We start from the raw sequence: 1,153,433 nt of genomic DNA on the forward strand, positions 1-1,153,433 counted from the left end.
GATTAAAAAAATAATAACATGAAGGTAGCTGTCATGACATAGCCTGACGGTAAGAAGTCAGAATCTGAAGAATATAAACTGTAGGATATCTTTAGTGTTCAATAAAAGATAGAATTGACCTTGAGAGTTCAACTAAATAATTTATTTTTAAATTGATTATCACTAAACACATTCAAATGCCATTAGTGTTAGTGGTATTAAATACTCACCTTTTCCTGAAATGAATGTGAGAAGTCAAGTAAAGTTAACAGTAGTATGACAATATCTAAAAATGAAGTACATCGTGAAACCTGTCATTGGAATTTAATTTAAATTAAGGCTGGTGAAGCAATCCTAAGCCCACAGTCCAGCCACACAGTAAAGCTAGGTGTGTGATAGAATGCATAGGTTTTTACAAGGAAAGAAGAAAATCTATCAATAAGCCACTATGCTGCCAAGTACCATCACTGTAGGTCCCTGATACCAAGATGGCCAGAAGCAAAAGAGATGGCTTGTTTCTGTCTCCCATGAAATTTTGTCTCGTACTGACTCTTGTATAGATCTCTTAAACTGCATAGCATTCAATGGTAAGGTCTTATGTATGACTATGTAGGACTGGTAGGGCCTGGTAGGTGCCGATGGTTGCTGCTGCATAAAATAGCACCCAGTCATCATTTTCAGCATACAGGTCAGTAGTCATACGCAGCTGTGAAGCTGGATTGTGGGTGGTAAATAGACACACGATGGGCAGTAATGGTTATTAGGTAGAAACATATTATTTATTTCAAATTTGTTGAAATTAATTTCACTTGATTCTTACAGAAAATAAATGCAGTAGCATGAGAAATTTGCTGAATTTAAAACATTTTTAACAACCAAAAGAATGTGTCACAAAATTGCTTTAAAGGTGGAAGTGAAAGAGAGCATAATAATTGTACGCAATTGTAAAGGTGGTTCAGTTTCTCACAAATATCATATGTTGTATTCATTTACTTCATGCTATCAAGGATAATGTACAATGTCTGCATCTTTACTAAACCTCACGAACTTCCTTGATTATCTTACATATATTGGACTCTGGGTAGTATTATAATATATGTGTTTTTTATGTAGGCAGAAATCCCCTGCTGAGTTATTTTTATTTGAGGGCATTTTGTTTGTAACAAGCTTTAAAAAAATTCATCCTAGAGCTTGTCAAACACCTTCCACATTCCATGCACAAACACTGACATGTATGCCAGGGTATTTTTAAAAAGTTCATGGAAAATGGAAGTAAATGATAAAATATGGCTATGAAGAAAGAAAAAGTCATTAGTAATACACATCACCAGGAAGTAACAATAAATAAATTTAAAGGTCAGTAGAAGTAGGAAGTTTAAAAGCATCTAACATAAATTAATAACAAGGAGAGGGAAGGAAGCATTATTCTGATTTGAAGTTATACAAAATATTGAAATATAATAATTCCTATCTACATGTACACTTATTTTTGGTTAATCAAAAGTTTAAAAAACATTTTCCATGAAGAGGAAATGCCGATTTAATCTCATACTTTAAATACATGTTTGATTCGTCACACTTTGCCCAGGAATATGTAAAGCCCAAAAAGAAAAAGCAATGCATTATCTAAAGCAAAAATAAATTTTACTACAATAACGTTCTATGTCCGATTTGATTGGTTTGCCAAAAGTTGATGAAAGATCATGCTATGAAAATATTATGCATGAATTTTAAAAACAGATTTGCTCCAAAATAAGCTTATGGTTTATTTCTATTTTCTAAATAAATGTTTTAAAATACTCATGTGTGTGAAGAGAAGAGGGGTCACAATTCCAATCGCCAAAGACTAAAACCACTATAATCAAAGTATAGACTTACCCTTATTGTTCTAAAGAACACTTTTATCCCTCCTTGTGAAGAACTTCCTTCTGAGCTCTGGTTACAGGTGTCACATATCATCATTTTTATCACTGCAGTTGTTGTTTCTCCTATAAATTGGACGATTGCAGGATTATAAACTGCATATACTTATAGCTGATATTTTTCTAAATTTAAAATGTTTCAAGATCCATCTACATTGCTACATTAATCAATAATTGGTTATATTGTCTATTTCTTTTTTGCTCAATGGATGTCCAATGATGCATACACCTCAGTTCATCCACTTGTTTACTAATACATAAGTGGGTTGTTCAAGTTTTAAGTTAATAAGTTTTCTGCTAGGCTTTCCTTCCCCTAGCACAGGTGCTGACATGTGCTATGGAGATGCTATGAATAGCCTTTAAAAGCAACTGCTAAGCTATTTTCCAGAGTGACAATTTCACTTTACATCTCCCATGGTAGTGTTTCAGTTTTTCTGCTTCCTTTCAGTAGGAATGTACGTTATTATTTCCAGCCTTGAGTTACAGACATCTTGCTTGATGTGCAGTGCAATCCTACTGTAAAAATAACATATTTTCTTTAAAACTACAGCCTTTAAACCATGTTAAGATCCTCATTAAGAACTTTATTTGTACTTATTTACTTAAAGTGCTATTTATCGTAAATTGAGAAATAATTGAATATATTTATAGGATAGAAGGAAAAGTTGGACCTGTATGCATCATAAATTTAGTCAAGATAAAGAGCATATATGCGATCATAGCAACTATCTTTCTTTGTAATGAGTGTAATAAAACTACATTCTTCTACATCCCAAAATACAAAATGCATTACTGTATCTATTTTTCCTATAATATTCTTTGGTGAATTGTGCTGGTTGCTAAGTTCTAAATCTTAAAGCAGATTTGTTTATGAAATGTAATGCCCTACCTTGTATTAAATCTTGTCTCTACTCATTGTTGCAAGTGATAATCATTAACCAAAAGCCACTAGCCGAACTTTCAAAACGCACATATGTACTACGAGAATCCCACCCAGTTCCCCGATCACCCTTTGGGTGCTTCATTTATGTAGAACAATAATATTCTACTAAGAGTGCACGCTGGAAAAAGGAACCCTTATTAAATAGCACATTTCATTGGCCTTTTAGTTCACTCTGTCACCAGAGAGAGGTATATAGATGCTGAATATATTATCATGGTTAGCATAATTTCTCTTCAGTGAAGCATGTAGTTTAAAGTAACTTTCTTAGGATTCTTTTATACTTGTGATTTGATTTTTGTTGGTTTTTTGTTTCATTTTAATTACACATTTAATTGACATAATAGTTATATTTATTCAAATCTGATATCGTTCATTGATATTTTTGATAAATTTGAAACCAGCTCCTTTGAAATGCACCCTGGTGAAGCAGCAGGGGATCACCCAAGTCCTTGGGCCTCTGCCATGCATGTGCAGGACCCAGATAGACTTCTGGGTTCCTCTGGTTTTGTCCTGACTGTTGTCATTTGGGTGATGAACCAACCTGTTATATCAATGAAACAGGATGAATTCACCAGAAGGAGGCTTGTGACATGTTAGGTTATCTGTTGGAAACTGGCCCAGATAGAAAGATTCAACAAAATTCATGTAAGCAATCTGACGAAGAGTACGTCAAACCAAGTTTCACGTGGATGAGCATGTTGCTGAGCAGATTTAGAAATGTTGTACATACACTTAGTAATTGGAGAGAATCGCCTGGTTTCACCTTGTTAACTTAGCTGTGTAAAGCACTACAGGTTTTGTGATTCTCAAGCATTTCCAAACTGGTATTCACTGGACCTCATTATTGAAAAGATGGAACAAGAGCCGATCTAGCTACCTGCTTCCAACAGCTATGGCACCGAGTTGCTGAAGTGTCTCATGGAGAAGGGGTGACTCTAAGTTAGTATAATAATCAACATTGTTCTGTAAATGGGAGAAAGACACTGCAGGGATTCTACCTGAAGTAATAATTTATGTGTGTCATGAGAATATATGACTCTCCGTTTGAGGATGTTATCTCAACCGTGTCCATGTTAGTCCTCTGAGTCCCAAGTGCTGAATACACCCCTGGTTTTAATGTTTTCTTTTGTGTTATGCCTCTGGTGGCATCCTCACGGTGTCTCCTCATCTTCAAAGTGTGTGATACGCACATGTCAGAATCACAGCACCGTAAGTCTCACCAGAGCCCTGGTTTCACCCAGCCAACATAAGGGCTCATGGGAAAAGTGCAGTGTGGATCAAATCTTGGAGATATCTTCATTTCTGTAAGAAACTAAAACTATTTATATTGTATTCTTACTAGTAAGAAGAGTCGTGACAAAAGTTATTTTAAAAGCCCATGCGATTTTTTAAACTGGGCATTTCCCATGTATTTGTTTTTTAAGATATACTGATTTGAAAGCTAGAGTGACAGAGCGATGGGGAGGAAAGGAGAGAAGGAGAGAGCAAGGAAGGGAGAGAGAAGCTATTATATACCGACTTACTCCCCAGTCCCACAGAGGAGGGCAAAGTGAAGTCAGGAGCAAGGACCTTGATTTGCATCTCCTACATGGGTGACATGGATCCAAGTACTTGAGACATCAGCTGCTGTGTTCCTAGATGCAGCAGCAAGGACCTGTACTGGCAACAGAGCAGCTGGATTCACCTTCAGCCACCCAAGTTGGAATGCCAGTGAAGCAGGAACTCAACCAAAGCTTCCTGTTTTGGTGTCAGATGCTTGTGTGTTTCAGCCATCACTGCTCTCTCTCTGTGTGCATTGGCAGTGCTGGGATTTGAATTGAGGCTCCCTGACATTGTATATCCAAGGAATTCTTAACAGGAAAAAAAACATTGAGAGTACATGGTGGAACCCTTTAGTAAGGTAGCAAAGCAGATATTAGTCCATGTGTGTAAGAAAGGACAAAGAATTGGGAATTTTTTAAAAGACTTATTTTATTTTTTTAATTGGATAAACATAAATATATATATATATATACAGAAAAATCTGTTTTCTGCTGGTTCATTCCCCAAGTGGCCACAACCACCTCAGCTGAGCCAATTTGAAGCCAGGATCTTTTTGCATGTGGACAGGTCCCAAGGCTTTGGGACATCTTTTACTGCTTTCCCAGGCAACAATCAGGGAACTGGAAGGGGAGTACAGCAGTTAGAACATTAACTGGCAGAACAGAACAGGATCCTGACAGATGTAAGGCCAGAATCCAGCAAGTAGGCTATTGCTCTGGGCCCTTGTAATTTTTTTTTTAATTGAAATCCTCTGTGGTGGAATGAGGGAAAGCATAGACATGAACTTGGAAGCAACTATGTATTTAAGTATTGTTTTTGTATTTCATAGGCATGTTTGGTGGCTCCTGGCCCTCTGGCTGGGAGAGGCTTAGGGGAATCTACCATTTCTTGCACTGAGAGGGAACTCTTAGGTCCAACAACACGGATGGCACAGTTCTAGGAAGAAATTCTGGAATTCTACACCCAGGAAGATCTCCATACAGCAGTATCCTGAACAAGGAAGAGGCAGAGAGTGGAGGGCCCATACCCAATGCTGTAATTCCCACTCTGAATGCACTCTGGGCTCTCAGTCCTTCCTGAGATCCCACTGTGGTCTATTTCTCTGCCTGCTTTACTACATCCTGCAAAACTATTTGTCTGGTGGAAAATATTGTATCGAATGGGCATCTCCATGAAAAATTCTGTTTCTATGCTGGGAGGAACTTGAGGCAGTCACAAAAATATAGCTCTATTAAAAAATATATTTTAGAGCAATGAACCTAATTACAGAGAGAAAATCCAAAACAGAATGAATTATGTGTATAAATAAAAGACATGAAAAGAGTCCAAATAGATTTGTTTATGTGGAAACTATAAATACCCAGAAAGGTGCTGTTATATAAATTTTATTGTTGTTGTTGTTCAGATCTAGAAATATTGGCCATAATGGGATAAATCACAGAAGCAAGAAATTTCTGCAGAAATGGGTCTGTAAACCATATAATGGCATATAAATCTTACAGTAAAATTTCAAGGAGTAGGCATTCTGAGATAAAAAGTGCTAAAGTTAACCTAAAGTTTGATTGTTTTAAAATTGATAACATAAAGGAAACTCCACAGCAGACACAAGATGCAGTCACTGGCAGTCAAGTCTCTATTCTTTAGAGCAGATGGCTAGGAAAGCCTTAGAATCTGTAATCAGTGAAGAGCAATTATTACTTTGCAGTCCAGCTTCACCGAGCAAGGTAGGCTCAGACCCAGGTCTTGCAAAGTCAATGTTCCTATTCAAAGGAAACTTGAGGTCACAGAGCAATGCTCCTGGACAGAGAAAGGAATTGTGCAGACACTCCTGGGTGAAGCAAGGTAATGGGGGCAATAACATATCCTTCGAAATGACCGAGTTCCAATCACTTCTACTAGTGCTGCTTAACTTCACAGAAATACCAAACACCCTATCTTGTCCTACTGAGTGATATCAGAAGATACTGACCGTGATAACAATGCTGGAAGTAAAAATTAGTGTGATGTCACTCAGAAGTTCACATGTTAATAGGACTTCAGGATTTGAAGCGCCACTTTAAACTTAAGAGATTTCTTTTATTTTATGAAAGTTTCATGGGAAAGATTTATTAATGCTTCTGGAAAAACAGCAGATGATGGCTTCTACACTTTAACTCCAGCAACCCACCTCGGAGACCCAAGTGGTGCTCTTGGCTCCGGACTTCAACCTGGCCCACACCTGTTTTTTCAGGCACTGGGGGACTGAATCGGTACATGAATGGTCTCTTTATCTGTCCATCTTTCTATGTGACTGTAATTTTCAAACAGATACTTTTTGTTCTCTTTTTTTTTTAACTCTTCCTTTTTGGTGTCCTTCAAAGCAGGGAGTACAGGAAAATATTCACAAGAGCACCTCATGATAGAGCAGAGTCCTGATTGAGATGGGAAAGGCCAGGTCCTAGTACTTTCCTAACCTCATTGCTCATGATATCCTCAGGATTCTGCTGTCAGCCTAGAGGGTAGAAGCAGCTCCTTGCAAGGGACCCTCAGATCCTTCCTCCATGGAGGTGAGTACACAGGGCCTCCTTGACTGCCACTGCACCGCGTGCATTTGCAAAGCAGATCCCAATGTGTCCCAGGAGGTTTTGCTTCCTGGAGATTCTCAAGGGGAAGGTGAATGGGATGCTGGATATTTCCAGCACTGCAGGTGTCCACAGGCAGTCACTAGTGCCTCTCCACCTTCCTGCCTGTACCTCATGCCCCATTCCACTTGTCTTTGCCCAAGAGGCTCATTCGTGTGACCCGCAGTGGCTTGGAAGTTTGAGTCCCTGGTAAGCATCGGCTTTCTGAAACTTGGGTTGCAATATTGTTCAGTTCATAATGTGTCTTGTGAGAACAAGAAGAAAGCCCAGTGTTTACCCTGAGTTCCACACATGACCTTTCCCTGTTTCAGTGTGTAACTACAGTCCTACCTTCCTTAGCTTATGGTGCTTGATTGTCTGGTCATCATAGTGATCCTTGTGGTCTATGGACACCTGAAGTTCAAGGTGACTTGTCATCTGCCTTTCATAACCTATTTGAAATCCCAGCCATGGGTGTAATCCTTTGGACTCCAGATCCCTTAGCTCTAAAGATACAAGAGTTTTAGTCATTGAAGGAAGAAAATCCTCCAGTGTGCCATTATGATGATGGTAAGCAGTGCTTCTTGCCAGTTGAATCTTAAACACTTAAATTTCTGTTATAATGGAAAGACACCTGGGGCTATGATTCAGTGAGTGTATCTCATTCTAGAAAACCATGTCACTACTTAGTATCGTCTAGCCTTGCTTTTCAAGCCATTTCACACATTATTATGCTATTTTGTGATGATGCATGATGTAACACAACCAGGGCAGACCATGCTAATAGGCCCCATTGGTGAGCCCCTCATCAAAGCATGAATTCCTTGGTCAGAATCAGTGTTGCTGGGATTTCATGCCTAGGTATCAACGTCTTTATAAGTCATGGATCTGGATGTTCTCTGAGGCTCTGTAACATACAACAGCAGGCTACAGTGAGGCTCAGTCTCTCTTTCTTAGAAACTGAATCTGAGACTAATGAGATCCTCTAAGGAAATCTCTCAATTCCCTTCAGTCTAGTACTGAACCTGAAAGATTGCTGTTCAGAAATTATAGCAAATAGGAGAGGCTGGAGGAGCAGAAGTCCTGGATGTGCAACGCATGCAAACTCCACATCTCTACCAACATAGTCTCACCATCCCTAGGCCTGGTGTTCAACCTGGGAGAAGTTTATCATTCAGTCTGTCTGATATCAACGGGTCTGGTCACTTTGTCCTCTCTGTTCTCTTAGATGTACTAGCTGAAAGTATTTATAATTCATCATTTCAGTTAACTATTGCTTGTCTCATTGATGATTTATTTTTACGTTCAATTCCATCTATCTCTAATGGTTTTATTTTGTATAATCCACTCCTTCTTTATCTTCTGGAGGTCATCATTCAGAAAGCTGACTTTAGATGATCCTCAATCCATCAGTATGAACAATGGATGCTATAATTTTCCCTGGAAGCACTGCTTTAAATACAGTGTACAAAGTCAAAATTTGTACTGTATTTTCATTTAACAATGGAAGTTGTTTACATTTCTCCTGAGACTCCTCTTGGACAGCTGTACTATTTTAGAAACATGTCTCTCAATTTATGTTTCCCACATCTGTTTATTTTCTTAATTCCCATTTTGGTTCCATTGTGATCTGACAGCATGCTTTACATCATGTCCATTATTTTGTACCTATTCATGTGTTCTTATCTGTCAGCATCGTTTACTGAAATAAGCACAATGATGTTATAATGAAGCTACACACAGGAAATTTCAGCTTTTGAGATTTTCTTTCCTTCCACTGCAACTGAAACTTACTTTTCACCAAGAGAAGTGACATAATACATATATTCACTCTTCTGATATATACATATATTGTGGCTTGTAGAATGTATTTGCTCCGATGGCTGAGTGAGTTACCAATTCATTTCTAGAGAGGAAGAAGAGAAGGCAGCAGGGAGACACTCAGCAGCAATCAAAGGTGCCTCTTATGAAATGCTTCATGCACACCAGCATAAATGTTGCCAGAAACAGAATACATTTTGTGTAGAAATCAGTAGTAGGAGAATGCTAATATATCTATTTGAGTACAGTACACTGCAGCAATGTGCTGCTGACTTTTGCTCACCAGCAGGCCTTTCCTCCCAGTGGGGAAACCTCCAGTGGTGTGCCAGTGAGGAACAGAAGACGGACTTGTCAGTGCTGGCATTCTCATCTCAGGACCGTGTCTATGGGGGCAGGAAGACTCACCTTCATGGTCCAGGTGCTGGAGCTAGATCATCCACACCCACCTGCTCTTGGTGTAGAGATTTATGCTGGACTGATGCTCAGTCCTTCCTGGTTGCTTTATTCTCAGTGCCAGGGCAAACTCACCAAGCCCACACTCTGTGGTGCTCTGGTGGAACAGGTTGTCTTCTCAATCTCCCATTCAACAGTATTGCCCTTGCAGGGTCACTGTATATCCTGTACTGTTGTGAAGACAACCTCCAGCTCATCCCCAAAGATCAGCATCTCCTGGTTTTCACTCTGCATGTGATCCCCTTCTCTGGAGTATGGCTCATCTGACAAATGGGTCACAGCAACACTTGAGCAATGCCAGCTTCTTATTAAATTATACATACTCTGATTTTGACTGGATGTAAGAAAGAACAGCCTCTGTGTTATAGACAATCCTCTTCCAACAGTGTATGAGAAACTGAATCCTTCCAGAACCTACGGAGCTGGTTTGGAAGAGGCTTCTTCCTGAAGATGTTTTGTATTGATCACGGGCTCAGTTAACACCTCTGTCACAGAGATGAACCAGATCCATTCATCACACTCTTACTGGCACCACAGAAAACATGATGAATTGAAGCAAGCAAAAGACAGAGTGATCTTTGCTCAATAAAAGAAATTGATATAACTCTTGCAAGTACTAAAAAGACACATGAGTGGATTTGAAGACACTATCTAATCCACTGCTTGCAAATATACTTAATATCCAATGTTCTTAAGATTCACTTTAAACTAATATATTCTGCATCTACAGACTGCTGAAACAAGATATCTTCACAAAGTAAACAGAAAAGCTGCACTACAAAAATATGCTTGACTTTCAAAGGTTTTTATATACACACGAGAATTTTTTTAAATTTTACTCCATTTTATTATTATCATTTTATGGTAGAGTTCCATAAGCCCTGGGATTTCCCTTATCCCCTCCCAAATTCCCTTCCCCTTCACTGAGTTTCTCTGTATAATTACTATAGTATAGTTCTTCATACATAGTTATATGTCCAATATTGTGGAAATGGACAATGGCAGAGACTCCAGCATCCTATAGTCAAGATATAGTAAACAGTTTCATTGCGAATCCATCTTTGTCTGGAAGTGGAAATGCATACTGCATTGTATCCGCACATCTGGATATGATACTCTCCATTACACAGTTACTATACATCCCCTTAAATAAAAAGCCACAATACAAAATAAACAACAGAAACAAAAATAGAAATTTACAATGCCATTAAGTTAAATAACATGCTGATAAGTATGATAGTATTCATTACACAGTTAGTATACATTCCCTTAAATGAAAAGCCACAAAACAATCAACAGGAAAAAAAATTAACAGCACCATGAAGTTAAATAACATTGTCACTGAATGACTAATGTGTTACTGAAGAAATGAAAAAGAAAATCAAGAACCTACTTGAAGAAAATGATGCTACTGTATGATCCATGAGTCATCGTAGAATTTAATTAGAAGAAAGTGTTTTGAAGAGATGAAACTAACACAAAAAGTCAAAATCTATGAGATATAGTTTCTGCTAATCTTTGTTGGTGAGATATTTCCTGTAGCCAACAAATAGATGGGTTTTGTTTTTTAATCCAGTCTACCAATCTATGACATTAGATTGATGAGGTTAAGCTCTTTACATTCAGGGTTACCATGAATGGGTGGTAATTTGGTTCTGTCATTTTAGCAATGGTTTGTTCATTGATTTAGTCTTCTGCTGTTATTTTACTGGGATGTTCTGCGCATTTGCTTTGGTTTTGTTGGGCACTATTCCTTTTCTCTGTCAAGAGAACATCTTGAAGTATAATTTGTAGGGCAGGTTTGGAAGAGGCATATTCTTTTACCTTTTCTTGAGTGTGGAAGAATTTTATTTCATTTTTAAGGACAAAGGAAAGCTTTCTCTGGGTACTTTATCCTGGGCTGACAATTTTTTTTTTTTTTTTGCAGAATCTGGAGTAAGAATTTTATTTTAATTTAATTTTTTAGTTGTTTAAGCTTAACTCAATACAACTAAAAATAAAGATGTTGAAAGTGAGAAAAATGAGTAAAAATACCTGCTGATTTTGAATTTAAACACCAAATGTTATATAAGGTCATTTTGTTACAGTATTTTGTTATATTGTAATGGAATATGGTAATGCTACTAATATTTTGTTGAATCTTGATCATTCTTTTACCTGGAAAATGTATTATCTCCACCCTTACCTAGAAAAGCTACATTTATCCCTAATGAAACATAAGATCATACTAAGATCATATAGCACATAATTCAAGTGTTTCCTGGATGAGGAAAAAACATCCCCAGCCAATCACCTTTTGGGAGAGGGGCAGGATACTATAGTTATCAAAAAAAAAAAATCATTTGTGAACATTCACCTGATTATCTTAACATCTACAGTTTTATGCACTTACTTATTCACCTTTAAATGACCAAAGTAACATGTAAATATTTTATCTTTATGTTAATATTTTATGTAGGGTCTGCACTGTGGTGTTTCATATTAATCCTCCCCTTCACGTGTCAGCATCCCATGTGGGCCTAATTCGTGTCCTGGCTGCACGGCTTCCAATCCGACTCCCTGCTTAAGGCCTGGGAAAGCAGCAGAGCATGGCCCCAGACTTTAGCCCCAGCACCCATATGGGAGACCCAAAGGAAGCTCCTGGCTCCTAGCTTCAGATCAGTCCAGCTCTGGCTGTCATGAACATTCGGGGAGTGACTCAACAGATGGAAGAGCAATCACTCTTTCTAACTCTTTCAAGTAAAAATAAATTTTACAAAAATATTTGTGGGTTTCTGTGTGTCTTTTTTATTGAACAAGCTGGTAAGGTCCATCAACACTGTTGTATCTTTGTTTCATTCGTTTTTTTCCCTTATATTTTATGTCATTGTGTGCATGTGGAATAATCATTCATGCTGTCCTTAAAGTATGCGCAGAAGTGTTGGTTCAAGCTGTGTAAATAATGCTCTTGTTGGGCCCGGCGCGGTGGCGCAAGTGGTTAAAGGTCCTCTCCTTGCACGCCCGGGATCCCATAAGGGCGCCAGTTCTAATCCCGGCAGCCCCGCTTCCCTTCCAGCTCCCTGCCTGTGGCCTGGGAAGGCAGTTGAGGACGGCCCAAAGCTTTGGGAACCTGCACCCGCGTGGGAGACCCGGAAGAGGCTCCTGGCTTCGGATCGGCATAGTATCGGCCCGTTGCACTCACTTGGGGAGTGAATCATCGGACGGAAGACCTTCCTCTCTGTATATCCGCCTTTCCAATGAAAAAATAATAAAAATAAATCTTTAAAAAAAAAATAATGCTCTTGTTAATATTCTGTGTATCTGTCCTGACATGCAAGGGACATGAGTTTCTTTAAGATATGTCCCAGCAATTCAGCTATTTGCTCTCAGAGCACATGGGCATTCAATCTTATTATAAAATATCAAACTTAAAGTATTCATACAGCTGCATATGTGCAAAAAAGGAATCGCATCTTTCCAGAGTGGAATGGACAACTCAGATCTATGTATTAAAATTCTAAAACTGGAAAAGTGAAGGAAGTGGCCCTTTCTTTGCTAGAAATAATAGAATTTAAGTCACACCAGGAAAGCTAAACAAAATAAAATAGTACAGAGTTTGGTTATCCCTAGAGTTCAGTGGAGGACTAGCTAGGAAAGATGGTTGAACTGATCACTGGCCATTGAAACACCTACTGGTGTTTGTAACTTAGCAGAAAACAAAGCTTTCAGAAACTCTCTTTTTCAGGCATCACCATTGTATCTACTTGGTTTAAATCATAAAAAAATGAAAAAAAGTTATTTAGTGTCATAGAATTAATTCCTATTTTTGGGGTTTATGAACAATCACAAGCAGCAGGATGTAAAAGGAAACCAGCTTAGGGAAGGCACTTGGTTTATACCATTTGAATATTTATTGGACCTTGTTGTCATTACTTAAAGTGGAAGAATCCACTGACACATGGGAAGATCTCTCCTTTATCATTTCATGAGAATCCATTACTGGGTTCTCTAAAAAAGCCTGTTATAAAAATGTGAGTCCGTGTTGTTATGCACTGCACAGTTTCAGGGCTCTGCCAGCTAGAACTTACCACCCCTAAAACTTGTACCATATCCTGGGGCTAAACTAAAGCTGTGTTCTTTCAAAGTCATTAATTTGATGACATCATGGACTCAGGCCCTAAAACAGCCATATTGTTGGGTGCTGAGTCAGAAACCTCAGGGAGCACTGCTAAGTGCTAGGGAGACAGAATGAGAAAAGGACATAACCTACGTATGAACAAAAGGAGAGACCACCATACCATCTCCTGGCATGAGCCCTGCAGTTCAGTCCCAACATTCCCTGATTACTTTCTCATACTCAGTGATGATCCGGGGTTGAGGAGACACAGGCTTCAATTGAGGAGCTGCTCTGAGAGGCCTCACAGGAGTGAGCTTGCAGGAAATGGATGAGATGGGATGGCGTAGCATAACAGGGTCACAGGTCCTATCACAGTACACTTCCAAATGAACCAATGGATCTGGGGAAGAGCTGCCACACTATAGCACTCAGGTCTGAATTCTGGAACTGGAGGTGGGGAGTACTGGAGCTCACTACATTTGCAGCATAGTCTTACCCTCTAGATACCTGCCCCACAGATGTTCAGCCCCATCCTTTCATGATTTCCTGGTGTCCATACAGTCATGAATCTTGCCTGTTGGCTCTTCTGATGAGGAAAGGTCACAGAAAGCAGAGCCTGAGCCAGTCAGCACCTTTCTCTTCTGTTTAGCAGAGCCTGTCCGTAACCATGGATTCTCTAAGAATGGTAATGCCACAGAATTCTGTTACTGAGCCCATGTAGCTGCTGATTGGACAGTTTGCATGGCTGAGTGCTGATGTCACAAGAGGCACAGAGCCAATCAGAATGCTCTCTGTCTCTAGGAGGACCACATGGGGTTGTGTGAGTGAAGCAAGAGTGAGGGGTGAGGTTGGAGCTCACGTTCACAGCCAGAACCTTACAGTTGGTTCTGGCACTCCCTGCCTTCCTGTTGATTCTACATATCCATGTTCTTGTTAACACATTGTAATCTGGAGCTTGCTGCAGCCTGTGGAATGTGAGTTACAATCCATTGAACGTTGACTGGCTTCAGCACCTTTCCGTTTTAAATATTGCTTCATATTCTACAGTCATGTTTATGTTAGATCATTGTATTTTTTAGAATATTGTTTTGAAGAATGTTTACAGATATTACATGCATTAGTCTTATTTTGGCTCACTTTATTTTTGGGTATTTGCTTCCTAGTCTCCCTCTTGCTGCTGAATATCATCGAATGTTTTAAAGTGACACATATGTAATTTTTTTTTTACCATCAACTAAATATATATGCAATGTGAATTTATTTTTCGGCTCTTTGAGTACCAAAGCATTGTGATAAAACCAGATAATATTAGTTATCTAATTGGTCTTCATTAATATTATGATGGAAATTTCAGACCTTCTGCCTCTTTTTTTAAAATTAGGATCAAATTGTTGGTATCCCATAATAACATTATTTTGAAGGGATTGTGTTGAATATATATACTGGGACAAACTGCAGTGTTGGTTGGAATGAATCTTCCTATCCGTCAGAATGGATATCTTCTCATTTATTTTTCCTTTTCTTTCCTTTTTCTGAAAGATCTATTTTTATTAGAAAGTCAGATATCCAGAGAGGAGAGACAGAGAGGCAAATCTTTCGTCCAATGGCTCACTCCCCAAGTGGCCACAATGGCCAGAGCTGAGCTGATCCATAGCCAGAAGCAAAATACATACATCAGGATCCCATACAGGCACTGGTTCATATCTGGGAGGCTACACTTCCAATTAAGCTCCTTGCTTGTAGCCTGGAAAAGCAGTAGAGGATGGCCAGAAGATGGAACTCTGCACCCCGATGGAAGATCTGAAAGAAACTCCTGATTGTTGGCCTCGGATCGGCTCCATTCTGTTTACTGAAGACATTGGGGAGTGAAACGGCAAATGGAAAACATTTGTCTTTGTATATCTGCCTTTCCAAGAAAAAATAGATACATAAATAAATCTTTATAGAAAAATATCTGGAGTATAAAATCCCTTAGTCCATTTTATAAATATGACTACACTATGCTAGTTCAAATGTTTTACTATAGCAATGACTGTTTTATAACCACAAAATAGGATTGTTGTACAGAACAAGCAAGAAATATGCAAAGAATTCTTTGAAGTAGATAGGTAATAATGTCTGTCCTTGTGGCAGTCAATGACTTCCAATGAAGGAGTGATGAGCATTTTCCCCATCTCAGCTCATCTCTATTAAGCTATATTAGATTCATGATGGCAATTGAGAAACGTTGATAGCTTTTGTGATCAAAATTATTTTCTGATTAATCCTGGAATCTTAATCTAATGAAAATGAGCATGATTAATTTAGAATTTTTCTCCTTCTGTAGACAGTCTTGCAAAGAAATACATCAGCTACAAAAGCATTTGTTTACACCAAAATATGCAACTAACCTGTTACATTCTTCCAATTAAGAACGGGTTTTAAACCCTGCATCTCTTTATTTTTCTTTCTTTTCCTCTGTAAATATCTATAAAAATGTTCATAGTAAACATTGAATTTTTAAACAAAACTTTTGTATTAATTTTTAAAAGCCCTTTAGTTTTGTTTTTAAATGAAGCATTGGCTCTTATCAAACCCAAACCATCTTGCCAACAAGTACAGGTGTGAACCTTGAAGGAGATATTTCAACAAAAGAGTAAAATAATAAGAATGTAAACATAATTAGCACTTTCTTGTATGAGGGACCTTGAAGCAGAGAAAATAGTTAACATGTGCCAAGCTAAGTGGCCTCAGAATCATACACATTTTAACATTCTTCAAAAATGCATGGTAAAACACAAAAGATATTTTGATGCAAAGGATTTAAAATTTATGCATGTTTTCACAACACCTTTTTAATGAATTTTTACAAACCCCTCACATTCTTGCATTTAATTTGGAAGTCAAAATAAACATGTTTTAATTCCAATTTTACATGCATTCTGATGCCCTTTTTTTCTCTTCCATATTAATACTCTTTGATTTATTGTAAGCTAGAACCATTTTAAGTTGAAGATGTGTTTTATGTACCTAACCAATGATATGGCCCATCTCAATCTTTTTTTTCTTATTTTTAACAAACATTTGTTTATATCACAATATAAAACATTTCTGAAGCAGGGTAATGTTACATGAGGAGCAAATTGAATACTAAACTTCTTTTAATCAGTTGAACTTGCAATACTTCCAGGAGTGCCTTCACTGGTCTCATATCTTTGTCATTGAATGTGACTCTATTCTCTCTCTGTTCCTCATTCATGCATTCAGGTGTCTAACTCAGGATACACCATGCAGCATTGCCACTAATGAGTCGGTTAGTATTCTGCAAGCCTGAAAATGCCAGCAGGCGGAGTCTGGCATGACAGTCTGACCTAAAACAGGCTGCAAATTGAGTTTTCAGTGTCACTGGGTTCTTAGCCTAAGGCCCAAGGAATCACAGTTGCTGGTAGCCAAGGCAGGCATTATTACTTAGGGCCATGGACACCTCAATCTTGATCAGAATATTTTCATTTGCTTATAGATGTGTGAATTATCTGGCAGAAAGCCTGTTTCATATGTGATGAACATGTGATTCCATGGCTGATTAGTAGCTATAGTTTGCTGTGCCTGCTCAGTGTAGTAAGAAAATATAGCACAGAACATTGCTGGCCCATAAAATTAAAACCCAGGTTTTAAAGTATAATATTTACAAAAAAAAAAAAACACCTGAAACTTCATGTGTACAACTATCTGTACTATAACTACATAAACGTCGATACATTCCATTTTCAACACAATTCCATAGAATATCCCTACTCAAAGAATATTGAAGGTAAGTGTCAACAATGGAAGTGTATCAATAGAGACATGATCCCTTGTTGCCATTGTCAAACTCAAAGAAACTTTCTGACCCTTCACCTCACAAGGCTAAAACCTTTACTTGTTAAGTTTAATTGAATAAATTTGTACGTTGAATCAGGAATTCAAAGGCATACACATGAAGTAAGATAATGGCATACACACGGCTTCATTCTGGCAAAGATGAGTTTCTATGAGTTAAAAATGAGTGGAGCATTTTCGTCTAAATCCCTTCAGCCTTCAGATCCCTAACACTCCAGAAGTCTGACACCACTAGGATTCTCCTATTTCATTATGAGCTTCCAAAGGACAGGCTCACAATGCCAGTCTTCCTGGAGACCTCTGCACAATGACTTCCTTAGTTTCTCTTTTTCTCCTCACTAAGTCTTCCACTGCTAAATAACTGGTGTGATTAGCAAAGTATCAAGCTTCTTTAACTGTAAAATAAATTGAACATGTCATTTCAAAAATTGGAAGAAGAAAGCAAAAGATGAGAAGCAAGGGATCATCGCCATGTTCTGAGAATCATATCCACAAATCCCACCAAATCTGCCAAAACCAATATAAGATCCTGAAAAAAATGGCTCAATTGGCTAATCCTGCCCCCTTCAATTGGGATACCATATGGGAGTTGGTTTATGTCCCAGCTGCTCATCTTCCTATCCAGCTTCCTACGTATAGCCTGGGAAAGCGGTAATGCTGGCCCAAAGACTTAAGAACCTGTACACTCATGGGAGATCCAGAGAAGCTCTTGACCAATGGCGTTAGATCAGCTCTGCTCTAGCTGTGGGAACCATTTTGGGGGTGAACCAGCAGATGGAAGATCTTTCTGTTTCTCCTCTAAGTCTGCCTTTCCAGGAAAAACAACAAAAGAGCAAGCTAAATGCACATAAATAAAAATATGTCAGGGCTCCTATCTGTAAATATGCCTTTCCAATAAAATGAATATGTGTTTTTAAAAGGAAAAGTAGGAAAACACACTTGAAAATAAAGTAGGTACAACCTTTTAGAGAAAAGGGATGACCAGCTTGTGAAATGCTACAAGTGAATCAAATACGGTAACATTTGAGCAGTGATTGTTCCATTGTGTAATATTTCTGCCAAAATGTACATCTTCTGTGTATTCCAGGACTTCTTATTTTGTTCCTGGCGCTTACATGATGGCCAACATGTGAATCAGTAACAGAGTCATCCAAATGAGCAGTTAGGGAAAATGCCTCATTGCTTTGTAAGAACCTAAGTTTTTATTTCTTAACAAGAAAGCAAAACATGTTGATAAAGAGCTCGAACACTACTTACATGAAAAGAATATTGAGAAGGCAACTTATAGAACGGATTTCTGATAGAAACAGTTTTAAAGAATTATTTTAGTAACTACTAAATTATGCAAATGCCAAAGACACAGATGTCTGGTCAGTTTATATTTCTCTATTTGTAGATTCTGAGCACAATATTCTTATTCCTAAAATTCATTGATTGAGAAAGACAGTGAAACTTAATCGATCTTAAAAAAAATTCTTTCTTGGTCTCACACTACAACCTAGTGGCTAAATCCTCACCTTATGCCCACCAAGATCCCACATGGGTGCCAGTTCATATCCTGGCTGCTCCACTTTCCATCAAGATCTCTGCTTCTGGCCTGGGAAAGCAGTTGAGAATCGCCCAAAGCCTTGGGACCCTGTCCCTGTGTGAGAGACCTGGAAGAAACTCTTGGCTCCTGGCTTTAGATTAGTTCAGTCAGACCATTGCAGGCAGATGGGGAGCGAACCAGAGGACGGAAGATCTTTCTCTCTGTTTCTCCTCTCTCTGTATATCTGCCTTTCCAATATATATATATTTTAATATTCTTTGTCTTTCAGTCAACAGAAGACTGTGTGTGACTACATAGCCTCTACAAGGAAGGTTTCTGTATAAAGCCATATGACAGGAAGTAAGGGAATAGAAATCACATCAAAAATCTGAGACCTGGTATGTGGAAGGAAGCTTACTAGGTGTTTCTCAGAGGCTTAAACTTGTCCTGACCAAAGCTATAAATGAAAGTAGTATTGCAATATATACAGTTAAAAGGCAAGATATTGCTAGAATATCTGGGTGGCTCAGAATTATAGAAAATTCTGAATTAACTGGAAAGTTCTGGAAAATAACTGGAACAGAAAACATTGAAAATGCTGAGACGCTAGAAAAGTGCACAGTTAAGTCCTTTTCATAAAAGAGGCATTTGTTGGATTTGGTTGCGGTTTTGTAGCTACACAACAGGTTGAGAACATACAGGTGAAATTGTGTGGATTCTCAATCTAAATAACACTGTTCATTCAACTTCCAACTTGGAATACTTCCTTTGAGCCAAAAAATACTACTATATGCACTCATGATTTTTTTTTAAAGATTTATTTTTATTATTATTATTTTTTTTATTGGAAAAGCGGATATACAGAGAGGAGAGACAGAGGAAGATCTTCCGTCCGATGATTCACTCCCCAAGTGAGCGCAACGGCTAATACTATGCCAATCCGAAGCCAGGAGCCTCTTCCGGGTCTCCCACAGGTGCAGGGTCCCAAAGCTTTGGGCTGTCCTCGACTGCTTTCCCGGGCCACAGGCAGGGAGCTGGAAGGGAAGTGGGGCTGCCGGGGATAGAACCGGTGCCCATATGGGATCCCGGGCGTGCAAGGCGAGGACCTTAACCTCTGTGTCACCGCGCTGGGCCCACTCATGATGTTTTGCACCTGCTAACACATCTTTGAATTCGTATGAACAGGAGTTGATTAAAAAGTAAATGGAGGTCCTTAGGCCGTCTTTGGCCTACTCCCTCCTTGAGGAATTAATGTCTTCATTTTTATTTTAGCTACTCTATGTAGCTGGGCTTTTCTTTTTTCACCATCAGTACATCTGTTTCTATCTTCTGACCATCTTTCGGCTTTGGAAGAAATCTCTATTTTCAGTTTCACAGTGGTTACATTCTACATCAATCTTCATTTGTGGAATTTTAATGGTTATTCTTCAAAGGCAATGTAAGAGATATTCAGAGAAAGAATTAAATACATTATTTGAGGCAGTGAAATAATTTTAAAACAATGAGCATGACTACAATCTAATACTGAACCTAAACCTCCCTTTAACTTGACATAAAATGTAACCTGTTATATGTCTAAAATTAAAGAAAAAAATAATCCTTCTGGACGTATGACCCAGAGAGCTTAGGTAGAGAATATTTATTCTGATCAACAAAGTAACACAATAACTTGTGCAAATAACTCAGTGCCACAAGAGTCACACACTAGCATCTACTCCTATAAGAAGGTTTCAACTCCTGCTTTCACCACTCTTTTTTAAAATTAATTCATTCATTCATTAATTATTTTAGCAGGGGTGTGCAGAGAAATCCCCAATACCCCAGTGAGGCATAACCACTCTGTGTCCCACCTAGTGAGGTATGAGTGAATCCACGCTGACCATTTCCTGTCTGATTCTAAGCTTTTCTTTTTGTTGTCTGTCCAGTCTAGGTTTTTTGTTTGTATGTTTGTTCGTTTGTTTTGAGGGGTTTCTAGAGTGATGCTAATGATCATCGTGAGAGATGGTGGGGACCCAGAGCAGGAGCTAGGCGAGGACCAGAGAAAGTTCACCTCCCTAGTCCCGAAGGAAGTTTATTATTCCTCTGTTTCTGCAGACCACTTAGAGCTCCTGGTTGTCGTTCCAATGACGATGGTTTCTGCACGGCAGAGTTTGGACTTCTTCCATCCCCTGTGGAAGCTCCAGATGGGGGTGGGTGACCTCAGAGTTCCCAGCCTCCGAAGGAACTCCTATTCCCCGTGGTCTCCTTGGCGGTTGGGATGTAGTCCTCGGAGCTCGTACTGATAGTTCTTGGTGAGGATCTGGGAGTCTTCATGGTTGGGATACAAGCCTCCTCCTGTCCACCCGCTCCACTCTGGGGTCTCCCCTCCCCCGCTCCATATGCATGATCTCCTGTTAAGAGGCTGTCAGGATCGCTCCCAAATCCCCCCTTATGCCAGTTGTTTTCATCACTCTTCCGATACATTTTTATTTTTGTTACGTGTTTGTTAACATCCTGTTGATGAAAATTATTATTTTCACCTTGTTGTGGGCTGTGTTCACTGGTTTGGCATGTTAGGGGATATAAAATGGAAGTGTAGTATCGAGTGATATGTTGAGATATGGAGAAAAAGTGCTTTATGTCTCTATGCATACAGACCAAACATGGACTCCCAGTGAAAGAACTGAATACATCCTAACAGTGGATGATGGACTCTCTGCCAATATCCCTGCCTACCTTGTGGGAAACACTTCAATAATAGCATGATAGACAGTTTACTGTTCTTAAAGAACATCCGTTGTAAAACTAGAGGGGAAGTCAGTGTGGGGCAGGTAGCGGGAGAGAGGTTGGGGAAGGGCATGGGCAACCCCGGAGCCTATGGAACTATATCATAAAACAAAATAAAATATGTTTAAATGTAAAACAAAAGAGCACAGAAGGGTGGTGGCTACTTGCAATTCATAACTACTATTCTATTTCAAACAGTGAAACTAGGTGGTAAAGTATCAAAGATGAAACTTTTGTGATAACGTTTCTTTCAAAGTTACGTTGTCACACTACCTATTTTTCATTTTTTTAAACCAAGATCTCTGGGAAATGCAGGACTTGATCTGTAGATTGACCAGATGCTCATCAGAAAACACGAAATCAAGTCCAAGTGTTTGTGACTTTGGCTGTGATGTAACTCCGTGGTTTGCCTAGAATAACACAGAGGATAGTTAAGCAGCTGATAATGTTAGCGATGGTTATGAATCCTACACCTGCTACCTTGTAAACTGTCGTAAGATTTTCCTTTTCTTTGTGAATTTCTTTCTGTAAATAATACTCTTAAAAGTTGAGCTCAGTTTTTTATAACTTGAAATATCAGATTGCTCAAAGTTTTTAAGCAAGTTTTGCATCTGAAAGGAAGGATTTTTTTAATAACATAAACACACAGTGGCCAGTCTCCTTCAGAATAGAAAACTTTGTGATTAGTGAAGTTTGTACAATGGAAAACTTGATCATTAAATCAAAACACACCACAATCATTGTCCTGTGTCACCTTTAGTGGACAATGTATTCCCCAAAAAGCCAAGTTCTCTGCTAACAATGTTAAATGAAATTATCAACATTCAAGACCTGTCTGTAAGATGTGGATTGTATCAGCAAAGTCCACAGTGGGCTGCAATGTGTAGGTTAGTGGTTAGCCTGTCAAGTATTTTCATGTATCTTTTAATGGTTGAAAGACATGTGATGATTGGTAAAGTATTTGATCTAGGCAATAAAAAAATGTATAATAGACTATTGTCATGACATCATGACACCTTCTAAATTAACAAAGCATTTGGTTAGGTCATATTGATAAATCAGAAGCACAGATTATAAAGCACAATAACTGGATATATTTTCCTGATGTGTGCTTAGAACACTGGCCCATTTTCATGACATCCTCCTAATTGAGGATCTCCAAAAAACACAGCTGCTAACATCTCTGAACAATCTCAGAGTATGAACTTCCCCCAGCTTTAACCCATGAGTATAAACCAACATCTGTAGCTGGAGCCACATATATTTCCTTTTATCTATTTTTTTTATTTTGACAATCTTTGCATAGTTAATTAGGGTAAAAAGGTTCAAGGGCTACAGGAAAGTGGGTAAGACTAGTATTTTTCCCATATTGTTTCCTTCATGTTTAAAGGGGGGTATTAAGAGAGAAGGCCCACCCAGTTTCCCACCCTCGCCAGGTCTCGGATGTAGGATATGCTCTGACGTTCTTGTTCAAGTGCTTTTGATATTTCAACAGTTTTGAATCACTGCTAATCTTGCCACTCCAAGCACTATGAGGTCTTTGAAGAATCCATTGATTGACATAGTCCATCATAGAGTCTCTGTTTGCCCCGTATTTCGTTGCCAAGATATAGCTGAGATGGTTGGTTGACCTGTTCTGTCTTCTCTCTTTTCTTGGTTAGGGTTCTGAGTCCAGCATTTTGATTGGGGAGATCTCCAAAGAAACTTTGTCTGAGGTGTTCCTAGACCAAATTCTTGTGTGTACTGGCAAGTACAGGGCCCGGCACAGTCCATCGCCTCAATCACATATATTTCTTTTGAGATTCAAATATGAGAGTTCTTTTTCCTAAGATGATTAAGGTCTACTTTCAACCTGAAAGCAGCAATGCTCACACTTTTATTTGAAGTAGGTAGCCAGAAACACTCCCAAAGCTAAACAAGCAAACAAACAAATAGAGGCAATGGAATGAACAAGTGCTCTGGGTCTTGCCTTGCTCTTCAGCGACAGAGCTGAGAGGTGGAACTGCCTTGGAAAAGTGCTTTCAGCCTTTATCACTCAGCAACAACTTATCTCACTACAGACGATCATGATCTGGGAGAAAATCTAAACTACTGTATGTTTGCTTCGGAGGCAGACATTTCCAGGAGAAAAAGTACACCAGTTCTATTGAGGAATTTCATTTTATTCATAATTTGCTTTTCAAGATTTGCTATTCTAAGGGTTCATTCAGTACAGTTCTAAGAATGAAGTTCATGTGAATTATTTTTGCACTGAAATGGAAACTGCTCTGAAAGATCTCACAGAGAGTTGACAGTTATAAGTAGGGTGGGAAATTCTATGAAAATGATGCGAGGTAGATGCTTTGGGAATAACTTGTATACAGTCTCGTGAAATCTGAGTGATGCACACATGGACATTGGGTTAGGGTAGGGTTGGGGGTTCATTTCTGGTAAAACTGAAGGCAGGTTTGAATAAGGCCTGATTTGAAAGAGACAATCTTGAATTCTTGCAGAGAAAAATACTGTGGTGATAATTGGGAAAGTCTTTACAGATTAATGGCTTTCAATTATGAGAAGTAGACTTAAAATATTTCTAAGATTAAAAAAGCTATCAAAAGATAAATTCAGTTTTCCTGCAGGGAGCTTGCAAAAATACCAGTACGGGCACCAAGGACTACATCCCAACTGCCAAGGAGACCAGGAGGAATTGGAGTGTCTTCAGAGGCTGAGAACTCTGAGATCATCCACTCCTATTTGAATATCCCACATGGGATGGAAGACACCCAAATTCCTCCACGCAGTGTCCAATGTCATCAGAACAACAGCCAGAAGCCCTAAGCTGTCTGCAGAAACAGAAGAACAGTAAATTGCCTTCAGGACTAAAGAGAGGAGCTTCCTCTGGTCCTTGCTTAATTCCAACTGTGGATTCCCACCCTCTCCTGCAATGACCTTCAGGGTCACCCCAGAACCCCCCCTAAAAACCAAAACAAAACAAAACAACAACCAAACAATTAGAATAGACAGAGAACAACAAGGAAAGCTTAGAATCAGACAGGAAACGCTGAGCGGGTACTCACATATACCTTACTAGGTAGGACTCCTGGCTGGGGTATTGAAGATTTCTCTGCACACTCCTCCTAAAACTGTTCTGCACCTCAACTGTTGACATATGTCCAGTTAGAGTTATAAGCCAGTTTAGACTATCCTAAAATATGCCACGTTCAGCAAAACTATGCTTCAACATTATAAACTGCTAATACAAAACTGAAAAAAGATACGAGACAGTTGGATAGTACCCTATAGCCATTTTAAGGTGTATAGCAACTAGATATATGTAAAGTAAAATACAAATGCCAATGACGTAGTCACAGGATGTGGCTAAGAACCTGCATTTTCTAACATATCAGTCACTCAATACCATGTAAATTAACCCCATAATGTTGTAAACTGTTCTTGATGTTACGTTATGACTTTTAATTGGTCAGAACGATATCTGCCAGCTCTGCCTTTAGACCAGAGATGGTCTCCCCAAGAAACTGTTGAATTGATATGGAAAATAAGGTGCTGGACTCTATGCATGATGCATGCTTGCAGTGAAAGAAACAAGGCTGGATTTGAATTGTAATACTGCAATAAGGTGGAATAATCCACCGTGGGGGGAAGGTGCAAGGAGGGGTTGGGGGAACCTCAGAGTCTATGAAACGATGTCATAAAATGAAATGCAATTAAAAAAAAAATAGAAACCTCTTTCTGATAACTATGGGGCTTCTGTCAACACAGGTGCTCACAGGTGGCAGAGTGGTTTGGAAAGCTGTTCAAACTTCTCGACCCCAGCGGTCCCTATCCTTATGAATTAGGAGGCAAGTTCAAGGGGCGCGGCAATGCACTGAAAATCACTCCTCAGTTTGCTGGAATCCAAACAGTGCTCTTCAGGAGTCACAGGTCTTTTTACTGTAGAATTTTTAACATCCATTGCAAAATGCAAGTAGGCAATGCATGCCATACTGTGTGCTAGCTGTGTACGGTTGCAAAGGCTGCAGTGAGCCACACATGCACTAAGCCAGAAGCAAAATCATTTTTAGCTCCATGCATTGCATTGGCCTCACAGGTAGTCGTTGCCACAGCGAACGGAGGAGGTCAGAGCTTGCTTCCAGCCCAATGTCTCACTCTAACCTCAGGCTGGGACCCAGGAGGATGGAATTCTGACGCGCCGCACAGGCAACAGGATCACTGCTGCACCAATGGCAGACACAAACCAATATTCCCCAACAAAAAAGGCTGAAGCGATCCCTGCTTCAGCTTCCAGGTTAAGGGTGGTTTAACACTCCTTTGTATGTCTCTTCCTGGCTTGTTATTTACTCTGTGGCTCCCTGCTTCATGTCTGTCTTTCTGCTACATGGAGAAGTAAAGTCTGTGACCATAGTTCCTGGAATAAAGGCCATCTGAACTTTTCTCTATACACGGGTAACGTGTTCCTTTCCTGGTGGTCTGCAAATCTTACATCTGATCCCTGATTTGGAAGAGGGTGAAGATTCCCTTTCGTGTTGAGCCCGACCCCTTTCTCTTTGACATCTGAGCCACCTGCTGCTGGACACCTCTGCCCACCCCGCAGAAGGTAAGCTCCCCTCTGAGACGAGCCCCCTCCCGTTCCAAGAAGTTCTTATCATTTCACTTTGGACTGCCAAGTCTTGCACAGGCCAGTTCATGTCCGGACCTTTTGTGAGCTGAGAGATGTCTCACTTGCACAGGTCAAATGCAATTTTGGAGCCCTCAGTGAGTCTGGAGACCTCTGGTTGGTCGACCCACTCTCTCCTCATTCAGGAATGGAGCTTCCTGCGGAGCACAGATTTCAAAGTGTGGACTCATTCCTGGAATCCTATCTAGGCACTGGGCACTTAATCCTAAAAGAATGGCTACCATGGGGTCCAAAGCCCATGAACCCTGGACATCCTTGGGGTGTTAATTGGCTATTCTTATAACTCTAGGCTTGGACAAGACTTACACTGTGAATATTTGATCTTCTATTAGGAGTTATTAGAAAATAACTCAAAGTGGCCAGCGGAGGGGGCGTTTAATTTCAACATTCTCACAGATTTGGACAATTTCTGTCATTGCCATGGCAAATGGCCTGAGTGAGATACCATCTGTTAATTTAGCGTTCTATCTGGTCTTCTTCTGTTACCCAAATTCTGCTAGCTATGGCAAGACCCCGTCTACAGATTCCTCCGACCCAGCACCTGATCAGACCCTTCCTGAACCGCCTGAGCTTTTAGGGTTTACATCTGCTTGAACACTTCCACCTCTGCAGTCACTGCAGCCTCTGTTGCCTGTGGCACTTTCTTCTCCTCCTCCTTCTGATTCACAGGTTTGGTCACTGGAGTAAAGGGCATCTCCACATTTCTCTGCAATTCTGTTATTCCTGCCTCCTTTTTCCACCTTAGGTCCATAGGTCCCACTTTCAGATCCCTTTCTCCCCCGCCCCCTTTCCAACGGTGTCACCTCGGGGCCAAGCCCAGCCTCCCATTTTCCCACCGTGCGCAGTCTGGGACATGGGGTTGGCCTGCGCTTCCTGCTCCTCCTGCTCCTCCTGCTCCTCCCGCTCCTATTCTCGCTGATGTTTTCTCTTTAGTCTTTAAGCACTCACACCAGATTGCAGAATTGCCTACCCCAGACTCCCATTCTGCCAACATGTTGATACCCTCTGTGAAGCAGCTGGGATTCAGGTCATAGCTCAGGTACATGTTCCCTTTTCTATACAAGACTTCTGCAAGACTGAAAAGTGTTTAGGTTCTTATTTGGCTTATTCGGATACCTGCATTAAGAAATTTAGATATTTCTCCCAGGATTATGATTTAATCTGGCAGGACATTTATGTCATTCTTACCTCATGTCATACTTGACCTCTGAGGAAAGGGCCCACATCCTACTCGTGGCTAAAGACCATGCAGATCAGCATTTTCTTACTGATCAGACCCTCCCACCGGGGATAAAGGCAGTCCCTGATGTGCTTCTGAATTGGGAGTATCAGGACGGCCAACAGGGCTGTCGCAATGTGGCTTGCATGGTCCAGCATGTCCTGGCAGGCATGCAGGCAGTTTCTAACAAGGTAGTCATCTTTGGTTAGTTGCAGGAGGTCACGCAGGACCCACTTGAAAACCTGGTACTGTTCCTGAACAGGTTGAGAAGGCTCTCATTAAATACACTAAATCGGATCCAGAATCTCCCTCTCCAGTGGGTCTTGTCGACCTATTACATTACCCAACCTGTCCCAGATATTCAGAAAAAGCTTAAGACAGAAGGGCCCGGCGGTGTGGCCTAGCAGCTAAAGTCCTCGCCTTGAATGCGCCAGGATCCCATGTGGGCGCCAGTTCTAATCCCGGCAGCTCCACTTCCATCCAGCTCCCTGCTTGTGGCCTGGGAAAACAGTCAAGGACGGCCCAAAGCTTTGGGACCCTACACCCGTGTGGGAGACCTGGAGGAAGTTCCTGGATCCTGGCTTCAGATCAGCGTGTCTCCGGCCGTTGTACTCACTTGGAGAGTGAATCATCGGATGGAAGATCTTCCTCTCTGTCTCTCCTTCTCTCTGTATATTTGACTTTCTAATAAATAAATAAATCTTAAAAAAAAAAAGCTTAAGACAGCAGAGAAGAGCCTATAGACCCTTCTCTGAGATCTGTTAAAAATGGCATTTAAGCTTTACAACACCCATGAGGAGGCAGCTGAGTGGGTGAGACAGGCCACATTTCACAAAAAGGTGACCCTACAGACTCAGGCATCGGTCGTGGCTTTATAGCCTACTCCCCTTCGTAATGCTCAGACACGACTGGTTGCCTGCTTCATATGTGGCCAGGAGGGGCACTGGTCTCTGCCCAGGTGTCCAAACCTGGGCTCTGATGAGCCCTCCAAGCCATGACCACACGGCAGACATATGGGTAACTAGAAATCGGATTGCCCAATGTGGGCTTCTGGCAGTCCACCTCCAGAGAAAGCTGTGCCCTCTCCAGAAGCTGTCCTGCCAACCTTGTCAATGCCTGAACTCTTGGGATTGGATGAGGATTCGTGGGGCCCAGGGGAAGACAACCCCAGTACCCTGGCTAAGCCCCAGGTCTCCAATGAGGTAGTGGGTAAGTCCCTAGATTTTCAGATGGACACCTGCTAAAGATGGGAAGACCTATTCTGTGTTCCTTGCTCACACCAGCTGCATATACCCTCCAAGATCTAGGTTATGGGTGTTGATGGGACTGTTTCTAAATCCTTACAGAGAGGTCTCTTGTCGTGTCAAGAGATTATCCCTCACTCACTCTTTCCTGGTCAACCCCTCATACTCCACTCCATTATTGTGATGCAATATTTCATTCACACTGGGTGTCTCGCTCACACTGTTCAGAACACAGCCTTTACTGATTTCACTTGTCCTGGTCTTGGACTGCTTTCAGTTAAATGAATTGTGGCCCCTTCCCCCTTCTGAGGTTGAAACCTGGGTTTGGGACATTTCCACACTTATTGTGGCCACTCACCATGAACCTGTTCAAATATCTCTAAAATCAGGAACTCCTTACCCTTCCAGGCCTCAGTTCCCTGTTACACTACAGCACTGACGAGGGCTTAAGCACATGATGGACTGACCGCTTGGACCAAAGACTTCTTATCTTCACTAACTCTCCCTGTAGTATGCCTATTCTTCCTGTATACAAACCCTCAGGAGCTTATCAATTGCTTCAAGATATCTGCCTCATTAACACCACAGTGATTCCCATCCATCCAGTCGTTCCTAACTTCTTTACCCTCTTGTGTCCCTACAAGCTCTACCCTGTTTAACATCCTGGATCTCCAGGTTACTTTCCTCATCATCCCCCTTCGCAAAAATTCTTACTGTCTGTTTGCCTTTACCTGGGAGGACCCAGACTCTGGTCAATCACAGCAGCTCATGTGGACTGTGCTCCCAATGGGGTTTCAAGATAGTCCCCATTTTCAGCAGGGTGCTGGCCAAGGACCTTGTGTTGAATGACCAAAACAGCCCTAGCTTAATACAATATGTGGATGATTGCCTGTGCAGTTGTTTGCTCGAGGCCTCATACTTCTTTACAGCAACTTTGCCAAATTTTGGGAGAGATAAAGGATACAGGGTCTCCGAGAAGAAATAGAGATAAATGGTACAGGGTCTCCCCAGCCAAGGCCCATCTCTCCTTTCCACAGGTGACCTACCTGGGAGTCCTTCTTCAACCTGGACAGAAGTCCCACATGGAAGACAGAATCCAGGCCCTTGAGGACCTTCACCCACACACACAGACTGTATCCTTTCCTTTTTGGGGCTGGCATGGTTTGTCAGGTATCGGATCCTCATATTTGCAGTGTCGGCCAAGCACTTCTATCAAACTGCCCTAGGAGACTTTGAAGTGTCCTCAAACTTCTCTTATGGCAACGGCATGGGGCTTTGCTCTCCTACAGGGTTCACTGACCTCCTCACCCATTTTGTCTTTCCCCAAACCCAAGCGACCTTTCCACTTCTTTACAGATGAACGATGGGGAATCACCATGGGCTTACTGGCAAAACATCTGGGCGCAGTCTAGCAGCTGCTAGCCTATTTGTCTAAACAACTGGATCTCACACCGAGGAGTTAGCCAACATGTCTACATGCCCTAGCAGTGGCAGCCGTTCTCACAAAGGAAGCTCTGAAATTGACTCTTTAGTTACCTATCATTGTGGTTTCAGCTCATCACCTCAAGGACCTTCTGGTGGCAAAGACTCTTCTACTGCTTAGCCCCTCTTGGATCCAGGAGGTATACCTGCTTTTCATTGAAAACCCAGACATCACCCTAGTTCCATCTCCTCCACTCAATCTGGCCTCCCCTCTTCCAACTCCCTAGGAGTCATTCACAACACACTCCTATCCCCAAATTATTGATTTTTATTTGTCTACTAGAGATGCTTTTATAAGATCAACCTTTTCCATCTCCCAATATCACACTTTTCATGGATGGTAGTTAAGTACATGGGCCTGATGAATATCGCCATGCAGCCTACGTGTTAGTGCCTAGTTGCCCACCAGCTCCCTACAAGGTCCCACTTGGCTAATTATTTGCCTTATCTGATTCTCATTCACAAGCTTCTCCAAGAACACGCAGACTTGTGTGGCCCTTGTCCAACCTAAACTTGTTGGTTGACCTTGAATATCCTTCCTCTCCAACCAAGAGACATGGTTCTGCTCCAGATTTCACCCAGACTCATTCCAGCCATGCTGGACCAGATCTCACATGATGATCCTCAAGACACCCCCAGCAGCCAAACTTCTTGTGCAAACCAGCTAGTACTGTCTCTACCATCGCAACCTTTTCCAAGCCTCTATTTCATCTCCATGGGAGATCCAACATTCAGGGCCTAACACTCTAAACTTTTAACACCAAGATGGCTCCCCTGCCTCCTATTATACTAATTCTCTACCTTCAATTAACTAAACAGACTCAATAATCTGCATAATTCAGGCAGCAACTCCAGTTTCACGGTCTGGGGATCCTCACTCATGTAATGGCTTATTCCAGTGACCACTATACTAGTAATTATAGATATCTTATTCAGTATTTCCCCTTGTTTCCTAAGGTTCATACAGAAGAAAATCCATAAAGCCTCATGGATCACCTACAATCAAACCCTGTGCCAACCCTACACTCTGCTACCCATGGTACCTCTCCCAGACCTCACCTAGGGACAATGGCCCTCTTCAGCAGGAAGTACCTAGATTGACTTTGTCACCCCCTTTCCTATCACCAAGAGGCTGGAATAATGATTGCCATGAATGATGACTGAAGGAGGGTGGAGCTTGCTTCGATCCCAGTGCCTCATCTAACCTCAGGCTGGGATCCAGAAGGATGGAATTCTGGTGTGTCCCACAGGCAACTGGGCCACAGCTGTAACAATGATGGACACAAACCAATATTCCCCAACAAGTAAGGGTCGAAATGATTCTCGCGTCAGCCTTTGTGTTAAGGGGGATTTAAAACTGTTGCATGTCTCCTCCCAGCTTTTTTATGTTCTCTGTAGTCCCCTGTGTCCATGGTTCCCTGGAATAAAAGCCATCTGAATTCCTTTCTATATATGGCTGATGTGCTCCTTCCCTGGTGGTCTGTGAATCGTACACCAAGGATATCAGCACCGGCTTTGCATTCTATAGTATCCAATTAAAATAGAACCAGAGGGCCCTCAACCATAAAGGCCAGCATGTTCGTGCCAGAGCAGCACCCAATAATTTAGGACAACTGGCATCAATTTAATCCTTGCCATTGCTAGATCCAGGAGTGGGATAAAGGTTGTGCAGGAAAGGGTGCAGCCACAGCATGGAATCACAGGAATTAAAGAGTGGTGAATCAGGATCTAGGCTACAGAGATCACTGGAGAAGCCTAGCACAAATGCCCAACACTGAAACTTGATGGAGGGAGAGTCACAAGTGATTGCAAATAAAGAACCAGATACCAAACACAATCAATAAAACTGACCTGTAGACATTGCTTAGAAACCAGCCCTAAGGAGAGGAATGTGCTAACCAGAATAACAGTGATTGAGAGTGAAAGAAGAGACAGAGGCACAATGCTTATTACTGATGCTTCCCCTGCAAAGGAGTAAAAGCCTTTGTCAACCTCAGAGTTAACGGAGAAAAATATTGAGAGAATGGGGCCTAAAAGATGTTTATAAACTAATTTAAAAGCTTCTTATCAACAATGAGAAGCACATACAAGTGTTCAAGGAATTTAAGAAATATTCTGTACAGGAAATAACAGAGATGAATCAAGTCTTTAAAAGTTAAAATAATGCCATGATCTGAGAAAGTTCTCAGATCATCATGATGTGAAACTAGAGACCAATAAGTCAAAATACCCCCAGAAGACATGCAAATGCATGGAAGCTGGATAATATGCCACTAAACAAACAATGGATTACAGAGGAAATCAATGGGGAAATTAAAAATCCTACTTGAAGTTGCTGCTTTTCAAAGGGTCACCTACCATTCTGAACACCGATTTTGAGTTGATAAACATAATGATAGCTTTTCATCAGTTATTATGAAGAACATATTTTATAACTTATTTCATAGGAAAATGAATGTAAATTAAATGACTTTGTCAAATTGTTAATGTTTGTCAGAAACCACTTTTTATCACAGTTTCCTCAAGGACATTTTTCTACTTTTATGTTTTAATAAGGAGCAGCAGACTGAAAAAAAAAAGGTCAAATAAATTAGAGCATTCTCATTTGTGCTATTTTGAATAAAATTATTCTTACAGTTTATTTAGCAAGCTCTTAAATAGAATGTTAGTAGAAAAACATTTCATATATATATGTATGTTATGTAATATGTATATATAAAACAAATTGTCAACATAATTACAATGTTATTTTCATCTATCTTTCCAACAACTTTTAATTTTCTTTAAAGGTACTTTATTTGAAAGTCAGGGAAACAGATGGAGAAAGAATTATACATGGGAAAACAGAATAAGACCATTGAATGGCTCATTCCCCACATGCCAGCAATGGCCTGGGCAGGAGCTGCTGAAGGAGCCCAGACTGTAAAGCCCATGCACACAGCGGGTACACAATTAATTGAGTCTTCCTTCTACCTTGCAGGTTGTATGTTAGCAGGGAGCTGGACAGGAACTAGAAACCATGTATTCTAGTGTGAGGTGCAGGTCTAAGGAGCGGTATCTTAACCAGGAGGACAGTCCCCAACCTTGGACATTTATATATTACATTAAGGGCTTCTGCTGAAACATAGAATCTCATAAAGTGTTTTTCATAAAGGGGAATGATGTTTATACACATAAGTATAAACACTGAGTCAATAAAATTATAGTTTACATTCATCCATCTCCTCAGGGAATCATAATATTAAAAGTTTGTAGTGGAGTCCTCAGACATACACTCAACACTTGCATCCCATTGATTCTGTCTCTATACCCAGCCACCTCCACATCCAAGGTCACCAAGTCCACATCACTGCCCTTTTCCCTGTTACTATCATTTCAGCCATAACATATGCTCCTTCCAAGCGTGCTGTGCATCCTGATTCAGGTTCCCAAGGGAGTGCTCCATGAGGGATTGCCTGCTGGGCAGAAAAGTTGGATGTGGTTGGGAGTCCTTGTCTCCTGCTTTAAAACATCAGCATCATTCAAGCACAATCTGCACAGGTTTCCCAATATGCAAGGGAGGTAGACTGTTTTGTGAAAATAGAGCCAGGTGGAGTCGTTTTGGCACTAGAAGACCTGTGCTGCTCCTTCAGCAAGTTGCCGTTCACCAACAAACAGTTCCCCAGGGATCACATAAACTTTCAGGCATATATGCTGCCAGAGCCGTCGTTTTCCATGGTAGCTGAAAATGGCTTGGGCGCTGAACTTGTCTCTGGATGTGGAGCTTTAGCGTCTGGACTGAGGATCTGCATCCTTGTTTTAATATACATATTTCCTGAGATCAGCAGAAGGTAGGTGTGGGGGTCAAGACCAATATCTGTTCACAACATTGCATCTTTTCTTTTTCCCCAATGAGGACCTAGCATGGGGACCCTGGTCATAAAAGCAAGAAAAATTGCATTTACAGGAAAAGATCAAAGTTCATTTTTTTAAAAAAAAGGGATGAAATAAATCTTCTGTTTGGGTTCTCTCCTTCATCCTGGCTATTAAACCCACTTTTTCAAAGGTTAGAGAGTTGAGCTGTATTTCATCTTCACCAGGGAGAAGGCATTGCTTTCTGAAGGTACTATTTTCCAGATACGAACAAAACAATTCTATAGAGAAAATTACAAAGCCAGACCTCAAAAGTTTCATTTATTTGCAAAAGAACAAAGCATTCATAGTCATAACACAGCACCAGACACACCCGTGTACATAAGACCAGTGCAATTTTTAAAGTACCTACTCTTTATCATATTAAAAAATCAACATGCAATCCTTATCATTGAAGTGTATCTCTCACTAAGTGACAACTAGATTTCCACTGCTCTGCCAGGAGTCCCTCTTCACTCCTTAAATTCTTATTTTGTTCTATTTTCTTTTTATTTCATCTTTTGTCATGGAGAAAATCTAGAAAGTGATGATAACTTCAACTTTAGTAAGTAAATAAGATACACTTGATCTTGGCAGGAAAATGTCCTTGGTAAATCCTTTGCGAGTGAGACTGCTAAAGAATCACTAGCAACTGAATACCCAAGAGTCAGTATATTTCCTTCTACTTCAGAGCCATCTGAGCTTATTCCCATAGAAGAAAGTTGCACAGTAGACAATTGGTTAGTGCTGGAGAAAACAGCAAACCTTTTCAAAGAGCTTAAAATGGCAACACAGTTAGGTATTCAAGTTCCCTGAGGCAGAATCACTATTGTGCTGTCCAAGGTTGAAGTCTATTACACCTCCAGTTGTTATTTATTCATAATTTCAAATATCCATGTTATTCCCCAGCTATGGTACTCACTACTGTATTGCAAAGAAAAAAAAAGCAAATACCTGCTTCTTTCTTTTTTTTTAAAAAAAGATTTATTTTATTTTTGTTGGAAAGGCAGATATACAGAGGGGAGAGACAGAGAGGAAGATCTTCCGTCCGATGATTCGCTCCCCAAGTGAGCACAACGGCCGATGCTATGCCGATCCGAAACCAGGAGCCTCTTCTGGGTCTCCCACGCATGTGCAGGGTCCCAAAGCTTTGGGCTGTCCTCGACTGCCTTCCCGGGCCACAGGCAGGGAGCTGGAAGGGAAGTGGGGCTGCTGGGATAGAACCGGTGCCCATATGGGATCCTGGGCGTGCAAGGCGAGGACCTTAACCACTGCGCCACTGCGCCGGGCCCAGATCTGCTTATTTCTTATTTCTTTTTTTTTCATTTTTTTAATTGTTATTAACATTGTATTATGTGATACAGTTTTATAGGCACTGGGGATTTCCCCCACCCCTCCCACATCCCTCCCCCCATAGTGGATTCCTCCACCTTGCTGCATAACCACAGTTCAAGTTCAGTTGAGATTCCTTCATTGCAAGCATATACCTAGCATAAAGTCCAGTATCTTATTGTCCAGATAAGTTCAGTGGCCTCTTGGGGAGACCTTCTCTGGTCTGAAGGTAGAGCTAACAGAGTAAAGTTCCTGTCAGTTAAAATCCCCAACAAAACATCAGCATCAATATACAATGTTATGGAATTAATTGACATAGTATTGAGTAAACAATATGTTAAAAATAATGCAAGTTCAATTCTTCAAAACATCTAGGCTTGAGACAGTATCAATGACAGGTTCAAAAAATAACAAACCACCAAGCAAAAATTACAGGTTAAATCAAGGCAAACATGTGGTATCTAACCTTTTGGGCTTCACTCATTTCCCTTAGCATTATAGTTTCCAGTTGGGCCCATTTAGCTTATTTCTTATAGTGTGTCTGACACTGTGCTATGTCAGGTTACGTGTAAACCATTTTAGTAAAGGCCCTTATTGTGAAAATTCCATACTTGTTTATTTATACTGGGTGCACATGAAAATCATTAAAATGTAACAGTTTGTTCAAGGTCTCCTACCTAATCAGAATTCTGTAAAGTCAGACATCAATGGCAAATTCACTTATCTGCTTCCAGATCTCAAATACATGTTTTACCATCACCTTGTCAGTTACCAAAGAAACAATTGCAAAGTACTTTCTTCAAAGAATTCAGTCTAGTCTAAAGGTAGGTGATTTCTCAGGATAATGGGGTTTTTTTCTTTATTTTTTTAAAGGGTGTTAGGAAAGCTTCTGTTAGAAGCTCATTGGATGATTTAAATGAGCATTGTATTGCATAAATGACACTAACACACTTAGGTCAACAATCATTGGTCGTGACCTCCAATACATTTATCAACCAAGACTATTGCATGGTCTAGTATGGGTGTCTGTGACATCTCAACATTTGGTTCAGATTCCTGGAGAGTACATATTTTGATAAATAAATAATTTGTATAATTTTAAAAATATGTATATATATCATTCAATAAGCTGGTTAACACTCAGCTTTTCTGAATCTAGGTTTAGATGTAGATGTGTTGGGTAATACAAAAGTTTACTCATATATTGTAAAATCTACAGGTGTATTTGTATCATGTGCAGCTGATATCCAAATATCTCTCCCTGATGTTTATCTCATTATGGAAGACACACCATGCCTGTTAAGAACTTGGATGAAGACATATTTTGTAACAGTGGCATAACTAAAATGAGAAAACACTGAGATCCAGAAGGAGATTTTAGAGGGATTACATCAACTTACTCACACTCCCATCCTGTGATCATGAATGGAGCAATGGTCCTCGCATCCTTCTAAATATGATAACATCAAGTGTCCACAGGCCAGCAGTATGTGCAACTATGCCCTTCTGTGTAGGTCCTGACCCATGTAACACAAGCATTTCCTTGTGTCACCTCATGGTGCATGCCAATGCAAAAGAGATGCTTCCAAGCATTAGTAACGGGCAACTCTTCACTATGTAATAACACCATAGTAGTTTGATCTTCTGTTCACACCACCCTTGGTTTTGGTGTAGGCAGGGAGCTAGTGAGAGTCAGAGGGACTGAGCTTTCACAGCACCACCCTGCCAGTCTTGCTGTTGTCTAGGGGAGCTCCTGGTGCAGGAAGCAGCACAGGCAGCGTTTCGACAGCTGGGGTCAGCCCGTGGGCTGACAGCTCCAGCCCGTCAATGTGGAAGCCCCAACCAGTCTGCAGGGCCTCCAAGTGTGCACACCAACCTCTATATGCACCACTGAATCTTCATCCTTCCTTGTACTGGAAAATGCATGTTCCATTATGTAGCAAGATTGGAACTAGCTTCAGCTAGAAATCTCCAGTACAGTTGCAAGTTGCATTCCATTCGTTATAGTAAAGTTACTATAGCTAGCACACACACTCATCATTTACTGACTTCATTATGATTCTGAGATTTCCAGCAATCGGCCAAGGAAGGGGTGACACTCAAGCATCTCCCCCAAACTCCTCCATGTATGAATATTTAATTAAGTTTCACCCAGACAACACCACTCCTTAGCCTCCAGATAGGGCAGCCCTGAACTGTGCTCTGTCTCTGAAGCTTGCACACGCTGATGACTCAAGCACGTACTTTTCCTTTGCTTTTAATAAGCTTTACTGTCATGCTCACTTCCTCCTCAAAAGTCCTTCTTGCAGTATCTTAAGGAACATGGATCACGGCCCGGGGCGGGGAGGAGGGAGGAGTCACACCTGCAGCAGTTTCCAGGATCAGAATAGCAGTTCTGTCTAGTGCCAGAAGTTGGCACAAGCTTACCTGGCAGGAATTTGTATGACCCATTTTCTACCCCTGCCTTTGTGTATAGTGCATACCAACGTATGTCGCAAGTGCAGAATGATGGACTTGTGACTATTGCTGATTTTAATAATACAGGGGAAAACAGTGTATGTGTGGGAGTAAGTGGGGAACTTGCAAGGGGAAATCCCTGAGACTATGGAACTGTATCATAACAAACAATTTCTATTGTAAAAAAAAGAAAAGGATATGCAGGCTCATGACCTAGAAGGTAGAGGTCACTATACTGCTGACTAATCCACACACAACACGGAGTCCAATCTGCCAGGGAGGGTGAATCAGTTTATTCTCCAGCTAACTGAAGGAGTTTTTAGTAGAGGATCCATGGAAACTCCTATGTTATTCACTGATCCCTCTGGTATAGATCCAGCCATTCAACTGACATAGAGATTTTTATTGCTTTTGCTAATGTATCAATGTTGTTTTACTCAATCCGGGATACCAACCTCTGGGGGTTTCATTGGAGTTAGCATGTCAGAATATGATTCCTGGTCCCGTGTCCTGATTGCAGCTCCATGTAGTTCAGAGTCTGCGCATCACTTGGTGATGGCCCCCATGCTGGGTTCCAGCCATTACCATGTGAGACTCGACTGAGTTCCCTGCTCTCAGCATCAATTTGTCAGTCCAGTTGTGTGTATTTGAGGATGAATCAGCAGATATAAGCATTTTCTATCTTTCCTTCTCTGAATATTAAATGAAAATTAAATGTTTTTAGCATTTTATATTAGAACAATTTGAAATCTATAAAACAAAATAATTATGGAGTCTCCCAGGTCTTGATTGCCCTGTTATTATCTTATTATTTTACCATAATGGTCATAACTCATAAACTGAAGTCAAAATCCTTCATTGGTAAGACAATTCTCATGTGTCTCGATCAGTCATTCACCATCTGGAACATTCTGTGCAGTCTTCATGTATTCCTATCAGTCACCCTCTGGAACATTCTGTGTTCACCCAAGAGATATGGGCTTGGGCTGTGGAGTACCGAAATCTGAATTTGAACAGCTTCCTCAGGGTACACTGGTAAGGTGGTCTCCAAACACTTAACAGCAAAATCTTAATGAGATTAACATTGAATGCATTAGAAATATTTACTAAGAAAATTTACTGCACAATCTTAAGATTCTTATTCATCTCTTTTCTCAGCAAGCCTAATTTTGCTTACCCCAAAATTCCTTAATAATATCCTTTCTATCACAAAACACCCACATCTTTCCATTTACTAATTGCTCCTCTACTTTAAGCTCCTGCTCCCTATTAAAGGCGCCATTGCCCATTTACCAGACTATATTTTTCACCTCCACCAATAGCACATATAGTTTACCTGGATTTTGCTGTTTGAATTTTTGATTATTTTGGCACAGAAATACAGTCATATTAGAATGATTTATTCTCTTCCTTTATGAAGATTTATTTTGAAAGTCACAGTTTGGAGGAGAGGAAAGAGAGAGGAGAGAGATCTTTTATTTTAATAAAGGTACTTGATTGCAATGATGAATGTACAATTCCATGGTTTTACTAAATAGTATTGCATTGTTAGATTGAATGGTTTGTGAAAAATTTCCTCATTAAAGTTTATTTTGTTTGCTTGTTTTTAAGAAATGCAACAAACACATACATCACTGTAGTGATCTTGACATTGTACTTCAGCACTTTTTATCATGAACAGAAGGATGAACCCTGTTTTCACAAAGTGTTGACCTGAGTTGGTGCATTTTCATCAGGGACGTTCATACCTCCACCAGGATGGCCTCCCCTGAGTGTGCACTGTGCTCTGCCACCAGAGGGTGCCCTTCTCATGGGTCTGCTCTTTCCTGTGCAGTGAATCTTCTCATTAGATGTAGCATTACGCCCATCCTTGAAGGTAGGTCAGCAGCAGAAAATAGAAATCTGTACTTCAGCAGTATAAAATTTCAACTATGTGTTAAATGTCATCTTTAAGGTTTCCTAGTTCTTCTGGGCTGGAGAGCTGATTATTCAAAGAAAATTTGTAAGAATTGAAGATATAATTATGCATCTTTGAATTCTCTAGGTTTAGTCTAGTACTCAATACCAAGCTGATTCGTAAAGTAATAATAATAAATTAAAACTGAGAAGATTGATAGCATTGTGTCATAAAAGCTGTGAATTAAATTCAAGACATATATGCAAAATAGCATTTGACCAGAATCTCAGTGTAAGTAACATAGTAAGCACAACTTCTGGGCTATATACCCATAATATATGATTCTAGCATGGTATAAAGATGATTGTGATTAAGTTGAAAAAAAAAAACTCACAATCTTAGTAAAACAAAAAAAATCACTTTAAAAAAAATGGGACACAAAATGAAAGAGATGTTTTTTACAGTATCATTAGACACCTAATGGGTCTAAATAAAAAGAAATATTTGTTTTCTGAATTTCAATCAGTGGAACAAGAACTTCCAGCCTCATAGTGATTGATTTGCACATATAAACCTGATAGGATGCCATTGTGTCAGAGAGGCTAGGAGTTGGTACATTTTCTGAAGCAAGTGAATCTTTATGGATCAGGTTGGCTTACAAATGCCAACATCCACTAGCCCCTTCCTAGCTCTGAAGGAGCACTTAAACTCAATGAAAGATGTGACATGGAACACAGCAATTTTTCAGAACATGGAGGGGAATCATGAACACGGACTTGTGTCTTGGTTTGTTCTTGTAGTAGACAGAACGTCCCCACCTCTCACAGTGACTGCTTTATTTGGATTGCCATGCTCAGGAGGAGCCTGGACTTCCTAAGTGGCCATCTACTGTCATTGTGTTGAATCCAGAATGTGACATCACCTTGGAATGGCCCTTTCCACAGTTATGTTGGGGCTCATGGAATGTGCTTTTCCATATGCAGTCATATTTTAAGAACTCTGAAATGTCCTTTACAGAAAGAAAAATTCCAACATCTTTGTTATGGTTTAGTTGTGACACAGTCAGAGCTGATAAGGAAATGGGAAGTATGTCTTCATGGCCATGGGCAATTTACTTGTGGTAAGTCAAATTATATTCCAAATGTTCACTTATGATTTACTACATGGACCAACATGGTGGCACCATGGAATCACTCTGATGCTGCCATGCCATATCAAAGGACCAATTAAAATCCCATCTGCTACAATTCTGGTCCTGTTAATATACATGGGGTGAGAGAAATGATTAGTCAAGGGCATGGGTCCCTGTCACTCACGTGAGAGACCAAGATGGAGTTCCCATTTCATGGCTTTAACCTGACCCAACCCTACTTATGTGGTCAATTGGGAAGAATCAGTGGATGGAAGATCTGTAAGTAAACAAATAAAAGAAAATCTATTACAAAACATATAAAACTAAATCCACTTTTCAACATGTTAGTTTACATTATTTTAGGATCTTTGCAAATGTTTTTTCACAACATTAAATTGATTAGTTCTGTATTTTAATAAATCTGTTATTTTATCAGGAGCCAAAATAGGGAATACATCTTATCCGTGAAAGGTAATAGCACTGGTTTTGCCATTGCATTTAGGAGGAAAAAAACAAACAAACAAACAAAAAAAAAAAACAGAAAATGTCACTAATATACCCAAGTTTTCTTTGCTTTAATTCAAGTGTCATTGCCTAAAGTGGTACTGAAAAAAATTCATTGCTAGTATTTGCATCTTATTCCGGGAATAGTTCAGCACTTTACTGCCAAGGTTTACATGTAATGTACTGAAATATGAATGGATTTCTTTAAAATGTCAGCTTCCACCCAGCTGCTGTGTGATGAAAGCAATGCCAACAATTCTGTGGCTGCAAAATACAGTTCAGTTTCAACATCTACTCTCAGGTCCACAAGTTGCCCTCTTAGACTGTGTGGTCTGTTGGAATAAGATCATAGATACTCATATTCCTTTGTTATCATCCAGGTTCCCTAGCATGATTCACATTGATTCATTCCATGGTGGCAGGAGGAAAGAAGAAATGTGACCCTGTAGCCATTTATGTGTGAATCTCTCTCTGTGTGTGTGTGTGTGGTAGGGATGCTGCAACTGGAAGGAGACAAGTTCAGAGTCAGTAAATGAGGACTAGCCCAATGACAAGAAGTTCAGCATGAAATGGAAATGCTCTCCTGACACTTCCACTATCTCCACTCTACTTTGCATGCAACGGCTCAATCCAGCATTTGGAATTGTGCATCAGTTTCTGGATTAGTGTACCAGATGGACAAGTCTTGGGATTCCTCCAAAATCAATCTGATGCTTGCATGGATAATGAGTATGTGCTCCATGTACCAACGTCTGTTACTATGCTTTGAAGGAAATGATGAAAATATGTAATGAAAGGGTAGGTTTTCCTCAGTAAACATTCTAAAGCACAGCTTTTTCACTGGACATGCAGCAGCACTCATAATAGCCCAACCCGCAGGAATCCAGGTGTGTAAGTGTCTTTAGTTCTCCCAGTGTACTCTGCAGTGGGTCATTACAACTCTGTGTTCCTACGGAACTCTTGCCTGTTCTCAAATTTACAGCAATCTTGTGGTCTCTTCCCATCTTTCCCACCTGTGAATGTGACACACACTTGCCATAATATCCTCTTATGCTTTCAATACAAATGAAGGAGCTGAAAACTTCACGTATTTTCCCAGATTCAAAGTCATGAGCCAAAGGGCAACCCGTGTGTCACTCCTTTGTGGGCACAGATCAAGGCAGAAGACAACAAATCTTCTATTCGTATGTTTGTACCTCTTTGTGAGTAAGAGCTTCTCTCTCTCATTCTCTCTCCCTCCTTCCCTCCCTGCCCCCTTCCTCTTTCTCATGCATGTGTTCAAGCTCTCAGTTACATTGACACTCTCCACCTCTGTCTCTCCCTCTCACTCTAATTCTGACTTTCAAATAGATAGATCTTTATAAAGGAAAGACACTATGTGAAGTTGGTTAAACAAAATGTTTTTCCTCATCGAATTAAGTTACAAAGCTATTGGATGTTGTAGTGGAGATTATTTTTCCTTGTAATTTATCAAAGCGTCTTGGGTCATATCCATCTTATTTTGTTTTTAATATGTTGTTTATTTTTTTTCCACCTTGATGGAAGCTTGTAAAGAACACAACAAAATTAATCTAAGCCGTGATGATGCAACACCAAAACCCATACATTGAAATCAATTGACACATTTATGCCTTCTTTCTTTCTCTCAAATGTAAGCCACATTTTGATGATGACAGAGCATCTGATTGAAAATGTGGCTCCTTTTTAACAGGTGATAACTTTTCCCCCAATCACTGTGGGAAGTTCTCTAGCCTGCTATCGAAAAACTCAGATTAAAAAAAAAACAAATTGCTGTCACAGGATAATCTTAGAAATATTGTCCTATTAATCCAAAGGTAAGTAGCTACTTCTCATAAGCAATATATATTTATTTATAAATATATAAATCTCTATATCTATCCATAGATATCTATATCACATCATGGTATAAAATTTCGTGATACTAAATTGGACTTAAATATATCTTTTTAAAATTCATTTATTTTTATTGAAATGTGAATTTACAAAGGGATGGGGAGGCAGATCTTTTATTGCTACGGGCTTACTCCCCAGATGGCCACAATGGCAGAATGTTGAGTTGTTCTGGGTCTCCCATGCTGGTACAGGGGCCCAAGGCTTTGGGCCATCTTCTACTGATTTTCTAGGGCACAAGCAGGGAGGTGAATGGGAATTGGAGCACCCAAGGCATGAACTGATGCCCAAATGGGATCCCAGAACATACAAGCTAAGGATTTAGCCACTGAGCCATCGTGCTGGGTCCCCAAGTGTATCTATTTTTGATAACTAAATGTAAAGATAAATTATTGATACTTGTGAATTAATTAACTAAACATACTTTGAAGGTTTATTTTATCATATCTTCTGTGAAAGTATCTGTGTAATATGAATATATTTCATAATGTCTTAAAAAAAATCTCACACAGTCTGCAGATACCTATTTATGAGTTTGCTGAAGAGAATCATGCCAGAAAGCCTTCCTTGTTTCCTTTCAGAATCACAAATGAATCTCAAAACCCAGAAGATCCTGGACTTGGCGATTCTGCATATTTCAGATGCAAAGAGTCCTGCTATGATTATGTGCTCTGAAACCTGCCCTTTGCCACACAGCATACTCATAACAGCACTGTGCAGATGTCACTATCCATGGAATTTTTATTTTAAGATCCTGGTGAGTACAAAAATCAACATAGATTTGGGTGCTTTAGGTAAAATGATGTAATTATTGTATACAAAAAACCTAAGCATACCCTCCCATATATTTCCTTCATCTCTAGGTTATCCATTAAGCCTAATGAAATGTAAATTCTGTCTATACATGGTATTATTTAGAGAATTGTATGAAGAAAAAATAATCTGTGTTCAGGTCAGACTCACTACTTTTTTCTGAATATTTTCTGCCTTTGTTGAAACTGGGGAATGCAAAACCTCGGACACGCTTGGAGAACTCATTTGGACATTTAAAGCTCTTCTTATACTTTTGTACTAACTCCTTAAGAGCATAGACTTTAGTTACAAAGTATTAAGGTAATCCAATTAATGAGAACATTTCAAGATGTCTTTATTTTTCACAATGCTTTTAAAAGATTTATTTAGTTTATTCATTTGATAGGCAGAGCCATGTAGAGGAAGAGACGCGGTGAGACAGAGAGGTCTTACATCTATTGGTTGATGTTGAAGATGGCTGAATTTGACAGGATTGTACAAGGCAGAAGCCAGAAGCTGTAACTCCACGAAGGCAGTATGAAGTAGCCCAAGTGTTTGAATTCTTTTTTTTTTTAAAGATTTATTTATTTTTATTGGAAAGGCAGATATACAGAGAGGAGAGACAGAGAGAAAGATCTTCCTTCCGATGATGATTCACTCCCCAAGTGACTGCAATGGCCAATGCTATGCCAATCCGAAGCCAAGAGCCTCTTCTGGGTCTCCCATGCGCGTGCAGGGTCCCAAAGCTTTGGGCCGTCCTGGACTGCTTTCCCGGGCCACAGGCAGGGAGCTGGATAGGAAGTTGGGCTGCCAGAATTAAAACTGGCGCCCATATGGGATCCCGGGCGTGCAAGGCGAGGACCTTAACCACTGCCATGACGCTGGGCCCAAGTGTTTGAATTCTTCCTTTCCACCTGGGAAACCTCACTCAGAGAAATTGGCTGTCACTCTGGCTACTGCCAGACCTAGCCCTGGCTTTCACAATCACTGAGGCACAGCAGGTCTCTCTCTCTTTCTCTCTCTCTCTCTCTCCCCCCACCCTCTCTGTATTTAAAGGTAAATAAATATTAAAAATAAAACAGTTAGATGAAATCCACAGGTTTCATTATACAACAGAACAAAATTGGGGTGAATATAGTTCGTTGTAATGTGTTGTATAGGCTCTCAAATTGGATGTAGCTGGTTAACAGCTAGCACCCACCTGCCGGGTTAATGGACAGCTCAGATAGCCTGGAGATGGAGGTTCCACACACCGTCTTTTATACTTCCTCCTGCACCATCCAAGTTAATTGAATGCAATAAACTGCCTAAGGATTCATCAGTGCGCATCTGCTCTTCCTACTTCCCTTGCACCATTTGGGTTAATTAAATGCAGGAAACCAGCTCAGGTGGCTCTGTTCACCCCCTGCAGCTCCTGCCTCCTCTATCTTTCAAGTTAATTGACAGCTTGGCAATGGCTCCTGAGTCTCCAGCCACTCAACCCTTCCTCCTACTGTGCTATTTTAGGTTAATTAACCACAGGGAAACATTGGGCTCTGGCAGCTACCTTTTCTACCTCCCGCCATTTAGTTACTTCACAAGAAACTATTGTGGGGAGCTCTCAAGCTGTTAGAGGTTGAGACTTTAAAAATCCTCGACTTCAGCTCTGTGGTGCAGTGGCTCCCGGAGTGTAGCAGCCCCTGCTGTCACCAAGCTTGGCCAGTAAAGACTCCTCTTAATCACCCACACTTATGCCAGGTATCACTCTGCACAGATGTGAGTCTGTTGACTCCCTGACAAGTTTATTTTGTATCTGCGCCTGCTATTACTGCTTGTGTCCCATAGAGTCAAATGATTACTATCATTTTTTATTATTATTATTAACAAAAAATGGCAGGCAGAGCATTACTAATGTTCGGATAAGTTTTCATTTTGGTCCATCACACAGGTGTGATTGGAGTCTTAGGTGATATTTTATGAAATACATTGCATGTAGAGTATATGTTAAGCCTGGTATAATACACTTAAATAACTATTTAAATAAATATTTATGTAAGCAAAATTCATACATTTTGTCATCACTTTTTTATTAGAAGAGAGATTTTCTTTAACAAAAGACAGAAATAATAATGTAAACCACAAATAAAGATATAAGAGCCCAAAATTAGTTGCTCATGTATGCCAAGCACCATGCAACGCACCTAATAAAATTTGATGTTTAAACCTCAGAGCAATCCTATAAAGTGCCTTCACCTACTTCCAGATGATTCTCAAATTCCTCCTCCAATTCCTACAACTTTCATATTGAAACCAAGCTCAAGGAAGAAATACATAGACATTTGCTGAAATATCACATGCTAGAACTGAAACATCAGCTTCAATTTCAAAGTAGTTTTGATTGAATGCAAACCCCAGTGTCCTTAAATATTTTATTATTCCATTCCCTTGTGAAATTGCACATTTCTCTACAAATAAAAGAAGCATATGATTATTTGGAGCTGTGATTCCTGGCATGAGTGATTCCTGTAATTTCCTGGAGAGTTGGGGAATAGTCAAAAAAATGAGCTCAGAATTTCTCAGGGAAAGGATTAAAAACAAAACAGAAAGGAAGTATAGGACCTGGCATGATGGCCTATTGACTAAAGTCCTGGTCTTGAACGTGCCTGGTTTCCATATGTGCATCAGTTCTAATCCTGCCAGCCCTGCTTTCCATCCAGCTCCCTGCTTGTGGCCTGGGAAGGCAGTCGAGGACAGCGCAAAACCTTGGGTCCCTGTACCCATGTGGGAGACCCAGTTGAATCTCCAGGCTTCTGGCTTCGGATCGGCACAGCTCTGGCCATTGCAGTCATTTGGGGAGTGAATCATCGGACAGCAGATCTTGCTCTCTGTTTCTCCTCTTCTTTGTATATCTGACTTTGCCATAAATAAACATAATAATTTTTGTCATAAAATAAAGGAAGTATAATATACTTATTCTGAGCAAGTGTTTATAACAGCATCGTATTCTCCTGCTCTACCAATCTAACTCTACCCTAAGGGCTACCTTGCTTTCAGGTGTAGACTCTCAGATTGTTCTATCTCCCCAACCCCCACCCTGAGACATTTTGTTTTTCAGGCAGCAAACTCCGATGTGTATTTGACTATATAGTAGAATAGGATGGTTAGTATTTATATTTTATTTTTTTATTTTTTTTAAGATTTATTTTTATTATTTTTTTATTGGAAAGGTGGATATACAGAGAGGAGAGACAGAGAGGAAGATCTTCCGTCCAATGATTCACTCCCCAAGTGAGCGCAATGGGCCGATACTATGCCAATTCAAAGCCAGGAGCCTCTTCCGGGTCTCCCACACGCGTGCAGGGTCCCAAAGCTTTGGGCTGTCCTCGACTGCCCTCCCGGGCCAGGGGCAGGGAGCTGGAAGGGAAGCGGGGCTGCCGGGATTAGAACCGGCGCCCATATGGGATCCCGGGCGTGCAAGGCGAGGACCTTTAACCACTTGCGCCACCGCGCAGGGCCCAGTATTTATATTTTAAAACTTTATAGGATCATACAATCCCCAGCAGCAACCACAGCCAACTCCACCCACCCTGGAGCAGATAGGAAGGGCTTGGAGCCTGGAAGACCAAGGAACAATTCCCAGGCCCTCAAATGGGCACAGCAGGACTCACAGACTCCATTGGGCAGCTAGGGAAGTGGTAGTTGGGAGACCTGGTGATTGCTTCCTTGCTTCTGCTACAAGAATGTTATAATACCATTGGCAGGTCACGTTATCTCTCTGTACTTTAGCTTTCTCATCTTATCATTTTCAACAGTACTGCTGTAAACTCCAAATGGGGAAGCCCTTCAGAAAGACACACCCCAAAGTCTAGGCCACACGGAATTTGCAAAATTCACACTGGCAGGAGTGAGGGACATGTCTAACACACACATACTTAAGTTAGAGGACAGTTTGCAGTGAGACACGACTACTCCAACAAGGAAAAGCATCCTGTCTGTAATGAGGCATCTGAAGCAGAAACGGAAACTGACTGTCCATTGAGCCCCACACTCAAAGCCACAGACACTGGTGACACCTATCATTTTAAAACAGCTGTTTCCTGCTTTTCTTCTTTTTAGTTTTGAAGATTTATTGTATTTATCTTAAGTACAAAGTTCCAGAAAGAAAGGACGAGACAGAGAGAGAGGGCCTCCATCCACTGATTCATCCTAGAAATGGCTGCAACCAGAAACATCTTCAGGGTCTCCCAAGGGAGCAGGGCAGGTACTTGGCCATTCTCTGCTTCCTTCCCAGGTGGACTGTCAGCTGGTTTGGAAATGGAACAGCTTGGACTTGGACTGGTGCTCATATGGGATGCCAGGCTTAAAGGCGGTAGCTGCAGACAGCCACACATTGTGCCATCCCTGAGCTGATTCTGATATCAACTCTACTATTTTACATTAGTGACGTCAGTATGATGATTCAATGGAGAAATACAGGGAGTGAAATTTTAGATATACAAGAAAGTTTAATTAAAATGCAATTTGACTGTAATTCCTGTTCTGTCTCGCTAAGTAAAGGACAGTCATGTTTTAAAATACATCTGTGCTCTTATCCTTTCATAACCAGGTCTGCAGCTTTCCTGATCCATTCATTAATTTCTACTAGGAAATCAGTTTCCTTGATTTAAGAAAAATTGTTTTTAATTGTTTCCAATTTTTGGCTTCAGTTCACAGATGTTTATATTATCCAGATAACTCCTAATTTTTTGCATATTATTTATTTATTTATTTTAATCAAGTTATTTTGAGATTTTCTATTTGTGAATTTGAATAACAACCTTTATTTGTATGTTTTCCTTTCAAGATATTTGTATTTAAAAAACAAATTGATCAACTACCCCAGCTGCATGTTGGCAGTGAAAATCTGGGCAAACAGAGACTCTAAGATGGACTATGTCAGCCAGTGGGTTCTGGAGAGATTTCATTGTGCTTGGAATGGCAAGATCGACAGCAATTCAGAACAGTTGAACCATCAAAACCACTTGAACAGTCCCCTCGGAGCATGCCCCGGGTCTGGGACCCTGGGATGGGTGGGAGGCTGGGTGTGTCTTCTCCCTTTATCTCACCCCTTGCCCCAGATACAGAAAACAAACAAACAACAAACAAAAGAGAATGTGGAAACAATGGTCTTACCACTTTCCTGTAGCTCTTGATCCTTTGTGCCTTAATAAACTATATAAAGATGATCAAAATAAAATAATTAAAAATATATATATAGATATAGCTTTCCTTTTAACACCTAGGCAGTTTACCAGGAGCAGTGGTTACGCTTTGTCTCACTGAAACATGCACTTTTCAGGGGCTGGTGCACTGCACTGTGGGTGATGCCACTGTTTGGGACACGGGAGCCCAGATGTGAGTCCTAGTTGTTCCACTTGTGATCCAACTCCCTGCTGCTAAAAACAAGAAGGCAGTGCAAAGTGGGCCAAGTGTTGTGCCCTTGCCACTAATGTGAGAGACCTGGAGGAAGTGCTTGGCTCTAGGCTTTTAACATATGGGTAGATGGATGGAAGAGCTTTTCTCTCCCCCTGTCTTGAAACTCCCTGTGAAAACGTCTGTGTCTATTGTACTGCTTTTCAAATCAATAATTATTTATTAAAAGAAAATACATTCCAAAATAAACTTTGTTTCAGATCATATTCCTTAGCACATTATAATATTCTATTTCTACATAAAATTAATATTTTCTCTAATTAATCTAAGTTGAGAAGTGTCAGTGACAAACACAGATTAATTCTCACACTGAGAATAACATTTTGAAGCGCTTACAAAACACCAAAGTTGGGCCTGGCACTCTTGCATAGTGGCTAAATTCATTGCCTTGAATGCACTGGGATCCCATATGAACACTAGTTCAGCTGCTCAGTTTCCCATCCAGCTCACTGCTCGTGGCCTAGGAAAGCACTGGAGGACAGCCCAAAGCCTTGGGATCTTGCATGCACATGTGGGAAACCCATAAGAAGATTCTGGCTCCTGATTTTTGATCAGCTTAGTTCAGGCTGTTGTGGCCATTTGGAGAGTGAACCAGTGGATGGAAGATCTTTCTCTGTCTCTCCTTGTCTCTATAAATCTGCCTTTCTAATTAATTAAGTAAATAAATAACCTTAAAACAAACAAACAAAACCCACCAAAGGTGTTTCCAATATGTGATTTATTACAGGGAATAGAAGAATGATTCCCAGCAACAAGATGGCTTTGAGGATTGAACACACATTCTGGCAGCTTTGGTGTTTAAATATTTAGGAATCACAGACATCGTCGATTAACTTGGAGTACCTCATCACTACTTCAAAGACAAATGAGAAGAAGATTTACTGCACAGTCTCACTTAAATGTAGCATCTAAAACTTTTGAGTTCACAGAGCAGAAGTTAAAACAGTGGTCATCTGGGCCTGGGGACAGAGAGGGTGACTGAGCAGCTACATACAGCTACATACAGCTCATTTCCTGACTGTTCTGCTGGCCAGTGGACTGGTACAATTAGAATCTGTGTCCGATTTGAGTCTCCAGCTTTCACTTCTCCGTGGCACAATCGGTTGGTACTGTAGGAATCATATGTAGATAGGGTCTACACATATTTCATTATATTGTCTACACTGAAGGATATAGGTAATGCATATGTAAGGAAGAAAGTGCAGGAATGAACCCGTGGAAACACCCCCCTTATAAGGGGGGGAGAGTGTTAACAGTTTTCAGTAAGCATTCCATCTTTATCCTCTTCCCTTGCATTCATCTTTCCAAAAGCAAACAGTTGTATTCGCCTATTTAAAATGTTAGCCAAGATTATTATGTTAGCACATTGCTTAGTGCTTACTTCTTAGGTTTATAATGTAACAGCATTTAACTTCTGATTTTAAGATTGATGTATCCCATTGCTTGTTGTAGTTTAGTTTTATTTTTGACCTAGATGTTTACTGTTTTCAATTTTTGTCTCAAAACGCACATTCACGTAAACATACAGGCACACACACATGTTCACATACATACAAACTTTGCTATGAATATTCTCATTTTGTGACCATGTAAGAGATTTATTGTCACATTAACAATAAGAGTGCAGTTGATAGATTATTACACAAGGTGGTGAAAAAAAAATATTTTCCCAAGTGTTTTGAAATACAAACTTTAGTGACCCATGTAAATCTGTTTTGACAATATTTTAAATAATTATATGACCAGAGTTTTTAATTATTAGTGATATAAGGACTATGCTACTATACTAATTATAGAATTGTCATTTCCAATATCATTAATCAGAATTAGTTTGTATTCATATGTGTGTGGGCACATGTTCTCAGTTTGCCTATTTTTGACTTATTAAATTGAGAACCAAAGAGAAAGAGAGATAGACATGGGGAGAGAATGCTTTGATCACAGAGTTGATTCCCGAGCTGCTGTCAATGGCCTCTCCTGGGAGCTGGAATCAGCAGTTAAGTGCTCCTATGTTGCCACCAGCATACGTAATCCAGCTGCTCATACAAAGGACATGGGCATCTTAATCACTGCTAAGCCAAATGCTCACTCCCTGTATGTGTTTATGGAAAATGGATTATTTAATTTTCCTGTATGATTTTATATTGTTCATCTTCTGCCATTAAGGGGCTTTCAATCTATTCATGGCACTTTTGTATAATCGAATCCTAAAACTCAAGCTTTCCTGTTGCAATCAAAGTTCCTAAATCCTTTCTGAGTTACTCTTACTGACTTTGAGAAAATGGTTTCCTACACTAACTTTTAAAAGTTGGAATTATTGTTTCAGTTGTACACTTTTATTCCACTGGAATTAATTTTGTGTATGGTGTAAGGTTATGACACAATTAAATCTTAAGCATCAAAACCCAGATCTATTTATTGAAGAATACATTTCCTTTCCTCATAGATTGACACAACCCTGCCAGGCAGTAAATGTTGCCATATAATTTGAAGGCCGACGTTGATGTCTCGGTCTTAACTAACCTCTGGGTTTCTATAAAGTGTTTTAATTAGTATAAAATTATGTCTCACACATCATATTCTTGGACTTTATTATAATAATAAAACATTCAACTTCATTGTGATGGGGCAACAGCTGAATCCTTACCTTACATGCACCAGGATTCCACTGGGACACAAATTAATGTTCTGGCCCCTCCACGTGCCATCAAACTCCCCATTTACGGCCTGGGAAAGGAATAGAGAATGAGCTAAATCCTTGGGACCCTGCAATCACATGAGAGACCTGGAAGAAGCTCCTGGATCCTGAATCCTGCCATCACCATCAGCTTACTCAGCTGCAGCCATTTTAGCCATCTAAGGAGTGAACCAGTAGATGGAAGATGTTTCTGTCTCTCCTTCTCTTCATAAATCTGTTCTGTAGTTCCAATAAAAATAAATAAATACTTGTTAAAAAGAAGAAACTCCTAGAGTCCTCATCTTTTTTGCAGCAAGCATATGATACACTTAAAGCTGGGAAATGCAATATTCATATCTGACACCTACATTTCCACCTAATACTTGTATATTCTGTTGCTTAAGGAAAAAATACACAAAATAGAAACATAACATAGATTTTTATATTAACAAATCCCCTTTGAGTTTACAGAACAGTGAATGAGAGTAGTCTCTTTGATTAGTAAATAAAGCACCACTGCACAGAAACAAAGAGCCAAAAGGAAATGATATTAATGTTAACATATCAGGCAGAATGTCGGGTACTGTATAAACACTGGAAAACATTTATGTCTGAAAAATAAAATCTTACTTGCATTGTCCTTCAAGAACACCTGGGGTAAAGATTTAAGTGCGACAGTTCATTTGATAAGTAATCTAAGAAAAGCTGATGGGACGTAAGGAAACAGGGCTAGATTAGACCAATAATATGGTTTGGTTTGTGATACTGACCCAATGCCACAGGATCCCCATGCTAGAAACCATGTGTACCATATCCCTAATTTGTCTCATAAAAGATAAGGAAAGCAGGGTCATTATTTACTCTATCCCCATCCCACTCCCCATTTACCTTTTAGTTCTTCACCTCTGGTAAGCTGCTTCTTCATCACTCTTGTCCTTCCGTAGGTACAGGTCAAGAAGATTCTGTTGGCTCAGAAACGGTGGAGCCATGACTTGTATAATAATAGCATTACCCTCGAAAGTAAGTCAAGGTTATTGCTCCAGCACTGATAATGAACATGACAATTCCCAAATCAGAACCTGAATGCACTCAGTGATTTTGAAAGATGATCAATGAGGTAAATATTGAGAGTTCTTCTCATGTTGTTCAGCTGACTACCCAATTTGTGTTCTGCAATGTTCAGCTAACGATGCAAAGCATGTCTGCTGGGAGAATACTATATTTTTGATATTTCAAGATGATTTTGAGACAGCAAGGTCCAAGGAGCTGTTCTAGACCCTACAGCAAGATGCAATCCAGGAGACACATGAAGCACAATGTTTTAAGCCTTAGTGTGCAATTATGCATCCCATGTTGAAGTGACAGTTTGAGTCGAGGCTTTTCAATGTATTTCTGCTTCCTGCTAATATACCCGAGAGGTTCTGGATGATGGCTCAAGTGCATGGGCCCCTGCCACCCAAGGAGAAAACCAGAGGATGTTGTGCAGGCAATACACCTTGCTGATGCTTTGGGGTTGGACTGCTAATCTCCCAACTGCTCATCTACATCAAATAATGCAGAACATAATGTCCTGTGGCTTACAACCCTAACAGAGAACATAACATCACCACCTGTTGATTCCACAGTAAAGAATCCCTTCTGTACAAATCATGACACTGGAATTCAGAAGCATCCACTTCCTTCACAAAAGAAAGGGGGAAAACAAACCCAGATACCTCCTAAAAACAAAGTTGTTTTAATTCTCCCAATCATTTATCAGTTTTTAACACTGATCTTTATTTAACCACAATATCAAAGTGATTTCATATTCCACTTGGTTTTTCACCTTATGATTTCCACTGGAGTATTTTTATCACCACTTACATCATTATATTATTTCAATTTAATGCTTCATAATATCATAGGGCAATGACACTATAGTAGAAACCTTAATGGTTTTCCCAAAACTTCGTATTTCAGTTTTTCCTCTTACAGGCATTGTTTTTCTTACTGCTTGAGTGTAAATTACCCTTTGATAGATAACCTCTTATATGCATGAACTTTTTTTCTCTTTTTCAGCTTATTTGAGTCAATTCCCAGAAACATAAATGAGGATATCTGTAGCTTCCTAGTACTTTAAAAACAAGTTGTTATTAGGAGATTCTTAAAAGTGAACATTGCTGACCACCACACACCAGCCCATGCAGAAGCTAGGGCTGGGGACAGGTCTAGCAGGGTTCAATCCAACCTGAGTGAATGTCAGAACAGGGATCATGTCACACTACCCAACACATGAGAGAACCAAGTCCAGGGGTAGATTCTGTGGGGGATATGTGGGTCCATCCCTGTGGGAATACAAGTCTAGTTGGTTAGCTCAAGAGTTGGGGTGGGGATGGGCTGCATGAGGTGCAACCATGGAACCTGCCATCACTCACGGGTACAGGAATCGAGAACAGTCTGATTCAGGCTGCAGCACCCACATGTCCATCCTAAAACAGTGTGTGGTAGGCCAGGCTGCAACATTCACCGGCTCATACAAGGCCAAGATGGAGGGGCAGGCTATGCCAGGAAGGGGCCTAGCACCCAGTGTAATGAATGATATCTGAGTCTTGGAGTGGGCCAAGTGAGCTAATGTGGAAGACTCCCCTAATGGGTCACAGCTCCTGCTAGTGCTCACATGGCCCACACCTGGGGGTCAGGCAAGCTGGGCAAGGTAGCTCCAACTGCTGGCAGATGTGTGGGTTGGTTTTGGAGGTGGTCAGACTGGATAGGTCCAAGCAAACGTTAGTTCATCAGCAATAGCAGAAAACAGACTGGAGCACAGGTCATACTGGGCTAGGCTCTCACACCTACCAGTTTGTATGAGCCAAGGTAGGGAGCAGACTGGGCAGGGCCAGATTCCAGCACCCGCCAGTGAGGGTCTTGTGACAGGCTAGGTCAGGCTAGACTACAGTATCTAAAGGCAAAAGTCAAGACAGGTGAGGGGCTATGCCAAGCAGGGTCAGAGCAACCACTGACATGCACATGATTGGTGGCTCGGAACAGGCTTGGTTGGGGAGCAAAGGGGACACCCTGGCTGGATTGTGGTTCCCACTACTGACTATGGGGGCTGGAGTGGGACCTGCATTTTGCTCTGAATATGGCTGCAGTGTCCCTTGGTACAAGTGTGGACTGTGGGCTAGGCTCCAGTACTAACTGGTGCTCTGGAGGACCAAGTAGCTATAGAATGGGCTAGGCTAGATTTTTCCCCCGCTGAGACATGTGTGAGCTCTGTCTGTATGTGGAACAAGTTAGGCTTGGCTGTAACACTGAACAGTAAAAACAGAAATGTGTTAAAGGCTGGTCAGGAAAGACCACCATTCCTTCCAGGAAGGAGGTAGACTGAATAGGGCTAACCTATGGACCCACCAGTGTGAGTGAGATCTGACATTGAGAGGGGTTCTGAGGGAGGAGCTTGGGAAACTCCTCTGTCTGGACACAGTCTCTGCAGGTGAGTGCAAGAACCACAATTGGGGGCCCGGCGCGGTGGCACAAGTGGTTAAGGTCCTCGCCTTGCACGCCTGGGATCCCATATGGGCGCCGGTTCTAATCCCGGCAGCCCCACTTCCCTTCCAGCTCCCTGCCTGTGGCCTGAGAAAGCAGTCGAGGACGGCCCAAAGCCTTGGGACCCTGCACCTGTGGGAGACCCAGAAGCTCCTGGCTTCGGATCGGCATAGTATCGGCCGTTGCGCTCACTTGGGGAGTGAATCATCGGACGGAAGATCTTCCTCTCTGTCTCTCCTCTCTGTATATCTGCCTTTCCAATGAGAAAATAATAAAAATAAATCTTTAAAAAACAAAAACAAAAACAAAAAGAACCACAATTGGGAGCAGCCCAGACCAGGCCAGGGAACGGTACCTACCAGCATACATTTGGCACACTCTAGGGGTGAACCAGGCAGGGCCAGTCCACATCACCAGCTGGCGAATCTGAGCACCAGAATGGAGCGTTTGTTGGGTCAGTTTCAGTTGCAACAAATGCCATTACACATGAGGGCTTTGACTGGAGGCTGACTGGCCTGCTCTAGGCTATAACCCTCAGCAGCATGAGTTAGAATTGGGGGTTGCTAGTCTTTGGCAGGCTACAGTACCCACTGGCAAATGCCAAGGTAAGGCAGGCCATGCCAGACCAGATGCAGCACCCAACCAACACATGTGAGATCCTGGGAGGATTGGATGTGAACCCGGTAGCGTCTTTAGGGAGCTCCCCTGCTGCACCACCACTCCCACTGGAGAGAAAGTTGGGATGGAAGCAGATCAGACCAGGCAGGGCTACAACACCTGTTGACCTCATGTGAGCTGGATCAGGGAAACGCTAGGCTGGGTTGACTGCTCCTACTTGTGCAAGCATAAGTCAGAGTGGATGTGGGTTAACTGGACTCTGCTGCAGCACAAGCTGGCAGATGTTGGCGCAGGGGGCAAATTCTGCGCCAATTTAAACTGAAGAACCACCTACAGAGTACAAGATCCGGGGGTGGGAGTGGGCCTAGTGTGGAAATCCTGGACATCTCCCTCTTGGGTTGTCACTCTGACTGGAAAGCATGAGAATCAGGACTGGGGCAGAAATGACTAGACAGGGAGTGACACCCACCTGTACATGTGGGCAGGATAGTGGGATTGGTTAGGTTGAGCCAGGCTCCAATGCCCATTGACATGTATGAGAGCTGAATGGGATGTGTGACAAACTGGAACAGTCTGCTGTACAAACTCACAAACACAGGAACCAAGGTAGTGGGTGGGCCTGGTGTGGAAAACCATTAATGTCTCAGCTTCTCCACTTCTGATCCATTGCCCTGCTTGTGAGCTGAGAAGCAGTGGAGAATGATTCAAGTCCCTGGACCCATGCATACATGAGGGTGTTCCAGGGGAAGTTCTTGGTAACTGGCTTCTGATCTGCTAATTTCTGGTCATTGTGGCCCACTGTGGAGAGAACAAATGGATGGAAGACTTCTATGTGACTCTTTCAAATAAAAATAATAAAGTACATCTTTAAGAAAACAATATACCTTTCTTATAACTTAATTGAGGCTCTACTCTCTCTTACCAGTTTTAAGACAAATAGTACTAGCAACCTGGCTTGGTACATACACATGGAAACATAACTTTACATGGCAAGGAATAAGTGATCGAATAATTCACCATTCCTTGAATTTTCTCATGCAGCATTTCTTGCAAAAATTAAAGATAATTAAATCTAACCTTTAAGTACTGCATCAGAATATGGATTGAACAAATGTATCCCTTTCAATGTAGGCATTCAAGGCTGGACTCAGCATTTTTTAAATTTAAATTTTAATTTTTACTTTTGATGTTTTTATAGTTGATCAGGGTGATACTTGTTAAGGAACAGTGGGTGTGATCATTGTTTCCAAATGTTCTATTTTTTCTTCCTCTCCTTGGGGCAAGAAGGGAAATAAGGGGAGCTTCCCAACTGCCTCAGTACCTGGCAATGGGGAAGGACCACCCAGTATCAACCCAGGGTCCTGACGTGTTGCACGCTCCAAGGGTTTTGCCCAGATGGTTTTGATAGCTCTGATATGCTCCAATTCAAGGATGAGAAAATCCTTCCAATGTCCATTGCCTGACATAAGTGACCTTAGAGTCTTCATTCTCCCAGATATTTGCTGTCATCATTTGACATCAGTTGTCTAATTTGTTCTGTCCTCCTTCTGCTATAGTATCAGATGTCTTCTGCAGGACCCAATTGGCTGCCATATCCTCCATGTGCATCTGAGCCAGCCATCCACTGCTCTGTCTTTTCGACTGAAGAGGCCCAGTTCTTACACATGCATCCCATGGTCAAACTACCAGCGCTGGACATGATACCCACATGCAACCACATGCAACCACCAGTGCCATCCCCAGACTCCTGCAAGACCACACACCAACTCTCCACAAGTGTGACACTGGGTGGCCATTGAGCTTCTCCCAGCACCATTAATATTCTGGGCTGTCCCACCCATGGCTTGCTGGACCCTGAAGCCCCAGGGCTCACTGACCTGGCAACTGCTGTGCAGGCAGTCCTAAGGACTCAAACCCAATGACCCAGACCCCATTGGATCCACATCCCTGGGGCTCACTGACACAACTCCTACTGTGTAGGAGTGCCCAAGGATCTGGGCCTAGTGACCCAGGCTCCACTGGCATCACCCTATCCCAAGATGCAAGGTCCTGGCAGTGACTGCACCCAGGCTGGCATGGCTCAGCTCACCTTGGCATCCACAAATGGGTCCTTCAGCCTGGCTCAGTCCAGCCTGGACAAGTTCCATCTTCTGTTGGTGAGTGTTGCCACCTAACCCTGCCCAGATGGACTCTAGTCCCAACCCTAATGTAAACTGGCTGATGTTATGGCTCTACCCATCCCACCCTGCACCATGTCCTGGTTCTTACATCTGCCAGTGGATGTTATAAACTGGCCCAGCCTAGCATGTCCCCAGACCTGACTCACATGTATTCCAGTGGGTACAATAACCTGCCCTAGCATGGGTTTCTCCTTGCCCTTGGTTCTGTGCTCAACTGTAAAGACTGCATCCTGACAAAGCAGTTCTACAATCTTATCTATCAGGTCTCCTCCAAGTGACAGATCTTATGCATGCTGGTGGGTCCTTCATCCAGCTTAACTTAGTCTGTCTCTTGTCCTGGAAAGAACAGTGCCCTCGTCCAACTGGTCTACACCCATTCTGTTTCTTACTCTTGGGTATTATAGCCTAACCACAACTGGTGCATGCCAAGACACAGCTCTCATGTGGTTCAGCAGAAACTGAGACCTAACCAAGCCCATATACACCCACCCTAGCTCTGATGAGCACCAGTTGATGCTGGAATCTAGCACATTCTGTCACTCTCCAGACCCAGTCTATACCCACACCAAGGGAGAATGCAGGGGTATCCAATCCAGACCCCTGGCTCTTGCACTCATCAGAGGAAACCCCATCCCAGCCGGGGCATCTCCTTAGCTCCCCAACTAGGCGTGTTTCCAGCCACAGATCTTGCATGTGCCAGCAGACAGTGCAGTTCCAGTGGGATGAGCCTACATCTGTCCCCTTCCCCCCAATCATACACATAGATTCTGCTCCTGACCTGTTTCTTTCTCATGCTGTTTAGTGTCATTGGGCAGCCTAATATTACTGTTCCACCTCTCACTGGTGTATACTGTGATCTAACACTGCCAGATAGGCCCCCAATACTAGCCTTAGTATGTGCCAGTGACTGGTATTTTGTGGTAGTTGATGTAAACGACCTCAATTCAGGTCTCCCACATGCGCTGGTGTTCTGGTCTCACCATTAAAGGCCCTGCCCTTCCCCTCTCCAAACCATTCATTCTGATTATCTGCAAGTACAGTGGCCTTGTTTATGGAATTCCTTCAATAGTCATTCCTCACCTGCAACATGCTCCCTCTTCAGTCCTCCCCTCCAAATATTTCCTTACCCCCTTCCTTGGACAATCTTCTTTCCCTCCCTGGCTATGGAAGAGGTTCTCTGCTGGCCTCAATGAACTGCCATTGTGGTAAGCTGTCAAGTGCTCCATCTAAACCACTGGAGAGGCTGAGATCTTGCCAACACAAGTCCCTCAGAGGTCATTCCTCATCTAGTTGTGAGTCTTCTGGTACCTGCATGCATCCATGCCCAAGTGGCGGAGCACACCACCAGGCAGCCTGAGGGCTTTCCCTGATGCCATTGGCACACTGTCTGCTCAACCCAAGTCCTACTGAGCACCATCCCCGCCCCCAAGGTGGCTCATGAATGTATGTTAGGAGCCACAGACTTACAGGTCTTAGACTTGTAGGCCAGCCTGACAAGCTGCTGCGTTGCAAGACCTAGCTTGGGCAAGCAGGGCCACAGCAAGCAGGACATTGCGGCCAGACCATCCCGTGCAAAGCAAGCAGAACAGAACCTCCACCCTTGTTCCTGTTCAAATAATTAATTCCTCCCTGTTTCAATATAGATGATTAGTTCCAGGAATCACCCCTCCCTTTCTCCTCCTCCCCTAGAAAAGAAGGTATATAAATATGAGGAGTAAAATAAAGGGCATTGGCACTCTTTTTCACGAAGTACATGTGTCCGTGTGTTTCTTGGGCCAGCAGCCCAGCATTCCCAGTCCTCCCTCAGGGTTTGAGCATCGTGTCCTGCAGGTCGGGACACATGTAGGCCAAGAAGTACCTAGGTTCTTTGAGTCCAGCTTTGGGTTTATTTTGTTTAGGAGCTGGTTTACTTTGCAGCAATAGAAATAATCCTGTACCAAACATCAAAGCTCATTTGAATGTCACAACTGCTTAAATAAGAGAGTCCCATAAGTGAGATAACTAAATCAAAGGCTATTTCTATTTTAAATTTTGGTAGTGACAGGCCCTTTTAAAATGTCACTATAGTAACTGCATGTAATCCATAGGAAATCAGCTATTTCTCAGTAGCTATACCATGGATAAATTAGCAGTAGTAATTAAGATTTTTCTCTTCCTTGTGTTGTGTGCTCGCAAACTCTGACAAGGATTTATTTGTAGGTTGTTATTTTGTCATACAGCTTAGGATCTATTTTTATAGTTGATGATATACATGTATATGCATATACACCCTTAATAGCACGAGCTGGGAATAGTTCATTCCAAATACAATGTTGAACTGTTGGCTTTGCATGTGTTTTTACAACCATATGTTTTACAAGTTCATTTAAATAGATATTTCTGCTTACAGTTTCAGAGTCTAACACTGTGATATTAATGTAGCTATGTCAGTTTTCTCAAGAATTGTGAATTTAGTAGTCTTATATTAATATCTTTCAGTTTTGGCATTCATTTTTATACAAATTATGTCAGAAGATTACAAAGTTTGTATCTTTATATGATGAATGTATTATTATTTCCACAACCAGTTAACAAATGATCGTTATTTTCCCCTGAAATTAATTATTAATTTCCCCAATGATACTATCCTTTGATGTCTCACGTGTAAGTTTCTTAGTTTTGTAGAGATTTAAGTGTATGGAAAACTATTGTGCTCACAAAAATCCTCTTCCAAATTGTTTGCTATTTGTTTTATAAGTCCAAAGAGAGAGAGAGAGAGAGAGAGAGAGAGAGAGAGAGAGAGAATGGAGAGGCTTGAATCCACTACATTGTCAATATGACCACAGAACGGCTAGTGTGAGTCAATGTCAAGAGTCAAGGATCAGATTCAGATCTTCCATGTGAATGCCAGGACCTCAGTGCTTCAGCCACCACCCGATGCCTTCCTCTGTCTGCACTGGAAGGAAGCAGGGACTGGGAGCCAGAGCTGGGAATTCCAAGTCACACATGGTATGGGAGTGGGTATCTTCATTACTAAGCTATTTAACTGTTTCTTTTGCATTTTATGGTAATTGTCCACATGAGGGTTTTCTTTTTTTGTTTTCTTGTTTAGTCCTAGTTTCAAACTAATATTTTACAGAATTTTAATGAAATGTGCATCAAAATCATGCACCAATTTATAGAAGATTGTATATTCTTCAATGTAGACACTGTGTTTTTCTGGGAATTGTGGTGGTTTTTTCCCTGTTGTTATATTGACATATTATTGTTGCTGTAGAATCAAAGAAAAAAAAACTTTTAATTTTTTTTTCTAAAATCTAGCAACTTTTAAAATCAATACTTTATTAGAATATGTGAGGTTTTATTAACTAATAGTTACATGACTTATTGTTTCATGGCTTTTGTCATTTTAATTATTTTTGGAATACTATAATGGATATATCAAATGCTTCATTTCGTAGTTTAAAAAGTGGGTTTTTTTCTTTGATTAAAGGTAGAAAAATGTGCTGGAGGACTCACACTCCTAGTTTTGTCAAAGGCAGTTGTGTAAACCATGCCCCACTCATCTCCTATCTAAATATGTAAGAGTTATAAATCAAATTTAAAAACATGCTTTATGCCCTTATCATTTATACTGTGTAACCATACTACCTGAAAAATAAAACACCAATTTAGAATATGTGACTTCTCAGGATTCTGTTATCCAGAACAAGGCAGCCTGTGAATGGTGGCCCAAGCGATATCTTTCGGCTCACCTTCCTACTCTCATATTTGTCACGGCCACTGTGATCTACGTGGAGAATTTTGCTGGATAATCATAATGCCTGCCAGTAGATATCTCTAATACAGTGTAAACTTGTGGTTTGCTTTCCTTTCTTTTTGTTCTGTCTCTCTGCTTATTCTTTACTACTTTCTTATTCAGCTCATTTTGCATAATATTGAATAGAAATTAAAATAGTAAGCATTCTTGTCGGGTTCCTGCCCTCATGGGAATTGTTCAAGTCACACTGCTAAGAATGATTGTCATATGTAACGTGGAGATGTATTTGAGCAAAGAGGTTCTACGTTCTGGAGATTTTGAATACCAATGATTGTATAACTTTATGGAAACGTTTTTCTTCACCTGTGAAGATGTGCTCTTTCGATGTGTTAAGGTTTTCTGGTTTTGGATCTTCTCTCACTCCTAATTTAGATGGATCTCTTGCTTCTTTATTAGCAAATGCAGTGAATGTGTTTAATCATGAAGTCATTCATGAAATAGCTAGACACTTGCCATCTTTCCAGTTTATGCTTTGTTCTGCTTTCAAAATAAACTGCTGGCTGCCACCTGTTCACAGGATCCTTACCCTCTTCCCCAACAAAAGAAGAGGCTGCTGCCCTCTTGTGGTCAGCAGGGAAATATTTCAAGCCTGTGAGTGCATTGTTCGCCAAATGACTATTTCAAGACCTCTCAGGTCGTGTGTGTGTGTGTGTGTGTGTGTGTGTTTACCCACATCCAAAGAGTAGTTATTTACTCAGTTTGTTGTTCTAACTTTTGAAAAAATCAAGTTATTTCAGCCCCTTTTGAGTCTTCTGAGCTTGTTTCAAGATGACTTCGGCTTTGTTACTTACTAATGCTATGAGATTATCACAAACACATGAGCCAAAGGCAAGAATTAGAGGGTTGATTCTCTTTGGAATGAAACACTACTGTTGGGACTGAAGGCTGTAGGAGATGCCTTCCAGGTCCCTGAGGTTTTTCTCAGATACATCCTCCAAATTCTGTCCTAGGTGACTTATAGATAAATGAAATACGTATGTTGATGGGTGAAAAATTACTGACTGCCAGATTTGCACTAACTTATGAATATGTTAGAAGAATGAAAATAAACTGGAAAGCATAATCAGAAATTTTTTAAAAAGTTTCATGAAGCATTCTCTTTGAGGTAGAAATTATTAATATTTAATTTTATATTTTAGAATAAGGAAAATGAAAAGCAGATCAAGACGTATGAGACCTGGACTCAGTTTTCAATCAGTCTATATTATGTAGAGAATAGCTGAGGCCAATGTTTGTAAACTTATTTTTCAAGAAGTATAAGTTGGGCCAGGCACGGTGGCGCAGTGGTTAAGGTCCTCGCCTTGCACGCCCGGGATCCCATATGGGCACCGGTTCTAAACCCCACAGCCCCGCTTCCCTTCCAGCTCCCTGCCTGTGGCCCGGGAAAGCAGTGGAGGACGGCCCAAAGCCTTGGGACCCTGCACCCGCGTGGGACGCCAGGAAGAGGCTCGTGGCTTTAGATTGGCATAGCATCGGCCGTTGCGCTCACTTGGGGAGTGAATCATCGGACGGAAGATCTTCCTCTCTGTTTCTCCTCAATAAAAATAAAATAAATCTTTTAAAAAAAAGAAGTATAAGTTGAGAACTATTTTACAAATTTTACATACACAGATTGATGCTTCCCCAAATCCTACCTTCTTCAAACTAACAGTAAACAATTTGAGTTGCATTTGGACAGTTCTGTCTGAGGAAATCAATCATCTGGGAGACCTGCGGACATTTGATGGGACTTGGAGTCCACCCCAGTATGCTAATAAATGATGATGGCATTTTGTGTCTATGACCCATGCCATTAAAAAAAAAAAATGATGAGGACACGTGACTGGTGATGGAACTACCAGATCAAATGCCCATACTTCGATGTCATTATGTATTTATTTATATTCTTTCATACCTCTATGACACTTTCGTTTCAGAGTATGATTTTAAAATTTCTCACATGCATTTGATAAACCTCAAAGCACCGTGTCAGTTGTCATTGTTCACTAGCAAAGTGAATTTTAAAATTCATATTATGAAAAGCCTTATAGTTTAAGCTTAGTTTATTGTATTTTAACAAAATGTTAATAAATGCTAATTTAAACTCAATTTATAAGTGGTAATGTTGATCAATTTATAATTGGTAATATTATAATTGGTAACATCTTGGCTCATTACATAGATACCCCCAGGCATCAACTGTCTATACTGTGTGTGTAGACAAGATAGACAGTGTGTGAATGGAACTCGCCTTCAGATAAGACTGTGAAAGCATACTGTCATCCTGAAGCTGAATTCCTATAATGTGAAAGCATGACACAGACTCCTGCCCTTTCTCCCACTGCAGGTGTCCTTGTTTGTATACCTTAGCACAAGGCATCCTCACCTGCTTTTCGTCAAAGGGATTTGACTGACTTAGCCCATTGGCAGGCCCAGCAGGATAGCTTAGAGGCTAAATCTTCACCTTGCATTCACCAGGACCCCCACATGGGTACCAGGTCACATCCAGGTTGTTCCATTTGCCATCATCCCCCCTCCTTCTGGGAAAGCAAAAGAGGATGCTGACCCAAAGCCTTGGGACTCTGCACCAGTATGGGAGAGACGGAAGTTCCTGAGCCTCCAGGCTTCTGATCAAGTCATCTCTGGGAGATGCTGCCGCTTGGGGAATAAAACAGCAGATGGAAGATCTGTCTCTGTCTTTGCTTCCTTCTGTATATCTGCCTTCCAGTTTAAGAAAAAAGAAGAAGAAAAAGAAGAATGATGATTCAGCTGGCCTTGCAGGTTTCTAATCCCAGCTGAAGGAGTCATTTTCTTCTCCAATAGATAAGAACTTTAACGGCTACTGTGTCTGGAAAGAAATTTTATAGCCGCATTCAAGTTCCCCAACACCGCCACCATCCCCATGTGCAAGAGCTCACCAGACCATCACAAATTCCATAAACATCATGATATGGGTGACCAATCAGGAAACTTGCAAATACACACCTCAGCCCTAGATTTCTGTCTATAGGAACTTTCAACCCTGACTCCTCGGGAAGCCAGGTGATTAAGCTCTAACTGGTGGGATCCTTGCATTACCTCTTGTGATGAATGTCTACTTTTTCCCACTGCCCTGGTGTCAGTGGTTGCTTTCTGCTTTTTGGGCAAGCGTGTCCAGTTAGGGGGTTCTACAGCAACATCTCCAACCAGTTTGGGGTTTTGTTTGCTAACAGTGTCACACATGAGTATAAACTGCTCTTTAAACCCTATGTTTGTAAAGCTGACAATAAAATGAATTTAGTGTGTCATTAGTTTCATGCCAAATAGCAAATACTGTCCTAACATATTGCTAAAACAAACAAAATAAACAAGCCTGTCATCCTGTGCTATTAGGATAGCAATTTATAACTTTTATAGTCCATGTTTTTTTTCTTGACATTATGTTTTTCAAGGCATTAAACTATAACCTAATACGGGCCTGTTGGCATGACCTAGCGGCTAAAGTCCTCGCCTTAAATGTGCTGGAATCCCATATGGGCACTGGTTCTAATCCCAGCAGCTCCACTTCCCATTCAGCTTCCTGCTTGTGGCTTGAGAAAGCAGTCAAGGACAGCCCAAAGCTTTGGGAACCTGCACCCATGTGTGAGATCTGGAAGAGGTTCCCTGCTCCTGGCTTCGAATCAGCACAACACCGGCCGTTGCGCTCACTTGGGGAGTGAATCATCGGACGGAAGATCTTCCCCTCTGTCTCTCCTCTCTGTATATCCGCCTTTCCAATAAAAAATAAAATAAATGTTAAAAAAAAAAGATTAGTTGGCTGTACATGTGTGGGTTCCCTTCTGGTGTTTCTATTCTGTTCTATTGATGATCCTCTCTGTTTCTGTATCAGTACCAGACTGTTTTGATGACCACTGCTCTGTAGTATGTCTTGAGGTCTGGAATTATGATTCCTCCAGCTTGGTTTTTATTCTTCAGGATATCTTTGGCTTTTCATACTCTGTTATGTTTCCAGATGAACTTTTGTTTATTTTTTTCTCTTTCTGAGAAGAAAGTTCTTGGGATTTTGCTTGGGATTGTGTTGAATCTGTATATTACTTTTGGTAATATGGACATTTTGATGATGTTGATCCTACCAGTCCAGGAACATGGTAAGTTTCTCCATTTTTCAGTGTCTTCTTCTGTTTCCTTTTTTATGTTTTATAATTTTCTTTTTTCACAAACAGATTTATTATGATATCAATATGTTTTTATGATAATATTATGGTGGTTTATGAAATCAAAATTGATTATTACAGCACAGTGGTCGGTTTGTGACATACAGGATTGTAATATGTATATGTGCTGCCGAAGTGAGCACAGAATTGTAATATGAATCAACTAATTATACTACAATTTTTAATGATAATATGATGGCAGTTTATGACATTAAATTTGTTTATGACAGCACAATTGGTTTAATATCATGATTGTAAATCACAATTGTAGTTTTAAGATATCAGAATTATGTTTTATCAGAAACAATTATGACATTACTTTTTTTTAGATTTATTTATTTTTATTGGAAAGTCAGATTTACAGAGAGGAGGAGAGACAAAGATCTTCCATCCGCTGGTTCACTCCCCAAGCAGCCGCAATGGCCAGTGCTGAGCTTATCTGAAGCCAAGAGCTAGGAACTTCTTCTGGGTCTTCCACACAGGTGCAGGGTCCCAAGTCCTTTACTGCCTTCCAAGGCCACAAGCAGGAAGCTGGAAGGGAAGCGGAGCAGCTTGGATATGAACAGGTTTTGCCCATATGGGATCCTGGCATGTGCAAGGTGAGCACTTTAGCCACTAGGCTACTACACTGGGCTTTATGTTACATGTTTCCATGCTGTCACAGTGGTTGGCTGTATATGACTGGCTCAGCCCTGGCCATTGCAGCCATCTGGAGAGTGGTCCAGCAGATGCAGTATCAGGACAATAAGATGCTGGAGTCAATGCTGGGTATGTGCTTGCAATGAAGGAATCTCAACTGAACTTGAACTGTGGTTATGCAGCATGGGGGGAGGGTTGTGGGAGGAGTGGGGGAAATCCAAGCACCTATAAAACTGTATCACATAATACAATTTTATTAACAATAAAAATGTTTTATAATTTTCATCATAGAGGTCTTCCACATATTTACTTAGCTTAATTCTTAAGAATTTAAGATTCCTCTCCAACATTTTAAAAGGGGACTGTACTTAAAATTTCTTTCTCAGCCATGGAATTATTTGTGTGCACTAGTACCATTGATTTGCGTTCATTAATTTTATATCCTGCTACTCTGTCAAAGTCTTTTATGAGTTCCAGGAGTCTCTTGACTGAGTTTTTTTGGTGCTCCCATGTAGAGAATCATGTTATCTGCAAATAGAGGCAATTTCAGTTCCTACTTTCCGATATGGATTCCTGTAATTCCTTTTTCTTGCTTGGTAGTTCTAGCAAGGACTTCCAATAATATGTGAAAGAATTATGGTGCCTTTGGTTTTGGTAGCTGTAATTCCTTTTCTCTTTCACAAGAACATTTTTGAGTATTATTTGTAGGGCAGGTTTAAAGAAGGCAAATTATTGCAGATTTTCTCTTTTGTGGAGGAATTTTATTTTGTTTTAAAAGACAAAGGAGAGCCTTACAGTATATATTATTCTGGGTTCTTTTTTTTTTTTTTGCCTTTTTGAGTTTGGAATATGTAGCTCCATTTTCTCCTGGCTTGTATTGTTTCCTATGAGAGGTCAGCTGTGAGTTTGATTGGGCAAAAACAATATATAGGAGGGTCACAGAACTCCTAACAGAGTTAATCAAAAGCAAGCTTCACCATGACACATCATAATAAAGCTCTATTCAGTACAACAAAAGGAAAAAAAATCCTTAAATGTGCACCTGAGAAAATCAAGTGTCATATTGAGGAACCCCAAACTCATGGTTTTTCATTTAAAGGGCTGTATGGTAAGTATGTAATACAGACTATCATATCCAAATGTGAAGACACAATGCCGTTTGCACATCTCTACTTCCAAATCAAAAACGGTGTCCAATGGAACTGTTGAATATATTTTGACAATAGGATGCTGGACTCATATTGTCAATAGCATATTGTCCATACCTCCAATATCAATATACACTTAAATAGCAGCGTGATGGACTTATGCCTATTTATGAAGGACTATACTATTATAATTATATAGGAGAAATCAATGGTAGGTGGGGATTTGGGAGGAGGCCCAGGGAAGTCCCAGAGTGTATAGAACTGTATCAAAAAATAATAAAATAAATTAAATAAAAAAGTGAGGTGAATTCCAAGACAGCCAACCATTTGTGTTGAGCCGCAGAAATAACACTTATTACAGCCAGGTTTCAAAGTGTAAATCACAAGTTTTAAAAGTTTGAAAAGATGTAGACTGACAGTGTTCATGATACCCCCAGTAGAACATGATGCTCCATGCAGCAGTAACCAGTGACTGCTTGTGCAGTGGACTTGCTTTGACATCTGTAAACCTTGTAATCTTGGCTTACTCATCTCAGGCTGCAACTCTACCTGTACAAGGACAGGCTGAACTAAAACAGGCTTCCCATGCCTGTCAAGTTTAAAGCTCTGGTTTTATTTATTAGTGAATGGAACTTTATACCCCTTGCTGGTTGTTTATTAAATGTTTGCTGATGGATCTTCCAGACCCCACAATAAATTGAGCTATGCTGGTTTTCATTTTGGATGAGCAAGAGTAACTGACTCATGCTCTAAAAACATTTTTATTTTCCTATAGTCTGTGTGGCCAAGAAACATATTTGATTGAAAGGATGGTTTTCTTATAAAAAAAAATAGCACTCAACATTTCATCCCGTTGTGTCCCTAGGAGCCAAGTTCTCTGAGAGGGATGTTATAAATAATTGGCTTTTCACCTACCATGTCTCAGAGAATATAATGTAAGGATATTTCTTCTGGTATAAGAAACTTGATTGTTGTATTCTCGCAGGAATTGTTCAGGGTAAAAATGGTGATTTGTCTTCCTCATTGGCAGCAGAAAAGTCAAGATAGGTATTTGCCTCCTATCTGAGCTTTACAGAGGTTTCAAAGGCCCTGTTCCTCCTTCCTTATCACCACAATGTGAGTCTCCATTCACTCATGGCAAAATGGAAATAATGCCGTGGGTGGCCAGCTCTGTGGTACAACAGATTCAATGTATATGAGGCTCCCTGCCTCTTACGTAGTGCCAAGAATGACATTTCGTTCTATTAAAGTACTGTTACATAAAATTGAAAATACCTAGATGATGAACTTCAAAAATTCAATGGAAAATGGATTTGGATCATAAGGTACATTTTTTTCAGAACTCTTCATATATATATTTATATAGTAATTACATGTAAGATTTCTATTTATATATGCTTGTATGAATGAGAGGCTCAAGAAGCTTTATATATATATATACATGCATTTTTAAAAATTCTTAATTACATATGTGATTAGATTAATACCAATTATTTAAATATGCATACATAAAACATCAAAACAAAAAATTGAAATGAAAATAAAGAGAGAATTTAAAGATGAACTAACATTTCATGAACTTTTTTTTTTAGGGAAGGCAGAATTGCACTTTATTTCTTCCATTTTCCCATGTGGTAATTTATGTGCTTTGCATTTCAGGGATTAGTTGCTTGAATTTCAGACCACAAGTGACATTTGTAACATTCCTCCAAGTGATTTCTCCATTCTTGGGTTTGCACACAAATTGAAGCCTGCTGGTTCACTGAGTTGGTACCAGTGTTTTTTTTTTTTTTCCCCTTTAACATAGTTTAGCACTGGATATGTGTTCAGTGCAGTGTGTTAGACTGCATTCCAGGATGTCGCGGCTGGATCCTGCCTTGACCCCAGCTGCAGCTTTCTGTCACTACACACCCTGGGAGATAACCGAGTATGGCTCAAGTACACAGGCCCCTGCCACCTCCTGTGTGTTCCCGGCTCCTGTGCTCCTGGCCTCACCCAACCAGGTCGTTCCAGCCATTTAGGAAGTGAACCAGAAAAAAGCAATTCTCTTCTCTCTCTTCCTAACTGCTCTTCTGTCATTCAAAACGAATAAAAACGGACATTATAAAAGGATATCATTAAGTACCAACTATTTCATGGATCATATTTACTCTGAGAATGAATTTTCATCTGAAATTGAAATTTGTCTGGAACTTTTGGTCTGGCAACTTTGTCACTGCAAGAACACCTGTGTGGGTCACTCCAGAGACACAGGTCCTCTAGCAGACTCACTCATCAAACAACAGGATGCTTCTCCTGCTCACCCCTGACCACCACACACCATCAGACATGCAGGAAAGGTAACTGTTGGTTGTAGGTGAGATTGCGTAAGATGCAGACTGCTCAGGAACCATTGCTTGCACAGCTGAGACCAAGCCAAGTTGCTAGTTAAATGGGAAGCTCTATCCTGTGGTAAAAATGATATCCTGTGGTAAACATAAGCCATTTCCTCCTGTAAGTTAGGATAAATACCTTCATTGACATTATTCATCTCATTTGTTTTTTTAAGATTTGTTTATTTATTGGAAAGTCAGACATACAGGGAGGAGGAGAGACAGAAAGGAAGAAATTGCGTCCCATGATTCACTTCCCAAGTGAGCACAATGGCCGATGCTATGCCGATCCGAAGCCAGGATCCGGGAACTTCTTCTGTGTCTCCCACGCAGGTGCAGGGTCCCAAAGCATTGGGCTGTCCTCGACTGCTTTCCCAGGCCAGAAGCAGGGAGCTGGATGGGAAGTGGAGCTGCCGGGTTAGAACCTGCGCCCATTTGGGATCCCAGCGCATTGAAGGCGAGGACTTTAGCTGCTAGGCCATGCCACCGGGCCCCTATTCACTTCATTTATTAACACACGACAGATGTTCAACTTTTAGTCATAAACTGAAAGGGCATGCAAAACAAGGGGAAAAAAAAGTAGAGAGAATATTCAAGCTAGACTCAGATATGACACAGATGGGATTACATTTTCTGGGATTACTAGACAGAAAATGTAAAAGTATAATTCATATTTTGGATTCCCACTTAAAAAGCAGAGCAAATATAATTTTGGATGATTATTGTGCATAGAAAGATGTAATTTTCTGCACAGAAAACTATCAAAAACAAATGCTAAAAATTAAAAGATATTGTAAGGAATGAAAATGTCTTTGAAGCACTTGTGATTAGGTTATAAACAACTCAGAAGTGAATACATAAGCTTAACTACAGAAAAATAGAAACATTTACTACTCAAATCCAAAGTGTAATGAATGAACTAAATAAGATAGAAAGTTTGAGAAACAATAAAATATTTTAGAAGGTATAATCTATGTTTAATTGGAACAAAAAAAACATGATAACAACAGAATGTTTGATGTAATTGCACTAAGGACATTGTGGAATTGAGAACAAAAACTTAACAGCGCATTCAGGAAAGTTCTGACAATATCAATCATGATGAATTAGAAAAAAAATTGACAGAGATACCCCATTCAAAACATGTTTCTCTATTTACAAAAGCAAATGAACTAATGATAGGACTTTGGATGGCTTCAGGGTAAAGAAAAGCCAAATATTCAGAAATATAAATATATTGAACCCAGATGGGTCATTTCACAATGCATTTATCTATGAAAACATTACACAGTGACTCATAAATGTGAACTATTTATATGTCCACTAAATGTTTAAATAAATAGCTAAAAGTAAAACAAAGGAATTATATATGAAAAGTTTAAATAAAATCAAACAATGGAAAACATCTGAAAGAATATTTTATTTTTGGAGAAAACTAGCTTAGTAGTAGCTAAGAGAAGGACCTTGTCTAAATATAAAAAGTCCTAAAATGATAATAACTCCAGATCAGAACCTTGCAAACAAAATGAATGAAATACTGAATTATATCAAAGGAGCACAAGCAGATTCATTAATCTAAAAGCCTACATACATCAGAGCTGTCTTTAGGAAATTAGAAATTTCCTAAGGAAAGAAGAGTAAGGACTGATATTGTGGAAAAGTGCATTATTCTACCGCTTGTGATGCCAGCACTTCATATCAGAGCTACAATCTGAGTCCTGTCTGCTCTGCTTTGAGTCCAGATTCTGTCTAATGTCCTTGGGAAGGCAATGGAAGATCGGGCCTCTGCATCCTCAGGGGAGACCCAAATGGAGGCCACAGGTCCTGAACTCGGCCTGGCCCCACTCCCCACTACAGCCTTTGCCAATCACTGGAGATTAAATCAGCAGATAGAAGATCTTTCTCTTTCTCTCTCTCTCTCTCTCTCTCTGCGTGTTTTAAAGAATTGAACAGATTGTTTTAAAATTATCATTGCTACTGCAATAGGTGTAAGGTTGTATCTCACAACAGTTTAATTTGCATTTCCCTGGTAATTGGGATATTTGTGTTCTTTATATCTGTTGGCCATTTGAAGACCATCTGTAGGCCATTATCTATGTTGAAGAAATATACACTCAGGCTCCCCCCCCGCCCCCAGTTTTGCTAGGTTATTTATTTCTTTGGTTAATGAGCTTGTTTGAGTTTTAATATATGTTGGATAGTAGAACTTTAGGAGCTTTCTATATTTCTACCAGCCCCTGGGGTTTCTCTTCAATCAGTCTGAGTATTTTTTCTTCCCTTTCTTCTTTCTTTTTCTTCCTCGTTTCCTTCTATTTCTCTCTCTCTCTCTTTCTGTCATTCAAATACATTTGATAAGGTTAAAATTAAGACATGGATTTGTGAGAGTTGAAGAGCTTATCATTCTACCTCAAGGACAAATCCACCACATAAAACAATCCTTTTCCCCCCTTGACAGATAAGGACTGGAACTTTGTGTTCAAAGCTCCCTGCCAATGTAAAGATTAGAATCTCCTGGGACTTCAGCACATCCATTCCTGAGACTTCCTCAAATCCCCTGCTCTGCACTGACCTAGATATATTTTAAGTCTATACTTAATGCAAAATCTCACTGAAACCTGTCTTTTTCTCCCAGAAATTGGAAACTTTGGAATCTCATTTCTCCTTCAGTGGGAAGATCTGAATATCACTGCTACAGCTTACGGTTGTCTCCAACAATCCCTTCATGAATACTGTTCTCAGTGCAACATTCTTTCTGTCATATTTCAATGCATTAAGTTACCCAAAAGCAGGTAATGGGGCATTCACACAGTATTCAGAATCCTGAAAGTCTTAAAAGAGAAGCATGGTAGTCACGCAGCTGCAAAGATTGTCAAGGGGAAAGACCGATGCAACAAGGAAAGGGAAACCTATGGAGGGAGGGGACGTGAGTGGATCCCTCCAACCTTCTGTGGCTAGCAGTGGAAGTCACTCAGGAGCAAACCTGATCTGGATCTTGCAGGACAGTTAGGGATTTGCCAGTAGGTTTATGAAGAGTAGTTACAGTAGAGGAAATAATAGAGAAAATGAAACTGACCAGATGTGTTTTTTGTTGATATGTTTATTTGGTTGCTTGCTTTTCTTTTTCTTTTTTTGCAAACGCTAACCCACAAGCACACTATCTACAAAGCTACAATTCTTTGAACCTCAATAATTTGTGATCCAGGCCTCCAGGCTCAAAGTGTATCTCTACTATAAATAACAACAATGCAGGCATCAAATGTTTGACTTTTATATATGTATTTTTTTTTAAAAGCAGCAAGTAATGAGCTTGAAATGCTTTGAAGAAATACGTTTGGGTGGACATGATAACAAGCCACTGAAGGCAGCATTGCAGAAGCTAGAATAGAAAGCCCAAGGATGTTTATGGGAAGTAGTCTGGCACTTACTCTCTTCTTCAAGAAAACACTGCAACAAGAAGGAATAGTAACAGAGCCCTTTGTGAAATGTGTGGGTCTGAGAACCCTGGTCATTTCTATTCTGAGCTTGGTTCTTCTTTATAATGTAGTTTGGAGAAAAAAACCAGACATCCCTCCTGAGGAAGATAAGGCCCAGTGTGATAACTCCAAAGATCCACACATGTGCAGGGAAGGGCCAGGTTTCCCCAAGCCTTTAGGGAAGCAGAGCATTTAGCTGAGGAAAGTTACAGGTTCATTTATAGTAGCATTCTTCCAGTGGGGACCCAAGCAACAAGGAGAGTAGAAAGCTTATCTACCGAGGAGCCGCCAAGGGGAGATGGCCACACCTGAGGACCAATCAACAGTGAACATTTTAGGATTCTCCACATAACTCATGTCCCCACCCCCAAAAAAATTACTCTCAAAAAGAGACTATGAATGTTAAATTAATTCCAGGATAAAGGAAAAATACATTATTATAATGAACAGACCTCTAACAAAATGAAGAATTCAAAAGGTATTGGAATTGAGTAAATGGGGAGTTTAATTCAGATACATAATTCAAGTAAGTGTGTATGTTGAGGAGCAAGCCATCAATTGCTTTTTGCATGAGGAAGGTAGCAGCATTGGGTGGGAATCACTGGTTTTAAATGGTATTAATAATTAAGCAGAATGTTAATTTCAGAAATGAAAGCTTAAGGGTCTCTATTGAACGATTCTCAATGAAATTATTCTTAAAAAAAAAAGAGCCTTTCAAACTGCTATGACCTGGAAAAAGCTCACAGAGACCTAGTCGACCACATCTATGAGAAATCAGTAAAACAAACTAGAGAGTAGGTGGTGTTTGAGGCAAGAGTCCCTCCCTTCCTGACCACTAGCTCAATAAAGAGGATGCTCCATTTTTAGTGGCTCCACCAAAGTGGCTGGGCTTTCCCTCCTCCCAGCTAGAAAGCTCTCTTCCTGGTGCACCAGGATATCAGTTCCCCTCTTTATGCCCCAGTTTCCCATTACTGCCATCACGTCCCAGCTGAGAATTTCAGGGGAATAAGATAGAAAATGTGGATTGGCATAGTGTGTCTGATTTCATACTGTTATGTCAAATTAACCATAATTTGAATGTGGTAGTTTGTGAAGGACCCTGTGTCTCAGAATAGTTTTGAAAATAATAGAGCAATGATTGGTGTTGGTGGACTTTAATAGTTGTGTGTGGTAGAGGAAATAGAAGAGATGTTCCCTTGCAGGACCACTGTCCACTCAGAGTAACTGTGCATGGCCCGTTTTACATGCCTGAGGAGTAACACAGGAAGCTTTGCACTGTGGTGGCATGGATGTCATTAAACAGAGTGCATCATAACACATCGTTTGTAAGCATTTGCTGCAACTGAGACATACAGAAATATAATGTGTAGGTTGCATGAATATTTGACAAAAATAACACATAGGAGAGATGAGTAGAAGCCAAGTGAGACATGCTGAAGAAATGACAGCAGGTGACATGATATGAAATACCAAACTGTGTGCCTATATTTACATCATTAGATGTAAAAACATGCAACAATACTGCAAAAATTAATTTAAACAACACAGGAGCAAAACTTCTCTAAGTCATTGGAATCAAGCTGGTACAAGTAAGAAACATGTTTTAATACTTTAACATATGCCTCTACAGTGAACATAAGGAGATAGTGAAATAAGCAAGAATACAACTAAAATATATAGTAGAAAATATTCACTTGGTAGAAATAGTGGAAAGAAGATGGAAACATAAGAAACATGAAACACAAACATTTGAATAGTAGATATAAACTTGTCTATCAATGATACAATTAAGTATGAACAGATTAAACACTAGAATAAAAAGGAGATATTATTGCTTCACAAAAGGGAGATGGCACTGCAGCAAATCATCTACAGTGGAAACCTTTAGACACAGAGACAAATAGATTAAATTTGAAATGCTGGAAACCATGCCATGTGACGGTCAGTATTGACAAAACTTGAGTGACTAGACTTTGCTTCACACATAAGTGTAAAAAAATTAGTTTAGACAGACCAATCACACTGCTAAAATTGCTAATACATAACAACATTTACACAACATATATTTGCAAATAAATGAGCAACTATCCAAAAATTGATCGAAATGAAGTTTTGAAATAGATAAGTCAGCAATAATAACTCTTGTTATCGATATCTATTCCTCAATAATGAATTCTGACACTGTTATTTCTTTTCTACATTCATTTCCTTCAGTTATTACTCATTTATACTAAACACAACTATCATGCCTTAGCCTGAAGGTTTGGCTTGTAAATGGCACCATGCACATGAAAATGAAATACCTTGCCTGTGTGTACACAGGCACATACAACCATTAAAAGCTCTCTCAGCGTTGTTGAAGGAAGTGAATCATTCTGGAAAAGCAGGCAAGCCGGTGTCCGTGATGGCTCTGAGTACATGGTCAGTGGACCTGCTCAGCATGTTTTCATTAGCACATATGTCCAGTGACTGTGTTGAATTTAAGGAAAAGAAGGGCTACTATGCATCACTGATATGAGTAAACATGAGAATGGCGGGTTTTTTGTTTTTGTTTTTGTTTTTTTGGCAATTTCTTTGTTGTGTAGACATGAAAGTATATAATTGCAGGAGTCTCAATGGCATGCAGATCACTCACTCTACATGCTCCATTAATGTAATGCAGAGAAGTAGCATGCACAAGGTGCAAGGGCTACCCCTGGGGGTCAAACTGCATTTGGTTTGAAAATGAGGTTTTATGTTTATATCGAGAGGCAGCTTACTTTAAAATGATCAAAGGCATGAAATGCTAACTGTATAAACCAGTAGAATCTTTGCTTTTAGGATTTTCATGCTTTATGTGATATGTATATGTTTGTTTTGTGCTAGGTTTTCGTAAGTCTGCAACTTCACTAGGTTCATTTTCACCAGCTTCAACACAAACACATAAGCAATGCGTTATGCTAGAAAAATGCAACAGCTGGGCTATCACTAGGGGGATGGAAAAATTTCAGCTTCATTTTAATCTTACAGAGTCACTGTTAAGTATGTTGTATATGATTGACCAAAACAAGGTTAGGCACTCATGAATATATTTGATGAGGATTATTCAACTAAGAGAGTGAATTCATTTGACATTTAAGAATTTCATTTATTTTACCATGAAAACTAGATTTGGAATGAGTTTAGTTGCTCTTCAAAATAAAACAGAAGCCAATCAGCTCTAAAGTTAATCCTATCTCACTCCTAACAGGTTGATGCTGGCCATGTGCTCCTTTGAGTTTGATCCTCAGTTGGACCCCTATGAACAATAATCTTGGTTTTCAAAGTCTTTGTTAAAATACAATTAAGAAAAGATAATATAAAGTTTATGTTTCTATGCCTTGTTAGAGTTATTAACCCAGTTTAGACTATCCTAAAATCTGCCAAGTTCAGCAAAATTATGCTTCAACACTATAAACTGCTAAATACTAAAATGAAAATAGACACTAGACAGCTTAATAGTACCCTATAACCATTTTAAGGTGTATAGCAGCCAGTTCTGTGTATAAGCTAAAATTGAAATGTCAATGAAGTAATCACAGGATGTGGTTAAGAACTTGCATTTTTTTTTTAACATATTGGTTACTCAATACCACGTCAATTAATCCGATAATGCTGTAAACTGTCATTGATGTTATGTTATGGCCTTAAATTGATCGGGATGATATTCTGTCAGCTCTGTCTTCAGATCAGAGATGGTCTCCCCAAGAAACTGTTGAATTTACCTGGACAATAAGATGCTTGACTGTGTGCTTGGCATACGCTTACAATGAAAGAATCTTGACTGAATTTGAACTGTAATACAGCAACAAGGTGGAGGAATCCACCATGAGGAGGAGGTTATGGGGAGGGGTTGGGGGAATCCCAGAGCCTATGAAACTGTGTCACATAATACAATGTAATTAATAATATATATATTATATTATATATATATATATATAGTCTATGTTTCATACTAGCCATTCAAGAATTATAACAGATGTCATAAATGAACATGAATTTTGTGTTTGAAAATATTCATCCAGTTCTACAGTGTTCTACATACTCTTCAAGCTCTTAGTTAAATTCATCCAATCAACCCAACCCTTTCAAAAAAACATGGTTATTACCTTCCTTTATAGCCATACACTTGGAGAGAGGGCTAACGGAGTGGCCAGGAATGCACAGAGCACCGAGGTGGAGAGCATCCCACATACTCTAGTCCTGTCAATCCCTCTTGCACATAGTCAAGAGGTGCTGCCATGACCAGCCTTTCACAGAGGAGGAGATGATATCTCGGAGAAGTTAGGCGACTTGAATGCAGTCCAACTCTCAGGAAGAACTAAATTCCAGAGTGAGGCACCCTGAGCCCAGGAACAAACATAATCGCATCACCCATTTAGCAACGAATTAAATGATTAAGGAAAAAAAACCCAAAAACTTTTCCTGAAAGTCACTTTATGGGAAGTGCTATGGTATTAGGTCCACTGGGATCATCAATGACATCAATATTAGAGAGGGGCTCAATTTCCTCTTTGCATAGGGAACAGCTCTGTCACTAACACAAACACAAGAGAGCCAGGACCGACTTTTATAGCAGGGATAAACAGAGATTACTTTTCTACATTCTACTTAGATATTTACACATGCAAATATAATCTTCCAACATTACAAATAACTTCATTTAGAAACAGTTTCATTGAAAGGGTGATGAATAAAGTCTCCATTTTCATTCAAGGAAATACTCAAAAACACCTTAATCATGAAATATTTGGCCAGATTTACAGCCATAAATTTCATAGAATCTATTGTATGGGTTGGGTGCATTGTGTTTGTTTCAGGGGAAAAATAAGGAAAACTCAGAATTCTAATGAATGTATCTCCATGTAGGAAACTCTCTGAGGACAGATGATTTTCCTGAGGGGTGTGTGTGTGTGTGTGTGTGTGTGTGTGTGTGTGTAAACATGTACATACATATATCTATCTAGAGGAACTGTATATTGGAAGCAAATATATTAAAATGGAGACACAACATGGTATGCATCTCTGCTTCTGAAAAAAACATGGACTCACATCCTATTGTCAAGCTATAGTAAACAGTTTCATTGTAAGTCCATCTTTGTCTGGAAGTAGAAATGTATACTACATTGAATCCTCACATCTGGATGTTAGTCCCTTTTCACAGCTGCTGTACATTCCCTTAAATGAAAAGTCACAATACAAAATCAACAAAAGGAATAAAAGTAGATATTTACAATGCCAAAAGGTTAAATAACATGTTACTAGATATGACAGTCTCCATTACACAGCTACTAAACATCCCCTTAAATGAAAAGCCAGAAAACAAAATCAACATCAGTCACTGCAACACCACGCCTTTGTGTCCGCTGCTTTCCTGTGTCTCGTGTTCTCCAGGTACCCCTTTGTTGTTGTTCTGTTGTCTCCTATTTCCAGGAATGTGCCCTCTCTGCTTCACCCTGATTAAATGTTTCTCCGTTTGTTTAAACGTGTCCTTACCCTATTCCACTATCTTGATTCTCCCAGATTTCTACTGTGCTCTACATCAACAATGCTATGATATGGTTATGGGCAAAATTGTGGACTTGCGAGAGCTGCAAAGGATCAGGAAATTGCGACAATTTTCAGAAAACAATGGGGAAGACTACTGTAGAAGCAGGGGAAATCCTTGCACTAAGGGAAATGCATTGTGGAAAAGAAAAGAAATACAGATAAAAATAAATCTGTGATTTCCAGCATCTGGCTCTTACAAAACATCACAATTTCCTTCCTATGATCCAGATTGTTCGAAAGAACCCTACAACATACAACACAGTTAGCACAAGACTCTTGAAAATGTCTTTGCTGGGATTGTAATCAAGCAAGGTTGCATCATCTCATTAACCAGTCTAGAAAATGACAGTGGAAATGTGGTCATGAAAACATAAGCTCTGATGATCCACTTCTCAGCAACTGTACTGTGTGTGTGTGTGACTCTAGTCCATGCAAAAAATATACAACATAATCCAAAAAAAAACCCAAATAAACAAAATACCTAGACCTGTATAGCGTGAAAAAACAAACACAAAATGTTATTCATCCATAACAGAGTGTCTAGGAGTAAATACCTAAAAGCGAAAAGAAACAACAAAGTGTGAATGTATGTAATATATGTAAACATTCTTAACACTGCCTTTTAAACTGAAGCACATGCTGTAACATAACAAGTGAGTGCAGAGTATGAAGAGAAATTAAAACAAACAGCAACAACAAAGCAAAAGGAAAAAAAAAGCAAGATGGTGGTCTCAGTGCATTAATGTTCATAAGATTAACTCACTGGTTCTGTCAAGCTCAGATCACAGCTGCATAGCAGACACACAAATGGATGTTGTACTCACAGCATGGTGGCACCACATATTTTTGGAAGGGCCATGATCAAGCAAGATGTTGATGTTCTGAACATGAGCTCCAGTCTAGGCCCTCATTCTCCCTCACACATCTCAGTGTGGTCATCCTGGCAATAGGCAAGGTGCTGACTGGTCCTTCTGTTTGACATCATAGGGTTCAGTGGCCTGACACACTGTCCAATCAGCAGTGGCATGGTCACAATACCCAAGAATCCTGCAGCTTTAACATTCTAGAAGAAGCCATGGTGACAGACAGGCTCCTCTGACTGGTAGAGGAAGGCAGTGTGTGCCTCAGGCTCAGCTCTCTGTAGTCTTTCTCCCCACAGGCCCTGGTGGGAAGATGTTCAAGTTCCATGGACGCCAGGAGATCGTGAGTATCTGGGATTGCGCGTCACCTGCACTTAGGGTGGGGATGTGGCATAAAAGAGTATATCTCAAATGAGCAAAACTGAATATAGTTTTCCATTAGAATTTTTTAAAGATTTATTTCTCTTTTATTGGAAAGTCAGATATACAGAGAAGAGGAGAAACAGAGAGGAAGATCTTCTTAACCCATGATTCACTCTCCAAGTGACTGCAAGTGCCAGAGCAGTGTTGATACAAAGCTGGGAGCCAGGAGCTTCTTCCATTGTGGGGACAGAGTCCCAAGGCCTTGGGCCATCCTCAATTGCTTTCCCAGGCCACAAGCAGGGAGGCTGGGGTTAGAACAGACACCCGTAAGGGATCATGGCACGTGCAAAACAATGACATTAACTGCTACACTACCGCACCAGACCCAAGATGATGATTGCATTTAAATACATGAATCAAGTAGAACAGCAGAGTGAAGCTAATTTCCACAGGTGCTGCTTGATGCACATTTATTATCCAGTGTCTCAGTGTGTTTTTTTTCTTTATTTTTTTGAGGTTTTGTTGTTGTTGTTGTTGTTGCTTTATTATTATCAAGTCAGATATACAGAGAGGAGGAGAGACAGAAAGGAAGATCTTCCATCCGATGATTCACTCTCCAAGTGACTGCCATGGCCTGTGCTGTGCTGATCCGGAGCCGGAGCCAGGAGCCAGGAACCTCCTCCAGGTCTTCCACATGGGTGCAGGATCCCAAAACATTGGGCCGTCCTTGACTGCTTTCCGAGGCCACAAGCAGGGAGCTGGATGGGAAGTGGAGCTGCCGGGATTAGAGCCAGTGCTCATATAGGATCCCGGCGCATTCAAGGCGAGGACTTGAGCTGGTAGGCCACACTGCCTGGCCATCAGTGTGTTTTCCATAGTGGAGCACAATGTCATGGAATAACATCACTATATTGCAAGAGAGGTCACGTTATGTATGTTTACTTATTTATATTTATTTGTTAACTTATGTAGTAATTTTCTTCTTCTGACAAACATCGCTTCAAATCCACATAGTCCATTTGTCTCAATTTTTATATGTGTTTTAAGGCTATAGTTATGTTCAGCCCTGTCTTTCATGTACTAGGTCAGTCTCCACCATAACTTGGTATCTGTCGTACAGTGCTAACATTTCTTTATTTGTTATGGATATTAATGTCCTTGCATAGAGCATTGCAATGGAGCAGGCATTTTTTCAAAAGAAGAAATTCGCATGACTATTAGATACAGCAAAAGAGTACTTGGGCTCCATGGATATTAGGGAGACACAAATACAAACCACACTAAGATTCTGCCTAACTCCAGTGAGATGGGCCTACTTTCAGAAATGTACTGACATCACCTGCCTGTGTGGATGTGGGGAGAATCGTAACGTACTGCATGGCTGGTGGGAAAGTAAGCTAGTGCAGCAACTAGGGAACTCAGTATGGAGCACGGTAAGACCACTGAAAATCGGCATACAATATGACCCAGCTATCCTGCCCCTAAAAATATATCAAAAGGAAGCAAAATCTGTGTATGAGAGAGATTTGAAACCTTCTATTTGCAGCAGCACAATCTTCAAAAGTGAAGACATGGAAACAGCCTAGAGCCTTGTATAAAGAGGAATGGAGAAAAGAAATTGCAGTATGTCTATTCCATACTGAACTACTCAGTAATTTAAAAAGCAATGATTTCATCATTATTAACAACAAGGTCCCAATGAGTGGTCATTGTGTTCAATGAAATAAACCACTCCCAATAGGACAACTAGCATATGTTCTCTGTAATACAAAGACATTTTCATGCAAAAAAAAAAAAAAGATAACATAGATAAGCATGGAGGCACCTATATTTTCATAGAGGAACTTTTTTTAAAGATGTATTTTATTTTTATTGGAAAGTCAGATATTTAGAGAGGAGAGACAAAGAGGAAGATCTTTCATCTAATGATGCACTCCCCAAATGGCCACAATGCCGTAGCTGGATGATCTGAAGCCAGGAGCCAGGAGCCAAGGGTCTCTTCCGGGTTTCCCATGTGGATGCAATGTCCCAAGGCTTTGAGGTGTCCTCGACTGCTTTCCCAGGCCACAAGCAGGGAGCTGGATGGGAAGTGGGGATGACAGGATTAGAGAGCGCACATATGGGATCCCAACACATGCAAGGTGAGGACCTTAGCTACTAGACCACAGCACTGGGCCCAGACGAACTGTTTAATGGAAACTAACATAGTGGCAAGAGAAAATGTCTTTCAGTGTACACGTCTATTCCCAAGTAAAAGGACACCCAGTAAGGCAATTCAATATATCATGATAAGAGACTAGATTTTCTACCCTTTTCTATACCAACAATGCCATAACACCCTTAAACAGTCTAATGATGGACTTGGGAATGTTGCCAAAGGACTAGACTGTTGAGAAACAGTGAGCAAGATTGGAGGAGGGGAAGGAAGAATACCTGCACATATAAAATATATCATGAAAAATAAAGTAAGAAAAATAGACCTAAAAGTATAATCGCAGCATCTAGTTAAAATGTACAAGGAATTGAAGAGCTCTTAAAAAACATATAACTTCCTTAATCTGATCCATAAACCTACAGCATACAGCACAATAACACAGGATTATTAAGATTTTCTTGGATTTGGACCCAGACAACAATACATTTTCTCATGACCAGCCTCCAGTTTTACAGCAGAAATGTGGTTATGGGAACAATTAAGAAATGGAAAATGCATGGCCTAAGAATACTTATGAGCAAATGTATTTATATATACATACACATATATTATAAATATAAGTATGACAGCCTCGTGGTGGCCATGGCGACAGGCTCCGAGGCTGCAGCACCCCAGGCCCTCACAGCTGCAGCTGGCGAGGGGGAGAGAGGCTTCTCTTAAGATAAGATGAACACCTGTGGATTGATGTACACATATATAACAGTACATGATAAATAATAAAAATTATGCAGGTGAGCATATCAAACCTTTACTCCAGAGAAGACCAAGGACATTATAATGTCTTTGCAACCACCTGTAACATGGTTTTTGATTGGCTGGCACAACACTGGACTGCTGAGGACCTTTCTGAGCTCCTTCATGGCAAGCCGATCGGCTTGAGGATGGGGCTGAAAAGCACAGACCCATTTCCTCAGTTTGAAACTTTGTGTAATTATGTGGGCGCCATCCATCCAGTAATCTGGGCCATTTAAGGATTATGATCATTCCAAATTCTGGGCTTAAGCTAACTACAAACATCTTATCTATTTGAAGACAAGACAGTTGCTTTCCAGGAGGTAATATGATCCAATTTGGGGGTTTCCTGGAAGCAATGGCCCTCTGCCATTGCACACTGCCATTGCCAAATGCACACTGCCATCTGCACTCCCCTGGTTGCCATTTAGTATTTCAGGTTCAAGGAAGGAAAAGCTGATATCTCCTCCCTCCTGAAGCTATTCCTTTCCTTTATCCAACAAGGATCCCTTACAAAGAATCCAGTGTGTTCAGCAAGGTCAGTGTTGTCAATCCGGATTTAAAATGATTTCCCCCATTCACATTAAGATGCTTCAGTTGCCAAGTGTTGGCTTCTTGCTTTGCTATGCTAAAACGTTGATGCTTTACATATTTATTTTTATGTATAGTGTGATTCCACTTAGATGTTATAAATCTATGGAGGTGTCAGTAAGAAGGAAGAAAAATACAAGATTAAGAAGGCACAGTAAAATGGCAGCAACAGAATTGGTAGGGCATTCACTCACTGTAAAGTTTGTCCCAACTTTGTAAGGTTTCAAGTAAAGGATTGGACATATAAAATCAGAATTTTTAAAAATGGAGAGAATCAAGGGTGTTACAGGTTTTCACAAAAATAATATACTACTGATGCTTTACTTGAATTTCCAATCTTTGAGTTTTAAAGAAAAAGAACAGAAGAACAAGACATTGAAGCCACGGTGCCAGGAGTCAGATGGTTCCTATCAAGAAACACCTTGTTACACTCTCTGTCGGCCTACCTGGTTCTTAGTTATCAGCTGTGCTCAGAAAGAGTGTGATGAATAAAGACCAGTGCATTACTCCTTCCCCTGTCCTTAAGAGGCTCACAGAAGCACATGCTTCCTATTTCAATGTCAAATATGTGAATCTTATTCCAAGACCTTAAAACATGTTGTGACTCTAGCGAAGCCGGCCCAATTCTGCCTGACAAATTGTTCAACAACAATCACTTTCCCTGTGGTTATGGCGATCACATGACCATAGTACCTGGAGTTTGGTGTTTTAGGAATACCTAGCATTTCTTAGCATGCTGTTTCACAGAAGTTACTTCAAACAGCACTGTTTGCTACAGGACTTGTGATGGAAGATACAGTGATAAATCTGCACAACAATATTGAGTGGTACAAATATTGTGATGTGGTGGATATCAGACACATATCAGACACATTTTATATCTCATTATACACATTGCTTCCCACCTCGAGGCTTCCTCTCTTTATGAAAAAGTATACACTCCATGGGACTAAGTTTTATGTTCCTTCACTTTTTTAGGTATGAAATCTTACTCATACCAGATTATAACCATGTTCACAGAGCACATCCTAATGGCAATCCAGAAATGCTTTTCACATCAAACTTTCCATTAAGTGCAAGCCTAATCTGTGATGCACAAGTAAAACTGAATATTTAATAAGTGGCTGATGTATGAAGCATTGAACATTTCATTATTTTAATTGTATCTAGGCTTTGTTTCTATGCACCAGTGCTCAAACAACACAGGGTTAAACTGGGTAAATCCACGCACACGCAGACTAGCTTGAGGAAAAAAGCAAAGATTTAAAAAAAATTACAGATGAACCACACAGCCTGGCAGCAAACAAACAAAATGACAGTAACAGTATTTGATTGAGAGACTAGCATGCCTGCGGTGGCATACACCAGACTAGAGTCTTGGCTCTGCATCAGATTCCAGCTTCCTGCTAGTGCATTTCCAGTTTGTCAGCAGATGCTGACTCAAGCAATTGGATTGTGACCATCTTGGCTTGAGTTCCTGGCTCCTGCTTGGCTCATTTTGTTCAGAAAGTTCTGAATCTGCATGTAGAAGTCTCTCTCCCTCTCACTTCCCTCTCTTCACAAAACAGAGAGGAGAAAAAAGAGAGAATTATGTGGTTATGATTCTGGCTAATCATTCTGTACTGGTGTACCTGGCGCAGCATTTAGCCATGGCACCTGACTCCAGCTCCCTGCTAATGCAGGCACTGGGAGGCACAGTGATGGGCCAAGTGCTTACATTGTGACAATAAACCTAGAATACCTGGGTTAAGTTTTGTTCTCTGACTTTGAGTAGCCTAGCAGGATATGGTGGACATTTAGAAAGTACACAGTGGATGGGAACCCTGTCTGTGTGTCTCTCTGCTTGTTCAATAGATAAAAGCCGTTAAAAGCAAGGGGGGATACATCGTGGCATAGAAGTTTAAGCTACAGCCTGTAATTACATCATCCCATACTGGAGCATTATGTTAAGTCCCAGTTGCTCCACTTCTAATTGAGCTCTCTGCTAATGCTCCTTGGAGAATAGCAGAACAAATCCAAGCACTTAACCTGTCCCCCAGCCCCCTCTTTAACAATTCCTGGGCTTGGCATGGCCCAGTCCCAACTACTGAAGCTAAATGTTGAGTGAGCCAGCAGATGTAAGATTTTTCTCTCTCTCTCTTCCTCTCTCCTTCTCCCTCTCTCTTTCCCTCCTCCCTTCTGTCAATTAAAAAAATAAGTCCATTTTTGTAAACTCATAAGTACTTTAACAATTGTCTACATGATTCTTTAGTATCCAATTATAGGCAGATCTATTTTAAAAATTTCAATTTTATGAAAATTTACAAACACACACATACACATAAGAATGGGATCACTCACAGTGAAAGAGATATGAAAGCATAGTGTTAACAGTAGCAGGATTATGCGGCTGTATCTGTTTCATGCCTAGCTCCTGCTGATCTGGGCAGGACGCTCCATTGTTGCAAGTAACTCATGAAGCTCAATGTGAAGTTCATCATCTCTTTTGAGTAACTCCTCTCTGTAGTAAAATGTGTGTCCCCGCATCATGTAACCTTTTATTGGATTGGGCTTTCACATTTTTAAGCCATATATACAAGGAGCAAACCTCAAAGCATTTGTGTGCAATGGCATTAAAATAAGCTGATTTTGATGCAAAAATGTGAAATTTGTACAAATAAGATGTCTTCAAAAGTCCATAATAATGAACATTATGAAAAAGTTATGTGTGAATTTTAGATCTTTGTGTATCAAAATAATTTTCAATGCCTTTTTCTAATGAGCTTTTTGAAGTAGCTCTGTACACAGGGCATACAATGTGCATATTGATGACTGGACTTTTCAGGGGGAAATGACAAGTTGTAAGAGAAAATTTAACTCCATAGGGGTAGATATGGCTTTCTCCCATGTAATTTCAAGGTCACAGCTTACAATGTGAATCCTTCCGGAGTTTTCAGGAATTGAGTAAAGAGCAAAGTCACGTATACTGGCTTAAGCATAAAGGATCATACAATGGTATGTTCAGTAGAATCTTGCTTTACATTTTCCCACGCATATTCTGAGAACTTGTAAGTCTATTTTCCATTCCACGCTCAGCTTTCCTCTACCATCTTATCTTCCACATTTTTGTCTTCAGGTCAGCTTAGTTAAGGACCCAACTGCCTGCTTGCAGCCCCCTGGGAATTATCCTTCCAGGTTCTGGTTGACTGGACAATCCATAAGGATGATTTTTCTTGTGTCCACACCCATAGCCTTGGAAGTTGTAATGTAGCATGGATGTTTTCCATATTTGTATGTCAACATTTCTGTTTCACAAAAACTATCAATTTCTATTCCATTCATAGTGAATACATTCAGAATCCATAAAGAATCCAGAAACAATCCGTAAACTTTTATTTGAATGACATATAAAAATGTTCTTTCTGAAGCATTTCTCATCTGCAATGCTAGGCAGTTTTTATTGCTTTTCTCTCTAAATGGTCTTTCAGCTGCCTAATATATTATATAGAAGATCATCTCCTTAAATGCTTTTGTCTGTACTTCCATAAACTCCTATTCATGGTGAAAGCATTTCTTCTCCTTTATAATGTTTCTGAACCCTGTCAATCATCTTTCAAATGTCAGCACAGGCATCATTTTCCTTCTATATGTCATCCTTGCCCCAAAGGTGAGGGCTGTGTTTTCCATCTCTTATATGATATGCAGTTGAATTTCCTTGTCTGTAACTGAACAGCATGCCTAAGGCACATGGCACAATATGGGGACCTTAGGTCAGTGCAACCACTAAAACTAGTCTGTATGAATTCAGATCAGACCATGGCTCTTGCCTTTAGTTATCCTTAGCTACAAAATAATTGCAAACTACACACTCCATAAATCTAACCAGAAATAAAGATGTCATAAACAATATATTTACAACTGTGCTTGATTTGCATCAAACATTTAAGTTGTTTGCAGCCAATTGGGCCAAATTGGAGACCATTATGCTAAGGGAAATAGCCAATCCCCAAAGGCCAGATATACCACATGTTTGCTCTAATATGCAAAGAATTTTTAGCAGAATTATTTGACTTTATTATTTAAAATTCAAATGGAAATTTTGAGATTAATTTAACATATCTACTAGAGAAATACCTCAAAAATAAAAAACATCCTGATGTGATAATGATTTAGTGTCACTGTGGTTTTAAAGTGTATTTGAGGATCTTTGGACACCACAGCCGTGAAAAAAACCTAGTCTGCATTCTCAACGTGCTTGATTTTTTGAGACAGCTTCAACAAACAGGAAGTGAATGAAAAAGACAAAGGTATGAATCACAAGGACTTAGAAGGGACATGTGTTCCCTTCCACTTTCTTATGGAACACTTGCCCTAGGAACGCTGTACAGTCCTAAGGTGCTCCATGCTGTCGAGGTGGCCATGATAACACGACCCCATGAAGAGGGCTCAGGCAATCACTGCCATTCACATTGTCTAGATGCTGAGCTCCGTTGCTGAATCCTCAGCTGAGGAGACAAGCCTGGGAGGATGTGTCTCAGGCCTCAGCCACCATCTACCTAGGACTCCAAGTCGGAATTAACTTGTCCATCCCTGTCAGTCTGCACACTGTGAGCAGGACAGATCATTGCTAATGTTGTTTAGCTGCTGTTTCGGAGTGGTTTGTTGTACAACAGATCATTGGGATAGTACAATTACTAGGAAAATGATGTCTTCTTTCCAATTAGTCCAAACATTTCACACAAAACTTTCAAGACAAAAGACAATGTCTCAGTCAAAATCAAGAAACAAGTTTTTAGAGTACATATGAGAGGTTTTGGCTGATATGGAAGAGATGATATTCTCTCAGTTGCTCTTGGTGGAAGAAAATATGAAAAATCTGGCCTTTTGTCCCTCTGATATTTTATGAGGGATATTTTGTGTATCTGTGTATCTATATGTATGTATCTCACACCTTTCTATTTTTAGTTTGCTCATGTTCTTCATCAATTTTTTTTTTAAGATTTATTTTTATTATTTTTTCATTGGAAAGGCGGATATACAGAGAGGAGAGACAGAGAGGAAGATCTTCCGTCCGATGATGATTCACTCCCCAAGTGAGCGCAATGGCCGATACTATGCCGATCCGAAGCCAGGAGCCTATTCCGGGTCTCCCACGCGTGTGCAGGTTCCCAAAGCTTTGGGCCGTCCTCGACTGCTTTCCCAGGCCACAGGCAGGGAGCTGGAAGGGAAGCGGGGCTGCCGGGATTAGAACCGGCACCCATATGGGATCCCGGGCGTGGAAGGCGAGGACCTTTAATCACTTGCGCCACCGTGCCGGGCCCCATCAATGTTTTAATCCATGACTGTACATCGTGGATCTCTGGCTTTTGTTCTTTCCCGGTTTTAGAGTTTGCCTTTTAGGATGGTTTGGTACAGCAAATAAGCACAATGGTTGTTGAAGCTCAGAAACTGATACTGGGTATGTGGATTATTTAGAACCCAACAAGTTGGGCAGTGTTCCCCAAATCCTTATGTGCCAAAGATGCACAGACAAGCAGATCTTGCTGGGTTCCTTGCTCCGTGTGTTAACATTCGATCACACCCTTTGTGTTCAACCATGGTTCTACACAACTCTCCCATTCTGCTGTTGGTTTTGAGTCTTAATTTCTGAACTCTCATTTGTCACATAAAATTTTTGTTTTGTGAACTCACTATGTTCTCTGCTCTTGATTTGTCTCTTTGTCTCAGCAGCATTGTATATGATCACTGAAATATCTTGACAAGAGAGTATTTTTCCTTTCTTATACAATGTTGCTTACGTTGAAGAATTAAACCTTTGAAATTCATTCACCCTTGTGTTTCATTTCTGTCTCTGAGAGTGGTAATGGGAAGATTTAACAGATCCTCTGAAGACTAAATTACCTCTACTTCAAAATGTGATGTCCAGGACTCACCACAGTGGAGGAGTTGTAAGCATAAAGACAGAATATGAATCACAGTGCCTAGCACATAAACTCACCAGCAAAACTTTCATTGCTGCCACTGCTGCTTTACCTAGAAAAATTATTAAACTGTGTTTGGTCTAGTAGCATAGCAAATTCATCCTCTGCCTCTGGCACCAGCATACCATATGACACTATTTCATATCCTGGCTGCTCCACTACTAATCCAGCTCCTTGCTTATGGTCTTGAAAAGCAGAAGAAAATGGCCTTGGGTATCTGCTCTCTTGCCAGACACAAAGAAGATGCTCCTAGCTCTCAAATTCAGACAAGCCTAATTATTGTGACCATTTAGGGATAGAGGGTTTCTCTCTCTGTGTGTCTTTCTCTCTCTTTTCTTCCCTTCAACTCTTCTTTAACTCAGCCTTTCAAATGAAATCAAATATTTTCTTAAAAAGGTAATGGTTAGGGCCTGGCATAGTAGCTCAGCTCTGGCTGTTGCAGTCATTTGGGGAGTGAATCGTCGGATGGAAGATCTTCCTCTCTGTCTCTCATCCTCTCTGTAAATCTGACTTTCCAATAAAAACCAATAAATCTTACCAAAAGAATTTGTTTAAACTAATCATTATTCTTATTTCAAAACATAATCATGGTAAGCCCGATGTTTTACTGCATTAATTGTTATATTGTATAAAAGTATTTGCTTTTTATCACATTAAAGGCTTTCTATTTCCTTTTCTTTTTTTTTTAAGATTTATTTATTTATTGGAAAGTCAGATATACAGAGAGGAGGAGAGACAGAGAGGAAGATCTTCCATCCGATGTTTCACTCCCCAAGTGAGCGCAACGGCTGATGCTATGCCAATCCAAAGCCAGGAGCCAGGAACTTCTTCAAGGTATGCCACACGGGTGCAGGGTCCCAAGGCTTTGGGCCATCCTCAACTGCTCTCCCGTGCCACAGGCAGGGAGCTGGATGGGAAGTGGAGCTGCCAGGATTAGAACTGGTGCCCATACGGGATCCTGGTGCGTTCAAGGCGAGGACTTTAGCTGCTAGGCCACGCCGCCAGGCCCAAAGGCTTTCTATTTTCATAATCTCCCGAACTGGTAAATGAAATGGGAAGCTCAGAATCCATCCTACTGATTCTGTTAACGGTGAGAAAGTGACCGGGTCTGAACCCAGCAGGAGAAATTCCCCCAACCTCTGGCTGATCACAAGAAAAATACTTTCCCACTTCATGGGTTTCACACATAAGTGGAGAAGTGTTTTTGCCTGTTTCTTGGTTATGTTTAATGCATGATCTGATTATTTTCTTGGCATGTGTGGTTGCTCAAATGTGGAAAATGTACCCCAACATTAAATCACAAGAACATTGTCACTGGCAAATCTTCACCTGGAATCTGAACAGGATTGCCTTCCCATCTTCCCAGTTAAAACAGCAGACTCTAAAACAGGAACACTGAGCGTGTCCAGTAATGGCGTCCAGCTTCCACAGAGCTACTTGCAAATGTATTCTTAAAAGCAGTCATTTAGCTGTCATCAGATTAACACCACCATTGCGAATTTCTGCAACTTGGATGAAACACTAGCTTTCTCTTTCTTTGTGTATTTTCCAAAAGAACAATGAGAATTCTCTTTTCTCCTTGGGTCAACCTTGCTGACCCATCATTTCAGATGTTCATAACATCTGATTGCAGTTTGACCTTCCCTCAAAGGACTCAGTGGGGAACTTCTTTCTAGCAAAATAATGTGTGGGCAAGCAAAGACATTGGTTATCCTCAGGGTACAACACTGAGGATCAGAGGGGGCCTACCTGGCTTTGTACTCAGGCTCTGCTTGAGATCTGCAGGATTGACAATTCCTGTGTCAAGGTGTGACCAAGGTAAAAGACTGCCTGAGGGCTTCATGGGGGTGCACAACTTGTATCCATCCAAGATGCCTATGCCCCTTTCTGGTCACCCTTCAGGCTTAATTTAGACACAACTTTTGACCCTTTGTGGGTTTGACTTTAAAGCTTTTCATTTTATCTTGCTTATCTTCAGTGTATATATGTGGTAAGATGAAAAAATAAAAATGAGAGGAGTTTCCACTCATTACAAAACAATCTAAAATGACATATCCTAAACTCGTATTTATTCGACCTGTGGTAAAGAGGGAATCAGGAAAACAGTGTTCTTCCCCAGTGACAAAAATGAAATTTCCTTAAACTTTTGTAATATTAAACATGGTTCACAGACCTATAGAATCAACTACTCATAATGTGTTAGCCAGCAAGTAAAGGTGTGGATTCAAGAAGGGTAGATCATATTACCAGGCAATGGTTAACAGCAACATGGTGAAAAAATGGTGTGGGGGAGCTAATGTTGTTGTATAAACAATATTGTGTTTATTAAATCTTCCACAAAGAATTTCTTGAGGTCTTTTGCCAGCAGGTTGTTTGCTGTACTTGAGGAAATATTGACCACGTATAGAACATAAATTTAAGTTGTGACAATTTTTTATTTTTTCCTTCACGATTTTTCAGGCAAGGAGCTGGATGGGAAATGGAACAGCTGGGACATGAACCACAGCCCTATGAAATCCCAGTGCATGCAAGGTGAGGATTAACCAATTTAACCAGCATGCTGGCCCATTTCTTTTTCAAAAAGAAAAAAAAAAAACTTCTTATATTTATTCTAATATCACCTTTAACTTAATTTTATTTATTTTCACATTGTTTGAAAGGCAGACAGAAGTAGTTAGGATGGAGCTACCAACTGATTTATTCCCCCAAATACACCAAAGAGCCAGGACTGGGTCTGGGCTGAATCCAGGAGCACAGAACTCAATCTGGGTCTCATGTGTGAGTTCCTGGGGCCCAAGCACTTGAACAGAAAGCTGCATTAGGATCCAAGCATTTGGGATATTAACCAGGCACTCTGATGTGAGTCCAAAGTGCTTCAGCAATACCTTTCATTTTTCCTTGCATATTCTTTGGCTTTACCTGGATTTGTGGTAAAAGAAATCACTATGCAAGAAGCTGGATCTTGTTCCTGGACCTGTCATAGCATCATGCTGGAGAGGGATGGAGGCTCAGATTCATCTCTGGTATCTCATTGTACCTGAGCGGGTCCTGTTTTAGGAGACACAGAATGCTGTTTCAGAGAGCTCACGGTGTGTCAAGCTCTTCGAAACGTCTACTTGCACTCCGTAAAAGTAAATACCCTTAGGAAGTAATATCCCATGATGGAAAACCTTGTGAGTGAGTTGAAGTTCTCAGCATTTTATTACTGCAGAGTATCTTGCCCATTGTTTTAACATATCAAACTGCCAGCCATGCAGTGGGCACTTGATCTCTCACACGCTATCTACTCATGAGATCTGAATTTTAATTTGCTGTGGGATATCGTGGCAGAGTACTTAGAGAATTTTTGTACCCTGAAGCTTAGGCGGTTCTGAATTAACTACTAAAACCCTTCACTGAGGCTCAGCAATGCCATCAACTGTGGGATGATCATCTGCCATCCCCACATTTTTGAGTGCTCTGGGCACCTGGCATACTGGGTGCTGCCATTTCGGTATGCAGTCCATAACAGATAGTTGTATCTCAGCTGGAATGGATATTTCTCTGATGACCTACCATTCCACTCTTGAACATTTTAACAGATTGACTGAAAATATTTTATTAAAAAGACTGCTCATATTTTGAGGAAAAAAATGAACTAGGCTTCTCAAGTAGTGGCCGTATGATAAAGTTATCAGCACAAGCATATGTATGAAACTCAGCATAAGGAATTTTTATCATATTTGGTGATAAGAAACAGGGGAGATTTTTTTTCTTGCTTTCAAAAATTTTATTCAAGGATATATGATGTACTTCATTTTTGTCACTCTCAAATCCCAAATATTTTGTGGAGTGTGTCTTCTGAATAATCGTTCTGCCACCATACTGCAGTCTGACAATGATCATCACTGTCAGAAAGTCTGCAACATCCTCCATTGTCCATCACTGCTCTCAAGACACACAAGAGCACAGGTAGATCATTGGAAAACACATTCCTACACCCAGAGTTTACTACATGGCCACAGAGGAAGGGCTACTAGAGAGGGGAAATACATCTCTTTTACATATGAAAAATATACAACTAAAAAGAGGCTAAATTTTCTTTTAAAATATTTTTATTTGGAATGCTGAGTGATGTAGAAGATGAGCAAAGATCTCCCATCTTATGGTTCACTCCCCTAAGGGCCACAGTAGCTAGGTCTCAGCGAAGCAGATGCCAGGGGTTAGGAATATCGTGCAGGTCTCTAACATGGTGGCAGGGGCCCAAGCTGCTGGATCACCCTCTGCTTCCTTCTCAGGGTTATTAACATGAATATTGGAAAGAAGTGGAGTAGCCTGGATTCAAGCCAGCACTCTGACATGGAAAACTGAGGTCACATGCATCAGCCTAACCCACCACCATGTTTCCTTATGTTTTGCTTGTTTTTTTGTATGATGTTCACATAGTTGATCAGGGTGAGAAGGATTGGGAGTTAGGGGAAATTGTTAGGAAAGGGTTAGCAAAATTGTTTCCGCATTTTCTTTTTCTTCCTCCCATACTGGGGTAAGAGGGGAGAAAAGAGGAGAAGCCACATCCAGCTTCCCAACCACCTCAGTACCCAGGGAAGGGGAATGACCACCAGATGTAATCCCAGGGTCTCCGATGTGAAGCATGCTCCAGGGTTCTGCTTAAGCAATTTCAATAGCTCTAAAATGCTGTCAGTCTCACCAATCCAAGGATGAGGAAATCCTTCTATGGTCCACTGACCCAGAGTCGAATTCAGTCTCCATCGCCTTGGATATTTACTTTCAATGCTTGATTGAGGTAGTTGTCCAATTTGTTCTGTCCTCCTTCCTCAGTTATGGTACCAGGTGGCCTCTGCAGGCTGCAATGTGTTGCCATATATTCCATGTGCAACTGGGAGCAGGGAGGCAGTCCTGAGCCATGCACGAATCATGCAATTCTTTACAAGGTTGGAGTTCTGAGGGGCAGAGGAGATTCCCCAAAGAGACCACATCTGAAGTGGTCTCAGATCTGCCCCTTGTGTGTGCTTTCTAGTACATGGTCTGGCTCAGTCCATCGTCCTAATCAGTCTACATATACAATCGCAGTTGCAGTTACCTTGTCAGTTCTATCTCCAGCCCAAGTTCTCACACAAACCAATGGATGCTATGGCCCAGACCAACCCAGCCCACTACACACTCAGCCCTCACATACACCAGTGGGAATTAGTCTAATTACTCAGACCTACCCCCATTAACTCCTACCAGGCTTGTTTCCAGTCCTGGTTCCCATGGTTGCTGGTTCCCAAGGTTGCTGAGACTCAGTCTGGCATAGTCCATCTCACCTCAACATTCATCAGCAGGTGCTGTCTACTGACCTGACTTGGTCTACCACCAATTCCAGCTCAGGCAGGTGGGTGTTACAGCCTAGCCCACTCTAGCAGTCCCCAGTCCTGACCCTGATATAAACTGGCTAACATTGTAGCACAACCCTCCCTGCCCTGCAAACCATCCTGTTTCTCACATATGCCAGTGGATGTTATGAACTGGCCCAACATTCCCTACCTTTAGTCCTGGTCCATAAATATGCCAGTGGGTGCTCTAACTTGGTCTGGTCTGGTCCACTCCTTGCCTTTGTTCTTGAGCTCACATGCAGGGACTCCATCATGACAAGAGGAATTCCCCAAGCTTCTATCAAGTCTCCTCACAGTGGCATATCTCATGCACACTGGTGGGTCCTTGGTCCAGGCTGACTTAGTCCACCTCCTGTCATGGCAGGATCAGTGTAGTGGCATTGCCCAACTGGCCCACAGCCAAATCCTGTTCTTACTGTTTGGTGTTACAGCTCAGCAACACTTGATCCATGCCCAGGCACAGCTCTCATATGGTTCAGCTGGAACCAAGAACTGGCCCAGTCTGTTCTACACCCATGCTGGCTTTCATGAGCACCAGTAGGAAGAGAGTCCAGCCCAGTTTGGCGTATCCCAGACCCAGTCCACACCTGTGCCGAGGGAGGCTGCAACAATGAACAGCCCAACCCACTGCCCACATTCCAGCCCTTGTGCTCACTGGTGGAAACCACAACCCAGTTGGCATATCCCTTTAACTCCACAACAAGGCTTGTTGCCAGCCACAGTTTTTGCACATGTCAGTGGTTGCTCTGACCCAGCTCATCATAGCCCATCCCCCATCTTGGCCTTTGCCATAGGATGCTGCAGCCTGACCTGTCTCAGCCCATGCCCAGTCTCAACTCTCACTGGTCAGTGCTAGAGCCTAGTCCTGCCCTGTGTGCTTTCTTCCCTGTCTCATGCAAACTGATATGTATGACAGTCTAACACAGCATGACACACACTGCAGTCTGGCTCCTGCACATGCCAGTGTGCCAAAGATTGGCCCAACCCTGAGCAATCTGCCCCGCATCACAACCACTCCACACACTTGTGGCTGGAACTACCTTGCCTAGCCTGACCAGCAACCAGACCTGAATCACAAGCTCACTGGCAAGAGCTATAGCCCATCAGGGGAATTTGTGAAGTTCCCCCACCAAACCCACTCCCAGATCCAGGTCTCACACATGCCAATGGAGAGTCCTTACCCAGCATAGTCTGCCCCAGCCATTTCAGCCTATGTATGAGCTGGTGGATGTTGCAGCCAGAACCTATTCTTGGATGTGTCTGTGGGTACTGCAGCTTGGACCAGCCTGGCCTGCACCCAACCATCAGTGTCAGAGGGTTCCATGGTCATGCTTAGCTCAGTCTGTCACCACCCCCAGCTCTTGAGCAAATGAGCAGAAATTACAGTTCCACAGGAGCAAGCCCACAACCCCCTACAGAATCTGTTACCTACTTGATTCTGTCACATGCTGGTTAGCGTCATGGCCCAGCTTAATCTTGCCTATCCCCTATTCTGACTCTCACTGGCAGGCACTGTGGTCTGGCCCTGTTGGGTAGGCCTGGTCTGGTCCTCCAGTCTCCTTTTCCAAAACACTTGGCTTCAGCCCCCTCATTTTCCTACAGGTAGCATGACATTGCCAAAGCATGTCCCTCAGAGGTCATTCCTCACCTGGACGTGAGCCTCCAGGTCCTTGTATGTCCCCTAGGTCTCTTCATGCCCCCACCAATGCCATTCCTCAGGACCCCTGCAAGCCCACACCCCATGCCCTCAGCAGCATGTCGCCTGATCTGGGTCACTCCCCGCACCCTCCAGTGCTCAGGGACCTGGCTTCCACCACACACCTGGGCCAAAAGCTTCTCCATGACATCTGATCTGTATAAATTTCATCTGTGTTCCACTTTAAAATGTGGTCTTCCTTGACCCCAGCTCATTCCCCTCTCTTCCCCATGTCTGCTGTAGTCTCACATTTGCCAACTGTAGTCATTCTCTCTCTCCCTCTCTCTCATTCTCTCTTTTTTATTAGGAAGTTTTAGGCATCATCTTAAAATACATTTGTGTTATGTATGACATCAAAATTGTATGTAGATACTAATATATACAGACACACATATACATATATCTTTTTTCATTAATACATCTGCCCAGTCATTTATTTTATATTTGATACACATTCCTTAAGTCTCCTAAAGGAAGCTGTCAGAAGCCATAAATCATAGCGAGCTGTGGGACTAACATATGAAATAATGCTAATGAATCTGGTTGGCATTAAGTTAAAATCAGTTGTTATCCTACAAAAGGATTGCACCACGTTCTGCACAGTCCTCCCTCATTGGAAGAATGACTTCGGAGATGACACTGTTATCAGCCTTTCTGAGAAGGCAGCAGACGGCTGTCGCTCTGTCTGTCTTGTCTCCACGGTCCTGTATCTTTTCACAGGAGGAAACTCAGTGAGTCTAGAAAGGTTTGACCTTCTCAGAACCTTGTTTCCCAAGGCTGTAAAGTTCGCATATCCTTCAAGGTCCCCAGAAGTGACTGTTTAGAGTTCACTGGGCTCTTTCTGGGATTTTTCCCCCCTACCTGGCCCACCATTATTCAGCATGCAGTCTTTTCCTTCTTGAGTTCAGGCACCTCAGGTCCACACCACAGAATATGACCATGTTCCCCAAAAGAAAGAAGGCCTGACATTTAATTCTTTGCTTTTGAATGGCACTTCTGTCTCTTCTCTTTGAACATCTGGATTTAACCTTGTAAACAACAAGGATTTTACTCAAAAAGTCCCATCCAACTTCTTCAAAAATATGAAGTGAAAAAAAAGATTGAATTGTCAGGGTTTTCACGGCCTCCACCTGAAGTCTCTCCTTTTCCCATAGAGAACAAGGCTGTTCTTCTGATCATGTGATATGATTTTGCATCTCTTGTCTTCACTTCCATCATCTGTCTGATTTATGCCCTTCCCTTTCAGCCATCGAAGAATAGGGAATATGTCTTTTGATTTCCAGAGAGAGAGAGACAGAGAGATACAGAGAAAAACTTCCAAGGTTGGGGCAAGAAAAGCCAGGGACTATAAAATCCAACAAGATGTCCTGTGTGTATGATAGAGACCCACTTACTTGTGCCATTATCTGCTTTTTTCCTGGGCATATTAGCAGGAAGCTGAATCAGAAGTGAAGCAGCCAGGACCAGAACCAAATACTGGATGTAAGTATTACAAGCTGGGGTTAATACAACACCCACCATACTTTATGTCTTCCTATGCCCATAATCTAATCGCATTTTTGGCAAATTTTGGAAATTGTCTTGTTTTCAATACAGATGTATTTGCTCTCTGTTTTTTAGAAGTGTTTCTTCCAAGTTGCCTCCTCCTTAGAATTTGAATAAAGACATGGAGTGGAAAGCTCAGGCCCTTTCCCATTCCACATTATCTTACTGAGTTGATAAGTTTGCTCAGGAAATTTAGCAAGTCCTTCATTGAAGCCCCATGAGAGGAATCACAGGATGGACTGCTCTGCTCCATGATATCCTTCCAATATTTCAAGATTAGAGCTGTGGGTGGTGAACAATCTTGTTTTCTGCTGGGGAGCACCTGCTTCTACCTGGTTAAAAATTGATGTGCTACAAGATTTTATCAGCTACACCTTGAATAGTAGAGCATGTCTATTCATCCAGGAATATTCTTCAGAGTAGTTTCCTCTTGGAGCCCTTCAGGGCACCATGAAATTACTCCTATAGATTCAAGTTGCAAGGTCCATTATTGCCCACTCTGTAACTGGGCTCATTTTGTGATCTTGGCCTTACAGTCATTCTTTGCAGTGTCTCTCTTTTCAGGGGAAGTTTCCATGAACACAGCATATTTTGCACACAACAGTTTCAGCAGAGGTGAAACACATTACTTGAGAGAGTTCTAGTAACAGCAAGTCACACATGAATATTGTTGAAGGACAATATATGTTACATCTCTCCTCTGCTAAGCAGTTATATCACTCTCAGAAACACCTGGTCACATCCCCATATTCTCAACATCCTTATTTGCAAAATGAGAATAATAAAACCTGTCTTATAGGTTTACAGATACAACATGACAATAACAAAATGAACCTATAACAAATGGAAATTATTTTTATTCCATTTATTAAAATTGCATTCCAGTGAAAGTATTTACCACCTTCCAGTTCACTTCACAAAACTCATTTTTCCTTTTTTTCCCCCTTAGAAATTTTTACTGTGTTAAAACACACATCATGCAGTTTGCCCTGTTATACCAGAACAATGGCTCTCAGCGCATTTGTCTTGTTCTATTCCCACTGCCCCCTGCTAGATTTAATACATGGGTCCCAAGGAGGTGTGATGACCCTTCAACGTGAAAAAGGCTTTTTTTAAAAAAAAATTATTTATTTATTGGAAAGTCAGATATACAGAGAGGAGGAGAGACAGAGAGGAAGATCTTCCATCCAATGATTCACTCCCCAAGTGAGCACAATGGCTGGTGCTATGCCGATCCAAAGCCAGGATCCAGGGACTTCTTCCGGGTCTCCCACGCTGGTGCAGGGTCCCAAGGCTTTGGGTCATCCTCAACTACTTTCCCAGGCCACAGGCAGGGAGCTGGATGGGGAGTGGAGCTGCCAGGATTAGAACGGGCGCTGGTATGGGATCCTGGTGCGTTCAAGGCGAGGACTTTAGCCACTAGGCCACCCCGCTGGGCCCGGAAAAGGCTTTTTATTGCAAAAAGGGAAGCATTGTAAAGTAGGAGCTTAGCTTGTTCAGAGGGAGGTCTGAAGTAGGGCTTCAGTCCCCGAAGATCATGGCCAATTGTCCTGTGATTTTCGCAGGGGTGCACCATGAAAAATGGGGTCTTAAGCCAGCAGTGTATTCTGCATGGTCTTATCTACCCATGTCCCTGGCAAGGAGCTGTGAAGGTCAGCCAAGTCTGCATACCTTTAGGCACTGGAATCCTACAGTGGTACTCTCAGGATTAGTTTGTCTGCAGCCAGGTTTACCAGATGTGGAGTCAGCTATTTGTGTTCCAGTGGCCTAGCAAACCCAAACTCTCCCTCTGTAGGACTTCCATCTCTTCACACTGTACCTCTGTACTCATCAAATTCTCACTTCCTGTTCCTGCTTCTCCAGTTGCCTAGAGGACTCTAATGACACTGCACACTTCACAAAAGGATATCCAGTGTGTCATAAATAAGAGCTGTGCCCATTTCATAGGGTCATAGGAGACACAGACAAAATGCTTTGGCAAATGCTGTTTATCCTCCAGACCATTGAAAGATGTGCACCAGGCCAGGTTTGAATTCTCTAAGGCCACACTGAACAGCTGGAACTCCTCAGAAAACACCATGCAACTGGCTTTGTTTTCAACCTATCTTTGCTGTCATTAGAACACCGGTTTTTCTCCGACTGGATGGATCCTGCATTCACAGACTTAGCTCTCAAAAATACTTGCATGTTGGTGTGAGACTGAACTCAGCCAGATCATTATATTTCAAGGACTTTTCAGGGTGGCCTCTGGCTCAGGCCAGCAGGCTCTATGAGGTCATTTTCCAGCTTGAATGTAGGTCCAGGAGCAATCCTTTTCTTGCAACCATCAAAAAACATTAATTCATACATTTTTGCAGTGGATTGCACACGTCTGTGTACTTACAAAGATGGATATGTTGAAACCTGAACCCCAACATGACAGTATCAGCAGACAGTAGGGATTTGGAGACATGATCAGCTCTGGAGGGTAGAATCTTTATAAATGAACACCATGGACACTCTGGAAAGCTCCTTCTTCCTCCTTGTACTATGTGAAGTCATAGACAAAACAGCCAAATGCAACACAGAGGGTGCCATCATCAGAACTTCAGCCACTCTGGTATCCCAATTCATTGGGCTTATAGCCTTATAAACTATAGGAAAATTTCAGAAGCCATCCATTTTTGATATGGGTTCGTGGCACCACAAACGCTATGATATAGTTTAAATGCTTGAATATTTGAAACATATGAGTGTTTGCCAATATGTTGTAGGCTTCTTTGCATTAAGAGCCATTTTTATTTTCTTCGTTCTCTAGGTCTAAACAAAATGCATGTAGAACAAGGATAGCTCAACTTTAGTAACTCACTTCTCATTTTACTCTATGATTATGCTAGATAGCTAGAATCAGGGGAAGAGATCTAATGTTTATTGAATATGTGAATATGGAATTTTAAAAATATTATTTTTATTTTATTGCAAAATCAGATATACAGCAAGGAGGAGAGAGAGAAGCACATCTTCCATCCGATGATTCACTCCCCAAGTGACGTCAGCCAGAGCTGAGCCAATCTGAAGCCAGGATCTTTCTTCCTGGTTCCCCACATGAGTGCAGTGTCCCAATGATTTGGGCCGTCCTTGACTGCTTACCCGGGTCACAAGCAGGGAGCTGGTTGGGAAGCAGGGCTGCCGGGACTAGAATCAGTGTCCTTATGGGATTCCGGCTCGTTCATGGCAAGGACTTTAGCCACTAGGCCACTGTGCCAGGCCTGTGAATATGGATTTTAAAAGCTCTTGAGTGGTGAGAAGTTAAAGTTCAGAGAAGAGAGTGGTTGATTTCCTTACTGTCCCTGAGCCACTCATAGGACAAGTCAGTAGCTGAAGCTCTATCAAAGATACAAACTAACAAAGGGCTTGAATTCAACAAATTATTGGAAGCATTTCTTTTAAGATCCCTGACTTGTTTACCTATTTAGAAACATATTCTCACCTTAGGAGAACATTTCAAATGATGTCTACAGATGATCTGAAAATGATTCGTTCCTTACAAAGCTCATGCATGCCAGAATCAGAGTTAGAATTCAAGAATCATTCTTTGTTACCGAGCTACCGTGCCACATACAGCAATGCATGAGATGACATGCAGCTTAATGAGAGCCCAAGTTATCACACTCTGCTAAGTGATTCACGTGTGTTTTTAACGGATTTTTATTTATTATTTTTAATTTATTAGTTTTGTTGCCTAATTTTATCTGAATAACAACCAAAATAAACCATGACTAGAGTGATCAATTGATTTTAAGTTAGATAGATAATAGGATAGGATTTTATTGCATTTGAGGCCCATTTACCTAGCGCAGGGCCCTTGCCTCCCTGCTAGAATACCACGACCTTGGGGCTGTATTTCCTGAAAATTATCATTGATTGAATCCAAGTCATGTTTTCTCTCCACTTCTTCAAATAAATCTGAAAGTCATCATCAGGGTTTTAACCTTTGTAAAGCCAAGACATTCACCTACCCCTGTCTGATTTAGTCTGTTGGTAACACTGAATTTCTACTTCCTTCTGAAAAACCCTGTGTTTCCTGGGCTCCAGATTTATCTCCCTATCCACACGCACATGTATTACTCAGATGTCTCTCCAGTCCAGACCTTAGTCCTGAACTGCAGTCACTCACTCAGACACCTAAACAATATTAATTTGATGCTTAATTGCAATCCCATACTTTATAAGCTTCCAAGCTCAATTCATTGTTCATCTTTCCTGATTCACAGTCACCATTTTCCAAATCAAATCTGTTCTCATCCATTCAGTTATGTAAGCCCCAAGCTCAGTATTTTCTTGATTATTTTCTCGCCCTCATACTCTTCTGTCAATTCATCTCCAACTTCTATTGTTTCTACCTGAAACCAGCCACCATATAAACTCTGCTAATGTACTATAGCCCAAGGTATGTTGCTCCCCTGCCTAGCTCTTCTTGGGAAGCATCCATGTTCCCTTTGTGTTCACTGTTCTTCATTTTTGCCTTATTGTTCCCCAGGATCCACTCTCCATTGACCAATTACATGGTTGTCTCAGAGGTGCAACTTTTTAAATTATTACTTTTAATTATTAGTTTTATCTAGCTGAAAGACAGAAAGATGCCACTCATTGTTCCTCTGCTCAAACGCCTGAAATGGCCAGAGTTCTAAGTAATGAAGCCAGGAGTTGGAAACTCAATCCAGATTTCCCTAGAGTGTAGATAAAACTGTACTGCTTCAGCCATCATCTGCTTCTTCCTAGATGTGTTAGGAGAAAGTTGAGTTTGACAGAAGACCTGGGACTTAATGTCAACACTTTAATGTGGAAAGTAGTAATTCTGAGCAGCATCTTGATTGTTGCATCAAGTAACTACATGGAAGAGCAAATCTTGGTGTTACTATTTAAGTTTCTTTCAGTGGCAGGGATGTGACATAGCATTTCAGTGGCTGGTTGAGACACTTGTAATGATACCAGAATGCCTGATTTATTTGAGTCTCATCCATGTCCAAATCCAGGTACAGGTTATGCCTCAATTATTTGTGTCCCTGCCACCCATGTGGCAGCCCTGGATTTAATCATTAGCTCCTAGTTGTAGCTTTGCTCATCCCAGTTGCAGGAAACATCCAGGGGCAAACCAATAAATAGAAGTTTGATTTCTCTCCTCTTCCCCTCACCTCTCTCCTTCTCTCTCTCTCTCTCTCTCTCTCTGTTCCTTTCTCCCTGTTTCTCTCCACTTCCTTTAAAATAGGAAGCAAGTAAATAAACAAAAACTAAATTAACATACATCCACATTTAATTTCTGCATGTTGACTCATGATGTTATATATAAAGTCAGCCTTCTACAGAATAAGTAGTGTATTTCCTAGCAGTCTATGTTTGGCCTCTCAAGCAAAGTTGGAGTAAAGCTGGAATTAAGATCTCCCATAAGAATATATAAGCAAGAGAAGATGCAAAATTAAACATAAGATGCTTTGCTATCCTTAGAGGAGGAGATGGGGCAGTGATTGGTCAGGGTGATGGGTAGGAGATAAGGGTCAACCAGTGCGAAGCAGCTTGCTAGAAGGCGTCACTTCTAAAGTCTGCAGCACAGTAAGGAAACCATGGCTGGTGGCAATGGATTGCACATAGCAAAATACCTGGTAGAGTTTTGTTTTTTAACATTTCCCAAAGCAAGAAATGTTAAGAATTTGAAAATCTTGATCTGATCATAGCATATCGAAGTTTCTCAATGTACCCCATAAATATGTACTATTACTCTGTGTCAATTAAGCTTTTAAAGGAGAATGTAGCTATTGTGAATGGATGCTGGTGAGAATTTCAAAGGTTTGATGTGGGCAATTGAAACCAAGATGGCACCAGAACTTGATCCTACCTTATGACCAAAAAAGCGAGCTTGCTCTTGCACACAATACAACCAGGAGAGCAGTTCAGGGTAAACCAGCTGAAAGAATATGATGGCACTTTTGGCTTTCTTAAAATCAATATGTCCAGAGCACAGAACTTCAGGATTCTCCAACAAGCACCGAATCATGTTGTCTGGGAGTTCATGATTTAAGGGATGAGCTGGGAGCTCAGGGATTAACTCTGCAGCCATTCATGAACCCAGGAACACAAAGCATGATACATTTGTCTTCCACATAAAATCATACAAAAGTTTCTCTTTATTAAATATACATTATTCACAGTTTAAATTTTTCTTCTGTACAATAGTAACCATAGAAAACAAAGAAATCTAAGGCTGACATATTATCCTCATACAGTGGATTAGGACATATTACGTAGTCTATAAAGGTAACTTGGAATGAGGCAACATTGTTGGGGTCCTGTTTTAGACACAAAAATGCAGCAGATTGAAAGGAAAAGGGAAAGCCCAGCAGACTCACAAAGGAGATGACCTGTTTTATGCTTTTACCCTCACAAGCAGCCTAACATATGCAGCTGTATAACAGAGAGGAAATCATTTTGCATGTTCTTATTTACTGGCTAAAAGCAATCCTCATATTCTTTGTTATTCCTCAAGAAGAGGGCCCAGATATATGTGAGGAACACTTCCTTTCCGCCTGATTGTAATGCCATCTTTGAGAGACTGGCAGACTATACTCAGTGAACCAGGCTCAACTTGTTAATTGTTTTGTGAATAGTTTTATTGGACCTAGACACCTAGTCATCTGTTTACAGATGACTGCCTTCCTGACATGGACTAGTTAACTAAGGGAACTGTCAGTTCATTAAAACACAGAGTTGCAGGAGGAAAAACAAAACAAAAGTAAAATTTGATCTAGGGCCTTACTAAACTAAGTGCAAATACTCTGCCTTTACAAGGCTCAGTAATTTTTGCAAGAGGATTTAAGGCAGGACAAGGTTCTGTAAGTTGACACTGCCTTTCAAAGGGAAGATACTTTGAAAGTATTTCATATAAAACCTTTGAGGCATGGGTTGAGCATAATGGGAAAGTGTGACTATGCAGGTACCTGTTACTCAGATTCAATTGAGGTGTCCTCTGGACAATGCTTTCACAACATCTGCATGCTGATCCATGACCAGTGCTCTGTTTTATGCCCTTCAAGTTCACATTGGCCTCCGGAGCAATGGAGAATGTGAACTTAGTGAAAACAAGGCAAAGTTTTAATAGGTAACATCATAACACAGCGGTTGAACATATTCTGATCCTGCTCTGCTGATTTATAGAGTTACAGTGTCTCCATTCAGGAGGCATGCTTACAGATTGTGTTGGCAGGCTGTGCTGTCAGGGAGGGGAAATGACTGTTCGTTCTTATGCTTGATGCATGTCTCTGGACACCTGAATTGATGGAGGCTGGGATGACTGCTATAACAATTTCCAGGATCTCAGGACTTCCCGTCCTGGCAGGGCATGGAATGTGCTTCTGGAAAGTGAACCTGGGGAGATTTCAGTCCATTCCTTTGCATTAAAGCTTTGTCCAGTGCTTAACCTGAGCAGGTTAAGTATTGGGATGCTCATTCTAAAGCACCCTGGGATTCTAATGGAGATTTTAAAGCTTAAAATTAAAATTAAAACTAATACCGTGTTCAGGCTGAGGAGGATAAAAAAAATACCATTTAAAATAGAGTTAAGAACTCCCCATGCACAGCCCATGTTATTGCCTCTTTCCCCTAAGTGTAAGATCATGACCCAAACACACACAGAGACTGCTGAATTAGGAAATAAGTTGGAGGAAGCCCTGCCACCTGCAGTGGAACCAATGACCTTTTCCCCCAGTGGGCCCCAATCGCTGCCCTGAATCCTCCTTTACTCCACAGTGAGTTCCCCACAAAGAGGATCAAAACCCAATGCTAATATTTGTGTTCATGTTTAGCGTAGGTCCATTTAGTCATATTATATACTACAGACATTAGAAAAGACAGCTAGCTTATAGAGTACAGTATTTCACCAAAAAGCCTGTTTTTCTGTTTTTTCCTCAGTTACCTTAAGTGCAAATTAAGGGGTGAAGACAGAGGTGAAGAACTAGGTATAATGAAATCTATAAATATATCAGTTTAACAAGAAAGAATGTAAGTGATGTAACAAGGATAAAAGTTCAGAAATCTTGGAAAAAAGAGACTGCAGTAGTGATGCAATTATACCACTTATCTGTTAAAGAAAACATTTTGAAACTGCATGAGAGACACGAACTATCCCTCAGTTTCAGGTGTCAAGTTTGTATCTTACTCTTTTAACCTTCTTTGACATCTGCATGGATTAAGAAGCATATTTAGTCAGTTTGTCTAGATATGACCTATGGGATGCTTAATAATAACTGGGTGAATGTCTTCAGCTTAAGGAAGAATTAGTGTCAGATGTACAGTGGTGTCTCACAAGCCTCTCAGCAGCCTGCTGTTACGATGGGATTTTGATGGTTTTGGCTATTGGAGGAATTCAAAGAAAGCTAGGACAGGTGTTGAAAACACTATCAGGCTTTTCTCTACCAAAGTGTTCAACAGGTCTGATTTGCTCTCTCCTCAAATGCCTTTCCTATTAGTACAATCCAGCAAATAATACCCTGTACTTCTCTAATGTTTGAATCTGGGAAAATTCTTTCCTTTCCTTTCTGTTTTATTACTAGAGACACACCAGGGTAACCCCACTGGACTTCATGGTGGTTTCAGTTTCAGGGGACAACGAAACAAGCAGCCATTTCAAACCTCAATTTATACAGACGTTTAGTAGAAGTGGAAGATGCAGAAGTGAAAATTGGAGAAAGGGGAAGAAAGGACAATGGGAAATGGCATTTCATTTCTTCTATCTTACTGAAAAATCACTCATCTTATTCAAGCTAGAAAGTAGAAAGACATCGTGGTTAGAGTTATTTTTAACAAGCATTTGCTAAGATATCACTTAAAAGGACGGAATAAAAATAATAGAGCGATAAAGTAAGAAACTGCAAAAGTTTTAAGGAGAGAATGTCTATGCAGAGTTGAAAAAGGTTGGGTTTCCCAATGAAATCTATATTCTATGAGCTCTTCCACAGAAAGCAGGAATAAGAAATAACATCTGCTAAGCATCAATGCTGGGCATGTTTGGGCCGTACTGGTTTTCCACATGTGCACCTCACTGTATTCGCATTTTCTGCATACTGTCTTCCCTTTTCCCCATGAAAGGCCCTTGGTCATGAATGAGGCGTTTTACTGAATCAAAATTGCCTGGAATCTCACCTTCCCTTCATGAATGAACAGATTCTTCCTAAACGGATCATTGTGTTGCTTTGTCATTACAAGGGACCGAGAACCTGATACTTTCCAGCTCCTCACCTAGGAGTAGAAGCCACAAAGATGCTGTGTGTGAATAGAGAGCATCCTTAGCCTTATGGCATGAGGAATATGGGCAAACATAGTGTGTTATGGAGTTAAGAGGCTCCTTGAAAAATCAAGTTTGGCACAGCTAGTGGTGGTCAAAAGGCCATCAATGCTCGAGAAACAGCTCAACAAATTGATTGGACTCACTGCCTCATGCTAACTGTGGCACCTGTAAGCCTGCATTCAATTTGTGCACCAAATATTTAATGTATAGTAAGTGCGAAGGTCTCTGGTACTTCTTTCATGTTTTCTTTTTTCTTTTCTTTTTTTCTTAACTTTTGTTTTAAAACTTTTAGGATATTTTAGCATTTTCATGGAGCCAGCTACTATTTTAGACTCTTATTTGAACATGTCCACATATTTACCTTAATATAATCATTTGGAAATGGCCTAGCTAACATTTCTTACAAGAGTGGAGGAAGTGGTTTAAAGTTAGGAAGCATCTATGTCCAAGCAGCTTTCCTTTTATCTGCTACAGCCAAGCTACTATTTCTGGACTTTCCCAAGGTGTATGTACTAAATGCTCTATTGTCACAACCCCAGGAGATGGAGTTCAGCAATGAGCCAGCAATTGCTCATTATTTGCAGAAAGCCAACATCTGAAAATATCCTGGGGACAAGAGTCATTGAGGATATGAGTGATGAGTTAAGACAAGGCGCTGCAAGTACATCTTTCTACACCTTATCCAATGCTCTGGGTTTCCTAATTGGATCTGGAAGAATGAAGGATGTCAGTGATCAACAGATGAGCCCAAAGTCATGGACCACAAATTCAACGCAAGCCTGTCCAGCAAAATGACTGCCCAACTGAGTAAAATGAACCCGGATATGTATGTGTGCACACATGTGCCTCTTCCTTATCTAGAACAGTAACATCAGTCTCTTGAGAAGTCATATTCACCATGACGGTTGCCAGAGTGGAATGCAATAACTGCAGCTTCCTGTTCTCCTAAGCTGGGTCGAGGAGGCAAGGATTTTGAAAAAATCAGATGGCGAGCAATTCAGAGAATGACTCAATTGAACATCCAGAATAGAGGGTGGGAGGAGAAAAAAGATTAAAGGAAACTACAAAAGAGAGTATTCAATGACCCTGCAGATGTTCAGAAGAAATTCTCTCGTTTACACTCCTTTGCTGGGATTTGCAAGTCCATCTCGTTTCGGAAGGAGCTGTCCACATTTTCAGGGTATTCATTTTTCATCTGGCTTGTGTGACGGGACTGCTTGTACTGGTACAGGATGCGGCTCATGATGGCGATGCTGCAGACGATGATGAAGATCACCAGTGCTATGACCCCTGGAGAGAGAGGGTGAGGGGAGATAGGTGGGCATGAGAAGGGCAGTGTCCTTGCCTCCCTTATCAGTGTCAACAGAAGGAAGCAAGGGGGTGAGAGCAAAGCAAAGTGCCAAACACAAACAGGAAGACCTGCTGAAGGGCCTTCAGCCTTCACCTACGGAAAGCCTTCTTCACACTAAGTTGGAGGGCAGTTTAAATAGTAGTTGTAGACATGCCCATAGTTAATGGACCAAGAATGCCATCTTTTAAGGTGGAAGATGGCAGCAACAATAGACTTCTTTGTTTTCAATATTATATTGCCATTATTTCTAATTAGCACATTTTGTCACCTATCAATGGAATATTTGAATATTTAGCATCCAAGAGAGCAATATTTAAATATCATTCATTTAGATGCATGCTACCTAACTGCAACTTTACATTATATCTTAGGTTTGTTTTCCTAAGAAAGCACCATTAATAATGAATGTTTCATCATAACTGCAAGGCATTCCCACACTGGGATGCACCCTGCAGGTATAGGCTAGCTTTCAGAGGAGCAGATTCCACTGGCTTAGATGCTTCAGCCCAATCCAGATTCTCCTTTGTTTCGATGCTTGGTGATTTGTTGGCTCTATTTTGTGAGTCCTCCACACTAAGCCTGGAATCTCATCCCTGTCTTTTCTAGCGAGGCTCTTGGGGAAGTGGACAATGAGTCTCAACACAAATTCAATTTTCTCAGAATTAAAACAACTGAAGATGTTTATGATAATCAACAATAATCTTGATTTTAATAAATGGTAGATATTTTTGCTTTTTCTTCCCAGGTGATGTCAATAGCTATAATATACATGTCTACTTTGGCCAGCTGTCTGTACAGACCCTGCACCATGATGTGCATGGACACAGTCACTGCAGAATTAAGTAGTTTGATTGCATATGTTCTACAGTTTTTAAGAACTAGGAGCGGGATTAAGGTTGTATCACCTTTTGGATATTATATTATATTTGGATGATTAATTATATTTCCATATTTTAATAGTATATATTTATTTGTATGCATATCTGTTAATATATTCAACATATATTTACACATCCTTATGCAGCACTCACTCCAACTATTACAGGGTAAGATAGAGTAAAACCAGCCTAGACGGCAAGTCTTTGAATAGAATCATTGGTTTTGAATGACTCCCATAAGTGGGCTTCAAGTTTAAGAACAGATGAATCAGACAGCAACTCTCTACTTTTTCAGTATGCAGAATGTTCAGCTCAGCAGCTGCAGATGCTTCTAGTAATGTTCCTTTGAGGCAGAGATTACTTTCTTGTTCTTAGAGACATAGAATGAGGCCAATATGCGGCAAAAAAGTGGGCAGTAATGGAAGATGGCCAGCAAACATCAAGATGGACATCTTTCCTGAAGCAGAAATGAAGCGAAGGAGTTTCAAGAACTTTCATAAGGAAATAGAATGGCTTTTCTTGCTTACAGTTATACTGTCACAGTGTTCCTTGGTGACCCGACAAACAAATCTCTGCTTCCTGTAATCTGTTGACCATTAAACTACCTATTCAAGATGTGGTTTGAGTCTCTTTTTGTCTACCTTTATACTCACATATGGCCAGACTATATTCATAGAAGTCAAATGAACCATTACTGTCATATGGTTCATTGAGGCTTTCAGAAGGCAAGGATGGGGCACATGCTAGGATTATTATCTTCAGATGGAACCACACTTAGTACATCAAGGACATCCTGCAATCTACAAGGACTTGGGATTCCTCCAGCTGCATTGAGGTGGAATCAAAAAGGTTGATGGTGATAAGCAACGAGAGGATGGAAAATCCTGGCAGAGTATGGCAGCTGTGCACACAGCAGAACAGGCAAGATCTTCATCCACAATCTTATGTGGGCTGGAGAAAACACAACAAGATTGCAGCTTCCTCCATGTTTCGGCTCAGAGATAGACTTTCTTTGGGCTGCTTTGTGCTTTAGGAAGAGGGCCAACTGGAAGCTAAAAACAGCAAGTAGGCTACCTGTCTGTAAATGAATGTTCTAGCTGTTGATTTGCTTTTCAGCTGCTTGGGTAAACAGAGGCAGCACCACCAAGAAAGCCTTGGAAACTGTGAGAGCACACCCTGGTGACCCCAGCAATGTACTCTCAGAGAAAGCCTTGGAGCCTGTGACAGCAGATGCCTGTGACCCCAACACATAGACTGGTTGAGAAAGGTTTATGGGGCTATGGAGCAGCCAGGGTTCCTGGTGTAGACAGGCTTTTGGTAACTTTCCCCAGAGAGGAGAACGTTTGTATGTTTTCTGCTTTTGATGACACTGAATGATTTACCTCCAATGATTGCAGAATCCCTTCGAACTGCATTGGTGAGTGGTTCCCGCTCATCCACCTTCCCAAAGGGATCTAAAGGAGAAAGATACACTTCACTTTTCAGTCAAGGTATTGAGGGACAAGAGGTGGCACACATGTAGTTTATATCAGATGCTTTCAAGTTGTGCTGGCATCATGGGGGAAAGAAAACACAAACAGCAGGAAAAAGAAAAAAAAAAGCGTCGTGCAGTGTTAGATCTCACACAAAACCTGGTAGCTTCTATGTGGTTTATGAGATAAGTTGAGCCAGACAATTGCAGTGTTCCCAGCAGTGAGTATGGGTGGTGTGTGTGGTGGACTGAGTTGAATCCCACACTGACTGGCACTCCCAGGAGCCAGGTTGTGGTCACTTCTGGTGAGGTTTCTTTGGGGACTCCCCTAACTGGATTATTGAACTCAGAACTGCAACCATGGTGAAAACAGTAGGATATGTGATCTGCCTATGGTGTGCATGTGTCAAAACTGGGTCTCCTTGGTTGCTGGGGCCTGTGTAGTGAAAAGCATTCACAAATTCTCATGGAGAACATGACAATGAGTTGATTGAGGCCTGCAGAAGATGTCTACTACCATAGAGAGCAAAACAAATTGGACAGCTCTCCCAGGCAAGCATCCGGGCAAATCAAGTCTCTAAGGTGGACTATGTCAGCCAGTGGACCTTGGGAGGATTTCCTAAACCTTGTAGCAATGAAATCAACAGCATCTCAGAACTATCAAAACCACTTTAGCGGTATCCTTGGAATATTCAGAACCCTGAGATGACAATGTTTTTGTTTTTTTTAAAGGCGTGTATGTACGTCAAATGGTGGCTTAATCCATTGAACCACAATAAATTTCCTTAGGTCTATTTTGGGAACATCAGATAATAAAAAATGAACTGCAATTATTTGAACTTGCTGTGAAAGCAGATAGTGATACTTATGTGTAGGTATATGTGTAATAGACACAACATTACATGGATCTGGTATGTTTTACACATTTAATATGCAGCCATTATAATTGTTGTATTTACTCTTTAGGATACCATAGCCTCAGTTTTTCTTCTTACACAAAAGAAACTTGCCCTGCAGCTCTTTCTTGTCACAGTTAACACTAAAACAAAGACTTTGAGTGCAATATTCACGTCATTATATTCTTTTTCACCAGCTCCAGGGAAACAATATAATTGGAGAAAACTGGTAGCAGCAGAACTCAATCTCTTTTCTTGGCTATAATTACTTACATGGCAATGGGTAACGTCATTAAGTTTTCTCACTGTGTAAACATGGGAAAACGGACATCTCTGGTTCATAAATTGTTGTAACAATTAAAAGCTTACACATGTTTTCCATGATAGTGTCTGGTACAATGCGAATGCCTGATAAATCTTGCTTTATCTAAAAAAAAAATGCTATTTCTTTTCATTTTATCTAAAACCAAGGTAGAAGCATTCAAGTTGATGACTCATTTATGATGGCTCATAGGAGGTCAGGGCTGAGAGGGGTGATGCCAAAAGCTAAGAGCCGCCTCCCAGGATATGTGATGATTAGGCTGCTGGGATGGGAAGCTGAGCTGGAGCTCATACCGTGGCACCCTGATCGAGGATGCAGGCATCAAAGCAGCACCTTCACTTCTGCGTCCAATGACTTCCCTAAATCGTCCTTCCTACTCTAAATTATAAACCTGTTATCAGATACACACACACACACACACACACACACACACACCATCATAACCAACCAGATCTTACCAGGGAAAAGCAGAATCTAGGAGGCAAGCATCTTTCTTCAATCATGATGCTTGCCATGGCAATGTGTTCAGACACATGACAGATGCTTGGCAAATATTTATTGTGGAGCCAAGTGAATGAAGTGCTGGCTTCTATCACTGTTAATAGTGTATTCAGGGAGTCTTTCACATGAACTGTAAAGTTAGAGCTGAGAGAGGTTGATGTGGTCAGCAGGAGAGGAGAACATTTTTACAGAAGCTGGCAAAGGCAGGAATTCAGGATTATGACACCATGGCTCAGTCAAATGGAAAAATTTGGGTCTATATAATGCCCAGTGCTGTGCCAAAACGAAGCCAGGAGCCAGGAACTTGCTCCAGGTCTCCCATGCCAGTGCAGGGTCCCAAGGCTTTGGGCCATCCTCGACTGCTTTCCCAGGCCACAAGCAGGAAGCTGGATGGGAAGTAGAGCTGCCAGGATTAGAACAGGTGCTCATGTGAGATCCCGGCACGTTCAAGGCGAGGACTTTAGCCACTAGGCCAACACGCTAGGCCCTCTACAAGCAACTTTTAAGATTACAAGTCAAGATACCTTTGATTAGGTCTAGATCCTTCCATTCTTACAATATTTTGATGATGATTTGTTAAAATAAGTGCTTTGCATCTGATATGATGGAGGCATCAACAGCATAATTGCAAACATGTAAAAACACAATTCTTGCACATCATCTAGAGGAGGAACTACTAATCCAAAATGTAGTGCTATGATCATCTCGGTGAGGCCTCCTCTCTTTCCGCATAATCCCAAATTGTCTTTGATAACTTCATGGCCACATTTTGACCTTCAGTCCCCTACTCTTTTTTTTTTTTTTTTTAGTGTCCAGCATCTTATTGTCCAGACAAATTCAACATTTTCTTGGGGAGACCATCTCTGGTCTGAAGGCAGAGATGGCAGAATATCACCCTTACCAATTCAAACATATACAATACATCAACAATACATCAACAACAATTTACAACATTATGGAGTTAATTGACATGGTATTGAGTTACCGATATGTTAGAAAATGCAAGTTCTTAACCACATCCTGTGACTACTTCATTGACATTTCAATTTTAGTTTATATACAACCGGCTTCTGCACACCTTAAAATGGCTATAGGGTACTATTTAGCTGTCTCGTGTCTATTTTCATTTTAGTTTTAGCAGTTTGTAGTGCTGAAGCTTAATTTTTACGGAACTTGGTGAATTTTGGGATAGTCTACACTGGCTTATAACTCTAACAAGGCATATGTCAACTGTTGAGGGGCAGAGCAGTTTTAGGAGGGGTGTGCAGAGAAATCTTTAACTCCTTAGTGAGGAGTAACTAATCTTTGTGTCCTACCTAGTAAGGTATATGTGAGTCTCCACTGACCATTTCCTATCTGGTTCTAAGCTTTGCTTGTTGTTCTCTATCTATTCTAATGTTTTTGTTGTTGTTTTTAGGGGGAGGGGGCTCCAGAAAGACCATGTTGGTCATTGCAGGAGAGGGTGGGGATCCAAAATGGGAACTAAGTAAGGACCAGAGAAAGCTCTTCTCCCTGGTCCTGAAGGAAGTTTAACGTTCTTCTGTTTTTGAGGACCGCTCAGGGCTCCTGGCTTTTGTTCTGATGACCTTGGATCCTCCAAGGAATGATTTGGTCTTCTTCCATCCCATGTGGTAGACTCGAATGGGAGTTGATGACCTCAGAGTTCTTGGCTTCCGAAGACATTCCAATTCCCCGTGGTCTCCTTGGCAGTTGGGACGAAGTCCTTGGTGCCGGTACTGATAGTCCTAGGTGAGGATCCAGGAGTCTCCAGCGTAGGGATACAAGCCTCCGCCTGTCCGCCTGCTCCACTGTGAGGTTACCCCCTTCTCTGTGCATATGACCTCCTGTTAAGAGGTTGTCAGGATCGCTCTTGATTCCCCCTGTATGTCTTTGTAGTTTTTCTATTGTCTAATGCTGATTCGAGTCTGTTGTCTATTAGTTACCTGTTATGTTCTTGATAAGTTATAGTTAACATCATCCTTACACAAGAACCTCAACTGAATTTGAACTGTGGTAACGCAGCAAGGTGGAGAAACCCACCATGGGGAGAGGGTTCGTGGATGGTATGGGGAGTCCCAGTGCCCATAACACTTTGTCACATAATGCAATGCAATGAACAAAAAAAAAATCATCCTCACACATTCTAAGGAGGTGGAGGGTTTCTCTGCTCTCCCGTCCCAGTAAGCATAGGGTAGCATAGGGTTTCAAAAGTTCTATAGGTTTTACAGTTCTTTGATGTAGATCATAAGCAGTCTGATTCACATTGATTGTTGGTTCATTGGTTACATCACAATATCTTATTGCATGAGATACAGGCTGTTTGAAATAATAGTACAATTTACAGGTACTATTTTGGGGATTAACATTATTTCATCTTAAATTAAGGCAAACATGTGGTATCTAACCTTTTGGGATTGACTCATTTCCCTTAGCATTATGGATTCCAGTTGGGCCCATTTGGCCACAAAGAGCTGCATTTAGTTTAGTTTTTTTTTTTTTTTTAATAGCTGAGTAGTATTCCAAGGAGTAGATGAACCATAGCTTTCTTATCCAGTCTTCTGTTGATGGGCATTTTGGTTGCTTCCAAGCTTTGCAATTATTGATTGTGCTGCTATGAACATAGGGGTGCATGTTGGTTTGTCGTGAAACAGAGGTTTTAGATATATTCCTAGGAGTTCTATTGCTGGATCATATGGTATGCAGATTTTGAGTTGTTTGAGTGTTCTCCACACTGATTTCCATAGAGGCTGTACCAACCTGCAGCTCCACCAGCAGTGGAGTAGGGTTCCCTTTTCCCCACACCCTTGCCAACACGTGTTACTAGTGGTTTTTTTATGAGAACCATTCTTACTGACATTAGGTGGTGCCTCATTGATGTCTTAATTTGGATTTCCCTTATTGCCAGGGAACTTGAGCATTTTTTCATATGTTTGTTTGCCATTTGGGTTTGTTCCTTTGTGAAATGTCTGCCCATTTCCTGTGCCCATTTCTTGAGTGGTTTGTTTGTTTTGGTTGTTCTGGAGATATTTGTATATTCTGGAGATTAGCCCCCTATCACCTATGTAGTGTGCAAAGATCTTCTCCCATTCTGTGGGTTGCTTTATTACTTTGTTAATTGTTTTCCTTGCTGTACAGAAGCTTCTTAGTTTGATGTAGAGTGTATTGGTTAAGATCCTCACCTTGAACGTGCCGGGATCCCATATGGGCACCTGTTCTAATCCTGGCAGCCCCACTTCCCATCCAGCTCCCTTGCTTGTGGCCTGGGAAAGCAGTGGAGGACGGCCCAAAGCCTTGGGACCCTGCATCCATGTGAGAGACCCAGAAAGAAGTCCCCTACTCTTAATGACTGTTTAAATAGCATTTGTGACAGATTCATCCAGAACAACAGTTTTTCAACATCTAATTCCATTGTCCTTAATGTGTGTCACGAGCAGTAAGGGGAGGGCAGAATACTATCACAGTAACTTGAGAGTTTGTCAAAAATCTTAGACTATCTTCACAATCACTACCTGCAAAACTCCATGTTACATGTCAGTATTTTTGGTAAAAGTTGAACAAAAAAATGTATTCCATGTATTGATGGGGCTGGTATGATGGCAGAGTATGCTAAACCTCTGTTTCAACCCAAAGGGTGTATTCAAAAAGTCTTCAAATTACACCCACCAAAGTAACATTTTCTGTGCTGCCAAATAATCCAGAGACAAATATTGACAACTGAAGGGTGTCCTCATATACACACCCTTTGCTCAAACAATTTGAATGATTCAATCTCAAGTTGCTCATGTTCTCCTCCTCTGTCTCACTCATTACTTCCCAAAGAAACCACAGCCAAGTTACTGGGACAGACTTTTCTTCCTTTCCTTTTGCCTCCTACCAACTCCATGTCTGCTCAGGTGTCTTAAGGTGACACTTTCTTTCAGACCTATTGGGAAACTCTCTTCTAAAATATAATTGTCTGCATAACTAATATCTCATCATTCATGAATAAATAAAACCCAGATGTGTTTGATGACACACAGAATGGTGAGGACTAAATCACATAGAAACAGTATTTCAGCAGTGTAAAGCAAGAGAAAATGTATGAATCGTGAAGTTGTAAGATTCTGCTTTTTTTGTTGTTTTTTTTTTTTTTTTAGAAAACATTCATGATTTTAAATCAGGTAGAAACAAAGGATTTAGTAGTATTAGCCAACTCTTCAAAGTAGAAACTTCCTAAAGATGCTAAAGACAATATTCATAAGGGATTCCCCTGGGGCATTTCCTGGAAAGTACCTGATGAAGAATGCTCAGTGGTCACTGCATTGGCGTTGGAATTTACCATGGAGCCACAGCTGGCTTCTGCCAAGGTGCCTTGGATGGTCACAGGAGCCGCAGTGGTGTGACGCAGCGCTGCCTTCAATGGTGCTATGTGGTTATACTGGACTGAAGACAGGCATCCGAGGAAACCCAAGGTGTTGGCCCTAGCAACTTCAGAATCCAAGCCAAGGTTCCCTGGAACACAAAAACAATCAGGGCCTTCGTTACAAAATGTGATGAATATCCTGTTTGAAAAGTGTCTGAAATTACAGAAATTGCCTCATTACTCTTTAACCAATGCAAACCTGCCCATCCATTCATTTACTGTCCCCAACATCATTCTCATGAGAGGCATCAATATATCAACCTCATTTTATTATGAAAAGGTTTGAGAGCCATCTTTGCTTTGCTATAAAATCCTTTTAAACTTCTAAATTTCCATTCAGGCAGCTAATGAAATGTGACAAGGATTATAAACCAGTCTGTGTTCTAGGAGTTTCATAGAATTTACAACATGATTCCCATCACCATTTATTTATGAATGCTGGAGATAACTGCAAGTTTACTTCAACTCCCATTATATTTCACTCAAAAATAGTGTGAGAGGATGAAATAAGAAGGGACATAGAAAGAGGAATCAGAAGCCAAACGGTTCTTTAAGACATGCAAGGATTCTCTGTTTAAGCCACCTGTAGACACTCCCTTTCTACTGATGGTCTCTGTCTGTTTGGCATTGTCCATAGTACTGATTGGTGAGAATGGATTTTCTGTGCCAGGATTAAACTTCCCAAAGAATGCTTCGATCTTTGTGGGATTGCAATTATTTATGACTTGCACCAACATCAAGTGTGTCATTTTCTTCATGATTTGTAGGACTATTACTTAGCAAGTTTTTTCTTTCTCTTAAAAAGTGTCTTGTGAGAAAACTGATGCAATGCAATTATGTAAAATGGCAAAGATTAACCCATTTTTCTTACAGTTAATCATTTTAATAGATCTAGATGTCAAAATATTATTTTATAGTAGGTGAACTATTTTATTTTCAATCATAAGTGATCAAAGGACCCGTCTATTATTCTCTAAGCATGCATTGTGTTGGCAACTTGAAGGAAAAAAATGATATGAAAATGTGGGGAAAAGATTTAAATTGCATATTCCTTAATAATGCAGTTTCGAAGTCTTGCCACCATTTAACCCTTTCCCATCAAAGAGCCACTTTCATTTCATCAATGATCCCTCTATTCTTACAGGAAAAAGTTTAAGAATCATGTATGTTAATTTGACATGACTAAAATAATACGCTAACATGCTGACAGTTCAGGACATAAACTTGATCTTTCAGCTCTGTAGGTTGGAAGTCTAAGTCAGTCCAAGCTGCCAGCAAGGCTGGAGATATTCTAGAAGCTCTGGAAGATACATTGTGTCTTTCTGTTTTCCAGCTCCTAGTAGCCACACAATTTCCTTAGCTTATGGTCCCTTTGCTCTGTTTTCACTATCAGCAATATTGCATTTTCCCTGCACCTTCTGCCACAATCATATCTATTTACACTCGTTTTTCTGCCTTTTAGAGCAATTGTGATGTTGACAGGCTGATAGTACAGTATAATCTTGACTGTACTATCAGTTTTACTTGTACCATTTGAGAGGCATGCATACACACACACGTGCACACCAGCCTGATGGGGTCAGTCCAAAACTAAGAGCAGGCAGCCAATCCACTTCTCTCATGTGGATGACAGGAACCTAAACATCCGAGCCTTTACCACTGTCCCTGATATCAGAAACAGCAGGAAATGGGAGCTGTGACCGACCGATACGTCCCTGAGCATGTGTGTGGAGAGTACAGATGGAATAACGGAAGCCTTCAAAGTGATACCTGGGAGTATGGTTAGTATACACAGGCACATGTGTAAGAGGCCATCCAAGCAGTCAGGAATCACCCTGTGCAGCTAGGCAGGGGAGGGGGAGGAGGATTTGTATCCAACAAGCTGAAAACTGATATATCCAAGAGTTTATGTGATCATAAAATATTTGCCATCATTTTAGGTAGGAATATCATCAAGCTCAATTTCCTTTGCATGAGATCATGGAAAACCATGTTTGTTGACAATCAAAAAGTAATCAAAATGAATCAGCAAAATCTAATTTTCCTATTTCCTGTTTTGTTCCATTAAAAAAAAAAACACATGAAACAAGCCTTTGGGGTCAACTTTTTCATTGTAGTCTCTGAAGTCAGGGTTTATAAAATTCCAATCACAAAGTGTTACAAACTGAAATAAACTTCTTAGGTTTCCTGGAAGTTTCTGACATTTCATAGAGAATCGGCATGCCACCATGGATCTTAGCTGCTGACTCACACAGTTTCGAGAACTTGGAGACCTTCCCCCCTCTGACCTGCCATTGGCTGCCAGGTAGATTGCTCAGTAAACCTTCTTGAGCTAAGTGCAAGACAGACCTTGCAGAGTTACCCAGCCAGCATTTGGGTATGTGATATTGAAGTTCAGAAAGATAAAGTGTGGCAATGTGTGTGACTGCTCAGGGTCACACAGGGTGTTCCAAGTAAGTGACTACAGATATAGACATCATTAAAACCTACTTGTACTGAAATCAGGAAGGTAGGAGAACAGGGAATCCAAGTTACAATGTATTGTTTCTGGAATGACTCCACATAGTTAACTCTTCAATGGTGATGATTATAAAGACCACCATTCACCACCGTATACATGCCCAACAAAAATGAAAACAAATGCATAAACGAATACACATACATGTTCATTGCAGCTCTAATTATACTAGCTAAAATGTGGAAACAACCCAAATAAAGATTAACAAATAAGGGGAAAGAGAAAGCCTGGTACATCTATACCATGTAGTACAAAATAATATTATCATTCATGATAATTATAGATACAAGTTACAAAGATATGGATCTCAATGTGTCCTAACCAAGATGTCCAACACAAGATGTTCTCAATTGTGTGTTTCTACTTTTGTGAAATATTCAGAATGGATCAACCAATAGAGACACAAAACGTGGTAGCCAGGGCCAGGGATGACAGAACAAAAAGGAACATTTTAGTGGGCACAGGATTAATTTTGCTCATGATGAAGTATTTTTGAGGTTCAGAAAAGTAACAGTCCACATTTTTTAGTTACCCAGGGCCACTAGAGTGATTAATGCTATGAGATTGAATTTCACTTCAGCATGAAATAGACCCGACCGGTCATTCTGTTCTTCAGGGAAAGCAGGCTATTTGGTCACTCACAGTGAAACATAAGCACATGGCCTCGGTCCCCAGGATTATGAGGAATGCCTCTTGCAGCAATGAAGGAAAAAGTGACACAAGAGAGGCAATACAGGGGCAGGTGTTTGTTCACATTGTTAAAGAGCAACATGAACTGTCCACACTGCAGATCCAAATGCCTGATGTGAAGCTTGGCTCTTCTGCTTCAAAGAAGCTTCTGAACAAGAAGCTCACCTTAAGAGACAGCAGATGGGACCTGGTGCGGTGGCCTAGCTATTAAAGTCCTTGCCTTCAATGCACCAGCATCCCATATGGGTGCCGGTTCTAATCCCGATAGCTCCACTTCCCATCTTGCTCCCTGCCTGTGCCCTGGGAAAGCAGTTGAGGATGGCCCAAAGCTTTGGGAACCTGCACCCGCGCAGGAGACCCGGAAAAGGTTCCTGGATCCTGGCTTCGGATCGCTCTCACTTGGGGAGTGAATCATCAGATGGAAGATCTTCCTCTCTATCTCTCCTCTTCTCTGTATATCTGAGCTTTCCAATAAATAAATAAATCTTTAAAAAAGAAAAAAAAAGAGTTAAAGTGTGCAATGTGTATGGAGCTCACACAGGGCACAGAGGTCACTGTTTTGAGGTTGGAGTTATAAAATATGGATAACAAAAAAGTTCCTGCTTCAATGACTGCAGTGTTTCCCCAGAGAAACAGCTGCATATGAAGGCAAGAAGCACAGCATTAGGAGCTATGAGAAAATGCAAGGAGGGGAGAGAGAAGTCACCCACACCTGTGAAAATCACCACTGCAGATTACAAGGTAAATCCCTTTTATTGCAGTTGGATCTGCATCTTTCTTCCTGCCCTGGGTGAGCAGGACTGCAAGCAGGAGGGTAACAATCCATTACAGTGCATGATCCTCATCATTAAACATGGGCAGGGACCAGACCAGGAGTGTGGGATTCACCTCTGTCATGAAGGTCCAAAGCCCAGTTCTTCCCTTCCTCCTCATCGTGTCTCACCTCTAAGATAGGGGTTTTATCGCTTTGGGAACAAGGGCTCATATATTGCGCCTGTTTATCATTTGCATATATTACATTGCCTTGTGTAGAAGAATTGATTGAGAAGCATACATTGAATTAATTATCTACAAATAATTTGGGGTACACTTTTGAATTTCATATAAATGTGTATATATATTATGTGTATACATACATAATATTTTGAAGATTTACTTTATTTACTTGAAATGCAAAGCAATAGAGAGAAATCACACACACACACACACACACACACACACTCTCTCTCTCTCTCTCTCTCTCTCTCCTGGATTCCTGGAGTCAGTAGATCCATGTGGGTAACAAGTGATCCAAACACTTTTATCATCATCAACTGTTCTCCCAGGTTCTATAGTAGAAAACTATCAGAAATGGAACAGCCAAGATTCCTCTTACTGCTCAGATATAAGATACTAGCACTGCGGGTGGTGGCATAAACCACTACACCACAATGCTGGTGCCATAGTGTCTTTTATTTTAAAAAGTATATTATATGCAAAAGTTATATGTTAAGCAAAAATTTTGAAAAAAAATGACAAAGAGATAAAGTGGACAGGTGAAACACACGATCAAATATTTGGCTGGTTTGGAAAGAATGAGCTGCAACTTGAAATTTCCTAGGCAGAATTGACTTACTACTTCTCTCCGCTGGAAAGCAGGCAATGTGAGTCTATCTGAAATGCGAAGTAGAAACTTTAGAGTATTAGACACAATACCTTGGGTGTGCCACACTGATCACTAACGGTAATAATGATGAAAATGAAAAGGCAAATCCCAAAATGTCACTCACAAAAAAGTAGGTTTGAAATATTTCCTCTCCTACATGACAATTAGTTCCATGCTATTTGAATGTTCTTTAATACATGACCTATTATTATTTTTTGCATTGGAAAGTTAGATATTCAGAGAAAAGAACAGACAGAAAGATCTTCCATATGCTGGTTCAGTCCACAAGTGACTGCAAGAGCTGGAGCTGAGGCCAATCTGAATTCAGTAGCCAGGAGCTTCCTCTGTGTATCCCCGATGGAGCTGGGCCCCCAAGGCTTTGGGTTATCCTCAACTGCTTTCCCAGTCCACAAGCAGGGAGCTATATAGGAATCGGAGCAGCCAGGACATGAACCGGCACCCCTATGGGACCCCAGTGCATGCAAGGCAAGGACCAGATACTAGGCTACTGTCCTGAGCCCATATATATTTATTGTTATTAACCATAACTATTATTATTATTATTATTATTAATGGCATCTTAAAAAAGTAAAATTCCATAGGTTGGGATTTGGCTTAGCGCTTAAACCACTAACTAGAATACTCATGATCTTTTATCAACTCTGATTACTGTTCTAGCTTCTTCCCATGGAAGGAGTGTACCTGGTATCAGCGTTGTCTCGAATCAATGAGTTCCTACCACCTATTCAGGACACATGGATTATGTTCTTATGACTGGTGGCAATCCACCTCAACCACAATGGGCATTTGGGGCACAAACTGACCAATTACTGGAGCTCACTGTCCTTTCAGTAAGTTAATAAATTTTAGTGTCTTACAATCATCTGTGAACCTCTGTCCATTTCCTTCTCATAGAAAAGCATCTTATATCCTATTCTGTGTTCACTTCCCTGCTAGTGCTTCCCTTCCCATCAGATGAAGGAGAGACCCTTGAAGTTCACTGCAGGGAGTTCATTGCTCTGTTTGGATCTCAATTCGGATCCTCTTCATTTCATCACCTTGTCAACACTGACATTTATAGCACTGGCCCAAATTCCCCAGGCGAAGGGCAAACCAATCAATAGCAGTGTCATTGGCAAGGAAGAGAGATAACAGCTAGGGAAATCAATATCCAGTGTGGTTATACAAACTGACTTTCAATAGCTGCTGTTTTCAAACATCACAAGGTCCTGGGATTCTATAGGCATTGTTCCTTATCTTCATTACAAATCAATAGAGCAAGTGATACTCCCACCTCACCAAGGCTCAGGGAGGTGACATTAGCAGTGACAGAGGCAGAAGCTGACATTTACAGGCTTATGCCCAGAATCCAATCATGATTTGGTTTGCTAAAAAATCTTTTTAAATTATCATTACTACAATGTTGATCATTTGATGTCAGTCATTATGGTAGTTGCATCATGTGCATTAGCATCTAATTGTCCAAAATGTAAGTTACCCTATAGCCACCTTTCCAGCTATTCTCTATATTCTTACAAACTGTAATAATCACAAACTGAGAAAACCTGAAATGGTATAATCATATAGAAAGTAGAAGATCACAGCAGTTTTAGTCAAAAAAGTCAACTACAACAATGAGACATTACAATCGTCCTTCAGTTGTTGTGTGTTTGAACCAATTGTAATTGTCCAGATATTTTATTTCTTTACTTACATTAAAACAAGTAAAATTAAGAAAAATAAATAATAACTATATTTTAAAATTAAGTAAAGCATACACTTAATTATTCTATGAGTATACCTCTTTTAACAACTGCAAAATAATATAAATTCCAGTCCCCATTCTTATCACACAATGTATTTCCTATGTATTTCTTATAACAGCAATATGAGTGGCACAACTTGGATGGAGCTTGAGGCTCCAGATTTGAATAACTCCATTGACAATTATCCTATTTGCTCATTTATATTAATAAATCCCACTACAAATGTGTGGACTGAAACAGCAGACCTGTCACTTTGCCCAGGGTCAAGGACCTGGCAGGCCTGAGCTCGGCTTCTGAGGAGATGGTATAGCTGAACTGGAGCTGCTGATTCACCTGCCGGGATACAGAAACAAAGAGCCATCAGATGGGGTCCCGGGGTTAAAGGCATGTAATCATCCAGGCAGAAGTAACTGGAAAGACACATGTAGGGCAGACAGAGTAGAACCCTGTCCTGAATTTTCTATTAGGAGAGATGAGAGCTATCTCACTAATTATCCCACAATACACACAAAATACTTCTTTCTTTCTTCTTTGTGAAATATGGAAGTCCATGCTAGTATTTGTCCTGGGAAATTCTATGCAGCCATCAACAGGTATTTAGCTTCCCATAGAGATTTCCTCACCAATATTTATTTGTTTGTTTGTTTGTTTATCTGTTGCTGAAAATAAGCAAACAAATGAAATCTTCTCAAGAGATTGCTGTGCAGGAGTTATGCTAAATGGAACACGGACATTGTTGCCTTCTGTCCACAGCAGCAGGGCTGTTCTAATCTTCTCCCTGGTCCGGACTGTGCTTTCATTCAGGTATGGACGAAGGGACTACTGGAAGGGGAGGAGAGCTGACAAAATGTTTGATAAGGTGGAGGAGAAACTAGTGGTACAGTTGCCACCAATTGGCCAATTGAGAACTCTGCATTAACCAAAAGCCTCCACTGAGATTTGCCAGGACAGCATTGCAACATGACCCATCAGGCATCTCCCTGACTCCCACTTGCTCACTGTTAATCCCAGCTCCATCTTTTTCTCTGAGTATCCAGACAGTTGGCTCCAACACCTACCATTCTTTTCAGTCTAATCAAATCCTACCCATTTCTCTTGGGCTCTTTTCTTAGTATCCTTTTGATCCTATTCCTGGAAAACCTCATGGTTGTAAGTAGGTAAGGGAAAGATATTTGAGTCACAGAAGTTACACATGAAGAAGAGAACAATGCATGGCTTTGAAGTACAAAAGAAGACATATTGTTCAACTCCTTTCCCACTAAATTTATGGGGAACACTTCTGGTTTTTCCATGAGAAAGGGGGTGTTTGCCTAACTTTGCCATGCTCATGGAGCAAAAGTCTAAGACTAATAATCAGTGTTCCATTCTTCATTCCCTCTGCCCTCTCTGTCCTGAGCAAACTCTCTCTAGAAACCTCCTAGCCCTGCGTTATCTTAGGGAAGAGTCATCAGTTATGACCTGTGGTGCATGACAATATGCTTGCTACATTGTAAAAACGTCTGCTAATGCAATGAACACTGGATGGGCATAAAACAAAATGCTAATACATCTGTCCAAACACACACCTTAAAATGCTATCAGGTAATCATTTTCATTAGTAAATGAGGGTTGTGTGGGTGGCAGGAGGGGAATATCAGGTATCATTAGGCCAACCACTTGACAATGTGGCTAAGTCATGAGGAGTCAAATGAACCTGCCATATGGTCCCTTCAGTGCATGACATTGTGCCTGCTTCACTTGGCAGCATCGTTATGGTTATTTTAGAAACTTGTAGTTACATACTATCGCCATTTCTAAGTTCCCTGTATACTCATTTAACAAATTTGAGTTATCTACTGCATACTGTCTAGTGTTGTAAATGTCCCTGCGTACCATATCTTGAACATTTTTATGATGTTCTGAGTACTTTAGTCCCTCTTTTCTTTTTGTTCCATTTCTGATATTGCATTTCAAACACTGTCTCATATTGATCTCTCTCTTTCTCTCTTGTATTTCCTCCACTGAACCATTGTCTCCTTGAGGGTTACATATTCATAACACATCCATATATTTCCTTTAGAATGCACCACGGAAACTGGCCAAGTACTTTTAAGCGAATAAAATGAATGTTTTAAATAGTGATAGTATTTCTCCTTCTCTTGGGAGGCTTTGAAGTCAGATTCAAGTCACTCAGGATGCCACATGCGGGCTTTGGGGTTCTGGATCCCAATCCAACACCTGCTAAATGATCATGGTTGAAGCTTTGATCACGGTCAGAACATTTCTCCCTGAACCACAGCACACTTCTCATCTTCCTCCTCCTGTTTCTCTCTGGAATTACCCTTCCCACATAAGCAGCAGCTCCTCTCTTTCTCTGCTGCTCAGATAGTACTTGAGCACTAACATGGATGAGGATTTCCTCCAAAGGTAGAGCGATTTGATAACAGGAGGCTTGGATCTGGAAGTTGAGCTGAGCATCCCCTGCTTTTATTCCCGCCCATTCGTTAAATGGCCAGGTTCCATCTTCAGGTGATTCCTTGCACATCACAGACCTGTACTCATGTGAAAGGGCTGAGCAGCCACATCCTCGAGTCATTCCTGCCCTGCTGTGCTGTTTTGTTGGCACTTGCTTGCACCTTGGCACTCTAATAAATGACTCACGGGGGAGAGAATGAGAGAAGGAGAGAAGAGACTGTCCATTAAAGAGGTTTACAGTAAAATGAGTGGAGTGTTTTGGACTGGAAGGTGGGATGATAGTTTTTTGGCTATCCTGGATTGCAGATGGCATAGACTCTAACCCTATTAAAGAGGAAGAACAGTGGCATGCCAATTGTTGTTCAAGGGCTTGATTACCTATTTGAAAAATTAGGCAAACAAAATGAGGAGAAGGGGAATACCACAAATATTTATTGGAATGTCAATCTATGGTATGACCTATGTTCTTGCCTAATATTTGTTTTACCTTAAATTACAAATGTTGATTTAATTAAGTATTATGACCCTCCAAACTTTTAGTATGTCTACATTTTGCAATCTGACCTAGAAAAATTATGTATATCTCAGAACCAAGCATGCCCAGTGATTCTTTCCAGTCTCAAATGGGGTAAAGAAGGGAATAATTGAAATAAAGTGTTGGGCGAGATGCCCTAGATGTTGTGTTTTATTGTTTAGATTGAAGATCTGCTTTTTGAGTTGAGAAAGAGCACAGAGGAGGAGGGACAGTAATGCAAGTGCAGGCTCTGTGGGGGCATGGATTTCTAGCAGCTGTGCTATGCAGGGTAAGTACTGAGGCTGAGGTAGGAGCAGATATTCCTTCCCCATCTCATTAAAAATGTTCATTTTTTTATTCTAGGAAGTAAAGGAAGCTATCTAGAATGGATGAAGAGTTGGACACACACACATAAGATAAATGTGTTTTACTCTGGTTCCATTGAACTGCTTTCCAGTTTAAAAGCAGGTAGATTTTTCCTCTACTCTAGTTCCATCCTAATCCTTTCAGTATTTTGGAGTTAGTGTGTTCTTAATTAACAGGTATTTACTGTTGATGGTAAATGATTTTGTAAATCATTTAGATGGAATGGGGAAGCAATACCTCACATTGTTCTGTGTTGTTCTATTTGTATCTTCTACTTATTGAAGACAAAATAGGAAATATCAAGAAGGAGAAAAAATGAGTTACAGATATAAATGTCTGCCAGAACATTTGCCTCTGCTTATCAGATCCTCAGCGAGGACAATGCAATAAAATGTCATGACTTGCATTTCTTGCTTCCCTCAGCTCAGATTCCAAACTAAACTTTCACTAAGATTGCTCCTCCACTTGTTACAGGAATGAGCTCTGGAGCTGAACTCTGCTCATTTGACTTGCTACTTGCACTTTACAGTTGACAATCAGTACTTAACTTGAACCTGACTGAGACAACTGAGATCCATCACTGAATAAGCTGACACTCTAGATCCTAGATCCCAAGGGATACTCAATGCTTTGGTTCCATTGCTGTGATACCTTCTCACCTCCTCTTCACAGCTGTCTCTCCACTCTCCTTGAGACCGTCAGGATCTCTGCTTCATGCCTTCTCCCTGGCAAAGGCATCTTTCCATGCTGTGACTCCTGAAAACTCCTGAATCTGAAAATCTAACCATGCTACTCTCCAGCTTGAACCTTGAAGTCTGGTTTTGAGCATAGAGAAATCGTAAACCTCAAGAGAATCAGCCAATTTATTCACAAATAACTATTGACCCACTGCTGCATGGGAAGCATCACTTGACAGTGTAGGGATGTCAAGGCAAGAGAAAATTTATGTTTAATATTTGTGCATTTAATTTACTTTAGAGGCAGTTGCCTGGCAGGGAGTAGTTGGAGAGAGAAATCTCTCTTCAACTGGTTCACTTTTCTGAGGCATACTCAACTACGACTGGGCCAGGCCAAATCTAGAAGACAGGAACTCAGTCTGGGTATCATATTGGGGGTATGTATCTAATTATTTGAGCTTTCATTTGCATCCTCGCTGAGATTGCATCAGCAGGAACGTGGAATGCAGAGCAGGTCCAGGACCAGAGCCTAAACACATTGAGTAGGATATGTGTGTTCCAGCTGACAGCTTATGTGCTGTGCCAAAGCCCTATTGTTTTTATTCATGTAATAATGACATGTTTTATTTTGAGGAAACAGTCAAAAAGCAGGAAAATTATGGAAAGGGGGAAATAAAGAATACTCCAGTGGGTTCTTGATTTGGGTGTGGCATCTGGCCCCCAAAGGGTGGGCTAGGCCTTAGCTAGAACCATGGATTCTGTATGTTCCGCAAGACAATGGAGAGTATGGCATGACAACAACGCAGGCAAGTGGGTAAAGCACTGATGAGAGGGGGTAGATATGAGCCTGGAAAAGCAGGGTCAGTCCCTGAGAGTGAATGCAGCACTGTACAGTTAGGAGCATAGAACAGAGGACAGGAGCATTGCATGGGGTGACTGCTGTGCAGATGGAAGGGCTTGCCTGGGGTTTGGATTCTAAATGGGCAGTGTGGCTTCTGCCTAGGCTTTTTTGTTGCCTGTCCACAGGGCTGTCTGTTCTTTGGGCAGAGATCATCAGGATTTCACAGAAGGCCTTTCACAGCCTGTGTAACTTTCAAATCAGCTGAGTCCTAACTTGAGAACATATGTAGAGTTCACCATAGAATACTCACATCATCCACAGTACTTCCTGTCGCCCAGTAACACTTTCTCCATTGCCCTTGTAACAGCATTTTCTGACCTCCCCCCATGTGTATTTCTGACCATAATCCAGTCTGTGCTCATCCGAATGACCTACAGGACATACACCTGGTGCTTGCTGCTCTCCCACCCTTCTAGTTAAGTTGTTGCAATATGAGGCCCTAGGATTTGCATTTATAACAAAGATACAGGCTCTGAGGGTGCTTCAGGATGAAGAAGCACATCTTGGTAACCAATACTCTAGCTCTCCCAAGGTTGGCTTATATGTGACTCATGACTATGTCTATAAGCCTTGGCTATTACTTTGTCCTTGGGTAGAAATCAGAACGCCTTGACTGAACAGCTAAGACTGAAACAAGTGTGAATAAGGAAGGTGGTATACCTGCATGGTAAGCTCTCTCCCCTCTCGGTTTATCTTCAAGTGATGCATCCTTCCATTAGCAAAGTTCTCTACGTCAATGGTGAATATGTGGGTGTCTTCCTTGCTTAGCTGATAGCGGACCTGCAAACTTCCTTAAAAGAAAAGCGATAAAAATTGGTGTTAAAAATAGACCACATAAAATACAAAATGTGATGAGATCATATTTTGATTGATTTTTCACTTTATGCCAAGGACCTATTTCTCAATCCTTGTGTCATTTTCATGTTGAATTTGAATTATGCAAGCTCATACCAATGGAACATTCTGGTGCAGCAACAAAACAAAAGTGATCGTGTGTGTGTGTGTGTGTGTGTGTGTGTGTGTGTGTGTGTGTGTGTGTGTGTGATCAGAAACCAGGATGCTATTTTGAAAAAAAAAAAAAGCTTGCACATGATTACTAAAAGTCTAATAAGATAAAATTAACATTACCCCACTCTCTGCAATTCTCATCACTTTCTGCAGTAATTTATTCCCATCTTTCCTACATCCTCTTCAACATAAAGGAAGATGGGGACAACCAGCTCCTCTGTCACCCACTGAGTCAAATGTTACTGATGCACATTCATTGTGGTTAGAACACAGCGAACCACTTTAACCCTCAGTGTCCCAGTGCATCATTCAAATTTCTATAGACACATCCTTTCCAGATAGATAATCACTGCCCGTTCAAGGTCAGGAAATCAATATTCTGGGTGAGCATTACTTACGAAATGGAACTGAACAGGAAATCTGAGAATCCTGAGTCAAATTAACTACAAAGTAGTGTGTGTGTGTGTGCACGCACATGTGGAAAAAAAGAGCATTAGATCCTAAAGTGAGCACTTTGCTGTGAATCAAACTCCTAATGAGTGAGAAAAGCTCCATATTGAGAATTCCCTCAGAGGTAATTCCACCAGCACGTGGGGTTGACGTCTCCCTTGGCCACATTTTCCGATTTCTCACATCATTGGCCAAGGGCGGTGAACTCAGTAGTCTCAGGGGACAGTGTGTGACATTTCCGTTCCTGATGGTCTCCTGCCCGGTGTCAGTGGTGTTCAGACCAACCAAATGCCAAGCACTCTTTCCAGGACTCACACAGGAAACATCAGTGTTAAGTGCCAGTGTCAGAGCTTGTGATCTCAGGGATAAACACTCTAAGAAAGGACAGGAACTGAGGCATCTCTCTCTGAGCCTCTGATGTCACTTGCCTTCTCTGAACCTCATCTCTTCAGCCTTCCCAGGGTTCCTAGCCTCCTCCCCCCGAGTGATAAGAAGACAAGGAGCATCACTCCTGAGGCTCTCAGTCCTTACCATGAAATAATTTTGGAGATGGTTTAGCAATAAATCGATTCCCATGTCATTTTACAATATATAAACAGGAAATAACACTAAAATATCTAAGGAAAAATGTAATAATCTGAAGAATTATCTAAGAAAACTCAGTTAAATGCTGTGAGACCATTACTTGACCATCAGTCAGTAGGAGCCTCTTTCTGACTCCTAACCCATAGAATCCCAGTGCTTGGATATTCCATTCATCTCAGTAGCGTCAATCAGTGTATGACAGTTATGTAGCAGGCACAGTGATGAATGCCACATTCCTTGACGCGGATTGGACTCTCTCACCATTCCACTGATGAGGAAATTTAAACCTGTGTGTATTCTTTGTGTCGTTTTCCAAGATAGACACTGCTGGCATTTAAGCATCTTTGCTAACACCTCCGTTAGGCACTGATCCTCCCAATAGAGATCCTAACCTTGGAAGTGTTTTTAAGCTTCCAGACTTACACTTCATCATTAAATACCTCATCTAACGTTCCTGTTACTATAGAATTCTCCATCCTGAAATGATTTTCTTGTGATTCCTAGGAACAGAAAACAACCCACAATTTTTCCAAAATAAGTTTGATGATAAAATGGAAGAATGGATGCAAGATGGAAAATTGTCCAGGATCAGGCCTGAAGATTCCTCATCTCCTGTGTTGTGTTTTACTGTATGGACAGCAGAGCAAAAGCCAGCAACACTTGTCTGGCTTGAAGCGTCTGTTGTTTCTCCAGGTCACCTCACCCTGTCTCTGCCAGGCCCTGGTACTCAGAGCTCATCCTTGCTCCCCATGAGCTCCTCAGGCTCTCCTCCTGGCTTCAACTATGGAATTGTATCTTCAAGCCAGAACCCTCTATTCCCACCCCACACTCTTGCATGAGGTTTAGCACATGGCAACCACCACAACTTCATATTCTTAAAGGCAATGGACTGATGGAGGGTCTGTAAATCCTGCCAACTAGAAAGGAACTGATGAGTGGGAGTATACAGTGAATCCTCCAGCTCTGTGTAATATACTTTTTCTCTTAAATTTTCAATACTCTGCTTTTTGGTGTGGTGGTCAACAGTGCACCTGTATTATAAAGGGTGAATGTTATTTAGAATGCCTCTTGAAGAGAGGTAAAGTGACCTCATGTGGATATTACAAATAAACACTGGAGCAGCAGTTTATCCCAACAACAGGATACCCACATCACTCATCTGGGCCTCTGGACTCAGTTCTTGGCTCTGGCTCCTGTGTGGTGCTCTCTAGCTTAGGAGGCAGCAGATGGTCACTCAAGCACTCTGATTTATTCCACCCATGTGGGATATCCAGACTGAGTTCCCAGTTCCTGGCCCAGCTCTAATTATTGCTGGCATATGATGAATAAATGAGCAGATGCAAACTCTTTCACTTTTTCTCAAATTAAAAAAAAATAGTTTTTAAAAAATAAGCATACAAAACTGCCTTAACAATCAGATAGGTACTGTTTCTACATGATTCTGGAGTGTATGTATTTGTAATGGAATTATCCTTGTCAAAAAGAAGCACACTATAGACTTTTACACTGTAGAAGTAAAGAGTTCCGTGTTTGGTGACATGTGATAAATGCAATTGTGACATAGGACATAAAGTTATACTAAGTTGAGAAATGTCTGTGTAATGGTTACACTTGTCATTCACATCAGTCTCACTTTGTCCTGGCTCCTTTGTCTTCCTCTTCCGGAAGTTAAGCTTCCCTAGGAAGAAGCATGGCTTGTTCATCTTTGTGTCTGCAGAGACTAGATCAGGGCCTGGCATCTGAAGTCTCCAGAAGACATCTTGATAAAATTGCCACTCTGGAGAATGTTATCTCCATTTTGCCAAAACTATGAACTAACATTAATTCAATGTTTGTCGTGTGTAATACTCTAGAGAACAAGTAGCTACCATGTCCTTTAGGAAGTTTATAATTTAGCTGAAGGAAACAAAAGCACCATCACGCTTCTTGCTATGATGTGCCCACCATTTTTTAGGTACTTAACATAAGATTCAAAACACTTTTAAAGTCAAATTCTTAATTTACAGAACAGTGTTTTGTGTAGCGATTAAGACACTGCATCTCATTTCAGAGTGAGTGGCTTTGATTCCTAGCTCCAGTTAATGACTCCACTTCCTGTTAATACACACCTCGGGAAGCAATGGTGATGGCTCAAGTACTTGAGTTTCCTGTCACCAGTGTTGATATCCAAATTAATCCCCTAGTTCATGGCTATCAGTGAGTAAACTACCAAAGAATCTCTTTGTAAGGAGAACTGAAATTCCAGTCTCAGCCATGCCCTGTCCATTGCAGACATTTGGGAAGTGAAATGACAGGTGGAAGATATATATATATATATATATATATGAGAGAGAGAAAGAGAGAGACAGAGAGACAGAGTTATCGTGTGTTTATATATATATCTATGTGTATTTATTTATTTATTTATTTATATTTGTTTTCCTCACTCCTCTCTGGCTTTCTTTCTCCCTCCTCTGCCTCTCTCTCTCCCTTCTGCCTCCTTCTCTTTATCTTTCCAAAAAAGAAATAAAAATGCTTTCATATTCTTTACCTTGAGGAGTAGAATTTCAGGAAAATTCAAAAGTTCCACAAGTAAAATAATAATATTGACAATGCGAAGGGATTCAGGCCCATTTCAGCACAGAATGTTAGAGTCTATAAAGCATTTCTTTCTGCACTACTTACGCCTCCAAAGAGAGGCATGGCAGGATTGAAATATGTGGAAATGGACAGAGAGATGGATGGAATCACAGAGGGAAAAGGTCACTCAATAGACAATACACAATGTATTTCTTGTGATTTCAGAGAAAATTAGCATGAATCATGGTTGAGAACAAGAATTTCCCAGAGATAATTGTTACTGAAGGAAGGTGGAACTTAGGACAAAAGCAAGACAATTATGTAGCTGTAGATATGGTCATGCTATCACATGGGGCCCAGTGGAGCCCTTTCAATGGGCTATTTCTGTGGTGTAGATGGTCAAGCCACTGCTTGTGCTGAGCCATCCATCTGGGCACCAGTCCCACACTCTCCATTTCGGACCAAGCAAATGGCCTGGGAATAGAAGTGGAATGTGGCTTAAGTGTCTGGGGACCTACTACTCATAGGACTGACTTGGATGAAACACTTCGCTTTGGCTTTCCCTTCCCCAGCTATTGTGGATTCCAGAGTGACCCGCAGATGGGAAGAAGATTCTCTCTCTATCATTCTCTTTCCCCATCTCTCTCTCCTTCCCTCTTCCCCCTCTCTCCCTTCTTCTTCTCTTCCTTTCTCCCTCCCTTCCTCATCTGTGCAACTCTATCACATAAGTCAATCTTAACAACAAAAAATGACCTCGGACATTCACTGTGTGGATGGTCACTCAACTAAGCTCTTTCTATTAAACATTGTAGAAACTTGTAATCACAGGAATCTCAAATAGCCAATGTGATCCTGAATCAAAATAACAAAATTCAAGCCATCATATTACCTTATTGTGAAACATACTACGAAGATAAAAGAAAGCTGTTTCAATATAAAACACACACACACACACTAATGGAATGAAATTAAATGTCACATTTCTATAGCCATTTAAAAATTTTATTTGAAAGAGTTTTAGAGAGAGAGAGAGAGAGAGAGAATTTAGAGAAAGACAAAGATCTTCCATCTGCTAGGTTACTGCAAAAATAACTGCAATGCTTGGGACTGGATCAAGCAAAAGCTAGGAGCTCACTATTCTTGCTAGACTCCCACAGGGGCCTAGGGGCTCAAACCCTTGGACCGTCTTCTGCTACTTTCTCAGTTATATTAGCAGGGAGCTGAATTGCCAAGGGAAACAGCCAGGCCTGAAATATACATCCACATGTAATACCTGCTTCGAGGGGTGCAGCTTAACATACTGCTCCATGACGCTTTCCCAGCCAATAAAATTTCACTAAAATTACAAGAATACAAAATGGGAAATGACAGCCTATTCAACAAAATGTGAATTTACTGGAGTAACTGGGATGAGGGACTGCCTCTGGATCCTGAAATCACTTTCCTGTTAATGTGGACTCTGGGAGGCAGGGGTGGTGACTCAGGTAATGAAATTTCTGCCTCCTCTGGGAGGGGCCTGTCCCGCCTTTCTGACCCTGGCCCTGGCCCAGCCCCAGCTGTGGCAAACATTTGGGAAATGAACTAGCACTTAATAAAACAGTGAAGCTCCTATCTCTATGAGCGCTAATTAATGATCATTGAGAAAAATTTGTGTTTCATAACAGCGATGTTTGTGGAAAACAGTCGGTAAGCCTGTAACTACGGGCTTTAGTCCATGTATTTTCCCAGCGATTGTGAGACCCTTGCAGGTGCCAAGGATGGCGATGAGAGCAGTTGATGTTAGGTTCCCACACTTCCATTAGTGAAAACATAAATAATGTTCAATTCAAGATGACTTCTTAAACCACTTTCTAAAATCATCAACCATGTAGCTGGCTCATGAGTAAGATAGTAGACTCTAAATGGAAATGTAACAGTAAAGAATAAGAAGTTCGTGCAGGCTACATCAGTGATCTATTTACAATGTGCTCTATGTAATAAGACTCCTTTATAGCGAGTTGGGTCTGTTCTCTACAAGCAAGTTCTTCCCCACTCTGCAACTGAGACCTTGGTTATAATATAAGAGAGTAAAGCACCTGTTGCTTCCTATGACTCTGAAATTGCCTAAAATTTCAACCAGACTTCCCTGACACAGAGGCTACTAATGTTTGGGTGTTAGTTTGGATGTCGGTATTTCTTTTACAAAGCTCATGGTTAAAGGCTTGGTCCTCAGTGTTGATGTTCTACATAGCTGGTTACACAACCACCTGGGATATCCACATCGAATATTGATGCTGTTTTTTGTGTGGCCCAACAGCTCCATTGCTGATTCAATTCTTTGCTAATGGTATGGGGAAAGCAAAGGAAAATGGCCCATACATGTGGACACCTGTTATTCATGTGGGAGACCCAACTGATGTGCCTAACTTTGGCCTATCCCAGCATTGGCTCTTGTGGCCATCTGAGGGGTGAGCAAGTGGAATGTTCTCTTCCACCTTTCTTCCTCCCCTCTTTCTCTCTGTTTCTCCTTTTATCAGTAACTCTAAGTTTCACATAAAATACATAAACCTTCAAAAACGGATTTAGTCCTTGTACTATTATGTCAACCTAATAAGAAGATAGCTGTGGTGTCTCAAGCTGGGCCTTCTGGAAGTGAATTGTTACACGGGCCCTTAACCCAGATGGCCTTGTTACATAGGCCTGGGCGTGCACACACATACTCCCTTTCTGTCTCCACCCTAGGTCACCTTGTTGCTCTGCCAGTAGTGCCACCTGATCTAAAACTGCATTGTCAGAAGTGTGAGTCAAGCTGGATCTTCTCTTACCAAGTAGTCAGTATCCAGAGTCTTTTCATGGTCATGAGTAGCTATCTAATGCAGTGTCCTAGTTCAAACCTTGAACGTGTGTTGTCACCCACCTGTTTCCTCGGGCATAGGCAGGGTGCTGATTAAGAGCCTTTCTGACTGGATTGAACCCCACTGCCTTCCAGATAGTCCATGTGAGTCCCCAGGCAAGGCACTGGACTTTCTGTAGTGCCCCTCTAATGCATGCAAATGGGCACAAACATCATAATCTTCCCGAAATAATGAGGCTGAAGCTCTATCAGGCCTTTTCAGAGTATCAGGCACATGGCATCGATAACAGCTAACTCATACACAATTATGATCTTCATTAGCAGGATGTATACTCCCCCGAGCCACATGCTCAGGAATCAGGACAAAGAGGCAATGGTGGTAACAGCAGCATTGCTGGCTGGCTTGGTCTCCATCTTCCATGTCATTATGTCTGTCATTGTTACAATGATTCTGCAGAGCTCTATTAACGCAGCACCATCTCCAAGAGCCCCATTTGCACAACAGGAAACTGGAAATAGTAAGTGCCCTGATGAACACTGAACAGTCACCTGAAGAGCCAGGCTCATTACCAGTTGATGTCACTTGGATGTGTGCAATATGTGAGGGAGTTCTGGCATAGAAACATTCTGGAAGAATTCATCCTCATCTCAAGTTCAAATTTCTGCCAGTGAAAGGGAAGTGTTAGAGCAGAATTCCCGGGAAAAGTGGGCTTTCACAGAAAGGAAGCTGAGGTTCTTATTTACATGCTGTTTCATAAACACAATTATGCCAAAGCTTGCATTTGCAAGATACAAATTCAATTTCAGTTGAATTCAGTGTTCAGGCCAGAAACAGCCTGGATAAATCCCTCTACCTTTCCTTCAGTAGAGGAAGAAGTGAAAACAGAACCAACTGTAAAGCAAACGAAGCCATCTGATGTGGACACATTTTATCAGAACAAATCCCCGAGGAAGGAAACAAGATGAGTCCTTCCAGTTCAAGTTGAGGATTAGTTATTGGCTACTTCAAAGTCAGTTAATGAAATCTGAATTAGATAACTGTAATTCCTGTGTTAAGGAAATCTCTTCCCCTCCCATGTTCATTAATTTACATCCCTGAAGGCGCAGGTGAGTTGAAAGGTGAGTTTTTCTTTCTATAAATCAGTTCTGGTACCTCTCTGTTTGATTTTTTTTCTCAGTACCAAGGTCACCCTTGCTCACATCCAGGTGAAACCCATCTTCTTAGCATTCCATGATCCCCTCTTGCAGAGGGAACTGTCAGAAGCTCGCTCTGGCCCTTGGGTTGTAAGAGTCTCACTCCTGTTAGGATTCTGAGAAACACAAAATTAAACCCTTGGAGATGGTGTCACAGAAATCAAAAGCATTACTTTTGTTTGCAATTCATATTTACAAGGAGTTTGGAGCTCCCTGGGGAAAGCTGGAGCACAAACTCTAGGCATGTGTGCAATTAATAACTTCCATGGAGATTTCAGCGCTTCCCGGGAAGAGTGTATTTACACATCATTGCGAATAGAAGATAATAATCACAATTTCAAAGCAACCCAGGGCCTATTTTCCCTGGATGAGGGAGGATGTGTTTGTAGAACACTGTCACAGTCTCAGCACTCTGTAATCCCATTGCATCCTGGGAGATCACAGCCCATGCTCACACTGAGCTGGGAGATGAATCACCCATGCTCACCTGGAGGCAGACAGGAAGCAGACTGATGGTTGTTAGTGATTAAATCCTCTTGCAGAGAAGGAAGGACAAAGCAAAGCCCAAATCCACTCTCCCAGTTCTCCACTCTGCCAGCAGCCCAGAGAACAGACGTAGGAACATGTTTGCTCTGTACAAGCAAACTGTCTGTGTTGTCTGGCAGGAATGGAAATCTGCATCTTAATTATACCTTTATCCATGAGAATTTATGCTCAATAAATTCATTTTTCTTAGAAAGTACAGCCAGTGAAATGAAACAAATCCATTGTCTCAAAGTTCATTTTTAAGGGAAATGTCATTTGGAAATCTCTATGGGGGCTGTCTTGCAGTGCAGGTGGAAGTGTAGAAAACGGCTCCTTGTCAGCCCTGGCAGTCAAAGCCATAGGTGGCCAAAAAATCAGGGTATCTGGTCTTAAAACTGTCCCTTCATCCATTTTGTGATTTGAGGTGATGCTTGTTGCTAATAGTACCTACCAACTAAGATTACGTGTGTAAGCTGTGGGGGGAAAGGTACTGTGTAAGTGCATCTTTCATCTCTTAATCAGTGTTCAAAGGACATACTAAATCTTTGGTAAATAACAGTGAAGTAAACGTTTACAGTATACTTGTACAGTAGCTTTTTCTCAAGCAAATTTAACAATTTGGGTCATGGGAAAAGAATAATGTGGTTCTACAAACCTCCAACATGCTTTTAGGATTCTACATATTTTTCCCTTCTCCACTCCACAAACAAACACACAGAAGTTTTTGAGACAACTGATTTGCTTCATAAAATCAAATGTTATGACATGACCTCAAAGAGGACCGGTCTCAGAAGTCAGCCCAGACTGCTTCTCTTGTCATTTGTGGCTGACATGTTGACACCCCAGCCTATAGTCCATGGAGAGAGAGCAACTTGGAGCTGATACCTTAGTAGACCACTGGCTCCCCTAGGTCAGGTATAAGTAGAGCATTCAGTAAAACAGCCCTTCCATCTCATGGCATACAACAGCTCTTAGCTGACATACTTCAGCTCTCATCAAGAAAGGCAAACCAGAGAATTCAGCGTCCTTATGCAGTGCTTTATCACGTAGCAAGAGGTAAGCTACAGTGTTCTTGCTCTGGCACAGAGGTACTTCAGAAAGGATACATTGTATTTCATTGGCAATGGCAATGAAGAAGAAAAACATGGTACACAATACATATGCTGAAATCGTGATATTTTATTAGATAATCAAATAAGAATATTTGTGAACAGGCAGGGATAGCCCTGCCTTTGCCCCTTTGCCCTCAGTTACTGCTCATTCTGTGAGAGTCTCATCATCTTGGATAGAAGTACTCTTCTCTAGCCACAAGCCACTGGCTTACATCCCAACAAGCATGATGGGAAAAGAGTACACCCACAGAATATCCCTGGTGACATCTGAAAGGCCTCAATGTTCCTAACACAACACCTGTGAGGACACTGCAGGATATCAGCTTGGCTCCTGGGAGGCTACCACACAGCAGTATTCAGCATTTTCACATGGTCATGGATTCAGGAAGCTCAACAGATCCAGGTTGCATGGTGCTGGTCCTCGTTGACTGTCCGTAGAGTACCGAGGGCAGGGTAGGAAAGCTTCCCCAATGATATCCAAGTTCTCCAGTGTTAAGAAAACTCACAGGGACCTATGCTGAAGTGCAGAAGGCTACACTGTTCAGATTAATGGTGGTGTCCCAGCTGGGTGCTGTTTCAAGTCCCAGGGCCTCCACTTCTGATCCAGCTCCTTGCTAAGGCACTTGGGAAACTACTAGAATAGGATGGCCCACATACTTGGGCCTCTGCTACCCATATGAGAGATCCAAGTGGAGATTCTAGCTCCTTGCTTCAATGTGGCCCTGAACTGGCTACTGCAGGCATTTGCGGAATAAGTCGGCAGATGTCAGATTCTCTTTGTCTTCTTAGACCATCTTCTCTTTCTCTGTGTCACTCTGCCTTTCAAATCAACGATTTCCTTTTTTAAAAGAATGCTCATATTCATTATGAACTATCAAATAAGCAAAGGCTCTACTAGATGAGAACTTTCAGGGATAAGTCTTACATTGTACATGCCTGGGGAAGCCCTGTGTTCAAGAAATTTGGGAAATAGGGGAGAATTTCAAAAGTTTCATGGGAAATGAAATTTTTAAAAATGGAGTTTGGGTGTTCACATTTACCTTATTGATTAAGTTATCAACTTCGGAGTCCCTGGTTTCTGTTCCAGGCAGTGCCTCTTAACACCAGATTCCTGTTAACACAGACCTTAGCAGGCAGTGGAGAGATCTGAAGGAGCGGGGTGGAAGGAAAGATCTGGATTTGGTCTAGTCCTAAATGTTGCCGATATTTCAGAAATGAGTCAGCTAGTGGGATTTCTTTGTATTTTGTTTTTCTTTTTGTCTCTCCATGTAAAAAAACTTAGTTCTATTTAGGTGCAAAAACTTTTTGAAAGCTGCATGTGAATGTTTTTGAAAAGTGCCTGTAAGGGCCCTGCGCGGTGGCGCAAGTGGTTAAGGTCCTCGCCTTGCACACCCGGGATCCCATATGGGCGCCGGTTCTAATCCCGGCAGCCCCACTTCCCTTGCAGCTCCCTGCCTATGGCCTGGAAAAGCAGTCGAGGACAGCCCAAAGCTTTGGGAACCTGCACCCGTGTGGGAGACCCGGAAGAGGCTCCTGGCTTCGGATCGGCATAGCATCGACCCGTTGCGCTCACTTGGGGAGTGAATCATGGGACGGAAGATCTTCCTCTCTGTCTCTCCTCTCTGTATATCTGCCTTTCCAATGAAAAAATAATAAAAATAAATCTTTAAAAAAAAGAAAAGTGCCTGTAAAACTAAACTTCACTTTAAACTCTTTTTTCCCGTATTTGGACAAATACTCATATCATCTGGCTGTGATATAACTTTCACACAGAACCACTGCCCTAGAGAATTGTGAACATTCAGAAACTGGATCTTGTTCCCAGGTCCCCCCACAGAAGGTCTGTGAGATGAGACAGGTGTGGTGATGGAGGCTGGACATCAGCTTTCACCTCTCTAGCATGACTCTGAGTGGCTGGGACTATTGGTCAGAAAGCACAGGACCACAGTTTAAAAGTTCAGAGAGCTATGCAAAGAGTGAGGAGACAGACGCTTGGGTCTCATTGTTGGATGAAGTTATTAGGCTTGGGGTTGAGCATGGAAGCCCTATAAACCAGCTAATCCTATCCCCTTCTCTCTCCAGCTCCTCCAACACACATCGCGGTTCTTCCTAACACTCCTTCCAGTGCTGAGCCTGTTCCACACGCAACTCTGCAAGTCAGCTGGAAAATACAGCACACATAACTTGAAAGAGCCACCTTTCTACTCCCTAGGAGATATGCAAACAGTATAGAAATATTTAGCTCATTGATCTCTGGGTAATATGCTAAAATTAAGAACACTGTTAGAACTTCATGTATTGATTATATTAATAGAATGTATAGATTTTGATTGTTTGGAAAAAAACAGAATGTATGAAAATACAAGCACACCCGAAATCCACTCATTATTTAGGAAACCAATGCGATCTAGAAAGACTTGTAAACCATCACTGTTTTATCTAGTTATGGTTGTTGTTGAGGTTTTAATGACAGTTAAGGGTGCATAGAACAGGAAATCCTCAGAGTAGCCATTCGTATGAATCTTAGTGCAGAGGGTCTCAGATGCCCTGCCCTCACTGACCATCATGGATGAAATTCTAGAAGTCCTGTTGTAGATCATACAATCATGTCTCCCACAGAATGCATATTCCTTCCACATCATCTGTAAATTCAGACGAAGAGGATGTTTTTAATCTTCAATCATCCCTAGGCCCTTAGTTACACCGGCCCAAAGCTTCTCAGCTAAGAAACGCTCTGGTTAGGGAGTGTTTCAAGGCAGAGTAGAAGAGCTGTGATGATGCAACCCTTTCCTTCCTTGGTGATCTGCTTTCAATCTGCGATGTTCATGCTCTCTCATTTTGACCACAATCTAATGGAATATTTCTTAGTCAACGTTGAAACTCCTGTGATGGCGTTTTAAACCTTTGTCATGGTTAACTAAGTGAATCTTCCAAAGGCAGAGTCAGGCTAATTGGGATCTTAACCTCCATAATAATGTGGGATATACTGATATATAACAGATATATAGGTATAAAGGTATATTCACAAAAATATAACAGAAATAATAGTTATATAACACTGATATATCTATTTCTGAATATAAGAATGTATTTGTTGAAGATAAAAAAAATGTCATAGGGAATATGTTGTATTGGAAGCAAATAATACATTACTATTTTCAAATTATTTTAGGAAAATAAATTTGGATCCTCATGAATGAAAAGTTATACATAGTTCTTGCTTTACGAATGAAAAATAGGTGATAGGTTGGCCTTATTAAAGCACAATGCTTTCATGAAAAACTGTCAAAATTGTATTATATTAATTTATCAAATCATTCTCATATTTTACCATTATCTTCTTTCTTGCTCAACCTACCATTGTTAGAATGCTTAAAAATATATTAGCAGGTGAGATTTGCAACAAGACAGAAACCTATTGTTTTTAGAAGAGAAGTGGGTAGCAAAGAATAATATAAATGTAAATTAGTCTTGGTTTCATCTCTGAAATCTTGTATGTTTCATCCAGGGGTCTGAGAATCATTTGGAAATTTAAAAAAAGGAAAAATGGAGTAAAAGATCTATTTGCGTGCATTACATGTTTGTGGGTGTGCAATCGCCTCTGTGCACTCACTTTCCACATGGACACTCCTTCAACCCAGGGCCAAGGGACTGCAGCATTGTTCCCAGCACGGCCTTAACTAATCCCACAGACCTGTCAGGGGCATCACTACCTGGACACTCTACTATTTTAAATAATTCACAAGATGCAAATTTTCTCATGTCAACAGTCAAAGTATTCCATTCTTGGGCCATGTTTCTTCTTCCCACTCTGCGTTTGATACCCTTTAGAGTACATCCCATGTACTGAAGTGAACATTCCAGAAAACTGTCATCATAGATTTGTGTTTATTTCCTTTCCATTCAGACAGAAAGTATCTGCCAGCAAGTTTCCTGTCTGGCAATGTAGAAAAAGCATGAGCAACAATTCCTAGCATTTTAGCAAGAAAATTGAAAATAACAAGCAAAGATGGCAAAAAGGAATGACACTTTTCAGAAGACATTGGATAGTGGGATGGTCTCTTGCCTAAAAGTAAAGCACAGCTGTCACTAATTGCCCACCCATGTGGCAGTCAGTAGCCCTATAGTAATAAGGATGGTATAGCTCATTACCTTTTATTGAATACCATATCTTCAGTGGGCATTTTAGATTAATGGAAGCACCAGAGAACAATCTGAGTTGTAGCGCTCATGGTTTCATTCTTGGAACTAGAGTTTGCTGATGTGCAGAAAGCTGCACAAAGAGTTTGCAGGGAAGTCAAGGTAAAACCACAAAGGCTTTGTGTATAACTCTTTGGGATTGAACATTTGAAGCATGGGGCTGGTGTGGTGGTGGTCTGTGCAGAGAAGGATGGTGTCACTGTGGCGAATGAAAGAGACTGAGAATTTGAGAATGGGTCAGCTTTTGAAGGGGATCTCAGTATCCACCAACATGACAGCTGATAAAAAGATAATAAGGGAAATCTAAAATCAATAAACAACAGTGGAAGAAAGAAACTTATTTTAGAGGTGGGGAAGAAGGGAGAAAGAGAGCTATATGGCCAAATGCCAATCCCTGGGATGTTTTTGAGAAATGTTATATGACAAAGATTATAGGCTGTCATGCCCATAATTCAGTTATATAATGAGAAAGCAATTGGTAACTTAGTTGTGTACCCCCCCACACACCTCACACAACACATGCTGTATTTCCCTCACAGGCTTGAAAAAGCAAAATTTAAGGACTTGGGAGACTGGCATGAACAAAGACCCATGTTGACCTCAGGGGGATGGGAACAGGTGCCCAATGCCACCAGCAAGAATGCAGGAGCTTTGATTGTGAAACAAGAAGCTGTGGTCTCTCAATGAATCCAGTGGGCTGGAAAGCAGCCTTTGCTCCTGATGGTCCGAAAAGAAAGCTGAACTGCTCTGTGGAAATAAGCTTCTGATCACCTATTTCTATTCCTTTTCACTTCATCCTTAATTTATTAACTTTGCCCAGCTTTCACATGGCAAAGGCTTCAGCTTTCAGCAAGAATAATATCCAAAACTCCACTAAGTATATTTGTAAGGCAAGGACAACTAACAAAATTTAACTGTCGACAGAAAGACAGGCTGTTATTGAAAGCTAAGGAGATATTGTGGGGGATTATTATTTTATATAAAAAATAAGTCAGCTACAAAACTGATGATCATTCCTCTTGAACCTGTAGTTGTGTGCTAATTTTATCTCCCACCTCACCTGAATTTCTTCTGAGAGATGTGTTAGCCTTCACAGTAGCTAAGCCAACCTGGAAAAGCATGAAAGATGTTGATGGTTTGTGTTACGAGAGACCCAGGTTGGCTTAGCTAATGTGATAGAGTTGGGAATCACAACCTTCCAAGGGGAATTCTGTGAACTCCTTCCCTGATGTGTGTGGTATGTTTTTACTTGGATGAACTCCAAACACTTCATCTTTTATCACATTTGTCTTTTTAGAGTTCCTACACAAGGAGTCCCATCTGAGAGCTGGCAATTCTATCATTACGGAGTTAATGCTTTGGCCACATTTTCTCCTTGTTTTCTCTTTTATAGAAGGTACTACTGTATCTGCATAAAATTGCATCAGTGTAAGATTTTTTTTCTCAGCCTGAAGTATAATTTGAGAGAGAAAAGAGACCTATAAAAATAGAAATAAGAGTGTGAAAATAATCCATTTTTATTATTTCCAACTTCTTGTAGGGTGCTCCTTCATGCAGGTCCTCCGTTTTGAGTAAAGCTGTTACCTCATTTAGTCTTTCTCCACTTTCTCTCTTGGATACTCTTTAAAGTCCTGTGAAGGTACGATTGTGAAGTCTCCTAAACTTGAAACATTGGAAGTTTCCTGTATGAAGGAGCTCTGACTTGGAATCGAAAAAAAAAAGTACAATAATGTTAAATGAAGTGACTGAGCAAGTTCAGTGGGAAAAATGGTCTCAGTATGGAGTATTCACCACAGACAGACACAGGACCTCCCCCTACCTTTGTCCCCATGACACATAGTTCTTGAGTTCTGAAATTGGGACCATAATATGTATGCACATAAAGAGTAACTGTGACCATTTGCAAAAGTGACCTCCACAGAAATTCATTAGTAGGGCACTGGATGCATTCTTCGGAGAGGACCAAAAATATGTGCCAGAAGGAGTGACGTTAAATAAATGTTTGCTGTCAATGGAATAAGGGAAGCAGAGAAGAAAATCAGGATTCCAGCAAAGGTGACAAAACATTCATAGAGCCACACAGGCAAAGAGAAGATAGTGTGTTCAGAGATCTGAATGTTTTCATTTAGGTAGAGGGTATCAAGGGTAATGAGAACAGTACAGGCTGAAACTACAGGAAACCAAGAATTTAGGAGTGATGAGTGACTGGAAATGAGGCTGAGTCTGATGAGGAGCTGTTTCAAGATGAGTATGTTTCAAGAATATATGTGAGGGCTCTGCGTAGTGGCCTAGTGGCTAGAATTCTTGCCTCACATGCGCTGGGATCCCATATGGTGCAGGTTCTAATCCCAGTGGCCATGTTTCCCATTCAGCTTCCTGCTTGTGGCCTGGGAAGTCTGTCAAAGACAGCCCAAAGCCTTGGGACCCTGCACCTGAATGGGAGATCCGGAAGAAGCTCCAAGCTCCTGGCTTCGGATGGATTCAGCACTAGCCACTGTAGCTACTTGGGGAGTGAATCAGCAGACAGAAGATCTTCTCTGTCCCTCTTTGTCTCTGTATATCTGACTTTCCAATAAAAACAATAAATATTTTAAAATATGTATATATTGGAATGTTTAAACTATCCTCTTGTCAGAACAGACGACAGATATAAAGAAACCAGGCTGACAGGCTGGGGAAGTATTCAATTACTGTTATAATAATCCAATTCCATAATTAGGATGGCTACAACAAGGGAAAAAAGGAGGGATACAAATGGCTGAATCAAGGTAAGGGACTGAAGGAATCAGATTCAGTAGAACACAATATAATGCATGAAAACACAAAACAATACTAATGGAGCAAAAAAAAAAAATGCTGCTTGATAGAATCTGGAGTGGTGAAAAGGTGAGAAGATGGAAGAGATAGGTATTGTGGTTTGAATCTTTGGCCCAGAATCCACACAGAAGTTTAACCCCATAGGTGTCATTTAGTGGTACTGAGAGGGTAGAACTTAATGGAACCTAGAAAAGTTGTGGTGATTTGCAAATTGGTAAGCTTGGGCTGTTATTAGGCTGGGACCAGATCCTAGTGGCTCTATAAGGAGACTCAGTGATAAACAAGGCTTGTTCAACCTGAACTGTGCACCTCCAAGGTCATGAGCCAAAGATAAGATCATTCTTTGCTTTATGAAGTCTGGCTCTTATAAATAGCTGCTTCATCAATAGTGAAGGGTTCTGACATGAGACATTTGGCTGAATACAGAATCCTTCACTGAGATAGGATATACTCAAGGAGGAACAGATCCAGCTGAGAGGAGGGGGTCATGAGTTATAGCTTGAGGTTACCTGGAACTCGGTGACTTTCAGCTAAGGGGCAGACAAGATATATAAGGTTTCCTCCACAGGCAATGAGTCAGTGCTTTGAAAGCTACATAGGTTTATTTCATGTAGGCCTGTAGATTCAGGATTCATCAGCATGTAGGCTCCAGTTGCAGTAATGGAGATGGATGAGGTGCCTTAGGAAGGCTCAGAATCTGTTATGGGGAGATCAAAATGGCCAACATGTCTGACATGCTTGTAAGAGGATGACACGCAGTTGTTACCTCATGGACTTTGTCTGGTATTGCTCATTTGCATGAGAAGTTAATTGTTGCTCTTAGCATGAACAATAAAAATGCAAAGCGCTTAATGGTGAATCTGATATATTTACTGCTTCCCATGAAAATATTTCATCATTCATTTACTAATGGGATGATTCCATTAATTACAAAATGAATAAAAATTGAGCGTATGTGCTTCTTGCATATAATCTGTTGGATCTCAGTCAATATCTTCTAAGTCATTGGTAAGGCATACCTCAATAAATTCACAGAAATGAGAATGGAACTACGCCTTTTAGGTGCATTTTTAAAGAATTCATCCATCTTAAGCATTCAGTTTCATTCATTTTTGAAGATCACTCACATATATTTCTTAGTTTTTTTTATGTGACACAGTTTTATAGATACTGGGATTCCCACCACCCCGCCCACAACCCTCCCACATATATTTATTAGTTCAGAAAATAACTGATTTTATTTTAAACGCACTGTATACTATGTTATTGATGTCTACCAAGGGTCAGGCATTGAGTCACAGTTCATCAAGAGCCTACTTTCACAAACTCAAATCAAATGAAATGCTTTACATACAAGAGCACCACTTACTTCTCACAGGTGGTTGATTTTATTCACAGTTGTGTTTGATTGATTTCATTTTAATTTATTAGTTTTAGATATATTTCTCACCCTCCTTTGATGGTAAACATGAAGTTGCCTTTGCTAGACCAGGTCCGGTCTTCACGCCTCCCAACATTAGTACGAGTACACCACAACTTTTCAGTGCCTTTGTTTCTTTACTGCTATTGCAATTCTGAGCTGATATCTACCCATTTGCCTAGGACCCGAGCACCTCACCCCTCACTTTTCATGCCTTGTGCTTACGGCACGATCTTCCTGATTTGAGCACTGTTGCCATTCTGAGCATCACATCTCCAGCTCCTGCTCACTGCATATACCAGGTCTGATCATATCAGCCAAAATTACCTCACCATATTGCCAAGTTCTCCTGCCTCACTGTTTGGGGATCCAGGTTGAGAAGCAGTGATGGAGACTGTCCTCTGAGACTTCTGCCCAGCTCTTACCCTGCCTCACTTATTCCGTGGTGACTTGCTCTGGATCCCAGAATATTTATATACCTAAGTATGTATATATTATACTGATAAATGCACTGTTTTGCTTAGCATATTGTGCTTTTGTTTGATCATATATATTGTAAATTTATACTATAAATATAATATTTGCAAATATGCATTCATATAGTTGGCTCTTACAGTTCATATTTATTTATACACTTGTTTAGTCCATTGTTGTTGTGAAGAGACTTAAGTCACTACTTGCAGCATGACTATTCCATATGAGCACCAGTTCAATTCCTGGCTGTTGCACTTTCAATTCATTCTGTTCTAACGTGAGTGGGAAAAGCAGAAGATGGCCCAAGTTCTTGGGCCCTTGCCACATGTGTGAGGCAAAAGGCAAATGACAAACTCTGGGTTTATTCATGCTGGCACAGGAATGCCGTCATGGTTATTTGGGGAGTGAACCAAAGGATAGTTTCTTCATGGAAGATTCCCTCTAACTCTGCCTTTCCGGTACATAAATAAATCCTGAAAATATATGTTAATAATACTGCTGCTTTAATTTTGTGAAGAACAGTGTGTCTTGCAACCTCCACTCTTGCCTCCAATAAGCCCTTCCTTCTGCTGTTTGCTCTTCCTCCATCTATCCTTCTCTCTTTACTCCTGCCTTTTCTTGCTCCCTTTCCTTCTCTCTCTCTTCACGTCCTGAGAAAGTGGGGGGAAGATAGCTGACCTATTAGGGAAAAAGCCTTGTCGAAAAACCAGCCTTCTGACAGCTTGAAATGAACAGCCACAGGAGGGAGGCTGAAAGCAGATTGCTAAGCCCTCCTAGTGCAGCACAGCATCAGTATCTTTCAGAAGCTATAACCAAGACCTCACACACGCACCTGCACTCCAGATTTTTGATGACTCTCACAACAGCGTGCAGTGATGAGTGGGTATCATTTGCAGGTGCTGATTTTGGGGTGATTTTTATGCAGTATTAATAAACCAAAGTTAAATCATCAAGATGTATCCTGTTAAAGATGCTTTAAAAATTGTAACTGAAACCACTATGTATGAATAATAATTTTGGTAAACATAGAGCTCCAGTTGCTGCTTAGACTGAGTCCCATTCTCTCAGGCGACAGAGGATTTTACCATAGCCTTTGCCTTTCTCTGATCACTGTGCTGGTAAGGGACCAAACTTTGTAAAGTCCATTTTCCTTTATTCTTTAAAGATTTATTTTTATTATTTTCTCATTGGAAAGGCAGATATACAGAGAGGAGAGACAGAGAGGAAGATCTTCCGTCCGATGATTCACTCCCCAAGTGAGCGCAACAGGCTGATGCTATGCCGATCCGAAGCCAGGAGCCTCTTCTGAGCCTCCCACGCGGGTGCAGGTTCCCAAAGCTTTGGGTTGTCCTCGACTGCTTTCCTGGGCCACAGGCAGGGAGCTGGAAGGGAAGCAGGGCTGCCGGGATTAGAACCAGCGCCCATATGGGATCCTGGGCGTGCAAGGTGAGGACCTTAACCACTTGTGCCACCGCGCCGGGCCCTATTTTCCTTTATTCTATAAATAGTTTTCAGTTTAATGTTCCTTAATGACATGTCTTGGTGCATTTTCTAGTTGTCTAAATCCCCTTTGTTTCTAGGTCCTACTGATTTATCCCTGATTGCCTTTACTGTTGCCACAAAGTATCCAAACTTTGGTAATCTTCAATGTATTGGGCGAACTTTAGCTGTTATCGCCCACTTTGATAGTTTTAAAAACTTTCCTCGGAGACATAATACCATGTATAAAATGATTTCTGCACTCACATGGCCAACATTGACATTTATTCTCTCCCTTTGCTCTCTTGCCTGATTTCCTGTGAGTTCCTCCTTTTAATCTAATTATTTGTAATGAAAATCTTAAATTCTGTCATATTTAGCAATAACAGTATTAGTGAAAATAATAATCTTAATCTACACAAAGTGTCAATTTATAATACGGAAACAGTCTCAACGTATGGAACTAAGGTTGTGGTTATAATTCAAGTCACTCTGATAACGCGTTACTTCCACAAAAATCCTCAGCCATGTTGTCCGAACTTTTAAAGTATAATTCAGAAAGATACTCATGCGGAAAACATTGAATTGCAATCATAGTAATTACACAGAATAAGATGTAAATGTCTCAAAAATAGTAATTTTTGATTAAAAATGAAAGTGCAAGTAAATTGTCACCATAACATTTGACTGTGAAGCTTACAGACATATTAATTTTTTTTCTTTTTTAAAAAACAATCTGCACACCATATGATCCAGCAATAGCACTCCTAGGAATATATCCAAAACACCTGCTACACGAGAAACTACATGCACCCCCATGTTCATAGCAGCACAGTCAATAATTGCAAAAACTTGGAAGCAACCGAAATGCCCATCAACAGAAGGCTGGATAAGAAAGCTACGGTTTATATACTCTATGGAATACTACTCAGCTATTAAAAAAAAATGCAGTTTTTTGTGACCAAATGGGCCCAACTGGAAATCATCATGCTAAGAAAAATGAGTCAATCCCAAAAGGTCGGATACCACATGTTTGCCTTAATTTAAGTTGAAATGCTGTCAATTTATAAAAGGGTACCTGTGAAATGTAATATTACATTGTTAATTAACTCCATAATGCTGGAAACTATTGTTGATGTTATGTTATGGCATTTAATTGGTCGGAACGACAATCTGTCAGCTATGTCTCCAGACCAGAGTTGGTCTCCACAAGAAACTGTTGAATTCAGCTGGGCAACAAGATACTGAACCCTATGCAAGGCACATGCTTGCATTGAAAGAAATAAGACTAGATTTGATCTGTAATACTGCAATAAGGTGGAGCAATCCATCATGGGGGGAGGGCAAGAGGAGGGAAAGGGGGAACATCAGAGCCTATGAAACATTGTCATAAAATTAAATGCAATAAAAAACCAATTTATTAATATAAATAGAACACATTGTGTTACTTCATGTTATTTTAGAATTTAAAAAGGAAAGATAATAAATGTGCCCAGCCAGCTCATGCTTAAATAAGAACATGTGTGTATTGTATGTGGTTTCATTTCAAGTCATAAGTATTCTACTGAATCCTCTCAACAATTTGTCATGTGTTCTGAGAAAGCAGCACTTGAACGTTCCAGTTGATGATGGTTGTCACGTTCCTTTGGCTCATCTCGGGCTGGGAGCTCTAGCTGTGCCCAGCATCTAGTAGCTCAGAATGAATACTGATGGATTATTTTTCCACACGTCGCAGTGTGCACTGAATTATGACTTTCCAAACGTAGGGAGATATGTGACAACCACTCTGTAGCAGGGTTTGCAGGTCTCCTTCCAAGTGAACCAACATTTCTGCCTGGCCCACCTTCCACTGAGGAAGATCTGTGAGCAGTGTACTGTGGATGGGTACAGAGACTGAAAGAAAATGCCCGAGGGAGCAGAGGACTTATGGGAAAGCTCAGGTAGACGACAGGGAGAGGGTTTCTATTACACAGTTACTCTACATCCCCTTAAATGAAAAGCCATAAAGCAAAATCAAACACAGGAAGAAACATGGACAATTCACAACACAAAGCAGCAGTTCATAAGTATGAGGGCACTTTTAAAATTTTGTAGAAAAATGAAATAATAAGCTTATTTTGTGTAAAACAGTTTTGAACTCCAGGGTTTTTCATAATATATGTTGCATGAGCTTTTCAAAGACCTCTCATATACATGAAAAACCTTTTAGTTGCATTTCTAAGAACTTTTGAAACATTCTTGCATTCACTTCTATGAACCACATTTTTGATGGGAGATGTAAGAAGGCATCATATGTGTAAAGATGGGAATCTGAATAGAGTTCTTTATAGTATTTTGTTAATCTTTATACTCTTATGTGCCTCTCTTAAACTGAATCAGAGAGAGAGAGAGAGAGAGAGAGAGAGAGAGAATAACAGAGACTTTCTATCTGCTAACTCACTCCACAGATGGACACAATAGCTGAATTGAGGGCAACCGAAGCTAGGAGTTCGGAATTCTATCTGGATCCCCCACATAAATGTCAGAGACTCAAGGACTTGGGCCTTCATTTGGTATCTCCCAGGAGGGGCATTGGCAGAAATACTTAAGAAAATCAAGGCTTAAAGCGACACACTGGTTTGGGATGCATATGTGAGACACAATGGTTTAAATTCCTATGCCACACAGCCTGAACACACACCCCTGAGCTGGGCTTATAAGACCCAGTTTGCAATAAGTCACAGTTAGTCCAGGGTGGATTTCAGAGCTCTAATTTCTAAATATCAAGAAATGAATCCAGTAGCTGAAGTGGAAGTGCACCTGACATAACTCTCATTTAGGGGAAATGCTGAGAATTTAAGGTTTGCCTGCTACACAAAGGGGAATAAACCATGCAGAAAGCTGACCCAGTGCTAAATTCAGGCCTCTGTGATAATGGCTTCTAATCGCAACACATTAATATTTCTAGGCCCAGGCTTACAGTGGGATACAAATCTGTCTTTCCTCTGTGAAAAAGTTTTCTTTGCACAGTCTATTTCTTTAACCCCTAACTTATAGTTACAGTTCTCATCCAAATGATGACTACTCAAGCCTCTGTTCTCTCCACCTCTAGCCTAAGCAAACAAAAGTCTCCACGCCCCTGCAACCAGCCAGCTCTTTTGTCTGTTTGGTGGTAAAGCTTCACATTCATCTCACTTCTTTCTCCTGGGTTTCTCTTATCCTTTACAAGCACAATATCATTCACACCCTGCAACACTGGGGCAGAGCCCTTGACCTAGATAATGATTCCAGATGTACAGATGGATAAGCTAAAACATCTGTTAAGTAAATGCTATTTCTCTTTATAAGCTGAGAAACATCACAAGGTCATAGTTCTTCAGAATCTCATCTCAGAGTCATAACAAACCATTCTTTTGGGCCCTGCGGTGTGGCCTAGTGGCTAAACACACCAGGATCCCATATGGGTGCCGGTTCTAACCCTGGCAGCTCCACTTCCCATCCAACTCCCTGGCTGTGGCCCAGGAAAGCAGTCGAGGACGGCCCAAAGCTTTGGGACCCTGCACCCATGTGGGAGACCCGGAAGAAGTTCCTGGATCCTGGCTTCGGATCGGCATAGCATCGGCCGTTGTGCTCACTTGGGGAGTGAATCATTGGATGCAAGATCTTCTTCTCTGTCTCTCCTCCTCTCTGTATATCTGACTTTCCAATAAATAAATAAATATTTAAAAAAAGAAACCATTCTTTTTTTCTAATTTATTTTAAATTTTTTTTCTGCCAGAATATTCAAAGTCTAATAGAATCTACAGGGTATTTTTTTTTATTACATTGCTCCATGTGACACAGTTTTTTAGGCAATGGATTCCCCCTACCCCTCCCCTAAACCTCCCCTCATGGTGGATTCCTCCACCTTGCTACATTGCCACAGTTCAAGTTCAGTTGAGGTCCTTTCATTGCAAGCATATACCAAGCTGCGGATGTTATGTTGGGGCTTTTGACTGATCTGGAGGGCACTCTGCTTGGTATAGGCTTGCAATGAAAATCAACAGTTGGAAAATCAACAGTTACTCGATTTTCATCACAACTCTCAAGATTTTTCTCAAACTGGAAAAATAGAGTGTAAAGGTCCAAAAGTCTCAAAAAAAAAAAAAAAACACCACCAAACAAATAAACAAAAAGCCCACCTCTGAGGAGAGCAGCACTCCACAGATGTCTTCTTGGTATAGCACTGCTAACACCACACCATTTGACCACTTCCAAAATGGATATAGAAATACAACTGGAGCTGATGTTTAAACCTAGCTCTGAGAAAGCCCACATCCCTCATTTCCATGTCTGAGTTCAGTCCCAGCTGTTCCACTGTTGATCAAGCTTCCTACTAACCTGCCTAGGTGGCAGAGTTTGATGGCCCAGGTACACGGGGGGATTTAGAATTGGGAGAGTCTTTCTTAGCCAACCAATGACTGTCCCCACTCAGAACAGGTCTGTGGGAGACAATCGCATGCTGTCAGGACAGAGAGCTTTTAAAGGAAAAAGAAAAGTTTAAGTTTGTTCTTCTGGGCACTATGGCTAATTACCCTCCTCTCTCTGCCTTGGCTAGCCCACTTACCCTAACATTTCTAGGACTACTTGTAAGGCCTGTGTGTTCTAAATGGTTTAAATAAATATGGTTTGGAGACTATATAAGGAGAGGCGAAGGAGCAATAAGGAGAGACTTTGCAGAGATTTCTACCATCACTGGTCTCCTGTCAGTGCTTCATCCCCAGACCCTCTCCATGTCCGCGTTATTGGCACTGCTGGCCGGAGCAAATGGCTCCTAACTGGGGTCACAGCATGAGGGACAATCTGAGGTCCCCTGGATCTAAGAAGGTAAATTTAGAATTAAATATTTTTGCTGCGATACATGAATTCTCCAGTCCTTCTCCCTGTCCATGGCATGAGAACGACAATTGAGGGACCCCGGAACTCGGGAGGTGCATTAACTGATTTCGTCCATACCTTCTCCCCACCGGGCACGAGGGACAATCGGGGGAACCCGAAATCTGGAGCAAACTTAGAATTGAAATATTTTTGCAGGGGCATAAAGTAAATTTAATCATGGTCAAGACTTGCTAAAGTGCAGATGATTAAGGGAATCTGAGATCTGCTCCACTCACAAGGCACCGACATTAAGCTTAAGGCCTCGCAGAAATTCGTTGAAACTGTGAAGTATTCCCATGGTTTGCTCTCCTTGTAGTCACCTTTTTCCTCTGGCACTTGGTAAGTAAGGCTTTGTCATCCCCTCAAGCAGTGGTGCAATTTGGGTCTCCACCCTCTCTGCAATGAACATCAGGGTCACTCCAGAGCTCCCCTCTCCAAACACACACACACACACACACACACACACACACACACACACACACACACACATTATAACGGATAGGCAAAGAACAACATGGAAAGCTTGGTCAGCATGGACTCACACATACCTTACTAGGTAGGACAGAGTACCTTGGTAACTCTCACCAGGATTGAAGATTTCTCTGGCACAAACCGCCTATTATCTGCTTTGCAACTCCACTGTTAAATGTCAATGGAGTAGTCACAGGAGGTGGTTAAGAACTTGTATTATTTTTACATATTGTTTACTCAATACTATGTCAATTAGTATCATAACATTGTATATTGTTGCTGATGTTATATTGGGGCTTTTAATTGATCGGGCTCCACTTTCAGACCAGAGAAGGTCTCCCCAAGAAGCCGTTGATCTTATCTGGGCAATAAGATGCTGGACTCTATGCTTCGTATATGCTTACAATGGAGGAATCTCAACTGAACTTGAACTGTAGTTATGCACCAAGGTGGAGGAATCCACCATGGGGTGAGGGTTATGGGAGGGGTGGGGGGAATCCCAGTACCTATCAAACTGTGTCACATAATACAATATTATTAATAATAATAATTTAAAAAAACAAAGAAGGGGGAGGGGAGCTGCAAACCAGAGTTAAGAAGACAGAAGGAACCCTAATACCAGGGTAAGAAAGAAGCTGCTACAAGTCAGAGTAAGAAGACAGAGGGGACACCAAACTACAGTAAAAAAGGGGGAGGAATCACAGACCATATTAAGTCTTGAGAAAATTCATGAAGTAGATTCAGGATCCTCTTCTGAGGAGGAGGAAAGAGAAGAGGATGGAAGTGAGTTTGCCAAGGATCCTCCACCTGTAGAGCATGTGTCCATAGAGTGTGTGCTGAGCAAAAATCACTTTTGGCCAGGCACAGAGCCCTCTCTGCTGCCTGTCTGTTGGTGCCATTAAATCTGGGGACCGCCGTGATAGATTTACAGGAGCAACTTCAGCGTCTCTCCCTTTAGTTGAGGCAAGATTAGCTACAACCCCAGACAAAATACAACTTGTTTCTCCATTTAATTATTTAGGATTTCAACTTTTTCAGAATTGTATTAAACCCCTCAAAATTTCCATGGCCCAGATGTTTTTAGCTTTAAAAAGACATCAAGAATTCAAAAGTTTCAAATTCTAAGGCTTCCCTTGGTATTCTTAGAAGGCCTCAAGAACGCCAACAGATTAATCTCCCATTTTGTGGAGACTGTTGACTGAATCATATTAAGATTATTGCCAAATGGACGTGATACACATCCCAGAGTTTGGGACACTAAAGTATGTGCATGTTACTGTCAACACTTGCTCTGGATTTAGTCTAGCTACTCCTCAGACAGGGGAACAAGTCAGGCATGCTCTAGACCATTGCTATGCATGTTTTTTCATATTGGCTACTCCCAAAGTTATTAAAGCTGATAATGGCCCCTGCTATACCAGCAGTAAGTTTTGTGATTTTGCTGTCTTCCACCATATGCAACTAATTACAGGTATCCCTTAGAATCCTCAAGGACAAGATATTGTGGAACATGCCAACTGTACTATTAAGGATCACCTTATTAAAGCACACAAAAAGGGGGAGTTTAGCAGTCAAGATCATTTTAACCTTGTATTATTTATCTTAAATTTTCTAACATTGGACGCTGAAGGAAGGTCTGCTGCAGATCATCATTGGAATCCGTCTCAGAAGCAGAAGGATTATGCGATGTAGAAGGATCCCTTGACTGATCAGTGGCAAGGCCCAGATCCTGTCCTCATGGGGGTGAGTATCGGTTTGTGTTTTCCCAGAAAATGAAAATGGCCCACGTTGGATTCCTGAGAGGCTTGTTAAGCAAGCTCCTGCTGCTGAGTCTTGTGAAAGCTTAGGTACTGGCCATGGTGATGGCATTTGAGTCAGAAGATTGATGGGATAAGCAAGTATATTAGGTCTTTATATATTATATATTAGAATATTGTTAAGCACCCCTCTCTTTCTCTTCCTCCTCTGAGCACAAAGGTCCTGATATTTCCCACCTTTTCTATGAGGCAACTTTGTGGGGAATGGGCATGCACTGCATGCCGGACCTTTTTGCTTATTAAAGGAGGCAATTATTCCTATGGAAATTATTAGTTTAATCACTCCTCTGGATCTGAGGACTTGTTCACGTGAGTGAACCTCAGCTCCTTGAATTGTAAGCCTGTGTCTGCCTGTTTTATCTCTCCATTTTTGTCTCTTACATACAGAAAATGTCTCTGAAGTGAATTGCACTGAGGTTAGCTGCACCCTAACAGCATGTTGGAATGGCAATGGTGATATTGCTGTTGTCATTCGGCTGTCTAGAATCCTGCCTGTGACTGTTGGGGCTAATCGGCCTCTATTGGCCTGATAAGATGTAAAAGAGACTTTGGCATAACATCGACCATCATAGCCAACATTTCCCTGGCATTGGGAGCCACCATCACAACAGCAGTGACACTAGGACACCCTGCAGTGACCACTGAAACCGTGAACAAGCTTGCAGAACTGCCTGCCTGAGCTATGAAGCAACAGAACTGTATAGATGAACACGAACGAGTGGATATGCTTATGTTGTAACAGCAGGTTGATTTATTGGCAGAGGAGCAGCAGATGCTGTGGGATATGGTCAGGGCCTCTTGTTCCCCATCATCATGTCTTTATGTATGTAACACCTGTGCAAGTGCAAAATGTTTCCCAAACCCGGGAACTTCTGTCTGCCCATTGCTACTGAGCTAAAGATACTCCTAGCCATGGAACAGAGTTACCAGCCTCCCCAAGTACTGCTTGAGCAGCTGCAGCAAACAACACGTTGAATGGCAGCCAGTGACAGGTAAGATGGACTGGGGACTGATCAACCTAAGACAGGGGCTCCATCATTCTATGGAGATTCCCAATGACGGGTAAGGCTGATAAGCTCAGAGTCCACAACCTAAGACAGGTACATTCAAGTCTGCTTTAAAACAAAAAAGGGGACATGTTGTGGGCTAAGGAGTTGATTAGTGCTCCTTGGAATGGGCAGGATCAAGACTGGCCTTGTGGCTAAAAACATCTAGACTAATTGGACGCAACTGTATCCAATATCCTGGCTAAATTAGGATGTGATGGGGGGGGAGAGTATATAGGAGAGGTGAAGGAGCAATAAGGAGAGGCTTTGCAGAGACTTCTACCATCCCTGGTCTCCTGTTAGTGTTTCATCCCCAGACCTTCTCTCTGTCCACATTACTGTCACTGCTGGCTGGAGCATTTCTCGATGTCTTCCTTAGTTAACTCTGAGGTTGCCAAAGGGTTTTGGTCCTTTGCAGAGGAATCTTCAGTGATATTCATTGTGCCTTTGTCTCTTCTTTTGCTCTTGGTCATTGTACCTCTGGTTATCAGATTCTTCTCCTTGGGGCAGGTTTCTAAGCTGTGTCACCCACAGTTCTATAGTCCAAATTTACTTATTGCAGTTGGCACACAGCTCTTTGTTTGCAGCCACTTGTGTCACTACCTCCAGCAAGTTCCAGATCTGGGTTCTTATGTCAGATTACCACCATGATCTCCATAGCTCCAACTCCTGGCTCACCAGTCTCCACCTCCTGTGATACCATGCTGAGGCTGCACGATTATCTGTACAACCTTTCTCTCACTTGTGGTTGGTGTAGGTCCCAGGATTAGGGAGACACCAGGAATCCTACATAGTTGGGTTGTTGGTGGTGCTGATCTTGCAGGAAATTGTTGGCTACTAGTCTAAGGGTCACACAGACCTATTTTGACCCATACAATGCTGTAGCCTGTCTTATTTTCCTGTGGGACCAGTGCTATGCACTGAGCTCAGTGGGTTCTTGTGAGTTCAGCACATGCGCAGTTCACTGTTGTCCCTGCAGTCCTAAAACTTTTGCAATAGTGTACAAAATGGCACCTGGCATGCCACTAATAGAGTTCTTGATCTGCTGGCTGGCAGATCTGAGGGCTACCCGGACTTGTCTTGGATGGAACCTATAGGATGCCATGTTGTTGCAGTTCACTAAGTCAGAAATGAGTTCACTCCCAGCTCAGTGTATGCTCAGTCATTTCCCTTGCCTTTGCCTGCTTAAACAAAATGGCACCCAATTTGGCTCTGTGGGGGCTGACTGGGTTGTGAAATCTACCCTGTTCCAACACCGCCCTACTGGGATCTGTTGCTTTGTCTCTTCTCCTGGTCAAATCAAACAGACCAGCAGGACGGGCAGTTCTTTGTCTGGGTTCACCTCACGAGCTCTCAGGTAAAGTCTCTTTCCATCTTGTTGCTGATGGAATTCTGGCTACCGGTGGAATTCAGATTGCTGTTTGCTGAATGCTGCTGGAGTATTAGTCACTGCAACACCGCATGGTTGGTCTGTCCTCTATTTCCTGGAATGTGCTCTCTCTGCTTCACACTGGTTGTTTCTCTGTCCATTTAAACGTGTCATTACCCTATTCTGCCATCTTCATTCCCAAGAGTTCCTACTTTGTAAAAAGCACTACCTTTGATTTCTCTTCACTCTCATAACCGTTGTTATGTACCAGCTAAAGACAAAAAAGTTCCTAACTTTATCATTATTCCTTCCAAAGTATATTTAATCTCACGCAGATGGTATATCCTAAGAATTAGAGTGCAAAACAGGATAGACCATTCGGTGTTACAGTACATCTGAACAGACACCATTGGGGAGGTTAGGTCAAATCCTGTAACATTCATGGTAGATGGATGACCTTCATGTTAGCATGTATTCTAAATATGGCTTTATTTCTGCCATTGAAAGAATGAAAAGGATAGATGGTAGAAGAGAAGAAAAAACTGTGGCTAGGTAGCCCACATTCACTTACTTGAATGCCCTCTGCCATGCTGTGCTCAACTTGTCTTTAAGCCCTCAAGAACAACTGTGGGGAAACAACATCGATACCCTAACCTCAACCTTAATCATAACTTAATAATAAATTTAATTTTATCATAGAAAGTTATGCTTACAAACAGAGGTCTAATAACCCACCATGCTTCATTTTTCTCTTGCAGGCTTTTTCAAGGCCAAATGAACTGGCAGGGACAACCATCATCTTAGCCCTTCTGATTTTTTCTTCTCACTGGCCTGCTCTTTGAATGTATAAGAACTATTAATTCAGTTGGGCCATTGACATTTTTGTGCTCCCAGTCTGATCCACAATTTGGGGCCTACTTCTAGAATTATAGATGATTCTTTATTTTTGATGTTGTACAAAGTAGTAAACCAAGATGAAGCAAAGAAAAATACAAGAAGAGTCCATGGATGACACAGTTTTCCTTCCAAATCTAAAAGGGATCCAGGGGCTGGTTCTGTGGTACAGCACACTAAGCCACAGGGTGTATCACCTGAGGTCCATTATCAAAAGGCAGGCTTGGATTCAATTCCAATTTTTACGGCCAGATTTCAGATTTTATGGTCTTGTGACTGTGAAGTAGACAGAAAGATGCCTTTTTTTTTCATTTTTAAAAGTGATATTTATTGTTTTTGGAAAGACAGATGAAATTTGCCACGAGGAGAGACAGAAAGATCTTCCATCCACCGGTTCACTCACAAATGGCCACAATGCTTGATCTAAGCCGGTCCAAAGCCAGGAGACAGAGCTTCTACCAAATCTCCCATGTGGGTGCAGGTTAACAAAATGTTGGGCCATTCTCTACTGCTTTCCCAGACCACAAGCAGGGAGCTGAATGGAAAGAGGAGCAGCAAGGATATGAAACAGCACGTATATGAGATTGACGTGGTTGCAAGATCAGAATATAGCCACCGAGCCATTTACCAGACCTAAACGATGTCTTACTCTCTGTCTCTCCCTCCTTCTATGCCACACTGTCTTTCAAATACATTTATCTTTAAAATAAATAGGGGCCCAGTACAGTAGTCTAGCTGCTAAAGACATCTCTTTGCATGGACTGAGACCCCATATGAGCACTGGAAGTGGTCCTAGCAGCCCCACTTCCCATCCAGCTACCTGCCTGTGGCCTAGGACAGCAGTTGAAGATGGCTCAAATGCTTGGGACCCTGCATCTGTGTGGAAGGCTTGGAAGAGGCTCTGGGCTCCTGGCTTAGGATCATCGCAGCTCTGGCCACTGTGGCTGCCTGGGGGTGAATCAATAGATGGAAAATCTTTCTCTTTAGGTCTCTCCTCCTCTCTGTATATCAGCCTTTTCAATAAAAGTAAACAAATCTAAATCAATCAATAAGGCCAAAAGTTGTGGCTTGGTTGGCTCATCCTCTTGAGTCAAGCATCAGGACCCCATATGTGTGCTGATTCTAGTAACAGCTACTCTACTTTTTACCTATCTCTCTCCTTGTGGATTGGTAAAGCAGCATAGGGTGTTCCAAAGCCTTGGGACCCTGAACCAATGTAAGACACTGAGAGGAGGCTCCTGGCTCTCAGCTTCAGTTCCATCCACTCTGGTTACTTGCGAAATAAACCAGAAGTTGGAACATCTTTTGCTGTCTCCTTTTTTTCCCATAGAATCTGCCCTTCCAATAAAAACAAATGAATATTTAAGGAGTAATGAAATTACATAAATAAAGTGCTGTACCTTCTAGGTTTGTTTTTTGTTTTGTTTTGTTTTGTTTTGTTTTGTTTTTTTGCTATGGCTCGGCACTGTCCATGAGATTATGTAACAAAGCCATTGCTGATTTTACACTCTATGCCTGGCCAAACAATTATCCTCCTGGCAGTGTTTGATTCATGGTGTCCTGACCATGGGCTTTATCTCAAGCCCCCACTCTTATGAACGGAGCTAACTAGTGCAGGATGAGTAGCTGCCACTTCCTGACGTCATAACCAGTGATGCTCAACACTACTGAGGGAGGAGAGCTCTGCCCCGTCCTCATGCTGGTCCTCTCAAGTTCCACTTTGTCCACGTGCTTTCCAAACCCTGACACTTTTTTTTTCTAAGTTAGAAATGGATGACTTAATCTCAAGATCCTAGATTCTGTTAAGTATCGTGCAAATTAAGAAACTGAATGTTTTCAAATACTGTGAAAACAAGCACATAATCAGTCCAGAAGTCTGAATAATAATAATGAATTTCATCTTTGGGAGAGTGAGTGAGTCTATTAGTTTATCAGTAGGGAATAAATGCCCTGAATTTATTTTATTTGTGAATTTTACATCAAGTGGCAATTATTATAAAGGGAAAGGGAAAGACTTTTTTTTTCATTTGTGAAGTGGCAGCATTACAATTTTGTCAAAGTCTTGAAGCTCATTCTTCAGAACAATGGTGCAAAACTGTCCAATGCAATTTATATTCATATATTCATATATATGCATATATACAGGTAAAAGCCCCAGAATTATCCATTCTTCCATGTTATGATCCGCATATGCTCCTTGTCAAGGCCTAGATAAGACACCTATTCATACAGCCTGCATTTACACTAGGCGTTGAACACCATTCAGTAATGACGAATGCAGGATCTATGTGGCAAGTACCTAATGGATTCCAGCAGAGGGGAGACAAATTAAATCAATGCATTTGACGCAGGAGTGGAGAATAGACACTGGCCCTGAACACCAATCGCAACTCATCAATGTAAAAGATAACAAAGGTTTTTGCCCAAGTCTGAAAATGAGCTGCTCAGGTGGGTACTCATGACCTGCACTGATGCTGAGACCTGGCTGGTGGCAACAGACTCTCCAGCCGAGCATGGCTCTCCCATTAGGCTCGTGGCCATTAGCACTCACCATTCTTGCAGATCAGAATGACCAGGAAGTCCTGAGAGGAATAATTAATGAAGAGCAAGAGGCTGGGTGCCCGACCAGTCACGAAGCTAAGAGCAATGTTCTGTTTGGATGGCGCTGCATCTGCGTAAGTAGCTGTAGACGAGAGACTGTGGTTCTTGGTCACTGGGTAGGGTTCTTGAAACGTGTAAGTAACTGATGTCCCAGCCTCAAAAACAGCAGAAACTTCTGCAAAACATAAGAGGAAAAGACACACTCAGCAGAACCATAATGGCTTCCTTATTTTTTTCCTGGGCACCAGGTCCTCTTTAAGGCAGCTTAGCAAATTCAGCATGTTTTCCTCCAAAATTTTTGAAAAGGCAAGAAGTATTTTTTTAATTATTTATAAATGTAAAAATAGAGTGTTAAAGAGATTAAACAAAATGACATGGTTTGAGGAGTGTGGGGGCGGGCAGCTTCTTTTGATGTTGGAGTTCAGTTTGCACACGGAAGATGTGTTACTGGCAAGGTGACTACCACTCCAGCAAACAAAGATGCAGTGCCCCTGCTCACAGCATAGTGCAAAGAAAGGTTAATAGATACTGTGTTCCTTGTAAATCTGTGATGCTAACAGTTTGTGTTTCTTGATATCTCTGGAGAATGAATACACTCAGACACTGAAGGGGCCAGGGGTCATTCTATATGGGGTTTAATCAAGGGTAAGAACTGTGCCCTAAAGCAGGTTTTATGCTAATGCTCCGTGCGTGGTGCTGGCACCCATAGGAATGCTGGTTTGTGGCCCAGCTGATCCACTTCTGAATCCCTTCCACTGTGACCTGGGGAAGTGGGGGGTGATCCAGGTGCTTGGGCTCCTAGACTGATGTGGAAGATATAGAAGAAACACCTGGTTCTTGGCTTTGGATCAGTTCATCCCCAACCACTGTAGCCATCTGGGGAGTGAACCAATGTAAGGAAGATATCTTTCTCTCTCTCGTGAAGATTAAATAAAAGCAGTAAAAAATAAAAATATTAAAAGTTGCATGTTTATGTATATTGACATGCAGAATGGAAATACTAGTTCGTTTTTACTAAAGCTTCAGAGAAAATGTTCTGCATTTAGTATACATATTTTTTCAGTGTCATTTCCAGCCATACAAACATGTGTCAGGCATTGTGACAGTAAGGATTGTGATTCAGCCTCAAATTGACTCCAGTAGTTCCCTTCAGTGAATTTCCTTCACCATAAATTTTAAATTACCATTCCCTACTTACCAGAATAAAGGACACTAATTTGATATTTTGGGGTTTGTTTAAATATATGTCAAGTTGGGCACTTTCTTATCAGCAGTAGTATTATATACATATAATTAATGTATATATTATAATGTATATATAACGTACATATATAATGTATAATACATATACATGTATATATAAAGCATACATATGTACATAACTTTTCATTATAATTAGGATAAGTAAGTAAAAATGAAAAATAGCTTATACTTAGTAATGCCAATCCCCATTCCTACTGTCCACACTCTCTAGCCTCAGTGCTAGTTATTTGTAAAGCTTAGATATTGTTTGTGTGTATATTAAACTAAATTAAGTAATTCACCTTTCCTGTTATTCTTCCAGCTTCTTACACTGTATAGTCTAAGAGGCTAAACTTTCTGCTAGAAGTGACTGAGTGATCCATGCATCCAATACTGCTGATACAAATAGGTAAAAGAACAGCTTGAAGGTAATTACCAATCACCTCAACTCTACCCCAGGCCTCAACACCCTATATGATCACCAATGCTTCATTGCTTATCTGTGGAAGAAAATATGCTAATTAAGCAGCATATATTAGTCAGAGGGTAAAATACACACGTAACCAATGGGCATCAATGGAAGAGATCAGAAGGTGTTACCATAATCGATATGGTTATTTTTAAACGATGGACAATCTAAATACAGGGAAGCTCTACCTTCTCTCCTGTTCCTCAAATCTCCACAAAGAATGATGAAAGTGAATGTCTTCCTGCCCCTTCTGCTCTTTCTCATCTAAAAAGACAGATGTGAAGTCCTGTTTGCTCACCTGCTCAGAAAAATGGACGCCTTGGGAAACCGGAAGCTGACTTTCTTCCAACACACTGAATTTCCCAGTCTCCTGCCTCTGAAACCTGGAACTCTTCTTCCTATGTTTAGACTCTTCTCCAAATTTCATTGTTCCTTGTTGAAAAGCTGTTTAAGGCCAGACACTAAGCCACCATTTTGAGTAACTTTTCAATCACGTGGTATCCACTGCACATCTGTATGCACATCTGTATACACGCACTTTCTTTTCTCTTATTAACCTGGTGTGACAGGAGTCGTGTCCCAGTCCCAGGGAAGAAATGAAGTCCCACATCCCAAGTCCCATTCAGAAGTTAGCCCTAGGCTTGGTATCCAGGGAGAGAAGACAATGGCTCCTGGAGTGTGATGTCACTGAGGCCCAGAGCAGCCTGGGAAAGCCTGAGATGAGAGCTCAGTAGTGATTGGTCCTTGAAGTGTGGACCTCTAGGGAACGAGGAACAAAAGTGGCCTGAGAAGAGACTCTGACTGGCTGGAAAGGAATCCTGTTCTGCCCACCTCAGCTCTCCTGGAACCCTTCTCAGCCTCTGCTTATGCAATATGAATGGAGAGGACTTCAAGCTTGGCATGTATGCAAGGATTATAGAGCAAAATCTAAAAGCACGGAGCACACAAGGCTCTAAGCCAACTGTATCTGGCCTTAGTAACAGTTTTGGAATTAGATTTAGAATGAGAGTAGCTAAAGCCCAGTGTTGAATAATGAGTAAGCTGGTGGCTAATATGAGATTAGTGAATCTGTAAATAACTTACAAAATATCAATCTAAAAATGAGGAAAAGGATTAGAGATTTGATCACTGATTGAACACTTCATAATGCTAAAATATAGCGTTACCTTTTTAAATCACATAATTACATGATAACGATGCTGTAAAGATGTGTTTTTCATGAGTCCATATCTTTCAGTAACACATGGTATAATGTCTGTGGATTAAGGGATATTATATACAGAAACCGCTTTGAAATAACAAAGGAGAATCATAGGAGGTGACTATACAATCACAATAAATTTGTCACAAGTTGGTAATTATGTAAACTAACCAATGTAGATAGCAGTAGATGTTTAAAGGTTCCATAATAAAAATTGGGGGAAAATTATATTTATTTGGCAGGAATACAAATATTAAATATATTTTAAAAATTTTTTTAAAGGTTAACCTTTTCATGTGAAAGATGGCGTTATAAAGAGAGAAAGGGTGAGATAGAGACATCATTCATTGGTGCACTCCCCAAATGGCCACATTAGCAGGGGCAGTTCCAAGTTGAAGCCAAGGGTCAGAAGCTTCATCTGGGTGCTGCCTTCCAAGGTGCAGTAACAGGAAACTGGATTGGAAGTGGAGCAGCCGGGATTCAAACTGGTACGTGTATGGGATTCCAACAGAGAAGGCAGCAGCTTAAACTGCGGTATCACAGAGCCAGCCCCCAAATCAAGCAATTTTTAAAAAGGAGTTTTACCAAATGCATTGAGAGTCAAAATGTATATGCCATTTTTCATAGAAATTCTTTAGGACATTCAGCCATACTGGCTTTTATAAAACTATACATAATCTAAAGGCCCCAAACAATAATCAAAAGAAGCATTTAGGAAGATTTTGCATGCCAGCAACTGTCCTCAAGCGCTTCATGAATGGCTAGTCGTCTTGTAAATGACTTCTTTTGAAACACTCCTATGTTGTCTGTTTTATAGATCAGGAAGTCAAGGAGCCGTGAGGCTGAGTTACATAATCAGTGGTATATCATAGATAATATGGTGTAAATGAGTCAGAATCTGAATTTAGATAGGTTTGGTGGCAGAAGGGCAAGGTTACTCTGCAATGTACAAGGCTCAAGTGATAGAATGGACTAAATTTAAGAAAGCAATTGTATTACATAGAATCTACTACAATAATTATACATGACATGTGCATATGTATATAAATGATATGAAATATCTGTTAAATAAAATTACATTAAATCATTTTATAAAATTTAATAAAATTATCATTGTCATTGAGTCATTAGATTGGGCTTTACAAAAAACGGTGCACAGAGAATGTTTCAACATGTAATACAGAAATACAAACAGATGGACAGACAATAATAATTAAGAGTCATTTCAGATAAAGCAGCTAACAGCAGCTGCAATAAAATTAGACTAAATTCACAGCCAGACCATCTATGAAAATGGTTGACTAATATCCCCAAAGAAGGATAGTGTTCAAACAGAACATTTCAGCACAGAAACTGTAAAAAAAAAATGGTGCTTGTGAGCCTGAGCAACTGGGCCTGGGGATGTGTATTCTCTATCTGCTTTTCTTAGCATTGTGAAGCTGCTGTAAGGCTGGCATTCCAATTTTTTGAGAACACAGGCTGATCAGAGGGGACAGCGAATCTGCACGGAAGGGCTGGCTTCGTTGAATGATCCAACACAGACACAGTCATTGTTGGTCCTAAAATGCTTGTCATCCATTTTCTCTCAAGTATTAGAACATGCTTCCCAACAACAGTAACAATAGCAACAACAAAAAGAAAAACAAGAACTTCAAGTAACTCAAAATAATTGGAGAGAAGACCTACTGACAGATTGGAATTTACATTAGTCCTTCAAAGAAAACAGTACACAGTATATTGAACCAAATAAAACTGTTTGACATTTCTCTACAAGCTATAGGCACAGGCAGACTTTCTAGAAAATTAGTCAAGATCATGGACCCGGTGAAGTAATCTAGGGGCTAAAATCCTTGCCTTGCATGTGCCGGGATCCCACTGGGCCCTAGTTCTAATCCCAGCAGCCTAGCTTCCCATCCTGCTCCCTGCCTGTGGCCCCGGGATGGTGAAAAGCCTTGGGAGTCTGCACCCACTAGGGAGACCCGGAAGAAGTTCTGGGACCTGGCTCCAGACTGGCTTAGCTCCAGCCATTGTGGCAACCTGGAAAATGAATCAGTAGACAGATCTTCCTCTGTATATACCCTACTCTCTGTATAACCAAATTTTCAATAAAAATGAGTAAATCTTGAAAAAAAAAAAGCAAAGGTAGTCAAGATCAAAATAAACGGAACTACACCAAACCAAGAAGCTTCTAAACAGCAAAAGAAACAATCAACAAAGTGAAAAACAACAAGCAGAGTTGGAGAAAAATCTTTGCACAATACACAAGAGACACGGGCCGAATACCCAGAATATGCAAAGAACACCAGAATAACCATAACAACAAAGCAAACAAACCAGTCAAGTAATGAGTGAGGGAAATGTGCAGCTCTTCAAAGGAACAAATCCATGTGGCCAACACCTCAAACTCCTTAGCAATAAGGGAAATTCAAATAAAAACATTGAGATTCCACTTAATTTCAGTGAGAATGGCACACGTACAGAAAACTGCCAACACTACCTGCTGGTGAGGATGTGGGGGAAAAGGAATCATACTCAACTGCTGGTAGGATTTCAGGCTGGTACAGCCATTATGGAGGTTGGTTTGGAGAATACTCAGGCAACTGAGAATTCACCTACATATGACCCAGCAATCCCACTCTGGGGAATATATCCAAAGGACCTGACATATGAGAAAGCAACTTGAACCCCTATAGTCATTGCAGTACAATCAACAATTCCAGAAACATGGAAACAATCCAGATGCCCTCTGAAAGAGGACTGGTTGAAGAAACTGTGGAACATCTACACTATGCAATACTACTTAGCAACTAAAAGAATGAAATTCTGTCATTCTCAGACAAATGGGCTAAATCGGAGACCATTATGCTAAGGGGAATGAGCCAACTCCAAAGGACAGATATCCTATGTTCACAGTAATATAAGTTTCATGGACAACACAACACAAAATTAAAAAACAGGGCCCGGCGCGGTGGCGCAAGTGGTTAAGGTCCTCGCCTTGCATGCCCACGATCCCATATGGGCACCGGTTCTAGCCCGGCAGGCCTACTTCCCTTCCAGCTCCCTGCCTGTGGCCTGGGAAAGCAGTCGAAGACAGCCCAAAGCTTTGGGACCCTGCACCCGCGTGGGAGTCCTGGAAGAGGCTCCTGGCTTTGGATCGGCATAGCATCGACCGTTGCGGCTCACTTGGGGAGTGAAACATCAGACGAAATATCTTCCTCTCTGTCTCTCCTCTCTGTATATCTGCCTTTCCAATAAAAAAATAATAAAAATAAAATCTTTAAAAAAATTAAAAAACAAAATAATAATAAAAAACGTTTGTAACCCGACTACCACAAATCAGGGAAAATAAACAGAAGACATCTCTACTAAGGAATGAAGGTAGACTCCCAATGAAACTTCTAAGTATACCCAGACAAAAAAAAAGTTACAATCCCTACCACTGATCATAACAACGTCACGCCCAATGCAAAAGAAAAAAAAAAAAGGTGAGCCATTTTGATTTTGCTTTCATCTCTAATTTCAAGTGGTTTTACTCTACTGATGCTTATCGTTAATATGGCTGATGGGTTGTTTTGCTCATATTCTTAGAGAATGGCTCTATCTTGCTTCAATTTGCAGTTCTTTGGGGGGTCAAATCTAACTTTTTATGTGAGTTTTACCTTTTCATACTTCCTATTCATTTGTGTCTTTTTCAAAAAGTCCTTGTGTTTCATTAGCTGTTCATCGTAAGAGACTTTTTAATTACTTGTAAGCACCCAAAGGCATAAATGTCCCTTTTAACACTGTTTTTGCTACATCTCACGGTCATTGCTGTTCTTGTTTTTATTGCTATGTCTTCAGCGCTATATGTGTCATGCGATAGCATCAATTTCTACAAGTAGGTTTTAGATTTTCCCTTCCACCACTTTAGCAACACCTTGGTCATTTTGTACCATGTTATTTAAATTCAAGTTGATGAAAATTTTCTGATCTTCCCCCTGTAATAGACGGTGTTCACTCTCTGTGTATTTTAGGGGTGTATAATAGAAGTGTAGTGGAAACTGATATGTTTAGATATAGAGATATAGTACAGTGTGTCTCTCTGCATCCAGACCAAAGATGGACTCCCAGTAAGACAGTTGACAAAATCCTGACAGTAGGATGCTGGACACTTTGACATTTTCCATGCCTACAATGTTAGGAAACAATTCAATAGAGGAATGATGTTCGTGTAGGACCTTCCACTGTAATACTCTAGGAGAAATCAACAAGGGAGGGAGAGTGGGTTGAGGAGGGGGCGGGGTGAGTCCCAGAGTCTATGGAGTTGGAACATAAAAAATAACACATAATAATAAAAAAGAAGTATCTGGAAATTGGGTTTTAATGAATTAACATGAATTATTCACAACTGTCTTGATTGAGTGCAACTCAAGTGTCACAGTAACTAAAACATTTTTAAATGACTTAAATGCTTCTCTTGAAATATTGCTCATATTCTTTTCTCAGCGAACTTCTTCTAATCAGTAAATTTAAATTACAGAGGAATCTTACAGTGGACCTACTATTTTGTCTTCCTGTTTGAGAATCACAAGGAGTATTTGAAGACACTTCAAAATGTTCGTGGGGAAAAGAGAAGGAAGAGCTACGCTGATCTCAGTACAAACAATGTTTGAAATCTGTACAATTTAGTATTATACATTATTATTATACATGCTCGGTGACTTTAGTATTATACATTCTCAATGAGCTTGGCCTGAGCCTTGGGCATACAAGGGGTGAATTAGCAGATGGAAACTGGCAATATCCCTCTCTGTTTATTGTTGGCCTTATACCTAACAAACAGGCAAGTAAATAATGAATGTAAAATCAATACGTAGAATTTAAATAAGTCTTGGGTAACATCCAGAGAAGGAGTTTTTACTAGACATTGAATGTTATTTTTACTAATGTCCCCATGCTTTTTTGCAAATATCTATATCTATATAGATATATACATATTATATATATATAAGTATATATATATTTTGCATTTTTAAGATTGCTCCAGGATTAGATTCTATGACCCTTTGATGACATTATAGATTAAGGGACAAAGCAGAAAGTATCACTGTGTCTGTTACTAATAGTCGCTGATACAACAGCCTTGAGAGTTCACCACTTCCAGCCCTCAGGTGCCTTCATAGTCATCAACAGTGTACTGTACTGTAATTACAAACCCAGTTCAACTGCACCTTCAATGGAAACATGTAATGATAATGAGTCTGTGCAATGAGGCTGAGTCTCTCAACCGAAGGAAACTGAGGTAAATGATGAGGGCTTGTCAAGGCTGCGGGTGTTCTGTGGCCTGACAAAAGCAGCTTGAATGTGCTAGAGCATTTACACAAAGGAACAACAATGTGCCTGAAACTGACATTGATATGCAATACATTAAGCCTCCGCCAGCTGATGTCTCATATCAGAGAGCTCGCATTCAGAGCACTGGTTCAAGTCCCAGATGCTCCTTTTCTGATGCAGCTCCCTACTAATGGGTTTCAAGGAGGCAGCAAGATACAGCCCAACTACTTAGATCCCTTTCTATTGCAATGGGAGAAATAGGCAGAACTACAGGCTCTTAGATTTGCCTGCTCCAGCCTTGGATCCTGGGGCTATTTGGCTAGTCAACCAGCAAATTAATCTTTCTCTCTCTGTCTTTGTCTCTCTCTCTATTTGTCCCTGCCTTTTAAATAAATAAGACTAATATTTTAGCAACCATATCCCACATACCTTTGTTGCAAAAGGGCCCTTCGTATGGTGAGCTGGTGCAGTCACACAGGTAGCCTCTGTGCCTCTCCACACAACTGCCTCCATTGTGACAGATGCTACCATAGCTGCTGCAGTGGCCAGGGCAGCCAGGCCTGACCCCAGATGTGCCTTTGGCCCTCTCCTCCAGGTCCAGTTTCTTCCCATTCACACGTAAGGAGCGAATACATCCTTGGAAGCCTTTCTGCCTTGATGATGAGCCTCCTAAGGGCAAGAAGTAAACAGACAACCAACTTTTAGTTTTAGAAGCCATTGATTTTAGGTTTAACACATGCTGGTCAAGTTACCTGTTGTTCCATTACCAAATTGTGCTGAATTTTTTCCACTAACATACAAGGAGCTTGGGAAAAATATCATTCTAGGCTGGGATCTGCCAACCCTTCCCCTAAAAGAGAGATAGCCTCTGGTTCTCATGGAGGCCTAAACTTTGTAGGCCATAACAGCACATTCTGATGTCCAAGTCCATAACAATGAAATAAAACAGGTTCCAACATGGTCCACAATAGATTTTACTCGATCAGAGGCTCAGCATGGGATTGTTCCTTTTGACAAATTTAGAAGCAGGCTGCCAGGCTCATCATAGCAGAACCACTTCTTAACGCTTACACAGCAGAGTGGAGACCAGGGTTAGATTCCAGCCCCTGGTTTTGGCCTGGTCCAGTTGTGATTGCTGCAGGAAGCTGGCAATGTGAAATAGCAGGTGGTGGCATCTTTATCTGCTTGTATCTTTCTCTCTGCCACTCTGCCTTTAAAATAAAACTAAATAATCAGAATAATTGATAGAAAGAGAAGGTGTCTCCACTTAATACAGATTAGGACCCTAACCCACTGTTGGCTGAACATACATCTTGAGGTTCTCAGAGACATGGTTTGAGAAAAGGGTAGAATCAGAGTTTCCTGAGTGTCTCATTCCTACTGCAAACAAAGAATACCACCAGTCTAACTGTTCTAACTAACCCTACCACTCTAATGCCAGGAAAAAAGTGACAAGACACAATGAGGCAAAGTATTAAATGAGGTCCCATGAGCAGGTATCTATTTGGCACTGGGATTGCTCAGAGATACCAAGGAAGTCACCTCTTACGAGTGCACATCACATTCCACATTCTTTGTTATGTACTCACTCTTCAAACTGCTGCTATGTTTCTCAATAACAATTGATAATCCCTGTGTGACATAACTCACATGCTAGTGCCCATCCAAATCCCTTGAGGGAAACATATTTTGGTTTGGTCATTTGCTAGATAGATTTGATAAAGTATGCGCACACAGAGGGTTCAAGCAGGACACATGTGAGTCTTCAAGCTCTACCGAAAGTGCTGATGGAAAGGAGAAGGCAGAAGGGAAGAAATCAACGACAGTGCAGATTTGCCTTACGTTGTCTGCATCCTTAGCACCTGTCAAATTGTCATTCACTTCTAATTCCTTTTCTAAAATATTACCAGGTATTAGCCTACTAAGTTCTCAAATACAGTGGGTAACCATGGAATGCGTCACATGGAAATTCCCATTATTTCATTGTACAGGACACTATAAACATAAAACGGGAAACAAGACGGCTGGGGCCAATGTGGTCGTGTATCTTGCTAATTCTCTGCCTGAGGTGCCAGCATCTCATTTGGGTGCTGCTTCGTACCCCATACTGATGTCTCAACTTCTGTTCCAGTTTACACACAATTGCCTGCAAAAACAGCAGAGGATGATCCAAGGCCTTTGGCCCCTAAACCCATCAGGAGATCTGAAAGTAACTCCAGGCTACCAGCTTTGGAACAGCCCAGCTATGGCTGTCCTGCCATTGGAAGATGAAAGAACTCCTTCTGTAACTGACTTGCAAGCAAATAAGTATTTAAAAAGAAGTGAAGGAGGAAATAAGATGGTACATGAAAAAGCAGTCTAAGAATTTCTGAGAAAGGATTTTTGGTCCAAAGATCGATATCCCCTTAGCAGGGAAACAGGACTGCACTTCTGGTGTTGCTCCTGTTTAAAAAGATTTATTTATTTTTATTGGAAAGATGGATCAGATTTATGGAATGAAGAAAAGACAGAGTGAAAAATCTTTCATCCATTCCCGAAATGGCAAGAGATGAGCTGATCTGAAACCGGAAGCCTGGAGCTCCTTCCAGATCTCCCACAGGCTTGCAGCGTCCCATGGCTTTTGGCCATCCTCTACTGCTCTCCTCTACAGTAAGCAGGAAGTTGGATGGAGAGTATGGCAACCAGAACATAATCCTGTGAGGATTTAGCCATCAAGACATCATGCCAGGATGTGATACTGCTCTTAATGCTAGTCCTGTGCTGATGCACATGCATTGGGTCATACGGACAAGAAGGTAACTGGAAACCAGGATGATGAGAAGGCTCAAGCTATGGGGCTGCCTTTCTAAAACCACATCAGTCACTAGTGAGACCCCTTGACACAGCACTGAAAAATGGATTCAGATCATTGCTATCAGATACACAGAAGTCTCCTATTTGGAGCAATGATTAAACTCTACTGTATCAGTTTGTCCGGTTCTGATAAGTGAACCTTAAGCAGGCTGGGCAGCCATGCCCAAACTGCATATCCCTGTCTTGGTCCTGGTAAGAAAATCTCCTTTTACTCATAAACTAAAACAGTTACACGTAGAAAGAGATCACACAGGCATTCACACCTCTTGTTTCATGGAGACTGTGGACGGTAAAGGGGAGCATTTATGCGGACAAGCGATTGCTATTTTTCATCTCCCTTATCTTTCAGTCTCTCCCAAAGGTGGAGTTGAGTAACTCTTTATCTGTCTAGTTAGTGTCAGTTTTCTTGTAGCAAAGGTGAAGAATGCCAGAGGTGAAGAAATCCATTTACCTATGTGTGACTTCAGTCAACACTTTTGCAAATGGAAGGGAAGGTGATGGAGTTGAATTTCTGGAAGAAGAAATGCACTTGTATTGGTTTGAAACACACTGTATCTGATGGCAGTGTCCCTAACTAGGGCATGTCTCACTTCCAGATGCTGACAAAACTTCATGATATGATGGCATATGACCTCAGCTACACAGTGAACCGAATCCCACCTTTTTTTCTGGATGGTTTCATCCTCTACAAAAGTGGGAAACTAGACAGCAAGTTCCAATTTTATTTAGAAACTAAAAATAAGATCCTGGAAATAAATCCACCATCCCATCACTATAAACACATTCATGTATACACGTGAAGAAAACACAGCATGTTCAACAGTTCTCTGTATTTTTTTTTACTTTTTCTACTATAGAGGATTGCTTGAAGTGTACATCTGTTGTGAAATTTAGCTATGATAAATGACACTAATAGTATGCTAAAAATTTTATACTGCACACTTTGAATTCTCAAAGAAAAAGGAAGATGTTCTGAATACTCACATCTAATACATCAAAAAAATTGTAATAAGAAAGACTGTTCACAATCAAAAGTCATATTTTATTGTGCAACTCTAGGAGGAAGCCAGATCTGGTGACTTGGCCGCCAGAATGTAGCTCTGCATCCCCAGATCCCAGAGTAAGCTCTTATTAGACAATTCCAGGCAGTATCACAAATAAGTGGTTATTCTACTTCATCATTCTCATATGTTCTTTTACATAGTTTCTTTGAGTACACAATAAAAAATAATTCACTCATCGTCTTGACTTACACTCTTCTGGACAACTCAGACCATTAGTGGACAAGAAGAATTTTTAGGAATGACTTATCAGCTGGCCGTGGGCATCAAATCGGTACATTATGATTATGTTTCCTTGGGTTGAGTATGAATAGACTCTCAAAATCTTTGCTGCTATCCTTCAGAGCCTGTCTTAGAAAACCTCAGTGTGATAGCCTGGTATCTAAATCCTCACTTAGCAACCACCAGGATACCATATGGGTGCTGGTTCTTGCCCTGGCTGCTCCATTTCCCATCAGGCAACCTGCTTATGGCCTGAGAAAGCAATAGAGGATGGCCCAAAAGCCTTGAGACCTTGCACCTGCATGGAAAACCCAAAAGAAGTACCTGGTTTCTGCTTATGGATCTGCACAGCTCTGGCCATTGTGGCTATTTGGGGAGTAAACCAATGGACAGATCTTTCTCTGTATCTCCTTTTTGTACATCTTCCAATAAAAATAAATAATAATAAATAAATAACCATTTTAAAACTCAGAAAATATCTATGTGTCAGTTCAATAAATGTTTACCACTTGCAGAGAAGTATTCCAATTCCTGGAACCCTCATTGAATACAACACAGCAGTATCGATGCCTGTTCTTTCATGAACATGCTCAAGAAAAAAATTACAGTGCTAAGAACATACCTGAGGCAAATATCAAGAACAGAAATGAATATATTGCTTGACCACCTGTATCCCCTAACACAGTGCCCAAATTTCAGTTCCATCTCCATTCCCAATCACAGCTTCCTGCTAATGCACACCTTGAAGGGCAGGCACTCAGTGATGGCTCAAGCTTTTAGCCACCCACGTGAGAGACCCAGCTGAATTCCACAGCTCCTGGATTTGGGCTGGTCCAGCCTCAACTGCTGAGAACATTTGGGAAATGTACTAGTCTGCCTGTTTTCTATAGCCCTCTAAATAAATAAATTAAATGAACTTCTCTAAGTTAAATAAATAAATGCATTTCATTCCTAAATTGATGCACTAGCGTCTTTTCCTTCATTCTACTATCCCTTTCCTTCCTTCTTTATTCCTCACTTTGCTTTTCTTTCTCCATCTCCATCTTCTAGCTCTTCTTTCCCTTTTCTTGTTTTCATCTTGTTTTTCTTCCCTCCCTTATTTCTTCTCTCCCTCTTTTCTTCCTTCCTTCTTTCCTTTCCCTTCCCATTCCTTTCTCTCCCATCCCTTCCCCTCCTATACCCTCCCCTTCCCTTTCCTTCCCTTTCTCTCTCCTTCACTCCTCTTCTCTCCCTTCCTCTCTCTTCCTCTTCCCTCCCCTCCCTTCCCTTCCTTTGCCTTCTCTTCCCATTCTTTTCCTTACCACCTTAAACCAAACACCTTGAAAATGGACACAGGCAGCCACAATCAGATAGCATGCATATTACTCCTCTGACAAAATTGCCTCCCTGATACAGTGGCTTTCAGTCCAGATCCCTTTTTCCCAGGATGAGAAAAGATTTGCTAACACTATGAGAAGAAAGCATCAATCTATCACTGACACTTTGGGGTATTTCAACTGCATTCTCTCTGCTCCGGTGCTTTCTCACCACATTCTCTTGCTCATCCTGTTCGTATTCAGATATCTGGAAGAGCTAAATGGTTTCATAAAATTTTGGGGAGCATCACAGTTTCAGGGGCCCTAGATGGGACCTGGAACATTCCTTGTGGCTGCTCAACATGACCCTGTCTGGAGATGAAAATCCACCAGGAAACACAGATGACACCTCTTCCTTTCTATTTGCACAAAGTTCACTATAGATTCAGTCTCATGGCCAGAAGTGGCCCTCGGTTTGTATAAACATGCTGTCCAAGGCCAACTCTCAGTCTTACAGAGGAAGTACACAACATCAGTGTCTGCTTGAGGGTCATACACAGGTATGTCAGCAACCTGACAAGAAGCAGCGAACAACTTTCCTAGTTTAAAAGGAGTAACTCTTCCTTCAGCCATATTATGGCAATACTAATCCCTTTGAGGCAGCTCAACTTATTGCATCAGACTTTCATCAGTAATTATCAACAGTCAAGAATCCCTGGAAAAGACAGCCCACTCACTTGAGCTCTGCATATCTTGTGGTACACAGAGTCAATTTCTAAGAATGTTTATGAAGTATATTGAAGAAAATCCAAAGGAGTTCCTGAATATGTGAAGATAATGTCCCCAATAAAAAAAGACAACATAAGACCCCAGGGTGGGCAAAAATTGGTGGATGGTGAGCATAATCTTGTATTGCTGTGATCCATCAAAGATTTCGCAGAATCATTTTTATGATTCTAAGACTGTATGACATATTACAATCATTCCCCAGGCCTAAAATAAGAGGGGGTTTTCTTTACACCCACACTGTGGTCTTGTACAGTCACTTGCACAATGGGTGCCTTAAGTTGTCTCCTACCTACAAGCAATTGGCTGTTGAGCTGCGGTTGGAAATGGCCGTCCTCAGTGGTCTCTCTACTGCTCCTGGGGAGGTTGTCCACCTGCAATGAGGCCTTTTTGAGGCCCCTCTCAGCCCAGACATGGTGCCACTGATTGTCATTCAGAGGAGAAGGAGACTGGACGACGAGCAATATGGGTCCATTCCCAACATCAATGGCAAAGGTGACCTCAGAAGGAGCTGAAGTCGAGAGGGAAACAAAAAGAGGAATGAAGGGAGTTGTTACTATATAGAAGACAAAAACATCAGACTGGATTGGAGAGAAACAGTTGTAAGTCAACATTACAGTGCAGGGTACTTCCTGCAAAACCTCTGCAGTGTTGAAGTCACCACTAGTTCTATTGACCATTACATACTAAGTGTGTGTGCGTGTGTGTGTGTGTGTGTGTGTTTAATTGAATTTTACTCTTCAAATTTAGGAATCTGAACAGAGATCTGAGACATATGCATTGAGGCGTGGTGTTTTGGGGTCTCCTCCACCTTCCACTGTAGTCTCCTGATTGCCTGTAATCCTGGGGCCAGCTGGACAGCTCCATTTCTGCAATCTAGAAATTCATGCCCTGGGAGGTACAGGAATATCCTTACATCTTATAAATATACATGTTAAAAACATTTATGCTGTTCCCATAAATAAAATGAGTAGAACACAAGCTCAGAAGTACAACGTTCCTATCAGTGATGATGTCAACAGCCAGCAGCGATACTTACAGTCAGATCCAATATTGTCTTCATCCAGGTCTTCTGTCATAACTTACTCTCTTTACAATGACTTATAAATTGCAGAAGCCAGGTGTAAAAATACTAAAAGTGAGGAGATAATGATGAGGATGGTATTGGTGGTATTACAATGGATGGTGTCAGGGGTGCTGATCACAGTGATGGTAGTGATGGAAGAGGCAATGGTGGTGGTAATCAGGGTGGTAACCATGGTGTGAAGATGGTGATATGACAGTGCTGGTGGTGGCGATGATGAGAAATGCAGTGTGGACATGAAGATACATCCCTCAAGAGAGACAGATAGGAGACACTGTCCAATAAGGATGGTCAGTTTTATGCCAGATATTATGCTAAGCAGTGACATTGAATACTCTTGTTCTAATTCTCAAAATGAGCACATGGGGGAAATACCATTGTCTCTATTTTACAAATGAAAACAAGAAAAACTAATGTTCAGAGAAAAACTTTGCTCACAATTTTCCCACTGCTAAAAAAAATCTGATTTCAAAGGCATGGCCTGTTGCCATTCTGCTCTTACAGCTCCAGTCATCACGATTCCCTAAATTTGAAAGAACATGTATGTTCAGTACAAATGAGAGCTGGCACATCAGTCACTGTGAGCGACTGGGTTTGCTGTGTGCCAGATCTTCATTTCCTGCTCGTTCCTTGTGAGTGACCCCTATTCTTACTTCCAGACAAAGGGAAAAAAATTGATTTACTGAATTATTGTACACATGAAATAATAATTATTAAAGACATCAACAATCAAATTTCTCCCTGGTCTAGTCTGCCTCATTCCAAGTGTTTATATCCTAACAAAAAACCAGTCTCAGGATAGAAAGCCTCCATATGCAACATTTCTAATGCTGAGAGCTTGAATCCCTTCCCTTACTGCTGAGCCCTCAACTTAAGGAGAGTTCATGAGATGGGGCTGAAGGTCCAACATGGTAGGTGGCTAAAATCTGCACCTTGCATGTACCGGGGATCCTATATGGGGACCAGTTTTAACGCAAGTGGTCCTACTTCCCATCTAGCTCCCTGCTTGTGAGCTAGGTAAGCAGTAGAGGATGGCCCCAAGCCTTGACGCTCAGTACCCAAGTGGGAGACCTGAAAGAGGCTCCTAGCTCCTGGCTCCTTGCTTTGGATTGGCTCAGCACCAGCTGTTGTGGCCACTTGGAGAGTGAATCAGCAGAAGGGAAGATCTTCCTCTTTGTCTCTCCTCCTCTATGCATATTTAACTTTCCAATAGAAATAAATAGACCTTTATAAAAACAAAATATGTAGCTGAAATGAATGAATTCTGAAGGCTCTGGATTTTAAGGCACTTTAAACACAACTAAACAAAGCAAAAAAAAAACCAAAAACCTCACCATGCCTGAGTTTTTTACTCTATAAACTGGAAAAAATAAGTAAACACACACACACACACAGTGCTTCATCATCATGTTGTTAATACACAAATTCTGAAAAAGTTCTTAGAACGCTGCCTGGCAAGTAGTTTCTGCTCAATTAGTAGTAGCAGTAAGCACTTCTCCCACACCACATGGGCTGCCAGGCAGTAAAGAACCGAAGTAAAAGTTTCTGGTTCAGACCACCAATAAAAGCTTGTAATCCCACATGCAATATGATTGACCATGCACTTGTTTCTTTCTGAAAAAACACAGGTACAGACCAGTGAGACTCTTGGAGAGGAACATTAAGGGATTGGGCAAATTCCTTTCTGCAAGGTTACTCCTGTGACTTTTAAGGTCCACCCAGCATGAATACACGGTTGTATGGCAATCTCTTTACTGCTTTTACCCTACCCCACTAGTCTGTAAACAGCCTTGGCACGAAGAGCAGACCACAGTGCCTACTGGGGAAGTATCTTCATGCCTGCTCAGCACTCCTTACAGTACTGAGCCTGAATTCAGTAACTGTTTTTCTTTTCAACTAATTCATATTGCAATAAAGAGCCCCTTTGAACTAATATTTATTAAGAACCTGCCAGAACGTTAGGATAAGAAATCGAGAGATTATGTATTAATGACTTAGGGAATAAGGTAATGATATACCCTGCATTAGCTCACAATCAGTGCTAAGATTATAGCTACCTAAAATCAACAATTTTTGTATATTGAAAGAAAAAAATGAATAACATATACTAATTCCTTATATATTTCGAGGCATTTCTTAGAAATTGTAATATTTCAACCTTGAAAGTCACTTGTAAAAATTACAACTGATTTCTCATGACTAATACCATCTTTCTGACAATATTCAAAATCTAATTTAGAAAATTACCATTCTTTAATTCCTCATTGGCTTTAGAGAAAATCTGCCCCATTCCTAAGCATAGAAGTGGCCCTAGTAATAACCCATCTGCAATGTTTGCTGTCTTGGCCAAAATCATTTTTTCATGAGTTCTTAGGAACTAATGATTAGTACACCAAGGCGTTGACTGGGAAGATCAAGCAAGAGGAAACTCTTTATTCATAGGCTGTAACCATCCCACAGCAAGGGCTAGCTTTGGAGCAGAGTAGCTTATCAGATGTCGGAACAGAAAGAGAAAACATCTACACTACCAATCATGCTGTGCAACTGGGAAGTCCAACCAGTCCTGCGTCATCCAGCATTAGCCACATGTCCCAGCATCAACACATACCTAGGGTCTTACCGATCAGTTCAGGAATGGTTTTATATTAACACTGTTCACATATATTTGACTGCCATCGGGCAGCATGAATGTGTACTGCAGGAGTGCCCAAGTGCTCTCTCTCACACATCAATAATGAAGGGAGGAATAAAATTCACACAGGGTTTCACGTTTCCCCACGGTTTTCCTACTGTGTCATACTGATTGTCAGAAACCAGAGCCTAAACAGCCTTCCGCAAACAGTTCCTGTCTCTTTCACAGTCCCATGTGGAACAGATTCGCTGAGACTTGCCACAGGCTAATCACAAAGATGCATAACTCAAATGTCACCTTTAACATGACCCAAGAGGGAATGGAATAGAAATTTTAAGGAAGCTTGATGTTTCCTTTCCAGCAATTTGAATAACTCCACCTGGGAAGCTGATGCTCAGAAATAACGTTGGGGACGGCACTAAAATCAATTCAGAGTCACCGCATCTGTCAAAGGCCGTTTCCTCTACAAGCCACTGTAGAAATATCTTGCTATGAGTGCTCTTTTTACCTGCTAAAATTACAAAAATGAATGGAGACATACTTCCTAAATATAAGAAATACAAGATCTTCCACAAGTCTTGGGGAAATTAATAATATCAATGTTAATGTTAATCATATATAATTTATTATTAATAATGATCATTTTACTGATAACAATAGAAGAGGGGATATATGAAGTCTGGCTGCAAAATCTGATGCATTTGTAAAGTAATCCTCACCAGTTCATTAACGAAGACTACATTAATGGCATGTGTGGATTTTAGCTTATTTTCAACTTTATAGCATCTTATATCAAATGCACCTTTTTTTGTTTCATATAAGGCAAAGAGCAAAATGCAGAATGACATAGTACAAGCAAACTGGATATTGACAGGTATTAAACACTAAATTTTCACTGATTATATTGTTGTAATATACTGCCATGACATTTGCCGCTGCTTTAATGGATCAAAAAGCTGTTCTGTGTGTGTGTGTGTATGTGTGTGTGTGTGTGTGTGTGTGTGTGTGTGTGTGTACACTTGCATTGCACATACGATATCCAATAATCTTTCATTTTATCATTTCTTCATTTTATCATTTGATTGCTATTGTCTATAATCTGTATGTAACAAATGATGTTAAAAATAAACGATCTACGCTTACATCAGATTTGCTCGATAAATCACTTTTTGTTATCATGTAGCAGAGAAAGCATAACTTTCATTGGGCTATCACATTCTCCTAGTGGGAGGAGCTGAATCAAGGAAATTAGTTTTGAAGTAAAACTACAGTGCAGAGTTCAACCCAAAAAAAGAGGCAAGAAGGCACCATCATAATCATTTCTGCTTTCCATGTGAAGTATTCTGGCATGCAGAAGCCTAAAGTCAGAGATAAGACATACTTGTCGTTTAGAGAACAGACACTGTGATAGGAGTCTTTAGGCAGTATTGGAATGAACACAGTAGGCTGCCTTGTAGGAGTGGGACAGGAGTGAGTCCTTGATGGATCATGTCCACCTCACCCCATTGGGAATCTTTTCAGTAATTGACTGTACCGACCGACACTGCTTAAGCACTGAGTACTTCCTCAGTGAATGTGTAGAACATCCCCAGAGAATGCACACAACAGGAAGTCTCCAGTCAACCTTGTTTCCTTGCCCCTCATAAGGGGCATATAAAATCCCAATCCCCCAAAACACTGAGCAGCCATTTCCTCCATGTGGTCACTGCACCACATAGAACTGTTCCATCAGGCTCTTCCCAGACTGTGAAACTTTGTTGAGACTTATTGTTGAAGAACTATGCTATGGCAAAACAGTAGAACAATGGTGGGAAGGGTAGCAGGTGGAAAGAGAAATTCCTCAGCCTAAGGAAATCTACAATGAAAAATTAAAACTAAATAAGTAATTTTTAAAAAGAGTCTCTCTCGAGTGTGTATGATCACCATAGGACTTAACAGTAAAGCCTCAGATGAACATGCAATTATCACTGTAACTTTGACCATGTTTCAGTGAAAGTAATTTGACAATATATACACGCATGTTTGGTAAGGATAGGAGTTAACGTGTTTAGATGACTAGTGAAATTACATTTGTAAAGGAGTGCACTTACAACTCATTTCCAGTCTGATGAAAACTTTCATGCTAAGATTTTCTAAGAAAACTCCCGATAAGTCTGTGGTTTTAAAGAAGAAGGAAATGTCGGCACTGGATTCCACTTGAAAAGTAGGAAAGTGGAGGTAAGACGCTTCTGTGTCAAATGTGACCGCATTCCAGAAGTGTCCTGCAAATAAGAAAAGCCTTCAGCATGGGCCATCAATTCCCATGGGACATTTGGACTGGTTTCCACGCTGGGGTACATTGTGGGGGGGAAAGGGATAAGGGGAAGAGAATCATCATGTGATCATACGATGCAGAGAGAAAGCTGCTTTCAGCATTATACTCACGGTCACCATAGCAACGCAATGGACCAACTCTCCAAGCAGCTTCTGAGTTGGATGTGTTGGTACCAGTGATAACGATCTGAGTAACAGGCAAGTGGTCTTTGAAAGAAAGCAAGCCAGTATAATTTGTCCTGCAAAATAAAAAAAAATAATTAAAAATAGAGGATAAGATATGGATGACCCAGGGAATCTCTTCCAAGACTGTTTGAGACATGATTCTGCTGGTTGCAGTAGTGCAACTGTTTCAGAGATGTAACAAAAGGCCTTTCATCTCTCAGCAATATGTGTGAAAGGCTGGAATGCCAGTGGCTTTCCACTTTACCAAACAGAAGTGGATTTTACACCTTCTTAAACGTGTTTGTAAAAGTACAGTTAACAAAGGTTGGTGCAGCTCCTTGCGACTGAGAGCATCTCACCTGCTGGATGTAGTGATAAAATAACATTTAACACTCTCCCTTTCCCTTCAAGAGCCGGACTTGTTGACGGTACAAAGGCTGAACTGACTAATCCTTGACCTTTCAACACCAACACCCCATTTGGGCACTGGCTCATGTTCTGGCCACCCCACTTTCCATCCAGTTCCCTGCTTGTAGCCTGAGAAATCAGTAGAAACTGGCCTAAAGCCTTTCTAACATGCACCCACATGGAACACCTGACAGAATTTCCTGGAACCTGGCATCAGATTAGCTCAGCTCCAACTGTTGCAGCATTTAGGGAGTGAATTCATGGATGGAAGATCTTTTTTTCTCCCTCCTTATCTCCGTAAATCTATCTCTTCAATAAAAATACATCAGAAAAAGAGAGAGAGAAAGAGAGAGATTGTGAGGCTGTCTTGTCAGTAAAATGATAATCAGAAATCCAGCATGAAGATCACTCCAAAACCGACCCAGGGGGGTTCACCATTTTTAGCTGCTCATCATCTTTTAGCTCTAGGTTATAAACAAGATATTATAGTGAGGGCAGAACTGTGATATTTTCATTGAGTTCTCATTTCAAAGATCTTGGTTTTTTGGCTTGTTAATTAGAGTTGAGTAGTCAATTTCTCATAAAATGGCAAGAAAAAGGAGGTAAAGCTATTGCGTTTACTTTCAAATTGTATTTTGAGAACTGTGGTAAGAAGTATACTGTTTGACCCTGAGTAAAAATTGACATCAGTATTGATTTTGAGACAGATATACACAGAATTAGACTTTTTTTCCCCCTAACACAGTATTCCTATACACAGGTTGCCATTAGCTCAAATTTAAAAGTGGGAAAGTACGAGGCTCAAAAGACTGGAAGACTACTGTAAGGTCATGTCATGCAAAGTTAAGGACCAAGTCACATGCTGGAGTCTCCACATCCGGAAAGGCAGAGCCCTAGAAACCTGCACGCATTTGTTTTGGAATCCCCGCTCCAGGATTCTCTTTGTAAGTTGTACGTTGGATAAGCAATTTCATTTGTGACCGCTCATTGTGCTGTTTCAAAATGAAGCCAACATCTACCTGAGAGTATTATTGAAAGGATTCAGAGAGATTGTGTGCACTCACTTAGCATGGTCACTGACCTGAGGCAATCCGTGAGAAAAAGGCAGTGGTGATTCCTATTCTATTTCTCTCCCCTTTTCTCATACCGGTCTGCAGCCTTAGGCAAGGGAGCTCATCTTTTCTTGTATGTTGTTGTGATTATGCACAAGAGATTGTGTGCACTCCACCACATACGGGAAATTCAGCTTTAACGTTTGGTACTTAACTACTGAGATTTTTGCAAAACCTCATATTAACTCATCTTGAATATGAATAAATAAAATAACCACCTGTGTGACTACTTCCACAATCCATTCACCGTATCATGCATGAATACAGAATCTTAATCACATTTTTGATTTTCAGATTTTGGCAGCATATTCACATTTCTTTTTTTATTTGTAATTCTTTTGCCTTAGGGAGGATTTATTCAAAATATAAAGAGTCATGCTAGCCAATAAGAAGATAATTAAAATATTTTCAAAGGAATTTAAAAGGAACATCATGAAGTAACTCTTCAAAACTTCTCATTATTATTTTATATCAAAGGACTGTAAATTGAAATTACAATGAGATACAATAATTAAAATTAAAAAGTCTGAGAACATAAATGAGCATTATAATTAGATACAAATGGATCACTAGAATATTGATAAGTTGGGCATGATGCAAGTATTTTGAAATTCAACTAGATAATTTCTTACACCTTTTTTTCTGGTAAAGATTTATTTTATTTTCCTTGGAGAGACAGAATTACAGAGGAATAGACACATAGGGAGGAAGACTCTCCACCCGTTTAACCCAACTCCCCATGGCCAGATGTTAACTCCCATAACTGGAGCTGAGTTAATCAAAAGCCAAGACCTAAGATCCTCTTCTGGCACCCAAAGACGTGTGCCATCCTCCACTGCCCCCCTCCCAAGTCACAAGTACGGAGATGGATCCAAAGTGCCCATATGGGATGCCAGTGCATGCAGTAGGATTAGTCAGTTGAACCACTGTATCAATTCCATTGTCTTATATTCTTTTTTTAATTTCATTTTATTTATTTATTGTTTTATATTCTTATAAGACTTTTTTTCTTTATTCGTGTAGACTGGGATTCCCCTCCAAACTCCCACCCCCAGACAGATTTTCCCTATTTTACTACAATGTTATAGTCCTTCATAATTTAAAAACAACTGACATGTGATCTGGTCATAATATCATAGGTATTTATCCCCCAGAAAAACGAAGCACATTTTCTCACAACTTGATGGTTTAGAATATCTTTATTGTAATAGTAACCTGGCAAAACTTTAAATAGCTATCTGAAACATACTGCATAAACATTCCTTTCTATTTATAGAAAGGAATTCTAAGGTGCATGAAAGAATAATGGTTCATCTCTAAGCATTGTGGGTAAATCTCAAAAAACACAGTGATAGCGCCTGGCACGGTAGCTTAGAAGCTAAAGTCCCTGCCTTGTGCTAGTTCTAATCCTGGCGTTCCCACTTTTCAATCAGATCCCTGCCCGTGGTCGGGAAAGAAGTCAAGTGTGGCCCATAGCCCTGGGAACCGCCAGCTGTGTACAAGACCTAGAAGCGGCTCCTGGTTCCCGGCCAGGATCGCATCAACTCCGGCCATTTAGGCAGCTTACGGAGTGAGCTAACGAACAGAAGATCTTCCTCTCTGCTTCTCCTCCTCCTTCCCGCATATCTCACTTTCCAATAAAAAAAAATCCTTAATAAAAGTGGCATATATAAGAAATCAGAGAGTCAGTGATATATTGCATATACTTACATCTATTCAATATTTAAGGAGACATATAATATAGGTGCGAGAGTAGTGCAGGAAAAGCAGAGGATGCAGCCGTGTATGTATTGTTATTGTTGCATTTCTACAGATGCATACATTTATCCAAATGTCTCAAGCTTACACTAAAAACAGATACGCTTACGGTACTTAAATGATATCTAAATTGGCTTTTTATAAGATATAAGAATTCACCCCCTGGCACTTTTCAGTTGTGCTTCATTTTTAAGTGTTTTACGTAGTTTATTTTCTTGATTACTGCAAAGATGGAAATACTATGCACATTTTCAGACTCATTTCACATCTGTCCACTGCCACTCATTATTGAACACCTGAGGGTTTGGGCTGATAAATTTACCAGGATAATGCAATAGCACACTTGGAACATTTAGACTGGATTCCACTGCTAGACGTTAGGAACCACTTGTAACTCGACAGTATTTCCAGGGACGGCAGTGACTAAAGATTGTAAGAATTGAAAATGAAGGATAACTCATAAATAGCAGGCAAAAAACACATTTAAATTTCCTAGCTAACTCAATAAAGTATGGTGGACACTAACCCAGTGGACAAGCAATCTTATAAAATGATTGTGTTCATTTGATTGGCAACCAGCCCTTATGGGAAACCTGTACATTTACTCATGCCCATGCGTTCGTATTAAAGTCACTTGATTGAATTCAATATGTGAATGACAAAAATGATTCCAATATTTCAAAGCATTTGGGATGGTGGGGGTGGGTTAGACACAATAAAACGATGCAAGAGAATGTTGAACATGTTGATAAGCAAGGAGTCTGTAGCTGCGTGCTGCATCCCAAAGTTGTAAACTTTGGAGCAGATTTAGAATTCTTACGTGGTGATGCTCACTAACTTTGGGAGGTGACTGGGTGGTGGGAAAGCATGTTCATTGGAAAGAGGTTGGTCCGACTTGAAATCATTTGCTTTCCAATCAGTAATTGCAAAAACATGGAAGCAACCAAAATGCCCATCAGCAGAAGATTGGATAAGAAAGCTTTGGTTCATCTACTCCATGGAATACTACTCAGCTATTAAGAAAAACAAAATGCAGTTCTTTGTGGCTAAATGGGCACAACTGGAAACTATAATGCTAAGGGAAATGAGTGATTCCCAAAAGATTAGATACCACATGTTTGCCTTGATTTAACCTGTAATTTTTGTATGGTTGTTTGTTATTTTTTGAACCTGTCATTGATACTGTCTCAACCCAGATGTTTCGAAGAATGGAACTTGCATTATTTTTAACATATTGTTTACCCAATACTATGTCAATTAATTCCATAATGTTGTATATTGATATTGAGGCCTTGTTGGGGCTTTTAACTGACTGGATCTTTACTCTGTTAGACCTATCTTCAGACCATAGAAGGTCTCCCCAAGAGGCCACTGAACTTATCTGGACAATAAGACGCTGAACTTTATGCTAGGCATGTGTTTGCAAGCAATGAATCTCAACTGATCTTGAACTATGGTTATGCAACAAGGTGGAGGAATCCACCATGGGGGGAGGGGTATGAGAGGGGTGAGGGGAATCCCCAGCGCCTATAAAACTGTACTACATAATACAATGTAAGCAACAATAAAAAAAAAAGAAATCATTTGCTTTCATGTACATTATGTATATTATTGTACATGTATGTGTATGTATACTGTATAATATCAGTGTTAGCCTTGGTTACCTTATCTTTTATGGAGTAGCAATAACATTAATTTGATACCAAATATACCAAAATCAATAGCTAGCAGCCAAAGTCAGCACTATGAACCAACCAGTACACGGTAGAGGCTCAATCACAAGGTGCTGAAATAATTATTAAATTTGAAATAAAAATGTAAAATGCAAGAAATGTTTTAGGACAATCATGGGATATAATGAGTGATGATGTCAATCAGAGTTTCCAGTGATAGAGATTGTGAGAGCACAACAAATCTACAAAATCCCTTGAGAAACAACAACGGTTAAAAGTGCAAAGGCAAAAGTGTTAGCAAGTGGAAGAGATACCTGAACTTCCATGTTCATCTAAACTTTATGTATGACAGATGCAACCCAGAATCAACCTAGGTATTTTCTTAATGGATGTATGGATGGGGGAAATATGCTTTTATTTACACAATGGAGGAATAGCCACTAAAACAAATAATGCAATCCTGTTGCCTGAAAAGGAGGCCTGAATTAATTGCATTGGGTGAGGTAAGTCAAGCACTGACAGGCAGCCACAAAACTTCCCCACTTATTCGTGATAACTTAAAAGTTCTGTTTCATATAATTACATACTAATAGAACATAATAATTACATAATAGTGATTATTAGAGGCCAAATAATAATTGTTAAGGAAAAGGCTGGAGAGGACGGCTGTTGTTAACAACGGTGGAGTTGCATAAGTGGAATACTTTCAAATGTCCTATAACTCAGAAACATAACTGATAGCAAAAAAAGGATGCATCTCAAAATAACTATTGGAGAGAAATTTGGATCTTCCCAACAAAAGAAACGATAAAGCTTTAAAAGGAAGGACATGTTATTTACTCTAATATGATCCTTGCACATTGTACTGAATATACAAATCCAATTAGTGTATGTCCATGAAGAATAAAATGCTAGCATTGAAAACAAAGAACATGTATGTCAAGACAGATGTTCAAGAACGCTCCAGAGCAAAAGAACGGTGAAGCATGAGTCAGCGTGTCACCTTAGATTAGGCAAGTCTTGGAGTTTTACCAAATACTAAAGAGCATCATCAAGAAAGGGACTCCACTTTTTTTCTTATATCCTCACCGTAAAAAAGGATGAAATGTCACCTACTGGCATTTTTTTCCTAGTAGTCAAGCAATTTTGGCTAACCGTTAGCTACTCGGTAAGCTTTTGTGTGACTGAACCTATTGAGATCATGTATTTTCTTCTTCACATCCCTTTCCCAGGTTCTCAAATGTAATAATTAGAACCTCATGCATATCAGGGACAAACTAGAAAACTATAGGAAGAACTCAAGATCTCAGTTTTCTTAAAAGTCATACTGAAGTAACATCAAAATGCCTCCTTGAGTAAGTCACAGAATGCCCTCTACTTCCTGTGGTCACAGACAAGGAATGGCCCAAAAAGGGCTTGCAACTGTTAATTACCATGCTAAAGCTTGCCAGGTGTCCTCTTAGATTTAAGATACAATTACTATCCTTCTTATTTCCTTCTTCAAAACTTGCAGGTTTTAATGTAGACATCAAAGCTATTAGCTTGTATAGTGCATGCTTGTGACTCAACATACTCATTACTGATAAGCATGAATACTTAGTTCTCATTTTCTGGAATAATCAACTGGTCATAAACTGCAACTCTCTTTACATCATGAAAATCAAATCAATTTTTCTCACAACAGCTCCCCAAGTATTTTACGGCCTTCATTTCTATGGTTTATCAAGTTTATTTTGCATATTATTTTAGGATATTTACTCATGTACTGACATGAGTGTGTTCATTTCGCATTGGCAAATGGGAAGACATTATGCAACCAATAAAGTTAACATTAGCTAGAGGTAAGCAAAGATACCTAAAAAGTTAGAGTCTATAGCTCAGCACAATATCCTAGCTGCTGAAATTCTCAACTTACATGAACCAGAATCCCATATGGGTGTGCCTTTTCATGTCCTGGCAGCCTTGCTTCCCATACAGCTCCCTGCTTGTGGCCTGGGAAAGCAGTCGAGAACAGCACAAAGCCTTGGGACCCTGCGCCTGCGTGGGAGGCCCAGAGGAGGCTCCTGGCTTCAGATTGGTTCAGCTCTGGCCATTACAGCCACTTGGAGAGTGAATCATCGGACGGAAGATCTTCCTCTCCGACTCTCCTCCTCTCTGTCTATCTGACTTCCCAAAATATATAAATAAATCTTAAAAAAAAAAAAAGTTAACAGTATCTTAAAGGGTTTTCAGACTTGAGGTCAAAGCATTGGTTGGGAGGTCCACGTTTCGTATCAGAGTCACTATGTTCAAATGCCCATTCCACTGCCAATTCCAGCCATCAGCTAAACAGCAACCTGGGAAGAATTTCCTGCTGACTCAAAGGGTTGGGTTCTTGAAACCTACGAGGGAGAGCTAGATCTAAGTTCCTGGCTCCTGATCTCAGCCTGGGCCATCCCCAGCTATTGCAGACATTGCAAAGAGAGCTTCGTCTGTCTGCTTCAGCCTGCATTGGTTTCCCCTTTGCCTCTCTTTCCTTATTACATAAGCAAACAAACCGGTTAAAAGATTAATTAATCTGAAAGGAAGAGACAGATTTTCCATTCACAACTTCAGTTCCCAAATGCCCGCATTAGCAAAGCTAATCCTGCCCTTCGGCCTCATGCTTTGAGCTTCAACCCCATCTCTCCCAACTCCTTTTCTGAGTAGATTCAAACTTTCCCCTCAATAATTTTCAAAATTTTCTTTTTAAATTTTTAAAATTTATCATTTAAACATTTATTTGTTTTTATTGGAAAGGCAGATAAGATTTATGGTAAGAAGGAGAGACAGACAGAAAAATCTTCCATCGAACTGTTTACTCCCCAGATGGCCGCAATGGCTAGAGCTGGGTCGATCTGAAGGCAGGAGCCAGGAGCTTATTCTGAATCTCCCATGTAGTGCAGGGTTCAAAGGTTTGGGCCATCCTCTACTGCTTGGCAAGACCACAAGCAGGGAGCCGAATGGGAAGTAGAGCAGCTGGGGCAAGAATTCAGACCCATATGGGATGCCAGTGCTTGCAAGATCAGGATTTAGCTATGGAGCCATTTTGCTCGGAACTACATTCTTTCATTAATCTCACCTTCCTCTACTCCCTTTTTGTCATCCATCAATAGCAATCAGCTTTTCCTCTTTTTTCCATTATGTTGTTACTTTTTAAAAAATCTTTGGTTTTGATATCTCTCACACACCAGCACATACGAACACAAACATACAGATTCTTCACTCAACACATACAGAATTTTCATGGAAGAAAGAATTAAAGGACAAGTTTATTTTATTACAAAAAAGTAGAATTCATCCCCAGGGTTTTTGTTGTTGAGGTTGTTTTTGTTTTTTTTAATAGCACACATGTTTCTTGCGTTTTTAGAGGCATCGTACGCCTGAATTTATAATAATCCTACATCCAAAAAGTGTGTATTTCAACTCTGTTTCACAATTATTTTTGCCTGATCGTGTATTCATCCCACTGCCTACTATTCATGCCCCTTAGATGACAGTTGGCACCTCACATGCACATGGACAAACTTCTGCAACTAATCACTTTTTTCTAGATCGCCTTTCACCTTTCCTATGGGAACCCGCCTGTGGTCTCACCTATATGACTGTTGAGACCATGAATACAACTGTCTTGATCTCTTCCTTTTTCCTCACTTCCTTATTCTTGACTAATTACTTCCTTTGCTGTATCCTCATCTTCCTTGCGTCAGTTCTATTTGGAGCACAACATATTGTTTTAGGGCCTTGGGAATGGGCTCCAAAATGAGTTCATTGCTTCAAACTCTAAATTCTTTTACTCCTCCATTCTTCTTACTACTCCCAGAACCACATTTGCACATGTAAATGGTGATTCATATTGTATTGCTTTAAACCTTTTAAGAAGTATCTACCTATTACAGAAGTAGTCCAGATTCCAAAAACATTTTCACAGAACAAAGCAGACAACATAATTATATTTAAATTTGGCACTGCCTTTGACACAGAGAAACTCTTCCTAAAGAAAACTGCCCTTCAGTCATATGCACTGCTAGAATCTGAGGCTACTAGTCTTAGAGCATAGTGAGGGTACCATCCACACCCTTGGGCATGAGTGTGATAGCTGCCTCTTTTCTTCATTTGGCCATTGATGAATTAACACCAAGTTTTACACACAGCCTCACTTAATCCTGAGAACAACTCTATGATTATGTAATAATCACCTCAGAGATAGGATACTAAGGTTCTGAGAGCAACCTAGGATGCAATATTCCAAATGGAGAGATGGGCGTTCAGTCCAGATTTATTCACAAAGCATTTGCCTATAAATTCATGCTGTTCCATACTTCTTATTATGAGAATAAAGTGAAATATGGTGTTTCTCATGTCTCATTTGAATATTCCCAACTGTACAGAACTGACAGTACCACACCTCACATCCTTGAGCTGCCCTTGGTCCATCTCAAGCTGACATCCCCATGGCTGTCACATAGGCTTGCTCCACACCAGTTCAAGCACAATTGATTAGATTTCAGTTTACTGATTTGTAGTCATATTCCAGCCTTGTATTCCCTGATATTCACTTGGATCACCCTGGCAGGGGTGTGGGGAATCCATAGCCTCATCAGTTACGCAGTTACAAGGCTCTTGGTTTATTTCTGGAAAATATACATAGTTAGGCTTCCCACATTGGGAGAGATGGGGCTCAAAAATCCAGAATTTGGGCCCAGCGCAGTGGCGCAAATAGTTAAGGTCCTCGCCTTGCATGCCCAGGATCCCATATGGGCGCAGGTTCTATCCCGGCAGCTCCACTTCCCTTCCAGCTCCCTGCCTGTGGCCCAGGAAAGCAGTCAAGGACGGCCCAAAGCTTTGGGACCTTGCACCCATGCGGGAGACCCGGAAGAGGCTCCTGGCTTCAGGTAGGCATAGCACTGGCCGTTGTGCTCACTTGGGGAGTGAATCATGGGATGGAAGATCTTCCTCTCTGTCTCTCCTCTCTGTATATCTGCCTTTCCAATAAAAAAATAATAAAAATAAATCTTTTAAAAAAATCCAGAATTTGGAGGTTGAATGGCATTTGATTACACTAGCTATTACTTCTGTGACATTATTCATTTCATCGCACATGTGTATCTTTTCTTTTGACACTGGGTCTAACTTCCAAAACTCAGTATTGCCCCTCGTGTTTTACTTAGCTGATTGGGAAAATAAGAAAAAATGATGGCATGTCACTTCTGCTAAATACACAAAGTATTGCTAACTGAATCACTATTCCTCAGAGACAGATGTCACACTTTTAAAACAAAATAGGAGCCTGACGCTAGGAGAGGTGAAATGATTTAGGCTCTGGGGTTACTAAGTGACAATTGTAAGACCTGAGCATACTGTTACATAACAGAGTGTTATGTAAGATTCATTACCTTTTACACATAGAAAAAGATATGCTGCCAGCAGAAATAGCTGCAATTGTGCGTTTTCACAAAATCCTTTTAAGACAGGTGTGCCTGTGAGGTGAGAAGATAAGACTCTACCCTTTCAGCAAAATATAGATAAGAAGAATCCTTAAATTTAGACTCCTGCATTACTAAGGGCAGTGGCAGCAGTCCATGTGGGACAGCAGAGACTGGAGCAAGAGGGTTACCCTGAGAAGGACCCTGGCATTCCAGCATCTCCCCCATAGTCACACTGAGCTAAGGGTGCTGCCAAGCTATGTGAGTGAGAAGAGGTGGCTGTGATGTCTGCCTCTGTAACTTGTGTTTCCATCTAGTGAGTTGAGGACTTCCTTTGGTGTAAATCCTTCCCTTTGGGTTTAGGATGGTTCCACCACAGTTTCAGGATAGCTCATCCCAGTATGAGCCCCTTGTGCTCTCTAGGAAGATTCTTCAGCAATTTATTGTATCAATCAGAAGTGAAAAGTGCAACACCTTGCAATTCCAGGTTGATTCTATTCAATAGGAAGCATTGAAAAAGTGGAAGCTTGATTTACCTACTGGCTATAATGCTAATTTGGACACTTCCGGCATCATATGTGAGTGCCAGAGTTCAAGTCTCAGATTCTTTCTCTACTGCAATTAATGCACACACTGGCAGGTATTAGGGAAAAGGCTCATGTGCTTGAGTCCTTGCCACTCACAGTAGAGGCCCAGGCTGGATTTCCCAATCCTGACATTGATTTGGCAGAACCCAAGCTGTTGGCATCGTTTGAGGAATGAAAGAGTGGACGGTTTCTCTATTTCTCTATTTCTATATCTCTATTTCTCTCTCCACATTCTTTTCAAACAAATTAATTTTTAATTAAAAACTCAACTATTTTCTATAAAAAATAGAAAAATGGAAACTTATAAGTTAGATTCAAACATTTTCATTGATGTACTATTTCTAGTTGGGAGAGTCACAAATCAAATGTTCAGTATGAAGGGATGATACATAAGCAGTGACACAAATATTATGGAATTCTGTACAGCAATTAAAATTGCCAAGGTGCATCCATTTCCTGTCTATTTAAGGATGCCAAGGAAAAATATCTCCAGGGCATTTTTTTTAAAAATTAAATTGCAGAATAAGATGTCTAGTTTTACCTCACCTTTAGAAACAACTTAATAAACAGTTGTCTAGACAAAGAATGGCTGTGCATAAACAAAAGCGATTATTAGAATGGTCATGGACTGCCCTACTGAAAGGCAGAGAGAAAAACACCAACAACAGAAGCCACCTAGCCTTTATCCATTCATGAATTCAGCAACATGTTTTAAATCATTTCCCTGTGCTAGACAAAGGGAATCAATGACTAAAATGGGACCTGAAGCTCCAGGATCCCATGACTAAAAATATAACATCCCCTGAAAATAGTCTGTTCTTTAAAGAAAAGTGCATGCTTCCTTTTTGGGATATCAGATGACCATAGTTTAAATGTGACATCATTCTCTTCTAATTTTGCCATATCATTTCACTCAGGGATACACTAAGGGCAAAAACCAGGAATCAGTGCTTCTAAAAAAGCTAATAAAAGATGTATGCACTTACTTCTGACATAATGAAATGAAAAGTTTATTGTTAAAAAGGAAAGCACAGGACCCGGCACAGTAGCCTAGCAGCTAAAGTCCTTGCCTTGCACACAACAGGATCCCAAATGGGGGCTGGTCCATGTCCTGGCAGTTCCACTTCCCATCCAGCTCCCTGCTGTGCCTAGAAAACAGTTGAGGATGGCCCAAAGTTGTAGGACCCTGCACCCAGAAGAAGCTTCTGGCTCAACTCCAGCCATTGCTGCTACTTGGGAAATGAATCAGCAGATGGGAAATCCTCCTCTCTGTAAATATTCCTTTGCAATAAAAATGAATATATTTTACCAAAAAAGTAAAGCATTCCATTAGTTGGCCTGTATCAGTTCTTAGGACATAACTAAGAGACACAGTTGCAGGTTTCCCTGTCTTTCTCTTGACATCTTGACATTCTTTGTCTTTAAAGATTTGTTTTATTTTTATTGGAGAGGAATATTTACCGAGAGAAGGAGAGACCGAACGAAAATCTTCCGTCTGCTGGTTCATTCCCCAAGTAACTGCAGTAGCTAGAGATGAACCAATCTGAAGCCAGGAGCCAGGACCTTCTTCCAGGTCTCCCACACAAGTGCAGGATCCCAAGGCTTTGGGTCATCCTTGACTGCTTTCCCAGGTCACAAGCAGTGAGCTTGATGGGAAGTAGAGCAGCTGAGACACGAAGTGGCATTCATGGAATCATGATGGTTGCAAAGCAAGTTTTTAGCCAATAGACTATGGTGTTGGACCCCAAATCCTGCTATTCTTTATTTAAGCCTCTTTCATTCATTTTAACTGCAGAGTTACAGAGAGACAGAAGGGAAGAGAAGAGGTCTTTCATCTGCAGATCCACTTCCCAAGTGGCAATGATGGCCAGGACTGGGGAAAGCTGGGGCTAGGGGCCAGGAATTTCATACAAGTATCCATGTGCATGTGAGAGGAAATCCATCTTGGTCTCTCATAAGAATGTAAGGGGAGTTTCATCCACGACTCCCATTTAAGTGTCCCGAGATGGGCCATTTTCTTCCGCTATTTTCTCAGTGTTATCTGCAGGGAACTGGATCAAAAGTGGGGCAGCCAGGATCTGAACAATGTCCATACACAATGCTAGGTGGACTTAATACATCACACCTCATGCTGGCCCTGACACCCTAAAATTCTGATACTGGGGCTATTCCCTTCCAACCCATACAGCCCATCTCTCTCCTGCGCTGTTTCTTTCCTGCAGCAATGTAACACAGCTGCTGGGGATGACACCTCATAGAGTCCCTTCCAGTTAGGTGATTCGATTGGACAGAAGCTCCTTTTCACTCATTAATCAAGAGTTATGATTCACTCAGTTGAATTTCTGCACTGTTTCCTTCCTGTTCAACTCATATATCGAACGGATGCTTTGTTTTGCCTGAAGAAGACCAAATGCTTGTGCTATTCACTTCTCACCTTCTCCTCCATCTTCTAGGCTGCCTGTTTCACCTGTTCTTACAAGACACTCACTCACCCTATATATTTATGTCTCATTGCCTCATTTACTGACATTCTTCAACACAAAGTAAAATATCATCAGTAAACGGAATTTGAAAATTCCTTAGGATTGGGGGGGAGGGGCAGAAGGGAATCTTTGATCGGCCTGACCTTAGCAAAAAAACAGTATGTATTTTGTGGTGATGAGATCTCAGAGATTCTTACAGAGGTTTCTACAGTGTCATTGCGGAGCAGGCATGGCTCAAAACGCCAGCAGTGGCACAACACTGGTGTAATCAGTTAGAGCATGCTGCGGTTTTACTGGCCTTTCAAGTCCACACTTCAGTCAGATGTCTTTTTTTAAAATTTTTATTTATTTTTTTAAATGATCTTACTTAGTTGATTAGGGTACAAAGGGTCAAGGGCTACTGGAAAGTGGGCAATACCATTGCTTCCACGCTAATATCATTTTTTGCCCTTGTATCTGGGGTCAGGGGAGAAACAAAGGGAAAAGCCCCACCCAGCCTCCCACCCATCCCAGGTCCCCGCTGGGAGGCACGCTCCGAGGGTCCTGCTCAAACAGTTTTGTTAGTTCAATAGTTCTGAATTGCTGCCAATCTCGCCGTTCCAATCGCAATGAAACCTATTCAGAATCTACTGGCTAACATAGTCTCTTCATGGTTGGGGTCCTGAGATCAACAGTTCAGTTGGAGAGATCTCCAGAGAAACTTCATCTGACATGATCCCAAACCTGATTCTTGTGTGAATTTGCCAGTACAGGATATAGCACACAGTCTATCGCCCCAATCAGCTTATGCACATGCTGGTCGCTGCAATTGCTGTGTCAGTTCTGCTTCCAGTCCTGTCATCCACTTGAACCAATGGATGTTGCAGTCCAGCTTGATCCTATCCACTTCATACTTGGTCCTCACGCAAACCAGTGGGGGCTGCAGCCCAATCGGTGCAACTCCCCATAACTCCCACCAGGCCTGCCCCCTTCTCTGGTTCCCATGCATGCCAGTATGTACCGGAGGGTTGTCCAGTCTGTCCCACATACCATTTAACTCTGGTACTTGTCAATGGACATTGAAGCCTAGTTCAATCCAATCAACCTACTACCCAGCTCACACACATACTAGCAGGTGCCCTTCTGTCTAGCCACCCCTGCCCCTGTCCTAGTTTTCGTGCTCTCCAGTCATTACCCACGAGGGAGGTGCCCACTAACTCTACTAGACCACTCCAACTTCTGGATTATGCACTCTCCAGATGTTTCTGGCATTCAGTCATGTATCTTTAAAGCAGTCACCATCTCAGAGCCTCAGCTTCCATTTCTTGAGAAAACAAATCAACTCAAGGATGTTGGGAGGCTATAGTGTGAGTTAGAGTATGGAAAATGGGTAGAGCACTCAAGTTTTATAGGCAGCAGTTTTACAAGTGACAATACTATCTAAGAATTGTTGTATATTGCGCTATTCCTTAGGTACTATGTCAGAGCAAGCTGGCTTTCTCTCTCTCTGTCTCTCTCTTCCTCTCTCTCTCTTTTTCTGCCTTTCAAATAAAATAAACATTTAAAAAAAGCAACATTTGCAAGTCTGTATTCAGCAGATTTTGGACTTGTGAGAGTGTCAGAGGAGAGGAAACATAATCAGAGGGTGTGATTAGCAGTGAACAGTCGCAAAAGGGAGGCATGAGACCATGATCCCTCTCTGTCTCTAGGAGGCAGTAAAGGAAGTCCTAGCTAATGCAGTGTTTGGTAGGCAAACTTCCTATAAAGAATGGGCTCCACCCAGAGGAACAGAAGCAATGAAAGGCAAGTGTCCAGCCAAGACGGAAGCCAGATGTGAGGGTGAGTATGAGAGGGTGAGTATGAGAAATACCCCCACTTGCCCACGTTGGTTGCAAACTTGTCTTCCCTTGTCAGCTTCTCTGATTACATACCACAAAGTGGAGCTGCTTCTTTTCAGCTTGTGTATCTGCAAACGATGCTTAGTATCACATGCACTGAAGATGAACTTAGGAATCAAAGACACGAGTGAACCTATGCTGAGGGGAGTAGATACTTTCTGTCAACACAACCAATTGCCACTTTCACACCTGCCCATATCATAAGCGTGTAGTTGTCATTTATTCCATGATTCCTCCTCTTCAAAACGTCAGGTTTTGTTTGTTTGTTTGTTTTGTATGTCTAACACCCACATGGAAGACTCAGACTGAGCTTCAGGTTCTGAAATGACAGATGAAAAATCTCCCTCGTTTTCCCTCCTCCCCTCTCTCTTCCCTCCATAATTTTCTTCCCAAATCTATGTATGTCTTTCAAATAATTTAATTTTAAAAGAAGAGAGCAATGGCTGGTGACTAGAACATCCATGAGGGAACTGGGGGAACGTCTATGTAGTTACATTTGCCTGTCTCATTCACTCACCCATTCCATATCTGTACTCTAAACTATGCAAACACTAAATTGCAGAGATCGGTATTCCATTCTATTGCTTTGGAGCAGAAGAGTCAGAATGTATACAGAGGTGATAGTGTGAAATACAGCTTTTGTTACATCCTTCAATCATAGCAAATAAAACACGAGAATTGGTTATATATGCTAAAAACCACCATAATGCACAAAACAACTTTCATTCATTTAAATTTCTCATCTAGATAATTTTTCAATGAGAATATTTCCCTTTCTTCTTTAGGGAAATTTTACAGATCCGTGCATGTTCCCAAGTGCAAGCAGCTCATAGTTTTCCTTACCACTCATCTTTGTCCAGTTCACAGTTGCAAACGTGTGGAATGTCCATGCAACTCTTGTCCAGGCCACATTCACACTGCTGGAGCCCAGGAGGGGAACCTCCCCAGAATGGGAACCTCTCCTTGGACCGCCCGATCCACCAGATGTACGGTGCTCCATCTGGAAGACAAGAGACTTCCCAGGTCAGGGGGAGGGTGTCACAGAGACTGAGGGCAACTATCCATGTATGTGTGTGTGTGTGTGTATGTATGTACCTATCTATTTATCTATTCAATAAAAATTAAGAGCTTAATCTATTGGAAACGAGTTCTCAGAGGATTCAGAGGATTTGCTACTTTTTTGGGAACACAAATACTCAAGTGGATGTGGGAAATACGGGAAGCAGTCCCTCCAAAGAGCCCAGTGAACTCTCCAAGTTGCTCTGCATAAATGCATACAGTTGTCATGGTAGAGACCTACTGAAGAACTCCCTTCAGGATCCCTGCAAGAGCCTCCCACCCCCCTTTTCCCATTGTCTCTGCTGCATGAGTCCTATCCGAGTGCACTCCAAGGCTGTCCCATCACAGTCCCACTGCTGCCAATGCAGCCCATAGTTCCACAACTATCCTATACCTCTCAAACATGGCATAGGACTCTCTGTGCTACTTAGCACTTTATCTGATGGGGAAAGACTCGACTCATTTCTAACTCTCTAGCATGGATTGTTAGGAAACCTCCAAAGAACACAGGAGAAATTACTCAAGGCTTTTCATTTGATTGCAATCCAGGAAACTGAATCTTGACTTCCTTTCTCATAAGCTCTCTCTCTCTTTTCCTCTCATAAGCTCTCTCTCTTTGTGTGTGTGTGTGTGTGTGTGTGTTTGTGTAAAGGGGCTTTCAAAATAAGGAGGTTGACACTGTTGCACCAAGGGTTAAGCTGCTCACTGTGACATCAATATCCCATACTCGACTGCTGCTCCATTTGTGATCCAAATCTCTGAAAATGCACCAGAGAAACCAGCAGGTGATGGCCCAAGTGCTTACGTTAGGTCCCTGTACCCACAGGAGAGACCTGGATGTACTTTCAAGCTCCTGGATTCAACCTGTCTCATCCTTGAAATCAATGTTAGTAAACTACCAAGTTGAATCTCTTTCTTTCTCTGCCCTCATTTTTCACTTTACCTTTCAAATAAATACATATTAAAAATAAAATTGGTCATGGAAAATAAACGTGTAGTGTTAAAAATCATACATGGATTTAAGATGATTTACACAAACATAATCTTTCAATTCAGTTTTCCGTGGACTGGATTTTTTAAGATCACTCAGATTCATTTAATAATATAGCGATACAGGTTATACACACACATATATATATATGTATATTTATTTATGTATCTATGTAAATGTATATATGTATACATATATGTGTGTATAAACACACACACACATACATAATATCCATTGATGCATTCTCTAAATACCCAAATAGTGAGTGTTGCACTTTGTCTAAGGAAACAAATGGAAACTTTGTCCATGTTTCCCACATAGGTGGAAAGGACCCATGCACTGGTCTCTCATTTGTTGCCTGCCACATGCATTACCAAGAAGTTAAATTGAAACCACCAAGTACCAGGGACTCAAAACAGGCACTCTGATTTGGAAGGCTGGCATTCTAGGCATATCATCATGCCCAAGATGAAATCTGGTCTTCCCTTCCAATCACACATTTTGCTAATATGTAGCATGGGAGGCAACATATGATGATAGTTCAGGTATTTTGTTCTTTCCACTGCTGTGACACTCAAAGACAGTTCCTAGCTCCTGGCTTCAGCATAACCCAGCTGTGGCTTTGGGGATCAAATTAGCACATGTGAGATTTCCATCAGTTTGAACTCAGGATATCATCAAACCCTAAACATACTCATGTGTTGTTTTTTTCTCTTTACATGCACAGAATAGGCAAAGTTTATGATAAATTAAATAAAAATATTATAATTATTTCTAGTGCAAAAAGACTGTTGTAGGTCACACAATTTTTTATTAACATCTATTTCTATAAACTTTTGTAAGAAATTTCGTATACCTTTCTATCAAAATATCTAATGCATATATAATTTATTTTAATGCTTAACATTTTATTTTGCTACATGTTTAATTTATAAATTATGTTAAATGATAGATAATACCAAATAATACATTATAATAACACATCATAGTCAAAGAGATTTAATCATAATTATAGAGTACTGGTGCACAATTTGAAACATACTTTCATCTGAATTTTTCGTTAACTACTTTTGGAGTGCTGTTGATGTTGGGTACCTAAATGATCAGCAAGTTAGACACTGGAAAAGACTCTTATGCTCATCTTTGTAATTTTAGATTATTATTAGAGACATTACATGTTTGAACCATTTTAGTAACAGACCAGGTGACAGTGTTAGGAAAGAAAAAAAAAATTTCCCTCCAAATCTAAAGGTTATTTGGAAAAAAATAACAAATACTTCTTACTTGAAAAGCCATACATATGTATTTACATGCCAAGGAGAGATGCTCCCAGCATCAGGGAGATGACTATTCACACTGATTAACATTATTCAAAAAGGAATACACCCCTTTTTTATAAGGTGTTGGAGACAATAGGGGACATTCTGAAGAGCTGTAAATGAGGGAAATGAATGGTCCCTGGAGAGGGTCTCTTTAAAATGTCGAGGAGCCCAAAGGACATCATCCTGCAAAGAAGGCTGGGCCAGGTGTGGTTCCAGATCTGTCTGTTCTGAGATAGCAACACAAAACAACAAGTAAAAAAAATAGAGAAACTGAGGTCGAAAGAGGCCAGCTATGTTCCCTTTTACAGACAGGTTGGCACACAGGTGAGGGAACTCACCAGAGAGCCTTTCTGAGATATTGGTGGGAAGAGGAATAAAAATGGAATAAGCAATTTACTTTTGTTTAGACCCCATGACTCAGAATTAATGTCAAAAAGCCCATTTTGGGGATATAATTTTTCTGAGCCCTTGCTCTATAGAGCATTTTACTAAGTGTGGTATAGGAGGTCACCTTTTCTAAAAATATGCACATAGCAGTGAATTCATGCATTCAGCAGGATCATATGAAACATCTTCAACACAAAAACATTATCCTGATTAGAAAATAAATTGCAAAACAAGAATTAGACCCGTGATCAAAACTAAGTAATAGATGAGAAAAAATTGACATTTTTTTTTCATGCAAATCAAAATGAAATTAGAATGAAGTAGAATGTTAAGTAATATGTGGTAAGTCAGGTTGGATTGGGTAAGAATTGAGGGAACAGCCTGGAGTGGGCTGGTTTTTGGCTGTTCACACTGAGCTGATTCCATGGCGAGGGCAGTGCCAGCTTCATGTCCTGCAGTGTCTATGTGGTCCCTGGATCTGGAAGCCAGCAGCCCCAATTCTCCAGCAGTCCCCCATTGGGCACCATCTTGTGTAGTATGCAGAGTGCAGATTTCAAATGATGGCCCAGAGTGGGTTCGTTTTCTAGCTAACTGCACTGAGTTGAGCCCACAGGGAAAGCAGACCCAGTGCCACATGCTACAGGATCTGTGTGGTCCTTGGTTCTGACGGCCAGCAACCGCAGGTCTATGTCTGTGTCCCACTGGGTACCATCCAGCACAGAGGGGCAAGAGCTCAGACATCAGGAGCAGCAGTGATAAACTGTGTTTGCACTGAATCAGCAGAGCTCATATGCCATTTTCATGGGACCAGGCAGTGTTAGACTAAATGTGCATGTGACATAAATTAAACGATCTATCGAGGAAGCCCAATCAAACACAGCTGAAATCTCAGAGGAAATGCTACAAGCCAGAAGAAAATGGAGTGACATATTCCAGACTAGAAAAGGGAAATATTTTCAACACAGAATAACATATGCTGCAAGGCTTTTGTCTTTGAATATGAAATAAAATTTTTACACAGTAAAGAAAAAATTCAAGAATCCACCTCTTGTAAATATGCCCTACAAGTGATACTCAAAGATGTCCTTGTGAAAGATAAAAGGGAAAGTAATTGCCACAATCAAAGGCAAATGTGGAGAACATCCCACTAAAATGCTAACAAAAGACTAAATCAAAGACCAACCCATTGCTAAAATGAAAGGACCAAACTGACATGTATCCATATTAATATTGACAGTAAATGGCTTAAACTCATCAATTAGGCACTATAAATTAGAGGACTAGTTAAAAAAAATCTATCTGCTGCTTACAGGAGACACATGTCATCAACAATCAGAAGAAACTGAAAGTGAAAGGAAAAAGATATTATAAGTTAATGTTAAGGAAAAACATAGGAGTGCAGCAATTCTTACATAAGATGATACAGACTTTGATGTGAAAAACATTAAAACATGAATAAGGACAACATATAATGATCAAAGGATTCATTCTGCAAGACATGATATCCATAATAAATGTATATGCACCAAATACCAAGGCATCTAGGTATGTGAAACAAATATTAATGGATTTAAGGGAATATAGACTCCAATAGAATCATAATGTGGACCTTAATACCTCATTAACATCAGTGGACAGATCATTGAAACTGAAACTCATCAACAGAATTCACCAAAACACTAGAGCAAATGGACTTAGTTGATATCTACCTTAGCTTCCATCCTGCAGAAAACACATTTGTTTTCCATCAAGACATGGAAGCTTCTTAAGAACTGACCATGTTATAGGCCACAAAATAAGTTTCAACAAATTAAAAAATGACTTGAAATTACATCATGTATCTTCTTAGACCATTATGGAGTGAAACTATAGGCCAAGGGTTCAAAACACCCAGCAAGAATTGCATAGACATGCAGACTGTACAATATTTTACTAAATGAGCAATAAGTTAGGAAATCAAAGGGGCAATTTAAAAAAATTGCTTGCAAGAAATAGAGCCATCAATGATACATATCAAAACTTATGGGACACAATCAGGGCAGTGTTAAAAAGAAAGTTCATCTCAATCAATGCTAATGTTAAGAACTAGAAAAGCACCAAGTAAGTGAGCTAACCCTAAAGTTGAAGGAAGCAGAAAAACAAAATCAAATCAAACACACAAACAAAAAATCAAAATAATGGAAGAAATAAACCAAATAAAACCAAAATAACTAAACATAAGGCCAATGACTCAAAGAGCTGGTTTTTTGAGAAAATCAACAAAATAGACTCCCCAGTAACCCTACCAATCAAGACAACAACAACAAAAAAAAAAGGAGAGAGAAAATACACATCACTTGAATCAGTGTTGAAAAAGAAATTGAAACAACAGATAACTCAGACATAGAGAGAGTCATCAGGAACTGTTTACAAGCAACTATATGCAAACAAATCAGAACTGAAAGTGATGGATAGATTTTGGGACACATACAATCCACCAAAACTGGATCAAAAAACAATTAACAGTCAAAATAGACATATAACATGGACTCAGATTGAACGGTAATTAAAACCTTCCCAAACAAGCCAAGTTCCATACTAGATGGCTTCACTGCTGAATTCTACCAAATGTTTCAAGCGGAAATTATCCCAGTTCTCCACACGCTTTTCCAAACAATTGAAAGAGACATAATTCTTCCAAACTTATTTTATGAAGCCAATATCACCTTAATAAGAAAGCCAGATCGAAAACAACAGAAAAGAGAACTATAAACTGATATTCTTCATGAACATATACGCAAAGATCCTGAACAAAATACTAACAATAATATTCAACAGTACATCAGGCAGATCATTCACTGGAACAAAGTGGGATTCATCGCAATGATGCAGGGATGGTTCAACATTCACAAATCAATAAATGTGATACATCACATCATCAAAATAAAAAATAAACAACATGTGATCATCTCAATAGATGCAGAGAAGACATCTGACAAAACCCACCACGATTTCATGTTGAAAACCCTAAGCAAGATAGGCATAGAAGGAACATCCCACAACACAATCAAAGCAGTTCATGAAAAAACCAATGCCAGCATCCTACTAAGTGGAGAAAGATTGGAAGCCTTTCCACTAAAATCTGGAACTAGACAGGGATGTCCACTGTCACGATTACTCTTCAGCGTGGTGTTGGAAGTCCTTGTCAGAGCTATGATGCAAGAAAAAGGAATTAAAGGAATACAAATTGGAAACAAGGAACTGAAAATTTCTCTATTTGCAAATAACATGTTTCTTTACACAGAAGTACCAACAGACTCAGTCAAGAGACTATTGGACCACATAAGAGACTTTGGCAGAATAGCAGGATATAAAATTAATGCACACAAATTGATAGCACTAGTGTACACAAATAATTCCATGGCTGAGAAAGCAATTGTGTGTGCAGTCCCCTTTAAAATAGCAGAGAGGTATTTTAAATATATAGGAATTAAGCTAATTAACTATGTGGAAGACATATATGATGAAAATTATAATATATTAAAAAAGAAAAGAGAAGATGTTGAAAATGGCGAAACTTACCACGTTGCTGGATCAGCAGGAACATCAAAATGACCATATTACCAAAGTAATATACAGATTCAATGCAATCCCAATCAAAATCCCAACAAATTCTCAGAAATAGAAAAGATGATACAAAAGTTCATCTGAAAAGACAATAGAGCAAGAATAGACAAAGCTATCCTGAAAAATAAAAATCAAGCTGGAGGAATCACGTTTCCAGATCTCAAGCCGCACTACAGGGAAGTAGTAATTTAAAACAGTCTGGTATTGTGATAGAAACAGAAAAGAAGATAAATGGAACAGAATAGAAACACCAGAAGGGAGCCTATACATGCATAGTCAACTAATATTTGACAAAAAAAAAAAAAAGCTGAAATTAATCCAGGCAAAAGCTTGATCTACTCAACAAATTCTGTTGGGAAAACTGGATAGCAGCTTGCAGAATTAAGAAGCAACACCTGCATCTGTCACAGTACACAAAAATCAGCTCTAAATGGATTAAGGACATAAATCTACAGCCAGAAACCATCAACCTATTAAAGAAAAAAAATACTTCTTAGAAAAAGATGCCCAAGAAACAAAGGAAATCAAAGACAAATATAAACAAACAAACAAACAAAAGCTGTACAGCAAAGGAAGCAATTAACAAAATGAAGACAGAACAACAAAATGGGAGGACATTTTTGCACAGTACACAAGTGATAGGGGACTAGTATACTGGATTTACAAGGAGCTTCAGAAACCCAGGGATGGTAAAAACAAAAAACAAAAAACAAAAAGCAAAAAAAAAAACAAAAAACAAAAAAAAAAACAAACTATGAAAAAATGGTCAGATGAAATAAACAAACTTTATTTTCAAAAGAACAGATTCAAATGGCTCACAACTATATGAAAAGATGCTCTGGCTCCCTAGCCATAAGTGAGTTACAAATGAAAACCATGTTGAGGAACCACCTACATTCAAAACTCCACTAACAACACCTGCTGGCTGCTGGGAGCACAGGCTAGTACAATCATTATGGAAATCAATATGGAGAGTGCTTAGATAATTGCAAATAAACCTGCCATATGACCCAGCTCTCCCAGACCTAGGAATAACGCCCCCAAATGAAACCTGCATATGAGAAGGGGGTTTATAAGCCTATATTTACAGCAGCACCATCTACAATAGCAAAGACATGGCAACAATCCAGTTACCAATCCAAAGAGGAGTGGTTAAAGAAACCGTGCTACATCTACTCCATGGAATACTACTCAGCAATTCAAAAGAATGGAATTATATCATTTGCAACTAGATGGTCCCAACTAGAGACCATTATGCTCAGTGAAATAAGTCAAGCTCAAAAGGACAAATACCACATGTTCTCTCTAATATAAAGAAACCATTATGCAAATTGTAAGATCAGTAACCCTTTCCATACTGTTTTTGCTGCATCCCATGTGTTTTGATAGTTTTAATTTCATTATCATTTCTTCAGCATAGTTTTTTTTTCTTTTTTTAAAGACTTATTTATTTTTATTACAAAGTTAGATATACAGAGAGGAGGAGGGAGAGAAAGATCTTCCATCTGATGATCACTGCCCACGTGACTGTAACGGCCGGAGTTGTACTGATCTGAAGCCAGGATCCAGGCACTCTTCTGGGTCTCCCATGTGGGTTCAGGGTCTCAAGGCTTTGGGCCATCCTCAACTGCTTTGCCAGGCCACAAGCAGGGAGCTGGATGGGAAGTGGGGCTACAAGGATTAGAACTGGTGCCCATATGGGATCCCGGCATTCAAGGCGAGGACTTCAGGGGCTAGGCCACTGCACCAGGATCCAAAATAGTTTTTTGTTTTTTCCTGTTGAGTTTATTGCTAGTTTATGGATCACATGGCGGCATCATTTTACAAAAGGAACTTTTGTGTTTTCTTGTTATCACTCATGCATTGATTATTCAATGTCACATTTTTTCACTCCATGGTGCTGCATTTTTTTCCTTCTTTTTTTTTTTTTTTTTGTCTGAACTTCATACCTGTTGTTGACCTTATTTTGTGACTTCCCATTTAAGGAAATATGTAGTGATGCAGTAATAGAGACTACCAAATCCAGGTGTGAAGGCACAATACGATACGAATCCTTACTTTCAAATCAGAGATGGACTCCAAGTGAAAATATTGGACATATCTAGACAATGGAATGTTGGACTGTCTGACATTGTCTGTACCAACAATGTCGAGGCCCACTTTATTAGCAGATTGATGGAATTATAACTCTTTATGAAGTACTGTACTATTGTAACAATATGGGGGAAATCAGTCTGGGTGGGAATTTGGGGGTGTGGGAGCAAATCCCAGACTCAACAGAATTGTGCCATAAAGTTCAAATTTAAAAGTAAATAAATAAATAAATGTAACTGCCACTTCTGCTTTCCAAGGAACACAATAAAATTGAACTTCTATGCCATTAGCAAGCAAAACATGGCCCATAAAATTTATCTCAATCTTCCTAACAACTTTGAAAACTTTCACCCTTGTTTAAAAGACATAAAAAGGTAAAAGCTAATACCAGTGTTAATAAATCCTTAGCAAGACACACACACACGACTTGAGTTTGATCTTAAAGCTCAAGACCCTCAATGATATTTATATATTCTTTCATTTTAAACCTGGTCCTGTTCTAGAGAGAAATAAGTAAGACAGCCAATACATTGGTGAAACAATTTCATCTCTATTGAGAATGTATTCAAAGCATTATGGAATATATCCCCAACTACATTTTCCCCCAGTTGCTTTATCCATTAAAAATGAAAACAAATAAACAAATACAACAAACCAACCAAGCAAAAAGTTGCCAAAGAAATATTCTAAAAATATTATTTTTTCTTAGAAGTTACATTTGCCTGAATTCATATATGATTGCCCCATATTTTCCTAGGATCATTACAAGCCCATCACATTACTAGGAATCAACTGAATTTTTTCTCAAGAAGACTTAAATCAGAATTCAGCAGAATATATTTCCTGGTCCTTTGAGAAAGAATGATCTTGATGCTAGTAAGTACACAGGGTAATAGACATTGTCCAGACACTTGGGTAATTAGACCCAAGAACCTCCACTTCTAGAATATTCACCATAGGACACCAACATTTTCTCATGATTTTTATACCCTACTCATTTGGAATCACTATTTACAAAGCGTTGAAACTCAAAACCTTGATTACAGATGCATGTAGGAAGCAGGTCCTAGTTTCCCACAGTCTCCAAACTTCTCTTGATTTAAAGATTCCTGATCTGTTTTTAGGATTGTAAATGAGCTTTCCAGTAAAATTATCTCAGTACTGCCAGCCCGGCAAGCCTGCTGATCAAAGGGCTCCTGAGGCCACTTATTTCCCTTGTACCAACATCTTGGTGTTTGTGCTTGTCTGGAGAAACTTCCCTTCCAAGAACCAAAGCCCTAAGCATGTAGACACAAACTGATAGAACAGTGTGCCATTTTGTCTCCCTACTGTGGTGTTAGTGATTGGCTTGCTACACGTCAAGAGGGTAGGCCATGTGTAGCAGTTTCTGCCACCAGTTTATATCAGTTTTAACTATAGGCTTATGAGTACTAGTGAGTTATTTAGTTTTAGGCTTCATTCTGCTACCTAAGCCTGTGTTTACATGTATAATTTTGTAGAGTTATATTATTCCAGTAGAGAAAAGGTGTTAAGAGGAGATAAAGTAGAGTGAAAATGACTTATCACTGAGCATAATGTCCCCAAGGAGCCAGTCTTGCAGTGCGGTGGATTAAGTTACAGTCACAGTATTTCATGGTGGAATACTAGTAGGACTCCCAGTTGCTTTATTTTCCATCCAACTCCTTACCAATGTGCCTGGAAAGGCAGCCGGATATAACCCAAGGAACTTAACGGGAGTCTTCCCACACCATAATATTTTCAGTGAACCTGGCCGTGGGGACATGATATTCAGCTTTGTTTTTATCCAGCTTTGTTTGATCTAGTCTCTTGCTGTACCATCAGCCCTGAGGTAGGCTACTTTAAAGAGACAAACGTATGTTTAGCAGATATTTAATCTAGGTCACACACACACACACACACACACACACATCACACACGCCTATAGGGCCTAAATTCTCCAACCCGGAATTCCTCCTTGAACTATTTAGGAGACGCCTCAGCCCTACTCTCCACTTTAGAGAAAAGCAATGTGGGACCTTCTCTACCCATCCCCCAAATGTCTCTCATGTTTTCCATCTTTCCCAAGTTTCTTGGCTGAGATACTCAGTATCATGTTCAATAAGCACAAGTTTCTTGACTACCAGGAGAGCAAACCTGGCAAAGGTGTCCTTGTAAGCAACCATTCGCCACTTAGCCCTTTCTTCTTGGAGCTTCTGCCAGCACTCACCATGCCCTCCTTGCACATCACTCTATCCACCCTGCGCGGGTGCACACAACTAGTTTCCCTTATGAGCTATCCCACTGGATGTTTTCTGGTAGCGAAATTTTCTAGAGCATCTTGCCCCCCAAAGGTTTTTTTAAAAACCAAACTGCACCATGTGAAGCTCAGAGTGTCCACTCCACAGTACCAAGTTAGTTTTTCAAGTGTTGACTCTCCAAGGCACAGTCTATTCATTATTCCTACAGAGATGTGTGGGTGTGTGTTTCGTTGCAACTTTGTTTTGCTGTGTGTGGATCTCTAACGAAAGGAAATTTGGCTTCCAATTTGTATATTCTGATATAGCCATGCCCAACAAGTCCTCTCCTCCAGAGCCCTTCACAAACCCTTACACTTGACTCATACTTTCAGTAATTTAGTTGAGAGGTCAAAAGAAGAGAGAGAAAAAGATCTTCCATGTGCTGTTTCAATCCTTCAATTCTGAAAATAATCATGACCGTGCCAGGTCAGAACCCAGAGTTGAGAACTCAATTTGTGGCGGCAGGGAACCGAGAGGTGAGTCATCAGTGCTGCTCTGCTGGGGAGTCAGAATCTGCAACAAGGCACTGGAATTAGATCTGAAGGCTGTAGAAACAGAGAGAGGAATGGGAATTGGAGCCTAGCAGTGATGCTGTGAGCTCAGATGCTCACATACCAAGCTACAGTACATGCTCCCTTTGAAACACCATGATACGAAGCCTAGCTTCGGGATGGAAATCATAACGCTTTATATAACATCAAGAACCATCTATGCAAATAAAACTCCTTCTTCCTATTACATTCTCAGGAATCTGAAAAATGTTTTTCACCAGTTGTTCGATGAGAGAACTTCAAAAAGGATATGAATCATTTTAAACTTGATTTTAAATTTTTGTTTCAGGCCTAGTATGGAAGCCTAGTAGCTCACGTTGCATGCCTGGGATCCTGTATGTGCACTGGTTCATATGCCAGCTGATCCACTTACCTTCCAGCTTTGCTGCTTGTGGTCTGGGAAAGCAGTCGAGGATGGCCCAAAGCCTTGGGACCCTGTGCCCACGTGGGTGACCTGGAAGAAGCCTCTGGCTCCTGGCTTTGGATCAGCTCAGCTGATTGCTGTGGCCATGTGGAGAGTGAACCAGCAGATGGAAGATCTGTCTCTCCTTCACTCTAAATCTGGCTTTCCAATAACAATAAATAAATATTTTTTAAAAAATATTTCAAAACCTTTTGCACACATTTTTCATGAATTTATTGAACTGCCCGCGTGTGTACATGTGTGTACACAAATTTTAATTCACTTTTCCTAGAAACAGCTCACCATTTTTTTTTAAGATTTCTTTTTATTATTTTCTTATTGGAAAGGCGGATATACAGAGAGGAGAGACAGAGAGGAAGATCTGCCATCCAATGATTCACTCCCTAAGTGAGCGCAACGGGCCGATACTATGCCGATCCGAAGCCAGGAGCCTCTTCCGGGTCTCCCACGCTGGTGCAGGGTCCCAAAGCTTTGGGCTGTCCTCAACTGCTTTCCCGGGCCACAGGCAGGGAGCTGGAAGGGAAGCAGGGCTGCCGGGATTAGAACCGGCGCCCATATGGGATCCCGGGTGTGCAAGGCGAGGACCTTTAACCACTTGCGCCACCGCGCCGGGCCCCAGCTCACCATTTTTAAACAAAACACTCATAAACTCCATAATTCTGTCTTATATCGAGTGAGGAAGTGCTGAATATTGCATGACTACTCTGAATGCCTCAGTCTTCACTAATGTCAATACTGTACTACAAGGCATCATCATCTATCAAGATGGAAAGCAATGATCCAATAGGGATTGTATCAAGAGTCTTTCAACCAGACTATACATTTTTCATGGTAATGGGGAGTTGGAAATATGAATGTGAGAGCAAGCTTAAGCTTTGTTATACCACTGGGACACTGCACCAGTACTCGAGTTCTTATCTGATCCAAGATTGCCAGTCAGGGAAGCAGCAAGAGAGGGTCAAGTGCTCGGCCACCTGCAACCCGCATAGCAGACCTGGGCTGAGTTCTAAATTTTTGACTCTGCTCTGTCCCAGACATAGCTGCTTTGGAATCTTGGCATTGAACCAGCAACCTTCTCTCTGTCTTTCAAACAAAGAAAAATATAACGTAAAAAAAAAAAAAAAAAAAGACAAGGTGGGAATGTTTATGTAAGATATTTAATATTTTAATTGCAGCAACTAATTTGTACACAGTTTGTATATTGCAGAAAATATTAAACAAATGCTCTTGCTTGAAAATTATGAATTTAGGAGATGCTTATAAGGGAAAATTATATGTATAGGCATTTGTGCTATTAAAGTAGCGTATTTGAGACTCTTGGCTTATAAACAAGGGTAGTTTATCTCTCATATTTATGGAGGCTGCAAGGGCCAATATCACCAAAAATTCTACCTTTGGTGAGAGATGTACTCTCTAGATCCTTCTTGCTGTGGCCTAGTAAAAGAAAGAGAACTCACAGAGCTCTCTTATAAGGACATGAATCCCATTTATGAAAGCCCCAACCTCATGATTCAATCACACCCACAGTCCCACATCCTGATACCATTGCCTCAAGTGACCAAGTTTCATCATATGAGTTCCATGGAAACAAAATTATACAGAACTCACAGAAACAGGATAAAACAACATTGCCTGTCAATATAGGCTAATGTGATGAAAACAGTTGCTGAAGTTGAGGAAGAAAGCGTGGGAGTAAAAGAAATTGAACAACATTTAATTAGACAATTATTTAATTATCAAATTATTAGATAATTAAATTTAACTATAAATAACTAAGTCTTAATGCCTCTCTCAAATTCCTGCAACATTGATCAACATTTTACCTAATATTAACATTATTTCTTTTCAAAAATCATATTTCCAAACACTTCAGAAAACTACAATAATAACCTCTGAGACATTGTTGTGTGTAATATAATATGTTTGGGTAATTTCTTGGTTTATTTTAAAATACACTGATATAAACTAAACTTGTTCAGAACAGAATACATTTTTACCCAGATATTGAACAAAGAAACCTACCTGGAGGGAAGATGAGTGTATACCCATTGTGAATTATTTACTGGAATTATTTTCTCTGGGATGTGCTGATTCTTACCAAAATTTAATAGTTTAATAGTGTCTTTATTTATTTATTTATTTATTTATTTATTTATTTATTTATTTATTTATTTATTTTTATTTTTAGAGGCTGGCTCACTACCCAAAAGGCCACCATGACCAGTCTGGGTCAAGTTGAAACCAGGACCCCAGACCATCCTGGTCACTACATGGGTGGCAGAGCTATCAGAACTTGGGTTTTCATATCTTGTTTCCAGATGCATTGAAAGCAGAAGTGATGGAGAGCAAAGCAGGCTCTCTGAAACAGGGTATGGGTGTCTGAATACAGCTTAATCCACTGTGCCACAGCACTCACTACTCCTTTTTCCTTTTATTTGTCCTCCTTTTCTTGCTCCCTCATTTTCCTATGATTTCATTTCTGACTCATCCTGTCATTCTTCCTATAGTTCCTTGCTCCTTCTCGCTTCCCCTATCCTCCTTGTAACCTGTTGCAGGGTGCAAGTGAGATCATGCCAAACAAGTCTAAGGTTTATTAAGGAGTCTTTGTTACCAAGATTGGTGATAACAGGGCTCACTAGAAATTAGCAAATCACAAGTCCATATAGCAACCCAGTCAATCATAACCCAAAGAGGAACAAATGGTCATTGTCCTGAAGTCCATCTGTTAAACTGAAGACCTATGTCCCAGCTTCCCTAGCAGAATAAGTTATCCTAAGAGACATACAGCAAATAACATGGACACACTTACAAAGCTGCAGACATTCACCTTTCCCTGGCTTCTCTGCCCACAGTACACTACTGCCTCACCTCACATCTCCTGGAACTCCTGAAAGTACGCCCATTAGAAAGACAAAGCCTCTTACCATTGTTATTTTCACTGTGATGCCCAAAGAGTGAACAGAGGGTGAGGAATACAGACACACAGTGGCCATGCTCTGGGGATGCCTGTCCTCAGTCTATCTGCAGGAAGCCAGAGAGGTGCTAGAAAGCAAATACTGGGAAGGCCAAGAGTCTACAGTGCCAAAGTGACAGGCACAGGACCAAGAGAGTGAGCACCTCCCTACCATGGGTCTTTATAGGAGCTTGTGAGGGGAGTGGTCACACAACGATACAATACCGATCCAGGAAACGATAGGTGAGCAACACAGGTGAGAGAATACCAAAGTGGTGGTGGTGTTGCAGAGGGTAGAGAGAATGGCTTCCATGCTTGTGACCCTAAACTAGCTGCCTACCTCATCAGACCCCAGATTGTTTTACCTTTCTTGTTCCCTATTTCCCACCAGCATCTGTTTCCGAACCCATCTCCCACAACTCTGAATTTCTTCTGTGACACATGTAAACAATCACAGATACAGCACAGGTGACAATTCTGTACACAGTTTGCTTTTGCTGTCACCTATAGTCGTTCTCCAGTTAGGAAAGCAAAGGAGAGGAGAGGGGAGGGGAGGGGAGGGGGGGGACGGGAAGGGAGAAGAGGAGAGGAGAGGAGAGGAGAGGAGAGGAGAGGAGAGGAGAGGAGAGGAGTAGAGTCAGCAAGAGCCATTTCTATAAAACCCATATGAATCAAGATTCCATTCAAATTACATATAAGTGGGTGCACATGTCAAGGAAGCATGGAAGGAAATAAAGCGAGTTTGTCTTTCATAGTGCTAATAAACGCAAATGTTCTACTTATTTATTTCTGTTCTTGAAGCATAAATGACACGTGTGTGCATGTGTGCGTGTGTGTGTGTGTATGTGAGTGATATTCACCAGAGGCCAAAACCAAGTGCCGACAGGAAGTCTGTGGAGGGCACAAATAGCACCAAATAGGGAAGGTCGGAAATGGTGCCAGGCAGCCACATAAGTGTCAGGGGCTAGAGCAGCTTCTCTAATGAATAAAATATGAAGAACAGGGCCCGGCACAGTGGTGCAAGTGGTTAAGGTCCTCGCCTTGCACGCCCAGGATCCCATATGGGCCCGGTTCTATCCCAGCAGCCCCGCTTCCATTCCAGCTCCCTGCCTGTGGCCCGGGAAAGCAGTCGAGGACGGCCCAAAGCTTTGGGACCCTGCACCCGCATGGGAGACTCAGAAGAGGCTCCTGGCTTCAGATCGGCATAGCATCGGCCGTTGGCGCTCACTTGGGGAGTGAATCATTGGACGGAAGATCTTCCTCTCTGTCTCTCCTCTCTGTATATCCACCTTTCCAATAAAAACATAATAAAAATAAAAAAAAATTGAACAAATATGAAGAACATAGCAAGTACCCAGACCAAAGAGAAGTGGCCAGAGAATCAGGAGCAATAATGATAGCCATAAAAACAGGATTCTGTGCTGTATTGCCTAGCTTGCATTCCCAAATCTGTAGAACAGTTATTAACCACCATCTTGCTTATACTGACGTATAGGGTACATAAGGAGAAAATAAAACAAGGCTAGGTTTCCTGCCTTCAGGATTTTCTGTTCCCTGATAACCTGCAAAGGTCATTTAATTATTCTGAAGGATATTCTGCAATCAGAAAATACATGTAAGTGGTAATTTTGGTCTTTTGAGCCAAACTACTGCAATTAAAAGAACACTTCACACGCATGGTGCAGTAATCCAGTGGCTGGATCCACGCCTTGCACATGCCAGGGTCCCATGTCAGTAACGATTCATGCTTCAAATTCTAAGCTTTTCATCCATCTCCCAGCTTGTGGCCTGGGAGGCACATGAAGGATGGGACAGACCCTTGAGACTTGGCACCCTGAGCTTGAGTGGCACAGCTAGAAAAAGCTCCTTGCTCCTGGCTCCAGATTGGCTTAGCTCCTGCCATTGCAGCCACTTTGGCAGTTAACCAGTGGATGGAAAATCTTTCCCTTTGTCTCTCCTTCTCTCGTTGGATCTGCCTTTCCAGTGAAAACAAATAAAAAGTTAAAAAATGTTGAAATTAGATTAGATGGCCAACAGATATAACTGATTAATCCCATGTGTAGTGTGAAGTAATTTTCTGAAAAAAAAATAACTGAAAATATTGGATAGTATTGACTCAGGGCTTGTATAGTGCAAATGGCAGACACAAAGAAATGTTGTGAGAAATAACAAAGAGACAGAAAGCAGTGAGGAGTGTGACAATAAGCCAGTTAAAAGATAAAGATGATTAACAAACAGCTTCCTTTTTTTTTGCAAAGATTTATTTTTTATTATTTTTTTATTGGAAAGGCAGATATACAGAGAGGAGAGACAGAGAGGAAGATCTTCCATCCGATGATTCACTCCCCAAGTGAGCGCAACGGCTGGTGCTATGCTGATCCAAAGTCAGGAGCCTCTTCTGAGTCTCCCATGCGGGTTCAGGGTCCCAAAGCTTTGGGCAGTCCTTGACTGCTTTCCCGGGACACAGGCAGGGAGCTGGAAGGGAAGCAGGGCTGCCGGGATTAGAACCGGCGCCCATATGGGATCCCGGGCGTGCAAGGCAAGGACCTTAACCACTTGCGCCACTGCGCTGGGCCCCAAACAGCTTCCTTTTAACATATATTAAAATCCCACTAATTATTTGAACAATTGAATGCATATGTTAAGTGTGCATTTGTGTACATACACACATCTACCTACGTCGCAACAAAACACTGTCTTCTTTGAATCTTGCAGTGATACAAATACTCTTAATACAGATTCCGTAAAAGATGAACACACTTGTATTAAGGATCATCACCCCACTCAAAATAAAAAAAAAAGAAAAAAAAAAGGATCTCTGCCTCTCCCAGCCAGGTAGGTAGAATTTCAGATAGCATGGTGCAGAGCTCCATTCTTAAAAAAATCTCTTAACTGCTACCACAAGGAAAAGCCTAAATAACTGAAAATAACACAACATACTAAATTAGCACTCAGCGCTGAGGTTGACAATCCTGTTTCTTATTTCCTATCAAAATGCACGATTCATCAATGCTGCTGTGTCAGATCTCCGTCAACAGGAGCGAGTCGATTATAGAGTCCTCCAACTGATGCAGACAGCTAATACTCTGTTCAATGCCCTTAGAGTCTAGAACCAAGTTAAGGGAATGAATACAATACACAATGAAAACAGGGAGTGAACAAAATCTCGGAGTGTCCACAGGTTTCTGGACAACATGATCAAGTAACAGGGTTCATGCCAAGCTCTACCGAAGATAAGATGCAAGGCATTATTTTCTCCTATTATATTTTGATTGCTGAATTGTGCATAACTATCTTACTCCATAAAATAAAACAAAACAGTTGACGTTTTAGCAACTTCTATCATTATCCTAGGCCCAATTATGAAAGATAAACTGTGACCAGCCTAACAAAGCTACACTATTTTTTTGAAATATTCACTGTGATTTCAGAGATGTTAAAAGAGCAAAATGACTAGAGTTCCAAGTATGTTTACTTACTGATATATAGTTTAACAGCGCAAAGCATGGATGGCTTTTAAAAATCAAGTCAGGTAATGTCCTAGCATTTGTTTATTCTTTGTTGCACATATAATAAGAATGTAGGATGATGCTGTTGCTGATGTGTAAATCAACACGATGTTAAGCTGCCAGCTTGCAATATGCACATCCTACATGAGTGCTGATTTATGTCCCGGTGGTTCCAATTCTCATCCAGCTCCTGGTAAAATTTTTTAAGTACTTACATCTCGGCACTCACATGAATGACCTCAATGAAGTTCCTGGCTCTTTGGTCCTGTTGTTGGCCTAGCTCAGCCTGTACAGTTGTAGCCAACTGTGGAATTGATCAATGGATAAAATATCTCTCTCTCTCTCCCCGCCTCTCTGTGGCTTAATCACTATTTCTTTTGCTCTTACTCGCTGCTTCTCTTTCTCTCCAAAACTTCCAAAAAAGGAATAAATCACAGCAAATGCATCAGGATTCTATTGCCACTTTCTTGTTGAAGTAATCATTATTTTCTTGATTTATTTTATAAAAATTAAAAAAAGGAAGACTAGATAGAATTCTCAAACAAGAAGCACAAAAACATGCGGTGATTTGAAAGTGTCCTGAAATGGTCTGCTATTCCTTAAGTGGACACAGTTAAACCTCAGGGTAGGGAGGGATAATGATACTTTACAATTTTCATCTGATAGGATGAAAATTGTAAAGTATGGGTGCTCAGGGAGGGAGAGGAAAGGCCTGGTCCAATCCTATTGTCCATGGATCGTGAATTCATGACATTGCTAAATGCATCTTAGCAGTTCCAAAAGCTCATGTCTTCTGTATGAACCAACCAAGTGAGGATGCCATGCCGGGACTCTAAGGATATTTAGAATTCAACACTAGAACACAAACAATAGTTGACTTTCATATTGGGTTAGGTGTCCTAGAACCTCATGATAATTCTTTTCATGATAATTCTTTTTTTAAAGATTTTTTAAAAGATTTTATAAGTCATGATAATTGTTTTTTTAAGGTTTCTTTTTAAAAGATTTTGCAAAGTCACATATATAGAGGAGGAGACACAGAGGGGAAGATCTTTTGTCCAAAAATTCACTCCCCAAGTGACCAAAATGGCCAGAGCTGAGCCAATCCAAAGCCAGGAGCCAGGAGCTCTTCAGATCTCCCAGGAAGGTGCAGGTCCTGAGGCTTTGAGCCGTCTGCTACTGCTTTCCTAGGCCACAAGCAGGGAGCTGGATGGGAAGTGAGGCTGCTGGGATTAGATCAGGTGCCCTTATGGGATCCTGACGTTTTGAAGGTGAGAACTTTAGATGCTAGGAGACTGCACTGGGCCCCAACAATTCTTTAAGATCACTTTTTCTTAGGGATATAAAATGCGATCATTCGGAACGGATACGGAAACATGTTAGAATTTTTAGCCCGATATTTCAGCACTTCAATGTTAAGTGTTGCCTCTTTAATAAGTCTTTCTTTTGCTGGCTTAGCATCAGCTAACACTTGTTTTGGAGTTCATTACAGAAATACTCTATACATAATACAAATCTGTATTCAGTAATATATCCCTTTTAAGGAAAAACTTTTTTGCTGATATCTACTCATCTGATTTATGATTTTCAGTAAAGATATGAACATAGCACAGATGAATAAGGAGACTGTTTTTCAGTAATCAAATCTCCCAACAAAGAAAATTCTTGGACTGCATAAAGCATCTTTAAAAGGATTGACTTTGGAGTCCCACTGTTACTCTGTTGTTATATTTTTTCTTTTTTTTTTTTTATTGTTAATAACATCGTAGGGAAAGCAAAATGATTCATTAGGTCTCCTGAAAGAACATTAGCAACAGCTACATACATAAATATGAATATAGAGTTTGCTATAAAAAAAAAAAGGATTAATCCCAATCTGGCTCAAGCGCTTCAAAAAATATCTGGATGAGGTTATGCTGCCTAGCCTACCCTATGATGTCATCGTTAGCCTGATACCAAAGAAAATGACCAAGAAACGTATAGCTTGATGTCCAGGATGGAAACAGATGAAAAAAAAAAAAAAAATCTCCAGCAAAATGCTAACAAAAAGATTCTGTATCCCATTTAAAAGATCATAAATCATGGCCAAGTGAAGTTTTTCCTCATTGATGAGGATGGCTCAACCTATATAAACCAATAGACACACTACACCACATTACCAGATTGAAAAATCACAATATAGCGATCTCAACAGGTACTGAAAAAGCATTTGGCAAAAGTTAGCAAATGTTCAAACTAAATAACGCTTAAAATATTGGGCCTAGAAGGAATGTGGAAGAAGGCCATACTTAAGAAGTACATTATTAATATGGTGCTCTGCTATGAAAAAGTTTAAAGCGTTCTCTCCACACTAGGACCAAGAGAAGCAGTGCTCACATGCCCCACTTTCATTCAGGTGGAGCAATAAAAAATAAGCAAATAAAAAGCATCCAGATTAACAAAAAAGGCAAAAAAAAAGTGTATTTGCAGAAAGACTCCAACAGAAAATTCTGTCACAATTTTAAAGAATGGACTCAGTAAATCTGCAGGTTTCAAATCAACATGCAAAGTGCAGCACCACTTTTATGTAACCATAATAAACTGAGAAAAGATTAAAGAAATCAACCTGACTGAATAAGAACCTATCCTGTGTTGATGGAATGGAATCCATAGGGTTAAAATAGCCATACTACCCAAGGTTGTCTACAGACCCAAGGCTGCTATTATCAACAAATGATCAGGGGTTGGAAAAAAAACAGAGAAAATAATTTAAAATTCAAATGGAGTCGTAAAAGTCTGTAAATTTCCAAATCAAGCTTCAATCAAGAAATAGAACAAAGATACATTTTCACAATGCTTATTTTGAAACATAAGCTTACTGTGACAAAACATAGTATACCATTGAGCTAACAGCAGACACATAGAGAAAACAGAGAGACAACTGACCCCAGAAAGAAATACGTGCCTTTTGAGTCAAATGATGTTCAAAAAGGAGGCCAGAAACCCAGGGGGAAAGGGAGAACATTGCAGTAAAGGATGCTGTGAAAGCTGGATATGCACCTTATGTGACACCATACATAGAAATCCATTCAAAGTACATGCACATCTTGTACCCATAAAAATTTTGGAAGAAAGCATTAGAAAGGGGCTCTTGGGCACTAATCTGAGCCATGATATTGATCCAAAAGCTAGGTACCAAAACTCAACATGAGAGTACATCAAGCTTCTGCACATCACAAGAGAAAAGCAGTGGCACAGTGGTTGGAACTCTGTTCCGGAAGTCTGCATTCCATATCAGAGTGGTTGGGTTGGAATGTTGACTTGACTTCTGGCTAACGTAGGCCCTGAGAGGCAGCAGGTGTGGCTTGAACGATGCAGGCAGGTAGGTAATGCTAGCTGGAGCAACAGGTTGAGACTGGAGAGCTCCAGCCAATATGCGTAATAAGCAATGTGGTAGTAAGACAGCAAGAAGAAAGGCAAGAGTCAATATTAACTGATGGAAGCCTCCTCTAAAACCAAACAAACAAAATAGACAATTTGATTAATGCTTACACACTTTGCTCAAGACTAAATTATGCTTAGAGGTGAAGGTAGGAAAAGTCATCTTTCCCTGACATAAGATACCCAGGTGGGACGGTTTTCCTAAACCCAGAAGGGATCAACCAAAAATAACACTGGTCTTCGTGCATTATTATTTTTTCTTCTTACGTTCTTATTTTAAACCTATTATTTTGTAGAATGTGGCAGGACTGGAAATTTGGACTGCAAGGTGACATCCATCAATCAACTGCCTACTCGTATCTATTAGTCCAATTTGTTTGACGTAGACACAAAACAACGGGTGTGGAAAAACTATAATAGTATCCTGTGTTCAGTTTTGTTACATGCACATGACTAAACGCTCATTCAAACATAAATACTGTTCTTGGTAATTGGCAGGCAATTTGGAACCTCAGCTATGTCAGACCACAGTAACAATCTAACTCTCATTGCTGTGAAGTCCATCTTTTTGACTCCTTGAAAAGATTGTATGAATGCATTTTTATTTGCACCTGTCAATCAGAGAAAAGTGCATCTAAGGAGAAACATGTCGACTCCCTCTCCTGATGAGCACAGGGATCTGTGAAAATCACACTCCCTCTTCCTTGTCAGCTTCATAGTTCCTTCAGACAAACAAGGCCAGGATTGCTGGTGTCAGATTTCCCTTCCCATCCATTTGCTCCTCCGTGCTAGAGGCAGCAAAGCTGTATGTGCTTCCTTTGTCAGCACATTAGACAACAGATGTCAGCTCCTGGTGTCGCAGGGAATGGGTGAGACTTTCTGAGGATAGGACCTAGAAATCAGAATATTATACAGCTCCCCAGATGATCCTTACACATACATCACATTGTGAAGAACACAGTGTCAGGTCAATCTTTCACAACTGTCTTGATTTCAACCTATTTAAACCAGTGTTTATTTAGTGCCTTTAGGTAAGGACTACTATTCCTCAGGCTAAACTCTTAACACTCCAAACTTCACAAGTATGCTCAGAATGTTAAATGGAATGAAATTCCAGTTTCGTTCATAAAGGAGCAGCTTTCCCAGGGCAGACATGATGGCCATCCAGCAGCACATGGCCTCTCTTCTCCATAACAGCACAGCCCATGCTCCTCTCTCCTCTAACCCCTGCCATCACGTCACCTTGAACATCAAATCAGAGTCTGCTCGTTTTAATTGCGCATCTTATTCTGAGCACCTCAATTGATACCTCCGTTACTGGAGATGACACTCCTAGCAGAATGAGAGATTGAGAATGTATAAATGGAAAAATAGCATGGGAATGACCTCTAAATGTTAGGAACCACATTCAGGAGCATAAGCACCCAGGATAGCTAGGCAGGAATGATTATGAGCAATAGAAATGAACTAAACAAAGGCACATGTGCATTGAATAGCAAAGAAATTGTGACAGACCCATCCTATTTCACCTGGGATGCATTTCCCAGAAGTGGATATTTTATCCACCAATTGTGAACTGCAGTGACTTGCAGCCTCAATCTACTTGTTCTTTCATAAACAGGGACCAAGAAAACAAATCTACTAATTAATACCTATTTACTCTTTGTCCAGTAGCTGAGTGTTCTAAAACAGGTGTATAGTCTTATTTTCAGTGCACCAAAATATCCTTGATATGATGTATGGAACTTGAGTTCAGTAAGTGTTGGACTGTTGAGTAAGTGTGGAAAGAACATTGAAAATGTAAACGCTATTACTACACTTAAGTTATTTATTAACATAATTACAAAGGGAACATGCATGCAAAATATTTTTAAGGATATTTAAAGTTTCAAGTATTACCTTAGTGATAGCTTCCACTGCTATTTGTGCACCATCTAATATATCCAGCAATTTCAGAGGGAGCCATTCTCTAAGCAAATATTCCAAGTAAGTATGGATTTCCCATCATGCATGTTAGTAAAATTATATTAATATTTTTAAGCGTTTATTCTTATTTTATTTGAAAGTCAGAATTACAAAGAGAGACAAAGAAAGATCGTCCATCTGCCAGTTCACTCCCCAAATGACAGCTATGATCAAAGCTGGCAAGTCTGAAGCTGGGAGTTAGACGCTTCTTCTGGGTCTCCCATTTCGGTACAGATCTTCTACTGCTTTTAAAAGGTATTAGCAAGAAGCTGCAGTAAAGGTGGAGCAGCAGAGGTATTCATGTCATAAGTCAGTGCCAGGCAGAAAATTATGGAAAGTGAGCGAGAGAGAGAGAGAAGAGATCTTATCTGCTGGTTCATACTCCAAATTGCCACAGCAGTTGGGGTTGGGCCATAGAGAAGCTAGGAGTTCCATCCAGGTCTCACACTTGGGTGGTAGAGATACAAGAACTTGGGTCCTCTTTCATTGCCTTCTTAGGCACACTGTCAGGGAGCTGGATGGAAGCAGAGCATCCTTTACTCAAGTATGATATAGGATTTGACTTTCAGGCAGCAGCTTAACCAGCAGTGCACACCAGCCATCTTACATGGACTTCTAAATTGCTGCCAAATAGAGTGCTGCCATAAACATTCAGGACATGACCATTAATTAACACAAAGCGACCTTACCAGGATTGCTAAGTACTCAGAGTTCCTTCAGTTGTTTTAACTTTGTTTGTTTGTTTGTTTGTCTAAATCTTGATCATTTTTAATGGAGTACAGTGCAATATTTAAACACATGTCTATAGAATGAAATGATTAAACCAGACAATTAATACTTCCTTTCACGTTAGAAACACTTTCTTTTCATTAACTTGAAAGACAGAAGGACAGTGAGAGTGAGACAAGAAAAGGAGAGCAAGAGATCTTCGATCCACTAATTCATTCTCCCAATGTCTTCAACAGCCAGGTCTGGATTGGGCTTAAGCCATGAACCCAAAACTCCATCTGAATCTTGTGTGTAAGTGGCTGAGACAATATTCAGCCACTGTGCACTGAATCCTGGGAAGCTTTGGCAGGGAGCTGGATCGCAGACAGCAGTCTGGACTCAATCTGGCACTCTGATAAGGGATGTGGGCATCCTATGTGGCAAATTAATCTGTTGAGCGTGGCCCAGCGGCATGGCCTAGTCTAGTGGCTAAAGTCCTCTCCTTGATCCTGGGATCCCATATGGGTGCCGGTTCTAATCCCAGCAGCTCCACTTCCCATCCAGCTCCCTGCTTGTGGCCTGGGAAAGCAGTGGAGGACAGCCCAAAGCTTTGGGACCCTGCACCCACGTGGGAGACCCGGAAGAGGTTCCTGGCTCCTGGCATCGGATTGGCATAGCACCGGTCATTGCGGCTCACTTGGGGAGTAAATCATCGGATGGAAGATCTTCCTTTCTGTCTCTCCTCCTCTCTGTATATCTGACTTTGTAATAAATAAATAAATCTTTTTAAAAAAATCTGTTGAGCTGAAAGGGTTACTGTTGTTTTGCTCAGAATTTCTTTGTTTCAGTAGACCTGTTTTTCTTCTCACATTTTCTTGGCATACAATATATAACACGCTATTTTGAACTCTACCTTCCCCTCTGCTATGAAACACAAGGACATACTTGCTATGTATGAAATTTAAAATTAAAAAATACTGTTTAAAATAATGTTATTTTGGTAGTGTTCACTGTATGATTAGCATGAAAGCAAGAATTTTAAAGTGAAATTTCAGAAGAAAAAACAGAGCAGAAAAATGTGAAGGAGTGTATATAATTTCTTTTCAAAGTAGTTAAGAAATAAAACAAGAAAATGTTAAGATCAAAGTACAGCTATGGGGAAGCCTAGTGGAACTCAGGTGCCCTGGCTTACATCTTTAAAACAGCATGCGGGCAGCCAGGTCAGCCAGCCTCAGGCATGTGAGGGCTTGGCAGGGCTCAAGTTGGATGGTCCAGGCAGCATTGGCATCGGGCGAAGTTCTTGGGCCACCCAGGGTCATGCTCTGGGAACTAGGGTGTAGGCACTTACAGGGGATCTGGAAGATCTAAGGGATGGCACAGGTGAGGTGAGCAGGGGCTGAATGTTCATGTCAAGGTGAGGAATGCTACTGAGGGACTCTGTACTTGTCAGTAAGCAAGAGCGTTGAAATTGAGCAGCTGGAAGAGGGAGGATCTTTAAGCGTCAGACTAGAAGTACTAGAACACGTGGGAGACTGGAACTAGAGAAGTTAGCATCAACCAACACTGAATACCACCTACTGGCACAAATTAAAGCTGGGGCTGGGGTTCCATAGGACTGGAAAATAGTACCCACTACCGAGAGTTGGAACAGGGGATGGGTGTTGTTTTGCTGGGCCATAACACTAATCAGCACATGAAAGAATCAGGTCTTGGGGCAGAATCTATATGCGTGACGGTGGGTGGGTATGTGGGCTCACTGTTGTGAAACTATGATCTCTGCTGCCATTGCAAGATCTGTAGCTGGGAGCAGGCCTGGTTATGGAGCTAAGGAGATACCCCAGCTGGGTTGGGGTTCCCCCAGTACCTGGAAATGGGAAGTAGCCATCTGACATCAACCCAGGGTCCCAATGTAATGCATGTTCCAAGATTTCTGCTCAGGTGAATGTGATGGTTCTGAAATGCTGTCAATCTCACTGATCTCTGGATGAGGAAACACTTGCATATCCATTGGCTGACATAGTCAATCTTAGAGTCTCCATTCACCCCGATTATTGATGTCATTGTTCGACTAGGGTAGTTGTCCATGTGTTCTATTCTCCATTCTCTGCTATGGTACCAGATGTCCTCTGGAAGCCCCAGTGAGCTACCACACCTCTATGTGCACCATGGCCTACCATCCAGCACTCCATCCTTTACACTGAGAAGGACAACTCTCACAGGCAGGCCCATGGATCCTGGGCCAGGTGATTCAAGCCCCACTGGAATCCCCCAACCCTGAAATCCCATTATTTCCAGCACAAGGGAAAGAAACATTTGCTCTTTTGGTAACTTAATGGTGCTACTGCTGATTCAATTGCAAACTATGTGGAGCAGTATCCTAGAATCAAAGATGCCTCTTGCAAATTTTCCCAGTCCAAGGAAAACCCCACAATGACTCAATAGATTCCACGTAAACAAATCTGAGGACTGCACAATTCCCTTTTTTTTTTTACATATGTTGAAGAAAACACATACAGGTTCAGGCACGTCTCTGGAACAGTGATACAGTGGATTTCACACTGTGTGTCTTCACGTTCCTTGTTATGATCGGGTGATCATTTTGAGGCCGTCAAGACAAACGAAGGACATTAATTAATCATTAGTCATTAGTGACCCCTCTGAAGCTGATCTCCCTGTCCAGGAGGGAAATTTCCTCAGGTACTCCCTGGGGAACACCTGTACCTGTAACTGCAGACGAAACTTCCTGCCACCTGTCACATTTTGCAGATCAAGTAGCTTGCACTGCAATTTGCATCTTTCTAGGAAACACAGAACTAAACCAATTTAACCTGGGATATTATTCAACCTCCGATTGTTCTACTCACCAATCAGGGAAAAAGAGTCCAATTGACAGGATTGCTATGTTCACAGCTACCACGATCTACGGGATTTGCCTGCAGAAATGTCACTAGCCCTTCACAGCTCTGGATGGGAAACGTAACACACAATTCTAACTCTGGAACACATTCTTGTGTACCGTGGTAAGACTATGTCACTCACTGGCCCTCTACAATACATCCAGAAAAAGCAGAGACCCTTCCAAGAGGTCTGGGTCTTTCTTTTTTTTTTTAAGATTTATTTGTTTATTGGAAAGTCAGATATACAGAGAGGAGGAGAGACAGAGAGGAAGATCTTCTGTCCGATGATTTACTCCCCAAGTGAGCCGCAACGGCCGGTGCTATGCCAATCCGATGCCAGGAGCCAGGAACCTCTTCCAGGTCTCCCACGTGGGTGCAGGGTCCCAAACCTTTGGGCCGTCCTCAACTGCTTTCCCAGGCCACAAGCAGGGAGCTGGATGGGAAGTGGAGCTGCTGGGATTAGAACCAGCACCCACATGGAATCCCGGTGTGTTCAAAGCGAGGACTTTAGCCACTAGGCCATGCCGCTGGGCCCAGTCTGGGTCTTTTCAAAAGCAGAAAGGAAGGCCAGAAGGAAAGATACAAGAAGGGAGGGAAAATAAGGTGATAAACTTCATTCATATGGATGTTTTGTGAGTTAAAAAATATTAAATGCTTTGTTTTACTTTTAAATAAAATGCATATCCGCTTCTTCAGGCATAAGAACAGTTGGCATGTTTAAAGACATAATATAAACAACTTGCAGAAAAAGCATATGGGGTAGCAACATTCCAAAAATTCAGATTGGTTTTAAAGCAGTGGTTTTTGAATGCATGGGAAGCAAAGGGCGAATCCAGGAAGAGAGAATGCAGAAATTGCATTCCATTAGCAACCATCCAAATGCAATTCATTAGCCATGCCCCTACCTCCTTTACCAGTGAGTCAACCCCTTGGCCAGTCATCTTAAACTCAGATGCATCTTCTCAATTGCGAATTTCATATAAAAGCAAACTTTGTTTGAGGTTTCTTTATCGAGGGCTGTGCAAAACTGGCACAGGGCAGAAACTGGTTGCTATGAGTTTTGGCTGAACTTCTGTTTCATAGCAAATAAGGCAGGTGGCTGCAGGGATGACACCATTGGCACTATTAACTTGGGGGACATGATATAACATATAGAGAGGCTGTCTTTTCATGCACAAAATGTTTAAAGTAAAGTCTTTTGCCACTGCTTCACTGATTAATTACAGTCCCCCCTCCTATCTCTAAATTGGGGTTGTTCTCAAAGCATAGAACCATGGATGAGAATTCACCTGTGTGGAGATGATATATTGATATTACAGCATTTTGCAGTTTTCCATCTTGGATTGAAATGCTAACCTGGACCCTGTGCTGCTAGTCCTAGGGGTGGTTTGCACTACACGAGATAAACCACACATTGTGTAAAACAGTCTTCTTCCTGCCTTCCCTCCCTCATTCACTGTACTGTACTGAACATAACAACAAGTCTATGGAAACTTCTATTCGAGGAACTCAACACAATTAAGCTTTCGCTGAACATACTTCAAGTGCTCAGTGGCCACTTGTCAGGAGTGACTGTAGTACTGGACAGCACATATTAGAACATGTTCATCTTCTTCAAAATGCTTTGAACACACTTGGAATGGACAGAGAAAGGAAAGGTGAGAGAAGCAGAGAGGTCCTCCATGGGGAAGGGCCAGAATGGATCTTTCATGCAGGCCTCCTGATGAAGGAACTGCTCAACAGGGAGACTCCTGGTGGGCCAAGGGTGTCTGAACCCACCCCTCCACAATTCCACAGAGACGAAGGCTTTGGCCTTACTTAGCAGAAAGAGCCTATCTCAGTACATCATCCCAATAGCTATTGACCACACATGCATGGGCAGCATGCAGTACTTAACAAAGCTGACAATGTAACAGACTTACAAAGTAATTGTGCTGGGTTTACAAACAAGACAGTATCACAATGTTTTGTGCCCTCAGATTCGAGAATCTGCACTGAAGGATGCAGGACTCATGTCAAGATCTGCAGGGATATGGCCTCTTTTTCTTGATTTCTTTTTAAAATAAAGGATAGCCTTTTAAATGTATCCACCAATTTACTCAATTACTTTATTCACAAGAGATAGTCCTTGCAAATTTTGTCAGGGTGGAAAAAAAATCTATACTGAATGAAGGAAAAAATAACATTTAGACATTAGATTAAAAATCAAGGATTCATCCTAAAAACATATCAGTCAAAGTCATCAAAATCAAGGAAGGTGAGAAATTGTCAAGTTCAGCAAGAACTTGAGGAGACAGGACAAGTACAGTGTACTCTCCTGGCTAGAATTCAGGGAGAGAAAACAATTGGAGGTAAAAGCTACAGAAATTGGAACAACTCTGGGCTTTAAGTAATGATGGAGAACCAGCAGAGTGCACTTGTTGCATTAATCATAGCAGAAGTATCAGACAAACGTCAGGTGTTAAAAACAGAGGACATGGGACACAGGGACCTCTGCATGTAACTGTCCCAATTTTGCAACAGAAACATTCTAAATCATTGAAAACTACAGAGATCAGGAAGAAGTAGGGAACCATGAGCCACTCACGGAGATTCACTGTTGAGTGGTTTCCTGGAGATCTGACTCACATTACCCTAACGCATCTTACCGAGGAGCTATTTGCTCAAGCAACAAGCAACTGACAAGCATAAAAATGTGCTTTTCCACAGCAATCTGGGATTCCATAAATTTTAATAAATAAACATCCCAGTCCATAAATGACAAAACAGCTGCACCATTTAGAGCCAAATTGTAATGTGATCATCAAAAGAAAGCTACACACGCATATATACTTGTACATACAGCCGTGTGGGTGTGTTTATCAAATCTCACAATGTGAGAAGTTGAGCAGGGAACATGTATCTTTTGCCCACAATGCTTCCAAGGCCAAGTGAACTGGTTGGAATTTGACCTAAGCTACAACCAACAAAACTGACTGATGAACTGGACTGCCTTGTTTGTCTTCAGTAACACATGTCAAAGGAACTAAATTAGGACCCAGAACCTTGAGAGGGTGAAGGCCGTGTGCATTTCAGCTGCCGCGTTAGAAACAGCTTTAAGACTACTTCTCAGAGAGAGGAAGGAATATAATTTTTGTAAAAAGTCAAAAGAAAAGGAAGAAAGAAAGGAAGAGAAAGAAAAAGAAAGAGAGGAAGGAAGGAAGGAAGGAAGGAAGGAAGGAAGGAAGGAAGGAAGGAAGGAAGGAAGGAAGGAAAATCTTAAAATGAGATGGATTCTAAGGGGTTATATCTATACAGTATCAACACTGCCAAGCCTTTTTATTCCACAGCAGCTGGAATGCCTGGATAAAAGTGCAGGAAAAAAGGTGAAACCAGGGCTCTAAATCCATCATTTCAAGCTTCACTGACTTAGCAGCAAAGCAGTTCTTATCAGATAAAGGAACCTGGAAACCTTGTAAAGCTTTCTTCCTGATGCCAAACTTCTAAATGTTACCCAAAATTTGCAGCTTTCCACAAATGACTTCTATTCACTTTTAGGAACAGTTTTTCCAACTACTTCTCTCTGGGTCATTTATGATATCATTTATGATGACTCTCATCTCTTTTTTTAATTTACCTAAACGTTCGCAATAAAAAAATGGATGCTCTACAATTCTCTCCACGTCTCCTTCCTAAGTTTACCCCTCAAAAACAAATGGCTTTTAAAACATTTTGCTAGTACATTGGAAACCTAGGGCTGGTTCAGGGCAAAGCCAGGAGCCCAGACCACCTAGGTCTCTCATCGGGGTGGCAGGAATAGGTGTGTTTGAGGCATCACCCATTGCCTTGCAGACACCCGAGCAGGAAGCTGAATCAGATGTGCAATTGCTGAGAGTTAGCCAGGATTTCTGATAGGAGGCATCAGGGTCGCCAGCAGTGACCTACCCTACAGCACCACACTTCCCCTGACTTTACTTTCTTCATTGCTTTAAAAAGGGCACAGCAATGCTATCTAGGCATTTGGCAAAGGCACTTAAATTCTGTCTACACAGAACTACTGTAGATTCTTTCTCCTTAAAGCTCATCAGCGTATTTTTGAGTTTTGTACTTTCCCAGATTCATTAAGGTATCAATTGTGTCTGATTTTGGGTTAGGTGATGTTTAAATCCTTGTGGTTGATTTGAGAATAATGGTTCAGATATGCATTTTAAAGTCTAAGATTGATGTCTGCATTCTTCTTGCACAATGCTTCTTCAAGCGACACCCCATGGCATTCAGTAGCCAACTCAAGGAAGCTAATTGGTGTGCATTTAGCAATATTTTCAGCTGTTTTTCAAATAGCACCGTGATTAAGTTAAAGTTACAATTAAAATATCAATAATAAGGAAAGACACAAAATTAGTCACTGTCAAGGTATTTTGCATTGCATACCTAGCTTCCTCTGCTTCCATAACCATCTGTGCTCTGAGGTTACTACTGTGTGTGTTGATGCTACATGTAGAAATGAAATAAAACGCTGTGCACTCTGCCCAAATCTACCTCCTGAGAAGGCACATTGGGAGGCTGGACTCAGACATAATGAGAGCATTCACATCCCAGAAACCAGAAAACACCACAATCCAGCCCTTGATTTCATGTTTCACACATTTTCTAAATTAAACGATGCTGAAAAATGTACCTTTACAAACTGAATCAAGAATCACGTCATGTTGCAAGTAGCACGCGTAAAATATTGGGATGTGTACTACTAACCTTCACACTATTATAAATTGTCCAAAGCAGCTCCTCAACCAAGTGAACTTTCCACATACTTTCATTGTTTTCCTTTGACTAATCAATGTAAATGAAAATATCACTAAGCATTCATATGACAGTTGGATTGCTTTGTCAGTTATAAGCATAGATTTTATTGTTGTTACAGCTAAATATATCTTGTGACACAGCCCAACTCATGCAGAATGTGTAGATGGTGCTGACTTCATATTGAGGGTTTATGAATTAATGGTGGAGATTTGCTGCCATTGTGGCATCTGAAAGCTGGGTCTGATGGGGGAGAATCACTAGGTGAGTCTCCTTGGAGCGTCATTTGATTTAAGTAGGAAAAGATGGGTCATTGAAGATTTTGATTAAGAATGTCAGAATTGGGTCCAGTGCGATGGCACAGTGGTTAAGGTCCTCGCCTTGCACGCCCAGGATCCCATATGGGCGCTGGTTCTATCCCAGCAGCCCCGCTTCCCATCCAGCTCCCTGCCTGTGGCCTGGGAAAGCAGTCGAGGACGGCCCAAAGCTTTGGGACCCTGCACCCGCATGGGAGACCCAGAAGAGGCTCCTGGCTTCGGATTGGCATAGTATCGGCCGTTGCAGTCACTTGGGGAGTGAATCATCGGACAGAAGATCTTCCTCTCTGTCTCTCCTCTCTGTATATCCGCCTTTTCAATAAAAAAATAAATAAATAAATCTTTAAAAAAAAAAAAAAGGAATGTCAGAATTTGCAAAATATTAAATAACCATGTGATACTAAAGTGGCTACTTGCCATTGTTAGAACACCAAATAGGAGGGACACAGCCTATCCCAGAGACATGAGTTCAAGTTTCAGCTCTTCTGATTCCAGCTCCTTGTTAACGCATATCCTGGGGTGGCAGGTTATGGCTCAAGTACTTCAACGTCTGCCACAGTAGAGCCCCAGACTGAGTTCTGGGTTCCTGGCATTAGCACAGCTCAGACTTAGATGTTGTGGACATCTGAAAGATTAAAGCTGCAAATTAAAGATCTCTCCCTCTCTGTGCCATTACCTTTTCATCTCTTCATTGTAAGTAAAATGTAAATTAATAAGTTAATCTTTTTAAGTGATTAAAAATAAATTTGCTGCATAAAATTTATAAGGAATGGTCTCTATTGTACTATTAACAATAAATTATCTGTAAATTGCGGATGATGCATCTTTTATAAGAATAATTTGATAAAAAAATTTACAAAAACCTATTTGAAATAGTAAGTAGTTAAGTATTTAGCAATAGTTAACCATTTGTCATTATATTATTGAAGAGAACAAACACTTTGTGACTTTGCTAACACTCACTATAGTGAGATATTTCTTTTCTTATCATCTGAGTTTTAATTAGTGCTGCTGCCAAAGCATTAAGTTTTGAAGTTCATTCTAATGTGTGTCATGTATTTGGTTTTGCACTATTAACTTAGTGCTCAGTATTTGACTACAGGTAGGTGACTGTAGGCCCAGGTCTCCCAAGGGTTAACTCCATAGTTTAGCTTGTTTTTCTTTTTTTTTTTTAAAGCTTGTTTTTCAAGGTGTAACAGGATGGGCAATCTTGGCTTGATACATTTAGCCCCTAGCTTGACTGCAAGTTCCCTCCTTCCTGCTTCCCCTTTTTTACATGCCCTCAGGGAGCTTGGGTTTTGCTTAAGCATTGGGAAAGTGCTAGGAGGGGCCAAGCAGACTATAAAGATGCAGCTTGACTTTGAGTAAACTGGCATTCTCTTCACAAGAATGATCCACTGTGTGGTGTCTGTTTTGTCTGTCTCATAACCCTAGTCCCTCTGCGTGGCTCTGGGTACACGGTGACGTGGGCGTTGTCAACAGGTGACTAGAGGTTGATGCCATAATGTCAATTCTAGACAGACTAAGAGGTCCAAGTCTCAGCCTTGCCAACCACAAACCAATGTCCACAGACAAATTACTTACATTTTCCTCCATGAGTCAAACAAGGATTACTTGAATGCAAAATAAAAATGAAAAGGATATTTTGTTGATAAAAATAATCATGCTGAGCGAATACATTTGTTGGACTTGTGAGTGGCCAAGTGGAGACACTGTGTTTAATGAGTAAGCAATGCACATTTCAACAGACCTTTATTTAGCTAAAATAAATTGCAATTTTCATGGGCCCTTGTTCACTGGCCTCCAGCTGAATTTCTTCCTATTGTTCTGTACATGCAGTATTAGAATGACCACATGTATCTGGGTTCCTGGTCATTGCTGAAAGATCCCAATGCGTTTCCCATTCACTATAGCTCAGAAAGGAAGGCTGAAGAAACTGAGAATTTTCTGGTCCTTCCTGTCCGTGTGGTCTGTTATGACTCAACAGTCTGTATAAATCTTCACATGACTGTTTATATCTCAAGAGCATCAGTTCAACCTGTTAGAGAGAAAACTGGCATAATGACATGGTGCAAGCAATTCCTAGGGCCACTCACTAGTAGGGCATGGAAATCTATTCTCTCTTCGTAGAAGAAGCAACTGACAAATGGAAAGGGGTGCTGGTGACCACCTTTGCTGCTGCTTTCATTATACATATTGCACAGTAGTGTGACAGACATCCAAGAACCATAATCACAAGGATTCAGAGTCTACAGTACAAAAGCAGGATCCCTAAGTGCATGGGAGGAACAATCCACCCCCCACAACAAGGAGTTTTACATCCCGTCCAGCCCCTGTGCTCGAATGTCAGGCAGGTCTATAAATATAAACAAACCTCCCTGTTGGAGTTCACAGAATCATGTAAGAGATATATGACCAAACAAAAATAAATTCAATAACATGGTAAATTCTAGACCAGAAAGTTGAATAGTAAAGAGTCACCGGAGCATCCTAATGTAATTCAGTCTGAACATGCTGAGGAAAGCTTTGATAAAGAACTCAAATGGAGCCCAGGCGAGTGGCCTAGCAGCTAAAGTCCTCGCCTTGAGCACCCCAGGATCCCATATGGGCACCAGTTCTAATTCTGGCAGCTCCACTTCCATCCAGCTCCCTGCTTGTGGCCTGGGAAAGCAGTCAAGGACGGCCCAAAGCCTTGGGACCTGCACCCACGCGGGAGACCCAAAAGAGGTTTCTGGTTCCAGGCTTTGGATTGGCGCAGCACTGGCTGTTGCAGTCACTTGGGGAGTGAATCACTGGACGCAAGATCTTCCTCTCTGCCTCTCCTCCTCTCTGTATATCTGACTTTGTAATAAAAATAAATAAATCTTTAAAAAAGAGCTCAAATCATAACGGAATATTAATGTGTAAAGAAGGTTTACAATGTACTGTACACACAGGCTAGGCAGAGAGAATGTGTGGATATGTGATGGCTCTGGAAGCTGTAGGAGAAAGTACCAGCAAGGATGCATAGCCTGATGTTCACTGGGTCACAAAGGAATCTGATTGACAGGTGAAGAGTTTAACTGGCAGGCAAAAGTGACCTCATGCAGGAAGCCAGAATATTAGGAATTCAAGTCAGGTTGTAGGGGAACAAAGAGCAAAGAACATAGACACAGGGATATTTTTTAGAATTCTACTGTAGCACTGCAGGCAAGATTTTATGTCCATTTGGGGTAAATACACATTTAAACATTTTGTGTTTATTCTTGCTACCCAGCACATGACTAAACTGCTTTGGGATTCAGAGAAATAACCATGCCCAAGGAAGAATCTTTTTTTTTAAAGATTTATTTTTATTATTTTTTCATTGGAAAGGTGGATATACAGAGAGGAGATTCAGAGAGGAAGATCTTCCGTCCGATGATTCACTCCCCAAGTGAGCGCAACGGGCCGATACTATGCCAATCCGAAGCCAGGAGCCTCTTCCGGGTCTCCCACGCGGGTGCAGGTTCCCAAAGGTTTGGGCTGTCCTCGACTGCTTTCCCAGGCCACAAGCAGGGAGCTGGAAGGGAAGCGGGGCTGCTGGGATTAGAACCGGCGCCAATATGGGATCCTGGGCGTGCAAGGCGAGGACCTTAACCACTGCGCCACCGCGCCAGGAAGAATCTTTTTAAAAAAAAAAACTGACATATAGTATGTTGATTTGCTATAAAAACACTATTCAGTCTGTGTTTCAGCAAATCCAAAGGAAAAAAAAAAACTGGCCTTTAAGAATTGAATTATGTAAAGTTTCTAAACGAGACTTTATTCTGACGCTTAACTCTCAAAAAAATACTGTTGGCTTTTTGAAAAGTTAATCTGTCCCAATCAAAAATCCATAGTGTTGCTGAGATTATGACTTTCAAGATACTTTTAAAGCAGCTTTGGTTCATCCCAAATGTCACAGGTAGCGTGTGCTCCTCATAGGAAGTATTTCCAAAAAGTTCAAATGAAGGTGTATGAGGGTGTGTGTAGTGACAGGGCAGGAGTGTCCCTGTCACCCTGTCTTGTACTTTCCTCATCAAGACTTCCTTTGCTTCATTCTACGCAAATGTGAAGTCATAGTCATTCTTTCCATGGACACTAGCGGACAAAATTATAGGGGAAATAACCACGCTGAGTTGGCTTCTGTAAGAGGGTTCTGTTCAAGTCCCAACAGCGAATTTAGCTGTATAAAGCATAATAAACAATGATGATTGTGAACTGAAAATTTCGGACCACGATCACCACATACTGAACCGTATATTGGTTCTTGGTCTGCCCCCACCCCAACAAAAAGACACACACAAGCATTTACAAATACAGCGACCATGCATGTTATTACACTCACACAAATATGCAAGTGTGTGTGGCCATTCGAATCCTTATAAGGGTACATATGTGTGAATGCGTGTATACATGTACATAATACGTGCAAATGCATATTCACATGCATAAACACAGGAACATATGTGAACATATTCATGCATATATGGGAAACCATACAAATATATCTATACACAAGGTACACACATACAAATATAGGTACACATGTACACTGACAACTGCTCACATGTTTGTCATGGTGCTTAACGGCCCAGGTTTGCCCCAGCAATGTGCTTCCATGTTCATTTCATTCAGCCACGAATAATACACTCGGAGGGCCACAAATTATACAGTCTCGCATCCAAATAAAATAGTTTTATTTAAACTCCTTTGTCTGCTTGTTCTGTCCTCCATTAGACTGTGAACGCCTGAGGAGCAGTGCTGTGGTCTCACTCACCACTCTACCCCCAGGAATTAGCACATACCCAGGCAAAACTCAGTGCTGACAGGTGTTTTTGGAGCTGGGTATGGTGGGGGGAGAGGCAAAACCCAATGCTGACAGATGTTTCTGGGGTTCGGTGTGGTGGGTGGAAATTATAAATGGAGGTTGGCAAGGGTTGATGAGCTGATTAGGAAAGGTAACTTTTCACTATCCTAAGTGGGGATTCACCCATGTATAATAATGTACCTGCTGTTAGCAAAATACATCACACAGAATTCAACAGCTTTGTCACCCTTTAGCTTTCATATGTTGTACAGCTGTTTACCCATGATTAATTGCATGGTTTAAGTGAGTATAAGATCTTCCACCTTGTTTGCATGAAGCACACATACCTCCCTGTAATAATTATCTCACAGATGTGGGCTATTATTTAAGGCCAATGACTGTTCATCCTTTTGACCACAGGGCTTCACAGGCCCATCTAAGTGTGTCACAGCTTTGTTCCAGAATTTCCCAACAAGATGTAACACTTATTCAGTAACTGTGGGACCTCCAAAAAATCAAGAAATTGCTGACCACACAAACTTGGCCTTCATCTTGGAATTATCCATATTATCATTTGTTGTTTGTATCAAGCAGATTTGCCCTTAACCTTGCCCTTCTTCTTAATTTTTTTTAATTCTCTGAAAGTCAGAGTGACAAACAGAGGGAAACACATAGAAACAAATACACACAAACACACATGATGGAGAGAGAGAGAGAGAGAGAGAAATCTGCTTACTGTGGAATCTTTTTCCAGGCTGAACCCAGGCCCTGTAACTCTATCCTGGTTTCCAACATGGTGGAAAGGCTACTTTGTCCTGCCTCCAAGGCACAGTAACATGCTTCTCACGAACCCAGCAGTTACAGACGTTTGAACCAGAGCAGCTTCAAGAGAACACTAGTAAAATGCACTTGGGCAAATTCTTCAGTTTTAAAGTAAAAAAGCTTTGATAAGTGAATATTCTCCTCAGTATAAGAAAAGATATCAATCTACCAAGAACATACAGTATTTCCCAACTGGAAATTGTGTGTCTGGTTACTAATGATTACAAGCGGTTCTTCTGTATCCATTAGCACGTTTGCAGAGGAGATCTTTGCTCTAAGGAAAGCAGTTTTCCATGACAGAGTGCAGCTCTCCCAGATCCTGCTGCAAGCTGCTTACAGGTTTCTCTGTAGTTTCCCTGCACAGGAAATGCTGTTTCTGAATGTAGAAATTGCTTCCTGTGATCGGCAACCACCCTTCATATCAATATTAAAGCATTCAAAAGAGGAACTGAAGAAAAAATGTAATTATTGATGAAAAGGAAACCCATGAGCTGTAAGGGAACTTCAAGAGCAGTACACTTCTCATGTAAAAAAGAAAGATGGTGTTGAAGGAGTCCTAAAGAGCCTTAAACGTATCTTATGAGACATCTAATAACTGTTCAAAAAAGCCTAACTGTGGTAGCACTACCTAAATGACTGAGACCAACTGGGTGAACCGTAAAAGAACTCTGTAAGACCTGCACCTGCACCTGCACCCTTATCAGCCAGTGTCTGCCTTACAGGGGAGGGTTGGGGCACCTAAAAAGCAGGATTGCTGGTGATCAGCATGCTCTTGTTGCCATCTAAGCCTGCACCTGCAGCACCATTGGCATTATATATTGGCTTTGGTTCATGTCCTGCCTGCTGTTCCTAATTCAATTTCTTGATTATGGTTTGGGAAAGCAGCAGAGGAAAGGCCCAAGTTCTTGGACTCCTGTAACCTCAGTGTTGACCTGGAAGAAGCGCCTGGCTCTTGGTTTCAGATGGACTCAGCCCCAGCCATTGCAGCTATTTGCTGAGTGAATCAGTGGATGGAAGATCTCTCTCTTCCTCTTTCCCCCTTTCTGTCTTTAACTCCAAGGAGGAGCCATTGTTCACAATACCTGGGTCTTATGCTGTCTTGGGAGAGACACAGATACAGGTATTCTTGATGATAGCTCCATAATTCTTTCCCATGTCAGCCACCCAACTCCACCCAGAAGCAACATGGCCACTAACTCAGCAACTTTTCAGCCCAGCAACTGAATCCAAGGATTATAAAAGGAATTTAGATCCCCCAATAGAATGTATCCACCTTTAAAATTCCTTGTCTGGTAGAACTTCCATGTCTTCATCTTGCATCTTCGAAATAGATACTGGCTTTTGGTCCTTTTTAGCTGGGGTGCTGGCTCTCTCATCTGGATCATTACTTTTTCTGATACCTCTTCCCATTGTGTTAATGTTTCTTGTTGATTCGGGGGATTTATTCTCTGATTTGTTTATCCCCAGCTTCTGGTCTCAGTACAGTAGTCTGAAGTAGGTGTGAGTCTGCTACTGCCTTCAACAGTCAGTGGTGCTTGTATCCAGAAATCAATACATGCCAAATTATTCTCACCACTTGCAGTGTTTATGATTCCGATTGATTTGCACAGCTTTTATCCAACTCCAAAGCCCCATCGTGTGCCTTCTATACTGCTGGATCACAGACTTTCTCAAGGTTCTGTAATGCTTTCTCTAGTACTTTGTCAGAGTTCTCTAGGCTGACAAGTTCTCAGTTGTAGATATTTTTCGCTATTTTTGTTTACAGTTTTTCAAACTTCCACAAACAAGTGTTAGATGGGTTTGGCATATCCAAGGTGACTTCCTCGCCAGGTCTGGCAAACGGGAAGCTACTGTTGAGAGATGTGAATCACTTAGGGCACAGGGAAAGCTAACTGTCTCTCATTCTTTTTCTCTTTGCCATGCTGATACAGCTCCTTCTCTCTCTGAAACTAAGTATCTCTCACATGTGCACACTTTGCTCCCCTGTTGTGTAAGTGAACGGTTCTCTGAATTTATGCTTCAATAATCTGCTAGTTTTGTTCCACTGCTTATGTAAGAAGAGTTTTGAAAACACTTTGGGAGTTGGCAATAAACACATTAGGATAAGCTGTCATTTATGACACCAGTGTGCCATATGAGTGATCACTTGTTTCCTGTCTTCTCATGAAACAATCCAGGTCCTTGCTAACATGGATGTGGGTGGCAGCTCGGCACACTCTGCCACAACCTGCTACAACCGAAGAGTCCGCATTGGTGGGAAGCTGTGATACAGAACACCTTGAACTCAAACCCAGGCAGTTCAATACAGAAGGCATGCATTTAGGGAGTGAATAATTGTGAGGTTTCTGTCTGTCTGTCAATTACTGAAAATTGAATTGAAAACTTTTTCAAGAATTTTTCCTTCTTTTTAAAAATATTTGTTTATTTATTTGAAATACAGAATCAAAGAGAGACAGACAGACAGAAATGTCTTCTGTCTACTGGTTTACTCCCCCAGGTGTCTGCAATAACTAATGATAAGATCAGACTGAAGTTTGGAGCCTGAGACTCCATCTAGACCTACCACATGGATGCCGGGGAATATTGAACCTAGCCATGTTCAGCTGCTGAATTTCTGGCTTCTGGCTTCAGTCCAGCATAAACGCAAGTATTACAGAGAATTTGGGGGTATGATCTTGCAGATTTGAGCACGTTCTCTGGCTTGCCCTGTTCACCTTACATATAACACAGTTACTTGTTTGTTTGTTTGTTTGTTTGTTTCATGGAAGCATCAGGAACTCTTAGCAATGGATACATAAAATTCCAGAAACTTATTGTGTAAGAGGTGAATGTTTTAAGCTTCTGTGTCTTTCCTTCTCTCTTACACTCCAGGATCACCTAATATTTCTCTCTCTCTCTCTCTCTCTCACACACACACACACACACACGCACATTCACTGCATGGCCTAGGAGTCTGGATGGCTCTAGACTTTTTAGAGGTATTAACTACATAGGTCATCTTGCTAGTGGCAAAAGCCTAGATAATCATTGCCCTCAGTTTAAAAATACATGGTTGTAAGGGGCACCATTTGCTCTCCTGGAAATTCAGATTTTAGTGATTCAGGATTGAATGCTATAAAACTGCTTTTGTTAGAAGTAAAAGTATGAACAGCGCTTCAAGTCATTATAAATATCAAGTATAACTATTTTTCTTTCAGTGCAAAATTGCTGGGATATTGATACTCATAACCTCCAAAAAAATTCCGATCAGCTGCCTTAACCCATGGCACAAATACTTCTATAGTTCATTGTGGTGATGTACGTGGGCAGTGAGACATAATATGCAATCAGAAAAGAGACATGTTATTGTATTTATTCCGCACATCCTCTGAAAGTGTGGAGAAGGCAGACTATGAAATAGGAGAAGGGAAATGTTGTCTCTTACAAATTTATTTGAGAGGCCAAAGTGAAATGAAACCTGTACACTTTGGCAATATGAATTAAAAGAAGTATTGGATTGGATATTCACCCAGGGAGAACCTTGACTTTCAAGCCATTGATGTTTTGAACATCAAGAGGCTTTCATAACCAATATGATGAATGCGTACATTGGAGGTTAGGTAGATGAACACTCAAATAGAGTTTAAATCCCCAGAATAGATATGAGTCATGGAATTGGTGGCAAGAGTTTAGGAGGTAACCTGCCATAAGGGGGTCACTGTGAGCAATGGTAATACTGCTTGGCCATGAATGTGGTAATTTGTGGTAACAGCCCTAGAGCAGACATCTGGATGTGATGCTCACATCACCATCAAGAGCCAAGTGCTTCTGACACTATGTTTGAAGTTGTAAACATCACTTTCCCATCATATAAGATGCACATAATACTATTTCCTACTCTACAGGTTCACCTTGAGAATGAAATAGTGTAATACATATTAGTCTCCTAATACATTGCATGTGACACTAAGGATTCAGTGAAGCTTCTTGGTGTTTCATAGGCTCTCTCACATAATCATAACCACTAAAATCAGCTCACCAGGTGATCATAATTCTACATTACTTATTTTTATTTTAAAATATTAACTTTTTAAAAAGCAGAGTTAAAGAGAGTGAGCAAGAGAGAGAGAGAGAGAAAGGGAGAAAGAGAGAGAGAGATCTCCCATCATCTCTCCCCAAAGAGATACAGTGACAAGATCTGGATCCGGTCAGGCGAGAGCTGGAAGCAACAACCTATTCTCCCACATGGATGACAGGAGCACAAACTCTTAACTGTCCATTGCTGACTCCCCTGACACATTAACATTAACCTGGATTGGAAGAATATCTGAAACAGGAACCAGTGTTTCAGTTTGGGATGTCTGCTTTGCAAGTTGCAGCTTACCTGTTGTCCCACAATGCCAACACCACCCATGATACTGTCAATGAAACTAAACCGCACAAATCCTCCAGTGCCACACAGTCATAAAACAGTTTATTTGATTGCAAAGCCCTTCTCTGCACTGCAGTCAACTGCATTCAAGCTGGGAAGACAGCTGCTTCCAGTTCACATGGTGCACCAGCTTTGCAAGGGAAATTAATGGCCACATCCAGATCTTCAGCATAGAGTAAAGGGAATCAGAAGTGTAATACAGTGATAGCGCATAGAAATGCTCTGAGTAAATAAAGAAGAGGTCGGCAGCTATTGACTCCAGAATTTTGCAGGAATACAACACATTCAGCACATTCTCCGAGGCAGAGGTTGCTAGCTCTCCTCTCAGAGTCCATGTGTTGCCTATTGAGTGCATTTTCCACACTGCTGGACCACATGTAAAAGATACTTTACATGCTTCCTCTGAGTGGCCACAACTCTCCACCGCAGCCCAATTGTTCCTGCCATTTCAGGGAAATGCTGTGGGCACATGCAGCTTTGGCTTCCTTGCCCAGCCTAGATTTAGAGTTATGGAGGTGGGTCTAATGGACTGTTACTCCACTAATTTACCTATTAATTTTGCAAATGGTCTGCTTCATAGAAGATAAACCTTAGCCTTTGGAAGCATTGACACTCTTCTACAATCTAGCTTGGAGGGTTCCCGGATCCTTATACAGCTCTTACACAGAGAAAGAAAACACATAGCTTAAGGGAGCATTTCCCAACAATTTCCTCCCCAGTGGCTTTATGTAGATCAAGTCAGGCAATGTATGTTAGTTGCCTAACATTTTGCAAGATCGAGTAGAATTTTTTTTTCTTTTCTGTTATGAAAGTGATTAAAGTATTAAGGATAGTGTCTATGCTAGCACAACCAGATGTCAGCAACTGGCAGAATTTGATATGAGGAAGCCACAATACCCCCTTGCTCCTGATGATGAATGGAACTAAACCAATAAGTGTTATTGAAATTAATGGGACATTCCAGCATGGCAGCCCAGGGACTAAGCTATCACTTGTGGTGCAAGAAGCCCACACTGGCGCACCATTGTCAATGCCCAGCTGCTGCGTTTCCAATCCACCTCCCTGGTGATGAGACTTGGAAAGCACAAGAAGACGGCCCCTTGACTTGGGGAGTTCTTGGCCCTTTAAAGAGTGAACTAGTGAGTAGAGTTTCTCTCCCTGCCACTTTGTCCATCAACTAAATAAATCATAATTAAAATTCCAATGGATCAAGCAAGCAGAAGAAGGTGCAGACTTACACAGTGTAGAAAAAAGAATGGCACCCCAATAGCTGATTTTGTAACTTGATCTATAATAATCAATATTAAATAGAGGAAATACCCAAAGCAGCATGCTTCACTTTTGAAAGAGTTGGGTTTTTCTCCAATAAAGTGTTCTCAAGTTCAAGTAACTGCTACACACACACCCTCTCACAAACACACACACATGCACCTGCGGCCACTGCCACTGCCCAACTACAGCAACAAAACATAAAAAATAAGCTTAGATGGACGGAAATGTTCATGAGAGTCATTGTGGTTGTCAGCATCTTTTTCTGTAGAGTGCACCTGTCACTCATCACTGGATGTCCTTGAGGACTACACAAGAGAGAAGAGAAAACTTGGGTTGAATTCTCAGATGCTTGGAATTCAACACAATCTTTTCTCAGAAAGCTCCTGAGAAAGCAGGGGAAAGCAAGGTATGTGACACAATCTTCTGTCCAACTACGGGTTAAAATTATGCAGATACATGTAGGATTTCAAGCTCAAGCAAAAACACAAACATGATCTGTGGGGTCGATGTTGAGATATATCACATGACGCTGCTGCTTGGCAGGTCAGCATCCCACATCGGAGTGCTGGTTCCGTCTCTACTTGCTGAATTTCCAATCCAGTTTCCTTTTAATGCTCAGGAAAAAAATGATGGCTTAAGTTCTTTAGTTTCTACCACCTATGTGAGAGGCCTGGGTGGAGTTTCTGGCTCCCAGCTTCAACTACTTTCAGAGCGAACCAGCTGATGGAAGATCTCTCTTTCTCTCTTTCCCATTCTATCTCCATCTCTATCCCTCTCTAATTCTGACTTTCAAGTAAATAGGGTTTTTTGGGGTTTTTTAATAAACAATATTAAAAAAAAACAGCAAAATCTAGCTGAGAGATATTCTGAACCTCTGAAGTCGTGGAATGTCAGAATTAGTCTGGGAAAGTAACTGCATGAGTAAACAAGTAACAAAGACAATGAGTAAGTATGATAGGGGTTAAATTTATTGTGTAGTGCAACAAGCCACCACCTGCAATGCTAGTATCCCACATCAAATACGAGTCCAAGTCCTAACCTCCCTGCTTACAGTCTAACTCCCTGCTAATGTGATTGAGAGAGAAACAGATCACGGCCCAAGTATTTGGGACTCTGTCTGCCATTTGGGAGAATCAAATAGAGAGCCAGCCTCCTGGCTTTAGTCTACCCATATTCCAGATACTACAGGCATTTGGGGAGTTAACTAGTAGATTAAAAAAAAAAAATCGCTCTTGGGCCCAGCACAGTAGCCTAATTGCTAAAGTCCTTTCCTTGCACTGGCCAGGATCCCATATCAGCAGCAGTTCATGTCCCAGCAGTCAGCCCTGTTTCCCATACAGCTCCCTGCCTGTGGCCTGGGAAAGCAGTCAAAGATGGCCCAAAGCCTTAGGACCCTGCACCCATACAGGAGACCCAGAAGAGACTCTGGAATCCTGGTTTCAGATCAGCACAGCTCTGGCCATTGCGACCACTTGGGGAGTGAATCAGGGGCACAAGCTTTTCCTCTCTGTTTCTCCTCTCTATATATCTGACTTGCCAATAAAAATAAACGAATCTTAAAAAAAAAAAAAGAAATTTATAAAAGTGACAGCTGTCCGCAGTTAACAAGACTCCTGCAACCCAAACCCTGCTTACCCAGGCATGCACCAAAAGACAGGTGCAGTTCTTAGCTCAGCTCAGTTCCTTGAGGTCTGCTGCTTGGCAGGTTTGTCTAGGCTGTCTGCTACAGGAATTCCTCCTGGACCAGAAGATGATGCATACCTCTGTGCCCTGCCTGCCTCCCATGCCTTTATCCCTGCCCGTTGGTCCTTCTGTTAAGAAGGCGACAGTGCAGCTGGCACTTTCTTTACTTTTCTGCATGAATCAGTTGTGCAGCTGGATTTAACACACCCTGCCTATCCTATTTTTGGAATTCTGCAAGGAAAGACACTTGGGTTCATTTCACTATTTCCTAAATATTTCCCGAGTGTCTATAATGCACCACATATCTGTCAAAGACATACAAAGAGGTGATCAGACTTCTTTGCTGCACTGGAGTGAATTAATTTTTCTTGGAAGAAATCAGAGAAGCAGCAGCAAAGGTCCTGGCTGTGCGGACAGAGGAAGGATAGGCATGAGCGTGGAGGGGGTCCAGAGAAGTTGGTTACTCCACCTGACAGCCATCAGAGCAGGATGTCATGGAAAGACCTGGAACACCCACTTCCTAGCTTCTTGAATGAGCGGAGTGTTTGCTATGCTCTACTTTACCACCTCACATCAGAGCTCTGAGGGCTCAATTAGCACAATTGCCAGGTCATGCTATCTCCCAACGCTGGGCATCAACTTACATCTCCTCGAGATCTCAAGCTCTCCCACTCTGAAAGAAATCTTAGAATGCTGAGGGAAAAAATGCCTGCATCTCCACATCTCCACATCAGGGCTGCTTGGATGTTGGCATCTGATGTTGGGACAGTTCTGGTTTCAGTGGGAAGGCTCAATGTTGGCTCAGTAACTTTTGATGATGGTAAAGTTATGTAAGGTTGTTACAAATGGTCTAAAGTTAGTGGTGATGTCTGCGACTCCTTGAATACACTAACTTTCACTGAATTATACATTTCAGAGAACAAATCTGTCTTAATAAAACTGCTAAAAATTAGCACTTCATTGTGAAAATACTTCCGGACTTTTTAAGAAATAAGTTGAGATTTCCACTTTTTCCCTTAGAGCTGCGTGACTACAAAATTGATCAGCATTTAAGTGTTTCTGATGTTTCCATGTAAAACTCAGAACGATCAATGCATGTGAAGTTAATATTGGCCTGTTTTTCTGCCACAAAGGAAATGTTCAGTTAATGGGTGCTGCTTTTAATTGACTTGTGGATAGGTTATGCTTTATACAAGTGAGTCCCAACAAACTAAGTTTAATGCGTACTCTCATGTCTGAAAAGTTCGAGAAATACAAAATATCTAAAACATGCATACAATCAGTCTGGGATCCAGGAAGTTATTTAAGCAACACCCATACGTTGTTTATGATGCTGCAGTGCGCCTGTCCTCCTAGAAACTATAGATTTTTAAATTAGTGTTGCTCATCTAAACCATCATCATATATGCCTTCAACACAGCCGTAATCACCAAGTTAAAAACACATTATGAGAACATATCAATTTCTTCAATAGGAGTTAATTTCTGAAGTTGATCTTATGCTTTAAAGTAGAGCACCACAACTCTGCAGCTAAGTCAACACTTGCCCCTTATCAGTTCACTACTGCTTAAAAATATGGCAGAATTTACAAAAAAGACTTATTTACTTATTAATTTAAGGACAAAGAGGGAGGGAAGTAAGGAAGGAGACAGAGAAAAGAGAGAGAGAGAGCGTGTGTGTGTTTCCATCCATCCATTAATTAACTCCACAAATGATAGTAGCAGCCAGGGCTGGGTGAGGCCTCAGCCAGAAGCCAGTACTCCCAATGTGGTCTCTCACCTGAATGGAGTGGTCCAAGTATTCGGACCATCTTTCACTGCCTTTCCAGGTGCATCTTCTGGGAAACATCCAGAACTCAAACTGACACTCTGATACGGGATGCTGGTATTGCATATGGCAACTTAACCCTCTAAACAATAATATAAGCCCTTCTCTTTCAACCTTAAAAGCAGTGTATGTCACTTTCCTGTGTTGCAAGTCTTTTGAATATATTCCTAGAAGTGGTATTGCTGGGAGACACTTCAGCGGCAGCATGACAGACTTTGGAAAAGTCATGACAGACACACATTGTGAAACTGAAGGGGAGAACAGAGGGAAGGGAGGGAACTTGGAGGAGGAGGGAGAGCCAACCAAATTGTATATAAAAAAATAAAAACAACTTAAAAAATGTGAAATTAAACACACAGCTCAAATTGTGAGGATCCTCCTGGAAAAGGATTTTCTTTACTTCTGACAAGCTCAACTCACATCCACAACTATGGCTGAGAAGGATCAAGACACGGACTAAGATCACTCAGTCTATAAGCTGTCATGATAAGTCATTGTTTATTATGCCTATGTTTAGCTGAGACCAAAGTTAGGTTACAATGTCTCCTAAGATGGCCCTAAAAAATTCCCATGTATCTACTTAGAAAGCTACACTTGACTCATCACCACCAAAGAGTAGGATCTTTCTAAATATTTGTTGTTAGTGGTGATATTCTGCTAAGTACATCAGGGATTCAGTGACAGCTAAAATCAAGAAAAGTGAGGGACACATACAATTTCTTGTCCCCCAGTCTCTGCTGTGGGTGTCAGGATTCCTGCTGCCTAAGAAATCACCACCTATTTTCTCCTAGGGTGTGTGTAAGTAGGAAGCTAGAAATGAAAGCTGAATTAGTACTCTGATATGAGACATGAGACACCCAAGGCGCATTTTAATCACAATGCCAAATATGGATCTGTAGTTCTGCATTCAGAAACTGCCTGGCACAATCTGAGTGCATCCCTCATTTCCTTTAGCATGTGTATTCACTTTGACATGCACTACTATTTCATCTTCATATTATTATCCCTTGCAAAATGCATCTTTTAGTTTTATTCCTTGGACTGAAACACATTTTAGATGTTCATCCATGCACCACATGAATGGTTCCTGTGTTTTTACACCTTGGGAATCTGTGAACTCACATATAGACCGTTAGAGAGAACCAGCAGAGGAAACAGCATGGAAGAGCAGCTGGAATTTGCCAAGTCTTGGTAAATAAAGTGCTTATGAAGGCCTCACTGCACAAGATGCAATGTCCTGAGTAATTTCTTCTGTTCTTGTAATGACTCAACATATGCTCAATTTTGCTCTTTGGACCTCAACGCCTGCTCAATGTGTGTCACGCTAAACAACCTTTCAGTGAGCTATTTCAGATCTGTCAGTGCTTAAGTGTTTAAGCATCGGGGCCCTAAGTAAAAAGCCCAAAAGGAAAGCCCTGACACATAAAGATGGCTATTCATGGCTCGTGGTGCAAGCCCTTGATGAGGAAAGCACGTTTTCAGAGACTGGCTGGAGGCCCTTACTGTTATGTATAAATGGAAGCAGAACATGAGAGTTTCATAGCAGGGAGAGGTACAACCCCAGGGAGTTCACTGAGCCTCATCATCAGTCACTTACATTTAACCTTTACAATATTCACTCTCTACCGTGATGGCCTTTCAATTTCAGGAAGAAAGCAAGGTTCCCAATTTATCATTTGATGAATGAGTTTCATCAAACCTGTCTGTGAGCAAGCCTTCAGTACAATTTTCCGTCCTTCAGGCCTCCTCTCCCAAGCAATGACATTGACCAGCAAAAGGAATTTCCTCAAGGATGCTGCTGGCTTCAGCTACACTTAATGGGGAAAAGAGAAAGAAATCAGCAAGAATGATGATTCCCTTTCCTTTTTCATCACCATAGCAGCCATTGCTACCATTCAATTTTTATTAAGTGTTTTACAGAAAGAAAAAATACAAGGAAGAGAGAAGGGACATGGAAGTGATTGAGGCTTTGAAAATGAAGGTATGGGGTGTGTTTTCCATGCATTATTAAAGTTAATGTAGTGGAGTGCTCCATCCTCTTAATTAGACTCATAATTCTTAACCTTTAGGAAAACTATATATTCAGGCATGGTGGAGGAAGAGAAATGAAATTCATATTGTCCTAAGGCAAGACAGAACACTCCCTCCAAAGACCCAAGGGTCCTGAGGAAGATCTGTGGGAGACCTTGCACTTAACTTCGCCAAAATAGCATCACAGAGCAGGTGGGACACAACAGGGCTTCCCACATGAACACTGCGGCTCTGTGACAAATAAGCTATTACATTCCAACTACAACCTGAGTGGTTTCCCTAAGATATCAGGCATCTGGGTTATCAAGGACAGACTCTGAAGCATGCAGTAAAGCATTGAGACAACACAAACCAGGAACCCTGCACTCAGCACAGGAAGGAATGCTTCACTGGGGCTTCTCCATCAGACTGGAGTGCTGTTACCAGGTCCCACACAGATGCCTGCAGATTCCTTACAGCCAAGAACTGCCCTGGCTGTCCTGTCTCTTTTCCTTTTACTCAGTCAATCTTCTCCAGCTATCAAGAGGCTTAAAACTCTTCATTGTATCAAAGAACTTCTCCAAACTTCATCTGTAATGTGTTCTTCATCTTTTATCAGATAACGCCCTGCATTTCCATGCAACATAAGCAAGGTTCCTCTCTGATTCCTGGTCCCAGTTTTGCATACCCAAAAGGAACTGTCATCTAAAAATATGGAAGGACAATTCCACAAATCAACAACATCCATATGGCTATACTGCTTATAATACATGCCTAGTAGTCACTTCTATGCATCCAAGTGACAATGGCACTGCAGGTGGTGAAAGAACAGATGGGTTGAACAGAGTCTGAGCTATTAAGCACATTACAAGAAGGAGCAGGCAATCAGGACAGCAGGGGGCTGATTCCCATTGTGACACAGACTGCAGTCTGAAGGACATACCCTCATAGGCAGTTCCTGCACAGTGAGGGTCATTGATGGCATGTGTTTGAAAGGTGATGGATAGGGAAGTCAGAAACTGTCCACTGCAATACAGATATCAGTCCAAGTGCACACTTGAAATAGCTTATTTCCTCAATGAAACTGTTTTCAATGGTTCTGCAAGGTTTTCTTAAGTAGGAGATTGACATCTCTAGGAGGAGTCGGGGAGTTCATACACATAAGCCTAGAGGGCTGCTCCAAATGCCCTGGGTCATCCTTCAAAACTTAGTAGCCATCTGGGTGTTAAGACCTACTACTATGGTTAGCATATCCTGGTATAATTATTTCAACTTTTAAAATTATTCTAAGGTGAGCCTTAATAAGCTAATAATCTGCCTATTTTACAAACTAATCATATATATATGGTTTGGTCTTGGGTCTTGCAATGACTTGTATCCAGTCTTTACATTCTTGAATTCATCCCAGATTCTAGAGGAACCAAAAGACTTCTCTAAATATAAAGTATGAAGCAGTACATGACTATATAGTGGGTTACCAGTGTTGTGGTCCCGTGACTAAAAGACCATGTGCAATGCCTTTAATTCAGTGTCAGAGTGGCTGGTTCAAGTCCTGCCTCCACTGTTTCCAAGCTAGCTCCCTGCAAATATACATGAAAAAATAGCAGATGCTGGCCCCTGCCATCTATGTTTGAGAGACCAGGATGAAACACCTGGCTCCTGGCATCACCTTGGTCCAGACCTGGCTATTAAGGTCATTTTGGGGAGAATCAAGATGGTGGAAGAGGGTAAGGACACGTTTAAATGGACAGAAAAACATTTAATCAGGATGAAGCAGAGAGGACATATTTCAGGAAATAGGAAAGGACAGGACAATAGCAGAGGGGTACCTGAAAGCAGCAATCACAACGGTGTGGTGTTGCAGTGACTGATACCCCAGCGGCATTCAGATAATAGTGGTATGAACTCTACCAGTAGCCAGAACTCCACCAGCAACTAGGTGGGAAGGGACTTTCACTGGGAGCTTGGGAGGTGAGCCCAGACAAAGAACTGTCCATCCTGCTGGTCTGTTTGATTTGACCAGGAGCAGAGACAGAGCAGCAGATCACAGATGTGCAGTGTGAGAACAGGGTGGATTTCATAGCCCAGTCAGCCCCCTAGAGCTGAATTGGGTACATTTTGCTTAAGGAGGCAGGGGCCAGGGAAAGGACTGAGCATAGCTGGCAGTGAACTCATTTCTGACTCACTGAACTGCAGCAACGTGGCATTCTACAGGTTCCACCCAAGACAGGTCTGGGTAGCCCTCGGACGTGATGGCCAGCACATCAAGAACTAGAGTAGTGGTGCATCAGGCACCATTTTGTACACTGTGGCAAACGCTTTAGGACTGCAGTGGAAAACAGTGAAATGAGCATGTGCTGAGCTCACAAGAACTCAATGAGTCCCTTGGATTGTACTGGTCCCGCAGGAAAATAATACCGACTGTGGCATCGCACCGGTCAAAATACATCCGTGGGGCACCCAGACCTAATGTCCAACAGGGTCTGACAAGATTAGCACTACCAACAAACTAATCATATAGGACACGTGGTGTCTCTCTAATCCTGGGTCCTGCTCCAATTGGAATTGGGAGAAAGGTTGCAAAGACAACAGTGCAGCCTCAACACGGTATCACAGGAGGTGGAGAGTGGTGAGCCAGGAGCTGGGGCTGTGGAGACCATCGTGGAAATCTGACATAAGAACCCAGACCTGGAACTCAATGGAGGTAGTGGCACAAGTGGCTGCAAGCAAAAAGTTATGTACCAACCACAAAAAGTAAAATCGCATTGTAGACCTGTGTGTGACACAGCTTAGAAACCTGCCCTAAGGAGAAGACTGTTAACCAGAAGTACAATGATTAAGAACAAAAGAAGAGACAAAGGCACAGTGAATATTACTGAAAACTCCCCAGCAAAGGAACAAAACCTTATGCCAATCTCAGAGTTAACTGAGGAAGACATCGAGAAAATGGTGGACACAGAATCCATAAGACACATTTTAAAGATTCTGATAAAAAATGAGAAGTTCATGCCAAGAGTTCAAAGAATTTAAGGAATCAGTAAGTCAAATCAAAGCTGATATATAAGAAATTAAGAACACAGTACAGCAAATTAAAAGTACAATGGAGAGTCTCCAAAGTAGAATAAAGCAAGCAGAAGAAAGAATCTCAGAATTGGAAGATATCTCCTGTCATCAGGGAGAGGTAAACAAAAAGCTGGAAGCAGAACTGGATCAGGCCAAAAAAAAAGTATTCAAGAATTGAAAGACACTATTAAGAGGCCAAATATAAGAGTTATGGGAGTCCCAGAAGGTGCAGAAAGAGAAGCTGAGTTTGCAAATGTATTTAATGAAATAATCAAGGAAAATTTCCCTAAGCTGGAGAAAGAATTGGGAAACAACATCCAGGAGGGACACAGAACTCCCAACAGGCTTGATCAAAAGCGATCTTCACCAAGAAACATGAGTATCAAGCTCTCTTCAATTAAATGTAAGGAAAAGATCCTTAAATGTGCACGTGAAAAAAAAAATCAATTGACATATAATGAATGCCAATTAAGTTCACAGGAGATCTCTCACAGGAAACTCTACAGGCAAGAAGAGAATGGAGTGACATATTCCAGATTCTAAAAGAAAAAAAATTGTCGTCCTAGGATAACATACCCTGCAAAGCTTTCTTTCCTCTTTGAAAATGAAATAAAATTCTTCCACAGTAAAGAAAAGCTAAAAGAATTTGTCTCTTTCAAACCTGCCCTACAAAGGATACTTCAAGATGTTCTCTTGACAGAAAAGAGGAATAGCACCTACCAAAACCAAAGGCAAATAGGAAGAACATCTCAGTAAAATGGCAACAGAAGACTAAACCAATGAACAACCCATTCCTAAAATGACAGGACCAAAGTGCCACCCATACATATTAAACTCTGAATATAAATAGCTTAACCTCAATCAAACATCATAGATTAGTAGACTGGATTTTAAAACAAAATCCATCTATTTGTTGTCTGGAGGAGACACACTTCAAAAAAGATCAGCAGAAACTATATCACATGGGTTTTGTTGTTTTCTGTTGGTTTCATCTCTTCAAAGCACTTTCTTCTTATTAAATCATTCAATGACTCATAGATCATGCAGTGGCATCATTTTCTTCAAGAAGATTCTTGATTTTCATTTCTTCAGCTACACGTTAGCCATTTAATAGCATGTTATTGAACTTCTTGGTATTGTTAAATTTTTTTCCCAGATGTTGATTTTGTTCTGTGGCTTTTCATTTAAGGGATGTATAGTAGCTGTGTAATGGAGACTGTCATATCTAGTAACATGTTAATTAACTTCATGGCATTGCAAATTTCTATTTTTCTTTTTATTGTTGATTTTGTATCATGACTTTTCATTTGAAGGGATGTACAGTAGCTATGAAATGGAGACTAACATCCAGATGTGAAGATGCAGTGTGGTATGCATTTCTGCTTCCAGATAAAGATGGACTTACAATGAAACTGCTTACTATATCTTGACAATAGGATTCTGGACTCTCTGCCATTGTCCATGCCCGCACTGATGGACATATGACTGTGTAGGAAGAACTATATGTTAGTAATGATATGGAGGAACTAGGTGGGGGGGGGGGATAAAGGAGGAGATAAGGGAATATGGAACTGTACCATGAAATGATAATAATAATAATAAAATATTTTTAAAAGCCATTTGGGGAGTAAATCAACAAATAAAAGAGTTCTTTGTCTCCCTCGTGTGTGTGTGTGTGTGTGTGTATGTGTGTGTTGTGTGTTGTGTGTTGTCTCTAGGCCTCTCTCCCCCACTTCCCCTATTCACTATGGCAATTTCGCCAACTGCCGAAATGCACCTGAATATAGTGCATTTCTTACAGGGTGGCTGATGGAGCTCAGTGCCCTGGCCATTCTGTCAGCTCTCACACTGTGCTGATAGCATGCAGAGCACAAGGGAAAATATGTGAACACTGCATTGTGGCAGACCACTTAATGCACACAGACAAACATGCATGCAAACGGACACTGCTCAGAGACAAGTTTATAAAAATGTCATTGAATATTTGGGTTTAAACCGTATACTCCTCAGTAGCCAATCAACACACATATATGCAGACAATATATTCACATGTATGGTATGCCTTTGTGATGAGTTACAAATTTAATTTTGAAAATTTGTTTTGCTTTTCCAACCCCAAAGTCGAGTAAAACAGCACTTCACAAAATGTGATCTCTCCAGGTGATACTGACATTTACATAAACTAACCCTGATATTATAACATTACCTAATAGGAAAGCTAACTTTGACACAAACCAAGCATTTGACTTTAGCTAAATCTAAAATTCTGGCTATATATATTCATGCTTGAGTGAGGATCTATGCACAGACGGACAGGCTTAAACATCACTGTTGGCTTTGAGAGGCCTGATGCATTTGTCATTGGTTTGCCTCACATTCAGAAGGGAAGGACCACAGTCACCAGCATTCTTTCACATCCCTTCTCTTTGTGGTACCTTCTTTTCTACTCGTTTTCATTTTTTAAAGTTTCCATTGGGTATAAGACACACAGAGACAGTGCACCTGTTATTGCTGTCTTTCTACTTTCCAGGCTCAGGATCAGATGCTCTCCAGCCTCGGGGTTCGTCCTGGACCAGAGTTGCAAGCAGAAGAAAAGTATGCCCTGAACAGCAGGTCCTGGGCCCCCATTCCTCTTACATGGTACCACTGACTACTAAAGGAAGAGCTAGCTCAATGTTCCATGTCTTAGGGGGCACAGCTATAGTATAGAGCTTTCAGAAAGTCCCTGAAAACTCTCAGACCTACTTGAGCAGTGCAACATTCAAAATATTGCTTCCTCTTTTGCCATTTGTTTTTTATTGTAATATTTGTTTATTTTTGTCACTTGTTTAATTTAGTTTATCTAGATGGCAACAGGGATACAGTTGTGAATTTTAAGCTCTATTTGATCATAGCTTATGTGATTTATGTTCATTTTTCAAACAGTTACTCTAAAGCCAGAGAGATCCTGATTTCCTACCTAGTGCATCTGTCCCATATACCCATAGCAGCCAAGGTTGGGACAGCCCAAAGGCAGGAGCCAAGAACTCCGCCTGGGTCTCCCACACTGAGTCCTTGGATTATTATCTGCTGCCTCTCAGGATGAGAAGCAGGGAGCAGGGTTGGAGAGGCACAACAGCTGGGACTCAGACCAGTTCCTGACACTGGATGCCAGTGTTCTAAGCTGCAGGTTCGCCGGCTGGGGATTCACGCAGGCTGTTCAGATACAAGAAAAACTGGTGAGCATTACTTTGTGTCAGTGCTGAGACAGCTCTAAAGATGTTTGGAAATGAAAACAGCAACATTTAAGATGCTTCTAGTCTCTTAGAAAACATAAAATAGGACATTCTGGGGGTGCTAAAAAATGGTAAAAATTGTGCACATTTTTCCACCCTACAGATTTTCTATAAAGTTTTCAAAACCCTTCTATGGCCTGGTCGCTGTTATAGAAGAATGTGCAATGTTGAACATAGGAACTGTTATTTCAGCTTTACTACACAGAAAATCTGTGTTTTCTGTGTCTCTTCACTGCCCACAAATGGTCCACCCTGAATCCCTGTGGCTACCACAGGCCTCTTTTTGTCACTCTGAGCCCCTGTGGCCACCGCAGGCCTGTTCTCAGCCCGAGCCCCTGTGTTCCCAGGAGGCTTGTCCTTACCCTGAGCCCTTGTAGCCACTGCAGGCCTGTCCTTCTCACCTTGAGTCCTCATGGCTACCACAGTCCTGTCCTTCTCTAAGAAGCTCATATGGGGCAGTACCTTCTGGAATAGCTTGTATTCACTGATGTATGACTCAAGCTTTCCATCATCTTAACTTCAGATCCTTGTGAAAAAATGTTACAGGGCGACTAATGATCATGATTGGCTCCACCATGAGGATCTGGTCACTTGTACTCAAGATAGAAATATGATAGAATTCAGGATTCTAATTCAGAGTTCACCAATGGGTTTTCTGTTCCTGGCCTGCCTCCTCTCCCTTCCCTCTCCATTCACACCCTTTCTCTCTACATTCCTCCTCCCCTCCATTTCTTCATCCCTTCGTCCCCAAAGTAATTTCTGCAATTACCATAAGGTTTTCACATTTTATCCTTTCTCAGTTTTAATCCCCAAATTCTGCTGAACACACAAATATATCATTATTGTGTCAGCAACCTCATTTCCAATTTTTACTTTTTCCCCAATGTGATATAGTGATATAATTTCTATTATTGGGGACATTTTATACAATGATTACCCATATAGATGCTGAATGAATTCTGACTTCAACTAAACTGATATTCTAGATTTAAGAAAAAAAAAGACTCATCTTAACTCAGTTTAATAAAATGTGTGTAACTGTTTACTGGATAGCTAGTTTCCTACCCAATCAAGTGAGTAGAGTTGTGACTGGCGAAAGAACTAATTTAACTAAAAGGCATTTAACTAGATTTGTGAGAAATTCTGTAGAACAAAGAGAGTGCATGGCTTTAACTTGACTTAGCTTCTTTGAATGTCAGCTTGCTTATTAATAAAAATCTTTAACTCAACAGGTCTGTTTTAATTAATCAAAATGGTTTCATATTTTGTCTGCATTAGCAACAGAAAATACTTACCAGAAAGCCTGCCTGACTGTTAATAACTTTTCTTTGTTTTTTCTTCTGTTACTAAGCTGACATCTCTCACCATTTTACAGAAAGGAAGCAATTTACAACCTTTGGTTGATGGGTTGTATTGTCAGCATCCCTTCTCCTGTGGTTTGGGACAGTGGTGAAGTGAACGCTGCTTGAACACAAGCACTGTGTGATTTCATGAATGTTCAAGTCCTAATGGAACACTATATAAAGAATGAACAGGCACATGGTGGGTACGACTTGGATACACTGGCAAGTGATGTTCAATATGGACAGGATAGAATAGGACCACAGGAATTTGCATCATGCTATTCAGAATCCCAAGCAATTTACAACCTCAGAGTTGTTCATCCATAGAAATTTCTATTGAATAAGTGTGGCCAGTGGAAACCACAGGGTCCATGGTCATAATACATCTTGGCTTTCTTGCTGACTGACCCTCCACATCCTGCAGCTGGGGCTCCTTGCTGTTTGTCGTACTTTTGCTCATCAGCAGCTATCCTGTGAATTCCGGTGATTTCCCAGCCACAATTCCATGGCAGCTGCTGGAATTTCTGTGACCATTGGCTATTTAGGCACTTGTGTGTGTTGCTCCCCAGGCCTACAGTTGCATTGTTCATTCTACTTCCTCCCTCTGATGGGCAGTTGCTGTCTTCACAGGCTCTCCCTGCTCTGGGTCCTCATGGACTTAACACTCCAAAACAGCCTGGCAACCTGTTTTCTCTCATACGCATCTCAAAATCAGCAGACTTAGGTGTAAATGCACTAACAACGTCCCTTCTGGAAATCATCTTCCTCTGGTTTCCTAACTCAAAATAGAAGCCAAGAGCCAAGCATGTAAGTGGAGTGAAGCTTCTGAGCAAAAATAGCACACAAAGCCTCCGTCGTTAGAGGAGGGACAGACTTGGCAAAGAACTAGAGCAAGGGACATGTCCTGGCTGAACTGCTGTTGGCATAGTTCTGCAGACCGCAGAGAAGCATGTGGTGGGCCGGCCTAGAGGCACAGTGGATCAAGCCACTGTTTGAGACAGCATTCCACATTAGCATGCTGGTGAGCTCTGACTGCTTGGTTTCTGCTGCAGCTCTCTGCTAATACACCTGGGAAAGCCACAGACAACACCCCAAGTGTTTATGCTCCTGTTACCCACAGGGGAGACCAAGATGGAATTTCAGGCACCTAGTTTTGACCTGGCCTAGTCCCAGCTGTTGTAGCAATTTGGAAAAATGAATAAATGAATGGAGAATCTTTGTTTCCATCTTTATATCTCCCGCTTTGCTTCTCAAATAAATCTTCAAGAAAAGGAAAGAAGTGAACATTTACCAAAGTACCTTAAAAAGCTCATAGAAACGGAGTTAAATGGTAAACTTATCTTGGTGCAAAGATTAATGAAAAAATTCTTAGGATTTGTTTAATTGGAAGGTAGAATGACTGAAGCATAAACACACAGAGAAAAAGAGGAGAGTGTGGCGCCATTTTCTAGTTCAGTTCCCAAACCAGGAGCCAACAGCTCCAATCTGGGTCGCCTTTGTGTGTAGGATGAACTCAAGCATCTGTGCCATCATGCATTGCCACTCAAGCACATTAGCAGGAAGCTGGAACAGAGTAGAATTGCCTGGCATTCTAATACAAGATGCTAGTATTCCAGCAACAGGTCAACCCAGTGTAACAAAGCATGTTCTTCCAGTACAAATTGAGATTCATGAGTATAAGGGGTCTTCAAAAAGTTCACAGATGCAAATTATGTTTTTAAAAACTGCATGAATTTCAAGAGATTTTGCTTAAATAAGGTGAACATAATACATGATTTTTCTATGAATTAAAATAGCTTCAATGACTCAAGAGCAATGGTAAATGCTTGCGGTTGGCTCCTTTGATCACATTTGGAAGATTTTTTTTTTTCATTTGGCTGCTAGGTGAGATCAACTGCATGAATGTTGGATGGCTAAAGAGAAAGCAGTAATCCACTGAATTTATCCAGCATGGGGCATGAGGAGTCTGAAGGAAGGTTACAGTTGTGAAGTGACAGGCAGGGGCTGGAGAGTTGGAGTATTAGTTCATGTGGAATGAGAGATGAGACGGTGAGGAGAGAAAAGGGACTTGAGCTTCCACTTCAACAACTGAGTAGGTGAGTGTTCCTGCACTGGAATGATGAAGTTACAAAAGAGCAGATGTGGGTGGTTTGCTAAGGTGGGAGGGAATGCAGATTTGACATTCACACTCTGCACCACACAAGGTGTTAGGTAAACATCTTGTCTGTAAATAAGCACATTGTGAGAAGTCACTACACCCACAAGCCATCTGGAGGCCAACTCTGAAACTGAACATGGGATTGGCATTTGATACTGTGGATCATGCTTGAGCTACCTGCTTTTTGTATTAGCTTACCTGCATTTGGGTCAAAGTTCTGCCTCTAATTCCAACGTTGTGGTCGTGCACACCCTGGGAGAGTGGCAATGAAACTGGCCCTTGAAACCCTGCTGCCTGTATGGGCAACCTGAACTGAATGTATGATTCCCGGGTTTGACCTGGCTTATCACTGGCTGTGGAAGGACATTGGGAGGTGTACCAGTAGATGGGAATTCTCTTTCTGAATGTCTCTGTCTCTCATATCTATATTTCAAATACATGTCAAACTGACTTATTAATTTAAGAAAAAAGAGTGGCATTGCAGCACAGTGTGTAAGGCTATCTCATGAGATAATGTCATCAGACATCAGAATGTCTGGTTCAAGTCGCAGCTGTTATGCTTCCTCCCAATGTGCCTGGACAGCAGAGGATGATGTCCATGGACCTGGACTCTGGACATTCAGAACGGACTTTGTCGCTGGCTTCTTACTTTAGTCTCAACTGTCCTTAACTTTTGAAGGAATTAGGGTGTGAAATAGTGGAAGAAGGATCTCTGTCACCTCCAACCCTCTCTGTAGCTCTTCTACCCACATACATAAATTCCAACCACAAGCCGACTGAAGCTTCTGCCAACACTTTGCTAACAGCAACTCTAGAACTGTGAGTGATAGGAACTTCTGATAATTCCTCTTACCATCTTCAGTGTGTCCTGGCTGATCTGAAGTAGAGTGGTCAAACCCTTTCCAAACTGCAGATTCATGTGTAAAATAAATATTATTGTTATGCTCAGCCACAGTGCCTGACAGCAGTTTGTTACACAACAACCAATTACGGGTATAGTTCTTGGCTTTGCCCCAGCCAAATTTTACACATCGCAAGTATTTAGGGAATGAACCAGTAAACAGGAGCTCTTTTTCCCTCTTTCTCCTTCTACTCCTTTTCTACTTCTCCTTCTCTTTGTTTTGATCTTTGCTTTTCATATAAATAAGCAGAAGAAAAATTCCCCTTTAAATTATTTTTAGTATTATTATTATTATTATTATTATTATTATTATAAAATAAATTTTAGACTTTCATTACTAGGATGGGGGCTGTGAGCCAGGACTTTTCTTTTCACTGGACAAATAACATTTCCTAGTATTGATACAAAAAAAAAAAAGCCATGATTTTATTTTCCTTCAACCCTCCTAGCAACCTTAGTTCAGAATTTTCCTGTGAATTTTTCTCAACAATGACATTGAAATGGGCTGGCCCTTGATAGTCCCATAAGAGTCAGTGATAAATCTGAGTCCTCACTCATGGCATGGCCTGGTCCCAAATCCAAGTTATTTCCAGTTCAAATAGTCATGCCATAATGTACAAAGCAGCTGCTGACAATGCTGACATTCCACATGGGCTCCAGTGACCAGACTTCCCCAAATATGAAACTTAGTCCATAGAAAAATACAAGAATAGGGTCAGAGTTGTGACTCAGTTATCTAAGCTGCCATTTATAATGACAGCTTCTAATATCAGAATGCCAGTTCTTACCCTCACTGACCCACTTTGAACCCAGCTTCCAGCTAAAGGGCTTGGGAAAGCAGTGGCCCAAATTCTTGGGTCCTTGCCACTAATGCAGGAGCTCCAAATGAAGTGTCTGGCTCCTGCCTTTGACCTGGTCTAGCAGCGACTGCATGGCCATTAGGAGAATAAACAACTATTTTGAAGATCTCTCTCTCTCTCTTTCTCTCTTTCTGCCTCATCCCATTTTACCTAATAAATAGATCTTATTAAAAGAAAAAAAAAAACTAAGGTGGAGCCTGATACGATAACCTAGTGACTAAATCCTTGCCTTGCACACCTGGGATCCCATGTGTGCTCCAGTCATACTCAGCTGCTCCACTTCCCATCCAGCTCCCTGATTGTGACCTGGGAAAGCAGTAGAGGATGGCCCAAAGCTTTGGGACCCTGTACCCACATGGGAGACCCAGGAGGAGCTGTTGGATCCTATGAATATCTAACTTTGTAACCAAAAATAAATAAATAAATCTTAAAACATGTTTAGAAATCAGTGCTTAGGTGTCAAGAACTTAGAAAATCTGGAGGAAAGTAATTGAAAATGAGTTGTTAACACAGGGAAGTGATAGAAATGTGACTGAATACATGGCAATGACTGGCTGAGCTGGAGTCTTCAGGGAAGAGGTGTACCATACAGGTGATTTTCCAATAACTGCCATTTATCCCTTAAACCACCAAAGATTTTTGCAGAGATTTCTCAATGATTTGAAATGAAGGGTTTTCTCAAATGGATTACATGCTTCCTTGCCTTTTTAAACAGGTAACTCTGAACAGAAAATGCAACATCTTCTTGATGACTCAGAATCATCATTGTGGAAAACAGTAATCATCCTCTCGTTGGATTCAGTCATGCTCAAAACCTGAATAGATCAGCGGCAATTCTCAACGCCCTGCTTCCAGAATGCTATGTGATAGTCAATGTTTGTGTTTGTTCAGATTTCCGTATCTCCCTCTCCCCAGGCACTCTACCCTACTGCGTTTCCTCTCTGTGCTATTCTTGGAGTGTGTGTCTCCACAAGTGCATTTATTACTGTGTTGCTTCTAGTCTTATTTAATTTTCTCCATCTTTAAAGATCATTTAATTTTATTATGAAAGCAGAACGAAATATCAAGAAAATAACTTCCATCTGCTGGTTAACTCCACAAGTTGCTTTATCAGCCAGAGCTGAGCCAATCTAAAGCCAGAATCCAGGAGCTTCTTCTGGGTCTCTCACAGGTTTGCAGGGTCCCAAGGCCTTGATACAGCCTATATTGTTTCCCTAGGACACAAACAGGGAGCTGGATGGGAAATGGAATGATCAGGACATGAACTGATGTCCACGTGAGATCCCAGTGAATGCAAGGTAAGGATTTAGCCACTAGAATATCATGTCAGGCTCAAGTTCTGAACTTTTAAAAACAAGGGCTTGTTATTCCATTTCTTGCATGTGTCAGAGCCTTGAGATCTTAATTATTTCCTACCATGAAATGACTGTAGAATGGATAGTCATAAATACAAATGAATGACAGAGTGAGCAGAAATTTTGATATTCTCCTTCCTGATCCCTCTCATAATCCTTTTGGGTTTTGATAAATAACCCTAGCTATTTTTGTTATGTTTTATTTGTTTCCAAGCATAATGATAATTGAATCAGCCATTCACTTAAAAAAAAAAGTACCATAGGAAAGAATGAATAGAATTAGGTCTTCCTCTTTCTAAAAGCAAACAATATCTTTAAGGTTTTAATTTACTGCCGTCTACTTGAAAGTCAGAGACAGATAGACAGGCACAGAGAGAGAGAGGTTTTCCATTGACTGGGTCTTTCCTCAAACGTGCACAAAATCCAGGGCTGGTACAGAGCAGCCATGAGGCTGTAGCTCCATCTAGATCTCCCATGTGGATGGCAGTTACCCCAGAGCTACCTGCTACCTCTCAAGATATATCATCAGAAATCTAGATCAGAAGCAGCACAGTTAGGTCTTAAACGAGTACTCTGATACAAGCTGTGGACATTACAAGCAACATGAGGATCTTATCCACTGTCTCACCTCTGCTTCATCTTTCCTAACAGGCATTTATCCTAATGAGGCATTTATGTGAGGCCTCCACATTCTAGGTAACATAAACGCTATGAACCTACATAATGTTCTCCTCTCATTTCCAGAAAGAAACCCTTCCCCAGTGCCACACTTCCTCTCACTCCTTAAATACACTTTTCCAATAAGAGTGCACTCAAGAAACTCCTCGCCATCACATAAGGGCAGCGTGGCTATCATTGCTCTGTATTTGGGGGATGCAGAAGAAACCTTGAGAGTCTTCAGAAGTCACCAGGTTATGTGCCGGGCATCAGAGCAAGCACTAAACATACTCTGGTCTCCTTTTTCATGTAGTTTCATCGCAGACTGAGTACCCAAAAAATACTCCCTTGCTGTAAAGGACCCTGAAGTTGATATTCCAGGGTGGAGGGCACTACAGAACATCAGGGACAGGCCACACCTTACCTGCTGCGTTGACCAGGTGAGACCTCCTGCAGTGGTAAGCCACCTCCTGCTCGCAGTGCTCTGAGCTGTCAATCAGAGCCTCCAGCTGCTCTATGCTGCCACCATAGTCCAAGGTCATGGTGTAGGACTTTTCAGGCACGTAGCCCTGTACAGGTGTCAGCGCTGCATTGTTGTGCTGCACTGTTGTCCAGATCTTGTCCTCTGCAGACAACACAAGAGCAAGCAGGAGAGGTCAGAAGGGAGGTGGGAAGAGGAGCACATCAGCAGTGTGCTGGGTCACTCAACAGACAACTCTAAGTCACCTCCTGAGTGCTCAACTTAGGCAAAGAGGAAGGCCACAGAATTCCGTACCTCCTGGAGTTAGTATGGGAGTCACTAATAATCTTGAGAATTCCTATTCCATGGCTTTATGCTAAACATCAATGTTCATTAGTTCATTTAAATTTAAGCCATTACCTAATCATATTCAAAATTAAGTCATTATCTCATCATTTCATTCAACCATCCCCAGGTGTCCCCAAAAGCAAAGCTTTAGTTCCAGGATCCCTATGCATAAGTTCGCATTCCTAACATATGGTATTTGGATGCAATCTACATTAATTGTTCCTATACATTTTAATTCATGCTTAGATTGTTTATACAATGTAAATGCTAGGGAAGCTGTTGTATTATATTGTTGAGGGGATAGCTATAAACAGTCCTAACATGTCCAACACAGCCACGGGTTTTTGCTTTTCTATTTGTTTATTTTTTCTAAAATATTTTCATTTCAAGGTTGGTTGATTCCTTGCTGCAGAGGTATGGGAAGCGAGGGAGTCAATATTGCCACATCTAAAATGGGGGAAATATGTACAAAGAGAATCAGTCAGCTCTTTCAAGGTGAGACAGTCGGTGAGTGCCCCAAGAAAGCACTGTAACAAAGGGTAGCCAGTTCCTTCTTGCTATCGGCACATTTATTCAGGGAAGACATTAGTGATTTTCCATAGGAAACATAGGTATTGTATTCAATACAACACACATCACATGGAAAGCTCCTACAAAAGATCCATCATTGACAAGACTGCAACTGTGCAATCCACACTGTATTTGCAATGCACTTAACAGCAGCTGTTAAAATTATTTATTCTCTAAATGAACTCTTTTTGGTAGGAAAACAAATGTGTAAATATGTACAATAAGAGCATTGTGCTCATATGAGGACATTTACATCAGGCAGAAGGACATGATTTAGCCCTAAAAGTCAAGAGAGGATGGGAACATAAATTTTAAGACTTGTAAGTTCATCCTTGAACCCTACTTCAGCCAATAATCATCTCAGACAAGCCACTTCATTTTTCCGAAGCTTGATTAAAAATACAACAGGAGTGATAACAAAAGCAGGTTAGCAATACCAGCAATACCATGGCAAGGCTGCTAATGTGGAGAGGCAATCCAGAATATGAAGCCACAATGTACTATCTGGGATGTATTAGTCACTCTCCAACAATAAGCTACACTAAAGGATTTACAGCAATTGGACGTGCAGCTTTATTCTGAACATCCTCAGAAATAAAGTGAAACTGGGAAGAGAAGGACTGGAACAGACTTTGTCATCTGAGTATCTAGCACACATAACTGCAACATCATTCTTCATAAGCTCTCAGACCTGAAAGGAACCTAAAGCAGACAGCCTGCGGCTTCTTCCCTCTTCCACCCTGTTAAGGAAGACAAAAACTCAGAAGGAAGAGGAATGACTCAAGGTGTGTCTATCAAACAGGAATGTTGAACATATGTCCTAAAGGTAACCACCGTTAATTAGCAGAAAGTTACAAGTGCAGCATATACTCAGAACAGTGAGTATTACATCACTCAGCTGGAATAGAAGTGACCACAGAGACATCCTGTAAATCAATCCATATCACTAATGCATGCAATCTGGGAGAAGTTACTTCATCTTCCCCAACCCCAGATTCAACAAATTAGGAGGAAGAGGAAGAGATGAAGGTATGGTTTTTCATTAGCTCTGAAGGATTTCCCAGCTCTAAAATGGGGAGATGACCCAGAGCAGCACGCACTCACATTGTGCTCATTCTGACAGTCCAGCAGCCTGTCCTCCACACCTGCCCCAGGTGACCCGTAGGTCCACAAACTTCCTCTTAGTCAGGATTACATTTTTCATAAAGTCTATTTTAAATAACACGTGCCTAGGTTTTGCCTTTAAAAAACTAAGAAAGAAAACATGATCTACACATTTGTAGTGGTAAAGATGATACTGCATCAGCAATTAACTCAGAACTCCAAAAATGTTAGCAGCCCAGATAAAGGCTGAGAAAATTATCAAAGGAAAGTTAAGGATCAATAATAAAATATTTTGTTAAAAAAGGAAATAAAAGTAGACAGCTTTTAATTGTCCATAATAATTAATGAGAAAATGAAAAATAGTCAAATTCGTAATAGCACATGATAAACTAACACTCCAGGCTAGCAAAATTATCATAAATTTTCTCTGATCTGTAGAACTCCTCACCATGTACATCATTATAAATGATGATACTGCCAGACATTACACAGGAAGATGGACAAGGGAGAAATAATGATTGGAACCTAGAGCTGCTGAGTTTGTTTTCACTTGCAGTCAGCCTTTGTGGCTGATTCTCTTGAGCCCTGACACAGAATGGAGAGGGTGGTTTTAGTTGGAGAAAGCCAACCTGAAGCCCTGCGCTGAGGGTTTTCAAACCAGAAATGCCCATTTTGAACATCCTTTCTGATAGATGTGGGAGAGATGGAGATACACTCCTAAGTTAAAAAAAAAAAAAATTCTAAAAGTGACAAAATGCAACCGGACCCAGAAAGCTAAATGATCACAATGGCCATTTTGTCTACATGCAATAGAATTTAGTGGTCAGAGATTGGGTCTAAAATCAAGAGCTCGGGCCCGGCACGGTGGCGCAAGTGGTTAAAGGTCCTTGCCTTACACGCCCGGGATCCCATATGGGCGCCGGTTCTAATCCCGGCAGCCCCGCTTCCCTTCCAGCTCCCTGCCTGTGGCCTGGGAAAGCAGTCGAGGACGGCCCAAAGCTTTGGGACCCTGCACCCGCGTGGGAGACCCGGAAGAGGCTCCTGGCTTCGGATCGGCATAGTATCGGCCCGTTGCGCTCACTTGGGGAGTGAATCACCGGACGGAAGATCTTCCTCTCTGTCTCTCCTCTCTGTATATCCGCCTTTCCAATGAAAAAATAATAAAAAAATAAATCTTTAAAATCAAGAGCTCACGTTTATTTCTGTCCAATCATTGTGTTTCTAAAGCCAAAATCCCTCATCTGTATTATGTGAAATGCAGCAATACTATTAACAGCTTTGGGACTGTGGGAATGACAGCCTGGTTTTGGGAAAAACTATAGTTAGAATCGATATTTTGCTCCATGAACCACATGCAGATTATGTAGCATCATTGAGAAGTAGCTATATTAACACCAGTCTTTATTCATTATAATACCACTGTGATTGTGTGTCTTGTTTTGTAGAGACACATAGCAGTTGCCTGGCATGTAAATGAATTAAAAATATATGCACTGGTTGGTTGATAGGCCTGATGGTCAATTGGTTAAGATGTCATTTTGGAGGCTCCCTTGCTGTATAAGGATGTCCATTCAATCCCAGGTACCCTGCATCCAAACCAGCTCCCTTTGCTACATCCCATTGATTCCAGTGGAATTCGAGGCTCAAGATGGAACCAACCCAGCAATTGCAACCACCAGCTGAACGGGGACCAGAGAAGGTCTTCCCAAGAAGCCGTTGAACTTATCTGGATAATAAGAGGCTGGACTCTATGCTAGGTATATGCTTGCAATGAAGGAATCTCAACTGAACTTGAACTGTGTTTACGCAACATGGTGGAGGAATCCACCATTGGGGGGGGGAGGGTTAGGGGAGAGGTAGGGGGAATCCCAGTACCTATAAAACTGTGTCACATAATACAATGTAATTAATAATAATAATATTTTTTAAAAGATTATCCAAGTACTTGGGCCCCTGCTACCCATATTGGAGACTCAGATGAGGCTTCTGGTTTCTGATACTGGCCTTAACCAGTCCAGATAGCTCCAGCCATTTAGGGAATGAATCAACAGACGGAGGGTGCCTTTGTATCTCTCTCTCTTGCTCTGTTTCTCTGTTCCTGAAAATCTACCTTCCAGATAAATAAATCTTAAAAATAAAAGAAAGGCAATCGAGAATATCATCCTTTTTGGAGTTTGGGGTAAGGAGGGAGTTCATTTTACACATAAGTTGAGAAAGATGTGGTGGACAGGTGTTGTGGCATAGTGGGGAAGCCGATGATTGCTATGCTGGCATCCCATATGGATATCAGTTTGATTTTATGGCTGCTCTACTTCTAATCCAGCTCCCTGCCAATGTACCTGGGAATTTGTGAGAAGATGGTACAAGTTCTCGGGGTCTTGGACCCATGAGGGAAATCAGGAGGTTACTCCTGGCAACGTACATGGCGATAGAGAAGATGAATGAGTACCTGGACTGCTGCCATCAGTGTGGGAGACCTGGACGAAATCATGGGCTGCTGGCTTCAGTCCATTATTGTTATTTGTGGACTGAACCAGTGATGGAAAAGCTCTTTCCCTCTCTCTTTCACGCTCATTCCTCCTCTCACTCTAATGTCAAAACAAGCAAGCAAACACAGGCTTTGGGGATGAGTATTCAGCACATCATTTTAGACATGAGCACCACATGCCACAGTGTCTGGTTGGGGTCCTGGCCCCTCTTCCAGTTCAGCTTTGTGCTGATGTGGTGTGCACATGGGGAGGCAGAGGATGATGGCTCATGTCCTTAGATCCCTGCCACCCTCAGGAGAGATGAGGGTCATATGCCAGGCTTGGCCTGCCTTGGCCTTGGATACTGTGCATGTACAGGAGTGGATCAGTAGGGAAAAGATCTCTCTGGTTCTCTGTGACTTTCAGCTAAATTGAAATATACAAAGCAAACATGGAAATAAAAGGATAAGCAGAGCAATACCTGGTCCACACAGCTGCCCCTCGCCCTTCAATTGAATATATTCATGGAGTACCTGAAGATCCCATTTGATAAACAGTTCTAGGAACCTGTGCTGGGGAGAGGTGGGGTCCATTCCACTTCTTCCTCCCCACACTTTTAAAATGAAGATAGACAACTTGCATAAAGTGATTTCCAATACCCACAAAAGACTCACAATTCCTCTGGGGGAAGTTTCCTGGCCCAGACATCCTGGCCAGGGGCCTGTGAGAGGCTCTTAGGGAGTGGTCAGCATGCAGCTGTGCTTCCCCAGCCTGTTCACGGAGCATCCATCACTGCCCACAGCCTGCTGACTTCCAGGAAACTCACTCAGCTGTGATTTATCCTCACTCCTCTCTCCAGCCCTTACTGGCTTATGTGCTGCTTCTGGCTGTCATTTTTTTTCTCTTCCCCTCATTTTTCTCCTTACTTCCAACTGATGAACAAAGAGACTTGGAAAATGTCTTAATGGTTTGGGAGAACAGGGTAGTATGAGGACAAGATTCCATGCATTTTGGATCCTGTTCACTAATTGAGAGAGAGAGAGGAAGAGGACGAAGGAGGCGGAGGAGGAGAAGGTAGGGGGAAGGGTAGGGAGGAGAAGAGAGGAGAGGAGAGGAGAGGAGAGGAGAGGAGAGGAGAGGAGAGGAGAGGAGAGGAGAGGAGAGGAGAGGAGAGGAGAGGAGAGGAGAGGAGAGGAGAGGAGAGGAGAGATTGAATCTCCCAACTGCTGGGTCACTGCCCAAATGGTTGTAACTGTTGGGTGTGGGCCAGTCAGAAGCTAGGCGCCGGAAACTCCATCTGGGTCTCGCACAAGGGTGACAGAGACCCAGTTCTGATAAGGGACATCTGTGTCATTTCCGGTGAGAGCTTAACCTCCTGCAACTAAGGGTCCACCCTAGTTTTGATTCATTCTGAAGATAAGACTGGGAATTAACACAGATCCAACCTCAACTGCTGGAAGTGCCTTTTATTGGCTGTGGTGCCAAGCAGGCTACCTGCCAGCCTCTGTGTTCTCCTACTGTAAGTGCACCCTGCTTTATGGTGTGGACTGAAGGAGACACACTGGAGGAATATGTAACCCCCCATACCTGGGATACAGGTGCACTGGTAGCAATCCCCAGGACTTTGCTGAGGGGATTACAGGAACCTTGTAGAATCCAGAGTGTTGTGACCCCTGTCCCAGAAGAGGGATAAAAGTTGGCACCACTTGTATTTCCTGTTGCCTCTTCCAGCATGACCATTTCTTCTTACATTTTTTTTGAAGAGTAACAAAAAATACCAAAAGGAGAGAAAAATTATTCATCTTCATTTCAGCTGACCACTCTCCTCTGGAGTTCCTCCCATTATAGACGGTATTGGCAGAGCACCAGTGTCCTGTCAGCGGGGCACCCTTCCCTAACTTCACCAGTGTCCTGCACTTGTCTCACCCAAGAGCTCTTCCAGAAACCCATTGCACAGATACATTCTGCTACTGCAAGTGCTAACAAGAGGCTGTCTAATACATCCCTTGGATTCCTAACTCCTGTCACAGTGGATATCCACTTAGTTACAAGCTAACCACTCAACAGACAACCAGGACTTTTACTCATCACAGAGAGAGTTGCTGAAATCAGCAGAAAAGTGAGAAATGATAGAAAAGAGTGTTGAAATGTGGGCTTACAAGTCCTGTGGGCTGCCATAGCCACCCATTGCTCATAGCAGAATATTGTAAACAAATGAAACACACATCAATAGGTGTCTGTAGAGTTAACTGTAAGTATAGTTAACTGACATATTGAATTATATGGCTCCCGTAACACATGACACTTAAGGTGTCTATAAACTGATCAACAATGATTTTCACTGACACATATTAAATATATCTTTATTTTGAATTTTGAATTATGTGGTACAATTTCGTACAGGCTGGGATTCCTCCCAAAACTCCCATCCCTCGAGAGCTTTTTCCCATTTCACTATAGTAGTAGTCCTCCATAGTAATCATAATTCTATCAGTCTCTTATTTAAGTGTATACCAACATTGTTGGTAAAATGTCAGACAGTCTAGCATCCCACTGTCTAAACAGTTTCATTGGGAATCCATTTTTCATCTGAAAGCAGGGATGCATGTTCCATCATTCCCCTACATCTGTATATGACAGATCCCAGTACTTCAGCACAATACATTTCCATAATTGAGAATCCATGAGACAAGGTCAACAAATAGTATGAGTTAGAACAGCCACAACAACAACATCATCAACAAATCAAAGCACCCTGAAAAAATGCGCCACTGAGTAACCAACACATGAGTGACAAAAAGGAAACACAAAAGTCTCTTATAAGACCACAGAATAAAGGCATTGGTTCACCAAAAGTGAATTCACCAAAGTGCATATTACATGCCATGCAACAAAAAGAGAAAAGAGTACATAAAGGATACACTCATGAATATGCATGGTCATCCACAGGAGGGGGTAGAATGGGTGAAAGCAATAGAAGCCAAGAAAAGGGATTTCTGCTCAACCATCCTTTAGATAATAGTATCCTGAGTTAAGTTTTATAATGAGAACATATTTTACATAATAAACATCTAACTAAAATAATTATAGTGTTTATTATAAAATTATAATACATTAAAAGTATTAAATTAAGTGTTAAACAAAAACTAAAAGGCTGCCTACGCATACGATTGGTAAGATAATCATAAAAATTGGGGAAATAAAATCTTCAGCAACTTTATAATTTATTATTCAATCTGACTGTATACCCCTGACAAACTATTTTCTGTGATCGAAAATTAAAATTTGGAGGAATCTTCAAGCTTGTTTTTTGTTTGCACTTACATTAGTGATATGATAGAAATGATTGATAAATACTTTTGTATTGTTGAGGCAAGTTCTTACAATGCAGGAAGAGAGATACAGAGCACAGAATGATGAAGAATATTGGGTAATACTGAAAATATACAGGGAACACCCTATGAGCTCATAATTTAGATGCCCCTACCCAAGCACCAGCCTCGCTCATGGAAAGGGTCTAGAGAGAATCAGCAAAATTTAACACCTTGAACTACATTTACAAATAGGAAATAGTAAAACCCGAGAAAGAAAAATGCATCCGTAGGAGACACAGGAGAACAGCTGAGTGTAGTGCAGGAAAAGTTCCAGTAGACATAGAAAAGCACCTGTTGATAGAAAGGAATAGCATGTTGAAAGACTGATGAGATCTCATAAGAACCATACAGAAATAGAACTACAGAGACCATGGCAAGCTCCTAGAGGGATAATATGAATATATAAAACCACCAGAACAATGGAAATGCGTATACCATCGAGAGATTAGGAGACAATGCGTGAGAATGGGCATTCACCACATCACCACACGGCACTTCAAGTCAACTACACAGTGCAGAAATGTGGCAGAGCCTTCTCAGCCACATGAGCCAACTGAGCAAACCCAATCATGGCACAGATTGATGTTATAACGTTATTGGTGGATGTGAGGAGGGGCAGATGTAACCCAGGAGGTTTTCCTGCTGAACTGCTCTAAAGTAAATAATCAGGGGGAAAAAAATCCACTTGGAACTTTTTACATAACTTGTTTGTACTCTTCAAAAAGAGCAACAGTGTGAAACTCAACTAATGAAACCAAAAGCAGCGGCCAAGGTGGAAGCCTTGCAGATGAAAAGAGGTGGAAAGAGGGATGGGTGCTTGTCCTGTGCTGAGCTCACCTGTTACGATGCCTGCACACTGCATCAGAGTACCTAGGCCCCTGCTCCTGACTGATGGTCCCGCTAATGCACAGCCTGTGCCTCAGGGGTGGCAGTTGGAGCAGCCGAATTCTTGCTATCCAAGACAGAGGCAGAGATTGCAATCCTAAGAACATGATGATTACAGAGCTGAGTGGGCACAATAGAGAGCTCCTTTCCTTGGGATCAGTTCACGGAAGAACTTTCCTCCTAGGCACTGACCGAGTGTACGTTGAGCAATGGACAAGGCGTAGCCCATCAGGGGATTGTGTCTTGCATCTGGACATGGGGACCTGTATTCAACTCAGGAATACTCTATCCGGAAATCCAGGTTTGAAAATCATAACCTTAACTCCTGGACCCATTGTTTGCTCCTTGGGAGTCATGGTGGTTGAGATTTCAGTGATTTGTCCTACAAAATGGAAAGAATGAAATTTCTGCCCAGGGTCTCTTGGAAAACTCCATGGTGATGTGAATTCACGATGTCCTTCCCATTGCCTCATGCTAGTACATGCTCAGAAAATATTAACAATGACAAAATGTGGCTCGTAGAGTGGCTTCTCCAACCAGCACCCAGTCGCCTTTTACCCTTGCGTCAACCCCTTTGTAGTATTGCAATACCAAGTAGTCAGCTCCTTTTCCGACACTATGGGTACAACTGTCTGTGTTCTCCTGTGATTCCTGTTTCTGGAGGACAAGGATCAATTCATTCTGTTGATAGCCTTGGCGTCTAGTTCAGCCAAGTACTTGGAACTTTATCTCAAAGGCTTATTTTCTGAATAACTGCTTAAATTAATGAATGAGCCCATGAAAAATGTGTAAGTAACTGAACATAGGAAAAATAAATTAAAGAGCTAGCAAATGGAGATGAATAAGAACATCAAGAAGTCAATGAGTGAATTCATAAAGGGAAGCTGTGGGAATGGAAATTTCATTTCCATCATCTGAACCCCCTGTTCTCATCCATGTTGGCTGGAGTCCACTGGCTCTGCAGAGTGCATAAAAAGAATCTCTCTAAGTGCCTGTTAAATTCTTGGCAATTTAAGGGTGACAATGCTTTAATTTCATGGTAATGCTACAGCGTTATGACTCAGTAGTTTTACTTAATGGGCTAGTTTCGCAGGAGATTATGCTGTCTGCTGCTTGCCCAGAGAGACTTCTTAAAGCTCAAGCCCTCAATACAAGCCCATTTGCACCCTATATTCTCCCTTGGAGATTGACTTTCTAGAACATCCCTGAGATTTTTAATGTATGATGCATTAATCAGGAACACAGACACGTAGACAAGATCATCTTCCTCTGAACTGTCCCATCGTCGTTGTAGTCCCCAGGATCAGATTTTACGATTATTTTTGTTAAAATTTTATTTTTATTGCTACCGTTCCTTAGGTCCAGGAATTGCTCCCTTCCACCCTTCACACAATCTCCCTCTCTCGCCGTTTCCCCAAATATTATAGCAATAGTTTAGTCCCTTACTAAGTGTGACAAGGAAGAGCAAGCTGTTGCTCTGATCATTAAGCAGCAAAGCAATGGTTTCAAGTGCTCATGAGTCATAGTGTATGTGACCCAGGAAGGAGACACAGCTGCTGAGCGCCTCTCCCTGGTGCCAGGAGACAGGTTTCCAAGGGAAGGAGACCTCACATCCCTTTCAGTCTGCTGTGTGGCAGCCAATCTCCAAAATTCTTCATGTGCTCACTCACTGCATTGAGCACATGCAGCCACATAAAGCTGCCGTGCCCACCCTCCACTGGCAGAGACAGACACCAAGGTATGAAGACTGAGGGTCCAGTGCATGGTCCCACTAAATCATCATTATAATCAGTAATAGCGTATTTCAGAGACTGCAATACACCCAAATGTTGTTCTCAGAATTTTAATTAATGGATATCAATTCATCAGTGTTCACCATCATGCTCTTTAAAATTGGAAGCCCAGGAGGAAGATCTTGTCTGCATGCAGATGAAGGTAGATGGGATGAGGAAGCATGACCCAATCTACATTTCTATGAGATCACTCTACCTGTGTCTGAATTATGAGTTAGGGTGGGTGAAAATGTTGCAAGTTTTTTTTTTTTATTATAAAGTATGTGAAGCCCAGGAACAGGATCAGCATCATCTCTGTCCTCCCCTTGGTTCGATAGCACATGACAGCAGAGACTACAATGTAAACCGATGCAAAGGACTAAAGGGTAGTCTGTCCAGTCCCTAAGCCTTTACCTTCCCTTTCTGTGATACGATGTACTGCATACAGAGCAAAGCCTTAAATCTAAACAGCTATAATTTGTACCCTGCTTCTACAATTTATAGCCTCCCTAATATAATTATAAAATGAAAATTATTCTAGATACTTCACAACGAAGCATGCTGCAGGCTTGGTATCCTGTGGACAACCAATGTGATTTTATTACAACCTATAATCAAGTGACACAATTTTAAACATGTCACTTCTACAGTTGAGGCTTACTCAACCAATCATATGCAACACATATGAGAACATGAGCACAGCTTGTTCTGTGAGTCTGGGCAGGGAAGTGGTGTCGAGGGAAGGAGGCTCTGGGCACAGTAGTGCTTTTGAGCAGGAAGACAGTAGCCTGGAACTTTATCACAAAAGCTCAGGACACAAGCATTGCATTTTTCTTGTTTTGCCATACAACGCAGCTGCCAGAAACTAGCTGCCTGGGGACAAACAAATGGGCAGCTGAGCAGCCCCATCCTATGCCCTGGATGGTGCTCAGTCTCCAACACTGGTAGACATGTCGGCAGACACGCTCCGTTTCTATTCCAGCTCCCTGGAAAAGCAGCATATGTTGGCCCAATTCCTTGAGCCTGTACACCCACATGGGAGACCAAGAAGCATTTAGGACTGATGAGGTATCCAAAACGCATTAGGGACCCATCTTTGATTCAGGAGTGGAATGCGTACAGCAATGTATCTTCCTAAATTGCTATTGATTTCACAGCACAGAATCTCAACCTAAGACAAATCATGGAAAATGAAAAGATAAAGACAGAGAAGTAGAAATCAATAGTGATTTCTCAGAGTTAAATTTACATTGGATTCACTCAGTGTGTGTGTAAAAGTAGACCTAAAGATTTGTCACACTCTGTCCTGTATTCAACATAAAGCAGCTCACTTTTAGTGGGGAAACACAAGTGAACACAGATATCATAAATGAGTGAGTTCGTTGTTGTGTTAAAATCTATAGAACAGCAGAGTGGAGTGAGGGCATGCTAGCACAAGGGTATCCAACAGAATGCACAGACTGTGGGTGAGAGAGAGAGAGAGAGAGAGAGAGAGAGAGGAAGCTTTAAGTAATTAAATTATGGAAGCTTAAATCTGTAAATTAATCCAATGGGCTAGAACTCAGTTAAGTCCAAAGACATCAAATGACACAATCCTTTCTTATTTAGGGATAGAGGGTGCTTACTCCATTGAACATTTCACTAACGGAATGAATTAACCCACATTACAGAGGAAAACCTACTTTTATTTGAAGATTATTAAATTAAATTTCATTAAAACACTTTTAACAGAAACTATTGAGAACAATATTTGAGTACATATCTGTATGCCATGTCCCAGTCAAGTGGACAGTTAGAATTCATGGTCTCATCAAAGAAGAGCATCTCTGAAACATCCAAGTTTCCTATACGTACACTTCAGGTGTTCACTAATCTCAACAACTTACTAATGCTCTGTTTTGCTCCACTCTCATATTTTTCAGTGTTGGCCTTAGGGCCAAGAACCCTTTCACTTCCTGATGGCCTCTTAGCTACCACCCAAACCACCTAAGTGTTTTTTCATCCACGAGCCCAATTCCTAGACGATAATGGATTCCTAATTAACAAAAGCATCCCTCCCTTCTTGCCTGATGGAGCCAAGGATGACGGCAGATTTCATCATCACTGCTGAAATGGTCTGCATTTTACAGCCAGACGGAGGTGTGGAACCCTGATGCCAATGTTAACAAACCTCGCATTTTAGTGTGTCTTGTTTCTCTTGGGTGACTTCTCGACTTCCAAATATTAATAAACTGTCAACCTTTCAGGTCACTTTGTTGTCTAAGGTTTTTATTCACTGTGTGTTTCCTGCAGCCATCCCAAATTTACCTCTACTTAATCTTTCCAGTTAAATGAAGAGCCTTTATGGTCATAGATAATATTAATTGTATACGTTCACAATTCATTTATTTGCATTGTTTATGATTTTTCCTTAAAGCCTCTACCCTCACTGCCATCCTGGATCACTAGTAAGTCAAATTATTTTTTTTTTCAGGCTTTTTTGAAAGGACCTTTAAGAAAGTTGAAGTAGATCGTTTGCTTTTCCCACAAAATCCATCTTTCACTTTGTTCCAGCTTTCTCTGTACCTAGAAAAAGTTGATTGCCAGCATTCTATCAATTAGTGCTCTGCATTTTGGGATTTCACAGAGATTTGTCCAGTGTAAAATGTAGGAAAGAGGGCCCGGCACAGTAGCCTAGTAGCTAAAGTCCTCATCTTACATGCGCCAGGATCTCCTATGACTGCCGGTTCTAATCCCACCACCCCTGCTTTCCATCCATCTTCCAGCTTGTGGCCTGGGAAATCAGTCAAGGATGACCTACAGCCTTGGGATACACTATCCTCATGACAGAGAGTCAATGACAAAACCCACACATGGTGTGATGAGGAGGTGTTGTTGTCAATTCTTAGGATACTTTTGCCCTTTCACTCAAGGAATGAAATCAACTGATTTTGCTCAAGAACCATCTGATTTAAAAAACTCCTTTTCTGTTCTGCTGGAAAACAAACAGCAGATCTCCTTGCTGGGTAGCTATGAATCAGATTTGGAGCCCTAAATACTTCCGCATTGCCCCCTTTCAACTCAGTTGAGTCTACCCCACCCCACTCTCACCTGCAAGCCATCATTCAGTTTCTTGTTTCCTAGTTATTGAGCTTGGCATGCTAAGTGGCCCCCAAGGACATTGGCACTTTTTCTTAGCCACTCATTCTCACTTCCTGTAAATGTTCCCCTTCACTGTGTCTCCTCACTATTTCTCCCCCCATTCACAAGCCCACCTGCCTACCAAAAGTCCCTTCCACTCAACACCAATGTGAGTGAAGGGTCTCAGCTCTGGACTCTATATGCACTATCCATAACCTACCATTTCATCATTATATTACGTTATAATATTATTTATGTCTCTGTGATTTTTCAATTAATGAGATTGATACTATATTGTCATGGCTTGAAGTTTGTGCCACAAATTTATACTGAAATCCCATTATTTAGTATCTGTGAATGTGAGCCATTTGCAAATAAGTGCAATATATTTGGACTCAAGTCAAAATCAGGGTAAACCTATTACAATAAAAGTGATCTTAGAAAAAGAGAAGAGACAAATACTCAAAGGAAGAGGGCCACATAACAACCTATCACAAGACAGAATGGTTGGCCTACTTTGGAAGGCAAAGCAAGCCAAGGAACCTCTCCAGAATGGAAAACTCACAAGAAGCTAGCAAAAGATAAGGAAGCTTAACTCAGATCTCACAGGGAGCTTAACTAGGCCAGAAATTGTGGATCGTGAAATGTGAGACAAAGCATTTCTATTTTGGGGACATTCAATGTGTGCTACTTTGAGGTAGCAGCCCTAAAACCAAGGCAGAAACACTTATACTCCACAGCATGTTGCCCATTGTTCACGAGGTAGAAATGCACAGTGAAGAAGACATAGGGCTGAACTAAAAAGTAATTTTTTAAAGATTTACTTCTTTTTTTTAGAAAGTCAGATCTACAGGAAGGAGAGACAAAAATAAAGTTCTTTCAGCTGTTCACTCACTTCCTAAATGACCACCATGGATATCTGAAGCCAGGAGCCAGGAGCTCCCTCCACACCAGATCTCTCATGTGGGTGCAGGATTCCCAAAGACTTAGGACACTGTCTACTTCTTTTTTAGATCATAAACACGGAGTTGGATGGGAAATGGAGCAGCTGGGACATGAACCAGTGCTCATCTGGGGTGCTGGTACTGCAAAGTGAGGATTCAGCCATTGAGCCATTGTGCGCAGCTCAACATTAAATTTTAATCACTTATTAAAGCAAGCTGCATGTGTACTTCTGTAGAAGTGTACCTTTTATCTTGTTCATTGATTGTCTCACTCATGTCTCCATACAAATACTGGGCAACTCCCATTTTCCATCCACTAGTACTGTAGTAAAGTGACTTAGAACCGGCGGTTTACTGCAGAAGTTTGTGGAAAATGCAATTGAAGGATAAGTTCATTTTGGTGCAAAACTGTTGAAGTGTCTGTAGATACGTTTTTCAGATGTTCATGGCAAGAGAATGAGGTGGGTATCTGTTCTAGCCTTTAAGACACCCACATCCCGGCTCCGCGCTGGTTATGCGCATGGAGATTCCACCTAACTCCAGTTACGATGGCCTACATGCAGAACTCTACTAATATCACCAGCTGGTGTAGATGTGGGGAGAAAGGTACCATCCTTCACTGCTGGTGAGAACTCAGCACTTAAGCCACTACAAATAAATCTGCCATACAACTCAGCTACCCCACTCAAACAAACATTCCTAAAGGAAATTAAATCTGAATATTAGAAGGACCTGCAATCCTGTATTTGCAGCAGCACAAACAACAACAGCAAACAACATGGAAACAACCCAGATGCCTGTCCAAAGTGGACTGATCAAAAAACGGTGGGATATGTACTCCATGGATTACTACTCAGACACTAAAAATAATGAAATACTACCAGTTGCAACTAGATCATTCCAACTAAATTCTATATGTACTCCATGGATTACTACTCAGACACTAAAAATAATGAAATACTACCAGTTACAACTAGATCATTCCAACTAAATTCTACTATGCTCAATAAAGTCAGTCCCAGAAGGAAAAATACCCTATGTTCTTTCTTGTATGAAACAATCTTCATGAAAATTATAAGCTCAATAACCCTTCCAATACTCTTTTTGCTGCAATTCATGTGTTTGCTATTTTTGTTTTTATTTTCATTTCTTTAAAATAGTTATTTTCTCTAATTAAATTTTTATTCCTTCTAGATCATACAGTAGTATTATTTTCTCCAAGAAGGTTTTTGTTTTTTTGTTTGTTTTCTCATTTCTTCATTGAAACATTGGTTATTCAGTAACACATTATTTAGCTCCATGGTGTTGTAAATATTTTTAGTTTTATTTCTGTTGTAGATTTTGTTTTATAGATTTTCATTTAAGGGATTGTATAGTAACTGCATAATAGAGACTATCATATCCTGATGTGAAGACACACTGCAATATGCAATGCTACTTTCAGGTCAAAGATGGACTCTCAATAAAACTGTTGGCTATATCTAGACAATAGGATGCTGGAATATCTGACAATGTCTATGCTGGTAATATCAGGACACACTTAAATAGCAGAATGATAGACATGTGACTGCTTATGAAAGACTATACTGTTGTAATAATATAGAAGGAATCATTTGAGAAGAGGGAATTTGCAGAAAGGGCGATGGAAATTCTACAGCCTATGATATTATATCATGAAATTAAAAAACAAAAAAGTGACACCCCACATCCCATATTGGAGTAACTGAGCTCAATATTAGGCTTTGTTCCTGATTTCATTTCTGATCATCTAGAACCTAGAAGGCAACACATGATTGCTCAGATGTACTTGAGTCTTTGCTACTAGTGCTGGAGACAAAAATGGAGTTCCTGGTTCTTGGCTTCACCTGTGTCCATTGTCAGGTGTTGTTTGAAATTGGGAGTGAGGGACACAATAGAGTGATGCTGCAGCAACTAACACACCAGCAGCATCCAGCGAATGGTAATCTGAATCACACCAGTAGCCAGAATTCCAGCAGCAACCAGGTGGGAAAAGACATTTACTAGGAGCTCAGGAGGTGAACCAAGGCAAAGACCTGCCCATCCTGTTGGTCTGGCTGATAGGACCATGAGCAGAGTCAGAGTGGCAGATCCCAGATGGGCAGTGCAGGAACATGGTGGATTTCATAGCCCAGTCCACCACCTAGAGCTGAATCAGGCACCATTTTGTTTAGGGTGGTAAGGGCTTTGGAAAGTACTGCACATGCACTGAGCTGGGAGTGAACTCATTTCTGGCTCAGTGAACTGCAACAATGTGGCATCCTACAGGTTCTACCCAATATAGGACCAGGTAGCCCTCAGACTTGATGGCCAGCAGATCAAGAACTCCAGCAGTGGCGCATCGGGCACCATTTTTTACAGTGTGGAAAAACTTTGAGATTGCAGGGATGACAGTGAGCTGTGCATGTGATGAGCTGTCTGAGAACAGATTAGCTCATTGCATTGCACTGGTCCAGCAGGAAAATAAGACTGACTATGGCATCATGCAGGTCAAAACAGGTCTGTGTGGCCCCAAGACCTAACAGCCAACAGATTCCAGCAAGATCAGCACCACAAACAACCTAGCTATGTAAGACACCTGGTGTCTCCCTAATCCTGGGACCAGCTCCAACCGGAAGTGGACGAGAGGTCGTACGGATAATGGTGCAGCCTCAGCACGGTATCACAGCAGGTGGAGACAAGTGAGTCAGGAGCTGGGACTATGGAGACCATGGTGGAAATATAACACAAGAACCCAGATCTGGAACTTGCTGGAGGTTGTGGCGCAAGTGAGTGTAAACAAAGAGCCATGTACCAACTGCAATAAGTAAAATCGAACTGTAGACCTGTGGGTGACACAGCTTAGAAACCTGCCCCAAGGAGAAGACTCTGATAGCCAAAAGTACATTGACCAAGAGCAAAAAAAGATAAAAAAGCACAACGAATATCACTGAAGATTCCCCTGCAAAGCACCAAAACCCTTTGCAAACCTCAGAGTTAACAGAGGAATACATTGAGAAAATGGGGGATGTAGAATTCAAAACACTTATTATAAAACTTCTTATCAACAATGAGAAGCACATAAAGCAGGCATTCAAGAAATTCAAGGAATATGTCATACTGGAAATGAATCAAATGAAAAATGATACATTAGAAATGAAGACTACAGTGAAGCAAATTAAAAGTACAATGGAGAATCTCCAAAATAGAATGAAGCAAGCAGAAGAATCTCAAAATTAGAAGCTATTTCTGTCACAAGGGGGAAAGAAACAAAAAATCTGGATCAAGCCAAAAAAAAGTATTCAAGAATTGAAAGACTATTAAAAGGCCAAATGTAAGAGTTGCGGGAATACCAGAAGGTGTAGAAAGAGAAGCTGGGTTTACAAACGTATTTAATAAAATAAGGGACAATTTCCCTAATCTAAAGAACTGGGAGACAACATCCAGGAGGGGCACGGGACTCCCAACAGGGTTGACCAAAAGTGATCTTCACCACGACACGTGAGAATCAAGCTCACTTCAATCAAACATAAAGAAAAAAAATTCTTAAATATGCACATAAAAAATCAACTAACATATAAAGGAATGCCAATTAGACTCACAGGAGAGGTCTCACAGGAAATGCTACAGGCCAGAAGAGAATGGATCAACATATCCCAGATTTAAAAGGCAAAATTTGTCAACCCAGGATAAGGTATCCAGCAAAGCTTTCCTTTGTCTTTGAAAATGAAATAAAATTCTTCCGAGGTTTTAAGATGGCCGACGTAGGAGGAAGGCTGTGAGGGAGCGTTCAGCGAGATAGGGATAAAACGCTACAGAAGCAGCAAAGAGGAACAGCAGGGAATCGCAGGGAGAGGTCTGTGAAGCTCCCTGGGACAGTGTGGAGCCAAAAAGATCCACACAACTCGGAAGAACAACGAGAACGGAGCAGGACAAAGGTAGAGAAACCGACATCCCACTCCAGACCTGCAGAGTCACTTTTGAAAACGGCCTGACGGGAGACGCGGCCAGCTCGGAGGCAGGGAGATCGGGTGGATCGTCGCCGGCGGGAAGCCTTTGACAGCGGCGGAGGCAGACTGCAGCAGCCGGACGTTTGGTGAGCAGGGGGGGGGGGGTTTGACGTGGCAGCCTCCGCATTCCTCGCCCCCTACTGAGGTTCCAGCCTCTGAGAAGGCGGGGCAGGCAGCCTGAAACGGTTGGGTCTGTGCCTTGGGAACTACGTGCAGTGGTGTTGGTGGTGAGGGAAGGCGCCTCAGATGTTCCTGCGCTGAGGGGGGCCAGTGCGTCTCGGTGCCCAGAGGCTGCTGGCGAGGATCTGGAGTCCTCCACATCCTGCCTGGTGGATCCGCGAGAACACCAGGAGGATTCTGATCGCTGCCTGCAGCAGCCACCTCCGCAGCACAGGTGTCAGGTGTCAGGTGTCAGGAGAGCTCCCAGTTTTGGGAAGTGTAGTGCTGTGTGTCCCTGGCACGCAGGTACCACTCCCATAGAGTGAACTGTTCACTCCTAGCCTCCCACCCTGCAGTTCTGAGCGTGGGCGACCCACCAGGAGAGCTCTGAAAACTCCTGCATCACACTGACACGGTGCGAACCTGCCGTGAAGTCATTATAACAGGGCGCCTGGGTCACTCCTCCGCTAAGGGCCTGTGTGGGGGAGCCACACGGGAGCAGGGGCTCTGAACACCCACACACCACGAGTGGTGGATTCACTGCACAAGAGCCATGCCTGGAAAGTGCCTCACCCACAGTCCCGTGTGTGGGAGACGCAACAGGTGGGCCCTGAAAAACCCTGCAGTCCCTGACACGGAGAACGCAGGGAGAAAGCACATAAAACCTTCTAAGCCCTGGGGATTCCCGCACAGGGGGCACACCCAAAGAGCGCCTCCATCCCTCCACGCCCTGGGGTGTCACACCTGTAGAAGAGGTGCCCAGAGTGTGCCTGGAATCCACTGGGCCCCCAAGGTGGTGCTCTACAGCCCCGGGCCCTGAGAACGCACCAACGGTGCCTTGAAAATTACCACGCCCGGCAACACCACGCCTGCAGGCTCCAATCTCTACAGGAAAGCACCTGACAGCCCCTCAACACACGGATCCATTTGCCCCACCAGAATACACCAACGCAATGGGAAAAACCACCAGAAAGAGTTGTGCTCCAGATGAAAGAGCCAGCACCCCACCAAACAAGGGCCAAAAGCCATTATCAATATCGGCGATGCGAGATGAAGACATGGAAGTGTTACCAACAAAGGAATTGATGAAAATAATGCTAAAATCTCTCAGAGACGTGGACACAAAGCTGGAAGACCTCCAGAACCGCATAATCACCGAAATACAACAAATCAAAACCAAACTGGATGCCCAAGAGAATAAAATTGAAAGCCTCATCAACAGAATAAATGCAGCAGAGGAAAGGATCTCTGAAACAGAAGACACACAAAATGAAGGTGTCCAGCGAATTAAACAGCTGGAGACAAACCTCAGCAAAACTAATAAAATGATGCAAGAGATGAAAGATTACCTTAGAAAACTGAATATTCGGATCATCGGCCTCCCCGAGGGAGTAGAAAGAGAATCTGGGATGCAAGCAGTGCTTGATGAAATTATACAGGAAAACTTCCAAAACACTTGGAACACAAATCCACCCCGCATACAGGACGGACAGAGAACTCCCAACAGACATGATCCAAAGAGATCTTCACCCAGACACACGGTGCTCAAGTTCTACTCCAATGAAGACAAAGAAGGAATCCTGAGACAAGTACGAAGTAGAGAAAAGATCACATACAGGGGAAAACCCATCAGAATCACTGCTGACTTCTCCGAAGAGACCCTACAAGCAAGGAGAGAATGGACAAAGATCTTCCAAGTCCTGAAACAAAACAACTGTCAACCAAAAATAATCTACCCAGCAAAGATCTCATTTGTATATGAGAACGAAATCAGATACTTCAATAGCAAAGAAAAACTAGAAGAATATGTCTACACAAAACCAGCTCTGCAAAGTCTCCTTAGAAATGCGCTAGTCCCGGACAAAAAGGAGGCAAATCACAAACAAAGTTGGCAAATAAGAAGGTCTCCAAACTAAAGGCCACACAAACAAGACAATTACATAGGCAACAACACACACACAACACAATCACATGGCAGGGCAAAATTGCAACCTCTCAATTTTAACTCTCAACACAAATGGTCTAAATTCACCAATCAAAAGACAGAGATTAATAGAATGGATCATCAAACAAGACCCAACCATCTGTTGCCTACAAGAAATGCATCTAACCAGAAAGGATGCAAAGAAACTGAAAGTGAAGGGATGGAAAAAGATATTTCACGCCAATAGACGAGAAAAAAAAGCTGGGGTAGCTATCCTAATTTCAGACGAAATAGATTTCATTCTAACTAACATCAAAAGAGACAGGGAAGGCCATTTTATACTGGTGAAAGGAATGATCCATCAAGAAGCAATCACCATCATTAATGTTTATGCACCGAATCTTAATGCACCTAGTTACGTAAAGCAATTACTTACAGACTTAAGGGAAGACATAGACACCCGCACAATTCTTGTAGGCGATCTCAACACACCTCTAACAACAATGGACCGGTCTACGAAACAAAAACTCAACAAAGAAACAACAGAGCTCACACAAACAATAGAACAACTGGACTTAGTAGACATATATAGAACTTTTTATCCTAAGGCCACAGACTATACATTCTTCTCAGCGGTGCATGGCACCTTCTCCAGAATCGACCACATGATAGGACATAAAGCGAATCTAAACAACTTCCAAAACATTAGTATCATACCATGTACCCTCTCAGACCACCATGGGATGAAACTGGAAATCAACAACTCAAAACTCCCCAGGAAGTATAGGCACTCTTGGAAATTGAACAATATGCTATTAAACGAACAATGGGTCAGAGAAGAAATTAAAGATGAGATCAAAAAATTCATGGAAACCAATGAAAACTCTGATACAACATTCCAAAACTTGTGGGACACCGCCAAAGCAGTGCTACGAGGTAGATTCATTGCAATCGGAGCGCATGTCAAGGCCCAAGAAAGACGCCAAATACAGGAACTAACCTCACACCTCCAGGATCTGGAAAAACAGCAGCAGAAGAGTCCCACGCACAATAGGAAACAAGAAATCATCAAAACAAGGGAGGAGATAAACCAAATAGAAATCAAAAAAACTATACATAAAATCAACAAATCAAAAAGTTGGTTTTTTGAGAAAATAAACAAAATAGACACTCCACTGGCCCGATTGACCAAAAAAAAAACAAGAGAAAGTGAGAATCAACAGCATTAAAGATGAAAAAGGCAACATAACAACAGACACTGCAATCATTAAGAAAATAATTAGAAATTACTACAAAGAACTGTACTCCCACAAATTTGAGGACCACCAAGAAATAGAAAAGTTCTTGGACTCCCACCATTTACCAAAACTCAGTCCGGAGGCAACTGCAGAATTAAATAAACCCATAACCGAGGTAGAGATTGAAACAGTCATCAAGGATCTCCCAACGAAAAAAAGCCCAGGCCCAGACGGCTTCACTACAGAATTCTACAAAACATTCCGAACAGAACTAACCCCAATCCTCTACAAGCTCTTCAAAACAATAGAGGAGGAAGCAACCCTCCCAAACTCATTCTATGAAGCCAACATCACCTTAATCCCAAAACTGGATAGAGAACCATCAGAGAAGGAAAACTACAGACCTATTTCTCTGATGAACACTGATGCTAAAATTCTCAACAAAATCCTAGCCAATAGAATTCAAAAAATCATCAGACAGATCATTCATCCGGATCAAGTAGGATTCATCCCTGGAATGCAGGGATGGTTCAACATTCGGAAATCCATAAATGTTATAAACCATATCCAAAAACTGCAAAACAAGAACCACATAATAGTTTCAATAGATGCAGAAAAAGCTTTCGACAAAATCCAACACCTCTTCATGCTAAAAACTCTAGCCAAAGTAGGCATAGATGGGAAAATCCACAACATAATTAAAGCAATTTATGAAAAAGCCAACGCCAGTATCATACTGAATGGAGAAAAGCTAGAACCCTTCCCACTGAGATCTGGAACAAGACAAGGGTGCCCACTATCACCACTGCTATTCAACATAGTCCTAGAGGTACTTGCAGAGGCCATAAGACAAGAAAAAGAAATCAAAGGCATACGTATAGGAAACGAAGAAGTCAAGCTTTCACTATATGCAGATGACATAATCCTATACATAGAAAAACCAGGAGACTCAATACAGAAACTGCTAGAACTTATACGAGAGTTTGGCAGAGTGGCGGGGTACAAAATTAACGAACGAAAATCAACAGCCATAGTGTACGCAAATAACACCAAGATGGAAGAAGATCTAACCAACAGGATACCATTCAAAATAGCAGAGAGAAGTATGAAGTATTTGGGAATAAATCTAACCAAAAGTGTAGGAGACCTATTCGAAGAAAACTACAAACTATTTAAAAAGGAAATTGAACAAAACCTCAAAAGATGGAATAACATCCCGTGCTCCTGGATAGGCAAAATCAATATCATTAAAATGTCTATACTACCACAAGCAATATACATTTTCAACGCAATTCCAATCAAATTGCCCAAAACATTCTTCACGGAACTGGATACAATGATTCAACAGTTCATCTGGAAACACAAAAAACCACGAATAGCTAGAACCATCCTGAAAAATAAGAAATTAGCAGGGGGAATCACAATCCCGGACCTCTGGACATACTATAGAGCAGTGGTAATCAAAACAGCCTGGTACTGGCACAAAGACAGAAAGGAAGATCAATGGAATAGAATAGAAGCACCAAAAGGGAATCCACACAGATACAGCCAATTAATCTTTGACAAAAAGACCAATGACAGCTTAAGCAAGTGGGAAGGACTCTTTAGTAAATGTTGTTGGGACAACTGGCTGATAACCTGTAGAAACAAAAAGATAGACCCACATCTCTCACCATACACTAAGATCCAATCTACATGGATAAAAGACCTAAACCTACATCCAGAAACCTTCAAACTCTTGCAAGAAAATGTAGGAAATACCCTGCAAGACCTAGGAGTAGGTACCGACTTTCTAAGAAGGACACCAAAAGCAATAGCAGTTGAGAACAGAATAAACAAATGGGACCTCATCAAACTAAGAAGCTTCTGTACAGCAAGGGAAACAATCAACAAAGTAAAAAAGCAACCCACAGAGTGGGAGAAGATCTTTGCACACGATATAGGCGATAGGGGGCTAATTTCCAGGATATACAAAGAACTTCAAAACAACCAAAAAACCAAAACAAACAAACCACTCAAGAAATGGGCACGGGAAATGGGCAAACATTTCACAAAGGAACAAGTCCAAATGGCAAACAAACATATGAAAAAATGTTCCAGCTCCCTAGCAATAAGGGAAATCCAAATTAAAACATCGATGAGGTACCACCTAACACCAGTAAGATTGGCCCACATAAACAAGAACACCAACGACGCTTGCTGGCGAGGATGCGGGGAAAAGGGAACCCTACTCCACTGCTGGTGGAGCTGCAAATTGGTACAGCCTTTATGGAAATCAGTCTGGAGAACACTCAAACAACTCAAAATCTGCATACCATATGACCCAGCAATAGCACTCCTAGGAATATATCCAAAACACCTGTTTTACGACAAACCAACATGCATCCCTATGTTCATTGCAGCACAATCAGTAATTGCGAAAACATGGAAGCAACCGAAATGCCCATCAGCAGATTGGATAAGAAAGCTTTGGTTCATCTACTCCATGGAATACTACTCAGCTATTAAAAAAAACAAAATGCAGTTCTTTGTGGCTAAATGGGCACAACTGGAAACTATAATGCTAAGGGAAATGAGCGAATCCCAAAAGATTAGATACCACATGTTTGCCTTGATTTAACCTGTAATTTTTTGTTTGGTGGTTTGTTATTTTTTGAACCTGTCATTGATACTGTCTCAACCCAGATGTTTCGAAGAATGGAACTTGCATTATTTTTAACATATTGTTTACCCAATACTATGTCAATTAATTCCATAATGTTGTATAATGATACTGAGGCCTTGTTGGGGCTTTTAACTGACTGGATCTTTACTCTGTTAGACCTTTCTTCAGACCATAGAAGGTCTCCCCAAGAGGCCACTGAACTTATCTGGACAATAAGACGCTGAACTTTATGCTAGGCATGTGTTTGCAAGCAATGAATCTCAACTGAACTTGAACTATGGTTATGCAACAAGGTGGAGGAATCCACCATGGGGGGAGGGGTATGGGAGGGGTGGGGGGGATCCCCAGCGCCTATAAAACTGTACTACATAATATAATGTAAGCAACAATAAAAAAAAAAAGAAAAAAAAAAGAAATAAAATTCTTCCACAGTCAAGAAAAGTTAAAAAAAATATGCCTGTTCCAAACCTGTCCTACAAGGCACTTAAAGATGTTCTCTTGAGAGAGAAGAGGAATAATACCCACCAAAACCAAAGGCAAATGGGAAGAACATCCCAGTAAAATAACAACAGAAGACTAAATCAATGAACAACCCATTCCTAAAATGACAGTACCAACTTAAGACCCATACATATTAACTCTGAATGGACATGGTTTAAACTCATCAATCAGGGCCCGGCGCGGTGGCGCAAGTGGTTAAGGTCCTCTCCCGGCAGCCCTGCTTCCCTTCCAGCTCCCTGCCTGTGGCCCGGGAAGGCAGTCGAGGACGGCCCAAAGCTTTGGGACCCTGTGCCCGCGTGGGAGACCCGGAAGAGGCTCCTGGCTTCGGATCGGCATAGTATCGGCCGTTGCGCTCACTTGGGGAGTGAATCATCAGATGGAAGATCTTCCTCTCTGTCTCTCCTCTCTGTATATCCTCCTTTCCAATGAAAAAAAAATAATAATAAAATAATAAACTCATCAATCAAACTAATAATTTCTAGACTGGATTAAAAAACAAAACCCATCTATTTTTCACCTACAGCAGACACATTTCACCAATAAATATCAGATGAAACTGTTTCTCGTGGATTTTGATTTTCTTGTAGTTTCATGTCTTCAAAACACTTTCTCCTGATTAAATTCTTTGATGGCCTATAGATCATACAGTAGTATCATTTTCTTCAGGAACGTTCTTGATTTCATTTTTTCATTTCTTTAGCAACACATTAGTCATTCAGTAGCATGTTATTTAACTTCATGGTTTTGTTAATTTCCTTTTTTCCTTCCTGTTAGTAAGTTTTTTATGGCTTTTGATTTAAGGGGATGTATAGTAACTGTGTAATAGAGACTATCCTATGTAGCAGCACATTATGTAACTTCATGGCATTGTAAATTTGCATGTTTTTTTCCTGTTGTTGATTTTGTTTTGTGGCTTTTCATTTAAGGGGATATACAGTAAACTGTGTAATGGTGACTACCATAGCCAGAGATGAGGATACAATGCAGTATACATCTCTACTTCCAGACAAAGATGGATTTTTCAATGTAACTGTTTATTATATTTCAGCCATATAATGCTGGACTCTCTGCCATTGTCCATGCCCTCAATGATGGACGTATGACTGTTTATGAAGAACTATAGTATAGTAAGGATATAGGGGAACTTAGTGAGGTGGAGAGGGGATAAGAGGAGTCTCAAGGCCTATAGAATGTATAATAATAAAAAGAAAAAAAAAACAAATTGGGAGTGAACCATGGATTAAAATTCTCTGTCTGGTTATGGCACATAATCAAATGGTTATGATCGTGTGGCTTCAGTCTTGTTTCTCAATAAGCTTAATTGCTCTAACAATACGGCCATCATTCCCTTCTCAGGGAAGCTCCTATTTATAACAAACGCATATGAGCATTTGAGGTTCTTACCTGTACAAGATCTGCCTGCTTTTTGCTGACATCCCAGGGTGGGTGAGGTTCACAGGTGCTTTGCACAGGCATGACTCCAGGAACAGCTAAGGTACCACCTCTCTGATGGAAAGCTGTGCTGGCGTTCCCCAGCACACATTGTGCTGAGGGGTCTGGGGATGCGGAGTCAGTACTTTCCACAACAGAACCCTTCCCTGTTCAGCCTCATGATGTGCACCTGTGAGTGTCCTGGATGCTACTTAAGGCAAATGTCCGCATGGAACTCTCAATGAATCCTAAATGAGCACAATGTGAAGAACATTCCTTTTTCAGAAGCTGATTTTAGAGATGTGGAACTGGGTCATGGGCGCAGCTGACCTTAGGAAGGAACGTAAAGGAAACCCCTGCTCCTCACCTCCTGCACTACTGTCACCCTCTGCGATTCCCCCAGGGATGTTTGTGAAAAGTGCTTTAAGAGAGGAGCTTTGAGTTCTCACCAACTAAAGCTGTGTACGCAGCAACCTTCCTTCTCCACCTCTACTTCCGCTCTTCAAAATATTAATCCATTGCTTTGAAAGGCAGAATGTCAGAAAGAGACAAAAAAAGAGAAAAAGAGAGTGCGTATCCACAAATTGCCACAGCAGCCAGGCACTCACACAGGGAGAGCAAGCTCTAGCACCTGGGCGTTATTCAGTTTTGTTTTCTGTCACAGTAGCATAGAGCCAAATGGAAAGTGAAGCAGCCAGCACCACTACGTACCCTCAGATATAGGACACCAAGTTCCCACAGCTTAATCTACTATAACACAGGACACACTCCCACTGCTTCTCTTCTCCCTCTGTCTTCATTGCTCTCTGCTCCCTCCCCGGATAACTTTCGCTCTCTTTTCATCATGTGACTAGTCACTTATGTTTAAGGATGCCAAGTATTTAGTTGGAAAACATCAGGATGAGTTAAATACGCCAAATACTGAAAAGAGAGGCCATGTTCTCCCTTATACAAGGGAGCTAAAATGAAGGGGAGAGAGAGACCTTGTATACCAGATTTCACTGCAAATATCAATGTTTGGTCAAAACGCTGTTTTGAATATGTCAAACAATGCGAAACAAATAATATACTACAATTTCATTATATTTGTATGTAGTATATTTCATATATAAATAACACAAATATATATTATAATGTATACTACAGAAATAATATATAATGTATGATACATCTAAATGCATTTGTTCATATACATATTAATATAGTATTAACAGTATGTAATTGTATTTTATATGATTGCGTATTACATTTAAATAATATATGAATTATAATTAGATAACAATATATGATATATATACATATTGATATAATATTAAAGAACTTGTGCCCATTTTAAAAGTTAAATATCTGTCATTTGAATATTGTTCATGGGTCTTGCTTGACTATGATTGTTTCATATTTTATTTATTGAGTTTTTTTAATAAAGCCTTTGAGTCTTTGACTATAACACAAATGAATAACAAGTCATTTCAAAAAATAAGTAGAATATGGGTTGAAAAATTCCAAGCAGATTATATGCATGTCTTGTTACTACATTTCTATACTAGAAAACTTTCAATTCAACACCAGAGAAGTTTAATTAAGACTAGAAGGAAGATTTAGTGGAAACAAATACAAAAACATGCATATCTTGCAACTGCATGACCAAAGATGTCGCATTCCAAAGAAATGCCCAGCCACACATGTGAAGACCCTAAGGCAAGACACAAACGAGAGGTCTGCTTGCTACTGGAGAGCATGGAGGAGGAAGCAGCCTTCAGCCACTCTTACTCATCCTCAACTGTTTCAGACACTAGGTGGAATGAACACACACTCTGAAAGATGCCTCAGGCAATGAGAGGCAGATGGTTCCATGGAAATGAACCGAGAGTGTTTGCCTGTGAATCAACTCTACCGCTGTGGGTTTTTGACTTGCATTCCATTTGACAGCTTAAAAACGTAAGCTGATTTAAGCCATGTATTTAATTTCGGATTGCATCTCAATGATATAGAAGAAGGGGTACACTTGTACTCTAGGACCAAAACTCTTGATTAACTTGTATATGTGAATGTGCACAAAAACACGTATGTTTATAACAAGTGTACCTAGAAAATTCTAACATACTAACAAAAGTATCCTCAAGACTATCAATGGTGCCTGGTACAATGGTCTAGTGGCTAAAGTCATTGCCTTGCGTCAGCCAGGAACCCACATGGGCACTTGTCCTTGCTCCAATTGTACCGCATCCCATGCAGCTCACTGCTTGTGGCCTAGGAGAGCAGTACAGGATGACCCAAAGCCTAAGGTCCTTGGACCTACACTGCAGACCTGGACGGAGATCCTGGCCCCTGACTTCAGATCGGCTCAGCTCCAGCTGTTGAGTCCACTTGGGGAGTAAACTAGCAGATGGAAGATCTTTCTCTCTGTCTTTCCTTGTCTCTATAAATCTGACTTTCCAATCAAAATAAATAAATCTTTCATTAAAAGTTAAAAAATACATTATGAATAAATGGGAGCATTGTCCTTTGCTCACTATTTTATATTTTTTTACATCCAATCTGCTACAATTAGCACTGACTACTTTTGTAGCAAAAAAATAACAATTAGAAAACACTGTAAGGTAAAATATATGCATATTGTCTGGGTCTATAGGCTGTTATTGGGGGGAAAGGTGGGGGTCAACTTGCTGTCTCAGTATCCATGCAGAGCCACAAGCTGGACTACCTTCAGCAATAAAGACATGTAACATATTTTCTTCCTTCTAAATAAAATACATGAAAAATCTGCCACATATATTTACTGGCATGATTAAAAGAGACAGAAATTGCACACTCCAACCCACATCTTGCAAGACCCTGGATGCTCAGGAATTTATGGCTTTCATACATATTCTTCCAATTTTTGGAGATAGGAAATCAGAGAAATTTGCATCAAACCAAGTCAGAAAGTCCAGTAAATGTACTTTTTTCCACTGAATTCATAGTTCTGGGAAGTCTACATTCTGGAATAACTAATGTGTTAGTTATATTTTGAGGATAACTAAGATCCAATTTCACTGTTGGAGCAGTTACAGCTCATCACACACAATCCTCAGTACAAATCATGAGTCAAGGTTTCTGGTTCCCAAAGAGAGGGTTTCTAATTTTTAGTCATCTGTATTTTTATTATCATTAATATTATTATTATTAATTTAATTTTTATCAATTTTAAGAGAAAAATATCTGTAACAAGTCTTACAGGAAAAGGTTGAAAACCAAATATTAGTTCAATAAGTTATTATTCCGCTCAAGGATGTGCTTTCTTCTTTCTCTTGTTCATGAGCAACCCTAGCTGATAATTGCTAAATTTGTCCTTGAATGTTTTAGCTAAATAGATGTCCTCTTCCAGGAGAGTCCCCTTTGCTTCATGCCATAAGGCTAGGCTAAGCGTGAGAGGGAATTTGGACCCTTACCAGTGATATTGCAGTACACTCGGAGAGGTGCCAGGGGCCCGCTGCCATCTGAGTCGATGTAGAAGAAACCGGCTGTGTTCCCTTGATGCCTGTACACCTCGCAGGACTGCTCATAGATGGCTGAAAAGACACAAAGGCAGGGGGAGGAGACTTTGCTTGGCTCTGCTTATTCACTGCGGGAGTCAGTAACTCCTGCTTCTCCGTACTTACTATGTGTATTTCTTTCCCATCTGCAGGCTTGCGTTTCTCCCCAGGACTACACAGACCAGCATCCCGATGTCTAACAGAGGCACATTTACCGCTGCCCTTCCTTCAGTCATTCTTCTACATTCAGTTCACAGGTTGTATCACTTTCAAGTCTCTTCTTACTCCTACTAGGGCCCTTATCTTTGCATAATTATATGTATTTTTCCATATCACATGGTATACTGATCTACAGTTATCAACAAAGTTATGAATAATGTAGCTCAATATTTATCATAATGTGACATTCACATAAAAACTTCAACAGATATTTGGTAAGCAAACATGTAAAAATGTGTTTTGGGGTTGGTGTTGTACAACAAGCTAAGCTGATGCTTTGGATGCCCCTTTTAAATCCTTACTATATGGTTTCTGAACTAGGCTTCCTGTTCACGCTCCTGAGAAGCAACAGATGGTGGTTCAAGTATTTGAGTTCCTGTCACTCAAATAGGATTCCAGTCTCCTGCCTTTGTCTGGCCAAATCCTGGATGTTCAGGCCCTCTGAGTAGTAATCACTAAACAATTTTTTTTTTCTGTCTCTAACTCTCTGTGTATCATTCTGGCATTCAAATGAATAAATCACAACTCATTTGCTTGGTTGTATTGCCTCAGTAACACAGGGAAAAAACTACACACCCAGAGCTCAATATAGTAGCTAACTTAAAACAGGTGCACATTCCAATGCAGCCAATTTTGGCTTAGCAATCCCTAATACATGTCAACGTTATGGCTGCCTGCAGAACACAGAAGCACAGATGAGTCATTTCAATTTGATCACCAAAAACCTTATGGCCTGGCTGAAAGCCACTGAGGTCTCTGTGTGCCTGATATCCCGGGCTTTAAGCTAGCTATAGGTAGGACAAAGAGGAAAATTTTGATAAAAGGGTATAAAACAGGTATCTGCTCCTTCATGTCTGAGAAAAACAATGTCATTTGAGGACACAGAGAGAATGCTGTACTTGGAACAACAGGTGTACTTCCAATCAGACCACCTTTGCAGGCTTAAAACACTTGGTTAGCTCCCAACAGCTCTAAACATATAGTGCAGTCTACTCACCTTGGCCAACTAGTGTCCCTGTAACTAACGCTCCATCCCAAAACATGAAATTGTATTTTGTCATCAAGGGTGCCTGAAATAATTCAATCCACTGAAGTTCTTCATAGCATCTGACTTTTTATAAGTAAGAGTTATGTCAAGATTATGTTTGTACTATGGGATTTTCTCTTGAATCCGCACCTACTTTCAGAAGCAGGAGGTATCTGGGCGTGTCACAGCCTGAACCCTACCTGCTGAGTGTATTATCAAACATACTTAGTTTTGCACAAACCTGATGACATACCTGGGTCTGTGTTACACAGGTAAATTGAATTCTTGCGGGTAGTCCCTCACCAGCTAAGCTGCACTTAGTTGCTCCCATGTAAAGAAACCATGCAATTGTTCTCAGCTGAAAAACTGTGTATGGAATGATTACAATAGACAGCTACAAACTCTCACACCATCGATTTTCTCATCTGGTAATCAGTCTAGAAAGGGTCTACCTCACTGGGTTGTGGTAAGGATTCAGAGATATCCCATGTGAGGCATATAAGAATGAAAATGATTGATGGAAAATATTATCAGAACATATTTTATACCATGTTATCTCTTTCATTTTTATGACAGCTCCGTTGCTTGATTTGTCTGATTTTTTTCTCATGAATTTCATGATTTGTTATGAAATATCTACAGAAAGTGCCTATCTTTTCTAGCAAAATATTCTTACTCCACTCTTTCAGTATTGATTGTTATAAATAGCTTGTCTATATGACTTCTTATTTTTCATCTTTTATTTCATATTTTTAACCTCAGAGTCATGAATAAATTTAAATAACTTAAAAATAAGTATAAAAACAACTTTATACTCATGAAAAGAAATGAAAACAGATTGAAATAGGAAATTCAATGTTGTCCTATTAAATTTATGTCACAAAAAAACTTTGAAATTCACACCACAAACATGCAAAGAAAGAAACTATACCTGCTAGCACAATGTCAACAATGACAAGTATTTGATTAATCAGGGGTAATGTTTTATTCTGTGTTCCACATACCCATTATTAAACATGCATACGCACACGTACAGTCCCTGCAAATTAGGCTCAAAATATTCACTATTTCATACTTCTGGGGCTTGGCATGTCAGGCTGTTTGCAGTTGGGCGGTTCCTGGCCAGGCTGATAAGACTTTTAACGTTGTCCATGGATCTGTTGTCAGTTCCCGGGCCAACAGGGCTGGCAGGTGCAAACTGATTGCTTCAGCCCTTCCACTCATGGTCCTGAACACCATCTAGGAGGTCAGGTTATACAGTAACAACTCCCAGAGCAGCCAGAGGGTAAGCACCTTTGAAGTGCCATTGACCAATGCAAATCACCATGGCAACCTAAACCAACTAAGTGATGATGAGAATCCAAACAAAGCAGGAGTTCTAGAATGTGGATGAGCTGTGCCCTGATTGGACTTCATGGAGTAGGGTCTAACTGTGATGTGACATGAACATAACAGATATTTCACATAGCCATTGAGACACTGAAGTCATCCTATTATAAGTAACTGTGGTTCATATTACACATGTTCTGTGAATTTTGGCTCAGTGGCTGGGCAGTATCTCAAGGAGAAACCTGACAAGAAGCATTTGTACTCATGGATTTGTAAATGAGCTAATAAACCCTAAGTACCCTGCTCAAAAACAAATCACCTCCTAAGTGGTAAATATAATTCTACCATTCACTCCTGGTGGATGACTGGAAACACTTGATAAAAATGAAACACTTCTCATCAATTATTGGATTTTCCTAATCTATAAGGTTGTGTAGAAAAGAAAATACATGTTTAATGATTTCCCTTTAATTAATCAAATACATATAATGTTGATACTTTTAGTATTATTATGAACTCATTTAAAAAGCTTTTATGTTAAAGCACTTTTGAGGAGAGCTTGATTATCATGTGTCATGGTGAAGATCGCTTTTCGTCAACACTGTTAGGAGTTCTGTGCCCCTCTTGGATGTTTTTTTTCCTAATTCTTTCTAAAAGTGAGATTCTCTTTTATTATTTTGTTAAATACATTTGTTTGCTGGTGGAATTCTGGACACTGGTGGAAATCAGATCGCCACTGGCCAAATGTGACTGGAGTATCTCATCACTACAACACCACACTGTGGTCTCTGTAGCTTTCCTATTTCCATCAATCTCTGGGTGCTCCTCTACTGTCAGTCTGTCCTCTCTCATTTCCTGGAATGTGCCCTCTCTGCTTCACCCTGGCTAATGTTTCTCCATGCGATTTTTGGCCAACAGGTTTGACGAAAAACGCTCTTAACCACCACACATGATAATCAAGCTCTCTTCAAACAAACATAAGGAAAAGATCCTTAAATGTGTTCATGAAAAAAATCAATTGACACACAGAAGAATGACAATTAAATTCACAGCCAATCTCTCACAGGAAACTCTACAGGCCAGAAGAGAATGAATCAACATATTCCAGATTCTAAAAGGAAAAAAATTGATGGTCCAGAATAATGTACCTGACAAAGCTTTCCTTTGTCTTTGAAAGTAAAATAAAATTCTTTCACAATAAAAAGAAAGGTGAAAGAATACCTCCTCCAAACCTACCCTACAAATGTTTCTTAAAGATGTTCTCTTGATAGAGAAACAGAATAGCACCCATCAAAACCAAAAGCAAATATGAAGAAATCCCAGTAAAGTAACAACAAAAGACTAAATCAATGAACACATTGCTAAATGACAGGATCAAATTACCACCTGTTTATATTAACCCTGAATGTAAATGGATTAAACTTATCCATCAAATGCCATAAATTAGTAGACTGAAAACAAAATCTATTTGTTGCCTACAGGAGTTATATCTCACCAACAAAGATCAGCAGAAACTGTTTCTCAAGGATTTTGGTGTTTTTAGTTTCATTTCTTCAAAACATGTTTTGTTCTTATTAAATTCTTCACTGACTTATTGATCATATAATAGCATAATTCTCTTCAAGAAAGTTTTTTTGATTTTCATTTCTTGAGTGACACATTTTGTTTTGTGGCTTTTCATTTAAGGGTATATGTAGCAACTGTGTAATGGAGACTGTCATATTCAGTGGCATGTTGTTTAATTCATGGCATTGTAACTTCCTGTTTTTCTCCCTGTTGTTGGTTTTGTTTTGAGGCTTTTCATTTGGGGGGATTTCTAGTGACCGAGTAGTGGAGACATATCCAGATGTGCGGATACGGTGCAGTGTACATCTGTACATCTGGATCAAGATGGACTCCCAGTGAAACTGTTGTATGTGTCTTGACAACAGGATACTAGGCTCTTGGCCATTGTCCATTCCTGTAATGATGGACTTATGACTGTTTATAGGGAGCCAAGCTGTTGTAATGATGTGGGAGAATTTAGATGGTAGGGGGTGGGAGGAGTTAAGGGAATGGGTAGGGGAAATCCCAGGTTCTGTGAGAACTGTATCATAAAATGATAATTATGTAATAATAATAATAATAAATGGAAAAAGAAAAAAGTTTCAGCAGACAAATAAAACTGCATCTGTTAAGACAAAAACAAAAAAGCAACACTTTGACTAGAAGAGCGTGGTATGATATGTTTTACCGAAAACACAAAAACAAGAATGACAAAAATATTTTAAAATATTGAATAAGTTCACTGTAAAATAATACTGCTATTTAACCAGGAAACTATCACACTAAACAAGGAAAACTAAAAACAACAACAACAACAAAAAAAAAACACAATTATGCTACTGTGAACACAACCTGATTTTTAAAAATATAGAATAAGGCATAAATCCAAAACATATAAAAATCCGTAATTTGAATTAGTTAATCCAGTTCAAATTCGTTATTCAGTTTTCTATTTTTTAAAGAGATTTTCACATTTGGCCATTTAAAATGCTAGAAGTAGCCAACAGTACATGTAATGGCTTCTGAGTATAATTATCCACTTAAAAAGAATAAGGATTTTAGGAAACCATGTTCAGAGCAAGAAGCACACAGGGTGAGGTGGAACATTATGCTTTTTCCAGAAGAAGTAAGAAAGCTGTCAAAAATTGTTAGCATGTCAAAATGGCAAAGAAGTTGATCTGATAGACCAATTTGGGACATAAAAAAACTGAAATTCTTAAATGTATAATCCACCTGATATCTGATACCCCATCTTTTTCTATTATCTGTGTATCTACCTAAATCGATTATTTACATTCGAAAGTGGGTGGAGAGTAAACTCATCTCCTGCATGGCACTAAGAGTACAAATACAATCTTGTCTTATATGAATTGTACTTAAACCTAGCATCATAGTCAGTGAAAAAAGTTAAACAACTGAAGCTAGAAATTGAAAAAGCAAATTTTGCAGTTTCCCCTTATCCAAGAAGTGTACATGTAGACACAGGGGAAGCCTGAGACAGAGCATAGTCCTGAATACTACACAATATGTTATCATGGTTTTTGTACAAATCCATAAACTCAAGCTGTACTTTGTCGAATACTGAGACTTCAAATCCAATGTAAAGGCAAGGAATAAGAAATATGCTTAATTACACCGCAAGGATGCCATCAGTTACATGCAGAGGGAGGGACTCGGCTTTGTCCACATACAAAAATAAGAGGATGAGAATGCTGGAGAAATGCTAATGAGGCACTGTGAGTGGACCGTGACTGTGTCCAGAGTCACACACACACACGCACACCAATATCTGTGAGTGGACTATGACCATGTCCAGTGTCACACACACACACACCAATATCTGCCAATATCTGTGAGTGGACCATGACTGTGTCCAAAGTCACACACACACACACACACACACACACACACACACACACACCCCAGTATCTGAGTGGACCATGACCGTGTCCAGTGTCTCACACACACACACACACACACACACCAATATCTGTGAGTGGACCATGACCATGTCCAGAGTCACACACACACACACACACACACACACCCCAATATCTGTGAGTGGACCATGACTGTGTCCAGAGTCACACACACACACACACCACTATCTCATGATAAAAAACTGCAATGTTTTAGCAGATGATCTTTAATTTTAAAGATTTAGTTTATCATTATAATGAAGGGGTGACTCTATTTTAAAACTCCATTTTAAAAATCATTTCCCATGAAACCGTTTTAGAGGCAGAGGGACTCGTCTCTTAGTGCTCAGCTCTTCCTCTCCATTTTCCCCTCCCACTGTTTGTCCCCATGTTATCAGAATAGCATAGTCCCTTAGTGCAAGTTACAAAATAAGTTGATATTTAAGTGTATCAAAATAGTAAGCATAGGAAAATACAGAAAACTCAATATCTTGTTACAGAAATATTCATCACTTACATTGTATTTTTGTGAGATTATATGTGGGTAATTTGTTTATGGAAGGCTCTTCTGTCTCCTGGCTTCAGATTATCTCAGCTCTGGCTGAAACATCCACTTGGGGAGTGAACCAGCAGATAAAAAGATCTCTCTCGCTCTGTCTCTCCTTCTCTCTAAAAGTTGACTTTCAAATAAAAATAAATCATTTTTCTTAAAAAATAAATTTTCTTTGTGGGGAAAAAAAAGAAAATCCCCTATCAAAAAAAAAAAAAAACAGTAGATAAAAATACCCGAATATTGAGAACTATTGGATGGGAGTAAATGAGGTATGAGGAATGAGTATACTGTTCTAGATTCCTGTATGTGTTCTCAAAATTATGTAACTTAATTTAGTTTAAAAGCAGAATGAGGAGAATCCAAAGAGAGCGAGTCTTGCAGAGACAGTCTGCAACAGTGAGAGCTGTCATCTGAAAGGTACAGCTATCTATCTAATCTTTTCAAGGCATGCTCATAGCATTATGGTAGAGTTGAGTTGTACAGCCATAAGGCAAACCCAAACAATTTCACAAAATATTGCCTATGGAAATTCAGGTTAGCAAGTTTCAGAGAGGATATTTTTCGGTGAGATTTTGGAAGTAAAGGTACAGAGCACACAAATCACCTTGAGGCTTGTGAGATCAACGCAGGGTCTGAGATGCACCTGTCACCCGCCCACATGGCTCCCTGTCTTTTGCAAGGGATGCTGGTTGGACAGGCACACCTGCTGCTTCCATGTGATGAGTTACCCGCAGTGTCCCTCATTCTGGGCCAGGTGTGGTTGGAAACCTCTTAGGATCATCTCAGCATTATCACAGAACTTCATCATGGTCTTTATGGAGATTAAGTGGTAGGAGGTGAGGTGCTTCTCAGGTTGGCCATTCACAAAGCCATAAAGAAAAAAAAAAAAAGTTTGGTCTTGTAATGGGTCTTAGAAGAAAGTGAAGAAAAACACACATCTTGACTTTTGTCTAGGACTGTCCCAGGAGAAAAGGTAAAACATACATGCTTTTATTTATGGAACTATCCTTCCCACAATGTCTACCTGACACATTGCGCGTAACAAACACTTTGTACGTAATTGAAAAGATTCTATTTATTTTTCAACGACTCTGTTAGACTCTGAGAAAACTATACAAACAAATCCCAGGTCCTTTATCCACATAGAAAGACAAGGGAGGGAATGGAAGGCCAGAGGAGGGGAGGGGCAGGGGAGAAGAGAAAGGAGGGAAGGCAAAGGGAGCGAAGGGAACATGAAGGAGTAAAGAAGCAGGAAGAGAGTAAGAAAGAAGATACGAAGTATATGCTTTATAGGTAAAATAAACCATATCCAGAAAGACAAATGGCAGGTATTCTGCCTTATTTGTGAAACTCAAGATATATATAAAGAGTACAAAAAACAAAACCTTATAAAGAAAATGCTTCCTAGCAATAAAAAAAAAAACAAAAAGAAATGTTCAAAAATCTACATGAGAAAACGGCAACATAGGACTAAGAACACAAATAATCCTGGCCACCCTCATGAAAATGTTCCCTCCATATGCATTTAGTACAATCTTTATAAAAAGCTCCTCACATTTTCAGTCAAATTTCTGTTCAGTTTCTACACAAGCTGAGTGTAAAGCTCATTTGCAAAAGAAAGTAAACAGCCCAGAGATGAAAAGAAACATCGGAAACAGTGCTGCTTGCTCTGTTATGTCGGCCAGCTACCTGATAAAGTCAACAATAACTGGAACAGAAAGCTGCAGCTCAAAGGTGGACGCAAGACATAGGGAACCACTCGTGTCAGAGGGGAAAAAAATGCATAAAACTTGTTTGAGTGCTACTGGAAAGACCGAGAAGCCACGTATCCTTGTCTCTCTCCATACTATACACTTGAAAGCAATTACACATCAATCAAAGGCCTAAATACTAAAAAAGTGACACATGTAGATTAAAGGGAAGCAATATTTGATGTCTTTGTCAGCTGGGAATGGCCAGACATTGTTAGCAATGATTCAGTATTCAGAAACAATAAAGAAATTATGAATACATGTGCTTACAGCACAAATTAATGAAAAATAGAAAATATTAATTCACAGACACAATTGGGATTTCAAAAGAACAATGCAAACTAAAGTGACAGCTGCGCCATTTCTGATACAGCTGCTTGTTAATGTGCCTGATAAAGCAACAGGTGATGGCACAGGTACTTGGGGCTGTGTGAATCAGGTGGGAGACCCAAAGGAAATTCTAGGTTCCTGGTTTGATTCTGGTCAGTCCTAGACATTACAGACATTGAGAAGTGAGCCAGTAAAAGCAACATCTCACTCTCACATTCTCTGCCTCTCTCCCTTTCAAATGAACAAAGTAAACATATACAAAAAGTATTAAAAAGAGGATAAAGTCTATAGAAACATACAGTGAAAAATACAAATGGACAGTTGTATAAAATAAAAATAAATCCAGTTCAAATGAAAAGGTGTCCAATCTCGCTCATGATAAACAATTAGACCAGTATGCCATTTTTACAAACTAAATTAGACAAACCCAATAGATTGACAGTCCCTGCATTATTAAATATATTCTAGGGACAATCCACACATAATTATGTATGTGGGTGAAAGGGCAGTAGCTTTGAAAGCAGCTTTAGATGATGAGCTCAGTGATTTCTAGCATAATTACATATGTATCTATACTTTTATCCAGATATAGTATCTAGTGATGTAACTCAGGGAAAAAGGGGGGAAATATTGCACTCATGATTCATTATGAACATATTTGTACATGTCAAAATAAAAGTCATCTCCAACGTCCAGCGGAAATGAATAATTAGATATTATCATACACACAGAGGCACGCAATACAGTATAGCCCTATTGGAAAACAAGAAACAAGTGTGCTGATAAAGGTAAGATTCAGAATACAGGGTTACGAGAACAAAGCAAAGTAGAGACAAGTGGGTACGGTTTGCTAAAGTGAATCTAAGGAGTTTTGTGTTTATTATCCAAACCAGCATTTTAGAAAAAAAAGAGGTTATCCATGAAAAATGTTTTGTTTTTAAGAGGAGAGAATTAAGATAGAATGTGCCTTGCTTGATGGTTTATACTCTGACATTATGCAAACCTTTTGTCTCATTTATACATTTTTCTGAGGAGTTAAAGCGATGCCACAAAGGTTGCCTCACTCAAGCTTGGAGTGGAAGCAGCGTAGAAGCTCACTGTGTGACATCACAGAGGTTACCACATTTAAGCTGGTGTGGAGGCAGCCTAGAGGCTCACTGTGTGACACCACATTTAAGCTGGTGTAGAGGCAGCCTTGATGCTCACATCACAAAGGTTTCCTCACTTAGGCCCGGTGTAGAAGCAGCCTAGATGTTCATTGTTTGCTATAGGACAGGTTCCTCTCACACAGACTAAGACGAAGCATGGTGACAATGCCTGTGTGATATTAGGTTCTAGGTTAAGTTGTCTTCCCTGCTGTCCATTTATGATTGACAACCAGTGGGTCCACGTTCTGGTCTCCCCTGTTACAGCACACATCCCTGCAGCGTCGGAATTTCTCCTTATAGTGAAAAGGCAATATTTAATAAATATTTTGGATCATTCCCAATTATCCATAAACACTGAATGAACTAAACGGGAATAATCTATGGTAATTTCTTTGTTTTCTGAATGATTTGTAGAGGCCAAGCCAATTCATGTACACGCCAGGAATCACTCTTACACAGATTCTCCATTGTCCCCCATAGGAACCATCACATATGGGAGCATCCAGAAAAAGCAGGAAAAAACAACTTATGTAATATTTTTTATTGAAGCAGGAAGCAGTCACCCACCCTGATGTTAAACGTGACAAGCTCACATTAGGGGTATGAGATGCATGCTCTTCAGTGAGCAGAATAGTGATGGACATACAAAGCCTCCTTGGAATCCATTTTATATCAGCTTGAACAGGTGCATAATGTAGCTGCGCAAAGCAGATGGATCTACGTTTTCATATCTGAGAAAAAAACAGTCTGAATACAGTTCAGGCAACTCATTTATGGCCTAGGGAACAATCTGAGGTATCCTGGTGATACACATTCTCAATAAAGATAACAATGGCATTTAGATGACAAAATATTTAGGCTCATCTTTTTAAGTGTCACGGTCAAAGCTGTAGTCCTTCTGCCTCATTATTTAATTTCTACCGTAAAACTATAGACACAGAGCTTGGTGCGTTAGCACAGTGGCTAAAATCCTGCCTTACATGCAGTGGAATCTCTTATGGGCAGTGCTTCATATCCCAGCTGCTCCACTCTGCTTCCCTTCTAGCTCTCTGCTTGTGACCTGGGAAGGCAGTAAAGGATGACCCAAGGCCTTGGGGACCTGCACCCATGTGAGAAACCTGAAGGAGACTCCCGGCTCCTGGCTTCAGATTGGCTCATCTCTGGCCGTTATGGCCACTTCGGGAGTGAATCAGCAGATGGAAGATCTTCCTCTCTGTCTCTCCTTCTCTCTATAAATGTGACTCTCCAGGGATAAATAAATAAATCTTAAAAAAAAAAAAGCTATAAACGCAGACAAAAAACTTACCAGCACTACAGATAAGTTCTTAGAGATGATTCACTTAGAAACTTTCTTTATTGTGCATATTTCCAGCAACACAAGGTTTGCAACATCAATGCATTTATCTATCTACATGCAGTATATGTATATATAATCAACTCTATAAATAAAGTAAATGCTTGTGAAGCATTTTGCATTTAGCAGCCATTTATTTCACTAAGTTTATCAAATCTTTCACATAGCCTTTTGGGGGACTCTGTCTTCACCTCTGCTTAGTGAAGAAAACGGAGAAAAAGCATTTCAGAACTAATCAAATTGCTTAAATTAGAAACAGGTGTTGATGTCCCTATTTACAGATATCTGGTGTGGGCTAGAAAATATACATAGTCTGTTATATTATCAATTAGAGGATGGTGGCGATGAACACAAATTAGGATGTGTGTTCTGGAGGGGACAGAGGGTGGGTGTGGCTATATGGGGATAGTGTGAGTGACAGTTGTCACGAAGCCATTCTGTGTTTTCATTAAGGTATTGATCACACGGTGCTCTATGTGTGATTTGATGGCACAGAAGTAAAAACTCACACAACGCTGAGTGTGCCCAATAATGGTACAATTTGAACATCTCTAGGTCACGTTTTTGTTTGACCTTTATTTAATACTGTGTGCCCATTAGGCAAGTGGTGCCCATTGGTGAAGTTAGATGGGAGGCAGGCAGGGTTTCCCTCTGCTATTCTTGGCAACTTACTAGAAAGGACTGAAAACCCACTTCCAAAGGATGTTGGAGTAGGTAGGGTAAGTGTTTGAGTGGTCAGAATGCCTGTATCCCACAATAGAGGCCATGAAAGAAAGTCCTGCTCCTGGCTCCAGATTGAAGATCCGTGCTCAAGCAGAACCAAGGAGTATCTGTGATGGCCAGTCATTCACTTCCCAGCATCCTGATGGGGTTTTCACCTCCGTGTTTCACCTTGCTGAGCCCTGGTAGCTACAAGCATTACAGAAGTGAACAACTGAATACTAATTCTATTGGTCTAGGTTCATTGACAAATGCTCATCAACGGTTGATAGGAACAGAGACCTCTCTGCCCAATATTTGCATTATACCACATGCCAGCTTAAGCCTATGGAATCAGTAACTTACAGAAACTTACAGTAATCTTACTTAATATAAAATAAATGCAGACATTTAGACATGCTTATATAACTCTTTCCTGTCATCCAGTCCATGGGATTAAAGTTATGGGGGTGTTAAGGCAAGGGCTGGTAGGAGCCTCAATAACATACATGTCCTATAAAGCTGTGGTTCTCCAACTGAGGTACACAGTCATCAGCTGCAGCTGAGCTTAGCAGGTGCACATGCCCAGGCCCTCCTTATCTGTTGGCCCAGAATCTCTGGAGAGAAGACTCTAGAAACTTTTATCCTCTCATTCTCTTACTTTTTTTTTTTTTGGAAGTTAAACTTGGACAAGCATTGAATTATGCAAAAAAAAAAAAAACAACTTTGCAAAGTCATACTTAGCAAATAATAAATGGACACATTTACATTTGCATCTCATTTGCTGAAACTCCAGGTCCTATTATGTATTGGTAGATTCCCAATGAATATGACTTTGACTCCCTCAAAATGTGCTATCTCTTTTGTTTCTGTTGATCTTAAACTTCTTTTTAAAAGAATTCTCTTGCAGCTGTGGCACCCAAGGATATTTCACAATCCACTGATTGAATAACCCTACTTCTGGCTAATGATTTCAACATTTTCCCACTAAGTGTCTTTCAAGATTAGATATTTTGCAAGCTGAAAGTTCTGAACTCAAGGTGTCTCCTCCCATCTCTGACAAAAGAAGGATATCCACACAGACACTTCTTCCCAACTCTGAAATGCCACTAGAGGGATCACAAGCAAATCTGACTCCAGTCCCCCCACATATTTACCTTTCCACAGATTCAGAACTCTGGAGATAAAAATGCTTTCCTTTGTTCTGTCATATCTTAAGATGTAGTGTTCTCCACTGAGGGGGCTAGAGAAGCCAAACTTCTCAGGACCTACTTTGAGTGGACTTTCACTGGAGTCTGGACTGCCATGCAAATACTTCACATGCTGGAAAATGTGCTGGTTTTATTTCTGCGATTTCAAAGGTGGAGGAGAGGGGGTGAAAGAAGGAAAGGGGTAAGGAGATGAAGAGAGGAAATGGAGGGCAAGGAGGGGAAGAGTGAGGCAGAATTCTTGCATGCTCACTCACTCTCAAAAAGCCCACAGCAGCCAGGACAAGGCTGGCAGCTGGAACTCAACCTTGGGCTCCCAGGACAGTAGCAGGAATCTAGGACCGTCACTTCATCCCCTGTCGAACATGAGAGGGAAGCTGAACGAAGAAGAGTAGTGCTGTGTATCAGATCCAGCGACTTCGGTGTCAATGGCAGATGTCTTAAACAGGATTTTCTGGTTAGCACTACTCTGTTTAAATATCATCCAAAAGATCCCTTTGCATGACATGGAAGATTTTAATGCACACTAGGATTAGAAGACAACTGTTTTATACATCATCTAGGACTCTGTGATTCAGAGTGCACTCTAGGCAGAAAGAATACTCCAGTGGAGGAAATCCCTTAGCAGAGAATTGTATAATGCAGTAATACTCAAACCCTCAATACGTCTATGATTGTAATACAAATATGTATTTCAAATCACCAAGAAATTTAGTCTATAGGGAAGTATATAAAGGGGGAGAGGCTACACATCTGGCCTGCACAAATGGAAAGGCGCAGACAATATCACCAAGGTTGATAACATGGCTTTTCAGTAGCAGCAACAGTTATCAATTTCTATTACAGCTTCCATTGGTTAGTAGCATCCCTACTTCCTGCAAGGAACAGCTTCAGGTATGCTGCCACCTGCATCCCTAACCTTACGCAGAGAAAAGACATGCATTTCAAATTCAGATGTCCAGGAATATAGGTAAGTCTGAGACTCGTGTTGATATGAGATTCACTGGGAAATGTGTACAACTATAGACTATGCTTTGTAGTTCAGGTTCAAAACACCATTGACTCTGGCCCTGGGGTTATAACACTTAACTGTTTTTCAGACGTTGTTTTAAGCAGTTACAACTGGGCACAATGCAATATCTTATCGTGGTATGTAATTATTTTTTCTAAGATGTATTTATATTAAAGACAAAATAAAATGGGTAGCAGAAGAGAGAAGACAGAGAAGAGAGAGTGCAAATATTCCTGAACTCCAGGCTGGTCTTTTTGTGGATTCCTGGGGCCTAAGCTCTTGGTCCCAGAGCATCTGTAGTTAAGATAGATTGGAAACACATTTATCAGAACTACAGCAAACACTGACATGAAACACAGAGAGCTCTTGATACCTGATTCCAAACTACGTAACTCTTGACATGCATTCTCCAAAGTCAAGTTAATTTGTTTTTGCATTTGCCTTGGCATTTTGGCTCAATCTTTTCATTTTTACATATCATCAAGCAAGAAGGTGAAGAGAATAACTTAAACACACCTTTCAAGGAAACTTTCAAGTAAAGATGCTTCTTTAGTCCAAAGTCTCTCTCTCTCTCTCTCTCTCTCTCTCTCTCTCACTCACTCTCTCTCTCTCTCTCTTTCACACACACACACACACACACACACACACACACACCCAAAAAGCAAGCAGTTAAGAATGGAAACAACCAAACCTGAGGCTCAGAGGTGATACACCCTTGTTCCATTCAGGCAAGTCAAGGCTTGCTCCCAGCTCAGAGATCAGCTGCTATTTCTTTGAGCTCACTCAGTGACTGATGGGTCATGATGTTCTTGTCATCTTATATGTAAGAAACGCCAGCTAAAGCACAAGGTCAGGGTGGGTGTTGTAAGCAGAGCAGATCGATGCAAACCCACTCTTTGACTCATTCCACTAGAAATGAATCTCTCCCGATACAGTGATGCAGCTCACTCAATGAGCCTTGACTTTAGGAGTGAAATCCATACTAGGTAAGTGGGGATGTATGTGAGAGTTCTCAACTTCTTCCCCACAGGAATGAAACAGAGAAGCCCACAGCGTGCTGCCCTCCAGGGCTCATTCTAGATCTTTGACTCCAGTCCCCCTTTCCTTTGAAAGCCCTGATCCGGTTGGCCATTCAAGAGCAGGTGCCCATTGTGTTTGCCATGGTAACTTCTTGTCTCCAAGGAATAAACCTTGACTTCACAACCAAATGATGATGTCATGAGGCAGAGAGCAGAGGGGGTGTGTGCCATTAAAGGGAAATGGCTTTAAACCAAGATGTTGTGATTAAAAAAAAAATCAACTTGTGCTCCTTATAAACTGACACCTACCTGAACTTGTTAAAGTGTACATGTACATCACTACAATTAGAATGACCATTGCCAGATGGACAAATAGCAAATGCCTTAGAAACCTTTGGTGGGGATATGAAGTAGCATGGCCATCCTGGACAACAGTAAGAAAGTTCTTCCAGAAACCAAAAGCAGATCTATCATATGACTCAGTTTGAGTACATATCTGAAGGAAATGAAATCAACTTAGGGGAAAACCACAACTATAACACCATATTCATCGCAGCTCTATTTACAACAGCAAAGATGGAAAAATTAACCTAGGTTTCCACCAGTAAATGAGTGTATTAAAAAACAGAGCACCAAAAAGATGTGATGTGTATACAAAATAGAATAGTCTTTCTCCATCAAAAATCATGAAACTGTGAGATTTGGGATGAAATTAATGGCACCAGAAGAAATTAAATAAAATAAGGTAGACAAAGAAGAAAAATACTCAGCATCTTCTCTCCTATGTGGGAGTTTAAAATAAGTTGATCTGAAATCAGATCATGATTATTAGGGAAAGTTGGAAGAACAGGAGCAAAAGCAGGTTGGAAAAATGGTAGCAAAACACAGCCAGACACATGTGGTAGGTTCCAGCGGTCCATGGCACTGTGGGTGAGTAGAACTCATGACCATGAAGGATAAAAGGCTCTAATACTTTAAGATATAAATCAATGCAAGATCTAACGACCTGCTTTGATCATTCTACCCTGTTCGCCTGGGTTGAAGCGCAATAAGGGATTTAAGATTGATTTCAAAATGTTGTGGCTCTGAAAAAATAATAAAAATAAATCTTTAAAAAAAAATGTTGTGTCTCTTCTTAACAGATAATGCTTACGCTTTCTTTTTCTTCTCAGAGTCCAGGAGGATGGACTAAGCTCGGCCAAAGCATATTCCCGTGCTACAAGGGGAGTAAACACGGCCAAGGCATATCATTTTAATTTCAATTTCTTAAAAGAAGATGTAGGCCTGCCATCGTTTAGCTTGTGAATAGCACCATCCCATTCCCCAGCTCTTCCCACTGCCAAGCCTCTCATGTTTGATTGGCAATTAGGGAGATTCCACTCCGCATGGAGATTAGCCCAGTGAGGCAGAGGCAGGTCAAGTGCAGCCACTGCCACATGTGGGCCAGCCTTTGTGGTTTACGAGTGACTTCAGTGAATGTGCCTTCTATTTCCAGTCCAAATGCATCCAGCATCCTAACAGAGCAGTCCAGGCCACAAGTCCTCAGCAGCAATCCCCCTGGTTAGCCAGGTCTAGAAGAGCATAGGCCAAGGGAGAGAAACACGATTGGAAATGCGTGGAGCCAGAAAATAATCTGTGGAAACTGTTATGGGCCCTTACACGTAGTTAATGTAACTTAAAGGCATGGTTCCAATTTCAACCACAGTCATAACAGTGTACGTAGCCTTACAAATAGTGTGTGGGTTTAGAAAGCTAAATGTTTGGAAACTATTAATGTACTATAAAAATTAACCCTGTCATTAAAACTAGAGAAAAATTTGAACTGTTTTCTGCAGCTCCTTAATTTTGTTTTCACAGAATCATTGCGTCAGGAGGCATTCAGAAACAATACTGGCAGAGCAGGGCATTTGTCCCAGCAGTAAGGATGCCCACATCCCAAAGTGTGGTCCCTGCCTCCCGCTGCCACCTCCAGCTTCCTCCCAGAGCAGACGTTAGGAGGCAGCGGGGGGTGGCTCAGGTGACTGGATACCTGCCACCTGCTGGAGACCTGACCTGAGTTCCTGGTTTGATGTTTCAGCTTACCCAGTCATGATCCTTGTAGACATCTGGGGAGCCAATCAGTGAGTGGGAAGGCTCTTTCCGTCTGTCCTTCTCTTCAGTGAGAGCACTAGCCATCTCTCTCTCTGTCTCTCTCCCTCTCTCTGTTCCTCTCTCCCTTTGTCTCCTCAAATCATCAAACATAAGGAAAATGATTTTTAAAAATGATAGACAAAATATGTAAACAAATAAGAATACTATGAACTTGTGCCCCCAAATTAATAACATTACTACATACATGAGAAACCCTGGAGAAATTCACGGGAGATGTAACACTCAAAGGCAAGTTCATCTTGGCGTAAAGCAAATTGAAATCCACGCTTATGAGGATATCCTCAAAAAATTCATGAAATATGTGTATCATACTGTGTTCCTAGATCAAGCGCTGTGTGTACCATTTTCAATCACCTTTTTGAAATATCCATGTCTATTGTTCTTTTTAATTTAAGAATATCTATTTATTTGAGAGAGAGAAATATATTCCTCCTGCTGGTTCATTCCTCCAATAGCTGCACCAGACAGTCAGGTACAGGTCAGGCAGGTCCAGGAGTCAAGAGCTCCACTGAGGTCTTCCACATAGGCGAGGAACACAGTATACAGGAACCATCACCTGCTGCTCCCCAGAACACACATCGGCAGGACGCTGGACGGGCAGCAGAAGTGGATCTTGATCCCAGCCACTCTGGTCCAGGGTGTGACTGTCCCATGCGGCAACATAACCTGCTCCAATGCCCATCACTACTCAACTCATATTTTTAGAATGATCTTTTATCCTCTGGTCCACTTGCCAGATTGCTACAACAGCCATTTGAGCCAGAACAAAATCAGGAGCCAGGAGCTTCTTCTGGTTCTTCAACATGGATATGAGCACCAAAGTACTTGGACCATTGTCTGCTGCTTTCCCTGGGGGATTAATACTCCAGGACCGTGGGCTGTCAATGCTGCAGTAGGCAGCTTAACCCACTGTGCCACAGCACCAGCTGCAATCTTTGTGTATATTTAAAATTATCTTTAAAAGATAGTATTTTCAAGTGAGGCCTTTTCTAATTCTAAAATTAACTTAGAAAAATCTTGACAGAGAGGCCTTCAGTTTAAGTGAGTTTTCAGCTACGTGCACCTCCCTGCTCTGTTCAGGATGCACTGCCCAAGCCCAGCATTAGGCAGCACTGTTTCCAAGGTCATCAATACAGGCTGGGGGCGGGGGGGGGGGTGAGTTTTGTAGCTTTTTGGGTTAAGCTGCTGTGTGCACTGGTTAGAGTCCCAGTTGTTTCATTTCCATCCAAGCTCCCTGCTAACATGCCTCAGGAAGCAGTGGAAGATGGTCCCAGTACTTATATGGGAGACTCAGACCAGACGTGGTGCTTACGTTATTGGTACCAGGTTTCAGCTGAGCCCAGTCAAATCATGGTGAACATTTGGGGAATATCAGGAGACAGATTCCTCTGTGTGTGTGTGTGTGTGTGTGTGTGTATCTTGGGTTATAGATGGATAGATAAATAATTTAAATGAATGCAAATTGGCAGCCCACAATTTTCTGGACATTTGACTTAGCTACTGCTTGGGTCCAGTGATCCTCCTCCTGACGTGTAAAGGCATTTGCATTGCAGATACAGGTTTTGTCAGAAATTCCAAATTTAAACTCCCTTGGGGAATGCTTCTACAGTGATGGATGGGCTGGCAAACTTAGCCTGCCTGCTAGCATTAAGTGCTGGCTTCCAGAGCAGGCAAGACCGGGTTAGCAGCACTAGCTGCCCTTGGGCAATCATAAGAGCCAGCTTCCTGTTCCCTAAGTGCAAATGTACCACCTAGCAATGGCGCAGTGGTTAAGGTCCTCACCTTGCATGCCCGGGATTCCATATAGGCGCCGGTTCTAATCCTGGCAGCTCCGCTTCCCTTCCAGCTCCCTGCCTGTGGCCCGGGAAAGCAGTCGAGGACGGCCCAAAGCTTTGGGACCCTGCACCCTCGTGGGAGACCCAGAAGAGGCTCCTGGCTTCGGATTGGCATAGTATCGGCCCGTTGCGCTCACTTGGGGAGTGAATCATCGGACAAAAGATCTTCCTCTCTGTCTCTCCTCTCTGTATATCCGCCTTTCCAATAAAAATAAAATAAATCTTAAAAAAAGCAGAATAAAATAAAACCCCCAATGCCATCAGACCTCAAAAACGGTCTCGGGCTAAGCGGTCACGTGTTTCTGTAACACTGACAATGTCACTGGATTTACATAGTACCTTCAATTTACAGGTTTCTTCAGATCATTTGCATCTGAATCCTGCCAAGAGAAAGTTCACCATCAAAGCCCAAGCCTCCTTGTGTATGATGGAGCCCCAGCATGGCAATGGTACTTTTCTCCCATTCAGGAATGGATTTCCTGGAGAGCTGTTTATACTACAACCATCACTGATGCCTTTGGTAAGGCAGCCACGGGCTCCATGGAAATCTTCCTCTTTGGCAAGGTCTGCTATGTGGGTATGTAAGAGAATCTTCCCTTTCTCAGCAGGCCGGGGCCTCAACAGCCAGCGCCCCACTTTTTATTACACTTGTGCTGTAGGGTTTTGTTTTGACTCTGTGCACCTGTCAGATTCTGAGTTTAAGGGAGTAGATAGATGTGGTTTCTTTTCTTCCTCACTTTCAAACCTTTCAAAGCTTAAATTAAAAGCAAATTCAACTGAATTTTTAAAAGATTGATTGATTCATTGATTTCATTATCGGAGAGTCAGGTTTAAAGGGAGGAGACAGAAGGATCTTCCATCTGTTGGTTCACTCCCAAGTGGCTGCAACAGCCAGCGATAAGCTAATCCAAAGCTAAGAGCCAGGAGCCTCTTCTGGGTCTGCCACACAGATGCAGGATCCTAAGGCTTAGGAAATTTAGAGCAATCCTTTTTTTGTTTGTTTGTTTTCTCAAATCCGTCAACATTTTTTTGTTCGTTTCAATCTCACTGCCTAACTTTGGCCCACATTTAAAACGTCTTTAATGAGATTTTTTTTTTATGTTTTGATGCTAGAAAAATGAAAATGAAAGAACTTAGATTTCTTGGTAGGGGGATCACATCAGGAAATCTGTGCACTCATTTTATTGTCCCTTTTATCATTAGAGGATTGGAATGTTTTAAGCAATTACGAAGACATTCTGCCAATATTCCCACCTTCCCTTTCTCTACTTTTATTGGTAACTCCCCACAATTCTAATTATAATCGAGGTACACGTTCTTCCCAGGAGAATTTTAAAGACCTATAAAACGTCAGAGGATATTCTTTCCCCATTAACTACCGTCCCCAAACCTGGCTGCCCAGCGCCTCCTGAGGCCGGCGCTCAGCCCAGCCCACACGGTTCCCGCAGTGCCCCACAGGCCAGCTCTCCACTGCCCTTCCCACCCGTGTTTCACAGCCATGGAGTGAGAGCCTCAGGAACACCAGGCCTTCGCTCTGCTCCGCATGTCCTCTGCACCTGATGTGAGAAGAGGCATCCCGTAGGGGTGCGTTTCCCCTTTCGCTCATACACAGAGGCACGACTTGAGGACAAGCCATTTGGTTGTGAACCTGTCAGATGTGTCTACAAGGGAGCTTCAGAAGGTCCACACACGGGGCACACATTTGCCTGAGGAGTTGAGTCTGCTAAGCGAGCCACACCCCGTATCAGCGGACCTGGCTGGAGTGTCAGCTCAGGCTTGACTTCAGTTCCAGGCTAATTCACATCCTGAGAGGGGCTGGTGCCGGCTCAAGCAGGCGGTTCGTTGTTACCTCGGTTCAAAGCCCTGGGTTGGCTTTCTGGATCTTGGCTTTGGACTGGCCCGGTCCCAGCTGTTGGGCTCATTTGAACTGGGGGCTGAAACATCTCTCTGAATCTGTCAGTTTACCTCTTTGGTGAAAATGGAAATAACTGGTAAAATGTTACCAAAAAAAAAAAAAAAAGAGAGAGAGAGAGAGAGAGAGTGAGTTGGGAAGGATTTAACCTAGTAATTAGGATATGCCCAGCTCCCCAATTGGGTTCAGTATCAAGTTTAAGACCCTGACTGCATCTTCTTGGCTATACAGACTCGGGGAAGAAGCGGTCCTAGTTCAGGATCTGGGTTCCTCCTGCTCACCCCATGGGTGACCTGCGTTCAAGTCCCAGCTTCTGGCTTCAGCTCCGGCACTAAGCCTACTGATGTGGGTATTTGGGTAGTGATTCAGCTAACAGAAACCATCTCCTTTCTCACTGTTTCTGCAAAAAAAAATTTTTTTTCTGAATTCAAGTTCCGTAAGAAACTCTCACTTTCTAATTCTATTGTTGCATGTTGTCTCCCTTATATTTCAATTACTGCACACGCCACCAGAGGGCAGCACAACAGTTCAGTGGGTTCAGCCATGGCCTGCAATACCAGCATCCCAGCTGTGCGCCAGTTCTAGTTCCTGCTGTACCACTTCTGCTCAGACACACCTGGGAAAGGAACAGACACGACTGTTGTGCTTCTAAGTCTACAGCCATACGGGAAACCCGGGTGGGATTTCTGGGCTGGCTCCTGGCTTAGTCCTGAAAAATGGCAGTTTAGGAGTGAAACGGCAGATTGAAAATCTTTTTCTAACTCTGCTTTTCCAATAAACAATCCGTTTAAAATGTGGACCCATGTTCTGTTTTATAGAAATCTTGTAACTTTCTCTCTTCTCTATGATTTAAAGGCAAAAAATTAAATGTCCATACATACACACACACAAACACACACACACACATACTTAGTTCAAATGCTAATGTAAATGGAATTTAATAAGTTTATTTTTGTGCAAAATTGCCTAAACCCATGAACATAGAGACCCTCAAAACTGAGGAATTTTTATGTTATAAAAATAATATATGTGCTCTTCAATTTGTTGCGACAAAATAAACTGCACTTTTAACTCAAATTTCTATCATTTGTGTGTCTGTAATGGCCTTGCACATTCTCAGACACCCACACAAGTTTATAGACAACAGACAATGACAGATAGATAAATAGATGGGGATACAGAGAATGAATATTCAGGAAATGGCATTCTGTTAACCGTCAATAACACAGTGTCTCCCACACATTGGAGGCTCTGAGGAGGGCCATGCCCTCACAATGCTCTATCACTATTTAACACCACCAGACCTTTAATTGATGCTGTTTATGCTGTTACACAAAGCAATGAACAGACTGGCAAAACTGCCAACCTTTGCCAATATTCTCTAAGTCTATAGGGAGACCAGCGCTCCTGAATTGCTAATACAGATGAAAATGGGTCCAGTGCTTTTAGAAGCCAGTCTGGCAGTACCCGGAAAGATCACATCTCACCTTTGGTCCAGCAATTGCTCTTCTAGGAATTTAAACTGCAGATACATGCTTGCTCGTAATTGCCTTATGTGGCACATACGCAAGTTTATTCACTGTGCTTTTATTTTTATAAGATTTTTTTTAAAGCCTAAAATTGCTCATCAATTGATGATACCCAAATGAATTATGGTATAAATCTACAACCACTGAAGTTAATGCCAACCCACATTCTTGCCTTTCCTTTGCTTTCTCTGGCTGTGGGTCATGACAGGGTTCCGAGTGCAAAATGCCCCATGACACATCATCCTCTCCATGCATCTCATACGATTCCCCTTGCACAGTCCCTATACTGTGGCTGTTCGCTACATTCAATTTCTCTTACGATTCTGCATTATTTTGTGTTATTTTCTGAGCATACAATGCCAGAAGCCTTTCCTTCTTGTTAATTTTATTCCTCAGACACAAAAAACAATTCCTCGGTGGCCGTAGTGTCACGCAGCGTGTTTGGCTCATTCCGTAAGTCAGACACAGACTAAAAGCTGACTTATATGGGACATACGTATGTTGTGCAACATGGAAAAACAGCCTGAAAGTTGGAGAGATCTGCCAGAACTGGCGCTGAAGAGTATGAATGTCTTGAAAAAATTCCAGATTCAGACACCACAGCAGCCCAAGGATGGAGCCTTCGTCGGTTATTTGGGCATTAATTTTCGCTATAATGTACTGATACTGAGAACACTACACACTAATTAACAGATGTAAAGCCAATTTCTCCATCTGTGCTTTCTTGATTATTTCTACATCCAGTGACTTCCAGAACAATGGAGCCCACACACATCCTAGTTTAGATAGGAGAGCAAGGTGTGATAATGTTATGGGCAAGATAATGTTGGGAAGAGGGTACGTGGACAGTCCACCATTCTAGAATCCCTCCAGTGACTGAGTGCATTTGAGATCAAGGTTCTGATGATATTTCAGGGTTAAGAAGCTACATGAAGTTTCTTCAGACCATGATAAGAAGTCTATGGAGCACTTTTTTAGAGCTGTTGTTTAGAAATACAGTATTTACTTGCTTGAAATGAATGGTGGAGCCTAAACATGCAGCATATGCAGACAGATTCCTTTATCTGAAGTCCTGGCCATGCCAATTATTGGCTGTGTGATCTTGAAATAGTTATGGGACTCCTTGGGCTACAAATCTTTCCATATCTTCAATGTTGTAATGATATCTGTTTATCATCTATCTATCTATCTATCTATCCATCCATTCATCCAATAAACTTACACAACAAAAGTTCTAATTTGGAAGCAGACAATAACATCAAGACCAAGATATATTCCCGAACGGGCCCGGTGGGGTAGCCTAGTGGTAAGTCCTCACCATGTATGCGCTGGGACCCCATATGGGTACTGGTTCCTATGCTGACTGTTGTATTTCCCATCCAGCTCCCTGCTTACAGCCTGGGAAAGCAGTCAGGAATGGCCCAAAGCCTTGGGGACCTTGTACCTGCATGGGAGACCCCGAAGAAGCTCCTGGTTTGGGATCAGCTCAACTCTGACCATTGAGGCTACTTGGAGAATGAATCAGCAGCTGGAAGATCTCTATCTCTCTGTCTATATATCTAATTTTCCAATAAAAGTAAATAAAAATTTAAAAAAAGAGAGAGAGAGAGAGAGATTCTCTAAGCTTCAAATTTAAAAACGCCTGCTCTCACACACTGTATAGAGCCAATCACCCTGGCAAAAATCTTTCTGATAATCGGAAATTGTTGAATATTGACTGGGTTGACAGGGTTCATGGGGACGGCAAACACTGCTTCACCGCTTTACCATTCATTTCTCCTTCGCAGAATTAAAAGCAATCTTGGACAGAGACCTCTAAGCGCAGCAAGGGAAAGATATGATATAACGGTCTCCAACTTGGGCTTGATGACTCATGATGGGCTCAAGTGCCCCCTGTGAAGTGGGAACTGCCCACATACACACTCTCATTTTTCTTTTGAAGATGGTTTTCACCAAAGCGTGTTTGAATCGTGTCCTAACTTGCACACCTGTGTTCACCACCCAGCATCACATAGGAAGAAACATGAAGATGAAACATCCGTGTCTTAATTGCTGACAGTAACCTACCGTATTTAAGCTTTGGCAATTCTCATGTTTAGAGAATTGGCCTTAGAGAATGTACTGTACCTCCACATCACCCGGAGATCTCCCCTACCCAGAAACACTGGACAGAAAGAAGATAATCCTATTTGACCTGAGTTAGTCTTATTAGAGAACTCTAACAGTATATAAAAACTAAATCAAATTCTAAAGTTCAACGCAACCACAAGAACACTCAAGAAGCACGCTCTCTCTCTTTTTCTCTCTCTCCAAATAGAATTGTCTGAACAATCAGAAAAACAGGCCTGGAGTATTCTGCTCATGAGTGGCTGCTTCCATAACACGTGGCCCAGCACACTGTAGACTCCGCCCTTTCCTCCACAGCGGCAATGTGGGATCGCCTTTCTACAATCTTACCTGTGGGCATCGTGCTTGCCATCCTCTGCATTTTGACAGCTTCCGCTTAGTGTGGAATGCGTACTTGGGGAGGGTACAGATGCAGGGATTGGTTGACTCCATCCACAGAGTTACCCAAAGCAAGTCTGCTCGCCCAATGGGGGAGGGAGGGGAGCATTAGTAAGAGGAAAAGCAAATTTCTGAATTTCAGGATCACCTGAGTTGTGCTAGCCCATTGTCACAGACGCACAAGCGCTTCTAATTTGCCCTGGCTCGGTGCTCAGAATGGAGGATGTATTGTGTACTGCAGGGCAGGCACAGAGCAAATTTACAGAAGGAGGAAGGGGAAGATGTGAATATAAAGAACCCTATTCTTAAGGCTCAATGTGTCAAAGTCACCTTGACAGCGTTCCTTTACAAGTCAGCAACTTGGCACTCATTTTCAATTTCACACTTGTTTTTCAAAGGCTAGAAATCTATTTTTAGCCTAATGGATGGAGTAAATGAAATAAAATCAGCATTTGTGTCTCTCAACTCTAAAATACCGTGGCTAAATTACATTTTAGAGGAAGTGAACAGAATAAGCTTTAGAAGTCATAGGAATGCTGCAATGCTGCAATGCCTTTTAGCTACGATATTGGGGGCTTTGCTTCATTTTCTTTCAGGCCCTCCTCTGTCAGCATTCAATTGATGACCATCCCAATTCCCTCTGAGCTCCTTAGAAAGAAGTGACATTAGCAATCTAAAAGGCTCTATTTGTGTGTGTGTGTGTGTGTGTGTGTGTGTGCTGCAATGTTTCTGTGAAAATATGCATTATTCTTAGCTATCTAGGTATAATATTTCTGGAATCAGACTTAAAATTTACAGCTTGGTATCTGTTGTGAATCTTACATAGAAACACATAATTTTTAAAAGATTTATTTAAATCTTTTATTTAATCTTTTATTTATTTTATCTTTTATTTATGGAAAGTCTGATATACAGAGAGGAAAAGAGACAGAAAGGAAGATCTTCCATCTGCCGATTCACTCCCCAAGTGGCCGCAATGGCCGGAGCTGAGCTGATTCAAATCCAGGAGCCAGGAGCTTCCTCCGGGTCCTCCATGTGGGTACATGGCTCCAAGGCCGTGGCCTGTCCTCCACTGCCCTCCTAGGGAACCAACAGGGAGCTTGATAGGATGCGAGACCACAGGGATTAGAACCACCACCCAAATGGGATCAGATACTTTCAAGTCAAGAACTTTAGCCACTAAGCTACCATGCCGGGCCCAGAAACATACAATTTTAGCCTAAGTTGAACACACAAGAATTTATTAGTTTTCCTTCATGGGATCTGCAAATATAGAAAGCTTTGAAGTGATGAAATTAAATCCTTATTTAAGTCTGAGTGCTCAGTAAAATTCAAATGCAATTTCTTTCATTCAAAAGATTGAAATACAAAAATAAGAGTTGAATGAGATATTTTATCATAAAGCCAGGTAATGTCTCCCTTTCCTCAGGTAATGAACAGTGACACTGCCACCCCATCGTGATCGCTGCAGCCTTGTCCTCTCTGGTTTTTTGAGCTCCTTCTCTGCCCCTGGTGAGTCTGTTCCCAGCACAGGGGAAGTTGAGTGCTAACTGATAGATCCTCAACAAGGAGTTCATCCCTGATCAGGGTCAGACCCCAGCCCAGCTGGTTCCTACCGTTAACTGCCTTTCTAGAAACGCAAGCGCCAGCCCCAAAACAGCAGTAACAGAAAAAAAAACAAAAATCCAATGAGCCCTGTCCAAGGGAGAATCCCACTGCAGTCCTCAAGACAGCTTCAGCTCAAATAGGTTTAAAACGCCCTCTGATTTGTTGATTTGACAGACTGTAATATCTTAAGAGACACACTGAGAGAATTCTCATGTTCCCATTTATCCCTGAATATCCACAGTGACTGGGTCTCGGCTGAGACAAAAGTCAGGAGACAGGAATGCGATGTAGGTTTCCCAACTGGCTGTTAGGGACTCAACTACCTGAGTCCTCAAGGACGCCACTTGGAGCTGCACATGCCCAAAGCTGGATTCAGGGACCAGGGCAGCAAGTTGAAACTTGTCATTTGAATGTGGGATTGTAGGGGTCTGCAGCATTAAGCTAACTAACCACTTCTTGTCTTGATGGTTCCTTCTTTTCAGAAAGTCCTTCTCCAACCCCTCTACATTCAAATTTCACATATTCACATATATACCTAAAGCCACAAGCAGCACCCTCAGATCCACCTGTATTATTTATATTTCGAATCCATTTTGCACAGAATGCATACAGGGCTCTTCTCAATGGATACCTTGATCTTCTCTATACCACGCTTTGTTCAGTGTTCAGTTCAACTTTAAAACGCTGTGTGACTTAGGGCCCGTCTGACGCATTCCCTCCTGCTCCTCAGCTGGTATCCTTTGAACAAGCTGTGCTATGCCACTCTCTGCTCCTCCAGCCATGTGGAACAACTTGCACACTCAGTTTCCCCAGGATACTGATGTGCTTTAGGCTTCAGTGTATTCCTTTGCTTGTGAGTACCTTTCTTGCTTTCCTGCTGTCATTTACATCAAGATAGTTCAAATCTTCTATATAGAGGTTTCACAACTCCATGGTGAACAAACCATCATCTATACATCTCACCAATACTCAGGTGTCGTTGTCACACCTACCATGGTTAGACTGCACATCTTCCTCAACGAAGTTGGACTGTACCTGTGTGACTGTATTTGCCCAGTGGAAGGTTGCCACAAGTGCCACATTCAGGTAGAAGCCTTGAAAAGCTAGCAATGCTCCCTTGTATCTGCTTCTCCCTGCGATGGTAACTTACCAGATGATGGGGCCTCACTATCTCAGAATGAGGGTTTTGTTGAAGAAGATCTCCCCTCAATGCATGACAGGCAAGCAGCACAAGTAACCATGAAGTGATCAGTGAAGTGGGAGGTTGTTGATTCCAACAGAGTAACTTAGCTCATCCACACAATACCGTTGTCTGAATAACTATCCCTTGTGTTCCTGAAGCACCTTCGTTTCTCTCATTCTCAATCGTTATCTAATTCTATTCCTTGCTGGTAGACCATGGACTCCATATGCATACGGATTGTATCTTGGCTACTCACCAGAATTTGGCACAAGCATCCCTCAGAAAACACACACATGCAGTGACTTAACAAGAAGGGCTCACTCTGCACTGCATGCACCTTGATGCTGACGCTGGTATCTACTCACAGTTATGGCAGGTAGCACCAGTGTAGCCTGTGTCACTGCAGTTACAATGGAAGGTGGACCAGGACTGAGAGCAGCTCCCTCCATGTTCACAGTGGTTTGGCAAACACCTAAAGGGAGAGAATTAAGAGCAAAGAGGTTAAAGCATGTCCTTTGGAACAGCTGCATACCATTTTTCAAATCAGCAGTGTCCTTAAGATTTGTTTATTTTTATTGGAAAGACAGGTTTACAGTAAAGGAGAGACAGAAGGAAGGATCTTCTGTCTGCTGCCCTTGCTAAAGCCAGGTGTTTCCTCCAGGTCTCCCACATGGGTGGGTGCAGGATTCAAAGGCTTTGGGCCTTTCTTTACTGATTTCCCAGGCCACAAAAAGGAAGTTAGAAGGGAAGTGGACATGAAAACAGGACATGAAACAGCACCCATATGGGATACTGGCACTTACAAGGATTTACCCACTAGCCCATTGATCCAAGCCAACAGGCCTACCCACATGGGAGGAAGCTGCAGGCTCCTGCACTCCACATGGTGCAGGATTGCTCATTTTGGCCATTTAAACTAAGATCCTTAGTATATACATCTGTATGTTACACTGAACAATGTTTTTAGTAGAAATATTACAAATTATCTACAATATTCATAGAATTTGTTGGCGAACGCCTTTAGATGGCTCCATCTGAAGGGTGTCACTGCAGTTATGAAAATGAAGGACCGGGCCTGGTGCGGTGGCTCAGTGGTTAAGGTCCTCGCCTTGCATGCCCGGGATCCCATATGGGCGCCGGTTCTAATCCTGGCAGCCCTGCTTCCCATCCAGCTCCCTGCTTGTGGCCTGGGAAAGCAGTCGAGGACAGCCCAAAGCTTTGGGACCCTGCACCCGTGTGGGAGACCCGGAAGAGGTTCCTGGATCCTGGCTTCAGATCAGCATAGCATCAGCTGTTGCGCTCATTTGGGGAGTGCATCATCAGACGGAAGATCTTCCTCTCTGTTTCTCCTCTCTGTATATCCGCCTTTCCAATAAAAATAAAATAAATCTTTAAAAAAAAAAAACAAAGGACCTTTTTTGTATAAGAAATTTTCGATTTCAGGAAGACATGCTAGGGTGCTTTTAAAAAATTCGTGTTGAATCTCTTCATGGATTTCAAAGCATATTGCCCTAAAATTAATTTGATTTAAGTTTTGTTTCTTCATCAATTTTTAAATACACTTGTCTGTGTTCGCGCTCCAGCTCAGCCATGTGCTGTGTAGAGTCCTTTCCTCGTGACCTTTAATATCACAGTCAAACATTTCATTGTTGCCACCGTGAGATGTAGGTGTTCAGTAAATGTAGGTAACAGAACTAAGAATAAAAGCCATGATAAATACTGTCATTCTTTTAGATAATCTTTCTGTGAGTCTAAGGGTTAGCATTACGTTATCTACAAATTAAGAAAACATGAAGAATGAAGCTAATTAGGTGTTATAATATACTAAATGTGCCCATTGTGGAAACACCAAGAATCTGAGGCAAGAAATATATGCTGATTTATTCTAATGCTCTAATAGGTAGAAAACCCTCCAGCAAAAAAATGCTTCAGAAACCACAATTTAGTATCCATGCAGAAGTTCAGACATTTCAATAGAAATTTTCTGCTCAGCACAGCAAACCTATAATACGCTGACACCACTGGTGTTGGGAAAAAGCTTGCTGATAACTTCATGATATTCAAATTTCCAAATCTCCATGCATGGAGAAGTAGAATGCAAACACAAACTTATTTTGTTGTGAGTATTTTTGAAATCCATGTCTTAATTATTCTAATGTGTTCAACTTTCATGTACTTTAACACCCTCATGTGGCTCAACGTATGGAAAACAGTGTGTGGCGGGGAAGGAACTAGGATAGCAATTATAGAAACTGTTAAAAATGAAAACAAAAACCTGAGTCTCTGCCACAAATTCAACCCCTCTTGATTGGTACCCAATCTTGGTAGAGAAGCAGACAAAGAGGGCTGCGGCTCAAGTGATGTGCGACACCTCCCTGCACTCCTGTACCATGGAGGAGGTACGGTAAACTCAGAGCATCGATTTCCTCATCACCACAATCTTAGCATGGAGCTTGACTCTGGTCCTGTGAGTCTGCTCTCAACCCAGAGAAGAACATCTGGCTTCAGGACGCATGGCGGGAAGAGCAGAGCTGACCCATGGAGCCCGAAGGACATGGAATGTGAACTCTGATGATAAGCCTGCAGCTTGTCCCTGCTCCTTCCCAAATGTGGCTGTGCCCATGGATCTTCTAAGGGATGCTTTCATCTCTGTTATAGTCATTAAGATAACCTGAACTCCTTCCAGGAATATCCTCATTTCACTCAGGTTAGTTCAAGTTCGAACTAACAGGATCTCAAAAAAGAAACAAAACACATCTATCCGCACTTTATAATCTGAGGCATCCAAACCTCATTAGGCCAATAGGCAGAGAGAGATTGTAGCGGTAAGCAATAAATATGAACTGTGAAACATCTTTAATAAGCCCACACAGACTTTGTATTGCAATATTAACAAACTCCATTTACCAATAAAACTGTGCACTGGAAATTCATTTCCCCACAGGCAATCAAAGGACAGATGATGTAGTGAAATGGAAGGAAATATTACTTGGGAAAGGGAAAATGTGATGTTCCTAGAGTGAGACAAGATGATGAATGAATACTTTGAGGGCTGCCTTGGAGCTGGGTTCAGTTCAGTTCGTTGCACACTATGCTTAGACAATCTCATCTGTAAAGTCAGTGCTTGAAATAAAAGATGCATAAGGCCAAGTTGCTTACTTTAACAAAGACAGTTTATAAATGTGATTTCCATTTCCTTAAATAGGTTCATTTTAACCAGTGTTTTCTTTCCTTCTTTCTCTATTTATCATGAACTTCACATTTAAAGATATGAACCTAGAAAGGGAAGCGCACTGAACGTGTTGTGGGGGTCATTACATGCTCAGGTGTAAGGTCTTTAACTCCACTTGCCAAGGTCAAGGTCTGTAACCTTGCATGCACTTATGCAGACTGAGAAGGGCGGATGTGGCTTCCTCTGATACACAGTGTTAAACAAAGACGACTTTCGACGTGCACACGATGGCTTTTTGCACCTCTCCAAGAGCCCAGCTAAGCTGCTATTGACTTTGGAGCTGTTTTAGATGATGGGGATTAGTTAAAAGAAGGGCACAGACGAGTTGGAAGCAGAAGGGAAAAAGGAGAAAGCCATAGGGATGAAAGTTATTATGGTATTTGATAGTTGTCCAGGGAGAGTGATTCCCCAGAGGATAAAGATCGAATCATTTGGGTGAAGACTAGAGGCAGGTGTTTCTCAGAATTGAAGCCAGAATCCAATTTGAAGCATCCTGGCAAGCAAACTTTGAGTAGAGCCATCTCACCCCTCTTTTTTTAACATCAAAATTATAAACTCTTTCTTTCTGCCACTGAATGTCAGTTTCATAAGTGTATTGGAAACAGTGATGGAAAAAATAGCCTTTTGTACAGCACAAAGACAGATTCAAAGTTTTAAGGAAGACAGACACTCAATAAATGGTTGTTGATTAAATGAGTGGCTGCGTGGCTGGATGAATGAATACTGCAAGGGAGCGACAGCCAGCGGAGCAGTTTGTATTTTACTGTGCTTCTTCAGTTAACCACTAACTGGAGTGCACTGGGCTTACTTTTACCTGCTGACCACTGAGCACCATGATGAGCTCATTGTGAAAGAGAGAAGAGCCTTGCTTTTGCTGCTTTTCTAAGTGGTGAGGAAATGGTGAAGCAAGAAAGAACAGCCCTTTGTGCAGAACAGGCAAGGATTGATCTGGATGGGAACCCTGTGCAGTGGCCGTTTTAGGGTATTAGTAAATGATGCACTTTCGCTTGATTCCTGATGGATATTTGAGCTGCAGTGTAGGTCACTAATAATTTTGTTACAGAAATACTTGGAAGGGACCGGCAGCGTGGCCTAGTAGCTAAAGTCCTCGCCTTGAATGTGCCAGGATCCCATACGGGCGCTGGTTCTAATCCCGGCAGCTCCACTTCCATCCAGCTCCTTGCTTGTAGCCTGGGAAGGCAGTCCAGGATGGCCCGATGCTTTGGGTTACTGCACCCATGTAGGAGACCTGGAGGAGGTTCCTGGCTCCTGGCTCTGGATCGGCATAGCACTGGCCGTTGCACTCACTTGGGGAGTGAATCATCGGATGGAAGATCTTCCTCTCTATCTCTTCTCCTCTCTGTATATGTGACTTTGTAATAAAAATAAATATATTAAAAAAAAAAGAAATACTTGGAAAAATAATTGTCCCCAGAATGAGTTATACACAAAGAATTTTTGCATGATGGCACTTAGAGTTCTTTTGGGGTAATAACAGATTTTCTGGATAAAATCTAAACATGCATTTTGTTGGTTGTAATGAGATGAAAAGAAATCTGCTACGAAACCATCCTAAAAAAATCCCCCACAACAGAGAAATCAAGTTTTAATTGTATTTTAAAACTTCTTAATTATTCATTTTTGGAACCTTTGAAAAACAGCAATCAAGAAAGCAGCCCGTGCACCTGCTCAGTTCTTGCATTGCTGTGTGCCCTTCTCTATCTACTTAAGTAGCACCATAAGATTACAGGACCTATTCCAAAGTGAGCATCCCTTGACAATTGAAGACCTCCTCCTTTGGAGAAGCCTAACAATCATTATCCGGGATCTTAATTTGCTGCATATTTGCTTATTAACGTATTACACATGTTCTAAGCCTATTTAAGTTAACCTGATTGCTTCTTTGTTTTTAATACTAAGGTAAGAAATACTACAGGCTATGCTTTCTTCTTGTAGCAAGACCTCTTGCATTAGTTTTTGCAAACCACTAAAGATAGAACCATTTAACCTAAGTCTGTTGCATACGTGATATAAATAAATCCAATCATTTGGGGAGGAGAAACAAGATGAATGAATAGGTAAGAACATGTTGAAACAAAATTTCTTTGGGGATCTCCCCACTCGAACTGCCGAACTGCCGAACTCAGAATCCTAACCATGAAAAGACAGAGGACAGAACAAGTCAATCACCTCAGCCATATGTTGGCAGTGAAAAACTGGGCAAATGGAGACTTTGAGATGGACTATGTCAATCAGTGGATTCTTCAATGACCTCATTGTGTTTAGAATGGTGAGACTGGCAGGAATTCATAACTGCTGAACTATCAAAACCACTTGAGCAAGATCCTCTGAGCATGCCCCACATCAGGGACCTGGGGCAGGTGGGAGACTGGATGGAGCTTCTCCCTTAAAATCCCCCCTTTACCTCAGATACATGAAGGAAACAATGTGGAATTAATAGTCTTACCCACTTTCCTGTAGCCCTTGAACCTTTTTACCCTAACTAACTATGTAAAGATTGGCAAAAATATAATTAAAAATGGAAAAAGTAAACAAATAAACAAAAAGAACATGTTGAAAAAGTTGGAGAATCATTACACAGGGTGAAGCTGAGGTGATGATCCTGGGAAATAGGAGGGAATGGGCCAACAGTAGAGGGACACCTGGAGGCCCATGGACACTGGGAAGCAGCAGAGACAGCAGAGTGCCGTTGCAGGGCCCAGATACCCCAGTGGTGTTCGGCGAATGACATTCGGAGCTTCACCACTGGTCAAGTAGGAAGGGGCATGCACTGGGAGCTCAGTAGGTAAACTCGGGTACAGAACTGACTTTCCTGCTGCTCTGCTTGATTTGATCATGAGAGAAGCAGAGTGACACAGCCCAAGCAAGCAAGCACATTGACAGAGTGGATTTCACAGAACAGACTTCCACCAGTGCTCATCAGGGGCCATTGTGTACTGAGGAAAAGACCGTGGGACTGGAGGAATGATAGTAAACTGTGCAAATCCTAAGGCGGGAGTGACCTCTTTTTGACTCAATGCATTGCATTGGTCCCACAGGGAAACAGAACATACTTGGCATCCTACAAGATCCATCAGGATAAAGTCCTTATGGCTTCCACAACTAATGACCAGCAGACCAAAGGTTCCACCAATGCTATATCAGGTGCCATTTTGCATACTGAGGAAAAGCCTGTGGTGTTGAAGGAACAGCCACTAGTGCTACAGGCATTAAGCCAAGAGTTAACTTACTTCGGCTTCAATATACAGCACTCATCTCACAGGGAAACTAGTAAATAGTAAACGCTGCAGGTTCCACACAAAATACGTCCAGATGACCTTCAGAGATAACGGCAAGCAGGTTCCAGCAAGACCAGTACCACTGACAACCCAGTGACTTAGGACGTCTGGTGTCTTCTGATCCCAGGCACTGATTGAACCGGCAGTGGGAGAAAGATTGTGCAGGCAATGGTGTGGTTGGAGCACAGGATCGCAGTGGCTGGAGAGTGGTAAGCCAGAATCTGGGGCTACAAAGACTGTGGAGGATGCCAAGATCAAAAGCCTGAGACTGAAACTTGCAGGTTGCAAATGACTGTAAACAAAGAACTGGGTACCAAATGCAATCAGTAAAAGTGATCTGTAGACCTGCACAACTTTGAAGGCAGCCCAGAGGAGAGGAATCTGCTAACTGGCATATAACAGTGACCAAGAGCAAAAGAAGAGACAGAGGCGCAGTGGATATTACTGATGCCGCCTCCACAAAGGGGCAAATCTCAGATTTAACAGAAGAATTGAGGAAATGGAGGATAAAGAATTGTAAAAATGTGTTATAAAGCTGTTTCTCAACAACAAGAAGTACATACAAGAGTTCAAGGAATTTAAGGATTTGGTCACACAGTAGATAACAACACTGAAACAAAATCAAGCAGAATTGTTAGAAATGAAGGACACAATGGAGCAAAATAAAAATTCAGTGGAGAACCACAAAAATAGAATGAACAAGGCAGAAGAAAGAATCTCAGAATTGGAAGAAGAACTAAGTCAAGCTAAAAAAAAAGTATTCAAGAATTAATGGACATGATGAAAAGGATAAATATAAGAGTTATAAGAAGGCACAGACAGAGAAGCTGGGTTTAAAAATGTATTGATTGAGATAATAAAGGAAAACTTCCTTAACCGGCAGAAAGAATTAAGAATCAAAATATATTATGATACAGAACCCCAAACAGGATTGACCAAAAGCAACCTTCGTTACAACACATAAGTAAACTCTCTTCAGTTGAACACAAGGAAAAGATTCTTAAATATGTACATGAAAAAAATCAATTCTCATACAGAGGAACCTCAGTAAGACAGCTGACCTCTCAGAGGAAACCATACAAACCAGAAAAAAATGGAGTGACATAATTCACATTCCAAAAGAAAAAAAAAAAAAAAGTCAGTCCAGAATAACGTATGCAGCAAAGCTTTTCTTTGTCTTTGAGAATGAAATAAAATTCTTCCATAGTAAAGAAAAGCTCGAAGAATTTGCATCTTCCAGACATGCCCTACAAATGACACTTAAAGATATTGTAGACAAAAATAATAGTACCTCCCAAAATCAAAGGCAAACATGGAGAATGTCCCAATAAAATATTAAAAGACTACAGTAAACATTAAACAAACCATTGGTAAAATGACAGGACCAAACTACTTCCTATCAATGCTAAAATTTAATTGCATAAGCTCATCAATGGACAGTCATAGATTAACGAACTGAATCAAACAAAAAACCCATCTATCTGTTGCCTGCAGAAGACACAGCTCCCTATCTATGATATGCAGAAACTTGGGTCTGGCACGGTAACCTAGCAGCTAAAGTCCTCACCTTGCACGCCTTGGGATCCCATATGGGCTCTAGTTCTAATCCCGGAAGCCCTGTTCCCTTTTTGCTCCCTGCTTTGGGCCTGGAAGAGCAGTCAAGGATGGCCCAAAGCCTTGGGACCCTGCATTTGCATGGGAGATCTGGAAGAGGCTCTGAGTTCCTGGCTTCGGGTCAGCGTAGCTCCAACCTTAGCAGCCACTTGGGGAGTAAATCAATGGACAGAAGATATTCTCCTCCTCTCTGTGCATCTGACTTTGCAATAAAATAAATCTTAAAAAAAAGATATGCAGAAATTGGAAAAGGATAGAAAAAATATTTCAGGGTTAAGGGAAAGAAAAATCAGCAGCTGTAGCCATGCTTGTATCAGATAATATAGATCTTGATGTGAATAACATTAAAGCAATGAGGAAGGATACTACGTAATCATCAAAGGATCCATTCAGCAAGAGATCGCCTTACTAGTTCCTTCCCCTTTTTTTTTCATCTCTAATTTTTCTTGGTTTGTCTCTCTTGCATTTCATTGTTAGTCTGGCTAAAATTCGTTATTTTTCTCTTCTTCTCAAAAGATGGCACATACTTGTTGCAATTTGTAGTTTGCTAGTTTCAATTCCATTTTCATTTGCTGTGATTTTTATCATTTCTTGCTTCGTGCACTTTTATTGTTACATTATTAGATAACGTCTTAGAGATATGTTGTGCTTTCTGAGCACCTGATGCTATAAATGTGCTTCTCAGTATTGTTTTTGCCATATCTCATGGGGTTTGATATTTCTGTTTTTATTTTCTTTCCTTCAAAAACATGGTTTTTTTCAATTTATTTGGGGACACACAGGTCGTACAATAGCATCCTTTTCTTCAAGAAGGTATTTGATTTTTCTTTTCATGTCTTCAGTGACATATTATGCATTCAGTAACATGTTACTTAACTTTCTGGTGAGTATTCTATTTTTCTTCCTGTTGTTGCTTTTGTCATCTGACTTTTCATTTAAGTGGATATACAGTAACTATGGGACAGAGACTATCATATTCAGATATGAAGATATAATGCAGTATGCATCTCTACCTCCAAATGAAAGATGGACTCCCAATGAAACTGTAAAATAGATCTTGACAATAGGGTGTCAGATCCTCTGCCATTGTCCATACCTATAATATCAGGATACTTTTAAATGGCAAAATGCTGGATTTAGGACATTTTATGAAGGATTGTACTATTATAATAATAATATTGGGACATCAGTGGAGGGTAAGGGATTTGGAGGGAGAGGGAAAATCCCAGAGCCTATGGAACTCTATCATAAAAAAATAAACCAAGTAAATACATTTTTAAAAACTGGAAAAACACCTAATCGTTGTTTCATCTCACAAATGCAGAATAATTCAGGGTACCTAATATCTGTAAAGCAAGTGGAAAAGACATTCAGAATGTACTTTTGGTGTTTAGATAGGGGTTTCTTGTTTCTTGCTTCCTGCCGGTCACTTTGGGTGCTGGGGAGGCCCTTAGTGGAGCATCAGCGTGTCAGCATGCTTCCCCAGCTAACCGGGGAGCTTTGCACCCAAATCCTCAGGACTTAGTACGCTTTCTCCAGCCACCCAAGTTTGCTTTTTTATTCCAGAAATGCTGGGCTTTAATTCTCCAAAGGTAATGAAACTCCTAGGATCAATAGTGTGAGTTGAAGAAGTGATATGATATGAAAGTGGGAAAAAATATTGCCCCAAAACTGTACTCACAGCCTCATTAATAATGCAATATTTTTTTGCTCTTATTTTCTTGGAATAAATGAGCATTTCTGAGCTTAAAAATGTGTATCCATGTATGTTTGGATTTCCTAGGACTAAAACTCACTATTCCAAGAGGAGGATTTCCCAAGACCTCAAACAGATTGGTATCAAGTGTATTGATCACTACTCAGGGTTTTAATTTCTTACATATTTGTCTATTTATGCATTGTGCGTAAAAAGGAGTATTAAATTTCCCCCTTGTTCCAATAAAAGTGTCCTGCCAAAAGTAAGTTTTTGAATTGACTTCCCTTGGCGCAAAATTGGAATAAAAAGTTTGATTTTGCATGCTTCTCTATAGTTTTCTGTTTTGTTAAGATTTATTTCTTTTTATTGGAAAGGTGGATTTAGAGAGTGAAGGAAAGACAGAAAGATCTTCTCTCCCCTGATTTACTACCCACATGAACAAAACAACTGGAGTTCAGCCAGTCCTATGCCAGACTCCTGGAGATTCTTCCATATCTCTAATGTGGATCCAGGGTCCCGAGATCATTGCTTTCCCAGGGAAACGGAACAGCCGCAACATGAACTGGCTATGGTACAGGATCCCGGCACATGCAAGGAGAGGACATTAGCCACTAAGCTACCATGCCGGGCACTCTTCTCTAGTTTTTGAAAAACTTTACTAGAGTATGGGTCTTGGAAATTCCGATTCAACTTGTGTTTAGCTGAAAATACAGTGTTTTGTCAAACTTTATTCTAAGTATTTTCCCGACAGTTGTAGTACTATCAATTCTGTGACTATTCTGAAATTTATGTGTGACATTTCACATCTTTTCATTTGATTATTAGTTACAATCATTGTCTACTTTCCTGTTGGTCTTCTTAGTTTGTAGTTTTTAAACTTTTTATTTAGTAGAGACACTGAATCTTTGGCTATGATATTTAATGGGAATAAATGCTCCCTCCCCACAAAGGTCAATCAATTACTAAAGATTGTGACAGGTCAGAGATTTAGACTTTGAATTGAAATTTTCGTTTAGCTCCTTTAATAATATAAAATTAAATATTACTTTTCTGGACCTAAGGATTTTTTTAAGTATCTTTATTTGTCTGCAATGAAGACTAGCAGTTACGAAGAGACAGGAGAAAGTGTTGGAGATTTCCAGCCAACTGGTCACTCTCCAAATGGTCTTTAAAGCCAGGGTTACATCAGCCCATAGGCAGGAGCCAGAAGCTCCATCTGGGTCCCCCATATTGGTAGCCAGGGCCCATGCACCTGGAGCATCATTTTCTGGTTTTCCAGGCAAGTTAGCAATGAAATAAATCAGAAGCCAGACAGCTGGGTCAGGAACTGGTGTTCTGAGGTTTGATGCCGGCACTGCAAGCAATGGTTTAATACACTGAGCCATAATGACTGACAGCTCCTGGATATTAAGGTTCTAAATACTTGTGATGTTCTGTTTTTTTAATGCAGCAAAATGATGCATTTAGAGAGTAAATAAAATACATTATCAACATTGTTTAGGATATCTGAAGGTATGTATTTGAAAACTATACCCATAAAGTGTCTTAAACATCCCAAAGCACCCTTGGAGCTGGTAGTTAAAACCTGCCTGACTTAAAAATACAGTGAGATTTTGTAAGATGACCTTTTTAACAAAGAGGAAGGACATGAAAACAAGCAAAGAGAACTGGGACATCACATGAATAAAGAAACAGACCATTGAATGTACAATCTTTTAAAAAATCAATATCACTTTTGAAGAACCAAAAATAAAGCTTGTGAAACATCTGTTACGCATCTCCTGTATGGGCACACACCTTCTTCCTTAGAATCTGATGGGCTCCTGTTTCAGACTTGAAATTCTGTCTTCCACTCAGCCCCAGGATGAGTCTATCTGGACCAGAGTAAAGGCCCAAAATCATGGGGTTGCGAATTGTAGCAGAAAATGAGAGAGGAGTTAGTGGGTAGTAGGCAGTTAGGGTATTCTGGGTCCCTGAGTAAAAGAGAATTTCCCCACCATGTCTTGAACTCACCAGGGCACGTCTCTTCCAAGGGACAGAGGTGCTATTAGCATATCAATTCCCCACCTGAAGTATCGGCCATTACCTCAGCTATTGTGGGAGGGCCTCAGGCTGATCTCTTTATCATTGAAAGGAGTAATACACATCGCCTAAGGCCTGGAATGTCCTATGTCTGGTATCTCTGTGACCTTTTGTCCCAAGGCCAGGTACCTTGGAAATCAGGAACTTTCTTTGTTTATGGAGAAACATCTTTGAGGGAAACCTTTAAAAGGTGCATTCCCCACCATTCATTCGGGTTTTGCTTCTTTGCCTCCTGCCACTATGGCAGAGCACTAGGGTTCTTTTTACTTTTCCTCCTGCCACTATGGCAGGAGGTAAGGGTCTTTTCTATCTCAAAACCCCCTCCCGTCGTTAGGACGGGAGTCTTCTTTTCTCAGCCTTTCTAATAAATCCTGCTTTAAAACTAAACTGTGTCCGCATGAAAATTCTTCTTTCCTGCGAGACAAGAATTTGAGGTTGCTGCCATACTCGGAGTCAAAATTCCTGCAACAAAAACACACTTGCTGGCTTTGCAAGGTGCCATTCGTCTCTGGAGGACAGTGCACAGACATGGTTGCTATGGTGGCCACCGAGGTGTGCAGTGGACTCTCCCTGTGGTGCCTAAAGTTCCCGATACTGAGTGACTCCCAGCTCACCAGCCAGAGCAGCATGGGCAGGCAGACTCCCTCCAGCATCCTCATTAAGCCCATCAAATACGACCGGGGGGTGGTGGGGGGTAGGGGGTTCGGGGGAGGCAGCATTGCACCCCTTTGGAACAAAGCCCATCTGCTAATATACTCCTAATGACCACTATCCATTATAGCCCTCTATCTAGCTCTGTGTTTATAATAGTCACTTGCAAAAATTAAAAGAAACAATTCTCTAAGAAAAGTATTCCTGTGCGTGCCTGACATAACACTGTTCATCAACCAAAAGAAAAATAAATAAATAAAAAGATAAGCCTCATCTTTAGCAATTCACTTTTTTTTTTTTTTAAATTGGAAAGGCGGATATACAGAGAGGAGAGACAGAGAGGAAGATCTTCTGTCCGATGATTCACTCCCCAAGTGAGTGCAATGGCCGATGCTATGCCGGTCCGAAGCCAGGAGCCTCTTCCGGGTCTCCCAAGTGGGTGCAGGGTCCCAAAGCTTTGGGCCGTCCTCGACTGCTTTCCCAGGCCACAGGCAGGGAGCTGGAAGGGAAGCGGGGCTGCCGGGCTAGAACCGGCGCCCATATGGGATCCCGGGTGTGCAAGGCGAGGACCTTAACCACTGCGCCACCATGCCGGGCCGTAGTAATTCACTTTTACCAAACAGATAAATATCACAAAACATCCCAAGCATACATACCAAAATTTATAAACTGGACTTGCGGGGTAAGCCATAGTAGGTAACAACAAGATAGCATATCCGAAGGCCAGTTTAAACCCTAGCTATCCAGTTCCTTGCTAAAGCATCTGAGAAAACAGGGGAAAATGACCAAGTGCTTGGGCTCCTGCGACCCTATGGGACACTGGGATCACGTTGTAGGGTCCTGATTTTGGCTGGTGGAGCCGTGGCCATTGTGGTCAGCTTGGGACTGAATCAGCGAATGCAAGCTCCTTGGCTCTCTCTGTGTCTCTGCCTTGTGCTTGCGCATGCACGCTCACACTGTTGCTCTTGCTCTCACTCTCTTTAGTTCTCCCTCTCAGTTGTCCTTTCTCTGTGATCCTCCCATATACATATATATATATATAGCTTTTTATGTAATTCAGACTAGTCTATATATACATACACATATACATATACTTTAAGTTGTATCTTATTTATACTATTTAATATTTAAGTTTTATACACACACATATTTTAGAACAGAGGGGTGGTATTTTTCCCCTTGGCAGTTAAACTGTGTTTTCTCAATTTCCCATAAGAGACTAGGACAGCTGCTGAAAACTATTCCTTTGTCCTCCCTGTTAAAAAAAATTCTCATCCCTTTTATTTATTTTTTGTACCCAGTTGGAGGTCAGTTTTAATTCCCATGTTGCTTTCCTTAGAGAAGAAAGAACAAAATGTTTCATTAGCCCTCAAAATGCAAATGGACTAACGTATAAGCTGCTTGATGAAGCTCATACATTAAAACTCGGGCTGTGTTACTTTGTGTGTTTGCTTTAATTAGCAGCCAACTGCTTTGATCTTGTTTTGGTCAGACAGCTTTTCCGAAAGCTTTTGAAACCTATTTCTACATCTCTCCATTCTAACAATGATAATCCTATTTTACCCCCACAGTTGGATATTCATTATGATTGAAATCTGTTGTAATTACAGCAGATGCAGGCGTTAAGGCATTAAGTGAATGACAAGGAAAAATGTCGGAAGTCAGTTCCTTATACCTTCCCCAAGGTCTAATTCCCAGCAGGATGTCAATTGTGGGTCCTGCCGAGAGCTCCTGCTACTGGTTCAGCAAGCATGGGAAAATGAGCTTGCTGTGCACCTCCCAGATCCCAGCACCCCTCCTGGAGTTTCCGTGGCCATCCCTGCACAGTACCTCTCCCAGCATGGATTGCTGATGGCAGAAAAGGGAACAAAAGGCACTCCTCTCTCCACTACACTGCAATAGCAAAGCATGCAAGACCAAACCATTATAATGTACAAGAGGGACTTAGCCTCTCCTTTAGCCCTGGGTGTCATTCTCTGCTCGTTCATAGAAAAGAACTCAGTGAATTGAAGGGATACACACACGACCCTCCAAGGCTCTAACCTCAGACTCACAAAGTCATTTGCTTCTCCAGTGGATCAAATTTGTGTCCAGTATTTTTCAGAGTCATTAATTTAGGAGAATTCCAGGACCGGGCAGAGAAATTGCAGGTCCAAAGCAGTTAATTCCGAGAACAATGGAAGCCCATCTGGTCATCATAAATATCCCCTCCCAAGCATGACATCACCATCACTGACCAGCAAAAAGAATGGTCACAAGCCTCACAGACCAACCACGAACCTGACACAGCCCAATTCCGTCTGCAGGGACGTTCGCCCCACCTCCCTGGAGGGCATGGGAATCAAGCCCAGCTCTGTGCTCTGTAATTTACAGCAAATACCTCCTTTTTTTCCTGCAATCTGATATCACTGATATGTGTTGGGGAAGCAGCTCCAGGTTTGGAATTGTTTAGCAACAGCTCTACCTCAGTTAGGTGGTTATTCTGCAACCTTGAGAACAAAGATGTGTTCAGGGCTCTTCAAAGACCAGTTCCTCAAAGTGCAATGCATTCAAAACAAAGAGAAATTATCAGCGCCACCCATCCCAACGCTGTCAATCAAAGATGCGATCAGGGGCCATCACACCCATAGTGGGTATGTCCTCTAGGAAAGTTCCTGTGAATGCAGATTTTTGGACCCATATGAAATGGAGGCATGCATGATAAAATCTCACACACTTCCTACACAGTAGGCAGGGTTGGGGGTGGGAGATTCCAAGTCCTTCCTAATGTTAACGGTATTCTTTAGAAAATGATTTCTTTGCTCCAATAAGTTGGAGAGATGCTAGGATACAGAAAGGTACGGAACTCCCTTCTCAGTGTTTTTATGTTGACATGTTCACACTCAGAGCAGGAACGGAATTCAATTCAGGTGATTGACCATCGCATGTATGAATGGGACCAAGACATCACTCTTTCCACAAAACTACACATCCACGTAACAGGCAAGATTCGGAAATGCCGCTATAAATCAATCAGAGGAAACACCAAGAACACTCTGGGGTTCTTCAGTATTGGCAGCAGAGCACCGACTCGGTGAGGCATTGGAAGGGTCGACGAATTGCCTTCCAGGAGCAGCATTAAGGATACATGAGTCCTCTCTGTCTTCTCTTCTGTGCAAAACAGTGACCCTGTAATGTCATTTCTTGTTCCTTCTAGGTATGGATGACTCACACTTTTGGTTTGTATGGACTGGGTTCACACTACTTCTTTAACTTCCAGGGTGGTTTCATTTCTACATGTATTTACATATTTAAAAGGCAGGGTGACAGATAGAGCAGATCTCCCATCTTATCAATTCCTCAGATGGCTGCATCAGCCTGGACCAGGCTGGGCCTGGAAAATCATCCATTCTGAAAGGGTAATAATGTGCACCACTCTGAACTCACAGTACGGGAACTCCAGGGTGCATCACAAATGTCAGTTCTATCGTCCTCCAAGTCATGGTTCACCAGGGCAATGCTTTTCATTGTGTGTGTCTGATGTTGACTAAGCCTGATTTAACTCTTTCGCTACATTTGGAGTTATCTATTTGATTTTCCACATGTATGATCTGTCTTCTTACCAACTAACAACCTGCTTGTACTGAAAACATCACTCGTTGACCAAGATGAGCATTGATCCTGAAAGAGTCTGGATGTGCTCAAGTACTGTGCAGTATCATTAAAATGTGATAATGAGCTACTGAATGCTTGGCTGCTTGGCTCTGCTTCCAAGGAACAATTATATATATATATATATACATATACACAATTATATATATCATATATCATATATATGTGATCATATATTACATAAATATATTATATTATACTATATGTTATGTTATATATTTTATGCTATATACTATATATTATATTCTGATATTATATATATACAATTAGATATAGATATAGATATAGATATAGATATAGATATAGATATTTGGAAAATTGTCTGACACCTGAAAATCTCAGAATCCTTCCTAGTAAAATGAGATTTGCTTTATTTTTATATATTTTAATATAGCACTTCATACAATGGAGTGTGGAAACTTACTGGGGAAAAAAACCATCACAGCACCAGGCTCGGTAAAATTTTACTGAGCTTGGGCCCGGTGTGGTAGATTAATGGTAAAGTCCTCACCTTGCATGCACTGGGATCCCATATGGTGTCCCTGCTTCCCATTGAGCCCCCTGCTTGTAGCCTGGGAATGCAGTTGAGGATGGTCCAAAGCTTTGGGACCCTGCATCGTATGGGGGACCTGGAAGAAGCTCCTGGCTCCTGACTTCAGATCGGCTCAGCTCCAGCCTTTGTAGCCACTTTGGGAGTGAATCAACAGACAGAAGATATTCTTCTCTGTCTCTCCTCCTCTCTGTATATAAATAAAATCTTTTTAAAAAATGTACTGAACTTGAATGACTTTCGTCTAAGACCAGTGTAAAAGCCAGGATAGGAAAACTTCAATACACAAGGGGGAAAAAAACCCTCTCTATACTTCTAATTTTACTGAGAGGTTTTAGACGGCATTTGGCACAAGTTGGAAGCAGCTGTCTGTGCTACAAAATGCAGGAACATTTGACATAGCCAAATGAAACCACAGCAGTCTTGTTTAAATCTCTGTGGAAAAAGAAATATAAACAGTGGCAGAGCAGGAGTTGCATGGAATGGCAGCACAGCATTTTGGGCTCCTGTCAAACCTTTATTCTTCAAGAGCTTCACTTTAAGATAAGCAGTCCCCATGGATGCAGACACACTGACACCTGTCGATGAAACGCTTCCTCCCTCCATTGCTAAGATGTCAACAGAGTGAGCTGCACACGATTTCCAAACGGAGCCTGCGCTGAATCCAGAGGGCCTGGTGTCTGAACAGCTCCGACACCTTGTAACAGTCACCAAATACACTCCTGATCTGTTTCTCTAGCTTGGCCTGGGCTGCAGATTTGCCTTCTGTTGCAGGAAAAAAAACAAAAAAAAAAACAAAAAAAAAACAAACTTTTGGGCCCCCAGTGGCTTGGCCTAGCAGCTAAAGACCTCACCTTGAACAAGCCAGGATCCCATATGGGCGCCGGTTCTAGTCCCAGCAGCTCTATTTTCCATCCAGCTCCCTGCTTGTGGCCCTGGAAAGCAGTTGAGGACAGCCCAAAGCTTTAGGACCCTGCACCCATGTGGGAGACCCGGAAGAAGTTCCTGGAGCCTGGCTTTGGACCAGCATAGCATCTGCCGTTGCGCTCACTTGGGAAGTGAATCATCGGACAGAAGATCTTCCTCTCTCTCCTCCTCTCTGTATATCTGACTTTCCAATAAATAAATAAATCTTAAAAAAAAAAAGAGGGAAAAAAAAACTTTGCTTTCCTCCTTAAAGCAGTGGATTATACTTCCTTCCACATTATTTATACACTGTGTTCCTCACATACATTGTTCCAGTTTGCTTATCTGACTTTATGAGTCTTGATATACAAAAATACTGTTACTTGCCAGTTCTTACAGAAGAGAGTGCTTAACACCACCCAAACATGGCAGCGGGCAGCAGCTTTGCTTTGGCTAAGTAGTATTGGAAATAACGAATTGCCAGCTCATTCTCACTTTTATATTCATATTCTGGCATCTCTGTAAACCTCCAGAAAATCAGAGTGACCCAGAGACCGAGGGTAAAATCCCAGGACCACCTGTGCTGGTGCACTTCCCCCAGCCTCAGTGTAGACGAGCCCTCTTCTGGGTGTCTCCCCTGATTCTCTGAGTACGTGCGTCACTCTAGCCAAGGTATTTAGGGACGTGTGTGATTTGCTTGAAAACTGTGCCTTTGGATTCAGTGTTGTGGTGTGCCATGTTAAGCAACCAGCTGTGAAACTTTCATCTTTGTTCCTGGCTCTTCCACTTTCAATCCAACTCTTGCTCGTGGAACATGGAAAAGCAGTGGGAGAGGGGATCCCCATAGTCAAAATCACTAACAGGTGATCTGGATGGAGTTCTAATCCCCTGACTTCAGTCTGGCGTAGAACTGCCTGTCACAACCATTCAGGGAGTGGACTGATAGGGGAAGTCATTTCTCTGGCCCGTTATCTCTATCCCTGCACTTTTCAAATAAACAAATCTTTGAAAAGAATATCTATGTCCATTTATGACACATCTGATGCCAAGAACTTTTGTGTCCAGCATTCAACTCTGTGCTTAAATCCAATCTAGCATTTCCATGGAGAAGATCAGCCAACACAAGAGATGGACAACTGAGCAAATGACCCATCTGGGAAAGAAAAAATAGGAAAGACCCTGGATGCGAGGACAAAGGGAAGACAAGACCAGGAAAGCAAGGCGATGTTCTCTGATTTCAGACCCTGAACTGTTTCCTGTTGGATATTCAGGGTAAACAATGCACCTGGCACCTGTTGGACACTCAGAACAGAGGTGCAAAGGAATGACTGAGTCATGGCGGAAGCTCACCAAATGTCAGTGTGACGAAGTGAGCAAGCCTGCAGACTCCCTGAGGGGTGTCCCACTGCCAGCGAGTATGCGCAGCAGCCACCACTCCCCCCACTTGCGGTTTTGCCTTCCCTGATCAATGGAAAGTACCAAAATTAGACATTTTTTTTTAACATTTCAACAGCACATTCTGGGCAGCATAATGAAATTTCCTGTCATCTTGCTTAATTATGCCCAAGTAGTCAATCACTCCTTCCTCCAGGATACAGGCACTACCTGTGAGCCACCTGTCTTGGTTGGCAGATCAACTGCTTTCTACTTGTCTTCAAACAACCCTGACTTTAATAAATGATGGCTCCTGTGATATAGGAGATGATACAGTGATACAGGCGATGTTAGTATAGTGCATAGTTATAACTGCTCTACATTGCTATTAAACTATATCTATAAATATATAGATACTTGCACATACACAGGGGCACGGAGGACTTGATACTATCCACAGTCTCAGATAATCACCTCATCAACTCAGGTAGAGGAGTTGTGTGTGTGTGTGTGTTTAAACATATCATCCCATGGGTAAGCATGGAAATCTGTTCACATGTGTGCCACAAATGTGTGTGAAATTGGTATACATGATGGTCATATCTGAGAGGGGATTTCCTATGCTTGTAATTAAGATTATTCAAACCATCCTTTACATGCACTAGCTTAAAACTACAGACTAATTTATCCAAACTCTGTTTAAAAAATCAAGTTAGTCCTTGATATCCTTCTGACAATTTAAAAAAGCCTCCATGTTGTACTTCCAGCAGAGGAAGGAGCCAATGGCAGTCAATGCAATGCTAACCTTTTCTACCAATAAATCAATGGTGCTCAGCATGTCCTGGATAGCACCTGAGTTCGTCAATGGCGGAGCTTTGAAAAATATGAAATTCCACTTATTCTACATTTTCTTAAAACATAAAATGTGTTTATTCTCCTTGCGTTTCCCACATACTGCAACCTTTCCTACTGCCTTCTCTGCAGTACTCAAAGCTGCAACCTATGGTGATCCAGTAAATCATGTCAAAGAGATTTTTTAAGATGAAGCAAAGGGCCCTGCATTGTAGCCTACCGACTAAAGTCCTTGCCTTGCATGTACCAGAATCCCATACGGTAACCGGTCCATGTCCTGGTGGAACCACTTCCCATACGGCTCCTGGCTTGTAACCTGAAAAAGCAGTTGAGGACAGCCCAAATCCTTGGGGCCCTGAACACGCGTGGGAGACCTGAAAGAATCTCCTGGCTCCTGGCTTTGGATCAGCTCAGCTCTGGCCACTGCAGCCGCTTGGGGAGTGAACCAATGAATGAAAGATCTTTTACTATGTGTCTCCTTCACACTGTGAAGCTTCCTTTCCAAGAAAAAAATTAATAAATCTTTAAAAAAAAAGATGATGATGATGAAGAAGATGAAGCTAAAGCTAGAAGGAAAGCTTCCATTGGATAACTTCCAAGTGGAAACACTAATCATGTTTCCCAAACACCAACTGGGTTATGCATGCAGGTACATTATTCAAAGCAATGTCTTCCTAACTGTGCAGGCTTTTCTGTAATTTAGCCCGCTGATTAACAGAGAATCCCATTCAGTTCTCTCTCTTACTTTTAAGAACCTTCACCTTTCTGTTCTTAATTCTTGCCCAAACTCTGGAGGGAAAGAGAATAGTATCACCTGTGTGTTATTAAATATATTAAATTACAGAATGTGTACATTACTGCCACTTGCCAACCAAAAAAAAAAAAAAAAAAAAACAAACCCTTGAGATTTAAATAAATAAATAAAAGGTTAAATGATGACTTTGCCCACCATTGGGCTAAAATGGAAAAATGGAAAAATGGAATTCACCACCTGCGTGTTGGGAGACTGTTTCCATTTTGAAGCCAGTTGTGAATTTTAATTCAGTGTCAGTTTGGTTAACTATCAATGAAGGAGGTCAATACTGTCAATGAAAGAGGAGAAGTTAATGGTCATCATGCATAGAATATAGGGGAATACAGCAACAGCAGGGTCCACCTCTGTCGTCAAAGGTCCGTGTCATAATAACACAATCCAGCTGGGATCTGAGTTCTATCTACTTCCTGAGGGATGCTCATTCAAAAGAAACATGGCATGGAACAATGTTTAAACTAGGGCTTCATTTCAAAGTTGAGTGACTTTCTCTTATGGACCAGGCCTATTTTTCCCCCCTGAATACAAACATATTGACTTCTTTTAATGCTAAGCACTGTGGCTATAAACAGTGCTTACAATGGGACACCAACGAATGCTTTTGGGTTTCAGGAAAGCAGTTTTAAATGACTACACGTCCTTTGCCTCAAGGACCTAACGAGCGGATGCAAAAGAAGAAAAGGATGGATGTGACACTGACTGTGCAGAAGGCAGAACTGTAAAGAATGTGAAAACTGGATGATGGAAAATCCTCATCTATGTACTGAGGGAAGGCTTATCGAGATGAGGGTCATGGGAAGGAACTGATGACCGCCTCTTCTTACAATTAATTGAGACATATTTCCAATCTCACAAAAATTGACTTGAAAATTCTTAAAGTCAACATGCGCATTCCCTCAGGTTCTATTTTCTAAAGCAGCAGAACTTCCTAGTCCCAGTACATCTCAGGGAAGATGATCCGGGTACCTCCGAATTTTGACAGATGTTGACAGATGTGTTACCTTAATGTACACATGACCCTCCGATCTCATAACCATTGCTCATGTTGTGACATTGTCACAGTTGTGACAAATCACCTGTCTCATTGCTCTAACGGCACTCAGAAGCAACATTGCAGATAACTTCTTGGGCGTATGGGCGTTGGGAGAGGGAGGCGGAAACACTGGGATTCACAGGACTGTGATGAGGCTAAATGGAGTGCTAGTCTGGCTTCAGTCGGCACTCTGTGTTTTCCATGAATCAACGTGCATAGAGCCTTTTCTCCTGCACTATGGAGGAGCACCACCTCATAAAGACACTGATGGACTGCTTGTGAGAAAACCAGTATGAGAGAGAGACGAAGTTGGTAAGAAAAGATAGGGATCTTTATTTAACGTCATTTGTTTCAGGCCCAGGCATCATGTTCTTTCCACTGCTCTGCTCCACTGCTGAGATTCAAACAGTCAAACAGGATGAGATAGCGGTGGCAATAAGTGCTCATTTAAAGGCACAAAAAATGTATTATTATTTCTTCCGGAGAGTTTCCAGATGGAAGTTCATAACCAAATCAACTCAAAATTCATTTCCTAAGATATATATCTCAGCTCCTTCAAAGTTTTCTCAATTCCCTAGTTACCCCAAAGAGCTAGTGAAAACACCACCTCTATATGTGTGCTTTGTCTTCACAATCCCCTATATTGTGTTCCCCTCCAGGTAGGGGAGCTAGAAAAGCAACAACCCCATGGTGCCTTAAGCAGTCAATTCACCAGGATCTACAACCTTTCTCTTCCTGATCTAACACAATCTGACAAACGTCATGTGTTTAACACAAAATGAAAAGTATCATATTCTCTTTCTGAATTCCACTGAGAATGGAGTACGCCTACCAACTCAGGTTTAGAAGCAGGGATGGCCTAGGGCAGGCCAAAGATCTTCACTATAGTTATTGTTGTACAACCATACTCAGCCCCATACTGATTGTGTGAACTTGGGAAAGGCAGATGATGCCACTGGGTCGCAACTGCATCACCTCTGTAATGGAGCCAATGTCATCTACTTAAGGGTGGCATGATGTAGCTGGTGAATCTATCATCGGTGACACTGGCATTGCACATGAGTGCTGATTCCTGTCTTTGTTGCTTCACTTCTAATCCAGCTCCATATTAATGGAATAATAAAACAGCAGAAGATGGCTAAAGTCAATGGGCCCTGTATACCAATGTAGAAGACCAAGGATGAAGCTTCTGGCTCCTGGCATTTGCCTGGCTTAACCTGGGTCACCACAGCCATCTGAGGAGTAAGCCAAGAGATGTTAAGATCTCCCTCTCATTCTCTCTCTCTCTCACTCTCTCTCTTAACTCTGACTTTCAAGTAAATTAAGAAATATTTCTTTTTAAAAACATGCTATTATTATTATTATTATTATTATTATTATTATTCAGACAGGAGAAAAGACAGAAAGATCTTCCATCACTTGATTCACTCCCCAAGTGGTTGCAATGTCTGGAGCTGAGTCAATCCAAAGTCGGGTGCCAGGAGCCTCTTCTAGGTCTCGTATGCTGGTGCAGGGTCCCAAGGCTTTGGGCCATCCTCTACTGCTTTCCCTGTCCACAAACAGGGAGCCTGATTGGAAGCAGGGCTGCCAAGATTACATCCGGCACCCATATGGGATCCTGGTGTGTTCAAGACAATGACATTAGCCACCATGCTACCATCCTGGGCCCTAAATGAATAAATATTTCTAGAAAGGTATCTATTTTATAGCCTTATTGTGAGGATTAAAACAACACGCGCGCACACACACACACACACACACACACACACACAGAGCCTATTATTTAGGTAGTTATTATTTAGGTAGTTATAATTTTAAGCTGTGTTATATTCCCTCTGATACTGTTTTAAGTTATCTTTAAGGTGTGATGTCAACATAGTGCTTCCAGTGCAGGCAAACCAGTGCCTAGCACCTGTTCTCAGTCCCAGTCTAACACTCTTCACCGAACAACTCCTGGAGTGACCTCACTTGACTTCACGAATCCACTCATGCTTCAAGTACCTGCTCAAATACCACTAGTCACTGTTGTACTGCCATAGGTTAAAACACTGCTGGCAGTACTAACATCCCATTTCATAAGGTTGGGTCAAGTCCCATCTGCCCCACTGTCCATCAGCTTCCACCTAATACACATGGGGAAACAATGAAATACGGCTCAAGTGTCTGATTCTTTGCCACCCCGATCACCCAGATGAGAGGCTGAGATGGAGTTTATTGTTCTTGGTTTTAGCCTTGTTAAGGCCTGGCTGTTGCAGCCGTTCTGGGAGTGAACAAAAGAAGTTTCTGTGTGGTGTGGGGGGTGTGAGTGTGTGAAACAAACAGCTGACTCTTTCTAAAGTGTCCTCTTTTGGGCAGTTCCGGCCACTTAAGCCATTTTCTCCTGTTTGTGCTTCTTTAACCAAGTTTGTATGGACCGAGGAATCCAAGAAACCTGAAATTGAATCATGGCTTCTAGAAACAGGAAACGCATGAACTTGAGTAGTCACTGAACCTCCCAACACACAAATGTTGTTTTCTATACAATCTAGAAATGAGGCAACAGTGTGTTTCTCAAATTTGAATGTTCATCAGGATCATAAGTGGGACTTCTGTCATTTTATGACACAGTAGAGATGGGATGGAGTCTGTGCACGTGCATTAATGACAAGTTCATGGCACTGGTCTAGCAGAGTACTTGGGGAACCACTTCGTGGAAACCATTAAACTGTGAGAAGACTGAGTGAAATAATTCAACAATGTTGCTCATTGTTACATAAAATATAACCTCTTGTTTTCCTACCTAAAATACGGCTAAAAATACTAAATAAAGAAGCAAAAGTGATTTTGTTTTAATTTGGCCCCATCCCACCATGAGTAAGAGAAGAGTCCCATAGCGTAGCCTTTCTCACTTCGGTATCAAAAGCTCAGATTATACGGGCATTGCCTTTACCATGGCTTTTCAGGTACCGTACCTAAAGGCTTTGATTTTGCACAAGAATTAAAACATATGTATTACACCACTCTGTTTCTGACAAAGTCCCACACACAGGGTGGGATAACTGACCTAAGAGTTAAATATCTTGAGAAAGGTGTATAGGGTGGAGGAAGGAAGTTCTCAGTGAGGCAGAAGCCACCATAACTTATGCCGGATTCCACACGTATGACCAATCTTTGGAAGATACTCAGTCATTTGATTCTAGAAAGAATAAGAGTAAAGCATCTACCCCATTGTACGCACTAGCAGGGTGCACGGCGACTGCTTCTGTCCTTGGCTTGTCTGCCCTCTGACCCACTTCCTCTTCTGCTTATGCAAAACCAGAGCTGCACTGTGTCCTTGAACTCTGCTAAGGGCATCTCATATAGAGGAAGCTTCCAAGGTATGAGATACAGAATCACCAGAGGCTTCTGTTGAAGATAAGACCACATGAAAGCCGTATACATCAATCTTGATAAAAATGTGCAGACAATGGTTTTTCTTGGGAGGCCATCATCCCTGCCATAGTGGCATCACCACCACCCACAGGCTGTGAAGTTTGCCTGGGAAAAAGATCAGTGGTGATTAACCTTCAGTGGGGATGAAGCAGGGTCTGTTCTCATGATAAAGTGACAAGTTATGCTCCTTGAGAGCTGTAGCTGTTCTCAAGCCATTCACCATCCCTTCCCCCTAAAAAGGAAAACAAAATGCACTGCCTTCCCCCTCCTTTCTGAAACTGGGAAGGAAGCTGGAGCTGAGTGGCAATGCTCAAGGCTGCCTACCGTGTCCCTTGGATTGATTTGAGCTTCCATTTGCAGAACGGGACTTTGAGGCCAAGATGTATGCAGCTCTGGTCACGGGACAGCAGGAGTTTGAGTCCCAGTACCGCTGGAATCGTTCCCTTTGCCTGACCTTTATCAGCTTGGCTGTCTTCAGTCAATTTTGAACTCTCTAGGAGAAACTCTGAGGCAATCCAACTGCAGAAATATGTTAAAAAACATCCCTCCGCAATTTGTGTCCTACCAAGATGTTTTAGCGATTCTGAGCAAATGTGTTCACTTTCATTTGTAAGTTTCAGGGAAACAACCCCCAAACACTCTCTTGCAAATATAAGGTCAGCACACGAATGCCTCTGGAGGGATGAGCCTTCCTTCTGCAAGTTAGCTGTTTTTCAGCATGATTACTTGGGAAAATGTTCCTAGCTGTTTTCCCTGACAATGGTGAGTAGGGATATGGAAGGACAGGTCCTCTAAACAAATGTAAAACAAAGCCCAAGGAATATCCCAGGGTTGATTGATTGGGGGGGCAGATGGGAGGTAAATTCATTCATATTGAGACCATCCAGGCCTGCTGAGGTCTTGACCACAACTTCAGGTAGGCAACAGCATTGCCCACCCATTTCCTAACTGATTAATGATGGCTGCCCAGGGCACTGGAGACAAGGGGCTGGTCTGCTCCGGACCCGGCATGTCTCCCAGGCTTCAGCCTGGAACAGCAGGGGCCACAGGAGCCAGTTAAATCACCGACCTGACAGGATTCCAGTTGACCAGTGTCACACCCCAACGGACATTCCTTACATAGTTGGGGCACAGACAGCCCCTTTGCCTGCCCACGTGTCTATAGGAATATAAAACTCTTCAACATGTATCTCAGCTGCTATTTTTGCCTTTCTCTTCCTTCCCTCTGTGCAAAGGGGGCCCAGGAGCAGGTTTTCCAACAAAGCTTCCATTACAACCCTAAACAACTTGCCAATATTATTCCACCAGCGGGCGGCTGGTCGGTGGTCATCATCTAACACAACCTTGTCCTGAAAAGTCTACCTAATCACACAGAAGAAGATGGAGTTACATATTAAGAGAGCCAGAGACACAAAATAAAGGCTACTTTTTGTCAATACCTATTTGACAGTCAATGAGAGTGAGAACAGTGGCAATAGTAAGTCTTATCTGTAAGTTTAACCCTGTGTGTCCTTGGAAAAGCTAACAGATCTTTCCAGCACTTAATGCTTTTGAACAATCAAGTCTCTAACAACGGCGGTGGTACCCTGTCATAATCAGGGACACGTACACATTCCTTTCCTGTCAAGGGGACCGAACCAGGGAGAGTGAACAACAGTTGCCCATCAACATAAACATTGAAGGTGGTTTCTCTCTCCGCTAGCATAGGCAATTCTGTCATGTCTCCCACAAATTTTAAGGGAGGGAGAGGTGTAGTTCAGGAAAAAAAAAGGTGCTAGCAATACAGAGAATATGAGCCTGGTGGTCAGGCCAGCAAGAAGACACAAAAATGTGTCCCCAACTTCCAATGACATCAAAAGCATGCGGGTTTTCTTCTTTTCTGCCCTTGAGTGGTTAGGCTCAGGATTTGCCTGAAGACCTCACTTTATGTACTATGTACCTGCTCAACTATCACCGTCTTTCTTTCCAGATGCCTGGGGATGTTGTCTTTTCAGTAAGATGAAAATCAACAAACATTCCTTAACCCCTTAGAAAGGACTCCACAAGTTTTTACTCTAGATGACCTTTCAGAAACAATTTGTAAAAAGCACAAACAGGATAGTAACCATCCCTACTCACTCCAAAGGGAAACTGAAAGAATCTTTGGATAAGGAACCCCTTCCAATCTGGGGATAGAGGAAGCTCTTGTGTGAAGGTGTCCTTGAATTTCATCTTTCCCACGTTGGCCAGCAGTAAAGAACCTGTAAATGTGTCTGACACATAGATGGGGCAAGAAGAAAGGAAAGCTGGGAGGTCTGGATCCTGTCTCTATTAGAGAAAGAGGCAGGGGTGGTGACAATATGGAAAGGGGCCTGCATCTCTGTGTTTTCGGAGGGAGAGGCCAGGGAAGGTTTTGGGGAGAGACAATTAGCTTATTAGGAACCTGGCCCAATCACTGTGTTGTAAGATGTTGGACTAGGGTCCCCCAGCAGCATGGCCTAGCAGCTAAAGTCCTCGCCTTGAAAGTGCCAGGATCCCATATGGGCGCCAGTTCTAATCCCGGCAGCTCCACTTCCCATCCAGCTCCCTGTTTGTGGCCTAGGAAAGCAGTCAAAGACAGCCCAAAGCCTTGGGTTCCTGCACCCACGTGGGAGACCCAGAGGAAGATCCTGGCTCCTGGCTTTGGATCCGCGCAGCACCACCCATTGTGCTCACTTGGGGAGTGAATCATCAGACGGGAGATCTTCCTCTCTGCCTCTCCTCCTCTCTGTATATCTGACTTTCCAATAAAAATACATCTTTAACAACAGCAACAACATAGGATGTTGGATGGGATAAAACCCGGCAGCAATCTTGATCCCTGTCTTATGGGAAAGAAGAAGAATTTTGATGCGGACAAGCTGTTTGCAAAGCATGATTTTATTGAGGAAAGAGGAAAAAAAGGCTCTTGCCTGAGTGACAGGACGGAGCTCCAAGGTAGGAAAACCCCAACAAAATGATTGAAACGGTGCCTTTTATGCGCCATCTCAGGGAGGGTGGTTAACATGAATCACCCAAAGGGCAGAAAAGACAAAAAAAAAAAAAAAAAAAAGCTTGTTTATAGTGGGCAGTGATGCTTACTTGACAGCGACCAAACCTAAGTCTGGCCAGGCTTCTTGTTCAGAGACAGTAATTGAGATGTTAATTCTGTCCCTTTGTTCTTTCCACAGAGGGAATAAGTTTGAGGGTGGGAGGGGGGAGCTCTTTTACTTTCTTTTTTTTTTTTTTCTGCATTATAAAGTGTTACCAGAGGAGTGCAATTAACATTTTAAAAGTAACTTCACCAGAGACCCTGACTGTCCATCCATCTCCTTCAATGGCACCTGCTACCCCTCTCCACCAAGGAGCAAACTCCTCAGAGGCAAAGGGGATTTCAGGACACTTCCTCTCAAGTCAGGCTTTGCATTGATTTACACAACAAAAATAAAACACCCAACTCACAAACCACCTGCCGCTGTAGCCCCCACTCCTCTTCCACAAATGACAAATACACATTGAGAAATAGGAGGCAAAGAAAGCCTCCTGCCACATGTTTCCCTTCTGCTAGAGACAGTGTCTGCTAAATCAAAACATACCATTTACCCTCTAAACACAGTCCCTTAGAACAAAATTGGCCCAAACCACAATTGTATCTAATATAATTATACATGACTATAATTACACAAAAGCAATGATGCAGCATAGAGAGCTATGGCTTCTACATAATGAGAGCTTTTTTGATTAGAAATTAAAGTGTTACAGAAACTTACATAGATACATTTTCTCTGTACTGCTCCACTTTTTCCAGAAGGCTATGCCCGCTGATGGAAGAGCATTAGCTATGCCTAAAGACTATAGAGTTGGCAAACATTCCCTGTAAGACTTTTGATTCTGAGTTCTCCAAACATGTCCATTTTAGTGGAATGCATTATTTATTATTATTATTATTATTATTATTATTACTCCATTTTTCCAGCTGACTCCATGGGAAACAAATAAAGCAGAAAAGCCAGGAAGCCTTTGTGATTTGTTGATGACCCTGTGTGTAGTGGCATTCACAGAAAAAAAAAAACTTGTGTAAATTTTCACTCAATTGTATGGCACATCCTCAGGATTAGCAGAAAACGCACTCTAAGGAGCTCACTTCCACACTGCTCAGCAGAGCCACCTGTTACTACCCTAGGCTGGGCTCTCTCATTCTTTCTGCGTTTGTTCTCTTCCAATGCTCCCTCTTGTTTCAGAGTAAATCATCTATTAGACAGATATGGTCACTTCCCTTTCGGAATGTTGCATGAAGTTCTTCATTACTTGGCTTTGCCCCACATCTGTAGTCCAATTCCCATCATCCTCTGCTCACATTCTCAATAAGACGTAATTTTTACTATTCAATCACCATGAATTGTGACATAATATAATTGTTGCATCTGCCCCTTGGGAAAAGGAAATATAATCAATTCTACTGTGACATGTTATGAAGTATAACATGCATACAGATATTAAACTAAACTATTATGATTTGATACAAGTGAACAAGATGCCATTAAACTAGAAAAAAACTATTATGATCTTAGTATTTTTCTTCTGCAGATTAGAACAATGCTTCACTGTGATTTATCTTGCTGCACTGTAATGACTGATTTCTTTCTGGATAAAACATGAACCTAAAAGCCACTTATCATCAACATGTTGGCATGAACTCACTTGTTATTTAATCATTTGTAAAAAACAAAAACAAAAACAAAACCAAAAACAAACAAGATATTCTGAATTGAATTAGAAGAGTTAGTAGAATGAAAGAGGTAGGTTTCCAAGCATGAATGGGGGAATCTTACTATACACTCAGAATTCATCCTCTTTGGCTGTCTTCACTTTATGTTTAAATCTAGGAACTCTGAGAGGAGCCAGGTCCCCAAAGACAAGTTTGAGCCATTGAACTTTTACTAGCCCTGTGGGTTGCAAATAAAAAAGCTGATTCTCTCAAGCCAGGGTCTGTCTCTCTTGAACTGAAGAAGCAATCAGTGGCAGGTGGCAGCAGCGAAATCGACCTCCTTGTAGGTCTCTCCGTTCCCCAAGGGCTGCCTGCCAATGCTCCCGATGCCTGGCATGAGCCAGCCAGTGAAAGGGAAAGACACCCGAGGCCACAAAGAACAAATACTTCCAGCAGGAAGCAAATCCTTCCTCCTGTCTGTTTCACTCTTTACTTCAAAACAATCAAATGTGATGAGTGCATAACATTTAATTAATCCACATATTTGTATTTTGATGAAGGACAATTGATTAGATCTGTAGGAAAACAGTTGATTAAAGAGAGAAGATTAGGAAGCCTTGCCAGTGTGGAGCCTTCTAGCTGCAATCCTGCTGGAAGGCTATGGGAGCAGTTGATAATGGAAATGTGCAGGCCAAAAAACACTAATTCTCATGTATAAATATAGGTACATTCTCTCACAGGCAAGGGAACAAAGTGTTTACTAGTAAACTCCCTCTTGCTATTGATATGCAAATTCCTCAAACCATCTGCCCTTATGCCTACCCCAGTATCTCTCTTTAATAAGTCTAATGAGGATTAAAACTTCCAGCAGCCTATTGGCTGCTCCTGGGTGCCAGGCCGGGATCATCTCCGTGCTCACAGCCCCGATTTTAGCCACTGTGTACACGTGGTGACCTGTCCCTGGGTGGCCAATGCACCATTCGGTGCTAGGCTCCACCTGCTGGCTGCCTAGCAGCCAGCTCTGGGGTTTTGAGGCTTTGAACTGATGCTTAGGTAGCTCCATATTAAGCCCACTGTACTTCTGGGATGGCAATCAATCCTAAAGAATCCCAATGACAGAGTAACTTTTCCTTTGAAGTTAAGTGAGGGTAATGAGACCTGGTAGGTTGGAGGAGGGCGACCAGATGATCTTTATGGATAAGACTGATACACCAAACTCCTTTAAATCCTGTGTACTACTTGTAATCACTGAACAATGCTGGCCACCAAACACCAATCTATGCAAAAGCTAGGGCTCGGGGCTTGTCTAGCAGGATCATATCCTATTACCTGACATGATGATGGATCAGGAAAAGGGTCACATTAGGTAGGGCCATGGCATTAACTAGCACATGACAGAACCTTATCCGGGGGTAGATTGTGTGAGGGATGTGTGGGCCAAACCCAGTGGAAATACTGGCCCCAGTGGCTAGCTCAAGAATTGAAGGGGTGATGAACTAAACTAGGTGTGACCAAGGAGCCTGCCGTCACTCACAGGTAAAGGAATCTACAATAGTCTGGGTTGGTCAAGGCAGCAGGACCTGAATAGGGTGTGGGGTGGGCCGGGCTACAACGTTCACCAGCTCATACAAGGCCACATGGAAGGCCATGCTGTTCCGGACCCCGTCCTAAAACCCAATGGCATGTATGAGAACTGGGTCTGGGAGCAGGCCAAGTGGAGGAACTTGGGAAAATCCCCTGGCGAGTCATAGCTCCCGCTGGTGAACACATGGTCCAGACCTGGGGGGGTCAGACAAGCTGGACAAAATAGCTCCAATAGCTGGCCAATGTGTGAGTTGGTAATGGAATGGGATAGACTGGGCAGGACTGAGCAATCCTTAGCCCACAAGCAAAAATAGAGAACAGGACGGAGCACAGATCATGCTGAGCTAGGCTCTTGCACCTACTAGTCTGCGTGAGTCAGGGACACTAAGCCACAGCATCTAGGGCAGGGGCCGCGACAGGTGAGGGGCTGAGTCAAGCTGAGTCAGAGCAACCACTGGCATGCGTGTGATTTATGGCTGGGAACAGGTCCAGTTGGGGAGCTAAGGTGACATCCTAGCTGGGTTGAGGTTTCCACCAAGGAGCACGGGAGCCAGAATGGGAGCTGTGTTCAGATCAGGATACCATTGTAGTCTCACTTAGCACAAGTGTGGACTGGGACTGGACGCACCAAGCCGGGCTAGACTCCAACACTAAACAGTGCTCTGGAGGACCAGGGTAGATGTGGGACAGACTTAGCTTCTACTGAGCCATATGTGAGCTGTATGTGGGTATGGACGAGCCATGGCTGGGCTGAAACATTCAACAGCAAGAACCAGATTGGGTTAAAAGCCAGTAAGGAAAAGCCATTGTTCCTGCTAGGACAGGAAGTGAACTGAGTAGGGCTGGCTAATGGACCCACTGGTATGTGCAAAATCTGCCACTGGGAAAGGTTTTGATGGAGGAGCCTGGACAACTCCTCTGGCAGGACACAGACCCTGCAGATAAGCGCAAGAAGCATGATAGGAAATAGCCCAGAACAATGTTACCCATTGGCATACATGTGGCATGGGTTGGGGGCAGACCAGGCTGAATCAGTTGACATCACCCACTGGCGAATCCGAGCACTGGAACAGAGTGTGGGTCAAGCCAGGTTCGGTCGCGACAAAAAACCAGTGCACATTATGGAATGCCAAGATGAGTTTACCTGTACTGGATGTGACCACAGTGCCCAACCAGCACATGTGAAAACCAGGAAGGGAGGGGGCAAAACCTGCAGGGGCATTATGGCGGTTCTTCCCTGCTGGACATCTACTCCCATTGGAGAGCGTGAGCTGGGATGAGTCCAGATTAAGCAGGGCTACAACACCTGTGGGTCTCATGTGGACTAGATCAGGTAAAAGCCTAGCTGGGCTGATTGTTCCTACTGGTGCAAACTACAATTAGAGTGGAAGAGGGTTGTTTGGGCTTAACCGCTGCATCAGCTGGCAAAAGCTGGCACTGGGGGCTAATTCTGTCAAGTCAAACCACAGAACCACCTGGAGAGTGCATAATCTGGGAGTGGGAGTGGCCTGGGAGGGAAATAGTGGGCTCCTCCCTCTTGGGTTACCACTCCCACTGGAGGGCACGAAAACTAGGACAGGGGCTGGGGTGGCTAGACAGAAAGGCACCCAACAACATCTGTGTGGGCTATAGTAGAGCTGGTTAGATGGAACTAGGCTTCAATGGCCATTGACATGTATGAGAGCCGAAGGGGATGTGGGACAGACTGGACTAGTCTGCTGTACATACTGGGAAACCAGGGTAGGGGGCAGGCCTGGTGGGGGTTATTGTGGGTCACTCCAACTAGGCTGCAGCTCCCACTTGTTTATGCGAGGGCCAAGTATGTGCTGGGCAGAACCTGGCCAGACTGCAGCACCTATTGGCTCCAGTGGAATACAGTGCTGGAAACAGAACCAACCCAGCAATTGCAACCACCAGCTGATCAGGGTGATGAACTGTGCAAGGCCCTGTACTTGCTAGTACATACAAGAATCTGGTCTGGGAACACCTCAGACAAAGTTTCTTTGGGGATCTCCCCAATCAAACTGCCAGACGCAGAACCCTAACCATGAAAAGACAGAGGACAGAACAAGTCAATCAATCACCTCAACCATAAATTGGCAGTGAAAAACTGGGCAAACAGAGACACTAAGATGGACTATTGTCAATCAGTGGATTCTTCAATGACCTCATCGTACTTGGAGTGGCGAGACTGGCAGTGATTCATAACTGTTGAACTATCAAATCCACTTGAGCAAGACCCTCGGAGCATGCCCCACATCAGGGACCTGGGGCAGGTGGGAGACTGGGTGGGGCTTCTCCCTTAAAATCCCCCCCCATTTACCTCAGATACATGAAGGAAACAATGTGGAAATAATAGCCTTACCCACTTTCCTATAGCCCTTGAACCTTTTTACCCTAATTAACTATGTAAAGATTGGTAAAATATAATAAAAATGGGAAAAATTTTTTAAAAAGTCTAATGAGGTTAATACACTTCGGCTATTGACCATCAGTCAGTAGTCCATGTGTATGATTATTGGGTACATGCACCAAGTCCATAACTGCCAGCCACCAAACAGCCTATCCCATTTACTGCATGTCAAAATGAGGGGAGACAAAACTAATTTAAACCATTTTTCTCTGAGTCTGAAATTCTTTCAGAAATGTTTTGCGTTAGGTGGTTTAGTTTTGTCTACTATAGCTAATGTTGGTGGATAGGAAATTTGCTTAGAGAAACCCATGTGTAGAGCAGAGAGAGTGGAAGGTGGTGGAGGAACAGAGAAGAGACAATCATTACCTGTCTTCGATGCTACACAGATCAATGTGTAAACCACTAAAATTCCCCAGGGCACCTTGCTGAACTGAAATGAGGTCCTTGGGCTGGTTATCAATGAAGATGAGCCTCATGCAGCCTTGGAAAGCCTTAACGGGACTGAGACATTGGGACTCGGTGAGATGGTCGGGGCACCCTGTGGGACAGAGAGAAAAGATGAAGAGAAATGCTGAGATGATCGGTCATGGCTTTGGAGACCTATCATGGGAAGACCTGCAAGGTCTCATCATTTCAGTTCTTTTTCAATTACAGCAGCGCAAACACTTCTGTTGTAAATCTGGCCATTCATGGAAGGAGATGCAATCGGTACCGAAGGGGCCATGCTACATCACTGCATAGAAAATGGATGGGTGTTAAAGGAAACAACAATGATAGAACTTTTATCTGTTTTTTGATTGTTTTTCCCTATTGCTAAATTCTGTGGCACTGTCTTCTGTAGAAGCCTGAACCCATCCACAGGGAGCAACATGTTAGAACGGCTTAGAAATTCCAATTTTGTCTTGAAACTCATGTGTAAATGCACCATCTGATCTGAATTACACTTTCAAAGGAAAGTATGCTTTGGGTAAGGATGGCAGTAGAGTAATAGGTTAATTGCCAGAATTAACAGGCTTTGTTTCTGCGAAAAAGGTACACACAGAGATATTACTGGAATTCAAAACTGAAACACAAAACAAGTCCAGTCATTAAGGGCACTAATGACTTAAACGCAGGTGTTTAGAGGGTTATAAGACTATACATGATAGGTGGTCAACACTCTTGGTTTTAAAGAGATTATATTACACTGATCTGGCATAGCTGGCAGCCAGCACATATCCACCTCTCCTTAAGGCAGAGAACAAGGCAGGTATAGGGGTGTTCATCCATTTTCTAGACTTTCTTCATGGGTTGTAACAGGTTCAGAGCACATGGAAACGTAAGATTGATGGTAATAACCCCTAAGTTATTGAGAACTACTGTGGCCATTGCTAATAGACGATCTCTGCTGGGCTAGAGTCTGACAGCTGGTTAGCAGTCCACATGGATGTAGACTATAACATGAAGAGAAGTTGCTACAACCGCTAATTGAAGCAGTGGAGAGAGTTTATGGAAGTGACTATTACCGTTAAAACTCACTTTTTGTTTTACCTTCTTTAAAAGTCTACAGCTTATGTGATATGAGTGCTTCAACACTGTCCAAAGCACACAGGGATCTTCAGCAACGGAGCAGAGTGCCCGTTAAAATGCACCTCTAAGAACACTACGCCACCTGGTAGGGTATGCATGTGTGCGTCAGCGTGGGAAGTGCTCACCGGCATGGGGGTTCATTTTCACCTTTCATAATGTCAATAGGATTTTTGCACCATAGTCACTTTTGAAGAATCTTCCCCAGAAATCAAGCAGAGGTTCTCTCTCAATAAAACACTGCTTAACAGCAAAATCACCCGATCTGTGAGGCATATCATCAGGGGGGCCGGGTACATCTTTTCTATTTTCCATCTTTTCATTAGTGGGTCACAGAGGGAACAGATCTTGTCATTGGATTTTTGTTCACCCATTCCTCTTTAGCGCCATGGAATTGTGTGAACGACTTTTATTATGCCAGACAGCAGGTTGCCACCTGTGAAGGGTAAATAATACATACTGCACAAAGGTGTTGCCAGGGCTTATATTTAAAATGTGCATCACCTTTGCAAAGAATGGAGTTTCATCTCCACCTGAAAGATTTACAGTCTTTGCATAGGTGGATTAGATTGGAGGTGAAGGATCAGGGCTCTTTTTTACCTTAAAATCAAACCACCCAGGAAAACCTATATGGACTTTTATATCACACCTATAGGAAATCCCTTTCCGATTTTAAAGCCTTAAGCACATTTTACTGGGGAGTGAGAAGAAACCTGGAAAGTCTATTTGAGAAACTGCACTGCATGATTTTTCTTTTTTTTTAGAATAGTGCTTTTTGCATTCCTGAATGGAGACAATGAAATATTACAGCTCCTACCTCAGCCCAATCATCTGTCTCGAAGGGCTGAAGCCACTTTAATCATTCCCTGCAAATAGTTTGTACTAACTTCACATCTTAACCTTGATTTCCACTTGCCCAGCATTTTCAAAGATAAGCCTATCCTTACGCCATCTCACATAAAGCTAAGTGTCTCGCTCAAGGTCAAATATCTAATATCCCTTTTCAGAGATTTTGCATTTGATGCAAACTATTGACTGAGAAATTAGACATAATTTTAATTAAAAGGCCTTTAAAAATAGGTATTGGTGGAAATTAACAGATGAGATAGATAGATAGATAGATAGATAGATAGATAGATAGATAGATAGGCAATGCATGGTCAGCCACATAGAATTACTTCAAAAGTTCTGTGGAGGGGAGGGAATTTGGAACAATGGTGAGAAGTTTACTTGGGAAGCCCCCATTCCATATCAGGGTGCTTGGTGTTGAACTCTGGATGCACCTGTGGTCCCAGGATGCTGCTTCTGTGCACTCTAGGAGATAGCACATAATGGCTCGAGTATCTTGGTCCCTGAGGACTATATGAGAGACTCAAAGTGAGCGCCAGGCTCGTGACTTTGACCTGGCCCAGTCCTCTTCCAGGCATTTTGGGGAGTGAATCAGGTGATGGGAAACCACTTCTTATCTATCCCCAGCTCTGTCTCTTTGTTTTTTTTTTAAGATTTATTTTTATTATTATTTTATTGGAAAGGCAGATATACAGAGAGGAGAGACAGAAGGAAGATCTTCCGTCCGATGATTCACTCCCCAAGTGAGCACAACGGCCGATGCTATGCCGATCCGAAGCCAGGAGCCTCTTCCGGGTCTCCCACGTGGGTGCAGGGTCCCAAAGCTTTGGGCCGTCCTCGACTGCCTTCCCGGGCCACAGGCAGGGAGCTGGAAGGGAAGCGGGGCTGCCGGGATTAGAACCGGCGCCCATATGGGATCCTGGGCGTGCAAGGCGAGGACCTTAACCACTGCACCACCGCGCTGGGACCTGCCTCATTGTTTCTTAAGGAAATGGAATGAATAACTAGATGACATGGAAAATCAACTTATCCAAAATCATGAGCTTGAACTGTAGATGTGATTATGAACATGTCATGCCATGAGTTTCTTCCATCCTTCCTTTTTTTTTTTTTTTTTTGCACTCACATAAACTTGTCATTCCATTTTCCATTAGCTAGCAGGTTTTTCATTATCTTTCGGATTCAGTCCTTAGATTCTCAGGAGTCACTTAAAATAGGAAATGGTAGAACGTGAGCTATCTTCTCTCTGTGGAAGTACAAGGTCCTAGGCCTCTGATCCCTCTCCATTAGTGCTTTACCAGGCCAGGGGCATCGCCACTCCGCATGTGAGAAGGGAAGGACGGAGACCGAGAAAGCAAGTGGTAGAGAAGTGATTGAGGTCGCTGTGCAGGCTGTTTCCACCAGAACTTTCTCCTTGAAACACTGCTGGCTGTGTACTTTCTCCAAGTTTTCTGCTGACTTTCTCTTTTCAACATGATTACAGAAGCCGGTGTTGCTGCAAAACCTTTATTTGCATATATTATGCATCCTCAACCCTTACAGATGAAGCTCTTACCTTTCTCAGCTCCTGGATCATTTATATTCGTCCGGCTGTGAGATATTTTGGTTCTCACCATTTTCAGTGTGTGTGTGTTTGCAAAACTGTCTAGCCGTCAAAATGAGACCCAAGCGAGTGAAGCGATCTTTCCTTACATTTTTCCCCTTATTTTCCGTCTCAAAAGCTGCAGAACTTACCTCCGAAGTAATAGCTGCTGCCTGAATAAATCTGCACCGGGGTAGTGTCTACAGCTGCGGATGCTGCGTCATTATCCAGAGTGAGGGTGACGCGGTTCCTCCTGGCACTGATGCTGACAGCATGCCACAGGCCATCACTCAGATTGCTGCCTGGAACAGAAACAGGAAGGACAGGCGTAGGAGTGGTAGATTCATCGAGATCTGGGGACCATCAGGCTCTGTGCTCCACACTTGCAGTGGTTGCCTACATTCAGAGACAATCCCTCCTCCCCTGGCTCTCAGCACTTACAAGGATCACGTCCCTTTATTTCACAACCCCATTTACATCTCTCTCTCCCCCTTACAGTCTTCCTTCCTCTCGTCTTAGCTCCTTAGCTGCTTGTTTCCTTTCTTCCTTCCTTTATTCTGTGAGAAATCAGATGGGATAGTAGGCAGGTAGGGTCCCTTGTCATTGGTAAAGTTACCCTTTAAAATGTAAAACAGTGCTTCTCCTCATTTCTAATCCTTCCAGGAGAACATTTCCTCCTTGAGGGAGAACAAACAGATAGACTCAATAATGTATCAATCCCTATCAGTGCCCAACCCTTAGAGTTATTGCCATAACAGACCAAGAAGACATAGCCCTTACTAATCCCATCTCTGGGTTGGTGTTTTAGTTTTCAGATTATCAGCACGGGAGGAGGAAGTAACCAACCCCATCCTTCTGACGTCCCTAAGTTCTGGGCAAGGTGATAGACACTGCTGCCCATTGCAAATGATGTTTTTTTTTTTAAATTTCTATCCTTTTTTAAAATAAAGATTTATTCATTTATTGGAAAGTCAGATATACAGAGAGGAGGAGAGACAGGGAGGAAGATCTTCCGTCCAATGATTCACTCCCCAAGTGAGTACAATGGCCAATGCCAGGATCCAGGAACTTCTGGGCATCCCACATGGGTGCATGGTGCCAAAGCTTTGGGCTGTCCTCGACTGCGTTCCCGGGCCACAAACAGGGAGCTGGATGGGAAGTGGAGCTGTAGGGATTAGAACCGGTGCCCATACCCCAACTCAAACACACCTGTGGTGCCACCAGGCCTGGCTGGCAGAGCAGACTCCAGGTCAGACATACCCATGGTGCCACCAAACCCTGGCTGGCAGAGCAAACCCCAGCTAGAACACCCCCATGGTGCCACCAAGCCCTGGCTGGCAGAACAGACCCCAGCTCGAACACAGCGGCTGAGGTGACCCCTCCCCAGTTGGTTGGTTGGTTTATTTTCAAAGACCTATTATTTATTTGAAGGGCAAAGTTAATGAGAAGGAAGAAAGGTCTTCCATCTGGTGGTCCACTCTCCCAACAGGCACTTGAGGACTGGGCCAGGTGGAAGCCAGGAACTTCTTCAGGTCTCCCATGTGGGCCGTCCCTGGCTGCATTCCCAGGCCACAGGCAGAGAGCTGGGGGGCAGCCGGGACATGGGCACCCAGGGCTTTCAAGGCGAGAACTTTACCCGCTAGGCCACGCCACTGGGCCCTTTAATTTCTATCCTTTGGGTGGCTCATTAGAACCCCGTCGTCCTCTTGGAGACGGTGCATAAAAGACGCCATTTCCTTAAGTCTTTCCTCCCTTAGAGCCACCTCCTGTTACTAGAGTAGGAGTCCCTTTTCCACCTTTTTCTAAATAAATCCTGTTTTGTAAACAAGGGTTGTCTGTATCAAAATTCGTCTTTCCTGTGAGAGGAACTTGCTGCCATGTTTCCCATCAAATTCCCTGCAATGCTTCCTTTCCTCCTTCCTCCCTTCCTCAATTTGCTTTTGAAAATGGATAACCCACTTTTAACATGTTGGCTTTAAACTGAAGAGGGAAAAGCAAAATTGCATGCATATAGTACATATGCATATATCTGACAATCAATGACGTGTTAGGCAACAAAGCTTATTAAAAAGTATTTCCTATATCACACAATCAATTGATCTACATATATGCAGAAGAAAAAATCAAAAATAACAACAAAATTCAAAGTGATAATCCAGAGTTGAAATCAAAATCGAGTAAGCGTGACTCACTGCTAACTACAATACTTTCGTAACTTCTGCCTTGCCTGCTTGGCTAAGAGACTGTGAGCTTGCGGGCCAAATGGCCTATGTGACCTTTCACACCGGTTGGCCCCAGTTCTCAAGAATCAGGGCCCAAGTCTGGTTATCCCACACATGGCTACGAGGCCCAAGTCTGATTATCTCACAGGTTGCGTCAAGTGATTAAGTAGGCAGTTGTCTTAATTACTGGACCATGGAAGAGCCAGGCATGAGCTGTCTAGCTGAGACAGGTAGGGAATTTTCTTCCTCACCTTACAAGCTTTTGTAAACTGCCCCTTTTCTTCTTTTTTTTTTTTTAAGATTTGTTTATTTATTATTACAAAGTCAGATATACAGAGAGGAGGAGAGACAGAAGGGAAGATCTTCCGTCCAATGATTCACTCCCCAAGTGAGCGCAACGGCTAAGCCAGATACCAGGAACCAGGAACCAGGAACCAGGAACCAGGAACCTCTTCCGGGTATCCCACACGCGGGTGCAGGATCCCAAAGTTTTGGGCCGTTCTCGACTGCTTTCCCAGGCCACAAGCAGGGAAGTGGATGGGAAGTGGAGCTGCTGGGATTAGAACCGGCGCCCATATGGGATCCTGGTGTGTTCAAGATGAGGACTCCAGCTGCTAGGCCATGCTGCCGGACCCATAAACTGCCACTTTTCAAGCTATTGTAAATTGCCACTATAAAAACCCTGTGAATGTGCTGGCCACACTCTGGTAAGAGGCATAGGTCCCAGCCATGTGGCCAGCTGGTCAGGTGGTGGGTTACCTTCCTTCTGGCTTTTAATAAAACTTTCTTGTGAATGTCATTGGTGAATGTAAAAACTTTGTTGTGACTCTCACATCTTGTTTTAGTGGTCAGCTGGGTGCAACATTACCAGTGCTGTTTGCTGTTCTGCGTAAAACAGTGCCAGGTGAGCAGGGTAGGAAGCATATCAGCTAACTAGCTCCGCATGACAAATGCAAGACTTTTTTTATATTGGGAATATTTTGCAAATGATAAGGAACTTCCAACAAATTGGGTAAGAACTGCAGAAGACAGGCACTCCAAATGAGAGTTCAAAGCCAGGGACACAAAACAGAATGGGAAAATGGCAGGTACAAAGAGGGTCCAGTCACATGCAGGCTGCCCATGGTGGACGAGTTTAGTCATTTCCTTAAACAAATAATTCTGGGAAACATTTTTACCCAAATAAACCCCAACAGCATCTCTGGGGATGACATTTTTAGGCATCTGCATTAAAAAAAAATCTTGTGTGTTTCTAATGCACAGTTAGGAATAATAATAATAATAATAATAATAATAATGAAATACTATGGGGTTGCTGCCATGGCTCAACAGGCTTAATTGTAGGGATCCCATATGGATGCCAGCTTTGTCCTGGCTGCTCTTTTTCCCATCCAGTTCCCTGCTCATAGCCTGAGAAAGCAATGGAAGAGGACCAAGCCTTTGTGAATCTGCACCCATGTGCAAGACCTGGAACAATCTCCTGGTTCTTGGCTCCTGGCTTTAGATTGACCCAATTCCGCCTACTGCAGCCTCTTGGGGAGTACAACAGTGGATGGAAGATTGTTCACTCTGTAAATGTGGCTTTCTAACAACAATATATAAATCTTTGAAAATTATTATTTTTTTAAATGATACGGAAGTTAATGCGTGGTTTTTGGCATAGGGCAACCTCAATGGAAGTGCATACATGAACAAGCCTGGGGTCACACAGCAGGTGATAGGATCTTGGAAGAGTCAAGGCTAGGAACAGCAATGTTGGAGACCTTCCAAAGGCACCCAAGTCATAGTCCAGACGCTGCTAGCTTGGAGGGAGGTGCTAAGGAGCAGAGCAGAGATCTGAGCGCTACCACAGGGGTAAATGCAGAGCATGGTTGCATGCTGACTCCTCTGCACAGCACAGATTCAGGAAACCCTCTGAGTCACTCTCCACTGCTGCTCTGAACATCTGCTAAGCTGGTAGGTAAAACCCACAGGTGTCTCAGACCAGTGGCCCCACCATCTCCTGAGGGCAGCATCCAGGCAAGGCAACATTTAGGTCCTGGCTGCGGGAACTCAGCTAATGAACTAGAGATTCTGATAGTTCCGGGTGAACAACATTGCCTTCCTTCAGGGACACAGCCAATTATAGGTCTTGTCTTGGTTTGCTTATTTGTATAAATCTGCATAACAAATTAAAACAGGAAGTAGGTAAAATTTTGCTCCTTACACTGTAAGGAGTCAGTAAGTAGGTCAATAAACTGGGGGTCAAAACCCTGCAAGATGCCAGGGTACAGCAAGGAACACAACACAGGGAGTGCCCCCTAACCAGAAACTTGTCAATTAGTCATGGATGGAACTGGCCCAGAGTAACAGGTCACAGCACCAATGGATGTGTCTCATGCTGATGGCACATCTGTCACATACTGAGTTTCATTGATTGGCTGGCTGTCTTTCTTTCGTTTTTGTCTGTCTGAGCTTATCAGTTTCATTTGGCCATTTCCTACACGGCTCTCAGTTCACCAGGGTAGACCAAGTGCAAATCTTCGGTTTTCAGAGAAGAAATTTTAAGACATATTGCTGTGCAGAAATCCCTAAAGCAAGTCGTGAGAGCAAAGGTCATGGACTCCATACCAGACACATTAACTCCGATTTTTAGGACTGCCCCCAGTCCTTGAGAGATTCCAAGGTCCTCGGAGACTGAGTGGTGCAGGCAGGGTTGAGAACTACTCCATGAAAATCTTGAGATTTTCAGGAGAGAAAACAAAGGCAAAAGAAACAAAAGACGCAGCAGCAACTTGGAGCAACACAAATAATTCAAGAAAATCAAACCCAGAATCAATTTCATGGTAAATAAGATGTCACTGGATCCTCTAAAAATGTCTCCTTTCAAATGGACCATGCTCTTTGACTTCACTGTATTAGGAGAACCAGGACAACACACCCGGAGAATCTGCTTGGTGTGGTAAGGAGGGAGGCTCAAGTAACTGGTACTGAAGTTTCACAAGCTGTGGCGCGTCAGTGCCACCAGAGTGCTTTTTCCCAAGCCTCGCGGTTTTTTTCATCATTTACAACAGGAAAGTGAAGCCTTCCAGACAAGGAACACCTTGAGGAGCATGAGCCGCGTGGGGTAGAAAGTAGGCGGCTGCTTGTCCTCTGCAATACCATTCAATATCATTTTAAGGACAGAGATTGAAAAGGCAGATCTGGCTTCTGAGAGAACTCGATGAAGACAAACATTTCTGAACTCTCCACAGGTTGGCAAAGAACAAAGTCTCATCACATCCATCCAGGCTCAGAACCCCAGCTCCGAAAGCACCGTTTTCAGCGTGCTGAGCCCTTTGAACCCAAGGCTTTGCAAGGGCCCTGGTAAACACGTCGCTGGCTTCCCCCTACCTTCTGTTAGGTTTTGGGGAAGCGCAGACATTTGAGAGGGGCTCTTAAGCCAGGCAAAGTTGACTAGCCAGAGAAGAGCCTGACAAGCCACTTACCCCTGGCGCGATGACTCTATGAGGGAACTGGACAGTCAGGAAGTATGGCTTTACAGTTTTATATACCGTGCGTAAGGGTCTTGGAAGTGAAGTGGAACAGGGGCTTCTTGCTCTGCGCATGCTCCATGGATGTTCCGCGCATGCTCCAAGGATGTTCTGCGCATGCTCCACCTGTCTATGACGTAGCGTAGGGTACTTGTTACGTCAGGCAGGGGTAACTGCTGGTTACTGTCCACACTGCCTGTGGGACGAGCCAGGAGTGATCCATCACAGGGCGCATCCCCACTCCACCTCAGGCCATCTTCCTACGCTTCTCGGCCTAACACCTTCCTGCTTCTTGGACTGGATTCCTACGCTGTGTGAAACAGAGAAACCAGCAGCTATCCGAGGTGAGTTACAAAATTACAACTGTCCTCCCGGGAAGCCTTCTACAAACCTACGGATTCCCTCCTGAATCTACCGATTCTGGATGGCAAACTTTGTCCCATCATCTCTACATAACTGTGCATTTTATGCAGCGCATACAGGGAAATACCACCCAGTGGGTCAAAGTTTTGGAGATTCGTTCTCCAACTCTGGAAATAACTTGTTACATGGTTCCGTGATGTGTTTATTCATACAATACTCCCTTGCTCAGGGTCTTGCCACTTACAATTTCTAGGAATTTAGACATGGTCTCTAATCTTGCTAATCCTGTTTACTCATCTGTGAAGCAGAAGCAGAACTGACCGGCTTGAGAGCGTCTAAGTTTTACTTTCCTTTGAAAACTCAAATCAGCTGTTTTCCCATGCCATGTCATACTTGATCTTAATGCTTCAATGCTTATGAGAATAAAGCACATGACATATAAATCACTGAATAAGTCAGTCATAAAATGCCAGTCACGCTGTGACAGAACATATTGCATTGCAGTTACCATTATGCTACCGTGTGGAGGCCGAGTTGAGTTTCTCTTGTACATCTGTTAGTCAGTCAGTTGTCAAGGTCTGTTGACCATTCTCCATATAGTGTGAGTTCAATTCCTATAGTCCCTCAGAGATCATCTCTGACTTTCTTCTATTTCTTATCACTGTAGTTGAGAATATTCATAATGGCCTCCCTTTTTTTTTTCCAAGTCCTCTGCCTCTTTTTGGCACAACACTGCTGGATACATGAAAGCATCTTAACATTGTTTTTTTTTTCTTTTTAGCAATCTTATAACAATCACCACTCCATTGGGTGGTGAGGTATAAACAGAACTCATACCGCTTAGCATGAAAATCCTTTCATCTTTCAATCGAGACTAAATCTGCCCTCTCCAGCTCATGTCCCTACCCAGAATTCCCACTCCAGTGGTACTGCTCTATCCATTAGGCTCTGAGGAAGCACAAGGAACTCAGGGATTTCTCACTTCAGCCTCTGTTGCCAAGTTAGTCAGCTGTTAGTCACTTATAACACCTGAAAGAAACTGCTTAGGAATCAGGTCCATGTCTGCTGATAGATTTGGAGGTTCACTGTCTGAGATCAAGGAGACCGGCCATTCTGGCATTTGATGAGGGGGGGATTGGGAATGGCAACATGTGGCCAGAGGAACTACTGCATGGTAAACTAGGAAGCAGAGAGGCAGTGAGTACACACCACTTCCAACCTCTGTGTGGTCTCTGCTTAGAAAATGACCTAATCCAATCTGATCACTTTCAAAGTCTCTAGCCTCAAAGATTAAAACTGGAATAAGTTATATTCTTCAACCTCTAACATATTATATGGGGATCAAACCTTTAACACATGAACTTCTTATCATCTGAGTCATACAGTTTGTTCATGCAGTTCCCCCACTATCCATTTCCACCTCCCAATGCTCCAGGACTAATTTCTGTTCTAACATCTTCTCTCCTAACTTGCATGAGCAGGCATGGAATGTATGATGCCTTTCAATTACAACCACCTAACACAGTACAGGGTCTATCATAACTGCCGAATGCTCGACTGGATTAACAAGTAAATGAGTTGATAAACTGGAAAATGAATGAAATATTTTCCTAAACTAGAATACAGCCTAACATCCTCTCTGCTTAAATTTCTGTAATATAGGTCATATTATTTTCTGCCTTGCTATATAAAATAACAATTTATCTATGCTCGTCTCCTCTCCCCAGTGGGATTACAAGTTCCTGGGGTCCAAGTCTGAGTCTTGTTTTGTTGTCCTCATTGGTTTTGACAGGGCGGCATCTTGCCCTCTCCACATGCTCACTGATTGAATATCAGATCAGCTGAGTCTGCACTGCCAAGTGTCAGATCAGGGCCCTCTCGTGAGCACAGGCCTCAAATCATAGGATAAACTTTTCCTACTTGCCAAGACCTGGCTCTAATTTCAAGTTAAGGTGGATCGTGGAAACTTTTGGTTCGCATATAAATGGAAAAACATGTGGATTTGCCATCCTTCAGACGTTAATAGGCACGTGTGTGGTTGGGGGTGAAATCAATGTTTTCCTGATGCAGACTTGAATTTCAACTCGATAACCCATGTGCCAAACGTTGAGCTCAAAGTTTTGTAGAGATGTTCTTTCACTCTCCCCAAGGCACAATCTCCGACTCTAGGCTGCATGATAAAAATGCAGCTTCTATCCCCCCAATTCCGCTTGACTTCCGTGTTCCATGCGTCTGAAGCTCCCATGATGGAGCTTTCCATCTCTGTCTATTTCTCTTTTCTTTCTCCTTCCTTCCTGGAGCATCCATTTCCCCTGGATGTTTTGGACGGATCTGTTTGGTTTGTTCCGAGCCAGGCTGTGCAGTTTCCACCTCTAGGACATTCCCCTTTCTCATCCATCTTGTCTCTGTTTTAAGCTTTCCCACATTGAATCACTCATCTTGCTGCCTTAAGATCTCTCTACAGTTCCCTCTCAGCAGGGTATCTGAATTCTTTGGGGCAGTGAATCCTGCTCCTGTTGGAGCACAACACTGCAACAGATACTGGTTCCAAAACTTCCCGAAGTAAATAGAATAAATGTGAACTAATTGTCAAAGTAGAAACCAAAAGAGCAAAAGATGTAATAGCAGATATGGTTGGCAGGTGTGACTGGCAGGTTATACTGTAATGATGTTGATGATGATAATAATAATGACTCCTCAGTTCATTTTTGAGTAAAGGGTGAGGAAAGGAGTGAGTTAAGAAATAAGATATCCCCACTATCAATTTCCAGATTACTGAAATAATTTTGAGGAACACCCAATTTTTCTTGGCACTGTCATGCTTGGGCAATTTCAAGTGTCGATTTCTCATAAAATAGAAGAAAGTAAAGTGCCTCTTCATAGTGTTGCTTTTGAAACTCAAACTCTGCTCGATTTGTGAGTCACAGCCCCTGGGCTCTCTACTTATGTGCAATCAGTAATGGGATTTTCTCATCAGCGTTATCTTAGCTAAAACACAGAGGCATCAATGACAGCTTAATTGAGGCAGAGGACGAAGTTCACAGATGCATCCTTTTTGCTCGCAGCACAGATGGCAGGTAGCTGCCAGCTGCTCATACACACAGTGTAATATTTGGGAGACAGCTCAGCTAATTGCAGGGCTGTAGCCTGTACACATCTGACTGCCACAATGACTGAGGGACAGCATGTTCCTCCTGGGTGACAAAGCTCTCTGGCCCATCTCCCCACCTCTGGAGGCCATGTTGGGTTTTTAAATAATTAGTATTCCCCCTATGGATAGCTCATTCCTGTGCATGACAAGTTCTATCTACATCACACAGTACATATGATTGTCATGAAACCAACATTCGTTAAAAATCACTTATTTTACTGTCATTGTCAAAAGTATATTCCTCAGAGAGGTTTGGAGGTTCAGTTCCATTGACTCATTCAGTCAGTCCTAATACTAGCTACAAACACAGCGGTCCCTATCCTCCTTAGAGACAGTTCCAGGATACTTAGGGATTCCTGTGGCTGAAATTTCATGGATGCCTAAGTTACATATGTACAAGAGTATAGAATTGCTCATCATCCCGATTCATCCTAATACCTAACATAAAGTACATTCTATATAATTGATCATTACAGTGTCTTTTTAGAAAAATAAAAACAAGCTTGACCATTTTGAGTAGAAATGAAACTGAAAAAAAAGATGACCTCTAGTGGGTTGAGTCTATGGGTGTAGATCGACAAATGAGAAAACTTTGGATTCAACAGACCATGGTCCCTGAAGGCCTGTGGAGAACAGATTTCACACTTGAACACACACAGTAGCTGTGGTTGCTTACCATATGGTGCAAAAAAGGCTTCCAAGCATATGGAAAGATAGTCAGTAGTCATTGCTAAAAGGTCAAGGAAGTGCTGAAGTCCTAGCCTCCACTGCTTGGAAGTATGGTTGTCTTTGGAGAGAAGAAGGTGATTAGCTTTCAGTCTTTCTCCTCTTGCTTTTGAACTTCACACTCTTATACTGAGCTGATACTTTGAAAGTGCAGCCTCCCGCTTTCCTCCTGAAGTTTCCTCATTGTTGGTTGACATCAAGGTAATGTGATGTGTGCTGTTACTGTGGAATGGGTTATACCCTGGGAAGCGCAGGGTAGAGGCTTTCTCACTAAGATTGTGAAGTGGTCTCTGTGTCACGTGGCTTACTTGCCATTTACATTCAGGGTTAATATGAATGGGTGGTAATTTGATCGTGTCATTTTAGAAATGGTTTGTTTATTGAGTTAGTCTTCTGTTGTTATTTTCCTGGAATGTTTTTCATGTTTGCCTTTGTTTTTGATGGGTTCTATTCCTCTTTGTCAAGAGAACATCTTTAAGTAATGTTTTTAGGGCAGGTTTGGAAGAAGCATATTCTTTTAACTTTTCCTTACTGTGGAAAAATTTTATTTCATTTCCAAAGACAAAGGAAAGCTTTGCAGGGTACCTTATCCTGGATTGACAATTTTCTGGCTTTTGAATCTGTAATATGTTTCTCCATTCTCTTCTGGCCTGTAGAGTTTGCCATGAGAGGTCATCTGTGAATTTCATTGGCATTCCTTTGTATGTGAGTTGATTTTTTTCACATGCACATTTAAGGATCATTTTCTTATGTTCAACTGAACAGAGAGTGATCATCCTGTGTTATAGTGAAGATCATTTTTGGTCAACCCTGTTTGGAGTTCTGTGACCCTCCTGGATGTTTCCTAATTCTTTCTCTAGATTAGGGAAATTTTCCCTTATTATTTGATTTAATACACCTTTAATAATAGCTTCTCTTTCTGCACATTCTGTTACTCCCATAACTCTTATATTTAGCCTTTTGATAGTGTCTTTTAGTTCTTGAATACTTTTTTTGGCCTGATCCAGCTCTGCTTTCAGCTTTTTGTTTCTCGCTGGTGACAGGAAATATCTTCCAATTCGGAGATTCCTTTTTCTGCTTCCTTCATTCTATTTTGGAGACTCTCCACTGTACTATTAATTTGCTCCACTGTATTCTTCATTTCTAATGTATCAGCTTTCATTTGATTCATTTCCTGTATGTCATATTCCTGTGTGACATATTTCTCAAATTCCTTGAATGCCTGCTTTATGTGCTTCTCATTGTTAATACGAAACTTTGTAACACTTGTTTTTAAATCTGTGTCTCCCATTTTCTCCATGTCTTCCTCAGCTGAGGTTGGCAAGGGGTTTTGCTCCTTTGCAGGTGAGACTTCAGTAATATTCATCGTGCCTCTGTCTCTTCTTTTGCTCTTGGTATTTATACTTCTGATTAGCAGTTTCTTCTCCTTGGGACAAGTTTCTAAGCTCTGTCACCAACATGTCTAAATTCAATTTTACTGATTGTCATTGGTGCATGGTTCGTTCTTTGCAGTATTTGTGTCACTCCCTCCAGCGAGTTCCAGGTCTGGGTTCTTATGTTAGATTTCCACCATGGTCTCTGTAGCCCAGCTCCTGGCTCACCAATCTGTACCTCCTGTGATACTGTGCTGAGGCTGCACCATTGTCTGTACAAATTTTCTCCTACTTCCTGTTGTAGAAGTTTCTAGTATTAAAGGGACCCCAGGTGTCCTAAATAGCTAGATTGTTGGTGGTGCTGATCTTGCCAGAACCTGTTGTCAGTTAGGTCTGAGGGCCACACGGAACTATTTTGACCTGTGTGATGCTGAGGTCTGTATTATATTCCCTGTAGAACTATTGCAATGTACTTAACTTAATGTGTTTGTTCCCAGTTCAGCGCATGCAGAGCTCACTGTTGTCCCTGTAGTTTTAAAGTCTTTTGCATACTGTACAAAATGGCACCAGTTGTGCCACTACTGGAATTATTCATCTGCTGGCGGTCAGGTTTGAGTGGGTGGAGCCTGTAGGATGCCACATTGTTGCAATTCACTGAGTCAGAAATGAGTTCACTCCCATCTCAGTGCACGTGCAGTATTGTCCATAGCCTTTGCCTGCCTATACAAAATGGCACCCAGTTTGGCTCTAAAGGATGGACTGGGCTGTGAAATCTAACCTGTTCCCTCACTACCAGTCTGGGACCCACCATTGTCTCTCTGCTCCTGTTCAAGCCAAACAGACCAACAGGGCAGGTAGTTCTGTCTGGGTTCACCTCCTGAGCTCCCAGTGAACGCCCATTCCCACCTTGTTGCTGGTAAGCTCAGATCACTGCTTGCTGAACGCAGCTGGTTTATCAGTCACTGCAACACCATACCATCGTGTCTGCTGTTTCCCTGTGTCTGTCAGTCTCGAGGTGCCGCTCTGTTGTCGTCCTGCCCTCTCCTACTTTCTGGAATGTGCCCTCTCTGCTGCATCCTGGCTAATGTTTTTCCATCTATTTAAACATGTCCTTACCCTATTCTGCCATCTTGAGTCCCTCAGAGTGGTGAATTTTAACAGAGCATGACTGCTTGTGGTCCACATCTGAGTCATGTGCACTCAGGCTGGGAGAGCCTGAGTTCTCACGCCCAGCATTTCTCTTGAGGGGGAAGTTCACATTCAAAAAAAAAATTAAAATCTAAAAAAAAATTAAAGTCTAAAGTTACATAGTGTTTCACAACATTATAGCCCAATGATCCTAACAAAACATATAATTTCCTTTACATTTGTGAATGTGAAGATTTATTTTATTTTTATTGCAAATTCAGATATACAGAGAGGAGGAGAGACAGAGAGGAAGATCATCTGCGCAATGATTCACTCTCCAAGTGACCACAGCGGGTGGAACTGCACCAATCCGAAGCCAGGAGTCCAGAGCCTCTTCTCTGTCTCCTACATGGGTGGAGAGTCCCAAGGCTTTGGGCCGTCTCTGACTGCTTTCCCAGGCCACACACAGGGAGCTGGAGGGAAGTGGAGCTGCTGGGATTAGAACTGATACCTTTATGGGATCCTGGCTTGTTCAAGTTGAGGACTTTAGCTGCTAGGCCACGGCACTGGGCCCTACATTTGTGAATTGTTATGCTTTTTTTTTTAAGTTATTCAGATTACATAAGACAATGCTAATCACTATTATAATTCTACCTTTAAGATATATTAAAGTGACAGCCAGCTCCCTTAGTAAAAACAGAACATGAAGTTGGGCTTTCAGTGCTCCTCATGAACACACGACTCTCATGAGAGTGGCTTTCATGGCACATGGTTCTTCATGAGAAAGAGTAAAAGGTTAAGAATTTGAAATGTGTGCAAATGGCATCTCCTAAGGTTTCCTTTCATTTAAGCTTTACCAAAGTGAATATTTTGATTCCTAAAATGCCAAAGAATTGCAAAGCTCTTGAAAATATTCCCTGTTCCAGGGCCAGGCATTGGTTTCCACATGGGGAAAGCAGTTACAGGGATGACTATAAGATACATTGCCATGCAAAGTAGGCCAAAGTCCTGGGAAAAGTTGGACACCCACTGAGATGGGTCATAAACCACCTGATTTAGAACACTAAATCTTATGTAAGTCAATAGCCTTAGTCCTTAGATGATAATCCTACTAAGGCATCTGTGTTGAACTAAGAAACAAAACAAATAAACAAAAGAAAAACTGAGACAGGTATGTGATGGATACTCAGTGTGTGGGATATACATTGAGAGACATGTGTGTGGATTTATATGGATAGATGGATATGAATCATTTGTTTTCACATGTTCTATAAAGATCCCTTGATGAAATAGGTCAGAAGTCCAGTGCTCGTTCCAATAGCGCACTTGCTATAGAGAAGTGTGAAAGTCAACACTTCCTCATCCTGTGTGAATCCCAACTAATCCAACGCTCTCGTCTCAGCATTGTTTGGCTTCCCTAGGTCATGCAGCCATTTAGTTCCCATGGTCATAATTTCAGGGTGCAGCGATGGTGCAGACACAGCCTGATCATGGTGTGTGGAGGTGATGGAAGTGATTGGTGCCATTTTTAGGGTATATCCCTATGATTAGATTATGGCACTCTATAGAGAGAGATATCCATGCAGACACAGAGGATGAGTTTGCACTGAATTTCTCACTTCCTGGATTTCCAGGTGATCCTTTTCCTGTTTGTACTCCCTCATTCATTGTGCTCATGAGACACACAGTGACAGGGCTTCCCAGTCATAAACTCTGACCCTCTAAATCCCTACGCTAAAATACCCTCCTTCATGATTGGGTATGTCTGGGATTTAGCTACAGTGAAGAAAAATTGACTAATACCCAAACATAAGTTTACCAAGTAGAATGCTTTGGAAATACTCAACTTTAGAATCCAAAGACTTATTTCCATTACTAACCTATAGTCTGTTCAACTCTAGATGTTCCTTTTTAAGCACAATCTCCTTATATCTGAGTTAAATAACAGCCAACATTCTAAATGAACATGAGTATCCGTGGAATAAAATGTAGAGGTGGCCATGAACTTGGGATTTCAAATGGGCAGCGTGAGCTTGAACATCTTGTGGTTTAAAACTACAGTTGCTGTCCTTTTTATTTATTTCTCTATTTATCGGGATGCTATCCCTAGAAGAACTAAATTCAGATGCCTTATATTTTGAGGCTTTCTGTATAATTCTCTTACATCCCCAACCCAAAAAGCCACAACCCTCTCCTTTATCTCCATGAACAACCATGCACGCAGTCTGGAGTTAGGGAGATGCTGCCAGGCATCTCTGTGCTATGCTTTCCATGGGAACTGACGGCTCCTTTTGGAACCAGTGTCACAAAGCTCTGACCTGGTCTCACGTCCATGTTTGAATAAATCCCAGGTGATTATTTCTTCATTGTTCTTGTGGGGAGTCCATCTCTTATAAAGCCAGTCTGATTTCGAGTGCCTTCAAAATATGTTTGCTCAGAAATTCAAGGGAGGAAAGCAGCGTTTTTGCTTCTTAGCCGGCCTTGTAGTGCAAATGCTGGCATCCATTAGTGGAGCATCAGTTCTAGCATCAGGTGCTTAGCTACTGGTCCAGCTCTCAGCTGATGTCCTTGGAAAAGCAGTGTGTGTTCAGTGAAGTGCTTAGGCCCCTTTCACTCTCTCAGGAGAAGCAGACTAAGTTTCTAACTCCTGAGTTCAATGTGGCCATGACTTGGCCATTTTATTATTGGGGAATCAACCAGTAGGTGGAAGATCTCTGTGTCTCTTTTGCTCAGCCTCTCTCTCCCTCTCTTTCAGCCTCTCAGCCTGTCAAACAAAATAAGAAACCGGTTTTGTTTGATGCTTCTTTGATTTTCCCAAGTAAACAAAATACTGTTTACTTGAAAACAAGTAAGAAAAAACGTGAAAAAAGTAAGAAATTTGGGGTCTTGCATGGTAGCCTAGCAGCTAAGTGTCCTCGCCTTGAATGCACCAGGGTTCCATATTTGCATAGGTCTGTATCCCAGCTGTTCCCCTTCCCGATCCAGCTCCCTGCTTGTGGCCTGGGAGAGCAGTCGGGGAGGGCCCAAAGCCTTGGGACTCTGCAACCTGCGTGGGAAACCTGGAAGAGACTCTGGGCTCCTGACTTCGGTTTGGCACAGCTCCATCTGCTGCGTCCTCTTGGGGAGTGAATCAACAGGTGGAAGATCTTCCTCTCTGTCTCTCCTGGTTTTTTTTATATCTGACTTTCAAATAAAATAATAAAAATGTATCTTAAAGAAATAAGAAATCTCAAATTGCCCTAAATGCAAGAAACTCTCCTGGCAGAGAAAATTACACAAGAAGTTTCTGAAACAGATTTCAGAAACTCATGCTGAACATTCTTAAATTTTTCTTCATTTGTTTCTGTTTTGGAGAGAGACAGGTCTGAAATAACTGATAATTTTGTTCCCCTTCTGTGACTGGGAAATGCGGCAGTATTTCTGAATGCCACTCTCAGCCATAAACACACCTGAATGGATTGACTTTTGCTAAAGCATGCAGGCAGCATCTGGGGTCTTTGCAGTAAAGAGCTCCCGGACCTGTATTCTATTAAAACTGCATTTTTGACCTGAGGCCTACAAGTCTCTGTGCCGAAGGATATCACTGACTACAGGGAAACAGCCAAGTGCCAGATCACATTTTTCTTCTTTAAATTAGGTGAATGGAGGTTTAACTTTTGCAACTCTGAACATGGCACACAACAATTCAAAGTGATGAACTCACCTCCATCCATAAAAACCTAGTCAATAATGTAAACCTCCTCTGACTGCAGCAATTCACCCCTGTATTTTCTGATTCTTAAAAAATGAAGCATGTTTTACCTCTAGGTCTTAAGTCAGAATGGAAGGGAATTTGTTAAACAGCTGTTCAACAACACTGAATATTTGAGACGTCTTTATCTCCTTTAACGGCCATGATTCTCCTGCTTATTTATTACATTTGACTGGTAGAGAGAGAGAGAAAGAGAGACAGAGAGAGAGAGAGACTCCCCCTCAGCTGGTTCACCCTCACTATTCTCACAACAGCTGGGTTTCAGGAACCTTGAGTTAGGAGAAAAGCCAGCCTCAAATCCTAGCATGCTAATAGGGAGCGTGTGCATGTCAAATGAAACCTTAACCATGATGGCAAACAACTGTTCCCGGTTGTTTTTAATTTGCTGTGATAAGCAATCTCTGAGACGAACTAATAATTCACATTTGATAATAGTCATGCCTGTGCAAAATCACTTCCCATGAGTATAGACTGGGTTTCACCCTCCACTCAAGAATGTGTAGCCTAACAGGGGAGTTCTGAGACACCCTCCAACAGGAGGGCTTGAGGGGCTGTGTTGTATCAATGGGGCACTCTCTGCCACCTTCTGCATGTTGCCTTCTGGACAGGCCATGGGGTGAGGTGGATGGTGGGTTTTCTAGGGCTACCAATCGCCACCACTTGAGTTAGCTCAGAAGCAGGTCTTCCCCCAGGAAGCCCCATCACCAACTCCACTTCAGCCTCAGGAAAGGCGCCGAGTCAAATGCCACAATCACACAACCAAGTGGCCTTTATATTCCTTACCTGCAGAAACTGCAAATATCCGTGTCTCCAGTCAGAAATTTTGGTGTCATATTTAGATAGCTACCAATAACTGATACACCTCTGTTTGCATGAGTCAAAGTTGGCAAGTGTAACCAGGGCTATGGGACATAAGGTGGGGCATCTCAACTCCAGGCTCTCCTGTGTTTCTCAAGTGTCTACTTTGAGGTTTTGACTCTTATTATTGACATTTGGATCTCTCCCATGATCTGAACACACCTTCACTATTAAGCCATGTTTTACTTTTTACTATTTCTGTCAATATCCTTTCATGTAATTCATAACAATACTCGCGTCCCAGAAGGAAAGCAACATGATGCAGTCATGTCACCAGTGATAGATGCTGCTCTGTGGAAGGGAAAGGACACAAGCTTGGGTCACTTCTCCTGTTGTGCAGGCTCATAAGCACAGGGCTAGACCGGAAGCAGGATGATGGGATTTCAACAGGAGCTTATATGGCGTCACATGCTGTGGCTTAGCCTTTTTGGCTATGTCAATCCCTAAAACATGTTTCTTGACACTCATTAATTTTTCTTTGAAACTTAAAAAAAAACACAAAACCCTATAGCAAAGTGACTCAAGAGGAAAATAATATACTTGCCAGTGAATCACATTCAAATTGATATCCCAGCTCTGTTCCTCAGATAATCATTCCCTTGGCTTCCTTTCCTAATATACAGGTAGAAAGCATAACCTTTGAGGGTGGTGGCAACGGTTCCAATCAATTCAGTCCCAGTCTGACCTGGGTGCTCTGTCAGCGACCGAGCCTACGCTGGATACTACTAGCTAAATATTCTTATCCCCAAACATCTGATAAGCAAGCTGACGGATAGGGAAATGAAGGCACTAGCTAAAGTTTGCATAGCTGATCTAAGAAGCCCTCTTGGCCGGCATCAGCACACATACCTGTGAGGATTTCTGTGACATGCTGGGTGGTTTTCTGGATGAGGAGCCTCAGGATGCCGCCCTCCAGGCTCAGCAGCAGGGTCCCCGAGCCCTCAGCCAGCTCCGTGGACAGAAGCACCGCGTCCTCGTTCCACGTTCTAAACTGGAAACTCACTGAGAGCCCATCGATTCGCGGGGTGCCAGGCAGCAGCAAGAAACTGCTGCTGGAGTTGACAAATGTGATGGGAACGATGGCTGGTTCAGAGCAGGAAAAAGTGACATTGCCCTGGAAAACAATAGAAACAAAATGTAATTTTTTTAAAAAAAAAATTTTGTATTCTGACAGCTCTTAAAAACAACCACCTGGAGTTGACCTTGATTTCAGGATCATTCCACATTCAGCTGCAAGATCTTAAAAGGCAAATAATTTCATCTTTGCTCAGAGATGCGTCCAAGATTGTTTTCATTCCTTTGTGAAGGTTCATTGCGCTCTGTGTGGAGGGCAATCTGAGATGGCAGCAAGGAAGGAACCAGGAGCAGGAGCATTTTCCATGGAACTTAAGAGGTCAAAATAATTGCACCCACTCATTGCATAAATCTGGCACACGAGCCGCGTACCAAGCATTTGCAATGGCTTTTTAAAAGGTGCAAAAGGAACACAGTGATATGTGCTATAGAGAGCTAGATCCCAGCTCCCATGGGAGCCTGAAGGAAGCAGTAAGTAAACAAGCAGAGGTTAACCAGGAGATGAGGCTTGCATGGAAGGAGACAGTGAGAAGGGGCATGAGTAAGCTGCCGTGATCGTTTTTAGCAAGGGTCAGGGAGTAAGTAAAGACTTACAGAAAATAGAGTGGCATTATGGAGGACTGAAGACAACTTTTCAATTGGCAAGAAAGAAGTGGGCCAGAAAGGCCATGGAGTAGGAAGGAGCAACGATTGGAAAAGTGGGTGAAAATGGAAGAAAGCATCACTCTGATGCTTGCTGCATAGTTTTCCTTCAGATTTAGGAAATGGTAAAGGATCATGGGCCCTGCTTACAAATATCTGAAAGGGTTCTCAATCATGTGCCAAGGAGAGTGGATGAAAAACCTGAACTGGGGGATAAGTGTGGCCCATCATACACTGCATAAGCAGTGGGGACACAGGTTCAAGCTGATTCAAGTGCAATTAGAGTAAGCTTCTGCATTGGGAGTTTATGGAAATTTAAGGAGAAATCACATATGCCCACTGGAGCTGTGTGTTTGGGCTACTTCCAATAGTTAAGGCACAAGAAAACTTGTGCTACCATTAACATTATGAATGTGTTACACGATGCAAATCATTTGGACTTCATATTACAAACCCTCTAGCCAGCTGCATCATCTTTCCCATCCCTCTCATTCATCTCTAGGTTTCATGCATTCATGCTCACAACCGCACAGTGAGTTGGTCCAGGTGACCACATACAAAAGAGCCATGCCTGTCTCCTTCCAAGGTAACTGAATGCCAGCCTTTGCAGAACTCCCTGGCTCAGCCTTTTTCAGTTATTCCATCAGATAGCATCACGTATGCGAAAATATAAGGACTCCACCCTAGTATGAGTGGCTGCCTGATGGTGGGAGTTTGTCCTAACGGTCAAGATGCCTGCTTCCGTAACAGAGTATCCATGTGTAATGCCAGTTCCCTTGCTCCATGACAGCTTCCTACCAGTGCAGAATGTTGGAAGCCATGGGGATGGCTTAACTGGTTCCATAACAAAGAATTCTTGTATTGAATCCCTGGTTCATGCTTCCTTGCCTTGGCCCTGATCCAGCTCTTCCTTCTGTTGCAGATATTTTGAGCATGAACCAGCACACAAGACTGATTCTCTCTCTTTCTTCTTCTCCTCTTTCTTCACTCCCTCCCTCTTGTGTAGTGTTAAGAAAGAGGAAGAGTGGGAGGGAGAGAAGAGGAAGAAACAAACAATTATAATTCCTATGTGTCTATATCCCAATGCTGAGATTCATGTCCCATCTCTGCTCATAATTGCAGCGTCCTGCTGATGCACAGCTTAGGCTCAGCTGATGGCTCACATAGTTGAGTTCTCATCACTCATGGGAGAAAAAAAAAAAAAGATGGAGTGCCTGGCCGCTGGCTTTGGCCTTATTCAGTTCTTTGATGTTGCAAGCATGAGAAGGATGAGTGAGCAGGTGTGAGCTGTCTGTCTCTATCAAAAAGTAAAAATCAAAAGGGCCATTAAAGGAATGACAGCCTGAATTCAGCTTGCCCCTACAGTGGCCAGATGCATGGTGAGAATACCTAGCATGGCTTAAATCCTAATGTTTGTCATCTATAAGTGTGATTACAAACTTCCTTTCCCACAAGTGAATTCCTCAGATGTGTTGCCAATATGTACTTTTTACCAGTAGTACATTTCTGACGAGTCACTAATGAACCGGTCTTCCAAGAGCATGTTATTGCATGGATAGTTTGCTGCAATGATTCGGGGGGTTTTCTTCTCTTTTGGACAAATTTCTGGAAGCCAGTGAAAATGTCAAAGAAAAGAGTCCCAGTTATCCACCAAGAAATTCCTTGCAGTTTTAACTGCCCATGATGCCAGGCAGTAGGTTTAGTATTTCCATGACTATATCATGAACTGTGCAAAGCAATACCTTCCTGTATATTGTCTCAACTTCAAGGGTGCGCAGACTGTGTTTCGGAAAAGCAGCTGACTTAAGAAAGCTCTCTTTACAGGGATGATAAAAGAGAGTTGCCCAACACAGAGGTTTTCAAGTTTGGTCATCACCTCTGATAGCTCCTTCTGGCCGGGTTGCCACCGTTTAAACCTCTACCAACTTGCTCATGGTGTGTCACAGATGTTTCCATGTGCACGTTTGGTCTTCTGCTCTTTGTTCTATGAAAAATGTCGGCAGTTAGGACATTTGCAACCAGCTCTGTCTTGTGCTCATGTGAGCTGTGTATGAACTTGCCATTGTGTCACATGCAGGTTATTTCCAAATATGGCATCCAAACTTTTCTTTCTTGCAGCAATCTTGTCATCTGAGTTATGGATGTATATTTGTCAAAATTACTTGAAAGCAATCTGTTTGTAACCTGCTTATTCTTATGCATACCTTTACATGAATGTTTTTAATCTCATTTTGTTCCCACCACGGCGGTTCTTTACATCTGCTCTTGCTTTCCTGTATGGTATTTTCTTTCTGACAGTGCTTCGACAAAGGTGGGTAAGTCAATTATCCCATGGGGGGTGTCCCCAAACAATGTCTACTTTCAGGCACCTCTAAATTCTCTCTCTCATCACAACTGAGCTTGACCCACTTTTTCCAGTTTTAGCAAAAGTTCTGCTGAGTCAGTGTTCTGGTCACCTTGTTTCAGTTACCCCCAGGCTTGCCTTCAGCAAAGCACCTGCTTGGCTAATTCAGCAAAGTATCACCATCGTTTCCGTAGTTTTCCATACACTGACCCTAGCCAGTTCCTTAGCTTTAAACCCCCGTTTTTCCTTTGCTGTGTTCAGAGCTGAGTACAGTCTCTCCGTGTTATCATTAAACCATTTCAGTTGTCCCTTTTCTATCATTAATAGTTGCCATGAAGGCCTGACCCATAGCCTAGCAGCTAAAGTCTTTGCCTTGAACAAGTCAGGATCCCATCTGGGTGCCGGTTCTGATCCCAGAAGCCCCGCTTCCCATCCAGCTCTCTGCTTGTGCCCTGGGAAAGCAGTCAAGGACGGACCAAAGCCTTGGGACCCTGCACCCATGTAGGAGACCTGGGGGAGGCTCTGGGCTCTGGGCTTTGCATTGGCTCAACTTCAGCTGTTGAGGTCACTTGGGGAGTGAATCATTAGACAGAAGATCTTCCTCTCAGTCTCTCCTCCTCTGTGTATATTTGACTTTGCAATAAAAATAAATAAAACTAATCATTGACATGAATTATTTTATAAAAATGGTTCATCATGGAATCAACCTTGTTTTCTCTTATAGTCCTAAAAACAGAGAGGTTTTCATCCCACAGCTTATCTCAGCTCAACACATTGCACTGGACCCACAGGGAAACAGTATCTCCTTGACATCCTAGAAGATCCACCCAAAATATGTCTGTGTTGCCTATAGATCTAATGGCCAACAGAACCAGATGTCCAACAGTGCCACATGAGGCACCATTTTTGTTTTGTACTAGGAAAAAGGCCGTGGAGTTGGAGGAACAACAGAGAGCAGCCTTTCCATTTAGCTGAGGGTCAACACACTGTACTGGTCTCACAGGGAAAATAGTACTGATTTGGCATCCTGTGGGTTCCACACAAAATACATTCTGGTGACCCTCATACCTAATGCCCAGCAGGTACCAGCAAGACCAGCACCACTGACAGCCCACAGGTTGTGTCTCCCTAGTCACTGGCGCTGCTTGAACTGGAAGTGGAGGAAAGGCTGTGCAGGCATTGGTGTGGCCATAGTACATAATCACTGGGGGTAGAGAGTGGTGAGCCAGAGCTGGGGTTATAGAGCCCAGGTGGAATCCTAGCACAAGATCCGGGGACTGAAACTTGTTAGTTCCAAGTGCTTGCAAAAGAAGAATTGGGCATCGAATGCACTGACCTGTAGATCAGTGGGCAACACACCTTATGAAACAGCCTTAAGGAAAAGAGTCTGCTAACTAGGATAGCAATTACCTAGAGCAAAACAAGACAGAAGCATAACGAATATAGTTGATGACTCCCAGCAAAAGAGCAAAAACTTTGTCATCCTCAGTGCTAACTAAGTAACATCAAGGATAAGGGGGATAAGTAATTTAAAACTTTGTTTTAAAGGCAAACATGGAGAACATACTGACAAAACAACAAAAGAAAACTAGAACAATGTTGAATCAATTGCTAAAATGACAAGACTAAATTACTGTCTGTTGATACTAACACTCATTAATCGAGCATCATTGATTAGCGGACTGGTTTAAAAAACAAAGCTCATCTATTCGTTGTCTACAACACACACATGTCGAGGCCCAGCGGCACCATGGCCTAGCAGCTAAAGTCCTCGCCTTGAACGCACCCCCAGGATCCCATATGGGCGCCAGTTCTAATCCAGGCAGCTCCACTTCCCACCCAGCTCCCTGCTTGTGGCCTGGGAAAGCAGTGGGGGACGGCCTAAAGCTTTGGGACCCTGCACCTGTGTGGAAGACCTAGAGGAGGTTCCTGGTTCCCGGCTTCGGATTCCGGTGCAGTACTGGCCGTTGCGCTCACTTGGGGAGTGAATCATCAGACGAAGATCTTCCTCTCTGTCTCTCCTCCTCTCTGTATATCTGACTTTGTAATAAAAATAAATAAATCATAAAAAAAGACACACATCTCGCCAACAATAATATGTGGAAACGGAAACTGCAAGGATGGAAGAAGATATTCCATGTTAAAGGAAAAGAAAAATGAGCTGGTGTAGCTATTCTTACATCTGATAATATAGACTTTGTTGTGAAAAATATTACAAGCAGGAAAAGGATACATTGAACAAGAAAAGATACCTGTATTGGTTTCTTCTGTCTTTTTTTCTTTTTTTCCAGTTTTACTGGTATTTCTTGCTTTTCACTGCTAGACTGGCTAAAATATTTTTTTTTTCTCATCTTCTTAAAAGATGGGCCATTCTTGTTGCAAATTTGTAGCTTTTACTTTCAATTTCATTTTTATTTGCTCTGATTTTATCATTTCTTACTCCCTATTCATTTTTTCTTTTTAATACATTCTTGAGAAGCATTATTAGATAACTTATTTGAGATATTTTGATTTTTTAACATCCCCTCAATATTGCTTTTGATACATCACATGGGTTTCGATATGCTTTTAAATTTTCATTTCTTCAAAAAAGTTTTTTTTTTTTCTTATTAATTCCCTCAGTGACACATAGGTCATACAGTAGCATCAATTTCTTCAAAAGGTATTTGTCTTTTTCATTTCTTTAGCGACACATTGATCATTCACTAGCATTTTATTTAATTTCATGTTGTAAATTTTCTAATTTTCTTTTTTGTTGTTGATTTTGTTCTGTGGCTTTTCATTTGAGGGAATGGATAGTAACTGTATAATATGGAACTTCATATCCAGATGTAAAGATATAATTCAATATATATCTCTACTTCCAAATGAAAGATGGATTTCCAATCAAACTGTTAAACATATCTTGAAAATAGGATAGTGGACTCTCTGTCATTGTCCATACCTACAATGTTAGACTACAATTCAACAGCAGAATGACGGACTTAAAACTGTTAAGGATTATACTACTGTAATAATGTGGGGGGAAAGAAGGGAGGAGGGAATATGGAAAGGCAAAATGGGAAAATCCCAGAGCCTGTGGAACTGGATCATAAAATATTTTGAAATATGCTGAAAAAATGAACATTCATGTCCTTATCTTTCATAGATCTTTTAAAGAACGCGAGTTCTTTAAAGAGGATGAAACATACCGACCATCTTATGTTGGCAAGACAAATGCTCTGACATCTTTATGCTTTGGAAAGCTTTTTCTTTTAAAGTGTCAGGGCATAAAGAAGGAAGCCATGGCCCCTTTCTCTGCCAATTTTTCTCTTCCTGTAGGAGAAAGACCAGGAGGCACTGCAGATGCTACCTTTGATTAAAAAACAATATGTAAACTGAAGACAATGTGATTTGATGTAAAAAATAGCCAGTCCATTGTTTTTGGATACAGTTACCAGGGTATGACAACCAATCAACTGACAATCTTTCTGATGCTCCCACCTTCCTTGTAAGTCGCTGCTGAAGTACACAGAGAATGCTAACTTCACGCCAAGCTGTACTAAGCATTATAGTGGTTGAAATTCAGTTGGAGATGAAACAATGGGAGAGACTAGGTGCATCTCCTTAGCTGGGAGCTCTACTAGGGTCCATGCGGTGGACACAAAAAGTAAGCAAGAGACAGCGCAGCTTCTGAAGAGATGCCTGCTAAATGCACCAAGGTCATTCTGCCACCCAGCTGAAATGTATTACCCTCCGATCAAAATCCAATAAAATCCTCCAGGTAAAAACTTTCCTCTGTGTGTAAGGCCCTTCAGAGCAGGGACTGTGCTGTCCTTGTGACCAATTGCTGGGAGAGGCATGACAGTCTGAGAATCCGCATCCCTTAAAGTTTTGTCATGTGACTCCAGATACAATTGAATGGATTGGCACTTGTCTGGTATGCACAGGGATCAACTTCAAAGGATGTCACTGGGGATGGACGAGGGGAATGAACACTGCAGTGGTCTGAACATGAGTAGGAAACATAGAGGAGGAGACAAAGTGTACCAGTATGGATCCAATGGTTCTGTTCATTGGTCAGGCACACTTGTTTTCTTTTTAGAGTCAGCAAACTAAGATTTATTAAATAAGAAATGTCCAACTTCAATGGCCAGGAGATTTTCAAGAGAGATTGACTTGAGAAAATGTACGAGATAAATTCTTCTAAGCACAATTTGGGTAAGCAGCTGGAGATCAGAAAGAGGGTGTCAACAAAACCCATCAGAGGATCAGAATTTTACCCCTAACTTGTTCTTGATAGAAGAAAAAGCCATCGTGTGATCAGAAAGTTCTCCCTTGTATTCTCATGATGAAACTAGAAACTCCGGGTGATGTGTAAAACCACTCCTGGATCTCCGCCTGCTTAGCATGTGTGGAAGGTCATAAGCCATGACACATTGTCCCTGGAGGAACCCCTTGACAATAGTTTCAGCTAATCTGAGACCTCAACCTTGCCTGTGTCCTGGTCCTACAGTGAGAGCAGTGGGCTTGCACCCAGTCTCTCTTCTCTGTCTTGGGATGAGCTGTGCTGGGACTTCCTTGATAAGCAACTCTAGAGAAGTCAAATGTGACTCACAGCGTATTTGCCAGCCATATGTGGTGAATGTGACCTGGGACTTGGTTGGAGCATCCAGGGAGATAGACATGCCTGCTAGCCAGTTACAGTGTCAGTGCTAGGTGGCAGCATTATCGAGGAACACCCTTCTGCTTTCCCCCTTTCTAGTCTGTTAGTTTTGCTCGCTTTACAATAAACAGACATGCTTAATCTGGATGTCTCTCGTGGTTCTTGCTGCCAAAGAACAATGTTGCCTCACCCCCTCGGCAGTCCTGGGGGACCTTCTGGCAAAAATAACACCTGGCAGAATAGGATGGCATTTTTATCTGGCACACAGCACCTTTTGGGTGGAAGCAAGCATCTTGTACACTTTGTTTTTTTGGTTACATTGTATTATGAGATACAGTTTCATAGGTACTGGGATTCTCCCCACCCCTCTCCCCCTGGTGGATTCCTCCACCCTGTTATGAGACCTCAGTTCAAGATCAGTTGAGACACCTTCACCGCAAGCATATATCAAGCATAGAGTCCAGCATCTTAGTCTCCAGATAAGTTCCTCCGTTTCTTGGGGAGACCATCCCTGGTCCGGAGGCAGGGCCTAAAGAACATGACCCCGTTCAATTAGAAGCCCCAGCAGCACAATATATATCGTTTTTGAATTAATTTACACAGTACTGAGTAAACAATATGTTGAAATTACATGTAGATTGTTAAGAACCTCCTGTGACTAGTTCAATAGCATTTTAATAATTGAGGTGCATAACTAGTTTGGGGGGAGTTGCAGAGAAATCTCTCAAACTTTGTTGATGAGTACTTGTTCTTTGTACTCTATCTAACAGGGTATGTGTGAGTCTTGGATGACTTATCTTTCTTTATTGTTCTCTGCTTATCTATTCCTATTTGTGTGAGTGTGTGTGTGTGTGTGAGTGTGCGTGTGTGAGGGTGTGCTGGTGGGGAGGGGGTTCTGGAGCCACCTTGTTGGTCATTATAGAGGGTGTAGGCCCAGAGCTGGAACTAGGCAAGGACTGGAGAAGGCTCCTCTCCCATGTCCCGAGGGAAGTGTATTGTTCTTCTGATTCTGATGACCAATCCTGGTTCCTGGCTGTTGTTCTGATGATGTTGGTTCCTATGTGGAAGGACTCGGGCTTCTTTCATCTCCTGTAGTTTGTCCAAAGAGGGGGGGATGTCTGTCCTCTGGGTTCTTGTCCTCCGAAGGCATTCCAGTTCCCCATGTTCTCTTTGGCAGTTGTGAAGACGACCTTGGTGCCCGTTCTGATAGACCTTGATGGGAATCCGGGAGTCCTTAAGAGTGGTATACAAGCCTCCTCCTGTCCTGCGGCTCCGCTCTGGGGCTCTCCCCTATTCTGTGCATATGACCACCTGTTAATAGTTTATTAGGGTCGCTCCTGATTCCCCCCGTATGTCATTGTAGTTTTTACTATTGTCTAATGCTGTTCTGAATCTATCGACTATAATATAACTTTCCAGTTCCTGTAGGTTACACTTCACGGCTTCCTAGCTTTTTCAAGGAGATGAGAGATTTCTCTGTGCTCCCCTCCAGTTGTTGTGTGTCACAAAGATTTAGGAGTGTGTTGGGTATTACAATCATTCAAAACACGTGAGGTGAAATCGTATTAGTTGCAGATATATCCGAGGAAGATTTACCATCAATGGAAATCTTTAGGGTTGCTTCGCGTCCCCTAAACACTGCAGATTCGGCATGGAGCTGTCTGAGCAGCTTTCAGAGAACCAAATTCCCAGGGCTCCCTGGCTGGGCGGCCAGCAGGCGAAGCCTGGTGCCAACTGACACACTGGCCGCCCGTGGCGGCCCCCCTAGTGGGCGAGAAGACCGCCTGGTGCTTACAGGGCTAGAGGTGGCCTGATCGGAGACCACCCCCCAGCTTCCGCATGGCGCTGGTGGACCACCAGCATCTTGTACACTTTAAAGGATACTTTTACTCCTCCTTTTCTCATTCCAGTAGGAACATGACTCTAAGAATCTGTTATCCCATTTAACTATAACATTTCCTTCCCCCCCAGAAGATCCAATGACCACTTTGATGGCTTACACTGAAAGGGAGCACCAGCAGGACACTCTTCCAAGAGCAAACCTAAAGGTTCCTGCTACACTCTTGATTTCCTCAGGTGGCATTATTTGAAGTATCACACAGAGCTTGAAGGCTCCTCATTATTTAGCCCTGGATAATACAGAGGATAAGGCTGTTCCTATCTCCTCCAGTTGAGTGGTTCATGAGTCTAGTCCAAGGCCTCAAAATCCAAGACTCAATTTTCAAGCTTGAAATGTAGTAGAATTGTCAGAGGTTTAAACCACTAAAAAGGAAAAGACCTAGGCATATTTTCCCAATTTTGGACTATATCTTCTTTAAACCTGACATTATTAAAGTAATTAAACCCAATAAAGGCAAAAGAAAACACATTCGACTCCCCCCGAGATAAACAATATTTTGTTACCTAGGTCAGTCAGGAACTTAAAAATCTTAATTGAAAAGATTGTCATGTGGTATAGAAGATATACTTTCTGTATAAACACGTGATATATACACAATTTTAATCCATAGTTACTCAAAGATACCTAAGTTTTGAAAATAGAGCAGTTTTTAAATCCCTGTAGGAAAAAGGTAAATAATTTTTACAAAATTATAGTAGACAAAAAGTGTTGCAAATTCTAGGAATTGTCTTACATGCTTAAACATAGAATCTGTTTTTTTTTTTTACAAAATATTTGGTTTTGTTTATTTTTAAATTATGTAACAGCTGCTTAGGTTCAAGGATTTCCCCTTCCATCCCACTATCCCTCCCCCCATGGTTTCTTGCTATATTGTAACAATCATTTAGTCCCCCACAAATCAGCAGTCCTTCACCCCTCTGTTTAGGTGTATCCTGACATTGTAGATGTAGACAATGATACAATGTTTCTGTTACTGGGTAATTTTTTCAGACCTTGTCACATGACAGCCATGCCAACATTTACCAGGGGAATGGAAATGAGAAGCGAGATATTCCGAACAAATGGCTTGCTTAAATGCCACTTCACAGCTTCCTGATTGAACATGATCCTTCCCACCTCTCACGGGAGGTCACTGATGTGTAATGGCAAGTTTCCGATCCTGGCAGCAATGTCTGAATTCCCCACCTTGCATGCTTCCTTTGCCGTGTCTGCCACAGAAGAACCCACTTCCTCTCCTGCTAACCTGATGTTGCCTCAGATTGTAGGTTATGGTGACAGTGAATTGCAAAGATGACTGTTGGTGATAAACCACCCTTCCTTGCTGGCACTTTGTTTCATTCACACTTAGGCTAGTTACTTTTTATTTACAAGTTAATTTAAACCTATTATTACCCAAGGGCACCTATTATTTCCTTCTGTTCCTGGTGCAAGCCATTTGGCGATTTTCTGGACAACTCCACAAAGTTACTGTCTGCTCTACTTAAAATGATCATCTGAACATAAAGAATTTGCAAATCAAATCCACATGAGGCATCTGCAAGGTCGGAAGAGGCTGGGCAGCAGCTCCATCTTAAGCAAGCTGTTGCCACCACTCCCTTACTCTTCTCCTGGGAGTTCTTTCCATACCTTTTCACAGCTCAACAGCTTGGCAGTGACCCAGATTTGAGCTCAAGTCACTTGGGAAGGATAAAACAGGCTTTGTGAAACATTCTTGTTCTGTTAGAAAAATCTGTTTGAAGTTATATAATAGGACGCTGCGACTGGATCTTTATCCAAGACTTGAGTCTAATGCTGGAGGCTGAGTCAGAGGAAGGATGGCATTGGTCATCAAGGAAAAGGAGCCGAACAGTCACCTATGGGGCACCTTAAACTCAGTCACAGTGAAATTCTGGTACTAAAAAAAGTTTTGGTATTAAGAAAAAATGAGGAATTAGTGTGGCCGTCTTACTACATCAAAAATCCTATTTTCATATGACTGGGAATATGGTAGAACCAGCTTGGAGTTCTGCTTACACTGACGGCTTTGGGAGTTTTTCATATGTGCCACTTCCAATTTCCATTGTGTGTGTGTTGTTTTGTTCTTAATCATCGTTCAAACATCACAACATCCCAGTGAGTACAATACAGACACGAGTGCAAGGCTGAGCTTCCATCATAAGGCACTAAACAGAGCCAAACGAAGCATTGGCAGGCCAGGGGAATATCTCAAATTAATCTAATCTGCGGGGAAAGCCTTGAGTTCTTGATTTTTTCCAAATATATAGAATGATTTCTCAGTTGATTTTTTCTGAAAACTGCCAGGGTTATCGGTCAACACTTCCCTGTATGTCTGGAAGCTTTCTTCTTAGTTCATAAACTCAGGGCCAGTGAGAGGTCCAAGGCTGTGTGTGTGTGTGTGTGAGAGAGAGAGAGCGAGAGGGAGAGAGGAGATAGGCTCCTTCCCCTTGCCAGGCTTAGTTCCACAGCCAGGGCACAACTTAGCAGGAAGCGGCTGAGATTCTTCTGACAAGGAGCTGGCAGAGGCATGAGACAGGAGTCACATGATAGAGTCCACTGCCGGGAGAGTGTGAACTGGAGCACTGCATCAAGGCTGGTGTGAAGGACCTTTTGGTAGGACTTTCCGTGTTAATAGGAAGGGGTGGAGTTGGCAAAAGGATTTGCGTGGAGGGGGAGGAGACAAGCACTTGGAAGAAGGCCAGGCTGCATTTGGAGAAGTTAAAAAAACAAGACACCTGGCATCAATATGCAGAGGAAGCATGCTGTGTCTGCCAAGTCAAGCTTTCATGCAGAGCACTTGTACTCCCCGGGGGTTCATTGGAGGGACATCCAGGAGAAAGGCTTCATTAGGTTGGAAGGCAAAGTGTGCTGGCAGGCCAGGAGATAATCTCCCCAGTGGCCCTCTCCTTTGGCATTGCAGTAGCTGCCCGACAAGCTTCCAGAAACAGGAAACTGCTGGACCCAACGCCCAGCCTTTACCAGGAGAGAATCTATCTAGAATTTGCTGTATTTTTGCTCTCTGAAAGCAGTCAGCTGCTCACTTCAGCTTTGGGCTTTGGAATCAGTTTGGGCTCCTTGACTGATGTTGTCTCTGTGTTTGGGCTTATTCCTCCTGCATTGCAGACGTACGCCCTCATCCAGGTTTCTGGCTTTTGCAGCTGCTGCTGCTTTTCACTTACAGGAAAAACTCAGAGGGCAGAGTTGGGAGTTGGTGAGTGGGAGGGATTGACCACCAGACATCTGATTAAACTGAAAGTCTTTTCATTTTAAACTGGAAGATCACTTTGCACCTCTATCTCGGGCACTGTTTAATGTCTATGACTATTTGTTGTGTTAAGCCACTTGGAAAATCAATCTGGAAGCACAGAGTATTGATTGTTCAATAATATTAATTGCTAAGATAGCAATCATCTTTGGGAACTTACGGAATTGATATTCTCAGAAGTTGAATGTTAAACAGAGTTATGCCATGTGTACTTATGATAATAGAAAAGTGAATCTAAAATTATGAGAATTTTGCTAAGCAAATAAATTTGAGTCTGAGGTTATGGGCATATTAACTAAATTGCAGAAAATATATATGGCATACTGTTTTGCCATCACTACAGCAGTGTTTATAATAAAAACATAGAGATTATTTCTATATTATAATATACATATAAAATCATTCATGGTTGGTAATTATTACAACAGAAGTTGTGCAGATTGGCAAGACAAAGAAATAAGACAGGTAAATCAAGGTGGGAATAAAAGTTGATTTGTCTAAAGCCAAATGGCCACTATTGTGTCTGTTGTTTTGTTTTGTTTAATTGATTTCACTTTCCCCACAACTTTATCATCGCTTTTCCATTTTACTGCACTTACCTACAAAGCATCTGCTCAGGAAGACAACAGTACCACATCAGTGTTTTAGTAAGGCTTGGCGCACGTGGTGGCATTGAGGGCTGCTGTGGAGGGTGTGTCTCTGCAAACTGCACACCTTGGACCACAAACAAAATAACTTTCTGCTCTTAGGTATGTGGAACATGAGAAGGCCAAATGCTTTTTAATAAGTATTATATGTTAGTAGTTTTGAAGATAGAATACAGGTTTCCAGGTTCTATGGCAAAGAGTAAAAAAGTAGCTAATATTTGAAAATGACAAGTAGTACCAATTGACCTGGAAAGAAAGTAAATTTCCAGCTTCATACCAATTGTAAAGGCCAACTTCTCAGTTGCATTAACAGCATTTGTGGAATGGGGAAAAACTTTCAATCCTCACAAATATATCTTCACATTTTTTCCTTTTTTTTTTGCAATAAATATGACTAAATGTGCAACTGGGATGCTTAAAGAATGGTTAAAAATTGTATATTCATCTCTATAGTTAATGAGAGGATATTTCAAAATTCAAGGCCCTTTTTAATTCAAAAAACTCTGAAAAGATTAAGTATAGAAACGTTATCTCTCAACATAGTAAACCTCATCCATCAGCAACACATATTTAAAATAATAGTCAGGAAAATGTAAATGTTTTTCACCTAAGACAAGACACAAGACCAAGGGTTCTCCTCTCATTATTTCTATTTGACATTGTAATGCAAGTCCTAGCACAATTAGTAAGAAGAAAGAAATCAAAGATACTTAAATCGGAAAGGAAAAAGAGAAAACACCTGTTTCCAAGAGAAATCGTCTTATATGGAGAAACATCTACGACTCCACCAAGAAAAGAAAAAAAAAGATGCTAGAGTTAGTACATGATTAATACTCTCTAGATTTCAGGATAGAAAAACCACATTCAAAATACAAAAAATACAAAATACAAAAAATACAAAATACGGAAAATACAAAAAAATCATTTGTAATTCCATACATTAATGCAAACTGAAAAAAAAAACAAACAATATCACCTATAGCACCACCAAAAAAGATAAAATACTCATGAATGAATGAAAAATCCTTAACTGGAAAATCACAAGATATCAAATAAATAAATGGGAGAGACACCTGTAAGTGGATATATACCCTGTGATGAGAATTAATGTTGGTAAACATGACCAAATCTAGATATTCAATGTGATTCTTATCAAGTTACCAAGTAGAGAAAATAAAAACCTTAAAATTCAAATGCAATTGCAAGAGACCAAATATCAGTCAACCTTCAGAAATAGCAAACCTGGAAGCATCACACTTTCTGTTTTCAAAGTACACAATAAAAACCACAGCACAGATAAACAGATCAACTGATTATACGGACTCTACAGCCCCAATATAAATTCAAGCACCCAAGGTAAGCCAACATTTGACATGAGGAACAAGAATGATAATAGGCATAGCGTAGACTCTTCAATAGATTCAGCAGGATACGGCTCAAGTAGTTGGGACTTGGGTTCCTGCTGTCTATATAGGAGAGATATATCTATCTATATGGCTTGAACCTGGCTCAGCGTTAGCTATTATGAGCATCTGGGGAGTGGTTCAGCAAATAACCAAGTAACAGTCAGTTCCATGGTTTCTATCATGGCAGAAGGTATTGGATGGACCATCCTAGAAGGTTCCTTATACAGGGCTAGTATAGCCAAGAGGAAAGCCACTTTTTGGATTCACTTTTGCTGCAGCCTGGGATACCATCTCAACTTTTGGAAGCCTGATGATGCCTCATTGTAAAGAACATAACTAAAGAAAAGATAGAAGAATCAAGGTTAGCAGCTGCTTCATGTGGCTGATAGTCACATATTTACATTTTGAGAAGGGTTGGGGAGGGTATTCTTGGAGGTACTGACACAGCAGTTAAAGTGTTCTTCACTTCCTGAATAATTGTTCTGAGTTAAATTGTGTCCCCACAAAAATCCAAATGTTGAAGCTCTAGACCCTAACTCTTTAGTTTGTGACCATATGTAATGGTAAGACCTTGAAAGAGTTAAGCTAAAATTGAGCCATTAAGATGAAAGCAAATCCAATATGAAGAGTGGTCTTAAAAGAATAGGAATCAGGCAGCAATAAGTTCGGTGAAGACTTGGTGAAGACGGAAGGAGAAAATATTCTAAGGAGTAGTCATACCTCCATCTTGAAAATTCAACCTTTACAACTTGGAGAAAAACAAATCAATGTTGATTGAACCACGTTATCAGGAGCTCACATTTTTGATATGACGTTTCAGAGACTACCTATGAAACTTGTTACTTAAAGAGAATCCAGAGGAAACACATTGATTATCCAATGGGTACAGTTCATTCTCTAGGTGCCTAGTGATCCACCTCTGTTGACTCACATACATTCTTTCTAACAGGGTCTCACTCATCTCAGTGAGACAGTAGACAAGGCTGGTGAACAGAGACACTGAGTGTCAGCTTCCAACTCTGCTTCCTGGCAGCTAGAGTCTCTTCATGAGAAACAAAGTAGGTGAGAAGAATTTCGGCATCTGTGTGTGGGCAACTGTGCTGCACAGGGAGCCTCCTTCATAAGCACGCAGGCCCTCTAGATTGCTCTAAGTATAGTCATCATAGCATGAGATGAAACAAAGATACATATTTACTATTCCACTTTTATTGATTGATACTTCACAAGTCAGTTTCATGTTTATTAGAATGTAGAAAGTCAAGGATTAGAAGAGGATAAAAATTGTTTTACAGCCAGTAAGTACAGATTTGACATCAGAAAGATCAGGAAGAGATGCCAGGATGTATATATATATATATAACTTAATTGAATTTTGTTGAGCCCAGTGGTAGAAAAGTAGTAAAACTATTGCTTGGGGCATCTATACCTCATATCAGAGTGCATGGATTCACATGTTAGCTCTGTTCCCATTTGCAACTTCCTGCCGATATGCATCCTTAAAGACCATGGTAATGGCTCCACTCGGGTAGAGTCTCAAGTGCCAGGCTCTCACTTGGCCTAATTCTATCTATTATAGGTATTTAGGAAGTAAATCAGCAATTGGGAGCACTCCTAGCTTATCTCTGTCTCTCATTCTATCTCTCTTTCTCTGCTTCTGACTAAAATAAAGTGTGTGTGTGTGTGTGTGTGTGTGTGTGTGTGTGTGTGTATATGATATTGATCAAAACTTATTGGTGAATCTTATTTTTGTCTATTGCAAAATGAAATCAGTTATTCATATCACAAGGTCATTACCAAGATTAAATATAAAATGGAGTCAGTAGGCAGACTATGTCAAATATACTACATGTTTAATAAATTATTTCCACTATAGTGCATAAAGATAGGAAGGGGGGAAAAAAAAGAATCACTCCAACAATAGCCTTTTTAAGAAGAGATCTGTGGAATCCTTACCTGTATAGTGCTAAAGGGAGACTTTTCTGTAACAACCCAGGAGATACTTTTCCGTTCTTATTCTCCATGTTTTCCAAATCTCCTGTACCCTGAAAACACTAATTTCTCATAAATCACGGGAATAAAGTTGTATTTTCTAGTTACTTTCTGGCTCTCATTTGCACTGGTACCCCTGTATCTTGCTGAGCAGGTGCACCCTCATACTGTCAGATCTCCTGAGGAACACAGCCCTGCCTTCCTCCTCACAGGCACGAAGGCCCCAGGGAAAGCTGACTCATGAACTGGAAATTGTGCACACAATCCATCGATTGCCAAATTTTGGAGTAAATACTTGATTTTGTGGGTGAAACAATCACATAAACATAAAATGGCTGTTTCTTGCCCAGCCATCAGAGCTAAAAGCCTGGTATACTACATTTGCTTTGCAATTGACTGAAAGCCTATGGATAAACATATTGGTGAGATATAAAGCACTTAAAAGTTTGTGAAAAACATGGATGAAAAATTGTATATTTTGCCATGAAAAATTGAAAGCTATACCTACTTTTCATAAAATGCATTTTACATGAACATGAATTTTGTATATTCTCTGTATAGACTATAAATCTTTTTGCACTAAAATATCTTTTTTTTTTCTTTTAGTCAAGAAGCAAATTCCTACAATGGAACTTTAGTTGGGTCGAGGGCCAGGAACGCAATCCAGATCTCCCATGTAGGTGTCAATGACCCAACTATTTGAGCCTGACGAATTACAAGGTGTACACAGTACCAGCCACCTGAAATTCAAATGCAGCATGTACCTGAATCCAGGCACTTCTGCATGGGATGTGGATGCCTCAGCTGACATCCGAACCACTACCCCAACCACCTGCCTCTATGCTTACATTTTAATTAGATTTTCCGCAGAAGTGCCATTGAATGTGCCATACCCATAGAATGCAGCACTCACCATCACCTGCCTGGACAACTAGAATCATCCTCTAGGGCTGTTCATTTACCACTCACCCTAGGAAGCTGATGCTGAATGGTGCAATGGGTGGGGCTTGAAGGAGATTCTTCCATGTGAATCATGCTCACTGATATCCAGTGTGTAGCACATGAGACTGAAGTAGACAGTGGAGCGATCATGCCCCCTGCCCAAAGATGCCCAAAGATGCAGACGGAGATGCACATGGGTCTTGTGGAGACAAAGCATGTCTTTGCATCCTTGTTCTCCACCTCAGAGGTACATTCTTATATCACAGTCATTTTTTATTCTTCATTTGGAAATTACTATTTTATTATGATTGCTAGTATTATCATAGATAAGATGCTTTTCTAGCTACCGGATATCCTTGAGACAAAACAAACATCCTTCGAAGTCCCTGCGTTCTTGTTGACGCAAGGCAATGTATGAACAGGAATGAAGATGAAGTAACCACTGGCCACTGTGAGGCAGTGTGGATCACTTCAGTGGCTGAATTACCAGTGGAGCCATGAGCTGAAGTAAAGTGTTAGAGAAAATATAAGAGGAATTGGCAGTGAAGTAAGATAGTTTAAATATGATTGTGAGCTGTATAACAAAAACCGGGATAAAATATGTGGAAGTCTTTATAATAACAGGAATAATAATGAATAAGAGAAGTCATATGTGGAAGAGGTCAATTGTTCTGGTCATTTAAGCACAAGCTCACTTATAGGGTGTTTTCAGAGGCAAATCAGTCTTTCATATCACATATTGAGTAGGTCTGCACATAAGTATAGCTTACAGTCTGTGTTTTATTGAGCGAATGCATAATAATATTTGTTTTAAAAAATTGATTTTTTACCAATCAAAGGATCTGGATCAATATTTGCAGTTCTTTATGTCACATATTTGTGTGGCAGTTCAGAATTGTCAAAGGTTACACCCAAGCTAAACCCAAAGTCGTAGATGAGTGGAGACCTCTCCTTGTCTTTTCAACTCTGTCGTCCAAATGCCCTGCATCTGCAGTTTCAAACAGTCATTTAAAGGAAGAAACATGTTAGTAGCTTTGCCTCTTCCTGTGTCTGAGTTTGGGCTGCCAAATGGGGTTGGACCTTGTCATCATTTCTCCTTTCAGTGGCAATCAGACTCTGTCAGTAGGGGGCATTAGAGGGTTACCACAAAAGTGAAGGTTGGATGACATTGCCAGGTTCTTACGCCCTTTACTGATATTGGAGAAGCCCAGAGCTGTGCGTTCCTGTGTTCTGTCTTAGCTCTCCTCACTGGCACCAGCACTGGAACTGAATCCTAGGCACTCTGATACCGGATGTTGGCATCCCAACTGGCATTCTAACTGCTTCCCCAGACCACCGTGTCGCACCATGATGACTTCTCAGAAATCAGCCCTAACTGTTCCGCATGGGAATATACAGTGTCAGGACCTTGCTATTCAACAGAGAATTTATATAAAAAATAGTAGGGATTTATAAAAACAGAGAATGTATAACTTTCTCTAAAATGCAATAATTTAATCACCTGTAAAATTTAACCTAGAGTTCTTGGCTTGGGGTCCATAAGCAGACTTCAAGGGTATGGATGAACCATCAAAAATGTTATGCAAAATGAAATAGCACCATAATTTTCATTATATTCCTAAAAAGGTAGATGTCCCATAAGACATAACTGGTGATTGTCTATAATCGTTAATATTGTACTTGCTACAGATCATTATAGAACAGGCTAGTGATTGTTCATGGGACTATGGTCTTCATGGGGAACACACAATGAGATCTGCTGAACAAAATGGGGTAATAAAATAACTGTATGGTATTATTAGCTACCAGTGACTCAATGAATATAAGCTGCTACAAGTAGCGTAGCCATTATAGTCTCCATTATGTTGAAGAAACTAGAGCAGGGAGGGGTTGTTGGTACTGCTGGGATTTAATCTTGTTGTCTTCATGGATCATACCCATCATCAATAGCACTTTCTTACATATATGTAGGGTTCTGCCTGCTCTCTGTTGGGCATGGCTCACAGCTTACCTGCCCATCACCTGTGTGTGGAATGAGATCACTGACATGACTGGAGGTCTGGGGGAACAGACCTGGTCAATTACAGTGTCTCTGGTGGATGGGGGAGACTGTTGGAAGATGTCCTCCCGTCCTCCTCTTCCCTAGCTTTTATAAACTTATAACTTGAGCTTAGTTGCCACAGCAGCTAGAGCTGTGTCAGGATAAGGTCAGAATCCTGGAAATCCACTTTGGTCTCCCATGAGGGTACAGGAGCTTAAATACTCTGGACATTTCCCATTGCTCTCCCAGACATATTAGCAGGGAGGTGGATTAGAAGTGGAATGACTAAGACTTGAACTGACACTTGACTCAAGATGCCAGCATTTGTAAGTGGTAGTCACAATGCCACTCCCATAGACTTTCGGACTGCCACACATTCCAAATTAGGAGTGAGACAGATCATTTCCTTTGTAAAGGTAGAAAATACTCAAAATGGTAGCAGTAACTCTTGTAAAGACATGCACAAGAATGGAGCCTATTGATTGCTGTGTCCTCAACTTTGGCTCCTGTGTGTACAATTCGCCCTCTTGGACTGGGTGTCAGTCACCCAGGAATTGGGTGAGAAATGTCCTTTCTTAGAAGCCCAGCTTGGTGTTTATGCTTTTGTGATGTTGTTCTTGCATTTGGCAGCCTTGTAATTTTCCAGATTCTTGCCAACAAGGTGCAGTAACTGATTGGCAGATGCGGTAGGAACCTTAAAAACAGGAATCAGTGAGACCTGAAGTGGATGAAGCCAACAGAAAGTGGGGGGTGGCTATGAGAACCTTGACCAGGAGAGCATGAAAGGCTGTGATTGGAGAGCCAAGACAAGCGCATCAGCCTTGAACTCATGACCTGGTACTAGTGTGTCGCTGATGAGAGCAGGGAGCATCTGAGGCTTTCTGCCTCTTGAGGTGGTAGCCATTGACTGCGAGCACAGAAGAACATCTGAAATTCTGCTATTTTGAGGGGTGAGGTTGTTTGATTTTTGAGGACAATGACTCAAGTGTTAAGTTGTGCCATGTATGATTGTGGAAGATTCATGTTTCTATATAAAAGAGTTTGCCACTTAATTGACTATGCACTAGATTGTAGAGATCGCCATTAAATTGTTCGAATGAATAAGAACTTGTCTGTTGGTAATACATTTACTTCAAGTCCACTTGACGACTTGCAGTTTGGGAATAAGCTAAAATCCAGATTCGGCAAAAACAAGTGAGCTACTGTCAGTCTACTCTTATTATTGGAAAATGTGTATGACTTCATTAATTATCTAAAATGGCAAGTGGGTGTCGACTTGTCCATCAGCTTCAGTTGAGTCAGTAGATGGATGCTAAGTTTAGTCATGGCTCCAGGGTAGTGGGTGCTTCTGTATACGGCACGCTGTGCTAAGCACATTACATTTAGATTTATGCTTATAATAATACTTTGAAGAAGGCACTAAAGTTGTCTGTATTTTATACCTAAGGAGATCAATGTCTGACCACTAGGCCAGGGTCCCGAGGCAGGGTGATTGTTGGATAGGGGTTGGGGACTCAGATAGTTCCTCGCAACATGAAACTGTCCATGTTGCTGGGAAGAGAGGATTGGGTCCGTGTAGTTTTCCCAGGCTGAGCAGAAAGGGACTGTTTGCAACTTCAGCCACAGTGTTGGAATGATCATCACATGTGCCTCACATGGATCATCATCCATTCAATCCCTTGATTTCAGTTTTTCTGCCAGGAAGACAAGAAAGTCAGCTGACAAACTCAATTAGCACCAAAGTCGCTTCTGTTAATATCTTCGATTTTGTCATGAATCATCTTTCTGTCTTTTTTTTTGGAAGGCAAAGCAAATAACACAGACCTTTCTGATATGATCTAACTTCAACTGGAAAAAAAATGAAGGCCTACAGTGAAAGGAATGAAATATCAGCCATATCCCAGACCATCAGGTTACTCCTGGTGCCTGCGGGACAAGAGATTCAGCACTCAGCCAAAGCAGCTCAAAAAGGCATAATTTCTTATAAAGTGCAAAGTATGTAGTTCATCATGTTGAAGAAACTATCGGGGCAATTTATTTCTTATTCTGCATATATAAGAATCTGTATTACAGGTACTGTATAACCACTTTAATGGACCATTTACTTTCCAATTGTTTCTTACATGGCGCTATGTCAGTGTAGGATGGAGGATTTGAGTTAGAACACTGAGGTGTTTTATGTCTATTTTAAGCTGTTAGTTTTACTGCATTTTGAGATGTAGAGGGCCATCATGTAATCAAATTGAGCTGTAAAGACTAAATCGAATTATCCCCCAAGGAACAGCTGTTGCATCTCCAGGGAGTGGGCAGGTCCCATGAGGAAAGGGAGACAGATCACAATGGGGATGTTGCCGGATGGTGCCCACTTGTGAGTCGTGTGCTGCACAGACTGTGGGCTGGTGCTCCCTGAGCCTTCAATCACATTGTGCAACTTAGGGATATTACCATGGTCTTCTAACTGACTGATTCCTTGAAGATTTTAGGAGAATTTAGGAGAAAAAAAAACCATAATTTTCCCTTTAATTTGTGAAGGTAAAAAATCAAGGTTATCTACCTGCACATTTAAAACAGCTTTTTTTAGGGGGTGGGATATTTTCCAAGTATATTAGTACGAAATGGATTCTTGGTACTTCTTCACAACATTACCAATTAAACTCTGAGGAGTAGAGGACAGTAGCAATGGTATATGTAACTAGATGAACGCTATTGAAGTCTAAAAATATTCAAAGAAATTTACGTAAGTTTTGATTGGTTGGTCTCTTAGAAAAGATGGCAGAGACTGTCAACAGTGAAAAGCTCAGATTGTTCTTCACTCTATCTTTGCCGTGAGTGCATTGAATAGGTCTCATCATTAGAGATATTAACTGATGTGTAATATGTGTGATGGTTCCTTTTATGAATGTTGCCATGGAGATCTTTGTTATTTATATCCACTTGCATGATTTCAGACTTTTCAAGTCTCACTTAATGAACAATGGAAGTGAAAGCCATTTTCAGAAGCTCGCTGTGTTTCAACCTGTTCTTTCCACTTTTGCACAGTACCAAGTAATCCATGGTTTGCGTCTAAGCCAAGGCCATGTCAGGGCTTCTGTATTCATACACCGAAACCCAATGAGCTGATGTCATGTGAAACATTTACCGAAAGATAACGTTGAGAAAGGAGTAAGCAAGGTGTGTGGTTTTCATGTTTTGCCTCTTCTGACATACACTTAAAAAGCATGTTATTACCAAGCTGGTGCTTACGTGAGTTAGGACATGACAACGCATGTTGCTGAGTTCTGGTGGCTGGAGTTCTGATAGAGCGCCCTATTGATGGCCTTGGAAAGAAGAAGAGGGCGTGAAAGTCTTTACACTCCTGCACTGCTGTGAAAAACACGTAGGAAATGTTGAGCTCCTAGTTTTGGATCAGCCCATGCCTGGCAGTGAACCAGCAGATGGAAGATCTCTCTCTCACCTTCTCTCTCTCTCTCTCTCTCTCTTCTTCTTTCTGTAACACCGCTTTTCAAATAAACTAAGTAGTTCTTCTTTAAAAAAAAAAAATAGGAGGGCTTATCAAGGATTTAGAATGTGAACAGTAAAACAATGAAAATTTTACGATTGTAAAAACATCACTTTGCATCAACAGGTCATAGAAGGATGAAACACACATCCAAATAAGAGTGATAACATCAGAAAAAGAATCCATAGATGAACCCAGCGGTAATAATGTACTGGGACAATGGGGAAAAGGGACTGAAGCAATAAAACACAGGGGATTAATGAAGCATTTCCCCAAAGAAGTTGAGGAGAAAGTGAGAAACAGCCATGACTATAAAACCAATGGGCCCGTCTCATAAACGGTACTGAAAGGTTTGCCGCATGTAGAAGAAACAAAAAATATCGTCACAAAAGAATAGGAAGGTAGAAAACCTCAAAGCAAAAAAAAAACACAGGGATTTTAACATAGACAATAGGATTATTTATGGCAATGTAGTAGGGCCGTGTCATCACTTATCTGTAATAACTTCGAATATAAATTACCTAATCTCTCCAATTAAAGATATAAAACTAACTTAATGGATGAAAAAGCAGAGCCATTTATTTGTTGCATGCAAGAAACACATCCCACCGAAAAGGATACACGCAGACTGAAAGTTAAAGGATGCAAAGAGATATTCCATGGTAATGGAAAGCAAAATCAAGCTGGAGTAGCCTTGATAATATCTGAAAAATGGACTTTAAGACCAAAAAAAAAAAAAAAAACCTGCACCAAAAATAAGGAATGGCATCATCCCGTGATTAAGTGCTCATTTAGTAGGAAGACATGACTATTCTAAATATACATGCACTCAGTGCTGGGACTCGGCCTTTGAAAACAAATGATAATGGGTCTGGTGGTGTGGCCTAGTGGCTAAGGTCCTTGAATGAGCCGGGATCCCATATGGTCGCCGGTTCTAATCCTGGCAGCTCCACTTCCTTTCTATCTCTCCTCGTCTCTGTATATCTGACTTTATAATACAAATTTATCTTTTCTGAGTAACAGGGAAAGAAGTTGGAAATGCACAACTCAGGAAATTCTAGAAAATATGCTAATGCATAGATGGAATAATATACTCCCGAATGAACAACGGATCACAGAATAAATCACAATGGAAATAGTAATCACTAGAAATGAATGAGGATGACAAAACAACCTATCAAAACTATGAATACGGGGCCTGGCATGATAGCCTAGTGGCTAAATCCTCACCTTGTATCTGCCAGGATCGCATTTGGGTGCCAGTTCATAGCCTGGCTGCTGACATTATGAAAGTATGAGGGACTGAGGCAGCAGGAACAACATTTACCTTGAAGTGCTAGAAAGCACTGAGATAAAGAAAAAAATGTGGATTTGCTTACCACAGTGTAGATCTGATGTTTCCGTCTCTTAGCCAGGTCAATTATGTTTACGCCGTTGTAGTAGAGGTTTTCAATACATCCATGAAAATTTTTCCTTAAAAACGTTCCAGGTTTGCCTGGTACTGGAATTCCTCCAAAACTAAGCTGTATGGGGGAGGAAATAAGAAAGTAGTCTTGGTTATAAGCTCTAAAGGAATATGCAAGGGAAGTTAACAAATTCAGTGGATTAAAACGTACATGAGCCAAGTGGCTGAAATGATTATAGAGGACGCTAAGATATTGCGTGCTAAGATATTCGTAATTGCATGATTCTTAAGGGCTTAATCTACAGGACTAATATAATATTCTTTTTTTTTTTTTTTGCAAATAGAACAAAATCTAGAGGAAGAGAGAAAAGAAAATCAATGCCCTTAAATTTATCATTTTTGCAAATACCTTAGATAATGCAGCCTTACTAAGGCAAAGACACAAACAAAACACACCGAATCCTAGAAAAGCCTGCAATGTGTACAGAAAGAACTAACGCAAAAGATTGCTCACAAGTTATTATCTATAAAAATAAAATTAAAAATAAAAGCAAGGAAAAGCCCAAATGGATCATACAATCTGGAAAGTAAATAAAAACCAGTATCACGGAATCTTACAGACTTATAAATTATGCTGCTTATTCAACACTTGTGGAAAAATGGGAAAAGGCTATAATGTTGATTGAATTACATGAGTTCTAATTGGTTGAAAAGTAATATGTCAGCCTCAATTATGGTGCATGAAATACAGGCTAAGAGGAAATACTCAAAACTATATGAGATTATGCCGTTTTCCATTTTCACTTCCTGTAAATAATAACACTATTTACAAAAACAAACCTAGATTATTGTGAATGGTTTCTATAACCTCAAAAAAGAATGATTTCCATAATCAAATATCTGTTAGCCATGTAAAGAGCTACTTCTAAATGTTTAGTCTTTTATAAGTTTCAAGTCTTGTTTTTTGTTTTGTTTTTGCTTTGTTTTTTACTTTATTTTTTTAAATTTACTTTATTTAAATAAAGTAACTGTATTTACTTTATTTGAAAGGCAGATTTTATTCAATCCATTGGTTCACTCACCAACTTTTATAAGAGCTGGAACTAAGGTGATTAAAAGCAGGGAGCCTGGATTTTCAAGTGGATTTTTCCCCAGCATGCAGAGGCCCAACTATTCATGCCATCCTCTGCTGCTTTCCCAGGGTATAAGCCAAGAGCTGAATCTGAAACGGAGTATCTGGAACACAGCCCAGTGTTCATATGGCATGCCCCCACCACAGGGTGCAGGATTAGCCTGCTGAGCCACTATGCTGACTCAGGTCTGCCCATGCTTACTGCTCTCTCTCTCCGTAAATATATACAAGTGTGTGTATAATGTGCATAAATGCATATTATCTTCTATATATGTGAGAAAGCATGCAGTACTTGTAGTGCTTATTATTTAGTGTTTGGTTTATCTTAATAAAATGGTATCCAACTGTTTCCATTTTGTTGTGTTAGACTTTCATCTTCCTACGGCTAAGTAATGATCCATTGTGTATACATATCATATTTTCTTTATCTAGTCATCTGTTGATAAATATCTGTGTTAATTTCATACCATTGTTATTTTGAAGATTACTTCAATAAACATAAAAATGTAGCTATCTGCATTTTCAAACATACTTACTTATTTGAAAGCAGAGGGAGAGGAAAAAGAGAGAGAATTATTTTTTCCATACACTGGTTCATTCCAAAGAGGCTACTACTACCATTGTAAAAAATCAGCCTCAAGCTTAGCTTGAAACACTCCCTTGTGGGTAACAGGGCTCAAATAACGGCCCATCTTTAGTTGCTTTCCCATGTGCATTAGCAGGAAACTGGATAGGAAGTGGAGCAATCTAGACAGGAACCAATGCTCATATGGGATATCAGGCATGGTGATGACTTAATTCACTATTCTACAATGTTGGCCCCAGTATTCTATAACATACTGATGTAATTTCTTTTGGATATGTTCCCAGAAAAAGAGTAACTCAAGCACGTGATGTGAGTGTGTGTGTGTTTCTTTCCTTTTTTTTTGAAATCTGAGGGAGCTATCCACTCTTTTCCGTAATATCTGGACCATGCTACATTGCCCAAGGATCCCATTTTCTCCACCTTTTCTCTGCTTGACTAAAAAATGTCATTTGTGCTTCCAGATGAATTTTATGGTTGTTTCTCCTAATTCTGTAAAGAATCAAATTGATGTATTAATAGGGATTGTATCAAATCCTTTAATTGTTTTGGGTAGTATGGAAAGTTTAGTAAAAGCGATTTTTCTAATTCATGAACACAGGACATTTTTCCAATTTTCTTGTGTCTTCTTCAATACCTTCATTAATGTTGTGCCATTTGGATTGCAGAGGTCTTTGTTTTCCTTAGCCATATTTATTCTATAGCTTAAAAGATACTGAGAATGGAATAGTTGATTGTTTATTATCAAGACTATGGTGTGTGAGAATCTAAGGTTTTTTGTTTTTGTTTGTTTGTTTGTTTGTTTTTGCTTTGGTATCCTGCAGTTTTACCAAATGTATGAGTTATTTACACTCATTAAATATTTTGTCATATGAATTATCTGCCTATCCTATTATGACTGATGATTTTTAGAATTTAGCTACTGATGTGTACTTTAGGTTCAAACAGTATACTTTCAATCCAATCTCTGCGTATTTTGAAAGGTATAATTTATGTGATACAAGAAAATGCTTCAAAAGCTTGTGGCTTTTATAAGTTTATTTGGGTGCAAGAACTTGATATCTGCATGGCTTTTTGTATGATGTTATGTTCTTCATGAATTCTTTGAAGACTCCCTGTTGTTTAAAACACTATTTTGTAGATTTTGTGTATTTTTCTTATTTTATTATCTTGGTCAAAACATACCCAGATCAAGCCATAGCTTTAAGCAAAAATGATTTCATAGAGCATTTAAAACACGTTTTCCACAAAATGGAAGAAAAAAAACCCTATTTTCAAATTATGTCTAGCATGGATCATGACTACAGATTTAGGAGATGTCAGTCTACTTTCTTTTAACACATAAATAGATTATTTAAATAATTATCTGTAATAAGAATGAATAACTGGTTTAATCCATTAGTTTTCCCAAAATTCATATGACAGGATAAAAGCAAAATGAGGTATTTCATGCTTAATTATAGTCAACTTAAATTATATTACTGGCTCATAATTTAGTAGATTCTCTTATTGAACCACTCATGTTGGAAATGTATTCATTCAGATTTTAAGCAGTGCATGAATTACCTCTTTGAATTTTTTAAGTTATGTGTTTAGATCACAGATTTGTGCCTGAGAAAAGTTAAAGCCAACTGAGGTTCTTCTCTGCTTACTGTAAGTTCATTTATTAATTTAGAACTACTTTATAAAATTATTTTGGTGAGTTCTCATGTGGTAATTTTGATCCATTGTAGTATACAGTCTAAATTCCAGCAATTTACAATTTGAATAGTATCAATCTATGAAATTTTTGCATAAATGACATATGAAATGTAAAAGTGTAAATACAACTCTATATTGTTTTATCCTTGAAATGAATGAAATTAACATCTTGACATTTGATGTTTCTTCATAGTCCTTGTCAAACTCCTTTAGAACAATGCAATTATTTTTTTAGCAGTGGTTTAAACCTATAACTGTGAAACAGATTAGAAGTAATTTATTGTAAGCATTTAAAGAATAATGAAATGAAGGATGAGGTAGAGTGGAAATCATCATTAATGGATTAAGACTGTATTTATGAAATACTCAAAATATGTTCTGTTTATGTAAATAGAGAAAAAAGAAAAAATGAAAGTGGTTGGTAAAATGTGAGAGCTGTAACTTTAATATTAACAAAGTCTTAGAGGAAATTTCTCTAGCAAGTCAAAATCCCTTTTCATGGTGCCATCAACTCAAAGAAATAGAAGCAAATGATGCTTGAAAAGTTTGATATTTAGGCCTGGCACGATAACTCAGTGGCTAACTCTTTGCTGTGTACATCCAGGATCCCATATGGGCGCTAGTTTGTGTCCCAGCTACTCTGCTTCCCATCCAGCTCCCTGCTTGTGGCCTGGGAAAACACTAAACAATGGCCAAAGCATCCAGACCCTGCACCCATGTGGGAGACCCAGAGAAAGCTGACTTCGGATCGGCTACGTTCTGGCCATTGCCACTTGGGGGAGTGAACCAGCAGATGGATCTTTTCTCTGTATTTCTTTTTCTCTGTAAATCTGCCTTTCCAATAAAAAAATATTTTAAAAATCAATATTTAATGAAAATATTGTTATTTTAAATTTATGATAAATCTCCAGACCTTGGAAAACTTCCCATCACCCTGGTCCCTATATTAAAGCTGTCTTCAATTCCATATGGCCTAGAACAAAACAGTCCTAGGAGACAGACTGGCAAATGGCTGATAGGGCGGCAAGAGAGACAGGCTTGAGGGTACAGTGTGAGGCCAGCGAGTCAGGGTCTCTGGGCTCATGGGTTCAGAATAAGGGGTGTGGAGAGTTGAACCTCTGAAACATGTGCCAAGCGCTGCTGGCTGGATGTGGAGTGGGTTCAGGTGTCCACATTTTACAGCTAGGCTATGATAAATATGCATGCCAAGAGTGTGGAAGAGGGTATATTTTTTTTGCCTGCCCCTAAATCTGAATTAAACCAGGAAATGTCATTTCCTATAGGAACAAGAGAACAACATACCTCCCCCGATATGGGATAGTACAGGACTAGACATGAATCACCCGTTGACACTCTACCCACAAAGGAAGAACTGTCAACCTCACACCAAAGCTGCACCATGCTGCACTAACCTGCAAACAGGCATTAAATTGTTATCACCACCACCAAGTTTATATTCTCCTCCACCATGGGAAAGAGAGACCAATGAACAGATTGTACTTAGGAACAAGGTGAGAACTGACATTCATGCGTATTTGAGTATGAATGTGGTTTTTATGCTTTTTCCTTAGCTTTTATTTTTTTATGTAATGGAGAATTTGGACCTGTATTAACTTATCCAATTATAGATTTAGTTCATTACAAGGTAAGTTTGAGTTCACATGTTTTAATGTCCAATTCACCATTGATTCTTATAAATATTTAATAATCTCCAGTATAATGAACTTGTTCTGTGTTTGTTAATTCTGTAATTGATATATTATTCTGAGCATTTGCACTCACATTTTAATCTCATTTGTCTCCACTCTGTCAATAAATTTGAAGTCCTGCACCACTTAGTGTTTCAGTCCATCAAGTTCGGGCTGCAAAACTCTGATGACTATTTGCAAAAATTGAATATTGATCATTCCAAAGCTACTCCGTTCAGTTGCTATTTGATAGCTCATCTCCCACGTGTCTAATGCTGCTCTTTCTCCTTGCATTCTGTTCATTGGCTTACCATTGGCCAGCCCAACGGAAGAGCCACCAACCAGCCCTCGGAGCCTGCACTCTGGAGATGCCAGAGTTAAAGCATAAATGAGCAAATTTTGTAGGCTTCTTTGTACTTACTAATATTTATATGATAGCAACATGTGGTAATTAAGGATCAACTACAGGCCTTTATGTGTTTATCTTAACTTTTAATTTCAAATTTACAATTTTGAATGCTCAGTTGTTTCTTCACACATTTAACTTGTGTATTTTTGTGGATAATTTATATAACTTAAAAAAATCTTAGGGCCCGGCGCGGTGGCGCAAGTGGTTAAAGGTCCTCGCCTTCCACGCCCAGGATCCCATATGGGCGCCGGTTCTAATCCCGGCAGCCCCGCTTCCCTTCCAGCTCCCTGCCTGTGGCCTGGGAAAGCAGCAGAGGACGGCCCAGAGCTTTGGGACCCTGCACCCGCATGGGAGACCCGGAAGAGGCTCCTGGCTTTGGATTGGCATAGTATCGGCCCGTTGCGCTCACTTGGGGAGTGAATCATCGGATGGAAGATCTTCCTCTCTGTCTCTCCTCTCTGTATATCTGCCTTTCCAATAATAAAAATAAATCTTAAAAAAAAAAATCTTAAACCCTCAGAAAATGGAGTACTTTAAAAGATTTATTTATTTTTATTGAAAACTCAGATATACAGAGAGGAGGAGAGATAGACCGGAAGATCATCTGTCTGCTGATTCACAGCCCAAGCAGCCACAGCGGCTGGAGCTGAGCTGATCCAAAGCCAGGATCTGGGAGTCTCTTCCAGGTCTCCCATGCGGGTGCAGGGTTTGCGAATGCTTTCCCAGGCCACAAGAGGGAGCTGGAGGGGAAGCGGGGCAGCAGAGACACAAACTGGTGTCCATATTGGATCCCGGCACTTTTAAGTCCAGGATTTTGGCGACTAAGCTATGGCACTGGGCTCTGTCATTTCTATTTTTTAAGAAAGAAGTTATATTTCTTTTACTGATTCCATGGTCAAAGATGTTATTAGTGTTGATTTTGCCTTTATCTTACAAGTCTGACAAACTTCATTATATAGAAGATAATCCGGATACTGAATGAAGAAGTTTTTTTTTTTTTTTTTTTTTTTTTAGGGTGCATCGTGTATGTGGAGTGATGCACAGTTCTTCAGTATATTGACAGACAGAACTTGAAACCCAAACTGCTAGGTCAGGAGTTCTCTCATTGATTGGCAGTTTGCTGTTGTCACAGCATGTTCCTAATGAAATCTCTCTCATCAGAGAAGTCTTTTCTAGTGAATCTTAATCAAAACTCTTTTGTTCTTATTTTTCTAGCTGATAAACATTTGCCAAAAAATCAGTCCATGTTCTTAGTGGTAGAATTAAGGACAGATCACACACAGCAAGCCATTCTTCTGGAAACACAGGGGTTTGTGAAGACACCCCCGTCTTCCAGCAGGTTCATGGAAGCAAAGAGACTGACTGTGCTCCATCGGCAGAGGAGGCAGAGATGTGTTTAAAATAACCGGAGGAAGTAACAGCTGATTTGGAGTTTGAAAAAAAAAACTAGAATGCATGCATTTTACAATACATACATTACAGAAAGGCCTGCCAAGAATGGAGAGCAATACACAGGGCTTTCTTAGCTTCTTCAGGAAACACACACACCAACAGACACAACAACACATACACAACACACACTCCCTCAAGAAACAGAAGTTTGCTTGGCAATGTCCTTAGTAGTTACTTTAAGAATAGAAAATGAGTGAGTTTTAGGTTATAAACAAAATTGGAAGGAATCGTTGGAGCCGTGTGCACAGAACTTTGAACAGCGCGAGGAGTTATGGAAGGAGTCCTGCTAGGTGATTGAGCCACCTGTAGGAACACGTCATTGACCCCATTGTGGTTACTTGTCCTCAGCTGCGAGGTGGGAAGAGCTGTTTCCTGCAGCGAGCAAACTTCCTGAACCAGCCATCCTCAGACACCAGCGGGGTAAACACTTGTTTTCTGAAAGTTGACACCAACGTCTCATGCTCTCCATAATGCCTTCTGAGCTGCCAAACCCGGCACCTGGATTTATTTTCTAGTTCTTTCCATACGCTTTGTGAATCTTGTTTTTCATATTTATCACATTTGCTACTTACACCTTGTGTCACTGCTGGGATTCAAACCAATTGGGATGTGAGGAGTGTTCTTTGCTGTTCTCATTGACATAATTCAAGGGCTTGAAGTGAGGCTAGATATGCTGCAAATGCTACATCCAGTTTTATTAAATGTTTTGGAATATCTCCTTTAAAATATTTCTCAAAACAGATAACATCCTCTACTTTTGCAATATGTAATTCCAGAAGGCGGATTAATACATAGACCTCTCACGTACATCTATTGACTCAAACCAGGTCATTAGCAAAGTTGTATCTGATTATTACTTAGTTATCTCCATTTTTATTTTTCTGCTTGTTATTTTCCTGATTTTTCTGATCTCCTTGCTTATGGCAAATTCCATGGATTGATGTCAAAAGTTGACAAAATCAGGTTTTAGATTGCGAAGGGTCAGTGTCTTGGGCAATAATGACTGGTGCCTGACGGACTTCCTGATGTCATAGGTGAACTGCAACTGGGTGACTCCCAGGAGAAAGACTGCTCTCGTGTTAAATGGAAGCAGTCCCGGAATCTACTACCTTTTTATTTTTCTGTCATCTCATTCCTTTTCTGTCTGCTTTTCTCTTTTTAGCTTTTAGGTTACCTCGCTGGCGACAAGCTCATTCCTCCCCTACTGGCCTTTTCTCTGAATTCAGATGAATTTAGCCTCCCTTTTCTGGTGATTGCACTTCCCACTCACGTCTCCCTTGATTTCCTGATACTTTTTCAAAGTGTATCCTTTGTAAATATCTGTCTGATCGTTGCGCTGGAAGTCCACTTTGGGATGGATCAGGTGTGAAACGAATCCAAACTGCTCATTTTTCTTTCAGCTTCTAAAACTCACACCGACTGAGTGCTGGTGGAGCCACATGGTGAGTTCTGCCCTTCAGGGGAGTTCTGCGCTGCACTGGGAGTCCCGCCCTTGGGAAGGATGAAAGCTCATCTCATGGGGTAGATGATGTGGGACAGGCTCAGTTGCTGCAGCAGCGATTCGCAGGAAAGACAGGTGCATTCCTTTCAGCCTCTTTGTCTTGTTTCATTCCTCACCATGACACCTCGCTCTCACCTTTTCCTTCTTCCCTCTCTCATAAACCATATGATGTCTTCTTTTAGGAGATCCCAGTGTCACAAGAAGATACCAGCTTGTACTCTGCAACCTCTTTTATCCCATGCTCAGAAATCTAATCTTACCTCATGCTTTAGGACCTGCTCAAAAGTTTGTATACTATACATTTGCTTTCCAGTTTATGTATGCTTTTCTGTGTTTTTTTTTTCAAAATGATGCTGTCGTTGAATTTGATTAACGTTTCTTTTCATTTCAAATTTGTATTGGAGACAATTCCAAACCAGAATACAGAGCAGTGCCTCATCCTTGCATCTCTTTTGTCTTTTGAATTTAGTTATTTGACTTTTTAATAGCTATAAACTGTGTGTATTTAAGGATTACTGTGTGATCCCACAGTGATTTAAATGTTCTCTGCTGTTTTTTTTTTCTTGCAGCAACCCCTTTTTGTTTGCATACACTCACAAATCCAAGTTGTGCCTAGTCCCCCAAAGTCTTCTAATAGACCATATTGCTGAGCACCTTCCCACTTCCTGTCTCAAAATCTGGGTGGGACGAGCGATCTTTGATTTTGTTCAGTTTCCAAACACTATCCGTTGGACTCATCCTGAACAGATATTTAGAGCTGCTGATCTAATACATGGAACTAGCCATGTCATTATTCTGCAAAACAGCTCCTTAGTGGTCCACTGTCCTTAATCTAACAATCTAAGTTCTCTAAGATATCTCTTTATCACTTCATCCTTTTGTTTTTTGTTATTTTATTGCTCACTACATCACGCAGTATGTTGTAAATATGTAAAAGCAAGCTGTTCACATACACACACATACACAGATTGCTTTCTGATATAGACAATGCATCTTGTACAATTTGTAAATACTAATAACGCACGCAATCCCTTTAATTGTAATTTTGTGTGATCACTTGAGTCCTACAGCCTGTTTTCCAATTTTTTTCCCCCTGAATTCTTTTTAAACACCTGGAACTCCAGACTGTCAGGCATCAAAGCCCTTGTTCTGGCATGCCATCATGACCTTACACCCCAGACAATACCTATTCATAAAAATAGCAGAATAGCCAGCTGGAAGCTTTTTACCATCTATGTAGGCTGTGGCCCCATCCCCTGTATCGCTCCAGTATGTCCTTTTCTGGGTCCAGCAGAGGGCTGCAGTGAGCTCTGCTGAATGTTCCTCAGCCCAGGTGTCAGTGCACAACAGGGCAGACTCTAAACCTGTGTATACCCACAGTGATGGGGAACTCTAAGCTGTCAGTTTCCAGAATTTCAGCGTACAAAGTTTGTATGCTTTCTTGGAGCCTCTTTTGCAACAGAGCAGGGAAGAAATAGCTCTGCCTCTACAAGTCAAACATCAGTATGGGGATGAGCTAATGACAAGAGCTTGTACTGCACATCCCAGATTCCTGTTGATTACCCTAGCTAACTGAAGTTGTTTTTTCTAGGAGGGAATGATTAGGGGTGGACACAGGCAGATCAGCGCAAAGATCAAAAGAGGCAAAATGGAGATCTGTTGCTTTTATATGCATGTAGTTTGATTGATACCTCCCGTGTATATCCTCATGTCACTGATGGCGGGACGCTGCCTCTCACGAAACACTGACAGTGGGGAGATGAGACCTTGGTGTGTCACCAATTCCCTCAACTCTTTACCATTTGTTTGCTTATCAATCTATTTATTCATTAGCTGCTCTGAAGTGGGCAGCCTGGGGACGTGCAGGGAGCCTCAACTCACCTCATAGTCAATGTCCAAGGCGTCTGCCACACCCTTGGACCTGAAGTGCTCTGTGTGTTTGTCCACGGTGAAGTTCACCTGCTTGCCCATTCTCTCAATCAGGACTGAGTGCCAGTGTTGGTCATCGAGGAGGCTTCCCAGAGTGGCTGAGGGTGGACTGCTTCTGGGCCGGGCCTTTCTGTCATCTGTGAGGGGAAGGCAGGGACAGCTTTGAGGCCACCAGATGACCATCCTTGATTGGAAGCATCACAAACAAAATACTGTAACAAATACGATGGTGCAGGTGGGACACTGCACATGATCTGACCTTGTGAGATGCATTGTATTCAAAACGCAGGTGCATGAAACATACCACATCGAACTGTCTTCTGAGTATATGTATGCAATGTCTATAAAAATGAATGGATCTTGTGTTTTTGAGTTGATTTGTACCCCTAAGATGCATATAAAAGTATCACAACATCTACAAAGTCTGAAATGTGAAACGCTTGTGCTTGTGCAGATTTCATGTAGCTGGTACTCAAGCCTGGAGAACATTACATACTATATGCCACGGTTCTCTATCCCAAAGGCAAAGGAAGGAACGTTTGTGTTGATCTCTGCCTGTGCTGGAGCTTTGAAGAACTGTCACAGAGAAGCAGGTCTATATTCTACTTGAACCGATGCTTACCCTCCTTTTCTGGGATGAAATGTGTGTTTTCAGTAGTTGAAGAATTAAATTAAAGTACATTTATTTGGGCCCGGCGCCGTGGCGCAAGTGGTTAAAGGTCCTCGCCTTGCACGCCCGGGATCCCATATGGGCGCCGGTTCTAATCCCGGCAGCCCCGCTTCCCTTCCAGCTCCCTGCCTGTGGCCCGGGAAAGCAGTCGAGGACGGCCCAAGGCTTTGGAACCCTGCACCCACGTGGGAGACCTGGAAGAGGCTCCTGGCTTCGGATTGGCATAGTGTCGGCTGTTGCGCTCACTTGGGGAGTGAATCATCGGATGGAAGATCTTCCTCTCTGTCTCTCCTCTCTGTATATCCACCTTTCCAATAAAAAAATAATAAAAATAAATCTTTAAAAAAAAGTACATTTATTTGAGAGGCAGAAAGAAGCAGGAGACTTAAATAGGTGAGAAAGATGGCATCTGTTGGTTCGCTCCCTAGATGTCTACAACAGCCAGATTCAAGCTTACAACTCAGTGTCCTAATTAACTGAGGCGTAACCTACAGCTTCCCACAATTTGCATTAGTAGGAGACTGGGGGCAGAAGCTGTTACTGAACCTGGGCACTTTGATATGGGCTACAGGTATCCCAGCTGGTACCCTGACAATCATCCCTGAACTTCAACAATTGAATAAAGAAATGGACAAAATACTAAGGACCACAAGAACACGGTTAAAACAGATGAAGTCCACCTTTAGCCACAGTGCACATTTGCCGAGTCTGAGAAGAGAAAGCTCGCTTTGAAAGCTCTGCAGAAGGGGAGCACAGTGTAAGCGATGGTGAAGGTGAGTCACAAATGCAGGGATGTTAGAAGCTCCACTGTCAATCCTCTAATGGGAAATTATCTCTAGTTTACAAATAAGGAAACTGAGACTTTATCCATCACGTTATACCTATATGCCACCACCAATGGCAGCAGGTGCAAACCCGTGTCGGCCTGGTACCTTCTCCATTGATTGTGGAATGGGTGTTGCAGACTCTGACTTAATAGAGTCTTCACAACTCCTTGTGCCTCTCCCCAACTTCCAAATTTATGGCAGTCCCTAGCTTTCTCCCTCCATCAATGAGGAAATAGCTTTCTCGCCCTATACAGAATTTTGCGTGGACTTTCACAAAACGGGCAATTAGATACAACTATTAGTTCTGGGGTGGTGCTATTCAGTTCTAGTAACTACAGGTGGGGGACTTCTCTTCCCAGCACAGTGGCAGCAGCCCGTGAGAATGGGATGTTTAGGTACAGCAGCTGCCACTGCCCTGCAGCCTCCTTTCCAGCACTCAGGCCCTGTTCTCTTCACTGACTGATACCTGTAGCTCCACATAAGAGTGTCAGTGTGGTCATTCAGCAAAGCTGAGATTCAGCGGCTGAGTTCTTCTTTGTTTCCCTGTTTTTGAATTTGTTACACTAATACTGCATTCTCAACTACATCAATCAGACTAATGAATTAACACGTATCTATGTTCCTCCCTCTCTACCTCCCATCTCTTCCTTTCTTTCTTCCTTCCTTTCTCTTCTTTCTTTCTTTTCTCTTCTTTCTCTTCTTTCTTTCTTTCTTTCTCTTCTTTCTTTCTTTCTTTCTTTCTTTCTTTCTCTCTTTCTCTCTTTCTCTCTTTCTCTCTTTCTCTCTTTCTCTCTTTCTCTCTTTCTCTTGTTCATGACAAGGATTATTGCCAAGGGGCTTGAGCTGCCACAAAAACAACACAAGGCCATATCTCCCTACAGGTATGCCTCTCATTTATAAAATCAAACCTATCTAGGTGTTAATGCTGCTGGAAGGGAATGTAAGGGGCTTCATATATGATCAGGTCTAAGTTCTAAATCAGATAGATATAACATTGGCATTTTTAGGTTACATTGGATACGCATCTCACTTTTTTCCCCATAAAAGATGAGATACTTGTCAATGACTTATTTACGTGCTCCAAAGATGAAAGATTTGAAAATGTAAAATACCTTCAGGTCATTGAAAGAAGCAACAGGACAACAGAAAGGAAAGCACCACCTTTTCCCCCTTTTGATGGTGCCATCCCCGTTGTGGGATGCAGGGTATGCTGCTCTTCTTGTGTCAATGCAAGGCAGGATTAAATAATTTCATATGTTCAGGCCTGGCACAGTGAGCTAGCGGTTAATGTTCTCTCCTTGAACGCACCAGGATCCCATATGGGCGCTGGCTCTAATCCCAGTGGCCCTGCTTCCCATCCAGCTCCCTGCTTGTGGCCTGGGAAAGCAGGAAAGAACGGCTCAAAGCCTTGGGTTCCTGCACCAGCGTGGGAGACCTGAAATGGCTCCTGGCTCCTGGTTTCAGATTGGAACAGTACTGGCTGTTGCGGTCACCTGGGGAATGAATCATCGGACGGAAGATCTTTCTCTCTGTCTCTCCTCTCTGTATATCTGATTTTGCAGTAAAAAATAAAATAAATCTTAAAAATACTAATTTCATATGTTCTAACATTCAGATCCCTGCTTCAAAAGTCAAATTTAATTATGAGTGGATCAAATGAATGTTTTCTTTGGAACTACTAGATACACTAGCAAACCCTCCTCACAGCCTTCCCCCTGTGCTCCTGCTCCATAGGCCAAAGGCAGTCCCCTCGCTACTATCTTGCTTGAGCTTCTGGGAAAATTCATTATGCAGAAACAGGACAGAAGATTGTTGTAGTTTAGTTTCATTTATTTAAGGTTTAATAATATATTACACATTTATTCTAAAATTTCCCCTTTATGCATTCTATATTGGGAATGTTTCTTGACCAATCATGAAGCCTTACTTATAGATGTATAATACTTCTTAGCATGAAATATGTGAAATTTTGTGTGAATACTTTTCTGTGGGAGAAATTAAGATTTGTCCATCTGCTTTAGACAGACAACAGCCACGCTTTGTATATTGTATACAGAGCATGTGTGATCTCAGGGCAAACATACATTTATTTTTTTAAGATATATTTATTTTTATTGCACAGGCAGATACACAGAGAAAAGGAGATATTGGGAGAAAGATCTTCCCTCTGCTGGATCACTTCCCAAGTGGCCAAAATGACTGGAGCTGAGCCAATTCGAAGCCAGGAGCCAGGAGCCCGAAGACTCCTCTGGGTCTTCCAGTGCAGGGACAGGATCCAAAGCCTTGGATCATCCTCCACTGTTTTCCGAGGCCACAAACAAGGAGCTGGATGAGAAGTGGAGCAGCTGGGCCACGAACTGGTGCCTCTATGTGATCCTGGTGCTCAAAGTGGAAATGAAGCATTGCACCACACCCAAGCAAGCATTTCTCCAGCATGTACATTTGAACGAGGATGCACTATTAGATAACATGCTAGCATTCAAAGGTATAATTTTGTCATTTTTGTAATATTAGAAATACTTGCACTTTGAACAGAAAATGCCAAATTGTCTAAAAAAGCTGCATCTTTGAAACTCCAGCTATTTATGAGTGATTTATATCACAGCCTTGCCAACAGAATATGAACTAACTTAGTGATTTTGCCCATCTGATGGGTAAATGCACTATTTCAGTATGCTAATGTGCTTTTTAAATTGGAATGAATTTGGAAGATTTTCTTTTTTATTTCTTTTGCTGCGGACTGTTTCATCATCTACTGCTTTCTACCGACTTTCTTATAAAATTGGTACTTAATCTATTTAATATAAATTTAGAATTTTTTGAAGTGGCTTTTATGTGTTGCTTTTCAATGTCTATATATCATGATGTGTTTGTCATTATTCATATATTTTTGTGATAAAAGGTTAATTGTTTTTCTTAGTTAATAGTAGACTTCCAGATTTTTTAATAATACTTTCAAGTTTCTCCTTACTCATTAACAAATTCTCATTAACAAATCCTGCCTCAGTTCTTTCATTTCTCATATAACTGAAAATTTATTCTGATATAAGATATTTGGACACAGTTGAACCATCTTCAAGTATTATTATTATTATTTTGTAATGGTTTCTAAGAAGCAGGATGGCACTCTGGAAATCCAGATGAGAATTCTGTAAACTTAACTTTGTGTCTCCTCCGAATCTCAGCAGTAGCGCCACCATGCGGCATGATAGATCCAGGCTCGCCCTGCTCTGTCTGGGATGCTTGACTTCAGCTTGCAGCACTCCAGCGGGGCTAGCCAGGCTGGCTGTTGGCACTGTACCCTGCTTATAGGCACTGTCACATTCCCCACTACCATCCTAACACCCAGGACAGGGACTGTGGGAGCTGGGACACCACCTCCCAGCCCATCGTTACTTTCCTTAGGTCCAGAGTTTATCCTTCCATTCTACAATTTCAACCTGAGTTAAGCCAGTTTAGTCTTCCCATCCCTTCCAATAATTCTCATAATTTTAAAAAATTCACATTTTCTCAAATAGTAATTACTATTTGCTTTCTGCAAATACTGAAGCAATAAACCTTAACTAACACATTTATTTCATGCAAGACAGTTGGTGAAATTCTTACAAATGCTTAAAGCAATTTGTTGGCCTTTTCTTAAAAGTGTGTTAACTTTTTGTTTGTAGTGTTCATTAACGTAACCAGTAGTTTAAGTGCCTGAAGAAAACTGATAATTAAATGCCACCAATCTTTTGGGAAAAAAATGCCAAAAACACTGAGAAATTTGAGAAAATTATGTCTGACTTTTAAGAACAACAAAACATTTCAGAAGTTTTACTGAGAAAGCAAATTGGAAAATGGTGAAAATGTTTTCATTTTTTTTTCAAACTGGAGGCAATAACCAATCCTTTACAAACACAAAAAGCCATAATATCCTTAAGTTTCCTGAAGCAGAATCACAGAATGGACTATTACATAGCCATCAGAACGATTTTATAGGGTGATTGTTTGCTCAAATGGCTAATCCTCTAACAATGGCAGCAGGTACTCCCAAGCCCATGCATTCAAATGGGAGATCTGGTGTAAATTTGAATCTTGCTTTTATTCACTTCACAGCTGTAGAAAGTGTTCCAAGATGACCTGAAATTAGAGCGCTCTCTCTCTCTCTCTCTCTCTCTCGCTCGCTCTTTCTCCATCTCTCTCTGTTCTCTGTTTCTCAAAGCAGCAATAATAAACAGTAGAGTATACATGAAGCAAGTTTGTCATTTTAATATTTAATGATTTAAAATGCAAAAGCAGGAGAGGGAGAAAGAAAATCTACATTTTTCATCATTGCCCAAATGGCTAAGACAGACGGATCAAGACCAGCCAAAAGCTGAGAGCCAACTACTCCTTCAAGGCTTCCTGCACAGGTGACAGGGGCCCAACTCCTTGAGCTCTCGTCTGCCACCTTTCCAGACACATTACAGGGGAGTGAAACCATAAACAGAATAACCACAAAGCACTGAAACATGGGATGCTGGAGGCCCATTTGTCATTTAACATGATGGGTCTTTTTGATGGCCTATGACCCAACCCTTGATAAAATAAAATACGTAACTTCTAATTAGTTCAGGAATTCATACCTTACTTTTAAAAAATGTGTAAACCCAGAATTAAAACATCTAGCTGTGGACTAAACCTAACATTTGTTTATTTTTGTATTTTACATAAACGTTACTTTTTTTAACTGGAAAAATACATTTCTTTATAAAAATGACTCTAAGGGCCTGGCTGCATGGCCTAGCAGCTAAAGTCCTTGCCTTGAACATGCCAGAATCCCAAGTGGGTGCCAGTTCTAATCCTGGCAGTTCAACTTCCCATCCAGTTCCCTGCTTGTGGCCTGGGAAAACAGTGGAGAACGGCACAATGCTTGGGATCCTGCACCCATGTGGGAGACCCGGAAGAAGTTCCAGGCTCTTGGCTCCGGATCAGCGCAGCACCAGCAGCTGCAGTCACTTGGGGAGTGAATCATCTCACGGAAGATCTTCCTCTCTGTCTCTCTTCCTCTCTGTATATCTGACTTTGTAATAAAAACAAATACATCTTTAAAACAGAATTACCCTAACCTTGCATAGCTGATTCATTGAACAGTATATATTGGGGATGTATCAAGTACTATGTATAACTACTGTGAATATCGGGGATGTATAAACTGCTATGAGTTTCTGCTGCATTATAAGCTTACTTTTTAATTAGCCCAAAATGTATAATCACGAATCTCAACACTCCCTGTTGTTACTCTACTCTAACAACAATATGACATCTTGTACTGAAACCAACTTGGGGACAGACAACTGAATTTTTGCTTTTCTTAAAAAAGCATTTACGATTCTGCCAGCGGAAACAGACATATGACATCATATAGGACTTCTCAGCTGGAAGTCTTCACCGTTAGAAATCACAACAAAAACGTGGGTGTCAAGAACTTCTCAGAGTTTTCATCTCAGGATATCTATTTTAAGTTTTATCTCAGTGGCTGATGAAATTTAATCACCAGATGTATCCAGTCTCCAATTTATTAAGGCCCAATAAAACTCCCATGAGCATTTGTGAACAAAAAGCAATGAAACTATACGGTAACTAACCTGTGAGCAAGAAGTAAATCAGGAAAATACTATTTCTAATTCAACAGAACTTTTTCTCAGGCAGTTTGAAATCCAAGCAGAGATTTTACATAATGTTTATTGCTCAGAGCTTTCTGAGGACTTTGATGAACTTTATTTCTTTTTCTGTTTTTTTTTTTCTAATGGAAATATATATTTTTAAAATTTAATCCCATTTACTTATATAAGAAGGAAAGAAAGGAAGGTGGGAAGGAGGGACAGGAGTGGCGGGGAAGAAAGAGAGGAAGAAAAGGAGGGAAGGAGGGAGGAACAAAGGAAGAAAGGAGGGAAGGAAAGAAGAAAGGAAAGAAGAGATGGAGGGAGGGGAGGAGGGAAGGAAAGGAGGAAAGAAGTGAACTTGTCTTGCTGATTTGGACTGTTGCCATTTTGGAAGCTATGTGATAACAGGGAAGGAAACCAGTTCCAAATAATATGCTAAGGTCATAAGTGTTGGGTGTTTGACCCTGCAGTTGAGAAACTGCTTCAACTCTCCCAGTTCTGGACTCTCTGCTTCTGACGTGGCTTTCCGCTAATGTGACCCTGGAGGGCAAGATCCATGTCACCTACGTAGGAGACCTGGGTGGACTGACAATCCACTGGGTCAGGGAACAAGCAAATGTCTCCCTTTGTTTTTCATAGAAAGTTCAAATATTCTTAAAAGATTTCTTTTTACTGGAAAGATAGATTTACAGAGAGGAGACAAAGAGTTTTCATCTGCTGGTTCACCCCCCCAAATGGCCACTATGGCTAGAGCTGAGCCAATCCAAAGCCAGGAACCAGGAGCCTGCTCTGGGTCTCCCACAGAGGTTCAGGTTCCCAAGGCTTTAGGTTTTCTCTCTCTCTGCCTTCCCAGGCCACAAGCAGCAAGCTGGATGGGAAGTGGAGCAGCTGGTCCATGAACTGGTACATGTATGGGTTATTGACAATTTTTAGTCGCAGCATTAGCCAATGGGACTATCATGCCAGGTCCAAAATAATTTTTTTAAATAGCACATTTTGTGCTAAGTGGAATGATTTAAATATCTTGGAATGTTGAATGTTAGGAGATGATTAGTATATGTAATGATGAACACTTTTTGCTTTTTTTTCTGTTTCTCTAAAGCCTTTAAATTTTTAAAAATTTATTCATTTATTTTTTTAATTAGAAACATGCAAACAGATAAATAAGCACACAGGCCTGGATTTCTCATCCTCTGGTTCACTCCCAAGATACATTTGATACCAAAACGAGGCAGTTCAATGCAGAAAATTGACACTTAATACTGATCTTCCCTATGGGTGGCAGGCACCTGGCCTATTGATGAAAAGCTGCCTCAAATTGCACATTTGTTAAACTGTAGTCAGAAACTACAGTAAGATATTAAAATCCAGCATGCCTAAAAGGGATGTGGATATCCCAAACAGCATCTTAACTGTGTAAGGACCAGATCACTTACACATATTTAACAATTTGAAAAGTAATGAAAAGTTGGGCCCGGCGCAGTGGCGCAAGTGGTTAAGGTCCTCGCCTTGCATGCCCAGGATCCCATATGGGCACCAGTTCTATCCCGGCAGCCCCGTTTCCCTTCCAGCTCCCTGCCTGTGGCCCGAGAAAGCAGTCGAGGACAGCCCAAGGCTTTGGGACCCTGCACCCGCGCGGGAGACCCGAAAGAGGCTCCTGGCTTTGGATCGGCATAGCATAGGCCTTTGCGCTCACTTGGGGAGTGAATCATGGGACGGAAGATCTTCCTCTCTGTCTCTCCTCTCTGTATATCCACCTTTCCAATAAAAATATAATCAAAATAAATCTTAAAAAAAAAGTAATGAAAAGTTGTTTAGAAAAGTACATGCCAATAGTGGCTGTACTCATCAATGCCTATATAACTGGTACACATTGCTTATCCTTGTTGAGCCTAGTATCTCAAATCTGTAAACCGAGGCACATATTTTTAAGTATCCAAAGTATCTATTATTAAGAAAATTAGTGATACCAGGACCCACAAATTGACCAAATCCTTGTTGAAATATGAACAAAACTGGACCGAAGTGCCAAAACGTATCATCCAATTATCTCATATACATATAGTCACATAATTATCAATGAGTTTAAACAACATAGGATGATGGAAATAGAGTGAGGGGATTTTGCAGTTTTTTCGGTAAGATGCCTGAAATACATTCCATAACAGTAATATAATACAACGGATTCTTGTTTCTAATTTATTCTTACTTAATTTGAAACCCAGATTTTGTGTAGTTCACTTATACAAAGAAAGCAACATATTGCCTCTCTTGTCTTTACTTTTTTCTTTTAATTTTGAGATAACATTTTTAACTGACTTTATAATCACAAGCTGAATTCCCCACAAAAATCAAGGGTTCAACGGGTACCAAGCAGAAAGGTTGCTATTCAGCAGGAAAGTACACAAGAACCATAAACAATAATAAAATAGCAAGATGTTCAATTCAGGCATGCTCCCAAGAGCAGAGTTTCTTTAAGGAGTACATAGGATGTAAACCCGCTATAAGTACCCTGTATTATCAGGGTCACATTCTAGCAGAGTGTGGCTCATGACAAGTCAGAGCCCAAGACTGAAGCAGGGCGGATGGCTTCAGTGACAGCCATGGAAATACTCAGATCCTGTCCCTTACTAAGGAACTGAATTTCCAAGAGCTGTCTAGTTTGGGCAGGGAAACTCCTGGATTCCAGAGATGCAGCCAAGAGCAAAGGAGCATCCTTGTCCTCAAGCAGCACGCTTTGCACATTTTCCACTATGGCCATCCCAAAGCTCTTGTCACTCCCTTTACCTAATGCTTCAGGACACCTGCTGGCTGCAGCGGAGGGATGCAGGGAAGATGTGCAAATCTGCTGCAGTGTTTGCCTCAGGATGGCACAGGGAGGTCTGTGTCATTAAAGTAGATATGCTTGGTGACTGTGTAAAGCACATACGACAGGAAACACTCCAATGCAGTGCACAAGTCGACAGGACGGGACTCCCCAAGCTGATACAAAAAAATCTCAGAACTGTGTAAAACACACAGAAAGCAGGTTTTTACTGTGCTTGTTCATTCACTAGAGGAGGTGTTACAGCATCACCACCGTGGTTAGGGATCTGGATTTAACAGAAAGATGCTGCTATTATCTCTGCCACTGTAAGGAGCAAGTCCTATTCCCCTTAATGTATTCATTTGTTGTCAGAAACAGAACATAATTCAATGTGGAACTTTGAGATAGTACTTGTGGGATAACTTGATTCTGAGATTCCATTTTTGATATTTGGCCATGTTAATTCAGCTACATTCGAAATTCCTTTGTTTTGGTTTTCATATCCATTCCATGCAAGATATTTATTGTATCACAAAATTGGAAATAAGGATAACAAGGATCAGAGTTTACACACCTTTTCACAATTAGTTTATTTATAAAGGGAATTCAGCGCTGGTGTGGTGTTTCAAAGGTCAGGATTTATCACGTGAGAGCGCCTGTTTGCATTCCCGCTGCTTGCTTCCAATCCAGATCCCCATTAAAGCAACGGGGAAAGCAGTGGAAGATGGAGTAAGAACAGGGGCTCCTAACACCCTTAGGAGAACCAGATGGAGTCCCTGGCTCCTCGCTATGCCCTCACTTTAAAATCAACTGGCGGGAGGGGGGGGGGGTGTGAACTAGTGGATGGGAAGATATCTTTGTCTCTCTTTCTCTCTTTTCCTCTTTTCTTGTCATTCCACAATTCAAATAAATAAAATAAAATAAAACAGGATCAGTGGCATGGTTCCTCTATTCTATTCTCACCATCTGTTTTACCATGTTGGAGTTTGCATGTTGGAGTGGAGCTTTGGGCCGGAAATGACATAGTTGCCTGAAAAACCTAAGAGATAGTGGAGAATACCGCACCACATAACCAGGAGGAAATACCTGTTCCTCGTTGACAGGTCATAGCCACCCCATGCACAGCCTACACCACTGTACGGGATCCTTGCCGCTGCGGATCACTGCCCCACACATCCATTCCCCTTTCTTAAAAACTGGAGGTCAGCAAATGAACCGGTGCTGGTGGGATTTGTGCCTAAGCATTCGGCTTTCAGATAGCTCACACTGCAACGCTTCTTCAGGTAACGTAACAGGTGAATAATTCACCCAGCAGCAAGTTATCTTGCCACCTCTTCTGGCTGAGGTTTTGCTTCTGAAGGCGTCTCTGGAGTGCACAATTGGATGCATTGTGTTTCAGGCATTGAAATCTGTGGATTTTCAGCATATATTCAACATAAAGACGAAAGAGGTCATTGAGAATGCCTGGCAATAAGAAATACTCACAATGTGAGTAAGCATTTGTCTGCCTTCTCATCAGTCTATTGGTAATTGCTAAAATTTCTGTGCTTGGTTTCCAAATTCCAAGATTATTATTTTTTTAAAGTTCACGTCAAGTTGAGTTCAACATTGTTTTTAAAGATTAATTTATTTTTATTGGAATGCCAGATACACAGAGAGTAGGAGAGACAGAGAGGAAGATCTTCTATGTGGTAATTCACTCCCCAAGTAGCCGCAGTGGCCAGAGTTGAGCTGATCTGAAACCAGCAACGAGGAGCTTTCTCTGGGTCTCCTCTGCAGATGCAGGGTCCCAAGCCTTTGGGCAGTCCTCAAATGTTTTCCTAGGCCATAAGCAGGGAGCTGGATGGGAAACAGGGCAGCCAGAACACGAACTGGTGCCCCTATGTGCTCCCAGGGGAATGCAAGGCAAGGATATTAGCCACTAGGCTACTACACTGGGCCCTAACACGTTTTTATGGTGCTCACAATGTTTTAAGCCGTATATATATATATCCACACATATATGTATGTGTATATGTATGCATATATAACATAAATATATATGTGCAGATATATTTCATATTATGAATTTCCATGAGCTTTTTAGGATACCACCAGGTATTAAAAAGACAACGATCTTCCTTTGACTTCAATATCCACATCAAATCAAAAGTAGAGATTCATTCTCATACAAAACAAATCCACTTTTCTGGCTTTTCTATTGAGTCTGCTTTTGCACTCTTAGGAGTTCATTCCCTGCTGTCTGCTGTTAACTGGAAACTTCCAAATGCCTTTGACCACAGAAACGAGCCTAAGTCCTGCTGTCCCTCTTGCCCTAGGTCAGGAAGCTCTGGTCACATTGAAGCATGCCTCCCTGTGTTGACGGAAACTAACTCACAAGGAGAGGCCAAGCACTGCCTGGACAGGAGGCAAGAGGGCATCCTGCCCTGGCCTGGCTGGCATTTGGTAACTCTGAGGTCTGTCCTGGCACAATGAGGGCACCTAAAGAAAAAGGCAATGTTAGCAAAACACAGGGGTTTCTGGAGACTAACATTTTTCACTCTTCATGTAAGTGACTCTCTTCCAAAACCAATAAACAATGCCCAGCCACCCCACTCTGCAGAAAAAGGTTATGTTTTTCCCTCTTCATTTTATTTCTGTTGAATTTTTCCCTTCGCAAGCACACATAGTGGAATAGGTTTTGAACACTTCCCACTATAACATGTGCATATTTTGTTTTCTGAAGTTGGGTGAGCATTTGGTCTAGCGATTAAGATGCCAGTTAGTACACATGTGTTCACTGCTGGAGGACCTGCCTTCAACACTTGGCTCCATTCCTGACTCCATCTTCCTGCTAACACAGATGCAATGAGAAAGCAGGTGGTGCTGGTTGAAGTGACTGCATCACTGCTTCCCAGCTGAGTCACGTGGTTTGTGCTCCCAGTCTTGATTTCAGCACCCTTGACCCCTGGAGGCATCTGGGGCGAGAGCAAGTGGGTAGGAGCACTCTGTCTTTCCCTCGTTCTCCTTCTCCATTTTCTCTGTGTTTTGGCTCTCTGTGTAAAAAAATAAACAAACCTTTGATAATAAATGCATTATCTAAATGTACTTTATAGCTGGAGTTACTGAGAGGAATAGATAATGAGGATGGATAATGGGTCACCTAACAATTAGCTTGCAGCTCTTCCTAAGTAGATATATTATTTTGTGTCAAAGAACACTGTATTAAACATGTCAAAACATGATATTTCTCTATCGCTGTGTGGATAAGGAGATTGTGCCCAGAAAAAGAACCCCCGTGGCCTGACAGCAAGAAACAATGAGGTTGTGCCTGTCCTACCCAAGTTGAGATGCAGGGCAAGTGTTCCCTTCTGGAGCTCCAGGGTGATGTGGTCTCCACGCTGACCCTCTCCATGGAACAAGACCCCATCTCCTTGCAGGCTCTTGAACTTGAGGGAGATGACGTCTTTGAGAGTGCTCATGAGCTTCTGACTGAACCTGTAGAGCAGCGAGCTCCGGCCGTCAAAGTTGGTCACGTCAGATTCTGTGCATGGAGACAAGGGGGAAAGAGAAAAGTCAGTGTGTGTTCTCACACCTACCCCTTCTGTTTTCCATCCCAGCTGCTGTCCAGTTCACAGGAATCTTCTCAAGGCCCGGAATGTGCTTTCAAGAGCAAGTCCATAGATTAAGAAGGTCCTAATTAGGCCCGGGGGAGTTACTCATTTATTATAACCAACACTACGTGTTGTGTCCAAGCCAACTGATCATAGCCTAAAGGTAAGAGCTCTCATTAGTGCTGTGCCTGCTTTGGCTTCAGAGCACAGGCTGAGGATGCCACAAGGACCCTGCCAGGCTTCATTTGTAATAGTCACTCACCACTTAACTTTCCTATTCATTTACATCTGAGAGCTGGACCCACTCAACCTATCTCTAGCTCAGGATTAAAAAACAGAAACGTACTTTATTACATGAGTCTAGTTAAAAAAAAAAAAAAACAACACCATCTTCCTTACACTCTAGGGCCAGCAGTATCCCTTTACCCAAGGAAGGAAGGTTGGTATTTGAACAGGGAAAACACAAAGAAACCTCATCATCTACATGGATCGTATGAAAAAACTGTACAGCTCTCAAAACTTCTCACACCCGAATCAAATTAACTTCCTTTTTTCCCCATGCAATTTTCCATGTGTCCTTATGTTCTTTTGACATTTGTGATATGGTTCCACTTTAGTGTTTACAGACAAAAATGTGGATTCATTGTTGTAAAATCAGGAAAGATCAGGTAGTTAAAATTTTGGTTACTTTAAACATATCTGACAAATATAAACCAAGAAGCCAAGAGGGGCTTTATGTTACCACTGCTAATTGCAGATTCTTTCTGTAATTTTGTTCCTATATTCCAATCTGAGTGATTGCATTTCTTTTAAAATAAGAAAACAACAAAAGCCAATTTCACTCTAAATTGGAGCACATTCTTTATTTCCTGTCTCACATGGTAGGGTGGCAGCAAATGGGTGTGTAAAGTAGTTCATATTATTCTTATTTCAAATCTAACATCCCAGAAAAAAAACACTATTAATTATGCATAAAGCAATTAAAAACCCTCAGCTTGAGTGCCTGCAATAATTAATTTTTAAATCGAGAATCTAAAAACCTCTTTTGCAAATCTCAGTTCTTATTAAAGAGTTATGGAATCAGATTTTCCTGCAATTTGACAACTTCACTATTAATTTCTGCGCAATAGAATGCCTGGATAATATTACAAGGATGGAGAAATTCCTAGGCTGTAAGAAGAAACATCACATTCAGGAAGATATTCACCAACACTCACCTTTCTAAGAAACTCCCCAAATCCTGTCATCTGTACACCTACATTATCTTTTGGTGTCTTTGGCCACAAGCACGCTTCTTACAAAGGCCTGCGTTTCTTTACATATGGAATCCTGGGTTCCAAACATCCTTTGTCTTCTTTTTTGTTTGTTTTCAAAAGATTTAATATTTTGTTGATTTTTGGATATTGTATATTTGTTTTGTCTAGATAACTGATATTTTCCATTTTTCTTTATATGTATATATATATATTTTATTGCATTTCATTTTATAACAATGTTTCATAGGCTCTGATGTTCCCCCATCCCCTCCCCATGCCCTCCCCCCATGGTGAATTGCTCCATCTTATTGGAGTATTACATTTCAAATCCAGTCTTGTTTCTTTCATTGCAAGCATGTACCATGCATAGAGTTCAGTATCTTATTGCCCAGCTGAATTCAACACTTTCTTGGGGAGACAAACCCTGGTCTGAAGACATAGCTGGCAGAATATCATTCCAACCAATTAAAAGTCATAACATAACATCAACAACAGTTTCCAACATTATGGGGTTAATTAACATTATATTGAGTTACTGATAAATTAAACAATCTTTACCACATCCTGTGACTACTTCATTAACATTTAAATTATATTTTGTATACAACTGGCTTCTATCTACCTTAAAATGGCTATAGGATACTATTCAGCTGCCTCATGTCTATTTTCATTTTAGTGTTTAGCAGTTCATTGTGTTGAAGCTTAATTTTTACTGAACTTGGCAGATTTTAGGATAGTTAAACTAGCTTATACCTTTAGCAAGGCATGTGACACCCGTTGAGGCATAGACACTTTTGGGAGGGGTGTGCAGAGAAATCCTCCATACCCTGGTTAGGAGTAGTTTATTTTCATGTCCTACCTAGTAAGGCATGTGTGAGTCCCTACTGATCGTTTCCTGTGTAGTGCTAAGATTTCCTTGTTGTTCTCTGTCTATTCTAACTTTTTTTGTTTGTTTGTTTTGTTTTATTTGGGGGGGGGGCTCCAGGGCGACCCTTATGGTCATTGCCAGAGAGGGTGGGGATCAAGTATTAAAATTAAGTAAGGACCAGAGAAAGCTTCTCTCCCTGGTCTTGGAGGGAGCTTATTGTTCTTCTGTTTCTGTAGACTGCTCAGGGCTCTGGGCTGTTGTTCCGGTGACACTGGGACCTGAGAGGAGGGATTTGGACTTCTTCTATCCCATGTGGGAGATTCAAGTGGTAGTGGATGACCTCAGAGTACTCGGCCTCTGAAGGCACTCCAATTCCTTGTGGTCTCCTTGGCAGTTGGGATGTAGTCCTTGGTGCCCATACTGATAGTCCTTGGTGAGGATCCGGGAGTCTCCAGGGTTGGGATCCAAGCCTCCTCCTGTCCGCCTGCTCCACTCTGGACTCCCCCCTGCTCTGTGCATATGACCTCCTGTTAAGAGGATGTCAGGATCGTTCTTGATACCCCCTATGTCTTTGTAGTTTTTCTATTGTCTAATGCTGATTCGAGTCTGTTGTCTATTAGTTACCTGTTATGTTCTTGATAGGTTATGCTTTACATTTGCCTCACACTTTCTAGGGAGATGGAATATTTCTCTGCCTTCCCTCCCCATTACCAAGAAGCAAAGGGTCTAAAAAATGCATTAGGTTTTACAGTTCTTTGATGTAAGTCATGAGCATTCTGCCTCACGTTGATTGTTGGTTCATTGATTACATCACAATATGTTGTTGCATGAGATACAGGTTGTTAGAGGTTGAAATAATACTGCCTTTTACAGGTACCATTTTTCAAATTGACAGCATTTTATCTTAAATTAAGGCAAACATGTGGTATCTGACCTTTTGGGATTGACTCATTTCCCTTAGCATTATAGTTTCCAGTTGGGCCCATTTGGCCACAAAGAACTGCATTTCATTTTTTTTAGTAGCTGAAAAGTATTCCATGGAGTAAATAAACCATAACTTTCTTATCCAGTCTTCTGCTAATGGGCATTTCGGTTGCTTCCAAGTTTTTGCAATTATTGATTGTGCTATTATGAACATGGGGGAGCTTGTAGGTTTCTCGTGTAACAGGTGGTTTGGATATATTCCTAGGAGTGCAATTGCTGGATCATATGGTATGCAGATTTTCAGTTGTTTGAGTGTTCTCCATACTGATTTCCATAGAGGCTGCATCAACCTGCATTCCCACCAGCAGTGGAGAAGGGTTCCCTTTTCCCCACATCCTCACCAGCAAGTGTTGTTGGCAGTTTTTTGTATATGAGCCATTCTTACTGGCGTTAGGTGGTACCTCATTGATGTCTTAATTTGGATTTCCCTTATTGCCAGGGAACTTGAGCATTTTTTCATATGTTTGTTTGCCATTTGGGTTTGTTCCTTTGTGAAATGTCTGCCCATTTCTCGTGCCCATTTTTTGAGTGGTTTGTTTTGGTGTTTTGGTTTCTCTGGAGATCTTTGTACATCCTTTGTCTTCTAACTGGACTTTCTCTCTTCTTTCTTCATCCATCCCAGCAATTATGATCTAACTTTCAGTTTCTCAAAAGCCTGGTCTGTCTAGTAGCTTAATCAATGACCTCAGCGTGGATGACAAGGGCTGTAGATGAGAAACCTCAGCTCCTTGAGACTTTGGGAAACTGAGCCACAATGTAGGACAGAACTGCAAGGACAGAACAGAACTCATCTCCCCAGTCTCATGTAGGAATTTAAACGGAAGTCTTATGATGAAGGTTCATTGATTAAGAATGGAAACTTGACTTAATTATAGTGTCTGTAACATCTTGAAGATGAACGAAGTGGAAAGTTACTTGATCATTGGGTTGCCCTTGAAAGACAGTTCTTACAAGAAGTTTGGTTATTTAAACTGAATTTGGCTTAGTTTTCTCTCTCTCTCTCTCTCTCTCTCTCTCTCTCTCACTGTGAATCTAGGCTTCAAGTCTAGCTAGCAAGATGTTGAACAGGAAGTATTCGTTTCCTTATCAGTATATATACACACAAGTACTTTGTTTCCCTGGAGACCCTTCTACAACTGCTCTTTCACTCACAGGCCAAGGTCATTCCTAGCTCTGTCTTTTCCCTGGAGGATAGAAAACATGACACAGCTAGCTGGGAGGTATTGAGTAGCGGCATGCAATGTCTCTCTTCCCCTGCAGGGTGTGCTGTGCTTAAATTCTCTAAATCAGTTAATTCTTAGATCTCAAATCACTCTTAGACTCTTGCATCCAAACACTTATTAAGGCTCCTCCAACCAAGGGAAGTCCTGTGCATGGTAAAAGATGGAAAGAGAGAGCGCATGCGCGCGAGAAAGAGAGAGAGAGAGAGAGAGAGAGAGAGGAGAGACTGGGTTATATTCAGGCTTTCATAGCTATCCTGTTATGACAATTACTCTCAGATAATACATCCCTACGGATCCAAGGACCTACTTTTGGGTTCACCTCCTAAACAGTCTAAGTGGATTCAAATTTCCATTCCTTCAGTAATATTCATATCTGATTTTGCAACTTAAATATTGACAGGAGTTCGGCAGCCAAATCAGATCTTAACCATAGCAGTTAATAATGTGCCCAGTTGGGTTACACATTTCGAGCACACCTAGAGATGTGTATGCATCTGAAAGCAGCCAACAAACTTAGACACCAGAAGGTCAGGAAGACTGTCAGAGTGAGAAGCAAAACTGCTCAGCTTAGGACTACAATCCACATTTTTATTCGATTTTTGAATTTTGATGGCTCTTTTATCTTGCTCTTTCGAGACCAATCTAGTTTTTCCACCTGTTATCCAAAGAAATGTCAGAAACTGTGTATGAACAGCTGTTCTTAGGCATTGTCACAGTTAGCTGTGGGAAGCTGTTTATACAGTTCATATGAAGTCATCTTAGTTTTATATAAAGCCTGGGAAAGTCATCAAATTGTTGAGAGCATCCATAAATGTAAGCTTACACTGGAAACCTTTGTGGTTGGCTGATTGACAGCCCAAACCCTGGAGTCTTCGGTGCAAGCGCATGGTCTGAATAATGATTTTTCTGCCTTAATAGAGTGAGCCTCAACATTCAGTCATATTGAAAATAATGTTTATTGTGAGCAATCAGCCTCACATTCCAGCCGGATGGGAGAGCCAACTCCTTGTTAGCATCCCACCCCAGCTCTCAGCTTCTCAGCTCTCTGGAGTATTAGAGCTTTAGAAGCTTTACTCAATGGAGCCCTTCTTTTATCTGGTTTGTTGACAAGCTACCCACATCCATCACATATGCCAGAATACGCCTACAGAACTCCGACTTCCTCAGACAGCTCAGCATCATTTATAGGCCCAGTGGAAAGGCAGCCTGCCCTGGTTTCTCAGTACCTCTGGGATGGAGGGAAGTGTGTGCTGGATTTATCTTGAGTTGAAAGAAGCAGCTTTTGAGCTTGGGATGATTTGCATCTATGCTGCGGACTGTTGTATCTACTGGTCTAGTATTTATATTCTAGGGAATTCTACTGAAGCATCATCAGCTTAACAAACTATGAATTAAATCAAATTGAATTTTCAGTAACAATATTTTAACACTCAATCGTGAGAAACAGAGGGAGTGCCCACTTGCAGAACTAAAGATCTAGCTGCTGTGTTTAAGATCATTGTCTTAGTGGATGACCCCTGTTGGGTGGGGTAGTTGCTTGTTATGGCAGTTAGTATGTCACTGTGAACACCCAGGATACACAAATGGCAGGGGGGAGTCCTGGCTCTGCCTGTGAGTTACTTTTTTGTTATTACGCATCCCAGGAAACAGCAGATGCTGGATGGCCCGGTGTTGTACATGGGCTTTAGGAGAAAACAGGCAACAGGAGCAGAACCAGTATCTGGGATGCAGGTGATGCAAGTGGCACTTAAAGCATCGTGACCCACACTCATTACCTGGCACCTGCAATGCAATGTAATTACTGTTGTGACATTATTGGGAAGTAAAACATCTGTGTGATAATTTGGTTTCTCACAACTGGATTAATTCACAAGGAAGGAGTAGCTTCTCACTGCACGCATGGTGAGATTGAGATGGGCGTGAGCTGCTGTACTATAGCAAAGCAATCTTTCAGGCTTGTCCGCTCCACACGCCTTCCTCCAAGAACTGAGACAAGAGAAGCATACTTGTTGCCATGGCAGCCTCCAGAGCCATAGGCAACCTAGTCTCTTTCCTTATATATCCCCAGCCTCTGTGTTAATAATAGAAAGCAATTAAGACAATAAGAGGCCATATGAATGCTACAAAAAAACAAAAACAAATGGCAACAAAACCCCAAAAAAGTCAGAGTCCTTACCAAAAATCCAAATCGGCCATCAATTTCCCTTGTGGAAAATGATTTAAGAATGAGTTTTTCCTTAATTTCAAACTGAAACTCATGTTACTGTACTTTATCTTGGACTTCCACCATCAGAGACTTGACTGTGGCTTTACTTTTTTTTTTCTTAAGATTTATTCATTTTTATTGGAAAGGCAGTTTTACAGAGAGCAAGAAAAACTGAAAAAGATCCTTCATACAGTGGATTACTCTCCAAGTGGCTACAATGGCCAGAGCTGAGCAAATCCAAAGCCAGGAGTCAGGAGCTTCTTCCGGGTCTCCCATATGGGGTCCCTGCACCCATATGGGAGACCTAGAAGAGGCTCCTTGCTCCTACCTTCAGACTGGCTCAGCTCCAGCCATTTTGGCCACTTGGAGAGTGAACAAGCAGATGGAACATCTTTCTCTCTGACTTTCCAATAAAATGAATAGATCTTAAAAAAAAAAGTAAAATAGGAAATGGAAGAACATAGATATTCTTGTTACTTCACTGTTCTTTTTAGAGTTGTTTATACTTCTGTAGAACAGTGGTGTTTCTTTTTTCACTTGTTGAATATTATTGTTGTGGCTTTAAGTCTGTGGTTGCGGTGTGGATGAAACCGTGCTTTTTTGCAAATATCAAGAATAAATCAGAAATGAAGCAAAATAGGGGTTTGAGAATCAGGGGGGAAATGCTTTTTTAGCTTAGTATTGCACTTACGAAACACATGAAATATGTGCTCTTTATAGCAATACAATTTTTTTTTTAAGCTCATGAAAAAATATAAATAATTTATATTAGGAAATACGTGTGTGGACTAGAATCTTTTGCATAAAATACGCATATTTTTCCATGTGATTTTTCTGTAGCACCCTTAGTTGTACTCATTTGTCTTGTCATAGAAGAGACCTTTCACAACTGACCAAGCATAAGAAATATTGACAGCCCCAATTTGCCTAACTTCCTAAGTCTTAAACATTTCTGGGCCTTGGTTTCCTCATTTGTCACATGAAAACAAGTTAATGAGTTATCCTGGAAGATTTTCCTTCTCCATACTGCTGTGATTTCTTCAGTGAGATTCAGAGTTCCAATTGCCCTATGTTCTTCAGGAAGTTGTGGAGAAGGCCTCTGGATCTCTGCTTGTTGGCCTGTGTGGGGAGTCATAGGCACGTGGTACACCGTGTCCCCAGGGGAATGCCCTGACCACGGTCTTGGTTCATGGAGACTTCAACCTGACCTGATTGTTGGCCATTCAGGCAAGAGTGATGGGCTGCACCCCAGTTTATCTGCTCTGTCCTTGGACAAGCTGTGCTGCAACCTCCTTGATAAGCAACTCTGATAAGTCAAAAGTAACTCATGGCCTACCTGCCTGTGACCTGAGTCATATCTCTCAGCCTATGTGTTGTATGTAACTCAAAGCCTACCTGCCTGTGACCCGAAGTATGCCTTCCAGCTTTGTGCGCCGAACGTGAACTGTAAGTTGGTTGAATGACCCATAGAGATAGACATGCCTTCTAGCAAATTATAGTATCATTGTTGGGTCGGAGGACTATCGGGAAACACCCTTCTGCCTTCCCCTTTCCTAGTCTGTATAAGTTTGTGCTTGCTTTACAATAAAGGGACATGCTTGATCAGACTGTCTCCGATGGCTCTTGGGACCACAGAATACTGTCACCTCACCCCCCGGTCGTCTCAGGGTACCTGTTGGCAGGAAATTCTCAGAGAGGCAGTGCTTTAACACTCCACTACAGCACTTCTGGTATAGCAGGTTAGTTTAAGATATATCCCCAAGTAACTCTTTTTTATAAAGATTTATTTTTATTATTTTTTTTTTTGGGAAAGGCGGATATACAGAGAGGAGAGACAGAGAGGAAGATCTTCCGTCCGATGATTCACTCCCCAAGTGAGCGCAACGGGCCGATACTATGCCGATCCGAAGCCAGGAGCCGCTTCCGGGTCTCCCACGCGGGTGCAGGGTCCCAAGGCTTTGGGCTGTCCTCGACTGCTTTCCCAGGCCACAGGCAGGGAGCTGGAAGGGAAGTGGGGCTGCCGGGATTAGAACCAGCACCCATATGGGATCCCGGGCGTGCAAGGGGAGGACCTTTAACCACTTGTACCACCGCGCCGGGCCCATCCCCAAGTAACTCTTATGCACAATTAGTTCCGAGAAGACAAATGAAGCATACATGAGTTCAGACATTACAGAAGCACCTCTGCACCCAGGCGGCAGTTGATCTTTGTTCTTGAGGTCTCTTGCTTTTCCAAACTTCTCTGGTTTTGTGAGAAAACAGGGGAAAAGTTCACCTGAGTGTTGATACTGACTATCTAGCAACATTTGTCCATGTCATGTGATTAAACAGGCTCAGGTGACATCTCTGTACAATACAGAGCACAATGGGAACCCCAAGAGTGCAGGAATGCAGCACTCATGCAGAACTAGTTGAAATTCCAAGTTGGAAGACACTCAGGGATTGGGTGACTTTGGAGAAGATAGTCATTCAATGAAATTAATTACTAATGATTGAGTCAAGCCCTGCTCTGCACTGAATCCCAAGTATTTAAGTAGGTGGTTTCCTTAGCCCGATGAAACCAGGTAAACAACACACATAATTCCCAATGAAATAGTGAATAATCATTTCACCTGGAAATGTCTATTTTAGGTAGATAAGTAACCCATCTATACAATGTGGTGAAAGAAAATGTTAAAACACAAAATGAAGAGATACACAAGTGTCATCTTATTTAAATTGGAAATCCATCTGTTGCTCTCTGAGAAAACTACATTGAAGCTGTGACTGACAGAGGGTGGATCAGGACCCAGTACAGTAGCCTAGTGGCTAAAATCCTAGCCTTGCATGTGCTGGGATCAGATACAGGCACTGGATGGAGACTTGGCTGCTCCACTCCCCATCCAGCTCCCTGTTTGTGGCCTGGGAAAGCAGTCGACGATGGCCCAAAGCCTTGGGAAACTGGCACCCACGTGGGAGACCCGGAAGAAGATCCTGACTCTAGGCTTCGGCCATTGTGGCCACTTGGGGAGTAAACCAGTGGATGGAAGATCTTTCTCTCTGTGTCTCCTTCTCTGTGTAAATCTGATTTTCTAATAAAAATAAATAAATCTTAAAAGAAAGGGGAACTGTGAAAGGCAAATTGTGAAGTTGACCTAGAGGTTATAGAAGATATTCCTGAAGACAAAAATAAATGCACATATTGGCATGGTGTTGGGAAATGATCCTGATGGGACTTATTGATGAATTCCTTGAGGATGGTAAAGGATAAAGCAGTCTCTGTCAAGGCTTCTCAAGTTCAGTGTGGCACGTGAAAGTGTTTATTGAAAAAAAAGAACAGCACAGGAACAACCCAAGTGCAGTTCGAAGGGAGAAATTGACTCAGAGATTTGCCTGGGTTGTATTCAGTTTGAGCTACTTGTAGCATATGCAATTTGAGATAGCATTCTGGCAATTATACATACTTACTTCTTTAGAGCACAGAAGAAACATTTGGTGAGAGACAAAAAATATTAAACATTACATAAATCTAATAAATATTAAAATATTAAATGAATATTAAATAAATTTTAAATAAATTAAAATCTTTAAATAAATTAAACTATTTAATAAATTTGGTCTGGTATGGTAGCCTAGCAGCTAAAGTCCTCAACTTGCGCATGCCGGGATCCCATATGGGTGCCAATTCTAATCCCGGCAGCTCCACTTCCCATCCAATTCCCTGCTTGTGGCCTGGGAAAGCAGTGGAGGCAGCCGAAAGCCTTGGGATCTTGAACCAGTGTGGGAGACCCAGAAGAGCTCCTGGCCCCTGACTTTGGATTGGCTCAGCTCTGGCCACTGAGGCTACTTGGGGAGTCAATCATCGGATGTAAGATCTTCCATCCTCTCTGTCTCTCCTCCTCTGTATATCTAACTTTCCAATAAAAAGAAAATAAATCTCTACAACAATTTAAATAGGCTAAAAGCCATTTTTGCAAATTTCAATTTCTCTTCCAATAACTCATAGGAATATCCCCCAGCTGTGTCTGTGCGGTTAACTCTGCTGTACAAGACTGCGTACATGACATGACAGGAAATGGAGAGACGCTAATGATGATGGCAGCATTCCCCATGGCAATAGCTATAAGAAATATGAAGAACACCATGTGTCTTTCCAAGAAAGCATTCCACCAATTATAATTTATCATGGACCTGGCAAAATGGCTCAATGGGTAAACCTTCAACTTGCATGCGCTGGGATCCCATATGGGCATTGGTTCATATCCTGGCAGCTCCACTTCCCACCCAGCTCCCTGTTTGTGGCCTGGAAAACGTTTGAGGATTGCCAAAACCTTTGTGACCCTGCACCCGCCAAGGAGCTGCTGAAACAAAGTACAGACAATATGGAACATGTTGAGCAAAGAGAAACAAGCTCTCTTCATCTCACATATTCTGACCGTGCTGGCTTCCTGGGCACAAAACAAACACATCAGCTGCCTGACTCCTGCTGACCTGTGTCCTAGTCTTCTGCTGCCTGCCACCCAAGTGACCATCCCCACTGTGAGATTCAGGCGAGGAAGATGACGCTGTCTGACATTTGCTGACTTAACTTCCCCTCACTCTTTCTCTTACCCCCTTTATAAAGATGGATTTTATTGCCATAGTGTCACTGCTTTGAGGTCTCTCTGCTCCAACATGGTGCAACCAATTCTCAGAGCTCTTCCACTGCATAGTCTGTTCCATGATGGAACCATCCTACCTTGGCAGGGACCAGTTTGAGTGGAGTCAGGGAGGCAGGCATCAACCAAACCAGTGCATGTTAAGTGATGAAGGAAATGCAATCACAGAAGAGAACTTGAAACAAGTGCAGTACTGACCGAAGGTTGTGTCTCTAGAGCACTGCTTGGTGCTTGCTGTATCTGACATGTTTAACATTCATTGGCAACTGAATGAATGATGAATGTGCGAACAAATCAATATGACATTTTTCCCAAAATGGCAAATTGTCTACCTGAAGAAATGATACGCATTTATAAGTTTTCTACCAATCTTTAGCAATATTTAGCAAATGGAATTAGCAGGCCAAGACCAGCTATTTTCTTTATAATCTGTGATTGTAGGAATTAAGCATATTGTAATATTGTCTTGATTAACGTTTGGTTGAATATTTTTGGAGTATCTCTTAGAAAATGAAGTTAGAAACTAAGTGTGCTTTCATGCATTTTGAAATCCATGCACAGAATTTTCATCATATACATTTCCTGGGAATCTCTCCTGGGGCCGGAATATTTTCCTTATTGTTATTATGGTTGCTAGCACATAGAATGAAATTTTACCTTTACAGGAGCCACACAATAAAAATAAAATAGTAAGACAATTCTGGCAGGGAGGATTGAGTCCAAAGGACACACAGACCATGGATTTTAGATCCAAACAGAGTGTTCTCCCCGGCCCCCAAAGAATAGAACCCCAAAGCACCAACGAAGGGACTTGGCACTGCAGGGTTCTAAGCATGGGGCTCCTGACACGAGGAGAGTATGGGACCAAGGAACAAGCGTTTTGCTTCAGCATGCAAGCTTCCTGTTTTATTTTAAAAAGAAACAGCATTGCACTGGCCTGGCTATATGTTGTCAAAGGAGAGGGTCTAGGAGGTTTTGGATGCCAACAGGGAATCTATGCCTGTTTTGGTGCCCTGTGCCTCCAGATCCAGGGAAGGAAGCAGCAAGCAGTCCTTTTCTGGTCTAGTGCTTTGCTAATATCTATGTTTTTAAAAACACTTTTTTTTTTCCAGATGTGCTTTTACCAATAAACACAGGCATTTTATCAGTGAATTTCTGTGCACAACCTTGTTTTTAACAGCTACTCTATGCTCATAATGTACTTGGAGAACTTCGTAACATTCATTTTTTTTTTTTTTAGGGTGGTAGTCTCTGTTCCCAGAAATTACAATCTAGTGTCTGTGGGATGAAAGTAGGGAATTGTTACATGTTCAGGGAATTCCTCGTTCTCTTGCAGGTGATCTCTCTGAGGAAACTGATGGATTACCTATTCCACAATTCTGCAGTCGCACCCAGGAACCCCAGGAACTGGTTTAGGTGATAATGTCAGTGATCAAGTGCGATCATCGACTAGTAGTCCTTGGGTTTTAGCACAGAAATACCACACATTCATTGCTTAAGGCAGACATTATTACATAATTATAATATTGCATAAGTCAGAGGTTATTATATAAGATTAGAATTCAGTGCAGGAGAGTGAATTACGGGGATGGAAGACTCCTTGCGGAATGTTGGTCTGGTTCTGCTGTAATCCCAGTGCTGCCCATGTTTTCGACTTTCCTGTGTAGGCATCAGCGCTCCACTTTGACATTCAGCAGAAAGAAACCACAGATAAAGGATGGGAAGGTATGATTCCAAGATGGAAATACTTTGTAAGTTATAGTTTGAAATGTTCTTTCCAGAAGAGGAGCTGTCGTCTGTTCTCTTAGGAGATTCGATGTTATCTCATCCCACATCTAAAAAAGAACTAAACTTAAGGTCCTCTTTCTTCTGAAGGACACAATGTTGTTCCAATGGCGAAAGCTCTTAACTTAGATTCTTACTGAGTCTTCATCACGTTTTCACATTCAAGATCTTCAGATTTAAACAGACTTTTTCAAGCCTGTTTCTGAATTGATTAGCACACATATATGATATTTAAAACCAAGAAATAAAATCTAGAAACATGTATTTAAAACTTAGAAATAAGATCGGCATCACTTTCAACGGGGTAAGCTGACATTCTGCATTTAGTGCCACACACACACAGGGCTGTGTCATTGCTATGTGGGGTACTCACTGTAGGAGCATCCATAGACCTCGACCCTCATGCCAATCTTCCCACTTGGGTTCCACTGCAAGGGCACAAAGCGAACGAAGCGGGCTTTCACAGAGTGTTGGAGCTTGTGGTGCACCACGGTGTCAGCATTCACGTTGCCCGCAAAGACCTGCAGAAAGAAAGAGGGCGGCTGAGCTCTGGGGGGCAACAATGCACAGCAATGGAAATCCCATCTGCCACATCAAAATGATTCCAAATAAAAATGTGTCTTGGGTGAACATTTGCTTTTTTGTTTTCAGAAGTACTATACAATATTCTTAAGACATTCCTCATCTCACTCTTAAATTGTATGTGTAAGACAATCCTAAGCTGTCAAAAGGCAAACCACTTCAAAGTTCATAAAAACTTATAACAAAGTTCTGATGTATCTAATATCCAAAGCTGCTGTGAAATGAAAGAAAACTGACATCTGCTCTAACTAAGAGAAGCAATTCTTAACACAATTGAGGCCAGTTACTGAGCTGAACACTTTTTTATCATTACCAGATTTCACACATCAAAAAGGAAAAGAACAAACAAAATCACTGAATGGTAGCTTGAGAAACAACGGAGGCAAGAAGCCTCTGAACCATTCCATTTGTTAATGATTGTTCTGAGGTTCAGTTCCAAGGCTGGCCTGTTTCAAAGCCTGTGGTGTTTCCACAGTCTTGCACTGTTCTACTGTCCCACGGTTCGTTGGCACAAGAGGCAGACAACACAACCCAGACAGGAACACGTTTACGCATTCTCTTGAGAGACTTAAGCAAAAGAACGCAAGAACAGAGCAATCTGCTCCACAGACGTTTTATCTTAAAGCTTTCACTTTGATGAATGACTACTCCGGGACATTTTTCTTGCCGATGAAATCTTAAGGGTCACACATCATCTTTGCTTTCTGTTAGATTGGAGTAACACATTTAGACCTTAAGATTTACCATTAAGATTGGAACACTTGCCAGCAATAAAAAAGAACAAAGCGTTGATATGTACAACAACAGATCACGCTGAGCAAAGACGTTGTATATCTAAATGACACACTATATTAGCTCACATCTTGAAAGTTCCAAGAGTTATTAAGCTCTGATGACCAAAACCAGTTCACTATCAGTTTTAGCATTGTCAGGTAGTCTATATTGTTTTCATGTTTCGATGAGAAACCTTGGTTTTAGAGAAGTTAAGTGAGATCCCAAAATGTAAATCAAGTCACCATTAAAAAAAATCTACCAGAAACTGGGACAAGATTGCAGAAATTCTGATTAAAGTCCAGTCACTCCTCAGCTTCATTCTTGTTCTCATATCCATATATGTAATTGATGTCCGGTTTCATATTTTTTGTTTTCACTAAGATGCATATGCACATGAATGATCACACACACACACACACACACACACACACACACACACGATCTCTTTCAATTTGCAATTCATCCAGCAATTGTGCGGTCAGTTAATTTGGTGTCATCATGTCACAGCGGGTGACCTGAGGCTCACATAACGAATGGCATGGACACTCACATAATCAGGTCCTGGTCCATGTCCAATCTGAATGATATCACATACACCAATTCTCAGAAGTCTGTTGTCTCCCTCCCCCAGCTCAAAGCAGCAAAACACAGAATTTGGAACAGGCTCGCATAACTTTAATGAAATAAAGAATACCATGACTATCACCGTTAAGTACCATGTTTCTGATCCTTAACAGTGAGGCTCAGGACAGCAGTTGGCCTTACCCTACAGTTAAAGAACTTGACAGTCAGAGAAGCACAAGTCTCATAGGATTCACAGAGCCGGCGATATCTGCTCTTTACAAACACCTCCAACTCCTGTATTCGTCTTGCACAACGTGTGCACCACATTTGCCCCACAGGGCTAAAAGACAGTTGCTGCTTGGGTAAGGGATCACAGGAAGGCTTTATTCAAGATTAATAGTGTGCAAGGATAAACTTTCGCTTCCCCTGCTTTCCCTCTAACAATCGTTTCTCGACATTCAACACCATTTGTTTCATGGATGGATGAATCTGTGGTTGTGCAATGAAGCTATTTGGGGTCTTCCCTCAGTCTCAATGGCTGTGAATGTGAGCTCTGTGGCTACAATGAGCATGTGCTGCACACAGTGAATAGGTCTGGGGTAGGCTTCCTAAAGTAATTCATTATGATTCAATGATGCTTCCATATTCATCCCACCTACACAGGTGACTTTGGCCATATACTTACAAGTATTTGGGTACCAACTGGCAGGTAATTTTTGTCGCTGCAATTTATGGAGAAATACCAGACGTACTAACCAAATTCCAACTCAGCAATGTCAACAGGATTATCAAGAACTCTCAGACTAGCATTGTTCCAAGCCTGTTGCTCCACTAACTGCCTCCTACTGTCTAGAGCCCATGTGAAGAGAAGCAGGACAAGAGGGAGATTGATGACCACTGAGTGTTGATTCTAGCATCCCTGTTGATTTGTTTCACGATCCTCAGCAATGTGCTTGGACTAGAATTCCTTTGATGTTGGATATTAAATCTGGTTTTAAAATCTTTCCCAGTGCACAGATTCAGGCTAGATTTTTTTTTAAGTGTATGGAAAAGGATTACCATGGCACCCAAACTAAACTGGCAAAGCAGTTTCAAAATCAGGGAATTTGCAGTTTTCATGTTGCTCACACTGTCATTGGAAAATTACTGAATGGCTGAGCGAAAGAGCAATGAAAACAGCATGAATAAATCTTTTGAATCCCATTTTATTCATTAAAAGAATGACAAAATAACACACTAAGGGAACTCTTGAACCTTAAATCTGATCTGTGCACAAGTAACATAATACTTAGTTCGATTTTACTAATATGTCACACATTTGCAGAGTCAGTGTTTGGAAAGTCATGTTCCAACATGGCAATCCATATGAAAATATCTTTGTGGGCCTGGCACGGCAGCCTAGCGGCTAACATGCTCACCTTGCACCCACCAAGACCCCATGTAGGCTTTGGATCTAACCCCGCCAGCTCCACTTCCCAACCAGTCGAAGATGGCCCAAAGCCATGGGATCCTGCAACTGTGTGGGAGACCCAGAAAAGTTTCCGGGCTTCTGGCTTTGGATTGGCTCAGCTCTGTCTGTTGTACCTGCTTGAGGAATGAATCAATGGATGGAAGATATTCCTTTCTGCTTCTGCTTCTCTCTGTATATCTGACTTTCCAATAAAAATAATTTAAGAAGACAACAAGAAAATATCTTTGCTTTACAGTGTACTCCGAAGTAGCAGCCTTTTACTACTCTTAGGCTGCAAGCAAAACACTTGCTAACCATACTTAAATTTTCCAAATGATGTTCTAAGTGCTCTTTCCTAAAAGGAAAGGCTAGCAGCCCAGAGCTAATTACAAATGCATGGCTTTTTAATTGACAAGACATTTAGTAAATAGTAATTAACATGCCAACCACAGAGTTACAACTAAGATTGATAAACCCATGCGGTCTTCATTGTTCTAAACAGATGTTCTGGGCTAAAAGAAAAAAAGCTTTCTAGACAGGCACCTACAGACGCAAAACAAGAGAGAGGCAGGAGTTAGGTACTGGCCACTCAGGGAAACTGAGAGATGTTCTGAAAAGATGGGAGTTAAGGACACAAAATTAGCATGAACTCCCTGAGTTCTTTTTACTATATTCCCTTTTTTTGTGCTACCGTGTCCATTACGTCCTTCTGACTGACCATCAGTCACATGTGCTTCTCAAAGTATGGGAACAGTTGTTCAATTACATTAAGAGACACTAAGAAAATTGAAGAAGCTAGATGTTTTCTGCTTTTGTGATTTCTGCCTTACTTGCTTGGCTGGGGGCTGTGTGGATTCCAGGCCTGATAGTCTACGTGACACCTGGCAGGACACCTGGCAGGTCATGTAGGCACAGCACTCCTCCGGAAGGAAGTACATAACAGGTAACTTACAGACAACAGACTCGAATCAACATGAGATAAGTGTTGTGGCCACTTGGGGACTAAACCAGAGAATGGAAGATCTGTGTATCTGTCTCTCCTTCTCTCTGTAAACCTGCCTTTCCAATAAAAATAAATAATTCTTTTAAAAACATTAACGCTTAAGAGCATCACAAAAGATCGAGCTGAGGTTATTCTAAACAGAACTTGAAGAAATCTCAAATTACCGAGCTACTGACAACTTGGAAAGAAATCTCTGATTCAAGTTGCTCAAAATCTTAACTAAACCAGTAAGCTCTTACTGTGTATACTAGCCATTATCTTTTAGAAGACAATTATTAACGATGAGCTGATTATTGATAAAATGCATTACCAAACAATAAAGAAAAAATAGGCATCTACTCAGAGTCAAACATAAATAAGCTTTTGAATCTCACTGCCTAGGAAGCAAATCTAGATCGCTAATTATTCTTGAGGGCCTTATCAATGTCAGAATAAATATCTACTAAGATGAGAGCAAGCTCCTAGACTGTTGTTGCTGAGCTTTTCTGGAGTTCTGGATATATATAATATATAATATGTAATATATATCATATAATATAGATATTATATTGTATATAATATAGTATATATATCTATGTATAATATATATTATATATCATATATGTGATATAATATATATTATATATCATATATATACATAGCATTATATAATATATAATGATATTATATATAATATATAATATGATGTTATATATGATATATAATATATATAGCATGTAGTATAATATATATTATATAATATGCAACATATATATAAGTATATAATATATATTATATATAAGTATATATAATATACAATATATAAAAGTATATATAATATATGTGTATCTATATGTATTACATATATATATATATATATATATATGCTCTGAAAGGTTTGTGCTTTCATCTTTGTACTGACAGTTCCAACACCAACATGCTTGGCAGTCCTGCCATTTGGTGCAAGCCAGAAAAAAAAATTGACTTTTCCTCTTAGCTAATCAGGCTTTTCCCTCAGCACCACAGAAAAAAGAAACAAGTGCCTCTGAAGAATAAATAGAAGTATCTTCCAACTCCATCTTCAAGGAAATAGAGAAAGGGATTATCAGAGTGGACAGGAAGCCTTGCACATCTGCTCCAGGACCTGGAGATGAAGGGAGGTATTGCAGTATCACAGTATTGAGGCTTAGCTTCCAGCTTATATGCTAACTTATCTGCCCATGATCTGATGCATAGCCCCCAACTGTGCATGCAGAATGTGACCTGTGACTTGGTTGTATGGTCTAGAGAGATAGAAATGACTTCTAGCCAGTTATAACGTCATTGGGTGTGTGTGTGTGTGGGGGGGGACTGGAACCGCCCTTCTGCTTTCTCCTTTTCCTAGTCTATATAACTCTGTACTCATTTTACAATAAACACACATGCTCCATCAGACTGCTCCCCATGGTGGTTCTTGCTGCTGAAGAACACCACTGCCTCACCTCCTTGGTGGTCTTGGGTCCTGCCAACAGGAAACCCCCCAAGACCTTTCTATATATCACCAACCAACAAATCAAACACATAAGCTCCTGATTTTTATTGATCTACAAATTCATATATTAAATTAGTATGCAATATATTCAGGGTGGGAAAGCCTTCTTTTCCTGTCAAGATTATTTATAATATCATTCTATTTTTAGAAGTATTTCTTTAATTTTATTGCAAAGTCAGATATACAGAGGAGGAGAGACAGAGAGGAAGAGCTTCTGTCTGATGATTTACTCCCCAAGTGACTGCAACGGCTGGTGCTGTGTCTATCTGAAGCCAGGAGCCAGGAACTACCCCCAGGTCTCCCACATGGCTTCAGGGTCCCAAGGCTTTGGGCCGGCCTCCTTGACTGCTTTCCCAGGCCACAAGCATGGAGCTGGATAGGAAGTGGAGGTGCCGGTATTAGAACAGAGCCCATATGGGATCCTGGTGCATTCAAGACGAGGACTTCAGCTGCTAGGCCATGGGGCCGGACCCTATAATGCCATTCTTAATCATTGTTTACACTCTGGGAGAACAGTGATTTGTGGATGAAATTGATTATGTTGATGAAAATTTAAAAAAAAAGAAAAGGACTTAACGCAGAGAGGGTTGAAGGAAAAAGGGAGGCAGAGAATTATAGTTATTTTCTTAGAACTCTATATACTTATGGGATACATAAAGTCTGTTCTCAATATATTAATATTTTTAATTATAAACTTAAATATTACTTAGCTATAGATTTATTAAATTTGTAATCCATCTGTAGATATCTTGGCAGGGCCAGATAAAACTATTTCGAAGGACTTAGAGCTTGCTGGCTGAATGATCCCTTTCAAGGAAGGAACATTCATGAATAATATGAATTCATAGACAATTGATTTTGTTGCAAAATAACTTAGATAACTATGCGCACCTTTCATACAACATACATTTTGAAGGCTATTCCTATTTGTACATGTTGATTTGTTCAGCCTCATCTCCCATCCACCACGCTACAAGTTTCATGAGCACACAGTCTTCTGGAAGCACAAGCACCAGAGTACAGTTGACGCATAAAATGTCTACAAAAATTTGGGAGTGATATATGGCCTTTGTTTCCCTATTACTCATTGTGACATCCTGTATTTGTGTGTGCAAATGAAATACCTTGAGGGAGAAGTTCCTGTTCACAGAATCTGTTGAGGCTGAGAATATTAAGAAATTTTCCAAAGGGCCCAGTGGCGTGGCTTAGCAGCTAAAGTCCTCCGCTTGAACGTGCCAGGATCCCATATGAGTACCAGTTCTAATCCCAGCAGCTCCACTCCCCATCCAGCTCCCTGCCTGTGACCTGGGAAAGCAGTTGAGGACGGCCCAAAGCCTTGGGACTCTGCACTCGTGTGGGAGACCTGGAGGAAGTTTCTGTCTCCTGGCTCTGGATAGGCATAGCATCGGCTGTTGCGCTCACTTGGGGAGTGAATCATCGGACGGGAGATCTTGCTCAATGTCTCTCCTCCTCTCTGTAGATCTGACTTTCCAATAAATAAATAAATGTTAAAAAAAAAGAAATTTTCTTAATGAGCAATGATTCAAATGCAAAAATAGCATAATATTAGAGCGTAGAGTTGCTTTTAGCATCTGGTTTCTACTCTGGGGCTCTTAATTCCCAGGCTACAGTGCTTCAAAGATGCCAATGTCCCCAGTAGTCAGGGATCCCCAGACCCAGAGCTACAAGCCACCTGAAGCACAGGTAACCGAGTGAGTTAACAGGGCTGAGGCGAGGTACAGCCCGGTGCCAAGTGAGCATCCCTTCACAGAGTACCTGCCTTCAAATTCTGAATCTACTTTCTATTTCAACTTTGACAATTGCTGCGGTACTTGGGATATGCCACTCATGCGTGAGACTCAACGTGAATTCCAGGCTCCTGGCATGACTCAGATGCGGTTTTTACAAGTATTTAGCGGAGGTGATCAACAAATGGAAGGTCTCTCTAAGCATGTTATCTCTCTCTCTCTCTTCATCTCTCTAGATTAAAATACAATTAAAAAATATAAAAAGGTTGAAGAGCATATGATTGACACAGTGGAAGTCACTGCTTGGCGCACTCACATCCCATAATGGACAGCCTGGTTGGATTCCAAGCTGCTCTGCTTCTGATCCAGCTTCCTGCTAATGTGTACTTTGGGAGGCAGTGATGATGCCACAGTACTTGCATCTCTGCTTCTCTCTGGGACCTAGATGATGCACCTGGCTCCTGTCCTTGTGCTGTAACAGGAGGCTTGGTGTTACAGGCATTTGGAGAGGAAATTAGCAAATGTAAGATCCTTCTCCACCCATACTTCCACCACTCCCCGTCTGTCACTCTTTCAAGTACCAGGGAAATAAATAAAGGCATACTGGTAAAATCCAGTGGACAACATATGTTATCTATGTTTTTTCCTTCATAACATTCTGCTGTTACCCAGATGTACTAGTTAACTCCACGGTTTCTCCCACTGACTGTGTAGTCTGGCTCCTGCTGTTCTTTATATTTCATCAGTCAGTTGACAGGCTTAGCCTTGTCCTGATTTTGTGAGGACAAATTGACACATAAGGGCTCTTAGGAGAGCTTCATGCTTAATTTCTCCATAGATCACTTCAGTCTCACATCCAGATAGTGATGTCCACAGAAACAGATAAGCCCAAATCACCTGCCGGTATTTTCCAATGGTAATTGAACCTTATGGAGGAGATAGCTAATTCTCACAAGGGACAGACCGATGAACACAGGCAACATGTATTTTCTTGGCTTTTCATTCATTTTGCTGAGATTGGGATCTCAAACTCATTCTCTGCAGAGAAGAGTTCAATTTAGTACCAACCTTTGTGACTAAAGCAGGGAATTGACCAAATCCATCATGATGCTCTCTTCAATTTCAATTCTTAGCTGACTTTTTTCCCCTCTTAAAGTTGCCATCAACTTAAGTAACTCTCCTTCCTTGGGAAAAACGGCATTTACATTTTTAGGTGGCCAGCTGAAGCAACGTATGAGGGAAGAAAAGAACATAGGACACTATGTCTGACAGTAGCATGCCTACCAATTACGGATGCATCTGTGTATTTGCTCTAAGTCCCCTGGTGTGTCTGAGAAAATGAACACATAAACAAATGCCTCGGCCTCTCATTCATGTCCTTCTGTCTCCACCATCAACATCGTCATCCTCTTCCTGGATTATTGCAACAATCTCCAATCTTTCTACTCCCCTTGCCAGGAGGAAGGGAAAGATTTTGATCCTGAAGATCAAGTTCAAATTTCTTAGGATGACTTGGAAAGCACCAGGTACTGCTTCTCATGCCACCAGAAGGAAACTGCTGTGTTCTTCATTAAACTTGTCATTTAAACGGGTGACACTGCCCTTGTTAACCCTCACTGTCTCTTCTGTCACAGACATTGTGTTATTCTACTCTCTGAACTAGAGGCTGCACTTTGTAAATAAGACACACTGATTCAGTTCACACTTTGAGATGCTGCAGGTTCAAAACACATGGATCTGCTGAAGTCTCCATGTCTATGTTGCAACATGATGGACAACCTCTTAGATAGCAGGACAAGAAAGGATTCTAAAGTCAACTCTAAAGGTCAGGTTGTTCTTTTGCACAATAATTTCAGAAATGCCTACCAAAACAGTCACATACAAGCTGTTAGTCCCTTCCAAGAGCAATGACCCCTGTGATCTAAACATTCCCATCAGACATTACCTCTGAAAAAATCAACTACATCTCCATTCCACTGCTAGGAATCAAATTTCCTTTTCTTTTTCTTTCTTTCTTTCTCCCTCCCTTTCTTTCTTTCTTTCTTTCTTTCTTTCTTTCTTTCTTTCTTTCTTTCTTTCTTTCTTTCTTTCTTTCTTTCTTTCTTTCTTTCTTTCTTTCTCTCTCTCTCTCTCTTTCTTTCTTTCTTTCTTTCTTTCTCTCTTTCTTTCTTTCTTTCTTTCTCTCTTTCTCTCTCTCTCTCTCTCTCACTTTCTTTCTCTGTTTCTTTCTCTCTTTATATTAGTTTCTTTGGCAGCTGTAGGTATAGCTTGAGAAAGAGTAACAACGATGGGGATCTATTGAATCACCCCAAACATCCGCTGGGAAGTCATGAGTCAGGCACTTCACCCTGTTCTCCCATGAGGATTGCAGTAGCTCAGGTACCTACATATTCTGTTATGTTCCCAGGTGCTTTTACAGGAAGCTGGAGTGGCGATGAACATGATGAAACTAGAACCTGTATTCCAATATGGAGTGCTGAAGTAATAAGTGGTAACTTAACCTATTACATTATGATGCTCACTTCAGGACTGTCTTTTAACATGTGGCTGCTTAAAGGAGATACTCAAACTACCGATAAGACAAATGAACTACTTATTGGTAAAATGGCTGAGTATATGCATTTACAATGGTGGCTTCCTCTTCTAAAAGACAAATACTTAAGGATTTAATGTCATCCTCACTCATTTTGCATCCTTCAAACCTGCACAAACTACCAGATATAGAATTTGGACAATAAAGGCTCTGATAAACTCAGTGGAACTGGGAGTAAACCACACAACAAAAATGTGAAAGGACATTATTAAAGGTAATTTTTGGTTTCTAATTTTTCATCCCAGAAAACTATAAACTTGGCATTTTCAGTAGCTGTTATAATAAAGCGATTTTCTTTTTTTTTTTTTTTAAAAAAAGGACAAATTTGCAGGTGCATGATGATATTTCACCATGGCCTCTGAAAAGACTGGATTTTTCATTGTTCATTTTCCTCTGCATCCTGGATCCTCTTGAGAAATATCAATGGATCAATATAGGTGCCATTCCCTGACCTGGCTTAAGCACTTCCCACATAGCTCCATGATTGTAGCATGGGAAAGCATTAGAGGATGGCTCAAAGCCTTGGGACCCTGCACCCATGTGGGAGACCCAGTACAAGCTCCTGGCTTCAGATCATCTCAGCTCTGGCCATTATGGCCACTTGGGAAGCAAACCAGCAGAGAGAATATATTTCTGTCTGTGTTTCCTGTAGACTGTAGACTAATTAAAAAAAATAAAATACATCATTTCAAAAAGTGTTTTTATATTCTTAAGTGTGAAAAATGTACATTTGATCTGTAGAAACAAGATCCAAGACTTCAGTGTACCCTTGATTTTGACAGAGTAGAGCCAGGGCGGAGTTGTGTTGGCCACGGTGAAGCTGAGGACAATGGGATATGAGCTGAACTGGGTGACGCTGTATTAGCGCCATCATGAGCCCGGGGTGCAAGAAGTAGTATTCTATTCCCATTGAATCCAGACCTGACAGTAAACTGGAGCAAGTCAGCCCCAACAGACTTGGACCATCGGAAGGGCCAGTGAATGGGTACCTGAGCCAGAGCCTCCAGGCTGATACAGAGATTCCTAGTAGCACAGCACAATTCAACAATCTTCCACTGTGTCACATAATACAATGTTATTAAAAAAAGAAAAAAAAATCTTCCAGAGGTGAGACATCTTTAATCCATTATAATCAGTCTGAATGGTTTCTATCCTCTGATCCCTTTGTCCTCATTTGTAAGCCTTCCTGCCTCCAAACCATGCCAGGTGTATGGGGAAGCTAACAGAAATGGCTATGTCTTTTCTTCAGAAGATCCTGGCAGGTGGATTTTGACACAGGTAAAAGCATGAGAGTCCTGTCTGAAGGGACAAGCAGCAGCTAGGACGTACTCTGAAGAACGTGCAAGCATTTCACAGGGGCTCCAGGTAATGCATATAGATCAGAGAAGTAACAGAAAGGAAAGGCATCATGGCTAAAGGCCTCTGGGAACAACGAAAAATGTGACACTTGGAGACACCACACATCCCATTATACAAAAAATAAGCATTCCAAGCTATGGAAAACTGTGTTTGACAATGTTCTCCCATTCTTAGTTGTTGAGAAAGTTAACAAAAATGGTTCTGGGTTGAAAAGGAGGAAAGAATAGTATTGAGACACTCTCAGACAGAATAGGCTAAGAAACTTGTAGTAGTTTACTGGGGGGGGGAGGGTCAGTCCTCATCAAACTACAGCTGTGTGCATATCCCCCAAATGAGGGCACTTGAAAAGGTTTGTGGAAAAGTGTCATTAAAAGATAAGTGTACTAGCAGGAGCCTGACCCTGCAGTTCACACGTTGCATGGCATGTCTATACTCTATTCTGACCTACCTCTTTCTGACTCCAACCTCCTGCTAATACCCACCGTGGGAAGAAGCAAACCATGACTCAATTACTTGTTCCTGCAACCCACATAGGATACCTGAATGGAGCTCCCCTTTCCTTTCAAGCATTTGGAAATTGAACCAGAAAACAGGACACCTCTATCTGTATCTCTCTGTCTGTTTTTTGAATAAATCACATAAATAACTAAAAAATTTTAAAAGTCGGGCCCGGCGCGATGGCGCAGTGGTTAAGGTCCTCGCCTTGCGCCCCTGGGATCCCATATGGGCGCCGGTTCTATCCCAGCAGCCCCGCTTCCCTTCCAGCTCCCTGCTTGTGGCCCGGTAGAGCAGTCGAGGACAGCCCAAAGCTTTGGGACCCTGCATCCGCGTGGGAGACCCGGAAGAGGCTCCTGGCTTGAGATGCATAGCAGACTGTTGCGCTCACTTGGGGAGTGAATCATCGGATGGAAGATCTTCCTCTCTGTCTCTCCTCTCTGTATATCTGCCTTTCCAATGAAAAAATAATAAAAATAAATCTTTAAAAAAATTTTAAAAGTCAAGTTTATTTCAGTGTGAAACATATTTGAAACCAGGTATACTTTTTAATAATGTACATTTTCCACGACAATGTTCAGGAGCTTATGTGTAAATCAATTTCAATGTCTTTGTTGGTTTTGAAAATTTTAATTAAATATTCTTACTTATTTGAGAGAGAACATACCTAACTGTTGGTTTCCTCCCTAAAAGGATACAGTGACAAGAGCTGGTCCAAACCAGGGATCCAACCCAAGACTCCCACATGAGTGCAAAGCATCCAGCGACTTAAGGCATCGCCACTACCTCCCAGGCTGTGTGTGAGCTTGAAGCCAGGACTGGATGTGCAGCCGGGACTTGAGCCAAGAGGGACAGACCTGCATTGTCAAGGCAAATATCAAATATCTTTTTGTCTTTGTTCTATCTCATCCTTTCTTTTTCTTATTCCATTCTTCCCGTTTTTTTCTTTTAAGAAAGAATAGCAAAATGCAAATCTCACATCACATTTATTCAAATGCATACTTAGAAACAATATCTAAACAAATTATCCTGAATAAGAGATAGGGATTCTGAATGAGATGATAGGGATGCATGAATAAATTGCAACATAGCTTTACTTCTCTGCGATACAATCTCTGTCTTAAAGTCCAATGAGGATGTCAAAATGCATTAGAACTCTGAGTCCATTAAGGAGATTTTGGCTCTGTGAACTTACTCAGTTACTTAGAGATTTCATGTAACTAACCTATCTCTAGAGATTTCTAAAGACAAATGATTTAAAGGATTAGCAATATTTTACTGTTTTCCATTTTAATGGTAATGAAATCTTTTCTTTTCATTATTGCAGGTAATTGCTGAGTATATACCATTTTATCCTGTTTAGATGGTTCGGCCTTTTCCTTGCCTGTTTTTATAGCTCTTCATTCCTGCTGACATTTCTCCACAATAAGCAATCTTGGTTTATAGTAAACTATAATTGGTCATTTAAAAGGTTCCCGTGATAAATATTTTTATGCCTCAATTTAAATATTTTGGGCACAGAAGTCACTTTCCAGTGCCCTTCAGCCACATCCTCACTCAGCACTCACCTTTACTTCTCTCGGTGACATTTGATATTCACTCACTGTGTGGTGCACCTGTCCTTCTTGTGCCTGGTCTCGTGTGTGTGTGTGTTTGTATAACACCAGGGAGTGCTCTGGACTCCCAGGACTGATATCCACCCTGCTTTCTCCATAGCAGCTGAAAGAAAAGGCTCCAGGACAGTGCAGTAAAGCACTGGAGGGGACACCTCGCCATGCACCTGCCCAGCAGGTGCAGTGTCCTGAAAACAGGGGCAAAGGCAGGTGAGTTCTGCTATTTCAATTTTCTGCATTACCTCAGCAGAAAAGTAATGTGAGCAGGTCATGAACACATTAACCAAGGATATTTATTGATTTCAAGCAGAGCAAATCGTGTCTTTACGTGTACACTTTCTATTGTTTTCTTTCCTGCTTGAGAAAAGTTTTGAGCTTACAAAGCAAAAACTGTGAGGGGCTCTATTCCAAAGCTTATGTGCTCACCCTCATTTCTAGTCATGGTATAATAGTAGTATATTATCACAGATAATAAACCACACCTAACTTCCTCTCTCCTTTTGAATCTGAACTATTTTTCTATTCCAATGACAGAGAAACAAGCTAATAACTTAAGGTCTTAAATATTTCTATTATCCATATATCTTACTCTTTAAGTATTTTTCTTATTTAATATTTTTGTTATGTAACAGATTTTTTCAAAAATACACACCAGAATGGATCACTTTGGTTAATGCTTCAGCCATATTCTTTGAAGCAGACTTCATTAGATTTATTTCTAAAGTAAAAATGTATATTCACAGAATAAAACTAGCACAGCCAATGCCACATCATTTAGAAACGATAAGCCTTTCAGGAGGTGTCACTGGTGCATTTGGGGAACACTGCATGCCTACCTTGCTGGAGTGACCCCAGCAGTGATTTGTATTCATGGAGCCACCCTTTCCTGGCAGCTGCTAAGGCTGAGCACAGTGCATTCCCAACAGCTGGCCTTTGCCAAGCCAGCCCACCCAGCATACCTGTTAGACCCTTACGTGCATCAAACAATGCCTACAGGCTGCCTGGAGTCTGGCCATGTTATCAGGAACTCCAGTGAAAATGTGGGGAGTGAATGCAGGTGCGAAAGGTGGGGTTCATGGATGGATTCTTTCCATTTCACATGCCCCGTATCCTGTGGGCACAGAAGCTTCCCCAGGCCACACTTCCACATTTCAGGACCTGCAGCCAGCTTGGAATGTCATCCTTTATGAGTGATTTTTTTCTTTCAATTTGCTATTGTCTTTCTCCCTCAACCTGCTTCCTTAGGATAATGTTCTCTAAGAAACTGTTACTCCCTTGCTGGATTTTCTAAAATAGCTGAAATGGAAGAACTGTATGAAGAACACCAAACTACTTTTCATTCTATTTGTGTGTGTGTGTGTCAGGATACAAACTCAGATATAAATATACTCCTTTTTAAGAAGTAATTGGTTTTATTTATGACATTGCTTGGGACACTCACATCCCATATTGTAGTATGTAGGATTGAGTCTTGATTTGATTCCCAATTCCAGCTTTCTGAAGAGGCACACCCTGGAAGGAAGCACGTGATATCCCACTATCTGAGATTCTGTTCCCCATACTCTGAGACCTTGATGAAGTTCCTGACTCCCAGCTTCAAGCTGGCCCAGTGCTGATAATATTTGGACAATGAGCCATTGGTCTGCCTGCCTTCCTGTGTTTCAAACGTGACAGACATAAATAGAAGTAGAAAAAAGCAGTGGATCCACCCCCACTCTCCCCAAAAAAAAGAAAAGAAAAGAAAAAAGTTTCAGTGAAATATAATAGCAAAGGAGTCCAGTCACACTGTGCTGTCTCCAGGAATAAGGAAGACGTGTGGTCTGGACTCTGTCCTCCTCTTCAGCAGGACAGCTATACTATGTGTGAGTGCCAGTGATGGGCTGGCAATGGGATGGGAAAGGGGCTTATTATAGCTAATACCCCTGTAACAAAATGCAAGAAACTTCTTATGCCTCACATTTCTGCAAGTTGGAAGACCAAGATCAGGGTGTCACTAGAGTCATGTCCTTGATAAAGGCCTCTCCTTGACTTACAGACATATTTCTGCTCCGTCCTCACATGGTGGAAATGAAAAACAAGCTTGCCTTTCTATCTTTTATTCCAAGACTACTTAGTCCCATCTGGAATGTTCAACCTTCTTGCCCTGATTACCTCTCAAAAATCCTGCTTCCAAATAATATGACAAAGAATTAAGATTTCAACATACGCTGTTAGGAGAAGAGAACATGGGTTTCCCAAGCTGTCGACCAGCTCACCTGTCAGGAGTGAACATACTGGTGGAAAAGTAAGCAAATTAGGGGGTTGGGAAGGATGGGTGGGAGTGCCTGTCTCTGAGGTCATTTGCATTCCTGTCCTGCAGCACTTGACTGTCCGGGGAATAGCGCAGCTGAGGGTTACAAACCCAATGTCCATTTAATAGGTGCTGCTTCCTCATTTCTCTCTTTCCTTTTGGAAGTGTGTGTGACTTTGATTCTGACTTTAAATCTGAATTTCCAGCATTGTTGAGTTTTATGACACTTAAACATGTAATCGCCATCCTTGAGTTTGTATTTCTTCAGTTTAAGTATGAAATGAGCATTAGGATGCTCTGTATTGAAAGACCCACATCGAGAGTTGCTACTTGACAAGTGTCTTTTCTCCTCTTCACTGCTCAGAATTTACCTCGTTCGTTATACTCTCTAACTCACTGGTGATTAAACATGTTAACCCAGTTTTCAATTCTGCAAACATTCAGTGGTGTAATGTTTACTTTACACTTATGACAAATGCTACCACATTATTCAATTTACATATGTCCTATATACAGGATGGTGGAAGACAATGAATTAAGAAAAAACCTCTCTGAAATAACTCAGCTAACCTTCTGAATTTCTCATTATGACATAAATACTGACATTGAGAGGTAAGAGAAGTAAGACAATGAGTCTCATATACAGGTAAAGTGCTGTGCAGAATCACTAAGTAACGTCAGCATGGTTGAAAAACCTGTTCTCCAGCTCAGAAGGATGCGATCTCTGTGTGATGTCACAAATGGAACCTCAGTGCATTGCAGAGAATTAGTCCCCTCCACTGACACTTTTCTCTTACCCTAACATAACAGAATAGCATATGTAGAAGATAGCAATACACTTTAAATATTAACTATTTGTAGCTCACCAATTCATAACGAATGAACTGTGAATTAAAGAGGCAGGATAGTATGAGTAATGGAAATATAGTAAGAGGTAAAAAAATCACTTAAAAGTTTTGCATTTTTATAAGGAAACATGTAGCTGTTCTATATTAATCAGATAATGTAAAGCATGAGTATAACTCAAGTCATAAGTCATGCAATAGCATTGTTTTCTTCAAGAAGGATTTTGATTTTCTTTTTCATTTCTTGTTTTTTTTTTCTCTAAAGATATATATATTGCAAAGTCAGATATACAGAGAGGAGGAGAGACAGAGAGGAAGGTCTTCCATCCGTTGATTTACTCCCCAAGTATTCCCTATAGCTGATGCTGAGCCAATCCGAAACCAGGAACCCGGAATGTCTTCTGGGTCTCCCAAATGGCTGTAGGGCCCCAAAGATTTGGGCTGTCCTCCACTGCTTTCCCAGGCACAAGCAGGGAGCTGGATGGGAAGTGGAGTTGCCAGGATTAGAACTGGTGCCCATAAGTGATCCCAGAGCTTGCAAGGAAAGGACTTTAGCCACTAGACTACCATTCAGGGCCCTTGTTTTTCATTTCTTCAGCAACATATTGGTCATTCAGCAGCATATTATTTAATTGCAGGTTGTTGTAAATTTTCTATGTTTCTTCCCATTGTTGATTTTATTTTATGGCTTTTCATTAAAGGAGATGTATAGTAACTGTGTATTAGAGACTATCATATCCAGATAAGAAGATACAATTCAGTACACATATCTATTTCCAAATTAAAGATGGACTCTCAATGAAACTCTCGGCCATTGTCTATACCTGCAGTGTCACAATATGCTTAAATAACAGAATAATTGACATAGGCCTGTTTGTTAAGAACTATAGTATTGCAATAATACAGAGGAAATTAGTAGTTGGGGGAGGGAGCTTGGGGAAGAGGGATGGGAATTCCCAGAGCCTAAAGAAAACAGAATTGAAAAATTAATAAAAGGAATGTGACTCTTTGAAGATGTGACAGAAGTAGTTAGGGAGCAGGGTCAATCAACCTGAGTATTAGGAGAGGTTCCACGGGGCAAGGAGGCTGCATGGGTCTCCTCCTCAGAAGCATCCAAGGAGCATGAGGAGCAGGATGAAAAAGTTGAGTGCTTAACTGGACCTCAAATATCCTGTCTGCGGACCTAATGATCGTTTCTGTCTCAGAACGGTGATGCAAAGGGAAATCAGGTAATATGGATGCACATTATAGCCCTTAGAAAAGCTAAAGCTATAGAAATATGAAAAGCTGTTATGATGGCTCCGGTAATAACATTTGCCAGGCATTTTCAATTATTGGAAAGAAAGGTGATGCAGAAATCCCCAGGACCCTTGCCAACCTAGGCATGGATAGGAGCGTGGGCATGAACTAGGTGCCTGCAGTTCAAATGAAGGACTGTGTGTATGTATAGAGAGAATTCTGGTGCTGGCATTCTGGGAGTGAAATAACAGAGGGAAAAATAGCTGTCTCCCTCTCTCTGTCTCTGACACATAGACACACACAGACGCGCGCGCACACACACACACACACACACACACTTGATCTTAGCCAAAAGGCCGAGAAGCGATTTCAGGGACTGGCACTGTGTTGGCATGGCCGGGGGCAGGAGCAGTGGGAGGGCATCATATGCAGCAGCAGTATTTCATATGACAGCTTGAGTTCACACTGCTGCATGTCTGATCCAGCTTCCTGTTAATGGCCTTAAAAATGACAGTAGAAGATGAGCCAAGTACTTGTTGCCCACTGCTCCACATAGACACACACACACACACACTTGGAAATCAACTTGCAGATGTAATAAACTTCTTCTCTCTCTTCTTCTCGCCTCCCTTCCTCTCTCTTCCCAAGTAATTTTGTTTTACTGATAAAATCGTTTTATAAGGTAAAACTACTCACCCATAAAAAGAAGTGTTGAAACAAAAGTAAATAACAACAACGACAACAAAAAAAACTTTCAAATGTCCTCCAGGGGCACTCAAGGTCTCTATGTGAACCATTGTTTCTTTACTGTCCATCTTTCTTTCAGTTCTTCCAGCCACATTAGCTCCTTGTCTGCTCCTCAACACACCCAGCTAGTTCCCCCATCAGACTTGCTCTATCCATATTCCATGTGCCCTTGACAAGTTCCCAGACATCCCCCCTAAGCCAAGTCCCGCCCAAAGAAGACTTTCTCAGAGATTCCGGCCCTCTTCCCCAAGTCCAGAGAAATGACACTTCCTCCAAATTTCAATTTTTTTTTCCTATCACAGACCAGTAGTCCACATTTTCCCATGACACCTGCTATTGTCTAGTCACTACCCTGTTTTTAGACTTTGAGCTCTTTTTTTTTCTTTGCAGTGGAACATGGAATTCCTAAGGATACTGACTGTTCTGATGGCTGATCTATCCCTAGAGTCCACAAGGTGACCTGCACGCAGCACGTTCCCAGAGAATGCTTACTGACTTTATCAGCTCAGAATTGCAACGAAGGAAAGAACAGCAGAAGAACTATTAGATGCAGGCTTTATTTACAAATCTGGACAGAGTTGGAATAAACTTGTACAAAGGAAAACCGGACAATCCACAAGTATGTAATTTATTGCTGAATTACATGGTGGGTATGGCAAGTATCATAAGAAATACACGTATTTGTTTGTGATAGAAATGGACCATGCCCCAGCCACTGTGATTTCCAGAGAATTATAGCAATTATATGTCTATTTCTCTACAATCATGCTAAAGCATAATTCTCCAGTCTCCCAAAGCACAAATACAGCAAAAATTTTATTGTCGAAGTATGAACATTGCAGGGGGAGAAACCTGGCTTTGATATACAGCCCAGCCATATGGTATTGCCGGCCACTCCTCTCCATTATTTTCCAAACTGGGTTTTCTTACCAAATAACATTGCGTGTAGCGTCAAATTTCTTCATGATAAACAGTCCTCCCAGCATGGTTAGTCTTAGTGACAGCTGTTAAAATGTGGGAGGGCATCTTAAAATTCTAAACGTGATGTACAACTGACATTAATTCCAGTATGGAATCAGTAAGTCAGACAGGAGTTCTGGATCTACAAAACAGATGAACTCTACTCAGAATGACAGAAAACCATTTAAAAAAATAATAAACCAGACAACAGACAAGGTGGTCTGCAAGTCTTATTGCTAATTTTGACATTTGTGTAGTCTTCAGGGGGAGGAATTCCCCCTAACCAAGCAAGCAGGACTAATGTATGTACATCACTGTTCCCTTTAATCAGCTCCTGCCCCAGAAAAGCCTATTCTGTTCCATAAGATACATTGCGTTTCCAACCCACAAATCGTCTCTACTTCAGCAATGCTAGTTAATACAACAGGAGTAGAACCCCAGGACTGTGTACAGGAGTCAAATATGAGTGCGGAGTTTTCAGAGAAGTCAGCTCCAAGGCACCGCCATGCCTCATGGAAGAGGCCACACATGTGCAATACAAGTTAGCATCAAGCCAAAGGAGCTGGAACTTCACCCTCAACGTTGGGCTAACTTGCTGATGCAATGGATGCATCGCTGATAGCAGCTTAAGCTCAAGCCTTGGCTAACTCTGCTTCCACACCAACTCCCTGAGAAAGTGGTGGAGGATGACTCAAGTAGTTGGGGCACTACTTACCCCTGTGGGAGATCCAAGGGGAGCTGCTGGTTCCTGGTTTCAGCTTTACTCAACTCAAGACATTTTTGCCACTTTGGAAATGAGACAGGATGAAAGGTTGGACAATGAATCAGAAGATGAGAGATATCTCTCTCAAACCCATTGCCTATGCTTCAAATGAAATAGGTCTTTTACAAAACCTACAGACAGAAAACGTACAACTACATTATCCATGATTGGAAAGGCTTGTAAGCAACCCAATTCTGTCCTTCAGTAATCAATGAACAAATTATTGCTTATTAAAATAGCAGAATGACATTCAGCAGAAAGTAACATGAGCTTAAAATTCATGAAAACTGTGGAGGAAGGGGCCTGGTGTGGTGACTCAAAGGCTAAATCCTCACCTGGCAAACACGAGGATACCATGTCAGTACCAGTTCATATCCCAACTGCTACACTTCCCATCCAACTCCCTGCCTGTGGCCTGGGAAAGCAGCAATTGATGGCCCAAAGCCTTGGGATCCTTTATCCATGTGGGAGACCTGAAAGAACCTCCTGGCTCCTGGCTTCCAGTTGTATGTGTCCAACGTGACCTGTGACTTGATTGGAGGGTCCAGAGAGATGTACCTTTTAGGCAACTACAATGTCATTGTTGGGTGCTGGGAGGACTGTCAGGGAATACCCTTCTGCCTTCTCCTTTCCTAGTCTATATGTGTTGTGTTCTCTTGACAATAAATGGACAAGCTCCATTAGACTGTCCCCTGTGGTTTTTGCTGCCAAAGAACACCATCGCCTCACCCCGTCAGTGGTCTTGGGGGCTTGCTGGCAGGAAAACCCCCTGAGACTCTGTCTCCTCTCTGTAAATATGACTTCCCTTTCCAAAATAAATACATAAATAAATAAATAAATTTTTAAAGTGGAAGAAATGTAAATGCATATTGATAAGTAACAAAGGTTTGCTTGAAAAGAACACAAATATTGTAAGATCACAATTCTATGGCATTCTAGAAATGGTTAGCAGGAACTGGCCGATGGGGAGACAGAAACATCACAGGGAATCAGTAAGTCATGATTCTATGCTGCATAATCCTATTGTGGTGCCTGAATGTCACTATGCAACAGGACATCCATAGTTCATGGAACAACAAATTAAAAACAACAAAAAATTTCCATTAAATCTTTGAAACCCACTTGTACCTGCGTACAAGTATGGAAAATGTGCAACACGAAGAATGACCTGTAAAACGAACTATGGACTCTGGGTGATGACAACGTGCCGATGTAATCAGTTGTACAAATGTAACCCCTTAATGGTGAATCATCTTAAATTCTGTTTAATTTGCTTCTGGCACTAAAACTACTCTAATAAAAGTACTCTAGAAAACTACTGTTAAAAATTAGCTTGCTTGGCCCAAAGATTAGCTTGTTATGCTGCTGTGCCAGCCCACCCACCCACTTTATTAAGAATTTTGATGAGACGCTTTAAGTAGTCAAATAACTGTCATTGTTTAATAAAGTAAAACAGAATAAACATAAGGTTCTCTATTCTAGTAATATTTATAAAGTTAAAATTTTTGTATATTAAAATTAATGTATTCATACTAAAGCAATTTCATATTTTCAAAACTAGAATCTGTAAAATGGAGCTAAATATAGCAAGGTATGTTAATAAAAATACAATATGTGACATACACATGTTATTCTCAGGCTATGGATGTCATTGACTTCAGGGCCTCTATTCTTAATTATAATTTCCACAAACTTAATCATACTTAACTCCCACAGGTAATTTAGCACTCCAAGAATTTAGAACTTCCTTCCCAAACAGATTTGAGGTTATGTGTTAATAAGATGATGTTTATCAAGTTCCCATGCCTTTTACTGTTGCCTATCTCTGTGTTCCCAAATCTCTGTCTCTCTTTGGTAACTAACAGCATAGTAAACGACACATCCGCCTGTTCAGCTATCTGCCACATGTCTGTCTGTTATGGAAAGTTTGGGCTCCAGGCTACAATGATCTGTTCTCTTACCCCATGCAGCAGTGGGGAGGAGGTGGTTAGTTGCAGCTGTTTGTGGTTGGATATGGATGTGCATATACAGCTATTAGGAGATGCAGCTGCTTGTCAAGATGGACACACATGTATGGCTGTATGTGAACATGCTGCTGTGTGCAAATGTATATATCTGTGTGTGTGTCCAGTTGCCACCATTGACATAAAGATGTTTTATCTCCCGTGGCCCTGATGCCATCAGGAGCTGGCAGGGGCCCCATGTAGGTTTCTCACCAACACCATGACTCTGAGTTGTCCTCTGATCTGTTGGAATCTGGAGCTGCTTGTCCAAGGTGCTAAGCTGCAGGTATATGTGCTCCAATTTATCAGCTATTTTAGAGACTGTGGAGTTGAGGGTTGCAAAAATACAGGTTTTTGTTGCTGTTATTGCCTGACAACAAAAGAGAAGTTGAGTTCTATGGATTTGCCATACCAAAGGGGTTTACTTAAAACCCATTTCTCCAAGGGAATATCTTGAGTTTCATTTGCCTAATTCTCAAAGTTAAATGATGTCCACACACTCAACTCAAGTTTTTCATCATTTGATTGGACCAATCAACTGACTGTCATCAGATTTCTCTAAGATATCAATACTACAACTCCTAAAAGTTATTTAAGTGTTAGTCACAGATTCTAAATATCGCTCAAAGTCTCTGTCACACTATTGAATGATGCCAGAAAAATACAGATTATTATTTTAACAGTCATTCTTTGCAAGAAACCTGAATTGTTATTTGAACAATGATTTACTAGAATTCCATTTGTCCTTTTGTATTCAGTATAGCAACATGCAAAATGAATTCAAAAAAATGCCTGGGAGTTGATTTGAGTTCAGGATCCCATTACATTGCTATAATTTCCCCTCCCAGTGTTTTGGTTTTTCAATCATTTTAAAGGCTATTTGCCTTTTTCAACTCTTTGCAAGGTTTCAAAGGTTTTTCTATGAACAACATTTTTTTAAAAGATTTATTTTTATTATTTTTTTATTGGGAAGGCGGATATACAGAGAGGAGAGACAGAGAGGAAGATCTTCCATCCGATGATTCACTCCCCAAGTGAGTGCAACAGTCGACACTATGCCGATCCAAAGCCAGGAGCCTCTTCCAGGTCTCCCACGTGGGTGCAGGGTCCCAAAGCCTTGGGCCATCCTCGACTGCTTTCCAGGGCCACTGGGACTAGAACCGGCACCCATATGAGATCCTGGGCGTGCAAGGCGAGGACCTTAACCACTTGCGCCATCGCATTGGGCCCAACATTTTTTTTTTAGTTTGAATTTTATGGTACAATTATGTAGGGTCTGGGATCACCCCCCCCCCAAATCCCTACCCCTAGCTGATTTTCCCCGTATTGTTATAATAGTATAGTCCTTCATAACAAATAATGAGGCTTATGTAACACTTAATATAAAATAAATACTTAATATGATAAGAGGAAATGCTGCAACTGACTCTTAGTGGTCATAATACTTTATCTGATCAGAGTGGAGTTTACTTGCATAGTCTCAAGCTGTATCCAACAGTCTACAAACACTTCGTGTGATAAGTAAGGAAATGTAAGAAAACTGACTCAAGGAGAGGAAAGAAGTCTTCATAGCCATGACACGTGTAGAACAGCTGCATTGATAATGAAAATCCTCCCATAAACAAAGGCTCAGAGTCCATTTAATCAAATATCTCACAAAATAAGGCTATAACTCACATTTTCATAAAATAGAGAAAGGAATACTTCCAAAAACACTCTGGCATTAGGATGAACAGTCCCCAACTTAATGATAGTTTGGCTTAGGATGGTTTGACTATTTTTTCACTTCATAATAGCACAAAAGTGAGATATACTCAGTAAAATCCGTGCTTCCAGTTTTGAATTTTCATTTTTTGGTCAGGTAGTGGTAGGTGATATGATCTCTCAAACACTGGGCAGCGGCTTTGAGCCATGTAGTTTATAGTCATCCGTGTGATCATGGCATTCAATAATGAACTCTACAGTGTATTTTTTTTTTTCGTGAGCTGTGATGTTTAGCAGCTTGAGTATGTTGAGGGCATTTTTGACTTCCAATGTATTTAACTGATGATGAGTTTGTTAGGACATAAAACCCTATTGTAATTCAAGGAACACCAGTATATTCATATTATCAAGTCCAAACAAAGAAATCATAAATGAAAACCACCAACTAGCTTCTCTCACACATCTAGACACGAATATTCCTAATGAATTATTAGCCAAGTGGATTCAGAAATATATAGAAGAGTGAGATTTCTCTTTGCAGGGATTCATGGTTGATTGAACATCTGAAAATTTACTTAATTTGATGTACTGTATTATAGTTATAATAGAAGGGGGCACACAATAATCTCAACAGACACAGAAAAGGCATTTGAAAAATTCAACGTCTATTCATTGCAAGAATTTTTAACAAATTAGTAATACAGGTGAATTTTTTCCTGTATGATAAAATGTACTTAGCCAAAAGTCTGTAGCTCCTGTAACATTTAATAGTGAAAAACCAAAGCATCAAGATTGGAAAGGAGGAAATAAAGAGCTCTTATACCTACAAACCTTGAAGGAAGCCAAAGAAAACTACCAGAACTAATAAACAAGTTTTGAACAGTCACAAGTCACAAAATCACTTGTATTTATGTATCCTAGCAACAACAACAAAAGCAACAACAAAAATTCCTGGAAATAAAATTTTAAATAAAATTTGATTAACAGTAAAAAAAAAATAGCTTGCTTAATTTTCATAGACTAGCAGAGGAATAGCATAATCTTCTGTGCAAAATAATTTATAAGCAATGTAGTCCTGCTACACCTAATTCTGAGGAGGAAAGTTGCTTTTCCGGTTCAAGAAGCAAAGAGGCAACAAATGTCCATAAATGTAAAGAAAATCTGAAGCCAGTAACACCTCAAGGCAGAACACCATCCACCCTAAAATAGGCAGACGAGTGCACATGCCTGAACCATTCCACATTTACAAAGAGATTCTACGGATATTCTCTGACAAGGGCAGTGGGGTGAATTCAGAACTCCATGTCTGCATCAGTTTTGTAGCATGACATGCTAATAAAGCAGTAAAATTACCCACGTATCAAAGCTATCAAATAGGACCTTAAAAGACAACTCTTCAAAAACCATCCAGCACAAGTACTTGTGGAGGTAAGAGTGCTTTACTTAAAATACACATCCACCTATACTTGTGTGTGTTTGATTACATTCATACATGCAGGTACAGATCTGGATGAGCACCTGTATCCATATGAAATATGATCACCCACTAATCCTACCTGTGGGTAAGATAGGTTGGGAGAAAAAGGGAATATTTTTCTTTTATTCTTCTATTCTCCTCTAGTGCTTTTAAAAATTAACTTTTCGTTTTGTAAATCACATATGGTATATTGCCCAGAGTGAACTTGGCCTTTCTCAGTCATTTCGGTTGTCCTCCTTAAGCTTTTGTTGAAAGTCTTAAAAGATTTTGCGATATATGCACCTGGACTAACTTGGTCCTCTCAAATCTGTTAATAAAGATTCTAAGAAAGCTTGGCTTCCCTTTAGCAACATCTTGGTAGTTGTCTATGTGATGGGTGCTAAATGGGGGCGCATAGTTATCAGAAATCGTGGAATACTGTTTACAGGAATTAGCCTTATCATTTCTGTCGCTGCAACAGCAAATGGTTTGAAGCGCCATATGCACAGACGTTCTGAGACCTTAGCTCTCGCCCCACATTATGCTCTTCTGGCTCCGTGACCCAGGTCCTCCATACCCTAAACCAGTGAGATTCATGCCATCACCTGCCACTTCACTCACCCAGCACAGCATCTGACTCTTCCCCTGAACTCACTTTCTATGCAGAGACCTTGCAGTCCTCCTTGACTCCAGTTTCCGTGCCTGCTCAGTACCAGCCCGAGACCTCTCCGTGGTCCTGATTACCCTCCTCTCCCTCCTTCTAAGTGCTTGATCTCCAAGGTGACTATCTATGGACAGATGGGGACCCACTTGAAAGAAGACAGTTCCTATGAATGAAATTTACCCATTGAGCCCGCATGAGTGGTTTTCCTTCCATAAACCACACACATACAGCTCAAAAGTTTCAGTGTCTCCTGGAGTTTAAAACAAAATGTTTAATTTGTGGTTTATATAGTGCCTTGGAGCCACAAAATTTGGCTAAACAAGTTTCTTATTTCTCCAGTGACTTCTATTATTTTTAAGACGAACTATTTACTTTTGGTTACAAATTATAAGCTACTGATATGGCTTTTCTTGGTAGGTCATTAGTCTTGGCACCGTCTACACACCTCATGCATTCTGTTAAGACTACCAGTCATCTTAAGACAAGCCAATCATCAAATTCAGAAGATCAAATTCAATCATCAAATCACTTTCAGAACATGAATCCTCACATTGAAGCAAATATTGATTTCCCAGGTATACAAAGAAATTCATAATCTAAATATCCATCTTCTTATTAATGTAGTCTGTGAGCTGGGGTTTAGCGTTCCATTTTATCAACCAAAACCTTGACACTCACTGCCTCGGAGTCAGTATTAAGGTTATTAACAAAGATTTTTTTTTTTTTTTTACAGATTCTTTTGCCTTGGGGCTTTCATTTTAATCCTCCACACTTCTTACTTTCATGCCTTAATCCAAATCTCAGGCTGATTCAAGCACAAGAAATAGCTTTCCTTCTTCTCAAGCCTCCAGGGGAGCCCGCTTACAGGTAGCAATGTTTTCATTTAAATACAGGAAATGATTTGAAGAAAATAAATCAATATGCCTTCCCTGACACTTCTCTGGAGTCTGAAGCCTGACTCATCAAAGACTTTTAATTCATTCATCATTATTTTACTAAAGAGAAAACCAGTTAGAAGTTCCAGAACTCTTTGTAGATGGTTCCTAGAGTAAACTTATCATTAAAAATAAGGAGAATTATATAGTTTGAATGAGATGTCATACTCACTAAAAGAAAGTTCATGGTTTGACCATTCAACTTCTTGTTACACGCACACATACTCAAAAGGCGTACTCTGCAGCCTCAAACCCTGATATAGTTTAGACAGACACTTAAGGGGTCAAGAGACACACACCCCAATCCAACAGACCTCGACTCCAACTCTAACCATCAGGACCTCCATTTTTGGGCCCGGCACGGTAACGTAGCAGTTAAGGTCCTAGCCTTTAACGTGCCACGATCCCATAAGGGTGCCGGTTCTAATCCCAGCAGCTCCACTTCCCATCCAGCTCCCTGCTTGTGGCCTAGGAAAAGCAGTCGAGGATGGCCCAAAGCTTTGGGACCCTGCACCCACATAGGAGACCTGGAAAAAAGTTCCTGGCTCCTGGCTTTGAATTGGTGCAGCACCAGCCATTGCTGCCACTTGGGGAGTGAATCATCAGATGCAAGATCTTCCTCTCTGTCTCTCCTCCTCTCTGTACATCTGCCTTTCCAATTTAAAAAAATAAATAAAAAATAAAAGACCTCCCCTTTTCTCTCTGAGCAACTTTGTTTGCAGGTGCTAGGATCTACACAAATGATTATTTCAAGGATTTTCCTTATTTTCAGTTTCCACTTGCTTTCAAGTAGATTCTATTTTTTGTTCTTGCTTCTACCTTTGGGAATAAAACACAAAGCTCCATTTTCTTGTGCATAGATTTTCAATGAAGAGAGCTCAATTATGTTAAATACATGACAGCTGTCACATTTCATTTCACCTGAGTTGGAGGATATGTGGTATCTTTCCAGTTTGATTATGGTGCAGATGGCTGCTTTGAAGCTCACAGTAACTATTTCTGCATATGTTTCATTTTTAAAATACTTGTTTATTTATTCTAAAGGCAGAATTACTGGAAGAGAAAGATCTCCGATTCACCAGTTCACTCCCCAAAAAGCCATAAAGGCCAGAGCTGAGCCCATCTGAAGCCAGGAGCCAAAAGCTTCTTCCAGGTCTCCCATACAGGTACAGTGGCCCAAGGCCTTCGGCAATTCTCTGCTGCTTTCCCATATCATAAGCAGGGAGTTGGATGGGAAGTGGAGAAACTGGGGCTCGAAACAGTGCCTGTACGGGATCCCAGTGAATGCAAGGCGAGGATTTAGCCGTTGAGCCATTGTGCTGGGCCATTCTCATATTTGTTAATGAGGACTTTTAAACCTAAATCCTCTAATTAATTTTGGAGGTTTGGTTCTTCCAAACCTCTAATTAATTTTGGAGGTTTGGTTCTTCTCTATTTTAATTTTCATGAATGGTGTGCAAATTTTAGATATGCCATGACTTGAATTCCATATAGACCAGCAAGACAAGGTGACCCTGTCATTCCTGCCCTACATTCTCAAGATGACAAAATCAGGAAGGTCTTAGAATGTCCTGTGGCCAGCAATGACTAATTTACCAAGGTTGTGGTTATTATTTATTCATCTTATCTACCTGCATTTCCAATAACATGATTATCTTGGTAGTAATTTTAGCTTTATAAAACTGCAAGCACAAAATAGGTAGAATTTTGTAATATTCACTCCACTTCCTACAATGTTAAGAACCTCGTCATAATAATAATGCAAACAATAAAACCAGGAAATGAAGCTAGTGTAGCACTATTAACTCTACTACATTCTTTAATTGCTTTTTAAAAACCAATTTCTGTGCCCAGGATAATGGCTCAGTAGCTAAATGCTCACCTTATAAGTGCCGGGCTGTGGTACTTGCCATCTAACTCCCTGTTTACACCCTGGGAAAGTAGTGGAGGGTGACTTAAAGGGTTGGGAATCTGTACCCACATGGGAGACCCAAGAGGAAGCTCTTGGTCCCTGGCTTCAGATCAGCTCAGCGCTAACTTTTATGGCCACTTTGGAAGGAAACCAGTGGAAGATCTTGCTGTCTGTGTCTTCTTTTCTCTGTAAATCTGCCTTTCCAATAAAAATAAATGAATCTGTAAAAGAAGAAGACTTAGTGGTCACACAGACACATATGCTTCTCTATACACAAAAATCAGAATAAACTACATGTTTTGTCAGTGTGTGCTCTATCAGGAAATACCTCCTAATACAGTATCATAAGAGGACGTATAAGGATAGTTTATGTCTGGCTCCTGGGGAAAATCCTTCAAAATTACAGAATTTTAATTCTATCCTATGACTCTTGGAAAAACAATTGTCTCCTGGTTCCCTGGATTTATCATAAGATAAAAAAAAAAAAAACAACTCTACAGCTGAGATGTAGCCTCTATTAAAATGCTAATCTCTCTTTCCTTAATTTCCAGTTGTCTCACAAAACAAAAAAGGAAGTATTTTTGAGGGCATGAGAAGGGCCTGTGTCCCTAAAAGTGTCTTTGGCCAAATGGAAGGGTTGATCTTCATCTCTGGATTTTTATCATGAGGAAGCAAAAGAAGGCTGAAAGTCACACTGTTCTCACGGTGATTTTTTTTTTGAACAATTTAGACAGAATTCAAATGCTGTCCTATGATCATTAATTGCTATTCTGGTTTTTTCTCTCTAAAAATTATACTTAAAATTGAGTCTTTCTCTCTTGCACACCCCTCCCCATCCTGTAACAGGAGTTTTCTAGCTTTATTATTTTTAATAAAACTTGTTTGCTTAATGGAATTTTCTTCATGAAAATTCTTCTTGGCTTTGAAACAAGATCTAAGTTCACTTTTATCTCTTTTCATGATATTTCCCACAACAGAAACTCATATGTAAAAGTATTCAAGAATACAATTTTAATCATCATGTAATAGGTCATTGTATTGTTTATCAGATTAAAAACTAAACTGTAACTATTTCATCTTGTCTTTCAGAGTTGCCCCATGCTAAGTAATAGGGTGAAAATTAAAATTGCATAAACACTTCACACACATATGATCATCCCCTGAAGATACATTTTCAGAAGTGAAATCACCTGGTTCCTAATAAAGTTTTAAAGATATTGACTAGGTATTTTTGTTTTGTCTTTTTATTTTGCTTTCCTTTGTACCATATCCGGAGCTTCATTATTCTAAATTTTGGGTGTCTGTATTTTTATGGTCCTGTGCCGTGTTTTGATATTTACTTTTATTTACTCTTCTGTTTTAAATTTTCTAGATACTTTCAATATCTAAATTTATCAAAGAACTCCTCGTACAATGTCAACTTCTTTAGTTACTCCACACGCATTCATTTAGTATGATCACTGCTGATCATTTTTGCATCCGCAGATTCATTTTGATCAGTCTCTTAATTTTCTTGCTAGTTCTTTTTGTATGTCTCCTTTCTGGAAATTCATGATTTGGGTAACTGTTGAAAGTGTACACTAGAATCCTTTAACAGAATGGGAGTCTGTGCTTTTGAGACTTCTGGCGCTTCCATTTCATAAAGCAACAATTCGTTATAGATAAGAAATAATAATTTGCTTCATCCTTTCATTTGCTTTCCATATGTTTGAAGTTACCAGTAGGGCAAATAAAAATTGATCAGATGTCCCCCCCTAGGCTGAATCTCCAAGCTAATGTAAAGGGGCAATGACTCTCCCCTATTATAGCAGTGCCTGTCATCTGTGACTGTTCAGTTTCCTATCTGGGAACTGTCGCATCCTTGCATTCAATCTGAATGGTAGTCTATTCCCTCAAGGCCATACTTTCTGTTGCCTTTGTATTTTACAAGCATACCAAGTTCCACAAATGTGCTTCAGCTGCAACGTTCAGAGCATTAGCATATCTTGCTTGCACACAAATTTGATTTTATCTGCTGCCTCTTTCCACAATCTCTTTCTAAGATTTTAATTCTTTTGGACAATGTCCTGGCAGATTTTTCAACCATCCCCGTTTATTCTGCAAGAACAATAGCTGAGAGAAATTGGTTTAAATAGAAATTAATTTAATAATGCACTCACTAGCAAATGCAGAAGGAGGGAAATCTTAAAGGCTGGCTGAGTTGTTCTCCAGTATCTTGAGCAACAATTCTTATGAGACTCATGAGTTCAGCTTAATTCTAAATTTTGTTTGCTTCTTCGTTCATTATTCAGATGCCACTAACTGACAGGTGAATTGTTACTAGGTCCTATTAAACAGAAACATCTTACAATAATATGATATAAATCCCTCATTGCATTCAGATTTGAAAGTTTGGTATAGAACTCCTGTAGCATTGGGTCCATCACCAAAACTGGAGTTGTTGTAAACATATTTTCTTCGTTCTTTAGCCATGCATTAAGAAATATCATATAGTAGGGTAGTATTATGTATGTGATTGCCCATCATCCCCCATACTTTCCCCCACACATTCTGTTACTCAAATTATAAAATTCTGTGTTGACAGTGCTGAGAAGACAAAATAGTATGTGCAACTGTAATCAATTCTGTAATTAAAAAAATTAATATATATCTTCACTTATGTTTCAAACTGACATGATCATGGAAGCCTCATGTTGCATAATGTCTCTTTGCACACTGATGTGACAGTATAGTGAATGCCCACGGGTTATCTCACTATCACCCAGTGTAGCAGCCTAACAGACTCCTGATAGAATTTCAGATATCATAGCAAAGGTGTTGCTGTGGTATCGGATGGAGTTCAGGACACTTTGTCCCAGGACAACTTAAGCTGAAGGAATTTGAGAAAGCAAGAGAAGCAAGAAGCGTGCTCTTCATTTTCCGCTTCCACCCTTCTTTGCCTGGAGGAAGTGGCAAGGCTTCATATCTTCATGTGAGAAGAACATCCCCTGTAATAGGAGGAAGGGGTGTTCTCACCCATGGTTATAGAGGATCAAAGGGAATCATTTAGACATGCTTCCTTGTGAGTTTATAATCATTGGATTTTTCTATTTCCATCCTGTCCTATCTGTGTGTGACTGCCCTTTTCTCGCTTAACTGGTGAGAGGATTCAGCACCCTGGCTTAGTTGTTTCTGCAGGCCTCCACCTTCTTACGAATTCTACTGCATCACATAAGGAGAAGGCTTTCCTCTTGTGTCTGTCCCTTCTCATAGGGAAGTCAACCATGAATTTAGGATGACTCAGTCTCCAGAAAATTGCCATTCTCTGCACATCCAGGTCATCATTCTGGGAAATCAAATTGCTCTGTCAAATACAAAATGCATGATCACAAACTTGACATCTATACCCAGCTTTATTTTCCAAATAAAAATATCTGAGTTTCCAAGAATGCATTGCTCTCCTGGGGATATGTGGGTACCCGGGGCTCCTTTGACCAACCTTCTTTTTCCTCATGGAGTCTCATAAAACAAGGTGACAGTCAGTATTTGTGGGAAACACATCCACCTAAGGAGCCTGTAATATCCACACATACATAGAAACATTTCCACACTTTCACTGTAATTCCCATTATTTTCTTCCAATCCTTTCTGATTTTTTTAAGATCTACCTTACTATTTACTAGAAACACAGAGTCAAAGTCAGAGAGAGGAAGCACAGAGACAAAGAGAGCTCTTTCAACAGCTGGTTCCCTCTCCAGAGGGCAGCAATGCCAGAGCTGCGTCAGACTAAAGCCAGAAGCCGAGAGCTTCGTCCAGGTATTGCACGTGAGTGCAAAGCCTGAGTACTTGGACCGTCTTTGTCCGCTTTCCCTGGACTGAGCAGGCAATGTGACAGGAAGAGGAACATCCAGGACTCAAACCAGCAACCAAACATGAGGACGGCGCTGCAGATAGCAGCTTACTCTTATGCACCACAGTGCTCACCCTCCTGCCCTGCCCAGCTATTTAGCACAGGCACACTGCTTCTCCCTGATCAGCCTGCTTCTCAGCCTGCACAGTGCTGAGTCTGCTTTCAGTCTCTGCCAAGGACATAGATCACTTCCACAGCGCTGCTGATGCACTTTCTTCTCTTTACTATAAAATTTTCCCTCTTGAAAAAAATGCTTGAATTCTGTTTCTTCTTAATCCTTTATGTATTGTTTTCAGAGTACTTTATTTTAGCCTCTCTAGAATGACTTCCATATGCATTTTCCATTCTCTTTCTTTATAGTGAATACTGATTATTTATAATTTTTCCAGGATAACTGTATTATCCTTATATTTTTTAACATACTCTTCTCATGGTTACATGGTAGGGAACTAGTAAGACTAATTTTAGATTTCTGAATGGAGTGGGCAATTGGCTAACAGTTAAAACACTCATTTCCTTATGCAGCACTAGGTTCAACACTTGGTTCCTGGTCTGACTCCAGTTTGCTGGACAGGACAGACAGCTAAAATTGTTTGATTCTCCTCACCCACATGAAAAACCTGGATTGTGTTTCCATCTCGGAATTCAGCCCCAACGACCCGTTAGCAGTGAACCAGCAGATGAGACCACAGTCATGCACTCTCTTTCTGCCCCGTCTCTCACCGCTGGTATAATCAATCAATCATGCTTCACATTTTTTCCCCATAGAGATCTTAAGCACTTTTTAGACCTTCAACATGACACATATTTCTTTTTTGTTTGTTTTTGTAGAACATCTTTTGAAGTAATAATTGATCATTTCCCATTTTCCAAGGCTTATAAGTCAGTCACAAGTTAACAAATTATAAAAATGAAGCCAAAACAAAAAGAGAATCAATTGCTTTTGACTCTGGTCCTGATTGAAAATCAGCTGAGAAACGCAAAGACAGTCAAATAATTGCCAAATCACTCCTTTAGATAATCTGTTTAAAGCTCAGTGTGGCTCCCCCTAGTATTACATGAGCAGAGTTGAAATGTTTCCCTACTAAATCCAGTGTCCAGTCAGAATTAAGAACCATAAGGTTAGATAATGTGTGTAAATCCACGTAATTAAATCTGTGCAATTGGTTTAGGGATATCTTGATTGTGATTCAAGTTATGCTCCATCAGGACCTGTGGACCCCATGCCTTTGTGCCTGTAAATATACAGAGGCATTCCTGAGTCAGTGGTTTTACATCTGTGGCTCTGATGATACAGGTGGATGGATACAGATGGGACTTTTGTCCCTATGGCTCAGGAAGCTGCTTCCCTTGCCACGCTCCCAGCCCTCTGCAAGAGTCAGGACACCTTACTCAACAGTGAGCATGTCCAACTAGGATCCCAGCAACATTCCTGCAACCTCATGTCTTCCTGTTCTCTTTCTGCTATTCTGATTCAATTACTTTTACTTCAAGCTGCTGTGTGGCAAATGATTACTAATGTTTTTCTCCTCAATATTTTTATTTTTTATTCCTGTTTTTCATTATACAGTTTTGTAGATATAAGCTGCCTCATCCCTCCCCCGTTGGCTGTAGTCTTGACTCCAGGTTTCTGCCTTGGCCTTATAGGGACCTATATCCAACAGAAGTGATACCTACACATGAGAAAGCAACCTGCATTGCTGTATTCATAGCAGCACAGTCTGCAGTAGCAAAGACATAGAAACAGCCTAGATGCCCATCAAAAGCAGACTGGAGAAAAAAATTGTTGTAACACTACTCTGGGGAATACTACTCAGCCATTATAAAGTCTGAAACTCCACAATTTGCAGCTAAACAGAGACAATTATGGTTAGTGAAATAAACCAATCCCCAAAAGACAAACATCATATGGCAAGATATTTTAGAAATAATTAGTTAGCTTAAACAAGGCTTAAATTAGCAACAAACTTTGCAGGTTGGAATGTTACATGGGTATTCATGAAGATTTCTCTGTCAGTGCATTCACCTAAACACTCAGCTTCTCTGTCCAGAACTCACAACGTCCAGTGCTCTCTGTCCCCCTCGAGAGCATCTTACACCCGCTTCAATACACGAGTGTTTTCTGCAGAACCTATGGCATGTGACATACAATACCTTATATCCTAGTGTGTTCACTGATACATACATGTTAAATTTCTCTGTATATTTTTGTCTTTGTGTATTTAATCACATTATACACATCTCTGGTTATACATCTGATTTGTGTCCAATCTTTTGATACTTCAGACATGGCTGTGAACTAAAGTAGTTCAGGAGTTTGTCTATACGCTGCATGTTTAGAAGAAATATTTCTAGAAGTGAAATTTCCAAATGGGTCAGAGTATATACATAGGTGTAACTGATCGATACTGACAAATTGATTATTTTGAACTTTGAGCCTATTTTCACTCTGAGAGTTTTATCTGTGTATATGGCTACATCCATAAATTCACTCATCCTGGCCCCAAAATTATTTTGATCCCTGCATTAATCAGATGAGCAGACACATCATTCCAATACAGTTTTATTTTTCATCTATTAAAATAAAAAATTAGACACTAACTTTTAAAGTCATCTTTTGTATGCCTAAAGGAATTTTTCATTTGTTTGAAAGGCAGATAGAGAAGGACAAAGAGAGAGAGAAAGGGGGGGTGGGGCAAGCCTTCATTTACTGGTTTATTCACCAATGACTCCAATAGCCAGGGCTGGTCCAAGCAAAAGGCAGGAGCCTGAATCTCAGCTGTGCTCTCCTGAAATAGTTACAGGAAGATAAAAGCTTTATCCACACTCCACTGCACCCTTGGTCCACTGGGAAGTAGTCGGATAAAAAAAAAGTGGAGTAACTAGGTTTGAAGCCAGCATTCTGATATGGAAATGAATATAATACATTAGGCAACTGAATTTACTGGGCTACAATGTTGTCCCACCCCATTATTTCTTTATGCTAGCTCTGACCCTCACACTAATCAGACTCGATACTGATTATTTTGCTCATTAGTCTCAATACAAACTTAATGCCTAATGAATGAACCAAGCTAGGAATTCAATTAGTATAAACAACATGATTCACAGGGGTAAAGTCATGTATGGTTCCAGACAATGAAGTAAGAAACACACAGCTGGAATGCATGCGGTCTCCAGCTGTGAGGCCCTCTGAGAGCCCCATAAGGCATGGGCACCATATTGCATAAGAAGAAACTATCTGTTCCAATGCGTTGTAGAGAACGGTGTGTGAATTCAGGAATTACCTGCTAATTCATTCTAAACGGTGATTTCTCTCCCCAAGTAAATGCATTTTGGATAAAGGTCATTAAACAGACACAATCAAAGATTTAGCACTTTAAAGTTTTTAGAATTTTCTGGTTTCCTGTCACATCAGGAAACCAAAGTATTTCTGTAGTTCAGACAAAGCACACTTTAAATCTCCAGTCTCTCTCAGAAATCAATTTAGGCTAGTAGACGGCTTTCACATATGAAATGGAGACCAGAGGAATCAGTAATTTGTCTGGGGTCACAGCATGGGCATCCGGCTAGACCAGGAAAACAGACCTCCCACCTTGAGAGTACTCTGCACCCTCCAGTTTAAATGCAGTCGCCGTAGTTTGAGTAGCCAGAGTCTCTCACTGAGATTGATTTCCCATGCAAGTGAAGTATAACTGAACTGACCCAGCAGAGTCTGCTTTTCTCTGACGTGCCATAAGCACACGTAGGAACACAGCATTGAGTCAGGAGCTCCACTCAGGTGGTGCCATGCTGTGTGATCTCCATCCTCCATTAGGACTGAAGCTGCCACTTGCTCAAAGATGACAGTGTTAGCATCTGACAGCCTTTCACCAAGTGTGTTTGGGCACTGCTCTTGGCAACAAAGACTCTCCTTAGCCAAAATCGTGCTATTTCTCAATGAGCTGAAGCCCAGTTACATGTGCGTATGGAAGAGACCAGAATAAGGTTCACCACATTTTTCTTGTTTGGAAAACGTGCAGGGAATCTCTCAGATGTAGAGCTTCCTACAAGATTGTTGAGACCTTGCTTATGGTTCTGGCTACAACTTTACAGGAGAAAGGGCTGATAGTTAAATACGCAATAGCAAGGTGGCCCTTGTGGCTGGAGAATGTGGTCTGAGAGTAACTAGAAAGCTGTTGCCGCATGTTCAATGTCAATTCCAACATAACGACTGCATTTTGATACCAAATTCAACATGGGGCCACTGCCTTGTTCTTATTTAAGAGAGGTTTTGTTTTGCTTAAACTTATTAATTAATTCATTTTCTGAGAGAGAGACAGACTGAAATTTTATACCCACTGACTCTCACCAAATATCCACAATAGCCAGGGCTGGGCCAGACCAAAGCCAGGAAATGTGAACTCAGTTGAGGTTTCCAAAGTAGATAAGAGGAACTCATCTACAGGAATCGTTGCCTGCCTCTTCCCAGAGTTCACAGCATCAGGATGCTGCCATCAGAAGCAGTAAGATTCAAACTCAAGCATGCCTACTTGGGCTTTCAGCATCACTGGTAGTGCCTTAATCCCTTGGCCAAATACCTTTCTTTTAACAGCAGGGGGTTTCTGGCTTCCACGTTAGTAAAATAAGAGACTCATGGACCTAGAAGGTCAATTTGTTTTGGAAATCCATGTAGGTTTCATTTTCATTATAATTATTCCCATGAATTTTCTGGAGATTCCTTATATCGAGGCACAATTTACACAGACACGCAAAACTATACATTTGGTGCATTTGGAAATTACTACATACAAACATTGTTATAATCAGGTAATAGCCTCCTTTGCCTGTTCTTAACGACTCTTTTTAGGATGTGCCTGCCTTTTTGATTTGGTTTTGGAATGTTGTGTTTGTTTGTTATGTTATGTCTGTACAGAATTCTCAGGGGCTCTCATTCTTTTAGTTCCTTACTTTTTTGTTATTATTTATTTTTATTGGAAAGGCAGATATACAGAGAGGAGAAGGGACAGAGAGGAAGATCTTCCATTGGATTGTTCACTCCCCAAGTGACTGCAATGGCCAGAGCTGAGCCAATCCAAAGCCAGGAGCCAGGGGCTTCCTCTGGGTCTCCCATGCACATGCAGGATTCCAAAGCTTTGGCCCATCCTCTACTGTTTTCTCAGGCCACAGCAGGGAGCTGGATGAGAAGATAGGCTGGGATCAGAACTGACGCCCATATGAGATCCTGACATGTTCAAGGCTACAGTTCTGGGCACTCTTTTACTTTTTTGTATGACACATTGACCTGGTTGTTATTTGTGGGGAGAGATTATTTCTTGGATTACAGCTTGCAGAGAAACCCCAAATATAGGAACCCCAAACATAGGAACCTGAATGACCTGCCTGGCTTTTGCAGAGCTGAAAAGAGATGTCATGGTTTATGCACATACCACGAGTCTGCTCCGGATTAACTCTTAGTTTCTCGTACATCAAATATAAATTTTGTCTTTATAGACCTCTTTTGGAAACTAGATTAATGGAAAAATACCTTATAAACTATAAAAGTACTTGGATTGAAATTTGGAGACATATATTTAGCCTGCTGCCAACAGAACATGTGCAGACTTTCCCATTGCTTGTGTCTTCAGAGATTCAGAACACATCAGCACCCATCCTGAGTACTGGGACTGTCAACCAATCCCTCACCAGCCGCCTGGAAGGCATTTCCACGCACTTCCCATCACCTCACTCGGAAGCTGCAATGTCTCGGTCACTGTTGCATTTAGTGTGTTGAAAATCCTGTTTTCAGATTTTCCCCAATCAGCACATGTTTTTTAATGATCGAAAAAAGAAACAAGATTCCCAAAATTCAAAGTGGAATTCATCTTTGTTTCACTTTTGTGAGATGACAAAAATAGCAGGTGAAAGAAGCGCTCATTCTGTGGCATTTGGCTCCAACAATGTTTTCTCGGTATCCTCACTGCACAGCGAGCCCGTCTGTCTTCAGCTGTCTGTCCCCAGTGGAATCCCAAGTCAACCACAGCCTGGCAGACTTCCCAGGAGTTCTAGAAGGACTGCTCACCTCACTGCTGGGCAACAGAGGCTCCACTTCCTGCACACAGCATCACACTTTTCCTCAGAATGAAATCAAGGGCCATTCATTCAGCCATTGATCAGATTTCCACTGTGGCTCATTGCTGAAATCTGAACCTATTTATGTTCACTCCTAGCTGATGTGTTGCATTTTCTGTATGTGGATGCACACACACTCAACTCACGCATAAATGTGGGTAACCGGGAACATTTTTTACTTATGAGCTCAGCATTATTTTTCCTCTGGATGATGCTGAATACCAACAATCCTTTTGCAATCTTTGACACCCGAGAAGCTAATGTGATAAAAAGGTCAATGTGCTGTAGCCCAGAAATCATAATAAATGCAGAGAAGGTGAGTCCGTGAACGGAAGTGTCGAAGACAAATGCTCTGACAATCAGGTGAGCAGTGCAGTGATGACATAGGTCCCACAAGGACCTGGTGACATGCTCTTCTGCTCAGACATTGCTGTTAACCATGGCTTCAATCTCATAGTTCAGCTGAAAAAATGCGCATTACAGTAACCATGAGACATCACTAGACTAGTAAAAAGTAAAGCCTTGACTGTTAGTGCTGGCGGCCGGGTAGCAATACAGGTGGATAGCTCATATTTTACTAGAAGAAAATACATCTCGCTACATTTTTCAGAAAAGCATATGATCAAACTCCTATCCTTTAAATAATTTCAGAGGGAGATGCAACTAAGAGGCTGGTAGATTGACCATGGAAGGTGAGTGAGGAAGGGTGAAGCTCCCCTTCACCCAGGTCACCAGTTTAGGGAACAGCGTGTAGCCAGTGACCACCACTGGAGGAAGCCCAGACACCACCACATACTCGGCCTCCAGGATTTTATACAAATCCTGTTTCTGTTGATTTTTAGACATGATCTGAATCACTAAAACAAAATGCTGAGTTCCTCTTTGCAAACTCTTCCCTGGGTTAAAATATAACCTCAAAAATGAAACAGTGGAATTGCTAACATTCTTCAGAAATCGTAAGGCCTGATAACGGAGCAGACGGTAATGCAATTAGCTTGTTATTTCCTAATTGTGAGTTCGTGCACCACACCTGTATTGTGAGACAGACCTGTCCCAATGTAAGGGAAGAAACTGATTAGGAAAGCCACAGCTTCAGCACAGGGCCTGGTTCAAATGAGTGGCCTAAACAGATGCTCAGTTGGAGCTGACGGCACATTTTCACTGTGGTTGATAGTTCAATATTAATGATGGCTTAGACAGCCAGGGCTCAGAGCACAACACCTCTAAGCCTGGTGCTTGGAAAACTGAAAGGCTTGACCTAGAAGTGATGGAAAATAACAAAAAATATCATTTTTTCCAGCCTTCTTCCATTCTATTGTTTCTAGCTTGCTCTTCTTACTTCCTGGTAACCAGTCACAGAATTCAGAATTTCTTCACCCCATGCCTGCTTTCTCCCTGGAAGTGCCACCACTGCAGAGGGTTCCTGCCCCTAACCTGGCACAAGAAGGTGGCTAGTGGTTATTGAGACCTCACAGCAGCAGGCTGGAAGATGATCAATCTTTTTTATTTTTCCAGGAAGAAGGCTCCAGATTCTCCGTGGTGGAATGTAACAGCAATGCAGCTAGTGCTAGCTGGCAGGATGGCTGCCTTATTCTGAAGATTCAGACCACCTCCAGGGGCTATAGACTTGGTACTTGTGACTGAGCCAACACTCACAGTGGGAGGCAAAGCCACGCCCAGGCAGCCACCTGCCAGGCCTGCCGCAGGAAAGCTACTGCCAGGAGTGGACTGGACTGAAATAGTGAAAGACTAAAACGATAATAATAAAAAAAGTAATAAAAGACTGTAGAAGGGAAAGCACTGGCTTGTGGGACCTGATGCCATTTACAAAGAGGGAAGGGAAGAGAACACAGTGGCTCAACAAGCCAATCCTTTGCCGATAGTGCCAGCATCCCATGGGGTACTGGTTCTAGTGTTTGCTGTTCTACTTGTGATCCACCTCCCTGTTTATGGCCTAGGAAAGCAGCAGAAGACAACCCAAGTCTTTGAGGCCCTGCACCCATGTGGGATATCTGCAGGAAGCCCTGACTTCTGTCTTGGGATTGCTCAGCTCTGGCCATTGCAGCCATTTGGGCAGTGAACCAGTGGATGGAACATTCTCCCTGTGTCTCTGTCTATGTCTCTCTCTCTCTGCTTTTCCTTATCTCTGTAAATCTGCATTCCAGATTAAAAAAAAAAAACATGGATAAAAACAAGGAAGAGGAGCATCTCCATAGTATTCTAGAAGTCCAACTGGGTGGCTTCTGTCTTTGCCAAAAGGTACAACAACTTTTTCAAACTTCAAGAGCTTGGAGATCCAGTGTGTCTCTGTGCTCACTTCGAACACAAACTTCCAGAGAAATGCATTCCAGAGAAACCAAGGTTTCTTTTAGGGAAGATGGCTGATATTGAGAAAGTAGAATTTCAAGCAAACCAACTAACCAAAGACAATGCGCCATTTGGCTTTTTGATACTCCATGTATATCTTTTACAACGGAACTTCCAAATGTATACTAAAGTGAATTTAAATGAAAAATGTACAGAGTCATCTGTACATGGAATTAATGAAATCATCCACTGGGACAATAACTCACAAATGACTTTGAAGGACAAGCAATACAATATTGTGTGTTTTTAAGTCTGTACTTTCAGTCTAACTCAGAAGATGGCATTATGTGAGGAGTGACCTGAATCATCTTCAGGCATGACTTTGGTATTCTCGGTTTCTCACAGTCAAAGAAAGCACAAGAACGATCTGGACTGGGGTTTCTCAGCTTGTTTCCCACTGGTACCCTGTCCTCTGCCTGCCCATTATCTTCGTTGGACACTTCGTTCGGTTGCTCTGATTGAGGTCAGCCTGCCAGGAGTGGGTGTAGTGTTCCCAACAGATGGAATAATCCAGGCAGAAGCACAAACACACAGATATAACCAAGGGGCACAGGTCATCAGGACATGAGAATAAATTCAGATTGCTTTTTACCCCTGTATCAGGTTAGGAGACAAAATTAAATGCATATTAAAACAGGATGAAAGAGATTTATGAGAACGTTAGGTATGTAAGCGATTGTGCAAACATGCGTAGATTCCCTCAAGGCTGACTTTCTTTTTTACAAGAAAAAAAATATTTGAAAATGTGAGAGACAGAGAAGAGAGCTTCCATCTGCTGGTTCACTCCACAAATGACTGGGGCCGGAGCAAGCAGGAGCCAGAACGCTGCAACTCCTCCAGTGTCCCACATGAGCAACAGCAGTCCAGGTACTTGGACAATATCCTGCTGCTTTTCCAGGCACAGTAACAAGGAGCCAGTTCAGAAGTGGAAGAGCTAGGACTTGGACCAGGATATGATGAAGGGTGGTGCTAACACCAAGCAGAGGCTTAACCCATTGCACCACATCTGCTCCTTATAATGCTGATTTTCTCTCATGTTTTTTTTTTCTCAACTTTTTTTTTCTTTTGCGTTGGCCTTTGGTCTGATACAGGAGCCAGAGATTAAATAATCTTAAAATGTAGGAACCTCCCCTTCAGCAACTTCTGATACGGGTGAGGAGAACCCAAGAATTTTTGTCTTTTCTACTCCATGTGTTTTCATGGATCTGATTTCAGTTGGAATGCGTCCTTATAGAATTTTTACGATCACTCTGGACCGGAACTAATTATATAATTGAGCCTAGTTGCTCCATGTACTGTTTTAGACATGAATGGAATATGCAGTTTTAAATGAGTCGTGCATGTGGATCATGACATAGGATTAATTGCTAAATAATGACAAATATGTCTGACACATTGTTTCAGGTTCATGCTCACTAATATACAGCCCATTTCGGGCCTTGAATCCTAGCTACTCATAGTTTGTCAACTAGAGGACTGGCCATTGGCAGCTCTAACACCAAATGCTTATTTACCTGAAAAATCCATTTTGGCTCCAATCCATTGTATCTCTAACCCAAATCATTTCAAACATGGGACCCATACCTTATTAATGAATATATACTTGATCATGTTCAAGTGACATAAAGAACTCTTCAGTAGGACACATACAGCACGGAAAGATCCAGCCCCCATCTGAAATTAGTGTCCAGACTCATTAGATCACCTACTTTCAAAGCCTGCGGAGTGTCGGTTGCTCTCTGACCTGCACTGAGATGTTACTTGGCTTTTGTTTCTTCCCCATGCCTTCTTCTAAGATCCTTTAGGACTCCTACAATTGCAGTTTCAACTGAGGACCTCCTCTTTGGACTTGTTGGTACCATGAACCTAATTCTATAATCCTATCTGTAGTATTTTCCTATCGTTGCTTTAAAGTTTCTCTTTCTCCTGAGTAGATTCTGAAAGAACAGAAATTAGATTCTGAAAGAACAGAAATTAGATTCTGAAAGAACAGAACCTGTCAGATGGCAGCACAGTAGCCCAGTTTTGAAGAATGAGTCCACATATGGCCATCGGCTAAATTGCATAAATGCTTACTTCCTTCTGTAGGAATGTTATTGGAAAATCTCAGAGCACACCCTACATGGTAACCATATTGGAGGGATTATGAGGTAATTCAAAATAAATGGGACTAGAAGGGTGGGGTTTCAGAGTGATAGGCCTGGGTGCCTTATTAGAATAGACAGATCTCTCTCTCTCTTTCACCATGAAAGTCTACACAAGGACATAGTGAGAACACTCATCAGGAATCAGAACAAAGAGTACTTTGATGTTTGGATCCCTGACTCCAGAGCCTTGAGGAAAAGAAAACACCATTTTGGAAGTCTCCACTGTGTGGCATGTTGTGACATTCCTAGCATCTTGGTGCAGGCACACACACACACACACACAAAAGGCTATTGATTATGTATGGTGTAAGAAAGAAGAAGAAGAAAATAAAGTCCCTATTCTCACCCAATGTGAAGGAACTGCTGGTGTGTGAAGACTCTGACTCTTAGGAGAACCAGCCTAGACAGGGAGTTCTCCCTAATCGTCAAAGTGAACACAAAAATAACCCTGGTAATTGCTGAATGTCTTGTTAACCACAACGTGTATATGCAAGTTTTGTTGTTTTCTACAGACCTTGCTCATTGTAACACAAAACTATTCAAAGAGAGGCAAAGAAACTGTCCAGTAGCTGTCCTGCCTCAGAACATGAAAGCAGGAACACTGGGTATGGGATGAGCAGGCGTTAGGATTGAAAGCCGAGGCCATGTCCAATAGCCACGTGCCAGCCAACCTCACACCCTAACTGCGGCTGTGCTGAATCACTTAATGCAATAATGTGTACTTAATACTGCCTACTCCTTTTTTTTTTCCTAATAATATTTGACACTATCCTTGAAACCATTCCCTATTTGTCTTAATGAATGTTTCCATAAATCCCATGGTCTTTGACAACTTTCTAGTAGGAAAATTATTTGAAAATAGGAAAGAGAAAACAATCTTTCTGAAGGAGTAATTAGGGAAATTTAGGGGGCCTGTATTCTTCCCTTACTCTGTTCCAGGGCTCATTAAGGGAGGCATGGGGTAAGGGAAAAGGGAGCTCAAATTATAATACAAGTTACAACTCCATGGATCTTGAGTCCTAGGTGTTGATTGCCACACGAGGTGATGTTGATTGCCACACGAGGTGATGTTGATTGCCACACGCGGTGGCCTAAAGATGGCGCCTGGCGGAAATAAACACGTCAGCAGGAGTAGCTCCTGTCACGTACATTAGAGAGTATTGCGCAGGCGCTTGCACATGCGCTGAGGGCTGACGCGTGAACAGCGGCGTGATCAGCGCGTGCACAGGCCTCTTGCCCTATCCAAACTGCAGGATTGGCGCGTGGTCTAGAGGCTCACCAATAAGCCGCCACTTGGGCGGAGCCATCCCCGATAAGAGCGAGAGCACGAGCTGGGTCGGGGCCTTCCTCTTCATCATCTTGGTGTGCACAATAAAGACTACCGCGGAAGACTTCACTCGCGTCTGCCTCTTATTGCGGGTCGATAGGAGCGTGGGCGTGACAACTGGTGCCGAAAACCCGGGAAATTTCGGGACCTAGAGGAAGGCCCCCCGTGCCATACGGGGAGAAGTCAGAACCGCGGCCATAAATAGGTAAGGAGCTCTGAGAGGGAGGCGTTACTGGGCTTGAGGAATTTAACCCTGAGACATGGGTGCGCAGACTTCCTTGATTAAGCCTTTACAGGCAGTTTTGAAGGCGCGCAACTTAAAGGTTAATGAGCGCACACTGGAAGGCTTTATCAAAGAAGTAGACCGTCATGCGCCCTGGTATGTGGTTTCCGGATCATTGACTCCGCGGTCCTGGGAGAAACTCGGTAAAGATTTACAGAGAGCTAAGGAGCGTGACCGTTTGAGTCCGGGAGTTATGCCACTATGGAGATTGATTCGTGCATGTTTAGAAGACGACCGGTGCAAAGAAGCTGTGACTCAGGGTCGAGATTGCCTTCAATTAGCCCAAGATAGCCTCTCAGAAACAGAGCGGGAGGAGAGAGTTGGTACCAAGCTTAAACAAGAAAAGGGAGTCAAGAAAAATGAGAAAAACGATAAAAATGGCCATAGTCAAGAGAAAAAATCTTCCCTTTACCCGATATCGGAGTTAGAGAAGTTAAAAGTAGCTCCCTCTTCCTCAGATACAGAATCTTTAGACTCAGAGGAAGAGCGTAGACCAAGAAAAGATTATAATAGAAAAAGGAGAGGTGAGAAAGACTCCAGGGAACGCGAGGCCCAGGAGGGACGTTGTGGCCCCTCCTCCCGCAATGGGCGGAGCCAAGAGGCACCCGCAACTCCGGCGCCTTCAGCACCCCCCTGGGTTTTTAATAGCAGCCATTGGTATGCAGCTGCCCATACCTTGGAAAACAGCCGAACCGGTTTGGGTTCCCCAATGGCCGCTATCATTTGAGAAATGCCAAGCTGCTCAACAATTAGTTCAGGAACAATTACATTTGGGACATTTAGAGCCCTCTGTTTCTCCTTGGAATACTCCTATCTTTGTTATCAAAAAGAAATCAGGAAAGTGGCGCCTTTTGCATGATTTAAGAGCTGTAAATGCACAGATGCAATGTTTTGGTCCCGTTCAAAGGGGCCTCCCAGTTTTGTCATCCCTCCCTAAACACTGGCCGTTATTAGTGATTGATTTAAAGGATTGCTTTTTTTCTATACCATTAGCATTACAAGATAGGGAGAGGTTTGCTTTTACTATTCCCTCTGTTAATCATGAAGAGCCGGATAAGCGTTATCAATGGAAAGTATTGCCTCAGGGAATGGCTAATAGCCCCACCATGTGTCAGCTTTATGTTGCCCAAGTGTTACAGCCGGTACGAGACCGGTTTCCAACAGCTCGTATTGTCCATTATATGGACGATATTCTAATTTGTGCCCAAAAACAAGACCAGTTATTACAGATTTATGTTGATTTGAAGCGGGCTCTACAGAATTATGGCCTTATAGTTTCAGCCGAGAAGGTTCAAATGCAGCAGGTAAAAGCCTTTTTAGGATCTTTAATCACAGAAACATATGTTAGGCCTCAAAAGATAAGTCTTAAAATTTCTCATTTGCGAACACTGAATGATTTTCAAAAATTAGCGGGGGATATTAATTGGTTACGACCCTTCCTCAAGATCTCTTCTCAGGAGTTAAAGCCCCTGTTCGCCCTACTTGAAGGCGATTCTGATCTTGCCTCCCGACGAACACTCACACCTGAGGCACAACAGGTCTTAGTGAAAGTTCAAGAGGCCATAGAGAAGGCTCAATTAGTTCGCCTAGATCAAGATCAGCCTTTTGAATTATGTGTGTTAGCTACAGAGATTTTCCCCACTGCTGTGTTATGGCAACAAGGCCCATTGCTTTGGATTCATTCTCAGATTTCTCAGATTAAGTCTATTCAATGGTATCCATCTGCGGTCGCGTCCATAGTACTTAAGGGGTTAAAATTAGCTTTGTGTCATTTTGGGCGCTATCCAGACCGCGTAGTAGTTCCCTATACTGTTCAACAATTACAAGTTCTGAGTGGATGTAGCAATGAGTGGTCCATCTTAATGTTTACCTATCAAGGAGTTTTTGATAATCATCTTCCAAAACACCCATTATTACAATTTTTACAGCGACATCCTGTGGTTTTTCCAGAGAAAACCAGCTCTCATCCTCTTACTGGTGCTTTGACAGTTTTCACTGACGGCTCCTCGACAGGAGCTGGAGCCCTGGTTGCTGAAGAGAGGATAATAACCAAGTCCTTTTCAACAGTCTCTCCTCAGAGAGTGGAATGTCATATGGTGCTTCTTGCCTTACAAACCTTTTCAGAGCCCTTGAATATTGTTTCTGATTCCCTATATGTGGTGAATGCGGTGAATGTTTTAGAGGCCGCTGGCTTTATTTCAGAGTCCGGCCCGGTGGCAGATCTTTTTAAACAAATTCAACAGGCCATTTGGCATAGAAACCACCCCTTTTATATAACCCATATTCGAGCCCATTCAGGCTACCGGGACCACTAACTAGAGGAAATGCTCTTGCAGACGCCGCCACCAGGACTCAGGTTCTGATGATGCTTGTGTCTCCACCTTCCTCAGAGGAGAAGGCCCGCCAATTCCATTCACAGTTTCATGTTTCAGCCCAGACCCTTAGACTTCGATTTGGGATTACTAGAAAAGAGGCACGCCAGATTGTTCTTGATTGTCCTGCCTGCTGCGAATTTAGGCCTGTTCCGCATGAAGGGGTTAACCCCAGAGGATTGAGGCCTAATCAACTATGGCAGATGGACGTGACACACGTCCCCTCCTTTGGGAAAAATCAATTTGTACATGTATCTGTTGATTCCTTTTCAGGCATACTTTTTGCATCAGTACTAACTGGGGAAAAGGCTGTTCATGTAATCCAACATTGCCTAGAAGCATGGGCCGCGTGGGGTAAACCTGAATGTCTCAAAACTGATAATGGCCCTGCCTATACTTCGGTGAAATTTCATGCCTTTTGCAAACAGATGGGTGTGAAATTAATTACTGGTATCCCATATAACCCACAAGGACAAGGAATAATTGAACGCGCTCATCGCACCATTAAAGAATACATACAAAAACAGAGAACCGCCTGGGACTCATTTGGCCTCACTAGCCATAGCCCTCGGGCCATTTTGGCCCTGGCCCTTTTTACCATTAATTTTTTACAACTAGATGAGAAAGGCCTGAGCGCCGCCGATCGGCATTCCCTTCCCTCTACTAAAGAACAGTCATGGGTCAAATGGAAGGATGTATTAGAAACTAAATGGAAAGGTCCAGACCCTGTAATAAGACAAGCTCGAGGAGCTATTTGTGTGTTTCCACAGGATGCTCCAGTCCCGATTTGGGTTCCGTCACGATTGACCCGCAGCTGTCCAGGCCCGATTGAAGCAGCGCCTTCGCAAGAGGACGAAGAGGACGCCGCTGAGAATGAGAATCGTGAATCCCTTTCGGGGTAATACCCTGTTAGTGCTAGTTGGGGTGCTGCTTCTATCCAGCTTAGCCATGACTGAGCATCGTTGGGGCATTCTAACTGCCTTTCCACGGCCCCTGCCGGTCACCCATACAGCGGCTGTGTTTCCTCGCTTTTTTACCACAAATGAGACCCTTGATTTGCCATATTTGCCTATGGATCTGGAAGAGGCCAATGTTACAAGCTATAATTTGGATCTGAGTGGCTCCCTGTGTTTTCAGTTTTGGAGTGGCTCTGCCAGCGAGGATTATTCTTGTGTTACTTTTTCTCCACAGGCAGCTGCGTGGGTAGATCAGCCAGAGTTAACCTGGACACAGAAGCTAGATCAATGGCTTAGGCAAACTTTGTTGTCCACACAGTCGCCATCTACTGAGGCCGCTCCTTTTGCCAATGCCACCATAATTTTCGGGGCTATGCCACTCCGCCATCTTAATAGAAATCTGACGATTCCATCACAGCCAAAATGGATGCCCCGTTGTTCCACGCCCTATTCATCAAAACTTTTGAAACCATGGACCTCCTGTCAGTCCCCCATGGTTATGTGGGCCAGACGAGGCCAATATACCTTTTCTCCTGCTATGGGTACCTGGCGCAATAACTCCTATAGTGGCCTTAATTATACATATCAAAATCCAGTACAATCTATTTTTGTGAATCCCTGGCATCAGTGGCTTCTTTGTGGAATTAATGGATCCTGTACAGATTTGCAACCATTTTCAATGTTGAGAGGAGGCAAGATAATGCTTGCCAATGTTACCTGGAATTTTACGGAACCTTTTGAGACCTCGTTAAATGTTACCAAAGAATTTAGGACAGAGAGTTTTGTTTCCACTCCAGTTTGTGTGATTCCTCCGTTTTTGTTCCTGCTGTTTAAATCTACAGGCCAACCAGTGTCATCTTTGAATTGTTCTGAGAAATGGTGCAAATTGGCACAATGCTGGAATGCCACTGATGGCTGGGATGGAGCTGTTGTGATGCACATCCCGAGATGGCTTCCCTGGCCCGTGGACACCCCCACTGCTCTGACCCTATATCGCCAGAAGAGGGATTTTGGGATAACGGCTGCTCTGATAGCCGCTATTACCGTAGCTCTTGCAGCCTCCGCCACGGCGGCCGTGGCCCTTTCCACCACTGTACAGACGGCCACTGCCTTAAATAACATTTCTGCTGCTACAGCCCAAGCCTTACAAAATCAGGCCCACATTAATAGCCACCTAAAAGGGGGCCTGATGGTCTTGAATCAGAGAGTCGATCTGGTTCAGGACCAGGTCGACACCCTGTGGGAAGTAGCACAATTAGGCTGTCAATGGCGTCTTCCTGGCCTATGTGTGACATCGGTTCCTTTTGTTAATGGCTCACATGCTGCTAATTTGTCCAGACAACTGTCTAGTTATCTTTTAGGAAATTGGACCAAAGAGTTCGACGAGCTTCAACAAGATCTAAGGATCGCGATCGTGCAGATTAATTCCACCAGAGTCGATCCTTCAATAGCACACTCCATGACAGACTGGATCAAAACCGCTGCGGCCTCTATAAAGGAATGGGCGGGAGTGGGGGTCTTGCTCTCACTCTTATGCGGCGGGTTGGCGCTTGCCCTTTTTTGCCTCTATCGCATAAGACAGAGGGCTGCTCAAGATCGTGTGATTATCCGCCAGGCCCTTCTAGCCCTTCAAGAGGGTGCCTCCCCCCAGGCTTGGTTAACCATGCTCAATAATGAATAAGGTCCAATGCACAGCCCTAGCACCTCGAGCCGTCACGGCATTGCACCGAGTTGGGTGTGCACACAACCCTTATTCATTCAGGGTCAGCCCTTGCACTCCGCTGGGATTGCCCATTGCACGCGGAAGGGTGACCCATGTCAGCAGCTTGACCTTTGCCAACTTTCTCTACAAACTGCTGCCAATGACGGGTAAGATGGCTAGGATGTCTCCACCTAAGACAGGAGGCCATTGGTATCTGACAATGATCTCCCTAGACGGGTAAAGAGTATCCCAAGCCACAACCTAAGACAGGCTCTTTTTGTAAAGAAGAAAGGGGGAGATGTTGATTGCCACACGAGGTGATGTTGATTGCCACACGCGGTGGCCTAAAGATGGCGCCTGGCGGAAATAAACACGTCAGCAGGAGTAGCTCCTGTCACGTACATTGGAGAGTATTGCGCAGGCGCTTGCACATGCGCTGAGGGCTGACGCGTGAACAGCGGCGTGATCAGCGCGTGCACAGGCCTCTTGCCCTATCCAAACTGCAGGATTGGCGCGTGGTCTAGAGGCTCACCAATAAGCCGCCACTTGGGCGGAGCCATCCCCGATAAGAGCGAGAGCACGAGTTGGGTCGGGGCCTTCCTCTTCATCATCTTGGTGTGCACAATAAAGACTACCGCGGAAGACTTCACTCGCGTCTGCCTCTTATTGCGGGTCGATAGGAGCGTGGGCGTGACACCTAGGGAAATAACTCTACACTCTATGGGGAGGAACATTCACAAATTTGGTTTTTTTTCTGCCTCATTTTATTCTTTCCTGCTCTGACCCCCACCTGAGAACCAAGACACAGCACACAAGCGTGCATGCACATGTGTGTGTTCACACACACATACACACACACACAACCCTCATGCTTATGTAGACGCTTACCAGGGATCCCTATGTGTAGTGTTAAAACCAACACAGGATCCTAGGCATCACTTTGACCAGTGGATGGAGCTGTTCATGATGGAAATGAAAGCACAGCTCCAATAAGAACTTTTGGGAATTGTTAGTTTGCAGTATGGTAGGATAACAACTTATGGATCTGAACTCAATGTTGATGAAAGGTGAGAGATCCAGGAGCGTTGCAAAGCACTGACATGTCTCAGACATGCCACATAGGAGTGCCTAGTTAAGCTTCTGACTGTTCCATTCCTGACCCAGCTCCATGCTGATGCTCTGGCTTAGTACAGAGTGGGACCCCATCTGCCTACATGAGAGATCTGGATGGATTCAATTTTCCCAACTTTGACCCAGCTCAGCCCTAGATACTGTGAAGAATGAAACAGTGCATGGAAATATTTTTCTTGTTCTTCCCTCATTCTCTCTGTCACTCCAACTTTCAAATAAGCCAAAATATATAAATCTTAAGACTTATGATCCCTTTCAGAGGAAATGTGCTGGATTCACATCTTTGTTGCATTAGAATAATGCAATTTATTAATAATGAATTTTCCCTACTCCAAAATCTGACTGTGAAATTTAACTGCAAGCAAAGTGGTGACTTTTTTTTTTCAACTCAAGAAGCTTCGCAAATACTTGTTTCCTGGCATTACACAATCTCTCACTCCAAGCCCAGTGCTTCCGCCAACTATTTCCTCACACATAAAAACGTTCTTCACTAAAATATATGTAGCTATCAACTCTAAAATAAGCCATCTAATATACTCTACCCCAGAGCCATTTTTCAATTGTTCTCATTTTTTGGCTGAAGAACAATCTAACTATGCATCATAATAAACACATGATTCCTAAGCATTAAAGCAAGATACGCTCCCTCTCTTATTTTACAAAGCTTTTGTTTTCACATCTAACTAATCTCCAAGACAATTATTTGGTACAACATATAAGCGTCTGCCAATTCAAAGATTTTAGACATATTTCTTATTAGTTTATTTTTAAACTGAAAAATATTGAAAAAGCTGACACTTTAGTTAGAGAATAATTATATAGATCAAGAGGAGAGCTTTTCTCTCCTTTATTCAGCTTAACTTCTTATCTCATCCCTCAAACAAATGGATTCTGTCCTGGTAATCCTTTAAGCCTTTTTAAACAGTTTCTGGCTTAAATTCCCTATGCTTTAATTTTTGACCAATTTGGTTTGAGCCTTGCGATAATTGGCCTTGTTAAATAATCAATGGCATTCTCAGCAGAACTAGTTCAATTACAGTTGGCAGCAATGGGATTGATTCTCAGGGCTAAAGGAAATGAAAATGAAATAAATTGGACTGTGGATGGCTGAGCAGACAATGAATGATCAAGTTAGAATCCAAGGTGAGGTGGGCAAAGAGATTTGGAGCACCAAATACAGCCATGGGAAAACAGATGGGCTTGGTAACCCGTGTGTGAGGAAATACAGACAGCACTGACCCACTCAGCTTTTGCTTTTGAAAACTCTTACAGTAGGAGCACTAACCTAAAGACTAAGGTCCTCACCTTGCATGCTCCAGGATCCTATACGGGCGCTGGTTCATGTCCTGGTTGTTCCACTTCCTTTCCAGATCCCTGCCTGTGGCCTGTGAGAATCGTAGAAGACCCAAAGCCTTGGGACCCTGCAACTATGTGGGAGACCAGAAAGAAGTGCTTAGCTCCTTGCTTCAGATCAGCTCAGCTCTGGCTGTCGTGGCGACTTGGAGAGTGAACCAGTGAATGGAATATCTTTCGGTCTTTCCTTCTCTCTGTAAATCTTACTTTCCAACAAAAGTAATTATTTTTTTTAATTTAAAAAGTCTTATAATATTGTCAATGGAAGTGGGATTTTCTCAGAGAGGATACCCAGGTGAGCCAAACATGTTTCCCTTGAAAATAATTTGCAAAAAGAACTGGCTAAAGAGGCGGAAAGAAGATGGCCGACGTAGGAGGAAGGCTGTGAGGGAGCGTCCAGAGAAAGAGGGATAGAAAGTTATAGAAGCAGCAAAGAGGAACAGCAGGGAATCGCAGGGAGAGGTCCGTGAGGCTCCCTAGGACAGTGTGGAGCCAAAAAGATCCACACAACTCGGAAGAACAGCGAGAATGGAGCAGGGCAAAGGTAGAGAAACCGACATCCCACTCCAGACCTGCTGAGTCACTTTTGAAAACGGCCTGACGGGAGACGCGGACAGCCCGGAGGCGGGGAGATCGGGCGGATCGTCGCCGGCGGGAGGCGGAGGCAGACTGCAGCGGCCGGACGTTTGGTGAGCGGGGGGGGGGGGGTTGACGTGGCAGCCTCCGCATTCCTTGACCCCTACTGAGGTTCCAGCCTCTGAGAACGCGGGGCAGACAGACTGAAACTGTTGGGTTTGTGCCTTGGGAACTACGCACAGTGGTGTTGGTGGCTGAGGGGGCCCCAGGAAGGCGCCTCAGATGTTCCTACACTGAGGGGGCCAGTGCGTCTCAGTGCGCAGAGGCTGCTGGCGAGGATCTGGAGTCCTCCACATCCTGCCTGGTGGAAGCGCGAGAACATCAGGAAGACCCTGGTCGCTGCGCCGAGCGGACTAGGCGGCCCCGCCTGCAGCAGCCGCCTCCACAGCGCAGGTGTCAGGTGTCAGGTGTCAGGTGTCAGGAGAGCTTTGAGATTTGGGAAGTGTAGCGCTGTGTGTCCCCGACACGCAGGTACCACTCCCATAGGGTGAACTGCTCACCCCTCGCCTCCCACCCCGCAGTTCTGAGCGTGGGCGACCCACCAGGAGAGCTCTGAAAACTCCTGCACCACACTGACACGGTGTGAACCTGCCGTGAAATTATAACAGGGCGCCTGGGCCACTCCTCCGCTAAGGGCCGGTGTGAGAGAGCCACACAGGAGCAGGGGCTCTGAACACCCACACACCACGAGTGGTGGATTCACTGCACAAGAGCCACGCCTGGAAAGTGCCTCACCCACAGTCCCGTGTGTGGGAGACGCACCAGGTGGGCTCTGAAAAACCTTGCAGTCCCTGACACGGAGAACGCAGGGAGAAAGCACATAAAACCTTCTAAGTCCTGTGGATTCCCGTGCAGGGGGCACACCCAGAGAGCGCCTCCATCCCTCCACGCCCTGGGGTGTCACACCTGTAGAAGAGGTGCCCAGAGTGTGCCTGGAATCCACTGGGCCCCCAAGGTGGTGCTCTACAGCCCCGGGCCCTGAGAACGCACCAACGGTGCCTTGAAAATTACCACGCTCGGCAACACCACGCCTGCAGGCTCCAATCTCTACAGGAAAGCACCTGACAGCCCCTCAACACACGGGTTCATTTGCCCCACCAGAATTCACCAACGCAATGGGAAAAACCACTAGAAAGAGCTGTGCTCCAGATGAAAGAGCCAGCACCCCACCAAACATGGGCCAAAAGCCATTATCAATATCGGCGATGCGAGATGAAGACATGGAAGTGTTACCAGCAAAGGAATTGATGAAAATAATGCTAAAATTTCTCAGAGACGTGGACACAAAGCTGGAAGACTACCAGAACCGCATAATCACCGAAATACAACAAATCAAAACCAAACTGGATGCCCAAGAGAATAAAATTGAAAGCCTCATCAACAGAATAAATGCGGCAGAGGAAAGGATCTCTGAAACAGAAGACACACAAAATGAAAGTGCCCAGCGAATTAAACAGCTGGAGACAAACCTCAGCAAAACTAATAAAATGATGCAAGAGATGAAGGATTACCTTAGAAAACTGAATATTCGGATCATCGGCCTCCCTGAGGGAGTAGAAAGAGAATCTGGGATGCAAGCAGTGCTTGATGAAATTATACAGGAAAACTTCCAAAACACTTGGAACACGAATCCACCCCGCATACAGGATGGACAGAGAACTCCCAACAGACATGATCCAAAGAGATCTTCACCCAGACACACGGTGCTCAGGTTCTACTCCAATGAAGACAAAGAAGGAATCCTGAGACAAGTACGAAGTAGAGAAAAGATCACATACAGGGGAAAACCCATCAGAATCACTGCTGACTTCTCCGAAGAGACCCTACAAGCAAGGAGAGAATGGACAAAGATCTTCCAAGTCCTGAAACAAAACAACTGTCAACCAAAAATAATCTACCCAGCAAAGATCTCATTTGTATATGAGAACGAAATCAGATACTTCAATAGCAAAGAAAAACTAGAAGAATATGTCTACACAAAACCAGCTCTGCAAAGTCTCCTTAGAAATGCACTAGTCCCGGACAAAAAGGAGGCAAATCACAAACAAAGCTGGCAAATAAGAAGGTCTCCAAACTAAAAGCTGCACAAACAAGACAACTACATAGGCAACAACACACACACAACACAATCACATGGCAGGGCAAAATTGCAAACTCTCAATTTTAACTCTCAACACAAATGGTCTAAATTCACCAATCAAAAGACAGAGATTAATAGAATGGATCATCAAACAAGACCCAACCATCTGTTGCCTACAAGAAACGCATCTAACCAGAAAGGATGCAAAGAAACTGAAAGTGAAGGGATGGAAAAAGATATTTCACGCCAATAGACGAGAAAAAAAAGCTGGGGTAGCTATCCTAATTTCAGACGAAATAGATTTCATTCTAACTAACATCAAAAGAGACAGGGAAGGCCATTTTATACTGGTGAAAGGAATGATCCATCAAGAAGCAATCACCATCATTAATGTTTATGCACCGAATCTTAATGCACCTAGTTACGTAAAGCAATTACTTACAGACTTAAAGGAAGACATAGACACCCGCACAATTCTTGTAGGCGATCTCAACACACCTCTAACAACAATGGACCGGTCTACGAAACAAAAACTCAACAAAGAAACAACAGAGCTCACACAAACAATAGAACAACTAGACTTAGTAGACATATATAGAACTTTTTATCCTAAGGCCACAGACTATACATTCTTCTCAGCGGTGCATGGCACCTTCTCCAGAATCGATCACATGATAGGACATAAAGCGAATCTAAACAACTTCCAAAACATTAGTATCATACCATGTACCCTCTCAGACCACCATGGGATGAAACTGGAAATCAACAACTCAAAACTCCCCAGGAAGTATAGGCACTCTTGGAAATTGAACAATATGCTATTAAACGAACAATGGGTCAGAGAAGAAATTAAAGATGAGATCAAAAAATTCATGGAAACCAATGAAAACTCTGATACAACATTCCAAAACTTGTGGGACACCGCCAAAGCAGTGCTAAGAGGTAGATTCATTGCAATCGGAGCGCATGTCAAGGCCCAAGAAAGACGCCAAATACAGGAACTAACCACACACCTCCAGGATCTGGAAAAACAGCAGCAGAAGAGTCCCACGCACAATAGGAAACAAGAAATCATCAAAACAAGGGAGGAGATAAACCAAATAGAAATCAAAAAAACTATACATAAAATCAACAAATCAAAAAGTTGGTTTTTTGAGAAAATAAACAAAATAGACACTCCACTGGCCCGATTGACCAAAAAAAAAACAAGAGAAAGTGAGAATCAATAGCATTAAAGATGAAAAAGGCAACATAACAACAGACACTGCAATCATTAAGAAAATAATTAGAAATTACTACAAAGAACTGTACTCCCACAAATTTGAGGACCACCAAGAAATAGAAAAGTTCTTGGACTCCCACCACTTACCAAAACTCAGTCCGGAGGCAACTGCAGAATTAAATAAACCCATAACCGAGGTAGAGATTGAAACAGTCATCAAGGATCTCCCAACGAAAAAAAGCCCAGGCCCAGACGGCTTCACTACAGAATTCTACAAAACATTCCGAACAGAACTAACCCCAATCCTCTACAAGCTCTTCAAAACAATAGAGGAGGAAGCAACCCTCCCAAACTCATTCTATGAAGCCAACATCACCTTAATCCCAAAACCGGACAGAGAACCATCAGAGAAGGAAAACTACAGACCTATCTCTCTGATGAACATTGATGCTAAAATTCTCAACAAAATCCTAGCCAATAGAATTCAAAAAATCATCAGACAGATCATTCATCCGGATCAAGTAGGATTCATCCCTGGAATGCAGGGATGGTTCAACATTCGGAAATCCATAAATGTTATAAACCATATCCAAAAACTGCAAAACAAGAACCACATAATAGTTTCAATAGATGCAGAAAAAGCTTTCGACAAAATCCAACACCTCTTCATGCTAAAAACTCTAGCCAAAGTAGGCATAGATGGGAAAATCCACAACATAATTAAAGCAATTTATGAAAAACCCAACGCCAGTATCATACTGAATGGAGAAAAGCTAGAACCCTTCCCACTGAGATCTGGAACAAGACAAGGGTGCCCGCTATCACCACTGCTATTCAACATAGTCCTAGAGGTACTTGCAGAGGCCATAAGACAAGAAAAAGAAATCAAAGGCATACGTATAGGAAACGAAGAAGTCAAGCTTTCACTATATGCAGATGACATAATCCTATACATAGAAAAACCAGGAGACTCAATACAGAAACTGCTAGAACTTATACGAGAGTTTGGCAGAGTGGCAGGGTACAAAATTAACGAACGAAAATCAACAGCCATAGTGTACGCAAATAACACCAAGATGGAAGAAGATCTAACCAACAGGATACCATTCAAAATAGCAGAGAGAAGTATGAAGTATTTGGGAATAAATCTAACCAAAAGCGTAGGAGACCTATTCGAAGAAAACTACAAACTATTTAAAAAGGAAATTGAACAAGACCTCAAAAGATGGAATAACATCCCGTGCTCCTGGATAGGCAAAATCAATATCATTAAAATGTCTATACTACCACAAGCAATATACATTTTCAACGCAATTCCAATCAAATTGCCCAAAACATTCTTCACGGAACTGGATACAATGATTCAAAAGTTCATCTGGAAACACAAAAAACCACGAATAGCTAGAACCATCCTGAAAAATAAGAGGTTAGCAGGGGGAATCACAATCCCGGACCTCTGGACATACTATAGAGCAGTGGTTATCAAAACAGCCTGGTACTGGCACAAAGACAGAAAGGAAGATCAATGGAATAGAATAGAAGCACCAAAAGGGAACCCACACAAATACAGCCAATTAATCTTTGACAAAAAGACCAATGATAGCTCAAGCAAGTGGGAAGGCCTCTTTAGTAAATGTTGTTGGGACAACTGGCTGATAGCCTGTAGAAACAAAAGGATAGACCCACATCTATCACCATACACTAAGATCCAATCTACATGGATAAAAGACCTAAACCTACATCCAGAAACCTTCAAACTCTTGCAAGAAAATGTAGGAAATACACTGCAAGACCTAGGAGTAGGTTCCGACTTTCTAAGAAGGACACCAAAAGCAATAGCAGTTGAGAACAGAATAAACAAATGGGACCTCATCAAACTAAGAAGCTTCTGTACAGCAAGGGAAACAATCAACAAAGTAAAAAAGCAACCCACAGAGTGGGAGAAGATCTTTGCACACGATATAGGCGATAGGGGGCTAATTTCCAGGATATACAAAGAACTTCAAAACAACCAAAAAACCAAAACAAACAAGCCACTCAAGAAATGGGCAAGGGAAATGGGCAAACATTTCACAAAGGAACAAGTCCAAATGGCAAACAAACATATGAAAAAATGTTCCAGCTCCCTAGCAATAAGGGAAATCCAAATTAAAACATCGATGAGGTACCACCTAACACCAGTAAGATTGGCCCACATAAACAAGAACACCAACGACGCTTGCTGGCGAGGATGCGGGGAAAAGGGAACCCTACTCCACTGCTGGTGGAGCTGCAAATTGGTACAGCCTTTATGGAAATCAGTCTGGAGAACACTCAAACAACTCGGAATCTGCATGCCATATGACCCAGCAATAGCACTCCTAGGAATATATCCAAAACACCTGATTTACGACAAACCAACATGCATCCCTATGTTCATTGCAGCACAATCAGTAATTGCAAAAACATGGAAGCAACCGAAATGCCCATCAATAGAAGATTGGATAAGAAAGCTTTGGTTCATCTACTCCATGGAATACTACTCAGCTATTAAAAAAAACAAAATGCAGTTCTTTGTGGCTAAATGGGCACAACTGGAAACTATAATGCTAAGGGAAATGAGCGAATCCCAAAAGATTAGATACCACATGTTTGCCTTGATTTAACCTGTAATTTATTGTTTGGTTGTTTGTTATTTTTTGAACGTGTCATTGATGCTGTCTCAACCCAGATGTTTCGAAGAATGGAACTTGCATTATTTTTAACATATTGTTTACCCAATACTATGTCAATTAATTCCATAATGTTGTATATTGATACTGAGGCCTTGTTGGGGCTTTTAACCGACCGGATCTTTACTCTGTTAGACCTATCTTCAGACCATAGAAGGTCTCCCCAGGAGGCCACTGAACTTATCTGGACAATAAGACGCTGAACTTTATGCTAGGCATGTGTTTGCAAGCAATGAATCTCAACTGAACTTGAACTATGGTTATGCAGCAAGGTGGAGGAATCCACCATGGGGGGAGGGATATGGGGAGGGGTGGGGGGAATCCCCAGCGCCTATAAAACTGTACTACATAATACAGTGTAAGCAACAATAAAAAAAAAAAAAAAAGGAAAAAAAAAATAATTGCAGAATATCTTCCGCTTCACTCTCTACCTGGTAAAGCTTCACTTTAAGTGCAAGGGTGCTTATAAACCTTCCAGAAGCGTCTAGAAAAAAAAAAAAAAAAAAAAAAGAACTGGCTAAAGAGTTAGGCCCCATTGTATTACAGCAATACGAAGTCATGTTGCACGGGACACTCAGCCAGAGCCCTGGAAATTCAGAAGTTTGTACCATAAATAATGTTACAGATACACAGAATTGAAGGAATCCTTTTCTGTGTTAGTATGAAACTTGGAAAAACTAAAACTTCAAACTTTTGTTTTTTAATTATGTACTTTTAGGGGAAAAAGGCATGACTTCATAAAATGCTATTTACTTATTTTAAAATTCAGAGTTACAGGCAGGCAGAAAAGCAGAAAGAGAGCGAGAGAGAGCAGTTTTACTGCGAGTCTATCCTTGAACCGGAAGTAGAGGAGCATATTGCACTGCTTCCTCCCTTCTGGACATGACAGTCTCCACTACACAGTCACTATGCATTCCCCCTTCCAAGTGAAAAGGCACAAAACAATATCAACAGCAGGAAGAAAAAAAAAGGAAATTTACAACACCATGTATTTGAATAACATGCTACTGAATGGCTGTGTTGCTGAAGAAATGAAAAAAAAAAATCAAGAACCTTCTTGAAGAAAATAATGCTATATCATATGGCCTATGAATCAGAGAAGAATTTAACAATAAAGTGTTTTGAAGAAATGGAACTAGAACAAAGGTACAGTTTTCGCAGATCTTTGCTGGTGAGATGTTGTCTCCTGTAGGCAACCAATGAATGGGTTTTGTTTCTTTAATCCAGTCTATGAATTGATTGATGATGAGTTTAAGTCATTTACATTCAGGTTTAATATAAATGGGTGGTAATTTGGTCCTGTCATTTAGTAGTGTGTTGTTCATTGATTTAGTCTTCTGTTGGTATTTACTGGGATGTTCTTTGCATTTGCCTTTTCTCTGTCAAGATCACATCTTTAAGTATCATTTGTAGGGCAGGTTTAGAAGCACTATATTCTTTTAACTTGTCTTTACTGTGGAAAAATTTTATTTCATTTTCAAAGACAAAGGAAAGTTTGGCTGGCTACTATTTTAGGGGTGACAGTTTTTTTGCTTATAACATCTGAAATATTTTCCTCCATTCCCTTCTGGCCTATAGAGTTTCTTGCGAGAGGTCAGCTGTGAATGTAATTGCTATTTCTCTATAGGTTAATTGAACTTTTTTTTTCATGAGCATATTTAAGGATCTTTTCCTTATGCTCAATTGAAGAGAGCTTTATTATCTACTTGTTATGGAGAAGTTCACTTTTGTTCAACCTTGTTTGTATTCTGTGCCCCTCCTGGATGTTATTTTCCAATAGTTTCTCTAGATTAGGAAAATTTCTTTTTATTATCTCATTAAATACGTTTTAAAATCCGAATTCTCTTTCTGCACCTGCTGGAACTCCCATAACTTACATTTGGCCTTGTAATAGTGTCTCTTCATTTTTGAATACTTTTTTTTTTTAGCTTGACCCAGCACTGCTTTGAACTTTTTAATTGTTTTCTCAATGTGATAAGAATTATCATCCAATTCTGAGATTCTTCTGCCTCATTCATTCTATTATTGAGGCTTTCCACTGAATTTTTAATTTGCTCTATTGTGTCCTTCATTGCCATAATTTAGCTTGATTTTGTTTCAATGTTGCTATTTTCTGTGTGATACGTTCCTTAATTTCTGCATGTGCTGCTTCTCCTTAAGAGGCTTTACAATGACTTTTCTGAATTCTGTATACCCATTTTCTTTCTTTTTTTTGTTTTATTATTATTATTATTTTATTTTATGGCACAGTGTCATAGGCTCTGGGCTTCCTGAGACCCTTCCCCAAGCTCTGCCCCAAATATCGAATTCCTCCATATTGTTACAGTAGTACAGTTCATATCCAGTCATGATTCCTTCATTGCAGGCACGGACTATGCTGAGAGTCCAGCATCTTATTGTCCAGATAAATTCAACAGTTTCATTGAGAGACCATCCTTGGTCTGAAAGTAGAGCTGGCAAAATACCATCCCCTCCAATGAAAAGCCACTGCCCAACTTCAACAACAGGAAGAAACATGGAAATTTGCAACATCATGAAGTTAATCGACATGGTATTGAGCGACCAATATATTAGAAAATGCAAGTTCTTAACCACATCCTGTAACTACTGCATTGACATCTCAATTTTAGTTTATACACAACAGGCTGCTAATGGTTATAGGGTACTATTCAGCTGTCTCATGTCTATTTTCATTTTTATATTTAGCAGCTTATAGTACTCAAACATGATTTTTACTAAACTTTGTGAATTTTAGGACAGTCCTAACAAGCCATATGTTAACAATGGAGGAGCAGAAAGAACAGTTTTAGGAGGGGTGTGCAGAGAAATCTTCAATACATTAGTGAAGAATAACTGATCTTTGTGTCTTATCTAATAAGGTATATGGGAGTCCAAGCTGACTTTTTCCTGTCTGTTTTAACCTTTCCTTATTGGTCTCTGTCTGTCTATCTGATTTAATTTTGGGGGGGCTCTGGAGCGACGCTGATGGTCATTGCAGGAGAGAGTGAGGAGCCAAAGTTGGAACTATGTAAGGACCAGAGAAAGCTCCTCTCCCGAGTCCTGAAGAAAGTTTACTGTTCTTCTGTTTCTGAGGACCACTTAGGGTTCTTGGCTGTTGTTCCAATGACATTAGATCCTGTGAGGAAGGATCTGGGGTTCTTCCATCCCATGCGGGAGATCCAATAGGGAATGGATGACCTCCGAGTTCTCAGCTTTCGAGGGCACTCCAATTCCCTGTAATCTCCTTGGCAGTTGGGTTATAGTCCTTGGTGCCCATACTGATAATCCTTGGTGAGGTGCCGAGTACCTTCTGAATTCCTCATCTGGATTAAAAAGCTCAATGCTTTGGTGCATCCTCCACTATTTTTCAGGGCATTTGGAAGTAGTTGGAAAAGAAATGAAGCAACCAGGCTTGAAATAGGGTCCATATTGTATGCCTGTGATACAGGATGAGGATTATCCTGATATAGTATCCTACCAGCCCCAGAAAACACCTTTTTAACATATGTGAGCGAATGGAATAGTTCAGTTGTGTTCAACTTGAGTATTTTGACTGATAAGATAGGTAATAAGGTACTTCAAAGTAAGTATAAAGTGGAATTAAAAAATAAATGTAGGGGTTGGCACCAGTATCCAATACCGGCACATGTTGAGCCTGGATGCTCTGTTTCTAATCCATCAACCTGCTAGTGGCCTGGGAAAGCAGCCATGCATGGCACAAGTGCTTAGCTCCCCGCACTCATCTGGGAGACCCAGGAAAAGGTCTTGGCTCTTGGCTTCAGATTGATTCAGCTCCAGCGGTTATAGCCACTAGGGGAGTGAACCAGTGATTGAAAGATCTCTCCACTTGTCCCATTCTCTCTCTCTGTAATTTTAGCTTAAAATGAATAAATCAATATTTAAGAATAAAATATACTTTGCTGCAAAAGTTTTGAAATCCACAGTTTTCTTATAATGCACCTGTTCCTTTGTTCGCTGTTCTGCAACAACAGACTTGGTGCACAGAGCAGATAATAACACCTGTGGACTACTGACTGAAGATCAATAGCTGAAGTTCATTAACAGTATCAGACTATGTAGGCTTTGGGAGAAGGGTTTGAGGCATTTACATCTCAACAACAAGAAGGAGTCTCCTTTTCTTGGCATGTTAGTTCATGTTTCCCTGCCTTGGGGGTAGCACCACTCTTTGTTTTGTCAAATGATATGCACTAAATTATTATTATGTAAATGATATCCAATCAGTTGTCCTCCTACATTCCTTTAATAACATATCAAAAAGCTTGGAGTATCAGATTCACATTTCTGTTTTTCTATTGCAAGTAAAGTTTAACCCTTACTATGTAACAGAAGTCTCCAGAGTATACCAATCCATTTGTAGGAGTAAGTACACGGGCTCTCTTGGTAGCTGAGCATCAGACACAGTGGGCCTAGCTAGCATAGACAAAGGATGGAATTCCAACACAGCACATCTGATTGAAAGGCCCTTTGTTGTGCTGTTGATAGCATGTATTCTTATGGCACAACCATGCACATTGCACTTGACCTAGATGAGATTTGAAATCCTTAACCCACGTATCCCAGCATGTTAGCACAGGGCACTGCCAATTCATCTTGAGAATAGTTGAAAGAATAAACAAGAGAAAGAGATGTGACTTGCTTGAAGATGAGTACTCCTGAGCTGCTGAACATTCCTTACAGTAAAAGGCAAGAGTTTGAGTTGGGTACTGAAAGAGCTGCAGTCTTCTCTGAGCCCAGAGGAGGAAAACTACAGGATTCCTTTCCCTTTGTGGCTTAAAAGGACCCAGCTGACTTCCCTACCTTGCCACTAACAAACCTGAAGAAGGTATGTGAAGCCACGACTGAAGCAAGCTGGTCAAAACTCATTTCACATACATTTACCCAACTGGTCCCAGGAGAACTCCTGTGGAGTGATGCTCCTCAAACATTTCTTGCTCTACATTATAACTAGTTGAAAATTAATGCAACCTTTATTTTAAATCAACCATTTAACCTTGTCAAATTACTTATTATAGTCAAATGGAAATCTTAGCACACCAAATGTCCACTTACGTGTTCACAAACAAATCCAAGTGCTACACAAGGAGTGACTTCTGTGTCTTTTGTAAATAAGTGGAAATGGCTCTTGCTCTGCATTACCAGTAGTTGAAAACTAATGCAACCTTTTTTTTTTTTTAAATTGAGTATTGCTCAAGCAGCTACGCAATACTCCAACATACTTCATGCTCTCTCATAAGGCTCACCCACTCTCAGAAAGTAGAAATCAAAGCTCAGGTTTAGATATCTGTCCTAATGATTAAGATATTGTCTGGGATGCCTAAATACCATATTTGAGTATCTGAGCTGGAGTTCCTAATTTGCTCCTGACTGCAGCTTCCTGCTAATGCCCACACTGGGAAGAAGCAGAGCTGAATCCAAATGTAGGAAACTTCTCAGTTACGAAGCTTTGTTGAAGTTTCAAGCTCTGGCTATGGCCTGGCCCTGCCCGGGCTGTTTCCATTGATCAGAGCGTGAACGAGTGACCAAACAGGGTCTTGGTGTCTTTCTTGCCTCTCTTTCAAATAATTAAAATAAATCAGCCACAAAAGGAAATTACAACTTAGAATGTGAAAAAGTGGGTCTAATGAAACCAATCCGTATCATTTGAAGCTCTTGGTCACATGGACAAAATATCTGCTTCATGCTCCTGAGATGTGTTTGTTATGTCTTGAGTTGCAATTGCTTTCTGGCTTGTCCTTCTTGTCATGGGATCTGCAGTTCTCCACTTCACAGCCCTTCTATAGCATCAGGTTGCAGACTGCACATCTGCAGTGTTTCTCACACTCTTTCATGTGCTAACAGTTTTAATGTGATGACTGTGACATCACCTTTCTGCTGGGTGTGTGCTAATTTACAATAGGCTTTAAGTGTGTAACTCCCAAAAGTAACATACTACGTTGAGATTATTCTCTGATCACCCCAGACAGGGATATCAGTAAAAACCCTCTGAGAGATGAATTTGAAGTGAAATGGAACCTCACATGTTTAGCTATCATCAGCAGTAGACTTCTTTACATTGCCCAAGTTTTCCTAAGAGAAAAGCACCTTACATCCAAAAGTTGAAGGGATTTTGGAAGTTTCCACTCAGTTCTATGTTCCTGACATTGGGTCTCCTGGAGAAAAACATAATTAATGGGGATTAATATTTTGAGATCTACTAGAAGCAGGAACAACTCCAGTAAAGCAAGTGGTATTTTCCATCAATGTTTGCTAGTGAATAAATAGCCTATGCATTTTCTTTTTCTTGACTAGTTTTTTAATTGGAGTCATCAATTCTTCCTTGAGGACAGAATCAGAGATCAAATCTGAACTTCTTCAAATCTTTCTCTTTTAAATAATTTTATTTCTTAAATATTTTTTATTATTTATTTTATTGCAAATTCAGATATAGAGAGAGGAGAGACAGAGAGGAAGATCTTCCATCCAATGATTCACTTCCCAACTGACTGCTATGGCCGATGCTGTGCCGATCCAGAGGCAGGAGCCAGGAACTTCCTCCAGGTCTCGCACCTGGTTGCATGGTCCCAAGGCCTTGGGCTGTCCTCGACTGCTTTCCCAGGCCTCAAGCAGGGAGCTGGATGGAAAGAGGAGCCGCCAAGATTAGAACCAGCACCCATATGGGATCCTGGCTCATTCAAGACAAGGACTTTAGCCACTACACTATCACGTCAGACCCTTAAATAATTTTCTATCATAAGCATGGAAGAGTCAGTTTTTTCCTCTTTCCTCACTACTCTATCCTTATTATCTTCTGAACTGTAGACTCTCAATGGAACATGTCCCATTTCAGAGAGGAAATTTTATTTATTTATTTATTTTTATTTTTTAATAATCTTACTTAGTTGATTAATAATCTTACAGAGGGTCAAGGGCTACAGGAAAGTGGGTAATACCATTGTTTTCACACTCATATCATCCTATTTTCCCTATTTTCCACTTGAACCAATGGGTGTTGTAGTACCCACTTCATACTTGGTCCTCACACAAACCAGTGGTAGCTGCAGCCTAGTTGGGGTGACTCCCTATAATCCCCACCAGGCCTGCTCCCTACCCTGGTTGCCATGTGTGCCAGTATGTACCGCAGGTTTGTTCAGTCTGTCCCACATTCCATTTAGCTCTCGTACTTGTCAATGGGCCTTGAAGCCTAGTTCCACCCAACCAACCTACTATCCAGCCCACACACATACTGGCAGGTAACTTTCTGTGTAGCCACCCCTGCCCCTGACCAGGTTTTTGTGCTCTCCAGTGGAAGTGGTAACCCATGAGGGAGGTGCCCACTATCTCCCTACTAGGCAACTCTCGTTCCCAGGTTGTGCACTCTCCGGGTGGTTCTGGAATTTAACTTGACAGAATTAGCCCCCAGTGCCAGCCTCTGCCATCTGATGCTTGCTGGGATATTAGGTCTTACTCCTCCCAGACTGACAGGCTTGCCCAGGCCCTAGAGTCTCATGCCAAAACAGTTGTCTAGGCTCTGACTGTGGTGGTACAGTACCTGGAACCATTGGGACCTGCTATCCTGCGAGAGGGCCGTTTATTAAGTTGGAAGCGTGGATATCTGGGACTCGTGCAACAGTGAACACCCACATGCCTCAAGCCTTGCTGGCAACCCTTAGACACAGATTCTGCCCCAGCTTCGCCTTACAATTTGTCCTCACTGCCAAAGGGGCTTTCATTGAGCCGAAGACTGCAAGTCTCGCTAGAACAAGGATGGCAAGCTTTTGAATGGGCAGCCCCTAGTCCTGTCACCTGAAGGGGAAGCAGACTGCCATCCTGCTTCTGTACAACCTAACCAGCTGGCTGTAGGCACTCCTGGTGGGTATTGGGCGATCCTACTGGGGTGACTTGTTAAGCCCTGCATGCAGATGTGCATAAGTGAAAACAGTTTTAAGGAAATTGCAGACTCCAATGCAGATGTAGCAAGCTTACACAAGGAGAAAATTCCCCCTGAATGGGAAACCATTGCAGGATCTGAAGTGATGGGCAGGAGGGGATTTACCTCCAGCCTCCAACTAAAACACTCTGTGACTTGGAAAGGCCCTGGAGGCCCTAGAGGGCACGTCCAGCCTTTAATCACCAGTGAGCTGGGCAACAATCTTTCAGGGTGGGACTTGCTGCAAAGTATGGATGCCATGATTACCCTGATGACAAACATTTTATTGAAGATTTGTTCAAGGAGGTAGTGAGGATCCTAAGCTTACTGAGTACCCTCAATCCTACCTGCCACTGTCCTTGCTATTCCCCCTGCCAAGTTACAATGGACTGATGATTCTCCTGTTTGGTAGGAACAGTGGCCTTGGCCTTGACAAAAATTAGATCAGTTAAATACCACTCATACAATAGCAACTAGCTGTGGGTCATATAGAGCCCTCTTGCAGCCCCCTTAAAACTTCTATTTTTGTGATTGCCAAAACGTCCACCAGTACTTTTCGTCTTCTCCATGACCTTAGGCCCATCAATGGCAAAATGAAAAAGATGGACACACGTAGTCCAGCTTACCGTGTGTAACAGCTCTCCCTGCTAGCTATGCTGTTGGCCTTTGCAACATACAGGATTGCTTTTTTAGCATTCCCCTCCATCGTACTGATGGAGGGCACGTTGCCTTTGTTGTTCCTGACTCAAATAATGCTGTTCCAGCACAGAGGCTTCAATGGGCCATCCTCCCTCAGGGAATGAACAGCCCCACTATCTATCAATTGTGTGTCTTTTCTGCATTAAAATCTCTGCTAACCAATCTTAATTTGATGATGGTTCTTTATATGGATGATATCCTCGTGGCTCATCCACACCCTCCATTTCACGGAAAGCAATCCAACAAGCAGTGATTAATCTTTAACCCATTGCCCTTATTATTGTTTTAAATGGCACAACACATTCCAACCTTTTGTTTCTCAGGAACAGAGATGCTGTCTTACACAGTTCACCCCGTGCCCTTTGCATTGCCCTGCCAGATGAAACAGCTTTCAATGACCTCCAGGGTCAAGTAGGTCACATAAGTAGAATTTGACTGTGGTTAAAGATTTTTACTTACCGATTTACTCCTTTGTTCTGCCTATGTGGTGATTTCAATCCTTTGTGCCCCAGGCTGCTTACCAAAGAGGCTAAATCCTCCTTCACCCTTGTAATCAGAATATTTCCTCCAAGAAGAAACTCAGATGGGATCCAAATCAGACAATGTGGGCTGTCCTCAACAATGCCTGGGTGTGTATAGGTGTACTTTGGCAACCCCTTGATAATATTCTGGAGTGGGTATGTCTTTTTCAATAGCCATGGCAAAGATTCAATCCCCTTTCACCTAACTTCATCTAACCTCCCTTTCACCTTTTGGCTTAGAGTCAGGTTATTTAGTAATTCCTCTTTCAAAAAATGTAAGTCAAAAAAAGCTTTGCCTTTCTTGAAAGTGATATTGGAGGATTCAAGTTGGTGGAATTGGGTAAGGTCACGTTTAAGCAGACGGAGAACCATTAGCCAGGGAGAAGCAGAAAGGTCAGATTCCAAGAAAGAGGAGAGGGCAGGCTGATAGCAGAGGGACACCTGGAGGCTGATGAACATGGGAAAGCAGCAGAAACAATGGAGTGATGTTGCAGTGACCAGATAATCCAGCGGTAGCCTGCGAGTGGTCATCCAAGCTCTACCGGCAGCCAGAGCTCCACCAGCAGCAATGTGGAAAGGGGAGTTCACCTAGAGCTCAGCAGCTGAACCCAGGCAAAGAACTTCCCATCCTACTGATTTGTTGGATGTGACCAGGAGCAGCGACAGAGCAGCAGATCACAAGCAGATGGTGCAGGAACAGAGTAGATTTCACAGCTCAGAGCCCCCATCAGGGCCATTTTGTGTAGTAAGGCAAAGGCTGTGGGTCTGGAGAGACAACAGCCAAGCTGTGTATGTGCTAAGCTGGGAGTGAATTACTTCTGGCAAAGTTCATGGCACTGGACCCACAGGAAAAACAGTATAAACATAGCATCCTACATGATCCACCCAAAATAGGTTCAGGTAGCCCCCAGACCTGATGGACAACAGATCCAGAACCCCATCAGTGCCATGGCAGGTATCAATTTGTACAGTGTGGAAAAGGCTGTGGGACTGCAGGAACAACAGTGTCCTGCACATGTGCTGAGCTGGGGATGTACTCACTCTAAGCTAAAGCATTGCACTGGTCCCACTAGGAAAATAGTACCAACCTGACATCCTACAGGATCTACCCAAAATAGGTCCATATTTTCCTCAGAGCTAATGACCATCAGGTTCTGGTAAGATTAGCACCACCGATAACCCAGTTATTTAAGATAGCTGGCATCTCCCTGATCTTGGGAATTGCTCAAACTGGAAGTGGGGAAAAGTCTACACAGGCAACAGTACAGCCACAGCAAGGGATCACAGAGGGTGGAGAGTGGTGAGCCAGGGGCTGAGGCTATGCAGACCATGGAGGGTTCCTATCACAAGAGCCCAAGCCTTAAACTTGTGGAGGGAATGCCAAAAGCGACTACAAATGAAGAACCAAGTACCAAACAGAAAGAGTAAAATTTACCTACAGCCCTGCATGTGACACAGCTTACAGATCTGCTTCAGGAGAAGAATCTGCTAACCAGAAGTTCAAGGTCAAACAAGAGACAAAGGCACTATTATTAATACTGATGCCTTCCCTGCAATGAAGCAAAAAACTTTGTCAAACTCAGAGTTAACTGAGGAAGACATCAATACAATGGGAAAAAAAAAATTTTAAAAAAATTATAAAGCTTGTTATAAGCAACGAGAAACACAAACAGGAATTTAAGCAGTATGTCATACAGGAAATAGGAAACAAAATCTCCTGAAACAAACTATTTCAAACTGAAACAAAATCAAGTAGTATTCTTGAAGGACAAAATGAAGCAAATTAAAAAATTTAGTGGAAAACCTCAATACTGGAATGAATGATGCAGAAAAAATAATCTCAGAAATGGAACACAATTTTTGCCATAATAGGGGAACAACCAAAAAGCTAGGATGCGATCTGGTCAAGTAAAACAAAGTGTTCAAGAATAGAAAAACACAACTAAAAGGCCAAGTTACAGAGTTATGGGAGTTCCAGAAGGCACAGAAAGAAAATCTGGGTTTAGAGATCTACTCAATGAAATAATAAAGGAAAACTTCCTTAATCTGCAGAAAGGATTGAACAGAATACTGGAGGGGCACAGAACTCCCAATAGTGTTGACCAAAAGTGTCACCACAACAGATGAAAATCAACCGCTCTTCAGTCCAACATAAGGAAAAGATTCTTAAATGTGCATGTGAAAAACACAATCAATTGATGCAAAGAGGAATGACAATCAAATTCACAGTTGACCTTTCGGAGGAAACTCTACAGGCAAAATGAGAGTGGAGCAGCATATTCCAGATTCTAAAATGATATCAGATTTTTATATATCAGAGTAGCGTAGCCACAAGGGTATAGCCAGCAAAGCTTTCTGCTATTTTTTAAAAATAAAATAAAATTCTCCCACAGCAAAGGAATACTCGAACCTGCTCTGTAAATGCTAAAGAGTTCTCTTGACAGAAAAAGAGGAATAGCACTTATCAAAACCAAAGGCACATGTGTAGAATATCCCAGTAAAAATACACCAGATGACTAAATCAAACAATGACAGGAATAAATTACCAGGTATTCATACGAATCCTGAATGTAAATGGCTTAAACTCATCAATCAAACATCATAGGTTAGAGGGCTGGATTTTTAAAAAAAATCTATCTATTGCCTATAGGAGACTCATCTCATCAACAAGTATCAGTGGAAACTATATCTTATATATTTTGATGTTTTGGTTTTTATTTCTTCCATATATATATATTTATTTATTTTATTCTTCTTATTATTTTTTTCTCAGCGTGAGAGGCCAGATGCTCTGCTAGCCATGGGAAGAGGCTTTTTTTTTTTTTTCCAGAAACTGCTCCACAGCCAATTTGTGTACCCAGTTCAGAACGTCAAACCCTGGAGACCCACCACCGGAGGGCGCTCCTCCAATGGAACAACCTCAGCATCTTTCCCTGAGTGAAGCAGCCCCATCTCATTGCCTAGTCATTTAAGAGGGACCTTAGGGGACTGGTGGAACAAAGCTACATGACTATCTGGTCTTTCCTTGGTAGCTCTATTTTTCTCTGGCTCAATAGCCAGGTATTGTGCTCCCAGGTGCTTTGGGCTATTTGCCAATCCTAGTATTATCGCTGGAGCCTCTTTTACAGGAGATGCTCCTCCCTCAGTTTTTTTTTTTTATGAACAAAAGTAATATTTATGAGTCTCAAACTGATATTTCCATTGAGTCTGCTCCTCTCCCCCGGAATTCTTCCTTTTGTCTTCCCTCCTTCAAAACAAAGAATCCATAAGCAGCTTGGTGCAGTGGGAAATGTGGCTGACTCCAAGTGTGAGTGGAAAACAGAATGGATATGTTACACACTTCTCAATCTTACTGTCTCAGAAAAAGTGGTACCCTAGACCTGGGACTCCCTTCAGACATAACCATCATTGTGATCCCCACTGAGTCTCCTACCTTTGGACGTTAAACACTAGTGTTTATTCCTCCTATTCCCTTGCAAATTTGCCCTCAACTTTTGGTAATTCCAGCTAATCACTCTTCCAGTCTCCTGTGAGATTCCCTCTGCTTGATCTCATGGATGGGCAGGGCCATTGTTTGTTTTTCTGTGTCTGGCTCATTTCACTGTTCAACAAGTCCTCCAGCTCATCCATCATGTTGCAGTACATTTACAATGATTCCCTAGGTTGTACCATGGTCATGAGAATGCTGCCTCCCTGGGTAAAGGGGGTAAAGGGAACAATTTAGTTTTTTTTTTCTTTTTTAAGATTTATTTATTTTTATCAGAAGCATAGATCTACAGAAAGGCAGAAATATTCTTTATCCACTGGTTCACTTCCCAAGTGGCCACAATGGTCAGAGATGAGCCAATATGAAACCAGAACCCAGAAGATTCTTCCAGGTCTTCGATGCAAGAAGTACAGGGTCCCAAGGCTTTGGGCTGTCCTCTACTGCTTTTTCAGGCCACAAGCAGAGAGCTGGATGGAAAATGGAACATCTGGTATATGAACAGGTACCGATACGAGGTTCAGGCCTTGAAGGGGGAGGATTAGCCAATCGAGCCTTTGTGACAAGCTCTGGAATGACTTCTTTTTTTTTCTTTTTTAAAGATTTATTTTTATTATTTGTTTTTTGCAAAGGCAGATATACAGAGAGGAGAGACAGAGAGGAAGATCTTCCATCCGATGATTCACTCCCCAAGTGAACACAACGGCCAATGCTATGCCGATTCGAAGCCAGGAGCCTCTTCCGGGTCTCCCATGCGGGTACAGGGTCCCAAAGCTTTGGGCCGTGCTTGACTGCTTTCCCGGGCCACAGGCAGGGAGCTGGAAGGGAAGCGGGGCTGCCGGGATAGAACTGGCGCCCATATGGGATCCCGGGTTTGCAAGGCGAGAACCTTAACCACTTGCACCACCGCGCTGGACCCTGGAATGACTTCTTTTTTTTTTTTTTAATATTTTTTATTTTAACAATCTTTACATGGTTAATTTGTGCATAAAGGGTCAAGGGCTACAGGAAAGTGGGTAAGACTATTATTTCCATATTGTTTCCTTCATATATCTGAGGTAGAGGGGGATATTGAGGGAGAAGCCCCACCCGATTTCCCACCCACCCCAAGTCCCACATGTGGGGCATGCTCCGAGATACTCATTGAAGTGGTTTCAGTAGGTCACCAGTTTTGAAATTGCTGCCAATCTTGCCTCTCCAAACACAATGAGGTTGTTGAAAAATCCATTAATTGACATTTTCCATCATAGCGTCTCTATTTGCCCGGTATTTTGTTGCCAACCTATAGCTGAGGTGGTTGATTAACTTGTTCCATCTTCTGTCCCTTCATGGTTAGTGTTCTGAGTCTGGCATTTCAATTGGGGAGATCAGCAAAGAAACTTCGTCTGAGGTGTTCCCAGGCCAGATACTCGTATGCACCAGCAAGCACAGGGCCCAGCACAGTCCATCACCCGGTCAGCTGGTAGTTGCAATTGCTGGGTTGGTTCTGTTTTCAGCCCCGCCTTCTACTGGAACCAATGGGTGATGCAGTCCAGCCTGGTTCTGCACAGCACATACTTGGTCTTCACCTAAACCAGTGGGAGCTGCATCCTGATAAGAGCGGCCCACAATAACCCCCACCAGGCCAACCCCCTACCCTGGTTTGCCAGTATGTGTGGCAGACCAGTCCAATCTGACCCACTTCCTCCTTGGTTCTCGTACATGGCAAATGGTATTGAAGCTTGGATCCATCTACCCAGCTCAACAGTCAAGCCTTCACGGGTGTGGTTGAGTGCCTCTCTGTCTAGCTACCCCAGCCCCTGTCCTAGTTCTCGTGCCTTCCCGTGGCAGTAGTAACTCAAGAGGGGGGAACCCACTATTTCCCTCCCAAGTCTCTCACTCCCGGATTGTGCACTTTCCAGGTGGTTCTGCAGTTTAACTTGACAGGATTAGCCCCCAGTGCCAGTTTCTGCCAGCTGATGCTACGGCTATGCCCAAACAGCCCTCTCCCATTCTAATTGTAGGTTGCACCCATAGGAACAATCAACCCATCCTGGCTTTTCCCTGGTCTAGTCCGCATGAGGCGCACAGATGTTGTAGCCCTGCTTAGTCTGGTCTGCCCCCATCCCAGTTCATGCTCTCCAGTGGGAGTAGCTGTCCAGCAGGGGAACCTCCCCTTATCCCCCCCGCTGGCTCTGTCCCCTCCCCTCCTGTTTCTCACGTGTGCTGGATGGGCACTGCAGTCACATCCAGCACAGTCAACTTCCTCGTGGCATTCTGTAGTGTGGACTGGTTTTTATCGCAACCAAACCTGGCTTGACCCTTTCTGGTGCTCGGATTTGCCAGTGATGATGTTAACTGATTAGCCTGGTCGGCCCCCAATCCATGCCTAATGTATGCCAGTGGGAAACTTCTTGTGGCCTGCTCTGGGCTGTTTCCATTCATGCTTCTTGTGCTTACCCGTGGGGTCTGTGTCCTGCCAGAGGAGTTGCCCAGGCTCCTCCATCAGAACCTGTCCCAGTGCCAGATTTTGCGCATGCCTGTGGGTCCATGAGCCAGCCCTAGCCCAGTTCCTGACTAGCTTTCGACCCAAGCTGGTTCTTGTTGTTGGATATTTCAGCCCAGCCATGGCTCGTCCAGTCCATTCCCACATACGGCTCACACATGGTTCAGTAGGGGTTGCGACCTAGCATAATTCGTCCCACTTCCATCCTGGTCCTCCAGGAGCACCAGACAGTGCTGGGGTCTGGTCCAGCCTGGTGCGTCCAGTCCCAGTCCACACTTGTGCCAAGGGGGGTTTCACTGTAACCCGATCAGAACGCAGCCCCCATTCCAGCCCATGTGCTCCTTGGCGGTAGCCTTAATCCAGTTAGTGTGTCTACTGGACAAGACCCATGCCAAAGCTTTAGCATGAACTGGTATTTGGTGGTCAGCATTGCTAAGTGGTAACACCTTCTTTAAAGGAAGAGGAACTGTCATTGGGAAACTTTAGGATGTATTCAACTCGCAGAAACACATTGGGTTCAACGTGGAGCCACATAAGCAGCAATTCAAACCACCAAAATCCCAGAACTCCCCTGCCGGGCGGCCAGCAGGCAAAGCCTGGCACCAAATGGCACCCTGGCCACCGAAGCCCGGTTCACCATGTGCCCATGATGGCGGGCATATGGGATCCGGGCATGAGACGCCCTGTCCCGGGACCCACCTGCTGCCAAGAGGCAACGGGAGGTGTTGGAATGACTTCTTAATCTCCACAAGACACAGTCCTTTGATCCACAAAATGTGGATAGTATGTATGTTTTACTTGAGTTTAATTCTAACATCCATAGCAATGCAAAGAGTAAATAAAAATTGCAAACCTTCCACTTGAGACTGATACTTACTGGAAAATAAAAACACTCAAAACACTCAGCTTGTAATAAGTTTTAATTACAACCACTACCCATTTTCTTTTATGATTTTTGAAAAGGTGATTGACTGTTTTGATGCAGATGATGCATTACATTAATATTTATGCACAGTTCTGCAGCAGAACACGGAGGAACACTAACACTTGTTCCTTCTAACTATGGCGTTGTCCTCCTTGGCGTCTCTCTCTATATCCCCCCTGTCCAAACCTTCGCCTGTCGCTGAAAACGACCTGTTCTAAAACAGAAGGTAAGACTGTAGATGCACTCATCTTAAATAATGAGAAAACTTTATGCAGATAGAGTTACTTCTTACCCAAAAGTGATCATCACTCTATTTGAACTGAATCATTTGTACCTTATAAATATGTACACTTGTTAAGTGTTGATCAGAAAAGAGAATTATTGCATTGTATAAGGCAACTAGAAAGAAAGAAAGAAAAGGAGGAAGGAAGGAACGAAGAAACGCACTTGAAAATACAGTTTTGTTGGACTTTGCTCTATCTATATGCCCCAAAATTATTGAGAATTATATGTTATTATAGAATTAGTGATTTTGTGACCTTTATAAATTACTTACATAAGATAAACGGAATAATTTCTCATGTGATTGCTTTTTATCAAATTACTTTTTATCAAAATTACTTTTTAGACTTTGCCTAACCTTCCTTGCTAGAATGTGGCTTTATTACTTTTATTTTGTGCATTAGTTATTTATTTAGATGTGTTAAACCTATCGAGTTAATTTAAACTAAAAATTCTATCTCAAAAAGTTAAGTAAACTATTGAATTCCCCCCCCCCTTTTTTTTTTAAGATAAAGACAAAAAGGCAGTCCTTATGTTGACTGCTTGGGAAACAGCAAGAACAGTCACAGAACACTCAGTCCTTCCTGCCTTTGTCCAAAAGAGGAAACTTCAACAGGGGCGTGCATCAGGTCCCCAGCTTGCATAGGGGCTCACACACTTCTCTGCATGTTCTTTGTGCTGATAGCGTGCTGTGAAGAGCGTGGCTCTACCTGAGCCACAAGCTTTCTTTGCCCATCCATACCCTCTCCTCAAGCCTGAGCTCTCTCTAAGAAGAGTCCACTCCACAACACAGGCTAACGAGCTGCCCCTCTAAAAGCATGAGCATCCAGAAGCAGCACCATGTTTTCCCTCCTGTCCCTGAGTTTGCTACTTTTTCTTCTTAAAGGCAATTTGTTGCCAGGAGTGCTGGTGCCAAGTTCTCCTATCTGTAAACATAATCTTATATTCCGCATATTTTAGTATTATCCAGTGTTGCATATCTCCCTAGATACTTACACAGTAAAAACAACGCAAGTGATTCTCTCAGAAATGTATGCAGATTTTATATATTCTGATATGAAATCTCTCTTCCAAAATTCAATCAGATTTGACAAATAAGTAAAAAAATGAGCTTAAGTCCTCTAGATTAGCAAAATTTAGCCTCTTGATGTACCACATGCATATTTACTACTCATAATTAAATGACATACGGGGAGGTATCTCAAAGAAATCCTGACAGCTATATTAATTCTTCCAGTGGCTAACAAGGTTCAGGTCACATGGGGATATTTTCTAATTTTGCTTCCAATTAGAAGTGTGACAGATTGGGAATGGAGATTAATCATTATGACACTAAAGGTGGTGATCTGAATTCTGGCATTGGGTTTTCACACGACGTAGATTCAGCACCCTTTTCCTTCCAACTAAGTTTCTGAGAAGGATCCAATTTTCACGTCCTGTTAGAAAGCATTTTCTCGACCTCCTAAATATGCTTTTGAGATGGTATTAACACATCATTCTGGTGTCAATCTTCCCCATTTGGCATAACACTCCTCACATAAACAGATGCTTGAATACTACACATCTTAAAATAAAGTTTCGCCATAAAAGCCCAGAGACATAGACAACACCTGCCTCCTAATGATGATGAGAACAGTAAATGACTATATAACCTTTGCATCATGGCCATCTATTTTCCAATATAATAAATCCATACAGTGCTTAAGCTAGCAAAAGCCTCTATTCAATGGGCATGTATTTTGGGAGAGGCAAATGAGGTACTGACTTTTCATCATTCCTGGGTTAGAACACAAAAGGTAAAATACTGCCTGTCAGGTGAACACTAACTGGTTGACGGAGCTGAGAGTTCATAGTGAAGTAGTTAAAGGAAGAGCACCATCACATTAGTCACCTATGATCATTCCCAGATGTGTCAAGATGAAGTTGAGTGGAGTATTCACACCACACAGGAGGCTGAGGTTACAATGACCAAATTCTACACAAGATGCACATCAGGAAACCTTTTGAAAAATGTGGCAAAGGAAATGAGATTTCACGCATCAGCTACCTCTTCATAAATTGTGCTAAGAGCTGCTCAACTTTTTATCGGTGGAGGTGAAATTTAACTTTTGGCACCAAAGCTAGACAAACCAGTTTCTGAAGCCTGCAAAGCAATTGATAATGTATCCATGAGTGTCAAGTAGTTGAGTTCATCCACCCAGTTCTTCAAGTTCCAGTTTTTCATCATGTGGAATGAGAAACACTAACTGGTCAGCAGGTGTGGGGTTTCTGGGCTATCTGAGCATAAGACATCTCAGATGTCTTTACAATTATAGAAAATGTAGCATCATTGGCAAGTAAGAGGTTCGATTCTTACCAACTATTACATTCAGACAATAAGGCTAACTACAACTCTATTCTGAGTACAATATGTTAGTTTGAGGGAATGAAGCTTTTGTAATATTAAGCAACATGCTCAAAACCACACAACAAACGAAGCCCGATTTTGGAGCCCCAGGGATTAAACTCATAAGCATAGTCCCTGTCGTGGGGATAGATGAAGGTAAGTCACCTCCAGATTTAATGGGGATCAAGCGCTTTGTCTGCTTGTGGCTACCTGATCATTGGCTTCAATGTTTGGCTTTGCACTGACCTGGAACTTCCTGACTGCCTCCGTTCTTTTCACCAATTCTCATGCTACATGAGGAAATGTGAAGCTTCACTCAGTTTGTGTAGACTGACCAGTGACTGCTGGTGCTTAAAACAGCTCTCCGGTTCCCTACCAGCCCTCTGCCACTTAGATAAACCACCATGTGCACACACACAGCACCAAGTCAGGATCATTATTCACAAAGTGGTTCCATGCACTTCATTACAAAACCTTGCCAAAGGGTCTCTCTCTTTCTCCCTGCCATCACTACAGTCCTTCTTAGGCATGACCATCTTTATACCCTCTTCCCTTCCTGTCTGAATGTGTCCAGGAAGCAACAGAATAGAGTCTCCATTTTCAATGGGTTTCCTTGGTCTCCAAGAAGAGTTGGGATGAAAAGTGGTTTTGAGTTAGGGTAGAAGTCATGTCAGCCACTTCTGTGGTGACTGGCACCTCCATGACCACTGAGGGGAATAATGGTCCCGGGAGTATGGTCAGGGAGAAACTTCTGGCATACTTGTGCTATGTGGAGAGAGATATCTGTCACTTAGCTGTCATGTGGTGGTGGCAGTGAATGAAGCAAAGAAGCATGGGCAGCTGTGCTAGAAAGACAACCCTGCCTATGAGAAGGGCATCCTTCTTTACCCTTTTTTATGTCTAGGTGGAGACGAGATGCCCATTCTGTTCCAAAACCATGAGAGAGACCAAACAGCTTTTGTCAAATAGCTTAAATTCCCAGCAAAATTGCTTATTGTCAACGAATGTGTCTTGGTGGGCCCTTGGGTCCTTTGATGTGACTTATGACAAAGACCAGCGACAGAGCAACTCTCATGGAGTCTGTGTTGGTGATATCCATGTGGCCTTCAGTGCACATTGAAACCATTTGAGAAAAGAACCTTTTGCATCCCCAATACATTCTCAGTCAGACTCTCAGGTGCTTCCCCGTGCACACATATGCACGCACATACACACATGCACACACCCACGCATGTGCAGACACACACACAATACTACAGTGAGATTCAAGCACAACAAAAGCACAATCCCAGGAATGAGTTCAGCAAGTCTGTGGCTCTCTAAGGGACTGTTCTGCTTCTGGCTTTTGGGTCAGTGATCCCCACTGTCTCACCCCACTTCACATACTGTTGGAGATGATGGAAAGTGATCAACCCGAGCTCTCCTAAATTCATCCATACGTGGTATCTTTCTTTCCACTGTGCATTCAGTCTCTTCCCAGTGGCAGCTCTCGCGCACACCAGCGGATTGGTGGCCCAGGTTAACTTTGTCCACCTCCTGCCCTGGCAAGAACAGTGGCCTTGTTCAACTGGCCACAACGATTCTGATTCTTGTTGTTGGTTGTCACAGCCCAGTGATACCTCATCCACACCTATACACAGCTTTCACGCAGTTCAGCAGGAGTCAAGACTTAGCTCTGCTTGTTCTAAAACCAACCTGGCTCTCACAAGTACCAGTGGTGGCTGGAGTCTAGCCCAATCTGTCATTCCACAGTAACCCCACACTGGTACAGCCTCTAGCCTTGTCCAGCCAAACCTGCTGCCCCAATCCTGCTGGAGTGCCCCCTGAGCTCCCCAGCAAGGCCTGACCCCATCTGCAGTTCTTGGGAGAGCCAGCAGATTATACTTCCTCAGGACTGAGTCCACATTGCCCCCACAGATTCTGCCATCAGACCCCTTCTCTCAGTCTTATTCTTCCCTCCAGACCAATTTGGTGACAGTCCTCTGCTTACATACACATATCGTGGACTTGTCTATGGAAATCCCTCAGCTGTAATTCTTAACCCGGGCATAAAAAAACCACAAGTCATCTCTCACTACCATCGGTGAGATCCCGTCATCCCCCTGTAAATCAAGACCCTTCAAATAATGAAGGTGCACCGCTAGGCAGCTCGAGGGGCTTTGCCCAACACCTTTTAGCCCAGGCCGTCAGGGACCTTGTAGGGGGTGGGTAGAGGGAGATATACAGCCTGGCTACAGGCCCCCTTGCAAGATAAACAAACAAACAAACAAACAACAACAACAAAAAACCTTCTAGGATGGGGTGGTCCTGGAAGGCCACTGAGCATCCTTCCCTGTCAGGCAGCCAGTGTGCTTGGCTGAATGCACCTGTACTGGTTAGGAAAGCCTCCAAGCAGGGGATCCTGAAGGCCCCTGCACCCCTCACCCAAGACAGCCAGATGGCCTGGCTATACCCACCCCTGCTACTTAGTATTTTCTTATCAACATATGTGGACTGTGTCATGATAATCCCCAGGGGTAAGTTAGTTCCTATGACTCTGGCACCAGGGCTCAAAAGCATTCTCTTCTTGTGAATCGTGAGCTGCGTTAGTCTAAGACACAGTTGCATCACCTGCTTTAGGACAAAAATGCTGCATTCCTGCCTCTAAGGTACCAATAGTCTGACACAAAATACACTGCTGTTCTTTTATGATTTTCATTAAACAACAGAAGGAAATTGGGCATGAGAGAAAGATGATAACTGGACTAAGGAAACACAGTAGTCACTAATGGGACTGGGAGTTGGAATTCAAAGTCAAGAATCCCAAAGGCAAACCTTCATAGCTGCACTGTCCCCTGCCCCCCTTGCTCGGAAAGGCACCACTGTGCTCAGAAAAGCAGGACATCGGTTACCTTCCACATGCAAGAGAGCAACCCTTGGTTTTAGTCAAGGGACAAAGGATGGTCTTTGAATTTTAAAACAGATTTATGGGTTCGAAAGCCAGAGTTACCCAGAGATAGAGGGAGAAACACAGAAAAGCCCTCCATTTGGTGGTACACTCAGTAAATGGCTACAACAGCCAGAGCTGGGCCTGTTGGAGCCTTTTCCCAGTCCCTGACATGGGCATATTGGTCTAGAGCTGTGCTATCCTCTGCTCCTTTCCCAGGCACATCAGCAGGGAGCTGCCCTAGCAGTGGTGAAGCCAGGACGAGAACTGATACTCGTATGGGATACTGGCGGTTTTACACACTCTGCCACAGAATTGGCCTGTGTGTTTTTGTTAAAGAATCCCTTAATAACTTACATGTTAGAAGGCAATGAGAGAAGCACGTATGGCTCCTGCCTGTATGTTTTTAAAAAGAGGTTTCTATCTACTTACAATCTGCTGAAATAGGGCCAATCCTTCATGGCTCTTGGCACTCTAATTATGGCCTCCTGGATCTACATTCTAGGCTCTCACTGGTCAAAATAGCTCTGTTGCTGCAGGTAGGCCATGCAGTGGTGCAGACCGCATGGGGTGTGATAAGCATGGCTCCTTAGTTAGCAAGGCTACGAGGAGTTTCTGGTTGCGTGGCAAGCCCAGCAGAATGTCTCTCTAATCACCTCATTGATGCCTCACTCCTTATGAAATCGCCAACACCCTGAAGGCTGCGAGGAGATGGAAATGTTGTCTCATAGTTGTAGAGGGCAGATGTTGAAGGTGGAGAGGCAAGCAGGGCCAATGGCTCTCAGGCTCTAAAAAAGCTCTACTGAAGAATAATTCCTTGCCTCTTGTGAGTTGTTTTTTGTTTTGTTTTGTTTTTGCTTCCTGTCAGTTGGTAGGTTCCTTATTATGTGCACGTGTTTCACTCTACTTTCTGTGTCTTTTATGTGAACTTGTTGGCATGTCTCTGTCCTCTCTCCTTTTCTGATAAAGATGTTAAGCGTTGGGTTCAATTCCTGCCCAGATTCCAGGATCAGTTTAATCTGAGATCTTCACTTACACCAGCAAATACCATGCCCCAAATAAAGTCACCTTCTGAGATTATGGCCCGTATGAATATGATAGGGATGCTCTCCAATGCACTATTCAAACATAAGTTAAAAACATACCATTGGGACTTATCTACTGCATCTTTTCCTAAATCCGCTGCAAATCAAGCTTTATCTGTACTTAATGGAAGGAGGTTGAAGAATGTATGTCAACTGGAAAACAAATTGTTAAACTCGTTTATGCCTTTGGTAATCAGATCCATTGTTTGCTGGACTGGCTTTTAATAGCTCGTTATGAGTTCATTCTGATGACTGCCCAATGGTTCTGTTGTGACCTCATGTTGAGAGAAACAAAGAAAGAAAGAAAGAAAGAAAGAAAGAAAGAAAGAAAGATCATAAACAATCACTGAGAGTCTAGACCTCCAACAAGATCCCAACACAGTATCCATCTTCAAACAAGTTCCAGTTTTTATTTTAAAGCAGTGATCAAAAGATACATCTGGGGTCCAGTGTAGCAGCCTAGCAGCTAACGTCAACACCTTGCATGCACCAGGATCTGATGCGGGCACTGGTTCATATTCCAGCTCTCCACTTCCTTTCCAACTCCCTGCTTGTGACTGGGGAAAGCAAAAGAGGACACTCCAAAAATTTGGGACTCTGCACTCAAATTGGAGACCCAGCAAAAGCTCCTGGCTGCTGCCTTCAGATTGGCTTAGCTCAGGCCCTTGTGGCCACTTGGGGAGTGAAAAACCAGATGGAAAATCTTTTTCTCAATATCTCCTTCTTTCTGTAAATCTGAATTTCCAACAGAAACATTAAATAATTTTTTTTAAATGAAAAGATTCACCTGGGAATAGAGTTCAACAAAGCATGAATCTTAAAACAAGTGACTGCCTGGTGTCTATAAGACACACTCGTGTTCTTCGTCATGCCTCTCAGTCGTCATAGCCATTGATAGAGAGGCAGGTGCATTTCACATCCGGTGAGCAGAGAGCAGCATCACCTGGTAGGGGAAATGTTGATTTCATTGGCAGTCCCATAGGCCCTGACTCCTTGTCTTATACAGGGACATGAATGGCATGAACCCTGGAACTTGCAATGGCCCCTTGGGTGCATGGACAGGGTAGCTTGGTGGTACCTGGTGTTGCACACTTGAGGGTAGGTAGGTGCCTTTCGGGATTCTGGCGAAGTATTCTAAAGATACACTTTTCCCTTAAAAAATGATTCACATCCTGTTAATTTCAGTAGATCCTATATGTCGGGAAAATTAGGAATCGACACAACTCTACTCCGTGATATGGGCCTCACTGATAAAAGCTTAATGAAAGTTTTACAGTGTGAAACCTGAGACTGAGGCATAAAATGCTGGTCAGTGTGACACGACTTGTAAATAACAAAGATTTGTCTGAATCCGGAGTTTAAACTTTAAACCCAATTGGAAAGGAGATTTTGATTAAGTACTTTTCATTTAAAGGATATTCTAATTAAAGAGTGCAATCCTGATTGAGTCTGAATCAAAACTCCTCCTTCATCTACTTTTAAAAATCCACGGGGTGAAAGCTTACAGGTTAATAACAGAGAGGCATTTATTGTTGGTTGTTCTACAAAAATACAGATAATTCACCACCGTTATTATTATCCAGTCCAACAGGCACTCTAATGAGTCATATCCAATGATTTCTGTACTGCATTATTTTATTTTCTTTCTTGTTTAAATAAGGAAATTAAACAGAACAAGACACAAATTTTTAATGATTCCCTTGATCACAAGCTATGTTGTTTGGGCAAATAAGAATTATAATTGTCTCAGAGGCATGATTGCCCCATTTTAAACCAAATCAACCAATCTCTCTGCATTTAAACAACTAATGTGTTGTTTATTGTGAATGCACCTCGTGTGGTAGGCAGGAGAAAGGCTTAGATTCAGATGGCTTTTTTCAAATCCCAGCCATAATTGTCATGCTGGAGTTGGGCTCATAATTAATTACAGGGATTCTTATTGTCTGATCTTTCAATGGAGATAATTTCTCCTTTGCAGCATTGAATTCATAAAGTGTTCAGCGCGAATGTTATTTAAAATACACTCTCAAAATATGTTGTTGGTTCTCTTATTTTTGAAATGAGAAAGGAGATTCAGGCGAAAACAGAACAAAAACCCCAAACAAATAAAGCAAGCCAAACCACAAAAATCAATTTGCAATGACAACCAAATATTGTCATTGACCCATAGATAGACCAAACGCTGCACGCCCTTACGGACATAAATTTCTTGCGGATAAAAATCGTCTTGTGAAATTGTCTTGTGAAGTTATTTGGCATTTTTTTTTTTTTGGACAAGGTTGATGTCTCCCTTGGCAAATGTTCAAAGTAAGTTTGATTGCTGTTGCTTTCTTTTTTTTTTTTTTTTAAGATTTTCATTGTTTTGAGTGTTTGTGTTTGTTTGTGTTTTTATGGCAGCTAAAGATACATGTATTACTGTCAAATTACAGACTTTTTTTCCCCTAAAGATATTTTCTTGGATTGCTTAGAACATACAATCTCGATATTTTTTAATAAAATGAAATGAAATGGATTTTCTCCTAATTCTGAACTCCCTGTGACTTTCCAGACCTACCAGTTGTGATAATCACAATATTCTCAAAAACTTAGAATTTTACAAGTACTGGAATTCTGCCCATGTTTATTTGATAAACTTTGTGTGCGAAATTTGAAGTTTGAACATTGACACCTAAAATCTGTGTGGAATATATGGTTAGAGGACTTTAAAATTTATAAAGAAACAATTTCCTCAGAAAGCAAACCATAAAACTCTGTAGATTTTTCATCTCATCTAACTGGAATGCTTCATATTAGTTTGTTGTTCACTGCACATTACTCATTTTTCATTCACTTAACTTGGCCATTATTTAAATTTTTTTTTATTATAAGGTAGTTTTTAGTATTTGCTTTTATTTTTTTTTTACTTTGATGCCTTTTCAAATTGGCATGTCTTTAAAGTGTTTTCCTTCCTGATTAAAAATGTATGTGTATGTATATAATATTTTTAATCACATTAACTTTACCAAGCGAAACCACACCATACTGTGTTTGAACCTATTAGAAGCTTATAATTTTTACATTTTATAGACTATCAGAGTGGTAAAGACACATGCAATGAGTCAGTATGTTCTAGACTACTGAAAGAAAACCACCTCACGGATTTTGTTGAAAGTCTTAGTGTTGTCTGAAAAGCAGGCTGGTGTAAGTAAAAAATTAAAAAGAAGGGAATGAGAGTAGATTTGCCTTAAAGTAAAAATGTCTGGCTGTAGCAGAATATGAACGGAGATACAGAAGTTCAGTTGGAGGAAGAATAATGAGTTGTAGAAGGGGATGTGGACTTTATGTACCTGCAGATAATGAGTTTGAAAAGAAACAATGAAATGTCTTAAAATTGGACCACATTCGATGAGATTTGGTGGGCTTATTCATAATATGGAGAAAAGATTGCTGAATCTGTTACTGCAAAATGTTACTGTTAAAATGAAATTATAATCTTTAAAAGTAGGGGGTGGGAAGACTTTTAGGCCCAATGTCATATAAATTTATAATGGTAATCAATCAAAGTCATTGTTGACTATTATGTGAAATATGTTTGGCCAGTGGAAATGCAGAATTGGAAAAAAAATTGTAAATAGATCAATTGTAATAATTTTTTTCTGTATACATGAATTATACAATTAAAGAAAGCACACACATAATCAACCTAAAAAAAAGGTTTATTTATTTTTATTGCAAAGTCAGATATACAGAGAGGAGGAGAGACAGAGAGGAAGAACTTCTGTCCAATGATTCATTCCCCAAGTGGCAACAATGCCCAGAGCTGTGCCGATCTGAAGCCAGGAGCCAGGAACTTCCTCCAGATCTCCCACACTGGTGCAGTGTCCCAAGGCCTTGGGCCGTCCTTGACAGCATTCTCAGGCCACAAGCAGGGAGCTGGATGGGAAGCAGGGCTGCCGGGATTAGAACCGGCATTCATAAGGTGTGTTCAAGGCGAGGATGTCAGACACCAGGCCACTGCGTTGGGCCCTGATTGCTCGCTCTTTAAACTATTACCTGGAGTTACTGGGTTCCAAAGGCAGTTAATGTCGATGAGGACATCCAGAAAGTATGCTGCTTTCTTTCTTTGCCTTCTGTACCATGGGAGGATATGTATACACAAGCATGTTTATAAATACATGTGATTAAATCCTATCGAGATGCAGGCCTGGCACCTTGAACGCACCAGGATCCCACACAGGCACCAGTTCTAATCGTGGCGGCCATGCTTTCCAGCCAGATCCCTGCTTGTGGCCTCGAAAAGCAGTCAAGGACAGCCCAAAGCCTTGGGACCCTGCACTCATGTGGGAGACTCAGAGGAAGGTTCCTGGCTCCTGGCTTCAGATGGGCGCAGTACTGGCCATTGTGGTCACTTGGAGAGTGAATCATCAGACAGATCTTACTCTCTCTCTTCCTCTCTGTATATTTGACTTCGCAATAAAAATAATAAATCTTACTCCAACAGTTTGCATCTAAGCGACAGGATCTGTATCCCAGGTCCGTTCCTGATTCCAGCTTCTGCTCGTGGGAGACCAAAGTAAAAGCTCCAACAGTTGGGTCCCCGTCATCCACAGGGAATACCTGTACTGAATTCAGAGCACTGACTTTGCTCTGGCCCAGCCATGGCTATTGTAAACATTTCATGAGCAAATTGGTACATGAAATATTTCTCTTTCTTTAACTCTTCTTTTTTCTTTAATGTTTATTTTATTATTTTATGATATAGTTCCACAGGCTCTGGGATTTCCTGATCCCTTCCTAAAATCCCCTCCCATCACTGGTTTCCTCTATATCATTTCAGTTGTATAGTCCTTCATAAACAATGAAAAGTAGGAAGGCATATTTTACAAATTTTCTCTGAAATCTTTTCACAACAACCTGAGTCTTTGACAGAGGGCTAGGCAGTATTTGGGCATTGTTCAAAACATTTATTTATAAAGTTGATATTATTGGTATTTTTCTTTTATATTTAACACCAAGAGAGTTCAATAGGGTTTCATATTTTTACCACCTGGGTCTGATGAAGTCTACATGTTGGGAAAATTAATGTTGCAAAAAATCAAATATATTAGTGATAGTAAAGGATGCGAAACAGGAAGTGTAATTTTGCAATGAAAGGTAGTTAGAAATTACTGTATCATTGAGTTATGGTTCTGCTGGTTTTCCATATTGGGAGTTTCATTTTGGGCTCTGTGGACCTCTCAAATATCTGATCAGGATGTTAGTGTTAAATCATTAGAAGTACAGAACACCTTTCTCTCTCTCTTTGTTTCTCTCTCTCTTTTCTATCTCCCTCTTTCTCACACACATATATGTAAGTGTGCACACAGGAATACATATGTATACACATGAAGTGCATGACAGGAGTCCCTTCGCTCTTAGATTCCCCAGGGCCACTCTGGTCCACGAGGGTGTCGTACATGATTTATGATGAGGTTTCTACAAGACATCACCTGATTTTACTAATTCCAACTTAGAATGATCATTCCTCACTTCCTCTTCCCCTTGGATATTGGGGCCCACAGGCTCATTGTGAAGCTGCCATTGAACACTGCAGGCCTTGCTGGATTCTCTAGTGAAGCTGGACCTGAAACTCATTGTCCACCTGTAACACAGTAGATCCTGGCCTTTGCTCTCTGCAACTGTCAAACAATCAAGATCATTTGAGGTGTAAAGGAGGGGTGAGGGTAGTCTATCCCATTGCCTGTAATTACAGGAGCACTTTTGCTCCTTTGGCTAATTTAGGTACCATTTTAATATTAGTTACGTATATATTAGGACCAGGGACCTCATGGGTAAAACAGACTCCTTGCTTAGGGGCCTGGGGCCTTTTTGGAAGCACAAGTAAAACCAGCAGAAAGACAAAGCTGAAAATGGCTTCTGACAGCTGATCAGCAGCCCAGAGAAACATCATCCTGAGACACAGCCTGTCTGTGGAAGGTTGGCTGAAAACAGGTCACTCAGTTCTGAAGAAAACGAGACTGGAAGCTTGCAAAAAACAGAGGCCAAGTAACTCAAAACCACGCATACCCTGAAAACACCTGCTCAGATTAAAAGTACCAGGGGGAACAAATAAGTCCACCTTTACTTGGTACCCTCCCCCGCCCCCACAAAACTGGAGATAGTTCTTCAAAACAGAAGTTGTGGTTATTTCTCATTTCAAACTCAAACCCTATAAAAAAATACATGGGGATTTTGAGATGGAGAGAAAAACAGAAGTCTCCAAAAGTTTATTTAAGATGAAGAAAATTCCGGGATATTACCATGCAATATTACAAGCAACCCCCAAGAAAGATGCCAACAGCAATATTATAGGGATTGAGTACTCTGCCCTAACCACATCTTACTTTCTGCTTACTCTTATTTTCTATTAGAAATCCAAGGTATGGGTAGACAATAAACAGATGAAAATTGATGTAAGAAGGCTTTTTCCAAGGAAGTGAAGATAACACAGAAATATATAGTTTCAGACAGTGATAATTTGACACTTTCATTGTTATTGGTGTAAGGGGGTAGATGACGACGGGGAAGATTCCCGCAAGGAGAGAAAGGTCTATCAATTACCAAATCCTCCCATCTTATTTATATTTAGGAAAAAAGGTGAGATCTGCCACCTCCCCCCGCCGCTGCCGCCAAACTAAACTCAAGTAAACTAAGATGCCCTTTATTCAGCGTTTGAGTTTCTGAAGCTGCCTCTAGGTCACTTTTGGCACCTGCCAGTCTAATTCCCTTTCCTCACTGAACACTTCACAGGCAACCCTGGGAGTGTAGGGATTGCGATTGGAGAAGGAAGAATTTGTTTTACAACTTGGGCGGGGGGGGGAGTACCCTTCACTCAAAAATTGAAAATTATCTACAGTGACAGAATAATTCTACATTTTATGTTTTTACTTTCACCATTGTTATGCAATGTAGTTCCGGATGCTTCAGAACCTCAGAACTTGAGAGCTTTAGCTCTTAGCATGAAAAATACATCAAAGGGCTACAAATTGAGAAGGAGGAATCAGATGATCTCTGCAGATGACAGCAAACCAAAGACTCCATGAGGAGACTACTGAAATTTCAAAGTGAATGGGAAACTTCTGGTATATAAAATCAACACAGAAAAGTTAACGACTTTTGTATACTTAAAGAATGCCATGGCCAGGAAAGGACTTTAAGATTTGACCCATTCAAAATCGCTATAAGTAAGTTTAAATATTTTGGATAAATTTATCCAAGAATGTGTGAGATCATAATGTTGAAAATGACCAAACACTGTAGAAAGAATAGAAGATACAGAAAATAGGAAAAAGATAAAATCTCCCAAATCCATGAATTGGAAGTGTTAATGTCATCAATTTTTCCATATTATTAAAAGTGATTTACAGATTCAGTGCAGCACCAATAAAAACATAAAAATCAAAATCCTAATCCAGATAACAGCATTTTTTTTTCAGAAGTGAAAAAACAAAAACAAAAACAAAAACAAAAAACAAGAAAAAAGAGAAAACCCCTAAAATCCGTACGGAAACATGAGGCCGTGAATAGCTAGAACAATCTTAAACAACAGACATGGCAGCAAAAAGGCAAGAAACATCCCCACACCAGGTTTCTAGACATATGCCGAGTTGCAATCATTTAACCTTTTTAATTGCATTCCTTCCCATGCCAGGATTCACAAATACGTGAACTCTGCTCAAGTGATGTAACTGTGGTTTTTGAGTTGTGGCAAAGTATTTAAGGTACCTGACATGTAATGAAACACACAAGCTAATAAATAACACAGTCTCTTTAGCATACTTAACGGTATGTGCCAATACTTTAAAAATGAATGTGACCATGAAATTGAAAGATAGTGCATCCTCCTCCATGAACGTTGTAAGGACTCTTTGTGTTTGTTCTGTGTGGATGAGAGGAGTGAAACTCAGTTTGTGAATTACCTCAACTTCAAGGGAGGGAAAAGCAGATTTTGAACAGGACCTCCTAGCTTCCTATAGAGTGGGCAGGACTGAATTGCCTGTCTGATTACTTCTGGAGGTGCATTCCACAATTGCTGAGTTACCGACCATGTGCCCATGGTGAGATGACACTGGTCACTCTGAGCAGTTCCAGTTAATGCACGGAGAGAGAGAGAGATCTTACCCAGATGCCGCCTTCTTGCCTGTACTGCTTCCAGTTGTGTCCTGTGTCACTGAACATCAGGCTGTAACTCGTCACCCAGTCGGAGCTTCCATATCTGCCCTGTGTGGCCACTGCTGTAATCTCCACTCGATTTCCAAGGTCCACCTGGAGCCACTGTTGCGCATTGGAGTCAGCTGGGGACCAACCACCAGTTCCTAGGTGACAGTAGAGAGGAGAGAGTGGTTTATTGTTAAAGGTTCGATTGTCAGAGAATATGATAAGTGATAACTTTCACTGCCTTTGTTCTAAACCCCTTGGCATATTCCTGGATGGCTTTTCTTCCGTTGCCTCCAATGGAATCCCTGCCATGGCTTAAGATTCATTACCTAGACCAGACCCTCCATATCTCTTCTCTCTTTCTTTTTCCACTATGACTTCTATCAGTAAAAATGTTGTGTGGTTTTTTTTCCTTCTGTCCTTTCTTTCTTCCATCATCTTTCTCTTTCCTTTGTTACAACTTTAGCTTTGATTGTACATATATAAAACATGGTTGTATTTTTCTCTTGGTTGACCCCTTCTTTTCTTCCTTTCCTTCTATCTTTTTTTTCCTTCCTCTATTTTTTTTTTCTGTTTTCCTTGTCATTCCAAATATGTACTGTGAAACCATCAAGGGACAGACATCTTATTGCGTGCACAAAGGTGAAAGAAAATGGACTAATATGAATGGGAAGTGTGGATTTCTGTGTGCTCATTACTATTTCTGGAATAAAATTTTGCAAATCCTGCCTGTTCCTGTTTTAGAATCCACAAGTAAGATTTATAAACAGGCTTGAGCTTGTTCTTTATTTATTTAATGCATTTTATTTATTATAAAAATAATTCATATTAAAGATGAGAGAATGTTAAATGATTCCAGCATTCTCTTTCAAGAAATAGAAATCACAAGAAAACTGTCCCAAAACAAAACAAATAACAACAACAAAATAGAAGGGCATTGAGTACTTGTGATAATAATTCTTACAATTTATCTTAATAACAAAAATCACACCTCCCATTTTTCCACGACAATAGTTTTAATGTATTAATCCTGTGGAAATTAACAAAGAAAAAGGTAGTTGCTGTCAGCTTCCATTAACACACCGAGTTAAGGATATTCTGAGAGCAAAGACCACAGTCTGGGGTCCTGGTGTAGTTTCTCTTCCTGGTGATAGTTGCTTGTGACTCTCCCTGCAGTTAAAGACACTCCCTGCAAGACAGGCAATAGGTAGGATACCCAAGGCTGCCATAGTTGTCATGACAAACTTGCTGTTCTTTCCAACACAAAATAAATGTGAGTTCACAAAAAAATGAGAGTGGCTTCAGGACAGTATTCACAATTGCTCTAAAGATACAGACCAGCTCCCTGTCTCTGGATGACTGGGTGGGATGGGTGGTAAGAGATACACACAGATGCATATTTGTTAAGCAGGAGATGTTAAGAAATACAGTGCATCTATGACTGTGGCTCAATGCTCAATAACTACAAATGACAAACCTTCGCACAAATCCTGCAGCTCAAATGCAAATACATTTAATGGAAACTCAAATGTAAATTGAAAAAATCTCAGATTTGTATGGCATGCGGAAATTTTCAATAGTTTTTCAAACATGGAATTCCAAATAATCTTGAAGTTTTCTTTTTCTTTTAATTCTAGTGTTCTTCACTGCTTATCCTCCCCATATACACTACTTGATTTTAGGGAAAAGATAGAATGAGGAGATGATGGGCCAAAGTTAAGAAATCTATTTGACCCAGTTCTGCTCCTAGAGTTAGATTAGATGAAGTATTTTCAAATGAACTCTGTCACACAGCCAGGGTGCTAAACAGTGTTTCCAAGAATCATGCAATAATTGGGGGTCAATTAATGTGCAGGATGAAACCCTGAAAACTTGAATCCAGGGACCAGGATTATCAGGAGGTTGCCAGGGGGCTTCTCAACAGTCTAACTCACTCATTCTATTCCTCTTACTTATCCACACCAGCAACCTTTACTACAAACCATTCATCCTTCACACTTGAGTTTCATGGTAGTCAATGATAATGACTTGTTTTAATTCTCATTGGCTTGAGAATGAAGCAAAATAAGAGAACAAATGAACCAACCAGGGCTGTGTGACTGTGGTGGGTTCTCCAGCCCAGTTCTGATTTCTCATCCTTGTCCATTGATTTCACAGGGAACAAAGTCTTAAGAAACCAAGAAAATATTCTGGGGAATTCTAAACAGTGTTTATAAATGATAGGATCTCTGAATCACAGACTCTCAGCCAATCCTTTGTCAGCCTCTGGTTTCCTGTTTATTACCAGCTCTGCAGTGAAACTGCACAAGAAATGGCACATCCAAATGTAAACAAACAAACAAACAAAAAGGTTAGAAAAAGCAAAAAATCTCTCCGATGTGATGGCTATTTCTACTTTTAGCTCAGGAAATGGATATATGATTTAACTGGAATCACACAGAGGAAATGGGCACAAAACACATTAAAGGTGTGTCACCAGTAGTTGTATTTCACTACTGTCATTCCTACAAAAAGAGCATAGTGGCTTCTGCCCCAATGCTGGTATCCTAAGTAGACACAAATTCATGTACAACAGCTCTACTTGCAGCTCACAATCAAGCTCTCTGCTAATGTGCCTAACAAGGTAGCAAAAAGATGGGCCAAAAGGTTTGACTCCAGCCATCCAGGTGGGAAACCCAGATGAAGCACCTGGCTTATGGCTTTGACCTGGTCAAGTCCTTGTCATTATGGCCATTTTGCCTTTGAATCATCAGATAGAAAATCTACGCTTCCTGTCTCTCTGTATCTCTTCCAATAAATACATAAAAAATACATACAACATATGAGCATCTTTTTAGAATAAGACTATCAGAAGTGAAATAGCCATACACACATAAATGGTGCTTTTATATCTGATTTCTTCTAAGCACGTAGTCTGGCCAATAAAACAATAATCAAAACTAAACTTCACAGGGACTGAGTCTCTCAGACTCATCCTTCTCCCAATCTTATATAAGGAGCTGCCAAGCTACAGGCACATTCTTGCAAATGCCTGGGGGACTAGCTGGAATGATTCACTACATCTTTAACCATTAAACAGTTAGTGCCCTGGAAGCTAAAGTTACAGATTTTTTCTGGCACACAACCACCTACTAACAAAAATGAGTGAAGCAGGGGGGGCATGCTATAAATATTTAACATGCCGCAATGTAGGGTAGAGTAGCAGTGACATCCACAACATGTTTGCGGCACTGAGGGTGGGCTGTGCTTCTCCCTTTAGGGCCCCAGCATTCCTGTGTCACAGGATCTGCATCTGAGCAGGGAGCTCGGGAGCAGAGATACTGTGGAGTGAAGGCCAAGCACTGTCATTTTGCTTCTGAGCAGATAATAGATAACCAGCTGCTTCAACTTGGCCCTGCCCAGGGCTCCTATACTCTACAGCCAAGGAGAAGAGTTTAGATCTCAGGCAGATCCTGTAATTATAGCAGGGTGTGCAATGTCTAACTTAGATTTTGTTTCCTGAAGCCAAGATTTGAGTGAAGTGGTTTCTTGGTGCAGTCACCCATGGTTCAGGTGAGCTGTGGGAGGTAAAGAGGAAGGCCCAGTCTGTGGTCACCATCAGCCCTAATTTCTGGGGGTGAGCTCACCTCCAGCCATGCCGGGTGACCCTTAGGGGACTCTCGCTAGGGGGCAGTTTGTACATCCCAATGAGAATAAAAGAGCTTGCCTTTGTGTTGAGTCTGATTCCGCTGTGGATGTTTCTGGGGCTCCCCTGCAGCAGCTACACTGGCACCACAGATGCTGGTGCCTCCCACCAACTAGAGCTCTCCCCCTGTCCAGAATTGTGTCTTTGACCAAGAAGAAGCTGCCTTATCTGGGAAGCTATTCCCACTCCCTGTCCTCCATCCACATTTCATCCAGGGTCTTCATGAAACAAATTCCAACAGATTCCACCATCTCTAGGCATGGCTGACCTCACAGTGTCTTCTAGAATGCGGAACACCTTATTGTATCTGAAGGAATCTGGGCTCCAGCAGGAACCAGACACTTGTTCCTTCCCTCCGTCTCACCTTGTTTCCTCCACCTCTGTCTCTGGAGAGCACTGTCCAAAGGTCAGTTGAACTGGAAGATCTAGTTAAACCTGCATCAGCTCAGGTACGAAAGGGCCTCCAGCTGAGCTCCTGTGATCCCACCCTTGTACGGAAGGCACGGAATCTGGAGGACATCGGCATCACCTTCCTCAACAGAGTGTGCCTGAACACACACCTGCTTACCTGATCCACTTGAAAAATGTGCATTACTCACTGCTCTGTGATTGCTAATAAGTAATTCACATTTTAAAAGATGGAGCCATTAAGACTGCCAGACTCATAGTTGAGACTTTGGGACAAGGACAGTGGACACTTAGAAGACTGGAAATTATCTCATGGTTATGACACCTACAGATGAATGGTTGATTCTCATAAGCACAAAAACAGATGTTTGGAAAAACTTAGGTGGAAGACACAAGCATAGAAAACTTGATTGATTTAGAAATGCTTCTTCAACATGCTAGTGAATATATAAATCTAAATTAATCTAAATTAAATAAATGAGGAATTCATTATTTGATTGCATCAACTGCTGGCACAGTTAAACAGCATTTCCATGCAGAATTATTGGGTAGCACTTATCTAGAATTTAACTGATAAAACTGATGAAAGCTTAGATCTAGTGCAAATTAGCATACTCTAACTCTATCCACCTGCTGCTCAGTCTTAGAGAACATCTTCAGAGAGGTTCAGTGGACTGCTTAGTTATTTATGTATTTACTTATTAATTTTGAAAGTCAGAGTTCTGGGAAGAGGGGGAGAGAGAGGGAGAGAGAGAAAGAGAGATTGTGCATTCACTGGCTTACTCCCAGGAGACACAGTTGTCTGGGCTAACCCAGGAGCTTCATGGTAATCTCCCTCTTGGGTGGCAGGGGCCCAAACACTTGTGTTATCTTCTGCTGCTTTTCCAAGTTAGCAGGGAGTGGAGCTTAAAGTGAATGTATTCAATTTTGTTACCACAAATGTTTAATTTTAGATATATTTTATTCAAAGAGATACTCTGGCAATAGAAAGTAACTATTTTTTAAAGACTTTTTTTTTTTTAATTGGAAAGTCAGGTACACAGAGATGAGGAGAGGAATATTTTCTGTTGGTTAGTTCAATCCCCAAGTGGCCACAATGGCCAGAGCTGAGCCTACCTGAAGCCAGGAGCTTCTTATCGGTCTCCCATGCAGGTGCAGGGTTACAAGACTTTAGACCATTCTCCACTGCTTTCCTAGGCCACAAGCAGGGAGCTGGAGGTAAAGTGGGGCCACCAAGATTAGAACCGGCGTCCTTAAGGGATCCTGGCATGTGCAAGGTGAGGATTTCAAATACTAGGATATCATGCTGTGTTCAAAAGTTCCTATTTTGAGATGAAGATGAACAGTATAATTTGTAAAAATGGGGAAAGGGCAAGTGGTATGGTTCAAGGAAGACTAGAGTGTAAGTCACAAGCCATTTTGATATTAGATGATGCATTTCAGTCAATGACAGGCCACATATGGGACAGCTGTCCCATGATAGTACAGTGAATTTAAAGAGTTCTAGTGTCTTAGCAGGCCTAAGGATTTAAAGCAAGACATTCCTCACATTTGCGTGGGAATGCTGGTTTAAACAAACCTTCTGCACCGTCCAAGGCTTATACCTGTATGTACACTTGTGTACGGTGCATAATGCTTGATTGGGATAACAACTGAACCTATTACTGCTGATTATAGCATATAGCATCTGTTGTATTTCAAGTGACAGCTAGTTAACGTACCCTCCTTTTACTTTTCAAAAGCTTCATTGTAAAATTATGCTTATGTTCTGCCTACAGCAGCCTCACACATGTCATGTTTCCTTTGTGTCTCGATTGTATTAGGAAACCATTGTCGAGTAACTGATCTGCACCACAGGTGTGGGCAGTGTGCCTGGTGCTCACTTGGGCAGCACATGCGCTAAAACCGGAAGTGTGCCTGAGAAAAATGTCTCATGTTACATAGTTAAGAATATATCTTGGTTGTTGGGGAACACACAAGTGTATCTTATTTCCTCCTGAATGTGACACATATAGTACACACTGCAGTACATTGCTAGGCACTAGCCAATATCAATCGCGAATAATCCTGCTCTTACTTTGATCATTTGAACCATTCTGCTCTTGGTTTCATCATGTACTGCACTGCACTGCTTCAGGTAAGCGAAAGAGTGATGAGCTGAAGAAATTCTCCTCTCTTTTTAAAGTTCTATGAACCACTGGGTTGGGGGAAGGACTGAGTTAGTTTTTGTGGGTTGACATCAAGTAATTTAATTTCAATTTTGCCTTTCAGAAAAGGTCACCAGCCACCAGGAGCAACAAACAATCTTGAGGTCCGTGGGATGCTGTACCGCCTTTGTTGAGTTAAATGATGACGTCTGAAATCCTTGAAGCATCGTATCATTAGCAAGTGAGCAAAAGTATTCACTCATGTGACTCCACAGCTCTCCTCTCATTATTTTGCTGTTGGTCTAGCTGAAGAGATAATCAACACGTTTGGATTTGTCTCCATGTGAGACAAGGTTTCAAGGATCCTACCAAATAGCCGAGGATTTTTATTCTGTAACTTTTAGTGTGATATGTATCCAACCCAGTACATGAAGAGGCTTAGAGCATTCCAATATCTAGGTCAAGAGGTTTTCCTGCATTCATATTGGGCTACAGTATAATTTAGTAAATATTGAACGCATTGCAGATACATAGATCAACAAATCACTCTTTCTCTCACAAGGTCTGGAAAATCTAGTCTGTGCAGTTAGAACAGTAACAACTCTAATTGAAATGCAAAAAATTACTTGGAAGGTGTAACTATTATACCAAATGCATACTTATTCATATTAAGATCACAGATATCGGCTAACATGGAGTAGATAGGCTTGAATTCAAACCCAACCATACCACAAATGAGCTATGTATCCTTGGGCCAAGGATTTACCTCCTCGCATGCTGCTCCTCTCATTTAGGAATGAGAAGAGTAAGTAGGTTGGAGTATTGATATGTGGATAAAAATATACACCCTGAGTTTCTAGGACGGCTCTCTATGCCCTACAACACAGCCAACTATAATATCCCCACCTGCCCTGAGATTCAGAGTAAGTGAGGAACACTATTAAGAATGGAACAAGCAGAGATCCTGGAGGCTCCAGGATGGCACATCTTAATTTAAATATGTAAACATCAAAGCTGGTAAAGTACACGTATTGACATCATATGCTCTGTGTGAAAGCCAAGATCTTGAGTGATGCAAAAGTGTTCTTCAGGGCCCGGCGCGGTGGCACAAGTGGTTAAGGTCCTCGCCTTGCACACCCGGGATCCCATATGGGCGCCGGTTCTATTCCCAGCAGCCCTGCTTCCCTTCCAGCTCCCTGCCTGTGGCATGGGAAAGCAGTCAAGGACGGCCCAAGGCTTTGGGACCCTGCACCCGCGTGGGAGACCCGGAAGAGGCTCCTGGCTTCGGGTCGGCATAGCATTGGCCGTTGTGCTCACTTGGGGAGTGAATCATCGGATGGAAGATCTTCCTCTCTGTATATCCGCCTTTCCAATAAAAAAAAATATATTAAAAATAAATCTTAAAGAAAAAGTGTTCTTCAGTGTCCATGCTTGGAGTAGTGCGGGACAGTGAGAAGCAACAAGGAAAGCACAGTTTTTGAGGCCAGCCATGCCAGGGGCAGCAAAAACTGGGCAAAAAAAAGGCAAGGCATATTCCAAGGAAAGATAATTGCTGTAGATCTCCATGTCTTTTACAAAAGATGGTTATTTCCACAGGATGCCTGGCTATGTCACTTCTGATTTGAGAGTCTGTGCCATTCTTAGTGATATTAGAGTGCTGGCAGAGAAATTTGTACCTAGGGGTGCTCACCTGGCTCTTGAAACACGTGCCTAGACAGTTGATACCATGCTAATTGAATGAGCTTTGATTCCTGTGTTGTTTCCGATTCCTATCTCCTCAAGGAAGTCCTGATGGCAAAAAAAACTGAAGAAGCAGCTTCCTGACACCTTCATGGGTCCTCGGCATTTGGTTTCCAGTGTAGCCCAAGGGTGGGGAGGTGGCAAATGTGCTTGGATTCTAACCAATGGGGAGGCAGGAGCTCCAAGCCCCTTCATTCATTGATGATCCCAGGAAACTAAAAATTTGACATTGATATTCCTGACAGTGAATATGAAATTCTCCATGGCAAAAAAGTCATGCTAGAAACACACCATATTAACTCCCACAGCCAAGCGTCTAATATACATATACATATATATACATATATATATATATATCAAGGAGAAGGATTAAAATTTCAAAGATAAGTGTAATTGTCTGTAACTTATATGTGGAATAAACAGATTGGAAACGAAGGAAAAAACTACTCCTCCCAAGGGGCCAGCAATGTCTTTTTCTATCAGCCTTTTAATCATATAAGGAAACTTGAATTCTTCCTCTCATTTTCCAGAAGGTCTAACCTACAGCTCAGTGGTTTCACCCTGTGATAGTTCAGTTCCTAAACTTCCTGATGACAACAAGTGCTTCTCCAAAGTCCAGCCCAGTTAATGCCCAGATCAAAAATTTTCTTGCCACAGAGTTGATACAGACAGATCCTTCCTAGCCACAGTTATATAGACCCACTACAGAGTCCTAAGTTAATAGTGATCTGAACTGTGGCTTGATGCCTTTTGTCATTTTTTCCCCCAAAATAAATCATTTTCTTTTTCTTTGCATGCGAAAGGATGGAGGCTTAAAGCGTTTGCAAGTTAGAGAACGAAAATTCCTTTTGGCAATTACCTTACGTAGAAGAGACAGGAGTGTGGTGACTGTTATCCTTAGGTAAACCTAAAGCCTTCTCATGCCCTTCCCTGCAGGGTGGGTAGCCCAGATTTTGACTGGCAAGGCAACAATTTGGGTCACCAGCCACTTCTCACCGCATGTGTTAAGGCTGAGCAAGCTGAGTGTCGTTCATGAGACTTGTTCAAGTTGCCTGTCTCAGAGCTAGAGGGAGCTCATCAGCCTTGGACTCAGGTGTGCAGACTCCACCAGCTTGACAATAATCACAAATTGGGCCAGAGACATTGCAGCAGTCAGCATCTGTCCATTTAGTGTGACAAGCTGTCCTGCTTCCCCCAGAAACTGCTCAACAGTGACAAGGTCCTCATGGCTTTGTGCAGATACACAATTTGGTGAAATTAAGACTACTTGCATCTAAGGAAGCTGTGTTGGAGTTGGTATTAAAATTTGCCAAGCTGCATCTCTCCCTGAAATACAACGTGAGTCTGCCAGTTACCATCCAGCTCCCTGGTCCACAGGGAAGATGATCTCTCATATATGCAAGTTTGTCCTCAGTCAGCTGAGATCTCACATGCTGGAAGGCAGGCATTGTTGGACTGCTTACTGATAAAAATCTGAGTTTAAGAGTAGAAAAGCAACTTGTATTAGAGTCAGTATTTGAATTCTGGTTTATTAATTCTAAGTTGCCTTTCCTTTTCCTCTATGCCTCTTCAGGTCGTATTAGCAAATCCGTTTGATGATGCAGTTCTAAGAATGACATTCAGATTCAGCTGACTTAGTTTTGAGTCCAAGCATTTTTCTTTCCTAGTTATTCCACAAATTTTGCACCTTTTCTGGGCCTCAGGAAGCCTAAATAAAAGGAAAAGGTGATAATGCTTCCGGGATGCAGGTGCTGTGGTTCAGGATGCTAAATTGCTGCCTGGAACGCAGACTTCCCAGACCAGAGTTCTGGGGTTGAGTCTTGATTCATCTCTGGTCAGTTTCACGCTAACATGCTCTGTAAGAAGCAGCGGATAACACCTCAGTTCCTGTGCTCAGGTGTGAGACCTGGATGGAGGTGAGGGATCCCAGCTTCTCCGTAGCCTCTCCCTGTCTGTTACAGTCATTTTGGAAGTGATGCAACATATGAAAGATCTCTCTCTATCTCTGTGCTTTGCAAATCAATACTTAAAAAAAAAAAAAGAAAACTATTCAAGAAAGAGCAGGAGTAATATAAAACAGTACTTCCCTGCTGAGTCTATAATTGCCTCATCTTTTTCTTGTAGAATAACATTTTAAAGCAAGATTGACAACAAAACCTGGTTAACTTTTCAATGACTGATCCTATCATAATGGACACCCTGTGAAGCGTAGTGCGAAATGCAAACAAGAACCACAAATCAATCTTATTATTAAGGGGAATTTGAAATTATAAATGAACCTGTTAATAATCTCATTTAACACTTGAGAAGCATTATCAGTAACACACCCAGCAATTGGAACTTAGGAAAAAATCAACTAGTGTGTCTGGCTTATGTGGCAAAGGGGGCGTGGTTACGTGTAATTGGAAGAAACTGAGATGAATAAATCATATGAAATTACATACCATTTTTTTCTCAACCCAGAAAACTGCTTACCACTATGATACAGATAATCAAAGACGCACATAAATAAAAAAAAAATGTTTACAAATGGAAGGAATCCCAAACTCTGGGCTTGCTTCTGTCTTGCTATGGTTTCAAAATGAGAATCCAGATCTGTTGAAAAGAGAAACGTCTACAACTCCAGCATGGTATCAGTTAGGGTGCTCCACATGAGACTTAAGGGGATTCATCCCTACTCCATCCCATAGTTAGGAACTATACACCACACACTTTATTATCATCATGGCTGGTGCAATTACAGGTTCCTTTTATTTTCTAACATGTAAGCAGGATATTTTTGTATTTTTCATTTTTAAAGACTTATTTATTTTTGTTGGAAAGTCAGATATATGAAAAGGAGGAGAGAGAGAAAGATCTTTAGTTCCATGGTTCATTCCCCAGGTGGCCACAATGGCTGGAGCTGCGCCGATCCGAAACCAAGAGTAAGGCACTTCTGTAATTTCCCATGTGCATGCAGGGTCACAAGTCTTTGGGCCATCCTTGACTGATTTTCCAGGCCTCAAGCAGGGAGCTAGATGGGAAGAGGGGCTGCTGGGACATGAACTGGTGCCCATATGGGATCCAGGAATGTGTAAGGCGAAGACTTAGCCACTAGGCTACCGCACTGGCCCATTTTGATATGTTTTTTTAAGACATGGTAATTTTGCAGTGAGATTCAGTTCTTGAGAGAAATTTTAACAGAGAATGAAATTCTTGTTACAGTATCTTCCTATTACTATGTCATAGTAATTAATTTGCTACTTGCATGAAATGTAAAAATGAGACAAACATTTGCTCAAGAGTTATTTGTTGGGACCTGGCATGGTAGTCTAGTGGCTAAGTCCTTACCTTGCACACACATATGGGAGCCTGTTCATTTCCTGCCTGCTCCATTTCCCATCTAGATCCTTTCCTGTGGCCTAGGAATGAAGGAGAGGATGGCCCAAAGCCGTGTGGCCCTGTGCCTTCATGGGAGACCCAGAAGAAGCCCCTAGCTCCTGGTTTCAGAACAACTCAGCTCTGACCAATGTGACCACTTAGGGACTGAAACAGCAGACGGAAGATCTTTCTACCTCTCCTCTCTGTAAATCTGCCTTTCCAATAAAATAAATAAATCTTAATCTTTTGTTTTTAATTGAAAGGCAGAATTATAGAGATGAAAAGGCAGAAAGAGAGCTCTTCCCCTTACTGATTCAGTGTCCAGGTGGTTGTAATGACCATGGAGAGCCAGCACAAAACAAATAAGCAGGAGCTTAATCAAGGTGTCCCTGTGGATACAGGAGTATAAGCACTTGGGCCATCCTCCATTGTTTTCCCACGTATGTACGCAGGGAACTGGATCAGATGGGAAATAATCGTAACGTCAACTGGTACCCATATTGGATCCTGGCATTATAGACGGCCACTTGATTTATTGGGCTTTAGTTCTCACCACACAAAATACTTAAAAAAAAAAAAGTAACTTTCCAAAGGTCGCTACAACTGATGCAAAAGGGATTTGTGGGGTCAGGCATTGGCTTAATGGTTAAACATCGATTAGGTTACCTATGTCCCACATTAGAGTTCCTGGGCTTCATGAGTGGCTTCAACTTGTGTTAATGTACATCATAGCAGACGGCAGGTGATGGATCAATCAAATGTGTTCCTCTCTCCCAAGAATAAGACTTTGACCCAGCTCAGGACTGGCTATTACAGGTATGTAAGAGTGTAAATTAGCTGACACACATGAACCAACTGATGGGAGCATTACTTAGTCCTCTGGTTTTCTCAGTGTGTGTGTGCATTTGTATCTTCTGCATGGCCTGTAAGTCAATAGGATGCAAATACATACTTTTAAATAGGAATGTTGTGCTTTGGAAGAACCAAAGTCAACATTCTTTTTTCCGTATACCAGTATGTCCTTCTCAGCCTTTGACTTTTGCACTTGAGTGGCCTTACTTACCAACTCGCCTGTTGAGCTGTGCTGTGCTGGGAGCACCAGTGAGATCTGAGGAACTGGAAAAAGCCACTGGAGAGAGCTGAGATGCTAAAGGGCCATCACAGTTGTCTAAAATGATAAGAAAGAGAAAAAGATACCCAATTCTGTTACCAAGACCTATTCCTTGAAGAAAGCAGTCACCTACTAATCTCATTTACTCACAACCTGCTATGAACATATGGGAGCAAATATCATTGCACTTGCTCCTAACATTGGCTATGAATTTTCTTCCGCAGAGAAGATGAGACTCAGAAATGCCAAAAAGGATACGTAAGTCACAGCATGGTAAACAGCTTACCATTCATTCCTTTTTGTTTTCTTTTAATGTTTATTTTATTTTTATCGGAAAGGCAAAGTTTAAGAGAAAGAAAGATGGAGAGAAAGATCCTTCATTTACTGGTGCGTCCCCAAGTGGCTGCAATGACCAGAGCTGAGACGATCCAAAGCTGGGAGTTTCTTCTGGGTCTCCCTTGCAGGTGAAGGGTCTCAAGGCTGTGTGCCATCCTCTCCTGCTTTCCCTGGTTGAAAGAAAGGACCTAGATGTGAAGTGGAGCAGCCAGAACACAAACCGGCACCCATATGGAATCCCAGTACATGTAAAATGAGGATTTAGCCAAGAGTTTGATACATCAGGCAAAAATTAAAGTAAATTTAAAAGGCAGCAAGCAAGCAAGCAAGCAAGCAAGCAAGAAAGAAAGGCCCGATGTGGTAGCCTAGTGGCTAAAGTCCTCAGCTTGCATGAACCGAGATCTCATATGCATGCCACTACATGTCCCAGCAGCCCCTTTTCCCTTCCAGCTCCCTGCCTTGTGCTCTGAGAAAGCAGTTGAAAACAGGCCAAAGCCTTTGGACCCTGTACCCACATGGGAGACTGGAGAAAGTCTCCAGGTTTCTGAGTTCTACTCTGTTCAGCTCCAGCTGTTGTGGCCACGTGAATAATAAATCAAAGCACAGAAGATCTTGCTTTCTCTCTCTCTCCTCCTTTCTGTATACCTGGTTTCCCAAAACAAATAAAATAAAACCTTAAAAAAAGGAAAGAAAGAAACCAAGGAAGGGAGAGAGAGATACAAAAATATTAACCATCCACTGTGTCACTCTCAAATGGTTTCGACAGATAATCCTGGCTCCAGCCAAAGCCAGGAGCCCAGGTCTCTCATAGTCTTTTCAGGGTCTCAAGTACTTTGCCATCTTCTGCTGCTTTCCCTGACAAGTTAGTCAAGAGTTGAATTGGAGGCATAGTAACCAAGACTAAATTCAGTCTTCCAATATGAGACAGCATCATTTTTGGTGACAGCTTAACTTACTAGGCCACAAGGCTAGACTCTAAGAAATCTGCGAGAGGCACAGAAAATAGACCAGGACAATTACTCATTTAATGATTCTGTCTATTGTACAACTGGCAATTTTCCCAAATATGTATGTTGTGTTGTTCCAATATAGATATTTTAAGCCCAATCAGCCATTTAAGCATTGGAATTTAATTTTTTTCTGTTTATTATGGTTCTGGATAAAATATCAGTCATTAAAGTGTTCCTGGAGTAGTCCAAATATAAGGGACCACAGCCTTCAATTCCTTCATGCAAACAACAGCAACAAAAACTATATACATTTGCTTATATACGGTTATCTATTTTTATTTGAAAGGCCACTTTACAAAAAGAGAAGGACACACACAACCTTCTATCCACTGGTTCACTTTTCTGAGGCCACAATAGCAGTACCCTGGTGGGTAGAATCTTCATCTGATTGTCTCACATGGATGCAGGGGCCCAAGCACTTGTGCCATCCTTTGCTGCTTTCCCAGGTACATTAACAAGGAGAATATGAAGTGGAGCAGTTAGGACTTGAACGTGTATGGAATGCCAGAACTGTAGATAGACAAACTTGTACACATGATGTTGGCCTTGTAAACAAAGATTAACAAGGCTCTAATTTGTGCTTGTCGTTGAACAGCCACTGGAGACTCTGATCTCAAGGAACTCCTAAACCATCAAAGAAATGTGCACAAGTGAACAAATCAACTGGGATCAAATGTGTTGGGATTTTTAATTTTTTTTTTTTTGGTCAAGGAGACCACGCAAGCCAGTAACATTGAATCCGAGTCCTTCAGACCTCGAGGTGAGTCACTTTTGGTTTCCCACAAGCTTGCTGTACTGCTTTCCTGCACAAGGGCCTGGCCCTGGTGAGAACTAAGCTTCATGCCTGCCATGCATATTCACACCTCTGGAAGGTGCCTGCTTTGCATGTCAGTCTGTGTGGTTCAAACTTAGACTATCCTAAAATCTGCCAAGTTCAGCAAAATTATGCGTCAACACAATAAACTGCTAAATACTAAAATGAAAACAGACGTGAGACAGCTGAATAGTACCCTATAGCCACTTTAAGGTGGCTAGCAGCCGGTTCTGCGTACAAAAATTGAAGTGTCAATGAAGTAGTCACAGGATGTGGATAAGAACTTGCATTGCTTTAACATATTGATTACTCAATACCATGTCAGTTAATTCCATAATGCTGTAAAATGTTGTTGATGTTGTGCTGTGGCTTCTAATTGATCAGGATGATATTCTGCCAGCTCTACCTTCAGACCAGAGATGGTCTCCCCAAGAAACTGTTGAATTTATCTGGACAATAAGATGCTGGACTCTATGCTTGGTATATGTTTGCAATGAAAGAATCTTGAACTGTAATACTATAACAAGGTGGAGGAATCCACCGTGAGGGATGGGGCACGGGGAGGGGTTGGGGGAATCCCAGAGCCTATGAAATTGTGTCACATAATGCAACATAATTAAAAAAAAAAATAAAGAAAATTTGTACCTTGTGTAGAATATTCAGAATCTTTGCTATTGTGGGAGACAGAACCGGCTGAATTTCCCCTGAAGGTGCCAGGAGCAGTTGATATGGAGATGAGTGAGTAGCAAACCTCCTGGTTCACAGGTGTGTATATTAGGGGGTGTTTTGGAGTTTGTTATCTGTAGACGCTGTTCATTTAACAGTGTTTTTGAAGGCTATATCTGATTATTTGCTCCTGTTTCTAAAACTGATGAGGATGTGAAAATTTCAAATCAAAATGAGGAATGCTGACCATATGTCCCAGAAGATAGGTCTTTCTCACCTCTACGTGAAATGAGTAACCTATCTAAATTGAGAGTAAACCAGCTGTCTTATAACCTTGTCCTAGTCATTGGTAATTAAGACTTCGTTAAATTGGTCATTCTAGTGTCTGGTACAATGGCTTAATTGGCTAAATCTGCAGCTTACAAGTGCCAGGGTCACATATGGCTGCCAGGTTGTGTCGCAGCTGCCTACTGATGGCCTAGGAAAGCAGTAAAGGATGGTCCACAGCCTTGGGACCCTGCACCAATATAGGGAACACAGTAGAAATGCCTGACTTCAGGTTGGCACAGCTACATAAAAGATCTCTCTCTCTCTCCCCTACTCTCCAGAAATCTAACCTGCCCTTCCATTTTTTTTAAAGCAGTATTTCCTTAAAATTTCAAAATTAAAAAAAAAAATTAAATAGTAATAAATTGATACTCTAAATTCAAAACAGCATCATGCTTTAGACATATTTCTGTAATTTAGAGGAGAAATGAGCTAGCTTTATTCCACTCTTTTATACTTGGGGCCTCCTGGGAGAATGGAATTTTTCCAAGGCGCTTGAGGTAGGAATTCTTCGGGTAAGATTTGTTCCTTCTCTTCATGCAGTGACCCCAAGTGATTAATTCAGACCTGCTACACTGTATTTCCATTATCTTAAAAAAAATCTGTGCTGTATTCAGCCATTTAATCCTCTAAAGAAAGAAATGATGAAAACAAACATACCAAAAAAACATTAAAAAAAAAAAAGAAAGAGAAGAAGGCTTTAAAAGATGGGCAAGCTTTCCATGATCCTGGGTTGACAGGATCAACATAATCAAAATATCCCTACTACCGGAAGTAATGTAGTTCGACAGGATGCCAATCAAAAGCCCAACCACATGCTTGTCAGAAATAGAAAGAAATGATACAAAGCTAAAAATCTATGCAGCGAAGGAAGGGATCAACAAAGCAAAGAAGCAACCAACAGAATGGGAGAAAATGGACACTACACAATACACAACCACTAGGGGACTAATATACAGGATTTACAAAGAGCTTGAAAAATTCAATGATGTAAAAACAACAACAACAAAAAAGGAAAAAAAATGAGAGAAGAAAAGGAACATAGAATTTTTTAAAAGAACAAATTCAAATGGCTAATAGACATATGAAACAATGCTTCGTCTCCCTAGCCATCAGGGAGAGACATATGAAAACAATTTTGCGGTTACATCTAACTACAGTGAGATTGGCCTACACTGACAACTCCACTAACAGCTGCTGGCATGGATGGAAGGAGAAAAGTATCCTCCTTCACTGTTGGTGGATGTGTAGGCTAGCAGAACTGCTACGGAAGGCAGCATAGGTGATGTTTGCAAAACTGAAAAACGACTGGCCATGTAATCAAGCTTTCCCATTGCTGGGACTATATCCAAAGTAAGTAAAATCTGCGTATGAGAAAGGGATCTGTACTCCTGTATTTACAGTAGCACAATCTACAACAGCAAAGGTATGGAAACAACCCAGATGTCCATCAAAACGAGAGTGGATAGGGCCCGGTGGTGTGACCTAGCAGCTAAAGTGCTCGCCTTGAACGTGCCAGGATCCCATATGGGGGCCGGTTCTAATCCAGGCAGCTCCACTTCCCATCCAGCTCCCTGCTTGTGGCCTGGGAGAGCAGTCGAGGACGGCCCAAAACTTTGGGACCCTGCACCCGCATGGGAGACTTGGAAGAAGTTCCTGGATCCTGGCTTTGGATTGGCATAGCACTGACCGTTGTACTCACTTAGGGAATGAATCATCATTGGAAGGAAGATCTTCCTCTCTGTCTCTCCTCCTCTCTGTATATCTGACTTTCCAATAAATAATAAAATAAAAAAATAATAAAAAAAGAAGAGTGGATCAAGAAAATTTGGTACATTTACTCCATAGAATACTACTCAGTCATGAAGGATACACTATTGTAACAAAACAGGAAAAATCTGATGGGGGGGTGGGGTGGGAGCTTGGGGGGAATCCCAGCCTCTACAAAATTGTACAATTCAAAATTCAAAATAAAAATATATTAAAAAAATAAAATACTAATTCACACACACAAAAGGAAGAGTAAAATTCTACCATTTGAAAACAAAGGGTTCCAACCTCAAACCATTATGCTCCGTGAAATAAATCAATCTCTAAAGGATTGTGTGCTCTCTCTGATATAAGGTAACTGTCATGCAAAACACAAGATCAGTAGCTCTGGTCATTACTGCTTTTGCTACAGAATTTTCTTTTTATTGCTTCAAAGAGTTTTTTTTTTTTTCTCTTATAATCTTCATTTACTCACAGGCCACACCATAACATTGTTTGTGTCACGGTTTTTGATTTTCTTTTTTATCTCTTCATTGACACATTGATCACTCAGGGGCATGCTATTTAACTCCCTGTTGTTGTACATTTTTTATTTTTTCCTCCTGTTCTTGATTTAGTTTCATAGTTTTTCCTTTAGGTGGGTCAATGTTAACTGTATGGCAGAGACTATCATGTCCAGCAGTGAGGATGCGATGCGTAGGCATCTCAGTTCCAAATGAAAGACAGGCTTCCAGTGAAACTGTTAAATATGTCTTAGTGATAGGATGCTGGACTCTGCCATTGTTGATGCCTACGATGTCCGGATATACTTAAATAGCAGAATGATGGACTTCTGACAGTTTACAAAAGACTAAAATATTGTAACAATATAGGTAGAATCAGTGTGTGGAGTGTTTTGGGAGTGGAAAGCAAATCCCAGAGACTATGGAACTGCGCCATATAATAAGGTCTCGCTCTCATTGTTGTCTGTCATTGTCCCCTTTTGAATCAATAAATACATTTCGTAAATAAGGAAGTCTAAAAATAAAAAGGCATTTATTAGGAAGAAAAAGTGAAATGTTTCCTACTTCAAAAGTTTTCCTACATTTTGTTCTGCTTCTTTATAATCCTGTGTCCTTCATTCTTATAGAACAGGATTCTGTACAACGTCCACATGCACACGCAAACACGCACTCAATGCAAATACAGTGCTGATCAGTTTCAGAATTTATTAGAAATCTCACCTGAGCTAAATGAATGTAAGAGTGGGGATGGTATAGAATAAGAGGAAATAATAGGAAAATTTGAATGAGAAAATTTTTTTTAATTCTAGAAAAAATGGGAACTTTTTACTTGGAAAAAAACCTAATTTTCCAAATGATTATGCATTGAGAATCCCAATTAGGGAAAGGAGACAGTTGAGGTATTGTGAAGAGATTGTTCCTGTGAACTCAGCTGTCAGCAGGGTTGACAATTTCACGTCTTGAGCTCTGTCTCTCAGTAGATTTCTATTCTGTCCTGAATACAAGAGGATACACTTCCAATGGCTTATCACATTCCTGCATGTAGCGATTCTAAATTATCCTGAAAATTCAGGTTACTCAGGAAACCATGATCTTCAGGGCCTGGTGGCGTGACCTAGCAGCTAAAGACCTCGCCTTGAATATGCAGGATCCCATATGGGCATCGGTTCTAATCCCAGCAGCTCCACTTCCCATCCAGCTCCCTGCTTGTGGCCTGGGGAAGCAGTCGAGGACGGCTCAATGCTTATTTCTGCACCCGCATGGGAGACCTGGAGGAAGCTCCTGGCTCCTGGGTCAGAATCCGCACAGCACAGCAGTTGCACTCACTTGGGGAGTGAATCACTGGAATGAAGATCTTCCTCTCTGTCTCTCTTTCTCTCTGTATATCTGACTTTGTAATAAAAATAAATAAATCTTTAAAAAAAGCAACCATGATCTTTAAATACAGCTCAATCAATCCTTATGCACTTATAAAACCCTCCTCCAAGTCTTATCATAGTGTTCCTGAAGAGATAGCCACCTATGGGCTTCATTTTCACTCACTGGAAGTTGGGAAAATCCTCAATTATTAAGACAGAGTCGACTTGAGTCTATAGCACAGTGCTGGCTGAGAGTAAAACAGTGAAGTGCGCTAAATCGCAAGTGTTGGGTAAATGTGTGCTGATCATGTGAACAAATGTTGATCTTCATTGGGCTTTGCGGATTAGAAGATAATGAGAGGCCCTCAGCTGAATGACGTGTGCGCATGTGTGCACATGTGTGCATGTGCAATGCAAAATGTAATAAGTTTAGAAAGCAACTAGACATTGCCATCCAGCCCAGATTGAATTCAGATCCTGACTCTGCACTGCAATCATTATCTGCCTTTGGGGAAATTTCTTATTCTCAGCTTTACCGGTGTATAGTGGGGATTGTATTTCTGGATAGGATTTTCATAGACACTAGGCAATAAATGATATAAAATCTCACCAAGAGTTTTCACCTATGCAAACACAAATCCATGACCTTTGTTTTCTGTCATTTTTGCTGTTATAAATTCATGTTTTTCCTCTGCAGTTGTAGTTGTTTTTGGAAATCGACACTTCTCGCGCTTTCTGCTACATCTCTCAGAATTTACACAGGCAGAACATTTTAACATGTTATGCTTTACGGAATCACACCGCCATTCTGTATCAAGAGCTCTTCTTGGGATACGCATCTTTGCTCTAAGGCCATACACAACACACTCCTTACCTGTTATCCTATTTTTCCTTATCTTCAGCAAACACTCTTTAAGCACAGTGTTCCATGCATTGCAATATTTGACACATATTCCGCGATGGCAAGTTCTAGAAAACGTTGGGATTTCTGTTCTCCTATGGTCTGCCCTTAGCATGTAGACCTTAATCAAAAACATAATTCTTCTGAAGTTTTAGATATAAGTTTCAATTTAGGCAAACACTACTATGGCCTAGGTCCTCATATGAAACTGGAATTTGGAAAGTTTGCCCTGATTTCACAATGGAGAACAGAGCATGCGTTTGAGGGCGAGGGTTTGAAGATGTCCATGAAAATGGAGAGAGTCCTGTTGATGGATGTCAAACATTACTTGCACAGCAACAGACTTGACTTTTATTTCCATTTTTCCATCAACCTTTGCAGTTTCTGTGTGTGTGTGTGTGTGTGTGTGTGTGTGTGTGTGTGTGTATGTGTGTGTGTGTGAGAGAGAGAGAGAGAGAGAGAGAGAGAGAGAGTTGAGGAGGATAGGGTAGTGTAGGATAGTGGGTGTTAAAGAATAGTGACAAGAAGATCAATTTGGAGCAAATAGAGATAACTGAGCTCTAAAAAAAATGCAATTAGAATGAAAAAAAAATTAAGGACTTTTTTCTGTATTGTACCAGACACATCAGAACATGACGAATTAAAAGGGAGATAAGAACATAGGATTGTTTTAAGATTTCTGGCTTCATCAACTGTTACGTTATCCTAGAAAACGAGAAATCTCAGAAATTTGTTTTCTAAAATAAACAAATATTAAAAGCAAATGTAGCTGACAAATGACCACACATTTCAATGATCTCCAAATTATCATTACAGCTCTTTGTTTGCATAAGTGTAGTAGGTAATGTCACAGGAGCAAATGTAATGTAATACAGTGCCACAAGATGCTAAAAGGTGATGAAGATATTTTGGCACACATATCGGTGAAGAATGAGTTTCATACTCAGAAAAAGATAAAATCACTCAGCCCACGGTCTGTGGCTTCCCTTGATTTAGGATAGAATCCTGACTTACTTCTATCTATGCCTCTATGTTCATCCTACATTCTATTTTATCGCCTTACTCTCCCCATTTTTCACTCAGTGCTGAAACTTGCCAATGTTGTGCTATACCCTAGGGCTTCTCCATATTTGACTCTTTTGCAGAGCCCGCATCAACTCCCTTTTGTCCATCCAGGAATTCATAATTGCTGCATAGATGCAAATGTTCTCAGAAAGATGTGTCAGTCTCCCCAGTCAGAAGCGCCCATCCTCTTTTGGAATCATGTGTGTCTGGATCAACAGGAAGATCAAATCTGACACGCACTGGTTTGGAAGAAAGTGCCACATGGAATGTAGAGTTCTTTGAGTAGGGGCCCTATCTAATTCATTCTCTCATCATTGCTGTTCACAATGATGTGAGCAGAGTACTTGTTCAAGAATTACCTGTCTAGTAAAACTCTGGATAAGCGAAACAGAGTCTGGAACAGGAACTAAAAATCTGGATGGCTACTAGGCAGGTTGGTAAAATGGAAAATAGCTGGGAAACTGCAATGAGAACACTGACAAGATAATTATTACCATTCCTTATGCATGCACGATTTCCCAAATCATTGGTATTCCCTTCTTTTGTAAAGAGCAGCTGAGGACAGTAGGACAGCCACAGCACTCTGGGAAATGACTTCAAATAGAATGAACTTTGAGGCATTTAAGATATCCAGATAGGGCCCGGCGCGGTGGCGCAAGTGGTTCAAGGTCCTCGCCTCGCACGCCCGGGATCCCATATGGGCGCCGGTTCTATTCCCGGCAGCCCCGCTTCCCTTCCAGCTCCCTGCCTGTGGCCTGGGAAAGCAGTCGAGGACAGCCCAAACTTTGGGACCCTGCACCCGCGTGGGAGACCCGAAAGAAGCTCCTGGCTTCGGATCGGCATAGTATCGGCCCGTTGCACTCACTTGGGGAATGAATCATCGGACAGAAGATCTTCCTCTCTGTCTCTCCTCTCTGTACATCCGCCTTTCCAATGAAAAAATAATAAAAATAAATCTTTATAAAAAAAAGATATCCAGATAATTATTTATTGGGGACATGCTAAAAGGTAAAGTTTATTTCATGCAACATGCTCCAGCATATTCTACTTTTCCTTGTTAAACTCTCTTCTTGCTTGGCTATGAAGCCACAATGGTATCAGTGCTATATGGATGTGTCCCCCTACTTGGTGCTGTAACTGAAAAATATCAATAAAATTTAAGTTGCATTTTGAGTTTGAGAATTTGTCATGGTCAGTTGAATCCAGTTTCTGATTTTTTCTTCACCCAGCCCTTCAAATTACATGTGGATAAATTATAACTGCAGGAAATTACATCGCATTGTATTCATTGACTATTTTCCATTTTTGAGAAAAAAAATAGCAATGGAAAAATGGAAGAAAAGACACACTGGAAAACGAGTTTAAACCTGAAAAAATTACATTTCATGGCTAAAGGCAGGAAGAAGCGAACTTCAAAACTGCATATGACTAATGGTGATGAGTGGTAAGTGACCAGGAATCAAGCCATTTAACCTAATGACACTGTAAAACGTGAGAAGCCACAATTTTCAGTATCAATAACCTCAACATGACACACATTCACTGCCATATTTGCTTCCTTTTTGCTCTCTGAAACATTCCATTTTGCAAGTTGGCTGGTCCTGAGAAGAAGCTAGTCTGAACATTGAGAATCAATCTTTCTTTGCTGAGCAAGGTTAAGTTTAGCTTTGATGGCAGCATGGCTTGGGAATCGCCTACCAAACTTTCCCTGCTGGCAACTTCCATGCATAACACTGGTGTAAGAATTCCTGGAAAGTTCTCAAGTGTATTTTGATGCACTGGATCAAGATCGAACTCCTTAGAGAATTTATAATACACTAGGAAGAGATTTAGATTTCTTACTTTTAATTTTTGAGTAAATGTAGCGTGCTATAGAAGTTTGAAGGCTTACCATTTGGTGTTAGGCATTATATTTGTTGTATAGACTTGGAGTAAGGCTGGAGCTATAGGGAAACTGAAGAATTTTAAAAAGTCATCCAATTATTTGCTCATTTTGATATCCATTGATATCTGAACTTCATATTTTTGTTGTTGTTTTTGTGGCGGACAGTTTTTGTTTTCTTTGGAGCTTGCAAATGGAAGGTTGATAAAGGAATCCCTGTCATAGTCCTCTACTTGGATACTCCATCCAACATCCTCTTGATTCGTTTAACTGATGTCCTGCAATGTTCTCTGGGTCATGAATCCTTAGGCTTCTCTGAGGAAAATGAATGACCTTGACCCAATGCAAATGGTGCAATGGGCATGAGTCATTCTTGGATTGAGAAGGTGAGGGGCATTGGTGACCTGGTTCCTCTAGGTTACAATCTTGTTAATTCATAGAAATGCTCATCTATGTAACATCTAGTGCTCTAAAATTTGCTAACATATGTGATAGCATAAGGAAAAAGAGGGCATACCCAGTCCGAAGGCAGAGGATAAAGGGGAGAAGATGAGGCAAAGGGGACATTCCTACTATTGGCATTATAGGGGTAAAACTTGTGTCTGACATAATGTCCTACCTTATAAGCCATATTTCCTCTCCCTCAGGTGCCTTTACTGCCATTAGAGTGACTGAACACACCACTCATGGGGGCAGCCTGACAGATGACTTACACAAACTAACTCATGCACTCAATCTTTCTTGTTCCAGTTTGATAAAGAAACTGCTGCACAGCATTTGTGTAACTAGATCATAGTCACAGTGGTGGAGCGTGCATTGGAGCAGTCCAACATCCTTGAACATGAGCTGACTAGTTCCCAAGGAGCAGAATAGACACAGGAGACACTTCTTGCATTCTGTTCAACTGGTCTCAGCCTTGAGACCAATTTTGGAATGTTAAAAAAAAAATGAGTGATTTCTATTACAGCTTTGCCAAGCATGATGGCAGGCTCTACGAAACTATACTGTAATCAAATTTTAGAGCCTCTATCAGGGGCTAAGGACCTCTTCCGCAATTTCCAAATGGAAACTTCACCTGAGTTCTTTCTTGAGTTCTTTGATCACCAGTGATAAAACACTGTGAGCAAGGGCACGACCACGCAGACTCAGTTCTGTTAGGGCCAGCAACACACACAGAGGGAGTAAAGCAAAGCGACTTTCAACTTAGAACTAAGTCTACTTTACCGCCCTCCGCTTCCAGGGTCACTAGACCCCCAAGTACTGCTAACTGCAAGGTTGCCTTCCAGGCTGTAAGAGATGTGTTTAGACCCCATAAGCCTTAGTGCCCCACCCTCCCAAACCTCTTGAACTGAGGGATACTGGAAAAGCCTTAGAAACCAGATGTTTCTGAACTTTGTGTGCCTCTCTTGATTTCCTGAAGGGTGTCAGAGGAGCTAAAATTCCTTCTCTTGTAAAACAGCCACAGAAGTGAGAACTTCTCTGCCCCAAAGCCAGCCATCCAATCTCATAAGCTCTATCCTACTTCCTTTGATGCCCCTCATTCCAGTGGGATCCTGTGCCAAAACCGGAGGAACAAACACTACGTAGATGGGCAAAGAAGAATCTAGCGGACAAACCCTACTCAGTATCCACAAACCCCCTGTCTGCACATGCCCTTTGTCCAGCCATGTTTTTGTAGAAAATTCCCCCACCAAACCTAAGAATAAGCAAAGCCAATTGCTCCCTGATGCTGGTATTCATATCTAGAAGCTTCTGTTATCCCTTAAAACTTCCATTTCATATAAACGTGTGCATGCATTTTTGTTAACCTTTTATTATTGATGTCTGTTCCACTGAACAAAGTATCCGTGGAGAGGAGAAACTGTGTTTCCTTCACTGCATCAGAAATCAGGAAGCATCATCCTCATTAATAGGACATGATTATCCATTCTGAAAATGTCATACTATTCTTGTGGGGATAATTGCAATTATAACAGCGCTCATCCAGTAACTCCACATAAAATCAATGTGCAAAATTCAGATGTGTTTATATACACCAGCTGCAAATAATTCAGGGTAGGATTTTAAAAACAGAAGGCTGAGGAACGTGTCGATACCTTGGGATAAACACGATGAAATGAGCTAGAAAACTCTAAAACATTTATTTGGAAACACCTTAACTTTTTTTTTTAATAAGTGGAGAGGCATTCTCTGATTCTGCAGGAGTTTCAGCTTGGTGAACTTGGCAGTCCTAACTCTCCCTGCAAGTGTCTTTCCGCTGCAATGTCAATCCCCACTGAGCTCCGAGTACTTGCCCTTCCTTTTCATTCTCATTTCATTCTTGTCTGGCTTTGCTCTTAACTCTGAGAAGTTGACACAAAATTTTATTTTAGCAGGGAAAACTCTAAGAACACTCAAGATATTCCCAAGGAAAAACAAAACACCGAATAGAAATCCTTTGGCACGTGCGAAGAATTGTTAAAAAGGTTTTTATGATAATTGCAATATAGGATAGAACAGTTCCAATGTAGAAAAAGGCAAACAATAAAACACAGTTCTGGAAATATGAGGATAGCTCCCCCCTCCCACAGAGAGAGAGAGAGAGAGAGAGAGAGAGAGAGAAGCAAAATGAATATTATGGGTTTCAAAATTTTTGTACTGAAATAAATTGATGTTTCAATTCATTTCTTCCATGCTCTTCTCAAGACATATTTATACTAGAATAAACCTGCAGATAAGTATATAAAGACAAGAATTGACAATTAATTGTGTTCTAAAATACCCTTGTGAAAGTACATTCTACATTATCCTGCTAATTTATATGCAATAATGCATTTTAATTAAAATGAAAGGAAAACGTTAATAAACTGTAGGATTTTAAAAAAGTAATGGTATTACATTTGTGAGTTTAAGCTTGTAAATTCCTGATAGGAAGTACAGAGTACTAAGTTGTCAAGAAAATGACAGATTAATTCTGTTACAGCAACATCAGGACCTTCTGTACATGAAAAATGCATAAAATGCCAGTAAAAATTCCAGCTACAGATTGAAAGATGATGTTAGCAACTAAATAACTGACAAAACATTATAAATCAAAATATTTAAATATTTTTCATAAATCAAGTATAAAAAGACAGATGGCACAGTAGAAAAATATTCAAAATATCTGAAGGGAGACATGAAAATGGCCCACAACACTAAAAAAATCTCAATAGTATTTTGGGAAATACAAATTAAAATGAAGATAAAATACTGCTTCAAAGTACCCAATTTGATGCAAAACAAGATATTAGACAATGGAATCTCCCATGGAAATGAAATAGCAACTTTGCAGATGCGACTTTAGATATTGTTTTGATACTCCCAGCAATGACTGGGAAATCATGACTGAGAAGTCTCCTGGTGTGGGAGATGCAGCAAATGAACAGTGTGCCCACCTACACTAGGATATGTGCAAAAATATTCACATCAGCCTTGCTGGTTCTTACAGAAAACTGCAGGTAATATACACACACCCATTAGGTGTGGCTTGGCTGAACAAGCTGCTGCATGTCATGATCATGGACATGCACTCAGCACTGTGTCAGCCAAAGCTAACAACAGCCGGGGCTGAGCGCAGGAAGGGGAGAGAATACAGCAGACTGACCTGTCTGTACAGCATCTAAAAAATCACACACAGCTGAGTATAGAACTGAAGGTGGTAACAAAAAAATAATCGAAGATAGTTCCAGAGTTTATCGTGAAAAGGGACAGAAGATTGGAACGGGAGTGGTGTGGGCACAAGTAGAAGTCCAAATGATGCCTTAAATCTCCAAATAGATTCCTTAAATTGGGGTTAGAGGCATATTGGATTCATAGCGATTATTATTCACCTATGTAATTTACCTGCAGTTTTATATGTCTGAAACTTAATAAAAATTTATTTTAGAAAAAAAAAAGTAGAATATGTAATGAGTGGATTGAAGTGTGAAAGTGTGAGAAAGAATTAGAACTGATGTAGAAACAGGTAACACTGCCCACACCTACCACTGCAGCTGGAGGCTTGAGGAAGGTGAGTACAACAGGTGGAGAAAGCAAAGGAGACAGGATCTCCATGCAAAGCCAGTTTGGCCCTAAGGCCTGGTCCTGGGACTCTTTTAGGAGAATCTATGTTAAAGATTTGAGACTGAGGAATTCTGTATATTTCATCACAATGAATCTCTTCGGTGTTGTACTAATTTGCTATTTAACTCATTTGTTGCTGTGATAATGTTAGCTATTTTAAAAGCAGCCACTTTGTAGTTTGTAATTTGGTGTTTATGATGGAACTCAGGGTTCAAGAAAACAGAGACGAGTATTCCATAAAGACGGCTGTGCCCTTGTGACTTCAAATCCCTATGGAAGATGCCTTTTGACGTCTTACGTGCCTGGTCCCACCATCTCTCCATCAACTTGCCTCTGTGAAGATTAACTCATTAAATTTAGGACATGACAATAGGTTAAAGACAGAGCCAAGAGGCTGACTCACCAAGAGTCAAATTTTCACTAAAGCTTAAATCAAGAGGAGGTGAGATCATTAGGGAGGATGTGTCTGCACATAATAGGGCCAGTATCCTTGTAAGAAATGGGACATTTGAAGTAACAGATTCATCATCATGTGATGACATAGAGAGAGGTTAAGGTAACGACAGAGGAGGAATAGAGTGGTATTTTCATGGGCCAGGCCTGTCTGGGGTCACCAGAGACTGAACATTGATAAGGAGAGAACATCCCCAGGAAGCTTCAGATGGAGTGTGGGTGTGCTCACAACCTTATTTTGTACATTTTGTTCTGAATCTGTAAACTACTACTTGTATGTGTGTGTGGTTTTAAATCGCTCACCTTTGGCTAACTTGTTACGGTAAATCAAGAAAAGCAATCCATCTGACATAATCCAAAGTAACACATGTTAGGATGTACAGTAAAAATAGATCTGGATGCAGTGGAGAAGGAGTGTCGAGGGGACCAGGAGATCATGCTTGATAGGGTGGTTATGATACGGATGCTTAGATCATGACATCTGAGCAGGAGTTGACAACGGTAGCACCAAGGGCATCTCGGAGAAGGATGTGGAAGTACGATGCCAACTGGACAAAAAGTCTAGCATACAGTAGCTGATGGAGCAAGTTGTAATGAGGCAGGGGGCAGTAAAGAAGCCCACAAAGTCACAGACAAGATCATGGGGTCTTCTTGGTCACTGTAGTGTCCTGAATTTTCAATACAGGAATTTATGGAGTTTGGGAAAAGTGGCATTATCTGCGTCATATTGTCACAAACCATACAACTGTTACGTTGAAGATATGTTATTGTCACTAAGGGAACTAGCTGGAGGCATCAATGTGCTAATTTGGGCAAGGGACAACTGTGTGGCAGGTGAGCTGCTGGTGAGAGGAAATGGGTGCTGGATGTAATCAGAAGGTGATAGTCATGTAACATCTAACCAGCCTGCAAGAGGACAGCCAGACGGGGCTCCAAGGCTTTAGGGTTGGCAACCAGCAGAGTGGTATAGATGCAACAGGAAGTGCAGAAGCGTAATAGTATAAAGCTATAGGTGAAGCTCAGTTTTGACACACTGAGTCTCAAATACTGGACATTGACATCTTGAGTGCCTTTGGGATGATGACCACCGAGGAGAATAGAATAGTGAAATTCTTTCTGGGCTGCAGGCAGGAGGAAGGGACCAGTAACCATGGCAGTTGTGGGCACAGTACATTGCATTGCTTAACAGGCTGTAAGTCTAGTGAGTATAACTGGAGTGACAGAGAGGAGAAAAGGTGTTCTCTAGGGACAAGCAGCCAGCTGTTAAGAGCAGAGGCAAGAGTGGGTATGCAGCAAAAATTCTCTCCTCACACACTCCCTGCCCTTGTATTTCTTCCCTGTGCCTCCAAAGGAGAGAAGCCAGAGAGAAAGGCAACCACTTGCTAAAGTCTAGCCTCTGAAGCCTTGAGCAGGGTAGGGAAGCAGAATGCAGAATGCATCTGGTCAACCGAAAGCACCTGCTTAACCCTGCAGCATCAACATGAGTAGTTTCATGTCACTGAGAGGACTCTGGAGGAATGACATCACCAGAACCTCTGTCAGATCCCAGAAAAGTTTGAAACTGCTGATATACACATGCAAGACCTTTTACAGCATGCCAAGTGTTTCTGGAAAGGTGTGATCATCCCAAGAGCCAGGAATTCAATCATACAACTCATCAACAATTTCTTCCAGCTTGAAAAAGAAAAAGAAAGCTCAAATTTCTGTTATAACCGTGATAGCTGTGCATACTCCATGGATCAGTGCTAGCACCGGTCTGGTCTCTTGCTTTTTTCCATTTGGCAGAACAATCGCATAAAATAACTTCCAGCCTTTGTTTTTTAGATGATAGTCATATTTATAAAATTTATTCACAGCAACAATTAAATTAATATTTGATCATATCACTGTGCTGTACAATCTAGTTACATTGACATAGAACACTTTTCTTCAGAAACCAACTGTTCTTCCAGTGTTTTGCCTGTAAGATTTATTTATGTATTTATTTATTTATTTACTTTCTTATTTATTTTTGCTTTCAGCTTTTTATTGGCCTCCGTGTTCTCTCAAACCCCTGCAGCCTTGGAGTTATGCTGAGTTCCTTTCATGAAGCACCTGAGATGCTCTCTGTCCATCTCCTGAGCATCCCTAGGAGAGCCTGCTTCCTCTGAGTCTTTTTGAGAACCAATGTCCCCAAGGGAGAGGTCAGGAGCAGGGAAGGGCTGGCGGACAAGTGACTAGGCAGCAGCCTGTTAGGAGGGGTGACCACGACCCTCCTCTGTGCTTGATGAAGAGGGTCTTGGACTCCCCCTAAAGGATTCAGATCCATTATAGCAGACAAGTCTTTTTAAGTAAACTTCTTCTGGACTCCATCTATCCTCTAACCTAATTACATCATCATATTACTTCTTGGCTTTCTCCCCATCTTGACGACAATTCCATAGTTATACAAGAGTACTTCAAGAAATTTGTGGAAAACGCAGTACAATGGTGTTTATGCTGTACAAATTTGAAGTATGTGCATTTTGCATAATATGTGAATTTCTTGGACTATTTGAAGACCTCGTTTTGTGGGTTAATCTCAGACACATTCTTTACAAATATACTGAACTGCTCTATTTTCTATGAACTTGGTTTAACGAAGAATAATGAATTACACAGACAGTGTTCCTGTACACTGATTTTACTCCTCAACTACCTGCAATGGAGCTGAATCTATGCCTAGTATGTGGATTGTGGGTACCCAGTTACCGGAACCATCACCACTGTTTCACAGCATTTGTATAACAGGCAGATGCACTGGAAAGATGGAGCTGGAGCTGGTCTCAAACCCAAGTACCCAAATCAGAATAAGGGTCATACTCCACAGAGCATCTTAACTCCTAGGACAAATGCCTACACCTCCATGAACTATTTTGCAATGCCTCCATGACTTCTGATTTTTATTCACCCCTATACATTTCAGTGTGGTGGTTAGGATTAATGTACTGATTCCAATTATCTGGATTTTATGGAGACCAGAAGCACTACTTTCTTGATAATGACTGACTTTCAGCTTGTAAAACTATGAAACACTGCCTATCAAAGGGAGAATGTATGTTGCTGAGTGAAACTATCATCACATTAATAACTACACTAACCTATTAATAACCTGTTAAAACATACTTCCCTCAAGATATCCACTTTCATCAACAGCCACATTTGCAAACAATAACAAACCACATAAAGTTTTTGCACAGTATGCTGATGCACGTTTCCTCTAGAGTCCTCTAGAGAAAGACACTATTAAGAGGCCTACTATAAGAGTTACGGGAGTCCCAGAAGGTGCAGAAAAAGAAACTGGCTTTACAAATATATTTAATGAAATAATAAAGAAAAATTTCCCCTAATCTAGAGAAAGAGTTAGGAAACAAGATTCAGGAGGGGCACAGAACTCCCAACAGGCCTGATCAAAAGCAATCTTCACCAAGACACATGATCATTAGGCTCTCCTCAATTGAACATAAGGAAAAGATCCTTAAATGTGCACATGAAAAAAAAAACAATTGACATATAAAAGAATGCCAATTAAACTCACAGGAGATCTTTCACAGGAAACTCTACAGGTCAGAAGAGAAAGGAGTGTCTGCCCAGGAAAACATACCCATCAAAGTTTTCTTTTGTCTTTGAAAATGAAATAAAATTCTTCTGCCGTAAAGAAAAGTTAAAAGAATTTGCCTCTTCCAAACCTGCTCTACAGAGAATTCTGTATCTATTTTAAGGGAAGAAAAGTTAAGAATAAGATAGCAGTAATTCATCTAAAAAGCAAAGTCAAGTTCTTTAATTGGGCAGTGTTACTAAATAAGAAAAAGCAGACATGATCCTTACAGCTCTTGTTTTGCATACAAGCCTGCAATTTCAGTCAAGCTACCTTGTATTATTGTTATTATTAATCATTATTATTACTGTTTTCTGCTGGAAGAGGTGGAACATTCAGAACAACAGATAATGAGGCACATTCCTAGGGATTTGTGGGCTTCTTCTAACTTCAAGAAGAAATCATGTTTAAAAAAAATAATTGTTGGGGCGAGCCCAGTTATCCCAAGTAAAGGAACAGTTAACTCACAACAAAAGTTTTGTAAGCTCCTAAAGCAATGCATAGGTTACAGAGTCTAAAAGATCTTGGTGTGTGAATACTGACAGGAATGAGAAATGTGTTAGTCATACTTGCTATACTGGGTAATGCTAAAGTCATGATTCTAAAAATGCTCATAAAAGATTTGTAAGAATTCCAGTACTGGGAGCAATTCCATAGAAGTTGTGTTGTGAAATACCAAACAAGCACAGTATCTTAAAAAATTGAATGTTGTCAAGTAGAAGTTAAGAACCTCAGACTTTGCATGCCACCGGAATATACGGCAATACAGTTGATGCAGCTCATGGCAACCCCATGCTTTTCACTCTGCCTTCCACATGCCAAGTGGTTTGCTGCATAACAAGGCATATGCCACATGTGTTTTCTGGCATGACGGGGAAAAGGATACACAGACTGGTCACGCAAATTGCTTTCCAGGTATTTTCTTGTTTGCACATGAGCACAGATTGTCTCTGAAGACACTGGGGAGAGAGAAACCCGTTCCACAGAGCTGTCATTACAAGGCAATGTCAAAGTGAACTTTTGAGTTGGGCATTATTCTTAGTAGCAAGTTAAGCGTGTGAATATAGGGTAGATTAAAAATGTGAATCTGAAATTACTGTTGAAGAGATTGAAGAGAGGAAGAGATATTAAAAGGGAAAGAGAAGCAAGGAAAGTCTACACAAACTGTACTTATGGAAAGTGTAAAGTGCATTCTCCTTACACTAAAAAAATAAAAGGGTATAAAAAAGGAAAACAAAGAAAAAAATGATATGATGGTGGTACTGATACTAACAGTAGTGTAGAATTTGTGGGTTTTGGAAAATGTTGCTGGTCTTTGCAATCACATATGAAAAAAGTATATGACTGAATTTTAAAAACTCCTTTTCCTCTGAGATAAACAGCCTTTACATTCCTGTTCCAAAGAACTTTCTGAGGTCCTTTGCATTTAACACTTTTGACTTCAAAGAATAGATGTCACAAAAGCCAGGTTTGGACTACTCTCCTCCTGTGGGGAACAGTGTGCTTTGCAGAGCAAACGATAAATGCCTTGGCTGGCATCATCCCAGAGAACAAGAAGAGGTGAGAAGACCTTGATGGGAAAAATAACCCAGTCACGACTTTATATGACTAAAGAAAGATGGAGAAAGTGCTTAGAAGACAACTATCAATAGCAATAGGATTTGTGTTTATACAACACAAACGTACGTTTATATATCATGCAGTTAATAACTATTATTTATTAGATATCATACGATCATGTGCATGATGCACTTTTTCCCCCCAGTATCGTATTCCTCTTCTTTTAATGAAGAGGCGCTAGAGACATGGATATTGAGTGAAAGCTTAGTTTTTTTGTTTTCAAAGTTTTCGTCTAGTACTGTGAGTCCTTTGATTCAACTATATTTCCCTTGCATGCAGTTTCATTTTTTTAATAGACTAGTAAGTAGTTTTCTACAAAGCTGGGAAATGTTGGTTTTAAGGGAAGACTCACAGGATTAAAATATTTCTGTCAATATATGTCATTAGTCATTGATGGGAAAGGTATTGTTGAAAACTTCACTCACTCCTTCTTGCCAAATTGACTTTAAATTTTGTCACCAGGTATTCTAGTATTTAACTTTAGTATTTATTCTAGTATAAAACACCTGCTACTGCCCTTGAAGTTTGTTTATAAATAATGTTGCTATCAATTGTTAATGTAACAGTGGTGCCTTTCGTATCACCGTTCAGACTGCCAAGACAATGATTTTTTTTTTTTTCAAGTATATAATGGAAGAAAAGTAAAGCTCACCCTTAAGAGTGCTTAGCAAAAGTGTTTCGGCAAAAGCAAATGACAGCTGAAAATTTTAACTCAGGTGTGAACGCTCCAGAGAGACGCCAACATTCAGGCTGCACAGATGTCAGCCAAGGGAATGCCTTTTCAATTTTGCAGAGGCAAAAACACTCAGTTGGGTTGAAAGCTTGTTTAAAGCAATGATGGAAACAGATGCAAAGGTGGACATGGAAGTATGGCCTACGCTACTCTGAAGTGCAGGAGCTAAGTACAGCTCAACTCCCACCCACCTGGATATGGAATGTGTAGAATCATTCTCTGCAGCAATGTGTCATTGAGCGTACACATGGAACAGCAATTCTGACACTTGGCAAGCTGTTTGGGAATTTTTAGCAAACTACTGACAAAGTTCTGCCAATTTTAAAATTTACAAAAATTCTTTAAAGTTTCTTGGATAGGGAGAATCAAAGGATTAGTTTATTTTGGTGCCCAATAATGGGGAAAGATGCATCATTTTTCCATGACAGATTTTTCCATCAACTTTTTGAAAACGTGTATTTGTGTGGCTGGCATTGTGACATAGCATTGGTAAAGCTGCTGCCTGTGACTCAGGCACTGCTTATGGAAGTGAGTTTGTGTTTCAGGCTGCTCCACTTTCCGTTTGACTGCATGCTAATGTGTCTGGGACAGTAAACCTTAGGGAACAAGGTACCGATGTGAGACACCTGGAAGAAACCCCTGGCTCCTGACTTCTCTTCTGCCGTCTACAAACTGAAAAATGGAAGATCTCACTTTGCCTGTGGTCTTCAAATAAATCAATTCCAGCACCTACCCTCCCTCACAGTCTTCATGACAGATGTGCACACATCCAACTCTCCCTTGCACTGTCCTATGTTTCTCTGATAGGGTCCCCATTTCGGTAAAGCCCGGGCCCTATAGTCATCCAAAATTCAGCGTATCCACAGACATTCCGCAAAGGCTCTCAGCCCTGTGGCCCTCCCCGCTGAGAAAGGGCATGGGTAACATGATTCGCACCCTCTGCTCATCATTGTTGGTGAATCCAGATAGATTTTTTTTCTGACAATGCCATTCACACATTATCACTTAAGGTTGACATAGGAGAATTGTAAAAATATAAGATACCCTTAACTTGAAAATGGCCATGAATGATATTTTTAAAAAAATGTAAATGTCAAGTGTAACACTTAGATCTGCTTTTATTCTTTTACTTAAAAGTCAACATTATTTATTTGAAGTTTAATCGCTTCTTGTCTGGCAACCCTCTGCTGAAGTTCCTGTTTCCAGGTGTGCTGTGGCGCGTGCAGTGGATGTGGGGGACACAAAGGTGTAAAGAGTATTGTTCCATTGCAGGAAGGGCCACAGGAATTTCCAGCTGCATGCCAGGGCCTGGCGGATGTCTCTACAACCACCTGAATGCAGCTCCAGCTCCCTTTGCATGGACACTGGACCATGCCTATTCAGACATTGTTTGCTGCTTAGGAGTTTTTTTTTTACTCTCAATGTGAGCTTGGAGGTTAATGTCACTAATAAAATAAAAGGGCCCTTTGTTGTTCATGCTGCCTTGGCTGTCCCCATTAACCTTATGCTAATCAAGGGATCTATGTTTAGGGTTTCATTCTTTCCTTGATCTTTAGGTTCTCCTTTTCTTTGTGATGCATGTCTTCCCTTTACTGATTCAAAATTGAGTTGTAGAATAAGAATTGTAATAGGAATGTGTTATTGCTTGATATACACCCTCTACTGAGAACTTCTATTGAGACCTTCTGTTGAGAGCTTTTAGGTGAAACAAAAAAAAAAAAGCAGAATTATTCTTGGAAACACCCACTTGGCCCTGACATCAAAAAGTCTATGCCAGAGCTTCTGAGGGTTTCTGTATGAATAAAGGGGGCAGCTTTCTTCCATTGTCCGTTATGGTCCTGAAACTGTAATGGTCCATTTCTTTTCTCTCTGTGCCTGTTTCACACACCCTTCTGAGTTCTGAACTCAGCTGGAGCTGGCCTCCAGCACAGGTGTGAATTTGATCACAAAGATCCTTCATTCAAATCCTTCCCTTCCCCAAGCTATACAGGAGCCTGGATGACTTTACTAGCATAGTTACTATGTGGGTTATCATTCCTGCCTCCTACTGTTCTCTCAGCCATTCCACCTGAATTCTCTGTAGTCCAGTCAAGGCATCTTCACTCCCCAGGGCATTTCCGTGCAAATGGTGCACGGGGGACTTGGATTCTTCCACAGAAGGCTACCCTGTCAGCTTCTCTCTCACCCTTAGGATCTGTGAAACTTCATTTGGAATATTCTGAGTCTCTAAATTCCGAGTTATGCTCCCATCCATTCTTTGTCATTAGACAAAGATATTTATCTGTCTGGGAGCTAATTACATGATCTGCTGCAATTACTGAATGTCTGTCCCTCCACCATGGTAGGGAATGCTTTGAGGGGTGCATTATCTGCTTGTCTTTTATCTGCTTGCCCTCAGCCTTGGAGACTTCTCTTGATATGACACTTGAAAAATGGGTTTGGAATGAATAACTGAAGTCAAGTCTATTATAATGTTTCAAAATAAACAACTGATTCCACAGATAACAATACATTGAAAGTGCATTTCATTTTCAAATTCTCAAAAGATTTGTATTTACCTCAAAGGAAAACAGATGTTTTGTCCATTTATGAAAGAAAGTTCTAAAGGAAGACCATTTAAAGCATATAGGTTCATCTTCAAATAGCAGAGAATTAATTTTGGGCTTGGTATTGTTATATATTAGATGAAGAGAAGTTTTAAGTAATCTCACATTTCTAGATGTGCACTTAATTTGTTCTTTAAGCTACTCAACTTATCACCCACAGACCATTTATTAAATGGCAATCACCACAAACAAAAGTGGTTTGCTGAAATCAATGGCTATGAAGAAATGGGATCTACATTCTACTGATATCTCAGACGTCCTGATGGAAATGTTTCCATCAAATATCGAAGACTGGCACAGTAACAAAAAATGAAATCAAAACAATGCCAGTCTCTAATATGGAAAACTTTATTTACTACTTAAAAGGATGAAACACAAAACACCTATACTTCTTATTAAAGATACAATGGGAAAACAAAATGTAATTGTGAGTGACTTGGAATTATCAAAGTGAAAGAACTTTGGCTGGTATGGAGTGATGTGGAAAACTTCTTACTGAAGGCAAAGGTGGCAAACCAAGATGATTTGATGGGTGCTCAAGGCACAGAAAGGGGTCAGGGAGATAAAACGTGACACAGAGACACAAAATTACTTAGCCAGAAGGACATGACTGCAGTGTTATGGAACAGAAGATGGTACTTAGAAACAAATTATAGAATTTTGGCAGATCCTTGGACCCGGTGCTGTGGCATAGCGGCTAATGTCCTCGCCTTGAAAGTGCTGGGATCCCACATGAGCACTGGTTCTAATCCCGGCAGCTCCACTTCGCATCCAGGTCCCTGCTTGTGGCCTGGGAAAGCAGTCAAGGATGGCCAAAAGCTTTGGGACTTTGTACCCTCATGGGAGTTCTTGGATCTTGGCTTCGGATTGGAACAGCACTTGGGGAGTGAATCATCAGACGAAACATCTTCCTCTCTGTATATCTTTGTAATAAAAATAAATAAATTTTTTTTAAAAAGAGAGAATTTTGGCAGACCCCTTTTCCATAACTGTCAGATGCTTAAGTAGAACCATAAGGTCTCCTAAGAAGAGGAAGGAACAAGTGGATTCAGTACAGGATTTGATGAAGCAGATTTCAAGGGTTGCACCCAGGTGAACATTCTTGATGGACAGCATTAATTCCTCAAGGTACAATGCTGTTGGGGTCCGTGCAGTGGATGTGGGGGGATGTAATTGTGAGTGACTTGGTGTGTGAAGAGTATTGTTCCATTGCAGGAAGGGCCGCAATGAATTTCCTGCTGTATGGCAGGGCCAGGCGGATGTTTCTACAACCACGTGAATGCAGCTCCACCATACTTGGCATGGGCACTGGATCACCTAATCCATTCAGGCATTGTTTGCTACTGTGAGGCTGGCCTTTTACTCAATGTGAGCTTGGAGGTTAATGTCACTAATAATGTCTTGCAATAGGGCCTTCTATTATTTCTACTGTCTTGGATGTCCCCATTGACCTTATGCTAATCAAAGGACCTCTATTTAGGGTTTCATTCTTTCCTCATTCTTTAGGTTTCCCTTTTCTTTGTGATACAAGATTGAGTTGAAGGATAAGAATTGTAGCAGTAACTTCTATTGTTTTTAGCTAAGACAAATGGCAGAATTATCCTTAGAAACACCCACTTGACCATGACGTGAAAAGTCTGAGCCAGAGTTTGACTGATTTTGTATAAATAAAGTGGACAGCTTTCCCGCATTGTCCATTATGGTCATGAAATTGTAGTGGTCCATTTCTTTCCTCTTTATGCCTCATCCACGCACCCTTCTTGAGTTCCAAACTCAGCTGCAGCTAAACTCAGGAGCTGGACTCCAGTGCACTGCAGACTGAGCCTGTGACCTGCAGCCAAGGATCCCTGTAGGGATCCAGTAATTGCAAGCAGCATGATAGGAAACAGCCCAGAATAGGCCCTGGGAAGTTTGCCACTGGCACACATTTGGCATGGGTCAGGGGCAGACCAGGCTGAATCAGTTCACGTCATCCACTGACAAATCCGAGCACCAGAACAGTGTGGATCGAGCCGGGTTCAGTTGCGACAAAAATCAGTGAACATTATGGAATGCCAACGTGAAGTGACCCGTACCAGATGTGACCTCAGCGCAAAAACAGCACATGTGAGAACCAGGGAGAGAGATGGCAGAGCCAGCAAGGGGAATGTGGGGGGTGGAGAGGGGCCCTGCTGAACAGCTACTCCCACTGGAGAGTGTGAGCTGGGATGGGGGCAGACCAGACTAGGCAGCACTACAACACCTGTACGCCTCATGTGGACTAGATCACGTAAAAGCCTAGCTGGGCTGATTGTTCCTACTGGTGCAAACAAAAATAAGAGTGAGTGAGGGTTGGTTGGGCTTAGAAGCAGCATCAGATGGGAGAAGCTGGCACTGGGGACTAATTCTGTCAAGTTACACTGCAGAACCACCTGGAGAGTGCATAATCTGGATTGGGAGTGGTCTAGAAGGGAAATAGTGGGATCCTCCCTCATGGGTTACCACTCCCAGTGGAGAGCATGAAAACCAGGAGAGGGGCTGGGGTAGCTAGACAGAAAGGCACCCAACAGCATGTGCATAGGTTGGATAGCTGGGCTGGTTGGATTGAACTAGGCTTCGGTACCCATTGACATGTATGAGAGCTGAATGGGATGTGGGACAGACTGGACTAGTCTGCTGCACATACTGGCAAATCAGGGTAGAGGGCAGGCCTGGTGGGGGTTACTGTGGGTTGCTCTGACTAGGCTGCAGCTCCCACTGGTTTATGTGAGGGCCAAGTATGTACTGGGTAGAATCAGGCTGGACTGCAACACCCATTAGTTCCTGCGGAAGACGGCGCTGGAAACAGAACCAACCCAGCAATTGCAGCCATCAGCTGATTGGGGCGATGGACTGTACCAGTCCCTGTACTTGCAAGTATATACAGAAATTTGGTCTGGAAACACCTAAGACAAAGTTTCTTTGGGGATTTCCCCACTCGAACTGCCAGACTCAGAACTCTAACCATGAAAAGACAGAGGACAGAACAAGCCAGTCAACTTCAACTGTATGTTGGTAGTGGAAAACTGGGCAAATGGATACTCTAAGATGAACTGTGTCAATCAGAGGATTCTTCAACGATCTCATCATGTTTGGAACGGCGAGACTGGCAGCAATTCATAACTATTGAAATATCAAAACCACTTGAGCAAGACCTTCGGAGCATGCCCCACATCTGGGACCTGGGATGGATGGGAGACTGGGTGGGGCTTCTCCCTTTATCTTCCCCTTTACCCCAGATACATGAAAAAAAATGTGAAAGAATAATCTTACCACTTTTCAGTAGCCCTTGAACCTTTTTGCCCTAATTAACTATGTAAAGAATGTCAAAAATAAAGAAAAAAATATTTAAAGAACATAAAGGATCCCTGTTGGGATTCAGTATCACATTCCTTAGAGTGGGATGAGCTTTGGCAAAGACCGTAGCATGTGGCCCCATCATCCTCTGTTAGAAAGTTTTTCAGAGTTAAATGATAAACAGTGTATAATTTCACACAATTATTACAGGGCATAATGGCGGTGTAAAACATTTGTCTTTCTATAATTTTTGAGAAAAGAAGCAGAGATGATACTTAACAGATAAGAATGATACCTTTCACAACTTCAATCTTGATCTAATCAGTAGCTATTCTTGGATTCTTTGAGCTTTTGAGTCTCTAAGCTGGCAACTCGGCACAAGAACATACCATGATCATCAAAAGTGTTGGAAATAAAATTATTCAAACAAGCAAATGCAGTGTGTTTTGACTCATGCATGTTGAATTATCATTAGCTCAGCTAGAATAGTTGTACTTTTAAGCCTTTTCAAGCAGCATTCTCCCCACCCTTCCCCAAATTAGACTCAGGAGTTGACTTAATCATTACACTCTTCTATTTCTTCCATTGTGATGGAAGAACACGTTTCTGTTTCTGTTTTTTTTTTTTTAATCCTTTAGTAGGAAATTGTGCATCAGAAAATATCATCTCTCCTCTTTTAGAATGACTGTAGAAAGTGACTTTATAAGTATATAGCATTTTATACATCTTAATATACACTTATGACCTTGGAAGACTCTCAGCATAGGACAAGCTTGCAGGAGGGAACCAGTGGTTCTCCACTGCCATGTGACTGTGAGTAGAACAGGCTGGCCCAACTGTGCATACACAAAGGAGCAGGGGCAGCACTTCTCACTTGGTCCAGGATCATGCCATCAATGATGATGGAAATAGATGCACCAAAATGAAAGAGCAAAATATCTATTTCAGATTTGCATCAAATGTTTTTAGAAAATTAGCAGAAATAGACACTGGAGAATCCTATCTGAGGTTGGCCTATAGTCTTTACTCCTTCCCCATTACAGGAAGCTGATTTTTTGTGCTGGAAATCATTTCTGCCCCACAGAGAGTTTGATGTCCTGTCAAAATTCATTGTGTATGGCCATGCATTGTTTCAAAGCTGCCAGAAAACACTTTCACAAAATTAATTATTGGATAACAGATCCCACATATACAGTCGTAATGTTTCTCAGCTCATACCTTTTTATTTCTTTCTTTCACTATAGGCTGTAGGTTGAATTTTTCAAAGCTTCCTTCCTTGATGTTGATGGAAATATAAAGTGTGTGTTCTGAAATAGCCTTGTCCTTAAGGAGCAGTCACGAGCAAATGAGTAGCATCAAGAATAGGCATGTGCCAAATAAATCCATCTAAAATCCAAAGCTATCAGAAATACATTTTATTAAACATGTTGAATCCAAGGAGTTTGAATTTTAATACTTGGAGAAAAAAAAACACATTTGTCATTGAGTGAATTGGAATAACATCCTCTCCTTTTCATGTAACTTGCAAAATGACATTTCATATAATTAAAGGAAACATCTTTGTCTCAAATGCAAATAGATTTTGATCTTGTGGAATGCACCATCTGACAACATAACTCTGGAAATGATTTTAAAAGAAGGAAAACGATGGTCCAAATATGTGGTGGGGCCAACTGCTCAGCCATGGGGGGCGGGGATTGTCCAGTGGGTCTTGGTTTCCCTGCCTAGGCCCCTTGGAGCAGTAAGTTCTGGCCATAAGGGGGGGTGGGCTACAGGAGTTCTTGCTGGTGGCACAGGCAGGGGTATGTAGGGACCTGAAGGCTCATGTCCAGGTGAGTAATGACTTGTACAGATAAGGGTACTGTTCCTGCAGATCTGCACCTCCTCAGTGGCTTAGACCAAGTAGCGGATGGCATACCCTGAAGCACAGAGAAGATATGTCATTCTTTTTGCCCTGTAGAGGACATCTGCTACCATAGCAGAGAAGGGAGGGTAGAATGCCCACAGAAGGGGTGAGGAGATGTGTAGGAGGGAGAACTGGTGAGAATATGTTGCAGGTGTGGAATAATACTGAGGTGCTTCCATCAACAAGGCAATTTACTTGCAGGTAAGTGAGGGGGACGAGACAGAAAAATTTGGAGGGGGGCACACGTGGGAGGACTGAACTGGGATGGTTGGCATTCACCATCACCAAATACCACCAATGGACATATAAGAAGGCAAGGGCTGGGAACCTACCTGATGGGACTAGATCACAGTACCTACTAGTGGGAGTCAGAACAAGTGATTGGTAATGTTAGGCTGGGTAATGACTATAACCAGCATGCAATAGAATAGGGTTAGGGGTAGAATTTGCAGAGAATATGTGGGCCCAGCCCTGTGAACCCACAATTTCCAGTAGCTTATTAACGAACTAAGGGTGCTGATGGGCTGAGCAAGGCATAACCATGGAACCCTCCAACACTCTTGGGTACTGGAGTTAGTTATAGCCTGGGATGGACCAGACAGCATCACCTGCAGGCACAACCAAGAATAGGGTGAAGGGAAGGATGGACCACAGTGTCTACCAGGTCATACATACTCCTGCATATTGCTGGCAGAATATTCTGGGTAAAGACTTAGCATTCACTGACATATGCATATCTGGGTCTTGGGAGTGGGTCTGCTGGTGGAATTTGTGAAAATCCTCTGGCGGATCATGGTTCCTGTCAGTGAGTATGTGGTTCAAGCTTGGGTGCTGGTGACGCTGGGAAGGGTAGCTCCACAAGTTTGCAAGTGTATGGGTGGTCCTGGCAGGGTCAGACCAACATTAGCTCATTGGAAATTGCAGGATCCAGGCTGGAGTGTGGATCACGCTAGGCTAGGCTATCACACCTACCAGTTTGCATGACTCAGGAATGGGAACAGACTAGGAGGGACTAGGTTGCAGCACCAGCCTGTGAGAGTTGAGACAGGGTGAAGGTTGGGCCAGGCCAGGCTGTAGCATGTGACGGCAAAGGCTGAGAGAGGGGATGGGCTGTGCCAATCTTGGTCAGAGAAATGACTGGCACATGTAAGAGCTTTGACTGGGAACAGAACAGGTCAGAGAACTAAGGGGACACCCTGGCATGGTTGGAGTTCACACTGGTGAGCATCAGGGCTGCACTGGGGTTGGCGATCTGTACTGGATATGCTGCAGTGTCCCTGGACCTGAGTATGGATTGCATCTGGGGCACATCAGGCTGAGCTTGACTTTAACACCCACTGTTCCTTGTGAGAGCCAGGGTTAGGTACAGAACAGGCTGGGCTAGGTCTCAGATACATCTGAACCAAGTGAGAGCTGTGTCTGGACATGGACCAGGTGTGGCTTGACAGTAACACCCAACAGAATGCACTGGAATGGTTATAGGCTGGTTGGGCAAGACTGGTGTTCTGCCAGAACAGGGGGTGAACCATGTCAGATGGGCCAAGTTAACCACTGGTGTGTGCAAGATTTGCCACTGGGAGGAGCCCTGATAGAGGAGCTTGAGGAAGTGCTTTGTCAGGAAGCAGTCCCTGGCAGGTGAGTGCATGAATCACGGCCAGGAACAGCCCACACCAGGCCAGGTTATAGTACCTTCCAGCATACATGTGGGTGAGTTTAGAGTTGGAATCAGGCTGGGCCAGTTCATAATACCATTGGCAGATGTGAGAAACAGGACAGGTTACAGCATGGGCCCAGTCAGGCCACAGCACCAACCAGTTCACATTAGGGTCAGGACTGGGGGCAGGTTGCATGGGGTTGGGCTTACACCTGCCAGTGTAAGCTAAAACAGGGAGCATACCAGGCCAGGCCTTTCTATAACCCCCATCAACATAAGCCATGCTTTGATGGGCCGGGCCAGACTGGGCCTCAGCACCCACCAGCACTCAAGAGACTGTGGTGGGGTTGTGAACACAGTAGGGGAGCAAAGGGCACTGCTTCACTGGGCCACTGCTCCTGCTGGTAAGCATGGGAGCTGGGAGTGGGGAATAATAGGCAGGGCAAGGCTACAACACCTGTTGCCCTGCATGTGAACTGAGCTTGGGGGAAAGCCAGGCTGGGCTAACCCACTGTACCCACTGGTACATGCATGAGTCAAGGTTATGTGCAGGCTGGTTGGGCTTTCCTTCAGCATCAGCTGGCAAGAGCTGGGACTGGAGACAAGTCCTGTTGATCTAGACTGCAGAAACACCTAGAGAGTACAAGATCCTGGGCATGGAGTGGGTCCAGTAGGGAAATTGTGGGAATGTTTCTGATGGGTAGCAGATCCCTCTGGTAAGTGTGAGAACTAGGACTGGGCGTGGGCCTAGCTAGACAGGTTACGGCACCTGCTGGCATGAATGTGTGCTGGAGGGTGAAGTCTGATTGAGTTCAGCTTTAACACTCAATAAAGCATATGAAAGCTGAACAAGATGCAGGAAAGACCTGATCAGTCTGCTCCACGTGCTGGAAGCTGGCCTAGTAGGGGTTATTGAGGATTATTGAGGGATACTGGGAGTTATTCGGGAGTTACTGGGGGTCACTCTGACTGAGTTTTAGCTCCTAGGAGTATGTGTGAGGGGCAAAAGTGTGGTGGGCAGGGTTGGGTTAGGCTGTAGCACTCCCTGGTTTGCATAACTGACAGGGCTGGAGATAGGTTTGACCTAACAATTGCAGCTACCAGTGTATATGTAGACTGATGTGAGTGACAGAAAGAGTCGGACCCAATACTGGCATGAGCACATCAGAGTCAGGTCTGATATCACCTCAGGAGCGCCCCCTGCCCCGCCACCCTCAACACACACATACACCTCAAGCTCAACCACTGGACTCAGAACTCCAGCCACAACAGTGAGTGACAGAACCTGTGATTTGACAGTGCATGTCTCAGAACTGGGCCTCCTCCGTGGCTTCCCTGGAGCAGTGGACTCATACCCAGGAGCACATGGACTATACGTCAGATCATTGAAACCTGCAGAGGACATCTGGTAATTTGGTCTACTGCCCCAGCGAAGCCTGACAGCAGATTTCTGGGTGAATGGAGACTCTAAGTTAGACTGTGTTATCCAATGGACCTTGGAAGGATTTCCTCATCCTTGGATCTGAAAGATCAACAGCATTTCAAGAATGATTGAAACCACTTGAACAGAGCCCTTGAAGCACTCTTTGCATCAGGAAACTTGTGCTGACATCATGTGGCCATTCCGCATCCCTGGGTGCAGAGGCAGCTGGGAAGCTGGGTGTGGCTTCTCCCTTCATCTCCTGCCTTCCCCCAGATACAGGAAGAAGAAAAAGAAAATGTGGAAGCAATGATCTCATCCACTTTCCCCTGATCCTCAACCCTTCCTACCCTAATCAGCTATGTAAACATCATCAAAAGGAAAATTAAAAAGTAAAGAAGGAAAAGGAAAACATGAAGTATACATTTTCAAAGGTGAAATTGATCTTGCATAAATATTACCCTCCACATGGAACATGTATGTTGAAGTCTCCAAGCTAACCCACCATGCCATCAGAGCAGAATCAAAAGTAAGTATTTAAAATGATGTCAAAGTAGCTAACTCATATTGGTGATTTCTATTGTTTCTATAATTTAAAAATGTTTATGATGAGCATATCTCAAGTTCACAATATGATAAATATATAAAGGTTTCAGTAGCTATTTAATATTAATTTCCTAAATCAATGATTGTACTCATTTTAATGTACATCTGTTTACTATTATTCTCAAGAGACAGGACCCTTTTCATCGTTGTTTAGAAGGAGTAATGCAAATTTGCTAGCCATAATTTCCTTTTTTTGAAATGTAAAATCTTAGAAAGCTTAAAATAATTAAAAACCACATAGAATCTAATCATGAGGGAGAAAAGAACAAAGGGCTGTTACATCACTGGTCCCTCAATCATGATGCACTCATGCCACTCACAGGTATGTGCTCTGGCAGGATTGTTTCCCTTTTGGATTTTACACACATTTAAGTGTTTATTCTTAAAAGAGATCAGGCTTATTGTATTTCATAAATACAGTTTCAAATTTATATCAACACTCCGCATCCTCCTTCCTTTTATCTTATGTTTTTTGTTTTCTTTCAATTCCTGTAGCAACACACTTTCAAGCCCAATTTTTCACTGAGTAAAATCTCAACATGTAGAAAGTAGAAAGACCTCTACTCCCGAAATACAGACAGGGCTCTCATTAACCATCAAGGTTGAACCTCACAATTGCAACCACATCCATCCCATTTTTGGTACTCTGTATATTGACGACCAAAGAACAAAACAAAACAAATTATATCTGTTTTTATGGCTGTGGTTTATTTCACTAAACAAGTTATACAGCTGCATCTGTTTTGCTACACAACATAGGATTTTATACTTTTTTTATGACTGGGTAGTATTCCATCATGTTTTTGGGTACCCCGTTTTATTTATCCAGTCACCAATACATGGTTTTGAAAACACAGTGACAGAGCTATGAAACACAGTGACAGAGGTATAAATGCCCTGGGTGGAGGAGTGACTGTAGGTTTCACTTAAGAGAGGGAAAGCATTTATAATGCTAATTAGATGGAAGTCACAGCCAAATCTGATGGCAGAAAAGCTTTCTGAATTGCTTTCCTTAAGGGATTCTGCTTCAGACTTTACCATGTGCACCAAGAGAAGGTTTGACCCTTACTGAACATCCAGCATGCAGACACCTGCTCTTTGCTCTGTTAGGCAGGTTTTGGTTAGGACAATAATAATTGCCCATCCCCAGAGATGGGAGAAGGACTAGAGAGTGTGATGTGTCTTCCTAGACCCCTAATCCAACGGGATTAGCCTGAGGTTTCTGTAATGAGTAGGCCTTCAGTCCTAGCGTTTCTCTGCCTCCCGTGACACCTGTGACATCCATGAACTGCCATTACAAGTCATTCATTTTCCAGTTATCTGGAGAGCAGCTCCAGTTAATATGCTTCTGAGGTTTCTTAGAGATCTTACGATCAAGAGCTATGGAAAGAAATTCCACAGTCAACCAAGCAGGGTAACTTGATCGTTACGTTCAATAATTTGCAGACATGAAGCTTCAGCACTTTTAGTCAAATTTGTTCAGGGTTACAAAGTAGCTTCCGGCCAGTGGGCATAAAAAAAGCATTTGTGTAGGACAGAAGAGCAAGCAGGGCATCTGAAATCACTGAGTGGGAACCAGCATTTCATATCCCTGCGGTAACTCTAACCTGCTTTGAAAAAGCATTAACCTTTTCTCTGAGCGGCAGTCACAAGGGTTAACAGCTTAGAAATGGGGAAAAAACAAAACAAAACAAAACAACAAAACACTCACACACAAACCTGCATGGCAAGTTGGAGGAGGCACACAAAGAGTAAAAGAACTTAACAAATGCAATGGTAAGTGGCAGTGGATGAGAGAGCATGGCTACAAGAGCCTGTTAGGTTTCCTACAGGGGATTGTGAGATCAGGACTCAAAGAAGACAGATAAGTGGTACAGAACCATGCAGCTGGGAGGAACGTGCCAAGGGCTCTATGGCACCTTCACTTCATCTATTGGCTCTTCAGTGTTTATCTCAAATAGAATTTCCTGCTGTTCCATACTGTTGCACTTTCGCTACTCATCACCTGGTTACTTTGGTCCACAGCTACTCTATGCTCCGAAGACAGGTAACTAGCCGGGTATTGTAGGAAAGGTTGACATAGCTCACTGTAGCCCAAGACGGTCCTTCCGGATGTACTGTGCTCCAACCCCCCACAGCACCGCACCACCCTGGGTGTTGACACTGGATCCTCTTAGGGTCAGCTCAGTAAGGGCATCCGGAAGCTGCAGTGTCCATTAGTTATTTCTTTGTGGGATGGTAGAGGACACCACTGTGTGATTTAATGGCAGCAACTCTACTGACGTCCCAAGCTACCAGTCATCTGAGAAGCATCTGCACACAATGCTAATATGGGCAAGATTTCTGAAAGGCTAACTCAGGCAATGAATCACACTAAATGAGCAAGTCAAATCCATATTGGGCTTCTTCCAAGGTAACTCTCCTTAGAGAGAAAACTAAAGGCCATGCCAGTGATTGAAACCTAAGTCAACACAATGTTCTTTCAGGGAAAGAAAAATAATACCATTTGAGACATGCGATGTTAAAGTACATATCTTCAAGACCGTCTCCATATGTTGTCAGCCTCTCTTTGTTCCAGCAATTCCCATCGTCTGACCCAGAGGCCCTCTTTTATGTCCCTGCCCTAATTTGCTATCTGGCTCTCAGTCTTCCTGCTTCTCAAAGCTGAATAAAAGCTCATCTGAAAAGGCACAGTCAGAAGTCTGATGTATCCACAGGAATTTTCTGCCCATGAACTTTTCCTATATTGGGAGAGGAAGTAGACAGACCTCTGTGATCTGGCTGACCTGGCAACTGCTGCCAGGCCTTTCCCCAAGTTAAATGCACCTATAGGCAAGGATATGGCCTTGACCCTGCTCCCCTTTATATGAACTGGAGAATAAGGTAGAATACAAACTCCGGACAATCCGTTTTGCTGCAATAATAATGACAACAAAAAAGAATTTGGGTATGGGGAAGTAACATAGGAGTTAAATCATCCATAATGCCATGACTAAGTGCAAGTCCGCCCCATCCACCCCCACTACCCATATTAAATTCCTGCCTCCTGGCTTTGAATCATTCACATCCCTGGTTGTTGTGGAGTAAACTAATGGTTGGGAGATCTCTATTTTTGTGTCTCTGTATTGGCACTGAGTGTTAAGCTGCTGCCCGACACAAGTGTCCCATGTTGGAGTTCTCTTGGATTTCCAGCTTCTCAACTTCTAATATAGCATAATGCTACATGCCTCGCAGAATATTCAATGATGGCCCAGGTGCATACATCTTTGTCACTCATGTCATAGCTGAGTGGAATTCCTGAATTCTAGCTTCATCCTGGTCCAGTCCCAGCTGATGAAATCATGTGAAGGACTAAATCAGCAGGTGTTTATGTGTTTATGTGTCACTCTGACTCCCAACCTATAAAATATTTTGAAATCCACTGAAATAATAATTGGGTATTTTCTTTATTCTGTTTGAAACGTCATAAATCTAACAGGCTGGCTGTGGAAACTGTGTCTTCCAGCATATTTTGTCAGAAGTATAGCTTTGCATTACTAGTTATTTGCTAAAAATAAATCACTATGTTTTGTACAGTTTTCTTTAAAAGTGCACAACGAATATCAAGTCTTCATGGTATCTATTCCTGACTCAAGGCTCTCTACATAAACCTTAGCACATTAAACTTTTTTTTTCATAAAATCATTTTTCCCCTTCATTGTGTTCTTCCACCATCCCCACAGATAATTTCCCTGATGGAGGATTGAATCCTTCTGTGGAGTGTCCATTTATCCTTTGTGTGACAATTCAGTGTATCGGTAGAGCCCACACAAACTGAGCTGAGTTATAATGGTAAGACCTCTAAAACCCATGAGAAAAAAAGAGCAACCCCAATTCCCTCGCCAGGTCGTCTGCCTGGTACCCTTCCGTGAAGCAGGGACTCTGGAGAGAAGACTGCTGGCCTGTACCCTCAACTTTACTGTCTCATGGAGAAGAACATGTGGCTGCAAATCAAACAGAGGAGAAAGTAAAAAGAAACAAGCAAGACGAGGAAGGACTGAACGTAGACAGTGCCTCTTGACTTCCACGTGGATGCTGGGAGGACAACGAAGTGGGCTGGGTTTCACCTTCAGAGCAAGACAGTTGGGAGGTGTGCTACAGGGATGGTAAATGAGACCAGGTGCAGACCAAGCTTTGCGAAGTTCATGTCAACTTCAAAATTTTTGTTCTCTGCATGAATAGATAGATGTCTAAGTTTTGTTTTTGCCTTAATTATGGTACATACTTCGAGAATCTCTAATGGTAATAACCCTGCTTTCCTGGTCTGTATCTTTACATACCGAGGAATTGAGATATCTGATGATAATCGCTAATGTTCATGCAACATCCATGTTGCTGAACATGTGGCTCAGCTCTGCTTGGGCTGTATGTACATGCGCAGGAGAGGCTTTCCGACCTTTTCAATGAATGGAACCAGGATCATGTTTCCTAAATTAATCTTCTTGTTCTCAAATCTCTACTGAGTAGGTTCTCTCTTAATTGTCTCTCAAAAGTCATTTGAAAACTTACTGTATATAAATAGCTATATTTATGGAAATATATGTATATCATATAATATATATTTGTATACATTATAAATAATGATGTGAGAAATATTTCATATCTGTGTGTATATATATACATATATAATTTGTATATTCTAAATAACAGAATCCTTTGAGTGAAGGACACAGGCGTATCTTGGCTGTGGTTGTTATCAGGGGTGGAAAAAACTCCTGAAATTTTGGAAATAAGGACGAGCAGTTGAGAAAGTCCCCATCTGTTCTCCAGAACCCCAAAGCCTGTGTGAACTCTTCCCTTTGCTTACTTGTCTGCCAGTCATGAAATCTTAGGAAACCATCTGAATTCTGTGTGCACTGTGGTGTGAGACCTACATGCAGTGTTGTGGTTTTCTGTAAGCTGAAAGGATTTGTACTTTACAGAAAAAAGTAGTTAAGTAGGGGAGAAGAGAAGGCATTAAAATGAACTACTGTGGGCCTGGCATGGTAGCCTCGTGGCTAAAATCCTTGTGTTGCACATGCCAAGATCCCATTTGGGAGCTGGTTCTAATCCCAGTGACCCCACTTCCCATCAAATTCCCTGCTTATGACCTGGAAAAGCAGTTGAGGATGGCCCAAAGGCTTGGGATCCTGGACCCGTGTGGGAGACCAGGAAGAAGCTCCAGGTTCCTGGATTCAGATTGGTCATTAGGCTGCTTGGTGAGTGAATCATTGGACAGAAGATCTGCCTCTTTCTCTCTCCTCTTCTATGTATATCTGATTTTCCAATACAATAAATACATCTTTAAGTCTTTTAAATTTAGACAAAAAAAAGAAAATTAAATTAACTACCCAGTTTGTAGTCTCATCCCAAGTAGTAAGACCCATATAGTGACACCATCCTTCCTGTCCCTGATGGAAGGATATGCCGAGAGTCAGAGCATGCGTTAAAAAAAAGAAGAGGAAAGAAAAGAAGAGGAAAGAAAGAAGGAAAGAAAAAGAAACAAAGAAGGAAAAGAAAGAAAGAAAAGGAGGAAGAAAAAGAAAGAAGGAAAGAACATTTGAGGATGACAGTGTTACCTTCCTCCTCCTACCTGGTTCACTCGCTCCCCTCTCTTCCATTTTATTTGTCCTGTTTTGGCTCCTCTCTTTCTGCTAGCCATAACTATGTGTAACTTCCTGCTTTGTCCTTGTGCCACTGCCAGTCCCCTTTGTATTTTTCCAATAAATTCAGGCGCTGTACAGCATGTCAAAGAAGGGGGAGCAGTTCTGTATACATGGCCTTTCCTGGACTCGTGCTATCAGCCAGGGGTGGCCCCGTGCACTCTCCAGGACCCTTGGCCACTCAGCAAGGAGCTGGTCCATGCTCTGCATGGGGAAAGGTTACCGTGCCATCTGATCTCAGTGCCCACAATTGGCTGCAGAACTATTGGAGAGAACAAGGTACGGGCAATCAGCACCTCCACTTCACATGTGGTAGTTTGTATTTATGCTTTCTTAAAAAAAAGTGAGAAAAAGATTTTTTTTTTTCAGGAACTGTTATATGGTTTTGAGAAAAGTGAGAATTTCAATTTAATGTATTTTTTTTTTACTTGCAATTCTTTGGTGATAAACAGATGTAAAATATTATCAACTGAAAATGGGCACTGGGGTGTAAATGCAATTGTTTGGATTTTTTATGATGAATATCATAAACATTACAGTTGCTTATAGATAAGGATTTAGTTTTGATTTATATGTTTCATCAGTAGCTAGCTGTCTAAAAGGAGAGACAGGCAGATTGATAAATCAGGACAATTCATGGACCTCCCCGAACTAATGAGCAATGTATATAATCATCATTATAAAGTCCCCCACATGGTGCTTTAATCAGGATTGTCACATATCCCTTTAAGCAAAACAACAGTCTTTGTAATTCAAACCATGTTCTGTTTACAAACACAGAGACACTCAGCTGTGTGAACAATAGCAATGAAGCAAATCAGGCACAGCAGAAACCAAGCAATGGGCTGTTGGGAGGTTATTTCTGGACCATTAACATTCATGTAGCAAATGAAAAAAAAAAACAACACGGAATGCTAGGATGTGGAAATTTTTGGTTCCTCCATGTCTAAGTCATTTTATTTATTTATTTATTTATTTATTTATTTATTTATTTATTTATTTATTGAAAAGGCAGAGAAGAAGAGACAGCTAAAGGCTACAGCTGAACTGATCCAAAGTAAGGAACCAGGAGCTTCTTCCAGGTGTCCCACATGGCTGCAGGGTCCTAAGGCTTTGGGCCATCCTTGACTACTGTCCCAGGCCACAAGCAGGAAACAGGATGGGTAATGGAACAGCCGGGATATGAATCAGCACCCATATGGAATCTAGAGCATGCAAGGTGAGGACTTACGCCACTAGGCTATTGCCATGCCATAAATTATGCTGTTTAGAAAAAAAAATATTTTATTTATTTGAAAAGTAGAATTATGGGAATGAAGTGAGAGTCAACTCCCCAAATGCCTGCACGGCCAGGTCTAGGCATAGCCAGAAGTTCAACCATCTCTCCCACTGAGTGGAGCGGCTGGCACAAAAACCTGGGCTGTCTGCTAGGGTCTTCCCATGAGCTTTAGCAGGACTGGAGCATTGGGGCTCAGGGAGTTACCCATATGGAAAGCTCACATTGCAGGTAGTGACTGTACTCACTACACTACAGCAGAGGCCTCTGGGTCATGTTCTTTATGTTAGAATCCTCCAAGATTTCACCTATGTATAATCCTCCAAGCCCTGACCATGCTAACATGGAGAAAGAGGGCTTCACATATCCACTCAGATGAACACCACAAATGCCAGGTCGCAAGGACTTTAAAGTGAAAACTGAACTCATATACACAAGGCAGTGTAGGCATAAGGAAAATGCTGCTGGTGGTGGGATTTCTTTCCCTTTTTTAAAAAAAAAAACACGATTAAAAAAAAAAAACATAGAAGAGGAAGCAATGGTCAAGAGACTAAGGCAAACGGGCCCAATTTATGCAGCTACTAAATGTCATCATCTGCCTCCTGAGTGCCCGCACAGAAGACTTTCATTCTGCAAACATGGGACAAGAACCTAGGGATATGAATGCTGTGGAGGGGAGGGAAGGACTAGGAAAAGCCAAATGGTGTCCTGTTCTGTGTATTATAGAAGAGACTCGATATGCTTACTGTCCAACACGCCATGCCTCCATTGTGGGCCCAGATATTCCCTTTCAAATCTGCAGTTGACTTAGTCATTCAGGCGAGAATTAAATTCCTCGACCCAGCACAGTGGCCTAGCTGCTAATGTCTTTGCTGTGTATGCACTGTGATCCCATAAGGGTGCCGGTTCTAATCCCAACTGCCCCACTTCCTATCAAGCATGTGGCCTGGGAAAGCAGTTGAGGACGGCCCAAATCTTGGGACCCTGCACCCGTGTGCGAGACCCGGAAGAGCTACTGGCTCCTGAGTTCAGATCGGCACAGCTCTGGCTATTGTGGGCAGTTGGGGAATGAATCAACACTCCCTTTCTGTCTCTTATTCCTCTGTCTCTCTTCTCTGTTTCTCATCTTCTCTGTATATCTCACTTTCCAATAAAAATAAAATAATATTTAAAAAAAAATTCTTAAGGTGAGTCAATCACCTACTCTGTTTCTCTCAAGGACATGCCTCTCGGGTTTTGCTTGGTGGTGTTTTCCAGTGTGAATTCTATGGGTTAGCACTCAAGTAATGGTTGGAACATGAACAGCAAATGTGAACCATTCTATCCTACTGCTTGTCATTGCATGTTAAGAATATATAGGGCCCGGCGCGGTGGCGCAAGTGGTTAAAGGTCCTCGCCTTGCACGCCCGGGATCCCATAAGGGCGCCGGTTCTAATCCCAGCAGCCCTGCTTCCCTTCCAGCTCCCCGCCTGTGGCCTGGGAAGGCAGCAGAGGACAGCCCAAAGCTTTAGGACCCTGCACCCGCGTGGGAGACCGGGAAGAGGCTCCTGGCTTCGGATCGGCATAGTATCGGCCCGTTGCGCTCACTTGGGGAGTGAATCATCGGATGGAAGATCTTCCTCTCTGTCTCTCCTCTCTGTATATCTGCCTTTCCAATAAAGTAATAAAAATAAATCTTAAAAAAAAGAAGAATATATCTTCATTGTCCTGCAGAGTAATTACTGCAGAGTTCGAATTAAATAGGACAGACAAAGGTGGTTTTCAACAGGCAAATAATTAGGCATAAGGAATACAAATTCCATTCTTTCCCCACTGAGTCCATTCAAGCAGCTGTAACTTAAGGACCGATACTGTTTTATACAAGCTTGCACATTCTTAATTAACCCCTGGTCTTCTTTATATTTCCACACACAGGCCCAGACCATGGCATCAGTTGATAATCCCATGCATAGAAAAGGCTTAGACACATGCAGGTGTGGTTAGAGGCAATTGAGCATCAGTGGTTGAAGGAGCTCAGAGTATTGAGAGTGGGAAACCAAAGGTCAAGTTCGGGCATTGTCAGCATCTTTACATATGTAAAGGGCAGTCATGTGCAAAACACATTAGACTCATTCTGAAATATTCTAAAGTGCAAAGCTACGATGACATAGAATGGTGCACAGGCAAGATTTGGCTTAGCTCACACACAAAAATCCTGGGAGCCATCAATGCAGTCAGGAAGGAAGGAAGGAAAGAAGGAAAAAAGGAAGAAAGAAAGATTTCCTTAGGGTAGTGATGTCTCTCCATGAAGAGTTTGGAAAGGGCCTCTACTACCATTGGTCCAGGAGAATCCATGTGTTTGTTGAATGAAAGCAGTGGTTCTCAGCATGGAATCATGTGAGAGGCTCTTAAACATTTTTTTCTTGTGCCTCCATCTGGTTTAATCAGTCTATGGTGAACCCTGAACATCAAGGATTTTGAAAGCTTCCAATTTTATTGAAATTTCCAACAAGGTCAAGAATCACAGGATCGGAGGATGTATCCATTTTAGTGAATAGTTCCTGATGCATAGACTTGGAGCATACCCAGGAGCTTGGATCCTCTGTTCTGACCTGGGGCAAGCCTTCCCATATGGGCAGCCAATTTGAATCCCAGCTTCTTCACTTTCTATGCAGGTTCATGCTAACATCCCCAGGAAAGCAGTGGAGGATAGCGCAAGCACTAAGATGGCCCGATGGCTTTGGCTTGCCCCAGGTCTGGCCGTTGCATTTGGGCAGTGATTCAACAGAGAAAATTCTCAATCTCTCTCTCTCTCTTTTCCTCCTTCCTTCTCCCTCTCTTTCTCCTTCTCTTTCTTAACTCTGCTTTTCAAATAAATGTATTTTTTTAAAGATTTGTTTATTTTTACTGGAAAGGTGCATTTACAGAGAGGAGGAGAGGCAGAGTGGAAGATCTTCCGTCCAATGGTTCACTCCCCAAGTGACTGCAATGGCTGGAGCTGAGCCAATACAAAGTCAGGAGCCTCTTTCAGGTCTCCCACATGGGTGCAGAGTCTCAAGGCTTTGAGCCATCCTCGACTGCTTTCCCAGGCCACAAGCAGGGAGCTGGATGGGAAATGGAGCTGCAAGGATTGGAACTGGTGCCAATATGGGATCCTGGCACTTTCAAGATGATGACTTTAACTGCTACACTATTGCACAGGGTCCCTCAAATATTTTTTTTTTTTTTAAAACAGGGCTATTTTGAAAGTTCTTCATGAGTCCTATGTAGTAGGCTAAAGTCATTGCCTTGCATGTACCAGGATCCCATATAGCATATCCCAGCTGCTCCATTTGCCTCCCAGCTCCCTGTTTGTGGCCTGGGAAAGCAGTCGATGATTGTCCAAAGCCTTGGGTCCCTGCTCCTACATGGGAGATTCAGAAGTTACTCCTGACTCCTGGCTTCAGATCAGCTCAGCTCTGGCTATTGTGGCCACTAGGGGAATGAACCAATGGATGGAAGATTTTTGTCTTTCCTTTCCTTTCCTCTGTATAGGCTAACTTTGCAATAATAAATAAATCTTTAAAACAAAAAACAGAAAGCCCAAAAGTAATTGGCATCGATTCCTCCATTTGAGATTTAATGCACCTAGTATAATAGTACTTACTATTATTACTGAGATCAAGGAGACACAGGCTTGTTTTTATCTATGAATGCAAATCTGCAGACACAGGTCACAAATTCTTTTTCATGCACAGAGCTGATTTTCCAAGCAGGTTTCCTAGGCTCCAAACCCTATGGACAGGTAGTGACACCTATCAACTCCTGAAACAGGTTCAAGAGGATGCTGAAAGACGGGCCAGTCCTGGGGATGAACCGACAGTGATACAGGCTGGACAGGGGGAGGGATCTGCTCTTCAGTGTCGTCTCCTTCTGAGGCTTTCCACAACTGTTCATACTCCTTGGATGACAACTCAGTTAACTGAGGCTGACCGAGGAGCCCCAGCTCATTTCAGCCCACATCATTTACATTTTGGTTTCTTCTTTGTCTTCAATGCTTCCGCTACAGGGGTTTCTCTCAGTGGCAGGCGCAGTCTCTCTTAAGGGCTCTTGACACGCACTCAACCTGTTTTCTAGAAACTTCTTTTCTCCTCCCTGTGTTCTTGGCAGAGAAGCGACATCCTGGCCTGCAGAATCATGTCCAAGAAGTCAGCTGGGATGGCTGAGACCTATAGGTATCTGTTGAGTGGGGACTCCAGAAAGGAGGAGATGGGAACCCAATGGGAACCTATTGAGAAGACACTCCAGGATGGAGGAGGACCTCTTCATTTAGAGTGCAGTTTTGCCAACAGTAACACCTTTACGTGCCTTTGTGCTGTCCCAATTAGGCAACAACAAAGCAACACGCTGGATCAAAATAGCTTTGTTACCTTTCCTGGAACTCCCTACCTATATGACAAGTGTCATAAATCACTAACCAATTCAATCTCAGAATCCCGAGTTTGAACTATTCTGATTAATCCTAGTGACATAACGTAAGTTTAAACCAATCTAATTAAACCTGGTGAAGTATCTAATGTTTTGCTGAATTTTAACCTGCTTGAACTGAGTTTAAATTGTTGCTCTGCTGAATGTACAAAAACTAAAACCCTGGAAATAAACTTTTGCCTATGGGAGTAGTGTTTGACCTCCTGCCTGGAACTCCCCATGTCCTCTGCTGGACAGATCAGCATCCCAAGACTTCATCACTTACAAGTGCACCTCCTGGGCAGAGCTCGGACTACAGGTGGGCAGACACTGAGACACAAATAATCTAACTTTTTTAAATGACTGAATATATTATAATATGTTAAAAGAAGGACAGAAATAAGGCAGATTGCTCTTCAAAAGGCGTGGATGGCATGGTGAGTAATGAGTCTCAAATATCTATTCTATGCATTGCATGCATATATTGAAATTGCACCCCACAAGATAGTGTTAGATGGAGTTATGAGCTCTGGGAAACGCTCTGACCATAAGGGCACAATCTACAATATGAGATTGATACCCTGTAAGAAGAAATGTGATTCTGTATTCAGAAAAAAAAATTGCATAAGGATGTGTATAATCCTGGAGCGCCTGCCACAGCTCTGGGTCATCTCAGCTGCTGACCTTCATGTAAAAATGGAGGGCATACTTAGATGAACATGACAGACCAGACAGCCAGCTCATTGAAGATGACAGAAGACTTGTAGTGTTTCATCAAAAGATGGGAGAGAGAGCAGGTTGAACAACACTATAGGCCAGGCTCTACAACAAGCACATAGGTCTGTGAATAGAGCGAGATAGGCAAAGGCAGCCAACAGCTCTTGGAAAGAATTTTTCACATCTGGTTTAATGCAGCTGACAACTGTTTTACAACAATTAAGACTACTCAAGTAACAACACTCAGAAGGTTTTTTCCCCACATGAGGGCCACAAGGCAATAGCAAGCAACTGCACAAAGCACTTGGCCTTCCATTTCCCCCTTCCCACCTCATTCCCTCTTCCAGGGACACAGGAGGGAAAATGAAAACATTTATATCTCCCTGTTTCCATGAATCTCTTCATCCTAATCGAAGGTTGAAAAGGTTCTGTAACCTGCTTACCTTTGTAATCAATATGAAAATACAATGAAAGGATTATGAACATAAAAATGAAGAGACGTGAAAGAATCTACTCCTTTCCTTCATCCTGTGTCTGTCTTTCACTCTCTCAGTGTCTTTCTCACACAAACATGCACAATCCTTATCTGAAGATGCAAGGCACAAGAAGACAGCTGTCCACACACCAGGCAAATGGCTCTTTCTTTTCTTTCTTTTCTTTTTGTTAGTATTTTTATTAATTCTATTGCAAAGTCAGATATACAGAGAGAAGGAGAGGCAGAGAGGAAGATCTTCCATCCTATGATTCACTCCCCAAGTGACCACAAGGGTCGGAGCTTTGTCAATCTGAAGCCAGGAACCTGGAGCTGCTTCCGGGACTACCATGTAGGAACAGGGTCCCAAGGCTTTGAGCCATCTTTGACTTCTTTCCCAGGCCACAGGAAGGGAGCTGGATGGGAAATAGAGTCAACAGGATTCAACCAGTGCCTGTATGGGATCCCGGTGCATTCAAAGTGAGTACTTTAGCCACTAGGCCACCGTGCTGGTCCCCACTAACACAACACAATGCCATTGAGATCTCAGAACCCAAGTCTCAGTCATTAGAAGGAGTCAATATCTGTTTTAAGTTACTTCATCTACAGGATTCTAGTTACGTCAACCAAGCTGGCAAAGGCTGTCCATGGCCCAACACTTCACGTTATTTTCTCTCTATGTATATCCAAGGTTGGAGTATAAATTACCGGCTGAAACTTAAGTTTGTAGCTACTCATGATTTAACTGAGTAATAAATAAATGTGCACAATCAGAAAAAGAAGCTGACGCTCACACATTGGGCATGCTGAGATCTATGTATAACAATTTTAATACAGTATATATCATTAAACTTTAATATTTTAATACAGCAAAAACACATACTTTTCAAAATTATTTCTCTTTAATCATAACTTTTTTTAAAGATTTATCTATTTTTACTGCAAAGTCAGATATACAGAGAAGAGCAGAGACGGAAAGGAAGATCTTCTGTCCGATGATTCATTCCCCAAATGAATGCAATGGCTGGTGCTTCACCCATCTTAAGCCGAGAGCCTGGAACTTTCTCTAGGTCTCCCAAGTGGGTGCAGGAACCCAAGGCTTTGGACCGTCCTCGACTGCTTTCCCAGGCCACAAGCAGGGAGGTGGATGGGAAGCAGGGCTGCTGGGGTTAGACTTGGCGCCCTTATGGGATCCTGGGCATTCAAGTTGAGGACTTTGGCCACTAGGTCACTGCGCCAGGCCCTAATCATAAATAAATTTTATAGGAACTTACAAGAAAGTACTCATACTATGAATCACTTTTTTATTTGTTTAATTTCTCTTTCTTAGTAAGCTGTCTATTCAACTTTTTTTGTTCTGATCTTAAGAAATGTTTATTGTACTGCATTAAAAGATTTTTAAAATTATTGTAATTAAGACAACTAAGATAGGTGGAGACCTGGCATGATGGCTCAATGGTTAAATTCTCACCTTGCAAGCACCAGGATCCCATATGGGCCCCAGTTTATGTCCCAGCTGCTCCACTTATCCAATGTCCTGCTTATAGCCTGGGAAAGCAGTAGCAGATGGCCCAAAGTGTTGCGATGCTGCGTTCATGTAAATGAAGAAGCTGCACATGGCTTCTGACTTTAGAATGGCTCAGCTCTGGCTGTTGAGGACATTTACAAAGTGAAGCAGCGCATGAAAGCTCTTTGTTTATCCTCCTCCCTGTAAATCTAATCTGTGTTTATAAATAAATAGATAGTTACTGTGTTTAAAATCTATTAAAATATTGTACATTCTGTTTGCAGTTCTTCTTTCTCCTCGTGTGTGACAAAACCATCATTTCAATTATACCTATTTACAAGATTTTCTTCCAGCATATTCTACCATCATCCAAGATGAACAGCAGCAGGAAGCTAAGGGCGGATCAGAGTACTGACTTAAACTAAGCCACTCTGATACAAGCAATTAGCGCGCGAGCAATGACCTAACCACGAATTCCATCTCCCACCTCCTCCCGCATACTTGAAGCATTCTCCGGTGAAGGAGCAGAGTGCATCAGTGGACAAGGCCATCCACAAGCCAGGAACACCAGGGCTCATGTTAAACCTTCGAACACCAAGGGCAGATGAAAATCCACAAGGCTATTTTCTCCTTTGTGCCTCCCTCTGGTTAAAAATAAGAGAAGAGGGTGTCCCTGGCCTCAATGCTATCTCTTCTTTTGCTTTCCTTGGGTTATAAATAACAGAGCAAAGCACACCAAAATGCTGTGTTACTGTCTTCTCTCTTGTTTTAGTTTTGCTAACATAAGAATAATATTCTAAGAATTGTTAGCTTCACATAAGATAAGAATTAATGAAAACTTTGTATGACATCTGCATTCTTTTGGGGGTATAAAAGGCTCTGTATTCTCAAATAAAGGGCATCATCCTGAAAGTGTGGATGATGGCCGCAGTGCAGAATAATAAAATCATTTTTCCATTAAGCTTTTTCTCGTTGTCTGTTCCATTAATCCTGACAACTCTGCATTGTCTTAATGGGGAAACTTTAAAGATACAAATGTAACGGGTGCCTTGTATTCTTTCAGGAATAAGAATAATAAAGAAGGAATTTGAAGCCTGTTCAGTACAGATGCAGCTTAGTTTTACAGTATAATTGAACCCACTATTACGTGAACCCTTGCATGTGGGAGAAGAGGCTAGGAAGGGCCGACTCTGCTTCTGAAGGTATTTTGATAAGTATATGGTAAATACACTTGATGAAGCAAACTGTGGGATTAAAAAAAATATGATATCACTTCTATTTTATTTTGTGTGATTTTTTGAACTAGCTTATATCAATACCAACCCCTATCTCCATGAGTAAAACAAACCTGAAATAAAGCTTATTCATTTACTTAAAAAAAGATTTGAAATATTTCGTTTGTTCCTCATGTATCAGTTGGAAAAACCTACGGTGAACTATGTAGGCCAATATATCCTTTGTTCATTCCACCTTCTGTGAATACTCACGCTTTTCTATAGAAATTTTAGTATATTCTATTTAGGGCTCTAAGACCTCAATGTTGTTTACGAACACACTATCCCTGCACTAAGTTCTTTAAACTAAAAAAAAAAACAAAATCTGAAATCTAAGTCTTCCCCAGGGTTTCCAATCAGGTGTGGTTTTTCCAGTTTGTATCCCTTAAGATTCTAACTAGTATCAGGGCCCGGTTAAAGTCCTCTCCTTGAACGCCCAGGATCCCATATGGTACCCAGGATCCCATATGGCGCCAGTTCTAATCCCAGCAGCTCCACTTCCCATCCAACTCCCTGCTTGTGGCCTGGGAAAGCAGTCGAGGACAGCCCAAAGCTATGGGATCCTGCACCCGTGTGGGATACCCGGAAGAAGTTCCTGGATCCTGGCTTTGGATCAGCACTGGCCGTTGTGCTCACTTGGGGAGTGAATCATCGGACAGAAGATCTTTCTCTCTGTCTCTCCTCCTCTCTGTATATATGACTTTCCAATAAATAAATAAATCTTAAAAAAAAAAAAGATTCTAACTAGTATCAGTCCCTGGATGAGACCTGCTCTCCTCACCTTTAAAATGATAGCTTTCTCTCCTCCTTTCAGTACTTTGTTGGCCCAGCCTGCCCATCATCTGACAATTTTTTGAGTAGCACCTGGCACTAAAAAGTGGCAAACAGTGATTTTTAGGTAAGCAGCTGCCATTTGTCATTGATACATTTAGTATTGATTATGTGTCCTGCGTTTCTCTTACCAGGTGCACAGGCACCCTAGGCACCACGGCTGGTTTATTTCATTCCGTGATAAAGCTGTAGCAGGTTGCATACAGTAAAATTATCCTTTAATTGGCTTGATCACTGCTAACACTGAAAAGAATAACGTGCTTTCTTATGATTCAGTTTATTTTAAAATTCATTACAAAAACAAAGTAGAAAAAAAAGTTGAAAAGCTTCTCATAATCTACCTATGGAGAATTTGACATTATAACTTATTATGTAAAGATTTGTTTATTTACTTGAAAGGTGGAGGAGGGGAAGAAGGAGAGAGAGAGAGAGAAAGAGAGAGAGAGAGATTCTCCATATACTTTCTTGCAGAAAGACATGTAATAGGGACCAATGCACAAGAGTGTAATGAATGGCTCTTCAGTTAGCAAGGCTTTGAGGAGTTTCTGGTTGTGTGGCAAAGCCCAGCAGAAAGTCACTCTAATCACCTCATTCTTGTCTCACCGCATGGTATGGATCATCTCTTGATATTTCATGGAATTCTCCTGAGGGTGCTGCTATTTTTCTGCAAATGTGAAATGTGTCCTATAACTGGAAGCTGTATCAATCACATTATGGTAAAAGGGTCTTCAGCAACTTAAGACAATGACACATAGCTAAAAGTGTACAATAGTACAATGAGCCCACGTTATTCCCAAATGTCTCGTTATGTGCCACCTGTGCCCTGGAACTTATTCTAAGATGTATGATGTTCTCCTGCTTAAGAAATGGCTTGATAATATCTGAGAACAGATGGCAATCATGGAAGTACAAAGAGTTTGTTTACCAGGCCCAGCATGATAACCTAGCAGCTGAAGTCCTCACCTTGCACACACCAGGAACCCACACAGGCACTAGTTCTAAACCTTGTGACCCTGCTTTCCATCCAGCTCCCTGCCTGTGGCCTGGAAAAGCAGTCAAGGATGGCTTTAAAGCCTAGGAACCCTGCACCCACGTAGGAGACCTGGAAGAGGTGCCTGGCTTCAGATCTGTGCAGCTCTGTCCGTTGTAGCTGCTTGTTGAGTGAATCAATGGACAGAAAACCTTCCTCTCTGTCTCTCCTTCTCTCTGTATATCTGACTTTCCAATAAAAATAGTATAAGTCTTAAGTTTGCTTACCATGCAGCCTCAAACTGTTACAAACATAGGTTGGCAGTCATTTTGGCTTCCTACCACGAAAAGCAAAAAGTATATGGGATGCATTCTGAAATGGAGATAAATGTTGTGAGTCCCCAGACGAAAATGCTTTAGAAATTCTACCTTAGATTAGCAGTTATATTTATGAAAAAGAAAATAGTTTGGGGCCCGGCGGTGTGGCCTAGCAGCTAAAGTCCTCACCTTGAACGCTGGTTCTAATCCCGGCAGTGCCACTTCCGATCCAGCTCCCTGCTTGTGGCCTGGGAAAGCAGTTGAGGACGGCCCAAAGCTTTGGCACCATGCACCCGTGTGGGATACCTGGAAGAAGTTCCTGGATCCTGGCTTCGGATAGGCATATCATCGGCCATTGCGCTCACTTGGGGAGTGAATCATCGGATGGAAGATCTTTCTCTCTGTCTCTCCTCCTCTCTGTATATCTGGCTTTCCAATACATAAATAAAATCTTTAAAAAAAAAAAAAGAAAATAGTTTAAAAAGATATTATGGAAGTTATTGAGAAGACGCTCTATTTATAGAAAGTCTGAACTGCCCTGATCCTTCCCACTGCCCTTTAACAAAAGAACGAAAAATAATCAAATCAGAACTAGGTGAATGTAATGGTAATTAGTGTCTGATTGATTATAAGGTTTTATAAGGAATCTATGATATATGCTTTTATAAATTACTTTTATTTATAATCTTTTGTTTAAATTTTGTATTCTCGATAAGTAATATTGAAGCTAATACAGCTTAGGGAAAATAGATTTTGGATATAAATAAACCACCTATCACTATGGAACTGTATGTGCTGCCAACCATGGAGTTGGTTGGCACCCTTCAGCCGGATGACTGCAGGTTTTCTGCAAATGTTTTCTTTGAAGTAAAACATTTTAGCATTGTTTTAGTAACATTGTTTTAACTATGAAGTAATAAACAATTGGGTGTTTGCAGAAGAGCTTGTAATGATTTCTGTATTAATAAAGAAGGCAGCTTTTCTGAGTTGTCCATTATGAGCATCATGCTATAGTGGTCCACGTCTCTTCTTTCCCCGCTGAATCACTCATCCTTCCTGAACTGCAAACTTGGTGGGATCCGGCTTCCAGTACTTTCTCATTCTTCAAATGCCAACACAAATCAAAACTGGGCCAGGCAGATTCTATGAGCCAAGAACTCAGAGATCTCCCATATGACAGAGATCTCCCATATGACTGACAGGGTCTGAGTACGTGCAGTATCATTTGCTCCCTTTTCAGGAGCATTAGCAGGGAGCTGGAACAGAAGCAGAGCAGACAAGACTCAAAGAAGCACTTCCATGTGAGATGTTGGTGTCACAAATGATGATTTAACCCTGTCGTACCTTCTTCTCTTATTTTAGGACAAAACACTGAGTAGTTCCATCTGTAACTTTAAGTATGTCTTCTAGCAGTTTCGTAAGATTCTGGTGTTCAGACGCAACATAAAATATTTAAGTATTCATACGGGTTTTGAAGTATTATGTTACTTTCAACAATAAGCTTTCAAAATTCCAATATTGCCATGTTTCTTCAAAAGTAGATCTAGGCACAGACTGTTTATATTCCTCTAGGCTAAGTTTCTAGATATGGAACACCCAGGCAAAAGAATCAGGGTTTTAACATTTAGTCTTGAAGGATATTGAATGTGAAAAGTTTTCTAGTATGCTTGTATCCTACCAGTCTCATCTTTGAATTTTATTTTTTGGAATGAATCTAGCCAACTGAATGTTGTTGGCACATTCGATAGTCTGAACATTTATCAATTTGGAACCCGACTGAGGTGCCAGCTTCCAGGTGCCGGTACATATGTCTGGAGCCAAGGGGCAGGCATCAGCTGCCTGGCATCAGATCTCTGTATCTCCTTTCTGCAATCACTTGTCCTCCTTCTTGGGGATAGAGTGGAAGGCCTCTGAAGACAGAAACACGGCTCACAATATGCCTTTGAGAGTAAAAACTTCTGTACTCCAACAAGGTTTTATTATTTCAAAACCTCAACCATGGAAACACTGGGCAGCTGTGCAACTATTGACAGCCATGATGAACACATAGCAATTTGCAATCCTTCCCATGAAATTCAAAGTTCACACCTCATTAAGTATACTTTTAAACTTTAAATCCTCTCTGTCATTAAAGACAATGATGGGGCACAGAATTCTCCCAGACCTATTTATCTCTATCCAGCAATGTCACTGGTTGAGAGCCCAGAGGAAGTGGGAGATTACAGACGAGAGTCACTTTTGCTCTTCTCTAGAATGCTGAGCACCAAGGATTGCTTATGTGACAGCACTGTATCACTGAGTGCTACCCTTGAGACTCCTGCTCCCTTGGTCCGTGGAAATGGAAGCTAGTGGAGAGACAGCTGCATGAAGAGAGGGCAGCCGTGACTCAAACCATAGGTTGCTTCATCGGGGCAGCACTGTCTTTGAAAGGACTTGTTTCACTTCCCTTCTTAATATCATTCAAATAGGACTAATTCCTTGTTCCTTGTGTTATGGATGACCACCTTGCCTCTTGGGAGGCTTTTCAGCTTTCACGACAGCGTTTTTCAGGTGTGTGTGTGTGTGTGTGTTTGCATTTGATAGTGTGAGTGGAAATAGGGGGGTTTCTATGAAGTATTTCATGCCATTCCATATATACTTTAGAGATGCATTAGGACTTTTTAAAGTTATATTTACTTAATTAAAAGCCAGATAAAAGTGAGAGAGAAGGAGAGAGTGAGGAGGAGAGAAGGGGAGATATCATTGGCTGGTTCAATCCCTTGATGGGCGCAAGAGGTTTGGTTGAGTCCGGCTGAAATCACGAATCTATCTGGGTCTACCACAGGGGTGATAGAAGCCCAAACATTAGGACTACATTCTGATACTTTTCCCAGGCCATAAGCATAAACCAGGATGGGGAGTGGAGCATATGAAACATGAAATGGTGCCTAAGTGGGATATTAGCACTGCAAGCGGTGGTTTAACTCTCTATACATCAACACTGGTGATTCTATCAGCATTTTTCATTAAAGACAAAGGTCACGACCCTTGCCTTTGTGTGGTCTATGAAATTACGGGGAGGGAGGAAGTCAATGGAAGCTTCAGCTTCAATCTGTTTCCAGGATGAAGGGAGATGCAAACATGTGCAGGGATGCTGCAGAAAGGGGAGATGTTCCAGTCTCGGGACTAATACATGGTAGCTGAGTGAAGGCTGAGGGATGCATAATATTTCAAAACTATAGTTAAGAGGGACAGGGGCAAGGAGAAATGGATTCTTCCCAGAGTTTAAAAAAGTAGAGGCCATATGCATAGTTGTGTGCATATAAGAGACAGAAATAGAGTGGAAAGGAAGCATCTTGGAAAGCCCTGACAATGAGGATTTGGGTATGCCCTAGTAAAAGAATTGGAGAGTCATAAGAAAGCTATTTACTCTTCTGTTAACACTCAAATTAAGTAGGGTTTCTTCCATTTCCAGGCACTTACTCTTTAATCTTAACTTAAGCACAGAGCACAGGTTACCTCCAGCTGTGCATGTACTGACCTTGTCTATGCAATAAAACGCCAGTGTACAACCATCAAGCAATAAAGGGGAAATTTGTAAAACATCCATCTCGGGAAAAATGCAGCTGAAGATCTTTACCCAAAGGCATGTACACTCATTGGGAATGTCATATTTGTCTAAGATCTGTAAATTATACATTGCATGAAAACTCTATATCACTGCACTAAGAAGACAAGATTCTCTAGAGAGTAAGTCTTGAAATCACATGTGAAAGCAAGGAATAAAACCAGTGGGCCTCAGCATCTGCTTGCCCTCTATTCTGGTTTTGCTTCTTTTGCTGGGGAAGCTGAATGGCAGAGGGAAGGTGGCAAGGAGTTCAGCTGCATTTATGCCAGTCTGTGCCTAGGTCTTACCCAGCTTTAATACCCGTTAAAGACACTGAAAGGGAAGTGGGCCATGCATGTGTGGTGTCCACACCACCACCGCTTTGTCCTAAGTTTCCTTTCCTGTAAAGAACCATCTCCCATTTTTTCTCCTTGAAATAACATTTATTTTTGCATTGACTCTGGAAGAAATTTAATCTGGTTAAGACACATGGGCATAGTTGCAATCTTCCATGAAATTCAGCAAAACTCATTTGCTGCCAATGTAGATCTTCAGGACAGCTTTTGGTCTACCTTTCAATGCACAGCCCAGCATACTCTATTATCAAGTGTTGGAGGGCAACCAAGTGAACCTCCATGGACACAAGCCTCTGGATGCCACTTTCTCCTGATGTTGTCACTTGAGAACATCACTTCAATGGCAAGAACAAGCTGACTCCTTTCTCTGCAAGAACTGGCAATGATTCTGAAATCTACACAGTATTTAAAACACTGAAGAGGTAAAAAAAAAATCACAATTTGAGAATGAGTTTGTGTAACTGAAGGCCTTGATGATGATGATGATGACTTTCTAAAATGCAACATTTCCTCTGGGAACATGGAGTCTTGGAAATGGATAAAGAATGGCCGCTTAGAAAGAGGACAACTGCAGATACATGCTGGAATGTCTACCATGCTAGGTGGAAGATGCACATGGAACTCTTGATTACAGCCAATTATTTTTACTCTGGTGCCTTCCATTTCAGTTATCAACATGATTTTTGGGTCCTATGACCATGCAAAATTGAATTTCTTTAGATAGTGCATCGTATTGATTAGAAATAGATAATATAGATTGGGGATGTAGAAACAGCACTGTGCTAGATCCCTTGCTTAGAGTATTTTACTACTAGCCAGCTTTCTGTACATGCAATTGCCATGTAGTAGTATCCACTTCAAGGTCATTTGCAAACTAATTTTCATTAATATCTGTAATTATTCCTGTCTTGATGATGCTATTAGCATGCAAGGTTTTATCCATTGTTTTTATTTTTAGTGGGCTAGTAAGTCTGGGAAAGATTCTTTAAATATGTTAGCCATCTTTCTCTTTAGTGGAAACCATCTCTTCATCTTAGGATGTTTTCTCAATTCCTTTTACTCCAGGAAGAGTGTGGAAGTCAGATTAGGCAGCTAACGGACCCAGAAGAGCTCACTGGTCTGAACGTTTAATGGTGTCTAGACTTTGGCCATTTATAAATGGGTGAAACCAGAATTAGGCTCCACACGCTTTTGCAAACTGGGAGAGCATGACATACAGGAAGAATTAGCATATTACCCTGGCAATGTTGTGGCAAAGAACAGCAGTTATGAATCCAGGCATAAAGGTGTAGCTGCTTCAGTCAGTGCAACTCTCTTTAGAGCACAGACACTCCATAGTAACCTTGGGCACCATAACCTTTAACAGAGGAAGAAGAGCTTTGTAGATTTTGTTTTGCTTTGTTGGAATTCTTCATTCATTCAAAACATACTCTGGGTTTATTTCTGTCATCAAGTGAGCTAGGATCGGCTAAATGAACAAAACCCAAGTGTGGGGCTGCCTCTATCGGTCTGTGACTGTCGACAGGAGACATGGCAGGTGCTTCAAGCAGGAGGGCCACAGAGAAAGCAATGTTTGGGAAAGAGTTTTGGTGAAGGCTTCACAGGCAAGGGATCCCTGGGGATGGGTCTTCATGTTGGCATGAGGAAAAAGAGCATTTCCCATAGAGAGAACAACATGGGGCCTGGATGTCTAGAGAGGAGCAAGAGAACCCTTTCATCCAGGGTGGGAGCACAAATCACGTGAGTGCAACAACCACATCACAGAGGATTCTGATGCCAAGAGCTCCTGGAGGAAGTGTGGGGGCATTTCTTAAGAACAGGAAAGTCCTGAAAGAGACAGAGCATCCACAGCTACCAGGGGCAGCACTGGAGGGAAATAAAACAATCTGAAGATGAGATTCACTGTACCACCAGGACAGGATGGAAAATTTGATCAGTCTGAATTCCATCGATTTTTTTTCTGATAAATGAAAATGAAGACATTGGATTTATTTTCTCGGGATAATTTTGCTGACCCAAGAGGTTGCTCCCATGGATAGTGTACTCTCTTGTTACCATTCTTACTAATATTGCACTAATTGGTATTATTGTTAAGGAATTAAAGAGAAAATGTAAATGATGGCATATAAAAACTGTTAAATATGGTGGGGGAGGGATTCTAGAAGTATATGGACTGTAGTTAACAGAAAGATAAAAAAATTACTTAACATTTCTTGTGAAGGCACTGCAACTACATTATTGCATCTAACCCATCACAATCCCATGACAACAATGTGGTAATTATATTTACAATTTACAAATGCAAAAATCAGAAAATTCTTAGTTGCTACCATGTAAATTGCAATATTAATTTTTAACTATCAGTAATGTTGCCATGTTAGCATTATTCCTAGTTTACTAATGTTATGTGAAGGCTGATAGAGCTTGACCATTTGGAGAACTTCAGAAGCAATCACAAATATGACAACACATTTGAAACCTATACTTTCACTCAGATCACACTCTGTAAAGGAGGGAGCTTTGTGAAGAAACGGTATAAGGACCTTCCCTGCAGGCTCAGTGAACCTTCCCTGCAACCATAGATCCTAAGTAGCACTAAGTGCATTTGCAAATGAGAACCCAGAAATGGTGAAGAATCAAGACATGGGAAAGAGTTAGCAAATTCCAGGGCTTGGGTTGGTCTCAAGGCATCTAACTCTGCAATCAGTGATCTGATGGCTAAGGCATAGGGAGGGATCAGAAGCAAGGTCAACCATATAAATTGCTGTCATTGGTAATATGACATGTCATGACTCCAAATTATTCCTAACCTTTAAATAAAGGAGCAGTCTTCACCACAATACCTAGTTAGTTCAGTAAAGCAGATTTTGTAACTAATAAATCATGACAAACAGAGAAAGAATTACATATCAAAATGAATCTGGGCTTAATCTTAGTGTTGGACAAGCCTCTCGGGTGTTGGAGGCACTGGCAAAACATGCATTATGAATCCAATGGCTACACCCAAAAACAGGACAGCTTTCCATGGGTAACCAGGCCAGGCTCCTGCCTGATCCAGCCAAAGTTGATTTTATACAGTCTCACTGAGTCACGTTAATGAATCACCTTTTTTTGCACTTTGAAAAAGTCACACTCTCATTCCAGAGACAGGCCCCAAAGTCAGTCTTCACAAATGGAAGATCCAGCTGGCATCAAGGAAGGAACAGGTACGGCTGGCTGAATCTTGCACGGCAGAGCTATATGTGTGGAGACTCTGAGTCCGGTGGGCCAAGAGATTACTATGCAGTGTTAAATTTGGGAGAGGCACCTGGCTACTCAGGAACAGAGTTATATACCTAGTACTTTAACACCACTACAACTCACCACCAAGAACACAAATTCAGTGCCTTAGAACTTACGAAGAAAATTAAGCATTGCCCAGATACAGATTCTGATAACTTATTTGAAATTTTTAAATTTTAGCAGCAAGTCTTTGCCAACAGAAAAAGAGAAATTACAAAAGATTTCTGAAATCTAGCCACAACAGGAGCTTGTGGTCCTGAATTTGACAACTCGATAGTCAGGAAAGAGCCTCCAGAGTGGAATTTCATGCCAGAAGCCCTTTTTAGTCCTCTGTGCTCTGTGACTCCCTGTGATTAGTACAGGGCTTTGAGCATGAGTGACAGTATCCGTTCATTTGTTTGCAAAAGTGACAAAGAGTCTTTTAGAATGCTAGGCAGGTGGGCTGGGGGTTTCCTTCCCCATGGTATTGAACATGACTTATAAGCCTTTCATCTTAAACCTCAATTTTATAGCATTTAATCTAATACCTCATTTGGGAGAAGGATCTACTTATTATGCTTGTGAAATATACGCAATATACGATAAAGACAGACCACTTTCCAGCACAGAATGAGCAAGGATTCACACGGATTTTGGAAATATTGGGACATTGTTCTGTCACTGTTCTCTGCCCTTTGTCTTTTTCTTGTGGCCCTTAAGATCATCTCCACTCAACCTTTTTTTCTTTGTTTTTTAATGAATGAGAGTAAGAACTTGTGGTTAGTGCCTAAGAGTCTGCAGTCCACATTGGAGTACGTGAGTTCCATACTTTACACTAGGCCCTGGCTGTAGCTTGCTGCTAATATAGACTCTGGGAAGCAACAGGGATGGTTCAAGCGACTGGATTCTTCCAGCACACCTGGGAAACCTGGACTGAAGTTTTGGCTCTAACCCAACTCCATGTCTTGGAACATTTGGCTAGCAAACAGGCAGAGGAGAGCTCAGTCTCCGAAATAAATAAGACATCATTTTAAAAGATAAGTGTGTATCCTTATCTCATTGCACCTGCAGGCAGAAAATTGCCTGCTGATGAGGAGTGCTCATGGTTGCACAGCTGTTTGTCCCACCTGGCAGTGGAACGAATCACTGTATTCCTCACTAGCTTTACGAATTTAACCCTAGAAAGAAATGAGCTCCCGCAAGGCAAGACTTCATTTGTCCCTTTGGGCTAAAAACTTTTCTTACACTTTCTTCTCATCAGACTTCAGGGTCTGTTTTTTTTTTTAATATTTATTTATTTTTATTGCAAAGTCCGACATATATATATGTCTGACATATATATGATATATATATATATATATATATAGAGAGAGAGAGAGAGAGAGAGAGAGAGAGAGAAGGAGGAGGAGAGACAGAGAGAAACAGAGAAATATTGGCCAGTGCTGCACTGATCCTAAGCCAGGAGCCAGGAGCTCTTCTGGGTCTCCCCTTTCCCAGGCCACAACCAGAGAGCTGGATGGGAAATGAGGCCACTGGGATTAGAACCGGCACCCATATGGAATCCCTGTGTGTTCAAAGCGAGGACCCCAGCCGCTAGGCCACAGCACAGAGCCCCAGACTTCAGGGTCTTAATGGATGTCAAAGTGGAGGTGCTGAGAAGCAAAACTAGCTTAGAGGAAGTAAAGTCTGATTGTCTCTTGGCAATGTGAGTGAAGGTCATTATTGTGATTACTCTGTGTGTGTGTGTGTGTGTGTATGTGTGTCTTTGCACATGCTTGTGTTTCCTTCCTATTCCCATCTGTAACATGGGCTGGATATAGTACATAACCAATAGACAGAATGGACCCAGCACAAAAGTAAGGATTCAGTCACTCTAGCTGTTATGTCTGCGTTTCTCCTTTACCTCACCTCACCACATATTTCTTTTAAAAAAAAAATGTGAGTTCTGGAATTGGCTAATTCCAAAATTGAGTGAACCTCTTGTTCACAGAAGGGTTTCAGAGAAAGAATGACAAAGAGACATTATTCTTCGGAGGCTGCAGTTAGCTCAGATCGGCTGATGTGCCTGTAAGATACCATGGAGTCAAGTACTTTATGGTTGGCCTGAGTCAGTCTGGTGAAGTCATTCTGCTTACATATAAGAAAGGGCTGTTGTGACTTTAAATATATCCGCTTGACAGCCAGTGTAACGTTTTATGATCTAATGAGCAATGTCATTTCCATGTACCTGGGTTATCTGTCACATTGTACCTATTTCATTTCTGGCTGTCTCAATACAGATGGATGGGTTGGTGGCATTGCTTCCTTTGCGATGATGAAAGAGATTTTCAAGGGCAAAATGGTGGCAGGAAGAAATAAGGCCACTGTTGACAGGAAGCCATCTGTCTGGCCCACTAAGTCATTTCATCAGTAATAAATCCCCAGCTATTTAAAAACTCCTCTCTTACCATCATAAATTAGCCAACATGGAACCTCCAGCAGAAGCCTAGAAAGTGGCTGAGGAGGTAAAAGGAACACACAAAGCCAATTTAATGTAATTAATGGTGGTAACGGGACCATGCATCTGCCTGGTGCAGTTCACAGCAGACACTGCAGGACTGATTTTATTAACCTCGTTTAATTAGCGTTAAGTGCTAAGTTGTTTGTTACACCCAATAAAACTCAGCTGATGCTCACATAAGGGAAAGTGAAACGTGGTTTGCAGTTGAAGGAGTAGGTCTTGGTCTGGACTGTGCAGGGGTGTGCATCAGACAGTTGAGGGGTTCTGGGGGATGCGGCAATGATTCTTCAGCTCATTTCCTAGGGCTCAACCCAAGCCTCAAAATACCTCCTTTTTCCCCACTCTATAGACTCCTCCAAAAGCCTAATTGAGCAGCAGACCACAGAGCCACATGTCTTGGCTTTCATTTCTTCTCAGTGATGATGAAAACCCAGCAAGCCAGACATAAGCAAAAAAAAAAAATATGTTGGCTATGAAGATGGACCAATCACACACAGCTTTGTCTCCTGAAGCTTCAATGCCTTCGTTGTACTGACTTTGATAAACTACAGGAAAAAGAGGAAGCCTCTGAACTATTTCAGGAAAGAAAACCAGTGTCAAAACAAAGAAGGGAAATAGATCTACATGTGCTGGAAGATCAGCTGGGGGGTGGGGGAGGTGTTGTTCTTTCTCGTTCATGGTTTGTATTGACACAGCCAGATTTAAAGGGTCAGTCTGTACCCACCGAGGTTAAGATACTCGGAGAGGGCATACATTCAGAAGTCCAGTCATGCGTGTATTTGTAATGAAACGACTGTAAAGGCTGCTACTCACTCCTGATCCAGGACTGCTGCTGCTAACGCAGAAGTAACCAAGACAAGGAATGCATGGACTTTCCAAGGGGTCCAAATCTGCTGCCCAACGGACAACGATGGCAGCACTATTGCAAACGCCCGTGTCTTCCTTAATCCAAAACGAAGTGTCAAATAACACTCAGATAATGGATCTGATGGTGAATTCCACATACCACCACACTGAATGGCATCTTTGAAAGTAATTTGGTGATAGCATGCCAGGGTCTTCTTGGAGATCGAACAGGAACTCAGCCACATGCATATCTCTGTGCACAGTGTGTCCACATTTCTCTCGTGGCAGACATGCATTCTGGCCCTTCCAAACACATCACACTCTTCCGTCTCCACTCATGTCATTTACCCCACACACCTTCCCTGAAAGCCGTGAAAGCTAAAAAATTGCATGAAATCTCCGGGTGCATGTTGTTGTGAAAAGCTCTATCTTCAATATCATCAGCATTTGCTTTGTCAGTTGATCAAACTTGAGAAAAAGTTCTACCTGCCAGTATCCTCACCTAGTAAGTTAGCTAGCTTGACTGATTTCTAACTCTTTTCTTTTTAGTTCATAAATCCTAAGACCAACGTCCTGTGTTCCATGTCTATTCATATTCTAACCATGTTTTACGATAAAACTATGTCTCGTCTTGAGTCCTCCAAGGAGACTTGCCAAGCCTTGCTTGGTTTCCTCTGTCTGTTCCTTTAAACTGCTCGATGCACTGGTTCACCCCAGTTCTTTTCTCTTTGATGTCTATGCTGTTTCTGCATTAAATCCCTTCCTGGCTGTCTCTGTCACTGTCCTGTGTTGCTCCAGTTAAGCTCTAGATGGCAATAAACAACCTGGTCGAGAAGCAACTGATCTTTGATCCTATATGAACGTGCAGCTGTTCTTATCACCACACAACTTCTAACCATGTATTGTCATTGGGGTCTCATTTCCTTATGGAAATTGACATCCTCAAATCTACAATGACTGGTGGTATGTCCAGGGACACAATGGTGTGTTTTGAAAACTACCTTGATACCATGGAATGATCTTGGATTACCATAAATACCCCAAAATCCATAGCACTTGATAGAACAATTAAATCATTTAGTACAAGTTAGAAAACAGCCAATAGCAGTTTCAAGCCTATCCAAAGGGTTTTGCATTTGAGAAAGAGAGAATTATTGTACCATACCCACTTATGTCATCATCTGTGATACTGTATCCATCAGAGTGCTGATTTGATCCCAGACGCGCTGCTTCTGATACAGCTACCTGCTAACACCATTGGGTAAGCATTGGAGGATGGACCAGGCACCAGGTCCCTGCCACTCACAGGGAGTTCAGCCTGGTGCAGCCCAGTCTTTGCAGAAATAGTCAATGGAAAGTATCTTTTTCTATCTTCCCCTCATTATCCCATCTTTTGAATAAAAAAAAAATTAAAGGACCACAGCCACGATAATGTTTGATTCTGAAGTATTTACTAATTGTTTGAATGAATAAAATATGTGCTGGTGAAAAGAGCCGGCAGTAGCTTCTCTCTTTCCTTTTTGTCTATTGTAATTTTTGTTCAATCAGTTTGAAATTTCCATCTTATTAAATGAAAGATTATATTATATCTATCTTAAAGTATTGCACCTGACACCATCTTTTCAGACTCTGACTGGTGAACTCGTTTTGCATGAAACCTGCAACCAGTCCTTTAGTCTGATAACGTAATAGACAAAATTTTCAAAACTTAGATTTTGAGACCAGAATTGTGGCAGAGTGAGTTATGACCGACCAAAGTGCTGACATCACAAAACAAATGCCAGTATGAGCCCTGAGCATTGCACTCCTAATTCAGCTCCCTGCTAATGTTTCTGAGAAACCAAAGGAATGTGACCAAAGCCCTTTGGCCCCTGCAATCCACATGGTAGATCAAATGGAATTCCAGGCTCCTGATAACAAACTGGCCCAGATCAATACGGCTGCAGTAATATCAGCAGTAAAAACAGTGACTGGAAATCTCTTTCTCTGTCATTCTGGTTTTCAAATGAGGAAACATTCTTTGTAAAAAGAAAACAAGAAGTGGAAGTGCAGTCATGTCTTGCATGTAGACATCGCATGCGAAGGACATAGTCATGGTCATGGAGGGCTGTAAACGCCAGCTGAGCAGGCTGTGGAGGAAAGCTCCTTTTTAAGGAAGCTCCATTGTAGTGGGAAGGTAGGAACAATCATTGAATGATCAAAACATGAAATACTGAGCAGGCAGTTCATTTCATAAGTATCGCAAAGACAAGGAAGCTGGCTGATATCCCAGGGTTGGTTACTTCCCATCACTTTTCTCTAGCTGGTCAGGAAATTCTCTAGCTGGACCACATTGGGGTATCCACAGGTAAAGTGGAAGAAATTGTAGGCTTGGATTCCTGGTCCTTTAGAACATACTTTGCAGCAGAGTGTTCAGACCAAATATTTCTAACGGCATGCATTTGGGTGAGTAGTGCTGGGAAGGTTACAAAATCTTAGGTTCTCATCAAGGCAGTGAGGGATAAGGACAACCTCTATAGGCAGAATCACATGTCAGAGCACTGCTCTGAGTCCCAGCCACTCTCCCTCTGAGCCAGTTCCCTGATAATACCATTTTGTCCACTTGCTCTCTGGCTTCCTGCAGACAGATTCTGAACATAGGTATCTGCTGAGCATGGTCCCTGGATGTCTGTATTCCTCTCCCTTTGTTTGCTTCTTGGGAGCGACAGTAAAGATGTTGATGCTAAGATGCTTTGTATTTCTAATTTGTGTACTTCCAAGAGTTCCAAGAGAGGTGAGACAGACCAGTAATGGAATATGGACAGAGAAGCCAGGGAGAGGGGAATGCCTGCAGCTTGTCGGTGTGTCCAGGTTGTTCGCTCTATGTCTCTTAGGATAACTAAGAGCTAGGATTCTAATGACATTTGTGCCTAAGATGCTTAACCCCACCAGCCCCAGATGTCTAAGTGTAGTGATGTTTAAACTCATTAAAATCTACATGTTCACAGTTTATAGACTAGCTATCAACCTAATAAAATATGAAACACTTAGATGTGGATAGTCACTTGGTGACTGTTCACTGATTTTGAATAGATTTATAAATCTTGGATACTTTTCTGTTTGAGTGGTGCCTCCACAAAGTGTCAAAAGATTTTAATTAGTTCTGCACCTAAACTGTTGACATATGTCTTGTTAGAGTTATAAGCCAGTCTAGACGACCCCAAAAAAAGCCAGGTTCAGCAAAATTATGCTTCAACACTATAAAATGCTAAATATTATAATGAAAATAGACACATGACAGCTGAACAGTAATCTATAGCCATTTTAAGATGTATAGAACCCGGTTGTATATAAACTAAAATAGAAATGTCAATGAAGTAGTCACAGGATGTGGTTAAGAACTTGCATTTTTTTTAACATATTGGTTACTCAATACTATGTCAATTAATTCCATAACGCTATAAATTGTTGCTGATGTTATGTTGGGGCTTTTAATTGATTGGGATGATACTCTGCCAGCTCTACCTTTAGACCAGAGGTCACCCCCAACAAACTGTTGAACTTATTTGGACAATAAGAGGCTGGACTCTATGCTTGGTATATGCTTGTAATGAAAGAATCTCAACTGAACTTGAACTGTGGTTATACACAGCTGGAGGAATCCACTATGGGGGAGGGTTAGGGAAGGGATGGGGGAATCCCAGTACCTATAAAACTGTGTCACATAATACAATGTAATTAATAGAAATTAATTAATTAAGATTTTAATTAACGGAATCTTACAATATATAAAAATGTGTGTAGTTTTCTCTGATTTTATGTGTAATTACATAGCACTCTGCTAATTGTGTGCCATTATAATATCTGCATGTATTTATGTATATTAATACATATTTAGTACCTTATTTAGGCTTATTTGTAAAATGCTGAGAAAGCATATTGAAAGTCAAGACACTAATCAGTGTAACTAATTGTATTAGTGAAGTAAAAATACCTTAGATGCAGAAAAAGCCTATGGCAATATTAATTTTCAATATTATAAATGCATGTCTACATAAATATATGGGAAGATTATGGCATATGTTAAGGATAATTATTTGGAGCCTAAGGATGTAGCAAAACAAAGTAATTGATAGCATTTAAAGCAGTTTTGGTTTGAGGTTAAGTGGGGAGATGACTGTGTACAGTGTTTAGGTCAACTAAACATTCTACTGAAGGTCCTAACAATACATTAAGGCAAGAGAATGCCTTGAGCATTATGACTAAAAAGGAAATATATAAAAGCAGTTAATCATGGATGATGTGGCTAAACACATCAAAAATATGATAAAGTCCATGAATAAATGATCAGGATTCAAGAGATTAGTAAGACTGGTAGATGCAAGGTCAATTTACAAAATAAATTCAGTTTGGTGTACTAGCAACAAATGATTAAAGATTATGTTTGAAAATATGGTATAATTTGAAGCATATCATAAAAACAAAATATTCCAAAAATAAATCAACTACACAATTTCCTATTCAGGAAATTCTAAATTATGACTGAGTAAAAGATATAAGAACACTGAAATAATCCATGTGAAACATAGGCCAGGATTTCTGGTGACTAATGTTATAAAAATGCCAGTTACTCAGGTCTATTCATTTTATGCATCTCTTATGAAATTCTAACATTTTGGAAATAAATTCATTCTAAAATCCATATAAGAAATTTATAAGAATGCACAGTTATTGATACTCCTGAATACAGAGAAGATTTATTCTACCAAGAATCATGTCAACTAAGACGACGTGGGACTTCTGAAAAAAGAGCCAGCCATCTTTGACGTGTGAGACAGAATTCAGAACGTTCAAGTTCAAATGGCCAACCCATGGAGAATCTGGAGCAAGAATGAAGAATTGGATTGGGAAAGCAAAATCTCTAAGAGTTAGTTAGCCTGGGACATCGGGTAATGGCAAGCCAGAATGAATAATCCAGAAAATATTCTCCATTCAGACCTCAGAAGTCACTCTGTGGAGAACATACTTTGATCCTTCAGCTTGGCAACGGTGCAAGTCAAGCTTATTTGTGACCTTGAAGAGAGTAGAACTTTGCTCTGTGTATACCTTGAAGGTTTAAAATCAGTTGAAGAAGACACATGAGTTTGCCATTGATGTCAGAGTGGTACATGATTCTAGCACACTCCCACAGATCAGAGGACCCCCCGCCTGGTATGGGAGAAGTCAAGATACATTCTATTGCCTGTTAAAGATTTCTCATGGGATGGCATGGGAGGGTCTGGGACATCACCGCAACAGTGTGTGCTCTGAATTATAGAGGGATGACAAATCTTCAGCATTGTGGTGAGTCAGAGGTTGGGGCTTGGAAACTACTACTGAGAGGCGTGATGGAACCTGCTATAAGATTGAAGTGCAGAAGGGCCAGCAGGAAAACAACTCAGTACTGTCCCTTGGCATTGTGAATGCTTGGTGTTTCTTTTGGGGGCAACTCTTCTCGATTGCTTCAGTGAGGGCTGGGTTCAGTCACTATGTCCATCAACGGGCACTGGGTTGGGCTACAGGAGAGAGCAGTGGGTCTACGAAACTTGAATTGTCAAACTTGGCAACAGACTTATACGTATCACTGTGATAGTGAGGATATTAATAATGTGAGCATCCATCAGGATAGACTGGGAATGTGTGAGAAACCTATCTACCATATTACAGCCAGGAGGGAGGCTCCAGTTACCTACGTTAGAGTTACTACCCAGCATATGACTCCAAGGTATACAGCTACATTTTAGCCCATTTCCATTAAGGGCTTCCAGCAGTCTCAGTCCAAATTCACTCTTTCCTCTCAAGATTTCCCCACCTTTTATGGTGTGTTCTTCAATTTCTCTCTTTGTGTATATAGAATTTGTCCAAATTTTTATCGATTGTGATTAATTGACCGATTGTCATTTGTCACACAGATAATAACACGGCTCTGAGGAAAAGTTTAGTTAAGCGCTTCATCCAGCAGTATTTATGCTGCATTAGTTATTTATGTAGCATCACCCTGAAACAAAGCACATTTTGATTATGCAGTCATGGCTCAGTGCTTTGATTCGGCAGACCCAGCAGAGATCACAAAAGCTCGGATGAGCCACGCTAGTAAATCAGTAATGACCTTGGGCCCCTTTCCTCATGCTCTGTGCTCAGCCTCCTCTGACAGTAAGTGTGTTACAGTCTTTGTGAAGATCAAATGAGGTGAAAGATGTGAAGGTTCTCTGAATGGCAAAGGTACTGAATAAACAGATGGTTATTCCTCAAAGGTGCATACTCACGGTAGAAAGAGTCTGGGCTGCATCACTCTGCCTCGGACTGACAACCGATCCTGTGACCCGAGGGAACAAGCTAAGGCATCTGATTCTTGACTGCACTGCCTGTCCTCTCCAGGGACGATAGCAGGAAGCACAAAAATGTGCACAATGCTTTTGCCATGCATCTCCAGGGCAGATATTCAGCATAACAAATCTCCTCACCCTTGTAGTTCTTTGATGGCCTTGTTCATTTCATAGCCAACATGAATATTGTTATTTTTGGCCTGCTTTTCTGTAGTGTTAGTATGTATATGCTGTAAGTTTGAGCCTAAGATCTGGAAAGAAAGACTGATTTGTACCTCACCTTCCTCCCAGGGCCCAAGCCAATACTGAACATGTACAGGTGAATTCATCCTAGATGAAGTCCACAGATGAGCGTGAAAGAGAGCGTTGAGCATTTCAGGTTTATTTATTTTTATTTGGAAGTCAGATTTATGCAGAAAAGGACAGACAGAGAAGGAAATATCTTCCATCTACTAGTTCACTTCCCAGTGTCCACTGTTGAGCTGATCCAAAGCCAGGAACCTCTTCCAGGGTTCCCACTCAACTACTTGGACCATCGTCCATTGTTTTCTCAGGCCATAAGCAGGGAACAGGATAAGAGAAAACAGGACATGAACTGACACCCATCTGGAATTCTGACACTTGAAGGATTAGCCTGTTGAACTGTGGCACAAACCCCTTGAGTGTTTACCTCTTTTTTATTTTTTGCGTATACCTCACTGCACATATATAGAACAATCCGTGAGAGTGCCAAGGGGACAGACCAGGCATTTGTGCCAGCTGACTTCATGGGAGGACTGTACAGATTTACAGATGTTGCCACTTAGCTGGCAGCACCAGAGTCAACCTTAGTGAGTCACTCTGAAAATTGGCGGACCTGCTGCGGACAACAGCAAAAACCCTGTGCGAAACATCACATGTGTTTAGCTGATTGAGGACAACTCATTTTACTTGTTGGATTTGCCTACAGGTATTCATACTTTCAGGCAGTGATCCACGAGTGGTTCGAGTGGTTAGAGTCCTTATTATGAATGACTGATTTAGGCCTAAATTGCTTCCAAGACTAACAACATGATTTCAGGAACATAATGCAAAACAAAACTCTGAACTGTTTGTTCAAAAATCAGGAAGACCTCCATTAAGACTGCATTTTAATGTCTGAGATCCATCCTGGCTGCCAGTATTTCTCTGCTGTATTCTCACTGGATGCGTTCAGTTTGGTGATGGTGTGCTCAGCATCTGGGTTACTAGAATTGTGGGAAGATAGTAGATACAAACTTAAATGAAAACCAAGTGATAGCTACTAGAAGGAACATGGACAAGTTTCATAACTTCAGTTAGTGGTAGGGGCAAATGGTGTGATTACTGTTTGGTTTCTGAAATCTATCATGGAAAATGGCCATATCTGCATTGAAAAGACTGTGACAAAGCAGCATATATTGTGGCAGATCAACTGTTGTAATATTATCAAGCAGACTGAATGTGGAAATTGTTTTCTATTAATGTATTAAAAAGTGAGGCCACTGTGCAGGCCCCAAATAAATACTAACATTCAAAGGATACATTAATGCATTTCACCCTTTGGTACCTGATATCTGAGAACAAAAATTTCTCTGATGACTCAGAACCTTCCTCAAACATTACCAATAGGAAAGCTTCAGTATATTCTAAAACATGGGAACAATTTAAAAAGTTGATTTGCCATCTGGAAATTAAATCATAAGAAGTTAAACTACGAAAGCCATATCAGACAAGAATACATTGTTGCTTTTTCACACTTTAAATGCAGATAGGTTTCCATCACCTTTTCTGTCCAAATATGAAGCTGATATCCCATCATCTTCCAAGATCCATGACCTCACATGGAGCTCAAAACCACATACAAGCTGGTCAGTCTCTGCATCTGAACCTAATATAACTCATGCTATACTTGGAACCCACACCTCTGCTTCACAGAAATACCCATCCTATGTTAAATACACTTTGCTTTCTTAACTCTTAACTTCTCATGCCATTTCCCTTTTACTACCCCCTTGGCTCTCCCTGCAAGCAGATTCTCCTCCTGACCCTGAAGGCCAGTGCACATGTGCCCTGTAGAGCAAATCCCAGGACTGCTGACTTCCTGGAGACTCCCGTGAAGGCTAACCTTGAACATCTCTCACCTCTCCTCCAAGTCTTATCACATCAAGGAAAATGTTCATTTTTTTTCATAGCAGTTAAGGGATTTTCCTATTCAAAGTAGAAATCCACTAAATAGAGTTGATGACTAACTGAAGGAGCAAATTCTTTTGCACATGCATGGTTGCTTACTTTATGGATGGTGTGATGATGGTGGTGGTGTAAAGAACCCGATAAATACATGGTGATAACTGAATACAAACAGTGTGATGTACAAGACAGAGAATTAAAAATGTGGCACAGACACAGCTAACTTTCTTCTACCAGAGATGTATCAGCAAGAAAATGAAGGTAATGTTTATTTTTATGTTTAATTTCCAATTACATAGAATATTTAAAATGAGGGCATGGCCTCAATTACTGAACACATCAACCTTTCTGGGAAGGATAAGGCTGAGAACAATGACCTAAATTCTGGTGAGAGATTGGATATGGACAGGGAGAGCAAGACAATGTGGAAGTCAACTAGAAAACTCACATTTATGCTACCAGTTATATGACCGCTGTGATCACTGCTATGTGTTCCTTTACTTGCTTTTAATGTAAGTGCTCTTAGTTTTGAAAAAAAAAAGGGGGGGGATATTATCAGAGCAAGGCAATCTAGATCAGAATGTTAATCCAGATCTGTCAACAATGATGAGAAGGGTCTGAGTAAATCAAGTATGGAAGCCGATGTGGTGGTGAATTAAGACACTGCCTGAGATGCTGGCATCCCAACATCAGCCTTAACCCCGTCAGTATCAATTGTTTCATCTTCCTGCTAATGTGCTTGGAAAATAGCAGAGGATACCCACGTACTTCAACTCCTGATCTATATGGAAGACTGGAAGGTAGCACCTGGCCTGCAATTTCTGTAGGCAAGCCTTGACCATTTCAGTCCTCTGAGTAGTGAACCAGCAGAGGGAATTTTATCTCTGCCCATTTGCTCCTTCTCATCTCTAAGAAAAAAATGGCGAGTTCTCCCATCACTCTCTGTCAGGAAAATACATTCTCTCTCATGCCGAAAAATGAGGAGAATTCAAAAGTAGGTACAAAAGATTGTGAATTCCACATACCAAGATTTATATGTTTATTTGAAAAAACACTGGAAAATGAAGTTGGAGGGACAAGAGCAAGAATCAAAAATCGATGAAGCTTTTTAGGACAGTCTCTTGTAATTTTTTTTTTCATTTTTAAAAAGCAAAGATGAATGAAGATCATAAATGTTGTTCCAAGTTGGATTATTAGGAAAATTATAAGAAAAAGCAGCTTTTGGAGATTAAGATCCATGGATGGATGTGTATATGTGTTTGAATAGATATGTGGACATACACACATAAATAAGTATGTCTGGTAAGCCATCCATGTATGTTTGTGTACATATTGTCTCATGTTCACAGTACATTAGCATTGCTTTCTTTTTGTAAAGATGTATTTATTTTTTATTGGAAATTCAGATACACAGAGAGAAAGATTTTCTGTGCACTGATTCACTCCCCAAGTGGCTGCAATAGCTGGAGCGGCACCAATCCGAAGACAGGAACCAAGAACTCCCGCTGAGTCTCCCACGCAGGTGCAGGTGCAGCATCCTAAAGCTTTAAACCATCTTCAACTGCTTTCCCAGGCCATAAGCAGGGAGCTGGATGGGAAGTGGTGAAACCAGGGTTAGAACTGGCATCTATATGGGATCCTGGCACGTGCAACGCTAGAACTTTAACCTCTAGGCTAGCGCACTGGGCTCTGCTGATGCACTTCTTATGCTACATTACTATCATTAGTGATGTGGGATTCTAATGTCATTTGCTATCATTTTTCTGCAGCAGAAACCTGCAAAGAGATTGTCTTTCTCAAGACAAGTCTATAAAACCAACGATTGGACAAGTTCTGAAGAAGGCCCTAGTCCCTTAACTTATGCTTCCTTTGCAGAATCAACCGGAGTCCAGGGTGTCCAGTAATTGACACTGATTATTTCTTCATTTATTTCATTTAGAGGTTTTCGTTTTCTGTTATTTCTTTGAAAAGTAGCTCCCAGGACCCCGGGGACATGTATTACTTCTGCTTGTGATATTGGTTTTAATATTGACAAAAATAAAAAAGAACACAGAGGTCATATTTTTGTAGATAATATTAAGTTTCCTTCCTTCATACGTAATTCTGCTTAAGGAGTTATACAGAGTGGAATCTGAAAGCTGCGTTTTGGAAGGCGTTCTTTTTATGGGAGTCACTGTTGTCTTGACAGTGGCCAGCAAATGGCATGGTGTCTGAGACACAAATGTCAGTGAGAGACAAACAAGGAATTATTGCTGATATGAGCCAGACATGTAAATCCACGTTTTAAAAAGGAGTGTCTGTCCCATGCGATCAACCACTTCTATTTGTAGAAAGATCTCAGGGTCCAGGTGATGACAGGTGGGCATCACAGGTGGGCAAAAAGGACCATATTGTGGGGGAGGAGTGACTTCCAAGTTCATGTTCATGAACTAGTTGCTTAAGGCCACAACACCACAACAGCCAGCTATGATGATCAGTGTGGAATGGTTCCTCAGGTAGGTGCCTAATGTTACTACTGTTGACTTGTTTCTGTTCTATCCAAACTTCAGGAGACAGTCTCAAAATATTTCACTGTATGGACTTTTAGGGATAAAATCAGTGAAGAGTAGAATCAAATCATCTTTCAAACTGAACTTGGGGAGTTTTGAACAGGGGGGAGTGTTATCTGTACCATCCTAGACTCCCCAGTCTAGTGTGTTTGCACAGTGCTTTGTTTGCCTTTGCCTGGAATTCTTCTTCCTCCTCACGTTGACATACCCAGGAATGTGCCCCTCACTGGAGGTCACCAGTAGCGAGTCAACAGAGGGTTATTTTTGGAGTCTGTGATTTGAAATTAGAAAGTTTGGGTTGGAGTCTAAAGCTTGCTTCATTGTATGAACATTCATTAGAGCAAATTAGTTAATTTCTCTGAGTTTTCTCACCTCATAAATAAGTTTGGTGTAGTACTGCTCTGAGGACACGTAATTGAAGACACATAATATCTAACAAGGAATTAAATCCATACTGTGTAGCAGAAAATGATAGAACACACTGTTTTCTGGATTTCCTGTTTTGGTATGCCACTCAAAATGCAATTTGGGTCTCTCATACTCTATAGCCAAGTGCTTAGACTTGATTCAAAGCTCCTCTTGCCGTTCTAGCTTTCTGTTAATGTCTACCTTAGCTGGCAGCAGATGGTGATTCAAGTACTTGTGTAATATTATCAGTGTAGGAAATTTTGAATTTCCAGTTTGCGACACCGGCCTGGCCTAATCCAGGGTATTCTGGGCATTTGGTGAGCAATACAGAGATGGATTTTCTTCTCTTTTCCAACTCTGCTGTCTTTGTCTATATGTGTCTGCTTTTCTATTAAAGTAATTTTAAAAATAATTTAAAAAATCCTAAGCTTTCTTTTAAGAAGTGTTAATTACAGTTATTTTCATAATCTTGATCGGCATCACCATGGCATATTATCCTATGTGGCCTTGCTCTGTGTGTGGTGTTGATTTCTAGCTAAGAAACAGATGATAGGAAGAGAATGCCCGAGATGTTTCAAACCTGTCTCCTATTTGTTCAACTACACTGATTTAAGAATTCTGCTGCATGAATCATAATTCTTATACCTTTATTATTCTACTCAGTTTTCAAAACTTCAACTGCCATCTCATTCCTGAGAAGTGCTATGCAACACAACATTCAAACGAAGAGTCAATCCCAAACTGTGGTAATGCATTTGATCCCAGTCTGCCACATACATATTCATGTCTATTACATGAAACTTTGAGGATGTTGTATTGTTTTTCAGGGCTTAAATTTCTCCTCCTGCAGAGAGGCCTTGCTAATCTCAAACTTCTGACATTCTTTTGAGAATATCAGAAATTAGGTTTAGAAGCAATATATTCAGGCTCTGCTTGAAGGCTCAGTGGCGAGATCATCACCTTGCAAGCACCAGTGATATCCCATTTGGGCATTGGTTTGTATTCAGGCTGCTCCACTTTTCATCCAGCCCACTGTCTATACCCTGGGAGCAGTAGAGAATGGCCCAAAGCCTTCGAATCTTGTAACCACTCGGAAGACCAAAAAGAAGCTACTGATTCCTGACTTTGGTCAGCTCAGCAGTGGCTGTTCAAGACACTTGGGGAGTGAGCCAACGAATGGAAGATCTTTCTGTCTCTCCTTTTCTGTAAATCCCATTTACCTTACCAATGAAAATAAACTAAATCTATTTATTTTTTAAAAAAAGAATCATATTCATGGTCTGATTGGCCATTTCATTTCTAATGTTTCTGACATTTAGCATGTGCCAAGTTGAGTGCCAGGCACAAGGTCACAGAAGTCAGCATGACACACACTGCCCCCAACAGTGTCCCTACACGGAGAATCCAAGACCACTGCAAGTCCAGCCATGTCTCCAGCTGGGCACAAGATCTGGGGCTGTACTTATGAATGATAGTCAAAGGACCTTCCCAGTGTTTGAGAGATGTTGTATTTGTTCTTGCTTTAGCGGACAGTCACTGCGGCGTCCTCGGTTGTCGATCTGCACAGGCTTGACATGTGTTACAGTGCAGCAGCAGAGCTCCCTGTGCCTTGTTCCTTCTGATCTTTCTCAGGAACCAGGTCACTCTTCTGGGGCTCCCAGATATTTTTTCATCTGGTGTCTTGCCAGATCTTCTCCCCGGCTCTAAATTTTCTCTGGTTCAGATGGTTTCATGAAGCATAGTCAGAGGATCGCCAGGAGCTGGATTTCAAATCTCATCCTAGTATTCCACTGGACACTTTTATGTGTCTGGTCATCTGTAAGGTGGTTAGAGTAACCAACTTAACAGTGCATTTCTAAAATAATCATTGTGATAGTGCATTCCTCAGAGTTATTTTGAGGATTAAATGATCCAACACAGATTTTATCACTAAGAACCATCTCTTGCATATTGTAGGTTGTCATTGAATAGAATTGTCATCTATGAACTAAGTAGTGCTGATTTTTTTCCCATCCCCTATGGTTGATATGTCATTTCAGAAGTTTTCTTCTCTCTTGTTTGTGTACAGCACAGAAAAAAAATAATAAAGGTAGTGACTGCTAAGCTCCTACACCACAATGTAGAAAACTCTGTCTCTGATGTTTCTACTGTACATTTAAGGGGAACTTGATTTTTTCTGGGGGGGGGGTGATGTTGATCAGGGTAGAAAGAATCAAGGATTAAGAGAAAGAGAGTGAGATTATTGTTCCAAAATCTCTTTTTCTTCTTCCTGCATCTGAGGGAAGAGGACAGATAAGCAGAGAAGCCACACCCAGCTTGCCAACCACCTCAGCACCCAGAGATGTGGAACTAGCACCCAATGATATCTCAGGGTCCCTGATGTGGAGCATACTCCGAAGGTTCTGCTTAAGTGATTTTGATAGTTCTGAAATGCTGTCAGCCTCACTGATCCAAGAATAAGTATTCTTCCAAGTTTCATTGGCTGACAGAGTCAAATTTAGTATTCATTTACGCAGATATTTGTTGTCAACACTTGGCTGGGGGTAGTTGTCAAATTTGTTCTGCCTGCCTTCCTCAGCTATGGTACCAGATGTTCTCTGCAGGCCTCAATGGACTGCCAAATCCTCCATGTGGATCTGGACATACATCACTCCATCTTATCCACTGAGGAGGCACAATTCTGACATATGTATTATATGGTCAGCCCACTGATCCTGCCACTCTTCCCATGATTGAGGTTGAGTCTAGTGGCTCAGTTGTTGGGGATCCTCAAAGAGCCTTTGTTTGTGGTGGTCTCCGACCTGATTCTGTTGTGTGCATGCCCGTGTGGGATCTGGTTCAGTCTGTCACTGCATTAGCCTACACACACACGCTGGTAGTGGTGATCACTGGGTCAGTTCTGTTTCCAGACCCATCTCTTATGGAAATCAGTGGATACTGTGGTTGAGACCAACTCAGCCAACTATACATACTTGGCCTGTAGGTACACCAATGGGAATTGTAGTCTAGTCAGAACAACCCCCAATGACCTCCACCAACCCTGGTTCCTGTTCATGCAAGGATGTGCAGCAGACTGATCCAGTCAGTTGCACATCCTATTCAACCCTAGTACTCATCATTGGACAGTAGAGTCTACTTCAACACAACCAAACCCCCTATCCAGCCCATACTTATGCTGGTGGGTACCAGCTATTGTTCAGCCAGACTCTTCCCCCAGACCTGATTCTCATGCTCACCAGTGGAAGTTGCAACCCATTAGAGAGACACCTACAGTTTTCCTAATGGGCCTATCCGAAAATCAGATCTTACACTTTTCAGATCGTTCTGCAGTCTAGTTTGACAGGACTTAGTTTCTGTCCTAGCACTTGCCAGCTGATGCTGTGGCAAAACCAGCCAGCCTGTACTTTGGCTCATGCATGCACTTTGGCTCAGTGGATACAGTCAGTCAGCCCAGCCTGGCTGTCCCCCAACCCATTTCAGATGCAGGCCAACAGGAGTTAGTTTGCCTCACCAGTGGGACCAGTGGCCTAACGTAGTTGGTCACGCCAGGGGCAACAGGGAATATTTGATTCTAAGTTGAGGGAGGCAAAAATGGACTGGTATTCATCTGGTTTTGAAGAATATGTATGTCATTGTATTCTATGCATCTAATTGGTTGAGCACAGTTGTTTTGGGATGTCATCAAAGGATATAGGAAGGGGCCAACATCATAGATTATCAGATTAAACCTCTGCTTGTGACACTGGCATCCCACATAGAATTGAATTCAAGACCTAGCTTTTTGCCTTTAATCCAACTCCATTCTACTATGCCTTGGAAAGCCATGAACAAAAGTACAAGCCCTTGGTTCCATCACCACATGGAAGGCCTTGAAAAAGCTCTCTCCTGGTATATGGCCTGGCCCAGCTCTGACAACTGTAGCCATCTGGGGAGTGAATCAATAGATGATCATTCTATGTCTCTGATTTTCTTTCTCTCTGTCCTCCTCTCCTGGTAACTCTGTCTTTCATAAAAATCATAATAAAATACAATCATATTTCTCAATTTTTCTCTGAACAAACAAAAAAATAAATAAAATAAAGACATAAGAAAGAAGAGGAAAAGATGATAAGAAGTGGAACTTGGAACAATGGCTAAATCCTCACCTTGGAGGCACCAGGATCCCATATGGGTTCTGCTCATGTTCTGGCTATCCCATTTGGTAAAGCAGTAGAGGATGGCTTAAATTCTTCAGACCCTGCACCTGTGGAAGATTCAGAAGAAACTACTGTCTCCTGGCTTAAGATTACTTCAGCTCCAGCCATTAAAGCCCCTTGGAGAATGAACCAGAGGAGGGAAGATCTTTCCCTTCATTTTTGCTATAGGAATAGAATTAGGATGAAATAGATTGAGCTTGGCAAAATGAGCTTCAGAGTCACAATAGCTTTCTCAGAATCCCAACTAGATAAGCCTTTGTTTTGGGGGGTATTTTCTGTCTCCTCAAAACATAACTACAACACATCTCATGTGAACATTAATCACACTTTTCCTAGTTTGCTCAAAGTGTTGTTGTGTGACTCTGGTGGAATGTGACATGTGGATATGCTTCTTTGTAAGCTGTTTGTATTATTGTTAAATGTGGGTCCTGCTTGGATGATGGAGAAGCAGATGCATGTACAGTTTGCCTAGACAGATGATGTGGATACATGGCCAAATATTTTATATTTGAGACAACAAAAAAGAATGCATCTTTTCAGGGTGAGGGAACAAAAACCATGCAATTGTTCTTCAGAATGTGTGTGATGTGTTTGCTGTTCTTGAAGTGTGCTTCAACTAAGCAATGAAATAAAGTGAGGGTTAAATAAGACTGTATTAGGAAATGTGAAAAAAAATCTTGGAAATGGAATTCAGCTTCCCAAAGGAAATTTTCTAATGTTGTTACACAATGGCTATTCATTAAACTAGCAAGAAAGAGCTGTTTGGAGTTTTTATATGGGAGTAATACAATCAAGCTACTTTACATGCACAGCATTTAGCCAAAGGGATTTACCTGCAATCCTTTCCAAAAGGACCTACACAACCCTAAAAATGAGCTTTGTTGGGCAAACCTGTGATGGAAAATATTAAGACTAACCATCTAGGTTGTTCATCCAAGCACAGGTGGAAACAAAAAATATTGAGTGAGTCACAGGCCAACAATGCTGGATTCTTGGGAGCTACATGGTGATATAAAACAAAATGAGGGATAAATACTTTGAGTTTGTATGTTTCAAGGAAAATGTAAAACATCAGTATGACTTTGAGTATAAGTATGGAGAATGTCCAGGGCAGTACTATTGGTGGTTCCAAAGATAGGGGTTGTTTGGAAATGCACAGGCTTAATTTTAAATCTCAGCTGTGACTTCTAGAGTATACGACAGTGACTGAATTATCATTTGCCTAACTAGGACTTGTATTTCTCTGGAAAATGAATTTCATGTTTTTCTCATAAGTTTTTAAAGCTTAAATAGTGAATGGCATTTGCTAAAATGGCTGTTGCAAAGAGTGTATTTAATAAATATTGCCTGACAAAAGATGAAAACCAAAAAGAAAAAAAAATGGCTGGCTGGAAGAACTGACACGAACAGCATGACATTGACTTCAATGGGAAGCATCAGAAGACAGACTTTCCAGCGTGCTTCAGGCACATTGCTGTGTAAACCAAGACAGTCACTGAACTTAACTCTTTGCTTTTCAGGAAGGTCATTCCCAGGGGAGGAGGCACACTGGGACATTCATAACTGGAGTGCAGCCTTTAGAATGTAGAATCCTTCAGGGCTAGGGGTCTGATTCTTCTTATGGCTTCTGGTAGGTTAATTTATCCTTTACTCTTCTTCTTAGATTCACAATAACTTCTGGTAAGGTCTTGCTCCCTTAGCCCACGGGTGACAACCATGATGAGGACGTTGCCATTAGAGCTGGTACCCAGCTCATCTCAAAAGGCAACAAGACACTGTGCATCTTACAGCACTGGGAGTGACTTCAACTATCTTCAGTTTTCCCATCAATTCCTATGGTAGCTTCAGCAATTTGGGGAAAAAATTGGCCCCCTTCTCAACCTATTTTGCCTCCATACATACCAGAAGTACTTTTCAACATACCAAATAGGATGAGTGAAGCGGCAGATTGAGGTAAGCCACTGCTTGCTACACAAGCATCACATAAGGGAGTTACAAGTTTGTTTTGAGTTCCAGCTGCTCTGCTTCTGCTCAGCTCCCTTCTAACATGCCCGAGAAGACAGAAAATGATCCAAGTACTTGGGTCCCTTACACGCACGTGGGAGATCCAAATAGCATTCCTGGTTCTGACTTTGGCCTGGGCCAGTCCCTGTTGTTGCAAGCATGTGGAGAGTGAAGTAGAGAATTAAAAGTCCCTCTAATTTTCTCCCCCTCCATCTTTCTCTGTTGCTGTAGTTTCCATATTAAAACAAACAAACAAAGCCTTTTCTTTTTTTTTTTAATGAAACAATGATGGAAACTAAAACTAACAAACAAAAAATAAAAGTTGTGCCTGACACAGCAGCCTAATGACTAAAGTCCTTGCCCTGCATGTACTGGCAGGATCCCGCACATACAGGTACAATTTCATGTCCCAGCTGCTCCACTTGCCATCCTGCACCTTGCCTGTGGCCTGGAAAAGCATAGAAGATGGCCAAAGCCTTGGGACCCTGCGTCCAAATGGGAGACCTGGATGAAGTTCCTGTCTCTTGGTTTCTGATTGATTTAGTTCCAGCCACTGTGGCCACCTGAGGAGTGAACTAGAGGACAGATCTTTCTCTTTTTCTCTCCTTCTCTCTGTAAATCTGCCTTTCTAATAAAAATCAATAAATTATCTTTTTAGAAGGAAATGTAAAATCAACAGAAATCTTGGCTGTCAGTCAGGAATATTGTTGCAATAAGCAAACAGATCTTGAGGATTTTCAAGTGGGTTATGTTCCTTCAGACCAAGTTTCCTTATGTTGTATTCACCTAGCAACACAATTACCAACCGCTACTGAATATTTTCATTTCCCTTTTCAAGTGAAGGAAATATAACTTGAAGAGATCAATAGAATTATCCCAAGCCACATAACTGAACTAAATATATGCAGTACTGACTTCGAAGCCGCTGCTTTTCCTACTTTCTGAAGTACTGACAACTGGAAAAGTGTCCACATCTTTGCCAAGAAGATGACAATCAAGTTCACACGTTAGGGCCTGCCCCTCTAATAACTCACCAGTCTTCTTTGACATAGTGTGCTGAAGCACCTCAGTTCATTAGGCATTCCTACCCTTTAGTCTGAGATTCAGAACTCGTTGTTTAATATTCATCTGCACCAACCAGTGTCTGCCATCTATTAGCTCTCTCTTAGCCTGAGGTGTCCAAATGAACACACTTCTCCAGCAGAATGCAATGTGCCTCATTATTTATTGTTCTCCATCATTTTGTAACATCTGCACATTTCCAGGCTTAGATTACTGTGATATCAGTAACACAAGTCACACAATATGATACTGAGATGAAATAAGACATCTTCATTTTCACTCTCATTAAAGAGGCGTGCAAATGCAATGCCAATATTACTATTTAAATTCCATATTTCCCTTTTTTATGGTCAAGAGTGCTAATTAAAGATATGTGAAAATAGAAAGTTCAAACTAAACATTTTGCAATGTGCAATATCGGTTGTAGCATTATTGTAATTTGCCTTGATGGTATCAAATGCACTTTAATGGTTATAGTGACACTTTTTCCTCATTAGCCTAAGGGGAAAAAAGAAAGAAAGAAAGAAAGAAAGAAAGAAAGAAAGAAAGAAAGAAAGAAAGAAAGAAAGAAAGAAAGAAAGAAAGAAAGAAAGAAAGAAAGAAAGAGAGAAAGAGAGAGAAAGAAGAAAGGAAAGAAGAAAGAAAGGAAAGAAGAAGGAAAAAAGGAGAAGAAAAGAAGGAAGGAAGGTAGGTAGGAAGGTAAAATAATTGCATAATTACATACACTAGCCAGTGATATCTAAAATCTCATCACTCAAATGCAGATTTTGGTAAGAATCATCATTCCCCTTACACCATTGCTTCCGCAACCACCCTTGTTAAAAATACAGTTCCAAAATGAAAAACAGTAGTCATAACAAGGACTGTTCATTGAATACTGTTCACACGTCAGGCTCCATTATAGGGTCTACATGTGTTTGCTATTCCTGACTAGAAGCCCCATTCTCTCATGAGAAAGGCACACACACACACACACACACACACACACACACACACACACACACACACAGGATATTCCATTGCTTTCCTGTCCAGATGGCTACAATGGGCAGGACCAGGCAGGGACTGATCCCAGGAACCAGGAACCCAATCTAAGTCCATTAAATGAGTGTCCAAAACTCAACTGCTTAACCAATCATTTCTGCATTCCCGGGGGTTCACTGGTCACAAGCTGGAATCATGAGCCTGAACTGGTGTTAAACGTAGATTCTTTAAGGTGGAAATCTTGGAAATATGGAAATCTTTAATTGTAGACCCACTGCCCACTCCAGATGGCTGTCATTATTTCCTATTTCACATAAAAAGGATGTGGAAGATCAGAGAGTCAAGGGATTTGCCAGAACAACAGAGTAGGAATGTGCCAGAGCAGTCGTAACACAGACCCATCTAACCCCATTGATACTGAGGTAGGAAAAAGGATTACAATAGTAATCACGGTGTCTAACACAATCATGATAACGCAATTCAAATCATGAACTAAGTGAAGGAGATACCCAAGATGCTCCTTTCCAGGAGCTGGTTTGGCTCCATTCTGAAAGACTTCATTTCTCCCGTCCTTCCCAGGTGTTGGCAACAGTTGCTTGCCGAGATACCAGACCTTTCACTCTGACTGGCATAGAAGTTATGCTTATGAACAAAATAAGAGGCTTCCAGAAGGTCACAAGCCCAGCTATTTCATTGACAAGGGATGCAAACCACCCTCCGTAGAGAATGTAAATTGCAGAAGCAGTAAATGAAGTGAAATCCCCACTATTCCATTGGTTGGATAAAGTCATGAGGAGCTGCCACCTGATGTCTGGAAATACCAGCAATATCATCCTTAGTCACACTCCAAAGCAGACTGTGACCCACAAGTCCTGAATATTTACTATGTGAGCTTTACAAAATTTGTTAAAGCTCTGATCTAATTCGTAGCAATAATCTCTATGAGACCTCAATGTTGCCCATGATTCCATAACTGTGAGTTTTACCCTGATGGCCATTAGCCCCAAGTCAATCCCTTGTTCCATTACACTTGTATGGTGAATAATAACATAATATGACATTATGCATTCTGATATTTACAGAGTGGAGCTATAAAAAAAAAAAAGGACAAAGTGCTAAGCAAGCATATGAAGTAAACATCAGAACGCATCTGAGACAGCAGTGGGGTGGTCCTGGGAATATCATCCATCTGGGTTCTCAGGACCAACCTAGACTGACATCACAATGACACAGGACCCATGGCATTCCATGTACAAAGCCTAAGGTTCTGCACCCCAGGGCATTCCCAGGAATTCCAGAGAGCATTGTTGGGTGTTCAGTTCATCCAGCTGGCTAAGCAGAAGCCAGCACACTGCCCGGCAGAGGCTGTTCCAGAGCACTCAGGCACAGGGCTTTTTCTCAGCCTTCACAGATTAGAACTGCTACTCTAGCTGAGAGTCCAGGTTAAGGGTCTTCCTGCAATGTGAGTGGAATTTCTGCATGAAGATGTTTGAGGACTCCCTTCTTGAACTCACTTGTTAAAGATTGATTTACTTAGCATTTGAAAAGCAGATATTACAGACAAAGGGATACAGAGGAAGAGAGATGGTCCATGCACAGTTTCTTGCCTCAAATGGCCTCAATGGCCAGAGATGAGCTCATCCAAAGCAAGCAGCCAAGGGCTTCTTCCTAGTCTGCACATGAGTGTAGGGGCCCAAAGACTCATGCCATCTTCTGGCTTCTTAGACCACAAGCAGAGAGCTGGAACAGAAGAGAATCTTCTGGGATACAAAGGAGTGCACATATGGGATGCCAGTATTTGTAGAAGAAAGATTAGATCACTGAGCCACTATGAAGACCCCTAATTAACTTCATTTTCTCATTTTCTTTGAAAGACATTGATATCCATTCAAGCATAGAAACTCAGTTATGGGAAGCCTACTCTGGACCGGATACTTTTCATATTTCGTCTCATTTGATTTGTCACGTCATCCTGTGTAATGATTCATGGATTGCCATTCTCACAATGATTACACAGATAATCAGAATGGTAACATGATGCCTGAATCCCAAGCCACCAGATGCTGAGGTCCCAATCAGCCTGTTCTGCACTGTGCTGTTCTCTGGTCCCTGTAGCATCCTGGCTGAGCAACCCAGGTCAGTTCATCCTTCCCTCACCTTTCATCCATGTCCAAACCTTCACATGTGCTGTTTCTACTCTTTCCGTGTCTATGCTTTCTCCATCCTCACATTCCTGCCTCTTACCTTTCAATTTCTAAAACACACGCTATTTATGAAGCTCCTGCTCTTTATTTAGCTCATTGGGTTTGAAGTAATTGATAGAGCACACGTTTTGCTTCAAATTCCATTTGAATCTTATCTCTTTGAGCTAGTGTTCAGCATGGAGCAAAGTAGCTATTTAAAGTCTCAGATTTCTCGGATGTAAAAATTGAGGCTAATAGTATCTATTTTAAAAGGGTTTTCTGTAGATGATATGTAAAGTGTCTCCCAGGAATATAATGGCGAATTCAAATTAGATCATCTGTATGTATCTCCTTACTCCCTCTCTCGAGCTACTGTTGTGATTTACTTGACTTTGGCCACACAGACTAGAATTCTACTTTCTTAGTCTACGATCCTCTGAGTGATTCCTCCTGTGAACAAGAGGGAGCACATATGTGATATTTTCTTTACTTGTTCATTAGGATATTGTTGCCCATATGGGAAGTAACGGATGCATATTTGATATGCAGAGTCTAATGGATAATGGTCAAAATGAATGGTTTTACATTAAATCCTACCTAAAATAATCAGCATTATCTCATGAAGAAACTTCCCTTGGGCAATGATTTGAAAATTTGCCTGATTCATGCTTCCAATAAATTAAAATAAATCATCTTTATTCAAAGCGTTTATTTCTTTTATTGTTGAAAAGGAATAATAATACAATGAGAGCAAGCTGAAGTAATAATTAGTGAATTGGAATAGCTTCTAATTCATTTTTAACATTACCGGTATAATTTTGCTTAATAAAGGATTATCCAATCAGGAAATATTGTGTCATAAATATATGAAATTACTTTTTTAAAAAAGATTTATTTTCATTTTTTTATTGGAAAGGTGGATATACAGAGAGGAGAGACAGAGAGGATCTTCTGTCTGATGATTCACTCCCCAAGTGAGCGCCAACGGCCAATGCTATGCCGATCCAAAGCCAGGAGCTTCTTCCAGGCCTCCCACGCCGGTGTAGGGTCCCAAAGCTTTGGGCTGTCCTCAACTGCTTTCTTGGGCCACAGGTAAGGAGCTGGATGGGAAGCGGGGCTGCCGGAATTAGAACTGGTGCCCATATGGGATCCTGGGCGTGCAAGGTGAGGACCTTAACCACTTGCACCATCGCGCCGGGCCCTGAAATTACTTTTGACTTATACTTTCCTTTCCTCAGTATTGCTTCTTGAGACACTACTCTGCAAGGGCTGTTACAGTTGCTAAGAGAGAACAGATGGACAAATTGTGTTGCGTTCTTTCAGGGTGTTTCCTTTCCTTGGGGAATGGACTTGCACATAGGCCTGCACAGTACAAGGTGATTGTTACAAGACTCATGTGTGTGGCTAACTCAGGTAACGCTCCAGAGAGCAGGTGCTTAAGTCTGAAGGGTCCACATGAAAACAATCCACCAACTGAGATGGTGGTAGAGCCAGGAGATTTTGGCACTCATTGCCTTTTTCACACTAGTTCTTGAAAAAAAAAATGAGTGATTCTTTCGCTTGAAAGTCAGGGTTACAGATGCAAGTGAAAAATAAAGCTGAAAAATATAGTAATGGGAATAAATACAGGTCCTACTGCAGAGGAATAACAAATAAAGGATGGAGTGGGAAAGAGACAGTTGAACATTGAACAATACAATTTATTCTGAAAAAAATAATAAAACAGAAGAAACAAGAAGAGATTTAAAAGCAGAAATAAACAAAAGGGAGAAGAGTTTAAAAGAAAACCTAGATAGGGCCCGGCACGATAGTGTAGTGGTTAAAGTCCTCGCCTTGAGCTAGTCGGGATCCCATATGGGCACTGGTTCTAATCCCAGCAGCCCCACTTCCCATCCAGCTCCCTGTTTGTGGCCTGGGAAATCAGTGGAGGATGGTCCAAAGCCTTGAGACCCTGCACCTGCTTCAGAGACCCAGAAGAGCTCCTAGCTCCTGGCTTCGGATTGGCTCAGGTCTAGCCGTTGCAGCCGCTTGGGGAGTGAATCATCGGATGGAAGATCTTCCTCTCTATTTCTTCTCCTCTCTGTATGTCTGACTTTGTACTAAAAAATGAACAAATCTTTAAAAAAAAAAAAAAGAAAACCTAGATAAAGTTTTAACATTTCCCATTTTGGACAGGAAGCATAAGCCTATCAATTCAGGAAGCTGAATAAACTCTAAATACAACAGATCCAAAGAAATACATACCAAGACCCACAGAATTAAACCTTTGAAAACTAAAGAAATTGAGGAGGTCTTGAAAACAGGAAAAAATGATAACTTATTCCTAAGAGAAGAAAACATTTTTAATGACAGATTTCTAATCAGAACATGGGTAGGTTTCAAGGAGAGTGAAAAATATCTTTGCGATATGCCCATCACAATTTTTTAGTCAACAAAAACAACCTTCCACAATACAGTGTGTACTTACACCCAGATGAAAGAAAGCCAAGAAAACTAGTCACCAGTGGGCCCATCCCAAGATCATAGTTATACTGCATTATCCGTGAAAAAGAAATGATACAAGGAAAAACCTCTTCATATCCACAAAAGAGAAATAACACAAAACATTTAGATAGATTCCACGGCGAATGGATCTTCTCTTGGGTTCTATAAATTATACTTGGCACTTGAATATACAATTATAACATCATCCAATCTGGTTACAAATGCATACAGAGGAAATATTTAAGCCAATTGTATTATGAAGGGGGAAATGGAGGGGCATAAAAGGAAATAAAATTTCTATGCATCACTCAATTGGGAAAATGAGGACATTTGGTTCAGAATAGACTGCAAATAACTGTTTACTTATTAAACTTAATAGCTCACAGCCAATAATAGAGCTATATAAATACAACTACTCAGAAATGCCACAAATATAAATGCACTTCAGTGTGCGTGTTCCAGTAATCTGGAAAAAGGAAGGAAACAAAAATAGAGGATTAAATACATATATGCAGAAAAAAAAATAAATGTTAATTTTGTCATTCAAAGAGCCTTTTAAAATGGGAAGTACCCAAGTACATGAAAAGGTATTACCACTAGTTTTGTTTACAAAACCTTAGCACAAATGAAGCAAAAGAGGAAGATTGAAAATATGAGAGGAAAAGATCCATCTCAAAGGCATTAGTCAGAGGAAAACAGGACTGCTTATATGAAATGAGACAAAGCCAACTTCAGAGCAAAGACATTTAACGGAACAAGAGAGAGGCATAACAGAATGATCGAAGGATAAAAGTACAAATAAAACATAGCAGTCATAACAACCTTTACATCAGAAAGCCAAGTTGCAAAACATGGTAATAACCATGGAAAGAAGTGAAAGGAGAAATAGATCCACAGTTGAAATTGGAAACCTCAACAATGTTCTCTACAGAATTTATGGAACCGCTGAATGGAACATCAGCAAGGTTAAGGAAGAATTTAAGCACATTGCCAAATAACATTCTACCCAACCACAGCCAAATTTACAGCATTTTAAATTACTCATTGAATGCACAAGGGTCCGCAAAGAGTATATGGAATGTTTGTATTGTCTTACTTTCATTGTCCACATTTCTTTGACAACTGTTAGAACCATCAACTGTTTGAAAACTACTGAATAATCCATTGACTCAAACGTTTTATCTCAAAACTGAAGAAAATATATTGAACTAATTGAAAATGGAAATACAACATAATGAAGTTTGTGACATGTAGCTCAAGCAACAATAAGAATGAAATTAGCAGGAAGAATCGCACTTACTTTGAAATATTACAAATCAGTCTCAGATTCAGCCCTACAAAACCAGGATAAACCAAAGAGAAGGGTCCTGTGAAATAGCCTATTGGCTAAAATCCTTGCTTTGCCCACTCTGGGATCCCATATGAACACCGGTTCTAATCCTGGCGGATCTGCTTCCCATCCAGCTCCCTGCTTTTAGCCTGGGAAAGCAGTCGAGGGTGGCCCAAAGCCTTGGAACCCTGTACCTGTGTGGGCGAGGTGCCTGGCTCCTGGCTTCAGATTAGTTCAGCCCTAGCTGCTCTGACAACTTGGGGAGTAAATCTGCCTTTCCAATAAAAAGAAATAAATCTTTTTTTTAAAAGAAAGAATTGAAGGGCAGAAGAAATCAGGGAGCTGGAAGAAGAACAAGAATTAATGAAGCTAAAAACAAACAATAAAGAAAACAAATCAATGGAGCATAGAAATAGTTCTTAGGAAAAAAAATCAATGAAATCAACTAACCCCTGATAGCACTGAGAGAAGAAAAAAAAATTAATAGCAGGATGAAACATAGCTATCACTACAGACACCAAAAAGTCAATAAGGAAGTATTGTAAATAACTGTGTTTTAAAAGTTTGAAAAGGTTGCTGACAAACAACTAGTCCTGCAGATGTCATAAACCCAAGCTTCCAATCAGCGTTCGACCGCCAAACACCAGGAAACCAGTGCACCCTTTCCAGCGCCATTGTTTCATGTCTTTCTCTTTCTTCAGCCAGGTAACCAAGGCCTGCCTTCCATAACTTGGGAAAAACCAGGCTTTCCAGCATCTACAACACTGAAATAGCCAGAGAAACTGTTGCTAGGATCAGATGCTCAATACAATCTCTAGAGCTGGCTTTAAGATGAGTCAAGATGCATTTTGATGCGTCCTTTACAGCTGCCTTCCCCTCAATGCTATCTCAGGACATGGAACATCTACCCAGCAGAGTGTCGTTAATAAAACGTTTTTTAAAAGATTTATTTTTTTATTACAAAATCAGACATACAGAGAGGAGGAGAGGCAGAAAAGATTTCCCATCCGAGGAATCACTTCCCAAGCGGCAGCAAAGGCCAGAGCTGAGCCAATCCGAAGCCAGGAGCTCGGAACCTCTTCCGAGTCTCCCACGTGGTTGCAGGGTCCTGAAGCTTTGGGCCGTCCCCAGTTACCTTCCCAGGCCACAAGCAGGAAGCTGGATGGGAAGCAGGGCTGCCAGGATTAGAAAGAGCTCCGATATGAAATCCCAGCGCATTTAAGGTGAGGACTTTAGCTGCTAGTCTACCTCGCTGGGACCTATTCGAACTTCTAAAGGCTTTCATTTTCAATCAGACTTTTCTTTGCTCCAGGACAGAAGAGATGCAAGATACTTCAGCTGGATTGTGTATTCCTTCTTTTTCTGATGAGTGATTTTGATGGTTTTTGGTTCAGTTTTTTCTTAGCGATATTTACAAAATAAGATTTGAGGTTTTGTTTACTGCTATGCCGATAAATAAGAAATGGGGACAAACACTTTTTTTTTTAATCATATGGCCAGTTGAGTGGCCAAGATGTACAGAGGAACAGACAAGCACACAGAGCAGGGATGTAAAGTACAGCCTCAGGAAGAGAGGATTAGTGAAGACTTCCTGAACGAATTCTTGAAGGATCATTAGAAGTAAGCCAAGCAAGCAGTGGTTAATGTTGGGTTCAGCCGAGTAAACTCCTTGACCAAAGGAAGGCACAAAGGCAATGTAAAGGGAACTGTGCACAGGGAACCAACAGGAGTTTAGAACAATCAGGGCATCAAATGCCAAGAACTTCCAGGACAGGAAGGAGAGCTGAGGGTCTAGAGATCAGGCAGGTCAGAAGGGGGACTGGCTTGCTGCAACAAAGCAGCAACTCGGACAGGTGTGCATTCCACATAGGCCATTCTGAGCCGAGGCTGGAGATGTACTGAGGGGTAGGAGGTAGAACTCAGAGGATTTACTAATATTCTGGATGAAAACTTTGCAGGAGAATTCTAAGGAACATCAAGCTCTACAACACAAAATGTCTGCATGAACTTCTACTTCCTCAAGTGCAGTAAGTACTAGACAACTTGATTAAGAGCTGCTAAGACACTCATTCTTTCACTTCTTGGGTTCATTTAATTGTTCCCCTGCACAATGCCAGAGGCCCAAACTATATATGTAGGATAATTCTTGTTTTATTTTGCTTTTAAAAAAATCATGTGCAAATGGTGGTTGCACTATTTCAATCAAAAAAAAATTTTTTTTTCCTCACTAATTCCTTAGAAAACGCAGTTCCTGCCCAACTAGCTGCTTTTTACTTTGCAATGAACATTTTTTTCTTCTACTCTGAGGGTGTCAGTTGTACACTTTCTGTGGGTCAGGCAAGCAGATCTATCCCTGGATATTTTACAACTACACCTCCTGCTTGTATCATGGATCTCCATCGCAGCATCTCCTGGTCTGAATTTTAGTACCATTTCCCTTGGAAATGCACATTGAAATTCTAACCCCTAAGGGATGACATTAGAAGCTGGGGCATTTGAGAGGCAACTGGTGGAGTCCTCATGAATGCAAGGAGCATCCATTTCCAAGAGACCCAAGAGAGCTCCAACGGAGAAATCTAGATCATTAACAGCAACCAACAATTGGTCTGCACCATGCTGAACCAGCTGGTGCTTTGATCTCAGAATCTCTAGGCTGTGCTACTTCTTTTGAGAAGTAAATGCATGATTTTTTCTATATCAGTGACTTTGTGGCATTCAGTACAGCAGGTGAATGGGAAAAAAATCAGCATGAAAGAGAAAGCCAGCTCCTTTAACACACTTCTTCACTAGAGAAGTAGGTATTGTTGCTATCTTTCAAGAAAGTCATTGGCAGAGCACTGCAAGGTTAGTATGTGAAACAGCCAAGGTTTATACTCAGGCTCAATTGTCTTTCATCTTTTTAAAATGTAAAACCTTCAACTTTTTAAATTATTACACTCTCCATGTTTTAGATATCATTTAGGGTTACCAATCAGGAAAGTACAACAGGCCTATGAATTGAAAGTCAAAGTTTTCAGCCAAAACTTTGGGTATTCAGGTTAAAATGAACAACAGAGCCCTCATTTCAGAGAATGTTGAGACTCAGAGGAGGAACTACCACCACACCTGGCTATTCTTGTATCTGCCTCTGAGTCTTTGGAATTCTCAGAAGACTGAGCCTGATGAGGCTGGCTTACTGGCCGGAAGTGTTCACCGCACAGCAGTCCAATGGAAGGTAAAGACACTGTAAGAGGACAAAGTTACCCTTCCCCAAACACACGTGTTTCTGGGATAATTCAAGCCAGTGATGCGAAGAAACTGGAGACACAAGCATGACTCTGAAAATCTCTCATTCTGTAAAAAGAGATTTCCATCTATCCACTTAATAACCAGGGGATGTAGGCAGAGTGGTTTCCGTCTGAAGACCACTTTCTGCCAAGGAAGAAACTTTTCAGAGGGAGAGGAGATGGGAGTGCATGGGGGTTGCTGCTCATCCAGATGGAGATTTACAGATGGATGTCACCTGAGAGATTCCTCTGAAGATCAATACAGACCCAGCTGGCCATCAACACCTCTCCTTACTCTTAAAAAGTGAATCTATTGCAGCCTGGCACGATGTCCGAGTAGCCAAATCCTTGCCTTGCATCTGCCAGAATCCCATGTGGGCACCATTTTGTGTCCCTGTGGCCCCACTTCCCTTCCAGTTCTCTGACTCTGGGCTGGGATAGCAATTGAAGGTGACCCAAGGCCATGGGGCCCTGAACTGTTTGGGGAGATTTGGAGGAAGCTTCTGGCTCCTAGCTTCAACCCAGCTCAGTCCTCGTCACTGTGGCTGCTTAGTGAATACATCAATGGATAGAAGATCTTTCTTTATATATTTCATTTTGTTTGTAAATCTGCCTTTCCAATTAAAAGAAAATAAATATTTTTAAAAGATGTATTTATTTTTTTTAAAGTTTTTTTGGAAAGGCAAAGACCTTAGCCACTATTTTCTTTTAAGTGAATATATAAACCTCGCCTGTAGTCTGGTTTGTTGGGCATTCACTTGATTTCATGTAAGTTTTTGTTTTCATCTTCCATTCATTTGTATGTTGTGAGTGTATTTCAGAGTCCCACTGTCCAGTGGGGATGAAAAGTTGCCAGAGCAGATGGAAAGGCTTCTGACTGCATCAGAAAAAGGAGCTCATTGGAGCAGGAACATAACCAAAAAGCCTCCAAGCCCTGCATCCCCAAGGGACATCTGCAGAGTAATCATGCTGGCTAATGACATGCATGGCTACTCAAAGCGGGGCACCATTCCTGTATCCTGCTTCACAGCTTCTCCATTGCTTGTTACCACATTAAATAGAGCCCAGAGAAGTCCTGCTATTAAGGAGGAAATGCATATCATTCATCCTAGGGCATATAAAAGTAACTGTACATCAATGCGAGTGCTAACAAAATTCAAGAAAGCTGTGCTCAATTTCTGCTGTAGGCTGTGAGGACTTCTGGGAGAGTTTATATTACTGGGGAACCCAGCAGCCAGGACATGTGCCATGTGTCACCCGCTTGCTACCTGCACACACCTACTGTTAGCACTGACATCTAGCTGAATCAGATTGAAGGAAAAATTACAGGTGAACTCAAGGTAAAATATGTGTCCAAATGAAACAAAGAAGCTTATGAGGCCTGTGAATTTTTAACCTGCTAGCCCTGAGAACGTCCCATGGAGGAGGGCAGGTGCCATGGGGCAGCAGGCTCAGTCTCTGCCGCCCTTGCCAGCAGCCCATCTGGATGCCAATTTGTGTCCCCGCTATTCCATTTCCAATCCAGTTCCCTACTCATGCCCTGGGAAAGGAGCCGAAGAAGGCCCAGAGCTTGGGCCCCTGGAGCCACATGAAGATCTGGATGAAGTTCTGGCTGCTGGCTTTATCCCAAGCTAGCTCAAGTCATAAGGTCATTTAGGGAAGCTTCTCTCTCTTTCTCTTTATCTACCTGTTTCTGACTCTTTTTCCTTGACTCTTTTTCTCTTTCCTTATCTTATTGTTTTTCAAATAATGATAATAGTAATAAACCTGAAAAGAAAGTAAAGGAAAAGAAAAGAAAAAGAGAAGAAAAGAAATGAAAAAGAAAGGATAAGAAAAGAGAAAAAGAAAAGAAAAACCCATGGAAGAAACAATACACAAGTGATTTTTGCAAATCGTTCAAGACGCTTAAGGACACCACCTAGATGCTGCTGTGTCCTTTCCCCAGTGTGGCTAACAATCCCCTAAATATAAATCGTAGGAACACAGGCAAATTGTGATTTTTGACTCTCAGCAACACCTTCAGATGATCTAATACACTGTTTATTGAGTATGGAACTGAGCCCCCTGGCCAGACTTAGAATGCAGGTGCTATATATATATTAGACCCCAATCTCTTAGCCTCAACCTCTGTGCTTAAACTGGTAGAGCAGTACAGCCAGACCTCAGAGATTCTAATCACTGCCTTGTGGGGTTCCTTTCTTCTCCAAGAGATGACACACCAGTGGCCGGAATGGTCCAACGGGCTGTTTTGGAGAATCCAGAGTCTGATCAGGAGAATTTCACATCAGGGGCATGTAACCCCCTAGGCTTATGGAAGCCTGCTTTTCCATCAACAGCAGAGCATCTGGTTCATTCTTCTGGGCTGGACCACACTTGTCAAGGTGCAAACTACCTTCCATGGCAGTCTGAGAAGCAACGCGCAAGGCTGTGCACCTGGCCAGAGCGGAAGATGTAGTTAGTCCTGTCCTTGGCCACTTTTTTCTGATATCCTCTGTAACCTCTTTAAAAATCACAAAACACCCTCTTAGAGGAGCTGCAGTTTTAGCATCCCTTGGGTGTGCTGTCCCTTCATCTGTGGACACATTAGATGCCTTCTCTTGATTTTGCATTGGGGACAGGAAATGAGTTTGTGGTGATAAACACATTTGAAATGCAGAGATGAAGGAAAGAGCCACCACTAAACATGAGGCAAGAGTGTGTTCATATCTATGAGAAAGAAAAGGATTCACATTACAGTTGCAAAACAGCTCCAAAACTGCTTTGAGGAATTGTTATGGAATTTTCAACACTGGGTCTGCTTCTCTGACTCAAGGAAGCCAAATAATGGTATGGGGGTGGAGGAAAGAAGGAATCTATTTTGCAATGCATATAAAAGGGAACCCAGCAGCTGTCAGCCAAACTCCCCAACTTCCAAATAGATTAAGTTGGTGAATCGGAAGGATTTGGGGCTTAGCACTTAGTGATAAACTCCTGTTTTTTCTTGGATTGGCCAGCGGTGGGAAGCCAGCATGAGTCTTTTGTGACGGCAGGAGGGGGCTGAGGACCCTCTGGATTTTGAGTTGACTGGTTGTTACTTTGTATGATGGAGGAGGCCTGTTGAGTTGTTACAGAGCAATCACAAGGCTATCTCACAGAGAGCTGTTAACAATTGAGTCTTTGTATGTCAGGGCCTTCTTTAATTGGGAAATTTGATTGAGTTCATTTTTAACAAGCTGTTGATGTGTAATCATCAAAGACAGACAACATGAAAACTGAGAGGGAAATAAAATCTGCATCAAAAAAGTTGTTCACTCTTGCTGGCAAAAAAGTAGCTCCTATGGTTTCTTTCTTAGTGTAGAGGTGGTATTAAATTCCGGGACTGTCTGTCTTAAATATGCCCTGGTTCAGCAGGTTATAGAGACAGCTAAGATGCATAAGAAGTGGCTCAAACGGGGGCTGGGCGTTGTAGCCTAGTGGCTAAAGTCCTTGGTATGGGGTATCACCCCCTGTCCCAGCTGCTCTACTTCCCTTCCAGCTCCCTAATTGTGGCCTGGGAAATCAATAAAGGATGGCCCAAAGTCTTGGGTAATGACCATTTGTTCCTCTTGGGGTTACGATTGACTGGATTACCATATGAACTTGTGATTTGCTCTTTCTAGTGGACCCTGTTATTACCAAGTTTAGTTGATAAAGAATCCTTAATAAACCTTAGACATCTTTGGCGTGATCTTGCTCTCACCACACAACACATCATCCCCTGAAGCCTGAGAGGAGGCGATAGTGCATTGTTGACAAACACTCCCCTCGCAAGTCCCAATAAAGGCCTGTGATACGGAGGCACTTGCTCTCTTGGTTGTGTGCTTTTGTCACTCTAGCACACCAATTCTTGCCCTCCCCAGTGCTGCTTCTTCTCTGACTTCCTGCGGGCAGACTCTGAAGACAGGTAGCCCCTGAACATGACCCCTGTGTGTCTATATTCCTGTACCTCTGTTCAGTGCTTGGGAGCGACACTAAGGATGTTGGTGCTAAGATGCTTTGCATTTCTAACGTGTGTACTTTCAAGAGTTCCCGGAGAGGTGAGGCCTAGCAGTAACAGAATTTGGGCAGAGAAGACAGGGAAAGGTGAATGTTTGCAGCTTTCAAGTGTGTCCAGGTTATTCATTGCATGTCTCTTAGGATAACTTATGTTGCTGGGGAAGCTGGGACATAAGTCTTCAGTCTAAAGGATGGGTTTCATGGTAATAACCATTTGTTCCTCTCAGGGTTTTGACTCAGACTGTATTGCCACATGGACTTGTCATTTGGTAATTCTAGTGGTCCCTGTTAACACCAAACTTGGTTAATCAAATCTCCTTAATACATCCTAAACTTGTGTGGCATGATCACTCACACACAACAACCTCTACACCCTGTTTCCTTTTCTGTAAATGAGGTTCCAAAACGTACAAACCTTTTGAGGTCGTTATAAAGAAAAGTGAGCTAATAGGTGTGAACAAATGAGCATTATTCCTTTCTGCCATAATCGGCGCACATGTCAGGTCGTTGTCACAGGTTTCTTTGGGTTCATGTCACTCTAACATAGAAAACACTGGAGGGTGAGGGCATGGCCGCTTTTAGTGAGAATCAGTTGAGATCACCGTTTTCTCAAATTTCCTTCATCAAGTTTTTTGAGATTCCAATAACAAACAGAGGGATGTTGTAGCTGGAAATTTTAAAGACCATTCTAGCTTTAACCTAAAAGACCATCCAAGATTAGCTCATTTTGGCTTAATTGTTTCCTGCACCCAAGACACAGGAGTCCTTGTGGGTGTGAGTCACACAGTAAACCCACTCCTTCTTGAACAGTGCCTCGCCAACTCTCCAGACTGTCCCCTGTGCACTGACAAGTCATTTGTTTTCATTTTTCATAGGTTGTATCTTATAATTTGAACTGGTAAGTGTGTGATTAACTAATTTCCATGGGTGCCTGATAATTGAAGAGAGATAAAAATGAATGCTTTAGTCTTCTTTCTTCGGATGCAGCTGGAAATGGGAGAATTTCAGGAGTGGTTTCTCAGCAACAGGCAACTGTTCTGGTCGGCGGGAGCAAGCTTGCAAATTCTAGATATCAAGCCGTTCCAGTATTTTTGCTTTTTGGGGGTGAGAGGATACAGGTGGAAGAGGGAGAGAGAACAAAGGGGCAGATTTTGAATACAGTGGTTTTAAAATCTTCCCTCTTCCTAAGACTGTTTTTCATCGTATTAATTCCGGATTGTTTGTGATGTGCTTACATGGTCACTGGTAAAATTATGAAATCCAGTTTCCTTTTCCTATCCCTCTCTTCAGCACTAAGATGCATCTTGACTCTTTCTGATCATTGCTGTTAACTGAGATGCACTAAAGGAATACAATCAGGGCCCTTATTCCCCAAGTGATAAAAATGGAAATAAATATCACTACATGTGAAATAGGCTTATACCTTCTAAAGAAAACACTCATTATCTCATTTGTTATTGACAAAGAGCAGATAGTCAGGGCAAGTGTCATTTCTTTGACAAGAAAAAAAAAATGTGACATGAAGATAAAGTGGTTTCTGTTTTTAAGATAATCCCTGGAGACAAGGTATCCAAAGAAAGCCCCCTTTTGCCCTTTAATTAACACATGATAACGTGTAGGTGACTGGTAGGTCTACACTAGTCTCCAAAACCTTGGCACTGTGGCCAAATAAACATAACTGTGATCAGAAAGCTCTATGCAGTGTGAAACTTAGCTGTCCTCAGTTTCCCCACTGGATGGCAGTAGCCTGGCCCAGACATCTTGGCACTAACTTCAGGCGAGGCTAGCATGGGTGGTGTATAAAGTGTGACTTTCATTTGTCATCCAATGAGATACACTACTTCTCTATGTACAAAATGACATCACTTATCCAGGAACCCACAAAACACTAACCCATTGAAAACCAATGCGTTTGCCATCCCCTCAAAAATATTGTCTACAAAGACAACACAATTTTTTATCCTATACAACATATCGGTGAGGGTGAGAACATCAATGGTGTTGCCCATTTTCCCTTTGAACTGATGCTTTTTTCACTTGCTTAGTTGTTTCCTGAATAATTTTGTCAATGAGTGTTCTGAGTTTTCATTGCCTTGACTACTAAAACATGGTCTATGCTGCATTCTGCTCTTTTTTCTTAAGATCAGATCTTTTATCAGACAATAGCAGCTGCAAAAAAGATTGAGATGAAAATAAGTCTGAGACAACCTGTTTGTAAAGGATAGTACCAAAAATGTAACATAAGGGGATATTTGCTCAGAAAAGCATGTATGTAAATATAATCCATACAGCAACTCTCATAAGGATACATTTGTGTAATATCAGTTGTATCTAATCTGGAATATTACTCAGTGTATATGTAACTATCTAGATCACTGTGTGTCATACATGTATACTCATATATACACACACATATTACGTATACATGTATTATGTGTGCATATGTATGTGTGTACATATATCTATATATATATGACAGAGAGAAATACAGCCAGGACCCAACATTTACACAACAGTGATTGAAGCAATAACAGGGCATTTTTCACTGATAGGTTCACAATTTTAGAAGAAATGTCACCTTGGTGAAGATAACTACCTAATATTTCTACGAAAGCATATGGTACTGATGACCTCAGATAAAGAAGTATACAGTCTTTCAAAATCATTGGCAGAGGAACACACGTGAGCTTCCGCAGCATACTTCCAAGATCCAAGCCACACCACAATGCTTTCTCCAAACAAGAAATTGTTACCACAAAAGCAAAGGAGGTATGTTACAATTTCATGTATAGCCCTGTATTCTCCATTGAATTAGGTTATATTTGAAGGAGCTTTGAATTTCTCGGCATTGGATTCAGTAAATTTCAAGACCCAAGCGTTCATTAGCCAACCTGATAGCTATTTATCCTTGTGCTCTGGGAACCACCCTGGGCTGATCATATGAGTGGAATCTCAAGTTGGATAGATGTGGGATTTGCAATCTGCTCACAAGGCAAAGGAAGGAACAACAGCAAAAACCGCGTAGATCTGAATGCAAAGTAGGTTGATAGAATATCACCTGAAAATGGCACATGCTTTTCCGCTCCCAAGAGCGTTTATGCATACCCAGGCAAAGTTCATTCAATTTCAGAAAAAGAAGCAGATATTAATTTCCTTTCTAAATGTCCATTTCAATTCATCATCTAGAAAGATCAATGTTTAAAAAATGATACATAATCAATATTGAACTTAGAAAATAATAATTCTTGACAGCCACTGAAGTAAGTGGTTTAGATAAATGATATTCATGCATAAAATTCTACAAGTACAGTTTGATGCAAGAAAACCAACAAGAACTCATCCAAAATTGTATGCATGTGTGTCTTTAGTACATGTATCTTAATTACAAAATCATGCAGTATGGTTTATTAAACAGATCCTTGAAACTGTTTCCCTATTGATTTTGTGTGCTTTGAGGCAGAAGTAACATTAAGTTACAGAGCAGACACCTCAGAAGACTGACTAATATAAACAGACACCGATGGCATTCACCTAGCCTGGTCCTGCTGCTGTGCAGTTGCCAGGCACTGGTCATGACTGAAGAGAGGTATCATTCTCACTCTTCATCAAATCTTTCTTGTACCTGTTCACTATTGCATGAAACTATACATTTAGATATTTCTGTGATGAAAAGACTCGGATCTCCTTGTCATGCACTTCACTATAACTTTAGCCAAGAACATATTTACCAAATCAAAGTATTTTGCATCCAACGTTTAAATAATGAAAGTCTTGTTCTTTGCAACACTATTCTTTCTTCAAAGCTTGCACATTGTATTAAATGTGCAAGTGTAAATTCTTTCACGATACTCTATATCCTTCCTGGTGACAGACATTGGGATGGAGGAAAGATTTCAGGCCCTAGACATTGGATCAAGAAATCAGTCTGTCTAAACCTAGAAAAGAAGATCCATTGGATCAAGACAATATCAGTTGAAAAGAATATAGAAATTTCAAGTGCAAACTTCACAACTAAACAATCACCCTGGAAGGAGGGATACATTCAAGAGACATTTAGAATGGAGTAAGAACTTACTAGCCTTGCTTTAAAACAGCTGATGATAAAAGTAAGCTAGTACAAATGCTAGTCTTCCTCTATCAGGCAGGTTCTCTGAGGCTCCCAGGTGAGGGAGCGAGGTACCACACTTTGCGCTTAGTCAGTGGGGCTGAGCCTCAGTGGGGCTGAGCAATGCTATCGAAAGTACACTCGTCAAGCCTATCCTCCACTCATCTCCACTGGAGAAGAGGAAGCATCAGGCTGGGTTTGAGGATGAGCTTTTAACTCCACACAGAGTGCACGTCTGATTGGCATCCCTCCCTGCCTTGTTGGAAACTGATTCTAAGTATTACAAGCGAAGTTTTTCTAATTAATAGCAAAAGGTGTTCATTGCATATATTTGTGGTATAGAATGGGACATCGTTTTGCAAGTCAGCTTTATTAAATGCTTGAACTAAGTTGGTTAAAAACAGCCATCACATCACATAGTTGATATTGGATGTTTGAACACTTAATAACTACCCTTCTAGTGATTTTTTAATGTGCAACTCATGATTAATTATAGTCACTATACTGTACAGTAGATCATCAGAATTTTTCCTAGGAGAATTTTATAAATTTCTAGCCAACATCTCTTCATTGCTTCTTGTGCTATTAGCTACTGACCACAATTCTTCAATTCTGCTTCCTTGAATTTGACCTTGTGGGTTCCACTTTTAAGCAAAATTAGGTAGTATCTGTCTTTCTGAGCCTGGTGTAGTTCTGTAGATAATGTCCACCAGGTTCATTATATTGTAAAAATGACAGATTTTTCTTCTTTTCATGACTTGACAGTATTTAATTGTGTTTGTGTATGTGTACATGTAATGTACATTTATATGCAGATAGATAGATAGATAGATAGATAGATATTCTTTATCCGTTCATTTTAAGTGGATTGCAAAGGTTGTCCACTGTAAAACATTGTGGCATGAACCAGGACACAGATAATTCAAAATAACAGACTATGCATTCATCAAATTCTAGGGATGGAACAAGGTAACACATGGATAAGAATAATATACTTTGTAACGAAAGCAGCTAGTGAGCACAGAACAGAATGAAACACTCTTGCATTGGGTCATGATTGTTGTCTTCAGTCCCTTCGTGATCAGCCAGGGCCTGACCACAGTGAATGCTCATGAGAAATAAAATCTACTCTTATTCTTTGCTCCAAAACACAGCTTTGTACTGACTTCTGGATTAGGAACAGTGAGGGTCTGCATAAATGTGCCTGCACATTGCAACAGCGTGTGCGTGTAGCTGCACAGTGCTTTCCTCACCCTGTGGCAGCAAACTGGTCAGCTTAACCTTAGCACATACTTTAGTATACCAGCAATTCCAATGAAAAACCACATGAGGTTCACAGTCAGGGACAAAAGGGTTAACATTCTAATGTAAGCTCAGACCCTGCTATTTGATGTGGGGTCACTTCCTAGTAATCCTAACCATTATCTCCTCTCTCTAGGTGGGAGTGATGATGGTTTCATGTCTCTATGGGGCTCAGCGGCAAAGAGGTCACTAAGTCAGTAAGATGGCGACTAACAGTCAAGGTCACTAGCAGGCAAGATGGCGGCCAAGGACAAAGCCCTGGGTGTGAACCAGCGCAGGAGTCATGTCACTTCAAAGAAAGACTGATTGGCCAGGACAATTTCACTCACCTACCCCTGGCCAATGGGAGGTGGCTTCCTCAGTCATGCTCCTAGTAATTGGCTCCTAGTTTCTCTCTTCCTGTGATTCCCGAAATTCCTGGCCTTAGACTATTCCTTACCCTATATAAGGAACTGAATTTCCCTAATAAATCAGAACTGCTTAGACAGAACCTCTGTCTTTCTGTTTGTCTCTTGCAAGCCAGGAGGCTGGGTGGCGGGCAGCAGGCTCATCCCCTCCGGCATTGGGATACTAAAGGAATCTGTTGGGGACACCCCTCAGTCTCCAATCTCTAATGTTCCAATACTCAAATCTGTTGGTCTCACTTTGACTATGTCACAAGCTGCCTGGTTGTTGCAGGATGAGTGGCATCCACCACTTGCCCCTTTCTGATGGCTTCAGTTTGGCCCCAATCAGAACCATCTGTCTGTCATAGCAGTCCTGTAACCTGACAGTGCTCAGTCATGCAAAGGTACACATCAACGCATAGAGCCACACATTCATTGGTGGTAGGAATGGGGGCTTCTGAGACTGGGGACAAAACCAAGCACTGTTGTGTCTACAGCCCCTCCAAACATCTCCATTACTCTTCACTAAGGAAGCTGAGGAGTTAGCCTTTCTTATGAATTAGTAAATCCTTCTTACTGCATATTATGGATGAATCGTAATCTGCAGCTTTCAGCTCAGTCAGTGCTGATAATCAGAAGAGAAACAACACACTGCTCTGAGAAACACGGAAGTTGCTTGGTTGGAACCATGAACTCCTGAAGATGCAAATTAGGGGAAAGTGATGAAGTTCTTAAGCCTGTACCCTTTGGTGTAAACAGCCTTCTGCTATGGGTTAAGTTAATAAGGGTGGCTTTTCAGGTTTAATCGAAGATTTGGGAAATTTTTTTCTGCATAATATAAATATGGATATAATATAAAGCTGAATGCATATATGTCTAAATGTTTATGATAAAATTTGAGAAATTACACACTTCTGTGGGCACTTCAAGCCAAACTCTCAGGTCATGCATTCCATTTATTCCAGGGAGCAGAACGTCAATGGAAAAGTTGGAAAATATCAACTTCAACTATAAAACAGAGAAACCAACCCCTTAGTGAAAGTCCGTGAAGACAGGAAAGGCGAGAAAAAGGAGGCAGAAGGAAAGACAGAAATGAAAAGAAAAGGGGCTTGGAAAAGATGGAGAGAGAAAAGAAAATGAAGGGAAAGGAAAGGAAGGGGATCTTCTACATCGCAGTTCTCTGCCCAATGCCTGTGGCAGCCAGATTTGGGACAGGACAGATGCAGAAATGGCTCCTGGGCTCACATGTGTGTGTCTTAGGGACCCATCATCTGTCATCCTCCAGACTAACAGGAAGCTCAATTGGAAGCAGAGCAGCTGGGATTCAAACTGGCATTCTGACTTGGAGTGATATTACTAAAAGTTGAAGGTTAACCCATGGGTCCATAACACTAGACACTCAAAAAATATTGTTTTTAAGTTTTTTAAAAAATATTGAACCAGAATAAAGTGATTGTTAGGACCACAAAGTCAATACATATTTTCTTTAAAGCTAGAGTTATCCTTACAACACTTATAACACTTGTTAACTGTTTCCTATAGCTATTTGGATAACAATCTTTTTTTTTTTTAAGAAAGGACAAAGATTCATTACAATTATTTGTTTGTTCATTTTATGACATAGTTTCATAGGCTCTGTGGTTCCCCCAATCCCTCTCCCTGCCTGCCCCCCCATGGTGGAATCCTCCACCTAGTTGCAGTGTCACAGTTCAAATCAAATCATGATTCTTCAATTGCAAGCATGTACCATGCATAGAGTCCAGCCTCCCATTGTCCATATAGATCCAGCAGATTCTTGGGGTGACCATCCCTGGTCTGAAAGCAGAGGTGGCAGAGTATTATCCCGTCCAATCAAAAGCCACAACATAGCGTAAACATTGATTTACATCATTTAAGCACCTAACTGCCATGGCTTTCAGTGACCGACATGTTAGACAATGCAAGCTCTTAACCATGATCTGTGACTACTTCATTGACAATTCAATTTTTAGTTTATACACATCTGGCTGCTATACACCTTAAAATGGTTATAGAGTACTATTTCAGCTGTCTCGGGCTTGTTTTCATTTTATAATTAACAGCTTGCAGTATTGAAGCATGATTTAACTGAACTTGGTGTGTTTTAGGGTAGCCCAAACAGGCTTATAACACTAACGTGGCATTTGTTAACAATAGAGGTGAAGAATAGTTTTAGGTGGGGTGTGCAGAGAAATATTCACCTCCCCAGTGAGGGGTGACTAATCCTTGTGACCTCCCTAGTTAGGTATATGTGAGTCCAAGCTGACCTATTCTTGTCTGCTCTAAGCTTTCTTTATTGGTCTCTGTCTATCTAATCTGATTTTTTTTGAGGGGGAGGGGAGAGGGGGCCTTCAGAGCAACCCTGATGGTCATTGCAAGAGAGGGTGGGGATCCAAAGTTGGAACTAAGAACCAGAGAAAAGTTCCCCTCCTGGGATCCGAAGGAGGTTTCTTCTGTTTCTGAGGTTGCTCAGGACTTTATTCCAATGTCATGGGATCCTGTGAGGAAAGATCTGGACTTCTTCCATCCCTTGTGGGAGATCTGATAGGGAATGGATGAACTCAGAGTTCTGGTCCTGCAAGGGCACTCCAATTCCCCATGGTCTCCTTGGCTGTTGGGACACAGTCATTGATGTCTGTACTGAGAGTCCTTGATGAGGATCTGGGAGTCTCCAGAGTTGGGATACAAGCCTCCTCCTGCCCTCCTGCTCCACTCTGGAGGTCCCCATCCTGCTCTGTGTGCATGACCTCCTGTTAAGAAGTTGTCAGGGTATTTGGATAACAATCTTAACCCTTCTTTCCATCAACTGTTTTGTCAAGGAAAGCAGGCTTTATTGATGGAGCAGAAGAGACAGCAAGAATTTCATAGAATTTGGAGAACTTTTGAACACATGAATAAAGATGAAGCAATATTATACAGTCCCTCGATCATGGATCAAAATTCTGATTTTAACTAAAAAATCAACAGAAGAGAAGAACACTTCTGTCATTATTCACCACCAGCAGGCCTAGGGAGTAGTGATTGCAGCAGCATGGGGAGAAGGGCCCTGCAGCTATTCCTGCCTTCTCATTCTTCCTCTGTCTGTCTGGATCTGTACTAGCAGTGGTCTCAGGAGGGGAGAACGTGACATTCACTCCCCAGCTCAGGCTCCCTGGGTTTCCTGCCATCTGTACAGGGATCTCACCCCTCCTACTGACATTCACTGCAATGAATGAACTGCTCAGGGTGCCCTGCTGCTTATCTGTGAAGAAAGATTTTTTTCATCTTTTTCCTGTGAGACTGTCTTTGAGATTGCTCAGCAGGTAAATTCACCTGCCCAGCCTGAGAAGCAGAGGTCATACAACGGCAGAGCCTGGGGACCAACTGAGGAACCAAGAATGGATGCTTTTCTCTGTAAGGGAGAGATGCATTTTCCCCCAGTCCCATCACCTATGAAGCTATACAAGAACAAGTCCCCATTTGCAGAAGCAGGGGCTAACTTGTCCAAAAACCCAAATGAAAGAGAAATTAACCCTTCTACCTTTGAACATGAACCTATAGTTGTACTTGCCCTACTTTACATGATACGTGATCATGAAAGAATCCATGTGGAGACTCATTAGCCAATAATAGTAATTGGCATAATTATTGGATATCCATGTAATATGCATTTTATGCAGCTCCACTTCTACCATGTTGACTTGAGTGAGTAACCACTGGGAATGAGTGAGAATGAATGAGCTGAGTGAGAATGGACCAATCCAGGACTGTGCCTTAGGCCTTTCTCACTGCATTTTAACATCTCCCCATTTCCTGTACATTGTGCTCTCATCAGCTCTGTAGGCCTAGAAAGGAAAGATCAGCCAGGACATCAGGACGCTGTCAGCAGTTGGCTTCAGCATCCTGAACAGCTCCCCACTGCCCATGCACTGCCTTCCTACAACTCAGGGATTTCTTTTCTTCTCTTAGTCAAGTATGCATCCATTTGCATTCCACTGGCTTCTCTCTCAGTGGGGGCTGTAAGTGTTAGAGCTTATTTTATTGAGTTGTTAGACTCCTCCTATTTAACAATTCAGGGATTAATGGAGTCAGCCAGAGTTTCAAAGGAACAGATGGGTGCGAGTGTGGGAACAATGTGGGTTTTTTACAGTGGCTGTTGGAGGCAGATCTAAAATTGGAGCTCACACAGGAAATACCCCTTCCTGGTAAGAGCCACATTGGTAGCAACGTCCACGTTAATTTAGCAAGGCAGCAGTTACATGCAACAGACTGTGCTTCCCTCTTCATACATTCTGAGCAAATTCAAGAGCTCCGGATAAAGTCAGGATTAATGTCAAGACTGCACTTCCTATGCCAGAGAGTAAGCATGGGAACGGAAGAAAGGAAAGGCAGGTGTCAGACAGAAAATGGAAGAGAGAATTGGAAGTATGTATTAAGCAAACAGCAGCCTAGACTAACACCCACAAAGCATCTGTCATGCATGTAACATTACATAGCAATTAGTATTGGACTATCTTCAGAGGAAACTTTTGCTTCCAAATGTGGATGAGCAGTATTTTGGCATTTGCCTTCACTTTCTTTGTATCTTCAACATCACTGTTGTCATCCTATAAAACTCAGTTAATTCAGCTGATCCATTGAAATCAACCCCATAGAATATACACAAAGGCTATTAGAAACACAGAGACACAGAATTTATGCCAGCCAATCACCAGCAATGGCAAATCAACATGACCCCTCCCTTATCCCCTGGTCCCTCTGCCTAAGGCAGCCTCTGATAGTAGCCATGCTTTCTGGCTGCTCCCCTATCAGAGGGAGAGTGAGAACTGGAAAGGTGAACTTTAATTACATATCCCTTAACTACTGCTCTGACTCTGCTGACAAAACCCAGTGTAATTTATATGCAAGATGATGAATGCAGACAGCACATGCTACAGTGTGTCATGCAAATATGAAATATGCAGCACCAAGAATGTGGTCATTTGATATTCCCAGAGGAGTTGCATTTCGAGAAATATAGCACATTTTCCCACATTTACAGCTCTTACTTATAAAAAAACAATGGAGGCAATCATGGGATGCAATTTAACCACAAATCTGTACCTTCCGTGAGTTCACAGATCCACTGGGTCTTGAATTAACTTGGTCATTACTTTCTTTCTGAATCAGTGAAGTTTTTGAGGATTCCAAAATGTCTTCTCTGAGATCCTTCTCATAGGTTTTTTGTCACCATTAAGCCTGGTCTATTTCAATCTTTTTTAGCCAGGATGATCTTTTTAAAGCAAAAGCTATGAATAATTATTAATATATTGAATCCATCAATGACTTGTCATAGCTCTAAAACAAATATATAGATTCCTATGGTTATCTACTGTTTTATTTGTCATTGCCATAACATGAAGCAGTGTCCTATTCCTATAGATAGTAAACATGTACTTGTTTAAAACTGTGTGTAAATGCCATTTTTTCCCAAGAGCATCCCCTGATGTACCAGCCAGCTAGACTTTCCCCTAGCTGTTTTCTGTTGTGCCTTGTGGTTTCCTTTTCTGTAATGTCTAGCACTCTGATGTGATTATACATATATATATATATGCATTCCTTGTCTTGTGTTTAAAGTTTCTTGATTTCATCAGATAGATCGTCTTACCTTTATTTCTCAAGGCTCATTAAAATCAATCAATCAAACCAAAAAACCTGGAGTTTAGGGGAAAGAACATGCAGCTCAGACACATTTTATTTAATACATTTCCCCAACGCATAACCACACAAGCACTTGCACCTGCTCTGTCCTGATGACATGGCAGTGTTAAATTTTTGCGATTAGAAAAAAAGAGATCAGCACTTAAATCTCCAGTAATTTAATACTAAACACTCAGTGAATAGAACTGAAACTCTTTTAAACTGAACCCTGGTCAACAAAAGGTTTTTCTACTAATGTGATGATACTTATTTTATTCTCAGAATACTTAAGGAACACTCACTGATAATACATAATCCAGACTAATCAAAGTGTCTCCACTTTGCTGCTAGGGTCAGGTGGATGGAGACACTTTCTATTTCAGAGGCAAATGGTCATGGTTTGAGAAGTGTAGGATCATCTCCTCGGTCAAGTCAAGGGACAGAAACCGATTTTTTAGTTTTACATCCAGTTGAGTGATTCAAACTTCTGCCCTTTTATTTACCTTCAATGTAATCATTAACCTTAATTTCACTCATCTATAAGCTGAGTCTGTATAAGTCCAGCCAGTTGTATAAGCTTGAGTGATGTATAAAGGCCCTGCCATATTGTGCTCTCGTTATAATTGCCTTCTCATTTTTGAAGTACAAATCAGCTCAGAAGTATGCAATTGGATTTCCAGTAGATATCAGTTACAGTTAAAGATAAAAATGCATTGCATATAGAGCCTTCGTGATAATTTGATCCAATTACTCATGTAAACACATGTAGATCATCACAGTAAATTAACTCTACAGGTCACAGGTCATAACATTTTCCTTGGTGAAAGCAGTGCTTGTTAACAACCTAAAATATTTACTCACCCTCTCCAAATGAGCACATTTAAAGTTCATACTAAAGCCTTACTGAGTGAAGTATTCTTGCCTTCCGGCCTTTCAGGTAACAAGATCTTTCCCCCCAGCTTCCTATCCTGTAAGAGTAATGAGCATTGTCCATATGCTTCATACTCCGGCAGAGTTCTGACCTATGAATTAAAGCAGCTTGGATTGCCAGTAGATGGTTTTACAAGCATTTCGGATAACTGGCAGATCACACTATTGTATAAAAAATACAGAATGAAAGTGAAGTAATTCAGTAAAGAAGCCTGGTACCCAATGAAGAGTAGGAATATCAGGTACAGGAGCAGAGCACAAGCGTGAGATTTGGAGCAATGTCATTCAGAAGAGGCAAGCCAGGAGGTTATTCAAGGCAAAGCAAATCTTTTCATAATTCTGAACACTTGTGTCGGGGAATTACTAGTATTTACTTTACATTTTTCAAATGCAGAATTATCAATCTGGTTTGGATACAGGGTGCTAGGTTAAAAGAGAAGGAAAAAAGTTCAAACGTATAATAGAAAATACGTTGGTTCAAGAATGGGAAGAACTTTCGACATCTGGAACATGCATTATATGAGCTTCTCTTCAATTACCCTGGCCAGAAATGTCATGAAAAGTGTATCATGCACATTCTTCCACTGAGAATAATCAGACTGACCTTTCTTTATTTATTGTACCACCTACTGAGTTTGTAAGCTTCAGATCATTCAAAACACAGCTCATCTCTTTTGAGAGATCTCTATGAATATGTTTGATATATTCATATATGTCAGATGAAATGTTGTTTGAGAGACAGGGCCAGGGAAAAAATTTTGATTCTTCTTACGTATTGCTAATACGTAGCAATAGTAAGTTTGTTAATGTCTAACACACTTTCTATAGAGAGGATTTGAAGATTATTAAAATTGCTTTATCAGTCAAAGCTAAAGGTTTTTATAACATATGCTTTGGGTAAAACATCACATAGACAGTGAGCTCATGTGTCAAATGGATTCCTATTACCTTTTAAACCTAAGTCATCTCATTGTAGCAGTCTTCTAATACAGAAGATATCCCTCAGGAAATTACCCAGCTATTGTGTTTCACGGTAGGCACACGTCCCAATTGCTGATACATACCCAGGCAATGAGCACCGGATGGCTGAATAACCTGGGGAGTGTTTGACCCCCGAGCTGTAGAATAATTGGGACTAGAACTCATTAGCTCCTCGAATCCCTGGCTTCTCGTTCACCAACTCTCCAGGTGCATCCTATTGTTGCCAGTGGAGTGGAGAGGATATTTAAAATGGATTTCTCATTTAACATTTGCCTGTTATATCTACATCTGAAATTAACTAATTCCCACAAGGTAACCACAAAGGAAATATTGTAGCTATTTAATATACTGAATATCGAAAATGTAGAGATTTCCGGAAGTGTTATTACTGGTAGGTGATTATATTCTCTCCTCAGATTCATAAAGCTTTGTAGTAGGTGGCCTTATAATATAACTTTATTTTCATTTTGTTTAATTAGAAATTTATACAGGGCCTGGCACGATAGCCTAGTAGCTAAAGTCCTTGACTTGCATGAGTCAAGATTCCATATGGTCACTGGTTCATGTCCCAGCTGCTCCACTTCCCTTCCAGTTCCCTGTTTGTGGCCTGGGAAAGCAGTTGAGGACGGCCCAAAGCCTTGAGACCCTGCAACAAAGTTGGAGACCCGAAAGGATCTTCTGGCTTAGGATTAGCTCAGCTCTGGCCATTGTGGACACTTAGGGCGTGAACCCATGGGTAGATGGAAGATCTTTCTCTCTGTCTCTCCTTCTGTCCGTAAAATAGATTCCCCAGTAAAAATAAAATAAAATCTTTATTTTTTAATTGAACAAGTCTTCATTTAGCTCTCAAGGATAAATGCACATGTTTTGGTTATGCTTATGAAAAGAAGACAATGCCCACGCACATAAAAATAGCAGTTTAAAGCTTTGGTTCATCTACTCCATGGAATACTACTCAGCTATTAAAAAAAACAAAATGCAGTTCTTTGTGGCTAAATGGGCCCAACTGGAAACTATAATGCTAAGGGAAATGAGCGAATCCCAAAAGGTTAGATACCACATGTTTGACTTGATTTAACCTGTAATTTTTTTGTTTGGTTGTTTGTTATTTTTTGAACCTGTCATTGATACTGTCTCAACCCAGATGTTTCGAAGAAGGGAACTTGCATTATTTTTAACATATTGTTTACCCAATACTATGTCAATTAATTCCATAATGTTGTATATTGATTCTGAGGCCTTGTTGGGGCTTTTAACTGACCGGATCTTTACTCTGTTAGACCTACCTTCAGACCAGAGAAGGTCTCCCCAAGAGGCCACTGAGCTTATCTGGACAATAAGACGCTGAACTTTATGCTAGGCATGTGTTTGCAAGGAATGAATCTCAACTGAACTTGAACTATGGTTATGCAACAAGGTGGAGGAATCCACCATGGGGGGAGGGGTATGGGAGGGGTGGGGGGAATCCCCAGCGCCTATAAAACTGTACTACATAATACAATGTAAGCAACAATAAAAAAAAAAAAAGAAATTTAAAATTTTTCTCCATGAAAGACCTTGTTAAGATGATGAAAATAAAAACTGGTATTGTGGCAAAAAAAAAAAAAATAGCAGTTCTGAGCCTTGTATTTAATGAAGAAACACTGGGTAATTGAAGTTTGGGGAACTGGACTGCTAATGTTATTTTCACAGAGGTTCTGCAGAGCAGCCTCTGAAGTCAAATAAGTCACCAAGCTGGCAACTACATTTCTGCCCTCATCCTGTGGTTCACTGACACATTTCGAACAGCTTAATAAACATTTATGCTTTGCTGCTTGACAACACTGACCCCAAAACACTCAGTATGTGCAGTGTGTAGTGTATCCAATTGAAATGTTGATTAGAAACTTGGAAAATAAACTGTCTCTGACAAAACAAAGCTCGTTCTCACAATTTTAAAGGTTCAGAATTAGCTTGCTCATGGCACCAGTAATGAGCCTACATCTGAAATTCATGCCATTTTGATTTTATGAGTATTATTAAAATGGATTGACCATGATTCCGTTAATTCACAAACAACTCCATTCCCCCCCCCTGGTCTTAGCACAGGCGCTAAATGAACAGCAGTCCGCACCATATGCCTGTCAAGTACCTCAGTCTATTTTATCGGATACCTCGCCCCCCCATCCTAGTGTGTCTTCAAAATATTCACTTTTCCGAAAGGAAACAAAACCAGTTTGGCACCACTCCTTGAATTGTCAGGACAACACTGACCTCTAGTGTTCTAGAGGGTTGGGAAATTAGTTTAATGTCATATCTAACTTCGTCTGCTAATCGCTTAGATCCTTTTCTGAAACTTAGGGAATGATTTCAGCGGAAAGGAGGGGGAAGGGAGGGCTGAGGCGTCGGTGGAGAAGTAGGAAGACAGAATTCTAAGAAATACCAGACAGTAATCTGTCCCTGAGGCTATTTCTAAACTCTGGCCCTCGATGCCCTCCCTTTGGCAGCGTATTTGTCTTCTTCACAACGCAAAGCTCAACAGAAGCTTTCCTGCCCGTTACCAAAAACTACTGATTGAGGACATCTGAAACTTCCGACCATAAACAGAAATACCTGCTCTTGCCTGGGTAGTTTTCAGCACCTAACGTGTGTCTTGTCTTTCCTTGAGCTACAATTCTGGGAAGAAGAGCAGCTCCAAATCCGCTTCAACCCCAAAGTGTGGAAGAGGCACAAGGGCCCTTCGGTCCTCAGCGCCCTTGTCTCTATTGCTAATGACGCAGGTCGAGTACAGTAAAACTGTTCCTGTGAGGAGTAAAACCTAAGTGCTTCAGTACGGACAGGCTCGCGGTCTAGGTAGGAGTTATAAGAGGAGGCACAGAGATCCGGAAAAACCATCTTTGGAAAGCACACAGATGGCTTAATTGCGTTACTTATCATTTACAGCTTCCCAGAGCTGCGAAAACTTCCCTTTCTCTGCCTACACAGGCAGCGGAGCAGTTGCGCTTGAACGCGATGGCTTCAAAGATTTATTCAAGTTGGAATAAATGGGGTATTTAAATACATAAGACAGGCGATGGAGCCCAGGTTCCCACTTCCTACCTGCCCTGGCACACCGCGGGGTGGGGTTGGGGTACCAATCAACGCTTTTGCTCCTGTACCGGCGGCAGACATTGATATTGTGGCTGACTACATTAGGTCGTGACTTCTTGCTCCAAAACTCTCACTCCTGCGGCACCTTCGCCTATTGACTGACGGGGACCTTCCGCCCAGGGCAGAACGGAGAGGCGCGCAGGTAAGGCGCTGGGCGCACTCGCTGTCCCTGCGCGCGGCTTGGAGCGCAGCTAACCCTGGAAGTTGGCTGCAGGCGCTCACTGTCTGCGTGGGGTCTTTCCCAGGAAAACCCTGGCTGACTTGACAAGCAAAGATCACGGGCGCTATCAGGCGGCTTCCCTGCTCCCCAGAACTTTGCAATCCCTGGAGAAAGGCAGGAAGTCCAGCAGGACTACCTTCTCCCATCTCCGCTAACTTTTGGGATGATCAGAATGAGGAAACCACCCCAGTCAGTATTTCCCTACCCACTTTCTCTGTCCAGAGAAGACACCCTCCAACCAGTACGTTTGGACATGGATTTGATGGCCTCTCGAAAAGCGGCGGTTCCCCACTTTTCGCTCCTCTCTCCCAGCTCCGGATACTCACAATTTGTCGCTGTAAGTCCTAAATGCCAGAAACCGGAGAACAGCAAAGTCAAAACACGGATCAGCGGTGATACAGAATCCATTTCCTGCGAGTGAGCAGTTCCTCCGGATTCAATCCCAAATGTGCAGGCGTCAGCCACGTTTCCTTTTCTCTCCCTCTTTTCCGCACCGCTTGGCTCCTCCTATCCGCCCTTGCAGAAGCACTGGCTCTTCGCCCCTTGCCGCGTCCAGACGTTCCACTGTAACTGTGGCGGAGGCTCCTCCGAAGCTGCGGTTGAGCGACGCTACAGCCCCGCACCTGCCGTCCGCACAACCCACCCTGCCTCCTCAGCGGGGCCAATCCAGACCCAAAGGCTACGATAGGAGCCGAGCGCGGTGCGCCGCCCAATCCACCTAGGCTGGCGCCAGGGCTGGAATCAGCACCCGGGTGGCGGACAGCTCCTAATAGGCGCGCCCGGACGCACGGTCCCGCCCTCGGCCAGGCCCGCCCCGCTCTCGCCGGCAAGAGCTTCATCTCCACCCCCTCTGTCCCTGTTTCCCCTTCTGCCTTTTCTCCTCTCCGCTTCCCTCCTTCCATCCTCCTATTTGAGGGACAGATATTGGATTGAAACCAGCAGAACGCTGCTGAAAACACGGTAAAAGGAGTCAGAAGATAGGATACATTAGGAAGAGGGCATTTCCCGCGGGAAGCTTAGTACTGCGCTCAGGAGGCTCACCCAACACATTTGGAAATCGTGAGAAATAGAATGAGGATCCGGTTTCATTTTCCCTGCTCTCCGCTGCTGGAAGGGAAGGGTAATGGGTAGTTGGCATTATTGGGGTTTCTGTACACAGCGGGGCGACTGTACACAGCGGCTGCTCTCCAGCAGCCCCAGGAACTCCACACTGGCTGGGGCTTTGCCTCCCGGCTGCATAAATCTTGCTTCTGGACAATCCCCTCTGGGTGCAAAGGAGTCTTCCTAGCGTCTGAGGGAGCCCGTTGGACATGGAAGGCAGGAGGTCTGGGTACAAATACTAACCCTGGAAATTGCAGGGCTCTGCTGGAGCGATTTGCATTGAATCCGGCAAAGGAATGACTTTGTCTTCTTTCTAGAGACTCTGCATTTGGAACCCTGATTACCTGTCTGGCTTGTGGGTAATATATGGAGCCGTTTTCTGCTTTACCCTAAAACAATTTACTTTGTTTTCATTGAAAGATCTCAAATCCTAGCATAACGATTTCTTTGGTGGGAAGCTTGAGATCCAGTAAGGGTCAATGGTCTCTTCCGACTTCAGGAATGGTTGATTTCCCCACCTGCTCCCACCCAATGATAACAACCGTGCAGTTATCTAATGCTGCACTCTAGACTCCTGGACATTCCAGCACTAAGCTGCACGAACGCTTGAACGCGATGGCTGTGGTTCAGGCAGTTTCTGTGGGAGTCATGAGGTAGTTTCATCCTGATCCTTGAGGAACCCAGGCGTCCCATCTGGCTGGTTAAATGTGCTGAAACCCTAAAACACCTGTAATCAACCATGAACCACATCTGCATGTCTTGGATGAATTGAACATAGAAATGTCTGCAGTAGAAATGAAATAAAATATTACACGTATCATAAAAACTATCTCTCAACTCTGCTGTGTCTCCCCTCACATAGACAAAATAAGACGGCATCCATTTGGTCCATATCAATACTATGTATAAAGTATGTTTCTATACTTTTGCTAAGCATATTTCTATCTTTAGATGGCATGTAGCGATGCTCTGATCATGTTTAACCTATACACAAATGGTACCACACCGTTACACTCTCCATCTGGCAATACATTTAATGTACTTCTAAAATGTATGCGTTTGGATTGTGGAGACCTGCTTCTTTCATTCTAGTGGAGTTACTGTATTGCATTTTATAGCTATTTCAACATCTGTTTGTGAAGCCTCTGCTTACTAATTCATAATTTTTCTAACGTTTTTCCTTTCTTATTATACCTATATACTCTTGAATCTACCACTGAATTATCCTCATACATACGCTTGGAATAGTTTTTGAATCATAGGAAATATTTCTCTTCAGCCTTACTAGGCGTTGCCAGTAAACCAACCTTTTTTCTTCCCTCCTGTAGCAACAGTTGTGAGAGTCCCCCTACCTCCACATCCTTGCTAACATTGAAGACTTAACTTATGAAAAGGGAATGAGAGCAGGAGGACATGGAGCTTAGTAATTTACTATCTCAGCCCATCGTCTCTATCTTCCAAAAATGCTTGTTGAAAGAAAAGTTTCAAACATTAGAAACATGTTGCCTTTATTTATTGGCAAAATGAATGACAAGTGTTACAATGATATATCTGTGCCATCAAAATGTCTAGAAGAAAGAGACATTTATCACCACGAAGAATCTAAATTGTCTCCAATTTATGAGTAAATATTGGAACTGTGTGTTTAGATGTCCATACACACATTCAGCATCTGAGGTATAAATTGAAACTACGTTAAACTTATTTACACTTGCTTTGTCTGTCTTTCTCTCAAATATCCCTATTTTCAGAAGAACCTGCTGCGCTAAATGGTAGACATTTGTTTGAGATTTGTTAACATTTCAGTAAGAATACTGCCAGCCCTGTAGGTAATGCGGAATGAACAGCTGTTCCTCTCAGACAGCAGTGTAAACAATGCCATCTTCCGGGGGCATTTTGGGAGAAAGTTTATATTACAAGCAGGGTATTAATCACTATTAAAACTGCTTTCTGCTAGATGAATATCTACCTTTGGATGTTGATCTGTAAAGATTTTACTCTGCAAATCCACCTTAAGCAGGCTGGAGTAGAAACAGAGAGCTCCCTTTTTCTCCCTGCTCTGCTCCACGGAGAGTAAGTCACACTTGCAAGGCACTCATGTTGAGGAATGTGTGTCATTCTGCATGGGTAGAGCAACCTGAGCAAAACAGAAGCTGGATGATGGATAACTGGCATTCTAAACATGTGCATTTAAGCGATAAATCTGGACATCTTGTCAAGCCCAACTTTTTTTCTGCAAGTTTAACATGCACAATGAGAGAACACATTGATCCCATGGAATAGCACCTTAAGCCACCTCCTATGACTCAGGCATTCCAGGGAAGTGCCAGTTTGCATCCTGGCTGCTCCATTTCCCCACTGGCTCCCTGTTAATAGTTTGGGCAGAGCAGCATGGCATGACTCCAGTATCTGAGTCTCTGACACCCAGAGGGGAGAGCCACAGGAGGTTTCTCCTGCTGGCACTGCCTTGTGCAGGGTGTTTATTTATGGAGTGAAAGAGTAGCTGGAAGTCTCAATCTTGCTCTTGCTTTCTCACTTTATTTGCATCTCTGTCATTCAGGTGAATAAATCAACCAAAAAAGTAAAGTAATCTAATGAATAAATAAATACACAAACTGGCGGATTTTTTTCATTGTTTCTTTGATCCGCCCCTTGAACACTTCTACTTCTTTACCATTCTTAGAGCAAAAGGAAAATATTCACTCACCACATGGAGTCTCAGCTTCCACATGCTTCACAAGTGGCTCTCACTGGTTTTGTAATCTTCCCACGAGGCAGAGAAAGTGGATGTGGACATCTCTATTTTATTGATGTGATCTTAAGAAGACACACATGTGGTTGTGGTAAATATCCTGAAGAACAAATGACTCCAGCCCAACGGGCTCTGAACGTGAAACTCAAACTTGGTATTCCTTTTGCCTTTAAACATTTATAGGAGATAGACACAACAACCTACATATTATGGAATACAAAAGATAAGGTCCAGATACAAACTTATTGAACCACTTTGTTTTGAATATCAATATTTTTTTAGATTATCTTGACTTCAAAGATGGTATAAGGTACTGATGGAGGAACAACTCGTCTTGATACTTACATGTTGAAGTCAATTTCAAGTAATTGTAGAGATAGAAAGCCCAATTATTTCTCTTTTATTTCTTGTATTTAATGTCCTATTTAGTCTTTTGGTCATAGATTTTGGTAAATTTCGGGTTCATTATTTAGGAGAAGTTCACCTTCTATAGTATCTATTTAATTACATCTATATAAACTGAACCATGTCATGTCCAGAAGCACACACCAAAAATAATTTGTTTCCTTCGTTCATTTCTGTTTTTCTCCAAAGGAATTGCCCCCTATTGTAGCCAAAGAATCCTTAATGATAGATATCCTTCAGCAAAAAAAAAAAAAAAAATCTTTTTAGAATAGTTTAATAAAAAGTATTAGGGTTAGGAAAAGAAATCTTATCAGTCTTTACTTTGTATATTACTGCTATGAGGTCTTGAATATGTGACCTGTCACTTTGTAAGCTTGTACACTAGTAAATTTCGAAGTGTGTTAAGTCATGGTTTAAATTTGTGCATACTGAAGAGAATCATATATATAACTGTACTTCTCTTAAACAGACACAGGTTATAACTGGATGTCTTAGCCCAATTAGTCAATTCATTCAGCAAAGAGCCACTGGATTTCTAACACATTTTCTGTGCCAATCAGTGCATCCTTGTAGCATCCTCGTAGCATCCTTGTGTTAAGCTGCTGGCTGAGGAGATAATCCTGACTGTAGCAAGCCTACCTCCCGTGGGGGCTGCATTCTTCTTTCAGATGAGCCAGTGTTTGTTGTCCAATAGGACTCAAGGGAAAGTTGAAGAATATATTTTGTTTTGGTCTTTTTTTGGGGGGTGGGTGGGGAGGAATTCAAGGAGCTAGCAAGCATACTTCTCTTATATTTTTTCACCATAACATCAATACAACGAGGGCACAAGGGATATGACCAGGAAAGTGAGATGGAGAAAAACAAGAGAGAGATCCACTGAGTCTTTATCAGCACACTGAGTTACTACTTCTCTGGAACAATAAACATCCTTGTTGTTTAAGCTCCTGCTATTTTGGCCCTCTGGACTAAGACAGAATGATGTTTATTAGGCACAAATCCACAGCAAGCACTTGCTTTCCCTTTCACAATTCACAACACAATTTGGAAATTGGTATTATTATCGACAATTGACACTGCTTTTGAGACTCTGGAAATTTCAGAAAAAAATTGTCTTCAGTACCAAGTTACTGAGTAAAACACATGGATTCAAACATGTGATTTTTAATTCCAGAATCTTAGCTTTTCATATCACGGCTCAGCTTCACAATGCTCCGAGGGGGATGCATCAGCTACATTTCTCTGTTTGCATGTTTGTGTGTGTTTGTTAAATAAGCTTGCTCATTTGAGCTCAACTATGACCAGTAGTTTAACTTGCACAACATCCCTTTCTGTAGGGTGACCGATGTTCTGTTTTTGTCCCTCAGAGAATAGATGTTTCTATGGCCAGTGTGATATCTCCAAGTTCGTTAAATCTGTTAATGAGAAACGGCAGGTGTTGGTCTCAGGTATTTACCTGATCTTTAACTAAGGAAGGCCTGCATTTATCTGTCAATGAGTAACTGTGGAAAGGCTTTAACAGAAGTACGTGTTTGGTGAAGGTGAATTTTGCAGACAATCAATATTTGAAGAAGCAGGAACTGCTTTCAACGGATTATTTCATTATGTAGTGTACATCCTAGCATTTGTTTCATTTTTACCCACTTTACATATAAATCAGCATGAGAAAAACATGGACAAACTTATACAATTTGTTTATTATTGGAGTTTTTAATGAACTGGAATGATGTCTGCCTGGAGCCAAAAGAAAGTGTGTTGACTAGCAGAAAATTTAAAAAAAAAAGTAGATGAGACTTGAAGTAGCAGTGTAGGAAGCTAGGTTTTGAATTGTTGTTAATTTGTGGGACAGTAGAGAGATAATTCAGGAAGTTTTTCAAAATAGAAGTGTAAGTCTGTGGATGATAGATTTTAACTTTTGCTGTACTTCTTGGATCTTGTCTGTTAAATGATCACATAAGATATAAATCATTAATATTTGTAATAAAATATTGATAAAATTGTGAATGCTACTTGTAATTTTCTCAAAAATTAAGTATACCACCAGCTTCTTCCAACAGCAATTTGAGAGTTGGTTTCATCGTTTGAGACTGCAAAGCTTAGGAAAAAATGTTTCAGGGTTAGTATAAACATTGTGATTCTCTGTATGTTATTTGTTGGTGTCTCATTTTCATTTCCATTTCTTCCTGTCACTTTAATTACTACTTACTCAGTCCCATGCCTGTGCTGGTTCTGTGATAGGCACTGCCTTTCAGCCTGACAGGAAGCCTGCTTTATCTTTGTTCCTAGGAGATCAAGATATAGCACTTTTGGCCAATACTTCTCAATAGAAATGCCTTAACATAATACTTTTAAAATTGCATCTGTGTTGATCATGTACAGACTGTTTTCGTTGTCATTCTTTCTTAGATGATAACAATATAACAGATTTCCTATACTGTTTCTATTGTAGAGGATGCTATAAGATACCAAGAGATGACTGGAGTATATAGAAGGAAGTGTATACATTGACACATGTGCAAATGCTTCTAAGAGTTCCTTAGCAAATTAGGGAAAATATGCATGGCTGACAAAACGCTTTCCATCAAAACAAACACATCTTCTCAGTTTGATTTTTGTTTATTTAAGTTTGTGTATTTGATCCAGAGAAGCAGACTTTAGTATAGGGCTCTGTATGTTGGCCTTATTCTCAGGTGCTTGCAGTAGGCAAGACTGTGACTGGAAGAAGGAAAAATCTAAGAACTCATCAAACCACATGGATGGCAGGAATCCAACTACTGGGGCTGCCACTCACATCTTCTCCACCTTATTTAGCATGGATCTGTATTGGAACCAGGCAACAAGGCCTCAAATGGGCACCCTGATACAGGATTCTAGAGGTACAAGCCATGATGAATGTATGGAGCCATATGGCAAGCACTGGAACATTTATTAGAGATGACAGATCCAAACTATCCTTACATGATTGATTCCATGACCCCTTTCACATACATATCCAACACATTTAAATCTTATGTAAAATAACATCACCCGGGCCCAGTGCAGTGGCACAGTGCTTAAGGTCCTCGCCTTGCACGCCAGGGATCCCATATGGGTGCCGGTTCTAATCCCGGCAGCCACGCTTCCCATCCAGCTCCCTGCCTGTGGCCCGGGAAGGCAGTCGAGGATGGCCCAAAGCTTTGGGACCCTGCACCTGCGTGGGAGACCCGGAAGAGGCTCCTGGCTTTGGATCGGCATAGCATTGGCTGTTGTGCTCACTTGGGGAGTGAATCATCGGATGGAAGACCTTTCTCTCTGTCTCTCCTCTCTGTATATCCGCCTTTCCAATAAAAAAAAAATAATAAAAATAAATCTTAAAAAAAATAACATCACCCAAGAATACTTCAGAAATTTCATGGAAATGGAATTAAAATTCGGGCTTCAGGGCAGGTAGCTTTGGGTCACAAGTTGACATGTCATACAACATGCTGATATTCCACACTGGAGTGAACCAATTATACAAGACCTCTCCATCCTTTTTTTCTTTTAAATTTGACTTCTTTTTATTATTATCATTTTATCATATAGCCCCACAGGCCCTGAGATTTCCCCTATCCCTTCCCCAATGCCCTCCCCCTTCACTAAGTTCCCCTATATAATTTCTACAGCATAGTTCTTCATACACAGTCATATGTCCATCATTGCGGGCATGGACAATGGCAGAGAGTCCAGCAACCTATTGTTAAGATATAGTAAACGGTTCAATTAAGAGTCCATCTTTGGAAGTAGAGATGCACACTGCATTGTATCCTGACATTTGGATATGATAGTCTCCATTACACAATTACTATACATCCCCTTAAATGAAAAGCCACAATATAAAATCAACAACGGGAAAAAGCCAGAAATTTATGATGTCATCAAGTTAAATTATATGCTGCTAAATAGGATAGCCTCCATTACAGAGTTACTATAAATCTCCTTAAATGAAAAGCCACCAAGCATAATCAACAACAGGAAGAAAAAAAAAAGAAATTAACAACACCATGAGTTTAAATAACATGCTACTGAATGACTAATGTGTCGCTGAAGAAATGAAAAAGAAAATCAAGAACCTTCTTGAAGATAATGATGTTTCTGTATGATCTATGGGTCATTGAAGAATTTAACAGAAGAAAGTGTTTTGAAGAGCTGAAAGTTAAAGTCAAAGCTGAAAGTCAAAGTCCATGAGACATAGTCTCCGCTGATCTTTGTTGGTGAAACGTGTCTCCTGTAGGCGACAAATAGACGGGGTTTGTTTCTCAATCCAATCTATTGATTTATGATGTTTAATTGATGCATGTAATCCATTTATATTAAGGGTTAATATTAATGGGTGGTAATTTTGTCCTGTCATTTTAGCAAGGGGTTGGTCATTGGTTTAGCCTTCTCTTGTCCTTTTACTGGGATGTTCTTCACATTTGCCTTTGGTTTTGGTGGGCTCTATTCTTTTTAACTGTCAAGAGAACATTTTCAAGTATCATTTGTAGGGCACGTTTAGAAGAGGCATATTATTTTAAATTTTCTTGACTGTGGAAGAATTTTATTTCATTTTACAAGACAAAGGAAAGATTTGCTGGGTATATTATCCTGGGCTGACATTTTTTTTCCCCTTTAGGATCTGGAATATGTCACTCCATTATCTTCTGGCCTGTAGAGTTTCCTGAGAGAGGTCTCCTGTGACTTTAATTAGGATTGCTTTATATGTCAATTTTTTTTCACCTGCACATTTAAAAATCTCTTATGTTCAATTGAAAAGAGCTTGATGATCATGTGTCATGGTGAAGATTGCTTTCAGTCAAGCCAGTTGGGAGTTCCATGCAGCTCCTGCTTGTTGTTTCCCAATTCTTTCTCCAGATTACTGAAAATTTTCCTCATTAGTTCATTGAATACATCTGTAAACCCAGCTTCTCTTTGTGCACTTTCTTGGAGTTCCATAACTCCTATATTTGGCCATTTAATAGCGTCTCTCAATTCTTGACTACTTTCTTTGGCCTGATTTACCTCTGTTTCCTACTTTTTGTTTGTTTCCTCCCTGGTGATAGGAAATATCTTGCAATTCTGAGGTTTTTTTTCTTCTGCTTGTTTCATTCTATTTTGGAGACTTTCCACTCTACTTTTAATTTGTTCCACTGTATTCTTCATTTCTGATACATCAGCTTTCATTTGATTCATTTTCAGTGTGACATATTCCTTGAATTCCTTGAACACCTACTTTATGTGTTTCTCATTGTTGATAAGAAGCTTTATAACAAGTGTTTTGAATTCTGTATTCCACCCCCCCCCCTTTTTTTGATGTCTTCCTCAGTGATCCTTGAAGTTGGCAAAGGGTTTTCCTCCTTCACAAGGGAGTCTTCAATAATTTTCATTGTGTGTTTTTCTCTTCTTTTGCTCTTGGTCATTGTACTTCTGGTTTTTCAGATTCTTCTCTTTGGGGCAGGTTTCCTTTTTTTAAAAAAAAAATATTTATTTATTTATTGGAAAGTCAGATATACAGAGAGGAGGAGAGAGAGAGAAAGATCTTCCATCCGATGATTCACTCCCCAAGTGAGCGCAACGGCTGATGCTATGCCGATCTGAAGTCAGGAGCCAGGAACTTCTTCCGGGTATCCCACACGGGTGCAGGGTCCCAAGGCCTTGGGCAGTCCTCGACTGCTTTCCCAGGCCACAAGCAGGGAGCTGGATGGGAAGTAGAACTGCTGGGATTAGAACCGGCGCTCATATGGGATCCCGGCGCGTTCAAGGGAGGACTTTAGCCACTAGGCCATGCTGCCGGGCCTTTTGGGGCAGGTTTCTAAGCTGTGTCACCCAGAGGTCTACAATCCGATTTCACTTATTGCAATTAGTACGTGGCTCTTTGTTTGCAGCCAGTTGTGCCCTCCCTACCTGCCCCTAGCAAGTTCCAGGTCTGGGTTCTTGTGTTAGATTTCCACCATGGTATCTGTAGCCGCAGCTCCTGGCTCACCACCCTCCACCTCTTATGATACCATGCTGAAGCTGCACCATTGTCTGTACAACCTTTCTCGCATTTCTGATTGGAGCAGGTTCCAGTATTAGGGAGGCACCAGGTGTCCTACATAGCTAGGGAGTAGTTGGTACCCATCTTGCTGCAATCTGTTTGCCATTAGGTCTGACAGGCACACAAACCAATTTTGATGCATACTATGCCATAGTCAGTATTATTTTCTGTGTGGGACTAGCGAAATGTACAGAGCTCATTGAGTTCTTGCCTAGCTCAACACATTTGCACCTCACTGTTAGATTTCTTCTTCATTTTGTAGCATGCTGTGCAGTCTCAGAGCCTTTATTACACCATACAAAATGTCACCTGATCTGCCACTGCTAGAATTTTTGATCTGCTGGACATCAGATCTGAGGGCTACCCAAACCTATCTTAGGTGGAACCTGTAGTATGCCAGGTTGTTGAGTTCACTGAGCCAGAAATGAGTTCACTCCCAGCTCAGTGCATGTGTAGTCCTCTCCCACTGCCTTTGCCTGCTAGCACAATGGTGCCTGATTCAGGTCTAGGGCAGACTGGGCTGTGAAATCCACTCTGTTCCTGCACTGTCTGGCTGGGACCTGCAGCTCTGTCACTGCTCTTGGTCAAATCAAACAGACCAGCAGGATGGCCAGTTCTTTGTCTGTATTTACCCTCTGAGTTCCTGGTGAACATCCCTTCCCACCTTGTTGCTGGTGGAGTTCAGGCTGCAGGTGCAATTTAGATCACAACTCGCTGAATGCATCTGGTGTTTTGTTACTGTAACACCGCACCTTTGTATCAGCTGCTTTCCTGTGTCTGTTCATGTACACCTCTACTGTTGTTCTGTCCTCTCCTCTTGCCTGGAATTTCCTTCTCTGCCTCACATTGGCTAATGTTTCTCTGACTATTTAAACTATACCTTACTCTATTCTGGCATCTGATTCTTCAATAAAATATTTTAAAGGCCAATTTCTTGAAATAAATATTGATTAAAAGGAACTTTCTTCTCAATTTTGCTTCCATTGTATCTTATAATGCTTGATATGATATGTGGTATTGATACTGTGATTAACTTCAAGTGTATATGTGTTTTTAAATTTCCTCTTTGATTTCATCTTCATTTTGTAGCATGCTGTGCAGTCTCGAAGTATTTGAATATGTTCTGGGACATTTTGACTCGTTAGTCTCCAGTTTGACTCCAGTTAGTTTGAGAAGATTCATGGTATAATCATGATTTTTTTTTAACTTGCTGAGGCTTGTTTTGTGTCCTATAACATGATCAATCCTAGAGAAGGTTCCATTACTTATTTATAAAAGTGTATTCTGCATCCATAAGATAAAGGTTCTCTATACATCAGTTAAGTCCATTTATTCTATTGTCTTGGTGAGCTTCCATGGTGAGGTTTTGTCTTATTTTCTGTCTTTTGAGGTTTGTGGACTGTTAAGATGGCTTATTGTTACTGCATTTCAGTCTATTTCTCCTTTTAAATCCAGTAACACTTCTTTCATGTAACTAGCTGGCCAGGCATTTGGCACATACACATGTAATATGCTGATTTCTTCTTACTAATTGGAACCATTGATCATTATGTGGTATTTTGGTTGCATTAAGATATAGTTATACACATATATTCATATATATAATTTATATAATGTTTATATATAATTGTTATAATTATATATAACAGGAAATTAAGAATTACTGAGAAGAGAGACAGAGGGATGATTCTTCTGTCTGCTATTTCATTCTCCCAAGAGGTCACAAGGTCCAGAGTTGAGCCAATCTGAGTCAAGAGCTGGGATCCAAGATCCAGGAGCCAGGAGCTTATTCTGGTGTCCTTTGTAGGCACAGGATCCCAAGGATTTGAGCTGTCCTCTATTCTTTCCCAGGCCACAAGCAGGAAGCTTAATGGGAAGTCGAGCAGCCAGAATAGAAATTGCCACCTATATAGGATCCCACATACGCAAGGTGAGGACTGTAGCCACTAGGATATCGCGCTTATTGCTGTTAATGATTTTCATGTTTAAGTCTGCCTGAGGTAACTGATATTCTAAATAGAGTTATAACAAGGATGGAGATTCAATCAGTATATCCCTCCCAGGCAAGGAAACCCTGGATTGGATGTCTTCACTGTTGACTTCTACCCAACACTTCGAGAAGGTCTTAGTCCAGTCATCCACACGCTATTATTCAAAGCAATAGAAGTGGAAGCAATACATCCAAACTATATCTCTGAGGTCAACATCATGTTTATACCAAAGGCAAGTGAGAAACAACAGAGAAAGAGAATTACAAATCAATATCCCTGATGATCAAAGATGTAAAAGCCTCAACTACATGCTAACCTATTGACAGAGTGAGAAATTAAAATTATCCTTATTCGCAGATAACTAGAAACATAGATCCATCAGTGGATCATGGGGCATTGACAAAGCTGTCGCACTTATTTCCACTTTGGAAAATTTCCACAAGCGTGTTTAATATTCATAATCCATGTGTGTGTAAGGAGTCATTCCCCAATATTATATTCTCAAAATAAATATAGAAGTAAAGTTTCTTAGTGCAAATAATTTTAAAGTCATGTATAAATTGCTTTCATAGTATGCACATCTCACAAGATTATTCATGATCCCTTTGTATAACACAGTCATGTAAGTCTATAACTGATTCCGCTATAAACCTTTCATTGTAGAAATTAGACTCTAGATAGGAGGAATCGGATAATTGGCAGTTTATGCAGTTACAAAGCTACACAGTGAATGTATTGGACAAATGCTCAAGACTGTCTAACAATCTGATGTGTAAGATCCAACAAAAATTGAATTTACTTGAATGAAATAAGAGAAGCTTGAACTGAAAGCAATTGACTCTGTCTACTTGAATGCATTAAATTTGGAAAATACAGAGTTGATCAATGAGAAATTACCTGGCACGGGAGCAGTGGAAGAAATCCTGGAGGATGGCCAATATGAACCATGTGGTGGGGAGAACTGGGGACTTCCAGTAAGCTAGCAGGAATGTTGTATTTGTGAGCTGCATGGAGGTACATTGAGAACAGTCCATGTGTCCAGTTTGCCTATTTTTTTAGTTTTGTTGTGCGGAAAGTAAATGCAGAACATCAAATGCGCATGCTAAGTAGAGCTGATTGCAAACTTGAACTTCAGAGAAGATAAAGGATATTATTGTTAGAGCATAGGCAGAAAAAAATGAAAACATTTTACTTTTGTTTTAAGTGCAGAAAGAATAACAGTTAGATAGATCTCTTATATATTTTTTTACTCCCCAAACACATGCAAGGCTTGGCGAATGGATGTCAGGGTTGGGGCATTCAGTCCGGATTTCCAACATGAGTGCCAGGGAATCAACCATCTGAACTGTCACTACTGCCTCCCAGCGTCTTGGTTAGCAGGAATCAGAGCCAGAAGTTCAAACCAGGCATTGTCTGAAATAGTCACTCTAAGGGCATTTTCACACATATTAACATGCAGTTCTCTAAAATCAGAGTTTTGGATCCCTCCCTTTCAGAAATGTTTGTCTGTAGCTTTAATCTACAGGAGGGTTTCTGTCTGAAAGAGAGAACACCCAGTATTTGGCTGCTTCTGTCAATGGCTAAGAAGATAAAAGAATTACAACTTTGACCTACCTAACTTCAAAGATCCCAATGGTATAAAAGCAGTGATGTAGGGAAAACAGTATGAATGGCTTTGTGAACATTCATTTATCTGAAGAGATGCTGAACTCTATAGGATAACGTATAGATTTTTCACAAGTATATGAACCGTGCTTTTGAACGTAAAATAGCTTACTATAAATGCTTGAAGTGGGAGCTAATTGAACACGGTTTTTTTTTTTTTTTTCATAAAGCCACACAATGGTATATGGAATACTAAATAGGCTAGGCTTAGCTATGTTCCAGGATTGTATAGACAAACACACGATCCACAGAAATGTTTCCTCTGAAACCCACCTGCAGGGTTTAGTGTATTGTGGCATATGAGTGAACTGTAAAGATTGGAGCTTGTTTTGGATGTTAGCAAATTCAGACTATCTGCGGTTTCAGAAAGGCACCCCAACTGTTAATCTGGCTGTCTCCAGGGAACACACGGTTTGAAGTGGTTTTGCCTGGTAGCCATCCCCTCTTTGAAGGGTCCGTTTGGTGAAACGGGGAACAGAGAGATTAAGAATGTCCTTGTTGTCCCATACCTTTCTCCTTTTATCTTTTACATCTCAACAGACGTGACCAAATGTTGCTTCATGGTCTGCTCACAGGGTGTAGAATTAGCCTGCTTTGCTACTGTGTCCTCCCCAAGAAGCTCCTGAGAATCAGCTCTAACACAATGGCAAGTACTCTGCTGCTCCAAGAAGAAACTGTATTTCCTTACTATGCTGGAGAGCTCACAATGCAGAAACACACAATGCAATGACCTAAATGTAACCCACATCCAGGTGGTAGAATATAGTTCTATAAGTACTTACATTTTACCAATATATTTTGTGGCATATCATGTTATAGTCTATGCTTGTATACAGTTATTGCAATTAAATGCATGGACAAGTAGATCATTGACAATGATACCGACTCTTGGGGTGGCAATTACAATACAGGCATCAAGAATTCTCAAATGGTGAGTTCCTGTTACTCCTGTTACCCCTGGAAGAAACCACAATGGCATATTCACTGACCGCATGAGTACACAAAGGGCTCTCGGTAGAGAAATGGTTCCTTGCTCCAGCTAGAGATTCAGATTTGAGTCATTTGAAAAGGGTCCTGGAAATCTCTTTTTTAAAGTTATAGCATTTTAATAGTCATTCAAGTTCAGGAACCGACAGTCCCTCCACAGGTTAGAAACACTGAGCTGAGAGAGGATGGATTTGACTGATTTTGCATCATGATTAGATTCGTGCTGAGCTAAAAAATAATAGAATAAACAAGAGTCTTAACTGCAGTTGTCTTTTTCATTCAGTGCACTAAGCTCTCCCCAAGTATGATTTCATTTTGACCTGGTCCCTTTCCCTCTTTCCTGTGTGTGTCTGCCTTGGATAAATCAGATGAGAAGAGTGGGGAGGAAGGATTAGATGCTTCTGCTGTTAGCTGTTAATCAAGTGAAGAGTTTGTGTCTCTATGAAAGGGAGTGTTTCAGTGTAGAGCAGAGGAGAGATGGGGACTTGGTGAAGCCCCCCAGGCAGGAGGAATACAGAAGGTGACAGCAAAGCCCAGATACTGGAATGCAGAATGCTTCTGCAGCATCCTGGGCTGACAAAGACCAGACCTGTGGCCACAGGTGCTGTGCAGCGGCTCTATTCAGAAGAGGAGAGGATGAGAATATTCCCAAAGAACACCTATTAGCAGATTGGAGCAGACCCAGGAAAGCAGGCTGCCTGCTTATTAAGGGCTGATGAGCTGTACATGATGCTCTGAGACAGCCTCCCTTTACCCAGGCCAAGCTTTCTCCACCTTATCCCGGTTACAGTGTCATAATTTTTTCTTTAATGACAGAAATGCAAAATTTATTTCAGGTTGCCTTAATAGCAGAATGATTCAGTTAAAGTGACTGGATTATATTGTAAAAGGAAAGTCATGGATTACACAGTGTATAATATTTAGCTATTTAAATAAACATACATACAGTTTTCTGAAACAGAAAGATTTTCATGAGCAGTTCTTCTATTACTTAATTTTTAAATTTTATGATAGAGATTCATTGGCTCTGGGATTTCCCCTACACCTCTCCTATCCACCCCCTCCCAAAAAAAACTGCCCTTGACTGATTTTCCCTATATTATTACAATCCTATATATATATATACATACACATATTAGAAACATTTACATATATACATTTATTACAAACATATACATAGATACATATTCTACAAACATATATGTACATATGCAATTATATATATATGTATTTTCCCCCCTATATTATTACAAAAGTATAGTCCTTCATAATCAGTTATAAGTTCATCATTCTGCTATTTAAGTGTATCCTGGCATTGTAGGAATGGACAATGCCAGAGAGTCCAGTATTCTATTATCATGATATATTTAACAGTTTCATTTGGAGCCCATCTTTAATCTGGAATTAGAGAGATACATACTACATTGTATCATGACATCTGGATATGATAGCCCCAATTACATTGTTATTACACATTCCGTTAGACAAAAAGCCATAAAACAAAATCAACAGGATGGAAAGTAGAAAATGTAAAACATTAAGTTAGAAAACATTCTCCAGATTGACCAAAGTGGTGATGATCAAAAAGAAAATCTAAAGCCTTATTGAAAGAAATGAGGCTACTGTATAAACTTTGAGTCACTGAAGAATTTAATACTAAACGCTATTTTGAAGAAATGAAAAAATATTAAAACCAATGAAATATAGCAAAAACAGTACTGAAAGGGCTATAGATCTTATATTTTGCATGAAGGCACCTTATATCAGAGAGAACATGATATCTGTCCTTTTAAGATTCATTTATCTCATTGAACATAATGGTTTCTAGTTGAGACCATTTGGTTATACTATCCTACACTCCCATTAAAAGTGAAGGAATGTGGGGAGCAATGCAGTTGTGTCAGATGGCATGGGTGTGTGGTGAGCATTACTCCTTGGTCAGCAAGGCTACTAGGAGTTTCTGGCTGCATGGCAAGGCCCAGCAGAATGCCTCTGGTCATCTCATTGCTGCCTCACCCCATTGTATGGACACTCAATCACCTCTCTAATGTTTCACAGAGTTCTCCTGAGGGTGTTATTGTTGTTTTTCTGCTAATGTGAAGTGATTTCTGTTACTGGTATAACACCTCAAACGGATCAATCATGTTATAATAAAAATGTCTTTAGCAACTTAAGGCAAAGACACACAGCTAAAAGTATACAATTGAGCCCACAATGTCTCCAAACATCTTGTCATGTGCCCACTTTTGTCCTGAAGTTTGCCCTAATATAAGTAATGTTTTCCTTAAGAAATGGCTTAATAACATCTTGGAACAGATGGCAATCATGGATGTAAAAATAATTTGTTTACCATGTGCCTAAAACTGTCACAACACATGATATGCATTTTGGTTTCTCACCACAGAAAGTACAAAATATATGGGGCATCTTCTAAAGGGAAACAAATGTGAACCCTCCCAAAATGGCTTAAAATCTCAACCTTATGCTGGCATTCATATTTAGAGAAAGAAAAGTTTATAAAGATAAAAGGAAGCTTCTTGTAAAGGCCCTCTGTAGATTGGCTGAGTTGCTTTGATCCCTTTCACTGCCCTTTAACAAAAGAACAAAGAACAATTAAATCAACACTAAGAACAAAAACAATTGAATCAGCACTAAGTGAAGATGACAGTAATTAATGCATGAATTGATTATAAGATTTAGCAAAGAATCTGTTATATGCTTTTATAAATTCTTTTCATTTATGATCTTTCCTTTTAACTCTGTATTCTTAATATTTTAAGCAATATTAGTTTGTGTTTAGTAAAAATTGATTTTGAATATAAGTAAATCGCTCGTCACTATGTAACCCCCTGTGCTGCCAACTGTGGAGTTCCTGGTTTCTGCCAGGTCACTACAGGTTTGAATGAGTAACAGCTTGCTGAAAATATTTTCTCTAAAGTAAAATAATAATAATGTTTTTTTAGGATTGATTTTGTAATCATTCTTTTGTAATTAAGTACAAATGAAACAATTGGATGTTGTACAAAAGCTTGTGATGATTTGTGTATAAATAAAGAAGGCAACTTTTCTGAGTTGTATTATTAGCATCATACGGTAATGGTCCATGCCTCCTCTGCCTCTCTTCCTTATCTTCTCTTCTTATCGTCTTGCCGAACCACACATCCTTTTCAAGTCAGCCAGAGCAGATCTCTGGTAAAAGAGGGTACCTTTCTCCCTACATCCATGCTAGCACTTACTATTAGTACAGTTCTGAATGTAGGTCAACCTCAATGGAGCTGGGTGGAACCTCAATGTGGTCTAAACATTCTTTCAGATGTCTATTAGCCATTTGCATTTGTTCGTTTGAAAAATGTGTGTTCATTTGCTTCACCCATTTCTTTATTTTTTTTTAAAATTTTTAAAAAAATATTTATTTTTGTTATTATTATTTTTTTTTTTTTGGAAAGGAAGATATACAGAGAGGGGAGACAGAGAGGAAGATCTTCCGTCCGATGATTCACTCCCCAAGTGAGCGCCAACGGCCAATGCTATGCCATTCCAAAGCCAGGAGCCTCTTCCGGGTCTCCCACGCGGGTGCAGGGTCCCAAAGCTTTGGTCTGTCCTCGACTGCTTTCCAGGGCCACAGGCAGGGAGCTGGAAGGGAAGCGGGGCTGTCGGGGATAGAAGTGGCGTCCATATGGGATCCTGGGCGTGCAAGGCGAGGACCTTAACCACTTGCGCCACCGCGCTGGGCCCTGCTTCACCCATTTCTTCACAGGGTTGTTTGTTTTGCTGTGGTCAGGTTCTTGAAACTGTGAATCCTGGATATTAGCCCAGTATTGGTTATATAGTGTGCAAAGATATTCTCCCATTCCATTGGTTGCTTCTTCACTTTATTGATAATTTCCTTTGTTGTACAAAAGGTTTTCAGTTTGAGGTAATCCCATTTGTTTATTTTGGCTTTGACTACCTGTGCTTTTTCATGACATTTCAAAGAACATTTGTCCAATTCCTGCATCTTGGAGAATGCGTCCTAGGTTTTTCTTTAGTAGGTCAATGGTATCTGGATGCAGATTTTGGTCCTTGGTCCATTTAGAGCTGATTTTTCTATAAGGTGACAGGTGCAGATTTGACTTATTTCCTATGCAGGCTTGCTATCCAATTGTCCCAATAGCATTGGTTAAAGAGACCAGACTTTTCCCCTGGATTGTTTTCTGTTTTCTTGTCAAAGATTAGTTGGTTATACATGTTTGGGTTCGCTTCCAGTGTTTCTATTCTGTTCCATTGATCTTTTTCTCTGTCTCTGTAGCAGTAACAGACTGTTGTGATGATTTCTGTTCTGTAGTGTGTCTTGAGGTCTGGGATTGTGATTCCTCCAGCTTGATTTTCATGCTTCAGGATAGCTTTGGTTATCCATGATTTCTTGTGTTTTCAGATGAACTTGTGTTTCTTCTTTGCTGTTTCTGAGAGGAGTGTTGTTGGGATTTTCATTCGGATCACGCTGAATCTATAAATTACTTTTGGTAATATGGACATTCTGATTCTGATCTTGCCGATCCAGGAGCAAGGTAAATTTCTCCAACTTTTAATGCTTTCGTTTATTTCCTTTTCAAAATACTTTATGCTTTCCATGATACAGGTCTTCCACATAATTGTTAGATTAATTCCAAGCTATTTAAGATTCTTCTCTACCATTTTAAAGGAGACTGTACTGGCAATTTCTTTCTCAAAACAGGGTTATTTGTGTATAATAGCACCACCAATCTGTTTTCATTTTTTTTTTTGTATCCTGTTGCCCTGTCAAAGTTACTTATGAGTTGTAATAATGTCTTGATTGAGTCTTCTAGTTCTCCTATGCAGATATTCCTGTAACCCACAAACAGGAATGCCTAAGGGAACTTTCTGAAGTGGAACGAGTTCAACATTTCTGTCAGTGCCCCACGATCCATTCACAGTTAATGGATTCAGAAGATGACCATAGAATTGCATCGAATCATGGCTGCTAATCCATATCGCCAAACCACTCAAGGTGAAGAAATATCATCTGTGAACAAAAACAAACCTAGAAAGTCTTTAATTTCCTTTCTTTAAATTTATGTCTCTATTCACCTCCCCACCTTTTTCGCCTCTAACCACCTCCCCAAGATAGTAGAACAAGTAGAATTTATTAATATCCAGAGAACCTTTCATTTTACAGATACAGAATACAATTTTATTAGTAAATACATAGAACCTTCTCTAGGATTGATCATAAAATAGGCCATAAAACAAGTCTCAGCAAGTTGAAAAAAATCATAGTTACACCATGGACCTTCTCATACAATCGTGGAATCATACCGAGACTAACATGTCAAAATACCCCAGAAGATGCCCTAATATTTGCAGACTGCACAATATACTACCAAATGGACAATGTGCCTTCAAATAAATCAAAGAGAAAAATTTAAAAATATATGTACTTGAAGTGAATGATAGGATCAACACAATAATTTATATCAAAAGCCGTGGGGCCCAATGAAGGCAGAGTTAAGAAGAAAGTTCCTTTTAGTCAATATTTATGTCAGGAAATTATAAAATCACCAAATAAACAGGTTAGCCATACATCTGAAGGAGCAGAAAAACAACAGCCAAAACTATCCCAAGATTATCAGAGAAAAAGAAATACTCAAAACAAGAGAGAAAATAAGCCAAATAGAGACCAAATGAATAATGCATAAGATCAACAAGGCAAAGAACTGGATCTTTAAGAAAATGAACAGAACAGATTCCCACATTTTCAGTTAGGTGAATTCTAAGATATCTGAGATTCCTCTATGCTATTTTAAAGAGGACTGTATTTACAATTTTATCATCCATGAAGTTATTTGTATATACTAGTGCCATTGACTTATGTTCATTAATTTTGTATCCTGCTACCCTGCCAAGTTCTCTTGTGAGTTCCAAGAGTCTCTCTATTGATCTTTTGGTTCTTCTACATAGGGAATCATCTCATCCGTAAACCGGTATAACATCAGTTCCTCAATTCCAATTTGAATTCCTTTAATTTGTTTTTCTTGCCAAATAACTCTAGCACATCTGGTACTTTATTGAACAGCAGTACTGAAAGTGGACAACCTTCCTTAGTTACAGATCTTAGTGGAAAAGCTTCCAGTTTTTTCTCCATTTTGTATGATGCTGACTTTTTTTTTTTTGGTATATTGTTTGACTGTGTTCTAGAATATTCATTCTACGCCTAACTTGTTTTTACATTACATGGTGTTAGATTTTATCAAATGGCTTTTCTGCTTCTATTGAGATGAACAAATATTTTTTGTTGTTCAATATGCTGATGCGTTGTAGCATATTTGCTGAATTGCAAATGTTAAATCATCTCTGTATGCCACTCATAAATCCATCCTACTCCCAGTGAATTATCTGCCTAAGGTACTGTTGCATCCTCTTGGCTAGTGATTTGTTGAGGATATTTGTGTCTATGTTCATCAGCGTTATTAATCTACAGTTTTCTTTTTCTGTTGTGTCTCTATCTGGCTGTGGTATTAAGATGATATTGACTTTATGGAACGTTTCTATTTTTTTAAAGTTTGTGGAGAATTGATGATCTTCTTGCTACAATCTGCTGGCTATAGGTGAGGGGCAACTGGAGCTAATTTGGGTAGAACAGTAGTGGTTTTGCTCCCGGCTTAGCACAGTTTATTGTTATTCTTACAGTCCCACAGACAGTGCCAGACCATACCAAACAGTGCTTAACATGACACTGGTGGGATTCTGGGCATGCTTTCCTTGTGGGATCAGTGCAATGTGCTCTGAGTAAAAAATAAATACGCTCCTGGCTTAGAGCATGTGCAGTCTGCAGTCGTTGCTCTAGTTCCTGCAGCCTTTGCCACACTGCGCAAAGTAACACCCAATGTGGCACTTGTGGGGATCTGTACCCCTGGCTTCCCTTTGCAGATTTCTTAATGACAAAGCAAGGCTCCTGCAGGATATCAAATCTTTGTTCAGGCTGACATTCAAAATGTGTAATTCAACCCCTGAGATACTCCTAACCTGTCAGTTGAAGTCAGAGATCCTTGGAAAACATGCTAACTCTCCTCAGAAAAGACATGTCCCTGAGCTGGGGCTGGTCACTGAGAGTGCATGCAGGTCTTGAATCAGTAGAGTTGGAAAATTATTGTGGATAAAACATAACAAACTGTGTCAGTGTAGCCTCCTCTCCAAGGAATGATAGGGAAGCGACGTAAAACAAGATGGATCTTGGTATACAGATGAAACCAGCGGACTGTGAGATAGACTAAGCTGCCTGCCTCCCATTTTATAGATATTTTATTTGGCAAAATACAGTTTCCAAAATAAAGAACAGGGGGATGCTCCTATTCCTCTGTCCTAAAACACAATGCAAATCCCACCACATGTCTGTTAGAGTCCCCCTAAAACCCTATGATGTTCAGGCATATCCCATGATTCTTGGACAGGTTCTGCTCAGGGTGGTTGGTGTAGGAGTCACACATGGATAGTTATAACAATCGTGTAGGTGATGCATGGGCAGGGATTCAGTCTTGGCACATGCTCTCAGTAAGGAGTTGGCCAAGATTGTAGATAAATGGGTTGTTGCCACCCTGTTGACAGTCTGAAGTGCATGACAGTGAGGACTTATGCTGTGCCATTTATTGAGATCCTATAGGGACACTGATGTTACAAGACATATGTCAGGCTTGTACCACACTCCTAATGTGTCCCCCAAAGACTCATTATGTTCCCTCCTTTTCCTGCTAGTAAAAAGGAAACTGAGAGTAAAAATGATTTCCTCCACATCCTTATTGCCATTAATAAATGGCAGAGCTGGGATTTAATTTCAGGTCTATCTAAATCAACGTCTGCTTCTAACAGAACATCTGTTTAGATCACTGAGTAATGTTTTGATCTATTGCTAGGCAAAGCTGAGTAACCAAAAACACTTGCCTTCTTCCTTGTTTGTTTTTTTGAACATCTTTTGTTATCCCACTCTCTTTAAGACTCTTAGACTCTCTTTAGACTTTAGACTCTCCCTCATCAGGTGGCTCTGCTCCCATGGGACCAACATTCAGTTGTTTCTCCATTTTTTTTTTTCATAATTATATTTGATAGTTTTAACAATACCTGAAAGAAGAGCTGTCCCAAAGATGTTGATATTTCAGTGGAGAGTGGGAAAAAGCCTTAAAGGTGTGCAGACAAATTGGAGTAGCATTATGGCCTCGAAGGTAAATTCATTGCCATCAATTCTGGCATCTCAAGTGGGTGCCAGTTCATGTCCTGGTTGCTTAAACTCCCTTCTAATGCACCTGAGGAAAGTAGATGATGACAGAGCAAGTACTTAATTTCTTGCCATCTTATGTAGAAAACCCAGAAGAAGCTTCTGGTTTCCACCTGGCTTAGCTCTGGCCCACTGCAGACAATTAAGAGATGAAACAGCAAATGAGAACCTCTTTCTCCCTGTCCTCTCCCCCCCCCCCCATATAACTTTTGAATAAGTAATAAAAAGTATTGTTATTCCTGGGCCCAGCGTGGTGGCGCAGTGGTTAAGGTCCTCACCTTGCATGCCCGGGATCCCATACGGGTGCCGGTTCTAGCCCCGGCAGCCCCGCTTCCCTTCCAGCTCCCTGCCTGTGGCCCGGGAAAGCAGTCGAGGACGGCCCAAAGCTTTGGGACCCTGCACCCGCGTGGGAGACCCGGAAGAGGCTCCTGGCTTTGGATTGGCATAGCATTGGCCATTGCGCTCACTTGGGGAGTGAATCATCGGACGGAAGATCTTCCTCTCTGTCTCTCCTCTCTGTACATCTGCCTTTCCAATAAAAAAATAATAAAAATAAATCTTTAAAAAAAAGTACTGTTATTTCTTAGTTCATAATTAGATAATGTCCTTAGAAATCCACACTAAATTGGGAAAATTGTAAGTGAAAAGTGCACTAAATATACCCAACTTCATGACTATCAGCAATACAGCAAGTTGTAGAATTTAGTTGTTCCCCATAATTGCGGCAGATCTACATTGGAGCTCTGGTGGCTGCTGCCTGGCATCCTGAGGGAAGGTTAGGTCATATAAGTCTAGGTCTGGTTTCTACTGAATCCCCATAACTTTTGTGCCATTGCATGGTTGAAAGATTGCATAAATCTAAGCATGGTAAGATAGTAAGATAGCAGCCATAGTGTAAAATGGCATTTCCAGGGTGTGCTTTTCAACAATTACAAGTAGAATTAGATACATCTTGTTATGGGCACAAGGCAGAATCATTTTCAGTGATCCTCAAAGACACATTCATTTTTTTCTTTAAATTATTTTTTTAATAATCTTACTTGATTGGGGTACAAAGGGTCAAGGGCTACAGGGTGAAAGTGGGCAATACCATTGTTTCCACACTAATATTATTTTTCCCTGTGACTGGGGTAAGGAGAGTAACAAAGGGAAAATCCCCACCCAACCTCCCACCCATCCCAGATCCCCAAAGGGAGATGCGCCCCGAGGGTCCTGCTCAAACAGTTTTGATAGTTCATCAGTTCTGAATTACTGTCAACCTCGCAGTTCCAATCGCAATGAAACCTATTCAAAGTCCACTGGCTGACAGTCTCTTGATGGTTGGGGTTCCAAGATCAGCAGTTCAGTTGGAGGGATCTCCAAAGAAACGTCATCTGAGATAATCCCAGATCTGATCCTTGCATGAGTTTGCTAGTACAGACTCCAACACCGTCTGTCACACCAATCAGCTTATACATGTGCTGGTCGATGCAATTGCTGGGTCCGTCCGGTTTCCAGCCCTATCTTCCTCGTGAACCAATGGGAGCTGTAGTCCAGCTCGATCCTACCCACTTCATACTCAGTCCTCACACAAACCAGTTGGAGCTGCAGCCTAGTTGGAGTGACTCACCATAACCCCCAACAGGCCTGCCCGCTACCCTGGTTCCCATGCGTGCCAGTATGTACCACAGGCTTGTCCAGTCTGTCTCACATCTCATTTAGCTCTTGCCCATGTCAATGGGCTTTGAAGCCTAGTTCAACCCAGCCAATTTACTATCCAGCCCATACACCTACTGGCAAGTGCCTTTCTGTCTAGCCACCCCTGCCCTTCCCTGGTTTTCACGCTGCCAGTGAGAGTGGTAACCACGAGGGAGGTGCCCACTATTTCCCTTCTAGGCCACAACCACTCCCAGATTATGCAGCCTCCAGGTGGTTCTGGCATTTGACTTGACAGAATTAGTTCACAGTGCCAGCCTCTGCCAGCTAATGCTGTGGCTAAGCCCAACCAACCCTCACCCACTTTAATTTTGGCTTGCACCAGTCGGAACAGTCAGCCCGCCGTGGCCCTTCCCTTATCTAGCTCACTCGAGGCCCACAGGTGTTATAGCCCTGCCTAGTCTGATTTTCCCCCATTCCTACTCACTCTTTCCAATGGAAGTAGTTGTCCAGCAGGGGAGCCCACATTCCCCTGCCGGCTTTGCCTTCTCCCCCTGATTATCACATGTGTTGTTTGGGCACTGCAACCACATCTCACCTTGGCATTCCTTACTGTGTACTGGTATGTGTCACAACTGAACCTGGCTCGACCCACACTCTGTTGTTGTGCTCGGATTCACCAGCGGGTAATGTGAAAAGGTTCAGCCTGGTCTGCCCCCAACCCATGCCATGTGTATGCCAGTGGGACACTTTCCATATCCTATTCTGGGCTATTTCCTTCCATGCTTCTTGCGCTTACCTGCAGGGACTGTGTCCTGCCAGAGAAATTGTCCAGGCTTCTCCATCAGAAGCTCTACCAGTGCCATATTTCATGCATACCAGTGACTTCATCTCCACTATTATGTGAGAGATCCACATGAAACTCCTGGCTTATGGTATTTTCATAGGTGTATTTGATGGACAATTTTCAATTTACTTAAGGCATTCAGTTCCTCTTATCTCCAGTTAAAATTTCCTCATTATCTGCTCATATGGATGTGGAGAAAGATAGGTTACTTTACCATTGGTGGGAATGTTGACTAGTACAACCACTATAGAAATGAATATGGAGAGTGCTAAGACAACTGAAATTTGATCTGCTGTATGACCTAGCTATCACACAACTTGAGATATATTAAAAGAAAATAAAATTTACATATGAGAAAGTAACCTGTAGTCCTATATTACAGAAATACAATGTACAACAGCAAAGATGAGGAAGCAACCTAGATATTTGTCAAGAGACATAGATACAGTAACTGTAGTACAACTACTCTGCAGAATACTACCCAACCACTAAAAATAATGAAATTATACCATTTGCAACCATACTGGTCACAACTAAAAACCATATGCTCAGTGAAATAAGCCAACTTAAGACAAATACCATATGTTATCTCTGATATACGGCAACGTTCATGCCATATGCAAGTTCAATAGATACATAGGTAAACGTGTATATACATATATTCATCTATAGGAACTGAACAATTGAGGAAAGTACACCACAAAGCAAAGATACATTGCACTGTGTCTTTCAGCTCTCGAATTAAAAAAGAAACCATGAAACCGTTAAATAAATCTTGACAATAAAATGGTAGACTGTCTATGTTTTCTTACGTACAACGTCAGCATACACTTAAATGGAGGAATGATGAACTTGTGACTGCTTTTGAAGGACTATGCTAACGTAATAATATAGGGGAAATCATTGGGGAAAGGGGAAATCCTTAAGCCTATATAACTGTATCGTAAATAATAATTAGAATTTCATCATCACATGAGAAAAACTGTGCCTTCTGCTATCTTTTGGGTCAGATGCTTTTATATTCTTCTCTAAAGGAGCTAAAAATTCCACATAAGTAGAACTGATTACCAGCTAAAAATTACGTTTTCAAAAAATTTTGTTTTACTTTCTTTTTTTTTATTGTTATTAACATTGTATTATGTGATATGTTTTACTTTCTAATTCTTGAATTCTTTATTTAGCAGAGGAATAAGCTTATAATTGTAAAATAAATTGGAAGCGTGTCATCAGAAACATGAAAGAAAAAAGAAGAAAGGAAGAATAAACAGTGTAGATGCAATGCCTGACATCTGTTCCTTTTATATAAATCATTAAGTACCTGTTCTGTGCTCTCTGATTTGGCATTTTCAACACAATTGGATAAATGGACTTCTACTGAATATAGTTTTGCACTACTCACTATGTTGTCTGTATCACTGGATAGTAATATTGCATTGTGGATGGATTTCTACGTGTGTCCACTCAGTTCTTTTTATAAATATATTTTCATTTTGAAATTTTGAATTATGTGGTACAATTTCATATAAACTGGGATTTCCCCACAAACTCCCACCCAAGACAGATTTTCCCCATTTTACTACAGTGGTATAGTCCTTCATAAGGAATCACACTTCCATCAGTCTCTTATTTAAGTGTACCCCAACATTGCTGGTACAGACAATGTCAGACAGGCTGGCATCCCATTGTGTACACATGTCCAACAGTTTCATTGGGAATCCATCTTTTCTCTGGAAGGAGGGATAATTGTTGCATTATACCCCAACATCTGGATATGGTAGGGCCCAGTACTCCATCATTATACATTTCAATAATTGAGAAGCCATGAAACAAGGTCAACAACTGGTATGTGTTAGAACAACAGCCTCAACAACAACGATGACAACAACAGCAAATTACAGCACCATGAAAAATGCACCACTGAATAACCCACACATGGGTGACTAAAAGGAAATACAAAAGATGATACCACTGTGTAATCCACAGTGAACTCGACAGATAAAAGAAAGTATTTGGAATAAATAAAACTAAAATAATAAAAAAAATTGAAACACATGGTATGTAGCAGAAAAAAAAGCAACATCGATCAGATTACTGAAGTTACACTTTCCATGTTGGTTTCAGAGAGAACATTGACTCACTGATTGACTCACTTCACTGAGCATAATCATCTCTAGTTGGGACCACCTGGCTGTAAATGGTACAATTTCATTCTTCTTAATACCTGAATAATATTCCATGGAGTAGATGTATCACAGTTTCTTTAACCACTCTTTTTTGGACGCACATCTGGATTGTTTTCATGTCTTTGCTATTGTAGATTGTGCTGCTGCAAATATAGGATTACAGATCCCCTTCTCGTATGCAGATTTCACTTCTATCCGGTATATTCCTCGGAGTGGGAGAGGTGGGTCATATGGCAGATTTATTTGCAATTCCCCAAGCACTCCCATATTTATTTCCATAGAGGTTGTACTAGCTTACACTCCCACCAGCAGTGAAGGAGGGTGCCTTTCTCCCCACATCCATGCCAGCAGATGTTGTAAGTTGAGTTCTGAATGTAGACCAGTCTCACCAGAGTTAGGTGGAAACTCAATGTGGTTTTCATTTGTATCTCTCTCATGACTAGGGAGCCTGAGCATCTTTTCATATGTCTGTAACCCATTTGAATCTGTTCTTTTGAAAAATGTCTGGGGCCCGGCGCGGTGGCGCAAGTGGTTAAGGTCCTCGCCTAGCACGCCCAGGATCCCATATGGGCGCCGGTTCTAATCCCCGACAGCCCCGCTTCCCTTCCAGCTCCCTGCCTGTGGCCCGGGAAGGCAGTCGAGGACGGCCCAAAGCTTTGGGACCCTGCACCCGCGTGGGAGACCCCGAAGAGTCTCCTGGCTTCAGATCGGCATAGTATCCGCCCGTTGCGCTCACTTGGGGAGTGAATCATCGGACGGAAGATCTTCCTCTCTGTCTCTCCTCTCTGTATATCTGCCTTTCCAATAAAAAAAAAAAAAAAAAAAAAGAAAAATGTCTGTTCATTTCTTTTGCCGATTTTGTTACAGTTTTTTTTTTTTTTCTGTCCCTGAAGCTCTTTGTAAATCCTGGATATTAGTCCCCTATCACTTGTGTAATGTGCAAAAATTTTCTCCCATTCTGTTGGTTGCTTCTGCACTTTGTTGATTGTTTACGTTGCTGTACAGAAGCTTTTGAGTTTGATGTAGTCCCATTTGTTCACTTTGTCTTTGGTTGCCTTTGCTTTGGGCATCTTTTCTAAGAAGTCTTTCCCTGTTCCTGTATCTTGGAGTGTGCTTCCTATGTTTTCCTTTAATTGTTTGATGGTTTCTGGGTGTAGATTTAGGTCCTTGATCCATTTAGAGCTAATTTTCGTGTAATGCGACAGGTGCGGGTCTTGTTTCTTTATTCCGCAAGCTGCTATTCAGTTGTCCCAACAGCATTTGTTGAAGAGACCGGGCTTTTTGCCTGGATTGTTTTCAGTTTTCTTATCAAAGATTAGTTGATTATCCATGTGTCGGCACTCTTCTGGTGTTTCTATTCCACTCAGTTCTAAATGCTAATTGAATTTGTTTCCAAGTTTTAGAAACTATGAGTGAGACTAACATAATCATGTACTTTTTCATGTACATGTAAGTTATTAATTTAACAGAAACATTTCTAGCCAGTAGGGTTTTTGTTACAGGGTATATTCTTTTTAAATCTATTTTTATTGTTACTATTAATTTACATGGTACTGTTTTGTAGGTTTAGGATTCTCCCTGCCACTTCTCTTCCCCTCCTCCCCTTTCCACCTGCTACCATCATTTTCCTCAATATTATTATAATAGTATAGTTCTTCAGCAATAATTACAAGTCCAGTATTCTGCTATTTAAGTGAAGGTATGGCAGTGGTGGAGAATCCAATATTGGAATGATAACAACTGCTAATGCATTCTGCAGTCTATGTTCCCAGCAGAGCTTTAATCTTTGCAATGTTAGCTCAGTCAAACCTCACCACGTGAAACATGTCATTCTCACACTGGACAGCTGAGAACACCGAGGCAGAACAAAGTCATCTGGATTGAAAATGTCAGAGCTGAGCTTCTATTCAAGCAGTTTGGGTCAAGACCCCATGCGATTAACTGTAATGCTGGACCACCTATCTCAGTTCAATACCAAGTTTGACTGTTGTTTTATGACTTTTCATTATACTGTTCCTTCTATTACTTTCAACCCATATTTTTGGATAACATCTTTGTTATTCTTTGATCACTTTTCAGGCCTAAGGGCCTGTCTCAGTCCTCAGGTTTCATATTTTCCTTACAAGCAGCAAAATAGCTTGGTGTAAGAACTGCCATCTTCAGGAGCACTAAAAAGAGCCAGCAGAAATCACATATGTGCGCAGAGCATATGTTTCTGTTTTCATTAAAAAAACATTAGATAAGAAATTTTCTTGGGAATCACATGCAAAAGTCTAATCATGCAATAGCAAAGCATTAGTGGAATAGACTTTGTTGTATTGGAAGAGAGATGCAATTATACCTGTAACGTCATATAATCCCATGTAAAGCATAAAAAATAGTGTTCTAAACAAGCACAAAGATATTTATAAAAGCACTGAGAGAGAAAGAGAGTGGTTTCTCAAATGCCTATCGACAATAAGCTAGAGACATAAAGTGTATATTTACACACTGGAGCACTTCTTACAAAGATAATGCATCATCATCACACTTTACATGCACGTTCCATAAAAGTTAGGCACACTATATGATTTTACTTTTTAAAGTTCCAACCAAACAATGTCTATGGGTTTTGCTAACTGGCTCGTGCTAACAATTTGAAGGAGAGTTAGCCACAAGCAGGAACCCTGGGATTGTCAATATGCCCCATCTGTGCTCAGATGAATGAGCATGCATCCGCTGTTGGTGAGGTGTAAGTACACACCCATGACTCACACACATTACCTCGTGTGTGTTTTGCGTAATAAATGTTCCTATTCTGGTAGGGTGGCTTGAAAGAACCACAAATGCTTTCAGGAAATCAACTTTTGATTTTTATCACCAAAATTAAGGACTTTGAGTAATCTAAGTGTTCTATGCTATGTTTGATATTCTATAACCAACCTGTTTTTGTTTCGACATATCTGCTGACCTAAAATATCTCCATACACATCTCCTGCCTACTGTCTCTCTGACTGATACCACTTCAGTTTTGTTGTTTCAATACTATTGCATCATGCGGCTTTCTTCCATCTTCCTCCTTCTCAATCAGTTTATTTATTTGAAATGGAGACAGACAAGTGTGAAAGCAAGAGTGAGAAAGAGTGAGGGAGAGAGAAGAGGAACATGCCCAAATGCTGGTTAAATTTCAGTGTTCACAGTGTCCAACCCTGAGCTAGGATGAAGCTGAAAGCTGGAAGGTCAAACCTAGCATTGCATCCAGAGTGGACAAGGATCCAACTCCTGGAGCTGTCACTTCTGCCTCCCCACGGTCAGGAATCAGAGATGAGAACAGAAGATAGGATCGCTTTATGGAGCACAGGTACTTTGTCCTGTGACTTAACTAAACACCAGCCCCTCTTTCTCCCCTTGTAAATCTTTGATCCAACACTCGTTTGTTATACAAGCTTTCTATAACTGCCTTTACACATCTTCAATCCAGTTTACCTGAGCAGCTCCTTATCATCTTTTTATATTTTGGCTGCTTTTCTCCTTAGCACTTACTCTTCTAACATATTGTAGATCTAATCATGGATTCTGTTTATTATCCCTGTGTTCAATCAGTTGCTACCTCCTTTACCTCACAAAAATCATATGCCATCATGGGCATTATGAGAAATATGTTTGGATCTGTCTTTTCCTACAGCTAGGAAATGATAAGAAAAAAAATTACAACTAGTTTTAAGAGGAATAAATTTAAGGCAAATTTAGCACAGCTAAAACAACCTAAAATTTCAAAGCAATTTTATATTCAGTAAAAAAAAAAAAAGCCACTACAAACGATCATGAAATAAAAATACCTCAATCATTGGACCACTTTGACAGAAATTCAAGGGAAGAGAAGATATCGAAATATTACAAAAGATGCCAGGAGTCCAGTGTCGAATTACAAAGACTTCCCATGCAGTCATGTAGTCATTTCTCCCTGTGACTCATCTGTTAGTCCTTTGAATGAGTCTTGAGGCATAATAGTGGTCATTAATGGGGTTTTTAACCACATGGCTGAATGGTTAAAATGCCTGTGTTTGAAATGGGAGAGAATGGATTTGCTGTACCCCTAGGTTCTTGGCTATCAACTCCTGCTAAGGCTGACAGTGGGAGTCAATGGTGGTGACTGTACTGACTGGATCTTTGCCACTCATGTGAGGAACCTAGACTGAGTTCCTGGCTTTCAGACCAAACCCTGGCTTAGACATAGCTGTGTGGGTATTTGGAAAGTGAATCAAGATATCGCCCCCACTGATCTTCCTCAAATAAATGAGTATAATTTTAATAATAATCATAATGAAGAAAATATACAAAATATTTTACAACAGATATAATTGGTTTAGAAAATATTTTCAAAGAAAGTTTTGGAAGCACTTTGAATGACCCAGTTTTGCAAAACAAAACATAAGACATAAAAATATATAGTTATATATACCTTGAGAGATTCAAATTTTCTTGTTCATTAGTGTAGTCTCCTTGATTTTACTTGAAAGTCGGAATTACAGATCTAGAGGGAGAGACATACAGAAAGACGATCTTCTATCCACCGTTTTCCTCCCCAAAAGTCTCCCTAAGCTATCCCAAGTCAGGAGCCAAGATCTTTTTCCAGGGCTCCCCTAGGGTGCACAAACAAAGGATTGAACCATTCTACAATGCTTTTGCAAGTCAGAATGAAGGAATTGGATTGGGAATGGTGCAGCTGAAACTCGTATCAGTACCTATATGGGATGGCGGCCTCACAAGAATTAGTCATTCGCCACCATGCAGGTCACAGATACACTCAAAGACTCTTGTAAGATATATTTTATTCATGGATTAAAGAAATAGCAGAATGTGTTCTTAAAGAACAGAATAAAGTGTAATGTGTAAAAATAAAGCTGAGTATTTTGTCATCAGCCAGACATGATAGGAAGTCATAATGAGATATCCTTGAGTTTTTCAGATATAATCTGTCACTCTGATGTTTTCCCCTAAGTCACGCCAACATTATTTTCAGTCATAATACTGATTTAGAACATTAACAACTTTAAGTTATCCAGAACTCACCCAAGAAGATATACAAAGGACAATGTTGAAGATTTCTTGAAAAGACATCTGTTTAGTTTTTGAGCCCAGTGACATGGCTCAGTGGCTAAAATAATCACCTTGCAAATGTCGGGATCTCATGTGGGCTGTGGTTTATGCCCCCATTGCTCTATGTTCCACCCAGTTCTCTCCTTGAGGCCTGGAAAAGTAGTAGAACATAGCCAGGGCTTTGTGATCATGCACCAACATGGGAGACCAAGGAAAATCTTCTGGTTCCTGGCTTCAGGTTGTCTCAGCTCCAACAATGGGGGCCATTTGAGGACTGAACCAGGGCACAGATCTTTCTTTTACTAGCTCCTTCCCTCTGTAAATTTGCCTTTCCAGTAAAAATAAATATTTTAAAAGGATGTTACTCTACTTTGCAACCATAACCAGGCCCAAATCCAAATAAACACTGTGGCTATTTGGAGAGTGAACCAGCAAATAGAATGTCTTGCTGTCTCTCTTACTCTCCCCTGTCCTTCTACCTGTCAAAAAATGAACTTTTGAAAGCAAAATCTAAACTTTTTTTTAAAGAAAGCAATCATTCAATCATCTGGATGTTTTCAGATGTCCGCACAAATGTCAGAACATTCTTTGCTGATTCTTTTGTTGGACCTTAAAAAGGGCTTTATGGTACTAGCATAGCAGTGCCACTGGCACCACATGTCAGAGCATGGTTTCAATTCCTGACTATTCTACTTCCAACCTAGCTCCCTGCCTACAAGCATAGAAAGTGCAGCAGATGATCCAAGGCCTTGCAACACACATGTGAGGTGAGGATGGCAGTCTTGGATTCCACTTGGCCAAGATCTAGCTATTGTGACCTTTTAGGGTGTGAAGCAGCAGATGGAAGAATCTCTCTGCCTTTCTCTCCCTCTTTTCCACTTTACTCTCAGTCTCTCTGCTTGCCCAATGATTAGATGATAGATAGATAGATAGATAGATAGATGATAGATAGATAGCTAGATTGATAGGTTTTATGTAAATGGCTGTCGGTGTGGAGTGTCACTCTTTCCCACTTTAGGTCTCCAGCTTTCATTTCCCTACTGTTTTCATTACCAAGGTCGGAGTGCTCATAGTGTCTGTCACCCCAATGGAACATTCTGAGTTCTTGTATACAAGCATAAAAAGATGAACTTCACCAAGTTGGCCACAAACAGAGGAGAAAGTAAGATGAGCGAAAATGTTATGTAGCTGTTTTTTCCTGAGCTGACATTGCCCTCCTCTTACTGCTCTCTCCTCAGTGGTTTATCTTTGAATTATGCTGCTAAGAAGCAAGATTCTCTGTAGAACCTGCTGGGTTCTGATCTGCTTAGACTAAGCTTCATGATTCTTTTCAGAACAAGTTGTCAAAGTTGTGTGTTGAGCTTTAAATGACTGTAATTTATTTTTAGATCGTCATGGGAAATGGTGAAAGGAATTTAGATACAGGCAAATTTAGACCCAATGAATTTCTTTTCTCCAGTAGCTCCAGGGACTTAGCTATATGTTTAGTCTTTGAGATGTTAATCAGATGGGGTGTACAAAGGAACAAAAAGATAGTAAGAATACTAAAAATAGTATGTGAACAACTATGAAGAATGAAAAAAAAAATAGAATCAAGATGGCAGAATAGGGCAAGGACACATTAAAACAAAGAAATATTGACAGTGTGAAGCAGAGAGGGCCCATTACAAGAAATAGGAGAGGACAGAACAACAGCAGAGGGGCACCTGGAGACTGACAGACATAGGAAAGCAGCAAAAACAAGGGTGGTGTTGCAGTGACTGATACCCCAGCAGCATTCAGCAAATGGCAATCCGAATCGCACCTGCAACTTGAACACAATTGGCTGCAAACAAAGAGCCGGATATCTACTGCAAAAAGTAAAATAGAACTGTAGACCTGTGAGTGACACAGCTTAGAAACCTGCCCCAAAGAGAAGAATCTGCTAACCAGAAGTACAATGACCAAGAGCAAAGGAAGGGAAAAAGGCAAATTGAATGTTACTGAAGACTCCCTTGCAAAGGAGCAAAACCCTTTGCCAACTTCAAAGTTCACTGAGGAAGACACCGAGAAAATGGGAGATACAGAATTCAAAACACTTATTATAAAGTTTCTTATCAACAACAAGGAGCACATAAAGCAGGTGTTCAAGGAATTCAAGGAACATATCACACTGGAAATGAATTAAATGAAAGCTGATATATCAGAAATGAAGAATGTAGTGGAGCTATTAAAAGTACAGTGGAGAGATTTCAAAATAGAATGAAGCAAGACTCTTGAAAGACACTATTAAAGGACCTAATGTAAGAGTTACGGTTGTCCTAGAAGGTGCAGAAAGAGAAGCTGGGTTTACAGATGTATTCAATGAACTAATGAGGGGAAATTTCGCTAATCTAGAGAAAGAATTGGGAAACAACATCCAGGAGTGCCACAGAACTCCCAACAGGCTTGATCAAAAGTGATCTTCATCAAGACACATGATCATCAAGCTCTCTTCAATCAAACATAAGAAAAAGATGAAAAGTGCCAATATGTGAAAAACACCAAGTCTGGGAGCTGATGAGTATTCAAAAATGTGTTAATACTATTGATGGCTGTTATTAGTTTTATAAATAATACAGCTTCAACTGCAACTAATTGGACTTCAGGTTTACATGTTAGAGCAGTGGTTCCATTCTGGAAATAAAGCATGTGTGTAACCCACACATTGAGATCTATCATTTTTGCTCTGAGTTGGTAGATGGCAGAGCAGTAGGAGCCAAAGGTGTGTAGGACAAGGTCTTTCCCACAGTGATTCCTCTGCTGGGTTCAAGAGCATGAGGGCCTCGTGGCAGACTTGTGCTGAAGGCATGATGAATGGAAATGAGACTGTCAAATGCAAATGCTTGAGCAGACGAGTGGGACTTTGCAGACTGCTGGACAATGTGTAGATAGGACCCTGCATTACCCCATCATGGCTTTAACATCCATCAGTATGCTAACACAGCCATGGACACAAATATGAAACAACTCCATGCAGGACCCCATCATGGCTTTAAAGTCCATCAGTACACAAATGCAGCCATGGACACCAATTTGTAACAACTCCAAGGCTAGACTGTTTGCTAGGTTTTTCTAAAACACTGTATTTGCCTGTAACTGTAGGAATCCATATAAGAGGCATTGTACCTTATGCTCTATCTCAACGCTGGTTTATTCTCCTGTTGTGAACTGTTGACTTGCATAGCTGTGGGCATTCAAAAAACCATTCCATCGATGAATAAAAATGCTAACTTTTTTTCTACCTAATTTGTGTTTGTAATTAAAAGACGTGTTCTGCCTCAAATGCTTCCAAACTATAAAAATAACTCCTGGGGGTGGGTAAGCTGAGATGTGGGTGGTTTATTTTCACTAAGTGAATGACTGTAAATTAGAAATTGATGACCTTATCCATTAAGCCTCAACTCTAAAGTTCGATATTTTCTGCATTGTTGTGAATCCACTCATCCCCCAGTTCATCTTCTTGATTCTCCTATAGGAAGGCTGATAAAGATTCCCCATGGAGTCAGAGAAGGCACATATCTTCCCACTTAATTATCCATCCCTTAAAAGGGTTTCAAGATTAAACAAAGTCTAATACATGAATACCGTAGATGTATTGTACATATTAAAATATTAAGTAAATAATTAGTTCCCCTGGGAAAATGAAAGTGTCTATCAGAGTCAATAAGAAATTGTTGCAGCACCTGAATTCCAATTAGTTGCAGTTGAAGCTGTGTTATTTGTAAAATCAATAATAGCCATCAATAGTATTAACAAAATTTTGAATACTTACTAGCTTCCAGACCTGGTGTTTTTCGCATACTGGTACTTTTCATCTTCACAATGCCTGATGATCCTAAGGAGCAGAGTGCATCCTTGCCTATTTCTTGCAGCTGAGACCATCCCAACACAGGCAAGTTAACTAGCTTGTCCAACTCTCCAGGGCTCTGTGTGGCAGAACCAGAAAGAGCAGTCCAGCAGGGACATGTTGGAGCATCTCTGTACTCAGGATGTACCACACTGTCTACTGGAATATCAGGATCAGAATCCCAGTTGATTAAGGTCTTTATCAGTCCCATGTCTATTTCAGGATTCCTAGTCTGTCCATTTCATGATCACCTCACTCAAGGCCTCTGTTATTTTATTTTGTTGTTGTTGTTGATGCCATAAAAATAAGACAGTGAAAACACAGCTTGATGTAAAGCCATCTGCACATGAAAAAGTCAATATCAGCTCTTATCTCAGGGGCAAAGCAAAAAATTTGGCCGTAGTGTTTAATATGTTTACATATGGAGCTAAGTTTAAAATTATAATCCTTGTCCTTTTATTTCTCCTTCACTTTCCCTTTTCTCTGTATTTCTCCTCTCTCTCTCTCTTTTTCGCTCTGTTCTCTGAACATAATAATTTCATCTTCTGGCATTTACGCAGCACTAAATGGTAAGTAAATTCATCAGAACTCCTTAGTTTTTTTTTTTTTTTTCTGAACATGATTTGGAGTCAGAAAACTCACAGTTCTCACAGAAGAAGCAAAACTGAGATCAAACTCTGATCATTGAAACAGTTTGTAACCTGTTAGCTAGCTGCTGCTTCAGAGGAAACATATTTTTATTTGGTTCAATGATAATATTTTTATTGTTGTTGTTTTAAGCCAACTAATTAGGAAAGAATCTAGCTCTTTCTCTAATAAACTTGGTGGAGTGATAGAGACATCATTGCCTTTGATCTCCATGTAAGTTTTAAATTGCAAAATCACCATTGCAAATCACTAAGTTGAGGATTAGAGCAATGCTTTGAAATTGCTGTAGAACTTGGACCAGGAAAAAAAAAAAAACACGTCATACCATCTTAGATAAAACAGAAGTTTCTAGTACAATAGCTGATTAACTCTGATACAACCTATTCCGTTTCTCATGTGTTACAATAAATATTTAATAAACTGCATGCCATTAATTGGCTGGGAGATGCAGCTTGGAAAACAAGAGCCTAAACAGTTTCAATAAATTAACTGAAACCCAAAGACTTCTCAGTATAGGAAACAAGAATAACCCTAATTTGCTCTAATTTAAAGCCTCTACAACAAGTCCTGAAACCATAATGAAAGTGGTGTCTTCTCCAGGGGATGAACAACGGACTCTGAGGTCAGCAGAAATCAGCTCAGCTCACTGCAGGATGAGCCAGGGAGTTTTCTTTGAAGAATAACTTGATGCACCATGTGTTGCTCTAATTTATTTCCAGGAAGTTCAGCACTTTGATTTGCACTGTAGCCCCTCTGGGCTGGTGTTGGAGGAGCTTACTCAGCCAGGTGAACAAGCCACTGGCCTTGGGACCCATCCATGTTCTTCCGTCTGACTGTGATGTCATGGTGCTTACATCACAATGGCTATTTGTCCTCAGCATGGGACTCCAGAAAGCATAAGACCAATCAACAACAATTCAGTGGAAGAGGATAAATATTAACACTTCCAAGAGAAAAAAAATACAGTTTTTCTGCATGTATATAAAGGAAGAGAGTTATGGTGCTTGAGTTTCTTCCATCAATTTATCTGGAATCAATGGCTAGACTGTGTATCGTAAGGGATACCTACTGTGTGATGAAAGCAAATGCATCCCAAGTCCTTTGAGGATTGGTGGGTTTTTTGGAATGTAGGATAATGTGGAGGTTGAGAGACTGAAATGGTTAAGCCAGTCTCTGTGGTTTGAGGGAGTTTGAACCCAGCTCAGAGAGTTTGGGGTTTGCTGAAAGTTCCTAGAACAAACTATCCACAAAAAATGAGTGGAATTCATCAGATGTAATTAGACCAAAGATCATGACTGCTGAACATATGAACAGGCACACAGAAGACAATGGGCACTTCAGCAGAAAAGCAGTTTCTGTCTCTGTCTCTCTTGTTCTATCTAACATGTCTATATAGGGGTCTACTCATTGGCCCTAACAGAGCCTACTATCACTCATGTATTCAGGCAAGCACAAGAGACAGAGGGTTTAAAAATAAATAAGAGAGGAATGAAGACAAAGAAGGCAGGGTGCAACAAATCTTAAAGTTACATTTTAGAAAAAGATAAAAGCTGGAATCCCACATGAAGGTCAGAGATTCGCATTTTCAGAATCCTCAGCTCATCTCTTACTGCTTAATTGCCTCCATTCTCCATTCTAATCAACACCATAGCACAGGGAGAGGAACTCATAATCCCCATGTCTCATATCTTGCAATGGGGTCTCCAGTGACTTCCCTAAAACACTCAACTGCTACTTAGCAAAGAACAAGCATATGCTGTGCAAATCCCCATGTGAATATACCCACCAAAGCTGATAATCAGTTATACTCCCCTAGTGCTTACAGGCAAATTACGAAGGAGGGGGAAGGGCAGAAACCGGCTCAGTGACTCATTTGTGGGGGGTAGACAGCTTAGTAAGCAGCAGAGTAAGTTTTGAATCGTGGTGACTGGGTCACTTACTGGCCCACAACTACAACGAGGGCCTCAGGCTTCTGAAAATCAGGTCCACTTCTCTTCATACCTCTGTAAAGTTAAAACTTTTTGGCCTCCAAACTGCATCAATTAAGTGTCATCATCCAGAAGGGATGGCAGCTGTTTGCAATAGAGCATTGGAAGGCAGAAAACACTGCATAGTTACCTGGCTGGCCAGAACTATAACATGACAGAACAGATGAAAACGCCCACTCTAACACTGCATATAAACAGGGGGGAGGAGAGCAGATACAATATTCCGAAGTTCGTAATTCTTATTGTACAGAATGTCACAGAATTATGAGACGTTAGTGCTCTCGAACCACCCACCACCAAGGCTTCCACACAGCGCAGCTTGGGCATTGATGTAGCAGATTAGAGAGTCTGCTGGAAGGGCTCTAGGCTAAACATGACATTCACCGGACCCATGGACGGCAATGGTCCTGATGCCTCAGATCAGACACCAAAGCCAGACAGACATTCTGGTTTCTTTTCATAGAAGCCAGCAGTCATGGTTGTAGAGAGAGTGGAATGTAAATACGAGTATATTTCATAAAGCTTGTGGAAAACAAAATAAATGGGCCAAGGTTCCATCATGAAATGAATGGACACAGCAAATGTACATATACACATCGAGGCACAGTATTCAGCTTTAGATAAAAGTGAGATTCTGTCATTTGCAGCAAATGGAGGACATCAGGTTGGATCACATCTGATGCCAAAAAACAAAAACAAAAACAAAAAACAAATATCACATTGGATACCAAAAAAAAAAAAAAACAAATAAAAAAATACATGGGAGTTAAGATTTTAAAAACTGAAATGAATGTGTATTGCTATCACTATTGTTATAAATAGTTTTGTAAAATTTTTATACCTGTCCCAAAGCAATGGTTAAGAATGTTAAACTACTGTAGTTTTAATTCGCTGTGGTTACTTTAAAATGTACTGTATGACATGCTCCTAGTGCCATTTGATTGTTTTAAACCACCATTGTCTATATTCCCATTAAAGCATGGTCCTTTTACTTGTTACATGTTAGGACTTTTACTGTAATTTGAATTTAAAACTATATCTCAAAAAAATTTTAAAGAATTATATATTTTTATTGCAAAGTCAAATACACAGATAGGAGGAGAGACAGAGAGGAAGATCATCTGTCTGATGATTTACTCCCCAAGCGGCTGCAATGGCTAGAGCTGAGCCAGTCCGAAGCCAGGAGCCAGGAACCTCCTCTAGGTCTCCCATGCGGGTGTAGGGTCCCAAGGCTTTGGGCCGTCCTCCACTGCTTTCCCAGGCCACAAGCAGGGAGCTGGATGGGAAGCAGGGCCACCAGGATTAGAAACGGAACCCATATGGGATCCCGGGGCATTTAAGGCAAAGATTTTAGCTGCTAAGATACCATGCCAGGCCCCTCAAAATTTTATTTTTAAAAAAAGAGGAAAAAAGGGTGGAAAAGAGAGAAGGAGGGATATAGAGAGGGGAAAAAAGAAATCCCATACATCACTGAAATTATGCCTCTGAATCACACTGAACCTACTTTTAAAGACATAATTTAAAAAATATGGGCCCGGCGCGGTGGCGCAAGTGGTTAAAGGTCCTCGCCTAGCACGCCCGGGATCCCATATGGGCGCCGGTTCTAATCCCGGCAGCCCCGCTTCCCTTCCAGCTCCCTGCCTGTGGCCTGGGAAGGCAGTCGAGGACGGCCCAAAGCTTTGGGAACCTGCACCCGCGTGGGAGACCCGGAAGAGGCTCCTGGCTTCGGATCGGCATAGTATCGGCTCGTTGCGCTCACTTGGGGAGTGAATCATCGGACGGAAGATCTTCCTCTCTGTCTCTCCTCTCTCTGTATATCCGCCTTTCCAATGAAAAAATAATAAAAATAAATCTTAAAAAAAAATAAATAATGTGGAAATCATAGCAGGAGGATTGTTCTGCTTTTCATGTGAATAAAATAGAATACATGTTTATGGAAGGGTCTTTAAGAGTTCCCAGCATGCATTTTGTGGGGAAACTATGCATAGACTTTACCTTATTTTTTCACTAAGATATGCTGATCTTTTAATTCTGAGTTCTTTTTAAAGCACATTTGGGTGTGGGAGAAAATTTTTCACAATTTCTCACACCTTTAGGAAATGCAATACATGTTAGAAAAACAGAGGATTTGTTTGGAAAGGTAGGTCACTGTATTGACCGAGCAGAGAGTGCCCAGATTGTTGGAGTACTGGCAGGAACCCAATGAAGGCAGATAAAGTTGATGCTCACTGCTTGAGGGGAAGAACCAGGGTCTGGGAGACTAGGAACGACATTTGTAGCAGCATTGATGGGGCTGGGGATTTGAGGCTGGAGACACCACCAGCAGAGGCAGCCAGGAAAGGCCAAGGGAATGGTTGAACACAGAACACTCTAAGCCAGAGGATGATCCATGCTTAAGGTGCAGAATTTTGTGCTTTGTGTCACACTTCATGTACATATACAAATCTTACTGGTTGTTCATTTCAGTTTTCCTTTATTTGCTGCTGGACAGAGATGAGTTGATAAAACACATGTGAATTGAGTAGCAAGTATCCGAGATGCTTGGAGCCAGTAGTAATTTGGTTTGGGATTTCTGTGGATTCTGGAATATTTTTAAACAGATGAGATATCTTGGGGTTGAGAACCAGGTGTATATGTAAAATGTACTTATCTCTCTCTGAAAATAGATAGATAGATAGATAGATAGATAGATAGATAGATAGATAGATATAGATATAGATATAAGATATAAGACAGAGAGAGAGCTAGAGATAGAGATAGAACTAGAGCTGGAGAGAAAGAGAGCGAGCAAGTGAGCTGGAGAGAGAGAGATTTGATAAGGACCACATTAGCCAGGACCAGGCCAAAAGTCACATCCAGAACTCAATCTGGGCTCCTCATCTGGAACTGTAATAATGGGGAGTAGGGCAAGGATTTAGACTTCTTTATGGCTTTGTGAATTAGTCCTGCTGATCCTAAACAAACCAGAAAGCACCAGGATGCCCAGACTAATTCCATAATACAAAACAAATTAAGCTGAATAAATTAAACTGAAAGACATTTCACTTGTTTCTACAGTTGTGCATATCTGTCCCGTTGCCAGGAGATCCTGGAGTTCTCTAATGTGTTGGCATAGGGTCTTGAGGACTGAAGAGATGCACATGACTTTTGTACACCTTAGCTTCAATTTGAAATGCTGAAAAATATGGAGAGAACAATGGGATCCTGTGAGACTAAAAATGTCAGCTTAAAAATTCTCTACAAAGCCATTGATTATTGGAGAATACTGCTAGCCATCACAGGGAAGTTTTATATTATATTATATTTATACATGTATATGTGTGTGTATCTGTGTGTATATATATATATATACAGTTAGCTTGAAATAATCAATACAATAGAACATTCTTGCTTAAATGAGACCTGAATTTTGTCATTTCTTTATTTTTTTTTACCAGATGACATTTAAAAAACTTGACTTCTTTTGAATTATTATCATTTTGTTTAAGATTTATTTCATTTTATTGGAAAGGCAGATATACTGAGGGGAGGAGAGACACAGAGGAAGATATTATGTCCAATGTTTCACTCCTAGGAATATATCCAAAACACCTGTTTCATGACAAACCAACATGCACCCCTATGTTCATAGCAGCACAATCAGTAATTGCAAAAACATGGAAGCAATCAAAATGCCCATCAGCGGAAGAATGGATAAGAAAGCTTGGGTTCGTCTACTCCATGGAATACTACTCAGCTATTAAAAAAACCAAAATGCAGTTCTTTGTGGCTAAATGGGCCCAACTGGAAACTATAATGCTAAGGGAAATGAGCGAATCCCAAAAGGTTAGATATCACATGTTTGTCTTAATTTAAGCTGTATTATTTTTTTTTCTTTTTGAACTTGTCATTGATACTGTCTCAACACATGTGTCTTTAAAAATTGAACTTGCATTATTTTTAACATATTGTTTACTCAATACTATATCAATCAATTCCATAACACTGTATATTATTGCTGATGTTTTATTGGGGCTTTTAACTGACCGGGATTTTACTCTGTTAGCTCTACCTTCAGACCAGAGAAGGTCTCCCCAAGAAGCCGTTAAACTTATCTGGACAATAAGATGCTGGACTTTATGATGGGTATATGCTTGCAATGAAGGAATCTCAACTGAACTTGAACTGTGGTTATGCAGCAAGGTGGAGGAATCCACCATGGGGGAAGGATTGTGGAAGGGGTGGGGGAAATCCCACTGCCTATAAAACTGTATCACATAATACAATGTTATCAACAATAAAAAAAATTGCTGAGGCTTTTTTTGTGGCCTATAACATGATCAATTCTGAAGAAGGTTCCATATACTGATGGAAAAAAAAGTATATTCTCTCTCTGTGGGATGAAAGGTAGCTAGATGCCTTGGCACTTGGCGCATATACATTTGTACTGCATTTATTATGGTGACCTCTTCTTGCTGAATGGATCCTTTGATCATTATATGGTGTCCTTCTTGATCTGTTTTAATATTTTTCACATCAAAGTCTGTATCATCTGATATAAGGAATGACTATATCTGCACATTTTTCTTTACCATTAACTTGGAATGTTTCCATCATTTCACTTTCAGGTTCTTTGTTGGTGAGATGTCTCTCCTCTAATTAACAGACAGATGGGGTTTGTTTTTGATCCAGTCCTCTAATCTATGACATTGATTGATGAGTTTAAGCCATTTACATTCAGTGTTAATATGGCTAGGAGTACTTTGGTCCTGTCATTTTTCATTGGGTTGTTCTTTGATTTAGTTTTCCCTTGGCCTTTTACTGGGATGCTTTTGACATTTGCCCTTGGTTTTGGTAGTTGCTTTTCCTTTTCTCTTTTAAGAGAACATCTGTAAGTATAATTTGTAGGGCAGGTTTAGAAGAGGTGGATTCTTGGAATTTTTCTTTACTGTGGAAGAATTTCATTTCATTTTCAAAGACAAAGAAAAGGTTTGCCATATATGTTTTTCTGGGTTGAAAATATTTCCCTTTTAGAATCTGGAATATGTCCCTCCATTTTCTTCTTGCCTGCAGAGTTTTATCTGAGAGGTCAGCTCTGAATTTAATTAGGATTTCTCTGTATGGCACTTGATTTTTTTTTTCCACAGGTGCATTTGAGGATCTTTTCCACATAATCAACTGAAGAGAGCTGTATTATCATGTGTTAGTTACGGGGAAATTCATTTTGATCAACTCTGTTGGGAGTTCTGTGATCTTCTTAGATATTATTTTCCAATTCTTTCTCTAGATTAGGGGAGTTTTCATTTATTATTTCATTGAATACATTTTAAATTCAGCTTCTGTTTCTTTACCTTCTGTGACTCCCATAACTCTTATATGGGACCTTTTTTAAACATTTTATTATTATTGCTATCATTTTATGATACAGTTCCATATTCCTTTATACCCCTCCCCACCCCCTACCCCCAGTTCCTCTATATCATTAGTAACATATAGTTCTTCATACTCAGTCATATGTCCATCATTGCGGGCATGGACAATGGCAGAGAGTCCAGCATCCTATTGTCAAGATATAGTAAACAGTTTCATTGTAAATCCATCTTTATCTGGAAGCAGAAATGCATACCACACTGCATCCTCACATCTGGATGTTAGTCTCCATTTCACAGCTTTTAATAGTATGTTCTAATTCTTGGATTTTTTTTTAAAGCTTGATCCAGTCCTGCTTTCAGCTTTTTGTTTGTTTCCCCTTGGTGACAGGAACTATCTTCCAATTGTGACATTCTTTCTTCTGCTTCCTTTGTTTTAGTTTGAGATGCTCCATTGTATTTTTAAATTTGCTTCACTGTGTTCCTCATTTCTGATATATCAGGTTTCATTTGATTCATTGCTGTTATTTCCTGTGTGACATATTCCTTAAATTCCTTGAACTCCTGTCCTTCTCATTGTTGTTCACAAGCATTATGATGAGTTTTCTGTTCTCTGTGTCCCCCATTTTCTCAATGTCATCCTAAGTTAACTCTGAGAATGTTAGAGGCATTTGCTCCTTTACCGGAGAGTCTTCAGTAACATTCACAGTGCCTCTGTCTCTTCTTTCAACTTTTGTCACTGCAATTCTTTTTGTTAGATTCTTCTCCTTAGGGCAGGGTTCTAAGATGTGTTACCCACAGGTCTACAAGTCAATTTTATGTTCAAGCAATAATCTGGATAAGGAAAACACCAGCTTTCCTAAATAATTTGGTTGTTGGCACTGCTAATCTTGCTGACAGCTACTGACTCTCAAATCTGATGGTTATATGCAGTTATTTTGGGTGGAGCCTGTAGAATACCATGACACAACTGTTATTTGTTTGTTTGTTTTTGTTCGTTTTCTTCCTGAGAGACCTGTGCAATGCACTAAGCTGGAAGTGATTTTGCTCACAGTTTAGCACGTGTGTAGCTCAGCTGTTGTCCCTTCAGTCTGACATTGTGTGGTTCCATGAAAATGACACCTGAGCCCTACTGATTTCGCACACATGCAGTTTACCGCTGCACCACCTGTTCTCTCAGCACTTGCCTCTCTTTGCAAGACGGCACATGGTCGGTAAGAAACAGAGATCCAGGCTGCTGGATCTGGGGAACACACAGACTCTGCAGGATGTGAAGTTAGTGCTGCATTCCTTGTGGAATCAGTTGAAAGCAATTAGGTAGAAGCAAGCACCCTAGGGGCTGTCCCTTCAAATCTGCACTCTGTGCCTCACTGCACAAGATGGTGGCTGATCTGGTACTAGTTGGAGTCTGTGCTGCGAGATCCACCATGTCATTGAACAACCCCTTGGAATCCACTGATCATTTTCTGCTTATTGCTGGGTCGAGCATATCAGCAGGATGGGCAGTTCTCAGTCTGTATTTGCCTCCAAAGCTCCCTGTGAATTCTTGCTCCCGCCTCGTTGTGGTCAGTACTGGATATCTGGCTGCCACTGGAGCCTGGATTGCGAGAGTCGTAACCACTGTCTGTTGGGTGCTGATGGGTTATCTGTTCACTGCAACGTTGCTCCACCATCATTCCTGCTTCTCTGTGTTCAAGGCTCTCCAGGTACCCCCTTTCTTACCACCTGACCTTTGTCTTTCCCTCTAATCTTGTCCATGAGATTCACCCTATCTAATGTTTCTCTGTCATCCCAAACCTGTCTGCACCCTGTACTACCATTTTGCCTCAATTCTCAATAAAAATAGGTGTTTTGAAGGGAATGAAACATTCATTGTCATAGCGGCCATATTAGACACAGGTGCGTATTTTAACTTTGCAATTCCTCTTCTGAGTGAGTGTCTCAAGTATGATCTTGAGACACTTATTTTAACTTGAATACAAGCAAGAAAATAAAGAATAAAGGCATGAAATCACCAAATATCAGAAACATGTGGACTCTTTCTATAATATGTCTTTTATTAAAGAAAACTGTTAAAATGTTAACGGATTATGTTTAAAAGTGTTTAAAATTCTGCCTTTTGCATATTTCCATTTTGTTGCTAGGAATTTTCTCCCTTCATTAAAACTGAACAAGTCAGTATAAGCTTTCTCATCCGTCCTATCTTTTGGCCATCTTTGCGTTTTGAGTTAATCACTTTTAAGCCTGCTAGAATTCAGTACATTAGCATTCTTGTCTGTAATTTTGTTTCCAAATGTCTTTGCCCTGATTCCAGTGAGTTAGAAGATTAAACTTCCACTGCCTGTTGTTTTGATTGCATTGTTTATTTTTCATTCCTCACTCCTTTGTTTTGCTTTGTGTACTTTACAACGCTGCAAATATGTAAGTGGGTCATATTGGGGTGTTCCGAATTCTAGTGTTAATGGGATTTTTTGCACTTTATGTTTAAATGAAACTGTGGTGAATGCAAATTGCTTGGAACATTTGAAATCACAACACTTGGAAATTTAGCTTCTATGGTTAAGTGAATAATTTGACCTCCATCATCTGGTTTGACTTGGTTCCTTCCTCCCATTTCCCCCTCCCTTCTGCCGTCCTGTCCTACCTTCCTACCTTCCGTGTGTGCAGCCGACAGTTCCATTCTGCACATTTTGATGCCAGCTGTCATATCCTTTCCCAATGAAAGATGAAGTGGGAGTGTTGATTGCTAACAATAATTTTCCTTCCAGAACTCTACAATAAAAACGTCTGTGCTCTTTTTTACAAGGGACATGACTTTTGTGATTGAATAATTTAGCCTTCCTTTCATTATTTTGGAAATTTATTAAGTCATCAAGGTTATTCGTGCTGTCTGTCTCCACTTTGGTCCAACCTCTGACAGTCCTTCAGTCTGGCAGCCTTCTTTCCCACTCTAAGGGAGCAGCTCTGGTCACCAGGGTTCCTCTCGTCCCATCCGCAGCTCACTCTCCATGTTCATCTTTTTGGAATGCCAGAGGCAGAGGATAACCCCCCTCATTTGCAAGGTCTTGCCTTCCACATCTATTATAGTCTATCTCTTCCATTAATCCCTCTGTCTTTCCTCTCCATTTACGTTAGCCTCTCAAGCCTCTTCCACTTCAGCATTTCCATTTTTAGCACATCATTCTTCCCTCACTTGTTTTTAGTTGTATTTTTCTTATGAAAATCATGTTTTGTATTTTTTTTTTCACCTCTGCTAAAGGACAACTTGACTTTTTTTTTTAACATAAAAGAAAATTGTTTTAGTTAGTCTCTTTTTATTGAATGCATACTACCAATTTATTCCCAAGAAAAGAGTCAAATGTAGAAGGTGACAAGGACAGACACGTGAACAGCAATAATCAAGGCGATAGTAGTGAGAGTATGTCAATAATAGAGCAAAAGCATATTTATGAATAAAAAGGGTGAACTAAATATTTAAAGAACAATATGTCAGGAAAGTGTAGAAATTGTAAACTTTATACTCACGGTTTAAATTGGTTCTTCATATTTATAAAACACTTAAAAATATAAGAAACTTAAACTTACATAATACTATAACATAAATACTCAAAATGCTGTGAGAGTTTGAGTGCTGAACCCAACAGGATCCTCAATTAGTACCAATGATAATGATAATAATTTGCATTTGATGATTACAAATTAGAGCGCGGAAAATCTGGAGAATCTTAGCATCATCACCAGTATTTGCTATTACAAATTATTGTTAAGGACAAAAATACTAGTAATTGAGTATCTGATCACAAACATATTACAAAATAGCAGAATGAACATCATAAGATTTATCACAATGAATTAAAATCAAATGTCAATAAAATATCTCTCCAATTATTTGCACATTTAGCTCCACACTCTAGCTCATAAAGAAAAAAACAGTGAGTCAATTAGCTACAGAGGGCGGGCAAGGGACAGAGATATTCAATCTGCTAGGTCACCTCAATGGCCAGGGCTGATTTAGGCTAAACTGGGAACCCTACAGAAGCTTCTTCCACACCTCCCACAGGACTGCAAGGACACAAGCACTTGGACCTCTTCCTCTGATTTCCCAAGCACGTTAGCAGGGTGTGGCATCAGAAGTAGAGCAGCTGGGACATGAACTGGCGCCCTTCTGAGATTCTGATTTCTCAAGCTTGGAATTAATCTATCACACTACAATATCGGCCCGACACATTATCTTTTAAAACTCTGGAATCATGAGCAGCTGCGTATTAAATCAAGATTTTAAATGGAGAGAAGTATAAAGGAAAAGAATAGGATAATGAAAGAAAAGAAGAATGGGTGAAATAAGAAAACAGTTAAGGAAAACCATTTAGAAGGAGAAAGGTTATGAAGCAAGGCCTAAGTCATCTCAAGGAGCCACTCAGCAGCTGTCATCTCTCAGCACTGAGAGGGTGAAGCTCCTCTGCCAGTGAGTGATGGGTTACAAGTGCACCCGGGCTCTGAGGAAGAGATGTTTTCAGTGAGGTTTTGTGGGGCACCAGCTGTGGGTGATATTTTCCAGCATAATGCAGTAGCCTGAGGTTCTCAGCAAACTGGACGTCGCCAGCTCTGGTGGGCATTGCCAAACGAAAACTTTCCAGTGACACGGAATATGTTTATGATATCATTGGCCAGAACTGGATGTTGCTAGCTAAAGTTTGGTATCCAGAACTGAATAGCTGGTTTATTATGCCGAAAGATCTGGCAGCTCCAAAAGCATGTAACACTATCTTTTTCTAATGTTGCTTTAATAACAAGGGGATTGGGGTGGGGAGGGGGGCTTTGTTGTAGCAGTTGGCGTGTCCCTGAGGATACGCTCATCCCTCATTGCAGTGCCTGGTTTGCAGCCCTGGTTGCACTTCCAATCTTATACTCCTGCTTGTGCACAGCCTGGGAGGCAGTAAATCAGGGCTCAAGTATGGATCCCTTGCACCCATGCAGGAGATTTGGATTGAGTTCTTGGCTTCTGATGCCAGCCTGGCTCAGTCTTGAATATTGCCAGTAAGTGTCTGGGCAATAAACCTGCAAAATCCAATGAAGTAAATGGAATGTTTCTTCATCTTTCTTTTTTCTTATTCAAATAAAGTGAAAGAAAATGAGTAGATAAAATAGCTTTTTAAAGGAAGCCAACTAAGGTACTTACAGGGGACCGAAAGCAGATGATAAGGGAAATATCACTGGGATTGTTTCAGAGCCACCCTGATCCCTAAAACCTAAGAAGATCCAGTAGATGCTGAATAGACAAAAGCAGTGTTTGGGCTGCAGCTCAAATAGTGATGTTCACAGAGCTAAGGAAATGATGTGTCTAAGGAAATAATGTGAACATGACCCACGTGGACATTCACACCAATAAGATGTGTCCTCTGGAGAGCATCCCAGGTGCCTGGGAGAGCAAGCTTGAAATTCTCCTAACAGAGAATTCCTTCTTTCCTTTCCCAGCAGGCATAGGCTCTTAAGAGTCAGTGCAATTCAGAAACTCATTACAGACACGTGGTACAAATGTACGCCTTGTGTGACTAGCAAAGGCATTCCGAAAGTGGATGCAAAGCAGTGACCCTATCTGCCCATGTAACATTCACGATTACCTGAATTCCCTTGCTGTTGGATAATCTCACCAGCTCCACAACAGTGCAAGACACACGCCCTCATAACCACATTGCTGGGCCAGCCCCCTGTGCCTATCAGCATCACAGGCTGATGGGTAAGCTTCCTCATCCATGGCAAGTTTATATTATCAAAAGGATCTTTCCCTACTTAGCTATCCACTACACCTCCTACGGTGGATTCCATAGAGCCCTCAGTGGTAGGATAAAGAAATAGACCTGGAGTTAACTTTAGAGACAGGACACACTATTCTAAATCTAACTCAAACCCTCCACTCAATATCCAACACACATGCACATTCACACTGAAATTAACAAGTGGATGAACAATTTGTACCATCATCTAACAAAGTGGCTAAATACTCAGGAAGATAGAAATTACACTCAATCATATGAGACAATGGATTTTGCAGAAATCTCTATGTTTGGAATACAAAAATCGAATTTGCTGTGGTAATTATGTTGTGAGAGGGAGAGGGGAGAGATAACTGCATTTTAGAAAGGTAGCCATATGGCACCCTAAGACATGCACTCGCAGGAAAACGACTTATAACTGCATTATCATTCTCTGTTTAATTTCAGCAACTTCTATCCCCAAATAAAGGAAAACATTCTATGGATAATGAGCAAGAAATGCAATATTGGATGGGTGACTAATTTGGTAACTTTAAAAAAGAGAAATCAAGAACGTACTGGATGCTATAAATTGGAATAGTGATTCTAACATAAGGAAACTGCTTTACTTGGAAGATTAACTTAAAGCTCATTGTTTTTGTATGGCTGGTACATTAGCTGTTCTTCTTAAGAGTTTCACTGCTACATAAGAATGGTTAATTTCTGCTTCGTGCAGAAGTTTTGCTTAGTAAATCCAGTTTTGAGAATTTGAGAAACGCAAAATATAATGGAATGGAGCAATTATTTAGATCATTCTGGATTTAAATTCCATTCTCCCTTTCTCTTTTCTTCTCTTCTCTTCTCTTTTTTCTATTCTAATCTATTCTTTTCTATTCTTTTCTTTCCTTTTTACTCTTTCTTCCTTCTTCCTTCCTTCCTTCCTTCCTTCCTTCCTTCCTTCCTTCCTTCGTTTCCATCTTCCTTCCTTCCTTCTTTCTTTTCCGGTTACCTGAAATTTCATCTCAGTTGCCAAGAAAATGACAAAAAATGAACACTTTGGTTTAAAAAAATTAAATGCATTAATATGCTTTAGTGAGCTCTAAGGAGGGGGGTAGATATTTCCTTTTCCCTTTGTTAAACATTTTATTTTTATTTTATGTAAAATTTAAAATTTGATCATACAATTTTGTGTAGTCTGGGATTTCCTTCCCCCATTCCCCCACCCCTTGATTGGTTTTCCCCATATTGTCAAAACAGTACATCCCTGCATAAAGAGTTACAGTTTCATCAGTCTGCTATTTAGGTGTGCCCCAACACTGCTGCTACAGTGTCAGGCAATCCATTGTCTGGATATGGCCAACACTTTCACTGGGAGTCCATCTTTTATTTGGAAGTAGGGATGCATCTTGCATTGTGTTTTCACATTTGAATATAGTAGTCTCCATTATTCCATCACTATACATTTCAATTTGCATGATGGTTTCCTTATATTAGAGAGAATACATGGTATTTGTCTTTTTGATATTGACTCATTTCACTGAGCATATTGGTCTCTAGTTGGGACCATCTAGTTGCAAATGGTAAGATTTTATTCTTTTTAAAATCTGAGTAATATTCCATGGAGTAAATGCATCATAGTTCTTTAACCACTTATCGTTGGATAGGCATCTGGATTGTTTCCATGTCTTTGATATTCTAGATTGTAGTGCTGTGAATATAGGATTACAGATCACCCTTCTTATATGCAGATTTCATTTCTTTTGTGTAGATTCCTAGGATCAGAATAGCTGGGTCACATGGCAGGTTTGTTTGTAATTCTCTAAGGACCCTCCATATTGATTTCCACAGTGGTTGTACTAGCCTGCACTCCCATCAGCAGTGAAAGAGGGTACCTCTCTCCCACATCCACGCCAGCAGGTATTATTAATAGTTTCGAATGTAGGCCAGTCTCACTGATTTTAGGTGGTACCTCAAAGTTGTTTTCATTTGTATGTCACTGATGACTAGGTAATCTGAGCATCTTTTTATATATTGGTTAGCCATTTGAATTTGTTCTCTTGACAATGCTGTTCACTTTCTTTGCAATTTTTTTCAACTGTCCCTGGGTCTTTGTAAGTCCTAGATATTAGTGCCATTGCATACCCAATTCCCATTCCATTGGTTGCTTCTTCACTTTGTTAATTGTTTCCTTTCCTGTACAGAAGCTTTTTAATTTAATGTAGTCCTATTTGTTCATTTGGGCTTTGCTTATGATTTGGTGTATTTTCTAAAAAGACTTTCCCCATTCCTGTTTCTTGGAGAATATTTCCTATGCTTTCCTTTAATAGTTTGATGGCTTCTGGGTGAAGATTTAGGTCCTTGATTCATTTAGAGCTGATTTTCGTATAATCCAGCAGGTGTGTCTTGCTTCTTAACTATGCAAGCTGTTATCCAGTTGTTTCTACAGCATTTGTTGAAGTGACTAGGCTTTTTCTCTGGATGCTTTTCAATTTCCTTGTCAAAGATTAGTTGGTTGTACATGTGTCTACTCCCTTCTGGTATTTCTATTCTGTTCCATTGATCTTCTTCTCTGTTTCTGTACCAGCACCAGACTGTTTTGATGACCACTGTTCTGTAGTATTTCTTGAGATCTGGAATTGTGATTCCACCAGCTTGATTTTTATTCTTTAGGATATCTTTGGCTTTTCATACTCTATTATGTTTCCAGATGAACTTTTGTTTATTTTTTTCTATGTCTGAGAAGAATGCTGTTGGGATTTTGATTGGGATTGTGTTGAATCTATGTATCACTTTTGCTAATATAGACATTTTGATGATGAGGAGCATACCAACCCAAAAACATGGTACATTTCTCCATTTTTAAATATTTTCTTCTATTTCCTTTTTAATGGTTAAGCATTTTCATTATAGAGGTCTTGCACATATTTAATTAGTTTAACTTTTAATTCCTCCCTGCTATTTTAAAGATTTTTTTTTATTTTTTTTTTTTATTGGAAAGGCGGATATACAGAGAGGAGAGACAGAGAGGAAGATCTTCCGTCCAATGATTCACTCCCCAAGTGAGAGCAACGGCGATACTTTGCCGATCCGAAGCCAGGAGCCTCTTTCGCGTCTCCCACGCGGGTGCAGGTTCCCAAAGCTTTGGGCCGTCCTGGACTGCTTTCCCAGGCCACAGGCAGGGAGCTGGAAGGGAAGCGGGGCTGCTGGGGATAGAACCGTCGCCTATATGGGATCCCGGGCGTGCAAGGCGAGGACCTTAACCACTGCGCCATTGCGCTGGGCCCCTCCATGCTATTTTAAAGGAGACTGTACTTAAAATTTATTTCTCAGTCATGGGATTACCATTGATTTGTGTTCGTTAACTTTGTATCCTGCTTCTCTGTCGAAGTCTCTTACGAATTCCGGTAGTTTCTTCACTGAGTCTTTTGGTTCTCCTATGTAGAGAATCATGTCATCTGTAAATAGAGATAATTTCAGCTCCTCGTTTCCAATCTGAATTCCTTTAATTCCTTTTTCTTGCCTAACAGTTCTGGCATGGACTTCCAATATTATACTGAAGAGTAGTGGTGACAGTGGACATCCCTGTCTAGTTCCAGATTTTAGTGTAAAGACTTCCAATCTTTCCCCATTTAATATGAGGCTGGCATTGTGTTTCTCATAAATTGCTTTGATTGTTTTGTAGAATGTTCCTTCTATGCCTAGTTTGCTTAAGGTTTTCAGCATGAAATGGTGTTAGATTCTATCAAATGGCTTCTCTGCAGCTATTTAGATGGTCATATAGTATTATTTCTCAATTTGTTGATGTGACGTATCACATTTACTGATTTGCAAATGTTGAACCGTCCTTGTATGTCTGAGATGAATCCCACTTGGTCCAGGTGATCCGCTCGAAGTATTTTTGAATCAAAGAGCTGGTTGTTTGAGTAAGTCAACAAAATAGACTCCACACTAGCCCAACTATTAAAAAAAAAGAGGAGGGAGAACATAAGCATCAAAGCATCAGAGACTAGAAAGGAAATATGACAACAGATACCTCAGAAATACAGAGAACTATCAGGAACTCTCACAAGCAACTATATGCAAACAAATCAGAAGACCAAGAAGAGATGGATACGTTTTTGGACACATAAAATCCAACAAAATTGAATCAAGAAGCAATTAACAATCTAAATAGGGCCATTAGCATGGACTCAGATTGAATCGGTAATTGAAGCCCTCCAAACCAAGAAAAGTCCTGAACCAGATGGCTTTGCTGTTGAATTCTAGCAAATGTTTCAAGAGGAACTTACCCCAATCCTACACAAGCTTTTCCAAACAATAGAGAGGCAATTCTTCTGAACTTGTTCTATGAAGCTAATATCACCTTAATACCAAAGTCATTTCGAGAAATAACAGAAAAAGAGAACTACACACCGATATCCTTGATGAACATAGACACACAGATCCTGAACAAAATGTTCAACATTTTCATAGTATTATCCCACCCACAAAAGGTTCCATTAACATGCAATGTCTCTTGGTTTATGAAATGACCTTTGAGTCACAGCTTAACAAGAACTAGCAAAGTTGTCTGTTTCTTTATCTTGCCTTATGAAAGTAATCAGCATTTGCAACTCTGTGCAAGAGGAAGAGGATTAAGAAAAAAAAGACATTCAGTGAAAATCAGGTCCCTGAATGAACTGAGGTGCATCAGAGGTAAAACCGGCCAGAGAGCCTCCACTCATGCTCCCTGCTGAACTGAGAACAGTAAAAAGAGGAAGAATGACCGAGATGCGTCTGCCAGATCAGAGGTATTTTCTCATGTAGCCCATGGATTTGTCAATCAGCATCTACTTGTTGACATAGTCATATGCCCCACCTCACAAAATAAATGTGTAAGGCACATGAAAACTCCAGTCTAGTTCTTTGCCTTGATGGAAGCAAATCAACTTTAAATATCAACACTTGAAAAGACCTTCCTACACGGTTGGGCCAGCCTAGAGCTGCTTTATTGAATGGTGTGTCAAGTGCACTGAGAGTCGTTTTGTCCAGCATCTACCCTGGGCTTCTATGTAATGGAAAATACAATAGGCTCCTGGTTTGTGTTCTCCCCACCTCCCACCTCTTTCCACTCAGGAGTCTCAGGGAAATGAAATACCAAATAACATCACCACCTGGTGGCTGTTCCACGACTCGCAGTATCTTTTATTCCTCACTCCTCCTCCTAACTTGCACCATTCTTTCTTACTTAGGCTGGCGGTTTGAAGCTGGAATGTCATTTTGCTGGGTTCAATTAGACTTGTGCTTTTTCTCTGAGTTTCACAGACACAAATGACAGCACTACTTGTTGTTGGCACATCTGTCTTGGCAAACTGGAATTGGGAAAATTGATCCAGACTCTGCTGGATTCTCTTTGGCTCCTACTGGTGCCTCTAGCCTGAGGTCCATCTGACTCCTGAGTAGAGGGAAAGTCAGAAGTGTTTTTCCATCAGCTCAGCTCCCATGGATGTCACACAGGTCATCTACCAGCTTTGCTCATTTGAATAAATTGATGACTTGTTTTGTTATGTGCCTTGAAATCCATGGCCATTGCTGAATTTGGCTTTACCATATTGGTTGTCTTCTTCCGGTGGTCCCTTCATGTCTCTAGGACTAGAGGAAGTTAAGAGAGCAGGGAGCTCTTCCCTTGTTCAAGTTACTGTCTACCCACTTACTGTCTTCAGGATGATATGTCATACTCATGCTTTTGCTTCTGAATCAATATGTTGGCTGCCTCTTGCCTACCTCTGGAGAGGGTCCTTTTTGCTTGCTTTGGGATAGGCAGATATCTGGCAGGTGGAGTGAAGTTGCCAGCAAGGCACACAACTGGTGTCTACCACTCACCCTTTCACTGCTATCCTCCATGGTCATGGAGACATGGACAAAGCTAAGCGGCGTGTGTGAATTGCTGGCCCTCCTACAGGCACTTCACATGCACTCTTCCTGGTAAACATTCTCTCAGCTTCTCATGCTGAGAAACATTGCAGACAGGCAGGCAGAGTGGTGACTCTGAAAAACTCACGCTTTTTGAGAATACCTGGGAAACTACTGGAAATGAAATGTCATGGCAATAGTATACAGTCAAATGAGTTTGCGGATGCTTATGGTCAGATTTAGCATGAAATCGTGAAAGAACAAGCAGTACCTCCCAGTTTTTATTTTGTGATACTATGTTTCACTGTGTATTCAGTGACAAAATAACTCCATGATACAGTAAAGTTGAGAATATTAAAAAAAAATGCGTACATTTCCTGAAGTGTTGGTTGTATAAGACACTATATAAGGTAATACCATTAGGTTCACAAGCAATGGAATGGATGAGTTTAGTTGTATGCAAAGGGTTTTGGGAACCATGTACAGTTTTCTCATAATATGCATTTTCCATGAACATCTTGATGGTCTCCAGTATTTCTGCATTTCAGAACCTTGATTGAAACTGGTGCCCTTAAAATGCAAATTAGAATCATCTAGCATAGGACACAAGTGCAATTCTGGCAGAGTGGCAACTATTGGTACAGAACAAGATTTATGCCACTACCTTTGTTTGCTCCAGCTCTGTTAGAGGCCAAAGGCAGGAAATACATGCAGATTTCCAGTACTAGACTGTCTTTGGTACACTTGATGGAAGGTTTTCATTAAACCTCACACTTTACCCAAACACTGGGGTTGTTTTCCAAGGCGAATCTATAGCCCAGCAAGACCGATGTTTTCCTAACTCAAACAGCAAATGCACATGCAGGGTAGGAAATGGGGAGTGATTAGCAAAGTAGTCTGATTAACTGAGCCTGAAAATGTCCCTCTGATTTTATTTTGTTTAAGTAATGAGTAACTTCTGTGTTTTTTTTTTTAATGAATTCTTTCTTTTTTCTCAAGAATTAGTCCTTAATTCTAGGTACAAAAAGAAAAAAAAAACAACGCAGGCCTACTGCTGGATGGCAGTTAGTAAAAAAATAAAATAAAATAAAATAAAAATTGGGGCACTTCAGATTAAAAAAGAACATAGCTTAAGATCTCCCATGAAATGCTGGTTTTCATAAGTGGCACAAAGATTAGACATTGCTTGTGGATGTTGACGATCTTTCAAAGTAAGATTACACAGCCTAGTAAGTCAAGTATGGTTTGGTCTCACACATGAATAGAGGGCATCTGAATATTCGACAAACTTCTCATTGCACTGAATCCGAAAAGAAATTGGATATGTTGTACTGACGTAGCATGTTAATGGTGAAATAAGTTCTTCTATGCATAGTTCAATACTTGTAATATACAAATCAGAACAAGAAGAGCAGTAATATTGGAGTATCATTATAAATACAGGGTGGTGTCTGAGGAGCTAAGCAGAGGGGCTCAGCTTTATAGATAGGAAAACAGTGAGGTGCTAATGGGGAGCATTGGAAGCAAGTGTGGTTTTAAAGTCACATTCCTCAGAGGATTAAAACAGAGGGGGTTTCTCGAACACACCATATCATATGAGGTGGACACCTTCTGATGGGTTGCCAGGATGCTCTTTTTAAATTACTATTATTTCATTTTTTGAGAACTAACATGTTTCAAATTTCACTTGGGTGTCATTTCACTCAACCGTGTGACTCCTCGTGGTTTAGTTCTGTCTTCTGGTCTGTTGAGGGCTAGAGCACAACTTAGTCTAAACTAATGTTGTTACCCCAGTCCTACCTGCCACTAGCAGAATTGTCGTCCTATATTTCGTCTAATAGTTTGCATTTCTTAATGAATCCTGGTGACATACAGAAGCTCTTACAATGGTCACCTCCTTTGCTGCAAGCATTGACTGACCACTGGCTGCAAAAAGACAGCAGGTGGTTTCCTCTGTCAATTGGAACCACAAGCGGAATGCAGACACAGACTTCTACAAAACTTACGTTTCACAGAAGCACGTGGCTGTAGAGGGGACAACCACTCCTTCCACTCTGTTTGGCTACCTCTTGTGACAACAGCTCTGTTCTCACCACATTTCAGGCCAGATACATCCTTACCAACCACTACTACTTTTCCACTCCACGTCTGAAACCTCTGTGTGAATCCAGGTCCCAGGACTTCATTATTTTTTTTCCATGATTCCCACCGTGGCCCCATCCTAGTTGCTGCTGCTCTCATAATGAACATTTTTGCAGGGCAGCAAGAGAAACCTCATCACTAGGAAATAGCATTGTGGCAGAGAACATAGAACAACCATTTCAGATACTGACATCCTGCATGGGTGCCGTGTGGAATCTAGTCATGCCACATTCCATCTAGCTTACCGCAAATGGCCTGGGAAATGCAATGGAAAATGACCTAAGTGTCTGGGTCCATGCCACACACATAGGAAACCCCAAAGAAGCTCCTGGCTCCTGGGTTTGACTTGGCACAGTACTGGCCATTCTGGCAACCTGGGAGAACAAACAAGTAGATGAGAGATAACGGATTCTCTTCCTGCATCTCTCCCTCTTTGTGACTCTTTCAAATAAATTGATTAATGCAATTCTATCATTTGTCACAACTGGTCCCAACTAGAAATTTATGCTGCGTGAAAAAAGTCAATCCCCAAAAGGACACATATAATGTGTTCTCTCTGATACAAGGCAATCCTCTTACAAAATACAACAACAACGACAACAACAGAAACTTCTAGCAAAAAAGATCAACAGATATATAGGTAAGCATGTACATGCCTATATTTACCTAGAGAATCTCTATAGTGGAAGCAAATACACTAGAAAGTGGAGATAAATTGCATTGTGCTTCTTTACTTCTGAATGAAAAATAGACTCCCAAAGAAACTGCTAAACGTATCCTGAGACTAGAATGCTGGATTTTCTAACCACTCTCTACCTATAAGGTCAGGATATACTTATATAGCAGAATGATACACTTGTGACTGTTATTGAGGGACTGAACTATTGTAATAACAAAGGGAAAAACAACGGGCTTGAGGGGGGTGGGGAGGGAAAAGGAGAAATATTTGAACTAAAGAACTGTATCATGGAAATCGAAGAATTAAAAAACTTACATATGAATAAAAGAAAAATTAATTAATCTTACAGGAAAAAAAGAAAAATACAATTCATCTTAAAGGAAAAAAACATCTGTCAGGATAGGGAATATCTCTGACCCTTTTCACCATTCTTTCTTGCCACTCAGTTTTGAAGTCAAAGTGATTTTTCTTATTTTAGTGATGTGTTTACACCCCGTCTGAGTGAATCTTCAGTTGCCATTCAGATCCCTTTGATGTTATTGTCATTTCCCTTGCTGTCTTTAGGATAAGCCTGGCAACCTCAGCTCAGATCTGTTGTATTGTCTTTTGTCCTTACAGGAATGCTATCTACATCATACAGCTCAATAGCCAGGGTGGGATAGCTAATTTTATCCACTGGCACAGGCATGAGCCAGAATAAAGGCAGGTGGGCTGGACTTTGCTGCAGCATGTGCAGTCAAGTGCTAGAACTACGGCAGAGTTCTACTGAGCTAGACCTCCGAACCACCTGGAACATGAAAGATCTGGGGCATGGAAAGGGTTCAGTGTGGAGGCTGTGGACACTTCTCTGATGGGTTGCTGCTCACACTGAAGTGTGCTGTATTTACTTTAGAGGCACAACTTTATAAAGCTTTGTCAATTTGAACAGTAACTTTCACAGGGATTGAAAAATCAGATCCAGTGATTTCAGAAGGGGCAAGGATCAAAAACCACTGAAGATATGCCTCTGAACAGAGAGCAACAGGTGTGGGAATTGGGTGACAGCAAAGCTCAAACACTGTGCCTTCTAACGTGCATGCTGAGACCAGCATCCAGGTCTAGGCAAGTATCTGCTCAGTGTTTCCTAAACAGACAGCTAAGCAGGCACACATGCCTGGCAGCTGCTAATGCTGCAAAAATCTTTAAGGCAACATCTTATGTAAAACTTCCAACTCTGAGTATTTTTCTGTGTCCCCATGACCATTCCAGTGTCTGAGGTTGCATTGCAAGCCAGCATGAAGCAAGATAAATTTCCAATTCTAGATTGGCCTCTGACAACCTAGTTGCTCTTTTTCCTGTCCGTGTGACATATAAAATGGATGAATTCAGGAGAAGTTTTTAAGAAGTTAAGGCTCTCTGGGCCCGGCGCGGTGGCGCAAGTGGTTAAAGGTCCTCGCCTTGCACGCCCGGGATCCCATATGGGTGCCGGTTCTAATCCCGGCAGCCCCGCTTCCCTTCCAGCTCCCTGCTTGTGGCCTGGGAAAGCAGTCGAGGACAGCCCAAGGCTTTGGGACCCTGCACCCGCGTGGGAGACCCGGAAGAGGCTCCTGGCTTCGGATCGGCATAGTATCCGCCCGTTTCGCTCACTTGGGGAGTGAATCATCGGACGGAAGATCTTCCTCTCTGTCTCTCCTCTCTGTATATCCGCCTTTCCAATGAAAAAAATAATAAAAATAAATCTTTAAAAAAAAAAAAAAAAAAAAAAAGAAGTTAAGGCTCTCTAAAGAGTTCTAGAGACTGAAACTTGAGGCACCGATCATAAACTTCATGAGGATGTTAAGAGCTAAGTAAGACCAAAACAAAAGAAAATCTACTTTCTTCCCTCACCCTTTATCCACTACCCTTGCTTTTGGCAATTTTCCACTCAGGCTAGTGGTAAGGAGCGAGAACATGAATCCTATCGTACACCTGTTATAATTTCCACACCAAAGCCCACCGTCTGCTCTGAACACCACTGGAGTCTGTAGGCCAGTAGAGTATTTCCAAACACCTTGGGCTGTGGCCTGCTTTCCCATCCTCCGGTCAGGGCTCAGACAGGGCTCTCGGCTTCCTTAGGTTCACTGTCTGTGCCCTTCTGGGGATTCTGCCATGTTGAGGGCTTCCCTGGGCTTCTCATTAATATCCGTGCTGGTTCCCCCTTCTTTGCTTTCCTTTTGTTGCTTCTCCTCTGCTTCCTGCTCTTTTTCTACAAGTTGGTAATGGATGCCCATGCCAATGAAGAGAAAGATGCCTGCAGAAATTAAGATTACACCACTTGCCCAGTATGTGTATTTGTAGTCTCCATAAATGTCATTGAGACTTCCTAGAAGAGGTGGGCCCAGGAGGACAGGACAGGACTCCACAGTGGTCACCAAGCCCACAGCACTGGAGAACCTCTGGGGTCCAACGAGGTCCATCAGGGTCTCAAACAACACGCAGCAGAGCCACCCAAAAGTGAAGCCATTGACTCCAGCATAGACACAGAACATGGTATAGCTGCTGGACAAAGGTGCTAGCAAATGACTCACGCCATTTGCAATGATACCAGTGGAGAAAAAATACTGGACTCGAGGTCTTACCGACTTGGTGTTGGCTACCAATCCCATGATTGGTCTGGCTACCATGTCAACAGAAGCCAGGATGAAAAGAAGGGAAGCAAGCAGACTTTTCATCAGAGTAATTCCAACTTTTTCCGTAATTACTAAGAAAGACCGAGGGTGCAAAGAGTCCAAAAAACATGAGTACATTTCCAAAGAGGTACAGCAAAAAACCTCTGTAGGTCAACAAGGAAAAGTCCAGAAACTTACTGACGGGTTGAAAGATTGATGTCTTCTCTTTGCAGTTCTCTCGGATAAGATCTGTATTCGCATCACCTGCACCCTTTTGTGCATCAGGTTGCCCAGCTTCCGGAAGGGATTCTTTCGACTTCACTTTCCCAGGCTTGATTGGCTTGGGCCCTATGGGTCGCATCAAGGATCCAGCTACACTGCAGTTTAGGAGGAAACCCCCAAGAATGAGAAAGCTTCCTTTCCAACCAAAGATATTAAAGAAAGTCTGACTGAGGAGGGGGCAGGGTAGAGAGAAACACAGGACAGCCTGTCATGGCCAGTCCATTGGCCAGAGGTCGCTTTTTGTAGAAATACTTGCCAATTATGGTCAATGAGGGATTCAGGTTGAAGGCAAGCCCGAAACCTCCAAAGACACAGATACAGAAGTAAAGTTGCTGGACTGTGTTGCAGAAGGAAGCTGCGATCAGGCCAGTGCCCTAGAGGCAGCCACCGAGCATCACGATGGGGCCACTGCTGTATCTGTTCACCAGGGTGCTGCTGACAGGGCCGCCCGCATACATGAATGCCATCATAATGGAGGATATCCAAGACACTTCGCTGGTGCTGGCATGGAAGATCTCTCTGAAGAAGACAGTAATAGATTTGGGAAACACATAAGAGAAGACGATGGAAATGAAAGCTCCGATGACCAGGACCCACCCCCAGCCTCCATCTGGTGGGGTGTGACCAACTGGAACCACTGGTGGCATTTCAAGTGTTGATAGAGAAGAAACTGCAGTTCAAATCCAAATATCGTTATGTGCACGGCTCGCGGGTCAGAAGATGCGGTGGGCTGGAGTTCCATGGGTCCGGGGTCCAGCGTGTCCAATGCCCGCGCCTCACAGGCTCGCGGCGCTGAGCACCCACGCGGCTGGGAGTCACTTTGGCGGGGTTGGTGCAGACTCCTTATTACCCACCAGAGGGGGAGTATGCACACAGAAGGCGCTCCACCTTCCCGCCATACAAACACCGACTGCTGCTCGCCCCATCACACACCACTAATCAGTGTGTGTTATCTAAGAATTTTCCCAGCAAGGTCAATTATAGGACACTGGGCACCAAATGTCTTCCCAAACACACCTGGCAATGAAAAAATTTGAGAAAGACTCCATGGTGAGAAAATATCCCTGATACACTTGACTATATGTGGCAACACTCCAGACATTCCTCGCCTGGCCTTGGTTCTGGACAGCTGGTGTGGACTCAGAGGGTCGAGCTCTACTAAGGAGATGATTAGTTGTGTATCTCTTAGTAAGCTCCCTGACTTCTTAAAAACTCACCATTCCTTACCCACAAATGGAAGGACAAACTGCCAGATGACCTTGACCTTTCTATTACAAAACGGTATATGGATTTCTCAAAAAAAAAAAAAAAGTGCCTGGTATACCCATTTCCCTTCCTGTTCAGGTACATGAAGAATCTCAGGCTGAGTGACATCTAGAGTTCTAAAATTCCTTCCGGGTTCCTTCTATTTGGAGAGCCATCAGCAGTCTCCTCATCTGATATGGCGTTCCTGTTTGGCGGCTGCTCCAACACCTTTAATGCACCTTTCCTGGTGCTGTGATGGATCAACTGTCACAGGAAATCTGACTCTTTATGGCATGCTGTGGCCCATCAACTTAAGACCTGCTCTGTACACATTTCACAGAGGAAACAAGTAGATGATGTCACAGCGTTTCCTGCACCCTGATCATGTACTGCCTCCATTGTAATGTCTCCAGAACATATTGCAAGAGGAACTGTGCTATGCTATTGCTGCGTAGTGACGTCTTCAACTTTGCAAGCATATAATGGATGATTTAGATTCTTGTTGATATATGTTAAACATATCACAACCAGCCAAAAATATATCCAGACGTGTGGATGTACCTGCACTTGAGTTCATGCATATTCTATTGCCTTTCATTTGATGATGTTTTGGTGCTGGGGGTCTTTTTGTTTTTTAAAATTGTCTATGAGTGGTGAGTAAAACTATATATTGTGTTGAAAATAGTGCCTGGAGTTGTTCTTTATTGTAGAAATACCATTAAAAGAATCTTTAGTAAAGGTTGTCGAACTATTTCTTGCCTATACCAAGAGACAAAGAAGGATCAAGATTAACATACATGCTGCATGTTAGAAATTAACTATTGCTGATTATGTGTGAAAAACATGGATGTGGAGGACATAGGAGGCTGTACTAGAATGTGGAGTCTGATTTGGACAAACGAGAAAGTGGAGTTTCCATTGAGCTGGAAGCTGCTTGCTGTGCCACAAGCAGAACTCCCCACAGACCCAAATGTATAGCGGAGTTGGGTGGCAGCATAGTGGACGAATCTGTGTTGCTGATGGGTCATGGAGAAAAAATCTTGAGCTGACATAAGGCATGGAATCAACAGAAACAACTCTCTCAATCCAGGGATGATTGAGCCTGTAGAACATTTTGAGGGACACTTAGAAGTGTGATCTCAACTGCAGTGTGGGGCCTCAACATCACGCATTTCCCCCATGAACTACCACACAGGAACAGGTCCAAAAGCTTTGGATCATCTTCCCTCTGCTCTCCAAGGTCACAAGCAGGCAGCTGGAAGGGATGCTCCATTTCCCTTCCAGCTCCCTGTGTGGGAGACCAAAGACAGCTCTGGCTCCTGGATTCAGATTGGCTTAGTATCAGACAATCCAGCCTCTTGGGAAGTGAATCAGTGGATGGAGGAACTTTCTGTCTTGTTCTCTCTGCAAAATCTTTTTGTATAAAATTAATTACATCTTAATAAAAAGCGAAGATCAGTTTGGAGACCTATCTTCACGTTTCTTTCTATCAGAGGATAATTCCATGAGACCAGAGTATCTGCCTTCTGAGGGTGAGTGGGACCCTTTAGTCATTGCTGCACTGGTGTTACAGGGCTGAACAGCAGGGACCTGACCTGAGAACAAACTCTGAATGGTGCCTGCACTGTACACGGTCAGGGAAATATGACCAACTAACCGGATTAAAACAGGAGATGTGGTTACACTACAATAACATACGCTTACCAAAGAATCTTGAAATATATATTACAATTTTCTCTGTATAAATATTGATGACTTGGGTGTTGATATTGAGTGTGTTATAGCAAGGTTAAGCCACTTTCTGCAGCACACTGGCACTAGTTCAAGTCCCAGTTGCTCATCTTCTGATCAAGCTCCCTACTAATTTTCTTTGAGATTGTAGCAAGCACGAATCCTTGCACATGCATGGGAGATTCAGAACAAACTCCTGGATCCTGGCTTGGGCCCAATCCAGCCCTGGTCTCTACAGTCAATTGGGGAGTGAACAAGTGGATGGAAAAATCTGTCTCCTTGTATTTTCTCCATCTCTCTGTATTTCTGCCTTTCAAATGCATAAAATAAATCTTTATAAACTATACCAAAAACTCGATTTTTTTTTCAATGTCACTTTTTATTCAATTTATCATTGTTGAGGCTTAACTAAAAAAAAAAACCGAAATTGTTTTTCTATGGAAAATTTCATTTAAATTTATTTCACTTGTGCTTATTTTATAATAAAACATCAAAATTATTTTCAGCTACTTTAATATAGGAAAAAATAGTATCAATAATTTGCATACTATTCACTCTTAACAATTGATCGTGGTATTAGAAAGAAAATACAATCTCTGAATGCCCCCATTATCTCCCAGACTTCACACACTGCAGACAGTAATGGGATCCAGTTTAAAGATCCTTTTTTTTTTTTTACTTACAAGAGTTTGAAGAATTTCGGTATTGTTATTGATGGTAGGAGTGAAGTGACAGAGCAAGAGGGAGGGAGATTGAGGTTGTGGGGAGAGAGATTGCACAACCTTCGGTTCATCTCCCAAATATCTGCAATCATTCATCTTCTGGTTAAATCCCAAATGGCTGCAAAGGTCAGGTGGAAGCAGGAGCCAGACACTCTAAGCAGAGCTCCCCCAAGGCTGGCCGGGACCCAAGAACTGGAGGGGGTGTCGTCCATCCACTCCAGAGGCACATTAACCAGTTTCTGGATAGGAAGGACGCAGCTAGGATTTGATTCAGCAACGACACTGTAAGCAGCCGTTTACTCTTGTGCCAGAATTCTGGGCCCTCCATTTTTACATTTTAACAGACTTCATATTGTGAATGATCTGGCAAAACATATCATAGTGTCTGGCAGCTACTATATAATTTATGACAATGTGCGTATCCATAACATGCAAGGAAGACATTGTTTGGATATTGGCTTCAGAAAGGGTGGGAATTTCTATTTCTCTTCCGGTGTCTGCTTTATACTAAATGTGGAGTCCCATCACGCATCAAGACCATGTGTAAAGTAGTAAGAGGGTATTCAGTAAATAGCAACTATTACAGTTGTCAATTTCACATGTAAATTAAAATTAATTGAAAAATATTTGAGGTACTCAAATGGCCTGTTCTTCCTTCTACCTGTCATGTCTTTTATACAAACTTTGCTTGGAAGTGGAAAATTAGGGGAATAGGGGCAAATAAAGCTAACACTTTCTTAGCTCCAACTTTAATACCACCTGTTATTGAAATAGGCTATCACCATTTTTATCCAAGCCATTTAATATTACATACGCGTGAATCAGAAGCTATTTAATATTAGATGTTTGTGGATCAGTCACATTGTAATTGTTACTTACAATTTTGGAAGGTAACAGCCCAAGGTTTGAAGGCGTCAGTGATTTAGGCATCTGGTCGGCTGGAGAGTGGTGGAGAGACAGTTACACGCCCAGCCGGATAAGAGACAGAGGGTGGCTTGGCTGAATGTGGCTTACAGAGCCGACACGCTCATGAGAGCCACCTTGCAGTCTGTGGATCCTGAGGTTGGCCTCTCTGCCTGCCAGGAGTAAAACAGGCCTGCGCTCCGGGCGACTGGCTCATTAGTGTTGTGACGGTGACCCACGTGCCGCAATCTCCATGACAACCAGGGCTGGCAAACTGCCTGAGCCGCAAGTGTTCTTGGGGCTGCCTGGCGGCAGAGAGCCCAACCTCTTCTCTTCCAGGACGCCACACCAGCAACGACCCCGAGCTGGGTCCAGGAGCTCCCCCAAAACGACAGCTTTCATGACCTCCACCAGCCCAACAAGAGAATCCTGAATATAAAATTACCTAGCCAATGTATTAAAAAAAAAAAAAAAACTACATGATGATTAAGAGGGTGAAAAAAATGCTAGAGACTGCAAATGGAGAAATCATGAATACAGAAGAATCAAATCAAGCATCTACTCTAACTGACCAAACACAAAGCCAATGAAAGAGTTCATAGAAGAGGCCTGGCAGTTGTTTGGGCTATACAAGCCCTGATACTGTGATCCACTGCTTCCGGTTAGCACCAAATGCATACCAGGTACTATACATTCCCAAGAATTAAACATAACTTAGAGACTGATTAGGCAGTCAATGTCTAATTAATGCCTAATTAATACATATATTCTTGTGCCTAGCACTTCACCACAACCAAAGTCTAATGTCATTATCCAAAATCGCATTACTTTGACAGAACGCTGGTTGGTTAATTTGTAGATAATATAGAGTTTTATGCTTTAAAGATTAAACAATGTTGTTTAGAGGGAGAAGGGAACTAATTTATTTCATCACTCTTAGATATTGTAGCTCTTACAAAATATTTATTATTGTTGTGTTTGTGTCTGTGTGTGTTTAACTCAAAAGCCAATTGGAGTAACAAGATATACAGAGGATAAATATTCAGGATGAGAAATATTTCAGCCTGGTCCTCAACCTGATTTGTCTGCTTATTTGAAAAGGACTCTGTTAGGTTTTCTAGCTTACTAATTTTAAAATTCCACTAACGCGTTTTTGTAGCTGAAGGAGAGGACCATTTTGCTTTTCTCATTAAAAGTAACATTGCCTTCCCCCCAAATAAACTCAAAAGTATAAAAATGGCTGTTATCATTGTGTATTTGAGTTTTTGTTGATTTTTGTTTTCGTCTTCTACAATAGGCAGACTTTCTCAGTTTTCTGAGTAAATATTGTAACGTAATCTACATTGAATTGTAGAATATTTCAGCATTCTCCCCATAGGCCTATCTTAAGCTCCTGCTGGTGGTTCCTACTGCTTTTCAAACATACATGGGAAATCTTGTAATTCTTAGAGGGTTGCGAGACTATCATGATATTAGAGAATTGTCTTATATATTGTGTCATTTGCTTTTTGAGAATTAGCCATCAAGGCATGTTAGTTTTAATACATGAAACAGCTAGATGGAGTAACAACAGAAACAGTTGTGCTGATGAATTTCTACAATGCTTCAATTAGCAGCTTGCTGAATGAATCATTGTTCTTCGATTGAATTAGATCTTATAACAACAAATGAGATTTTGCATAATGAGAGGATTATTTGTAACCAGTCATGTGATTGTTCCTGAATGTACAGAGAGAAGTAAATCTGAACACTTCATTATGTAAGAACTTTAAATAATTCCTGCATGAAGGGAATATAATAATGGTATACTGTAACATATGTACTTCACTTTTCTTTTTTTCTTTTACGACCTTTTTTTCTTTGATGTCTTCGGAATATTGTACACTTTGTTGAGAGGGAGTCGTGCCTATGTGGGCCTCTGGTTAGGCTGGGGAGGTTCAGGTGTGGAGGAAGTTTAGACATATGTTTCAGGTACTTGCTGATGGGGAGGGGGGTCATTTGATAATGCCTTAGAGACCCTAATGTGGGGAAGACCGTTCTCAGGATATGACTCAGGCTTGACAGTTCTGCAAAGTTGTTGATTTCACTGCTGCAGGGTTGAGAAAATCTTTCCAAGGTGTAGTGGTTGAAAAAACTTTACCTTAGTGTATCCACAAGACCAGGAACATGCTGTAAAGCTAAGCCAGGAGAACTGTCCAACCTGTTGTACTTTCCATCCTTTGATGAGGGAGTTAAGATCCTCTACTTGCCTAGATGAGCTTTGCATATCATGTCCCCAGTGTACATGTGGACTGGCTGGGCTGGACACTGGTCAGTTCACTTGAGAGATGGTCCTTGGGTAGAACTGACTAGGCAGCTGCATCCACCAGCATGCCCATTGGTTGATGTAGATGAGACAATACAACCGCCCCTGGGCTGACTGCTGTAGAGTCAAGTCTGAGGTCATTCCCAGTGATCCGCAATAACTCAGACCAGTCCTGGCGTCAGCTCCATTTTTTTTGTGTCCCAGCCTCTGCTGAGGTCTGTCTAGCACTACACACTCTGTGTCCCATTTAGCTCTCATGCACACCAACAAGTGCTAAGATTTAGCCTGATTCACACACAGACCTGGCCCTCACATATACCTGCAGCTGACACCGCCTTGCCCAAACTGGCCTGTCCCCAGCCCTGGATCTAGTGCTCACTAACAGGAGGTATGTTTTAGCAGGCGAGTGCCCACAGTTCCTCTTCCAGGCATATTTCCAGACCCCAAACTTGTGCCTGCCAGGGAATATGTGGTCCATCCTGGCATGGTTTCTATCCAATTTCGCCACTTGCCAGCTAGTGCTATGGCTGGAAAACTCTTCCCACTGCTCAGGCAGTCAGCCTGTGCCCCATTGGAGCCTGACAAAGCCCTCGGGCCACCTAGCATCATGCTTTGGGGACTTGGGGAGTATGGGCTTACAGGGGACTTGGTGGATGGCACAGGGGAAGTTGAGCAGGGACCCAAGCATTCTTGTCCAGGTGAGAGACTTCCATACACAAAGCGTTTATTTAGGTAAGTAAAGGGATTGCGACTGAGCAGTTTGGATCTTTAAGGGTCAGACCAAAGCACCAGCATAAGGGCGAGACTTGAGACGGGGCAGCCAGCATCACCCATCTCTGAACACCACTTACTGGCATACACCAAACCTAGGACTAGAGGCCTACCTGCAGGGCTAGAGCACAATACCCACCAGAAAAAGTCAGAACAGGGAATAAGTGTTGATAGGTTGGGCCATGATACTAACCACCATATGAGAATCAGGTCTAAAGGCAGAATCTGTGGAGGGTATGTGGGCTTACCCCTGTGGAACTGCAATCTCTCTTGATACATGTATGATATGTGGTTGAGAACAGGCCTGCTTGGGGAGCTAATGGGACACCCCGGCTGGGTTGGGGTTCCCAATGTTAAGCACGAGAGCCAGAATAAAGATATCGGGCTGGGTTGGACATGACTATAGCCTCCCTCTGGGAGTAGACCTCTGGTGAAATGGGTGCTGAGTCCGTGAACCCTTGGGGTGGGGGATGAGGAAGGCACGTGTTGCATGGATCAGGTCCTTGTGCCTGCTGCCTCAGTGGGTGATGGCTGTGTGAGCACCAGGAGGTGGGGTCTTGTAGGATCCTGATCACCTGGGCCAAGGTCTCGGGCCTTTGGCCCACCTGCAAGAACAGGGCCTCCTCAGTGGAAAACAGGGCAGTGGATGGCAGGCTTTGGTGCACATGTGTTGGCAACGCCTGCGTCGCCACGTACCCCGAGCCCTGAGTCGAGCGGAGGGACTAGGGTTATGAGACAGACAAGACAGACAACACACAGACACAGTGGGTCATTCTTGTGAGGAGAATGCCGTTTATTTGAAGTTAAGCTGCATCTTTTATAGTCTGCTTGGCCCCTCCCAGGATCCTCCCAATGGTTAAGCCACACCTAAGCTCCCCTAAGGACATGCAACAAGGGGAAGCAGGAAGGAAGGAGATTGCAGTCAAGCCACAGGCTAAATGTATCAGGCCATGATTGCCTTTCCTGTTACACCCTTGAGAAACAAGCTGTGCTGTGGAGTTAATCCTTGGGAGACTGGGGCCTACATCTCCCCCTTTTTTGTTTTTTAATGGACACCTGTCTTAGGTTGTCCAGCAGTCAGTTGATGCCTTACCCGTCATGGGGAGCCCCACCCGGGGCACGTGGGATCCCTGTCTTAGGTTGGTCATCAGCTCTGCCAGATCTTACCCGTCTCTGGCTGCCCATTACACATCATGCTCAACCGGACTTGAGCTCTAGGATTTTCCACAGCTAAAGTCATCATAGTTTGTCAAATGATGACCTGCTCCGGGGCTTGTTGCCTGCATAGGCAGCAAAGAGGAGTAAACAGTACTGCAATCATGGCTACGACCATTAGCCCCATGGCCAATATCCTGCTCCATTCCTTAAACATCTCCTTAAATATCCATGCTGCCAGTCTAATGACATTTACAATAACTTTCCCAACTTGAGGGTCACTTGAGTCTTAACAATGTTCAAATATTTTTGAAAATACCAACAATCAAGAATCTCACAGAGCTAAAATGTTACATGTATACCACAATTTTAGCAGGAACCGGAGACCCCAACTACTTATCATCCCATCTGGCTCTTACATTTCCAAACAGAAAAATGGATCCCAAAAGTTCTTAGGGAAAGGGGCGTCGTCATCCGCTCTTAGCTTCTTCCTGTTGAGTGGGGGGTGCAGTTGGGTAACAGCAGCAGTTGGGGGTCAGTCCATCTAGTGGTTCCTGATGGAAGGCAGAAGTTATCAGGTGTTTGATGTACTTCCTGGTACTTGAGACTTCTCTTTGTTGAAATCCTGAGTAGTAAGTCCATCTGAATTCATTCAGAACCATTCAGCTGAACAGACTTTGTAGGTGCTGAGAAAACAGAAACAGACATGCCTCTCCAAGAGCTTAACTGTGTATCCATACATTATTTTCAAAAGGATTTAGGTTAGCAATTGACATTTATAAATATTCTCATCTGTAAGCCAACTAAGATAGACTACATAGCTTGCCACATAAACATGTACATGTATATCAGATAACACATTATAAAACAAACTGCTTTTGTAACAGCTACTTGAGATTTCTCTTAAGCGTGTAAGTTACCAATTGTTTAGAATTACATTTTGCTCTTAATAATTTGAATAACCCATACCTATAGTTTACTATTAAACTTTAACAATGCCCCCCTAAAAAAAATTTTTTTTTTTAAACAGATCGAATCAGTTGTCTTTCCTACAATTAACTTTACCAACTGAAAGATACAACTTTTGAAACATTCTTCTGACTTTGAGGCTGCTAGGGGCCCATCTAGAAATCCCAAAACCAGAAGAGTTAAGTCTATTAAATATGCCAAGAAGCGTTAAAATACCCAAACTGATTTGAACAGCGACATATCAAAAATTTTTATCACATGTAAATGATCACCCAAATATTTCAAAGTAACATAAAATACCCTTGAAAACACAGCTCTTATAACTTTTTAAGAATTTTACCCAATTCAAAGGTTGGAACAAGAATAGAGCTTACTGAACCTGGATAGACATTTGATAAAGTTTCCAATTAAACAGAGACTATCTAAAGTTCAATGCTTCAATTTTTTTAACACCTTTCAAAATTTTAAATACAATGACCTTAAGCAATTTTCAACCATTTCTCCCAATTCATGGAAACACATTTTAACACAAACCGGCCTCAAAGCTGGGAAAGAGAAGTTTTTTCAAACAACCTTCTTCTGAATTGGCAATTTACCCCATTCAAATGAAGGCAGATAAGAATCATTACAACAGGGACAAGAACAAGGTCTCAAATTCTTGGAAGGGCAGACTCCATGCATGCCCCTCCCTTGTTTTGTGGCTGGAGGGCCAGAAGCTCTTCCTTAGTTTTTTGTTTTCTTGAAGTCAAGAGAGCTGAAAAAAACTTCAATTTGGCTATTGTCTTGGGAGATTACCTAGGAATTTACTGAAGTTAGTTAACAATAAGATGAAAATAACTTTAAAAGAGATGTTAAAACACTGTTGTTTCTCACAAGGAATCAGACTCCAACTCCATGGTCTTAAAGGCAAAATTCAGAAATCATACACATCATAACCAATTTCACTGTACAATTTAAAAGAATTTGTTGTTTTCCTGTAAGGCAAAATCTCATACTTCTTTGTAAATAAGAACATAAATAATTTACAATCAGGGCCAATTTCATAATTAGGAAACATCTGATAATCTAAATTATTTTGAATGACAATTACACTATTCAGATTTTTGTCTAAATCTTTGAGAGTTCCAGGGATCCTACTAGAACGCTCAAAGTCATGAGACTTGGTTTAGAATTCTGAAGAATTTAGAGGTCTAAATGAGTTTAAACCTTGTTTAGACTGTGATCAATGCCAGGACAACACTGTAAGCTGAAGATCAACACAGTAAGAAAACATCATATGAAATTTTCCCAGTGGAGGTGGGGAGTCTGGTCTGGCCAGGGCCTGTTAAATTGTTAGACCTCTCTAAAATTATTTACCAGGAGAAAAAAAGGGGGTAGGTCATCGTCCGTCCCATCTTGTCTGTCAGTCAGTCACACACGCACCCAGTTCTGAACAAGAAAAACTTAACAATTCAAGACAAAGACAGAACTGGAGAAAGAATGTTAAAACAAAATCTACTTTTTGTCCGGACAAAAATAATAGAACACCATCAATAATGACTAAACATATGCACAAACACCAAACACATCAGAACAGAGACATTTAACTCTTAAACACTTTGCAATTTCCAACCTCTTCTTTGACATACTTTAACCTGGAGACATTTTATAAAACAAGTACTTAGGTTCCTCTCATGCTTTAGGTTAATTTAACAGTGGACCACTTTATATCAGATTATTTTTGTTAAATTAAGTTACAGAACACGTGTCTTTCTTCCTTTTTTTTTTTCTTTTATTTATTTTATATCTACCTTGCTTGAATTGCTTAACTCTCCGGTCAGCCTGTTCTGACCAACAGCGTTCCCCATTTTATGCAGAAGTTCTTCAAGCTCAGTGACCAATTTATCCTGGGAGAAGGCTGAACCCATTTTATTGTCCTTTTCGCAGGATAAATTAAACACTAAGACCTAACTACACTTCAAAATAAATCTTAAACCTAACTATGCCTCAAAATAAATTTAAAATGTTAACTATATTTCAAAATAAATCTTAAACTTGCCTATATTTCAAAATAAAACTCCCTTTCCTACCAGTTTAGGAAAGACTTACAATACGTCCCACTTACCTGCTGGCCAGCCTCCTGGGACGACCCTTCGTCGTGTATCCTCTCTTTCTCGATCTCGGTGGAACCTCCATTTGTTGGCAACGCCTGCGTCGCCACGTACCCCGAGCCCTGAGTCGAGCGGAGGGACTAGGGTTATGAGACAGACAAGACAGACAACACACAGACACAGTGGGTCATTCTTGTGAGGAGAATGCCGTTTATTTGAAATTAAGCTGCATCTTTTATAGTCTGCTTGGCCCCTCCCAGGATCCTCCCAATGGTTAAGCCACACCTAAGCTCCCCTAAGGACATGCAACAAGGGGAAGCAGGAAGGAAGGAGATTGCAGTCAAGCCACAGGCTAAATGTATCAGGCCATGATTGCCTTTCCTGTTACACCCTTGAGAAACAAGCTGTGCTGTGGAGTTAATCCTTGGGAGACTGGGGCCTACACACATGAGGATATGGACCATGGGGTCTGCAGAGGATATCTGGTACCATAGCAGAAGAAGGAGAACAGAACAAATTGGACAACTGCCCTAGCTAAAGGATGACAGCAAATATCTGGGTGAATGGAGACTCCAAGCTTGAATATGTCCATCTTAATTTCACCTGGCGTATTCCTAGTTTTGTGATTTTTGTCAATGTGCATTCATGTAATTTAAAAAATTAATCTCATGAATTATCCAATCTAAGTCTAGTAGTTTTCACCTCTGTAGTTTCTGTCTTTTAAACAAATCAACATATTTTTGTGTTAGCATTTTATTGCAATGAGATGACAAGAGATAGAGGCAAATTTCAATGAGAAGAATTTTAAGCCCAAAGATCTGGAAATGATAGCCTAGAATCCAGCAGCCTCCTTGGTTTAGGTTTAGCTTCTGATGAGGTTGGTATATGGCAATGACCATGTGCAGGTAGAGGGTGAATTACGCGTAAAACTAGGAAGGAGAGAGAGAGAGACAGAGAGACAGAGAGACAGAGAGAGAGAGAGAGATGGTTGGCATCAACTCAGGCTTTAGGGTAACTGTCTTATAAGAACTATATTCAAATAACGTTGTTCTAAAGACCGAGAAATTCTTCCAAGGCCCAATCTCCTATATTTTACACACTCATTAATTGTGCTACCTTAGGGATCAAACCTTTAACACATGAGAACTTGGGCAGTATTAGGCATCATATAAATATCCAAGTCCAGTTTTCAGCAGCATTTTGTTCTTGCACAGTTTTCATATTTTATATAACTCTCTAATAATAATTTTCTTTTGCTGTTAAACCATTGTCAAGATAACTGCTTTAAAATCTTTGTCCAAAAGGAAAAAAAAAAAAACATTGCCAAGTAGGTTATATGCCTGTGTTTCTGAGTGAATGGTTTCTCAAGATTTTACTTTTTGTTTGTGTTCCTCCTACCTTTTCATACCCACTTGGCTTTGTTGATAACTGAGAGAACATACACCTCTCTTAACCATTGCAGATGGGCAAGGAAATAGTTAATGGAGCAAGAATGTGTGCCTTGGAATTAATCCAGCTAGGCAAGGCTGATGACAAGAGTCTGGAAATTCATCCAGGTCTCCCAAGTGGGTTCAGGGCTCCAGCACTCTGACCATCTGTTGTTTATTCCTCAGAGATATCAAAACGGATCTTTCCAATGACCCAGCCATCTCACACTTGGGAATTGATGTAAACAAAGTGAAATCTCTGTATGAGAGGGTTATCTGTGTCCTGTTTTTGGTAGCAGCTCAATTCATTATAGCTAAGATCTGAATCAACCCAATTCATCAACTTATTACTGTATAAAGAAAATGAAGATGGGGATAAATCATGCTTAGTGTAGAAAGCAGGAGTTCAGGTAGGAGGAATGCAATCTGCTGGACTTTTTAAGACTAAAGGGGAATTCACTAGGTGGGTGTTAGAAATTTCCAGCAACGAAAAATAAGGAAGTTAAAGAAAGGCTGGCAAACATCTAGTTTAATTTTTGTAATTCAGAAAAGCATAGCAAAAAGTTTCATGTGGGGTGGTCGTTTGGCATGCTAAGTTGGGTGGCAGTTGAGATGCTTGTATCCCTTGTCAGAGCATCTGGGTTTCGTCTCTCTGTCCTTGTCCTTGTACAGTATTGAAAGACTGAAACAGTCTCCTGGTTCTCAAATAAAACCTTGCTTCTGAGTCAGGCTCAGTATGGCAGACAGGAGTTTCAAGAGAACTACTCTGAAAACCACAAAGTGATCACCTTATGAGTGGAGGGGACTCTGCCTAATTTGGTGGTCTATTTTGTGTATAAACCACCACAAAGTATCAACAGTGAAAAATTGCAGTCACTGATCAATCCCGAATGTTTGAAACTGATTGAACCTGCCTTGGACGTGATTCTGTTCTTTCTTATACTCTTAATATATTTGCTTGAAAGTGTCCCAAGGCACATCGTCTTGGTTTTCTTGTTAACCTAATCATTGTCTCTCCACTATCAGGCAGTTTATATCCAAGAAAGGATGTAAAGAGTTTAAAAGGACGTTTTTATTTTATTGAAACAAGCACAGATGAAGATGGAGAGAAAGAGAGGACAAAAGAGATACAGGCATTCTATCCACTGATACACTGCCTATATCATCCTTCCTCTGGCCCTGCCATGAAGGTGCAAGGGCCCACGGTTGCACAGACTGTCGCTGAACACATCCAATAAGTCTGTCTTAGGTGGCTACACAACTTGGCTCCTGTCATATGTGTCTTGCTTTTAAAATTATTACACATTATAATCCAGCTAGGACTCAGCATTACACATTGTGATGAGATACTACATGAACAAATCTCAAGTTAGTACAATGAGGAATAAGGCTTTTCTTTGCAGTTTCCACTCTTCCTCCTCTGTGTTCTTTCTTTCTTTCTTTCTTTCTTTCTTTCTTTCTTTCTTTCTTTCTTTCTTTCTTTCTTTCTTTCTTTCTTTCTCTCTTTCTTTCTTTCTTTCTTGATATTTTAAGAAAATAAGACAAATTTCTTAGAGATGCTACTGATGATAATTTGACTAGAAAATAGATTAAGAGCTATTGTAACTTGTGCTTTTTCAGTCCCAGGGGATTGGTGTTTTATAAACCAGGTTTTAGAAATAGATAGTATTTCTTGCTTAGGTTTATCAAAAATAGAATCAATTTCTAGAGTCACAGAGTATTCAATTCACTCTCGATGGCTAGCAAAATAAAAAAAATTCTGCCCCCAAAATAATGTACCTCCCACTAGCTTATGGATTTATTGGGTCCAAACTCTTCAATGGCCACCTGCCACACAGACATCTAATGACTTAGTAGTATTTTCTCTGGCAAGTAAAGCTCACATTCATTGCTCTAATAACATTGAGCAAACTGAAATGGAACCAGGATCCAAATTTAAGGCCCAGATACACAGATGTCAGGATCAGGCTGGGTTATCTGTACTTTAGTATCTCTTGCCATTTCTCACAATTAAATTCCTTGCAACAAAATAAAACTTCTAAATTTGATAAACAAACCCTGAGAGAGCTGTTGGTAGCCAATTTATCAGCACTGAGTAAAAGGCCTTGCAGAAAAAGCATACACATTTTATGGAGACAGAATAACTTCAGGTTTCCCAACATGATCAAAAGCTACTTTTTCAATTATTATATATCTGAGAGAAATATCACTCTTTTACTGTTTTATATCCACAATTTATGTTGCGAATAAAAATCACCAGGCTGAGAGCAAAGGAAAGGTGTGTAGACTCTGGCCAAAGAAATTAAACTTTGGGACTGTGCTTAATTCAAGCCTTAAGATAATCATTGATATACAAGCAACTCATCTTTCTAAGTCTCTGACACATTCTCACTCACTCACTCACTCACTCACTCACTCACTCACAGATAATTGCTGCATTCTGATGTACAAAGCTTTGATAAAATACAAAATACCTAGGAACCATTCATGAGTGTCTATATTTAATTGCAATATCCAGTGACAACTTAGAAAGATGAAATTTTTAAATTTGAAAATCAGACTTGATATGGGATAAAGCAGGTAGCTGGCAATGTCTGCTGAGTTGGATGTGTATCTGCAATCTACAAAAGTCAACCCAGGTCTAACACTTGTCAGTCAAACTGCCTCTTTCCAGGATGTATCTCCTTCCCCTGGAAACTGGGACACAGGCACTCACCTTCCGATCTCATAGGAGTCTGGTACCTATGAGGATCTCTGTTGACCATGACTGCGGGTGATGTTGGGTGCCTGTTCTCAATTTCCCCTCCCAATCCCTTCTCTCTTATGCTGTCTATTTGGTCTCTTTGTTAGCTTCTGAATAAAATTGTGTGTGTGTGTGTGTGTGTGTGTGTGTGTGTGTGTGCGCGCGTGTGTGGAGAGAGCAAGAGCGAGAGATAGAGAGAGAATGAATCTTGGTGAAATAGTGGAGGGTTATTAATGAAGCATCTGAGACTTATTCCAGAGCTCAGAAATGGGATGCTAGTCTTGCAAACAGAATCTTAGTCCTCTGTAAGCCAACACTGACCCTGACTTAAAGGCTTCTTGCATAGCATAATCATTTCAAGGAATATTCCCTCCTGGTATCCTACTTGAAAGCACCATTTGGGAGACTCCTTTTCTACTAGTGTGGCATCCCCTGTCCTTCCTGGGTGCTTAGCACATAGGTAGCGCTGATGTGTAGTTATGATCTGTATCTTTTTCAAAGTAGCACTAACATATCTATCCAAATGATGCAACCCAGTGATCTCATATGACATAGATGGGTATAAGAGCAAAGATAAGAGTTTTCTGTTTCCCCGAGGCCATCCTTCTCCTCAGATATTAACTTTCAGAGATAGCTACATTAATTAAGAGTCAGTACTGCACTTTGCCAAATGCTTTTGATCTAAGTGCACATGGGATTAGTATTAAGTCATTTTGTGTTGCTACAATAAGATATCCAAAGCAAGTTAACACAAAGTAAGGGGCTTGCTTGGGTTCACAATTCTGACCCAAAGTCAAGGGTTTTTGTCTTAATAATGACCTTCTTGCTGTCAGAGAACCATGATAGCACAAGATTTCATATAACAAAAACAAAAATGTGTGTGTGTGTGTGTGTGTGTGTGTGTCTGTGTGTGTGTGAGCATGTGTGTCTTCTGCTGCAGCACCCCTCACTTTATAAGATCTCCAGGATTTAATCATTTAGGTTCTACAGTAAAGTTCTAATATACTCATCACATCCCAAGGGCACCACTTATAAACACCACAGTTGAATCTAATTTTCATCCTTCAAACACTTCACAATAGGCCTTAAATGAAACATATGAATCTTTTGGGTAAACAAACCATATACAAACCAACAGAATTATTCTCCTGGCCCACAGGGTCTGTATCCTGTTAACAATGCAAAATAAAATCCTTCTATCCCAGTGTACCAAACTCTTGTCTTATCCCAGTACTAAGACACAACTCCAAAAGTCAAACACTTACCTGAGATTCAAGGCAAACTCTTTCCTCGTATGAGTCTCTGTAGAACTCGGGACACTGGCCAGGTACTTCCAAGACAGAATGAAGGGGCACAGCCAAGGTTAAAATTCCTACCAAACAGGAAGAACAGAGAAGTAGACAGAAGTGGCTCTGGGGCAACCTGTATTGAGCAGGACAGATAGGAAATGTTCTAAATCTAGCATCTTGTGCACACTGAGATGACAGTTGGTTTTGGAAAGTCTCATCCTTTGGTTTTGTTGGCCAAAAGGCATAAAACTACTGTTTGGAGTGCTTTCACATACTCTTCTATCTTTTCCTGGTAGACATTGTATGGACTGGCAGTCTACTCTGTGGCTCCATTCCCATAGCTACAGTCGACATCATACCATAGGAAATCCATGCAGAGGCTCCCGATTGGTAGCAAACTACTTCCTGCTCTCCAAAACTTTACCTCGAAATTTTGATGGGAAACCTCCATAATTCTCATGCCACTCCTGAATTCCATGTACCTGGAGACCCCACACAAGGTGATCCACAATGCAATTGACATCATGAACTCTAACCTGAACTTGTAGCATTGGAACACTTCACCAACTAAAAGCATGAAAATGAACCCCAAATCATCCCTGGATAGGGAGCTGAGTAAGGAGCCACTGGATAATTTCTTCAAACAATTCCGTCTGTGTGTGCCTATGAGCCTGTCATAGAGGAAACGGCCTTGAAGAAGTCTTTCTTTTATTTCTTTTAAAAGAAGGGTCTTCTCAGGATTCTTTGTTGTTACTATTATCATCATCATCATTGTCGTTAAAAAGGCAGGGCTAGAGAAAAGGAAAGACAGAGAAATCTTGTATCTGCTAGTTCCCTCCCCACATGGACAGAGAAGCTAGACATGAGCCAGTCTGAAACCTGGAGCCAGCACTTTTATATCTCCCATGTGGCATTTGGGACACAAGGGGTTGAGCTATTCCCCTCTGCTTTCTCAGGCTGTAAACAGGGAGCTGGGTTGGAAGCAGGGCACCTGGGTCATGAAATGCTGCTGTATGCGATACTGGTGTTGCAGGCAGAGGCTTATTGTGCTGTGCTGTGCCCCCAACATTTCTGAGATGCCATTGAAGTCTTTTTCCATTTTCCTTAGGCAAAGCAACTGGTTCTTTTGATCTGCACCGATTTCTTTACCAAGCAGTTTCCACATTTAACCTTAAATGCATTTTTTTTCCTTTCACTTTCCTGACCAGGCTGTGAATTTTCTGATTCTCCCATTACTACTCAAACGGAACTCTGAATGCATTGTATTTTGGAATTTCTTACACTAGCGATTCAGTCCATCATTGTTAGTTTTGTCTTACGTAAACTCTGAGGACAGGACCACAACTCAAGAAATTCTTTACTGCAGTGGAAACAGGGCCTCTCATCTGGTTTGTAAGACTCATTTCCCAGGTTCCTTGTCTTCCAAACTTCCCCAGAATCCCCAGACTCTCCTGTCATATTTTACTTACAACATTCTAGATTTTCTACAGTCTATAATTCCAAAATATTCAAATGGCTGCCCATGACTCATTTCTAAAGTTGCCTTCCACCTCCAGGTATTCTTACAGCAATAGGACCACCCATAGTTCTGTGTTCCTGTAATACACTACCTGAATCTAATCATCTTGGCATGGATGTTTATTTGACTTATTGTTCAGGCTCAAGCTCAAGTGCCTGCATCTAGTGATGTTCTTCTGTGGGAGCATTTCACATCCTTTCCCTAGAGATAAAAAGCGTAGGACTCTTAACGACAACAGTGCATACCTCCCGTCCCCTGTATGGAGTCCAGTATTTAAGGGGAACGGCAACATCCTGCAGCAGCTGATGGACCTTAAACCCAGCGTGCATTGCAAGGAGCCTTCAGAGAATTCTGTATGTCAAATACTAGGATGTTTATAAAAAATGCCTCAGCTTTTCCTTCTTTCTAATGACAAGGACAAGTGTCACTGGGCTTGACAGTGGAGGTGATGTAGCTGTTTGTGATGTCACATGGCTGTTAGCTGCAGTCTCTGATCTCTGGCTGGGCCGTGCCACTGTATGAACCTTCAGAAGATCAACAGGTGTTGCTTTACATATTAAACCATTTGCTTTGTTTCCAAGGCACCTGCCCCAACAGTATCTCTTTTTCTTCCAGGTGTGACGTTAATCAGTGGTACACATTGGGTTTCCACAGTGTGTGTGGACGCTTGATGGGATGAGCATTTACTGCAGCCAGCTTGTTTGAAGGAGGTACTGTATAAATTTGATTTAATTAAAGCTCAAATCAAGGCTGATAATAAAATGGAATGTCTGTGCAGTTGCATGGTCTCTGCCTGAACCAGCTGAACTGGAATTGCCCATGATCATGAACAACTCACGTTGATGGAACGTGGGTATCTGTAGAAGTGACGAGCCCCGAATGATGACTATTGAAAATTCATCAGATGGAGGCTCCTCCAAACATTCCTGACACTAACCAAAATGGAAACACGTAGTAGTCCTGCTAAAAGCATTATGGTTGAGGTCTGAGTAATGTCACCTTGTGATTCCAAGTTACAACCAGACATCTAGTGGCTTTTGTATAAATGGATGACACCAGAACAGGGACGTAGGTGGAAAGACAACTGAATCTGGAGTAACACATATAATTTGAAATTCAAATTTTAAAGGTCTGTAGTTTCATCTTCTGGGAAACAATTTGTTATGATTTTCAGCTTTTTAAAAAAATATTGACTTATTTTTATTAGAAAGGCAGATATACAGAAAGGAGAGAGAGAGAAGATCTTCCAGCTGTTGATTTACTCCCCAAGTGGCTGCAACCATCAGAGCCGCATGGATCTGAATTCAGGAAGCCAGAGTCTCTAGTGAGACTCCCCTGTGGGTGCAGGGTCAAGAGACTTTGGTCCATTCTTAACTGCTTCCCAGGCCATAAGCAGGGAGCAGGATGGGAAGCAGGTCTGCCAGGATTGGAACCAGTGCCCATATGGAATCCCAATGTGTGCAAGATTTTAGCCACTAGGTTATCTCAATAGACCCATGATTTCCAATTTTTAAAATCATATGTGTTAGCAGAGTATTGCAAGATTGTGGCTAGAGTAAGATGCTTGGAATATTCATAGCTCTGTATCGATGATGGCGGTGGTAGCTATCAATAACATGATTTTATTTATTGTTAAAATATACTGCTGGCTTAAATTTAAAGCAGTACTCTACTAGGTTAAAAGCTTCAGATATGGGGGGTTTACATGAGACAGAGTAACTTTCATTAATGTGTTTAACAAAAGCTGCACTAATAGTTTCTATTATTTTATGTGTTTAAATATATCTGAGGGAATAATTGCATAAGAACCTTCAAACAACAAAAGCAAGCATGATATGCACACAACTATTTATTATTGTTATTGTTATTATTATTAATTTAACAGAAAGAGATTGGGACATGGGAAGAGAAGGAGAGAGAATATAGAAAAATTTATCCTGTCAATTCACTAACTATCTATTTGTCCCAAATAGGCTGGGACTGGGCTGGGCTGGAGATGAGAACTGGGAATCAGTTCAGGTCTCCGTTTGACTAGTTGCTGCAATTTTCTTTCTCTCTTTCTTTCTTTCTCTCTTTCTTTCTTTCTTTCTCTCTTTCTTTCTTTCTTTCTTTCTTTCTTTCTTTCTTTCTTTCTTTCTTTCTTTCTTTCTTTCTTTCTATCTTTCCTTCCTTCCTTCCTTCCTTCCTTCCTTCCTTCCTTCCTTCCTTTTCAAGCAAACACTTTATTTAGAAGCAGAATTTTAGAGAAATGGTGCTTATTGTTGGTGCAGGGTTTTCCAATCATTAGTTCATTCTCTAAGTGGACCAGGTTGAAGTCAGGAGCCTGGCACTCCATCTGAATCTCCTTTGTAAGTGCAGGCTTCCAAGTATTGGGTCATTGCTTGCTGCCTTCCCAGCACATCAGCAGCCAGCTAGGTCAGTAGCAGAGCATGCAGCTCTGGTACTGGTGCTCATGAAATTCCAATGTCACAGATGGCAGCCCAATCCGTTGCGATCCATTGCCAGCCCCTGCAATTATTATTTCTTTTTAAATGGAAGCATTACTTGTATCATAAGCTGAAAAGTTCTCCTACTTTAAATGGTGCCATATAATTTTTTACATTTTCTTTATTTGTAATATTAAATATTTGTCTGCAATAACATAAACATTGAGGCCCTTTGAAAATGATGTAGCTTATCAGTGTAATCTTCTGCCTGTAGCATTAGCATCCCTGATGGTCCCAGTTTACATCTCAGCTGTTAAACTTCTACAAGCTGGTGTTAATGGCATGGGAAAGCAGTGGAGACAGGCCCAAACCTGGGCTCCTGCACATATGGGGGGAAAACTGGCAGAAGCTCCTTGCTTCAGATTGGCTCAGCTCTGCCCATTGCAGCCATCTGGGGAGTGAAACAGTAGGTGGAAGACTTATCTCTGTCTCTACTCCTCTCTACCTTTTACCTAAAGTATAAATACAGCTCCTAAAAATTGAAACATCTTCCATCCTATACAAAAACTGAATTCAAAATGAATTAGAAATCTAAACGTAAAATTGTCAATGAAACAATTGGAGGCCGACCTTAGAGAAACAGCAGAAGACACCGGGATACGTAATTTTTGCTGCTGTTGTTTGCTTTTTTGTAAAAAAACAAAATCCCCAAAGTCCAATTATAAAGTTCATGTAGGGCCCGGCACGGTGGCACAAGTGGTTAAGGTCCTCGCCTTGCATGCCCGGGATCCCATACGGGTGCCGGTTCTATCCCGGCAGCCCCGCTTCCCTTCCAGCTCCCTGCCTGTGGCCTGGGAAAGCAGTCGAGGACGGCCCAAAGCTTTGGGACCCTGCACCCGCGTGGGAGACCCCGAAGAGTCTCCTGGCTTCAGATCGGCATAGTATCCGCCCGTTGCGCTCACTTGGGGAGTGAATCATCGGACGGAAGATCTTCCTCTCTGTCTCTCCTCTCTGTATATCTTCCTTTCCAATGAAAAAATACTAAAAATAAATCTTAAAAAAAAAAGAAATAAAAAGTAAACAAGTACAATTTTATCAAGTTAAGAAATTCTGCACAACAGAGAAAATGTATGGAGTGTAGAGGCAACAGAGAGAACTGGACAAATTATTTGCAAACTACACGTCTCATACAGAATTAATAAACGGAGTACCTAAGATATTTAAGATAATTCTACAGCAATGAAATACGCAACCTAGTCAGTGAAATTCAAAAGGTCTTCATAGACTTTTTCTCATTTATTTTCAAAAGAAAAAAATAAAAATAAATGACAACCACATGAAAAAACATCTCAGGATTGCCAGTTCTCAAGGAACTGCAAATATAAACCACAATGATATGACCTCACACTTGTTATGGTGGTTATTCTCAGAAATTCAAAATACGAATACTAGTGACAATGGAAAAGAAAAAATAAAACACTAGAACATTGATGTTGGGAATTCTCTTCAGTACAATCATCATGGAAAAACAGTATTAAGTTTTTCAAAGCTTAAAACTAGATCCACCATAGATTCCCACTGATGGGAATCTATCCCAAAGAAGTTATGTGACCATATGACAGAGATACTGGCACACCCACATTTATTACAACACTACTCACAATATCAGAGACATTGAATCAACCTAGATTTCCACTTGTGGATAATGGATAAAAAACATGCAGCCTGTATACACATTGGAATATGATTCAAGTCTAAAAAAGAATGAGATGCTCACATTTGAAACAAAATAGGGATACTTGGAGATAATGTGCCAGCTGTGAACCTGATGTTGTGGTGTAGGAGTTTAAACCATTGCTGTGATTGCATCCTCGCTGCTACTCTCCCATTTCAGCTCCATGCTAAAGCAGCTGGGAAAGCAGAGGAGGATGGTACAGGCACCTTTGCACTTGCATCTCTGTAGGGACCTACATGGAATCTCTGGCTCCTGGATATCACCTGATATAGCTCTTGTGGTTTGGCCATTTTAGGAATAAACCAGCATAAGAACTCTCTCTCTCTCTCTCTCTTTTTCTCTCTGCCTTTCATGTACAGAATTCATCATAATTATCAACTTTCCTCTGCACAATACTTGAAATTGAAGGTGGGCATCTTTTTTAAGAATTTTGTTTCCAAATTCTTCTGCCATAGAAATGAGATTTTAGTTCTCAGAAAAAAGAGGCTTATTAGAATAAGAACATTCGGTAAGTTTTCTAAAATATCAGGATATTCTGAACTTATTTACCATTGTACCATGGTGTTCAGTGTGATCAGATCTAGTCATAGGAGCATTGAAATTGACTTCATTTTGCAACATAAGGGAACTACTAGCCTTACATTTCCAATATCATTATTTTGCTTTCCCAGCAAAACAAACAAAAAAAAGTATCTGCTTGGGGTAAAGTGCTTTTTGCTTAGAGATGATTTTGTACAATGAAACCCAACAGAATGTGTAAATTTTATATAATTTGGATATTTTTATAAGCTATGCATGAGCATCTGACAGAGTTAGGACTAATGTTTCGAAACCATAGTTTGTTTAGGAGCTCAAGTAAGGAAACAGTGTCAGGAGACTTGAAGAGAGTGGATGAGCATGGAGGATTCTCCTTTCTCCTGGAAGCAGCCATGGAGGGACTGAAAGCAAAGCACTCTTCCTCACTGATGGAGAATAGGGGAGGGCAGCCCTGAGATACTGCCCCATGGACAAGGCAGGGCTAGTGTTTCCTTCCTATGATGCTAGTGGTGTTTTATAGAATGGAACAGAAAGGGATCAGAGATCCCATGAATTCTGTGTAGACAGATGGAGAGAGGAGAGATATCTAAAAACAACACCTCTTAGATGCAGTGGATAGAATAATTTGATTCTAGGGTGTGAGAGCAATAGGATCACCTCACATTAGAAATATGCTCTGTTGATGAGTAGGTAGCAGCGAAGTCCAACCCCAGCTATATATATTTCTTAAAGATTTATTTATTTGGATTGCAAAGTAAGATACATAGAGAGGAGGAGAGACAGAGAGGAAGATCTTCAGTCTGGTGATTCACTCTCCAAGTGGCTGCAACGTTCAGAGCTACTGCACTGATCCAAAGCCAGGAGCCAAGAAATCCTTCCGGGTCTCCCATGTGGGTGCAGGGTCCCAAGTCTTTGTGTAGTCCTTGAATGCTTTCCCTGGCCACAAGCAGGGAACTGCAAGGGAAACAGGGCTGCTGGGATTCGAACGGGTTCCCATAAGGGATCCCGGCACATTCAAGGCAAGGACTTTAGCCATTAAGCCACTAAACTGGGCCCACCCCAGTCATGTTTTAAGGAGCTTCATCTTGGATGCCCAAGGAGTCGGTGGCTGTACATGGTGGGGAGGCACTTTCTATGACTTTTACAGAACAAAGAGTGAAATGCCCTGTTCTCAAATATCAAGTAGAGTAGTCAGAACTGGCAACAGAGAAATCCATGTGGCATCCAAGACATGCAGGATATAGGAAGTCACAGCATGGAGTGACATTGCTGGAGGTATGATACTGCTCCTTCCTGGTGGATACAAGAAGGACAAGAGAGAATTCTCCAACAAACTGGGTGCAGGAGGTAGACATGGGAGTTTCTTCACAAGAATAGAATGTCATTCCTTGACACTGATGGTGACAGTCTCCAGGAAGCAGAGGAACCTCCTGATACTTGGTGTCCAGGAGAGACCCGGGAATGCTATGCTGGGCACTCTGTGACATGTTGCCTTGCACACAGCTCTCCTGCTGACTCATTCCTGTTGCTAGCAATTAAAGGGAGGCCAATTGTGTGTAGGAAGACCCAAACACAATAATTTTCTCTTTGTTTTGAGAATAAATGGCAAATTATTTTTGTCTCATTTTTAAAAAGATAAGCATAAAAGAGAGTCTGGGAAAGAGTTTTATTAAATCCAAGGAAAACATATCAAAAACAAAACCATTGCAATCAAAAGCAGACAAAGACACTTTTCAGTGAATTCATTGTAGGGAAGAAGGGTAAATTTTAAAAAGCATCTGTTGTTATCCTCATCCAATTTATGAAACAAGGTAAGGTATATAGATACCATAGAAAGGTGAAAAGTTAATTGAAAAGCAAATAAAAATGTAAAACAAAAACTGGATACACAAAGAATGTTATAACACTAAATAGGCATCATTATAATTATGAGCAAGTCACATTAAGGAGAGAAAGATAATTGAAAAGCAAATTACCGACATAGTGGATTTGTGCATATGTGTGCTTTTGGGTGTCTTGCCAAAAAGGGCCTTTCCAAAGCACAGATAACTCAAACTAAGAGGGAAGCCAAGTGCTTCCCTCCTTGAGATAGCTGGAATACAGGACTTATTTCACTCCTTTCTCTTTTCTCTCTGGAAAGATCTGGCAGGGTATCATTGCTGATGCTGGCCACACAGAAGTCACAGCATGAGAATTTGAATCTGAGGATATTGCTCCATTGTAGCAGTAAACCCCCCTGGGGGAAGATTCTCTCTCTCTCTCTCTCTCTCTCTCTCTTGCTGTCAGTTTGCCTTGTTTGCCTTTAATTAAATACAATTAATTAAAGAATTAACCAGATGCCAAAAAAAAGATATTTAAAAATGTTTCAGCATTTACAAAAACAAAAGAAAACAAAACAGAAAGCTTGGCTTATGCTTCTGTGGCCAAAAGCAAGAGGAAATGTGTGCTAGTAGTTAGTGACCTGGACAAGCCGTGGATGCACTAGTGCTCCCAGGATTCTCAAGTGTAGGGGTCCTCAGAGCGGTGAGATGTCAGCCCGTACAGCGGTGCACCAGAGGCTGAATGAACATATGCTCCATGGGCCAAACTACTGTAGCAAAAATATTTCTAAGTACACTTCTCGATTATACTTCCACTGAACACTTGAGCAAATACAATGAATCCTTTGATGATCAGCTCCACCGCACACACACAGCAAACAAGTACTAAAACAGCCATATTAAATGCCTTAGATATCTCCGAAAACAACATTTCCTGGAAAGCAATCAAGTCTTTACTTACATAAGAAGGTCACATATGGACATTCTCAGATTCCACCTGCCTGAGAACAATGTAACACCCAACAAATGTTCTACATTTTCTTGTCTGCCTTTAAAAGAATAGTTGTAACTTATCCTTGAGGATCAGTGGGACATTTGAGATGATTTAATAAAATCACGCTGTTTTTCTGATTTAATATGCAGTCTGGTGTTAGGAAAATCTTGGTATGTTCACAAGAGAAGGAGCTTGGCACTCTTGTTTCATGTGAACACAAGAAAATTACAGTGGATTGTAATGGTTGGTTCACATAGCCAAGGTTAAGAGATCAAAAAGGTGAATGCCATACATTATTAATAGTTTTTTTATTGTAAAGATCACCAGAAGAGAATCTAAGGACACATTTAAACAGACTAAGAAACATTAGCCTGTGTGAAGCAGAGAGGGCACACTCGAGGAAATAGGAGAGGGCAGAACAAGAGTAGAGGGGCACCTGGAGACTGACAGACATGGGAAAGCAGAAGATGCAACGGTATGGCAGTGCAGTGACTGATAAACCCAGCTGCATTCAGCAAGCAGCAATTCGAATTGTATCTGCAGCTAGCTCCAGCACCAATAAGGTGCGAAGAGGCATTCACTGGATGCTGAGAAGGTGAAACCAGAAAAAGAACTGCCTATCATGCTGATTTATTTGATTTCACCAGGATCATACATAACAGCAGATCCCAAACAGGCAGTGCAGGAACAGGGTGGATTTTACAACCCAGTCAGCCACCTAGAGCCAAATTAGGCACCATTTTGTTCATGCAGGCAAAGGCTATGTGACAGGACTGTGCATGCACTGAGCCGGGAGTGAAATCATTTTTGGCTCAGTGAATTGCAATAACGTGGCACCCTACAAATTCCACCCTAGATAGGTCAGGGTAGCCCTCATTTGGACTGCCAACAGATTAAGAAATTTAGTAGAAGCATGTCAGGTATCATTTGGTATGGTATGGCAAAGGCTTCACGACTACAAGGACAACAATGAGCTGTACATGCACTGAGCTGGGAGCAAACTCACCGAAGTCATTGTATTATACTGTTCCCATAGGGAAAATAATACTGATTTTTGCACCTTATGGATCAAAATAGGTCCATGTGGCCCTCAGACCTAATGGCCAACAGGTTCCAGCAAGTTTACCACCAACAACCTAGCTGTAAATATTACCTGGTGTCTCCTAATAATGCTTGAATCTTCTCCAACCAGAAGTGGGAGAAAGGTTGCAGAGACAACAGTGCACCCTCAGCATGGTATCACAGGAGGTGGAGACTGGTGAGCCAGGAGCTTGGTCTACCAAGATCATGGTGACAATCTAGCTTAAATCACAGACTGGAACTTGCTGGAGGGGGTGGCACAGTGGTTGCAAACAAAGAGCCATGTACCAACTACAATAAGTAAAATTGAACTGTAGATGTGTGGGTGACAGATCTCAGAAAATGGCTCCAGGGAGAAGATACAGAAAATGGGAGTACAATGACCAAGAGCAAAAGAAGAAACTAAACAACAATGAATAATACCGAAGACACTCATGCAAAAAAGCAAAAGCTTTTGTGAAATTCATAGTTAACTTAAGAATATATCTAGAATTCAAAACACTTTTTATATGGCTTCTTATCAACAACAGGAAGCATGTAATACACCGGCACAATAAATTTTAAGGAACATATAACACTAGAAATGAATCAAAATAAAGCTGATATATCAGAAATGAAGAATAAAGTGGAACAAAGTAAATGTACAGTGGAGAATCCAAAACAGAATGAAGGAGGCTAAAGAAAGAATCTCAAAATTGGAAGATATTTCCTGTTACTATGGGGAAACAAATAAAAAGCTAGGAGCAGAGCTGTGTAAAGCTAAAAAAAAAAAAAAAAAAAAAGTACTCACACACCGAAGTACACTGCTAAACAGCCAAATGTAAGACTTATGGGAGTTCCAGAAAGTACAGAAGGAGAAGCTGAGTTTAAAAATGTATTTAATGAATGATAAGAAAAATTTTTCCTAATCTAGGGAAAGAATTGGGAAACAAGATCCAGGAGGGGCACAGAACTCCCAACAGGCCTGAACAAAATTGATCTTCACCAAGACACATGATCATTAAGCTCTCTTTAATCGAACATAAGGAAAAGATCCTTAAATATACATGTGAAAAAAATCAACTGACCTATAAAAGAATGTCAATTAAACACACAGAAGATCTCTCACAGCAAACTCCACAGGCAAGAAGAGAATGGAGCAACATATTTCAGATTCTAAAAGCAAAACATTGTAGACCCAGGATAATGCACTTAGCAAAGCTTTCTTTTGTCTTTGAAAATGAGATGATTCATCCACAGTCAAGAACAGTTAAAAGAATAAGGTGGGGCGCTGGTTCTAATCTTGGCAGCCCCACTTCCAATCCAGCTCCCTGCTTGTGGCCTGGAAAAGCAGTCCAGGACAGCCCAAAACCTTGGGACCTGCACCTGCGTGGGAGACCTGGAAGAGCACTTGGCTCCTGGCTTTTGATTGGCTCAACTCCACCCGTTGCGGCTGCTTGGGGAGTGAACCATCAGATGGAAGATCTTCCTCTCTGCCTCTCCTCCTCTCTGTATATCTGCCTTTCCAAAACAAATAAATAAATCTTTTTTAAAAAAGGCAAATACAAAGAACATTCCAGTAAAATAACAACAAAAGACCAAATCAAATAACAACCCATTTTAAAAAGACAGGACGAAATTACCACCCAGTGATATTAGCCATGAATGTGAATGGCTTAAACTGGTCAATCAAACGTCATAGACTAATTGACTGGATGAAAAACCAAAATCCATCTAGTTGTTGCCTACAGGAGACATATTTCACCAACATAGATCAACAGAAACTATATCTCATGGAATTTTTTTGCTAGTTTTATCTCTTACTTCCTCATTAAATTCTTCAATCGACTAATACATAATAGAGTGGTATCATTTTTTTCAACAAGGTTGAGCTGTCTTACACTGAATCTCCTGGCAGGGCTGAAGCCAGCCTTCCACTGCTCACCCAGCATGAACTATAGAAGTCCCACAAAGGGTAGTGTGTGTCTGGCAAGTAGTTCAGACAGAGCTTGAGGTGCTAGAGCTTGTTTGAGAGTGCCTGGCTCTGTGCCTGTATGCAGCTTCGTGCTACTGAAATACCTTGGACAGCAGCTCAAGTCTGGACCACTCATTTGGGAATCCTGGATGGAGTTCCCAGCTCGTAACTTTGATCTGGTCCAGTCCTGGCTGTCATTATCATTTGAACAGTAGCACAGTAGCTGGAAGGATCCCTCTCTCTCTCCTCTTCTGGCCTGTTTCAAATACTCTTTTTAATTATTATTGTTATTTTGCATGATATGGTTTATAGATATAATGAGTCTCCCTTCCACCTCACCTTTCTCCCTCCCCGATTCTCTCCCCCTTACTATCTTCTCCGATATAATTACAATAGTATAACCTTGAAGCAACAGCCATCAGTCCAACATTTTGCTGTTAAAATGCATCAGAGCGGGTCTGGCATGATAGCCTAGCAGCTAAAGTTCTCACCTTGAATGTGCCAGAATAACGTATAGGTGCCAGTTCTAATACCAGCAGTCCTCCTTCCTATCCAGCTCACTGCTTGCCTCCTGGGAAAGCAGTCAAGGATGGCCCAAATCCTTGGGACCCATGTGGGAGACCCGGAAGAAGTTCCTGGCTTCTGATTGGCGCAGCACCAGTCCTTGCGCTCGCTTGGGGACTGAATCATGGGATTGAAGATCTTCCTCTTTGTCTCTCCTCCTCTCTGTATATCTGACTTTGTAATGAAAAAAAAATATTTTTAAAAAAGGAATCTATTGTCAAATCAAAAATTAATTAACAAGGAAATAGAAAATCCCAAGGTATAGGTAGTTAAGATCTGTGTAACTGTCAACTTATAACATAACCTACACAGATAGTTCAGGTATCAATGACAACTTCTCAAAATGTTTTCAAAGGAATGACAAAAACAGCATGAATGGAAAAAAAACGTAAAATAACTTTAGGTAAATATATTCTCACAAAGGAAATATTTCAAAGGAGGGGTTGAGCGTTCATTTCTAGAGGTTATTTAAAGACCTGAAATAAATCAGCACCTGAAACACCGCAAACTCTATTAAATTAGTGGAGTTGTAAGTTTGAAATTTGGTATAAAAGTAAAAATACGCTGGAGAAACTTAACAAAGCTAAAGACCAAGATATACAGTTTTTCAATTCAAGATTGTTTAATCAAAAAGAATGAACACATGAAATGTATAATTCATTTATGTTTAATGGAGCAGCTGACAAAAAAACCTACTTTAGTAAGTACTTTGTTTTATCTCCTACATACTTTAGTTCTTCAATTCTTCCATTGCTATTTGTGGTATGCAAGTATTTATTGTACGGTTCTGATTTTCTTAATTTTTTATGTACATTGATATACATTTATTGGACTAAATTGTTTTGTAGTCCAATGTCTCTCTGTTTCCAAGCAGACATTAACCATTTATATTTCCATCATATAGACTATGCTCCCTTCCTTTATGGTATGACTCAAACATCTTGTTGATAACTGCTTCCCTAATATTGCAGTGTGCAAAGCGCAGACACAAAATCCTTAGGGTTAATTGTTCCTTCCTATACTAGTTACTTACATATAGTTGTTTCCGTGTTACAAATTCATTTAGTAAACACTGTTCCTTGATACATACAATGATAGCTGGTAAACTTAGTATGATCCTTTAAGACTTTTTTATTATTTTTCAGATGATATTAATTTATATTATAGTCTGACTTATTGGCTCCACTAAATAAAGAGTTCAAGAAATAAAATGTGAAGACTGTATCTCCACAAGGAATGTGTCACGGACAATCCACGTTAATCAAAGGAAAATACGCTCAAGATCACAAATGAAGGTAAATTTTTAAAACAGCTACATGTTGTTAAAACAGTAACAATAGGTGCCACCCATTGATTTATTTAACACAAAATTAAAATAGATTTCGACTGACATTGGTATTTTACTTTTTCTTTTTTCTTTTTTTTTTTTAAGATTTATTTTATTTTTTTTATTGGAAAGGCGGATATACAGAGAGGAGAGACAGAGAGGAAGATCTTCCGTCCGATGATTCTCTCCCCAAGTGAGCGCAATGGCTGCTACTATGCCGGTCCGAAGCCAGGAGCCTCTTCCGGGTCTCACACGCGGGTGCAGGGTCCCAAAGCTTTGGGCCGTCCTCGACTGCTTTCCCGGGCCACAGGCAGGGAGCTGGAAGGGAAGAGGGGACGCCGGGATTAGAACCGGCGCCCATATGGGATCCTGGGCGTGCAAGGCGAGGACCTTAACCACTGTGCTACCACGCTGGGCCCATTTTACTTTTTTTTAATTTTGGCTCTCATCGATCAGACACAATCTATGGTATTTGTCTTTCTCTTTCCACTTCATATGACTCAATGTGTCATTTTCTAATTCTATTTTGCCACAAGTAATAGAACATCATTCTGCTTTATAGCTGCATAATATTCACATATATATGTATGTATGTCTCTGTATGATGGCGTCTGCATCCATCCATCTGTGCATCCCCTCACTCGACTCTCGTGAACACAGCAGAGCACACATCTCTTTCAGATAGTGAGTTCAGGGGGTTTCGGTTTATAATAGTGACATTAGTGGATTGTAGGGCTAGCCTATTTCTAGTTTCCACAGAAATCTCCACACTGTTTTCCTTAGCTGCTTAACCAACTTACATTACCTCCAACATGTTGAGCTTTCCCCTTTCTGCACACACCCTTGCCCCATTTGCTCTTCTTTAGATCGGAACCATCTTGATGGGTGTAGTTGCATCACTGTAATTTAGCTTGCATTTTCCTGTTGACAAGTATTGCTGAGAAGTTAGCCTATCTACTGTTTTCTTTTCTTTTTTTTTTTTTTATTGTTGCTTACACTGTATTATGTAGTACAGTTTTATAGGCGCTGGGGATTCCCCCCACCCCTCCCCCCATGGTGGATTCCTCCACCTTGCTGCATAACCATAGTTCAAGTTCAGTTGAGATTCATTGCTTGCAAACACATGCCTAGCATAAAGTTCAGCGTCTTATTGTCCAGATAAGTCCAGTGGCCTCTTGGGGAGACCTTCTATGGTCTGAAGATAGGTCTAACAGAGTAAAGATCCGGTCAGTTAAAAGCCCCAACAAGGCCTCAGTATCAATATACAACATTATGGAATTAATTGACATTGTATTGGGTTATCTACTGTTTTCTTGAGAGCAATCTGTCCAGTCCCTATGACGGTGTCCTAACTGGATTATTTTGTTGTTGGTGCTGCTGAGATGTTTCAGTTGTTGCCATGCTCTGCTTAATATTTGCTTTTCTTCAAAACAAGCATGAAACATATTCTGTCATTCTGTCAGATGCCTCTTTAATATTTCCTTTCAAATAAAAGCAAATCAGCAAGCCAAAAATGTTAGTCAATTTCATCTTTAATGAAATTTATCTCACACTCATCTTATTGAATTTACTACACTTTTTGCTATGGCCTGAACAAAAATCAATGTTAACTATGTTTTCTCAACCAAATGATAAGCACATATTGGATTTTATTCCATTTTATTATTTTTATTATTTATATTTAACACCCTTCACTGCTATTTTGCTCTTGAATTTCCTTCTTTTTAACAAAATGTTTCAGTTTCTCCAACCAGAGTGTAGCATAGAATGAGATCACAATTCGAAAGCTGAATTTATGTAAAAGTCTTTAATAATTCTAAGACAGATGTGTTCTGTTTTGCTGAGAAAACTTTAATTTGTTTTTTTTTCAGAAAACTTTAATTTGATAATGAATGCAGAAAATACAGTGTTTTGTTGAATATAACCCTTGAAAACAGCTTTTCTTTATTTTATTTTATGTAAACCTAAAATGACAGGGAAAGCAGCTGATACTGTCTGCCATGGCACATTATTCCTCCCAGCCAGACCAATCTTTGCATGATTTACAGAGGAGGAAATAAAAGCTTTGCGTGTAGCTATCCCCTCATCTATAATAATAATTGCTGCCAAGGTCTTGGATGAGCTGTCTGCACACCAGGCCTTATTTTAACCACAATACAAAATGCTTTCTCTTGGTCTGCACAGTGTGGGGAGTGAAGGGAGCAGCTGCCCTGAAGGACTCAGCCACTTTGGGTCGGCTTCCTCCTTTCCCACAGCTGGCAAAATGTGTGCCCTTCAGATCATCCACCAATGAGATGCAACCTCATGGCATCTGAGAACCCTCACCGGATCCCCTGATCTCTTGTGGCCCTCTCCCTTGCTCCCCAATCCCTGCCCACCTATCTGTGGCTCCGAGAATTTCAGACACCAGTCTCTGGGTCCCACCTGCAGCCCCTGCCACACCCATTACACCTTCTAGGCTCTCCTCGGTTGGATAATATGAGCCTCCAGTGTGCACTCTTTCCCTTTTTTATTTTTCCCCTGGCTCTACGCTGTCCTCCTCCACCTTGCCCCTTCCCCTGCCCTGGCAGCCTCCCCTTTCCTGCAATCACGACAGGAGACATTTCCCCTCTTCTTCTCTTCCTCTCCACCCCTGCTTCTGTTCCTCCCCTGCCGGAATAAAGAACCTCCTAAGCACCCCGCTGTGTCTGGCATTTTGGCTTCGGGATAAACATCCTGAAAAGAGGACTTGGCTGAGGGACATGACTGCGCATAAGAATTTAATCGCATGTAAAAAGTAACACCCAGTGGTTTGCTGAGGAGGTTAAATACCTTGCCAGATTAGTTTAAAAATAATAACAGGTTTCAAAATAAGTGAGTATGATTTCTAAATCCATGCTGCTTTCCTGTGCCAAGCTTCTCTTGAAAATGTAAAATAATTTAAGTCAAAGGTCCTCATTCAACTCCAAATCCTTTCCATCCCTAACTACGTTTTCCTAGAATTATTTTCAGATTGGCTCTTTGCTGTCTCTCTCTGTCTTGTTCCATAACTTTCTCTCTCCTGTTTTTCTTCCAGGTAAACCCAATCCTGAAAGAGGCAAACCCACATTGCCCATCTCTGCCCCCCAAACAAACAGCTCCTTACTGCTGTGTGCTTAAACCATTAAGGAAACTAGACACATGCGAAAATAAAACGCTACAGTGTACTTCTTGCTGTGTAAATGTCACAGCTCAGATCAACTTAATTATTCGTATAATAAATTTGATTCCATGAAATTATTATCTTGTAACTCTAGGGTCACCAAACATCCTAGAATTGTTCTCCTGTGGCTGAAAGTTTTTGCCCCAATTTGTAATCTGGCTTGGCTGCCTCATCTCTTTTCTGTGTTTTCTGAATCAGTATCAAGTTCAGAAGTCCGATTCCTTGTGGTCCACGTTGACTTCGGAACTTCTTTTTCTTTTACTTCTTATTAGACTATGATGTTTTGTAAAATCAGTTTCTGAGCCAAATAAAACTTCATTCCACCATACTGTATTTTTTCAATTCAGTGTCTATAAATAAAGCAATTGGTTTTGGCTTGAGAGAGGATCAACGTTTGATAATATTAAGTCAGAGATCATAGGCGTATTTATTCTGCTTCCTACTCAGTGTATACACATTTTAGCAGTTACTATATATACTTAATAAAGAGAAATTAAAATGAGACTTCTCTGTAATGAAAATAAGTCTAGTATTCGCCTCAACAAAAAAAAAAAAAAAGGAAAGAGAGAGAAAAAGACTCCTTATTTCATTTGCTTGATTATGTTACCTTTGTAAATTTAGAGTCATAACTGTAACATATATTCTAGATACCTGAGTTGGGAAATACCTGGACCAAGTACATTACAGAATCTGGAACAGGTCTTTACTTTAGGAAACTAAGAAGGAAAAAAAAACCCCACACATCTACTAACACCATTTTCTAATTTCAATTAATCTAACTTTATAAAACAAATGTAAGGCATTCCAGAAAGCAGATATTTATACAGAGAATAAGATTTGAATCCAATAGAAATAGGTTTATCACCCAACTTTGAAATTTTTGTAAGTGAGCTATAATTACCATAATTCTCATGGAAAACAGTTTTCTTATATGAAAATCTACGTGTGACCACAGGAGATATTTATCATTAGGTTACAGTTGCCCATTGAGGAAGTTAGGTTATGTTGCAGAAATAATTTGCTATAAGTTTCAAAAGAGCAAATGGTCGTTTCTGTTGTGTTGTCCATCAAAACTGAACGGGGCCTCTGCTGAATGTTGTGTTCTTGTATCATTCCAGCTGACAAAGCAGCCTCTCTCTAGAACCTTGCCTCATCAAGGCAAGAGGAGAGAGCAGTGGTGAGCCCCGTGTGTTAGAGCATAGAACACTCTCGCCCTTTATGCTGAAAAGGCAAAAGCCAAACTCCAGCAGGATGAGCAAGTGCTACCTGCCCATTCGCCTGGAAAGGGCAGAGCTGCAGTGTTATGTATGAATCCTCCTTCCCCAACACAGGAGTCACACACACACACCCACACCCCCCCACACACACACACAGAACTCACTCTGCTTTTACATTAGCTACAAAGCCACAGAAAACCCCATCATCGGCCCACTCTTGTGAAAGCAATTCAACACGGAGTCAGCACACAAATTATGCCAAAGAAAGCATGTCTATTTTTCCAGCATAATATGGCTCTAGAATCGATTCTAAAGCTTATGTAATTCTGAAAGTGTACATTTTCTGCAGACACTAGCTTTTCAGTCATCAAAATTAAAATGCTTGTGCATATGTAAATTTAGAAAGTCAGTGCAAAAACCCATGGGATTTTCTGGACAGATTATACAAATAAATGCATACCTGGAAACTTGAAGCCATACCATCTTACTTTAGAATGAACAAAATACTTTAATATGTGAATGGACCACAAGCAAACATGCTGATTTTCAGTATCAGTTTTCATTAGGGAAATGGAAATTAAATCCAATATGAGATGCCCTTTTCTGCTCACAGAATGACTTTTGAAATATATATATAATATATATTAATATATAATGTATAATATATAATATATGTTAATATATAAATGCACATATAAATATATATTAACAGCAACAGTCATATATATTATATATATTTCAACAGTCATATATATTTTATATATATTTATATATATATCTTATATATTTAAGTGAATATATATATATATACATACATATATATGTAGAAAAGAAAGGCCGAGGCCTATAGTTCAGTTGCTAAATCCTCACTTGCATGTGGGAGGATTCCTTATGAGCACTGGTTCTAATCCTGGCAGCTCCACTTCCCATCCAGCTCCCTGCTTGTGGCCTGGGAAAGCAGTGAGGATGGCATAAAGCCTCGGGACTCTGCATTTAGGCGGGGGATGCAGAAGTTCCCGGCTCTTAGCTTTGTATTGTTTTAGCTCTGGCCATTGCAGAAACCGTTTATTCATTAGTTTACTACCTACGTGGCTGCAATGACCAAACTAGGACAGAATGAAGTTAAGCATTTCATCCTGTGTCCATCAGGGTCCAAGCACCTCAGCAGTGCTCTGCCAGGTTGGGCCATTGGAGGGAGGTGAATTGGACATGGAGCGCTGGGGACATGTACTGGTGCTGACAGGAGATGATGGTATTGCAAATGGTGGCTTCATTACCCATGACACTACGACGCTGGCTCCCAGGCTTTGTGTTTTTGCAATAACATAGATGTTCTAAAAATCGTACTGTCATGAGGGGTACAATAGCCTACAACCATGCAAGAACATGTTGCATAGGGCCCTTAAAGTAGGTGAATTGAATGGTAAATACATTGTGTCAGTGAAACTACTAAATTCTGAGAAGATTTTTTTTTCTAATGCAAAGAGTGATTTTTTTCCTACAATTTATTAGTAAAACTCTTCATTAAAAATAATTTTACTGAATCCCCAATATTGTGATGCTGAACTTAAACTCCAGTACCGGTGTATTCTATAGTATAAAAGCCACAAATTATGCAATTTCTAGCTATATTGGCTACTTCAAAGTGATCAAATGTGAAAGAAAGTCTAAATGAAATCTGACTTTATCTAGCTAATATTATTCACTTTCTGGATAACATTTGACTATTGAATGTGATAACTCTCGATTAGCATGTCAATCAGAGATAACACAGTGCTCTGAATCAAAGCCCCTGTGGGATTCAAGACTCAATATTTATAGGCACTTGCTGTGATTTATAGAATTCCAGAAGGGAGAAACAGAGGTCAATACATATTTAATCAGTTTGTAGTTTCTCAGTATTGTGGGAGCTATCCTCAGGAATAGTATTTCTATGTTCTCAACAACCTGCAGCATTCAAAGGCAATACAAACTTGAATCTCTGGCAGTTTAGAAAGTAAAAGATGAGAATGGAGACTTACTGGCTAAGGGGCCTGGGTTGCCCGTCAGAGGACATGGGTTTGATTTGCACTCTGGTTCCTGACTCCAGCTCCTGTGAATGGAGACCCTAGAGGGCAGTGGCGGTGACTCAGGTCGCTGTTTCTGCTGCGGCCATGGGTGATTAAGGCTGCACTCTGGTTCCGCCTGTGCCCTGACCTAGCCCCGGCCACTGAATACATGTTGGGAGTGAAACAACAGACATGGTTTCTCTCTGTCTCTCAGTCTCTCAAAGAAACACATGCAAGTTTTTAAAGAAAAATAAACAGTTATCTTCAAAAGTGGATTATTCTGAATATTTAGCATGTGTCTTTCACTGCCATCCAATTGGGAAATACACATGTGAGCTTACATTTTAGGGATAATTGTTGAAAACAGCAGTTCATTGAATTTCAATCTATGACCTTACCATCGTCTTTGTTTTTTCTTTAAACATACTTCTACTTGAACCATAAATCTTTGACCTTTTGATTTTTTTCAGTATAGATGATTCTTGTATCCTTGCAACTGGCAACATAAAGCATTTAAATTTACCTTGACATATATACCCAATACAGAGATTTTACTTTAAAGAAAAAAGTATTTCAACATATCTATAGACTGGTAGTCACCATCAAAATTTAGAACAAACATGATTTCTTCATTTCCCCAACAGTTCCCTGTTTATCCTATAAAAGTCTTATTACTTCTCTCATAGCGCTGGAAATCCACTGGATTTTTCTCTCACTGCTGTTTTATCTATCAGAAAATAGTATGAAACACCACAAAACTTTTCTTTTTAAAGATTGATTTTATTTTGGTTTATTTTAAATGTTGATTTATTTTTATTGCAAAGTCAGATATATATAGAGAGGAGGAGAGACATGAAGAAATATCTTCCGCCCGATGATTCATGCAACAGTCGGTGCTCTACCAGTTTGAAGCCAGGAGCCAGGAGCTCTTCCTGGTCTTCCATGTGGGTGCTGGATCCCAAAGCTTTGAGTCGTCCTCAACCGCTTTCTCAGGCCACAAGCAGGGAGCTGGATGGGAAGCGGGGCTACCGGGATTAGAACTGGCACCCATATGGGATCCTGGTGCGTTCAAGGCGAGGACTTTAGGCACTAGGCCACCGTGCAGGGTCCAGATTTATTTTCATCTGAAGCTGAAATACACAGAGAAAAGGAGAGACAGAGAGGAAGATATTCCATCTGAAGATTCACTCCCCATGAGAGCACAATGGCTGGAACTGAGCCAATCCGAAGTCAGGTACCCACAGCTGCTTCTGAATCTGCCACGCAGGTGCAGGGTCCCAAGGTTTCGGGCTGTCCTGGACTGCTTTTACAGACCGTAAGCAGGGAGCTGGATGAGAAGTGATGCGGCCAGAATTAGAACCAGTGCCCATTTTGGATCCCTGCACAGGCAAGGTGAGGATTTTAGCTGCTAGGCTACCATGCTCGGCCCATCTTGGAACTTTCTGTACTTATTTCACTCAGCATAGTATCTCTGAGATTCAATAAAGGTGTTGTATGTCTCAGGAGTTCATCCTTACTTCATTCTTCACCAGCATTTCAATGTATAGATACAAAGAAGTCTGTACACTTCAACCTTTATACACAATTTCAGTGGTTTCACATTTTGTATGTCATGAATAGAGCAGCTTTTTCTTTTATATAGATGCATTTTGTGTGTGAATATAAGTCATCATTTCCCTTGGGTAGATACCCAAGAGTGGGTCTGTTCTGTGATGCGTTAACTACAGGTTAAACATTAAAGAGAATATCAATCTCTTCTCTGAAGTGTTTCTAGTATTATTCCTACTTGAGGATTAAAGTTACAACTAATCTTCATACTTCACCTTTTCCAGGTCTTGGACTGTTAACATTTTCCTCCTTCTCTGCCTTTTTCTTCCTCCTCCTTGATTTCTTGATTTTCGTTTTCTCACCACTCTGTTGGTTCTATATAAGCTAACTGTCACACCAGCCCTGCCTTGAACGTGGCTCCCTCTCTTAGGCCAGGTTTCTCAAGTTATCAAATGGAAACTTTTCCCAGTTTTGTAGAATCAAATGAAATACACCCCAAAGTTTATGGAAGAAGAATGTACACATAAACATATATTTTTTCATCTTATAAATAACTGTCAATTCTTATTTTCGGGAGAGAACAACATTGATTGACCTTTAAAAATGTAGTGAGATGACTTAACTAGAGAGATGAAGAGTGTTTAAACATGATTTGCCATATTTTGTAGGGCTTTTTTATTTAAGGCAGAATGAATAAATATTCTTAACACATTTCAGAATTCATAATGGGAATTATACTGCATAATTGGTATGCTTTTGCAAAATTTAGGAATTGGAAATCCGAGTGATAAAAATCTAAATCTATTTAAATACTAAACAAGCAAATAATTACATTTAAGGGATCACAATTTATTCTATATTGTTTGATGATTTTCAAAAAACTGAAGGAACTACTGCAAAAAGAAAAGCATATTTTGCTGCAAAACATTTTTTAATGTATACATACTCCCAACTTTCACAAGTTCTTGGAAGTTTGTATCATGAAAAATACTCTCCATAAATTAAAAAACAATGCACTGAAGAAAACAAGATAAGTTGTAATCCATTTAGCCTGAAGTTCATAAAGTGTCTTCATAAGCATGCTGTTGCTATTCCTCCATTAGGTTTGAGGGGTGACTATGTTTTATACACAATTCCACAAGAATATAGCTCTGCTAGTCCAATCACTCCATAGAAGGAATAGTTTTGTGGGAACTGATAGGGGATATAATAATTATGTTACATTTTTATTTGAAGTGATGATGAAGCAATAGTTGAAGCACAGCGTGTTGCCATTTTGACCTGCAGAGCAAGCTCTAAACTGTAATACCAAAAGTAAGAGTATTAAGCATAATCTATGCTACAAGTGTGCATTTCAGGCTCGAAGAGAAGCTTATTGTGCATGTAAATATTTCATTGAGTTCAATAGACTGTATCTGTTAAATATTTTATTCTGGATTTTTCATCTTGCCTTTCTGCTGTTTCTAAAGATTTGTCATTTACAGAGAAAACATTGTCAGGATAAATCTGTCACTTTCAAACTTGGTCTTAAAATTCACTGCCACTTGTACTTTGGCATCACATTTTGGTTCGGCTTCCCATTTATCATATCACAGGGTTCACTTTCATCTTGATTCGGAAATGATGGCCATGGTGACCATGAAAGGCTCAGAATTTTTTTATCAAAATATTAGATTTTTACTTTCATTTCTTTCTATGTGCTGTCTTCCATTTTTGCCCATAGCAAGAAGTTTTGTTACTCAAAAACGTTCAAATATTCGCAAAGGCATATAATGTAAATCAATGATTGTTACAGCTACAGTTACTTCCAACATTTTATGGGCACACTTTCCGTCTCAGATTGTCTACATAACATCTTCTGTTATGCATGTCTACAGTTTTACAAACCACACCCAAAACAACTAAACCCTAGGGTTCAAGTTAGAAAGAATATTTTGAGATCCATTTCTGCTAAATCTTGCACCGATATTGGGATGCATTGAACTTAATTGCCAATGAGAATAGTAATTAAAAAAAAAAAACATTGGCAACCAAGGGGACATTTGGCCTAATTTGATCACCTTATCCCACATTGGAGGACCTGAGTGCAACTGTCAGCTCTGGCCCTGATCCCAATATTTTTCCCTGGGAGACATTCATGATAGCTAAAGTCTAAAGTGATTGGACTCTTGTCAGCTATGATGGGACGCCTGGATGGAGGTACCAGTTTCTGACGTTAGCCAGGGACAGTTGCAATAGCTATATATATTTGTAGATGGAGCCAGAAAAAATTGAGATCTCTCTGTGTGTCTATCCCTCTTTCTTGTTCTTATTTCTTTTCCTCTTATATAAAAATAAATTTAATATCGCTCACTACACAGAACTTATGAAAACAAAATGATACAATGTGAGATCATGAATATATTTATTGACATAATAGTACTTTAATTCTACAAAAGCCTAATTGCCTATTAAACCACACCTGTCCGTATCTAAATTAATAATCAATAGTCGTGAGATGTCTAAGATTCTAGGATTTTATACTCTGATCAGTTGGCAATATGAGATTTTTGGAGAAGCTTTTTAAAGTCTAGTTCTTGAGAAATTGATGGCAGTATTGGCTCTGGGGTAGTTGCTTAAGGGGAGGCCAAGCAGTCACAGACAAGGAGAACAAAAACAATAGCGGTACAAGAGCCAGACTATCAGAACGCTTATTGCTGATGGGCACAGGTTCAGTAGTCTCCCCCTACTCTCCTGAAGCTGGGAAGCTGGGATATACCCTGGAGCCCTTGGTTTGCATAGGTCTGTGCATCACAGCAGCATGTACTGCATCAAAACACTGCAATTCTTTGGTACAGCCTCTTTCCAAAGCTCTCAGTGAGAAGGAAATCTTGGATCAAAATAAGTTTGAACTTCTGGGGAACTTCAAAACAATTTTAATCCTACTTGCAGGAAAAACAGACTCTATGAAACGTTAGTATGTACTCGCGTGAACACTATTTCAATATGTGAATATCTTGTGGTTACAGTTCAGAAATCTCCTGGCTGCTCAGGGCAAGAGTTATAACATCAAGAGGTCGAGGTCAGGGCAGCAAACATTGCCCATACCCATGTTGCTGAGCAGTGTGAGCTTACAGCCCTGGCAAAGGTCCATGATCTCACACAGAGACTATCCATGCATTTGTAATAAGTGCAGACATGAAAACAATAAACATGCAAATGGGCTTCCAGGGCTCACAATTACATTTTGTACCTTTTTCAGTAGAATAATAGAAGAAATAAAAAGAGACGCCAAAGTGATATTTAATATTCTCTTTTAAAAACCCTGAAAATTCATCTACTGAAGTACAGAATTGCCTGAGAACATGAGACTCTCACGATAACAAATGTATCCTGCGGTAGATCCAAATAGGAGTGGATGGCCTCAGAGTTCTTGGTCTCCAAAGGCACTCCAATTCCCCGTGGTCTCCTTGGCAGTTGGGATGTAGTCCTTGATGCTCATACTGATAGTCCTTGGTGAGGATCTGGGAGTCTCCAGGGTTCGATACAAGCTTCCTGCTGTCCACTTGCTCCATTTTGGGGTCCCACCATAATCTGTGCATATGAATTCCTATTAAGAGGTTATCAGGATCGCTCTTGATCCCCCTTGTATGTCTTTGTAGTTTTACTATTGTCTAATGCTGATTTGAATCTGTTGCCTGTAAGTTACCTGTCATGTTCTTGATAGGTTATACTTCACGTCTTCCTCACACATTCTAAGGAGATGGAAGATTTCTCTGCTCTCCTGCCCCATTTCCAAGTAGCATAGGATCTTAAAAGTATATTAGGTTTTACAATTTTTCCTGTAGATGATAAGCAGTCTGACTCACATTGATTATTGGTTCATTGGTTATATCACAACATCTTACTGCATGAGATACAGGTTGTTTGGGGTAGAAATATTACAGTTTACAGGTATTATTTTTCATACTGACATCATTTCATGATAAATTAAGGCAAACATGTGTTATCTAACCATTTGGAATTGGCTCATTTCCCTAAGCATAATGGTTTCTAGTTGGGCCTATTTGACCACAAAGAGCTGCATTTTTTTTTTTAATAGCTGAGCAGTATTCCATGGAGTATATGAATCATAGCTTTCTTATCCAGTCTTCTGTTATGGCATTTTGGTTGCTTCCAAGTTCTTGAAATTATTGATTCTACACATGCCCAACAGTTTCATTGGGATTCCATCTTTCGTCTGGATGCAGGGATGCATGTTCCGTTGTACTCCCACGTCTGTATATGATAAACCCTAGTACTTCATCACTCTACATTACCATAAGTGAAAGGCCATGACACAAGGTCAACAACCAGTATGAGTTAGGACAGCCACATCAACAGCAACAATAACATCAAAAATGAATTGTAGCACCTAGAAAAAATAATGCGCTACCGAGTAACCAATGCATGAGTGACAAAGAGGAAACACACACGTCTCTTGGGAAAAATGATCCCATCATATAATTCATGAGCACGTGATGAATTCGACTGGAGAAAAGAGATTATTTGTAAGGAACCAAACTAAAATAAAAGCATCAAAACACGTGGGATACAGCCAAAAAAAGCAAACAATCAATTTAAAAAAATCCAGTACGGATTGGACTATTGGAGTTACACTTTCCATGTTGGCTTCCTTATATGAGAGAGAATATATGGTATTTGTTCTTTTGTGCTTGACTCATTTCACTGAGCATAATGGTCTCTAGGTGGGACCACCTGGTTGTAAGTGGAATAATTTCATTCTTCTTAATACCTTAATAATATTCCATGGAATGGATGAACCACAGTTTCTTTAACCACTCTTCCTTGGATGCACATCTGGATTGTTTCCATGTCTTTGCTATTGTAGATTCTGCTGCTGTAAATATAAGGTTACAGATCTCCTTCTTACATGCAGATTTCACTTCTATCCGGTATATTCCTAGGAGCGGGATAGCTGAGTCATATGGCAGATTTATTTGCAATTTGCTAAGCACTCTCCATACTGATTCCCACAGTGGTTGTACTAGCCTACACCCCCACCAGCAGTGAAGGAGGGTGCCTTCTCCCCACATCCACGCCAGCAAGTGTTGTTTTTTTTTTTTTTTTTTTTTCATTTTAAAACAGGTTTTAATGCATATCATCATATTGCATGAGCTGCTTCTAAGTTGTCTAAGCATTCTCCAGGGTTGTAAATGTAGTTTATGATTTTTTTCACTACTAAAACAATGTTTTGGTGAGCATCTTCAGTGCACAGTACAAGGATACACATAACTCCAGTGCAATATTTGCCTAACTCCTCGATGGTGTTCTTACTTCTCTCTGCTGGATTGCCAAATTTTAACACCAGTTTTTATTATTATTATTTATTTATTTTTTTTTATTGTTCCTTACATTGTATTATGTAGTACAGTTTTATAGGCGCTGGGGATTCCCCCCACCCCTCCCATACCCCTCCCCCCATGGTGGATTCCTCCACCTTGTTGCATAACCATAGTTCAAGTTCAGTTGAGATTCATTGCTTGCAAACACATGCCTAGCATAAAGTTCAGCGTCTTATTGTCCAGATAAGTTCAGTGGCCTCTTGGGGAGACCTTCTATGGTCTGAAGATAGGTCTAACAGAGTAAAGATCCGGTCAGTTAAAAGCCCCAACAAGGCCTCAGTATCAATATACAGCATTATGGAATTAGTTGACATAGTAATGGGTAGACAATATGTTAAAAATAATGCAAGTTCCATTCTTCGAAACATCTGGGTTGAGACAGTATCAATGACAGGTTCAAAAAATAACCAACAACCAAACAAAAAATTACAGGTTAAATCAAGGCAAACATGTGGTATCTAATCTTTTGGGATTCACTCATTTCCCTTAGCATTATAGTTTCCAGTTGTGCCCATTTAGCCACAAAGAACTGCATTTTGTTTTTTTTAATAGCTGAGTAGTATTCCATGGAGTAGATGAACCAAAGCTTTCTTAGCCAATCTTCTGCTGATGGGCATTTCGGTTGCTTCCATGTTTTTGCAATTACTGATTGTGCTGCAATGAACATAGGGATGCATGTTGGTTTGTCGTAAAACAGGTGTTTTGGATATATTCCTAGGAGTGCTATTGCTGGGTCATATGGTATGCAGATTTTGAGTTGTTTGAGTGTTCTCCAGACTGATTTCCATAAAGGCTGTACCAATTTGCAGCTCCACCAGCAGTGGAGTAGGGTTCCCTTTTCCCCGCATCCTCGCCAGCAAGCGTCGCAAGTGTTGTTATTCAAGTTCTGAATGTAGGCCAGTCTCACTGGAGTTAGGTGGAAACTCAATGTGGTTTTCATTTGTATCTCTCTTATGGCTAGGGAGTCTGAGCATCTTCTCATATGTCTGTTAGCCATTTGAACCTATTCTTTTGAGAAATGTCTGTTCATTTCTTTTGCCCATTTTGTAACAGGGTTGTTTTGTTGTTGTTGTTGTTGTTGTCTCTGGCTTTTGGAAGCTCTTTGTAAATTCTGGATATTAGTCCCCTATCACTTTTGTAATATGCAAAATTTTTCCTCCATTCTGTTGGTTGCTTCTTCCCTTTGTTAACTGTTCCTTTGCTGTACAGTTTTTAGTTTGATGTAGACCCATTTGTTCAATTTGGATTTAATTGCCTTTGCTTTTTGTGTCTTTTCTAAGAAGTCTTTCCTTGTTCCTATATCTTGGAGTGTGCTTCCTATGTTTTCCTTTAATAGTTTGATGATTGCTGGGTGTAGATTTAGGTCCTTGAACCATTTAGAGCTGATTTTTGTATAATGCGACAGGTGCGGGTCTTGTTTCTTTATTCTGCAAGCTGCTATTCAGTTGTCCCAACAGCATTTGTTGAAGAGACCAGGCTTTTTCCCTGGATTGTTTTCAGTTGTCTTTTCAAACATGAGTTGACTATAACTGTGTGGATTCCCTTCTGGTGTTTCTATTCTGTTCCACTGGTCTTCTTTCTTTCTGTACCAGTACCAGACTGTTTTGATAACCACTGTTCCGTAGTATTTCTTGAGATCTGGAATTGTGATTCCACCAGCTTGATTTCTATTTTTCAAGATAGCTTTAGCTATTCGTGGTCTTTTGTGATTCCAGATGAACTTGTGAGGAAGTTCACAAATGTTTCCTCACAGGATCCAAGGTCATTGGAACAACAGCCAGGAACCCTGTGTGGTCCGCAGAAACAGAACAGTAAACTTCCTTCTGGACTAGGGAAAGAAGCTTTCCCTGGTCCTTACTTAGTTCCAACTTTGGGTCCACACCCTCTCTTGCAATGAGCATTAAGGGTCACTCCGGAAGCCCCCCTCCAAACACACACACACACACACACACACACACACACACACACAATTAGAATAGATAGGCAGAGAGCAACAAGGAAAGCTTAGAGGCAGATGGGAAATGGTCAGCGTGGACTCACATATACCTTACTAGGTAGGACACAAAGATTAGTTACTCCTCACTAAGGTATTGAAGATTTCTCTGCACACCCCTCCTAAAACTGTTCTGCACCTCAATTATTGACATATGCCTTGTTAAAGTTATAACCCAGTTTAGACTATACTAAAATCTGCCAAGTTCAGCAAATTTATACTTCAACACTAAAAACTGCTAAATACTAAAATGAAAATAGACACAAGACAGCTGAACAGAACCGTATAGTTATTTTAAGGTGTATAGAAGCCAGTAGTATATAAAGTAAAATTGAAATGTCAATGAAGTAATCACAGGATATGGTTAAGAACTTGCATTTTTTTTTAACATATTGGTTACTCAATACCATGTCAATTAATTCCATAATGTTGTGAATTGTCGTTGATGTTATGTTGTGGCCTTAAATTGATCAGAATGATATTCTGCCAGCTTTGCCTTCAGACCAGACATGGTCTCCCCAAGAAACTGTTGAATTTATCTGGACAATAAGATGCTGGACACTAAAACAAAAACAAAAACAAAAACAAATGTATCCTATTTTATGGCCTGATACTAACCACTGCTTTCCTACATTTTTCAGATTAAAAACCACCCTCCCTCATGAAAGTTGGTTAACATCTAAGAAGACACACAGACACCTAATATTTTTATTTGTTAACACTCCTCGCCCATAATGAAAATTTCAATATGTGAACTGGCATATTCAATTTTTAAGAATATAAAAATAAATTACTGTGATGAAGTAAGAGAAAATCTCAAGTTTGGTCACTAAAAATAATGATATCAACATGTGATAATCCAGTACTCAAAACATGTATGTTAGAAACATGAATAGGACAATTTTCAAAGAAATCATAGATTACTACAGTCCATAAAATAGAAAAACATGTGAGAGCAGAAACTCTTTTAGCTAACTGTAAATTTCTGAAAAAATCTCAAAAAATTATCTCAAATAGGCATGTGTCAACTGGACCTAAATGTTGACAGCTTCTTGCCCTGTGCCATACGCGGTGCTGTCACAATGGCTGATGCTTACTTTCCCTTTGAACTTGGACGTGCAGAGATTAACTTCATTGCACATCCTAACAAGACATTTGCCCACTGTAAATATTTTGAGCAGAGGAATGCCCAAAGAACTAGAGCAAGGCATAACGCACGGGAACAGATAGAAAAAAAAAGAAAGAAAGAAAAAAGCAGAAGACAAGGTTCACAAGGATTCCAGGTGGAGACATTCAATGAAGGATCAAATAGTTCAAGGAGATGCTGGGGCGAGACTGACAGACAGGACACTCCAAAGCAGCTGCAGAAACACAGGGATGTAAAGAGACATGTTAAGATAAGTGCACATGTAACCTAACAAGGGATGCAACAGACACCAAAGCAACATGAATTAAAGAAAATTGACAGAATGTATTTCAGCTACGGAATAAAATTAGGGTCTCAATGAATCTTCTAAATATACCTAGACAACAAAATATTCAACTTTCACCATTGTCTATACCAACAGTGTCATGAGCCATGTAAAGAGCAGAAAGTGAGTAAAGACTATCCTGACAGACTGTTTTATTACAAAGCACAGAGGTCAGTGGGGGGGGAAGAAGGGACTGGGGGCAGGTAAAATTGAAAATTAGAATAAACAATGCAGAAAGGAGCAAGTGCACCTGCCTAGAGGAGTGATCTCATCTCGAGCTGATCCCTGAGCTGAGCTGAAGCCTGGCTGAGAGGTAAATAAGGGCTCAAACACAGAGCACACTGCAAAGAAGGAAAATGTTTGTTTTTCCTTAGGTTTTATGTTTTGCCAACTCATGGCATTCACACGAACCTCTGTGCAAACCGAACAGCAATATGAGCTAAAGTAGCACAGAGTTCAGAGATTACCTTAAGTACATAATAGGCTTTGCAGAAAGAATTTTGGGGAAAAAACCAAAACATAAGGACTATTAACACTCTTCAACTGAAATGTTCAATTGATAAACAGAAAAATAGCCATAGGGAGATGGTGGATATTGCATTGACAGAAGCGTACATACACAAAACTGTTATAAGCGAGAGTTTGATTTTCAGAGCTATCATTTTATGATAACTAAGTCCACCATTTTCAAAATTGCTAATAAATCATGACAAAATAGGGAAGAATGGTTAATAATGAACAAAATAACCTTTCTTTTTTGAAGATTCATTTTATTTTTATTGCAAAGGCAGATATACAGAGAAAAGGAGAGACAAAGAGGAAGATCTTCCATTTGCTGGTCACTCTTCAAGTAGCCACAACAGCGAAGCTGAGTCAATATGAAGCCAGGAGCCAGGAGCCTCTTCCAGGTCTCCTTCACAGGTGCAGGGTCCTAAAGCTTTGGACCCTGGCCACAGTCAGGGAGCTGGAAGGGAACCGGAGCATCCAGGACATGAACTGGCACACTTATTGGATGCTGGGACTTGAAAGGTAAGGATTTAGCCACTAGGCTACCAGATTCGGTCTCAAATTATTTTTCAACTAAACATATGTATGAATGCAAAATACCTTTAAAATTGAAGAAAAAGTTTGGGGACAATTGTGTAACGGATTTGGGTATCACCTTGGGTGCCAGTGCATCATATCAGAGTGGCCTGTTGTTTCGATTGCCTACTGCTGAGCTTCTGGTCCAGCTCCTTCTTTTTTCTTTTTTAAAGATTTATTTATTTTTTATTACAAAGTCAGATATACAGGGAGGAGGAGAGACAGAGAGGAAGAAATTCCATCTGATAATTCACTCCCCAAGTGAGCGCAACGGTTGGTACTGCGCCGATCTGAAGCTGGGAACTAGGAACCTCTTCCAGGTATCCCACACAGGTGCAGGGTCCCAAGGCTTTGGTTCGTCCTCGACTGCTTTCCCAGGCCACAAGCAGGGAGCTGGATGGGAAGTGGAGCTGCTGGGATTAGAACTGTCACCCATATGAGATCCGGGCACGTTCAAGGTGAGGACTTTAGGCGCTAGGCCACTGTGCTGGGCCCTCATCTCCTTCTTTTTGTGCCCATGAAGCCATCAAATGCTAGTGCCAGTACCTGACACCCACCTGGGGCAATTTCTGCCACTCAGATGAGAGAGCAGATGGACAGCTAAGACCTTGGCTATAGCAGGGTTCACTCTGGTTACTGTCTGTCTGAAATACAGAGTGTAAAATCAGTAAGTCACTTTCTCCTACCCTCTCTCCGTGTATGTGTGACACTGCCTTTTTAAAAGTATTTTAGCTTTAAAAAAATTTTTTTTCTGAGTAATCTATTAGCATGTTATATTCTCAAGGTCACTATAAGTAGCCGATAATTACAATTCTTATGTTAATGTGATATATCATTGTCTTAAGCAAAGAAGTATACACACACACGTATAAACTGGGGGAGAAAGTTAAGAAATCTCTAGAAGTAAAAGCTGAGGAAACTCCATACCATTAGACTTAACCTATACAAATGCCAGAGAATATTGTCTGCTCCAGCAATGTAGGACGCACTTACATAATAGACTGATTGACTAATGCTTGCTTATGAAGGAGTATTCTATTATAATAATATGTGGGAAATCAGTTGAGAGTGAGAATCTAGGGAGAGAGTAAGGAAATCCCAGACACTATGGAATTGTAGCATAAAAAGCAAAGTATAAAAAAATGTTAAATGCCAGATAAAGCCTCTCAGGTTGAAACAAATGGATGCTGCATAATATTTTACGTTCTATAAAGACTAAAGTTCTCCAGTAAAAGTAAGCACCCAAGGCAGATACATTAATAGTACTAGGAACTTTTTAAATACGCTTAATTTTCTATGGCTTTTAGACTATAAATGTACAAGAAGTATTATAAAGCAATGCTATTGGAAATTAATGTGTAGACATGATTTTTGTATAATGCAGACTCATAATAAACTTTGTTATGTTTTATGTAATACTTATTTTTTTCCTTCTATTTTATTCTTAACTTTATGATACAATTCCATAGGCTCTGGGACTTTTTCCTACACCATTCTCAAATTCCCTCCCCCCAACTGATTTTTCCCATAGTAGTAAAATAGTATAGTCCTTGATAAGCAATCATAAGTCCATCATTCTGCTGTTTAATTGTATCCTAACATTGCATGTATATACAATAGCAATCAGTCCAGCATCCTATTGTCAAGATATACTCAATATGTTCATTGAGAATCCATTTTTGATTTGCAAGTAGAGATGCACAAATCATTGTATCGTCACATTTGGGAATAATAGTCTCTATTACATAGATTGTATTATACATTCCCTTAAATGAGAAGCCATAAAAAAATCAACAACAGCAATAAAGTTAAAAAGAATTATTATAGCACCATGGAGTTCCATAGCATTCTACTGAGCCAATGAAGAATTTAGTAAGAGGAAAGAAAATATTTTATTTTATTTTCATGTTAAAGGCAGATTTACAGAAAGAGACAGAAAGCTGTCTCATCCAATGGTTAACTCTAAATGGCAACAACAGTCAGTTGAGAAGACCCAAACCAGCAGAACCTTGGGGATCCCCCCATGTGGGTTCAGGGTCCCAAAATTTTGGGTTTTCCTCCACTGTTTTCCCAGACTACCAGCACGGTTGCTGGATCAGAAGCAGTGCATCTAGGACAAAAACCAGCACCAATATGGGTCGCCTGCTCTAATATGAAGAAGATTATCGAACGGAGCAATCACACTGGTCCCATTATCATTATATTAAAATTAGAAGCAAATGAATTAATTCAGTACAAGACACAAAATCACCACAACAAAACCATTTATGCTTTATATTACAATAAGCTATCAGAATGGGAAAGAAAAAGTAGCAATTTTAGTACAGGGATAAATTAACTGAGAAAAATGACAAATGAAGCCAGAGAATTGTAAATTATAAATTTCACAGCTTTGCTTAAAAAAACATACAGATGATAGAACTAAATAAACAATCAGCACACGTTCATGCATTGGAAAACTGAAGACTGGCAAGATTAGTGCTTCTCAAAGCTTTCAAGAGGGAAATTACAATCTGCGTAAAAATCAATGGCATTGGTTGTATATAAACTAAAATTGAAAAGTCAATGAAGTTGACACAGGATGTGGTTAAGAACTTGGGTTTTTAACGTATTGGCCGCTCAATACCTTGTCAATTAACTCCATAATATTGTCAATTTTTGTTGATGTTAATGTTGTGGCTTTTCATTGGAGGGAATGATATTCTGCCAGCTCTACTTTCACACCAGGGATGGTCTCCCCAAGAAACTGTTGAATTGCTCTGGACAATAAGATGCTGGACTCTATGCATGGTACATGCCCACAATGAAGTAATCACGACTGGATTTGAATTGTAATATCGTAATAAGATGGAGGAATCTCACATGGGGGAAGGGCATAGGGAGGGGTTCGGGGAATCCCAGAGCCTATGAAACGGTGTCATAAAATGAAATTAAACTAAAAAAAAAAAAAAGATCAATTGGCATTTTATCCAAAAGAGTAAAGCTTTTCCTAATAGCTGTTTGGGGTCTTAAGTGGTACTCAATTGAAACAATTATCTTGAAGAAGAAAACAATGTAGAAATGCATGCACTGTCCAGTTTCAAAATTCATTTCAGGGGTGGCAATCAAAAAGTATGCAAAGGTACAAGTAATGACCCAGAACATATAACAAAGAATCCAAAAGCATACGTTCAGATGTATGGCCAAAGGTCTTCAATAGGCCTCTCAAGGTAATTCAGTGGGGGGGTGCGGGGGGGAAGTAGTCTTTTTTAAAAGTACTGCTGGTAAATTGCTGGCTATCCATGTCCAATGGATTTAAAATCAGCCCTTACCTTCTACCACACACAAAAAGTAACTCACATTTAACCAAAGCATGTAAGAGAATTAAGCACTAAGCACATAGAAAAATACATTCAGTAAATGTTTCTTGTCATAAAATTTAGGAATGTTTTTAGGTATGCCATCCAAAGCACAGGAATTAAAAATAAAAAAAAATGTACGCAAGATCCAGTAAAAATGTGTTTCATCATAGGAAACAGCTCAAGAAATGAAAAGAAAAATCCTAAACGGTTGAAAACATTTGTGATCTATTTAACAAAGTTAATAAAATAGGTAAAGAAAACTATTAATCAACAACACCAAATAGAAGTCTAATTGCAAATGGACAAAACTCTTCAACAGGTCTTTCTCTAAATAAGATTTGAGCATGGCCGAACTATGAGAAGATACTCAGTCACATTCCATTATGGAAGTGCACCGACAAACCACATTGCGGTGCTTTTGAAATACATTAGAATGCCTACGCTCCAAAAATGGAAAGCAATCATGAGCCAAGATATCGAAACATTGCCAGTTTTGCTTTCTTTTCTGTAGAGAGAGAAACTGGCGCGACCGCTGTGGGAAATACTCTGTCGGTTCCTCAGAAAGTTTAATGCAGTTTTTTTTTTTTAAAAGATTTATTTTTATTATTATTTTTTTTTATTGGAAAGGCGGATATACAGAGAGGAGATTCAGAGAGGAAGATCTTCCGTCCGATGATTCACTCCCCAAGTGAGCGCAACGGGCCGATACTATGCCGATCCGAAGCCAGGAGCCTCTTCTGGGTCTCCCACGCGGGTGCAGGTTCCCAAAGCTTTGGGCCGTCCTCGACTGCTTTCCCGGGCCACAGGCAGGGAGCTGGAAGGGAAGCGGGGCTGCTGGGGATTAGAACTGGCGCCCATATGGGATCCCCCGGGCGTGCAAGGCGAGGACCTTTAACCACTTGTGCCACCGCGCCGGGCCCTAATGCAGTTTTCTCATGCAATCCAACAGCGTCAGCTCTTAGTTTACTCCCACAGAATTAATATCTCAGGCTCAAATAGATATGGGCACACCGATGTTCACATCAGAATTATTCACAACACTCACAACAAACTTTCATATCAACAGATACATAGAATAAGGAAAAGTTTGTATCTTGATTCTGTAGAATATAAATTATTAACTCTAAAATTAGAACTGATTTATAGTAAGTGCTACAGTATGAATTAGCTTTACTAGATTTTTTCATAGGTTGGTTTGAATTTTGCGAATTCAACATGCAATATTAGGATGTCTGATTCATATCCTTGGGGGACATGCCCTATTCCCACAGGACTGAAATAATATTTCAAGTAAATGTGCATTCATGTGCCGTTTTATGTTCTCTTGGTGTTTACACTATTTCACATGTAAAATTATTGCATTTTCTCATTTTATCTTAGAAACATATGAAGAATAAGGTTTGGTCTGTGGTAATAAACTATGTAACAGATTAAATTAAAATGTATTATTTATATGTATGCTTCTTTAGGCTGTTGTTACCCTAGCTGTACCAATTTCAACGTATTTGCTTTTGGTAAGAACATCCATTTATTAAATCTAACTGCACATGGGTTATTTTCTCACTAGGAAACTTGTGTGGCCTCAGGACTTGTTCTGGGATGTGGAACCCTGGAGTTATTTGGCTGACTGGGCTTCTTGTCTATGGTTTCATGTTTTATTTTGGTTTTACATTCATGGAAGTTTTTTAAAGATATAATGCTGGATTGTTAAGCATTACTTAATGCATGCTGAGCTTGGGAAATATTGACACTTAATCTTGTGTTTCTGTGTTACACTACATTCTATTTTCTTTAAAGATTTATTTATTTTTATTGGCAATTCAGATAGAAAAAAGGAGAGGCAGAGAGGAAGATCTTCCATCCAATGTTTTACTCCCCAAGTAGCTGCAATGGATGGAGCTGAGTGGATCTGAAGCCAGGAACCAGGAGCTACTTTTGGGTCTCTCATGCTGGTACAGGGTCCCAAGGATTTGGATCATCCTCTACTGCTCTGCAAGGTCACAAGTAAGAAGTTAGATGAGAAGTGGAGCAGCCAGGACATGAACTGGCACCCATATGGAATACTGGCATGTGCAAGGTGAAGGCTTTTGTCACTAGGCTACCGCACTGGGTCCTGTTCCACTACATTCTATTGCTCTTTTTGAAATTTGTTTTTGTTTTTTTTTTAAGATTTATTTATTTTTATTACAAAGTCAGAGATATAGAGAGGAGGAGAGATAGAGAGGAAGATCTTCCATCCGATGATTCACTCCCCAAGTGACTGCAATGGCTGGAACTCTGCCATTCAAGAGCCAGGAGCCAGGATCTTCCTCCAGGTCTCCCACACGGGTGCAGGATCCCAAGCATTGGGCCATTCTCTACTGCTTTCCCAGGCCACAAGCAGGGAGCTGGATGGGAAATGGAGCTGCTGGGATTAGAACCAGCACACATATGGGATCCCGGGTCACGTTCAAGGTGAGGACTTTAGCTGTTGGGCCATGCCACCAGGCCCGAAAATTTTATTTCTTTTCATAGATGTTAAGTTAATTGCTTTTGGATGTTCTTAATATACGAGTGTTATCCCCAGGAAATTATGAGAGGAAAAGCAAAATTGGTCTATTCCCTCCCTGTATGTAAAAATAAAAATAAATGAAATTAAAGTGCTCTAGAATAAATAGAACTAACTCTGAAATGTTAGTGTTTAAATATGTATTGATTGTGAAATATTTAGACTTTAGTTCATGTTCAAATGATGACAAATATTCAGATCCCATGAAAATTCCAAATCTAGACATGAGACTGCGTATCAAACCTTATTAAGAATAGTCCTCTCAGAGAAGAACTCTATGAATATGTGTGTATGGGGGTGGGGGAAGGGGAAGACTGCTCTGTTCGCATTCACATGATCATTCTTCTGTAATATTTATCATGCATGTGCTGTGACCCTGAGAATCTAAGGTATCACGTTTCTTTAAAAATAAACTAAGAATTAAGTCAAACTTAAAATTTGCAAAGACAATAAATAATAATAAAATACTCTTCTCCCTTTGAGCTTGTGCACAAATTTGCATTGGCCATACATCTCCCGTGTCGTAATTGAAATCTCTCTCCTCCTTTGAAGGGACCACATCTCATGAGGGAACCAGAACGTGAATCATCCTCTTCCAACTTATGATATCCGTGTGGCCATGTATGCCGTGATGACAAATAGTATCCACCTTACCGTGCAGCAGACACAAAGTGAGAAGGGTCCCATGCTATCAAATGCCACATCTAGCCTAGTGTCAGCAGTGGCAGGCTGACCTATTCCTCTCCCGAGTTCTTCATCTCATGGCCTCCCCTAGTTTACCTGCATCAGACACCATCGTCTCAGCAAATCAATCTTCTCAATTGTCTTACAAATTAGGCCTTTCTGTGGGTGTTTCTGAGCATTTGTTGAAACTTTGTCCAAATAATTTTTAAATATTCTTTTTTTTTTAAAAGATTTATTTTTATTATTTTTTCATTGGAAAGGCGGATATACAGAGAGGAGAGACAGAGAGGAAGATCTTCCGTCCGATGATTCACTCCCCAAGTGAGCGCAACGGGCCGATACTATGCCGATCCGAAGCCAGGAGCCTCTTCTGGGTCTCCCACGCGGGTGCAGGTTCCCAAAGCTTTGGGCTGTCCTCCACTGCTTTCCCGGACCACAGGCAGGGAGCTGGAAGGGAAGCGGGGCTGCTGGGATTAGAACCGGCGCCCATATGGGATCCCGGGCGTGCAAGGCGAGGACCTTTAACCACTTGTGCCACCGCGCCGGGCCCAATATTCTAAAGAATTATATTTTTAACTACTGTTTGTGCGTCACCACATTCCTCCCACTTAGAATATATTCACTCGTACTATATAAACATGTAAATACATAAAAAATTAACTGGTTGATTATAAGTGCCTGATAAGTTGTTCAGCTAACATATTTAAAATGCACAGTTTTTGAGTATAAATAAATATATTTTATTGTCTTTCATTGTCTGATGGATGATTCAAGACAAATTGCCATTCATAAATGAGTGAGTAAAAATCGAGTTTTCTTCTGTGAATGTGTACTCCGTTCTCCATCAGAGATCAGATCTGAGCCGGCTGAGTCTATGAGGCATAGACTCCTGTCCTGTGGTGACCCATTTACGAAGACCCAAGCAAACATAGAGTGTAAGAACACTGAACAACTGACAGCATGTGTGTGGCTCCGTGATTGGTCACGTGATTTAACTGACAAGGATGGGTGAGTCCTTGGAATAGAAAGTATGTATTTGGGGACTTGGCACAGTGACCTAGTAGCTAAAGTCCTCGCCTTAAATGTGCCAGGATCCCATACCGCTGCTGGTTCTAATCCCAGCAGTCCCGCTTCCCATTCAGTTTCCGGCTTGTGGCCTGGGAAGGCAGTAGAGGAAAATGCAAAGCCTTGGGACCCTGAATCCTCGTGGGAGGCCTAGAAGAATTTCCTGGCTTCAGATTTCCTCAGCTCTGGCTGTGGATTGAATCATTTGGCCGAAGATATTCTCTATCTCTTCTCCTCTTGCATGGTGACAGGTACCCAGTACTAACGCATTTCCGCTCTCCCCCAGTGCATGGCACCAGGAAACTGGATTGGGAGCAGAAGCAAAAATCAAACACACACACTCCTGACACATAGGCATCCTACCAGTGGGTATACTGTTAATTAACTGCCTTTAGCATTCTCTGGAGCATTGTCTGTTATGACAGACTACTATACCATTAAACCCAATCAAAAAAAATTATTGAGTAATGTAGACAAGACTCAAGTCTGTTTTACTTCTACCACATCAGAAAGGAATGGTGACCTCACTTGCTTTGGTAAACAGGATGGCTTAGATTCAAGTTTCTCATAGATTTGTCAGGCATTGTATGAACCCCAATCAAGCTGCCCCTCTTGAAGATCTCATTGGCACCCCACTTGTCTTTCTGCCCATTTTTATTCTCCCCAAGATTAGCTCAAGATTGCTATCCTGTGCCATCTCATGGCTTCTTGGATTTTAATTCATTCAGGATTAGAACGCCCTGGAAGATCACAACAATATCATGATTCCTACAAGTTATGTAATCCCTATGACGACAGAGTGGAATTATCTAAATATGTCTTATTTCCTCTTGTAGGAAAGCAATTAATTTAAGGTAATATTTGTTTTCTCAGAGTTCTCCCAGACTCTACAAAGAGTTATCCCCTGCAAGGATGAACAACTGTGACAAAGCAGATTTCAGAGCAGGTGACTTGATTCTCTGATCCTCAGGCTTTACTCCCATGATCGGGAAATCCAAGCCCATCTCAGAAATCCCTAGGTGGTATGAACCTGCAAAGTATCCAGGGTCTTGTTGGTAACAGAGGGTTTCCTTTTCTTTCTCTGAAGGTTGATGAAACTGTGAGCCTCTGGCGAGGAGGAGGGCTTAGCCTGGGGAGCAGAGTACAGATTTGAAATTACCCCAGATGAAAATGTACAGCACTCATAGCTGGACAGGCAGTGAAGCTATGTACATGGATTATTTTCGGAAGCAGACACATGTTAAATGTGGCCAAACCAAATGTCAACTGGTGTTTCCTTTTATGTTCTCTAGCAGTTGGAAGTTTCCTTGCTTCTTTGTGGTTTACAGAATAATTTTTCTGATAAATTTGCACACTCACAATACATGGAATCAGAATGTCCCACTAATCCAAAGAAGCATTTTTCTGAAAGCCATTAGATTAATGAATGTGGCTTGTTTCTAAACTATCCAGAACATGAAGCTGTTCTGGATACCTGAGTTGTCACAGACTTCATTACACCTTGTGTGTCATGCAGCCATGCTTGGGAGTATAGCATTTCCTGAGTGATATCAAATAAAGTGATGAAGTTTTGTCTAAAACGAGAAACTGATGGATGCTTTCATCGACGTTAGCTTTAAATAATTCAAGAGGAAGTCTTTAAGGATATTTTCCGATGGAAATCTTGCACTGATATCTCAGTCTTCTACTGTGACTCCCCAGAAAACTGGATGAATACAAATACTGCTCATTTTCATCCGAGTCCAAATCCAGAGCAGAATGAGCTGTATAAAAGAATTGTTAAGGGAATGGTGGGTTCTTTTTACACCAACAGCCTCAGCCAAGTCACCTTTCTATATCTGATGCCATTACCTAGAACTCACTTCTTCAGGAAGAGGCCGATCCTCTCTGAGGCTCACATGCATAGGTCACACCCAGCCAGAATCACCTTCCTTTTATGACATCAGCTGCTCTGTGTGATGTCACTTCCTGTTGAGCATGACTGTCCCATCATGATCACCAATACTATGAGATGTTCACAGTGTGTTTCCCACGAGGGGGGCACTCTTGGAAACTGTCCTACAGTACTGCCTACCACACATGGGACACCTGAGGATTCCGGCAGAAGAGTCTCAGCCTTGTCTCAAAAAGGTAGATATTTATAGGATCAGAAGGGAAACTAAATTAGAGAATGTTGTAATTAGTATACTAGTCTTTGCAACTAGTTACAAAAATTACTGTTTATTTTTTAAGGCAAAGGATGTTTCTTATTTAGATTTGGTGGCATGGATTTATTTTCAATTGACTTAAAAGACAGAGAGAGCAAAATAGAAAGATGAATGTCTTCTTTACCAAATGCCAATAAGAGACAGAACTAAATCAGGCCAATGCCAAAGACTAGAATATCCATCCAGATCACCTGCATGGATGCGATGGATCTAAGTATTTGAGTCATCACTGATTCTTTACCAGTTTTTGCACATTAACAAGAGACTCGAGCTGAAATAGAACCAGGACTCAAGTCAGGCACCTTCATACAGGGTGTAATCTTCTCAAATGGTCTTGTATCTGCTCAACCAAAATCTTGTCCTGTATATTGATTTCAGAAAATGTTTCAAACATACTTTAAACAACAAGCAAACATAGTGAGTTTTAGTTTTAAATCCACAGATTATGAAAAATAGAATATTTCTCAAGGGCATCAGGGACATGTATTTGAAAGTAAAACAAGCAAATCAAAGTAGCTTTTGGTCTACAGAAAGAAGAAACAAAAAAGCTAAAATCAAGCAATGTAACCTCATGGAGGTGAGAATTATGTCTGTACACTATAGATTATACCAGGTCATGAAGTGCACTAGCTAAGGATGGTTAAAACATACATACAGAGATGAACTCTTAGGAGGAATTTGATCTCATTTGGGTATCAGGATGCCAGAAACTTTGAAGTCTCCTTGTTCTATCTCCTCTATGTCGACATCAGGATGTTAGCAATGAAACACAAGCTCTATGTGTTCCAATGGCATCAGCGCAAACTCCAACTGCACAAGCCCTTGGTTGCACTTGAGAACTCTGCCAACGATACCCACAATGAACGCCAAGGCCTTCTCGCCCTCTCCAGGCATGTTCGCTCTCCTGTGACAACTTCACTGTGGATTATGACCCCTTTCCGTAGCCTCTCAATGTGTGTGGGGTGTGTGTGTGTGTAGATATTAGTTGGGATGGTCTCGTCTTGCTGTTGTATGATGCCAATATCACATGCACATTTCCCTGTCATTGATCCACTCTACTCTTACTTTTAGAAAATTCTGCAGTCCATGAATCCCTCCCTTCTTCATGGAAATCTTGCCCTTATCTCCGTCTTTCCTGATTTATCTACTGTGTAGATTCTCTTTCATATTACATTTCTCTTCGAGAAAATACTTTAACAAGTGTAACTTGTCTAGATCCCATGTGACATTACATAAGGCCATTCACAATGATCTGAAGTGGCTGTTTAAAACAGTCTTCTCTTTGCAGCTATGTGTTTCTGTGGGCTAAATCCTCTTGACAGGTGGAAAGTGTAAGATGAAATGGCAATGATCTGAACACCACTACGGATGTGATCATATTGTGGCCTTCATGAGCCAACATTCATGAGACATACAAAGGTAAAGCATTGTTTCTATAAAGCATTGATTTCAAAAATAACTTTTTATGAGAATATTTCTGTCAACAAACATTGGTTTCCAGTTCTAATTAGCTAGTAGAATTGTATAAATTTTGATGCATAATCATTTTGATGTTGGATTTTATTCACATAGGCCCCATTCACCTTCCTTAAACATCTGGAGTATGATGTGATCTTGAGCTGCCACATGCAAGCCAGCATCCCGGTTGACTGCTCCACTTCTGATCCAGCTCCCTGCTGATGTGCCTGAGGAAAGCAGCAGCAGATGTCCCATGCCACCTATGTGATACATGGCTTCTGAGTTTTGATTTAGGCCTGGTCCATCCCTGGAAATTACAACCTTCTGGGGAGTGAACCGTGATGATGAAAGACTTCTGTCCTTCACTCTCTGTGCAGCTCTGACTTTCAGATAAATAAACCTTAAACATGAAGTGACCCTCCAACACAGAACAAAGTAGATAAATAACTGAGCAATACAAGCTGTAATGAAAATCTCTTCTTTCATGATATATTTTCTCTTAAGCTGCCCTGAATGTAGTTGCTTCCATTTGTTTTCTTCACTCCTGAATCATATGTGAATATGCTCTTGTGTTCCTTTGGCAATTAAAGTGTCAGCACTTTGACAACAGAGCTGATCATGAGCTCATTGAATAGTTCTCTCACTAAAGTGTCTGGCCTCAAGGGTTTGTTCACTGAAGAGTTGTTGAACTCAATATAGTTTTGTTACCTTTACAACTTTTCAGGCTGATCTTGATAATTTAGCATTTTGTATACATAAGTTCACAGTAGGAGCAATTCAGCTTAGCACCAAGTGTTAACAGTCTTTGTGCTACTTTTACAAAGAAAGCTACCATGCCAAGGCCATCTCTTCCACAAGCATTTGCTTGAGGTAATGGCAGTCATTGAAGATTCTACTGCTTTTGTCTTGCTCTGCAACAAACCGTAACTCAGGCTGAGCCCTCTCCCTTTCTATCAGTTCTTGCCTGAGACGCTACATTGTAAAAACTTCCCAGTGACCACTGTAGGTGCATACATGGCCCGCATGAATCACCCATGTGCACACACCCGTCTGGGATCAAAGGCAGCTACATCATTGGGCAGATTCTGCCTATGCAGAAGTAACAGTGAGGAGAGTCTTCATTGGATTCTACTCTATGAGGATCTAGACTCAGCAAGATCATGGATCCATTTTCCATCTGTCTTGAATTAGAATGAGGAACACAACATAATAGGTTTTTTGCTTTGCATCTCGTCTATGATTCTGTTGAGCAAATAGAATTCTTTCACTGCATTCATTATGTGCTTGAGTGCCCTGGGGAACCACTTTCCAAAATTCATTCAAATAACAGATTTCACTAAAAGGAGATGGAACTCTTATTTTATTCATCAGTGGGGACTTGCCAAGTGTCTCTTCTACACATAGCCTGGGTTTAGACATTGTAGGAAATGTGGAAAATAGGGAATGATACAGAGATTACACATATTGATCATAAACACTCATTTGAACATACAGCTGTACTGGCAAGTGCGACTAGTTGTCAACTAGCTTTCCTTTAAAATACAATTTTTTAAAAAACAAAATGCCTTTTCTGTACATTCAGTATGAAAACACTGGTTGATGAGATGAACTATAAAGTCTAAATTGTACATATAATCCATACTGTGGTAAGCTGAATAGCATCCCTGCAATGCTGCCTGTCTCCTAAACTCGGAGACACCTTACAAGGTAGAAGAGTACCTTTGGGTATCAAGAATGTCATGGCCTGTTTGAGGCAGATTGGGGATGATGAATTGGTTCAAATAAGACCTAGTTAGGGACTTGAAAGGAGGGAATGTGGGTCATGACAGAGCTCTATGCAGCTGCTAGAAGCTGAAAAATGCAAAGCAGAATCAACAAGTGTCTCCAAATGCTCCAGAAAGGAGTTCAATGCTTCCTGTCCTCATCTTCACTGACGTGGGTGAGACCAATGGCATACTCCTCCAGGATGGGGATACAATAGCTGTGAGACAAACACATGCCTTTGTGGCAATTCTATAGGTAACTAAAGGGAACAGAGGCGTCTTCAGTCTTTGTTGTTTAATCAAATCCTAATATACTTTCATCTTACTAAACGTGATTCTAGACAAATCCCATTAGTGCGTTCTTATATCCAAATTAATAAATAGCCTGGATCCCTCCTTTCGATCACTCCTTGTTTGGATCATGCTTTTTGCTATTCTACCTCTTTCCTTTGTTTAACAATGTTTGTTTGCATCACCAATTGCTCTGTGTAATATTCAGTTGCCAAAAGTCACTCTTGGCTGTCACTGTGTTGCTACCACAAAGCAGCTTGACTTCAACTTAAAAGTTCTACTAATTGAGTTTGGTGAGTTATCTTATCATATAATTAAGTAGATAAGTAGAATTTAATGGCTGTACACACATTATTTTCCAGTAAAATACCCATAGACTATTTAGTGTTTGTGATACTGAATGTAAAATTTATTGTACGTAAGTGGCTCAAATATTTCTTAGTGAAAAAAGATCTTAATCATAATGCCATGCTCTAATTCTTTTAAGCATTCTACTTGAATGCTCCCAGCTGAATAAATAATTGAATATTTTCAAATGAAAAAGAATAATTCAAAGGTGTTTCACCCTTTATCAACGCTATTTAAATATTTCAGTAGGTGGTATTTTGTTATATTTCAGGTTATGTTTATTACCACTGAATGAAGAATTTTGAGAAATATTTACAGTTCTGCAATTCCTGGCAGAACCAATAATTGAAGGGAAATTCTGCACTGACAGATATTTGAGATCTTTGTTAGTACAGAAAGAAGGAAAGGTAAAATAAATTAATCATTGCTGCTGAGTGAAAAATTACCAGTTGCACTGTGGGTAGGGGGCAGGGGGAAGGAGGCATTCAAATGAAGAAATGTACGAACATATTTTCTAGAATGTCTTCATTAAAGGAGCTTTGAGAGGGTGACATGTTTAGGCTTCAAATCTCGTGAGTACTGAAAGCCCCAGGTTTCATAACATTTAGTATAATTCCAACTTGTATTGTGTAGCACCTTTAGAAAATGCTACAGAGGATGATGTTGTCACACAGTGGGCAAAGTTGCCACCTGCAATGCTGGCATCCTAGGTCAGTGCCAGTTAAAATACTGGCTGTTTCACTTACGATCGGGCCGCTTGCTGATGGCCCTGGAAAGGTAGTAAAGGATAGCCCAAGTGCTTGGACTTCTGATACCCTTATTGCAGACCCAGAGGAAGCTTATGGGTCCTGAATTCAGGATGATCACTCCAGCCATTGCAGGCATTTTGGAGATGAACCAGTAGTTAAAAGGTTTCTCTTTCCCTCTCTCTGTCTCACTGTAAACTCTAACCTGCAAATCAATCTTTGATAAATTCATTCTAGCAAATTGGAACCATTGCCCATGGTCTTGATATTCATCTGATTCCAGGAGGAAGACCCCTATAGCTGAGGCTTAATACAGGATTGCAGTATCAAAGTGCAATGAACACATATCTGGAGGAATAGTTGCAAACAGAAAATTGCAACCAGGAGGTTCAATTGCAAGTGAGGACACAGAGTCCCAAAGCTGCACATTAGGGATGTCCCTGCTAGAATCTGCAGCTCCGTGATAGTTAGCAGGTGTGATGAAAAAGTTCTCTACGGAGACAACGAAGGTACTAAGCCCAGAGGTCTCAGGCACAGTGATTTCAAAAATTTGTATTCAGCTTTAATGCTAATACACAGTTCAATCGAATTAAAAGCACACATGTAAATTATACTAGAGATAAATGGAAAACTATGTCGGATTCCAACAAACCAGGAATAAGGAAAATAACAAATCCCACCCTATTATCACCTTCATGTGAGGACAGGAGAGATGCTCGATGGGACATTCTATACAAAAGCAGCGGACAGGGAAACCTGAGATCTACTCGTTACACTGACAACTCAAGGCTGCAGTATCTGAGACAGAAACATAAGTGGGAGGACTATCAAATACCCCAAAGCTTTACACCAGACCACCGAAATTCTTTCTGTCATGTTAGTTTTGTCAGAACATAATGTCTAACAATCAGAAAATATATAAGTCCTACTTAAAGACACACACACACACACACACACACACACACACACACATCTTCACTATTCACAATTTCAAGATGCAGAATAAACATTGGAACCAGGCTCAGAGATAATAGGAATGGTAGAATTACCAGACTCCAAATGGAATCCACCCATGATTAATATGCTACGTTTTCTCATGAGAAAATTCCTTAAAGCAAGCAATCAAATCCTTAAGACACTGGGTAGCCTAACAGGGGGAAAAAAACAAAAAAACAAAAAACAAAAACAAGAATACGTATATAGCCTACCATAAAGTGAAAGTGGATATATCGTTATAGATCCAATGAATATTTAAAGCAATAATTATCATAAAAAGCTTCATCTCTCACAGTTTAAAGAATGCGTGAAACAAATTTCTTGGAAGACACAATCCAAAATAGAGTCAAAAGAACAAATAGAAAATTCAGATGGGCATTTAATATTGCAGAAATTGACTCGTTAATAAGTCACTTTCATGAACTGAACTCAGTGGATCCAGAGACAGTTTGAGTTTCATCAAATGTTTAACAAAGTGTGTATGCCGATTTTTCTACATTTTGTTCTTGAAAATCTAAGCAGATAAAAATTACATAACAATCTCAGTAACTGTTTTTGTCCTAACACCAAAGGCAGTCTCTACAAAATTTTACAAATTAAATCCCTTAATGAGCTAATAAAAATACTTTTGAACAATGGTAAAGTGAAATTTTTATCAAGTATACAATGCTGGTATAATATCTGAAAATGAGTTAAGTGTGTACATCACCTCAATTTAAAGAAGAAAGACTATAAATGAGCAATCACAGATGTAGCCAAAACATTTGATAAATCTATTGTCCTTTCACCATTAAAAAAAAAACTCTCAGTAAATTAAGAATAGAGGGCAACTGGGTCAATTTAATAAAAAATTTCTACCAAAAAAAAAAAACCAACAACACAATAAACAAAAATCTTTGACTCTCTTTATAATTAAAAATGTGAAACTAAAAATCTTTGTTTCAAAAATCTATTTTTCAGTAGCTTACTGTAAGAGACAGTTCATGCAATATAATAAAAAGAAAAGTCAACGAGATTGTGAAATACAAAATGAATACGTTTGCAAGTCATGTGACTGTCTATATAGAAAGCAAGGAACAAAATATGCTGATATCGTTAAGCAATATAAGGGAATCCCAGGGCCTAGGGAACTGCATCATAAAAAACATGAAACAAACAAGAAAAAAGAAACACTGCAGGGACACAGCGTGGCAGCCCAATGGCATTGCAATGCAGGCATTCCACACAGGAGTGGCTGTTCGGGTTTTGGTTGCTCTGTTTGCAATATGCTTCACTGCTCATTCCCCGAGGGAAGCAGTGGATGATTATGCAAGTCCTCAGGGTCCTGACACCTATTTGGGAAACCCAAATGGAATCCCATGACTATGGCATTGACCTGGGGTATCCCTGGTCATTGTGGTCATTTGCCAAGTGAATCAGCAGATGAAGCATGCTCTCTCTCTCCCTCTCCCTCTCTCTTTGTCTGCATGTCTCCCCTTTCTGTGTCTGTGCCATTCTACCTTTTAAACAAACTAGATGAATAATTTTCAAACAAGACCTGATGAAAAATACATAGTAATATACAAAATTAAATTACTCTTTTATATGCAATGGAATACATTTCCCTCAAGTCCCTATTGAACACCTTCCATAATAGACCATATTTCTCAAACTGGCTTCAGTACATTTAAAAAGATTAAACATGTCTCAGAAGGCATTGAAGACAGAAATTAATAAGATACTCAAGACTGCAAGACATAGGAATAATGATAATGAAGCAAAATAATCTTTATAAAAAACAGTTAATAAAGAAGACACAGGAGAATTTACAACATAAAAGAAGAAATTGAAAACATAGCCTAATAATATTTAGGGCATTGTGGTGAAAACATAATGCTTAGAGAAACTTAATGAAGTATAAACACCTGTAATAAAAATCAGTATTTCAAGTTAGAACAGATTTGAATGGCAAGTAACCAAAATAATCAAAGCAAACAAAAGTTAAGGTTACCAAAGTGACAGAAATACAAAGGTGTAAAGATAAATAAGGGGGAAATACAGAAAATCAACAAACACAAAATCGCATTCTTTAAAAAGAATAAAATGTTGATAGGCTCATAGCTATGACAACAATGAAACAAAGAAAAAGAAGTGACTAAATCAGAAGTACAAACTCTGAGTGTATTATCAACTTTCGAAATGTAAATAGGATTATATAGGTATACTATGAACAATCGCCTACTGTCAAATTGATTAAGATAAATTGATAAATTGATAGAAACGCAAGCTATTTAAACTTGTTAGAGAAGAGATAGGGAAATCGACAGATCTGCAATAAATGAAAATGGGAGTTAGGGACTCCAAGCCTGGGATCATCCTCTGCTGCTTTCACCTGGGAGCTTCAAAAAGCATTCTGATGTGGCATGGCCACAGCACAAGCAGTGGCAGCCTCAATCGACTCCACATTCAAGCTGACTCAGTTCGGAGAGACAACAGTTCCCCAGCTCCTAAGAGATGGAGGTCAACTCTGCAACCATGCTTTACCGTATGTTCACCGTAAGTCCTGAGATTATTCCTGCCAGTTCATCTTTCAGCCCCTAACACTCCAGACCATTTAACTACCCCAGGCCCACACAACCAGGCGCCATTCAGAAGCCTCAGAGTCTACTAAACCTTCTCAAATGTTCCAGAGCTCAGTTTTCATATCCTGTTTTGTTCATACTTCCACATGGCAATCAATATAAGATTTCCTTTCCACAGTTCTAGCCCTGGCTCCTCCTGCTGAGCAAGGACGATGCCTTTCCAGGCAGACAACGTCCATGTTCATGGAATTACCAAAATGAAACTGAAACCAGTATTTTTGCAGTGAGCTCTATCACCTGATATGTTGGTCTTCCTGTACCTCAACATTTTGATAAATGCACTTTATTTTAGAAGACATTTAAAGAATTAGCACGGAACCTTTTGAAACCTCCAAGTAGCAGAATAGTTTTGTTTCTGTAAATGTTACCACACAAGGCAGCAACATTAGAACAAATTTTCTCTCTGGTGCTTCTTGGTTTCTCCCTTTCTGGGTTATTTCATAGAATTTCAGGTTCTCATTCAACATTTCCGGCATTTTTTTCCTGTTTCTTTTTTGCATTGGATTCTGAAGATGAGCCAAATGTAAATTCAAAAGTTTGTTCCCATAGACGTAGACACTGTTGCCTCCGGCTTCTTTCTTTCAAGATACTCCTTTCTGAATCTTTGATTTTCTAACTTTAAGTCTAACATGCATGGGTGTAGGAATTTATTTATTTGCTTTTTGCATTTGTTTTGACATCCTCTGTGATTCCTGTGTGGTTAATATTTGGTTAAGGTACATTGCCTGTCATTGCTGCTTCAGGACCTGTTAGGTTTCTGACTTTTGCTTTTTTGGTGTGTGCCAGCAAACATGTCAGTTGCACCCTTCCTTCTTGTGCTGTCTTAGTTCCTGAGTATTCTGTTTATTTTTCAGTTAATTTCCTTTGCAGATGCAGATTTTTGTGGATGAATGATGAATTTCAGAAGATCTTTATCCATCATGCCAAGGGTGTTAATGCGTCCATCTGAAGCAGGTTTTATTCCTGTTACTGTGCTATGACAACTTCATTTTTATTGTTGTTTGGTTTTCCTCGGAAGTTTCACCTCTGTTGTTGCCTTCGATCCACTTTTTTCCAGCTAGACCCATTAGAAAAGACGTCATAGCTCATCTGAATTCTTGATTAAAAAGTTCCACCATCCTTGTTGTATTAGACTCTGGTCCTTCAGATTTTCTTTGCTTGTACTGTTAATATGTAATTTGAAGTTTAACATGATTTGGTAGATCAAACACACTCTGGCAAATATTATGGTTTAGGTATATGAGCACATCCCATGACTAAGCTACATTCTTTCAGTGAGTCTAATTCCCTTAACTTGTTGCTCTCAATTCTTTCCAAAGCTCTCGCTGGGACAGTATGGAGAGAAGTATGGAGAGAAGTGACAACCACTCAGTAGGTAATTGAGTAGTAAAATTGCTTCTCCTCTGAGCAGACCTTGTGCAGTAGAGAAAAAGGACTCCAGTGTGTTTCAACAAGGTCATTACTGCCAGACTTGTTCTAAAATACTTCAAAGATTGCTTTTTGATTTATACAGTGAAAACCTGGGAGATCTTCAAGAAATGAAACTAAAAAATTGTGCCCTGGCATTGTGTTTAACTTTCGGATTTGACCACATCAAGCCTCCAGGAATCTGCTGAGTATAGTTATGCTATCTCAGTAAGACTTTAATAATCAGGCATTATTACAGTATCTACCGTCTGGCTATATTTCCCTTAGAGAGTATCGCTCATTCTATTTTATTTTTTTACACAAACTTTTGGAAGTATCCTTTTATGTTTAATGACATCACGAATGCTTGTAAAGCTTTTAATGACATGATAATGCTTGTAAAGTGTTTCAATGACCCTAAGTTCATGACTCATGGGGGAGTTAAAGCTACCCCATAGCTGATCCCCTCTTAGATGTTGCCTTGTCTTTCTCCTTTTACATCCCAGCAACATGCAAGTGCTTCATCAGATTTCCATAATACACAATGTCTCCTTTGTCCATTGCCTTTAACTCTGCCCTGCATCTCAGCTGAGAATACCATGTGTAAAACTCCCTTTTGCAGGAGACGCCTTGGCATTTTGTTTTATGCCACTCTGTGTCAGAGTTCTTGTTTGTACCTCCAGAGCCTACCCAAAGGCCTGGACTGAAAAAAAAAAATTAGGAAGTTCTCATTCAGTGCCATTTATACTTAGCAACTTATTTTTCTTTATTATTTTGAATATAAGAAGGCTTTTCTATTCAAGATTTTCCAGACTGCAAGTGTTATTGACTTTAAGTATCTATGTGTACCCAACCATGATTGTATATTGACTCCACACATCTGCATGTGGATCTACTGAGGATGATGAGGATGATGATATGATGATGAAGGTGCTATATATTGAGGCCTAGGATCAGAAGCACAAGCAAGCACCAGGATTAGAAGTGTGAGCTTGCCATTATTTTATGCAGAAGCTAGAATGAGTCTTCAGCCAGAGGTGACACACTTTTGTACCAGAAACATTCAGATAAAATGATTGTTTCCTGAGGGAGAAGTAACTGACCTGAACATGTCTCCGAAAATGGGGTAAATCAGTCACAGTTTGGGGTATCCTGCTATAGAGTTTGTATTGCTTTTTCCTTTGCCCTTAATTTCATACCTTTTTCAGCTCAGTGGGAAATCTCATTTGAACTAGCTCTTCTCTCTTTTCTGTTAGAACTCATTATAATTGCTTTTTATTAAAAGCTGCTTTACCTCCAGGTATACAGAAATATTGACTATGTATGTTAAATACAATTTTATTGCATTCTTTTTTATAATCTTTTAATATAATTAACCAATCAAAAATGGGTATAAATTATTCTGACAGATGTTTACCTCATCAAGTTGAAGTTGACACATTTTCCTTTTGCAAATGTTCTGAAATTATGATGAACATTTTGATGTAACAATAGCATACATTTTTTATATGTATCAGAGTGAGATGAGAAAAATAATATATAAACCATTAAGCTATTTCCAAATGCATTTTGTTCACCACGCAGAATATGCATTTGATGATGTTATCTGCTGCATATTATTGAACTCTAAATGAAAACGCTGTGAATAATTATGACATCTAAAAGATGTTCATTAAAATGCTACGTTTTCTGAAGCTATAAATCATGAATTATCTCTACATCTTTGTTTTATCTTTTATAAATTTACATGTTCATTTTTTTGTGACTGCTTTGCTATGTAACCTCTTTTTACAGTCTTAAAGAATGTATAAACTCATTTTTTTTAAGATTTATTTATTTTTTTTTATTTTTTTTTTTTTTTCAAAAACTATTTATTTATTTGAGAGACAAAGAAAACAGGAGAGAGGCAGAGGGCATATACTGTCATTATTTGGTTCATTTTCCCAAATGTCCACAATGGTTGGAAATGGGCGAGGCTCAAGATTTATTTTTATTATTTTTTTTTATTGGAAAGGCGGAGAGACAGAGAGGAGAGACAGAGAGGAAGATCTTCCGTCCGATGATTCACTTCCCAAGTGAGCGCAACGGGCAGATACTATGCCAATCCGAAGCCAGGAGCCTCTTCCGGGTCTCACACGCGGGTGCAGGGTCCCAAGGCTTTGGGCCGTCCTCGACTGCTTTCCCAGGCCACAGGCAGGGAGCTGGAAGGGAAGCGGGGCCGCCGGGATTAGAACTGGCGCCCATATGGGATCCTGGGCGTGCAAGGCGAGGACGTTAACCACTTGCGCCACCGCGCCAGGCCCTATAAACTCATTCTTCAAGAAAGCTTTATTATATCATAATTTGTGTTTTATTCCTTGGGTACCATGAAAGTAAAATTAATTTCTACCGCTAAAATTTTAAGTTGTCTTTAAAATGTAAAGATTTTATGTTGAAATCAGATAGATTTGAGTTAAACATAGTTAAGGAAACTGTGGTATTTTTGAGTCTAACATATCCCATTTATGTGATTAAGATATATTAGTATTTGAGGCTCCTAAGATAGTTATCTGGACAATTCTGTCATTTCCAAATTTGTGACGTGATATTATTTTGTAATGGAGCAAAAATAGTCTATGGAGTTATATTCTTTTTTCTTATAAAAAGAGTTTTCAATAATATCTGACATTTCCATGTAAACATTGGAGTTAGCCATACAATTTATTTTGGGAGAGGAGCACAGCCTTTAGAATAACACTGCCAGATTCTCAAATTACATGGTGGAGCATCTGGTCTTAAGTCGTTGCTCTGCTTCTGATCTGGCTATCTGCTAATACACACTCTGGAACATAGCAGGTAGTGATTCAAGCATCTGAATTCCTGCCACCCTCATGGAAGACAGATTTGGGCTCTGGGCTTATGGGTTTCGTCTCGCCTCACTTAAGGCTATTTGCAGAGTGACCCATCAATTACGCTACTGCAGGTATTAAAAATAAATGAAATCAGAAGATGGTAAAATAGTGTAAGGACATGTTTAATCAGAGAATCATTAGCCAGGGTCAAGCAGAGAAGGTGTATTCCGGGAAATATGAGAGGACAATCTGAAGGCAGAGGGGCACCTGGAGACTGGCAGATATGGGAAAGCAGGGGAGACAACGGTGTGGTGTTGCAGTGACCAGATATCCCAGCAGCAGTAACCAACTCATAAAGTGAGTTGAGTTCCACCTGTGGCTGAAGTTCCACCAGCATGCAGGTGGGAAGGGCAGTTCACCAGGAGCTCAGGCATTTGCCAGTCCTGCTAGTTCCTTGATTCAACCTTGAGCAGAGAGCAGCAGATTCCAAATGTGGGGAGGGGCAGGGGCAGGAAGAGAGTGCATTCCACAACATACCCCACCAGAGCTGCATCAAGTGCCATCTTGTGTAGGGAAGCAAAGGATATGGGAAATGAGTGCAAATGCACTAAGCTGGGCTTGAACTCATTTCTGGCTCAGTGCATTGCACTAGAATGTCACCCTACAGGATCCACCCAAAATAGGTACATGTAGCCCCCAGTTCTAATGGCCAGCAGATTCAGAAATCCGTAAGTGGTATATCGGGTGCAATTTTGTACATTGTGCAAAGTTTTGAGGAAGAAGCAGTTAGCTGTACATGCTTTGTGCTGGGAGCAAATGGCCAGCAGGCTCCAGCAAGAGCAGCACCACCAACAACCTAGTTGTTTTGAAACCTGGTGTCTCCTTTACACTGGGAACTTCTTGAACTGTAAGTGGGAGAGAGTTTGTACAGACAAAGGGGTGGCCACATCACAAGATCACAGGAAGAGGAGAGTGCTGAGCCACGGACTGGAGCTACGAAGATGATTGTAGAAGCCCAATACAAGGTCCCAAACATGAATCTCACAGGTTGGACTGGCACAAGTCACTGCAAACAAAGAACCTGGTTCCAAACACAGTAAGAAAATGAACTGTAGGACTATGAGTGATACAGCTTAGACCAAGAGTAAAAGAAGAGACCGAGGCATATGGAATCTTACTCAAGAATTCTATTCAAAGGAGCAAAAGTCCTTGCCAACCTCAGAGTTAACTGAGAAAACACTGAGAAAATATGGGATACAAAGCTAATTATAAAGCTTCTTAGGAACAAAGAGAGACCCATGCGGGAGTTCGAGGAGTATGCCACCCAGGAAAGAGCAACAATGAAAAATAATCAAGGGCCCGGCGCGGTGGCGCAAATGGTTAAGGTCCTCGCCTTGAACGCCCAGGATCCCATATGGGCGCCGGTTCTATCCCGGCGGCCCCGCTTCCCTTCCAGCTCCCTGCTTGTGGCCCGGGAAAGCAGTTGAGGACGGCCCAAAGCTTTGGGACCCTGCACTGCGTGGGAGACCCGGAAGAGGCTCCTGGCTTCGGATTGGCATAGCATTGGCCATTGCGCTCACTTAGGGAGTGAATCATCGGACGGAAGACCTTCCTCTCTGTCTCTCCTCTCTGTATATCCGCCCTTCCAATAAAAAAATAATAAAAATAAATCTTAAAAAAAAAAAGAAAAACAATCAAGCCAAATTATTGGAAATGAAGGATGCAATAGAGCAAATTAAAAATTCAGTGGAAAGTCTCCATAACAGAATGAATGATACAAAGGAAAGGATCTCAGAATTGGAATATATTTCTTGTTGTAATGGGGAAACAAACAGCTGAAAGCAGAGCTGGGTCAAGCTAAAAAATGTATTCAAGAGTGAAGAGACACTATTAAAAGACCAAATGTAAGAGTTATGGGAGTTTCAGAAGGCACAGCAAAGAAAAAAAAATTGTGTTGACAAATGTATATAAGAAGGACCCAGTGCAGCAGACTAGTGGCTAAAGTTCTCGCTTTGAATGTGCCGGGATCCCATATGGAGGCTGGCTCTAATTCAGGCAGCCATGCTTCCCACCCAGCTCCCTGCTTTGTGATCTGGGAAAACAGTCCAGAACGGCTCAAAGCCTGGGACCCTGCATACACATGGGAGATCTGGAAGAAGCGGCTGCTCGGGGAGTGAATCAATGGATGGAAGATCATCCTCTGTGTCTCTCCTCTCTGTATATCTGTCTTTCCAATAAAAGTAAGGAAATCTTTTAAAAATGTATATAATGAAATAATAAAGGAAACATCCTCAACATGGAGAAAGAACTGGGAGACAGAATACAGGAGGGGCACAAAACTCCCAACAAGGTTGACCAGACGAGATCTTCACCATGACACATAATACACTTGATCTTAGCCAAAATGCTGAGAAGTGATTCACCACAACACATGAGAATCAAGTTCTCTTCTGTCAAACATCTGGAAAAGATTCTGAAATGTGCACGTGGTAAAAATCATTTGACCTAGAGATGAATGGTAATCAGACATATAGCTGACTTTTCACAAGAATCTACAGGCCGGAAGAGAATGGAATGACATATTCCTCATTCTAAAGGGAAAATTAAAAAAAGCTGACCTAGAAGAAAATACCCAAAGTTATCTTTTGTCTTTGAAAATGAAATAGGATTCTTCCACAGTTAAAAAAAAAAAAAATAAAATGGGCCTGGCAGAATAGCCTAGCAGTTAAAGTCCTTGCCTTGTAATTGGCAGGATTCCATATGTGTGTTGGTTTGTGTCCCAGCAGCCCGGCTTCCCATTTACCCCCCTGCTTGTGGCCTGGGAAGGCACTTGAGGACAGCTCAAAGCCTTGGGACCCTGCATCCGTGTGGGAGATCAGGAAGAGCTCCTGGCTCCTGCCTGCGGATTGGCTCAGCTCCAGATGTTGCAGATACTTGGGGAGTGACTCAACAGATGGAAGATCTTCCTTTCTGTCTCTCTCCACTAAAAATAAATAAACTTAAAAAAAAAAGAAAAATCACAGAGAATACACCTCCTCCACACTTATCCTACAAATAACACATAAAGATGTTGTTCATTGAGCAAAGAAATAGCATGCCCCAAAGTCAATGTCAAATGTGAATAACATCCCAGTAAAATAACAACAGAAGACTAAATAAGACACTGAACCCATTGCTAAAATGGCAAGACCAAATTATCACCTGTTCATATTAATTAAGCTGGACTGTAAAATCATAGTACCATCAATTAAATGTCATAGATTAGTAGATAAGATTAACATACAAATCCCTTCTACTTGTCGTCTATGGGAGACAAACTCACCAGCGAAAATTAGCACAAACTGTATCTCATGGATTTTGGTTCTTGTGATTTTACTTTCACTTCTTTAAATAGTTATTTTTTTTCATATATAATACTGCACTGATTCATAGGTCATACAGTGGCATCATTTTCTTCAAGAAGATTCTTGATTTTTTAAAAATTTATTCAGTGATACATTAGTCAATCAGTAGCATGTTATTTAACCTCATAGTGTTGCAGATTTCTTTTTTTCTTCTGGTTGTTGATTTTGTTTTGTTGCTTTTCACTTAACGGTACGTATAGTATCTTTGTAATAGAGACTGTCGTGTCCAGATGTGAAAATTCAAAGCAGTGTGCATCTCTACTTCCGGATCAATGGTGCACTCCCGATGAAACTGCTAAATATATCTTGACAATAGTTGTTGGACTCTGTGCCTTTGTCTCTGCCCTCTAGACTATTTATGAAGAATTATACTATTGTAATAATGTAGGGGAAATCAGTGGTGGGCAGGGAGAAGTGAAAGAAATTTGGAGAGGGTGTAAGGGAAATCCCAGAGCCTATAGAATTGAATCATAAAATAATAATAATGATCAAAATGGAAAAAAACCCACCAAAAAATAAAAGTAAAATAACAAAATAAATGTTCTTAAGTGACTGGCTAATTTTATTTGCATAATATCTTTAAGATTTTGCCATGTTGGAGCATATATCAGAATTTCCTTCCTTTTTGAAGCTGAATTATTTCATTACGTATGTTCATCAAATATTACTTTGCTATCTATATACTGGAGAATAGTGAGAATACTTCCAACTTTTATTTTTATAAATAATCCTATTAAATATTGATATATATATATATAATTATTATCAGTTTTTGAAAGGCAAAACTCTATTTTTCATTATATTTTCATTTTTTCCCATTTAGAAAGCTGAAAGATAATTCAAAACTTTCATGAACATGAATTAAAAGGCAAGTTTGTTTTTGTACAAAATATTTAAAAGTCTATCCACATAATGGATCTTTAATGGATTCAAGAAAACACATTTATTGACAAAGCATTCAGGAATTCCAAAATTCCTGAAATAAATTAATCTTTGTTTCAGAAATAAATCTTTTAATTTCCTGTTTCCATGAACTTTGCAAGGACCCTTGTATATTACCTTGTTGCCTTGTGACTGTCACATCTCTGCTGAGAAATACATTATTCTTCTTGAGGTTTCTTTGTATGTGAAAAGCTTTTCTTTTTTTTCATTTTGCTGCCTTTTTTTTTTTTTTTGGTTATACCTACACGATGCAATGTAAGTGTTGTTTTACCTTTATCCTATTTAAAATACTTTGAGCCCCTTTAAAAAAGTATTTTACGAAGTTTTTAAAAGTTAAAATCAATCCATTTTGCCATAATTTTATATTAATTAGGTTTTTTTATTATAATGTTTTCCTACAAGATATTTTAAATCCTCTTGTGTTTGTATATAAATCTCAAGTTTAGGAAGTAGTTAGTGAGTCATTTTATGTCTTGCAGATACACCCGTTTTATTTCAAATATCTGAAACTCTCCCAATGCATCTATTGATCAACAATAAAAACTTGTTCCATTGGTCTCTTAGCCTCTGTTCATCTTTCTTATTCTTTCTCTTTATTCTCCAGCATCAACAATTTTAAATGACTGACCCAGTTGGCTTATCCCTTCACCTGTCTCAGCCTTTGCCTTCGATGCTGTGGCCTAGTATCCCTGGCTCATGCAGAGCATTTGGTGTTAGAACCTAGTATGACATGACTTGTGCTCCGTTCTGACTTCTGTTCTTCCTTGTGAGTTGAGGTTTGCTTGGTCATGCACAGTCCGCCCCCTTTCAGTTGCAGCCCGACCCACCCCACATCCTATTTTAGGATGTACTTTCAAGTGCTGCTGCCTTGACCTTCTCAGACTATTGCCAGTTGCGTTACCCATAAGTGATAGCCATGCTCACACCTAGATCACCACCCCAGCTATGAACTAAACTGCAGCACTTGTATTTCCACAGGAGTGGGCCACACTTCTCCCACAAAATCTACCCCTTGACCTGGTTCTTTCACATGCTAGTTAGTGTCTTGACCCTGGCAAGTGTGACCAATCCACTCTTCCACCTAGCCTTGCCAGACAGGATCCCATTGATAGATTTGGTGTGGACTGGTGTGTGGCAGTCACCGATGCTCTATGCTAACAGCCCATCTCAGGGTTCCTAATTTCCTAATCTGAATCAGTCTGGACAAAATAGATTTTATGGACTCTCCCCTCCAATCGACCAGATCCTAGTCCACATGCTTGCCATAAATTTCTGTGACCCTGATACTGGGAATTGCCTAGAATTCATCCCTCACATACACGCACACTGGCCTCATTCATGCTCACCACTGGGCAACCAGTAGGCAGAGCCTAACACCACTTGGTGTGCTGGCCAACAAAAGCCTAGGACTTGGTCACTGCCTTTTGGAAGTGACATTGGTCTGAGTCTGCAGCATTGAGTCTGGCCTGGCTGGGGCACTCCCACAGTTGCCACACTACAGGGAGATGCTTTTGCCCCAACCCCACATCCCCCAGAAGTCCATTTTATAGATTCTATTAGGAAGCATACTGATAGATCTCTATGACAGCCTTCACACGGGGTAGAATGTTGCCCATTCTTCCTGCTCTGCTGTTTTCTGTTTGTTGACGGAAGTGAAGATGGCTGGAGGACTAAGACACCAAACTATGACAGACCATGTCAAAGAGATAGACAAGGGTGCCTGAAATTATAGTGAAAGTGCCTATCGTTTTAAATCTGAAACCTGGGGGCCCAGTGCAATGGTGTAGTGGTTAAGGTCCTCGCCTTGCACGCCTGGGATCCCATATGGGCACCGGTTCTAATCCTGGCAGCCCCGCTTCCCGTCCAGCTCCCTGCCTGTGGCCCAGGAAAGCAGCTGAGGACAGCCCAAAGCTTTGGGACCCTGCACCTGTGTCGGAGGCCCTGAAGAGGCTCCGGGCTTCGGATTGGCTCAGCTCCAGCCGTTGCGGCCACTTGGGGAGTGAATCATCGGATGGAAGATCTTCCTCTCTGTCTCTCCTCTCTGTATGTCCGCCTTTCTAATAAAAAAATAAATCTTTAAAATAAATAAATAAATAGGGCCCAGCGCGGTGGCGCAAGTGGTTAAGGTCCTCGCCTTGCACGCCCGGGGGATCCCATATGGGCGCTGGTTCTAATCCCGGCAGCCCCGCTTCCCTTCCAGCTCCCTGCCTGTGGCCTGGGAAGGCAGTTGAGGACGGCCCAAAGCCTTGGGAACCTGCACCCGCGTGGGAGACCCGGAAGAGGCTCCTGGCTTCGGATCGGCATAGTATCGGCCATTTGGCTCACTTGGGGAGTGAATCATCGGACGGAAGATCTTCCTCTCTGTCTCTCTTCTCTGTATATCCGCCTTTCCAATGAAAAAATAATAAAAATAAAATATTTTAAAAAATAAATAAATAAATAAATAAATGAATAAATAAATAAATCTGAAACCTGAATTGGCCTTCTTTAGGTTTATGGCATATTAACCTAATTATCAGTGCACTTATAGAATAATTATTTTAGTTACTAATGGGTTACTTAAGTTTTTAGGAGAAATTGTCCTAAAGATTCAAAATATATTGGACTGAAAAATGACCCATGATCTTCATATCAAGGCCATTTTGATAGGAAATTAAAGCATGTTTTTATTGATTTCAAATTATTGTAAACTTTTGACAGATTGTTTCATTTATGTGATATGAGGTAGCGTGACCCAATATGAATTATTTTGAAAAATCAACATTTAGTAGTTCAAATATTTTTAAAGTTCTAAAAGAGGAAAGCTGAAGTTATCTAAATCTAGCTTTCCTATTTCCCATCTTTTAACACAAACAAAGCCTCATTTTGAAATATTTTTTAGACATGCAATTTTACTTCCGAGGGAATATTAACAGCCATGTATGCTTGCCCACACTGACTCGGCTTGACAATGTTATGAAAATAATTCAATTTTGTAGGGCAATTCATAACAGCCAAGTTACAGAATCAATCCAAATATTCATCAACTGATGACTTAGATGTGAAAAATGTGGTATATATACACTGTGGGAAATTATTTAGACATAAAAAGAATGGAATCGGTTCTTTTGGAACCCAATAGATGCAACTGGAAACTGTTATGCTTAGTGAAATGAGCTAAAACGCAAAATGCACTTACTGTTTCTTTTATGTGTACCAGCCAATACAGAATACCAAAAATGTATAGGAGTGAAATGGTTATTGTGGGATATGATTGTCAGTTTTAGCCCACATATATTCTCTGATAATTTTCACTTGCTAAATGTTGTAATTAATACTGAGTTGTATCAGTGAATACAGAGTGGCTTTAAATTATGTCGTTGTAAAAGCTGATGAAATGAGGAGAGGGAAGCAGGAGCTTTGGGAGGACAGGGAACCTGGTACATGTGGTTGTCTTCTTGTGACTCTACTTATGGGATTCACAGAATCTCTTAACATTGATAAAAAATTGAGAAGAAAAGAAACAAAATAATGTAATCAGACACCCTCGCTTTCATAAACACAATCCTGTGTATGTGATTCAAGTTGCATACCCAGTTAAATGGGGCCAAACTACTCCAAGCTCCTTGTCAAATACATATGCACATTTTGTTGGCATCCTAATCATTTCCATTTCAGATCCTCATTTGACAGGGGGAACTGTTAAAACATAAAGAGATACCTCACGATTCTACAGAAGTTGTGAATCACAGACAGAAGGGAAACTCAATCAACAAAAAGATACTTAATTGTAGCAGCGCCAAAACTTAATGAAAAATGCATCTACTTTAGTGGAAACAATCTGTGAATAGGTTATAGCATAACAAATATTTTTGATAAAAGTTTGAATGACTTTTTGCTAAGATAATATCACCTGATCTGTGAAATCACATCTGTTTTGACAAGGTATACCCATGACCGCTTCATGGATTTTCCTCAAATAAATAAGTTTACAAGAATATATTTGACATTTGACATTTTTGCTATTAAAAAGACTCATTGCTAGCATGATACAATGTCAAATAAAAGACAATCACTCAAAGTATACATGTCTTAGTATACTAAATTTGCTAATAATTCCTACATATTATTTTTTCGGTCATTATAATCTACAATAGAATATTTAACATTAGGCTTAACGGCTCAGATTCAGACCAATAATTTTTGTAATAATAATTAGAAATATTATTATGAAAGACTAGCAATATTTTGTAGTAAATAAAAGGTACTTGTTTGAATATTTTCTTAGGTTGTATTCATTTTGATTGAAAGAATGACAAAGGTACACATACAGAGGGAGATAGAGCAAATGGGAGAAAAAGGATTTCTATCTTCAAATTCACTCTCCCCAAATACCTGAAGTAGTCAGAGCTATGCCAGGCCAAAACCAGGACTGAGCAATTCCAGCTGGGTTTCTCATAAGTGGCAGAACCCATGTCCTTGAGATATTGCTTCCCAGAGACATGATCAAGAATTTGTATTGAAAGCGCAGAGTAGCAGGGACTTGAATCAGCATTTTGATACCAGATGCAATTGTTCCGAATGGAAGCCTATTGTACTCCACCACTATGTCCACCTTGTGTTTTATTTTGAAATGAGTGCCTGATTTATTGTTTTTAATTTGACTTTCTTTTAACATACTGAATTAAGACTAGCTAGCTCTGATTTGGTTTTTAACAGAAAATAACTTGCATGCGATCTTGAGGAAGGATTAACTCTGAGGTCTTAGTTCTAGGTTAGATTTTTCAGTGAAAGGAATATTCAAACTGGAAGTGCTATCAATGAGTTGTGGCAATGATGCTGAGAGCCCGCCCCTTTTGGTGGGTTCACATGGAGAACCAGTTAGTATGGTTGGAGCTGGAAGAAATGCCCAGAGAAATGGTAAGTGATGTTATCCTCAGCTCAATGATGGCAAATCAGTAAGATAAACTAGGGTGATGTGATTTAGGAAGGAAAAGAGCTGCCAAGCCATCCCAAATTGGTCAGGGCCAATACAGGAATGCAAAGATCATGGCAACCACAATAAGCCAGTGTTTTCTCCTTTGGGTCCTTATCTTAAAAGCAAACGGTGGAAAATCAGTTACTCTATAAACATACAGCTCAAGTGAATTGTGTCTTACCTTCCCTCAAGTCTCTACATTTCAACTTACATCTTTTAGAATTATTTTTACTATTTACTGCTATTTAAGTGTATAAACTACTTTGTAATTGGTGAGATAGCTTTTGTGCAAAATAATGCTTTAAGTTTGGTATTACTACCATCACTCAGAGAGTGAATAGATGGAAAATATTGCAAGCCAAATATTTTCTATGCTGTGTACATCCACATACTTGGATTACATTTCTGAATGGAGTGGAGTTAGGCCCTTTGCTGTGATTCAAGTTTGATCCATCATCTCTGGTCTTTTACTTACTGAGTGTTTGATTGTTTCTCTGATGGAACACTGGGATTTCAGTGTTTCATGGGGAAAACAAGACAATTTAGCAAGTCACGTTGTGAGCACCTCTAAAATTTCTAGGTGAGGTTGCCTCACTCACACATAAATATTTACAATTAAGGAAACTTGGAACTGTGTTGCACAAATGTGACAGTAAGTGTTCACACGTACAATGGATCACACGAGGCAGGCTGCTCTGTCCTACTTTTCTGCCCATTTGAATACATTTATATACCATCTCATCAGTGTTTGTGTCTCGATTGTTGAGACCTTGCGATTTCTGCAGTTGTTGGCCTTAGTTATATCTTCTGTATGTTTTGTGTCACATTTTTCTGAGTACCTTTTGCATAAATGCTTGCTTTTTTCAACAAGAATATTCTCTTGTTAAGGATGATAAATAGTCACATCCACAGTTCCCTGTTTCTATAAGATAATGCTTTTTTGGCAAATATTTTTATGCATCTAAGTAAACTTTGAAGTCTTTGGATTTGCATTTAATTCAAATATTTTCATTTTGCAAGAATTTAGATGTCCACTTTCAATGGTGCTTAAAAACTCTATTATCTTGGGCCCGGCGCAGTGGTGCAAGTGGTTAAGGTCCTCCCCTTGCACACCCGGGATCCCATATGGGCGCCAGTTCTATCCCAGTAGCCCTGCTTCCCTTCCAGCTCCCTGCCTGTGGCCCGGGAAAGCAGTCAAGGACGGCCCAAAGCTTTGGGACCCTGCACCTGCGTGGGAGACCCGGAAGAGGCTCCTGGCTTCGGATCGGCATAGCATCAGCCGTTGTGGCCACTTGGGGAGTGAATGATAATCGGACGGAAGATCTTCCTCTCTGTCTCTCCTGTCTGTATATCCACCTTTCCAATAAAAACATAATAAAAATAAGTCTTTAAAAAAAACTCTATTATCTTGTTCTAATATGTTACAAATATTAGTATTTGGCAAATTGAATTATAGCAGAGATAACTATTTTTGGCATAACCACAGACATGTTAATAACACACACCAGATATTTCATACACTGTAGCTTATAAAAATGTTGTCCTTTTTTATCCTTTCAATCATAGCAAATGTAAATCACGTAGGATGGTAGCATAGATTGATGGAAGGTTATCTATGTCTTTGCTACTGTTTACTGTACATATCATGTATGTGGAAGTCAAATGATATAAATATATCCATCACAAGTGTATCTGTATGCATATTGTATTCATTCAGATATATATTATATGTGTATATTCACAGACAGTACATGGTCTGCATTTATATATACATGTTTATATGCATAACACATATCTTTGTGTCATTAGTAAAGATAGTAAAATATTTTGTTTGATATCACTCAGATTAGTCACACAAGTTTTAGTCTTTCTCTAGACCATTACCAGATAAGACCATACACTTATAGGTGTTATTCACTCCTAGATTTCTGCCATTGCAAACCAGTTTCTAAACCTTTCTTTCACTCCATTCATTTTCAAATAGCTAAGAACCTAGGAAATATTTGTTCTTTTCCTTCCAGCATTGTCCTTAAAGTTTATTTTATTTTCTACTATAGATTGGGTGTTGGACTACTTAAAGGGAGTTGTTCAAATGAAAACATCATCAGTATTAGAACCGACTGTTAGCAATGTTTCCTGCAGTACTTAGAGTGTTCCGGTGATTCTTTGGAATTTGTTGGCAACTTATTATTCTACTCAGAATTCCGAATATGAGCCAGACCTTTGCCACTATGCAACACGTGTTTAGCAAGGCATAGCTCTTTCTCTTTTAGTTGTTAGGGAAAAGAATAAAAAACCAGAAGCAGTGAAATTTATCTTCATAGCCACAAAATTAAAATAAAGTCTGAGGATTTGACTTCAAGAATGACTTAGATTTCCACAAATATCCATCTCTGTTTCTTTCAGCTTTACGTCCTGTGTGTGTTTAGTTTTAGATGATCCTTTGCCTTTTATATGGGATAAAATCTGATAGAAAAAAAAATAAGCACTCCATACCATATGGATTCTCACATTCATGTCCCATGGGGGAAAAAAAAAGATGAACACTCCTACCTCCAGCAGAGTCAAGTGCTAAAGTCTCTAGTTCTGTCTTCATTGGCTTGAGGTGGGAAACATGATCATCTTTGATCAGTTATATTTACCTGGAGGAGGGGACATGCTAATGGGCTTAGGCCAATTAAGACCGAGCCCTACACACCGATAAAGCATCTTCTGGTGCCAACAATGACTTGAGAGTAGGGACCTGAGTTCTCCAATTTGTTCTTTCCCCAAATTTGCAGAAGGTCCTTGGTATCCCCTAATTCTGTGTATTTTTCCTTTTGACTTTTTTGACAATGATAGGTAAAGTATACTTTCTGGACAGAGAGGTCCAAAGCTACATTGCTTGAGAGATAGAGTCACGGGAAATACCTCCTGTAACATTTAATCCTGCCAAAGTCAGTTCACATCCATGCATCCTTTGCTGACATTACAGCAAACCTTGAGAAGGAGATTACTAGCTACATATGTAATTTCTTAATTCTCCTGAGGCATACACGTTGGATCTTGTAAATAGTCGGTACTAGTGGAACAGCACCACTTACACATGCCGCAGCTACCATGTTTTTTTAGGAAAACACTGTACTTGCATCCACTTGTTCTGCTTTTTTTCTGCCATCTGGATAGGGAGAATTCTGAGACACTAAAACAACTGGGTTCCCTGAGTCATCAGCAGAAATAAGCCACCCCAATCAGCAATAGCTCTAATGTGCTCAGGGATTAATGGACTTTCAAAAATTCAACATTTTACTTCATGAGTAAGTGCTGGTATATCAATTCATACATAACTAAAATTTAAGTGAAAGTATTTTTTTTCTGTGTTTTTTTTTTTTCTCATTTTGCTGAACAGGAGTAATTGGAATAGGATGTTTGATATTAGAGGTTAGTTTCAAGCTTTCAAACATTATAGGTTTCTTTGATAAATCTTTCCTTAAGATGACAAGCTTAACATCTCATGGCTTGTTAAGGTCAATCAACAGAACTTGAAACCTGCCATGAGGCTTTTGTTAACGGGTGCTTGTACATTAGATACTTACTCTGTTCCTTGGTAACGTCCATCCCTCTAGCTTTCTTGTTCAGGATAGGCAAGCAGATGGATAAATCTGTTGAGCTGAAACTGCTTACACCACCATGTGAACTTTTGTGTAATTCTGTCCCCCTATTTGTCAATCAAACCAGCCTCTTTCACAGGATTTATCTGCTTCACTCGTGTCTCCAGGGAAACACCAGACAAATATGGATGCTAAGCTCTGCATGGGATTTTTGCAGCTGCCATGTCGCTCCTGAGTAGCTTCACTCTTGGAGAGGAACGACCCCCCTATGTCGTGAAAAAGACCAACAAATCTGGGGTTTTCTTTCGCTCTCTCGTTCTCTCTGCACCATGGCTAGAGGAGCTATCAGTTGCTTTCTCTCTCTGTTTTCTCTCCTCCAGGACTTCTATTTTGGGCAGGCTTCCAGCTCATTGCCCATTCACGGTGGATTTTTCTTTGTGTAGGACAATGCAAGCTGGTGTGTGTGTATTTATATGTATGTATGTACGTGTGTGTATGCTCACTTTCTTATCTTTAAATGAACTTTATCACCTATGGACCTCATGTGACAGAATTTTAAGTGTATAATTTTGCATATGAGAAATGTTTTAAGTGAAATAAATACATCAATGGGGCGCACATCATTCCTTAATGCCTCTTCTCCCTTCTCTCACTCTTCCCTTCCTTGTCTCCTTTTATCTTTGCCTCCTCCTTCTCCTCCCCCTCTTCTACTCATTCTTTATCTCTCCCTGCTTTCCCTTTTACCTTTGCTCTGTCCCACTCTCCCTCCCTTCCTCTTTTTCTTCCTTCCTTCCATTCCTCTTTCTTTCCTCCTTTCCTTTCTTCCTTCCCACCTACTTTCCTTCCTTTCTTCCCTGGTTTCTTCCCTCCTTCTTTCCTTCCTTCTTTTCTTCCTTCGCTTCTTTCTCCATCTTTCCTGTCCTACAAAAGAGACATCATTAAGTACCAATATATACTGTCAGTGAAACATTAGGATTTCAACATCAAACAGTCTAGGATTTCTGCTTTCTAATAGCTTTTTAGAAAATTGTAATCAGATTTGTTGACAATATGTGTAAACGCCTGTCCAATCCCCCTACTTTTTATATCCAAGTAGATTTTCCTAGTACTTTGTTTATATACATTTAAAAGCAAAATATCAAAAACAAATTTTGTGTGTATGTAGCCATTGTGAAATTCTTCCTTCTTTCCTGGATGTCATACAAGCTTATCCTTAGATGATGGGCATGTGAAACTGAGAGTGAAAGAGATAAATATTACAATAACTGGTTGCAAGAATTCCAGCTCAACTGCAACTGACTGTAGACAAATCTTTAGTTTCCATTCAGGAGTTCAGCGTACAGTTCAATTTCCTAACATCTCAATCTGAGTGAATTTCACAGAATTTGGCAAAGGTGGGATCTCGAGAGAGAATGAGAGGACTTGTGAGGTAAAAAAAAAAAAAAAAAAAAAAAAAATGAGAGCAGCAGGGCTCCTGTGAGCCAGTCCCCAGCCTGATCACTGTGCTCATATCACCTAAAGTGTTCCGGTATCCTTGGTCCCTGAGGGAAATGAAGCAAGCTGGGTGTGTCATATTGAACCTGAAGCCCAGGGGATGTGAAATGCTAGAACAACTCCAGGTGGCAGAGGGTGCTCCCTGGAGCCCAATTTCAAGAGGCAGAATCCCGTTTGCTCTAATTATGTGTCTGCCCATGAGTTGGAAGCCATAGGAGATTGCCAACTATGTAGCAAATGCAGCCAAGAGTCAACTGAGTGGTTTCCACAGGGCCTCTCTTCACTTTTCTCTATGAAATGTGAAGTGCAATAATGATTTCCACTGGGCTTTTTCTTTGAACTTCTGGAAAACAGGCGATCACTTTCAAGAGCAGTGCAGCTTTGAACACCTGAATAGGGACTTCTGGCTGGGAGAGGCCAGGATTTAGTCATTAGCAAATGATCTGCAGAGCCAGCATTCACAATCTGAACATGCCTATTCTTGTGTTTCTTTTACAATCTTCAAATTCTGTGGTCCTCCAATTTGGCTTCTAGTTTGGGTCAGAAACGCAAGACTTTATGGTCTTATGCACTCTGGGAGAGGCTTGAATTCCACACAAGGCAAGTTCTCTGTGGATCAGAAAGGAAAATTCATGAATTAACCGTTCTGACATTGAAAGTACTTGGAGACAGATTGGAAACCACCAAAATCAGGTCTGAAGTGATTTAAGAGTTATGAAAGCCCAGCATCTTTCCTCCATGCTCTTGAAGCTCTACAGGAGCCACATCCAGTGTTCACCTATAAAAGATGGCACTGAAAGATTTGGCCCTGAATGGAAACATGCTATTTCATCACCATTTACCAACAGAAATAGATCACAAACACATCCATTTTCTTTTTATAAGAGACAACTTCCTTCCCAATTGCATATTTATGTGTGATGTTTCCTTAGCCAGTAATATCTATGTCTGTACCTCTTTTTAAATATTTATTTATTTATTTTTATTGGAAAGTCAGATATACAGAAAGGAAGAGAGACAGAGAGGAAGAACTTGTCTCTGATGATTCACTCCCCAAGCAGCCACAATAGCCAGAGCTGAGTAGATATGAAGCCAGGGAGCCACGAGCTTTCTCTGAGTCTCCCATGTGGATGCATAGCCCCAAGGATTTGGGCGGTCCTCCACTGCTTTTTCCAGCCACAAGCAGGGAGCTGCATGGGATGCAGGTTCATAGGAACACTACCTGCACCCATGTGGAATCCTAGTGCATGCAAGGCAAGGACTTTAACCACTAGGCTACCACCACAGGCCTCTAGAAACACTTAATGCTAAACCCTAAGTTACCATTACCTGAGGTCTTTCCTCATTTTGCATCTCTTCTGTTGTTCCAAGATTTTCTTCTTCATTTTCCACCAGTATCATTTGGAAAGTATTCCTATTAATTGGATATATTGAAGTGTTAATTGCATAAAGGCAAGAAGAGGACGTTCAGATTAAAGCTGTGAGATATGAATCCAATGCAATGGTCTAGTGGCTAAATCCTTCCCCTGTATGCACTGGGTTCCCATAGGAATCCAGTGGGGTGCAGGTTCATGTCCTGGCTGCTCCACTTCCCATTCAGCTCTATGCTTATTGCCTGGGAAAACAACATAGAATGGTCCAAAGCCTTGGGACCCTGCACCCGCTTGGAAGATCTAGAAGAAGCTCCTGGCTCCTGGCTTCGAATTGGCTCAGTTTCTGCCTTTGTGGCCAACTGGGGAGTGAATCACTGGAGAGAAGATACTCCTCTCTGTGTCTCCTTCTCACTCTATATCTGACTTTTGAATAAAAATAAATAAGTCTTAAAAAGAGAGATGTTGGGCTCGGCATGCTGTTGCAGTGGTTAAGGTCCTCGCCTTGCACGCCCGGGATCCCATATGGGCGCCGGTTCTAAATCCCAGCGGCCCCCACTTCCCTTCCAGCTCCCTGCTTGTGGCCTGGCAAAGCAGTTGAGGATGGTCCAAAGCTTTGGGACCCTGCACCCGCGTGGGAGACCCGGAGGAGGCTCCTGGCTTCGGATCGGCATAGCATCGGCCGTTGCACTCACTTAGGGAGTGAATGATCAGATGGAAGATCTTCCTCTCTGTCTCTCCTCTCTGTATATCTGCCTTTCCAATAAAAATAAAATAATTCTTAAAAAAAAGAGAGATGTTTAGTACCTTAGGACTGTATTTCTGTATAAGTTTTGAACCTAGATTATATGGATATAATCATCTGAATGCTTCTCAGAATTCACTAGTTGGAGCTTAATGAACAGTGGTGTTGGGGTGCCAAGGGGTGCCTCTGGGAGGTGATCAGGATGGTACTGAGGGTGCTGATGAGTCTTCATCACTCCATCCTACCAGCTAAGATAGTATTTTTCACTCTATAGGAGGCAACAATGGGTTCCATCTTGGCAGTGCTAATCCTGCTCTTTCGCACATGCTGGGTCCCTGTGATGGATGTGGAAGACAGGAAGGTGTGAAGAGTATCGTTCCTTTGCAGGCAAAACTGCAAGGAATTTCCCGCTGTGTGGCAAGGCCCGGTGGATGTCTCTACAACACCTGAATGCAGCTCTGCCTCCCTTTGCATGGACACCGGACAACCCCATTGAGATTTCTGTAATCTATTTAGGCACTGTCTGCCTCTGCGGAGTTACTGTTTAATATCAATGGGAGCTTAGAAGCTGAAGTTGCTGTTGCCCTTTTTAGCCAAAAAGCTGTTATTGCTGTTACGGCTGCATCCTGTGGCAATATGTTAATCAAGGGTGCTAACTCCCCTTTTGATCCTATGCTAATCAAGGGTGTTCTGTCTTCAGGTGTAGTGGGAATCTATTCTTTCCCTCTTTCTTTGATCTTTTAGGTCCCTTCCTTCCTTGACTGTCTCAAGACCAAGCTGTAAAGTAATTGTGGTAGGAATGTGTTAGTGATTGATATGCACCATCTATTGAGTACTTTTCTTAGCTAGGCGCCAGGTGCCAGGCACCAGGTGAATAACACCCTAGCCTTAGGTGAAACAAATGGCAGAGTTATCTTTAGAAACACCCACTTGACCATGACGTAAAAAGTCTGAGCCAGAGTTTGAATGATTTTGTATAAATATAGCGGACAGCTTTTGTGCGTGGTCCATTATGATGATCAAGAGTTCCTAGTGGTCCGTCTCTTTCTTTCTTTCTTTGAGCCTCATCCACGCACCCTTCGCGAGTTCTGAACTCAGCTGGAGCTGGACTCCGGCAGGAGGCAACAATAGGTTCCATCCTGGCAGTGCTAATCCTGCTCTTTCGCACTTTGATTTTAAATACCCTGGGCCTCAAGTCTCTGCAGAAATAAATCTACTATTCTGTTAAAGTATGTTCATTTTCACTTACTTGAGAGGCATAAAGATGGAATCAGATCAGCAAATGGAGACAATCATCAATCAGTTCACATCAAAATTCCAACGTTATCTAGGGTTAGGCCAGGTATTCTGGAAGGGTACGCCCTTTCCAATAATAAAATCCTACATGATCCACCAAATGTGGTTCATGCAAAAACTTTTCTTTAAAATAATACAGTGGCACAGACAGACATGTTGAATGGTGACATCATCAGAGTTTATAAAACCTTGTAATTGTGTACATTAATTTTATGTTTTGATAGGGAGTACATCTTTATCAATGTTTCTAGTAGGTATGACCAGAAATTCAAATGAATCACTCTAAGTTTTTAAAAGAAGAGGAAGGAACATATACATAGTCTCTTTCTGGGGAATAGCTTACTTATGGATTAAGAATTTGTAACTTGTTTTCCTCATTTTTAGCTATTATACAGAAACTTCTCATTAGAGCCTTGTCTGCTTTCTAGTGCTTCAAAATGTGTCTTGTTGGAAGTTTCACAATTTCAGTTATCCTTAGGCATTGCTCACAATCTGTTTCAATGGTCAGTGTGTCAAAAAAAATTAAGGAAAAAAGTATAAAAAGGAGAATATGATAATCATATTGAAGGATAAACTTCAGAGATCACAAACTTAGGATTAGCTTGGTGCTGGAGTCAGTTTGCTAACCTTAGTGTGAGCACTTGATCCCTGGCTTCCTTCAGTATGGCCCATATAAGTCATACCATCTCTTTGGTGTTGACATTCCTCAAAAGCCATATGTTGCTCTCATGATTGTACCCCGCCTGTGGGTGTTTTCACAAGTACCATATACACACACAAATGGAGTGGAATCACAATGTTGAGGCATAGCTTCCTGCTAGCTATTGCTAGGTCATGATAAACAAGGGAACTCCCCACTTTCCTTCATCAACTGGATCCTTTCAGCTTTCACTCAATCATTTTGTGGGGTGAGTCATCAGCAACACCATGATCTTTCAAAATCATTTTCTATGTAAATGTATGCAAATACAATTTTTTATTCAAAGCAGAATATGCAACCTGGACTGCTCATATTGCATGCTAATGTTATGAGGAAGGCTCAGAGTAGGCTAACTGCCTCCCAAGTGTCAGGTAGATAATTAGGAACCACTTTGATGCTAGGAACACAGAGGAGTTGGATTCATCCTGTTCTGCTTGATTTTTTGTTACTAGGACACACAAACATAAGTCAGTTTCCCATTTATGAAATCCAGGTAAAACATCAGCATGTAGAGCTTTTAAGGTATTTATTGAAATAATGTGTGACCTTGCATCTCCACATTTGCATAAAAAATAGTCAATAAGTGATGAAATACATTGATACTACACATAGACAGACGGTTTTCCTTGTTGTCATTCTCCATACAACTGTACAATAACCATTGTTCACAACACTGGCATTATATTAATTATTGTCAGTAATAGAGAAATGAATTATGATTTATAATAGGATATGTGTGAGTGATATGCAAACACATTTCTATCAGGGATGCTCAGAGATTGGGTATGCATAAAGTTCCTAAAACCAGCAGAACTTGTATGCTTCCATGACCGCAAGTGTTCCATTTACTGCATTTCGTGGCCGGAGTGTGACAAGTAACGTGTACAGATTGCTGTACTGTCTCTGCTTCAGCGTCAGTGAAGGTGACTACATTCACAAAGTGCCTGACACTCCAGAACTATTGGTGAATTAGTGGGATCATTTTCCACTTTAGGGATTGTCCTTAGCATATATTGTTGGTATAACTCTGCAAGTGGCCTTAGCTTTGGCTTTTATCTGCATTTGCCTTCCCTTTTGTTAAACATGTACTACCTTCTGGGAATACCTGTGTGCATGCTAGTACAAGCATTATTGGTAGTTCAAGTGTAGGTCCAAAATTTGAGTATAGATTCCCAGAACACAGGAATTTAATCTCCCTTCCCTGAATCTGCATTCATAAACACTTCAAAGAGCATCTATTCCATGCACCACCCTCATTTGGCTGCCACACTGGTAGAAATGAGTACAAACTGATTAACACTTTCCGGAGACAAATAGAACTAACTACATGCTAAAGACAGGGTTGAGAAAAAAGAATCATGAGAATTCAATCTGGAAATCAATTGAATTAACATTGGAAACAGAGGAATTAGAAAAAAAAAGAGTTGTTACTGGGTCCATGTTTAAACACAAATGCATCACATCAATGGCAGAAAGGGGAGTGGATGGATTTTCAAAAGAAAGAACACTTGAGCCAAAGATAGGCGTTATCAAAATAGGCAACAGATTATTGAAAGAGTGAGTGATTCAGGATAAAATTATATGGAGTGCCTGAGACAGAAGGGGGATAAAAGGAGCACATAATGCGAAAGAGATAATTCAGATAAAAATTTGAACAGCTTCAAATGACACAAGGGTATTAATACCTTTTAGGTAATAGGCACTGCACTTTAAAAACAATATTTATTTGTTTGTTTACTTGAAAGGCAGAGTGATAGGAACAGAGAGCTTCCATTTGCTGGTTGCTGTCCTTATGTTCAAAGGAGTAGGAAGGACTATGTAGGCCAGGCCTCACAGGAACAAAAAACTCCACCGTGGTTTCCCATTTGGATAGTAATAACATCAGCACTTGGACCATCATGCACTGTCTTCTCAGGCACAATAGCAGTGAGTTGTATGGGAAGCCGTACAGCTGGGACTGTAACCTGCACTCTGATAAGAAATGTTGAAAGCTGAAGCTCAACATGTGCACTGCTATGTCAGGATCCGTTGCACTATTTCCTTCCTTCCTTCCTTCCATCTTTCTTTCCTTCCTTCCTTCCTTCTTTCCTCCCTCCCTCGTTCCCTCCCTCCCTTCCCTCTTTCCATCTTTCCTTCCTTCCTCCCTTCCCTCCTTCCATCTTTCCATCCTTTCTTTTATCATTTTTTTTTTTGCCTTTTTTACCAGTCAGGAGATATGATTAAAACAATGTTTAAGAAACATAAGTAATCAAGAGAACCACAAAACCATGGGCAGCTACATCAGTTGGAAACCTGAAACATCAGGTGAAATGACGTCAGGCTGTTGTATAGAAGATGCACTCTGATTCCAAAAATATTTTGAAAACACAGTCTATATTTCCTGGGGAGTGAGTAGACATGATTGGTGAGATAAGTAAAAGTGTTTCATCTGATTCCTGAGTTTCATGCTGGGAAATGCTGTTGGTTCTAGTTTTTAAAATTAGCTAAATAAATATATATGCCTATGTGAGGGGAAAAATGTTATTACTGATCCATATTTTGGCAAAAAATTCAATGATTTAGTGTGTATAACATGATCCAAATCAATGGTTTTTACATATAAAAAACCTTTTGTTAACTGAAAGAGATCTGCAAGATTAACATTTCACGTGACAGTGGAGTCTGCTAAACTGTCATTCAGCATTGATTTGTGAGCTGAACATGGTAAGCAGTAATAAATGTCTCCACCAAACCATAGGGTATTGGAGTGCCCTCGTAGGCTGAAATCTCTGAGGTCAACCATTCCCTATCAAATCTCCCACATGGTCTGGAAAAAGCCCAGATCCTTCCTCATAGGATCGAATGTCATTGGAACAACAGCCAGGATCCTTGAGCAGTCCTCAGAAACAGAAGAACAGTAAACTTCCTTTGAGACTCACCAGAGGAGCTTTCTCTGGTCCTTACTTAGTTCCAACTCTGGCTCCCCACCCTCTCTTGCAATGACCATCAGGGCTGCTCTGGAGCCACCAAATTAGATCAGACAGACAGACCAATAAGGCAAGCTTAGAACAGTCAGGAAAAAGTCAGCTTGGACTACCATATATATATACCTCACTAGGTGGGACACAAAGATCAGTTACTCCTCACTAAGGTATTGAAGATTTCTCTGTACACCCCTCCTAAAACTATTCTGCTCCTCAATTATTAACATATGGCTTATTAGAGTTATAAGCCTGTTTGGATATCCTAAAATTTGTAAAGTTCAGTAAAAATCATGCTTGAATACTATAAACTGATAAATATAAAAATGAAAATAGACACGAAACAGCTGAATAGTACCCTATGATCATTTTAAGGTTTATAGCAGCTGGTAGTGTATATACCAAAATTGAGATGTCAATGAAGTAGTCACAGGATGTGGTTAAGAACTTGCATTTTCTAACATATTGGTCACTCTCTACCATGTTAATTAACTTCATAATGTTATAAATTTTCACGTTTCTTCCTGTTGTTGAAGTTGTATGGTGGCTTTTTGCTGGAGGGGATGCTATTATGCCAGCTCTACTGGGAGACCAGGAATGACCAGTCTCCCAATGAAACTGTTGAATTTATCTGGACAATAAGATGCTGGACTTTCTGCATTGTCCATGCTCACAATGAAGGAATCATGACTGGTTATGATCTGTATTACTGTAACAATATGGAGGAATTTAATATGGAGGCAGGGAATGGGGGGTGGATTGGGGGAATCCCAGCGCCTATGAAACTGTGTCATAAAATGAAGTAAATTAAAAAAAAAAGTCTCCACCAAAACCAGTCATGAATATAGAGGATCTACATATGCAACATGTCATTTGGTTTCAAGAGTCATAACTCAAAGCAGTATGTAAATTCCTCTCAGAGATTATCTTTTATTTGCAAAAGCATGTGGGACAGAGTATACATTGTCCCATTCAAAACTAGTAAATATTCCATCTCCAAGTTGTAAAAGATTTAGATTTTGAGAACATTAAAATTAATATAAGACATTAATGCAGAGTAACATGGAACTGTAGCTTCATATTGAAGCTATCTGTAATCTTGAGGAATGTATGTTCTGGATTAGAAATCGGCCATGAGAGGGGTAACCCTGTCCAGGGCTCGTCTGTCATGATACTGCCCTCATATGGATCAATGCGTTTAATTTTGTATATTCAAATAGTTTGTCTGGCAATTATTTCAGTGAAGGGATCACTATTCCCAAAATGCACCCTAGGGCAAAAATGATGAGGTTTGAGTTAATAAGAGGTTGGCTTCTAAAGTCAACATAGATCTACAGACGAGAAAACCTATACTCTCAGACTTCAAATTGTGCCCTCTACTGCTTAAGGGACATTCTTTTTATATAGCAGACCCAAAAATATAGCTAATGGCTCTCTATAATGTCACAGCTTTAAAAGCAGAGTTGCTTGTTCCATGTTTCATTTGGATCTATGGATTTTTCAGAAGAAAGAGTTAAAGGTTCAAATGACTTGTCCAGGCTTGTGGTTGCTTGCGAACGTCACGACCACCCAAACACCCTCAGCAGAGCACAAGAGTCAGATGGAGAATCATCAATTTCAGGAGCAATTTTAAGTGCTACTGAAGCATTTAGCACTAGAGATGCTCATCCTGAGTGTATAGGTAAGGTCAGACAAAAACTTAAACTCAAGTGTCTGCACACTATTAAGCAACTTGGTTTGTATGTGTGTGTGTGAACTAGACTTCCTCCTCTGCCAAGCAATAACACTATTCTCTGGGGTAGGTTGAGATGATTTCCACGTGACAAATGGAGTCAGCTGCTCACCGTAATGTACAAGCATTCATCCAGAGAAGTTTCCAACACTGAAATACACCTGAACCGCATTCAGCAGCGCCTTGCTTCCTGTGATTTGGTAGTTTCGTTCCCAGATCACAATAATCTCCCCTGAGGTTCATGCCTCTCAGTGCACATGGGGAAAGCCTGCCAATTTCCATGCATTTGCTTTCTGTACTTCAGTCAGTTGAGCCAAGCCAGTAGTAATGGTTTAAGGTTCTTTTCGCCCCTGGAGACGATATTGAAATTTTTGTGGCTGCAGAATGAATCCTGTCCTATGATCCTGCACCACTTCATTTTTTTCAATGGGATGCAAGTGTGATAAGCACCAGTTTCACATACAGTTTCACATACATGAGGTCCCAGCGCCTTAAACCCTGCTTTTATCAACGAATCCAAAACCAATCAATTGAACAGCATCCAGGATCAGCAGGTTGAGCCATTACCCTTGATACCTGTACCTCAGTTAGCACTGTCAGCTCTTAAAATCCTGGCAGCTCGGGCCCTGCGAGGTGGCGCAGTGGTTAAGGTCCTCGCCTTGCACGCCCAGGATCCCTTACGGGCGCTGGTTCTAGCCCGGCAGCCCTGCTTCCCTTCCAGCTCCCTGCCTGTGGCCCCGGGAAAGCAGTCGAGGACGGCCCAAAGCTTTGGGACCCTGTACCCGCGTGGGAGACCCGGAAGAGGCTCCTGGCTTCGGATCGGCATAGCATTGGCCGTTGTGGCCACTTGGGGAGTGAAACATCGGACGGAAGATCTTCCTCTCTGTCTCTCCTCTCTGTATATCCGCCTTTCCAATGAAAAAATAATAAAAATAAATCTTTAAAAAAAATTAAAAATAAATCTTTAAAAAAAAAATCCTGGCAGCTCCACTTTTGACTCAGCTTCTAGCTAAGGCACCTTGGAAGGCAATGGAAAATGCTCCAAATACTTGGGCCTTGTTACCCACATGGGAGAGGAACCTCCTGGCTTCAGCCTGTCCCTTTGAGTCATCCTCACTCTTTCTCACTCAGCCTTTCAAACAAACAAAAATATAAAGCCTTATAAAGAATCTGAATTTTGTTTTCTCTTAAGAGCTAGATATGATCACCTGTCTTACTCAATTTCTGTTGGGATAAACTGGGAGACCCAGCAGAGTATTTCCAGCACAGTGCAGGGCACACAGCAAAACCTCCGTACATGAAATGCATCCGAATCTTGGTGCCAGCAAAGTTCTCTGTTGGTATTTTGATGCTTATTCATTGTTAGCTTTCATTTGCTTGTTTTATCTGGGCAGAAAATTGTATGTATGCATCCTATTCATAAGATTTTGCATTATATTTACAATAGAGCTGATTAGCATCATCTCATTTGTGAGGAACTTAACAACCACTCTTATTTCATTTTTTAGGTATATTATAATTCATCTGTGATAGTCACCGTGTTGCACAACGGACACCCTGGATGCCTTCTACCTCTTGAACTGCCATGACACAACCTCTCCTCTGATGATCATCTCCCCATCATCTTCTACTGCAGTTCCTCGCTCCTGGTGACAACCATGCTACTCTTATATGGGAACCTGCACTCGCCTAGGACACCCAGAAAGATCTGCTGGTTTCAGAATGACTCAGATCTGCCCTTTGCCACCACTTGGGTAGTGAACCAGGGGATGGAAGACTTTTCTTTCTGTAAAATCTGTCTTTCTAATAAAAATAAATGCTTTCTTAAATGACAGTTATGGTCCGAGATAGAGAGAAGCCAAGAGGGAAGTAGACAGAGATCTTCCTGTTGGGCTGGGCAGAGCAGGATGCTGGCCTGCGGCAAAGTGAAAGTGGGTCTGATACAGCAGTTAGACACTTGCCAGAGGTTCAATGCCACATCCAGGAAAGTCTGGAATAACTTGCAAGAATCATCCTCGCCTTATATCATTAGGAAGTCTATAACACCCTACAGGAGCCTTCCAGACCTTCTCTCAGCCAGCCATGATAAGTATCTTGTGCCAAACGTCATGTCACCTGCCTGAGCAGAGCAAGAAGCTTCTGTTTTACTGTACTTCTCCCATTTCCCATGTCTACAAAGTAGGAAACTCCAGTGTCCTTGGTTTGCCCGGACAACCATTTTTCTCACATCGTCACTCTGCCATGTGTATGTGGTCTTGAATCATGTCTTGTGGGGGAGCAGTCCCTCAGACTTCCTCGCCTGAACAATAAATTTTGCCTAGGTTAAAAGCCTCTCTCTCTCTCTCTCATTCTCTCTCTCTCTCTCTCAGCATCTCTGAAACTGATACTTCTAAGTGCTGTTTTACTTCCCAAATGTCACAATAACTACATCAGTGTTAAGCCAAAGTCTGGAGCTAGCTTCTTCACCTCGGCCTTCCACTTGAATAGGAATAACCCAAGCAAACATTTTTGTCATCTTCTGTTGCCTTCCAAGATGCATTCATTTGGAGTTAGACCAAAACCAGTACATCTAGGACTCAAACCACCATGTCGGCAAAGTATTTTTTTTTTCAGGATCACATGCTAAATGATGCTTAGCTTCACAATACCAGCATTTCTGCATAAGGTGATTATATGACAAAGCACACCTTTCAGTAGTGAAGCTCCTCCTTTCCTTTATTGCACAGCAGGTATTTTAAAGGATCAGGCTGGTCGAATTGGCATCGCCTGAATAGATTAATATAATCATAAATTCCTCTTTGCCATCATCTTAGCTCAGATTCTGATTTACTAACCCGAGAAAATCTAGAGCACATTTTGCAAACATGTAAAAACCAAAAACCTAACACCAAAAGTCATTCCCCTGATTGGCAGACTCACAAAGTGCTGACTTTGAGGTGTCTACCATAGTGTTGCAGAGACCTGGAAAGCTGTATTCTTATAGAGATATTCACAGTGTTCAATAAATTAATAGTATTATTGCATATCTGAGCCAGGTGTTTGATAAAATCTCTTATATAGCATAAGCATCTTTTCATTATCGTGTCTTTAACTGGACATGTTTGAAGTCTTGAGGGTTTTTATTTCCTCAAATCACGGCTTCATCACTATAAATTCTGTTCCATTAAAACTTAAATGTGCCCAGAGATTGGCTTTTTGTCTTTCATGAGACAGTTATAAAGAACAAACGTTTTTACCCAGAGTTGTTTTCCATGGGCTTATGCATCACTGCCATGTATGAATATAATGACAGGAAGAAAAAGAAAGTGGCTCTGGCTAAGCTTTGCCTGCCCCGGGAAGAAGGAATTCAGCAAGTGGAGCCGATAGAGCAAGTAACGGTTCTAGTCTCACTGGTACTAAACTTACTCGAACTCCTGAGTTTTAATCTGTAACTAGACAATTAAGGCACTGAAAATAGAATAAGGAAAAACGTCAGCCAAAGCTGTAGACCCCATATCTGCAATGCCCATGTCCCATGCTCCTAGATGCACAACAGCCGACCCCATGCTTTAAGCCATGCCGTGAGAGCTAAGCAGCCTAGCTCAGCTGATTTATCTCCCATGAGCTGCAAGAGATAGGTAGATTCAAAGAACTTGAGACATATCTTGGAGATAACATCTTAATTAACAACAACAAAACAATCTCTTGTGAAAGTATTGTATTGCTATTCAAAATGTTACTATAATTTAATGTCTTGCTCTGCAGGGGAGGAAATTCACTCGCTCAGAATGTGCAATTCATTTTAATTCATAATGCCCTTAGCCGTGTTACCAGTCCTGAGACTTAATAAGTACGTACTAAATACGACAGGGACTTTTTAAATCCATCAAAATCCAGGAGGAGGATGGGTTTACCAGAACAATTTTAGTTTCATTGAACAGTCTCCTAAAAGTCAAATGGTAAAGACCAGTGTACTGTCAGTGGGTAAAAGCACTGACTGCAACTTCCAGGCATTAGTTCATGATCCAGTTGCTTTGCCTCCTACCCAGCTCCCTGCTAATAGCCTAGGATATGAAACAGATGATGGTCCAGTTACTTGGGAATAATGTGGGAGACCCAGACAAAGTTCATGATTGTGACTCTCTGCAGTCACCTGGAGAGTTAACCAGCTGACAGAAGGTTGGTCTCGCTCCCTCTTTCTGTAACTCTGAGTTGCAAGTAAATAAATGTTTTCTAAAAAGAAGTTGGAGTGTTTTTTACTTGAAAGGCAGAGAGACTAACAGTCAGACATCTCCTACTGAATGGTTCACTGTCCAAATGCCTGAGTTTTAAATGGAAGCCTGAAACTAAAATTCATGTCTTCCCCACTGGTGCAAAGAATCCAGCTACTTAAGCTATTCTGCCACCCAGGATATACACTAATGCAAAGCTAGAATTGCTGGTAACCCTGGAGCCAGAAGTCAGGCATTCCAATATGGAGTGCAGGCATGCCAGAAAATATCTGAAGCAGACTAGGCTACAGTACCTGCTGGCGTGAGTGAGGGCCGTGTGGTGGGCAGGTGCTGCTAGGCCACATCATCCATCGCTTTGTGTATGAGCTGGGGCTGAGGACAGAACTGACTTAGCAACTGCAACCACCATTGTGTATGAGGACTGATGTGGTTGATAGACTGAGCTGGACCTTGTGCTGGGTAACACACACAGAGTCAGGTCTGGGGTCATTTCAGGCAAGGTGTGTTTAGGAACCCCACAACTGGACCACTGGACTCAAAATTCCAACCAAAGTGGGAATCACAAGATCTGTGGTCTGACCATGGAGTGCACATGACAGAACTGGGCTTCCTCAGTTGCTGAAGATGGTGCAGTGGATGCCATGACCAGGTGCACATGGTGGGCATGACAACTCACTGAAACATGCAGAGGACATCTAGAACTATGACAGGGGTTAGAGGGAAGAACAAATTGGACAACTCTCTCAGCAAAGCTTGCGAAAGAAATGTCTGAGTGAACGAAGATTCTAAGCTAGACTGTATCAGCTAATGGATCTTGGAAGGATCGCCTCGTCCTTGAGGCAATGAGATCACCAGTATCTCAGAACTATCAAAACCACCTAAGCAGTGCCCTCAGAACATGCTCCGCATTGCAAACCCAAGGATGACATCAAGTGCCCATCCTTATCCCTGGGTGCTGATGTGTTAGGCTGCTAAGAGCAGCCCTCTTACATTCTCCCCCTGCTTCTACCAGATGAAGAAAAAAAGAAAAAAGTAAACATTAGTCTCATCCATTTTATAGTCTCATCCACTTTCACCTGTTTTTCAACCTTTCTCACACTAATCAGTGGTCCACATGGGCATGCATCCTTCTCAACTTCGTAAATACCAACAATAAAATTTTAAAAATATAATATCCTTTAAGTACTGACATTAGTGTACATCACGGAAACAGAGAGTAGAATGCTGGTTAGCACGGATCACAGGGAGAGGAAAATAGAAAATTGTTTCAATAGTGTGAAGTTAAAACAGTACAATCTGAATTCACTCTGGAGATGTGCCACACAGAACAGTGCCTAAGTCAGTAACATTAGATTATTCACCTAGAATTTCTCAAGACAGCAAGTCTTTGTGAAATGTTCTTACCAAGCCAACCAACCCAATGAAAATAGTAGCCCAAGGGGCACAACTTCTGAAAGTGGCGGAAGTGTCTCCCTGCTTGGTCATGGCAATGGTTTCACAGGTGCATAAGTGTCCAACCTCATTAAAACCTGTGCACTGAATGTGAACAACTCATTGTTTATCAATTATACTTCAATGAAACTGTTGGGAAAATATGTTGATTGGCATGCCCAGGAAATTGCTTTGGAGATTGCTGGCTCCCTGAACCCATTATGACTCATTTCAATTGTTTCCTGTGATTGGAAATTTTCAATCATTGTTTAGGACACAGATGTGCAATCTCTGAGTGGAAGTTATTGAGTTGTGTAATATCCTAGGAAATCCTTATTCAGAAGTGTCCCATATTCTAACATTGCAGAGTAATCTGTGTAAAATAATCCAAACATTTAAGGTCTGGTTTCTAAATATCCTTGTGACTTCAGTTCAAGAAGTTTCCAGAATGTAAATGAAACTGCAATGAGCATTAGGTGTAAATATTATTTTCATTGTTCTAATACTTAAAATATTTTGGGTACATTACACCATGTAGAAATCACAATACATAGTGAGCTCCATTTTCTTCCACACTTCTCACTCAGAGAACTTCGATATAGTTTTCACATCCGCTGAGGGAGCCAAACACCATGCTTTTGACTGTAATTAAAAGTGATATTCAGAGGCAAGCCAGTGGCTAAGTGGTTGCCAAAAACGCCTGCATGCTCTGTCACTGCTGTAGCTTCAATCTTGGTTCCAATCAAGACTTCAAGTTTCCACTAGCACAATGTAGGAAATACGAGATAGCATCTCAAATAGTTGGGCACATGGGCTCATGGATTGATTTTTTAACTAGCTCTTGTTGACATTTGAGGAATGAACCAGTGAATGGAAGAGCACTCGTGTGTGTGTGTGTGTGTGTGTGTGTGTGTGTGTGTGTGTGTGTGTTGTTTCTGTGGTACACAACTAAATAAGGCTTAATACAATAATATTTAAGAAATATTTACAGAATAGCACCATGTGCCAGGCACTTGCCCCACTACTGGAGTTGCAACACAAAGCAATGTTGAATCTATAGTTATGGAGCTTATGGCCAAAACAAGAGACAAACTTCCACAGAATACCAAAACCAATGATTGAATTTGAGATGGTTGAAGCCTTCCACAGAGAAAATACAAGAAATGTAATGTGATGTATTTTGCTTTTCACGGTGCATAATTAACCAGGGAAACAATGAAAGGTTTTATTCCCTGTTGTCTAAAGCGGAGATTCAGCTGGCAGAAGGGATTGGAGTCTGTCAGTATTAGACCAAGGTGAAGCCACAGCTTCCCCCTTGGTAATCCCTCCCTCTTTCACCTTGCTACATCACCAGAACCAATTTCCCAGAAAGAGATGTAGAATTTCTTCTCATAGAATTGTCAGAATTATTTGAAATGATTGCAATATATGATAAGTCAGTGGGCAGGCAAAAAAAGTGATGTAGACAGCTAATTATAGAATGATCCTCTCTGCTAGAGTATGTATTCTCAGGGGAATGAAAGACAGAAAGGAGAGACAGAGTGAGAGGCAGAGAGAGAATATAGAGAAAATCTGCCCATTTATAAAAACACAATGTAATAGAATTGCAGAAATTACTTTAATTCTGGCTTTCAGAGAAGGAAATGAAACATTTTTGAAGCCCATTCAATATCCTCAAGTTATTAGAGAGCATTTAAAGACACTTCAATATTTGAAGCTGGGTGGTGTTTCTCTGGGATGTGAGGAAGAAGATTGCCTACTGTAATTTTAACAAACCCTGATAACTTCACTATCATTATAGATGTATTTTGCCCCTACAAAAGAGTAAAATGCAATAATGCCACATAATTGATATCTATCTTAATTCTTTAACAAGCTTAATTCTCTAAGAAGCTTGGACATGGCAATGTCACATTCACCTACAATTGGGTACCTTTCTTTATAAACTCTATTTTTTCTATAACTGATCCAAATATTCATCAACTTGGATTATTTTTAATACGGGGAAGGCACCAATCTGCAAGCAGTGCAAAGTAAATGGATGTCAGGAAGAGTGTTCAGGCAACTTCTCCTAAAATCGGTGCCTGGGGCCCGGCGCGGTGGCGCAAGTGGTTAAGGTCCTCGCCTTGCACGCCCAGAATCCCATATGGGCGCCGGTTCTAATCCCAGCAGCCCCGCTTCCCTTCCAGCTCCCTGCCTGTGGCCTGGGAAGGCAGTTGAGGACGGCCCAAAGCTTTGGGACCCTGCACCCGCGTGGGAGACCCGGAAGAGGCTCCTGGCTTCGGATTGGCGTAGTAATGGCCCGTTGTGCTCACTTGGGGAGTGAATCATCGGACGGAAGATCTTCCTCTCTGTCTCTCCTCTCTGTATATCTGCCTTTCCAATGAAAAAATAATAAAAAATAAATCTTTAAAAAAAAATCGGTGCCTGAGTTGCGTCCAGTCATTTATTTTCTTTTCCTCTGGTCACCTTGAACTAGAGAAGCAAAGTATGGGGAACTTGATAGATGGCCCATGCAAACAGGCACAGTATGATACACCCTGTTTTAGTAGGATGCTGTACATCAACAGGCAGCAGAGCAGCCCCAGACATGGACACCTCCTCATCATCGTGCACTTTGGATGTGATGGAGGCAGAATCTCTTCTCATCGAACCTCCACTCTGTGTCCTTTATTGAGCTGGATGTCATGGGTGAAGCTACACACAGCTGCACAAATGACCCACATTTCTGGATTCTTTTGGCATTATGTAATCAGTTGGAAAGACAACAGCAAGGATGCACTTGCTACAGGGGTGAATTTACGGATGTCACAGGAGTCTCCACCGGCAGCAGAGGCTGTACTTATTCAGAACTGTGGAGGTAGAGTACCCAGTGGTGCCTCTAGAAGCTCTGGCTGGAGCTCAGTTCTTAGGAGGATGGAACTAGCTTGGCAGCGTAGAGGAACAGCATGGAAAGGACCAAGAGAGACTTTTCCGTGGGCTTGCATCCGTGGGCAGGAATCTGCACTCCGCCCGCAACACAAAGTCACGGGGAGCTCTCAGGAGGGGATGTGCTGATATCGCATGTTGTCCTTGAAGAGCAACAGACTACATTTGCATGGTAAACTATTAGTGTATTCAAGCAGATGACGGCAACCATCGGATTTCAGAGGTGTAATATGGAACATTGTAAAAAATGTTTTTCAAACAATAATTCCTGACTAAAACTGTTAAAAACAGGAGTGGTGCTGGAGCTGGATCGGACAGTCTCTGGGTAGATGTCCTGGCAGGCACAGAAGTGATTCTGGTAGAGTCTGTTGTGGTTGTTAGCATCGATCAATCAGGCATTAGCATGCTTACTTGATGCCTCCTGGCTGCTTCCATTTACAATTTTGTTAGAGCTGACACCAGCTACTAAGTTTTGCTTCCAACAAGTTCAAAAGGAAGAAAGTCTAGCCCTCGGGTGCATAGTATCCTGAGGAAGAGCAGCTGCCCACCTGCACCACATGCTGTTGTCAGCCGAACCTGCTTGCTGCTCTGGGTCCTGCCAAGTGGCAGGAACTGAATTCCTGTTTAGATATCTATTTTTACAGTAAAAATCATTTTACCATATTCAATGCATTCTACAAAACAAGTCTCAGAATACAATGACATTCCTTTCCTCTACTTTTTCATTCCCATCATTCCTCACTTCTCTATCTCTGTTTCATTCTTTCATTTTTAGTTTTAGTGTATGCCATTGTGGGCAGCACAAAGCCGGCCAGACTATATGCAGTTGTTTGGTTTTATTTTATTGTGATTTTTAAAAATGTATTTGAAATATAGATATGAACATGGCCCATATATATCCACATATACAGAAACAGTGGTTTTTCATCACTGGTTCATTTCTCAAATGCCTAAAATTGCCAGAGCTAGAAAGCCAGAAGCAAGATGCTCAGACCTCGGATTGGTCTCCTAGCTGGGTGACGGAGATCTGCATGTTAGAACCATCACTGCTTTCTCTCAGTGAGTGCATTTGCAAAAAGCTGAAAGTGGGAGCAGGCTGTAGCTAAAACAGAGAAACTCTGATAGGATATAAACATTCTGAGATGCCCTACCTGCTGCACTGATTACCTCTGCGTGTGTCACTTTTAAAGGCCATTATTTATTTAATTTGTTGTATATCATATATAAATATTTCTTCAAGATCTCCTTTATGATATGGTTTCCTCTTGATCCATGTCAGCTTTATGCCTTTGTCTTGTTATGACTCTTCTCTTCCATCTGTAAATCATAGCCATACACTTTACTTTCCAAATACATCTGTATTCTTACTGTGTCTTGATGCCTCTCTAGCTATTAATGTTAGATCGACCGGTTGACTCATCTTGCTGTTTCTCTGTTTTTCTCAAGTCTGTTCTAAAATTGGCAGCCAGAATACTCCTATTTAAATAAAAGATAACATCATTCAATCCAGATACCTTTCAATGGTTGTCAATCTTCTAGCTGGCTGACTATAACTCCTACTGGGAAGATATGATTATTTTTCTGTACAATGAATCATGAAGAAGCATACACAATTATCATGAGTCTACAGGTAACTGCAGATCGTTGTTTCCAGAAACACTTTACAGCAAGAGCAGTTGTAGATGAGGAACACACATTTTGAGATAGGGCATCCAGTTGAGAGACCCAGGGGGGAAGATCTTTACTATGGCGGCAAGGGTTAAGTAGACTACGTGATGTTATCAGAGTACAGTAAACTGTCTAAATCCAACATATTCAGCAACACATGTTTAGTTACAGGAGTCATATTTAAGCAGCTATCAAATTTGTGAAATCTGACATTCATGAAACAAAATTCTGGTAAGATATTTAAGTAATCATTAATCAAAGAGCTAAAAAGGAAAATAAAACAGCAGAAAAAAAAACTCTTTCTTGTTGAACATGACATTATCTGCCAGAAGTAGATTAAATAGATAACTGTAGATAATAGTACCTGTCAGAGAATGACAGAGAAAAAAAAAGTTCTTCTCATTTAGATGGCTACGATTTAAGGCAAGGTACTTAATGCATCTCCAAAAAGTACTTTCTCATCTTTGACCATTAAGGTGTTTATTTCCACTTTCTATTTTTAGCTAATGTTTTAAGTTTCCCCAGTTTTGAACATGATTACTCATCAGTGGGGAAACAGAATTCTACTTCAGATAATGAGTGGGCTGGGAAGATCTGAAATTGTCAATGAACCCCAGATTTTACATGGATATTACAGAAACCCACCCCAAATTACACTCTACCCTTACCACTCCCGTGTAACTCTAGCTTCTGAAATTGTCTCACAAGAAAAGAAAAAGAGAAAACATACTGAATGAGATGGTCTCTTGTCATTAGCATTCCTCTTTCTCATTTTTTAGATCTTTCTTCTAGATCAGCCTCCTCTTTCAGGCAGAAAGGGGTCCACACTGTTTCCTCGGCATGGCTGCATTCTATTAAGTTGTCATTACTTCGTAAGTTTGGAGTGGTGTTTAGGAAGGAAACAGATTTGGATCTTCATAACGTGGGCAAAGATAACAGTAGCATACATGATGGGTACTTTTTCTGTTTTTCTTCATCAAACAATTCCAACCAATAAATATATCAGGATTCCAAGTGCTACAGCATCAAATATTATTTACTGCCTCAGGAATGCAACCTCCTAACAGAGAAAATGTTTTGAGGTGTCTTTTATACAATACAGCACAGTTTGCAATTCTGTTTGTGTTTATTGTGAATTATTTGGTTGGATCTTAGATTTTGTTTTAAGATGTATCTCAATTTTTGGGGGGAAGTCAGATATACAAAAAGAAGGAGAGACAGAGAAGATCTTCCATCTTATGATTCACTCCCAAAGCAGCTGTAATGGCTGCAACTGCACCAATCTGAAGCAAGGAGCCTGGAGCCTCTTTTGGGTCTCCCACGCAGATGCAGAGTCCCAAGGATTTGGGCCATCCTCAATTGCCTTTGTAGACCACAAGCAGGGAGCTGAATGGAAAGCGGGGCTGCCGGGATGAGAACTGGTGCCATGTGGGATCCTGGCACATGCAAAGCATGGACTTTAGCCATTAGGCTATCATGTAGGGCCCGGATCTTGGATCTTAAATATTGGTCTCATGAACTGCATTTCAAAATCACCTCATAAAAGCATGCTGACAAATCTAAACTCCAGAGCATTTGGATATGTTGTGCATATTATGGACATCGCCCTGTGGACTGTTACAACATGGATTGCCTAGTTATCCAACCCCTCATCATCTTCTAGCTGACGCATATCCACAGGAGCAATATTTAGAGAGAGAATATTTTGACTTGCAAATTTCTCTTACCCAGATGTGTGGACATTCAGCCAAAATCTGCTGAAACCAAGGACACATCTGCTGCCAAGGAACATCTCATATTCTCATCTGAGCTGTAGAGCTGGCTCAGTTCTCCAATATGACAACATTCCAAATACAGCACGTCTTTTGGATAGAAAACTAAATTTCCTTCTTTAAGTTTGGAAACTTATTCCACATCCTTTCTCTCACGATATATCTATGCTCTACTACATGAAAAGCAGTCATTATGGAGACACAATGAATCGATCTTAACTGCTTACGTACATTTTAAAAGAAAGATCCCTTGGAGTACATCAGCCTCCTCTTTTCGAATATGAATTTCTTTAGCGAAACCTCTGACTTGTGCTTCAGATTTCAGCCATTTACTTACATGATTCTCTTTTATCCTGATATCTCTTCGCAGTTGCATTTAACCATGGTAAATGAAGTATCTGATGTGGAGCAGAGTCCTGTGGCCTGTCTACCAGAAGCCCCCCACAGTCATAGAAAGATGCCGAGCTAAAGAAAGTGATGTCCTCAAGTCCATTTCAGGATAACCTGGAGGAATCACGGAGTCATTGTAGCATCTGTGTTGGCAGCCAGGGAATGACTCTGCCTTTTAAACTTCATAAATCAAACATGGTTCCCTCTGCAACTTGCATGGCTCTGAATTACCATATAGACACCAAAAGCACTAGGTTCATGTGTGTTTCTGAGTTTAACAACATATTTATTTCACATCATACTTGAATAACATCATCAAATGGAGAAAAGATGTATGTGTAGATTTTCAAATTATTTGAAATGTTCTAATATTCAACTTGTTTTACAGACAAAGTGTAGGCTAATCATAAAATCAGAGCTTGAGGTGAAAAGCAAAGGAAAATGGGATTTTTAAAAAAAAGACTTATTTATTTTTATTAGAAAGGCGGATATTCAGAAAGGAAGAGGGACAGAGAGGAAGATCTTCCGATTCACTCCCCCAAGAGGCTGCAATGGCTGGAGCTGAACCAATCCAAAGCCAGGAACCAGGAGCTCTTCCAGGTCTCCCTTGCAGGTGCAGAGTCCAAGGATTTGGGCCATCGTCAACTACTCTCCCAGGCCACAAGCAGGGAGCTGGATGGGAAACAGGGTCGCCAGGATTGGAACCGGTGCCCATATGGGATCCGGAGTGTGCATGGCGAGGACTTTAGCTGCTGCGCTATTGTGCCAGGCCTGAAAATGGAAATTTTTTTTTTTCAAATTACAAATTAGCAATGATGTCTGTAAATCAATTTTGTTTTTTTGCATGTGTCTTTTTTTTTTTTTTTGGCCATTTTGGTATCTAAAAATTCCAAAAACTTAGAGTAAACTGCTTTGTGTTTTGGTTCACTTACAAGGCTAGAGAGGGCTTTAGTGTGTTCTAGATAATGGGCATATACACTGGGGTATAACACTGTTTTTCCAACTCTGTGTACAGTTCCAAAATTAAAATGGGACCTTTGGAAATGCAATAGTCATTTATTGTAATAGTTCAGTTATATATTATGTGTTGCATAAAATTTCGCCATAGGTACTCCCTGGTTTGCTTGGTTCCTGTAGGAAACTTTGAGAATGCGAATCTGAGAGGCAGATGGGTCCACACACAGATTTGGCCATTTTCTGGCTGCTTGGCATTCAGTTGTGACACAATCTTGCACAAAAGGAAGATTATACCTTTTTAGTAACTGCTCATATACATTGTTGGTGATGAACGAATGGAAAGTATTTATGAATACAATGATTTCATCACAAAGTCCACTATATTTTCGCCTTGAAATAAAGGCTTGTGGAATGACTATCGTTTTTAAATATCTTAAGTTCAAAATTCATTTTCATCCTGAATTGATTACCAACATCATTGTGTTATGCAATAGTTACTCAGCCCCATTCAACCTGTATGCTCAAGGGACTACACTGCACTAAATATGACAGAAGTATGATGAAAATGCTTAGGGATAGGTAAATAAGAGAGTGTGACTTTGAAGAGAAAGGTTCAATGAGCAAATTTACAAAGATTTAGAGAATGCTATCATTCCAAAGAGGAGGCAAGAATAAGAGCTGCAGGGACCAGTAAGGTGGCCTAGCAGCTGAAGTCCTTGCCTTGAATGTGCTGGGATCCCATGTGGGCACTGGTTCTAATCCCGGCAGCTCCACTTCCATCCAGCTCCCTGCTTGTGGCCTGGAAAAGCAGTCAAGGATAGCCCAAAGCTTTGGGACCCTGAACCCACATGGGAGACCCAGAAGAGGTTCCTGGTTCCCAGCTTCAGATGGAAGATCTTCCTCTCTGTCTCTCCTCTCTGTGTATCTGATTTTGTAATAAAAATAAATAAATATTAAAAAAAAAGAATAACACCTGCAAGTAGAAATCCAATTAAATAATTACAAGGAAGTGTTGTTAGAGTTAGCATGGAATTGTGAAGTAGTAGAATATATGAGCAACAAGAAATCTCATAAGAAAAACTCATGGTAAAATTCGAATTATTACATTGATAGCATTACAGTGAATTTTCCAAAAACATTACACAACTTTAATAAGTATTGAAGTGAAATTTGACAAATACTTATTCATTTCTTTGTTAGGACTACTATAGCAGAAAGGTACTGCATTTCTGTTCCAAAAGTGGAAAATCAAGACAGAAAATCAAATATGTCAAAGTGAGAAAGCAGCACAAACTTGCTAAAAGTTGTAGGACAGATTTTTTTTTTCTTATTTTAATTCAGATTACTGCAACAGGGAAGAGAGATCACAGTGTTGACCAAGTTGAGCTCAACTCCACCACAACAGAGGAAACTGAGGCTTTCATTATGATACAGCAAGGACCAAAGGGACATGTAAGCAAAAATCGGTTTGGTGGAGTATAGAAAACCAAGCATTGGCCATAGGAAAAATGGACATTGGTATTAGAAGAAGTAGAAATTTATTGAAAAGTGGTTTGTGGTATAGGCTGAGCAAAGTTAAAATTTAAAGTTGAAAGTGTTCGATAAAATTCAACAGAGATTGTTTGAGGTCTTGAATCACACTCAGGGCCAAGGCCCAGTGTAAGTGGAAGCTCTTGGTTAGTCTGGCATGCTGTTCTACATCACAGTTTACAGTACCCAGATTCACTGGGCAGCTAATGGGGAGGCAACCCTCTGGCAGCAGTCTTCCTGCAGTCCAGTGTTTGCTGCATCTCAGTGCCTCGCTGTTCACCTGATTACTAATCCTGTGCATCTATTCTTTACGAATGGTTAGCGTGTAACTGCTGTGTATTCAACTGCCTGGTGCCTCTGCAGTGGCCCAGGCTATCTCAGAAAGATCTCATGGGTAACTATTTGTCCTTTTATTTTATTTTTTTTTCACTTTGAGCTTTAACTATATTTCCTCAAGATTTTTAACCTAACCTTGTTGAAATCATTGAACATGTCTTTCCCTAGTTCTCATGAATCTGCATTAGATTATCAGTCTTACCTGCTTCCCTTGGAATTGCCCGAATGACTCTCTCAATTGGAAAAAAGGAAAAAGAAAAACCAATACTAAAATCACTGAATTGTTTGATTTTTTTTGTTTGTCTGCTTAAAAATAGAGAAGAAGTGGAATGTCATAAACAAGAAGATAGGAAAATTCTATTTTGAGCCTGCTCACTGCTTTCATTAGCTTCATGTAAGTGGAGCATTGGCATAAAGTGATCACTTGAACACCTTCATTTTGAATAAATTACTAAATTGGCTCTTCCCTGATTCTTGTCACAGAAGTTCTTAGCTAATACATTTCCCTTAATGGGCAAAGTCATTTAGACCATATATTTTTCTTCCTTTTTAAAGATTTACTTGACATAGACTTGGGGATTTGGGAAGAGACCAACAGTGTCTGGCACTGTGAAGAAATGATGAAAACAAAAGCTTCTGGTCCATGTGATTCATGACCAAACACTATCTAACCAGCAGAGAGCTCCTTCAAGCTCACTGCCCTTCATCTGGAAGTCTGAAGCAGTTAAGCTTAGCTGACATTTGAGCTGGGAGTTCCGTGACTGAAAGCAAGCAGCTCTTACTGCTTACAGGCAGCAGGTGCATTTGAGTAAAATTAGATAGCATCATTTTTTATTGAGAGATAGGAAGAGTAAGTCCACATGAGTTTTGAAGATCTAAAAACTATGAAATGTATGGCTCATGATGATCCATGCAGGTGGTGAGAGACAGAATAGAAACTGCCTCTGGACATGTTGGAATACCGTTAAGTAGGACAATGCAACAACACAAAAAGAAATAACCTGAAAGCATGATTTGCAATAGTCTTGAGCCCAGGACATCCAACCGTAATCCCTTTTTGTCACGAGCAAAGCTGTAGCTACAACTTTACATACTGTCTTTTTTCCTCACGTTTGTCATGTACAGGCAGATGAGAAGGAGGAGACGACATGACACAAAATTCAGCCCCAAGGGACAAATAAATCAATATTCAACATTTATAATTTGCACACAGAATCAACACAGGTTGCTGCACTTGAGCACACTTTGATTTCCAGCAGCCAGTGCAACTCTGTGCTTCTCACAGAACAAAATCTCATGAAGGATGTATTTATTAAGTCATTACACCTTCAAGGATAGGTATAATTACAAATCTTATTGTATTTTGGGGGGGTTTCCAGAAATCATTAACGTACAGATTGTTATTTTATGAAGATATCCCTGTCCCCAACCCCCAAAAAAGTGAATAACAGCAGTGAAAAATGCAGAGAAATGAATCTTGCCACCACCTGGAAAGGTGTCATGGAAGCAGTGGTCCTTCAGACCACATCCATTTGACCCTCTAAACTCAATTTCAGGATTCCTGGAAAAACTCCCGGCAACAGCGACCCCTAGAGGCACTTGCAGATGAGAGAGCAGGAAATGACGCAGACCACAAGGTTGTCTCTGTAGCAACACCATACAGGTTTTTGGAGTGGAGAGATAGCACAGAGCTGAGGGCTTCTCAACTCTTGCAACCTCTTTATGAGAAATGCCATGTATTGTTATCCTGAGTATAGCTGCAGGAAATTCCTTAGAATGAGGATATTGTCTTGAGCTGTACTTTATAGTTTGCCTGGACTGAAGGTCAGAAATATGAACAGCATAGAAACAGGATTCTATTTGTATGACATAGAATTATCTATTTTTGGTAGCCAAATATGAGCCTGTCTTTCCAATAAATTGACCAATTCCCTACTGGCTTTCACACTGGGAAACCCCAGTGCTTATTCCCCCACCACCCGCAAGGATTTCTTACACTGGCTTTATCCTGAAATCTTTAACCCGGTCCTGGCTACCACATGCATTTGGAGAGTTAAACAGATGATTCTTTGCTCTTTCTTTCTCTCTCCCTCTCTTCCTCTCTCTCTGTCATTCCTTCTTTAGGTAAACTTGTCTTCCAAATAAATGATGAAAAGCTCTTAAAAATTGGAATGTAATATCATGTGATGCTACTTAAAAAAATGTTCCTCCCATGTTAGGGACACGTGACTACATTCTTGGCAATTCTCTCTCTTTTTTTTTTTAAAGATTTATTTATTTTTTATTGCAAAATCAGATATACAGAGAAGAGGAGAGTCAGAGTAAGATCTTCCACCTAATGATTAACTCCCCAAGTGACCACAACAGCTGGTGCTGCACTGATCTGAAGCCAGGAGCCAGGACCTTCCTCCATGTCTCCCACGTAGGTGCTGTCCTCAACTGCCTCCCCAGGCCACAAACAGGGAGCTGGATAGGAAGTGGAGCCCATATGGGATTCCGGCGCATTCAAGGCGAGGACTTCAGCTGCCAGGCCACCGCGCCAGGCCCTTGGCAATTTTTAACAGTGTATTTATATGGTCACTTCACTTAAAAAGCTCGCTGGTTTTCAGACCTCTAACACTTTCTGCATCATATGCTGCCTGCTAATAACAATTTTATGAACATTTATATTTTGCCTTCCAATTTATTTTCTCAGCACAGTATGTCCTTGGATTTTGTTCTGTATCCCATTAAACTAATTTCTCTCTCCTCCCTTTTTTTTTTTTATTTTTTTATTGTTGCTTACATTGTATTATGTAGTACAGTTTTATAGGCGCTGGGGATTCCCCCCACCCCTCCCATAACCCTCCCCCCATGGTGGATTCCTCCACCTTGTTGCATAACCATAGTTCAAGTTCAGTTGAGATTCATTGCTTGCAAACACATGCCTAGCATAAAGTTCAGCGTCTTATTGTCCAGATAAGTTCAGTGGCCTCTTGGGGAGACCTTCTATGGTCTGAAGATAGGTCTAACAGAGTAGAGATCCGGTCAGTTAAAAGCCCCAACAAGGCCTCAGTGTCAATATACAACATTATGGAATTAATTGACATAGTAATGGGTAGACAATATGTTAAAAATAATGCAAGTTCCATTCTTCGAAACATCTGGGTTGAGACAGTATCAATGACAGGTTCAGAAAATAACCAACAACCAAACAAAAAATTACAGGTTAAATCAAGGCAAACATGTGGTATCTAATCTTTTGGGATTCACTCATTTCCCTTAGCATTATAGTTTCCAGTTGTGCCCATTTAGCCACAAAGAACTGCATTTTGTTTTTTTTAATAGCTGAGTAGTATTCCATGGAGTAGATGAACCAAAGCTTTCTTATCCAATCTTCTGCTGATGGGCATTTCGGTTGCTTCCATGTTTTTGCAATTACTGATTGTGCTGCAATGAACATAGGGATGCATGTTGGTTTGTCGTAAAACAGGTGTTTTGGATATATTCCTAGGAGTGCTATTGCTGGGTCATATGGTATGCAGATTTTGAGTTGTTTGAGTGTTCTCCAGACTGATTTCCATAAAGGCTGTACCAATTTGCAGCTCCACCAGCAGTGGAGTAGGGTTCCCTTTTCCCCGCATCCTCGCCAGCAAGCGTCGTTGGTGTTCTTGTTTATGTGGGCCAATCTTACTGGTGTTAGGTGGTACCTCATCGATGTTTTAATTTGGATTTCCCTTATTGCTAGGGAGCTGGAACATTTTTTCATATGTTTGTTTGCCATTTGGACTTGTTCCTTTGTGAAATGTTTGCCCATTTCCCGTGCCCATTTCTTGAGTGGTTTGTTTGTTTTGGTTTTTTGGTTGTTTTGAAGTTCTTTGTATATCCTGGAAATTAGCCCCCTATCGCCTATATCGTGTGCAAAGATCTTCTCCCAATCTGTGGGTTGCTTTTTTACTTTGTTGATTGTTTCCCTTGCTGTACAGAAGCTTCTTAGTTTGATGAGGTCCCATTTGTTTATTCTGTTCTCAACTGCTATTGCTTTTGGTGTCCTTCTTAGAAAGTCGGAACCTACTCCTAGGTCTTGCAGGGTATTTCCTACATTTTCCTGCAAGAGTTTGAAGGTTTCTGGATGTAGGTTTAGGTCTTTTATCCATGTAGATTGGATCTTAGTGTATGGTGATAGATGTGGGTCTATCTTTTTGTTTCTACAGGCTATCAGCCAGTTGTCCCAACAACATTTACTAAAGAGGCCTTCCCACTTGCTTGAGTTGTCATTGGTCTTTTTGTCAAAGATTAATTGGCTGTATTTGTGTGGGTTCCCTTTTGGTGCTTCTATTCTATTCCATTGATCTTCCTTTCTGTCTTTGTGCCAGTACCAGGCTGTTTTGATAACCACTGCTCTATAGTATGTCCAGAGGTCCGGGATTGTGATTCCCCCTGCTAACTTCTTATTTTTCAGGATGGTTCTAGCTATTCGTGGTTTTTTGTGTTTCCAGATGAACTCTTGAATCATTGTATCCAGTTCCGTGAAGAATGTTTTGGGCAATTTGATTGGAATTGCGTTGAAAATGTATATTGCTTGTGGTAGTATAGACATTTTAATGATATTGATTTTGCCTATCCAGGAGCACGGGATGTTATTCCATCTTTTGAGGTTTTGTTCAATTTCCTTTTTAAATAGTTTGTAGTTTTCTTCGAATAGGTCTCCTACGCTTTTGGTTAAATTTATTCCCAAATACTTCATACTTCTCTCTGTTATTTTGAATGGTATCCTGTTGGTTAGATCTTCTTCCATCTTGGTGTTATTTGCGTACACTATGGCTGTTGATTTTCGTTCGTTAATTTTGTACCCCGCCACTCTGCCAAACTCTCGTATAAGTTCTAGCAGTTTCTGTATTGAGTCTCCTGGTTTTTCTATGTACAGGATTATGTCATCTGCATATAGTGAAAGCTTGACTTCTTCGTTTCCTATACGTATGCCTTTGATTTCTTTTTCTTGTCTTATGGCCTCTGCAAGTACCTCTAGGACTATGTTGAATAGCAGTGGTGATAGCGGGCACCCTTGTCTTGTTCCAGATCGCAGTGGGAAGGGTTCTAGCTTTTCTCCATTCAGTATGATACTGGCATTGGGTTTTTCATAAATTGCTTTGATTATGTTGTGGATTTTCCCATCTATGCCTACTTTGGCTAGAGTTTTTAGCATGAAGAGGTGTTGGATTTTGTCGAAAGCTTTTTCTGCATCTATTGAAACTATTATGTGGTTCTTGTTTTGCAGTTTTTGGATGTGGTTTATAACATTTATGGATTTCCGAATGTTGAACCATCCCTGCATTCCAGGGATGAATCCTACTTGATCCGGATGAATGATCTGTCTGATGATTTTTTGAATTCTATTGGCTAGGATTTTGTTGAGAATTTTAGCATCAATGTTCATCAGAGAAATAGGTCTGTAGTTTTCCTTCTCTGATGGTTCTCTGTCCGGTTTTGGGATTAAGGTGATGTTAGCTTCATAGAATGAGTTTGGGAGGGTTGCTTCCTCCTCTATTGTTTTGAAGAGCTTGTAGAGGATTGGGGTTAGTTCTGTTCGGAATGTTTTGTAGAATTCTGTAGTGAAGCCGTCTGGGCCTGGGCTTTTTTTCGTTGGGAGATCTTTGATGACTGTTTCAATCTCTGCCTCGGTTATGGGTTTATTTAATTCTGCAGTTGCCTCCGGACTGAGTTTTGGTAAGTGGTGGGAGTCCAAGAACTTTTCTATTTCTTGGTGGTCCTCAAATTTGTGGGAGTACAGTTCTTTGTAGTAATTTCTAATTATTTTCTTAATGATTGCAGTGTCTGTTGTTATGTTGCCTTTTTCATCTTTAATGCTATTGATTCTCACTTTCTCTTGTTTTTTTTTGGTCAATCGGGCCAGTGGAGTGTCTATTTTGTTTATTTTCTCAAAAAACCAACTTTTTGATTTGTTGATTTTATGTATAGTTTTTTTGATTTCTATTTGGTTTATCTCCTCCCTTGTTTTGATGATTTCTTGTTTCCTATTGTGTGTGGGACTCTTCTGCTGCTGTTTTTCCAGATCCTGGAGGTGTGAGGTTAGTTCCTGTATTTGGCGTCTTTCTTGGGCCTTGACATGGGCTCCGATTGCGATGAATCTACCTCGTAGCACTGCTTTGGCGGTGTCCCACAAGTTTTGGAATGTTGTATCAGAGTTTTCATTGGTTTCCATAAATTTTTTGATCTCATCTTTAATTTCTTCTCTGACCCATTGTTCGTTTAATAGCATGTTGTTCAATTTCCAAGAGTGCCTATACTTCCTGGGGAGTTTTGAGTTGTTGATTTCCAGTTTCATCCCATGGTGGTCTGAGAGGGTACATGGTATGATACTAATGTTTTGGAAGTTGTTTAGATTCGCTTTATGTCCTATCATGTGGTCGATTCTGGAGAAGGTGCCATGCACCGCTGAGAAGAAGGTATAGTCTGTGGACTTAGGATAAAAAGTTCTATATATGTCTACTAAGTCCAGTTGTTCTATTGTTTGTGTGAGCTCTGTTGTTTCTTTGTTGAGTTTTTGTTTCGTAGACCGGTCCATTGTTGTTAGAGGTGTGTTGAGATCGCCTACAAGAATTGTGCGGGTGTCTATGTCTTCCCTTAAGTCTGTAAGTAATTGCTTTACGTAAGTAGGTGCATTAAGATTCGGTGCATAAACATTAATGATGGTGATTGCTTCTTGATGGATCATTCCTTTCACCAGTATAAAATGGCCTTCCCTGTCTCTTTTGATGTTGGTTAGAATGAAATCTATCTCGTCTGAAATTAGGATAGCTACCCCAGCTTTTTTTTCTCGTCTATTGGCGTGAAATATCTTTTTCCATCCCTTCACTTTCAGTTTCTTTGCATCCTTTCTGGTTAGATGCGTTTCTTGTAGGCAACAGATGGTTGGGTCTTGTTTGATGATCCATTCTATTAATCTCTGTCTTTTGATTGGTGAATTTAGACCATTTGTGTTGAGAGTTAAAATTGAGAGGTTGCAATTTTGCCCTGCCATGTGATTGTGTTGTGTGTGTGTTGTTGCCTATGTAATTGTCTTGTTGGTGCGGCCTTTAGTTTGGAGACCTTCTTATTTGCCAACTTTGTTTGTGATTTGCCTCCTTTTTGTCCGGGACTAGCGCATTTCTAAGGAGACTTTGCAGAGCTGGTTTTGTGTAGACATATTCTTCTAGTTTTTCTTTGCTATTGAAGTATCTGATTTCGTTCTCATATACAAATGAGATCTTTGCTGGGTAGATTATTTTTGGTTGACAGTTGTTTTGTTTCAGGACTTGGAAGATCTTTGTCCATTCTCTCCTTGCTTGTAGTGTCTCTTCGGAGAAGTCAGCAGTGATTCTGATGGGTTTTCCCCTGTATGTGATCTTTTCTCTACTTCGTACTTGTCTCAGGATTCCTTCTTTGTCTTCATTGGAGTAGAACTTGAGCACCGTGTGTCTGGGTGAAGATCTCTTTGGATCATGTCTGTTGGGAGTTCTCTGTCCATCCTGTATGCGGGGTGGATTCGTGTTCCAAGTGTTTTGGAAGTTTTCCTGTATAATTTCATCGAGCACTGCTTGCATCCCAGATTCTCTTTCTACTCCCTCGGGGAGGCCGATGATCCGAATATTCAATTTTCTAAGGTAATCCTTCATCTCTTGCATCATTTTATTAGTTTTGCTGAGGTTTGTCTCCAGCTGTTTAATTCGCTGGGCACTTTCATTTTGTGTGTCTTCTGTTTCAGAGATCCTTTCCTCTGCCGCATTTATTCTGTTGATGAGGCTTTCAATCTTATTATCTTGGGCATCCAGTTTGGTTTTGATTTGTTGTATTTCGGTGATTATGCGGTTCTGGAAGTCTTCCAGCTTTGTGTCCACGTCTCTGAGAGATTTTAGCATTATTTTCATCAATTCCTTTGTTGGTAACACTTCCATGTCTTCATCTCGTATCGTCGATATTGATAATGGCTTTTGGCCCTTGTTTGGTGGGGTGCTGGCTCTTTCATCTGGAGCACAACTCTTTCTGGTGGTTTTTCCCATTGCGTTGGTGTATTCTGGTGAGGCAAATGGACCCGTGTGTTGAGGGGCTGTCAGGTGCTTTCCTGTAGAGATTGGAGCCTGTAGGCGTGGTGTTGCCGGGCGTGGTAATTTTCAAGGCACCGTTGGTGCGTTCTCAGGGCCCGGGGCTGTAGAGCACCACCTTGGGGGCCCAGTGGATTCCAGGCACACTCTGGGCACCTCTTCTACAGGTGTGACACCCCAGGGCGTGGCGGGATGGAGGCGCTCTCTGGGTGTGCTCCCTTCACGGGAATCCGCAGTGCGTAGAAGGTTTTATGTGCTTTCTCCCTGCGTTCTCCGTGTCAGGGACTGCAGGGTTTTTCAGAGCCCACCTGGTGCGTCTCCCACACACGGGACTGTGGGTGAGGCACTTTGCAGGCGTGGCTCTTGTGCAGTGAATCCACCACTCGTGGTGTGTGGGTGTTCAGAGCCCCTGCTCCCGTGTGGCTCCCCCACTCAGGCCCTTAGCGGAGGAGTGGCCCAGGCGCCCTGTTATAATGACTTCACGGCGGCAGGTTCGCACCGTGTCAGTTTGTTGCAGGAGTTCCCCTGACACCTGACACCTGCGCTACGGAGGTGCTGCTGCTGCAGGCGGGGCGCCCAGCCCGCTCGGTGCGGCGATCAGAGTCCTGGTGGTTTCAAGCACTCACCAGGCAGGATGTGGGGGACTCCAGACCCTCGCCAGCTACCTCTGCGCACCGAGCCGCACTGGTCCCCTCAGCGCAGGGACATCCGATGCGCCTTCCCGGGGCCCCCTCAGCCACCAACACAACACCACTGTGCCTAGTTCCACACAGACCCAACAGTTTCGGCCGTCTGCTCCGCGTTCTGAGGCTGGGGCCTCAGCGGGGGGCAAGAAATGCGGAGGCTGCCACGTCAACCCCCAGCTCACCAAACGTCCGGCCGCTGCAGTCTGCCTCCACCGCTGCCGAAGGCCTCCCGCCGGTGACGATCCCCCTGATCTCCCCGCCTCCGAGCTGGCCGCGTCTCCCGTCAGGCCGTTTTCAAAAGTGACTCAGCAGGTCTGGAGTGGGATGTCGGTTTCTCTGCCTTTGCCCTGCTCCGTTCTCGTTGTTCTTCCGAGTTGTGTGGATCTTTTTGGCTCCACACTGTCCCAGGGAGCTTCACGGACCTCTCCCTGCGGTTCCCTGCTGTTCCTCTTTGCTGCTTCTGTAGCTTTCTATCCCTCTCTCACTAGACTCTCCCTCACAGCCCTCCTCCTACGTCGGCCATCTTCGCTCGCCTCTCTCCTCCCTTTTTACAGTGGCCTGTGAGACTAGGAGAACATTTGGAAGTCATTTGGAGAAAATGCCATGCTATGTTACAAGACATCCGTCTTCAGCAAGCACATTTTTTTCAGGATATTTGGTATCAAAAAGCAAAACAAAACAAAAACAGACCAGAAATCTTCTCTGCATCACTGATGATTCTCTCAGCATCTCAGGGACAGAGGGGGATAGCAACTTTTGCTAATAAGAAATTGTTTATGCAACAGCATATCTCTAAGAGATATGAAGGGAAGCAGATTTAAGGTTCTGGCCACTTCGTGTGTAGAGGCTGAATGGGCAATGGAAATATTATCCTTACATATTTTCTTTGTAAGATGTGAGGACAAGAGCATTATGGGACTTGGCATCCTCATCTCATTGTTGACGTATGCATCAGGCTCTGCTTCCTAACTCCCTAAAAGGCAAAGAAAAGCAACACAAGTATGCCTTCCGCGCGGAAAAATATAGAAACAGTTGGTATGACAGTAATGTACTTTCATCATCCTGCTTAGACCTTGGCATTAGCCAAGAGAAACAAATAATAAAAGAGGGTTCACAGGGAGAATATTTTACTGTCAGTCTGCGTTCTCTTGTTCCTTACTATATTTCTGTAGTTACTAACTCAACTTCAAAAATAGAGCTTCTTTTGCGATGAAATAAAATCAGGTCCAATGAGCTCAAGCCTACCATGGCTTATTTCTTTCTCTTTGCTGAAAATCTCGATCTTCCAGCCTGATGCTTTTGTCCTTCTGCTCCAAGCTTCCTCAGGACCAACCTGTGATTGTAACGCATTCGGACAAGTGAGCTTCCACAGGGGATAAAGACAGCCTCCCCATCCCCATCCATTGAAAAAAAAATATTTTATTTTTATTGCAAAGTCAGATATACAGAGAGGAGGAGAGATAGAGAGGAAGATCTTCGGTTCGATGATTCACTCCCCAAGTGAGTGCAACGGCCAGTGCTATGCCAATCCAAAGCCAGGATCCAGGAACTTCTTCCGGGTATCCCACATGAGTGCAGGGTTCCAAGGCTTTGGGCAGTCCTCCTCTATTTTTCCAAGTCACAAGCAGGGAGCTGGATGGGAAGTGGGGCCCCTGGGACTAGAACTGGCTCCCCTATGGGATCCCACAGCATTCAAGGGGAGGACTTTCGTCACTAGGCCACCTTGCTGGGCCCTCCCCATCCATTTTAGGGCTATCATATCTTCAGCATAGCAGATAGACTCAGCAGCTCAATGAAACCGCTGATTCAGGGGAAGGAGGCCAAAGCAGGAATGTTTATGGAGAGCAGATTTACAAAACTGACGTGGCTATAGGACTATGAGACACAGTGGCCTTAGGAATTTGACCAAAATATTCTATCACTGTATTTTCTGGTTACCTAGAGACCATAAAAGAAAATGACTGGCAAGCAATCAGGAGATTTTTCTGACAGCTGTGAAGACATATGTGCCTAATGAGAGCCTGGCGGAAGTATTTTTCACAGGATCCTTAATACACTGCATAGCCTCCTGCAGAAACCGGTGGAGGCTCTGCAATGCCATTCTGACTTCTCAAGAAACCTCTGCAGGAAATCTCTCTCTTCTTTAGGGACTCCTTTATCTAAGAGCAGGAAGAGCTCCTGTGTTGGCAATGCTCATATATGGCACACACACACACAATGCATCTTGAACCATTTTATTATGGAAGTGCTATTCAAGCCTATAGCAGGTGATAAAATAAATACTGTGTTAATCTTACAATGCCCAATAGAGTACTTAGAGAAGATAAATAGACTGGAACGCATATGATAGGCATTTCACAAATTCAGAATTTGTAAATAAATGATTCTGGTTTAATCATATGGCCATTTGCAGAGTCATATTCAATAGAAGTAATCATAACATTTTTAAGAAGAATTTAGGCAGACTATGCTGTTTAACTCCCTGTATGAGTGATTTTAGAGCTTTTAGCCTGTCATTCATCTACTGAAATAATTTGTTGTTTTAACGCAATATTTCTGATTTTAAGTCAGTAGCGTGGAGGACTTTGCATATAGCTGTGTCTACAGTCTGATCTGGGATAAGCCCTTGAACTCCCAGCCTTCCCCAATCTCATTGTTGTAGGGTTTTTGACCCTGAATATGGCAGCAACCGCAATTCTTGCCTCATAGGAAGGATAATTTTGATGTGGACACAGTTTAGTTTTAAAGCAGAACTTATTAGAAAAGCTGAGAAAGGAGGTTCCCGTCCTAGTGATGGGAGGGAGCTCTGAGACAGAAAGAACCTTTACCCCCTGCCATAGCGGCAGGAGGAAAAGTGAAAAGAAAAACCCTTATTAATGGTGGGGAAAGCATCTTTAAAGGTTCACCTCAAAGATGCTTTTCCATAAACAAAAGAAAATTCCTGGTTTCCATGGTACCTGGCCTTGGGAGAAAGGCCGAGAAAGGTGTTGCCAGCCAACTTCCTTGTCCCTTTCTAATGATAAAGAGAGCAGTCTGAGGCCCTCCCCCTTGGCAATGGCCAGAGACTGAACTGGGCTGACACTTCAGGTGGCATATTTGTATATTAATATCGCCATTGTTTCTTGGGGAACTGTGTTCTTGATATGTTAAAATATGCACTTGTCTCAGGAGAGAGGTGCTCTTGTGAATCCAAGACGTGGTGGGGAAAGTATCCTTTTATATTAGAGAAAAAAATGATGACTTGGGGACATAGAATACCCTAACTGCCATCTACCCAGTCTAACTCCTCTCTCCTCATCTGTACCACAGTCAGCAGTGAGGCAAGTTCTCATGTTGGAAGCAGTACAGCCAATTCTTTAGCTATAGTTTTGTTCATCAATTTGAGAAATACATTGACTTTTGATGGCAGAAAGTAAGCCAGTGTTTTCACTGCCTCTAGACACTCAGGAAGATAGTGGGTTCCAGTAGGTCCCTGACTGTGGAATTAGCTTCTGATTCACTCAAATAAAGCTGTTAAAATAAAGTGTCCAATGAGTGTGTCTCCCATGAGACAGACTTTCAGATGGAATGAGAGAAAGTGGGTTTGGAGAAATAAGTATGATATCCTCTTCGGGTCTCTGGATAGCATCCCTCAAAATCTGTTTTCTCATCTTTTTAAGAACATCACTATTTCCCCACGTGTATCTTGCAGGCAGGGGAGAAGATAAAACTCAAATGCAAGAATAAAGGTGAGAGGGAAGGGTATCCGCTGTTGTGCTGGATTTTGAGATCACCGGAAAAATCATCGAGTCTGAAGTTCATGCTAAGGCATAAAGGTGGTTTATTCAGGTTAGCCTAGGTCTCCCAGCCACCTCCCCCAGCCCAGCAGTGGATCGTCCAGGTGGGAAAAAGAGAAGGAAAAAGGCTGAAGTTGAACAGCACAGGGTTCTTAACCATTTCAGCACAATCCATATAATTATTCAATCATGATTGGTCAGGTTTAATTGTTAACTTTCAAAAAAAGCAAGTTGGCAGGCTTTTATTTGTGGGTTTGAAGAAAGCAACTTTCAGAAAGTACAAACTGATGAACTATAGGGCGGCAAATCTTATCTAATACCAGGGACCACCTTCCTGAGGAGTGGTTCGTCTATGTCACCTGCCAGCTGTCCTGCCAGGTGTCATGTAGACTGCCAGGCCTGGAGTTCACATAGCCCTGAGCCAAGCCATTAAGGCAGAAATCACATAGGCAGAGAACGCTTAGGTTTTTCATTCCCACCCTCTTTCTAGTAATTAATCAAATCTTTGATTCAGTAACATACTAGCAATACAATTAATAATGTACAAGTATTATTGGAAATGCTAGCATTCAAGAATCTCTTAGTGCTAACATGTTACATGTATACAAGACTGTTTTACCAGGAACCGGAGACCTATCATCACATCTGGCTCCTACATTTCCAAACAGAGGAATGAACCCCAACTGTTTTTAGGGAAAAAGGAAGTTGTTGTTGGCTCTTAGCTACTTCCTGCTGAGAGGGGGCACCTTTGAGTAGCAGTAGCAGTAGTGGTTCTATCTGGCGGTTCCTGATAGAAGGCAAAAGTCTTCAGGTATTCAATGTACAGCCTGGCACTTGAAAAGCTTCTCTTTGTTGAAATCTAGATAACAAAACGTAACATAGTTTTAACGCTTCCCAACTTAGTAAGTTGTGAGTTCAGTTAGAAACTTCAGTTTGAATACTTGAGCTCCAGAGCTTAGATGTAAAAGAATTGTTAGGTTTCAACCTTTGTCACAGTAAATATTAGTTTAAGACCATGGACTAGATTTGTATCAGTCTATGTTAACCCCCTTACATTTCAAATTCTTGAACATGTACATGAAACTCCTTCTGAGTTGCATAAATTGCTGACCTAGATAAATTGCTCACCTACATAAATTGCTGACCTACATAAATTGCTGACCTAGTAACAACGCAAGGATTAGCATGCAGCACTAGGATATAAGCCCATTACAGGACAGGTAAATGCAAGCTGACTTCTTGGCTAACCTTAACAACTACTGCATTTGACCTTTCAAAATGCTACAGTAGTTTTACATCTAGGTAGGTGATGTCTACCACAGTAATCAGAGGAGGGCAGAGTTTGCCTCCAACCAAACCTGGAATGGATGGCAGAATTCTGGTGGGGCCCCTCAGGTTGTGAAACCACCATTGCACCAATGAGGTACACAAACCCATGTCATCACACCAAACAAGGGATGAGGAGACCCCCATTTCAGCTTCCATGTCAAGGAGAATTTTAAAAAGCCCCTTCCCCATCTCTTCCATGCTCTTCTTCCTCCGCAGCCTTCAACTTCAGGTCTGTCTGTCTGCTGCATGGGGAAGGGAAGCCTATGACCACGGTTCTCTGAAATAAAGGCCATCCAAATTCGCTAACACACATTTGGCCAAGTTATTCTCTCCCTGGAAATGAGCAAATCCAACAGTAGGCTGCAGGCAATTGTTATAATTTTCTGAAACATTATACTTTACCAATTTTTGCAAGCCCTAAGAGTTTTCAGGAAGAAACTAGTCTAGAACATAAAGCACAGCACTGAAAACATTTTGTTATAAGACCTACTCGTCACACAGTAGATGGCAAAAGATTTAAACTGGTTTTCATTTAAATAACCCAGCAGCTTGTAGTATTCTAACACGATGTTATAGAACTTTGTACACTTTAAGGCAGAGGCAAGCAATCTACTAGCTTATGGTCTAACAAGCAATTGAAGAACACAAGAATCTTAAGTAGACAAACAGAGAAGTTTCAAGTGCGGAAGGCATGAGCCCTGCTTCAGAGCACTTGGGGTGTATTACCCCAGTAAGGCTTAGTTGTGGCATTGGTTGAGCAGTCATGCACCAACCAACTGGGAGCCACTGGGAGCCATTGTGTTCTAAGCTCTTCCTATTGACAACTTCAACATCAATTATTGTAAATGCCTAACAGACATAATAATAACTCAAGTTTTTCCTATGTCAAAATGGATAACATTTACAAGCTACACATAACTAAATCTAGCCAGTTAGACTACTGGTTGCAGGAGTGTACAAAACTTCTGAACAATTGCCTCAGAGGAAAGGACTAAATATTCAGACATAGCCAAAACTGAGATGATAAAGCTTAATATACTAAAATACAGCAAGGTTTACTATTAATTTATTATGACTCTGAATATACAGGCCCTGCATGGGAAGTCAGTACGCAGTGACTCTAATGAATTTAACAAATTAGCACTCTTATGTGTGACGTCAGTGATCACATGAGGCTCTCAACAAGCAATGCCTAGACTGTGGAAGCCTCTTGAATCCACCAGAATCCCACAAGTCATTCGACAAGGCCACACACAAAGTGGAAGTTCTCTCCTCCATCCAGAGAAGAACACAACCATCTTTGATGGCTACTTCTTTGCACTGGGGCGTGAACCACTGAGGTCCTTCACAGAGGGGACACACTCCACAGCAGTGTCCTGGCATTCCACACCTGATATGCTTGCTCTCATGCTGGCTCTCCTGTTAGAACACAATGCCTTTGGGTTGATTCTGAGGCCACTGAGTGCTACTCAAACTTGTAAGTCTATGAGTCTGCTGTAAGAACTGTTTCTCGGGCCCAGCACGGTGGCGCAGTGGTTAAGGTCCTCGCCTTGCACAACCGGGATCCCATATGGGCGCTGGTTCTAATCCCAGCAGCCCTGCTTCCCATCCAGCTTCCTGCTTGTGGCCTGGGAAAGCAGCTGAGGACGGCCCAAAGCTTTGGGACCCTGTACCCTGGCTTCAGATTGGCTAAGCTCCAGCCATTGCGGCCACTTGGGGAGTGAATCATCGGACAGAAGATCTTCCTCTCTGTCTCTCCTCTCTGTATATCTGCCTTTGCAATAAAAATTTAAAAAGTAAATAAATCTTAAAAAAAAGAACTGTTTCCCATATTGGAGCATTTTAACATTACCTGGCATCTGAATTATTGTTAAACACTTACATACATATATCCATATGTTTTCTCACTAGTTCATAAAGATTTGAAGTCCCATGGCCAGTTTTGAAACTGTACCCCTAGCAGTAAGTCCATTTGAATACATTCAGAACTATGCAGCTGAACAGACTTTGTAGGTCCTGAGAAAACAGAAACAGACATGACTCTCCAAGAGCCTAATTTTGCATATATACATATACATGTCATGATGTGAAACTTGCATCAAATCCCTTTTGATATGATGTCATTCATGTCATGAAAAGGTATAAATGAAATAAAATTAAGACCACTTAAGTAACCATATCAAAACTGTAATTCATTCCTGAAGGCTTTCGTGAAAAGAAATTAGAGATTGTTCATGCTCCTAAATAATTAAGGTATAATTTGAACACAGAAAATTATTAGGCAGAAAATTGCTAAATGAAATTGCTTTATTCGCTATTTTTTTCCTTTAATTTCAAAACTTGTAAGCAATGAGTGCCTGATGAGAAGCAGAGATTCCTGAACTTTTAGATTTTTTTCTGATGCAGGTTGAAGACTGTTGCAACTATACAGATTCCTTCTTGTTCTTCTTCAGTTTCTGCCAGCTACATGGCACATCACCAATTCTGTGCCCCAATTCACTTTTCCTCTTTCCACATTCACATCATTGTCTTCATAATCCGTGACTATACCTAACAACATCTTGTGTTAAACTGAGAAGAAAAACATGGAAGAAGAAAAACTGTTATGAATCTCTTTATCTTCAATTTCTATCATGTTTCTTAAATTCGTTTATCTGTGTAAATATGTAAAATATTACACACCAAATAGAGCTTGAATCAATTGCTTACGATCTCACGGTTAAAGAAATATGAAAGAGTCAACGTGACTCTGTCCAGGAGGGAATCTGCACAGGAATTCACTGCCAGGAGTACAGCACAGCCATGTAATAAAGACAAAGTAGTGAGAAATTAAATGGATCATTTTGGGCTGAGAAGGAGCAAAAGATATTCCATGAGAGATGGAAAACAGAATATGTGTGCACCATAGCAAATGCAAACTAAGTCCCCAGGTTCTGTGCCCTTATGGCTCATCACTTAAGTTCAGGAGAAAGCCAGATTTGAGTATTCAACAACCTATGTGTCCCAGGGGATGGGAAGAAGAGATTCTTAATTAATGTATAAAGTCAGGTGCACTGAAGGCAAGTTACTGATGACAACATCAGTATCAACAACAACCTACTGCCTGATAGCTTAATTTGAAAAACAAACCAATTTCTATTAATTGGGCCTGTTCTTTTTTAAAAAGGATTTATTTTATTTTTATTGGAAAGGCAGATATACAGAGAAGAGAGACAGAGAGGAAGATCTTCTGTCAAATGATTCACTCCCCAAGTGGCCGCAACGGCTGGAGCTGAGCCAATCTGAAGCCAGGAGACTCTTCTGGGTCTCCCAAGTGGGTGCAGGGTCCCAAAGCTTTGAGTCGTCCTAGACTGCTTTTCCTGGGCCACAAGCAGGGAGCTGGATGAGAAGCAGGGCTGCTGGGATTAGAACCAGTGCCCATATGGGATCCCGGGCTTGCAAGGTGAGGACCTTAGCCGCTACACCATTGCACCGGGCCCTGGGCCTGTTCTTTTTAACTATTCTTAATCATATTAGAAACATTTTAGCTTTGTTTATAATTCCTTAAATGTATTCATTCAGTAGATTTATTTTTTTTTTTAGAGAACAAGATTGGTTCTCAACTGTGATGTCACACTCCAAGAGAGCCCTATGTTATAGTCCCTTAAATGTCACAACCGGGTTTCAAGTATTTTTGAGAATCATCCAATATTCTCTGCTGTTTCCAAAAATAACTCTTGGTTTCCGCACTGAAGTTTCTTGTCACAGTCTGCATGCAGACATGTAGCATTGCATGAGCTTTCTTCCTGTGACTATTTGGTGGAATTCCTGGAGAAGATGTCCTGCAGCTTTCATTTATTTCAAGTGGGCTCTGCTATTTTTACGCAAGAAGAAAAGTTCTTTCCATTCTTTGGGGTTTTGAAATAGCAAATGCGATTGTTTTCTCACACAGGCATATTAGCTGAAATTCACGTAAGTTTTATTTATGCTATCATGCAAACAACTGCTACAGGTGCTTGGTTATCGGCCTCGGAATGATTCCAAAGACAAACGACTTACAACAGGTTCTTCTTAGGATGCCAGCGTCTGATACTATGTTATAGTTACAGACTCCACCTTTTCCTGCTGAGAAAGAACTTCAACCTTCACATTCCTTAAAAAATGTGTACTCCCCTCAGTCCATAAGTCTCCCCAATGCATGTCACTGCAGAGCTGCTTGCTAACTCAACTTCAATGTCGCCCCTAGAGTCAATTGCTGCCTTGATTGATTCATTGATTGATTGATAGATTTGGAATGTTGCTGGAGAACATAGAAAGTTGAAAAAGAAATTCATTATAACACATCCTGAGACTTATCTTTCCCCGGAATAATTCAGTGTGCAACATGACTTCTTTTTATATAGAGACTACTGTGCTGTGGTAATATAGCTTACAGATGAGATCTGAATGCCTTTATTTAGTGGGGTGCTCTAATGACATCTGAAGCTGCCTAGATTTGGTGAATTCAGATCACAAAGACAGAGCCATTTAGGTCACTGTAATCCAATGTCTTACCAATTTCTTTCCTATGCAGATCAAATCACAGGGCTGAAGTTTGCAGGAGTGCCATTTTGGTAATATTCAGACACCACAAATATAAATGCGTTTTCTGACTGTGGGGACGAAAATGACCAGTGCCCTATCATCTGCAGTTGTGCTAGCCAACAGCAGCAGCAATAAGATGACAAGATTGTAAAAGAAAGGCCCGGCACAGTGGCCTAACAGCTAAAGTCCGCATCTTGAGTGCACCAAGATCTCATATGCATGCTGTTTCTAATACCACCAGCCCCGCTTCCCACCCAGTTCCCTGCTTGTGGCCTAGGGAAACGGCCAAGGATGGCCCAAACCCTTGGGACCTGCACCCACATGAGAATTGGTTCCTGGCTCCTAGCTTCAGATTGGCACAGCACCGTCCATGGCGGTTACTTGGGGAATGAATTATCAGATGGAAGATCTTCCTCTCTGTCTCTGCGTATCTGTGTATCTGCCTTTACAATTAAATAAATCTTAAAAAAGAAAGATTGCAAAAGACTCCTTCAGTAGGTTAGGACATTTTCCCTGTATATTGGAGTTTAGGTATTTCAGAAAGAATCTGGAAGAAATGCTTACAATTTCTATTGTGAGATACATTCAACAAGTAACACTCAGAACTCATCAGGGACCTGAGAGGCCATCACTGCCCTGATTTGATATTTAGATGAACAGAAAAGTCTTGGAAAAGAACAAAAGCTGGCTAAGTGTGAAGAGCAACTGAGCTTTCTAATGGTCATTTCTGCTTATTGAATTACTTTCCCTCATACTTGACTGCAGGTGTTTGCAAATTAATTGGCCCTCTCTACTATGTGAACTCAGCTAAAGGGACTTGCAAGAATAATTGAAGACATATAAAATTGGGCAATGCAGAATGGATTTTTATTTGTTTATTTCCACAAACAATGTAGTACAGAAACCTGGGAGTGTAAAAATGAGAATAATAGATTTGAAAATGAAAAGTCACTAAGCAGTTTTTTAGTGATTCGAAAAAAGATGCTATAGGAGAATTTGTGGATAATCATATGAATGAGTAAGGCTTGATACATGGCATGGAGGTGTGATTCTGGGCTTTGTACGATAATTACTTCAGTGTACCTGAAGAAAACAGCAATGGGAATAAATGATGTGCATGTTCATTTGCAGTACAGCGATACAAAGGAACTGTTTAGAATATTATTAAGGAATTATCATTTTGGGCCTGCGCGGTGGTGCAGTGGTTAAGGTCCCCGCATTGCATGTCCAGGATCCCATATGGGCTCCAGTTCTATCCCAGCAGCCCCGCTTCCCTTCCAGCTCCCTGCCTGTGGCCTGGGAAAGCAGTTGATGATGGCCCAAAGCTTTGGGACCCTGCACTCGCACGTGGGAGACCCGGAGGAGGCTCCTGGCTTCGGATCGGCATAGCATTGGGCATTGCGCTCACTTGGGGAGTGAATCATCGGACGGAAGATCTTCCTCTCTGTCTCTCCTCTGTATATCTGCCTTTCCAATAAAAAAAAAACAATAAAAATAAAAATCTAAAAAAAGGAATTATCATTTTAAGTGCATCTAAAGAATCTCAGGAAGGACTACCATTACAGATGGTGGCAAGTGATGTATTATTAATGTATTATTAATAATAGCAATGAGGGCCACACAATTCATCAGAGACATTTCATGAGCCAGGAAAAAGTGGTGACTGCAGCCAGGTGGGATGAGTAGATAAAGGACACCAGTATAGAGGGAAAGGGGTTCCTAAGAAAATTAATGTGTTCCCAAAGGCGCATCTATTACTTAATAACAAATATGATGTGTGAAAAATGCTGACAAGTGATCGGGAGCAAAGGTCAAAAGTGAATCACAACAACTCCGGGATATGGCAACAAATATCCACTCAGGACCCAAGCCAATACATGTAAAAATGATTTGGGGCCACGGAAAGTATTAAGTTCCTGGAATGAGGTCTTATCTTCTCTGTGTTGGCAGATCTTTTTTTCCATCATCAGAATCTTCAAAGTGTTCCGATTCTCCGAGGAATCCTTTCTATAAAACAAGTTCCCTTATCCAGTGTCCATTGCTTGGGTAGCTCATGCTGGAGTAAGATCTGTGTCCGTGTAACAAAATGATAGGATAGGGAAGTATCTAGCAAAAGGAGAGACACAATTCACTCAGGGCATCTACCTGGACTGGAATATCCATGTACAGATGCCAATTTGCTTGGCTTCTTGTGGCGGTCTCTTTTGGTGTTCAGATTTTTTTTTTCCATTGTGTGCTCTCTCCACATGACTGAAAGAAGGCAAGAGAGCTCTCTGTGTCCCGTGCCCCTATTTAATATCTCATTTACCTGGAAAGTGTATAAACTCAGCTAAACCTAGTGACCTCCTGAAGCTCTTACCTCACAGCAGTATCATGTGGTTGGGGATTAGGGTTTCAACATTTGCAGAGGCGGAATAGGTGGTGAGTACCACCACAGAGTGTGACCTGTGATACCAGGACACAGCCATTACGTGGTGATAAGAGCATTTTTCTTTTCAAGATGTATTTGTTTTTATTGGAAATTCCAATCAGATTCACAGAGGGAAGGAGGGACAGAAAGATGTTCCACCTTCTGGTTCATTTTCCAAATGGCTGCAATGACCAGAGCTGAACTGATCTTAATTCACTTGCCAGGAGCTTCTTCTGTTCTCCCACGTGAATGCAGGGCCGTCCTCTACTGCTTTCCAATGACATGGGCAGGGAGCTGGATGGGAAGTAGACTCTAACTTGGACTCTGACTGGCACCCATATGTGATGCCACCACATGCAAGGCACAGATTTAGCCAATTGAGACAATGGGCTGGGTTCATGGACTATTGTTCATTAAGAAACAGGAATTTTAACAAAAATTATAGCTCTTATAGTAAATTATCTTAAAAGGGAACATTAAATGCAGACAGGGTTAAAGTGACTATTCTTCTATTTACTTAAGAAGGTATCTTTTCCAAATAAACTGTAAGACAATGGTGTTCTTTCCACTTTGTGCACTGAACTCTCTGCTTTAAGCATTTGTTAGCAGAGAATTGAAAATTGTTCTTGTAAAGAACAGTGACAGTAACAGAAGTCTTGGTCTAAATTAAATCCCCAGCTTATTATGGGAAACCTTCAGCAGCGAAAGAGATTGGGCATGAAAACTGACCTGAATGACTTGCCTCCAAAAATCATCATTGACGTCAAGTTATCCACAGAAATAAAAGGTACATAAAGGGGTAGGGTCTAAAGGCCAGAATGGGATAGGAAGGAGAAATAGATGGAGATAACGTATGTGAAGGAGAGGGAGGCTGGGTTAGGTAAGTGATGGCTTACATGCTATGAGACCACGTGCCTTATTGGTATGTGTTATTTTAGCCAATATCTTGGAGACAGCAAACTTACTGATTGCAATAGACAGTCGTTACTTGCTCAGACACTTCCTCTTTAGCCATCCCTTAGTTTGCCTACTGCATCTTTTCACTGCTATAAGAAGCATTAACCCATCCAAACAATCTAGTGAGACTAACTTTTCTTCTAGTCCCACCTCTGGTAAGAAAAACACTTGACCACGGTTGGAGACTTTATTGTATCCCATCAGATCTGAGGTTATTGGCGGACATTGTGACCCTAGAAGGTCAGTGAGCACAGGATTACAGTTGATTGGATACTATTTGCATGAGAACAACCGAATGGTCAGCTTTTGTATACCTGATTGGATATCATTTGTATAAGAACAGTTGCATGGACAGTATGTGTGTGAGAACACTTGGGGGAATATACAAGAGGAGTTCCAAACAAAAACATAGAAACTGTTACTGGGTTTTGTTGCTACCTCCTCTCTTAACCAATATGATCCTCAGTGTATAAAGTTGGAGGCCACTAATAAACTTTAGCTTTGACCATCAGTCAGGGTCCACGCCTGTTATTATCGGCTCCGTGCACCAAGTCCATCGCTGCGGGACAGTGATGTAAGGTTATGTCCACTACTTAGAAAATGCAGAACCAGTTTTAGGTTACACCTAAAAACCGAGTCTATGAACAGAAGAACAAACCTAGACATAAGTGACCAAACACAAATAATTGGAGACAGTGATAGAAAAAAGCAAACTATTGCCCGGTCTATCATCTATTACGCCATCTATTACCTGCTTGACAGAAATCCCTCTAAGACAGACGCATTCGGGCCCGGCATGGTGGTGCAGTGGTTAAGGTCCTCGCCTTGCATGCACGGGATCCCATATGGGCACCGGTTCTAATCCCGGCAGCCCTACTTCCCTTCCAGCTCCCTGCCTGTGGCCCGAGAAAGCAGTCGAGGATGGCCCAAAGCTTTGGGACCCTGTACCCATGTGGGAGACCCGGAAGAGGCTCCTGGCTTCGGATCGGCATAGCATTGGCCCGTTGCGCTCACTTGGGGAGTGAATCATCGGATGGAAGATCTTCCTCTTGGTCTCTCCTCTCTGAATATCCGCCTTTCCAATAAAAAAATAATAAAAATAAATCTTTAAAAAAAAGACAGACGCATTTATGACTACTAAAGTGAGCTATGGACCATGGCTTAGCAGCTCTTTCCCTGCATACAGCAGTGACATGAAAACTAGAAAAATCTAAATGTGGGATTGAAACCAGAAACTTTCATCTCTTTCATTTCACAAATTTCCTAGTATTTGAACTGAACAAGCACTCTTGGTTTTGTTTTTTTTTGTTTTTTTTTTTTGTCAGTATAATGCAGAAATATGTTTCTTTTTTTTTTTTTTTGGACACAGAAACATAAATATTATCTGATATAAAACCCCAAGATTTTAAAAATCTTTGCTCATTTTTATTTGTCTTAAATGAAAAAAATGTTACAAATTAAGCCAATATGCTTTTGAAAGGTTTTCATTTGCTAAGGAATAAATCCTAATGAAAGGATACAAAAATGTTTGGCCATATTTCCCCTGCCTATATAAGATTCGTATTTTCTCAAAGTAACAACACGGAAGCTTTTGGGGACTGATTTTAGATAAAATTTGAGGGTTTTTTTTTTGGGGGGGGGACTTCTGTGTTCATAATAACAGTGTGCTAGCATTTGACGGAGTTCCATGGGAATCAAGACTCACAAAACAGCCCTTGACTGGTAATTAGTAATTAGATGATTTTAAGGGGTTTTTTTTTGTTTGTTTGCTTTTGTATAAAAGTTGTAATGCTAAGAAGAAAATGTTCAATCTTAGTCTGCTTCCAGGGACACTTTGCTTAAGGTTAAATGGATTTCATAGTTCTTTGCAGCTATAATCCATTTGGAAGCAGAAAGATGTTTGATGATGCTACAAGACTTACCCAGAGCTATCACTGTGTAAGCAGTTTACAGAATCCTATTTTATCTGGGCACATAACACACGAAAGGAAAATTGCGTACAATGAACTGGGCATCATTTGTGATGAAAACTGAGCTAATCAATTTGGAAAATGGTTACATATGGTGAGTAGAATTGGTGTGTGCTGTGGCACTAAATAATCTGACTCATACAGTGATTCCTTCACTTATCTGCTTAATAAAAACCAAGCACCCAATATCAGGCATTGTAGTAGCCCTGCAAAATCCATAGATGACAAAAAAAAATAGAATATTTTACCCCACAGAGCTTTTTTTTTTTTAAAGATTTATTTTTATTATTTTTTCATTGGAAAGGCGAATATACAGAGAGGAGAGACAGAGAGGAAGATCTTCCGTCCGATGATTCACTCCCCAAGTGAGCGCAATGGCCGATCCGAAGGCAGGAGACTCTTCTGGGTCTCCCACGTGGGTGCAGGGTCCCAAAGCTTTGGGCCGTCCTCCACTGCTTTCCTGGGCTACAGGCAGGGAGCTGGAAGGGAAGCAGGGCTGCCGGGATTAGAACAGGCGCCCACATGGGATCCTGGGCGTGCAAGGCGAGGACCTTAACCACTTGCGCCACAGTGCCGGGCCCCAGAGCTTATTTTTATACTGCAGAAATCCCTGGCTCCTGGCTTCTGATTGGCTCAGCTCCATCATTTGTGACCGTTTGGGGAGTGAATCAGCAGAAGAAAGATCTTCCTCTCTGTCTCTTCTGCTCTCTGTATATCTGACTTTCCAATAAAAATAAACAAAATATTTTTAGGAAGAGGAATGCAATTTGAAATGCAATGGCCAGAACAAGGCTCACTCTTGGAGATACCATCGGACCACACTCCAAATGTTAAAGGAAAGATCTTTAGATAAAAGAGCATTAGGGGATGGAACCCTCACAGTAAGGTGAACCACAAATTATGTTGAAAATAATTCTGTTTTGTATACTTAAAAAATAACCACGCTTGGTCTATCTTCTACCGCTTTACCGAATGCTTTGGGATTGAACTGAACATTCCAGTCACTTGACTTTGAACCAGAGCTAATAGACGGTGCTGGCATCACAATGACCTCTTACCTGCCACTCTATGTTTCAATTTGCAAGAGCCACCATGGCCATGACCTTCGTCTCTTTTCTTTCTGAGTCCCACTCTCTGACCATGTCTAAATCACTATGCTGTTCTCTATTCTTTTTTTCTTCATTCCCTCTCTTTCCAAAATGTTAAACTTTTCACAATGTACATTTGATTTTTAATTATACATTACACTAACATTTTCCTTTACTGATGATTTTCCCTTATACCCCTTTATCTGTTCCACTCAAAAGATTGGAAAGGCAGTAGTCTTTCAACATTCAAGCAACATTCCTCCCCCAAAGCTAGGAACCAGGAGCTTCTTCCAGTTCTGCCACATGAGTGCAGGGTTCTAAGACTTTGGGCCATCCTGCTGAGTTCAAGGAAGACTTTTTCCTATTCAACAAAGATGGTGATGGCACCATTACCACCGTCACTGGGTCACAACCCAACAGAAGCGGAATCGTAGGATATGATTCATGAGGTAGATGCTCACAGTAATGGCACTATTGGCGTCCCGGAATTTCTGACTATGATGGCAAGAAAAATGAAAGATACCAACAGCAAGGAGGAGATCCTTGAAGCATTTGGAATCTTTTGCATGGATGGAAACGGTTATATCTCCTGGCAGAGCTGTATCGCGTCATAAAAACCAAGGGGAAACGATAACAGATGAATAAGTAGATGACGTGATCAGAGAAGCAGATATGGAGGAAGACGGACAGGTCAGCTATGAAGGTAAGGCGGTCAGTTACCGTGGTGGTGAGTGGTCAAGGCCGGCAGCACCTGCAGGCACAGGAGCTGCCCTGCTGTCTGCAACCACAGAGAAGAGGTGGCTGCATCCCTTGGAGCTTCCTTGGGGGATAACCTCAAGCTGGGATTGTTTGTCTTTTCAGAAGTGGTACAGATGATGACTGCAAAGCCCTACTTTCAGCTCCTTCCTCCCTGCCACACAGAAGAAATCAAATTGAATCTTTTACTTAACTCTGAAATAGTTCATTTATTCATTCTATTTCTATTTAGCAAAACTGAATGTCAAAAGTGTCTGCTGGGCCCTGCGCAATAGCATAATGGTTAAAGTCTTTGCCTTGCACGCTCCGGAATCCCGTATGGTCATTGGTTTTAATCCTGGCAGCCCCGCTTCTTGTCCAGCTCCCTGCTTGTGGCCTGAAAAAACAGTTTAGGACGGCCCAAAGCCTTGGGACCCTGCACCAATGTGGGAGACCTGGAAGAGGTCCTGGCTCCTGACTTCGGATTGGCGCAGTTCCAGCTTTTGTGGCTGCTTGGGGAGTGAACCATCGGACAGAAAATCTTCCTCTCTGTCTCTCCTCCTCTCTGTATATTTGCATTTCCACTAAAAATAAAATAAATAAATCTTTAAAAAAAAGGTGCCTTCTATCCACACACAATATGCAGAATCTGCATGAATTGGCTGGTGGTCCTGTTCCTAAAAGATTAAGTCACACATCTGTTTTACACTAAACATACTTGAATACCTTAAGAATAAGGAGCCCTCGGGAGACTCCAGGTTCCCTTTATGATCCATAAAGTACATGAATGATATGATGTGATGTGGAGGATAAGCTGTGGAGAAGCAGCCCAGCTGGCAGGATGTTGCCCTGTAGATCTGTGTGCTCTCACGTAGGGTGACAATGGCACTGCCTGGTGGAATACCAGTGTGTAATTGGCTTAGTGTCTCTGCCTTGTGTACTAGAGTGGCGCTGGATGTCAGGCTGCTGTCACTGTTAGCGCAAAGTTTTAGTAAGAAACATTTCCCAAGGGAGCAGCTCTATGGTATCTCTGTTTTTCAAAACCTTCTGATGCATGACTTGGAGCTAGCAGAGCAGGCTGTGTCTGTGGACTCCAGCACACCATCAACGATGCTGTTCAAGAAACTACAATTTACAACCATTCCAAGTTGTAAATGCCAATCTTTTATTTTTTTCCAATAAAAAGATCATTAGCTTAAAAAAAATGGTGAACTTACATTCTAAAGTAAGTGTGCTATTTGTGTGCACCTCCCAGTTCCCTAGTGGGTTTGGCCACCTTTACTGCATCAAAGGCCGTGGGTGTATTTGTAATATCATTCTTGCAGGCTATATGCAGTCATCACCTGAAAAAGTAGCCTGCTGTAGGTTTCTTAATCTGAAGTGTTGTTTGCAGTTGCATACCACGGTCTGGTCTATGGGCCAAAAACTTTCCACCACTGCTGGAAGATACAAGGTTGAATCAAAAAACACTGGCAATGCTTCAATACACTTGACTTTGTTTCATTGGTTAAGATGGGGATGCCTCTCTAGACAGCAACCTAGTGTGTTGTGACTCATTTCCTTAACAAGGCTGAGATCAAAACCAAGTCCTTCTATTAGCTGTTTGAATAAAGAGAATCTTCTGATCCAAGGATCTAACTTCCTTAGTAGGAAAACTAGATGTGATGATGCATACTGCATAGGTGATATGAAATATATATATATATATAATAAAATATAATATTATATAACATATAATATAAAATATATAATAAAATATATTGAAATATATAAAACATATACTAAAATAAATATATAAAATATATATTTAAAACTAAGTGAATGCGGTTTCAAAATTACAGATGACTGTAAAATGTGGAGAGTGATTTTGGCAAAGGCTTTCTTATAATGAACTAAAAGGTACCCTTGGAGACACCAAGCACTACTTTGATTTGTGTCCTGAAAGTAGACTACATCCCAGACTGTTTCAACCTTCTCACACAGTACCATGGTGGGGGCAATTTGAGCTCAGAAACACTGCTATGTTGCTGTTGGTGTATAGACAGAAAGTCTTCTATCAGTGTTTTGCTTTGCTTTGCTTTTTGCTAACATGACCTTGCTTCTTATTTCTAAGGGGGTACAGAGATAGAGAGACCCAGTCTATGTGGGATTAGACAAACTATGCCTCATTTCCTATCATCCTGCTTCTCTGTGAACTGACACGCTCACTCCTTTCAGTTGGAATCGGTGGTGATTGAGTAAAATATTTTTTAAGTGGCCTGCATAATTTAAAGTGAGAAGATAAAAGATGAAAATATTTCACATTAAAAAAAAAAAGAAGGAAGCAAAACATGAACACTGAAACAATCTTTTTAAATGAAAGTGACAATTTCCTCTGAGTCTCTGGTCATCAATGAAAAACCATGCAAAATGCAATTCATTATTTGAGTTTACAATGCAGGAAACAATATCCTTAACTTTAGCATAATACGTATTTGCAGAAACCTGTAATAGCTTTGTTGTTCCACCTACTCAGAAAAATAACGCTAATTACCGGTAATCTACTATTTAATAATTATGCAAGTAGTATGTCTTACCACTTATTTCTTTTTTCAAAATTATTTTTATTGAAATGGCAGACTGGCAGAGGGAAAGAAAAACAAAGGTGTTTCATCTGCTAGTTCACTGCTCAAGTGGCTGCAATGTCCAGAGTTGAGCCAGGAGCCAGGAGCTTCTTCCGGGTCTCCCACGTGGGTGCAGAGTCCCCAGGCTTTGGACCATCCTCTAGTGCCTTCCCAGGGCACAGGCAGGGAGCTGGACAGGAAGTGGAGAGGTGGGATAGGAAACGTTGTCTATACGGAACCCCAGTGCATGTAAGTTGAGGATTTAGCCACTGAGTCATTGTTCTGTCCCTTATTATTCGTTATTTCTAACACGCATCTTCCAGAATATTACTAAAAATAAAATTAACAGTGTCCATAATCTCAAAGACAAAGACACCACACATTAATGTGGGGCATTTTCTGTATTTTCAGGGTAGTTTCTATCCATGTTTTTCTATAAATAAGAGGCAATTATTTTCATATCATATCTTTTGCTCATAGCCGTATGTCATAGGTCATTTTTAACACCAGAAAATGAAGATATCCAAGTATCATTCTGATGATGACATAGGAGCTTTGCATATATATTAAATGATTAAAGAATATTGTGCGTGTGTACTGAAACAAAGAGAATCTTCCTTCTCTTTGTTTTCTATGTTATCTTGCTATCTTTTCTGTTACGTATGCTTCTCTTGTTTTCTTAGCACCTCTGCATACATAGTCTATTTTCATGTTACTTCCAGTATTTCCCTAAAATGCCACATCAGGATATCAACTCTGAAAAAATGTATGGAACTGAACCCTTCATTGAAAGTGCATATATGTATATATAAAGCATATTTTGCTTAACTTCAGCTTTGCCAATTTATGTAAGTAGACATTTTGTATTACGCAGGAATACATTGTCCTACTTTAATAGACAAAAGGATGGCACTGTGGCATTTGCTTGTAATTTTTTGTTGTTTCGTGAGGATAACATTTTTCACAAATATTTGTTTTTTTAAAATGTATTTGCTCATTTGAGAGAGTGAAAAAGAGAAAGAAAATACTCCTCTCCATGAATGCCTGCATTGGCTAAAACTCTGCGTGTGGGAAGGCAAACTAGGAGCTGTGGAATCAGTTCCCGTCTTCCATGCTGATGGCAAGGAGCCCAGTCACAGCTGCCCTGTTCACTGCCCAGGGTCAGCATTAGCATGAAGCTGGATCAGAAGCTGGAGTTGATTAGTGAGTGCAGTTATACCCATGTGGTTGTGGGCACTGTCTCCAGCAGACTAATGGCCCAAACCCCACACATCTTTGCTTTATATTCATTAGTGACCAACTCATTAGTACTCTGCAAGTTTTGTCTAATCACCTTCATTTCTATTCTAATAAAACTAAATATTAGATATATCAATATTTTCTCATCACTTGATTTTCTGCACTTGCGGTAGTTCACGTTTTGGTTTTAAACTTGTTAGTTGTAATTCATTCAAAGGTCATATTTATGAGTGTTATACCTAACAGTTTTGGTCTGTTTTATTCTTACCTTATTGTTAGCCTTACAAGAAAGTTACAATTCCCCAGAATGTCTGTGTTCACACTGGGTATTTTACTCTTGTAGGGATGAAATATTCTTTACTATTTTAAATATATACCTACCTGTAGGCTATCTTTGGGAAAAGTATGCTGGGAAAATGTGTTCATACAGGAAACAGTTCGGTTTATTTTTTAATTCCTGTCCTCTGATCCATGATGGTTGAATGATGTGTTCCAGCCATTTACATTCAGGGTTATTATTTATAGGTAGTGATTTGGTCCTGTCATTTTAGCAATGGTTTTGCATTGTTTTATTTGGTCTTGGTTTATCATTTTATTGGGCAATTCACATTTTCCTTTGATTTTGGTAAGTGCTATTTATTTTTCAATCAATAGGATATCTTTCTGTATCATTTGTAGGGCAGTTCTAGTAGAGATGGAGTTTTTCAGCATTTGTTTTTCTGTGGAACAGTTTGTGTTCATTTTTCAAATTCAAAAGAAGCATCTGCTATGTAAGCTATTCCAGGATGAATTTTATTTTTTTCATTATGGAATCTGGAATATGTAACTCTATTCTCTATCGACCTGTGAAATTTGCTCTGAGAGGTCAGCTCTTAGTCTAATTGGGATTTCTTCAAAAATTAATTCATTTTTTTGTGTGCATACATAAAGAAATTTCCCCTATGTTCAATGAAGGGGGCTTGATTTTTTTTTAAGATTTATTTTATATTTATTGGAAAGGCAGATATACAGAGAGGAGAGACAGAGAGGAAGATCTTCCATCCGATGATTCAGTCCCCAAGTGAGCACAATGGCCGATACTATGCCAATCCGAAGCCAGGAGACTCTTCCGGGTTTCCCAGGCGGGTGCAGGGTCCCAAAGTTTTGGGCTGTCCTCGACTGCTTTCCCGGGCCACAGGCAGGGAGCTGGAAGGGAAGCGGGGCTGCTGGGATAGAACCGGCTCCCATATGGGATCCCGGGCGTGCAAGGGAGGACCTTAACCACTGCACCATTGCACCGGGCCCGAGGGCTTGATTTTGATGCAACATGGTGAAGTCCATTTTTGGTCAACACTATTTGAATTTCTTTTATCCTCTGTATTTTGTTCCTCAATTCTTTTTATTAGGTTAAATATTCAATGTTTATTTCATTGTATATATCTTTGAACCCAGCTTCTCTTTATGAGTTTTCTAGAACTCCCATAAATCTTATATGTAGCTTTTAAATGGTGTCCCTTAACTCTTGATTGCTTTTCATATTGACTCAGATCCTGGTCCAACATTCTGGCACCTTCATCACTATTAAAGGAGGTGTCATATTATTACTAAGGCTGAATTTTTAGTTTTCAATATTGTGTTCTTCATTTCTAATACTTTGATTCGGTTTTGTTTCAATATTGGTATTTACTCTATAATGCATCCCTTGAATTACCAGAAACCTTGTTTTTACCACTGTTTTAAATGAAATTTATAACATGTTTTTGTAAATTATACCCCCCTCCATTCCTCCATGTCTCCCTCAGTTAACTCACATAGATTTTTGCTGCTTTGTAGAAATGGCATTAGTGATAATTTATTACACCTCTGTCTTTTGCTTTAGTTCATTGCAACTTTTATCAGCAGATTTTCTTCTTAGAAACAGCTTTTAAGCTCTATTACCCACAGGTATATAGGTCATCTTTACTGATCTCATTGAGTATCTGGCTCTTCTTTCATTGTCACTTGTGCCTTGCCTCTAGCGAGTTTCAATCAATCCCAAACTCTTGTGCTAAGTTTCCATCGTAGTCATTGTGGTCCACCTCCTAACGCATTGTGCTCCAACCTTTGTGATCCCATGCTGTGGCTGCATCATTGCCTGCTCAGGCTTCCTCCTTTTCCCAGTTCCAGCAATGCCCAGGATTAGGGAGACATCAACTGTCCTACCCCATGGGGTTTTCAGTGGTACTTGATGTACATTTCTTTCTTTCCTTCCTTCCTTCCTTCCTTCCTTCCTTCCTTCCTTCCTTCCTTCCTTCCTTCCTTCCTTCCTTTCTTCCTTCCTTCCTGGTGGAATCTGTTGCTCATTAGGTTAGGTCTGGGATTCATCTGACCTACTTTTGATGGAACCTGTGAGATATCAAGTAGGTGCTGTTTTCCTGGTGCACCAGTGTAATGCACTGTGCTGGAGTTCAGTTCTCTCCTGGCTTAGTGCATAAGCAGCTTTCTGTTGTTCCTGCGTCCAAAAGAGGCTTTGCCTCAATGCACAAAATGGTGCTCATTGTGGCATTAGTGGTGGTCTTGTGGATGAAATCTTTAGTCCTACATCTCACTTGGGCCCTGTCACTTTGCTTCTGTTGATTGTTAAACAAATCAGTAGGGTGGGTGGTTTTGTGTCTCCGTTCCTGCATTCCCAGTGAATCCCCCTTTCCACCTGGTTGCCAATGGAGCTCTGATCATTGATTGGTGCTGGGTTATCTGGTCACTGCAGCACCACTGTGCTGTCTGCTGCTTCTGTCCAAGGTTCTCCAGGTGTACCCTGCTACTGGACTGTCATTTCCTATTTCCTAGGATTGAGCCGTCTCTGCTTCATCTTGTTGAAGTCTTCTCCACTCATTCAAACCCACTTTACCCTACTCTGTCATCTTTGTTCTTTTTCCCTATGTGTGTTTGCATTCTATGTTAGCTGCCATATGTCACAGAAAAGCTGGCATTTGCCTATCTCAGATTGGCTTATTTCACTATGCAAAATGGTTTACAGTTGCATACATTTAATTGCATAAGACAGGGTACCATTCCTACTTGAGGTTCATTGTATTCCATACTGCATTTTCTTTATCTAGTCACCAGGTAATAGAAATTTGGTTTGACTCCATGTCTTAGTTATTATGACTGACTTGCAATTATCATGTCAGTACAAATAACTTACTCACATGCAGATTTGAATTCCTTGGATAAATTCCAGGTGTGGGACGATTGGGTTATATAGCAGATCCATTTTCTTATAATTCTCTGCTAATGTGTTTGTTAAATCAACAGAAGACAAAGTTTTTCAGCCTCTGCACTCATACCTAAGACCAAGATAGAGTTGCAGGTACCAGAATGGGATCAACCTAAGCCTTGGCAATTGCATTCATTAGGAGAATGAAAGAGCAGTTGAGACACCTTTTTCTCTTTGTCACTCCACCCTTCTTTTTTTTATTATTTTTTTTTAGATTTGTTTTTTTATTATTTTTTGATTGGAAAGGCGGATATACAGAGAGGAGGAGAGACAGAGAGGAAGATCTTCCGTCCCATGATTCACTCCCCAAGTGAGCGCAACGGCAGATGCTATGCCCATCAGAAGCCAGGAGCCTCTTTCGGGTCTCCCACGCGGGGGCAGGGACCCAAGGCTTTGGGCGGTCCTGGACTGCTTTCCGGCGCCACAGGCAGGGAGCTGGAATGGAAGCGGGGCTGCTGGGATAGAACCGGTGCCCATATGGGATCCCGGGCATGCAAGGTGAGGACCTTAACCACTGCACCACCACGCCGGGCCGAACTCCACCCTTCTTATACATGGGCTTTCAAATAAATAAATAAATAAATAAATAAACAAATTTTAGAAGCTTTTTTTGCTCCAGCTCTATGAATTTCAAAACAAGGTGGTATGGCATAGATCTTTGATTTCACTACCATGCTCCTAATTAAAGAGAAACCCACACAATCATGGCAGAATAAGGAATTTCATGGATCTGAAATGAAGCATGTACAAGAATGCAGTCTGTCTCTTCCACTAAACTCCTCTGTTTCAGTTATGTATGGAAGAAGAAGAGTCCCGGAATGGAGCTAGGAAGAGACAAAGAAAGCAGACAGGGAACTGAGCAAAAGACTGTCATTAGAGGCAGGCCAAGCCCAGGGATCAGAGCCCTTTAGCAATTGTGATGAGGATGCAGGGTCCATTTTGCTGATGTCCTTCAAATTATACTAATATCTTAAAATTAATAACTTACTCTTTTTTTCCAAACTCTGCCACAGAGCCCTAGCATCTTTGAGGGATCATAATCTATGTCATGCTTCTGAAGAAGAGGTATGCTCAGGGTAGGTGTGGTGGCGTACCAGGCTAATCCTCCATCTGTGGTAACAGCATCCCATCTGGGCACTGATTCAAGTACTTGCTATTATATTTGCATTCCAGTTCCCTGTTACTGACCTAGGAAAACAGCAAAGGATCACCCTAAGGCCTTAGCTCCCTGCACTCAAGTGAGAAACCTGGAGGGAGCTTTGGACTTTGTCTTGTGGCCATTTGGGGAGTGATTCAGCAGATGGAAGAATAGTCTCTAGCTATGTAACTCTGAGTTCCAGGCAAAATAAATAAATTAATAATAATAATAATAACAATAACAATAATAAAAAACAACTAGAGATATTCAGAGGGTTGAGATTTCTGTGTGATGTCCCTGAAAAGAGACCTTGGAAAATATCTGAGGGATTGAGTATCTGAGATGATTCTCTTGTTAGCATAAGCAGTCTCTTTTACATAATTATAAAGCATGTTTTTTCTTTGTTCAAGGTTTTTAAATCCACTGGAAGAGACAAAATGACTTAGAAATGTAAGTGTAAGTGAAGTCAAAGTACTTTCTAATTTTGTTTTTCATTAAATTACCTGTGATTTGAAGGAGAGCAGTGAAAACATTTGCAGAGATGCTTGAAGGTTCAGTGGCTCGTGAGATCTTTGGAATTCAGGTACAGTTAGTTAATGCATTCTGATCTGGTGAGCTGTACCTGGAATTTCAACTGGGTCTTTCATCTTCAGATTCCAAGGCACCTTTCATGTGTAAATGTGTTCAGCTCAACCCCCAAGTCCTTCTCTATTCCATCCAATGTCAAGAGAGAAGAAGAATGACACAGTAAGAGTCTACCTGACACTGAGCATCCTGGATTTGGGACACGTAAACCATACGCTGCAGATGAAGGACAGAAAGCTAGCATCTATAGAAAGTGAACGTTGTAACCACATGCATTTACACATTAATCCTACCGTGGGATTCAAATCATATGCTTTCTTCTACACAGAAAGAATATGTGGCTGAGGACATGATGCCACTCATTCAATCCAAAGGTTGGGGAATGGTGGCGGTGGAGTAACGTTTGAATTGGTTCTGCTGTCCTAACACCCGTTAGCATTATATCTCAGTCCCTAGTGTGATCTCTTCATCTTCCCGGAAAGCAGGTCAAGTGGACTTTTATGTCCTCTCTCTAATCATCTTTCCCTTGTGACATGGTTCCCTATCTTCAATGCTGATTTTCTTTATAATTCAAGAGGCCAGGACCTTGTCTTACTTCTCTGATTGAAATGTGAACCCAATATACATCCAAACATCATCACATTTTACTATGTATTCATTAAAAAGTGAAGAAATTCATTTATAATTAAGAAGTGCTCTGGATGAAAGAATAAATTTGAACTGAATGAGCACTTAGCAACTCTACAAGTGCAATATTTTTATTTTTAATGGTGCTGCTAATTGACGCCATGATTGAATTGGATATTTCAAACTCAAGTGTGGTAATTCAGAAGCATAGAGCATTTTTTATTAAGTATAAATTGTTACAACCTAATTACTGCAGAAATGCCTAGCCACTTTTTCACTTTTAAGCTAGGGTTGATCCATACATAAGAGTTCATGACACTGTCATAATTAGAGCAACTACTCTTAACCAATCTTAAGTAAATAAGTGAAGATGATCAAATGTTTGAACATATCAAGGTAAGCACAGTAAATGGAACTAATCACAGGGCTTCTGCCATTTAGATTTTAAGTTGGTTTATATAAATTCTTAACATTTTAGAAATTCTAGGTGAATAAAAAACAAAACAAAACAGAATAAGACCAACTCCTGCTTTTTCCAACCATATTTTCCAGCATCAGAAAACAGGAATAAGCAATTTCTGTCTCAGTAAGTGCCACACAGAAAAAAAAAGGAGGGAAGAAAAAGAGTGACCAGACAGAACTGGAGTTAGCAATGAGCTTATACTGGAGTGAGACATCAGCTGTCAGGGGAAGGACAATATCTGTGTGGACCTAACAGCATATGGAATGACCCAGAGTTCAGGGCATGCTGGGAGTATTTGAAGAATGGACCGAAGCCCTGTATGGCTGGCAATAATGAGAGTGGTAGGGCAGGAGATAAGATATACTCAGCCACCAGATCATCATGGATTTAAGTGTTTGTAGCAGTCACTGCACATAAAATGAGGTGCCAATGAAGACACGATCAACATGGAAAAGATATCTAGCTGTATTAGCTCTAAATACGTACACAGACACATGAATTTTACTCTCAGATGGCTGCCAAAGATGCACACAAATGCAAATGTGAAAAATGTCATAGCAGCAGAGTTTAGAACGCTGAAAACTTGGAAGAACTGCAAATAGACATTCTTAACTAGTCATGATATATTTAAGCAATTGAATGCTATTCGGTGCTGTTACTATTTACAATAGCATAAATGAATTTCAACTCTGCTGTTAAGACAAAACAGACACAAAACAGCCAGCAGTACTTCCATTTATGTAAAGTTATATAGAAAACAAACCATAGCATTAACAGTATTGGCAATATTCAGCAGGCTAAACTTTCAACTGTGGTACTAGTATACCATATAGGCACTGGCTCTAGTCCCAGCCATTTCACTTATATTTAAGCTCCAGGTCTAGGGCCTGGGAAAGCACAAGAGGACAGCTAGGTTCCTTGGTCCCCTCCACCCACATGGAGGACCTGGAAAAAGCTACTAGCTCCTGGCTTCAGATCATTTCAACTCTGGCCATTGTAGCCAGTTGGAGAATAAACATAAGGATGGAAGATCTCTCTCTCTCTCTCTCTCTCTCTCTCTCTCTCTCTCTCCTCTCTCTCTCTGTAAATCTCTCAAAAAGAAATGAATAAGCCTTTAAAACTATATTAGTAAGGCTGAGAAAAAGTAGCATTTACTTGCAAAAGAGAAAAGTTGGGTGGCTGTGATGCTGGTAAGTAGTGCACCTATACAGTTATATTGTGTCCAGTCTTCCTTACATTTAATTCAATGAAACATTCATTTTGACGTGGCTTTTACCTGATACACTTTCAAGAGGAGATACTGAATAATGAGTAGGACAGAAAACCCCAGATTTTGAGGGAGAATTCTGAGCAGGATATAAAATGAAGAACTGCCAAAATGGGGATGAGATGTTAAGGGTTCTGTGAGCCATTCAAGACAATGGTCACATTAACAGTGAGAAGTGCAAGGAGTAAGGAAGTTAGTTGTAGCCTTTTAATGAATGTGAGAATGTGTGGTCAATGAGACACAGGGAGAATTAAATCAGGGAAATCAAAAAGCCAAGTATGTTTTTTACAAATATGTCAGTTCTGGGCCCGGCGTGGTAGCCTAGCAGCTGAAGTCCTGCCTTAATGGTGCCAGGATCCCATATGGGCACTGGTTCTAATCCTGGTGTCCCCATTTCCCATCCAGCTCCCTGCTTGTGGCCTGGGAAAGCAGTGGAGGATGGCCCAAGGCCTTTGGACCCTGCACCCATGTGGGATGCAAAAGAGGCTCCTGGTTCCTGGCTTTGGATTTGCTCTGCTCTGGCAGTTGCAGCCACGTCAGGAGTGAAACATCGGAAGGAAGATCTTCCTCTCTGTCTCTCCTCCTCTCTACGTATCTGACTTTCCAATAAAAATAAGTAAATCTTTAAACATAATTGTCAGTTCTTTCTGATGAGGCTGACAGGTGAAGTCATGTGATTTAGTACACACACACACGCTGATTTACTAGAAACAACACTCACAGTTACAAGGATCTTATTCTATATTTAAGGTTTTCAGAGAGAGCAAAGTTTATGCAAAATGTTATTATTGAGTGATGATGATGTTGCTGATTAGTAAAACAAAAAAGAGAAAAAAAAGATGATAGATGCATTTATGTCATGGCTTGTGGCTTATTCATATCTTCAAAGTCGTCAAATCATATGGATATTAAATATGTTCACCTTTAAGCATTTCTACCATATCATAATTCAATGGCTGGAAAAATATAAAAAGAGAGAGAGAGAAGAGAGACTGCCTCATAATTATACCTAAAGAGATTTCAATGCGAACTCATGCATATGAAGTTCACTTGCTTTCACTTCCAATGCATTTAAAAATGTGGTTTCCATTCAACGTATAATTATGATAAACAAAACTCACGATCTTGGAAATACCTAAGAAAGAGAAGGAGAGACTCATTAGAGGAATGAAACTGGAAGATATTATCGAAAGAAACTCATCAAGTAATTAAGCCAGGAACAACAGGACTGGTGTCATGTCCAGCAAGCCGAGTTGTCAGGTTGAGGGTGAACAAGGTTGACGTCTCTTAATGATGGTTCATAAGCTAAAGAGAATTAATTAAGGCTTGAGGGAAGAGCAGAAGAACTTACAGAGTGTCCAGATAGGACAGTCACAGATGAGCAGAGGAGTAAGAGATGGTTTCTTGAGAACATTAACATCGGCCTCCTCCTGTAGCTTGGGGGTCCATGGCCGAAAAACAATAGCAACTCTCCAAGGACAGCAGCTTCAGCAGCATTGCCATGGGAATATTAACTTGGCAAAAACGAATGCCACCAACATGAAGCACACCGTGAAAGTAGGTACTTCTCTCTTCACGATCTATGTTCCATAATTTGCTGTCATTTTCCCTCTCCTAGTATCTAAAATGACATTAGGTAGACATCAACATTACGAAATATCAAGACAGTGCCAAATTTTTCATGGGAAAATGTTTTATCTATGTCTAATAAAAGATGTTTTCCAGCAACCAGAAATTAAAAACAGGGTGACGTGTGTTTATGTGGATGTGTTTTATCAGTGTATGTTTGCACAACACCGATTTTAATTGTTTCCTTGACTGTGAAGACATAGGAGGTAGGGGCCCAGTGTGGGAGTTCAAGTCCTTGCTTTGCATGCACCAAGATTCCATATGGGATCTGGTTTGTATCCCGGCTGCTTCATGTATGTTCCAGTACCCTGCTTGCAGCTTGGGAAAGTAGTAAAGGATGGTCCAAAGCCTTGGGACCCTGTACCCATGGAGAAGACTTAGAAGTAACTCCTGGCTTCGGATCAGCTCATCTCTGACCTTTGTGGCTAGTTGGGGAGTGAATCAGTTAATGGAATATCTTTTTCTCTGTCTCTCCTTCAATTTGTAAATCTGACCTTGCATTAAAAATAAATGAACCTTAAAACAAAATATAGGAGGTAATGGGTTTCTTATTGTTTGCTGATTACGTACATAAGAGAAGTCTCAGCAAAAATAAGGTGAATTGTTGATTTCGTCCGGTGCTTGAGTATTTCAGTGAAAATCATCACAGATACATCTATTGTCACAAAAAGCAAACTGCTTGTGATAAAATAAATAGATGTGATGAGCAGTAAAAACCATCCCAGAGAGCCCAGCACAATGGCTGAATGGCTAAATCCTCTCCTTACATGCACCAGGATCCCATATGGCTGCCAGTTTGTGTCCCAGCTGTTCTGCTTTCTTTCCAGCACCCTGACTGTAGCCAGGACAGACAGTATAGGAAGGAACAAGGCTTTGGGATCCTGCACCCGTGGGGGAGACCCGAGAGAATCCACTGGCTTCTGGATTAGGGTTGGCTCAACTCCAGCCTCTGCAGCCACTAGGTGAATGCACCAGCAAATGGAGAATCTTTCTCTCTGGATCTCCTTCTGTCTGTAAATCTGCTTTCCCAATACAAATAAATAAATGTAAAAGCATCATCACAGAGAGGTTGACTATAATTTAGTAGCTTTTGAATTTGACAAAAAGCATCTTTACAGATGCACATGTGCAAGTCTGAATCCCACGTTTGTCTCTCTATCCGTCATAAATCTCACTACACGCCTAAAACGAAAGCAGAGATAACAGAAGTCAGCATTTACTCATTGTATAAAAATATTCAGTTAGGACACAAACTACTGCCTACAGAGGTTAAAGCAAGAGATGCTTTAAAAATGTTATGAAGCATAATGTGAACTCAGTGATGCTGTAAGCCAGTAACAATTTCCAAACTTTGCACAGAAACACACACACACACAAGCAAAATGGCAAAATGGACAGAATAAATTTCCTCAGAACTCTGGAACAAAGCTGAGTGATCGCAGCAGCCAAACAGGAATCAAATAAATGTAGTTTGAAAGCACTGGGAATGATATGGGACAGATATGCAGAAGAGCAACAGGTAGAGGCACATTTGATTTCCTCTTTGATAAGTGTGAATTACGCTGCAGTGCAATAAGTTGAATCCCATCATCCAAGGGGCATTGACTTTAAAGTGCATTATTTATGTTCCTTCTACAGCTGTTTCTTTGATATCTACTGGAAATCAGCTCTAGCTTGTTGGTAGGGATTTTTTCACAGTTGTGTGTATCTGTGTTTTAAGTCTACATGCCTGGCTGCCATTTCTTTGTGCCCTGGATCGCCTGGTGCAAGCTCGTCTCTAGCAACAGGTGTAGCTTAGCCTTGTCTTCTCTTTCTGATGGTGTCTGGAGGGGGAAGGGGCGAGGAAAGGCACCTGCTAGAGTAATAAACTGCTCATTAGCAAACTCTTGCTGTTGAAATGTAAAATTCTTAAACCCTTCTCCCTCATGAGCATCTTTGTTTAAAAAGTCTGATGCTGCTAATAAACTTCGGATATTGACAATAAAAAAAAAGGAAAGAAAAAGCGAATGATACTTCAAAATCTTTGGTTATTCTCATCTAGATTCCAATACTGAGCCTGCCTACATCACAGAAGTTAACTTCAAAATGTTTTTGTTTTGTTTTGTTTTTGCAGATGGCACATTTTGTACTCAGGAATTTCTGGAAATAGCAAAAGCATGTGAGTTATTTCGATGGAAATTCCATATAGCCTCAAGATGTCATTGGCACAATTCTTCAAATTATAGTTCAAATGGTCATTTTCCACTATTCTATTGGAATTGCTGCTCACTTAATACATTCAGTGCTTTTTCTTTTCTTTTTTTCTTTTTATATAAAAATTGGCTAGGAGTGTTACAGTATTTATGTAAAATCCCCTTACCGGTCTCACTTCACAACAAAGCAAGCCAAGGTACTCTATTTTTTTTTTTTATCCATTGCACTGAGTAGGAGGATTTGTATTATATCTGACAATAAAAATGGAAGATAGATAGGAAAGTGAGGGCCAATAGAATTGAAAAGGAAGGAAGATGAAAGAGTAGAAGAAGTTACAGAAACAGCAACAAATATATACATAGTGCTTACACTGAGATGTATTTTCATGATTTATGTCAAAAAGCATTGGATACAATGATTCATGTCTAGACTCTATTTAATAGGATGATACTAAGTAGAAAAGGTAGAGAATCCTTACAACAATGAGGAAAAGTTTGTAAAAAGTTTTCAGGTTTTTTATTGCTTCTTTGTCATATATAATTATTTTCCCAAGAATATAATTATTCAGTGCATTCGGTGCGGTTTCAGCAACGTGTAAGAATAGTGACATTGTAAATGATAGCAAATTTTGACGACCGAGGTAAAATTTTGCAAGAATAGGAAATTATTTTTACATTCTTATTTTGTCCTTCCTATACTCTATGGCATATATAATTGTTTTAACACATGATGTGCTTGAAGCTCACTAATCTTAAATAATGTGACTCATAGGGGAGACCTGTATTGAGTTCCTTGCTGCTGGTCTTGGCTATGGCTCAATCCTGGCAGGTACACCTAGGATTGAATCAGTAGAGGAGCAGTACATATGTACGTATGTTTGTGTCTATGTATATGTGTATGCGTCATGTTCCTCTCAAATAAAAACTTTAAACATAGTAAAATAAAATTTTCACTCTGCTGGTTCCCAATACTGGAGAACACACTACCTTACATAGCTAAATTTTGTTTTCAATGATTAAGTGATTCGATAAACACAACGAAAACTTGATACATAACAACAAATGCAAAGTACTTATAGTGTAACTTCTGATGCAATGATTGACGATAATGCTAATATTGCAGCCATTTAACTGATTTACTCTGTACTGTTGGATTACAAGTGCAGAATCAAAGTCATGTGCCAAGTTATAAAATATTTTCAGAATAAAAGGCTTCACCCATTTTGAAGCCAACGGTCATTATACAGCAATGCGTACCTGTAATGCTATGGTTTTGTTTAACCTGAACGAATCCCACGTACTTCATGATAGAGATTAAGGACAGCAATACTGCCCACTCTACCCTCCCTCCTGCTCTCTTTCACTACCCACTCAGTTCCTTCCTTCTTTCTTTCTTTTTTTTTTTTGCTATGTTTTTAAAGACTTATTTATTTATTTTTATTACAAAGTCAGATATACAGAGAGGAGACGAGACAGAGAGGAAGACCTTCCATTCGATGATTTACTCCACAAGTGAGCCGCAATGGCCAGTGCTGCTCTGATCCAAAGCCAGGAACCCGGAACTTCCTCTGGGTCTCCCACGCGGGTGCAGGGTCCCAAAGCTCTGAGCCGTCCTCGACTGCCTTCCCAGGCCACAAGCAGGGAGTTGGATGGGAAATGGAGCTGCAAGGACCAGAACCAGCTCCCATATGGGATCCTGGTATGTTCAAGGCGAGGACTTTAGCGACCAGGCCACTGTGCCGGGCCCTCTGCTATTTCTTTCTTTCTTTCTTTCTTTCTTTCTTTCTTTCTTTCTTTCTTTCTTTCTTTCTTTCTTTCTTTCTTTCTTTCTCTCTCTCTTTCTTTCTTTCCTTCTTTCTTTCCTTCTTTCTTTCTTTCTTTCTTTCTTTCTTTCTTTTTTTTTATAGTGACACATTCTCAATTCACTTTACAATCACAGGCTTAATGCTCTCTTTGGGAAGGATATATGTAATAAGTAGGAAAAAAACCAAATATTCCTTGGATGTGTAGACAAAGGTCGCAAGCACTCATGATGTTCTTCCAAAGATTTACTATAAGCTCAATATCTGTACTCATCCTCCAAATAACACATGGTCAAGACTACGAAGGACTTACCCTTGGGGCTTCAGGAAAACCCACTAAACGAGGGATTCTTGTGATTGCTTTGGTAATACAGGAAATAAAATATGGGTGTGGAAACACTGAAGTGATGTTGTTGGAGCTGAGGGAATAAAGCAGCAGTTACTCATTATCTTGGGAAGGGTATCTAGTCAGCAGAGATATTCTCAGAGAAATAGCAACCAATCCAGACCCTTCATGAGTCTGAGGTCATAGAGGAAAAGCTCATTGAATTCTAGAATGCTAACATTCTACTATCTATGTGTGGGGTGTCTGTGCAACTGAGTGTCCAGTGGATCTGCCTGATGTGAGACAAGAAGTTATTGGGGAAGGTACAACCACATAGGTTCTCAAACAGAATGCCTGATTACAGCAAGAGGATCGCATACCTATCAATGAATCAAGAATGATCTAAAGTCTGGGCGAAGCCTGACATTACAGCTTGGGTCCTCTCCTCCAGCTTCTATCATCCTACAGGAGCAATAATCCTCTGAAAGTTTGAATCTGAAGAACTGGTTGATCTGGGAGCAATCTTTCAGCTGCTCCCAAGCATCTGCATCACTCCTAAGGCCTTTGCGCTCTTCCCAAAGTCCTGTGGTCTTGGGCTTCACATTTTTGGCAGTTCATATCTGTAGCATCACAATCTGCCAAACATATGGATGCAGGAGCTGCCTTCCAGGTCTGAAGACACCTCATAAGCTCTTCAATATGAGGTGCATCCTCCAGTTTGCTTTCATGGATTCATGCATACACTCCCTCTCGGGATGCCAGCTTTGGATTTCTGCTGATACAGGTTCTATTTAGACACTGTGATGCGGCACATACTCAGAGAGCAAGATCTTTTCTCGTAGTGTTTATATTATCAAAAAAGGTGGACAGTAACAGTGAATAAGTGAATGAGTAGGGGAATGATAATTTTAGGAAGTTTTCTGTGAAACAAAGGTGTAATTGTTTTGGAGGAAAAGAGTTAGCCTGGGGCTGTCTGGGGAGATGTTCTTAAACACACGTTACCTGTGCTCAGACCCAAAGAATTCCAAAGTGGCCATGTAAAATCTAAAAACAAGTATTCCAACATGAAACTAAACCAAACACCTGGCATGTACAAAATCCATGAAGTGGAACGCTTATTGAACAAAGGGAGCTCATCAAAAGGCCAAGAGAAGTACAGCAGTGAAGGATGGAAACTAGTATAGCATGAAATCGCAGAAAAACAGGGGCCAGTCACACAGTGATGGAGATTGTGTGCAGACTCCATATTTTACTTTAACTTCAGTTGCAAACTCTGTAAGAATATGTAACTTGGGAGAGCCTTGACCTGCTCTGAAGTTTTAATAAATAGCTGCCTTTGTCAGATGATGAATGGATTCAGAGCTGACCAGGGTGTGCCGATTGCTACAGTTCAGGCAAGAGAGGATATTAAAATGACTATTTTGGCAGTTGGAAGAATGTGAAGATGAGATGAGTCGGGATATATGGGGGCTACATTGGATTAGATGTCAAAATGTGGGGGGGCAGGTGTTAGAATTAAATCACAGGACTCTGGCTTGATCAGATGAAGATATCATTTAATAAATCTGAAATGACTGCAGGAAGCATGCATGCTTAGTGAATTGTGGATGGCAAGGAGGTAAAAGAAACAGAAGTTTTTGGAAAGGCTCAATCTGAAAGGCCTGTGGAGCAAAGAGAAATCCATGCAGGGACTTCCATACATTATTGGAAATTGCCAAGGAGATCTTTAGCCAATCAGTCTAAAGCCAAATCATCTCTTTCTATAGTGTCTTACCTTAACAAGCCTAAGATGCTTTTTTTAAAAAAAAATATATATATATTCCATAGTACCTAATAATAAAGTGGAAATTAAACATACTACCTCCATTGGAGAAGCTCCCACTAGGAAGATTTTCTGTACTCAACTTCTATAGCAGAATTGCAGTTTGAGTTATCTCCCCAGCCAGCTACAGAAGAGCAGTTAGAATAAAAACCAAAACAATAACAGCAAAAACAAAACAACAACAACAAACCAAGCATAGTGGTAGGCAATGTTGTAGAGTGGATCAAGCCTCCACTTAAGACATGTTCATTCCATACATGTTCCAATACAGCTATGCTAATGTGGCTGGGGAAGCAGAAGATGAAAACCCACGTATTTGCATTCCTAGACTCAGAATGATTTGCAAGTTCCTGGCTTTATCATGGTCCTGCCTTGGTTGTCTTGGGCATTTGCACAGAGGGAAGCAACAGATGAAAGATTCTCTTGCTCTCTCTCTTCCTCCTTTAGCCTCTCTCTAAAAATAGAGAAGAAAACTTATTCCTAAGGTGTCAAAAGCCCCTTGACACAGTCATTAGGTGGCCTTATGAATAAGACTTAACTCTTCTGTCTTAAGTGCGACTTAGTCACAGACTTGGAATAATCCGTTGACAGCTGGACTGGGTACAGCTGTGCATCCTACTCTCACAGTGCTACCTTCTCATTCCTTGAGTTTGCAATCTTAAAAGCAAACACACTGCTAAGAACTGATATTTTGCTTATGATATGACCTCAAATCTTCCACAAGAATGCCTGGGTCTGGAAGGAATTCCTGTGTGACATAAAGTGGTGTTGTTCAGATATCCTTTCAACGAACTGATCTCTGAAAGGCAAGCTAGAGGATCCACCTAAGGTGGACCTGCCAATCAGCTAGGAGGCCCTCCCTAGCGTCCTGTGTCCCCTGGGCCATGCTTAGTGAGGAGCACAGTGCGAGAGCAAGTGCTGAGCCATTTCTGAATAAGACAAGCCAGTGGGTCAGACTCCCATTGCATGGGAAGCCACTGTCATACTGTCCATGGTTTTCTGACCTGTGCAGCCATCTGGCATTCTCAGATTCCTTTCTGTCTCTTTCCAGCTCGGCTGTCAGGCCTGCACCTGGTCTTAATGCCTCCCCTCTTTCTTCTTCCTCAATGTCCTCCAACAACCCTTGTACACACCAAACACAGTCTTTACCCCTGCTGCCTGTAAGCCCAAGACGTGAGCATTCCATACGTATACCCATACTTATGGTTGTAAGTATATGTGCACATGTATTTAAGAAAATCATGCAGGGGTCCCTAAGGTGTGACACAGTATCTGAAAAATGATGGGCATTTAGTAAGCACTCTAGACTGTTTTACTCTGCTTGTTTTAAACTTGTATGCTTTTTTGCCCTTTGCCTTTAGTTTATGAATTCTTGCTCAAACGCTCGAAGTCCTCACCTCCCATACACTGCTGAGACTTTTGCGCTCTTGCCTCTCTCCCTTGTGGCGGGGACGCCACGTGGATAAGCATGCACATACTTTGACTCAATGCTCTTTCATCTAGCTCCCGCCATTGAACACATCCATGGTGTTTGTATTAGTGGTGGCATTTTTCAGTTACATTTCTATTTCTATGTCTTTTTCTATATTCTATTTCTTTCTTTCTTTCTTTTTTTTTTTAGGATTTTTTTTTATTGGAAATGCAGATCAGATTTACAGACAAGAGAAGAAACAGAGAGAAAGATCTTCCATCTGCTGGTTCCCTCCCCAAGTGGCCACAATGGCCGGAATTGAGCTGAACTGAAGCAAGGAACCAGGAACTTCCTCCAGGTCTCCCAAGCAGGTGCAGGATCCTCTGTTCTCTCCCAGGCCACAGGCAATGAGCTGGATGGGAAGTGGAGCAGCTGGGACAGGAACCAGAGCCCCTATGGGATCCTGGTGCATGCAAGGTGAGGATTCAGCCACTGAGGAATGGGGCCAGGACTGAGATAAACTTTTTTTTTTTCTTTTTAAAAAAAAGATTTATTTGAGAGTCAAAATTAGAGAGAGGAGAAAGTGGCGATTCTGTAGCAGCCAGGCTGGGCAAGGGGCCGGAGCCAGGAGCTCCACCTGGGGCGTCCTCTACTGCTTTCCCAGGTTTATCAGCAGGCAGTTAGTGGGATGGCCCGTACCCACAAAGGACACCAATGCTGGTGACAGCTTCACCCCTGGCACCATGATGCCGGCAGAAGGACACTTCTCTATTTCCACAAAGCGTCATGGGGTGGGCCCGTCTAAGGTCCCCAGGGCTCCCAGTTTAACAACTGGCGGCTTCCGGGTCTGGAGGCTCACCTGACCAGGCCCAGTAGCAACGTCCCTCGCCTGATATCTCTTCGTCCACAAAGTCACCTTCGTAGTAACATCCTTTAAACAGCAGCTTCCCCAGTGGGCCTGGGGGCTGGGTGTGAAGCTGGCCAGACCAAGCCCTGGACAGCAGCGAGCCTGGTCCTTCTGTCTTTCAACCAAAAATCTAGAAAAGCTGTTATGTGGAGGCGACTGCAGCTGGGTGGGGTCGGGTGCACAGGGGCCAGTCCTGGCTCCCCCATCGGGCTCCCCGCCGATACCTGGTACACAAACTTCGGATTGCAGGGGTCCATGGAAGATATCTCTCTCTGCCTTCCAAATAAAATGAAAATACCTGTTTCGAAGACTTATTTACTTTTATTTGAAAGGCAGAATTACACAGAGTAAGGTCTTCCACCCACAGGTTCCTTCCTCAAATGGCCAGACCACGGCCCTGATCCAGGAGGGTACAGGGACCTTGTGAATGGGCCGTCCTCCGCTGCTTTCCCAGGTCTTCAGCAGGGAGTGGCCCAAGCGTGGCAGCGGGGACTCGAACAAGGTGCGGGTGGGGGACCAGGCGGGGAGCAAGCTGAGGTCCCCAGAGCGAATCCACCACCTGCAACCTGGCCTGCCGCCCAGGTCTGCAGCTAAGCCCCGCCCAGCACTCGCTCTCCGGACCCCACAGCGGCCCAGGCCCTCACCGTGTTCCTTCCCGCCTTTCCACTCGCCTTTGCACCCAAAGAAGGAATTCGTGTGCACGTGGACACCATAGCCTGGGCGTGGACAGCGGGGCCACTGGTGAGCGTGTCTGCCAGCAGGGCCCGCGCCCCCCGCCGCCTGCACAGGCCGGGGGTCCCGCCCTGGCGCGGGGGGCTCTCCGCTACCCGCGCCCTCTCCTCTGGAGGATGGTGCAGGACCCGTGCTCCCATCTGGGGGATCCAGGGACCCTCCGCTTGCTGGCAGCCGCCCTGTATTCTATTTCTATGTCTTTTGCTGAAGACCACTAATTTTACTTCATTTTCAGAAGCTTGCTTTTTGGATGTACAGCAATCCTACAACATAACATTTGTTGTGTAACCTAAACACCTGACATGTAAAGTGCTTATGAAAAAAATTATGCATGCGTTTCAAAATTATTTTGTTGTAAAATGTACTTGGCTTGAAATCTAATTTTTTTAATAATATACCTTTATTTATTTAAGACTAAGTGAGACAAAGAACAACAACACAGTGGGAGACAGAGAATGGTTAAAAAGGAGTGACAAATAGAAATCTCAAGAGAAAGAGAGAAATGAGAGAGACATCTGTCTGAAATATAATACGATGTGAAATGTAGCATGGCAAATAACAGCGCAGCCCAATATGGTTGTGCCTTATGTTGGTTTTCTAACAATAATTATCTTGCAGATATGTGGTGCACAACTTTGGGAATTTTATTTCTTTAGAGCTACAAATATATCAGTATGTTAGCCATCTGGGGCTGGTGTTGTAGCAGCAGATTTAGGAGCTTTGAAAATCCTTGTGTCTCCATTGAAGTCCCTCTTGGCATGCTCATTACATTTGTGTTAAACTCTGGGGTGTTAGTTCAGAGTCATCTGAAGATGATGATTTTGCTTAAATCTATTATCTCTTTGCTTTCTTTTCATACTGAGTCATTAATCTATGTTTATATTAAACGACTCTAATTCTGTGCTTAACTCCATCCATTGAATCTTTGATTTCTTTGTATTTAATCAGCAGGATCTACTTTCCATTTGGTTCGTTGTGTTTCTTGGATGATATTTTCAATGCATTCATTCTTTTTGCTCTGCAGTCTTTCCTTTAACTCTGACCATCTTTATCAAAAGCTGCAGAGGGTTCTCTGTATACTACAATGAACATTTTGGCCATATTTCTAGTGACTTACTTTAACTTTTTTATAACCATATGCCATTACTTTTTTCTTGTTTTCAGAGATTTCTCTGTTTTATTTGAAAGGCAGAGTTACCAGGAGGTCGAGGCAGAAGCAGGGAGACAGAGGGTGAGGGAGATCTTCTAGCTGTTCGTTTTCTCTCCAGGTGGCTTCAGTGGCCAGAAGGAGTCCAGGCTGAGGCCAGGAGATGCTTTCAGGTCTTCCATCTGGGTGCAGGGTTCCCGAGAACCTGTGCCATCCTCTGCTGCATCCCCATGTGCATCAGCAGTTAGCAGGACCAGCGGGGAAGCAGCGGAGACGTTAACCCATATAGGACACTGCAATGACATCAATCACTATGCCACAGCATGGGTCCTTGTCCTCACCTATTTCTTTTTTTTTTCCCCCAAGATTTATGTATTTATTTTCTTATTGGAAAGGACGATATACAGAGAGGAGGAGAGGCAGAGAGGAAAATTTTCTGTCTGATGGTTTACTCCCCAAGTGGCCACAATGGCCGGAGCTGAGCCAACCTGAAGCCAGGAGCCAGGAGCTCTTCCAGGTTTCCCACGCAGGTGCAGGATCCCAAGGCTGTGGCCCATCCTCACTGCTTTCCCAAGCCACAGGCAGGAGGCTGGATGGGAAGCAGGGCCACGAGGATTAGAAGCAGCACCCATATGGGATCCCTGCACGTTCAAGGCGAGGAATTTAACCTTTAAGCTATTGTGCTGGGTTCATTTTTAATGACTTGATGGTCTACTCTCACGAATTGCAGGGCCTCTAGCTTCTCACTGAAGTTAAAACTTATCTCAAAGTTTACAGATGAATGATTATGAAGCCAGTATCATTTCTTCTCCTTTCTTTCCTTCTTCCTCCTTTCTTCCTCTGTTGTTTCTTTCCCCTCCCTCCTTCCTGTCTTGATTGGTTAGTGAATAATGAACTAGAATCCCAATCTCTCATTTGTGCCTAGTCCACACTTCATTTAAGAGTGAGGTTGGCAAACCGTATTCACAGTCCAAGTCTGGTCATCACTTTCCACAAGTAGAGTTTCACTGGAATTTTGCAGTTTTGTTGTAGACATAGTTTTCTTTCAATCTTCTTTCTAAACACTCATCAAACCATGTGATGCAAATTGTAGTGTTTACGATTCCATAATTTAAGTTTTACTGCATATATTTGAAGTAGAATATCTCTTCATGGGATTATTGTTTATACTCTTTATCAATTTTCTTCTTGGAATATCTTCTTTTTAAACTTTTAGTTTATTCAGTAGATGTATTGAGCCTTTAATTGCAATCAATGTTAACTTGTTATCTCAAAAAATCTCAAGATAATACAACGGGGGGTCTGAAAAAATCTCAAGATATTTCTTCCCCCAACAAAATATAAAGTGTAATGAAATTGAACTCTAAGGAAAATAAGTCATGGGGACACATCTATGTTCCTTCCTTTATATGTTGTATGAGGCCCATTGATTCTGAAAGTGGGAGGGTGGTTTATTTTGTGGTTCCCTCACTTGACACTGTTCATCTAGCAGCCATTCACAGTTCCGATCTGACTCTTGCCTCATACACACTTACTTCTCAGATTCACCCTCTCTTGCTTCAGCGAATCGCCTTGTCCCTTTGCAAGGGAGTTTGCAGGGAGGTTGATCACAAGTAGAGAAACTGAGGCTCAAAGCGTTGCTCATGTGATGTATCCGTGTCCCGCAGGCAGTGGCCTATCCCTCTGCACCACAATACCAGCCCCATTGCAATTCTTCTCAAAGATTTCTCTGTGACAATGTGGCGATTTTCCTGAGAACAAAGCTGTCCCACAATACTGTGGGATCTCCTGATGAGAGAGGACAATTGATTTTCAGAGAGTCACATTGTCATGACCATTCCACTCAAGTGTCAGCTGTGGCTAAAGCGACCATTGAAAATGAGTCTCACCAGCTTATGGCTCCAGGAGCCATTGCTTCTTCTACCGAGTTCTCAATCACGAATCCATGTATTTTCATTTCTTTTCACACTCAAGGGACTACATGGAACTGCACACTGGTTTTAGAGTTGTGATCGATATTTTTAAACCTAGGCTCATACTTGACAATCTTGCCAAATTTGTACCAAATTTTTTCTTTGCTAAACCCACAGGTATTTCTATTGTATAAAAAGTAGTAAAGCTTATATTTGAGGAATGAAGGAATATGCTGTTATAATATAGCAGAAAGCAGTGTGGGTGCAGGGAGGATCAGGAGGAGCATGGAAGTGGAAATCCCTGAGCCTACGCAATTGTATCAAGGAAATACAAATTAAAACAAAAATAAACAGTTGAGAAGTTAGAGGTGAGGATACATCTGTTTATTGTTCTTACCAGGCTTAAGTTCTTACCCTAAAAAGCTAAATCAGTTTCGCTACTGTCATGTTCTAATCTCTATTTGAAGCATAATTATTGATTGATATTCTAACTGCTGACTGGAAACAAAACCATAATCTTCTCTAGATCATTCTTACATTCTGGTTCTTCAATTGTTCATATAACATTTCATTTTTCAATAATTTGGACTGGATCCTCAATTATCAGAAATACAAAAGGATAAAATGAGTAAACAGAAAATTGATAACAATATGCCTTGATTACAGAATATTCAAACATCGAGCTTACCACAAATGGTCTTCTAAATACCCGTAATTAATTTTTTCACCAAAATACATGGCAAGCAGAATGATATTACCCGAGTGCTGTAAATTGTATAAAAATGTGGACAGAGAGTTAAGAACCAGAGAAACATATCAACTGAAACTAACATCTCAGGTGATGGTCTGTACAGCATATTGAACAGTGAGGAAAGTAATTAGCTTCCTCATAAGTCAAATGGCAGTACTTATTTAAACATAGCAGAAAAGTAACGCATGGAACTATAAAATGGCTTTAAGTTCAATAAATGGTAAATGTGTCAAATGCCACACCTGTGTCTTGTCCAAAATTTCTTGTCACTCCAAGTTGATGAAAACCATCCAGTATTCATTTTTATAGAACGATTAGGCAGGGATATAGAAATCAACCTATATGAACGAAACGGGGTCATGGGAGATAAAACACCTGCAGAAAGGAGAGCAACCATTTCTGGAAGCAGCCAAGCACTTGAGGTTAGAAGGCCATGCCAAACCTCAGTACCTAGAAGGAGCCCAGCATTTGATGTTATAAAGTGATGCCACACCTCAGTATCTGGAAAGAGCCTGGAATTTGATGGTATAAAGCCATACCACACCTCAGAACCTTCAGAGGTGCTCTCTCTTTCTCTCTCTCCCTTGCATCCCAGAAAGAAAGCATGCCAGTAGACTCCTCTTTGCTATGTCTGACCATACAGCCTTCGGAGCAGTTTGGTCAACTTTACAAGCAGAGAAAAACCTTTGTCCAGCAGGAGAAGGTAAGAAGAAAGACAAAGAGGAGGTGGATCTGGGCCGTTTCTTTATAAATTCCAGTTTGAATACAGACGGGGCTCTCAGGTCTTTGGTAAACTCCCCTCCTGGCCTGGAAGAACACTTACTTCATTTTGCCATTTTGTTTAAAGTCTGAATGTGGATCGGTGCTTCCTCTCACTTCCATCAGGAGCGCTCACTCTTGCATCCATTCTGACAGTCACATTTCCTCATTGCATCTCAGTACCTGGCTTACTACTGCTCTGCCTCACACTTGGAGGAATTACACCAAGATAAGAACCTAATTTTCTAACAAACTTTTAAATTTAAATCATACAGTGCAAAGTTTCCAAAATGAAAACCTTAAGAAAAAAAGAAAATCACAAAATTATGCACATATGTTGTGTAAACTATATAGAAAAGAGAAAAAAATCTGAAAAGTGTCCAGAAATGACAAAATAAAACAGAAAAAAAACGTGCTAAAGACAGTCAATAGTGCTGGCATTAGATTTAGATGTGCAGACAATGGGGAAAACAATAAGCTACTTTTATTTTAAATAACCCAAGTTCTAAATACAACTGAATAGTAGTAAATGTAATGTAAATCAAGATACATTCAGCTCAGCCTGAGCCTTTTTTTAAAAAGATTTATTTTTATTATTTTTTTATTGGAAAGGCGGATATACAGAGAGGAGAGACAGAGAGGAAGATCTTCCATCCGATCATTCACTCCCCAAGTCAGCGCAATGGCCGATCCTATGCCCATCCGAAGCCAGGAGACTCTTCTGGGTCTCCCACGTGGGTGCAGGGTCCCAAAGCCTTGGGCTGTCCTCGACTGCTTTCCCAGGCCACAGGCAGGGAGCTGGAAGGGAAGCAGGGCTGCCGGGATAGAACTGGCACCCATATGGGATCCCGGGCGTGCAAGGCGAGGACCTTAACCACTTGCGCCACTGCGCCGGGCCCAGCCTGAGTCTTTTTTAAGGAAAAATGTATAAGGTTAAAAAAACACTGAGAAATAGTCTTGATTTCTGAAGAGCCATACGATTTTTATTATTATTATAGTTTTATGCTTCATTATTATCTTTCTTTTTCTACATTTGTCATGTCATGATACATTTAGATACTAGAAAGCTAAGCCTATAATGGTGAAATGAGTGACTACGCATTGCAATAACTTAGGGACATACAAAAGGGGTGGTTATAAGGAAGGAGGCAGAGAGAGGGCAAAAAAGACAATCCTGTAAGCATGTAAATCTGTATGGAGTGAAAAATAAACATTTTTAAAAAGCATATATACATACTATAAGAACAAAATGACTTATAAAAACATATGTTCAGGTACCCATTACAACATAGAAAATTAGTACTAATTTCTAATATAATGTTATTTAGCCATGATAAAGGTAACAGAAGACTTATTAAAAGTGGAAATTAAATATATAATACATAGAATAAAGAAAGGATGATTCTTTTCATAAAGGGAAAAATAGTTTTAGGTATGATTTCCCCGCACATTAATCTTCCTTATGCACAAATGGCATCTAATAGGGGCCATTTTGACTGTCAAATAAATCAATAAATATTTAAAAACTAGTAAACAATCTTACAATTAGGAAAAGTGAATGGACTATCTTATAGAGTGGAAAACTAGAAAGAAGACTACTTATATTTCCTGAAGTTACAAAGAAAACATTTTGACAAGTATGCTATAGTCAATAGCATTTAATTTTGCCATTGTGTCTGGAATTCCAAGAACTAAAAGGAGCTTTGTCTTAGGCACCATTGAAGGAGATTTTATTTTTCCAGAACAGTTCAGATGGAGTAGTAGAGTCAAGCAAAATCTGCATGTGATCTTTGACTCAAATCATCTTAGGACCTCAAATGGCATTGGGTGAGCCCCCCTGTCATGGTGAGGCCAACAGTGTTTAGGGCATCATTCCACATCACAGTCCTTTCAGGCCAGGTCATCAGATGCCATGGCTGAAGATTCAGTGTCAACAGAAATGCCAATTTTGGCTTTCAGGAGCTGAATTTCATCCAGAACATAGGGGGATAAGGAAATCTAATCAAAATGTTTATTTTGGGGAACTATTTCAAAGTTGTGATTGACGTGGGGAGCCATGCAGGCAGTTGGTTAATTCTAGATGGGCTGGAAGTTTTGACGGACGTTATATCTTATCCCTTCATGAATCATATTGAGACACCTACCTTTCCGCAAAACATCTGTGCCTGTGCCTCATCTGGGACACAGAAAGAGGAGATGCCATAGTGAAAATCTATGTGGAGGCATATGAAAACCCAGAAAATATCACACATGGCAAGACCCCACTCTGGACTTTTTCAATTAATTTATCACAGCATTCTTAATAAAGAGACTGATATGGCAGTGGGGAATGGGTATTGACCACGCTTTGAGGCCCTTGTGTAGCCTTCTGTCTTCCCTTGGAAGCAACTCTCTCCTTCATGATGGAGATCTCTGCAGGGAGCGAGCCACACTCTTCTAAACAGACTCCATTCTCACATGTGTGCGACATGTAAGCCTCCATTTCATGTATAAATGAATTCTCACTTGTGTTGGGGAGCAACACCCCAGAGTAAAGATAAGTTGGCACACATGATGAGGAAGTCAGTATTTGACACCTTTGACTGACAAATTAGATGTAATGCTATTTTCCAGGAGAATACATATTCTATGTATTTAAAAATTTTAAATATGAATATTTCAATCATGGAAATTTACAACCTTGGAACCGCCAATAAGATGCCAGCCAAATGTGAACATTTCGTATGAGAATGGGTAGTTAATTTATATTTAAATAGATGTGAAAAGTATGAAGTAAACTTGGTTAAGAATTTTTACCTAGTAGATCTTACTTTCTTTCCTTCCTGAGGGCATGTTTACAGAGAGAAGAAAAGAAAAGACAGAGGATCTCCCATGTGTTGACTCATTTCCTCAATGGCCACAATGGCCAGAACTGAGCTGATCCATAAGCAGAGATCTGAATCTGAAATGGAGCAATTGGGGCTAGAACTGGCATCCATAAGCTGTGCTGATCCTGCAAGGTGGAGGATCAGTGTGCCGAGCCACCTCACTGACATATCAGTTACCACATTGGTAATGAAGAATTTAAAATAAAAGAAGATGAAAACATTACACAATGTATATTTTCAGAATTATATACCTTTTTCTTCTTCCAACATAGAGTTTATTGTCCTATACCAATTTTTAGCAAACTTGTATTTCCACAGAAAACAGTGCAAAACCTGGATCAGGTAAGATTTTCTCTATTTTTTAATTCAGAAAGTTAGTTTTTGATACAGCTTTGTGCATATGACTATGTTTTCCTATGAAAACTGTGGTGAGAGAGTAAAAATCAATATATTTGTTCATGCTCGGTCTATGATTCAAACATCAAAGTAATCTTTTCATCATAATTTTACTTTGAAAAAGTATACACATAGTTTGCTGCTTTTAAGCTACTCTTCTATCATTGACTGTGTAACTTAGCTTCCTAACAAGATTATGAATTTACTTATCATCTCTGATGGGTGCAGAGAACCAATGATGATATTGATATACAATAGCGCCTAACATGATTGGACAGACTGCTATCGAACTTCAAAGTGGGTCCCAGTCCTGCTCAAAACACTGCAGGCAATCTTGACACTGGGGTGGTGAATAAACTGAGGTATTTCTTGTGAGGGGAAAAGCAAAAAGCTGAAAAGCCATCATAATGTTCCCAGGTTCCTTAAGAATTTGGGAATAAATGATCTTATAGGTGGAACCTAAAGTTGAGACTGTGTGATCAACTCATGTGCAGCTCCTGATCCATCTACAGGTGTCATGATCCTCCTTCTACCAGACAGTGATAGTAAGCTCTTTCAGGAAAAAGAGCAACAACTCATATATTTGGAGAGAAGAAAAACTCCTTTTCTATGAAAGAGATCTGATAAACGTATTAAAAAAACACGAAGTGATCTTAAAGTTAATGACTGTGTGTAATAAAATCTTTGGAAAAATGTTAATAGTCAAAGTTCGATGCTTTCTTGCAGAACTGAAACTATATGTAATCTATGTAAACACCACTTGCAAAATGTAAGTACTTATGTATTAACCTAACATATTATATAAAGCATGTTCACGAAAGATAATTCTAAACAAAACATCACTGAATAGGGAAATACATCAAATTTATGACTTAAAAATTTCCTAAAATGCTATCTTCCCAACTTTAAATATTCAGTACAGTCATCAAAATCACAGCAAACACTCGTCATAGGCAAATAGTACAAATTCATAAGAAATTATAAGGGATAGAGCTGTATAAACTTAACATTGAAGATAATTAACGTACTCCTGCTACCCGATTTTTAAAAAACTATTTTTTTATAGAACCCATTTTATTTATTTCGTATAAATATAGTTATAAGATATACTGATTCTTCCCTCTCCCTGCCTCCTCCCTCAATTCACCCTCCCTACTTTCTTCTTTTACTTTTTCTGATTACATATTTCAATTGAGTTTATATTCACAGGGTTATTCCTCCCCTAAAAATGCAATTAAACAAGTGGAAAGAAGAAAGACCACTGTTTTCCAGAGTGGATAGATAGATAGATAGATATAGATATAAATATATCAATAGATATCGTAAGGATATCTATGGGTTATATCTCACAAGTGCTTAATCAGTTGACGCACATTTGAGTTGACTCCACATGACAACTATTGTGAAATGAGCTGCAATAAAGGTGGGAGTACAGATAATTCTTTCATATTCTTCAGGTAAATTATTGTTCAGATTTTGAGGAATCTTTATGTATCTTTCACAATTGTCATGCTAGTATTCATGCATACTGATAGAGTACTAGGATGCTGTTTTTTCTTCACGGTTCCCAGCACCTGTGTGACCGGGTGTGTGTGCCTGAGTGTTTGTTTCATAGATTGATGGATGATAGCCAGCTAAGTGGGATGAGATGAAATGCTCATGTGTTTTTCTTTGCAGTTTCCTGAAATCTGGTGATTTAATCACCTTTTCATGTAATGGTCATTTGTATCCCATTGTTTTAAAGATAAATATTTTCTCTCTCTCTCTTTTTTTTTAGTGTATTCATTGCTTAACTGGATTGTTCACTTTGTTCTTTTTTTGTGTGTGAAGACATTTTCTAGCCTCATGTAATCCAGATTGTATAATTTTGCTTGTATTATCCATCATTACAATATGTTATCCAAGAAGTCCTTCCATACATCAATGTGTTGCAGTATTTCTCCCATTTTTGTCTAGTAACATTATAGTTTCAGGTCTTAGATTTACACCCTTGATCAGCCATGAGTTGAGTTTTTTAATAAGATGTGAGGTGGTGGTGATCAGGGGAGGTGACATGATAACTCAATGGCTAAATCCTTGCCTTGCATCTTTTGGAATTTCATATGAGCGATGGTTTGAGTTCTGGCTTCCCCACTTCCCATTCACCTCCCTGCTTGTGTGCTGTGAAAGCGATAGAGGGTGGTCCAAACCCTTGGAACCCTGCATCCATGTGGGAGACCGACCAGAAGCTCCTGGCTTCTGGCTTTGGATCAGCTCAGCTCCAGGTGCTGAGGCCACTTAGGCCATGAATTAGTAGATGAAAGATCTTTCTTTCTGTTTCTCCTTTTCTCTTTATATCAGCCTTTCCAATAAAAAATAAATGAACATTTAAAAATGTAAGGCAGGGATTGTGTTTTACACTTCTGCATGTGGTAACTGAATTTTTCCAATACCACCGTTAAGGAGTCTACTCTCTCCAGGGACTGATTTTAGCTCATTTGTTAAAGAATCATTGCGGATGCAGCAGAACTCTGTTCTGTTGGATTCCATGTCTAATCTTATACCAGAACCAAGATGTTTTGAATCTAATTGCTCTGCAAGACATGCTGAATCTGGTGTTGTTATGGCTCCAGTTTTATTTTTAACATTTAAGATTCCTTTATTTATTTCTATCTCCTGTATGTTCACAGAAATTTTAGTGTTACTTTTTTTCAATCCCTGATAAACATGCTAGATATTTCAATTGGGGTTCTGCTGAATCTGAATGTTTTTATGCAATATGAATATTTTGATATTAATCATTAACAAGAGCCTGGAGAAAGTGCTGGGATATATGACACTCGTATGCAAAACATCCCTGAATAGTTACAAACGCTGAACACAGACCCTGTGGTTTTCACAAGTAACAACTGAAATTAACATTCACTGAAATGTAAAACTGAAATTGAAACTTTTATGGAAAAACATAATAGAAAATCTGTGCCTTTAAATTGGTTGAGAAACTTTTAGTTCTAAAGTTTAATTCTGAGTAAAGCTGCCTTCCAAAACTGCTCTTTTAAATTAAAAAAAAAAAAACGGATGGATATCTTAGTGTGTGTGTGTGTTTTCACTCTGAAAATACCAAACTGCTAAGCTCTTTGTCTAATCACGATGATCTCATATTGCAAAGTAGATAAAGCTACTAGCAGCTTGAAATGGTTTAGCAAGACACTGTGTTGCGGCACAGTGACCTAAGCTGCTGTCGGCAACACCTGTATTCCTTCTCACATCAGCAGTTCCCTGCACGGTCCACTCTCGGTCATGGTGGCCAAGTGGTGAATGAACAGGCAGACACAAGATCTCTCTGTCACCTTCTCTTTCTGTCACTCTAGATTTTGAACAAATTTGCAAATTTTTAAAAAGTCAAATTAAATATAGCAACAAACATTTTTGGTTATATATATATATATTTTTTATACAAAACACAGCAAGTCACTGAGTGATCCATAAATCCATACCTGACAGTATTTAGACAGGTTTCTTAAGTGATTTGTAATGGACAAAAGATTTTACTATGGCTATTCTCCATGTACATCAGAAGCATTATAAAATAGGAAACACAACAGGATTGTGTTAATGACAGATGTTTTCTTAGCAATATTTTAAAAGTTTAGAAAAAGATTTAATGAGTGAAAATAAATATATCTACATAATGCAAAATTTGATTTTCTCAATCAGCTTAGACAAACTTTTTTTCCCTAATTTTCTGGACATAATAGTCCAATATTTTTATAGCAGAATTGCAGCATCAATGGTCCTAAATCTCTCAGGAGAGTAATTATTAAAGAGGTTTTCTCTCCTGAGGGGACTCATTGAACACAACATGCATTTTTAGTGAAGTGAGCCTAGGATACTATGAACCGTTCCTACCCTGATATACAGATATGAAAGTATATACATGCACATTAACATAATATGCAACAAAGCAAGTAAAGAGTAAACACAAAACTATTGCTAAGACTGGCCAACTTTTTCATCATTTGCATAAATATGAATTCTGAGACTTCTCAGCTTTCTATTTTTCTTGATGTCAACTGTCAAACTTGATGCAAATAAATTTCTATGTTGGGCCAGTATTGTATCACAGAAGAATAAATCTGCCATTTTCAATAGTAGCCACCCCACACCAACGTATCAAGTCTTGCCCTGGCAGTTCTGTTTCTGATCCAGGTCCCTGATAGTGATGAAAGAATGCGCTACATGATTTTCTCTGTATTAGCATCGAGGGTTTCCATTGCTGGATACATTTTTAGCAAACATGTGTTATTCGGTCACTCAGTGTCTACTCCTTCCTTCCCCTCACTCATTTCAATTCAGAAACTAGCTATTCACTCACCCTTCCATAGGAGCTGGGAGTTTTGAGAAAAGTGGGCTCTATTCTAAGCTCTCAATGAAGGACAAAACCAGTATATGTTTCTGTACACATTTGAGATGGGTAGAGAACCCACACTAAACGAATGTAAATAAATCCCCTTTTCTGTTTTGAAAGTTATCTGGAAGAAGCCTCCTCTGCTGTATGTGAACGGTGAAGTTCATTACCTTAGTTGGCAGTATTTCTACATTATAACCAACTTTGCAAGTAGCATAGGCTGAAGGTCAAAGACATACAGAAGGAAAAATTATGCCAGAATATATACCCAAGGGCAGTGACAAACTACAAATATTGGCTGTAAGCTAATCTTATCTTACTTTAGAACTTTCTTTAGAACTTTCCATGTGCTTAATTCTAGTTTAAGTCACTGAGATTTTCCTAGTCAATATGTAGACATGTCTACTATTTTTTTTCCTTTAATGACAATATCCCATTTATAGTCTGGCTCTCTAGCTAACTCCAGAGGTCTTGAGAGGGTTAAGGATATGCTATAATCGTGTATGATTTACATCTCAAATGTTAACATTTCCCAACACACCTCTCCTCTTTGGATGTCTTCTCATCAAGAAATGGAGCCTATCTACGTGCTATTTAGTTTTGAATTCAGCTCTTTATCTGGCCAATGAGACACTGATACTGCAATACAGTCAAGCCTTGGAAATTCACCTGCATATCTTTTTTTTTTTTTTTTTTTTTACTTTTAACTCTTGATTCTGTCTCTACTGTGAGATTGTGACTGAGTTCCAAAGAAATAAGCAAAGTCACTTCTTTATTTTGATAGATTATTCTGGATCAAATATCTGAGGAAATTCAGTCATCTGCATCAGAAATGCCTCTGTGAATTTTAATTGACCTCAGAAACAGCAGGTAACCCACTCAACACTATCATACATACACACACACAACAGAGAGAGAAAGAGAGAGAAAGAGAGAGAGAGAGAAGAAACATAAGCCATGAGATTGATGACCGAAACCCTATGGGCCTAGGAGCTAAAAATTCAGTCCTATTCTGTGGCACTGGGACTTGAGAGTACAAGTGTAAACAAAATTATGACAACAGATTTCTCATGTAGATAATAACACCAACAGTAAATGTGGTCCCAATGGAAACTTAAAATAAATGATCTTACTTTTAGGACCAGGTGGTAGGGAAATTCTTATGCAGATGTTTTTCATAAGTTGAAAATGCTTATCATAGTTTGAAGCTGCCAGACATCATGGCTTTGTCTAGCTTACTTTAAAAATGCTAAGAAGAGGGGGTGGCATGGTGGCTCAACAGGTTGATCCTCTACTTGCAAGTGTTATGCATCATATAGGTGTCGGTTTGTTTCCTGGCTCCTCTACTTCTGATTCAGCTCTAGTTTATTGCCTGTGAAATATTGGAGAATGGCCCAAATCTACAGGTCGCTGTACCTATGTTAGGGATGTCGAAGAATCTGCTGGTTCTTGGCTTCACGTTGGCTAAATTCTGGCCATGGCAGCCATATGTGGAATGGAGCAATTGATAGAAGATTTTTCTCTCCCTGTAAATTTGTCATTTTCCAAATAATAGATATATAAATAAAACCTTAAAAATAATGCTCAGATAATCGGATGGTGCTGTGATGCAGCATACTAAACCTTCTCCTGTAACTCTGGCGTCCCATGCAGGCACTGGTCTGAATCCAGGCTGCTTTGGTTTGCTACAGCTGCTTGCTAATACTGCCATGAAGCAGTGCAAAGAGGCTGAAGCTCCTGGACCCCTGCATTCCAAGTGAGAGAACTAGAGGGAGCTCCTGACTTCTGACTTGGCCCTGAAAATGTTTCAAAATATGAACACAGTAGCCTATGTTTGGGCAACTATGAAAACGGCTATTTTCAATAAAATGTTGATTATCTCACTCTCACACAGATGGGCACAATGGAGTGCAGCAAGTCCAAGTACAATGCCTAAAGCATTCTGGCTACACAGCAATGTGCTGCTTGTGAGATGTCCCCCCATGACCATGACACAGAGCTGGGCTTGATGCCATGCTCTATTGTCGTAACACATGCTATTATTTAGGAAAAATGATAAAATCTAAATTTTGAAGTGTGTTTGTTCTGAATAAATATCACCTTTGCACCCTAGTGAGGTCCACACATTCCTAAGTTGAATCACTGATAAGAAATTTGGGGACTGTATGTGGTAGTTTATGAGTGGCCCATGCATGTGGTGGAGACAGGTTTGTTAGCATTTTTTTTTTCTGATGCCAACAGATATCCGAAAAACAATCATGTTTGGATTTGAGACAGGCTCTCTTCTGGCAGTTATCCTGAAAATACTTCTGAAGTGCAATTTCATAGTTTAGGAAAGACAAAAAGTCAGGAAGTGTCTTAGCTTTTTCAAAAAATGTTAACAATGTGTAGAAATACTGATGGAACTTTCAAGTACCTTGACACAGAACAGACTTGATCATGGGTTGTCCAAAGTCCTTGGATCAGTGATTTTACACTCTGGCGGGAATGAGTCACATGTGAGAAGGTGTCAGGAGTCTCCACAATATCCTTGAAGGAAGGGAATTTAGAAAAATGTTCAAAGAGCAGAGTCTTCAAATTCCTCTTCTACTGCAGTCCTAGATGACAATGAAAGATTAGCCTGCTTAAATTACTTTAACAAAATATCACAGGCTGAAATAAAAAAAAAAATTGCATAGGGTCTGGATTTCCCCATCCCCTACCCAAATTCCCATACCCAAACTGATTCTCCCCTTATTATTACAATAATATAGTCCTTCATAAGCAGTCATAAGCCATCAGTGTGTTATTTAAGTGTGTCCTGACACTGCTGGTACAGTGTTCGATAGTCCAGTATCCAACAGTTTCATTGGGAGTCCGTCTTTCATTTGGAAGCAGAGATACATACTGCACACAGCTGGATATGATAGTTTCCATTATGCTGTCACTAGTTTCCCTCAAATGAGAAGCAATGAAACCAATTCAACAAGTTAAAGGGACAAAAACAAACTTACAGCACTGTATTTTTAATGCAAAAGTCTCGTAGACTCGGAGGAAGGATACCAGGGAACCAAGAGAGAGAGAGAGACCTGTTTATACTGCATTCAGTTTATGCAAACTTTCTCCTTTGTTATATAAATTTCAGAAATAAGACAAGTTCCAGGAATTGTTTCAATTACAGTAAGTGTCATTTGGGATAAACTTGTTCCTAGAAAATATTGTTGCAAATGCTATTATTTAATGAGCTCATTTTGTTTTCCTCTTAACACGAAAATATGCCATAAATAATCACAACAACGAAAATTTCACTGAGACATGTGTTATAAGCTTCATTTCCAATAGTGTGTTTCCTCTCTTACTAAAACTAGCCAGAAGGGAATTCAAGGAAGAAACTGAAGAAAGTCATTTGTGGAATGACTCAAGCAAAGGATGTAGTCAGATACCATAGATAAAAATATTAAAGCAAGTTGATTATGGAAACCATGACCCATACAATAAGACAAATATAGTGGGAAAAGGTCCAAGTAAATACGTAACTCAGAATTATTGAGTGATCTTTTAAAATGGGGTTAAGTAGTCATATACTAAATGTTTACATTTTGAAATAAGAATTTCTGGCCTATGCTTTTGTATGTCACTGTAAATGCATGCTTGTAATAGTTGTTCTGGAGATTGGGTTGAAAAAGACAATCATTTTGACTTGAAAATGTAGGTTTTTAAAATTTTAAATGGCTTTGATCTACTTTCATTGAACAAGTAAAATATAAGCAATGTATATCAGAAATCAAATGGGCAACATGTCAGCCACATTAAATGCCAGGATTGGTGCCTCCTTGAGGTAGGATGGACAGCTAGATCTAGAAGATGGGTAAAATTATTGCAAAGGCTCCTTAAGCATGCCCAGTCCTTTCCCAAATGGCACCAAGAAAACATGTAATATATTATTTTCCACAGAATTCCTTCGCTGTACTCCTACCTTCTCCTTTTGAAACGCCTTCCATGGTAAATAATGTACATTAAGTTTTGTTTGTTTGTTTGTTTGTTTTTAATTGTTGCTTACATTGTATTATGTAGTACAGTTTTATAGGCGCTGGGGATTCCCCCCACCCCTCCCATACACCTCCCCCATGGTGGATTCCTCCACCTTGTTGCATAACCATAGTTCAAGTTCAGTTGAGATTCATTGCTTGCAAACACATGCCTAGCATAAAGTTCAGCGTCTTATTGTCCAGATAAGTTCAGTGGCCTCTTGGGGAGACCTTCTATGGTCTGAAGATAGGTCTAACAGAGTAAAGATCCGGTCAGTTAAAAGCCCCAACAAGGCCTCAGTATCAATATACAACATTATGGAATTAATTGACATAGTATTGGGTAAACAATATGTTAAGAATAATGCAAGTTCCCTTCTTCGAAACATCTGGGTTGAGACAGTATCAATGACAGGTTCAAAAAATAACAAACAACCAAACAAAAAATTACAGGTTAAATCAAGGCAAACATGTGGACATTAAGTTTTAACTCCTCACTCTGGTCTTGGGCTGTGTATCTACTCATATAAGAGACAGAGAAATGGGGAGAGCAATTGACACTGGGTGACTGAAAAGAAGCAACAGGCAAAAATAGAAAAAGAAATCAATGGTAAGGTCACAGAGGAAGAACTACCAACCAAGAAATGCTGCCAAGACTCTAAATTTCAGAGATTTGCTTTCTCAGAGACATGAAGGCTCAGTTACTGTTGTGGCTTAATATGCAAAAGTACATTTTTATATAAAATAATTATAAAGCTATTATATATCTTACAGTATTTTATCTCTAACTTTAAAATGATGGTAATTTTGATGAAAAATCAGAGTTTTCTCTATTGCTAGATTGAATTAGATTGACCTTGAAAGGAATACATTTCAAATTAACAGAAAAATAATGTTATAGCTGTATTCTGGAGAAAGATTATTTGAATAATCTGGTTAAACCAAGCAATTCAGTGTATGTCTTTGGAGATTCTCAAAGTCCTAGTACATATGTTACTGTCCATTTTATGTTGTTTAGTAAATGAAGTGTGAAAAGCACTTGAGAAACATGAAAAAAGTTATTGTTTGGTTTCAATTTATAACCCCTATCACATTAGTGGGATATGAGCTTACCTGTAACATGTACATTGCTTCTAATAGGATCTTCTATAATATTCAGAATTTTAGAAGCACAGAATAATAAAAGTGGCTTCCACTCCACCCAGAATTTGAAACATCAAAATATAAATGAGATTTTACACATAATGGAAAACAAAAACCTTTAAAATACTGGTATTTGCCTTGAAAAAGCATGAACATTTTTATATTGCTGGTAGTTTGGGAATGTATAATTAGGCTTTAATAATAAAACTGAAACATATTGCTGCGATTGCTGAACCAATATGACTGCAAAATAATTTAGGTAAAACACTAGCCGAGAGCATGAATATAATTTCTTTGCATAAACCCAATAGCTGCTATAGAGTTGCTACAATGATAGATAACCCTTTGCAAATTAGTTTTCTATTTTATCATATTTCCTGAACAAGGCATTAGATGGTTATTAAAATTAATATCTGAACTAGGTATGTGATTTTCTATTATAATTTTCCGTAAATATTGTACCCACATTGATGTACAGTAATAATGTTACTTATAAAGCAAAAATGTTAGGGAGAAATAAGGGGAAAGGGAAAAAGCATGTCTCATTAGTTCAAAAGAAAGCAAAATTCAGATGAAGGGACAAGGAGAAGTGACCTGAGAGCTGAAGTGTACAGTCCTGGGCAGATGTTCTTTTCCTGGTTTGGCATAAAAACATAGAGAACAGCAGCAGCAGTAACATTGGACATTTTGTTCCAGAATCAATGTTCACTACATTTTCTATTTTCTTTAATGTTGTTGCCTCAGGCAATTTGGCCCTTTTCAATAGCTATGATTCTGAATGATGCCAGTAACAATTTTATTAAGTAAATAAAAGCAGGGCTAGCAATTTATTCATTCTAAGCATTATATATTCTGCCCCAACATACAGATGGTTTCATCTACTGCATTCGCTGTTTGCTTTCCAACTTTAGCAAATGTCCAGTTTAAGATACACATCTCTTCTAAATGGCTTCACCCAAGAAAATATGAAGCAAGCATGACAAGTCAAAGTAACATTAGCTCTTGGCTTTGAATCTCACGCTCCTGTTTAACCTCTTTCCCTCCTCAAGCCTCAATGTCTTCTTCTTCTTAAAATGAAAGATAGGATCATTTGTGATACGTGAAATAATACATATGAAACACATTGCCCAAAGCCTTTTACAAACAATGTATGCCTTCTTTCAGTGGGAGCATCAAATTATGTCACTATGTGGAAACAATCTATTGAAATACTCAAGTTACGTATGTGAGAATGTACAGGCAGGTAGCAAGGCGGCAGTGACACACAGTTAAGTCAGGTTGACTAGCCTCCTCATTGAGACTGACAGACACTGCCTTCTATGGTAAATCCAGAGAAATATGTTGAAAGCACATAAGGAAGCTGGGGGTGGGGGGGAATGTCTTTAGCTTCATACATTGAGATGATTATATACATTGTTGTATGTTCAACGAAGCCTTGAAACAATGCCAGTGGTATTTAAGCAAAACTGCTCTCCATTGCTCAATGTTTGCCAAGAAAATGCACCTGAATACTTTGTAAGACTTCCAGTGGGACTGAAGGAAGAGTTTCTGAGAGTTTGGAGAATGATAAGCCCAGAATTGCACAATGGAAAGGACTTTAGGTCTTCTTCATCCCTAAAAAACAAAACAACTCATGGTTCTCTACTTGTTGGAGTTTGTTCTGTCTCTATAGGATTGTGCAGATACTAGATTGCTATTGCATGTTCTTGTTGCTCTCACAATGTACAATCTCTTATTTCTAATTTGCCCTTAAAGTGCTCTTATTAAGTATTCCAGGAGGGCTCTGGATTATTCTTATCAGACAGTGATTAATAATGGAGTGTTTGGTAAAATGAAAGAGGAGACCCACTAGGAGCATTGGTAAAATGAAAATCGGATTATAGACAGTAAACTCAGGGCCTGAGACAATTATGATATTATAATTGTAGGTTATCACAAGTGAATCACCAAGCTAGTTTCAAGTTTATTTTCTCACAGCAGCAAAGTGCATTCTCCTTATGACTTTGCTTCTGCAAGGAGGAGCAAATCCACATTATTCCTTATTGATCAACATTTTCCCTTCCAGCACAGAAATGACCATTTCTCAAAGTGTAGTCTTCATGAAAAGCTGAGCTTTGTAAACTTAGCAAATCAAAAATTTGCACGATTCATTCTCCAAGAGTTTAAGAATCATAATTGTATCAATTAAGCAATGGGATAAGTCATTGTTGCTCACTTTTGCACACATTAGTTCAAGGACAGACTAATGCAATAACAGATCTGGCTCTCCTTCCTTCAGCAGCAGCACACTTGGTACAGGGATGGGGAGGGATACGTATGAGATGTGCAAGACATATTGAAGATCTAAACTAAAACTACAAATTCCTTTCAATTAGAAACATTTTTAGGGGTTTGATGTTCTCTAGCCTAGCCCTATTCTACAGACTTCATCTAAAACCTGCCTGTTCTCGAAATGCAACTATTTCATGGAGTTGAAGATGAGTAGAATTTAAAGAGATTTTGTGAATTTCCATGGGAAAGTTACAGAAGATAGAAAAACATGGCTTTGGAGCTGGGGCACCTTATCTTTACTTGTACTTTGCCGAATACTTCATAAGTGCCCTGGATTATCAGTCATATAATCATCTGTGGAAACTTCTCTCACAAATGGTTACAGCAGTCGCAATAAGAGGTGATGTCTATCAGATAATTTCCCACAAAGGGATAAAGGCATATATAATAAAAGGCCTGCAGGGTAATGAGTTGTTAAATCAAAGGAACTGGATGAAAAATAATAGAGCTATTGGAGGAATGATAATGTATAGAGGAATGAAAATGTATAGAGGAATGAATAGATGTCTCTATTGTTGTATAAAAAAAATGCATTTTAACCTGGATGCAGTGGGACACAAAAATTGGCAACAAATGCAGTTATATAAAACAAAATGAGATTTGTAAAGATGTTAGATAACATTTATTTAAAATTACATATTAAACAGATTAATCCACCAAGACATTTTATGAATAGAGAATCTTGTAAATTGAAAATGTTTTGCTTGAGAAATGCACTGAGGAAACCATTCTGGATGAGCAAAAAAGCACCCTATCAGGGATTTCTTGTTCCCATTACGACCCTGGAGCTGACAGGGTGCACACTTGCAGCGTGCTACCACCTAGCGTGAGTTTGTTTACCTGTTAATGTACCTGGGGAAGAGGATGATGACTCAAGCAGTTGGGCACCTTCTAGCCACTGTACAAACCTAGAGGAATGTTTACCTCCTGATTTGGGTCTGGCCCACACCCAAATATTGTGAACATTTGTCAAGTTACTCAGCAGCTCAACATCTCCCTTTTTCTCTTTCCCTCTCTTTCCCCAACATTCATTCAAATAAATGTATTTTTTTAAACGTTCAAAAAGCCCAAACATGACTTCTAACGGCTGCATATGTCTTCCTCACCAGTGCTAAGCCAAAACAATATTAATTTGGAGACTATGAAATCAGGGAATATCTGTAATGTAATGCACTTATCTTTTTAAAGATTTATTTATTTGTTTATTACATTATTTATTACATTTATTTATTATACCTGCAAAGTCAGATATACAGAGAGGAGGAGAGACAGAGAGGAAGATCTTCCATCCGATGATTTACTTTCCAAGTGACCGCAATGGCCAGAGCTGAGCTGATTTGAAATCAGGAGCCAGGAGCTTCTTCCGGGTCTCCCATGTAGGTTTAGGGTCCCAAGGGTTTTGGCTGTCCTGGACTGCTTTCCCAAGCCATAAACAGGGAGCTAGATGGGAGCAGTGAGGCCAGGATTAGAACCAGCACCCATACGGGATTCCAGCACGTTCTAGGTGAGGACTTTAGCTGTTAGGCCACCATGCTGTGCCAGCACTTATATTTTATTATTTTTTCTACATTTTTTATTTTGAATTGTATGGTACAATTCAGTAAGGCCTGGGATCCTCGTCCCCCCACCGCAAATCACAACCATTGACTGATCTCCCCCATATTATTACAATAGTAGAGTCCTTCATAAACAGTCATAAGTCTATCAGTCTGTTATTTAAGTCTGTTCCAGCATTGTTGGTACAGACAATGTCAGACAGTCCAGCAACCCCTTGTCTACATATGTCCAACAATTTCATTGGGAGTCTATTTTTGATTTGGAAGTAGGGATGCGTACTAATAGAATTATCTTTATTTATACAGAATTGATCTATATAATCTGGGATCATACTCTTTCTTGGTGCTGTTTACATGACTGGGAATGTCATGTTCCAGTGTGGTGTTTTATGTGGTATGTAGCTGCCAGTTCTTCCATAGGTGGAGGTGAGAATTGAAACAGAGTTGGAAGAGGCCACGGGCAGGTGTCATAGAGAATAAACGAGGCTTCCCTCCCTTTCTCTGGCTGCCTCATGAGCCCACAAGCCAATGTGGATTTGGGTGAATGTGATGTTAATTTAGACAGCAAACATGTTAAGCATAGACTTGAATGCTGGGCAAAAACACGTATTCAAAGCACCATGTTGTAGAAGAACAGTTCCTTTTTGTTGTCAGATACGTGTTGTACTAATAAGATCAATGATGAGTTTCTGTCTGAATAAATAAGCAGAGTGTTGCTAAAACATCTTCTTTTTCAATTTATCAAAAAATGTTAAAATTTAATAGAATGATTGACTATATTGACACTATGAGAGTGAAACTGCTGAGTAGGATGATTTTAGGTAAGTAGCAATAAGTTGACATTGAGACCCTGGAATTTGAGGAATGTGAAGGGTTATGTAGAACTGCCACATGTGAGCTTGCCATGGTACACATTCAAAGACACAGAAACCCATCACCATCACTTGCATTGTGAGTCACCCTGGGAACTTTAGGGTACCCTACAGACATCAATAGCCCTGTAGAATCAAGGTTGCCCTTCAGTCTGAAGTCCCACACAGAGATGTTTATTGTGTCAAGGAACAGCAGTTTTGCTTTGGGTCCCTGAATACATGTTGTGGAAAATCATTTGCTGGGTGCTTTATGTGGCAGACTATAACTCATCATAACACTGTGGCATTTGAACAAGAAACAGCCCAGCACTTATTTGTCAGCAGATTAATGTCCTACTCGGGTCTTCAACACACAGAAGCTGTGAGAAGGTCCAGAGTGCTCAAGACGCAGAGTCAATTAGGGAATCAAATAAATATAAAACACCTTCCTCATATCATAGCACATGAAGCTCAGCCGAGATGGACAATTTTTCTTTCTTTTTTAATGCCTTATCCATTACTTCTTCCCTGACCCTTTCTTTTAGCCTAACCCTACCCTCCTAGCAAGTAGATGCTGCAAGGTGCTGGTCTTGAGGCAGGTTCTGGATCACAAAGAAGACCTGTGTTCTGAGCTCACAGTGCCAATGACTTTCCAGTATTTTGAAATGAGAGTATTTCGTATTTTGTGCCCTGGATTCTAGATTGCTTCCTGGCAGTCAGAGATCAGACTCAACTGGGATTCTGACTTGAAGCGGTGATGTGTTTGAGGAGGCCAAATCCGCTTGCATTTCTATGTATGCATGATTCTTCAAGTCTAAACATAGGAAATGGCAAAATCTTATCAAGCATGCCATTTACTCTCCCCACACAAGACACAGGTACATGCTCAGGCCATTTAATTTTTTGCAAGAAGGGGTGGTCACAGTCTCAAGTTTAGGCAGCCTAGCCTAGATGGTCCACATAATGGCTTTCCTATCCTAGAGAACTCAACTCAAGCCAGGCCCCTTTTCTATTTTTGTTAAATTCCCCTCAACTCTTAGCCCTGCCTTCCTGTCCATTGGGTTACAAAAAGGCAGGAGCCTCTCTCTTGCTTGGGCTTTATTTTTTCCCTTAAAGATCTATCTATCTATCTATCTATCTATCTATCTATCTATCTATCTATCTATCTATCTATTCATTTATTTAGAAATGCAGATTGGACAGAAGGAGAGATACAGGAAGATTTTCCATCTCTTGGTTCACTCCCTAAGTAGTCATACAATCACCCTCCCAAGATGAGCAGACCTGCAGCCAGGAGTCTCTCCTAGGTCTCCCATGTGGGCACAGGGTCCTCTGCTGCTTTCTCAACCTGTGACCAGGAAACTGGATCAAAAGAGGAACAACCAGAACATGACCCAGTGCCCACTGGGATGTCAGCACTTGCAGGTGAGCATTGACCAATTGATCCATTGCACTGGCCCAATTGACTAGACCTTTCCTGCAGTGAGTATCTCTTCTATGTGGATATGGAGAAACAAATGAAATACCAAGGATCTGCCATCTTCTTTTTTGCTGTTTGCTTATGATGTTGAACACACAAGCAATCTCCTGTTGTTGCTCTTCATTTTAATCCTTGCTCTAAATGACTTCCTGAACACCTGACTGCTCAACAATAGTAACTGTTTTGGCTCAGACTTAGGCCACCTTCTTCCATTCTGATGTGCACGCAGTCATACCTCCGGTCCGTTATAAGGCATTAGAAGTTGGATTCCTATTTTCCTTCACACACTCATTTCATCTTCGACCAAACAGTCCCAGGGGAATAGTTTTAAACTTTTAAAGTGTTATAGCTTCACACATAGTCTATATACCCAGAGAATCAACACCATGCAGAAACTTGATTAAGATTTGTTAACCAGGCCTCACCCTAGAACCACCAGTCACCTCGCAGGTGGCTTCTATGTGTATTAAGACTTGGGAAGCACTGATGTAAAACTCCATTCTGCATCATCCAGAATCAATATGTTTATATTTGCCAGTGCTGCAATTGCATAAATTATCTTAACCACACCAAGGAAGAGAGTGTACCCTGGCACACTTTTATGGAATGTTCAGTTAAGTGAATAAGCAAAGTCTGGCGTAGATAGTGACACGGTCTTTCATCTAAAATAAGCTTCTTCGTTTTCTTTCCTCTGTGTTCCCAACACCTGTGTAATATTTGTTTTCACAAGAGAAGATATGATGAGTAACAACTGGGCACAGCAGGCACTCCAACCCCCTCTCAACTTGATCTGCTGCTTTTGAGAATTTGCTTGATGGCATTCCTTCCTTAAAGCATCTAGTAACTACCGGCTCTAACTTTATTTTGGCTTGTTGCTATCAATGCATTTTCCTTAAGCACTTGCAAAAAATTCTGGCAATGTGCCATTCTGTCATACTCAGGAACAATCTCTTCATTATTATTCCACAGAACTGGAAATCAGTTATGGGCTATCTTGAACCATCCAATCTAGAAATGTTTTTAATCCGATTTCACACTTAAGAGGTATATATTTTTCCAGCTAACTTAATAAGCAAATATGTGTGTCTATTTTGCTACAATCAATTTATTCTAAAGGTTAGCAAATCATGACAGTGGTAGCCTGCCTCTATACATAAAGTGTTATCAGATCATAGGCACCCTGATTAATGTAAGTGCTATATGTGGCTATTTCCCCATGATAATGAGAAAGCTGAATGGCTTTGACCAAAACAATGTGACCTTCAAAACCTTAAATGTTACTTCCTAACCCTGTAGGGTAAGTTGTCTACTTTGGTACTAGTGGATTCTGTCAAGCAAGTCAATGATGAAACAATACCTTTGGCACATAGCAAATGACTGATTACCTGCTGCTAAAATGCCTTGTGCTCTTAACATCAATACGGTAATGAATGACACTTGAAGATGGAAACACAGGACCAAGTTTTTTTGTTTGTTTGTTTAAAGGAGGTGAATGTTCATTTCATTTTTTTTTAACCACAGTAGATAAGCTATCATTCATGTCACTGCACAGTGGATTTTGAGCTCTTCACAGTCCTTTCTTGTGGCAAAAGTAGACATTCTTATTGTCACAGACAAATCTACTTTTTTTTTAGGATTATATCTTTGGCAAAAGGTGTAAAGTATTTGTTATATTTGTCTATGTACTGGTTGGTTATTCTAGAATATTCCATGACTATTTTGTGTTCATATTGCCACATTAGGTACTATAAAAATGAATTTAGGGGCACATATGGTGAGAAGTGGGTAGGCATAGAGGATTGAGTGGTTAAGAGGTTAAGTCTCCACTTGCGACTTGTACATACCATACTGATCTTTTGGATGATGCCTGGCTGTTCTACTTCCAGTCAAGGTTCCTATTAATGTTCCCTGGGGAGCAGAAAATAACTCAGGTGCTTGGCCCACACCAGCACATGGGAGAGACTGATGGACGTCTGATCTCCAAGATCCAGCATTACTCAGCCCTGAATGCTTTAACAATTGTGGAGTCAAACAACATATGGGCCTCTTCTGCCTCCTCCTTTCTCTGTCTCTCTGATGTCCTGCTTTCAAAGAGACAAAAAGCAAATACCTATTAAAATATAAGATATCTTAACCTGTCTCTAATCCATGTAAGATTACATAACAACTGAGTTGAAAAGTGCAAATCTCCATTATTCACTGTATTTTACTTAGCTAGCCTGGCTCATCAAAATTTCTTTCTTGTACATTTACTTCTAGATTATCATCTAAATCCAGCCAACCAGATGCAAAGCGTTGGCTTTCACTATGAAAAACCTCAACATAGACACTCATAAATAACCAGCTTGCAGGAATTGAGAAGCTATAAGTGGATTTCAGTCATCACATAAATAAAGTGAACGTGGGGCCCGGCACAGTGACCTAGTGGCTAAAATCCTTGCCTTGAACACATGGGGATCCGATATAGGCTCAGGTTCTAATCCTGGCAGCTCCACTTCCCATCCAGCTCTCTGCTTCTGGCCTGTGTAATCAGTGAAGAATGGCCCAAAGCCTTGGGACCCTGCACCTGCGTGGGAGACCAGGAAAAAGTTCCTGGATCCTGGCTTCAAATCGGCGCAGCTCCAGCCATTGTGGCCACTTGTGGAAGTGAATCAACGGATGGAGGATCTTCCCCTCTGTCTCTCCTTCTCTCTGTATATCTGATTTTGCAATAAAAATAAATAAACCTTTAAAAGTAAATAAATAAATCTTTTTGAAAAAGTGAATGTGAGCTCTAGTTTCTAAGATGATCTTTCCCATCATTTCTCCAAAACATGGGTTGTCAGGGTTTTCTGTTTTTCTGTGTGTATGTGTGTGCGTTTTTTCCCCTTGACCGTGTTTCCACAATCTAATCCACAACTAATTATGCTCTGTAATCATAATAAATTAAAATGCATTGAGCTAATTGATACAATGTAATAACCTAAGCTTTCAGAGAGTAAAGAAAGGGATTTGTGTTTGACCCAGAAGTAAAGACCAGGCTTATGGTGATTTCATCGCCTATTAGCATGCCTTCATTTGTGTTTTAGCTCTGCTTCCAATTCCAACCAGTGAAAGTCCTAACTGGCCAGCATCCAATCAGTGTGGATTTGTATTGAGAAATTGTGAGGAAAACAGCGTGTTTCAGTGCAACCAGATCCAGAGAACAGTACCCTTGGAAGAAGAAAGAGAAGAGTAAATAGAGGGATGTACACTGGACACACAGGCACATGGCCTTTGAGATACTCTCAGAATAAGTCCTCACAATTGGTGGTATAAAATATAAAAATAAAGTCTAGGGCCCAGAGTCGTAACCTATTTGCTAAAGTCCTCACCTTGTACGTGCCAGGATCCCGTATGGGCTCTGGTTCATGTGTCAGCTGCCCCACTTCCCATCCAGCTCCCTACTTGTGGACTGGTGAAGCAGTTGAGGATGGCCTAAAGCCTTGGGACACTGCACCTGTGTGGAAGACCCAGAAGCAGTCCCTGGCTCCTGGCTTCTGCTTGCTGGCTTCAGATCGGCTCGGGTTCCGCTGTAGCATCTACTTGGAGAGTGATAAGTATGTGGAAGATCTTTCACTCTGTCTCCCATCTGCTATGTATATCTGACTTTCCAATAAAAATAAATAAAATCTTAAAAATATATAGAGAGAATCTAATCTGGTAGTATACACAAGAAGAAGGAACTGAAAGGGCAGACCTGCATAAGTGACTTCAGACATCTATGTTCTATCAATATTGTATTTTACAGAAATGTGAACTTTATACAAGACTGTGAGGCAGTAATACAAAGATTTCTCCCCATACCTGATTCTTCTCTATCAAATCCTCATATTAATATTTGTCACGGTTAAGGATGCAAACTGAGCTTCCCCTAGGTTTGTTCAGGACAGTAAAGTATGTGAGTATTTACTTGTCTCAATATTCTATAAAATCTTTTGAAGAAACTGCTATTGGGAAAACAGTATTTACACAAACAGAAATAAAACCCTCCCTTACCTCTTTCCAGAAATTAAGTTCACAATGATTCAGCAATTAAAACCTAAGTCTTCAGACTATGAAACTTATTCAGGGGTGGAAAACACAAGTGTCCAGGCCACATGAGGTCTGAAAAAAATCATCTGGTCTCGACCTGCCCAGGCAACCTTAGGCAGGACTCAAAATTCAGAAAATTCATAGTGGAGTTGATTTTTAAGTTGATCATTTTGTGTGGCTTATGAAAAATGTTAAAAAATATACAAATGACCATTGGCTTTAAAAAGGTCCACAGTCCTGTTAGAGGAAATCACAGAAGAAATAATCCAAGACATTCATCTGGGCAACACGACTTGGATGAGATGATCACATCATGGTGTAGAAGCAGAGAAGCCATATTAGAATAAATTAACCAGCTTTGCACAACAAAGGAGCCAATCAACAGAATTAAGAGACTGTTCATGGAAAAGGAGAAATTATACACGAACTATGTATCTGGAACAGAATTAATATTCAGAATGTATCAGAATTTTCAGAGACTCAACAGTTATAGAGCAATCATTGAGAAAATGGAAAAAGGATTTAAATAGACATGTTTCAAAAGAAGGAATACAAATAATAGCCTCTATATTTATATAAAAAAAATCAGAATCACTAGCCATCAGGGAAATGCAAATAAAGATATGATAAAATATCTTCTTACTCCATTTACACTGGCTATTAGCAAAAAGAAAAATTGCAAATTTTACAAAAAGAAAATTGCTATTTGCGAATAGTATTGAGGATCGTTTTTCCTTTAAAAATCATTGTAATAATACATTCACGAGAGTTATGTTTCTATAACAGGAAATGTATCCCTGAACATGAAATCCATGAAAGATTTTCTTTTTCATTTCATATTCCAGATGGCAGAAGGAGGTATTCCTACACATAAATTTGGAGGAAGGGGAGGGAGCTTCTAGGTACAGTTACCCTGGGCAGAGACTTAAACTCTCCAGAGCTCAGCTATTTAAAGCTAATTCAGGATACTAACATTATTAGTTAATTAATAATGTTCTGTGCAAATTTAAAAAGTTCAACATCCACAGAGTAATTAATGCAATTCTCGGCTTGTATGTTCACTCATGGTTGGACAATTTTAGAGCAATGGGAGTTATTTAAATGGAGTAACACCTTTATCTAGAATTCCCAAATGGCAACCAGTAAGCTGATTCTAGAAGAATGGAAATGATTTTTCCTATCTGTCAGAAACAATGAGTTTCTGGAAAGATATATTGACCCAGAAATAATGGTTTAAACATTTCTACTGAAAGTTTGAGGTCATATTTAGAATCTCATGGAGTTGTGATCAATAACACAGAGACCCCACATAACATTTATTCATTTCTTCCCACAGTGTCATCTTCAATATGGAAACAGAACAACACCACTGAAACACAGGCACTGAGGGAACACGTTTCATTATTCACACTTCTCTAGTTTCATTTTGTGGTGTTTGGAAGCAAATAAACGCCACATAAATAGACAGTTGAGTTGAACCAAACCTATTTGTTTCTGACCCAAATGTTGAGCTCTTAATTGTTGTGATATATAAAACTTTTTTTTTTTTTGGAAAATTCAACCTAAAATAATGCTGGCAAGTTCTTCAATCACTTTTTCAATAATTGTTTTTGTAGTTACTAATAATGGTAGATCCCAAAGTGTCCATTCAGATATCGATTCCCCATCCATTGCTGTCTATGGCTGTGTCCGATAGATCAGCATACTAAAGAACAAAAGTAGAAGCAATGAAACAGAACACCTGTATGACCAGTTACCATATATTCTTACAAAGGTTTGATTTTATAATAGATAGTAATCACAATTACCAATCTTTAAAGATATGATATTCTTAGATGCTAATTCTCTCATTGTAGTGGTATACAAAGCAAACTGTGAAGGTCAAACATGAGGCTCTTATGTCATTAGGTCTCTTTTTAAACATTTTATTTTATGACAGAGTTTCTTAGGCATTGGGGTCCCAGGGGGCCCCCCTTCTTTGTTCTCCTCCCAAACACTAGGTATCTTCTGAGTACCCTCAGAAGTCCATCATCCTGCCACTGAGATGTCTACCAACGATGCAGGGACTCATCTGTTGTTTCAATGTGAGTCCATCCTTGTATTGCAAGTACAGAGATAAATTTCTCTCTGTTTCTGCCTATGGACATATTTATTCCTGCTGCACTTCCATTATACCTTCCCTTGGGTACAGTCCCCCTTGGGTTCAGAAGGAAAAAAAAGAAGTAAGTAAAATAAAAAAGAAAAAAAAAACGAAGTCAATTGAAATACAGGAAGATATTGAACACTGTTTTGCATCACCCTATCAATACATTGACACCCCTGCTATGAGTTTGACAACACCATGGAGATGAAGGCATACTATGTCAGTAGGTCTTAAACTTCAGTGGAGCCTGGATTACTACAAAATCAAATCCATCATCAGAAAATGTACATATTTTGTTCATTTTTTTCTAAAACAATACATGTTTGAATTAATGGAATGAAGAAACATTGATTTAAAAATAGCCTCATTGTTTTTTCCTGCCCCATGTTCCATTGGTCATTTTGAATCAGCTGAGTTCAAGCATTGGAAGCAGAATTTCACAGCTCATCTGGGAAGCTGATGATATTTGCATCTTAGGTGACTTTTCCCAACACTGACTCCTCTGAAATGAAAAGCTAAATATGTACTTGAATGAAGTGTGAAGTTGAGTTGTCCTCTTGAAAATCATTGATATTCCAGCAAACTGCACTTCATCTAAGAAAACAAAATTCAATGACTATAGTTAACTTGTTCACCTCAGTAACTTTTTAAAGCCACTGATATGTAAAAGATTGAAATTAATCAATTATCATTAACTGAAAACCTAAGAAAGGTGCTGCAAACCATGCCAGAAATATAACCCTAATTACCTGTGTGTGAAACTACAGCACAAACAAAAATATAAATATGCATTATAATTCCTGACATTACCCAGTTACACCACATAACCATAGCATGAGAGGGTGGGTAAGCAAAATCAGGTTTATTTTAGCTTCTTTCCCTTCCAAGAAGGCATTATCATTGATTACACTGTAATTCTATACTTACTCTCTCTGGTCCCGATGGAAGGGCAGGAGTGCCAGGCTTAGACTTCTCGTCAAAATTGAGATGAGGCAGCTTTCACAGCTCTGTCAATGGGAGCACTGAGCCAGTGAAGCAAGCCATCAACCACCTCCACCCATCATGTGATCAACCCATGACTGTTGGATTTTCCTGTCCTCACGTGTTGCTAGGCAACCTCAATGTCCCTATTGTGATGACTCTCTATACATCAGCTCTGCTGTCCCAGCTGTCCTTCCTACGTTTAGAAATGAGTAGAGTGCTTTGAGAGGAGGGATCACAGAGTATTTCTTCCTTCTGCCACTGGAGTTAATTTCATTAGTTTCTTCAAGTTCAGAAGTTGAAGTTCTCAACAACACAAACAGCAATGTCAATGCAAGAGATCTACTACTTTAATTAACATTCATTGACCCAGGGCTCAGAAATTTGTATCTCCAAATCACAGCTTCATTGTGACAGAGAAGGTGCCTGACAGAACCAGGAATACACTCCTGAACTTGGCCCATCAGCTCTTTACTATTTGCCTCTTCTGAAATGTTACAGGATCATCTGTCCGGTTCCTAAGGGTTCCTCCATTTGTGATACCAGTAATGCTAATTTCAAATAAGGTGACATTTTGTAATGTACATATCCATTAGTCTCATGATGTGATACATTTCTTCAGTACCGTGGATATTACCGCATATGATAACTGATGATAAAATAGATAAGTACTAAAATAGTATGAAGCAATCACTTCAAATAATGTTCTATTAACTTGAAATTCAATATTCACAAGGGCACATATTTTCCAAGAGCTTTCTCTGAAATACTTCCATGTAGCTGAGAGCTTCCCAACTCTTTGGAGCTCCTCAATAATCTTGTCTACCACTGTGAGGAAAAAGGTGGTTAATACCACATGTGGAGTTATTAAAGTTTTGTGGAGAAAACACGCTGCATATTAGAAATGAAAACAGATATGCTGTAACTCCACCATCTTTGGAATCTTATACATGGTTTTAAAACTCACTTTGCTCTAGTTGACAGGCTCTTTTTGTTTATGAGAATTAAAGAGCCTAGGTTCCTATAGACCTTGCCACTTAAATAGCATTTGGCTATCTATTGCCAATTTCCTTCAACTTTATTCATTCAACCATCCTCAAAGTAGAAAGGAATGCTAAAAAATTCCATCGTCATAATCCTAGTATGGGCATGTTTTTATCATGTTACTTTCTTCTTATCTATATACACTCCTGCAATCAATTGAGATGAACATTTCGAATTACTAAAAAGATCTCTGGAAACTACAATCTAGCATAAGCAACAGCAATACATAAACATGAATTTATGATAGCGTACATTTAAATCCCATGGGAGCATAATTATTACTAGCTCCATTACAGTAATATTATGCAAAGAGGATAAGATAAGAGGTAGTCCCTAGAACTGAGATTCAGAATAGTGAAGCAGAGAATATTCTTCAGTTATTTCTCTTCATTCATTTTAGGTTAAATAAGGATGATAAAATATAATGATTATGTCACAATTATATTGTCTATCATTGGTATGAAAGAAAGCTAACCAAGATAAATTTGCTCTCAATGAACCACTGCTCTAGCTGCAGTTACAGCCCTGTTAGATTAGAGCCCTTCACCTTGACAGGTCCCTCTGCTGCTGTTTAAATGTAATGAGGGTGCTGTTGCAGGCGACACTGGAGGGAGCCAGGCCAGAGTCACAGGAACCCAGATTCAAGCTGATGGAGGGTCACGTGCTCACTGTGGAGAGTTATAGGGACACAGATTCAATCTGATGGGGGAGTCACGTGGTCATTGTGGAGCAACAAAGGGACCCAAATTTAAGTTGATGGAGAGTCATGTAGTCATTGTGGAGAGTTAGAGGGACCGAGATTCAAGCTGATAGGGACGTTCATGTGGGTCATCGTGGAGGTATCCATGGTGCTTTTCAATCACCTACAGGGTGTTTATATGGCATCACCAGTTTTCTGGGCACCATTCCCCTTGACGTTGTTGGTTCATTAAGTTGGATTTTGACTTGACCTTCTCTTCAGGCTCTCAGTTGATCCAGTGCTACTAAACCAAGGAGCACAGTTTAGTGCCATTTATATCTCAAGCATAAACATCATTGTGTGCTTTAGGAATCTTTCAGCTGAAATAGGTTCATGGCACTGTCTCACAGGTGCTTGTGGGTAGTGAACCGCTCAGCATAAGCCTACAGCTGACAAAAGTGCCTACACTGGACATCACAAGTAGGATTTCTGCTGCCAGGACTGCCATCGACAGAGACTAAATGATAATCACCCCAACGTTTGTCATCATCATCTTTGACCTTTACAACAGAACCTTGTCATCAAAGAATATCTAGGACTTACATGAACAAGCAGATAAGACATGGAGAGCAAAACAGATCAGATTTCTAATCATAGAGATAACCCTGCACAGCTTCAGTATTGCCCAAAACTGAATATCCAGCTATATCTTCTGTAAGTTAACGAACCAAACATTGAAAAACTGGACTGAAAGCACAGCAGCCAAGGCTTCATCAAGGGACATTGATCTTGGGAGCAGCAGGTTATCTGGCTGCACCGGGACACCTTTTTCATAGGCAATTAATAATCCATTTCCCTAATTATCACATTTTCACTCTACACTCAACGTGATTTGCAGAGTATCCATCATCATGTTTTTAAAAGAATACATGAAATGAGCTCTATGGCTACCTGAGCCACTCTTCATAAACAATCTTAGAGTAGAAACGACACGTACTAAACAGGTCCACAAATGTTGAAAATAACTACCATAGTCAACTGAAAATTGTTGAGAAAGCAGGGCATGTGGCAAGATTGCTAAGTAAGTAATAGGGGAGTGAATGAAGTCAGTATTTGTCTCCTCTGAGTCCTAATCTGGTTTTCCCAGGTCTTCTGTTACATAATGTGTCTCAGATTCTCACATAGATATTGATGCAGTTTTAGACATACCTCCTTGAGTATATTCAATTGTGCATCTACAGTAAAACTTCAGCCTTGCTGTTTCTAATATTTCTATGATTTGCTATTTCTTCAGATTTATTATTTCTAAGTGTCATATCATCTTTTTGGTTGTTCAAGTATTTAGCCTATCCTATATAAAATTTCAGTATTTCCCCTTTATTCATCATACAGCCACTGCTCTCTGCCCCCAAGAAAGAAGAGTGAATTCTAGGTTTACATTTGTAACTGTCCTGGACATTCAGTCCTTCACCATCATGTAACTGCCAATCACATCGACTCTTCCCCACCCACCCTGGATGCGCTGAACTCCACCTGATGATTAGCCAGCATTGCCACTGCTCCTCACCTATGCCTCTTCCTTAGAGGTAATAAGACTATATGTGTAGTGTTCAGATAAGCTAAAACTTGATGTTCAATCTAGATGCCATACAAACCAGATCTACAGCAAAGCTTCCGATACATTCAGGAATATTAAGTTCAGAGATAATTTAGTGGGGAAATAAAATGTCATTGTAGAGTTTCCATTCTAGATTCTTCCAATGAGCCTGACGTATACCTCTCAAAAGTCAAACTTTGTTTCTGTTTCCCTTGCAGTTCAGTTGCTGACATGCTTTTATAACATGAGCAGAGCACTTAATGCGTTATTTTTGAACAGTTGTGTTTAGGAATCAGTGCAGTGATTGAACCTCATGGGGGATATGCGATGAGAGCACTGAGTTCCATGACTGTCCTTGGAACAAGACATGCATATTGGCTTACTCTGAACACACCAACCATGATTTCTCTGCCAGCTCTTCACTACCTCTGTCATTCAAACTGGAATGTTGCTAATTTTCTGGTAGTTTTTAATTTTTTTTGTCTCATTGCTTATAAAAATTGATATCTTAAAGCTGACACTGCTAATCAATATGTGAAACATTTAAATTAAATGGGACACAAAAAATAGAGTAGAGCTTAAAATTCCGTAGGAGAATCAGACAATAGTTTTCACCTTTAACATGGAAAACTGTGAAATATACATGTAGAGTGATGGCTCCCATGAAGACAAGGATGTGTGAGAACTACCCACTTGGAAGTCCTGTCCTTCAAAAGCAGATAATCCCTTGATTATAAGCTGTGGAACTGAGCCTAATTTTCAGGCCGTGCCCTTACAGGTTATGAGACTTCTCTATTATGCATCCACATCTCCACTCATAGCTAAACCTACTTCTCCTTTCTAGCTGCTTATCTCCATTTTCTAGAAGTAGAATATCAGCTCAGTGAAGCGAAGACATTCCTCACTTGGAATTTAGCATTAACACAACTCTGTTCCCACCTGCTGTGACTCACCTGCCTGCCTTCTGTGGCTGGACATGCTGCATCTTTACTTCCAGCTGGAGCTGGGCCTGGCAGAGGCCAGGAAGAACTTGGGGCTGCCCAGAGAGGCCGGCAGATCCCTGGGTCCTGCAATCGCCCATATGGGAAGACCAGGCTGATGGCCATCCCGGATAAGGTCAGCACAGGACCGCAGGGAGCAGGAAATGGCGCCAGGAGGCCAGATATGCCATGATGGTGTGGAGGGAGCCCGGACGGTCATGACTGTAGGTTTGAACATTCGTGGCTCTCTATCAAGTTCAGCTGTGCTTTATCTTCTTTTCAAAATGACCTGAAAAGATCAGGGACCAAGAGGAGAACAAGCAGAGCCAAGGTAGGTTGAGGGGAGGAAGGAGGAGGTACATCCCCCATCTGCCCTGCTACCGTCATGAGTCAAGAGATTTGGCGCTGAAGGCCGTTGCTTACTACCTGGAGCTCTCTTATGTGAGGAACTGTGATTGGTCAACTGGCATGATATGGAGCCATGGAAGCTAAAAATTGTGTGATTGGTCTTCGAGGACTGGTAAGAAGGCATCTAGGATTTAGCCCAACATGAGCGTCTGATAATGACCAGTCAGCAAGTCAGTCGGGAGAACAGCCACTCAGGTGCCTGCTTAGCTTTTGTCTATCTCCCGAACTGCCTCATGCCTGACCTCCAGTGAGCCCATGCTGGTTGTCCTGTCATGGTTGTGACGTGATATTTATTCAGAAGCCTTCTTAAGAAACCAGCTCCGAGGTTTGTGGCTTTGGCAAGATGTTGGTTCTGCACGTAGGTAGCATTCTTCCAAGAACAAGCATCGTAGTGGTGTCTCCATGGAGTCCTCTAATCCCGCTGCTGCTCTAACACAGGCTCCCCAGCTTCTAACACCTCAAAAGACTGCATGTCCACGACTGTCTAGTTTGGAAGAAAGGGCAGCAGAAGGTTGCCAAGATTGAATTACTCCTTAGCTCAGGCCTTAGCAGGGAGAGCTGTATGTCTGCTCTCTCTGTTCATCTTTGTTCTTTTCCCCTTCTTATCCTCCAATATTACATCTTTTATTGTGTGTGTGTATGTGTGTGTGTGTTTTTAATATGTTTTAGCCAATCATTGAAGGCAGATCTAAAACAAATCATTTTTTTAAAGTTTGCTTTTACCTTCACAGTGTTTCAAATTACCACTCAGTCCCTAAAATATATTTTTGTTAGAGCTAGAACTAATGGTGGCACAATTTTTCCTTCAAGACTTGAAAAACCATTGTGTTGGTTCCTTTGGCCTCTTGGGTGAGTGGAAAACCTCTGGCGTGTGAACTGCTGCTCCTTTGTTAGTTCCAAACCATGTCTTACCGGTTTTCCTTGTTTTCCTGATCTTCTCTCTTGAAGTACTTAGTTGTGGCATATTCTGGCATGGCTCCTGGGAGTTTGTTCTTTTTGTTACCAGTGTGATATCCTGAATATAAAAGTCTGTGTCTTCCAGACTTAGTGAAGTTTTAGCTGTTTTTTTTTTTTTTAAGTTATTCTCTGAAGCTCAGGCTTATGCACTTCTCCTTCTGGTATTTGAAAACAAAGGTGAATTTTAAAAAATGTATCACTCTGGTTTGTCCGGATTTTGTGAATGCTGCTTTTCGTTCCCCGGTTTCATAGTCCTGTCATTGATTGTATCTTTAAGTAGATAGACAGCAAGTTTTTCACTAAGATTGTAATTTTTATGTGATTCATCTGTATACTTTATTTATGATGAGATAATTTTTATACAGAAATGGCAATTGGGACTATTTTCATAGAGTTAATATGGGGGAAGAGGCAGTTGACACTACAATATCACTTGGGAGCATTTTCTTACATTCAGACCAAAGCATCACCATTTAGATATTTCCACATAAAAATATAGAAGTTACTTTTGCTTCTCTTTGATGATGTCTGTTTTCCCCTCTTTTGAGAAACGAAAACATCTGGCCTGCATTGCTTTCAACCTCAGTTGAGGTTTTGTTATCACAGTAGTAATTTCCCTGGCACTCAATATTTTGATTTGTTCTCATCTACATCCTCAGCGTTTTTCTATTATGATGCAATACGTTGGGTGAAAATCCTCAGTATATTTTCAAGGAGATTTCATTCTCCTCTTGTTTTTCAAGGAAGAATTGTGTAATCCAGAATTTACCACTGATTGTGATCACTGAAGTGCAAGTATAATGGCTAATGGGGCTTCCTTGACTTAACAACATTAGAATTGCTGTGAGATTTTATTAGAAATGTTGCAGGCCAGAATGTGAGAGTTCTAAATAATGGTGCCCTGACAGATTTCACTGCAAGAGAAATGTTGGCATAGTGATTTTAGAGTGTTTATTCTCAGTTGAAGAATTATCTCTATATGAGTTCCCATTTTACTCTTGTGCACATCCTTAAACACCAACTGACTCCCCTAAATAATGAATTAACTGAGATGTGTTTATTCTCCTGCCTCTAAACTGAGCTTAAGGAGAAAATATTTTTCATTCCTCTTAGGCAGGCTTCAATGATTTTGAAATTTGATTGCTCTAAGTATTGTGAACCATGTTGAAAATTGCCTCCCCCCACCCAGCTCCCAGGAGTTGGGTTGCTTTTAAATATGTCCATGGGAGTTAGCAGACAGATAAACTAAGCTGGCCGTATTTTCTAGAACATTAACAACAAAATTGATCTGCCTGGGTCTGAATAAAGAAGTTTTCAATTATTAACAGTGCCTGGCACTGTTTGTCATTTTTCTTTCTTTTAATCACTGGACTCTATGCCCAAGGTTCTTTGATGAGTGATTGGAAAGTTCTTGATCAGCAGTTGAATGTAGTTTTCTTTTGGGCAGAAACCATCCTGATAGCACAAGACAATATAAACAGTATCATTATATTAATTTTCTGTAGAATAGTATCATTCACCTTGAGAATAAAACCCTTTCTAATTTCCAGCTTTTGAGGTTTATTTATGTTTTTAAAAGACTGTGTATTATGAGTCTATATAGAAATGGACATGCAGACATTTTCCATCTATTGGTTCATTCCCCATATGGCTGCAATAGCCGTGTCTGAGTCCAGGAGATTGGGAATCTACCTGGATCTCCCACACAGGTGCACTGTCACTATTACTGAAATCAGATTGTCTTGTTTTCCCAGACACATTGGTAAGGAGTTAGAAGTGGAGCAAACAAGATTCAAACCTCTGCTCTGACACAAAATGCTGCTGTATCAGGTAGCACCTTAAACCAATGGACCACAATGCCATGGCTCCAATTTCATCTTGAGAGACAGGAAGGCAATTCACATCAGACTCAATATTAATTCTGTGTTATCCCAGACCAATTTTATTTTACCTTTAAAAGATTTATTTATTTTATTGGAAAGTCAGATATACAGAGAGGAGGAAAAGACAGTCAGGAAGATCTTTTATCTAACGATTCACTCTCCAAGTGGCCGCAATGGCTGGAGCTGCACCGATCTGAAGCCAGGAGCCCAGAACCTGTTCCAGGTCTCACACACAGGTGCAGGGTCCCAAAGCTATGGGCTGTCCAGGATTAGAACTGGTGCCCATACGGGCCAAATGGGATCCTGGTATGTGCGAACCAAGGGCTTTAGCTGCTAGACTACCACACCAGGTCCTTCCAGACTAATTGTAAAGACCAAGTTGTTTCTTTACTTCTTAATAGTATACACATCCTTTCTTTTATTCTTAAATGATGAATGTTTTCAACTATATACAATTTTAATACATCTTATAGAGGTATCTACGATATGTGTATAAAATTAAATGAAGATCATAATATGAATAAATAGAGAAATAGAAGAAAAACAGAGAGACCACTTAATGCAGTAACTATGACAGAGCTGAAAAGGAAGATGAATCTATAAAATTAAGACAAAGCATCTGAAGGAAAGATCTTGGTGATACATGAGTGTATGAGCAGAGGAAACCCAAAGAAAGCATAACAAAACCCGTTCTGTTTCCTGCCTCAGCTTTGAATCTGCTTTTGTAACATTAGAAAAGTTATATTGTTTCTCTGCAGCACGGTTTTCTAATGCAGTTCTGTAATGCATTCACCGTGCCAGATTTTTGCTTGTATTATCACCAGTGTGTTGTCAAAAATTAGAGCCCTATCAAAAATAAAAAGGAAGAAATCAAAACAAAGGCACAACTTGTCTGGATCACAACCCTGAACTTCTGAGACTGTAGTTGCATTAGGAGTCCTCAAGAGAAAATTGCTTCTTTCCCCAAAGGATTTTGCGAGCCATTTCCCTCCTGTTCTTCTCTGATCAGATACTGAGCAGGTTCCTGCTTTGTGTTCACACATGTGTGTTCCAAGGGAAGTGTCCAGCCCAACGTGGTGACATCATTCTTGAGTCCCCAGCAATGGTTCCAGTTCAAGTTGCTTTTAAGATCCTCTGTCCCGTTTCTCATCTCAGTTATTTCAAACAAGAATATTCTTCACTGTTACTCGTGACTAGACTCAACAAGAGCTCCATGTTATATTCTGAATAATTTTCTGGAGAAGCACGAGAAATAGAAGCTGTGTTCCCCGGGCCTAGCGACATGAACTAATTCAGAAGGAATTCTGGGTCATAGAGGACACACATGATGCTCCTTCCATCCTCCTTCCCCACCATCCCTACCCTCCTTTCCATAATCCATCCCACACACACACACACACACCTCTCTCTTTCTCTCTCTCTCTTTCTCTCTTTCTCTCTCTCTCTCTCTCTTTCCTCAGTTAAAGAAGCTCTTTTACATGGTGCTTTAGAAATGTTCACAGATAAGACCAGGTCCTCTCATTCTGCAAGACAATTTCCGAAAAAGCACTGCTTCCTTTCAGCCCCTACCTACTGTGCACCTAATGAAAAGGTCATATGCTTTCACTACCCAAGAGAGTGGGAAACCAAGAAAAGAAGAAATGACAGTGAATAAGTGTTAATATTTATGAATTCCACCACTACCAGCACTAAGTGTTAACTTTAGGGCTTCAGATGCCAGATGCATTCATACTTTGCATCTACATATGTGTCAGTTTATCTTCTATCTGTCTGTATATCTATCTGCATATCTATCTATCTATCTATCTATCTATCTATCTATCTATCTATTTATCTCAATCTCCATTCCTGTTTGGCCTTGTCTCTGTCATCTAGCAATTAGGAGCTCTCCTTTATGATTAAGGTACCTTTTCAACCACAGTGGCGTTACAAAAATCTATCAAAGAACATAAAGTTATCCTGTGACTCTGTTACTTTTTAAAATTTTGTTTTTAATTTTATTTGAAAGACAGAATTGCAAAAAAAAAAAAAAAAGAGGAAAAGAGGAGAGAGAGAGAGAACGAAAGAGAAAACAAGAGAGTGATGTTTCAGCATCTGATTTATTCCCCAAATGGCCGCCATGGTCAGGACTGGGCCAGATCAAAGCCGTATGGAGAGCGTTATCCATATCTACCATGGGACACAGGGATCCAAGCTCTTGGCTCATCTTCTTCTGCCTTCCCAGGTACATTAATATGGAAGTGGATTGGAAGTGCAGAATCCAGGACTTCTGCGAGCACCTGTATGTGATGCTGGTTTTGGAGGCAGTAGATGGACCTGGTATACGAGATCGCCAGCTCCCCATTTGACTCTTTATACCCAGGGTATCTTCTGGCCATTCCTGTTAGATTCATCTTAAAGACCACTAAAAACAATGGGTCTTTCCTGTGTTCTGTTCCAAAAACCTTTTAAGATCTTTGCTTTTTTTTTCCTCTAAGAGTTTAGATATGAATAGCAAGAGAATGCTTTCCAAATAAGCTGACACTGGGAGCTAATTCTATCAAGTTAAACCACAGAACCATCTGGATAATGCATAATCTGGGAGTGGGAGAGGCCTGGGAGAGAAATAGTAGGCTCCTCCCTCTTGGGTTATCACTCCCATGGGAGAGCACGAAAACTAGGACAGGGGCTGGGGTGGCTAAACAAGAGACACCCAACAGCATCTGTGTGGGCTGCACAGTGGAGCTGGTTAGATGGAGCTAAGCTTTAATACCCATTGACGTGTATGAGAGCCTAAGGGGATGTGGGACAGACTGGACTAGTCTGCTACACATACTGGCAAACCAGGGTAGGGGGCAGGCCTGTTGGGAGTTATTATGGGGTCGCTCCGACTAGGCGGCAGCTCCCACTTGTGTATGCAAGGGCCAAGTATGTGCTGGGCAGAACCAGGCTGGACTGAAACACCCATTGGTTCCAGTGGAAATCGAGGCTGAAAACAGAATCAACCCAATGATCGCATCCACCAGCTGATTGGGGCGATGGACTGTGCCAGGTCCTGTACTTGCCAGTACATTCAAGAATTTGGTCTGGGAACACCTCAGACAAAGTTTCTTTGGGGATCTCCCCAATCAAAATGCCAGACTCATAACCCTAACCAAGAAAAGACAGAAGACAGAACAAGTCAATCAACCATCTCAGCTGTATGTTGGCAGTGAAATACTGGGCAAACGGAGACTATGATGGACTATGTCAATCAGTGGATTCTTCAACAACCTCATCATGATTGGAGTGGCGAGATTGGAAGCGATTCATAACTGATGAACTATCAAAACCACTTGAGCAAGACCCTTGGAGCATGCTCCACATCTGGGACCTGGGGTGGGTGGAAGACTGGGTGGGGCTTCTCCCTTTATATATCCCTTTACCTCAGATATATGAAGAAAACAATATGAAAATAATAGTCTTATCCACTTTCCTATAGCCCTTGAACCTTTTTACCCTAACTATGTAAAAATTGTCAGAAATATAATAGAAAATGAAAAAAAGATACTAGATATGAATAGCAAAAGGATGCTTTCCAAATTAGTAACACCATTATTCTATCAAACAATGCTACCACTGTTTTGTGCCACATGAAAATTCAATTGAAGCTGCAGCATCCAGACACGAAGTTCATTGCAATACAGCCACATCCATTTGTTTAGATGTTTTTGGAGGACACTGCTCCCAACTTTTCACCATGGGCGACTTGATGAGCTATTAGGTTGTGGGTGAAAGACCTTTTTCTCTCCCTCTTTCTCTCTCTCTGACGGTCAAATAAATAACTAAATATTTAAAGATAAAAACAAGCAAAAATATGAGAAACACTAAGACGATAAAAGCTTGACAAGGATTGTAATTAAAACTAGTTCACAGGCCCAGTGGCATGGCCTAGCGGCTAAAGTCCTCGCCCTAAACATGCCGGAATCCCATATGGACACCGGTTCTAATCCCGGCAGCTCTAGTTCCCATCCAGCTCCCTGCTTGTGGCATGGGAAAGCAGTCGAGGATGGCCCAAAGCCTTGGGACCGGGGTGGGAGACCTGTAAGAGCTCCTGGCTCCTGGCTCCGGAAGGGCACAGCACTGGCCGTTACGGTCACTTGGGGAGTGAATCATCAGATGAAGATCTTCCTCTCTATCTCTTCTCCTCTCTGTACATCTGACTTTGTAATAAAAATAAATAAATGTTAAACTAGTTCACATGGATGACAGTCAATTTGAGATTCACTCTTGCTAATCTCACTGCAGACCTATGTTTTCAAAGTACAGGATCCACTATATGGTAATGCTTGCCTCAGCAGTCTTTAAGAAAAGGCAAAGTGTCTTTAGGAAAAGCAAAGTGTTTTTGCTCACAGAAAATTAATTAGTGCATGAATTTAAAAATCACTACACACAGTAATTAATATTTTTCATTATCTGACATAAAGTTTTACACAGATTTAGTAAATTAAGAAGCAATTCCCAGTTAGCATTTTATTTGGGGGTATTAGTGTAAGGAAGTATTATTTCAGGTCTTTGGGGGAAAGTAGAACATAATTTTTGTTTACTGTTCATTCTAGAGTATTCTTCATGTGATACGTCTCTAGCAGGTCGGGGACATGTTTATTTATTTGAAAAATAGTAATAGAGGCAGTAGAGGCAGCAGGAAGAGAAGAAGAAGAGGAGGAGCAGAGAGAGGGACTGAGAGCTGTTCCACTCAATGATTCATGCCTCAGATTCCCACAGTCACGGCCAGCCAAGCTGTAGCCAGCTTCCAGGACAGACAGACATCCACGCTCATCTCCCATGTGAAGGGCACAGACAACCATTGCTTTCTCTTGTGCATTCACAGGAAGCTAGTTCAGACACAGAGCAGCCAGAACTCCAGAGAGCAGTAGATATCGGATGCCAGTTTCACTAATAGTTCTGTCACAATAATGGACCTTCTAACATATTAACTACTTGTGCAACTTTAAAGACAGGCCTTTTGTTTTCAAACTAAAGCACATGGAAGTAAATATTCAATTGACATTTTTTTAAACTATACAATAATAGGACTGGCTAGGCTCACAAATTCAACTCCAGTGACTTCTCTTTCTTATTTTATACTATTTTATTTTTTTAAGATTTATTATTATTATTATTATTCTTTAATGGAAAGGCGGATATACAGAGAGGAGAGACAGAGAGGAAGATCTTCCGTCCGATGATTCACTCCCCAAGTGAACGCAACGGCTGATGCTATGCCGGTCCGAAGCCAGGAGCCTCTTCTAGGTCTCCCACGCGGGTGCAGGGTCCCAAAGCTTTGGGCTGTCCTCGACTGCTTTCTCGGGCCACAGGCAGGGAGCTGGAAGGGAAGTGGGGCTGCAGGGATTAGAACTGGAGCCCATATGGGATCCCGGGCGTGCAAGGCGAGAACCTTAACCACTGTGTCACCGCGCTGGGCCCAATACTATTTTATTTTTAACAAATGTATTCATTTTTGCTTGAAAGTCAGATTTACTCAAAACGCAGGGAGAGATTGACAGAAAGAAAGCAAAGCAAGGAGGAAGAAATGTTTTTGAGCTGTTGATTCACTCTCAAGATGTTTGTGATGAGCAGGGATGAACTAGTCCTAAGCTGGGACCCAGTAGATGGGACTTTGAGATTTCTGGGTAGTTAGATAGATGCGTTGAGTAGCAGATAATTTGAGGACATTTTTATTATGATCACAATTTCTATTATCAATACTAGGTGATCAACAGAGTTTATCCTTCCTCATCTGTTTTGAGTTGCTTAGTCTACTGTAATGCCGCAGCCTGTGACTTCAGATGCATCTTTTTAGCTAAGCGTCACTAAGCTTGGAGGGTCTAATTTATACTAGGATCACCCTAGTTAATAATCCTGCAGGTGCCACTTGCTGTTTCTGGAGAATTGTTCTCAACACCACTGAAGGCCCCAGTGTGTAGATGTTCCAGCTTCCGACATAAAAAAGGAAAACTATTTGCATGTAACCTACAACCATTCTGCCATGAACTTTAGGTCATTCCTGCCTCGCTTGTAATAACTGATACAATTTAAGTGTTGTACAACTCGTTGTTGTATTTCTTCATGCAACAACAACAAGAAGAAAGCCTATACATTTCAAGGATCATCATTAAGAATAGGTAAAACTAGTGCCCACTGAGATAGCTTAGTGGTTAAAGTCCTCGAATGCACCAGGATCCCATATGGGTGCCTGTTTTTTGTCCCTGAGTCCCTGTAACCCATCTAGTTCCCTGCTTGTGGCCAGGGAAAGCAGTCCATGATGGATAGCCCCAAGTTGTGGGATCCTACACCCATGTGGGAGACCAGAAGAAGCTCCTGGCTCCTGGCTTTGGATTGACTCAGCTCCAGGCATTGTAACTGCTTGGGGAGTGAATCATGGGATGGAAGATCTTCTCCTCTGTCTCCACTCCTCTCTGTATATTGGACTTTCCAATAAAATAAATACAATGTAAAAAAAAAAATAGAAAAAAGTAGGTTAAACTGGACAGAGCTACAGTGCGCCATTATTCTTCCATGTTTTTGATGTCTAGTTTGCACAATCCTCAGATACAGAAATCACAGCTGTAGGAGTTCCCCTGTGTATTGAAAATCTCAAGTTTTCTGGGAGAGAAAGTCTTAAATATCTCAGTGTACACAAACCTTCAAAAAGGTAGCAGTGTTGACAGTGTGTTGGGATGCATGCGTTGATTCATTTGATTGTGATATCATTACACATTTACACATATATCAGATCATGTTGCCCACATCTAATGTTGCTCATTTAAACTGTCAGTAAATAAAGTTGTCAAAACAGCAAAACAAGAGAGTTTTACAAAGGAGTGATTTTTCCATCACCAGAGCTGTTCTGTAGAGTCAAGTACTGTATTTCAGGAGACGCTTTCCAAGTGTTCTGTGTCATTCGAACAAGCTGAAGAACTGCTCTCAAGTGACTAACTTCAGCCTTCAGAATCAATTTCCTACTATGAACATTGAAGAACAAAGTCGCCTTGTAGCTGTGTGCAGTTTAACGTACTTTTTTTGGCATTTTTAAAAAAAATTTCATTGGAAAGTCAGATATGCAGAAAGGGGTGTAGACAGAGAAGATCTTCTGTCTGATGGTTTACTCCCCAAGCAGCTGCAACAGCTAGAGCTGAATCGATCTGAAACTAGAATCCATGACCTTCTTCTGAGTCTCCTACGTGGGTGCAGGGTCCCAAGGCTTTGGACCATCCTCAACTGCTTTCCCAGGCAACAAGCAGGAAGCTGGATGAGAAGTGAGGCCACCAGAATTTGAACCCATGTCCATATGGGATTCTAGTGTGTGCAAGGTGAGGTCTTTAGCCACTAGGCTACCATTCTGGGCCCAGGTGTTTACAGTTTCTTTTTTTTTTTTTTTAAAGATTTATTTTTATTATTATTTTTTTTATTGGAAAGGCGGATATACAGAGAGGAGGAGAGACAGAGAGGAAGATCTTCCGTCCGATGATTCACTCCCCAAGTGAGTGCAACAGCCCATGCTATGCTGACCCGAAGCCAGGAACCTCTTCTGGGTCTCCCACATGGGTGCAGGGTCCCAAAGCTTTGGGCTGTCCTTGACTGCTTTCCCGGGGCCACAGGCAGGGAGCTGGAAGGGAAGCAGAGCTGCCGGGATTAGAACCGGCACCCATATGGGATCCCGGGCTTGCAAGGTGAGGACCTTAACCACTGCGCCACCGTGCCGGGCCCTGTTTACAGTTTCTATTGAAATATATACTATCCCATTCATCCCGTCTCGTTCTCTCTCGCTCTTTCTCTCTCTTTTCTGTCTACCAATATTTTCACTTGTTTCCCTGCAAGAGCCTGGGTTTCTTTTTTTTTTTTTTAAAGATTTATTTTTATTATTTTTTCATTGGAAAGGCGGATATACAGAGAGGAGAGACAGAGAGGAAGGTCTTCCGTCCGATGATTCACTCCCCAAGTGAGCGCAACGGGCCGATACTATGCCGATCCGAAGCCAGGAGCCTCTTCCGGGTCTCCCACGCGGGTGCAGGTTCCCAAAGCTTTGGGCCGTCCTCGACTGCCCTCCCAGGCCACAGGCAGGGAGCTGGAAGGGAAGCGGGGCTGCCGGGATTAGAACCGGCGCCCATATGGGATCCCGGGCGTGCAAGGCGAGGACCTTTAACCACTTGCGCCACTGCGCCGGGCCCGAGCCTGGGTTTCTTTCTCTTGGAATTAGTGTGCTAATATTAGCCTTACAGAGTTCCTCTGACATTTATAGCAGGTTAAACCTTTAAAACATATTCAGTGTCCAACTGCCTAAACAATCTGGAATCTCCCGAGTAGTTCATTGAGTGAAAGATCCTGGATCCCAATACTCCAAAGAAAAGTAAGTGAAGAAGGAGACTCCCCAGGCCATTCACATCTGTTTCCTCCCCACATACCCTGAGGAGAGCCACACACTGTGACAACTTAGCAGGGCAGTGATTCCAGCTCTGCTTCCACCTGGACTCCTACTGGTGTGGTGATGGAGGAAAACCTGTAAAACACTGAGTTTGAGTCTTAGCACGTCTGTAAGAAATGCAAAATATTAGCTTCCTGCAGAAATGCAGCATGCTTTTATCCAAAAGAAGAAAATTCTAGAAAAAAATCATGCATGTCACCATTACTCAAAGTTTTCATTATTTGCTGAAATGTGCACAATTGCTACACAAGTTAGACTCCCTGCGTGGGGGCCATCTTTGCAGCATAGCAGGTGAAGCTGCTCCCCACAGCACATGCATCCCATAGAAGTGCCGAATGAAGTCCCAGTGGCTCTTCTTCCAGCTCCTTGCTAATGGCCTGGGAAAAGCAGCGGGGCAATGTGGGCCATGGCCGGCCACGTGGGAGACCTGGAAGAAACTCCTGAACTTGGCCTTATCCAATCACGGCTATCACGTAAGAGAACAAGTGAACAAAAGGCACCTCTCTATTCTGTCCTTCTTTTTCTTTCACTTTCACTTTCAAATAAATCTATTTTAAAAATTACTGCCAGAGTGGAGACCCACTTTCCTGAGTTGACTCCATGTGTTGTACTTCCAATTACTATCTTATGTTTGTGTGCACATCTGTATATATTTATTATCAACCTTCTGTGCGCTGTAACGCAGCATGTTATTTTTATGGCGAGTAGTTGTACATAGTCCTATTTGCTCTTCAGTTTTGTGCTCCCATCATGTCTTTATCCCTCAATTCTGTGTCATTCTGGGCCTTACTCAATGTGGCTTATATACTGTGTGCTTTTTCTAGGAATTACAATTCACTGTCAGTAAAATAAACTCGAGTGGCAGAGTGTTCTAAGTTAAAGTTCTTCAGTGTGTTTGAGGAGGAGACTGATATTCCATGGAAAAATGAAATTGAAAGTTAGCTTTAATTTCATGTTAACCGATGACCCTTAGACATAACCGTTGGTCAAAATCCTGAAATTCAACACACAGGGACCGTCTTAGCTGGCCAAATCAGGTCGTTAACATTTCTACTTTCTTTTCATTGTGTTTGGAGTCTATCATGACTAGACTGGCTGAAACATAGGTACTTGTTTCTCCTTGAGAGAAAAACGCAAATTCAAAATTGAGCCAGCGGTCTGTAGTCATCGGGTCAGCAAAATTTATTAAAGAGAATAATAAAAAGGAGAAAACTGGAAACCTAACAGCAGAGTGGAGTTTATTTATTATCTTTTGATTATTCCATGATAGAGTTTCATAGTTTGCAGGATTTCCTTTCTCCTTCCCTCCCTAAGTTCCCAACCCTCTCCACTAATTTCCCCCATGTAATTGCAATGTTATAGTCCTTCACTGTGACTCGTAAGCTCATCATTCTGCTTTTTAAGCATATGTTGACATTGTAGTTATGGAGTTTTTAATGGATGAAGGCCCAGCAGATACTACAAAAAATTGAACGATTCTCTTTAAAATTAAGGATGTCAGTTTACTGATCAGAGAACATTCTCTGAATCAGTGAGCTTTCTTAAGATTTATTACAATAGTCTAGCTTATATTGGAATCACTAAACAAAGTAGCTCTCAAATAGATTTATAGGCCAATGCATAAATCAATGTGCTGGGGGTCGTTCACATATTACTTCTCTTTTTAAGTGAGAATGCGTGTCATTTCCATCAACATTAACCATAAGGACAAGTCAAACCTTGGCTGGGGGAGACTCAGTATCTAGCACTCCAGGGAGGAACCTCAGCCTGTTGTGTGTTTCATCCGCCTTGCCTTTCTCAGTGGAGTGGCTTCAGGTGGTCAGGTTTGTTCCACAGATGCTCAGAGGAAGAACCTTTCAATACCGACTGTCATTGATTGAGGTAGATGCTTACTTGGCTCTTCTGATTTCATCTGAGGGGCTCAGAGCACCACCTCTGTTATGCTTTATTCCAAGCAAGTCCCAGTGCAGCAAGATAAGCAAAATCAGAAGCCCATCAAAATCAGCAAACACACTCCAGAATGATGGCTAAATGGCTAAATAGTCAACGTGCACAAGCCAGGATCCCAGAGAGGTGCCGATTTTTGTCCTGTTTGCCCCAATTCCATTCAGATCCCTGCTTGTGGCCTGGGTGGTAGATCCAACACTCACCAGGAAAATAGTAACTCAGCCCAATATATAAAAATATTTTAGATGGCCTTTATTTCAGGGATCCGTGGTCAGGGGTTTCCCTTCTCCGTGCAGCAGAAAGACAGACCGGAAGGAATGGGTTGCAGGGGAAGAAGAGCAAGGGCGAGTCAGGAAGGGCCTTTTTAATGGAGAATGTTAGGGGAAGGGAAAACAGCATCAGGGTGCCTGCACCTGTGGATAATTCTGCCAGCTGTTCCAGGTTTGGTTGGAAGCAAACTCCGCCTTCCTCCGGCAGCCACCACTGGGAAAGCAGTAGGGAATGTCTCAGAGCCTTAGCATCCTGCACCTGCACAGGAGATGTTTAAGAGGTTTCTGGTTCCTGGCTTCAGATTGGCCTGGCTCTGGCTGTTGCATCCACTTGGGGAGTTAGCCACTGGAGATCTTCCTGTATCTCCTTCTGCTATAAATCTCTCTTTCCGATAAAACTAAATAAATCTTGTTAAAAATTCAGCAAACACAAATTCATCAATATGCTCTCATTTCGGGGGGCGGGGAATGTCAAATTCACTTTGAATAACATCATGTGAGAAGAGAGGCATTTTTATCATCTTTTGAAAGTGCAATGCACTATCGAGAAGTCACGGCTTCTCCATCCGCTGCCTCTCTCACTTGTTTGTCTTCAAGAGGACACGGTGTTCCGCAGCTTCCTGGGGCACCTGTCCTGGATGGCTTTGTAGCGTCTTGCTCCTTGAGCTCCCGGATTTGGGATCCCTGCTCTGCTTGTTATTGTCTCACCGATCCACGCATCCTTTGCAAGCTCTCCAGTCACTCAGAGCAGGTTTCTGGCAATAATGTATCAGATATTTTAATTATTAGCCATGAACATTTCTCTCTACCAGATCATTCCTGCACAGTCCTTTAAAGAAAGAAAGAAAGAAAAAAAAAAGATTTATTGATTTTCATTGGAAAGTCAGATTTACAGAGAGAAGGAGAAACAGATCTCCCATCTGCTGATTCACTCCCAAAGTAACCAAAATGATCCTGAGCTGAGCCATTCCAAAGCCAGGAGCCAGGAGCTACTTCTGGATCTCCCGCATGGCTGCAAGGGATTGTCTTCGACTGCTTTTCCAGCAACAAGCCAGGAACTGGAAAAGTGCAGCAAGCAAGACAGAAACCAGTGCCCATATGGGTTCCTGATGCATGCAAGGCAAGGACTTTAGCCACTGGACTATCACATTGGGCCCTTTCCTACATAATCTTAAAAACAATCCTGAGAAATATACACCGTATGGCACATTTTAAATGTGAAGACACTTAGGCTATGCTTAAAAATGATTTATTGAATTATGTTTGTGTAATATGAAGTGATAGATCCAGAATTCAAAATATTGTCATTGGGACAGGTGTTCATCTGGCAACTAAGGTATCACTTAGCATGCCTGCATCCAAAATATGAGTGCCTGGGTTTAAGTTCCTCATCTAACTCTTTCCAGCTCCCTGACGGCATAGACTTTGGGAAACTTCACTAGAGCCTCAAGTAATTGTGTCCATGCTCTCAACACGAGAAACCCTCAATGAGTTCCAGGTAGTGTTAGCCCTCTGACCCTTGTAGGCAATGAGGGGGTAAACCAGCTGTGGGAGCTTTGTTTGTCTTTTGCTGCCTCTTTGTTTATTGAATTACTAACAGACCAAAAACAAACTATTGCTTTTGAGTTAAAAATAACCTTTTTCCAGCACCGTGGAATCATGGGCACAGTATTCAAGTGGCAGTTAGCTGTAACAAATAGCAAAATAGCACTTTATTTGTTAAGAAACAAACTGTGAAATGATTACAAAAATTCTAACAAAAGAAAATATGCCTCCCGTGGGGTGTTGGGGCAAGCACAGCAATCACAGAACTCTGTCTTCTTTTAAGTCCTTCAGCATGAACAAAAGTGACATGTACATCATTTAACATCTGTCTTTCCTTTACCTTTCTAAATCACTCAGGCCGGAAGTCATTACAAACTTCTACAGATAGCTGGTTTCCTTTAAAACTGGAGAATTATGTTTTTACTCAATGTTACAGATAATGAGGAATCATATATTTGAAAATCAGTCTGAGACCGAAAATATTTGAAATTTATATATTCAGACAGGGCTTCATCCAAAAGGCAAAGATGTTCCCAAGCTGAAGGGACTCATGCCTGGATTTGCAAATGAAGATTTGGAAAAAAAAAAAAAAAAACAAAAAACATATCATGGAGAAATCAGAATGAGCTAAAATTTAAAAATCGGTGCTGCAAGGACAAAAGAGCAATATATTTACTTGTCAAGTTGATGAACCAGGCTTGCAAGACGGAGCATGGAATCAGCCAAGGTTATTCTCAGAAACAAACAGCATGCCTTCCTGTGTTCCAAATTCTGGTAATTCCCCTAGACAGGTCTTGGTAAAGAGTCCTTCCCACATGAGCTTGGTTGCTGGGGGTGGAATCTGTATAGCCTGTTCTTCCCTCGTATTCTCCATCTATCCACGTTCCCCTTTCCCTTCGTCTTCCTTTAGTGTATATTATTAACATCACCATTTTAATTATAGGTGATAGTTGATATGCTTGCCTTTCATTGGTTGGCAATAGTTGGGGAATCAGAAGATAGATCTAAAAAAATAAATAAATAAACAGAATGTCAGGAATTGGCATTGTGCATCAGTAAGCTGAACCGTCAGCTGCAGTGCTGACGTCACAGAATCCAGGCTGCTCTGCTTGGAATCCAGCTTCTTGCTAATGTACCTGCAAAGGCAACAAATGACAGCCCAGCAGCTGGAGGCTCTAAAACCCAAGTAGGAAATGCATATGGAGCTCCAGGCTCCTAACTTCACTCTGATAGCTACAGCCCCAACTGCCGTGCTGTTGTGTTCATCTGGGAAGTAAATCAGTGGACAGAGGTCTCTCTCTCTCTCTGTCTCAATCTCTGTTTCCATTGAGTAAAATAAATTTTCAAAAACAATAACAAAATTAAGCAAAGCAAAATAAAGAATAATTTCAGATACTAAGACAAATAACTACTTGAAATAGAATTGTCTTTTGGCATGATTCAAACAATCCCACAGTTTGCTGCCTGCTTTTCCCCCCAAAATGATTTTAAAACCATAGGTGACGAGCCCGGCCAGTCGACCTAGCAACTAAAGTCCTCGCCTTGAACGCACCTGGGATCCCATATGGCCACCGGTTCTAATCCCAGCAGTTCCACTTCCCATCCACTTCGCTGCTTGTGGCCTGGGAAAGCAGTCGAGGACGGGCCAAACCCTTGGGTTCCTGCACCCACATGGGAGACCTGGAGGAAGTTCCTGGCTCCTGGCTTGGGACTGGCACAGCACTGGCCTTTGAGATCAGTTGGGGAGTGAATCATCAGATGAAAGATCTTCCTCTCTGTCTCTCCTCCTCTCTATATATCTGCCTATCCAATAAAAATAAATAAATCCTTGGAATAAAATAAACAAAGGTGTACTAAGTTTTACATATTAGGGTACAAAATATGGCTCTCACGATTGACTTCTAATGAAGCCACAAAAAGTAGCCTTATGAGAGCAGGTGCAATGGCTATCACATTGTTGTACAAAGTACACCACATGAAAACACAACACAGACACCTTCATAAAGCTCGGCCTTCTGAAATTTTCCAAATAATCGTATTTCACATACGTGCCATCCATGCTAACCAAAGGTTCATGCGATGCTAGGTTAAAATCTATTCCTTATTTAAAAATACAATCCTAAGGAAAGCTTGTTATTCGATTTCAGTCTATAAAATATACCTTACTTGGAAGCATTTCATTTGACTAGAAGATGATGTGTCAATGGATATTTTTCTTACATTTTTGATTGCATGCCAGAAATTACTTTTTGAAGACAAAGCTCTACATATTTATTTGAAAAAGTGACAGAAAGAGTAGGGAAGACCAGAGAAGGAAATCTTTCATTCTCTTATTCATTCTTTTAATTGACACGATGGTTATGTCTGGGCCAGGTTGAAGCCAGGGCCCTGAAACCCCCTTCAGGCATCCCAGATGGGTGTCAGGTGCCCATGTACTTAGATTGTTGTCTATTGCTTTCCAGGCGTCTTATCAGGGAGATGGATCAGAAGTGGAGCGGCTCAACCTCTATAATCCAGCATATTTTGCAAGCTATGGTTTTATAAAATTAAACAAATATCTGATTTGTCAAGGCCTATGAAACAATAATTTGATTAGGGTAATAGGAATTTGTGACTTTGTCTTTTTCTGCCGTATCTCTTCATGGTACATAGCAGCTTGTTTATATTCTAAATTACTTCAGTCTTATAATTGAGAAAATCATCATTCTAACACACCCTGCTTTTATTGTAAAATTAGATAACAGTAGGTCATGAACTTTCAAAAGACCTAAAGTATATACACACACATACACACACCCCAAAGCATAACCGAACAAAAAGCTTTGAGTAGTTGACAATAAGTCTAAACAACCTTCAGTCACTTCATTTTGTTTTGTGATCATTCATACTGGTCAACGAGGAGTATTAATGACGTACCAGAAGTTAGCTAAGACCTATGAATCATGATAAAATGTTTCTTCATATTCTTGGTGAAAAACTCACCAACTGTCATCTTTATTTTCAATGCCTCACTTTTATTGTGCTGGTACGTGTTCTGGAACGGATTAGGCAAAGTGGATATTGAATGTAGAAATGATGCAGGGGCATTACAATTAATGGAAACAAAAGGTTACAATATTTATGGGCACAAACATTTACAATTTGTGTTAGTGTTTTCAAAATATGTGTTTTCCCTGAATTTTGGAAGATCCAATACTAATGTATGGTTTTGCAAACAAAATAACCTTAGCTTTTACTTTTCTTTTTCATAGTTTTTGAAAATGTTCGCTTATTTGTTTATTTGTTTATTTAGTTAATTACTTTATTTTAAAGTCAGTGTGGCTGAGATAAAGGAAAAAAAAAAAAAGAAAAAAAAGCTTTTCATCTGCTGATTGTTTCCCCTAATGATCACAGCAGCCAGGGCTGCGCAAGGCTGAAATCAGGAGCTAAGAATTCCATCTTGGCGCCCTGTCAGTCACAGGAACTCAAGTACTTGAGCCTTTTCCAGTACTTCCCAGGCACATTGGCATGGAGCTAGACAAGAACTGGAGTGGCTGGTGCTCCATCATACGATATGGACAACTCAGGTGGGAATTTAACCTGAGGCATCACATTGTCCACTCCATCCAGGAATGTTTTTAAATAACTTGATAGAATTCAATCACAATGGGAACACACAGAGGAAATTAATTTGGGATAAGTAATGAAAGTTGTCAATAACTTAGTTTGCTTATAGTGTTATGAATCGGGGCTCTTATTTTACTCCAAGAGTTTCATGTGAAAATCTGTGTGAATACATCAAGAAATTTTGTAAAAACTGCAATTGAATAAAAAGGTTATTTTGTGGCACAAATATTGCAACGTACACATGCAAAATGTAAAAAATCAAATTTCAAAAAAATTGATATTTATCTTATATAAAACCTGCATAAATAATAATTTGGCAATCAAAATATGGTTATCTTTTAAATTCTTTTCTTTTTCTGGGAAAATGTTTCTAGTGTCTTATTGTAAACACGCACAGTCGGTAGGAGATGGGAAGAAAGCCGATGGAAGAGTGTTGATTGAGGTGAGAGCAACCATGTTCCTGTGCTTTGCAAAGGAGGCAAACACTGAGCAGCTTAGCACAGTTGTACCCAGTCACACTCCAAAGGCATGGCCAGCAGCAAGTTCTCCATTGCCAATCTCTTTCTAGCTACCCACCGTGATATCAAAACAACTCCTGGGTTAGCAGGGAGTTATTCCGCAGTGTCTTATGTATACCCCGACTCCATTTGCTCGAGGCAGGGTCAGAAAGTACAGCTTGCTCATGAATCCATGATACACATTACTGTGTGTGAAGAGCAGACGCTCCGACTACCAGCACTGCTGAACACAGGGTACCCATCTGTAATCAATGAGTCTAAATGCGAGGGGATTTTATGAGCTGTTAAAGCACTGTTCATAAAAAAAAGCCTTCCCAACTACAGCGGCGGTGAATTGTTCGAAATTCAGGGCTTACTATGCTGAGTATAACCATTCAGTTTGTAGAAAGAGCTGTAACTCTGATTCCTAAAATGATGCTTGGGCAGCAGAATTTTATACAAAGGAACATTGTATAAAATGGAGTCAGAAAGAGAGGAACTAAAGCTTTTAATGCCGTGTCTCACATTATGATTTCAATGGCTTTATGTTTGTTTGTTTGTTTCTGCTTTTTATTTCTTTTGGAGGTAGAAAAGAATCACTTGGAAATAATTCAAATTACTGCGTTTCCTTCTTTTTAGTTTTCAGAGGAATTTAAACATAAGAAGTTATGTGTAACACATATTTCTTTTTACAATTTGATATTTGAATTTGAACTGAGTATGATCTCTAATAATATCTGTAAATTCAATACAAATAATAAAACTGCAAAACCGTAAAATATCCGACATGTCTTTATTTTGGTATTCTGCATCAATGAAAGAGTTTGATGAAATTTCTCTGAATTCAGAATAATAATGACTCATGCGTCCTTCATGAAGTCATGTAAATGAACATGGGGATGGGGCTGCAGCCTCTTATGACTTTGATGGTCTTAGTCACTGGGGACTCCCATCTCTGCACCTTGTATCGTTAGATTCATGCAACCCAGGAATCCCATCTCCTCCTTGGACTCAAGGGTTTAGATCACCATATGGTTGAACATGACAAAAGGGAAACTTGGTTGCTATTTCTTTTTCCCTAAAGATAAAAGTATCAAGAAGAATGAGCCATCTTCTGTGAGATATTTCTAGGCTTGAATATTCCACCTAGGAATTTGTGAGCCATTAGGTCACATATTCATCAGGCAACATATGCACATTGTGCTTCTGTTTTCAACCTCAGAAGCATCTTTGTGGCTTTGCATTCCTAATACGTAATCAGCAGGAATGCGCTGTGTTTGTGGGGATGTTCAGTGACACCAGAGAAGGCCTACTTTATGCTCACTGCTGTGGCTCTATCTACAGTATCGCATGCATTTAGAAAACAGTGGAAGTTATTAGCAAACCGGCAGACGATTTGGACATATGTGAACTTCAACTTTCACCCCAAATTCCACAATGTCTAGATGCCACTTGGACTACACATGGCACCACTTAGTCGTGTATAACACGTGCAGGTCTCCACCAAGTGGGGCCTGTTCTTCAATGACACTTGGTGAATTAGGTTGCACTTCATCTTGTTGGCTACTTCGAGATGCCAAACCACTTTTTAAATGAAGTTCATAAACGTCGTTCAGTGACATCAGAGAAAAAGTACATTGAGGATTCTGTGAAAGTACGTAACAATTAGTGTTACTACTCCTCAGATGTTACACCCATTTTAGACATTCTTTCTTATTTGGAGATTTGCCACAATTTCTGTTTTGGCAGATGTCTCCTCTAAGTTTTATCGCCATCACACCAAAGCTGGATTTAACTAAAATCTGTTGCAACGTGTGACTGGCAGGCAAATAGCAATTCTCTAGTAGTGTGGCTGTGTATCAAAGCTGTTAGGTTCTCCCACTGATCTGGAAATTTATTTCATTTTGAGATACACACAATAAAACGAAGACCCTAGAGCCAGGAGAGAAAAATGGTAAAACCAGAGGGCAACATCTGTGCTTGATACTCACAGTAGGAAGGGGTGGAGTTAGGATCTGAATTTGAATGGAAAATTTTGCTCTCTTGCTCCAGCCTTTGACCATGCCAGTATTATGTCACCATTTTGAGTCCTGGTTCTATTTTCTGTAAAATTAGGAAAACAACATCTGCCACCAAAGAAAAATGCTCAATGAACAGGAGAATACTAAAAATTCAGTGTTCACTTTTTTGGTGTAAGCCATTATTACGTTATCAGTTATTTGGGATGTCTCCTACAGCAGACAGGAATAAAATCTTATGTCCAGACTTCTCAGAAAAGATCATTTATTCAGATGCAACATGTTATGGCCAGAGCACTAAGGAGATTGTCTGTATGCTCTTTTTTTTTTAAGATTTATTTTTATTATTTTTTTATTGGAAAGGCGGATGTACAGAGAGGAGAGACAGAGAGGAAGATCTTCCGTTCCATGATTCACTCCCCAAGTGAGCTCAACGGCCAATATATGCCGATCCGAAGCCAGGAGCCTCTTCCGGGTCTCCCACGCAGGTGCAGGGTCCCAAAGCTTTGGGCCGTCCTCGACTGCTTTCCCGGGCCACAGGCAGGGAGCTGGATGGGAAGCGGGGCTGCCGGGATTAGAACCGGTGCCCATATGGGATCCCGGGCGTGCAAGGTGAGGACCTTAACCACTGCGCCACCGCGCCGGGCCTGTCTGTATGCTCTTTGCTCATTTATGTCTCTGATCATACTGGGGTATCAGCAACCTGTAGGATATAATTGTTAATATACATTACTATTTTACATGCAAAAGAAACATTCATATTTGTCTTCATTAAATTATTAAAACGACCTTCTTATTAAGAATGTGACTGAGGCCAGGAGGATTGTTTTCTAATTTTGCTAACTTTGCAGTGCACACCATTCGTGTATCACTCTTTAGATTCAAGGCAGTGGCACTGATAGAAGGAGCCATGAGTCACAATCTACAAAACCTTCCAAGAGTGTATAGCATAGCACACTAAAGCGAGCAAACAGAACATGTGCAAATCCAGTCACCAATAATGCATACAACTGAAAACACACAAAACAAGTCATGGATAAAGAATGATACCAGCTAAGAATCACAAGTGGGAGTGGAGCTATCTTGAATCAGATATAAGATTTGGTGAGAACAGAAATGAGTCCATTTTGAGCAACTGCCCTAATCAAAGTAATCTGCCACATTGGGACTAGCAGTGATATTGAAACTACTGGTGTTATTTTTACATTATACTTTACACAGGTTATCAAGATCTATGATGAGGTTGTAATCTTGGGCAGTTAGGGTTTGCGTTTAAATTAATCAAGCTGGTGTAATTCACCCTTTCCAACAACTCCACTGGCTTAGTTTTAGGAGGTTTCTAGAATAAAGTGTAAATTGAACACAGTAGATCTGATTTCATCTCGGTGGTCAGGCTCAAATGATAATCGCAATTTTTTATAGTGATGTTAGTTTGGATTGTAAGAGATATGAAGGTAAAATCTGAGGAGTAACACCAAAATAAAAATGATCTGTCAAAAGTATATATGTATGATTTTTTTGTATTAACATTCTAATTGTATTGATGACAGATTCAAATCAAAACAAACGAACCCATGATGATTGTGATAACCCTCTATTTTTTTCATTATGCGTGTGCCAACAGTACATTGCACAAGGCTTGAGTCACCATGATTCCTTTCATCATCTGTTGTTGTCCCAAGTATTTCAGAAAAAATCATATTTTCATTGAATGATGCAGAGTTTCTTATTATATAATGTGTGATTTCTATTGCATTATTATGTTGGCAAGCTATTTGTATGTAAAAATGGATGAATTAAAAGTCACTTGTAGTTTCTATGATAAAAAGTAATCAATCGTGTATAAAGATCTATACTTTAGTAATGATATAGAGGAACTAGGTGGGGGGCGAGGAATTGGGGAGGGGATAAGGGAACTCCCAGGAGCCTATGGAACTGCAGCATAAAATAAAAATAATAATAATAATAATAATAATCAATTTAAAAATTCCAAAAAAGTAATCATTGGGCCTGGCGCGATAGCATAGTGGTTAAAGTCCTCACATTTCATGTGCCTGGATCCCATATGGGCCCTGGTTCTAATCCCGGCAGCCCCGCTTCTCATCCAGCTCCCTGCTTGTGGCCTGAGAAAGCAGTCAAGGAAGGCCCAAAGCTTTGGAACCCTGCACCTGTGTGGGAGACCCAGAAGAGCTCTTAGCTCCTGGCTTTGGATTGGCATAGCATCCAGCCATTGTAGCCACTTGGGGAGTGAACCATCGGATGGAAGATCTTTTCTGTATATCTGCCTTTTCAATAAAAATAAATAAATCTTTAAAAAAACCAGTAATTATCTTAAGATAATGGGAATAGGGAAAGAATGCAAGCTTAGTGACTCACATCAGCTCTGCTCTGTATTCTGTCTTTGATCTAATCTAGGGATGCTCTGACAGGAGAGGGTAGGTGTGGAAAATGGGACTTCCACACCAAGTACATTGATAAGAACCGTTGTCACAACATACTACAATGGGGAAGGAAAGTGAAACTTTTGAGGATCATGCAGATATATTTTTTCACACATCTTTTGGGTTGTTGATATCTGATAAAGGAAACACAGAAGTGGAATTCTCATACAAACCATGCCAACTGACGTGTATATTGTCTTCTATGTGATACTTTTAAAGGTCTTAGGAATTTACAAGTGTTATAATGATACAGGATGTACGGCAGACTAAAGTTTAATTCAGCCAGAAAGCGTACTTCAGATTTAAAAACTTATGCATTTATCTGAAGAGCGGTGAGAAAAACAGTGAGAGAAAGAGAGAGCTTTTTCATCTTCTGGTTCACACCTCAAACTCTCAAAAAGACCAAATCTGAGCCAGGCTGAAGCCAAGGGCCAGGAACTTCACTCAAGTCTCCCTTGTGGATGGCAGGACCAAATATTAGAGTGTATTCCACTGTTTTCCCAGGAATATTAGCAGGTATCTGGGCAAAATACAAAACATTTTGTACTTGGACCAATTCTCCAATATGGGATGTTGGCTTCAGCAGCAGTGCTTTACCCCATTGGGTCGTGATGGGATTTTTCACATATACTTTTTCAGGAAATGGGTTTTTCACATATACTAAGTTTTGTATTTAACACTGTGTTTGGCAACCCCCAGAAGGATGTCTACTGCCTAAACCCTGGAACCAGGCAGTATGTTAAAATGTATATGGAAAAGAATTTGGAAATGGCAACAGGACTAACCTAAAATTAAAAGAGAAAAAAAAAAAAACAAAGAGAAAGATCAGTCTAAAGAATGGGCATCCTAACAGAGAAGTTATTTCTGATAAGACTGCGCAAAGGGAATCATGAGCTAAGGAGTGTAGTTGAACTTGATAGACTAGCAAGAACAAGGAGCAACTTCTTCCCAAGAACCCTCAAGAGGGAACAGTCTAACATTCCTTGATGTGATTATAGGCACACCAGAGTCATTCACAGAACTTAGCATCTGTTTGATGTTTAGTTACTCAATCCGTGATTGCTAATTAAATGCTACTGGGGCCCAAAGGAAAACAAAGAATGTTCCTGAAAATTGGAAAAGAGATCATTAGTCCCTAAGTGGTAGAAAGCTTAGCAAATCTCCATAAAGCAGAATCTGTGGAGGGGGAAATTGGGGATCCAGCTGAATGCCAAGTGAATTGTTGCTGTGTGGCTGCTTCTGCTTCTTACCATACAATACGAAAAGAAAGCTAGACTTAAATAAGAACAGTTAAGCAAAAACAAATCCATAAGTTGTTGGTTTGCGAAATAATCAACTGATCCACATTGACAAAAGCGTTGAGGTGAGGACATCTTTTTTCAAGTGCAAGCAACATACAGAGTCAAGGATTTGTGGCCAAACAATTGGTTGACGTTGCCTGAAAAACGAACTTCATAGTATTCAATCCCACGAAAGTCTTGAAGAGATTAGAATTTGATTCTTGGATATTTTCAGCAATGTGGATGAACCTGAATGGCAATGTGAGATGGGCTTGGCTGTGTGGGAACTCTGCTTTACCTGGAGTGCGTCTCAGCGACAAACACAGGAGATCTGGAATAGTATCATCAGGGCTGGATTGGGCTGAACGTAGCATGATGCATACACTTGAACTTTATCCTCTCTTCTATGTGAGCACAGTGGGATTATTCACTTCCATAAACTGGAGGAGGGAAGCAGAAAAGACATAAGCAGAGAACTGAGAGCATGAGAAAAGAGGAAGCTAAAGTTGATTACTTGAAAGGATGGAGCAAGGATAGAAGAAGCAAAGATTGTGGACGATCTGCAGAAACTGGCAAGGAATTTTCTTAGAAATTTGAAATGAATTCTCCCTTAGAGTTTCCTAAAAAGAATCTGCGATACCTTAGCAATTTTAATCCAGCTAGTGGAAAATAAAACCAATTATAAAAACAAGTGATATGTGTCCCTGGCATATAAGAATGGGTCCATATTAAAGTATTCATGGATGTAACCCACAGTAAGAAGTTAATTTAAAAAAAAAAAAGATTATGGGATCAAATGTATTGAAGATGAAAGCCCTATATCAATAAAGTTGAAATTCAGTACTCATCTGTAGCAAGAACTCTCATCAATAGAACATAAACTCCAGCATGTTGTGGTGGAGCACAGAGTTCCAGTTGCTCTATTTTCAATCAAGCTCCCTGACACCGCATCTATGAAAGCAGACGAAGATATCGGGACTGCTGTAGTTCCTGAAACCCTAATGTGAGACACCAACTGACTTCTAGTCTCATGGCTTTAGCCTAGCACAGTCCTAGATGTTGCACCTGTTTGGGGAGTGAACTGTTAGATGAAAGATCTTACTCACTTTCTCTCTCCGTTTCGCTCACTGTTTCTCCATCTCTTTTTGCCTTTCAAAAATTGTTTTAAAATAAAAGTATGGTTTAATAGAAATTGTATGATGTGATTAAGTGTTCTTGTGAAAACATGCATAGGGTCTGTATGTTGAAAACTTGAAGTGTGAAAAAAATGAACAAGGAAGCTTTGGATCATTGACAGAAATAAGGACTTTTTTTTATTGTTAATAACATTGTATTATGTGAAACAGGTTTATAGGCACTGGGATTCCCCCCACCCCTCCCACAACCTTCCCTCCATGGTGGATTCCTCCACCTTGCTGCATAACCACAGTTCAAGTTCAGTTGAGATTCCTTCATTGCAAGCATATACCTAGCATAGAGTCCAGCATCTTATTGTCCAGATAAGTTCAACGCCTTCTTGGGGAGACCTTCTCTGGTCTGAGGGTAGAGCTAACAGAGTAAAGTCCAGGTCAGTTAAAAGCCCCAACAAAACATCAGCAACAATATACAGTATTATGGAATTAATTGACATAGTATTGAGTAGACAATATGTTAGAAATAATGCAAGTTCAATTTTTCAAAACAAAAAAAGAAAAATTATACAGGATAGATTAAAGCAAACATGTGGTATCTAACCTTTTGGGATTCTCTCATTTCCCTTAGCATTATAGTTTCCAGCTGGGCTCATTTAGCCACAAAGAACTGCATTTTGTAGGACGTGTTTATAGTTTGGAAGATTCAACAGAAAAAAGTCGACATTTTCCATATTTATCTATAGAGTTGTTTTTAATTGTATTTATTTTTGATGATAGTTAACTGGGGTGATAACAGGCAAGGCCTACATGAAAATGCGTGAGATCATTATTTCCACATTCTCTGTTTTTCCCTTTCTGCATCTGGGAGTAAGAGGGGTGCAGAGAAGTTACGCCCAGCATCTCAAAAACCTCTGCACCCAGGGATGGAGGACAGCCAACCAACACCACTTCGGGATCCCCAATGTGGGTCAACTCTGAAGGTTCTGCCCAACCAACCCTCACCCACTGCTTGCACTAGTATGAACAGCTAACCCAGCTCGGTTTCTCCCTGATCCAGGTCACATGAGGTCAACAGGTATTGTAGCACTGCCAGGTCTGGTCTGGCCCTTTGCAGTGTGAGTGGTGGTCCAGCATGGGAGCACCATGTACCCCCCAAACAAGCTTCACTTCCTCCACCCTGGATCTCATGTGTGCTGATTGGGTGCTGTGGCCCAGTCTGGCATGGCCTGCCTAACCTTGGCATTTGCCAGTGGGTGCTGTAGTCTGGCTGGGCCCGACCCACCCCCAATTCCAGATCATAGTGGTAGGTCTACAACTTAGCCAAGCCCACCCGGCCCCCATTGCTGGTCCTCATGTTACCTGGTATTTTTTTTAATTAATATATATGTTTTTGTTATATTTTGACAATCTTTACATAGTTAATTATGGTAAAATAGGTTCAAGGGCAACAGGGAATTGGGTAAGACCACCATTTTCATTCTCCTTCCTTCATGTATCTGAGGTAAAGGGGGGTATTGAGGGAAAAGCCCCACCCAGTTTCCCACCCACCCCAAGTCCCGGACATGGGGCATGTTCTGAGATTATCGCTCAAGTGGTTTCGTTAGTTCACAATTCATGGATCGCTACCAGTCTCGCCTGTCCAAGCACGATGAGGTCTTCGAAGAATCCACGGATTGACACAGTTCCTTATAGAGTCTCTATTTGCCCAGTGTTTCGCTGCCAACCAATAGCTGAGGTTGCTGATTGACTTGTTCTGTCTTTTCTTGGTTAGGGCTGTGAGTCCAGTGTCTCGACTGGGGAGGTCCCCAAAGAAATTTTGAGGTATTCCCAGTCCAGATTCCTGCATGTTCTAGCAAGCTCAGGTCCCGGCACAGTCCATTGCCCCAATCAGCTGGTGGTTGCAGTTGCTGGGTCGGTTCTGTCTCCATCCATGTCTTCCACTGGAACCAATGGGTATTGCAGTCCAGCCTGGTTCTGCCCTGCACACACTCGGCCCTCACACAAACCAGTAGAAGCTGCAGCTCAGTTGGAGCGACCTGCAGTAACCCCAACCAGGCCCACCCCCTACCCTGGCTTGCCAGTATGTATGGCAGACTAGTCCAGTCTGTCCCACATGACCCTTCTGCTTACATACATGTCAGCGGGTATTGTGACCTAATTCTATCCAACCTTCTCATCCATTCAGCCTCCTGGATATTGTTAGGTGTCTGTCTGGCCACCCCAGCCCCCGTCCTAGTTCCCATGCCCTCCCGTGGGGGGTGGTAACCCAAGAGGGAGGAGCCCACTATTTCCCTCCCAGGCCGCTCTTACTCCCTGATTATGCCCTCTCCAGGTGATCCTGTGGTTCAACTCGACATGGCTAGCCCCCTGTGCCAGCCTCCACCAGCCGATCCTGCACCCAAGCCCCAACAACCATCATCCACTCTAATTGTAGATTGCAACAGTAGGAGTAATCATCCCAGCCTGGTTTTCCCCCCAATCTGGTCCACATGAGTTGCACAGGTGCTGTGGCACTGCCTGGTTTGGTCTACGCCTTACCCAGCTCACGCTCCCCAGTGGGAGTAGCTGTTCAGCTAGGGAACCACCCTTTATTCCTCTGCCAACTCTGCCCCCTCTCTTCCTGATTCTCGCGTGTGCTAGTTGGGTGCTGCAGTCACTTCTGGCTCAGGCAACCCCACCTTGGCATTCCGTGTTGTGTACTGTTTTCGTCGCGACTGAACCTGGTTTGACGCACACTCTGTTCTGGCGTCTGGATTTACCTGTGGATGACGTGGACTGATTCAGCCTGGTCTGCCCCTGACTCATGCCATATGCATGCCAGTGGGACACTTTCCGTGACCTCTTGGCTGTTTCCTTCCATGCTTCTTGTGCTAACCTGCAGGGTCTGTGTCCTGCCAGAGGAGTTGGCCGGGCTCCTTCATCAGAACCCCTCCAAGTACCAGCTTTTGTGCATACCAGCGGGTCCATGTGCCAGTTCGCCTCCTGTCCTAGCAGGAACAGTGGCCTTTCCTAACTGGTCTTCATCCTATTCTGGTTCTTGCTGTAGGATGTTTCAGCCGAGCCACAGCTCATCCACAATCCCTTGTAGCTCGTATATGGCTCAGTTGGGGTTGAGACCTAGCCTAGTCTGTCACACATCTACCCTGGTCTTCCAGAGCACCAGAAGGTGCTGCAGTCTGGCCCGGCCCGGTGAGTCTTCTTCCAGTCCACACTTGTTCCAAGGGAGACAATAACTGTATCTAGACCTGAATGCAGTCCCATTCATCTGTCACAACCCCTGCCTTAGACACTGTGACTCAGATCTGTGACTCATGCAGACCAGTTGGTGTAACAAAGCCTAGCTGGGCATGTCCTGCGCTCCACCCTGTTTTCCAATCATGTTTGTGGGCTAAGGTTTGCTCAGTCCAAACCTTCAGGTCTCAGTCCCATGCTTGCCCTAAAGTTTCATCTCCCTGTTTCTGGGAATGACCAGTAATTCGTGTCTCACCTACACTAAGGCTGGCCTTATTTGTGGGTGTCCCTAAGCAGCTATTTCATACCGTAAAAACCCCAGAGCTGGCCGCTGGTTGACCAGCAGGCAGTGCCTGGCACCACTTGGTGCACTGGCCGCACAAAGCCGAGGACTCTGCCCTCGCCTTGCAGCGTGGGCTCTGGCCCAAGTCCCCAGTGGGTTCCATCCAGCAGGGACACCCTCCCACAAATGCCACCTTGAGAAGGGGTTAAGTCCACTCGCTGCCCCAAGACCGGAACACCTGGTATGTTTTGCAACCCAATCTGGCCTGACCCACACTTCGTTCTGGTATTTGGATTCACCTGATGTTGATGTGAACTGGCCATGCCTGGTTCACCCTCAGCCTGTGCCAAATGCATGCTAGTGGGTACTATTCCCTGGCTTGGTCTGGGATGCTACCTATCACAGTTCTTGAACTCACCTGCAGGGACTGTATCCTGACAGAGAAGTTTCTCAAGCTCCTCCAGCAGAAACTCTCCCAATGCCAGATCTCATGTTCGTCAGTGGGTCAATGGGCCAACCCTAGTCCAATCCCAGGCAGGAACAGTGGCCTTTGCTAACCGGCCTTCAACCCATTCCAGTTTTTATTGTTGGGTGTTTCAGCCCAGCTAAGCTTGGACCACAACCAGCACAGTTCACACATGGCTCTGTAGGAGTAAAGATGTAGCCTGGCCTGTTGTTTACCTACCCTGGTTCTCACAAGCACCAGTGGGTGCTGGAGTCTAGCCCAGTCTGGCATACCACAGAAGCAGTCCACACTTCTGCTGAGAGACACTACAACCATATGCAGACCAGAATGCAGCCCCTACTCTGTCCCCTACTTTCAACAGCGGGAGCCACAACCCAGCTAGGGCATCCTCTTAGTTCCCCAGTCAGGCCTGTTCTCAGCCATAGGTCTTGCATATGCCAGTGCTTGCTCTAACCCAACTCGGCATAGTCCCTCACCTGTTATGGCCTTTACCTTTGGGTACTGTAGCCTGGCCTGACCTGGCCTGTTTCTCCATCCCAAGTCTTAATGATGGGTGCCAGAAACTGGCCTTGCTCAGTCTGCTCCCATCCCTGGCTCATCCAAACCAGTAGATGTGATGACAGCCTAGCCCAGAATGACCTGCATTCCAGTCTGGTTTCTGCACTTGCCAATGAGCTAAGTTTTGCTCAGCTCTGCCCAATCCACCCCCTTCTAAAACCAACCCACACATTAGCCAACAATAGGATCTATCTTGCCCATCTTACCTGACTCACAGACCTGGACCATGTGCTCACTATGAGGAGCTACGACCCGCTAGGAGAGTTTCCCACATTCCACCACTTGGCCCACTCCCAGACCCAGATCTCATGCACCTCAGCAGATGTTAGGTTCTTGCCTGGCATAGCGTTCCCCTCCATCTTGGCCTTCTATGAGCTGGTGAATGTTGTGGTCCGGCCCATCCCACATCCCGTTTTAGCATGTGCATGCAGATGCTGCAGCCTGTATTTGCCCAGACTGTTCTTGGTCCCTGTACCTGTGTATGATTGCAGGTTCCATGGTCACACCTAGCTCAGCCCACCACCACCCTATTTCTCTTGCATGCTGGTTAGTGTCATGGCCCTGCCTAATGTGACCCATTCCCTGTTCCTACATTCAGTCAGATACTGGGATTTAGCTCTGCTAGACATGTCCCCAACTCTAGTTTTCACATGGACCAGCGTGTGTTGGGCAGCGATGTCCCATGCTAACAAGCCTTACTTAGGAATCCAGTGTGGACTGTTGCATCAGTCTAACCCATACAGATCTTTTGGTCTCTCCCCTCCAAACCACCAGGTGTCAGTCACCTTGCTTATCTGCAAGTACAGTGGCCCAATAGTTGGAATCCCTCAACATTCATTCCTCACCTACACACATAGTGATTTTATTCATGGATGTCCCTAAGCAGTAGTTCTACACGCCCAAGACCTCAGAGATTGTCACCTAACAGAGGTGCCCATTGTCAGAGCCCGGTGCCCATTGTCGCTCTGGCCACTAGCTAGCCCAGGATGGCAGTGGCAGGCAGAGCCAGGGACTGACTTGACCTCCTGAGAGATGTAGGTTTAAGGCTTCAAGTGATACCTCAGAAATAACCCTAACCCTAATGCTAAAAGTATTAGCTAAAGAATAGCTAACCATATATTAACAAAAGAAGCATAGACAGAAAGGTTAAATGAAATAGTAAAACCTAGCGCATTGCAGTAAGGACAATGTAGGATTAGTGAAAGATGGAGGCAATTATTAATAAACATATTGGAAGACAGGTGTAACCAGGCACAAATACACAAAATGATCATTGAGAAAGTAACAAACAAAACATCCAACGCAGTTTTGACAATTGTAAGTCCCCACATGCAAGCATCAAAATCACATTCAACATTATTTTTAAGAACTTAAGATTTAACTGTGAGGCAAGATAATTTTTTTGAAGCTAAACAAAAATTGTCATCAAGGGCTCAGCGCGATGGCGCAAGTGGTTAAGGTCCTCACCTTGCACGCCCGGGATCCCATATGGGCGCCGGTTCTAATCCCAGCAGCCCCGCTTCCCATCCAGCTCCCTGCCTGTGGCCCGGGAAAGCAATCGAGGACGGCCCAAAGCTTTGGGACCCTGCACCTGCGTGGGAGACCCGGAAGAAGCTCCTGGCTTCGGATCAGCATGGCATCAGCCGTTGCAGTCACTTGGGGAGTGAATCATGGGATGGAAGATCTTCCTCTCTTTCTCTCCTCTCTGTATATCTTCCTTTCCAATAAAAAAATAATAAAATTAAATCTTTAAAAAAATTGTCATTAAAAACATGAAGTGTAAAACAGTGAATATTGTCAAATTAAAAATGATCTCTTTTCTCTAGTCAAATTTATCACGGGCTCATGAATCATAAGATGGCATTATTTTTCCCAAGAGACTTCTGTGTTTCCTTTTTGTCACCCATGTGTTGGTTACTCAGTGGCACTTTTTATTTTTTTTTCATGATGTTGTAATCTGTTGTTGATGTTGTTGTTGTGGCTATTCCAACTCATACCAGTTGTTGACCTTGTTTCATGGCTTCTCACATATGGTAATGTATAGTGATGGAGTACTGAGGTCTATCATATACAGATGTGGGGGTATAATGGAACATGCATCCCTACTTCCAGAAGAAAGATGGATTCCCAAAGAAACTGTTGGACATGTGTAGACAATGGGATGCTGGACTGTCTGACATTGTCTGTACCAACAATGTCAGGGTACACTTAAATAAGAGACTGATAGAATTATAACTCCTTATGAAGGACTAAACTATTGTAACATAATGGGGAAAATGTGATGGGGGATGGGAGTTTAGGAGGAAATCTCAGGCTATACAAAATAGGACCACGTGATTCAAAATTCAAAATAAAAAAAATAATTTAAAAAAGGTGGAGAAATCCGTAAGAAGATAGACAAAGCTGAGACAGAATTTAAGGAAGTGTTTACATAGGAATGATTCAGAATCTATGACATATAAACTCTCCCAAAACTGAACAATAAATATATATGTGTGTGTATGTATAATAGCCATCCAATTAAAAATTTTGCAAATGACTTGACCAAATACTTCACTAGATATATATACATGGTAAATATGTACCATAGAAGATGGGAAAAATGACCAGCTATTAAGAGAAAAATAAGAAGTGCAATGGAGTCATTCATGTATATCTAAAATAAATGACCAAAAGTAGGGACATATTGCAGATTCTGCTCCAATTGATCAATATTTTGGAGTCATCATTATGAGAATAGAAAAGGGGAACAGCCAAACAGAAATAAAGTTTTAAAGCTTTCTTTCCAAATTAAGATCCACGAGGAAACTCTCACACCTAATTATTAGACAGGGGGAAATAAAGAACTGCAGACCTCCTTGGGCCAAATGTGCCAGTGCCAGGAGAGCTGCCATGGCTGCTGCATACATACAAGTTATGTGTGGATGTCCTGAGAGTTCTAGCCCAGGTGAGGAGGTGCTAGAGCCAGTAGAAATACCGTGGCTGCAGATGCATGCCTAGAAACTGTGTGTGAAAGACTGCAGAGTTCTACCCCAGATGGGAAGGAAGCTCACACTTTCAGGGCTTTGAACTCTGGGAATTCCATTATTTTCTCCTAGACCTGCATAAAATCTCCGTGAAATAAATTCTGCAGAGAATATGGGTATACATTGCTGGGAAAAGTACGCATCTGTAACTGTCCAGAACAGTGCATTCTTTACGAAAAGAAAATCTCTCAATGGAAAACTACTTTACCAGAGTCTGATTTGAACTTGTTGGCCATTAGATCTGAGGGCCACATGGGCCTACTTTGCTCTGTATGATGGCAAAGTCAGTGTTATTTTCCATGTGGAATTAGGGCAATGAACTGAGCTCAGTGAGTTTGCTCCCAGCTCAGTGCATGCATAGCTCACGTGATTCTTACAGTATTAATGCCTTTGTCACACCTTACAAAATGGTGCCTGATGTGCCACTGCTAGAGTTTTTGATTTGCTGGCTTTCAGGTCTGAGGGCTACTTGGATCTATCTTGGTTGAACCTGTAGGATGCTACATTGTTGCAGTTTGCTGAGTCAGAAATGAGTTCACTCCCAGCTCAGTGCATGCACAGTCCTGTCCCATAGCCTTTGCCTCTCTAGACAAATGGCACCTGACTAAGCTCTACAAGGGCTGACTGGACTATGAAATTCACCCTGATCCCATCCTGCCCATCTGGCATCTGTTGCTCCTGGTCAAATCAAACAGACAAGCAGAATGGACAGTTCTTTGGATTCTTCCAGACTTCCTGATCTACCGGTGGACATCCCTTCCCATCTTGTTGTTGGTGGACTTCCAACTGCTGGTGTAATTTTGATCACCATTTGCTGAATGCCACTGTGCATCTATTGCTTTCCTATGTAGGTCTGTCTCCGGGTACCCCCTGCTGTTTTCTGTCCTCTCCTATTTCCTGGAATGTGCCCTCTCTGGTACACACTGGCTAATGTTTCTCTGTCTGTTTAAACGTGTTCTTATCTTATTCTGCCATCTTGATTCTCCATAATATTTCTTCTGTAAATGTGTGTTCAAATTCAGTGCCTCTTCTTAAAATGGGTTATTTGTCTTTGTATCATTGGGGTACAAGGGTTCTTTATCTTCTCTGCACAATTTGTATTAGATATATTCTCTGTAAATATTTTCTCCTATTATGAGAATAGTCATTTTCTCATGTTGTGATAACTGCCTTTTGAAGAATAATTTCATCCATTATTTTTCTCTGTTATTTTTATATTAAGTATAGGACATGGTAATCTCTTGCAATATGTTATAATGCAGAATCAAAGACAATGAAAATTTTTTCCAGTTGATTTCCATTCAATATATTAATGTTTTTACTTAGCTATTTTATCCATTCTGTATTATAATTTTTAAAAATATGTAAACTATGGGAAAACCTAATTGGTTCTATTGTTGCAGGGTGCGAGTGAGATCACACTACACATGTCTAAGGTTTATTAAGGAGTCTTTATTAACAAAGCTTGATGATAATAGAGCACAATAGCAAATCACAAGTCCATACAGCAATCCAACCAATCATAATCCCAAAGGGACAAATGGTCATTATCCTTAAATCCATCCATCAAGCTGAAGACCTATGTCCCAGCCTCCCCCAAAATATAAGTCATCCTAAGAGACATGCAACAAATAACCTGGATACACTCACAAAGAACCTAGACACAATTACAAAGCTGTAGACATTCACCTTTCCCTGGCTTCTCTGCCCACATTCCACCACTGCTAGGCCTCACCCCTCTTGGAACACCTGACAGCACACAAACCAGAAACAACATTATTATAGCCATTGCCCCATCTAAGCAGTACACAGGGACAATGCTCATGGGATTATCGGTCCTGGGTCAGCTAAGAGTCGAGGTGCCAGAGTAATGGACGCACCTGGCCAGAATGAGAGTAAGAGCCCCTGCTTCCTGGGCCTTTTAAAGGGGCTTGTGAGGTGAGTGGTTACATGACAATGCAATACCTTCCGCTCTTAGTTGATAGGTGAGTCACAGGTGGGCAGGAGTGAATACCTAAGTGTTATGGGCTAAGCAGTTGATTAGTGCTGATTGGGATGGGCAGGAACAGGAACTAGGCTTGTAGCTAAAACTGCCTTGACTAATTGGACATGTCTGCATCCAATATCCTGGCTAAATTAGGACATGGGGGAAGTGGTTGAGGATGGAATTATCATTCCATTGCTGTTGGGACCCACCTTCAGGACAGAGGATAGGGGACACAGCCAAATTTCATTTGCCCGCTGTCAATGGGTGCTGCCTATCACTGGCTGCATCCCATAACGATATGTGGCTGTTTGGTTTTCTTAGCACTATTTGTAGAAAAGAATATTCTTTCCTCAATGAATGTCCTTAGCATTTTCATCGTAAATCTGTTGATAATACTCATCATCAATATTAAACTAGGATTCCACTAGGAACTTGGCTAAATTGTCTCAGGGGTCTTCTGATCAGCAAGCCCCAAGACTACCAAGGGGTGGAGCAATGGTGCTTCTCGGCAGAAACACTGGAGACAAACTGGTGGTGAAGAATGTCCGTTTAGCTTAGAGAAGTTACAAGCTTATAAAGATTAGAAAAAAAGGGGAAACACAGAGGGCGGTCCCAACAGTACTTCCACCCAACGACACGCAGACTGGTTAACAGATAGGTCTATCTGTCTGTACCCTCCAATAGAAGTTAAAAGTCAGGGAGCACAGGAAACACGGGAAGCTGTGTCTCAGGGCAGACTCCTTACCTGCTGAAAAGCAGAATGAATGTAACATTCGACTTCCTAGAGTTGTTTACAATGGAAGCTCTAGTACGGCTCATTTAAGAGCAGAGAAGAGAGACTGGGGCACATCCCATCACTATTGCTTCATCCCAAGTGAACAGGCCATGTTAGGGTTTCAGTTAGCCAAGGGAACACAATGTGCCATGTGCCTATGGCCACCCATATGGGTTAGGCAGACTGAGCGCCAAAGGTCATCTCCCACAGAACTGCCAGATCTATTTTGAAAGATTCACCATTTCAACAAGGTTAAATCTCTCCATTCATGAACATTGACTGCTTTCTATTATCTTGAGCAGTTAATCTCTTTCCATCAAGTTGTATGCCCTTCAAGTATGTTATGTATGCTTGAGTTAAAGTTATTCCTAATATCTTTGATGACATGGTAAATCAAGTTGTTTTGGAAACATACAGAAAAATAAATAGTTTTACATCGTCCGTAACTTTGTGAAATGTATTTATCATTTTTTAAGTTATTATTATTTGAAAGGCAAATTTACAGAGGGAAGGAGAGACCGAAAGAGAGCATTTCCACTGGCAGGTTCACTCCTCTAATGTTCACAATGACTTGAGCTGAATTTCCTCCAGTTCTCCCACATGGGTGCAGGGGTGCTAGGTTCTGGGTCATCCTCCGCAACTGTCACAGGCCATAAGCAGACTAGATTGGAAGTGGAGAAGATGGGCCCAGAGCCAGTTCCGTAGGTGAAAGATTAGCCTGCAAAGCCATGTGCCAGGCCCATTGATTAAATTTCATATATATACACATACATATAATTATATATGTATGATAACTATGATATATAATACAATATTGATATATAATTAATACAATATAGTATAATATAATAATGCATAATATTATATGCTATATATAATACAATATATCATATTACTATAATATATTATATATTATTATCTCATATAAATATTATATATCACATTTTATATATCATTATACATAATATAATATATAATATAATGAATAATATAATATACTCTATAATAACTTATTATATATTTTATATAAATATAATCATATATAATTATATATATAACTATATGAATATTATATAATCATAATAAATATGATTGCAATCTTATATATTATAATATAATATTTATGGATTATATATAATTATATGAATATATGGATTTGATACATGAATATGAATATATGAAATTATATTAATATATGAATTGTATATGTACATATACACATATAATGTATATGTATATATACATATACACATACATACATATATTTACATATATACATATATAGACATATATATAATTTCCATAGAATTTTCTATATTATGTCATCAAAAATAGCCTGCTTCTCTATTTCTAACTTACATTTCCTGTTCCCACTTCCTTCATTCCTTTTTTAATCCTTCCCTTCCATTCTCTTTCTTCCCTTTCCCGTTCTTTCTCCATCCATTCCTCCCCTCCTGAGAAATCCTGGCAGCTTTAGCAGAACCAGATCTCTTTAATAAGGAATTCCATTGCTCAACATGCAGGATGTAAAAACTGCCTACAGAGGGATGGAAACCAACATCCGAGAACTGGAATCTCGTTGAATTTTCCGATAGGACCAACCTACAGTCAAACACAAACCCATTTATCATCAACTTTTACAGACTTTATTGAAGCTTAATCTGATGGTTCTTATGGGGGTACTGTGAGGATCAAGGGGAAGTATAGTTTGCAGCCCTTTTCCTCAGGTGTGATGGGAGCGCAAACTCCCCAGGTGTCTGAGAAGGGCAACTTCAGCTTGAGTGCAGTCCACACATTTTCTGCAAGAAGGAATATTGATTCAGCCCTCTAAACCTCATACCTTTCATAAACGCAAAATCTAATCCAGGACTCCAGCTCAGCACAGAAAATAGAAGAAACCTGGGAATGATTTATGAAATTTGGGCCAAAAATATTTTAAAAATTAGTAAAGAAAATAGAAGTCAAATTCAGGGTTGCTGTTGCTTGAGTTACAGTCTCTTATTTGTTCATGGGAAGCCAAACATTCACTTTATGAACAGTCCCTGCTCTTAGATTCTTAGTGGCTTGAATATGAATAAACTTTTATGAAAAAATTCTTTCTTAAGGCCATTTAGCATAGATATCATTCAAAAGGGACTTTTAGTACTTGGTTAACTATTAGTAGGACAAAGTTGATTTAGTTTATTACTTTGCCATAATGTTTCATAAATGGGCCTCGCTAGGCAAGCTTTATAATTCAGAGTAGGAAAGGCTGTTCACACTAGTCTGCTGCACACAATTTCAATCTCAGTGCTGTTCATATAAAAGTGATGGGAGCTTAGATAATTAAACATGCTCTGTTGATACCTGGAACACAAGTGTGTTAATCTGTGACAGAGAGCTCATACGGTGTCATCCGTTTCCTCAGAAAGGTTTTTGACTTTCATTTCTGCAATGACACATTGGTTATTTGGTAGCATGCTATTTAACGTCATGTTGTTGTAAATGTTTCATTACTGTTCCTCTTTTTGATTTTGGTTTATGGCTTTTCATTTAAGGGGAAGGGTAATAACTGTGTAATGGAAACAATCTTCATCACACTGCAATGCAGTGTGCAGCTCTACTTCCAAACCAAAGATGAACTCCCAAAGAAAGTGTTAAATAAATCTTGACAACAGGGCAATGGACTCCTTGCTGTTGTCCAGATCTACAATGTAAGGTTACAATTGAATAGCAGAATGATTGACATGTGAGTGTTTATATGAAGCACTATACTACTGTATAATATGTGGGAAATCTGTGAAGGAAGGGAGTTGGGGAGGTGGGAAACCCCAGAGCTTATGGGGCCACATTGTAAAATAATAACTGTAACGGCAATAATAGTAATAGTTTAAAATCATGCTTATTAAAAAAAAGAGTTACTCCAATAAACCTGGGATTCATCAATTTGAATTAAATTATAGGAAAACCTATGATTCTATTTTGTTTTTCTGGAATACTACAGATGTTTCTCCTCCTTTCTTTCTTCCCCCTTATCTTGGTTTTCTTTTTTATTTCATTTTTATTTGTATATTTTAAGCAGTTTTCCTTAGATTGTTTTGAGCAAAATGGCAGATTAAAAATTTCCAAGGTTTGATAATCTGTCAGGAACAATAAGTGAACAAAAAATACAAATAGAACTTGTCAGATCTATCTTCTCTGGAATTCTGAATAAGAATTATGTTTTTTTTTTCTTTAGCTTAAAAAGTAATGCAAAGCAGCAGGAAAAAGTATGTTTTAACTCATTTTCTTCCCATTCCTTCTTTTCTGTGATATAAATATTTTAAACAGAATTTAAAAATTTTTTCAGTTTGCTATATCTAACAATGGATAATGATGAGTTAATGTATATGGGCCCCTTTGTGCCACATGGTCTTCTAAAGACTTTACCATAGTAATATGAAATATACCCTCCCCAGAAGTTACATAAAAATATAACTTCATTAGGAGATGAGAAAAATGCCACAACAGTGAGGTTACTGAATGTTCCTTGGTTCATCAGGTGAGTAACTCCAGGCGTCAAGGTTCAAATGCAGCTAGTCAGGCTCACATTCTCATCCCTATGTAACCCTGCTTCACAGCATCCTATTATGGTAAATGTTGTCAATCACTGGAACAGAAAATGAACTTATCAGGATTAACACTTAAATTGTTGCATCAAATCAAATTTAGGTCCTTAGAGCAAAGAGTGCAACAAGTTGAACAACAATCATAGTCACCATAAAAAAAGAAGGAATTTCCAAGAAGAAGATTGGATTGGATATGCGGTGTGGGAGAGCAGGAAGCTCTCAGGTCTCCAGGCGGAGTAAGTGTGTGGACCTCAGCACCCGGAGTGAGGGAAAGAAGGAGGGTAAGGACTCTGAGGTCTCCAGCTGAAGTAACTGCGGAGCTCAGCACCCGCGGTCAGGTAAAACCTACAAAAAACGGAATCTCGGATTGTACTTTTGGCTTGGAATCATTATTTGATTCTGTAACAATCAATCAGTGTCCAGTGAAGGAAAAAAGGGGAAGTTCCACCAAGTGTTTAAACCCATCTCTAGCAGCAAGCTGATTTATGCTAACAGGTTGCATGTAAAAACGTAACCCCCAGCCTCCTGTTTTTTTCCCACATCAGACACTTTTCTTTGGGTCCCTTAATCCTATCCTAAATTTTACTCTGCACATGTAGGTCAATTGCTTGATTTATTTATTTTTCCTTCCGTTTTCATTTCTTTTATCTTTCACTTATCTTCCATGCTTTGGAGAGGGACTGAAACAGAGCACACCGGGAGTAATCAGGGCTCCTTTAAGGAGTGAAGTTCACAGTGGGCAAGGTCGTTATTACAGTACGATTTACATGCACAGTATAGGGATGTACACCTAATAACTGGTCACTCCAGCAAATATATATGGATATAATTCAGGTTCCTTTGAATGTAAGACAGCTCCATAATTCAGAACACCTCCATTTTTCTTCATTTTCCCCCTTAAAATCTGAGGAATTTTTGTTCTCTCCATTTTGTTCTAGGAAGTCAACCTTTACGTTAAGTGTTCGTTGCTCGCAACAACTGATTTGTAAAATCTTTCACCTTTGTATTGTACCTCAATATCCCATGACTCCACATTTTCTTTAGTTGTATCCTCTAAGTGAGAACGATTATTCAGAAAGCTAGGCATGCTGACACAGCATTTAGTCTAAAACCCTGCTCCTATGAGAACTAAGAAAAACCAATTTCAAACTGGTGTGAAATATGATTGTTCCCTGGCTTAATCAACGTTCCTGTGTGTACTAAGTGTGTAGGAAGTGTGTGAGTCCACACTACGACATAAAATTAAGGAGCTGTGCGTGTCTCTTATTGAAATAATCACAGCAGAATAATGATTACCAAATTTCAGCCTTGCTAAGTGGCATTTTATCCATTTTAGATTTCCAAATCCCAGGTTGGAAAAATGAATCACAAGTATTTTCATGTAAGATTTTTTTAAAAATCTATCCAACCTTTCAAATGATTATAGAGTTAATGTGATTTTTATTTTGTCAAAATGTGTTATACATGCAAGATGACTTAGAACATTCACTGAAAAAAATTTAAAAGCTTTTGTGCAAAAAATTAAATTTATGATATGTACTTTCTATTAGCTTTTTCAATGACTTTCATATTTCACCTTTCTACTTCTGTGCTAAGATATCAAAGGTATTGAATTAAATACAATTTTAAAACATTAAGTATATTATTAATTTTCTTGAAATTATAAATAAAATTATCGAAATCATCTTGGGTTTTATAAAATTGGATTCCTGAGGTTGAGTTCATCTTAGAGAGAAAACAAAAAATTCGTTATTTGATTTTTTCATTCTTTTTGTCAATGACACTTTTCAACACTTATATTTTGTGTTTCCAAGATTAAATAAATTTTTCAATTTCCAGACTAAGAAATATTTTTTAAAAGCTATTGATTTTAAAATGTCTATCTTTTCTGTATTTCCATTACACTTATTGGATGGCCTAGTCAGATTTATCTTTAACACAGGAAATAATTTGGAGAACAACGCATTGATAAGGTTTACCAAATGAAATCAGATTTACCATGGCCGTGGCAAAAATATGATCTCAAGAGGAAGGGAGTACAGGCGTGTTTGAGAGTGCCCAGGAAGTTTCAAGATTAATTTTCAGGAATGTGAAGTGTCAATCCTGTGGACCAAATAATGCTTGCGAAATTATTTGACCCATCCTTTCCCAGGCAACCACAGGTAGAATTGAAATTCAACAAATCTAAAATAGGCAACGTTTTAAGATTTTTGTAAGGTCCGCAAATGAAAGCTTTTTACCTCTAAGCAGATGTTATGGCAAACAGGTTCCCCATCTTGATTATTTTTAGGAAAGTTTGAGCCCTTACTTTTTTTTTTAATCTTCTTTTGGAATATAAGAAGTGTGATAGTATCTGCTTCATGATGGAAGGAGGGTTGTCAGCCTGGACAATTTTATTACAGTGTCACTGTAACTGCTTTTAAATCATCATGGGGATGTCACGTTGGATAAAGTTTTCTGCACTGGTTCTGTGAAAGTTTGGATGAAGTAGGTGATGCCCTATCTAAAAATATTACTAAAGGGATCAGGAGTAAAAATAACTTATTCAAAATATTTTTCATACTAGTACATTTTTTATAGCACTGATTTCTCAGTAACACGTGTCCTTAAATGTTAAATATATGCTAGCTTGGATATTCCCATTCCGTATAATAGCACCTTGTTTCAGTCCCAGCTTTGGTCTCAATCCCACTTGGTGGTTCAACATTGAGTCCTTCCCATTCTGGGATCCTGAGGAGCCCCAGTTCAGCCTCATCTTTTGCAATTGATGGAAAAGTAACCCAAAATTGGAAGTGTATTTATGCTCTCTCTAGCTGTCGCTCTTGTCCTCTGTCTTTGTAACTCTTTCAAAACAAATACATAAAATTTAAAACCCCATAAAAATGAAAGAGAGAGAACATTATATTACTACCCACATGTTTGAATGTTTATACTAGTATTATTGGAAGGAAAGAGATCTCCCATTTGCACTCCAAGTGGAAAATGGCCAATACTGGGGCCAGTCAAAGCCAGATCTCTTAGGTGGATTCAGGAACATGAATATTTGGGCCATCTTCTCCTGTTTTACCCAGAAAATTAGCAGAGAGCTGGGTCAGACGTGGAGCTGACAGAGCTTAAACCCGTACCCTTCTGGGATTCTGCCCTCATCAGAGAAGTCTTTATATGCTATGTCACAAAGCTGGCCTCTATGTGAAACTTTTGAATTGCTGTCTCAGCTCTTGCTTTGATGATGCATAATCCAATGCTTGTGCTATACAGAAAGATAAGAGATAAATAAAATACTTCTGGCATATCAATGCTGTTTGTTTCACACGTGAAAGGAATTCAAGATAAAATAACTTGGTCATCTAGCAGAATTTATTGTTCTGTAATGTAAAGTTTGGAACAGGAAAACCTAGAAATAATACAGAATTCCTCTTTGCTCCTCGGACAAGCTGGCTTGCACTACAGATTCTCCCAGAATTCTTTGTTATGCCTTCATTTCTGCTTCTCCTAGAATGCTGAATTTATTTGCTATAACTATGGATCAACCCCTTCAGGAAAACAGTTCTTATTGCTACCAGAAATTCATATATATATATATATTCTGCGAGAACCCCACCAGTTGATTCTCCCTCTTCTGTCTTAAAATAAGAATCTTTAAAAAAGTAAAAATGTGTACATTATGGGACCGTAGGTTAATCCTCCACATGAGAAATTGGCATTGTGTAGTGCAGCGCTGGCTCAGTTCCCACTCGGCTTCCATAACTGGATGCTTTGTTCTCTCATACTCATGTAGGAGACTAGGCTGGGTTTCCTATAGTCTGTCTTGGATCTGGGCCAAACCCAGCTGTTGCAAGCTTTTTGGGAGTGATGGAGAGGACAGATCTCTGTCCTTCTCCTTATCATGGTACCCTTAAAATGCGATATGAAGCATCGGTTGTTACGTATCAGTCTGTTTGCAAATTTCTGAATCAAGAATGTGGAGATGTAAGTTAAGAAAAGTTTTTCTTGTGGGAATAGAATCTTTAAAACAGAATCCGGATGGTCTCCTCAATCAATTCCTTGGAAAGAGAGCCATGACAGAAACATTTTGGAAATCGTTATAATGCTTGTCTAAACAGCAGGATTTTTGTCAAAATATACAAGAAAGAAAGGACAAGAAGGAGAACTCTTGCCCAAACTCAAGAAAAATTGTAAATAAAATGAAGCATATATCTGTATGTCTAATTTGTATGAAATACTAGGGCAAGACCCTCAGTTTCACTTTCAGTGAAATGGAATGTGTGATGACCTTTACCATTTTATCTCCGGTACGTTTCTCTTTCAAGCTTGTAGATCTGGTTGGGTTTCTGCATCTTTCAGTCATTTATGATTTTTCACTCCAGTTTCATGGTCTGCTCTGCTGTGGGATGTTAAACCACTTTCCCTAAAAGGGTAGGAAATATAGCTTCACTATTTTTCAGCTGCATCTCCAAAGTCTTTTCCAGTGCCTGTCAAAGTGCAATGCATATCACCTAGTATGTTACTATGTCAATTGTAATATTTGTTATAATCATGGTGTACCATTCCTGAACATATAATAAACTGGAGCGAACGGAGTGACTTCATTTGTGTTTGGTGTCAAAGGAACAATGAGAAAAAAAAAAAATGTATGGAAGCTGGATTGTCCGGGTGACTTTCACTATTGAGCAGGAGCTTTTCATTTGCAGAAGCGAAGAATCAAGCACATCGCATGAAAACACAGAGTCAAGGCCTGAAAGATCTGCTTTGTCCTCTGAGGGGCTCTGGGTGCCAGCCAGTGGGCACGGTGGACAAACGCTGGCAGCTCAGCAGTGTGGACTTCAGACCCACGTGCCTCTAGGGGCTGACCTGCAGGCAGGCACAACCGGACTAGCCAGTGTGAAGTGTGTGTGAGGAAAACTCTGAAACTGATGACGGCTGAAGAGCTCTTCTACCTCCTCCTCGGTGTTGCTGTAAGAGTTGTGACTTGTCTGTTCCTATGTGAGCCTACAGCCTCTGTCCATTTGCGTTATCAAGCCAACTGAGTGAAGTTACGTAGTGGAAAGATTTCAAATGCAAGTTTCACTCACATTCAAAAAGTCATATTAGTGTGGCTTCCTCTGCTTAGCCTTGGGGGGGAAATCACATATATATATTAATGGTAATGGGAGTGTCATTTGTTGAATTCTTTTTAATATTGTCATTATTATTTTATGTTACAGTTCCATAGGCTCCTGGTATTTCCCTTATTGCAACCCCAATTTCCTCATCTCCACCTAGTTCCTCTATATCATTATTAAAGCATAGTTCTTCATACACAGTCAGTCATATGTCCATCATTGCGGACATGGACAGTGGCAGAGAGTCCAACATCCTATTGCACCACCCATACATATTAACCCTGAATGTAAATGGATTATGGTCAATCAAATGTCATAGATAATAGACTGGATTATAAAACAAAACCCATCTATTTGTTGTCTAGAAGAGATACATTTCAGCAACAAAAATCAAAGGAAATTATATTGCATGAGTTTTGCTGTTTTCTGTTAGTTTCATCTCTTCAATACACTTCTGATTAAATCATTCAATGACTCGTAGATCATACAGTAGCATCATTTTCTGTAACAAGATTCTTGATTTTCATGTCTTCAGCTACATGTTGGCCATTTAGTGGCATGTTATTTAACTTCTTTGTTGTCAATTTCTTTTTTCTTTCTGATGTTGATTTTGTTTTGTGGCTTTTCCTTTAAGGGGATGCACAGTAGCTGGGAAATGGAGACTAAGATATCCAGATATGAAGATACAAAGTAGTATGCATTTCTACTTCCAAAGATGGACTTACAATGAAACTGTTTACTATATCTTGACAAAAAACATATATTGATATCTAAGTGCAAAAAGCAGCATGCCATGCACTTTCTTCTTTAACTGCTTCATAAATCTGAATTTCTGTCTTTAGTATAGAAGCTAAACATGAACTCATTTTATATTGGCAGGAGGACTAATTTTCCTTTTACTGTTTTGGATGGTTCAATTTCACATCAAAATCGGATTGGACTTGAACTATGGAAATTTCTTATGGTGGCATTAAATACAAGGAAAACTTCAGAACAGATGAAACCATACATTCTGAATCAGACCAAGTCACTTTGGTCAATATATCTGTAATCATATTACATGCCTAATTTGAATACCAACCAAAAGAAAACAGAATTCCAAACTTCAGAGAGCTCATGGAATAATTAACTTGATAACACCAAAATGTGAAAAGGATGGATTTAATCATGTCATACAAGTATTTCTAACTTTTCATGGAATCACTTCAACAGACTACCTAACCTGCAACCTGTCTTTGGTGAATAGTTAATATGTATCCAAATAGATTCCCCTCTCATTCATTCACCTCTTATTTATAATCACCACTTGTTTCCTGTCAGCATGTTTGCTAGCCATGCACCAGGGACTAGTAAATGCTATTGATTTAGGACTTTCAATATTTAAGAATGAATTCCATGTGCCTTTTCTCTAAGATCACCAGCTACTGTGAGTCATGCAATGAATTGATCAATCACATAGTTTAATGATGAGGCAGAAGGTCTGTGTTGAAGGAAAAACAAGGTAGTGACTGATATTGGATCTTAAAAATCATCTGAGAGTGGACGTGATTTTCATAGATGGAGGTCTAGAGATACTTCCCCAGACTACGAGAGTGTTATTAAATCAACAGCAAGAGTCAAAATATTCTGCCAGACAACTCTTTTGACGTCCCAGTCAATGGTTCTCTTCCAGTTCTATGGAATCTTATGTATACGGAACAATGGTAGACTTACAGGAAACATTACATTAAAGTTCTTTATGACATCATAGGAATGGTATCCTTTGTTTATTCCACGAGCTCTACAGAAAGATGAACAAAAGGAGAGAAAGACAGGTGGGGATGAGACAGAGCAAGAGACATGATTCATGAAATTCGATTTTTTCATTTTTGCTTCTGTCTCTTGGATACCAGATTTAAATTCATAAATGATTTCTCACACTGTCAATCTCTCTAGGCTGGCTGTCATTTGTTAGGGTTCTAGTCCCAGGTACTTCAACATCATGTCTGTTCTTTTTAGCTAATGTTTCGTTCTGCTGCTTCCAAGATCACCCAGATCTTCTGATAAAGAGCATGAACTACCCATACGTCAGTAATAAGAACGTTCAGTTATTTTGAATTTTAATAATTATATGGCAAGATAAAATAGGGAATGGTATTTTTCACAGGGATTTTGCCTTGATTGTAAAATCATGTAGGCAATTTAGGAAATCAGAATTTTCATAGGGATATGGCCTTGAATTCAGTCAGTACTTTTTAGTTCCCTCATGAAAAAGAATTTGAGGTTAGAACCTTGTTAAATGACCCCATTTTTTTAAAATTTTTAAAGTAATTTTGATGCATACTCAGACTTGTTGAATTGCATGATTGTAAAAATACTTTACAAGATAATAAATAAGTATATAAATGCATATATGATAAATTGAACACAGTTATTTTTCTTCTGCATTTCTATTGTGAAATGAAAGCAGTAGAGTACTATCCCAGTAAAAAGTGACAGGATGGAAACAGGAATAATAAAAATATATTATCTAGGACTCGACGTGGGAGCCTAGTGGATAAAGACCATGCCTTGCATGCCCAGGAACCCATATGAAGTCAGTTCCTATCTCAGCTGCTCCAATTTCCATTTAGCTTCCTGCTTGTGGCCGGGGAACACAGTCAAGGGTGACCCAAAGCCTTGCGACTCTGCACTCACATGGGAAACCCAAATGAAGCCCCTGGCTCCTGGCTTTGGATCAGCTCAGCTCTGGCCATGGCAACCACTTGGGGAATGAACCAGTGGATGGGAGATTTTTCTTTCTGTCTCTCTTTCACTCTGTAAATCTGACTTTCAATAAAAATAAACAAAGGTTTAAAATAAGCAAATAAAATAGACAAATAAATCATATGTATGTATTCTCTTTATCATGTTACAAGTGTTACATATTTTGGCCCTTCTACAAATCTTGTGCTGCTTCAACCTAAAAAACAAGATTTGACAGGGGAGATTGTCTCATGCCAGCATTTGAGTTACTGCATTTCCTAGCCGAGGAGCTGCTTCCAGCATTTTTTGGAAAGATGAAATCTTATTAACTGTCTGGGTTTTTTTTTTTTTATGGCTTTGAAAAGGGAGGATGCTTCACTTCTAATATTACTTGATAATGTTTAAAACATAAAACATTGTTTTAAGAAATGTTTCCTGCCAACTGCTGCCAAGTGTAATGAGAAACACTGTGAAGTTGACCAGGAGGAAGTAGGTGTGGGAGCACAAACCTGAATTCCCAGGTAGAACGAAGCTGGGATTCCACGTAATATGGAAACAGCAACTCACCCAAAAAAGGCTCCTGGATGATCATGCTATGTGGGTCAGCTGTAGTAAGCCTTCCTGACTCCTGTGGATACGTGGGGATTTCCTTTTAATGGGATCATACCTCTACCCCTTTTCTCAAACACCTTTACAAAGACTGTGTCGGAGCTCAGGGCTCAGGATACGTCATCCCCCACAACCAGATTGCCCCTGAGGTATTATTTCCGTGGGATCACTTAGGGCCTTGGCATGGAACCAGGTGTGGAAGCTGAGTTTTAATAAGAAATGTAAAGTACTAGTAGGATATTTTCAAGAGCATGAGTGTAGGTTGTGGGGAATTTTAAAAGGAGTGATAGCCTCCAAATCACGTTATATAGGAGAAATATGCCATTGATCATCTTGATTCTGGTTGTAACTCCAGGAATAGGAGGAGAGCTGTCATTTGTCAACCAACTTCATTTAACCAAATTTTTACTATAGTGTGAACTTTTTCTAGTACCTGCATTAAATGTAAATACAATAAATCAATGTAAAAATCAGCCACACTGTAGTAAACATTTCATTATGTGTTAAGTGTCTGATTGGTTAAATTAAGTTGGTCAATTTGGTTAAATTAAGTTGGTTGGTTTGCTTGATTTGGCTACATTAAGTTTTGGTTAAATTAACTTGCCAGATGGAAATTCAAACGCTGTTGCAGTCAAATGCTCACTGATGAATGCAGAAGAAGCACTATTGTTGAGTAAAACAGGATTCAAAAATGCATAACAGTATTTGCCTAGCTTTTGCCTTAGCTTTTAGCTAATAGCTTGTAATAGAGGGGATTAAAAAAAAAAGAAAACCCTCAAAACCTTCCTGTGCTACTCCATAAAAAGGGCAATCCACTTCTCTATTTGAAACACTGTTTCTCAATAAAAAAGAAAAATATTAATTAGGGTTGCACTGTGGCATGGAGAATCATGTCTCTGTACACAACACTGTGAGACTTCATGAGTAGCACACTCATAATCCTTTTTATTTTTTAAAAAAAATATTTATTTGTTTTATAACTAGAAAGTTCTGAATTACTGACCGAAAAAGGCAGAATACTGCATGGCCACTCCTGCCAGAGCTGAGCTGGTCTGAAGCTCCGAGCCAGGAGCATCTTCAGAATGTCCCGCATGGATACAGGGGCCTACGGATATAGGCAACCCTCTGCTGCCTTCCCAGGCCACTGATCTGACAGCTAAAGGGACAGGTGACTAGTACCTCATCCACCACATTTCAAACTGCTCCTATAACACTGCCTTTAAGGGTTTCAGTGTGCTATATTTTGCTGAAGGAATTTGGTGAGATGTTTCCCAAAGCATTTTCCAATGTACTCACCTTTTAGAACAGTAGACCAATGGACTCCATGTCAGCGAAAGCAAAGAAAACCTCCTGCAAACCTCACAGTTTGTTGTTACATTCATCTATTCTAAGCTTGACTTGAAAGACAAACAGAAGGTAGTACATGGATATTTGTACTATTTGTTATTTGAAATATTTGTTATTTAAAAAATTAATAAAGTTTAATTGTTTTCTAGAAATAAAAATAGAAGCTATTATTTGAAGATGTTTTATAATTTTCAAAGAGATACAATGAATCATGTAGAAGGCGTATAAAATAAATTTACCCTAAGCACACAATGCCAACGTAAAGTACCTAAAAATAAACTGGAATTTCTGATTTATTTTTGGAAAAATGTATTTAAATTGTGAGGAAATCAGACACACATTTAGACTAACACTGGGTAGAAGGGAGAAATGTGGGAGAGAGACAAATTGGTTTTCTGGGTTCTCATGAGTCTGAGAATGGGAGTGGCTATTTATACAGCCCTCTAATCCCAGGTGACCTGGCAAGAAGGTCACTGGACAAGTGCCAGACCTTATTACATAGAGGGTACGAGGTAGGGCTTCCAACTGCTGAGTCTCAGCTAGCTATCTACCTGTTGCATTTCATTCCCTCTTCAGATTTCTGACTCAACCAAGGCTGTAGTTTCATCTCATACACAGGCCATGGCTTATTATTTTAAGACATACACTAGATGATTTGCTTGTTATAGTTATTTAGAAACATTTGGGAGATCACCCTTGAATCTGCATGCTACCTGGTGGGTGTGGCTCACAGCCTACTTGCCAGTGACCTGAGGCAGAGCTTCCAGTCCTGCAAGCAGAGCCTAACCTGTGACATGAGTGTAGAATCTAAGGGTCTAGCCTATAGCAGTGTCATTGTTGGGTGGGGGGACTATTGGAAGACCCCCTTCTGTACTCTCCTTCCCTAGCCTTTATTAGCTTGCATTTCTTCACAATAAATGGTTATTCCTCACCATTTTTTCTCCAGTGGTTCTTGCAGTTAAAGAACACCTTTGCCTCATCCTTTGACAGATGCACAGTCTGCTGGCAGGAATAAACCTCAAAAGAAACCAAACCTTCAAGTTATTCCAAAAATCTTATCTACCTACACAACTCTTTTTTTTTTCTTATACATGCTGTTGTAGTCTCTGTTTCTTAATCTTAACTTTTCCTATTTTTTAGAGTTTGTTTAAATTAATTACGTTGCATTATATGATGCAGTTTCATAGGCTCTGGGATTCCCCCAACCCCTTCCCATGTCCTCCCCCCATGGTGGATTCCTCCACCTTGTTGTAGTATTACAGACCAAATTAAGTCCAGCTTCTTTCTTTGCAAACATATACCAAGCATAGAGTCCAGCATCTTATTGTCCAGATAAATTCAACAGTTTCTTGGGGAGACCATCTCTGGTCTAAAGGTAGAGCTGGCAGAATATCATCTTGATCAATTGAAAGCCACAGCACAACATCAACAACAATTATTCAGCTGTCTCATGTCTATTTTCATTTTAGTATTTAGCAGTTTATAGTGTTGAGGCATAATTTTGCTGACCTTGGCAAATTTTAGGATAGTCTAAACTGGCTTATAAATCTAACAAGGCAATTGTCAACAGTTGAGGTGCAGAGCAGTTTTAGGAGGGGTGTGCAGAGAAATCTTCAATATCCTAGTGAGGAGTAACTAATCTTTGTGTCCTACCTATAAGGTATGTGTGAGTCCACACTGACCATTTCCTTTCTGATTCTAAGCTTTCCTTGTATTTCTCTGTCTATCTATTCTATTTTTTTTGGGGGGGCGGGGGGCTTTGGAACGACCCTGATGGTCATTGCAAGAGAGGGTGGGGATCCAAAGTTAGAACTAAGTAAGGACCAGAGAAAGCTCCTCTCCCTAGTCCCAAAGGACATTTACTGTTCTGTTTTTTTTTGTTGTTTGTTTGTTTGTTTGTTTTTTTCAGACCACTCAGGGCTCCTGGCTGTTGTTCCGATGACCTTGGATCATGCAAGGAAGAATTTGGGCTTCTTCCATCCCATGTGGGAGATCCAAATGGGAGTGGATGACCTCAGAGTTCTTGGCCTCCCAATGCACTCCAATTCCCTGTGTTCTCCTAGGCAGTTGGGATGTAGTCCGTGGTGCCCGTACTGATAGTCCTTTGTAAGGATCTGGGAGAATCTTCAGGGTTGGGATACAAGCCTCCTCCTGTCTACCTGTCCACCTGTCCACCTCTTATACCTACTGTTGTAGTCTCTGCTTTGTAATCTTAACTTTTCCTATTTTTTAGAATTTTTTAAGAATTACTTTTTTTTGTTGGCAAGACAGATGTACAGAAAGAAAGAAAGCTTTTCCATTTACTAGTTTACTACCCAAGTGGCTGCCACAGCGGGAGCTGAGCTAATTTAAATCCAGGGCCAGTAATTTTTCTTGATCTCCCATGTGGGTGCAGGGTTGCAAGGCTTTGGGCCAAGCTCTCCTGTTTTCCAGACTTCAAGCAGGGAGCTGGATGGGAAGTACAGCAGCTGGAACATGAACCAGTACCCATATGGGATTTTGGTGAATGCAAGGCGAGACTTTTGCCTCTAGGCGACTGTGCCAGGCCATCCTATCTGTCTTTTTCCAAGTGTGTGACAGGGACCTGAGAGAAACACAAACACAGTTATGAGTTCTTCCATGAAGGAAACCCCAAATCTGGTCCATGGTCTTCTTGAGTATCAGAGAAAGCAATTTAACTGACAAAATATTTGGATAAAATTTGAGTATTCCCATTGTAATAAGTATACAAGCTGATTGTGACATAGGGATATATAGTTACATAGGAAGATAAGAGAAAAAATGAAGTGGCTATTTAAAATATGATTAACCTGGGGTAATAAATTCAAGAAATTCCAGATAATTGCTTTTCACTTATTTAACATTTGATGCCATAAATTATCTTGGTAACAGCAAAAAGTACATAAAATTACTAAATGTTCAGTGCAATCAAAGACCAAAATGTGTTAATATTAACAATCCTATTTGTAAGATTTAACATTAGTTTCAATAAATTACAAGTTTTTGAAATTTGTAATGTACAAACGTTGGTTACCTATGTATCTCAATCACTTCTTCTCATAATCTTAAGAAGCAATGATCATTCTTTCTTTCGGAACCTTATGAAACTAAGTATTTGAGAGTTTTTGTAACCATCACAGGTACTGAAAAATCAGTAATAATTTCCAGTGATAAAAGGAATCTCACAGTACTTCTATTGACCACATAAGTATTTTGTTCATTATTACCTATTTCGAAATTAATGCTCATAACGATTATAATAGTCTCCTTTTTATTTTGTGTTACATGTAATGATTTCTTACATGTGTATTGTGGAATAATGGTGCAAAATAGGTCCTTGATTGGACGGGCAAACTCCAGTAAGGCTGAAAGTCCAGACAAGTGGATGCAATATGTCAGAAGTTGAGGTCATTGCAGGACATCAGTGGTGTAGACTGTCCCGGTGAGGAACAGGAACCAATGACTCAGCCACTTGCACTGATATTAGCTGATTAATGGCAGGCTGTTTGAACTGATTTCACATCTTATTCTGTGTGATCTGTTAATCAGGAAAACTCTCCAGGCTCATTGGAAATCGGGTACACATTCACTTGTTTCCCGAATAAGATGACCTAGAAAATGAATAATTGTCTTTTCTAAAACATGCATTTTTAGAATTAATTATTCTCAGTGAGATTGCAATAAGTGCTCTTTGGCAAGCTAATATTTTCCTTTGAACATATTTCTTATTTCTTTCTCTTTTTTTGTAATCATGTCTTTATTTTTATTGGAAAGTCAGATTTACAGAGAGAAGTACACACACACACACACACACACACACACACACACACACACACACACATCTTCCATCTGCTAGTTCACTATTCATGTGGCCACAATGGCCAGAGCTAAGCTGATCTGAAGCCTGGAGCCAGAAGATTCTTCTGGATATCCTTGCAGCACAGGGCCCCAAGGCTTTGGGCAATCCTCTACTGATTTCCCAGGTCATAAGCAGGGAGCTGGATGGGAAGTGGATCAGTTGGCACACAAACTGGTGCTCATATGGAATCCTGGCATGCTGGGGTCCGTGCGGTAGGTGTGGATGGCACGAAGGTGTGAAGAGAACAGCTCCCCTGTTTGGCAGGGCCCGGGGGAGCTTCCAGCTGTTTGGCAGGATTTCTCTCTGACCACCCTGACGCTGTTTTACCCCCTGGCTGCATGGACACTCAAGCACCCCACTAAGAATTCTGTAATCTATTGAGGCATTGTTTGCCCCTGTAGGATGGCTTTTATCACCAACGTGAGCTTGAGAGTTAGTGTCACTGATAATATCTTGGTGAGTGGGCCTTTGACAATTTACACACAGGAGCACAATTAAACCCATGCCATTTCTGGACACCTTATTGTGTACCTACCTATTGCCCTGAAATCGGGCCCAGACATATAGCACACCTTCTGGGAAGGGGCTTGAAAACATCCTAAATATTAATACAAGTGATGGGAGTGAGAACTGAAACTGCTATGGCAATAAATATAGTTATTGTTATCTCAAAGGCTAGCCTGTCTTTGCAATTTTTTTGGAACATAGAAAATGTAATTGTTTTAGCTGCTTTTATAATTTTTAGCTAGAGGAATTAAGGATGCTTTTATTAAAGAAAAATGCTTTTGATTATTGTCTTATTGTTTATGGGGTTGTAGGGGTCTATAGTTGTAGGGAGATTTAACATTTGAAGTTTCTATTTTAGATTTTAGGTTTTTTCCCTTATAACCTATTTTCCCATTAAATGATGGGTAAATTGTAGAAGTAAAAATGTGGTGGGAAAGTACTACTGATTAGCAGATAATCGCATGTGCCTTGGCCTTGGAGTCCTGGCTGTTGCTCCATGGCTACTGTTGAAGAATAAACAATAGCTTGCTTTGAAGAATATGAATACAGTATTTTGCAAAATTATCTTTAGGAGCACCTGCTTAGCCTTGGAGTGCAGACGGAATGATCAAATGTCTGTACATGCCCCCTTAATTTTGAAAAGAAAAAAATAGAATAGTTACTTGTGCAGAAGCTTGAGAAGGGTTTTGAGTAAATAAAAAGGACAGTTTCTTTCTGAACTGTTGTGAGAATGCACCAAATGTCTGTGTCTGTGTCTTTCTTTATCGCCGACTCCACGCACCCTTCCCGAGCTCCGAACTCGGCTGGAGCTGGACTCCGGCACTGGCAGATACAAGGTGAGAATTTAGCCACTAGACTGTTGCACAGGGCCCTTTCTGTCCTTAATTTTTATTTTCCATGACACAATTCCATAGCTTCAGGGGTGTTCTCTTTCGACCATTCCCGTTTGAGAAGCAGAGAAAGAGACAGAAATCACCTCCATCTTCCAGTCCATTCCCCCAAATGTCCAGAAATGCTATGGCTGGGCTGGCCTGTTACAGAGTGCAAGAGAGATCATGCCAGACATGTGCAAGATGTACTAAGGAGTCTTTATTAACCAAGCTTGGTGAAAACAGGGCCCGCTAGAACTTAGCAAGTCTAGGGGTAATCCAGTCTGAATCAGAACCCTGAGAGAAACAAACAGCCATTACCCTGAAACCCATCCATTAACCTGAAAACCTATCTCCAGCATCCCCAACAATATAAATTATGCTAACAGACATGCCACAAACAACCCATACACACAAAGCTGCAAATGTCCACCCTTTCCTGGCTTCTCCGTTAAGCCTCACCGCTCCTGGAGTTCTTGAAAGTACACATTAAGATTTTCACTGACTTGTCCTGGCAATGAACAGAGGGTGAGGAATACAGACATGCAGAGGCTATGCTCGGGGGCTACCTGTTCTCAGAGTCTGCAGGAAGTCAGAGAGCAAGCAGGCACTGGGCAACAGAAGCATACTGCAAAGGGAGCGAGCTCCTCCTTATCATGAGCCTTTAATGGGGCTTGTGAGGGGAATGGTTATGCAACAGTGCAATACTGCCCCCTCTCAGGTTCCAGGTGAAGGCAAGTGAGCATCAAAGGTGGGCAGAAAGGCCCAGATAGGTGGGGTCAAATGTGAATTTCGAATTCGACTCTTAACTAACTACCTATGATCATGACAGTCCAACCTGGAATCCAGAACTCAATCTGAATTCATCCTAAGGGTAGAAAAGGCTTTCTTGAACCATTGCTGCTGACATGAAGTCTGCCTTTGCAAGAAGCTGTGGTCGAGAGATAGAGCCATGAATTAAATTCAGGCACTCTGATATGCAATGCAAGTATACTGACCACTGGGCTAAACTCTGTGCCTTCGCAATTTTTTTTTATCAATAGAAAAAATTATTCACTAAAATAATAAATTTGCTTACCCCATTACACACACATACACACACCAGATGATCTGTAGTCATCTTTGAAATTGATGCAGGTGCTTGTTATTTTTTTCCCTTTTCTTTCCCATTTTGGATGCTCAACAATGGTGTACTATTATGTTTATAAACAGGAAATGAAATCTTACAAAATATTTGTTTGGAAAGCAGATTTGCAAACATTGCAGGAGGGAGGAAGTCGGGGAGAGAAACAGGACTCTCGTCTGCTGATTCCGTCTCCATAAGCTCCAAAAAGCCAGGGCTGAATTCTGCTCAGTCCAGGAGCCTGAACTCTATCCAACCCTCCAGCGTGGGTTGGATGCAACCAATGCTAAGACTGTCATCCTCACTCTCTTAGCACATTGGCAGGCAGGTGTTTGGAAACCAGAGAAGCTAAGACATGAAGCAGCACTCTGACATGGGATGTGAGCATCCCCGCACACAATTTAACATGCTGTGTCTTGAAAATCATCTCAGGAAATGCATTATTCTTAAGTAGAGACATAATTACAAACTGCAAATTCCCCCAGTAAAGAATGAGTATCCCTATAGTCCAACTTCAGCACATGTCAAACATCTAGTAACTCAGAACTTTTTAAACAAAAGGCAGAAAAAAAAACTGAAGTGAAAAAATAATTTATGGAGATTTCAGTGTAGTCAAGCATGATAGAAACATTATTTTATTTTATTTTATTGATTGTGCCAAAATATGGGTACCCACCTGTATCACTAAAAGTAGTCACACTAAGTGATATTAATCTAATAGCATTCAATTATGTATCTCCCACTGGATTGATCCATATGAAATTGCCAATATTTCATTTTTGCACCAGTGACAAATGACAGTCTGATGTGGTTTAATTCAGCGAAATGTGAAAATCACTCTCCAGCTGTAGGTTATTGTATTAAACATTTTAAAGAGTTGAAAAACTGACCTATGAACATTTCTGGGCAAAAAAAAAAGCTACTTCAATGCTGTTTGTTCTGTAAATTTTATCAAATTTACAGTCGTTTTTGACACTTGGCATTTTTATGCTGACTCCAGCCAACACATGCATGCATTTATAATAGCACAGAAGGGTGGCAAAATATTCAGTATATATTTTTTATCTTGAAATAAAATAAATTAAGATATGTTACCTGCTAAACTCTACAGATTTATACAGTGCAGTTAAAACATAGCTCACACATATACAATGCAATACCTTGGCGTGTTTAATATATAAGAAAGGCATTAATACATAATAGTCTTTTGAAAGGTTACATTTATTGCCATGCAATAAAATAAATTCAAACAGCAGATTTATACAATGCTGTAATTGAGATAGCCTGCAACTCTTATACTAAGATTATTATTTTCGAATGGAACTCATTGATGTTTCATATTTTATCCAGAAATGTAGAGCTCAAATGACCCTTGTTTGAAATAACCTACTTGGTATAATCCATTCATCAAATTACTCATTAAACAAACATTTGTTGGAACCAAACACCAAACACTGTTGGGAAGGTAAATCTTCAGCGAGTTTGAGATAATTTTATGCTTTTGTTTAAACAGTAAGTAGATGACACTGAAACATAAATTAGCAGCCACAAAGCAGTACAATGTCACCATCTATTATCATTGTGGGCTATTCGAAAATGATGTGCTACATGCTAAAGACACCTGCATTAACTCTAAAATCAAAGAATATAAATATGTCTTTCTTCCTCACATCCTCTCAATACGAATATGTCTCTCTTCCTCACATCCAAACCATCACATATTTTCCTGCTTCTAAAGGCAACAAATACTAAGTTTTCACTTTTCAATTATGCTGTTTCAGGTATAGAAAAATTTGCAGCAAGATTCGGATTGTCATCATCTTTCTTTACATCACTAACCAGGCACATTTTGCACATTTGAGATAAAGTTGAGGATCCACTCTAGTAGCTAACATAAGTTAACTTTTATCTTAACGTTGGAAGTTGCCAAAGCTGCCTTTAGGGCTGCTGAAAAATTAAATGCTGTGCATGCTGTGGTTTATCCAATCAAATGCTGAAGGGTCTTGTCGTTGTCTTGTTTTGTCATTGGTTAGCGACAGAACATAGAGTTAAGCAGGATGCAACTTAGAAAGTCAAATTTTTCATATTAACTGAAATTATCAATGCACTCTACATCTTTTTCTCGCAGGATTTTTCAACTCATTGGTACTTCATTCATTCAAATAATGCTTTTATTTCACGTGACACAAACGATCTGCTCAGAATCACTCTGAGATTTATAACTCCTTTTGTTAAATGACTTGACAATTTATATTAATCTGAATATAGGCACATTATGCAGATACTTTACTAACAATTTACAATGTACTGACACTTCAGGAATTTGATCTGATAAAGTCTATTAGATACTGCTTTAATTATCTGTGGCTCACCTGAAATTTAATTCTACACAACTCATGGTGTGGTTTGTGAATGTCAGCAGTGTCCGGATGGTAATTTAGCTGAACACCTAGGATCCACTGCAATGTCATAGCTTCAGGAAAAAAAAAAAAACCCTGGTTATGAATGCAGTGCACCTGCATGTAATGCTTAGAATAGTATGAACTCTAAATATCCACCAGTGATAAGAGAAAGCCTGGTATTCAGATAACAGGTTGATGTGTTAACTAAACTTTATCAGCAGGATATCTTTATCAGTCCTTAACTGAAGAATTTATTTCTTTGTTTTTACTGCCTTACAGTTAGCAATCTTTCTCATTTTGCAGTCCAAACTAGAAAACCCTCAATCATCTTGCTCCTGTGTAAGTCTGCTTAAATGATCATGCTTACCTACATTTGTCTGTTGTAGCACCCTCTGTATTTTCTTCACAGTGAGTGTAAAACAGTTTTTCATCCCTCATTTTTTTCAAGGGTCACCAAATTTTTTGCCGACAATAGACTCTTAAGTTGCAGTCGTTAAGTGTTATATCTATTTTCTATTCTGTTTAATCACCAACATCTGCTACAGGTCCTGTAGTATAAAGGATGTGTCTCCAGTGTCTGGTGAACGATACTGAAGCCAGAAGAGAGATCGTGTTTTACTCAACAAGAACAGGTGCTGAGGCCATGGTGGATGTATTGAGAGGAACCCAGGCCTGGCGGGGCAGCAAAACCCTGCTAGAATGAAAGGTGGAATTGTAAGGAAAAAAGCCAGGCATTGGAGGAACCAAGGAGGTTCCAGAAGTGGCTCATCCAGGAACACCGAACCTGCTGCCCCAGAAGAGCATGTGTTGACACATCACACACACACACACACACACACACACACACACACACACACGCTGTTTCTAGCTTGAAGCAGTTGGCTACAATCCTTGATCTGCATAGAAAACGTAATGTCCATGTTGCTGTCAGGAACAGACTCAGAATCAGTTCACTTCAATCTACACGGGTGTCTGACTGAGCAAGAGATTCTTAACTCCCAACCGTGCATGGTCTCACTCTGACTCAGGGCTCGATCAGAAACAAAACACTCTGCAAATCCTTCTTAGATAAGCCACAAAACATTTATTGAGCAGAGAGAATAAAACGAGCAAAGATAGAAGAAATCTAGGTAAGAGGGAAAATGCTAGATTAGGTAAAGGAGAATTCGTTAGTTTTAGTGTTTATTGTTTTAGGGCCCTTCTCTGCAACAGGACCCTCAGCACCTGACCGAGAACATCACGTCCCAGGCATCACAGCATGGGCAACTCAAAAAGGCATGCTTCTTCTTTTCTGGCTATTGGTTGTATATATAATTCTTTACACAAAAGTGGCACTGGGCCAGCTATTCTGGCCTAGTACTTTCTCCCTGACCCATACACACATTCTTTCCCAGGCCCGACTGAGGGCCCAGATAGAACATGTGTAAGCAGGGGAATCCTACCTTGCGTAAACAATCTTGCAAACCCACACCCCTTTGACTCTGGCCAGAAGCTTAAGGGGGCTGTGTGCAGCAGATGTTCGCATCTCAAAACAACCTTCCTTGTCCTGGTTCTTCTCAGGGTTGGCCTACACCGGATTTGAACCTATGGAGGAAGTTCTTAACTACTTAACAGCCAAGCCTCACACAGCACTAATTTTCCCCACAAAGGGACAACATTGTGAACATTGGGACTTCTTGACCAGTGTTTGGAAATCATGCTGTATTTTCACTTTCATCACGGGCTCAGCAGCTTTTGCAATATTTTGAGAATAAATACTCTTCCCCTTTCTTTGTCATCTGGTCACACAGTTTAGTCTTAATTCTATGATTATCATGTTACATATATTTGCTGAATATTAACTTTGTAATTGCTAATCTTGTGATCACTTGACATGATTTACAGGAAAGGAGGCTTAATAAACCTTGTTAATGATAAGGTTGAAATGTTTGGTACCAGCTGGTTTTGCCTTTTATTATCACCATTGATTTCATGTATCTGTGGTATTAGCAGGATTGCATGCTTTACTTCAGGGTTTGCGCCATTGCCACCCATGTTGGGGCATGACAGTAGGTGAAGGTCCAGGTCTCAACCTCACCCAGCCCTGACTGTCACGGTCCCTCTTTTCTCTCTACCTTCCTCTGACACTTGCCAAATCTGGCGTTCTCTCTTTGTAATTCTGTCTTTCGAATAAATGAATATTTCCAGATGACAATGATTCTTTTCTGCCCTCAACATGCTCAGAACAGTAGAAGTCCCCATATGACATGGAACTTTTCAAATAACATGAAATAAGTTCCTATAAATGTATATCTTTTGGGTCCAGCACAGTAACCTAGTGGTGAAAGTACTTGCACACATTGGGATCCCATATGGTTATAATCCCGGCTGCCTCACCTACCATCCAACTCACTGCTTGTGGCCTGGGAAAGCAGTCAAGGACGGCCCAAAGCCTTGGGACCCTGTACTCACAAGAGAGACCTGAAGCAATCAGCAATCTCCAGGAGATATCCTGGTTTCAGATGGGCGCAGTTCTGAAGAGTGAACCATTTGATGGAAGATTTTCTTCTATGTCTCTCATCCTCTCTGTATATCTGAATTTCTAATAAAAATAAATGCATCTTTTAAATAATTTACCTTTTTTATATCTTGTGTAAAGATCCATTTCTTGTTATCTTTACACCTGTTTTCATCCCCTCTCCCTATAATTATGCCTCACATCCTTTTGGTAATGTAACACATTTTTGCACACATTGGGGAAACAATTTGCCATAATAATTTCATAGATAAAGGCAATTTACGAATGTATTTGCCTTAAAGAATAAATTAATAGGACCACTGCAGCAGCAGTAGGCAGGAGCCTGGGCTGCAATGGACTACCCCAACATGGGCAACCCTGCATCAGGTGTCCTAGGAGCCAGGGGCATCAGGCAGAAGCCTTGGGATTCCTGGTGGCACACTCTGAGAATTTGGTGGTATGGGCTTACAGGAGGTCTGGAGTGCCAGAGTCCAGCTCCATTTGAGTTTGGAACTCGAAAAGTGTGCGTGGATGAGGCATAAAGAGGAAAGAAATGGACCACCACAATTTCATGATCATAATGGACAATGCAAGAAAGCTGTCTGCTTTATTTATACAGAAGCAGTCAAACTCTGGCTCAGAGTTTTTACATTGTGGTCAAGGTGGGTGTTTCTAAAGATAAGGATAAGGATTGTTTCACCTTAAAGCAGGACATTATCCATCCTGACGCTGTGGTCAGGAAGATCTCAGTAGATGGTGCATATCAATCAGTAACACACTCCTACTACAATCCTCATTCTACCACTTCATCTTGAATCAGTTCAAAAAGGAAATGCATCACAGTAGGAGGGAGTTAAAGATCACGAAGAGAGGGAAAGAATAGATTCCCACTACACCTGGGCATTAACACCTTTGATTAGTGGTCAATGGAGGAAGCAATAAAACTCTATCAGCAACATCAGCTTCCAAGCTCACATTGGTAGTAAACATCAACTCTGCAGAGGCAGACAATGCTTACATAGATTACAGAATTCTCAGTGGAGTTGCCCGGTGTCCATGTAGAGGGAGGTGGAGCTGCATTCAAGTGGCTGCAGAGACATCTGACGGGCCGTGCTGTGCAGTGGGAAATTTCTTGCTTCCCTGCCTGCAATGGAACAATACTCTTCACACCTTCCTGTCTTCCACACCCATCACATGGGCCCCAGCGCTGGGAATGTCACAGGTAGGGGCAAACAGGGAGGTGAAGCTCATGTCCTGATAAGGAATGACTGCTGAGGGAATTCCTTTGATAATGCCACCTCACTAACATGCATGTGAAGGTGCTGAGAGCAAAGGTTTTGGAGAGGGGATGGGAAGGCCTTTAAGGGTCAGACTGCAGCACCAGCATATATAGGAGACCTAAGCTGTGGTAGTTAACACTGAACCACCAATACCACTCATTAGCACACAGTGAAGCTAGGGCTGGTGGTGGCTGGTTAGATCCCAGGATGTAACAGTGAATTTCAGAAGAGGGGATGGGTAATGGTAGGCTGGCCCATGACTATAACCAGCTTATGAAAGAATCAGGTCTGGGGACAAAATATATGGGGGGATATGTGGGCTCAACTCTGTGGAACTCCAGTCTTCACTGGCATGCACAATATCCATGGCTGGGAACAAGCCTAGTTGCTGAGATAAGGGGACACCTAGCTGGGTTGGCATTCTGACTGGTAAGTACAAAAGCTGGAATGGGGGCAGCAGGCAAGATTGGACATGGCTGTAGTGTCCCTCAGCATGGGTGTGGACTGGATCCTGGATAGGCTAAGGCAGTTGGGGATTGCCATGCAGGTAGGAGACCCAGGCACACACTTCCTAGCTCCCTGGGTTGGCCTGGCCCAACTCTGGAGTTCCGGTATGTTGCAGATATTTGAGGCTTGGATCAATATATAATCTTTCTCTTTCTCTCTCTTTCTATTTATCTCTATCTCTCCCTCTATTTCTCTCAAGCACTTGGGTCCCTAATACTCACTAAACATCCCAGGGAAATATTCCATTCTTGGCTTTAGCCTGACCGGGCACAAACTGTCACCAGTGCTGGCAGAGTGAACTAGCAGTTGCATAATCATTCTGTTTATGTTTTAGTCACTCTACCTTTTACATCAATAAAAATAAGGAACTAGCTTGTGACTGAGTGTGTTAAGCTGCCACTCCAAATTCTAGCATCCTCATGTAGGCACCATTTCAGCTTCTCTGCCTCCAATCCAGCCACCAGCTAATACACCTAGAAAAGCATTCAAATATCTGCTCGTGTGGTCCCTTGCCACACACTCAGTAGCATTTCAGTGGGATTCCAGGATTCTGGCTTCTGGCTGGTTTATCTCAAACCATTGAGACCATTTGTTGAGTGAACCCTGGGATGGAAGATATCAGTTTCTTTCCATTGTCCCTGGTCTCTGTTATTTGGCAACCCAAATAAATATATTATTATTATTATTATTATTATTATTATTATTATTTTAAATTTAGGATTTCAGTGTATAAATTGGATGTGAATTTTCATGACCTGTTCCTCATTGCATGCTTTGTGGTAAACATCAAGTTCTAAATTGCAAACTGGAAAAAAAAAAGGCAGAGCTGAAGCTGTTGGAAGTTTTGGAGATGAAATTATGAAACTGTAGTTTTCATTTCAATTCCACTCTCTTTAAAGAGAATGTAAGATAGGATGAAAAAAAATTCTAGACAAAAATTTTTAAAACTTGGAGAAAATTCACATCTGATTGTTATAAAAATCTTTTTCTTTCTCCCTCTTACAAGTTCTGAAACAAACAAACAAAAAATACTTTGATTGTCAAAGCTGTGAGTAGTTTTTTCAGAAAAGATAACCTGGAACTAATACACCTTAGGTTTATTATTAATACATCTGTAAATAGATTGGGGTCAAACATTTCCTCTGCTTAAGAGTTCCTGTATGGCCTTGTGCATTCATTATAGTTGTACTCAACAGCAGCTAAGTTGGTGATGAACAGAAAAACTCCTACATAAAGAGCTATTACACTTTATATCTAATGTGTATTGTTTGTGGACAAAAGTATACACCACACACCTATGCACGAGAGAGTACATCAAGAAACTCAAGAAAAAGCAAATAAAAAAATAAATTTATTTTTATAAAAGCAATGGAATCCATTCATGGTTTCTCCTCAATATTCTGTTTGGAATTTGTGAAGACCATGAATATACATATATACACACCTTCATGTGAGACATTGTATATATAAATATTAGTTGTACAAATATTCATCATAAATGCTTTGCCCTGGAAATCATATATTCCAAACAAATGTGTTCATTGTGAATGCATTTCAAGAAAGAGGTGCCATTAGTTTAATTCTATTTCCCATAGAAATTTTGATAATTTAGAATGATAACATATTTTGTAAAAGCCATTGGCATGTAAAAATACCAACGAGGAAGATATTTTGGCAGTTCTTGTTTAGCAAATGTTTATTCTACCAAGACCAATATGTAATCGAGCCTCCAGTTGGAGTTGCAGTGAGTAATAATGAAGCTAAATGTAATTTCAATAGCTATTGTTCTAGTTTTCTACTGTTTAGTACAGATGGGATAAGTAGAGATAAACAAAACAATAGGCAGACATTTACCAAATGCAGAGTCACAATCTGTTATACCCTGATCTAAATAAATATATTTGAGTTGATTTAGGTATTTGATCTATTGTCACTGACTATTTCATCGTATCTTTTCCTTAGGTTTTTCTACTAGATAGAATATTACATTTTAAAACAGTGTTGTAAGCAATATTTTTTGGACAATTTAGCCTTTACTTTTTAAAAGAATTCCTTAATTTCCAGTTTTTAATCATGGAAGTTAAATCAAGCAAGGAAGCACACATGTGGACACATACATAAATACACTCACACTGTGTTCCAAACTAACATTTGCAATCTAGGCTGTGAGACGACAGGAATGTTCCAGGGAAGTGTGACAGGACATCACTCAACGTCAAAGCTGTCCTGATCTTGGCTTTTCTATCTCATGACAAGAGGACCCCCAGCAACGGCTGCCTTCAGGGAGAAGCAGGTGCACAAGACTCTTGGAGAAGGATTCCAGGCAACTGACCAGCATGGCAACCTTCTGAAGCAACAGGGAGAGACTGGTGTTTAAAAAATAAGTAATCAAGAGCATCTGTTGGGAACAGCACCATGAGAATTCTCTCTCCTTTTCTTCTCCATAACAGCTGGGTATGGATAGATTAGGGGTATTACTTTTTCCCTTCTTTTTTCATCTTACAGACAAAAAATGGTAAGCTGCAAAGAAAAAGAGTGGTCAGAAGTCAAGAATAAGACAAGAAGAGCAGGAGGCATTAAATGTGAAAAGCTGAGAACTACACCCAGACCCTAAGAATGAAGTCCCTTTGGTTAGTATTTTTCTGGTCACAAATATGCCCACTTCTGCTAAAGCTTTGATCCCCTGTAACTGCAGGAAGGAACAGGAACAGCTTGAGGACGCATGCTCTGGCTGAAAAGGACAGGTGACAACCCATCTTCAGATAAGCTAGGAGAAAACTCCAGAAATGGACTTTCTGACCCCAACTAGCCTGTTCTATCTCACAATGGGTTCCAGCTTCATTTTCCATGATGGATTGAAAACTTGTAACCCTGAAGTAATGTCTGTGAAATGTAGAAAAACCCTCACTATATAATCTGCACCTTCAAATGCTATTCAAAATAGAAGAAGAAGAAGAAGAAAAAGAAGAGGAGGAGGAGGAAGAAAGGGAGGGGGAAGAGGGAGGGGGAGGAGGGAGGGGTAGGAGGGGGGAAGAAGAAGAAATTTAAGAAAAAAAGTTCTGAACATGGAAAAGGAAAGAATGATATAGCCCAGGGACTGCAGTCCCATCTTGGCTCATGAATGATCAGGGAGAAGCCCATACGGGCCAGGCAGGATAATAGTCATCACAATTCTAAGGGGACTCCATGTGCAACTGGAACAGGAGAAGGTCCTGGAATTCACCTCTGCGAACGCTTGATTTGAGGTCATCCATGACACCCAGGATCGTGGTAAAGGCATTGAAGCAGGGGCCTGTGTACTGCATCATGCTTCTAGCTACTCTTTCTCCACCCATCATTGCAGAATGCATAAGTACAAGTCAGGAAACCCTGGTCATAAGCCTTCTAGGGAACGTCCAACAGGTCCTGCTGGGTGGACAGTGGGGACTGCTGGTTCAGCTAGATGCTGATCACAGAATTTCCAGTGGGTTACATCATTACAGACCAAGGTCATTGTCGTAGAGATACCCAGGCACACAGGTAGATACACCCCTTTACTGCTCAGACTGCTATTCTTAGTCATTGCCAAAAAACTTGGGCCGCTTAGCCTGCGGTTTAACCCATGTTTGACCACCTGGTTTAGGAAAGTTCATGTGGTAGACTAACTCTGGTATGCCTGATTCCACCACCTGTTCTTGCCAAAATCATTCAGTACGTCTTCTGCCACCACAGCCACAGGGTATTTGAACTTGTGGAAGATTTGGCTCAGTTATTTAACGGCAGCATCTGGAGCTCATGTAGTAGTCCCGGACTTGGATTTGCTGTTTGTGTGTGACTGCACATTGCTACACAGGGAGCAATGACCTTGGCTATCTCATCTGTTTCTTCCTTCTACTTTCCTTCCTCCATCCTTCCATTCATCTCTCTCCTCCTTTTCTTCCCTTCTTCCCTTTTCTCTCTCTCTCCCCTTCTTTCCTTCCTTCTTTCCTTCCTTCTTTCCTTCCTTCCTTCCTTCCTTCCTTCCTTCCTTCCTTCCTTCCTTCCTTCCTTCCTTCCTTCCTTCCTTTCTCCCTCTCTCCAACCCTCCCTCCCTGCCTCCCTCCCTCCCTGCCTCCCTCCCTCCCTTCCTTCCTTCTTAGAAATCAACCACAACTCCTACATGCACGTGGCAGGGATTCAAATACTTGAAAGCATCTCACTGTCTGCCTCAGTACGTCAGAATGGAGTTGGAGCAGAAGCATTGCAGTCAGGACTCAACCAGCACTCATGTAGGTTTATGGCATTGCAGATATGGTTTAACCTGCCAAAAATTGAGCTCATATTTCTGTTTTCTTTCTTTCCTTCTTCCTTCCTTCCTCCATCCCTTCCTTCCTCCCTCCCCTTCCCCCCTCCCTCTATTCTTTCCTTCCTTCCTTCCTTCCTTCCTTCCTTCCTTCCTTCCTTCCTTCCTTCCTTCCTTCCACCCTTCTTTCCATCTTCCTCCTTCTCTTCTTTCCACCCTTCTTTCCATGTTTCTGTCCCATAGGCCAATCTCTGACTTTTTGGGACTAAACATTTTGTAAGAACATCTCCACTTGAATCAGAATTGGGAAAAATGTTAAACATTTATCAAACAAAGAAAAATTGGACAAAGGAAAGAAATATCCGGTAAATGGTTCGATCAGGAAATGTCATAGATGTGTTAAGATCTTATGTTCAATTACTCCTCACAGTAACTTCATGGAGTAGATGACTTTCTCCATTTATTTCTTACAAAGAAGGGACATGATGAAACACAGAATGTTGAGGCATCTTGTCCTCATGCAGGAAGGCCATCTATAGCAATGGTGGGATGTGACTATGCTTTTAATATCTTCAAAATTTTACACAGACATAGTCAGAACTTAAGTTTCTCTTCTTGCACAATATCAGATAGTATCATCCTTAAGAAAATCCCAAATAAGCACTTTCCAAGAAATGTATATCTCCAAAATAAATCACACGCTTTTTGATACTTGGCTTCAGCACCATTCCCAAGCCTTAACACTTCCCAGAATCTCTTTAAACTTGTTTAGCTATTACCCGATATAAAGCCCAAAATATTATTAACATTTATGTAAAAGAAATAAAACTGGATTTCTTTGAAGTTTTGCCCCACAGCAGGTGTCCTATGATGGATTTTTTTGTGATTTTCTTGACTAACTTGGCTTCTGGTCAAAGCCTAATAAATTTAGTGCCAAGTCGTTTGTAAAAGAGACTATACAACTTTGAGCATAATCATTCAATAACTTCACCAAGAGAATGCCTATGTGATAAAAGAAAATCTTTGCTTCTTGTAGCTGTCCTGCAGCGACAGACTTGGTGCACGGAGCTGATAATAACACCTGTGGACCCTGACTGATGGTCAAAGCCGAAGTTTATTAGGGGCCTCAGACTTTATACACTGAGAGTCCATACTGTTTCCCTCTCTTGATTGGAATTCCTTTTGTTTTGTATATTACACCAGGTGTTCTCATTTACATGCTGTTTATACCAAAGGTAGCCATTTGGTCGTTGTCATGCAAATACTGTCCAATGAACTGCAAACTTGTGCTAGCTGACCTTCCAGGCTCACAATGTCCTCCTACAGCTTCTGAGTACAAGAAAAGTACAAAAGCAAATAAAAAATTTAAGTTAATCCCATTTAGGAAATTTGTGAACAGATTTTTGATAACATGCATTAGGCAAAAGGAGTAAACAGTAGACTTGATTTTTTTTTTACATCCCTACTCCACAAAACCCTTCCAAGGCTTGCTTGCTTACAACTGTCATCATCTGTCTCCAGATAAAATCAAGGAAAGGAAATGGCAAGAGGATGCATCTATGGCATCCTTGTGGGAGTTTTATTTTAATTCCCCTTAACTTACTCTACTTGATTTGACAGTTAGAAATTTTGTCTCATTTCCTCTGTAAAATTCAGCCCTGTCCACAGCTCAGTGACATGAATCTTATTTGTAGGTGTTATCCAAATGCTTTTTCATAATCTGAAATCATCATGAGCACTAGAGAGCCAATATCATGTCCCCACCACACTCAACAGTGAATTAAATGACAATGACGCACCCTAAGATGGTTGTTTCAGACTCGTATTCAGCCTCATTCCATTTACATATTAATTTCAGATGAGAATACTGAGAGAGGAGTTAGAGTGGGTAGTAGGCAGTTAGGGTATTCTGGGTCCCCGAGTAAAAGAGAATTTCCCCACCATGTCTTGGAGTCACCAGGGCAGTCTCTTCCAAGGGACAGTGGTGCTATTAGCATATCAATTCCCCACCTGAAGTATCTGCCATCCCCTCTGGCCATTGTGGGAGGGCCTCAGGCTGATCTCTTTATCATTGAAAGGAGAGCAGGAAGGAGTAATACACATCTGCCTAAGGCCTGGAATGTCCTATGTCTGGTATCTCTGTGACCTTTTGTCCCAAGGCCAGGTACCTTGGAAATCAGGAATTTTCTTTGTTTATGGAGAAACATCTTTGAGGGAAACCTTTAAAAGGTGCATTCCCCACCATTCATTCGGGTTTTGGGTTCTTCTTCTCTTCCTGCCACTATGGCAGAGGGTTTTGCTTCTTGTCCTCCTGCCACTGTGGCAGGGGGTAAGGGTCTTTTCTATCTCAAAACCCCCTCCCGTCACTAGGACGGGAGTCTTCTTTTCTCAGCTTCTCTAATAAATCCTGCTTTAAAACTAAACTGTGTCCGCATGAAAATTCTTCTTTCCTGCGAGACAAGAATTTGAAGTTGCTGCCATACTCGGAGTCAAAAATCCTGCCAATACTACAATCTGAACTCTGTAAAGTGCCACTTTTGATTTTGCAAAGAAATTGTACTAATTGTGAAATAGCATCATGTAATATTTGTGGTAATCCACACTGACCTACGAATGAGTTCAATTTTGTGATAAAAACTCTTAATATCTTAAGTAGGATATGGCAATAAACAAGGCTGGGGTAGAAAGTTTTTTACATGTTACTAAGAATCTCTAATTGTAAGCTTGGTTTGGAAAGGAGATTCTGGAAAGAGTTTGATGAAATGGTCAGTCTTCCCATACTCCCCCAGAGACTTATCCATAACCCTCCCTTAAATGTGGCACTTTCTTAGTTGGCAGTGGAAGATATTCATGCTTCCTGACTGTCACCTTCTTTTTCTTCAGATGAAAAGTCCGAATTGCAAAGAGATGGAGAGGTCTTGAATTAACTGCTTCATTTTCCCGATTTATCAACATGCAGTTGGAGGTGTGAGGGGATACTAACCCAGGAGTCAGAAGCTTTTAGGTCACTTATGTGGGTGGGGTGGCAGGGACCCAAGTGCTTGGGCCATTTTCCACTACTATGAGCAGGCCAATAACAGGGAATTGGGTCAGAAATGGAGCAGTCGACTGGCTGCCCTATGGAATACAGGTGTAACAAACACTGGCTTTATCTGTCACATTACAATGGTGGTCCTGACCATCTTCGTTGTAACACTTAGCAAGGCTTGGGGCTGTCCTCTGCTACTTTCTTAGGGTGTAAGAAAGGATCTGGGTTAAAAGCAGAGCTGCTGGGAAATGAACTGACACCCATACAGGATCCAGGCACTTGCAAGGTGAGGATTTAGCCATAGAGCTGTCATACTGGGCCCTAAAAATAATTTAGATACATTTATCAGCTATTTGCTGTACTCTTCTGTGACTGAATTGATATTTATCTTTTCTTCAGTTTTTTCTTTTCTTTTTTTTTATTCTCCCCCATTTTGCACATTATGTAACTCTGTTGTGAATAAACTTTAAAAAAAAAAAACACTGGAGACACTAGTCTTAGATTCACTCTGTCATGAATTGGGGAAAAATAGCTTTTTACATAACCATCATGAATTTCCTAGGACTAATTTGACATCTGCCGGGCAAACAAACTCAGGCACTTATTGCACTTTCTATGTTGTGGCTGCTGAGTGAAGCTGGATTCAGCTGCCTCCTGCAACCGCTTGCTAGCTTAGTCTTCAGTTGTAATAAATGTGTCATCCTCTACTTAGAGAAAACACTGCAGATGCTGTACTGTCAGAACGGGTTAGAAAATGTAAAACAATTAGTATTGTAAAAGTTGATTAGCACAGACACAATTATATTAAATGTTCTTATGTTCATGATTTGAGTAATCCTTGCTACAATATACCTTCTAAATTATTTTTATTGTTTTTTGATACAATTTAGTTGGTGGTACGCTCCCCCCTTCCTGTCCTCAAATTCCCTCACCTCCCCTCTGTTCTCCTCTCTAGAATCATAATGTGTGTCCATCATGAATTTTCCCAAGACCATCTTGCTTCCACTGGATTATCTCCCCAGCCATGCAGAAAAATAACTTTTGATTGTAGGTTAATTCGTGTTTCCTGGGGTGCTAGTATAGGTAGAGTGAGGATTAGGCCTTCATTTTTTATGGTCATACCAATAACAGTTATATGTGGACACTGACAATCACAGGTGGTTATAACCAATCCACCTCTTGTAGAAGGTTAGTTGATGAATTACATCACACGTTCTTATTACATTAGGTACAAGCAAGTATGAAGAAACATTGATTAACACAGAGTAAGATTAACATGATATTGCTAGATTTAACATCATATTCTATTATGTTATACTAGAACAAACATATGATAACTAACCTTTTGGGATTGGCTCATTTCCCTTAGCGTAATGGTCTATAGTTTGGCCCATTTGGCCACAGAGCAATGCATTTCATCTTTTTTAATTGCCAAGTAGTATTCCATAGTGTAGATGAGCCACAGATTTTTTTATCCAGTCCTCTGCTGATGGGCATTACGTTGCTTCCATGTTTTTGTGATTGTTGATTGTGCTGTAGGAACATAGGGGTGCACATTGCTTTCTCATGTAACCAGTCTCTTGGATATATTCCTTGAACTGGTATTGCTGGATCATATGGTAGGTCGATTTTCAGTGGTTTAAGTATTCTCTACAAAGACTTCCTCAGTGGTTGCACTAGCCTGCATTTCCACCTGCAGTGGAGTAGTGTTCCCATTTTTCTCCACAACCTTGCCAGCAGGTGTTGTTGGTAGATTTCTGTATTCTTTCAGGTGTTAGGTAGAACCTCAGTGTTGTTTTTATTTCAATTCCCCTTATTGCCAGAGAGCTTGAGCATTTTTTTTATGTGCTTGTTAGCCATTTGAATTTACACCTTTGTAAAATATCTGTCGATTTCCAGTGCCCATTTCTTGACTGGTTTGTTTGTTTCAATGCTGTTGTTGTTCCAGAGCTCTCTGAAAATTCTAGAAATTGGCCCTTTGTCTTCTGTGTAGTATGCAAAAATCTTCTCCCATTATGTTGGTTTCTTAAAGGCCAACATTATACTGAATGGGGAAAGACTGGAAGCCTTTCCACTAAGATCTGGATCCAGACAAGGCTGTGCAGTATCATCACTACGATTTAATATAGTACTGGGAGTACTTGTAAATATTAGACAAGAAAAAAGAAGCAAAGGAATTCAAATGGGAAAGGAGGAAATCAAATTACCTTTGTTTGCAGATGACATGATCCTATTCATAAGAGAAGCAAGAAACTCAACAAAGAGACTGCTACAACTAATACAAGAGTTCTCCAAAGTGGCAGGGTAGAAGCTAAATGAAAAGAAATTAACAGCCATAGTGAACAGCCTGAAGAAGTAGTAGCCAGCATCGTGCCCTTCAAAATAACAGAACAGAAAACGAAATACCTAGGAATAAACCTAACAAAGAATGTGGAAGACCTATACTAAGAAAACTACAAAATATTAAAACAAGAAATAGAAAGACTTCATAAATGGAGAAAAATACCTTATTCCTGGATGGGCAGAGTAAACATCATCAAAATGGCCATATTACCAAAAGCAGTATATACATTCAATGCGATTCCAATTAAAATGCCAAGAACATACTTCACAGAAGTGGAAAAAAAGATCCAAAGATTCGTCTGGAAACACACACACAGACACACACACACAAACCCACGCATAGCCAGGACTATCCTGAAGTATAGGAACCTAGTGGGAAAGTTCACAATCCCAGACCTTTGGACATATTATAGGCAAGTGGTGATTAAAACAGCCTGGTACTGGTACAGAAACGGGGAGTTAGATCAATGGTGTAAAATAGAAAATCCAGAAGGGAACCCACACATGCACAACTATCTAATCTGACCAGGAAACAGGAAACAATCTGGGTAAAAACAAAGGTCTCTTCAACAGATACTACTGGGACAACAGGCTAGTAGCATGGAGAAACAAGAAGCGAGACCCATATCTTTCATGATACACAAAGATCAAATCTAAATGGATCAAATATCTAAACCTACATCCAGAGACCATCACATTTTTGAAAGAAAAAGTAGGACATACTCTACAAACATAGGAGTGGGCAAAAACTTCCTAGGAAAAACACCAAAAGGAAAAGAAGTCAAGACCAAAATAAACAAATCACACTATATTAAGCTAAGAAGTTTCTGCACAGCTAAAATACACTTAATATTTGTCGACTTTCATTGATTTTTAAAGGTTTATTTATTTTTATTGGAAAGATATACAGAAAGGATGAGAAACAAATAAATCTTCCATCTGCTGATTTACTCCCCAAGTAGCCACAATGGACGGGACTGAGCCAATCAGAAGCCAGGAGCCAGGAGCTTCCTCTGGGTCTCCCACGCTGATTTTAGGTCCCAAGGCTTTAGGCCATATTATACTGCTTTCCCAGGGCAAAAGCAGGGAGCTGGATGGGAGGCTGCCAGGATTAGAACCAGCACCCATATGGGATCCTGGCTCATACAAGGCCAGGACATTATCCACTAGGCTACTGTACCAGGCTCTAAATGATTTTGTTTTCCTTAATTTGCAGGTGCATTTTTAAAGCTGGCTACAAATATAGAAAATAATATTTAAACAAATCTAAGTTGCCATTCAAACATAAGGAGAATATTTGCTAACTCAGGTACTTACCAAGTGCCTATTTAGGGGTTTAGAAGGGTCTTTGTGTTTAAAGATTAGAATAAAGAAAAAGATAATCCAAAGGCACTAGCAAGGCTGTGTGCAGTGGCAGTACCATAGCCAATCAGGTTTATCCAAGGCACACTTACTGCTAATTGAAACCTTTTCCCAAAGACACAGCCAGGATGTGAGTTCCTTGCTGCCGCTTTTTCTCTGATGCTATCCTCTTTTAAAATGTGTGTGTCATTCTCCCTTAATGAATGGAAAAACTTAATGTGTGAGGTAACCAAAGGTGAGTTTGTGCTTGATTAGTAATGAAATTGTACATGTTTCAGCTTTGGTTTAATGTTCATTGCATCAACAGAAAAAATAAAATCATACAAAGAATTACATAGACCTTTACAACACACTTTAAGAATTGCTGAAGATTACTGCACATTACTTAATTAATGCTTCATTACTTTCCAAGAAGCTTGAAAATGTGTTTTGCCCTGTTGGATACATAATACAAGTACATTTGCTATTGTTTTCCTAATTCGAATTTTCAGTGTCTAAGATTTGAAGTTGTATATATCCCTATGGTAAAATATAAAATGAGTAATGATTTTTACGTTCCAATTTATTCCATTTCGTTAATAAACAGATAAAATCAAACATGTTTGTTTTCAGTAATTTTAAATAGTAAGCCTTATTTCTTTGAGTTCCTTTTTTTTTTAAATTGGTGACTCTGAATTTTTTTTTTTAAGATGTATTTTATTTTTATTGGAAAGGCAGATATACAGAGAGGAGAGACAGAGAAGATCTTTCGTCCGATGATTCACTCCCCAGGCTGCCACAACGGTTCGAGCTGAGCCAATCTGAAGCCAGGAGCCTCTTCCAGGCCTCCCACGCGGGTGCAGAGTCCCAAAGCTTTGGGCCATCCTCGACTGCTTTGCCAGGCCACAGGCAGGGAGCTGGATGGGAAGTGGGGCGGCCGAGATTAGAACCAGGGATCCCGGGCATGCAAGGCGAGGACCTTAACCACTTGCACTATCATGCCGGGCCCATGAGTTCTTATTTTTTAAAGCCCAATGGAACAATTTAGATTGCTGTTCTCTTGGGAGGTATTTACAGCTCACCTGACTCAGGGACAATGCATGCTACCTATTCGGGTATAAAATTTGAAAACGTGGCTTTGCTCTTGACTCTCAGAGGTTTTTCCCACCAGCAAGTCTTCAAGACCCCAGGAAGTGTGAAGCGACAATGTTTTCAGCCACAAGAACCACTGGGGAAAATCTGATGGAGCGTGTCCCTTTATTGTAATGCCAGTGCAACTTATGTAGACTAGGAAAGGGGAAGGCAGAAGGGCCCTCCAACCAAACCACAGATCACATTAATCAAGCACGGCTGGAAGCTGTACCTCATATTGCAGGCGGGTAAGCCAAGAATCACGTATACTACATAAATTAGCACATAAGCGGAAAGCTATGCCTAAGATCACATTCATCATGTGTAATTGGCAGATAGACTGTGGGTCTCATTTGACTTCTGATGGTTGCTTATCAATAAAATCCCAGCACAGCTTATCTGAGGACAGAAAGAAGACTGGGATGTAGCCCACTGCTCTTGCCTGCTTGGCCAGTGGTCAGGCCAAGTTGAGGACTCGATTCTTTTTTTTTTTTTTTTAGATTTATTTAGTTTTTATTACAAAGTCAGATATACAGAGAGGAAGAGAGACGGAGAGGAAGGTCTTCCATCCGGTGATTCACTCCCCAAGTGAGCACAATGGTTGGCCGGTGCTGAGCCAATCCGAAGCTGGAAACCAGGAAACTCTTCCAGGTCTCCCACGTGGGTGCAGGGTCCCAAGGCCTTGGACTGTCCTTGACTGCTTTCCCAGGCCACAAGCAGGGAGCTGGATGGGGAGTGGCGCTGCCGGGATTAGAACCGGTGTCCATATGGGATCCCGGTTTGTTCAAGGAGAGGACTTTAGCCTTTAGGTCATGCCGCTGGGCCCAACTTGATTAATTGAAAGTATTGTCATGGGGTTCTCCCCAGGACTCAGTGTGTCCTGTGCCCATGATCTCCCATATAGGTCAAGAAGGCAGAGATCCAGGCACGATCTCCCACAGGTGCCACGTTCAAGTTAGTTAAGCAGACTCAATTGGAACAGTCAAATCATTCTGTTTCAAATGGAATAACTTGCCTATAGAGAACTACAATGCAATGAAGCAGAATGAATGAATATAATGGAGCCATCTAGTCTGTGGGAATGGATACCATTGTGTAGATACCAAAATTATTAAAATAGAGTTAAGGCCACAGGTAAGGGGGAAAAAAAAGAAAGAAGGGAAGATTTAAAATAGCTTCCTAACAAGGATCATTATCTTGCAAAGCACATCCAGGCAAAGGAAAGTTGGAAACACTGTTGGGATCAAAGATCGCTGTGCACACTGTGCATAATGAACTTCCAACACAGAATAATACCTGGTGCAGAACAGTTAGCACTTTCCTCATTGAGGCCATGAAGACTTCCTCAGGTTCTTCCCATGAAGTTAAAGAAAAGTGTCTCACAGGGCGGTGCTCATTACACTTCAAAGTCTGATTTTAATCCTTAGTGCTGGAATAGAATTGAGATTAGAAAGCTCTTAGCGATACAAGAGATTTTCTATTAAAACAAAATAATTCAATAGTATGTTTGCTAATAAAGGAAATGATGAGTATGCGTTCTTTGGACAGGATAATTTTGGAGATGAAAAGTGAGAATTAATTATTATAAATCTTCTAAGAAGTGTGTTTTAGGTACTGTATCTGTACCATGAGTTACAAAAGGACTGGAAAACCTGATCTATTCTCTTAATGAGACAAAAATGCTACTCAGAATTAATCCTTCAGAGTCACCCCCACCAAGTACACTTAATCATTATTTTCATAAGTTTGTCATAAAACACACATTACAATTAAGAAACAGATATTTTCTGTATCTGGTGCTGGTGTTCAGTGGATGACTATAACTGGCAAAATGGAGACAAGGAATAAACTTACTACTATTGCTGTTTGTCTTCAGGTTTCTTCATAGACGTGTATATAATGCATCGCTTTCATAAATGTCGACACAACCACATAAACTAAATTAGAACACGGGATGTAGGGATTTGGGGGGTTGGCAATAAGTAAAACACTGTGCTTAAATTGGCAATTTCTTGTTTCAATTTCTTCTTTCAATTTAATCAAAGTATATAAAACAATGTTTTTAAGAAGACCTATCAGAATAGTGACAACAGAATAAGGAAGGGAAACAGGATTGTGGGATCTTAATTTAGAAACATATTTAGGGCCCAGAAGGATGTCCTAGTGGCTATGTCCTCACCTTGCATCTTGCATCCTCTAGGATCTCATGTGGCTGCTGGTTGGTGTCGTAGCTGCTCCTCTTCCCATTTAGCTCCTTGTTTGTAGCCAGGGAGGACAGTGGAGGAGGGTCTGGGGCTTTCGGACCCCGTACCTGTGTAGAGGATCTGGAGGAGGCTCCGGGCCCCTGGATTCTAGTCAGCTCAGCTGAGGCTATTGCAGCAACTTGAGGAGAGAAACAGTGAATAGAGGATGTTTCTCTCCGTTTCTGTATATCTGCCTTGCAGTACAAGAATAACATAAATCTTTAAAATTAAAATAAAAGGAAAGCCAACACAGAATAAGGCTCTGGAGAATGTAAGCATAATGAGCATGTAGCAGAGAGAGGTCTGTCAATCTGGGTCTGAAAAAATTATGGTGACTAAAGACAAGCAACTAAGATTTCAACCATTTGAGAGTTACTCTATCTGGTATATTTGCAAATAAAGTCTTAATCATATGAGACATCAGCCAGATAAAGTTGGTTACCCAGAAAAAGATGAGGTCATAACATAAATTTTATGGCCAAGAGAATTTATATAATCAGTTCTCCCTAATGTAGCTACCACATAGCTGCACACACATTTAAATTCGAAAGAAAGAAAGAAACAAACAAACAAACAGGTTTAGACTACAACATGTAAGCTACAGCAAGAAGGGAATTGGGGACAAGTTCATGTGGGCATCCTTTGGAACCATGCAAGTATAGAAAAGTTAAGGTCTGCTATCAATCATCTATTACTACTATTTGAGATAACAAAAATAACCTTATCTTTGATAGGAGGAAAAAACAAGCCAGGTGCTTTTTAAGAATATTGTTGTGAAGGGCGTCTGCAAGGCTTTATTGACAAACTCAACCTCAATTACAAATGGAGGGTGGAGCAAAGTGGAAAGCCAGCCCCTGATTGGATCTCCCAGTAGGTTACTTGGGTCAATGTACAGAATGAATTAAGAAAGTGAGGAATTCAGAGGCACTAAAATGTCGTGCTCCATTTTAACATTATCAATGGCTGTAGAATGTAGAGATGGTGAGCAACACCTTAGGTGATTGCAAGGTATTCTTACTTTGCCAAAAAAGGTGGAATTCAATGAATGAGGTAGGAAGAAGCGTTACTCCAAGTTTTGCAACTTCAGGAGAACAATAGGGTTTTGTTTTTTGTTGTTGTTGTTTGGTCTTATTATTAGTTTCTACATGCCATTTATTGATATCTTTACCTAAAAGTGTTAAATCCATAGTTGTAAAATTATTATTTTTTAAAAGATTTATTTATTTATTGGAAAGTCAGATATACAGAGAGGAGGAGAGACAGAGAGGAATATCTTCTGTCTGATGATTCACTCTCCAAGTGAGCGCAATGCCCGATGCTATGCCAATCTGAAGCCAGGAGCCAGGAACTTCTTCCGGGTCTCCCACATGGGTGCAGGGTCCTAAAGCTTTGGGCCATCCTCAACTGCTTTCTCAGGCCACAAGCAGGGAACTGCATAGGAAATGGAGCTGCCAGGATTAGAACCAGCGCCCATATGGGATCCTTGCGCGTTCAAGGCGAGGACTTTAGCCACTAGGCCACACCGCTGGGCCCTATAGTTGTAAAATTAAAGCATGCTACTTAAAAACTCAGAAGGAGAGACATTAATGTGGAGGAAGAGAATGGATGGGGCCTGTAGGTAGGAGGGTTCTGGAGTATAGGTATCATTAAGCTGCAAAATCTGTATTGTAATATATATATGGTATGTCATTTTTAAAATTATTTATTTTTCTTATTGGAAGTAATTTATCAAATATTGTGACTTATTTTTCTGTTGTATTACTTCTACACATCTTTATATGTATGTTTAAGATTATATGTAATCATTTTTATGTAATGCAATAATATATTTGGAGAAAAAATTCCGGATGATAAATTTGCTAATATTTATTTTGATTTGTTAATGTGAATGATTTTGAAGAGAATATTGATTTATAAAATTCCTAAACATCTATAGCACTGGGGATTTTGGGTCACAATGTAATATCTAATTTTTAAATTTTATCTTTGATACATTCCAAATTGACACAGAACAAAAATGATTACTTTGGAACATATCTAATTTAACATATTTCAACTCCAAAAACTTCTAATTTTAAGTTGGCTTCCTTAGTTTACCATTACATCAAGACAACAGAGAATCAAATCCTGCATTTCATCAGCGATCTGCATGAAACAGGTAAGGAATTATTCCATATGAAGTGTCATGGTTGACTTTTGCAAAGACATATTTGTCTTCTGATCGAGAATCTGCTTCATTTTGAACACAACTCTGATTTCTCAATTCAGCTATCTATCTCCACACAAATGAGCTGCTTTCCATATCTTTACTAATAATGAGCATCTCTGTATTCTAATCAGTGTATGAAGCAGTTGATGCAGAAGGCCGTTACATAAGGAAGCTCAATTAGATTCACACACAGGTGTTAGAACTCAATCCCCTCAAGGCAAACATGTGGTATCTAATCTTTTGGGATTCGCTCACTTCCCTTAGCATTATAGTTTCCAGTTGTGCCCATTTAGCCACAAAGAACTGCATTTTGTTTTTTTTAATAGCTGAGTAGTATTCCATGGAGTAGATGAACCAAAGCTTTCTTATCCAATCTTCTGCTGATGGGCATTTTGGTTGCTTCCATGTTTTTGCAATTACTGATTGTGCTGCAATGTTTCGAAGAATGGAACTTGCATTATTTTTAACATATTGTTTACCCAATACTATGTCAATTAATTCCATAATGTTGTATATTGATACTGAGGCCTTGTTGGGGCTTTTAACTGACCGGATCTTTACTCTGTTAGACCTATCTTCAGACCATAGAAGGTCTCCCCAAGAGGCCACTGAACTTATCTGGACAATAAGACGCTGAACTTTATGCTAGGCATGTGTTTGCAAGCAATGAATCTCAACTGAACTTGAACTATGGTTATGCAACAAGGTGGAGGAACCCACCATGGGGGGAGGGGTATGGGAGGGGTGGGGGGAATCCCCAGCGCCTATAAAACTGTACTACATAATACAATGTAAGCAACAATTAAAAAAAAAAAAAAAAAAAAAAGAACTCAATCCCCTGAACTGCAGATAGGACCAACCTCCGTTGAGTCAAGCAGCCCTGAAGTCACGCACCCCTGAACAAAAACGGATTGATGTAAATCCTGTGGGCCTCGCTCTATTATAATACATAATGCAAGATACCAGCATAAGTTTGGGACATGTCTCTTCTACATAGAGCTAAAGGAATTAAAAGAAGTATGGCAAGGATTCATTAACTTTGCATCTTTGCATATATCAAATTGTGGGCAAAACTCGGTTCTCCCATTAATTAGTCATTAGATAAACAACAAAACTCCTGAGGCTTACTTTTGCTTTCTAAAAAAAAAAGTTTTCCTAGTATAATTTTTGTTGGAATGTAAATTCTAAACCTGGTAGAGCAAATATTGTAAAAATTGAATATGATTTTTATTATAGATATTTTATTAGGATGATATTTTTCAAAGTACTTTGCCATGCACTATTTTATTATGACATACTTTATATTTAAACATATTTATTTAGTTAGTTATTTCCTTCTTTCTGTACATCTGAATAAATAAAGACAGAGAGGAAGATCCTCTGTCCATTGATTCACTCCCCAAGAGGCTGCAGTAACTGGAAGCCAAGAGCAAGGAGCCTCTTCTGCACCTCTCATGCAGGTACAAGGTTCCAAAGCTTTGGGTCATCCCGGATTACTTCACCGGGCCTCAAGCAGAGAGCTGGATGGGAAGCAGCGGTGTCAGGACAAGAACTAGTGTCCATATGAGATCCCGGCATTTGCAACGGAAGGAGTTTAGCCACTAGGCTCCCACTCCAGGTCTTGTTACATACTTTAAGATGGCAAAGATCATTTATTATTATCTCTATGTTCAGAAGGAAGTTCATCAGTAATTTAAGTTCTAATTTCCTGAAGATCATTGCATGGAGGGGCAATCACTCTTTTCTTCTGACATGGCTTTTGATTTTTCTACCTCACCGCTCTTTCTCCAAAAATAATGTTACATAAGTCAATTATTTTCTATGGCATACTTGTGTTCCCAATAAACACTCTTGCCTCCATCTCCAGTGAAAATTGACTCCAGATGAAAGGAATTCCACTATGCCAGATAATTCTAACTCCACAGTTGCCTCAGCAGTGGCTAATGTTTCACTACTGATTTATCTTAACATTATCTTTGTTTTTTGCCTTTTTGATTTGAAAACAAATGAACTGGATATGCACACAAATAATATTCATATTCTTATGTTTCTATTGTCACTGTCATTCAAATAAAGGCAGGAAGTAGAAAAAATAAGCACTAATTTCCATAATCCTCTACCAGAGTTCCAGCATTTAATACAATTTCGCTTTGCTTCTTGGTTGAAATTATTCCATAAGACTATTCTCCTGTGCCATTCACTTACTCCACTTTCTGAATGGTTTCTCCACTTTCTGAACCTTTTTTTTGTTTTTTGTTTTTTTGATTTTTTTTTAGGTTCACATTCTCAGACAGGAGAAAATACAGTTTGGAGATGGACAGCCAGCAACAAAGGCTCAGATGCAGAAACATGTGTCTTACAAACACAAGACTTGTAGGTGAATTGGAGATAAGGAGTTGAGACTACTAACTGGGATGAGTTAGATAAAATGGAATAGCGTGAGACCACAAAGCAATGGGCGGACCTCAGGAACTAAACAAGAGACCTCAAAGGCCACCGTCCAAAACTCTTCAGAATTCAATTGCCCTGGAGAACCCTCTTGCATGAAGGAAAAGACTCCTTTGCCTCAATATACTTGGCTTCCTTGCTGTGCCAATGTTTCTAATTCTTGGGCACCAGACTGGAACTTGAACAACCAGAACTGTGGGATTGCAACTCTTGTACACACTAACAGAGTCTTTCAACGAAGTCAGGACAAGGACCAAGAAAACAGAGTCTTACTAGACAAAACTGCAGTCCACCCACATCCCTCAGGTGTCGATTGTCAAGAATTTGAAACCACCACAGCTGAATGAGTTAAAGCCAATTTTACCTCCTGAGTGTGGATGAGAACTGAGCCTCTTTAGTAACACACATCTCTTGTTTCCAACAAATGAAAAACAGTTAAGGTGGGGCATTAAAAGAAATGTGTTGTCTGCCCTGATGCTTTTGTGTCGGTGGAGTGCACCATAGAGCTGAGTTTTGCTCCCAAGTTTCTCATTGACCTCAATAATCTTCTTGTTATGTTTCTTTTCTCCAATGTGGATTATAATGGGCACAGTCATTTTAGAATGATGAGCTCTCATATTGCTTGCATGCATGCCTTGAAAATTGCTTCTGTGTCTTCAATGGCAGACTTTGGGCTTTTTTTGTTTCTTTTGACTTCCTGCCTGTGCCCAGAGCAGGATCTCAATGCAACCCTGCTATGACCTTCTGGCACCTGTGGCAGAATCGATTCGCCACCCTGAGCCACACCCACCTCACTCTTTGATCTTGCACATATTTGACTTTTTGGTGTTTTCTGTGATATCATCTCTGAGCCTTAGCTTGTCTCATGATATTTTTTGTTAATCTTATTATTGAATGATAAGCCAGTTTCTATGGATTTCGAAATGCATCTACTAGATTATCTATTATAATAATTGGACACTTTATAGTGTGTCCCAGAGAGATGTCAAAGAGAAATGAATTTTGATTGCCACAGCAATTGAGTTTCAACTGTAGAAAAAAAGATTAGAAAGGTTATTAGATTGTGAGTTATATATTTAGAAAGCTTTGAAACCATCTCCCCAGAGACGTTTCATAAGGAGCTACATGAGCCTATGACAGTGTAGATATTCCAGACAGTGGTTAAACTGTCTGGATGGGAGAGATGAGACAACCAGTATGCAGTGAACCTAAATATAGGCATATTGTCCCAAGCCTTCTAATATACAAAGCACCCAGGTTCTCCCAGACTAATGCCCTGAGCAAACCATCAACAGAACATAAGTAAGTGCAAGTGCTAAAGTGGTTTTGGACTATTCCACACAGAAGGTCTGCCTTGTTCTAGAGATCAGGAAGAGCCTGGTTAGACACTGGCCAGGGATGGGGAGGGAAAGGTATATTGTGAGGATTTGAGGGGATATCCCTGAGCATATGGGACTGTATCAATAAGCATAAAAATAAGAATAATAAGAATTAAAAGCTTGGTACTTTGAGCTCTTCTAATGACCTCTATGAGACTTTGAACCTCGTGCCCTAAGAAGTAGTAACACTTTGGGAAACAGAAGTACTGAATTCTACCAACATGTGAAACAGTCTGCAGTAGGGTAGATTCTCTATTGAAGTTATTCGTTTCATTCTTTCCATTTTCACATCAGAGTGATGCTGGTAACAGACTAGTCAGGCATAGAAATGCTTCTGTGGGAACAATGCTTGAGACATGTCCCTTCAGTTAAGGTTTAAGGAATACCAGAATCTCAGGCCAGGAAGAAGCAGGCAAGTGGGACAACAGTGAACAGAGGATTCATGAGCAGTCTGGATACCCAGCATTATGAAAGAGACACCTTGGCTTGGTGTGATGCTTATGCCCCAGACTGGCTCTGTAAGTATTTGTCAATGTTTATTCCACGTGAAACACGTCTCCACATTTTAGAAAAGGATTACGCAGTCCTCTCAGATGAGTTATAGAAAACCAGACCCCAAGGCTATCATTAGCTAAGCCATTTATTTGTTTATCATTTTTTAAAGATTTATTCATTTTTATTGGAAAGGCAGAGGTACAGCGAGGAAGAGAGACAGAGAGGAAGATCTTCATCCAATGATTCACTCCCCAAGTAGCTGCAAAGGCCGGTGCTGCGCCAATCTGAAGCCAGAAACCAGGAATTTCTTTCCAGGTCTCCCGCACGAGTGCAAGGTCCCAAGACTTTGGGCCGTCCTTGACTGCTTTCCTGGCTACAAGCAGGGAGCTGGATGGGAAGCAGAGCTGCCAGGGTTAGAACCAGCACCCATATGAGATCCCATCATGTTCAAAGCGAGGACCTTAACCACTATGCTATCACACCAGGCACGTTTTATATGATTTTGAAAGTTCAGACAAGTGATAGCCCTTCTGAATCTATAGTTCCTAAGGCTTTTATATCAGCATGTGCAGTCATAATACAGATATACTTAGTTATTTTCAATTCAGAGCTACAGGAGGTGTATGTGTGAGAGAGAGAGAGACAGAGAGGGAGAGAGAGAGAGACTGGCATCCAATACTGGTGCACTTCCCAAATAACTGCAACAGGGTACATTCAGAAACCAGGAAGTCCATTTCGGTCTTCCACGTGGATGTTAGGAACTCATGCACTTGAGCCGTTGTCTGCTGCCCCCTAGCTTATGCACAAGAATGAAGCTGGATAGGCAGCAAGGGTTGGATACAGATCCAGACACACTGATGTAGCATGCAGCTGCTGCTACTAGTGGCTTAAACTTCTGAGACATGGTGCTCCGACAAAGCTTCTAAACTACCTTTCCTGACCCTACAGTGTCTGGACCCATCGCAGTTGAGCATTTACTCCACAGCAGCAGCCCTTTTCTCAAATCCATCATAAACTATTTTGATGTAGTTCTATAGTTGTCTTTTCTAGGTATGTTTAATAGAAATGTTCTTTATATGATAATAATGAAGTCACGGATTCCAAGCTCTCATCCCTTTCAGCTGATTCTTGATCAGCATCTGCACTCGGATATTTATTTTGCACTCCCCTCCCCCAGCACTGTCTAAATGCTAATGCAATGATATAGATAAACACCACACTTGATGTGCTATGCAAGTAGCAACTCTCATTTCGCTTTGACTCAGGGCAGCTATTCAGTCTTGTGTGGATTACAACTTTTTCTCATGTTTGTGTCTACCTCATCAAAAAGCATTTCAGCTGTAGTTTCAGCAGCCATATTCCGCTCATCCATCTGCTGCCCTCACAGGCATACTAGCAGGAGGTGGGATTAAAAAGAAAAAAGAAAAAAGAAAAAAAAAAGAAAAGAAAAGAGTAGTTAGAACCAGAACTGATGTGGGCTATTGGCATCACAAGTGACAGCTTAACAACATGGTAATATACATGTAAAAACTCAGTGATAAAATCTAAGATTCTGTTGGTGTCCTAGAGCAAAAAGACTCTTGGTGAGCACCAATTTCCTCCCCTTTTGTGTGGTGTAGCAGCCTGGATGCAGACTGGCAGCTAATCCATTTTGGTAGTCTACCATGATGCTAATATATAGTCGTAGCACAGATTGCAAATATTAATGATGGGACCCATTTTACAGTACAGTTTTTGTTTTCAGTCTCAGTATTTTTTTCCTGTAGACATGGTGGGGACCCCATTTCTTTATGGCTTTGCCAAAAGTAGACTTTTTTTTTCTTGCAGCCACTTTGCCCTAAAGGAAACATGTGCTTTTCCCGACCCAACAGGATGAGCATCTGCTCAGTAGATTTGGCATTGCAGCATGTGGTTTTGCAGATTCCCAGGGTCTCATTAAGTACCTGCGGCCATTCTCACCACAGTGGTAAGGGGACAGAACATGGCCCTTTAAGTCTAGCCAGAAAAGGAAGCTCAGAGTCTGTGTTCCAAAGATGAGATTGCAGGTTGGGCATGCACCCTTGCTTAGATTGTTGGTGCTTCTGAAATACTCTCATTATTTGTTTTTAAATTTACCATATATCCATTTATTTCCATTTCTGTTTGAAAGGCAGAGAGAGAGATAGATACAGAGGAATACCTGGAAAGTTCCTCCATCCAATGCTTCTTTACTCAAATGCCTGAAAATGTCTTGTGCTGGGACAAGCCATGGCAAATGCTATGATAGGAATTCATAACTCAATCTACGGCACACGTTGGGTCATCACTGCTACCTTCCAGGTACAGGTGTACAGAAAGCTGGAATCAGAAGCCTAGTTTTTTTGGTTCTCACACCCAGGCACTTCTATCATAACAATGACGGGATGTGACATTAACTACTGTTCCAAATAGTTACCCCCAATATATTACTACTCTAAAGGGCCTCTAGTCAGCCACATTTGGATCGAACATGGGTCTTAGTAATAGCCGTAATAGAGGAACAAAAAGAGACTCAAATTGCCAATGGGTTCATTGGGGTTCATTGGAAATCAAGTATGTGGACCTCAGGTGTAAACTTTATGCTTGTTAGTAAATCTTATGAATCATGACTACTTGATCCTCCTCCATATCAAGGGAAAGTGCGCATCACTGCTGTAGTCATTATCTTTCCGTCTTTGTGCTATCTCTGGATTCTTTCATGGAAAAAAATTTCACCCTTTTTTGAGTTGCTTTCCCCACTACTCCTACGATTATCCCTGTGGAGAATTTATGTATTTATAAACATGCTGCTACTCTAAGGAGACTGATTACTCAAAGAGTACAGGGGTCACATCATTGTAGACCACTCAGCAGTTTACTAAGATGGAGCTCTAATATAGAATAGACCCACTGTTACTGTAAAGCGAGCTGTGGAACAGCAGGTTGTACACATAACTCAGTGTGTGTGTGTGTGTCCATGTTTCTTCTGTAGGGATCCAGAGTCTAAAATATTTTAAATGAGAAATAGACATGTCCAATGAATAAAATCTCTGAAAAAAATTTTCAAAGACAGTTCCAGTTATAAAACAGCCAAAGTAAAAGTTAGGAGCCAAACTGTATCCTTTTTGTTTCTCATGGTTGAGGTGCAGATTATATCATTGAAAAAAAAAAAGAATAGTCTTAATGCACTTGAATTTCACATGCCCAGTTTTGAGCAAGCGCCATCTCTGTCCAGTTCAATTACGTCTAACTTGAGATTTATGCGAAGAGGATGCTGGCTGAATACTTGGGAATAGCAGCTGACAACTCTGCTGGTCAATTAACTAGTAAGATTCAACCTCCTTTTTGGAGTAAAGGCACCATTACTTGATTTACTCTCCCAGGGACAGTAAGACAACTACTCATTTCTGCTGTTTCACAAAATCCTGAAGACACTTCAATATCACCACGCCAGTGTTCTCCTTCTGTTGACCTCCTATCTGGATCACCAATGTTTTTCCTAACACTCACAGCACGAAACCTCTTCATCCACCACAGCAATTGTCCTGGAACGTACAACCTGCCATGTGCCTGTCAAAGAGTCTGGCTTTTAACTCCTTCACTTGTCATCACAGTCTTAGAGCTTGCCAGAATGAGAATGGTGAAGTGCCTCTTTATATATAGTTTATTGGAAGAGTTTCAAACAAAAAGAGGGGGTCAAGAACTTACAATTCCTGATCTCTGAAATCCAACAGACAAAAATGGTGTGAAAGTATAATCCATTGCCAGAGTAGCTACTGCCCATCATCTCAGATGTTTACAGCAGAGATAGGCCCAAGTCCTTGGCACACTGTTCTTTATCTCTTCTCACTCTTCCCTCTCTCTCTCCTTCTCTCTCTCTCACCATCTTTCTCCCCACACTTCTTGGTGTAAAACTCTGCCTTTGAAATATCTGTGTGTGTTTGTGTGTAATTAGTCAACCATTTTTCACAAGGATGTATCTAAATTAGTTATCCAATGTAATACCTGAACAGCCAATTCCTAATAAAGGTGTTTTATTTCTTTTGAAATATCTATTTATTCCTATTGTAAAGACAGAGTTACAGAAATAAGGAAAGGTGCAGAGATCGTCCTTTTGCTGGTTCACTCGCCAAATGGCTGCGACAACAGGAGCTGATAACATTTGAAGTCAGAAGCCAGAAGCCAGGAACTTCTCCTGGGTCTCCTATGTGGTACAAGTTCCCAAGATTTTAGGGCATCCTACACTGTTTCCCTGCACCATAAGCCAGGAGGCGGATCAGAAATAGAATAGCCTGGGCACAAACTTGTGCATTTGTGTGATGCCATTACTGCAAAGTAGAGAATCAGCAAGTTGATCCATTGCACCTGCCCCAAATGATATTTTCTTAGATGAAAAGATGTATTGATTTGTTTGAAAGGAAAGGTTATGAATAGAGAGAGAGTGTGATGGAGGAGACAGGAAGTGGGCAGAGAGAAGAAAGAAGTAGGTGAGGGGGGGAAAGAGAAAGAATCTTCCTCCTGCTGATTCTTTTCCCAAATGGCTGTACCAGACACAGTGTGTCAAGCTGAATCAAGGAGAAAGGAGATTGTTCTGTATATGCCACATTGGTGTGTAGTTCCGAAGCACTTAAACTGTCTCCCGTTACCCTCCCAGTTGCACTAGCAGGGAGCTGAATCAGAAGTGGAGCACCCAAGACTCAATGGCTACCTTATGAGGTGCCAGCCTCACAGACGAAGGCTCAGCTTCCTAACAATTTTTCCTCCTTGTGGTCAGGGAATGCCCACTGTCTATTTTAAAGGTTCGCAAGAAAGGCAGTAATCTGGATTGTCGATTGGGACATCTCAGCTGCCCGAGAGCCTGGGTTTGCTCCCTGGTAGCAGCCCCTGAGTCCAGCCTCTGGTTAGTAATGTTACTGCCACCCATCTGGCTCATCTGCACTGAGTTCTCAGTTTCCAAGTTGTCAGCTTGGCCCAACCATGTCTATTGTAGGTATCTGGGATGTAGACAAGTAAATGTGATATCAACATCTAGGAAGTCTGTCATTGGATAAAAGCACGCTGTCTCTAAAATGACAATCTTATGTAGTCCAATCTATTACCCTAAAGTTTTTGCTAACAAGATCAGTACAACAGGCCTTGATTTGAAAAATAAATACATATAAAAGCAAATATTTATTATCATGAGCTTCATGACTGTCCTCTCCCTAGTAATAACTGGAATATGTATCTCGATGGAATAAACTATGGTGATCTGTAATCACGACACTGAATTGTGTATATGTTTCCTATTCTTTCTTTCCCTGAGTAGACACTGATGTTAAAATCTGTTCGATTTTTACTACATTTGGCTGTTTCGTGTTTGTGTGGTTGTATCTTTGATGTTTAGCGGTTACTCACTTAAAAATCCTCCTATCTGGGCCCAGCGTGATGGTTCAATTGGCTAAATTCTCAACTTGCAAATGTCCAGATCCCATATGGGCACTACCAACTCCCTGCTTATGGTCTAGGAAAGCAATAGAGATTGGGTCAAAAGCCTTGGGACCCTGCAAACACGGGCAACATGAAAGAAGATCCTGATTTCTCCCTTTGTATCAGCTCAGCTCAGGCCATGATGGTCATTTGGAGAGTGAAAGCAGCAGATGAAAGATCTTTCTTTCTGTCTCTCCTCTCCACAAATTCGCTTTCAAAACAATATGAATAGATCTGAAGAACAAACAAAACATGAAACAATAAGAACAACAGCCAAAAAGCCGTATGTACGTAGGGTTTCCGATGTACCTGTCACATATTTTTTTTTTTAAAGATTTATTGTTATTATTTTTTTTTATTGGAAAGGCAGATATACAGAGAGGAGAGACAGAGAGGAAGATCTTCCATCCGATGATTCACTCCCCAAGTGAGCGCAACGGCCGATGCTATGCCCATCCGAAGCCAGGAGCCTCTTCCGGGTCTCCCACACGGGTGCAGGGTCCCAAAGCTTTGGGCTTGGGCCGTCCTCAACTGCTTTCCCAGGCCACAGGCAGGGAGCTGGAAGGGAAGCGGAGCTGCCGGGATTAGAACCAGCGCCCATATGGGATCCCGGGCGTGCAAGGCGAGGACGTTTAACCACTTGCGCCACCGCGCCGGGCCCGTACCTGTCACATCTTACATGATTTCACAAGGGCTCATAGAGGTTGCCTGGGTCCCCTGAACACTCAGCACGGCAGAGGTTGGCACAGGGAGATGTTGATGATCAAAACAAAACATCCTGCAGCTCTCTTCGCCTCATCTGGAGTAAAACTGACGTGAATCAATTACAGTTCTTTGCCGTGAATCGCTACAGACACAACACATGCTCAGCATCCTTAGCATCCCCTGGTGATGCTTAGAAGTTTACCAAACCATTCTGAAGAAATCCAAGTGGACATGTTAGCCTGATAGTGAATTAATAAGCAACACTGTGAACTTTCATTTTATAAATATATGCTCTTATGACTTTTATTACCTTTTTCATTGTTGTGCTCTCTCTTTTAGCAAGTCAATGATTTATCGGGCGGGGGAAGGCTCTGGGTGTCTGTAATGCCTGGCATTTATCACGGCTCCTGTCTGCTTCAGGTTCCTTAGCCAGGTAGTTCACCCCAGGGAGCATTCCTTCAGGCTCATCCATCACCCTGCTATCTGCGTATTTATTGTGTGGCTGTCATCCTCCATGCTCCTAAGGAGTCAGAGGGAGATATCTGGAAAACAAAACAATGGGAGAAATTCTCACTTCACCTTGGAGATACAGCAGTTTGTAAACAGGACAGATTTCCATCTAATGGAACCAGGCCATGTTCAGGATGGTGTCTGAGTGTGGTCTGGTTGGATGGCTGGCTGGGTGAATGTATGTTTGAGATGAAAAAAAAACAAGCTAGAAATTTGCTCAAATGTTAAGTCCCGATTATTTTGCCATGATGCTTATTATTGTTATTATTATTGTTGTTGTTGTTATTATTATTATATTTTTATTTTAAAGCCCTTTTATTGTGAGGGTCATACTTGGATTGAACTCCACCCTTTTTTAGTGAACATGTTTTTTTCAGGATGTTCTTATTGATGTAAATTATACAGGTTTGTATATATATACAGGTTTGGAATGGCTGTATTGAAATCTTCTCTGTATTTGGTCTGTGAAAAATATCGTATTATAGAAGAAGAGAAGACATTTAAAATAAAGGATTATAATGGCCAAGTGTCTTCCTGATAGATTATGGCTGTGGAATCCTTTGTTAAAAAAAATCACGTAAAAAATAGGTTGAAACTTTGGGAATATGTTTCAATTGAAGTCATTTCCTGGTTTTTAGATAGATTATCTGAATGATCTTATGAACAAATGTATTAGACTTGACTCCTAGCTTTCTATAAATTCATGAGATGTAGTAATGAGTGCCCTGTGCACTTTCCAAGTTTAAAATTAGAAATCCCGTTCCAGTATGCTAAATGGTGGCTGTGAGAAATTGATGCTCATAGGGAGGAAAGTCAATATCAGATCTTGATTCTTAGCGATATATATTTTTAAAGATTTTATTTACTTTTGCTGGAAAAGAAGATCAGATTTACAGAGAAGGAGAAACAAAGAGGAAGATCTTCCTTTCACCATTTCACTCTGCAAGTGACTGCAATGGCTCCAGCTAGGAGCCTGGAACCTGACCAACTGTGCCCGGGACTCAAGTACTTCAGCAGGCATCTGCTTCCTGCCAGGTAAGCACTGGCCTGGAGCTGGCCACGCCTGGAGGCGTTACTCAACAGCAGTCAGCAGATATTGGGTTCAGGATCTGCTGACCCCGACCGCGTGCCCTGGAGTTGCTTTATTCTACCTCCTACTCACTCGTATCTGCAATGCTTTCATCAGATTTTAAGGCCATTCTCTTTTGTTTTTTTCCTCTGCAGAGTAAGAATTCTGTTTTATAGATGAGAGAGTAAACTCATACAGATTTATGTTGTTCACAACAATCATTCTAGAAACATCCTCACGTTCTCGCTGGTGTTGAGTGCCTGGAAGGCAGTGTACAGAAAGGTCAGTTTCTGCTGTGTCTCAGGTCCCCAGGCAAGCTCAGGAATGGCCATTAGCAATTCATTAAAGATGCCAGCATGGTTACCAGCTTGCATTGGGTTATAGCATTCCTCTCAGCATCACAACCCCAGGGGCCACCACTCCCTGAAGATGGCTGTGTTGCCTGGACTTTCCTATCACGTAGTCTCCTCCAACCTTGGTTTACTGATGGAGCCCATTGTGTTCACGATTTCTTTCTTATTATAAGGGTAAGACCAGTGTTTCTGCTTGTTCTCTGAGGTAAAACTGCCTTTGATTTCATATAAGTACTAGGCTATACTGCAAGGGCAAACATAATTCCAAATGAACTTGAAAGAGTAGGTTTATTTTTAGAAATAATAATGATATGGAATCCTGATTTTATTTTGCGCATATTATCATAAGGAAAACATGTGAATCTATTCATGTTGCTAAAGTAAGATTTTCTCTGTAACAGAAAATTAATGTAGTTTTTCTTTTGGCAGAGGAAATAAAAGCTTATGATATTACATCTGAGTTGGAAATGTTCAGGTGAAGTCATCCAAAAAGATTTGCTTATTTTTTCTAATTATATCCAGTGATATGTCCCAGATAAAATCGTTTTTACTTAGAGAAGTTTAGAAACAGCATGACTCTTTTTTTTTCTTCTTTCCATATTTTATTTCATTGCTTAATAATACAGGTACATAGATTCTAGGATTTCTCATTCCCCTCCTCAAATCTGCCCTCCTGTCCCATTGATTTCCCCTCTGGTATTACAATGGGTGGCCCTTCATGAACAGCCACAAGTCCATCATTCTGCTATTGAAGTGTATCCCTACATTGTAGCCATGGACAATGTCGGAGAGTCCAACATCCTACTCTAAGGATATTTTATGTATGTATGTATGTATGTATGTATGTATGTATTTAAATAAATTACATTGCATTATGTGACACAGTGTTATGGGCACTGGGATTCCCCCCACCCCTCCCGGAACCCTCTCCCCATGGTGGATTTCTCCACCTAGCTGCGTTACCACAGTTCAAAGTCAGTTGAGGTTCTTTCATCGGAAGTATTTACCAAGCATAAAGTCCAGTGTCTTATTATCCTAGTGGGTTCAACGATTTCTTGGTGAGACCATCTCTGGTCTGAAGGTAAAGCCAGCAAATTATCATCCCAATCAATTAAAAGCAACAACCATTTACAACCTTATGGCATTAATTGACATGGTATTGATTAATAGTATGTTAATAGGAAAATGTGGTTTCTTAACTACATTCTGTGACTTCTTCATGGACATTTCAATTTTTGGTTTATATTCAACCGGATTCCATACAGTTACCAGTTCAGGTACAGTACATTTTTTTAGGATGGCTGTGCAGAGAAATTCCCAATATCCCAGTAAGTTGTAACTAATCTTTGTGTCCCACCTAGTGAGGCATGTTTGGATCCACACTGGCCACTTCCTGTCTGATTCTAAGCTTTCCTTATTGTTGTTTGTCCCTTCTAGGTTTTTTGTTTGTTTGTATGTTTCTTTGTTTGTTTTGAGGGGTTTCTGGAGCGATCCTAATGGTCACCATGAGGGAGGGTGGGGACCCAGAGCCGGAGCCAGGCAAGGACCAGAGAGAGCTTGCCTCCCTAGTCCCGAAGGAAGTTTATTATTCTTCTGTTTCTGCAGACCGCTCAGGGCTCCTGGCCGTCGTTCCGATGGTGCTGGTTTCTGCATGGCAGAGTTTTGACTTCTTCCTTCCCCTGTTGAGGCTCCAGATAGAGGTGGGTGACCTTAGAGTTCTCAGCCTCCAAAGGCACTCCTGTTCCCCATGGTCTCTTTAGCGGTTGGGATGTAGTCCTTGGTGTCCATACTGATGGTCCTTGGTGAGGATCTGGGAGTCTTCAGGGTTGGTATATGAGCCTCCTCCTGACCTCCCACTGCACTCTGGGTTCTCCCCCTGCTCCATAAGCATGACCTCCTGTTAAGAGGCTTTCAGGGTCGCTCCTGATTCCCCTCTTATGACTGTGTAGTTTTACTGTTGTCTAGCGCCGACTTGAGTCTGTTTCTATGGGTTATCAGATTTGATCTTGATAGGCTATATTTCATGTCTTCCTCTCACTTTTTAGGGAGATGGAAGATTTCTTTGCATTCCCTCCCCATTACGGAGTAACATAGGGTATTAAGCGTGTTTTAGGTTTTACAGTTCTTTGATGAAGATCATAAGCATTCTGACTCACATTAATTGTTGTATTATAGGTTACAACGCATTATCTTACTGCATTGGATACATGTTGTTAGAGGTTGCAATAATATTACAATATATAGGTATTATTTTCCAGATTAACAACTTTTCATCTCAGATTAAGGCAAACATGTGGATTGGTTCATTTCTCTTAGCATAATGAATTCCAGTTGGGTCCATTTGGCCACAAAGAACTGCATTTTTTTTTTTTTTGATAGCTGAGTAGTATTCCATGGAGTATATGAACCGTAGCTTTCTTATCCAGTCCTCTGTTGATGGGCATCTAAGGATGTTTTCAATTGTTCACAACACCAAGGCTCTTAACAGTTAACTATTTGAAAAGCAGCTGATATCTGGTCTGCAGATATTGACAGAAGTGAACTGAATCCGGTGAAGTCACAGTCTCTATGTTCTCCTCTATGCAGCTTAACCCCTTTCTCTGGATGCAAGTTCCTTGATATATTCTGTTAAAGTTCTTTTACTGTAAAATGTGGTCACAGAGTGGAGTCATTTTGGTTCAGGCCGGTATATTTGCTAACCTGATCTTTATGTTTCTGTTAAAAAAAAAAAATGCTCTGTCAGCTTCCTGCTTTTGGGGCCAGATCACTAGGCTAACATGGCCTGCCAGGAACAATAGGAAGAATCAATATTGCATGATTTATTCACTCATTCTTGATAGGACCGCCTCCTATGACTGCTGCAGCTCAGCCATTGTCCCCAAGGTACCCTCCTGTGATGGCTGTAGCCTACCCATTGCCCACTCATTGTCCACATGGCAGCCTCCTTTGGCTGCCCAACTCACATGGTTCCATGGTTCACTCTTTTTATAGAAAAAAAAAATGTTCTAACCCTCACCTCGGGGTCATTCTCTGAAGGACAGGAGGCCTGACCTCAGCTGGTTGGTTTTCCTGCTTCCTCATAAACTTTTCTGCACCTTGCAACAGGAATAGCGCGCAGTTAGCATTCCTGGTGTCAGGTGTTCAAGTGCAGTTTTCCTTCCTTTTCCTTTTCCTTTTCCTTTTCCTTTTCCTTTTTCTTTTCTTTTCTTTTCTTTTCTTTTCTTTTCTTTTCTTTTCTTTTCTTTTCTTTTCTTTTCTTTTCTTTTCTTTTCTTTTCTTTTCTTTTCTTTTCTCTTCCTTCCCCTTCCTTCCTTCCATCATAGATTTTACTTATTTTATGTTATTTTTAAAGATTTATTTTTATTGCAAGGTCAGATATACAGAGAAGAGGAGAGACAGAAATGAAGATCTTCAGTCAGATGGATCACTCCCCAAAATCATGCCTCGAGTGGCCAAAACAGCCGGAGATGAGCCAATCCGAAGCCAGGAGCTAGGAACCCCTTCCAGGTCTTTATTTTTTATTGGAAAGGGATATATACAGAAGAAGAGACACAGAGAGGAAGATCTGTGTACTGATTCACTCTCCAAGCAGTTAAAATAGATGGAGTCAAGCCATTCTGAAGCTAGGAGCTTCTGCTGGATCTCCCACACAGGTACAGGGTCCCAAGGCTTGGGCAGTCCTTGACACAAGCAAGGAACTGGAGCTAGAATGGGGAGCAGGGATGTCATGATTAGAATCGGTGGTCATATGGAATCCTGGTATGTGCAAGGCAAGAATTTTAGCTGCTAAGCCAGTGTGCCAAGCCTTTACTTAAGTTTTTATGCACAGCTAAATTCCTGAAGCCAAGTTGTCTTTTAAAGATGAGTTCACCGTGAGTGAAAATACCAGATTCAATGAGGTATTAGAAGGTGCTTTATTCCAGCAGGGTAGGAATTGGAGTGAGAGTGAAGGGGGCAAACTAGAAGGAACACTTCTCCTGCCATGGTGGCAGGATGGGGGGCTGCCAGCGTGGGGGGGGGGCAAGGTGGAGGACGTGGGAAAGCCATGTAAAAATGAAGGAGGAAGAGGCAGAAGACACACCTCATTTACACAACTAGAGGCTCATTTACACAACTAGGTGGGGCTGGAATGTGGGAGGTTGGTGGACAATTTTGTTTGAGAGGAGGGGCTGTGGGTGGGCCCCAAAAGAACTGATGACTGAGATCTGAGCCACATGCAGGTGGATGATGGTTAGGACAAGAGGCTGCAAGGGATTGGGGGGTAGGTGTCTCAGGTAAGAGGCGGTGAGTTTACATCTCATTGGTGGGTAACTGCAATTGTGCAAATTTCAGGAGATTTGGGAAAGGGGAAGTAGGCAATGGGATGTTTGAATCACCCACCTCCCCACCCCCGAGGGCACCCTCTTTGAGTAAGGACAGGGGCAGAATTAACAGATCAATGCACCATCTCAGAGTTGTAATAAAAGCAAGGGGGAATGACCATCCTAATCTCATCTCTGGGTCACTGTGAAGGAGACACTACCTGAGTGGTATGTTTATCATCAGAAGGGAAGGAGAAAGTTAGCTAGTCCCACCCTTTGGAAGTTCTTTGAATCTTTTCTTTCCAGGAGCTCCGGTAAGAAGGTGCATCAAAGACACTGTACCATCTGCACCATTACCTCAGCGTTTTATTTTATTTCATTTCATTTTATTTTATTTTTATTCTATTCTATTCTATTCTATTCTATTCTATTCTATTCTATTCTATTCTATTCTATTCTATTCTATTCCATTCTATTCTATTCTATTCCATTCCATTCTATTCTTTTTCCTTGCTTGGATCCAGACCTCCTGACAAGTGGCCTTCCCCTCCCACCCCCCAAATAAGTCATTCTTTGCTAACTGGAATTGTCCATGAAAATTCTTTCATGTGAGACAATAAACGAGATTGATGGTGTGGCTCATGTCAAAAACACTGAACAAGCTCTTTCTGGCCTTATCGCTACCTCATCCTTCCTTTTTTTCCCAGTAATCTCCCACCACTTCTATTCCATTCCTGAGTCGTTAGAATAAACCTCCTAAGATACTTCGTTGCACCTGGTGTTTTCGGCTTACAAAACCTCCTGGCTAACTTTGAGCAGCTTCCAAGGATGACCATAACTACATCCTTATGACCTGGTATGTTTCAATACATTCACTGATAGACACAGGAATGCAGCAGATGCAACCGTTTGGAGTTGCAGTGACTGATACTCCAGCAGCATTCAGCAAGCCACAATTAAATTCCACCAGCAGCCAGATCTCCACCAGCAGCAAGGTGGGAAGGGACGTTTACCAGGAGCTCAGGAGCTCAACTCAAAGAACTACCCATGCTGCTGGTCTGTTTGATTTGACCAAGAGCAGAGACAGAGCAGCAGGTGCCAGACAGGCAGTGCAAGGAACAGGATCAATTTAACAACCCAGTCCACCCCCTACAGCCAAATCAGATGTCATTTTGTATGTGTGGAGAAAATGGTGAGCTACACATGTGCTGAGTTGGGAATACTTGCTGAGCTCAGTGCATTGCAGTGGTCCCACAGGAAAACAATACTGACTTTGGCATTGTACAGGTCAAAATACATCCGTGTGGCCCTCAGACCTAACGGCCAACAAATTCTGGCAAGATCAGTACCAAGGGAGTAGCACAAGTGACTGCAAAGAAAGTACCAGGTACCAACTGCAATAAGTAAAATTGAACTGTAAATCTGTGGGTAACACAGCTTAGAAACCTACCCCAAAAAGAAGAATTTGATAACCAGAAGCACAGTGACTTAGGGCAAAAGAAACAGTGGCACAATGAATGTTACTGAAGACTCCCATGCAAAGCAGCAAAACCCTTTGCCAACCTCAGAGTGAACTGAGGAAGACATCGAGAAAATGGGAGACAAAGATTGAAAATACTTGTTATAAAGCTACTTATCAATAATGAGAAGCACATGAAGCAGGCATTCAAGGAATTCAAGGAATATGTTATACAGCAAATAACAGCAGTGAAGTAAATGAAGGCTGATCATAAATCAGAAATGAACAATACAGTGGAGCAAACTAAAACTACACTGGGGATTCTCCAAAATAGAATGAAGGAGGCAGAAGAAAGAATCTTAAAATTAGAAGATATTTCCTGTCACCATGGGGAAAAAACAAAAAGCTGGAAGCAGAGCTGGATCATGCCCAAAAAAGTATTCAAGAATTGAAAGACATTATTAAAAGGCCAAATATAAGAGTTATGGGAATCCCAGAAGCTGCAGAAAGAGAAGCTGGGATTAAGGGTGTATTAAATGAAATACTAAGGAGAAATTTCCCCAATTTAGAGGAAGAATTGGGAAACAACATCCAGGAGGGGCACAGAACTCCCAACAGGCTTGACCAAAAGCGATCTTCACCATGACACATGATCATAAAGTTCTCTTCAATTGAACATAAGGAAAGATCCTTAGATGTGCACAGGAAAAAAATCAATTGACGTATAAAGGATTGCCAATTAAACTCACAGGAGACTTCTCACAGGAAACTCTACAAGCAAGAAGAGAATGGAGTGACATATTCCAGATTCTAAAAGAAAAAAAAAAAATGTCGGCCCAGGATAAAGTACCCAGCAAAACTTTGCTTTGTCTTTGAAAACGAAATACAATTTTTCCACAGTAAACAAAAGTTAAAAGAATATGCCTCTTCCAAACCTGCTCTACAAATGATACTTAAAGATGTTCTCTTGACAGAGAAAGGAATAGCACCAACTAAAACCAAAGGCAAATGTGAAGAACATCCCAGTAAAATAACAACAGAAGACTAAATCAATGAACAACCCATTGCTAAAATGACAGGACCAAATTATTACCCACTCATGTTAACCCTGAATGTAAATGGGTTGAATTCATCGATCAAGTGTTATAGATTAGTGAACAGGATTTTTCCCCCCATTTTAAAGTTATATTTTTGACAATCTTTTCACAGTTAATTAGGGCAGAAGGGTTTAAGGGCTACAGGAAAGTGAGTAAGCCTATCATTTCCACATTTTTTCCCAATATTTGGAGCAAAGGGGGAGGTAAAGGGAGAAGCCCCACCCAGTCTCCCTCCCATCCCAGATCCCCAATGTGGGGCATGTTCCAAGGGTCTTGCTCAAGTAGTTTTGATAGTTCAACATTTCTGAATTGCTTCCAATCTCACCACTTCCAAGCACAAAGAAATCGCTGTGGATTCCACTGGTTGACATATCTTGTCTATCTTGGAGTCTCCGGTTACGCTGTTTTCCACTGCCAACCTATGGCTGGGGTCGTTTGTTGATTTGTCCTCTTGTTTTTTCACGGTTAGGGATCTGAGTCTGGAAGTTCAATTGAGGGGAACCCAAACCAGGTTCTTGTGTGTACTTGCAAATACAGGTCCTGATATAGTCCATCACCCCAATTAGCTAGTGGGTGCAATTGCTGGGTCAGTTCTGTTTCCAGCCCCATCTTCCACTCAATGGGTCTTGCAGTCCAGCCTGATTCTGCCCAGCACACACTCGGCCCTCACACAAACCAGTGGGAGCTGCAGCCTGGTTGGAGTGACCCATAATGTAAACTGGATTAAAAAAAAAAAAAAACAAAACCCTTCTATTGCCTACAGGTGACATCTCACCAACAAAGGTTAGTGGAAACTGTGTCATGGATGTTGATTTTTTTTAAGTTTAATCTCTTCAAACAGATCATACAGTAGCATCATTTTCTTCAAGAAGCTTCTTGATTTTCTTCAGTGACACATTATTTAGCATGCTATTTAACTTCATGGCATTGTTAATTTCTTTTTTCTTCCTGTTTTTGTTTTGTGGTTTTTCATTTAAGGGGATGTATAGTAGTTGTAATGAAGACTCTCTTATCTAGTAGCATGTTATTTAACTTCATGGCATTGTACATTTCCATTTTTCTTCCTGTTGCTGATTTTGTATTGTGATTTTTCATTTAAGGGGATGTACAGTAACTGTGTAATGGAAATTTGTCATATCCAGATGTGAGAATACAATGCAGTATGCATCTCTACTTCCAGACCAGAAATGGACTCTCAGTGAAACTTGACAATAGGAAGCTGGACTCTGCCACTGTCCATGCCCTTAATGATGGACATATGACTGTTTATAAAGAGCTATAGTATAGTAATAATTTAGGGGAACTTTGGGGGGAGGAGGGAATTGGAGTGGGTGTAGGAAATTCCAGAGCCTATGAAACTGTATCATAAAATGATAATAATAATAAAGGCTATGAAATAAAAATTAAAAAAAAAACACTGAACAATGTTTTGGTCTTTTTGAATTTTTATTTGTAAAACTATTATTGGAGCATTAATCCTTTGACAAGAATATAAATTACACCCATGTTATCTCAAAACTAATAAATAAAATTTTTAGTTCTAAATAATACAAAATAATAAAACATAAAACATAAACATTAAACTAAAAGACATTTATTTATTCACTTGTGGAAAAAAAAATGTTTATCACAAACTAGTTTGTAAGACTAACAATAATTTTGAGGAACTTCACCCAACCATTTGTTCATGGCTCATTGCTACTAAGAAATTGAAACCTATGTGACCTTTTGCACCCATGGGCTCCAATTCTTATCAATCTAGGCCCAAGCCTGATTATCCAGTTGTCTCGTAGGTGGCTCCAAGTGGGTGGTTACCTAATTGTTGGACTAGAGAAGAGTCAGGCATGGACTATTCAGCTGAGATAGGTAGGGGATGTGTGATATCCCCTTCCCCTCACCTCGCAGGTGATTGTGGATTGCCCCTATAAACACCTGTGGATGTTTGGGGCCGCACTCTGGCAAGGAGGGCTGGTTCTGGCTGGCTAGTCAGCTGGCCTTTTATGTGCTCTCAACCAAGAACCCAGGTTTGGATGTGCCGAGCTTGAATAAACCATCCTTGTGCACTTGGATCGACTTCAGACTCATGGTGATTTCTGGGGATGTCAACGTCTGGGCACAACAGCTTTTTTCTTTGTAGGAATACTGTCTGTACACTAAGGTTGCAGGGTTAAACCTTGACTTATTATTGCCCTGATAAAGAAAAGTATGGTTTCATATGCAAAGTAACTGCCAAATAAAGTCATTTGTATAACAACATGTAGAAGAATTTCATAAGTGAGTTGAATTCATTCTGAGTCCATGAGTAGACCAACCTAGAAGAAATGCAATTCACTTGAAGCTGTTGATTTCTTGGCCCAGTCATAGGGACTATGTTTCTCTCTTGGTGCAAAGCTCATGTTCCTTAAATCTGCTTTGAATTATTTTCAGTGTCTTCGAAGGCAGAGAGGGAACATCGTTCTTCTGTCCCTGGGAACTGGGAAAGTGGTGCCTTGGAAGAGTTTACCTACACTAAGCAAGGGAGAAGATCACAGCTCCTGTGAGCAGGCACTATCACAGGAAAAAATAACCCACGCATCTGATAGGGGGCAGATGCTTTCCGGCAACTGGGCTCCCGCCCCACGTGGGTATTTACTCATGCCTTTCAGGATGTACTGCTGGAGGAAGAAGAGAGGGCAGTTTGTGCAATGTGTAGCACAGAACTGAGCTTGGACAATTTCCTTCCCTGTTCTTGCTTTATTAAACTGCAATGTTTTAAGGTGTTAGATTTCTGGTAATTGTTGTTAGCAGTAAAATTCAAGATAATTTAATAGAATACATAAATGCAATGTAACATCTAGGGATTCCAAGTTGTGAGAGGTAGAAATGCAAAATCAATAAAAGAAACACTTAAATAATTAATCGGGTTGATGGAGGAAGCGCAGATACCAACCTGAATCGAAGAAGGTATAGGAAAAGAAAGTAACTATGATAGATAAAAATGCAAGTGTTTTAATAAAAACAAAAGAATGATGCATATAACTGAAAAGCTATTCAAAATGCTTATTGCTGCAAATTGAATAGGGATTCTGCCAGAAAATCACCAGCATCTTGTTCTGTTACTGTTTTTATTTTTTCATGATATAGTTCTTAGGTTCAAGGATCTCCCTTTCCATCCTTCCTTGCCCCACCGTTTCCCCCTATACGATAACAGTGGAGCCCTGCAACAACAGTCACGAGTCCATCACTTCTCTATTTAAGCAAATCACCAACATCTAGCTTTGTAGACGTGTATGACTGGAGGTGAGTATTTAGCACAGTAGCTAAAATGTCTGTTATGATCCCTGTATTCATGTTAGTTCCAAGGTTCAAGCCTCATCTGTGGCTCCCAACCTTGATTCCAGCAAATACAAAGTGGCTCAAGGAAGACAGGAAGTACAAATCTCTTTGTTTCAACGCAGAATTCTTTTGAATAAATTTGTAAAACCAAATATTCCACCAAATACTCCACCAAAAAAAAGGTTTTTGAACTGATAATCAAATCAGTTTGCAGAATCCAGAATCAATATAACAAACTATCATACATACAGAAAATAATATATCTGAAAGGGAAATCACAAAAGCAAGGAATTCACCTGTTTCTTCACTGATGTGAAATGTGTCTCAAGGAACATCTCAAAAGCATGCCCATCTGGTACTGTCAGCTTTCCAGGAAAACTACTTTGATGGGGAGGCACATCAAAACACAATGGGCCCAGCACTGCCTCTGGCAGTGCTGACATCCTGTATGGGGGTCAAGTCCTACCTCTCTTCATGATGCAGCTCCCAGATAATGCTCCTGGGAAGGCAGCAGAGCATGGCTCATGTAACTGGGTCCTTGCCACTCATGAAGGAAACCCCTGATGGAGTTTCTTCTTTTAGCGTAATCTAGTTCCAACCGTTGTACGATTTTGCAGCGTCAAACAGTGTATGGAAGAGCTCTCTTGCTGTTTCTCTAACTTTGCCTTTCAAATAAATAAAATGAATCTTCGAAGCAAAACTTCACTTAATTACCACTTAATGCCACAATAATCAATAAAGAACAAAATGTTATTTCAGGGTGTGAGTGAGGTCACACCAGAAATGTCTAAGGTTTATTAAGGAGTCTTTATTAATCAAGCTTGTTGATAGCATGAATCTTAAACGTATCTTTTTAGTGAGAAAAATGTAATAAAGTAGTTGCTTTCTTTGTATTTGTGTTGTTCCCAACCCAAACCTCTCCCAAGAAGTGCAGCACAGACACCATTGCAAAGCAACAGTTTATTGAGGCGGCAGTTAAACACATCAGCAGGCTGGGCTCAGCTCTCCTTTGCTTCAGAGAGTGACACCGAGGATATGGGTACATGGATATTTTTAGGATGGGAGTTAGGCAGCTGAGGGAAACAGGTGAGTTTGGTAGCTACAGGAGGATAACATGAGAACAACAGGCAGGTTTGAGCAGTCACAGTAGGCAGCCATAACACTGGGTGAAACAAATCTTGCAATATTAATTGATGAAATCAAGGATTACTGGCAGTGCATGTTACACCTTATGATTTAGTCCAGAGAGCATGAATGGAGCACTAAAAAATTCTATTATGTACTAAGTCCCAATACTAGATATAAGGAATTAGGGAGTTGAAAGGCACAAATGCGTATTGTATGTAAAAAGTCACTAAAAGGGAACGAGATTTTCAGGCAAACAACATGTCAAGTGATATACGAGGATGGCATTGAATGATAAATGATCAATTCTTCAAAGAAACATAATAGTTATAAATATATATGCACCAAATATCAGAATTCCAGTTGAGCAAACATTGAGGGAGTTAATGGAGAAAACAGATGAATCTAACATGTGTGTGGGAACCTTTAACACTAAACATTGAATGGTTCATGGAGAATAAGACTAAACATCTAATATTTGAAAACGACTTACATAGATCTGCTGGACAATTCCCAACTGGATATTTTACTAAATCACAGCATAACATACCTTTTCTGAGTGCATTCTATGGGGAAAAAAACTATGTGATGCCATAAAAGAATTCTACTACGTTTTAAAACATTGAATTTATAAGCATATTTTCATATCACAATTAAAATATTATAGATATCAAAGCATAAATTTGACCATTCACAAATACGTAGAGAATAAGCAATACATGGTTAAACACTGAATGATCCAAGGAAATATGCTAAGGATAACGAGAAAATATCTTCAAATGAAATGAACAGAAATCATGCCAAACGTGCATGTAGTATCACAAAGGAGTAAGAAGAAATTTTAAATGTTCATAGCACAAACAAAAAGTATCAAATCAACAGTGACATTTTTTATATTAAGAAAGACTAAAACAATACCTTCAATTCAAACAGGAGATGAAAGAACGGAGAAGATGAACATTCAGAATAAAGTCAAGAATGTGCTAAAAATAAATCAGCAGAACCACAAAATGCTTACCAGATTAATGAAGGTAGAGGACTCAAACTCAGATAACTAAACCCAGCAGTGAACTAGGTCTGTTTTTGAAAGCACACAACCTGTTATGACCAAATCACCAAAGGAAAGGGAAAATCTACACAAACATCTGAGTGGTAAGCAAATTGATTCTGCCAAATTCTATCACTCAAGAAAAAATCACACCAATACATATCAAATCCTTCCTAAAAACTGAGGAGCAATTTTAATTCAGTATTCATTGCTGAGAACAGCACCCTGAAAGCAAGCAAGACATACTCTGAAAGGAAAGAAAACATCCTACAAATTATCATTGTGATACTGATGTAACACCTGAACAAAATATTTGTTTACAGAGTATCTCTGATTGTGTTTAATTCCATAGCAAATTAAATTTTCTGCATGCAATGTGTAATTAGGATATATTTATTTATGTTATTCCAAGATGATTCTTTATACAAAAATTTGTCAAGGTTATACAGTATATTAACATAGTGAAGATCACCTCAGCTGACTCAAAAAATAAGTTGACAACACATAATGTTTATTTTTCCCACTTCTGTTTGGCATAGAAGCTTATTAAGGGAAAGAAAAAGCTCCACATAGTGCCAAGAGGAGTCCCAAAGGGGTTGTCCATGAAGAACTCTGATCTTAGGTTCTTGTTTATATTAAAGGAAGAATTTTCTATGATTGGTTGCTACAAAACCTCCTAAGGTGACAGCCGTGAGCCCCTCAGGGATCAGCTGCCAGAATCACCCGTGTTTTACAGCCATACAAAGGGAGGAAAGTGCAATGTTGCTTTTTCATAAAGGTGGACTCGAGATCAGAGTGACATGGATGTCAGGGCTGGTGTAACTTGCTGGGCAAAACTTTCGCAAATCAAAACAACAGTTTTCAATAGACTTTATGAACCTTAACAAGATCCCAAAAGCATCCTCTGGAATAGGTAGGAGTAAAACTGAATACAAACACAAATCTACCACACCCTTAACTTCATTTTGCCAAAAAAATACAGCATAAAACAGGAAAACTGCTATGCAAATGTGGAAAATTTGAATCCATTTTTCAACACTCAGTTAACAAAGGTTCTATGTGCAAAATTTTAGGTCCAGATCTGTGGGACACTCTACATATTTAAGAGAGAAATATCATATAAATTCTCCACACACACAATGACAATGAGCGGAAGAAAGCCATTGGATAAATATATATTTTTGCAATTTCTTTTGTAAAGTCAGATAGTGTCAATTTCGCAATTGGAACAGAACCTGACATTGTATAGCATCTATCTGATAAATACAGCTATAATAGCTGAAAGGAAAATATTATTTTATGAATTAACCTGCATATACAAACATTTAGAGAGATCACAAATGATCTAAAATATATAAGAAAAAAATCATCTACCAGTAAACCAAACAGAACACAAATTTATGTGCAATAAATCCCTATGTTAATGTACAAATTCAAACATCTCCCTATAAAATAAAGCTACAAATAGCCACTTCCTGAATCTGATCATTTTGTCTAAAATGAGCTTACAAGAAATGAACAACTAACACTGGATTCGAGCTTGGATCATGTTGAGATTTCTTTTATTCGAATAATTTATGTGTTTATATACATACATATGTATGTATGTATGTATGTATTTGTTTTATATATATGTGTGGGTGTGTTGGTTTGTGTAATTCACTACAAAAGCAAAATAACTGGATCCAGGTATCCAAGATCTGTAAATAAAATTCACATGTTTACCGTGTACCACCAAAAACCAAAGAGAAGATGACATTCAACATAGGATGAATAGAAAATAAATACTTAAACATAAAATTAATGAAAATGATTCTTCAAGATGCTATGTAAAAGAAAAATAACAACCACAAAACTCCTAACATAAAATATGATTGGAAAATATTAATAGAAGTTAGAAAAGGAAAAACACAGCAGCCAATCAGTGTTCAGTGGGTTATAATTCACTTGCCTCAGGTTATGGCAAGTACCAGGTTACAATTCCTAGCTAAAACATGAACACTTGAGGCTGGGAGGGACCCAGCAGCTGGGACTAGAAAGAAGATGTACTTGCACTACCTTGTGCGGGCCTGGTGCTGCAGACCTGAGCTCCAATCTTATTCCTCACTCTTAGACCAAGCTGCTGTGCCCACCCCTTGTGACAGGAAGGAATATGATTGGCTGTATTTTTTGCTCCATCATGTGGGTTCCATGGCTGTGGGAACTGTCCACTCAGTAGGCGCAAGGTCACAATAACATGAATCTCACAGTGTTACCATTTAGGCAGAGACCATGCTTAGAGATGGGCTCTGATGACAACTGAGAACAGTGGTGAGTGGTGAGAGGCTCAGGCTCTGCCTACTGTGGACTTTAGTCAGCAAACAACCCGCCAGGAACACTTTGGGTGCTAGGAAGTCATAGGTGTGTGTGGTTGGACCTCACATGCCGGTGGTTGTGAAGCAGGTGGCAATTTGCTGGAAATGTATTGAGCCTCAGCAATCCCCACTGCCACCTCCAGTGTTCAGCACCACGTTCCCGCTGGGAAAGCTCATCCTTGCATTCCTCTCACCCCCAGCACACCAAGTGTGGATTGGACTAACCCCAGGCTCCATCATCTAATACCTTCTGGTTGTTGCAAGCAATGGCTTGCAGAGGCTAGAGTGGGCAGTGCCATGTCTACAACCCCTGTCCTGAGAGTGTGGAGAACAGGTCAGTATAAGCTATGGCATTATTGGTTTATAGGTCACTCCATTCTCCCCAACAGTTATCTGGGTCCTCTGAGTTGTCTATCTTAGAAGCTGGTAATATGGCTCTTCCTGGGGAATGAATCTGTTTCTCTACTTAGTAACACAATGCCACTTACTTGGTATGTTGGACAGAAAATAGCTCTATCTTACTGCAAATGATGGTTCAAAGTTCACGGGTAAAAAGTTCTATCTGGTAGAAACAAGAGATGAGTGCTGCATACAACGTGGACTCAGAAAAATTGTGCAGCAGACATTGAGCCAGTATGACTTTTACAGCAGATTCCCTGGAGAGAACTCAGGTCTGTTGGAGGACACCCCTTTTAATCTCTGACAATGGGGATTAAACTTCCACAAGACATTAAGACATGAATCGATAGAATCAAAGATGAAAAAGGACATGCAGTGATGGATACTTCGGGCATACAAAGAATAACCAGGAACTAATACAAGCAAGTATACACTAAAATATTGAAAGAGCTAGACGAAACGGATAGATTTCTGGACACATGCAATTTACCAAGAATGAATCATGAGGTGATTGAAAATATAGACATATAACCGGGATGGATCTTCAATCAGTAATTAAATCCCTCCAACAAATAAAAGTCCAAGACAGGATGGCTTCATGCTGAAATCTACCCAATGTTTCCAGAACAAAACACCCCAATCCTCCATGAGATCTTCAAAACAATAGAAAGGTAGACAGTCCTTCCAAAAATCTTCCTATAAAGCCAACACCTTAATACCAAAGCCAGACAGAGACACAACAGATAAAGAGAACTACAGACCAGTGATCATAATGAACAGAGATGCAAAATTCTTCAGCAAAATACTAACTAACAGCATCCATCAACATTAGAAAGATCGGGCCCGGTGGCATGGCCTAGAGGCTAAAGTCCTCACCTTGAAAGTGCCGGGATCCCATATGGGTGCTGGTTCTAATCCTGGCACTTCCTCTTCCATCCAGCTCCCTGCTTGGACAGCCCAAAAGCTTTGGGACACTGCACCCACACAGGAGACCTGGAAGAGGTTCCTAGTTCCCGGCTTTGAATTGGCACAGCACTGGCTGTTGCTCTCACTCGGGGAGTGAATCATCATCGGACAGATGATCTTCCTCTCTGACTCTCCTCCTCTCTCTTTATCTGACTTTGTAATAAAAATAAATAAATCTTTAAAAAAAAGCATTAGAAAGATCATTGAGATAGATTAACATGTACAAACCAGGAGAAAATCAACAGAATGGGAGACAAATCTTTATGTGCTACACAACAGATAATGGAGCAATATTCAGGGTTTACAAAGAGTTTCAGAAACTCAACAACAGTAAAAACAATGACCCTGCAAAGAAATGGGCTAAGAAAATGAGCAGATGTTTGGGAAAAAAGAAACTTTAAATAGTTCAGGCTTTTTAGATATAACTAAAAATCATTGTGAGGTTCCACTTAATTGTAGTGAGAATGGACTACATTTAGAAATTTACCTTAAAAATCCACTGATGCGGGGGCCCGGCGTGGTGGCGCAAGTGGTTAAGGTCCTCGCCTTGCACGCCCGGGATCCCATATGGGCGCCGGTTCTAATCCCGGCAGCCCCGCTTCCCTTCCAGCTCCCTGCCTGTGGCCCGGGAAAGCAGTCGAGGACGGCCCAAAGCTTTGGGACCCTGCACCCGCGTGGGAGACCCGGAAGAGGCTCCTGGCTTCAGATCAGCATAGCATCGGCCGTTGTGCTCACTTAGGGAGTGAATCCTCTGACGGAAGATCTTCCTCTCTGTCTCTCCCCTCTATATATCCGCCTTTCCAATAAATAAATAATAAAAAATAAATCTTAAAAAAAAAAATCCACTGATGTGGATGTAGAGAAAAGTGACCCAACTAGAATAGTGCCATCCAGTTATGCTCATTGGTGAGGGTGTAGGCTGGCACAGCCAGAGTGCTCAGATAAATGTGTGACTGCGTGACTGAGCTACACATTATCTATAATAGTGAAGACATGGAAACAACCCAGATGCCCCTTGAAAGAGGAATGCATAAACAAATGGTGGTGTATCTAGTCCTTGCAAGATTTCACTGTCTTTAAAATAACTAAATTTATCATGTGCAACAAAACGGACACACCCAGAGTTCATTATGCTCAGTGAAACAAGCCCATCCAAAAAGGCAAATGTCACATCATGTTTTTCTGATTTAAGATGATATTAATGCAAAATACAAAAGAAATTATATATTTGTGAACCTGTATGTGCATGTATTCTCAGAGACACCGTGCATAGTGGAGACAAGCAAACTCGGAAGTGAAGACACATTGAAGCATGTCTCCATATCAAAAGAGAACTCCCAATGAAACAAACCTATCTCCACAAGAGGGTTCCATATATTTGCTTACCTTTGTATAAATCTATAATGCTATAATGAACATAAACAGCAGACCATTAAGCTTCCTGTTTTTAAAATACTACACTAGCTTAAAAATTTAGGAATAGAATAGTGGGAGGGGAAAATGTGGAGTGAGAAGAAAAATGGAGGAACCCTTAAAGTTACAAAATTATAGATATATCATGGAAAATAGTTGAAATAATTCAAAAAGGAAAAGTATGAGAAAAATAAAGGATAAAGATAAAAATGACATTTCAGAATAGACACAATATAAATTCTCTATAGTAAGTAAAAACTTGTTTATACTTTTCAACAAGTATATCAGAACTACTAACTGGGAGAATATTTTAAACAAGGAGTTATATCAGGTTTTCAAGAATAAAAAGCTGTGAGGATGGTTACCACCTAAATTATTACTCTCAGCTTGAATAAAAAACCCAAGTCACTGCAAATTTATTCCCAAGACTGCGAGGGACTTCAAACAGTTCGTGGAAATACATGAAAATTCTATGAATGGGTTTTCAGATTTTCACATCAAAATTAATTTAGTTTTCAACTCAATCTTCCTATACCATTTCGAAGCACCTCATATAACATACAAATGCTCTTACACATACAAAGCATAGAGGAATACATAGAGAAATATTTACAGCAACAGTACTCATGGGAGCGTACATAGAAACTACTCAAATATGTACTTGTATAATAATGCTAAGCAAATAAAGACATCAGCATATAACCAGGTACAATGTCAAAAAGAAAAGGAAGGGCTTTAAATATGTATTAAACCTGCCCAAATGTCTAAAATACAAATAGAGCTAAGGAATGTAGTCTGACTATGACTTGCTGATTGACTCAATCGCTGAAATACTTAAAATTTAGGAATGTAAGAACTAGGTCATTTAGAAGTTGTACAAAAGCGAATGTCAAATGTTATGATCTCCATGTAGGGAGTTCAGTCACAGACTAAACACACTCAGTGTCCTTCCACTGATAGCAGGGACAAGACGAGCTGTGGGCGTGGCTTGCTCCCACCAGCATTTGTACATTGGCACTCATCTTATTCCAACAGGGAGCCCTCATGAGATAATCACCAGCTAGAGCCTACACCTTCTGACACCATCATGTTGGAGCTCATGCTTCAAAATGCAGATTTGGTTTAGGAGTAACATTTAAAACTATAAACTCCGTGTTCCTTCCTCATGACCAAGATAAATTCGTCTTCATGCAAACAGTATTAACCATAAGCATATGAAAGAACTGATGACAAAATCACCAGGATTTCCTGAAGTATTCTAAGTGGCTGGACAGGCCTGGTACTGAATTAGTCTTTCCTCAATGCCTTTAGCATCTTGTCCACGAAGATGTGGGGAAGGAGGCATTGTGGGGTACCAATAAGAATTAAGCTACTGTGTTTATGCTAGACAGGAGTGTACAAAAGTTAAACCTCACATTATCTCAAAATAATTTCATATGCAAAGATGAGAAATGAACTAGAAATTGCACTCCAAATCATTGTTGCAAAGATTTATTTTATTTATTTGAAACAGAGTAACACAGAAGGAAAGAAAATTGCATTTAATTTAAATTAAATTGAGAGATTGAGAATGAAGTAATTCACTCCTCAAATGACCAAAATATCTAGAACTGGGTCAGGCTGAAGCCATGAGGCAGGAACTTCTTTCAGGTCTCCTACATGGATGCAGGGAACCCTGCATTTCTGCATCCTCTGTTGCTTTCCCAGGCACATTAACAGGGAGCTTGAATGTAAATAGAGTAGCCAGGAGACAAACTGATGTTCATATGGGATTTTGGCATTGCATGCAGTGGCTTAACCCACTACATCAAAATACCAACTTCTCAAATTTCTTATCAGAATAAATGAGACTAAGACTAAATAAGAATATCTTGTAAGAATAAACAAAATCTTAATAAAAGCTAGTACAGTATACTCTTTTTTTTTTCTGTCGTTTACAACCAGTCATATCATGCAATGAACGGGAGGTTTTAAAACATCAAAAAATGTAGCCGATGTTATGGCCTCACACAATATATCAGTGGTCTCTCCATCCCCCCTCCTTTGACTCATTAACACACACAGTGGATTACATTGTGCATCACAATTTCACTTTTTTTTTTTAAATTGTTCAATCATGATAAACATGAAGTTGGTTTGTAAGAAAAGTCAAAATCTAATACATCTGTGAAGTATGAGTTGGATAATAATTTGAAGGAGTTCTGAAAGTGATGTGGATATTAGAGGGTGATTTTGAGAAAAGCAAACAATTATTTCCTATCAGTCAAGAAAATTATAGGTTAACACTCTTTGGTTCAGTAGACACTCTAACAAGTTTCACGAACCCTCCATTCAAATGAATATCCCAGTAGAGGAGATAAATAAGTCATGTGAAGGTGAGTTTCCTGTCCATCCTTACATCGTTTATTTTGACTCACATTTCAGGTCATACTGTTTCAGTATCCATTTTCACTCCAAATGTATTTTGATGGTATTTTCACATTCACACCCATCTGTAAAACTTTAATAGACTTTGTTTATGGAGTAGATCTGGGAGTTATGGACTGTGTGAAGGGGCCCTGGTTGACCTATAAATGAGTCAGAAGGACACATCTTGATCCATTAGAGATATCTTATGTACTAAGGACAAAAGTCCTTGTAAGAAACAAAACTGCCAACCAAGATTAAAAAAAATTATAAAACATCCCTTCAACTTCTTCTTGGTAGACAGGTCAGTCTGACGGGTACTGGAGTTTTATGTGGTAATGTCCTTGTTTAATATCCACATGTATTCCTCTCACTTTGAAAATCAATAGCAACAATGAACACATTTCTGACGGAGATTTTTGGGTACCCAGTTAAATTCAGCATCAATAATGTGGCTTTAATTATGACGTGGGGGCTGGAGGAAAGAAAAGTTTGTGGCCTGGCAATGACAACTCAGTTGCACAAGCCAGAATCCCAAATGGGCACTGGTTTGTGTTCCAGCTGCTCTATTTCCCATCCAACTCCATTCTTGTGGCCTGGGAAGGTAGTTGAGATGGTCCTAATCCTTAGGACTCTGCACCCACATGAGATATTCAGAAGAAACTCCTAGCTTTGGATGGCTCTGCTCTGGCCCTTGTGACACTTGGGGGATGGAGTAGCTGACAAATCATCTTTGTCTCTTTTTTTCTTCCTCTCTGTAAATTTGCCTTTCCAGTAGGAAAATAATTAAATATAAATAAATAATTAGATAGATAGAGCAAGCAAAGTGCCTGCATTCACATGACCCTGGAGATTGTCCAGCATCTCAGTATTTCCAATATTCTGTGAATTTTAAGAGGAAGAAAGAAACTCTCAAGTGTTTAAAAAAGCATCAACAAATAAATGACCAAGAAAATTATTAGATCATCATGTAAAACTTAGTTCATGTTTATTCAGAGACAGTGTTTATCAATTCAGCATCATTCATTTGGATTTCCTCTATTACTGCCCCATGTATCGCACTTCCTTCTGCTCTGCCCTTGGTTGAAGGGCTTTAGTTGTAAAATGTTGGTAGATATTTATTGTATGTTTTCTTCAAATATTTGTTTATTTGTTCATTTGAGATTTATTCAATATTACAGAGGGAAAGAGAAACAGGAAGATCTTCTCTCCCTTGTTTACTCCCTGAGTGGCTGTACTGGTTTTCCAGGTCACAAGCAGGGAACTAGATGGGAAGTGGAGCAACAAGGACTTGAACGGCCATCTATATGGGATCCCTGCATGTGCAAGGCAAGGATTCAGCCACCTGGCCAGCAGCATGGGTTCTCTTCATTACAGCTTGAATAGAGAAAATAGTTATAGAGCTATAGTGTGTCAGAAAGAAATTAGAGAATTACAAGATGAATGGAACCTATTAAATTGAAGCCTTTTCACTAAGATCTGGAACCAGACAAGGATGTCCACTAGTATCACTGTTATTTAACATAGTACTGGAAGTACTTGTGAATGCTAATAGATAAGAAAAAGAAATCAAATGAATTCAAATTGGAAATGAGGAAGTCAAGCTATCTCCGTTGCAGATGACATGATTCTACATATATGAGAACCAAGAGACTCTGTAAAGAGATCACTACAACTGATACGAGAGTTTGGTAAAGTGATAGGGTATGAAATCAATGAACAAAAATCAACAATCATTGTGCAAGCAAACAACTCCAAGGCAGAAAAAATAAATAACCAGTATGGTACCCTTCAAAATTACACAGCAGGAAATGAAATACCTGGGAATAAACCTAACAAAAGATGTCAGAGATCTCTATAAGGAAAACTACAAAACATTAAGAAAAGAAATAGAAGATATCAAAAAGTGGAAAACATACAATATTCTTGGATGGGTAGAATCAATATCATCAAAATGTCTACATTACCAAAAGTAACATATATATGTTATAACATATATAACATATATATATGTTATATATATAATATATATATATATTCAATGTGATTACAATCAAAATACCAAAAACATTCTATAAACAGAGCTGGAAAAAATGATACAAAGTTTCATCTGGAAACATAAAACCTTGAATAGCCAGAACCATACTGAAGGATAAGAACCTAGTGGGAAAGATGACAGTCAAAGACCTTTGGGCATATTATAGGGCAGTAGTTATCAAACAGGCTGGTGCTGGCACAGAAACAAAGACCGATGGAGTAGAACAGAAACACAAGAAGCGAACCCACATATGTGCATCCATCTAATCTTCAACAATAAAATGAAAAACAATCCAGGGAAAAGGGAAGGTTGCTTCAATAAATGCTCTTGGGACACCTTACTAATAGCCTGCAGAAATCAAAAGTGAGACCAACACCTTTCACCATACACAAAGATCAAATTTAAACCAATAAAAGAACTAAACCTATACCCAGAAACCATAAAACTTCTGGAAGAAAAAGTGTAGGTGTAGGCAAGGCCTTCCTAGAAAAATCATCAAAAGCAAAGGAAGTCAAGATCAAAATAAACAAATGGAACTACATTGCACTAAGAAGCTTTCTGCACAGCAAAGGAAATGATCAACAAAATAAAGGGGCAACCAACAGAATGGGAGATATTTGCACACTATATAGGAGACAAGGGGCTAATTTCCAGAACATACAAAGAACTCCAGGAACAACCATAACAATATAGCAAATGAACTAGTCAACAAATGGGAAAAGACAATGGGCAGAGACTTTTCAAAAGAACAAATCTAAATGGCTAACAAGCATAACAAAAACAAACAAACAAACAAGATCATTGTCTTGCTTTGTGTCTCCCCCTCTCTATATCTGGCTAAAAATTTATTTTAACAGTTAGCCTTTTTGTTTTAGTTCCAAGAGACAGCCTGTGACTAGTGTTCATGCCTGTGTGTGTCCCAATGCACTAATGCTTGCACATCTTCCATTGCACTAGTTTGCTCTCCCAGTACCTGGCATGGCCCCGTCTATGGCTGAACCTAGGAGAAGAAGACAACATTAAGCTCTCCTATTTGGACAGCAGGAACTTTATGCCTTGAACAATCACCATTACCACGATGTCCAGTTAGCAGGAAGTGAAGTTAGGAGCAGAGTGAGATATCTAATGCAGGCATATTGATGTGGTAATAGAAATCAAAATTGGTGGTCAGGAACCCTAGTCCACACCTAAACCACCAGACCAAATAGCCACCTTGGAATTTCCTGAGTCACCCAAGTTGTGAGTAAGTCAGAGCAAATTGTTTCAAATTCCCAGTCACACTCCAGCTTTCATTCTCAGGCAGAGTGCTAAATATTCATGCTACCCGGGATCCCATATGGGCGCCGGTTCTAATCCCGGCAGCCCTGCTTCCCTTCCAGCTCCCTGCCTGTGGCCCTGGAAAGCAGTCGAGGACGGCCCAAAGCTTTGGGACCCTGCACCCACGTGGGAGACCCGGAAGAGGCTCCTGGCTTCGGACCGGCATAGTATCGGCCCGTTGCGCTCACTTGGGGAGTGAATCATCAGATGGAAGATCTTCCTCTCTGTCTCTCCTCCTCTCTGTATATCCGCCTTTCCAATAAAAAATAATAAAAATAAATCTTTAAAAAATATTCATGCTAAATATTCATAATGTTTACTTCTATGTAAAAATATACATTTACTTCCTTACTTCAGTGACGTAAAGTTGCCATATAGCTCCACTGTTGAGAGAGGGAATTCCATTAATTCCATAGTGTTGGATTGAATTTTAAGGAGCTCCAGGGTCAAATCCTTTGGGTGACCAAATGCTTGTCGTGAAAATCAACAGCTGAATTCACCTTATCATTATCAAATTCTAACTTTACTTCATCCCAGTTTTGAAAATTCCTTATTTACTTGCCAAATACCACCATGCATTTAAGATTGTTAAAGTAACTTTATTTGGGATATTTTCAAGTTACTATCAGCTTAGACTATTGTACTAAGGTGAATAATGAATCATCTAATGTGGATCTTGAAAATGCATATTTAGTACCAGGACTAGATATGAATGTGCAGGGTATATGAATATCATTTATTTGTGTTTATGTTTGCAAGTTAACTTCCAAATGAGTATGAGTATCTAAATTGATGTTTCATGAGTGAATGCATCCATATAAATGATCAAACTTATGTGTGATAATGTCAATCAGCAGACACCCACTGCTTTATTTTTATTCTCTCAGACATTGTGAAACTCTATCATGACCTGGAGCACAGTACAGAGTGTTTTCCTAAGAACTGTTTAACCCACTATCCAAATATTTGTGTTTTATTTAGGGTTGTGGCTGAGTGGTTTGCGCGATCACATCCGGATTCTGGAAGTCTAAACTTGACAGTGTCTCCCAGAGCTGCTGCAAGAAAACCACTTCACCTTTGCTTTCAAGTTTTTCAACTGTAAAATTGGGATGAAGACAATTGCCTGCCCTTTAGGAAAACATGAAGTTTGCTGAAAGCAAATGTGTTTGAGTGTGCTTTAAACGTGAATGATTGTAGAAACAGGGGGCAAAAAAGCTTATCTTTCTCTTTCTATTCCTACTGCCATCCTCTGTCTCCATGAATGAAGTGCTATAAATATAAATGATACAAACACTAGAAAATGGCATCATGGAAATGGGTGCTAATTGAGTGTGGATCTAGTTGGTTCTATTTGAAGTGCATTGTCTACTAAAACAGAAAGAACAAAACTGTGAATGAAATCTCCTAGACTAAATTTCCTGAGACGCATTCGCAAGGATTCATCTAACAACAATTTTATCAAAATATTCAGCATTTTTTCACAAGAACATTAGCTGGCAAAATATCAGGCCATTTTGGATTTTTTTCCTAACTAGCGTAACAATAAACTTTTTGGAATTGCAATTCATCTCTGAGTCAGACCTGAACACTCACTTCAGGGTTATGATGAGCAGGTCTCCGCAAACCCCTCAGCGCTTAGGAGAAAGCCCACTGCACTCAAGATTTTATTTTGCTCTTTCCTAACAGGTCACTCTTACCATTTGATATGCTGCCACTGCTAGTATTCATGAAAACCGAATCTCTACATAATTTCACTTTTTCACAAAATTTTGCTGAATCTTATAAATTTTCACTGACAAGGCAGAAGATATTCTAAGAGTGAAAGTGAAAGGTGTGATCATAGCAAAGCTTGACATGAAAGTCTCTAACTAGAGTTTACCGTGATGTGTGCTTCATAATCTGATCATTTTAATGCCCCTATCTTACTGAATGTGCATACTGAGCCATTACCACCCCTTGTAATATTATGCCTTTTGTGTTTGTGTGTCTCTGTGTGTGTGTGTGCCGGGCAGGCGTGGCTGTGTATATCATCTGCACTACTCAGGCACAATTGTAAACAGAGTCTCAACTGATGCAAAAATAGGACTTCTTTTAATTTAGAACAAAACATAAAATTCTAACTTCCACATTACTTTTAAGGTCAACATAAAAAGGATCAGGAGATGCATCTAGAAATGTTCAATGGGACCTCTGTACTTTCGCCGTTTCACAGAGCCTGTAGTGATGCTTAGAAATCAAAAAACGGTGCAATGGAGGTTATTATATCCAGATGTGAGGATACAATACAGTATGCATCTCTACTTCCAGGCAGAGATGGATTCCAAATGAAACTGTTTACTATATCCTGACAATAGGATACTGGAATCTCTGCCATTGTCCATGCCCGCAATGAGGGACATATCACTGTGTATGAAGAACTACACTATAGTAATGATACAGGGGAACTCAGTGATGGGGGAGAGATTTGAGGAGTGGAAAGGGAAACCCCAGGGTCTGTGGAACTGTATCATAAAATAATAATAATAAAAAGTAGTAAAATTGTAAAAAAGAAATGAGTAAATGGCAATCAGTGAAGAAACTCGGTGGATCAAGAAGCATGAGATACAGTGAGTGTATGATTATGACAAATACCACATTTTCCAAGAGGGGGGAAGCGTTTTGGAAAACAGCTTCCTAATTCTTGCTAAAAACTAGCTCCTGAAAAATGGATATAACACAATATGGTACCTAGTAGACATCTGATTTAACCCTAATTTAAATTTATTTTTCTTTCGTGTTTCAAAAGAATGCTGGGATCGTAATAAGGGAGAAGAGTATTGAAGGAAATTTCCATATTAGATTTTCACATGTGAGCAACCTTCACAATGAAATAAACGAGGAGGAGACTATACTGATGCTGAATACCACCAATATTGAGTTATCACAATACTAATCAAATAAATCCACATCTTAACACAAAGCTGTGTGTGTGTGTGTGTGTGTGTGTGTGTGTGTAGAGAGAGAGAGATCTTCCATTTTTGGCCCATTATCCCACATTATTCCATTGGCCAGGCTGTGACAAGTGAAAACTTGGAATCAGGAATCCCATCTGGGTAATCAATGCAGCTTGCAGGTGACTCAAGCATTTGAACCATTATCTGAAATATATGTTTTTAGAAAACTATGTATTTATTTATCTGCTGATTTTCCAAGGCTGAAGTCCTTGCCTTGGACACCCCAGGATCCCAAATGGGAGCTGGTTCTAGTTGCTGCAGCCCCATATCCCATCCAGCTCCCTGCTTGTGGCTTGCGAAAGCACTTAAGGATGTCCCAAATCCTTAGGACCCTGCAACCTCTCCTGGGAAACCTGTAAGAAGCTCCTGGCTCTTGGCTCTGGACTGGCATAGCTCCAGCCATTTGCAGCTGCTTGGGGAGTGGACCATCAGATGCAAGATTTTCCTCTCTGCCCTTTCTTCTCTCTGTATATCTGCCTTTTCAATAAAAATCAATAAATATATGTTTTAAAAATCATACAATACGCAAAGAATTATCTTCTCCGGTTCTCACGAATTGGGGAGGAATTGCCCCATTCACTCTTCTTCATGGTTACAATAAATACAGCCATCTTGTATTTGGAATGTGATTGAGAAATTCTACTTGGGGCAGTAAAATAATTGATAAAGGAATGCATTTACTTGCGCCATGTTCACTATGTTCATTGGAAACATGGTTTTGGTTTTTAAAATACTGGCAGTAACAACAGGGCAGTGGTCAATAGTTATTTCTGGGGAGACAAAATTTGCGATGAAGAACAAAGTATTGCTCTCAGTCCAGAGAAGAAGGTGTTTAGGAATTAAATGACTCATTTGGGATTTAAGGAAGTCCACAGGGAGCTCTGAAAATGCCATGGCTTAGTTGCCAGCTAATTGAACACAAAGAACAAGGTAAGTGTTTCATGGGAATCTTGCCCACCATCAGCTCCCATCAAGCTGGCTTGGCTACCAGAAAAGGGAGCAGAAACTGGCCATGGGAGCAATCTGTGCTTAGTGTGGTAAATAAATGGAAAGAATCAGAAAAAAACATCTTGAGGAGATAATCTGGCAAACAGAAAAGAAAAAGGAGGATCGTAGATTCTAAGAAAACAAACTCAATTTCCAGTGAAGGCACCTGGGTATCTGATATAATGGGTGACTGGTTGTTACAAATTACAGCAGAATAGAAGAAAATATTGATTCTTTATATGTTTGGTGATAGATTAATCCCCTCCTCTATTAGCCACATCCCTCCATGTCTTCAACAGTGTGCAGGCTCTAGGATTCTGGCTGGATATGAGCAACATACAATTAAGTAAGAGATGGACCTGACCGAGTACATATTATTTAAGTACGAGTTCCATCAGCTCATAAAAATTTGCGTAGAGAATGTGTCGGGTTGTTAAAGGAATTCATTCTATATATACTATATATATTTCACACAAACTAAATAATTGCTTTCAATAGAGCAACTATTTAAAAGCTCAAACTTCAGTGCTTTGGGGGCCCCTCATTCCTATTGATTTAATATGGGTCTCTATTCATCATAATCTCACTCATATTATTATTCCCTTGCAAACCTGACTCTATCAGAATACATTTTCTTGCTATTAAATCTCTGATATACAGTCTCCTTCCAATATGAAACTTCCTAAAATACTTACACACTAAAAAAAAATCGCTTATGACTTCATATGTCAGTGTGAAAAGCTCAGTGAAAAATCTCCCAATAAAACAACTACTTAATTGGTAGTATGTATATGCAAGCACTAATAATGATTCCAAGAATCTGAAATGCTGGCAGTAAGCATATGTGAGTGTGTGCTTATGTCAGGGTGGTAGTTGAGCCACAGTTTGAACCCAAAGCCACCTTCACAGCTATGCAACTCAACACAATGGAAACTATTCTAAAAGGTCATCACTATGACAATAACACTTTGTCTCTTCCCAGCCCAGAGTACGGGGTCACAGTAAACTGTGAAATGCAGGCAGCTGGAATCCCTCATTTCATCCTGTGATCTAGGTTGCATAAGCCCTCTTCCTGGCAGATTGCAATCAAAGCTTAGGATTTCTTGCTGCTGAAACCCATCTCAGAAAACAGAAGCCATACCACAAGCACCTCAGGCCAAAAGCACTGAGCATTTGTTGCTGCTGTCTCAGGCTTCTTTGTCAGGTTACACATGGAAAGGTCTTCCATTCGTATCCATCGCCCGACTCATGGAGTAGGTACACCCACCTGGAAGACACAAATCACCGGACCCAGCTCAATACCACAAATGGTCATTCCAAAGAATGAGGTAGACTTTAAGAAGACATCCCTGCCACTCTCCTGGAAGATAATAGTGTCATTTGCAACAGAACAGGACAACGCTATGCCAGTGAGGGACCTTGGGTGCTAGCAGCAATAAGCCAGGCATGAAGCAGGCTGCATGTTTAGCAGAGAGAGCCAGGGGCAGTGACAAATAAATGGAGTACCTATGGAATTGGAGCCAGCTTCAAGAGACAGGTAGCACCTTACTAATGCAAAGTTGCCCACATTCAAGAACTCACACTGTAAAACACGTCCCCAAAATGTAAATAAAAAAATTGGAAATTACTAAAGGCTTGTAGCAGAATGTGAAACCATGAAAGGCAGATCAGCTGTGAGCCCAAAGAAGGATCCGGTAAGAAACAGGAAGTCCTTAGACACAAAACATCTGGATGGTCCAAGAGGCTGCATATTCACAGGCAACGACTGCAGAGCAGCCCTGTTGGAAGTGACACAGTGTGGGGAGCATGCTTCAAGGAAATCAGTCCAGCCAAACCTTTGATTGGAGGTGGCATGGGCGGATGTAATTTGCCGATGAGCTAAGATGTCTTATCTAAAATGACCAGTTTCTGACAAAAAATAAAAACCACACAAAGAAGTACAAAAATGTGAATCATACACAGGACAAAACTGCATGTAATATAAACTGGGTCAAAACACCCACACACACATAAGAATTATCTGAAAAATAACTTAAAGGAACTATTACACATATCTGCAAATACCAGGGTAGGTATTTGTCTCAATGTTGAGGCATATCTTGAGACACTGTGGTATCAGTGTCTGAGTTCAGTTCTCAGCTCTGTGAGCACCCAAGAATTCAGCTGGTGAAAGCTCAAGCAGATGGCTTCTTGCCAGCATATGGGAGACGAGCAATGAGTTCCTGGGTCAGGCTTTTTAGTTTTGTTAGGATAACCAACAGAATAGATATCTATATTCACTCTCACTTCCTTCTTTATCTCTGATGTTCAAATCAAAAGGACAGATAAATAAACCTGCACAATAGCCTAGTGGTGAAATTCCTCGACTTGGACCTGCTGGGATCCTATGTGGGCACCCTCTCCCAACCTGGCAGCTCCAGCTGGAAAACAGTCAAGGATGGCCCAAAACCTTGGGACTCAGCACCCACACCTGGGAGACCTGGAGGAGGTTCCTGGCTCCTTGCTTCGGATTGACTCACTTATGAATTTTGCAGCCCCACTTGGTAGTGAATCAGAGCATTGAAGATCTTCCTCTTTGTCTTTCCTCTTCTCTGTATATTTGATATTTTAATAAAAACAAATCTTTTTAAGAAAAATATTCCACACTTTATAGATTAAATGCAAATCAAGACAATGTCCCTTTGGGCCTGGGATGGTGGCCTAGCAACTAAAGCCCTTGCCTTGCACGCACAAGGATCCCATATGGGTGTTGGTTCTTATCCTGGCAGCTGCTGCTTCCCATCCAGCTCCCTGCCTGTGGCCTGGGGAAGAAGTTGAGGATGGCCCAAAGCCACGTGGTGTCCCGGAAGAAGCTGCTGACTTCGGATCAGCTCAGCATCAGCCATTGTGATCACTTGGGGAGTGAATCACTGGACAAAAGATATTCTTCTCTATCTCCCCTCCTCTCTGTATATCTGACTTTCCAATAAAAATAGATAAATCTTAAAAAAAGACAATGTCCCATAAAACTGAAATTATCGATGTCGAGATATAAATTACAAGAGTCCAAACAAAATTTCTTTAAGAACTAATATAAGCAATCCACTAGAGTCCATAAGAAGAATGAGGCAGTAAATTTGAAAATAAAAGTATTGCACTTGCACAGCCTGAAGATCCAAGAGAAAAATAAAAGTGAAAAGTGTACTTGAGTCTCAGAAAAATTTGCTATACCACTAAATGCATCAAGAAATACAGGAGTTACAGAAGGAAAGGTAAAATTCAAAAGGGTCAAGTGTACATCAAAAGAAAGATTACTTGCAAAATTCTCAAATGTAGAAAAATTACATTGATATCTAATCTAAGAGTCTCATTAGACTTGAAAGTAGAGTCCATGGTTTGAGTTCCCTAAGTGTCATATGTCGGAAACATCATCTCCAAAACCATGTGTGAATGATATTTGAGAATTGGATCCTTTAGGAGGGCATTGGGTTATGAACACGGTGTCCTCATAAATGGATTAACCCATTCATGGATCAGTGACATCGGTTTCAAAGTACTCATTTACCCTATGGCTTTCTGGATATTAGCATGTAATATACCCTTTGTTATGGTCTGTTATAATGCAAGGAAAATGCCCTAGTTAATGCTGAGTTGATATTGGTGCTATGGAATTCTCAAATTTCACAGCTTCAGATACCTTCAACCAAAACATTTTTGTGCTTTTTCTAATTTACTTTGTATTAAGATATTGCTTTAGCTGTAAAAAAAAAAAATACATTGAGGCAGAGACAAATGTGAAGAGATCTACTACTGGGATGTACTATTTCGAATTTGGAATACAATGGCAAAGAGAAAAAGAATTTTAAAGCGGTGAGTGAAAAATTAATGGCCATCTATCATACTCTGCAATGAGATCATTGGATCAGAACCTGGTAATAGGAAAAACACAGGATTTGTGGTCCCTGCTTGGAGTGAATGCATCAAGACTGGGCCTCCTCAGTGGCTGATGCCTGTGTTGCAAACCATATACCCAGATGCTTACAGGGCATGTGATGGCCAAATTATCTAGGCCACCAAGGACATCTACTACCTTGTCGGAGGATGGGAAGTAGAACGGGTTGCATAATTCTTTTGGTCAAACTTTGCGGCATGTTTTCGGGTCTGTGAATGCACTAAGGTGGACTTTGTCATCCTATAAACTTCTGACAGATTTTGTCTCAAAAATGTTGAAACTACTCAAGTAACATCTTTGGAACACTCTTCCCACATCAGGGTGTTTAAGATGTCATGAAATTGCTGCCCCTCACCTGTGGGTGCTGATCTGGCTTGACAGTAATGAGTAGACGCTTCCCTCTCTTCCCTTTCACCCACACACATGTGCGTGCACACACACACACACACACACACCCTGAGTTATTTGTCATACCCATCTTCCTCCAAACCTCAACCTCCCCACCCAAATCAGAGGCCCATATAGGCATGCATCCCTTTCAACCACATAAATAATATTACAAAGAAAATTTAAAAATACAGAAAAAGAACAGCATCAAAAATAATAAGAAGTAGGAAAATGATTCAAATAACAAATAATGTATCAGAAATTATCACACAATGTGAGATTAGTCGTACTCAATATCCGGTGAAGCAGCTACCTGCTATGGTGGCATCCATATAGATGCTGGCTCATTTCCCAGCTGTCTATCTCACAATGTCATCTTTCCAAGGAAATGTGGATAAAAACATATCAAAACACAACAGAACCCGCACTGCCACTGGCAATGCTGATGCTCTGTATCAAAGTTCAAGTACCACTTGCTTTGTTTATGACACAGCTTTCTGCTAATATTCCTGTGAAGGCAAAAGATGGTCCTCAGAGCTGAGCCTTTGCTGCTCAAGAAGGAAACACTTGATGAATCAGTGGCTTTGTCCAAGTATAGACCTGAATATTGTCATCATTTAGGGAACCATGCTTTAGGAAAGACATCTCTCTCTAATTCCATCTTTCAAATAAATAACACAAATCATGAAAGTAAAAACAAAATTCACTTGATTAAAAATCCCACAATAATGAAAAACCATAAGATAGTAGAAAGAAATATCTTGAAACATTTAATAATATTTAATTACCCAAATATATAACTAACATATTTATTACCCAAATATATAACTTTGGAAAGCTATTTTTAATGAATCTTACTTGAATGGATGATTTTTACAGAGAGAGAAATACAGACCATGAGAGAAGTTTCATTCAGATGTTTAATTCTCAAATAGTCATAATGGCTGTGGCTGAATCAATTTGAAGGCAGGAGCCATGGGCTTTTTCTTTTGGAGTGGGGGTAGTTTCCATGTGGTTACAGGGCTCCAAGGAGTTAGGCTATCCCCTACTGCTTCACAGGCCATTAGCTGGGAGCCGGAAGAGAAATGGAGCAATCAAAAATCAAATCGGCACTTCAATCGCATGTGGGCAGTGCAAGCAAGGATTAGCCTGTCTTGCTACAGTGCAAAGTTCGTTTCCAAATAAAATGATACTTTCATGAAAATAGATAAAAGGGGAAGACATATAGCGTAAATGGATACAAAGGATGCTAACATCCTGTTTGGGGATGCCTGGTTTGAGTCTTTGCTCTGCTTACAAATCAGTTTCCTGTTGAAGCACATACTAAGACATGGTAGATGATGCCTCAGGCACTGGATTTTCTCCCTGTGGGAGACTCAGACACTTCACTCCAAGTTCTGGGTTTCACCAGCGCTGGAGTTTGCAAACATTTGGGTAGAGAACTGCTGCATGGATGACCCCACTCTTCCTCTTTGATTTCCTCTCTGCTTTTCAAACATAAAATTTAAATAAATAAATTTTTTAAAAGGTAGAATAAGAAAGGAGTTATTCTAATTTTTATCAGTATTCAAAACAAAAGCCCTGGAAAATCATAGTATTTTCTCTTAAAATAGGAAATGCCTCTTAAAAAGCGGTTAAGAATGTTCCATAGAGGAAAGAAAGAAACAAATGGTTCTGCCCTATATTTTCATACAATGCCAACTTCTCCCACGTAACCCAAAAATTGAATGCACAGTAGCCAGAAAGATACATAAAGTATGAAACATCCTAAGAACTCATGGATGGAAACTGTGATTTAAAAAGGTGCACTTGTGGATGGAAATATAAAAAACTGCATTTGTCTCATCACTTTAGCTGACTGGCCATGGAAAGGGTTTCCAAGCCAATGGTTAGACTAAGTAAATGCTAATACTTTACTTCTTTCCATTTTAATACCTATCTGAAGATTCATAGGAAAGCACAGACCTCTTCCCATGAGTGTCTTAAATATCAAGACACTGCTAACCACATGACAAATGTAGTGCAGGGTGACTACAGAGAACCATCACTCTTCCTCATTTGCTCAGAACACATCAAAGCACTCAACCATGCTCTCTGGGTCATTTGCTGTTTACTTTTCCTCTCTGGATGCTATGTCTAAACAATGCAACTAAATGAGCAAACACCGCTGTTTTTACTATAATTGATCTAATCTGTTTTTCCTGAGAATCGCTCTGAACTGCTACTTACAGTTCGCTTTCTTTAGCAGTTGGTATCCCAGGAAGTCTTAAAATTGTTTGCTAGCAGAACTCTAAATTCACAATCTTAGAATACCATCCCTGGTTTTTCTCCGACTCAAGATGCCTACTGAACTGAGGTCTCAGACATTGGTGATTGACATGAATGATATGAATGATGGGCTGCCCCAGAGCACAGCTGCCAGCCCCCTGCTCTCCCTCAACCGCTTTTGTGTTCACTTTGGGCTCTAACTTTGAAATACATTGAAAGTACTTGACCTCATCTATTTTTAAATAGCTGGTCCTGGTTGAAATTTAAGAAACCTGCAGAGCTATGTGGAAAATATAAGTTGTCTTGGGGAGTTTCCAAAGAGACAATTTAAAAAGCCAGAATCAAATGGCAACAGTAACAGCAACAAAGTGCTTTCATTTCCTTTAGAAGAACGATCAACCCAGAGGCCTGTTTCTCTCTCTCTTTCTCTCCCTCTTTCTTTCCCTTCCTCCTCCCCCCCCCATTCCCTCTGTTTGTTTTTCTTTCTCTTTATCTCTCAGCTTAAAAAGCGTAGTTGAAAATTTTGTGATTGACACTACTTTAATATTGTAATGCTTCTTTTTTGTCAAAACTCATTAATAGAAGTACAGACCTCAGCATTTACTGGCAAAAGTGTGGAAATTATGTAGACTATGACTGTCAAAAAATGTGAAATGGATATTTCTAGTACCATGGCATGAGTATCCTTCCATATAACGTCACCTGCTGTGAAAACTAAGTGCAAATAGTGATAGCAATGACCCAAAGTCTAAACTTCTTGTCTTCATTTCTAGACTTCTGCTAGTTTTTTGTCTAAGTATTTTTGGAAGACAGCCTTATGGATACAGCCCTGCTGCAAATGTCCATTCTCACCAATTAGCTTAATAATATCCATCTGACCACTAGTTTAAATCGCAGCTCTGTGTTTTATTGCAAGGGAGAAAATAATATGAAATACAAAGTTCACTACTATCTTTTCAGTGCCACCAATCACCTTTCATAGAACTGATGCACAAGAAGGATGAACGACCAACCACAATTAGTTGCTCACCATCTGACCGTTTATTTTTCTGTTCCTCAACTCGCAGGAAAGTGTGTGTGCTTCTTTTGCTCACTTGATTAGTAATTAATCTATATGACATCTTACAAAGTAGGCAATTAAAAGGAAATGTATTTGTAAATTCACAAGCAATATAAAAGGGCAAGCAAAGGGAGAAAAATAAAATGATACAAAGCTAGACGTGAAATCTGAATCAAACATAAAAGTTGTTGAAAGAGGGGCTGATGGGATGACTCAGCTGGCTAATCCTCTCTGCCAGTGCTGGCATCCCATATGGGCACTGTTTAGCATCCAAATTGTTCCACTTCCATCTAGCTCTCTGTTTCTGGCCTGGGAAAGCAGCAGAGGACAGTCCAAAGCCTTGGGACCCTGTGCCCATGTAGGAGATGCAGAAGATTCTCCTGGTTACTTGCTTTAGATCAGCTCAACTTTGGTTTGCTCTGACCAGTTGTGGAGTGAACCAGCAGATGGAAGATCTTTGTCTCTCCTTTTCTCTGTAAATCTCATTTCCTAAATAAATAAATAAATAAATAATTAAATAAATAAATAAAACCTTTAAAAACATTGGAAAGAAAGTGCCAGCCATGTAGATGTTCAGCACTGTTTCAATGAAAGCAAATGCAAAAATGGTGAATGCTAGCTGGTTGGTGAGGCTGGTTACCGACAAAAGTAAAGAAGGGTGCCATAATGAAAAGGATGAAGAGAAAATCACAGCCAAAAACCTCACTGGATGAATTTTCAGTTAAATCACAACATACACGGAATCAAGAACAAAATGGTGAAAACAGATTCAGATTTGAAAATATATAACAATTTCCAGAGCAGCAAAGAGTCATTTCATGACCTAATGGATGGGACTCCAAAAAGCAAAGCGTTTTATAGACATGTTTAAAACCTATAACATGTTAACTCTCATTGTGTTTGGTCTTTTCAATTAGTACACAAAATATATACTCACTTTACTTAATTTCCAATTTTCCCAAATGCTTGCAACTGACAGTTTATGCCAAGGCTTGCTTTCTGTCTACCCTTCTTGTCTGCCTGGTAATTGGCTTCTCATATTTCAAGCCTTGTCTCCCATCACCTCTTTGAGAAGTACTCTACAAAGTCTATATAGGAATTCTTCCCATATCTTCATTTTTAATGCATTTCCAGGTCTGTATCACAGAACCTCATCTTATATTTTTATAGCTGCTTCTTCTCAGGGCTAGACACTCCAGAAATCGCCATCTGTATAACATTAGCATGCAGCTATCTGGCTAAAATGTTGATCTACTATGCAACTGCATAAATGAATGAATTTGCCATTTTCTTTGTACGGCATAATGAGACTCTGATGTTTGCAATCTTTTGTAGCTATAATTAACTTGTACTACCTACATATATTGTTCTCTTAATGTCCAAAATTTAATTAAGTACATAAGAAAATGAATTTAGAGCGCAGAGAATTTTGAAGTGCATCAAATACATTCCTGGTCTAAAATGACACTGTATTAACTAGACAGGTGCAGTTCTTTGGAAATCTTGGAGCGTTTGTGCAGTTTTCATGGCAATAAAGCCAAGTTTGGAGTGAAGGATAATATGAAGTTTCTTGGTTAGTTATCACAGATTAAATAAATTTAACCGCAATTATGCTAGTCCAAAACTTCTAGGATCAATAGAGATGGAAAAAGGAAGAAAGTCAAAATCAGAAAACAAAATTATCCACCTGCTGATTTATTCCTGCAATGCTCACAGCAATCAATGCCAGGAGCCAGGAGCTTCTTTCGGGTCTCCCACAGGGGTGCAGGGTCCCAAGGGTTTGAGCCATCCTGGACTGCTTTCCCAGGTCACAACCCGGGAGCTGGATGGGAAGTGGGGCCTCCGGGATTAGAACCAGTGCCCACATGGGATCCTGAAACATTCCAGGTGAGGGCCTTAGCTGCTCTGCACCACACTGGGCCCAAGAACATCAGAGCCAATGAAACGCTGTTATAAAATTAAATGCAACAATAAAAAAAATAAAAACAAATAAAAACAAACGAAGGCAGAGGGAAGGATGTGGAAGCATGAGAGTGAAGGAGAGAGAGGAAGGTAATATCATTTTATTCTTAGATTTGCATTTATGCACTGCACTGAATGCATTTTCTTTGTATCACTATCACATTAATATAAAGCATCAATAAAAGAAGTTGAATGCAAATCATTTGAACTTCTTGAATGAGCAATATTCATTGACTGAATAGGCTATTAAAATTCAACTATATAGAAGCATGAATTTGAGATCTAGGAAATTTATTAACTGAAAAAGTAAAAATATAAGCTATGTAAATAGCAGCTAAAGAAGATTAAAGGCATATTTACTAACATGAATTATATTAAGATGTTTACTTGAGGCTGTTATAATGATAAATCATGAATTACAAAAATATAATAATTATAAGTGTAAATGTACCAAATATTATAATTTCGATATATAGGAACCAATATTGACAGAATTGAAGGAAAAAACACATGGGTATAGAGAAGATATGTGAGAATTCAACAGCACACAATTAATGGTGTGGGACAGTCAAACTGAACACCAGGAAGGAAATGAATGACTTACATCATTTACCTGTGTGTGTTTGTTCTGAATTTTCTAGTTTATGCCATTGTTCAATCTCCCAGTGCTTGCTAGTGCCTTTGTGCTTTGATTATCATCGCTTTTAAGTAAAATGTGAAATGTGCGCATGTAAGACATCTGATGAAATGTTTTGTTCTCTGACATAATTGCTTTGGCTATTCAAGGGCTCTTGAGATATCACGTGAAGATGGGACAGTTAAGACTTTCCTTGGGATGTCCACCCCTTCATATGGCAGAGACAAGTGCTAGGTGAACTTATCATGGACGTGAGAGGCTGACACATCCATGGGTCAGCAGGCACAGAGGGTCAAGTGGTCCCCCAAGGAAGAAAAGATGCAACACTAGAATCCCTAGAATAGGTAACAGTATCCGAAAGCCGGGATTACTGTGGTCCATTTTGAGCTTTTTGTAAACTTCCCCTTGCAAACCAAGTTCCCCTAGCCCTGACCTCGGAGTGACCCTGATCTCTGAGCAGGCCCTGTGAATGAACAGCCCTGCAATTTTACCGCTAAGCAGAGCTGTGCAAAGCAGGTGATTCTGGCAGCTGTTTCCTGTTAATATTGGCCGCCTGCTGCAGGGAAGGCAGCTTTCCAGTAATCTGCTAGTTTTTCCAAGTGGGGTTGACTTCCCTGGGTCTCAGAATTTCCCCTCTCACTAACTTCAGTAACCCAGATTCTATCATCAAATTGAGTGTGTCATCAGGTATCATCAGTTAGTTCTTGACTCTGTTTTTATAATTGCTATGTGATGTTTATCAAAGCAATGTAAGACCTTACAAAACTTTTTTCTTTCATTTTCCAAACTACCAGGCACAGGTTTCCCAGCAAACCTAGACATGATATACAGGGTCACCTTGACCTTTCCCATCCTAGTAAAGTGATTCTAAACTGTGGTTGTTAAGGAAAAAAGGGCAAATAATACACATTCAGTTACAAAGGAAAAATCTCCTAAAATCACGTATGACACAACTTCTATTTAGTTATTCATGCAGGAAGCCCAGGAAAAATAATTTAAAGCACATGAATTCCAATCAACTGTGCTACCTCTGTGAGAAAGTTGTTACATAAAGAGAACCGTTCCTCTAATTAAATCCAAAAACTCTGCAGCTGTGAAACTATCAAGTTTTACCTGTGCAAGCAATAACTATAAAAGTGAGTCTAAATTAAAATATTAACTTTTCCTTCTACACACAATGAAAGTCTTCAAACTTCCATAAAATGAATCAGATCTTCCTGGCTTCCCAAAGCTGATGTGCTGACTTCAGCAGACTGTCTACCTCAGAAGAAAAACTTCAGAGATGGCTGTGCTGCTTCAAACTTCTCTCTATCCTCCCTCCCTCCTTCCTGCCCACCTTCCCTCCCTCCCGCCCACCTTCCATTCCTTCCTTCCTTCCTTCCTTCCTTCCTTCCTTCCTTCCATCCTCCCTTCCTCCCTTCCGTTCTTCCTCCCTTCCTTCCTTCCTTCCTTCCTTCCTTCCTTCCATCCTCCCTTCCTTTCTTCCTTCTTCCTTCCTTCCTTCCTTCCTTCCTTCCATCCTCCCTTCCTTTCTTCCTTCTTCCTTCCTCCCTTCCTCCCTTCCTTTCTTCCTCCCTTCCTTCCTTCCTTCCTTTCTCCCTTCCTTCCTTCCTTCCTTCCTTCCTCCCTTCCTTCCTTCCTTCCTTCCTTCCTTCCTTCCATCCTCCCTTCCTTTCTTCCTTCTTCCTTCCTTCCTTCCTTCCTTCCATCCTCCCTTCCTTTCTTCCTTCTTCCTTCCTTCCTTCCTTCCTTCCTTCCATCCTCCCTTCCTTTCTTCCTTCTTCCTTCCTTCCTTCCTTCCTTCCTTCCATCCTCCCTTCCTTTCTTCCTTCTTCCTTCCTCCCTTCCTCCCTTCCTTTCTTCCTCCCTTCCTTCCTTCCTTCCTTCCTTTCTCCCTTCCTTCCTTCCTTCCTTTCTTCCTTCCTTCCTTCCTCCTTCCTTCCTTCCTCCTTCCTTCCTTCCTCCTTCCTTCCTTCCTCCCTTCCTTTCTCCTTCCTTCCTTCCTTCCTTCCTTCCTTCCTTCCTTCCTTCCTTCCTTCCTTCCTTCCATCCTCCCCTCCTCCCTTCCTTTCTTCCATCCTTCCTTCTTCTTTTCTCTCTTTTTGCAGCTGTTTTTGTAGTACTGAGACCATACAGGCGTGATGAAGTCTCCGCCATAGCTTCAGGTGAGCGACACCAGCATTTCCTAACTGATTAAGGTTCCACCAATGGGGAACATCTTACCTGTAGGTTCCCCACCCAACAAGGAGCGATCAGGGAATGCTTAAAATCCCAAGACCCTTCCTCGAACCTTTGGTGTCTCTCCCTTCCCTTTTGAGAGGCACCCCACCTCCTGGCATTCCCCTTCCCTCTCCCTTCCCTGCTCACCCGGTCCCTTCGCAAATCAACTTTTCTGTCTACAACAGATTCCCGTTTTTGGTTTGTTTTCTTGTTTTTCTCTATACTAAACTGAGGAAAGAATCCACTGGGCATTACTGGCAACATCAAGAGTCCCTGAGAAAAACAAACAAAAAAACAAATGAACAATAACAACAAACTTGCCACCTGAGGTTCATCCTTTATTTTCTCCTTTTCTTTCTTTTTCTTTTTTCAATCAGTTGCTTTTGCTTTGGCAATTGCATCAAATACAGTCAGGTTTATCACAGATGGAGAGTTAAACCTTTATTCTCCAGTTTGAGAAATCTGTGTTCAGATCTTCAAGAATAAATTTCATGGCCCTGGTACAATAGCCCAGTGGCTAGGGTCCTCACCTTGAACATACAGGGATCCCATATGGGTGCCTGCTCTAATCCCAGCAGCCCCACCTCCCATCCAGCTCCCTGCTTGTGGCCAGGAAAGCAGTCGAGGACATCCCAAAGTCTTAGGACCCTACACCTATGTGGGAAACCTGGAGGAGGCTCCTGGCTCCTGGCTTCAGATTGGCGTATTTCCAGCTGTTGTGACCGCTTTTGGAATGAAGCAGCAGATGGAAGATCTTCCTCCCTGTTTCTCTTCCTCTATGTATATCTGAGTTTCCAATAGAAATAAAATAATTCTTAAAAAAGAATAAATTTCATAAACTTTCATATATGCAGGTCTAAAGAGAAGCCTTGGCTGCTACATCTCCACTGTAAAAAGAGAGAAAAATTCTCCAGAACCAGCCAGTAGTGTCAGTTTCCATTAAGTCATCCCCAAGATCTGTGCGCAGCTGCTTTGGGATCCTGGGCAGTCATCAGGTGCACCTCTGATTCTGTCCCTGCAAGTTCCAGTTGGCTTGGCAGCTTTCATCCTATCTTGTCAACTTTTCTCCTATCTCTACAAGGCAGAGGCTCTGTGAGGAGGGTTTATCAAGATGCCCCTTTCCCAGGAGAAGGCAGAACCTGGTTCCTTGGAGAACTGTACATGCTTGGAGGATCACACAGAGACCTTGGCACCTGAAAAGGGTTTCTGGCACTGTACATCTTCCCCATAAATGGATGGGTACTGGAGGATTTGGAGTCCACACACAGGTGTCAAAGTTACTGCACTTTGTAAGGAGACACACGGAAATCTGGACATGCTTTCCAGAGTACCTACACTCATGCCCTTTCCCTCAAGATGACCATGAAGAGACAATCTGTGTGTATCACACAGTGCAAGTCTATTTTGATAATCAATAATAATAACAATAATGGCTATTTTATCTCAGCAAGCTTTATTATTATCCCTTGTATCAAATTCTAGTATTGAAAGTAAATTAACTTCAGTATCCTTCGTATGATTATGTCTCTCCCTGGGTGCCGGCATCACATACGGATTCCAGTTTGTGTCCTGGTTGGTTGCTGCAATGCAAATTCAACATCCAGCTGCTGGTGTAGGAAAGCAGCAGAGAATGGCTCAAGTCGTTGGAATCCTGCATCCATTTGGGAGACCAGAGCAAGCTTCAGGCTCCCAACTTCAGGCAGATCGGCCCCGCTCTGGCTTTAGTGACCATTCAGGGAGTGGGAAAGCAGATAGAAAATCTTCTCTTTCTGTACCTGCGTTTCAATAAAAACATGTCTTAAAAAATAATTATGTTCCGCATCCTTGTAAGTCTCACTACTTTTTTATTTCAGGATTACAGAAAACTATACGCCATGCTCTAAATAGTGCAAGTTTTCTAATCAATGATCAGAGAGTATAAATTTACCACAAAACTTCCTAATTGAAGAACTCATTTGAATGTGCACATATAAATAGCTATGTGATGTTTCTAAGTTGGTATATTTTTAATGTATCCACTCATCCCTCAGTGAAATGTGATAAAAATAAATGAGTGGATAATTGTGAACTTTAAAACTGATAGCTGTTTAAGATACCAGTATTTCTTTGATTTGTACTTGACGTGTATACATTTTTACTGCTTTATCTTGGAGCCAGAAGTCATCATACATTTTTAAATTTCAAATTTTTTTTTAACAATTAGCTTTCAACATTTTTGTTTCATTTCATTTTGATGTCCTTATCTTCAAAGGTTCACAAGAGCCCAGGTTGGGTCACCAAGTCTGGCCTCTGCAACTCAGTCCAGGTTTCCTCAGAGATGGCAGGGCCCAGGCCCTTGAGCCATCGCTGGCAGCTGCTAACTGCTTGGGAACCAGATCCAGAACCAGAACACAAGCCTTCCAGCATTGAACAATGGACTCCAACCAGCATATTGAGACTTTTTACAGCGTGACAAATACCTGCATCACATTCTAGATTCTGATGTCATTTTTTCTCTGGAAAAACTCATGCGCCGTATCCTTGGACACTGTCCTCAAGTCCATAGTTGAATTGGTAATAATAACCCAGTAATTTAGAGCAAGGTTTTGAGCAAATAGGCACATAGCATATACTCATTGACATGCTTCCTCTTCATTTTCCTCATAGGGCAGACTAAACAGTGCCATAGGAGGAACAAGTAAAGGTTTGACATGACATAATGTTGTTGTTTGAGGTGTCTGTGTCTTTTATAACAATGTCTACCTCAGGTATTGCTTTGCTTCTGATCCAATTTCTTGCAAAGGCATACGTTGGGAGGCATCAAGTGATGGCCCAAGTACTCAGGCCCCTGCTACCCCTGAGGGACACCAGATGGAACAGTTGGATCTGGACCTCAGCTGTTCCCGCCCAGGCTCTACTCAATGTTTCTGGAGGTCTCATCATCTGGAACCTTTTAATATTGGAATTACCAGCCCACCTAAGTTCACTATTTAAAAATGCAATGGAGCCTGTTTTCAACAGGGAAACCATGGGAGACCAGGTACTATAAAACCAAGCACTGTTTCACTTACCTAAAGATCAGCCATCTTGTCTGTAAGGAGCCCTGGAGCCCTAGGATCTACAACTTTGCAGATAAATCACTAACTCAATTATAGTGGACACTGAAAGCTGAGGACCCTACCTAAATGCAAGACTCCAAAAATGTTTGCCCTTTTGTCACAAATTATATATACATATATACATATATATATATGAATAAATATATAAATATATATATGTGTGTGTGTGTGTATTCACAAACTTAGACCGGCACTGCTTCTATGGGCTTTGTTCTTTAAGATTTTAAAGCAAAAATTTCATTTTTCGTCTGGTAATCTTTGTGTTTATGTCTGTGAGCTGACATCTTATGATATGCACAGCCAGCTTAGAAAACAAAATGCTAGTACTGCAACTCCACTCTTGGGTATTTAGTAAGTACTGAAGACTTTGCTACATAAGACTTGTAATCCAATGTCAGTTGGACATAATTGCAGGAAACTAGCAAGAAACCAAACACTCATTTCTTGAACAACTAATGAACAAATGATGCAAGCACACAATAGAAATCTATGTGTGAGTTCTCCAAGCATAGGCAAATGAATACATGTGGCACTAAACTCGGCTTAAAATCTGCGGCTCTAGGCTTAGCTAAAAATGTCATATGGGATTGGTGCAATAGCATAGTGCCCGGAATCTTCACCTTGCATGTACTAGCATCCCACATTGGCACCAGTTCATGCCCCAGCTGCTCTACTTCCCATTTAGCTTCCTGCTTGTGGCCTGGGAAAGCAGTCAAGGATAACCCAATGCATTGGAACCCTGCATCCAAGTGGGAGACACTGAAGGAGGTCTTGGCTGCTGGCTTCTGGCTCCTGGCTTTGTATAAGCTCAGCTCTGGCTGTCACGGCCACTTGAGGAATAAAACTGTCAATGGGTTTTCTTTTTTACTATCTCTTCCTTTCTCCATGGACCTCACTTTCCAATAAAAATTAGTCTTTAAAAAAATGCAAACAGAGTCACAATTTAATTCTATTTTAATGACATCAAAAATGGGCAAAACTAGCAACCCAAAGCAGTTCATCGATGACCAAGGCCAAAAATAGTGCCCTGTGTATAGGAGCAAGAGAAGCCATTTTTGGGGTGTTGGCGAGCATTTAAGATGCCAAAATTCTATGTTAGATTTCCTGAGTTCAGCTGCTCACCAAGGACCTTGACTCCACGTTATCCATGCAAAACGAGGGAAGGAGTAATGATGGCTTAAGAAGTTACATCTAAGCATACCCAGATGCACATAGGGAATATGATAGTCCACTGGGGACTGCAGAGGATGTCAAGTGCCACAGCAGAGCATGGAGGGCAGAACAAATAGGACACCATTCCCAGCCAAGCACTGACTGTAAGTATCTGGGCGAATGAAGACTTTGAGACGGACTGTGTCAACCAATGGAGCTGGAAGGACATCCTCATCCTTGCAGCAATGAGGTCAACAGCATTTCAGAACTATTGACACCACCTAAGAAGAACCCTCAGAGCATGCTTCACACCGGGGACCTTGGCATGGCATCGGCTGGCTGTTCCCCAACTCTAGGTTACTGGGGTGGTTAGGATGGAAGGTAAGACTTCTCTATTCTCCTCCACAACCTCTTCCTCTCTGTCTCTGCTCTCTGTATATCCACCTTTCCAATACAAAAATAATAAAAATAGATCTTTAAAAAAACATTTCTTTATTTATTTACTTAGGAAGACTAGAGACACGTAGACTATGCTTTGTTTATTGTTTTTGTTTTTATTTGCTTGTTCCTGTGTATGTACTAGTTCAATCCCCAAGAGCCTACAACTGACTCTGGGTGGATGTGTTCTTTCTTTTTTTAATTTAAGATTTACTTTTGAATATGTTGAAAAAAAGTTGAAAAGGATGCATGCCCATGTGACCTTACTAATTTGAAGGATTAGGGGAAGTGGATAAGACCCTTGTTTCCAACTTTCTTTTTCTTCATCATGTATCAGGGATACATGCACTGGGCCCCTGTATCTTTGTCTATACCTACAATACCATGGTGCATGTAAATAGCAGAATGCTAAACTTTATTACTAAGGAACTATACTACTCTAATAATATGCTGTAGAATGGCGCGTTGGGGAAAGTCAGAGGTTAAAGGTGAGGGAAAGGTGCGAAATCTTATATCTAAGAAACTATTTACATCATGGAAAATCACTAAAACAATTTTTAAAAATATGAAAAGGGTAAAGGGGAAAGTTAAAAATGGCATTTCAGGGCCCGGTGCGGTGGCGCAAGTGGTTAAGTCCTCGCCTTGCACGCCCGGGATCCCATATGGGCGCTGGTTCTAATCCTGGCAGCCCCGCTTCCCTTCCAGCTCCCTGCCTGTGGCCCAGGAAAGCAGTCCAGGACGGCCCAAAGCCTTGGGACCCTGCACCCGCGTGGGAGACCCGGAAAGAGGCTCCTGGCTTAGGATCGGCATAGTATCGGCCCGTTGCGCTCACTTGGGGAGTGAATCATCGGATGAAAGATCTTCCTCTCTGTCTCTCCTCTCTGTATATCTGCCTTTCCAATGAAAAAATAATAAAAATAAATCTTTAAAAAAAAATGGCATTTCAGAATAGACCCGATCTAATCGCCCAAGATAAGTAAAAAGTGTTTGCTCTTCTCAATAATGTGTATCACAACTACTAACTGGGAAGATTTATCAAACATGAAATTATATCAGGTTTTCAAGAACAAAAAGCTGTGAAGATGGTTACCACATAAATCGTTGCTCTTGGCTTGACTAAAAAACCCAAGTCACTGCAAATTTATTCCCAAAACTTCAAGGGACTTCAAACAGCTCTTAGAAATACATGAAAATTCTGCAGATGGCTTTGAAAAATTTTCACATCAAAACATATTAGTTTTCAACTCAATTTTACAAGAACTTTCTGAAGTGCCTCACATAAGGTGCAAATTCTTTTACACATATGATGCAGATAGAGAAATGTTTACATCAACTGCACTCATTGGAGCATATGCACAAATCGCTCAAATACACACTTATACAATGGTACTGAGCAAGCGAAGGCATCATCATATAATTGAGTAAAATGCCACAGAGAAGAAATGGCTTTAAACACACCTACACAATTATCTAAAATACAATTATAGCAAAGAAAGTATAATCTGGGGCCCAGCGCGATAGCGTAATGGTTAAGGTCCTCGCCTTGAATGCACCAGGATCCCATATGGTCCCTGGTTCTAATCCCGGTGGCCCTGCTTCCCATCCAGCTCTCTGCTTGTGACCTGGGAGAGCAGTCGAGGATGGCCCAAAGCCTTGGGACCCTGCAGCCACGTGGGAGACCCTCAAGAGCTCCTGGTGCCTGGCTTTGGATTGCCTCAGCTCCAGCCATTGCACTCACTTGGGGAGTGAACCATCGGATGGAAGATCTTCCTCTGTCTGTCTCTTCTCCTCTCTGTACATCTGCCTTTCCAATAAAGGTTCAAATCAGCATTAGACAATAGTTAAACTACAAAGACATATAGGGGAAATCAAGAGTGATCCTGACAACCTCTTAGCAGAGAGGTTGCACGGAGCAGGGATGGACCCAAGAGCAGGGCATGGGGACAGGAGGAGGCTTGTATCCCAACCCTTAAGACTCCCAGATCCTCACCAAGGACTATCAGCACGAGCACCAAGGACTATATCCCAACTGCCAAAGAGACCATGGGGGAATTGGAGTGCCTTCGGAGACCAGGAACTCTGAGGTCATCCACTCCCACTTGGATCTACCACATGGGATGGAACAAGTCCAAATCCTTCCTCACAGGATCCAAGGGCATCAGAACAACAGCCAAAAGCCCTGAGCTGTCTGCAGAAACAGAAGAGCAGTAAACTTCCTTTGGGAATAGGGAGGGGAGCTCTCTCTGGTCCTCACTTGGTGTATAGTTTTTAGTTTTAAAAATACATTAATCAGAAGTCGATGCCATCTAGCCTTATGCCAGTCTTTTGGCTCCCATTAGTTTATTTAATCGGCATGCCATCTTTAATTGTCAATACTGTCACTTTTAGTCTTTCAGTAGAGAAAATGAGACCATGAGAAGTAACTTATCTTGTTGTAGGCACTGGTGTCTCTCATAACCTGTACACGACGCAACGCAGTCAGCGCAAGGAATGGAATATTAACTCCAAACCAAGGTGCTCAGTATGGAAAGGGTCCAGACTCAGTAATAGGGCATTTATTTCCCACAAAATTCTCTTTCAAATCAATTTTGCAGTATTTGAAAAGTTCTTGCTTCTCTGTGCTTTCCCTTTGTGTCCTTCTAAGCATATATGTGTATTTTCAAACATGTATTTGTCACCATTCACATGTGAAATGTGCACTGAGCATCATAGAATAATTTAGATACATAATTTAGATCAGAATATTTCTAAAGGACAAATATCTGCTTCTCATTGTCTGGAGGCTGGAAGGGCCGGGGACATGTGACGGGGCCTGGGGACATGGGACAAAGGCTGAAGACATATACTGAGGGCTGGGAACATGTGACAGGGGCTGAGAACCTGTGACAGGGGCTGGGAACATGGGATGAAGGCTGAGGACCTGCGACAAGGGCTGGGGACAGGGGACAAGGGCCGGGGACATGTGACGAGGGCTAGGGACATGTGACGAGGGCTGGGGACATGTGACAAAGGCTGAGGACCTGCGATAAGGGCTGGGGACATGTGCTGAGGGCTGAGGACATGTGACAAAGGCTGGGGATATGTGATAAGGGCCGGGAGAACATGTGATGGTTGCTGAGGACATATGACAAGTGCTGCAGACATGTGACTAGGGCTGGGGACATGTGCTCAGGGCCGAGGACCTGCAATAAGGGCTGGGGACATGTGCTGAGGGCTGGGGACATGTGACAAGGGCTGGGGACATGTGATGAGGGCTGGGGACATGTGCTGAGGGCTGCGGACATGTGCTGAGGGCTGGGGACATGTGACGAGGGCTGGGGACATGTGACGAGGGCTGGGGACATGTGACAAGGGCTGGGGACATGTGACGAGGGCTGAGGACATGTGATGAGGGCTGGGCCACGTGGTGAGGGCTGGGGACATGTGATGAGGGCTGAGGACATGTGACCAGGACCGGGGTGTTGTGGCTAGGGCTTTTCTGCTTCATCACTGTGGGAAGAGACACACATGGCATCCTGTCCTTATCGCAGGGACCAAATAATCCTATGCCCAGTTCACTCCCACCAGGCCTGTACATAGGCACTGCTCTCACTCTAGCAGGAAACCCCCAAGATCTAATCACCTGCTTCATGGGGATTCACGCTTTAATATGCCCCTTTGGGGTACTACATAATTCAAACTCTAACTCCTCATTACTTTGCTTATGATCAGGGTTAGTTCTCCATGTAAATGAGAGAGAGAGAGAGAGAGATTCATTCTCCAAATGACTAAATTAACTGTAACTAAGGGCTAGGCTGAAGCCAGGAGCCAGGAGCTCCCTGCAAGCATCTCGCACAGGGGTGTGCAGTCCACTCTGCTTGGTCAGCCTCCACTGCTTTCCCAGGCACATTAGCAGGAGGCAAGATTAGAAAGAGGGTAACCAAGAGTCAAACAAATGTCTGTATGGCATGTTGGCATCACAAACCAGAGATTAACTTGTTATACCAAAATACTAGTCTCTGAAAATATTTGATTAGATTAGGTATGAGTGAAAGTGAAGATATCTTATAGGAATGAATAAAAGCTTAAAAAAGTAACTAGCATTGAGAATGCATTTGAGGGTCTGGGTGCGGTAGCCTAGCAGCTAACATCTAATCTTGCATGCAAAGGAATCCCATACAGGAGCCAGTTCTATCCTGGCAGCCCCGCCTCCCATCCAGCTCCATGCTTATGGCCTGGGCTATAGCCCTCCATTAATCTTTTGTGCAATCTCAATTTAATATGATTACAGAGAGTTCAACCATGGTAAACAAGTGGCTCCAACAAATGTCTACTAGGTGAAAAAGGCACAGCATATTTGTAAGATAGGAATTGAAAAATAATTTGAAGAAGTTCTGGAAGTCCAGTGAAATTATAAGTAGATTTCAAAAACATAAAACATCACCATTTTTAATTATTGCAGTAAAATCTAATGAAGCCTTATGTGGTTCAACAAATATACTCTAAGACATTTTATCTCTCCCAACTTTCAAATGAATATCCCAGCAGAAGAGATAAAATAAGTCACATGAAGATGGATTTTCTGACCATCCTTACATCATTTGTTCTGATTCACATTTATGTAGACACTGCTTAACTATCAATTTTCCTTGCAAATTTCTTATGGCAGTATTGACTCTACATTCCCACCCATCTGTAAAATTCCAACAGACAATGTTCACAGAGCAGCTGTCACGTTATAACCTGTGCAAAGGGGCTCTGCTTGACCTATGAATTAGTTGGAGGGACACATCTCCACCTATCACAGACATTTTCTTGCCTAAGAACGAGTGGCCTTGTAGGAAACCAACTTGCCACCCAAAGCCAGATATTTCCAACCCATTTCTTGGCATCCTCTTGATGCACACAGATCTTTTATGTGGTACTCTCCTTCTGTACTATCCATTTGTATCCCCCTGCTCAGGAAAATTAGCAGGAATAGTGAACATATTTCTGCTTGACATAGGAACCTTGCTTGGTATCCAATTGAATTAGTCATCAGTAATATTGTGTCACTCTGAGAACAGGAGATGGAGAATGGCGGGGTTCTTGCATTCACATGTCCCTCAAGGCTGCCCGGCTGCTGAGTATTTCTAATGTTTGCAATATTCTAGGGGTCTTATCCAGAAAAGAGAAATTTTGTCAAATATTTGATCATCAAATTTGATTCAAGGCTAAATTTTTTCTTCAAATATTGAGACCTTTTTTTTTTCTTTTTGTTTTCTCTCAATCTAGGATCATTCAGTAAGATTTTCTCCTTTTATTGTTCCTTGTAACATTCTTTTTTCTCTTCCCCTTTTGGTCTAAGGTTTTCAGGGATAAAAATCAAAAGCCACTCATTGCAGTTTAAGCAAAGCAGAGAAATTGTTCTTAGAGCTACAGGAATATTTAAATGAAGCAAGGAAATCACAACATAAATGTGGTCCACAGGAGACAATCAGGAATATTCTCCCTCTCTCTCTCTCTGCCCTCCTGCCCCCATCATTCTATCTCCTCGTTTTCTCTGTGACTCTGCTTCCTTCCTCCCTTCCATTTCTGCCATGATATAGAGAAATGAGATTTCTTTATATTATGATCCTTTGTAGTGGCCTGCTCCCCAGAGACAAGACACTGCAGCGTTTCATTACCTGGACTACACATTCTGTATTCCCTGACGCAATTCACAGGCTAAGAGAATCTGCCTATCCCAGCCTTGGGGACAGTTCTTTGTGAACAGATGTGTGGCAGTCTTTGTCCAGCGTAGGGTCTTGGCACTTTAGAACACAGATCAAGTAAAGCAAGAACATGTGCTTCCTCAACCCCAACACTTTTGAGACGGTTGGAGGTTTTCATTTTGTGTTGCAAAGCTCAGCTTTCTCATCATTCTGTTCTGACACACTCTTTCAAATATGCTTTCATTTCCTAATTCTTACATGAACTGATTTGCAACTAAACAGAAAGTTTTCTTTTATCCATTATCTAAATCTACATTGCTGACCCTTGTGATCTGTTGGTAGTATATTTGGTATTTATCTATTCTGTCTTATTCCTGCTATATGTCCACATCAAGTTACATTTGCAGATCGTCAATGGCTTTTTAGTTAATATCTCTGTCTTCAAATCTTGCTGACCCAGCCCATGCTTCACTCTGCCAGTGCAAGAGTGATTTTGACCTTGTATTTGTCAGATAATTTATGACAGGGCCACAGTGAACTTAGGCTGAGTGGTGTGGTAGCTGAGATTTTGAGAAGTTCAATAAATCACTTGGCACCATCAGAACTCAAAGTCCTCCATGGAGTCAAGCATATTTGGTGCAACCCCAGAGAAACCAACTGAAGAATCTTTGCTAAGAAATTTTATCTTACCACTTCTGTTTTCTTTTTTCTTTTGGCCAAGGTACTTAGCATTCTTCACAAGTTGTGTCATTTATAATGTTTTCATCTGTGATGTTATTTAAAAGTCACATTTTATGTATTAAAATTCTTACCTCCTAAGTTAGTTTTTAATATTGATGCTGATCTTAGCATATAGCCTAGGCAAGAAGAAATTTTGCTGAGTGTATTCAATATATGTTCATTACTTTTCTCATTGAATTTAATGGCCACCTGGTTTTTATTGGATTAATAATTAATAAGATTAATTTTAATCTGTCATACACTGAAGACTATTTTTACAGTCCTGCGCATGAATAAGAAGAGGTATTAAAATGATTTTTTTTATTAGTAAGTAAATCAACACTTATAGATGATAAAATTACTCATAAGTTACACATAATATATAAGTTACAAATGAATATTAATGCTATCCACCAAATGAAAAATGCAAGTTTTATTAAAAATTATCTTCAAAACTATGTATCTCGTATGAATTACATGGTATGATGTGATGTCGAAAAATATACAGCTTCACCTCACTCAGCAAAGTTTTCATTACAGGACCCAGTACGGTGGCTCAATGATCAAATCCTCTCTTTGCAGGCACCGCAATTCCATGTGGGCATCTGCTGGTGTCCCAGCTGCTCTGCATTCCCACTCAGTGCCATGCTTGTGGCCTGAGAAAACTGAAGAGGATGATCCACAGCTTTGGGACTCTGCACTCATGTAGGAGACCAGGAAGAAGATCCTGGCTTTGAACCAGCTCAATTCCAGGTGTTGTGGTCACTTGGGAAGTAAATCAGTGGATGAAAGAACTTTCTAGCTCTCCTCTCCATAAACTCGATCTGCCTTTTTAATAAAAATAAATATTTCTTTTTCTTTTTAAAGATACGACCATTCCTGGAAGGGAAGATTTACAGAGAGGAAATGGAAAGAGATTTTCTATCCATTGGTTCACTCATAAGTGGCCACAAGGGCAGGAGCTGAGCAAACACCAGGTTATTTTTCACAAAAAGTGGTTAAGCCGTTTTGCCCATCTACCAGCAAGTGAATAAAAACTCAAGAGTTTTCCGTTTCTTCACTGACACTTGTTTAGTTCCAGGTATTTGTTTCTACTCACCCTGCTAATATCTGTGATGTGAAATCTCTTGGAGCATCTGAAAATGCAGAAATTCTTTCTATGGCCTATGTATCTTTTTTGATGAATATCTATTTAAATTATTTTTATTTGAATTATTCTTGTGTGTTGAGCTGCTATAACTTTAAAAACTGTAGACATAGACCTTTATCAGATATATGATATAAAAAAATAACTTCTCAAATTCTGTAGGATAGTTAACTATTTTTGGCAGATGATTTGGTTCACAAGAATATTAATTTAAATTTTTTTCTAACTTATTTTATTTAGTTTCTTGTGCTTAATGATGATTTTCAGATTGGATATATCTCTTTTTCTTGTTGTTTTTTTTTCTCTAAAATATTTCTAGTGTAACTCTACATTTTGCCACTTGAATGCTTTTGTGTTATCTTCTAATATACAGTTAGAAGTCAGCTGTATTTTTTTTTCTTTTGGATAATTTTAACAAATTTTAAAAACAATTTGTTGGAATAACTGCACGTGTATGCATTTTACACAAACATCTATACATGGCAGAGGTGCCACTACTTGGGCTTTCTTCTACAAGCCATTAGTGGAAAGCTTGATCAGAAGAGTAGCAGACGGGACATGAACCAATGCACATGGGGGATGCTTGTGTCTTGGCGGTGGCTCCTTCCTTTATACCACAACATCAGTCTCACTCACACACTTTTTATAGGGCCTCACTGTATCAGCTTCGACAAGTAAGCCAAAACATATTTTGTGCCTATCACAATGCCTCGGCACTAATTATTTGAATAAAGTGTTCTTGCTTAACCATTCTTACTAAAAATTACTTTGTCATGGGTAATTGAGTTAATTACTTTTTCAGGACAGGTTTGTTGATGTTGAAATGAGGACTGTAGTTTATTCGATATAATATTTGATGTTCTGAATCATATTCATGTAGGCTTTGGTGACAACATATGAAAATCAACATGCTAAAGTTTTTGCAAGTTTCAAGAGTTTCTATAAATGCTCGAGCCCCTTTATAAATAGACAGAAACATGCACAAGTACACATATGCACACATATGCATGTATCACAAAGTTATAGAAGCTTTAAATTATCTGAAGCCAAAGGACTTAAAAGCATGGGATGCTTACCTACTCTGACTGTGATAGATTAGGGTGCAAGGACAGTGGGATTCTATTGACTGATAGTCTGCATATCCATGCTTCACAGATTTTGAGACATTTTACCATTTGATTCTAGTTTCATGTCTTTCTATATATTCTTCTTGGTTATTGTGTTAATGGTTACTTCAGGAATTGTAACATTTTATTAAAATAGGTAAATGCCTATACCAATTTAGTTCCAATAACAATTAAACAAATTCATTTCCAATAAAACCCAGCCACGTGGGCCCGGCGCGGTGGCACAAGTGGTTAAAGGTCCTCGCCTTGCACGCCCGGGATCCCATATGGGCGCCGGTTCTAATCCCGGCAGCCCTGCTTCCATTCCAGCTCCCTGCCTGTGGCCCAGGAAAGCAGTCGAGGACGGCCCAAAGCTTTGGGAACCTGCACCCGCGTGGGAGACCCAGAAGAGGCCCCTGGCTTCGGATTGGCATAGCATCGGCCCGTTGCGCTCACTTGGGGAGTGAATCATCGGACGGAAGATCTTCCTCTCTGTCTCTCCTCTCTGTATATCCGCCTTTCCAATAAAAAAATAATAAAAATAAATCTTAAAAAAAACACACACACAGCCACATGCTTGTGCACCTGTTGTCACAAACAAAAATTCACACTCATCACTGTCTGATTCATCTTGATACTGCCACAGACACTAAAAACTTGAGTTATGATTTGCAAGATGGCGTAGAGAAGTATAAACTGAGGGAGAATCAATCACCAGAGTGAGGCAGAGAGGTAAGATTCCATGAAATAGGAGTGGACACTCTGACAGCAGAGGGATATCCATAGAGCTATGCACATGGGAAGAAGCAGAGACAACGGAGTGGTATTGCAGTGACCAGACACCCCAACAGAGACCAGGGAGTGACAATCCAAGCTGCACTGGCAGCCAGGTGAGAATGGAAGCTCACCAGAAGCTCAAGAAGTGAACACAAGTGAAGACTGCTGATTTGTTTGATCCAACCACGAGCAGAGACACAGCATCAGACCCCAAGTGGACGGTGCAGCAACAGAGTGGATTTCAAAGCCCAGACTGTCACCATAGCCACACTGGATGCCATTTAATGAAAGGATTCAAAGGGTTTGGGGACTGGAGGGACAACAGTGAGTTACACATGTGCCAAGCTGGGAGCAAACTCATTTAAGACTCAGTGTATTGTATTATCCCACAGATAAAGTAATACTAACTTCCCGTCTTACATTTTCTACCCAAAATTCATCTGGTTGACCCTAAAACCTAAGTGCCAACACATTCTGAACTCCACCAGTGCCATGGCAGGCGCTATTTGTATAGTGTGGCAAAGACTATGGGCCTGGAATGACAACAGTGAGCTGTACATGTGCTAAGCTTGTAGCAAAAGTACTTCCAGCTTAGTGCATTGCACTGGTCCCACAGGGAGAAGAATATCGACTATGTAATTGCTATGGTATGAGTCCCACTCAAAATGGGTCAGGGTGATCCTCAGACTTGAAGGTCAGCAGGTCCCACTGAGATCAGCACCGCCAACAACCTAATTATTTAGGACGCTTGGTGTCTCCTTAATCCTGAGAACTGCTTGAACAGCAAATGGGAGAAAGTTTGTGGAGACAATGGTGCAGGGATCACAGGATGTGAAGAGTGCTCATCCTGAGGCTGGGGTCAAAGTGACCATGCTAGAACTGTAACACAAGAACCTATGACTGAATCTTGCTAGAGGGAGTAGCACCAGTGATGACCAGTGAACAAACAAGTTAAATCAACTTCTACACTTGTTATCAAAAAAGCATAGAAACCCTCTGTAAGGATAAGAATGAACTATCCATAAGGGCAATAACCAAGAGCAAGAGGAAGAGGCACAATTCATATTGTTGATGCCTTCCTTGTAAAAGAGCAAAAACCCTTCATCAACCTCACTGAGACAGTGTGGGATAAAATGTTAAAATAAATGCTCTAATTATGATCAAGAACAAGAAATGCATGCAAAAATTTAAAGAATATATCACAAAAGAAGTAGCTACACTGAAACAAAATCAAGCTGAATTATTGGCAAGGAAGAACACAATGGAGAAAAATTTAAAATTCAGTGGAAAGCATAATTAATAGAATGAGTGAGGCAAAATAAAAAAATTCATAATTGGAAAATATTTCTTTTCACCATGGGGAAAAAATCAGAAAGCTGGAAGTAGAACTGAGTCAAGCCAAAAAAAAAAAAAAAAGAATCAAGAATCAAAAGACACTGTTAAAGGCAAAATGCAAAAGTTACGGGAGTTCCAGAAGGTACAGAAAGAGAAATTGTGTTAAAAGAAGGTATTCAGGGCCCGGAGCGATGGCGCAGTGGTTAAGGTCCTCGCCTTGTAAGCCCGGGATCCCATATGGGCACTGGTTCTAATCCCAGCAGCCCCACTTCCCATCCAGCTCCCTTCCTGTGGCCTGGGAAAGCAGTCAAGGACGGCCCAAAGCTTTGGGACCCTGCACCCACGTGGGAGACCCGGAAGAGGCTCCTGGCTTCAGATTGGCTCAGCTCCAGCCGTTGTGCTCACTTGGGGAGTGAATCATCGGATGGAAGATCTTCCTCTCTGTCTCTCCTCTCTGTGTATCCATCTTTCCAATAAAAATAAAATAAATCTTTAAAAAAAGTATTCAATGAAATAATAAAGGAAAACTTCCATAATCTGCAGAAATAATTGGGAAAGAACATCCAGCAGGGGCACAGAACTCCTAACAGGATTGACCTAAAGTGATCTTGACCACGATACATGATAATCAAGTTGTCTTTAGTAGTACATAAGAAAAAGACCCTAAATGTGAACACACAAAAAGGAATCAGTTGGCATATGTAAGAATCCCAATCCGACTCACAGCTAACCTCTCAGAGACATCTCTACAGGCCAGAAGAGAAGGGAGTGACATATTCCAGATTAAAAAAAAAAAAAAAAAAAAGTTAGCCAAGAATAGCAAACTCAGCAAATTTTTCCTGTGTCTAAAACAGCACTCAAGTAAAGCACCTTTTCCAGACTTGTGCAACAACAATATTGAAATTTTTTTTTCTCTCAACAGAGAAATGGAATAGCATGTACCAAAATTAAAGATGAATGTGGAGAGCATCCCAATAAAATGACAACAGAAAGGTAAAAAAATTAAGACCTGATTACTAAAATAATAGTAACAAGTTACCACCCATTCATATTAACCCTGAATGTAAATAGTTTAAACTTATCAATCTAGCAGCACAGATTAGTGGGCTGAATTAAAGAACTAAATCCATTTATCTGTTGCCTACAGGAGACACATATCACCAAAAAGATCAATGGGAAGTAAAATTAAAAGAGTAGGACCCAGCGCCATGGCCTAGCGACTAAAGTCCTCGCCTTGAACGCTCCGGGACCCCATAAGGGCACAGGTTCTAATCCCGGCAGCTCCACTTTCCCATACAGCTCCCTGCTTGTGGCCTGAGAAAGCAGTCGAGGATGGCCCAAAGCCTTGGGACCCTGTACCTGTGTGGGATACCTGGAAGAAGTTCCTGGCTCCTGGCTTCGGATCGGCATAGCATCGACTGTTGTGCTCACTTGGGGAGTGAATCATCGGACGGAAGATCTTCATCTCTGTCTCTTCTCCTCTGTATATATGACTTTCCAATAAATAAATAAATCTTTAAAATAAAAAGAAAGACTGGAAAATATATTTCAGTCTAATGGAAAGGATAATTAAGTTAGTATAGGCATTCGTATTTCAGATAATATAGACTTTGATGTGAATAAGCTTAAAAGAGAAGAACATCACAATTAAACTGGAAAGAGGATATCATCATAACAAATGTATATGCAACAAACGCCAAGGACATGACTCCGATACAACAGTGGGTGACCCAAATAGCTCAACCAGAAACTCAGCCAGAAAACATCAGCGCTCACCCAGACTCTAGAACAAAGGGACTTAATTGTTTTCTACCACCAAAGTATTCATCCTATCGGATAGAAAATACCTTTTTTTATCATCACATTAGAATTTTTCCAAGATTGACATTATTATAGGCACAAAATCACCTTCAGCAACGTAAAAAAAAAAATAGAAATTATACCATGTATCTTCTCAGATCATTGGAATAAGACTGGAGACAAATAAGAACATTACAATCATACTCCAGAAGACACACAAATACCTGGGACCTGAACAGCATGCTAGTAAATGAAATTGGATTGCAGAAGAAATCAAAGGGGAAATTTAAAAATTTGCTTGAAAAAAAAAGAAGTCATCAACACAACATACCAAAGCATAAGGGACACGATCAAGCCAGTGTTAAGAGAAAAGCTCAACTCAAGCTAAGCCTATGTTACGATACCAGTAAAGCACCAAGTAAATGAACCAACTGTACATTTAGAGGAGCTGATAAAACACCACCAGAAAAATCACAAGATTAGCAGGAAAAAGGAAATAATGAAAAGAAGTGAGGAAATAAGCCAGATAGAGACCAAAAGAACAATATAGAAGATCAATGAATTAAAGATCTGTCCTTTCAGAACATCGACAATGCAGATTCTCAACTAGCCCAACTAATAAAAAAGGAGGAAAATATACAAATCAACAGGATTAGAGACAAAGTAGGAAATAAAACAACAGATACCTAAGAACACATGTAAAATTGTTAGGCACTATTACAAGCAACTATACGTCAAAAATCTGAAGACCTAGAAGAAAAGGACAGAAATTTGAACAATATAATTTATCAAAATCAAATGTGAACACAATTAATAATCTAAGTAGTCCTGAAAGAATTACTGAGATTGAATTATTTATATTATCCTTCTGAACAAAGAGAAGTTCAGTGTCAGAAAGCTTCACTGGTGGAATCTACCAAATAGTTCAAGAAACTACCCCAATCTTCAAGAAGCTCTTCCCAATAAAATAAAAAGGGAGACAATCAATCAGTATGCTTTCTATGAAGTCAATATCACCTTGATACCGGAGGCAGATAAAGACACAACAGAAAAAGTGAACTACAGACGAATAGCCCAAGTAAACATTGATGCAACGATCCTCACCAAAATACAAGCCAAGAGGATCAAAAAGTACAATAGGAAGATATTCTCTGAGACTACCTTTGACTTATCCCTGGTATGTAGCAATGGTTTGCCATTTCCAAATCAATAAATGTGATACACCACATCAACAAATTGAAAAACAAAAATGATCCGATCATCTCAATAGATGCAGAGAAGACATGTGACAAAATCCAACACCACTTCATGCAAAGAATCTTTAGCAACACACATATAGGAGAAATATTTTATAGTGCAATCAAAACAATATATGAAAAACCCAGCATAATACTAAATCTTGAACCTTTGGAAATTTTTCCACTAAGATCTAGATATAGACAAATATACCCACTTTCACCACCGTTATTTAATATAGTATTGAAAGTTCTCACCAGAGCTATTAGGCAAGAAAAACAAATTAAGGAATTAAAATTATCCCTGTATGCAGATGAAATGATTCTCTACATAGGAAAACCAAAAGACTCAATCAAGATAACATTGAGATTTATAAGAGAATTTGAAAATGTAGCAGGATATTAATGAACACAAATTGATGCCATTAACATACAGAAATAACTCAAGGGTTGAGGAAGAAATTTTAAGTAGTCTGTGTTATTGAGAGGAATCATGAGTAACTTGGAAATAATATAATAAAAATGAGGTAAACATCTATGATGAAAATTATAAAAAAATTGAGAAATAGAATCAATCATTACAATATGAAGTAATTTAACATGTTTCTGAATCAGCAGGACCAACAGTAGCAAAATATCCGTATTACCAAAGTAATATACAAATTCATTGTGATCTCAATCAAAATACCAATGACATTCTTCTCAGAAATAGAAAAGTAGATATAAAAGTTCATCTAGAGACACAAGAGATCACAGATTGCCAAAGCTATCATGAAAAATAAAAGTGGAACTGTTCCAGACCACAAGGCATACTACAGGGCAGTGATCATCAAAAGAATATCAGGTACTGGTACAGAAACACAGATCAAAGGAATGAAACAGAAACATCAGAGGAGAGCCCACACATGTATAGTAAACCAATCTCTGACAAGAGATTGAAAAACAATTCAGGGAAAAAGCCTGGTCTAAAATGTTGGGACTTTATTGGCTGTGCTTTGTTGTGTAATGGGGCTCCACAGCCAATCAGCAGTCACATGGTCACAACACGGAATCCTACAGCGTTACCATTCCAGGAGACGCTATGGTTACAGATGGGCTTGGCTGAACTGCTGAGAAAGGTGGTGACCAGTTCAGGCTTAGCTGTCTGTGGCCCTGTCCTCACCACAGGTCCTGGCAGGGTGGAGCTCTGCATTTCAGGAAAGCCAGGAAACAGTGAGTGTATAGGGATGGGTGTCACATATGTGGGGGTGTGTATTAATGGGAATATATTAGAAATGTAGTGAGCCCCAGGACTCCCGATGGCCACTTCCAGGACTTAGACCTTAGTTCCATGCTGTGGCAGTTCCTGCCTGGATCCATTCTGATCATCTTGGTGTGGATTGGGCCAACACCCCAAACCCGGATCAGGCCATCCCAACCCAACTCTTTCTTGCAGGCTGTATCCCATGAGACCTTTCTGTACAGAACCTCACCTGCAGTTCTTTTATTCCCTTGTCTCAATCCTACAGTAATTAGAACTAGCACTGTATTGCAGAGAAGAGAGGTGAGTAGTGTCCTTTGTGACTTTTGCCTTCTTAGCACTTATGTGAGTCCCCTGAGGTTATTATCCTGGGACCTGGAAGTACAGCTCCTACTAAGTACTGAGTCCTTATTGATTGCTAATAACACAATGCCACAGGGTATGTTGGAAAGAATACAATTTCGTTTTAGCACCAAGTTTGAGAGGCACTAAGTTCTGTCTGGCAGAGCTCTGAAGCTGTGCTGGGCATAATACCATAGACTCAGAAAGAATGCACCGGAGATACAGACAATTTGAGTTTTATAGTAGACCCCTTTACAGAACCCGGTAGCACACGATCTCATCCAGTTTTGAGGCACAGACCCATTGGTCTGTTACTGAGTTCCATTTTCTGAGTTCTGATCACACAGAATAAGTATGCATGGACCATTTAAATGGTATGAAGCGGTAACTTCTAAGCTGCTCTCCTTTCATATCAAGAGTTAGGAACTATTTCTGTGATTGCTGAAAAATCCTAACACTTTCTTGGATTAAACAAGAATAGATGGAATGATGTTGCCTGTAAAGCCTGTAATAGGAAACAGATTTTTTAAAAAATATTTCTTTCCTGTTTTTTTACTGTTAAAAGTGTTCTATTTTGTAAGCATTAGGATTTGAAGTATTAGATTACAGAATCAGAAAAAAATTATCTTTATTGAACAACACAGTTTTTTTTAAAGCCTTCTGTAAGTAGCGGTATGCTGGATACGCTTTGGCAATTCTGTGCTCTCCAGTTTTCCTGAGAAATATGCCGTGGTTGCTATTGCTCTAAAAGCTGCTTCAGGTGGCTTGATACAGAGGCCGAGCTCTATTCAATCTTCAGCAGCTATCCGCTTAACTACACTGCAAGAGCCTTCCACTTCTCGACCTTACTAGTGTGTTGGACTCTTGGGAGATCACTCCTAAACATGCATACTTTGTCAATCAGCAAGATGCTTCCTAAGAGGATTTTAGTGCCGAAATCCCCCGTAAATCATTCTGCTCCAGGATCCTGGCCTCTCTTCGCCATGCTCTTCTGACAGTTGTAGGTTTGTGATTGTGCTATTTCAGCTCGGGGAGAGAGTTCTGCTGCAGCTCACACCACAGTAACACACTTTGCCACTCAGCTGCCTATTCATCCTTTCAAACGTTTATATCCCAGGTCTATCTGTACTTACTCTCTAGCATATCTTAAGGGCCCTTAAAATATTTGTTCATGTGCCATGATTATCACTGTGGGAAGGCTAACCAGATGTGTAGAGTTGAAAAGAGAATGGAGTTAACATGGCTCTTTGTTAATTGCAATATTTTCACTTGTAACTTCTGCTTTGCTTGCTTGGCTGTGAAACTATGTGAGACTGTGAACCAGCAGGCCAGGCTGACTTATATGACCTTCATCATGCATAGTTCTCATCCCAGGAATCAAGGCCTGAGTCAGGTTATCTCACAGGTGGCTTCAAGGCCTAAATATGGTTATTTTGACTTAAACTGGAGAAGAGCCAGGCACAGGCTGTCGAGTCACAACAAGCTTTTTGTAAACTGCCCCATAAAAATACTATGAATGTGCTGCTCAGGGCTGAACTCTGTTAAGCGGTATTGATCCTGGTTCCATAGTCGGGTACCTTCCCTCATTGTAATCAAATCTGTGGTGAGTGTAACATTCTGTTGCTGTTGTCAAGTATGGATGCAACATATGTACTAAAAACTTACCAATTGATTATTAATTTTAATTATGCTGCTAACTAGCTCCAATAACTGCATTGGTTATTTTGCCTGTTCATATCCTGATCCTTTAGTTTCTTAGCATATGTTACTAAAAATATGTCTTTCTTTGTTTATGTTCTTCTTTTTAAAAAGATTTACTTATTTTCATTGCAAAGACACATTTACAGAGAGAAGAAAAAATAGAGAGAAAGATCTTCCATCTGTTTGTTCCCTTCCCTACCATCTGCAATGGCCAGGCCAGACCTGATCTGAAGCCAGTATCCAGGAGATTCTTATGGGTCTCCCACATGCGTCCAGGGTCCCAAGGCTTTGAGACTTCCTCTGGTGCTTCCCAAGCAGCAAGGTGGATGAAAGTGGAGCAGGCAGAGCATGAACCGGTGCCCATATAGTATGAGTGCTCTGGCCAGTGGATCAGCTAATGGAGCCATCATGTCAACCTCAATCCATCTGTTCTTTACACAAATTTAACAGACTGTCAAAAATCCTGTTTTATGTAGCTATACTTTTATTTCTGCTGCTTTTCTTCCATAGTCACCTATTTCTTCCTGTTAGAAGGTTTTTATTTTTCTTTTCCTTACTAGATTTTGCTTGGTTAAGTTAGTTTGAGATTTTTTTTTTGACCTATATTATCTTTATATCTGTTTCTTTTCTACATCTAGGCATATTACCAATTTAGGTTATACAAATTAATTTCTTAGCTTGAAAGTTTGCTATTAAAGTTTTTATGGTGGAGCATGTGCCAGGCAGAGTTCATTAAGCTGTTGCTACTGACACTGGTATTGGGTGTGTGCACTGGCTGGCGATCTGACTGCTTTATGTCAAATTTAGATCATTGGCTAATGTCCTTATAAAGACAGTGAAATGTGACCAAATACTTCGACTCCTGAACCTACATGAGTAACTTGGAATAAGTATGGGATGTAGGTTTGTGGAGTGAATCAGTGGATAGAAGATCTCCTCCCACTGGGTCTCCCCTCCCTTAACCCCCCCCCCCCAGTATCTCTGCCTAACAAATAGACGTTAAAAATCAGACTTTTTATTTGAGTGAGAGAAGGGAGGAGAGGATATACGTGCACTTGTCTTTATGTTTGTATGTGTTCCAATGTACTAGTTTGCTCCCTAAATGTGTATAGCGGCCCTGGTCTAGGGCTGAACCTAAAAACAGGAGACTCCACCAATGTCTCCATATGGGCAACAGGAACTTGATCACTTGCAATCACCATTACCTGCCAAGGCCTGTGATTAACAGTAAGTGAAGTCAGGAGCAGAGCTCAGTACATTGACATGGGTCATGGGCATCATTATCTGTGGTCATGCATCCTAGGCCACATCTAAAACAACAGACTAAAAGCCTACCTTAGAATTTTCTGAGCCACCCGAGTTGTAAATAGTTCTGACAGCAGATTGTCTCAAATTTTTAGTCTTCCTCAGAGTGCTGCATTTCAATCTGGTTTTGTTCCATATGGAAATGGATGCTTACTTCCTCACTTCAATGAGGTAAACCTGTTTGGTAGTTCTACTGGGAGAAATATACTTTGCAAATATGTGTATTGTGAAGCCAATTTTAGGGGGGAAAAATGCACAGTACATACTGCTGGACTCTCCATACTCATCCATTGACCTAATAATCCATGGAGTGGATTACACTCTGTAAACTCAATTTCTTTATGACTGTAGAGAGATCAACTATAATGAACTAGAAGTCCCACTTAATGGTTGCCATGTAGAAAAAGCATAGTATAGTTGGAAAATAGTTTGAACAATATCTGGAAGTCAAGAGAGGTTTGGAAGCAGATTTTGAAAAAAAAAATATGTTGACTTATTCTCAATTAGCCCAGCAAAATATAGATTAGCATTACTTAATTGAGTAGATGTCTTTTAACAAGTTTCACCTTTTTACTCTCCAAATGAATATCCCCGTAGAAGGGATAAATTAATTAATGTGATAGGGAGATTTCTGACCATCCTTACATCACTTATTTTGATACATGTTTTGATTCATACTAGGTATTGATTTTCCCTGCAAGTTTATTTTGCTGGCAGTGACAGCATATTCCCACTCATCTGTGAAACTGTAATAGGCATATTTCATAAAGCACATGTGGGAGTCACTGGAAAGAAAGACCAGAAAGCTCATGTGAGAGTTACCAGCCTGTGGGGAGTTACCAGAAAGACCCAGGAATGAATCAGAAGATCTCACATCCACCCATTACAGGTATTTTACTATGGAAGCACAACAATCCTTGTAGGAAGAAAACTTGGCACGTAAGATTAGAGAGTTTGCAACAGATCTGTATATATATATATATTTTTGTAGCCAGTTGAATTCAGTGTCAGTAATATGTTGTAACTCTGGGAGTAGGGGCTGAGTAAAAACAAAATGCATACATTCAGGTGACCCTGGAGACCGCCAAGCTTCTCATAATTTTCAAAATTTGGAGCATTCTGGGGATCTGAGAGAGAAGAAAACATTTTGTCATACATTTTCTCATCATGCTCATTTTCTTCTGTACCTGGCTGGGTCCAAGGTCTTCAACTGTAAAAAGTTGGAACTCAGTTATTGCATTTTAAGCAAGGTAGAGAGCGTGGTTGAGGAGCAACAGGATTATTGGAATAGGCAAATTATGATACTAATGGAGTCTACAGGAAAGAACTATAACCAATCTTCACTCTCTCTCCACTCGCGCTGTCTCCCACTTGATCCCGCCTCTCATTCATTCTGCTCTTAATCATTTTCCCTGTCGCTTTGCTTCCCTCTAGTCTTCCCTTTCTGTCTCAGCGAAGATGGGTTCTCTCTAACTTCTGGTCCTTCTCGGTGTCCCAGTCTCAGAGTTACGGAGCTGCAGGATTTCATTAACTGGCCTGTGCATTCTGCATTCCTTACCAACTCCCAGGACCAGAGGGTCTGCTTCTCTCAGGCTGGGGAATATGATGTCCTCTGAACAGATGTGTTGCCACCTTGTCCTGTGTGGGCTCACATCCCTGGGGGACACAGGACTGGGCTCCCCCTCAGGCAAAGGAGGTGTTGGGTTACACAACATACCTGAAGCTACAGGTTGCCCAATTCCACAGAATTGACTATTTATACAGCTTTCCCCCAAATTGTGTTTGTTGTAGACTCTTTTATTCCATGGGGCATTTCTAAGCTTTCTCCTCATTGTAGCACATTCTTTCAAATTTGCCATCCATTACCTGATTGCATAGACAAAATGATTTGAGATGAACTGGAATGCTTTTCTTTTATTCTTGATGTAAAACCCTACATTATTGAGCCTGGTGAAATCTTTTAGGAGCATATTTGCTATTTGTTTCTTATGCCCTAGTCCTGCTACATATCCTGATAGTCATTTAATTGATCTCTCTGTCTTCAAGACTTCGCTTCAAGCCACATTTCGCATTGTCAGTGGAAGAAAAGCAGCTTTGACATGATATTTTTCAGATAATTTACGACAGGGTAACTGTGGACTCAGAACAGGCCAATTAGGGGAGGAATGAAGATTGTGGGAAGTTCCATAAATCTCCAAGGACCCATAGGAATCTATCATCTACTGTGGATTAGAGCACATTTAGTCCAACCTCAGAGGAGCCCGTGGGATGAATTTTGGACAAAAATGAACACATTTTTTCTTACCATTTTCATTATTTTTTTTCTCCTTTTGGCCAAACTATTAATGTGTTTTAAATGCTGCATCATATATAATATTATCAATTGTAAAGTTATTTGAAAGTTGTATTATCTATAGCATTAGAACTCTCACCTTCCAAGTTCATTTTGAATATTAATGCTGTCATTAGCATTTTGCCTGGCAATAGGAGATTTTACTGAATGTATTAATTACATGTTCATTGCTTTTCTCATTGAATTTAATGGCCTCCTTTTCCTATTGAATGAATAATTAATGACAATTTATTATTAGGTAAATTAAGGCTCACTGATGATAAAACTACCCATAAATTACCCATATATCTATTGCATGAATTTTAATATTATAAACCTAAGTAAAATGAAGATTTTAAAATATTTTCAAAGCTGTATGTCAGTTATGAATTAAGTTACATAAAGTCATGTGTAAATAATGCACCTTCACTTTAACAAAACATCTTTATTATGGACATATTTAATTTCCATTTTCTTGTTAATGAATAACAAAATCAAACACTACATAAATTATCTGTAACACTAAGCTACAGTCTAAAATAATAAAACAGTTGCGTTGTATCTCTCGAAATCTGCACTTCCAATAAAGATAAATACATCTTTTAAAAATACGAATGCATTTTCACACAATGGCAAATTTATTTAAATCTAGACTATGGTGTCATATAATAAAATTAAGATAATTTTCATATTTGTACATTTCAAAATTAATTAGAATGTAAAAAAAATGAACTAACATCTTTCTGAGAGTTGTAGTACAGCCTTAATTATCTTATTTGCCTATCCAGTTCTTAGAGATCTGAAAACTTGTCTTACACTATCACAGGAATGTTTCATGAGAGTTTATTCTCGGTGAAAAAGAGAAATAATTTTGTAGTAAATGAACTCACATATGATGTCCAAAAATCTCTCAGTATAATGGTTTGTATTTCAGGTCAAAATTAATTAACTTCAGCTTTATGAAATGCATGTAATTAATGACATCACTCTATAGTTCTAATAATATGGAAATGACTTATAAACAAGAATTTGCATGATGGAGTTGAACTGGAGTTTGTCTTAAAACTAGGTGTATTTAACATACTGCTGATCAAATGCATGCTTTCACAAAACTGCAGGAGAAATTCTTAAAGCAACTCACAAATTACACTATCATCAAACACATTAAATATGTTTCAGAACGACCATGTTAAAAAATCTTTTGTACATAAAACACATTTTTCTCATGTTCAAAGGCTTTATTTTCATGAAAAGCATAGAGCAGGGACATGTATTTGCCATCTCCTTCAAATCATGTGTAAGTGATAATATAAAATGAATACAATTGAGAGGCACCACACACCTCTGTCCTTCCACGACAAGATTTTGTCAGTAACAGACACATACTACTTTCCAGGAGGGCTTGGTTTCTGCCTCACCAATCTAAGCTGAGATTTTCTGCTGAAATAAAATTTATAACATGAAGTTGATCATTTCAAATGTAAAACTTAGTGATACCAATTCTAATCCTGGTGGCCCCGCTTCCCATCCAGCTCCTTGCTTGTGCCCGGGGAACACAGGTGAGGATGGCCAAAGCCTTGGACCCTGCACCTGTGTGAGAAACTCTGCAGCAGCTCCAGGCTCCTGGCTTCGGACTGGTGCAACTCTGGCCATTGTGGCTGCTTGGGGAGTGAATCAAGAGATGGAAGATCTTTCTCTGTCTCTCCTTCTCTCTGTACATCTGCCTGTCCAATAAATATAAATAAATCTTTACTAAAAAAAGAAAAAAACACTTAGTGCTACCAAATACATTTACAATATTTACTAACATCCCTTACATCTGTTTCAATTGAAATTTCTTCACCAGAAAAGGCACAGAGTAGTTTCATCCTTTCTGTCCTTCTCCCCTGCCCCAGTAATCACCAGTTAGTTGTCACTGCAGATTCACCATTGTGGATATTCTACATTGTGTGAGCCCTTCTATTCGCTTTCTTTCATTTTTCAGAATGTTTGTAAGGACATTCACGTTATAGCAGCTATCAGTACTTCACTCCTTTCTATTGCTAAATAAGGTTTCATTTTTGTAAATATGAGCCTTATACATTTAATTTATTTAATTATCCTCTGATGAGTATTTATGTAGTTTCCACTTTTTAACTAGTGTGGATAACGCTACTCTGTACATTTCTGTTTAGGTGTTTGCGTACTTGCGTTTATGTCTTTTGGGTACATACTAGGGAATGGAATTGCTGGGACAGATGCATTGTTTATTTAATGTAACTCTACACTTTGCAAAATTGAATTTGTTGTTCACAGTAGATTATGTTCACAGAGGACTTGACCAGAGAGCACAAAGCTCCCTCCTATATCCCTGCATCCATGTTGTTAGAATGGATTAAAACCTCAGGGATGCAGCCTCATCACCAGCTCCAATTCATGCCTGGTGTCAGAGTTCTATCTGTACTGTGCATTCTGAGTTTTGACCAGGCTTGATGCCATGTGTCTACCGTAATGGTAATGCAAAATAACCTCAAAATCTGGAAAACGTGTTCACATGCTGATCTCTCCCTGGATCCAGTGCTTAACTTTCTAAGAGAACACCAGACTGCTTTCCACAGCGCATAAATCATTTTGCACTTCCTGCAACGGAGGAAGACCTGATTTTCCACATCTCCACTGCCACTACCCTCTGGGTATTTTTCTTTAGACAATGTAATATCTCTGACATGGAATCTCCTTGTTTGGACTCTGTTACGGTTGGAACCCAAAGAATTTAATTCCACGTTCTTCTTTTAAAAAATGATATTTATTTTTACTAGAAAGGCAGATGTACAGAGAGGAGGGGAAACACAGAGAAAGATCCTCCATCTACTGAGTCACTGCTTAAAGCCCACAATGGCCAGAGCTAAGCTGATCCAAAGCCAGGAGCCAAGAACATCCTTAAAGTTTCTCAAGTGGGCATGTCACCCACATTGGATGTTAGCGTCGCAGTCACCAGTTTTATCCGTTGTATTACAACACGATCGCCATCGGTACAGTTTCTCTCTAGTTTCTACATCAACATTACCACATAAGCAAGAATATATTTTGTATTTATTAAATTGCCTCAGCTGTATTAATTGAACAAATTCTGCCTTGCTTGAATTAGTTTCATTAAAAATCATTTGGTATTATGTGTATAATTTTATGGCTTTAACTGTTCAGAACACATTGCAATTCTCTATAAATTTGAACAATAGCATTTCTATTAAAGATGCAATCAGAATTTTGGTATGGCTTGTATTGAATTTGTAGACTCAATTTCAAAAATATTTGATATTATATTGCATATGCAATGCTTTATTTATTTATTAATTCATTTTGATATGTCTATCATATTATATTTAGATTTTTATATTATATTCCCCAAATGCTAATTTTTAGAAGGATATATCAGTTTATTAAATTGGTACCATATTCACAAGATTGTTTCCAGATATTTGCTGGTGCAAGCACTGACTTATAATTTAATGTTAATTCTGTACATTTTGCTATATCTTTGTGATAGGGACTGTTGGGACCACAAATAAATGCAGATATGAATTTTCTAGATATCACCAAATTCCTTTTTTATAACAGTTTAGGCCACTCTGTGTTCATACTATGAGTGCTGTTAAAAGATTTTGTCAGATTTTTACATTCTACAAATACGATATGTTAGAAATGGTACTTCAGTATCACTTCTTTTAACATGAGAAAAATAGAATATCATATGTTACAGTTTTTTTTCTTATTAACTTTGCATTTTTGTCAATTTTTAGTTAGGTTTTTGGTCTTTCATTCTTCTGAACTTTAGAAACATCTATTACATAAGCTCTGTATCAGGTAAAACTAACTAAATTTTCTGTGTTTGTCAACTTTTTACTTCAAATTTTATAAGGTAAACTAAGCAAAAAAAATATATACTCAGGTGTTAATGTTTTCCCTTGCGGCTTCTGGTCTTCCAACCAAAGTTAGAAAAGTTACCCCAATCCCAGGATATATAAACTCTTATTTTTTGCTTAGTTACTCATGGAAATTCTTTTAAAATCATAAGTATTTCGGACATTTTTAAAATCTGATTTTCTCTTCATTCACACATATACCCAGTTGTCTCAAGGACACAAAAATAAATTTTTATCAAAACTATAGTTTGAAATTAGAACCATAAAAGTAAGATAAAATAAAGCTTCTGGAAGAAAATGCAAGGGTACTTCATAACAACTTGATGTGCTTAACTATTTTTCTTAAAATATAGAAAGCACTAATTATGAAGGAATTATCCGACTGCTATTTTTTTTAGTAATTTCCATGTTCCCCAAGTTTAAAACCAACCCCAAGCTTTTGCTATTTTTTCAGACTGAAAAATGGTCTATGTTTCCTTTCCTTTCCGGGCACAGGCCCAGTTGAACTAGGCTTCAGTGCTCATTGACAAGTACCAGAGCTTAATCGGAGGTGGGACAGACTGAACAAGCCTGCAGTACATGCTTGCATGCATGGGAACCAAGGAAGGGCCCTGTGCTTGCTAGTACATACAAGAATCTGGTCTGGGAACATCTCAGCCAAAGTTTCTTTTGGGATTCCCCCAATCGAGCTTCTGGACTCAGAACCCTAACCATGAAAAGACAGAAGACAGAACAAGTCAATGAACCACCTCAGCTATATGTTGGCAGTGAAAAACTGGGCAAACAGAGACTCTATGATGGACTATATCAATCAGTGGATTCTTCAACGACCTCATCGTCCTTGGAGTGATGAGAGTGGCAGCAATTCAGAACTGTTGAACTATTAAAACCACTTGAGCAACACCCTCAAAACATGCCCCACATCTGGGATCTGGGGTGGGTGGGAGACTGGGTGGGGCTTCTCCCTTAAAATTCCCTTTTATATCAGATATATTAAGGAAACAATACAGAACTAATTGTCCTGCCCATCTCCCTGTAACGCTTGAACCTTTTTTACCCTAATTATGTGAAGACAGTCAAAAAATATATTTTAAAACATTGGAAAAAAAATTACAGAACAACCTATTATACAGATTCTGACTAACAAAACCTGTTTTACATCAAGAAGCGCATATCAAGATTGGCTGAGTCTCAGAACCCTTGCCTATCTCTAGAAGTTAGCACTCCAAAGCCCTACCAGCCAATAAGGAAGGGTAGAGAGTGCCCTGCCTTACCTGGCCCTGGGAGCTGGCATCCCTGACAGCAGCCCGCAGATTGGCAGACAGCTGCTGAGGGTTCTGATGCTGTCATATCAGCTCTGTTACAGTTCTTTCTCCAAGTGAACGGGCGGCTCCCACGGCTCTGGCACGGCCGCCTTCCTCCACCAGCTGACAGTTACAAGTGTCCTTTGCGTTGGATGGCTCAGTGCGCTCTGGTTCAAACTAGCTATACATTTCCCTCCACTTGATAGTTTTGAGTGTCAAATCCTCAACACATTTCTTTGCAACCTCATAGTGTTTATTCTCACCTAAATTACTTAACTTTATCGACTGAGGATCTGGTACCTGGGCTCCAACTAACTGGAGAAGTGCAAAGTTGACAGGAAGCACATCAATGTCTGTGTTAATGGCAGTCTGGCATAACGGACAAGCTTTTCGGTGGAGTTTATTCAGGCAGGTCTTGCAAACGGTGTGTGACCAACCTAAACTGATGGGTCTGTGCACATTCTCATCAAATTCATTAGAGCAGATCGGACAGGGCAGAAACTCTGTCCATTGAGCTGCCTGTGATGGCATTGTGGAAGCTGGATGCTCAGGTTAGCACTCAAGCAGATCATTATGTTGTTGTGTAGTGTTTTGTAAGCTGAGGGGACCCGGGCAGGGTCCCTAAGTGCCGCACCCAGGGCAGAGCTTGGCAGCTGCTTCATGGCCTGAAACAGTTTCCGGAGCTCACAGGGACAGTCCAGGTTGCAGCGGCCAAGGCCTGCTCCTCCTCCTCCCTTCACCTCCTCCTTTTTCTCCTCCTGCTCCTCACCACGCAGGTGGACCTGGAGGGACCCTGACCTAGATCCCGCAAGTGACCAACTCATACATTTTTTTTGATTAATCTATACTTTAAGCAACTTCTTTTTGTTATTACTTTTTAAATTTATATTCAGGAAAAAATGTCATATATTTTATAAACAGAGTTTTAAGAACTTATCAATACTTCCCACTGCTTCTCTTCCTCCTTCTTTTCTTCTTTTTCTATTATTTTTTACAAAGATGCATTTTCAAATTACCTTGCAACCACTAAGGATTACCCACCACTAAAGAAAGGATTCACCAAGTCATATCCAGAACTGTCACTACTCCTCAAATGTACAGACAGGAATGCAAATGTTAAGCATATCTCAAACCATCAACTTTGTTCATTTATATTACATTTTTTTTTGTTCTGCATATAGGTGGAATCTGGGAGGAATATGATATCTGTCTTTGAGACTGGCTTGCTTCAATAAGAGTAATGGTCTCCAGTTCCATTCACTTAATTGTGAGACACATGATTTTATTTTGTATACGTGAATAGAATTCCATCATGTATATGAAAGTTTCTTTATCCAGACCTCATTAAAGTATTTTTAAAAATTAAATAATTGTCACACTGACTCCTCCTTGTTCTGTATGTATTGTAAGGCTTGTCAGTTGCCTGTAGCCATTTAAGACAGAGTCGACAAAGCAGATTACCTTCTGTGTAAGTTGGCTTGAAGAGAAGGCCAAGCTGCCCAAAGCAATAATCAGGTGTTCAAATTATTATTTTATGATTCACAGATATCATATGATATTTTATTTTAAGAACTCACCATGGCATTTCCCCATCATTGGAAGCTTCCATAAAGGATATAGATTAAAATGTAGCAGCCTTCATATGTTGAAGCCAGAGCCTTCATTTTTTATTTGTTTGGTGAAGTTGTACATGAGGTTACAGGTGGTGCACAATCTCAGGCACCGGGCATGCTCCTGTCTTTCGCGCAGGAGCCAGCAGTGGAGGTAATCTAACTGCACACTGTGAACCTTGGTCAGGCCACAGATCCATAGGGTCTGATTCTTGAAACAGGAGTTCCTAATGCCACTGAGGCCAAAGGAATGTGAGAGCATAGGCTGCACGCCTACTCTGACTGTGGTGTGTGCAGGCTTCAGGGACCATGGCGATCCATTGGCTTGTAGTCCCGCAGGCCTGCTCCATGTGTCACAGATGTGTAAAAAAATATTACCGTGATTCTATTTGATTTCATTTTGGTTTTCTTGTTGGTGATATCCTTATTGGTTATTGTGTAAACAGTTACTCCATAACTGGAATTAACACTTCGCTAAAATACACAGGAAATGTTACCAGTTTTTTTCTTAACGGCAACCACAACAAAAGAACAAGTTTCCATATAAAATTCTGACCTGTTTGTGCTCTTGTCATCACAGATTGCAAGATCATATATTCTCTTTTTTGTAATATGTATTTATTTTTATTAGAAAGGTGGATATGCAGAGAGGAGGAGAGACAGAGAGAAAGATCTTCTGTCTGATGGTTCACTCCACAAATGACCGCAATGGCTGGAAATGCACAGATTCAAAGCCAGGAGCCAAGAGTTCTTCTGGGTCTCCCATGTGGGTGCAGGTTCCCCAGGCTAGGGGCTGTCCTAGATTGCTTTCCCAGGCCACAGGCAGGGAGCTGGATGGGAAGCGGGGTCGCCAGGATAACTGGCTCCCATATGGGATCCCGGCGTGTTCAAGACGAGGACTTTAACCACTACTCTATTACGCCAGGCCCAAGTTCATACATTCTTAACAAATCAACTTAGATATGTAATTAGTATTTTATTCATTTAAAAGCTCCCACAGACACTAAAAGCATGAGTTTACAAAGGAGTCCAAAGCACTGATACACCTTGGGTTGATATTCAGTAACATTTGTTCACTGTATGTGTGTGTTTAGCTTTTCGAATATCATTAATTCGAATGAACGTTGTGTTCTCTCCTCCAGATGGTTTTGACACCCTTGCTGAAAACAGTTTTCCATTCCCCTTATCATGGCACTCTTTATCATTATTTTTTTTAATCCTTGGGTTCTAAAGTTACATTTTACTTGAACAAGGTTACAATAAGTTTCTGGTGTATTGTTAATTGGTTCACGAGTATCCCCTCTGTGCCCAACAGGCCAATAAAGTTTACTTATTTATTCTTTGATTTAAATTTATTTGCTTACAGGAAGAATAAATTAAAGTGACCTTCCATAAAACACGGTGACTCTATTTAATGGCAACCTCACAAGGGATTAGATACTGAATGCGTATGACATAATATATCTATATGGAAATTAGCTTGACTTAGCCATTCCACATTCTGTGTCATTTTTCAAATAGAATATCTAATAAGCATATTCAATTCTGCCAATTTGAGAAACACAAGTACTTTTAAACATAAAATAAAAAAAGAATCAAAAACAGAAATGCCACCAATTAAAAAAATAGACAGATTTTGGCATGACTGGAACTTAAGTCAGAGAAAATTGCAGTAGCTATGGAGATTACAAAATGGTAAAGGAGACAGTTCTCTGCAGTGGCAATCTTTACATCTATGCACCTAAGCAAAGTAGCCAGTTACATAAAATAAAAACAAGAAGCCGTAGCCAATTAGCAGCTGCATGGTGACAATGACACGGAATCCTGCAGCACTACATTGTAGGAGAGACCGTGGTCACAGATGAGCTGCTGGACAAAGGAAGGTGGTGATAACTCAGTCTTTCTCTCTCTCTCCTTCCCTCTGTCCATATACATGCACACATATCTATGTACACAAATACATGACAAAGATCATAAATGTTATATTGTACAGTATAACCTGCCACATAAAAATTATGTCATAAAAATAACAATTTTTTAAAGATTTATTTTTATTATTTTTTTATTGGAAAGGCGGATATACAGAGAGGAGAGACAGAGAGGAAGATCTTCCGTCCGATGATTCACTCCCCAAGTGAGCGCAATGGGCCGATACTATGCCAATCAGAAGCCAGGAGCCTCTTCCGGGTCTCCCACGCGGGTGCAGGTTCCCAAAGCTTTGGGCCGTCCTCGACTGCTTTCCCAGGCCACAGGCAGGGAGCTGGAAGGGAAGTGGGGCTGCCGGGATTAGAATCGGCGCCCATATGGGATCCCGGGCGTGCAAGGCGAGGACGTTTAACCACTTGCGCCACCGCGCCGGGCCCATAAAATAACAATTTTTTAATCTGAAAAATTAAGTGATCTTTTAGATAAAACTGAAAAGTTCCATTTTAAGATGCTATTTTTTTTTTTTTTGTAACAAGCCACCAATTTGGTAGGGGAACGCTCATGATGCATTCAAGTACAAAACATGCTTCTGCCAATGTGAGACGACTGAGAAAATTCAAAAGCAGAGGTGGTAGCAAAACAAAACGAAACAAAAGGGCAGAAAAGCAGAGTAAATGAATTAACCCCTAAATTCCAGAAAACAGTAATTCACCATTCTGTAGCCGTACTTCCTCCTCTTGAGGTTGCAAGATAGATCCTAAAACTGTCCAAACTGGAATGAGGTTCAGCATTTGTACAGAGGCATCTCAAAGCCAACATGTTATTGACAATTCAACAGATATTTGTTTGTCCCACCTTGGTGCACGTGACAGTGAACTGATATTTTTGTCTTATGTTCTTGGAACGGTTAGAAAAAATACTGTTACGCTTGACTCTGATGTAATCCATACTTGGTATCTCACAAATTAGCCACTGCTGAAACTATCCAACAAATAATTAGTGATGTCAGAACAATCAGATGTTTGAACAAATTGTGTGGATTGTAATTGTACAAAATCTGAGCAGAATTTAAAATCATGAGAAAACAGTTAAGATTGTGTAATGCAGTTATCACTCATCCAACCTTTACATGTCGGAAAGTTCACCTTGTCACTGAAAAGTGAGTGAGAAGTTTATCATAATAATTTGAGAAAAATGATAATGGGAAAAGAGAGGGAGGAGGAGGAAGGGCGCATAGAATGCCTGCATTTATAAATATGCATAGTGAAAAAATGTGAAATAGACTCATTTTATGTAAATTAAACATAAAATGTAAACCACACACACATGAAATCTTGAAAAAAAAGTTGACATTGTAGTGTAACATAAAACTGCCACCTACTATGTTGGCATCCCACATGGTCATCCATCTTCCACCCACATCCTGTCTGCTCTACTTCCAGTCCATTTCCCTGCCAATGAACTGAGGAAGCATTGAAGACAATCCACATGCTTGTCTCTGCTCTAATAGAAGAGACTCAGGGGCCCGGCGTGGTGGCACAAGTGGTTAGGGTCCTCGCCTTGCACACCTGGGATCCCATATGGGCACCGGTTCTATCCTGGCAGCCCCACTTTCCTTCCAGCTCCCTGCTTGTGGCCTGGGAAAGCAGTTGAGGACGGCCCAAAGCTTTGGGACCCTGCACCCGCGTGGGAGACCCGGAAGAGGCTCCTGGCTTCGGATTGGCATAGCATGGGCCCGTTGCGCTCACTTGGGGAGTGAATCATTGGACGGAAGATCTTCCTCTCTGTCTCTCCTCTCTGTATATCTGCCTTTCCAATAAAAAACATAATAAAAATAAATCTTTAAAAAAAATAAGAGACTCAGATGGAACTCCTAGCTCCTGGTTTTGGCCTGGCCCAGCCCCAACCATTTTGGCCATCTGGGAGTGAACCATGGATTGAAGATCCCAACTTGTTTGTGTGTGGGTGTGTGTGTGTGTGTGTGTGTGTGTGTGTGTGTGTGTGCGTGTGTGTGTCTGCATGCACAAATCTTTTGTCTGTGGCTCTTTCAAATAAATAATTCTATCCTAGGGAGGATGGAGGAGAGGGAGCAATGAGAGAGAAGGAAAGGTCATTGTGTTCTTAGAATTTCATCTACAGATCACATTGTGTCAAACACTAGCTAAAAATGCAAGCGTAAACTTACAAAGTGCTCAGAGGAAGTTCCAACGTGTTCTTGGGGTTCTTGTTACTCCGTTTAAGCACCAACTGACTGCCCTCCCAGAAATCACAATCCAGCAGTCACCAGTGTTTCTGGCCTTTAACAGAGTCAAGCTCAGCAGTAGCGTCACCAGGGCGTCCTGTGAGCAAGAGGTTACCGCAGGAGCCAACGACCACAACCTGGGCTCCCCAGGCTGTCCTTGTTTCCTCTTCCTGGACTTTTCTTCTTGATTAGTGAAGTTATTTTTGTTCATTCATTTTGGAAATTAAGTATCTGCTTAAGTCTACGATATTTAGTCAATAAATATATTTGTTCTGTTTTAAGAAAAATGTGCAGTACTTACAGATGAACAGCATGTAATTTAAACATCTTCTCTTTCATAACCAAGACCTTTGTAACTGAAGTTGGCTTCCATGATTTTGATTATAACGAGTTTATTTCTATTACATTTTTTCTTTGTTTTTGCTACTGGAAAAAGTTATTTTAAAATAATCTGTTCAAGTATTTCAGACATTTCCATGAAAAAGAGTTGCTATTTCGTTAGACTTACAAATCTGAATTTGAAAAAAAAATCACTATGTCAAAATGTTGGCAAGGAAATGAGGAGGGTTTGGTCCACATTTCCTCATGTAGTGGCAGTTTCTTGACAGTCAAGGTGAGTTTATGGAATACAATTTTTCTGTCTTGGCACAAAATAATCAGAGGGGTATGGGAATGTGTTGCCTATAGCTCATAAACTGGGGACTGATCACCTGTTTCAGGGACAATCTGCTTTGAAGAGGATTTGCTTCTAGTTATGCATCAGGATGTGTTCTTCTCACAAATCATGCCATTTTAACAGATGGTATCTACTTCATAAAACTTAATTGACACACACACGCATATATATGGTGTATTGTAATGATTTACATTTTCAAACACTGTGCAAGATGTGGTATGCAAATCAGTTTATCTATGCACATATATGTAATTGTGATGCAGCAAGATTTCCCATGATTTAGAGGACACAGGGCATTTGTCTTCTTGCGTCTGGCTCACTCCTCTTAGTACAATATCATTTTCAAGTTTGAAAAGTGTTCCACTATGTGCTTGCATATCAGAAGTGTGTATTTGGACACACTAATTTCACATCTTTTGGATATAGCCATACCCAGACTGGGGCTGTTGGATCAAATGGTATTCTACCTTTAGTTGTTTGAGTTATTCCATTCAATTTCCCAGAGGGCTCCACCAACCTACCAACAGTCGAAAAAGTCTCTCTTGCTCTACACCCTTGTGAACAACTGAAGATTTAATTATCTTAATGATCATTGCAAAAGATTTGATATTTAAAAAAATATTGGAAAAGGCACATTTGCAAAGAGGAGGTACAAAGAAAAAGATAGTCCATTGCTAGTTCACTCCCCAAGTGGCCGCAGCAATCAGAATGGAACCTATAGAAATCTAGAAGATTCTTCCATGTCCCCCATATGAATGCAGGGTCCCAAAGCTTTGGCCAGCGTGCTGCTTTCCCAGGCCACAGGCAGGGAGCTGGATGGGAAGTGGAGTAGCCAGGACATGAAGCGCCCAAATGGGATACCTGCACGCACAAGCCTAGGATTTTGTTTCTGGGCTACCACATGGGGCCCACAAAAGGTTTGAAATTTTAGTTTATACTTCCCAGATGATTAGTGGTATTATTTTATCTAACTTTCCATTCATTTCTGTCTTTAGAAATTCCTGTTCATATCTTATGCCACTTGTAAATCAGACTATTTAGTTAGTAAGAAATTTAGTTTTTCCTTTTAAATTTTTGAGTAAAAGAGGCACCCATCCTAGCCTGCTGATTCTGAGACTAAGGTGAGAGAAACTCACAGTCTCAATCTTTCCCTTTTCTGGTAGCTTCCCCCATCTGCCTATGAAAAAGAGCTGCTTTCATGGTGGAGACTCTGACACCACTCTGCTTCCACTGTGTCAGTTTTAATAATGTGATATTGATATCCTATTTTTTCTTAGCTTCTTTTTGCTTTTTTTATTTCATTTATATTTATTGGAAAGGTAGTTTTACAAAGGTGAGAAGCAGAGAGAAAGATCCTCCACCTGCTAGCTCCCTCCTGCTTTTCCCAGGTTGCCCTTGTAGATTCAGGGTCCCAAGGCTTTGGTTCGTCCTCTACTGCTTCCCCAGGCCACAAGCAGGGAGCTGGATGGGGAATGGAACAGCCAGGACATGAATTGGCACCCACGGGAGCCCTGGGCTTGCCATTGAAGGATTTAGCCAATTGAACCATCACAAAGGGCCCTGTGTCATTCCAGAATCCGTGAGATGAGAAAAATTTTTGAAATCTGTGGAAGTATAACTCACGTTACTAATAATCAAATGTGCTCACTACAAATGCAGATGTTTGTGTTTTGTGCAGTGTGAGAAAGAGATTATCCAGGGGAGAGATCTGTGATGCTGGGTTGATTTTAAATATTGCAAACATTGTGCAGTGGATTCTTATTATAATGACTATAGTATTTTAAATTTCACAATAATATTCCTTCTCTTATATAAGATCCAAATTAAAACACATTTAAATATGGAGTTAACTCTTTAGAGTGTTACATTCAATTATTTATGCGGTATACAGTTTTTCAATTGTTGTTATTCTGATCTTGTTTATAGAATTCTCTATTTGCCTTGAAAGAAGGCATCATATAATCAGTCTCTTCATTAGGTCAAAAAGAAGACACCATGGGGCCCAGCACAATGGCCTAGCAGCGAAAGTCCTCGCCTCAAACATACCTTGGAAACCCATATGGTCACCGGTTCTAATCCTGGTGGCCCTACTTCCCATCCAGCTCCCTGCTTGTGGCCTGGGAAAGCAGTCTAGGATAGCCCAAAGCCTTGGGACCCTGCAAGCACGTGGGAGACCCAGAAAAGGCTCTGAGGTCTTGGCTTTGGATCAGCTTAGTTCTGGCCATTATGGCTGCTTGGGGAGTGAATCATCAGACCGAAGATCATCCTCTCTGTCTCTCCTCTTCTCTCTGTATATATATTGGATTTTGCAATTAAAAAATAAATAGCTATTTAAAAAAAGATGGCACCATGAATACAAATGCTTTGTTTGCCTGTGAAGTGAGCAGTAACAGGACCTAGAGTGTGGGATCATCCTAATACAAAATGGGCTGTCTTGTTCTCATTCACAATTTTCAATGTCCTTTCTTTATACATCTACACAGGAGATATTGCCATTTTCTGATGTCTGCCTAAACCGGGTCCTACTTTGAGCGGATCAACTCTTTCAGCTCTTAAGCCACATGCTTTCTTCATTTTTTAACAATGCATGAACTCCAGTTAAGTGCAAGGTGCATTCTAGAGAGTTTGCACAGAACAGGTCGTTAAATTCTCAACACAACTCAGTGATCCACACATCATTTCCTGTATCGGTTTTCATAGGAAGGAAACACAGAATAGGGAATAGAAAAAATTATTGGAGGTCACAGAGCTGGCTGTTACTAGGTTGGAAATGTTTGGCTATGACGCAATGTTCTTTGTATAGAGACACGCCTTTCTTTTCAGGGCAAAATACTTGTAACACAAAATCTTCCATCTCAACTGTTTCTTAGTATACCATTTGGTGATATGAAAGGTTTTAATACTGTGCTAATATTGTTAGCATTCCACCTTTCTATGGTTCATCTTGCAAATTTAACATTTTATTTTCATCCACTAGGACCTAGCAATGACCATTTCTCTCTCAATCTCTAATTTTTACCAAATCGACCACTTCCTATAACTAAAACCATGCAACTATTTTCTTATATAATTGGTCTGTTTTACTTAGTATAATACACTGAAGGTACATTTATGTGGTAGAATCACATTTGTGTTTATGACTGAGCTATTTTCCACTACTTGGATATGCCAAGTTTTGAGTATTCATCCATCCTTCTAAGAACATTTGACTTGTTTACCTGATCAGTATTAGTTCTTCAAATTTTGATGAATTTGCCAATGAAGCATGGTGTCTAGGATATTCGACAAGGGGTTTTCAAAGACTAATGTAATACCTTTACTAGTTATAGTTGCATTTAGATGTTTTAATTAGTCTTAGCAGGTTTTGTGTTCTTGGGATTTTTTTCCCATTTAGACTCATTTATACAATTTGTTTGTTTATAATTACTCACTGCATTCTTTTGTAATCCTTTTTAATACAGTCTACAGGATCATATGTGATGGATCCTCTTTAATTTCTAATATAAAAATTGGCATCTTATTTGTTCTTAGCCAGAGCTTAAGTATTGTCAACTTCTTCACTTTTTTTTTTCAGAGTCAACTTGGATTTCATTTGTTTATTTCATTTTATTTTTACACTAAAGATGCTTTTTTCTTTAATTTTACATGACTTTTCCCAGGCCATTTTCAGGGAGTTGGATGGATTATGGGGCATCTGGGACTTGACCTTGCGCTCATATGTGATGCTGGAGTCTCAGGAAATGGCTTTGCCCCTATGCCACAAATGCAGGCACCTTGCTCATTTTTATGGTGCAAGTTTTGTTGCACATAGAAGTCTTGTGTAAGAGTTTGCTTATTTCTCATTTTATCATTTTGAGTATGCTAGCGCACTCTCTTTTGATACATATATATGAATTTTTAATGTTTACGATAATTTCAAAACAGTGTGTGATGAACAATTTGTGCTAATCTTATTGATAACTTCAGTATGTGATAGTTGATTTTTTTTTCCTTATTACTTTTAAAATGTGCTGTTTTGGTTTAGTTTGTATTTGTGGCAGCATGAAAAACTGGATTACAATGTGTCTGAGTTGAATTTCTTATGTGTTTTATCTTCATGTTGGGGAAGTTCTACATCATTCAAACATTCTTTTAGTGTCTTCTGGGCACTAAGATCTCACATTTTTCTTTCTGGGACTTCATCATATTATTTGCCTATCTACTTTTAGGAATCTAATTTTATAGCAGGCTCAATCTACTTCTCTTTAACAATATCTTACATATTTAATGAATTCTATATCCTGCTTCTCAGACTTGATTATTCATCTGGTGTTATGTTCAAGTTGTCCAACCCTTTTTTTTTTATTTTAAGTTAACTTTATTCATTTACTCATTAAAAGGAAGAGGGACAGAGACAAAGATATTTCATCCATCGGTTCACTCCATAAATGACCAGAACAGTTAGCACATGTTGAGGCAAGGCCTGGAGCTCCAGCCATGGACATGATTAGCAAGAATCCAGGCACTTCCCAGTCATCTTCTCTTTCTCAAGCACATTAGCAGGGAGCTAGGCTGGAAGCAGAGCAAGCAGGAACTGACCCCGTACTGTTACTTGGAATGCAAGCATTACCGCTGGCAGTTTTGCTCACTTTATTGCATCTCTGGTTCAAAGTTCTTTCACTCCCTACCCAAATATAACTTTCACTCCCTACCCAAATATAACTTTGAGTTCTTCTGGCAAATTTTTAATGTTCATCTTTCCATTATTTCCTTTCCAGAGATTAACTTTGCTTTCATAATTGTCTTCCCGTATTCATTTTCAAACATGAATGCACTATTCTCTTGTTTCTCTACATCTCTCTTCAGATTTGTAACTGTTTCTCTACATCTCTCTTCAGATTTGTAACATCGTTAAGATGGTCATTTAAATACCTGTGTCACTGATTCTCTTTCTCTAAATAGATATTGGTTATTATAATACCTCCCAGAAAACATGGAGAGTGAATGTGAGATGAAATGAACTGAGGACTCCTAAACTAAAAATGGTCAGCAGGATTGAGGTTAGCATTTTGATTGTGTATTCCTGAATGCTTTTATTTTTCCACAAAATTTAGATTTAGGTATCCATGTACGTGTTTCCTTGAGTATTATATTTTCTTGTTAAATGTCTTTTCAGTTATTATTTAACTAATTATTATGGTAATGTATGAATTTATGACATGGCTTATTTGTAACTTTTGATAAACCTGGTATCTGAGAGAAAATAATGCATTTTTTTTATACATAAAACTGTATAACTAACACCAGCTTTATTTTCAGGACACTTTTTTTTAACCTTCGGATGGGTCATGCTTTTCATAATCTGGGATTCACTTGTGAGTTTAGTAAAAATTATATGTACATTTTTCCTAATACTATGGTGCTCTAGACATCAGATCCTGTGCTTCCCCTGATCTTCCTGTTTCTTCTTAGAACTCTGTGTGTGTGTGTGTGTGTGTGTGTGTGTGTGTGTGTGTGTGTGTCTTGATGTCTGTGCCATAGGTTTTTTTTTTTTTTTTTGAGAATCATCCTGATGTGTAAACTGAATGTCTCTTTTGGTCCTTCTGAGCTTGAGCTCTTTCACATAGACAGGCATTTTCCAACATTATTGCATGTATAGTTGCTTAGGAATGTTCTATCTTCATGTGGCTGGCTCTTAAAAAGTTGGACTAGAGGAGTGAGAAAGAGCTCTGGTCTTTAAACTGCCTGACACTCACTTCGTTGAAAAGACATAATGCAGCAGCAAGGGAGGTGGGTACAACAGGGCCTGCTGCCAGGCTCCTTGCCTCCTCTGTCCCCGTAAAGCAGTAATCAGTGATCGCAGTGAGCACAGCGCCTGCTGCCAGACTCCATGTAACTTTGTGGGCACAAACAAGTGATTAGCCACTGCAGCACAGATTCTGGCACTTGTAGAATGAGATTCTTTGTCCATTCTGTTTCCCATGCACCCTGTGAAGACTTCTCCCATGACACAGACACGTTCTGTTGAGAGGGCAGATGGCTGGATGCTAACAGATGGAGGTGGTGATGACTGAGCTGCATTTCTGTGTGAAGAGTCCTGCATAAGTTGAATGGCTTCGTTAGAATCTTGAGTTCCAGTTTAGGTGCCCAGACCCTGTCGGCCTTGCATCACCACTGTCTAAGGGGAGACACAACTTTCTAACACTTGCTGTTAGGAAACATTCTGAAGATCCTGGCACAATAGCATAGACCATGTTTCAGAGTAATCTTCTACACAGAATCTCAACCCCATGCCATTCTATGAGCTTGACCCCAAGCTCTTTTTAATATTTCCCAATTTCTTCTGAAGAATTGTGCTAATATGCATGAATTGAAAAGCACACACATATATGCAGTCATACATCTTGTTGAACAACCATGTTTGGAAATACTGAATGAGATATAATAAACTGATAAAACTTCATTTTCTACATTCAAATGTTTAAGCTGTAAAGTTTCCTTAAGCCATCAGCTGCCTCAGCACACACCACGCTATCATCCTTTGATTTCTGTCTCACATCATGACTCTGACTTCACACTACACATCTCTAGGGACACTTTATAAGCCTCACCTTGTGGGATACAGTGCTTCTACCTGGCACTGGAATAAATCTTGGTCCCTTGGCCTGTCATAGGGAACTCTAAGGGATTTTTCTTAGGGCAACCTCACTGGCTCTCTAACACACCACTTCTGTATTGTGTGTACGTGTGTGGATTGCGGTTTTTGTTTAAAGCTCCCAGCCTTCTATCTCAAATGGCATCCACCTCTGCCATCACATGCAGGATTGTACTCAGCTATGCTCTCTTATCACATAACCAAGTCCCACAGGTTATTTTGATATTCATCATCTACCGTGACCTCTCCTAATACAGACTGTTTTAAGTAGAAGATCTACATGTTCTTATGATTCCTGTATCATTAATTTGACAGAATTTATTTTAAATCATAGAGTGTGGTATATGGCTTAGAATATAGTATGCCTACCATGAAGATTTATTACGCAGGCCTCGTGCCAAATCTCTTTCTCTGCATTCTCTCTTATTTCTTCTTTCACTTTCTTGATTTCTCTCTTTTATTTCCTTCCTCTCTCCCTCCTCCATCTTTCTCATACTATCACAATGAACACTGTTATAAGTAAAATTTAAAAAATAATTCTTCATTCCCAGCATAACCTAGAAGTAGTGACATAGAATGACTTCTTTCCCCAAGTTCTCTATATGTTTATTTTTAAAAGAGATACCTGAAAGATATTATCTTCTATAAGTACAATGATTTTGTTTGTTGATGTCTGATCTGGAGCTTCTATTCTTTCTTTGTCTCACTTTATTTTATTTATTTATTATTTTTTTATTTTTTCATTTTGTGCTTATTAGCAAGGTGATGAAACCACCCACAACATCTGGGGCAAGGCCAGGTCATAGTCAAGATAGACATGCAGACCAGATATCTCACCTTGCAGTATTTTTTCATCTTACTTTATAATTTTACTTTCTTTGAATTTTCTAAGAACTGTTGGACATGCACACATACACACATACAGTTGGACATTTGTTATTGACATTCATGACATAAATAGAGAGATAAAGAAGACTCAAAATGTTATATCTGCTAGTTGGCAATTTTATACAACTGTTAACCAGGGCAGCCAGTTTTGTAAGTTGCAGTCTTCATCTGAAATCTTGGGATCCAGGAGCACTAATACACAATGATGTGAGAGCACGACTGCCTTAGCTCAAGCACACAGAGCAAACTGCCCTTGTCAGCCAACCTCTATGGGGACTCTCAGTGGAATGGATACTTCCTCAGTGATGGGCTTGAGAGTCTTCATACAGTCCATAGGTTCAAATGTTGACATCTCAGTGACACACATGGAAGTTCATGTCTTTTAGTTGTCTGGGCATCCCCTAGTCTATCAAAGTTGGGACTGAAAGTCAACCACTATGAGGTTGCGTTATGTGTATTGGGTCAAGTTGACAACTACAATGCCAGCATTGCAAAAATAGTGCTGACTTATTTTCCTGCTACTGAGCTACAAAAATCAAGTAGAAATTTTGAGAACATGCTACCTATGTTGAAAATTTCCCAGCTTCGGGCTTCAGCCTGTCTCGCCACCATCCCCATTGCTGCCATCTGTGGCGTTTACATGTGGCTGGAATGTTTCTTCTTTCTGGTTGTCTGTCCTTTGTCTATAATTCTTGATGTCAAATATAAATACATAATTCTTAAAGAAAAGTAAGCTCACTGTCACATATGCTTAAGGGAAAATAATTCATTTTTCACAAATAAAACTCAAGATAGGTGAAAGATTATTAAAATATACTCTTTATCAACTGGAGGAAGTCATTATTTCTATTTCCCAAGAACCTTGTTCCTGAATCAGGTTCTATTTTTCCAGAAATTTACTGCAGATTGTAACACAATCGTATGTGTTTTTCATCTTTAACATAGTAACAGGGTGAATTAGTTTGTCAGATTTTTAAAAACTTATTTCTGCTTCTAGCCTTGAACTGAGTCTACGTGTATTCATTACTTATAATTTTTAAAGTTTGTGCTAAAGCCTTTGGTAAATATTTTAGTGTCTGCATTCATGACTGGTATTAACCTGCAGTTTTCATTCTGAGCTTTGCATTTGCTGACATTTCTGATTATGATAGTATTAATTAAGGAAAAGTTGATGTGCTACACGTTCTATTTGTTTGTAACCCATTGGGCTGGTTTGGAATAAATAATTTTGTACATATGTACAGTTAAAACATTTGTACGTGGAGACTACTTTGTACTTGTTCTTTTATCAAAATATATTTAATTTTCTTGAAAGAGGAAAATGCTATTTAGAAGATGTGTATCATTTTTTATGAAATATGCTAGTATATGTTCTGTTAAATGATTTGTGTTAGTACATGTTTTTCTGATTTGGTCACTTTTAATGTTGATTCCATCACTGTCATGTATATCAACATTCATTATCGACATGCTGATTCAAGCTCAGATGATTCTGTTTCCAGTCTGGCTACCTGCTAATGTGCCTGGGAAGGCAGCAGAAGGCGGCCTGAATGCTTTATTCCCTGACACTCATTTCAGAGCCGAGGTTGGAGTTCTGGGTTCCTGGCTTCAGCCTGAATCTGACTTGGTTGCTTTCAAGGCTTGTAGTGTATGCTGTGAATGAGAACACAGAAAATATCAAGAGGGCCAGAGAAATAGCTTACATCTCTCTATGTTTCTTTGATTTGCTTTCCCCTCCCCCCTTTTTATTATTATTATCATTTTATAATAAATGTTCATAGACCCTGGGATTTCCCGTACTTCTCTTCTAGTCCTAACACCCACCTGAGTCCTCCTGTATCATTACAACAGCATAGGTCCTCATAAACACTCACAAGACCATAATTGTGGGCATGGACAATGGCAGAGTCCTGCATCCCATTGTCAAGACATATTTCACTGGGAGTTCATCCTCAATCCAGAAGTAGGGATCCACGCTGCAACACATCCTCACATCCGGACATGTCAGTCTCCAGTACACGGTCACAATAAATCTCCCCAAGTGAAAACAAAATCAACAACAGAAGAAAAAAAAAAAGAGAGAAGAATAGAAACTCCACAACACCATGAGGTTAAATAACATGGTACTGAATGACTAATGTGAAAAAAATGAAAAGTAAATCAATAACCTTCTTGAAGAAAATTATGCTACTGTGTGATTTATGAGTCATTAAAGAATGTAATGAGAAAACATGTTTTCAGGAAATGAAATGAAAAACAAAAACATCAAAATCCATGAGATATAGTTTCCAGTGATCTTTGTTGGTGAGATATGTCTCATGTAGGCAACAAATAGATGGATTTTTAATTTTTAATCCAGTCTATAATCTATGATATTTGATTGATGAGTTAAAACCTTTACAATCAGGGTTAATATGAATGGGTGGTAATTTGGTCTTGTCATTCAGCAATGAGTTGTTAATTGATTTAGTGTTCCGTTATTTGCTGGGATGTTCTTCACATTTACCTTTGGTTCTGTTGGGTGCTATTCCTTTTCTCTGTCAAGAAAGAGAACATGTTTACGAAGTATTTATAGGGCAGATTAAAAGAGGCATATTATTCTCTTTTTTAAAGATTTGTTTATTTTTATTGCAAAAAGCAGGAGAGACAGAGAGGAAGATCTCCCATGCGATGATTCACTCCCCAAGTGTCCACAAAGCAGGTGCTGTGCCAATCTGAAGCCAGGAGCTGGGAACTTCCTCCATCTGTCCCACATGGGTGCAGGGTCTCAAGGCTTTGGGCTGTCCTTGACTGCTTTCCCAGGCCACAAGCAGGGAGCTGGATGGACAGCAAGCTGCCAGGCTTAGAGCTGGTGCCCATATGGGATCCTGGTACACTCAAGAAGACTTTAGTTGCTAGGCCATCATGCCAGACTCGAGGCACAGTTTTCTTTCAACTTCTTTTTATTGTGGAAGAAGATTATTTCATTTTGAAAGAGAAAGGAAATCTTTGCTGGGTATGTTTTCCTGGGCCGACAGATTTTTGCTTTTAGAATCTGAAATAGGTCTCTCCATTCTCTCTCGCTCGCTCTCTCATTTTTTTTTTTAATCTTTACATAGTAAGTTAGGGCACAAAGGGTCAAGGGCTACAGGAAAGTGGGTAAGATCATTGTTTTCACATTAACATTTTGTTGTTGTTGTTGTTTTCTGTATCTGAGGTAAGGAGAGAGGTACAGGGAGATACCCCACCCAGCCTCCCACCCATTTGCTACTGAGGTTCCTCATTATCTCCTGCCATGGGGTAGGAGGAAGAGAGAAAAGGCCCTAGACCTCTGCCATAGTGGCAAGGGAAAGACAGTTAAACCCCAACATCCTGCCATAGTGGCAGGAGGAGGAAAAAGAAAAACAACCCATATTAATGGTGGTGAAAGTGCCTTTTAAATGTTCACCTCAAAGATGTTTCTCCATAAACAAAGGAGAATTCCTGGTTTCCATCGTACCTGGCCCTGGGACAAAAGCTCCCTAAGGTGTTATGGGCCAACTTCCTCTGTCTGGTTTTAATGATAAAGAGGCCAGTCTGTAACTACCCTCTTGGTAATGGCCAGAGACAGATTTGGGCTGGTGCTTTAGGTGGGCAACTTCATATGTTAATGCACCCTGACTCTTGAGGAAGCATGTTCTTGATATGTTAAAATATGCACTTGTCTCTGTGCTCTGGTGAATCCAAGTCATGGTGGAGAAAATACCCCTTTATATTTGAGAAAAAGTGATGACTTGGGGATCCAGAATGCTCTAACTGCCTACTACCCAGTCTGATTCCTCTCACAGTAAGTCCTGGTGAAGATCGCTTTTGATCAACCCTGATGGAAGTTCTGTGCCCCTCCTGGATGTTGTTTCCCAATTCTTTCTCCTTGGTAGGGACATTTGCCTTTATTATTTCATTAAGTACATTTTTAAGCCAGCATCTCTTTCTGCGCCTTCTGGTACTCCCATAACTCTTATATATGTCCTTTTATTAGTATCTTTCGGGCCCGTTGTGATGGCCTGGAGGCTAGTTCTAGCCTTGAAAGCCAGGGATCCCATATTGATGCCAGTTCTAATCCTAGCAGCCCCACTTTCCATCCAGCTCCCTGCTTGTGGCCTGGGAAAGCAGTTGAGGAGGTCCAACACCTTGGGAACCTGCATCCATGTGGGAGAACTTGAACAAACTCCTGGCTCCTGGCTTTGGTTTGGCTCAGCTCCAGCTGTGTGTCTGCTTGGGGTTTGAATCATTAGAAAGAAGATCTTCCTCTCTGTCTCTCCTACTTTCTGTATATCGCCTTTCCAATATAAATATATATATATATATTTTAGAAAAAGTGTCTTTCAATTCTTGAATATCTTTTTTAGCTTGAGTCAGCTCTGCTTCCAGCTTTTTGATTGTTTTCCCATTTTGATACCTTCAATTCTGAGATTCTTTCTTCTGTCTCCTTCATTGTATAATTGAGACTTTCCAATCAATTTTTAATTTGCTCCATTGATTTTTTTCCTTTTCCTTTGGTTTGATTTTGTTTCAGTGTTGCTATTTGCTGTGTGGCATATTCCTTAAATTTCTGCATGTTCTTCTCATTGTTGGTGAGATGTTTTATAACAAGTGTTTTGAATTCTGCATTCCTCATTTTCTTAGTGTCTTCCTCGATTAACTCTGTATTTGGCAAAGGCTTTTGTCCTTTTCAGGGGAGTCTTCAATAATATTCATTGTGTCCTTGTCTCTTTTTTTTGTTCTTGGTCATTGTAATTCTGGTTAGCAGATTTTTCTCTTTAGGGCAGGTTTCCAAGCTGTGTCTCCCTAGGTCTTTAACTTGATTTTAATGATTGTGGTTGGTATAAGGTTCTTTGTTTACAGTTACTTGGGCCACTCCCTCCAGCGGGTTTTAGATCTGGGCTTTAATGTCAGACTGGCATCATGGTTTTCAAAGCCCAGCTCCTGGCTCAGCACTATACCTCCTTTGATCTAGTGCTGTTGTTGCACTTTTCTCTGTACAATGTTTCTCCCAGTTTTCCTTCTGATGGTTCCCAGGATTAGAGAGCAACTGGGTGTCCTGAATAGCTAGGTTCCTGGTGGTGCTGATTTTGGTGGAACATGCTGGCTATGAAATCTGAGGGCTACCAGGACCTGTTTGCTGGTGGTAGCTGAATGCTGCTGGGGCATCGGGTCATTGCTGCAGCACAACACTATTGTCTCTGCTTCTTCCCTGTGTGCACCAGTCTCCAGGTGCCCGTCTGCCATCGGCCTGTCCTCTCCTGCCCCCTGGAATTTGTCCTCTGTGCTTCACCCTGGCTAATGTTTCCCTGTCTGTTTAAACATGTCCTCACCCTACTCTGCTATCTTAATTCTTGCCTTTTGCTTTGTTTTTCAATAACACAATTTCTCGAAAAACAAACAAAAAAATTGAGCCAATTTATCTAAGCTACCAAGTGATTCACACTTTTTTCTATATCATTCTCTGGAATCATCAACGGCTTGGAGTTGCATTGCTCATATAGGAAATTTTGTCCTATATGAATGTTTTAATATTATTAATTTTAAAGGAAATATATATTGTGGTTTTTCCTATTTTCTTTTCTCTTTTCCCAGCTTCACTAATAAACACTATTATTTATATTCTCTCTCTCTTTTTATTTCTCAAAAATTTATTTATTTATTAAAAGGTAGAGTTCATGGACAGGCAGAGAACAAGCTCTTATATCTACTCACTGTTCCAGAGGCAGGGATGTGTCAGGTCAAAGCGAGTGGCCAAGAGCTTCCTTGGGGTCTCTCCCTTAAGTCCTTGGGCTCAAACATTTGGTGTTCTCCACTGCTGTCCCAAGCTCATTATCGGGGTCCTTGATTGGAAGTGGAGTGGCTTGATGCTTTCTTTCTTCTGTTTTTCTCTTGTACATTTTGTTTTCCACATTTTTATGGTGGCCATTTCTTTTATGAACCGAAGCATTCATGAACCACATAGCTCTGAGTTTGCTGTCAGCATTGCTTTAGCTACATAACTCAACTATGAATTTATTTTGTTCTCTCTTCTTAGAACTCAGGATATGATTATTTGTCCTGATGCTTTCCCTTCCATGTGTCTCTTTGATGTTTATGTGTCATGAGCAGTTGAAGAAATGTATCTTTTGTTGTTAGGAGTCTTCCATAAGCCTTAATCAAACCCCCATGAGTGTATTCTTACCGATTTTCTTTCTGGTTGTATTTACTGACAATAGCTATGTTTAAGCCTCTACAATAAATTTGCATTTGTGGTTACTCATCTCATTTCTACTACTTTTCTTACACATATATTTTGTAGATATGTTGTTTGCTATGTATGCCTTCGGGGCAGCTATATCTTTTTTATATATTGGCCCTTAATCTATGCCTTTGCTAAATGTCTATGTGCTGAAGTTCACTTTATCTGTATTATTTCTATTAACATTTTTAAATGCTTCTTTCTTTTATGATTTTTCAACATTTTATGTATTTAAATTTGAAGTGAGTTTCTTTAAAACAGTATGTATTTCAGATTAGTGTTGGAGTCCATTCCTGTAATTGCTGTAGCTAACCTGGTAGAGCCATATCCTTTCTGTTGAGTGGAATTATCAGCATACTTGGGCATTATGATGCCATTTATCGTCTTCTATTTATTCTCTGTGTTTAAAAATAGTTTGTTCCGGGCCCGGCGCGGTGGCGCAAGTGGTTAAAGGTCCTCGCCTTGCACGCCCGGGATCCCATATGGGCGCCGGTTCTAATCCCGGCAGCCCCGCTTCCCTTCCAGCTCCCTGCCTGTGGCCTGGGAAAGCAGTCGAGGACGGCCCAAAGCTTTGGGAACCTGCACCCGCGTGGGAGACCCGGAAGAGGCTCCTGGCTTTGGATTGGCATAGTATCGGCCCGTTGCGCTCACTTGGGGAGTGAATCATTGGACGGAAGATCTTCCTCTCTGTCTCTCCTCTCTGTATATCCGCCTTTCCAATGAAAAAATAATAAAAAATAAATCTTTAAAAAAAAAATAGTTTGCTCTTTTATTTGTTCTCTGCTCCTTTGAGTATGGAAAGTAATTTTAGAATTGTATTTTTATTGATCAAAGTGCTACCAAAGCCAACCTCATTCTACGATATTCTTATCAATGTCACAGGTTGTACATTATATGATATAGACATTATATACATTATATACATTATATAATGTATATAATCTATTATATATATATTATATATATTCACTATCTTTGCTCTGAATTAAGCATTTACGTGAAGTATAAGAACATTTCTTCGTGTACTTTTATTCCCCCTCCCAATTTTAGCATAATGTCCTTAAATGGTTCCCTTATGCTTATTTTAGTAGTTAATAGCTCTATGACTCTTCTCAAAATTCCTCAAGAACAATAAGAAAGTGTTTCCTTTTTTTCCTTCTTTGTTCTTGTTTTCCCATGTTTAAATTTCTATATTTATCATTCCTTTTACGGTGAAAGAAGTTTACTTAGTGAAGAATTCAGAACAATTTCACTTACAATTACTTCCTGAAGTTTTTGGCCACCTCATATGTTTTATTTTGGGGAGGATATTTTCACTAGGACAGGATCCTTGGAACACCCTTTAATCAGCAATTTAGCTCCCATTGTTCCTGGAGTTGGCACCCTTTGTCACTGCTGGACCATGATAAGAACCCTGGCTTCTCACCTGGCCTCCTCTGAAAGTTCCCAAGAGGGACAGGATGTAATAAGTCCCCATTGTTCTCTGCATGGTTTCCATGGTAGCCAAAGTGTCCACTAGTGTGTGGAGGAAGATGATTACTTGTTGTCGGTGTTAGTCAAATACTGCCTTCTAGGACACTCCATCTTTCAGAAGTTTGGACCCAGTCTCACAGCCTCGTAAGGCAGGAAATTCAGGGTATGCTCTAAGCATTGCTGAGGTGGGCAGAAGTGAGGTTTCTTCTTTCCCTGTAGTGTTTGGTGCAGTTAAGATAGTTATGGTATAAACCTCCTTTCTTAAAAGGCTATGTCATTCCTTTAAATATGATTTTGTTTATTTAGAGACAGAAGGATATTGTTAACATTTTCTATGTATCCAATGACATTATTGATAACTAGCACTCGATTTCCAATATGTTCCTTGACTATATTCTTGTGAAACCGCATGTGTTTTGCCTGAAAATGAGCATGACTGGGGTTGATGAGATGGCTCCAATGGCTAATCCTTTGCCTTCTAGTGCCAGCATCCCGTACAGGCTGCAGTTCAATTCCTGGCTGCTTCCCTTCCCTTCCACCTCTCTGCTTACGGCCTGGTATAGCAACAGAGGACTGGAGCCTCTTCACCCACTTGGAGAGAGAAGAAGCTGCTGGCACATCAGACTCTTTATTTCTCAAATAGAAACAAAGAAAACCGAGAAATCACATTTCCTGGATTTCTGATCAATCTGCCCCATCCTCACCCTTCCAGAGTTTTCTTTGCTGTATTTTTCATTTTTAAGAGAATACTGGCTTTAGTTGTTTCTGGCAGGGAAGTTGTCCTTTTCATATCCTTGGTAGAAGAAGTCCCCGGTTATTTAATTTTTTCTTTATATGACACTGATTCTTCAATATTGTCTATAAAACAATGTAAAACTGATCAGCTTTTCATCTAAAGTGGCTGATTTAATTTCTTGATTTTAATTTCTTAATTTTTTGACAAACGGTGCATCGCCTGTAGTCTTGCCTCTCATATCTGCTAAAGCCACATTTGATCTAGCATTATTGCAAGGCAAAGGGTTAGCCAGTTGAGCTATTTTACCTGCCCAAAGAATATTTTTATCATCATATACGAATATTAGGAATTTTGAGTTGTGTGTGTTTCTCATCTTTTTGAATTGATAACTTATGCTTCAAAAATATATTAAAAGCAATTACTTCTGGTCTAGTGCAACAGTGTAGTGGTTAAAGTCCTCATCTGGCATGCGCTAGGATCCCATATGGGCACTGGTTCTGATCCCGGCTGCCCCACTTACCATCCAGCTCCCTGCTTGTGGCCTGGGAAAACAGTCTAGGATGGCCCAAAACCTTGGGACTCTGCTCCCACGTGGGAGACCTTGAAGAAACTCCTGGCTCCTGGCTCCTGGTTCCTGGCTTCTGATTGGCTCAGCTCCAGCCATTGTAGCAGCTTGGGCAGTGAACCATTGAATGGAAGATCTTCCTCTGTCTCTCCTCCTCCCTGTATATCCACCTTTCCAATAAAGATAAATGAATCTTAAGAAAAAGCAATTACTTCTTTTGCACACTATTGAAAAGTGGGTCTTAAGTAATCTTTTCTGAAAATGTATTCATTTTTATTTGGAAAGCAAAGCTACACAGAGAAGAAGAGAGAGAGAAATCTTCCCTCCAGTTGTTCACTCTCCAAATGTCCACAGCAGTCAGAACTGGGCTGTTATGAAGTCAGGAGCCAGGAGCTTCTTCCTGGTCTTTCAAGTGCATGTGGTAGTCCAAACCTTTGGTAGGGGACTGTATCAAAAGTGTAGCAAATAGGATTTGAACCAGTATTTACGTGTGATGCTAACACTGCAGTCACAGGTTTAACCCACTATGGCCCTCAGATCATCTTTCATATATTTGTTTGTAAGAACACCTTAGCTAGTCTTCTGAGTTCAATGTATTTTTGTTTTTGATGACATCTATTTATTTAATGCTTTTATATTTTGTTTATATTTTGATAACTTATTCTTTTTAATATATTTTGCATAGCTTATTATTCAATATAGGAATGAAACAGTCTTGTCCTGTTTATGTAATGTCACATGATTTTAGTTTTGTGTGTTTTGTGTTTTTGCAGTTCATTTCATCTTGTCACATTTTCCATGAGCTCTTATATACTGAATTCAGAGTTCTCTTCGCAAAAGTCTAAATATGTCTATTACTTTTTTTAACTTCCTCATTTCATGAATATTTAGTGAACATCAATTTTACTAGTTAGTTAGAAATTGCATAATAGTGAATGTGTTTTTATTTCTTTTAGTGTCTACTAAGCTGGCCTCATTCTATTATCTTGCATCAACTTGCATTTTAGGTGATTTTGGTTGAGTCAGTCTGAAATCAGGAGCCAGGAACCTCCTCTGAGTCTTCGAAGTGTGCGCAGAGGACGCCCAAGAATGTAACCCATCCTCTGCTGTTTCCCACACCATTAGCAGGAAGCTAATGGATTAGCCCCATAAGGGCAGGTACCCGTATAAAATGCCAGTGATCCTGGAGGCTTAGCCACTATGGGGAGTTTCTTTCAACATAACGATACATGTATTTCTGATTAATTAGTCCATTTCTTTATTACTTCTGATGCCAGACAGAATACAAGTAAAATCTTACTATGATATTAAATGTTCGCTAACTTTTATCCCCACCAGGTACTTTGTGGTTAGCTTTAGGGACGACTCTCATCAACAAAATGATGATTTGCTTTGCGTTTTTTCTACTTGTTTAATTGGAGCAACCCTTGAGCTCCCTGAATGCTGTAGATGTCTTTAATTAAACACACACTTAAGTTTCTGTTTCTCCTTCCTGTCTTTAGATGGAAATAGAAATGAGTTAAACATAAAGTGGTGTACTTCACCTGGCACTTCCTCTGTTTGGCTAGTAGAGTGTTATGTGGTGCTAACCTTGCTTTCTCCTTCTAACTCATCATCCAGAACCTTTCTTTGAGACCCGAAACCATCTACTCCCACACAATGCCAGCACACTGAGGAGACACCACGAGGCAATGTCTGCAGCAAGCATGGCTTTCTGCTGTTTTCATTTTTATCTAGTGAGATTTTCTTCTTGGCTGTAATGAATGGGATTTTCACTTTCCTACCCAGGTCAGTAATTCAGTTGTTCACTATAGAATTCTTTGAAATAACCCATCAAATTCCCACTGGAAAATATCAACAAAAATAGGATGCCTCGAATCATTTCCAAGTCCTTCCCTGGAGAGCTTCACCAATCATGGCTGTTGTATCCCTTCATAATGTTAATCAGGACTCTTCAATAATGCATGCGATGTTCAATTTTCCTGCTGCCAATTGATTACTAAAGTTTAGTGAGGCTGTGTTCTCCTTTGATTAGATAAATCACTCTGTTGTTATCAACAGGTTGTGGTAACGTTTGTCTACTCCATCGTCCAGTCTCTGCTAGTGCCTCTCACTTTCCATAGTCTTCGTTTTACCATAGAATATAAACCAGTCTCCTAACTCATGACTCTGTGCTGCATTTCTTCTGAAAAAAAAAAAACATTTAAAAAATACTTATTGGACAGAAAAACACAGTGAGACACTTTCCATCCGATGGTTCAGTATCCTAATTTCTACCACAGGCTGGACTAATCCAGGCTGAATCTTGGAATCTGGACCTTAATCTGGATCTCCTGGAAGGATGGCAGGCTCCCAAGTGCTTGGACCTCTCTCCATTTTTTCTTCAGTGTATTAGCCTGGACCTGGAGGGGAAGCAAAACAGCTGGAACACAAACTGGGATGCCAACATTACAGGTGACAGCTTAGGTTCCTATGTCACAACATCAGCCCCCTTAGCAACTTTTGGTAAATAGTAATTTTTTTTTTCATCAGACTGTATCTTAGGAAAGCAATCATTTTTATGCACAAGGTATAATGATAGGGCATCCTTTAAATTTTTAAATCAACACTCCACAAAACCTTCAATATAAGCAAAAATAGGGAAAGTGCTACAGCAAGGACTTGTTTAAAGACAGATACTAACAAGAAATGTGTGGTAACTGCATAGCATCCTGGTAAAGTTTAAAAATGTTGGTTAAAAATGAAGCAATCATGATACTCAGTTTCAAAATGCGATGCTAATATTAACTCATTAATTTCAAGAAATACATAACTAATGCCAAGATATTAATGATGTAGGAAATTGAGAATGGCACATGTGAATATAGTGTAATGTCTAAAATTCCCTTCTTGACTGCCTTTTTTATGCATCCATACATGTTTTCTTTGAAAATGAGCATAGCTAGGGTTGTAAATTGGCTTAATTTGCTAATCCACCTTAGAGTACTGGCAACCCATTAGAGTGCCGGTTCATGGCCCAGTTGCTCCAGTTCCCACCCAGCTCCCTGCCTATAGCCTGGGAAAACAGCAGAGGATGATTCAAGTCCTTGGGCCCCTGCACCCAGATAGGTGATGTCGAAGGAGCTCTTGGTTCCTGGCTCTGAATCAGCTCATGCCTGGACATTTTGTCCATTAGAAAAGTAAGAGTGATAGAAGATCTTTCTGTCTCTCCTCTGCATCAAATGTGCCTTTCCAATAAATATGAATAAATCTTAATAAAATGAGCACAATTGCTTCATCCTTATAACCATCCAGCTTTATCCTCTCCTAGTAACAAAACTAATTTCTGCACCAGGAAATATGCACCTCATAATATCCACAGCAGGTGCCCCTGCAGGATCTCTCTTCTCCCAGCTTCCCTGCTGCTACAAACCCCGTTTCCCATCAAGATCATCTTCAAGTTCTGTTTTCTGTAATGAAATCTTTGTGGAACCCTATTCCTTTGTGTAATTATTTTCTCTGTGTCTTAAGGCAGGTAACCTTTGTTTTATTAGAGAAAGAGAATCTTTTTATATACCCACAAAGAGCATTGTTAGCTGAATCCTACACAGACAGACTAGAGACTAAGTAAGGTATTGGCAAGTGCATTGGTTTTGAAACGGAATTGGCTTTGAAAGCAATCGCTTTAGCAATGTTACTTGTCCAACATAATTAATCTCCTGGAGTCCCATCTTCTCCTCTCTGTGACACGAGAACAGCAAGCATTTCTGAATAATTGTGGTGGCTAATTAAATGAATGATTAACTCCAGCAGTGAGAAGGGTGGCAAATAGTCTAATGAGGAAAATATGGATTCTGTTCTAAATGAGATAGCATGGGGTTAATTCTGGGAAATGAAAGAATGAAACAGAACCATCCATGTCCTCATTTAAGAATTAGTTGAAATAGTGAAGTGATATTCTAACCGGTGATGTATGTGGGGCTTAGCACAAAGGCAGAATATTCTATGGCCAAAGAAAAAGGTTTTTAATTCAAACATTAAGCCTTCAGATTTTCTGAAGAATGATGGTTAAACTGAATAAAAGTTGTGCGGATTAAACAAGAATCAGAATTCTCTAGATGAAACAATACAAAGCAATGGATAAAAGATTGAACTGTCAAACAGAACTGGAGCAGCCATGGAGCTCATGGTGGGTAGAGTGCAGTTGAAAATAGGTGAGTGGAAGGTGACATTTGGGGGCCTTGTGGACGACGGTGGGGTTTGTAGGTTAACTTGAAATGCTAAACTCTCCAGACACAGAAGACAAGAGATACAACTTGTGGGATTTAGCTCAGAGATGTAAGAACTATAATGTTACTTTTAAAGCATTTGGTTGAAACACTTGAAAAATAAGGAACTTATTTTCTGTAAATCAGTAGGTTGTTGCATGTTTTTGAAGAACATGATATGAAGGCATAGTGTTTATCTTTTAAAAAGATTTATTTTTATTGGAAAGGCGGATATAAACATAGGAGGAGAGTCAGAGAGGAAGATCTTACGTCCCATGGTTCATTCCCCAAGCGGCCACAATGGCTGGAGCTGAGCCAATCCAAAACCAGGAGCCAGCAGCTTCTTCCAGGTCTCCCTCGCAGGTACAAGGTCCCAAGGCTTTGGGTTGTTCTCGACTGCTTTCCCAGGCCACAAGCAAGGAGGTGAATGGGAAGTGGAGCTGCCAGGATTAGAACCAGCGCCCATATGGGATCCCAGTTGCATTCAAGGTGAGGACTTTAGCTGCTATGCTATTGCACTGGGCCCTGAAAGTATAATGTTTAATGAGATCACATTAGCTGTTTAAAGAAGTCTGTCAGTTCTTTTCTGTCTGAAAAATCAGAACTGAATGAGACAGAATAATGTCTCAAATAGTTTGCTAGCTTCATTAACAACTTCAAATATTTATTCAGTCATCTATCACACAGAACTGTAGTGAGATGTACTTTCATCTCACTGCTGCCTGTGTGACTACTTTGAAAAACTGAAAACAAAAAGAATGGTTGTGACTAGGTTTAGGAGAGACAAATGCTAAGGACATTGAACGGCCAAGGGCCAATGCTGGGATGTGTGGCAACACCTGGTAGACTCTGTTGATGGCCTGGGAGTAGAACAGCAACTTAATACATATCTGTATCCAGCAGATGGCACAGTAAACCCTCGTTATTTGGACTATGGAACCTGGGGCATTCCAGATCCCACTCCCCTCTTTAATGGCATAAGTTGTGGCTAGTCCAGCCAGCCCATGGAATAGTCAACCTTAGGAGCCTGTGTGGCCTTCAATGCCCAAACTTGTTTGTGAACTAAATGGCCAGTGTGGTTATGGCCTGTGACAGCTCCACTGCATCCCAGGGGAAGATGGTGCTTATATAATGAGGAACATGATTTTGTGCATGCAAAGAAGCTGAAACTTTATGTTTCTCTATATCTGTATCTATATGTCTATATATTTATATATAGAGATAGGGAAGATTGATTGATTGATTTCATGTTGTGCACATAGCCTTACACACAGCTGAACAGGGAACTATAATACAATCACCATACCTCTATTCCTATGGCGTTATCTCACTGCCCTTGATTTCTGTACCTCAGGATGACCTCTATGACAGTGCATGACTTGTTTGGAATGCCACTGGCCATGCAGAAAAGGTCCCCTTCTGAGACACAGGGTCTGTGTTGGAGTGCTGGTGTGGCTGGTGACAGAGGTGCTAGTCCTGTCCTGATCCTTCACCTGGCCATTAAGTGCAGTGACTTGAAAAATACGTCATGGGAACAATCTTACAGGGCAGGTTCCCAGGGTGCCCACAGGTTGCCGTTACACAGGAATGTCTCTGAGTGACGTGTCCTGGACCTCATCTGTGTTCATGTGTTTCATTGCATCCTCTTTGCAGTCGGCAGCCCCGTGTCCTGAGAGCCTGGGGGATGCTGGCCCCCTGGCAGTGTCTAGGGACACCAACTTCCAGCGTCTCTTCATATGCCAGGGGCCTTCCTATTGGGCTGGTGATCTTTGCCACAAAATGGCATTGTTTCTCCCATATAGTGAACAACTGACTTCCACTGGGATGAGGGGCCAATGACAGAGAGAGAGGAGAGACTAATGTGCTAAAAATAATTCAAATTCTCAAGCTGCAGAAAACATTTTTCTGGTGCAAATTCAGGGCAAAATAAGTAACTAGAGCAAATGTTGGTTCTCTACAAAGGTTCTCTTTCTCTCCAGAAATACGGAGAAATTTGTTTGGGAAGTAGACATATGAGACAAGGAATTTGAGGGAGCATTTGGTATGGTGGTTACATGACTGTTGGGAACACATATAGCCCATAGCTGAATGGTTTAGTCCAAGTCCCAGTTCCGCAGCAGATTATACCTCCCAGTGTTGGAAATAAACCACCTAGGGTCATTTTGTGAAGTGAATCAAAAGTTAGGAGCTCAAACTCTGCATCTCCCTCACTTGCTCACTCTCATTGTTTTTTTTTTCTCTCTCTCTCATATTTCCCTCTTTTCCTCTCTCTGTCTTCCTCTCTCTACCTTTCACGTCACAGTCAGTTTTATCTTGCAAGCCCACAGTAAATAGCAGTTGATTGGGTGGAAAATACAAGTTGTTATCCCTCACACGTTGCTCACAATTCCTGTTCCTGGAATTGATTTGACTCAAATACTCTTTTTTTCTCATACACTATCGGGTTAATATAAACATTTGTTTTGGCAGGCTTTTCCCCATTATATTTTATTTTTTCTATTTGAGTATTTCAAGAGATTAAATTCATCAAGTGTAAATTGCCTGTCATATTTTTATAGCTCCCATTATAGCTTCATCTATTAAGCTCAATGTATTTTACGTAGTATAAAAATCAAATTCTCCTTAGGATATGCACCTGTTATTCCACATTTTACTTTCCTAAGTAGATAATATCTATGCAAAATAAATTTGAACTAAAAACAACTGGTAGTCCCAAGCATTTTTCAAAATTAGTCAACAATTGTGCTTAATAAAGAAAAATTGTATTCGGATATTTGACAAACATCAATTCCTGTTGCCTCTGCATTATGAATTGCAAAGAGCATACTTTTCTGATCTTATGTTTGACAAGAACAGTCATGAAAAAAAAACGAAGTATGAATTAGGTCCAAATTTTCCTCACTGTCAATACATAGGTCTCTGCCTTCTGAAATAACAGTGTGGTTTCGATGGAGCTTTAGATTGTAACACGTCCATGACAATATACACTTCTTTCTCTGCATTAGGAATCCTTCACTTTGTGATAATGGCATCCTCCTTTTAAAGAAAACATTATGTATCTCTGTTACATATCTATATACAAAGTGAATGTCACGAGATATTAAAAATGGTTAAATTGTGAAAATAGAACAGGACATTTATGAAAATGAAACAGGTTTCAAAGAGTGTTGCACCGTGTTTCTGTGGACATCACACTGTGTTTCCCCAACACCTGGTGATTCCAAGTTCTTGCTTTGTTTGGGTTTCCTTTTTCTGTTCTACTAATTCCTTCCAGGATATCAGGCCTGGGCTGCTCTAGAAGCAGACCATCAACTAGTCTTGCAGTCCTACACAGTGTGGTACAGAGTGATTCTTAGTTAGGGTCCTCTCGATGCCTCTCTCATGGTTATTCTGGGTCACGGATGGAGGGAGAAGAGCCACAGAGGGAATTTTCATTTTTCTCTCATTGAATCATGCGGTCAGTACAACTTGACACTGGTTTTGAAAGTGTTTTCCATGTTTTTGATGAAACATCATGCCGTCCACCCAACCTTGACATCTTGTGTTGTTGTCTAAGACGATGAATCTCTGGGGCAGTCCTCATGTAATAGAAGACATGGTAGCCCATTACTTGAAGAGGGAGGATTTACTTAAGCTGTATGCTCAGCAGTGAGTGCTGGACTTCATGGTTAAGGCACTTGCTGGAATGTCATATTCCACACTGGAATGTCAGTTTAGTGCTTAGCTTCACTCCTGCCTCCAGCTTTCTGCGAATGCGGATCTGGGGAGGCAGCAACGAGCAAGGGAGACCTGGATGATGTTCCTGGGTCCTGGATCCTGTCTTCAATCTCTGAAAGGGGTTGTAGTCGGCATCTGGGATGGGAATAAGCTTATGGGAATGGGGCATGCTCTCTTTCTCCAAGCACAAGTAAAAATGCCGGTGATACATTTGTACAAGATAAATGCTGAGTTTTTTCCAGGACTTGCTTGAATTCTGTATCTAGTTTGTAAAGAAAAAAGAAATATTATATTAGTGACACTGTATGAATATCAGAGTTTTATTTCCATATTATTGATGTTCCTCAATTTGTAACAAGTTCTAGCCTGAAAACTCCCTAGTTTTTTTATATCCTAGAACGTTGGAATTAAACATTAGAATTTAGCTGTAATCATCTGTGATCACGACGTGTACATTAGCTTCCAACTGGGCAAAATGATCTCATATTAGCCCTACTGGGTCATATGATTATGATGTTCACGACTGTGTACCATTCAATGAGCATGGTACACTGCACAGTTTCAGTGGTTTCCCGGAACAGATGCGAGAATTGGCTGAGGAATGCTGCTCATCCCTACCCCAGTATCATGAGATATAAGACCACCTTGCACCACAGTGAGATCAATTGTCCTAAACTGAGGACTGTGTGTGCTACCCAGGACATTCACATCAGAAAGCCAATAAAGGAAGCACAAGGGGCAAAGAGGTCAACGTGAGCCACCTTTACCTCCAGTTTTGTCATTTCCTCATCACTTTCTGAAGAAGCAGTGTTTAGAAAGTGCTTTTAAATCAGTTGTTCAACTTGACGCTTTTACAGATTGGCTAGTTCACTGGCACTTCCCTTAGCTCTCCAGATGGCTGTGGGGAGTCCCTGGATAACTACAGCTAAGGCAGCCATCCCATGCTGTGTGCAGGTGCACCACTCTCTGGCAGGCGGTGCACACCTTGCTGCCGCATGAGGAGGGCTAGGAATGTGAAGACCTTTCCATCCACCAGACAAAGCTGCCTCCATCTCTGTGTCATCATTTTTCTGTGAGATTCAGGAGCTAAACTGCCATATGTCAAAACATACCACAAGGAGTAACAGTGAGGTCATATTCTTAGAAATATTTGATGGTTTTCTGTTGTGTCTGTAAACACTTCACTGGGACTGGAAACAGACAGCTTGCTTGGAATATTTTGATGTGTCTCAAAGAGACAATAAATGGACACCAGAAAGGATAGATGGCTCAAGAACCAAGAATAAAGCAATAACTGTGTCTTCTCAGTAGGAAGTTAGCCTGCAAGAAATTTGTGATCACAGGATCAATGCAGGAAAATGTTTTTTTTTTTTTTCTTTTTCAGTTTGTTGATTCCTTTATCTAGTGTAACATAAAAATCTCATTGCAAGGTCTCATCGTAGTAGCCTAGCAGCTAAACTCCTTGCCTTGCAAGTGCTGTGATCCACTATGGGTACCAGTTCATGTCCCAGAGGCCGTGCTTCCCACCCAGCACTTTGCTTGTAGCCCAGAAAAGCAGTTGAGGATGGTCCAAGGTTTGGGGACTCTGGATCTGAATGGGAGACCCGGAAGAGGCTCCAGGTTTCTGGATTTGGATCACCTTAGCTCCAGGTGTTGTGGCCACTTGGTGAGTGACTCAATGGACAGATCTTCTCTCTATCTCTCCCACTCTCTGCATATCTGATTTTCCAATAAAAACAAACAAACAGCAAACCAGAAAAAATCACATTCTTCAAAGAGTGATGAGGAGATTACAAAGTGATTATAAAGCGAAAATGTTATCATGAAAGTTAAAACAAAAGGAAGGAGAAAAAAGGATGGAAATATCACTATATTTGTAAAGTCACCTATGGATTAATCTACTGTCTTCATATCAATCTTTAAAAACTAAGAAAAACAGTAAATGTAGAAGGAAGATACAATTAGAATGAAAGGAAGAGTATATTAAGCAGTGAAGAGACTGAGAAGATTAACAGGGTAAGATTCAAGTGCTTCTTAAATATCTTGGGATAGGTAATTCATGCAGTGTAAGTGGGAATTGACTAAATGAATCAGCACTAAATAAATGAAATTACATATACAATTGACTGAAACAAGAAAATCCTTAGGTAGCTTGAAGAAGTCCAATTGTATTGATTTTTAATAATTTTTTTGGACAAATTACAAAATAAATGCCTCCATTCTTGTGTACTACTGATAATTCAATTAATGCATGCAGTATGTAATATATCTTTGTGTTCATAAATAGAAAAAGCCCCTTGTAACAGCTGAAGGTATGGCAGTTCATTGCTTGGAATACTGCTTTACAACATAGTTTTATATTATCATGAATGAAGCTAGCTTTACTCTCTTAACATTTTTTTTTAAATATTATTCAGGAGCCCTGCACGATAGCATAGTGGTTAAAGTCCTCACCTTGAATGTGTCTGGATCCCATATGGGCACCAGTTCTAATCCTGGCGGCCCTGCTTGCTATCCACCTCCCTGCTTGTGGCCCAGGAGAGCAGTCAAGGATGGCCCAAAGTCTTGGGACCCTGCACCCGTGTGGGAGACCCAGAAGAAGCTCCTGGCTTCAGATTGGCTCAGCTCCAACCATTGGGGGTGAACCATCAGACGGAAGATCTTCTCTCTGTCTCTCCTCCTCTCTGTATATCTGCCTTTCCAATGAAAACAAAATCTTAAAAATATATATATAATTCAAGATCACAGCAAAACTGAGACAAATCAGAGATTCCTATATGCTTCCCTATCATATACATACAGAGCTCTTCCATGTGTGGTTGTCCTTTGCATCTGTTTGTTTAATTCTGTCAAATATTCTATATCTTTGTCAATATCTATAACTACGTATATCTATATGCATATGTCTATATATATCTGTATCATATGGATGGATATATCTATATCTATATGAATATCATAACTAAAGAAAATTTGAATTTATTTTATAAAAAGCATTTATAAAGTGAAATGATGAAATAATTTTGTTCATACAGGGAAGTAATTAAATTGTAGCTTATTCTATTTTATTATTTTTTTAAAGATTTATTTTATTTTTTTATTGGAAAGGCAGATAGACAGAGAGGAGGAGTGACAGAGAGGAAGATCTTCCGTCCGATGATTCACTCCCCAAGTGAGCCCAACGGCCGATGCTATGCCGATCCGAAGCCAGGAGCCTCTTCCGGGTCTCCCAAGTGGGTGCAGGTTCCCAAAGCTTTGGGCCGTCCTCGACTGCTTTCTCGGGCCAAGGCAGGGAGCTGGAAGGGAAGTGGAGCTGCTGGGATTAGAACCAGCACCCATATGGGATCCCGGGCGTGCAAGGCGAGGACCTTAACCATTACGCCATTGCGCTGGGCTCCTCGTAGCTTATTTTAATATATGTTAATAAATAATAAATATCCTTTTAACCAAACAAAAAGAAATACACAGAAGAAAAACCGTGAAAATTACCCCCATGAGTACATATATAACATCTGCATGATTGCAGCTCATTTCAGATGGCAGGCTTGGAAATAAATATCAGTGAATTTACATTCGCATCTTATTTTTATCATTTAAAACATTTGACTTTTTTGCTTCATGTAAAAAGAAATTCATAAACTTTATATATATTTCACATATTATCAAATATATAGACACATGTATGAGTAAATATATGAAATAATATGTATGAACAAATATATGAACAAATTCATGTATTTCACCTATATATATATGAACACAATGGTGCTTTCTACCATATTGTCTCTGCCTTCTATTCATATGCCTGAAATAACTCATATTTATTATTTAGGAAGCTCTAAAATCTTAGTGTGCACATATTTCTCCAAAAACAAAAGCACAAAAGCATTTTTTTTTCTGTTTTATCTAGAGAGATACGAGAATATGTCAAGTTCTTCTCCAAAACTCTCCTGAAAGTTTGTAATGTTGAAATCAAGCATCTGCTCTCCATCTCAGTGTGATAAGCATCTTTTAAACACCTAGAACCTCTGGGACCTCAGTCCAGGGAGGATTCCTCTACAGGCACCTGCCAGGTATCTTAGACAAAACATTTTGAAGCATTTTCCACAAATTACTCTCAACCAAGAAGACTCAAATGTATTGGCAGATTCCCTTTGGCGTGGGAAAGAATCCACTTGGGAACAATAAACTGACAAGAGTAGAAATCGCATTCGGTTGTTATAGGAAACAAATTTTACAGCGTGCATAAAAAATTCGCTGTTGTGCCATATTGACAAGTTTTACATAGTCAGAACCACTAGAGACTTTTTAAAATAATAACAATAGGAGAAAAATTTATAATGTTTGGAAAAATTTGACGTTTCTACTTTTAGAAATTCAGATCACAAAAATAAAATATTAAGGCAAATACATATATTTTTGTAATTCTCACAATTCCCAGCCAAAATTACATCCCGATGCAATCACCTTGTGACTAAAATATTTTCGTCTTTTAAATGTTAACTCTCTCCAGACCCATTTGATCTATCTCAAAATAAAAAGAACCAAATGTGAATTCAGATTCAAATTTCAGGTGTGAAGACTTTAATTGGGTGATATGTCTCCTTTAAAATGTCCTGAATGTAGGACATATTTAAAACGAAACAACAGTGCACTAATGTAATGACAACTGCAGTTGTCTGGGTCTGTATTTCTCCTCTAAATTCATGTGGAGAAACCCCAACACTCATGGTCAAGTATGTATGCCATCCACCATAACATGTGTCCTTTAATGTATCAAGAAACAAGGCTTTAGAGATGTAATTGCACCATGAGTGTGGAGCCTTCACACCTGGGATTTATAATTATTTTCTTTGATATCACCTTTGATGACTTGAATGCATGTTCTGTTGGTTGGAAAACAAATAGACGTTGTACCTGAACACTCAGAGTTCACACCCGAACACTGAGAGAATCTTGCAGAGTTCTAACCTGTAATAAAGTTGTGTTGACTTCAGAAGCCACTGGGTCAGAATGACAACAGTCTTGCTGATGGTGAAACTCCATATTTAATAAGGGATGGAGCAACCAGAAAGGAGAGCTGACGAAATGGAAGACATGAACAGAGATCTGGATCAATTAGACCTCCTGACACTTTATAGATCCACCGGCAACACAAACACTTGGCTGCCATGTATCAACTGCACCTGCTGAACCACACAGATCCACCCAGTAGCAGCAGAACACCTTGGCTTCTCAGGAGCCCATGGAATTCTCCAGGACAGAGCACAAGTTAGCCCGTAAAGAAGCCCTCATAAAATGTAAGAGGGTCTTTGACAACAAAGACCTTTGCAGACCCAATGGGATGAAACTAGGAATGTATAACAGAAGAAAACCTCATAACTGACACTGCTGTATTGTATGTTTAAAATGGTGAAGATGGTCAATCTTATGCTGTCTGTTTTGAATAACCTTTAAAAAGCCTACTACATGCTGACTATATATAGGATGTTGTGAACTCAGAATACAAATTAAATTTTTAACACTGTGGTATGCTATAAACTACAAGAGTGCATACATGTGCTGGTGTGTGTGTGTGTGTGTGTGTGTGTGTGTGAGAGAGAGAGAGAGAGAGAGAGAGAGAAAGAGAAAGAGAATTTAGGTCGATGGAGGTAACTTCCAACGTTAGAAATAGCAAAGGCAAGGAATGTACCATAAACTTCAGCATTGCAGAGCTTCTCATCATTTAATGTAACAAGCTCTGGGTTAAAGGGTAGGAAGGCTGAGGATTTGGCCAATTCATCATTATGAGTGCTTTTGAAAATGAAGTAAGGCATCAAAAGTATCAGCAGTTGATATTTTTCAAAATAATTTTTCTAGGTTTTTCTAAAGATTCTATTTATTCAACAGGCAGAGTGATGTCCCTGGGGTTGTGGGAAGATGCAGTAATCTGTCATCTTCTGGTTCACTCCCTCAATGGTCATAATGGCTAATACTGGGCTGGACTGAATCCAGGATCCAAAACTCCTTACAGTGCCTCGTAAGGGTCACAGAGGTTCAAGCACTTGAGCCATCATCTACTGCCTTCCCAGGTGGATTTGTAGGGAATTGCATAGTAAGCAGAGCACTTGGGGCTCAGCCAGATGCTCTAAGCAGGGATGACAGTGTTGAAAATGAAGGTTCAACCTGCTACACCTTATTCTTGGAACCTAAAAATAAATTAAGTATTTAAAACCACTGATTTGTATAACACCATAGTTTTATTGTACTGGGTGATCTATGAAAGCCTCCTCCCGTCCCCGGCAAAAACAGTTGCTAACTGTCTCAGATCACACTCATTCTCAGAAACTTCAAACCCAGAGTCCCAGGGGAGAAGCAACAACTCTTGATTTTCCACATTGGAAGCCAGCTGACGTGGGTATCATAAGATTGCAAAACATGTCCTTGAGTGGAGATAGGCTGTAGTTGGGGCAAGGGTGCCAGGAATCTCAGAAGTGGGGAGTCAGAGCAAAGATGTGATAGGAAAAAAATAAAGTCTGCTTACAACTTTTGCATGCATGTTCGCTTTATGTTGCTTCAAGAAGGATTAATCCCAAAGACTGTAGGTTCTTATGGGGTTCTGTACCCAAATGACTAGACTCTTTGCTATCTTGAGCAGCTCACACACTTGTGGCCAGGCCTCAGAAGGGAGCTACAGGAGGCAGGGTAGGAGGAACCTGGAAGGATGGGATTTTTATTGCTTCCCTCCTTTCCTAGCTGGGCACGGCCAGTGCACTTGACCTTAGGGATTTCCACTCAGATTCCTGGGCCCACTTGGTTGATCATGAAGTTAACGTATGAGGTTGATGCGCACTGTGCACACTCCAAGGCTTAGGTGGGACAAAATCTGGAATACAAAATGAGGTTCTAGAAAATCTATCCTGGCTTCAGCTGACGCAGATGCTAAGAGTCCCAGGATCAACAAAAAAGCCTGGTGATGAATGTACAATTGGGAGGACATGTGATAACGTAACAGGCCTGAAGCGGTGCTATGCCTGACAAAGTAGGTTGAATATTCATTCCAGTACTAGACATGCGAAAATGAGGCCTGTCTGGTCCTCTCACTCCTGATAGGGGTACTGATAAAGTGGGATGTCATGGAATCAAAGGAGATGAAGGCGGTGTTAAAAAGACAGTGAACAAACTGCAATTGTGTTTACATAGGAAAAGGACAAAAGAGGAACACAGGATAATTTAAATTGGCAATGATGATAAGCCTTCTGCCAGTAGTTAACTTGGTTGCTACACTTCCATTCACCATAACTAGGGCATTGCCCTGAAACTCGGCAAGACAGAGAACACAAATACATCAAAATAATCAACAAAAGAGAGGTATTTAAAAAAATTAGAGAAGATGTAGAAAATAAAAATGCATAAAACCACAGCTTGATTCATCTTAAGAATCTTTGTCACCAGTCCTTTCTCCTTTACTACATTATACTTCTGTTGACTTACCGAGCACCAACCCACACCCTGTGACAGCACTCAAAAACCTCTAGAGGATGCTCCAGGGAGTTTATGGAAAAACAGCAACTAACCAACCGAGGCATTGATTGAAAGTTCATTTTTGCTTTAACTAGTTAAATGGAGAGTGGTTTCTTCAAACTATAATACTAACATCAACTGATGAAAAGCGCAGGACAGGGCCTGGCGCAGTATGTTAGTGGCTAAAGTCCTTCCCTTGCATGCACCAGCATCTCATATGGGCACTGGTTCATGTCCTGGTGGTCCTGCTTCCCAACCAGCACCCTGCTTGGCCTGGCTTCAGATCGGCTCAGGTCTGGCTGTTGCGGCCACTTGGCAGTGAATCAATGGATGGAAGATCTTCCTCTCTGCCTCACCTGTTCTCTCTATATCTGACTTTCTAACAACAAAATAAATAAATCTTTTAAAAAAAGTGTGATGCAAGCATCCCTTGATCAAATGCTTTTGAAAACAACAGGTGGACAACAAAATGTCACGATGGCAATCATATGTAAGTTTTTGGAAATATAAGCAGTCTAATACTTCACTACGACGAGGGAGGATTGTGAATGTCAGCATGTTTGAGATTTTACTTATTGGGTTGTTTTAGCAGCTCCAAAGTCATTTAGGAGAAATTCTAGTAAAAGGCAATTTACCGTGAAAGACAAATATGTATTAAGAAATACAAAGGGAGTTTAGGAGCTGTGCTCTAGCACAGCCAGTTAAAGTTTGACCCACAGTGTGGGAATACCATAGGGGCGCTGCTACAAGACCTTGCTCATCCTGATCCTTGCTGTTGTACTTGGGAAGGCAATGAAGGATGTTAGTGACAGAAAAATAAGTAGTTGCCAGGGGCTTGGGTATAGTGGAAGGGACCTATAAGCAAATGATATGGATAATTCCCAAACAAGGAAAGTATTTACTATTTGATTGTGGTGATATTCAGTTGGCAAAGATGCTCAACATTGCATTTTGAATAGGTGAATTGTAAGTAAGTTGAACCTGAGCGAGGGAAGTGTGTGTGGCTTGAATCTACAGCCTGGAATTATTTTCTAAGTGTTTATTTTCTCATTTATTTAGTTGCCTTACTAAAAGCATTGACCCAGATGTACTCCTGGACAGCTAATTTTTCCAAGGCGCTTGGTTTCTCCTAGTCATAACACTAAAATGCAGATCAGAGTACCGATGAGCATGTTGGCATTTTCTGTTAATTTGCAGCTGGAGGAAGATGCATGGAGAATATACCAATATTTTTCTCCTGGAAGCTGGCTGAAATGTCCATGAAAAACAGACAGGACCAAAACTAAGCGTTCCTTTCCAGTAAGCACTGCTGAGAGTAGATAGTTGTATTTATTGTTTATTGTTTCGCTAGTCCATGTTATGTTTGGATTATTAACGCCTTTTTTATGAACATCACCCGAATGATTAAAACAGAGCTTCTTGACTTTTAGCACAGTGACAATCCGCCACGGGGGATGCCTTTGTCTCATACACCAGTGCCTGCCTCAACTCCCACCTGCTGCACTTCTTGAGCATTCTGCTGACGTGCACCATGTAATCAGCAAATGACAGTACAGTTACTTGGGTCCTTGCCACACACATGGGAAACCTGAGAGAGAGAGAAAGGAGAGAGTGAGAAAGAGAGAGAGAGAGAGAGAGAGAGAGAGAGAGAGAGAGAGGGAACCTTAAGTGTGACAAGTAAATGGCATGTTTTCAAGTAGTTCATGGGAAATGGGCTTATTTCATATTTTTCCCCTAAGTAAGGTTATCATACTTTTGCATGTATATATAGGTAGGTCCATGTATAAGAATACTTCTGGATAAAAGTTTATAATGGCATACCACTAGAAGTTTGAAATTTAATGTTACTATTTAACATTCATGAATTAGAAAGAACACTACAAACTGTTAAAAGAAAAAAGTTCAGGTGTCAACAATCAGCCCTCATCATTCATGGAGGTCCTAGATCTAACCTGTTGAAGCACTGGGTCTCCTGCACCATGTATGGCTATTGCATATTTGTTCTATGAGAAGGTCTAGCATCCTAGCTGAGTTGAAGGGAAGATACAGAATTCTGCATAGGTCTCCTGTCCTTACAAGTGCAGTTCTTTTTTCCAACTGTAAACATCCATATCACAGTTTTATATTTACTATAATACCAATATGTACTTGATTAGCAGAATGTCAAACTATTGACTGTTACTGAAGAACTATATGGCTGCATTAATATGTGGGGGGTGGGTGAATGAGGAGGGGGAATGGACACAGAGAAAGGGGAGGGCACTGAGGGAAACTCTATACCCACAAAAATCTATCATGGAAAATAATAAAAAAATTATTTTAAAAATAATAATTGATAACTGGCAGAAGCATGTCACCCAGAGTCTGTACTCACAGCTTATGTAGGGGAGATACATTCTATGAGTTTGGATACATGTGTCATGTTCACAAGTCTAACATGATAGTATCATTCAGATTAGCTTCACAGCTCTAGAATTTCTGTGTGGCTTCAGTTAGTGCCTCCTTCCTCTTGGTCCTTGAGAATCATCTATCCTTTATCAAGTACAAAGGTGGAACCCCTCAGTTTGCAGCTTTATCTCATTAAGTAAAACATGCATTTGCATATCTGCTTTTTCTTTTCTTGAAACAAAATGGAACTAACAGAATTTTATTTTGGTGAAAGCAGTTTTCAAAAAATACAATCATCTTTTACACTATCCATTCCCTTCAATTTTTGAAGACACCAGTGTGCATGCATATCATGAACTGATTTTTTGCTTTAAACCATTTTTTTTTTCCTTTCAGACACAGCATGGTTGTGTATCATTGCTCCACTTCTAGTGAGTCTCCTTGCTTCTGGCCCTGGCAGGACTGGGGACAATGGCTCAAGTGCTTGGGAACTTACACGGGGGACCAGGTGGAAGCTTCTGGCTTCAGCTTTTCCCAGCTCTGGCCATGGTGGCCTTTTGGGGAATGAACCATCAGATGGAGGAGCTCTCTCTCTGTCTCTGCTTAACTTTGTAAATGAGCTGTCAAATAAAAATAAATCATGTCTTTTTATTTTCCTGTAATGTTTCTCCCCTATTGATTTTTGAAATTTAATTACCAGTTTGTGATACATATTTATGTTTTATGCTTTGTGTGTTGAAATTGAAGATAGCTTTTTAAAGCTCAGTGTTTGATAATATCTGGTTATTTTGGAAAAAAATGTGTTGTAAAAATTGCTTTCAGTTTCTCTTATGTTGATATCATTTGATATCCTAGTTACATTCCTAAAAATGTATTCCAAAGAAACAGGCCTATAAAACCAATATTTTCAAGCTGTTTATAATAGCATTTATAACAATTGAAAATAGACAACAATATCAAATGGACAATAATTTAACATATCTTTTAATACACAATGGATTTAAAATATCCTTGTAAGACATTTAAGCACATTGCAAAGCATCATTCTGTGCTTTTTTTTTTTAATTTAAGTTGTTAAGGTTCATTGCAATTTTAACAGACTGAGGTTCACACACTCACGTGACCCCTGGTAGAGGTGCAGAAGGGGGTGCCTCATGCCTTCTTGTTGGACTTCATTGATGCTGGTGACAGAAATCATCTCTTGATGCCACCTCGGGGCCTTGGGAAGGTTGGTGGAAGAATGTACTTGACAGGCATGTTGAACAAACAGAATAGGAGAGACATGACTGCTGACCTGTGGCCATACGCCCGCTACATAGTTGCCCCAACTCTGACCCTCATGGAGTGAATACTTACCAGAGACGGAAGCCTTTCCCTTCAATGGCGGTAGCTGTGTCCTGACATACGTTTTGATTGCCTTATGAAGTTGTTCCTTCATTGAGTAAGAGGTAAAGTATCGCAGCTGGACTCACAAAGGGTCTTCATTGTTCTCTCTGTAATTTCTGAGTCCTACTGGTTGTCCATGTCTGCCTCAGAGTGTCCACAAAGTTAGGTGCTTTCTGTAGAACTTGAAGGCTGGTGCCCCCTGATTTTCATTCCATGCTTGGCCGAGGTATATCAGTCTTCTCCAATATCTAAGGGGCTGGCTGTTATGTCTTTCATGTGCTTCTGAGTACGTACTTCGTCCTTTCTGTGGAGTCGATAAAAGAGGTGGAGACATGTGCTCCAGTCAGGCTACCTATCTATAGGATGTCCCTGAAAGTGAAGATTCTGTCGGCCTGGCATACGCACAGGAGGCCACCACTTCACCAGGTCACTTCACTTGGCCTGTTCACACTCCTTCAGTGGGTACTGCAACTGGCCCTAGCTTCTGTATGTATACGTATGTGCATGTGTGTCAGCCTGGTGGGAGGGGCCGCTCCAGAATCCCCACTGGGATAGCTCCCCTTACTGGTGTGGGTAGGTACAGTGACCCACCAATATGGCTGTTCACTCACAACCTTATCTTGGGAGACCCTCAAATTGTTAAATGCTGCGTTATTTTTCAGTAAAACGTCGTACTTCATCTCCTAGACTAAATGAGAAAAGATTTCTTGACAAGAAAAAGAGTTGATGTCATTGAAATTCTAAAGAGATTATGTCTCATAATTAAATGAAAGCACTTGGAAATATCTTAGCAAGGCATTTTTTAAACTTTTCTAGATTTCACAGTTTAGTTTCCTGAAAGCTTATCAGGTGTGTAGGCTAAGAGCCTTCGTGGGGCCCCCGACACACATCACTCCTGCTTTGGGAGATGCCCTCAGCAAGCATGTGTCTGGCTTCTAGGGAGGGAAAGAAATGCAAGGTCAGAAATAGCACCATGTTCTGACAACTATGTATGTGAAACCTATGATATCTGCTCTCCTTATATTAATAAATTAATATGTATTTTAAAAGTTTTCTTTTTCTTTTTTAAAGATTTATTTTTACTTTTATCGGAGAGGCAGATATACAGAGAGGACAGACAGAGAGGAAGATCTTCTGTCCGATGATTCACTCCCCAAGTGCGCGCAACGGCTGATACTATGCCAATCCGAAGCCAGGATCCAGGAACCTCTTCTGGGTCTCCCACAAGGGTGCAGGGTCCCAAAACCTTGGGCCGACCTCGACTGGTTTCGCGGGCCACAGGCAGGGAGCTGGATGGGAAGTGGAGCTGCCGGAACTAGAACCTTCGCCCATATGGGATCCCGGGCATGCAAAGTGAGGACTTTAACCACTGCGCCACCGCGCTGGGCCCTAAAAAGTTTTCAACAAACATTTTTCTACATGAAGTATCAGTGACAAGTAGAATCCCTTCTCTAAGTGAACCTCTCCTGACGCAGAAGAGGGGCGTGTGCAATCACACAGGTCACCCAGTCCTAGGAGTGACACCAGAATCAACGCTACATGATTCCAGCTCAGGCTCAGTTTGTGTGCAGGGCTTAAGACATCCAGGCCTTGGTAAGTCACTCATCTTTGCATGTTTCGTCTGTCACAGGAGACAAAGGCCTTCTAAACAGACCAGTAGAGCATCCCTCACTGAAACGATGGAGGAGCCGGTCTTCCAGAAAGACTTGGAACCAGATAGACCTGAAGTAACTAATCACCACTGCACCCTATATTCTTGCAGTTTCATGATCTGTGTAGGAGGTACAGTGCATGTTATCCAGACAGCCACCAGGAAATGTACAGGAAGACTTTGAAGCGAAGATGTGATTGAAAATGAGAGAAGGCATGAGGAGCAAGCACTGTGTCCTGGTCACAAAGCATGACAAGGAAAACACTTGACACGGCCTCGAGTGCTCTGTGCATTACAGCGGGGTGCTTCTCTGTAGTCACGGACAAGTAGACAAGTCCCCTGCCCTCACCATTGTGCTAACTGCCTTAGGCAAGCTATTCCATTTTCTTCTTTCCTTTTAGTGTGAGCCTCCTCTGTTGAGCCTGTAGCTACTAATAATGGCATCGTTCATGGTACTGTTGGGCCATTTACTAAATAACACCAAAATGCTTTCAAACTGTGATGCACTGAATAAATGTTAAGAAATATGCATCATGATGAATCTGGTTTTAATGAGGTCAGCATTTAAATATGGAAGGTAAAGGTCAGTAAATTTTTCACACCCGGAATATTTTGCCATCGTCAACTTTAATTGAAAGAGCTCTTTCTTGGCCAGGATGCTAATACAAATAATAGTTGATATCTTCTCTCTGCAGTCCTTTGTTTTGCATTTTGCTTTGGTCATGGATGGCTTTTTCTTTTTCCAAAACCCCAAATAAATCAGGGAGCAGACCGGAACTCCAAACAGACCAGCAAGCAGTAAATAAACAAACTAATTGTTAAGCTGTGTTGCACCTAGAAAGAAACCCATTGATATTTGACCCAATTGTACAAACTATTTTCCCTTTTGGTTTTGACCTTCAAAAATCATCACCAGGACTGAGTGTTCTGATCCAGATTTGTGTTTCTGTGCTGTTGATGTAGGAGGTGTGGTTCAGGTGCAAGAACTTGGATTCTTACCATTCTCATGAAGACCAGGATGAATTTCTGAGCTCCTGGCTTTGACCTGCTCCAACCCAGCTGTCGCGGGCATTTGATGAGTGCAAGAGCAATGCAAGAAAGCACTTTTATTCTTTCCCTCTTGCTCTGTAACTCTGTCTTTTAAATAACAAAATAGATACATGTCTTACAGAATGTAAACTTACAGAATAAAATGACACATGTGGAAGAAAAATTCTCAGAAGAGCTAAATTGTCCTTGTTAGCAGAATCATAACAAGTTATTGAGGATAAAACTGGAAAATGCCATTAATAGACAAACTTATAACCAAGAGGAATCATCACACTGTGGGTACAGCCGGCACTGGAGTTTTCACAAGGCAGATCACCAGTCTTGAAGCTGGCCTGTTTCACGGACACCATGACATCAGGAGAATGTTTCATAATCCATGCTCCATTAATAACTGGCATCAAACCAGATATTCAATGTGGCATACCCTTCTTTTGTCAAAAAGAGAATTTTGAGGTCTAGCTTTAACGTGTGCTTTTGACTGGTTTCTTATCCTTTCATAAGTTCACTCCTTCATCCGTGATAGTCAGAACAGAGTGCTTCTACTCCAAATGCTTGTTTATACATGCAATACATGCATACAAAAAATTAGCATAGCAACAGTGCTGATCCTACATTAGCCCTTAATTGTATTCACATTTCAATTTTAAGAGCAGTAGGGAACAATTGAAGATTACAATCCATACAAATACAAATGTGAAAAATGTCATAGAATCCTAATCATATGCCTTAAATATGTTTTCCTTGCCTTTTGAGAAATTACAGGATGCGGTAGGTTCATGAGCTGCACCTACAACCTGAGTCCTGTGCTTGCTCATATTCCAGGCTTTCTAGAAAGCAGGCAAGAGAAAGAGAACCAGGAAAAGCGATGACTCATTAACACAGCACTCTTGTAGGTCTTCAGAGACGATCAAAACATACTATGTTAAGCTCCTGTCTGATTATTATCTCCCCCAACAGTTTTCCTAGCTGTGACTTTGATCAAATGTGCCTAAACAACTTTTAAGAAGCTTAGCACACAGCTTATTCAGTTAAATGCTTCGTGAATTGTTAGCATTTTGCTTATGCAGATCATAATGACACAAACTAGTAAAGATTGTTAGAAGCTAGGCAACTGTTTAATGGAGTTCAAATTTGCATTTCTCTCTGTTGGAAACAACACAGTTAAAACAAACAAAAAAATCGAAAAGAAGTTTGCCCTTTAAATGGGATTGGAACGTTGGTCTTTTGTTCTAAGTGTGTCTTGGTTCATCTCTGGGTATGAACTTAAGTTGTGTCAGTGGTTGAGAAGTGAGCATCTTGGAACAAAACACATGAATGTGTAACCATGCCACAATAACCAAATTTGCAATAAATGTCTGATTATCTACTGAGTGCTTTAAATATATAGGTTTCATTTCTTTATTTCCCTTGTGCTATGTTGGTTGGTTTCCTTCTGATAAATAATTCGATTTCCGCTTTTTGAAATAAAAATATATATATATAAACTTATATATATATAAGTTCTCAAAACAGTGGCTGTATTAATGGAAAGCATACAACAATAGGGCAAAATAGCCTGTTGATCTAAATCATGCCATATGAAGTCAAGTAGATTTGAGCCCAAATGCTCTTACTGACTTGCATGGCCCTACATAAGTACTAATTCTCCTTATGCTTTAGGATGCTCTCTTGTAAGACAACATGTAAGAGACTAACGCATAGAGATGCAGTGTTGGTTAAATGAATTTAGACTGGTACGTATTCAACACAGAATGTACATACGCATTAAATATGCTGGTAACCCTCACTAAAACCCATGGTACACACTCACAGTACTAAAAGTACCCCATGAAACTGTTCTAAAATCTGCCAATAGCAGCTGTCCACCTAACAATGTCTTCCGGATGATGGTATAAACTCTCGTTTGGAGGGAATAGACTTTCACTGAAGACATGTCTCTATATTTTACAGTCATCGTTGTCTCCTCTCATGCTGGAATAGATGTAGAAGTACTTATGATTAAGCATGCATTCTCTGTCCTAAAAAGGTATTGAAAATATCTCACATACGTAGAAGCACTTCCACCTATAACACATGGTGATGGTATCTGCCCATGGAGGACACATATGTGTTTCCACACAAGTTACTCCTCGGTACATAGAAAGTATGAGCAAAGAACAGCTAACAGAGACTGTCTAACACAAAAATACACACACTAAAATTACTGTGTATTAAAGAAAGTACGAAAGTGAAGCAAGTCAATTTCAAAAATTGCAATTAATTTCTGCAATTAATTTCTCCAGTGTTATGAGAGATCATATTCCAAATGAAAAAAAAATCATTTGGAGCCACAGCATTCAAAATCTTCAAAACAAAACAAAACAAAACAAAAAGGCTATATTAGTACTGAAGAAGAAAAGAAGAATGGCCAGAATAAACATACTAAGAGATTTTTTTTTGAGGACATGCTACTAACAGCAAAATAAAATACTATAGAACTATATGCACAGGGATGGAAAAATAATGTCAGAAATCTGGTACTTATTAGTCACATATAAAAAACAAAGCTAAGTAAATGTCTAGTGTAGATTTTGAGTGTGAAAATGAATGTATTTCAGCATAATGGGGTTGATTGAAATGCCTTTATTTACTTATTTGTTTGTTTGTTTTTATTGAAAAGACCGATATACAAAGCGGAGGAGAGACATAGAGCAAGATCTTCTGTCCAATGGTTCACTTCCCAAGTGGCCGCAATGGCTGGAGATAAGCCAATCCAAAGCAAGAAGCCCAGTGATTCTTCTGGGTTTGCCACGCTGGTGCATGGGTCCAAGGATTTGGGCTGTTCTCAACTGCTTTCCCAGACCACAAGCAGGGAGCTGGATTGGAAGCAGGGCTGTCAGGATTAGAACTAGTGCCCATTTGGGATCCTGGCTGTTTCAGGAAGAAGACTTTAGCCACTAATGCTACAGTGCTGGGCCCTATTTATTTATTTTGAGAGAGATCTCCTGTCCACTAGTTCCTTCTCTTTAATCCTCAGAAGCTAGAACTCCATCTGAGTCCTGCACAGGGTGTCAGCAGCCCATGCTCCTCAGCCATGGTCGTTAACTGAGAGCCAGATTAGAAGAACAGCATCTGAGTCTGTTGCTCAGTGTGGAATGCCCACATCTCATGTGGCAGCTTCACTTGCAGAGCCACACTATTGGCTTCTACTCAGGTGTATTTTTTATGTGAATATTCTGTGGCACATGTAACTGTGCTTGGCAGAGTCCAGGGTTTGCTCTGTGCTCATTCCAGGAGGGAGAGTGCTCATCTGCAGCCACATCTCACTGTTAGGAAGGCCAAGACATGAATTCCCCCAGCTACAGAGGTCTCTTCAGAAGAGAGGCAAAAAGGAACTGATGGACATGATTCCCCAATATTCCTTTTAAACAAAATCACTTTATTTCATTGAGTATAATGGTCTCTAGTTGGGCTATTTGGTTGCAAATGGTAGAAACTGATTTTTTTAATGGCTTAGTAGTATTTCACCGAATAAATGCACCACAATTTCTTTCTACACTCCTCTAAAAATGATGCTTAAAGATGTTCTCGACAAGAAAAAGCAAAGTACATACCAGCACCAAGGCAAACCTGTAGATCATCACAGTAAAAGGACAACAGAAGACTAAAACAATGAACAACCATTGGTAAAATGGCAGGACTAAATTAACATAAATGGACACAGATCAACAGGACAGCAAAGCAGTAAGAAGAAAAAAAAAAAAAAAACAGCTTACCCAGATGCTAGAGACTTAATTGATACCTACAGAATCTTTACAAACATACAGAGAATATACTTTTTTCATCACTACATGGAACTTTCTCCAGGACTGACCACGTTTTAAGTGACAAAACAAGCCTCAGAAAATTTGAAAAGTTGAAATTGTACCATGCATCTTCTCAAACCATCATGGAGTAAAACCCAAGACCAATAGGTGAAAATACTCCAGAAAACAGGCTAACACCTGCAGATTAAACAATATGCTAGTAAATGAAATACGGCTTACAGAGGAAACCAAATGGGGAAATTAAAAACGAATGCTTAAAATGATGACATAAAGACAACATATCAAAACTTAAGGGAAGCATCAAAGCAGTGTTATGAGGAAAGTTTATCTCAATCAATGCAACTGTTAAGAAATTAGAAAAGCAACAATATGTGAACTAACCTTAATGGTGAAGGAGATAGAAAAACAACAGCAAAGCAATCACAAGATAACAGAGAAAAAAGAAATAGCCAAGTAAGGGAGGACATAAGTCAAAAAAATAAAAATGAAACACACACACACACACACACACACACACACAATAAAACAAAAGTAGATTCCCCACTAGCCCAACAAATAATAATAAAAAAAAGGAGTGAGAAGATACACATCAATAACATCATAGATGGAAAAGGAAAAATAACAACGCATGCCGTTGACATACAGAAAATCACTAGGAACTAATACAGACAACTGTCTCTCAATCGATCAGAAGACCTAGGAGAAATAGACAGATTTGGGGACACATATAATCTACGTAAATAGAATCATGAGACAATAATGAAAAAAGACCCATAGCAAGTACTGAGATTGAACCATTAAATAAAACTTTCCCATCCAAGAAATGCCCTGTAACAAATGGTTTTGCTACAGAATTCTACAAAACATTTCAAGAAGTAGCTATCCAAACCCTTCACAAACTATTTACAACAGTAGGAAAGGGGGCAATCCTTCTAAATCCTTTCTATGAAGACATTAATACCAAAATGAAACAGAGACACAACAGAAAAAGAGAATTACATGTTTATATCCTTGATGAACATAGACACAAAGATCTTCAACAAAATAGTAGCCAACAGGATCCAATAGTGCATCAGGTGGATTATACACCCAAACCAGTTGTGATTAATCCCTTTAACATTAACAAATCAATAAATATGATACACCACATTAGCAAATTAAAAAACACAAAATATATGATTGTCTCAATAGATGCAGAAAAGGCATTTAACAAAATCTAACACCACTTCATGCTGAAAACCTTAAGGAAGTTTGTCATAGAAAAAGATATTCTGTAATACAATCAAATCAATTTGCGAAAGACACAATGCCAGCATAATACTAAATTGGGAAAAATAGAAGGCTTTTCCACTAAGATCTAGAACTAGTCAAGAATGTACATTTTTAAAGATTTATTATTATTATTATTTCATTGCAAAATCAGATATAGAGAGTGGAGGAGAAAGAGAAAAGAGAAGATATTCCATCCGATGATTCACTCCCCAAATTACCGCAATAGCTGTTGATATGCCTATCCGAAGCCAGGAGCCACAAACCTCATTTCACGTCTCCACACAGGTGCAGGACCTCAAGGCTTTGGGCTGTCCTTGGCTGCTTTCCCAGGCCACAAACAGGAAGCTGGATTGAAGCCAGGCTACAGGGATTAGAACTGGTGTCCACATGGGATCCCATTGCATTCAAGGTGAGGACTTTAGCCACTAGTCCACCATGCTGGGCCTAAGGATGTCCACTCTTACCACTGCTATTGAATACATATTTGGAAATCCTTGCTGGGGTAATTAGGCAAGAAAATAAAAAAAAAACAAATTAAAAGAATTAAAATTAGAAATGAGGAATTGAAATTGTTAATGTCCTCAGATGACATAATTATGTAAATATGAGGACAAAAAGATGCAATCAAGAGACTGTGGAAATCATGAGAATTTATCAGACTATTACAACACAAATTTAAAGAGCATAAATCAACCACAGTTGTATATAGATAAGTCAATGGCTGAGAAAGAACCTGTAAGTCCAGCCCTCTTTAAAGTAGGAGAGAAGAATCCCAAATACCTCAGAATTAACCTAACCAAAGATGGGGAAAACCACTATAATGACAATTTCAAAACATTTAGAAAAGTAGAAATGGAGAAACTTAAAAGATGGAGAAACTTACCTTGTTTCTGGATTGGCAAGATTGATATTGTCAAAATGTCCATATTACCAAATTAATATGCACATCAATGTGAACTTGCTCAAAATCCCAAAAACATTCTTCTCAGAAATAGAAACAATACAGAAGTTCACCTGGAAACATGAGACCACAAATAGCCAAAGCTATCCTGAAGATTAAAACATCAAGCAGGATGAGTTACAACTCCAGATCTTAACACATACTACAGCACAGCGGTCATCAAAAGAGTCTCGTATTGGTACAGAAACAGAGATGAATGGAACAGAATAGTACAGCCAACTGATCTTCAACAAGAGAGCAGAAAATAATCCATGGGAAAGCCTGGTCTCCTGTGCTCATTTGCTCCAGGGTCTCTGCCACTACTAGTGGCATGTCTTAGAGCTTATCTGCCCATGACCTGAGGTAAAGCTTCAAGCCCTATGTGGGACATGAGCTCTGACATGGCTAGAAGGTCAACAGAAACAGAAGTGGCTTCTAGCCAATTACAGTGACTTTGTTGGGTGAGGGGACTGCTGGAAGTTGACCTCCTGTGCTCCCCTTTCTTAATATTTAGAATGCTGGAAGAATTGTGTCGAATAAACAGATATTCCTTATCAGCTTGTCTGGTGGTTCTTACGGCCAAAGAGCACTGCAGCCTTACTCTCAGTGACTTTGGGGTCTGCTGACAGGTTTAAACTCCGAGAGTCTCTTCAATAAATGCTGTTGAGTTAATTGCACAGCAGCCTGCAAGTAATAAGGAAAACCACCACCAATCACCTTATACAAAAATCAGCTCCCAATGGATCAAGGACTAAATCAGTACCCAAGAATCATCAAATTGAAGGAAAGCAGAGGAAGTATTCTGCAATTTATAGGAACTTGGCAAGACATGTTGGAAAAGACTGGAAAAGCAGATGCAATCAAAGCCAAAAACAGTCATTGGAACTACATCACCCTAAGAAGCTTCTGTACAACAAAGGAAATGATCAACAGTGTGAAGAAGCAACCAACAAAATGAGGGAAAATCTGTGCACGTTGTACAACCCAGAGGGAATAGTGTACAAGGTTACAAAGAGTTTCAGAAATCAGTGACAGGAAAAAAAAAAACTGTGAAGAAATGCGTGAAGGAAATGAACAGATATATATTTTTTTCAATAGAATAAATTAAAATACTAATAGACATGAAAAAATGCTCAGGCTCCCTATCTGTCTGGGGAATACAAGTGAAAACCACATTGAGGTTCCTGATAATTCCAGTGAGATTGGCCTACATTCACAACTCTGACAACAGCACATGCTGTGGTGGATGTGATAGAGGAAGGTCCCCCGCTTCACTGTTTGTGGAAGTGTAGGCTAGCACAACCATTATGGAAGTCAGTATGGAGAGTGCTAAGACAACTGAAAATAAACCTGCCGGATGACCCAACTCTCCCACTACTGGTAATACATCAAAATGAAATGAGATCTGCATATGAGAAAGGGATCTGTAATCCTACATGGATAGCAGCACAATGCACAATAGCAAAGATGTAGAAACATTCAGGTGCTCCTCAAACCTTTTGTGAAGGTTTAATTTTATTCAAAACGTAAATTACAAAGAGAGCCAGAGAGAGAGAGAGAAAGGAGGTAGGGGGGAGAGAGAGAGAAAGAGAAAGAAAGAAAAAGAAAGAAAGAGAGAAAGAAGGAAAGAAAGAAAGAAAGAAAGAAAGAAAGGAAGGAAAGAAAGAAAGAAAGAAAGAAAGAAAGAAAGAAAGAAAGAAAGAAAGAGAAAGAAGGAAAGAAAGAAAACAAACTACTTGCTTCTGATGGGAAAGTAATTAAGAGAAATTTTGAGTATCAGACAGTAAATGGTGATGCCAGACATTGTCTGTGTTTTAAAAGCTTCCTATTTGGGGAACTAGATGTACAAATTGCAATCTGGGAACATTGACATTAACAAATATGGTGAGGGAAACGCTGGAGGCATTCTGCTTCAAAAATTCCAGAAGCCAAAATCAGGTAGATTGGAAGTGGAGAGCAGACAGAAGGGAGAGCTCACTGCTGGAGTCTCACTACAATTGCTACAGACTCTAAAAACTATATATCGATTAGAGTAATATCAGTGCAGCAATTTTGCTTTAGGGTGACAGAAATCTCTCTATGCCAAAGCATCCCCTGAGAGGCACTCTGCCACAAAACTTTGTGACTTTGTTTTATTAGATAATATAGATGGCAGTGTGTGGTATACACAGTGCTGAAAAGGAGGACCCAGACAGAGTGGTGGAACTGTTTACAGGTTAAAAGAAAGGCACATATTCCACGGTGGCTGTTCTTTAGTCAGACCAATACTAGCTATGACCTGGGAAACATGGCAAGTAAATTACTTGACTCTGCTGATGGGACATTTGTAACACTCGATGACAGCTTTTGAAATTGGGACGATGAGATGGAAGAGCATGGGAGGAGGAGGAGGAACGGGTGAATTACAAGCAGAAGGCACAGAGAACTGTCAACTACAGGGTGTGCCAGGAAGAGAGTAGCTGCTGTGTTAAAGGGCCTCCCGGGAAAGCTAAACCAAATAGGTTCTGTGGCCAATACGCTCCATGTCATCTTCACTCTCAGACACAATCATCCTTGGTCTCCCTCCGTCACATCTTTCCATGCATCAACCAAACATGCTTCATCAACACAAGTCATCATTATTCTTTCTCAGGAGAAACAGCATAGGATCACATCTTTACCCAGAATTGAGGACAACATCCTAACCATTCTCAAATCCAGACTGGGGAAAAGACATTGTGGGGCACCACATTCAGTCATGGTTTGCAGCACCAGCATGCCACAGTATAGCACCAGGTCAAGTCCTGGATACTCAATTTCTGATACAACTTACTGCCTAATGTTTCTGGGAAGGAAGCAAGAGTTCATGAAAATGCATGAGTCCTTGACACATACGTATATACAGGTGATCCAGTTGGAACCTGAACCGATTCTGGCTGTTGCAGGAATCAGGAATGAACAAGTGTTTGAACGCTGTTTCCCCACCTTTAGTTCTCTCTCTTGCCTTTGTTTCAAGTAAGTATATATTTTCACAAGTGACCATTTTTTATCACACTGAAGATTCCAGAAGCCCATGAATAAGGAGTTGGTAGAGTTTTATCTGAGACCACTCTGCCTGAGTGTGCAAAACCACATTCGCCCGTGTCATGGTCATCCCACACATGCTCATCTGTGTGGGTCTGTGTCCCAACTTTCCTCTTGTAAGCACACTTAATTAGAGTAATGTCTTCCTAATGACCTGATTGTAGCTTAGTTATCTCTTCAGATACTTTCTAAAGTTGTGATAGCATTTTGAGGTACTAGGGACTCAGATTTCAGTCTGCAATATAATGCCATTGGGTGTACTTATAGGTTTCCTGGTCATCATTGAATTTGTTACATAACTGAGACAGTTCTTTATGTATAATGAGGATAGCAACTTTTATTTTTTTTAATTTTTTTTTTAAGATTTATTTGTTTATTGGAAAGGCAGATATTCAGAGAGAAGGAGAGACACAGAGGAATATCTTCTGTCCGATGATTCACTCCCCAAATGAGCACAATGGCCGATGCTATGCTGATCCAAAGCCAGGAGCCTCTTCCAGGCCTCCCATGCAATGCAGGGTCCCAAAGCTTTGGGCCATCCTCGACTGCTTTCCTGAGCCACAGGCAGGGAGCTGAATGGGAAGTGGAGCTGCCGGGATTAGAACCGACACCCATATGGGATCCCAGCACGTTCAAGGCAAGGACTTTAGCCACTAGGCCACGCCGCCGGGCCTGGATAGCCACTTTTAAAAACATGTATTAATGTGAAAGTTAAAGGGGGGTGGAAGGAAGGATGGAGAGAGGGAGGGAGTTGGGGGGTGAGAGAGAGAAAGAGAGAGAGAAAGAGAGAGAGAGAGAATTTTCTGTCTGCTAGTTCAGTTTATTCCTCATATAGCCGCACCATAATGGAGATCTGGGCCATGTTAAAGCCTGGTGCCAGAAAGCATCCTCATGTGCCTCAGAGGCCTCTTGGGTTTTCTGCTGCTACTTTTCTGGCCACATAAGCAGCTAGTTAAGTAGTAGCTGGTACTTAAACAGGTGTCCAAAAATGGGATGCTGGCTTTGCAAGGGGCATCTTAAAGTGCTGTGCCACAATGCCAACCTCAGGATGGGTTTTGTTTCTTTAATTTAGTGTGATTCTCTGGAGGTTGATTAAGGTGGCTGCGTGTGCCCATGCTCATTCCTTGCTATTGTGAGTCTTGTCCCACCGGATGTGTGCACCACGGTTTGCTTAACTACTCTCTCACAGAAGCCATTTGGGTTCTAGGCAAGTCTGAGTCATCATAGACTAAACTGCTTTTGTGCTTTAGTACTGCTGCAGAAGTCAGTTTTGATTTGCCCAAGATGGATGCTAGATTGTACAGTCATGCTATCTTCAGATTCTTAAAGTACCAGGAAACGCTTCTCCAGGGTGGCACTACCCGTTTTTTATTTTGTCCAGTAAGGCATGCAATACTCAGATCAGATATAGTCTCAACAGTGTTGAGCGCCACTGCTATTGCCCATTGCACCTACTTTTATGTGAATTTAGTCTTATCTCCTAGTGCTGGATTCACATTCTCTACACGGCCGCTGATGGTAAATGTCTCCAGATGCATTTATCTACTATGCATATGCGCCTGGAACATGAGTGCCCTGCCCTTTGTTAGCTTTTCTATTGATTTGTATGCTGTTATCTTTTCGAGCTTGTTATACACTTGAAACCTAGGCCTCAGTCCATTGTTCAGCATGTGCTCTAACAATAATTTTTTCTCAGTCTTGCTTTTTCTTTATCCTAACATGGTCTTTCACACACACACACACACAAATTGTCAAATTTTTAATTTTGAGGGAATCTGTATTATCACTGTTTTTCTTAATAAATCATGCTTTGGGAGGTCAATAAAGCATTATTCTTGACCCTAAATTCCAACCATGTTATTCTTTTTTCCCTAAAATGTTATAGAATTAATTTGACATTTGAATTCATGATTTATTCTAACTTAATTTTGATGGATATGAAGTATACATGAAAATTTTCTTTTTCTAATGAATGAGAACGTGTTCCTGTAACATTTACTGAAAACTGCATCTTTCTTTAAATAGATTCTATGACGTTTCCATAATCAGATATTTTTATGAATGTATCTATAAGGTTTCTGATTATTCCAGCAATCTAAATGCCTGACCCTCCACCCAGACAACAAAATCTTGCCTGTTGTAAGTACACAATAAGTGATGTGACACACACACATATAAATACATACATATATATATATATATATTAATTCTTCCCATTACACTCCTCTTTCAAGAATGTGCTTCACTTATTCCAATTATTTTAAAACTCAGAAGTTTTAAAGTTGTCTTGTCAACTTCTACACAATCTTCTTAATATTTTAATAGAAACTGAGCTTTTTGTGAATACATTTGAAAAACATCTTTTGTCCCAGAATGCCTATTCTACATACATGTTTCTTCATTTATGAATGTGGCAATTTATGTCTTTCATCAGTTTGCCATATTTATGTGGGTGGAAGACCTACAATCAGCTTCATGACTTCATTTCCTGGTATTCTCCATTTAGTGATTGCTCCGCTCTTAGTGGTTACAAGTGTCCATTGTTAGTGTGTACATATTATTTATTTTTGTATATTGATCTCATATCCTGCTATCCGGTTGACCTGTTTAATGGAGACTATCACATCCAGATGTGAGCATACACTGCAGGATGCATCTGTACTAACAAATCAAAGATGGACTCTCAGTGAAACTCTTAGATGTATCCTGACAATGGGTCACTGGAAACTCTGCTGTTTTCCATGCCTACAATGTAGTGATATACTTAGTCAAATGATGAACTCATGACTATTTATGAAGGACAATTGTAGCAACAGAGAAGAAATCATTGTTGGCTTGGGGGAAGATTTGGGCAAAGGTTGAAGATAATTCCCAGAAAATATGGAACTGTATCATCAAACAATAAAATAAATAAATTAAAAGCCTAGATACTGGTTACCTGATTTTTGTTATTTATTTCCTTTTAATGATCCTGTGTATGGTTTGTTCTTTTTGTTTGTTTTCAGAACCTCTGAATGACTTAAGTGTTTGCCACCTTTCTTTAGCATTTTGATTTTATGCAGGCATTTGCTGCTATCATCCTTCCTATTCACACAGCTTTGCTTTCGTTTTCATTACATTCAAGTAAAAATTTTCAATTTCACCTTTGATCTCAATGACCCACTTACTAACTCCGAATGGTGATCTCTAGTGTTCATGAAATTTTCCAGATTTTAGAATTTCTCCTGCTGTTGTGCTCAGAAAAATAACTACAGGCTACGAGTTCAATATTTCTGTGTTTGCTAATGTTTTACACCATTGTATACATGTTTATCCTGAAGAATATTTCATATGTTGATGAAAATTTTTGTTTTCCGTAGCTGTGGGGTGGAATGTTCTGTAAATATTAGGTTCTTTTCTTTTCTTCTGCATATTGACTCTATGCTCCTTCGTTGATTTTGTTTAATCTGGTCAATTTGTCCATTGATTAAAGTTTCCTAGTGAAATTTCTCAGTATTACTGCATTAGGGCTTATGCCTTGCTTTATTTCTATCAACATTTATTTTATAAAATTTATGCTCTGATCTGAGTAATATAAAATAAATGCAATGAAAATATTTTGTTGAATTCCCTGATATTTTATAATTCTTTATGCTTTCAACAAATCTTTTGTTCAAGTCAATTTGCTTAAGTTTTAATCCCATTTGCCTAGAATATCTTCTACACGCGTTTCAGGATCATCCTGCGTGTGTCTTCACTGGTAAGTGCTTTTCACTAATGTAGCATGTTGTATTTTTGTTTCGTCCACTCGGCTAGGCTGTATATGTGGTTGGGGATTTAGTCCATTTACACTCAAGGTAATCATTGAATATTAATGAGTTTGTCTCCCTTGCTCCCTTTAACATTCCTTTTTAAGGTATCTTGTTGTTGTTGTTGTTTTTTGAATATATATACATATTTTTTTCTTCTCAACTATATATATTTTCGTTTCAAATATATATATGTTTATTTTCAAATGTATATATATCTTTTCAAATATATGTATATATATATATATATATATTTGACTAATAGAGAAAGATGTGAAAGTCATTTCATCTGCCAAGTCACTCTCCAGATGGCCATAAGTACCAGAACTATTCCAATGTGAAAACAGGAGCCAAAGGCTTCCTTTGAGTCTCCCCTGTGGGTGCCATGGTCCAAGGACTTGGGTCATCTTTCACTTCTTTAGCAAGGAAAGCACGAAGCCGTGTCAGAAGGGCTTGCAGCCAAGACTCATATCAGTGTTATCCACACAGGACACTAGTGGTGAAGGCAGTTGCTCTACCCATCCAGCACAGCACCGGCTCCTCATTCTTTTTATGGTGAATTCCTTCTTTCGTATGCTTTCATAATACATACTTCTTTCTCTGTCCATTTTTACATGTAGTAAATAGTTCATTGTCCTTTACAAGGCTTTTGCCAGCAATGAATTCTTCCAATTTCTTCTTCTCTTTCAAAGTCTCTATTTTGCCCTTATTTAAGCAAAGAAGCTTCTGTTTATAAGATATTCTATTTTGCCAATGTTTTCTGTGCTGGGCTATATTCTAGCACTCTCCTATAAACACTATCCGCTGTGAATTCTAGCACTCTAATGGGAGTTCCTTTAAAAGTATTCTGGCTTTGTTCTCTTGCAAATTTTATAATCCTTTCTTTGCATTGTGGTTGTGAAAATTTAGTAGTAATTTGCACGTGTCTATGTGAGATTCTATGAGCTTCCTCAATTTGGATATCCATATAATTCTCCATTGGGCTATTATCTGGTATTATTTTAGTTGTAGATTTTCCAAACCCCTCTTTTTATCCATTCCTTAAGGAATTTTTGTATCTCAAACATTTGTTCATCTCATGGTAACATAGATTTTAAAAACTATTTTTAGACTTTTGAATTGCCCTTTTCTGTTTTTTTGTGGTAGGTCTCAGGGAGACATTTCAAAAGACCTGTCTTTGCGATAAAATATTCTTTCATCTGCTACATAGTGTGTGATTTTAAGCTTCCTACTCATTTTATTTGCATTAGTGACTTCTTAATTTCTAATATTCTGTTTGGTCTTTTTTCAATATTTCGCTTTGCTGAATTTCTCATTAGTATCATGCAGTGTTAACTCTTTAAGCAGCTATAACCTCATTGCTTTGAATTCTTTCATATTTCAGCAAACTTCTTTGAGTATGTGTGCATTATTAGACTCCACTTTGGGAACCACATTTCCTTGTTTTTCATAGCTCTTGTATTTCTACATGGAATTATATTTATTTATTTAGTTAGTTAGTTATCTACTTACTTATTTATTTCACATATGAGGGTTTGATTGTCTCCATAATCAACTTTTGGTTGATTAGGATTTTTTTTTCCTAAAAAAAAATGATCCTTTGAAAATGTGATGGATTTGGCTGGCTTTATCTCCATATGGATTCCAAATGTGTAACATCCTATAGGTTGATTTGCTTGTTGCTCATTGTAGCAGTGGTAGGGACCTTGGATGCTCCTATGGGTCAGTGTGGTCACTGAGATCTCTGTCACGCTGTTCCCTGGCCATCTGCTGCTGGAAGGACTGTAGTCAGGACCATCTCAGGTGTTGGGAGCTGACCTTGCTGGCGCTGGGCAGGCTTGTCAGGAGAGTTAATGTGTTTTCTGGCTACAGCAGGGGGATCTTAAGCTCCTATCCTGACTTCATAGCTCTGAGAATTGTTTGTGCTCAGTGGAGGAGGCAGGTCTCACTGATGCTGTCTGAGCATGGCCTTAGCTGTGGGACACTTCCACTGCTCAGTGTGATGCTTGCTGAGTGGGGTGAGAGCAGGAACTCTGGGTTGAGGTCATGAGTAAGCAGTATCATTCTTCCATTTCAGAGGCATAGAGACACGACAACTTCTGTGGGAGAGGTTGTTGCTGTTAGCCCCGAACTAGGGCTGGGCAGGGTACAGCATTTCTAGATTGGAGACTTAGATCAGCAGTGTAAGCAAACAATGTACTGCTTTGGATGTGGCACACACACACATACACACACACGTGCGCTCATGCCCCGAGAAAAACAGTCTTGATCTAGTATCTGTAACTTATACAAAAGTCTCAGAGAGAATTCACTGAATTCTATGCTGAGTGGGGCACAGAAAACCAAGTCCAAAACTACAATTGAGTGCACAGGGTAGAACCAAAAGTACCATGCACCTGTTTGAGAGAGGAACACAAATCTAGAAAAGTTCCCAGGTGGACCTGGGTTGAAAACTCTGACTGGTGTCTGTGCGAAGGACTGGAGCAGAATGGTGCATAGCTTGCAGCAGATGCCCTTCCCCTGTGCTTTTGGGAGGATAGATTAACTCCATATTGTACACTCAGACCTTATTGCAAGAACAGTTCCTGCTGTCTAGCCAGCTCTGAGCTTTAGTAGGCATCCCAAGCAAGGACATTAGAACTTGGATTGAGTCTCAGTGCACAGTTTCCAGCAGCCACCACCAATAATTCAAGTAACGTGTGTGGGCTGCAAGGCTGGGATCACCATTATTCTTTGGACTCGGTTGCTACTGCTGGAGTTATTTCCTGTCTGCATCACAATTCTGCCTACATAAACCCAATTTTCTCAGCACAGTTTGTGGAAGAGACTACTTTCTCCAAGGATTGATTTTACTTCATTTGTCAAAGATCAGTTTGCTGTGCCTGCATGGGTTAATCTTAGGAGCTTTTATTATGCTCTGTTAGTCTATCTATGGTTGTGCCAATTCCAGGGTGTTTTGATTATTACTGCTTTGTGTATGTTTTCCAGTATGATATTGAGGTATGTTTGAACTTGCTGCTTCGCTTTTGTTCTTTCAGTTTCCTTTAGCTATTCTGGGTTTCTTGTGCTTCCATGTAAATTTTAGTATTTTTATTTCTATAAGTGAGAGTGTTCTTGGAATTTTGAGGAAGATCACATTGAATCGGTAAACTGAATTGGCTAGTGTGGACATGTTAATATTATTGAATTTTCTAATATATGAACTTGGAAGATTTTCAAAATGTGTCTTTTATGTCTTTCTTCAATATTTTGCTATTTTAATTATAGAAATATTTCACCTCCTTGGTTAAATTGATTTCAATAATTTGGTTTTTGTTGTAGCTGTTGCTATTGTGAATGGGACTTAGAAGTTACTTCTTAAAGCTTGACATTCTTGGTGTACACTAATGCTATTCATTTGTGTGTGTTGATTTTATAGTCTTCAAATTTACCAAGTCTCTTCTGAGTTCCAACAATATCTTTTGGTTTTCCTATATAAACAGAATCATATCATCTTAAAACTTTGATAATTTGACTTCATGTTTCCAATCCCTTACCCTTTTGTTTGTTTGTTTGTTTGTTTGTTTTGTTTTCCTGGCCTAATATTTCTGGTTAAAACACCCACTTGGGTGATACGAATTGAGTTGTAGCAGCCAGACTTGAGGCTGATTGAGTCATGGATGTTGTCAGTCATTTGGGATGTGAAGCAAAAGATGGAAGACCTTTCCTTTCTATCTGCCTTTCTTCTCTAGCCCTGCCTTCAAAAACCTGAAAAAAAAAAATCCATCCGAAAGTGCTTTACCTCACTTGTTTCTTGATGAACTTCTGTTTAAATCCCTCTCACATGAAATGGTCGCAGATGTACTAACAGATTCTCTCTCTCTCTCTCTCTCTTTCTCTCTCTCCATATTGCATGATATGCTGCTTTGGATGTGATGGTCCTAAAATGGACTTCAAAAAGTTCATGCGAAACATGGAATTAAAAGATTATTTCAGTGCAAGCATTTTGAAATGCATGCACATAAGAGGCCTTGAAAAAGGACATGGGAATTGTGTATTATGAAAAAGATATTTCAAAAATGTCTTGAATCTAAACACATTTTTTTTATGTAATTGTCCATACATTATTTGGAGTGTTCTTCACTGCAGTGTCTCAGCGGATTCTCCTTCGTGCTCCTAAGTGTGCTCAGCACACACTTGGAGGCTATAATCCTTTGCCAAAATGCCCCAGATTCTCTAGATCCAATTACAAGGTGAGCAAAACTCTGGCTCCCTGGAATCTGCTCTTTTGGATAAAATGACGTAACAAATCCTCTAAGAAACTTATGTTATGATCTCCACCTAAACTTCCACTTCTTTTATTATGTTGTTGTCTAACAGCAGATCATTGCCATCATTTTCTGGGTCAAGGTGGCTGCTTGCATTTGACAGTTATGTTTGGGACATGATCCTGGGATACAATCCCCAAATACATAGGCCTAAGTGCTGAAGTGGAAATAGATCAAAATCCTTAACATCTGAAAATTAGAAATCAATACTATACCAATCAGCTTTTTAAATACTCCATTTGGGGATGTAATATCAACAAAATATTCCTAAATCATTCAGTAAAAAGAAAAATAATGTCCTTTAATTTTTTATTATCTGGAAACAAAAACAATTAGGCCTACAACAACAACAACAACAAAAAATTGGTGAGTTATTATTGCAACTAACTCCAAATAGCTCTTGTTTAAAGGGAAACATGAGCAGGTACCTTGCTGTGGTAGGCAGACATTCCCTGGTGTTTGCGCTGACTCTGTCAAAGCACTCCACTAATGAATAAGTGATGACACTCTTGGCCTTCCAGAAGTACATCGAACAAAATGCCTAGAGCATCCTCAAAAACTGTTTCCACGGCCTTGGCTTTTGCTCAGTCGTGATTTCTGTGCTTTATGATCAGATATTGATTCCATTCACTCTTCTCTTTGATGCGGACACAACAGTTCTGGGAACCATTGAAGAAAAAGCTTGCTCCGAATAATTGTGTGTGTGTGTGTGTGTTTTTAAAGATTTATTATTTTTTATCGGAAAGTCAGATACACAGAGAGGAGGAGAGACCAAGAGGAACATCTTTTGTTTGCTGATTCACTCCCCGAGCAGACGCAATGTCTAAAGCTGCATCAATCTGAAGTTAGGAACCGGGAGCTTCTTCCAGGATTCCAAGGGCCATCCCCAACTGCTTTTCCAGGCCACAAGCAGGGAGCTAGATGGAAGTGGGGCCACTGGGATATGAACCAGCACCCATATGGGATCCCGGCACATGCAAAGCCAGGACTTACCTGATGGTTATGGTACTGGGCCCAATTAATTGGTTTTATAATAATTGTGTAAGCTCATCACATGAGAGGACCATGTTAATTGTTGGTCTTTGGCATTTAGGTCAAGAACAAGACTTCTTGAACAAGCAAATTGAGGTATTTGGCCTATTAAGGGCTTTATCCTACATCGCATTTTTCCAACTTCAAACAAATTTCTCCTTTGTCAACTGCCGATTTCTCTGGGATGTTGCCCCTTAAAATTTCCATGACTCATCAGTGGTTTTACTGCCCTTACATCTCAACTTCACCAGAAGTCTGATGATTGTTTTTTCTTCAATTTTTGAGAAAAGCACATTGTCTTAAAAGAGATTACTTTTCTCCAGGTACTGTGCCCTTCTTATTATTCAAATAAGATTCTCTTTAGACATGTGATAAAAATAATATTACCTGTTCATTTAGATGTGAACATGGTTTGAAGTCTTTGTGGTTTTACAATATTGATTTTTCTTAAACTTCTTAGATACCTAAATGTAGAAAATGTTAGGTGAAACCAAACTATAAGATAAGACAAAAGGTGGTGGCCATGCTCAGGGTGGCAGGCTGCAGTGTTCTCTCCAGTGGGTATGGAGACCTCAACATAAAGTGTTACTTGGGTCATGACTGAAGGAAAAGGGAATAAGCAATGTGAAACACAGATAGCAGAGGATCAGGAAGAGGAAATGGAACAATGCAGGCAGGTGCATGAAACAGCACGGCTATTTCATCAAGAAGTTGGTGAGGACCGGTAAGTGAGCACAACTAGGAAGGGGAAAAGCCGTACTGCAGGAACTTAGGCCAGTGGCAGGTGGACAGAGGAGCACATTGGGTGCATCGAAGGGATTGTATGTGTTTCTGCAAAACTGATACCACTGCCAATCTGATAGCAGGAGAATGTAAATACCTACCTTAGATTTTAAAATGACCAATTTGACATCCTGCCCATTTAGACAGTTTTAGACACTATTCCAGGTGCCCAGTTTCTCCACCCTGCCCTTGGAAGATCAGTGGTTACAGAGGTTGTGATGGAAACCTGTATTTATCACAGTGGAAGCACAAAGAGGAACAGTGGGCTATATGGGCATGATTGCTGTCCTTCACAAATCAAGTAAAAGTTGCTGTCTAAATAGTTTTCGGTAAGTGCTTGACTCAGGAATTTCAGTAGGTTCTCACAGAAAGAGCCAGTCATTTTTATTTTGAAAGTCTATAAAGTGGATGAAATCTAACCCAGTTTTGCTCCCATAACTCAATATGGAGTCTGCTTCAGTCCATCACCCACCTCAGCTTACACACACTGGTAGTTGCACTTGTTGGGTCAGTTCTGTCTCCAGCCCTGCTAATACACAAACGAATGCATGCTGCAATCTAGCACGACCCTGCCCAGCACACACTCAGCACTCAGGTACACCAGAGGGAACTACGGATTGGTTGGAACAACCTCTGATAATCCCCACTAGGCCCATCCTCAGCCATGGTTGCTGTGCTTGCCATAATGTGCATCAGACTAGTGCAGTCTGTTCCACAACCCACTCAGATCCTGTACACATCAATGGACATTGAAGCCTAATTTACATGCTCACCAATGAGACTCACACTACATCAGAGTTGCCCATGTTTTCCCTACTGGGCCTAATCCGTTTTCTCCAAGTGGCTCTACAGTCTAGCTGATTTGCCCTCAATCCCAGCAATTGCCACTGATGCTGTAGCAAAGCCCTGCCAACCCTCAGCCACTCCGAATTATGCATGCACCAGGGTGACATTTAAACCAGTCTAGCTCTCCTTCTAACCCAGCTCACATATAGGCCAACAAGTGTTGTAGCACTTCATGGCCTGGTCTGCCCCATCCCAGCTCTCATGCTTGCCAGTGGGGACAGTGGATCAGCAAGGGAGAACTCTATAACCCCCATATTGGATTCTTACCGTGCCCCCAACCCTGGGGTCTCATATGTGCTTTTAGGTACTGTGGCCCAGTCTGGCATGGTCCACCTCATTTCAACATTTTCCAGCAGGTCCTGCAGCATGGCTTGGCCTGTTCTACCCTCAGACCTGGCCCTGTTGTGAACAATCTGGTGTTGTGGTCCAACTTGGCCAATCCTGCTCCCCTTTCTGGTTCTCTAATCTGCCATTGGATGTTATGAACTGGCACAGTCTGCTCAGCCCCCTAGATTTGACCCACATGGACATTGGCAGGTACATTAACCTGACCTGGTCTGGGATGCTTCCAGCCTTGGTTGTTGTGCTCAACTGTAGGGACTGAGTCCTGACAGTGGGATTGCCCAAGCTGCTCCATCAGGCCTCCTCACAGAGCAAGATCTCACATACACCAGTGGATGCTTGGCCCCAGCTGACTTACTCAGTGGCTTTGTCCAACCACCCACAACCATTCTGGTTCTTATTGTTGAGTGCTACAACACAGCCTCACCTGGACCGTGCCCAGCCATAGCTCTAGCATGGTTCAGTTTGGGCAGAGACCTAGCTCAACCCATCTAACACCCACTCTGGCTCTCATGAGCACCAGTGCATGCTGGAGTCTAGCTTAGTCTAGCACACCAAAACCCCAGCCACACCCATAGGTACAGTGAAATCATGTCCAGGCCAGTTCATTGCCATGCTTCTGGCTCTTGTTTTCACCACTGGGATCCCCACCCAGCCGGGATGTCCCCCTTAGCACCCTAGCCAGACCTGTTCCTAATTACAGATATTGTGCATGCCAGTTTTGCTCTGATCCTGTCTTGGACATTGCCATAGATGCTGCAGCCTAGCCTGTGATGCCATGCCCTAAGTCCCCACTCCCACTGGCAGTTTGTGTAGCCTAGCCCTAAACAATCTGCTGCTATCCCTGGCTCATTTAAACCAGTAGATGTGATAGTGCAGCCTGGAATAATCTGCACTCAAGAATGACTCGTGCATCTGCAAATGGGGTAAGGTTGACCAAGCCCTGCCAAGCCCACCATCCTCTAGAACCAACTCATGCACTTGCAAATGGATAGAACTACCTTACATGGCCTGACCAACACCTGACCTAAATCGCATGCTCACCAGCATGAGCTACATCTCACCATGGCAGTTTTCCAAGTTTCCCCACCAGGCCTCTCCCAGTCCTAGATCTCACCATTCTTAGTAGGTAGTAGGCCCTTTTCCTTTATACCTGCCATTTCTGTCCAGGTCTTTTTATGAACTGATAGATGCTGCAGCCTAATCCACCCACACTCTCTTATTGGGTGCACCACGGTGCTACAGCCTGGACCTGCTCAACCTGTTCCCAACTCCAGTATCCATGAGTGTTGGAAGGGTTTATGGTCTTGCCTAGCTAAGCCCATCACCACCCACAGTTCTTAAGCTAACCAGTGGGAATTTCATTTCCATTGGGTGTGCCCACAAATCACTCACAGAATCTACCCTAGACCTGGTTCTCTCACATGCTGATTAGTGTCATGGCCCAGCCTAACACTCACTGATGAGACCTGTAATTTAGCCCCAGCTAGGCTTCCAGTCCTAGTTTTAGTGTGTGCCAGTGAGTGGTAGTTGGTCATGTTCCATGCTAATGCATTCAGCTCAGGCACATTGCTCTCTAAAGCTCCTCAGGCTTCTCCCCTACAACCTTGTGGGTCTCAGCTCCCTCTTCTACCTGCAAGCACAAAGGCCTTGTCGTTGGGAGTCCCTCAGAAGTCATTCTTCACCTGCAACATACTCCCTCAGCAGTTCTACTTCCTCCACACCCCCTTACCCCATTCCCTAATCAAAATTCATGTACCAAGGAGTGCATGGCTTCCCTAGCCCAGTGTTCCGAAGTTCAGTGGGCAATGTACTGGTCTGGAGCTCTGTCCATCCACAAAGGTCTCAAGGTCCTGACACATGTGCTGACTTAGGAACTTACCTCTCCATACACCTAAGATCCAAGCCTATTCAAGTTTCCTCAGGTTTGGTCCACCAGCACACCAGGCCATCATGTTAACCTGGAGCTTTCTCTTCCCACCTCCCTCCACCCCATCCAGGACCAAGTAAATGAGGAAATAAACCCCCAGGTCCCTGCATGTGTCCACTGGTGCTATCCTCCTAACCTCCTGAAATCCCTCACCCCCAGGGCCCCAAAAGTCATTTATGTCTGGTTGCCTTGGCACAGGAATGGCCACTGTTCAACATCTGTAAAATCATCTCTTTACTAGGCCTTGTGCCCAACCAGTGAATGGAATCTAACTGATGAATAATCCATTTGGGACTATTTTAATAATTACAAATATCATATAGTTGTTATATAGTCTCCCATGTTCATAAAAATATATATATATATTTAAGGTTCTTCACTTAAATTGAATTATACTTCCTGATTCCAGTTCAAACATTCAGAGGGTATTCTAATGAAAACAATGCAAAATCTTCAGCCACACCAGCCAAACCATAGCCCCAGCCATATGGCTCATTTTTAACACACCCTGGAGCTGCCAAACTGGAGCTTTCAGAAGTCAGATATCATGGCTAGGAAAGTATTTCCACTCCTATCCACTTAGTCCTCACATCACTAAATAACCTTAGCCCACACAAAGCTAAAATGATTCCCTGAGATTCTATTTAACTCTGAGGTTTTTGCCTTCTCACTGTGGCACAGCCTCAGCTTTCTGCACCTCTCACCTCTGTAACATCTATCGATCTACCTACCTCCCTTACCTATCACATATCCATCGTCAGTCTATCATCTATCTCAAATCAATCCACACCTATATCTGCATCTCCCTCTCTCTGAACCTCTATCTGCCTGTCTGTCTATCTATCTATCTATCATCTATCTATCCATCCTATCTGCTTCACTCCTTTCACTCATTGTTAATTGACTAGCCCAATTTCCATGTGGACACAAGCTGACTTCTCAGATTTGACAAGTCTCAAACCCATTCCCTGATTGCAACCCATATATCCCTACTCCCAGTTAAAACAACACCATTCCCATTTCTAAAAGAAATAATTCATTAATTTGAAAGCATTACAGGGAGAGAAAGAGAGAGAGAGAGAGAGAGAGAGAGAGAGAGAGAGAGAGAGAGAGAGAAACTTGATTCACTAGTTTACTCTGCCATGTTCACAATATACAGTGCAAAGCCAGGCTGATGATTAACCCTGAGTTTGATTCAGGTTTTTCACATAGATGGCAGGGAGTATCTTCTGCCTCTTTTCCAGGCCTTTGGCAGGAAGTTGGATCTGAAGTGTAGCAGCTCAGAGACAACAGGCTGTTTTGTTTTCTGTACATTTGAGTCCACCTACAAAATATCCAATCATTTCACTCTCCAAACATGCCGGACAGCTAAAACTTTGATTGCTGTGCCGGTTCCTGGTTTGGCTCGCTATGTGAATCTCTTTAGTAGATTCCCAGATTCCACCCTCCTACTGCACTGCCTGGCCTCAAAGCTCTGGTCACTGAAAATAGAAGTGCTCTCCTGCTAGGGTATCAGGGCTCCTCCTCTGTACCCTGATGCAGCTTCACGGGGGGTGGGGGACATTTTCAGATACCATCCTTCACCTGCAACATGGCCAGATGTCCCTCTGTGCCTCGGTCCCCACTAGTTTTCACCATCTTTACACTGATGGCCTCTTTTTTCCTAAAACCAGCCGTGTCCAGTCTTGGTTTCTTGTCATTTCTCCTGCTTTGAATATTTTCATCCAAGACGGTCTTAACACACTGCTTCTTCCCATGCACCACTCAAATGTCATCTTAAAAAACAAGTCATTTTATCATTGGGAAAAGGCAAGGCCACTCTGCAGGATAATGTATCACTTGCACTGTACTAACTCATTGCACAATACAGATCACTTCCGTCTTTTTGCCTGAGCACATCGCAGGAGAGAGGAAGCCATAGTCAATTTGTCCATCATTATATGCTCAGTGCAAACTGAAATTATATGCGTAGTTAACCAAAAGCTTTTTAGAGAAACGGGCCTTTGATAGTTAAAGCATGAATTAAGTCAGTATGCATGCTAAGTCAAAGTGCCTCAATTTGATATGTGGAATGGGCTCCTGACTCTACATTCCTGCTAATACAGACAGTGTGTTTGGATAGCTCAGGTGGTTTGACTCCTTCCTTCCATGTGAGAGACCTGGAATTGAATTTCTAGCTTCTGGCTTAAACAATTCCCGGCCTGGACTTTCAGGAATCTGGAGAATGAAACAGTGGATAGAATCAATCTCTTTCCTCTTTCTCTCCCCTCATTTGTGTCTGTGTCTGGTTCCCCAATTTTTTTTTTAACATGCAATAATTCTACTCCAAGTTGGATATGTATTTTAAAGTCTATTTGAAGTTAAAATTGAGAAAATTACTAAAACCTTTATCTTCTCACAAACATGTTCAGAAAGCTGATAAATTCAAAATCACTTTAATAAGTGTCACCAGCTACTCAGAAGAAGAATTGAGAAGATTGGAATGCATTGGAGCTGAAGGTTTATGGAACACATGTCTATTGACAAAGCTGATTAGAAGAGAAAAGCGAAACAGATTTGCATGCCATCATTGGTAAGGTTCTTATCAGCAAGTCCCTTTCTGTACCTGTTGATGTTGACTCTGATGGAACCTTGCTAAAATTATTAGAAGAGCATTGGTGAAGTAATAGGCCATATCTACGTGGGAATTACATGGCACTGGAGCACAGGTACACAGAGAAATCTCATCTCACTACTCAATATTGGAGTGTCCATTGCTAGTCGATCAAGAACTGAACCTTTCTCTGTTGGACACTCGTTTTACTTTTTTTGTTGTTGTTGTTGTTATTAACATTGTATTATGTGATACAGTTTTATAGGCACTGGGGATGCCCCCCACCCCTCCCATACCCCTCCCCCCATAGTGGATTCCTCCACCTTGCTGCATAACCACAGTTCAAGTTCAGTTGAGATTCCTTCATTGCAAGCATATATCTAGCATAAAGTCCAGCGTCTTATTGTCCAGATAAGTTCAGTGGCCTCTTGGGGAGACCTTCTCTGGTCTGAAGGTAGAGCTAACAGAGTAAAGTTCCGGTCAGTTAAAAGCCCCAACAAAACCTCAGTATCAATATACAACATTATGGAATTAATTGACATAGTATTGGGTAAACAATATGTTAAAAATAATGCAAGTTCCATTCTTCGAAACATCTGGGTTGAGACAGTATCAATGACAGGTTCAAAAAATAACAAACCACCAAACATTTTTCATAAGCAATAACACCAAACAGGCAATCTCTAACATGGGTTTATACAACCTAGCAATGACTAATGTGCAAATAAAGCTCTCTCCCCTTTTTAGAAGTACAGGTTTATAAAAACTGCTGTTTTACATTACCAATGGATTTTGCACTTTAAAACAAATTATTTGAAATGCTAATGTCATTCTGTATTTCTGATTCAGTCAACCAGATGAATTCTGTGCTTATTGCAAGTTATAGCAAAATCTGCATTCAGTTTAGGCACACAGTCTACCCAGTACATTTGCTAAACATTCCTATTAGTATTGCAGACAAGATAAGCATGTGATTAATCCAAATAGTTTGCCAAATCTGGAGTAGTTTATTCATATTGAGAAAATCAAATGCACTTAAGAAATAAATTTGCGGGCCCAGCGGCGTGGCCTAGCGGCTAAAATCCTCACCTTGAACGCGCCAGGATCCCATATGGGCACCGGTTCTAATCCTGGCAGTTCCACTTCCCATCCAGCTCCCTGCTTGTGGCCTGGAAAGCAGTTGAGGACAGCCCCTAAGCCTTGGGACTCTGCACCCGTGTGGGAGACCGGGAAGAAGTTCCTGGCTCCTGGCTTCAGATTGGCATAGCATCTGCCATTGCGCTCACTTGGGGAGTGAATCATCAGATGGAAGGTATTCCTTTCTATCTCTCCTCCTCTCTATATATCTGACTTTCCAATAAATAAAATAAATCTTTTTTTTTTGAAAAAAAGAAATTAATTTGCAAAATATTACTTGCCATCTTGTACTTATCAGCCTTATAGAAAGGTGATGTTTTATGTAGAATGCGTACATAATTTACATTTCCCAGCATAATTGAAAATTTGTTTTAATAAATCTTACCTAGTAAAATTAATCTGTCACAATAAGAAAGGAAAAATCAGATTTTTAAAATAAAATTCCCATTTAAATGCTTAGCATTATTCATGGACAAATGAGTACATCAAATAAATCCTTCAAACTTGCAGTAAGATCATAACTCTCTAAGAAATAGTTTCAAAGATAGCTGAGCAACAAAATCCAGGAAGATTGTTTGTGATCATAAAACAAGACAATAATCAAATACTTCATAGTGTTATGTTTTTGAAACTTTAAAATCGGGTGCTGTAGCCATTGAAATAATTTAAATTTGTCATTTTGGGTCAAACAATGACATGAAATTACATCCTTTCGTTTCTGTCACTTAAGTGTACAAAATCACGTTGGAAATTCAAAAATATTCATTGTGGATTAAAGAAAAGATGACATTTAATACTACTCCACATTCTCTCCATCTTATACACATATCAGTTCCTTGATCATTTCCCCTCATGATGAAACAGATTCATTTCTTGTAGCAACTGAAGCATCAATTTCATCCTTAACTTTTTTCTTCTGGCTATCTCTACCTCACAGTGAGAACTTGGGTCCACAGCACACCTCCAGGAATTTTCATCAGCACCTTCCAGAGGAAATCAGACTTCCCTCTGGGCTCTGCACCTGCACATGCATCAAAACACCAGTCTCCATCCTTTCCAATGTTAGACGGCATGCTTCCTCACCTACAATGAGACCTGTGAAAGTGTGGTCCATATACATATTCATCACCACTAAAACCCAGAGCCTGCTTCTGTAACCTAACACCTAGAGGTAACTCAATATGTTCATGTTGGACTTTGATGAATTATAATTGAGTTATCAATCACGAAGTTTGCTCCTTGATGTGTGTTATGCATCCACCCACCCCACCCTGCAGCACCATGGCTAAGTTTCTGAGGTTATAAGAGTAAGTTGACATGTACTACAGGAATGGACAGAATAGGAAAACTCAAGGAACAGTGTGGTCAACAAGACCTTCTTTGTTCATTTATTCCCAAGGATTCATGAGAACCTTAGGTATGCAGGGTGTTCATCTGGCTCCTTTAAGGTCCTTCAAACCTGGTAGGAGGTTTGAAGCTACATCACAGTAAGCAGTCTATACCGAGACACGAACATGCTTCTGCTGAGCTGCTGTTTTCCCTGGTGCATTATTTCTACATGAACTCTAATCCAAAGTCATACCAATTTAAAAAAAAAAAAAAAGAAAGAAAGCTTGGCAAATGGATATGGACACTGATGATTCCCAGGAAACTGGAAGCTTGAAATAACCTACACTGTGAAGAAAGTTAGCCCAATGACCTGAGCCTGATCACCATGTGGTCTTCTGTCCTTAGATGAGCACTCCCAAGTCACCTGTGGCCAGACCCAGGCTGACCACAACTCTACAGGCAGTTTCCTCTAGTCCTCCTGGAGGGAAAATGGCTAAACTGACCCCAGCGTGTCACCCTCTCTCTAGTGACTACTAATTGTTCTCATCCTCTGGTTGAACACTGCCATTTGTTGGCTTTCACTCAGTATTTCTGTCCTTACTCTGTGGACTAATGTATTCTCTCCGTTGTTTTCTGTCTTCCCATGAGCAGTCACTGAGTTGAAATAAAGAACACAGAAGTGCATCATCCCTGATCCTGTGAGGTTACATTGTCCAGACAAAGTTCATGCCCCATCCTTCGGCCTTGCTAATACTCTTCTCTTGTGGATTCCCAAGAGCTGAGAGCGAATGTTCACATCTTTCACAAGTGTGTGTTTTGTGTTCACACAAACCCACACTCCTAATATAGTGAGCACTTTTACTTTTTATAGAAAAAATTTTGTAGGAACAGGTATTTGGCCTGGTAGTTCAAAATACCTCTCTGTACAGCACATTTGTTCTCTATGACTTTAAAATATGTAACTCAGACGGACAGGCACAGCAGAGCAGACTCTGTGGCCCACACCTGGTGCTCCATTTGAGACACAGATATTCTGTATGTGCAATACAGCTTTCTGATAGTGCATGCAAGAGATAGTAGATCATGTCCCAAGTATTTAGCTTTCTGCCTTTTATCTGGGTGTCCTATATGGAGTTGTGAGCACTTGAGATGTGAATCGGCGAATGGAATTTATATCTTTGTCCTTATCTTCTTCTCATTATGTCACTCTTCTACCAGACACATAAATTATCCTCTAAAAAATTATGTAACCAGTTATCTAGAACACAGTAATTCTTCAGCAACACCTGCTGAGTGATGAATAAACAAATGAATAATGAAGGGATCTGGTTTGCAATCATTTACTTACATAGGTGCATTCACAGTAATTTCAGAAATGCACTAGTTTGTGATATATGACCTGAATGGTGTCTGTGTGCTAATTGTATTTTGCAGCCCTTAGGCAAAGTTGAGCTAGCTGACTTGTTATGGCCGGTGAGATTAAAAATGTGTTCTGCAAACCACTTCTGTGTGGGAATGGAAAGCACAGTTCTATGGTTCTGCAATCACACAGCATCTGCTCAAATCACACATGATGCAAACAAGACAAGAAGTGAATCTTGGGGCCGGTACTGTGGATTAATGCGTAGGATTACTGAGAAGCTGATACTCCAAATGGACATAATTTCTAGATCTGATTACTCCACTTATATCCAGCTACTTATTAACGTACTGGAGAAAGCAACAGAGGATAACACACATGCATGGGCACCCACAAGCATGTGGAACTCTCAGAAGAGGCTTCTGGCTTCATGCTGCTCCAACACTAGCTCTTACAGTCTTTGAGGGAGTGAAACAATGTATGGAAGATACTCTTAGACCTGAACCTCTGCTGTGCTCAGCAGTTGAGACTCAGGGCTGCCTTGTCACTCTGATGTAATTGACTCTAAGCTAAATGATGAATAACATTTATCAGAGACATTTGTTAATTCACAAAGCATTTATGCAGTTTCCCATAGCTGCTTAAAGAAAGCTGTCATTCCCCAAGAGTCTACAAGCATCAACTCTCAAACACTTTTTCATTTCTGAGTCTTACAACCACATTAACACAGCATACAGATGGAAAAGTAGACTGAATCAATAACTGAGAGCAAATGCGTTCAACACTCACTGTCTTCCCACTCTGGAATGTTTTAAGTTTTGCCACTGTCCTGGCATACATTGTGATGGGAATGAACAGGAAAGCAGCCACTTTGGTTTTCACACTGTGAGTCCAAATGAATGTAGGGGAGGCATACTTACACCTACAGGCCTCTGGGCTTCGTGGAAAAGAACATGCTGCCACTGGCTCACCTGTTGGTAAAGTGGATGATGATGTGTCTTGCATCCGTGACACAGTCATGGAAATGAACGTCAATGTGTCGCCCATGACCATTCTTTAAGGACAGAATCTCTTTTATGTGTGAGCTATATACATCTTACTGACAAGGTAAAAGAAGCAATTCATACCTGATTGTCCCTGATGAGGGATCACAGAGGTATGTGGGGTTAAGTGCAAACGTTCTCACAGGAACCCACCGCAACAGAAAACCAGAGACGGATAAATATAAGCGAAGTCTTCCAGACTCTCATGATCTTTCAAGTATCCAATAGAAAACACTCAGTTCCGCACAAAAGGAAATCAGAAATCTAGTAAAAATGTAGCTACTAAAGGAATGCAAACTGAAGACTATCTCATTTGTAATTGCTAATACACAGAATGGAAAAGTGAGAGACTCAAGACAAATGCCTCCTCTTTAGAGTTAGGGAAACCAAGTTCCAATGAGAGGAAGCTAGTGGCACACACTCATTCAGTAATTAGTTCATCCAAGTCAGTTTAGCACATGTTTGGGGGCTCAAAGCTTTGTCTTTAGCTGCAGTGTTACATACAATATCATGAAAAATTAATTCAGTTCTGTTCCCCTATTTTCAATACAGGTTTTGGGTGGATCTCTGAGAACTACATCATGTACTCCTCTCTTAGTAATTCTAACTTTTTCCCAGTTATAGTCTAAAATTTTAAATACGCATTTGAAAAATTGAGTAATATAGGAGAAACACATCTATATCTTCCAACCCCCATCTACTGAATTCACTCCTTGAACTTAACAAAATGGTTGAGACTAGGTCAGTCCTAAACCTAGGATGAAGGAATTCCAATCTGGTCTTTCATACAGCTGATGGCAACCCAGCTATTTGGGCCATTTTCTACTGCTTTCATAGATGCATTAGAAAAGAGCAAAAGTGGAAATAGAGCAATCTGGCATCAAACGAATGCTTCCACATGTGATGCCATCATTTCAAATGGTATAAAACACAACATATTACACCATCAGTCCCAGTTCTAATCCAACATGAATTCTAATGAGTAAATGCTATAGTCTCATCTAGAAAAAGGACTCTTGAAAGAATTGTACTTTTTGTTTACTTTTAGTCAATTTGTCTCTCAAGCTTTGAGGACATTAGCAGTTGGAGGTCAGACCTTAGAAATCTCATTATACACCAACAGAGCTAACTGACCACCTAAGTAAAAACCAAAGTTTTCATGAGTGCTAATAAAGTTGTTTTGAATTAAAATGTATGAAAAGGACTTGCTGGTATCGTAGAGAACATTTGCACTGATTAGAAAAAGGCATCATATGACTGACTGACTTTGAAATTCATAAACTACTTTATTCATCAGGAACTCTGAGTAGATGAAGGATTCATTATTTGCAGAAGTCAAACATTGATAATGGCTGCCTCATTAACAATACTCATAATAATGGGCAGAGGTTAATATGAACGCTAGTATAAATTTGTCATGCTAATGAAAATGAGTACCACTCATTCATAGTTCATATTTTACTATTTTGCCATCAAAGATTGGGAAAGAAAGAAATCCATGACTGCTGTCATTTCAACGACCAAGAAAATCTTCCATCTATGCAAAAGTTCAAATAGCAATGTGTCAGTAGGCATCTGAGATGATGTAGAGGTTTTCATTCTATACATTGGTTATAGCATCACCGATTCCCTTGTAACTACTTTCTGCTATTGCTGTAAATTTTATCTGCCATCATGCCTAGACAGCTAACATGCATGACACACTTTCTCCAGAGTCACATTTCCCCAACACAGAAGCTCTGGGAGGCCACAGCTTGAGAGCTTCCTTGAGCATGTCCAGAGTTCCTGAGTTACAGACACCTGCTGTATAGGTAGTCAAAGACAGGTCATGGCAGCAAGATGGACATGAAACCGCACTTCCCATTGAATCTCATGATTTGGGAATGAGCCTTGGCTGATCAGCACTGGGTTTGTCAGTGCCCAGCTGTTAAATCTTAGTCCCTGAAACTCCCTCAGTGAGTGGTCAGGAAATCAAGTCCATCATCACATTTCACTGAAAGCATCTTTAGGTACCATGACTTGTTGAGGCAGTTACAGCAGACAGATGAAGAGACAGTGAGGGCAGTCTGGAGGAATATGCGATGAGTAGAGCAGAAGGAGAAGCTGGGAACTGAGATGGGCTGGGACCTTTGAGCGCTGTCACACTTACCCGCAGCTGTTATGGGACACAGCAGTGGGGCCTTCCCATTACATTGATTTATGGACTGCTCATGGTCTCTGCAAGAATGTCACAATGCCATCACATTCTAACATGCTCTTACCATGAAGAGATGTCTGAATAATCACTGTCCACACTGTCATCCACTGTGTGCTACTTCGCAAGTGGAATCCACCAAACCGTCTGCTTCATCAGAGTAACCTGTTTAGAAAATTGCAATGACTAGGAAATGGGTAAAGCATTTATTTTTAATAAGGTGTTCCCTGGACATTAAGGAAATCTCCTAACATTATCAAAGCACAGAAAATATACTTTGAGATTAGACTACTGATGGCAGTAAACAAGAAAGCCCAATGCAGGCAGGGACCAACTTCTGCTTGACTGCCTGCAGGTCTGGATGGCATGGGCGAGGAGGCACAGGTGTGAGCTTAACTGGTGGGAAAGCTAAGGAGTGGAACATGTAACATCAGATGAAGGCACAAATGAGGAAGGATGATTGGGGAATCATGAATCATAATTAGGGGAAAAGTATGGAGAAAGGAAGATGTGAGAAAATGGGTGCAGGAAGGAAAGAGGTGAGGGTTATTCTTCTCATTAACAATCAGTCCTTCCAATGTGCAAAGTAGCCCATATTCAGGCAAAGTGCTGACATACAAGGTAATCCAGTGTTACTACGCCATCATAGCACAAAATGGTAAATAAAGCACAGCCCTGACATTCAACATAGGATCATGCCGAGGACGCACAGTGTTAAAAAGTACCCCTGGGTCGTGTTGAGAATGCAATTGCATAAAATACAGGCAGGTTGATTTCTGCTGTATTGCTTGATTTTTCTTTGAGTTACCAGTGAACAAATTCTCCTGCAACAAATAAAACAGGCCAAAATATAGAAGTAATGATTATGTTCAAAGGAAACCTGGCTCACATGTCTCCTGTTTAAGACTTCAGCTTCTCTATGTGTCTTTCCCTTTCCATTCCATAAAATCTTCCAGAGCACTATGATTAAATCAGTGCAATGAAGTTAGCACATTCTGATTTTCTTTAAAGCTATGCCAATCCTCAGTGGTGACTCTCATTCCCTAGCGTTTCTGCGTTTCTCCAGAGGCAGTGGTCACATCATTCACAAAAAGGGAATCATTGTTCTCTTTCTTAATTTATCACTTTCTATGTCATAAAGTTGGGCAAAATAGAGCCTCGTAACATTACTGTGATTGTTTTGACCGAGTAGAATGGAGGGGCTGTCTTCTACTCAGTAAGCTTGCCAGTGACCTGGCCATCAAACAGACCTTGCTGGCTAGATGTTAAGTATCGCAAGTGCATCTGAGAGAAGCTGTGTTTTACTGTTGGAGCTGGAGATCCCAATAACGGAACATGGAACCTTGTGTTCTACACAGGGGCTGTTGCTTTGTTCAGGTGTAGTCTCACACCATGTATCTCTGACCCCAAGATCCCAGTAGTTTCAACACAATGTTTTAGTTGTGGAAAACTGTGTTAATACGAAGTTTCTGTTGTAGAAAACTATACTTCTCATGCAGTTATTTATGTGTTCATGTAATTAGAACTTTCTGAGCAATCGTCCATGATTTAGATTATGTCTCATTCTGAAGTATGCCCATTTGGATGCGAAAAGACTGGCTGCTACTTCACAGCCGCTGTTCAGGCCGGCAGGCCCTCTCCTCTCTTTCCTGTGTTACTGTTTACTGAGTGCTTTCTTTGGAAGTCAGTGTTTAGTTTAGCAGTTAAAATCCTTTTTAGAATATCACTATACCTGCCATTACAAGATTAAATAGTAGAATGATGGATTTATGACTGTTCATGAAGGACTACCCATTGTACTACTGAAGGAGAAATCGGGGTGGTAGATGGAAGGGAAGTCCCAGAGCCTACAGTCTACAGAACTGTATCATATAATAACAATCACAGCAATAATATAAATAATATATAATTTAAATATAACATAATATATGATAGTGTAATATAAATTATATTGCATATATTATTATCATTATTACTATTAGTATTATTATTCCACTATCCCACATGTTGGTCTAGGATTCAGTTCCTGGCTCAGGCTCCTCACTCTAGCTTCCTGTTGATACAAACCCTGGAGGGTCATAGAGATGGGATAGGTGATCAGGTCCTGTCATCCAAATGGGCCATCCCAATGCGCTCCTCCTGACTCTGCACTGTGACCCAGCTGCCCCAAAAGTTGGTGCAGGAATAAACCAGCAGAAGGGAACATCCTGTCTGTTTTCTTTCTCACATGAACAACAAATAAGTTGAAATTCTCATTTAATCAATTTCTGTGGATCAAATGGCTATAATTTGTCCTTAGCCATGAGATCTTCCGTACTTCTATCTTGAGAGTATTGCTTCTGGTAGTTATATCAGGTTTTGAGATACAAGCTCTCTCAGCTATCCTTATCTCCACCCTCCATACCACGGTGTTTATTGCTCAGCAACGCCTGCCTCATTGCGTGGCTCCTTCACCCAGGCGTTTGCCTAACATTTTCTTCAGCATCCTCATTCCTTCTCCAGAATTTTCAGGAAATCACCATGGAGAGTTTATACAATGCCCTTGACACATCTCATATCTGTAGGCATGGTTACAGTTCACTCTCAGAAGAGAGGAGAAGCGAAGAGAGGAGAGAGGAGAGGAGAGGAGAGGGGAGGAGAGAGGAGAGGAGAGGAGAGGAGAGGAGAGGGGAGGAGGGGAGGAGAGGAGAGGAGAGGAGGAGGAGGGGAGGGGAGGAGAGGAGAGGGGAGGGGAGGGGAGGGGAGGGGAGGGGAGGGGAGGAGAGATGAGGAGAGGAGAGAAGAGGGGAGGGAGAGGAGAGTAGAGGAGAGAGGAGAGGAGAGGAGAGCGGAGAGGAGAGGAGAGCGGAAGGGAAGAGAGAGGAGGAGAGGGGAGGGAATGAAAGGAGGGGAGAGTGGAGCTGGGGAGAGAAGACAGAAACAGTGAGAGACAGAAAGAGAGATGTTAATTCTTGAAAGGAACCAACTACCCATTACAGAGGTTGATAAGTCAAGCGCTCTGAATGATACGCTCTCCCACACTAGAGTGAGCAGCTGCATTGATTTATCCATTAACCTCTCCACAATGTGTTAGTCAGATTTCTGTTAAACTCAGAGGAGTTTCTTGGGAAGAAAATGCATTCTTTTCATCCTTTTGACTTACAGTTTGGAGATGCAGAGTTCAAGGTACTGTGGCTTCATTAGTCTGGTGACTGGTGAAGGCTGGCGATGGCAATGTGGGCAGAGGAACACCCAGAGTGAGCCAAGGAGCAGGAGCACACAGGCAGCCCAGCTTTCTCCATCCCCTATGAGCTCTCTCTTTGTGATGTCACCGTGACCTCATCAGGGCTCCACCCTGGCACAATCACCCAATCAGATAATTACCTTAAAGTTCACCTCAGACTTCAGGACTGAAGTGAACCACCATCTTAAATAGCTCCAATACAAAGTTTTAGGGAACTTAAGTTTCTCATCATTTGAAAGATCAATATCTCCAACCACTCACCAACATACGCAGAACCAATAGAGAAACAACAGAGTTGTTCTGTAAGATAGACAAAATAGATCTGATAGGTGTGGTCAGATCCTGTCATCCCACGGCTTCAGAATACACATCTTCCTCTCAGCACATGGCGTGTTCTCTAGAATACGCTGTATACTGGCACACAAACAAGTGTTGAAAAATGTTTAAAATAAAATTATGGTTTCTAGCCAAGCTTGGGCAACAGCCTAGGTTAAATTATACGTAGGTAAGGAAGAAAAGCAACTTATAGTTAGTGGGCATATTGGGTCTGGTTAATGGCAAATCTGTGTGAACCATACCATGTATCAGCATAGTGTGCAATCTTATTATTTTCTTTTCTGAAGATGCATGGGGGCGGGGAGTTTCCAGGTCCATGAGTTGCAGCGATGAGGGGGTATCTGACATAGATCAGGTTAGCTGGCCTGGAACCCTAGGCCCACCTGCCCAATGGGTATAGTTTTGTGAGTCCCAGGGTAGGGTTGTCCTGTGGGGCCTGCATCCCCAGGGACGGTTTCTTTTTTCTTTTTTAAAGATTCATTTTTATTATTTTTTTATTGGAAAGGCGGATATACAGAGAGGAGAGACAGAGAGGAAGATCTTCCGTCCGATGATTCACTCCCCAAGTGAGCGCAACGGCGGATACTATGCCGGTCCGAAGCCAGGAGCCTCTTCCGGGTCTCCCACGCGGGTGCAGGGTCCCAAAGCTTTGGGCCGTCCTCGACTGCTTTCCCAGGCCACAGGCAGGGAGCTGGAAGGGAAGCGGGGCTGCCGGGATAGAACCAGCGCCCATATGGGATCCCGGGCGTTCAAGGTGAGGACTTAACCACTTGCACCACCGCGCTGGGCCCAAGGGACGGTTTCTTAGGCCTGTCTGCATGGTGGGTGTTGGCTTCAAAGGCCCCAGTGGTGGGAATTGCTGTGGGAATGACAGGCACACATGTATAAGGAGTACGCTGCAGCTTATTGGGATCTGTAGAGGACTTCTGGTATCATGGCAGAGGCGGGAGGGCAGAACACATCAGACAGCAACCCCTACCAAGTAATGACAGCAAATTCCAGACAAATAGAGAACTTTTAAATTATTATTATTATTATTATTATCATCATCATCATTTTGTGATATAGTTCCATGAGCCCTGGGATTTCCCTTATCACCTCCCCAATTCTCCTAACCCCCACTGAGTTCCCCTGTATGGTATAGTTCTTTATAAACAGTCATATGTCCATCATTGTGGGCATGGACAATGGCAGAGAGTCCAGCATCTTAATGTCAAGATACAGTTAACAGTTTATTGGGAGTCCATCTTTGATCTGGAAGTAGAGATGCACACGGTATTCTAGCCTCACATCTGGAGGTGATAGTCTCCATTGTACAGTGACTATACATCACCGTAAATGAAAAGCCAAAAACTAAAATCAACAACAGGAAGAAAAAAATAAATTAACAACAACATGAGGTTAAATACACACTTATTATACACCCCTTTTTGTGCAAAGCTACAAAACAAAACAAAATTACATTGCCATGTAGTTAAATAACATGCTACTGAAAGACCAATGTGTCACCAAATAAATGAAAAAGAAAATCAAGAACCTTCTGAAAGAAAATCATGCCACCATTTGACCTATGTTTCAACGAAGAACGTAATACAAGAGGAAAAAAAAGTGTTTTAAAGAAATTAACTTAAAAAAAATATCAAAATACGTGATAGATTTTCTGCTGATCTTTGTTAATGAAATGTGTCTTCCATAGGAAACAAATATTTTTCTGTTTTTTTTTTTACTCCAGTCTACTAATCTATGATGTTTGTTTGATGTATTTAAGCCATTTACATTTCAGTTTAATAAGAATGGGTGGTAATTTAGTCCTGTCATTTTAGTAATGGTTTCTTCATTGCTTTAGTCTTCTGTTGTTATTTTACTGGAATGTTCTTCACATTTGCCTTTGATTTTGGTGGGTGCTTTTCCTTTCCTTTGTCAAGAGAACATCTTAAAGTATCGTTTGTCAATGGGTTGGGGAGAGGCGACTTCTTTTAACTTTTTTTATTGTGGAAGAATTTTATTTCATTTTCAAAGACAAAGGAAAATTTTGCTGGGTATGTTATCCTGGGCCGACAATTTTTTGCTTGTAGAATCTGAAATATATCACTCCATTCTCTTCTGGCCTGTAGAATTTCCTGTGAAAGGTTTCCTATGAATTTTGTCATTCAGCTATATGTCAGTTGACTTTTTTTTTTTGGCATGCACATTTAAGGATCTTTTCCTTATGTTCGATTAAAGAGAGTTTGATTGTCATGTGTTGTGATGAAGTTTGCCTTTGGTCAACCCTGTTGGGGAGTTCTTTTTCCCAAATCTCTCTCCAGGTTATGGAAATTATTTCATTATATACATTTAAAAAACATATAAAGCATTTTTTAAAGATTTGTTTTAATTTTATTGGAAAGTCAGATACACAGAGAGGAGGGGAGATAGAGACAAAGATTTCCCATCTGCTGATTCACTCTCCAAGTGGCCACGATGGCCAGGTTTGTGCCAATCTTAAGCTTCTCATGCAGGTGCTGGGTGCAAAGGCTTTGGGCTGTCTTTGACTGCCTTTCCAGGGCACAAGTAAGGAGCTGGATGAAAAGCTAGGCAACAGGGGGTAGAACTGGCACCCAGATATGATCCCGGCGAGTGTGAGGCTAGGACTTTAGCCACTAGGATACCTAACTAGGCCCATGTTGAATATATTTTTAAGCCCAGCTTTTCTTTCTTTCTACATCTTCTGGAACTTCCATAACTATTATGTTTGATTCTTTCTTTCTGTTATGGAGACTTTCCACACAGCTTTTGTTGTTGTTGTTGTTGTTTTCTCTCTCTGTTGAATCCTTCATTGCCAACAATTACGCTTGATTTTGTTTCGGTGTTTTTTATTTACTTCCTGTGTACATATTCCTAAAATTCCTTGAACTCCTCTATGTGCTTCTCATGAATGACAACAAGCTTTATAATGAGATTGCTGTATTTGGTATCCTCCATTTTCTTGATGTGTTCTTAAATTAACTCTGAGGTTGGCAAAGGTTTTGCTCCTTTGTAGGGGAGTTTCGTTACTATTCATTGTAGCTATCTATTTTGCTCTTGATTATTGTACTTCTGGTTAGCGGATTCTTCTCCTTGGGGCAAGATTCTAAGCTGTGCTACCCACAGTTCTATGGTTTGATTGTACTTACTGTCGTTTGTACACAGTTGTTTCCAGTCATTTGTCACTCCCTTTAGCGAGTTGCAACCAGTACAATGAACTGAGCTGAGTTCACTCCCATCTTAATGTATGTAAACTCAGTTTTTCCTTCAGTCTCAAAGCTTTTGCCACACTGTACAGAATGCCTTCTGATGTGTCACTCATGAAGTTTGTGATCTCCTGGGGGTTCGTTAGGTCTGGGATCTACCCGGACTTCTATTGGGTAGAACCTGTAGGAATCCATGTCATTTCAATTCACTGAGCCAGAAATGAGTTGGCTCCCAGCTTAGTACCTAAACAAGTCCTGTCCCATAGCCTTTGCCTCCCTGCAAAAATAAATAAATAATAAATAAATAAATAAATAAATAGTGCCTGATATGGTTCTTTCAGGGGTTAAGGCTGTGAAATCAACCCTGTTCCCACAATGCCTGTTTGGGTCTGTTCTCCTGTCTCTGCTACTGGTCTAATCAAATAAACTAGCAGGATGGACAATTCTTTGTCTGGGTTCACCCCTGAGTTC

General features: G+C 40.8%; 1 protein-coding gene, 1 long non-coding RNA gene and 1 pseudogene across 3 annotated transcripts; 1 reads left to right on the top strand and 2 right to left on the bottom strand.

The window, feature by feature from the left end:
- Positions 1–108,583: 108,583 nt before the first annotated feature.
- Positions 108,584–652,711, bottom strand: LOC121150345 (contactin-associated protein-like 5). 2 transcript variants are annotated; one of them, XM_040971192.1, is made up of 24 exons: positions 652,630–652,711; positions 541,853–541,957; positions 529,414–529,607; positions 439,432–439,579; positions 425,826–426,029; positions 412,532–412,716; positions 402,162–402,302; positions 377,238–377,502; positions 359,457–359,606; positions 355,674–355,845; positions 321,809–321,915; positions 293,524–293,643; positions 263,547–263,747; positions 200,240–200,396; positions 184,001–184,128; positions 183,667–183,837; positions 178,153–178,371; positions 172,073–172,312; positions 163,369–163,593; positions 130,329–130,459; positions 125,002–125,089; positions 118,008–118,226; positions 111,928–111,999; positions 108,584–109,606 (listed from the first exon to the last, which is right to left on the bottom strand). In XM_040971192.1, the coding sequence occupies exons 1-24, from the start codon at positions 652,709–652,711 to the stop codon at positions 109,413–109,415; spliced, it is 3,918 nt and encodes a 1,305-aa protein (XP_040827126.1). In that variant the 3' UTR covers positions 108,584–109,412. The 2 variants fall into 2 exon arrangements, with proteins under 2 accessions (XP_040827126.1, XP_040827125.1); XM_040971191.1 differs by having other exon boundaries at positions 402,159–402,302.
- On the top strand, positions 289,722–301,420 carry LOC121150346. Its single transcript, XR_005882954.1, has 3 exons — positions 289,722–289,809; positions 294,522–294,525; positions 301,407–301,420. It is a non-coding gene; the product is annotated as an uncharacterized LOC121150346 (long non-coding RNA).
- Positions 652,712–713,631: 60,920 nt separating the features above from the next.
- LOC121150351 lies at positions 713,632–715,119 on the bottom strand (annotated as a pseudogene).
- Positions 715,120–1,153,433: the final 438,314 nt, after the last annotated feature.

Source organism: Ochotona curzoniae, unplaced genomic scaffold (assembly GCF_017591425.1).
Source record: "Ochotona curzoniae isolate NIBS_2020 unplaced genomic scaffold, NIBS_Ocur_1.0 scaffold_4953, whole genome shotgun sequence".
Classification (NCBI taxonomy): domain Eukaryota; kingdom Metazoa; phylum Chordata; class Mammalia; order Lagomorpha; family Ochotonidae; genus Ochotona; species Ochotona curzoniae.

Coding starts and splice junctions, on each gene's coding strand:
- LOC121150345 (XM_040971191.1), bottom strand. CDS start 652,711: ATGGATTCTGTATCACCGCTGATCCGTGTTTTGACTTTGCTGTTCTCC. Junction 529,608..541,852: donor ACAGCTCAACAGGCGAGTTG/GTAAGTAAGGCC, acceptor ACTGTCACCTAG/GAACTGGTGGTTGGTCCCCA. Junction 355,846..359,456: donor CAGCAGCTATTACTTCGGAG/GTAAGTTCTGCA, acceptor TCTGTCCCACAG/GGTGCCCCGACCATCTCACC.